The following is a 936312-nucleotide window of genomic DNA, read 5'->3' as shown; positions in this document are numbered from 1 at the left end:
TACTACTCACCGGCACAAATTAATCACAGCCCACGAGTATATCACATCGGCATTTGAAATGACTTTTGCCTGGTAGTGTCAGCTCCATGAGCTTTACGGCTAAGCAGCACCATTTTCCCAAAGCTAATACCCAGACAAGCGCCTGTGACTGGCAGTTTAAAGCCAGCATGTTGTAACAGCGTCTCAAAAGAGACTGAAAATGCCTGAAACTGACAGTTCTACAGCCCTGTGCATGCCTGATGGTAGCGTACACTCCTATGAAGATGTCTCTCATGCACAGTGTGGAGTATTTGAAGATCTGTCTTTCTTTTTAACATTTGGTCAAGTCCTTTCTGCTCTACTCATGATTTTTGACACTGCTCTTTTCCACATTGTCATAGGTTGGGTGGGGTCAACATATCGGTGATGAGATGGAAAAGTGTGGGAGAGGAGATGTAAAAATGTAGGATCGCCGTTTGTGGATGCACAGTTGCCTTGCCGTTTCAGCCTTATCATTGTCATTGTGTATGCCTTATCTTGTCTGCCATCTATCCTGAAATGTTGTTATGTGCACCAGAATCCCATATCTGGCTCCAAGCATCACTGTGGCCATGGATCGAAAATTCCATTGAAGGAGATTTCTAAAATGGAAGCGAAGGGCACGAGGTATGAACATTCCATGCCTTACATCCGGGGACTGACCATGTGTTCAAGGTGGGTATTTCAGCAGACAAAATAAAATAAAAAGGTTTCCAGGTTCCTTAAAAAAAGGTGCAACGTTGAAGAGGCGACAGAGGTCAAAAAGGGATTCTAGAGTTGGGGCCCCAAATTCTGAAAGATCTCCATCACATCTCACATAGTTGACACGCAGGAACTCTTGTAGACATTGGCAGTCTAACCTGATGATCCTCTTAGGGATGTACTGAGTAACCATGTTTGAGAGAAATTGAGGATCCCCTTAATTTAAAGCTCACTGTACAATAGAGAGAATTTTAAATTGTATTCACTTCTTTAAACTACGGCCCATGTAGGGCCTCGGTGTAGAAGCGTGGCATTAGCACAGATAGATGGAGTTACAATAATATACATTGATTAGCACATTAATACCTATTACAATATGATGCATGATTAGGGGCCAGAAAATGGAGAGCGATGCACAGAAGTTTAAACTGCAAACATTCTGGTTCGTGAACCTTTTGTACTGAGTGTAAGGGCAGACCAATATCTAAAGTAACACCAGGGATTTTCATGAGTAAGCATAATGTAAACAGTGCGTGTGTTTATTGAACTTCTATTTTTATAGCGGGCGTGACAGTAACTGACTACAACTTGGCAGGTCAATTAAGCAAATGTCGTATTTGTAGACCTCACTGCAGTCAGCGGATGGCAAGTCGTAATGATTTTAGGAGAAGAGTTAAGTGGGATGATTAAGCGAAGGACTTGCATTAAGGCACGTCAGGAAGTCGGATAAAAGGATAGACATTTGCGCAATAAACTGCTCAAATGAGTATGCGTAGTGTAATGCATACAGTGAATAAAGTACCGCATCTTGACATGCGCAGTTATGAAAGACTGCACAATCTCAAATAGGAAGAGTTACAAAACCCATACTATAATTACTAAGGCAAGATGTAAGAATTTAGGGTCATATTGTACACAGGGTTTTAGCGTTCTCAAATCTTCTGATTCGATAAGTCCAATTTGCAAATGCTAAAACTCTCTTTTAAATATACTAAACCCGGAAAATGTTTTCCGAATCTTTAAATTGGTGTAGGAAACAATAAGGAATCACTATTTCGTAGGGGTATGTTTAGGGTGTCTTAATTCGAATGTCGATGATATGTGTTTGTGTTCTAGAATGTAATCCGGCCCTAAAACATTACAATTTCACCAACAGTTCCCAGGTAGGGACCCCTTCCCATTTCTGGATGTTGACAAAAAACGTTTTTAGAAGTATGCACTGATCTATTGGACCTCTCCCTAGTCCTAAAAAAGGTTTGTGTAACTTTTCATTTTTTCTTCAAATCATCTCACTTTACCTTAAGGAAAACTGGCTGCATTTATTTAAGAGCAGTCACAGACATGGAGGTCTGCTGACTCAACATCTCATCATCCCTGATTGTGGCCAATCATAGTGGGTTGCAATTTGTTACTTAACTAATGAAAAATTGACGAGGTAGATCAAAATTGAGACCCGCTACAATTCTGTATTTTGTGAACAGACCTATTAGTACATAGTTTGGGTCACAAAATATAAATAGATTCAGTAGAAGTTGGTGCGTCTATTGGGACCGCTTTTACCAAATTCATTTTTAGTAAATTCCATTTAAGAAATCATAAATTAGGAATCCTTACTAGTCGCGATTTAACATTTCTTATTTGGAATCTTTGTACATGAGACCCTTAGGGGTCTATTAGTATATCCTGCGGATCGCCACCCCCCGTATGGCAGTGGCGATCCGCCCACAATTTCCCACCGCCCACCTCCCATTCCCCCCACCATATTACGATGGAAGGGGGAACCACGGTGGACGGAAAGACTGTCTGCTGGTTTTCCGCCTGTCGACCAGTCGACCTGACAGAATATAAGCTGAATATGGTGGCAGTCTGTAAGACACCGCCATCAATATTATTATGCAGGCGGAGATGTGCCTTTCCATGGCAGCATGACACAGCGGATTTCAAGTTATTGCCAAACATTAATTGTCTGTACTGTCTTTGACTTTCTTAAACAATATGACAGTTGGTACCATTGTTTCTTGGATACTTATTAGGATCCTATAGCCTTTGTTGGCAAATATCCTCACTAATTTGAGGATCATCTTGTGACCCATGCTGGCATACCTACAGATTGGAGCTCGATCAAATTCTGGTTTAAGAGCCAGATGCACAAGGTATGGTGCCCCCTCTTCATAGTTACTGAGGTGATCTCTTGAGAAAATATAGTGGACGCTCCTACATATGATGCTTTTGTCCTGAAGAAGACCTTTAAAGTACCCTTAGGTCGAAACGCCATTGACGCTTGTAACATAGCCTAAATAGGAGAGAACACAATTGTTGTGTTGTGTATTTTTGTATCTGTTTTTGGTGTTTTTTCTCTGCCATTGTTTGTTCAGTTTACACTTGTCATTATCCATAACTTTAACTTTGTTTGTGTAACTGTATGCGCACCATTATTAATATGCCTACGTTTTTTTGTTTAATTTACATCAAATACTTTTTTTAAATATAATTACTGGTCAATGGTTAAAGTGAAACTTAGTTAGCACGGGTATCACAGGGTTTTCCTTATTCTAGGTTCTTTTCTATAGTCTATACATAACCAATTTTATCTGTTAGTCTATCTCACAAACCACTGTTTGGATTGAAGCATTTATTACCCCAGGTTCATGTTCTAGGGTTGCCCTTGTTGTTTATAAATTGATAATATATGTCCCACGTAGGTACATATATCTGGAATTAGGTATAGAAAAATTGGACTTAATTAAATGTGATATTTTATTTTTGATAATCTTTCCTCGATATTGTGTCCCAACAACATTGTGATTTTGGTACTCAGGAGCAGCACCTGTATGATTAAGTTTAGGGCAGCAATATTTTTGTTGAGCATGTTAAGTAGACATAATATCAAAATTTTAATATCGATATACATAAATATCGAGTTTAGTATATCGAGTACAGAGTTCCACACCTCCGGATAGCCGTCACAACCCTGGGCCCCGCCCACCTTCGGCAGCGTGGCAGTGAATCTCCGCGGTAATGGCGTTTGGCGTTTGAGGAGCGGAGCTGCAGGAAAATGAACCGTTGCTTGCTGTCCCTTTGATTTGGAGCTCCCCCGGAGTGCATAAAAGTCTGTGGCAGAGAGAAGATTAACGAGCTTGTCTTTCCCGTGCAGGCCCCCCAAAATCGCCTCATCCACCCACCGCCCCTGGCAGCCCGTGAGGAGACTATCTCAGGATTTGTAGCTGCCAGCTGCACAGGACAATAGATTTACTCCTGCAACGTTTCCAGAAGGAAGGAAGGTCTTGGCCCCTGGAGTGATAAGCAGAGAGGCAGGCTGTTCTCCATCCTGTCCTGCACACTTTCTGCAAGCTAAAGGTGAGGGGAGGGGGAGCTAAAAAGAGACATTAAGGCTGTTCATTAAGACTGTTTGCTGTTTGCTATCGCTATTCGCTGTGTCTGCCCTGATAAAAATTTTGAACCCCGCGGGGTGGCATGGAGAAGCAACTGAAAGACAACGAAGACAGTGAGGAAGCAAGTAAAACTGCGAAAATGGAGTTAACTGCCCATCTCAAAAGTAAAACACGCTTAGCCCTTGCCAGAAAAGCTGCACGGCTATCTGCTAAAGAAAGGGAGAAGGCTAAGAAAGGAGAAGGAAGCTCAGTTTCGTCCATTTTGGGGAAGGATTCTACGGTTGAAAGCTCAGAAGATGAACTCCATACTACTCTAACTTCTCCCCCTAATGGAATGGTAGGAGCACTAGGAGAAGTAGGAGAAAGAGATGGGGGAGGAAGGCACATGGAAAATGCGACGGAAAATACTCCAGCATCATCTAAAAATGTTGCGGGGGTCGAGCCACCTCCAGGTGAGAAAAATTTTAACAGAGTGAAGGAGAAATGAGACTTTCCCTTATTTGAAAAAAAGACCGTGCGCACTCCTCAAATTTCAGCTGTCCTGCTTGAAATGAAGCCAGAAACCGTAACCGAAACTGAAACTTCAGCTTTATCCCCAGTAACAGTGGTAGGGAATGACTCTCTCATACAACTGCCCGAGATTGTCCCACAAATGATATTTGTAGCTCCCTCACCATCAAGGCCAAGTGGCTTTGTGGCGGCAGAAAAGCTTCAACCAAGTAGTATAACATCTGAAACGGAAGCAAGTCCGATCCTGATTAGTGAAGATCCTAATATAGAGAATTTATCCGAGCAGAGTTCACCATCCGCTGCAGCTCTTCAATCTCCCTCTCGACCACTTGTCGGAGCGCCCCAAGTAGGGAACTTAAAGGGCTTAACACCTGCAATCTCAACATCGGCGACCCAGTTGCTTCAAAAGGGGGAAAGTGGCAGCCCGGAGAAGGAAGTGTGCTATCAAATGGCCATTCGCGAGATGTTAAACTTAATTCTGGATGAGATCCGGGAGATAAAGTCAAATCAGCAAGTTGAGATAGCCGCTGTACATTCTAGATTGGAGAAATTCGAAGAATTGATGCAAGGACATCCCACAAGATTGAACGAGGCGGAGGAATTAATATCGGCTCTTGAGGATCACATCAATCAAGCAAGAATGGAGGCCGAAAAGACTGCAAGTAAAAAGAGCCTCCTGGAAAGCAAACTTGAAAACAAGCTTGAGGAGCTTGAGAACCATTCCAGAAGATCCAATCTTAGGATAGTGGGGGTACCGGAAGGACTGGAAGGCTTAAATATGCTCCAGTGGGTCAACTCCTTTATTAAACAAAAAGTACTACCAGAGTTTGAAGGAGATCTGTCCATTATGAGAGCACATCGGGTCCCGGCACAGAGGTTTGCCAATTCAACTTTTCCTAGAACTATCCTAATGAACTTCGCTGATTTCAGGATAAAGGAAGAGATTCTATCAAAAGCATTTCAACAAAGGCAATTTTCTGTTACTGAGACAATTAAATGCAAAAAAATTTCGGACATGACTGCTGCAGCTGCACACCGCAGGAAAGAATGTGTCAAAATTCTCCACCTGTTTAAAATGAACGGTGCCCAAGCCTCAATCGCTCAGTAGTCTAAGGTAAAAGTTCTCGTAAAGGGAAAGTTTTATATGTTTTCCAACCTTGAATAAGCTCAGTCTCTCCTAAAAGAGATAATTTCAGAAACGAATGTCTGAGCAATTACTACCAGCTTGCTGAGTAATAATGGTTGAGCTTGTGGAAAAATTGCAATTAGTCTAAAATTGTGTTTTTCTCGGTAATAAAATAGAATAGGATACATTTTCTTGACTGACGAGGGGGGCATTGGGCTTATAGGGTCACTAAGGGTGTAACAAGAAGACACCCAGGTCATCAGAGGGGGGGGGAATGTGGTCAGCTTGGGAGGAATGGAAGGGGCCACATCTCAGGGGAGGGTGAGGGTTCACTCGGGGAGGGAGAGAGGGGTTGGGGAGAAAGCAGTAAAAAAGAGCAGAAGTTGTAGGCAGGGTGTGTACCAAATTTTGAATGAAGGATTTAATGATGTGAAAACTTTATTATGGAAATGAACAAATGTAGTATCCTATCAGTTAATGCCAATGGTTTTTTAAATAAGCAAAAATACGGTGCTCTCATAAAATGGGCAGTCTCTCAGAGTCCCCATGTGATATTTCTCCAAGAGACCCATCTAAAAACCAACACCCCCAATTTATTTATCCCATGTGTTTTTCGCTTCAGCTGGGGTGGCCCAGAGAGGCGTTGCAATTTACTTTTCAAGGAGACTATCCGGGGGAAATCTTAAAAATAAGAAGGCATTCCAAAGGGAGATGGTTATGGGTAGCAACTAAAATCCAAGGGAAAGTAATGAATTTTGTAAACTACTACGGGCAAATATCCAACGAGGTGTCTAGTATTTTAGCAATCAACGACCTTCTAAGGGGGGGCCCTGGACAGATTATCATGGGAGGAGATTTCAACTACATACAAGACTTAAAAAAAGACACCTCTAATAAAAAAAGAAACAACTAAAGCCTAATACTAAAAAAGTCGTGGGCGCCTTTATCTTAGAATACCAACTTACAGATCCATGGCGTGCACTAAACCCAAAAGGGGCATCCTTCACCTGCTATTCACATCGCTTCCAGACGGCATCAAGAATCAATTACTTTTTTATATCAAGATCGATTCAGATTTTAAGTTCATCTATTGGATGTAATCTCTTTTCCGATCATGGGAAAATAGAGCTGGAAGTTAATTTAGGTGGTGGGTGCAGGGACCAGTCCAGGTGGCAGCTGGACCGCACCCTGCTCCAGAATCAGGACTGGGTGGTTGGATTCGGAGAATGGATCTCAGAATACTTCAAAATTAACAATGATACAGCAGAACCATTCTCGGTTTGGGAGGGATTCAAGGCCGCAGCACGTGGTCAGATAATATCTTTTACATCCGCCCAGGCCAAAAAGAGGAGAAGAAAGATATCTACGCTCCAAAAGGCCGTAGATAAAGAATATGTTTTACAGTTCCTCCTTTGCCCGAATCACCTAGAGCAAGCAAAGGCAGAATTAAGGGATTTCTTTGTATTGGAAGAGATCAACAGTTCTAGAACCTTCCAACAAAGGATATACGAGGATAGCCAATTGGTTGGAAAGCTCTGGGCGAACTCTGTGAGGAAAAAACAGGAGTCTGCTGCGATAGTTAAAATCAGAGAGCCGTTAAATGACCAAGAGATAGTAGACAATAGTTCAATCCAAAGGGCTTTTCTGAAGCATTTTAGTCGCATTCACACCACTGAATATCAAGTAGGGGTAGGTCATATTCAGGATTATTTTATGAACTTAGATATCCCAAAGATCACGCCCAATCGGGCTTTACAACTAGGGTTAGAAATTAATACAGGGGAAATAGCTGATGCAACTAAGGCAACATCACGGGCGAAAGCCTGTGGGCAAGACGGGTTCCCAATCAAATTCTATAAAATCTTCATAAAAGAACTAGTAACTCCCTTAATGAATCTATTTAACTACATCAAGCTAGGAGGAGTGGTACCCGCATCATTTAAAGAAGCAATAATATTATCTTTTGTTAAAAAAGACAAAAGTCCAGAAGATATTAATTCTTATAGGCCAATAAGCCTTCTGAATTCTGACTATAAACTCCTAATAAAAATCTGGGCCCATCGTTTTATGTATGCGGAGCAAGAAGTCATACATAACGATCAGTCAGGATTCATAGCAGGCCGTGTTATGGCTTCTAACACCAAATTCTTAATGCAGGCACTAGACTATTTTAATGTTAATTCAACACCCGCCTGTATCCTAATGGTCGACGCGGAAAAAGCGTTCGACCTAGTTAACTGGGCAACCCTGTTCCATTCTCTTACCAAATTCGGGTTCCCAGAACAAGTGATTAAGATGCTGCAGAACATCTATCAAGGTGCTTCAGCACAGATTACAATAAACTCAGAAAAAGCTGGTTCAATCCAAGTTAACCGCTGGACCAAGCAGGGCTGTCCTTTGTCTTCTCTCCTTTTTACTTTTTTTATTGAACCCTTGGTTATTAAAATTAGAAACAACCCCAACATCCTCCCCCCTATCTCCTGGATGGCGAAGCTTAAGCTTTTTGCGGATGACAGTATCCTTTATGCAAAGCCAAACAAGGAGAATATAGAAATCATATTAAAAGAATTTAAAGCATATGAACAAATAGGAGGTTACAAAATTAATACAAAAAAACTGAGGTCCTCGCTTTAAACACCAGTCTTAGCCATCTTCCATCGTGCTTGCGTGTCCAGGACGTAAGTCGAGACCCTATTAGATATCTAGGCATATACGTGACCTGTGATTATCATCAGCTCTATCTCCTTAACTATGTGAGAATGAAGAATAAAATCAAGAATCTTCTCTCCCAATGGCTTTTAATCCCTCTCTCCTTGATTGGTAGGATATCTTGATCAAGATGTCGATTCTACCTTTATTAATATTTTTATTTAGTAATGTTCCTTTTAAATTGAATTCCATTTTTTTTTAAAGATATCGAATCTATGATCAGAAGTTTTGTATGGGGGGAAAAACCCCAAGGGTAAAGCTATCCGTGATTGAACTTCCAGTTGAGATGGGGGGACTTGCTCTTCCACACATAAAAACATATTATGAGGCAGCCTTTCTGGATTTGGTGGCAGGTCTGATAGGTTTAAAAAACAAACAAGATAGCTTCTTCTTAGTAAAAATGCTACAAGAGTCCGATTATCAAACCCAGGTATTTTTAAGGACCGCAAAACTCCCTAAAAGGACGAGATATAAGACCTTGAAAGAACATCTATCCAGATTACAGTCCTTTTTAAAGAAAAATCTAAGTTCCTCAGCCTCCCAGTTTTTAAGCTTACGAGAGTGTTTCTGTCTGGGCCTCCAAATTAGTAATAGCCGAATATTAAATTGGGAGAATTTGGGATTTCGGGAGTTAAGACACTCCTTTGTCCAGAATAGAATTATTTTGTGGCAAGAAGTTCTGGCTAGAATAACCACTCCCGTGTGACCAACGCTTTTTGAATATCTACAAATTGTCACTTCCTGAGAAGAACTATTGGTGGACATCTCCCCACAATGGGTGAGCTGGTAACATTCCTTTATGAGGCTAAAACCACCGGCATAGGAAATTGGTACAAGAGGCTCCATTGTGCCGGGCAATTAGACACGGTGGATAGCCATCTTGAGAAAATACTTAGTCAAACACAATGTAAATTAACATATAAGGAATGCGAAACTATAAGTTTGTTAGGCTATAAATCACTACGTGCCGGTAATTTTAAGAGGATGGCCTTCTTGTCCTGTTGGCTAGCGTACTGGACTCCGGAAGCACTCGAGAAAAGGTTCCCAGAGGTCAAGAATAAATGCTTTAGAGGCCAGGCCGCCGGCCAGGGGGGTTGGCTTCATACTTTTTTTTCTTACCCTCATCTGAAATCTTTTTGGGAGGCCATACTCACAGACATTGAGGAGGCTATAGGGAAAACACTAATGCCCTCAGCCGAATTAGCCCTCTTTGGCATATCCAAAGATAGAGGTACTCTCAATGATAATGAGGAAATATTTGTGTTTATTTCTTGTACAGTTGCTCGCTCCCTAATACTCCAAAATTGGAAATCTAAACCTCCATCCCATCTAAAATGGTTTAACAAAATGAGGAGGTCCTGGATTTTCAAAAAAGCTTATGCCTGTAGAGTGGGAGCAGTCAGAAGTTTTGAAAGAAAATGGAAGTATTTTGAGAATCTGGAGGCAATGAAAGGGGGGTTAAGTTAGAAATTAGTTTGAATACTAAAACTAAATTTATATGATTTTAAAAGCAGTCGTGAAATGTTCCTAGACTCAATTAACAAGCAAATTTCTTAGCACAAGCACTTTATTCTAGGTTGGATTGCACTGTATTGCACTTGCACTTTATGATCAAAGTTTGCGGATGTTGCACATTGCTTGTATTTGAAAATGAATTAATATTTTTTGTAATAAGGATTACAATAATGATGCTTTCGAGTTTTAAGTATTTCAAACCTCTCCCCCTTTTAACTTGTTTTTCTATCATGTTTTACTCATGTGTTACTCTATTAGAAGAAGAAAATTTAAAAAAAATTTTTAAAACCTTGTATTCATTTCCATTTCTCAAATTGTTCATTCGTGAATTGTACCTTAACCACGTTCTGCTCAATAAAAAAAAAAAAAAAAAAGAGTTTAGTATATCGATAGAATTAAATATCGATGTTATGTATATCGATGTTAAAGATATTGATTTCAAAAATTGTTAAAAATATCGAAGTATGTATTATCGACTGCTAAAATATTGTTATGTTAAAATATCATTATTGTACTATATTTTATTGTATTTAGAGTTTGTTAGTAGTATAATAATAATTAGTTAATGTTTATGTAGATAATGTATCATTTATTTGTGATAATTTCAATTTAATAAAACACACGTTTTTTTTCAAATAACATTTTAGGTTTATAAATTATTTTAAAAATGCAATTTATTATATTATATAGTGTAGTAATTTATAATATGTGTTGTGAAAATATTAAAATTGTATGTATAGTGCAATTAGTTATATTGTAATTTTAATGGGCTAAAAAAATATATTTTAAAGGTCTTGCAATTCCATTTCTTTTACTGTCATTTTAGTGAGTATAGTTAATTAATTAAGTTCAATTATCAGCTGTATTTATAAAATAATAATAACTGGACTGGGTATAGTTAATATAATTACATGTAGTGTCTAGCACCTACCCCTAATTAATACTAACTGGAGGGGGACTAGCAAATTAATTAAATTTAGGGTCCAGCACCTACCAAAAATAATTCTAACTGGAGTGAGAATAGTAAATTAATTAAAATAGGTGTCCAGCACCTACCGCAATTTAATACTAACTGGAGGGGGAATAGTAAATTATTTAGGTTTAGTGTCCAACACCTACCCTAATTAATACTACCTGGGGTGGGATGAGTAAATTATTTACATTTAGAGTCCAGAACCTACCTCTAATTAATAGTAACTGGAGTGGAAATAGTACATTAATTAGGTGTGTTGTCCAGCACCTACCCCAATTTACTACTAACTGGAGTGGGAATAGTACATTATTTAAATTAGTGTCCAACACCTACCCCTATTTATTACTAACAAGTTTAGTGTCCAGCACCTGCCCCAATTTAATACTAACTGGAGTGAGAATAGCAAATTGTTTATGTTTAGTATCCAGCACCTACCCCTAATCAATACTACCTGGAGTGGGAATAGTAAATAACAAAATTTAGCGTCCAGCACCCACCCCTAATTATTAGTAACTGGAGTGGGAATAGTACATTAATTCAGCTTAGTGTCCAACACCTACCCCAATTTAATCTTATCTGGAGTGGGAATAGTACATTATTTAAGTTCAGTGTCCAGCACCTACCTCAAATTAATACTAACTAGAGTGGGAATAGTAAATTAATTAAGTTTAGTATCCAGCACCTACCCCAATGTAATACTAACTGGAGTGGGAATAGTAAATGAATTAAATTGAATGTCCAGTACCTACCACTGATTAATAATAACTGGAGTGAGAATAGTAATTTAATGAAGTTTGTTGTCCCGCACCTACCCCAATTTAATACTAACTGGAGTGGGAATAGTAAATATTTAAGTTTAGTGTCCAATCCTACGTCTAATTAATACTAACTGGAGTGGGAATAGTAAATTAATTACTTTTAGTGTCCAGCACGTACCACAATTTAATACTAACTGGAGTGGAAATTGTAATTTATTTAAGTTTAGCGTCCAGCACCTACCCCTAATTGATAGTAACTGGAGTGGGAATAGTAAATTAATTAAGTTTAGTGTCCAACACTTACCCTGAATTTATAGTAACTGGAATGGGAATAGTAAATTATTTAATTTTCATGTCCAACACCTACCACACATTAATACCAACTGGAGTGGTAATAGTAAATTATGTAAATTTAGTGTCCAGCACCTACTCCTAATTAATACTAGCTGGAGTGGGAATAGTAAATTAATTAAGTTTGCTGTGTAGCACCTACCTCAATCTAATACTAACTGGTGTGGGAATAGTAAATTAATTAAGGTTAGTGTCGAGCACCTACCCTGAATTAATACAAACTTAAATTTTGCACAGTATATTTAATAGACAATAAACCTAATATGTAACATTAAATATAACATTATTAAAATGGTAGACAATAAATTAGACATTTTCATTCTGATATTGATGTTTATTTATTATAAAATATTCTGAAATAAAAATATGTAAAATAAACAAATACATAAAGATAGGAAATTATATTTATTTTACAAAAAAACATAGTTTGTACATATGTACATTTTTGCATGTAATAATTAAAGATTTTTTAATACATTAGTACATTGCTTTAAACAATTGTGTGCATTTGGTAATATCAGATAATGTAGTTTCACATTTCTTTATTTACATTTCAGAAATAAATATATATTTTCAATAGTTGTTAATTTTAGGTTGGTATTCTTAACATTTTTTATTTAGTTACATATATTGGTAACATCTTAATATTATCACCGTTTAAAAAATATTTTATTACCTTTTTTACATATAAACTTAGTTACATTTGTTATACAAAAACACAATGCATTTTAATTATTAATATTCATATATAAAATATTGATATTAATAAGTATTACATGGTTTAATTTGTATACATTTTATTTATGAAGTAGACATTTTTTAAAGATAAAAAAGTATTAACAATGTTTAATACATATTGTATGTAACTTGTAAATACATGGAATTATAATATTACATAGTATGTGTTTAATAATATTTATTATTATAATAGTACAATGCCAAAAATAATTATAATACATTCAAACAAATAAGATACAAAATTGCACTATTTTAATTAAACATGATAGTAATTTTTACATCACGTAATAACATTTTTAAAATTGAATTGCATTTACTTTCTATGTTTAAAGCTGCCATAGTTGTTTGGGCCTTGTATTTTGTAAACGCTCATTATTGATTTGGGTTATTTTGAAGGGGAGAAGGTCGCAGTTGGGAGCTTCTTCATGTCGATAAAGGTCAGATTACTTTTCGTTATTTAAACTACATTTTTAATTAAATTTGAAGGTAGTTAAGTTGTAGTTAGTGTGTGTACAGTTAGGTTTTAGAAGTTATGGCGTTTTTTATGCGTACGTTAGGTTTTGACGATTTGTGTATCGTTAGTTTTTGAGGACTAGTTTAGAAAAGTTAATGTATGTTAGGATATGTCTTATTATCATGTGTATAATGTTTGTAATACTGTTATGTTGTATATTATGGGTATATTTGAATGGGTGGGAATGTTTGTGTGTCTTTTTACAGGTTTTATTCAAAAGAAGTTGCGGTTGCTGGTTAAGGAAGTGTACATTAGTTTTATTAACTAGCAATTATTTTACACTTCCCTAAGTTTTCGGGTTTTCATGGAGCGTTTCTTAATAAAAAAATATTTTTCAGGTTTTTTATGGTTTCTGGATTATGGATTTACCGACCAAGGATTACTTTTTGGAACAGTTGGATTTTTTCATTTTTGAAGGGGAAACCTTTTAATCTATTTGGATTATGAACTACCTGGATTGTTTTACAAGATGTGGGATTTTCTGTCAACAGCTATGGAAACACTAAAGGGGCCATTAGGATGACGGGCGGACTTAGTCCCCCCTCCATCCTATCGGTTATTGGAACCGCCCGCCATAGTGGCGGGGGTCCCGTGGGGGGCATTAGGATGTGCCCGCCACTGTGGCGGGCACATCCTGCATTTTTAGCGTTGTGGAGGGAGGTGCTCTCAGCACCGCCCACCACAATGCTAAAAATGTACGTATGCATTTGCATAAACAAAGCGGCAGGCACCGCGCGGTGCCTGCCGTTTTGTTTATGCGAATGCAGGAGGGTACCACAGGTACCCCCCGTGTGCACCCCCACCTCTCCTTCACTCTGGGGGCCCACAGAGGACCCCTAAAGTGAAGACAGCATGCCTTTCTGTGGCCGCCACCTAATTTAGGTGGTGGGTGCAGGGACCAGTCCAGGTGGCAGCTGGACCGCACCCTGCTCCAGAATCAGGACTGGGTGGTTGGATTCGGAGAATGGATCTCAGAATACTTCAAAATTAACAATGATACAGCAGAACCATTCTCGGTTTGGGAGGGATTCAAGGCCGCAGCACGTGGTCAGATAATATCTTTTACATCCGCCCAGGCCAAAAAGAGGAGAAGAAAGATATCTACGCTCCAAAAGGCCGTAGATAAAGAATATGTTTTACAGTTCCTCCTTTGCCCGAATCACCTAGAGCAAGCATAGGCAGAATTAAGGGATTTCTTTGTATTGGAAGAGATCAACAGTTCTAGAACCTTCCAACAAAGGATATACGAGGATAGCCAATTGGTTGGAAAGCTCTGGGCGAACTCTGTGAGGAAAAAACAGGAGTCTGCTGCGATAGTTAAAATCAGAGAGCCGTTAAATGACCAAGAGATAGTAGACAATAGTTCAATCCAAAGGGCTTTTCTGAAGCATTTTAGTCGCATTCACACCACTGAATATCAAGTAGGGGTAGGTCATATTCAGGATTATTTTATGAACTTAGATATCCCAAAGATCACGCCCAATCGGGCTTTACAACTAGGGTTAGAAATTAATACAGGGGAAATAGCTGATGCAACTAAGGCAACACCACGGGCGAAAGCCTGTGGGCAAGACGGGTTCCCAATCAAATTCTATAAAATCTTCATAAAAGAACTAGTAACTCCCTTAATGAATCTATTTAACTACATCAAGCTAGGAGGAGTGGTACCCGCGTCATTTAAAGAAGCAATAATATTATCTTTTGTTAAAAAAGACAAAAGTCCAGAAGATATTAATTCTTATAGGCCAATAAGCCTTCTGAATTCTGACTATAAACTCCTAATAAAAATCTGGGCCCATCGTTTTATGTATGCGGAGCAAGAAGTCATACATAACGATCAGTCAGGATTCATAGCAGGCCGCGTTATGGCTTCTAACACCAAATTCTTAATGCAGGCACTAGACTATTTTAATGTTAATTCAACACCCGCCTGTATCCTAATGGTCGACGCGGAAAAAGCGTTCGACCTAGTTAACTGGGCAACCCTGTTCCATTCTCTTACCAAATTCGGGTTCCCAGAACAAGTGATTAAGATGCTGCAGAACATCTATCAAGGTGCTTCAGCACAGATTACAATAAACTCAGAAAAAGCTGGTTCAATCCAAGTTAACCGCTGGACCAAGCAGGGCTGTCCTTTGTCTTCTCTCCTTTTTACTTTTTTTATTGAACCCTTGGTTATTAAAATTAGAAACAACCCCAACATCCTCCCCCCTATCTCCTGGATGGCGAAGCTTAAGCTTTTTGCGGATGACAGTATCCTTTATGCAAAGCCAAACAAGGAGAATATAGAAATCATATTAAAAGAATTTAAAGCATATGAACAAATAGGAGGTTACAAAATTAATACAAAAAAACTGAGGTCCTCGCTTTAAACACCAGTCTTAGCCATCTTCCATCGTGCTTGCGTGTCCAGGACGTAAGTCGAGACCCTATTAGATATCTAGGCATATACGTGACCTGTGATTATCATCAGCTCTATCTCCTTAACTATGTGAGAATGAAGAAAAAAATCAAGAATCTTCTCTCCCAATGGCTTTTAATCCCTCTCTCCTTGATTGGTAGGATATCTTGATCAAGATGTCGATTCTACCTTTATTAATATTTTTATTTAGTAATGTTCCTATTAAATTGAATTCCATTTTTTTTTTAAAGATATCGAATCTATGATCAGAAGTTTTGTATGGGGGGAAAAACCCCAAGGGTAAAGCTATCCGTGATTGAACTTCCAGTTGAGCAGGGGGGACTTGCTCTTCCACACATAAAAACATATTATGAGGCAGCCTTTCTGGATTTGGTGGCAGGTCTGATAGGTTTAAAAAACAAACAAGATAGCTTTTTCTTAGTAAAAATGCTACAAGAGTCCGATTATCAAACCCAGGTATTTTTAAGGACCGCAAAACTCCCTAAAAGGACGAGATATAAGACCTTGAAAGAACATCTATCCAGATTACAGTCCTTTTTAAAGAAAAATCTAAGTTCCTCAGCCTCCCAGTTTTTAAGCTTACGAGAGTGTTTCTGTCTGGGCCTCCAAATTAGTAATAGCCGAATATTAAATTGGGAGAATTTGGGATTTCGGGAGTTAAGACACTTCTTTGTCCAGAATAGAATTATTTTGTGGCAAGAAGTTCTGGCTAGAATAACCACTCCCGTGTGACCAACGCTTTTTGATTATCTACAAATTGTCACTTCCTGAGAAGAACTATTGGTGGACATCTCCCCACAATGGGTGAGCTGGTAACATTCCTTTATGAGGCTAAAACCACCGGCATAGGAAATTGGTACAAGAGGCTCCATTGTGCCGGGCAATTAGACACGGTGGATAGCCATCTTGAGAAAATACTTAGTCAAACACAATGTAAATTAACATATAAGGAATGCGAAACTATAAGTTTGTTAGGCTATAAATCACTACGTGCCGGTAATTTTAAGAGGATGGCCTTCTTGTCCTGTTGGCTAGCGTACTGGACTCCGGAAGCACTCGAGAAAAGGTTCCCAGAGGTCAAGAATAAATGCTTTAGAGGCCAGGCCGCCGGCCAGGGGGGTTGGCTTCATACTTTTTTTCTTACCCTCATCTGAAATCTTTTTGGGAGGCCATACTCACAGACATTGAGGAGGCTATAGGGAAAACACTAATACCCTCAGCCGAATTAGCCCTCTTTGGCATATCCAAAGATAGAGGTACTCTCAATGATAATGAGGAAATATTTGTGTTTATTTCTTGTACAGTTGCTCGCTCCCTAATACTCCAAAATTGGAAATCTAAACCTCCATCCCATCTAAAATGGTTTAACAAAATGAGGAGGTCCTGGATTTTCAAAAAAGCTTATGCCTGTAGAGTGGGAGCAGTCAGAAGTTTTGAAAGAAAATGGAAGTATTTTGAGAATCTGGAGGCAATGAAAGGGGGGTTAAGTTAGAAATTAGTTTGAATACTAAAACTAAATTTATATGATTTTAAAAGCAGTCGTGAAATGTTCCTAGACTCAATTAACAAGCAAATTTCTTAGCACAAGCACTTTATTCTAGGTTGGATTGCACTGTATTGCACTTGCACTTTATGATCAAAGTTTGCGGATGTTGCACATTGCTTGTATTTGAAAATGAATTAATATTTTTTGTAATAAGGATTACAATAATGATGCTTTCGAGTTTTAAGTATTTCAAACCTCTCCCCCTTTTAACTTGTTTTTCTATCATGTTTTACTCATGTGCTACTCTATTAGAAGAAGAACATTTTTAAAAAAATGTAAATCCTTGTATTCATTTCCATTGCTCAAATTGTTCATTCGTGAATTGTACCTTAACCACGTTCTGCTCAATAATTTTAGAGTTTAAATTTAGAGTTTGTTAGTAGTATAATAATAATTAGTTAATGTTCATGTAGATAATATATCATTTATTTGTGATAATTTCAATTTAATAAAACACACGTTTTTTTTCAAATAACATTTTAGGTTTATAAATTATTTAAAAAATGCAATTTATTATATTATATAGTGTAGTAATTTATAATATGTGTTGTGAAAATATTAAAATTGTATGTATAGTGCAATTAGTTATATTGTAATTTTAATGGGCTAAAAAAATATATTTTAAAGGTCTTGCAATTCCATTTCTTTTACTGTCATTTTAGTGAGTATAGTTAATTAATTAAGTTCAATTATCAGCTGTATTTATAAAATAATAATAACTGGACTGGGTATAGTTAATATAATTACATGTAGTGTCTAGCACCTACCCCTAATTAATACTAACTGGAGGGGGACTAGCAAATTAATTAAATTTAGGGTCCAGCACCTACCAAAAATAATTCTAACTGGAGTGAGAATAGTAAATTAATTAAAATAGGTGTCCAGCACCTACCGCAATTTAATACTAACTGGAGTGGGAATAGTAAATTATTTAGGTTTAGTGTCCAACACCTACCCTAATTAATACTACCTGGGGTGGGATGAGTAAATTATTTACATTTAGAGTCCAGAACCTACCTCTAATTAATAGTAACTGGAGTGGAAATAGTACATTAATTAGGTGTGTTGTCCAGCACCTACCCCAATTTACTACTAACTGGAGTGGGAATAGTACATTATTTAAATTAGTGTCCAACACCTACCCCTATTTATTACTAACAAGTTTAGTGTCCAGCACCTGCCCCAATTTAATACTAACTGGAGTGAGAATAGTAAATTGTTTATGTTTAGTATCCAGCACCTACCCCTAATCAATACTACCTGGAGTGGGAATAGTAAATAACAAAATTTAGCGTCCAGCACCCACCCCTAATTATTAGTAACTGGAGTGGGAATAGTACATTAATTCAGCTTAGTGTCCAACACCTACCCCAATGTAATCTTATCTGGAGTGGGAATAGTACATTATTTAAGTTCAGTGTCCAGCACCTACCTCAAATTAATACTAACTAGAGTGGGAATAGTAAAATAATTAAGTTTAGTATCCAGCACCTACCCCAATGTAATACTAACTGGAGTGGGAATAGTAAATGAATTAAATTGAATGTCCAGTACCTACCACTGATTAATAATAACTGGAGTGAGAATAGTAATTTAATGAAGTTTGTTGTCCCGCACCTACCCCAATTTAATACTAACTGGAGTGGGAATAGTAAATATTTAAGTTTAGTGTCCAATCCTACGTCTAATTAATACTAACTGGAGTGGGAATAGTAAATTAATTACTTTTAGTGTCCAGCACGTACCACAATTTAATACTAACTGGAGTGGAAATTGTAATTTATTTAAGTTTAGCGTCCAGCACCTACCCCTAATTGATAGTAACTGGAGTGGGAATAGTAAATTAATTAAGTTTAGTGTCCAACACTTACCCTGAATTTATAGTAACTGGAATGGGAATAGTAAATTATTTAATTTTCATGTCCAACACCTACCACACATTAATACCAACTGGAGTGGTAATAGTAAATTATGTAAATTTAGTGTCCAGCACCTACTCCTAATTAATACTAGCTGGAGTGGGAATAGTGAATTAATTAAGTTTGTTGTGTAGCACCTACCTCAATCTAATACTAACTGGTGTGGGAATAGTAAATTAATTAAGGTTAGTGTCGAGCACCTACCCTGAATTAATACAAACTTAAATTTTGCACAGTATATTTAATAAACAATAAACCTAATATGTAACATTAAATATAACATTATTAAAATGGTAGACAATAAATTAGACATTTTCATTCTGATATTGATGTTTATTGATTATAAAATATTCTGAAATAAAAATATGTAAAATAAACAAATACATAAAGATAGGAAATTATATTTATTTTACAAAAAAAACATAGTTTTTACATATGTACATTTTTGCATGTAATAATTAAAGATTTTTTAATACATTAGTACATTGCTTTAAACAATTGTGTGCATTTGGTAATATCAGATAATGTAGTTTCACATTTCTTTATTTACATTTCAGAAATAAATATATATTTTCAATAGTTGTTAATTTTAGGTTGGTAGTCTTAACATGTTTTATTTAGTTACATATATTGGTAACATCTTAATATTATCACCGTTTAAAAATATTTTATTACCTTTTTTACATATAAACTTAGTTACATTTGTTATACAAAAACACCATGCATTTTAATTATTAATATTCATATATAAAATATTGATATTAATAAGTATCACATGGTTTAATTTTTATACATTTTATTTATGAAGTAGACATTTTTTAAAGATAAAAAAGTATTAACAATGTTTAATACATATTGTATGTAACTTGTAAATACATGGAATTATAATATTACATAGTATGTGTTTAATAATATTTATTATTATAATAGTACAATGCCAAAAATAATTATAATACATTCAAACAAATAAGATACAAAATTGCACTATTTTAATTAAACATGATAGTAATTTTTACATCACGTAATAACATTTTTAAAATTGAATTGCATTTACTTTCTATGTTTAAAGCTGCCATGGTTGTTTGGGCCTTGTATTTTGTAAACGCTCATTATTGATTTGGGTTATTTTGAAGGGGAGAAGGTCGCAGTTGGGAGCTTCTTCATGTCGATAAAGGTCAGATTACTTTTCGTTATTTAAACTACATTTTTAATTAAATTTGAAGGTAGTTAAGTTGTAGTTAGTGTGTGTACAGTTAGGTTTTAGAAGTTATGGCGTTTTTTATGCGTACGTTAGGTTTTGACGATTTGTGTATCGTTAGTTTTTGAGGACTAGTTTAGAAAAGTTAATGTATGTTAGGATATGTCTTATTATCATGTGTATAATGTTTGTAATACTGTTATGTTGTATATTATGGGTATATTTGAATGGGTGGGAATGTTTGTGTGTCTTTTTACAGGTTTTATTCAAAAGAAGTTGCGGTTGCTGGTTAAGGAAGTGTACATTAGTTTTATTAACTAGCAATTATTTTACACTTCCCTAAGTTTTCGGGTTTTCATGGAGCGTTTCTTAATAAAAAAATATTTTTCAGGTTTTTTATGGTTTCTGGATTATGGATTTACCAACCAAGGATTACTTTTTGGAACAGTTGGATTTTTTCATTTTTGAAGGGGAAACCTTTTAATCTATTTGGATTTTGAACTACCTGGATTGTTTTACAAGATGTGGGATTTTCTGTCAACAGCTATGGAAACACTAAGGGGGCCATTAGGATGACGGGCGGACTTAGTCCCCCCTCCATCCTATCGGTTATTGGAACCGCCCGCCATAGTGGCGGGGGTCCCGTGGGGGGCATTAGGATGTGCCCGCCACTGTGGCGGGCACATCCTGCATTTTTAGCGTTGTGGAGGGAGGTGCTCTCAGCACCGCCCACCACAATGCTAAAAATGTACGTATGCATTTGTATAAACAAAGCGGCAGGCACCCCCACCTCTCCTTCACTCTGGGGGCCCACAGGGGACCCCTAAAGTGAAGACAGCATGCCTTTCTGTGGCCGCCACAGAAAGGCATCTAAAAAAAAACACGTTAACAAGGCTGGCGGTGTCTATTAGACACCGCCACCATATTGAACATTTTCGCCCCGGTCGCAAGGCGACGGGCTTTCCGGGCGGACGGTCTTTCCATCTGCCGTGGTCCCCCCGCCATCCTAATATGGCGGGGGTCATTTAGGTGAGGATGGCGGGCGAATTGCCCCCGGCAGGCCTGCGGTGGCTACTGCCAGCCTGTCGGGGGCAATCCGCCTGGCGTCCTAATGGGCCCCTAAGTTTTTTAAATTATTTATTGTGGGAGGGAAATAGTATGAAATCTACTATTTTTGTTGTTTATTTTTTCAAATATCTAATTAAAGTGTTGATATATATATATTTATTCATTTACAAAATATTTTAGACAAATTAATTCGTTTTGTGAAATAACACTCTCCATGATCAAGCAAGTCAACGCAGTCTCCTCCTCCTGCTTCAACACCCTCTGCATGCTCTGCAAGATCTACAGGTCGATCCCAACAGATACAAGAATAACAGTCACCCAGGCCATCCTCAGTAGCAGGCTCGACTATGGAAACACCCTCTAGGCGGGAGCCCCAGCCAAGCTCACCAAACAACTGCAACACGTTAAAAACGGCCTGCACGTCTGATCTTGCCCTTGCCATTGACCTTGCCCTCACCACCGTCCCTCGCATCCAAAGAACAACCACAGGCGGCAGATCCTTCTCCCACATCGCCACCAAGACCTGGACCACCCTCCCACTGAACCTCCGACAGACCCAAGACCTGCTGACCTTCAGGAGGCTACTCAACACCTGGCTGTTCGACCAGGAGCACCCCCCTCCATTTTCTCCCGCAGCTCCTTGAGACCCTCACGGGTAAGTAGTGCGCTCTACAAATTCTTGATTGATTTATTGATTGAAAATGAATATTATACATGTTTATGTCTTAATCAATGCACATTCTTATAAATATACTTACAATGTAGGTTTTAAGATGCTTTTAAATTGAGATGTTCTTTCTTTGTTTGTTGAATCCTGTTAAGTTGTTGAATTTTCTTTAGGAAGAGCAAAACATATTTTTAACTATTTTGTTGAATTTGAACATGGGGCAGGATGGGTGTTTGGGATGGAGTTTGGGTTTGGTCGGGTGTATTACATGTTTTTAAAAGGCGTTTTGCTGAATATTTACTTAGTTAGATGGTTTTAGGGGATAATCTGTTATTTTCTTGATGCTTTGAGATTTATCTGTAGAGGAGACATAAATAGAAAAAAGATACCTCTTAAATATTTGAGTATGATAAATATTAGTTTTGAACATTAGCATCACTGTTATTTTATGGATGGTAATTTACTTACTTTTTGAAGAATGCAATAGCTTTGTCTTTGATGAAGTCCTTGCTTCTGGTGGAAATCCGGAAGAGTTTCGTCTTTCTTATTGTTTTTGGTTTAAGGTGTAAAATAAGAATAAGTTTTACTTCTTTATATAGCTGTTATTTAATTGTTTGGTTAATCTCATTGGTTCATTTTAATATTGTGTATTTTTATTGGTTGATGTTTATTGTTTTAATTGTTTTGGTAGTTGTTTTCCATATATGGAAAACGCTAATTAAGAGACAGTTTTTTTTATTAGAATCTTCACATGTTGAATTATTTAAATGTGTATTGTATTATATGTGATGTTAAAAAAAGTGTGTATTTAATGTAAGTATAACATTTAAATGGTTATTAATAGTGTATTTATCATTTAATGTTTTAAGACATGTTTTACTATTTTTAAAAATTATGTATTTGCTTGTATTTTATATACAGTGTATTTTTTACGCATGCTGCCTGATCCATTAACCTGTTACAGTGTTACCTCTTTTTTATGTATGTCTCTCAAATCCAGAAAATCATTTATTGACTAATACTGATGAATTGCTTCTTTTAACATTTTTTGTCAAATAAGTTTTTATTAAAGGCTTTAACATAGACTGAAGGCACAATCCGCCCATTATCCCTAGGAGGGGAAGCTAGTCAACAATCAAAGCATGAAAATAGAAAAAAAGGAACGCAGCAGTAAGTGATTGTGTACCCAATTCACAGGTCGCGGCTCAACTGAGGGATACAGATTCTAGAGCGTATGGGTACATAACAAGGACCTTCTGCGAGGGAATGGCAAGGGTAGCTTACGCCAGCTCCGTCGTCCCCTCCACAGAAAGCCGTGCCCTTGACAGGTCCCTCATGGGAATAGTTCCAAAATATGCAATTATAGAGAAAGTCATTCCTGGGGTCAAAGATGAAAACAGAGTCAAGATCGCACCAAGAGTCAAACAGTTGAACAGAAACTCCCCCTCCCCCAAACCCTCCCCCCATCCCGGTGGAGGCAACTATAGTCTGGCAATGGATCGTCAATGTGGAGCCTACTGAGAGTTGGAAAAGATGCAGGGCCCGAACTGACAGGGGACAAATCACTGATAGTAGGCCCCGCGAGAGAAAGGAGACCAGTGGACCCTATTGAAACTAAAAATTCTTAAAATCTTCTCTAAAAATATCCGACATGCGTTCCAGACTAAGCAATCTCCAAAGTGCCACAGGAATATTGCCGGGGCCTCCTTCTTGTTCCACGCCGTCGCAATAGTGACCTTGGCCGCCCCCATACATAGCCACATGATTCTCTTGTCCGCCTTAGTTTGAAGTTCTAACATAGGATCACGGACGCCAAGGAGTGTTTCAGCCATGGATGCCAGAATGGGGTAACCCAGTATGTCCTTTACTTGAGCTAAAATGTCCTCCCAAAAAGGTCTAATGGTTGGGCAGTCCCACCAAATATGTTGGAAATCACTGAGCAGTCTGCATCCGCGTCAGCATCTATCTGATGTGCCCAGGAAAATTTGCGCTAGCTTGGATGGGTATAAATACCAGTCCATCATTGTCTTCAAGTGTGCTTCTCTCAAGTCTGTGGATTGGTTAAATTTAAAAATGTCCGACCACGAATATGTCCATTCCTCGTCTGGAATGTCCTGTTGGGCCAGCCTTTCCCATGTAGACATATATCGCGGTTGGGGGGAAAGTGTAGTGGATAGCAAATGTTTGTATAGAAAGGTGATTGCTCCTTTCATGGACGAGGCTTTGACCAGGAAGGACTCAAATTTAGTAAGTGGGCGGGTGGCCTCTTCCCGGACCTGGGGTCCCATGGCCCAATGCAGTAACTGGGCATGGTGATAGCGCTCAGAGTCGCTAATCCCATAGTCCCTTTTACAGTTATCAAATGTAAGGGGGTCATAGCTATGGAACAGATGGGCCAGCGCCAGACATCCCCCTTCCCACCAGGCGTCAAAGGGCCCCTCATGAAGAGCTGGAGGGAACACTGTGTTGAAGTGTATTGGTGTAAAAGCGGAAGGGAAGGAAGACCAACCGTCATCTGTTGATACAGAGTCCCAAACCCTCAGGGTGGTAGGGGTGCTTAGGTAGGCATTTCTAGGTCTGTCTTGTCGTGCTCGCCAGATCAAGTCCCAAATCGTTCTTCCTGACCTACTCTACGGTCCATATGGAGCCAGTGTTTCTCAGACCCTTTCTGCGACCATTCAACCAGAATCCTGAGTTGCGCAGCTTTATAATAGAGCTGGATATCAGGAAGGCCTACTCCTCCCTCCCTCCTGGCGCGACGCAGCATAAAGAATGAGAAGTGGGCCCGCCCCCCTTGCCAAATGAAAGGCAGGATCATTGCATTTACTCGCCTAAAGAAGTCTCTCTCTAGATCTATTGTAAGTGCCTGTAATAAATATAATAATTTAGGGAGCAGGGTCATCTTTATTGCATGAACATGACCAAGCCAGGACAGAAAGAGCGGTTTCCACCGTGTCAGCTCTGCCTGAATACGGAGGAGAGTAGGGGGGAAGTTGGCTGCGTATAGTTTCTCTACTGTCTGTGTTAGCTGCACGCTCATATATTGGATAGGGGATGAAGCCCACCCCAGAGGTGTAAGCGATCGAAGGAGAAGGGCTTACTCTTGTGAGAGGGTGAGATTGAGTACATAAGATTTATCTAGATTAATTTTGAAGTCTGCAACCTTCTCAAAACGCTCAAGCACATCTTGCAGGTGTGGGAGAGACCTTGTCGGGTTCGCCAGAGATAGGAGGACGTCATCAGCGAAAAGTGAGATCTTATGGGCTTCACCTGTGAAAGGGAGACCCTCAATTCCCGGGTGTTCCCTGACAGCAATCGGTAGGGGCTCTATACTAATGGCGAACAATAGAAGGGACAAGGGACATTCCTGTCTAGTGCCCCTGGAGGGTATAAAAGAGGGAGATTGCACGCCATTATTTGAGACTTTGGATCAAGGGTGTTGGTAATTATCCTGAAGCATATTTATGAATTGAGGGGAAAACCCAAATGCTTTGAGAGTAGAGAATAGAAACCTCCAGTCCACGTGGTCCAATGCCTTTTCGGCGTCCAGCCCGACCAGGACCGCCAGAATCTTGAATTTGATGGCCTTCTCAATCAAGTGGGCAATGCGACAGGTGTTGTTGTGTGTCTGGCGTCCCGCCATACAGCCAGATTGATCCGGGTGGATAAGGAGTGGCATAAGATCGTTTAGTCTCTTAGGAAGAATGGAGGAGTATAATTTCCCGTCAATATTTATGAGTGCAATAGGCCAAAAGGAAGCGCAGCGTGAGGGATCTTTCCCAGGTTTGGGAATCACCGAAAACACAGCCTCGGACATGGATTCAGTCGTGTCCCCTTTTGCCATTCTATTAAAAACCCGAAACAGGTGGCGACCAATATTAGATACAAATGTTTTATAAAAGAGTGCAGTATAACCGTCCACGCCCGGAGCCTTATGGGGTTTCAATGCTTTAATAGACGAAGTGTTATCGGAGCTGTAAGCTCCTCATTCCAAGCAGGAGAGACCTGAGGGATGGGCAGATCCCTCAGGAAGTCCTGTTGTTTTTCAGCATCTAAGGTATCCGCCGCATATAAGGCTCCGTAAAATTCCACAAAGATGTTTGCTTTATCTTTGTCTCTGTGGACCAACGTTCCTGGGGAGTCTTGAATACCTCCGATGTACTCCCTCTCCCTTTTATCCTTTAGCTGCCTAGCAAAATGTTTCCCTATTTTATTGCCTTGCGTGTAAGACAGATTACGTAGTTTAAGAAGAGTGAATTCCGCCCTATTGATATAGATAGCTCGGAGCTTGCCCTTGACCATGCACTTGCCTCGCAATGCGGCCTTGAAGGAGTCCCATGTGATATATTCGGAAGTGTCCTCCGGCCTGTTCAAGACAAATAATTCCCTAATAGTCTACCTTAACTGAGCACACAATTCCTTATCTCTCGCTAAAGACGCCGGGAAATACCACAAAGCTGGCGATGGCGCATTACCCAACCAAGAGAGGCATACTGAATACAAACCATGGTCGGAAACAGCTATGGGAAAATCTTGGCCTACTTAAAACTGCCCTGAAGCGATTGGCTGGCGAAGATCTAGACCAGCCGAGAATAGGAGTGGTGAACATGAGAGAAGAAGGTGTAGTCCCGGGTCTGGGAATAGAGGGGGCACCAAGTGTCCAGTAGGCCTAGGTCTTGGATCCGCCTCTGTGTGTCAGTGGAAAATAACCCCATGTCTGAGCATTGGGCATGAGTACTATCAAGGTCTGGGTGCCATACTAAGTTGAAGTCCCCCATAAGAAACAGTGGTCCCTCGGCAAAGTCCGTCACCTTACCCAGGAGAGTGTGCACAAATCCCTTTGGCCCTGTGTTGGGGGCGTGACGTGCCACAAATGTACACAATTTCCCCTTCAGTAGCCCCTTAACCATGAGCCATCGCCCATCCATATCACTCTGTACTCCTAAGGGCTGGAACTGGGTAGTAGATTGAAATAAGAGGGCCACTCCCTTATGCTTAGTGGCAGCTAAGGATTTATGAATATGTGGGTATTGCTTATGTTTCAAACGAGAATCTTCGTATTTAAGTAAATGAGTCTCCTGTAGGGCCACTATATCAAGGTGGTGGTCTAATATATATTTCCAGACTTTCTGCCGTTTTTGAGGGGAGTTGAGCCCTTTAACACTCCATGTACCTATGGTAATCAGCATTGCAGGGCAGAACCTGTGTATCTTCTCATTAAATATCCCACCAGCATGTCCCAAACAATTACTATGCCGTCATCCCACTGTATCAAGCATGTGCGCTGGTAAGATATCAGGCTGTGAAAGGTGCCAAAGATTCCCCCCCCACCAAAGAAGTAGCCACCCTCTCCTCTCTTCACCCCTCCTCTACCTCCGGGACTCCACGCCAGCTTCCTGTCATGTAGGAACAAAATAGAGCAGCCACCCCCACCTTCCCCACCCTAACCCCCCCTCAACAAATCCCAACAAAACAAGAACCCAACATGAAAAATAATAACCATCAGATGGTCATAGGGTGGGGAAAAACTGCCCGGCATGGATCAAAGGGGGACAACGGGTCCTGGGACCCAGCACTACATCAAAATCACAGTAAGAGGTCCATGGGCAGAAAACGCTCACAGTTTGTCCAAGACCTCGCAGTGGTCAGGCTCCCGATCTAGCCATGAAGCTCTTGGCCGCCCAGACATAAGCCAGACCGGGAGAAGGAGTAGGTACGCTCCTCCCTCCACGGGAGAGCATCACTCGACGGCATGGCGCCATCCATTGTGCAGCAAGTCACCTCTATAATCACCTTCCATGTCAGTGTTTCTCTTTTCTTGCATTCTGCGACCAGACCGTGGCAGAGGGCGCCCCCCCGAAGCAGCCCCAGAGACCCTAGCGATGGAGTCTCCTTTCTTCTCCGGGAGACCCAGGATGTGTAGGCCGTCCTGCAAGTCGGTGATATAGTGTTGTTTGTTGTGGAGTTCAAAGCTGAGGCCGAAAGAGTATGTCCAGCGATATTTGACTCCATCTTCCTGGAGCTTGGTAGTAACCAGCCGCAGTATTTATCTCCACGCCAGAGTGGAGGGGGCGACATCTTGAAATATGTCACAAGAAAAGTTATGAAAGGAGATGGTATCCTTCGCCCTGGCCGCCTGCAGAAACGCTTCCTTCGTTTTGTAAGGGTGGAACTTCGCCAGGTCATCTTGCTGCTTCTTCTGTTCACCCCTCTGGGGGGGGACACCCTGTGGACCCTGTCCAGCTTTATCTTGAGCACTTTGGGGTGTAGTATCTTCGCAAAGAAGCCCTCCATGAATGCTTCTATGTCTGGCCCCTCAGCGCCCTCCTCCAGGTCTTTGACGCGGATGTTGTCCCGCCAAGTGCAGTTTTCCAAGTCCTTAGTTTTCAACTGCATTTGCTGGAGTTATTCTTTAAGAAAGCGGATGTCCTCCTGGCATTCAGTTGCCATTTTCTTGTGTTCCTGCTGTTGTGACTCTAGGTCGAGGACCCTGGTGCCCACGGAGTCCACATCTCACTGAAGGGAGGCCAAGCGCTCCGCCAAGTCCGAGAGCAGTTGATCGATAGAAGATTTGACGTCCTGGCCGAGCTCATTATGTAGCTCAGATTTGAAGTCCTTGAGCATAGACCGGAGGTCCGCCTTAGAGAGGGCCATGGTTGACTTTTCCGAGGCGCCCCTAAGAGCCGGTCGATTATCCGCAACCGCAAAAAAATCCGAAACCTTGTCTTTTCCCTTGTCCGTGCCTTTCTTTGGCAGCATAGGGGAGTAGATTCACACTGTCAGGTACCCCCGGAGCATGTCAGGGCATCCCTCTCTGCAATTGTAGGGTCAGAGGGGGGCCTGTGCTGTATCAGGAGGTAGCGTCACTCACTCATCCAATGAGGCACCTGTCACGGTGATGATAGCGATCTCCCTTGCTGGCTGCATGTGCTTCTCAGCTCTCTCGCAATGGCGTGGACAAAAGACCCCTCTAGGCTCGTGGCCATTCGAGTAACGGTAGCCCGGTCCAGTCTTGCCCGGTCATATAGATCGCTAGTCGATGTCGAGGACTTCACACAAGCCTCCTTTGTCAGGCGTAGGTCACCCTTTATCTCGTCGCATAATCATTTCCCCGTCCTGCCATGCCCGAGGGAGTTAGTACACCTCGAGGCTCACCACCATTTCAGGGCGTCTCGCCGGCCGCCATTTTTGGGACAGGCAGCTGGAGTGCCTCTCTCGATGCGTGCTGTACTAGCCACTTTCCAGGTCTGCTGCCAGTCGTAGATCTCCCTCTCCTCAGTCCCTCATCCGCTTCTTCTCCAAGCCACAGTGGGGTCGCTGGAGGAATTTAGCACGTTTCGAGGCTGCTCGTTGTTTTAGAGCGTCCTGCCAGCCGCCATTTTAAGGTCAGGCAGCCGGTGGTCTGCTCCCTGTGGGTGCCGAGCGGGCCTGGGGCTTTGTAGGCGGCCACAACTCACCCCCTGCATGGTGACAGCTCTCTCCTCATCAGTCCCGGTGTACGCCAGCTGCTGCCGCCGGTTACTTCCTCGGAGCCGCACCGGCCGCCATCTTGCCTCAGAGGTCCCGGCGTTATCAAAAGTGAGTAAAGGAAGCTCCCGGGGCCTCAAAAACTTGTCACTGGGCCATTAGTCTGTGCCCCCGTGGTTCCGTCGTCCGAGGTCGGTCCAAGAGCTCAGTTCTGCCCAGGATTGCCGCTAGTAGAGCTCAGCAAGCGCTGCCCTGCGCGGACCGGAAGCCGAAGCAGGTCACGTCTGCTCGGCCATCTTACCCGACCACGCCCCTCTTTTAACATTTTTAACAGTGATGTATACATACTTTTATGATTAACTTGTAATAATCGAATAAAGTAATTTTGATGATGATGATGACAACCATACGGTTGAGAAACTACTCAGAACTGTAAAGATGGAAAGTAACAGAAAAAGGAAAGTAAAAGTGATAGAAGATGTTAGGTACTTTTTAAAAATTATATGAGGCCTATCCAAATTTCCAAAGCCAGATTATGTGACCTGCCTGTAAACCTGTGGCTTTTTTGCCAGCTACATATGTAAACCACATTGAAAATTGGGACTATGCCCAAGTATTTTCAAAGTTATACTAAATCAGCATAATGAAGTTACATGTTTGCTTCGCAGACTGTAAAGGTAGTGTAATATCTCTTGACTCTTCTTTCCAACTGACTGGTAAATAAGTAATTCCAAAATTGCACCATTGTTCGACTTGGCTTTTAAGTGGGTTTAACCCCAGACTTTTTGCTTTTTGTCCTCCTGTTTGTGACCTTGTTTTTGTTGGTTTTAGGACACTGCTGTTCGGTGCGAAGGTGCTTATGCTCTCTGTGTAAGTTGTTAATATTGATTGGTGTTTCCATAATTGACCTATTTGATTTACTACTAAATCCCTAGTACAGTGCTCTTTGTGTGCCCAAGGCCTGTAAATCAAATGCTGCTAGCAGGACTGCAGCATTGAATGTGTCATCCACACAAAGAGCCTTTCAATGGGTTCTCAGACCTGCCACTGCAGTCTCTGCGTGCAGTTGTGACTGCCATGTCGACCTGGAAAGTGCACCCACTTGCCAGGTCCTAAGCTTTACTTTAATTTCAAGTGAGTCACCCCTAAAGTAAGCCCATGGTACCCCTGTGAGCAGGGTTCAGTGTATAGGAAGGGTTGGACATATACTGGTATGTGTGATATATCCTGATAGTGAAATACAGTGTATTTTGTTTTTCACTATTGAATGGCTACCTGTCCCATAGGATAGAATGAGAGATGCTTTGTTACATCTTACAAGTATATCTTCCCATTGTGACAAGATACAGAAATGAGGTTTAGTATGCCTGAACTCAGAATGTAAAGATGATTTTTATGTTGTGTGTCTGAAAATACAGTTTTTAAAAAGTGGGTATTTTCTTGCTTAGCCATCCTGTGTGCCTTGGCTGGGTTCTGGATTGACAAGCTGGCTTTGGCGTGACAGAGGCTGAGGATGTGCATTCACTGTAGACAGCCACCACAGGGATTGTGGTGTGCCCTGCATTTCCTGGCTAAGTCAGGACTGGGCTAAATAGACCTGGGCTGAATTTGGAGTAGTGGGGGAAGTTTCACTAGCACCGGAATAGGCCTGGTCTGCATTTAGAGTGGTGGGAGGAGATTTCACTTGCACCTGATTGGGCCTGGTCTGCCTTTGACAATGCTGTCCCCAACTCCTGCCAGGAAGCTGGACCAGAGAGGACAGAATTGGTTTGGGCTCAGCATAAAAACTCTCTGCCCAAAAGAACAAAGAGAAACTGAGTATAACTATTGCGATCCAGGCCACTGAACTTTAGAACTCACTGGAATCAAGGAACCTGCCAAGGATAAGAGCTGGAAGAGCTGCCAGAAGGGGTTCTGTCCATTTGCTGTTTTGTTGCCTTGCTGGGTTGGCCGGTAGTTGCTTCCTCTGCCTTGGCCAGTGAAAGGATTGAACTGAACTTGTTGCTCATTATCTCCAATGGCTTAAGATAGAGCTTGCCTCCTGTTTACAAAGTTTCAGGGACATAAAAGACTTCACTTACCTCTGGGTACCGCCTCTGGAACCTCGTTGCCACAGAGGGAAACCACGACCCAATACCATTACCAAGAACACCGGCCGCTGTTTCGTGACCGTAACGCACCACAGAGGGCACCGCCGTACTTCGCACCGCAACCCTGGTCTCACCAACTTCTTCTACCATCACCAAGTCGCTGATTGTACCGCAACCTGTGGGCACCAAACTCCGCACCTCCTCGCATCCCTTTGCCACATGGGTCTCACTGATGATGCCATGGCAGCTAACTTTGCCGCTGGGGTCTGCACGTGGTCTTGGGGCACCACGTATAAGTAATATGCAGCACCACCAGATCCCACACTGCAGCCCACTGATGCCAGGCCAATTGACTGCCATTCCTCGACAGCCGCCGAAGCTTGCATTGTGACCGTCAGCACTGCAACGAGCACCGTCCACTTTGCACCGCAGCCTGGTCTCACCGATGCCGCTGGATGACGGCCACCGAGCCGCTGCCTTCTCCATGACCTGAGGGCACCACACACCACACCGCTCACACTGCAGCCTCGACGACCGCTGCATCTGGAACACACTGCTGCAGTCGGCCAAAACAACAAAAAGGTACTGTTTGTACTTTTTTGACACTGAAGCCGGTCTGCACCGAGGCAGTCGACCAACACTAGTGGATTTGGTTGTTTTCTGCACAGCGGTAGCACCGGACAGAGCTACCGACTTCAAGAAACTACATTTTTAAGGTTATTCTTGCAGAGTGAAGATTTTGATTATTGTATGTTGGACTTTTTATTGTTTTGGTCTTGTTTGCCCAGATAAATACTGGTTATTTTTCTATAACTGGTGTGGTGTCCTTTTGTTGTGTTTTAACTGTATTACTGTTGTTTATGTGCAAATGCTTTGCACACTACCTCTGAGATAAGCCTGACTGCTCATCACCACCCCCTTTTCTGAATCGTTTTTGGCCACTATAGGTGTGGCAGGGTATACTCAGACATGAGTCCCTTTCTCACTGCACCATCAGGATTCAAGCAAGCCGGGCCGAAGACGGCTGAAATGCCAGAAACCGGTCCCCGGTAGCTTGTCTCCTTTCTGGTGAAGAATTGGCTTGGTAGTTTAGTCTGCCCTGTTCCCATGATGCACTGGGCCAGGGACAGACTGATTTGCATATAGCCAGGTTCTGAGCTGGGATGGTGCAGTGAGATAAATAATGGTGATGGATCAAGCCCTGATCTTTGGACTGGGTAAGAGTGGTCTGCTTAATTCAGACACTCTGTTCATCACCACCCCCTTTTCTGAATCGTTTTTGGCCACTATAGGTGTGGCAGGGTATACTCAGACATGAGTCCCTTTCTCACTGCACCATCAGGATTCAAGCAAGCCGGGCCGAAGACGGCTGAAATGCCAGTAACCGGTCCCCGGTAGCTTGTCTCCTTTCTGGTGAAGAATTGGCTTGGTAGTTTAGTCTGCCCTGTTCCCATGATGCACTGGGCCAGGGACAGACTAATTTGCATATAGCCAGGTTCTGAGCTGGGATGGTGCAGTGAGATAAATAACGGTGATGGATCAAGCCCTGATCTTTGGACTGGGTAAGAGTGGTCTGCTTAATTCAGACACTCTGTTCATCACCACCCCCTTTTCTTAATCGTTTTTGGCCACTATAGGTGTGGCAGGGTATACTCAGACATGAGTCCCTTTCTCACTGCACCATCAGGATTCAAGCAAGCCGGGCCGAAGACGGCTGAAATGCCAGAAACCGGTCCCCGGTAGCTTGTCTCCTTTCTGGTGAAGAATTGGCTTGGTAGTTTAGTCTGCCCTGTTCCCATGATGCACTGGGCCAGGGACAGACTGATTTGCATATAGCCAGGTTCTGAGCTGGGATGGTGCAGTGAGATAAATAATGGTGATGGATCAAGCCCTGATCTTTGGACTGGGTAAGAGTGGTCTGCTTAATTCAGACACTCTGTTCATCACCACCCCCTTTTCTTAATCGTTTTTGGCCACTATAGGTGTGGCAGGGTATACTCAGACATGAGTCCCTTTCTCACTGCACCATCAGGATTCAAGCAAGCCGGGCCGAAGACGGCTGAAATGCCAGAAACCGGTCCCCGGTAGCTTGTCTCCTTTCTGGTGAAGAATTGGCTTGGTAGTTTAGTCTGCCCTGTTCCCATGATGCACTGGGCCAGGGACAGACTGATTTGCATATAGCCAGGTTCTGAGCTGGGATGGTGCAGTGAGATAAATAACGGTGATGGATCAAGCCCTGATCTTTGGACTGGGTAAGAGTGGTCTGCTTAAGTCAGGCACTCTGTTCATCACCACCCCCTTTTCTGAATCGTTTTTGGCCACTATAGGTGTGGCAGGGTATACTCAGACATGAGTCCCTTTCTCACTGCACCATCAGGATTCCAGCAAGCCGGGCCGAAGAGGGCTGAAATGCCAGAAACAGGTCCCTGGTAGCTTGACTCCTTTCTGGTGAAGAATTGGCTTGGTAGTTTAGTCTGCCCTGTTCCCATGATGCACTGGGCCAGGGACAGACTGATTTGCATATAGCCAGGTTCTGAGCTGGGATGGTGCAGTGAGATAAATAACGGTGATGGATCAAGCCCGGATCTTTGGACTGGGTAAGAGTGGTCTGCTTAATTCAGACACTCTGTTCATCACCACCCCCTTTTCTGAATCGTTTTTGGCCACTATAGGTGTGGCAGGGTATACTCAGACATGAGTCCCTTTCTCACTGCACCATCAGGATTCAAGCAAGCCGGGCCGAAGACGGCTGAAATGCCAGAAACCGGTCCACGGTAGCTTGTCTCCTTTCTGGTGAAGAATTGGCTTGGTAGTTTAGTCTGCCCTGTTCCCATGATGCACTGGGCCAGGGACAGACTGATTTGCATATAGCCAGGTTCTGAGCTGGGATGGTGCAGTGAGATAAATAACGGTGATGGATCAAGCCCTGATCTTTGGACTGGGTAAGAGTGGTCTGCTTAATTCAGGCACTCTGTTCATCACCACCCCCTTTTCTGAATCGTTTTTGGCCACTATAGGTGTGGCAGGGTATACTCAGACATGAGTCCCTTTCTCACTGCACCATCAGGATTCAAGCAAGCCGGGCCGAAGACGGCTGAAATGCCAGAAACAGGTCCCCGGTAGCTTGACTCCTTTCTGGTGAAGAATTGGCTTGGTAGTTTAGTCTGCCCTGTTCCCATGATGCACTGGGCCAGGGACAGACTGATTTGCATATGGCCAGGTTCTGAGCTGGGATGGTGCAGTGAGATAAATAACGGTGATAGATCAAGCCCGGATCTTTGGACTGGGTAAGATTGGTCTGCTTAATTCAGACACTCTGTTCATCACCACCCCCTTTTCTGAATCGTTTTTGGCCACTATAGGTGTGGCAGGGTATACTCAGACATGAGTCCCTTTCTCACTGCACCATCAGGATTCAAGCAAGCCGGGCCGAAGACGGCTGAAATGCCAGAAACCGGTCCACGGTAGCTTGTCTCCTTTCTGGTGAAGAATTGGCTTGGTAGTTTAGTCTGCCCTGTTCCCATGATGCACTGGGCCAGGGACAGACTGATTTGCATATAGCCAGGTTCTGAGCTGGGATGGTGCAGTGAGATAAATAACGCTGATGGATCAAGCCCTGATCTTTGGACTGGGTAAGAGTGGTCTGCTTAATTCAGACACTCTGTTCATCACCACCCCCTTTTCTGAATCGTTTTTGGCCACTATAGTTGTGGCAGGGTATACTCAGACATGAGTCCCTTTCGCACTGCACCATAAGGATTCAAGCAAGCCGGGCCGAAGACGGCTGAAATGCCAGAAACCGGTCCCTGGTAGCTTGTCTCCTTTCTGGTGAAGAATTGGCTTGGTAGTTTAGTCTGCCCTGTTCCCATGATGCACTGGGCCAGGGACAGATTGATTTGCATATAGCCAGGTTCTGAGCTGGGATGGTGCAGTGAGATAAATAACGGTGATGGATCAAGCCCTGATCATTGGACTGGGTAAGAGTGGTCTGCTTAATTCAGGCACTCTGTTCATCACCACCCCCTTTTCTGAATTGTTTTTGGCCACTATAGGTGTGGCAGGGTATACTCAGACATGAGTCCCTTTCTCACTGCACCATCAGGATTCAAGCAAGCCGGGCCGAAGACGGCTGAAATGCCAGAAACAGGTCCCCGGTAGCTTGACTCCTTTCTGGTGAAGAATTGGCTTGGTAGTTTAGTCTGCCCTGTTCCCATGATGCACTGGGCCAGGGACAGACTGATTTGCATATAGCCAGGTTCTGAGCTGGGATGGTGCAGTGAGATAAATAACGGTGATGGATCAAGCCCGGATCTTTGGACTGGGTAAGAGTGGTCTGCCTAATTCAGACACTCTGTTCATCACCACCCTCTTTTCTGAATCGTTTTTGGCCACTATAGGTGTGGCAGGGTATACTCAGACATGAGTCCCTTTCTCACTGCACCATCAGGATTCAAGCAAGCCGGGCCGAAGACGGCTGAAATGCCAGAAACCGGTCCACGGTAGCTTGTCTCCTTTCTGGTGAAGAATTGGCTTGGTAGTTTAGTCTGCCCTGTTCCCATGATGCACTGGGCCAGGGACAGACTGATTTGCATATAGCCAGGTTCTGAGCTGGGATGGTGCAGTGAGATAAATAACGGTGATGGATCAAGCCCTGATCTTTGGACTGGGTAAGAGTGTTCTGCTTAATTCAGACACTCTGTTCATCACCACCCCCTTTTCTGAATCGTTTTTGGCCACTATAGGTGTGGCAGGGTATACTCAGACATGAGTCCCTTTCTCACTGCACCATCAGGATTCAAGCAAGCCGGGCCGAAGACGGCTGAAATGCCAGAAACCGGTCCCCGGTAGCTTGTCTCCTTTCTGGTGAAGAATTGGCTTGGTAGTTTAGTCTGCCCTGTTCCCATGATGCACTGGGCCAGGGACAGATTGATTTGCATATAGCCAGGTTCTGAGCTGGGATGGTGCAGTGAGATAAATAACGGTGATGGATCAAGCCCTGATCATTGGACTGGGTAAGAGTGGTCTGCTTAATTCAGGCACTCTGTTCATCACCACCCCCTTTTCTGAATTGTTTTTGGCCACTATAGGTGTGGCAGGGTATACTCAGACATGAGTCCCTTTCTCACTGCACCATCAGGATTCAAGCAAGCCGGGCCGAAGACGGCTGAAATGCCAGAAACCGGTCCCCGGTAGCTTGTCTCCTTTCTGGTGAAGAATTGGCTTGGTAGTTTAGTCTGCCCTGTTCCCATGATGCACTGGGCCAGGGACAGACTGATTTGCATATAGCCAGGTTCTGAGCTGGGATGGTGCAGTGAGATAAATAACGGTGATGGATCAAGCCCTGATCTTTGGACTGGGTAAGAGTGGTCTGCTTAATTCAGGCACTCTGTTCATCACCACCCCCTTTTCTGAATCGTTTTTGGCCACTATAGGTGTGGCAGGGTATACTCAGACATGAGTCCCTTTCTCACTGCACCATCAGGATTCAAGCAAGCCGGGCCGAAGACGGCTGAAATGCCAGAAACCGGTCCCCGGTAGCTTGTCTCCTTTCTGGTGAAGAATTGGCTTGGTAGTTTAGTCTGCCCTGTTCCCATGATGCACTGGGCCAGGGACAGACTGATTTGCATATAGCCAGGTTCTGAGCTGGGATGGTGCAGTGAGATAAATAACGGTGATGGATCAAGCCCTGATCTTTGGACTGGGTAAGAGTGGTCTGCTTAATTCAGACACTCTGTTTATCACCACCCCCTTTTCTGAATCGTTTTTGGCCACTATAGGTGTGGCAGGGTATACTCAGACATGAGTCCCTTTCTCACTGCACCATCAGGATTCAAGCAAGCCGGGCCGAAGATGGCTGAAATGCCAGAAACCGGTCCCCGGTAGCTTTTCTCCTTTCTGGTGAAGAATTGGCTTGGTAGTTTAGTCTGCCCTGTTCCCATGATGCACTGGGCCAGGGACAGACTGATTTGCACATAGCCACGTTCTGAGCTGGGATGGTGCAGTGAGATAAATAACGGTGATGGATCAAGCCCTGATCTTTGGACTGGGTAAGAGTGGTCTGCCTAATTCAGACACTCTGTTCATCACCACCCCCTTTTCTGAACCATGACCTGAGGGCACCACACACCGCACCGCTCACACTGCAGCCTCGACGACCGCTGCATCTGGAACACACTGCTGCAGTCGGCCAAAACAACAAAAAGGTACTGTTTGTACTTTCTTTGACACTGAAGCCGGTCTGCACCGAGGCAGTCGACCAACACTAGTGGATTTGGTTGTTTTCTACACAGCGGTAGCACCGGACAGAGCTACCGACTTCAAGGAACTACATTTTTAAGGTTATTCTTGCAGAGTGAAGATTTTGATTATTGTATGTTGGACTTTTTATTGTTTTGGTCTTGTTTGCCCAGATAAATACCGGTTATTTTTCTATAACTGGTGTGGTGTCCTTTTGTTGTGTTTTAACTGTATTACTGTTGTTTATGTGCAAATGCTTTGCACACTACCTCTGAGATAAGCCTGACTGCTCATGCCAATCTACCAAAGGGGTGAGCAGGAAATATTTCAATAGTGTATCCCCCTTATACTGATTAAGAAGAGGGGTTCCTACTTGGACAGTGCAATAATCTGCCAACAATATAAAGCACTATTTGAGCAATTTCTTTCAAACATATCTCAGCACGAGAACCACTACTCTACACAACCAGTCTGAGAAAAGTTCAAGGGTTGATCTTGATCACTTTGCTTGCTCACTCAGTGCAACCATCAAGCTTCACCTGTCTTCATTGCTGTCAATTTACATTGTGATATTATAACTTTTACTAATAACATTTGTTAGAAATTGGGTTTCTGGTTGGCAGAGTTATGCACCCTGTCCAAGCAGGAATCACAATCCTAGTCAGGGTAAGTGTGGCACACACTAAAAGTTTACCTGTGCTCACATTCTGGTAGCTTGACTGGGGCAAATCCAAAATTTCAGTCTGACTGCGTTGGAGTGTGGGCCAGATACAGGAGTCCCATGCGTCCCACAGACACTCTTATATTTTGGATTTGTCGATGCTCGGGGACAATGCATTTAAAAACGGAGGTGATGTGTCGCTGTCGCAGGTGATACGCCGGTCCAAAATTCAGGCCAGATCATTGATGCGCCGATGTCAAGTTTGCCATGTGTTAGTTCCGGAGTGTCCATGTCGACCTGCTGGCTGTGGGCGATGCGTTGCTTTATGGTTGTTCTAATTCAGTACAAAGTTAGAAAAGCAGTGTAATTTGAATGAACCACAAAAGTTGTGCCAAGGATTGAGCTGAGGGGTCAACGGCATTTCAACCTGCATACAATTTAGGTGATCTTCAGGACCAGGTTACGCATATAAAGTAGTGCTGCATAGAGAGTAGTGTCAGAGCCCGGCAGAGGGAAAGAAGGGAGTGCATGGAGGGGGGATGGTTGGTGTAGGGGATAAGGGAGGTGGGGTGGAAGAAGAGGGCAATAAGGGGAAAGGGAAAGGGGTGAGGACAAACAGAGGGTAAGGACGAAGGTGACAGGGAGAGAGGAAGAGGTAAGAAAGGAAGGAAGGGCAATTTACCTGCGTGGAAGCCGGAATCAAGTTCCAGTAGGGGAAAGGCACAAACGTTGCAAGGGTCTGCGTTAGAGGAGTAGATCCAGGGGGCAGGGGGAGGCAACCCACAAGGGGAAAGAACTATTAGAAGGAGCAAGCTCACAATAATTGGTGTGTCTGGTGTCTCACATTAATTTAAACCAGGATTCATGGTGTGGCAGGGTGGTATATCCCTAGAGGTATAATAGAAAGAGTGCTGAGGCCGGTAAGGGGACTCACCAAATAAAGTGGAATGCTCAAGAAAAAGGAGCAGGGTAGTAAAGGTGAAAGGCGCGTCTGGGTGTATGTGTTGCCCAGTTCTGCGTACTAGATTTCCAGGATTTGAGACTAGAGGCACCGGCGTCGGGTTCAGGGTGTGCAGTGACAGCTGCTTTGTTAAACAACAGGGGGATACATGAAATTAAATATCACCATATAAAGCAGATAAAACCATAAAGGGATGTTGTTAGTCAGGGGTAAGATTCTAACTTAATTGTGAGGATTGCACGGATAATGGTGGGAAAGAGGTCTTCCAAGGTTGGTCAGGTCCTCCATGTGCCCCAGCAACACCGGTGTGAGTCTGAAGTGGGTATCAGTCACCAACTGCTCTGAAAGAGAAGTTGAGAGTCCAGCGCACTATGATTGCAACAGACGTGTGCAATAACGTGGGGTGTGGCAGGTAAAATGGAAGAGTCAAAGGGCCAGGGTGAAAAGATGAAAAGTGAAAGAGGCAAGCAAAGTGTTTACATAATCCATTGTAATTTATAAAAGTACATAGAAGTATTGGGGGCAACTAGAGCTCTAGCAAAATTCGCTAATATGGCAACAAAAGCAGTCAGTTGTTACAGATGCCAGTCTGAGTCAATTACAAGTAAAGGACAAAAGGAAATTCAGATGAATGCTAAAAATGAATACCAATTGAAATTACTACAGATAGTGAATAGCTTATAATGAGCAAAAATAGTTCAGGGATATGAAACTTAATGGCCATAATGCTGAAGATGGTCATTACTATACAGGAATGCTGTTTTATCATGAATCATAAAAATACATCTGGGGGATAGGGAGGGGTTGGGCAATGACTGAATTAGCAGGAGTATACATGTGTGTAGAACTGTATAATGGATATATGGATCACAATTCGGATCGGGTGTGAAAGATCAAGGTACAAGTAATGCCACTTTATGCAAAAGGAAAAAATTGGGTGAATTAAAGTTGCAGTGATGGTGTATCCTATGTTCCCATATTAAGAAAGCCTGAGGGAAGGTGGATCAAGCAGGACCAAAGACCAGGAAGGTTCATCAAGTATGGCAAAGACCGACATGCATATTTTTAATGGACTAATTCCAACAGCATTGCAACATGGTCCAAAATTATGGAGGCAATTTTGCATGAGTGTAGTAGTGTACATATATGAGACCCAAGCTAAGGGAACTCATTGGACGCTTATTGTGTTGTTCCATTCGTCTAGGCTCTATTGAGTTACAACGCGCAATCCATCTACACTCACACCTATCCAGGAGTTGATGTAAGTTACTACCCCATTTGGGTAGTTTAGGTTGGTGAATGACCTGCCACGTCAAGTCAGTTTCGTTGTGGCCTTTCTCAGGGAAGTGTGTAACAAGAGATGCATTATCCACCTTACAATGGATGGGGCTTATGTATTGGATGGTACATTGTAAGATCATCTGGGTAGATTGGCCTATGTACAGAAGGTTACACGGGCAGCATATTGCATAAATAACGTTGGGCGGAGCGGCAATTGGCAAAGCTTTAAAGTTGGTAGGAATGTTCATTCACTTTAAACTCTTTGGCATTCACCGTCAAGGGGCAGACTGCGCATTTCTGGCATTTGTAATGTCCCCATACTGATGTGATCAATTTGGCATTGTCAGGTTTTTGGTCCATGTAATTGCGTGTACTGCCCCTTTCCGGGGGCATCATCCGGTGGTGTTTGCGGTCCTGTGGCGGCCTCATAGGGTGAGTGGCGGTCCGGCGAGGCAGAGGGTCCTACCGGGTCCCGTTGGGCCTGAGACTGGGGCTTTGATTTTGGCACACCCTGGGCGCGCTTGTCTGAGGCGGCCGGGAGCTGGAGAGGCGGCGGCGACCGGGGGGGGCGCGACTCGCTGCTGGACCAATGGAGCTGAGCGCGCTCATATCCTGGGGCCAGTGGCCTGTGATCACCCCCTGGAGAGCGGAGAAAGGTGCCGAGGTGCCCGGTTGGGCAGCGGAATGACCGGCTCCGGAGGCGGTCGACGGGAGCGGGCGCCATTTTGACATATCCACGCTCCCCGGAGAAGATTGCTGCGATGACGGATTGGGGGCCCTGCTGGACTGCCCTGTGGACGAGGAGGGTGTCGGGAGCCCGTCGCGTGTGGCCCGGCCAGGCAGAAGCGGTTTGGAGTGCCTACCAGCACCGTGTGCACTGCGGTGAATGGAGCCCACCTAGAGGAGGTTGCAGGCGCCTGGGGGGCCCCTGTGTCCGCTGTGGCTGACGTGGTCCTGTTGGGCTGAGACCCCCCTGGGGGGTTTGGGAGCTCGGAGCTAGATCGGGCCCCGGTCAGAGGCGTTGGCTGGTCCCTTAGGCCAGTGGTGCGGTGTCTGTGTTGGGCCCCCCCCGTGGAGATACATCGTGGCCAGCGGCAGCATTATCAGCCTGTGGCATGAGCTGGGGGCCCTGTGGCCTGATCGGGTGGGCGCAGCTCGCTGGCAGACCTGCCTGTGACCTACCACCTCAGCTATTCCTGCACTATTGGACAGTGGACTCGGGGTCAGGTCGGGCCCCGGAGGTGGTCGGTGGGGTCCCGTGCCTTGGCTCGAGGTGGGCCCAGGGACTCACTCTCCTGGACTGGCGCGTGGGGTGACTTGGCACTTTGCCCAGCAACTCCTATCCCGCCTCTGTTCTCTGAAGAGTGGCGCCGCGTGGGCCAGTGTGCAGTTGTGGTGGATCGGTCGGCCCACTTCGACCTCTGTGGACCTGCGGGGCCCTGGACAGTGACAGACATTAGTACTGGGGGGCCGGTTCCTGGGCTAGCGGCTGCGGCCGCCATGACGTGGGGCCATGCGGGTGGTGGCCACTCCAAGCAAGGGACACAGGACAAGTTCACCCAAGCCAGCTCGGCGTCCAGCGCTGCCCAGTCGCAGGCTCCGGCCCTGGAAAATGTGGCGTTATTGGCTGCCATCACGCAGTCCAGACATGTTGGATACTAAGATTGGGGTGGTTGGGGCGGATGTCACGCTGCTCCGCCAACGCAGTTGAGAGAATTACCAGTGCGGAAACCCGCATCTCAATGGAGGACGACGTCTCTGTACTAAAAACAATGATGGCGGCAATGGAGAAGCTACAGAAGGGACTGGCCATGCGGGTGGAGGACGTGGAAGGACGGGCGCGGCGGAACAACCTGAGCTTTGGTGGATTTCCGGAGGGATGTGAGAGGGACAACGTGGAACGCTTCTTGGACCAATGGCTGGAGGGTTGGCTCCCCCCGGACGCTCTTTCCCACTGCTTCGTGGTGGAGCAGGGGCTCATTGGGCCCTCATGCAGAAGCACCCTGTGGGTTTGCATCCTAGGCCCATCATCGTTGAGTTCTTAAATTACTCTGACCGGGACACTATCCTGAAACAGGAGAGAGTGAAGGCCCCGCTCATGCTTGGCAACGCTACCATCCTCATCTTCCCCGACTATACGAGGATGGTTCAGCAACAGAGGCAATCGTTTCTAGCAGCCAAGGCCCGTCTTCACGGCCTCAAACTTCAATATGCCTTGCTCTATCCTGTGAGGTTGCGTGTCATCTACAAGTCCCGCACACTGTTTTTTGATTCCCCGAAGGAAGTGTTCCAGTGGACAGACGAGACAGTCAAGATCAGGGTCAATGCGCCCTTGGGAGGCGACTCTGACTCATCCTCGAGTGGAGTGGTCCGTGCCGGATTGAGAAGTCAACGGAGGTGTTGTAGAAGATTCGAATCTGGCCATGTCTCTCGTGTGGGCTCCGTGTCTCCGCAGCCTAGTCCGGAGCAGGGGTTGCAGAGGGGAGTGAAATGAAGACTGCGACTTTCACATTGAACTCTATGGTTGCTATCGGAGTGCTCAGGTGCACTGTTTTGGGATAGACACCTGCCCTGTAAGAGTGGGTGGGTAGGGGCTGGCGATCTCCTAGTTATGGGGTATGTTCAGGGGATCCATTGGAGGGGGTGGCTCTCAATCCCCCGTTGGGGGCCAGGCCGTGATCCGGCTGTGACAGGTGCTTCCATGTTGGGAGGTGCGGGTGGGGTTGGCGGGTTTAGTTGAGGGTTGTGTTGGGGTGGGGGGTGGCTTTGGTTGCACTAATGTTGCTGTGGTCTTTACACTGGGATGCTTGCATGCTGGACCGTGTGGCCCCGCTGCCCATACAATGCCCTTTTATGATGTCGACTGTTCAGGATGGGGGGCGGGTAGCTCCAGGCACACTGCGCTTTATGAGTTGGAATGTGCGGGGGTGTTAGATAAAGTCAAGCGGGGGCAGTCCTTTGCTATGCCAAGTGGGCCGGGGTAGATGCTCTGCTGCTTCAGGAAACCCACCTATTGGGTACAAAGGCGCTGTGCTTACAATGATTTGGGTAAAAACATGCTTACCACACTGGTTTCACGAGGGGCTCCCAGGGGGTTGCTGTCCTTATACATCGCAGAGTTTCCTTCATACATGAACGGAGTTGGTCCGACCCCCAGGGCAGGTACATCTTTATCCAGGGAAGGGTTGAGGGCGACAGAGTGACACTTGCTAGCATTTATGCCCCATCGCCGCTGCAGTGGTCCCTGGCCGAAAAGGTCATGTCCCTCTGGAATGTGATGCCAGATACCCTTGCTATAGTTGGGGGGGATAGGAATGATGTGATGGATGTACACATGGATTGGTGGCGGAGGGGGTCAACCGACACAGACATGGACGTGGAGGGACCCCCCCACCAAGCTCTGAGCCCTTGCCACGGGCCTGGACTGGGTGGACGTCTGGAGGTATGGGCATGGCACGCACCGAGAGTATACCTATTTTTCCTCAGTGCATGGCTCGTTCTCCAGGCTGGACTACTTATTTGTTCCCAGAGGACTGGCCCAGAGAAGCGTGTCTTCGGACATCCTGCCAAGGGCCCTGTCCGATCACTCACCTGTGGCTCTTACTTTTCGTGTAGGCCTGGCCAGGCACCCATTCCGATGGCGCATGTCTGGATGGCACCTGCTACAGACTGAATATAGAGAACATATGACTCGGGAAATAGATCATTACTTGACGGCCAACCGTGACTCAGTTGACTCCCCGACGACCCTTTGGGAAGCCATGAAACCCACCCTACGTGGGGTGGACATCTCCTGGTACACGGCGGCCCGGGCGGAGAGGCGGCGGGATATGGTGCGGCGGGAGGCGGAGTTGGTAGTCATGGAAAGTAGGAGCAGGGAGGAAGGTGGTAGATCTAAAGGACGGAATTTAGTCCTGGCTCAGCAGCAGTATGCAGCGGTCCTACTTGATGAGGCACGACAGGCCTGGTTGGCTACCCGTAGTCGGGTGTTTCAGTGGGGGGAAAAATCCTAAAGGATGCTCCACCGCCTGTGTCAGGGCGTTTTTCATGCCTAACCATTGCCCCAATTATTGGCCCCGGCGGGATCGCCGGTTTCTGAGTCGTCGGCTATCGCGGAGAGCTTTGCCACATATTACGAGGGGCTGTACGCACCTCAGGAGTGCCTGTCGGCTGCGGTTGTTCAGCGGTTCATAGATGACATCCCCCCGCAGTCGGTCCCTGATGAGGCGCAGGACTTTTTGGACAAGCCGTTCACTGACGAGGAGTTGGGCACGGCCTTGGGTGAATTCAACCCCGGCAAGGCGCCGGGCTCCAACGGTTTCCCTTGTGAATTTTTTAAGAGATTTTATGTGCAGCTGGGCCCCCGGCTGCGTCCAGTAATTGAGGAGGCGCGGGAGAGTGGAGTGCTCCCGCCGGACTGGAAGCATGCCGAGGTTGTGGTCTTTCTGAAGCCGGGCCAACACCCGGAGAGCCACGCGTTCTACCGTCCCATATCGCTACTTAATACGGAGGCCAAGGTCTTGACCAAAACCCTGGCTAACCGGCTTAAGCCTTACATTGCAGACCTGGTAAACCCAGACCAGGCAGGCTTCATGCCCCAGAGGGCGTCCCGGCACAATATCAGGCGGGCCCAGGTGGCGATCTCTGCCTGGAGGTGTTTAGGTGAGCCGGCTGCATTATTCTTAGTGGATATGGATCGTGCCTTTGATTCCTTGAGCTGGACATACTTGTTCGCCGTGGTACGGTGCCTCAACTTGGGTCCTCGCTTTCTGGCCTACATACAGCTGTAATACACTGGTCTTACTGCGTCTGTGCGTTTTGGGGGGGCGGTTTCTTGGCCCTTTCCGGTTCAGAGGGTACATAACAGGGGTGTCCCCTCTCCTCGTATCTGTTCGCACTGGCTATGGAGCCCTTGGCCGCGTGGGTGCATATTGACGCCCAGCTCAAGGGTTTTCGGTGGTCCCCCGGCCTTACTGATAAGATAGCGTTATATGCCGATGATGTGCTGTTCTTCCTCACAGACCTGGATCGGTCTGGGCCACGGCTGCTGCCCATCCTGCAGATTTTCGGGGAATCTTCTGGCCTGTATGTGAACCCGGGTAAGTCCAACTTGTTGGTGTTGGGCGACAGACAGACGGTTGGCGGATGGGCGGCAGACCTACATTTGGCTCCCGGGGGGATGAAGTACCTGGGAATCTATTTGTCCGAGAGTGCGGGAGTCTCCCGAGCTCGCAACCTCACTCTGGTCTAGGATCGCACATGGGCGGATCTGAAGGTGTGGTCTTGTATGCCATTGTCTATCTATGGGAGATCGGCCATATTCAAAATGGTGGCACTCCCGCAGCTTGTATACCAACTGCAGAACCATCCATATCCTATTCCACCTCGCTGGTTTCAGCAGATCAACTCGGCGCTGGATGGGTTTCTGTGGGAGGGGGGGACAGTAAGGGTGGCAGTCCGGACATGCTTCCTGTCCACGTAAGCAGGTGGCCTTGCCACATCCGACATCCTCTCATACTACCAGGCAGTGCATCTCTTGGTCCTTAATGACTGGTGGTACGGCGACAGGGGTGATCCAGCATATTCGGTGGAGCATCACCTGATGGGCTCGTCATCTGTCCACTCGCTACTTTACTCAGCGCCGCTCCGGCGGGGTCTTCCTTCCGCCACGCAGGCGGTCTTCTCTATCTGGCGGCAGGCTCTACGCAGGATGAAATGGTGGAATGTCCTCACTCGGGAGACCCCTCTTTGGTGCAACGGCCGCTTGCCCCACTTGGAGACCCTTAGGGGTTTTGGTGGGTGGGATGCCATATGTATCTCCTCTCTGGGAGGTGTCATGTCGGGTGCTACATTGAAGTCTTTCCGGGACCTGCAGACTGAATTCGGGATGCCCCGTTCTCAATTCTTTCGATTCCTCCAATTCCAACATGCTTTGACACCATATTTGACGGACATTGACTCTCCCCCAGACTTTAGCCCACTTGAGGCCCAACTGTTCATGTGGGAACTTCCAGACAAAAAACTGTGCCGTATATACCAGTTCTTGGTGCGACATTGCTCCCCTGACCTACAGAATCTGCAGGCGGCGAGGGTGGGGGACGTGGGGGAGTTGGAGGGGGAAGACTGGAAGGAGGCCCTGGCGAGTCCTAGGGGGGTGGCAATCTCCACACGCCTGAGACTCATACAATTCAAATACCTCCACCGCACGTACTTCACTAGGGAGCATCTATGGAAGGCAGGTATGATAACTTCCCCGGCTGCCTGCGCTGCGGGTCAGAGGTTGGCACACTTTTACACACCACATGGGGTTGTTCGGGGTTGCATAGGTTCTGGACCGGGGTCTTCCGCTGTCTCTCAGAGGTATTGGCGTGGGAGCTGCCTAGGGATACAAAATTGGCACTACTGCATGTTATGGAGGGGGTAGGGGGAATCGCTACAAACGTCACTTGTTGCTGCTTGGTCTCACCCTGGCTAAACGTGATATTGCTCGAGTCTGGAAGGCACCCATGGCTCCGCCCCTGGCTGCTTGGAAGAATGGCATGGACTTTTGTATGGGGTTGGAGCAGCCCATCTTCCTGGCCAGAGGGTGCCCACGTAAGCACTTTCGAATATGGAAACGATGGGCTGACTGTAGGGGGCTAGACTTGGGCCCTCCTCCGGAGAGTGATTTCCTTCTGGCACTTTCACTGTAGGGGGTGGTTGGAGTACGTCGATAGCGCTCTGATGGAACTGGTGTGTAATCAATGTATATATTACTGCATATATGTGGCCTAGAGTACGGCAGCAGCGCAACCTGGGGGGGGTGGTTGGGGTGAGGGGGGTTGTTTCGTTTATTTTTTAAAAAAGAACAAATTGTCTGGCTATGCTATATTTGTTTTGTTGATGTGTGCATTAGACTCTGGAGCTCGGGCTTTGTATTTCTGTTTGTGTAGACTAATAAAATCTGTTTTAAAAAAAAAAAAGATAAAAGCCCTCTTCATTACATTCGCTTAAATTAAGTAGAACTGAGAACGAGACCAAAAAAAACTACACATAGATTTTCCTTAAGTCGTGTAATAAAGTAATGTAATGATGTCCCTTTGGTTGCAGGGGCTGAGATTAAAGGCAACAAAAAGAAACTGATCCCCTTAGATAAAGGCAACTCTTTAAGATGAGTATAAGTCCTTTATATATTTCCAAATATATCTTAGAAACTGTTTATTTATGATTACCGTAAGATTGGTTGTTTTGTTTTAATGTTTCTTTTCTTTTATCTTTCTTAATGTCTTGGAATTTGAGGGGAGTTAGGAACCAGGAAGCGTCCGAATCGCCGCTACAACCCAGGGTCAAGATAAGATGTCAGGGACTCACCGCTGCGACCGGGATTACCAGGAGATAACGTCAGATAACGTCATTACCACGAAGTCACCGTCACTGCCGGGATCGCCAAGAAGTCACAGCTGCCACCAGGTTTGTCATAAAAATCACTGCAGCAACCGGGATCACCAGAAAAGCAGGTAAGTACTGAAGAGGCGTGAGAACCACAAGATGCTGTGGAGCAGCAGGATTCGAGCATCACACACTGGAAGGGGATAGCATGTCAACAGAAAACACAGCTGTCCTCAAGCAACACCAGAATGCGAAGCATTCAGCAACGGGAACAAGGTCCCTTTACACCTTGCTGCTGTACGCAATGCGGCTAGCCAGACAGTTACACTTTTGAAGTGTCACAAAACAGCTTCAATGCTAACCTATGGGAGTGATAGGCCTTGCTGTAGTGGAAAACACATTTTGCAATTTTTCCCTACCAGGATATGTAAAACTTAAAATTGAATGTCCTACCTTTTAAACTCATTGCACCCTGCCCCAGGGGATACCTATGGCCTACATTTACGGTGGCTTATATATAATAAAGGGAAGGTCTATTCTGGAAAGTAGGTGAATCTGCCCGGTCGAAATGGCAAATGCACACATTTAGAGATGCTAAGCTGCAGAGGGTATCACTCAAAACATGGGAAGGAATTCCAGCAGGCCCCCATAATTTACTACTTATTTGGAGGTCCTTTCTCTCACTTAAGGTGGAGAACATTTGTTGTACCATGTAGGATGCTATGGATAGATCATCTTGGACAAGAACAGACTATAAAGGCTATGTGGGAGCTAAGTTGTTCTTTATGTTTGCCCTTTTGCACAATATTATACTTCATATGGATAAATGTATATGTTTACACATTTGAACATCTAGCTTTCAAAGAGCTTTATTGCTGGCAACATAAGACTATGCAGTAATAGAGGTTTTGGTAAATTGAATTGAATAAACAGTCCAATCAGTGCGCCCAATGCATCATGGTAAATGCAGTGAATGATAACACCTACTTCAGTGACAGTAATTCGTTTTTCACCTCTGTTGGTGCAGCTAGTGCTGTGTGTGTTTCAGGATAGTCATACTTCTTCAGTAGCAAAGGAAAGATTGGAAACATAGAATGTTGTGCAGCACAGATTGAAAAAAAGTGGCTCCACAAAGTGATAGTCCCAAGCTCAGACAGTTCCCTTAAGAGGAGAAATGTTTAGGAGGGCTGTGTCAGCGCAGGGGTTAGTAGTCTTCCCTTTGTTACTAGAAATCATATCCTTTCATTGCGAAACTGGATTTTGCACTACACAATGGCTGCTATGTCCAATATGCTGGATAGACTTCTGAGCATTGTGAGAAAATGTGTAAGTGGGAGCAGAAAATTGATTTTCTAATCATTAGGATAAACCTTGTTGTCAAGAGTATATTGCATTGGTTTCAGATCATACATTCAGGTTAAAGCGTCGAAATTGCAGCTTGCAGTTGCGACCTTGGATCGGCCATGCGTCGTTGTCGAACTTTGCAGTCGGGTCCCTCGTTGTCATTGAGCCACACATTGATGACTTGGGATCGGCACTGTATTCACATTGAAGAGCACTGCGTTGGTTCCTATTGGCGCAGTGGTGATGATGCATCAATTTTGTAGCAAAACAGCTGAAGAACTCACTTCTTAGGCATATAACTGGAAGGGACACCTCAGTCAAGGGTAGGACTCACAGATGGCAATTCCAGCAACATCAGCAGAGTTGCAGGAAGCCTTTTATGACCATGACTTCAGAACACAGAAGGCAAACCAGCAACCCATTGGAGTCACTCTGCGTTCAAGTGAGATGGGTAAAGTCCTTGACCTCAGTAGGGCATAGATCAGCAGGCAGTAGGGCAGCTCAGCACAGCAGTGAAGCAGTTTTAGAACAGTCAGTCACGCAGAGTGGCAATCCTTGTAGCACAGCAGCCCTTACACTTGGCAGACTTCTTCACATGTCTAGTAATTTACTTTCTTGGTAGGGTCAGAGACTCAGTGCTTACACCCAAATGTGCTTTTGAAGTGAGGCTGACTTGAAAGCATTTCCTGGAAGTTCACAGGTCCCCTTTCATCCCAGCCCTGTCTGCCTATCTGTGGGCGATAATTAGCCCTTTGTGTAGGACACAGGACACTGCCCATTCAAATGTAACTGTCAGCTTCCACTCCCACTTCCTGCCCACACAGGCTATCAGAATGCAGACGAATGCAGATGAGTCCTCTGTCACACACACGCTTCCTGTTTTTATGGCTGTCTCGAGGGAATCCACAAAGTGTAGCTGTCACTCAGTCCAGACATGTATTGGAGACCGAATGCAAGGCATATGAACAATGAGAGCAGACAAATGTTCACTTTAAAAAAGAGTGGTATTTCTAAAATAGTAAAGTTAAATCCATCTTTACTATTAAAGAGGATTTATCATTACCATTCCAAAGATATGAAACATGATGTAGCTACTCCAATCGAATCAGGAATACAGTTTCTAAAAGTGCTTTAAGGAATTCCTAAATATGAGAGGAGTAGGTCTCACAGTAGTGTAAAACAAATGTGGCTGTGTTTTTACCACCAAGGCATTTAAAATCTAAAAGTACATGTACTACCTTATAGTTACACATCACCCTGCCTTAGACCTACCTAGGGTCCACTTTAGGTGTGACCTCTGTGTAATAAAACGGGAATTTATGGCTTGGCAAGTGGTTTTAAATGCAAAGTCGAAGTGGCAGCAAACTGCACACAGAGGTTCAACAAAGGCAGGGGTGAGATAGGTTTGAAAATCTACTTGTGTGGGGGCACACTCATTGCTGCAGGCCCATCAGTAGCATTAAGATTACATGCCCTGGTATAATGTATACTAATTTACAAGGGACTAACAAGTAACCTAGCTATGCCAATCAGGTATTTACCAATGTTACCATGTTTAGGGCAGCAGGACATGTATTTTAGCACTGGTTAGCAGTGGTAAAGGGTTCAGAATACTAGGGCCAAAGAAGAGATGGTCAGAAAAATTTGAGGATGAAGGCAACTTTTTGGGGTGACATTTCAGAGAGGGCCATTTTCCAACACAGCATAGCAAGGACATTTTTCAGCGAGACAATTTTGGTCCCACTATTCGATACAAGCTTCTTTAATATTGGTGTGAACCTTCAGATTCAACCCTGTTAAGCAAGTCCAGATAGCCCCGGTTCTCACTTTATGCTTTTAAACACTATGGGGCTCATTCGGATCGCGGACGGACTTGCGCCCGTCCGCGACCCCAGAGTAGGAGGGAACCTCCGCATGGCTTGCGGAGTTCCCTCCTGTGAAATTAGGATGTGACCGCCACCCTGACGGTCACATCCTTTATTTTTACCATTGCGGCGGGTGCGGCTTCAAGCTGCACCCACCGCAATGGTAAAAATGCATACATTGCATTTGTATGCAGAAAGCGGCAGGCACCGTGCGGTGCCTGCCGATTTCTGCATACAAATGCAGGGGGGTACCATAGGATTTTCCGCATCCTCCGGGCCGGCTGTGGCTTCCGCCGGCCCAGAGGATGCGGAAAATCCGCTATCCTAATGAGCCCCTATATTTGGAGATATATTTTAAAAAAGAATATCCCCGTTTGTACTTACTGGATGTTTATCATTTTGGTCTTGTTTTGCTCCTTAAAATCAGCTTTATTTTTCTAAAATTCTGTGGACTATTTTTGTGTGGTGATTTCACTGTTTTACTATGTTATATGTTGCATGAATACTTTACAAATTGCCTCTTAAGTTAAGCCTGACTGCTCGGTGCCAAGCAACCAGAGGGTGCGCACAGATTAATATAGGGTGTGTATCTGACTTACTCTGACTAGGATTGTGGTCTCTACTTGGACAGGGTGCTTACCTCAGCCAACAAGCAACTCAATTACTAACAGGAAGTAAAGTTTGTGCTTATTAATTTATATTCCATGGCTTAGTAGAGCAAGATATGAGCACATCAAAGAACCCTCCAGTCCTTACTACAAAGTCCTTACTAGCTCAGTTGTTTTTGCCTGTCAGTCCTCAGATATAAAACTATACCTGAACCATAAATGAAGTTCTGCAATCAGTTGGAATTTTGTGTCTGAAAAAGATGACTTTGCCCTGCAGTCATTACTTCTTTTGAGGCTTTTTTCTTCAGTTACTGGTAACATGTAAATCAGTGAAACCTAGATGTTCATCTTTAACATATGTCTAGCAGTGCAAAGATGAATCACAAACTTGGGCAGCTAGAAACATATTGCCTGCCATGCTGTGTTGCAGTGCTCTTCAAACAAACGTTATCTTTAATTCTTTTTTAATTGTGTAACATTAAGTACGTGGAAGCTTTAAAGCCACTTGTATGTTTTATTTCAAGTATTTACTACCTATGATGTCTGTGAGTCAGTTACAGATTTAACAAAAGCAAGGAGATCTGATCCAAATCGAGGACATGTGTTTTTCCACTCGGAACTCACTAGGGTTTACTATGATATTTAATACACTGTTCAATATGGATGGCATTTTTGGCTTTGCGGTTTTTCTTTTTTCCCTGATGCTTTTTGTAAACTTTATGGACCTGATTCGCAAAGGTAAACTAACACGTTTGTGATAGTTTATGCTTTTTCAGTTTTCAGAAAACTGCATTTTAATTGTAAGTTTACAAGTGCGGAGACGCCACAGTCGGGGCAGAGAACTTCGCAACATAAAAAGATAGAGTTTCACACTAGATATTTTGTGACTGCAAACAAGCTGGGACCAGGGCAGAGAGGCAGGAAATTCCAAGCACCACTGAGGGTGGAAGTCTCTTGAAACAGCTCCTATTTCAAAGTGGGCACCAGGTATTTATAATAGACCCTCAGACCAAATTTCCAGTACACTTCTGGACCAGTGGAAGACACAGAAGGACTTATGTGCTGCTCTACAAGAAGGACTGATTCTCTATTGTGCTGCTGCTATGCTGCTCTGCTGACTGCGTGAAAAGGACTGGACCAGCATCTTGAACCCCAAAACACCAGAGTGACATCAAGGGCTCATTGGCTGGCCTCCTGATCAGAGCCTCAGGGACAGAAAAAGCTCCAACCACCTTGAACCCAGTGCCAGGACTCTGTCTGCTGTGAGTCCTTCCCCCAAAGTGGTGCGACCCAAGTCCTGGACCCTTGGAAATGGGCCTGAAGGTGCTCTGCCAGCAAAGTTGTAGTCCTGTGGTCCAGAACCATGCAGCGTGATGCATCTGCTCGCAGCCCCACATGGGAACTGCCATAACATTATGCATCCTCAACAACTAACCTTGCATTATTGTCCTTTGTATCCTCTGAACCACAGCTGCATGATGCATCCTTGATGCAGGCCTTTGCATCGCAAGCCCTTCATCGACTTTCTCCTCAATGATGAAGCAGGATTCCGCATTGCAACCCTCAATTTATTCAGAACAGCTGGTGCATGACAAATGTTTGATGCAGGACTTCGCATCATAAGCCACTCGTCTACAGCATCCTCGATGATGGTGCAGGACTCTGCATTACAGGCTTGCATCTCCTTGGAACTGCCACTGTTAGACGCATCCTTGATGTTGGATCGCACAATACTCTGCAGTCAGGATGGAAAGTACTTTTTTTAGCAGGCCCAACTTGTTCCCTCTATCCAGCCTGCACTCCATCATGATAGGACTGGTTTGGTCCGACATCACCAGATAAACACAGATGGCGCTTTGCACTTTTAGAGACTATTTTTACTTAAAACTTTGAAATTACATATCTCTGCTTCTACTATTTACATATTTGTTATTTTAGTTTTAAATAATGTATTAAATTAACACTATTATGTTTAATTGGTGTGGGATTTTTATTGTGTTATGTTCTTTTCCTGCGTATTGCTCTGTTTGTAGCATTGTTGCTCCACCCTTGCCAGTGTGAGTTCTACATTATTTAACTCCATCATTCTCAGCTGCTAACTTACCACCAATACCACCCACTACTCCTTTTGGGCTAGCTCCTGTCACATTTAGATTCAAACTCCATTATTACCTCAGCCTGCAGCAAAGAAATGACTCCATCAAGGATCCTTTTATGAAGTAGCATATGAAATTTGGTGGACCCTGATCTGTGTGTGTATCCAATACAACTTCCAAACCACTCTGATCCTTGTTGTTAACACTTACAAATCCTTAATTAGATCACCCACAGGTGTCTGTCTACTAGATCTCAGTGCAGCCTATCATTCAATCTGTATACCTTCTATCCTAACCTTGCTGTCATTGCCCAATTGATTTTGCAGACCAACCGAACCTGATCAAGTAATGAGGTGAAACTATTCTACACCATTTCCAAGGCTGGCCCCAGATTATGGTCAAGTAAGAGTAAGTCTAATTTGGCATATGATTTGTGTGCTGCTGACTATTGAGAGTATTCATCCTCCCTAAAGTGGACATTGCATCAACCATGCAGCAGTCCCACTTCCAAGAGCCACTTGCTTCCCTCTATTCATTCACTTACTGTACTTGCCATATTGGCGACCAGTCTTGACCTTCGTACTGTTTAAAACAAGATTCTAATCCGCACAATGATCATGGGACAAGTAGAAAATAAAAAATTGTTTGCAGGGTGGACCTAAATAAATCCTCAGGCCCAGTTTTGGTGCATGAACTGCAAGCTCCAAACCTCTAAACCCTGTCAGTGAGTGCAATCTAGCTCTCTTCTTTATATGTACTCTGATCACCTATTCTTCTGATTCTGCTTAGAGCATTGACTACATGGACTGCACAGTACCCACACCTCTCCTATTACTACTTAAAGGAAGGATTACCAATAGCTAAACTACCCTAGCTAATCCACCCTAGCACCCAAACCTTCTGTTGTTATGTGTAGCTGAAGATTAGAAAGATATATGCTACCCTAGTGATTTAGAATGCCATGAGCTAGGGAGCACACCTCCCCCCATACCAGCAGTCTGGAGCCAGGATGCCAGTCGCCCCATCTCACAACACCCTTGCAATCAGTGCACCAGTTTGGTCGTGGTCAGCCCACGACCAAAATGGTGCACTGATTGGAATTGTTTTGTTTCAGCTTTATTACTATCTTCCATCATTGCATCAGGTCTGGCACTGCTTCTTCTCTGGGGAATACTCCTCTACCAAGCTCTCTAAATCAAAGCTATTGATGCCTCTACCTACTGGTGTTCTGAGCTTTTTATTTAATTCCAATGATCTTCTTTGCCTCCCTGACTAACTTTACTGCAATTGTGTGCCTCTTTCAGTCGAAGAAGAGGAGGAAGGGATGGCACCACTTACATCACATTTTGTTGTCACCCTGGAAGTCTGTGATCTGGCATAATGCTCTCTTTGCATGGTAGATTACAGAGAAGTCTTGAAAGAGCAAATTGTTCTGCCTTTCGAACAGCAATCCTTCTTTTACCATGGGTATGTATTTGATCTTCTCCTTAAGATGAACATCGTGGACACTGCAAAATGTCTTGAGGTAAATGTTTTTGTGGCCCAGTTGAGGACATCCTCTGTGATACATCCAACTCCATAGGGGCTGACTAGTGTAGTCCCAAAAGGGTCCAAAACATCATCCTTAGGTATGCTTGTACATCACCCCACTCTGCAGCAAATGGGAATCTCCTAATCCTTATATGTTTTTTCCTAAATTGATTCTCTAGATCTTCTTGCTTCAGAAGATTCATATTTTGCTCTTCCAGCATCCCCAACTTCTGATTAGGTTCTTCTTTCTCAGAAGATCTACTATCCATAATCTCTTCTAACTACAGCACATGCTTCCCAGTTAATGTATTTCTAAAATAAAAACAACTATTCCTAAATTGCCAGCCACATGTGCACATAGGTCATGAAGCATGCATGAGTTGATGGCTATAAACAAAACAGTTTTCAGCCTGGACCTTTAGAGCCAATATCTGTTAGCTTTGCCAATGTTTGTTATAAACACAGTGGACTGAACATATGCCATTATGAGTTAAATTAAACTTGTGATCACTCATTTTGTGACGTGGCATTTAAAGAATCCTCTTCTCTTTTATCATCAGAAAAGGAACACCAGTGGCAACCTTGAAAAAAACATAATTACAATACAGTCTCACGTTTGTATTCTAAAGCAAGAAGGTGTATTTATGACCAATGTTCTCTTTCTGATACTTCTTTGTCCGGCAGCGATCTGTGAATGTATTACTCATATCTGAGTGTAGCCACCAAATGCAATAAACAAGCAAAACAGCAAACATCTAAAATAATTGACAGCATACTTCCTCCGAAACATAGGTGTAAACAAAATGATAAGGACTTCAAATATTTTCCTTAAACCATGCCTAGTGGTTGCTTAAATGCAAAAACAACAGTTGATGGACAGAATGCAGAACAATGTCATACATTCACTCCAATACATAGATCGGGGCCTAACTCCATCTTTTTTGTGCTCACCATGCCATTCCAGTTTGAACCCAGCCATATGCAAATCAGTCTTGACCCTTTGCTCCAGGGGAACAGTCCAACCTGAACTGCCAAGCCTGGTCCTCCCGGGACTGGAAAAAAGCATCCTAGGACCGGTTTCAGGCTTTCAGCCCTCCTCAGCCAGGATAGCTTGATTCCAGTGGTATTGCTTTGTTCGCCCTAGGTTGGCAGGGTATACGAAGACTTAGGGCTTGTGCTCCCTCTGTCACACCTGATTAAAGACAGCCTGGCTAAAGAGGGTTATGACCCGAAACTGGTCCCAGCATGCTTATTTCGGTAAAGGGAAGACATGCCTTGGCAGTTCGGGCTGGACTGTTCCCTTAGAGGCACAGGGTCAGACTGCTTTGCATATGGCCATGTTTGAACTGGGGTGGTGGATTGAGCTAAAGAATTATGATGGATTAAACCCAGATCAGTTGACCGGGGGTGAGCTTGATTCCAGTGGTATTGCTTTGTTCGCCCTAGGTTGGCAGGGTATACACAGACTTGGGTCCTTTGCTCCCTCTCTCACACCTGATTCAAGATAGTCTGGCTGATGAGGGTTATGAACCCAAAACCGTTCCTGGCATGCTTGTTTCCGGTACAGGGAAGACATGGCTAGGCAGTTCAGGCTGGACTGTTCCCATGAGGCACAGGGTCAGACTGATTTGCATACGGCCATGTCTGAACTGGCATGGTGGAGTGAGCTAAAGAATGATGATGGATTTAACCCAGATCAGTTACTGGGGGTGAGTGTTTGATTAGCTCAAACGCTCCGTCCATCATCTCCTATGTTATCGCTTTGTTCGCCCAAAGTTGACAGGGTATGCCCAGACGTGGGTCCCTTGCTCACTCTGCCACTGGATTCAAGATAGCGTTGCTGATGAGGGTTATGAACCCAAAACCGGTCCCAGGATGCTTGTTTCCGGTCCAAGGAAGACATGGCTTGGCAGTTCGGGCTGGACTGTTCCCATGAGGCAAAGGATCAGACTGTTTTGCATATGGCCATGTCTGAACTGGGGTGGTGAAGTGAGCTCAAGAAGGATGATAGATTAAACCCAGATCAGTTGACTGGGGGTGAGTGTTTCATTTGCTCAAACGCTCCGTCTATCATCCCGTTTGGTATTGCTTTGTTTGCCTTAAGTTGGAAGTGTATGCCCAGACATGAGTCCCTTGCTCACTCTGCCATGGGATTCAAGACAGCCTGACTGATGAGGGTTATGAACCCGAAACTGGTCCCAGAATGCTTCTTTCCGGTCCATGGAAGACATGGCTTGGCAGTTCGGGCTGGTCTGTTCCCATGAGGCACAGGGTCAGACTGATTTGCATATGGACATGTTTGAACTAGGGTGGTGGAGTGAGCAAAAGAATCATGATGGATTAAACCCAGAACAGTTGACTGGGGGTGAGTGTTTAATTAGCTCAAACACTCCGTCCATCATCCCCTTTGGTATCGCTTTGTTCGCCCTAAGTAGGCAAGGTATACCCAGACTTGGGTCCTTTGCTCCCTCTCTCACACCTGATTCAAGATAGACTGGCTGATGAGGGTTATGAACCCAAAACCACTCCCAGCATACTTGTTTCCGGTACAGGGAAGACATGACTTGGCAGTTCGTGCTGGACTGTTCCCATGAGGCACAGGGTCAGAATGATTTGCATATGGCCATGTCTGAACTGGGGTGGTGGAGTGAGCTAAAGAATGATGATGGAATAAACCCAGATCAGTTGACTGGGGGTGAGTGTTTGATTAGCTCAAACGCTCCGTCCATCATCTCCTTTTGTATTGCTTTGTTCGCCCTAAGTTGACAGGGTATGCCCAGACATGGGTCCCTTGCTCACTCTACCACTGGATTCAAGATAGCCTGGCTGATGAGGCTATACGCTGCGGAGGAGTAAGAAGGAAAAGATCAGGATGGAGGAGGGAGTGAGAAAGTTGGAGACGTTAGAAGAGGGTTTAATTCTGGCCATAAGTAGGCAAGATCCTATAGAGGGGATTTTGTTCGAAATAGAATTAAATAAAGCAGAGGCAGGGGAATGCTTGGCACGGAAGGCGGCGGGGAACTTCTTAGCGAAGAAAGAAAAGTGCCATGAATACAATGAAAGGGTAGGCCACCTATTGCCAATTCGGACTAGGCAAACCTTAGCAGCAGGTGAAATAAAAGAAATCAAAGATGGCACAGGGAATATAGTATATAAGGTGGAAGAGGTGCAAGAAGTATTTAGGAGATTTTATGAAAATATGTATGAGCAAAATGTAAACAATACAGAGGCTAAGATTACGGAATATCTGGCGAATATACCACATGTAGGGTTAAGTGCTAAGGAGAAAGAGAAGTTATACCTCTCATTAACACTGCAGGAAGTAAGAGAGGCGGTGACTAACCTCCCATCAGGGAAAGCAACAGGGCCGGATCAAATCCCGGCAGAATTTTATAAGACTTTCTGGGATGTAATAGGGGAGGACATGTGGGCTATTTTCAGACAGGCACAGGTAGGTAGGGTGGTACCACACTCTTGGGCAGGGGCGGAGATAATAGTGAAATAAAAGAAGGATAAATCCCCACTAGAACCAGAGTCTTACAGGCCAATAACACTCTTAAACGCGGATGCAAAAAAAAATTCGAAATCGCTTGGACAAAGATTGAGTAGGGTTATCGAGGGGTTAGTCATTAAATCGCAGCATGGGTTTATCCCAGGGAAAGGGACCACCCAGCATACAAGACAGATGATTACCATCTAAGACGCTGCGGAGGTTGCAGGAGACCCTGTCGCGGCTATATTTCTTGATGCAGATAAGGCATTTGACAGGGTCTCCTGGGACTATTTGTAGAAGGCTATGGAGTGGTGTGGGATAGGCGCGGGTTACATCAAACCAATACAGGCCTTATACAAACAGCCGGCAGCGAGGGTAAGAATTAATAAAACCTATACAAAGGCAGTGCAGATAAGACGCGGGACCAGGCAGGGTTGTCCAGCCTCACCTTTGCTGTTCGCATTATACCTGGATCCCATGTTAAGGAGACTTGCTAGCAATAATAATATCCCCCCGGTTATGCTGCATGAAAGGGAGTATAAATTATTCGCTTATATGGATGATGTGGCCATTATAACACCGGAACCAGGGAGAGCGATAGCTGAAATAGAGCAAGAGGCAAGGACCTTTGGGTTAGTATCAGGATATCTGATAAATAAGGGGAAGACACAGGTAGTGCAGAATAGGTTTACAATAGATCAGGATGCTAGGGTGGTACCCGAAGCTGTATATCTTGGGAATAAAGTGACTGCAGACTTAGACAGACTAGTAGGAATAAATATGGAACCTTTGCTAGGGAAAGTGAAAAGAAATACTGAAAGGATTAATAATCTACACCTGACCCTTATGGGTTGCATTAATGTGACCAAAATGGTCACATTTGCGAAATTCTTGTATATCTTCAGAGCTGTTCCTCTCTTCTTCGACTGCATATGGTTTAACAAATTAGAAATAATACTCAATAGACTGATATGGGCACTGGGAAAGACCAGGAGAGCTTATCGATTTATGACACTCCCCAGGGATAAGGGGGGCTGGGGGGCACCTGACTTCAGACTCTACTACTGGGCAGCGGCACTGCAGTACTCTGAAGGGCTCTTAGGTGAAGGAGGCTCTAGTCAAAGGGCTGGCAGACCTGGCGTCTCGAATGTTTACGAAGCACTGGTTGGGAGGGAGGCTGAGAACGGATTATTAAATAAGGTGGATTATAGCTACTTCAAACACACTTGGTTTTAAGACTCTAAGAGCAGTATACAATATCTGGAAGGCGGTTGCAAAAAAGTTGGGAATAGGTAGATATAATAGATATACAAGATTGTACACAAATCACTCACTCACACAGGAGGTCTTTAGGGATACAGTGATGAAGGAGTGGGATATCAAGGGGATTAAGAAGGTAGGGGACTTATTTGACACTGAGGTGGGAATATTACAATTTCAGGAAATTCAAAGCAAATTTGAGATACATGGAAGTAATTTTTTCAAGTATCTACAAGTAAGGAGCTATTTCATAAATAAACAGGGAGGACGCATAGGGTTTAGCCACTGCAGAACAATGGATTACATAGAATGGAGTAATCACTGCACAATTAGGCAGCTATATGTAGAACTTTATGCACTAAAAAGTGATGATAGGGAAAAACATGCTGGCAAATGGGTGGAAAAAGATGGTTCGTGCCCTGAGGGACTACAGGATTCTTTAGATCTAGGACGGACAGTTCTGTGTTTGGCGACGTTATAAGCGCACCATTACAAAACACTATACTCGCTTTACCACACGCCTGCCAAAATCGCACAGTGGGGAGGGGTTACAGGAACAACTTGTCCGCGTTGTGACTTAAGTAATGCTGATATTGTACACATGTTTGCGCAATGCCGACAACTGCATACACTCAAGTTGGCAATTGAGGAATTCTTGGAGGGGTCCTTGGGGATTAAGACCAAAATGACAGATGAATTAATAATGCTAGGGGTGATCGCAGGAGCTGATGGCCTCCCCACAGAATTTCTGTTTATGATAACAGCAGTATATAGGATTGGCATTGCAAGAGCATGGCTTGACAGGACTACACACACATTTCAAACGTGGGTAGCAAGGCTACTATCTAAATACAATATGGAGAAAGCTATATATGACAAGAAGGGCAGAAGGGCAAGAACATTGGGGGGTAGGATATGGCAACCTATTGAGCAGTGGAAAAACAGGGTAGGCTAGCGGAGGGTGTTCCATTACTGGGATCAGAGGGGAGAATTGTATCTGTTGCATGAAAGCAAATTGGGATGTATAATTAGGTGTGTATTATTGGTGGGAAAATTTTTTTGTTTGTTAATGTGTATTTTGAAATATGTGTGATGTAATATGCATTGGAATTCTTGGAAAAAGAGGAAAAATGAAAAAATATAAAATAAAAAAAATTGACACGAATCCGGTCGCAGTATGCTTGTTTCTGTTCCAGGGAAGACATGGCTTGGCAGTTCAGGCTGGGCTGTTCCCATGAGGCACAGGGTCAGTCTGATTTGCATATGGCCATGTCTGAACTGGGGTGGTGGAGTGAGCTAAAGAATAATGATGGAATAAACCCAGATCAGTTGACTGGGGGTGAGTATTTGATTAGCTCAAACGCTCCTTCCATCATCTACTTTGGTTTTGCTTTGTTCGCCCTAAGTTGACAGGGTATGCCCAGACGTGGGTCCCTTGCTCACTCTGCCATTGGATCCAAGATAGCCTGGCTGATAAGGGTTATGAACAGGAAACCGGTCCCAGGATGCTTGTTTCCGGTCAAGGGAAGACATGGCTTGGCAGTTTGGGCGGACTGTTCCCATGAGGCACAGGGTCAGACTGATTTGCATATGTCCATGTTTGAACTGGGGTGGTGGAGTGAGCTAAAGAATGATGATGGATTATACCCAGATTAGTTGACTGGGATGTATGTTTGATTTGCTCAAACGCTCCGTCCATCATCCCATTTGGTATCGCTTTGTTCCCCCTAAGTTGGCAAGGTATGCCAATACTTGGATCCCTTGCTCACTCTACCATTGGATGCAAGTTAGCCTGGCTGATGAGGGTTATGAACCCGAAACCGGTCCCAGGATGCTTGTTTCCGGTCAAGGGAAGAAATGGCTTGGCAGTTGGGGCGGACTGTTCCCATGAGGCACAGGGTCAGACTGATTTGCACATGGCTGTGTCTGAACTGGGGTGGTGGAGTGAGCTAAAGAATGATGATGGATTAAACCCAGATCAGTTGACTGGGGTTGAGTGTTTGATTAGCTTAAACGCACCGTTCATCATATACTTTGGTATCGCTTTGTTCACCTTTATTTGACAGGGTATGCCCAGACGTGGGTCCCTTGCTCACTCTGCCACTGGATTCAAGATAGCCTGACTGATCAGGGTGATAAACCCAAAACCGGTCCCAGGATGCTTGTTTCCGGTCCATGGAAGACATGGCTTGGCAGTTCAGGCTGGACTGTTCCCATGAGACACCGGGTCAGACTGATTTGCATATGGCCATGTTTGAACTGGGGTGGTGGAGTGAGCTAAAGAATGATTTTGGATTAAACCCAGATAAGTTGACAGGGGGTGAGTGTTTGATTTGCTCAAACGCTCCGTCCATCATCCCCTTTGGTATCACTTTGTTTGCCCTAAGTTCCAGGTTATGCCCAGACGTGGGTCCCTCTGATCTGGGGTGAGTGTTTGATTTGCTCAAACACTCCATTCATCATATCCTTTTGTATTGCTTTGTTCACCCTAATTTGACAGGGTATGCGTAGACGTTGGTCCCTTGCTCAATCCGTCACTGATTTCAAGATAGCCTGGCTGATGAGGGTTATGAACTCAAAACCGGTCCCAGGATGCTTGTTTCCGGTCCAGGGAAGACATGGCTCGGAAGTTCGGGCTGGACTGTTCCCATGAGGCACAGGGTCAGACTGATTTGCATATGGCCATGTCTGAACTGCGGTGGTGGAGTGAGCTAAAGAATGATGATGTTTTAAACCCCGATCAGTGGACTGGGGGTGAGTGTTTGATTAGCTCAAACGCTCCGTCCATCATCTACTTTGGTTTTGCTTTGTTCGCCCTAAGTTGACAGGGTATGCCCAGACGTGGTTCCCTTGCTCACTCTGCCAATGGATTCAAGATAGCCTGGCTGATGAGGGTTATGAACCCGAAACCGGTCCCAGGATGCTTGTTTCCGGTCAATTGAAGACATGGCTTGGCAGTTCGGGCGGACTGTTCCCATGAGGCACAGGGTCAAATTGATTTGCATATGGCTATGTCTGAACTAGGGTGGTGGAGTGAGCAAAAGAATGTTGATGGATTAAACCCAGATCAGTTTTCTGGGGGTGAGTGTTTGATTTGCTCAAACGCTCCATCCATCATCCCCTTTGGTATCACTTTTTTTGCCCTAAGTTGGCAGGGTATGCCATGACTTGGATCCCTTGCTCACTCTACCATTGGATTCAAGATAGCCTGGCGGAGGAGGGTTATGAACCCGAAACCGGTCCCAGGATGCTTGATTCCGGTCAAGGGAAGACATGGCTTGGCAGTTCTGGTGGACTGTTCCCATGAGGCACAGGATCAGACTGATTTGCATATGGCTATGTCTGAACTGGGGTGATGGAGTGAGCTAAAGAATGGTGATGGATTAAACCCAGATCAGTTGACTGGGGGTGAGTGTCTGATTTGCTCAAACGCTCCGGCAATCATCACCTTTTGTATTGATTTGTATTGGTGCAAAGCAGTCCTTTGAGCGTCAGCGCATGGAGAAAGGACGCTTTCTTTTGACGTAGGGCACTGCAGCAGGAAGGCTTTGCAACACTGTCCTTCACCCAAAAATTGCTAATGTGTCACAATAAGTTCCCTAGCTTAGTTCCATCCTATTAGACACAGTCGGAACACTCTACACCTAGGGGCATATTTCCAAGGAATTGGGGTAAGGCAGTATAGCAAGTCATTTTGCTGCGCTGCCCACGCCCATTCAAAACGGAAGGAATGCATCTTATTTACAAGATACAATGCATTCCTATCCTTTCAGCGTGTGCGGGTGCACAATTAGCAGCCATGTGCCAATGCAGGCACCCTTGCACCATGGTGCAAGGGTATCTGTGTTGTTGGAAGGATTATTTATGTGCAGTAAGTGACACCTTCCTGCACAAAAACTATCGTTGGAGGCGTTTTCCTTATTCCGTGTGGGTGGCAGTCTGCAGCACACTGGGATAAAGGAAAAAAACAAAGGGAAATGTAAACATTTCTCCTTGTTACGCCTGCTCTAAAGAGGCTCACTGTTTTATCACTGCCCCAGGTTTCCAAGATATTGGGCAGCATCAAAGTCCATGGGTATTGTGTGGGAACACCCACAGTAACCCCCATTGAACACCTCTTTTCTATAGAGTAAGGCAATTAACAATAATGGGGTATCCCAGTATCTCACAGAACCTGGGGAATTGTGACAGTATATACTAAGAGTGGGTTCTGTCGAGGAATGTACAATTGTTTCAAAGAGTGTTCATTTATGCTGATTACCTAGGAGAACCAATAAATGGTAAACAATCAACATTGGGGCCCGAAACACAGGACTGGTCAACACATATAAGGTTAAATACATAAGTGCCATATATAAATTACATTACATAAAACAGAATCCAAATGATAAGATACTCCACATTATCAACAAACTTAGAAAAATGAAGGAATGAATAAAGGGTGAAGATACACATTTGACTCTCACCTGCTTTAAAGGCCTCCTATTTGCTACAAGATAGTAGGAATCACAGAATCTCAGAAGTCCTCATGCACATCACCGAGAAAGCCACGCATCTAAAACCATTTGGTGGTTAAACACAGGAGAAGATAAACGCTTCAAAAAATCAACTGATTACAATGGAAATAAGGAATAACATTGGGTTAAGTATTAAAAATTGATGTTAGATTTCTTTTGATCAAGAAACCACAAAGTTCCAATTTGGTGTGTATTATTTTTTATTTCTTGATTTTTGTTTCTTGATTTTTTACATTCGTACTTCATCTTCCTGTCATGGTTCATAAATTAACATGATTTTCTGTTACAGAGATCATTTTTGGTATTCCAGCAGCTGACACATGTTTTTGATATTATAACAGACAGTTGTTATCTTGTGCAAAAAGTAGTTAGCAACCGTTTTTGCATCAAGCAAATGAGAAGTCTGTGTTTATTCTTAATCAGGGGGCTACAGGTCTTGGATAAAATCCCATGTCCGAACAGAGCTGATTTGTTCGGACATGGGATAAAAATATGCTCTGTCCAATGCTGAATCAAGACACACTTAAGTGATAACCATCTATATCATCTCATTCAGTGTGCATTTTATTTCGTAGCTTTGCCCCTAAGATCCTATCAATAAAGGGAATGTTGATGCAATACCTTAGCATTATGCATTGGGCTACATAATTAACATAGATCTAAAAATCTCATTTCGGTGACAAACAGGCGGCATTATCCGTAATCAAAGCAACATTATCATCAACTAAAAATTCATATTTTTGGAAAAAAAATCTTTTATTAGCTAAAACAAATATCCAGTTTTGGAAAGAATAATAGATTTCTGATCAAATGTTTGATTTAAGGGTGACAGAGTAGTGACATATGAATTTAGATTCAGTGTATCTTTCTCTAAATAAGGGTAAAAGGTCATAGGAATCCTATAGATGCTTAGAACATGCAGAGTAGGGTAACCCGTCTTGATGTTTCCTCAGATTTATTAAGACCATCGTTTACTGTTTCTTGCAAATGTATCCATTTGCACTCACGTAAATTGGGAATGGATGTCAGCCCCCTCCTCTGGGGTTATTAATCACTTTCAGTAGTATCACCATCTTAAACTCTCTGCTGTGTGTTGCATGCAATTACAAAATTCAACCAAGGGTGCACCCTGTGTCTTGCAGAGCATCCTTGTACAATGTTGTAGGATTCTAACTTTGACTTTCTGTCTGACCTGCCCCACATATAGCATATCACAAGGCCATGTGATAATATAAATTACATCTGTAGAACTACAATTCATGTGATGTTTATGTTTGTACCTATGAATGGAGTGCATAAAGTATTTTCTCTCCAAAGTGAGGTTGTAAACCTTGCATTGCACACATTTGAAGTGGCCTACTAAAGGAGGGAACAGTATTTGGGTCCTGAGGTCAGGGGTTGGTGGTGTCCTCAAATAAGAACCAACCACACAATCTTGTATATTATTTCCCCTTTTGAAAGCAAACAGTGTTTTTTCTTCAGTGTCAACATTGACTGAGATTAGGGCCCAGCGCTTGTTAATGATCTTTTTAATCCTATTGATTCTATTGATAAACGTAGATTCACATACTAGACTGTTGTTTAATACAATACAGTTGCTGTTAACTTCAAGTAAAGTTTCTCTAGGGCAATACCTCAGTCTTTTTCTAGCTCTTTACAGTAAGCATTGGGATAACCTTGTTCTCTCAGCGGCATCATGTGTGGTCCGTTTCCCCCCAAAAAATCCCCCCTATATGCACAGTTTCTGTGGAGCCGTAGAAGCTGACCATTGGGTAAGCTATCACTCAGGTTCCACAGATGGTGGCTAGAATATCTGAGTAGCGTGTTGCATTCCATGGGTTTTCTGAAAAGTGTTGTGTCTAGTGTGTCATCCACAATCTTGATACTCAAATCTAAATAATATATCTTGTCTTGGCTGTGTGTCAAGGTAAATTGTATGTTCAAAGATCTACTATTCAATGACATGAGGAATTCTTGCAAGCTATGTTTCTCCCCAGTCCAGATCATCAGTACATCGTCAATGTACCTCTTCCAAAGACTAACATTATCAAGAAAGGTATTGTCGGAGTTATATACATAGTTCTTCTATCCATAAACAGATTAGTCATTTCCGGAGATAATCAGCTCCCATAGCCACCCCCTTTGTCTATAAAAAAATCGTAATTCTTTTATTTTTGAAAACATGCAAAATTGGAGATTAGTATCATATGAACCATGAGGACCCCGACTGGATAAGGTGCGTATTTCTATATAAGGATAAAGCAACAATTCCGGATCACAAGCCATCCATGACATTAATACCATCGCTGCTGATGGTATTCCCCTCCTGTCCTGACCCTCATCTATTCCCATTGTTCATGACGAGCTCAGCTCGTCATCAGCACAGGTCAACCGTGCGCCATGACGAGCTGAGCTCGTCATGAGCATCGAAGGGGTTAAAAGTTACAGAAAAGAAAAAGCTCAACTAAGCAGTATAAAAAATTGCACTCAACTCATTCCGTACCCCGTCACCCCTCTTAGGTAAAAACATTGCTTAGCACAGTAATTTTCAATTCCCACCCGAATGACATGATGTCAACCACTAATTGTTGTCCCATTGTGGTGTGTGGTTCCAGTGAGAGGCCTCTATATCCCGCCCATCTTTGCCATATGTTGTGTGTTTCTATTGACATCCTCGAGCCGTAAAAACTGGGAGTTCCAAACCTATATTGAAATCCATACCACTTTTCCAAACTCCCAGATGGGGTAGGTTCTCCCCTTTCCATTGTCTGGCAATGGAAGAAAAATGTTTGTTTAACTGAACACAAAAGTAATATCAGAAATCACTCAGAGAAGTCAGTGGTGGCAGTTCATTTCACCACGCAGAAACACAATATCAGCCAACTGAGATTTTTGGTATTGGAACTGGTTCCTCTTTTCAAAGGAGTTGATAACAGGAAACGCTTATTACAGTGTGAACCGATTTAGATAAAAAATTTAACTGATGTCATTCGAAGGGTCTTAATGACAGAATGGAATACAGTTGTTTCTTGTAGTATGTTTGTTTATATCGATATTGATTTTGCTCATCTTTTGAATACCAGATTACCCAGTTTTGTGATGCACTTTTCATAACACATTCTAAATTTTCCCAACCTCTATTTTTCTTATCTTCTTTGGTATTTCTCACACTATACTTTTTATTTTTTTGTAATGTATGCCCTTGCATTTTACTCGCCCCAACATGGCGTTGGTTTTTCTCCACCCCAGAGTCCTTTTTTCATGTAGATCACCATCACCCATAAGTCCTCCCATCTATTTTGCAGAAGTTGTACAGGCGTTACGGTTTGACCGGCCACAGCACCCAACCGGAATGAGCACTTAAACTACTGGCAAGGTAAGCCATAACTCTCATCTTAGATGATGATACAGTATCACAGCTTTTTATTCATTTCACGTGGTTATACCCATGTTGTACTTTTCATTCCTAGTGTCGGAACTCATTTGTAGTATGGGCAGTGGACGTAGGTCTTTAAATTTCACCACTAAACGGCATTGACTAGGTAGGTTCTTCATTTTCTATGAGCATTCATTTTTAATGAGCACTTTTTTCATGATGCCTGAGAACACAAGAATTTGACTCACACATCGTTTCACCTATATTGGTATAGCGTTCACTTTCAACTATCACCGTTTTGCAATGACCGGGAACACAAGAATTTTTATTCACATTCCGTTTCACTTGCATCTGCACTTTGGTGATTCTTGTACTCTATGCACTGCTCGGTGGTACTCAGTTTTCTTTAGTTCGTTCTCATCACGTATACATGTGATCATATTTGTTCATGTATCAGCATGTACTCTAACTAACACGTGTGACTACAATTACAAGTGTTTCAACTTTTCGACCTTCCTGACTTTCATGCACTAAGTCTTTTTTCTTATGTATCTTTGTTTTCTTATACACCCTTTTTTTCTTATGTATCCTTTTAACATCGTGGTACTCACTGAGAAATCCAATGTTTACACAATACTGGAGGCGTTCAGCGCTTGATTTTGGGTTTTATTTCTTTTCAGAGAAATTAATCCCCTGATGAAGGGTTTATCCCAAAAAGCATTTTAAGTAAGTAAATAAGTAAGTATTTTATTTAGCATAGTTTTTTAAAACCATTGCTACAGAGTATCTCATGACATTTCATTTATAAATTACAATTTTAACAAATTGTATAAAAATGTACTAAAAATCCGTAAAATCTGTGAAAAATATTTGTTTAGCAGCATCCGACTCAGTTCTTTATGACTATAATGTTGCTCTGTCTAAAGTTAGCGCCGGGGTCGGCATCTTGATTTTGTGGCATTCTCTTCTCTGCTTGTCTCAAATATTTAAGCAGTCGGCAGTTCAGCTGCGTGTCCCCTGGTGCAAAGCATACCAGCACGGCCTGCCTCCTTGTGCGGAGGCCTCTCTGGTTAAAAGGGGGCTTTAAGAGCTGTTTCCGTTCCTGTGTTAGTTCTTTGCACGTACAGAGCAGATGCAGCATATCCTCTTTTTTTCCTACTTTTTGTAGTCAGTGTGGATAGTGCTTTATGCATGGTAGCAAGCCAAGTCGGTACTTCAGGAATTGTATTTTAATGGATTTGGCAAACCCTAGGCCTAGGTTCTTTTGAGCAGCAGGAGAGGTATAGGAGCTCAGGATCATCCAGCCTTGCAATCTTCTGGATAGGGCTGCCTTGTCTTTGATCCAGAATTGAGTCTTTACTGTTTTCTTTTATATTTATTTTAGAAGGCAGTGGCTTATAGATCGTTTCCAAAGCTCAAGGAGGCCTAGGGTGGTCAGGCTTGCTAGTAGGTATTTTGTTGCAGGTGATGTTTTTTTTCTGTTGTAGTTCTGACCACAAATACCAGTTTAGGGTTCCTGGTTTTGATTTTCTCACTTTCTCCTAAAAGATGACTGTCGCACCTTGTCTTGCAATGGTCTGTTTTTGAACACCAAAATCGAGCCTAATATGTGATGGAGAGACTCTTGTTGGTAGACCAAAGACTATTCTGTACACTTTTGCAACCACACCATCCAAGATTCTGGAGTCCCTTGCCCTCTGTGCCTCACTCCCTTCGGGTACTGTAGGCAGGAGTTTTGCTCGTATTACTTCAACCCGTGGGGCAAGCGAGGGGCCGCTCAGTTTGGAGTTAAGGTTTCTCAATGAAATTGCAAGGGCTGTTCCCTTCTTTTTCATTGTGTCCCTTCGGGTAGCCAAATGCCCCCTTTGTTGATGATCACCCCCAGATATTTATATTCTTTTACTGAGTCTATGCGGGCCTTACCCCAAAACCAGACAGGTGTATTCTTGGAAATAATTTTGATCGTCATAGGTTTGGTTTTCTCCAAGTTGATGTTCAGATTATTTGCCTCAGAGTAATCAAATATGGTGTTAAGAAGATTCTGTAGACCCACCTTCATTTGGCTGATCGGAACTAAATTGTCAGCATAAGGTAGACATGGTAGAGCTAGATGTCCGACTTTTGGGGAGTGCGAATTTCTGGTGTTTAGTAGCGGGATAAGGTCTGCAAGAAATAGGTCAAATAGGGTTGGGACCAGCACGCAGCCTTGCGTGAGTCCTTTTGTTGTTGGTATCCTTCTTGATAAGGCTTACCCGTCCCCCAACTTTACTTGGATCCCGGTTCCAGTATGCAGATTAATTAGCAGGTTTAGTACAGTCTGCGGTATGCCCCAGCCGGACAATTTTGACCAAAGTCTGTTGCCATTCACGTGATCAAAAGCGGCCCAGTAATCGATAAAACATAAGTGTAGTGGCAGTTTTGTAGTCTCTGCTTTATCTATTAACAGAGCCATAGTGATTATGTTTTTTATCTTTCCCACAGATTTGGAGAAGGCAGGTTGGTTTAAGGGTATAATTGAGTTTTCTTCTGCCCAGTTATGCAATTCGTCCAGCAGAGTGCCTGCAAAACATGTTGTCTCAATATCCAGAAGGGCAACTAAATGATAGTTCCTAGGCAGAGTCTTATCGCCCTACTTAAAAATAGGTGAAATGATCGAGGCATTCCAGGACGAAGGAAGTAGGCCTGTCTGCCTTACTTCCATGAACAGTGGACAAAATACTTTTGCCCAATAATCTGCATTTTGTTAATAAAGCACAAGTGGTATTCCATTTGGGCCCGGCGCCGCTTCTTGTCTTTCCTTCAGTATATAGCTTTGTTTTGAGGTGATCATTTGAGGTTAGGAATCCCAACAGTTCTCCTTGTATTATCTCTGAGCTGGTCTCAATAAGTAATAAGATATGTTCTTGGTGAAAGTGATTTCCAAGGTAGATAGCCCAGTCCTCCTCAGATATATTTGAAGACAGACCCTTGTGTATTGGGTGGGTAAATCTTTTTATTGTCTCCCAGAACCTTGCACTGTCTTTCCGCTTGGAATCTGCATGAAATTTCGCCCATAGTCTCTCCTGGCTTCCCAAATCACTAGCTTCAGCTGTTATTTCTGCCGTTGTAATGCTGCTAGTTTTTAAGGTGTTAGTTGGAGACCACCGTACCTGATGTAACTTATAATTAATAGTGTTATTTATTGATCTTATCTTACTCTTTTGGATCCTGGTAAAGTTGGAATTGCCGCTGCGGCTTTGCTGTGTTCTTGATTTAATCGAGACGGCAAATGATTTTGCCAAGGCGTTCGTATTGTTTGTCCATTTCTCAATCTCATTGCCGCCTTCACCAGATTCAAATAAAAATGTTGCTGCTTGCTGAAAGTTCTCTTGCGTCGATTGTTCAAATCTTATTTTCCTATAGTTGATTGTGGTGGGCATTCCTGGCTGACCCTTCCATCTCATGAGTTTTGGCATACTTGTGCGAAGAGTGAGCTCCTGAGACTTGTGATCACTGTCGGCTTTGTCACCCATTCTGAATGAAAAGATTTCATTAAAAAGGTTTAGAGACAAAAACGTACAGTCCAGCGTCAAGTTTTTGATTAGTGAATGATGAGTGAATGCTGGAGGAGTGTCGCCTATGCTTCTACAATTCACAGCTCTGAGGTTTAGATGTTCAAGTTCCTCAATTAGGCATTGGCCGGTTTTTGTAGGTAGTTCTGATGAATTATAACCCTGTTGTGGGATGTTCCATAGCTGGTTCCGTATCATTACTTCCTCCGCTACTGATGAGCCAAGTAGACGTAGGTTAAAATCCCCTGTGAGTAATGTATCTTGTCTTTTGATCTCACTCATGCAGAGCTCTACAAAGTTCCCCAATTGTTCTGTATCCTTGATTTTCTTGTTGGGGTGGATATAGGTGTTTATTATTGCAAAATCCTTGTTCCTGTTACCTGATGGCCCAAATGAGGTGGAGATTTTTATGGCTATGGATTCTGGTGTTATCAACCAAACTATGGGTCTGATTAGGATGGCGGACGGATCGCCAACGCATTGCAGGCGGTGGCGATCCGTCCGCCATCCTTGCCCGTCCACCACCTATTTCCCCCCGGGAAAACCGTCTGCCACTTTTTCGCCGTGGTCGTCTTGCGACCGTGGTGGAAAAGGTCTAATATGGCGGCAGTGTCTATCAGACACCGCCAGCCATATTAGGATGGGCTGAGGGAAATGCCTTTCGTAAAGGCATACGGTCCTTGCTTTGGGGGCCCGTTGCGGGCCCCCAGGGTGAAGGGGTGGTAGGGGGTGCACATGGGGGTACCTCTGGTACCCCCCTGCGTTTCACAGTACAACATGGCAGGCACCGCGCAGTGACTGTCATGTTGTGCTGTGAAACGCAAAACATGCATTTTTGACATTGCGGTGGACGGTGCTTTCAGCACCGTTGGCCAGAATGTTAAAAATGCGGGATGCACCCGCCACAGTGGCGGGTGCATCCAAATTCGGGGCATGGTACCTCCGCCCTTGTGGCAGACGCTCCCTGCCCCAGACAGGATGGTGGGTGGACTTTGTCCGTCCGCCATCCTAATCGACCCCTTAGTGAGATGAGGTTGTACATTCATTTATCTCATAGATTGCCAGACCTCCCTGCAGATGTCTATATCTTGCCTTTTTAAGTGCTGGTGAAAAGAAGCGTAAGTATCCTTGTAAGTGTGGCGGATCAGTCAACCACGTTTCTTGGTTGATTAGTAATTGTCCTTGTCGGCCATCTCAGCCTCTCATGACAAATTCCTTGTTGTGGAAGATCTGGACGATGTATCTGTGTCTCCTGTGGCGGCCGGTGAGCACCCTCTTTCCCCTCTCAATATGGATGTTGGAATATTGGCCCAGTTTGTGTCACGACTGCTCCCGGAACTTCAAAGGTGGCGGCTCGGCAACGCACATGCTCGAGGAGGTCAGGCAGGCTTAAGAGCCTGACTTCCCCCCCATTGCAGCGCTTTGCGTTCTGACTTCGACCATGCACCGTCATTTCCGGTGTCACGGCATTTCCTGATTGCAGAATCCCTTTGTTTCCGGTTTCGCAGAAGTCTCCGTGTTCTGGACCCTTGAATCCTTTGTAATTTCTCCGACCTTTGTTTGCTGCCCTGCTATGCTCTCCCTGAAATCCCTCGCTACGACACCCCCCTTAGCATCGATCCTTGAGCTCATTATCGTTTATGCCTCCCGGTGGCTGGACTCCTCCCATTTGTGCTCCACGGGCTGGCCGGACTGCCTTAGTCGGGTTTCGTCGTTCGACCGGACCTGTCGTTCCGTCGACTGGCCGGACCTGGGCTGGGCGGTTCCGCTGGTCTTTTTGGGAGTTCTTCTGGTTTTGGGAGTTCTACCCGTTCCCCTTAAGGTATTCCCCTTTTCAATTTGCCTTTATTGGAGGAGCTTACTTTCTCATTAGTTGGCTGCTGTCCTCTCACAGCCCACAACTCTGTTTGGGATTGCTACAGCAGAAGACAGCACTACTCTCCAGCAGGAAGTACTGGTAAACAGTGCCCAGCACTGCGCTGTTTTTTGATTACGTATTTACTAATTGAGAATTCCTGTATAACCAGCTTTGTTTCCTTGTGAATTGTAGGCAGTACATGTGGAGGAATTACTACCTGGTTCCATATTAACAGTTCATTCCTTCAGTACTATATGGTGAGCTAGGGTTTGAGGGGGAAATAGTGAATCAGAAGTTAAATAGACAATTTTTAAAGTCTTTTCTTCTCTTCTTGTAGAGAAACATTAGCTACTTGCACTTCTAATACTTGATTTGGCATAAGGAGAAGATATTTAGGTAACTATACTTTCCACACATAGTTCTTGAGCCCCACTGTTCTACTGTCTTGTAACATATTTCTTCCCCTACAGTTCCTGCCATATCACACGCCAGCCAGCCAGTGGAGGGTATAATTGCACCAACCAGTAGAAAGTATCGCTCCAAGGATTTCTTCCCCGACCTTTCCTTGTTTTGTTTCCCTTCTTCCCCCTCGAGCACCCCCGTGATCTAGAGTCTGATAGTCACGGCGGTGTTGGTGGGAAGTTGCGGACCTGTCTTCAGCTCCTGGGCGCTCCTGCGGAAACACAGTGAGATCCGTACAGTTTGTCAACCTTCTATCTACAAGCTGCTGGGCTACCGGCTCAGGGTAGCCTGGTGTATTAATAGGTTTGATCTTTAAGCCCCAGTTTTCTAATGTCAAACTTTCCAATAATATTTTAAGTGCCGTACTTGCCAGTGTCCAGGTAGTACATGTGACCTCACCTCCCTTGCGGTCAGCCTGATTGACAAACTCCACTGAGTCCAGAGCTGTAGAAGTTACCTCTGATAACCAAGGCATATGCAACAGCAGCCTCAGTATATTCTCTCTGTTTAGTATGTCGTATGCCCCTCTTGATCTATATGCTGGTATGAACTTCAGCGTTTTCCCATTCTTATTAGGGACATTCACTTGATTGTCTAGTTGTTGCCAGTTGATGGACTCACAGTTGTTGGTGCTTGGTAGGGTTAGGAAAATGTGAATATGGAATTGCCATGGTCAAATGCACAAATGAGAAGTTTTTTGAAGAACATTAAAATTCACATGTGATGGATAATATTGTGAGTTAAAAAAGAAAAGAATAAACACACAGAAAGTATAAGCGTCTTTCAGCCCTTAGGAGTGCAACGAGGGGACGATGGGCGAGGTTCACCCAGCGCTTTTCAAGCATTATTCAGTTTATGCCCAGAGGTTAGAGGGCGTCACCCTATTTGCACTAAAGGTGATCGACAACAAAGGAATCTTGAGAATCGCCTGAAAACAGTGTGCTTCACCACTCTTATATTTCCGTTGTCTGACAATGCCATGTTTGGCAACGGTGAGGCCCAGAAACAGTAAATACCATTTGTATCTATTACCCCCCACTCCCGCCATGCAGTGCAAGAGCAGGAGCTTCAGGGATCTGGCGAGATCCCATGCCAATACCTCTGCCAGGTAAATGGCCATCCCCGCCAGATGCCATCTAAGGCAGTGCAAAGCAATTCTTTTTAGGAACATACCCTCTTCTCATTGGCAGTGCAAACACTCCTCGAGAGTCGATGTCTAGTATAATATCCCTGTGGAGATACTTAAATTGTATTACCTTCAGGCGTGCTGAGACCATCGCCCCCTCCTTGGAGTTTCCATTGCTTCTGTCCAGTCATCGTCTTCAAGTGAGCCTTAATCAGTCGCCCAGGCCTGCCTCAAGGTGTCTAAGGTGGTAGGGCTGTTTGTAATTAGAGACTGGTAGATCTGATGATCTTGTGGACTCCTAGATCGCCCATCAGAGGTTTACCATCCAGAGGGCTAAATTCTGGGATTGTGGTACGGTCTGGATGTAGGGATGCAAAGCATGTCTTAATTTTAAATATTTATGTTGACTGTGGGGCATAGAACCTTCCTTTTGGAGGTCTTGAAATGGTTTGAGGACGGGACCCCGCATAACATCTCCCAAGGATTAGATCCCAATACAGTCCCATCCTGTGAAGCCCTAGAGGTCTGCCATGTGAGGGAGGAGTCTGTTTTGCCTCAACAGGGTTTCTCGGCTAATGCAGCCCCAGATATCCCATTTGGCGAAGAGATTGGTAGCAGGCTAAGATCACCACCCTCAATGCTGGGGGGAGATCTTTTGGGTACGATCTGTTGTAAAGAAATGAGTATAGAGACAGCTCTCCATCATTCCAATCTATATGCCTGGTCGCTCCTGGAGCCAAACCACTATTCATTCAGTACTTTCAAGTGCACTGCTACATGGTAGGATCATACATCTGTGGCTACTATGTCACCACAGTATGTGGATTGAAAGCAAGTGCGAAGGGCTACTCATGTGGTGCTCCCTCTCCATAAGAAATGACCCAGCACCGTGTTTGTCTAAACCATGAAATGAGATCAGATAGGGATGGTATTGCAGTTGATACCAGATGCTGGGTAGGGACACCATCTTAAAGGTCTACCGTACAGAGACAGGGCAAGGCTTGACCATGAACAAACTTCCACTTTTACGAGTTCTGTCAAGTTGCCCAAGTTACACTCTCAAGAAACTGTTCTGTCATCCAACAAAAAGACCCCTAGGTAGTTTAGGCCACTTGTTGCTAACGTAAGTTCTTCTGTCCAACGTCTGCCACCCAAAGGTCCCTTCAACTACCAAACAGTGAATTTCTCCATATTCATTTATAGGCCTGACATTTCCTCAAAGGGTAGAGTAATTTGAAGGATCCTGGCGCCTGATCTATGGTGGTCCATAAAGATGTAGATACCTCATCTGCATACCAATCTATGTGATCTGAGATCTCTGGTGTCCACTCAAAGCCGCACAACAGCACATCTCATCGCACCCACACGGCCAGATTTTCCACGGCAAGAGCAAATAGGAGAAGGGATAAGAGCCAGCCGTCTCTGGTGCCACCTCCTATAGGGACCAGGGCAGATACAGAGCCTGCAACTTGGAAGTATGCTGTAAGGGCAGTGTACAATAATCACACATAAGCCAAAAAATGAATGCCCATGTTCAAATGTTTCAATAATATAAACATATTCATCCAGATGACTGAATCGAAGACCTTGTCATTATCGGCCAAAAGCAATGCCGCGGAATGAAATTAGGGTGGTGCACTACAGCAATTGCATTGTGGGCACTGCGTATATTATGATTAAGCATGGGTGAATTTTGCGAATCTCGCATTCGCGAATTTTGCGGATTTGCAAACTCGCAATCCGCAAAATCAGCGAATTCTCGCGAATTTTTTTTTTGGTGTTCGCGCGGGTTTCTGCCAGTTCGCGAGGGTTTTTGTACAATTTCGCAAACGCGAACTTACCTGTCGGGTCGCAAGTTTTGCGAACTTGTTGTTTCTACGTGTCCAGCGTGTTTGGGACACTCTTCTTCATCACTGCCACCCTCTGTCACCACTGCCACTCTCTGGTTCACCCATGCCACCCTCTGGCTCACCCATGCCACCCTCAGTTTCATCACAGCACCCTCTGGTTGTCCAGTGTACATTATTGTGGCAAAGCAAAGCACACCTTCCCTGCCTCAAGTGACCTGAATTAATTTGGGGCTGATTAACGTGTCACAGAATATTTTTTTTAGCTGGCACCTGCTTCCTTAGTGCTTCCTGATTAGTGATCTTTTGCACTTGCTAAGTGCTTTCATTGTTGCAAAATTAGTTACAACACCTGCCCTGCCCCAACTGACAATAATGAATTAGGGGCTGATTAATGTGTCACTGGATTTGAACTTCCAGCCTGGCTCCTGCTTGTCTCCCTTAGCTGTAATTCAGGACCTTTGTGGCATATGTGTAACTATTCTGAGGGTCAGAGCAGGGTCACATAATAGTTGCAAGTAGGCAACTGAACTCTGGAGGGGCCCCTCAGGAAGCACTACAGGAAATGGCTACTAATGATGAGCTTGAACTTTTGAACCTGGTAAGTAGTTTCAGTTTTGCTAAGATCGTATTTCTGCAATTTAGCGCTTATTCGCGGGGCTCGAAGTTGAACTGGGAAGCCGTGAACTCACGCGAACAGTGCGAGCAAGCCATAAAATCCGCTGCTCGCGGATTTGGCGGGAAATTCGCGAATCTCGCGGATTGCGAATTTACCGAAAATCCGCAAAATCCACGAGCGGAACGGATTTTCCGCCCATACTTAATTATGATGTGTCGCCTACTAGGGCATAAAGCCGGTTTGATCTAAGTGTGTCAGGTCGGGCATGTGGGGTAGCAATGTATTGGTCAGAATCTTTGCTAGCAATTTAACGTCTATGTTCAAAAGGGCTATTGGCCTGCATGATGAGCAGAGCTCTGGTGGGAGACCCATTTTCAGGAATAATACAATTTCTTCATGCCTCCAGTCAGGAGGCATAGGGTTTTCTTTCAGGGCAAGATGGATTGTAGCTAAATAATAGGGTCCCAGAAGGGGTATGATGCTTCAAAAAAGTAGCAGGGCCCAGGATCTTTCCCAGATTTAATTTTGGATATGGCGGTAGTCAATTCCTCCAACATAATAGGAACTTCAAAAGACTCTCAGGCATCTGCGGATAGCCCCTTAGGCGGTATGTCCCGAAAGAAGTCATCAGTCTGGGATTCTGTCAGGACTTTGCTTTTAGCATACAGGGTTTGATAGAATTTAGCGGAATGGTGGGCCATCTCTTCGGGGTCTGTGAGTGTCGTGCCATCACAAGTTTGAATTGCTGGTATTTAAACTGGTTTCAAGGCATATTGGCACAGACTATGTAGGAGCTTTCCTGTTTTGTCATTCCACTGATAGATCCTTCTTTCCGAGGCCAGCCAATCACATTTGGCCTCTTCCGGCAGTTCCCCTTTATATTCAATCAATCAATCAAGAAATTTAAAAGCGCGCTACTCACCCAAGAGGGTCTCAAGACGCAGCAGGGTGCATCTCCGAGTCAGCCGAAAAGCCGGATCTTGAGTCTCTTCCTGAAGGTGTGCAGAGTAGGGGAGCGTCTGATGTTGACTGAGAACTCGGTCCAGGCCTTTGCCGTGATGTAGGATATGGCTCTTCCACGGGTCTGGGTCTAAGGATGCACAGTATTTCTGCTAGGGCAAGGTCGGGCGAGTGGAGGTTTCTTTTGGGTATTTTGGATTGGTGTTGTGGAGGGCTTTGTAGACGTGGCTTAGTAGCCTGAAGGTTATGCTCTTCTGGACAGGGAGCCAGTGGAGGTCTCGCAGGTGTTGGGTGCTGTGCTCATGATGTGGGAGGCCGAGGAGAAGTCTGACTGTGGTGTTCTGGATTATATGGAGTATGAGTAGCAGGGATTTGTTGATTCAAGCACAGATGGCGTTTCTTTAGTCCAGTCTGCTGGTTATGAGTGCATGGTTGATGGTCTTTCTGGCTTTGGGGGGATCCACTTGAAGGTCTTCCAGAGGGTGTTGAAACAGGTGGAGGCAACAGGCATTGACTTGGTGAGTCATGGTGAGAGAGGAGTCGATTATGATGCTGAGGTTCTGGGCGTGGTCTGTGGGGGTGGGGGTTGCCAAGGGCAGTGGGCCACCAGGTGTTGTCCCAGGCTGCAGGGTTGGGAATAAAGGACGAGGACTTCTGTCTTCTCTGAGTTGAGCTACAGGCAGCTGCTGCTCATCCAAGCAGCGATGTCTTTCATTCCCTCCTGGAAGCTGAATCTGGTGGTTTCAGGGTCTTTCGTGATGGAGAGGATGAGCTGGGTATCATCAGCGTCCTTGACTTCGCTGAGGGGTTTGGTGAATTGCTGGATGATGCTGAAGATTTCTTTTGAGTTGCTGGAGTTGGTGAGGATTCTGTTCTGGATGTAGGTCCTTTTGGTGGATCTGATGAGTTGGTGGTATTCTGTCATGGCTTTCTTGTAGGTGATGTGGTCTTCTGAAGTTTTGTGGTTCCTCCTTCGTGTTTCAGGACGTCTGCAAGGGAGTCTGGCCTCTTGCAGGTTGGTGGTATTTTTTTGGCAGTAAGCCTAATTGACTGCGGGTGCAACCCCCATCTCTCTCCCTACCATTTCTCTTTAATTCCAAGATCCATGCTTTCATTTGTAAGAATTTCAGTTTTTTTCATCGCCTCACTGCTGTACAGTGGCTAATGTTGATCCCACGTATAGTTGGTTTCATGGCTTCCCAAAATACAATGGGAGAAGCGGCCACTCGTCATTGAATGAGAAGTAGGCAAGCAACGCTTTGTGTATATATGTTCTGTAGAGTAAATTGTGCATTTGCCATGGCAATAACCACCAGCAAAGGATAGGCCTCTTGGGCACGCCAACAGTTGCAGTCCCACCGGGGAGTGGCCCGAAAAGCCTCTGGCATAATCTCTACTTCAGGTATTCTGAGAGCATGTGCGCTGGTAACAAAGATATAATCAAGCCTGTAAAATGAACCATGGACCGTGGAGAGGTACGGGTGCAGGGCCCTCCATGTATCAGTACATCCCAACAGTCCTGCCATTTATCCCAGCCTGGACTTTTGCGGTGCCCCACATAACTCCATCTGTCATGCTCAGGGTGTAGCATATCATTTCAATCTCCACCAATGATTGCTAGGCCTCAGATGTTGCCCCCAAACTTCTGTAATATGTTCAACAAATGTTTGGTTCAGGGGTGGGGGGCATAAACACTGCCCAGCACCATGGATTCACAGCCCACTGTGCCCTGCACAAAAACACATCTGCCCTGTGTATCTACCTATGTGTGGATGTGTATGAATAGGACTTCATGTTGAATCAACATGGCTACCCCTCTGGATCCTCGTGTAAATCCAGCATGAAATATGTGTGTGAAGCCGAAGCGGGCCAGGTATTGTGTTTTGGTCCCTAGTAAATGGGTGGATATCGGCCCCCAGGTCCTTCACTTGTCTAAGAATGGTGCTGTGTCTAACCTTACCTAGCAGACCCCGGACATTCCATGTGATATTGTGCATCTTCCTAGCTGGAGCTCACTTACCCTGGGTTGTTAGTGGGATACGGGACATGTATGATCAGGGATGTAACCTACGGGAGGGCTACTGCTTTCGGACAACAAATGCACTAACATAATTTTGTAAAACAGAACTAATAACCAAACCCCACTTCCAAGCCACCCTCCCACCCATTCCCACCCCAATTCCTAAAAAACTTTGAAGCTTCTGTCGCAGAGGAGATTCTGCACTGGTCCAACAGGAATTAGGCACAGGATTCGTCCAATGGATTGCCAAACACCCCATCTACTGCTTGTGTCCTGTGAAATTCAAAATGGTCTGCTCAGGTAGAGTATCCCAATAATATACCAGCGTAGTTAGTTTTGTCACTAGTATACATCATCCTGCCCTTTTCTATTCTTTTTGACTGGTGTGGTTTTGAAGATATGGAATCAGTTGCCAAGGGTGTCAGTTCAAACACCAACATGTGATCTAGAGTGCCAGGATGACTGTGATCGATGTCTTTGCTTGTCTTTCTTGTTAGTCTGACTGTGTTGTGAGAATTCAGATGATGAGTCTGAGTCCCGAGGTGGGGTGTATGAGGATTCAAATGTTGAATCTCATCAGTGCATGTAAACACCTCCTCAGGTGTGCCTAAAACATGGTGCGGTCCTTATAGCTGACTCTCAGACAGGCTGTGAAAAGCAGCGCATAATAGATTTCTAGATCTCTGAGGCTTGTTATCACTGCAGTGAAGGACTGGTATTGTTGTCCCAGCTAGGTGTAATCTACGAAAATCATCATGCGATGTGAGACAAATGTAAGGGACTCTTGTATCCTGCACCATCGGCGAACACTGTCTGACTTAATGGAAATTGAGTATCTGGGAGATAACTGGCCATGGTCTGGCACCCAGGGGGGGTTTCACAGTCAGGGCTCTGTGGGTGCATTCTATAATGAAACAGGTGGAAAGGGATTCACCTAGGATCCAGGATTTGAGCCATTGAGCGAGAAGTGCACTGACATCTGTGTCCTTGCAGTCCATGGGAAAACCTAAAAAGCGTAGGGTGTTTCTATGGGCTCTTCCTTCAGCATCTTCTACACGATAAGCCAGCTTGCGTGTGATTTTCTTGAGGGTATCCACCTTTCCTTGGAGTGTAGAGACTGCGTCCTCCACACCAGAGACACTGGTCATGGCCTGAGTGAGATGCACCACAGCATTGCGAAGATCTTGGCGCAGTAACATCACATCGACCCTACTGCTCTAATGTTAGCATCTAACATATCCCTGGTTTGGGTTATCGCAGCCAGAAACACAGCATTAACTGGAGTACCACTGTATCGGCCTGCTCCTCCTGCCATCCTCGCACCCTACCCTGTGTATTTGTCCATAGTGCTTTGCTTTGGAGCGAGGACCGGGGACAAATCTTTGACATGCTTTGCTATAACCAAGTAGAGCAATTACTTTAATCCATCATAAACATTTATGCAATAAAGAAAGAAGAACATCCCTAATTAGAATTATTCAAAATAACATATATTACCAACGTAATCACATTTTCTTTACAATTTTATCTGGTTGTAACATAGTCATGCTGTCACAAAAAGCTTAAGTTATTGAAAAATGATGCAAGGCAAGCTAATCAGTGATAAGGTGATCTAGAGAAGACAAGGTGTTTTAAGTGATTAGACTATATACAGTGCTGTACAAGAGGTATCTAAAATGTTCAATTCAATGGACATCTGTCCCTATACACATGAATCTCCAATCCATATATTACTTGCTCTGCTTTTCACAGGTAATGGAGAGGGTAGGGAACAGATTGACCTTTTTCACCCAGAGAAGTGCGTGATTCAAAGAGGAGTCATGGCGGGTCTTCTTCAGGACATGGGGGGACAGCCTGTGAGGTGAAATAATTTGACCAAGAGTAAGGTGTGTTACACATGGTACATAGATGAAAACCGATGTTCTGTAGGACCTACCAGTGGGGCTGGTAACCAAAACCAGTAGAGTTCTCCAATGTATGATCAACCAGGGGTTGGATTCTGTGGTAATAATTGGAGGGCAAAATAAGAATGGGTGCAGCTGGATGAGTTTGCCATAGTGATAGCCAGACAGAAAGAATGAAAGGTTACCTTGGTGATGATGATAATGAATTACATCAGCATGTGGTCTACCAATGGTTGGATTCTTAAAGCAGTGATGGTAATGAATCACATCAAAAGGCAGTTGTAGCACAAGTCAAAACACGGTAAGAGGGAAAAAGGCAGGGAACCCAGGATGTAAGCCTCCATAAAAGGCAAGGATGCTCATACAGTGCACTGGTTGTATTATATTGCATGGTGGTGGATTGAAAACCAAGGCGTGCTCCAGGGACCGTGAGTGAATAAGAATATGAATTTGAATCGCCCACAGGCATTGACACTAAATTGCAAGCGGTCGATCAAGACTTAGGTCATTCTAGCCATGCAAACTTTGCTTGAACAAGGACCCTATCACAGTTGAACTCATTCTAAAGTGAATACACTCATTCAGATGGAACGGTGAATAAGTTGGAGTAATTAAAAAGCTCAGCGATTGATTAAAAGAATATGCGGGATTGTTGAGAAAACCCTTAACCCTTCCTTTCCTGTGATATGAGCTAATTAAAAGCACACACATGTGCAGCAAGGCTGCAGTAGTGCTAAACAATTGCTAAATCATTGCTATGATATGAAGGAAGAGGTAATTGCCCTGAAAGCACAAGTGAAGAATCACAGAGAAGGTAAACAGACTCCATTCGGCAGGTGATCAATCAAGGGCTGAGGCCATACCATTCGTGCGAAATTAGCTTAACCATAGACACCTGACTTAGTTAGAATCGTTCTATTCACTGATTTGCCAATCATGCAATTTGGCTAGCGGTAAAAAAAAACGGGAATTGCGTGTGGTTGAGGGGTGAAATAGGCGTTGAGCTCCGGCATACAGGAATGTACGGTGTATCAAAAGCTATGACCAAGAAAGCCGCGCGGGATCTGAAAAATGGGGTAACGCATGCAGCGGAAACACTACTGAGGAAGTAACCGATTCTAGAACCAGCACGCATTACAGAAGGTGCACAGGATTGACTTTGAAAAGGGTAATTGTGATATTGTAGACTAACATGCAGCAGATTGCTAACGCAACGTACCTCTGTCTGGCCGGCAGCGTTGAAAGTGAACAGCCTGAGCCCGCCGGAGGGGAGGTTATTTAAATTCAACCACACCTACTGACTTGTGAGTCATCAGCGGTCTTCCATCAATTGGCAAGAAACAAGGAACAGCTGGGTCCTGCAGTTTGTGAGGTGGGAATTAGACCGGGGACATGGGAGGAGCTCGACTGATATTCCACAGTGAATAATAATACATTTGGAACAAACACCATAGTTGCAAATAAGAAATTGTTTAGGTACCAATGCACGGCCATATACAATTCTGGTTTATAAGAGATAAGAACATTCATCATAGCGAAACTATCCATAAATTATGTTATGGTATATCAGATCAGTTGAGCTTAATTACAGGGGTAAGGTTTGAAACCGGATTTTGTGAGATTGGTGTATACAATTGCATATGGAACACTGAAAATGTAACAAAGTATCACACAGTGGGATTTAAGGCATATTGCAACATATCACACAGTTGGAATTATACATTAATATTGGTAATTTGCATACCTGGCTAATAAAAACAAAGATATTCATCATGGACCTAGTGTAGTGAGCGCGCTCGCACGGCACGTCACGTGGCTACGTGACGTGCGTTGACGTAGAGGCGCGGCAGGCGGAGCGCGGCATTGAGAGCGCGAGCAGGCTGGGCGCAGGACATGCTTTGCGCTCCTTGTATGTATGTACTTGAATAAACAAGTTGGCACCGTCATCCGACTCCGAGAGTTATTGGGGGAAGAAAGAGTATCTTTACAGTGGCGACGAGGGTGGGATACTGACCCACGACCCCCACCACGCAGACTACGAGAAGCACGGCGGAACGGAGTGGTGGCGCAGGAGAAACGAGGAAGGCCCGAGGGTACGCACAGCGACCCCATCCTCATAGGGCACGGCAAGGAGCGCAACGCAACCATCAGCAAGGAGAACAGAGCACCGAGAGCACAAATAGCGACGGTCGAAGAACCCTGAACAACCGAGGTAGGAAGCCAGTCACGGTCACGGCCCACCGGGATACGCACTGGCTACTCCACCCGAACAGGAAAGGGCTGAAAGGAACAGCCCTCCACCCTTGCTCAAGAAGGAAGAGCGAAACGGTGCACCAGGGAGTCCGAGAAGCCTGGAAGGTACGCTACCCGCAGCCCGGGCGGAGAAGATGAATGCACAAGCGGGCTACGCGATAGCGCCAGTCCAGTTCCTTCCCCGACCAGGAGAACCGCTCATGAAATGGGAGGACTGGAAGGAATACATAGACAATTTCATAGAAGTGATGGAAGACGAGAGTGAGGAGAAGTTCAAGCCGCCGAGAAAGAAACGAATCCTGCTGCTGAATCTGGGCCCTGAAGGTCTAAGGATCTACAAAAGCTTGGTGCCGAAGAAGAGAGAGACTGAGGATGACGATGTGTATGCCCATGCGCTGGAAGACCTAGAAGAACACTTCAAACCCTCGGTGTGCGTCTCAGTAGACAGGTTTAACTTCCAGCAAAGGAAGCAACTACCCGGGGAAACGGTGGAAGAGTATGTAGCGGCGTTGAAGAAACTGGCGGTATCGTGCAAATATGCCAACTGGGAAAGTGAATTCATAAAAGACCAAGTGGTGATGCACACCACGTGCACGAGCGTGCAGGACAAGCTATGGGCCGCAGGGGACACCTCTCTCAAGGACGTGTTAGTGATAGTGAAAAGGGCTGAACTGGCACGAAGATGTGCTGCGGCTACGAAGAAGGAGGTCGTGCCCGGCGGGACGGTGAACAAAGTAGACGAGGAAGAACACCACAAGGATAATCAGGCACGGAAACAGCCAGAAAAGGGTCCCGACAAATGGCGGAACAGCCCAGGCAACCCTGGCAAACAGGCCGGAAATAACAAACGGCCTTGCTACAGATGCGGCAGTTGGACGCACGAGGCGCACGACCGGAAGTGCCCTGCGCTTCGCGCCAAATGCACGTTCTGCGGAATAATCGGCCATTTTGAAAAGGCGTGCAGGAAGAAGGCAGCCAAGAACGCAGTGAAGTACGTGGCCCAAGCATCGGAGGAGCCAGAAGAAGCAGCAGAGGAAGAGGTGATCACAGTCCTCTGCATCTACGACGAAATATTAAGCATAAACGACCGAGGCCGTGGCACCGGCGGAGGAAGAACGATGAAACCCGTCATGGAAATGAAGATCGGAGGCGTCGAAGTCCAGGTGGTGGCAGACACAGGGTCGCCTTACACCATCATCCCCCGGAGCGTGTGGGAAGAGAAGTTCGCTCCGCGACTGGGCCCCGAGCTGGACAAGCTGGACATACGTCCCGTTACCTACAACGGTGATCGAATCCCCATGGCCGGGTGCAGGAGATTGAACTTCGAGTTCAGGGGCAGAGAGGCCAGGTGCAAACTATATGTCTCCGAGAAAGGTCCCTCCGTCCTAGGGTGGCTCGACCAAGGAGACCTGGGCATCAAGCTGGACCCAGGAGGCAAGGAACAGATATTATTGACGGAGCCGGAGGAAGCGCTGGACACGAATAAATGGAGGAAGAAGTTCCCAACGGTCTTCGGAGGCTCAGTGGGCAAACTCGACAGATTTGCACACAAGATCGTACTCAAAAAAGGAGCTGTACCGGTGGCACACAAGGTGAGGAACATCCCGCTAGCAGTGAGGGACGACGTGAAGGAAGAACTTCAACAGCTGGAGAAAAGAGGGATCATCGAGCCGATAGCCTGTGCTGAATGGCTATCGCCGTTGGTGGTGGTGAAGAAACCAAACGGAAAGGTCCGTTTATGCGTGGACCTACGTGAATTGAACAAAAATATAGTGGTGGAGAAGTTTCCTCTTCCCCGGATAGAGGAGATGCTGGCCAGCACAAGGGGTATTCAGAGGTACTCCACCATAGACTTGACTTCAGCGTATCACCAGATAGCGTTACACCCAGAGAGCCGCAGCTTAACATCCTTCATAACTCCCTTCGGATGCTATCGATTCCGCCGCATGCCGTTCGGACTAGCCTCGGCGGCTGCGGTATTTCAAAAGCTCATGCATCAGCTGTTTCAGGACCTCAAGGGAGTGCAATACTTCCAGGATGATATATTGGTGATGGGCCAGGACAGGATGGACCACGACAGGAAGCTGGAGGCGGTGTTGGGCATCCTGGAAGGGAAGGGCCTCACAGCAGAATGGGCCAAATGCCGGATAGGGATGGAGAAGGTAACGTACTTGGGCCACGAAATCAGTGCTCAAGGTGTGACTCCCAAGAGTGAAAATGTAAAGGCGATCTGCGACGCACCATCACCAGCTACCAAGGAGGAAGTCAGGTCATTCCTGGGAATGGCGGAATACTATGGGAAATTCATTGAACATTTCGCCTCGAAAACTCACCACATGAGGCTGTCAACCCGTGAGAACAGCGAGTTCTGTTGGTCAGAGGAAGCTCAACGGGAATTTGAAATGATAAAGAGAGAAGTGGCAGGGGCAATTCCACTGCAAGGGTTCGACCCCCAAGGAAGCACCATACTAACCACAGATGCTAGTGATAAAGGACTGGGGGCAGTCCTCATGCAAGACCGAGGTCAGGGGAGAGTCGAGACCATATGCTTCGCATCCCGCACCCTGAATGACACTGAAAAGAGATATAGTGTGATTGAGAAAGAAATGTTGGCGGTGGTGTGGGCCATGTCCCGGTTCCGGCAGTTCCTGTGGGGCACGAGGTTCCGGTTGAGGACTGATCACAAGCCCCTCCTCAAAGTGCTCACATCTAGTGGACATGCGGAAGCAACACCGAGGATCTCGAAAATGTCGCTCAAATTAATGGAGTTCCGCTATGATGTTGAACACATTCCAGGGAACAGGAACAAAGTGGCGGACTACCTGAGTAGGGCGGCAGCGATGGAGCCCAGCACAGAATGCCCCGAGGCGGGGGAAGAGTGGGTCGCACTCACCGAGGACCTCGAAGTATCTATCAGCAAACAGGAATGGAAAACGGCATATGACGGAGACCCGAACATGGAGCAAGTGAAGGACTACATTGTGAGAGGCTGGCCGGACAAATGCAAATTAGAGCGCGGCCTTGTTCCCTACTTCGAGGTGAGAGAGGAACTATCTATGGATGACCAGGGAACATTTATATACAGAGGGGAAAGAGTCATACCCCCGTCAACGATGATACCCAGATTGATGGACATGTTACACGAAGGCCACCTGGGAGTGGGAAAACTGAAACTAAGGGCCAAGCAGAATTATTGGTGGCCAGGAATGGACATAAGAGCGGAAAGACACGTGAGAGAGTGCCTGAGGTGCCAAGGCGCGGACAAAACGCTCAAACCATTGCGCCCTGCCCTGGGAAAGATTGATCCTCCACAAAACCCGTGGGAGGAACTGTCCATAGACATTTTGGGGCCAGTGCTGAATGCACAGGGTATACAGAAATACATTTGTGTAATGGTGGATCGTTATTCGAAATGGCCGGAAGTAAAGATCGAAGAAACAATGGACACTGAGAAAATAGTGAGCTTCATGGCAGAGACCTTCGTGAGAGAGGGCATCCCTAAGTGTGTCCTCAGTGACAATGGGCCCCAATTCCGCTCTGACAGATGGAACCAATTTATGCAAAGAAATGGAATAGCGTCTAAACACACATCCATATACCACCCGGCGGGGAATGGGTTGGTGGAGCGCTTCAATAGAGTGGTGATGGGCTCGATATAAGCGGCTATTGCAGACAACAAAGACTGGGAGGCGGAGATATGGCACATGGTGTGGGTGTATCGGATAACTCCCACGAACACTGGCTATAGCCCTTTCCAGATATTAAGGGGCCGGGAGCCGTTCACCCAAGACAACAGGATATGGAAGGACAGAGTTATCAAGAGTGAGTGGTCACCGGCAGTGGTGCAAGCCAATCTGAAGAAGGCACAAGCAGTGTATACCAAACACTATGATGCGAGGAGGAATGTAAAAGACACTGCCCTCGAAAAGGGGGAATGGGTGAGAGTAAGACTGCCCACTCTACAGAGAAAAGGGGAAAGTAAGTACAGCAGGCCCCTGAGAGTTGTGGAAATCAAGGGCCGGGCGGCCTTGCTGAGCGATGGAAACGTGTGGTCGCAGGATCGCATGGCCAGGTGCAATAAAATACTCAACTGGAGAAGCAGAGACAACAGGGATGAGAGTGAGAGCAACAGGGACCATTCCAGTGACTATGGAGGTGAAGACCCGGACTTAGGAGAAGGTAGTAACGAAGATCAAGGGGCCAGTGCAGAATGTCAGCCGGAGGAAGACAGCAGTCGGAGTGTGCCTGGCGCGGCTGCGCTAGAGAGTGGACAGAGTGAAGAAGCAACGACGGCCAATTCCCCGGTAAGACTGACGAGAAGGGGCAGGGCGGTGGTCCCACCAGTGAGGTTCAGAGACTATGATATGAGTCAGGACTTGTTCACATAACTCTTTGGAAAAAAGGGAGATATGTAGTGAGCACGCTCGCACGGCACGTCACGTGGCTACGTGACGTGCGTTGACGTAGAGGCGCGGCAGGCGGAGCGCGGCATTGAGAGCGCGAGCAGGCTGGGCGCAGGACATGCTTTGCGCTCCTTGTATGTATGTACTTGAATAAACAAGTTGGCACCGTCATCCGACTCCGAGAGTTATTGGGGGAAGAAAGAGTATCTTTACACCTAGGAATGTGTATTTTCTGGTTCACATACATTGCATAAGATTTTGCAATATTTGCTCAACCGTTCTGCTAACCCCTGTTACACTATGTACCCATAAATGCCACCCATTCTATCCCTTGTGGTTTGCCTAATCCCAAGAGTGAAATAATCCCTGAGTGGGGGGTTTATAGTCACATATGCATCTTATAGATTTGTAAATTCAAAATCTTTTGCAATGTAGGTGAACCGGAAAATGCACATTCCTTGGTTCGTCTTTTGCTCAGATTGTTAAAACTGGAGTATAATATGCATTATAACCATTGTATTTGCTCCTTATATTTGATATGCCATAACATTATTCACAGATAACTTTTGTTATGATGAATGTCTTTGTTTTTATTAGCCAGGTATGCAAATTACCAATATGAATGTATAATTTCAACTGTGTGATATGTTGCAATATGCCTTAGAATATGGGGAGCATCCACACCCTTGTTTCACAGTCTTCCTGTGGGGGTTGAGGTCCAAGGGTTGCCTTAATGGGCACTCAGGGGGGCCTCTCCCGGCCACAAGTCACACCAAGACCTGACCTGGCCACTTCCGTAAAAAAGGGAAGTACCCCACCTCTATCGGGCGCCACACCCCTCCCTCATGTAGTATGGGCAGCGCTGCCCTGGCTCTGTTCACGCCGCTCTTGGATTTCTGGATCCTTGAGGGCCCCTCAAGATATGGCAAGCAGGAGGATCAGGCAGGCTTCACCTCGTCTATTGCGGTGTCCTTGATGAATGATATGCCACCACAGGTCACTGCATATTTACAACAAGGGGTGGTGAGGGACAGAGTCTCTGAATTAAGCAGAAAGCTCTCACCCAGTCAAGAGATCAGGGCTAGATCCAACACCGTTTTTTAGCTCACTGCACCATCCCAGTTTCAGAACCTGGCTGTATGCAAATTAGTCTGTTCCTGTCCCAGTGCATGATGGGAACAGGGCAAACCAAACTACAAAAGCCAATTCTTACACTGGGAAGGAAACAAGCTCCCGTGGACCGGTTTCTGGCATTACAGCCGTCTTCGGCCCGGTTTGCTTGAATCCTGATGGTGCAATGAGCAAGGGTCTCACATCTGAGAATACCCTTCCACGCTTAGGGTGGACAAAAATATTTACAGCAAGGGGTGGTGAGGGACAGAGTCTCTGAATTAAGCAGAAAGCTCTCACCCAGTCAAGAGATCAGGGCTAGATCCAACACCGTTTTTTAGCTCACTGCACCATCCCAGTTTCAGAACCTGGCTGTATGCAAATTAGTCTGTTCCTGTCCCAGTGCATGATGGGAACAGGGCAAACCAAACTACAAAAGCCAATTCTTACACTGGGAAGGAAACAAGCTCCCGGGGACCGGTTTCTGGCATTACAGCCGTCTTCGGCCCGGTTTGCTTGAATCCTGATGGTGCAATGAGCAAGGGTCTCACATCTGAGAATACCCTTCCACGCTTAGGGTGGACAAAAATATTTACAACAAGGGGTGGTGAGGGACAGAGTCTCTGAATTAGGCAGAAAGCTCTCACCCAGTCAAGAGATCAGGGCTAGATCCAACACCGTTTTTTAGCTCACTGCACCATCCCAGTTTCAGAACCTGGCTGTATGCAAATTAGTCTGTTCCTGTCCCAGTGCATGATGGGAACAGGGCAAACCAAACTACAAAAGCCAATTCTTACACTGGGAAGGAAACAAGCTCCCGGGGACTGGTTTCTGGCATTACAGCCGTCTTCGGCCCGGTTTGCTTGAATCCTGATGGTGCAATGAGCAAGGGTCTCACATCTGAGAATACCCTTCCACGCTTAGGGTGGACAAAAATATTTACAACAAGGGATGGTGAGGGACAGAGTCTCTGAATTAAGCAGAAAGCTCTCACCCAGTCAAGAGATCAGGGCTAGATCCGACACCGTTTTTTAGCTCACTGCACCATCCCAGTTTCAGAACTTGGCTGTATGCAAATTAGTCTGTTCCTGTCCCAGTGCATGATGGGAACAGGGCAAACCAAACTACAAAAGCCAATTCTTACACTGGGAAGGAAACAAGCTCCCGGGGACCGGTTTCTAGCATTACAGCCGTCTTCGGCCCGGTTTGCTTGAATCCTGATGGTGCAATGAGCAAGGGTCTCACATCTGAGAATACCCTTCCACGCTTAGGGTGGACAAAAATATTTACAACAAGGGGTGGTGAGGGACAGAGTCTCTGAATTAAGCAGAAAGCTCTCACCCAGTCAAGAGATCAGGGCTAGATCCAACACCGTTTTTTAGCTCACTGCACCATCCCAGTTTCAGAACCTGGCTGTATGCAAATTAGTCTGTTCCTGTCCCAGTGCATGATGGGAACAGGGCTAACCAAACTACAAAAGCCAATTCTTACACTGGGAAGGAAACAAGCTCCCGGGGACCGTTTTCTGGCATTACAGCCGTCTTCGGCCCGGTTTGCTTGAATCCTGATGGTGCAATGAGCAAGGGTCTCACATCTGAGAATACCCTTCCACGCTTAGGGTGGACAAAAATATTTACAACAAGGGGTGGTGAGGGACAGAGTCTCTGAATTAAGCAGAAAGCTCTCACCCAGTCAAGAGATCAGGGCTAGATCCAACACCGTTTTTTAGCTCACTGCACCATCCCAGTTTCAGAACCTGGCTGTATGCAAATTAGTCTGTTCCTGTCCCAGTGCATGATGGGAACAGGGCAAACCAAACTACAAAAGCCAATTCTTACACTGGGAAGGAAACAAGCTCCCGGGGACCGGTTTCTGGCATTACAGCCGTCTTCGGCCCGGTTTGCTTGAATCCTGATGGTGCAATGAGCAAGGGTCTCACATCTGAGAATACCCTTCCACGCTTAGGGTGGACAAAAATATTTACAACAAGGGGTGGTGAGGGACAGAGTCTCTGAATTAAGCAGAAAGCTCTCACCCAGTCAAGAGATCAGGGCTAGATCCAACACCGTTTTTTAGCTCACTGCACCATCCCAGTCACTGCGGCATTGGGTCTCCGCCATCATCCGTTGTCTGGAGATTTAATCCCACGGTAGGCGTGCCCTCACCATCTGACTATGTCCTGGTCTCTTCACTTGATGGGCCTTGACTCTAGGCTCACGCTATCCCTTCTGCGCCCCTTGTGGTACCTCAGTGACCCGCAGGCCCTATAGGTCCACCGGGCAACACGCCTGTTCGGCGCATGTCTCTTTGCCCGGTCCCCTTCTTGGACCCACGAGATCACACTGATCGGGGGTCGTGGGGCATCCGGCATGATAGCCTTCCACGGGTTCAGCGCCATGGCAGCTAGCTGCCTCAGTCAGAGCCACAGGCCTTGTGGCTCGGAGAGATTACTGTAAAACACGGGTGTCATCCAGGGCCAACTCTCAGCCGTACACCGGATATCTTTCTGAATGCAGGAGGTATGTTTTACAGTAGTACGCTGGCTGGAAAGTGACGGATAATGTATGGACTACAGGTGCTACCCTTATACACATTTGCCATGTTGGGTCAAGGCCACACCCCTTGAAAAAAATATTCAATATTGACTGCAAAAAAGGTTTTCTCATAGCAATTTTGAGCAGCCCCACTATAATTTCGGTAGGGACCCAGTTGGGTCCAACTCTTCTAATAAGGATATCACAGACCACTTCTTTTCTTGTGGGATACTAGTATACAGTGAGGCTATGTCCAATGTCACCAACAGTTGTCTATCTCTGTCATAGGGCTGGTTCTCAACTAGTTTAATAGACTCATTGGTGTCTCAGATATAGAATCACATCTTGCAACCCATGGTTGTAAAAAAGATTAATGTATTTGGAGAGGGGTGCTAAGATGGACCCACATCCTGAAACTATATGTCTGCCAATGGTTTATCCCTGTTTTTCTGGACCTTAGGTAAGGTGTATGTAGTCAGGATATGGGGATTCTTCTTGTTCAAGAAGCCAAATCCAAATCCCTGAGGTAACCCTCATTCAGTGTTAGTTGATTTATGAGTTTAGCAGCTTCTTTGGTGGGGTCACCCTGATTCCTTTTTGTAGTTTTCCACTATCTTCAGATGTGTTGGAATCTTTTCGCTATAGTCCTCAAGTTCCTGAAACACAATCACTCCACCTTATCAGCAGGTTTGATGACTATGCCATCATTTATTTTAAGAGATTCTAAGCTAAGTCTCTCTTCCTTGCTTATGTTGTACCTAATGTATTTCTTGTCATCAAAGAGCTTCATCACATCTCTCAAGACTACTTGCTCAAATGCCAGTATCGTACTAGACATTATGTGAGTGGAGGGACTGAACATAAAAAGGAGTTCTATAACTAGCTTTCAAATCCCTCTTGTCCTGTGTGGGATTAGGGTTCTTATGGAATAATGGTGTAGGCATATTTTTCTGAAAAATTGGTGAAGCTCATCTTTGGTGCTACAGCAACTGGGTGGTGCTGTGGAGACAAACAATAACCCCTTAGTCAAAAACATTTGTTCTGTAGTGGTCAATATGCGACTGGAAAAATTATTAATGGGATTATTCAAATCTTTGGTCTGATCCATCAGCGGTCCGTCACCCTTTGTGAGACCCTACTTTGTGCTCCTGCTTCCAAATTTTAATTACTCACTAATAGTCCCACAGGGATCACCTTATGTGTGTCTGACTCCTGGTCTCAATCTCCCTGTGTTTTTCATGTGGGTAGAATATCACAGTTTACCATCCCCTGACTCTTTCTCTGTTCCACCCTCGATTCTGGGCTCTGTTTCTGTTCCAGCCCTGGTCTAGTCCACCTTCTGTGTGAGTCATCCATCTTCTGTCCCCTCAAAAAGGTCCAGAGGACAATTCTTGAAAACTTTGTCCCTGATTGTATGGGCGGCCAGCAGCACTGGATCAGGAAGATGAATTATCCTCACTTATCCTGCTCTTAATTGACTGAAGGCGTGAATTATCAAATAAAGATGGTCATCACTTAAGTGTCTCTTGATTCATCATTAGACAGAGGATATTTTCATTTAGGCTGAACATGCATTACTCCAATAATGTAAATTTTCCTCACTTATCCTGTTCTTTACTGACAAGAGGCGAGTGGCAGCCTAAGGTATATTTTTTCAGTGCCCGTCATGCACGTGACAGATTTCAGCACTGTGTTGCTATGACCACCCAGCAGCATCTGAATGACTGCTTCCATGTTATTCAGATACGTCAACTGTTGGTTTACAGCTTGATGTCTGACCCATGTACACCCTTACACAGCGGCCATCCTTCTTAACTGACTCTCTGCCAGCCCATCATCTAATCCAGGGGTCTCCAAACCGGTCCTGGAGGCCCGGATCCATGCCAGATTTTTAAAATTACTACATGTATCTCAATGGGGATATCCCAAAAATCTGGAATGGATCCGGCCATCCAGGACCGGTTTAGAGACCCCTTGTCTAATCAGTAGATTAGGGACACCCTGCAGAGAAAGGCTGCTTGATTCCCTCTCCACCATCATTGAAGGTATGATGGGTGTGGCGGTTTCAAACTAAACTATTTTTAGTACCTCACCTTTAGTTTTCACTCTAATTATCGACTCAGTGTATTTTGTGCTTTATAGAAATTACTTGGTTATTGATGTCGAGGAAGCATTGTTTGGCTCCTGTGTCTATCGCCAGCGCACACAAAGAATTAAGATGCACAGCTTTCTTCGGGATTTGCATGAGATATTAAATAATTAATGTATGAGCACTTCTTATTAGAGCACGTCACAACCTCTTTTTTCACTGCATGACATGGATGTTTAATGAGTGGCCCAATATTATTCCTTATTTCCATAGAAATCACTTATGGGCGTATTATCAAGACATGCAATAAAATTATCGGCGTTTTAGCTGCAGAAAACTGCTGCTAAAATGGTGATAATGGGCTTGATAATATACTCTATGGAATTCCAATTGAAGCCCATGTTAAATCTGAAGGACATTTACCATGAGCTTCAATTGGAATTCCATAGAGCATATTATCAAGCCCATTATCGCCGTTTTAGCGGCAGTTTTCTGCCGCTAAAACAGCGATAATTTTATCGCCTGTCTTGATTATATGCCCCCTAGTTTTTAAGTGCAGGAAACATTAATCAGCTCCTGTGTTTAGCCACAGCATGCCCAAAGGATTTAGATGTGTGGCTTTCTCCACAATGCATTTGAGATAAAAGATTATTAAGGTAGGAGTGCTATTGACTAGAGCACACCGTATGCTCTTTTTCCTACATGATTTGGATCTTTGATACTTAGCCCAATACTATTTCCTTGATGAAGGCCCACAATGAGGACTTCTGATATTCTGTGACTCCCTACTCTCCTGTAGCAAATAAGAGCCCTTTAAAGCAGGTGAGAGTCATATGTGTATCTTCCTCCATTCTTTGTGTGTACATATAAGGCTTGCCTCCACACTGACATGCGGTATTCTTTATGATACAGGCTGTTCTTGAAATTTCTTAGTCCTGTAGAAGATCCAGTGGGATGTTTTCCAGATACCCTCTCTTCATTGAGGGTTACAAATTGACATAAAGAATTGGTTTTCCGTTCTACTATCTGACATATAGCCCAAAGGTTGAGGACATAGACATATGTTTGAATATATAAACTGACCGATGCCCGAGCAAGTCATTTATTTTTGTTTCTTGATAATGTTGAGTGTCTTATCATTTGAATTATGTTTTATGTAATGTATCTTGTATATGGCACTTTTGTCCGTAAACGTATATGTTGTGCAACAGTTGTGTGTCTATAACATATTAGTGGATATATTGTTTTACACAACTTATGAATTCGAATATATCGTGCACAGTTTGAGCTCTTAGTGTCAGTTTCATTTTCATTGACTTTGTGGGTATTAATGTTGATTTTATACCATTAATTGGTTCTCCTAGGTGATCATAATAAATGTAAACGCTTTGAAGCAATTGTACATTCCTTAACAGAACCCACTGTTAGTCTATACTGGCAGAGTAAGGCAAGGCAGTGGCTTAAGACTTGCACTTCTTTGCCTTACTCCATAGCTACAAGGCACTGAAAAGCCACGCTAGGTGACTCTACTTGCCCTTGTAGATATGGCTAAGCCCTGTGCGCCACCAGAACGTCACAAAAAGTGTTGTTCCAGCGCCACGCAGGGCTTCTAATTATGTCCCCTAGTGTGAAATACTTTAAAATGCTGATTCCATGGAAGCTTATAACCTTTGAATGAAAGCCTATACCAAAAAAATAAATACACACACTTTCAACGTTTAGCAGATCATGTAAAATAGAACAAATAATGAAATGCATCACTTTTATTAAATTGAAGTAATTGCCTTGAGCCCATACTGTGCCAAAGTGCAAATGTTCATAATTATCGGTGAACATTAGTCTTGACCTACAATTACTTGAGGAGATTTTGAAAAAACATTCTTCAAACCAAGTAACACAGCGTTCAAAGGACTTTGGTAGAAAAGCATCTTTCATTTTAAACCGTTTAATTAATGCCATAATACCAGAAAAATTAAGGAGAATTTTCAGCTCTGTAATTCCTTGCTGAAATCTTCAGAGGAAATTTGAAAAGGTCAAATACTTCTTTCTGTGTATGAGATTTTATTAGCAAATTAAATACGCCTGCAATTACACAACATGCTTAAAGTTCTTACACTGATTTCTGAAGTACTAATATGACTAAATGACTCTAATGCAGGAAATAAATGAGAGGAAATTAAATGTTAATGAGATACCGAAACATGAATAAGCAGACAGCACAGTGGAAACTGGAAATCTAGTAGATGCAGAATAAATACATTAGAGTTTATAATAAAAAAATAGTAGAACAATTTAGCTAAAAATATAGCCTATGAATTGTTAGAATTAGATAGACTAACACCGTCTGTTTATTAAAATGCTGGGGTTCCACAAATATTAAATACATGACTGGAATAAAATACGTTGTTCAAAGGAATGTTGCTATGAGGGTAGTATGATTCATTTTACATTACATAAAAATAGGTTGTCTTCTGAATTGCGCAATTAGAAAATGTTTTGAAATTATTCTGTACCATTGTAATGTAATAAACCTTTCATGTGAAACACCTTATTTTTAGTTTGCATTACTAGCATTTTAAAAGATTGCAGAACCGTTTCGGTAGACATTTACAAGCAAGGACCCATGGTATAAATGGTTTACATGGTGTACCTTGTGAGTTGCACTCCATAACAGGTGAATTTAATAGATTTTTGAATTTTGTTGTAGCACCGCAGCAAATTGCAACAGTGCAGGGTAGAAAGGTACTGGGCAAAGGATTGGGCCGAGGCTGTGTGTCTTACCAAATGCTAACATGGCGCGTAAATCATAACAAAAAAAAATATGAAATTGATGAGGGGGAAATACAGTAAACGGTTATGTAGTGAGCGCTCTAACGTTGCACGTCACGTAGCCACGTGACGTGCGGTGACGTAGGGAGGCGGCTTGCGCAGCAGGGCATTAGCGCGCGAGCTGGCTGGGCAGAGGACATGCTTGGCGCTCCTTGTATCATACTACTTGAATAAATAGAGTATTACAGAGACCTGACTCCGAGAGTTATTGGGGGAAGAAAGTACATCATTACAGTGGCGACGAGGGTGGGATCAGCGACCCACGACCCCCACGACGCGTAGTACGCGAAGAACAGCGGAACGGAGCAGAGTCGCGGAGCAGAGAGCAAGGAGGGCCCGAGGGAACGCACAGCGACCACACCCTGACCGGGCACCACAAGGAGCGCAACACAGCCAATAGCACGCGGAACAGAGCACCGCAGGCGCGCAGCGAGCAACCTGTTGGGAACTGCGACACAACTAAAGCAGGAAGCCAGTCACGATCTAGGCCCACAGGTAACCGCACTGGCTACCCCACCCGAGCGGGAAAGGGCTGAAAGGAGCAGCCCTCCACCCTTACTCAGTGAGGAGGAACAAAACAGCGCGCCAGGGAGCCCGAGAAGCCAGGAAAGTGCGCCACCTACATCCAAGGGCGAGAAGATGAGCGCGCAAGCGGGGTTCGCGATAGCACCAGTCCAGTTCCTTCCCAGACCAGGGGAACCGCTCATGAAATGGGAGGACTGGAAAGAGTACATAGATAATTTCATAGAAGTACTGGAAGACGAAAGTGAGGAGAAATTCAAGCCGCCGAGAAAGAAGCGCATCCTGCTGCTAAACCTGGGCCCGGAAGGCCTGAGGATCTACAAAAGCTTGGTTCCTAAGAAGAGAGAGGCGGATGATGACGATGTGTACGCACACGCAATGGAAGACCTGGAGGAACACTTCAAACCATCGGTATGTGTCTCAGTGGACAGGTTTAACTTCCAACAAAGGAAACAACTACCAGGGGAAACCGTGGAAGAGTATGTGGCGGCGCTGAGGAAACTGGCATCCTCATGTAAGTACGCCAACTGGGAAAGTGAATTTATAAAAGACCAAGTGGTGATGCACACCACGTGCACGAACGTACAGGACAAGCTATGGGCTGCAGGAGACACCTCGCTCAAGGACGTACTTGTGATAGTCAAGAGAGCCGAACTGGCGCGAAGGTGTGCAGCGGCCACGAAGAAAGAGAGTGTGCCCAGCGGTGTAGTGAACAAAGTGGACAATGAAGAGCACCACAAAGAACACCAAGCGCGGAAACCGCCAGAAAAGGGCCCGAGCAAATGGCAAAGCAACCCAGGCCCCTCCGGCAAACCGGCCGGAAGTAACAAACGGTCTTGCTACAGGTGCGGAAGTTGGGCGCACGAGGCGCACGACCGGAAGTGCCCCGCGCTTCGCGCCAAATGCATGTTTTGCGGAATTGTCGGCCATTACGAAAAAGTGTGCAGGAAGAAGGCTTCCAAGAACGCAGTGAAGTACGTGGGCCAAGAAGCGGAGGAGCCAGTCGAGGTGGCTGAAGAAGAGGTGGTCACGTTCCTCTGCATCTACGACGAGATCTTGAGCGTGGATGACCATGTCCGAGGCGCCGACGGAAGGAGAACGATGAAGCCAATCATGGATATGATGATAGGAGGTGTGGAAATCCAAGTAGTGGCAGACACAGGATCACCTTACACCATAATTCCGAGAACCGTATGGGAGGAGAAATTTGCTCCACAACTGGGCCCCGAATTGGATAGGCTGGGCATACGTCCCGTTACATACAATGGAGACCGAATCCCCATGGCTGGATGCAGGAAGCTGAACTTCGAGTTCAGGGGCAGATCTGCCAGGTGCAAGCTGTACGTCTCCGAGAAAGGCCCTTCTGTCCTGGGGTGGCTCGACCGAGGAGACTTGGGGATCAAGTTGGATCCAGGTGGCAAGGAGCAAATACTGCTGACGGAGCAAGAAGAAGGGCTGGACACGGCCAGATGGAAGAAGGAGTTCCCAACGGTCTTTGGGGGCACAGTAGGAAAGCTCGACAGATTTGCGCACAAGATCATACTCAGAGAAGGAGCAGTACCGGTGGCCCACAAGGTGAGAAACATCCCGTTGGCGGTGAGGGACGACGTAAAGGAGGAGCTACGGCAGCTGGAGAAAAGTGGGATCATCGAGCCGATTACCTGCGCCGAATGGTTGGCGCCATTGGTGGTGGTGAAGAAACCCAATGGCAAGGTCCGTCTATGCGTTGACCTGTGTGAGTTGAACAAAAACATAGTGGTAGAGAAGTTCCCCCTTCCCCGGATAGAGGAGATGTTGGCCAGCACGAGGGGCGTTCAGTGGTACTCCACCATAGACTTAACATCGGCTTATCACCAGATTGCACTACACCCGGAGAGCCGCAGATTGACCTCGTTCATAACCCCCTTTGGGTGCTATCAATTCCACCGCATGCCGTTCGGGCTAGCCTCGGCGGCTGCGGTGTTCCAAAAACTCATGCACCAGTTGTTCAAGGACATTCAAGGGGTCCAATACTTCCAGGACGATATCTTGGTGATGGGTCGTGACAGAGCCGACCATGACAAGAAACTGGATGTGGTATTGGGAATCCTGGAAAAGAAGGGCCTCACGGCAGAATGGGCTAAGTGCCGCATAGGAATGGAAAAGGTGACGTACTTGGGCCATGAGATAAGTGCACGAGGAGTAACCCCCAAAAGGGAAAATGTGAAAGCGATCTGCGACGCACCCCCACCGGCCAGCAAGGAGGAGGTCCGATCATTCCTGGGGATGGCAGAGTACTACGGGAAGTTCATAGAACACTTCGCCTCGAAGACCCATCATATGAGACTGCTAACAAGAGAAAACAGTGAATTCCGGTGGTCGGAGGAAGCCCAGCAAGAATTTGAGAAGGTAAAAAGAGAGGTGGCAGGGGCGATTCCACTACAAGGATTCGACCCCCAAGGAAGTACAATACTCACAACGGATGCCAGCGACAAAGGACTGGGAGCAGTCCTCATGCAAGACCGCGGCCAAGGGAGAGTGGAAACCATATGCTTTGCGTCCCGCACCCTGAACGACACCGAGAAAAAGTACAGAGTGGTCGAAAAAGAAATGTTGGCAGTAGTGTGGGCCATGTCTCGGTTCCGGCAATTTCTGTGGGGCACCAGGTTCCGGTTGAGGACTGACCACAAGCCCCTGCTCAAGGTACTCACATCCAGTGGACATGCAGACGCAACGCCGAGGATTTCAAAAATGTCACTCAAATTAATGGAGTTTCGATACGATGTGGAACATATCCCAGGGAATAAGAACAAAGTGGCTGATTACCTGAGCAGGGCGGCAGCAATGGAGCCCAGCACAGAACGCAGTGAGGCGGCGGAAGAGTGGGTCGCACTCACCGAAGACCAAGAAACGACCATAAGCAGGCAGGAATGGAAACTTGCGTATGATGAAGACCCCGTCCTGGAAGAAGTGAAAGCCCATATAGTAAGGGGTTGGATAGACAAAAACAAGACAGGGCGAGGCCTCATTCCATATTTCGAAGTGAGAGAGGAACTATCAATTGATGACCAAGGCACCTTCGTATACAGAGGAGAGAGAGTCATACCTCCGACAAAGATGATTCCCCGGTTGATGGACATGTTGCACGAAGGCCACCTGGGAGCAGGGAAGTTGAAACTAAGGGCCAAGCAGAATTATTGGTGGCCGGGACTGGACATAAGAGCGGAAAGACACGTTAGGGAATGCCCGAGGTGCCAGGGCGCGGACAAAACACTCAAACCATTGCGCCCAGCCCTAGGAAAATTTGATCCTCCGAAGAATCCGTGGGAGGAACTGTCCATAGACATTTTGGGTCCAGTACTAAATGCACAAGGAATACAGAAGTACATCTGTGTAATGGTGGATCGATATTCCAAATGGCCGGAATTGAGGATTGAAGAAACCATGGACACGGAGATGATAGTGAGCTTCATGGCTGAAACTTTTGTGAGAGAGGGCATCCCAAAGTGTGTTCTCAGTGACAATGGACCCCAATTCCGTTCTGAAAAATGGTCCCAGTTCATGCGGAGAAATGGCATCATGGCAAAACACACATCCATATACCATCCTGCGGGAAATGGCCTGGTGGAACGCTTCAATAGAGTAGTGATGGGTTCGATACAAGCGGCGATCTCAGACAACAAAGACTGGGAAGCAGAGATTTAGCACATGGTATGGGCATATAGGATAACACCCACGAACACCGGCTATAGTCCCTTCCAGATTCTCAGAGGCCGTGAGCCTTTCACTCAGGACAACAGAATATGAAAAGAAAGAGTCATCAAGAGCGAGTGGTCACCGGCGGTGGTGCAGGCCAATCTGGAGAGAGCCCAAGCGGTGTACACCAAACACTACGATGCGCGGAGGAATGTAAAGGACACCGCTTTAGAAAAAGGAGAATGGGTGAGAGTAAGACTGGCCACATTGCAGAAAAAGGGAGAAAGCAAGTACAGCAAGCCCCTGCAGGTAGTGGAAGTCAAAGGCAGGGCGGCCTTGCTGAGCGACGGTAACGTGTGGTCGCAGGACCGCATGGCCAGGTGCAACAAAATACTCTGCTGGAGAGGCAACAGAAATGATGGAGATTGTGAGAACAGCAGCGATAACCCCTGTGAGTATGGGGGAGAGGATCTAGACATTGGTGAGACAAGGCAAGAGGACCAAGGAGCGAGTGGGGAGCAGCTGATGGAAGAGGATAGGAGCCGGAGTGAGCCTAGCGCGGCTGCGCTAGGAAGTGGTAATGAAAATGAAGCGACAACTGCCACGTCCCCGGTAAGACTGACGAGAAGGAGCAGGGCGGTGGTTCAACCAGCGAGGTTCAGAGACTACGACATGAGTCAGGACTTGTACATATAGTTCGTTGGGAAAAAGGGGAGATATGTAGTGAGCGCTCTAACGTTGCACGTCACGTAGCCACGTGACGTGCGGTGACGTAGGGAGGCGGCGTGCGCAGCGGGGCATAAGCGCGCGAGCTGGCTGGGCAGAGGACATGCTTGGCGCTCCTTGTATCATACTACTTGAATAAATAGAGTATTACAGAGACCTGACTCCGAGAGTTATTGGGGGAAGAAAGTACATCATTACAGGTTAGTTATGATTCAGCGAAAAAAAAATCCCTGAAAATCACCAGTTATGGTGTAAAAGAATGTACACCATAACTGACAACCCTGCAATGCTCAAAACAATTCCTATCCAATGGCATGCAGAAGACATTTAAGACAAATCCGCAAAGTGTAAAACATAGGGGGGTGTGAATCATTTTTTTTGTAACTGTTTAATTGATTTTTCATATTAGTACAACATAAAACTTACTTATGCAAGCGCTGTTGGGCGCTCCAGTTGTTACATAACGCACAGAACATGTGTGCTTGTTCATTCTCATAACATTCACAAGGCAGTCTAAAAAGCTGTAGTGAACAAGACCCGTACATGCGTTTGCAGTTTGTCTCCAATAGGAAGATGAGGGAAGGAAAGAGGGAAAAGAAGAGGGGACAAAAGGACATGACAGTTGCACCAAATCTTACATTCTTGAGTGTCCACTGAAGCTTGGATGTTGGTACATGCTCTGCACGTTCTTGCACGTGCAGCCTGACAGAGCGAGCAGTTGCCCTGGTGCTCATATACGGTTAGGCATCAATAATAGATGCACAAGTAGATAAAAAGGGAAAAGTAATGCTTTGCATACATTAACTGCAAAAAGGGGGGAGGGGAAGAATGAAAAGAATGCAACCAAAACGTGTGCAACTAAACGTACAACCCCCAACTCCCCACCCCCCCGTTTTCATGTACAGTGTTACACGTGATTCATACAGTTAACAGCTACTAGCTGCCTACCCATTTCAAATATATGTATTTATAGTGTTACAGCCAACATATGCCTGTCAGTCACCGGGTGAAGTGGTACATACCCTGCCTTAGTCGGTATACATGTTAGCGACCTACAGCTTGTGCATCAAAGGGGTCCGCAGGTGGAATGTCTGTATTGCATTTTAATTCAGTGTAGATGGCGTCCCAATATGTGGCGATAGGTATCGTATGCAGTCCCAGGGTTTCTTTGCGTTAGATGGCGAGATTTTCCGCGTTGGTCCTTGCAAGCATGGATTTAAGCCAAGGTTATATGTGGGGATGGATCCGGTGCTTTCCACCTTTTGCTGATCTTCCTCTTGGCCACTATCAGTCCCAGATCTAAAAACCAGGACGTGACTTTTGTGTTGGGTGTCCTGCAAAACTTATGCAATAAATATGCGGGCCAGTTGAAAGGCAGGTCCATACCAGTGCAGGCATGTAGTAATGCGGCCACTTCACCCCAGTATGTGCCTACCATGCTGCAGCTCCAGAACATATGTGTCAAGTTAGTCCCAGACTCCTCACATCTCGGGCATGTGGCAGCTCCACGATTAAAATATTGGTTTATTTTTGCAGGCGTGCTGTATGAACTATGTACAATGTATAACTGTATCTGTCGAAAGCTCATGTTCCTGGGGATGCATGTTGGGCTTTTGAGTACCTGGACCCACTCTTTTTTGGCAGATTGGTGACCCAGATCCTGCTCCCACTTGCAACGAAATGTATCAAGACAGATTGCTGCATGAGTTCTGAGTGAAGCTGCAAACTAGTGTGTCAGGTGTCTACCCTGTCTCATGACGTGTTAGTACTGCATGGTGAGATGCGTCTGTGGCGCTGTAGTAAAAACTCCCCATTTTGCTGTAAATGAGGCCACCAGCACAAGATGAGTGAGAAATTGCCCAGGCGGCAGTCCCTCTACTTCGACCAGTGCTGTGTATGGTGTGAGCGCCCCCTCGTGGTATAGGTCCCTCACGCCACGGAATGGCTTTGCTTTGCTGTGAGCCGGTTTCTCTGTGACAGGAGCACTCTCTGCAATTTTGATATAAGCACATATATTTTACTGTACCGCCTGGATACAAGTAACACTAAGACCCATGTTGTATGGGATTTTTTACATGCTTGCCTGGATATTGGTGGACTTATCCTTAAATGTATGAATGCCCTGAGGAGGTCAATGGGCGATATACCCAAGACGAAACACGTGTTGGCTACATCAGTAAGGCCTATATGTTGATATGAGCCACCTGTAAAATATCTATGGCTTCAGAACATGATGACAACCGGAAAATAAAGAAGAATATTGAAGTACAGACTCTGGATTGATACTCTTTGGACCGACTCTTTGATGAGATAATTTTGCCTGTTGCTTGGGAACTGGATATAGTTATCCAGTTTATTTTAGGATTCCCAACATGTGAAAAAAAATTGAAATACATTTGATCAAGCTATATTTTCTTGGAGAATTTTTTTAAAAAGTTTTAGCAAAACATGCCCACAATGTCAAAAAGGGCTTAGTATTCTAGGTTGAAAAATATTCTAGGTTATTAGTGAAGTAGCCAAAGGTTTAACCCATGATGGCACCAGAAATAGCTGTGACAGTTTTGGGAATGTGAACATCCAATTGCATTTTTAATATGAAGAATTAATACAGGACATGCACCAAGTTGCACACTTGCAGTATGGAGAAATGTTGAACATGATTTGATTGGCATTTTTTGAAACAGCAAATAAAAGATTTATGTAGCAGGATCGCTGAAAATATGTATGGTGAACAGTTGTCAGGTCCATAAGTCATGCAAAAGCTTATATTACAGAGCAAACAGCCAGGGTGCAATACAATTAATCAGTAACGTGAATAGTTCTACTCTGCAATGCTAGAGTCACAAAAGTAAACAGTTGTGGAAAAGGAACTGAAAGCTATTTATCACCTGAAACATCATAGTAAGCACATAAGTGTTTTAAAAATGTCAGGGTTAGAAAAAGTGTTCCAGTGTTCCAGATGCATATTCATTGTTGCACTGATGGAGTAAGGACTCACAGAAAAGAGACTTGCTCGGAAGCAAACCTCTCATTTAACTCCCTAACATGTTATTAATTTTGAATTATGCAAAACTAATCTGCACCACATGAACCAAGGGTTAGTGAAGCTTGCATATGTGTTTGCTAACATGAATAACTTGAGCAGCTTTCTAAAATGGCTGCTAATGCAAAATCTTTATTGCTCATGCGTCAACTGCATCTACGCACTATGACGAGCTATCGCTTGGAAGGAAATTCTTGCGATTGAGCAGAAGATACAAATATGGAGTTTTGAAGACTCACATGCTTTGCATCTGCTTGCTTGAAACTAAATTGAATGAATTTTCTAATGCTAATGCAGGGAAACTATTAATAAGTAAAGGGGATTAGAGTAGAGCTGGGTGGTATACAGTGAAACCATTTATTCTTGAAAGTAACATCTGTTTTTCTGACTTTAGTGTTAGTGCACCTCAGGCCTCTTTGGTATGTCTGGACTGAGCCGTGTCACATGGGATTCACGCATGGCAAGTGGAAGTCATCCCGGAAGGATGACGTGTGGTTCAATAAGAGTGCAAGGCCACAGCGTGCCCAAAGCCTGAGAAACCGGCAGTACAAGACCTGAATGAATAAGACCACATAATAAAGTTAAATATTTGTCTCGGATGTAATGTGAATGCGGGTGGGAAATTAAAGTATAAATAAAAATTAATGGGATGGGTTTATTAACAAAGGGCTAACTGAAAAGAGTGATATGTAAGCATGATGTGATACTCTTTCCCCCTTGCCTGACCAATCATAGTTACTTTTTTACGATATTGAAACATTAATGGGTGATACATGATGAAAGAAAAGGTATAATTGAGGTAATGTTAGATTTGGGGGTCTCTAGTTGGCAGAGGTAGGTACCTTTGACCAAATAGGAACACTTGTGTCTATTCAGGGTAAGGGGGTACACTTCTAAAATAACCCCTGCTCACCCCCTTGATAGCTTGGCACGAGCAGTCAGGCTTATCTCAGAGGCAGTGTGTAAAGCATTTGTGGACACATACAGTAACCCAGTAATAACACTACAGATGGACACCACACAAGTTGCAGTATAAAAATAAGTATTTTTATATAGACTTAACAAAAGACCAGAAATGACAAAAAAAACACAATACTATACTTTAAAATGGTAGAAATAGCTTAGTTGTCTTTATATGTAAAATGCAACACTTTAAGCTCAATGTACCTTTGGATGCATAACGCTATACAACAAACCTGTTGCAGGGAAGATGATGGGTCGGTACCTTACTCGCAAAAACGGTCTTTAGATATAAAATGCAACACTTTAAGCTCAATGTACCTTTAGATCCGTAACGCTATACAAAGAAAGAGCTGCAGGGAAGGTGATGCGTTGGATTCTTGCACGCAGGACCGGTGATGCGTTGGTTCCCTCCTGCTGCGTAAGGGACGGTGATGCGTTGGTTCTTCTCTGCATGGGGAGGTGATGCGTCGGTGTCTAACTGCGCTTCCGTGGCAGTGCGACCCACAACGCCGTGATGCGATGAAGATGCGGTGCAATAAAACAAAATGACACCTTCTTCTTGATGTGACAATGATGCGTGCACGGCCGATGGCGACTCAACGAATCTTCTGAGCCGCGACAGGCCCTGTGATACACTTCTCTGCTGATGCGACAGCATCTGCTGCAACAGTGACACTCTTCTATGGTGATGCGATGCGACAGCGGCGACACCCTTCTTCAGTGATGCAATGACAACAGCAAAGGTGGAGTCACGCTTCTCCAGCGATGTGTCGGCGTCTGCTGCAATGGTGGCACTCTTCTCCTGCGAGGCGCTTCTGCGATGCAATGCGACAGCGGCGACAATACCCTTCTTCTGTGATGCGACAATAGCGACGGCTGCGGCGTCACGCTTCTTCTTTGTGAGTCGCGCTTCCAGCTCCTTGCGACACGCAGATCCCTCAGAAAGCCCAGCACAACAGCAGACAGTTCAAAAGAACTCTATTTGTTGAAGTATGTTTTCCCTGAGACTTCAGCAGTAGGCAAGCACAATTTCCAAGCCCTTGGAGATCCTTTACAAGCTCATGAAAGTAGCACAAAGTTCCTTTCTCCTTTCTTTGGCAGTCAGGCAACCACTGCAGGCCAATCCCCCAAACAGCACTCAGCTTAGGGATAGTCTTCTTCTTGAATGTATCTCTGGCTCCTCTCCTCAGCAAAGGTTCTTCTTGTTTCCCAAAAGTTATCCAGGGTTTTGGGGTCTGGGTCCCCTCTTTTATACACCAACATCCTTTGTCTCTGAAGGCAGAGAGTGTCCGTGCATAGTCCAAACCAGTTTGTGTGCAGTAATGGAGCACTTTGTCGACAAGACTCCTTCTTTCCTTTAACAGTGTGGGCCAGGGACATCAGACGCACCACAGAAGGTGGAACCAGCATTGTACCTGGCGGCTGGACAGGAGACTGGGGTGGGCTCTCCCACACCCAGTTCTCCTCCTTGGGGTTCTGTACCCTCCCACCTGGAGCTGTACCCCCTTTCAGAATTGTCAGGTCTTGCACAATTCACCCACCAGTTCAGGGGTTATATCCTGCAACTGGGACCCCAGCATAGGGTCTGTACCCTTAGACTGGGCAGAGGTCAGGGGTGAGGCTGTCCTCTCCCTGCCCCCTCTACTGAGGCCCTGCACCCTCCCACCTGGAGTGGTACCCCCCAGAAGACAGACCGGTAGGGACACTGATTACAGTTGTCCTTCCCTCCAAGTCAGGTAACAACTGGATCTGGCCGTGCAACCCAGGGACTAACTCCTGCAGTTTAACACTTGCCCCGTGCACCAGGACTTCATTGGGAGCACATATGCCCCCTGAGGGTGACACACAACTCATGTGTCATGTGACAGTCTGCTTCGGGTGGATCTCCCAACCCATGTCCATCTGACAGCGTGTGAAGACCCCCAGGACAAAAGTGGCATCACCATGGTCATACTTCGGTGACTCAGCCCTTCTGGCTGGCCCCTGTCCCACTGGTTCTTCCACTGGGGACTCTCTCGCCCTCTCACCCCCCATACTGGACTTCTGCCCCCTCCACTTAGGAGTGGTACTGCCAGACACAAGATCTGAGGGAGGTCTGATTATACACACTCCCAGTTCACCAGAGACTAGGGGATCCCTCTCAACGGGTGGCCCATCAGGACAGACTAGGCTCCCTACCTGGTGTTCCCTTAAAGAACCATCCAGGCCTTGAGACTGAGGTTGGGTACTATTGGGACACATCCCAGTCTCACTCCTTTGCCTTGAAGACACTCCCTAACTGGTGTTCCCTTCAAGAACCATCAGGCCCTGAGACTGACGTTGGGTACTATCGGGATGCATCCCAGTCTCACTCCTTCTCCTCGAAGACAGGACGTGAGGCCCTACACCCCTCCCACTACCACGGGACCTAGCTGGGCTACTCTGAACCACTTCCACCACTCTGGGTTGGAAGATACCTAAGACAATCCCCTTAGGGTCACTCCCCAGTGCCTCTTCAGACCCTCTGGACTCTCCCAAAAGGTCTGCTTCAAATGTGAGTTCCCTGGGGTCAGGAACCCCTCTCCCTGCACCTCACATCTAGAGTCAATAGAGAGTCCCTCCCACCACTAGGACCATGAACCCTTGTGTCAGTTTCCCAATCTACCTCTGAGATACTGCACACTACTGGAGCTACCTCATTTCCTTGAACCTCCTTGCTTATGTTAACCCCCTTCTTCAAGTCAGGCACCAAATATCTGGGTGTGTGTACTACTCCCTCAGCACTAGAAAATTCAAATTTGCTACCACCATCTGAGCTGGACTCCACCTCCAACTCAGCAAAGCTTACTTCCTGAGCTACCCACATTTCTTCTTCTTGGGCTCAGGCCCTTTTGGCCTAAACAAGCTTTCTCAGCTCCTCCTCGATCTCTCTCAGCTTCTGTTCACAAGCCAGAAACCAGTCATCTTCTTCTGTTTCTTCTGTTGCCTTCCAGCAGGGTAACTCATACTGAAATAGGGATTACTCTAGATCCTCCCTGGACCTTCTCTTCACAGGCAGCCCTCACTACTTTCAATACACACGTAGCTCCTTCATTGAGTAGATGAACATGTGCCAGAAGTCGAGTTCCATTTTGCAACAACTAACCAGAGTCAAAGCATCAACAAAACTTCCAGGAGGACACCAGGAAACAGAAAAACAGTATGTGGTTGCGTTTGGTCTGCACTCACTAGTAGTGTTTACCAATCACTGTATGTGAGCCACAAATGCAAGTCCAGAACCCTCAACGCTGACCACCAATGTTAGATTTGGGGTCTCTAGTTGGCAGAGGTAGGTACCTTTGAGCAAATAGGGATCCTTGCGTCTAGTAAGGGTAAGGGGTACAATCCTAAAATAACCCCTGCTCACCCCCCTTGGTAGCTTGGCACAAGCAGGCAGGCGTATTACAGAGGCAGTATGTAAAGCATTTGTGAACACATACAGTAACCCATTGACAACACTACAGATGGACACCACACAAGTTGTAGTATAAAAATAAGTATTTTTATATAGACTTAACACAAGACGACAAATGACAAAAATCCACAATACTGTACTTTAAAATAGTAGAAATAGCTTTCTTCTCTGTAGATGTACAATGCAACACTATAAGCTCAATGTACCTTTGGATGCATAAAGCTATACAACAAACGTGTTGCAGGGAAGGTGATGGGTCGGTTCCTTACATGCAAGAACGGTGATGCGTCGGTTCCCTACTGCTGCATAGGAGACAGTGATGCGTCGGTTCTTCTCTGCATGGAGAGGTGATGCATCGGTTTCTTACAGTGCTTCCGTGGCGGTGCGACCCGCAACGCCGTGATGCGATGAAGATCCGGTGCAATGAAACAAATTGGTATCATCTTCTTGATGCGACAATGATGCGTGCACGCCCGACGGCTGTGCAGAGACTCAACGAATCTCCTGAGCTGTGACTGGCCCTGCGACACACTTCTTCGGTGATGCGATGGCATCTGCTGCCACTGCGAAACTCTTCTCCGGGGATGCAAGGCACTTTGGTGATGAGATGCGGCAGCGGTGACACCCTTCTTTAGAGTTGCGACGACAACGGCTGCGGCGGCGTCACGCTTCTCCAGAGATGCAACTGCATTTGCTGCGGCGGCGACACTCTTCTCCGGCGATGTGAGGTGCTTCTTCGATGCGATGAGATACCGGCGAAACCCTTCTTCAGTGATGCAACGACAGCGGCTGCTGTGGCCTCACGCTTCTTCTTCGTGAGGCGCACTTCCAGCTCCTTGCGACACTTAGGCCCTCAGAAGGCCCAGCACAACAGCAGGTACTTCAAAAGAACTCAGGGGAGCTAGTTGGCTAAGTCTGTTATCCCTGAGACTTCATCAGGAGTCCAGCTCAATTTCCAAGCCCTTGGAGATCCTTTACAAGTGGATGAAAGTAGCTCAAAGTTCTTTTCTCCTTTCTTTGGCAGTCAGGCAAACACCGCAGGCCAATCCCCCAAACAGCACTCAGCTTAAGGATAGTCTCCTCCTTCAGTTTCTCTCTGGTTCCTTTCCTCAGCAAAGGTTCTTCTTGTTTACCAAAAGTGATCTAAAGTTCTAGGGTCTGGGTCCTCTCTTTTATACCCCCAAATCCCTTGTTTCTGAAGGCAGAGAGTGTCTGTGCCTAGTCCAAACCAGTTCTGTGCAGTACTGGAGCACTTCTGCCTCTCACCAGGTTCTGTTACCCAGGATTTCCACCAAACCTAAAAAATTGTCGAAAAAAACACATTTTCCTCATATTTCTGCGGTGGAAAATTCTGGAATCTACGTAGATCCACAACTTTCCACCCACCCCGCCTTCCCCAAAGTCTTTTGAGAAAAACTGTACCTCACTTGTGTGGGTAGGCCTAGTGCCCGCGACAGGAAACGGCGCAAAACGCAATGTGGACACAACGCAATTTCACAGTGAAAAATTGACCCTTTTTTGGCAAAGTGCCTAGCTGTAGTTTTCTAACTCTAGCTCCTCGGCACCTAGGGGAATGTAGAAATCAATAGATCCAGAATAGTTTAAAATGATTTAATTCCAAAACAAACAATAACTAGTATACCCGATGCATGAATATCGAGATGTAACAGGAACTTAGCAAACCTATACATTTTTGAAAACTAGACACCCAAGGGAATCGAGGATGGGGTGACTTGACTGCCTCTCACCAGGTTCTGTTACCCGGAATCCCTTGCAAACCGAAAACATTTTTAAAAAACCACATTTTTCTCACATTTCTGTCATGGAAAGTTCTGGAATCTGCATGGATCACTAAATTTCTACCCACCTCGCTTTCCCCAAAGTTGTCTGAGAAAAATGGTACCTCATTTGTGTGGATAGGCCTAGTGCCCATGACAGGAAACGGCGCAAAACGCAATGTGGACACACCTCAATTTCACAGTGAAAAATTACGCTTTTTTGGCAAAGTGCCTAGATGTCGTTTTTTAACTCTAGCTCTGATGGCACCTAGGAAACCTAGCAAAAATATACATTTTTGAAAACTAGACACTCAGGGGAATCTAGGATGGGGTGACTTGACGTCCTCTCACCAGGTTCTGTTGCCCAAAATCCATTGCAAACCTAAAAAAACACATTTTTCTCACATTTCTGTGGTGGAAAGTTCTGGAATCTGCGTAGATCCACAAATTTCCTTACCTTACCTGTGTGGGTAGGTCTAGTGCCCGCAACAGGAAACGGCGCAAAACGCAACATGGACACACCACAATTTCACAGTGAAATATTACCCTTTTTGGGCAAAATTCCTAGCTGTAGGAAATTTATGGATCCACGTAGATTCCAGAACTTTCCCATACAGAAATTTGAGAAAATATTGTTTTTTCAGCTAAATTTGAGGTTTGCAGGGGATTCTGGGTAGGAAAACGTTAAGGGACCCATGCAAGCTATACATCGCTTGACTCCCTCGGGTGTCTAGTTTTCAGAAATGTTTGGGTTTGGTAGTTTCCCAAGATAGCCGCTGAGCCCAGGGACAAAAACTCATGGAACCACCCATGCAAAACCAGGTTGTTTTGTAATAGGTAATTTTGATGTTGCCTCAATAGGTTTAGGGCCCTTGCCTGTCGCGGGCACTACGCCTACCCACACAAGTGAGGTAACTTTTTTCTCGAAAGGCTCTGGGGAATATAGGTGTGGGTGGAATTTTGTGGTTCCCGCAGATTCCAGAACTTTCCACCACAGAAATGTGAGAAAATGTGTTGTTTTAGACACATTTTTGGGTTTGCAAGGGATTCTGGGTAACAGAACCTGGTGAGAGGCCGTCAAGTCACCCCATCCTGGATTCCCCTGGGCGTCTAGTTTTCAAAAATGCTAGGTTTCCCTATGGGCCCAAAATCCACAGGTAGGCATATTGCTAAAAACAAATCTGTGCCTAGTCGGCTTTCTGCTGCCCTGGGGGGGGGCGAATTCAGGGGTGTGGTTGCCCTGATATGCCCTCAAGGGGGGCAGCAACACTGTGGCTATTTCTTTGGTGGGCTGGTTGCATTGGTATGCCCATTCTGGGCAGCTAAAGGTACTAGGAGGAGGGAGTCCCAGTGTGAGAGTGGTAAAATATACACAAATCAAAAATTATTCTACACAAACACTGAATGGATCCACACTGTTTAATTCACAATGGGATAAGGTATACTGAATATACAGAACAAATTATCAAAAGTTGTAGGCGGTTGTGGGTGGACCCCAGCTTGGGCATTGCAATCCTAAAGCTGAGATCTACTGGGGAGTGGTACTATTGGAAAGGGGAGATTCCGCCTTTTCCAATGATGCTCCCCCATCTTTCTATGTGCTCAGGGAACTGAGATAGGCCCTAAGCATGTAGAAAATGAAACTGAAATGAGCTTAGGTTCATTTCAGTTTCGGTTTCTGTGCAAGGACGACAGCGCGACATGCATACTTATCGTCATTGTACGGAAACCAGGGAGGGGGCATCTGGAGCTGGGGATGCTCTTTCCCAACTCCTGAGGCTTTGGGGAGAGAAGGAATTCCCTCTGCTGCCTGCAGCAGAGGGATTTTGTGCCACTGGCCTCATGATGGAATGGTTCCGTCATGAGCACAGGGGCACGGATGCTCATGACGGAACCATTCCGTCATGAGCATCGAAGGGGTTAAAAGCAAAATAGGCCAATAAGACCCACACCTAGAGGGATTTTTTCCGGTTTCAAGATGAGAACTACTGTAGCATCATTCCATGTTACCAGTGGGCTGACTCCGTCCCTGAAGATTCTATTGAAAAGATGGGTTATTGTCGGAATTATGCTCTCTCCAAGTGATCTATATAGTTCAATTGGGAGTCCATCTGGACCAGTCGCTGAACCCCCTTTTTCCACTCGCCAATGCCTTCCCCACTTCCTGCTGTGTAATAGGCCGACCCAGATCTAATTGTTGGTCGTAACTAATAGGTGTTAAGATGATATTCGCCAACCATAATCTTGCCTTGAGTTTATCTTCTGTGGATGTCTCTTTATATATCTCCTGAAAATAATCCAGGAAGGCCTCTCTGATACCTTCATCTGAAGTAATGGAGGGTTCCCCATTAACCACAGATATTTATTTTATGTGGTTCCGGAGCAGATCTGCTTTGATTTTCCCAGCGAATAATTTGCTAGCTCCTTCCCCCTACTCACAGTGGACCATCTTGCTCGCCTCCCATCTGCACATAAGCCAACCCTGGAGAACACTCTCCATTTTATACTTCAAATTCCTACTTTTCTCCAGATCTTCCTTTTGGCCAAATCCCTCTTAGGTGTTTAATTTTGCCTCCACTTTCCTCATTTCTTCCTCCAAGACAATATTCTCTTCTCTATATTTCTTATGTCTATAACTTGATCTATTGGTTATTATACCCCGCAAGAAGTCTTTAAGAGTATCCCATACTGTAGTTATATCGGCAGTTCCCATATTGATCTCTAAGAATAGGTTTGTTCCTCTGTAGAGAAACCTTGTCTCATCCTTTTCAAGTAACAAGGTGAGGTCAAAAGACCAAGGTCTAACCTGTTGAGTCTGTAGGCATTGAAGAGTCAGTAGAATACTGGAATGGTCCGACATGTGTGCTGGAAGGTATATTATATTCTTTGCTCTGTCTCAAAGATTGTGACTGATCAGAATATAGTCAATTTGTGACTTGTGTTTATACTTAAAATTTCTATAAGAGACCCCCATCTGTTGCCCTGACCTTTCTCTCCAAATATCACTGAGACCCAGTTGGGACATTATTGCCAAGAGGAATACCCTAGATCTGGAAGGGGCAACTGCTCGACTGTTAGGAGATGTATCTAATTTGGGGACAAGAAAGATGTTAAAGTCTCCTGCCAATATCACTTGCTTTGGGAAATCCAATAGGTGCGAGAAAATAGTTTGGAGATTAGAGGGGTGTCCTGATTCGGTCATAATAGCCAACTACTGTGAAGAGAAAACCTTTGAATATGACCTTCAGAATCAGCCACCCTCCCCCTGGGTCACCATTATATTGTAAAATCTGTGCTTTAGCTAATGTTTTAAAAAAGAATCCACACCCCTCTGATATTTGCCATCTGGTCAGTACATAAGAAAGAATCCACCCATGTCTGTGCTCTTAATATTTCTTTTGTTTCTGCCTCAGGAAGGTGAGTCTCTTGGGTAACCAGGACCTGCGCTGGGAAGTCTCTTAAATATTGTAGGATTTTCCTTAGGCGTGACCCCTGCAGGCCATTCACATTCCAGGACAGTTTCTGGAAAGTTTTCATTTAATTTGAGACTCTGCCCTCCTTCCCTTCCTTAATACAAGACAGCGATAACATCTTAATTTTAGCCCTCCAGTTAGTCCTAATCTAGCTAAAACTATCAGATCTGAATAACATAGAAAAACGCAAATGAGGTGTTTTTGTTTTTTATTCCCCTGTGTGCCCCAACCCCCCTCTTGGAGAACCCTTCACTCATTTGACTGGACTAGTTGTTGTCCAGATATGGTATCTGTAATCTCCTCCTCCTCTACATTAATCCCTCCTATGTATTAGCCACCAGAGAAAGAAGTCAGAGACGAAATATATCATGCATTATACATCAGAATACGTGTTTAAATATATCCACATTTTTTTCCTTTCCTATACTTTTCTCTTCTCCTTTTTGCTTCCCTCTTTACCTTCCCCTTTTCCCTTCTTCAGTTTTTTTTCTCCCACGTTTTTCCCTTATTTTTTTATATTTATTTTCCCACCTTCATTGTGACAAATCATAAGCTATTTTCTACAACTTCCATACCTGCAGACATATCTAGGTTATTTAATTGCTTAAGGGGGCCCTATGCTAATGATATCTAACAAATCAGCTGCCTCCTAAACTGACCTGATATAATGCATTTCATTATTGTGCATAACCTTCAAAAAGGCTAGAATTTTAAGTTGCACTGTGGCTCCAATCTTCTTAAAACTGTCCATCCTTCTCCCGAACTCCCACTGCCTTTCTAATGTGTCTCTCGACAAGTCTGAATGGACTTTAAATGAGAAATCCTTGCTTCTTAGTATTTTTGTCTTTAATGCCAGATTTTCGAAAAATTATTTCACGGCATAGGCAAGTAAACTGATGAGAATCCTCCTTGGCTTAGTCCTATTGGGATTGAAGCAGAATGGGTCCCTATGAATTCTTTGTATGTCCTTTATCAAGGACTCCACAGGATTGTCGAGTGGCAGAACGTCTTTAAGCAGATTTACAATGAAATTCCTTAAATCTAACCCCTCTTTCCCCTCTGGAATGTTCAAAACTCGGAGGTTGTTCCTGCAGGAGTTGTTTTCCAGCGTTTCTATTCTTTCTCACAGCACAGCCTCTCCCTTTTGTAGGTCATATATTTTAGCCTCTGCCATCCCTAAGTTGGTCTTTAGCTCCTCTACAGAATGCTCAAAGGATTCAGTTCTAGCATTTAGGAGATCTACTTCCCTTTCTAGGATCTCACACGAGTTCCTAATCTCCCCTTGATTAGCAGCTGATATCGCAAATCCTTGCCTAATGTCCTCTTTTAGTGACGTGAATAGGGCTTCCATTGAAAGTGAGGGTGTCCGAACTGCTCTTGAAAGCCTAATCCTGACCCACCCCCATTCCTCCCATGGCTAGCACCTGTGGCAGTGGCTGTAGCAGTAGCAGTAGCAGTGGTAATAGCAATGACCGTTTCAGTGACAGTAGCAGTAGTGGGAGTACTCTGAGGACCTATTTCTATTCCTCCTCTTTCAGGGCCCAGTTCAATTTGATCAGAAATGGCCCAGTCCCCATCGCTGATGCACCTGTAGACTGCATCCTAACCTGCGGTGTGTCTATAGAGTCCAAATACTCGGATAGGCTGGTAATGTTGTTGTTGTTTTTTTTGCTCTCCTCCCTGCTTTGTAATGAGCAAGACCTCTGGCTGCACCCTGAAGAAAGACCTTAATGATGGGGTGACCTTCACTTTATTGGGTATAAATATAATCTTATTTGCCCCCCTTTTTATACTCCTAGCTTTGACCTGGTAATTTTGAAAAGTATAGTTACCGCTGGGCAGACTAGAGATATTAGTGATACCAGGGCTACCTATTATGGATGTGGTTCTCAAAACTGGCTCTTCTTTTGACTGAACTTGGGGCTCCCACCTCACTTCCCCCTTTTCCTTTTTCCTTTTTTTCTACTTCCATCAACCTTCTTTGCAGCTTTCCTACCTTCTTATGGCTTGCCAGCAGGGTTATCTTGTTTTTCTGGGGACCTTGAATTACCCCCTACAGCGTCTTGAGTGTATGGGAGAGCCTGCTCAGCTTGAACGTTATCCTTATCTTTTCCAGATAAAGTAGAAGGCTCCACAGTGTGGGAACAAGAAGTGGTCTGTTCACCACCCAAAGACGACTCCGGCCTTTTCTTGTCTAAAAAGACAGTGTGGGAAACCAGAGCCAACAGTGTTCCCCCCCCCCCCCAACGCATCCCGTGCACACAGCACTGGCACCTGCAGCTCCAAAGAAGCACCAGATGCTGGAGCCGCCGCTGCTGAGGAGGCCGCGGGCTGCCGCGGGCTGCCGCTCTGCAGCGGTGCCTTAACTCCAGGGAATCCGAGCACCAGAGTGGGAAGCAGGGCGGGCGGGGAGCACCAGACAGCTTCCAGGTCATCTGTCCCCTCTATGCGACTCCGGTGGTCAGTGATTCACTTGGTATCACTCCGCAGCCTCAGGAGGGAGAAAAGCGGAAAAAGCGAGGCTAAACCACCGAAGGTAACATCAGGTTAAAGTGCGGTGAGAGTCAGAGATTCGGACACGTGCGGCTGCTCAACCAGCAGACGCCATGTTTTCCCCCCTTGAATCAGTGCTTAATTTGTGCCGGGGCTTTCCGGTGCTTAGCACCGGCACTTATCTGTCAGGGCCGGGTCTACACAGGATATCAGCTGCTGCCTGCTCACTGACTTCACACAAGTCTTCCCAATGTTGGCGAAGAGCTGATAAGCGTTCAGCTATCTTGGGACACTGTCCTCATGGGGAGCAGGGTGGGGTGGGGGTCCCGTCCGCCAGCCACTTGCCTGACGCAGACATCCATACACTGCTTCGAGACGTGCTGCCAGCAGCTGCTTGCTGGGCTCAGTTCGGTCATAAATAGTTAAAGATTTCTGCTCTCTCAGCTCTGGACCGGCTGAGAGAGCAATGCAACAAATCTGCCCAGCCCGGCTACCGCATATATTCCGGCGGCGCTGCGCGATGACACACTGCTACAATGTTTAATTTACATTATTGCAATTTGGTACAGCTCTGGCTGTCACCGTGTCGTCACGGGGCCCCGTCAGGTTGTGTGCTAGTACTTGCTGGCGCCTTGCTGGGCCGTCGTCACATCCTGTCTTCGCGCAATAAACAGACCACGCAGTTATGGGCGTAAAAGGCCATTTATTAGACCAGAACTGCGCATAACAATAGAACAGTAAACAATAATCAACAAACTCCCCAATCACACATCCCCCCCATTCGTTTCAATCGTTCATGTCAATACTGAGCCCTAGCGGCTCCAAACACCCTCCACTTGCCGTCAATCACCCTTCCGGCCCCCAGACATTGCCAACTTCAAACCATCTTCGATCCGTCCTGCGCCAAGTCTCCCCCCCAAGGGATGGGAATGCCCGCTCTTGACCCCCTATCCCTTCGAAACCTGCCTACCGCAGCTCTGGCCTAAACTGGCAACGCAAATGACCGGCCCAAGTACCACCTCCAACTGCCGGGTGGGTGGGCGGCCTTTCGAGCTCCCTCCCGATGGTGCCAGGCGCAGAAAAGAGGAAGATCCCTTCCTCCCCCGCACTTAAGTACCCACCCCCTAACTCCTCCCCTTCCCCTGCCTGGGCTATCCCCTGCGCGAAAGACCCCGGGGAAAGACTAGTCTGCGACTCTGCTTTCCCCGGGGCCCGGCATCGCGCAATAAACAGACCACGCAGTTATGGGCGTAAAAGGCCATTTATTAGACCAGAACTGCGCATAACAATAGAACAGTAAACAATAATCAACAAACTCCCCAATCACACATCCCCCCCATTCGTTTCAATCGTTCATGTCAATACTGAGCCCTAGCGGCTCCAAACACCCTCCACTTGCCGTCAATCACCCTTCCGGCCCCCAGACATTGCCAACTTCAAACCATCTTCGATCCGTCCTGCGCCAAGTCTCCCCCCCAAGGGATGGGAATGCCCGCTCTTGACCCCCTATCCCTTCGAAACCTGCCACCCAGTGGACCCCCTGTAGGGCGGTACACTGCCCCACCCCCCCCCACCAAGGGGCCGTCCGTCCGTCCCTGCAACGTCACTCCCTCCGACACCATATCGACTCGTTCCATAACTTGCTCACCACATCCCGCAGTTCCATCATATACCATGCATTCCCCAGTCGAGACAGATGCTCACCGTCCTCCCTAAAGGCTAAAGGTTCCTCCAGGCGAATTCCAGGATGCGAAATGACTTTCACCCTCCTGTCCACACAGTAAAGTCTCATTGCCCGATTCAATTTTCTCCGAGCCTTTTCAAGGGCCCCGTGTTTCATGGCCCCCTCCAGACTTTCCGGGGGACCAGCTCCGTCCAGGCAATGCAGGCCCCCGACATCCTCGATTTTAGCACATCCAAGTCCCTCTGCATAAGTTGCAACAAAGCCAGTCCAGACAATTGCACCAGGTCGTTCTCGCCCAAATGAATGATCAACAGATCCGGGCACCCCCTCTGTGGGACCATCTTCGCGAGCCAGGGCAATAGGGCCCCCCATCGCATTCCGCTCTTTCCCCACCATTTCACCTCGTGCAATTGTCCTTTCAGTCCCAGGTTACGGCCGTAAACCTGCTGGTCAGCGTACTTGGATGCCCAGTGCACAAAGGAGTGCCCAACGATCCACGTCACCGTCTTACCACCCGGGCCACCCACGCAACCTACGAGGAAAAAAAAGTTAGAACAGGCAAAAACAGAAAACTGCAAACCAACAAACCTGCCTGGGACCCCAACTACTTCCTCACATACCGCTCACAGCAGCGAGACTTCCAACGACCAATACTCCGGGTCCGATCCCAGGACCAACCCAACCGTGCCGCTGCAGTCGCAGCCCCAATACGGAAAGAATGCGTACCAAAACCCGCACCATTCATCCCCAGGCGACCCAAAGCCATTCTCAACACCGCCAACAGCTGGCCCGCCGACATCCTTGCACCAGAAGCATGAAGGAAAATCTCGCCCCCCCGCGGGCCACCAGCCCCGCAGAAGGAGCGCCATTCTCGCACCGGGCAAACCACCCCACCAGATTCATTCAGCCACACCCACGTACCACGCCCCACTTGATCAGTCTTCGAGCGGCCCAGCCATATTCCCAAACGCCCCGCATCCACCCGTACATCCACGAACAATTGTCCGGCCCCCCGCCTCGTGCCCAACAACTCAGACACCCGAAACGCCCCAAAAAACATCCACACCATGCACAGGCGAAACAGGCCCACCTCGGCCCTGTCATAGCAACACTCCGGCAACACCCCAACCAGCCGGACCAACAGGTCAAAACGTCACCGCCTCCCGCAGGCGTCCCCCCCCGGCTCCCCTCTCCCGGCCCCACCCCCGCAACATGCGAGCCAGTACCACATCCTTGGTGGGGTCGAAACCCAGAAACAAAACACAATAGAAGGAAATGCCAGCCAATTTACCAGAAATCGTAGCAGCAGTCAGGCCACGGTCCATACAGGAAAGCACATGGCCCCTCACACCACCCAGCACTTCCGACTCCCCACTCACCACACCATCCACCGTCCAGCCCATAAAAGAACAAAATTCAGACCATGCCAGCCGATATGACTTCCTCGTGGACGGGGCCAACGAACCCTCCACCAGACCAATCATCCTCACTCCCCCAAGGCCCAGATGCCGGCCGGCAGCTCGGTCTTGCAGGCGTCCGCTCCCGGTGCCAGATGTCGGAACCGCTGCCACTGCAAACGAGACAAAGCATCCGCAATGTCATTATTCGCCCCAGGGACATGCTTGGCCCGAAACACCACATTCAACTGCAGACAAGCCAACATGAACCTTCGCAATAGCTTCAACACTCGCAGGTCCCTCGCCCTCTGGTTATTCACAAGGTCCACCACCGTCATGTTGTCAACGTGGAAGAGCACCGTCCTGTCCCGAAAGTCTTCCCCCCACACCACCAGAGCCACCAGTAAAGGGAAGAATTCGAGAAAGGCAATGCTCCTGCCCTGCTTCATCCAGGAGGCCGGCCAGCTCTCCGCGCACCACCGCCCATCCCAAAAGACTCCAAACCCCGCTGACCCAGCCGCGTCAGAAAAGATCTGGCATTGCCACACAGCCCTCTCCTCATCAAACTCCAAAGGCACTCCGTGAAAATCCCACAAAAAGGTTATCCAAGTCCTCAAATCCGACCGCACCCCCAGCGAGATCCTCACCCGGTGATGCGGAAGCACTGCCCCCGACAAGGCCATGCCGAGCCGCCGACAGAACGTGCGCCCCGCCCGCACTACCCGGCAAGCAAAGTTAAGGAAACCCAGCAGCCTCTGAACCGCCCGCAAAGGAATCCGCCGCTCCCCCACAGCCCACTCCAGACACTCCAAAATCTCCTCCACCTTAGTCGCAGGCAGGCGCGCCAACCAGTCAACCGAGTCAAATTCGATCCCCAGGAACGTGAGGCAACAGCTGGGACCAGCCGTCTTCTCAGGCGCGAGAGGCACTCCAAAATGCACCGCCAAGGCCTGGAAACGCGACAGAGCCCTGCCACAATCCCCCGACCCCGCCCTGCCCAGGAAGAGAAAGTCATCCAGGTAGTGAGCGACCTCGCGGCACCCGCTCACCCGCACCATGACCCACTGCAGAAACGTGCTAAACAGTTCAAACAAAGCACAGGAAATGGCACAACCCATGGGAAGGACCTTGTCGACATAGATGGCACCCCCGAACTGCATGCCCAGGAGCCCGAAATCTGCCGGGTGAATCGGCAAGAGCCGGAAAGCCGACTTGATGTCGCACTTCGCCAGCTCAGCCCCGAGACCACAAGAACGCACCATCCGGACCGCATCGTCCACCGACGCATACAGTACCCTCGAGTCCTCCTCTGCAATGAAGTCGTTGACCGACCTCCCCTCCGGCCAGGACAAGTGGTGAATCATCCTGAACTCCCCCTCCTCTTTCTTCGGCACAACCCCCAGCGGCGAGACGATCAGGTCCGGCAGAGGCCAGTCAACAAAAGGCCTCGCGACTCTCCCTTCCGACACCTCCTTCTGCAACTTCGCAGCCACCACACCCGGCAACTCCTTCGCCGACCTCAAATTTTCGGCCCACCGCCGCTCCCTGGGGCCCTGATAACCCACCCGAAAGCCTTCGGTGAAACCCCAAAAGAGCCGCGCCGCGGCCTCGCGGTCAGGGTAGCACGCGAGCCACGGGGCCATCGCCTCCACCCTAACCGGAGTAGGCGCCCTTCGGGCCAGGCTGTCCTCGCCCCCTGGCGTTCCGCCATTGTTCAGAAGGGGTGGCGAGCGAGAGACACTGAGTGACGGGGTGCTTCCCCCCGCACTTAGAACACTCATGCTTGAACTTGCACGGGTACCTCGAGCAGAAACCCCGACTGTAGCTCCAACACACCCCCGTGGTGGCCCCCCCCGGTTTGGCTGGCTGTCCGGACACAAAGGTGCTGGGCACAGTTCCGCCCCCCACCCCGCCCTGGGCGGGACGCGTCGGAAAAGACCGATACAACACCGGTAAACCGCTGGCCGTATGCGTAGAAGCCGACGAGTGCGACGACGCCATCCACTGCATCCAAAGCTCCTGATCCACCTCCCCCCAGCTCTTTTCTGGATCGGCGCTGACCCGGGCCCGAAACTCCTCGTCATAGCTTAACCAAGCAAAACCGCCAAACTGCATCTGAGCCTTACGGATAATGTCCATGTATTTGAACAACGCAATCGCCCGGTCAAGATATTTCACACAATAGACGCTAGCATAGATCAGAAAAGCCGAAGTCCAATTCTCCATGGTTATAGGCACCCTAGGCCGCCTCGTCAACTCCCACTCCTCTTCCTTGGAACCCTCTTTAGCTTGAACCTCCCGGTGCAACAACTTAAAAACGTCCACAAACTCGTGTTTCCAAATCTTCTCCCTCATTTTCTCCGACAAATGAGACCCCAACGGCATTGCCAGCCCCATGTAGGGCATTTTCTTCGGGAGCTTCACACCCTTCTCATCCTTCCCATCACTTTTGTCAGTCTGTACCCCCAGAGTTACCGACTTACCATCCACCGACTTACCATCCTCAGGTGGACCGCCCGAAGGCGCCCCCCCCTCCCTCACCGACCCATCTCCCACTCCCACCGACCTGCAGGCCCGCTTCCGCCCCTCCCCACCCCGGGGTGCGTCATCCCAAACCGCCCACCAGGCACTCTCACCTGTTAGTGCCTCCGTCCGTTCCCGGGGCCGTCCTCTGGACTCCTTTCCACGGGCCTTCCCAGGTCCAGTCTTCTTTCGCGATCCGGGGTTGACCTGCAAGACACCAAGGTCATCACCCCCCGCTGCGCGGCCTACGCCTTCCAGGTCATCCCTCACCTCCCCTTCTTCCAACTCCTCGCTCTCAGCACTGTAATCCAGTTCAAGCACCTGATCCTGATCCACACCGTCACTTGAGACACACTTCACAGCACGCTTCACTCCCTTGGCTCCACACTCGCGGCCACGCGATCCAGTGGCGCCACCAGTATTCGTCGCCCGATCCCGCGGGGGAGGGACAGCCGCCGCGGACTGCCCTGCTACTTCCGGCCTGCGTCTCGGAGCCGTGTTGCGCCCTGCAAGGCCCCCCCTGGCTCTGCTGACAACCGCCGACTTGGATCCCCTCCCGCCCCCCAGGTCGCTCGAACCTGGCAGGGCCCCGGCACCATCGGGCCTCAAAGCCGTGCTGGCCGTCCCTACCCCAGCCGCACCCCCAGTAAGGTGGGCGGCCGGGCCTGACCTCCTCAATCTCGCCTGCCGAATCTCCTCCTCTTGCCTCTCCGCCTCCCTCTCCTCCTCCGAGGTGGGGGTGGGAGGCCCCTCAATGTCGGGGCCCCACACCGAACCCACTCGGGCCCTCGTCTCCTCGGCCCACCTGACCTCCTGAATCTGTTCCAAGATACGCTCCCCTCTGGACCTCTCCTCCCAGGAGACGGAACCCCAAATCGGAGGGGGGAGCGGCTGTCCGCGGCCAAAAAATTCGCCCCCCCGGGGGAAGAAACCCACCTGGTGGAAACCTTGAACCCAACCCGGGCCGCCAATGGGAACCAGAGTGGGGGAGGCACTCCTGCCCACCGCAAACCCAGGCACCAACGGCCGAACCGCGGCCGGGGTGCCCGCCCTAGAGCCCCGGGACAAGTCAATCGGCCCCCCCCCCAGGCACCCGCAGATCCAGCCCAAGCCCATCCCCACTAAAAGAGGCTTCCTCCAGGCGGGCCAAAGGCCCGGGGGCCCCGCCGCCACCCACCGACCCGTCCAGGCCGGGCGCGGGCCCGGCCTGGGAGTCACCTAGCTCCACCCCCTGCGCAGCACCGTCCGGCACCAACAGGGGACCATGGGGCGGAAGTTCCTCGGGCGCGGTCCGCGTAGCCGCCCCCGAGGCCCCAGGCAAAAACTCCAACTGGGGGAAGGGGCGCGCGGAAGTCGTCCTGCGCTTCCCGCCCCGCGCAGTGTTCTTGGGGACACCCCCCCCCCTCCCGACCCCCGGGCCACCCTCCCGAACCTGGTCGTCCTCCAAGCAAGCGAAAACCGCTGCATGCACCCCGGCCGAGGCAGCCCTCGTGCCTCTGGTGGCCCCTACCTAGGCCTGGTCCATGACCCGGGGCCTAATCAGGTCCTCGCGGCCGGCCCTAGCGAGCAGTAACAAGGCCTCACGGACCTGTTCCGCAGAAACACCAGACATCCTACCCGAATCAGCAACAAGAACAGAAAGAAGATAAACCCCAGCTGCCGTAGAAACAGCTCCGAGCACAATTCCAAAAGTAGCACTAGGCCTCACTACACACTAACTACAACTCCTTTCGAGCTCCCTCCCGATGGTGCCAGGCGCAGAAAAGAGGAAGATCCCTTCCTCCCCCGCGCTTAAGTACCCACCCCCTAACTCCTCCCCTTCCCCTGCCTGGACTATCCCCTGCGCGAAAGACCCCGGGGAAAGACTAGTCTGCGACTCTGCTTTCCCCGGGGCCCGGCAATCTGAGCGGGGAGTTCAGTTTGTTTTGGGAGGGAGATGGCTGGTTGCTAAATTTGCCGCCCTCAAACCATTCATGACTTTCGCAGCTTCCTGCTGCAGTTCGCACCAGTCCGAGCCTGGCTACAGTGTGCTGTCACTTGCTGCACCCAGCCAAATTCAATCCTTGCCGCAGCCGAGGGACGCAGAGGAAGGAGTCAGTGGCCCGCTGCACCAGTCGTTGCAGGACAGTGTGTCACTGGACGGTCCCGCTCTGTTCTCATTGAACAGCCTGGAGTCTGGACGACTCGCATCTCAATTAGGGAACGTGAGTGATAAAAAACCCGAACTTTTGCATTTACTTTCATTTGCCGTTTTATTGGTGCTAAATGTCAATACAGAGTCTTTCACATACTTACTGCCAGATTCATGTATAGTAACCGAGGGAAAAAATGATCTACTCTGAATCCCCACGGAGGTCTGGCAGAGACGGGCAGGGGTCATAGCGAGTGCTGGTTTCACTGCTCCCCTCTCGCCCGGCCCCCCTGCAACCAGCAGCACACGGTCCATTAAGTTAGCCTTTGCAGAGGTGAGCAGCCCTGGAATTTCCGCTCGCCTCCTCAAATTGAGTGAGTGCCTCTAAAGTAATCTCTTGCTGCATTTCCAAGAGACACGTGCATTTTATATGGGGTGTTTATGTTGTTTCACACTCGTGAGCACACCTCCGACTACAAGGGGACTGAGCGTTTACCTCCCCACCCGCCTGCTAAACATACAGCAGGCTTGTAATGTAAATATACCCATAAAAACTCTTATTCCCCAATCAGGTCACTCGATGACCTGGGAGCTCTACTACCTGACCTACTCACTGCTTATGGGGCATCCTCAGGCTGCTTGAAAACACAAGAGGGAAGATTCGGAGAGATAGAAGGGAAGAGAGAAAAAGGGAATGTTGGGCAATGTTGATGTTCTTTTAACAATATGTCATCTTATGTTTACTATGAAGTGCTGGAGGGGAACAGAAGTGTAAGGGAGTATAGGGAAGAGAGGAATGTTCTGGAATATTGGGTAATGAGACATAGGGGTGGCGCCCTAGGTGGCTTTTTCATATTGCCTTTCCTGCACTGCCTAAGGATGATTCAGTATGCAGAATTGTATATATAAGTGTAGCAGTAATTGTGAACACACCCTACGTCAGATGTCATTTTCGACTACACGGGGCCAGAAGAGTTATTTGTAAAGCTTTTACCCTGCCTTGTAATCCCACGACTGGACCACCCGACAGGTGGTCCACCGGAGGAATTATTAATTGCTGCTGCTGAAGAGGACACAGAACGGCGCCAGCTGGGCCTCTCCCTGCCTGCAGAAACTAATTTAAGTGTTGCAGCGTACTATTGTATTGTCTTAGTTTGGAGGGGTAGGTGCTGTGGACTCGCTGACTCAGGTTGGCATGGATGGCAGCCGGGCTAAGAGCACGCAATAATTGAAGTCATTAAGTGCCATAACCAGGCAGAATACAGAACTTCTCGCAGTGAAGACAAGTTGCTTAGCTCCGGTTACGTCTCTGCTCAGGCACACACATACTTTCTGAAATTCAAGTTCACTTTTAAGTTGTTATAGGCTTCTCATATTTTATATTATGGTATATTGATTATTATAGCGCACTAATCACCCAAGAGGGTATCCGGGTGCTTGGGCAGTTGTGTAGGTGTGAGGTACTCGAGGTGCTTATGTGAAGAGCCAGGGCTTCAGCTTCTTGCAGAACTCAAGAAGTGAGGAGGTGGCTCTGATGTGTTGAGACTTGTGGATGTGGGTAGACCCAATAATGGAGGTGGGTGTGGCCACTGAAGGAAGTGGGTGGAGCCGGGGAAGTGGGTGTGGCCAACTAGAAAAATGTTAGCACCTGCACTTAATATTTTACAAATTAAGCACTGCCTTGAATCAAGCATCAGAGTGGGATTCCTATTGTGTTGTGTTTCTTATTTTCTATCTGTTCTAGTACTTCTAAATGCTCTTTATATGTTCTTAAGTTGACCCTGTCTGCTACGTGCCAAAGCTGCACTCGGCTGAGGTCACATTTAAATTACTGAAACATTTGCTCAGCCTAACAAGAATACTGATATTATTACTTGTGGTGGACCACCATCCTACCAAACTAATAGTTAACTTTCTCACTTCTTTGTGAACACATTGAATATACTGTTTCATAAAGGATTTGCGAGTTTCAATTTGCCTCTCTAGACTGACAGAAGTAAGGTCTATTAATACCAAGTTGTGCAAATACATTAGAGTGGATATTTCTGTGTTCCCTAATTTTAGAAGACGAGAAATAACTTTTTTTAATTAAATTCGGAAAACTAGATTAATAAGGAGAAAATAATGTTGGGGCAATTATGCAGCTTTTCTTTAGACTAAAATAAATTTTACCAGAGTACTTAAGTGACGACTCCAAAAGTACTTTCATCCAATTAACTGTGCTTAGATTTATCAGTGGCTGCAAAAGCTGATTGGAAAACCCACTTCCATTCATTTATGACATAACGTGGCTCTGTCAAAACAGTCAAAAGCACTACTGAATTCCACAAAAGCCCCAAATAGCTTCATTTTGTGTCGCCTGACATATTTTTCAACTATTGTTGCAAACTAATCCCTTTGTGGTTTGTTATTCCTAGTTTTTTCATTTTTTTGCGCTCACATACTGATAACCTTGTATTTTAACACTGGAACACTACTTCCCAGTGCCCGTTGTGTGTGCTCTGATCCTCCCAAAGTATGTTGAAATTGGCTTAAGACCATATTTAATGTAACTATAATACCATAATACAGGGTGCAGAAATACATCCATGTCATGAAAAGTTAAATGCCACTTGTGGACTGCAGAATATATTGTGCCATCCACTACAATAGCAGTAAAAACATGGCTTCAGGCCACGCACCACCTTGGACCCTGCTGCACAGACCTGTCAAAATCATCCTTTTGACAATTAGGAAAGCCCCATTTTAAATCATAAATAAGTCACGTCCAAGTGCACATTGCTGCCCACAAAGTAGGGTGCATGATCTTTATAAGTGGGGCATATATGACATTAGAAACATCATGTTCCCCTGTGACTAGTCAAGTCAAAACCACTTTATTCGATTTAGTTAAAAATCATAAAAGCATTCTACAATCACATCACAAGAAGGGCAATACAAATTCATAAGCAAATACAAAAAGCATCAATCAGTAGTATTTACATATACATAAAAATACATGATATGAGGAAACGTCAGTAATAATTAATTAATATACATTATAAAAATACATCATAAAAAGAGTAAGTACTCGATAAAATAGACATTTAAAATGTAAACAACATCCATTTCAATCTTCTTCACAAAGCACTAATATTTGCATTTTTAAGTCTTTTCCTCCTGATCCTAACCGCAGCAACGAGGTAATTGGCCACGCTAAACATGGTCAACGCAGAATCCAATAATTGGAGGTACAGGAGAGCGGGTTTTGCCTGATAAAAAGCTTTATCCTTCAATAATGGTACCAGGTATTTCTGTCTGGGCTCAGTAAAAAAATTACAGAACAACATAAAGTGCATATTATTTTGTGTAGAAAAACTATCACAATTACAGACAGGGGCATCCTCCTCCTTAAACCAACCTTGACTATCACACAAAACTGTGTAAATCTGGTTAAACCGGAGTTTAACCAGAAGCCACCTATGAAAGGGGATAGTGACGATAGTAAGGTACGGTTGTATGGTAAGACGGGTAATGGTCAGGTAGTGGGCTCTGACCGTGGGCTTGAGTAGTTGGCGTTCCTCCCTCTCCACATTTTTCATTGTTATAAAATTGGCCTTCACCCAATCTAAATCAGATTTCTTAAGACCCTGAGGGGCCTGAAAAATATCAGGACGACCCAGGTCCAGAGAGCACTTTTGTATATATGAAAGCCAAATAATGTTTTTATAATTATCTAGTTTTAAACAGTCCACCAGTATTTTATGATTTAGACCCAAGTTTTTATTGGTCCAAAGCCTTATCCATAACAAGATAGGAGCCATAAGAAGGGTGTCCGATATATACCCAAGCCCAACTTCCTGGTGAACTGAGAACGTGGCTGTAGATTGGGGAAGCCCTAAGGTGGAACGCAGGAATTTATTTTCTTCCCTTTGAACTGGTTCACTATTTACATAACCCCACAGACCCGAGCCGTACCTGGCTATTGCCACTGATTTTGCCCTGTACAAGTTAAGTAAGGCACCTGTTGGCTTCCCTCCCAATCTCCTGGCAAAACTTAGGATAGCAGTGGCCGAGCTTCTGACCGCTTTGGTTTTAGCTACAATTTGCGGAGCCCAACTCCCCTTGGTGTCAAAGATTACACCCAAGTATGTAAAAATTTTAACATTAGTGATCACGTCACCATTGCAGTAGAACTGTCTGGAGTTGTTTTTACCAGCCCCAAAAGCCATGACGTGTGATTTGGAGTTGTTTATCACTAGGTCTAATGATAACATAAAATCATTAAAAGCATTTAAAAGTTTTTGCAAACCTATGGGGGTCCGAGCTATTAAAGCTGCGTCGTCCGCGTACAGGAGAACCGGAATACGAGTTTCCCCTGCACGCGGAGTGTCCAAGGTAGCAGTTAAAAGAGTTTCCTCAAGTGAATTTATATACAAAGTGAAGAGCATGGGAGCAAGAATGCAGCCCTGCCGCACGCCCCTGCTGGATTTGAACCAAGCGGTACGATTACCTTCTTGGTCCATTCTAATTGAAGCTTTCAAATCTTTATGTAATTCTGCCAAAAAATATACAAGGGGAGGATCAAGACCCAGCTTTAACAACATGGTCCACAGCCGAGCTCTATTCACCAAATCAAAAGCTGTGGACAGGACCATAAAAGCAACAAAAATTGACCCTTTTTTAACAGTTGTGTATTTCGAGATTAACAGATGAAGATTTAAGCATTGGTCCTCAGTCCCTCTCCCAGCACGGAACCCATATTGGGCATCTACTAGAATATTATTGTCTATGGACCAGGTGTTAATTCTAGCAAGCAGGACTTTGCCCAAGATCTTCATTGAAGAATCCAATAACGAAATTGGTCGAAAACACTTTGGGTCGCTTCTTAGGCCCTTTTTAAAAATAGGTACTATAATAGCACATGACCAAGTTTTTGGCAAACCCCCCTCGTACACACAACTAAAAACATTAGCTAAAATCTCAGCCCACATCTCAGAGTTAAGTTTGTATAGGTCCAGGGGTACCCCATCCGGGCCCGGGGCTTTATTAGCAGCTGAGCCTAAAATTGCCAGCTCTACTTCTGATTTGGTAAAATCTAATTTAGTGGGAAGCGATGGGGAGTAAGGTATTTTAAACACCTCGGCAATTTCATTAGAACCATATATATTAGAAAAATGGTTAATCCAGTCAGCTTCAGAGATGTTAATTTCAAGATCCATATTGTTAGTGTGGGAGAACAAAGGATTATTAATTATAGCCCAAAATTTGGAGCTATGTTTAAGGGTTATGGGGTCCATCAAAGAGTCCCAGGCTTCATCTTTGATGGCTTTTTTCCGAAGTTTGACTGCCAAAGCATATTGTCTTCTTAAATCTGCCACCAAAGTCCTATCTCTAGGGGATTGTTTAAGACCCTTCAGCAAGGCTGAGTGTGCCTGTGAGCAAGAGTGGTCAAACCATCTATACACTGGGGCAGAACCCCTCCCTGGTTTGACTCTAAGCTCATTTTCCACTCTAGCACAAATAGCTTCAAAGGCACTCACGACTTCCCCTCCCCTCATCTCTCTATTCCTGCATTTCCCAATTTCGACTCCCATATCTTGTACAATAAGACCATGAAAATCCTCTGGACAGACTTTACACCATTTAAGGCGTCTACCCTGATCTTTACTCCTCACGTCCCTTATAGAGGTAGCCCTTAATACTCCTTTATGCAAACCAGAAAGAGCATCCAAAACCAATAACACAGGGTTGTGATCACTAAATCCACTAACAATTGCGTTATAAAACAATACATAACGAAGGAGCCCTGAGGACATAAAAAAGTAGTCGATAATCGATTCACTGCTCCTTGCGTTATACGTGACCACACGGTTTGTTGTATCTGAGAACCCTGGTTCATATAGGTCATTTGATGATAGCAAGTTTTCCATTGCCACACCCTTAGGGCTGTGTTCAAAGTGTGGCGGTGAAGTATAATCAGGACCGTTATCATCAATAATCTGGCAATGGGACTCACACAAATGAACATTAAAATCACCCATCATTATACACTGGACAAAAGTGGTTTGTTTTGACATATATTTAGTTAAAAAGTCCGATAAACCATCTAAAACAAAATTTGGGGGCCCCCCCTGCATAGAATTGTAACAGTTTATTAATACAATCTTATTCTTATCAGCCAAACAAATTTCCACCAGCTGAAAATAGTGAGAAGAACTAGGGATTTCTCTAACATTACCTGCAATTTTAACTGAAACAAGGAATAGCAAACCCCCTCTGTCCCTACCCGATGTGGAGCTCTGGGCATCAACAAAAAAAGAAATGTATCCTTCTACCCAGAAACCTTTATCTTTCATCCAAGTTTCTTGTAAGGCAACTATATCATGGTTCTTCACTGATTGTAACCAAATTGGGTCGTCTTGTTTTGCCCGTAGGCCCGCAATGTTCCATGATAATAACCGTATGTGCCCTCCCCCCAACTGTAATGGGTCGTTTATAACAGTTTCAACTCTGACATCAAGTAGGGCCACATCAGTATTGCCTGGGAGTTGGCAAGTCAGGTTTTCCTGTTCAGGTACAGGTTCTAGTCATTCAATGTCTATTCTATCAGCTAGTGCCGAAAACATGTTTGACAATGGTAGATCATTGGAGGGTGTATTCCTTACAACATTTACTACACCATTACCTTTGATTGGCTTAGTCATCCAGACATTAGTAGGCATAGGTAAGATAAATTATCCTCAGCCCAAGTATTATCAATAAACTGTAACTTATTGTTCTCATTAACAACTGGCCTATAAAGTCGGGGATAAAAGAACCCAAGAGGCATCACCCGGACCCCTTTACTTACAGTATCCAGAGGGGAGTCATCCCAGAAAAGTCGACTAGCGACATTCTTGGATTTGAAATTTACAATGACACAGTCTCCAGATACCTCTTTCTTGCTTCTACCCACCCAGTTTACCCGTCTACTTGTGACAATATTGTCTGCGATGTCACTTTCTCCCGTGCAGTTGGCATTACACCATTTTTTAACGTGCCTAAGCAGGGTCTCATGTTGTTCTACCGCCCCGTCTTCAAGTTTAGGCACGTTAACCAAAATTGCGACAAAGGGTGTTGCATCCGGAGGTAGATTTATTGGAGGTACCCTTTTTTCCGCAGCCCCCCACTGGCCTCTAGGCCTTGTGGAGCAACTTGCACTGTGGCCGGCCTCTGTCGTGGGGATATATATTCCATTATCTACTTTCCCTTTTTGTGGCACAGGTTTAACAGTAGGTAAAAGAGGGATATTGACTGGCCTAGTTATGGGTGGGTCACAAACTTTAGGGGCAGCGACCTGCACAACTGAAGAACATGGAGCCAACGGCATAGAGAAGGCAGGGGCCCGAGTATTAAGAACATCATTGATACGATCACATTTTGCCATAAGGTTCTTGACACAGTCCTTCAAAGTTTCATTAATATCCGAGGCAATCTGGATTAGAGCAGTCTCAAGTCTATCTGTGAACAGTTTTTCCAATAAGGCCATAATGCCTTCCTCCGTCAGAAGGGTTGGCTGGGCAGAGCCAGCCATAGTTAAAGCAGACCTTCCAACATCCCCGGGGTTCATAGGGAAGTTAGGTATCACAGTTTCAGGTAAGGCCGGGCATGGAAGAACTGTGGCAGGTAGTGGCAAAGTAGGTCTACAAGCCTCAATGATGACCCGAGGCTCCAATGGTATACAGTTTATGGTAGAAGAGTTCGAAGTATCAACAATCCCAGGGCTAGGAGCAAGGCCCAGTTCACGCTCGGACTCAGCAATCTGCGATGATAGTTCCCCCACCTTAGTAGTTAGGTATGTGAGTATACTTGTAGTATACTTTGGCACCTTCGCTTTGGCTTCATCAGCCGCTGGTGTAGCCAGTTTGCGCTTACCCATAATGGAAGATGTTACGGACGTGGCCCGTCCCGTCCCTGGTCGTCCTTGGACGGCCTTGGACGGCCCGCCCTCTGCCCGGGCTCCGCCCGGCGTCGCCCGCGCGCGTCCGCGACGCGGAGGTAGCAGCCGCCTTTAGTAGCGCCTCCTAGAGCGGAGTTGTGGTCCGCTCCGCTCCGCGGCCGTGCGATGGCGCTGCACAGCGGCGGGGGCGACCACAACGTCAGGGACCCAGCAGCACTGTGTGAAGAAGGTAGTGCGAGCAGCGTCTGGGCAGCGTTTCCACGACCCCTCCTGGAGCCGGTAAGCTTCGGTTTAGACCCCCGCTCCTCTCCGGGAGCAGCCGCCTTTAGTAGCGCCTCCTGGCGCTTGTGCAGGAAGTGGGCGGGAGATGTTGCAGGGCTCGCTGGGAGTTGTGGTCCGCTCCGCTCCGCGGCCGTGCGATGGCGCTGCACAGCGGCGGGGGCGACCACAACGTCAGGGACCCAGCAGCGCTGTGTGAAGAAGGTAGTGCGAGCAGCGTCTGGGCAGCGTTTCCACGACCCCTCCTGGAGCCGGTAAGCTTCGGTTTAGTCCCCTGTGACTAGGTTGGAAATGGCATTGTCCCTGGTCTGTCTTTAGCTGGCACATGATAAAACTCAACACTTCAATAATACACTAAAATCTATAACTTTTGACCTGTGCCAGCTACCGATTCCATTCAAAGTCTTATATTTAATAAAACCCCAATCTAAATCAGATTTGTTTAAAACACATATGTGAAATGTACCTTTTAGAAAGTAACCTTACCCCTGCACAATGCTGCTGGAAAGGAATTTGCATTGGCATTTGCTCCCCAGAAACCGCCCAGTCTGTCCATGGCCACAGTCAGCTGTGAAAGAGGTATGAAAACTTCCCCCAGAGCAGAGACAATTTCCAGGGACTGGGGAGATGTTCTCCATACCTGACAGGAAGGCCATTTGTAATAGCTCAATAACTTAATTACCTTCAAAGCAGCCTGCCAAATCACAGCAAATATTTCGGGACACTTGGGAAGACCTAGCTTTTGTCTCTAACATCAGCCTATCACCAAACCCAGGTGAAGGAAGTCACCCCAAGAACTGGTTTTAAGGTACCACAGAGTTACCACATAGATGCCATTACGCTGACCACATTTCTGGGTGGCCCTACAGGCACTTCACAAGCCTTCCATAAATAGTTTGTCGTCCTGCGGAGAATCATAAGAGGGCTGGACCTGCTGTTAGTGACCTGCGAATAGTCCTTAAGGACTGGACCTGCACTGTCTTGTGCCCAGGACAAAGAAGTGGACTCTAAGTGTCAGTTGGATGACCTCCTATGTTGCTATGTAGACACAGAAAGCTTCAATGGGCCATTTATCCGAAGTACCTCCTAAGGTGTTGGGGGCATTAAAAGTGTACTCCTGTGATTGGGCACCAGAATAACATATAAAAAGGTTTTCCTCCAGAGCTCCTAGAGCTTTAGGGAACCCTGCAGAAAAATTATCTGACCATCAGTTCCACGTATCAGATTGAATTTTACCTTCATCCCAATAAAGGCTTTAAGCTGGTGCCAAAAAATGACTTTCTCCCATTCTGCATAGGAATTAGATTTTTTTTCAAGAAATCTTCAAAGTTTTATAGCTCCAGGGGAATCAACTTCTTTAAGTGTATGACCTTCAGTACCACGGCAATGACTATAATGTCAGCAGTTGCTCAATGAAGAAGGGTTTATCTTCTCAAAAATTGACAAATTCCTATCAAGCATTTGAACTTAGAAACATTTAAAAAATGTTCGACTTTCAGACTTTGCCTGGAACCACTCCACTAGTTAGGCCAAGGCATCATCGCAGTCTGTGTCAAATCACTCTGTGGTCTCAGTCACCTGTTTCCATAAACTATCACTTGCGCTTTGTACTTTTTGAACCTCTTTTCACATAAATCTTTAAAAATTATATCCATGATTGGATTTTTATTGTTGTGAGTTTATTGTACTCTGAACAATTACATCTACATACGTTTTCACTGCCTTGAGAAAATTACGGTAGAACATTTCTATTACCTCTCAGACACTTATTGTTTCACAGCAGGTACTAGATCTAGGGCTAAATGCTACCATATCTGCTTTATTTGTGCTTGTGTTTGTATTGGGTGGCAAGCATTGTGCATGCTCCTTTCTTTCATGTCTCCTTCATGGCTCTGCTCCTGACTTCACTTTGATGGCTCTGTTTGTAACATCCACCGCACCAAAGCATCTCTACTGAGCTTTCTGGAATCCACCTGATTTTGGTGTGGAGTTTCTTGTGTGGCAGCCAATGCCAGATATGCAGTGGGACTGCACTATTTCCACTTCCTTGGGGAGCCAGAATGTGGGTAAGCACTGCCAAAGTGCTTGAATGTCTTATCAAAAGAGGTCTGTGTCGTCAGCCAGTGCATTCGGCTGAAGCGTGTAGGGGACGGGACACATTCCAGCACCTTAAGTATTTTAGCCGCTAATGCTTAGATCGCTGATGTGCATTGTTACCAGTCAACATAAGTGGTAAAAGGTAGTCGCATTTTTGTTGAGCTCTACTTACACAGCATGATTGCTTAATCAAGATTCACTCTTGAACTTTTTGTGTGGATTTTTGTGCCATATTTGTGAGTTCTGAAACACCTAAAAAATAATACATAAGTAAATATAAACTGCCAATTTGCCTCTTTCGATCACTGAGTTTCAGCTGATACAATTAATACTACTGACTCAACTCACAGAAACAACTTGATTAACTTATAGTTAATCAGTAGAGAGCCTCTACAACTAACTGATCTATGTGCGTCTTTACCAGTAAAAAAGGAAAACCTCAATCACAATACACTCAGTTACACAGCCCAATACACACATGAAGAGTCAGAAGTGAACAGAATATACAAGTTCAAGGCAAACAACATCTGTTGTAGACTCAGAGAGCACTTAATTTTTTGTGAAGGATGCAAACACACTGAAAACCATTGAATTGCATACTCAGGTGAATACCTGGATTATAAAGGAAGCAAGATGTATGGAACAGACTGTGGAATCCACAAATCAACCATTAAAGCGTGGTGGTGTTGCGCCTAAAGGGCCAAAATTGAAGCCTGACTTTTTGATTCCAAAAAGAACAAGAAGCCATCGCCTAATGCTCTTCATGATCCAAATGTCAACTTAACATCTATTATTACAACTACAGAGGAAATACACACGATTTCCCACAATCAAAACTCAATGGCTTATCACTTTGAAAGCGATTCTTTACATAGGCTTGAAGAGGGTGGATTACAAGATTTTAAGGATATCCTGCCAGGAAATTCTAGTTCCCTGGCTGGCTCATTGGATGACTTGAACTTGCTTATCAAACTAGATGTGTTCTCATGTAACGGTCCAATACAAGTGATGTATTTTTACCACATACTGAAGCTTACTGCCAAGCCTTTAACCAATCACTTGAAGAAATTACACCCCCTGCATATCCAGTGCTAAAACCAACGGTAAACATCGTTTACCACAAAGTTTTCACAACGCAGTACCTTTAGCACGCATCCCTTACAACGCAAGTCGTTACCACGACTTGCGCTGGAGGGCGCTAAAGGATTAAAAATAGTAAATTTACTATCCCAACACCTTCCCTAGGGTCCACGGGGACTGGTGTTAGAATAGTAAATTATACTATTCGAAATCCGCACCCCCAACGGAAGTCGTGGTAACGACTTGCGTTGTAAGGGATGCGTGGTAAAGGGATGCGTTGTGACGGTACGCGTTGTACCGTCATACATCCAAACCAACAGATGTTGTCAGTGCTATATTAACATACATGTCAAATACACTAGTTAATCAATCTCAATTACTTTCTGAACAAATGTCTCCACTAAAAACCATAAATACTGATCATAAATTACTACAGGAAAATTCCAATCATACAACGAAATTAGAACAAATGTTATATAGATTCAAGTCTCACATCCTCAATTTATCCCAAATGTATGGAATTTTTTACTTACTTCATCTATCCAGAGGGAAAATAAATAATCAAAGAATAAACTCTAAACCTTCTTTATTATAGGAGTCGAGGGCAAAAACAGGAGGGCCAGTATGGACATTAGTAATACACATTCTAAAGAGCATACGCCCAATCCAACTTTTTCACACAAAGATATTGAGGGAATATAGTTGATTCCGACTTTCAACTTGTTATACTTGGGAACTACACCAGTTGTAAATGATAATGTAAAATGTAACAAATTACCTAACCTCGCTAATAATAAATCAATGGAAGAATCCAAGGCTGAAATCAGTAAGTGAGAATTGAAGAAGTTGAGGAAATTCAACAAACATGTTACAACAAGTAAGGACATATCACAAGAATCACAAACAACCAATGTTTCAATGAATCATAAACTTTATTCTGTATTTAATCAAGCTGTCCAAAATGAACAGAATGAAAGAAAATTTAACAAATCGAGTCTACCTTGAACACGTGTATATTGATACCTGACAGTACTGAGGGACTGTCAAATACTTTTAAGATAGAACAAAATAATTCTTTTTTAAACATTGATACAACTATTTGTCAGGTATGCAGCGTTTAGAACGCAAGCATTACCACGGAATACCTTTACAACGCGGGCGTAACAACGAAAGTTGTTACCACGCATTGCACTGGGGGCGCTCAAGGATAGTAAATGATTTAATTTACTATCCCAACACCTTCCCTACTATCCACGGGGACTGGTGTTGGAATAGTAAATTAAATTAATCAATTTTGCGCCCCCCAGCGCAATGCGTGATAACAAATTTCGTTGTTACGAACGCGTTGTAAAGGTACGCGTTGTCAATGTATGCGTTCTAACGTCATACATCCATTTGTCAACTTGGCTCAATATTCACACACAGTCAGATAGATCAAAGACTCAAAAATCTCATCAAATGTATTTGGTTCAGACACCAGCGTAAAATAAGTTGACCGTCGAGCAATACTACTTCCGATATAGTAAACAATAAAGCAGATGGTTTGGTATTTCTAGCCACAACATTATCCAATAAAAATGCTAATCACATACTATCACCTAATCAAAAATATACCCTACAGTTAACTTTACATGGAACCAATAATCTAGGTCAAATTAATCAATCTGGCAAAGCCAACACAGTCCTATTAGCAAAAGCAGCGAAACAGACCCATTCCAAGAATATCCTGTCAAAGCACTTATACCTTTGAGTAGTTCAGAAAATACTATGCCCAAATAGTCTGCATTACAATGGGATAATTTACCATCTACAAAATTGTAGTTATGTCCCAAGTAAAAGTTTGAAGTTTCCTAGTAAGCTCACAGTTCATACAGACTAACAACCTCTGTTGTAATATTACATGAACAACACGAGTAACAGGAAACATCACTATAAATATTTGGTCAAGTTAGGCTGATTGGTAGGATGGGGAATCACAGTTCAAAATGTTCAAAAGACAAAATACCCAAACATAGTAAGAGGTAGAGAACAAGTGGTAGAATCTTCTATGAGTTCTCTGACCCGGACTAGTCATACGAAGGGTCCAGATTATCTGAATGCACACAAAAACTTAAAGGTCACCATAATTAAGTCTACGGTTGGTGACTATTTCATTTCAATGTCAACTGTCTTAGAACAAGAAAGGACAATCTTTAATTCCTTACACAATCCCAAACATCGAATATAGGTCGGGTATAACTCAGCAGAGCTAGTTTTCAACTTGCTCATGGAATATTGATGGAATTGAGAGGCAAATATTTTTCTCACATGGCAATCTACTTACTTATTTCAGTAAACATCATCATTACCTGCATACATATTAGAACACTTCATCTTTGTACTTGGTATACTTCACTAAAATATGAAACATATGCCAACGTTTTCACTTTCATTACTGGAGAATTTAATGAAAGTCTGATATTATTATCCTTAAATAGCCTATCATCTAAGAATTCACAAAATATGGTGTTGAACATTCAACCATAAATGGCAACAGAAAGCTCCATATTACTAATGCATTCATCTAAAATTTGCTATCCACGTTAGGTGTTAAATTGATGAATGGATGGTTCGAGATTGATAGACCAGCCAAGCATACATTGTGAACTCAAAAACTGCAATCAATTCTATCTTTTTACATTATTTAAAATGTAATTCATGCAAGAGTAATGAAATCACCCACAGACAGGAAAGTGATCATAACCTGCAGGAAATGTCATTATTTGTTTAGCTATGATTAATATCAATCTAGTTTGAATTAGGGCTGGGCGTAGTTTGCGAAGTAGCGCTTCCTGAAGCTACGCGAAGTGCACTTCGCACTAAGCGAGCTATGCGTAGCACTACGCGAACTGCGTAGTAGCATGTTCGCACTGTGCAAGATGCCGTTTTCAATGATTGCATAGTGTGGACAAGCATCCAGCACTGTGCAATAATTGAAAGCGGCATCTTGCACAGTGCGAACTGTAGTTTTCTACCGCTCGAGGAGATTTTTACTCGAGCGGCAGCTTTCTCAACGCGGACTGGTAGTTTCTCATCGCGAGCGGTCGCGAGCATACGTGACCACTCGCAATGAGAAACCAGACCACCCCGCGCTGAGATTCTTGCAGGGAGGTTTATTTTCCACCCTCGCGATCTGCAACTTGATGTTGCTGATCGCGAATGAGGAAAAAGTCTCGCCAGGATGTCCTTTTGCTTGCTCGCGGTCGCCAACTTAACGTTGAGGACCGCGAGCAAGCAAAAAGTGACCGCTGCACTACGCTACGCTACGCGTGTTCGCACAGTGCTACGTGCAGTTCGCATAGTGCGAAGTTGCTCAAATTTCGCAAACTACGCGAGAGTAGCGCAGTGCTTTGCCCAGGCCTAGTTTGAATATAAACAATGGTAACTTAATATACATAAGTAGCAGGTGAATAGGATGTAATGGAGAACTTTGGGTACATTACGATGGTGGGCGGACACCGTAATGGAATGCGGGACCTTCCACAAGGGGTGCAGTGGCCCCGCACCTGCAATTAGGATGCCACCGCCACTGTGGCGGTGGCATCCCCAATTCCTAGCATTGTGGCAGGCGGTGCTTACAGCACTGCCCGCCACAATGCTGGGAATGCAAGTTGTGCATTGGCATGCACAAGGTGACAGGCACCGAGCGGTGCCTTCCACTTTGTCCATGCCAATGCAGGGGGCACCATAGATAACCCCCATGTGCGCCCCCCTGCCGCCCCAACTTCCTGGGCGCCCGCTATGAGTCCCCAAAGGTAAAGACTGCATGCCTTTCCATGGCGGCATTGCCGCCATGGAAAGGCTGATCTCTGCAGTTCTCCTAATGTGGATGGCCACCATATTAGCCATGTTTTTCTCCTGGTCGACCAGCGTAAAAGCGTCGGACGGTCTTTCCGTCCGCCGTGGACCCCCCAGCCATCCTAATATGGCTGGGGCACTTTTAAGTGTGGACGGCAGGCGGATCGCCCCCGCCGGGCCAGCGGTGACTACCACCGGCCCGGCTGGGGCGATCCGACCGCCATCCTAATGGGTCCCTAAAATCCGAACTAGTAATCAGCAATTAAGCCTTCATAATCACAAGAATAGGGACTGGACTCAATACTGACAATTAAATATCCAACTGACTACTCAATTTGTAACTTTTATTGGACACAATTGTGCACAGCGGGCCCGATTCACAGAATGAACTTACTACTTTTGGCATTCACAGAATGCACTTACTACTTTTGGTATTCACAGAATGAACTTACTCATTTCGGTATTCACAGAAGTTAGGACTACTAACTTTAGGACTCCTAATTGCCTTCTGTGAATACCGAAAGTCTTAAAATTAGGATTTTTCTCAATTTAGTAGTAGTAAAGTTAGGACTCCTAACTTTAGGATGCCTAAATGCCTTCTGTGAATACCGAAAGTCTTAAAATTAGGATTTTTCTCTATTTAGTAGTAGTAAAGTTAGGACTACTAACTTTACTACTACTAAATTGAGAAAAATCGTAATTTTAAGACTTTCGGTATTCACAGAAGGCATTTAGACATCCTAAAGTTAGTAGTCCTAACTTTACTACTACTAAATTGAGAAAAATCGTAATTTTATGACTTTCGGTATTCACAGAAGGCATTTAGGCGTCCTAAAGTTAGTAGTCCTAACTTTACTACTACTAAATAGAGAAAAATCCTAATTTTAAGACTTTCGGTATTCACAGAAGGCATTTAGGCATCCTAAAGATAGGAGTCCTAACTTTACTACTACTAAATAGAGAAAAATCCTAATTTTAAGACTTTCGGTATTCACAGAAGGCATTTAGGAGTCCTAAAGTTAGTAGTCCTAACTTCTGTGAATACCGAAATGAGTAAGTTCATTCTGTGAATACCAAAAGTAGTAAGTGCATTCTGTGAATGCCAAAAGTAGTAAGTTCATTCTGTGAATCGGGCCCTTCATTTCTGGTAAAACCAATTAAAATTGCAAGAGATTGCTAGCAGACCATCAAGACTGTCAACCATAATTTCAAGGCAACAATATCATAAATTATTGCAGCACTTGTTTACAAATCCTGGTTCATTAGCTCGTGACAACCCTATTTAACACACAAAATTCCAAGACAGACAAGCAATATAGAGTATAAAGCATAACCATGAAGGTGAGCATTGAACAAACTTATTGAGTAAACTATATCAAATAATTCAAACCTTTTTCTGTCTCTGTTTGGTCATGGCATAAGTGGACATAAAATTTTAAACAATTATTTCATATCAAATAAAATATGGGAAACTCATGTCAATTATCTTTATTCACGCAATTTCACTACAACAAGTCAGAAACCATTATACTCAAATGCATCACTTACTCTATAATAAAAATAAATATTCTGCCTGTTAAAGAATTGTCTACAATCTCAGGCTGTTGGCCCGAATAGCTTGCCCACTGACATTGTATACCATGAACCTATATTACGGAGCTCTTTCCTGACATGAGACTATCTCCTTAAGTATTCATTTCTGCCACCGTACCTTTACAGTGGAAGTTATCAAAATGTCATCCACTTCATAACAAGCTTTGGCATAGCCAATAGGTCTCGCATTTGGGACCTTATACGTGTTTAGCCATGCAACTGTTGGTGTTGTTGCACCAAGGATATTCTGCTGCATAACTAAATACTTATAGATTCCAAAAAGCGAGACCTATTAACTATGCCAATGCTTGTTTGTTTTTTGTTTAAGTTGCCAGATCTACAATAGCTGGACATGGCTTTTGTAAACAGTTCTTTGCATCAAATGAACTTGTTTTCATTGCTCTGAATGTTGTTTCCATTCTGGTTGTAAGCAGCAATCATTCCCGGGGTGTGTGGGCTGCCTAGCTGTTTGCATGCGCCGAACTTTGCAAATGAGGAAAAGCCTGGTGCAGGCCTAATTTACAAGTCTGGAGTGAATGAGCCCCAGGCAGCATGACTCACTCACACAGGAGATCATACACTGCACCTGCATACTCAGCATGGTTTAAGGAAACTCGACCCATTCCTTTCCAGGCATCAAAAACATATTTACTAAGAAACTCTGAGAAGAGCCTGCCTGCTGCACTGACGGCTGGTGGTGTGTGTGCCTGGTGAAAGCGTGCACTGACGGCAGGTGATGTGTGTGCCTGGTGAAAGCGTGCACTGACTGCAGGTGGTGAGTGTGCCCGATGAAAGGGTGCACTAACGGCTGGTGGTGTGTGTGTCTGATGGAAGCGTGCACTGACGGCTGGTGGTGTGTGTGCCTGATGGAAGCGTCCACTGATGGCTGGTGGTGGGTGTGCCTGGTGGAAGCATGCACTAAAGGCTGGTGGTGTGTGTGCCTGGTGCAAGCATGCACTGACGGCTGGTGGTGTGTGTGCCCGGTGAAAGCGTGCACCGACAGCTCTTGTTGTGAGTGTACCTGGTGAAAGTGTGCACTGACAGCTGGTGGTGTGTGCCTGGTGGAAGTATACACCAATGGCTTGTTGTGTGTGACGGCTGGTAGTTTGTGTGCCTGGTAAAAGTGTGCACTGATGGCTGGTGGTGTATGTGCCTGGTGGAAGCATGCACTGACGGCTGGTGGTGTGTGTGCCGGTGGAAGCGTGCACTGACGACTAGTGATGTGTGTGCCTGGTGAAAGTGTGCACTGACGGCTGGTGGTGCGTGTGCCTGATGGAAGCGTGCACTGATGGCTGGTGGTGTGTGTGCCTGATGGAAGCGTGCACTGATGGCTGGTGGTGTGTGTGCCTGGTGGAAGCATGCACTGACGGCTGGTGGTGTGTGTGCCTGGTGAAAGTGTGCACTGATGGCTAGTGGTGTGTGTGCCCGGTGAAAGCGTGCACCAACAGCTCTTGTTGTGAGTGTGCCTGGTGAAAGCGTGCACTGACAGCTGGTGGTGTGTGCCTGGTGGAAGTATGCACCAATGGCTTGTAGTTTGTGACGGCTGGTAGTGTGTGTGCCTGGTGAAAGTGTGCACTGATGGCTGGTGGTGTGTCAGCCGGTGGAAGCGTGCACTAACAACTAGTGATGTGTGTGCCTGGTGAAAGCATGCACTGACTGCTGGTGGTGATTTTGCCCAGTGAAAGCGCGCACCAATGGCTAGTGGTGTGTGTGTGCCTGGTGAAAGTGTGCACTGACGGCTGGTGGTGTGTGCCTGATGGAAGCATGCACCCACGGCTGGTAGTGTGTGACGGCTGGTAGTGTGTGTGCCTGGTGAAAGTGTGCACTGACGGCTGATGGTGTGTGTGCCTCGTGGAAGCGTGCACTAACGGCTGGTGGTGTGTGTGCCCGGTGGAAGCGTGCACTGATGGCTTGGGTGTGTGTGCCAGGTGAAAGCGTGCACTGACGGCTGGTGGTTTGTGTGCGCGGTGAAAGCATGCACTGATGGCTGGTGGTATGTCTGCCCGGTGAAAGCGGGCACTGATGTCTGGTGGTGTGTGTGCCTGGTGGAAGCATGCATTGACAGCTGGTGGTGTGTGTGTGCCTGGTGGAAGCATGCTCTGATGGCTAGTGGTGTGAGTGCCTGGTTAAAACATGCACTGATGGCTGGTAGTGTGTGTGCCCAGTGAAAGCGTGCACCAACCACTGGTGGTGTATGTGTGCCTGGTGAAAGCGTGCACTGACGGCTGGTGGTGTGTGCCTGGTGGAAGCATGCACTGACGGCTGGTAGTGTGTGATGGTTGGTAGTGTGTGTGCCCGGTGAAAGTGTGCACTGACGGCTGGTGGTGTGTGCCTGGTGGGAGCATGCACCCACGGCTGGTAGTGTGTGACGGCTGGTAGTGTGTGTGCCTGGTGAAAGTGTGCACTGACGGCTGATGGTGTGTGTGCCTGGTGGAAGCGTGCCCTGACGGGTGGTGGTGTGTGTGCCCGGTGGAAGCGTGCACTGATGGCTTGGGTGTGTGTGCCAGGTGAAAGCGTGCACTGACGGCTGGTGGTGTGTGTGCGCGGTGAAAGCATGCACTGATGGCTGGTGGTATGTCTGCCCGGTGAAAGCGGGCACTGATGTCTGATGGTGTGTGTGCCTGGTGGAAGCATGAATTGGCAGCTGGTGGTGTGTGTGTGCCTAGTGGAAGCATGCTTTGATGGCTAGTGGTGTGAGTGCCTGGTTAAAGCATGCACTGATGGCTGGTAGTGTGTGTGCCCAGTGAAAGCGTGCACCAACCACTGGTGGTGTATGTGTGCCTGGTGAAAGCGTGCACTGACGGCTGGTGGTGTGTGCCTGGTGGAAGCATGCACTGACGGCTGGTAGTGTGTGATGGTTGGTAGTGTGTGTACCCGGTGAAAGTGTGCACTGACGGCTGGTGGTGTGTGCCTGGTGGAAGCATGCACTGACGGCTGGTAGTGTGTGATGGTTGGTAGTGTGTTTGCCTGGTGAAAGTGTGCACTGACAGCTTGTGGTGTGTGTGTGTCTGGTGGAAGCGTGCACTGACGGCTGGTGGTATGTGTGCCCAGTGAAAGTGTGCACTGACAGCTGGTGGTGTGTGTGCCTGGTGAAAGTGTGCACTGATGTCTGGTGGTGTGTGTGCCTGGTGGAAGCATGCACTGACAACTCGTGGCGTGTGTGCCTGATGGAAGCGTGCACTCATGGCTGATGGTGTGTGTGCCTGGTGGAAGCATGCACTGACTGCTGATTTTGTGTGCCTGGTGGAAGCGTGCACTGACGGATCGTGGTGTGTGTGCCCGGTGGAAGCGTGCACTGATGACTGGTGGTGTGTGGCCCTGGTGGAATCGTGCACTGACAGCTGGTGGTGTGTGTGCCTGGTGGAATCGCGCACTGACGGCTGGTGGTTTGTGTGCCTGATGGAAGCGTACACTGAGAGTTGGTGGTGCGTGTGCATGGTGAAAGCGTGCACTGATGGCTGGTGGTGCGTCTGCCCAGTGAAAGCATGCACCGATGACTGGTGGTGTGTATGTGCCTGGTGAAAGTGTGCACTGATGGCTGGTGGTGTGTGTGCCTGGTGGAAGGGTGCACTGATGGCTAGTGGTGTGTGTGCCTAGTGGAAGCGTGCATTGACAGCTGGTGGTGTGGGTGCCTAGTGGAAGTGGGCACTGATGGCTGGTGGTGTGTGTGCCTGGTGAAAACGTGCACTGACGACTAATGGTGTGTGCCTGCTGGTAGTGTGTGACGGTTGGTAGTGTGTGTGCCTGGTGAAAGTGTGCACTGATGGCTTGTTGTGTGTGTGTGTGTGTCTGGTGCAAGCGCGCACTGACGGCTGGTGGTGTGTGTGCCCAGTGAAAGTGTGCACTGACGGCTGGTGGTGTGTGTTCCCGGTGAAAGTGTGCACTGATGTCTGGTGGTGTGTGTGCCTGGTGGAAGCAGGCACTGACAACTGGTTGTGTGTGTGCCTGGTGGAAGCATGCACTGACGGCTGATGGTGTGTGTGCCTGGTAGAAGTGTGCACTGATGGCTGGTTTTATGTGCCTTGTGGAAGCGTGCACTGACGAGTGGTGGTGTGTGTGCCTGGTGGAAGCGTGCACTGATGTCTGGTGGTGTGTGTGCCTGGTGGAATTGTGCATTGACAGCTGGTGGTGTGTGTGCCTGGTGGGACCGCGCACTGACGGCTGGGGTTGTGTGTGCCTGGTGGAAGCATTCACTGAGAGTTGGTGGTGCATGTGCCTGGTGAAAGAGTGCACTGACGGCTGGTGGTGATTGTGCCCAGTGAAAGCGCGCACCAATGGCTAGTGGTGTGTGTGTGCCTGGTGAAAGTGTGCACTGACGGCTGGTGGTGTGTGCCTGATGGAAGCATGCACCCACGGCTGGTAGTGTGTGACGGCTGGTAGTTTGTGTGCCTGGTGAAAGTGTGCACTGACGGCTGGTGGTGTGTGTGCCTGGTGGAAGCGTGCATTGACAGCTGGTGGTGTGTGTGCTTGGTTGAAGCGAGCACTGATGGCTGGTGGTGTGTGTGCCTGATGAAAGCGTGCAATAACGCCTGGTGGTGTGTGTGCCTGGTGGCAGCAGGAGCATTCACAGTGATAGAAGACACAAATTAAACCGACAAAGAAGAGGTAGAGGAGGGGGAGCAGGGAGGGGGAGTGCGAGCAGATGAGCATGATTCACAGCTAGAAGACACAAATGAAGCTGACCAGGAGGGAGGGGGAATAGTGAGGGGGTAGTGCAAGCAGAGGAGCCTGATTACAGCAAAAAAAACACAGATGGCAGTTGTGCACGTGCACAAGCTCGTGAACATAAGCTGTAGGCCAGTAAAGCCTCTGGTGGCACTTTTAAAAGCCACTTGCTAAATGCCTCGAAGAGACAGCGCATGCGCTGTCTCAGGCAAGACCTAAAAAGGGCTTGAAAAGTGACACAAACATTTACCGGCTTATAACACTTTAAGACTGAAAGGCAAGATTTTTGTTAAATATTTATTGATCATTTTGGAACCGTTGATGAACAAAAAGAACCTATTAAAAATCTAAATCAACCAGTTTCCGGGTTGGTTGCTTGACCACGAATAAAGTCATAGCCTTGACACTTTTAGCACAAGAGGCTAATGGCAAAAATCTAACACCATACATGTGTTACAACAACTAGAGTACTGCTTTTGATAAAGTAAACCATAGCCACTTGTTGGACAAAGTGCGAAGCTGGAGAACTCACCATTCACTTAAACTTATTATTGTACTATATCAAGATGACTTGTTAAAAATTTAACTGGAACATCTGTTCACTGAAAAATACAAACACAGAATGGCATTAAGCAGGTATGTAATCTGGTTCACCTTCTGTTTTTTCTATGCATTTTTTGAAAATGAATATTATTTTTCATTGTCTTATTGTATTCAGCTTATGCAATACATTGGATGTCATATCGTGGTTTCAGGCACATTTGATACACAACAATCAAAATGGGCAAACAGTTATAAACATAACTCAACAGCGGAACCCCACTACAGCACAACACAACAGTGTCACATTTTGTTCTAATATTTCTACGCGCCAGCTCATTAGGCACTGAAGACACAGCTCTTTGCTAGCTAAGTTTCTGACATACACAGACCTTACTCAGTAAACTGTGCAGGGCCTCAGTCTAGCACTGGATGATCATGTGGGTACATAGTAAGTAGGGACCAGAAGTCCTTGGGTCTAGAGGCCACTGGTAATTCTTCTGCATACATGATCAATTGGTCCCTGCAATAAATCGTCTCCTTCAGCCACAGTGCTTCATAACCAGCCGTTTTGCCAGAAGCGTTGTGACAGCCACTAGTCTCCAATTGGAGGGTTTGAGGGGCTTAACTACGCCTAGCAAGCAGATATTCGGGGTACATTTCACAGTTTCCAATGTCATTTGTGTAAAGTTCTCAGTCACTTTAACCCAGAAGGCGTGAACTAGTTTACATTCCCAATCATATGGACAAAATCAGCTCCATCATCCCCACATCTCACACAACGAGAGTCTGGCCGCAGCCCATCATTCTGGAGTTTGACAGGTGTATAGTACATTTGACGCAAAAATCTGAAATGTATTATGTGGAGGTTACAATTTGCAGTAAGTTGACCTTATGGTGCTGGAATATGGGGCTATGTAAATGTGAAATTGATACAGGTAGCAGAATACGGCTTCAAGAGGTATCTTTTAGCGGTCCCGTATAGTGTCTCCACGTACATTTACCATGCTGAACTTGGACAAAAATATTTAGAAGATGTTATCAAGGTACAACCGGTTCTTTTGTGGCACAGGGTATGGACTACTGAGGAATGTGTTTTTAACAGTCTGGTTATGAAGGATGCGATGAGTCTTGATAATGTTAGCAAGATAAGATGGTTATACTACGTAAAGACGTTTCTTACACAAATAGGCCACCAAGAATATTATAGTGATCCCTTATCTATGTTCCAGGTCTCCAGGAAGGAACTTACAAATCTTTGCATAACGTTTCTGGGAGAATATAGAACGAATACCAAGATGACAAAGATTTCTGTGGTGACTCACCATTTAACAATAACCACTTTTAATATTCAACCGTATGTTAAGCTGCACATGAGTGATTTTGAAAGGTTTCTTTTAACGCGGTTTAGGCTAAATATTTTATTTAGATTCCTAAGATTCCCAAGATGAATGACTGGGCAAGACAATTGTGTAAATGTCCATGCGATGATTTGTCCAGCCAATCGGACATGCATATCTTGTTATTTTGTAAATTTTACACTATTCTTAGGACAAGATGGATTGTACCATTATTGAAGAGTATCGAACATAGGCAAAGTCATCCGGCCCTTTTAGCCATCCAGAAACTAGATAATATTTCCACATTTTTGTATAATATTTTAACTTTTGCTTCTGTTTCTGTGTATTTAAAGAATGTTTTTAGATCACGGAATTTTAATCAGTTTATTTATAATGTACCATGATTGTTTCTATATTTGTTTTAAATTCTGAATTTGTGATATAATAATTGTACTTTTATGGTTATATTTTCTGCATAATAACCGAATAAAGTTATTGAATTTAATTGAATTGAAGTTGACCAGTTAGCTCACAGAAAGCGCTCCCTTTCATCCCATGCCAGTGGTATTGCCAACCTGCTATTCCATCTATCAAGATGGTGGTGGGCTGTTTGCATTTGTCTGATTATTTAAGTCGGGCAATGCAAGCGCACAGCGGGGGCGCCAATGGCGCGCCAGAGGCAAGCCCGTCTGCGCCCGTCCATGCCCCGGACGCACTCAGCGCCGGACATGCTGCCCGTGTTAACAGAGAACAGGGCCAATAGACAAATATTCAAGGAAACAGTTGATGAATTTAGGCCAAAGGGAGAGCAAAGGACACAACCATCCACCACATACGGTGAGTCATGTGGAAAAAAGAGTGGAAAAAATCCCTTAATTGTGGACTGATTAACAGTAGATCATTGGTCAAACACCATTGGGAGGTATCAGTCTTGATAGAAGACATGAATCTGGATGCACTTTTCTTAACAGAAACGTGGACTGGTGCTGACTCGGTGATAGAAATAGGACTTGCCTGCCCTGTAGGCTATAAAATCCTCCATAAGCCGAGGGAAACGAGCAGAGGAGGTGGGGTGGGAATGATCTTTACGGAGGATTTGATTCTGTGCCTCTCAAGATAGATGATATTGCAGGCATAGAAATCCTTTGCTTTTCGCTGCAGGAACCACGCAAAAACAATTTTACTTGTGGCGATCCTCTTGTGACTCTGTGGGCTCCTACCCGCTGCCCTTAGGTGACACGGACCCTGCTGTTCGCCCCGCCGCGCTAGTCCTCCTCCCGCCGCTGCACTCCATCAACATCCTTGTGCGGCCGCAGTGTGGAGGGGGGGCCGGTGGCTCTACCAAACTACAAAGCCCAGCAGCCTTAGCGGCCATAAGCCGCGACCGGGACAATCGCGCCAGGAGGCGCTTAAATCGCTGCCTCACTTCCGGGGGAGCGGGGAACCATGCAAAAACAATTTTACTTGTGGCGATCCTCTTGTGACTCTGTGGGCTCCTACCTGCTGCCCTTAAGTGACACGGACCCTGCTGTTCGCCCCGCCGCGCTAGTCCGCCTCCCACCGCCGTACTCCATCAACATCCTTGTGCGGCCGCAGTGTGGAGGGGAGGCGGTGGCACTACCAAACTACAAAGCCCAGCAGCCTTAGCGGCCGGAAGTCGCGACCGGGACAATCGCGCCAGGAGGCGCTTAAATCTCTGCCTCACTTCCCGCATCGCGGGAGCGCCGGGAGAAGCCTGGGACAAGGGCGGGACCGTCCGAGGCCATCACAGGCCGGAGGTGGCCGGGCTGGGCCACCCCCCTAACTTGCCAGGCAAGAGTGGTGCGAAGGACTTGGACTCAATTAACACCAATTTGTTTATGTAGCACCTAGACGGCCCTTCATGTAGTGGGATTTTCCTTATAGCAGATTTGAAAATAATTGTAAGATACTAGCTTCCAACAAGGCCATGTCGGCAGGGAATGGGAGAAAAGCCTCACAAATTCAAATAGGAGGTCGTGTGGTAGGGACATTGGATAACTTCATCACTGGAGCATCAGTGGTACTAGTGCAAGAGATCATGCTTGCGGAAAAACGATTATCTTTGGACCCTTCGGGCTCCAAACAATCGTCGTTGGGCAATATCCAAAATGCTATTTCACCTGTAAAACTTATTTTGTCCAGAATTAGTGGGATTAGCTTGCGAAGCCCAAGTCCAGGTCAGGGTAGCTATAGTACTCTCTCCTCCTCAGTTACTTCCCTAGATAGTTCAGTATCTCCCGAGTTTACCTCACCCAGTGCTGACAATCCGACATGGTTGGATGTGCCGAGAAATGCACAGGTATTAGAAAACCCCAAGACGCAAGTAGGGAAAAGGAAGAGGGCTGGGGAGAACCAAGCAAGGAGCAAGCCAAAAATTCCAAGAATGTTCATTAAACCGCCAAAAGCAACCCTTAGAACTAGTTAATAGTCCCATGGCCCAACAACCTGTGCAATCAATAAACTTAGTGAGTGGGGATCAAAATGGGATAGTATGGGACATACAATATGTCAATGATCCAGGGTGTCTCCTTACCCAGATGGAAGAGTTGTTAAAGTCACTCGTTCTACCCTTGATAGAAAGGATGAGGGTTATAAACCAAAACCTGGAGAAAATTCAGCGGGATACCGCAGAGAATACTCTGTCACTAAAAAAGCTTTGTGACAGTGCCGGGAAGGGGGATGTAATGAATGTGCGGACCAAGTTCAACGGGTTTCACCGGCACCCCCTGTCCAGGCAGCAACAGCTTGCAATATAGGACACCCTTACAGCATTCAGGGCCCTAAGGAAGGGAGGTCTACCAATCAGATAGTGGTTGGTAAGCCAAATAGCATAGAGGGCTCTAACAAGTATGTAAACACTGTCACATCTACTTCAATCAGACCCAGGAGTAAGATTGAAAAGAGTATCATTGATCCACCACCACAGGCGAAGCCTCTGGTGGTAGTCCTAGGCAATGTACCGCCTCTAGTTGAAGGCCAGAAAGAGGAGTATAACCAGTTAAAAAACAAAGTCACCCACTGGTTAGTTAATAATACAAGGAAAGGGAAGGGAGTAGGACAAAATGTGATCATGGTCCGACGAGTTTCATGGGTGGGTAAGTCTAAAAAAACAAATAATGGTGACTGTATTGTGGTCAATTTCAATTCTAGGCTTGTAGCAGAGAGAATCCGTGGGGATGTTGAATATTGGAGGGGATCCCTTAGCTAAGGTATTGAGATTCTGCCCCTGGGTTTTTTCTATAGGGCTGACCAAGAAGAGCATCACAAAAGCTGGAACAAGGGGCACATTTGTAGGCCACCCCCTAACCAGAAACATCAGGGTTGGGCTATTCCACGATTGAGTGCCCAAAGGGCACCAATGGGGGTTGGGCTGGAGGATTGTCTGCAACTTGATGTATCTAATCGATATGCTGTCTTATCTGGCTTAAAAGATTGCGAATGACGCACCAAGATTTGTAACCCTGAGGCTCCTCTGGTAGGCTCCATGGAAGAAATATCTCCGGCCCTGGTAGCATTTTGTGGTTTAGGGGGTAAGCCTCCAGGGAAAATGAGGATTCTGGATAATGATTTACTCCTACTGGATATGGGGGCCTGTAATGATACTCCTGTGAGGGATCAGAGGGTAAACGTGGAGGTCCCTAGTATTATTATTTTAGAAGGGGGTTCTTCTCCGATCAATTTTGCCCTTGATCTAGGAAAGGTCCCATACAGGGTGAAGGAAATAAACGGACCACCCGATTCAGATTTTGTAGGGTTAAGTCAAGTGGTCAATGGTGTGGGAAGAAAGATCTTGTCCTGGAATATTGCTGGGCTTTGCTCTAGATTGCAATCGCCAGAGTGGCTTTCTTTTGTAAATGGGTTTGACGTTTGTCTCTTTCAAGAAACTTGGGCATGTGATCCCCTGTTTCTCCAAGGTTTTTTAAATTTTTGTATACCTGCAACTAAGGGCAAAAGGGGTGAACCAAAAGGGGCTTAACTGTATGGGCACAACAGGATCTCTTCGAGAAAATCATAGAGTTACCTACTAAGATTAAGGATATCCAGCTGATTAGGCTCTCAGTTGGTTCTCTCGGTGTCTTGGACATCTATAATGTATATGTTCGAGGGACGGGGGATTTAAATCCCAGGCTTTAGTGGCTTTGGACTCCTTGATAGTTTGGCAACCAAGCATGAATAATATAATCATTGCTGGGGATATAAATATGACCTACGAGCCCGTAATAAGTGGTGATTGGCACGCGGGTGATGAGGAGGAAGCACAGTAGGGAATCTCTAACTTAGACTTAAAACCAATCTGTAGGTGGTCAGAAAATATCATCCAAATGAATTGAATCTTTTGTGAGAGGGGGCTCAGAGCTTTGAATGGAAGAACCAAGAGTGACGTAGAAGGGGCGAATACTTTTGATAACAGTCGCTCAAGAAGCAGAATAGACTATGTCATTTGTAGTCTGTTAATTTGGCACCGCATTGATGATATGAAGGTGGTGACAAGGCAGGAGAGTGATCACAATCCCCTATCTATCACTGTGGGGGGAGTGAAAGGTGGTGAACACAGGGTGGTGCAGCCTTTACTTGAGACTGTCCCGACAAACGACATGAGGCGGGTAAAGTGGGGGCGAGTAAAAATGCAGGAGAGTGTTTTGGTAAATATTAACGAGGAACTGGTCAAAACCATTGCTGTTATGGCTGGTATTCAGGGAGTAGAGGTTGACATGCGGCAAATAACTAGACTCCATGAGATATTTTTTGAAAATATAAAGGGTCATTTTATTAAGGACGTACCAAAGTCGGCAGGCAACAAGAGGCATCCAACAAGAGCGGGGTGGTACAATAAATCCTGCAGAGTGGCGAGAGTAGCCCTAGGTTTTGCACTAAAGAATAGAGATCTCAAGTCTGTTAGACAGGCGAGGCAGAGCTATAAGAAAACTATCCTTCGGGCTAAGAAAGACTGGGACGAAATGCACTGGCAGGCCCTGAAATCATCTAGTGCTTTAAAAGACTCAAAACAATTTTGGAGTATTGTCAAGTGGGGGTTGGATCGTGGACCTGAACCTCCTGTCAACTATGTATCGCAGGCAAGTTGGGTCGAACATTTTGGTCCACAATATACATGTAGTTGGGAAGATAGGCTCAGGTAACCCATAATTGAAGTGTTCAGTATAGATCCACCCTTTACTATTGGCGATGTGAAACGGGCACTGAAAGCTGTTTCACGGGGAAAAGCACCAGGCCTCGATGGGGTACCAGCGGATGTCTTTCTGCAAAACGAAACGCCCTGGGATCTGTATATATTGAGGTTGGCCAATGCTATGGCACAGGGTGCTCCGGTACAGAGGTCTTGGCAAGGGGCTGTAATAATCCCTATTTATAAGAAGGAGGATAGAATGCAGGCTGGGAACTACAGGCCCATCAGCCTTATTGATACAATACAAAAGGTTATTGGGAAATTGACCCTAGATAAAATCCTAGGTTGGGTAGAAAAAGAAAGTATCCTGTCTCCATTCCAGGCCAGTTTTAGAAAATCAACAATTACCATAGATCAGATCTTCCGGTTTACTTTATTACACTGGAAGACTGTTTTGCTAGGAAAAGGTAGTATTTATGCTGCTTTTATTTACTTGCGAGCAGCATTTGATTTAGTGCCCCGAGCACACTTGTGGAATATATTGAACAAGTTAGGTATGCCACTTGATATCCGGACACTGGTCATTAGACTACATGAGATGAATCATGCAAAAATACAATGGGGGGGGTATGGGCAAGTCATGCCAGAATTTCCAGTAGAGCGTGGGGTACGTCAGGGATGTGCTATGGCCCCCACACTCTTTTCATTATATATTAGGGGATAGTTGGGCGTATGCTTTCAGAATCTGTAGATGCCCCCACTCTAGCTGGAAAGAAAACCCCAATTTTGTTATTTGCTGACGATACTCTCATTGTATCAAAAACTCCCAGTGGATTACAACGGGGGTTAAGGATATTCGAGGATTTTTACATTGACCACGGGTTGGAGGTAAATGTGGCAAAAACTAAACTCATAGCATTTAACCCTCACAAAAGCCACAAAGGGTATTTCTTCATGAATGGGTCAAAATTTGAAATGGTGTCAGATTTTGTGTACCTGGGCATACACATCGCCAAGGGCATTAAGTGGGAGAAACATGTCCACATGGTGGCTCTGAAACTTTGCCAAAATGCAGGGGCAGTATTGATTGAGCACAAGAAATCTATGACTAAGCCAATCCGGCCATCCCTCCAAGTCTATGAGGCATAGGCACTGAGCTCTGCACTATATGGTGCTGAGATATGGGGGTATGACAATTAAGGGTGGGCGTAGTTCGCGAAGTAGCACTACGCGAAGCTACGTGAAGTGCACTTCGCACTACGCGAACTTCACGTAGCACTATGCGAGCTGCGTAGTAGCATGTTCGCACTGTGCAAGATGTGTTTTCAATGATTGCACAGTGCGGACAAGCATTCGGCACTGTGCAATCATTGAAAACGGCATCTTTCACAGTGCGAGCTGTAGTTTTCTGCTGCTCGAGTAGATTATTACTCGAGCTGCAGCTTTCTCAACGCGAACTGGTAGTTTCTCATTGAGAGCGGTCGCGAGCATGCGCAACCACTCACAATGAGAAACCTTACCTCCCCGCGTTGAGAATCTCGCCGGGATGTCATTTTGCTTGTTTGCGGTCGCGAACATGACGTTCAGGACCGCGAACAAGCAAAAAATTAGCGCTGCACTACGCTACGCTGCACTGCGCGTGTTCGCACTGTGCTACGTGCAACTCGCGTAGTGCGAAGTTGCGCAAACTTCGCAAACTCTGCGAGCGTAGCGTAGTGCTTCGCCCAGGGTTAATGACAATCTGGCGGCCCTAACCCTTGCTGAGAATAAATTTCTCCGCAATCCTACCCATCTACCTAAAAGTACACCAATGAAACCCTTACAATATGATCTAGGTAGAAAAGCTGTAGTAGACATGGCTAGATTGCGCCCCATACTATATTCGCGAAGGTTGTGGGTAACACCTGACCTGGCCCACTATGCCCAGGGTTTTCTGGATGTAATTAAGAATGACCACTTCCACAAGATCGCATGGCTAAAAGACCTCTCTAAAAACCTAACGGAAATCGGAATGAAAGGGTTGTGGGAGAACCCCGATATAGTCCCATTCCCATCGAAGGTTGCTTTAAAAGAAAAATATTGGGAAATGATTGAATATCGTAACTGGAATATTGCCGACCCCTCCTCTATGGAGGGTCGTTTCTTAGATTGTAAAGCTTTCCCTAAGTTAGAGCCATATTGGGATGGGATTACAAACCCCGGGGACAGAAAGCTTTATTTCCAACTACGAGCAGGATCACTCCCAAAAAGATCGTTAACTGGAAGGTGGACCCCTGGCAACTCGATCCTCTGTCCGGCTTGTATGACGGACAAAGAGACCATTGCCCATTTTCTCTTTGTGTGCACAGCTTATAGCATCCCGAGACGGGTGTGGCTAAAAGCTGTCTGTAGACTCCTTGGCACGCGAGATAGTGCAGTGGCCCTAAGACTAATCCGCACAAGCACTTTACCCGTCATTTCATATGCAGTGGCAAAATATCTTGGATGGGCCTGGGTTATCAGGAAAAAATGTCTGACATGATTGAGTAGATTCCCCGTTGTTTTTAGTGACCTTTTTTTTAAAGGATTTGTTTTTATTAATCATGTATTTGAAGTAGCTTATATACTATTTTAAATGAAATGATTCAAAGTATGTTTTAAACTAGTATAGTGTTAGATCTGTTTTAAGCGATTCTTTTAAGTGCATGTTTTAATTAGTATATTCTAACTGAAGTGGTTTTGTATTACCAAATGTAAACACTGATAATCATGCTTTTATGAGTTTTTTACCTCGAATAAAGCTGCTTTGAAATTAAATGAAATCCTGGGCTTTTCGCTGCAGGAACCTATCGGCAGCCTACTTACTGGAATGATTTGCTACAGACCTCCTGGAATTGATACTCAATACCAAACTCTCCTAGATACCATTACCAATCTGGCACTAGCACACTCCAGAATGATTATACTGGATGATTTTAATCTGAGGGATGATGGGAGTCTAGGAAGTCACTTGAGAGATTTGAGGCGCACATGTGCTAATCTCAATCTACAACAATAGGTAAAATACCCTTCTCATCAGGGGGGGCATGTCTTTGACTTCCGAATCGCTAATCAATCTGAAACAGAAGTATCAAACATAACACCACAAATCTGGAATGACCATTATTTAATTCATTTTCATATTACACTGCCTTGCTCTAGGAACAATACTAATCGTCCAGTGACTTACCGGAGAGGAAGGAAGTGAACGATATTAGGAAAAACAGGACCCACCGGACTCTCTCAAATGAAAATTATTTTGACCCCACCGCTACAGTAGAGGATAATTATAAAACATGTTATAATCACATAACTGACATGTTGGACCAGCTAATCCCGGTAAAAAAGCTTACAAATATGAGTAAAAGCACAGCCCCCTGGTATATCGAAGAACTGAAACAACTACGTTTGATTTGTAAGAAAGCAGAGAGGAAATGGAGGAAGAAGTACCTAGAGTCAGATAAGAAAGAATTGAGATTAGCGCAGGTCAAGTATAAGGAGCTTATCCTTAAATCCAAGGCAGACTTTTATGCTAGCTCCATTATACAAGCACCCAATAGTACTAAGGCTCTTTTTAAGATCATTAAGGACCTCTCGACCCAAGCTTGTACGAGCAACAATGTCGTGGCATCACAGAAACTTTGTGATGAGATCTCCTCCTATTTTGAAGATAAAATTGCCAAAATTCTTGGTGACCTCCATCCCCACAATATTGGCGATCAGGATAATCTTGTGCAGAGGGTGAATGAGAACTTGCGGGTAACAACCTCTCTTGATAGTTTTCAAATCCTCACCGATACTTCTTTCAACAATCTGGCTCACAGTGGTTTTTTTTTGAAGTTTTTTGGAATCATATTGAGAAGCTCTTCTTGTAAATATGACTTACAACTAGTATTTACAAATGGTGTGGTTTAAGTACAGTCTGTGGGCTGTCCTTTGTTTCTGTCCTAAGTGTTGATCTGCGGGTTAAATGTGTGTTTAAATGTCTATGTGGTTCGGGGTTTTCCCATTAGTGATACTTCTGTGAGCGATTGCGCTCTTTTGTGTAAAAATTGCTAGCCTTAAGCGTGCTGTATTGTGTGTTTTAATTGTTTGACTCCACTTCTGTACATGTCTGGAATTAGCTCAATGTGTTTGTTTGTGTTTTCTTGCTGTCATAAATCTGTTATGCTAATTGTCATTTAATTAATATTAAATAAAAATAATAAAATTCCAAAAATGAACCATATGACACATGCTAAATAGCTACATGTTACTATTAAATTTATAGAGTAAGCAATTATGCACATGTACAAACGGCCACAATGCTTAAAAGATAAAATTAGAATTCACATTGAATAGGAATAAAATAGGCCTAAAAAAACGACATTGTGTGTTTTGCAATAAATAAGCAATTATAAAATGTTACAACATTTTCCTTAGATACATTGTGTTTTTATAAACAGGCAAACACATCATCTGAGTAAATTGGATGCTGCTGAACTAAAACACACATCTTAGAACTTGAAATGCCTCAGTTTTAAATAGACAGTCACTGTGCTTCCATTTCAACACTTAAAAAAGCTTTCCAACAGCTGTGTTTTAACTGTCGCTGAGCAGCAGCTGTTGTTTTGATTGTAGGCCATGGAGAGACAGGAATGTTGACTCAGCTAGGATATTGTCAGTTAAACACGTGGTAAAATCCTGCATTTCAGACTGCTGTTTTAAAAATTTACAAAAATCAGGTTCATTATTTTGGATAAGAGGAAAACATTTAAAATAAGGATTTCCTTTCTTAAGGCCTTTTTACATAAGCACATTCTTGGTTCTGATGTTAAATAATGATTGTCCTTTTAAAAAAGTGGCGCAAAATGTTTAATGTTTTAAGTTAGGCTTTTGTGCTTAGGCTTATGAATGAATGTGTTTAAATATGATAGGCAAGAAATTAAGCTTGCTTTTCCTATGTGGAATTATCAAAAGGATTGGTTTTATAAAAAAAGTATATATATTATTTATGAAAAAATTATTTAAAAAAGAAGTGTGTTTAAATTAGTTTTTTAATATTTATAAAGCTTAATACTCATACCGTGACCTCCTAGCATTAAAATTTAATTTAAGTTGTGTTGTACCGCATAATGAGGAAATTTGCATATGAACTCTGCGCAGGCATAAAAAACTCATTTTTATAAGGGTATAAATTAGATATTTCTAATGTCCAATCTCTGGGATTTGTAGAGAACATTCTGAGGATGACTATTATGAAAAACATATATAGGATATTCATTTTAAGTGCCCCAAATATCAAAGCCGAAATTGGGCAAAATTCACTAATTTGAAAACAAATTCTGCATTCAGAGCAGCTTTTAAAGTGTCTTAGGCTTCACTAAATGCATACATTTAGGTATAATACAAATAGCTGACTTCTATATTGTTGGACAAGTATATTGCACACTGCTTATAATTAAAAATATGTATAAAACCAGCAGAAGTTATTCTTTTAACTCTACACTGACAAACAGGGGGATGAGTGCTTTCCAGCTCTGTCTCTAGGGTGACTTTGAATTGGGACAGCTGCATGGAACCCCTTTGCACACAGAATAGGGCAGCTGGGAAGGGTTACATGTCAGTTCTATATTTAGAAGCCTGGTAGGGCTTTGACTTGTTGACCTCTCAAACTTTTTGAAAGAGGAGAGGGGAGAGAAGGAGAAGTTTTACTATTTTTGGCAAAAGCAAAGAGTTTATGGACTCATATGATAGAAAACTATATAATGGTATATGCGAACTTTGATTAACAGATACGCTTTGCCACATAGATACAGCACTAATGCTTTTAGTCTGAGGATTCAAAAAGCTGAGGCAATGAAATTTAGTTTGAATTAATTCGCTCTCATGTTGCATTTGTACATTTGCTAAAAGGATTGGGGTTTGGGTATTCATGTTTTTTAGCTCTCCCAATAGTGCTATGTACCTCCTATAACTTTGTTTATGCCCAGTTGCTACAAATAGGGGTTGATAGTGTTGACAGAAGTGAAACCTGTTTCAGGTTTCCTACTGTCAAAATGGGGGAAGGAGGCTAGCTCCTCTACAAATTAAGGCTAGGTAAAATGTATGTTGCTCTCTCTTTTTCTTACTATTTTTTAGCCTGCCTAAGCTGTCTATGAAATAGCAATGAGACATTTAATTCGCTATTCGGTAATATTGTTTTAAACATTGTTAGCATTAATAAAATGAATAAAAATATATGTTATGTTACTGCCCATCCTGTTTGATGAAATTATGACAGGATCAGTAGTCTAGATTGTTCTTCCCTTATTTTAATCTTTAAGGGGAACTAGATGTGGGTAGTTTTTGTTCTACAAGTCTTAACGTAATAACATCATTATTGTACATTATTCTCATGCTACATCGTTTTGCAAGGGCATTGCTAGTTTTTTATTAGCTAGTCTGTGTAAATAAACTGACAGTCCTTATTAGAGCTGATGTTGCATAGTTTGGATCATGAAAAGTAGAACGCAGGGAAGATGCCCATATGATCCTTAGCAAAAAAATTTGGAAGAAAATGTTGTTTTATAGATAAGAACCCCTGATAAATTAGCAGTTTTAGATTTTCCTGTTGCTCCTATAACATGAGAGGATGGTCCTAAGCGTACAATGTAGGTGCTTTTATTAAGAATAATCATTTTAGAAGTGTGTAATGATGAGAAGTCCACAAAATCCATTGTGCTTTGCACGCGTGGGTTCGTATCCCATCCTCGTCGCCAATATGTAATGATGAGAAGTCCACAAGTGATCATATGGTTTTATGATAGTTTATTCCAAGTAACATAGAGTGACCCCATCAGGAGCATCCAGCAAGGTGCTCTGCCCAGCCAACTGCAATCTCCCAGGCAGATCACCAACATTCTGATAGATACTACACATGAACATTCCATTAGTGGTAGAGAAGGATTGCATTGAGAATACCAAGATACCACAAAGTGTCTGCAGTCCTGGACAAGTAATGTAAAGTTTATGAGCAAAAGTGCAGAACATTTCCTTTTTTGAGGGTTTTCAGATTAGTACACAGGAATACACCAATGTAAGGATTTAGGGTATGTCTGTGTTGTTTTTCTCTTTTCCTCTGAGTTTAGTAAATTAATATCGACTTCCTTGGCTGCTTGGGATTGGGTGATGTATTACTCTTGTCAGTTCACCAAATATTTCCTTTTATACTTGCCAATAGGTCCAGGTTTTTTTACTCTCACATAGATAAATGAAGTGGTTCTTGGGTGCCTTGCTAATATATGGGATGTCCCAAGACTAGGAAATATTCTGAGACTATCATCTCTGTTGATAGATTGTTTCTGTGCCTTGTCTATAGACCTTTTTATTATTTCCACTGATTGATATTTGCTGCATTAAAACCATTGCCAGAGGGGCCCGGACATCAGATTCAGCCTGGGGAGTCAGGGTCAGCACCAGTCCAGCTTGAAGCCAAAGTGAAGGTAACCACCACAGGCATTGCTGGCAACTAGGACCTCAGTGAAGGCGGAAGCCCTGAGATGAAATGTGTACCCCTGCCACTGTCTTGGGCGAAAGACGGGGTCACAAATCAGAAAGGAGAAATTATGGATCAAGTTTTTGATGCCCAGCTGAGAGTCACAGACTGACCAGAATGGCGAGGAAGCTTTGCTCGAGGTGACCCCTTTTGACGCAATGGTTGCTTCAGAGATCCTAGCATCAGGCCTCTGAATCCTGGTCCCGAAGTGAATGCAAGTTTGCTCCTTTGTTTGTTGGTCAAGAGATACCTGAGCACACTGGATGCAATGTGTGGTCCCAATGAATGAGCAGTGCGCCAGCAGAGCAATACAGGATTTAGGGAAGGACTTGAGTTTAGGATAAAGGTGCTGTATCTCTGGTGCCTGTTAGATTCGAGTGAAGAAAACTGGTGCACTGGCTGAGACACTGGACAGGATCGCTAAGAACATTTGCCTTGTTGGCTGACTGCTCTATCCTGAAAGAAGATACTTTTTCCTTGAAAGTGGACTGTGAATATTGAGTTGCAAGTTGTGCAGCTCCACTGTGGATACAACAAGAGCCTTCCTGTGAGGCTCAAACGGGCACAGGGAAAAGACTCCCTGCTGCTTGGTTGTACAGCGGCTTCAATTTCCCCAAGGACTTCTTCTTTTTTTGTCAATAATGTATCCCTTTAGTCGTTCCATTTTTTTGAGGAGTAGCCCTTTGTAGCTCTTTGTTCTAATTCCTATGGCACTCTGTGGTCCTCCTGGTCCCAAATATGATTAATTTCCTAGCCCTCATAAAGGGAACAATGGAAAAGTTTACAAAAAATGTTTTTATTAGATATGTCCCGTTAGTTATTCTGAAACTGAAATGCAAAGGAGCCCAGAAAATGATTTTACTAGACTGTTTTAGGATTTCCTTAGGACTAGGAGAACTGATAATTTTGTTTATAATAGTGGTCATTACTCTCTCCTGCAATCTGTATGTTAATTATGACCCAATGCTCCGTTCTCTTTGTATTCTTGCTTATGCCTTATATGTACCCGCTTAATGGAATTTTTAGAATGGAAAATGCCCACTTAGCAATGAAGTAGGATATTGATAAATTTATGAAAATTAATGTGCAAATATTTCTGTGTTCCTATTGGATCATAGGAATGTATTTCGCTCATGCTAAAAGGACTATCTGTTAAAGATTACAGGGATTTGTTAGCATGAGCTGAAAGCCATTTTGTATTTTGGCAGCCATTTTAGGTAGCCATGTGCTCGCCATGTGATGTTTCCCTCTTCAGAGTCTTGCACATGCTCAGAAGGGCCTAGCTAGTAGAATGCACCTGCTCCTCTAGTATAACTGTCAGGCTATTTTTGCTGCTGTATGGAGAAGTAGCTCTCCTCCCACTTTGTTGAGCAAGCAGATCTTGTATACCCATATTTGGCATTTTGCATGCTTACATGAGCCAGGATCTCCCCTTAGTTTTATGCTGACTATGTAACCCTAAGCATATATAAGGCCCCTGTTTTCTGTACTCCCTAGACTGCCTCATTCATTTGCTAAGGCTTCTGTGTGACGTAGTCTCCCTCATCTATAAATGCATTCTTTTTATATTTCAGCTTCTGTGCCAATTTCTTCTTTGTTGGTTTAAAAGGACCAAGTATCAGTGAGACCCCATTGAAGGTTTCTATGTTCTTCAGTGTGTCCTCGAGCTCTCCTCTTGATCCTCTTCCACACAAAATCTGGAAGACATATGGTCAAGACACCTTCCCTTGTTTGCAACAGATCTGTAACCAATCTTTGGAAGAAGGCATGGTCCCAGAATGGTGGAAGCAAGCCGTGGTGACACCTCTGATTAAAAAGCCCTCATTGGACCCGACAATTCCAGCAAGTTATAACTCCATCTCCCTCCTGCTATATCCAATCAAATCTTGGAAAGGGCAGTAAGCAAGACTTTTTCTTGCTTTTTAGAGGATAATCAACTGCTGGATAGGGACCAATTTGGGTTCCGCCCATGCCACAGTACCGTGAAGGCATTGGCAACTATGATGGACAATCTACGTAGGCGAGCCAACAATGGGAATGCTACTGTTTTAGTGCTTCTCAATATGTTGGCCGCATTCGACACAGTGAACCATTCAATACTGGTGGAGAGATTGAGGAAGATAGGGGTGAAGGGACGGGCTTTGCAGTGGCTACAGTCTTACTTATCGGGGAGACAGCAAATAGTGACCATGGCACTGTTCACCTCCAGCAAATTGTCGGTAATTTATGGGGTACCACAGGGCTCTGTGATCAACCCTATTCTTTTTAATATCTATCTGCAGTCCCTGCTCCCATCATTAAATTGTTTGGAGTTGACCTAGTCAACTACGCGGACGATACTCAACTGGCGTTTTCCCTGGAAGGGAAACATGCAGTATCCATGGACACTATCCAGGAGTGTATGCGTCAGACTGCTGGCTGGCTGGAGAGAAACTCTCTGCAGTTTAATGGTGGGAAAACTGAGGTGGTGTATTGCTCTTCGGTTAAGATGTCTAAGCATTTGCCACTGGAGTTCAGGCTCACCCCTGAAGAAGAACCTCTGGCCCCTGTCAATATGGTGCGTAATCTCGAGGTTCTGTTGGAGTCGCAGGCAAACACAACCGCCAGCGTGTGCTTCTCCTTGATGCGCATGCTTCACCAGATACTCCCACTTTTACCAAAGGACTCGTGCTCCCTTGTAGTGAGGGGTACAAAAGGGGGTGGTGATAGACGGAGCATGGGAATGCATGGCTCGGCAGTTCGGGCTGGACTGTTTCCCATGAGGCACAGGGTCAGACTGATTTGCATATAGCCATGTCCGAACTGGGGTGGCAGAGTGGGTTAAAGAACAGTGATGGATTAAACCCAGATCTTTTGACTGGGTGTGAGTGTTTGATTGGTTCAGATGCTCCGTCCATTACCACCCCCTTTTATACCGCTTTTGGCCGCCATAAGTGTGGCAGAGTATGCTCAGACGTGAGTCCCTTGCTCACTTTTCCACTGGATTCAAGCAAGCCGGGCTGAAGACGGCTGTAATGCCAGAAATCGGTCCTCGGAAGCTTGTTTCCGGTCCAGGGAAGGCAAGGCTTGGCAGTTCGGGCTGGACTGTTCCCATGAGGCACAGGGTCAGACTGATCTGCATATAGCCATGTCTGAACTGGGGTGGCAGAGTGGGCTAAAGAACGGTGATGGATTAAACTCAGATCTTTTGACTGGGTGTGAGTGTTTGATTGGTTCAGATGCTCCGTCCATTACCACCCCCTTTTGAACCGCCCTTGTAGTGAGGAGCACAGTGTTAAGCAGTTTGGACTACTGCAACTCTCTGTACTTAGGAGCACCTCAATACATCTTTTAGGGGTTGAAGAGAGTCCAGTCTGCAGCAGAAAAGCTGGTGTTAAATGGGCAACGTAGGTCCTCCACTACCGTGGCTCGAAGAGACCTACACTGCCTGTCCATCAGGGAAGGGTCCAGTTTAAATCGCTCTGTATGGTGCACAGAGCGGTACATGATCGTGGCCCAGTTCCACTGCAGGAAAAATTCACCTGGTACCCTCCAAGAGGCAGCTTCGCCCCTCTAGTGCTAAATTGATGACGATCCCTAGATTTAAGCGTTCTAGAATGGGGGGAGGCCCTTCACTGTGGCTGCTGCACATTTATGGAACGAACTACCACAGAGTGTCAGACAAATTGACTCTCTGACTGAGTTCAGAGAGAACCTGAAAACTTGGCTCTTTCCCAAGGTCTGATTTCCCTTCTCCTGATACTTTGGCCCATTCTCATGTCGGTTATTTTTTTAATCTAAGTGCCAGGATACCCGTAGGGTGGCAGTTTGCGCTATACAAGTAGCTATTACAATTACAATTACAAGAGCTGCTGAGTTGGACACAGCGTTTTCTCTCTAGGAGACATTGTGCAGTTTAGTCATTAACCCTTTGCTTTCTACTGTTGTCAATACCACCTGCAGCGCTATGAGTGTCTGCGGCTCAGTGGGAAACTCATGGCATAGTGTACGTGAACACCCAATTGCTATGTAGGGACGCCCCACTGAAAAAGCATCCAATGACAAGAACTGGCCAATAATCTATAGGATCCCCAATGTGCTGATGCCTGCAGCTGCCAGAATCGCCAGCGTCCCATGATCATGTGCAACAGATATGTCAGGGTGCTCTGCAATAGGTATACCTGGTGCATATATGAATGTCATACCTGCCCGGGCGCCTAAGTCCCACCAGGCCCTTGATCTACAGGCTGTTGTATTGATGCACTTCTGACATGCATCAGTACTGTTATGGAGCACCATGACAGCAAGTGGGATGGCATTAGCATCATCTGCTTCTACTGCTAGATGTGGGAGATAGCGCTGGGGAAAATGCCAATAATGCACAAACTGTGCCTGAGCACACATATAATACAGATATAAATCCAGGGCCCAGAATCCCCCTCACTCATATGGTTAAACCAGAGTGTTCCAGCTACATCTCTTTTTTTTTTCTTCATCATTTTATTTATTTATTTATTTATTTTTAATATATTTATTTTATTAACAAACTTTTGGAGAAGACAAGTCATTGTACATATTATACAAAATCGTTATTTACAAAGTATATGTAGCCCGCTCCCAAAAAGGAGCTAATTTCATTTTCCACTTGGAGTGCAATAAAGAAAAGAAAAAAAATAATTCATTTCGTACACACATCAGAAAAGAGAAAAGAAAATAAAGTAGTCTATAAGAATACAGGAGCATAGAAAAGGGAAATAATATTTTTAGTTCCAACAAAATATCTTTCTATTCATGATTGGGCACGAGACCGTCAATAACGTTTCCCCATATTTTCTCAAATTTTGGTAGTGAGCTAGCACCTCTAAGTTTGGCTAGTCCTTGCTTCATAGAATGAATTTCATTGACTAATGACCACCATTCCCAAATATTAGGAGATTTAGGACATATCTATGCTCTAGCCAACACAAGTTTGACGCAGGATATGAGAATCGTTATCAAAGATGATTGGGGATGAGAAGCAGGGTATATGTCAAGTAGTACAGATAATACAGTAAAAGTGGGTAAAACAATATTTTTGATTTCCAAAATGTTGAGTACGTCTCCCCAAAAATTCTTTCAGGGTTGGGCAAGAAAACAACATATGTCCTAAATCTGCTGCTTTGGCTGAGCATTTGGGGCATTTAGTACGATCCCCATGGATTATTGCGGGACCACTTGGATATCTTTTCTGGTGTGTAGTACAACATGCATGTTGTGCAAAACTGTTGTAGTCTTAAGCTGGATGACCGTACAGCGTTGTTAATATTGGAAAAAGAGCATGTAATTTGCTTAGAAGTTATATTTAAGCCGGTCTTATTACTCCATTTTTCCGCTAATTTTGTTCAGTCATCAATTTTAACGGGGCAGAAGGATTTGTAAGCTTCACTTATCACTGATTTAGTTTTGGTAGAATATAAACAATTCCAAATGTCGCTGTCTGAAATGTTATGTAATTGTTTCTTTCTTATTAAAAAATCATGCATTTGTACATATTTAAATCTCATAGTTTCCGTTAAGTTATAGAGAGTTTGAAGGGTGTGGAAGTCTAAAAACCCCTCTGCGCCGTATAAGTCTCCCAGAGTGTTGATACCATAAGCAGACCATCTAAGAGCTGTTCCGTCGTTGAAGATACCCGGAAGACCCAGGTTACCCCATAGCTGCAGTTTCGGATGGTAAAAAGAAGTTTTACAATGGGCCATAATGTTAGCCCATATCCTAACGATGTCTTTGGCGGTCTTAAACTTTACCCTCTTGAAGTAGTTAGGATCATTGGCTCGCAATAAAAACAAATTTGATACGGATTTTAACATGAAGGAGTGAAAAAAAAAAGTGTCCTCATTAAGTAACAAAGACCTAAGGCGCCTAATAAATGAAGACCTGTAATATAACTTAAAATCAGGAAAGTTTAGACCGCCCTTGTCTGTGCTGTTTTTGAGGAGCTTCAGTGATCTTCTGGCTTTTTTATACCCCCATATAAAGCTGCTGAATATTCCGTCTAGCCGTTTAAAGAAGGAGTTGTTTAGTACTAATTGTATGGAGCGGAAGAGATACAGGAGTTTGGGTAATATCTTCATTTTGATAAGATTAATTCTACTAGTTAGGTTCAGAGGTAATCTATGCCATTTTTTTAACAAGACAGTAGTGGATTTGATTAGTTCATTGTAATTAAGATTATTTATTTCTCGTATTTTGGATGTGATTTTGACACCTAGGTATGTAGTGGTCTTGCATATCTCAGGAACGTCGCCCACTGGTGTATAGTTAGCTATAATTTGTGTTTTGTTTATGTTTAGTCTATAGCCAGATACTTTACCAAATTTTTGAGCTTCTAAGTTAATACCATGTAATGCTTTAATTATGTTGGATGTGTAGATGGCAATGTCGTCGGCATATGCCGTAATTTTCAAAAGCTGTTCGTTAGTTTTAAAGGGAATAATTTCAGATTGTGTCTGAAGGGAATTTAGGAATGGTTCAAGTGAGAGGGCGAATAATAAAGGTGATAGGGGGCAGCCTTGGCGGGTACCCCTAGATATCGCAAAGTCTGTAGAGGTTTGTCCCCCATAACTAATACAGGCTAAAGGGTTGTCGTTTAGTGCCTGTATCCCATTCAGGAAATAGTCATTAAACCCCATTTTAATCATGACGCGCCAAAGGTAATCCCACCCCACTCGGTCGAAAGCCTTCTCGACGTCCAACAATATCATACCGAGTGGGGTGGTCTCTATCTCAGCCACGTCAAACGCGGTTATAGCCGTATTCACGTGGGTGGTGGTGTCCCTACCCGATACAAACCCATGTTGTTGTGGGTTGACCAATTTGGGCATGAGAGGAGCCAGTTTAGAGGCTAGAATTTTAGCAAATATTTTTGCATCTGTGTTGATCAAAGATTTAGGTCTATATGACCCCCTCTCTGCTTTTGGTTTGCCCTTTTTAAGAAAAAATATAATTTTGGCCTTATTCCATGACTTTGGAGCCTTTCCTGTAGCCCCAATAGATTGTATACCCTGTAATAGTATAGGCATTACTTCCTCCAAGCAGACCTTGTAAATCTCTAGGGGAATGGTATCTTCCCCTGCGGCTTTTCCGGCTGGTAAAGCAGCGATGGCTTGACGTAGTTCTTGCTCTGTAATTTTTTCGGACAATTTATCAATTTCTAAGGTATAGAGTGTAATTAAAGGAAGATCATCCAGCTACATCTCAGTTGTTTACCCGTCCACACTAAATTAACCAGGAAGGTTTTTAGTGTTTTGAATATGGCTTTGTTGAGTACAATCGAAATATTCACAAATAAATACAGAAGCTTGGGGAGTATCGACATTTTCGAAACCACTATTCTGTCCGTGATGGACCGGGGGAGTCGTGTCCATCTGGCCAATTGGTCCACCAGTTTTGCAATGGCACGCCCGTAATTCATGCTAATAACAATTTCCGGGTCATTGTGAACCCAGATGCCCAGGTATTGCACTGGGTTGTTTGTCCAGGCCAGAGGTAACTCTAGTTCATGCCTAATCATACATGGAGTCAGGTGGAACACCATAGACTTATCCCAGTTGATCTGAAGGCAGGAGAATTTTTCGAAGTGTACTTTTCCCGCAGCAGGGGTGCGAGGTTTACCACAGGGTCCCTAACGTATAGCAGCATGCCATTCGCATAGAAAGATACGGCTAGGGGCCTCTGTTGGAACCCCAGTGCGGCCCGAGCATGCAGCTGCCTGATTTTAAATGCCAGGGGCTCAAGAGCAAAGGAGAACAGCATGGGGAGAGGGGGCATCCCTGTCTGGTTCTGCGCCGAATTGGTTTGAGTTCGGACACTGTTTTATTAATGCAGACTCTAACCACCGGGAGCGCCTAGAGCAGCGGCATCCATTTTCAAATAGGCCTGTGGCATCCCCATGCGCCCCAGGACCCCAAACATATATCCCCACTGCAGAGAATTGAACGGCTTGGCTGCCTCCAAGAGCACCACCGCAGCCTTGAGCTCTGGGTTCAAGCTGTGTAGCACTGCAAATAAGGTGCATATGTTGTGCGAAGTAGACCATTGGGGTATAAACCCTGACTGATCTGGCAAGACCAGGTGAGGGACCAGGGGCTGCAATCTGTTTGCAAATATTTTGGCAAGGATCTTAGTGTCTATATTTAGTAACGATAGCGGCCTGTACGATTCAAATCTATTAGCCTCTTTGTCCCGCCTCAGCAGTGCTCCTATTAAGGCTTCCCTCAGGATCGGTGGCAGAGCACCTCTATCATAAGCCTCTGGATACATTGCTAACAATTTTGGGACTAGGCTATCTACATAGGTCTTATAGAATTCCCCTATCAGGCCATCAATTCCTGCCACTTTGCCATTTGGCAACGCCATTATGACTTCTTTCACATCTTCAACACAAACAAAATTCCCTGTACCCAGTAAGTCAAAAAAAATTTGAGTGCAGTAATTAACAATCCATTCAAATATTGAATGCTATATCCAAAACGTTAGAGTGACACTTTAATATAAAAAAAACATTTTTCCTTCACATTCCATTATACAAAAGATAAAACCGCATAAAGCTTCACAATTGTAACACAATAAAAAAGATTATTCCTTCATAAAAAAAACACAATACATATAAATCACAGGGAAATTGATGACCAACAAATTACAATTATGACCAGCATAATAGAGACAAACACATAATGTAAGACACAATCCTTGTCAAATACAAATGCACATCAGATTGGACTCAAGAGCACTTCAGTTAATACATTGCTTCCATCAGTATTTAACCCTGTTTGTGTCAGTACTTTCATTGTGTTTCTAACGGCGTTGCCGCGTTTAGATGGTTTCATATATATTGTCCCATCTTTATCAAGACACAGTATTATTGTCTCTGTATGTAATCAATTGCTGTATTTCTTCTCCCCTCATTTTTGCGTTAATTCAAGGCGTATCACTGGCTATAGACAATTATTTTGGGCAACGAATCTTCAGGCCATAAGCGGGTGTTGCGCACTTGTTTAATCAGAAAGCGCTCAGGCCTTACTTCAACGCTCTGCTTGAATTGCGTGTGAAAATATAGGTTAAAAATTTGCGAGTATTCCTTGCTGCTCAGTTGTTCCACCTAAAATCCCATTTGATTATCCTATAGTCTGCACTACTCCACGTGTTTGTACTTCATGAAGTTTGTTGTCGCTCTGCTGGCCGACTTTTAGATCCCTGACATAAACAGGGTTAAATACTGATGGAAGAAATGGATTAACTGAAGTGCTCTTGAGTCCAGAATGTTTTTTTTATGATGGAATAATCTTTTTTATTGTGTTATAATTTTGAAGCTTTATGCGGTTTTATCTTTTGTATAATGAAATGTGAAGGAAAAATTATTTTTTATAATAAAGTGTCACTCTAACATTTTGGATATAGCATTCAATATTTTAATGTATTAATAATTACTGCACTTAAACATTTTTTGAATTACTTGGTGAAGGGAATTTCGTTTGTGTTGGTTATAAGTACCTTATTTCCCTTGAAAGCTTTAAGGGGTCCCTCTCTATTTTTTCATCATTATTTCACATCTTCTACAGTCCAAGGTTGGACCAGGTACTCTCTCTGCCCCGAGGAGAGCCATCCAAGGGAAATATCTTCAAAATATTGGAACCCTTCCTCCTCCAGAAACATTGTACTATGCCCATATAGACATGAATAGAACTCAGTGAAGCTCTCCAGGATCTCGGGTGTGGTGTGGTGCCTGATGGATGCATGGTCCACCAATTGAAGTATGTGTTCCTGTTCCTTAGGCATCACCAGCTTGCTCACCAGTGATCGACCTGGTCTGCCATCTTTACCGTACACTCTGGCCCGCCACCTCCTGGACCTATGCCAGGGCTCCTGTTCTGCCAGTTCCGAATGCTCAGAGTTCAGTTCCCACACCTGTGTCAGCAGAGTGTGAGTGGGCATTTGCTTGTGTGCGTGCTCTAACTTGTGAATCTTATCTTCTACGACTTGTAGGCTGTTTCGCAGTGTCTTCAGTATTTACGATTGAGCCCCCATGCATACCCCTCGGATAGTGACCTTGAAGGCCTCCCACAGTGTTCCCACCCCATCCACCGAGCATTTATTTTCCAGGAAAAAATTTGTGATGGCGACTCCCATAGTGGCGCAGCACACCTGGTCTAGCAGCTCAGATGGCTGCAACCTCAATTGGAAGGGTGGTCTAGCACATGTGAGAATCGCCAACTCTAGCAACAACCAGGGCATGATCCGATAGCGTTCTAGCAAGATGTTTGATGCTCTTTGTCCATGTGTTCACCTCCCTAGAGACAAGCCAATAGTCCAGTCTGGACCATGAGCAGTTAAGACATAAGTTCCCCTCCTTGGCAGTGGGGTTCCTGCCCAAACATCCCTGTATCAGGAGCAATAGACCATGGCCGTCTGCTTCAGTACATATTAAGCTAAATGACCTGCCCTTCTTCACTAAAATCAATACCCTTCTGGAGTATGCAGAGTATATGATGCCACCCTGACTGTAGCCCATCTTTTCCCTACATGCTGCTCTGTGTGTTTTGTGAGGTGAGTTTCCTGCAAAAGCGCAACGTGAATGTTATGTCTTTCCCAGAAGGTTAGAACGTGGTGTATTTTCTTAGGATTATTAAAGGCCGTCATTTTCTGAGTGAGTAGTTTAGTTACAGCGCCTGAGTGTACAATTGGACATGTTTTGTTTTCCAGGACCTGCACCTCCGTGCGTTCTTCCTGACAGCTGGCTCTCTGACCTGTTGCAACCCCCACCCACTTCAGCTCCCCCAGCTTGCTAAAGACAACTCCAAACAACGCTAACTTGCATAAGTCATGAACAGTTACCCATTGGAATTTTCAGGGAACTACCATGTGGGGGCATTAGTGCACCATTCCCCTCCCATACTAAAAGTGAGGTGGCCGAGGGTGTCGAGTAGGTAAGTTGCCACTTGAGCAATGTCCCTGCAATCTTCAGGTGCAGGTACAACAGATTTCATTCCCATCGTCTGATCCAGGCATGTTGTCAATTAGTCAGGCGCCTTACCGCAGTGGCAGCGCCTCCCACAGCATACCGCATTCCAGCTCCACAATTACTCTAGTATACCTGCCATGTGCTATTACTACCAGCATCTACCAGTTCATACAGGTATCATCTAGCTGCGTGTTCCCCTCATTGCTCCTCATCCTCTGATCTCTCTGCTGGTTCTATTCGACTCCACTTCAGCAAATTGACCAAATCCATGTCTGATTTTGGGGTGTTGAATAGTTTGGACTTCCCTTCCATGTCAATCCACAGCTGGGCTGAGTACAGCATTGAGTAAGAAATGTTCGCCACCACCATTTGTTTCTTTACTGGCTGAAATTCTTGCTTGCCCACCTGTACAGTAGCTGTGATGTCTTGATAGAACGCAAGATCATTGTCCTTATAGTTTTTGTTTTTCTCTCACCATTTGTAATACTGCATCACGGTCTCTGTAATTGAGCAGCTTTGCAATGATCTGCCACGGCAGAACCCCTGGGACAGGACGCATCGCCAATGACCTATGTGCCCTTTCCACAATCAGTACCTCTGACAACTGCTCAGTGCCAAAAATGTCCTTGAGCATGCCCTCCACAAATAACTCCACCAATTCAAAGGTTATTTCGCCCGACCTCGCCTTTACATCCTTGTTTTTGGCCTGTATCATGGCAAGAACCTTCTCCATGTTAAGGCATTTAGATGAGACAGTCTGCTGGCCATCTTCTGCCTCCAAAATGCGTGTTTCAGCTTCCCCCAGCTGGACACTATGCTTGTCTAATTTAGCGGCAATGTGGTCCATCCAGAGGTTGAGAGCATCAATTTTGCCATTTTATCAATTGTAGGCTGCTCTACATGGAGAGCAGCGTAGATTTAAGAGAGGTGGCCCTTTCCACTGGGTTTTCTTTTTCAGAGTCTGATGCTGCCCTCTGCTGATACCTGCCCAGCTTCCTCATTTCGAAGGTAAGGAGGGTTTGAGTTTTGTCTGACTTCCCATTATTCACACGGTACTTGGGATGCTTAATGGGTCATATTACACTGTATACTAAGCCAGTCAGTCTCCCCTGTGCTTGTGCAGCCCCACTCTCTGTGCCAGTATACCTGATATATGGCAGTGGAGGAGTGATGTAGTCAGTCCTGCTCAGGTCTGCTGCTGGGCCCTGGGCCGCTCAATGTTCTAGCTGGACAGTGTTCCTATCCACAGGACTCACACGTGGGCCAAGTGCATCAGCCTTCGTGAGCTACTGATCCTCTTTCCACCCCAGGCAAACCGGATCTTCCAGCCTTGCACCCAGCCAGATAGAGATCCACCGACTCATCGCCTTGCAGGGATACTCCATGTACATTGCCCGCAACCCAGATCGCATACAGGGCCTCACTGCAGGGCCACGCCAACCTCCAGTTTTCCTGTCCCCCTGTGCCATGATCTGTGGTCCCTTGGTGGGTCTTACACCCTTGAGTATCCAGGCAAATAGTCTTGACGTGCCCGCTCTAAGGTGCTCACAATGTCAATGCATTTAGTGATGGACCGTAGGGCAGATCTGTGGGGCTCTGAGCCCTTAAGTATCTAGGCAGATAATCCTCGCCTCGCCCCACCAGAGCCAATGCGAGAAATGATGATTGGTATGGGCATAATCAGACTTTTAACCGGATCACATTTGGGCCTTTCCTCCCAGAGCCGGGCCCTGTCACGTGCAGATATTGCAACTCACCGCCCAGCCAGGATTCACCGCTGCTTGTCCTTCCAGGCTTAGGCCTGAGCAAATCGCTGACGGCAGACCGGCCAGTCCGCCAGCAGAGGGGACCGACTCAGCACCCCACGGCCACAGCGGTGCTGCAGTCTCCACTTGCACAGGCCCACAGCGGTTGCCTCTGGGACACTTCCACTCCAGCCTGCTGTGATGTGCCGCTGAGTCCGCAGCGGTCCAAAAGGCTTTCCTATCCTCCAATCCCCTCCCAGGGTGTCTTTAGGGTGCTCCGGGCTCCGGCAAGCACACGCTCCAGGGCCCTCATTTATGAGAAATGACGCATCGCTGCGTGAAAGCAGCGATGCGTCACTTCTCAGTGCGCACTCCTTGCGACATTCCTGATGCGTCATATTTAATGTATGACACATCATGTCGCAAGGAGTTACAGATACATCAGTATTTCTGACGTATCTGTAAGCGCAAAAGTGACGCATTGCTGGAGTATGTCACAAAAGTGACGCAACTCCAGCAATGGGTCCTTTCACATGGGGTAAGCCCCATGTGAAAGGGCCTGCGTCAGTCTTACGCCTGCTGTGAGGCAGGCGAAGGATTTTGACGCAACGGTGTCCTAAAAGTGACGCAGTGAAATCTCATAGATTTCACCGCGTCACTTCTACGACCCTTCCTTGCGTCAATATGCCCCCCTTGCATACATTATACCTGGCGCAGGTATAATGTGGCGCAGGGGTTTACAAAGTGACGCATCTACCTAGATGCGTCACTTTGTAAATATGACGCAACAATGCGCATTTTTTACGCCACTGGTGCGTCACAAAAAGTGACGCACCAGCGGCGTAAAAGTGACGCAAGGGCTCATAAATGAGGCCCCTGATGCACCGCAGCTGCGGCTCACCAGGTCCTCTAACATCTCCCGGTGGTGCCATTTTCTACTGTGATGGCCACCCAAGCCTGTCGAAGACAGGATGGTGCCCCGCCGTCCTGCTGCCAATCCCAGCACCAGCACAGCACATGCAGCTGTGTCAGGGCAATCATCCATGCCTTTTACTGGTTCGATGAAGCAGCAAATGCAGGATTCTGGAAAGATTATGCTCATGGATGGCGGAGATGCACTAAGACGCAGCCATCTTAGCATCCCCCTCTTTCTATGCATCTTTGAATTTACTGGGTATCTTGATTCAGCAGAAGGTCTTCAACCTAAGGTGGGAAGCAAGCAATTACTCGCTTGTGCCGACGATCTTGTAATTTCACATTGATTTTAAAAAGTCTAACATTCAAGCTATCAAGCTTGCATTAATATACCGGACAGAAAGGTCTTACAGTGAATAGTACAAAAAACAAAGTAAGAACCCTGCTGTATGTGCACTCTGTGAAACCTCAGTGTCAATTGCGTTTTGGAAATAAATTTAAAATCCTTAATCCTTCATCATACAAATGCAACAATAAATTATATCTGTGAATGCAGTAAAACGAAAACAGACATTACGTTTTGAAGAAATAAAAACAAAACAGTACAGTAATCTTGAATTAGATCTTTAGTAATCACTAAAGTGAGTGATGTAAAATGTCCTCTGCAGTTCAACTTACTTGTTGAAATGTCCACTAACATGAGTAAAAGTCAACTAAGGAGAAAACATTGCTGCATAATAGTCAAGCGCAACATTTTCTGTCTGCATTGAAATATATACGGAACTGGCAGTTGATTCTTATTTAACAGTAAAGCAACCTTTTATTTTGTAACAACTGACTTCTGTGCCTTCTGTGCCTCTGTGCCCCTTTGATTTTGTACCCCTTGTACTGACTTCTGTGCCTCCTTCCTGAGTTCGTGCCCCGCACCTGTCTCCTTTCCCCCGTCCCCGCCGCTGTATCCCCTGCGGCCCGCCCCCTCCATGCCCATTTGCTCCACCCGACCCTCGCCTCCCGCCTCCCAGCTGCTTCTCCCTCCTCTCCTCCCCATATATGGTGGCCGCTGCGCGGTGAGTAGAGCGACCCTTGACCTTCCCTGGTATGTCGCTCCCCCCCGCTGCAGCTCCGCCTGCACCCTCGCTGTCTCTACTGCCGCCGGTGAAATCGAGGCTCTCCACCTCCCGCAGGCATCCTCCTGCGCTTCATCACTGGTGGCCAGTGGTGGCCTTAGGTTCGTTGCCGCTTGTTGTGTGTGCCTCTATCTGTCTGCCCGCTCCTCTTCTGTGCCCCCTGCCCCCCGTTTGCCGCTTTGCTTCTATGTCCCCTTTTAAATTCTGTACCCCCTGCCAACCTCTGTGCCCCCTTTTATTATGTACCTTCTGTGACTTCTGTGCCCCTTTGATTTTGTACCCCTTGTACTGACTTCTATGCCCCCTTCCTGAGTCCGTGCCCCTCGCCTGTCTTATCTCCCCGTCCCCGCCGCTGCTTCCCCTGTGGCCCGCCCCCTCCACGCCCATTTGCTCCACCCGACCCTCGCCTCCCGCCTCCCAGCTGCTCCTCCTTCCCCACCTCCCTATGTATGGCGGCCGCTGCGCGGTGAGGAGAGAGACCCTTGACCTTCCCTGGTAGGTCGCTCCCCCCGCTGCAGTTCTGCCTGCACCCCACTATCTCTACTGCCGCCGGTAAAGTCGATGCCCTCCACCACCCAAAGGAATCCACCTGCGCCTCATCCCTGGTGGCCAGCAGTGGCCTTAGGTTCGTTGCCGCTTGTTGTGTGTGCTTGTATCTGTCTGCCCGCTCCTCTTCTGTGCCCCCAGCCCCCCGCTAGCTGCTTTGCTTCTGTGCCCCCTTTTGAATACTCTACCCCTCGCCAGCCCGTGGCCCCCTTTTATTTTGTACCAAATGACTTCTGTGCCTTCTGTTACTTCAGTGCACCTTTGATTTTGTACCCCTAGTACTGACTTCTGTGCCCCCTTCCCGAGTTCGTGCCCTGCGCCTGTCTCCTTTCCCCCATCCCTGCCGCTGCTTCCCCTACGGCCAGCCCCCTCCACACCCATTCGTCCCACCCAACCCTCGCCTCCCTCCTCCCAGCTGCTCCTCCCTCCCCACCTCCCCATATATGGCGGCCGCTGCGCGGTGAGGAGAGCGACCCTTGATCTTCCTTGGTAGGTCGCTCTCCCCACTACAGTTCCGCCTGCACCCCCGCTGTGTCTACTGCCGCCTGTGAAATCGAGGCCCTCCACCAACCGCAGGCATCCTCCTGTGCCTCATCCCTGGAGGCCAGTGGTGGCCTTAGGTTCATTGGTGCTCGTTGTGTGTGTCTGTATCTGTCTGCCCGCTCAACTTCTGTGGCCCCTGCTCCCCGCTCGCTGCTTTGCTTCTTTGCACCCTTTTGAAATCTGTACCCCTCGCCAAACTCTGTGCCCCCTTTTATTTTGTACCGACTGACTTCTGTGCCTTCTGTGACTTTTGTGCCCCTTTGATTTTGTACCCCTTGTACTGACTTCTGTGCCCCGTTCCTGAGCCTGTGCCCGCGCGCATCTCCTTTCTCTCGTCCCCGTTGGTGCTTCCTCAGCGTCCCCGGCCACTCCACGCCCATTCGCTCCACCCGACCCTCGCCTCCCGCCTCCCAGCTGCTCCTCCCTCCCCACCTCCCCATATATGGCGGCTGCTGTGCGGTGAGGAGAGCGACCCTTGACCTTCCCTGGTAGGTCGCTCCGCCCGCTGCAGATCCGCTTGCACCCACGCTGTCTGTACTACCGCCGGTGAAATCGAGGACCTCCACCTCCCATTTTTTTGCATTTGTCACCCAGAGTGGGACGGGTATTGTCAGACGTGAGTCCCGTGCTCTCCACACCACTGGAGTCAAGCTATCCTGGCTGATGACGGCTGATAGATAGAAACCAGACCCTGGATGCTTGATTCCGGTCCAGGGAAGACATGGCTTGGCAGTTCGGGTTGGACTGTTCCCATGAGGCACAGGGTCAAGGCTGATTTGCATATGGCCAGGTCTGAACTGGTTTGGCTTGGTGAGCAAAAAAAACCGATGGATTTAGGCCCAGATCTCTATACTGTGGTGAATGTATGACATTGTTCTGCATTCTGTCCATCAACTGTTGTTTCTGCATTTGTCACCCCGAGTGGGACGGGTATGCTCAGACGTGAATCCCCTGCTCTCCACGCCACTTGAGCCAAGCTATCCCGGCTGATGACGGCTGATAGCCAGAAACCGGTCATAGGATGCTTGATTCCGGTCCAGGGAAGACATGGCTTGGCAGTCGGGCTGGAATGTTCCCATGAGGCACAGGGTCAAGGGTGATTTGCATACGGCCAGGTCTTAACTGGGGTGGCTTGGTGAGCAAAAAAACAACCAATTTAGGCCCAGATCTCTGTACTGGGGTGAATGTATGACATTTTTCTGAATTCTGTCCATCAACTATTGTTTTTGTATTTGTCACCCCAAGTGGGACGGGTATGCTCAGATGTGAGTCCCGTGCTCTCCACGCCACTGGAGTCAAGCTATCCTGGCTGATGACCTTCTGATAGCCAGAAACCGGTCCTAGGATGCTGGATTCCGGTCCAGGGAAGACATGCTTTGGCAGTTCGGGCTGGACTGTTCCCATGAGGCACAGGGTCAAGGCTGATTTGCATATGGCCATGTCTGAACTGGGGTGGTTTGGTGAGCAAAAAAACAATGGATTTAGGCCCTGGTCTCTGTACTGGGGTGAATTTATGACATTGTTCTGCATTCTGTCCATCGAATGTTGCTTTTGCATTTGTCACCCCGAGTGGGACGGGTTTGCTCAGATGTGAGTCCTGTGCTCTCCAAGCCACTGGAGTCAAGCTATCCTGGCTGATGATGGCTGATAGCCAGAAACCGGTATTGGGATGCTTGATTCTAGTCCATGGAAGACATGGCTTGACAGTTTGGGCTGGACTGTTCCCATGAGGCACAGGGTCAAGGCTGATTTGCATATGGCCATGTGTGAACTGGGGTGGCTTGGTGAGCAAAAAAATGATGGATTTAGGCCCAGATCTCTGTACTGGGGTGAATGTATCACATTGTTCTGCATTCTGTCCATCAACTGTTGTTTTTGCCTCCACTACCCGCAGGCATCCACCTGCACCTCATCCCTGGTGGCCAGTGGTGGCCTTTGGTTTGTTGCTGCTTGTTGTGTGTGCCTGTATCTGACTGCCCGCTCTCCTTCTGTGCCGCATGCCCCCCGCTTGCGTCTTTGGTTCTGTGCCCCCTTTTGAATTCTGTACCCCTCGCCAACCTCTTTTACCTCTTCTATTTTGTAGCTACTGACTTCTGTTACTTCTGTGCCCCTATGATTTTGTACCCCTTGTACTGACTTCTGTGCCCCCTTCCTGAGTCCGTGCCCCGCGCCTGTCTCCTTCCCCCATCCCTGCCGCTGCTTCTCCTGTAGCCCGCCCCCTGGACGCCAATTCGCTCCGCCTGACCCTCGCTTCTCGCCTCCCAGCTGCTCCTCCCTCCCCACCTCCCTATATATGGCGGCTGTGGCATGCCTAAAGCAAGCCCTTCTGCACCCGACCGCGCTTAGAACGCGCCCAGCGCCAGAACCCCTGCCCCCCAGAGCAGTCACGAGGACCGCAGCCACCACTACGACAACACCCTTGTCGCTCTCAAACCAGGAAGAACCCACACCTGCTACAAGGCCGCCCGAAGTGCACCCACGGTCTCTTATCCTACCTGAACTGCAGCTTCTGCTGCCTCGTTAGCGCCGAGATGCCCGCCACGATGGAACAAAACCAGCTTAGATGCATCCTGATCAACACCCGCTCCGCACACAAACAGGCCCTCGAACTCTGGGACCTACTTGACACCACATCACCGGACGTCGCCTTCCTGACCGAGACCTGGATGAACGAAGCCTCCTCGCCAGACACCGCCATAGCCATCCAAGAAGGGTAAAAGATCACCCGCAGAGACCACACCACCGAGGGCTGGAGGAGGAATCACCATTGTCCACAAAAACACCATCAGGGTCTCAACAAACACCAACGACACCCTCAGCACCCCGACCACATGCACTTACCGATCCACCTGGACCCCACTACCACCTTAAGAGGCCCCCTCGTCTACAGACCGCCAGGACCCCGGCCTCAATTCTGCAACTCCATTGCTGACCTCATCAGCATGCACGCGCTGACCTCCACTGACTACATCCTCCTTGGAGACCTGAACTATCATCTGGAGAACAACAACGACAACAACTCCTCCACCCTGATCGATAACCTCGCCAACCTCAGACTGAAACAGCTCAGTATGACGCAGACCCACATCGCCAGTCACACGCTAGATGCCATCTTTTTCTCAAGCCCCCAAGTCACCTTCAGCCACGCCTCCAAACTCACCTGGACAGACCACCACTGCATCCACTTCACCTTCCGAAAACCCCTCACACACCACCGCACCCTACAGACCCCCCACGGCTGCTGGGGCAAAGTCACTGAAGAACAACTGCAGACACGCCTCGCACTCAACCCTCCGACCAACCCCACCAACCCCGATGATGGTGCACTCAACCTCGAACGCTGGATGAACGACTGCTTCAACACCGTAGCCCCGCTGAAAAAACACACCAACAGAGACACCAGCAAAAGAGTGAGCTGGTTCACCCCGGATCTCCACCACTCAAAGCGCACCTCCCGGAAATTGGAGAACATATGGCATAGCGACAAGACGCCGGACAGCCGCGCTGCCCACAAAGACACCATCCGCAACCACCACCACCTCATCAGGACCGCCAAAAGGACCTCCTTCACAGACTGCCTTGACAACAACGCACACAACAGCAAGAAGCTCTACACCATTGTGAAGGAACTCTCCAACCCCAGCTCCAGCACCAAGGACATCCCATCATCGCAAGCCCTATGCCACTCTCTCGCCACCTTCTTTCACCGGAAAATTACCAAAATCCATGACAGTCTCAAACCCTAGACGACCCCTGCAGACCTCGCTGCACCGGAACCACCGCCCATGACACCCTGACAACCTGGGCCAACGTGAGCATCGAGGACACAATCAAGACCATGGGCACAATCCACTCCGGATCCCAGTCCGACCCTCTCCCACACCACATGTTTAACAAAGCCAGCAATTCCATCGCACCCCACCTGCACAAAATCATCAACCTCTCCTTCGAAACCGCCACCTTCCCTGAGAATTGAAAGCAAGCAGACATCAGCGCCCTGCTGAAGAAACCCAAGGCAGATCCGAGCGACCTCAAGAACTTCTGTCGTATCTCGCTGCTTCCGTTCCCAGCAAAGGTAAACGAGAAGATAGTTAGCACCCAGCTCACCCGTCACCTCGAAAACAACAACATCCTGGACACCTCCCAATCAGGATTACGCAGCAACCTCAGTACAGAAACCGCCCTCATTGCTGCCACACACAACATCAGGATCCTTCTAGACAACGGAGAGTCGGCGGCCCTCATCTTCCTGGATCTCTCAGACACCTTCGACACCGTCTGCCACCGCACACTACGCACACGACTCCAAGACGCAGCCATCCGGGAGAAGGCCTTGGACTGGACTACCTCCTTCCTCTCCGGCAGAACTCAGAGAGTCCCCCTCCCCCCGTTCCGGTCCGAGGCCTCCAAGATCATCTGCGGCGTCCCACAAGGATCTTCCCTCAACCAGACGCTGTTGAACCTCTACATGGCACCACTAGCACGCATCGCTCGACATAATCTACTTCGCCGACGACATGCAGCTGACCCTCTCCCTCACCAAGGACCCTCTCACCGCCATATGCAACCACCACCAGGGAATGAAGGCAGTCACTGACTGGATGAAGGGAAGCCAACTTAAGCTAAACTCAGACAAGATGGAGACCCTCATCCTCGGGTCCAACCCCTCAGCATGGGATGACTCGTGGTGGCCCGCATCACTGGGGACCCCCCCTGCCCCCACTGACCATGCGCGCAACCTGAGAGTCATCCTCGACTCAAAACTCACCATGACCAAACAAGTCAAAGCAGTCTCCTCCACCTGCTTCAACACCCTCCTCATGCTCCGCAAGATCTACAGATGGATCCCGACAAACACGAGGAAAAGAGTCACCCAGGCCCTAGTCAGCAGCAAACTCGACTACGTTAACGCCCTCTACGCCGGAGCCTCGTCCAAGCTCATCAACAGACTGCTTAGAATCCAGAACGCCTCTGCATGCCTGATCCTCGACGTCCCGCGCCGCGGCCACATCACCCCCCACCTGAGGAACCTGCACTGGCTCTCCGTCGACAGGAGAATCTCCTTCAAACTCCTGATGCAAGCACACAAGGCACTCCACAAGACCGGACAAACCTATCTCAACAGTCGACTCTCCTTCTACGTACCCAACAGGAAACTCCACTCTACTGACCACGCCCTGGTCCCGGGCATCCGCAGAACCACTTCCAGAGGCAGGTCCTTCTCCCACCACGCCGCCAAGACCTGGAACACCCTCCCCCTCTGCCTACAACAAACCGAAGACCTGCTGACTTTCAGGAGACAACTCAAGACCAGGCGCTTCGACCAGTAGCAGCAACCCCCCCCCCTCACCCCCTCCCCCCAGCGCCTTGAAACCCTTACGGGTAAGTAGTGCGCTTTACAAGTTAAATGATTGATTGATTTATTGAACCATATTTCAAATCAAACTTGCAGACCACCCTCAAAAGGACATTTTCAAGATTCAGACTATTGTACATTCCATTATTGCCTCAGTTTGAAGGAGCTTTGAACCCTCAACTTGAAGTATTGATGGGCATAGGTTCTGTGGCTATAAAGATAAAACTATTGGTCATATTATCTGCCTTTACCCAAAATTATTAGTTCTAAAGATGAAACATCTATGCGCACCCAATAGAGTAGCAAATCTAAGGACAGTTAGTGACTTGATAAAATAGTGCTTTATCGTCCAAATCAACTCATTGAGTTGAAGCAAAGGTATGAACTTCTGAGACTTGCTTATGTCTTGATGCAATAATCTACCATCTTAATTAGTTTTCACACATTTATTAATGTTTTATTACGATGTGGTATCACAAGATTTAACAGACCTTTATAATATTTTTCTTTAAAACAGGAACTCATTTGTTGTATGATTTACATTTTTGTATTGATTGAAATCATTTTGATTAATTTAATAAACTCATTATTGCATGTCCACCACCTTCTTTTAAGATCAATGTGCATCATTAGCTGACAGTTAAGGGTATTTTCAAAGGAAACACATGTGGCGAGAACAAGTAGGATTTTATTTTAGAATTTCTTGGCCTCTATAATAACAACTAAGTAACATTATATAATAATTGCAAAAGTAAAGACTTTATTGCATGATTTGAGAAAACCTTTGCAAAATACAAAAAGTAAAAATATAGCACTCATTAAATTCATTAAAAAGATCCCCGGTTCCTACAATTAAAAGCGCCCAACCTCCCACCTCTAAGAGCTCTCTTGTAGGTGCACTACCCACAGATCCTATAATGATGTTCCCTTAGGGGCAATTGTGATCCTAGTTGAGATAGCTTTTGAGACCCATATTTAGCAAGCCTATACGCCATTCCCCTTCCAATTGTCATTTTGTTTTGGTATTTCCGACTGGTTATCATGTACCTGGCTGCCCCGCAAAGGGAGTTGTTCAGCTATTGCGCGGAGCCAGGGGTCTGCATCTCTGGCCGAGGTAGCGGTATGCGGATCCCCTCCTCTAGTTTTTTTACTGCGCATTCAGGAACCTCACCAGTGCGCAGTTTAGGTTGGTATTCCGGGGATAAAAACAGGCCAATACTGCAGCTCTGCATGATCTAACCTCCTTGTTGTTCCATCCTCTCCATAGAAGAGCCCTTCTTTCCTTCAGGAGGTTAGGGCACAGTACAAGGATGAAGTCATCCCTATGATGGACATAAAGCCAACATGGTTCTAGGACGCAGTCTCTTTTCCATTTGGGGAGATGGAGAGTCAATTGGAACACCTCCATTCTTAATTTTAAAAAGAGGAGCTTGGTTCGTGCGCTGTGGAGGAAGGTTAAATAACTCTGAGGTTTCAGCAGATCATATGTCTTGAGGGTCATTCAACCATGGCTCCTAGGTGCGAGACGTGCCCTCTTTTCTACTGAGGAGAGCTTTTTCGCACTTATTTTTGCTAGCCTCTTGAACTCATTTTGGCTTACATGTAGGTCCCAGTCTTCGCTCAGGCCGAGGGTGTTTAGCCCGCTGGACAAATAGCGGTACCCCGCGAGCCATCATTTTGTTTTCAGATTGAACCATAAATGTTGCGCTAGGCTGCCCTGCTTTGATAACCTCAGCTTGTGGCAGCTCATTAGAAAAGTCATAATTCTGCCCATTGATTGTTTTTTAGATGCTCAGTTCTAGTCAAATTTGTACGGTGAAGTGTGTGACGGTAGCTAGAAGTCAGTTCTAAACATTTTTACAATGATTTTGTATAGTTGGCCACAATCCAGTCCTTTTAGCGTCTCACTTCCATATGTTAGAGTTGGAATGACTTTTGCCTGAGCCACCTGAAGTGTTGGAGCGAAAGTTGGGCCAAGTAATTTCTTGTGGATGGAGCTAAGTGTGAATGCTATTGTTGTTCCTTTCTTTTTTTGCTCACCCAAAAAGCTTTTATATCTTCCGTTGGTGTTGAAAAAAACTCCTAAGTACTTGTAGCAATTGGTTTCTACATAGCTTTCCGAGTTTAAGACCCACAACAGCTTCTTGGGCCTTCCCGGACGGATTGGTGACGGTACAACGCGTACAGTCACAACGCGTGCTGTTACAACGCGTCCCTTACAACGCAAGTCGTTACCACGACTTGCGTTGGGGGCGCGGATATCGAATAGTATAATTTACTGTTCTAACACCAGTCCCCGTGGACACTAGGGAAGGTGTTGGAATAGTAAATTTACTATTTTTAATCTTCTAGCGCCCTCCAGCGCAAGTCGTGGTAACGACTTGCGTTGTTACGGACGCGTCGTAACAGCACCGCGTTGAAACATCCGCGTTGTAACGGATGTTTCCCTTCCCGGACGAACCGCCAGGATTTAAGTTTTCTTATTATTTATCTGAAGCCCATTCTTGTTTGAGTATGCAGCAGTTGCATCCATGAGCCTTTGTAGGCCTATCTTTGTGTGGCTTAAGAGGACCACATCATCTGCGTATAATACATTTGACAGATGCAGGCTGCCTAATTTGGGTGCATGCGAGTTGACTGTATTTAGGGCTTCCGGGAGATCCAATATAAATAGGTTAAAAAGTGTGGGGGCCAAGACGCATCCTTGCTTGAGGCCTTGCATTTGTGAAATTGGTTGTGACAGTCTGGAGCCCTCACCAATCTTAATCCTGACCCATGTGTCCTGATGCAGAATCTGCACGGCTCTCAATAATCTATTTGGAATGTTTAATGAGGAGACCTTCTGCCACTGCTTTGACCTGTTGACCTTGTCAAACGCCGATTTATAGTCTATAAATCCCATGTAAAACGGTCTGGTGCTAGTCTCTGCCTGGTCAATTAAACACGAAAGAGCCATAAGATTGACCGTAGTGCCGGAGTCGCTTGTGAATCCGGTTTGGTTTGGGGGATTATTGAGTGTACCTCGGCCCATGCCCGTAGTGAATTCAGTAGTATCCCTGCAAAGTACTTCACTTCGTTATCAATTAGGGCCACTAACCGATAGTTTCCTGGAGTTTTTTTGGCTCCTCCTTTGAAGATTGGAACGAGGATCAATCCTTGCCATGAGGGTGGAATAATGTTCCTATCTAAGATGGAACTATAATGAGGATCTAGCTTAGAAGCCAAGAAGGCCCGATCCCTCTTAAACAAAGATGGAGGGATGCCTCCTGGTCCTGGGGCCCCATCTTTCTGTCACTTTGTGATCTGCTTTTGGATTTGATCCTCTGGGACTGTGCTGTACTCTATGCTGTTAACTTGGTTATAGCTGTCAATTTGCTTTTAAGTTATTGGTGCTTTGTGAGAATGCTCTTCGATCATTGGCGCTTTGTTGAAACGCTCTGGAGGCGAGTTCCCCTCCATCCAAAGTGGAGCCTCCGGAGCTTTGTTGCCCTCTGTAGCAATAGCCTGATTAAGGGTATAGTCTTGTCAAAATGACTATGCAGGAAGAAATAACACTCAGACTCCATTATATAATAATTTGATCTATCATATCTGATAAATCTGAGTTTTAGTAACATACACATATCCTAAAGTGAACATTACTATTTGAAATGTCTATTTCTATAAGCTCTAAGGAGCAATGAATCTTACAAAGATGCCTTACCATCCACAAGTGGAGAATGGCTTGCAATTCCACCTGCTAGCAAAGCCCGCAAGCAGCTAATACTCCACAGATTCGACTATGCAAGACTCTTCTTAAACCACAACTCAGCCTACTAGTATCCTAGTTGACTCCACTGATTAAACATCCAATGCAGGTGCAATACCATCTGTCTCATAATCTTCTGGGGGAGAGCTAACCACTGACATGAAGGACTTGTCTTCCTTTCAACAAACTCCTTTCCATAACCTCCCAGAAACAAACTCCCAATATAATGTTTAACATGCTGCTGCTGTTAGATGGCCACGTATGTGTACGGGGAGGCATTGGCAAATCCTGTGTCTGGTCAGGTCAGTTTTTCCAGCAATAATCATCTGTCTGGGGGAGGCAGCTTAGGCAGACCCTTCGCACCATCCCCCAGTTAAAGTTACTAGGTTGATGGAGAAACCCACTTGGTCTTGGAATAGATTAAAACATCTGTCTAAGACATGACAAAGTTGGACTGGGAGGATCTTTGTTGAGGGAGGAGGATGAAAGGGATGCAGATGGCACAGGCCATATTAGACAAAGGTGCATGGGACTATCCTCAAAGCAAAGGCATATGACCCAGTCAGCTGGAACACAGTGCCAAACTCTAAGGCCCACAACTCTCGCACACCCTACATGCAACCTACCTGAACTAAGCATGTATCCACTCATTCCGTTTTCACAACCTCAACTTCCAGAGGGCTCAATATTGCAAAGCTAGACAAAAGGGCAACCTCCCCACTCCCCTGAGTGCAGACAACAACCACCTGCACATTAACTAGTTTTCTATTACTCAATGCTCATTCTCATAAAACAAAATCAGTCGGTAAGAAGATGCCGTCTAAAATGTTTTTCTTGCATATGGACACCCTTCGATTCAACAAGTATTTCAATAAATACCATGTACTTCTCTCCTGTGCCCGAACATGAATATTTAGGTATTATAATGAGGCAATGAAATGCAATGTAATATGGCACTGACTGTGGGGGATATTTACCAAAATTGTAATAAAGCAATCAGTTCGAAACATCCCACTGACATTAAGAAATGGGAGCTCAACTACTTTAAATGTGCTAAAGAAAATATAATATATATAAAATGTAAAAGATACTTAAAGTGAAATTTAATGCAAACGTATTTACCCTTGGAAGGTGATAACTAAAACAGCTGAGCAGGAGTTAATGTAGGTATATTGACCTTGGTGAGGGGTGGGCAATGTAAAAATACACCTTGGGAACATCATTTGACAGGTCTATATAGAAAGTCAAATGGAGAAAAAATTCACAAAAAATGATTGCATGTCAAACAACATACTGTCCAAATCAAAGTTCCGAAGTCTGAAATAATGTTCAAAAACATCATATTATATGTAAGACAATCCCCCAACCCAAGTGGAGTGTCAAAATGCTTTCCAGCATTGAAAGAAAACATTGTTGGCTATTCTCTTTGTCTTGTTCATAGACCAGGAGCACCTAGACCTCCTCCATCAAGGCCAGGCACTTAGGATTGTTTGGCAGGCTGGTCACCACCTGAACACATTGGGATACATTTAGGGACAGAGGTGGAGGACATACTGGAGTAAAATGTGCCACCGGTAAGGGTTTTTGAGATGCAGAATATGTGGACTTGGCCATAGTCCTAGAGGAAAAGTGACAGCCCAGCTTTCTGTGCTGGCCAGCATGTGCCCCTGGGTGCACCTTCACCTCCTCCGCAACCTCTTGAAGTCCCCAAGAGGTCATCTGCTGACAAGCAAGAACCTGCTTTATGACATCCTAAAGGCAGCAATGACCCATCACACAGGGGGTGAGCGTAGAACAATGCGTAAGGGCTCAGGATATCAGAGGCTAATCTCACCCTTTGCTGCTGATCATCTGGATGGGCACTTGCAGGTGGATAGGGGGTGCAGCCGGAGGCTCTATTGTCTCAGGGCTTCTTGACTGGTAGAGAGCAAATTTCAGGCCCTGATGTTGAAAGGGCCTAATGCTGGGACACCACAGATGGCATTTCACCTTGGCCTAGCTCCTGGCATATGCTATCCAAATCGACTCCTCAGTTGTCTCCCATTCTCTGTATGTAGTACTTTAGATTGTGATTGAGACACTATCCAATGTAACATAAGCAAACAACCTTTCCAATGCAAGTTTTAATCATTAAGTGGCTGACTATGGTTAACATTGCTAAGGAGGTTCACTTCTTTTTTAGATTGATGAAAAGATGTTGTGTGTATGATTTATGAACAAAAAATGTCACCAAATCACATTGCATGACAAACATAACATCAACTTATTTTGGCACGAAAGAGACAGAAGCATGGTTGGAAGATCAACATTTGAATATTTTACGAAACAGCATGCATGTGTTTTAAATGGACATTCTATGGATTTTACTGTGTGTTACATAAAAATTACAATCATTTCTAATTTGTAAACAAAATAAAACATGTTTGACTTGACAAGAACAAGTACAATAAATGCAATTTAGAAAAATATGATCACATGTCAAAAGTGAGGTAAATTTATTATCAAGAAGTTTGCACTATAATAATTGTCCATAAATAACATTATTCTGTGTTTAGACTGTCCTCTATCTTACCTCAACCTCACACTATATCACATGATAACTGTAGTTGAGTCCGATTCAAAATAAGACGTGTCTAGTTTCACTTGAGTAAGCAGAAATTGTGCTCAGCGAAATTTCCTCATTGTACTGAATCAAGGACGGTTCTTACCATCCCAGGCTTATGTTAAACAATGTATCAGCTTAACAGTACAGCGAAGGCTGTGAGAATGGTTGAATCTCAATGTACGACTATGCTGAGGGAAATCTCAAATATATTCTTTTGGAAAAAATTTCATCAAGGTTGTCTCCTATTGGTCTAAAACTTAGAGAATCATATATTCCTACAGAATGTATGAACATTTTTGTCTAAAGCCCTGTAGAAGAGTGCTGATTTTGCTAGCAAGAGAGACCTCCTATTCTCCATCTCTGAAGGCGAAGATTTAATTTTGAACTGTACTGAATTCTTTGTACTTATGACTTATATGCTTTGCTGCTAACATTGCTCATGGCACCTTTACTCTAATTTGCCAATTAATTCTTATATAAAGCATTGACACGAGAATCTTTATCCGTCATTCTTATGAGAATACTTCAGCATAATTGTATGAGTCCTCCTAATTTAAAGAGACAGTTCTACCCGGGAGCACCAAGGCCTGTATAAGGACTACACCACTCCCGGTCCAAGTTCTTAGTGCTCCCCATGAGTTAGAAATTGAATTAGTTTTCCACGCCAACAGGTCAAGGGACACATTAAAGATTTGGGCATTTCCCGTCATTACACTGGATGCACCTTTTCAAAGGTGCACCCGGCGCAATGAAGGGATATACCCCATGTTATCATGAATGTGCTGCTCCCAGTGCAGCCGTGAACTCACTCTGCCCTGGTGGCAGTGCATTCATGTGAAAACTGGAGCATCTGCAACCCGTCTGCACTTTGAAGGGGGATTAGAGATCACTTTGCAGGCGGGTACAGTCAGTGGCTGCACCCGCCTGCAGAGGGATGTCTGGGGGGTCATGGAACTCCCTTTCCCTCTTTCAGATGGCTGTTCTCAGTAGGCATGCTGACAGTGCACCTTCTTTTAGGTGGCACACTATCAGTAATTCTCCTGAGAATTTCTTTGCCTCTGCGTCCACATCTGTAATAGAACATGTGCACAGAGGCAAAGGGATTCCCTCATTTGCATGGCGCACACACCATGCAAATAATGAAATGCCCCCTGAAGACAGCGCTGGTGCCTTGTGTTCACCCACACTATCGGTATTACAGACAGGGCTGCACAAGTGTCTGTGGTACCTTCTGTAATATCAAAGTGCCCGCGGGCACGCAAAGCGGGCACAAACGCCCGTTGCGTCCCCAGGGCACTTACTGTAATACAGCCACTGGTACCAAAGGTGATGGTTCCAATTGGAGCCGACCCATAAACTGAAATTAATTGGCTGTAGAGCCAATTACAATACCTTCACGGTCCAAAGGGTTTGTCCCGAGATTTATATTGACCAATCCCATCTAATCCTAGCTCCGGAGAGACAAGGTGGCTGAAACAGGAATGACAAAGTGAGTTTCAATAGAGACTGCATGGAAAATTATGAAATGAAGCAAGCGGCACAGTGAATGCTGGGAGTTAGAATAGAAAAAAAAAGGAATGCACTGGATGATAATTGACAAGTATTGTGTGGCTCTCATTGTTAGATTTGTTGGAGTTATACTTATTGGGATTCTGATGATATTTTTTAACTTTTGATGGGAGATTCCTCAAGTTGAAAATTAACTGGTAAACGTGCCTGATAGGAGAGCTGTGCCATGACGGGCTATCATTTATACCAAATTAGATACATAACTTTCTTGGGTGAGTGTATTAACAGAGCTCAGCAGTCATTCATTCCTTAATGCACATGGAGTTGACACGCTGAGTAGCAACTTTCAAAGGTTGAGAGCTCACTTTATTGCAAGCAGAGATAGAATTCTTGCCTCTTTCAAAAACATTTGTGCAGTTGAAGCAGGCAAACAGAGTAAAGATTAAAAAGAGAGGGGTGCTAGGTGGTGCACGACTAAGATAGCCACACACCTGTGAGGCTCTAGCAGCTTGGCGGCATAACCCTTCACTTATCCTTAAATCTACCCCACTAATCCTGCCTCTATAGCCTGTCACTTGTTCATTAACCTATCCTCCAACTCCATAGCAAGAATTAATGTTCTCCAACCTCGGCAAGTGTCTCCTGGGTCGGACTCTGGTGCACACAGGACAAGCGTGGTGACATTCCTGGAGACCTGCGTGGCAGTTCATGCTGCGCGAGTCTCGGGGATTCTACGTGGCCACAGGCCCCTCTACTCAGCAAGCAGTGGCTGCCCGTTTTCGCCTGGTGATCTCCTGTCTGTCTGCCTGTAACATTTACAACAAGGGGTGGTGAGGGACAGAGTCTCTGAATTAAGCAGAAAGCTCTCACCCAGTCAAGAGATCAGGGCTAGATCCAACACCGTTTTTTAGCTCACTGCACCATCCCAGTTTCAGAACCTGGCTGTATGCAAATTAGTCTGTTCCTGTCCCAGTGCATGATGGGAACAGGGCAAACCAAACTACAAAAGCCAATTCTTACACTGGGAAGGAAACAAGCTCCCGGGGACCGGTTTCTGGCATTACAGCCGTCTTCGGCCCGGTTTGCTTGAATCCTGATGGTGCAATGAGCAAGGGTCTCACATCTGAGAATACCCTTCCACGCTTAGGGTGGACAAAAATATTTACAACAAGGGGTGGTGAGGGACAGAGTCTCTGAATTAAGCAGAAAGCTCTCACCCAGTCAAGAGATCAGGGCTAGATCCAACACCGTTTTTTAGCTCACTGCACCATCCCAGTTTCAGAACCTGGCTGTATGCAAATTAGTCTGTTCCTGTCCCAGTGCATGATGGGAACAGGGCAAACCAAACTACAAAAGCCAATTCTTACACTGGGAAGGAAACAAGCTCCCGGGGACCGGTTTCTGGCATTACAGCCGTCTTCGGCCCGGTTTGCTTGAATCCTGATGGTGCAATGAGCAAGGGTCTCACATCTGAGAATACCCTTCCACGCTTAGGGTGGACAAAAATATTTACAACAAGGGGTGGTGAGGGACAGAGTCTCTGAATTAAGCAGAAAGCTCTCACCCAGTCAAGAGATCAGGGCTAGATCCAACACCGTTTTTTAGCTCACTGCACCATCCCAGTTTCAGAACCTGGCTGTATGCAAATTAGTCTGTTCCTGTCCCAGTGCATGATGGGAACAGGGCAAACCAAACTACAAAAGCCAATTCTTACACTGGGAAGGAAACAAGCTCCCGGGGACCGGTTTCTGGCATTACAGCCGTCTTCGGCCCGGTTTGCTTGAATCCTGATGGTGCAATGAGCAAGGGTCTCACATCTGAGAATACCCTTCCACGCTTAGGGTGGACAAAAATATTTACAACAAGGGGTGGTGAGGGACAGAGTCTCTGAATTAAGCAGAAAGCTCTCACCCAGTCAAGAGATCAGGGCTAGATCCAACACCGTTTTTTAGCTCACTGCACCATCCCAGTTTCAGAACCTGGCTGTATGCAAATTAGTCTGTTCCTGTCCCAGTGCATGATGGGAACAGGGCAAACCAAACTACAAAAGCCAATTCTTACACTGGGAAGGAAACAAGCTCCCAGGGACCGGTTTCTGGCATTACAGCCGTCTTCGGCCCGGTTTGCTTGAATCCTGATGGTGCAATGAGCAAGGGTCTCACATCTGAGAATACCCTTCCACGCTTAGGGTGGACAAAAATATTTACAACAAGGGGTGGTGAGGGACAGAGTCTCTGAATTAAGCAGAAAGCTCTCACCCAGTCAAGAGATCAGGGCTAGATCCAACACCGTTTTTTAGCTCACTGCACCATCCCAGTTTCAGAACCTGGCTGTATGCAAATTAGTCTGTTCCTGTCCCAGTGCATGATGGGAACAAGGCAAACCAAACTACAAAAGCCAATTCTTACACTGGGAAGGAAACAAGCTTCCGGGGACCGGTTTCTGGCATTACAGCCGTCTTCGGCCCGGTTTGCTTGAATCCTGATGGTGCAATGAGCAAGGGTCTCACATCTGAGAATACCCTTCCACGCTTAGGGTGGACAAAAATATTTACAACAAGGGGTGGTGAGGGACAGAGTCTCTGAATTAAGCAGAAAGCTCTCACCCAGTCAAGAGATCAGGGCTAGATCCAACACCGTTTTTTAGCTCACTGCACCATCCCAGTTTCAGAACCTGGCTGTATGCAAATTAGTCTGTTCCTGTCCCAGTGCATGATGGGAACAGGGCAAACCAAACTACAAAAGCCAATTCTTACACTGGGAAGGAAACAAGCTCCCGGGGACCGGTTTCTGGCATTACAGCCGTCTTCGGCCCGGTTTGCTTGAATCCTGATGGTGCAATGAGCAAGGGTCTCACATCTGAGAATACCCTTCCACGCTTAGGGTGGACAAAAATATTTACAACAAGGGGTGGTGAGGGACAGAGTCTCTGAATTAAGCAGAAAGCTCTCACCCAGTCAAGAGATCAGGGCTAGATCCAACACCGTTTTTAGCTCACTGCACCATCCCAGTTTCAGAACCTGGCTGTATGCAAATTAGTCTGTTCCTGTCCCAGTGCATGATGGGAACAGGGCAAACCAAACTACAAAAGCCAATTCTTACACTGGGAAAGAAACAAGCTCCCGGGGACCGGTTTCTGGCATTACAGCCGTCTTCGGCCCGGTTTGCTTGAATCCTGATGGTGCAATGAGCAAGGGTCTCACATCTGAGAATACCCTTCCACGCTTAGGGTGGACAAAAATATTTACAACAAGGGGTGGTGAGGGACAGAGTCTCTGAATTAAGCAGAAAGCTCTCACCCAGTCAAGAGATCAGGGCTAGATCCAACACCGTTTTTTAGCTCACTGCACCATCCCAGTTTCAGAACCTGGCTGTATGCAAATTAGTCTGTTCCTGTCCCAGTGCATGATGGGAACAGGGCAAACCAAACTACAAAAGCCAATTCTTACACTGGGAAGGAAACAAGCTCCCGGGGACCGGTTTCTGGCATTACAGCCGTCTTCGGCCCGGTTTGCTTGAATCCTGATGGTGCAATGAGCAAGGGTCTCACATCTGAGAATACCCTTCCACGCTTAGGGTGGACAAAAATATTTACAACAAGGGGTGGTGAGGGACAGAGTCTCTGAATTAAGCAGAAAGCTCTCACCCAGTCAAGAGATCAGGGCTAGATCCAACACCGTTTTTTAGCTCACTGCACCATCCCAGTTTCAGAACCTGGCTGTATGCAAATTAGTCTGTTCCTGTCCCAGTGCATGATGGGAACAGGGCAAACCAAACTACAAAAGCCAATTCTTACACTGGGAAGGAAACAAGCTCCCGGGGACCGGTTTCTGGCATTACAGCCGTCTTCGGCCCGGTTTGCTTGAATCCTGATGGTGCAATGAGCAAGGGTCTCACATCTGAGAATACCCTTCCACGCTTAGGGTGGACAAAAATATTTACAACAAGGGGTGGTGAGGGACAGAGTCTCTGAATTAAGCAGAAAGCTCTCACCCAGTCAAGAGATCAGGGCTAGATCCAACACCGTTTTTTAGCTCACTGCACCATCCCAGTTTCAGAACCTGGCTGTATGCAAATTAGTCTGTTCCTGTCCCAGTGCATGATGGGAACAAGGCAAACCAAACTACAAAAGCCAATTCTTACACTGGGAAGGAAACAAGCTCCCGGGGACCGGTTTCTGGCATTACAGCCGTCTTCGGCCCGGTTTGCTTGAATCCTGATGGTGCAATGAGCAAGGGTCTCACATCTGAGAATACCCTTCCACGCTTAGGGTGGACAAAAATATTTACAACAAGGGGTGGTGAGGGACAGAGTCTCTGAATTAAGCAGAAAGCTCTCACCCAGTCAAGAGATCAGGGCTAGATCCAACACCGTTTTTTAGCTCACTGCACCATCCCAGTTTCAGAACCTGGCTGTATGCAAATTAGTCTGTTCCTGTCCCAGTGCATGATGGGAACAGGGCAACTGCCTGTAACGACTGCCGACATCTGGGCAGACATAGGCTGTGCTGATAATCGGGAGTTCCCGAGAAATGCGGTGAGGGTGAATGCTATGTCTGCAACCCAGCATAATACCTTGAACTATGTGAGCACCATTAACCTCCCACACCAACATCAATCCACAAGCCGAGCTGCAGGCCCAGCAAAGTTCTGCCCCCTTCATACCTGACATCCCCAGAGACTCTGGGGGGGGGAAATACAAACAAAAGGAAAAATAAAACGTCAAAGCACAACGCCGTTGCAGTGTTCCCTTACTGCTGCTTGGTTCCAGGTACCCTCTACTTCACCTTGCCACACCCCAGGGGCTCTACTTCATGCCAGTCCAGAGGGTGCTACTTGCATTCTACCGCAACAAACGTTCTATCTGCCGTCTTCAATAGTGCTCTATTTGCAGGAGCCCCTGCGGGTGCTGTGAGCTTGACCGACATTGGGCGCTTTCTCTTGTTCTCCTCCCATACACTAGGTGATCACAGGTGGCTGCCACATTACCAGTTACGATCTTCCATAGTCCTATTCCATCCCTCTGCGCTTCACACTTTTGGGATCCTTAAAGGCTTGCCAGCTGCATGTTGGTACACAACTTGTTTGCTCCCATTGCCTTTAATGCCAGCAGTAATCACTTGATTGCTCCTTTGATGCACCGGTAGCCACACAGTTTCCTAGTCATCCAGGCCTTAGTGCATTGACTTGAGATGTCTACTCCACTCCCCTGAGCTGTCAGTATTAAACCACAGCGGGCCTTCCTCCAAATACTTTGTATTACCAATTCATCCGCACTTCGCCTTATATGGCGACCGTGCGAACGCGCAGCGTTCACGCGCAGTGGGCGCGCCGATTGTGCGCCGAAGGCGCGCCAAAGGTAAGCCCGTCTACGCCCGTCCACGCCTGGACCGCGCCCAGTGCCAGGACCCCTGGCCCACGAAGACCCCAACCGCCCCGCCTGACGTACACCGCCGCCACCCTCTTCGCACTCAACACCGGCCTACTCCCAGGATGCCACCAGGCCACACCACGACGCACCCACGGACCCTTCAGCTGCCACGCCTGCAAGTTCACCTGCATCCGGACCTGCCTCGCACCAGCACCCGCCAAGTCGAAAACCAGCAGCACCCACCTCAAGTGCATCCTGCTCAACACCCGCTCCGTCCACAGACACGCCATCGAACTCTGGAACCTCCTAGACGCCACAGCCCCTGACGTTGCCTTCCTCACGGAGACCTGGATGAACGCCTCTTCAGCTCCCGACATCGCCATCGCCATCCCAGAGGGCTACAAGATCACCCGGAGGGATCGCACCGCCAACCAGATGGGTGGAGGCATCGCCATCGTCCACAGGAACACCATCCGTCTCACGACCAGCACCGCCAACACCCTGACCACCGCCGAACACCTGCATTTCCAGATCCACACCGACCCGAACACCACCCTCAGAGGCACCCTGATCTACCGACCCCCGGGACCACGCACACAATTCAGCGAGGACATCGCCGACTTCGTCAGCCCGCATGCCCTCCCCTCCGCTGACTACATCCTCTTGGGGGACCTCAACTTCCACCTGGAGAACAACAACGACCGCAACACCAGCACCCTGCTCGACAACCTCACCAATCTTGGACTCAAGCAGCTGGTGTCCACCCCCACCCACCTCGCCGGACACACACTCGACGCAGTCTTCTCATCCAGCACAGACATCGACTTCAGCCACGCCACAGAGCTTCAATGGACGGACCACAGCTGCGTCCACTTCACCTTCAAAAGAACGACGACCCACCACCACCAACAACAGGCTGCCCGCAGAAGCTGGAACAAGATCACAGCAGACCAGCTCGCCACCTCCTTGAGCCAGCACCCTCCTGCCAGCTCAGCGAACCCCAACCAGGCCGCCGACAACCTCACGAAGTGGATCAGCAACTGCGCGGACGAGCTCGCCCCGCTGAGGACCCCGCCCAGCAGACCCGGCAGCAAGAAAGCCCCATGGTTCACCGACGAACTCAAGAGCTCCAAGAAGAACTGCCGAGCCCTCGAGAAAGTCTGGAGAAGGGAACCTACTCCGGACAACAGGACCACCTTCAAGCTGGCCACCCGGAAGCACCACCAGCTGATCCGCGCCGCCAAGAAAACTGCATTCAAGGACCGGCTGGACAACAACGCACACAACTGCAAGGAACTCTTCAACATCGTGAAAGAGCTATCCAACCCCAGCGCAGGAAACAACGACATCACCCCATCGCAAGACCTCTGCAACTCCCTCGCCTCATACTTCCACAACAAGATCGCGGACATACACAACAGCTTCAACAACCAACCAACGCACACCACGACCGAACAACCACCCCCCACCACCACCCTCCACGCCTGGACCCCGATCAGCACCGAAGACACCATCCGCACGATGAACTCCATCCACTCCGGATCGCCGACCGACCCCTGCCCTCACCACGTCTTCAACAAGGCCGACGCTGTCATCGCACCCCACCTACGAGACATCATCAACACATCCTTTGACACCGCCACCTTCCCTGAGAGCTGGAAGCACGCCGAACTCAGCGCTCTACTCAAGAAACCCACAGCGGACCCCACCGAACTCAAGAATTACCGCCCCATCTCGCTCCTCCCGTTTCCAGCCAAAGTCATCGAAAAGACCGTCAACAAGCAGATGGCCGCCTTCCTCGAGACGAATGGATCCTTCGACCCCTCACAGTCTGGCTTCCGAGCCAACCACAGCACCGAGACCGCCCTCATCGCCGCCACCGATGACATCCGAGCCCTGATGGACAACGGAGAAACAGCGGCCCTCATCCTCCTAGACCTCTCCGCGGCATTCGACACTGTCTGCCACCGCACCCTAGTACAGCGCCTCAGCAGCATCGGAATCCAGGACAAGGCGCTGGAATGGATCATCTCCTTCCTCGACGGAAGAACACAGAGAGTCCGCCTACCACCGTACAAGTCAGAGGCCACCGAAGTCATCTGCGGCGTCCCTCAAGGATCCTCGCTGAGCCCTACTCTCTTCAACGTCTACATGAGCCCCCTCGCGGCCATCGCACGCCAACACAACCTCAGCATAATCTCCTACGCCGACGACACCCAGCTGATCCTCTCCCTGACCAACGACCCCGCCGCCGCCAGAGCCAACCTGCACGAAGGGATGAAAGAGGTAGCCGAGTGGATGACGACCAGCCGCCTGAAACTGAACTCAGACAAGACGGAGGTCCTCATCCTGGGCTCTTCACCCTCCGCCTGGGACGACTCCTGGTGGCCTCCCGCCCTGGGCACCGCACCTAAACCGACAGACCATGCACGCAACCTGGGCTTTATCCTGGACTCCTCCCTCTCCATGACCAGGCAAGTCAACGTCTCCTCGGCGTGCTTCAACATCCTACGCATGCTACGGAAGATCTTCTGGTGGATCCCCACCGAGACCAGGAAGACCGTCACCCAGGCCCTCGTCACCAGTCGACTGGACTACGGCAACGCCCTCTACGCCGGTACCACCGCCAAGCTCCAGAAGAGACTCCAGCGGATCCAGAACGCCTCAGCCAGACTCATCCTCGACATCCCACGAACCAGCCACATCTCCGGACATCTGAGAGACCTACACTGGCTCCCCGTCAACAAAAGAATCACCTTCCGCCTCCTCACCCACGCACACAAAGCCCTACACGACCAAGGCCCGAGCTACCTCAACAGCCGAATCAACTTCTACGCTCCCAAACACCTCCTCCGATCAGCCAACCACGCCCTCGCCGCCGTCCCCCACATCCGAAGAGCGACTACAGGAGGAAGGTCCTTCTCCTACCTGGCCGCCAAGACCTGGAACTCCCTCCCGACCGACCTGCGCCTGACCCAAGACCACCTCTCCTTCAGGAAGAAGCTGAAGACCTGGCTGTTCGAGCAGTAGCGGCACCCCCCCCCACCCCCAGCGCCTTGAGACCCTACGGGTATGTAGTGCGCTCTATAAATGTCTTTGATTGATTGATTGATCCGCCATACGCTTCCAGTGCTCCTTGCAGTGGGCTTGTATTAGTCTTATGAGACCTACCATCCTCGTATTACACTGCTAGCTGCTCCGCAGGTTGATCTCTGCTCCTCCACCTTGCCATACCAGCCACTGCTGCCGCTGGAAGCAACAATCCGTCTGGAACACAGCATTCCCTACTCCTGGAAGTGACATTACCACCACACACGACTTGTCGTCTTCCAACTTGTTGGCTAAACAGCTGTCCTGTGTGTGACTCCTGCCATTGTCAATCTTCCTGCATATACCGCTCTTCACTCTTGTGACAATGGAGAAACCAGATGGCCACCAACCCAAACTCATCTTCGAGACAAAAAAGGACGTTGCACGCTCCAACTCGGATGAATCTTGACAACCCAGCAATGAGCAAGCGCAGACACAATCAACAGCCCCAGAAGATGAAGTTAAAACCCTGCTCTTGGCTATGCAGAATAGCCTTGCTGATCTCTCTGGGAAAATGGACACCATGAATAGCCGCCTGGACTTTCTAGTCCAGAAAGTGGATAAGCACGACAAGCAGATCAAAGAGGCTGAACGACCCATTTAACACAACGAAGATGCTTCATCCCAGATATAGCAACAAGTGTCGCAAATGGATAAGCTTTTAAATGTCATCGCTGCCAAAAACGTGGACCTTGAAGCTCGCAGCTGCCGTAAATATATCCGATTCAGAAAAGGGGGTGGTGATGAACAGAGTGTCTGAATTAAGCAGACCACTCTTACCCAGTCCAAAGATCAGGGCTTGATCCATCACCATTTTTTAGCTCACTGCACCATCCCAGCTCAGAACCTGGCTACATGCAAATTAGTCTGTTCCTGTCCCAGTGCATGATGAGAACAGGGCAAACCAAACTACCAAGCCAATTCTTGTACTGGGAAGGAAACAAACTCCCGGGGACCGGTTTCTGGCATTTCAGCCGTCGTCGGCCCGGATTGATTGAATCCTGATGGTGCAGTGAACAAGGGACTCATGTCTGAGTATACCCTGCCACACCTATAGTGGCCAAAAACGATTCAGAAAAGGGGGTGGTGATGAACAGAGTGTCTGAATTAAGCAGGCCACTCTTACCCAGTCCAAAGATCAGGGCTTGATCCATCACTGTTTTTTAGCTCACTGCACCATCCCAGCTCAGAACCTGGCTACATGCAAATTAGTCTGTTCCTGTCCCAGTGCATGATGGGAACAGGGCAAACCAAACTACCAAGCTAATTCTTGTACTGGGAAGGAAACAAGCTCCCGGGGACCGGTTTCTGGCATTTCAGCCGTCGTCGGCCCGGCTTGCTTGAATCCTGATGGTGCAGTGAGAAAGGGACTCATGTCTGAGTATACCCTGCCACACCTATAGTGGCCAAAAACGATTCAGAAAAGGGGGTGGTGATGAACAGAGTGTCTGAATTAAGCAGACCACTCTTACCCAGTCCAAAGATCAGGGCATGATCCATCACCGTTTTTTAGCTCACTGCACCATCCCAGCTCAGAACCTGGCTACATGCAAATTAGTCTGTTCTTGTCCCAGTGCATGATAGGAACAGGGAAAACCAAACTACCAAGCCAATTCTTGTACTGGGAAGGAAACAAGCTCCCGGGGACCGGTTTCTGGCATTTCAGCCGTCGTCGGCCCGGCTTGCTTGAATCCTGATGGTGCAGTGAGCAAGGGACTCATGTCTGAGTATACCCTGCCACACCTATAGTGGCCAAAAATGATTCAGAAAAGGGGGTGGTGATGAACAGAGTGTCTGAATTAAGCAGACCACTCTTACCCAGTCCAAAGATCAGGGCTTGATCCATCACTGTTTTTAGCTCACTGCACCATCCCAGCTCAGAACCTGGCTACATGCAAATTAGTCTGTTCCTGTCCCAGTGCATGATGGGAACAGGGCAAACCAAACTACCAAGCCAATTCTTGTACTGGGAAGGAAACAAGCTCCTGGGGATGGGTTTCTGGCATTTCAGCCGTCGTCGGCCCGGCTTGCTTGAATCCTGATGGTGCAGTGAGCAAGAGACTCATGTCTGAGTATACCCTGCCACACCTATAGTGGCCAAAAACGATTCAGAAAAGGGGGTGGTGATGAACAGAGTGTCTGAATTAAGCAGACCACTCTTACCCAGTCCAAAGATCAGGGCTTGATCCATCACCGTTTTTTAGCTCACTGCACCATCCCAGCTCAGAACCTGGCTACATGCAAATTAGTCTGTTCCTGTCCCAGTGCATGATGGGGACAGGGCAAGCCAATTCTTGTACTGGGAAGGAAACAAGCTCCCGGCGACCGGTTTCTGGCATTTCAGCCGTCGTCGGCCCGGCTTGCTTGAATCCTGATGGTGCAGTGAGCAAGGGACTCATGTCTGAGTATACCCTGCCACACCTATAGTGGCCAAAAACGATTCAGAAAAGGGGGTGGTGATGAACAGAGTGTCTGAATTAGGCAGACCACTCTTACCCAGTCCAAAGATCAGGGCTTGATCCATCACCGTTTTTTAGCTCACTGCACCATCCCAGCTCAGAACCTGGCTACATGCAAATTAGTCTGTTCCTGTCCCAGTGCATGATGGGAACAGGGCAAACCAAACTACCAAGCCATTTCTTGCACTGGGAAGGAAACAAGCTCCCGGGGACCGGTTTCTGGCATTTGAAGCCGTTGTCGGCCCCGCTTGCTTGAATCCTGATGGTGCAGTGAGCAAGGGACTCATGTCTGAGTATACCCTGCCACACCTATAGTGGCCAAAAACGATTCAGACAAGGGGGTGGTGATGAACAGAGTGTCTGAAATAAGCAGACCACGCTTACCCAGTCCAAAGATCAGGGCTTGATCCATCACCGTTTTTTAGCTCACCGCACCATCCCAGCTCAGAACCTGGCTACATGCAAATTAGTCTGTTCCTGTCCCAGTGCATGATGGGAACAGGGAAAACCAAACTACCAAGCCAATTCTTGTACTGGGAAGGAAACAAGCTCCCGGGGACCGGTTTCTGGCATTTCAGCCGTCGTCGGCCCGGCTTGCTTGAATCCTGATGGTGCAGTGAGAAAGGGACTCATGTCTGAGTGTACCCTGCCACACCTATAGTGGCCAAAAACGATTCAGAAAAGGGGGTGGTGATGAACAGAGTGTCTGAATTAAGCAGACCACTCTTACCCAGTCCAAAGATCAGGGCTTTATCCATCACCGTTTTTTAGCTCACTGCACCATCCCAGCTCAGAACCTGGCTACATGCAAATTAGTCTGTTCCTGTCCCAGTGCATGATGGGAACAGGGCAAACCAAACTACCAAGCCAATTCTTGTACTGGGAATGTTGACTGGGTATGAGTGTTCTGTTTAATTCAGATACTCTGTCCATCACCACCCCCTTTTCTGAATCGTTTTGTCCACCATAAGCGTGGAAGGGTATACTCAGATGTGGGTCCCTTGCTCATTGCACCATCAGGATTCAAGCAAGCCGGGCCGAAGACGGCTGCAATGCCAGAAACTGTCCCGGGAAGCTTGTTTCCTTCCCAGTATAAGAATTGGCTTGGTAGTTTGGTCTGCCCTGTTCCCATGATGCACTGGGCCAGGGACAGAGTAATTTGCATGTAGCCAGGTTCTGAGCTGGGATGGTGCAGTGAGCTAAAAAACGGTGATGGATCAAGCCCTGATCTGTTGACATAGCTTAAATACTGAGTGTTCACTCCCTGCGCTGCCCGGGATAAAGTGGTCTGATGAACTAGGGCAGGAAGTCACTGATCAACAGTGGGCGTATTGCTGCAAGCAGATTGAACAAGTCTCCTCTAGTAGTCGGCTACGTATCACCCATTACCAGTTCTTACACCGCATATACTATATCCCGGTTAAGATACACAAATACAAATTGCGAGACACTAATACGTGTGACAGATGCAGGGCAGAAGCTGCTGACTTCCTGCACCTTGCTTGAGAATGCAGCTCAGTCCTAACCTACTGGCAACAGGTGATCACCGCGCTAGAACTGATGACATCCTTGAAAATACCACTATCTCCCCTTCTAACGCTCCTCGGCTACACAGAGAAGCTAACAGTGGCACATCGTAAATTTGTTTTGTTTAGTCTGCTACTGGCCAGACGACAGGTGGCATGTAGATGGGGTCGAGGCCAAGCACCCAAATTCAAGGAGTGGATAGGATTGGTGATTTGATGTTTTGGCAAGATCAAACATATGCATATGCCGAACTCCTCCCACTCACGTCATGCCGCTGTGATATTTGGGATTCACTTAAATTGTATCTCCTGGAACATTCAATTGAGGCCGGAAACAATCCATGATCCCCCCGCATACTACGCCCTATGACTTGATCATTGGTTGCCTACACGTGATGCCTCTATATCTTGCTGTACAGATGTAGTCCATTTCCACCCTGCCCTGATTTTATCTGATGTGTGTGAGATCTTTGTTTAATGTCCATTTTATGAGATGTCTCCTGACATTTTTATTATGCTGGACTCAGTATTGCATCAATCTGGTGATTCAATGTCGTTGCTATGCATGTATATATCTATGTACTGTAACTTTTATGCTGGTTGTTTTTGATGAGTTCTAGAAAACCTAATAAACAAATATAAAAAATATATATATATTAAGAAGAGACTTCAGAGTGATTGGAGTGTTGCCATGGTGCAGTGCTGTGATTGGCTGGCGGATGGGGAAACAACGCTGTGCTAGGGTGGCCTTTGAAAGAGTCATGCTTAAATTGCTGGATGGATTAGGGAACTTGTCTGTGTGAGAAGAGTGAAAGTTTGAACCAGGACTGTTTGCGATTGTTATTTTAATGGGGATTCCTTTTTTGACAAGAGAGAAGGCTGCAAATACAGAAGAAAAATGTATTTCCGAAGGCAACACCAAATAGGGAATTGGCAGTGAATAAAGTGTTACAAACGTGCATGTGGCTTAACCAATGGCACACATGCATATCTCAAGACAGGGATCTTCAAATTTCCCTGAGCTAAACTTTCTGCATCCCATGAATAGAGAAAAAAATGGACATTGTTTAATGTCCATTTTATGAGATGTCTCCTGCCGTTTTTATTATGCTGGACTCAGTATTGCATCAATCTGGTGATTCAATGTCATTGCTATGCATGTATATATCTATGTACTGTAACTTTCATGCTGGTTGTTTTTGGTGAGTTCTAGAAAACCTAATAAACAAATATAAAAAAAAAAAAAGATAGAAAAGAGACTTTAGAGTGATTGGAGTGTTGCCTTTGTGCATTGCCATGATTGGCTGGCGGATGGTGAAACAACGCTGTGATAGGGTGACCTGATGCCCGGGACCCTCTCCTGCTGCTACCTCAAGTACCTGCTGCCTGGGACTCTCTCCTGCTGCTGCCTCGGGCGCCTGCTGCCTGGGACCCTCTCCTGCTACTGCCTCAAGTGCCTGCTGCCTGGGACCCTCTCCTGCTGCTGCCTCAAGTGCCTGCTGCCTGGGACACCTCACCACTCACTTCCACCACAGGTGTTCCATGTCCACAGGGATAGCAAGGACAGAGAAGATCCATGCCAGTCCATTCACAAGCGAGGAGCTGGAGGTCCTAGTGGACGAGGTGCTGGCACAGTACCCAAGGCAGTATGGTGGCCCCAATGTAGTGGTAAGTCATCATTAAGGGAGCTGAAGGGCAGGGGGGTGTCAGACATGTAGTTGTGCTGTTGCAGTATATGCCTGAGGGTGTGGGGTTGTGTCATACACTGACAAACAAGCTGTCTCCAGGGCGAGGGAGTGTGTGTGTCCCAATGTCACTGTTTTCCCTGCTTGCAGTTGTATGTGTGAGTGGAGTGTGTTACATTGTCAGCCACACAGAGTAACAGGATGTTGGTCATGTAGGTGCCACAACAGTAATTGCTCGGGTGAATGTTTCTGTGTGCCCCTGTTGTCCGACTCAGTGTGAACCCAGAGACCAGGCCCAGTGCCTGCCCACCCAAACGACAACACACCACCAAACCTAATTGGTCCTTGCTCCTGTTCATTCACACTGAATAGAAGAAATGCACCATCTCAGCCCTGTATAATTGCACAGGAACACACTTCTGTAGATGCCTATTATGTTGTTGAGTCCATGCGCCCCGAGGCCATACACATTACAAACACATATGTTCACATGACATGCTCATTGAATGCTACCCAGTCATGCACACAGTGCTACTACACACAGACACAGGTAGATATGTGAGGTATGTAGTGGGCAGACATGCATGGGACTAGTGATGTCTGCAAGCCACTGGGGGGGTGCAGTGCAGTCATCCAGCATGTGTGTGAGATTATCAGGGACCCTCTATGCTCTCATGTATGCGTGCAATCGCAACATAACACCACTGATGGTCCACATATTGGCAGTGACTAATCCAGAGCTGGATGCACGTCTGGAGGAGCATCGCCAGCAAGGCAGGGGTGAGTATTTGTGTAGGGTGACTTTGACTGTGAGTGGATGCATGTGTACAGGGCCTGTGGCAGCGGTGGCCCATGTGATGTTTATGTGGTGGTGCTGTGCTGTGTCATGTGAGTGGCTGCTGGGATGTGTGCCAGTGTCAGGCATTGGGCCAAACTGGCCTTACAAAGCTGATGCTCCCTGCTCTGCTTTCTCATAGTCAGATGTGTTAGGATCTACATGGTCATTCAGCATTGGGATTATGTGGGGAATCTATTAGGGGGTGAACAGCTGGGTCCACTATCTGAGTGTGACTTCATGCATGCCCACTTTGCATGCACCATGATCAGAGAGGCCCACACATCTGACAACAAGGTGCCCCAGAGTACCACATGGTGCTTGGTATGGCCTACTTGGCATTGTGGACTGGCATGTCCTAATAGGTGTGTGGTCCCCTCCTGTTCCCTGAAGGTCTATCAGTGGCAATGAGTCCCCACATCATATCCCTAGGTGTGGGCAGGGCAAGTTGTGTGTCTGGTACACTTCATCCACAGGCAGGGTGCTGTGCTGTGTGGCCTCGAACTTGGCTCAGTCATGGCAGTTTTTCAGGGTTACAGGCACTGTTGTGGTCTATGTAGTGTGTTTCTGCAATGTGATTGCAGGGTGTGGTGATCACAATGTTGATTTGGGCATCTCCTGTACTGCATTGATTGGATTGCTTTTTCCTGATGATGACACTAACACAACCCTGCATCTTTCTCTCATGCAGAATCGCCAGTGGACACGGAGGAACGGGAGCCGGAAACCAGTGGTGGCGAGAGTAGCACCACAGCTGCACCGGAGGCCAGTGACAAAGAACTCACCAGCACATCTGAGGGGGGACCGTAGTATGCAGGAGGAATCCTTGGCTGAGACACAGAGTACTATATCATCTGATGCCAGCGGGGATGCATCCATGTTGGCAGGCACAGGGGATCGTGAGTCTGCAACATCAATTACCACAGAGCGGCCAGTGTCCAGCCTCCCATCCAATTCATCTGGTGCTGCCCATGTCCATGTCAGTAAGAGGGGACGAGTTACATTCACATTTGGCACCGCTGAGCCTGCACCTGTCCCCCCTGCTGCCCTCAGTGCAGAGTCTGTAGAGCTCCTGCGCCAGCTTTGTGTTGGCCAGACCGCCCTGCTTAATGCCTTCAGTGAGCATGACAAGAAATTAGGCCAGGTGGTTGCCTACATGGAGGGCATATACTCTGACGTGGGTGGGCTACACCGTACAGTCCAGGCTTTGTCATCTGCAGTGACTTCTGCCCTTCAACAGGCACATGCTCCCATTCCTGCTCAGATGCCTTTGTCCATTCCCCAGTCAGTGGCCACATCAGATGACAGTGACCACGGTTCCCATGTGTCACAGACACGATACAGCAGAAGGAGCACACAGCAGACACAACCCAAGTGGTCCCACCCACAGACACCATCCCCACAGAAGAGCAGAGCCAGCCCAGAATGCAAAGACAAGAGCCTGTCAGAGAAGAGCAAGGCCGAAAAAGCTGTGGGGCTGACAGTAGGGTTAAATGCCGCAGAGGCATCACCAGCAAAGGACTCTACTGTCCCTAAACCTTCACGCAGAGCTAGGCGTGCTGTGTCTGTGCCCACTGAGGAGGTGTTCTATGGCAAGAGTACACCTAAGAAGGTCACAGGCCCACATCCCCCCACCACATCAACTCCAATTCCAAGCCCAGTGAAGCAGGTGGAGGCGTGCGCTGTTGGGGCCACCTCTGGCAAAGTAGGGCACTGTAAGTGGGACACCTGGCAAGCAGGAGAAGGTGGTCCAGAGGCGTAGCCAGACAAAGCGTTCCGCAGGATCCAGCACATCACCAAAGGGAGTGCCAGGGTCTGAACCTGATGCGGGACAGTTGTTGTGTGGGCCTGTTGTGTCATCACCAGTTCTCATTAACCCCAAGACAGGGAAGCCATTTTGTATTCCCAAGAAGTGGAAGGGCACCCCTCCAACCTCTCCCACCCACACTGTGTCACAGGTCTGCATGACTCCACCTCCCCGGGCCACTATACCACCTCGTCCAAACAGCCCTCCAGCTTGCCAAACCACTGAAAGCCCTACCTCACCCTGGCCTCTGTCTCCCCAGTCAAGTGTTCCTGATGTCCCCGACACACAGCCAGCTCCAAGTCCGCCTGACAGCCAAATGTGAGTCGCGGTCCCCCTTATACACCTGTCTCTCATACAGGTGTACTAGTCCTGCCCATTGTTTGGCACCTGGGTGTGTTGCTGGTCAGGGAAGGCTACAGTCAAACACACTCACTGTGCAGCTTCTCATGTCCTGACTCTGCATTTCTCCCAGGCAACTTAAATTGCTGTGTTGTACTCTCACCTGTGCAATGGACACTGGCCCTGTTGCTCTGCTGTGTTGTACTCTCCCCTGTGCCATGGATACTGGCCCTGTTTCTCAGCTGTGTTGGAGTCTCCCCTTTGCCATGGACACTGGCCCTGTTGCTCTGCTGTGTTGGAGTCTCACCTGTGCCAAGGACACTGGCCCTGTTGCTCTGCTGTGTTGGAGTCTCACCTGTGCCATGGACACTGGTGACGTACTGGGTTTTTCAGAACCCAGCGGTGCCAGGGAACACACCCTAAGACTTCGAGTCCTTCCTGTTTCACACTACAGAAACACAGAGTCTTCTTGGTGAAGTCAAAGATCGAATTTATTGGCTGAAGCCAGTAACAGGTATCCTAGAAGTACAACACAATGTATATTCTCAGGAGACTGCTCAAAATTACAAAGCCAGCCTTCTCTTTTTATACAAAATATTATGCTTTAGGCAAACATTCCTTATTTTACAGCTGACCATTCACATTTTTTCCCTACAAAGAAAAAGCAGAGTCATGATGACAAGCCCATATTTCAGTTTGTCCAGCCCATAATCAATTACCCGGCAAGTCCCAGTATTTTCATCAGATATCGACGGACCCCCCAATAAAAACAGGCACCTCCTCCTCATAAAGCAAGTCATAAAGAAAGAAACAGGGACAGGTGTGTGTAAGATTAGGCATGGTTTGTGTGCGATGAAATGTTTATGATATGTTGTCCCTTGATACTAATCTCATTCGGCCACTGGGAGATGGACTGGCCGAACAGGTTTGGCTTCAGGCAGTGGAGTCAGCTTGCCCAGGTCACAGAGGAGTCAGCAAAGGTATACGTGTCCTTCAGACTCGTTTTTGGCCTTAGTCATTCGCCTATGTGAGGGCAATCACAAAATGGCTGCCGTTCACAAAATAGAACCCGAGGGTTCAGGACGGAAACTCTGATTTCAGGGTGATTTTGTCACCGAATATGACGGAAATCCTTGTGCATAATATTCTAATCATTCTCGGTCTGAGGATACCAAAATCGTCATGATACGACGATGTTTATGACACGGGTCCAGAATTTTCAGTACCACAGCCCCTCCTTTTGCCCTTACATAGGCAATAACCTATACTCACGCTAATCTGAGTCCAGGTCTATATTCATAAAGTCTTTGAGATGTTGCTGTAGCATCATCCTATTACTTAGCTCGTCTCTTGATACAGGTTTCCTCACACATGATGTAGCACAGAGGCCACATAATGCAGGAGCACACTGTATACATAGACAGAACAGGAAAAGAATGGCTAAGATCATCCCAATGACTATCAGAATCTTCCATCCCCAGGCGGATATCAGTTCCCAGAACCACCCTATCAATGACCAATCTCCTTTATCCACGTGAATAGATTCAGAGATCTTATGCAGTTTGGAAATGGCTTGGTAGACTGTTGGAGCGTTATCTGGAATCAAAACACAGCAACTTGATTGGATCACTTTACATACCCCACCTCGGTCTGCAAGTATGACGTCTAATGCGACCCTGTTCTGAAGAGTCATAAGGCAATCCGACTGGAGCTCAGCAGTCAAATTACTAAGGGCACCGGCGGTTTCAACTACAGTGGATTCAACCACCCTTGTCAATTGCCTTATGTTCCTGCTGTTAACCATAGGCCCCCAAAACGGCAGAAAACCCTTTACGAAATCTCCAAATTCTTGTCCTACAGTGTCTTCTTTACTGATGACACCTCTAACTATCCTTGTCTTATGGTAATCTGCAGCGGCCGTGTAGGTGGGAGGCAACAGGAACAAAACAAAACATGTGCCCGAGAAGTCAGGGGGCAACCATGTATAGGCTCTATCATGGCAGATGAAATAGGTACCCTTAGCTGCTAGGAACGAAGGGGAAGTCTGAGACGCAAAAACATATGTTTCAGTGCAGATTCTTTTCCTTAACTGAGCTCTGGGATTCTTGCCATTACATTGCAGACATAGGTGACCCTGATGGGGTACAATCCAAATCAGGGAGGATCTCTTTGCTCGCTGGTTCTCACTCAGAGTAACTCCATATCCTGTTACGTTCTATCCAATATATGCTAGTGTCTCATCTCTCGGGATAGTCTCATAGGAAATATCTTCCCTAATCATATCTATAATACCCTTAACTAGAGCACTATTCTTAGGATTATCTTTCACAGAACGTAGGGGGTTGACTTCATGAGCGTATATGAACATGGTTCTGTATGCCCGCACAGAACCATTATGGCTGAAAGGCAGGACCAGATAAGGGATACCTTTATCAGTAGTATGAGGCATAAGACCACACACCCAACAGTTAGTTGTGTTCACTACTAATTGGTGTTGGTGTAGAAGCTGAACGAATGAATTATTGACAAATTCTAATCTTCTAGCGGACTTGTGTTCAGGCAGAGGGTGAAAAGAATGCGAGGAAACAGTAGAAGGAGGTATGGGCTGTGTAGTGGGTGCAAATGTCACTTGAAAAGAGAATAAAACATATCCTGTTAAAAACGTCATTACACTAAGCAACATGAAAATACATAATATCAAAAATCGTTTCTTTGTCATCATTATACACTTTCTGGCTTTAAAGTCCATCTGTTTGGCAGGTCTCTCCATCTCGAAAAACTCCATCCTCTCAATTGCTGCTCGCGGTGGTAGGGTATTCTATGCTAAGGAATGCTTCTGTAAGTCCAGGGCAACTCCCTTAGACCGACCAGAACTGTCGACCTAACGTCTTCAGCTGCACTCCAAAGACTTGGGCAACCACGACCCTACAGCTGAACCCGGATGGCGGTTCGAAAAACAAAAATAAGAAAGTTTCTCAGATGAGAGAGCTGCACCTTCAAAAATAGCAAAGAAAAATAATTTTTTATTTGTCCATAGTTCTCGGCCTCAAATTATAACGGCTTTTTCCAGATACTGTCTGGTTCTGGAACAACAGTTCAGGCTTTGTAGTATTCAATCAAATTGACGGTGGCACAGCTTCTTGCAAAAGATTGTCACTTTCTCTTTCAGAAATTGTTCCTTTTACACGTGCATCGCTGAAAGGCGGAAAACGAGGCACAGTCTCAGTCTCAGAGTCAGCGATCCCCTCCTGGACCCACCGGTCGTACGGTAGAAGCAAAGGGACTCTCTTGCAGTGTACGCCGTGGATCCGGTTCTTTTTTCCTTCCACTCGAACGGCTGATCTTGTTGAGAGAAGGTCTAGGTGGGGGCCGGTCCAACGGGGCTGGTCATTCTTTGTCCGCTGGAAGTTCTTGACCATCACCCAAGATCCAGGATCGATAGGATGTCCTGGAGCTTCAGAGACCTGAGGCAGGGTATCGTGAACCTGCAGGTGTAAAACACGCAATTTAGCCGTCAATTCATGCAAATAATCAAGCAGTGCAGGGTGTTTGATCTCACTGAATTTTGTCGGCCTTGGCACTCCCCAAATTTTGGCCGGGCGGCCGAACACAATTTCATAAGGACTAAGTCCCACTCCCGAATGCACAGTCATTCTTGTTGATAGGAGTGCTAAACGCAGAGCGTCAGGCCATTTAAGACCAGAGCTTGCTTGTATCTTGGCCAATTTCAGTTTTAGCGTGCCATTATGGCACTCTACTAGTCCAGCTGATTGGGGGTAATTTGCAGCATGGAATTTTTGCTGGATACCTAGCCCTTCACATACTTTCTTCATCACTCGACTCACAAATTCACTCCCATTATCACTCCAGACCATTCTCGGCATTCCAAACCTAGGGAAAAATTCTTTGACAAGGGCTTTAGCTGTGGATAAGGCAGTGTTGTCTTTCAGGGGATATGCTTCTACCCATCTCGAAAAGGCACAAACAACAACGAGTACGTATTTCAAATTGTTGCACCTTTCCATGTGGATGAAATCTAGCTGCAAAACCTTGAACGGATACGTTGGAGGCGCAAAATGACCAGCTGGAGTTGGGGTTCCCCTACCAAGATTGTATTTCAGACACACCATGCAATTCTTGACCACATTCTCTGCACACTTAGGAATTCCAGCATTTTGCCATACTGGAGCTAACAACTTACAAATCCATTTCACACTGATATGAGCCATTCCATGGGCCATTGTCACCACTGCAAGCACATACGCATCGGGTAACAACCATCGCTGATGTTCTGGCAATTCAACCCAACAGCCATTTGCATCCAATTTACCCGTACTCTCTCTCCTATACTCAACTCTTCCTCTGAAGCTTCAGCTTGAATAGACTTCACACTCTCTATCGTATCTTCACACATTCCAATGTCACCAACCCATCTTGCAGGGCCTGCAACATACATTCGATTCATCACATCTTTTACTGTTTCTTTTGCTATTTCGTCAGCAAATGCATTTCCACGACCAACATCATCAGTGACTTTCTTGTGTGCACTGCATTTCACAATTGCAACTTGTAACGGCAAGGTCAGTGACTCAAGAAGCTCATTCACCAACTGACCATGCTGAATCTTAGCTCCATGCGAAGTCAGGAACCCACGCTCTTTCCACAATCGTCCAAAACTATGAGCCACACCAAACGAATACTGGCTGTTGGTATATATGGTCACTTTCATTCCTTTCGATAACACACACACTCTCGTAAGTGCAATCAACTCTGCTACTTGAGCTGAATTATGTGGTATACGTGCAGCTTCAACAATCGTATGCAAAGTCGTGACAGCATATGCTGCAGTCGTATCACCATTTGGAAGCTTGATTCATGAACCATCCACCCATAAGGTACCATCACACTTTACAAGAGGAGTATCTGTAAGATCTACTCTCCCTTTCGTTTCTTCTTCTGTCCTGAGAAAACAATCATGCTGTTCAGAAGCATCTGTCTCTGCTACAATCGGCAACAACGTAGCTGGATTCAACGTGTTGCATCTCTTTATGTGTACATGACTTGCTAACAGTGTCAACTCATAACCTGACAATCGAGCACTAGTTAAGTGCTGTGTCTTGGTCCTGTTTAACGTGTCCACTGCATGTGGAACCATCACAATCAACATATTATTCATCACTAACCCAGCAGACTGTCGAATAGAAACAGCTGCTGCCGCTGTGGCTCTCAAGCAACTTGGCAACGCCTTAGCTTCCGGATCCAAAGTCGACGAAAAATACGCGCATGAACGCTGCTTGTCTCCGAAAGACTGTGTCAGTACTGACAATGCACATCCTTCTTTCTCATGGACATACAGTGTAAAGGGCTTACTGTAGTCGGGGTACCCAACACAGGAGCTGAACACAATGCATTACGCAATTCGGAAAAACTTTTCTGACAATCTTCAGACCACGGAACGGGATTCGGTGTATCTTTACAGGTCAATGCTACTAAGGGTTTGGCCAGCAAAGAAAAATTTGGTATCCATTGTCTGCAATATGATGTAATACCCAAGAAAGCACGTACTTCTCTCTTTGCCCTTGACACACTCAATTTTGCAATTGCCTGAATTCTTTCTGGGGTCAGTTTCCTTCCCTCCTTCGATAAGAGATGACCTAAGTAGGTCACTGCTTGTCGACAATATTGCAGTTTTGAAAGAGACACTTTGTGATGCAGATCAGACAAATGACGCAACAACGACAGCGTGGCTTCTTTACAAATCTCCTCAGTATCTGCAGCGACAAGCAAATCGTCGATGTACTGAATAAGGGTAGCGCCATCAGGTAAAACAATCGTATCAAGCTGTGTTTTTAAAGCCTGACTGTATACTAATGGACTTTCACAGTAGCCTTGAGGAGCGCATTTGAAGCGGAAGCTTCGGCCTCCTAAACTGAAGCCAAAAATATCCCTGCTCTCCTCGGCAATCGGGATGCTGAAGAAAGCATTCTTCAAGTCAATCATCGAGAACCAGGTGGCGGAAGCTGGAATCATAGTCAATAGGGCAGTGATATCAGGGACAACTGGAAACTGTGGCACAACTATTTTATTGACCTCTCTAAGATCAATCACAAATCTGTAAACAGGTGGCTGAGAAGGGTCAATACGTTTCAAAACAGGCAGAACAGGACTATTACAAACATTGCCTCTTGTCTCTTCAATTACATCTTTTTCAATCAGATCATAAATGATCGCTAACAACGTCTTTTCACCTTCGCTAGAGATCTTGTATTGGGGAATGAGCGGCATTCTAACATTGGCTTTCAATGTCACAACATATGGCGGTATTTCCAAAAGACCCACATCATTAGGACCAGTAGCCCAAAGAATATCAGGAAGAAACGACAATTCGGTCGGAAGTTTATATTTCGACAAATACATTGGAGGGATCACTTTCTTACCCAGTGTAAGTTGTACTCCCGAAAGGAGAACAATATAATGTCGCATACAATCGTTTCAACAAATCCAATCCTAACAAGTTCTCACCACAACCTGTCGTCAGAATAAGGGGTGCTTCCAATTCACAAGATCCAACAGAAAGGGACACAGGACTAGAAATCGGGTTCCTAACCGGGGCGCCAGAAAAACCTACTGAAACATTCATTTCGCCAGACAAAGGTGCGCCACGGAGTTTTGAGTGCATAATAGAACTCTTTGTAGCACCAGTATCCAACAGAAAAGACTCTGACACACCTGATGTAATCACCTCAATGTAAGGTCCACTCTGATCTATTGGTACTGAAACAACTCCCAATCGTTGTCTATGGCTGTCCTTGCAATCATTACCTTCCATATTCTTATCTTCTGCATAGTAGTTGTCAGCATAGTACTGAGCCGTCCTACCAGACGCGTTATTCTGCTGGTCAAAACTATTCATTGAATTTTGAGGCGGAAGGGAACGCGTGTTTTGGGGGAAATTTCCAGGGCCTCTTCCTCTATGAGCTTGTTGAACACCTCGACCTCTTGTGCCAGAAGCACCATTTGTACGTTGTAACAAAATAGGACAACTATACTTGAAATGACCCTCTTCCTTACAATATGAACACTGATTGGGACCTACAGGAACACGTGGTTGAGAAAACTCGAACGTTTGCGAGTTTCTCTGAAACTGTTGAGGTTGCTGATAGTTACTCTGACCACCACGTAGCGGATACGCCTGTTGTAAAAGAACCTTCGTCTTTAATTCTTTCGTTTTCTTGTCTGCTCTATCCTTCTCATCTTTATCCCTATTTTCGTAGTACTGTGCAGTGGCCAATATTTGTGCTGAAGAGGAAACGGCCCAAGAACTCTCTGAATCTTTCAATTTCTTACACAGCTCGGGAAGCAAATTATGCACAAACTTGTCAACGAACAACCGTTGACCACCTTCTGTACTCATGTCTTGACCACTGTGGTCGTTAAACGTTTCCTCTAACCTGGTGAAGAAATCAGACACTGTTTCATCTTTCTTCTGCTTACACGCAGACAATTTATCCTAAGTCACACGCATCACAGGCATTAAAGTCTTCATGTAAGTAATGCTTCTAGCAGGAAGTTCTGCTATCAAAGGTTCAGGCTTGGCACCACCAACTTGTCTATCATTTGCAGCACTAATATTAGCCCATGAGTCACCTAACTCTTGCACATGATCTGTATGGCGAATCAATCCCAACAAAGGCTGTGGAACAACATTCCCAAATAACATGTCTATGTCAGCCTGATTCATAATGCATGAGTCTGCAGTCTGTGATAATTCCTTATAATACCCTGCAGGGTTTTTACGGGGGTCAGGCAAAGTCTGCTTAAGGGCTAAAACTTCAGCTCGCTTCCAAGGAACATGTACCCAAACACGCTAAAAATGAGCTGGAACAGCATCAACTTGATTAGCGACATCAGCCGCAACGGCGTCCTTCCATACCGGAGGAACTTCTCCCATTGGGTACTGTCGCACTTTTTTTCTAACAGAGGAGTCAGGTTCAAACAGTGACTGAGAAGGATCCTTATTCCTAAAGGACAACAACGTTGCGACTGCTTTCTCAACATCGGAACCCACAATCGTGCCCTTTGCAAACTCAAACCGTACACAGCACAAATCAGGCGGATAGGTTTCCAAATTATTATCCTCCAATTCCTCACAAAGGAAAGCACACATTTTCTCAAAAACGTATCTCTGTTTCGGTACTTCCCATTGACGGTAGACATCCATAACAGACTCCACATCATATCTTAAAGGGTAAGTAACCCATTTACGCGCCATACGGTCAAACATTTCTCTCTCGAGAGAGAATCAGGCAGTTGACTACGCGACTGCTTACGTCCGAATCAGGAGTCACACCAGTTGACCCAAAGAGAGGAAATATAAGGCTAGCAACAGTATCAGTCCTTCTCTGTCGGACAGAAGGAGAAGTTGATGAAAGAACAGGAGGAAAAACAGAGGGAGGCAAGGCAGACGCAGATGCAGACGCAGAGGCAGTATCAGGAAGAATACCAGAAGAGGCAGTCGATGTAGCAGGCAAAGTCGTAGGAAGTACAGTTAGAGCAGGTAGCAAAGTCGGTGGCCCTTGAGGGGGCTGCGCCATAAGAGTAGGAGCCAACTGAAGAGGAGCTGGCGGCTGTGGAAGAACCTGAGGCACAATGACTGGAGGTTTCACAACTAAAGGTTGCAGAGGTGCTGTAGGACTCTGCGCATAAGGGGGTGGCGAACTCAACAAGTGTGACATTAAAGGATCTTTCTCAAGTTCTTTTGCTGCATCTTGCTGAAGAAGCAGCAAAACTGGATAACATTTATCGATCACCATTTTACGTTGCCTGTGCAACTGCTCACTCATCTGTTCTTCTTCATTATCTTTAAACTGCATAGCAGCATGCATTATCGAGATACCCTTTTCTCTCTTATTTCTCTTTGCTAATTTAATTTCCTTCTGTTTGGCTTCCTTACGCAATAGGTGGAAAGAGTCAAACATCGCCGGCCGGGCTTTCTTCTTGAAAAGTTTAACCTCCAGATTATCCAAAATCTCTGTGTCAAAACTACCATATTGGGGCCATTTTAAAACACCATCTTTCCTGGTGTATTGGATCCATACTTCATTATATGTGATGGGGCCTACGCTATGTTTCACATATAGTTCATAGGTTGGAGTTCCAATCGGAGGAACCGGACACGAGTCCTCCAATCTGGAATCCCTATTACAACCAAGACAAAACAAATTTCCAAGTCTGCTGAGACCAGGCATCTTCGCTCTCTAGTCTAGCTTCAAATTTCAAAGGATTATCGAATACGATACTTTCGTGAATACACGAGTCCCTCGGCTTTGGTTCTTGCAAGTTCCAAATCAAAGATCCCAAGGGGATACCCAAACTAAGAACCAAACTAAGGACTGGGAGACGCTCCACTTATACTTAACTGAGGTATCAATGATGTCACCAGAAGACTCGTCTATCGTTTCGCTCTACCAATCATCAAGGGTCCAAAACAGGGCGATAGACAGGGCAGCAGTCCTTCGTAGCCGTCGGGAAGCGGGGAACCTCGCAGCAAAGACTTTCGGACCACGTCGACATACAGGGGTCGATGAAGTGGCGGCCTTCCTCCAAAATTTTCACACGAAGCTCCTCACGAACCTCTGGCTTGGACCGGTACCGCTGAAATCGCCCCACTAGGGGCGCCAACTGAAGTACTGGGTTTTTCAGAACCCAGCGGTGCCAGGGAACACACCCTAAGACTTCGAGTCCTTCCTGTTTCAGACTACAGAAACACAGAGTCTTCTTGGTGAAGTCAAAGATCAAATTTATTTGCTACAGCCAGTAACAGGTATCCTAGAAGTACAACACGGTGTATATTCTCAGGAGACTGCTCAATATTACAAAGCCAGCCTTATCTTTTTATACAAAATATTATGCTTTAGGCAAACATTCCTTATTTTACAGCTGACCATTCACATATTTTCACTACAAAGAAAAAGTAGAGTCATGATGACAAGCCCATATTTCAGTTTGCCAGCCCATAATCAATTACCCGGCAAGTCCCAGTATTTTCATCAGATATCGACGGACCCCCCAATAAAAACGGGCACCTCCTCCTCGTAAAGCAAGTCATAAAGAAAGAAACAGGGACAGGTGTGTGTAAGATTAGGCATGGTTTGTGTGCGATGAAAGGTTTATGATATGTTGTGCCTTGATACTAATCTCATTCGGCCACTGGGAGAGGGACTGGCCGAACAGGTTTGGCTTCAGGCAGTGGAGTCAGCTTGCCCAGGTCACAGAGGAGTCAGCAAAGGTGTACGTGTCCTTCAGACTCGTTTTTGGCTTTAGTCATTGGCCTATGTGAGGGCAATCACAAAATGGCTGCCGTTCACAAAATGGAACCCGAGGGTTCAGGACGGAGACTCGGATTTCAGGGTGATTTTGTCACCAGAATATGACGGAAATGCTTGTGCATAGTATTCTAATCATTCTCGGTCTGCGGATACCAAAATCGTCATGATAAGACGATGTTTATGACACGGGTCCAGAATTTTCAGTACCACACAGGCCCTGTTGCTCCGCTGTGTTGTACTCTCCCCTGTGCCATGGACACTGGCCCTGTTGCTCTGCTGTGTTGGAGTCTCCCCTGTCCCATGGACACTGGCCCTGTCGCTCTGCTGTGTTGTACTCTCCCCTGTGCCATGGACACTGGCCCTGTTGCTCTACTGTGTTGTACTCTCCCCTGTGCCATGGACACTGGCCCTGTTGCTCTACTGTGTTGTACTCTCCCCTGTGCCATGGCCACTGGCCCTGTTGCTCTGCTGTGTTGTACTCTCCCATTTGCCATGGACACTGGCCCTGTTGCTCTGCTGTGTTGGAGTCTCACCTGTGCCATGGACACTGGCCCTGTTGCTCTGCTGTGTTGTTCTCTCACCTGAGCCATGGACACTAGTCCTGTTGCTCTGCTGTGTTGGAGTCTCACCTGTGCCATGGACACTGGCCCTGTTGCTCTGCTGTGTTGGAGTCTCACCTGTGCCATGGACAATGGCCTTGTTGCTCTGCTGTGTTAGAGTCTCACCTGTGCCATGGACACTGGCCCTGTTGCTCTGCTGTGTTGGAGTCTCCCCTGTGCCATGGACACTGGCCCTGTTGCTCTGCTGTGTTGGAGTCTCCCCTGTGCCATGGACACTGGCTCTGTTGCTCTGCTGTGTTGGAGTCTCACCTGTGCCATGGACAATGGCCTTGTTGCTCTGCTGTGTTAGAGTCTCACCTGCGCCATGGACACTGGCCCTGTTGCTCCACTGTGTTGGAGTCTCACCTGTGCCATGGACACTGGCCCTGTTGCTAAGCTGTGTTGGAGTCTCCCCTGTGCCATGGACGCTGGCCCTGTTGCTCTGCTGTGTTGGAGTCTCCCCTGTGCCATGGACACTGGCTCTGTTGCTCTGCTGTGTTGGAGTCTCACCTGTGCCATGGACACTGGCCCTGTTGCTCTGCTGTGTTGTACTCTCCCCTGTGCCATGGACACTGGCCCTGTTGCTCTGCTGTGTTGGAGTGTCCCCTGTGCAACCTTTCATATACTTGCTGTGCCACCTGCCATGGACACTGGCCCTGTTGCTCTGCTGTGTTGGAGTCTCCCCCGTCCCATGGACACTGGCCCTGTTGTTCTGCTGTGTTAGAGTGTCCGCTGTGCAACCTCTCATGTACTTGCTGTGCCACTTGCCATGGACACTGGCCCTGTTGCTCTGCTGTGTTGGAGTCTCCCCTGTCCCATGGACACTGGCCCTGTTGCTCTGCTGTGTTGTACTCCCCCCTGTGCCATGGTCACTGGCCCTGTTGCTCTGCTGTGTTGTACTCTCCCCTGTGCCATGGCCACTGGCCCTGTTGCTCTGCTGTGTTGTACTCTCCCATTTGCCATGGACACTGGCCCTGTTGCTCTGCTGTGTTGGAGTCTCACCTGTGCCATGGACACTGGCCCTGTTGCTCTGCTGTGTTGTTCTCTCACCTGAGCCATGGACACTAGCCCTGTTGCTCTGCTGTGTTGGAGTCTCACCTGTGCCATGGACACGGGCCCTGTTGCTCTGCTGTGTTGGAATCTCACCTGTGCCATGGACAATGGCCTTGTTACACTGCTGTGTTAGAGTCTCATCTGTGCCATGGACACTGGCCCTGTTGCTCCGCTGTGTTGGAGTCTCACCTGTGCCATGGACACTGGCCCTGTTGCTCTGCTGTGTTGGAGTCTCCCCTGTGCCATGGACACTGGCCCTGTTCCTCTGCTGTGTTGGAGTCTCCCCTGTCCCATGGACACTGGCCCTGTCGCTCTGCTGTGTTGTACTCTCCCATGTGCCATGGACACTGGCCCTGTTGCTCTACTGTGTTATACTCTCCCCTGTGCCATGGACACTGGCCCTGTTGCTCTACTGTGTTGTACTCTCCCCTGGGCCATGGCCACTGGCCCTGTTGCTCTGCTGTGTTGTACTCTCCCATTTGCCATGGACACTGGCCCTGTTGCTCTGATGTGTTGGAGTCTCACTTGTGCCATGGACACTGGCCCTGTTGTTTTGCAGTGTTGTTCTCTCACCTGAGCCATGGACACTAGTCCTGTTGCTCTGCTGTGTTGGAGTCTCACCTGTGCCATGGACACTGGCCCTGTTGCTCTGCTGTGTTGGAGTCTCACCTGTGCCATGGACAATGGCCTTGTTGCTCTGCTGTGTTAGAGTCTCACCTGTGCCATGGACACTGGCCCTGTTGCTCCGCTGTGTTGGAGTCTCACCTGTGCCATGGACACTGGCCCTGTTGCTAAGCTGTGTTGGAGTCTCCCCTGTGCCATGGACACTGGCCCTGTTGCTCTGCTGTGTTGGAGTCTCCCCTGTGCCATGGACACTGGCCCTGTTGCTCTGCTGTGTTGGAGTCTCCCCTGTGCCATGGACACTGGCTCTGTTGCTCTGCTGTGTTGGAGTCTCACCTGTGCCATGGACACTGGCCCTGTTGCTCTGCTGTGTTGTACTCTCCCCTGTGCCATGGACACTGGCCCTGTTGCTCTGCTGTGTTGGAGTGTCCCCTGTGCAACCTTTCATGTACTTGCTGTGCCACCTGCCATGGACACTGGCCCTGTTGCTCTGCTGTGTTGGAGTCTCCCCCGTCCCATGGACACTGGCCCTGTTGCTCTGCTGTGTTAGAGTGTCCGCTGTGCAACCTTTCATGTACTTGCTGTGCCACTTGCCATGGACACTGGCCCTGTTTCTCTGCTGTGTTGGAGTCTCCCCTGTCCCATGGACACTGGCCCTGTTGCTCTGCTGTGTTTTACTCCCCCCTGTGCCATGGACACTGGCCCTGTTGCTCTGCTGTGTTGTACTCTCCCCTGTGCCATGGCCACTGGCCCTGTTGCTCTGCTGTGTTGTACTCTCTCATTTGCCATGGACACTGGCCCTGTTGCTCTGCTGTGTTGGAGTCTCACCTGTGCCATGGACACTGGCCCTGTTGCTCTGTTGTGTTGTTCTCTCACCTGAGCCATGGACACTAGCCCTGTTGCTCTGCTGTGTTGGAGTCTCACCTGTGCCATGGTCACTGGCCCTGTAGCTCTACGGTGTTGGAATCTCACCTGTGCCATGGACAATGGCCTTGTTGCTCTGCTGTGTTAGAGTCTCACCTGTGCCATGGACACTGGCCCTGTTGCTCCGCTGTGTTGGAGTCTCACCTGTGCCATGGACACTGGCCCTGTTGCTAAGCTGTGTTGGAGTCTCCCCTGTGCCATGGACACTGGCCCTGTTGCTCTGCTGTGTTGGAGTCTCCCCTGTGCCATGGACAAAGGCCCTGTTGCTCTGCTGAGTTGGAGTCTCACCTGTGCCATGGACACTGGCCCTGTTGCTCTGCTGTGTTGTACTCTCCCCTGTGCCATGGACACTGGCCCTGTTGCTCTGCTGTGTTGGAGTATCCCCTGTGCAACCTTTCATGTACTTGCTGTGCCACCTGCCATGGACACTGGCCCTGTTGCTCTGCTGTGTTGGAGTCTCCCCCGTCCCATGGACACTGGCCCTGTTGTTCTGCTGTGTTGGAGTGTCCGCTGTGCAACCTCTCATGTACTTGCTGTGCCACTTGCCATGGACACTGGCCCTGTTGCTCTGCTGTGTTGGAGTCTCCCCTGTCCCATGGACACGGGCCCTGTTGCTCTGCTGTGTTGTACTGGCCCTGTTGCTCTGCTGTGTTGTACTCTCCCCTTTGCCATGGACACTGGCCCTGTTGTTCTGCTGTGTTGGAGTCTCCCCTGTGTCATGGACACTGGCCCTGTTGCTCTGCTGTGTTGGAGTCTCACCTGTGCCATGGACACCGGCCCTGTTGCTCTTCTGTGTTGTACTCTCTCCTGTGCCATGGACACTGGCCCTGTTGCTCTGCTGTGTTGGAGTGTCCCCTGTGCAACCTTTCATGTACTTGCTGTGCTACCTGCCATGGACACTGGCCCTGTTGCTCCGCTGTGTTGGAGTCTCACCTGTGCCATGGACACTGGCCCTGTTGCTCTGCTGTGTTGGACTCTCACCTGTGCCATGGACACTGGCCCTGTTGCTCTGCTGTGTTGGGGTGTCCCCTGTGCAGCCTCTCATATACTTGCTGTGCCACCTGCCATGGACACTGGCCCTGTTGCTCTGCTGTGTTGTACTCTCCCCTGTGACATGGACACTGGCCCTGTTGCTCTGTGGTGTTGGAGTCTCACCTGTGCAGCCTCTCATGTACTTCCTCTGCCACTTGCCATGGACACTGGCCTTCCTGTTTGGAGTTTGCCTGTGCAAATTATGTTGCATATGATCAGCATTTTGTGCCTTGCTCTTGTCTACTGTTGTACTACTGTCACATCTGTGCAATATATGCATAAAGACAGTGACTCCTGTTGTGTGTTTTGTCAGTGTCCTTGCTGAATAAAGTTATTTTTGTGTGTGCATTTTGTTGCCTGTGCCCCATGCTCTATGTGTCACTTCAACATTGCCAAGCTCTTTGCACGCATCACATTTTTAAACAGGAGTGACTGGGTCTTCAGTCCATTCAGACACTGATACTTGTGTTATCTGTGTTGGCTCTTTTGCTTGTCATCCAGTTCTCGTTTTAGTTGTTTGCTATTGTTGGCTAGGTTGTTGCCTTGTCAGCTTGGGGTACACTGCCAGCACAGGGAGTGATGCTGTGCACAGGTTTGCATGCAGGCTGGGCAATGTCATGATGTATATGTTTTATTCCCAGATATGTGCCCAGTTGTGTATGTGTATGGTCATTTTGTGTTGCCTCTTAGTCCTGGTCCCCTGCCCTGCAGGAGATGTATGCTCTTGGGTGGTGAAGAGGTCCGCAGTGTGAAGGGTGTGGCTTTGTAGTGGTTGTGGATGTGTGTGTGCCCCTGGATTGTGATAAACACACATGTGTCACCCAGGACTTGTGTGCCTGTTGTTTGGTTTGTCCTGCCCTCTGTAAATGATTGTATGCACTTGTGTGAGTTGTCTGTTGTGCACTGTGCAGTGTGTTGGTATGTCCATGCAGTTCTGTGTGACTCATCCTTGTTGTTTTGGTCACTTATGAGTGTGCAATGTGTGTGACTTGCACAGCAGTGTTGTGTTTGTTTGATCATCAATGTGTTTTGAGTGTGTTTGTGTAGACTGTGTGGCCCTGCTGCTCCTCACTGGCATTGTGTTTGTGTTTGTCATGCATTGCAGGCACATGGTGCCTTTTCCCCTCCTGTATGGCATGGTGTGTGTGGTGTAATGCCATCACCTATGTGTGCCACTTGTGCCTAGCCATTGTGGGTCTGCACTCCCTCTATTTGTGTATGGTACACCCCTTGAATGTCTACTACTGGCATGCTAATCAGTTGACTTGGATGTCAGCTGTCCCCTTGGTTTACATGTGTATGTGCCTCCCCATCACTTCATTTGTGAAACTGTGCCTTGTGGTACAGTTCTTGGGCCAAGAGTGATGTTCCACTCTGGACATTGCCACAATCGTTTATGTGTGATGTTCTTGAGCTATTTATCAGTGAGGATTGTTCAAGTGCACTTCAGTTGTGTGTCCTGCCCAGTGCTCAGGTGAAGATGGTTCTAGTCTTGTATCCAAGAACGGTGCATCCTGTTGTTGTTGTGTTGTATGTATGTGTGTTGGTTGTGGTGTTGCTTGACTGCCTGTGTGTGCTGTTGTATTTGTGCTGTGCTGATTTGTGGTGTGTGTGTTGAGGTTGTATCAGTCATGTCTGCGTGTTTCTGTTGTGCTTGGTGTGCACAGACTGCTCGTTCTGCATTCAGTGCTGTGTGTAATGTAATGCAAATGTAATGTAATGGCCCATTTATACCGCGCTACAATCGCTCCAAGGAGCATCTCGGCGCCAATGTATGGTCAACCTGATGTTAAAGTTGCCTTACTGCTTGAAGAGACCAGGACCGGAATCACACTAGTGCTCTGGCGGTTATATCTGGAAGATTGTAAATCCAAGTTTTTAATTGTTTGCGGAATTCTGATTCCTTGTCCAGTGCTCTTAAGTGTGGGAGGAGGGCATTCCATGCTTTTGCACCTAGCACCGTCAGGGATTTACCCCCACGGGTTTTAAGTCTAAACCCTGGAACGGTCAGTAGGTTGGCATTTGAGGACCGTAGTGCTCGAGTTGGACAGTATCTTACATATTTTTTTCTTAGGTATAGAGGGCCTAGATCGTGGACAGCTCGAAAGGTAATTATCAGCACTTTGTACAGGACCCTTTTTGTTCTAAGCAGCCAGTGTAGTACATTAAGGGCTTTGGTTGCTGACGATTTTCTAGGCCATTTTAAAACCAGCCTTGCTGCCACGTGCTGTACCATCTGGAGTTTATGGGTAACCACCTTATTGGTACCAGCATACAAGCTGTTACAATAGTCAATGCGTGATGTAACTAATGCAACCGTGACTGTTTTCCTTGCTTCAAGGGGCAGCAAGTCAAAGTATGTGGGCTTGGCATTGCCTGATGTGCATCCCGTGATGTCCTGTGGTGTTTGTTGATTTTTACATTCATGTGCATGTGTGGTGGGTTTGTTGTGGCAGTGTAGTTCTGTGTAGGTGCACTTATTGTGTGATTTGTGGTATGGTGTGTGTGTTTTGTTCTTGAGGGATGATGTTGGGCACTCATGTTGTGTTTGTGCTCACATTGCCTTTCCACAGTTTGGCTGACAGGGTATTTCTGTTTGTGTTGGGGCTCTGTGTGTGTTCCTGTGGTGTTTGTGTGTTGTTTTTGGGTTGCCATCTGTTCAGGCTTCCCTGTGTGTGTGTTCTGTTTGTGGCTACATCCAGGGTGTGTGTTTGTTTATCTGTATAGGTGCTGGGAAGTATTGGCAGCCTTCAGTGTGTGAGGCACTGGTGTTGTGTGTTCCTTGTCAGCCACTCCTGCAGTGGCTGTCTCCCTGGTTGTTTGTTGTGTGGTGCAGAGTGTGTATTATGCTTGCTTTGCTTGTGGCTGTGCTTGTTGCTTGTTGTTTGTTGCTGTGCATGGGGGTGCACAGGATAGGCACCTGGCCTGTGACTTGATGAGGTGTGTTGATGTGTTGTTGGGGGTGGTGTGTCCCTGTAGTATTTGTGCCCGGCCCATGCCTTGGAGTGGCGCTGCCTTCTGCATTGTGCACATGTGTTGACCGCGGCGGTGACGTGAGCAGGAACGGGACATTGCTGCTAGTTCGCGTCGATGTGTGTCCTGGATGCAGAAGGGTGTCTTGGTGGCAGGTGGGTCATGTGTGGGTGCCCTTGTGGATGTGTTGTGACCCCCAGCAGGGTGTCTGTTATGGTTTTGGACCCTGTGTCAGCTCGTGTGTTGTGTATTGTATTTGTGTATTTGCGTACCAGCGTCGTGGTCCGCGGTGGCCCATTTGATGGTAGTGCTGTAGCAGGTACATCACCGAATGCATATGTAGGGCTGGGTTCATGGTGTTCATGACCGGGTGGAGAGGACCGGGTCTGTGCTATCGCGCTCTGCTGTCGAGTTTCCGCCGTCTCTGGTTGGGCGGTGTCTCCGCTGTGGTGCGTCTGCCTGTTTGGGCCATCCTAATTTGTGGAGCGGGGCGGACGTCATTCTGCACGGCGGTGAGTTTCCATTGGCTCCCACCGCCGTGGTGACGGGCGCACTTTGATGGTGGTGCACAGCGCTCCGCGGCGGACGGGAAATGACCTATGTTTTGCTATACTAATTTGGCGGACGTGAGTACCGCTGTTCACGGGCGATAAAAGGCGAATTTCCGCCCTGCTAGCTCCACGGTGGTGCCACCACCCGACATCCTAATGGACCCCCAAGTGTTCCTTTGCCTATTTCTCAGCTACTTTTGATCTGGTGGCCGCAGTATTGCCTGGTTGTCTCACAGTGGTTGCAGCAGTTAGCCTTAACATTCAGAAAATTATGGGGAGAGTGATGGGCTATCCCTTGATTTTAATGGTGCCACACTCATGATTCGTAACCAAACTCAGAATGTGATAGTTAGCCACCTAACCTGTTATCAGAGAATCAATTTGCCAGCTTAAAATGTTTCCATCTGGAGATGTAACACACTGAACCCAGCTTCCCTATTACCAACCCCAGCGGGAGATGATGAGGGTGGGTTGTGTAACTAAGTTGTGTACAAATCTTAGGCCTGACATACTGGATGTCTCCCTTAACAAATCTGACTATACCAATTTTGTTGATGGGTCATGTTTGAGAGACCAATGTGCATCTTAAGAGCTGCTTATGCTGTAAGTACTTTAAGTGGGGTAGTGGAAGCATCTTACTTGTGTCATATAATATCTGCACAAGTTGCTGAATTGATGGCATTTACCAGAGCTTGCTGTACCTCAGAAGGGTTGCAAGTTACTATTGACACCAACAGCCAGTATGGGTTTGGAGTTGTGCCGGTTTTTTGGTTATGCATGGTTGCAGTTGGTATTTTTGACTTTGGCTGCAACCCCCATCCGCAAGGGGTTGTAAGTTTCAAATCTATTGCATGTCCTCCAATTGCCAAGGGAGATTGCTGTAGTGAAGTGTGCTGGACTTGAGAGCGCAAATGGTTTTGTCACCAGAGGCAACAGCTATGCAGATGAAGTCGCCCAGTACTGTGCACTTAAGCCCAGTACCTTTTCACCTAGACAAACCATGTAAATTTAGGGAGAGACATTGACCAGTATGTTGTGGAATACTGTACATACATTCAGTGAGTTGAGGGCATTACACCATGCTGCCCCTGATATAGAAAAGACCAAATTGAAAAGGATGGGATGCTCAAAGGATGCCCGTGATATTTGGATGTCAAGTGCAGGAAAGGCAGTTCTCCCAGATTCCGTTCTACAAGCAATGATCAGACACAGGCATGGTCTACCTCATGTGGGAATTTATGGAGTGGTGTTTAATTTCTCTTTTCACCGGTTGAATCCTCAGTCCTGAATGATGGCAGAAGACTTGTGTCTAAGATGTGTGATCTGTCAAAAGCAAATGTGGGCAGGAGTGTTGTGGCGACTATAGGCCACACTGGAAAATCTGATGGACCATTTAATCAGCTTCCGATTGACTTCATGGAAATGCCATGATAAAGTCAGCTGAGGTACATCCTTGTGTGCTTATTTTCCCGATGGATCGAAACTTAACATAACCAGAAATGAGACAGTCAAAGTCTTTATTCCCACATAGACAGTAGGAGGTATAACCTCAAGTATATCCCCCTACAAAAACGTATCACACAAAACTACTTGATGTTACTTAACGTCACTGCTATACATTAGTAGTTGGGAAAACTATGGAAGTAACTGCCTGTGGTGGCCTTCATTTTGGAAATACAGACTGGATAAAACTAAAAAGCATATTGAGTCATCAATATCCTTATTCTTTCACTACATGCATTTGAATGTCGCAAAAGGAATGCTACAATGATATGTGTGAAATTGCACTGGTTAGCCTCTATGTGCTAATTCTCTTTTATCATTAGTTTGTGACTACGAAGGTGGCGTCCCCCACAATGTACAATGAAGTCCCTACTGTAGCATACCTCGGGTAAGTGATTTACCATGTCGTTCTGCATGGAGCAAGTCTGGGTTGACTAATCAAACGGAACTGTCCTGGGTTGCCATCTGAGATACAGAGTAACACCTAGGGTTATATTCAACCAATATGTAGAGTTCTAGCTATACATTTTGTCATAAAGAAAGTTAATATAGTTATTTAGAGATGCTGGTTAAAAACATGCTTCTGGTTGTGATGGCAATGTATATCACAATGGGTTGGCATTACAACCGCTAATGATGGATTGGTTTGACACCTCGTTGCCTATAATTGCTTAATTTGTCAAAATGTGCTTAGTGTAAGTTGTGACTAATGATATTGTAAATCCTTGAGAAAAAATGTTCTTTCTGCTTTTTTGGTGAATCAAGCGAAGATGTGGATCATCTCATGTTAATATTTCCATTCCTTTCTTTTGATTTTTTATTTAGTTAGGTGGTCTAGTGGCATGAAGGAACTTCTAGGATTTTAGTATTCACCCTGCAGGCACATAGTGTTTATATCACTAACTATAGTTAGTTTTTCCCTGAAGGAGACCCAAGCCCAATTGTAGGCTAGTTTAGAGGTCGAAATATGTTGGTAACAAAATAATTAGCTTGGGGTCATGTGATTCGTTGGTTTTCATGTTATGACCCAATGTACATGCTTTTAACTATACCAGAGGTACTCTTCATTAAATTAGGTTTCGAGTATACCTCTAGGTATTTTTAAAAATGTATTTTCCTGCCAAATCAACAGGACCCAAGACATTGTTGTGGCAATAGATTTCTAAGAACTCCCAGGGTTAAGAGTAGCTGCCCTCCGGTGAGTCTGCTGGGGTGGCATTGTTCCAACTCCATTGTGAAAGGTGGGCAAATGATGAAGCATGCCTTGATAAGTTAAGGGTGAGACAACCGCTCAAAAATCTTTTGAGGACCCGCCTCAAAAGAAATCCTAACTACTATTGGATAGCAGGTACTTAAAGTAACAGTCTAACAGTTGCCAAACTATTGACAGAATGCCAGTTCATCTTGAATCAGACCAAGGAACACGCTTGAAGACGGGGTCATATAGTTGCTATGTACAGCTCCAGGAATTGAACAAAGGTTTCATTGTATCCAAAGACAAGAATCATCGGGAAATATAGAACTACTGAGCAGGACTATCAAAGCTAAATTGCCTAAAGCTTTTTCCTCTACATCTCTTAAATGGCTTGATGCCCTTCCTTTAATGCTCATGAGTATCCAAAGTACCCTATGTAAAAAACTGGATAATCAGCATATGAAGTGTTGATGGGGAGAGCTTTGCCCATATCCTATGACCCAGCGGATGCCCTTGTGAATTTAACAGATGACATGGTCCTCCAGTAATACAAAGGAATGTCTGACTTGGTGCGTTCTATCTCCCATCAGGTCGACATCTCTACTTTTCACTACTGCACATGCGATTGCCTACCATATACATTTGTAGACCTTGAATAGTGCAGGTAGAGCTCTTATCCCCCACAAATCTGAGAATACTTCTTGTTCCTCAGTCATTTTGGGGGTATCTGGAGTCAAAGCCACAGCAGAATGGAGTTTATTTGTATTGTGGTTTGTAGATGCCTAAAAAATGAACAAGTTTCTGTTCCTGTAAGTCATATCCTGTATGTTGAGGTAGGCAGAGAACTTTGCTCAAGTGTACATCTACATAGTGGAGGCAGGTACATCCAATACACTGTCAGAATACCTTGGTATATTACTAAATGAAAAGGAAAACATTTCTGTACAACTACAAGTATCTCCTTTGGTGTATGAAACTTAATTTACTATGTTAGAAGTACATTTATGAGTTAATGATGACGTATTTGAAACTTGCTTGACCTACAATTTTATATAATATACTGCATGTGGGGCATTAGATGTGACATTAAATGTTATTGCTTGTGAATGTTGTATATGATGATCATTACATTTACTCTACCAGTGAGTGAGTAATATGCAAATGGGTCAATATTACATTGTATCTTCCTAGGCTTGCTTGTTTGCATGTGATTTCATGGTTTTGCAACAATGATGTTCTGGAGCATATGTGTGGACAGTGTAATAGTCCACCATTTATACATGTCTCAACATTGCCTCAACTATGTCAAACCACTGTGATGTCTACGCTCTGTCTCTCTTATATCTCACTGCTCCTACTTCTCCATTTAAACTCTCCTGCTGTACCTCATCTCTCTCTCTCAACCTCTCTTTTTACACATATCTCCACCTCGCATCTACCCTCACCCCTCTCTGAATCTCATACCTCTTCCCCTACATCACCCCATCTCTCCAGCTCTTTATCTACCTGACCTCTCTTTCCTAACTTCACCTCTGGGTCCCTTCTTTACATCTTTTCACTTTACTTTTCATCTCTATTTCTACACTTTACTACTATCTCTTTATCCTTCTCTCAGACTCCCCACACACTTCACTTGACCTATCTTTCAATCTATCTTCTCCTTTTGACTCATTGTCTACTGCACCACTCCATCTATCTGTCATCTCTATATATTTCTGTCTCCATTTCATCTCTCTGTATTTCCACTACATTGCTTTGCCTCTATCTCTCTTTTAATCACCTGTTTCCACCTTACCTCTCTCTACCACACTGTTTACTGTATGTGATGCCTCGCTTTCTCATTACGTTATTCTTTGTAGCTCCTGCTCGTTTTACCCTGCTTAAAAATCTTGCATATTTATCTACCTCTCTTTCTCTTCTTACTTATTCCTCCCTCACTGTATTTTTCTTGTTTTACTACCTCACCTTCTGTTAACCTTACCGTATGTCTCTCCATGTCTCTCCTACCTCTTCTTCTCAGCTTTCCTTCTCCCTGTGCTCTATTCTTCTCTCTCCCTCTCTCTATGTATACTGTTCCCTTTACCTCTGTTCATCGCCTGTCTCCCACCCTCCCATTTTCTATGCTCAACAGGCTAGGAGGTCACTATCTAACCAGAAAAGTGTGCACACAGAAAGAGGATATGGCACGGAAGATGAAGAGAATTATTGAGACAATAATCAGATTTAATTGGACTCAATGTTGAAATTGTTCAGGGAATGCTTGATTTTCACTATTGCATTATTAATGTTGGTGAAGCTTTCTTTTAATACTATTTAGTTAGCTGAAGCTGTGCAGTTTGAGCTGTACACAGTTTTTGCATTTTTAAAGTGTAACATATGTAATTCAAAATTGTTTGGGATCACAAGGACTCAGGTGAAAATGGGTTATGGATTTAAAGATGTTGCTCCAAATGTTCCAAAAATATGTTATGCTCTGGCTCCAAAGGTCTTTAGGGTGGTACTGAAAGGCACTTACTCGATGTGCTTGGAACACCTGTAAGTGGGCGCCAGACAATATAATGTGTTTGTTTAAGGATTAAAAGGGAAAGGTGATTGGAACCCCCCACCCCTTACCAGTGACAGTGCAGATTCTTCTGTCTATCAAGCTGTTATGCCATCCATCCTTTGTAATTTATTAGATAACCCAATCCAAAAGTGTTTCATTAGTTTGGAGCTGAACCAATTAATTCATAAGAATTTTGCTACAAAGACCACATTTCCAAGAACGAGAGTTAGAAATAATTAATCTTATTAGTATTTTACATACACTACAATACATTACTCTTTACACTCCAACACATATCGGGGCAGATTTATGACGGACTAGGCAGATGCGTCACGTTGTAAAGCCCTACGCCACATGAAACCTGCGTCAGGTTGCATGCGGGCGTTCTGTCGCAGGGTGGGCATTCCCTCGTAGGAAAGCCCCGTAAAACTGACACAGTGAAATCTACAAGATTTCACTGAGTCAGTTTTACGAGGCTGCTGCGTCAAATCCTTACGCCTGCTTGAAGCAGGCGTAAGGAGTGACACACCACGTTATGTATGGGTGGCCTCTGTACATTGCAGGAGTTGCGTCGCACTTGCGACGCTACTCCAGCAATGCGCCACCCGTGCACCACAAGATGCGTCACGCATCTGCCCCTACTTGCACCATGGTGCCGCAAGGAGGGAATTGCGTGACGCATCAGTTCTGGCGCATCCCTGCTGATTTGCAGAGATGCGCCAGAACTCATGAATCTGCCCCATCATATTTATATTTATATTTCAATAACTTTATCTTTATGGCACAAATAAATTACAAATGGAACGTCTTCAACATTTCATTAAAAGAACAGGTCCAATACTAAGGATACATTTTTACAAATTGTATGCCTTATAGGTCAACTTTTCCCAAACACTATTTGGGTTTAGAAAATCTCCTTGAATACCATGCCATCTATCCAGTATCTTTTTTGATGTTCATTTGTAGGTTCCTGGGCCACTCATCTCATGAAAGGCAAGGATGATCCATGTTTTGATATTATTCTGGTAAACCTTTCTTTTTTAATTCATATATTTTTTTGAGAGCGTGTTTGTTTCGTACACGTTTAAACACCTGTCTCTTTTACCTTTGGTTTCTGCCCTGTGTTTCTGGGAAACCCTGTCCGGTAGCTATGCGCAATGCAAAACTTAAAAGATATTTTTTAATATGCCACTGCTGAAAATGGATATTGATATTACTGACAGCGTAATGTCACAGCTGGTTGGTCTTTATACATGCAACATTTGTACTTGAATATAGATTGCTATTTAAAAAAAAGTTATAATGTTGAATGGATTTTATTTTTTGTCTATTTGTTTACATTTTTGCTAATGTATATGTGCACTCTGTTCCTTGTCTATGCTAAATTTAAAAGAGACATTTACAGAATATGTATTCCCTCGCATTACAGTGACCTGGCCATAAATTAGACTATGCAGACCGAAGCAACGGGTCACAGCCTCATTTTCTATGACTGTATAGTTCTCTTAAATTGGATGTTAATAGATGCATTTGTAGAGATGGTGGTTGCTTTTTGTCGAATACCAAGTTAACCCACATCAGATTACATAAAAAGGAATGGACAGCCAACATGTTTCATCAGTAACACTTTTTCGAGGCTGTGAATGTGTACTGTCGTATTTAATATCATTTCAATGCATTCTGTAACTAAAGTACTAATGTATTAGGTATATTACACAGTAAAGTTCATATTCAATAAGATATATTGATATCCAATGCAGCATTGTCAGCGTCACCGGAAGTAACAACATTTAAAGTGAGTTGTGTTGTCAACCATTATTAGTACCCTACATAAAAGAACGTAGTAGTGAATAAAGGCAAACTGTAAGGAACTCCTCGAATGTTCTTAAAAAAACATAAAAAACAACCAGTTAAACTATGCGTGTAATAATATTAAGGGAGTAAATGAGAGAATAGAACAGTGAAATATGAATAATTAAAATGTGCTTCTGAAACTGAAGTCTGAGGGCCTGATTCACAAAGGTAAACTTACACGTTCCTGTAAGTTTACACTTTTTCGGTATTCGTGAAACTGCATTTTAAAGGTACGTTGGATAAAAACATAGGACAGACCTATGTTTACATTTGCGCAATTATCCGCCATGACTGTGGAGTCACTGCAGTCATAAACTGCAGTGCTTCGGCTAGTAACATTTACTATGTAGCCACTTACATGAATTTAAATTTGAGTGAAAACCAGATTCTAGGCACTATTGCAAATGGGCTTACTGCCGATGTAGTCGATAAGCTAATTATCCACCAGAAAAGAAAAGACTCAGAATGTAATCTAAGTAATTGTCTGTACGGGCCACTAATCTACAGAGAACGTATTGAGGAATAGTATGATACGGTGCTTTAGTTGAAAAGGGAAATAATGCTAAAAGTGTAAGTGTGAGTGTTCAATATATGTAATTGTGCATAAACATAAAACGTGCCTTGAGATGCTGTTGCCTGTAACATATAACCATAGATGCCTCCATTGTATCTATTGACATAACCCTAACTATGATGTACCCTTGGTATCTGGATTAAATGGGGTCCAAACACAAACAAAAAAATTACAATTTCAAAAAATAAAATCAAAAATATATGGTTCAAGCAATCTACCTAATGCACTAGTTGCTGGCAGCCAGTGTAGGGCTGTCTATGGCTGCTTTATTTGATATTTTTCATTAATGCATTTTTTATGTAGGGTGGACTGGGCTCAAAAGCATTACTGTGCTTTAAAGAGAGCAGGAAGTGATTTCTGGTTAACAAACATCATAAAAAGAGATATCGCGTGGCTTGGACGCCGGAGGGAATGGCGGCGTGAGCTGAGGGCTCTGCGTCTAATTCCACAAATGATCCTGAAAACACTGCAGCGACCACCGCGAATGCGATTCCCCGCATGCCGCTGGCAAGAAGAATTGTAACGGCACCCTCGTGACGCAAGAAAAGCACCCACAGACTGGCCATCAAACCGAACGGCGCCTCTGTGAACCCTGGGGGCGGGAGCGCCCGACGGAGCCGCCCATTGCCGGGAGTGGCGAGCGAGGCGATTGAGCCCGACAGAGCACAGCGCTAACAAAGGAACTACCCTCAAAGCGCAGGAGTGGCGGCCGCCGAGGGTGCGGCTGGAGGCGCTGAGTACCGGGCGGAACACGCAACTCAACCCCAGTCTGCCCCTGCGGCTCGATGGTGACGACGCAGGATCACAAAATGGTGGCGAGAACGGAGCCCCGATTCCTGGCGACGACCACGAAGATTGGGAGTTAGGAGGGAATTGAGAGCCTAGTCAGAGGTCGGACACCCAGGAAATCACCCCGCCTCCAGAGAAGGTGTCCTATGCGCTACTGGCAGAAAAGTGTGCAAAAGGACTATGAAGTAGGTGGAAGCTGGGGAGGCGTGGAATCGAGTGAGGGGGGATTGCTTGGCCCTGCGAAGGAGAGGCCCATAGCTTCTGGTGTAACCCGGTTAAAGCCTTGCGCCCCACACTTGACCAATTTTATTTCTGCGTGCTGAGTGGCTGACAGACTCTGCAGATCGAGGCTCCGAAGGGAATATAGCCCTTAGTGGCTGGGAAGGACCGAAGCAGTACACCAGCAGGGCCCATGTGAGAGGGTTGGACGAAGAGGACAGGCTGACGCTTGGAGGTGCTGGGGGCCCAGGAAAGCAACGGCGGCGAGAGTTGGTAGGCTCAGGCCTGGTGGTTGACTGTCAGCCATGACCTAGAGTGCCTTGCTGACCAGGTCAACCGCCCAGACCAGTAATAGCCAGGCTACTGCATTATAAGGACAGAGTCCTGCTGCTCCAAAGAGCCCGAGATGCAGGGCCATTCCAAGTTAACAATAGCAGGGTGTCACTGTTCCCTGATTACACCTGTGAAACGCAGAGGCTGCGGGCCTCTTTCTTATCCATCAAGCGAGAACTCAGAACGGAAGGCATACAGTACTCCTTGCTCTTGCCAGCCAAGCTACGGGTGATGCTAGATGGCAAGACGCTGTTTTTCTCTACGTCGGCAGATGCATGGGAATGGTGGGAGATGTACAAGGCCGGCATGGACGGAGCAAAATGCCAGGAGATGGAGGAAAAACGACCACCACAGGTTTGGAAATCGCAGAGGCTCCGTAGAAGACGAGAGGGGCCTCGGTAACCCTCGATGTCCCAAACGGAGGGGGAAAGGAGGGCGGTGCTGCAGGCGGTGGTGGCGCTGTCTGGAACTGACGCTTCCCCTTCAAAACCAGGTTCGGAATCGGAGGGCCATATCTTGGGCTCGGAAACGGACCTATCGGAGGCACGCGGCACCAAAGGTCCGAAAGAGACACCGCAAACGTCGGAGGAAATCCTGAGTGGATGATGGGTGAGAACACATTGGTGGACACTACAGATAACCGGGGGAGTCTATGCTCAGTAATGCGGATGTCTGTTGGGGATTGCGAAGGTGCACAGTTGCTGTTTATAGGGGGATATTGGATGTGGGGGTTTGGGGCTGGCATAGCTGCCTTTCGGTTCAGAGCCGCACTCCACTAGCCCTTAAGGCACCCGCAGTGACGACTGCGGATTAGGCGGGAGGTTGGGTTGTTTACCAGAGTTTGGATGGGAACTGATAGACTGATATTGGGTCCTGTTCTGGGGGGTGGGAAGAGGGGATTTTTGGGGACACTATTCACTTGGAACCACTTGTTTTTGTTTTGTTGGGAGGTGGCACACGGGTGAATCTGTAGGAATGTTGGGGAAATTTCACCACTGGCACTAGAGCGAGCAAATGGCTTCTACCACATCTATTGTTTCGGGACAATGTCTAACTCAGGCACTTTGAGATGTAAGTCCTGGAATGTGAGGGGGTTACATACAATGGCGAAGAGACATAAGGTTCATGCCTATCTAGTCCGTAGGGGAGTGCACATCGCGTTCCTTCAAGAAACGCACCTGACAAAACAGGAGGGTTTAGCTCTACGACGCAGGTTGCGAGGACAACTATTTAACACTACTTACTCCGCATTTGCTAGAGGCACACTGATTTGGATCAGTGCGGGTATTCCATTCCAATTGACCAGACAGTCGATAGACCCCGAGGGCCGCTACGTGGTCTTTGAGGGTAAGCTCAGGGGCAGGGATATGGCCTTATGCAGTATATACGGACCAAACACAGACCAGCTATCCTTCCTGACGAGGCTCTAAGGGGCGCTTGCGCACTATCTGACGGGCCCTATAGTGGTGGGAGGGGACTTCAACTCAGTGGCGGACATTACTCTTGACAGATCTCATCCTCCGCTAGGAGACTCCCCAGTACATAGACTCACTAAAGGGAGGATAGACTGGCAGGGGAGATGGGACCTGATAGACACTTGGTGGAATCAACACCCCAATGACAGGGACTATTCATACTTCTCTAGTCTACATGACCTACGTGTCCGACTTGACACAATACTATGCTTCTCGTCAGTGATACCAACTGTCGCGCGTACCTAATACCTTGCCAGGACAATATCAGATCATAACACCATGCTAGCTATTATAGATTGGATGACCGAGACCTCATGCGTTCCAACTTGGAAGTTGCGGCCTGAGACATTGGACGATCCCCTGTTTCATGCAACACTGGAGGAGGGGATAATTCAGTACTTCGCAGAAAACGCTGGCACATAGACATATAGCCAAGTTCTGAGCTGGGATGGTGCAGTGAGCTAAAAAACGGTGATGGATCAAGCCCTGATCTTTGGACTGGGTAAGAGTGGTCTGCTTAATTCAGACACTCTGTTCATCACCACCCCCTTTTCTGAATCATTTTTGTCCACCATAAGCGTGGAAGGGTATACTCAGATGTGAGTCCCTAGCTCATTGCACCATCAGGATTCAAGCAAGCCGGGCTGAAGACGGCTGAAACGCCAGAAACCGGTCCCCGGTAGCTTGTTTCCTTCCCAGTATAAGAATTGGCTTGGTAGTTTGGTCTGCCCCGTTCCCATGATGCACTGGGCCAGGGTCAGACTAATTAGCATATAGCCAAGTTCTAGTTGGGATGGTGCAGTGAGCTAAAAAACGGTGATGGATCAAGCCCTGATCTTTGGACTGGGTAAGAGTGGTCTGCTTAATTCAGACACTCTGTTCATCACCACCCCCTTTTCTGAATCATTTTTGTCCATCATAAGCGTGGAAGGGTATACTCAGATGTGAGTCCCTAGCTCATTGCACCATCAGGAATCAAGCAAGCCGGGCCGAAGATGGCTGAAACGCCAGAAACCGGTCCCCGGTAGCTTGTTTCCTTCCCAGTATAAGAATTGGCTTGGTAGTTTGGTCTGCCCTGTTCCCATGATGCACTGGGCCAGGGTCAGACTAATTTGCATATAGCCAAGTTCTGAGCTGGGATGGTGCAGTGAGCTAAAAAACGGTGATGGATCAAGCCCTGATCTTTGGACTGGGTAAGAGTGGTCTGCTTAATTCAGACACTCTGTTCATCACCACCCCCTTTTCTGAATCATTTTTGTCCACCATAAGCGTGGAAGGGTATACTCAGATGTGAGTCCCTAGCTCATTGCACCATCAGGATTCAAGCAAGCCGGGCCGAAGACGGCCGAAACGCCAGAAACCGGTCCCCGGTAGCTTGTTTCCTTCCCAGTATAAGAATTGGCTTGGTAGTTTGGTCCGCCCTGTTCCCATGATGCACTGGGCCAGGGTCAGACTAATTTGCATATAGCCAAGTTCTGAGCTGGGATGGTGCAGTGAGCTAAAAAACGGTGATGGATCAAGCCCTGATCTTTGGACTGGGTAAGAGTGGTCTGCTTAATTCAGACACTCTGTTCATCACCACCCCCTTTTCTGAATCATTTTTGTCCACCATAAGCGTGGAAGGGTATACTCAGATGTGAGTCCCTAGCTCATTGCACCATCAGGATTCAAGCAAGCCGGGCCGAAGACGGCTGAAACGCCAGAAACCGGTCCCCGGTAGCTTGTTTCTTTCCCAGTATAAGAATTGGCTTGGTAGTTTGGTCTGCCCTGTTACCATGATGCACTGGGCCAGGGTCAGACTAATTTGCATATAGCCAAGTTCTGAGCTGGGATGGTGCAGTGAGCTAAAAAACGGTGATGGATCAAGCCCTGATCTTTGGACTGGGTAAGAGTGGTCTGCTTAATTCAGACACTCGGTTCATCACCATCCCCTTTTCTGAATCATTTTTGTCCACCATAAGCGTGGAAGGGTATACTCAGATGTGAGTCCCTAGCTCATTGCACCATCAGGATTCAAGCAAGCCGGGCCGAAGATGGCTGAAACGCCAGAAACCGGTCCCCGGTAGCTTGTTTCCTTCCCAGTATAAGAATTGGCTTGGTAGTTTGGTCTGCCCTGTTCCCATGATGCACTGGGCCAGGGTCAGACTAATTTGCATATAGCCAAGTTCCGAGCTGGGATGGTGCAGTGAGCTAAAAAACGGTGATGGATCAAGCCCTGATCTTTGGACTGGGTAAGAGTGGTCTGCTTAATTCAGACACTCGGTTCATCACCATCCCCTTTTCTGAATCATTTTTGTCCACCATAAGCGTGGAAGGGTATACTCAGATGTGAGTCCCTAGCTCATTGCACCATCAGGATTCAAGCAAGCCGGGCCGAAGACGGCTGAAACGCCAGAAACCGGTCCCCGGTAGCTTGTTTCCTTCCCAGTATAAGAATTGGCTTGGTAGTTTGGTCTGCCCTGTTCCCATGATGCACTGGGCCAGGGTCAGACTAATTTGCATATAGCCAAGTTCTGAGCTGGGATGGTGCAGTGAGCTAAAAAACGGTGATGGATCAAGCCCTGATCTTTGGACTGGGTAAGAGTGGTCTGCTTAATTCAGACACTCTGTTCATCACCACCCCCTTTTCTGAATCATTTTTGTCCACCATAAGCGTGGAAGGGTATACTCAGATGTGAGTCCCTAGCTCATTGCACCATCAGGATTCAAGCAAGCCGGGCTGAAGACGGCTGAAACGCCAGAAACCGGTCCCCGGTAGCTTGTTTCCTTCCCAGTATAAGAATTGGCTTGGTAGTTTGGTCTGCCCTGTTCCCATGATGCACTGGGCCAGGGTCAGACTAATTTGCATATAGCCAAGTTCTGAGCTGGGATGGTGCAGTGAGCTAAAAAACGGTGATGGATCAAGCCCTGATCTTTGGACTGGGTAAGAGTGGTCTGCTTAATTCAGACACTCTGTTCATCACCACCCCCTTTTCTGAATCATTTTTGTCCACCATAAGCGTGGAAGGGTATACTCAGATGTGAGTCCCTAGCTCATTGCACCATCAGGATTCAAGCAAGCCGGGCCGAAGACGGCTGAAACGCCAGAAACCGGTCCCCGGTAGCTTGTTTCCTTCCCAGTATAAGAATTGGCTTGGTAGTTTGGTCTGCCCTGTTCCCATGATGCAAAGGGCCAGGGTCAGACTAATTTGCATATTGCCAAGTTCTGAGCTGGGATGGTGCAGTGAGCTAAAAAACGGTGATGGATCAAGCCCTGATCTTTGGACTGGGTAAGAGTGGTCTGCTTAATTCAGACACTCTGTTCATCACCACCCCCTTTTCTGAATCATTTTTGTCCACCATAAGCGTGGAAGGGTATACTCAGATGTGAGTCCCTAGCTCATTGCACCATCAGGATTCAAGCAAGCCGGGCCGAAGACGGCTGAAACGCCAGAAACCGGTCCCCGGTAGCTTGTTTCCTTCCCAGTATAAGAATTGGCTTGGTAGTTTGGTCTGCCCTGTTCCCATGATGCACTGGGCCAGGGTCAGACTAATTTGCATATAGCCAAGTTCTGAGCTGGGATGGTGCAGTGAGCTAAAAAACGGTGATGGATCAAGCCCTGATCTTTGGACTGGGTAAGAGTGGTCTGCTTAATTCAGACACTCTGTTCATCACCACCCCCTTTTCTGAATCACATAGACTTCTAGGGCAACAGAATGGGAAGCCTTTAATGTAGTTACTAGAGGGCACTGTATCTGGAAGTACGCAGGGGCAAGCAGAGCTCTGGCAAATGATCTCGACAAAGCAAAAAGAAACTGAGAGAGGCGGAAGTAGTACGACCAGGCCACCCTGAACTCTAGGAAGCTGTTAGTGAGGCTAGAGAAACAATGGCAGTTGAGATGGAACGACTACGCAGTTTCGACTATAAGGCTTATACACCACGAGCTCACGCTGAAGAGGACAAGTCTGGGACATTGCTGACGTGGCTGGCTAACCCAACTAAACGAAGCTCCCCTATCCTAGGGCTAGAAGGAGATTAAGGTGTTACGATACATACTCAAACTGAAATACTGCAGCAGTTTCATTGCTATTATGAAACGCTATATAGAAGCGCGCTAGAGAGAGATGGATCTGACAATAATGCATTTTTGGAGGGGCTGCTTCTACTTCGGCTAGACCAAAATCAGGCGAAAGAACTGGCCAGGGACATAGACCTGGGAGAGATCAGGGGAGCTATTAAACGGATGGCCCGCATCAAAACGCCGGGAATGGACGGACTGCCCATAGAATTCTATAGCAAATGTGTAGACCTGCTGGCACCTCGACTCCAAGAGGTGTATAGGGAGGCCAAGATGGTGGGCCGCTTGCCCCAATCAATGCGAGAGACGCTAGTGATCCCCTTGTTGAAATCAGGGAGGGAGAGCCACTGTACGGAATCGTATAGACCATTGTCCATGTTGATGTACTGATTATAAAATATTGAGTAATATCCTGGTGGCCAGACTGCTACAGCATATGGCAGACCTGATTCACAAAGATCAGTCCAAATTCATCCCCAAGCGCAACACGACTACAAATATCAGACGGCTTATAGGACTACTAGATGACATCTACTCGGAGGCACCTAACCCAATGATCCTATCAATATACATCGAGAAAGCATTTTACAGCTTAGGGTGGGAGTATTTATATAATATTATGCAATGATTTGGGTTAGGAGACGGCTACATCAATGGACGAAAGTGCTCTATGCCTCGGCAGTAACAAGAGTACGGGTGGGTCCGCTCATCTCCCAGCAATATCCGGTAGAGCGCGGAACGAGACAAGGGTGCTCGCTGTCCCCCCTCTTGTTCGTGCTAGAGATTGAACCCCTCGCGGCGGAGGCCCGGACAGGGAAATATTATAAGGGTTTAGTCAACGGAGAGGGACAGTTTATTTCCTTGTATGCCGATGACCTGTTGTTATTCCTGGAAAACGCGGGAGCGGCGATCGAGGGAGCGCAGAGATTACTAATGCACTTTGGTGACCTCTCGGGACTAAAAGTTAACTGGTCCAAGACCTGCTTATTCCCTGTGAGAGGAGGGGAGGCACGTCCTGACATCCGTCCCTTACTCAAATGGGAGCCCGCCTGCCTGAAATACTTAGGGGTCTATATATATCACACGGCAGCAGATATGCTGGAGGGAAATGTGGGCCAATGCATACGAGCGTTGAAGGGTAGTATGGCCTTTTGGGCCACCCTGCCGCTTTCGGTCATGGGCCGGATCTCACTATTGAAAATGATAGCACTGCCGCGCCTTCTATATTACTTCCGCACACTACCTGTGTGGATCCCTAATTCTATCTTCCGAGAGTTGAAATCACAACTGACTTCATTTATTTGGGGATCGGGTATGAGCAGAATCGCGCTAACAACGCTCACCGTCCGAAAGACGAGGGGGGCTTAGCGGTCCCAGACTTTGAGCTCTATTATCTAGCAGCTCAGTAGCAACTTTTCACGCAGGAAGTCGCGACGGTCTTCCGATGTCCAGAAAATGATAGAGAGGGAGGTACCCTGCAACATGTCGTCACCTATATAACCCTACAACAGCGGCTAGCCACTAGCGACTTGACACTTGAGGAGAAGACGTTCCGACTTTGCTGGAATCTCTCCCAACGTCGAGCGGGCGTGCGTCATCCTTACGCACCTGAGATACCTCTTGGAATGATAACGGCGCTACCTCACGGAGGAGATTGGTCGCAGCTGCAAGCTTGGGAGGACACGGGGCTGCAGGTTCTTGGCGATCTATATGAGGATGGGGCGCTATTGCCGTTCCAGACACTCCAAGAGCGGTTTGACCTCCAGAGAGGAGGATACTTACTACACGCTGCGGTCACTAGAGCTATGCAAGCACACTGGCAGAAAGGGCTATTAGAACCCACAACAACTATGGCCTGCCAGTACACCATGATGGCAGCGGGTACCTACAAAGCAGTCACATGCTTATTCTCTAGAATGCTCCGAGAGAATCTGCCGCCACCGACGGCGCTGAAGGCCAAATGGGAGTTGGATCTGAATAAGGAGATCCCTGAGACGGCCTGGATACGGATTCTAAGACGAGCACGGAAGAGTACGAGGAATGCACGCTTTCAGCTGATACATTTCTTTATCCTCCATAGGGCCTACTTAACACCTGGTAAGATCAAGAAATATTTCGGAGCAGCTAAGGCAGCGTGTCGTAGATGTACCACGGAGGGGGCGGAGCTGGACCATATGCTGTGGTCCTGTCCAGCATTGGGGGATTACTGGAAGGCTGTGGAGGACACGTTGAACGTGGTGACGGAGAAGCAGCTGCAATTTGACATGGCTACCAGTGTGTTACATTGGTTCCCGCACACTACCAAAAATAGGACCACAAGCAAATTTATAGACATGGGACTTCTTCTGGCCGAGAGAGAAATCACGAGGCTCTGGAAGATGAGATCAGGTCCCACGTACAGGAGATGGCACAATGAACTACTGTTATGGGCCACTAGTGAAAGCACACTCCGATACCAAATGGCACGTCGAAGACGTCGAAGACTAGACGATAAGGCGCTGGAGGTAGCAGCTGCTTGGAAAGCATTAGTGTAGGCCTTACGCGACTGCACATCGCATGACGAGGAGGAAGGGCCTGACGCTGACATTGACAATCCCCAAGACACGCCAGGCACATCACACGATTAGACACTTCTGTAGTCCTGACCACACCCGTAGATGGGGACTAGACAAACTCGCTGGCATAGGTGGTGAAATTCGGGGGGGGGGGAAGGGTTGGGTAGTTGAGAATAGGTTATAAGTTAAAGGGGGGGAGGGAGATGGTTTTCAGAGAAAGGGGAACATTTACAGGGGGGAAAAAAGAAAAAGCGGACATGGACAACCTTAAAAACTGATTACATATAGTTTTGGTGCTCTTGCTTTTATCATCTACCTGCTTAACGCCGCCTGCCTTCTGGGATGTGGGCTTAATGGCTGTGTACGGAATTGAATAGAGCCTAGCATACTGTTGGAACCAGATTTCGTATGGAAAAATTGTATGACCTGTCAATCTGCAATAAAAATTACTTTAAAAAAAATCATAAAAAGAGATATTAGCACTAGGAAGCCAAGGAAGAAACAGTTTCTGGGACGTTACAGTATGAAAATTGTATAATCATAAATCCAATTAAAGATGAACAGTGTTAAATCTAAAAAGAATCAATAAAAAACAATTATAAGCATTTCATGCAATCCGACGGTATGGTTCCATTAGAAAAAATTGTGTTTAAAGGAGCATGGGCTCTTTCTGTGACTTTTTTCATCACTTGTGGATTGTCTCCACCTAAAACAATTAGCACGTACCCACAGCAAATCGGCCTTCACAATCTTATCTGGATTATCAAAAAGCTCCCGTCTCCCTAATTTGGAAACACAGCAGCTCCATTACCTTAACCACAGTATAGATTTCTATCTATCCTGGGAAGCACAGTCGTTCTATACCAACATATTTAGATTGCATTCTGGTCTGATCCAGATAGTGAACCACCTGAAAAGGGGATGCAATTCAATAGTGTCATTCAAGTGAGGGGGGTCCAATATTTGATGGACTATGTAGGGAGGAACATACTGAGGGAAGCCCAACCATCTTCTACATAATATATCTTCAATTACCTGAAGAGAAGAAGTTCCCACTTAGCCCCATAAATCATTTTCTCCATTCATGGCTACTGACACACATTTAGCCTGATATAGTTTAAGATTTACCCCAGAGGTTTTTTGCCTAATCTTGAAACAAAACCAAAGATGGCTCACATTGCCTTCATTCATCAAAAGGGGAGACCAGGTACAGGTCCTGTCAATGACAGCCACCAAATAAGGTACGGATGTAACCCTACCCAGCACAAAAGTATTAGCTAGAAACTGTGTAGTTTAATGGATTTGGGACCCACTATCATCACAAAAGAGTTTCTATAATTAATAATTAAGTCTAAATCCTCTACGAATGCAAAAAGTGAGTCTACTATCCAGTGTATCTGCAGCGTGTTTCTTGATAGCAGCACCACATTATCTGTGCACAGTAAGGTAGATATAGGTCCTGCCCCCCATGAAGAATCTGCATTGGTCAACAGAAGAGAACTCTCCAGATTATTAATATATAATGTAAAAAGAAATGGGGCCACAATGCAACCCTGACTTATTCCCCTCTTAACTTTAAATGGCTGTGTATAAGAGCCGACAGTATTATATCAGACCATAGAGTACATATCAGAGTACAGATCTCTAAAAAAATTACTTTGTGGGCAAACTGATGGATAACATACTTGCCCAGAGCTTAGCCTGAATCACTATGTCAAAGGCAGATTTGAGGTCCATGAAAGCAGGTGAAGAGAACCTGACATCACACGCACATATTTACTCATGTTCAAATTGAAATTCACTGTAAAGGGGGACCGGATGCACACCTCGTAATCCTCATTCCTCGAACTTGTCTCCAATGTATCTAAAGAGTGCGTGCAGATTGAATTGAGTGCCATGCCCTGTCGGCACTGGGAATGTATACATCACTGTAGTGGGGCTACGTCTCGCCCCAGACAAAAGCACGAGCCAGCACGCCGGAAACAACAAAAGTGGTTCATTAAGGACAACGTTGGAGGCCCTAAAAGAGTTCACGTTTCAAAGAAAATGACATTGAATGGATTTATACCCATAATTTGCTCACACTGCACGATTCATCACTGATTGACACTTGTTCAAAGTATTGGAAAATGTGTCGGGTTTTTAACTGACTTTGAACTGGATGATAGGAGATGTAGTAATGCATACCTAAAATGTAAAGGAATGAGGGCGGCAGGTTTGACACATGAAGCCTAATTGGTTAGAACCAGGGGTTAAATAGGAGAGCGAGGACGGGAGGAAGCTTGATGGGAAGTAATGATGGAGGAAGGAAGGACTGTTTTTAACATCAGACGGCAGGTACGTGTAAAGCAGAACACAATGAAAGGGCCCGGTTTATCGTCTGAACGACCAGAAGGAGGAGGGGTGTGCATAGAGGGAGGAGGGATTGTGTGATAATGACCGTTTCGTGCACGAAGGAGGGAATACAAACAGAGGTTAAGGGTCGCGGCGGTGTTTGCGCTGCAAGCCGCTCAGGGAAGGAGGTTTGTAATTATATGGGTAAACCGAAGGGATAGAAAGGGAAGTCAACCAATGGTTTAAAGACTGTAAACATGTAGGAAAGTAATTCGAGAAACTCGCATGTACAGCGCTAGGTGAGGGACTGGTTCTAATGTTCCAAGATATTTTTGTATATCAGGAGGAGAAGAAGACAAACTAAGGCGGAATGTAGCAGTTCAGGTTGATTGTCATGCAGGCATTGTTAATGCATCCAGTTATAGCACAACGTTTCAAAGTGGTAAAAACTGTTTATTGAAATCGTGCCAAACAATTATAATTGAGTTAAACTGGAAATGTCATACTGAAATGAAGAACATAATCAGTGATTGTGATTATTTTTTATTTATTCACAGTAACCCCCGAAGAAGGGCATTGAGCCCGAAATGCATTGTTTTTTTTTTAATAAATGCTGTCTGAAATGAATTTATGCGTCAGTCCTGTTCACATTGAAGGTCTGGATGGACATGGTGGGAGCAGTAACAAATCGTAAATGGCATATACACTGAGCGTGCGCACTCGCATTTAAGTTGATGAAAAAAAATATGAGAAGTTGACAAGATTATGGAATACAAGGATTAAAGTGACATAAAATAACTTACAATTACGCAATTGGCACATTTAGCAGTGCGATTGTCTGGGGCGAGACGTAGCCCCACTACAGTGATGTATACATTCCCAGTGCCGACAGGGCATGGCACTCAATTCAATCTGCACGCACTCTTTAGATACATTGGAGACAAGTTCGAGGAATGAGGATTACGAGGTGTGCATCCGGTCCCCCTTTACAGTGAAGTTCGACATAAATGCCCTACACCTGGATAGCACCCGAAGATGAAGAAGATTAAAATTAATTAACTGTGGCACAAAGCACGAGCCAGCACGCCGGAAACAACAAAAGTGGTTCATTAAGGACAACGTTGGAGGCCCTAAAAGAGTTCACGTTTCAAAGAAAATGACATTGAATGGATTTATACCCATGATTTGCTCACACTGCGCGATTCATCACTGATTGACACTTGTTCAAAGTATTGGAAAATGTGTCGGGTTTTTAACTGACTTTGAACTGGATGATGGGAGATGTAGTAATGCATACCTAAAATGTAAAGGAATGAGGGCGGCAGGTTTGACACATGAAGCCTAATTGGTTAGAACCAGGGGTTAAATAGGAGAGCGAGGACGGGAGGAAGCTTGATGGGAAGTAATGATGGAGGAAGGAAGGACTGTTTTTAACATCAGACGGCAGGTACGTGTAAAGCAGAACACAATGAAAGGGTTCGGTTTATCGTCTGAACGACCAGAAGGAGGAGGGGTGTGCATAGAGGGAGGAGGGATTGTGTGATAATGACCGTTTCGTGCACGAAGGAGGGAATACAAACAGAGGTTAAGGGTCGCGGCGGTGTTTGCGCTGCAAGCCGCTCAGGGAAGGAGGTTTGTAATTATATGGGTAAACCGAAGGGATAGAAAGGGAAGTCAACCAATGGTTTAAAGACTGTAAACATGTAGGAAAGTAATTTGAGAAACTCGCATGTACAGCGCTAGGTGAGGGACTGGTTCTAATGTTCCAAGATATTTTTGTATATCAGGAGGAGAAGAAGACAAACTAAGGCGGAATGTAGTAGTTCAGGTTGATTGTCATGCAGGCATTGTTAATGCATCCAGTTATAGCACAACGTTTCAAAGTGGTAAAAACTGTTTATTGATATCGTGCCAAACAATTATAATTGAGTTAAACTGGAAATGTCATACTGAAATGAAGAACATAATCAGTGATTGTGATTATTTTTTATTTATTCACAGTAACCCCCGAAGAAGGGCATTGAGCCCGAAATGCATTGTTTTTTTTTTAATAAATGCTGTCTGAAATGAATTTATGCGTCAGTCCTGTTCACATTGAAGGTCTGGATGGACATGGTGGGAGCAGTAACAAATCGTAAATGGCATATACACTGAGCGTGCGCACTCGCATTTAAGTTGATGAAAAAAAATATGAGAAGTTGACAAGATTATGGAATACAAGGATTAAAGTGACATAAAATAACTTACAATTACGCAATTGGCACATTTAGCAGTGCGATTGTCTGGGGCGAGACGTAGCCCCACTACAGTGATGTATACATTCCCAGTGCCGACAGGGCATGGCACTCAATTCAATCTGCACGCACTCTTTAGATACATTGGAGACAAGTTCGAGGAATGAGGATTACGAGGTGTGCATCCGGTCCCCCTTTACAGTGAAGTTCGACATAAATGCCCTACACCTGGATAGCACCCGAAGATGAAGAAGATTAAAATTAATTAACTGTGGCACAAAGCACGAGCCAGCACGCCGGAAACAACAAAAGTGGTTCATTAAGGACAACGTTGGAGGCCCTAAAAGAGTTCACGTTTCAAAGAAAATGACATTGAATGGATTTATACCCATGATTTGCTCACACTGCGCGATTCATCACTGATTGACACTTGTTCAAAGTATTGGAAAATGTGTCGGGTTTTTAACTGACTTTGAACTGGATGATGGGAGATGTAGTAATGCATACCTAAAATGTAAAGGAATGAGGGCGGCAGGTTTGACACATGAAGCCTAATTGGTTAGAACCAGGGGTTAAATAGGAGAGCGAGGACGGGAGGAAGCTTGATGGGAAGTAATGATGGAGGAAGGAAGGACTGTTTTTAACATCAGACGGCAGGTACGTGTAAAGCAGAACACAATGAAAGGGTTCGGTTTATCGTCTGAACGACCAGAAGGAGGAGGGGTGTGCATAGAGGGAGGAGGGATTGTGTGATAATGACCGTTTCGTGCACGAAGGAGGGAATACAAACAGAGGTTAAGGGTCGCGGCGGTGTTTGCGCTGCAAGCCGCTCAGGGAAGGAGGTTTGTAATTATATGGGTAAACCGAAGGGATAGAAAGGGAAGTCAACCAATGGTTTAAAGACTGTAAACATGTAGGAAAGTAATTTGAGAAACTCGCATGTACAGCGCTAGGTGAGGGACTGGTTCTAATGTTCCAAGATATTTTTGTATATCAGGAGGAGAAGAAGACAAACTAAGGCGGAATGTAGTAGTTCAGGTTGATTGTCATGCAGGCATTGTTAATGCATCCAGTTATAGCACAACGTTTCAAAGTGGTAAAAACTGTTTATTGATATCGTGCCAAACAATTATAATTGAGTTAAACTGGAAATGTCATACTGAAATGAAGAACATAATCAGTGATTGTGATTATTTTTTATTTATTCACAGTAACCCCCGAAGAAGGGCATTGAGCCCGAAATGCATTGTTTTTTTTTTAATAAATGCTGTCTGAAATGAATTTATGCGTCAGTCCTGTTCACATTGAAGGTCTGGATGGACATGGTGGGAGCAGTAACAAATCGTAAATGGCATATACACTGAGCGTGCGCACTCGCATTTAAGTTGATGAAAAAAAATATGAGAAGTTGACAAGATTATGGAATACAAGGATTAAAGTGACATAAAATAACTTACAATTACGCAATTGGCACATTTAGCAGTGCGATTGTCTGGGGCAAATTTAAATTCAGACATTGATCACTGGTACTAAGACCCACTCTAAATCCAAACTGCAGATCGGAAAGAATGCCACTCTCCTCCACCCAGATCAAGAGCTGATTCAGAATCACCCTCCCGCTATACCCTAACACCTGCATCTATTACATCAGTAGGGTAAAAGAAATGAGGGCCAGCCTTGTCATCCTTTTACAAAATGGAAATAATCCCAGAGGATGAGCAATACATTGGACTTTCCTCCACTACTGCTGCATTATTACTATGCATAAATATTAGAGTCCATAGCTCATGGTCACTGAGGAAGGGGTCTGCAAGGATTCCACCTGGGCCAGGTTCCTTATTGTGAGAAAGACCTAAGATGGCCTTTTTAACCTCCTTCAAACCAATTGACAATGTAGAGACACTTGCTGAGATTGAAGACTTGACAGAAGTTACCTCATAACCTGAAGAATATATCTCTTCAAAGTGGTTTATCTACATCCCTGGGGAAATATGGGAAACAACTGAACCCTTATCTGAGTTATTAAAAAATAGGCAATTGACTACTTCCCAAAACGTGGCACTGTTTTTTACTATGGAAGCTTAAGCTCAAACTGCCAGGCCTCATTGTTAATCTCCTTTTTACTCCTGGCAATTTCTGCTTTATAATCTCGGCTACATCTAGCAATCAGATGCTTACCCCTTGGGTTGCTCTTCAGGGAATTGCAAATAATTCTGGGCTTCCTAGAGAAGTGGAGAAGTGTGGCTCACCGGTTAGAGGAGGCAGTCCCTGATGTAGAGGTCAGACCCGGGACCATGGTTCAATCCCCGACGCGGCAGGGCCTGAGCTCAAAATGTCCATAATTCTCGCCTCAGTGCCTACTCGAATCGTGGGTTCACACTCTGCAACTCTGGGCAATAGCTTGCTTAATCTCCACTACGGCCCCACCGCGATGGGATGCCTGGTCTTCACCTTGGGGATGCCCAGTAGGGGTAATCTCACAGGGAAAGGCCAGGAAGGGTTCCCAAAGCAAGCCCCTTGAGACCTTACGGTGAAAGGCGCTATATAAGAACGTATGATGTACGATTAGATCATCTTTTGTCAAACCATCTGTGGACAATAAGGGAACCCACAGGAATAGAAAGCAAAACCATGAAATGGACCACTATAGTGACTGATGAAAAAGCCCCTAGAACCTCCAATGAACATGGCTCTACCCCGCAAGATGCTAATTCCAGGGCTCATATAAGAGAGAAGGGTCTCCCGTGCTACTTTCACCCACCTTAGTCTTCTCCCTTAATCCCTAAAGGTTATGCCAGGTACATTAAACTTACAAACATACCTTACTGATGAGAGGCATCACCTCATCATCAAAGAGATAGTGTTATGATCACTAAAACCAATATGATACACCATGATGTTATCTATGTCGTTAAACAGGTTACATGATACTTACAAACATACCTTACTGATGAGAGGCATCACCTCATCATCAAAGAGATAGCGTTATGATCACTAAAACCAATATTATACACCATGATGTTATCTATGTCGTTAAACAGGTTACATGATACTAAGATGAAGTCAAAAAATATCGAACAACCTCTACCCATAGAGGTTCGGGGGATAGGATCTTAACCCCAGTAAATCAAGCTGTTCAAAGGAACAGACAAGGTTAAATTTGCAAGTAAAATCATTTCGAAATGCTCCCAATCCCAAGTGTTCAAATGGAATTTGTTGTCACGCATAGACAAAGGCTAGCAGTCAAAGATGAAGCAATGCCCCTTCAATATTGTCCAGCAATGAGACAACCCCCTCATCCTTTGATTCCCAAAAAATATATGTAAAGCAGCTGTATGCTCTGAAGAATTAAAGGCAGAAATGGCAGTATAAAATTAAACCAATAACAGTTCCTTCTTTTATAGGAACTGTAAAACAACTACCTGCAAGTTGGGAACCCAGTTTGAAGAGCCTGAGACTTGCAAGATGTAGACAGAGATATCAATATTAACAGCCCGCCTTTGGGTCTCCTCACAAAGGAATGAATCGCAGGAATAAAAAAGTTTATAAACCACCTACTGTGAGAGAATTGAGGGTATCCCATATTTCTTGGACGACAATTATGTCATACCCAGAAAGACAATTTAGTCACTTAGGGACTGCTTTTTAATAATAAGATGTGCACTATTCCAACTCAGAAAATAAAAATACGATTTAAAATGAGTCAGATTCCACATCGATTTGATTGTGGAGAACCTCCCTAGATGAAAAATGCAAGAACCATTCATTCTCTTGTTTCTCTACATCCTCAGTAGCTCGACACTATTTGAGGTCAGGATATTACAGGCATTAAAAGCAGCAATTGTCCTACCCTGTGAGATAGGAGCTGCAATAATGCATTCCCGTGGCGAGGAGCAACAAATAACCAGCATGCAGGGAAGATAAAAGAAGCCTAAAGGTAAAGTCTTAATACGCCAGGCAATATGAGGTAACCCAGAAATATCAGCCACTGGAGTCAAGCTAGCCTGGCTGATGAGGGGTGATACCTCGAAACAGGTCCAAGGATGCTTGTTTCCAGTCCTGGGAGGACTTGACCTGGCAGTTCGGGCTGGACTGTTCCCAGAGGGAGCATGGTCAAGACTGATTTGGATATGGCTGGGTTTCAAGTGGAATGGCATGGGGAGCAAAAAAACAATGGATTTAGGGCTAGATCTCTGCACTGGGGTGAATGTATGACATTTTTCTGCATTCTGTTCATCAATTGTTCTTTTTGCATTTGTCACCCTGAGTGGGACGGAAATGCCCAGACGTTGGTCCTGTGCTCTATATGCCACTGGAGTCAAGCTAGCCTGGCTGATGAGGGGTGAAACCCCAAAACCGGTTCCAGGATGCTTGTTAGTGGTCTAGGAAGGACCTGGCCTGGCAGCTCGGGATGGACGGTTTCCAAGAGGAGCAGGGTCAAGACTGATTTGCATATGGCAGGGATTCAACTGGACTGGGATGGGGAGCCGAGAAACAATGGATTAAGGCCCAGATCTTAGTACTGGATGAATGTTTGACATTGTTCAGAATTCTGTCCACCATTTGTTATTTTTACTTGTGGGATCTGTGGGCGCAATAAATACATCCTGGAGAAACTTCCTCTCTTCTCTCCAAGGATTCTAGGTGATGCAGTCCCTGTCAAATAGTCACGCCAATAACCAGCGCATCCCGTGCTGATGAATCTGTTGGCACATTAAATTTGCACTGGAGTCACCTCCCAAGGACTCTGGGCGATGTAGTTCCCAGCTGAAGAATCAAGCCAACAACCAGTGTGAAAGGATAATAAGTATTTAGCTAAACATATTAGTACATCAGCACCAAGTAGCCTCAAGACCAGAGGGTAAAAATATTTAGTAACAGGAAAGACAGGTCAAATCAATATTGGAGCTGCGAGCAACCATCCCCATTTTAACTAAAGTGTCTCTCAAATCAGAGAATTTTGAGCTCCCTTTTGAATGTTGTAGTGTCATTTTAGTTTGTAATGATGGAACCTTTGTGGTCATGTATAGTTGCTTGTTATGATGCAAAAACCCAATAAAAGTATTTAAAAAAAGAAATGATGGAACCTTTGTTGCTCCTGATGGGCTCTGTAGAACTGTGATGTAAGCATTAGAGCATAGTGAATTGAATGTAGGTTTAAAATGTTGAGTGTGCGGTTGCATGCAGAAGAATAAAGATGTGTTATACTAAACTCCGTGTGTGGCGTAGTTATTTGCAAGTACCCGGGCTGGTGAGGGTGCTACAACTGGTGACGGGATAGGGGAAAAGTAACCTGAAGTTCGCCCACGCTTTCCCAGAGATTTTGACGTGGTCCTGCAATCTGCTCATGTGTGCCACATGTGCCCCGGTAAAAGTGCAGAATCAATGTTTTTTCCTTGTGGAGTGAAAGCACAGCCCCAGTTCCATGTTAAGCATATGATGTTAATAAAAACTCACGGGAACGTTTTCACATCAGTTTCTGAGAACCTGCTGGAAAGGCCACACAAGAGGTACTGCGCTAACACACATTTCAAAGCTATACTATCATAAAGAGTGATAACACTGTGAGGCAACGATCAAGCAGATGTCAAACAGCACAAGACACTTAAGGGCAAAGTGACAAATAAACCAGTTATCTGCTTATCAGTACTGAGTAAAGAGAGCCATTCTGCAACAGTGCGGGAGGGACTGACCCCAGAGAAAGCACCCGGGGTTGGGCTTGCAGCGTCATTCTTATCAGAAACGACACTCCACCAAAGCTGCAGAGTGGGACTCAGAACAACTCCAAAGCTTTCTGAAGTACAGAAAGCGGAGAGTGGTGAAGTGAATTGTGACTGTTTGCTTCTCCAATGGAGACCATTTCCTTTTATTAACAACAATGATTCAGAGGCCAGCACATTACAAGGCTTCCGAGATGGTTTCTATTATTAAGATCACCAAGCAGCAGCAAGGAGAGCTCTACTCTCCATGTCAGTAAGTTCTACCAATGGTTACAATACTGCCATCTTCTTGAAACCACCAGTGCCATTCACCCATGCCAAAAAGTTGACCATTGGCGACAGATGGACTGCCGGGACAGAAACATTTGATTATTTCATTGGTGCAATTGAAGAAGCAGATAACAAGAAGAGTATGAGGTACCTTAAGAATCTTGGTTATGAAGGTATAAATGAAGTCATAAAGAAAATGCTGCGAGCTGACGAAATTACATAAATCTCAAATTCAAGCCAATGCCAATTACAAAAAGTACTTCCTCAGTCAAAAATTACAGAAAACTGGTGAGACCATTGACACCTTTGTTAAGAGACTAGATACGCTCATCAAACACTGTAAGTTCAATTAATTTAATGATGAGGAATCTGTACACCAAATAGTGATTGACAGATGCATGTCAGATTCATTCAGATGACAAATGCTGAGAGAAATCTTAGTGTGGAGCGAGTTCTCATGTCTGCCAGAGCTGAAGAGTGTGCTGCCCGACAAGTAGATGACTAGGAGGCAATGATGTGCCAGTCATGAGTGTAAAAAGTAAGCCAAAGCACAAGGCCAAGGGATAGAGAGTTAATTCTCCACAGGAAAAGAAATTATGCTTCAGGTGTGAATTTTCATTTCCACATAAAGGTAAATATCCCTTCATTGGGCAGATCTGCAAAGGCTGTGGAAAGGAGTAGCATTTTGTGATGATAAGGGAGGCAAAGGAAATATTAGGTGTGTCATGGGGTGAAGACAAAATGGCCACCCGAAAGTTCTAGAAGCCACATTCGGTGCACACCCATACAGTCAAGCAGCCACCAGCTGAGGAAAATCAACAACAAATAAAGTCGACATCTACATCTTCTGCAACTAGTTCTTCCATATCAATATCAAGTGAAACTGAAGACGATGAGTGTGCCAATATTCATGTTTATCTCAGAGAAGCATACAGATGTTGGACTGGCCACCTGTTAGGAAAAACACCAGTCCAAGAGAAATCAACATGCCTAAACCCCAAAGTCATTCAAACATTGTTCGAAGATCATACTAAAAGTCAATGGTTGTTCGATACCTTTCATTATTGAAAGGTATTGAACAACGTCAATAAATATTATGCTTGAGGAGAAATATAATCAACTGTCTCAAGTGCCCAGGCTTATACAATTGAAAACTAAAGTGCATATATGGGCTGCATCGATGCCACTAAAAAGTCAAGGTTCATTTGAGGCAATGATGAAGCGTAAGAAAACAAAAGTACAAGCACCCATTCATTTACTTCAAGGTACGGCATCAAGGGCCTGTTTACTCAGATTCAGCTCAGCCATTGATATGGAACTGGTATCTATGAACTATAACATGAATGCTCTTCATGAAATTGTAAGTCAATTCACTTTGTTGTTTCATGGGTTGGAAAAACACAATACTATGCCCAATTTTACATTAATGAGGCCGCCCATCCTATTGCTCAGAGCCACGGACAAATTGCCTGTCACTTACAAGCAGCTGTTGAAAAAGAACTCAAATTTTTCCTCAAACACAATATCATTCAGGGTTTGACTGGACAAACTATCTGGGTTTTTCCCATAGTGGTAGTATCCAAAAAGGACAGTGAAGGAGCAGTATGCATCTGCGTAGACATGGGTCAAGCAAACAAGTCAATTGAAAGAGAACGACATCCAGTTCTGACAAAATGCTGACATGATAACATAGTTGAATGGTGAAAAGGTAGTCTTTCGTCTGGATCTGAATAAAGGATATCATCAGTGGAACTCGAGGAGAATTGCAGTTACACTATAACCTTTTCTGCACATGTTGGTCGTTACATTGCAAGCGACTACATTTTGGCGTTTCATCAGCTGCAGAGCTATTCCAAGATGTCATTCGACCTATCATACAGCCTTGTCATGAATGCTTTCAATTGCAGTGATGCCATTTTTTTTCTTCTGAATTTTATATAGCGAGTTAATGACCCAAAGGTATCTGATATCAGAGAGCTTTACATGAGCACCAGTAACGTTACACAAGTACACATTCATTTCTGTTAGGCACGGGGAGATTAAGTGATTGGCCCAAATTCACAGGATATTGAGCATTTTTGCCGAGACTCATACCTGGTTCCCCTAGATTTCAGATCGACCACCCTAGCCATTAGGCCACATTCTCGTCCCAATTGTTTTTCGAAGCTACACAGGAGCATGACAAAGCTCTCATGCAAGCAAGTCAGTTGCTCACTGATGCTAGTTTAACTTTGAGTGCAAATAAATGTGAGCTCCAGAAGACAAAGTTAAAATTATTTGGCCATATCTTTCCTGATGGGGTATGACACCTAATTCCGCTAAAGGACAATCGCCGTCAACTGCGAGTCTCCCACAAAATGTTTCCATGCCTTGGCATGGCCAGTTATTGGTCTAGATACATACAAACATGTTTTGTTTCTTTTCTTTGGCAACATGAATGCGAGCATAGCTTCTGGAAAATCAAGAAAGCTATTGAAATGCCATATTTTGATCCAAAGCCTCATAATGAAGTTGTTGTTGATGCTAGCCCGGTCAGGTTGCCCGCCATCCTTGCACAGCACAGAAAACCCCTAAACTCTCAAATACATATTGTGATGTATGCCAGCCGAAGTTTGTCCCAAACACATGCTTATTCACAACCGGGGGAATAAAGCTTAGTAGTGGTGAGGGCTTGTGAATATTTCCACATATTCCTGTATGGGAAGCCTTTCACGTTTGTGACCGATCATCAAGCATTGTTGACTATCTTTGGAAATCCAGCAGCAAAAATGCCTCCCGGCATTGAACGTTTGGGTCTGCGATTGCAAGAGTACAACTACACCATCGCGCATCCAGGGAAAGAGCAGAACCATCCTGACTACTTCTCAGGAGTGCCTCTACAATGCATTGACATGCATTCTAAGATGGCTAAAGCTTACATAAATTTCATAGCGAAATCAAACGCTCCAGCTGCCATGTCGTTGGAACAAATTGTCACTGCAACAAGTCGGAGAGTGACATGCTGAAACTGAAGACAATATTACACATCAATCCTGGTATCAGCACCCTTGACCTCTAACCAGTGACAGTGAATATCAAAAGTTTAAGAATGTCAATGATGAACTGTCCATTACTCAGAAAGGTATTATTCTAAGAGGATCAATAATTGTCATTCCCGAGAGTCTGCGACATCAGATAATTGAAGTTGCTCATGATTGACATTGTGGAATTGTTGCCGCCAAACGAGCTCTCCGAGACTGAGTTTGGTTTCAACATCTCGACAAAAGAGTTGAAAGAGAACCAAAGGCCTGTCATCCATGCAACTACCTGTCATCAAAAACCACTCAATACCCATTTAACATGCCAGAGTGGCCAATGCATGTATGAAAATGAATTGCAGTGGACTTCTTCGGTCTTCTTGACAACGTGCATCCCCTGATGGTGATCGTTGATGAATATTAGCTTTTTACAGTAATCAAAGATATCTCATCTATCACTCAACAAAATTTCTTTGAGAGATTAGAAAGCATGTTCGTGTTCTGGGGTGTTCCTGCAATTATAAAGTCTGACAAGTGCCCACATTTCAACAGCCGAAAATTCAAAGACTTTCTTAGTCATCTTAAAGTGAAAAATCAGAAGACTCCCCCTCCTTGGCCAATGGCCTTGTCAAATATTTCAAGTGCACTCTAAAAAAAGCTGCCCACCTTGCTGTACTAGAAAAGCTCAAACTGAAAGCTCTCTTAATTTCCACAATTTAAGGTTACCGCTCGACTCCTCACTCGATCAGAGGTGAAACCCCTGTAACCTTTATGTTTGGGAGCGCCATGATTACCAAGTTCCCTCAATGGACAAACAGAGAAGCAAATACTGAGGAACAAACACGCTTGAAATACTTGGACTGTAAGAGGAAAATGAAAACCTACAGAGACAAGCATGGACATGCACAAGATGTCCCCTTTAACTAAAGGAGAGCGAGTTTATGTTCATCAGCATAGAAAATGAAAGACTGATTCGCCTTTCGATGCTGAGCCAATTCATGTTGTTACCAGCAAAGGACACATGGTGACTGCCCATCATCTAGGGTAGTCCATTGCGTGATATTCTTCGCATTTCAGATGTGTGGCTCATCGCTCATCAGGCACTGATGTCATTGTACAGACTGGAGTAGTGGAAGGTAAAGGTTTGCTCTGTGATTATCCTAACAGGTATGGAATGAAAAAAATGTATAATGTATGAGGTGGATAGACTCTCCTCGATAACCTAGTGCCCTCAGAAAACCTCCTTTCCGCGCAGCGTCTGGTAGAGGGTAGGAGCGACGGCCGATCAGAAAGGGAGAAAACTTGCTTCCTGGTAAATTTCGCCATGACGCTGCCGATGGGACCCTAACCTAGGATCTTTGGGGTTGGGTTGAGGTACGAACAAGGATCGTACCACATAGCGATAAGACGCTCCGAAACCTTAAAGAAGAAAGGTAGAGTAGGTTCACGGGCAATAGGCCTGGGACCTGCCTTTGTAAACCCAACTTTTGGTTTGAATTGATATTGTTTGGTCCTGAAGAAGCGCGACTGGATCCCTTAGGGACCTTCTGCTGCACGAAACATGTCGACCCGATAACAACTGTTTTCCAAATTGCACCTTATTTCACTTACCCTGAGAGGAGCGTCTAGTTTCACAGGCGCCACCCTATTATTTGGTTCAATAGAGGGATACTCCAGGGTCCACCCTTTTTTTAATTGACCATCCAGATCCCCGAATAAATTGATTTATGGGTCTAGCTTGGTCTTTTTAATTAGCACTCACTCACTATAAACACAGCATTTTTTTACCAGGCCCTCAGACCCGCATGCACAACTGCGGCATCTCCACCAAAAGAACTCCGCAAAAGAGTCCCCTTGGGAGGCCCGTGAGGGACTGCAGCGCCACCGACACGAGGAGCAACGCCCAATGATGATTTAGGGCGCTCGGACGGTTTTCTGAGGGCACTAGGTTATCGAGGAGAGTCTATCCACCTCATACATTATACATTTTTTCATTCCATACCTGTTAGGATAATCACAGAGCAAACCTTTACCTTCCACTACTCCTGATAGTATCTTCCTCTTCCTCCACATAACAGAGCGAACCAGATTCTGGTTGACTCCCCTTGAGGAACTGATGCCCCCACCTTGTGTTTTATTGTTAGTCTTGGGAGCAAGGGCACTGGACCTAATTTCTTTTCTTAATTGAGCTCCCCATCCCTCTTCTTTTTGTGTGTTTACATTGTACAGACTGGGTCTGAAAATATTTGTGAAGAACCCCTGACTGCTGCTGTTTCTTCATTACCAATGCCAGTTATGGACATTTTTACTGCCTGTCCCCTGTTTTTGAAGACACAGTCAGGACGTGTGCTCTAAGCACCATGAAGACTCATTGAAGAGCTCTAATTGTATATATTTTTTTAAAATATTTTTTTATTTAACAAACGGGGACATGTAGTGCCTCTTGAGTTTGTAATGACTGAGCTTTTATGGCTCCTGATGAACTCCATAGAACTGTGACCTAAGTGTTAGAGCATAGTGAATTGCATGCATGTTTAGAATGTTGAGTTCTTAGTTACACACAGAAGAATAAAGACTGTTATACTAAACTCTGTGTATTGGTGTTGTCATTGATGAGTACCCGAGTTGGGGAGAACGCTACAAATTTGATCGGACAGGAGGTTCTATAAAGAATTGGTAGGACAGAGTTCCAGAGTCTTGTTACCCTGCCAAAGAATGCCTGCTTCAAGCAGTGTTCTTGCCTTGAAACTCAGTTTCAAGCAGAGTGAACACAGCATTCCTTCATCTTCCAGAGACTTTCAGTTTTCCAACCAGGTCGGAGGGAGGGTCGCTGTGGAGAATTTTATAGAAATAGAGGTAACGGAAGCTACATGTGGATTTCCTATAGGCATAATGTGGAATTCAACAATTCAAAATCTTTGTCTGGTAGTAGTGATCTATACAAAATTTAAACAGGTTTGCTATAACTGTAACATAAATAACATCTGTAAAATAGTTAACGTAAAGCGGGTCAAACATTAAAACATTCCCTTTCATTAAGTGCCATTCAGTCACAATGTTTTAATGATAAATGTAAATCGTACATAAAGTGATGACACGACCAGCTTCCTGGAAGAAAGTTAAACAATGTCTAAGGCAATTTCTGAACCAGAACACTCGTCCTTGTCTTTCGCCTTCGCCTCAGGCGTAAACAGCAAAGACTGTGACATGGGTCAAAGGCAACTTGATTGTACATTGTACGAGACGCTCTGTTTCTTGCGTTCATTAGAAACAAGCATCGATTCTCTCTGAATATACATGCATGCTGTGATGTTCAATCGACAGGCCCTATTTTCATTTCCTGTCAAACTGTGCAGGCATTATTGGCAGGTTTCTGGCAGCTATTGCTTTTAGAATGTGATACCCTACGCCTATCTCTCTCTCTGAATACATGCTTTAGAACAGTATTTGTAAGACGACATGCATACGAAAAATCTATTTGTTAGCAAACACGTGGAAAAGATGGCTGTTGAGTCAAGATTCACACATTTTGTTATTGCTCTAGCTCTAAATTCATTGAGCACATTTTATAACAAATCATTTTGATGCAAGTCACAAGAATGCACCCTCTTTTTTCCAGCAGAATGAATAAGTATTTTGCTCTGCGTTCAATGTCACTTAGATTAGCTGTCTCCATAACAACTGTAAAAGAGTGACTATTTCAAGCCTAATGTGTTTTTCTTGCTTTGAGAAGGATTATTCTGTTTTTTCCAAAGGGAATATTGTTTGTCCTCTCCCTAGCTTGCGCATCACGATCCTTGAACCAGATAAGAGATTATAATTCGTGCACAAATCGTGGGACTTTGCTTCCAAGATTTGGACATTTGCAAATTTCGCACCCCAGATGCACTATTGTGTAAAACTCAGAATCATATGCAAATTGAGGGCCCACTTAATTTGAACACCATCCTAATGATGGAGCACAATGGTGTTTTGTAATTTGTAAGGGTGCATCATAATCACGGATAGTCCTCATCTGCATATATTCTCATGTTGTATTTTCATTTGACCATTAGAAGGTGTTCAGTAATAACGTGGGAAAGTGTAAGAGGTAGGAAAAGTTTTATGCGATGTAAAGACAAAACGTAGCATTTATGTAAGGATATTGTATTTCATAGTATTTGATATTATTTTCCTAACGAAATTGCTTATATGGGATGTTATGTGTATGATTTAAATGTGCACCATATTAAAGTTGCAAATAAACGTGACTTAATTGCATTTAACGTGTAGACTTTCATAAGTTGACATGAACTTGTTGTGCTTTTGTAATGTAATGAGATATAAAGGCCTAAATGAAATGTTCACTTACGTGTATTTGAGAGGCCTACGTGTTTCACTCTTATGTTGACCAATTTCTGTAGGCCTGAAATGTAGATAGAATAACGTCTTTTGTTTAGGAGAGTTAGGCGCGGGAGGATGCAATACGTTTTGCTGAAGAAAGCTGATAATTTGGAGCCGGAGTTCTTTCTCATTGAGGGAGGCCTGGGAATCAAGGTCATCATGCCAGGAGCTGGGAGCACCGACACCGCAGGCAAAATCACCTATGGGAAGCGTCCAGCGAGATAAGGTGATTTGTGGGCGTATTTTATGTTTTTGTGTTTTTTATTAGGGATAGTGTTCTGAGGTGGTGTCAGGAAGAGGGTGAGGAGATTGAAGGAGATAGAAGGAGCATCTTAAAATGAGCGCTGTAGCTTTGGCTACTTGACTCATACAACATGAGTGTACTTCTTAGGAAGTCTTCACATGCTGTCACTTTTTTCCTGATCTTGCCTGGGAAATGTTAAGTAGAGATGTCATGATAGTGGTAGTGTAGGGATAGACTAATGTTTTTTATTCATGCTCTGCAGATGAAGACCAAACTTGACGTGGGGGCAGTTATTTCCTTTGTTCTGCTTCTGGAGATTGTCATTCTGTTCATGATTTATCGCATAAAGTTATCCCGTAGGTTTTGGTTTGTATTAGTTCCCATGTATTTCTACAAACTCATAAAGAGGTGTTTGTATATCCAGTTGTTTTTGGCCTTGTCATAAACCCCACTAACGTGGAGACTGGAGTCTGTGATTCTTTAGAAATGCAAAAACCACAGTTGAAGGACAGAATGCAGAACAATGTCAAACATTCACCCCAGTACAGAGATCTGGGCCCAAATCCATCGTTTTTTTGCACTCCACATCACCCCAGTTTAGACATGGCCATATGCAAATCAGTCTGACCCTGTGCCTCATGGGAACAGTCCAGCCCGAACTGCCAAGCCATGCCTTCCCTGGATGGAAACAAGCTTCCGAGGACCGGTTTCTGGCATTCCAGCCATCTTCAGCCCGGCTTGCTTGAATCCAGTAGTGTGGAGAGCATGAGACTCACGTCTGGGCATATCCATCCCAATCGGGGTGACAAATGCAAAAACCGCAGTTGATGGACAGAATGCAGAACAATGTCAAACATTCACCCCAGTACAGAGATCTGGGCCCAAATCCATCGTTTTTTTGCACTCCACACCACCCCAGTTCAGACATGGCCATATGCAAATCAGTCTGACCCTGTGCCTCATGGGAACAGTCCAGCCCGAACTGCCAAGCCATGCCTTCCCTGGACGGAAACAAGCTTCCAAGGACCGGTTTCTGGCATTCCAGCCATCTTCAGCCCGGCTTGCTTGAATCCAGTGGTGTGGAGAGCATGGGACTCACGTCTGAACATACCCATCCCACTCGGGGTGACAAATGCAAAAACCACAGTTGATGGACAGAATGCAGAACAATGTCAAACATTCACCCCAGTACAGAGATCTGGGCCCAAATCCATCTTTTTTTGCACTCCACACCACCCCAGTTCAGAAATGGCCATATGCAAATCAGTCTGATCCTGTGCCTCATGGGAACAGTCCAGCCCGAACTGCCAAGCCATGCCTTCCCTGGACCGAAACAAGCTTCCGAGGACCGGTTTCTGGCATTCCAGCCGTCTTCAGCCCGGCTTGCTTGAATCCAGTGGTGTGGAGAGCATGGGACTCACATCTGAGCATACCCATCCCACTCGGGGTGACAAATGCAAAAACCACAGTTGCTGGACAGAATGCAGAACAATGTCAAACATTCATCCCAGTACAGATATCTGGGCCCAAATCCATCGTTTTTTGCACTCCACACCACCCCAGTTCAGACATGGCCATATGCAAATCAGTCTGACCCTGTGCCTCATGGGAACAGTCCAGTCCGAACTGCCAAGCCATGCCTTCCCTGGACCGGAAACAAGCTTCCGAGGACCGGTTTCTGCCATTCCAGCCGTCTTCAGCCCGGCTTGCTTGAATCCAGTGGTGTGGACAGCATGGGACTCACGTCTGAGCATACCCATCCCACTCAGGGTGACAAATGCAAAAACCACAGTTGATGGACAGAATGCAGAACACTGTCAAACATTCACTCCAGTACAGAGATCTGGGCCCAAATCCATCGTTTTTTTGCACTCCACACCACCCCAGTTCAGACATGGCCATATGCAAATCAGTCTGACCCTGTGTCTCATGGGAACAGTCCAGCCCGAACTGCCAAGCCATGCCTTCCCTGGACCGGAAACAAGCTTCTGAGGACCGGTTTCTGGCATTCCAGCCGTCTTCAGCCCGGCTTGCTTGAATCCAGTGGTGTGGAGAGCATGGGACTCACGTCTGAACATACCCATCCCACTCGGGGTGACAAATGCAAAAACTACAGTTGATGGACAGAATGCAGAACAATGTCAAACATTCACCCCAGTACAGAGATCTCTTTGATTCTCAGTGATTCTTTAGAGTCATAGTTCTTATAAGTTGTGATCTTGTTTTTTTTTTTTTTTTTTTTTAAACCTTTATTTGGAGACAAACAGGTTCAAGGGGAGTGTACATACAAAACAGACAGTCACATATGGCCATTACAGTGGCACGTCAGTGCCAAGGAAAAAAAAACAAAAAAAAACAGTAGATACAAGGAAGTACAGGGCAGGGCACCAGGCAATACAAGGAGCAATAGCGAAATGTACAGTAGAGGTTAGAATACTATGATCCAGCATGGGCAGGCGAGACAATAAGACAATGCAGTATGAACACATTACAGTAGCGGAGAGTACATGAGACAGAGGCGACTCAAATATAAGGAACATAGGAAATAAAGGTGCCGCACAGGGATACAGTCTGAATTACCAGTAATACACCAGTCGTAAGGGAGACTACAACCCCCCAGTATCTCGCAGGAAAAGGAGACAGTCAGACCCTCCCCCGATATCGGAAGAAAAGCAGGCGTTGTGTAAAATCCCAGCCTATCATGTTGTTATCAACCTATCCCTTCGCGGTCCCCAGGTTCAGAATCAGAGTCCAGCGCAGCCCTAGCTAGGAGGTACACCTGGAGCGGACTCCAAAAGTCCTTTGGTCTGCATCGAACAGGCATCAAGTCAGAATAGATATTGTATTGATCCTGACAGTATATGAGGTCAGTCACCCAGTCCTGAAAGCGCGGCACCCTACCACGACCCCAGCAACAAGCCACCCTACGCCTAGCCAGCAGCAGGGCCACGTCAACAAATCTACGGTGAGAGGCAGGTACGTTCTTAGAGAAGCCAAGTAACATCACTAAGGGGTCAAACGCCACCCCATCCTCCGCCATAACCTGCAGAGCGTCATGAACCTGAGTCCAGTACTCCAATACCCCCGCACAGCTCCAAGCCAAATGCAAAAAGTCAGCGCCTTCCGCCCGACACCTAGCACACCTGTCATCCTCCGCCAAATGGAACCGTAGTTTCCTCGCCGGGGTATAATAGTACCTCTGAACAAACTTGTAATGGATGATTTTAAGGCGACAACTAGAAGAAACATTGGCCGTGAGCCCGCAACAGTATGTCCACTGCTCGTCTGTAATAGGAGCACCCAATTCGGCACCCCACTGCTCGCGCACCCGATTGGCCGGGACCGATCGCTGTCGGCGAATAGCCCCGTATAATTTCGACACCAGGTGTCGCCCATCTGAAACCAACAGCACGTGGAGGGGAAGGGTAACCCCAGGCTCGGAAGGGTAGTCCGGTAGCAGAGCACGCATGCCCTGCCGCAGGCGGACAAAGTAGAACAGGTCTAGAGGGGAGCAAGCAGCCGCACCGAAGAAGTGAGCCTGCGTACGGAAGGTACCTTCATGAAACAAGTCGCCCCACGTGAGGATACCCAGCCGCTTGCACATTCGCTGAAACCCCGTTTCCAACAACAGCGACAAATCCGGATGATAAGCCAGAGGCAAGGCCGGCGAGTAGAGAAAGGAAACACCTAGCAAGTGAGCCACCCGCTTCCAAGCATCCACCGTGCACGTCACCATCGTGCGAGGCGTTTCCACATCGGACACCTTGCCCAAAACCATCCCCTCAAGTGGGAGCGGGTGGGCGACCCAATGCTCAGCAGCAATCTGGGGCATGAACGGCGTGGGGCGCATCCAGTGATAAGCATAATGCGCCTGAGCGCTGAGATAATAAAGTTCAAAATCAGGGACGTCGAATCTGCCATCAGCATAGGGCAACGTAAGGGTGGCCCAGGCCACCCGTGGCTGCTTGCCCCCCCAGAACAACCGCAGGAGCTCGGAGCGGAGTCTACGAAAGAAATAAGCACCAGGATGATATGGGAGGTTTTGAAAGAGATAAAGAAAGCGGGGCAGAACGACCATCTTGATAAGAGACGCCCTACCGGCCATGGAGAGAGGCAAAGACATCCACCTGGTGACATAATCCGCCAGTTTAGTAATGGCCACACCATAGTTAAGCCGAACCGCGTCTTCCCTGTCCAAGGATATGACAATACCGAGATATCGCAGCTCCGAGTCACACCATTCCAGAGGGTAGTCAAGGGGAAACCTGGCCACCGCAGCAGTGAGGGGGAAGAATTGAGATTTCCGCCAGTTGATATGAACCCCGGAGACACCTCCAAAAGCGACCAGCTCCCGCAGGAGCGAATTAAGGTTGTTCTCAGGGTCCTTGACATAGAGTGTGACATCATCGGCGTATAAAGAAATGCCCACCTGTCGCTGAAGACAATTAAAGGCGCTCTGCTGATGAAACTGACGAATCCTACAGGCTAGCGGCTCAATGGCGATAGCAAACAAGAGGGGTGAGAGGGGGCAACCCTGTCGGGTCCCTCTCGTGAGAGGGAACGAGGGGGATAGCACCCCATTCACTACTACCCTCGCCATCGGATCAGTATATAAAAGCTTAACCCAAGAGATGAAAATCCTGGGGAAGCCCATCCGACAAAGAACATCAATAAGGTAGCCCCACTCAACAGAGTCAAACGCCTTAGTGGCATCAAGAAAGATAGCGGCAACCGGACAGTGGGATCAATGGTCGACACAAGCGAAAACAAAGTGCGGAGATTGTGAGAGGTAGCACGGCCGGGCACAAAGCCCGACTGATCAGGCAACACGAGAACAGGCATGAGTTCGGCTAGTCTCACCGCCAAGACCTTCGCGAGAATTTTAACATCGCAGTTGAGCAATGAGAGGGGCCTGTAGGAGCCCACATCCAGCGGATCCTTGCCTGGCTTGAGCAGCGACGTTATGGCGACCTCCCGCATGGAGCCCGGTAGACGTCCCTCCTCCAGAGACTCCTCAAACACCTCACGGAGCACAGGGGCCATGGTGTCCACATAACACTTGTAAAATTCCGCAGGAAGGCCATCCAGCCCGGCGGCCTTCCCATTAGAAAGAGACATGATGGCATTCCTGACCTCCTCAACCTCTAGGGGCCTGCCTAAGAACTCCCGATGACCATCCGATAACCAACAGAGCGCCAACTCATCGAGGAAGCCGCCGTATCGAGTCTCTCCCGTCTGCTGTGTCGTGTAAAGGTGTGCATAGTGATCAATAAAAGTGCGCTGAATCTCCGAAGTGTCTCGACAGCGAGTGCCATCCGGAGTCACCAATTCCAGCACGTCCGACCCATGCCTTGGATGCCTAGTAAGGGCAGCAAGGACCTTACCGGGCCGTTCCCCCTCGCAGTATCACCTCGACGTCCAGTACTTCTCCCTATGCTTAGCCTCTCGAGCAGCCTCCTCCTCATACTCGGAGAGCTTAGTGCGGAACTGTGACAGAAGAGCGGGGTCCGAATCAACCTGCATCCTGCGCTCCAAGTCTCGCAAATCAGCCTCCAATCTCTCGAGGGTCCGAACAATCAGACGGAGTACTCCACAACTTTTAGAAATAGTGACACCCCGGATCGTAACCTTGAATGCCTCCCAAATGACCTCAACGCTGTCCACAGAGCCCTTGTTCCTAGGGAAGAACGCCTCCACCTCCACCCCGAGTTCCTCCTTGAACACCGGGTCAAGCAAAGCAGTCGGAAACAAACGCCAAGGTGGGCGCGGCCTATGCAGCCCGGGGACGGATAAAACAACCTTCACCGGACAGTGATCAGAATACGTCCGAGCCAGATGCGTAGCCTCCCTTAGGCCAGCCATCAACCCTCTAGAGAGAAACACATAGTCCAGTCTCGCCCATGAGCGAGCATGTGTGGTGTAATGAGTGCCCTCCTTGGTGGCAGGGTGGGTGTACCTCCAGCTGTCAACCATCCCAGCCTCCTCCACTATCCCCCGCAACACTTCTCTAGCGTGTACATTGTACTGAGGGCTATCCTCCGATCTATCCAACTGGGCCTGAAATGCAAAATTAAAGTCACCCCCCCACACAATGTGAGTAGCATCCACAGCAAGGACATGACCCCATAGAGTGACAAAAAAGATTGGCGTATCAACATTAGGAGCATAGCAATTAACAAACAGTACAGTGTTCTGCCCAAGCCGACCCCACAGCAGCACATAGCGCCCCTCAGGGTCCCCCACAGATCCAAGTTCCTGAAATGCGAGCGACCTTTTTACAAGGATGACAACCCCACGAGCATAAGAAGAATAGGAAGCAAACCCCCTGGCCGCAGCCCACCTCTCACCAAAAGTGGGGGAGGGAGCGGGGCGCAGATGCGTCTCCTGGAGAAAAGCAACATGAATTGCATGCCTGTCCAAATACTGGATCACACTACGACACTTCCTGGCATCATTAAGGCCCCGTACATTCCAGGACAAAATCGAGATCTGGTCTACAACGGCAGTCGACATCACACAGATTCAGGGTCCCACGGGACCCAATAGACAAATATAGGGCATCCAACTACCAGCAACAGCCAGCAATAGGTCCACACCCCAGGGCACGGACAGGCCCCCACATGCACTCCACACATTTCCCAGTCATCTCCGAAACAACCAAACAATAACACAACAACTCCCCCCCAACCAACCCATCCATGCAGCAAGCACTCAGGACAGACTGCGCGCAGCACGCCGCCAAGCCATCCCACACGGCCCACAACTCGCACACATGCTACGCTTGCAGAGTGCGCACCGTCACGTGGCAGCCTAAAATGGCGGCCGCTGCACTCGGGCCCAAAATGGACGGGAACACGGTCCCCAGGACCAGTCCCGCCAGATAGAAAAGTGGAACAGCCTGGATAGCGGGCGCCACAACATTTCCGTGCACTCAAACAACAGCAGCAGCCCCCATAGCGAACCAGAAGTCCCGGTCAAACAGACATGGACAGCTTCATTCCCACCCCATCCACCCACCTGACACCACCCCAACTATCAGGCCACGCATACCCCCCCCCCCCCCCCCCCCGGTCCCCAACACACATCCAGTCAACCAACAGAGGACTAGAATCCAAACCAAAGGTAAACATGGGGCACACCCTCCGGGGAACCTTCCAGAGGTGCACGACGCCACTCCCTCACGCCACGCCAGTGTCCGCGCCAACAAGTATCAGGCGGCCCCAGGCACAGCGCGGGGGGGTGGGTGCCCAGAGCGCAACACCAAAGATCACCATCCTGCGGTGCCATACCGACCCCTCAAAAATAAGTAGCAAAACGCACTCATTCAACACAACACAGACATGACCCACGCATCAGCAAAAAAAACAACGACGGACGATAGCTAGGCCGCAAATACGGAGAAGGAAGACAGCAGGACTCAATACAAAAGATACACGTCCACAGTACTCCAAAAAATGGAAAGAAGATAGACAAGGTCCAAAGTCACCAGAATCAGGCGACCTCCTCCTCAGCCGCCGAATGTTCACCCTCCGGATCTTGATCGTCACCCCGATCCGCAGCAGCTCGCTCGCGCTGGAGGCGCTTCGCAAAGTCCTCAGCATGCTGTGGGTTGGTGAAGAAATGTTGTTTAGCCTGATGCGTCACTCTAAGTTTAGCCGGATAAAGCAAGGCGTAGTCCACTTGGAGGTCTCGAAGCTTCCTTTTCACCCCAAGAACTTCCGACGCTGGTCCTGCACCATCGGCGTGAAGTCGGGGTACATGGTGAAAGACACCCCTTCGAAGGAGAGAGCCCTGTTAGTGCGAGCAGCCTGAAGAGCAGCGTCTCGATCACGATAATTCAAAAGGCGCGCTATGATGGGACGCGGTGCAGCCCCAGAGGCCGGGCGAGGTCCCAAAGTCCGATGCGCTCTCTCAACAATGAACTGGGACGAGAAAACTTCCGTCCCAATGGCGCCCACCAGTAGCCTCTCCACATAAGTCTCCATTTTGCCCACATTCGCGGACTCCGGGACACCTACAATGCGCACGTTGTTGCGCCTACTCCTCGCTTCCAACTCTTCGTTCTTAGCGGCAATGACACGCAAGATATTGTCCATTCTCGCCATTTGGGTGGTATGGGTGGCCGCCGTGTCATCATGGTCCGAAATGCGCTGTTCGGCCGCTGTCAAGCGCTCCTCATGCACGTCCAATTTCTGGACGACCGCATCCATGTGCGACGATATCTTGTCCACTTTGTCCACTATAGTGGCGAACCCCTGTCTCATCTCCTGCATCATTTGGGCAAAGTCCGGTGGTGGTGGGTGCGGGACACTCTCAGCGACATTCGGGGGGGGGGACCGCGAAGTCCCAGCTTCCTGGAGCAAACGCGTCCCACGCATAGCCCCTCCAGAGTCAAAGGACAATTTGGACTGTTTAGTGTCCGGCTTCCCCATATCGGTGGTGCAGTGGGGGATCGAGGCAAATAGGAGTCAGGATAGAGGTCGGACAAGGGACCCGGCCAAGTAGAAAGCAGCTCGAATCGTGGGGGCACGAGCAGGCCAGCACGCCCCGCCACTCCCAACGACGAGAAATGGCCGTCTTCACCTCCAGCCCAAGGGGGCAAACTCTCAGAATCAAAGTAGAAGATCCGTTGCGACTCCGTAAGCAATGGTATCTGGGCAGGCAGATGGGATAGCCGAAAGATAAGTCCGACAACAAGGAAGAGCCAAGCGTCTCGCCCGACCAGCGAACAGGCCTGGCGGAGAAGGGCGGAGCTAGGCCTACACCCCACGTGCAGAGCCCCGGACTGGCATGAACAGTGATGCCGGGCAAGAGGGCATCAGACCTCCAGAGCGCGAGTCGGAGAAACTTGGGATCCACATAACTTCGGCCAGCAACCTTCGAATGGCTCAGGAGTTGGACCGTGGGTGGACAGCCGATATCCCAACCGATCCGTGGGGTCAGTTCAGGGCGCAGCGATGGTAATCAGGATACCTAGGCGGATAATAGCTCCGGGCAGCGGGAGCCTCACGATAGTGCGGCCATTCCGCAGTGCGCCCTCTAGCGCCCCCCATAAGTTGTGATCTTGTCCAAAATGAAATGTTTTTCTCCTTTACGCTTCTCAGCAGGCAATAAAGGTCCGTCGGGCGAGAGGGTCATGATAAACTTGGTAGAGAGGAACTCAGCCCTTTCATTCAAATACAAATAAACTGGTTCACAATTTGCATCCGCATTTTGCAGCCCCAATATGTTGGCAATTGTGAATCTCCGCATAACTCGAGTCACCAAAATTGTAAATATCTTTGGAGATTTCTATTTGCAATGGAATAGTAGTACTTTGTATCAGCAGGGAAAAGTACACTGTATGGTATGGCAAGTGGACCACTTCCATAAATGTTCCAGCAATATGGACATCTGGATGCCGGGTAATGATCTTTGCTTATTGTGGAACAAGCTTAGTGGCTGAGGCCTTGGAACGGGGGTGTTTGGGAGGGGGGTGAAACAAAAGAAAAAATAAACATACCTTCTTCACTTCCGCCACACACCACTCCTCCGTCCTCATGCTGCTGGCAGTACCGGAACCACCCAGGCTCCCAGACTCTCCCAGCCAATCACGTCACTGTATGAGCAGCAATGTGATTGGTCTGAGTGACCAGTTTGGATGCTGAGGCAGTACCTGGGAGGCTGGACATATTCTCCACCAGGCTGTTCAACACAGCCAAGTGGAGAACATGCTAAGGCACATGACGTTTTGGCTGGCCCAAGAGGGCCGATACAATCCGTCACGCACACTTAGGGAGTGCAAACCACTCCTGCTCCCTCTGACGGTGAGGAGTCCAGCCCTGCCCACACCTAACATGGCTTTCAGTGGCACAGAAAAATAAAATGATAATAACTTCTTGTTATTATATATTTTTTTCTTTTGAACTGCTCAACAAGCAGTGGGTCGACGCTCCTCCACCTTAAGGGAGAAACAGCCATCGAATACTGATCTTGAATATGCGCCATGACCTAGGCTAGTCTTATCGTAATGCTGTCTTGTTGGACCAGCAAGGGTGCAGAGCGTGCTACCCTTGTGATGGTAGAGTGCTACTGCCCTTACCCAGAATTAAGTGACACAAGCACGGTTGTGGCAGCATACCCATTCTGCGCTCAGTAGTAGTCAGTAGTATGAGCAGGCTGTGTCAAGGAGGGTTGTCAACTAGCCCCCTCATGTAAAGTTCTGTGGCTGTGTGCTTAACTCACCCTTGCCCTGTATTGATTGTGTGTAGCTCAAGACATTGTGTAAAGTTTGCATATACGTGCTGTGATACATGAGTGTACCTGTGTGTAGAGGCCTGTGGATTTCATTTTGGAAATACACGGTCTTGAGGGATTAGTGGAGGTGAGACTACAATCCCCAAACAGGAGCTGTGGATTTCTGATATTCCCGAGAGCTGGGATAGGGACATTCACACTGGAGGAAGGAAGCAGAGCATCCTCTGTGCACATCAAACACTAGTTTAATTTTTGGAAGTGTTTACTGATCAGTAAGCTGATTGTTGGGGTGTCATCCAGTGGACCAAGGAATTTTGATAGAGAGGAAGGCTCAGGTCTTTGAACCTTTATGAGACATAAAGCCAGACAGAAAAGACTACTGGGGACTTGCATGAGCGTACTGCGGGTAAAGTTAAATCTTAAGGCCAAAATCAGGTTTTGTTGCGTGGAAACTAGAGTGATCCTCATCTTGAAGTCATCTCCATTATCTAATGGGGATTAACGAGCCTCACTAGACATGGAAGGAGGGCATCAGGGAACGCGCCCAATATAACTGTAATGCACCAACATGTAGAGACTGTGGATAATATTTAGCATTTTGCCTCTATTCTTTTTGTGCGCACATTAAAATTGTCCCTTTTTCGAAAAACAAAAACTTGTCTGGACAATGATCTAATTAATGTTGTTATGTTTACTTGGAGTCTTGAGCCTGTGTATGCCTCACACCTTCCTCCCTCCTGAAGAACCTTGGACTGCTTGACCCGTGCTACCATTGAGAGTCAATTGCTAAAAAAGGTACGGTTTGGTTAGGAATGGCTTGAGAGTTTTAAGGTCTCTTGTAAGGCATAGGACTTGAACAAGATGTTTAGGGCAGAAACTCTTTCAGTTGATGGTGACAGAGAGTCAAGGAGGAGCTCTCTGTTCCAATTAGGACATTTCTGTCAAATCCTAAAGAGAGGATTCCATAGAAGCTTGCAGTGTTGGCTAACAAGAGGTTAGCTAACAGGGTGCAAAAGGGGCTAGAGTAGCATGGTTTTAAGCCAAAGGGGGCAAGGAAACCTCCACAGACTTGTTCCAGACTTGAGAGTACAGGTCATCATTATTCCCAAGGAGGGTCCAGACGAAATGGAAAGAATAATGAAGTGTCCGATAAGGAGAACCATGAAGGGGGAGGACAAGAAACTTTTTCAAATGTAGTGATGTGTTATAAATTTCAGCAAGTGGGATACTATAGAAGGGGCTGTCAGGTAAAAGGCATTATACATGCAGTACTCATGATAGCTAGCCTGTTACATGAGGTTGAGGGACCTGGGAAAGCCCTATTGTGCCTAACATAGTCATCAAGGACATTTGGGAAGGGATCCAGATGCTCTGAAGCACATTCATCCTAACATGATGGGGTTTGCACAGGAAGTCAATATCAGTGGGAGGCAGGTACCTGCCCTAAAGGAGACTGAAGCTTTAAGGATTATGGTTGGAAGGAAGTATCTCAAGCCCAAGCAAATTCTTCCTGGTACTGAGGATGCATGTTTGGTAGCCGATGATGAAAGCATGTAGCAGTTGCTTACATGAGTTGGGGTAGAATTCAAAGTCAAAGCAGCCATTGCAAATCTCTTGGGCAATTATTCGATTGCCTCATACTTGGGACAGGACCAGAAGCCTATATGGCTTGGATAGAGGCCGCTATGTGACCAGAGCACAGGCTGCATGGCAGTCTCAAAAAGAGACTGGGACCATTCCAGATTTGCAGGGACCTGGGAGGATGGCCTACTGTATATTGAGCCAGCAAATCCTGAAACCTGACCCAGATACTAGCACGAAGTTAGTGGCTCCATTGGTACACAGGAGTTTCCTACTGTCACTGGACCATGAACTGCTGTTTGCAAGACACCCCAGTGTTAGAAACGCTCAGGATCACTTGAACACTCTGTTCTACTGGTCAGGAATACACAGAGACACAAGTGGTTCTGTAGAAACTACCCTTCTTAACAAGTAAGTGGTAAGTAAAGAAGAAGTGCTACTGTTAATCCATTTACTAGTTGTGGGTGTTCCATTTAAGCAGGGGGAATAGATATTTGTAGATCCATTTTACATCCAAAAGCCAGGCAATAAGTTTACCTTAGTTGTGGCAGATCATGCCACCTGGTATGCAAGGCCGTATCTCTGAGGAGCATGACTGCAAAGCTGGTAGCAAGAGCTCTACTGAGGATCTTTTCTAGGGTCAGATTCCCAAGGACGATAATCTCAGACGAAGGAACAACTTTATCTCTTCATACATGAGATGGATGTGGGGCCTACTTTTCCATGGTGTACCATGCACAACCCGGGATTGGTGGTGCAGTTCAACAAGACACTCAAGAGCATGAAGGGAACTTTGCCAGAGAAGTGGGATCTTCTCCTGTCCTGTGTCTTGTTCGCCTATAAAGAGAATCCACAGAAGAGGTTAGGGTTCAGTCCCTTAGAAGTTCTATAAGGATACCCAGTGAGGGGTTCACTCGCTCTAGTCAGAGAAGGGTAGTAAGGAACGTCAGAGACATCCCAAAAGTGTATGGTGAAATATGTGATTGGCCTCAGGAAACTGATAGTGCAATACATGAGGCAGGCAAAGGAAAAACTTCAGACAAGCCAAGCACTTATGAAAGACTGGTATGGCCAGAAAGCTATGCTGACTGAGTCTCAGGAATATCAGGAGGTGCTGGTGCCGAAGCCTATCTGTAGCTTTGGATGACAAATTGCATGTGCCACACAAGATAGTTCAGAAGATTTCTGAAGGTCACTACTTGATGGATACAAGGGGACCAAGTAGGTTATATCCTGTGGACAGGATGAAGCCTTACCTCATAGAGATTGCACAGTGAATTTTATAGCTAAGGAAGAGGAGGATGAGGAAGACAGTGAGCCCCTTCCTGGCTGGTTGCATGGTGACATGAAGGATGGTGCTGTGGTAGGGGTTCAGATAGCCCCTGAGCTAAGGCCTGAGCAGCAAAGAGAGGGTTTGGTCCAGTTTTCAAGCCTGTTCTCACTGGCTACAGGGTTGATACCCATCAGTGTCCACAACTATTCTGTTAACGGTCTAACAGGTTAGGACAGAATGTACTGAATGTCTGGCCAGGTTTAGAGATGCATTAAAGCAAAAGTTGCCAAGATGTTAGACCTGGGGTTCATATAGAGATCTAGTAGTCCTTGGTCTAGTCTTGCAGTGTTAACACCAAAGCAATGGTATCCTTACTTGCAGGTCTGTAGGGATTACTGAGCCCTCAATGAGGTAACCAAGACTGATGCCCATCCACTCCTAAGAGCGAATTAGCTTGTGAATCGGTTAGGTGCTACAAAGTATTTCACCAGCGGGTACTGGCAAACCAATTTGGTACCAAGGCCCAAAGGGAAGACTGCATTGTCTATGCAGAAGCATTTATATCAGTTTGAGGTTAATGCACATTGGATTGAAGAGTGCGCCTGTCTCTTGCAGGGATAAAAGAGTTCTTTGTGACTTATCTGGATGACATTGAGGTGTTTCGCAAATCATGGCAGGACCATCTGTGTTGTACACCTTGTATCTCATCTGTAAATATGTGAGTTTGTTGGACAATAGCAACATCAGGATTGTGCCAGACTGATTTCATGCACACTCTCAGGATATGTTGCCTGTCTCCCTGCTAGCCCACAGTGCACCATCTGGAACCCTAACCTTGCAGAGCACCAAATGTGTGTGAAACCTCAGAACATGACAACCCAGATCCCCCAAAGAAATTGTGGTAACAGATCTAGAACTCCTTCATTTGGACTCTAATGCATACCTAAAGAAATACACAAGAAATACTCAGCAAGGCATTTCAATATTTATTGAAGCACTGTGGTTTTTGTATAAAATATGTGTGCTGCAATAATCAGTAGAATGAAACAGATTAGAGTAATTAGCGTTACAAGAATAGTGAAAAAAGACTAACTTTTCCGCCATTATGTAAAGACAGTGAATCTATGCAGGCATATAAGTACTGTGTATAGTGTACTCCTACCTAGCACTCTCTAACCTATTCTTGCCTAGGGTGGGTGATCTGCCAAAACCCCTGCCCGGGTAGTTTAACTCCCCATTACTTATGGGTAAGTGTCATCAGGCTGCCTGTCTTTGTGTAGAGCTGGACATCCCTTGTTTTGGTATGCAGGAATCGGTTGAGCTGGAATTGCGCCATGTAGAGATCTTGCAGTGTCAGCTGAGTGCTCCTCTGCCTAGACAAGAAAGTGGTTCTATATATATAGCAAAAGCACCCATGTATCCATGTCTCAACCCCTGTCAGGGCAGGATTCTTTATTCTAGTTGGATAGCATCGTCATCTACTGGACAATAATATAAATACCATTGGTGCAGTGAACTTTCACCCTTCTACTGAATGTTCAAGGAGTCATGATAGTGTGCCTACGGAGTGGAAATGTAAGCAAATGCAGATTCAGAGAATGTTATCCTGCATGGTCACACACACAAATGTATGTCAAAAGTGACAATGTTTAAACAAGAGGGCAACTTAAGAAACATGACTATGTAAATTATGGCGTTTCTAACCGGTTCTATCCTGCACATGTGACATCCACTCCTTTGGTGTGAGTAGGTGAAAACCATCGCTAGACAAATGCTAAAATATAAGGGTCAAGCAGTATAAAACCCTACTAAAATCTAAAAAAGCATCATGCTTCTTTAATAACAAAGAGCAGAGAGAAAGACATTTTAAAGTCATGGAAAGTATTAAAAGCTAATTAAAACACATTAAAAAGCAATTTAGCATTAAAAATAAAGCTGACTTCAAAAAAGTGTCATGACTTGAAACTGGCAGATTGTTTGTGTGTTCCAAGAGGAAGATGAAACATTGCTGTTCCCAGCAGACAATGTTCCCAGGGACACCCATCAGATCATAGCCATTGAGCAAACATGTTCCCATCCATCCACTTCAGCAGCCACTGAAGGAGAACACCCAGTAAGCGACATGCAGAAGCCAAATCAGTAGGAGCAGAAGCATCCTAGGACGACTTGTAAAATGCATTCAGGATCAAAGGCAAGCACAAACAATAACACAACAAGTGTGCCGTCAATGGGCTGACTAGTAGGTTGAAAGTGCCCAGAAGACAGAGGAATAGGGACTGCACGCAACATAGCCACACAGGCTGAAAGGACAAGAAACAGTGTTCATTTAGTTACTGATGCAAGGGTGCGCCACAGCTCTGTATCATGTGAACATGCTAAAGATCTAGTTCCATTTGGCATTTTAATGGGACATAGATTGTGGAGCGGAGAACTAAAAGCAAAGTCCCAACAATCAGAAACAGGACCAGCAAAAGACCTTCAAACATGCTTCCCACCACAGTGTGTATGAATGATGGAATAACTCAGAAGACTGTCTGGAAGGCAGTGCCCAAACTAGAGCCTATTTTCGTAAAAACGTGTGCCACGACTTCATTTAGACATGTTAAAAATGTTGTATACAAGTTCCCCAAAAATGTATTGGAAATTAGTGCGAAGTAATGACCAATTCTCAGAAGATGACCTTGCAATTTGAAGAGCAAATCTATCCTTTTCAGATGTTAAGGCTACATCTTTCTGGGATGATAAGCCTTTCAGTCTGCTCAAAGCATCTAAGTGCACATTCGTCAGCTTTACAAAGGCCAAAGTGTCGCCTGCCTAACTATGTGGGCATGTGGAAACAGAACTTGCGTGCAACAAGTCCCGACTGCAGAAACCGTCATCAGATAGGCGACGCCCAGTTTCATGCCACAGCAGCTCTGGTCATTCAGAATTAAATAACTCCCATTAGAGAACAATCTGAAAGCCGGGCATATCACAGCAGCTGGAGAACCCTTCAGTAGCAGGATAAATTTGTCAAGGATGCATTACACGCACCATGTAACGAAACCCCCCTACACACTAAGGAATGCCCTAAAGTATTCTCCTCATCAGTCCCACTAAGAAAGACTTCAGTCTCACCATTCCTACGGCAATATCTAAAAGGTACATTTCATGACTTGTGCACATATTCTTCTTCTAGTGCTTCGTATCTGCCTACTTGATAGTGTTGTAAACAGTATTGGCAGTGACATATGTCGATATTGGCGGAGAAATAAGTCAGTGGATAATCCTATCTGCTGAAGGTATTTCTTTAGCAGTGAATGGTAATTTCTCTAATTTCTCTATGTGTAATATAGTGTATGTTGCATCATTCCTTGCCATGATTATTTGCTGTTTTCTAAGATTGTAAGGTAAAACAAGCTTGTGGAATTAAGGTGGTGCTATGGTACATGACCAGAATAAAGTGTCTGCAAGAGTCCAGCTTAATAACATAATTGAACTAAGCTATGACTGCCCATGTATTAAAGAGGACATGTCATTCTGTATGATGTCTATTGCAGATGACAGATGACAGGATGTTACCCAGAGAGTATATCCTAGTGGACAATGTAGTCATACCATTATCAATTACTGCTAGAGACCTTCTAAAATTGCCCTGTCATTTTTGTGCAGTCTCTCAGCAGCCTCCTACTGGGAAACTTTCCAAACTTCTTATACATACAAGAAACACTTTTGACGTGGTTTTTGGGATCTAGTAAATAGTCCTGCAGGCCCATATCATCATAAAGAAGGGACACATGTTTTTTTCACTTGGGCCAATGCTGAGGTTTTTAGCCAATCAAAGCACAACTTTCCCAAACTATAAGATGTTACAACCAGAGTGTCGTGTCTGAGTGCGATGTGGGCTGGGCCTCCTGATCTTAAACCCTTTGGTGTCACCAAGTAAATGTGCATGAGATCTGTTAGTATTTGCTAGCCACACTAACCATCTACCCTGATTGGTCCCTGAAGAATTGTATGAACTGTTTCTAAGCATGGTGTCTAATGTTTCCTCCATGTTGTTTGTGAACCATTGCTAGTTTGCAAAATGTGCAAATTCAGAAATGTAAGGTGTATTTAAATATTTTATCTCAGTAAAGCCAAGACTGTTATCTTCCATATAGGTACCCCAATATCGGCTCAGGTACTACATGCACCTTTCAGCTACATTGCCCTAATACTACACTACATAACGGTTCTTAGGACTGACCTTTTACCTAGTTACGGTAATGTCCAAAGTAGACATGAGCTTTCTCCAAAAAGCTTACGCCTCCTTTATTATGCATGAGGATTCTTGGAATCACAGCAGGACTGCAGGCCTACCATCGTCTGCATAAAATCTATGTACAAGGGTTATTCCTTCCATCATCCCAGTCCGACATGACACAGCAAGGTATATCCCAAGGGGGCAAAGTCTTGGGTATATATACACTATCTCTTGCTAAGGTAGTCAGAGGGAAAAGGACTTCCATGCCGACACACTGACATGAGACGGTGAGGCTCCTGCTCGCAGACACTCCAGCTAACAGTGATCTGACATGCCTTGCGGGGCATCAACCTCGAGACCAGAACGGGGGTCCCACAGTCTCTCACTTCAGGTAATGGGGTTGACTTTATCCTAGACGGATTCTTGACTTTACACCCACACCCATGCTAGGTACATTCAGGTACATCTAGTTAGGAACGCATCGTAGGAGTAGGCTTTTATTACTGTCATGTATTTTATATACTTGCCTGTATTCATTGTTTTAGCATGATGGTAGAAATCTACCATCTGTTCACTCTGTTAGCGCTTATCATCATTTATATCTGTCACTGTCTAATGGTTGTTTCAGCACACCTATTTTACACTAGAATGACGCTGGTTCAATAAATACTCATTGTGAAATGTCCCCACCATTTATTCTGTGTATCTCTCTCCGAGACAAAGTGAGCACGAGTGACTGAGCAAAAAGTAGCATTGTTTCCACGATCACTGATGGGACAGAGTTGTCATGTTCAATAGTTGCCAAGAACTATTCTCTCCTTGGTAAAAGGGGTTTCTTGTGGCACTGTGAGCTAGCTAGTATACAGGCTGACATACTCGGCGGGGGTGGAACAACAGTCCCCTACACATGCTAACAGTATATCAATTATATCAATAACAGTGTGACAAAAGCTTGAGTCTTTGCTGGAACATGAGCTTCAGTTTATTCACAACAGCCTTAGCCAACATGTGTTTTGTAGCGCTCACGGTTCTGCGCAGTGACTTCTTCAGGTCTAAGAAACAAACAATAGTACAGAATTGGGAATGAAAGGTTTGCAATAATAGCATAAAATTTTAGTTTCTCATTGTGACAGACTAACTTTGAAGGATCGGCTCTTGTTGCCTACTCGAGCCTGTGGAAACCCATGCTGTTTTAAATGTGTCACCTCAGTTGTTTAGTGACAAACTAGTGTAATTTAGGAAAAATATTAATAACACTCTTAGATAAAATAAACTGGTCTGGAGTTTAAACAGGCTTGTTCCTTGTGAGCCCAGTTGTGACATATGACCCTAAACAGTCTACAGTGAATTTGCTAAAGTGAATTCAACATAACAACACCCCCTTAATGTTGCCTGGTTCCAGAAGGTATGTAATAAAAAAGCAAATACCTATACTCAATACGTGAAGCTCTTAGGGGAAAAGAGATGGGTAAAAAAGAAATAAAAATATTGCTAAGTATACAAGCCCTGTAAGAGCAAGTTTATTGTGCTAAGGTGACCAAATCTGACTGGGAAACCAACCTTAAATCCAGTTGTATTTCCGTCCCAATTGGGATTTAATCGGGCCAAATGTTAGACACACAGTTAAGACTGCACATATCTTGTGTCCAGAAATAATCCCTCCTATTCACAGTATATGTATCCTGGATGTGTTTCCCAATGAGGAGGCCCTGAGGATGGGTAAATAATGGAAAACGGCCTAATTACATATAAGAATACACCCAAAGGAAAAATAGCAGGGCCATATTCTAAATAATTTAGGAATATGGTAATGGAATCCTACTTACCTTCAAAAAGGATTTAGTGGCAGTTCAAGTTTGTTCAGGCATGAATAAATAAAATCTATGATGCATTGCACCCTCTCGATGCAGGTTGTGTTAAAGAAAATAACCGGCAGCCATATCCTTGCCGGGATTGATACAAGACTGTTGCCTAATAAAAAGTATCAAAGGAAAGTGTGTCAGAACAAGTAAGTAGACCGATCAAGTGGTGACCATTTAAAAGATGCCCCCAAATGCAGATGCTCGTATCTAGCGTAATTGGCACTGTACCGGTAATTGCAGAAGAACATTAAGTTAGTTATGGGCACTTACCTCTGTGATGAACAGAGCTCCTTCCAGCTTGTACGCTGGAGACCTAATGGCTCGCAGGAGAACACACATTTATATAGGACTGAGAGCGGAAACAGTCGTAAAACTATACTCGCTCCAAAGACATCAGCCATCTTGGAATGGTAAATTTAGTACCCCGCTTATCACTAGAAGTTAAAAGTGGTTAATTCATCAGCCCCCGATGTGTGTTGATGTAGAGCTCAAGGGTCATGGGATATTCTTCAGAATTATGCTTGATGGGCTAATGCATAGTAGTAAAACAAATACCGTTGGCCATCTTGGAGTGTTTATAGAAGGAAAACAATGCTGATTCCCCGATGTAATAGTGTGTCCACAGCAAATTTAGAAATGTAAAGGAGAAAAATTTAATAAAATATAATTAAATGTAATAAACGGAATGTGGGTGAACCATCCCTAGGGTAACAATCCGTCTGGATATAAAATACCTGAAACAGTACGTTTTTTAATATTTGAATCCAAGAAAAAAATGGGGTCTCTAGTAGTTGAGTTCTAAAGCAACATTAAAGGAGAGTCAAGGGAAAGGGATTCCAGAGTTCAGTGTGTGGTGCAACCGTCTAAGTAGACCAGTACAGAATATTAGTTATCATAAATCTAAATAACACATATTGTATGCTCACAGGATCAACATACACAATCCTGTGGGTCACCTTAAGATAGTTAAACATACACAGTAAATACATCAGTGCCAGAGTAAGCATATCTGTTCCAGAGTAGAGAAGAGAGGTTGTGATAGTAGAATGCTAAATCCGAGGAGATAGGAGAACAGGTATAAGGAGCATGAAAGATGGCTAATGAACAAATTACCTCCCCAAGTGATGGCCTATAGTGCTGAGGAAATCAAAACCATGTTAGGACGTGTAGTCCTAGGTAAGCTTGCACGTAAGCGTATGGAAGCAGACGTCAAAACTTCAGTTCAAACTCAACAGTAGCAGTAAGATAGAGATCACATCACAAACAAGTCAGAAGACCACATGGAAATTGTGGTACTGAGTAAATGGATACTGTTTCAACTTGGTAACATTAAGCCTCATGTGGGGACCATGAACGTTACTCCCCCAAAAAGTAGTGTAAATCATGGTCTGTGTTTAGGCCCGTTTCCACACTTCTTAATCACATGATCCAAGATGCCTCACTTCTCCTCAATGTTAATTCCCTATTGCTATCTCTCACGTCCCTGGGTATGGTGTCTAAGCTTTAAAAGGAGAAGGTTTTATGGCTACCCACAGCAGGACATTCTAATATGTGCATAGCTATGGGGTACCTGGTGTCAGCCTGTTTAACTGCACTGATGTGTTCTAAGATGCGGTCTTTCAGAGATCTGATTGTGCTGCTAATGTAGCTACGTTGACATGTGCATACAACTGCGTAGACCACATAGTTGGTCTGATAGTTGATGTTAGTATTTATCTTGTAAGAACGGCCATTTGGGCCAGAAATTTTTTTTTTTTTGTCAGTGTCCCATCTGCACACAGTGCACCATTCACATTTGAAAAAACCCAGTCTGTGACTCGAGAGCCAATGTACGTTACTGCCCATCCTAGGATAACCGGGGCTAAGTACGTTTCTAAGGCTCTTCCCCTTGTGGAAAGTCGTTTCCGGTCTGGAAGAAATTAAAGGTTTTAACGTCTTATCAGCACATAGTAAGGGCTAATGTTTCCTCATGCTTTTTGTGAGTGTCATGCTGAGCACATTGCAGTCCATGACAAGCCAAGTAGTGTTGGGGTCCTCCTGCTTGCTTTTATCCTGAAGTGTCTGTTGTCTCTCTACTTTTGAGATCCTGTTTAATGCATTGTTACCGTCCTCTGACTGTAACCCCTGTGCTTGAATCTGTCCCCCATGCTGTGGAGCAACTCACAAAGTTGCCTTCAATACTGCAATTGTGTTGTGCGCGTACAAATTCCCCATAGGGGATAGCATTATTCTGATGTCTTGAGTGCACACTGGTGGCATGTTATATACTATTGCATGCCGTATCCTTCCTCAGCATCAATTTTGTTGACTCCTCCAAGGGTATATGAATAACCCCGGGTTGTTCAGTGCTAGGGTAACAGAGTTGCTTCAAAATTTGGATGAAGAGGCATTGTCCTATGTAGATTATATTTATCTGATGGATGATGATATACAGGATCCCTTGACCAGGGTGAGCACCAAATATTCTGGGATTCGCCTCAGAGGGCTACAAATTCAACTTAAAAAAATTAAACATAACCCACCTTAGTGTCCTATTTTTGCGATATGAGCTATTAAGAGCACATAAAAGCCTGGCAGCTAACTTTATGGAAAAGTGAGTGATGCTCCGGCCTCCTAAATCTTTGATAAAACTTCCAATTCATGTTAGGATTTTTAAACTTTGGCAGAACATACATTTTGGATTACGCAGAAAGAGTAAAACCTTTTTACGACTTAATAAGACCTGATTTCTCAGTAAGGTATTGAACACAGGAATACACAGACATCCTACATTCCCTACAAGCTGACATGATAGCTTCAAAACACTTGCACACATGCGTAAACGTATCCAATCTGGTGATCTGTCTTATAGCTAGTCAATCCGGGTATCCAAGTTAATCTGGGCTAACCTTCAATGAGGGCAAAACAGTACCCATAGCATATAAATCACATTTGTACACCAACGCTGATATGCGTTTTAAATCCACAGAAAAAACTCTGACAGCAGTACAGACCACTGTAGTGAAAGGAAGAGCACTGACTCAGGGGAAACACATAATTGTCGCAACTCCAGTACCAGCTTTAGAGGCTGTTACAAAGCCTTGCATTCCTAATGCTAAGGCTTTACATCCAATATGGATAAAATGGGCTAATTCTCTCACTGCAACAGATGTAGAATACAGATATGACTCAAGGTTGAAAACACAAGCATTTCTGCAATATGAACAAGAACATCCTCTCCTCAATGAAATAATGCCTCTAGATCAGTATGAATATATCATTTACACTGAAGGATCTGCCCAGCCGGCTACAGAAAGTAAACATCAATACAGTGCCTCTTGTGCGATTGTAAAAGGTCGTATGTGGAAAGTCAAGTCCCATCCCAGCAATATAAAGACGCTGTCTCTAGGAGACTGCATGGCGCAGCTGGCAGAATTAAAAGCCCTATTGCTGGGACTAATAAATATGGATTGGGAATTCCAAACACTCATAGTGTGCGATTCATTTTACTGTGTCCAGTCATACCCAGCCTTTCTTTCGACTATCAAACTAGGCGGGTGGCAGGTGCCTGCTTCGGGATTCTGAAGGTCCTGCATAAAACCTTGGACCTACTACCCGTGGTGGCTAGGAAGACTCTGGTCCATGCGCTGGTGATGTTGCGCCTAGATTATGGTAACATTCTTTATCTAGGCGCACCAGCCAAATGCTTGCTCCGTCTGCAGGGAGTGCAGAATGCAGCAGCCCGCCTTATCTTGAGGCGCCCGAGAAGGTCATCGGCTAGGGCAGCTCGGCTGCGCTACACTGGCTCCCGATAAAAGAAAGAGTCACTTTCAAGGCACTCTGCGTCTGCCACCGGATCTTGCAGGTAAAGTCCCCTCTGTATCTGTCTGAACTCCTGTCCCCTATGTTCCCACACGTCAGTTGAGGTCAGGTGGGGTAGGCTTGGTGTGCGTTCCTACTATCGAAAAGGCCAGGATGGGTGGTCGGTCTTTCCGACTACTGGCGGCTAAACAATGGAATGCCCTCCCGACTGAGCTCTGGATGGAGACTCAGGAGAGATGTTTCATGAAAAAATTAAAAACGTTTCTCTTTGCCCAAGTATAGTTGGGTGAGGGCTCTGGGCTTCTGATTTCTGGCTGACTTTACCACAGCGCGGGGACACACTGGCATTAGTGTAACCATTGCGCTTTACAAATGGACTCATTATTAATATTACTATGAATATCTTAATTACTTGGGTCAGAATGGGTTTAAGGACTCAAAACATGGCACAATTAAGCACAAAATACCATGGGATCAGGTAGCTGAGTTGAAAAACGAACTACCAAGCGCTCACGTGATACACACACTGAGTCATCAACGTGATGGCGTTCGCGTTGCAGGGAATTCATTGGCTGATGAAGTTGCGAAAGAGGCTGTACACACGGCTTCCGAAGCTGCAATCACTCATTCAAAAACGAGAATAGACGGAGAGATTATGTCTGCTGTCATTGCTACTTGCAATAACTCGGCTGTACCGAACACATTTCTACTCAAATACTCCTCCAAGTTAGATGCAAACAACATTCCATATGCTCAGATTCCTTAAGTGGGGGATAGAGTAATACCAAATATGGATCGTAGATTAGGCTTAATTCTAGCTGCACACGAGAGTCTAAGTTCTTCACACGCAGAAATTACAGCAACAGTTTCATTATTGAAACAACGCTATTGGTGGCCTGGTTTAACAAAACTGATAAATGATTTTGTCTTAAAATATGACAACTGCCAAGTCAAGTCAAGTCATAAAATTTATATAGCGCACTACATACCCAGAGGGTTTCAAGGCGCTTAGGGAGGGGAGGAGGATTATTTGTCAAATATCCACGTTTTAAGTTGCTTTCTGAACGCTAGGTGATTCTGGGTGAGGCGAAGGTAAGCGGGGAGTGAGTTCCATGTTTTGGCAGCCAGGTATGAGAAGGATCTGCCTCCCATGGTGGTTTTGTTGATGCGAGGGACAGTGGCGAATGCTTGGCTGGAAGAGCGAAGTTGGCGGGAGGGGGTGTAGAAGGACAGTCGAGAGTTGAGGCAATCTGGTCCGATGTCGTAGAGTGATTTGTGTGCGTGGGTAAGCAGTCGGAAAGTAATCCTCTTATTGACGGGTAGCCAGTGGAGGTCTTTAAGGTGACCAGAGATGTGTTCGTTGCGTGGGATGTCTAATATGAGCCTGGCTGAGGCGTTTTGGATTCATTGTAGTTTCTTCTGGAGTTTAGCGGTGGTACCTGCGTAGAGGGTGTTTCCGTAGTCCAGTCGGCTCGTGACTAGAGCGTGGGTGACTGTTTTCCTTGTTTCGGAGAGGATCCAGCGAAATGTTTTTCTGAGCATGCGAAGGATGTTAAAGCAGGAAGAGGATACGGCGCTGACTTGTCTGTTCATTGAGAGTGAAGAATCCAGGATGACGCCAAGGTTCCGTGCGTGGTCTGTCGGGATGGGTGCATTTCCGAGGGCTTCCGGCCACCAGGAGTCGTCCCATGCAGAGGGGGATTTACCTAAGATGAGGACTTCTGTTTTGTCTGAGTTCAGTTTCAGACGGCTTTGTTTCATCCATTCGGCGACTTCTTTCATTCCTTCGTGTAGGTTAGTTTTGGCGGTGCTGGGGTCCTTGGTGAGAGATAGGATCAGTTGAGTGTCATCCGCGTAAGAGATGATGTTGAGGTTGTGTTGGCGGGCGATGGCCGCGAGGGGGCTCATGTATACGTTGAAGAGGGTGGGGCTGAGTGAGGATCCTTGTGGTACGCCGCAGATGATTTCAGAGGCTTCGGACTTGAATGGTGGGAGGCGGACTCTCTGGGTTCTTCCGGAGAGGAACGAGGTGATCCATTCCAGTGCCTTTCCTTGGATACCGATGTTTCTGAGGCGTTGTAAAAGGGTGCTGTGGCAGACTGTGTCGAAGGCTGCGGAGAGGTCGAGGAGGATGAGGGCGACTGTGTCTCCATTGTCCAGTAGGGTTCGAATGTCGTCTGTTGCTGCGATGAGGGCGGTCTCAGTGCTGTGTTTTGCTCGGAAGCCGGACTGTGAGGAGTCGAGGGATTTGTTGGCTTCGAGGAAGGCGGCAAGCTGGTTGTTGACAGCTTTCTCGATGACTTTGGCCGGGAATGGAAGAAGCGAGATGGGGCGGTAGTTTTTGAGTTCGGTGGGGTCTGCTGTTGGTTTTTTCAGAAGGGCGGTGAGTTCAGCGTGTTTCCAGTCTTCTGGGAAGGTAGCGGAGGTGAAGGAGCAGTTGATGACGTCTCGGAGGTGCGGAGCTATGACGGAGTCTGCTTTGTTGAAGATGTGGTGAGGGCATGGGTCTGTAGGGGATCCAGAGTGGATGGAATTCATCAGGCGGATGGTGTCCTCAGTGGAGATTGGGTTCCAGGCGTTAAGGGTGTTAACGGGGGGAAGATAGTCAGCTGATGGTAGGGTGGGTTGGCTTCCGGGTTGGTTGTCAAAGCTGTTGTGGATGTCAGCAATTTTGTTGTGGAAGAAAGAGGCTAGGTGGTCGCAGAGGGTTTGAGAGGGGGTGATGTCGTTGGAGTTGGCCGAGGGGTTGGAAAATTCCTTGACGATGTTGAAAAGTTCCTTGCTGTTGTGGGCGTTGTTGTCGAGTCGATCCTTAAATGCTGTTTTCTTGGCTTTTCGGATCAGTTGGTGGTGAGTACGGATGGCGCTTTTGTAGGCGTCCTTGTTGCTGGTGGATGGGTCTTTTTTCCAGGCCTTTTCAAGGGAGCGGCATAGTTTCTTGGATTTCTTGAGGTCTTCGTTGAACCATGAGGCCTTCTTGATGCCAAGTTTGTGGTGGCGTTTTTTCAGTGGTGCTAAGGTGTCGGCGGTGTTGGATAACCAAAGGGTGAGGTTGGAGGCGGCTTCGTTGGCGTTAGAAGAGATGGCTGGGGAGGTTTGAAGGAGCGAAGTGGAGATCTGCTCCGTGGTGATTTTGTTCCAGTTTCTTTGTAGAGTTGGTTGGAGGTGGATGATGGGTTTCGGCTTGTTGTAGGAGAAGTGGACGCAGCTGTGGTCAGTCCAGAGGAGATCCGTAGTGTGGTTGAAAGTGACGTGGTTGCTGGAGGTGAAGATGGGGTCGAGTGTGTGGCCTGCGATGTGGGTGGGGGAAGTGACCAGTTGTTTAAGTCCGAGGTTGGCGAGGTTGTCCAAGAGGGTGGCGGTGTTGCGGTCGTTGATTTTCTCAAGGTGGAAGTTGAGGTCTCCCAGAAGGATGTAGTCTTTGGAGAGGAGCGCGTGTGGGGTGATGAAGTCCGTGATGTCTTCACTGAATTTTGCGCGGGGTCCTGGTGGTCTGTAGAGGAGGGTGCCTCTGAGTGTGGTCTTGGGGTCGATGTGGATCTGGAAGTGAAGGTGTTCGGAGTTGGCGAGGTTGGCGTCAGAGCTGGTTGAGATGCGGATTGATTTCTTGTGGACGATAGCGATTCCTCCTCCTGAATGGTCGGTGCGGTCTTTGCGTGTAATCTTATAGTCATCAGGGATAGCGATGGCGATGTCAGGGGCGGAGGAGGCGTTCATCCATGTTTCCGTTAGGAATGCGACGTCTGGAGAGATGGTGTCTAGTAGGTTCCAAAGGTCAATGGCGTGCCTGTGGACCGAGCGGGTGTTGAGAAGGATGCATTCTAGGTGGTTGGGGTCGGGAGTCTGTGGTGTGGTCGGAGCGGAGACGTTGTTGGTGCCGCAGAATTTGCAGGAGAGGCAGGAGAACGGTCCATGGGTGCGTCCAGGAGCGGCTTGGACGCAGTTGGGGGCGCGACCGGGGTTAAGGGCTAGGAGGGCGGCGGCATCGTAGGTAATGCGGGGGGGCTGGGCTGCGCGAGGGGCAGGGGGACTGGCGCTGGGCGCGGTCCAGGCGCGGACGGGCGTAGACGGGCTTACCTTTGGCGCACCTTCGGCGTGTCCGTAGCGCGTGGACGCTGCGCGTGGAACCATCTGACATTCATACACTTTGAGGGGGGGAGGGGCGTGGGAGGGGCAGCAGGGAGGCGGGAGCGTTGCGAGGAGGAAGGGCTCTGGCCAACAACACAAACAAAATGGACGTAGAGACAAGTCGAGTGAGGCTGGGGCACAGGAAAAGGTCACAGGCGCTTTAAATATGCTGATAAAGAATGAAGTAACCAGGTAGAGCGCAGCTCCGTTTCCGACGCGCTAATTAAATGGCCTGAATTATGTTGCGCTGCAGAATGCCTGAAACGTGCCACACACAGAGCGGACTGAGCAGTAAATCACTAGCGCTGAGACAGATTCACAGTTACAAGCGCTAATGCAGGTTAACAAAACGCCAATTACAAATCACGAGTGCTAATGCAGAAAGCAAATCACGAAAGTAAATGCACAGGTACACAGAGGTTTGAGGAGAGGGTAACGATACCGTCAGGAGCCAGGGAGCGTGGGAGCGACCGTATCTGAAGGGTGATGAAGGGTTCCACCATAGCACGTTCAGCGCAGACACCTTTACTAATATCAGACAGACCACTATCTGGACCACTGCAGTCCCCTACATTCAGATGGGGCTTACAGGTAAATCTTGGTGGCAGTGGATTCATGCTTGAAATGCCTTTGGGTATAGCCTCAGTGCTCGGCTGATGCTCAAACTGTTATAAAAGATTTGCAAGTCTTTATATGGACATACTCAGTTGGCAAATTACATTTTGACCGAGGCCCCGTATTTAGCTCCCGGGCCTACAAGGAGGGCATGGAAGGTTTGGAGTTCTCTAGGGGGTGTCACTCCTTATGAAGTCCTATTAGGGATGAGAATGTGGGTTACCGATCTTGACAGTGGCAGATGAAAATCCATTTGATATCAATAGACATTTGGCTGTTTTACAGGATCTGATTGAATCCAGAGCACTGCAAAGTAACGTGAAGGTCATGCGCACCACCACTGGGGAAGTCAAAGCAGTCCTGGTAAGACCTGTCTGGATCTCAAAAGTCGGGGATCTGCTCAGAGAAAAGATCGAAGACGAAAAAGAATTTAGGCCCTCCTGTACCTGTCCTGGCTGTTGAAAGAACATGATCAGTACTTCTTCCGCCTCTTGCCGGCAAAAAAGAAAAGAGATTCATCTCCATTGATCTGATCAAACCACACTATGTGGTAGATACAGAATAGTAGGGCTCTTGGGCTCCTGGGTAGCAGACACTATCCTCTTGCTACCATACAGGAAGTTCAAACTGAAGTATTCATAACATTCGAAGAGTCTCCAATACAAAGAAATGGAATTTCCTACAATGAAATGGAACTCGTTCCTGTTCAAATTGAACATCAGAACTCAAGTAAAACATAAAGATCAATTCAACAAAATACTGATATCTACATCAATATGTCTTCAAAAGATACACATGCCAGTTCAACAGCACCTGCTGAGCTACCAAAGATAGATTGAACTGCATCTGGCTACTTCATCGATTTTGATACCTTCTCTCTTGATCCCAGCGAACCTGAGACAATGCCAGCTCCAGTTTCCTGTAGGCAACAACTTTGTGAATTCTACACTTTTTAAAAAAAGACTTATTTAGTCTCACCTTGGCTCCACCGCTGGATAAAATCTGAAATATTGTTTATTCTGTTCTGGATTGGCCTAGTGGCTGTTTTCTGCTTACTTGTGAATGGAAATTATGTCCCAGAATGCTCTGCAGTATCCAATATGAACTTGCTCCTGAAACCACATACATCATCTCATTGTGAACAAAGAGACTAGTTTCCTGTGAACATTACAGCTGTTCCAATTCCTGATGGGATTGTTTGGGACAGAGTTGATTATGATGTATTTGGCTCGACATAGCTATTGAAAATACCGCATTTATTTAAAGTTTCCTTAAACGATATCAATACCTTCAGTAAAATTTTTGACGATTGGGATTTTGACACTGTCAATAATAATTTTGTCTGATTTAGAAAAACCTGTTGCATTTTCTACAATGAAATGTTAGAAGACACATCTGATTTTCATAATGTGTACTGTTATCATCATTATGGTCATCACTTTTTACACAGATCAGGTACCCATAGAAATGTTTACACAGACCATCAATGGGAACATTGTCCAACACAACCAAAAGGTAGTTTGAAAACTTTTGCACAGAAATTTTCATATTTTTCAGGGTTTAACACTTCTGACCCGACCTCATTTTACTATAAGGTTGCACCTACACCTGCAAAGAAAAATATGTTGACTAACACCAAACAAATTTACTCTACATCCTTTATTGCCCAACTGTCTGAACAGGGTTTCAACTTATGGAAAGACGCAATAGACACAAAATCTGTCTGGGGTTCTCAGGATTGGCAAGTTCAGGGAACAGAAGCACTATTTAGAGCGTGCCTCATTCCGCAACAAATGATGTTTCTGAATGAAACTGTGCAACAGACTTCCTGTCTTGGACTATCCATGAACAAGGATTTGAACACACCACGGATTCCCACACCTTCATACATCAATTTTACATCAAGTGGAGGGGGTACAATGGATGGCATCATGCAGTACAATACATCAGACCCCACTTGGAAGGGATGGTTAGTTTGGCCCACAGACACAAACAGGTGTCAATTAAGATTCAGGGGTACAACCAAAGGGTTTAGTATCCAGAGGCCAGACCCACAATATGTACAAAGAGACCATCCGGGGGTAGTGACACCATACATTATAGGGAAGCTGTGTCTTGAGTGGGTAAATACCTCAACACTGTCCCAGGTGAAACAGCACTTATCCTTACTCTCAGATGAGGTGGATTTAAGGAACTTTTTTATTAGGACCCTGAAAGCCATGTCAGAAACTTTTTATTATGCTGTATACAATGAAATATGGAAAATATCTCATCAAGAAACTGTGGAGAGACTCCCTGAGATAGATAAAATTGACCTAGAGAAAGAGTTAGCTGTAGTTGACAATGGTATGACTACATTAACATCCAGGATTTATTCCCTGGGCAGCATCGTATCTCCTTCTAGAACAAGACTTGTACATTCTACAGCACGGACAATCACAGCTACGTTCTATTATGTTGTTAAGCTGGATGATGCAATCATTGCTCGCTGGTTATGTGCCTTCGCGATTTATCAACAGTACGTCTTTTTTTTCAGCACACAATCTGACTGAAAAGCAGATTGCATTGGCACAAATGGGAGCAAAATATGCAATGCTGTGTATTGAAAAACTTGACAAGTTACCTTTTACTATGGCAGAGTCACCGTCCACGGAATGGTTAATTCATGGCCGTATAACACTACCAGTCACTACTTTCCAGTTTCAATATTGCCTAGAACAACAACAGGCAGGCAGATATGAAGCGATGAGTAGGGAATTCTTCAAGGAATCTTGGGAATTAGTGTACAGATTTTGATGCTGGAATAGGGACACAGAAGTGTTTCTTAGCGGTACTAACTGTAAGAACGCTTTAAGCTGCTCTCTCATATGCCAGGATAATATGGTTCATGGGCATGTAATGGTTCAATTGCAAACTTATCTTGTCACTTGAAAGGGACCACGGCTGCAGTGAATAATCGGGTATTCGAGTTACTTTCAAATGGGAGTTACTTGATGCTGAATGATCAAAGTTATTGTGGGATGCTCCCAGGCATCGCCTATCTTGTTACTGTAAACTCCAGGGTTACTTGCTGTATGAAAGTTTTGTTTCCACTGACCCACACAATCAAGGAAGCCACATTATTTCCTTTGTGGGATGTTTCCTTTATATGGTTTGATACTCTGAGCAGAATGAAAGCCATGCTTTTGCAACAAACCGTGCCCTTAACCCCTGCCCGAGAAATTATGATCGTCAGGTTGCAAGGCCCTCAACTGAGATACAGGTACTGATACAAACAAACTGCCCTTTCCATTTCACAGAAATGCTAAAACATATTTTTAACTTGTCTGATACGAAGGGTATTGTCCACCTATTTAAGACCATACGTTCTGGACTGTTAAGCAGTTTTCAGACAATCCGTGGAGTTGTTCCCAACTTTATACACTCTGTTTTTGGAAGCATTTTTGGAGGGTTTCTGGTGATGCTGTTTCTAACAGCAGATATTCTGATTGTCCTATTTCCACTACGCAATGGACATCCCAGTCACCAAAGAGATTAACGCACGGTCTTGGAGCGCCGTTACCGTGATTGCATGGTAATCCAGCTGGGCACACCTCGTCTTCAAGAACTACGTGAGTCTTGGTTCTTGTCATTTACACCAGTCTGGATCAACTGTATTCGGCCTGTCCTCCGATGCCTGTTCTGGGGACAAGAATGCATGTTAGATCTCTGTCTAACACTTCCAACAATAGTGCCACCGGACGTTGATGCTTTACTCGACCCGATAATCAATTTCAATGTTGATGTCTGCATTTATAGAGCCACCACAGGATGCTTCAGCTTCTGGTGGGAATGATACCAGCTCCTCAACAAACACTCAATCATCGAATGACACTAGTGACTCACCAGCAACGGCTGTGGTGAATAGGGCGGAACATCTGTGTTCGACTGACCTGATCTGTGAGGTGTTGCAGGGATCTTCGTCTGCGATTGCAGGCAACAGTGATGTTGTGTCTCCCAGCCAGGACACATAAACATTTTGGCTCATCATGTGCCAGGAAAATTCGGCTTTTTCCAAAGTAACTAAATTTGGATTTTTAAACATGACACTTTAGCCTAAGCTGCATGGCTTTCAGTCACTCTATGTTCAAACGATATCTTCAAACATACTCTAGATTTGTATCGCTTGCTATAGATGTTTTTTTTAACATTTATTGGACTTTTTACATTTTTTAGGACTATTTTTATAGACTTATTTCTGTACTATATTTAGCAATATGTTAGATTTTTAGTATGTTGTCTAGTCAGATGAGGAGTGGGTGATATATTCCATATAGGTACCCCAATATCGGCTCAGGTACTACATGCACCTTTAACCTACATTGCCCTCATATTACACTACATAACGGTTCTTAGGACTGACATTTCACCTAGTTACGGTAATGTCCAAAGATGACATGGGGTTTTCTCCGAAAAGCTTAAGCCTCATTCATTATACATTAGGATTCTTTGAATCACAGCAGGACTGCAGGCTTACCATCTCCTGCATAAAAACTATGTATAAGTGTCATTCCTTCCGTCATCCCAGTCTGACATGACACAGCTAGGTATATACCCAGGGGGTAAACACTTGGGTATATATACGCCATCTCTTGCTAAGGTAATCAGAGGATGAAAAGGACTTCCATGCCGACACACTGATGCAAGAGGCTGCGGCTCCTGCACGCAGACACTCCAGGTAGCAGTGGTCTGACATCCCTTGCAGGAGTCCACCTCAAGAACAGAACAGGGTCCCACAGTCTCTCAATGCTGGTAAAGGGGTTGACTTTATCCTGGAGGCATTTTTTGCTTTACACCCACATCCGTGCTAGGTACATTCAGGTACATCTAGGTAGGGACGCATAGTAGGAGTACGCTTTTATTACTGTCATGTATTTGATTATACTTGCCTATATTCATTGTTTTAGCATGATGGTAAAAATCTACCATCCTTTTACTCTGTTAGTGCTTATCATCATTTATATCTGTCACTGTCTAATGGTTGTTGCAGCACACTTATTTTACACTAGAATGACGCTGGTTCAATAAATACTTATTGAGAAACGTCCACACCATTTATTCTGTGTATCTCTCCCCGAAATAAAGTGAGCATGAATGACTGAGTAAAAAGTAGCATTGTTTCCATGATCTCTGATGGGACAGAGTTGTCATGTTCGATAGTTGCCAAGAACTATTCCTTCCTTGGTAAGAGTGGTTTCTAGTGGCACTGTGAGCTAGCTGATAAACAGGCTGCAATACACAGTGAGGGTGTCCAGAATCAGTTTGGACACTAATCCTGCAGTGTATGTTATCTAAAAGCACAGACCCTATATAGGTTTATAGGGACTACACAACAAGACATGATGTCTGCTGCACAGGTGTGTTTGGAGAAAAAAAATGATACAGTATCTGGCATGCTCTAAATAGTGCCTGATTTCCCTGAACCTGCCAATCTTTAATTCCCCAAACTGATTTTAAACCAACAGTGTTGCCCCAAAGTTAAACCCTAGTGTGGAAAACTGGAAAAGAAAGAATTCAGTCTATATCAGCTTTTTATAAGTAAGCATATTTTTCTTCCTGGTGGTGGTGTGAGCCTATAGTAATAAGACACTGGGTCAGTTCTAGTGTGACCAGAATAATATGCAAACTTTTGTGCAAATGCTTGTGAGCTACCCCACGGTAGTGTAGGGCAATGTTACCATTGCATGTGATTAAACACAGCATGTGGAGTACTTGCTTTATGCAAGAAGTGGTCACCATAATGTTGAAAACAGAAAATGTCATCATAATTAGATGTGCCATCATACATTTCCTTGGAATTAAAAACAGTGGAATACTCTAGATATTCTAGCATTACATGTCCGAATCAAGAAAATGGTACTAGGGGTGTTAACATCATTAAAAAAACTACAGAACACATATGATATTCGCAAGAGCTCAGTAGGACTGAATATATCATGCAATACTCTATCACAAATAATTCCATCAGGAACCAGAACAGCTGAAATGTTCACCAACACTTTGTGTGATGAAGAATGAGTTATTAAAATCAAGTTCACCAATTGTACCGCAGAGAGTTCTGGGAGATAGTGTCAGGTCAGAAGCAAGAAAAAGACTGCCACAAAACCAATCCAAAGAAAGAGGAAAAGTAATAAAATTGTAATCCAAAGGTATAGCCATGGAGGAACAAAGTACATTTTCTTGAGTAAAAAGTATAAATCACGCATCTTACTCGTGCAGATGCAGGTGGTGGCTCTGATGAAAGTGAAGTGAACTCATCAAAGTAAATTAGGTAGCCACAGGGCGTTGAATCTATTTTTTGCAGCTCTGTAATTGGAGTGGACTTGAATTGTGGTATTTTGACCTTAATTGAAATGACCTGAAACCCATGCACACAGAAATAGTATTTAACATTCCGTTTACACAATATACACCAATACTCTTATGTTCCTTTCGCTGCTCTTTTTTATCAACAATTTTTGTTAAACAAATGTATGCAAGCACAACTATTACTTCAATTGCATTGCAGATTCTTGTACAGTTCAAGTATATATAAAACAATCCAGCAATTCTTGGTTTGTGGGTTCCAATTTTTGATGCCAAATGCATTAGGGGACCATGTCCCTTCTTCAGGGGCCACTGAGTTTAACAGAAAAAACATAAAGATAAAATAAAAACCAAAACTAACATCACAAGGAGTCTACCCAGTTTACACTGCTATAATTAACGCAACCTAAAATCCCCTGACAGAAAAATGTGCCTTGTCACAGTTTGCTAATAACAAATCATGTTGCTGATAACGTTAGACAAGTATTGGGAAAGCAAAATCTATACTTCCACCATTACCTTGTGCAACCCCCGGTCGAACAGGAAACAATGTTCAACTGAGTAACTAATTTGACCTCCTTTTACTGAGCGCCCATTGTTTGTATATCAGAACCGAGACTAAAACCTAGTTCTGAAATTGGAGCAAATGGTATGTTTTGCACCCTTAACTGGTATGAGTACTTTGCTGGGAAGCTTCTCAGATGTTTGCATTGTTGCTTTTGTGGTTTCATCAGCCTTGGAATTCCCTGCAAAGTGTAGTCCTACACTTTGTTGACTCAAGGTTGAATCACATGAGTCTCTGGCAAGCATTTTTTCAGCTTAGCCACCTGTCCCCAAAGTGCTTTGTGCTTTATGGTGCAACCCTTGGAATCTCTGAATCCATTCTGGCAGTAACGCACAAACACATTGTAAAATTGGATGTATTAAGAACAATCGCACACGTTATAAGTGTGAGGAATTGGGATTTGCATTTTCACGTGCAGAATTAGAGCTTTGCAATCACCTAATGACTGTGTGTACGTCTTCTCTGGATGGAATTCACCAACCTGCTTTCTAGTCTTATTGTTTGCGCATGCAGTTGAGTATTGCTGTTTTGTCCCTACAAAAGGCTGTGAAGAACCCTCAGTATAGATGATGTAATCATATTGATCAAGAGGCATGACTTCATTTGGAAGAGGATATTCATTTTTGTAATGCAAGTATGTTTTTGTTTGGAGTATTGGGTCAAATCTGAAGTCTACATCTGTTATGATGAGAGAGTTGGCTCACTGTATGCATCTATGATGTAATGCTTAAGCATTGGGAACCCTATGGTTTAACAGATTCCGTATAGATTTGCAAATGCATAGCACCATTACGCAGACCTATAGACTTGCTAAGAGAGCTAGTCGTATGCTGACATATCAAATGACACACCCACACAGGGACTAAAGCACACATTTCAGATATGTTCTGAAGAACTGACACTACCAAACCACCCATCCAGACCAGTAGTCCTTTAAACATGTGTCAGCCCTGCTACTGCAGAGCCTGTGTGTGCAGTTTTACTGACAGGTCGACTTGGCATTTAAAACGCTGTGCCAAGCCTTAAACTCCCTTTTTTCTAAATGTAAGTGATCCTTAGTTTAAGCTGTTGGTAGATATACACTGATGCCTACACTGACAGACCCAGACACACTCTAATGCATACAGTACCCATCCAGGCACACACTGATGCATACACTAATACACTCAAGAACACACTCACTTGTACACTAACACACCCAGGCACAAACTCATGCATGCACTAACACACACAGGCACACACTCATAGGTACACTAACATACCCAGACACACACCTATCCATACACTGACATACCCAGGGACTCACTGTTGCATACACTGACACACCCAGGCACACACTGAAGCATACACTAGCACACACCTAGGCACACACTGATGCATATAGTGACATGGCCACACATACACTAATGCATACAATGTCACACTCAGGCACACACTGATGCACACAGTAACTGATCCATACAGTAAGACACAAAGGTACACACTGATCCATACTCTGACACGCTCAGGCACACCCTGATCTACATGCTGGCATATGCAGATACGTGATCATGCATACTGTATCACACACAGGCACACACCGATATATACTCTAAAATATCCAAGCAGACATGGATGGATACACTTAAACACCCAGGACACACTCACCCATTCACTAATACATCTAACAACACAGCTATGCATACATTGATGCACCCAGGCATTCACTGATGCATGTGCTGTCACACCCAGGCACACAGTGATGCATATGATGATACAACCAGGCACACACTGATACATACAGTGAATCACCCAATCACACAATGATGTATAAGTTGACACACTCAGGCACACTCTGATTAAAACAAGAAAAGTAACAGACTTATAGTGGTTATAACATGGTGACATAACTGTTTATGTAGCCACCTAAATGCTTACATTATGAAACTGAATATTATATAATGAAATTTAAATGTATTGATTTGGTTATTTTTTTTCCAGGCAGCTTCTTGTACTTAAAACAGAGAATTACAATGCCAAAAAAACAAAGAAGAAAGAAACAGAGGAAGGTTACTATTTCCTTACAACAGAGAGAGACAAGGCACTTAATGTGGAGAATGTGGTTAAAGGGAAAAGAGGTGCAGGTAAGAAAACTAAGAAGTTTCTTAAAATGGTATGTGGAACAATGCAAATTGAGCAAAACCATGCTATTAAGAAGCAACATTTCGATTTAGCTGTGAAGGGAGGTAAACTTAGTGAAAGAAAAGAGATAGTTTAACAAGAAGACAGAAGCAATTTAAGGAAATAGGAGTCAGAATGTTTCACAGTAGGGTAAAACAGAATTTGATACGAACTGTGAGGCAGTGTAAAAGGAGAAAAGAAGCTGCCAAACAAAATACAACATATTGAGACTGTAGTTGATAAGACATTTGCCCTGTAGATGAAGCTATTTATTTTGATATGGAACAGAATGAGAATACTGGATAAAACAGTGCTGTCTATAAAGAGAAGAAGCCACAAAAAAAGACTTGGGAATTGAAGTACTTATTTTAAACCTTTCAGAGGACAATGGAATCATATGTCTTTAAAGAAGAAAACTGGTTCCAAGAGGACACATTAGCGCATGCAGTTGCAACAACTGGTCGATGTTATGAAGTGAAACATGGTATTCCTACTACAAAATAGGAGCTGGTTCCTAGGAATGTAGAGGAAGTGTTAGCTGAAGAGGTACAAGGAAGACGTAGAGAGGCCGCTGTAATAGTAGTTGGAGTATTTGTCAGGAATAAGTTAGTATATTGAAAACTTGTATCTCTACATTCCCATGCACAAGTCTGAAACAGAAAATTGGCATTTTGCAAGAAAACTCCTGCGTTATGTTTTAGGAGAAATTAATATAGCTCTATTGCATGGTATAGTAGCAGAGGTAGAAAAAGTTTGTGAAGATGTTCAGTTTTGTTTCTTAGGCCCTAAAGAGGAGTCTAGGGAAAATGCGGAGTTCAAATGTGTAAGTGTAGAAGAACAGGACACCGCTATTAGTATTGATAACTTTACACAAGAGATTGCAGAATTGAAGACAGTTTCTTCAGATAAACCCAACCATGTTTCTATTTGTTGTCTATGCACTCACTACAAAAGCCAAAATTTCAATGTTGTTTTCTTTTAAAAAAATGAAAAAGAGAGCAGAATTAAAAGGCAAGAATTTGCTGTATATATTTTACTAGAAGAATGCTTTGATTTCTCAACACAGCAAAATGTATGCAAGTATTGCTATAATAAGTTAGAGGATAATCAAATACCATCCCGAGCGAATACATAACAAGTTAGAATTAGTATTAATTCCGGAAGAACTTTGGGAATTAAATATTTAACAATCATTTCTCATGCAATGTATACAACCTTTCAAATGGAGCCAAATACATTAGAATTACCACCAACAGAGCTATAGAAAGGCCTTAAAGGAAGAGTTGTCAACTTACCTCTAGATTTTAAATGGAATAGTGAAACAATCAGTGTAGAGAGATATATTAATGAACCACTTATCAATCTAATAAATGATGTCCCTACCAAAAACAATCAAATCTGCCAAGAGTTAGTGGATGTTAATAAAGTAAAAAGGTTACATTATACCTGAAACAAGAGAATATTTATTAAAATAATGTCGATGTTGTTGGAGATGTAAGTTGTATTGAGGAATAAATATTACCATCAAGTGGACAGATTGAGAAAGTGGATAGATCCAAATCAGAAGAAATATATGAACACTATAGTATCCATCCACTGCATTCCAAAGAAGTTATTGGCAATGTTATTTATCTCTTTTAAATGAAACAAGTAAAACAAGCTCCAATGAGTGTGTGAGAGAAAAGTTTAGAAGATCGCTGTTTTACAAAACTATTTCCAAGTGGCTGGTATGATGATTGCCCCATACAAATACCTTCAGCTGAGTACAGGTCAACCAGATATTATTCATAGGACCCTAGATATCAGCAATATATTCCACATATAGTCCTTCTGATATACCTAGTTGAGAGCAGCCAAGGTCCCAGGGCATGATAAAATCCCTGGTGATCAGTATATACTGAACATCTAATCAGGACAAATTATAAGTTTGCTAACTGCTAGAAAGATTATTTCAATGCTGTGAGAGAAAGGATTCAACGTTCAGTGTTTCCAAACTATTTAAGCGTGTTAAAGGACTAAATTGTACAGGAAGGAACAATTGATGTTGAGATAGCTAAACACAGTTCAAAAAGTAGCAAAAGTTTAGGACCACTGAGTCAAGTTCATTTTGGAAAACCAATATTTGACAATGAAGTTGCTATTGCCATGAATGAGGTGGAAACTGCAATACAACAAGCAAGACGGGAAAGTGTTCATTTAGAATAGTTAGTTGGACAGCTGAATGACGAGCATAATTAAGTATTTATGGAAGTAAAAGAGGGAATACAGCATGGACTCCTTCATGAGAAGAAACAGGGTGCATGCATATCATTTAAGACAATACTATTGTATGTTAGGGGTCAAGCTACCTTTGGGAAAATCTTTTAAATAGAATATTCCACTACTTTCCTGCAGATGACCACAGACTAATTTCTCGTGTGTTGTAACAGCACCCACTGAATTAGCTGCACAGAACAATAAAGGAATTACTTTACATCAACTTCTTATGCTGCCTGTGGAACATGTAAACAAACCGTAGTACTAAGTGTTATCCGGTGAAGCTTGTCATGAAGTCTCAAGAGTACTGAAGAAATTGAAACTGTTAAACACTGGAGAGGTGAACATGGTTTCAAACTTAATGCTTGCCTTTGTACACAGATTCTAAAGACAGACTATGATGTGCTGTTTGGAGGTAAGCACTAAATTGTGATTGGAGATCTAGAACAACTTACCCCCCATAAAAGGACAGCCTGTGTTCAAGAGACTCATCCATGATGAAACTCGAAATTCATTGGGAAGTATTAGTAATGTAAACATTTGGTTAATTTTCCAATACAAAGAACTACTTAGGAATATGCAGCAAGCACTGGACGTTGAATGCAGAAATATTTTCAAGGATATTAGAGTAGGAGTTCTCACCAAAGAGGCAAAATGTCAATTAGAAGTCGGCTTGTTAAGAAACTGTTTCCTACAACCAGAACAGCAGTAGAGCTAATGTTTAGTTTCATTCAAGAAGAAAAATCTATTATGTGCCTATTGACAACACTTCAAGAGTGCTCCTGTTTTAATGAAGAATTACTTAAATTGGAGAAAGAATACATTTTACAACTTATAGCAATTCACGAAATGGAACACCAGGGTGTGACAGTACTCCTAAATTAATAACTACAGCCAAAATTGAATTAATTAGAAAAGTCTGTATCCAGAACTGCAAGATTAGAGAATGAATAAGTGTTTGCAAGAATGATTGAGTACTTTTGCGCAGAAAATAAATGTTGAGGAAGGATTAGTAAATGGTTATATAGGTAAAGTGGTTGATTTCATTAACTTTCCAAATAGGAATGAGGATGAATATTTAGCAATAAAATATATTCAGATTGGTGGCTTAAAGCAGATTGGTAGGTGTATTGTATGTTTTCTGCTTGTAAAATAAGTGTATGTTTGGTGGCACCACTTTCCAGTTTAGTTAGCATATGCTGTGACTATCAATAAATCTCAAGGTTTAAGTGTAGGGTTTAGGTGTGCCCTCTACACAGCATGGAATCAGAGCTGTTGGTATTGTTTGAGGAACTCAGGCGGCTCCTGGATCAAGGAGGATCCACAGCCATCATTCTACTAGACTTTAATGTTTTGTTCAATACCATGGATCACCCCACTCTCTTGCAGAGGATTTCCAAAGTTGGCTTCATTGACACAGCATTCGATTGGCTCTCCTCCTTCTTGGAGAATCGTACCTTTCATGGTCAGGATCAGTCCTGCCTTTCAACTAGTTTATTGTCTTGCTCTGAAGTGCCTCAGGGCTCCTCTCTGAGCCCCACAATCTTCATCTACTACCGTTCACTGACATTGTGCAGTCCTATGGGTTGTCATTGTTTTCTTATGCTGAAGACACCCAGTGTGTTGTGTCAATCTCACCTGACTAGATCAGCCCATCTATCTCTAACTCCTTGTCCTGACGAAGAGCCAGCTGGTTGCAAAATTAAAAATCAATGAAGATAAAACAGAAGTCAAGTTGCTGGGTAACAATCTCAGCAACTGTACTCTGAGCCCCCTCCCAAACTGCCCACTCACAAAAACTCAATAAAGAATCTTGGGATTTAGCTTGACAAAGGCCTTACCATGCACCATTAAGCCAAACAACTTGCTGCCAGTTGCAACGACATCCTAAGACTATTGCAGAAGGTCGTTAACGTACTGCCTTCCTCCTCCAGAAGAGTGATCATTCATACCCTTGTGCTATTCCAACTTGAATATTGGAATGTCCTGTTTTGGGCTCACTCATCTATGTCATCAGGATACTGAAGACTGTGCAGAATGCTACTGTACATCTCCTGACTAACACTCCGAAACACCAATCAGCCACCAAGGTTCCGAGATCCACACTGGCTTCCAGTGCAACACTGAGTGCAGTTCAAGACTCTTTGGATTATGCACAAGGCAGTCCATAGAACGGACCCTTCCTTGTTACCATTGTTAGCCTCTTCCTATCTTACTGGGAGAGCCCTCAGATCCTCATCAGCCCACCTACTGAAGGTTCCCAGGATTCTCAGATTCTTGCTGGGGTGGCCGATCCACTTCTTTTTTGGCACCCAGACTTTGGAATAGTCTACCACTGGAAGTGCATTTACTGGAGGACGAACTCCCACTCCTAAAGGCCTCAAAGACCTGCCACTTCTGTTACTGATGTTCCTCATTAGTTCTATCTCAGTCCCATCGGTGTCTATGACAGTGATGGGAAGTCTTCGGGTAGCCATGCAGTATAAAAGATCTCAAGAATAGTCTGGTTTGTTTTTGGTTGAATTTAATGACAACAAAGTAAGTGCTGATGCAAGTTGTGTCAAAAAGTATAATTGGTTACAAATGATTCTATGGATGATGCTGAAATGAAGGAAAAGAAGGAGAACAAGGAATCTGTTGAGAATAAGAAAGTGGAGCTTCTGAGTTCGGGTAAGTAGCAAGGCCAGGTCCAATGTTCCAGCAGTAGAGGTTTGTGAGTGTGTCAAATTTGGCCAGGAGCAGGGTGCTGAGGTCATTGGTAGTGGGCACTCTAGGAAGAAGTGGGCCACCTGAAAACACACTGCACAGGAAGAGTTAAAGGGAAGTCTGAGGGGTCCCACTCAAGGAAGCATGTCACAAGGGCCTCAGAACCATGGGGGCATAGCTGTTTTGTGGTTACCCAGGCCAGGCAGGCTGGCTGGGAGCAGAGCAGATAGGGCTGGTTGGTATTCGTTCCACATGGCTCCAGTAGGTCCTGCTGTCTTCCTACTTGGTGGAGGGACAGAGCTGGCCCTTCGGAGAAGAGGTACCTCTTCTTACTTGGGTGCTGCGTCTGAGTAGCAAGGGAGCAGCAGATTGGTTAACCGTAGGTGCCCGCAGGTTGCAGGGGAGCAGCTCCTCTACTCCAAGGGGGGTTCTCTGTGCTGTGTCAAAGGCTGTAGGTGCTTCAGGGTTCTTCGAGGACTCGCAGGTGCAGGATGAGATAGCAGGCCACGATTGTTGAATCCTGGAAGCAGCCGGCATTTTTTTGGTGACAAATTTTTGCAGCAGGCTTCGGTTCTTGGGTCAGCAGCTCTCATTTGTCCATTTTTCTTCTTGGGTCTATCAAATCTAAGTTAGTCGGTCCAGGGATGCCACATAAATACTAAATTTAGGGTCCTTAAAGGGGTAGTAGTCAGTGTGCTAACTACCTTTAGAGTATCTTTACCTTCTAAATGATCAATTCCTGTCTACAGGGGCACTACCCTGGCCCTGACAGGTTAATTCCTGCCATCCCAAGATGGAGGAATTAGAAATGTTGTACTCACAGCACCCCCCCACATTAGGGGGGTGCTGGCTGTATGTGGGCATGCCTCCTAATTAAACCAAATGTGGAGCAGGACTGAGGGTTTGGCATCCTCCCTTAGCTAGAGCTGCCTGAGTCGCATTTCAAAGGCGGCATCGGTTTTGAAGTTCCCACCTCGGAAGGCCATCTAGTCCTGGAGGAAGTGTGAAGCACCTGAACCCAGAGCAGGCTTTGTTCCTGGTCTCTTAGAGCACTGGCACTCACCCCTTGCGGTCTGAAACATATCTGGTGGTGGTAGGCTGGCTATTACTAGTCAGAGACCACACCAGTGCTTGTTAGGTTTTCAGGAGACCCTCTAAAAGGTCTCCTGTGTGTATTTATGAATACATCCACCCATGGCATCAGTGAGGGCTTATGAAGATGGGATGTTTGGTACCAAACATCTTAGGGTAAAGTGGAGCTAGGAAACTTGTAACAACAAGTATCCAGCCCATATAGTCTCTATGGCTCTCCTGTGCACGTATGATATCCAAAAATTGACTTGCTATCACAGAGTCATATCTACTCATGCAGACATGTCCACAATGGGATATAGTGCACCCTGTCTTAGGGCTGTAAGGCCTGCAGCAGGGGTGACTTGCCTATACATCATGCAATGTATGGGGCATGGCACACAGGGCTGTGTGCCATGTTGACTCGTCAGATGTCTCTGCAACAAGATACACAGCCTACAATGGCAGTATGCATAGCCTTGGTGAGGAGTCCCTGGGGTGGAATAATTTGTGCTGCAGGCCCAGTGGACCCTTTTCAGGACTCATGCCCTAGGTACCAGGGGTACTATTTACTAAGGACTACCCGGGGTTGCTGAAGTTGTGCCAATTGTGGTACCATTTTGGGAAAGAGATCTGGCACTGGGAACCTGATCAGCAGGCACCTACGGCACTTTCAATTCGAATTCACATCGGCATCAGACAAAAAGTGTGAGGCTAACCATATCAAAAGAGGCATTGTCCTAAAGACAGAATGTAAAGACAGCAATCTTATATTCAAGTAGAAATGCATTTCAAGCTACCAAATTCTCATCTTTTGTTTTTTCAACCAAAGTTCTAAGAAGGATTACTGTTAAAAAAAAGTGGTATACAGTATTTGTTCTATGTGGATCTTCAGTGTTTATGACCACATTCAGCCTACCAGGGGTGATGTCTTCATAAACGTCTGCATAATTCCAGTGTCCTTTATATCTATTAGTAGCATTTTACCACATTTAATAATAAAGGAGTTGTTTTTTAGATATGCTTTTAGATTAGTTCAGTAGCTATAGCAAAAACAAATGATTATATTATTGTAGCGAGTGCAATGCATAGTGGTGCCTATTTGTAGTGACATACTGTGCAGTTCTGTTTTATTCCTGCAATCTATACGATAGTTTTTTTCCCACTGTTCAAGAATGAATTTGTATACAATACATCATTTATGGTGTACAATGGTGTACAAGCATATAATCTATAGACAGTAAAAATGGAAAATGAAATGTTTTAATGTAATGTAGGATACTATTAGAACATAAGAAATGTGTACTGTTTGTTTAAATTATGAACTTATGCATTGCAGAAATTAAAAGTATATTTTATTAGTTTGTAAAATGTAATACTAATTTAACTTTATGTTCCTTTGCTTTTTATACAGATGAATGGCACCGTCTGGAGTGATGTAATTTCCTTATTTGTTATTTCTTTGTTTTTACCTACATTGTCAAGGAAAACACACTGAGACAGTGAGTGATACTGCCACTGAGACATCCAGACACCCACTGAAACACCCACTCATACCCCCAGGTACACACTGGTTCATGAACTCACACACCCACTCACTCCCTCATACAGTCACTGACACACTGACTCACTTGCGTATACAACTACTAACACAGGCACTCACTCACCCACACAGGCACTCACACATGTACTCACTCACCTATACATCCACTTAAACAGCCACTCACTTACCCAATCTGCTATTCACACATCCACTCACTCACCCATACAGCTACTCACACACCAAATCACTTGACTATACTACAAATACACCCAGTTACTCACCCACATAGCCACTCACACATCTACTCACTCACTGAGGCAGCTACTCACACACCCACTCATCCACCCAACAGCTACTCAGACACACTCATTCACCCATACAGGCACTCACATGCCCACTCACTCATCCATACAACAACTCAAATACCCACTCCCTCACTCACCTATACAGCCACTCATATACTCACTCACTAACCGATACAGGCATTCACAGTCGGTCATTCAACCATATACCCATTCACACACCCATTCACTCAGCCATACATCCATTCAAATAGTCACTCCCTCACCCATACAACCACTCACACATCCACTCTCTCATCTGTACAGCCACTCATGTACCCACTCACCCATACATCTACTCACATACCCACTGACTCACTAACACAGCTGCTCATATATGTACTCACTCACCCATACAGACACTCACACATGTTCGTTCTCACCCGTACAGTGACTCACATACTCACTCAATCACTCACACAGCCACTCACATATTCAGAAACTGACAGAGAGTTAGAAACACAGTACGAGACTGTACCAACAGAGCGTTTGCACTGTCGTATAATCGTTTAATTGACATAAAGTGAGTGATATTGATTTACGAACTGTTTTAAAAGAGAACTGATTTTGTGATTTTTAAAACTTTTTAATTGAATTGTGGTTGTTAGAACTGTGAAATACCTAACTTAAAGTTGAAACTGAGGCTTGTACTCACGGTAAATTGCAAAGTCAGTCCTGTACTCGCACCCAGCTGCTGATTGGCCAGGCGGGGCAGAATAAAGAGACATTAGGTAGGACCCTCCCTCGTGTGGAGAAAGAGCTAGGTCAGCACTCTAGATTTTGACAGCAAACACCTACTTATGGCGCCTGCAGCGTGGAAGCGCTAGAGAGAAACTGACAGAGAGTCAGCGGCACAGTACAAGACTGTGCTGATAGAGCCTTTGCACTGTTGTACGATCATTTAATTTACGTAAATTGAGTGATATTGATTTACCAACTGTTTTAGAAGAGAATTCATTCTTTGACTTTTAAATCTTTTAACATTGAATTGTGGCTTTTAGACCTTTTAAAATAGAATATGTGGCTTTTAAAACTGTGAAATACCTAATGTAAAGTTGAAACTGAGGATTGTACTCACTGTAAAGTGCGCAGTCAGTCCTGCACTTGTGCCCAGCAGCTGATTGGCCGGCCAGGCGGGGCAGGAATAGGAACCATTAGGTAGGACCTGCCCTCGTGTGGAAAGAGGACCAAGTCAGCGCTCTAGATTTTGCCAGCCAACACCTACTTATGGCCCCTGCAGCGTAGCCGCGCAGCGGACGCGCTGAAGGCGCGCCTAAGGCAAGCTCGTCTGCACCCGTCCATGTCTGGACATGGCCAAGGGCCTGGGCCCCTGTCCGTTGTGCGTCATAAAAACTGAATATTATCACTTACTCAGTGAAAGAACTACAAGCATTGAGGTATTCAGGGACCACATCCTACCGCTAGCAAGCCTGATAGGTAAGGAAACAGCCTGTCCAAAATGTTTTTCCCAGGTCAGCACAAGAAATATTGACAATTTCATACAAACAGATAGGACTGCTAGGGAAGCCAAGTGAAAAATGGGACTTCTTAACAGCAGATCATTACCAGCACACACCACAGTAATTAGAATGAGCATCAAGAATGAGGAACTTGACATCCTATTTTTGGCAGAGACATTGCTGAAAGAATACTCCACCCCAGATATAGTCCAAGTACTCCCTCCAGACTATGCAATCAGACGATAAGACAGAAGGGAGAAAACAGGAGGGAGTGGCTATCATATACAAAAAGGAATTTGGATGCATTACAGCACCCCTGTCCATCACTAACTGCGATACATCACTCTTTAGCATCAAACTCTCGACCAATACCACCTTGTCAGGGACACTAATCTACAGACCTCCAGGTACCGCTAACTCCTTCCTAGAGGAATTTCCTGGTACAGTAGCAACAACGGTAGCCAGTAAGCGGTTCACTACCCTAATAGGGGACTTCAATTTTCATCTAGATTTACCTGACAGCAACACGTCAATCAGATTAATCCAAGACATGGAAGCCCTGCAACTCAAGTAATTGGTAAGAGAGGGCACACATGAAAAAGGACACCTACTAGACGTCATGTTCTCCAATGAACCCAAGTTAGTGGTAGGGACCCCCATGCCAGTTCCATGGACTGATCACCACTTCATTCCTTTCACATTAGACAAACCCCAGGCACAGCCCTTAGATGATAAACCAACCAAAACTAGGAAAAAATGGCCTAGATTGTTAAAGGATAGCATGATGAATGAACTATACACCAAGGCCCCATGCATAACAGACAACACAGAATAGGCCGACAAGATGTGGGCAGAATGTATTACCAACGTAGCAGCTCAATCCCCACAAAAAAAACCCAGACCAAATAATCAACCACCTAGGAAAAAAGCAGCTTGGTTTAACACGAACCTAATCCTGATAAAAAGGCCTGCAAAAACCTGGAAAGGCAATGGAGGAAAAATGATGACTCCGCTATCAAAAGTCAATAGAAGATAGCTATTAGACAGTATCATAATGAGATGCTCCAAGCCCAAGCCAAAGTTCTCGAAGGAAAACTTAACTCAGCAGGCAACTCAGCTAGAGAACTTTTTAAGATAGTGCCCTCCCTCACCTCCACTGATTAGGAAACCACTAATCCCGCTTGATCTAGGAAAGATCTAATAAGATGGCGAATTTTTTCAAGAACAAAGTAGAAATCATACACAATTCAATGCTAGGAAACAGTAGCTCAAATCAGGGAGAGGCTCACCCAAATACTATTGATAATTTGGAAATTAAAACAGAGGTAAGATTAGACCACTTCACAGACCTAAGTGAAGAATATATGACCGCCATCCTGATCAAGATTAAATCCGGCTCCTCTCTAGACCTGATGCCACCAGACATCTTGAGGCAAGGAGGTAAAAAAAAACAGGTCAACAACTGCAGCACTTATATCACTCTCTCTTACACAAGGGACTATCCCCCAAGCTAGGAAACACAGTATAATCATGCCACTGCTGAAGAAGCCCCAGCTAGACCCATCAGAACCAGGGAACTACTGACCAATCTCTCTCCTGCCATTACTAGGCAAAATAACCAAACAACACCTTAATCAAGTCCTGTCCCAATACTTAGAAGAGAATTGGATACTGCATACCACTCAAATGGGCTTTTGACCCCAACACAGAACAGAGTCAGCCCTGTTGGTGGCAACAGAGGAATTGAAGGGAATCCTAGACCAGGGAGGTACAGCAGCTATTCTGCCTCTGTATCTCAGCACCGCCTTTGATACCGTGAACCATACGAAAATGATTGCAGGCTAAAGGAAGCCGGTATCACAGGCTCTGCATTAAAGCGGATAACCTCATTCCTAGAAAACAGATATTTCCAATTAATGGACGGTGAACATCTCTCTGATACCCTTCAAATGTCATGTGGAGTCCCATAGGGATCTGCATTAAGCCCAACACTATTCAATCTGTATATGCAACCACTAGCAGAAATAGTGCAGCAATTCATACACTCAATAGTGTCTTACGCGGACGATACCCAGCTGATACTATCTGTGACGGAGGGCCCCGAATCCATGCACTACAACCCGGCAACATACATGGTGCAAAAAGCAGATTAGATGAATAAAGTTTGCCTAAAACTGAACGGAGGAAAAAAAGAGCTCATGTTCCTGGGTAATAAGGCAGTCCAAAGAAACATGATTAGCTGTCCTCCAGAACAAGGAGAAACCCCAGTCCCAAAGACAGAGGTAAAGAATCTGGGAATTTGGTTGGACAAAAATGTGTCCATGGAGACTCAAGCTAGAAAAATATCAGGATAAGATAAGAAGATCCTACCGCTCATTCCTGAAACCACGCTCAGAACTGTGGTACAGGCCCTAGTGCTGTCACAGCTGGACTATGGCAGCTCCCTGTATCTTGACACACCCAAATACATCATAAACAGACTACAAGTGGCACAGAACGCCGCAGCTAGGGTACTACTGCACATTCCCAGACCTCAGTCAGCCAGGACAGCCCTGAAGACACTACTCTGGCTCCCAATAAAGGCCATGTTAGAGTTCAAATCACTCTGCAACGCCCATAGACCCATGAATAACAAAAACACAACTCTAATTAAAAAACTTGTTACACACTACGTGCCAGGGAGATACTTAAGATCCTTCGTAGATCTTCTTATGAAACAGACCAGGATAAAGAGAGCCAGGTGGGGAGGTAGATCCTTCTCGCATCTGGCCCCTGTCCTAGGGAACTCCCTGCCAAGGGAAATGCGCATGCTAACGGACAAACTGGCATTCAGGAAAAGGCTTGAAACTTGGCTCTTCCCTTAATCATCAATGCAACCTGGGCCAGTCTCTCTCAGCGCAATGAAGCCCTTGGGCAGCTATGCGCTCTATAAATCCATAAAACATAAACGTTCACTCTCCCATACAGCCACTCAAGCACCCACTCACTCACCCATACAACCACTGACAAACCCACTCACTCATCCATAAAGCCACTCACACATGTACTCACTCACACATATAGCCACTACCATACTCATTCACTCACCTATACTGCTACTCACATACCCATTCACTCACCCATACAGCCTATACACTCACTAACAGACTCACTCCCCTATAGTAGCACTCACTCATCCATATAACCACACACACACCCACTCACTCACTCACTCACTCGCTCACTCGCTCACTCACTCACTCACCCTTACATCGACTCACACATGCACAGATGCACCCATAAAGCTACTCACACATTCACCAATACAGGCATTCACATATCTACTCACTCACCCATATAGCCACTCAAACACCGACTCACTCATCCATACAGCCATTCACCTACCCACTCACTCACCCATACAGGTACTTACATAATCAGTCATTCATGCATGCAGCCACTCACACATTCACTCACTCACCCATATAACTACTCACACAATCAGTCACCTATACACCCATGCACACAGCCACTTACACACCTAGTCATTGACACATACAGCCACTCACTCACCTACACACTCATCCATACACCTACTAAAAAACATACTCACTCACCCATTCAACCATACAACTACTCATACTAGCATTAACTGACCGATACAGATACTCATACAGTCACACACTCACCCATACAGCCACTGACACACCTACTCACTCATCCACCTAAGTCTTTGTGATGTTAATCTTTAGGGCGTTTGTCTTGCAGTACATGGCCAGTGAGACAAAGAGCCTCTGAAGACCCACCGGGGTTTGGGCGAGGAAAATCGTGTCATCTGCCTATTGTATTGATTGAATTTTGGAGGATGCATGTTTGGGTGGAAATTGCCGAGTGGCTGACAGAAACTCTCGCAAGTCTGCTAGGTATAAATTGAAGAGTAGTGGGCCAGTATGCACCCTTGCTTTAAGCCTCTTTTTGTCATGATTTTATTGGTCGTTGACCATCCAGTGGAGACTCGTAATTTTACCCAGGTGTTGGTGTACAAAGAGATAAGAGCATTTAATAATAATTGCAGGATGCCCCAATTGTTGTTTTTCCCCACAATCTGGAGCGAACTACACTGTCGAAAGCTGTTTGAAAATTGATGAACCCCAAGTACAGAGCCTTTCATTTTATGGCAAGCGTGCTCTCAATCATATGAGATAGACAGATCAAATTGTCTTCAATGTGGCAACCGTTTTGAAAGCCGGTTAGAGTGTGTGGCATCAGATTGTGATCTTCCACCCAGGTAGTCAATTATTGCAGTAAAGTACTTGCATAACATTTCCCTTCAATGTCAAGAAGAGCGATAATCCAGTATTTTTTGGGGCTGAAGTGGAAGCCAGGAGTCTGGAGTCAACCCGCCCATTCAGCTTTCCCCAAATAGAGGGGCAAATAATGAAGCCCATTTGTGTGGCAAAGCTTTGTACACCTTTGTCGGGATGCCTTTTTGCCCGGGTGCCCCTCCGGGATGCATTTTTTTAATAATAGTGCGATTTGAGTTTGTGGTATTTTGACAATAGGCTCCGGTCTTGTGGGAAAGTTGACATGGCTAGATCTATGAGGACCAATCCAGTTGTTTTTGGTGGGCTCTACGAGGAGTGTTTCAATGTGAGCCTCCTACTTGGCAGGGAAAATGTTTGTTATAGTTCATAGTTGGGCTGGTCTGGAGAAATTTGCTTACCCAATTCCAAAATTCCCTTTGATCGTTTGATTTTATGATTTCATGAGCAGATTCCCAGAGATGGTTTTCTTTCAACCTCTGAAGGGTAAATCTTACTTTCATGTGCTCCTTTTGAGTAGTCAATACCTTCTCTCGAAGAGATTTATGTTCGGTGTTATCGTAAGTGCGTCTACGCATTAGGCTGTTTAGTTTACATTTCATTTTCACAATGATTTTCTAATGTTCACTGACGTCTTTAGTTTTTGTTGTGGAGTTGTTTGGCTCTGGGAGTTTTTTTATGATTAGGTCTTCTCTTAAGTCATTCATTGTCTTTTCCCAAGTTATTGTGGTCAGTAGGTCATTGCCCTCTTGTATCAGTTTATCCAGAAAGTGGTCTACCCTCTCATTGATCACGTCCTGGAAGTGTGCGGTCCACTGTGTTTTTCTTACTGGTTCTAGGTTGTCTTCTTTCCCAATCAACTGGGTTACAGGTCAGGGGCACTGCAAGAGTGGCACTTTACACATGAAAATGGCAAGATTTCTTGCCAGCAAAGGAGTTTCTGCGAATTCCTGCTCTAAATGGAAATGAGCGATCGAAACTCAGATGTAATCCAGTGTGGCCATTCTAAAGCACAATACATGTGTGTAAGCAGCTGGCGAGTCTGATTGAGATCTTCCATTTAAGGTGCGGGAGCCTAATTGATTTAGGTAAGCTGCTACCTTTATACTGCATCTATATTTTCATTGTTACTGGTGTGTTATGTCCGGAATAGCCCACATTTAGTTGTCTAGTGACGTTAAGGTGGAAGAACCCAAACCTGTCTCCATTAGGTTGGCATTAAAGTCTCCCAGTATTAGCCACATGTCATTTGGAAAGAGGAAGATGAGGTCCCTCATGGCGGGGAGCATTCTCCTCAAGGTCACCTCTTATTTCATTCTGGATTGATTTAAGTAAATGCAGTCGAAGATTATTGTTTGTCGTTCCGAACTACGATTTTCTGCTTGCTGAATCTGAGTTTTAAGGAAAATATAATCTTCCTGCCCTTTATATAGAAGGGGAGCCTGGAGAGCCAAATTGTTCTTCATGTAGATTGACAGGCTTCCCAAAGCATGGCCACCTGCTTGAGATGCGGTTGCATATGATTCATAAACAGTGTATCCTGCCATGGGATTGTTTGCAAGGTCCAGGTTTCTTGTAGGGCGATAAAGTCACAGCTTGTCAGGTGGCAGGATGTCATCTTTTTGGCTTTGTTATTGGTTAATCCTCGGATGTTCCATGAGCAGACTTTTAGGAAGTAAATGGTGTCCTTAATGGTTATGTTTTTAAAGAGGGTGCTCAGTACTTCACCCCAGGGCCTGGGAAAGCCAGGTCCAGTCTTAAGAATGTTGCAATTTAAGAATACACTGGTGCGGACCTCCTGACTTACTTGTGGTGATTTTCATCAAGCCCTCTGTTTGTGGCATTAATTTTGGTCCTGCTATGGGGCCATACAGTACTGAGATGAATGAGGGCATGGCTGTGTTACTGTGGATCACACTTTTTTCATTATCTTCCCTCAGAGTGTTGGAGCCTCTTTCTTTTAGGAATGCTGGGTTCTTAACTGGAGACGCAAAACTAACCTGGATTCCCCAGTCTCCCAGACGATTTTCATCCTCATTAGAGCAGAGGCCATGTCTTCACTACAGAAGGTTACTTCTGTGGCCTCGTTTATCTAACCCAGTTCTAGGGTCACAAATGCCACACTTTTGATGTCTATGGTTTTAATATTTTCTATTCCCAGTAGAGGCAAGCATAGCGTTAAAGTATTTCCACTATTGAGGGTGCCCCATTTCCCTTGGGACATGTACTCAGGGTACAACATCAGTTTTAAGCCTCTTTGGGTCGGCTGTGTTTTCTCAGCAGTATTCGCAGTCGCTTTGTTCTGCTGCCGAGGTTTTTTTTACTGGTGAGCCTTCTTTGAGCACTCTAAACTCAGGGATTGACTTTGCTAATCTGGTCTTTCCTTTTGCGGACAATTTTGGGAAGCATCATAGGGTGGTTCTTCCCCTTATTTATTTCCTAAGGAATGCTTCAGTCTGCCATCTGCATTTTCAGGGGGATTTAGCGCTTTCACATTTTATTTTTCCTTGACCTGTCCATGATATTTACTTATGTGGCCATCTCTTGGGTGATTTTTCTCATTTTTACATCATCTCAATCTTCTTCAAGCAACTGTAGTGTCTCTTGGTAACAGTTGTTTTTATGTTCAGGGCCTCTGCTGAGGTTTACCGTTGCGACGTGTTGGTGAAGAATACTATCTTTTGGTGATTCAGTAGGCTTATCAGGAATTGATAAGGAGTCTTTGATGACCTCCTGCCTAAAACGTTTCTTTAATAGTTGGTTCGCCTTTGCTTTTTCAAGGTTTTTTGCAGGTCCGAGCTCAGTAGACCATTCATGGTTATGATGTATGCCTTCCACTTAGATGCCTTGTTCAGAGGAGATGGTTGCTGCAATTTCTCCTCAATGTTTGCGGTTGGACGACGGGCCTATTTGGGTTTTAGGTTCCATGTCTTCACAATAAAGCCAGCAAAGAAGGGCACCATCATTTTTCTTAAACCTATTTCATTTCTTCTTTTTTTCCTAGATAAGCACTGGCTTTCTCTGGGGGAGGTTTTTATCGTTTTTATGGCCTCAAACGGTAAGGTCCAATTATCAATACCTATTACGGAGTTTGGTTGCGTGAGATTATCCGCATCTTTTGCTATTGTTGCTGTTTGAGTGAGGTCATGTTCTTGTTTGACATTGACTTTTGGAATGCTGACTCTGCCCTTTTGTGTAATAATGGTCCTTTCTAATGGAACCCCAGGGGGATCATGACTGTGGGGCTGGATTCTTGTCCTGGAGCTAATCATGTTGCCTCCTTGGTGCTCAATGGTATATAGGTGGTCCTTACTTGATATTTGCCAGGATTGGTGTTAGTTATGAGATTGCGGGGGAGAGGGAGTTCTATGCACTCCTCTCTGTGCCTCGTTCTTCAGGTCCTCAATTAAGGTAGTCATTATGTCCAAGAGCATTTCTAGTATCTTTAGAATAGGGTTGCAGCTACATTCCTTGTACATTTGAGGTTGCGCTGGCTTGGTCTGAGCTCTTTGCAACAGAGAGTTTAGCTGGTCAAGCTTGGTGTCAATTCCAGTTATTTATTCAGCTATCAGGTGAAGAATGTTTATTGGTACATCACGTTTGTCTGCGTGCATATGGGCTGCATTGGCCAGTGAGTTCTAGGCTTTCTTAGTAGCTATTAGCAGGGTCACAGCCTTATGAGTGGGTAAGTTATGGAGGGCCTCTCTGTACAAGAGTTCTATTTTTGGAAGTTTGTTTATATGGCTTTCAAATTGAAAGATTGTTGGGTTTGGGCAGTAGCTAGTTGTTAGAGGTCGTTCCCCTTGGAAGTTTTTTAGTAGTTCTTTTTGTGACTTAGCCGCTATGTAACTTTCACTGGTATTGTTAGTGGTCATCAAGGAAATGGAGTCCTCCATTGAAGCATTTGATTTGCAGCTTCTAGATTAATGCTGACATAGTTCCTCAGGGTAGTTGTTATAAGGTAGCTTGCAGTGAACTTGTTATGACAGGAGTACAAATGAAGGCAGGTCAAACTTAAGTTCAGAGAGATCCCTGTTCACCATTGGATTGCTTAGTTACAGTTTGAGAAGGAAGCGGGCTTGATGAGTTGATTACCAAGCTTACTGAGCTCTCTGAGCTAGTAGACGAGATCCATCTTGGTGATTTCAGACTAGTGTTCTGGTTTAAAATGAAGTCCTGGACTTCTTGGAGATCTTGAGGTTCCAAACGTGACCAGGGTTGTTGGTGAGCCTCACTGACTTTCTTGTTGCTAGAACTTCTGGGATTGTCCAAGAGTAGCTTTTTATTTAGAAAGTCGTCAAGTCGACTTTCTCTGGGTTTCCATGGAGAGGTGGTCAGCACTGGCTGCAATGATATTGGGCCTTTTCCAGGGATAATTATTTCAGGGGATAAGGGAATAGGATAAGCTGTGCTTATTCGAATTTTCTCACTCTGGCTATTGCTGATGGGAGCCATGGTTCCCCTTGGTAAGGCTGCTGGTTTGAACTTTTGTGTTTTCTTACTTGCCCAATTAAGATAATCTCTAATGTCTCTAGTGTCTCTGTTGTCTCTGGTATCACTATTATTTTCCTTGTAATTATGGCTGATTTTCCTTTTTCATTTTACTGACGTTGGATTATGTCCTGGTTGTTGGTTCTCTTGTTTATCATGCTTTCCTCTGACCTGGGGTGTCAAGAGACTACCCTGCCCTCTTATTTGGACCCCCTCAAGTGCCACTTGGTTTCCTTCAGTTGGAGATGTTGACTGGTTTCCTCGCTTTCCTTTTCGGGGGTACAACATTTTTGTTTTCTGTCTCTTGGCAGTTTTGTGGGGATGGTGGGAGTTTTGTGACTGCCTACAATTTCTTGTTTGCATTCCCCCCAGTTCTTGACTGAAGGCCTTTTGTAGGGCAACACCCTTTCACCCTTTCTTCCCGCTTAATTCTCCTGTGGTGCTGGTGCCACACATAAAAAAGGTCAGGTTCCACTCGGAGGTTGTGGGGCAGGAAGACCACAAAAAAAGGAACTGAGGACGGGGTGGGGGGGGGGGATTGAACGGGAACCCAGTGGGCCACCTGCAAGCTGCATCCAAACTAAGGGGCCGATTATGATTGCGGTTTTTCCGCATCCTCCGGGCCGGCAGAAGCCACCGCCGGCCCGGAGGATGCGGAAAAACCGCTGCGGAGCCTCCAAAGACCCACCGCTATATTAGGATGGCTGGTGGGTCTTGAACACTGTCCGGCGCTTTTCCGCCGTGGTCGCATTACGACCGCGGCAGAAAAGCCCTAATATGGTGGCGGTGTCTAACAGACACCGCCAGCCATATTAGGGTGGTGGGAAAGACATGCTTTTCCGCAGCGGCTTTTCCGCCGTGGAAAAGCATACAGACTTTCACTTCGGGGGCCCGTTGCGGGCGCCCTGGGTGAAGGGGGGTTGGGTGGTGCACATGGGGGGGTACCTATGGTACCCCCCTGCATTTGCGTGCACTAAGCAGCAGGCACTGCGCGGTGCCTGCCGCTTTGTGCATGCAAATGTGATGCAAGCATTTTTAGCCTTGCGGCGGGTGCAGCTTGAAGCTGCACCTGCCGCAATGTTAAAGATAGAGGATGTGACAGCCACCCTGGCGGTCACATCCTAATCTGCTCGGAGGGAACGCTGCCGACGTTCCCTCCTCCTCAGGGTTGGCGGACAGACTCAAGTCCGTCCGCGATCATAATCGGGCCCCTAGTTGAGCCGCTTCTGTGAGGGCCCTGGTTCACTCTAGGCACACGGGAGCTACTGCCGCTGCAGCTCAGGTCCCACACCACCACCTCATCCCCTTACTTGCCTGTTGAGAAGCTCTTCCTTTTCCTTTTTTCATCCTCATCCTCCTTGTTCGGCCTCTTCTTAGCCTCTTCAGATGGATATAAGCCCAGAATTGACTTAATGGAAGCCTGGGGAGGGTTGGGGGCCTGGAAATCACCGGAGGCTGAGGTGCTGGGGTGGCATGGGGCTGTGGGTGGGGAGCTAGATGGCCTGAGGGATGACACAGCAAAGTAGATAGACAGGCAACAGGTGAGCATGGGGATAGATCAGGTGTCACAGGTCGCAGGTTCAGCACAATGCCAGTGCCGAGTGTGGGTGCAGGCGGCAGAATAGGCGACAGTCTCAGCAGCGGCATGAGCCAAGGAGGAAGGATAAGGCTTTATGGTGATACATGATCAAGGTCGCTCTGGTGCTCTGAAGCTCTGTACTGAGCTCCAGCGCTGCGGTGCCGCACCACCATACCCCACCGTGGCGTTTATTTATTTATTTATTTGCGGGTTTATATCGCGCTGGACCGCGCATCACCGGCTCCGCAGCTCCGCTCAACCCCTTTGAGCCGGCTCCTCTCTCCTCATGCCTCACACCTTCTCGGTTCCTCGACTCTCAGTGTGGCTCGATGCTTTGGCGCTCGACGCGCTGTCCTGCTTCCCGCTCCATGCTCTGTGCTGAGTCTGTCTTGCAAAAATGAAGTGTTCACAGCTATCAACAAGTGTGCACAAGGGAAAGCCTAGACAGGGGACCAGTTTATCTCTTTAAATCAAATGTACATCTATGGGTCCTGTAGTAACAAAGGTGTTACAGAGTGTGGTTGAGGGTGCTAATCCTGAGTTTTGGAGATCGACCATTTTAGTCCCCATTTTTAAAAAGGGAGATAAATTAATGCAAGTTTGTTATAGACCAATCTCCATCATTGATTACACCGCAACATTTCTGGGGTGACTAATACTATCCAGCTGGAAGAGTGGCAGAAGAGAATTAGATCTTGATACCATAGGTACAGTGGAACAAAGACTAACTCTCCATCTTAGAGACAGAAGTGGAGAAGTGTGGCTCAATGATTAGAGCAGCAGACCCTGATGCAGAGGTCTAGCCAGGGATCAGGGTTCAATTCCCGTCCTCGGCGGGTCTTGGGCTCAAAACTCCAGGGACCTGATAATTCTCGCCTCGGTGCCTATTCCAATCATGGAGTCCCGCTCTGCAACTCTGGGCAATAGCTTGCTTAATCTCCACAACGGCCCCCACAACGCTAAGGATGCCTGGGCCTCCACCTTGGGGGTGCCCAGGAGTGGACGCCTCACCGGGAAAGCCAGGATGGGTTCCACAGCGGTATTCGTACAAGCACCTTGGGACCCTTGCGGGTGAGTAGTGCGCTATACAAGTATCAATTTACATTTACATCTTATCACAAGTAAATATGTGAAAGCAAAAAAGGGGGCTATTCATTTGACATTCATTGACTTATCAAGTGCTTTCAATTCAGTCAATCGTGAAACATGATGGGAAATAATGCGGAGCATGAAGAATGAACCAAAACTTATCACTTTAATAAAACTCTTGCATTTAGAACTGAATGTCCCGGTTCGATATGACTCTCAGGAGAACAAACATCACAAACAGAGGGGCATATTATCAAGGGGGTTTATCTCCGCTTTTTTGGCTTTAAAAGCCAAAAAAGCGGAGATAAAATTATCTCCCTATTACCTAGCTGTCGCTAATACCAGTTAGCAACAGCTAGTAGGAGATAGCGACTATCTTGGGCTCCACTTTGCATGTCAGTGATATGTATCACTAATGACATGCAAAGTGGGCCTGCCCAGATGTTAGCGGCTGGAACAGTCGCTAACATTGCTATCTCCTATTACCAACTTTTGGAGATATTCGCGCTAAGCACGAATATCTCCAAAAGCTAACACCTGCCCTGAGCAGTTCTTAGCCATGTTATCCAATGGGAGGTGGATAACATGGCTAAGAGCATTAGCTCGCTAATGCATGAATATCGCTGACTTTTCAGCGATATTCGTGCATTGCGGCTGATTTTTATCGCATTTGCGATAAACCTTGGTAATACCAAGGTTTATCTGCGATAAAAATCGCCGCAGGTCGGCGTTACATTTTTGTCTCTAACCAAGCAATAGCGATAATTATCGCTATTGCTTGGTAATATGCCCCAGAGTTCCTAAGAGGAGTGAGACAGGAATGCATAGTAGCACCATTCCTTTTCCTGATTTACATAAATGGAATAACTGAAGATCCATCACAGATAGGTAAGGACTTACCAAGGATGGGAGAGCGATCAATACCAATACTTTTATACGCAGAGAATGAAGTACTGATTGCCTGCACAGCAAATGGTCTCCAGGGGTTTTTCGGTCACTTTGTGAACTATATGGGTGGCTTGGAATTAAAAGTGAAAAACTCAAAGTGTGGGCCATTAAGTACTAAAACTAAGCACTTCAGTATGGGGGGAATCTCTCTTAAAAAGTTAAAAACTTTTAGTTATTTAGAGATAATTTTCAGTTCCTCCCTAATGTGGAAATCGCATCTCCTTATGAAATCACAACAAATGGGGAGGAACATGGATGCCATTTTCTGATTTGTGCAAAAAAAAATAAGACAAACCATTAGCTGAGATGATAACACTCTACAACACAAAATGCACCCTGGCTGCCCTATATGGGGTGGGGGGGTCAAAACGCAGATGCACTCCAACATATAGAAAATAGCTTTGCACATAGGTTGCTTGTGGTTCCCAAAACACTGCCAATTATGTTTGCCATGAGGAGTTTGGTTTACCATTCATAGGGGACTGTAGGAGGGTGGATACCTGACTATGGTTACCCCAGATTTTTTGCCTTGTGTTTAGCTGGTTTTCGACTTAGTTGGCCTGGGATCCTGCTAATCAGGGTCCCAGGCTATCTGCTCTCTCTGTAAAATGGACTCCATGTACCCTAGGTGCATATCTAATTGGCTTGGGTCACCTTATCAGCCCCTGTAAAGTGCACTATAGGTGCCCAGGGCATAGGTGTATCCAAGGCCTACCAGTGGCTGCAGCATATCTTTTGCCACCCCTGGCTGGCTATCCAAACTGACACAACTGGCTGATCACTCAGCTGGGGCAAGGTCGTGTAATCACCCCTTGCTTAGATATAGTATACCTATATCTACACTTACATCTGGACACATATACACCTATAAGTCACTCCTATGGCAGGCCTTAACAATCCTGGAGGCAGAGTGCTTGGTTTTATGTGAGATGGTGCTCTAGCATGAGCTGAGCCTGTCTGCAGCTGTCGGGACCAACTCCCTTAGCTGTTCCGGGATATTGCCATACCATATACTCTTAAGTGCATTATAATCCTCGCGGTTATGTGCTAACTTTGGTTTGGCTTTATTAAAATATGTTGTGTTTGGTGTCATACGCTTTGGAATACTACCCCCTCACCAGTCCTGGCGACGGGGGTAGCATTCCACCCTCCTAGAGGGAGAAGACATGTTACTTTGCTAAAACACGGTTAATCCTAACCAGAGCCTCAGCATCACAAAATGGATTCTAATGCCACAGACACAAGTCTGACCTCCTACTGCTGACTGAAACTTGGCAGGGGAGGCCTAGACAAAGGGTTTCCTGTCGCAGGGAGGCGCTACACCTCCCCAGACAGGAGATAGTGGATTGGGGCAGGGTGGGCTGAATGAAACTAGACACTGCCTGGGGCTCACAAGGTGTGAAATGAAATGAAAAAGAATTTCTAAAGCGCATGGCTGCCCTTGAGCGTCCCAGCGCTACGTGTACACACAGACAGACCTCCTCTGAACCGCAACCAGAGATGTTAGTCATTCTGGGGGAAAAGGAACGTTTTCAGAGATTTTCGGAATCTGGTCAAGTTATCTTCTTTCCTCATTGATGTTGGGAGGGAGTTCCATAGCTGACCCGCATTTATTGAGAAGCAGCGTCCTCCGGCCCTTGCTCTTTTTGCTCTCGGGATAGCTACCAGGTTTTCCTCGCCGGAGCGGAGCGTTCGTGATGATTTGTAAGGGCGGATCAGATCTCTGAGGATCGGAAGGCCTGTGCCTTGGAGGACTCTGAACACTGTACAGAGCGCTTTGAATTTCACTCTCGCTCTTATGGGCAGCCAATGGAGTGCTTTCAAGGCCGGTTTCGCTGACGTTCTTCTGGGTGTATTCGTCAGCAGTCTTGCGGCTGCATTCTGTGCCCTCTGGAGCACGTTCAGATTGTATTCCGGTGCAGCCAGGAAAAGGGCGTTGTTATAATCCAGTCTTGATAGAATAAGGCCCTGTACCAGCAATTTCCTGGAGTCTAGTGGGAGTAAGGGCATAACTTTCCATATTGAGCGGAGCAGCCCATAGCAACACCCTGCGGTTTTTTTCGCCTGAGTGTGCATCGACAGCTCCGGTTCAAGCCAGACGCCAAGACTTTTTATGGATCCCTTCGGGGTCGGAGGATCTCCTAAGCAGGCCGGCCACATACATTTGGGGAGGGAGGTGCAGAGATTTCCCAGCAACATCACCTCGGTTTTGGAGGCATTAAGCTTGAGTCTTGAGTCGGCCATCCATGCCATGATGTTGGTAAGGCAGGCGGCAAACTTCTCACCATGGTTTTCTGCGAGCGAGAGCGAAGCAATAAATTGGGTGTCATCCGCGTACGTTGCGAGTTTCACTCCAAAGGGTGCGACCTCCCCCTCCAGTGGGGCCATGTAGACGTTAAAAAGCGTAGGGCTCAGTGATGAGCCCTGCGGGACACCACACTGAAGGGGGGTGGGCACTGATCTATTGTTGCCCTCTCACACTTGATATGTTCGATCACTCAAGAATGACGTTAGCCAGGTGAGCGCCAGGCCTCTTACTCCCAGCTCCTCCACCCGGTGGATCAAGATCTTGTGATCCACCGTGTCAAATGCCGCGCTCAGATCCAGGAGGACCAGGGCTGCTGATCCTCCTGAATCTAAGATGCACCTGCCCTCTTCTACCATGGTGATCAGCGCCGAGTCAGTGCCCTGACCGGGCCGAAAGCCAGTCTGGGTGTGCCGTAACAACTCGTTGGATTCCAAAAAGGACGAGAGTTGCCGGTTAACCCATTTCTCAGCGATCTTTCCCATCCCAGGCAGTAAGGAGATTGGCCGAAAGTTGGACAAATCGGCGGGGTCAAGGCCCGCTTTTTTTAGCAGGGCTTTTACTATAGCCTGCTTCCAACTGGGGGGGACCTTGGCGGCGGCAAAGGAAGCGTTGAGTAGATCTACTGCCGGACCCGCTATGACATCCGTAAACTGCTTTAGGATGTACATAGGCATGGGATCCGTCGGAGAGCCACTTTTTTGCGCGGCCAGCTCTTTACAGAAAGCTTCCCTAGTGATCGGGGCAAACTTGTCTAGCACGACTCTATCAGTGGCCAGACAGGTCTCCCCTAAGGGCTGGCTCTGACGGGGCAAGGGGAGGCCGGCTATGATGTTTTGAATTTTCTGTTCAAAGTACTGGGCCAGAAGGTTACAGCGGTCCGTACTCCCCTCTGAGGGTTCTGGAGATACTGGAACTTTGAGCAGCTCTTTGAGAATTTTATAGGTTTCCCTTGAAGAACTGGCTGATGATTTTATCCTATTTTCAAGGTAGGCCGCTTTGGTGGCATTGCGTGCCACTTTATACGTTCTCATGGCTGCCCTGTACTCTTCTTTGGAGTTTCCTGCCCAGTTTTTCCGCCACCCCCCTCCACCCCCTTTTCTGAATCAGTTTTTCCGCCAGTCACGTTCTTTCTTTTTACAAATTTTTCTCAGAAGACCCAGCTCTGGGGTGAACCATAAGGATTTGGGGCCCCCGTCTTCCTGTTGGCTATTTTCAGGGGAAGTACCGCATCTAAGGCTGTGCTGAGCCATTCGCAGAAAGCCTCATCTGCCTCTATAGGATCCCTATTAAGCACCGGGATGGTATGTGTCAGCTTGCGTGTAAGATCGCTGACCGGGAGTTTCGAGAATACCCTTACTGGTACTTGTGCTGTGGCTGCCGGGGGAGGTGGGGGAGCTGTAACAAAACCCATTTGAAAGGGGATCAGGAAGTGATCAGTCAAAGGGAGAGGCAGGGACGGTGACATGGAGAGAAGGGGAAGATTAGAAAACACCGTATCCAATAAGTGGCCCTTTACGGCGGTGGGCTCCTGATTATGGAGGGTGATGTTCCCCAACCCAAGTTCGAATCTTAGGTCGTTTGCAACTTTATCCTCCGCTGAGTCGAAATGTAGGTTTAAATCTCCAAGCAGGAGAAAATTGGGTGCCGACGCTATTAGCATTGGGGCCTCTTCAAGCAGAGAGTTCACGAACTGCTTGATGTTACCCGGAGGCCGGTAAATCAGCAGCCCCGACAGTGAGTCGTTGGGGGACAGTTGAATCTTAAATCTACAACTTTCCGCATCCTTGATAGACCCTTCAGCGGCCCTACATGTCAACGTGTCTCTATATATAATGGCCAGCCCGCCCCCTCTGCCTCGCGGTCTGTGCAGGCAGAAGATACAAAATCCGGGGGGAAGAGCGTTCGCCATGTCGAAGTCCGAACTGTCAGATGTCCATGTTTCCGACAAAAATAGCACATCAAGCTTATGATCCAGAATCAGATGGTGGATGTGTAAGGAGTGCCTAGGTAAAGATCTACAGTTCAGGAGGGCTAGTCGAAGTGGTTCCCTGGGGGGGGAGCATTCTGTGCCTCTTTACTTTCCGTAGTACATAGATCGCAGAGTTTGAAAAGCACTGGATTTTGTCCCATGCAAAATCCAGTCAAACCGGTTCTGGGGCACTCCAGCCCCAGTCCTGGTGTGAAACTGCACAAAGGGAAAGGGGTGTAACCACCCCCCCTCCCTGGTCCCACCCATAGGAGGGACCTAACAGGTGATCCAGCCCACAGATTTGGAATAAAAGTGGGAGCAGTGCTCACGCACACAGATTATCCTGACTGAAACTTTGATACAGAACTCTGGACCCTTCGACAACCCACTCGACCTCACCATTTGCTTTGTTGCAGTTCCCGTCAGAACTCGAGCAACAAAGATCAACAAGACCCAGCTTTTTCGCCTTACAACAGCCCGGTCCACAGTCCCAGCGAATCTGAGACCCATGGAGGGAACCTGAAGCGTGGGGCTGGCCATCTTTGAAAAACCACAAAGTGCTGACCGTGCAGCTCCCGAGGCTCCCTCAATGCTGTGCATTAGGGTTTGAGAAGCCTCAGCCCGAGCAGCTTTTGCACCAAAGCTCACTCCTCTACACTCACCGAGTGCTGCATGGGGCCCTTCTGAATTTTTCTGCTTGACGCATTGGTCCAGTCGCTTGCCCGTTGGCTAGCGGCCCCAGTACCGATGAACCTTTGAATTTACACTGCTAGTCTGGTTGCTCCAGACTGGCCCTTGCTCCCCTGAAAAGGAGCACCCACTCTGACCTTGGGGGTCCAAGTAAGAAGCCATCTTCGAATCCTGTGTGGGTTGCCTTTGCCAAGGCTTGTTAGCTCCAACCTGGAAGCCGACACCGCCGACGGCGAGAGCCTTTGTGAGACAGCTTGTGATCCACTCTTGGACATCCTCGGTGCCCCAGAGTCCACGTGGCAGTGGAGATAAGCTTCTTAACAACCACCTGATTGCGCCCGACATTGCCTGGTTCCTTCCTGGTTCCACCCTGGTCACTGCTGAGTGACCCAGACTCTGTCCCCACTGCTTTCAGGTACTCTACATCTTCGATCCACCCTTGGATCCAACCAGACTTTCCTCTCCTGGACGCCTGCAGCATCATCATCTCCAGGCACCATCAGACTGCGCGACGATACCCAGCACACTTTGGCACCTATGCACCCGCTTCCTGTGGGTGAGGTAACTCATGAACACCGGTGCTCCTGTATTGGTATACACCTCTAGTGTCTAAGTCTAAAGTTTGGTAATGCTAGTCCAGTCGGAAGACTCCTAAAAAGTAACTTTGTAACTTTTAAGCACCATTGACTTTGCATTGGTGCATGCGTGTGCTTTTAAAGCTGCACCCGAGTCCCGCGGGCTTTTCCCGACTTCACCACTGCTAGTCCCGAATCGCCCGAGCGATTCCCAAGGCCTTGGGCCTTACCACTGTTCGATTAGTGATACTTATACCACTATTTTAGTATATGGTTTGAGTGGCCCCTGGGCCTTATCCATAATTGTGCGAGACTTCTGTGCAATGTGCCCAGCAGAGAGAGTGTGCGAATCCATTTGAAGGAACTACATTGGCTGCCGGTGACTCAAAGGATTACTTTTAAAATCCTAACACTAGCATTTAAAGCAGTCAATGATCTTGGGCCTTCCTATTTGAGAAAAAGATTCAGCCGATACACTCCCACTTGTTCTTTACGCTCAGCTGATTGCCATTTACTGAATGTTCCCCGCTTTCGGCGAGTGCGCCTTGGAGGCCAGTCAATTGCCGTTCTTGCGGCTTCGGCCTGGAACACTCTGCCTCTATCCTTGAGATTGATCCAGAATTTTGTACCTTTTAAGAAGGCACTGAAGACGCATCTTTTCAGATCAGCTTATTAGACTCTTGTAAATTTCTTCTGTTTCCTTTTGGCCACCTGCTTGTTTTTTACTTTTCGCGCCAGGATACTCTGGAGTAACAGAGCGCATTATAAAACAGCTAAAATAAAATAAAATAAATAAAACACTGTGCTTTTGTTTAAACGCTTGTGCTTCTAGACTCATAAAGAGTATAGAGGATTATTCTGAGAATAAATACATGTATTTTTATAGTATATAACTTGTGTGATGTCCTTTCATTTGATATTACAGGATTGCATATGGTAAAACAGCTGGCTTCACATGCCCTCTTGAATTTAGCCTGAAGGCTGCTTAGTCCATGCTACCCCTAGGATAGCTTGTCTATAAGGTTGACTTACAACCACCACCATAAGGGATTGTTTGGACTGATACAAGGTGCCACCAGAATTGGAGACATCATATATCAGGCCAACTTCTCACAGGGACACATTACGATTAGCCCCACTTCTTCTGTGAATTAATCGTTGGCAAAATCAAGAGCTGGTTAGGCAAGAGTGTGCATGTCTGATTCTTTATCCCTCGAAAACATTAGCAGAATACCCTGGCTGGCATACCTAAAATCATCCTCTCAAAAAATGGGACTAAAGGAAATGCTCTAAGACCCACAAAGTATTGGTGCAGATGCCAAAAAGATTGTGAAACATCGTTATATGGAGGCATGTCTGACAGAGAGATTACAGAGTGTATTAAATGAAGACCATCGAGTCGTATTTGCAGATATCAACTGTCAAAATGCAGAATCGTATTTACTAAGGAACAAAAACTCAATTTATCGATCTTATCTCACATTTTCAGATTGAATTCAATTCATTTTTAAAAAAAAATTCCAATACAATGTGTTTCACAGTATGAATTACCCTAATGTCATTGTAATAATGTCACAAGACAGAGTTTCTCATTTTTGCCACTATACTCTGGCCCAAGAGACACTTTTTTGGTACCTCTGTTTAATTTGGCAGAGTTAAGGCAACATCTGTTAGCCATGGAGTATTTACAAAAACTATCTTCCATGCGTGTGAAATTGTATTAGGCGTTCACTAGAAATCAGAAAACATTATGGTTTACAACATTTCTAAATGACTGTTTTTAGGAAAATATTATGCCTTTCGCTGAAAATAAATTATTCTCCTAAATATGTTTGAGAATAGATTTTAGAATTATATTGCAGACACGGATTGCAACCGATTAAATGACCAATTATTCTTTTAACAATGTTTAAATTGCTGTATTCGTTACTTTATGAAGTAAACTGTATATAAGAAATCTTATTGTTGTAAACATAAGTTTTTATATGCGTTTATAGCAAATGCAGAATAAAGATCAGATTGATTGAATTCACTCTGAGCACTTTACCACTGATAACCAGTGATAAAGTGCATGTGCTCTCTCCTCTAAACATTGCAATATTCGTCCATACCCAATTGGTATATTTATTTACATTTAAGTCCCTACGAAAGTGCACTACATGTGTCCAGGACCCGTAAATTAAATGATACTACTTCACTAGTGGATCTGCAGTACTGATTGTGACACCCACTTAAGTATCTCTCTAACCACGATTCAGACCTGCCATTGCAGAGCCTGTGCATGCAGTTTTAAACTGCCATTTCGACCAGGCAAAATAAACTTTTTGCCTGGCCCAAACCTTTTTGTTAAATACATATGTCACCCATAGGGTAATCCATCGACTGCGCAGAGGGCAGGGTGCAGTGTATTTGAAAGGAGGACTTGCATGTTTAAATGTTTTACAAGTTCTGACAGTGAAATCTCTCAAATTTGTTTTCACTACTGCAAGGTCTATCTCTCTCACAGAATCACATTGTGACTACCTTATTATATTTTATAAGCGTAATTGCCAATTGGGAAGAGATATACACTTCAAGTCTGGTGTATCTGGAATTACAATTTAAAAACCAAACTTATGGTGTACTTATATTTTAAATTCCAATTCTTAAAATGCAATTTTTAGGAAGTTGGCCTTTTCTTGCTTTAGCTATTTGGTGCCTGTGTCTGATCACATGACTGGGTGTGGATGGCAGGCAGCCTTTGTTTATTCCTCCTAGACAATCAAACACAATAGGAGATTACGTGTGTCTCATTGGGCCATCTGTACTATGGGAGGGAGGAGCTGGGCACAGCCTCACATATGCCTGAATGGATTTATGTCATGATTACAGTCAAGTACCTGACAGAGGTATTGACATGGGTATTTTTTATATGTTTTTCTTTAAGACAAACATTAAAACTGGAATAGGAACAAGCACATTTCATTTCAAGTAGGTGGCATTTTATTTCAATTTAAATGTTTATTGATCAATGATATTATCAAACCAGGCCACCAGTGACACCAGTCTAGCTATTCGAATAAGATTCAACTTACAAAGAAGCTTTGTAGAGTCATGCAATTAATGATTGTAGCACAGAGTTGCAGAACACTCGCGGTAAGCTAATATTTGGTTATAGAATAGGATCCAAGGTCAGTCACACAGAGCTGCTAGTTTTAAAATGCTGCCAGTTAAGCACATTCTTCAGCAGTCCCATGATTGATTTTAAATGTGTCATTAAGTAGCGGCTGCTACCGGACCTGGGTGAAAAGGCAGGGGGACAAAAAAATAAAATAAAAAAACACTTAACTGAAATGAATGCCGCCCCTCCTTCGTCCTCCGTCCCTCCAACATCTTCCTGCACTCCAGGCCAGCAGCAGGAAGCACCCACCCTTCCAGCCTCGCATAGCCAATCACAACGCTGCAATGCAGCATTGTGATTGGTCGGAGCACCATGGATCGGGCTCAGGTGGGTACTGGAAGGGTTTGCATGATCCTCACCAGGCTGTGTAATGCAGCCTGGTGTTGACGATGCAAAGCCTGCATGACTGCTTGGCCGGCCAAGCAGTCGTACGCACTCTAGGAGAGAAAAGCACTCCTCTACCTATTACGCCAGCACCGCTCCACCCGAGAGCTACTGAAGTATATAGGAAAAAAAAATCTGTTTGTTCAGTGGGGTGACACTCCTCCGCCTTAGTGAAGAAGTCACCACTAGTGTCATTCCGTGAAAAGATGTGAATTAACAACTTTTTGTACAAGAGTGGTACAGCTCAATGGATGTGCTTCTCTGGCTGCAAATGGTAAGCATTCTTTAGTGCTCTTATTGTCAGAAATCAGTTAGGACCTGTGTGAGCAATATCAGAATTTGTATATATCAAAATGTTGTTTTAGTATTGACGGTGCAACGTTGAAGTCACCAGTTGCAAGTGGTGTATAAACGATACAACAGTAGCATATTTCATTTTAGACATCCGTCTATATATTTCTGGATTAGTCAAAATTCTATTTGTTGAATGAAAAAAATGCTTAGAGCAAAATACACCCGCTAGACACCGACAATATGTTTTAAACTATAACAGACTTCAAGTGGAATTTTCTCTATATATGTTCAGTTGATTTCAAAACACCCTTATGTGAACACTTGGAAACAGTGCAAATCATTGCCCCTCAAATAGAACGCACCTCAGTATTGGCAGCCCAGAAACATTCAACCAATTCCTTGAGAAAGAGAAGAAACCACAAAAAAAGATAAATGCATGATTCTTTGCACAAAGCATTAGAAAATACTGTGATATTTTATTTTTCTTTAAAAATGCTGCTGCAAAGTTTATACATATGTGTCCAGCCATATATATCTCCCATCATTACTTAAGGCAAAACCAAAAATGCAAAACAATGAAATTAGAAACCATTCAACCTTGCGCGCCTCTGAAGGTCAAGAATATAAGGCTGGGAAAATATTTTTTTTTCTTTTACAGATCGCAAAGTATACTGTATTTTGCTATTATTATTATAGAATTCTATGAAGAGCCTAGAAATTTGCTTTGCTTATAAACCCTCCACCGTTCCGGATGTAGTAAATTGTCTTTGACCATAAGTATTTGAAAAAGCTAAAATCATTCACTTACAGGAACTTTGTTTACCCAAATGTCACAAGCCTGGCACAATACTGTACAATCATATTGCTAGCAGAAAACAGTTTGAAGTACTAGACAGATACCGCAGCGTTTAATAACAGACGCTCCAAGAGCGTAAGGGTAAGATGGCTGGACATATTAACTCTGTAGGTTCCATTCTAGAATCTCTGAGGCAACCCACAGTTTGTCCAAAAATGGGCCAGTAAAAAATAATCATTAATACTATGTGTTGAATGAACTGGGGAATAATGCAGACTTTAGAGTTCTAACTGTTGGAGATTGGCCTTCCACCATTTATATACATGTAGAGTGCTACCTGCTCACACATATTTCAGAATTCCCTTTCCATTAACCGTTTCGTTGCTCTTACTTACTCTCCATATCAATATAAAAATAGCCAATATCTAGCGAAAGAGGTTCTTCAAAAAGTGCCGGAAAGATATCACTGTTAGAAACGCGTACTCCGAAGGCCAGGCCTTCATCCTAGACCTCATTCTTGTATTGGGGGTCGGCCACATAGGGGTACCCGCGCCACTGGCGTAGTGAAACTTGAGGAGCCCCCCCCCCCCCAGCAAGGTGGTGGAGTTGCCCCCTCCGGACTCAATCAGGAGCTCTCTGGCCGCAGTACTGTGCTGAGGGGGCCATTGGAGTTACCCCCCACCAATCTTCCACTGCGTGGGCTGCGGGGGGTCTGTGTTACACCATTGACCTACGTTGGCAATAATGATACTGTTTGATTGTTAGAAATCTGGCAACCCATTTGTTAATTTAAATATGGTGTGACGATTAGACCCCTCCTACCCGTGTCTCTTAAATGTCCACATCGGCAGCGCTACAGACGGTTCTGTAACGCCACATAAGTCACTCGTCTTTGGTTACTATCGTTTAGTGACGCAGTTAACAATTTTTGGGACACAACAGAAGCGGGCAATGATCATTCAAAAGTCTCTTGTAGTGTATACAACATGGAGGCTTTATGGTCCTGGAATTCAAATCATGATTTGAGCAATAGCTGCGCAGTGTCCATTTCTCTAAAGAGATGGGTCTGGCTGTTCTGGAATTACCCTTTTGATCCATTTTCAAATGAAATTGTACACGAGTAATTTAAAAAATCTCGTGTAAGGTGATATTATATTTTTCCTTTCTCTAGTAATGGGCATTAATTAGATGACAGTTGTAGACCGTAATTAAGCAGCGCAGTGATTGAACTATTTTTCTGACATGTTTAATCTTGATGAAATGCATGAAATACTTGCAGAGAAAGTGTTTTGCATACAGATAAGGTAAAATGCTCTTCTTAAAAAAATTAGATTTATGTATGTAGCACAGATGAACGGGCACCGTGGTCATCTGACGTCCGATGCAGCTGCTGATTGGTATGCAGCTAGCTCCCTAGATGAAAAACCTCCCAAAAACGGACTTTCCATGTTTGTTGGCAGAGCACTGCATTTTACAGAGAAGTGATGCTTCCTAAACTGTTCACGAAATGTCGGCGCTACATACAATGGTCTGTATGTTTGACTGCGATTGTGTGACTCGCCGAACCTCCTCGACAATTCTTGTGCTGCAATTTAAAACAACCTTACCGAAAATTAAATTTAAAAAACGAATCTTGGCAGAATCGGAACATGCACTTCTGTAACTTGTAAAGAGATGTTCGCATGTGATGCACTAACATTTGGCGGTATGCTCTCAGTGAAAGCATGGCATTTCCTACAAATGACTTAATTTTAAAAATCGTCTCTGTTAACCTCAGGTAATTAAAAATAACATTCTCCCCCTGTTCGGAGGGAACCAGGGTGAGCATGACTAATATATGTACATATAGTTCACAACTGAAATCACAATCATTCTAAAAGCTCTTTTCAAACTGAAAACATCAATAAAAGCTTATTATTCGTTTCAAACCAGAGTTTTGTACATTTTTTTTACAAGGTTTCTTAAATACAGTTCAGGCTGGCAAGTCATCTCTTTGCACAGAACTATACATGTTATACTGCATAGTCAGTCAGTCTTCTCTTTATTTTAAATACGTTTCTTTTGTTCCTGGATTACAGCTCAATGTAAGTCTGTCAGACAATCTCTGCCGCATAAAAGCCATTCATGGCATGGCACATTATGAACATGTTTTTTTAAAAAAAGTATTAAACCGTAGGTCATTTGCCTTGTTCCAGAACTTTCCACACATAGTGTCTTTACCACTGGGAGCATTCACTCCTTTCCAAATGACAGTACTTCTTGCCTAACTATAGCTTTCCCTGCTGCAATTTTAAAAGTATATGATATAGTAACAGCAGTGACAACTTTTCACATTTGGCAGGGGTTGAAGTTGCTGTTATATCATCAGACAGTTGCTTTGAGGGATCAGTAAGAAAATAATGACTGCCTTCTTCTGTTTTGTTGCTGTACTTTTTGTAGTTTTTTCCCCCCAAGTGGCTGGAACAATATAAAGTGGCAAAGCTATACTCTAGTAGTTGAGTGTCCATGTGGTAAATTAGTACTATTTTGGCCTCCACTAAAGGTGTTGAATGTATGCAAAGGTTGCATTCCTGTTAAAGTGTTAGGAATCATGGTGATGGTGTTTGGCGTCATAAGTGGGATGTCATCCGGGGACCTTCTCAAGGTCAGGGTGTAATCGGGTGGACATGTTAGTCTCAGGGTATCATGGGCTTGCAGAGACTCACATTCATGATCATGTTCCATCTGTTTCATCTGCAGGGACATCATTTCTTCATTCTGGATGTGTGCAATGTCGTTAGTCGTATTTCTTTGAGGGCTTGGCCGCCGGTGTGTTTCATGCCGCCTTTTGTCTTTTTTGTAATATAGCGCAGCGAATGCCAAAATATTGAGAAATAACAAGGATGCTCCTACAGCAATGGTGACACTCAGCTCTGTAGAATAATCCCGCTTGTCTTCAATAATGACAGTTGGCTCATCTGGGCCAGTTTTTTGGTTCTCCTTTGATTGCTGAGGGTTGACGGCTGGCGTCATTGCTGGTCTTTTCGTGGTTGGCCAGAGTTTTCCTGAAGATCGTCTTGTGGAATATGGGAAAGACGTCATATCCGGAGGTGGGACTTTAGTTGTTGTGGAAACATACTGGAATATTTCATTCAGATTGTGCAGATGGGGAACAAGTTCCAACCAGAAGGCAACCTTTGTTGCTCTGTAATGATCTCTCACCCTGGGCTTTAAGCCAATGTGCAAATAGAGCTGGTCCTTAGGGTTGTATTTTGACCATGCGACTTCTTCAAACCTATTCGGTTTCGTGTGGATGAATTTTGTGTCCTGCGGGACAGGCTGGTTTGGATCCCTGTAAATGAAGAAAAAGAAAAAAATCATAAAACAATGGAAACAATGATAAATGTGTTTTTCGCTTTCTTACAAAATCTTACAAAAAATTATTTTATACTTCGCTTCGACTACAGCGCTGGCAAAAAGAAAATAAGCATTTCATTCTCATGTTTTAATAAGTAGGCGTTAAATTATGCTAAAAAATAGAATTGATATCTAAAGATGTAAAATACTAGTGATAACACAGGATAGGCACAGCACAGTTATATTATTCATTACAAATCTCATAAATGTGTTTCAGAGAGTGCAGGGGAGACATTATGTAGTGACTGTTTTGCAAGATGCGAATCGCTTGAGTGACTATCAGTAGCCTTTTCTTCTAGGTTCACTCACTGGCAAAATGAAGTCACAGTGCAATAAGGCGCCCTGAGCAAAATGGCCTAATTTGCATTTAGGAATTGTGATTTGTAATCACTACCTAGAAGTCTGTCTCGAAACCTAGATTCATTGGTGCAACAGAAGGTAGATACATTTTCTCATGGTTCAAGATGCCTTGAAATAGTTTCTGACCACTAAGTCAAATGCAAACAATAAAATGAATCAGTCTGTTGGAGGTTATCCAATGAGTACTAGAATTCACATTAAGATTAGATGAGACCATTGCTCATGCTTTCATCAGTTATAGAGATGATGCTGGCAGTACCAAACATACAGGAATGGGCTGATTACAAGTTGCACAGTACTGTGTAACAGTAAAACAGCAGATTCTCCATTACATGCAGCAATTTCCCACCAGTACATGCCATTACTAGTGAAACCCAAGCCACCATTCCATGGGGTTTTACTGTATACATTTACCCTCTGCTGTGGGCGGGTGGTAAATGTTTGTCTGTGGGTGGTGTTGGGGACATGAAGGGGGTTGGGGGGTAGGAAGGGATGTGGCAAGTATGTTCTGGCGGTGAGGGGGGCACAGTATGCTTCCTCACCTCAGTAAAAAAGGGGAGTGAGAATTGACTGACCACTGCTGCAGTCAAAGGCTCATGCAATTTATTGGGCTGGTTGTGACTGAAAAAAAGGTGTGGAAAAACCTAACTATTAGGAATCAAGTGGAGAATTCCAGGAGGTCATTCTGCCTAACTGTTAATCAGACCCATTGTGTTTCATATCCTTGATCATGTGTCCATTAAGATGTGTGTCTATTGGTCAAAAGTTATATGCTTAATTGCTCGATGGACAATATAATCAAACATACCTGTGCAAAATATAATAGAAAACTTAATCAGAAAAGGAGCCAATTTTAAATTACAGTAATATCCGGAGTGCCACAATTACAGTCAGAGGAAGCATCTCCAGACCGCTAGTCATGATCCACCAGAAAACAAATTCCCAGGACAAACAGGAGAATCCAATAAAAACACAGAGGGGCTTATTACCAACGTTAAGCGATATTTAACGCTAACAATGCTCAGCAACAAATTTTATAACGCTAAGCATCGCCGGAAATTATCGCAGAGATAACTTGCTATTAGCAAGGTTTATCTCAGAAGTGATAAAAATCCTCATGCTAACTGCCAATTGAGAGATTATCGCTGGAAAACCAACGACAATCTCTCAAAGTTTGGCGTTAGCTTGATGATAGGGGCTCACAAACTTAGCAATGATATCCACCTTCCATAGGATATCATGGCTAAGTCAGGAAAATACCAGGTGTAAAAAAACAGTGCTATCCGCGGTTAGCGCTGCTTTTTTTATCACTAACGGGGTTAGCAAAATCCTTGATAATAAGAGAAATGCCGCTTAACAAAATTTCTCCTATTATTTTTCTCTGGAACGCCCCCTTTGCATCTCATTAGAGATGCAAGGGGAAGCGTAGAGAAAAAGGGTGCTAACATGCAAATTTGAGTGTTAGCACCCTGTTGCTGATAGGGAGATAACTTTATCTCTGCTTTCTTGGCTTTTAAAGCCAAAAAAGCAGAGATAAATCCCTTGATAATATGCCCCATAGTTCTGTAAAATATTTATCTCCTAACCCCAGAGTGTGATATCTCACATTGTCCTCCCACTTTTTCCTCCCTGTAATAACCTAAAAGACACAGCTGATTGTACGAATATAAGCTTTTCCTCATGTTTAGTATGAAAAGATACCAAACGCCATCTGTCTGTTCATGGGACTAGAAATGAACCTTTGTACCGGGCAGCGTCCCCTGTGAAGTGTGAGGCAGAGCGCTTTCATACATTGGTTCACGGTTCTGTTCACACACGTTTTATGACAAACTACTTTTAAGCTCAAGCTGCATTGTTCTATAAATACGACAGACCCAGAGGCAAATTCATTTATTTTCTGCACTGCCATTATGGCGTCAGTGTTAGCCACATGCTTCTACCACAGTTCCTCTCGCTTACATCCAGCAAGGAATCTTCGAGCACTCACAGTAAAAGAACAAGACGATGTCCGCCCCCATCACTGTATTGCATAAATATTCGTTTACATCACCATCATGCCAACTATCTCTGAGAATATTTAAGAGTTCCAAACAAAAACTGACTGAAATGTAAATTAGAATAAGTTCGTTTTAATATGTGTCTTTATTATGTCTCACACACTGCATAAATGGATTTCTCCTAGGTGGTAGGGCTGGAATTGGTTCACAAAACGAAAGCAGGTTACAATAGAGTAGTGTCTGGCTATAAAGGTATAAATATAGATGGGCCATGTTGGTTCATAGTGGTCAGGGACCTACCCATGTGAAACCATGGCTGAGTAGTTGTGGTTACAATGACTCAGTTCAGTAACCTTTTCTTAGGCAGAAGTAGACAACGTATATGGTAGATGGATATATGGGCATACAGCATATATGTCTTGAGTTTTGTTGTGAATTGCATTTATTGATTGACCATGAGAATTTCCCTTGGTAGATTGCTCGTGGAGCCGCATTATTATATAAGTGCTTGGAGGGCGCAACGGGTGTTTGCGCCCACTTTGCGTGTTCCGGGTCACTTTGATATTACAGAAGGGGCCAGACACTTGTGTTGCCTCTTCTGTAATACCATTTGGACTGGTACACATAAAGCGCCAGTGCTATCTTCATGGGGCTTTCCCTCATTTACAAGGGGCATGCCCCATGCAAATAGGGGAATCCCTTTGCTTCTTCACCTGTGCGTCAATACAGATGTGGGCGCAGATGCAAAGAAGCTCTCAGAAGGCGCACTGACAGAGGGTTCAAGGGAGTCCCATTGATACCCCTGACATCCTCTTGCAGGCTGGTGCAGTCACTGACTGAACCCACCTGCAACATGATCTCTAATCCAATTTAAACGTGAATTCGGGTTGACTCCTGCATTGTGAAACACAGAGTGGCATCAAAGCAGCCGCTCTGTTTTTCACAGGAATGCACTGCCCCCAGGGCAGCGCAAGTTCGCGTCTGGCCTGGGGGCACCACATTCCATGTAATAGGGCACACTTTCCCTGTTTGCACATGGTGCATCTGTTTTAACGTGCGCCAGGCACAAACAGAGAAAGTGCACCCTTAACCCTTCCCTGCTCGGCACATTCCCCTGCTGTGCTGGGGGGAGGGGGGGGACGCGTGCAGCGCTCCCATGCTCATGACGAGCTCAGCTCGTCATGAGCTACAGTGCTCCTGTGCTCATGACGAGCTCAGCTCGTCACGGCCGCACCCGTTTCTTTAGAACGCTCAGCACAGCAGGGGAATTAGCCCAGTGTGCGAGCGTTCTAAAGGCCATGACGAGCTCAGCTCGGCATGAGCATGCAAGGGGTTAACATAATAGAGCTCCAAGTATGGGTTGTCACTGAGCCGCCTCAGATACTCTTAATTTGGCATCTGACTCTAAGGGTGATCAAGAGATGCTTTTCTGATAAGTTTAATTTGCATGCAGGTGTGTCTTATAGGCATTTGGATAATGTGCCTTTATTGCATTTGAACACAAAGCAGAAGATCCAGAATGTGTTCTGTCTTTTACTGGGTGAGAAGAAGAAAAAATTCAGAAGCGTATAAACAAGTTTGACAATCAGAAATTGCAAAGAATGTCTATACAATAGGCTTTTCCATCTATTAATGTTCCGAATCTTCTATACCCACTGTAACCCCAAAGGGTGGGGGGGTTGGACAGCAGTCATATCGTTTCATGAAGGACCTTGTAGATGTGTTAAGTCAACATAAATTATTTTAGATTACATTCAAATAAATGAGGTGAAATCAAATTTATTTAAATCACCTCAAATCAAATCTTATCAAATTAGCTCCCTGTGTCTAAAGCGGTTATTATACCCATTTTCATTTTTACAAGCAGAACGCAACATCATGCTCTGGTAGGTGGGGGCGAGCTGTTCACTGTATGAGGTATTGTGACACTAGTCATAGCATGAGAAGAATGGACACTGCATTCAACCTTGTGATCAGCACAAAGTCCAGGTCATTGAGTAAGGAATAAGGAAGAATGGACAATGGAGGAGTAGAGGGCGGTGCAGTAGGAGGTGAGCTCTAGGCTGACAGCTTAGCCCTATATTATTTAGATTGATGGATATCTGTTATTTTGGTATTCCAACTACAACATTCTGTACTGGAGAATATGTTACATTGGGGTTGTGCATGATAAATGCATCTACTTGCCATAGAGTCAAGAATCACCATTCTTAGGTCATTTAAAGATCTACATCTGTCGGCTCATGTCTTATTACTTCATGCTTTGATCTTTTACATTTTGTATTACAAGGACCTCCAGGATGTTTGTACTGGGATGTATGCTTCCCAGCCTTCTGCTTAATGGAATATAGAGACTTAATCAGCAGTATCTTTGACATCCACAACAGTTAGGTAATTAAGCATCACTCTACTCTGTCTCATTGACTCAGTGCTCTGCCTTCCACAATTAATTTTGAGCATCCTTTCCATGCTTTACCATGCACTTATATGACCACTTCACTGAAAGGAGTTTGTGTCTTGGATAGCCAATATGTCAGACACATAAGCCATGATCTTCTGGCTTGAGGCTCACTAAACCAGCGGAAATGATCACCATTGGATGACCCATCATCACTGATGGGCCGGACAATCCAGGAGGACCCCTCCTGGTCACATCTAGCCTACTTGTGCTGCATGACGATCCGGGGGATTAGGCCTCCAGGCATTGGGCCTTAGAAAGCTTCTGGGGCCTCATGACAGTGGAACTCTGTGGATTGTGATGCAACTCCTTCATGACGTCGGTGCCCCTAGATTTTGACCTGAGATCCTGTCCCCTCTCCCAGAGTCTTCCTCCCCATGTTCAATAGGAGTGGAGCTTACATTAGTCAACCACTTATGGGTGTGCAGCATTCCTGGGGGCGACCAGGCCCCCTCTAGTGACTGCTGTAAGCTGATCCCGACCGTGACCAATGTGCTACACTGCCCCGGGGATACTCTGAAGTGCGGCCTGCCAAGCGTGCCTAGGAATGCCAAACTCATGATGGGTGGGGTGCTTGTTACAATGCCTGCAGCAGCAACACACTTGACCTCAATGTGAGGTCTTGAGGCATTCACTCTGCCTGTCTGACATAGGGGTTTGGCCCGGCCTTCACACATGGAGCAAATTTGACTGCCAACCCACAAATTTCAGGAGAGCACCAACAGATAGGAGCTAAGAGGTGCAGTGTTCACTCTTGCTCCCCAGAGTCTGAGCTACATGGTACAACAACAGCCAAGAGACCTTGGGATCCGGCCAACCATGTTGTTCTTGCTACCCTGCCCCACCAGAATCCTACGGGTTGAGGGAAAGGCAAGTGTGCTTGGTGGGTCAACAGGAACTTCCTCATCTCTCATCATTGGTCACAACATAGGGAGCACAAAACCATTCAGGAATGGGGTCCCCATCCCAGCTGACTTTGGACACTCCTCACCCCACCACCCCAACGAAGAGCCCGGATAAGCTCAACAAAATCCTACAGCCAACCGAAGCCTCCCAGGTGCACCTGGAAGTGAAAGTAGATACGTGGACGCAGATATTGACCACCTTTGAAATGTTCAACGAAACTCGGCAGAGCAGATCGCTCAGTACAAAAAAACTCTTTCACACCTCTTACCAAAAAAGGCCCTTTACAAAAACTACTTTGGGACCTCAAGGGGTAAATTCATTTCCTCAAAGATCACACAGAGGATGCTGAGGGGTGGGCCTTGTGCAGCCATATCAGGGTTGTGGGCCTTCCTGAGGGCAGCAAAGTCCCCTATATTGTGAACTACTTAGAGTCTCATAAGAAATGTCAAATGGGAGGTTTGATTGGGCAAAATCTGGGTATAGTTAGGAAACATTAAACATATAAGTGCATCATTATAAGGCATTATACTGTCTTATACTTATTTTTATTTATTGTCAATTTAATACATATGGTTGTATAGTGATTAACTTAGAATCACACATTTCTTTGGTCATTAGCTGAAGCTGGAGTTATGACCCATTGTTTTACTGAAAGACCATGAACGAAGTCACTAGACCGCATGTCCTACAGGTCCTGGTGCAATATTGCCTTGAATCAAAGTCAATGCCGACAATGAAATTTGGTTTCAGATGCTGCACCCTTTACCAAGCTTAAAAAGACCATGAGGCTGTTTGTAGTTAAGCGTCTCATCTAACCTATATCATAGCTGAAGAATTATTAAGGTATAAGCATTGGTTGTGTATTCACCATACTGTGTGCCTTTTGCTGATCTTCTAGTTTGATTCATGGTAGTTGGTAGATTACTATACATTTGAAACCATATTCCTGATTTCCTATTGTTTAGCCATTTAACTATGATATAGGAATCTTACATTTAATAAATAAATACACTTGACAGCATTTAGTTAGAAATATGGTCTCTGTCAATCCAAGTGGTCTAAGACAAAACATAGGAACAAGGACAGGACAGGAGCCAGGGGTACAGAACAAATCAGAAACATTAAGCAAAGTTCAGATTGTTACCAGATTGTGTGTGTAAGCTGTAAGAAAAATAATATATGTGATCATTCCCACAGCGAGTTTAAAAAGTTTCATTAACGCCTCCAGAAATACTTTCTACAAAACACGCCATCTAAAAACAGTGTGAGAAAATGAGAATTATATGAGGTGGATGGAAGTCCAACTCATTTAATTATGGCACTCTTCTTGTTAGGTCCAGTACAGGTTTCAGTAATTTAAGCCTGGGCTCAACTAGGCATACAGCCAAAAAAGTTGAAAACACAAAACAATAAAAACATTACAAATCCCACTCTAATTTATAAAATATAGAATAATGTAATTACCATAATTACACCAAAATTACAAAATCCAATAAGTTTAACTGAAGTTCTGAATATTTAAAGTTTTAAATAGAGTGACAAAAAATATTAAGCACCAACCATGTTCATTTGGTTACGCTTGACAAGTACAAATGCATGACTTAAGGTTTGCTGTGATGGAAAACGGGTCTGATACACAAACCAGGTTTGCCCCGTTTTGAAGTTTTACCTTCTGACATAGACTCTGAAATGAAAGTCCAAAATCCTTCAAGGGGCAAGGCAGCAGGCTGCGCCTGAAATGGGTTTCACAAGGCTAGATGGCCAAGGGAAAGAGTCCCGGTAAAGCTTTTGACATTTGGGGGAAAAACTCGGAAGGTCCTTCATTGGTCGGACACTTTTGGTTCCTGTGCCGGGTTACAATTTCTACCTTCGTACTTAGTCACGTTTTTGGAGCTCAGATTCTTCCAGCAGGGCACGGCTGAAAACTGCAGCTGAGAAGGGCTCCACGAGGCTGAATACATTCTCAGCAACATCCTGCTGAAATGGATTTGCTACTGCAGAAAAGCTTTGGGTGGGAGCATCCTGAATCTTTAGTCCTACGGCAATGTCACCCTGGCGTGGCAAGTTTGTCTGGTCCCGCAAACATGTTTGAAGCCAATTAGTTTTAAGGATGTTAGGAGGTTTACACTTTGACACAGCCAAGTGGACCAGGACCTCAGGACAACACTTGGGGGACAAGATTCACTCCAGCAGAAGACACCAGCAGGGACCAGGGCAGGTTCAGTTGGAACTGGTCAGCTGGGCACTTCAGGCAAAAGGTCTTCTAGCAGCTTGTTGTGTCCGTGTAGCTTAAAAGGAGGTAAGCGAACAGAGCCTTGTAGTCCTTTTTTTGATCCTGGGTACAAGTTGCAGCATGTTCAGCCTTTCAGGTTTCCTCATAGGTTTTAACAGCAGGTGCAGTCCTTCTTTTGTCTTTCACAGGTCCAGTAGTATTCTGAAGAGGGTGACCTGGGGTGCCACATTTATGCCAGGTACTCGCCTGCGGGTGGGCTGATTCCTGGCCCTCCCTAACCGATAGAGAAAAAAATTCCACGGTAACCCTACCCTTTTTTGTAGCAGTTCCTGTGATCACTACAGCATAAATACAACAGTGCCCCTCTCCACCTAAATCCAACATGACAGACCCTTCCTTCACTTGTACAGAGCTCCTGTGTTCAGCCCACAGGTCTGGCCAGAGAAATGACCCCCTCCTCTCTGGTCACGCAAAACTGATTCTGGGGGCATCTCCTCTCTCACTGTTTATCGTGGCAGGATAACTAGAAGGACAAAGAAGGGGCAGCCCAGGGGTTTGCTACATCTGCCTATGATACAATATGACTCTGAGAAGCAAAATTTCTGGACACAGTTCAGATGGTCATCCTGTTACAGGAACAGGACACTTCCCACACCCAAGGCCTCTGTCTGAGCACTGGAAGCAAATTCACACCTCATCATAAGGGCTAATCATCTCTTGGGTGGCATTTAGAGGCTCATGCAAATAAGCTTCTAGAGGAATTAGGTGGGTAAAAGCTGGCTCCTAAAAGAAAACTTTTTAGAATATGTAGTATAAATACGATGTTAAAAGTGATTCAGGCTTGTAATATATAGTTTAAAAAGTCACAAATGAACTTTGTAGCTGTTTCCTAAGTGGAGCTGACATAATTTAATATTAATATTACCTCCAAATTCTTTGTTATTGAAAAGCTAACCCCGCTACACTGAAAATGGCTTTTAAGGCCTTCTCACTATAAAGAAATGGTTAACATTGAACTTTAGATGTCCTACACTTCATTTCTAAATTCCATATATGTAAAGCGTGGCTTATCACCCCTAAGGGAGATTAAGTGAGCTGTTGCCCAGTGTCACATGATGCTCAGCATAATGCTCAGCTGCCACCAGGGATCACTGGGAGACCCATGCTCCAGAGTCAGCCGAACTTGCCACTGCGCCACACTTCTCCCCTATTTAATTACCCTTCACTCTGCCTTATGGGCATTTAGGCGTACTGAGGAGTGATATTTTAAAGGCAGGTGAAGGCCTGTCAAAGGGGGTTATTTTCACAGGTCGAAATTGCAATTTTAAAACTGGACAGACAGACTACAGTGATAGGCCTGCAGTTATGTTTTGCACTGTGGTGGCACAGTGTGTGCTGTAGTCTACTAGTGCCATTTAGCTAGTACACTTTGTAACATACATATAATAGGTACGTATAGTTAAGTTAAACCTGCCAATTAAGAGCATAGCCAATGTTGACATATTTTAAGGGTCAGATCTGGGGCCTGGTTAGCAGAGTCCCAGTGCAAAGAGTAAAAAAACAGCAGCATCAGTCTAAAATAAAAAAAATGGGGGTGATCATGAGAAAACGGGCACTGTTCTACAAACAGGATGTCAAATGTAGTGCTGCTTTATACACAACTCTGATAAGCAGAACAATAGTGCTTTTAACTAAAATGATTAGGGAAATACCACAGTTAGCACACCATGCCTTTGTCTGTGCATAACTAATGTTTATGGTCATTCCACCAGCAGAGAGGAGACACATACTGTATAACCTCTTTATATTTTGAGAGTTCTTCAGGTACAAAGTGAGCATCTTATAAACCGTGCCTTAATGCATGCAAGTTTAAAAAAACACGTGTATAATTGTATACAGTGGTTGTCGTTGTTAATACAAATCTTATGTGATAGTGAACATATTTCGGGACCTGGTATGTGCCTCAGACTTTCTGCCGCCACCTATCAAGTCAGAGTCCATGTACCCATTATCAATCACCTGAACTTGTAAATAATAAATAAAGAACCATAATGTCAGCAGTCAACCATGATTTATTGCCGGGCTAAATCTACAACGCGGAAGTCAGTACCTTTGCATCGCTGCTTGCTGGCATAAGGCAGCGGACAGCAGGATTATGTTCAGACTTTCTGACCACATAACTAGATCTGTAAGCTTTAGCCATATCCTAACACAGTGGTTCCCAAACTTTTGACTCCGGAGGACCCCCATTTAGTCACCACTGGAAGCCGGGGACCCCCAAGCAATTGTAGGATTTAATTTACAAACATTAAAGCAGTAATTCGAAACAAAAAAACACACGTGTGCACACAAAACAAATACTCAAACTACTAAGGATTTTAGGAGCATATTTACATGCCCATATCACCATGGGAACGTCAATTTTTGTGATGTTCCCGTGGCGATAAGGGCTTCGCCATATATACACTGCAGCTTTAAGCCACTTAACCCCTTCCATGCTGATGACGGAACGGTTCCGTCATCAGCTACGGGTGAGCTGTGCTGATGACGGAACCGTTCCGTCATGACTCCGCCCGCGCAAGTCGGAGTCAGCATGGGCGGGGAATTCGCGCCGCACGGAAGCGGTTAATGTGGCTCAGCGCTGCCTTGTAATTAGGGCTGGGCCATGGGAGTTGCAGTGGGTGTACCACCCCAACACCCATTGATTTTGATACTGCCTTCTATTTACAAGGGCAGCGTAAATAGGAGGCAGCACCAAGATTAAGACCCTGAAAAACTTGGTCTTAACTTAGCGAAACAAAATGAGGAGAAATGCGTTCTGTGCTGGCCCTTCCAGCACATAAACAATCTTTAAAAATAAATACATTTTGTAAATTACATGTGTGCTGCATTAGGCAGCGCACATAGAAGTGACAAAACTGCATTTCACAATTGTTCATCTGCAGGAAGTGGGAACTTCCTGCACATAAACAATCTTCCCCTGCACGCAGACATCCTTGCACTATGGTGCAAGGGTGCCTGCATTAGCACTACACTGCTAAGTGTAGCACCAGTGAATGGGGAAACACAAGGCTGCACCATATTCTTGTAAATATGGTGCAGCCCTGCGTTTCTGAGGTGGCGGAGCATGTCGCTAAGCCAAGGAGGTTAACAACATGATCTGCCAATTCTATTGTAAATATACCCTTAGTATTTTATATTAAAAGAAATTGCAACAAAAAAAAACATTTTAATTTGAAGGTTGGTTCTGCATCTCCAACTTTAAATGGTTGATTTTATTTCGCAGTACGAGGCTCCTGCCAGGGCCAAACTGGAAACCTAAAGAAGCCCTGGCAAATGTTCTCAGACCAGTCCCTTTGTGGTGAACACCAAGTGCAGTGACTGAGCCTGACCACTACAAAGGGGGCTTTGGGAGGCTCGCCTCCCCAAAAAATGTAGGAAGCAGTGGTGCAGTCTAAAAAACATTTATCATTATATAATGAATTGTATTAGCTTTTAAAGAATAGTAAATGAAGACCTAACTGTTCACCAGGATACGACAATCTTTGTTGGGGTTCTTCAATGATTCCCTTATTATCACCCTCCAACAGGGCCTCTCATCTCACCATAGCCCCTCTGTCACATGTATTTCATTTGTTTTATAGCATCTCTCTCATACCATTGTAGGATGTCAAAGCATTTTACATCACACACATATAGAGACAATGAATCATACGTGAAAATCAGTGTATAGAAAATGTTACATAAGGCAAAGGGGACTACAAAGTGTAGGATTCACATATCATTCATACTGCTAGGCATTTTTATAGAGTGTTTGGTCTTGTGAAGCACAAACTCAGGATTCAGAACATAGCACAGTGGTTAGCATTGACTTTAACATTAAAAATATATTTCCACCCAAATAATTCTTTTTAACAGCATCCGGATAATTATAGACTGGGGAAAAACATAAGTTACTAACTTGTACCATGCAGTTTGCAAGCAGCTCTTTGAGAGTTTATAGGTCACTGTGCTGGATTACGATTGTCCCTTATGAATTGCACAGTAACAAAAGAATCTTTGTTACAAAAGCAGAAACCCACTGACCTATGCACATAAAATACAGTTTTTTTTTAAAATGCATGTTCTTTGCAGTAGCCATATTAACCCTCTGTGCTAAATTAGATAAGTCAAATCTGCCACTGGACAAAGCTCTCAACTCCCTCCAGCAGATACATTAATCACTGGCATTTTCATGACACTTTTATTGTTGATCGAAAACTGCTAATTATACCAGGAACTTTGCAGTGCTTTTCAAACTGCTACCTGGGGACCCCCTGGGAATGTGCCACGGACCCCTGGGGGTCCGCGGACCACAGTTTGGGAAACGCTGTCCTAACATTAGTTTTCATGAGCGTGTTTTTACACGCAGAGAAAAATAGGCTCTGCACTTAAAACACCACTAATATTCCAATTATACGCGTACATTATGTCATGGAAAGAGTATGCACTGGTGCGTGTGGTGTGGTGTTGGATCCATTTATGCCAATTTTGCATGCAGAGATAACCCACTTAGGGCCTGATTGCAGTCAGGCTCAGAGCAAGTGGTAAATGTATGCTCTAAAAATAGATGACATGCAAAAGTAGAGTCTGTGTGATTTTATTGTTGGAAAAGTCAGTATCACATGGCTGTTTCCCATTCCATGGGATTTTACTTGTAGTTGCATAGTACTGAGGTGATTTCACCACACGTAAATACTAAGGGGCAGATTTATGTTAACTGGCGCATCCCCAGGGATGCGCCAGTTAACATGCGCCACAGTGCGCCACAGCTCCGCCAGCCATGGTGCGCCGCATTTATAATGCGGCGCACCATGGTGCAAAAAATTTACAGAAAGAACTCCTGTCCACACTATCGAGAAAAGCCTAGAATCAAAATGGTTGCTGGAAATGGAGTCAAAGGTCAATGCTTGGTCTGCACCTATCAGAGATGGCCTCTAAAATTATGTGATAAGAGTATCACCAACATATGCTGATTGTGCAGCACACCGTGCAACAACATAAAGAAATAAGTATGCATCCATGCAGACAGATGCCTCCCAAATAACTGTTGCAACTCGAATGCATCTAGCCACATGTACAAGTAATGCCTCAAACAAACTAGAAATAGAAGCCCTGCCACTACCTAAAATTAAGCAAAAGCAAAGAGAAATTGATGCAAGCCTACACTGTGCTCAAGCAGATTGGCAACACTTACAGCATAAAAATTGTGCTTAATGAGTGGTGTTTGTTGCAAGTGGCGGACAACAGCAGTCATTTTGGAGAACAGAAATTATTTTCTAATTTTTCCCTCCGATTGTGAGCTACAGCGAGAGACTAAGAAAAGCGAGAAAGAAGGTTGAAAATAAAGACTAGTAAACTGTGACAAAGGTAGGAGTAGGGATGAAAAATAACCTGCCAGAGGTAAATAAAGAGACAGGAAGTGTAGGGTGAAAGAAGAACATGACACAAGATGAAATCAAGACTAAGCAGCCTCCATATTTTTCACAACCAGTGCTTGAATTGTGCTGGTGCAGACAGGTGCAAAGCACCAGCACTCATTTTGGGCACCAGTAAAATGTTATTTTTCTTCATCAGACTTGGCCCAGAGAATGTAAGAGAAAGGGTGAAAAGGGAGAAAAGGACAAGAAAACAACGGCAAAGGGAGAAAGCAAGAATGAAGAAGAACCTGCAAGAGTGAGATGAAAACATAGGAAGTGTGGAGTGAATTCAAGACCGGGATGCCTTGTTACGCCAACCTTGCATTTGGCTGTAAAGTTGTGGGTTTCGTAGAATAATGTTTGCACGCGGCATCTGTGCTTTTCTTAATTTGTTTTCTTTTTTGCAGTTTTATTCAGCTCAAGATCAATCTTCAGTGCGTTGAGGTCAGCCAGTGGCGACCCCAGGGCAGCCAACAACAGGGGCGGCCTTTGAAACATATGATTGGGCTCTTGATTCTACGGGGGGTCTGGGCACACCTCTCTGCCCATTTAACTGGAGATGGCAGACAACTGCGCGTTGTCCATCCAACGAGACCTTCACAGACATGTTAAGTCAGAGAGACAGACACAGGAATGATGTGATGTGAATGTGGTGCGGCTCCCTGTGCCTGCTTAAATTTGAATATATACATTATGATGTAGCTGTGTGCATGCTCCCTTGGCAGGCTTTGTGGCTCCTGCATGCACGGAGCTCACAAGGGGAAGGGGGCCGGCCAGCACCCGGAGCTGTTGCAGCCAGCAGGACCACTGCATGAGGCGCTCCTTCCTCCCTGCACAGCGAGGATTCCCCAAAAGCAGGGGAAGGGGCTGGGTGTGCTGTGCAACTGCTGTAGAATAGTAGGTAAGATACTAGAAAAAGGCTGACTCTGCTAAAACTCTGGAGCTATTAAATATTTGATTGAAAAATCTTCTGAGACACCACACACTGTCATTTTTTCGGAGGTGAAGAGAGCTCCAACTTGAGGCAAAGCTGATATTTAATCCAAAGCCTTGGAACTGCCTTTCAGAAATATTTCATGGCAGGTACTGCTGAGGCTCTGGAAAAAACATTGTTCAAAGTTTCCAAAATGTGTTCTTTTGTCCAGACAAACATAGGAGTACACTTCCACAGCAACAAAGCCCTCAAGGTAGGGCACTTGAAGACTTGCATGATATCAGGCAGAGGCCAGCAGGAAAGTCCACTCGTGGCCCAGATGCTACTGGTCAGCTAGGCACTTCAGGAAAAAGACTTCCTGAAGTTTGTTGTGTAAAAGTAGCCATACAGTAGGCCAGCGAACTAACCCTTGGAATCCAATTTTGTATCCTGGGTAAAAAGTAGAGCATACCCAGCCCTGCAGGGCTCCTCTCAGGTCACAGACAGCAGGTCTAGTTCTATTCTGTTCATCTGCTGGTCTAGAAAGAGTTCTGATGGGTGCCTTGTGGTGCAAAATGTATGCCTGGCACTAGTTAGTGGACAGGGGTGACTCCTGCAAACAGGGCCAAAATGCAATGTATCATGGAATTTTTAAGATGGCCAAAGTCTTTGGTCACACTTAACTTTGGCTCATAGGGTTTTTGATTTGTAAAGACTGCACAATGGTAAAAATTAGTCTCCACAGAGAAAGACATACTGACACCTTGCAATGTTAGTATTTGCTTGGCCGAGTAAGTTTATCGTATTAACAATATTTATTGGGTCCAGTAAATAATTGGTACACTTCCATCCCAATTGTGATTGGGGTCTTAGCTCAATTTATTTTTACATTTTTGAGTCAGCTCATCATACATGTGTTACTAACGTAACTGTTTCCATTCAGTGAGAATGTACACAGCATTATCCAACAATAAGAACCTGCATTTCCTACCATACTGAGTAAGCTAATGTAAAATTGGCTACTATGACAAGTAGTTAGGAAAATTCAGATTTTGAGTGCAGTCACGTATTTGCACACAAACCAGGATTGTGAGTTGTGGGATAATTATCTCACAGGATGAAAACTATTTTGGCCTCAAACCCTTAATATACGCGTGACAAACTTCACGTGAAAAAATTGGCAACATCAATAAGGAGCCAGAAGCAATTAGTATTTTCTTTTGCCCAAGAAATATTCAACCCATATATATCAACTTCCTGACAAAGAGACACACAGGTTTGCAAGGAGCCAGTTGTTGTCTTTTATTCCTAAGAAAAAATTAAAACCTCATGGTGTTTCATATCAGGGCAAAGAAAGCACATCTGCACCCAGTGAGAAGCCCGGATAATATTCAGATTGTTTCTTAGCCTTAGAAAATCTCCAACCAGCTAAGGCACTTCCCTGGGGTGAAGACATTCACACTGGTGCAGAGAAACACACACACATCTGCACCACTTGGGTCAAGTCTGAGCAGTATATGTTCTAATGTGACTGAAAATCAAACGTCTCGACTAGCACTTAGTCACAGCCAGTCAGTCAGGGTGCGGAACACATGGCACTCAGCGATAGAAACCTAAGCATAAGTATATGTTGAAAATATATATTATATGTGCTAAGCTTCCATACAGCCTAGGCAGTGATATCTCTGACCGAATCACAAGTACCTTAAACTGACTTTTTGTTCACATATTCTTTCCAAATTTCAAAATGCACTCTACCTAGTTTCTGACCTTTGGGCACACTAAACCAATAGAAAGCCCACACGCCTCCGCTACATATATGCACAGGTACCCAGAGGAAACATCTCAGGGTCAGGCCTTGGCAGGGATATCTTCCTGTGCAAGGAAGACTGAAGAGAATTGCTACATTTTAGTAATTGTGCTTTTTAAATATGACAATCTTCATTTTCAGCTCGATCTTGCGGCCAGCCGATCAGGGTGAGGGAGCACTGACATTAAGTGATAGAAGCCTTAAGATGTGTAGATGTTAGAAAATATATTGTTGTGCTTTGTTTCTAGACAGACCAGGGTAATATATGTGGCCAAAAGGGGAGGATTGCTCTAATTGGCATTTTACTTGCAGCTGATATCCACATTTCCAAAAAGCACTGCACTCAGTTTATCAGTTGTGGATACCAAGAAATCATACAGAATCCATGTAGGCCATACTCATCCATGTTCAGAAGACTAAAAGGAACAAAGTTGAGGGTAATATATTGGAAGGGATATTTTCGGGTGTGAGGTGGACTATGGTATATGGTTGGGGCATGTTTCTCTATAGGCCAGGAGCTGAACAAATGACCAGCCTAAACTAGCATTTCTTTTGCACTGTCATAATATCCAAAATACACTGCACCAAGTTAATTGACTATGAGCACCCAGAACCCACAGAAAACCTATACATGCCTCGTACCCCCTTGCTCAGGAGACTCAGAGGTAGGAAGTAATAGGTCAAGTGTTGGCAGCGAAATGTTCCTGCCTGAGAGAGACTGGAAGTTTTTAGAGAGCCCAGGAAAGATATCTGTGACCAACTGACAGGTACTCTAAGCTGGCATTTTCCTTGCAGCTGTTTACCAAATTTTTAAAAAATGCATGTCACCCAGTTTATCACCTGCCAGCATCTTGAATCCACATAACAACCCATAACTGTCTGGTACTCCCACACCCAGGAGACCAGAGTAATGAAGCTGGGGGTAAAAGTTTGGCAGGAATATGTTCCTGTGGAAAAGAGAGCGGGTGCAATTACCATGTTTTGAAAATACATTTGCAAAAAATCTGACAAACATCATGTTCAGCCTGTCAAACTTCTCAGTCAGTCTGGACAAGAGAGGTTTGGCTTTCATCAATAGATTCCTTACTTCATACAGAATTAGGGAATATATCGGGTTTATACTTTCCTTAGAGTTCCTACTTAATGTCTATCATAAAATGAACGGTGGGTCATGAATAGTGACTCTGCCACAGTGTTGTGATCTTGGCTATTATTATATAACATACCAATACTAATTTTATGATATTTTTTAATTAGGTAGGTAATGCCCCCCCTCGGTGAGGGTAGGTAATGCCCCCCCTTCGGAGGGTAGGTAATGCCCCCCCTCAGTCAGAGGTTAAAGGGAACTCGGTACAATCACTGTGGGAGGCACTGGAACAAGATGAATCAGTGCCTCAGGGTGAGGAGAATGTACATACACTAGTATCCCTATCTGGAAGCCCCGGTAGAGTACTCCCATGTCACCACACCACATTAGTTAACCAAGTGATAACTCCAAATGCTGTTGGTGACTCTACTTTGGTTTATTCTTGGAATATAGCTGGTTTAGAGTCCAAGTTACATGTCCCAGATTGGGTGGAGTTTGTTGATCAGGGAGATATTTGGCTCTTCCAGGAAACATGGGCAGTGGAACCCTTATTTCGCGCTGGTTATTTAAATTTTTTCAAATCGGTGGAAAAAGGTAATAGGGGTAGACCAGTGGGAGGCCTAACTACCTGGGTACGACAGTGTGAGGGTATCACAGTGGTAGAGGTCCCGATAGACAGCCCAGATATTTTGGTCACCAGGGTGTGCTCTATGAAGGGCCTCAATGTCCTCCTTGTTAATATCTATGCTAGGGGCCTACAGGGTGGGAAATGTTCACCAACAGTTTTGCTTTTGGTAATCTCCTCAGCATGAAGATAAGCGAAGGCCACACACTTGTTTTGAACCCCTGGATGGGAAGGATGGGAAGTTAACGGAAGTTGAGGACTCTTTGTGGGGTGTCCCCTCAGTTGGAATTACAACCTATAAGAAAGTGGACACACGCGGCCATGTACTTGAAGGGACTATGTCTTGACAAAGGTATGAGGGCAGCCAACAGAAGAACCAAGTCAGACAGGGTAGGGAAGATGACTTTTGATAATGGTAGATCAGTGAGTCGTATTGATTATATCTTGGCCAATTTGGAGTTTTGGCCAACTATTGCAGATATGGAGCTAATTAATAGACTAGAAAGCGATCACAACCCCTTGAAGTTGTCCCTTACCGATAGCAGTTTTATTGGTTCCCCCATGAAGGAAACTAACACAGTGCAGGCATTAGTTACACTATCTAACGACCAGAGAAGGCTTCAGTGGCCTAAGTTAGCCACAAATGAGACAATTCAGGTTGCTATTAGAAGCCTTGTGAGGAAATCTATGGCTGAATTAAGTAACTGTGATACACAGGAGATGATTAAAGATAGAATCCCGAGTATTCATAATGAATTATTTGTGGGGCTTAAAAATCTTTTTATTAAAAGCATACCAAACAGCGGCAAAAATAAAGTGCAGAGAACAGGCTCCTGCTATGATGCAGGCTGTAGACAGGCCCATAAAGCTCTGCTTATGGCTTTAAAATCCAGATTACCAGCTCCAATACGAAGTTGTAGGGCCATATACAAATCTGCCCAATTAAAAGCAATGAAAAACTGGGACGAAAAACGTTGGAGGGATTTATTGGAGGCTTGTGCGGGAAGGAATATGACTCACTTTTGGCACTTGCTTAAATGGCGTAAGTGCCCGCAGGATATGAATCCCACTTCTTATGTTGAGCCACAGCAGTGGGTTAGCTTTTTTGAGAACCAGTTTAAAACAAGGGTTAGGCCCACTGTGGTATTACTGGGTCCTAATTCTGATCGACTCACACCATTTACACACAGTGAAGTAAGGTCTGTTTTGAAATCTATTCCAAGTGGTAAAGCACCGGGTCCTGATTGCATTCCAGCCAATCTGTATAAATAAGAGCAAGATCTGTGGGTCCCTTACCTAACTATTCTAGCCAACGCCCTTGCTGCTGGTGCATCGGTTCCCGATTCTTGGTTCGGGGCTGAGATATTACCGATCTATAAGAAAGGTGATCGATCTGCCCGGCCAACTATCGGCCAATTAGCCTTATAGACGCAGCCCAAAAAATTATAGCCTGTTTACTACTGGGACGTATTCAGAGCTGGATGTCCGAAACTGACATTTTAACACCACTACAGGCGGGGTTTCGGACACATATGGGGACCCTTTACCAAGCTGTCAGGTTTGTGCTCTTGTACTGGAAGGAAGTACTTCTAGGGGGAGGCAAGCTTTTTGCAGCCTTCGTGGACCTTCAGTCCGCGTTTGACCTTGTACCTAGGACCAAACTATGTGTAGTCCTACAGGAAATGGGTATGCCTGTGGAATTAGTGAGGTTTCTGGTTAGCATACATGAACACACATATGCCCAGGTACGTTGGGGCAAGCCAGGGGAAGTGACAGAAAGATTTGATGTTTCTAAAGGGGTCAGGCAAGGCTGTGTTTTGGCCCCTACTTTGTTTTCCCTGTTTATTAATGGGGTTATGAAGTATTTCTACAACCATCCAACTGATGCTTTCTCCATAACTGGCATGAAAGTCCCCTTGCTCATGTTCGCTGACGACACCCTTATAATATCTAAGATGAGACAGGGGTTACATCTTGAGTTGTTTTGTCGCGAACATGAGCTCGAGGTTAATGTAGGGAAGACCAAGTTTATGGTCCTTCATGGTTCTAGACCAGTTAAAGTGACGGTTCATATGGGAGGAGCTACTCTAGAACAGACACCTATCTTCACTTACTTAGGAGTCACCTTCAGCGACAATCTGAGTTGGAAGCCCCAGTTAGACCTACTTACCCTAAAGCATACCAAACTAGGTGGAGCATTGCTTAAAGAACATAGGAACTCACCTAACGAAACCCCTGGCTCCGCTAGTTTAAAATTTATGGTACTAAAATCCTCACAGCTGTAATGTATGGCGCTGAATTATGGGGTTTTAGCAACTTGGATACCCTTAAGGTGGCCCAAATTAAATTTCTTAGGTCCGCTGTAGGCTTGCCACAATCATCCCCACGCATACCCTTACTATATGATTTGGGTTGTCAGCCTGTTGAGGACATGGCACGGTATAGACCACTCGCGTTTTGGCGACGCCTGTGGACTACACCAGAGCTATCCTTATTTGCAAAGGCCCTGCTGGAAGTTAGAAGTCTTGGGGGCTCACATAAGATTACCTGGCTGACTGAAATAAAATCCATCCTGATAGATATGGGGATGGGGGAGTTATGGACTAACCCGGATACAGCAATCTTCCCTTCGAAAAAGCTCTTTAGGGATGCATACTGGAATAGGTTAGTCATTAAAAAACATGCTTCCTTGACAGTTAGTTCCCTGACAGCAGCATTTGTGGTTACCAAGGATGTCTGCTTTATTGAAGAATATTGGGACATTATAACTAAATAAATCTTTTACGAGTCCATCAGTTGCACTCTTGTTATCTAGATTTATAACACTATTTAGAACTTTTTTTAACGTTGTGCGACTCCCTCCTGAAGTGTTTTGTCTGGAAACACTGTCAGCGTACATTCAAGGATGGGTGAGAGCAGAAGTTCTACTCTCTGTTGGAGGTGTGCACATTTACACTTGGACCTGATATGGTCCTGTTCACTGATTCATCACAGTTCAGAAAAAGTTATCAATGAGAAAAAGTTTTTTTCAACATCTTCCAATGCAATATTTATTCCATGTTTTTCTTCATTAAACATATATTTCAAATAGTTGCGAGATTCATTGTTTAAAGCATTTCAAATAAACCCAATGCATTTCGGGTACAAACGGACCCTTCCTCAGGGGTCTCTAAGAAAAGAACAAAAAAACATTTTTGAGCCCAAAGCTATGTTCAAAGATACTCATGATAATAATTACATGTTTAACAGCACAAAGTGATATAACCAAAAAACGTTGACATTTGTATAACATTTTCAAAACAAACGTGATTGCCAGTCAGTTTCTGATTTGACCCCTCGGTGATCTCAACTCTGTTGGTTTGTGCTAAATCCAACTATCTGAAATCAGTTCTAAAATATTATACCCAATTCCACTGTTCAGTCTTAATAACTGTCCCGTCCTGATTAAATCGCTATATCAAATGCAAAACACTACAATGTTAAAACTCCTGTCTATTAAACATTCTCTGACAGAAACGGCTCGCGTTTCGTGTCAGTTATTCACTGAAATGCTCCTGCACACTCGGCTTCCGGTTTCCACCAATGTCGGTGTAGCTGAGATGACCCAAGTAACTCCTATCTCTTATCTTTAAGCTCATTGGTTAACCACGCGATCACGTGACCGCGATTGCTCGAAGTGTGAAGTAATGTGTGCTAACCTACTGCATGGTAAAGCAAAACTTTATATGAACTCTTTTAGAGTTCTACATTGCCCCTGATAGGTTTTCTAACCCAATTTAAAAAAAAAAAATATCAATGAAAAAAGGAGGTGTAATGTAATCTCAAACAAAAGCCAAACCTAACCATAAGGCACATTAAAAATCATACTGTAAGTAAACTGAAAGTTAATGCCATGTTTGTAACAAATGTGGTTAATTAACAAGTAAACATTGCCATGATCATAGCGTGTCGGCCATTTTGGAATGGGATGTAACCAGGGTTCAGCAGGGTAAACTGGTGTCAATTCAGGAAAAACAAATGACTTCCTGATACTTTTTTATAGAAAACATGATAATTCCAGTCTGTCATTGAGCCCATGTGGCTGAAGACTCCCCATCTTTTTTATCCAGAAGTATTCAGCTCTTAATCTCATCTTATGTGTGTCCATATCTAGGCGTGTTTCAATCACCTCCAATATTGTAAAACGTAACTGAGAAATATTGTGTCCTGCTTCTACCCAGTGTGCTGCCACTGTTGATTTCTGATTTTTTAAACGTATGTTACTTTTATGTTCTGTTATTCTTATCTTATCTCCTTCCTGAATAAATGGTACCAAATACTCAATAAATGTAGTCTAGATCTGATTTTGCTGATAGTGGAGGAACTGTCAAAGGAACTAAGAGAAGTTGAAGAAGAACTAGAAGGCATCAAAAGGGAGCTCAATAAACACGAGGATTTAACATCATTACTGGAAGATATCAATACTAAACTGGATAAATATGCAAAAGAAATAGAAGATAGGAAAATAAAAAAATACAGACGAGATACTGTAGACTATAAATTGGAGGAAGTGTACAGTTGGGCGAAGGTTTACAATCTAAGAAAATGGCAAAAACCATCAACAAATACTAGTTCCTCTCAGGAGAGTGTTGTATCTGAGTCAGACACAGCACAAAACAGAAAACCAATGGAGAAAAATGCACAAGCAGGACGTAAAGATCAATCAAACAAAGCTTTTTTAGAAATAAGCCCAGCGGCCAACAATGTTCCAACAACGTCCGTAATAGCCAAACCCCCAAAATCAGGAGGGGAAAGAGAAAAAGTAAAGGAGTCAGAGGCAGAACGGGAACTGAGATCCAAGAAAAAGAAGACGAACTTGTGATCAATATTTCAGATATACCTTTATCTAAAGCTCAGATGAATTTACTAAACAAAGGTATCACATTTGTTCCGGTGTACAAATCCAACCCTGAAGAGACCGAAATAGCCATGTTTAAATTCGTACGTACACTGAGGCTAAAAAACTTTTTCAATAACCTCCTGTCAACAGAAAAACCTGAAAGTACATGTAAAGAATTTAGAGTCAAGAGCACATTTTGTGCGCCTATGTCACATAAAACAATTGATGCCTACGAACGAGTGATCACCACAGAAATGAAGAAGATTAATTACAAGAGTGGCACTAAGAGTAATTTTTCTAAGAGAGAATGGAACACACTTAAATCTTTGAAAGAAATGACTGAAATAACCATACAGAAAGCGGACAAAGGGGGAGCCCTAGTGGTAATGAATTTGACATTTTACAAGGAAAGTGTATGTCAACATTTGGAAGATACTAATATCTACCACAAACTTGACCAAGACCCTACGGAAATCTTTGCAGCCACACTCAAAGAAATACTAGATAAAGCTTTGGAGATGAAATGGATCACTAACAAAACTTATCAATTTCTCAACATAAAACATCCAAGGAGGCCACAGTTTTACATGCTGTCAAAAATGCATAAACACCCCACACGACCACCATTTAGACTGATCGTATCTGCTTGCGGTTCACTCTCAGAACCAATCGGACAATATCTAGACTGGTTTTTACAACCATTAGTTCAGAATTGGTGTACCCACATAAAAGACACTACTGCATTTCTAAACATTTTACAAGCTGTTGAAATTCCACAAAATGAAGAGATATGGCTCAGTTCAATCGATGTAACTGCACTGTACACTTCGATCCCCCACAACGAGGGATTAGAAGCAATGGAGTGGTGCTTACTACAGAATGAAATAGAAGGACCAGACAAAGTCTTTCTGATGGAAATTCTACATTTTGCGCTTTTTCACAGCTATCTGGAATGGGAACAAGAATATTATGCACAATGCAGTGGCACCAGCATGGGTTTTGCTGGGGCACCGTCATATGCGAACATTTTTATGGCTAAGTTCGAGAATGACCATATACTCAACAATCCAGATTGGAAAACAGGACTACTGGTCTATAAACGTTATATAGACAATATTTTCATTATTTGGAGAGGTAAGAAAGAGAAATTGGAAGCAAACATTCAGGTGTTGAATTTGCAACATGAGAGGATCAAGTTCACACATGTGATTGACCAGCATCAACTATCTTTTTTGGATGTAAAAATTTCCATAAAACAGGGCCAAATGTGCACGAACGTACATATAAAAGAAACTGATCGGAATAGTGGACTGCACTTTGCCAGCTTCTACCATTATTCTCTTAAGAGCCATTTACCATTGTCTCAATTTATTCGCTATAAAAGGATTATATCGAATTCCAATGATGTTTCAGCCACCATCGACAAACAGATCAAAAAATTTGAAAAACGAGGATATCCAACTAAACTACTTCAAGAATCAAAAACCAAAGTCATGGCCATGACTAGAGAGTCCTTACTGATAAAAAAGGATAAGTCTAACAAGAAACTTACAGTTTGTGTTCTCAAACATTCCATGCAGGCACGTCAGATCACCAGTATCATGAGAAAACATTGGTCTATCATCATTCAAGAACCAGATCTACAACCATTGTTTGCAGAACGTATAACATTTGCCTATAACAGATCTAAAAATTTAAAAGAACTGTTGAAGAAGAAAAAAACTAATCAGAGAGAGGTTGTTCACAAAGGAATGTGCAAATGCGAGAACTGTACGCATTGTAATAATGTGATGATAGGGCCGTCCTTCACACATCCAAGAACTGGACAACTGATTCCACTACGACATTCGAGTACTTGTGACATCAAAGGGGTGATTGATGGCATTAAATGCCCCTGCGGTAAATTATATGTCGGGCAAACAGAACGGAAAATAAAGATAAGAATAACAGAACATAAAAGTAACATACGTTTAAAAAATCAGAAATCAACAGTGGCAGCACACTGGGTAGAAGCAGGACACAATATTTCTCCGTTACGTTTTACAATATTGGAGGTGATTGAAACACGCCTAGATATGGACACACATAAGATGAGATTAAGAGCTGAATACTTCTGGATAAAAAAGATGGGGAGTCTTCAGCCACATGGGCTCAATGACAGACTGGAATTATCATGTTTTCTATAAAAAAAAGTATCAGGAAGTCATCTGTTTTTCCTGAATTGACACCAGTTTACCCTGCTGAACCCTGGTTACATCCCATTCCAAAATGGCCGACACGCTATGATCATGGCAATGTTTACTTGTTAATTAACCACATTTGTTACAAACATGATATTATCTTTCAGTTTACTTACAGTATGATTTTTAATGTGCCTTATGGTTAGGTTTGGTTTTTGTTTGAGATTACATTACACCTCCTTTTTTCATTGATATTTAAAAAAAAAAAAAAAAATTGGGTTACAAAACCTATCAGGGGCAATGTAGAACTCTAAAAGAGTTCATATAAAGTTTTGCTTTACCATGCAGTAGGTTAGCACACATTACTTCACACTTCGAGCAATCGCGGTCACGTGATCGCGTGGTTAACCAATGAGCATCAAGATAAGAGATAGGAGTTACTTGGGTCATCTCAGCTACACCGGCATTGGTGGAAACCGGAAGCCGAGTGTGCAGGAGCATTTCAGTGAGTAACTGACACGAAACGCGAGCCGTTTCTGTCAGAGAATGTTTAATAGACAGGAGTTTTAACATTGTGGTGTTTTGCATTTGATATAGCGATTTAATCAGGACGGGACAGTTATTAAGACTGAACAGTGGAATTGGGGTATAATATTTTAGAACTGATTTCCGATAGTTGGATTTAGCACAAACCAACAGAGTTGAGATCACCGAGGGGTCAAATCAGAAACTGACTGGCAATCACGTTTGTTTTGAAAATGTTAATGTTATACAAATGTCAACGTTTTTTGGTTATATCACTTTGTGCTGTTAAACATGTAATTATTATCATGAGTATCTTTGAACATAGCTTTGGGCTCAAAAATGTTTTTTTGTTCTTTCCTTAGAAACCCCTGAGGAAGGGTCCGTTTGTTCCCGAAATGCATTGGGTTTATTTGAAATGCTTTAAACAATGAATCTCGCAACTATTTGAAATATACGTTTAATGAAGAAAAACATGGAATAAATATTGCATTAGAAGATCTTGAAAAAACCTTTTTCTCATTGATAACTTTTTCTGAACTGTGATGAATCAGTGAACAGGACCATCTCAGGTCCAAGTTGCAATGTGCACACCTCCAACAGAGAGTAGAACTTCTGCTCTCACCCATCCTTGGACATTATAAGTAAGCCACAGGATCGTAAGCTGTACCACCAGTTTAGAGTCGGTTCGCTACCCTTACGAGGTCTAACGAAACATTGGAATACTGCTGGAAATGGCCACAGCCCCTTTGTGTGGGTTCGTTAGAATCAATTGACCATTTCCTGTTTGTTTGCCCTGTGTACCTTCATCCTAGACACTTGTGGTTACGTCCAGTATGTTGGATAATGGGAACAAGAGCTGTCCAGGTTGAGAGTCGAATACTGAAATCCGATACGTCAAATCTGGTGGTTACAGGTGTGGCCAAATTCATCAGCTGGGCCTGGATTCTTCGGTCTATTCGGATTAACCCGTAACAAATGGTCCTATAGGTTTATGCAGGGTATCCGGTGTAGTGGCCCTGTTATAAGCTTTACGGTCAAATGAGGAGTGTCCCATTATTTTTAATGTTTTTTAACTTATCAAGTATTTTGCCTAACTATTTAATATCTTTTTATCTTCGATTTTAGCTAGTATTTATTTTTTGTTTTAATCTGTACATACTATGAATAACTACTTCCACTTTGTATTAACTGGATTAATTGATTCCTTTTTTATATATTTTTTTGTATAAATAATGATTTGTATAGTATGTCTTTTATGACGAAATATTCGCAATAAAGACTTTTTGACTGGCTGATTGACTGACTGACTATATAATACTAATTTAATTATATTTTTAAATTTTCTGTCTGTATTTGTCTCTATTTTGTGTTTGGCATGCACATTAGGATCCAACAGTTAAGCTTCCTTATTAATTTAACCAATGAATGTACCCTACGCTTCAATGCAAGTTTTAGTACTATAAGCAGCCCAGTGCAATACAACACACTCATCTGAAAACATTAGCATTCGTGAACAACTTAAACAGCTGCATACATGAAGCTATGTGATCTTTATTAGGAAAATGTTTCCTTTTAACTCTCCTACCTGTGAATATGCAAAGCTTTTGGCCTAGCGGTCATGATTGACAACACTTATAATATTTTTTTTTCAAGACATATTTTCCGTAATTTTCCATATTTAAAAATATGTATAGATAGGAAAAGAGATGGTATTCTGTCTGTAGTGCCTTCAGAAAATAATACAATTCCTCATACCTCACATGCCAGGATTGCTGTGCTGTATGGAGAATCACAGACATCGGGGTTGTCTAACGGCTAGCCGGTTCTCTGGCCCTCTGAGGCTGCGTCTTTCTGCCACACGCCGCCTGTTTTCACCATGCCCCGCTTGCAGTGCTTCTATTGTTTTGTGGCTGACATTGGGCCACTGGGGATGTCGTGGTCAGCTCAGCTGAGACCAACATTGCTGCGGCTAAGGGCGACATGTTGCAACTGTTTTGTTTGCCACCACTGCACCTGTCTCTCTTGCGGAGGCGGGTGAGTGACTGTGTACGGCATGGCGATGGTGCGGTGGGGGCAGTGGGTGACCTTCCGTATTGTACTGCAATAATTCCAAGTTCAAATTCAGCTATCATTGACATCTTTTACAGCCTGGTGTGGGTGGAGGCAGTAGCTCCAGTAAGACTAGTGGGAGGAGGTAAGTAGTCCACCACCGCTGCTGTGTGCTGCTCACTATTGTCAAATAGTAATCTTGTTCCGCTGCCTATTCCATTGACTACCTGCATTACTTGTCACCAGACTGTTTTGTGTAGGGCAGGGCAGGGTCAGGACAAGACCAGGGCTGTTCCTGTGGTACTTTGGTACTTTGGCATCCCCGTAGGCTGCGGTGGTGAACGGACCACTGGAGACGATCCTTGGGTCGGGCTACACACCCTATGATCTTGTAGGCCCAAGGAGGCAGACACCCTGTCACATTATTGCACCAGAAGATTAGTGCTATTAAGTGCACTGTGTTGTCCCACTTCCCAGGTTAAGAGTGAGCCTGCTTGAGACCAGAGGAGGTGAGGTTACGGCCAGCAAGAGGAGGCGAGGTTAGGCCACCCCCTTGCATCAGCATAGTCAGAATCAGTATCCGGATTATAGAACACCATAGGAAAAACAAGACAATGGGGAAAACTTTGCTCACACATAAGCCTATAAGCATAGATACCGTGCTTGAAAGAGCCATGGAGTAGTTTCTATGGAAATAGCTCGATTAAGTGAAGATTGTCGATGCAGCTGGGACAAGCTTAGAGGGTCTCACCAGAAGGTTGTGGGGAGATGCAAGCCTGTGGTAGTGTATTGGGGTTACGCATTCCCATTGATGGAGAAAGATTGTTCTGTAAGGGATAGCGACAGGGTGGCTAGTCATAGTACTGCAGGAGCTACAAATGGGGTTATAGTGGCAGAGATGAACCCCTGCACTTGTTTAGCATCCCAAAGTCCAGACATTGTTAACTCCTCCCCAGAACCCGCTGCCAAACATAAAAGGCCTATTACCAGATAGCCCCTGAACTCCCAAACAGCCAAAACCAAGAACTGGTAAGGGAAAGATTGGGATGGAGGAAGCTTAGAACTTCAATGAGATTCATGAGAAATGTACTGAAATCCTGTAACTGCATCCTACTCCAAATAAGGAAAGTTTGACTGCCTTGGAAGCCAAAATGATTAACCTTATTAGAGGCCAAATGTCTGCGAGTGCTCCCAACACAGTTGTAGCTGGACACACCTCCAGATGCAAACCTTGTGGGTCAGGTATGGCAAAGTCAAGTATGGTAGCCATCTTTCCACAAAAGGAGAGGACATCTCCTCACCCTGGGGCAGGAAGGAGCAGTGGCGATTGAATGAGGACTGCAGAGGTAGTACATGGGGAGCGGCCCCCACCATGGGAAATCAGGCCTCTTTACTATCACCAACAAGGACTGAGAGGGTGATGGACACAGTGACAGGAGCAAATAGTGGAGGGCATGCAGTTCCCAGCACCAATCAATCAATCAATCATAGACATTTATAGAGCGCTCTACTTACCCTAAGGGTCTCAAGGCGCTAGGGGGGGGGTGCTGCTACTGCCCGATTAGCCAGGTCTTGAGCTTCTTCCTGAAGGCGAGGTGATCTTGGGTCAGGCGCAGGTCGGTCGGGAGGGAGTTCCAGGTCTTGGCGGCCAGGTAGGAGAAGGACCTTCCTCCTGTTGTCGTTCTTCGGATGCGGGGGACGGCGGCGAGGGCGTGACTGGCTGATCGGAGGTGTCGTTTGGGAGCGTAGAAGTTGATGCGGTTGTTGAGGTAGCTCGGGCCTTGATCGTGGAGAGCTTTGTGTGCGTGGGTAAGGAGACGGAAGGTGATTCTCTTGTTGACCGGGAGCCAGTGCAGGTCTCTTAGGTGTCCGGAGATGTGGCTGTGTCGTGGGATGTCGAGGATGAGTCTGGCTGAGGCGTTCTGGATCCGTTGGAGTCTCTTCTGGAGCTTGGTAGTGGTTCTGGCGTAGAGGGCGTTGCCGTAGTCCAGTCGGCTGGTGACGAGGGCCTGGGTGACAGTCTTCCTGGTCTCGGTGGGGATCCACCGGAAGATTTTCCGTAGCATGCGCAGGATGTTGAAGCACGACGAGGAGACGGCGTTGACTTGCTTGGTCATGGAGAGGGAGGAGTCCAGGATGAAGCCCAGGTTGCGTGCGTGGTCTGTCGGTTTGGGTGCGGTTCCCAGGGCGGGGGGCCACCAGGAGTCGTCCCAGGCGGAGGGCGAGGATCCCAGGATGAGGACTTCCGTCTTGTCCGAGTTCAGCTTCAAGCGGCTGGTCGACATCCACTCGGCTACCTCTTTCATTCCTTCGTGAAGGTTGGCTCTGGCGGCGGCGGGGTCGTTGGTAAGGGAGAGGATCAGCTGGGTATCGTCGGCGTAGGAGATGATGTTCAGGTTGTGTTGGCGTGCGATGGCCGCGAGGGGGCTCATGTAGACGTTGAAGAGGGTTGGGCTCAGCGAGGATCCTTGGGGTACGCCGCAGATGACTTCGGTGGCCCTTGATTTGTACGGTGGTAGGCGGACTCTCTGGGTTCTTCCGTCGAGGAAGGAGATGATCCATTCCAGTGCCTTCTCCTGGATTCCGACGTTGTAGAGGCGCTGCACTAGGTTGCGGTGGCAGATGGTGTCGAAGGCCCCGGAGAGGTCTAGGAGGATGAGGGCCGCTGTTTCTCCGTTGTCCATCAGGGTTCGGATGTCATCGGTGGCAGCGATGAGGGCGGTCTCGGTGCTGTGGTTGGCTCGGAAGCCAGACTGTGAGGGGTCGAGGGATCCGTTTGTCTCGAGGAAGGCGGCCAGTTGCTTGTTGACGGTCTTCTCGATGACTTTGGCCGGAAACGGGAGCAGCGAGATGGGGCGGTAATTCTTGAGTTCGGTGGGGTCCGCTGTTGGTTTCTTGAGTAGAGCGCTGAGTTCGGCGTGCTTCCAGCTCTCAGGGAAGGTGGCGGTGGTAAAGGAGGTGTTGATGATGTCCCGCAGGTGGGGTGCGATGACAGCGTCGGCCTTGTTGAAGACGTGGTGAGGGCAGGGGTCGGTCGGAGATCCGGAGTGGATGGAGTTCATCATGCGGACGGTGTCTTCGGTGCTGATCGGAGTCCAGGCGTGGAGGGTGGTGGTGGGGGGCGGTGGTTTGGTCATGTCGGACGTGGCGTTCGTTGGTCGGGTGTTGAAGCTGTTGTGTATGTCCGCGCCCTGGCACAAAGTCTTCCTCCCAGGGCGTATGTGCTTTTTCTGGTGGGAACTCCACTATTAAAACCCACCAACCCAAAGTCTGGGGAATAGGCTCAATAAAAAGACACACATTGGCTCAGTATACATAAGGACTTCACTTCAGAAGAGAGAAATGAGATCCTAACACTTCGTAGGGTCCGATGGGTTACCTCCTCACCAAAGATAATCTGCGAAGATTGCCTGGTAGTGAACTTTTTCACCTAACAGCAGTGAGAAGGCTGTTAAGGTATCATAAATAGAGGTCATTAATCCCCAGTGGAATATCTTCTTTTCCTTTGGGCTACTTTTATAAGCCATCCTCCCAGCCATCATTTGCATACCTTCCCAAATTTGGTCATCAGCTGAAACAGTCAGTTAACAACAGGTTTGCACCTCTTTCTAACTGTGTGTATCCAGGTCCCAAGTTAGTAATCGCTGTTCAGATGACTGGGTGGCCGAATTGGCCCCATCTAACTCTAATTAGGAGATTGTTAACTCACCTGTCCTAATGTTGGACTGTATTGAATGTCCATATAACCCTGGGCCCCCGACTCTAGTCAATCTAATGTATCAATCAAGCCTATTCATCTTGAAGTTTCCGATTACCCTTTCCCACCAGTACCACGTAATAGTTATGATATTAGGGGAAGATGTCAATTTGTGGTTTCGAAGCAAACTCAACTCCCCAGATTGGTGTTATATTATTTTAGATTATTATGTAATCTGTATTCAGGAGACCTGGTGCATGGAATCTATCCAGGATGCAGGTTTTACATTGTTCTATATGGGAGCTATACCATGTAGCGCAGGACAGGACAAAGGGAGGCTGCAGATCCTGCTCCTCAATTTGCTATCTGCCACCACCAGAAGTGTTGTGAGTGCCCTATGTACAACTTCTTTGGTTATCATTTAAAAGTGGGATTGATTTGGTACTTTTAAATTTCTACAATAACATCTTTGATTCATCTCATAGCTCCATTGTGTATGCCTTAGATGCAGGTCTGGAAGAGTTTTTGCAGACAATTCACTCTAAGTACACAATTCTTTAGTTGAGTGATTTTAATATCCAGAAATGTCCTCTACCGGCAAGACAGGTTTGGCCTAAATAATTCCATGGGGCTGGAACTCTGCACTTTTACCATAATGACTATGCGAACGCTTTGAACTCCTTGATATTTAAGTATGATCTTATGCACCCTACATTTATTGGCAGAGATGCACATGCCACCATTGATCATGCTTTGATATCTGCTATTGAGAAGGTTGTGGTTCACTCTGTTAATATCTCCCAGACAGTGAGCGACCATAACGCCTTAGTAATTTCACTCTCAATTATGGCCCATGGTACCGTAAGTAATACAATTGTTACCAATGTCATTGCAATTACGTCTAATGGTCTCCAGATTAAATGGGCAGGTATTGATCCAAGTAAACGTCTATGAGAATTGTTAATTTTCAACCCTGACTAATGCAGCTATTATCTAGAACAGGAGGTAGATCATGTTGGGATATTGAATGTCTATGGGAAGATCATCAGAATGCTAAAATCACTGCTTACAAGTACTATTAAATATGGTAAGACAGGAAAACGGGGGTGGTTTGAATATTCATGCACCCAGGCCTCAAACCTCTGAGGGAGGATGTGAATGTTTCACTTAGTGATAGCTCAGCTATTAGATACCTATGCAAGAATAATAATCAGGTACTTGCAGCCAGGACTATAGCACTGCAAAAAGAGGCCTGGATTAATATGGCCCAGGACTCTGAGACAAAGGATTCACTTTTATTTTAGCGCACAGTAAATTCCCCTTTTTAAAGAGATGACACTCTGCTTAAACTCACCTGTTGGAAAAGGCCCTTATTGCAGGGTTATTCTCAAAACGTGTGCTTCTTCCTCCTATTTTTCCTGATCTGTTCTTGTTGGCAGTAGGACTCCGGACACTTTACCACTGCTGATCAGTGCTAAAGTGCATATGCTCTCTGTCTAAATTGTTATTGTGATTGCTTACCCATGATTGGCATATTTGATTTACTGGTAAGTCCCTAGTAAAGTGCACAGAGGGTGCCAGGGCTGTATATCAAATGCTACTAGTGGGCCTGCTGCACTGATTGTGCCACCCACATGAGTAGCCCTGTAAATCTATCTCAGACCTGCCACTGCTGTGTCTGCACGCACAGTTTTAAACTTCCATGTCGACCTGGCAAGTGCACCCACTTGCCAGACCCCATTCTTCCCTTTTCTCCCTTTTCTTACATGTAGGGCACCCCTCAGGTAGGCCCAAAGTACCCCCATGTGCAGGGTGCAGTGTATGTAAAAGGTATGTCATGAGCTGGTGTGTTTTACATGTCTTGACATGTAAGACTAGACTAGACTAGACTGTCGATTTTGTTTTTCCCTATTGAAAGGCTAACTGTCCCATAGGCTAACATAAGGGTTGCTTTGTAACATCTTACACGTATATCTTCCATTGGAAAGGGCTAGAGAAGTTGGGTTTAGGCTCTCTGAACTCAGAATTTAATAACACATCTTTTTATGGAGATGTTTTTTAAATTGTGTGTTTGAAAATACGACTTTTAGAAAGGAGATATTTTCTTGTTTAACCATTCTATGTGCTTCTACTATTTTTGTATTGATTGTCTGGTTTTGAAGTGACAGGAGCTGGATATGTGCATTCACTGTAGACAGCAACAAGGGCGGCTGAGGCGTGTCCTGCCTTTCCTGAGTGACTCATAGCTGGGATGAATAGACCTTGACTGCATATAGAGTGGTGGGAGAAGGTTCACCTGCACCCGAATAAACTGTGTCTCCTTAGCACAATGCTGTCTCCACCTCCTGTGGTCATGCTGCACCAGAGAGGCCAGGACTGGTTTGTACTGGGCTCAGAGACCCTTGCCTCAAAGGGAACAAAGAGAAAATGTGTTATAAGTTTTGGACCTTAAGCCCCAGAGAATTAGATCACTTCTAGAATCAAGAGGAACTTGGGCCAAGGAGAAAAGCTGTAAGGAGGAGTGGGAAACATCCTTTACAATGCAACTTTTACAAAGCACTACCATTACGATGCAACTTTTACAACACAAGTCATTACAACGAATTGCGCTGGAGGGCGCTCAAGGATAGGGAATAGTTTAATTACTATCCAACACCTTCCCTACTATCCACCGGGACTGGAGTTGGAATAGTAAATTAAACTATTCACTATCCAGCGCCCCCCAACGCAAGTCGTTGTAACGACTTGCGTTGTAAAAGTTGCCTCATAAAGGCATGCATTGTAAAAGCATGCGTTGTAATGACATACATTCAGGAGGAGTACTGCCCCTTTTGCTGTGAGTGCTTTGGTGGGTTGGCCTGCAGTTGATGCTTCTGCCAAGGACAAAGACTGGAACTTTAATGTGAACCTGCTTAAAGAAGAATCTCCAAGGGTCAGTGTGTGCTGGCCTCCTTTTGGGAAGTCTCTGGGACACAAAGACTTCACCTACAACCCACTGACCAGCACCTAGACTCCGGTGTGGTCTCCTGCATTCAAAAGGGTGCCAATTCCAGTCCCTGGGCCCCAAGAATTGTGTGACTGGTGCGTCATAGCAAGAAAAACAACTCTGACACTGTCAGCAACGCCACCAGTGATGCCGAGACCTGCCTCGAGGCACGATGCACCACCCCGCCTGCACCACAGTTCTGATTCCCTTTGACGCCTGCAGTTATCAGCTTTGTCTATGCCAGTGTTCGCACCAACGCAGTCACCACCAGCACCTGCATCCAGTTATTGCGAAACTGATAACCAAGTAGGATGACTGTTCAAACTCTGCGATATCGCATCGCCTCACTGGAACCTGCACCTCATAGCTGATGCTGCCTAACTTCCCTGTCTTTAACTCGACGCCTCGACTCCTCATGGACGCGACGCTGAGTATTTTCTCTCGAGTGGCTCACCAACGTTAAAAAATTGCGACTGATCATGTTGAGAAATCTGCTGCTTGCGTTGAGGAACATGCCACTCAAGTAGAATGCCTACTCAGGTGGCAGAATGCAGTAGCACCCTCTGGCGTGACACATAGTCCAGTTTGTGGTAATTTTACAGCGCACGTCAAACTCCTGGTGCTAAAAATCCATATGAGCAGAGAGACTTATCAGACTCTTCTTCTGGATGAATTCCTCAGAGGCGACAGAGTTTTTCCAGAACTTCGCAGCATTCCACAGAGTAGGACTCTGTGAACTCCGCCCAGTCCTTCTTGCCATAAGTACAAGTGCTGGAGGGGAAGTGCCAGGGTCGGATGGGGTCCCAGTAGATGCTTGTAAATCTGAGGGGGAATTATGGGGTCTCATTTTGACTAGGGTGCTCAATGCAGCTGTTGAGTGTTCAATTTCCTGTTTCCTGTTTCAACTATAATCCCCAATTTGAAAAGGGAAACAAATCTGACCCAAAATGTTATTGGCGTATTTCCCTCCTAGATTCTTCAGCTAAACTGATGGGAAAGGTCCTCCTACAAAGACTGGAGAACTGGGCTGAAAGTAATTCCATCAAATTTGAGACGCAATACAGGTTTAGAAGAGGGTGTGGGACTGTAGAGCAAATCTTGAACTACGTTTAGGAAAGTACACTAAAGCGAAAACTGGGTCTCTCTATTTATGTTTTGTTTTCCTAAGCAGCTCCTTTGATCTGGTGGACCACTCAATATTTTGATCTACTTTGATCTCCCTGGGTGCCCCCGGGAAAAATATTAGCTTCCTTGCAAGATTATATGTAAACCTACTGGCTATAGTGTGATATGGCCCCAATGGGGAATGGTCCCCTGGTTTTAAAACCAAGGGGGTATCAGACAAGGGTACATACTGGCACCATTCTTGTTTTCAGTCCTCTTTAACGGGGTGGATGACACCCTACATACTTTTCAGGCCTATGCACCTATTGTCGATGGCAGTTCGGTGCCAATACTATTGTATGGTGACGATGCCGTCCTGTTATCCAGGATGCCGGTCAGACTACAAAGATTAATAGACTCTTTTGGGTATTTCAGGGTATTTCATGGCATCTAGGAGAATAGAAATAACAAGGAAAAAACTATCACAATGGTCTGTGGGAAAAAGGTGAACAAGTGCAGGACCTTTTATTTTGAGGGTTCCTCAATTGCTAGTGTTAAATCCTTTTGTTACCTAGGGATTTTGGGGCATATTACCAAGCAATAGCGATATCGCTATTGCTTGGTTAGAGACAAAAATGTATCGCCGACCTGCGGCGATTTTTATCGCAGATAAACCTTGGTATTACCAAGATTTATCGCAAATGCGATAAAAATCGGCCGCAATGCATGAATATTGCTGAAAAGTCCGCGATATTCATGCATTACCGAGCTAATGCTCTTAGCCATGTTATCCACCTTCCATTGGATAACATGGCTAAGAACTGCTCAGGGGCAGGTGTTAGCTTTTGGAGAAATTCACGCTTAGCGCGAATATCTCCAAAAGTTGGTAATAGAAGATAGCGATGTTAGCGACTGTTTCCAGTCGCTAACATCTTGGCACGCCCACTTTGCATGTCATTAGTGATAAATATCACTGACATACAAAGCGGGGCCCAAGATGGTCGCTATCTCCTACTAGCTGTCGCTAACTGGTGTTAGCGACAGCTAGGTAATAGGGAGATAATTTTATCTCCGCTTTCTTGGATTTTAAAGCCAAAAAAGCGGAGATTAAACCCCCTTGATAATATGCCCCTCAATTTCCTAACACTGGAGTTTGGTTGCAACACGTTTCAAATACTCAGTTGAATTGAGTCGAATATGTGAGAAAGTATTTAGGTTCGCCGATAAAATCAGAAGTCTTTCATCCAAGGAGATGATCGAAATATACAAAGCTAGGGGTGTATCAACTGCTACCTATGTGGAGGGGTATGGGGTTATACACCCAGTAAATCCCTTCAGACAGAGGTGACTTGATTCCTCAAACGTTTGTTGTGTGTACCTAGTTTTTTGCCATCTTTTATAGCTCCTAAGGAAACCGGCCTGCACTATATGGAGGATATTTTAACTTTAAAACCCTTATTATTATGGCAGTCTATTTTGGTAAAAAACAAAACCAGTTTAAAAAGTCTATCATTCTAGATGGCTGTGTTAGACCAAGCTCTTAAGATTCCCTGGTTGTCTTATGTAAATGATTCTTTTAGTATATTATGTGATCTACCTGTTTTGAGTGACCCCGAAAGTATCCTTTTTTATTGAGAAAAGTGTAGTTAAGGCCTATTTTATTAATTATCGACTGGAGCAAAGACTGTGTGAAGAATCCAAAAAGCAAACAGTTATGACATATTTATTGAATACCTTGCCAGATGGCTGCCATCATACCTGATCTGGGTAACCAATAGCCAGCACCAGACTGCAGCTGAGCACTGTTCTCACTTGGTTGCCTTTCCTGATATAAATAAATGTCCTGCAGGTAATACACCCTGTCCCAGAGATGGTGTATTGGCACAAGCATGCAGCACTTTATATTATTTTGTGTTTTCATATGCTGGTCTTAAAACCCATTTTTATTGTAAAAAATATCAAGGATGTTGACTCAACACCGCTGCATGCCATATATTTGTCCTGGGTATCCTTTTGTATGTTTTAGTACTGCAGTTTATTTTTAGGCACTATACACCTCGGGAAAACATTGTATTGAAGTGCAAATTAACAGGGATGATTTGACTGTTTTTGATTTTTATTCTTTTTAAATGTTTATTTATTGGCGATTTATTTTATGATCTTTTATGATATCAGTACTTGTGCCGAATAAGGAATTTGAATTGAGTTGAAAAGGAAACCTCTGGCTGGGCCTTAGCCATAGTTTATTGGCCAGACTGCATTTCCTAGGAAAACACACTCATATTTGGTCAGGCCAACATTGTCTTTTTTACCTTCTAGGATTTAAGCTTTTCCTATTCAGAAATACAACAAATATTGAACATATTTATTTCCAAAAAATGAAATAATCTCCACATTTTTGTTTATATCTAGGTGCTTCACTGACACATGCATGAACCAATTCATAGCTCTCAGGGTAAAATTGCAGCACCACACAATTTTAAGAGATATTTCAAAATCACAATCAGTAAAAGGCTTCTGTTCACAGGATGTATTGCAATAAATAAAGAAAAATGAAAGGAAAAGAAAAGAAGAAAAGAGAGAGAATGTGGTAACAGCCTTGGACAAGCGGGTATTTTAAACCTTGTGCATATCTGCTTTTCAAATAAATCCAAATATCATCTCTATTTTTTCATTTTTCTGTGTTTTCACTACTTTGTATTGCTGATTAAATTCAAATGGATCTGTAGAGTAATTACATATGAAGAATGGTACACGTTTTCTCCCACACACATGTACGTAACTAAATGATTCCTGAAATTTCAATAGCCACAGCTGTCCTGTTTGGCTGCAATAAACAAAGCCATGCAGTTCTTTGGCAAAGCACATTGTGGCCCTGTGTTATGATGAACTAGCTTCTTGAAATTCAACCAGCTTGAATCATTTGGATAATAAGGGAATGTAATTGAAACAAATGACAATTGAATGATAAAATGTGCTTGTGTTTTTTGATGCGTTTTCAAGCAACATTCTAGGTGTTGCCTTACCATCACAGTTTTATTTCTATTCTCTGCTATATTTATCGATGTTTTAGATTATTGTATACATTATATCCCTGTCTAGAGATATCTGATATTGTGATGGGGCTTGATGGCGAGAGCTTGAGAAGAGACCGACAGTGGTGCAATGGTAATTGCATAGTTAAGGTATGTTCGTATGAAAAGGAATTTGGAAAACACAAACCTGAAGACACAGTATTGAAGCATTGAACATGGGCAGGGTCCTGAGATACTATTAGGATCAATTACACTGATGCAGAACATTCATGGTTGATGATTCTTGAGGTGCAGAGGTAGTAGAGTAACTCAGTGCAAAAACGGTTACTGTTTTACGTTGTCCCGGAGGCGGGCGGGGGGCGGGGGGGGCGGGGAGAGCATTGCAGCGCCATATCTACTGGCACCAAAACATTCTGCTTAGTGACATGTACATAGACCTTTTCACAATAGTGCTAAGGTGTGTGCGTGATGCCTAGAATAGGTTTTCTACTGGAAATGTATGTGCTGTACAGATGCAAAATTGAAAACAATTCTCCTTGTTGGCACCTGCCTCAAAGAAATGTCATATTTTGGTACAAAGCCCTGTCTATCAATGTTAATAGCAAGGGCTTTGTCCCAAAAAAATCAAAGGTTGCAGCGTGGCAACAATACTGTACACCCATGTGACGCTTCCTTGACACAAAGTGAAGCAAGCAGCGCAAAGCGCTACTGGCATTACTTTTAGAACAACTTTCCAGCGCAAACTAAAGTTTTGCTCTGCAAATTAAATAATTTTGCATTACTGTGTACTAAAATAATGTCCTAATAAATCTTTGTGATCTCTGTGAATGCTCCATGTGAGCCAGTTTATGTACAGTTCAGAAAATCCGAGTGATGAAAACTGCAATCATAATAATGAAATTATTAGTTCAGCTGTCGGTATGATAGCAAAAAAAGAAAGACAACCTACCCAGTTTTGGCGAAGTTTGTCCAGTAGGTCATCACCACTGCACTAAGCATGACATCATTCCTGGAGAAGTTGCAATTAAACAGCTCGGTGGGTCCTATCATTGGGATGCCAAAAACATAAGGCACCTCGTCACCATGTGCCGAGTCAGCCCAGGTTGGTTTCATCTCACTTTGACAATGGTGATAAAAAGCATAAAAATATGTTGGCGAGCCATATTGGGCATGCAGCTCAGCAGTTGCAACAGCAGGTGCAACCCACTGATGGTCAGTGAACAGGGCTACTAAAGTCTTCCTTCGTGTTTCAGGGTTCTCCTTGTCTGCCCAATCAGTGTACATAAACTTTATAGTCTCCCGAAAAGTATCCTTGCCCTCTGTGTAGCCATACAGGTTGTCGACAAAGTTGGAGACAGAAAAGTCAAAGTCATTTGGCGAGACGCCATCTTCATTGTCCACAATGCCATCCACAAACTTTAAGCCTTCTCCCTGATTCACACCAAGCATTATATCATAATTAAGAAATTCCCCCTGTTCCATTAAAATCTGAGGGTCATCCGGAATAACGTCACCATCGATCACTGGCCCAAATGCAATGTGATATGTGGCTGGGGTGATGGTCTGCTGGATGAGCTCTTTGTAGTTCTTATCTCGAAGACATTCAACCACATCAATGGTATCTTGCATGTCGCAGCCGACTTTATCTGCTAATATCCGTGTGTATTTGCCAGGCTGGTAATTCACAGCCCAGCTGGACAAGGCTGTCCCACTTTGTATGATGGCTTTTTGAAATAGACCTGTGGGTGAAAATTGGAAAAATACAAAAAGAGACTCAAAATACGCAGACAAAAAAAACGTAAAGATGAGCTCTGTTCAGCATACAATTCACTTTCATATTTCTGAACACCAGACATATTTAATTTTCCCATTGCTTCTATTTTCCTTCCAACAAATTATGTGTGTTGACAATATCAGATTATTTTTCAGCGTTGTAATTGTAAGAAGTTTTTTTGAAATGCCTGAAAAGCAAGCATAGGTAACATTATTTAACACACCCCAGGTAATGTTATGTTTTTCTAGACCATTTCCTTTGCAATAAAGTAGTGTTATCTTTTAATTATTGCTCTATTATGTTCAAGTGCCTATATTGCATTATCTTATGATAGTTAAAAGGGCGTAGGCACTTGCACTTGCTCTTAAGCCTCACAGTAGCCATGCACCAAATTGTTCGAATATGGTTAGATACATAACATTTTCACCTTAAACTATAAGAAAACATAGGAAGTACAGTATTAAATGCTCCCTCACATTAAATTTTTTCTTAATATTAGCATATGTTGTTAAAAACAGACTCACAGCTGAAAACAACAAATTGGGCAGAGGTGTGAACGGTTTGTAATGAGACAACTGACAGATGTTGGGGTTCTCTAGAATTGACAAGGAAATACTTTCACTGGAATTCATAATTAAGGAGTGATGGGGTGATTGATACCTATGTGGTTTGGTTGCCTGTAACTTTGAAATAAGGGTTTGTGGTAACACTCAGGGTGAGATCTTCAAATGCAGAAGAGAAAGGAAAAAAAACTCCCTGGGGCAGATTTATGTTAACTGGCGCATCCCGAGGGATGCGCCAGTTAACATGCGCCACCGTGCGCCACAGCTACGCCACCCATGGTGCGCCGCATTTATGATGCGGCGCACCATGGGGCAAAAACGGCACAGATGCGTGACGCATCTGTGCCGGAAATGTGGCGCATTGCTGGAGTTGCGTCGCAAGCGCGACGCAGCTCCAGCAATGCTCTGGGGGGGCCTATTCTTTTAATGCTGCCTCAAGCCTTACGCCTGCTTCAAGCAGGCGCAGGGTTTTGACGCAGCATTGCCCTGAAAGTGACTGAGTGAAATCTCATAGATTTCACTCAGCCACTTTCAGGAGGCGTTCCTGCGCAGGAACGCCCCCCCTGCGCAGGAACGCCTCCTCATGGCGCAGTGCTGTACAACGTGACGCATCTCCTAGATGCGTCACGTTGTAAATAGGGCGCAGGGATGCGCCACGTTTCCGCGCCGTTGCGTCACGCAACTGCGGCGTAAACGTGGCGCAAGCCCTTCATAAATCTGCCCCCCTGTGTTTAGGTGGGAGTAGACTGAGTTGCATCACACTTTCTTTTCAATATTGATGGTGTTAGAAGCATCAGCCATCTTAGGAAGGCCATTGCAGAAGCAGCAGTTTACCAACAAGATGTGGATGTAGTAGAGGGGGTGTTAATACGAATAGGAAGAGATAATGTTCTGAAAAGGAGAGGTAGGAGAGATCCATTACAACAACAAAAACCTGAGAGTGGGAAAGAAGAAAGAGATATTTTTTCTAGAGGAAGAAGATGTTGCTGTAGAAAGAATTAAAGAACGAAATGGAAATAATGGAGGACATGGAAATACATCTCGACAACTCTAAAAAAATTGTTGAAGAAACAATAAGTTTACCACTTGCACACATTTACGAAATGTGAAAAAGTTCACTGTGAATTTCCCTGATGTGACAAAAATTTGGACCCTCCTTTCATTGCATACTATTGCCAGAAACATTTCTCTTGCTGTACAGTACTTCATTTCCTCTCTTCCTTACACTTCTTTTTGCATCCTGTCACTATCATCGTTTCATACTGCCCATCATAATGAACGGCATGAGCCAAATAATGCAGCCCAATGATCTCCATCTGCCACGGTCCACGCAATATGACCGCCATCTGCCCAATATGGCGATCCACTCTGATGATGTGTGTTGCTTTATTCTGTGGAAACCTTTCTTACTTTCATATTTATAGACATCATTGGTAAAGTTTAAATATGAGTCATATATACATGAAGAGATAATTGAGTATGTTCTACTTGATGTGTGGTATACCTCTCCCAGGTAGAGCAGAATTTTTAGAAATAAACATTAAAAACATTTGAAAAGTGACTTCAAAAATAAAAAGAATTCTTGTGCCAACAGAGTACCTTCCTATAAACTGTATGAGGAATGCGATCTAAAGTTGCTGTTAGATGTCATATTCTATAATATTATAAAATTACAGTAATAAATACATCAATCCAGTATAAATATAAGCAGGGAACATTTTGGAAAGGTGCACCATTTATTACCAGCGCTTGCTGCACAGGTTTGCTTTACTGGAAATGGAACTCGTCATAAGGCCCCACATCTCAGTCTGTTTTTTTTTGGCACAGTCTGTTCCTTGTGTTCTGTTGATGCACTCAGCTAGTACCTGCAGCAATCTCAGTAGGCTCACACAATGCTAAAGTAAAGCTTAATTGTCAACAGCAGTTATCACGTCGCTATTTCTTTATATCTCCACTTTTACAGGTTTCAGAGCATAGATTTAACATTATCCATGTGCAATTACGTGTTTATGAAATATATATAAAATCTAGGGTGCAGCAAAGGAGTGTAAGTTAGAGAGATAAGAGAATGTGAAAGTGCTCCTCGGGATAGGAAGGCATCCACACCATTGTTATTTTGTTAGTGACAACATATGTAGATGTATCTTGTGTAGGAAAAAAGCATGTAATGCATGTCACACAAGAGGGCAGCCTAAACAACTGTGAAAGCAGGGAAGTTGGTATTTAATGCCTTTGTAGTCAGGGTAAAGTCATGCTCAACGGTGGCACGTTCCATGCACATGGTCCCATTTGTCAGCTGTTTACATGAGTGGCAACAAGAAGATAATGCTTATTATGTGAACCAGTTCATTGTGGCTGTGCTTGGTTAACCCTGTACCAAACGCCATGCAAAATGTTTGCACTGACCTTGTACAAACATGTTGGGAGATTCTCCAAAGACATGTCTTGCACTTGACTATGATGAACATAGACACATCAAGGGACAGGGCCGGCTGGTGGCGCCTGGTTCACCAATCACTTTTCGCTCCCCAACACCCCATGACCATCTCCTCGAATTCTCTTGCTACCACCAGACAAACGTGCCCCTCATCTCTCCTGTTGTGAACGTATCTAGGACCCTAAGTAAATATTCCCGATTTATGCCCTTATGTGGTTATAACAAATCATATCCTTATAAAGACATAAGAATCATATCCATATTTAGTCATAGCCAATGCAGTCCAAATACGGCAAGGCTATTTCCCTAGACTCCTAGAAAGTACAATGCGTTCTTTAAACAAACCAAACCTCCAGCAGCCCGGGAACTCCCCCTGCTTTTGTTTTGATTTGTCCTAGAACTCCTGAGAGTCCTGAAAGAACTGCCAGTTCTTAGTGACAGTTCTTAGTGACGTCTTATGTCCAACCTTACGTCAAACTCGGCACCTTCCAGGTATAAATATACCAGCATTTGCCTTAAGCAACACATGGTGGTTTGGAGCAGAGCGGCTATCTACTTACCCAAAGCCCAGCTGATGCGAGTACCGAAGGAAGCCGATCCTCCTATTTGACGCACTGAGAGAGACGCTGTCTTTTCCCCTGCTGAGAAATCCAGCTCCAGTGTTTCCAGTCACCCTTGCGGGTTGCTGGGAGATCGAGTCCTGAGAAAGAGATACAAGACCTCCTTCATTCTAAAACCAAGCTACGGAGCTGATTAGATCCTTAGAGAATTCTTGATTCAGATTTTTGGCAAAATTAAATTAACTTAAACTGCAGCTCACTTAATCCTTCCCACGTACTAGGCTTAGGTTAGGTACACCGGGGAAGGCGTATTTTAGAAGCACCAGTTGAGTACGTTTAGTCAAGTTTTATCATTGTATGTAACTGTATATATTTTATCCGTTTTAAGTATCATATGGCTCAGAAACCATATAAATGATTTTACAGTATTATTTCATAATACTCCTTTTACTGTACGCACTTTACTTTATGATTAGTATTGCAATTGTGGTAATTCATTTCTCTTGCATGAGAAAGAAGACTGCTCAATAAATAACACCTTTTATTGAAAACGCTCGTCTCTCTATTTCTCTGCACTCTGGTGAAACTAAGTATGCACGATTGACTGAGTGAAATAGCTATCTATTGTTCTCACACGACTCTGGAGATATACTCCTTATTCTGGAGGGAGCAAAGTTGTCATGTTTATGCACTTGTCAGAAACTAATCCCTTCTTGTCTAATCAGGAAAGTTAACTCCTTCCTGTTCAATCGAGAAAGTTTCTAGTGACCTCTGAGCTAGCTGGCATACCTAATTAAGTCTAACATATTCAGTAGAGACCTAGTCGACCTCAGTCCTACGTCTAAACTACCGTTTATGTTATTCCAATGTGCAGAGCCTATTGGGAATATAGGAACTACACTACATTGCGCCCAACGTTTGGTAAGGCGATAATCTTACGCAAGATACTAGAGTAACTCAGTCGTGCTTTTCACACAGACCCCTTTTTCCCGTAAAAACTCCAATAGACGTCTGGAGTGGGTGAAAGGTTAATATCCGCCGAAATTTAGTAGGAAGAGATTCCTATGTATTGGTTTTGGTTTAGTCAACGTTGAAGGATACAGTGTTCCAAAATATTGTGCACCTAATCTTTGTTTCCTTGAAACTTGCTCTGCAAACTTTCATTAAACAATGTCAACTAACGGCGACAACAACGAAACCGGTGGAGCTGCAGTAGATGCGAATCAACCAGATTCAGACGTTACAGGGTTTAATGAAGATGACCCGAATGCTATAAACATCCCGGTCAATATAAGAAAAACTATAACTATAAAACTTATAGAAAATGGAGTAACATCAAGAGGTGGTACAGTCGTATTTGTGGTAGAGGCCCATGAATATCGGCAGACAGAGGTATTCTATTCCTTGATAACTTTTCCAGCAGCACTTGCTGTAACACACGAATTCTACTACTACAAAATAGAGTAATCTCCAGAGGAATGCTCTCCTTTCGAGGAAGTTGAAATTCCCCTAACATACCAAGAGCACCTGCTCTGGTTTAATGGCGCCCTAAAACATCAAAATCATATTACCTGGCTCGGTCCACTAGGTAGACCAGGAGCCACATGGCCGGTTCTAGCCAGCTATACACCACATCCCGACTTTGAAAAAATGTCAAGCGAAGAACTCTTAGTTAAAATAAAAGACTTAATAAAAGCATATAGAGATTTAGTTCAATTAACAGTTGACGGTACAACCTACCGACTAAATACACTAACTGAAAATCCTGAAAAGACTTTCATTAAAAATAATCTCAATTCTCAAAAGAAGAAATGGGAGGGTAATAAATAAACCTCTCCCAGGGAAAATCACTTTCAGTCCAGAGGAAGGTCTCCCCAACGAAGAAATAGATCTCCAGGAGAAAGATACAACCTTAGAAATAGGGACAATTAGAGAAAACCTGACAGATATCAAGATACTGATACACGTCCCTCTCGATCTTTTCAGACTTCCTCACGGAAATCAGAAAGAAGAGGACGGTCAGAACATAAAGAAGAGCACGTCAAGTCCAAAGACAAGGAACCTGCTCATCAAAGTAAAAAATTACAATTTCCCAGAAAGAAGGTAGCCAGTATTAAAGTAAAACATGCCGAGAATTCTGAGGAAACAACTGAAAAACAGAGAGTGGGCCCAGACAATGCTAGACAGCGCAGCAGAAGTGACCATAGCTCACAAGATCCTGATGAACCTTCTGGAGACAGTGGACACGAATTAATACATTCAAGTGGAAACAGCAGACACCCGATTTAGCGTGCCCCATCAACTATATGAAATAACATTACGTATAGAGGGAGATAAAACTAGGAAAATAAGAGGTCTCTTTTGGGAGAATCTATCTAAAGGTTATGATATCCTTCTAGCAGAGAAAGACTGGCCACCAGAGTTTGTCAGGGAGTGCCCACATGGTGAAGAAATGATTATGCCTGCCTTCTCAAATCACATTCCAATTCATAAAAAATATACATTTGCTAGAAAATGGGCAGTGGCCCAAGCCCATGCATTATATAAAAATCATGTAGGATGGGATGAGGATTCTCTTCATCATAACATCCAGTTAAAAAATCAACCTACTGCACAGAGGCAGTATCCTGTTAAGGAAGAAGCTAAAAAACAAGTCAGAGAAATTTTAGATCAACTTGAATATCAGGGGGGGATTGAAACATGCACCTCACAAATGAACAATCCTTTGTTTCCTTTGTCCAAGCCAGACGAGTCATATCGTCTAGTTTTGGACTAAAGGCACCTAAACTCCTGCTGTTATACTTTGGCAGTACAAAACTCACACAATGCAGCACTAATGAATAACATCGTGCGCAAGAAATATAAAGCGACATTAGATATTTCAAATGGTTTCTTCTGTCAAAACATAGCACCTGAAAGCAGACATTTGAACGCTTTCTCCAGCATGGGGACCCAAAAACAATTTTGTCGTCTCCCACAGGGATTCAAGAACAGCCCAGGATTATTTTCAGCGATGGTAACAGAGTTACTACAAATATATGATGATGAGGCATTATCTTATGTCGATGACATCTATCTTACAGACGATGACCTGGAGACTCACTTGAAAAGAGTGAACACCATCATACTTGGGTTCGCATCTGGAAGGTACAAATTTAACTTTAAAAAATCACGAATTGCCCATCTAACTGTCCTATTTTTAGGATATGAATTATCAAGTGAAGGCAAAGGCCTAGCAGACAACTTCTTAGAGAAGTGTGCAGTTCTCCAAGCTCCAAAAACGCTGAAAAACTTACAATCAATTCTAGGTTTCCTGAATTTCGGAAGAACATACATTCTAAATTATGCAGAGATAGTTAAACCTCTCTACGAACTAATAAAACCTGATTTTAAACCAATTAATTGGACTCAAAAACACACAGAAATTTTGAGATCATTCCAAACAGACATGTTAACTAAAACAAAACTGCAAACACGCGCAAACGAATGCAACCTTGTAATCCGAGTCATCCCAGGAAGATGCCGATTCACATACCTGACCTCTAATGAGGGAGAAACGGTACCAATAGCTTACAAATCACACACCATCACACAAGCTGAAATGAAATTCAGTTCTACTGAAAAAATTCTAACTGCGGTTCAAACTGCTGTAGCAAAAGAAAGAGCCCTAGCCTAAGGGAAGAGGATATCTGTTTTAACAGCAGTGTCAGCCCTTGAGGCAGTAACAAGACCAGGCATTCTAAATGCTATAGCTCTAGACCCAAAATGGATACAATGGGAAAATTCTCTTTCTACAGAAGACGTGAAACACGCTTTTGATCCAAAAATGAAAAAACTAGAAGATCTGGAATACGAACATGAATGCCCTCTGTCAATCGAAATTCTGCCTCTCGAACAGTACACCTGTGTAATCTACATGGACAGATTTGCACAACACTACGTTATGGAAAAACAAATTTACAATGCTGCATGCGTGATTGTTAAAGGTAGCTGTCGCTTAAGTAAATTCAGACCGATGGTAACTAAAACTGAATCACTCAGAAACTGTACAGCTCAGCGAGCTGAAATAAGATCTCTAAAGATGGCTCTTGAAAATGCAGATCGCGAATTCCCCACACTAATAGTGTACGATTCGCATTACTGCGTCCGGTCTTACAATAATTCCATGCAGACCTGGATAAAAAACGGTTACAAAGATGAGACAGGTGCCACAATAAAGCATAAAAAACTATGGGAACAAGTAGTTCTTTTGCAGAAAGAACTACGAAAGACTAACGTGATACACACTCAGAGTCTTCAACGTGATGGCGTTCACGTTGCAGGGAATTCATTGGCTGACAGAGCCACAGCGGCAGCTGATCACTCGGCTTCCGTAGCTACAAAAAGGCGTACGAAAAAACAAATAGATGGCGAAACGCTTCTTGCAATAAAAGCCTCAATGGAAGGCAATTATGCGGCATTACCTCGAAACTATTCACTCGGCAATACATACATAATTGATGCGAACTCCGTTCTGTTTGCTCAAATCCCCGGAGTGGGGGATAGAGTAATTCCAAACACGAACCGGAGAGTCTTCTTGATTGAAGAAGCACACATGGGATTGGGTCTGAGGCACCACGAGATCCCGAAATCTCTAATAGAATTACAATCAAAATACTGGTGGCCGGGGATGAGCGTGCAAATTTATAACTTTGCAATCAATTGTCAGGACTGCAACAGAGATCGCAGTTGTGAACCGGACCAGACACCTCTATTAGACAGCATCAGGCTATCTATACGCAGACATCCAGACGGAAAAATGCGATCCCATAATTATTAAGACGAGATTCATTTGGATGTGGCCCCAGCTCTCGGCTGACGCCAGAACTGTTGTAAAAGATTTGTGAGTCTTTATCGGCATATACGCAATTGGCATGCTACATTCTGACCAGGGTCCTGCGTTTAGCTCTCGGGCTTACAAGGAGGCCATGGCCAGCATGGGCATTGCATTGCGGTAGTCCATTCAATCCTGAGGGAAATGCGGTAGTGGAGAGAAAAAACTGTGACATAAAGCAATCTATAACAGCGAGGGTATTAGGTTTGGGTGACGGGTGGGTCAAACATCTAATAAGTGTCCAACGTAGTCTTAATAACCTGCCAAGAAATTCTCTAGGAGGTATCAGTCCGTACGAACTTTTGTTTGGTACTAGAATGATCATCGAGGATCTGGATTGTCACACTTCAGTGGTGAAACAAAAAACCTTTGATATCAAAGATCGTTTGGCTGTTTTACAGGACCTGAATGAAACAAGAAAAAGTCTAAGTAACGAAAAGCTAAAGCCAATGACCACTGAAGAAAAACTACCTGTCCCAGCAAGACCTGTCTGGATTCCAAAGATTGGGGATCTGGTCAGAGAAAAGATTGTGGTGAAGAAGGAATTTGGGCCTTCTTACAGAAAAGCAGTACCTGTCTTAGCTGTCAGCGAACAAGATCAGTATTACTACCGCCCCTTGCTGGTAAAAAGGAGATCCGAGTTGTATCAATCAACCTGGTGAAACCACAACCATGTGGCCAATAATAAATAGTAGGCCCAGTGGACTCCCAAGAAATAGCAGAAGACCAAATCTTGCTACAATCCAAGAGGTTCAAACTGAGAGACTAATCACATTTGATAAACCTGCAGTGAATAAAAAAGGACTATGCAACAAAGGCATGGAACTTGTGCCTCTTGAAACGCAAATTACAACAGTTCGTCAAGAAACACCAGTCTACAATGATGTAGCCATGCACTATACTAACTTGAAAAAGGAAGAAACAAATCCAAAGATAAATGAAAATCCGGAAGCAATTCCACCAATTGACAGAACTGCATCTGGCTACTTTATCAACTTTGATGACTTTTCCGATGATCCAAGTGAACATGGAGACAAGCCAGCAACAAAAACTTTCAAAGGAAATATTACAGAGCTCTTTCATCAACTGAGAGAAACATATCTACTTTCACCATGGATTAAATTATGGATTGTGTTAGGTGCACTTTTCCTCCTTCTGTGGCTCATCTTGGTTTTAAGTTTGGATAGATTTATTGATGGAAAATATAGTACAATGGACACAGCAAGTCAGAACATCAACTTGGTCCTGAAACGTCACAGATCTTCTCACAACGAAAAAAGAGAACTATCATCAGTGAACATCAAAGCCATCCCTATACCTGGTGGTATAGCATGGGACAAACCTGACTATGAAATCTATGGCCCGGTTGAGCTCTTGAAATATCCACACCAATTCAAGATCTCCTGAAGTGACTTTGTATCACCTAGTACTTTCTCTGATGATTGGGACTTTGAAAATATTAATAATATGATGTCAGATTTAGAAATGTCAGCAAAATTTACAGAACATGATTATTGAATTATGAGGATATGTATTGGTTCAATCACTTTGGGCAATATTATCTGCATAAATCTGCTAATCCTAGAAACGTTTTCAGTTATAATCAGTGGGAACATTGTCCAACTCCGCCAAAAGGCAGTTCAAAAACATTTTAAGAGAAATTTCCATACTTCTCAGGGTTTAATTACACTAACCAAGAAACGTTTTATTTTAAAATTATGTATAAGACAGGAGTGAAAAACCTGTTGACAAATACTAAATTGATTTATTCTGAAAAGTTTTATGAAAAAATGTCTACATTTGGTTTTGAATTTTGGAAATACAACATTGAGACAAAAACCATCTGGGGTACAAAAGAGTGGCAGGTACAAGGTTTAGTATGATTCCAGAACAAATAATGTTCCTGAATGACACCATTCAACAAACAACCTGTCTTGGTCTAGCCAAGATAAAAGATTTAAACAACCCGTCTATACCAAAGCCTATGCCTGATAGAAACACCACTATAGATGAGGGGTTAGACGTGTCCTATATTTTAAAACAAAACAGAACAATTCCTGATTGGAACAAATGGTTGATCTGGCCCACAGACACTAATAACTGTCAAGATAGATTCCTGAACAAAATACAGGGGTTCAAACAGAACATGCTAGACCCAAGATATTCCCAAAGACAACATCCAGGGATAGTTACAGCATATAGTGTAGGAAAACTATGTCTCCATTGGCTACAGAGATCCACACTTCCCGAAATTAAGCAACACTTAACTTTACTTAAAGAAGGTGCTGACTTGCGAGATTATTATAATGAGACCTCGTAAATAGCGTCAAAAACGTTTCATATACGCAGGTATATAGGCAGCTTACAATGAAGCTTGGAAAGTATCACAAATTGAAACTGCAGAAAAAATACGAGAAATTGATCGTATTAATTTTGATAAATCACTTTCTGTAGTGGACAATGGGTTAACGACTCTGTCCTCCAGAATGTATTCACTGGACAGCATTGTATCATCTGCTATTGATATAATAGAACATGATATGCTAATGTTACAACATGGCCAGTCCCAATTACGTTCTATTGTACAGCTAGGCTGGACGTTACAAAACTTCAGTTCAGGCTACGTGCCATGACGTCTAATCAACACACCGTCAATATTTTCAAACTTTAACCTTACTGATAGACAAATCTATTTGGCACAAAAAGGAGCAGACTATACGGTACTGAGCATTGAAAAACTAGAAAAATTACCATTGACAATGTCAGAACGACCGGTCATTGAATGGATAATACATGGCACCATTACAATCCTGATAACAACTTTTCAGTTTCAATACTGCCAAAAGTATATACCAGCAGGCCTGTATGAAGGGTTGGGTAAAGGATACATCAAGTCAACCTGGAATTTACCTTATACACATAGATGTTATAGTGAAGGGAAAAAAGAGGTATTTTTTAGTGGTAACAATTGTAAAAAATCACTAAGCGGTAGACTTCTGTGTCAAGGTATTAACTTGCATGGAGCCTGCGAAGGTTCATCAAACAACCTTTCATGTCATCTGCACGGCAACCCTGCTACACAGATAGAACCCTTTTTCAGACAACTTTCCAATGGTAGCTACGTTATAATAAGTGACCACAGCTGTTGTGGCATGATGCCAGGAAAAGCCTATCTCATGAGCGTTACTTCCAGGGTCATTTGTTGTATGCAAGTATTGTATCCAAACAGCAATCCAGACATGGAGGCAGCAATATGGCCTTCTGTGAATATCTCTTCTATTCGAATTGATACTTTAAGCAGAATGAAGTCTATTCTTTTACAAACAACTGTGCCTTTAACCTCGTCCAAAGAGACGTATGACCTGCAAGTTGCAAGGACAGCGGCAGAGATACATATCCCATGGCATTGCACATGTATTTAAGACAATTTTTTCGGGACTGTTAGCACCCTTTGAAGCAGTTCTGGGCATCTTCCCGAATTTTGTGCATTCTCTATTCGGTGGCCTGCCTCTTATTTTGGGACAAGTCACAGACACAACTTAGGCTACAATGTAAGAAACGATCCTAGCAATACGATACCGAGACCATATCACTTAGGTCCTCGGATTGGCCCGGCTAAGAGATCTGAATACTACCTGGTTTCTTTCATTCAGACCAATCTTGCAAAATTGCATCTTATCTGTGCTTCGATGTCTGCTATGCGGAGAAGAATGCATGTTGGACATCTGTCTTACACTACCATCAGCAGTACCAATGGATATCGATGCTTTGCTTGGTCCGGTAACGACTCATGCAACGTGTTGTCCCCAGCGGCTACCTATTCTGATGACGGCATTTGTTGGGACTTCACCATTACGATTAGGTGGTGGTGAAGTACGAGATGAAAGCGGCACCACACAGGTACAACCTTCCATGACCATTGCTGATCTGAACACCGATGATGGCAATGCATCGCATATATGCACTATTTCTGATTTTTCAGCGTTGGGCCAACTTTCACCTACTGTTGTAGACAAATTTTCTGCTGGCCTATCTGAGGTAATGTTCTCTCCTAACAACGGGAATAATATTTGAAATAGCGAGCACACCGCGTTCCCTGAACTCTGAATTCGGCCTTCAGTTTTTATAAACAACACTGCTGAAAACATTTGGAACTATTTCTTCCCATTAAAGCGAAAACATTTTTTTTCCCAATTTCCAAAATATTTACTTTTTTTGGCACATGGTACTCTGCTTAAAGTAGAACTATTCTTAGAGAACAGAACTTCTATTTTTAGAGACTCTAGAGACAATATTTTGAATCAGCCTCTAGCACATGTACAATCTTGTATAAATATGTGATGAAATGGTCTCGACCTTTTTCTTCTGTATTAAGAGCCATTTCATGAATGTAATTTTCGTGATTCATTCAGTCAACATTCTAAATGAACAACATTTTATCTAAATTATACCACTGCTTGAAAGCGTACAGTATAATACTCATTTTCGTGTATCTATTCCATTTCAAATGCATTTGATGTATTTTTGGGTGGGCTGGAAAAAACATGCATACTTATATGTTTATATATTGCTTAGTATTTAGTAATGATGGGCATTATACGTGGAGTGGGTGTTGTGAACGTATCTAGGACCCTAATTAAATATTCCCGATTTATGCCCTTATGTGGTTATAACAAATCATATCCTTATAAAGGCATAAGAATCATATCCATATTTAGTCATAGCCAATGCAGTCCAAATACGGCAAGGCTACTTCCCTAGACTCCTAGAAAATACAATGCGTTCTTTAAACAAACCAAACCTCCAGCAGCCCGGGAATTCCCCCTGCTTTTGTTTTGATTTGTCCTAGAACTCCTGAGAGTCCTGAAAGAACTGCCAGTTCTTAGTGACAGTTCTTAGTGACGTCTTATGTCCAACCTTACATCAAACTCGGCACCTTCCAGGTATAAATATACCAGCATTTTCCTTAAGCAACACACAGTGGTTTGGAGCAGAGCGGCTATCTACTTACCAAAAGCCCAGCTGATGCGAGTGCCGAAGAAAGCCGACCCTCCAATTTGACGCACTGAGAGAGACGCTGTCTTTTCTCCTGCTGAGAAATCCAGCTCCAGTGTTTCCAGTCACCCTTGTGGGTTGCTGGGAGATCGAGTCCTGAGAAAGAGATACAAGACCTCCTTCATTCTAAAACCAAGGTAGGGAGCTGATTAGATCCTTAGAGAATTCTTGATTCAGATTATTGGCAAAACTAACTTAACTTAAACTGCAGCTCACTTACTCCTTCCCACGTACTAGGCTTAGGTTAGTACGTTTAGTCAACTTTTATCATTGTATTTAACTGTATATATTTTATCCGTTTTAAGTATCATATGGCTCAGAAACCATATAAATGCTTTTACAGTATTATTTCATAATACTCCTTTTACTGTACGCACTTTACTTTATGATAAGTATTGCAATTGTGGTAATTCATTACTCTTGCATGAGATAGAAGACTGCTCAATAAATAACAACTTTTATTGAAAACGCCCGTCTTTCTATTTCTCTGCACTCTGGTGAAACTAAGCATGCACGATTGACTGAGTGAAATAGTTAACTATTGTTTTCACACGACTCTGGAGATATACTCCTTATTCTGGAGGGAGCAAAGTTGTCATGTTTATGCGGTTGTCAGAAACTAATCCCTTCTTGTCTAATCAGGAAAGTTAACTCCTTCTTGTTCATTCGAGAAAGTTTCTAGTGACCTCTGAGCTAGCTGGCATACCTAATTAAGTCTAACATATTCAGTAGAGACCTAGTCGACCTCAGTCCTACGTCTAAACTACCGTTTATGTTATTCCAATGCACAGAGCCTATTGGGAATATAGGAACTACACTACACTCTAATCATAAAATATTTCTAAACATAGCCTCCCCCCACTGAGGTGAGTGCCTACTCCACAGGTTAGTGCCCAGTGCGGTTGCACCAGTCACACTGCCCTAAAGAGAAACATGCCTGTCAAGAGAAACATTAAAAATAAGTATTCCCTCAGATATATCTCTATACATGAAAACAGCAATCTATCAGATATATATATATATCTATACAAGATTTGTGTTCACTAGAACACAGAGTGCATGTTTTTTCCAATCTGCTATCAACGTTTTTACTTACTAACATTGATGCTGCAAAACGCAACTATGCACCTGGGTTGCAAATTTTCCTTTTCAGCACATTCCTACCTACAATGTGAAGTCATTTCATATTGTGGATGGGACTACTTAATTCTGTATGATTTTTGCACTATTTGCTATTACTGTTTTTATTGTCTATCGCCTGTTTTAAAAATGTTTACAGGATAATGCTGGTGGATTCTATTTAAGGATTTTACATTTTCATATCCATCCGTGCCTCTTGTTGGAATGTTAGAATGTTTAAATCTGGCTACAGGTAGTTTCATATGTCTCGAAGATATAATGTCATTATAAAATAGTACAATAAGAAGTATTAAGAGATTGAGATTTTGGTCAAGCTCCAAACGTTTGCTTTACTAAGTTGTAATGGTTTGCGAATATTTTATTTTTTTGTCTGTCAGGCCCATGGCATTTCAAGAAAGGTCACAGTATTCCATTTACATTTACTTTAGTTTCGGTGATGGGACTCAAAGCAGTTATTTGGTTATGCCGCTGATATGACAGCATTTTAACTGAAGTTATGCCAATCATACATGCACAATAATCGTACTCAAATTGCAGTTGGTGTTTCAATTGTTTTAATTTGCTCTCATGAAAAAGTTGGCAAAAGTATGACTAGATGCACACATACAATCTCCTAAGAATGCATTGGCAAAGTCAATAAGTTTCGATTATAAGTGACAATGCAAGCCAGTCCTCGTGGCATTGTCAATTATTGTTTAATTATGTTAACTGCCTGATGCTTGAATGTTTGAGTCTGCATTTTGCAAAAATTGTTCATGTACCTTATATTGTTCAAGTTTTATCTCTCAATAGCAATAGTTAGCGTCTTGATTATGGTTTCCTTTGTCAAATGACCATGGATCACTCCACATTCTGTCCATATAAATTGTCAATGTATTAAAATACATGTAGATAGTCATGAGATCTACATACATTTAAACAGAAGAAAAAACATCACAAGAAATATAGAGCAGTAATCTTTTTTTTTCAGTGTAAATGTAAAATAAAATTAACATTTGTGAAAATTCAATATGTTATTTTCTTTTCAAGAAAAATCGTAAATTGGAGATCCTTGTCAATGATGGGCCTGATTAACAAAGGTAAACTTGCACTTTTGTGTAAGTTTATGATTGCTTGCTATTCACAAAGGTATTTTATCAGTAGTATTTTAACGACTGAGGACACATCATCAATATTTGCGTGTACATTTTCCAACCTCCATATATTGTATAAATCTTTCTAAACTTTAAGTTTGGTATTAAACTGCATGAGGCAAGAACAATACAGAGTCATTTGTTTAAAACAATGTGGAATAAATAAGTGGCATAAATACTACTTTTTGGTCCCTTGAATATGTAGCAGTCAAGTGGTGGCCAGTCATTTCAGTCTATACGTGACTGGAACTGACCTGGCCAAGATATGTGATCAAGTTAATGGATAGAGAGCATGTGAGTTTATGAGTGTGTTTGATTATTATATGGTTATCTTGATAAATCTGGAAATTCATAGCTCTGAAGTGGAGGTAGTTTTTTGATGTAGGAATTTTCAAAGGGCTTGAAGAGGTTATTGGTGATTGTTGTGATCATATCAGTTGACACTTTCATCTAGCCAGAGATCCTATTCAGCTTGGAGCTTACTGTCAGTTTCTGAGTGTTGGCATAGTTTCCCTGATAAATTTGTCACAGTCATGTGCCAGCAATAGAATGCGTTTGGCAGTTTATGGTTATATTATGCTGGTAGTAAGATAAAGAGGACATATCATATACCTAACATCTTGAAGGACCCCTTTGATTGTAGGTATATCTTTCCGGTCACATAGTCAGTCAGAGGTATCTGATCCTCACAAACTTCTATTTCGGCATGAATTTTACTTAGAGGGCAATTTTACGCCAGAGATATGTATTACTTAATACATGTATCATCTGCTCTTTATGATCCAGGTGGTACCAGGATCTTAATTGCACTAGCACTTTAAAAGCACCAACAGTTTTAGACTATATCACTCCTGTTGTTTGTAGATTGGAAGAAACAACTAGAATGATTCATTCGCTGAAATACGCGAAAACCCCCGACCTGGACAAAATACCTGGTGACTTATATAAATTGGAACTTTCGATCTGGGCTGTATATTTAAATATGTTGTCAAAAGCTATAGCAACTGGTGGTAAGGGAACAGGTTCCTGGCTCTTGGCAGAAATTATAGCAGTACATAAAAAAGTGGATGCAGGGGAGCCCTTGAATTATAGGCCTATCAGCCTTATTGACAATGCCCCAAAACATGTTCTGAACACATTTTAGTGAGACTTCTTGATTGGGAAAATACAAATGACATGTTATCTCCTCTTCAGGTAGGTTTTAGAGCAAAAAATAGTACAACAGATCAGATTTTTAGATTTGTGGTTTTATATTTGAAATATGTTTTACTTCAGAAGCAAAAACTGAATGTGGCTTTTATTGATCATAGAGCAGCATTCAATCTCATACCACGTTCTACCCTCTGGCAAGCCTTGACAAATTTGGGGGTCCGAATTAATCTAGTACATTTAATTAATAAATTGCATGTAAATAATTTCACTCAAGTTTGCTGGGGCCCCAATGGTGAGTTAACAGACCACATTCCTACTGAGAGAGGAGTTTGCCAGGGCTGCGTTCTGGTCTCTATCCTGTTCTTGCTGTATATTAAAGATGTTGTGGAAGCCTTCTAACTTTGCAGAAATGACTCTCCGGCTCTGAATAATAAGAATATTCCAATTTTACTTTTTGCAGATGACTCACTCCTTATATCTAAATCACCCATGGGTCTCCAAATTTCAATTGATACGTTTTTATGTTTTTGTAAAACAAGAGGCTTAGAATTAAACTAAATAAAATCAAGTTTATGGTGTTTGAAAAGGCTAAGAAGGGAAGTCGTAGTATCCACAAAGGTAGCGAGGCTCTTGATAGAGTACACAATTTTGACTACTTAGGTGTAAGATTCGTGGATAATTTAAGCTGGGCTAGTCAACTGGAAATATCTACATTAAAGATTGAACACAGATCTAATGCTATTCTAAGGTTTTTTTAATCAGACTACGTCACATATAACTTCCCCTGCTGTGGAAACTTACTGTGCAACCACACAGAGAGACGATCTTTATGGGGCAAAGATCTGGGGTTGTGGCAACTTACATTCATTGACAATTGCTTAGAAAAACTTTATTCGGAAACTGTTAGGGTTACCTTCCAGCTCACCGCTAACCCCCATGTATTCTAATGCTGGGATAAAAAGAGTTGCTGACCTGGCTGTCTTAAAAACTCTAGCATATTGAATCTGACTCTGGATTACACCTGAAATTGGAGTTTTTAAAGATTCACTGATATAGTTATTAAATCTCCCAGGATCCTGGGATATCCCATGGGTTAATTATTCCTCAGGCTGTTTTTTTTAAATTGGAATGCGTACTTTATGGGATGACCCTAACATTATTACAGAAAATGATAGCAATCTGGTAAAATCTCGATATTGGGCTTGTATTAATGATCGTATGTTGTGCACAGCTTTAGTGGGTCGGCAATCGGTATATTGATAGCCTGCAAGCAATATCCAATGTTTGAAGAATTTTTTGATTTTATATTTCCATCTTCAACTAGAAATTTGTATATAAATGATGCTATAGAACTCCACTGCTGAGGTCCTTCACAAATAAATGGTGTACTAACCAAGATCTCAAAATGTACCCTGCATGTGGCTCGAGCAATAAAGATGAGAAGCATATATTTTTCTTCTGTAAAGAGTACTGTTATATACGTCGAGAACGGTTTATCCCAATCTGCCATGGTATGGCCACTCGTAGACACTAGAAAACCTTTAGGATTTTAAAAAGTGACATGTCGCTCAAAGTAATATTTTCTATAAGCAAATCTTTGCAAGCAGTGTGGTTTAAGAGACTACAAATTATAAACATTATTGACAGATGTGTTTACTATCTGGATAAGCTCCTTTTATTGAAATTATTGTTGCACACTTGTTCTTTTGCACTATGCAGTTACTTTAAGCATTGTTGCACAGCCCTTAACGTATATCTGCGGACATTGTCTGTAAAATGTATAGGAAGCTTATTGCATATACATCATCAATGAAGCTTAAGGCAAGGAAGAACCACAAGCCCAAAGTTATTTGTTTTTATTGCCTGCATTTCAAAGCAACATATACCTTAAAATATTTTGCCCTTTAGTACTTGTTGTATTTTGCACATCTGTTTTGTGAGCTTTTTATTATATTTTTACTGCCTGGAGGAATGTTATCCATTATCAGAAATTATCTAGTGAGTTTTTTAAGAGGTATCGTTTAGTTGAAATTTTAATAAGGACATTGGAATGATGCTATGTTCTGATGCACATAGTTTTTTTAACTGAGTCGCATGTATTAGCCTCCTATGCATTAGATGTTGATGCTTCTGTTTTAATGTTTTCTTGTGCATACTTTTGATGGTTATTTCAACCGAATAAAGTTTACTACTACTACTACTACATGTATCATACTTCTGATAATTTGTATGAGCATTCAGAGAGACAGAAGAGGGAAGACCTGGCCTGGCAGTTTGGTCTTGGCTGTTACCAAAGGGAGCAGGGCCAAGATTGATTTGCATATGGCTGGGTTTAAACAGGAATTGAATGGGGAGCAAATAAACAATGGATTTAGGCCCAGATCTCTGTGCTGGGGTGCATGTATGACATTGTTCTGTATTCTGTCAATCAACTGTACTTTTTGCATTTGTTATCCCGAGTGGGATGGGTGGGTATGCCCAGACATGGGTCCCGGATTCAGCGTGCCACTGGATTCAAGCTGGCCTAGCTGATGAGGGGTGATGCCCCAAAACCAATCCCATGATTCTGGTTTCTGGTCTAGGGAGGACCTGGTTTGGCAGTTCGGGCTGGACTGTTCCCATGAGGCACAGGTCAAGGTTGATTTGCATATGGCTGGGTCTGAACTGGGGTAGCATGGTGAGCAAAAGAACAATGGATTTAGCCCAGATCTCTTGACTGGGGTTGAATGTTTAATTGGCTCTGCATTCCATCCATCATCTGTGTGTCTTTTGCTTTCTTTCCTTAAGTCACTGGGTATGCTCAGACATGGTTCCCGGGCTCACTGTGTCACTGGATTCAAGCTAGCCTGGCTGATGAGGGGTGATGCCCCGAAACTGGACCCAGGATGCTTGTTTCCAGTCCAGGGAGAACCAGGCTTGGCAGTTCGGGCTGGACTGTTCCTATGAGGCACAAGGTCAAGACATATTTGCATATGGCGGGGTCTGAACTGTGGTGATGGTCAGCAAAAGAACGATGGATTTAACCCAGATCTCTTGACTGGTGAATGTTTGATTAGCTCTGAATTGCGTCCATCATCTGTGTGTTTTTTACTTTTAATTCTTCAGCAATAAAATCATTGCTATTTACAGCAACTTCATTCCACAACTGGTCCAGACTGACCTCATTTAGCTTATTCTCCTAGCCAGCATCATCCACTTTCATGACATCAACACCCTCTCCTACTCTGATGATACATAACTCGTTCTCTCCCTCACAGACAAGTCACCAAGTACCCAGATCAAGTGTAATGCCTGCATGGCTGAAATCACAGGAAATCTGTCACACCCCCTGGTCATAAGCAAGCTGAACTATGGGAACACCCATTATCCTGGGGTCAACATAAAACTTACCAAAAGGCTGCGGGCCATTAAGAGACTGGTGCCAAAATTACTCTCTACGTCCCACGCTGCATTCAAATTGCCCCACATCTGAAGGAGCTCAACTGGCTCCCCATTTACAAATGAGCACAATTCAAACTTCTCACCCACACTTTCAAGACACTGACCCAGCAAACCTCAGCAATCATATCAACTTTCACAAACATTCCAGACTCTACCCCTTGTCCGTATTCCTACTTGCACAAATCTCACATATATGCAAATCCAGATCAGAGGGCCCAGACCTCTCCTACTTAACTAATAAAAGGTGGAGCGACCTACCATTACACATTAGAACCTGTTCCTCACTTCTTGAATTCTGAAAGAACCAGAAGACCTTTCTTTTTTAGTAATTCCACGAGGCCCTAGTTGAGACTAGACTCACACCTGAACACATTGGGGTATCCACCACCCAGTACTATGCTCTAAAATGAATACACAAACTAGTACACCTGCTTCAGACAACCAAACATTTTTCTATGTTAGAACCTCACCTACTCTATTAGTGGGATTCTTCATCAATGGGCCTCATCCTGGCCCCTAAATACCAGGACGGCCTGAACTATAGTGCAGGACACAGCCACATTCCAGGGAGCACCCTGAAGGATTAAATGTTGTTTTCATGTATTGATATTTATATTCTGGAATGCTGTTTTCAAAATGTACCTTAATGTGCATATATACATGAGAGTCAAGTGCTAGAACTTTCATGGGAGAATCCCTCAACATGTTTCCACAAGGTCCGTGCAACATTTTGCAAGGCATTTATTATAGGGTTCACCCAGCACACCCATAATGAGGTGGTTAATACAGTAAATATTATCTCCTCATCGCCAACACGTGTAAGCTGCAGACACATGGGACCATATGTGTTGCACATGCCACTGTTGAGTGTGACTATAACCTGACTACAAAGGCATTAAATACCAACTCCCCTGATATGTTTACACTATCTAAACAACAGTGGTAATGGTGCTTCCTTTTCCTAACCAAAATATTTCCACCACATAAAATGAACCGTTGTTTCCCTCCAAATGTATTCTTCTCCTCTCAGGTGCATGTTCACCATCTCTTATCTCTCTAACTTACACTGCTTTAGTGCACCCTCAATTTTATATATATATTTCATAAACAGGCAATTGCACATGCAATTTTAAATCTAGGGGGTGCGGCCGGACTAGATGGCCAGGTCCAAGTGTTTTACCACGGCTCCCGACCTGCGCCAATATCCTGTGCATAGCAGCGCGATCACCACCTGTCAAGCCTGCTCGCTGTGCTCCTTACCTGATGAGGAGTGAGTAGGGATGGAGCAGCTGTAGTGGGGTGAGGTCCGGTGCCCCGTTGTGCAGAGTCGTAGTCCAGAGGCGATGTTTAGAGTCGTGGGCTGAAGGAGTTTTCGAGGGGACGTGTGAGATGGCGACCACCACAGACCTCTAGAGAGCTGTGAACTGCAATCCGGTGCACCCCTCAAACTGGATGGCTGAAGAGAGGGGTGTCCACTCCCTTTTCTGACCCTGTGTGAGCTGCATGGCGATCGCGGCCCCATTGCAACTGTCTTTGCCTGGATTTGCCTGAGTGTGGGCCGTGAAGGAGGACTGACACAAAATGACAGCCGCCACCGCAGCCACAAGGTAGGCTCTCTCGCATGCGGCGGCGGTCTCAATGTGGCCTGTGATAGAGAGAGACCTTCCTTGTGCCGCAGTGCTGATGATTGTGGTATGGCATGCCACTCAGCTCTGCACTCAATTAAGAAGCTGTTGGTTGGGGAGTCTGCGGTGGCGGCCGACAGTTGGGAGTTGCACCGCTCACGTGATGGGTACACGGAGAGACAAAGACATGGGGGCCTAGAGGGAGCTGCCAGTTACTGGGGACCCCCGGATTCTTGGGGTACAGTTCACTCCTGGGGCCCAACAGGCATACTGAAGCCTTGCCTGGAGCGCCTGACTTCAACATCGAGGCCGGAATTACAGCACTGTCCTAGCTGTGCAAGGGGGCTCTGGAGTTGCCCCCTGCCACCTATGTCTGCCCAATTGACATATTAAGAGATATATCCAGCAAAAGTGGGCGCCTACACCCTGCACCGTGCACACAGCTGTGCCATCTCGCAGGACTCCTTCTGGGGTGACAGAGGGCCACAAGCTACGTCTCTGGGATCTACTGCTCTGGTGTATTGGTTGACCCAGGGTATAAAAAGTGGCCTCACAATAGGCCCATTGCCCTGATGTAAAGTGAGCAGGGGGAGACCGCCTCTTTGCAACCAGCACCACTCTCATAGACATAGGAGGGCCACTGCGAATAACCTATGCACCCAAGAAGACGCCTGCTAAAGTCTCCAATTATTTCCCACGGCTGAAAAACATCAATTACCGGTGCAGGAGGACCCCGCGAATGCCATGGCGCTTACTCAAGAAGATCTAATGGCGTCCCTCTGTGAGTTCAAGACAGAGCTGCTCGCTGAGCTTAACCAGGACATCAAGGCTTCCATCGAGCAGCTCAAATCGGATCTAACTACGCGGGGCGGCGACGCTCTAACAGGAAGTGGATTTGGTCGGTAAAGAGGGTTGGATTTGGAAACCCACGCCCAAGAGCTTGATAAACGATCTACTGCCACCCAAGATCAGGTGCAGGATCTACAGGGACAACTACATCTCGCACTGCTGAAATCTGAAGATTTAGAAAACAGGGGCCGAAGGGACAACATCAGGATCCGAGATTTAGAGGAAGGGGTGGAGGGGCAGAACCTGGAGGCCTTCCTCGAGGGTCTCTTTGCGGAGATTCTCAGTCCACGGCAACTCAAGATTAAGTTGGAGAGAGTGCATTGAGTCGGGGGGCAGTCTTCCGGGGCCGAAGACAACCATGCGACATTCTTGCAAAATTCCACTCCTTCAAAGTAAAGGAAGCAGTACTTCAAGCGGCCCGGACAAAGAGCGACATCTCCTTCCATGGTTTTTGTTATAATGTTTACCAGGATCTGGCTCCTGCGACGCTGGCTAGGAGGTAACTGCTCTGTCTCATTACCACAAAACTCTGAGACGAACACATCAAGGACAGATGGACTTATACATTCGGTCTGAGCTTCGAATTTAAGAATAAGATGCGCCCCATCATAGGAATCGAGGAGGGGATACGGATTCTTGGTATCAACCCTGGAGACTCTGCATCAACGCAGGATGCGCAGAGGGGGCAGAGCGAGAAACCCGGAGAAATCGCCAGTGGAGCACGAGTCTGAAAGCGGGGCCCAAGTGATCGCAGTCACACAGGGAGTCTTTTTACAGATTGTTGTTGAACACAGGTGGCAATTACCCGCACTCCAAGAGGGACTTACTAGGGTAATGTCCGCTCGGGACTCTGAGGAGAGGGCCCAGAACTCCGGACCCGGAGACCATTTGGACATCTTCTACTGTTTTTTTCTAGCAGGGGGGTCGTACTCGCCCCGTTGGGAGCCCAGGGTGGCGACATTGCACTGGCAGAAAGACTTTAGCCGAAGTTCTACCCGGGATATACTAGTTCGGCGCAATATTGGATCATTGAGAGATGGCGACCCTTGCTGTTATCTTCAGTAGCCGGGATGGGCGTGGCCTCTGGTTGAGTCACCCTTCAACATCGCCGGTCATGGGGCAACCCATGCCGGAGATGGTCCAGTTTTCATCCACAACAACTGGTTGTTGGTATTGTTAAAACTTCGTTCTTCTTTTTTATATTAGGTTTTTTGGTGTCACGGTCCTCCTTCACACTTTTTGCTTTCTCTTTTTGGGCAGCTGACACGGGATGGAGGGAGAGACGGGGCTTGCGGCAGGTAAGTTTGTTTTAAGTTTAACTTAAAAAAAAATCCTAACTTCAGACAAAATCTTAACTTAAGACAAAATCCTAACTTGGACAAAATCCTAATTTAAGACAAAATCGTAACTTAAGACTACTAAAGGCCATCTGTGAATACCAAAAGTAGTAAGTTTAGGATTTTGTCGTAAATTAGTTCTGTGAATCGGCCCCATAGTCTCTATCTGCTCCCAATTCAAAGTTATAATTTCATAAATGTAATAAGGTAAACCAGTGTTAGTCAATGGTAGGGATAGGCTTTACAACAGTGAAAAATTACTTTTGAAGTTATTCACTCCCAGAACATGTCAAACTTAAGTACACATAGCGTAGTTTTTAAATACAAAGCAAACTGCTTTATGAGTCTCAAGGGCCTACCTTACTGGTAACCTATAGGTATTGAAAAGGATGTTTTAGGCCTTGGTAAAGGTTTATTTAGCCAAGTCAAGATGGTAGTTTCAACTCCGCTAAAGGCTGCAGTGGCAGGCCTCGAGCATGTTTGGAAAGGCTACTTTAGTGGGTGACACAATGAGTGCTGCTAGTCCACTAGCTACATTTAATTTACAGGCCATGCGTACATGAATTAGTATTTACTGGGGCTGTATAAGTAAACGAAATGTGCCAATTAAGTGTAGACAATTGTGTTATGTTTTAGGAAGACAGCACAAGCCCATTACACTTTGTTAGCAGGCAGAAAGTGCACAGAGTCCTAATGCTAACTAAAACGGGTTCAGCAACGAAAGGCAAAACTCAGAGGGAGACCCTGCAAAAAGGGCCAGATCCAACACTAAAACCAATATAATCTGCTACCTGCCTCACTAAACATGGTCGATAAACTGAAAGACGACTTGTGACTGTATTTGTTGCCTGCTTTGGCCCTAAAAGAATTATCTTTTTTGTATATGACATCTAAGGCTGACGTTGGATAAACTGTAGAGATTTCAATATTGTCAGACTAAATGGAAATTTTTTCTTGGATGAATAATGCAAAGAATTGTCTGAATAATTAGGCAGGATGGCTTAAATTGTGGGCTCAAGGGGTTGGCATATAAAAAACAAAGTAAATGAGATAAGAGATAATTCCTTTCAATTTGGAAGGCCTCCAATTTGATTATGTTAGTGAAATCTGTCTCAGTTGGCTTGAGATAAAGGGCAGAGACACAATTGATATTTTGCTCTGTATTCCCATCACTTTCTAGAGGTAATACCGTAGGTAATAACAACTGACGCCTAGAAAAGGCGCACTGGAATCAAGTAAAATCATAGGAAATTATCTAGGTTCACTCTACATTGAAAATTGTCAGTGCTAAATCTGTAGAGTGTATTAGCTAAAAATGTAGCATCCGCTTTTCATCAAAAAATGATGTAGGCCAATAGATTTTATTGTAGGGTGGGAATTCTCTCTCATTAGAGCTAATGCAACATTGGCTGGTTGCTAAGGTGAAGTTGTTGTAATATTCGTTTGACCTCGAATATAACAAATGATAGGCTTCACGCAAGCTTAGTAGGGAATTGCTTTTAGACTTTGCTCTGTATCCTATTATTGCCTCTTGATTTAAAACTCAGCTGCAGTTGAATTACTACACAGAATTTGAAGACTGTCAATTGCACTTTGCATCTCAGTGCATTATCAAAATATTGTCAAGAAAGAAAGAGATGGAGTTAAAAAAAGATGCTACAGTTCCACAAATTGCTGCATAGAAGTCCAGAAATGCTTCAAAATATTAACAGGATCATTTCACCAGGATTCCATCAATATTAATAATCTTCAGAAGATAGATCATCCATGAATTTAGTGATTCTAAAATATCAAAACATATATATAAAGTGTCACTATAGGGTTACAAAATTCTACTGAGATTGAGAACATATCACACTCAATGGCCACAACGGTACCCGATAATATACACAATTCTGCATTACTGGCAAGAGCACTAGATGAACCTTCTGCTAAGGATCATCAGATACTCCAGTATCTATGAAATAGCCAGGCAATGATCCACAAAGCCATCGAAAATCCAACTTGATAATGCTACAAATTTTCTAAAGATGCAAAAAACTAAATACACATGGGTAGCCGAGATGACGATATTAAGATTTCGCAATTAAGAATATCAAGCCATAATCCATTTAAAACAGAGGACTTGGAGACTAAATCTCAAAATGTTACGGTGGCCTGAAAATTTTGCTAGCACTTGTTTATCAAGGGCACGCTTTGTAAAGTACTCTCAGCACTACAAGAATGGACTTTTTTCTACGTGAGCTAGAGCCATGTAGAACACCTTTTCACACACATCCCAGTGCCACTATGTTTTAGACATTCAAGTATTGTTTTGGCAATTTCAATAATCTTAAGTGATGATGGCCCTAATGTGACTTGATAACCCAGTAATGTGAGAATGTTTCAACATTGTGTACCTCACAAATTAACTACAAAGCAATAGAGGGGTAACAAGAAAGGTTTGAAGTACCTTTTTGAGTCTGAGTGTAGATAAAATGCCTTCAGAATCAGCTAGACTGATAATTAGCCATGATGCTTACAGATACTTCTGTTGATAATTGGAAGAGGCACATAATCTATTGCAGCGATTGAGTGGAGCTTCAAAAGCTAGAGAAGATATATCAGGCTGTTTGGGGTCCGAATATATTACTCTTTCTTCAAGACTAAAAAAGATGTGTTTGCTCTGTGTAATATTTGGTGTTGGAAACAGTGGCCCAACAGGGGACAAAAGAGAGGCAGTTTAGCCTTCAAACTTTGAAGGCTATGATGGGCACAGTTAAAAGTAGGAGGATGGCAAGAGTAAAATCCTCAGGATGGCCTGACGGTAATAAAACAACAAAGTGCTGAGAATATAGTAACACAGATTATTGGTGAATGGTGCCAAAACAAAACATGATATAAGTGGATAGTACATTTATGAATGAAGTCTGTCAATAAATGAAATATGTAAGCAAAGACCAGAGTCCAAAAGAAATGCGGTTAGAGTGTTATTTATAAAACATAACATCACTTCACACTGGTGAAGGTCCTCAGGGAATGGAAAGATGTTTTTCCTTGTAACTTTAGGGATTCAATGTAATATGGCACTGGTCTTCTCAAAGGTGCTTAGGAATGTTAATGTTCCAAGCTTTTTCATAAGCTTGTGAGTATACATAATAAAAGAGGCATCCATTTGGAGGCATAGGAAGCTCATTTAAACCTGCAGATCTCGCAACCATCTTTTAGGAACTAAATTATGAAGTTTAAAGAATGCACCATGAGAAACTACAGTCAATTTTGGTTATTAAATAAGTTGCACATAAATACTCCCTAATTCGTATTAAGGCACATACCACTGTAAAACATGTTAGGCAGTCCAGCACCACATAACAGCCATAGGTTGTTTGCTCCAGTTCTGACTGAGCAGGTGAGATCTGTGGGTAGTCCAATAATGTTACACCTATGAACCTTTACCCACAGTCCAATCCTGTCATAAAAATTATTATAAAAATGTTATTTTCATGAATTAAATGAAAAAGAGTCTTCATAACTCTCCCCTTTGTCCTTACTGTATATGTCAAATGAATTTTATGTCATGTGGTCATATGAGTTCTGGGGCTGTATTACAGTAATGGAGCACCATCCCCATTTGCAACACAGTATACCCTTAACTAGGTTCGCCATCACAAGCAGGGACAATGCACCCTATTACTCATAATGCATCCACATGCAATGTTATTAGAGGTTGTACGTTTTCACATTTTGCCAACTATAATCTCACTTTACGTTCTAGCAAACGGAGGCGAGCTTTTGGGAGAATAATGAGTTCAGTATTGTTTTCATGTATGACAGCTCCTCCTCATGGATGTCTTGAACTTCCTCAGGGAGAAGTCCAGCTGCCTACTCATTAGGATTTCGCTGAAAGTAACAATTTTCTGATGCTTGATTAGATTCCATGGACTCATCTCCAGAAAAACATGTATAAACTGTCCTATATTCAATGCACTTTACCACGATGGTCTAACTGACCCTTTTCTTGTGAGGGCTCTGGTCAGTTGAAATGACAATTGTATTTTAATTATTTTGCTGCACTGTTATTTTGTATTAAACCCAGTTCAGACTTTGGCCTTCCCAATGTGCTGTCGTTTACCTTTACCAGATGGTTATGTGGCAGCAGAAATCACTTTGGAAGAAAGAGGGCAGCGGAGTGTTGGAGTGAGCTCCACATGACGGCCTCAAGCATCAAAGTCTTTCCAGGGAACTGGGTTGGAGAATGACCCAGAGGTGGACCTGGTAAATTGGCTAAATGTATGTGTCTGATTACGAGCTGAGCAGGACTTCCACAGTCCTGCTCATTATATTAAGAGGTCCGCTACCACCAGCCATTTCATGACAGAAGCTCCTCCATGAAAGTAGGATTGGAAGGAGACCAGAGAACAGAAATGAAAATGAATTTCAACACAATTATAGAGAGAGCTGGCTCTAGAAACAGTATGATAATAGGGATAATCAGCAGGAGTGCCAGGACATGAAGCCAGACCCTTGAAGGATGGATGTGTGAGAGAAAGAGACCTCCGATCTAACCACCCGACCTCCAGGCGTTTTTCTAACTGAGGACTCAATGCTTGCAGACCCTTTTTCCTGTTACTGTGGTGTAAGTGATCTGCAAGAAATGGAGATGGGGCGGATCATTTCAAACATATTTTAGCCCCAACTAAAAAGGACTCCTTCCTAGGCTGTGAACAAACAATACTGGAAATGCATTTGCAAATATTTGTGACACTGGGTCAAGACTGATTTGCATATTGCTGGGTCCAAACTTATGCGGCATAATGGGTAGAAGAACAATCAGTTTTAAAGCTACCTCAAGTTAATGGCAGTGGTTAGACTTCTTCTAAGCATTTCTCACATCACCTTTTGTGTCCTTGATGTACTGCCCTAAATGGCAAGAGTCTGCCCAGATAGGGGTTGCATGCTTACTGCGCCACTAGACCAAGCTCCGTGCAACTGATGAGCCCTAATGAGGGTGAAACTGGTCTTGGGTTGCTTGTGTTCTGGTTCAAGAAGGACATGACCTGGCAGAATGGGCCGGACTATTCCTATTGGTAGAGGGTCAAGAGTGATTTGCAGATGGCTGGGTTCAAACTGAGGTGGCATGGTGGGCAAAAGTACTATGGGTTGGAATGCAGTACTGAGCAATTGCCAGTGGTTAAACTTATTGCAAGCATTCCTTCCACCAGCTTCTGTGTGATTGACTCATCTTGCAATGAATAAGAAATTAATTGTTAGTGAGACCAAAAGGCTAATGTCTCTAGTGTTTTTGTTGGACATATTACATGTGAAGAACATTCCTTTCGATTTGACCTCTTTTTGTATACTATCTTTCCATGAAGTGCTGTTTCACAAGCATCGCCGGCAAGGAGGCATACATATTTCACTTGCGGGTCACAAGCCAAAGCTTGGCTGCCCATAGACTGAGTTGGGACTTGTTATTCGGACAACATTGTTCCTGCTATGAGAGATCTTGATGGTGATCGATTAGAACAAGAAAAGGGGCTAAGCGGACGATTTCACCACCACTAGGTCTTTCTCTGCTTTAATATATATTATTTCTAAGTAGAAGAAGAACGCTGCTTCAGAAGAAATCAAGTTAGGAAGAAACACACAGCTTTTAGAAGAAATTGCTAATTTTACAGCAATAACTTTGAGGTTAGCTCTGAGGTTAGTAACAGAACAATTAGACGTCCATGCCAAGTTGCTAATTCAAAATAGGGTGTATTAGATTTGCTGCCAAAGGCTGGTGCTGCACCATTGTGGGGGATGAATGGTGTACCCATCTTCCCAAAAATTTTCTTAGTATATATGAACGGATAGATAACTTTAGGGGTAGTGTCTAAAACTACACAAGGTACATGGTGGTCCAGTTTAAATCCAGGATCATCTGGACATGGCTAGGAGAAGTTGTGTAACCGTGGGAAATTTAAATAATTGAATACATTTGGAATCGTTCTGATTGTGGTTGTTGTCTACATAGCTATAAACTAATACTGTGCATCATCCAACATTTTGTAAAAATAAAGGCCCCGTCAATGCTTTTACACTTGCTGTTCTGAATTATGATGAGGAAAGGGACAATAAGGATGTGAAAAAAGGAAGTAATGAGGCTCTTTTCTATTATGTTGTTGTAAAGAACTTTCCCTCACGGAAAAAAGGGAGAAAACATAAATATGTATTCTTTTCATATTACTATATTATTATTTTATGTATGAATGAAAAGATTGTAGTGATATATTCTATACCCAAACATAGATGGTTGTTTATTATTGGTTTGCAGTAGCTAATGACTTCAAATATTCTTTGTGTCCCTTCTTATTTAATTAATAATAATATCTTTCCCTTTACTCCTAAAGAGTTCACAAGCCAGCATGTTGACATGAAACTAGTACAGTTTGTATTACACAGTCTGAATTAATTTTCTGCCAGCGGGTCCTTCATGGATTTCTGGCACGACTCTTTCAGGGTGTTAAACGCTGTAATCAAGCCGGCAGCGCTGGAAAGAAATCATATATACACTATGTACAGGGTTTATATAACTCCTAAAAAACTGGCCAAATTTTCAAATATAGACTACAACTGCCTTCTGAAGGCAGATGATGTACATATGTTCGTAGATTGCCCTGAATTGGTGGAATATTGGAGCAAGATAAGGGAATTCCTAGAAGAAGTCCTCTTAATGTCTATATCAGTCCCAAGGTTTACAGTAATGTCTGGGCTTGTCACGAACTATCAGGTGAATGATCTTCCCACGAAATTTGTATTCTACATTATCCTGTTAGCAAGGCATGAGATCTGCAGGGCGTGGAAAGATCCAACTCCCCCCACCTTTGCTAACTGCCTGAGGCAGATTATATTAACTAGCAAATCAGATGTGGCATGTGATCCCAGAAGTGAGACGAATGTTTGGGCGGCCTTGGCGGCATGGCAATCTCGATGATTGGTATTCCAATGATTTGTCTGGAGCCCTGCTGGTTCCCCGATCTCCTAAGTAGCATGGGGCGCCCAAAGATCGGCGAAAAAAGGAGTATGGAGGGGAAGGTAGTGGCTACTTGAGGGTACGGGCAAACCAACTTGCATCTGGCCGAAATCAACAAGGGCCGGTACAGAATGACCATTGGTGCATGGAGGAGCCAGTTTCCCATCAAGAGTTCCATCTGTGATATATGAGGAATACCAAAAAAAGAAGAAAAAAAAAAGAGAAAAAATAAATAAAAAATGAATTAATCTTCTGCAATCTTCCATAAATGATGGTCTACTTTGATGTTCATGGAGTGTAACATAGTTTAACTGCGTTCACTACAATAGGAGTAGAACATGCTGTGACATGTGTCATTACAGAGTGAGTTCATACATTTGATCACATGACTTGTTAGGATTAAGGTTTTCTACTTACCCTCTGAGTAGTGGGACAAAGTGAGCAGACTCACGCAAGATGCGCCTGCTCCAGAACCAAAGATGGTAACTCGCTTAGGATCTCCGCCGAATGCACCAATATTTTCCTCAATCCATCGCAAAGCTTGGATTTGATCAAGTAGCCCATAATTCCCTTTTGCAGCTTGGTCACCTGTGCTTAAGAATCCTGCAAGACATATATAAAAATTTGGAGTTCAAAACTCAAAGAGAGTAAAACACCTTCTGGTTGTTGTACAGCTTTACAAAATATTTTCACAGGGAACATCGTTCTTACATGATAATAAAACTTTTAATTGTGATTAAAAATATATCATATGCAATTTGTTTATATTCCTGACAGGTTATGCTTTTCATTCCTGCAGTTCGGGAAATATATGAATACAAATCTCAAGGCTCTTCTAACTAACTGATATGAAGAAAAGAATCACCTATGTGCCTCTATGAAGTGCTTCACCACATCCCTGTGAGCCAAATGCTCAGTAGTGTATTGGACAACTCAGTAAAGTTTAAGCACAGATATAAACATACTTTGTTAGGACAAAATCACATTAATTATTCACAGAATCGATATTGGATGGATTTCATCCTTGCAAATTGAATTTGCTTAGTTCAAATTTCTTACATTGTGTAAATGGCATTTGATCAATTATCTTAATAGAGGACATGTTTTACACATTCATTGAATGTTCCACCAGCAAAAATCGTTGCATGTTAACAAATGTTCACAAACAAGCTGCAGTTAGTTTACCACCAGAGAATAACTTGGTAATTTACTCTCTTTAATACCTAGAGAAAATGCATTTTGGGGAAGACATGGGAAGAGAAACTTACCCTAACTTAGATTTCACTAAGGGGCTCAATATGATGTAGTGCGGAAACCCTCTGCCTGACACCGTCTTGGACTGACCGATCTGCGTTTAGTAGTTTCGACCGCCGGATTACGATGCAACCGAATATTGTTCGGTCGGATTCCAACTTGTTACCTATGGGAGCTTGTGTTATGCCCGAGAACCAGCCCTAACACAGGCACCTATGGAAAATGGGGTGTGTGTGTGTAAGACCCACCACCTTGTGGCAGGCAGTAGGGGCTAAGGGCCCTGCCAGTCAGGCCCAAGTCACTTTCCGACAGCCTCACTGTGTTGGAATGCAACCAGAACACAATGTCCTGAAAGGTGAAAAGTCAGTAGACAATTATAGATAGCATGCTCATAGCATTACTTGGGTAGACAAGAAGGAGATTACTCATTTTTTAAGTCAACAGGTAATTATTCATCTTTATGTGGTAACATTTGTTTCAAGGTCGGATATATACAGTTAAGAACAGCACTGCATAGAATGTAATGACAACCACATGGAACTTGGTGCAACAAAGGTGAATAAATAGTGCAGGTGGCGACGCAAGTGAAAGGAAAACAGCTTAGTTGGCGCACTGTGCATAAGGTGCAGAATATTTACAGTGAGTGGCTTAACGGCGCATGTGACATTGTGATATCACAGTGGGCCCAATTGATTTGATTTGAATCTAGAGCCACTAAGGAGAAGTGCGCCTATTGGTCAGGCTTAAGTGCTGTGTGTGCGCTGATTTGATCAGCGCGTCTCTCCGGACACCGGGGAAAGGCAGTTTCCCCGGTGTCCGGAGAGACGCGCTTTTACACTGTGATTCGCCAGGCTGCCTTAAGTCATCCCCCAATTGTTGGTTACAAGGATTCCACATTTCCAGGATCCTTACAGCACTTTCTAATTCAGACAACCAGCCCTGATGATGATCCAAAATGCTCCGGATCGAAACGCCGTTGACCTAACAGCCTGACCAATAGGCGCATTTCTCCTTAGTGGCTCTAGATTCAAATCAAATCAATTGTGCCCACTGTGTTATCACAATGTCACATGCGCCGTTAAGCCACTCACTGTAAATATTCTGCACCTTATGCACTACGCTGTTTTCCTTTCACTTGCGTCGCCACCTGCACTATTTATTCACGTTTGTTGCACCAAGTTCCATGTGGTTGTCATTACATTCTATGCAGTGCTGTTCTTAACTGTATATATCGGACCTTGAAACGAATGTTACCACATAAAGATGAATAATTACCTTTTGACTTAAAAAATGAGTAATCTCCTTCTTGTCCACCCAAGTAATGCTATGTGCATGCTATCTATAATTGTCTACTGACTTTTCACCTTTCAGGACATTGTGTTCTAGTTGCATCTTACCTACCCAGTCCTGACTTGGTCTATGGGTTATACTCCTGTCTTGTTTATAAAATCACTGTGTTGGAAAGCACGGCTCAGAAAGGCTGTTGGAAACCGACATCGTAATCCCAATGGCAAAAACACCATCCATAGGATGTTACGGTGCGGTTCCGACTGTAAACCAACCAAGTCAGTCGGAAGGGCTCCAATGCAGTCGGGGAGATTTCGACTGTTGGGAAATTAAAAAAAAAATAGCACTTACCTTCATACAACCGACCACCGGCCGCCACCTCTTCTTTCTCTGTCCTCCTATCTGCAATAATCAAGAAGCACACAGCTTCCCAGAATCCTCTGACCAATCACAATCCTGCTTTAAGGCAGCTTTTGAATTGGTCTGAGTGCCTTTGTTTGGTACTCAGACAGGGTCCAGCAAGTTGTGCGTGTGCTCTACCCCGAATGTAATGCAGCCTGGGAGTAGAACATGCAGAGTATGCATGACGGTTTGGCCGGCCCAAGACAGCCGGCCAAACCATCATGTGCACTTTAGGTTCTGCCATCACTCCTCCTGCTGTAAGATGGGGAGCCCAGCGTCACCCACCCAGTTTCAGCTATAAGCTGAATACAAAATACAAAATGATAATAACGAACATTCACTGCTTTTTCCTTGCTATTTCCCTGTTATTTGAGTGCCTTCTCCTTGCTTCCCCTCATTTTCATTGCCTTCTCCGTGCTTTTCCCGATTTTTTTAGTGCCTTCTCCTTGGTCTTACCTTTATTTTTACTGCTTTCTCCTTGCTTTTTTCCCTGTTTTTTTTATATCTTTCTCCTTTCTTTTCCTTCATTTTTTCTGCCTTCTCCTTGCTTTCCCACCCGTTTTCACCCTGCATTTTCCCCATCTCTGAGAGCCTCCTCCTTGTTTTCCCTCATTTTCACTGCTTTCTCCTTGTTTTTCCCTTAGTTTTCACTGCTTTCCATGTTTTCCCTCATTGCCCCTCCCACCTGCCGTCTGTTTTTTTCCAGCTTCCAGCCTTGCCCTGCCCTTGCCTCCCAGTGCCTCTCTCTCCTCCAAGGACCTACTTAATGAGGCCACAGAGCAACCCCATTGAGCAGGCCCCAATCCCACCTATCCCAGTGATGCTGCATCTATGTTTCTACTGTCTTCTCCTATCTTTTCTCCCCCATATTGAGTGCCTTCTGCTCCCTTTTTCCTCGTTTTCACTGCTTTATCCTTGCTTTTTCCAGTTTTTTTAGTGCGTTCTCCCTGCTTTTCCCTCGTTTTCACTGCTGTCTCCTTGCTTCTACTCCTGATTTTTCAGGTGCCTTCTCCTTGCTTTTCCCTTGTTTTCACTGCTTTCTCTTTGCTTTTTCTCTGATTTTACGAGTACCTTCTCCTTGTTTTCACCTCACTTTCACTGCCTTCTTGCTTTTTCCCCTGTGGTTTGAGTGTCTTCTCTTCCTGTTCCCTTGTTTTCACTGCTTTCTCCTTATGTTCCTATCAAGATCTGGCTGTTCCAATGAGACTCCTGGACCTGCAAGAGCCTTGGTACCCTGTCAGGTGATTAGCCACACTTTACAAATCCATATTTATTGATTTATTGATTGATTGCCTAGTGGACCTTCTGAACAAGTCAACTAACACCTATCCACCAAGAGTTCTAAAGACAGTATTTTCTCTTTTTCCTGACCCAGCTATTTCTCTCCTCAACCTTTCTTGTAGCGAAGGCAAAGTACCTAATTCATTCAAGGAGGTTATAGTGGTCCCACTTCAAAAGAAAGCAAGCAAAGACCCACTTGAACTGTGAAATTATCACATCAGTTCCTTATTACTCTATCTAATGAAAGTAGTAGAGCACATGTTGCTCGAAAACTCTGATCCTTCTTGAAGGTGTCCACGTTTCTTGATCCCTATTAGGCGGGCCTCCACCCTGCTCACTCCACAGAAACTGTCATCCTCTCTGGGATTGTTGAAATGTGTGAAATATGTGATAAAGGCCATTCACAGGCACTATTACCCCTTGAACTATTGGCGGCCTTACACACGGTCGACAACAACTTCCTAGTTGACCGTGTCTATGCCACGCTGCTGCAGGGTACAGCACTTGACTGGATCATTTCCATCTTAAAGGATCATTCACAATCTGTCAGCCAACTCCTTTCAAGTCATCTAAAGTTCACCTAGACTGTGGAGTACCCCAGAGATCCTCCCTCTCTCCACATTTCTTCTACATGTATATATGCCCTCTAGTTCACACCCTCAAAGAAATGCACATCAATGTCTATAATTGTGCTGATGACATACAGCTACTTTTCAATATTGACAATTCTCCCGAATGAAAGGAGAACTTCCAAGACACAATGCTTTTCATCCACAATTTAAGGAATATCAATCATCTAAAATTAAACTCAGGAAAAACTGACATTGTCATCAAAAGAATTAAGCATATATTTTGTAATTCATCATCTGGCACTCTGTGACGGGTATCCTTCTCTCGCCCAACAAATCAGTAAAACATCTTGGGGTTCTGATCAATGAGGAGCACTAACCTTCTCCTGCTTTCTATTACTTTGTAGAATGAGGAAAATAGCAAAATGCCTCACCACTGAGGCCCTTATTCAAGTCATAAATGCCCTAGTCATCTCCAGGATAGAATATGCCAACTCCCTATATTTGGGCCTCCAAAAATGTCTCAATCACAGGCTCCAAATAGTATAGAACCAAGAAGTCCTGTTAATCTTCCAACAATGAAGAAACTGCCATCTCCCCCCTTTTTTTTTGCAGAGTTTTATGTAGCACGAACTAGACCCGAACTGAACCGAGTGTCAGAGCACTTTCATAGCACCAGTTACGTTACACAAGGACACACATTTGTTTTTTTAGGCACGGGGAGATTAAGTGATTTGCCCAGAATCACAGGAGGTTTAGAGAGTGGACATTACCGGAACTCGAACTGGTATCCCCTGGTCGGAGGTCGAGCGCCCTAGCCGTTAGGCCAACTTTGATGAAATAACTCCACTGGCTTCCGGTGGAACAAAGAACTATCTTTAAAACTAGCTTCATAATTCTCAATTCCCTCAATGGAAAAGCCCAGCCTTCATCACAGCCTGAATCCAAAAGTACATACCCAAACTAACTCTAAGATCCATTCATATGAACTACCTAACAATACACACATTTAACAAAAGAGAGCGGGTGATTCCAGATTTTCAGTATCTGCCCATCGCAACTGGAACTCTCTCTCTCTCTCAAAATCAGAACAGCTCCAAGCTACATGAAATTTAGCCAACTACTTAAATTATGGCTTTTTAGACAGGCATATGACTGAAGCAGCCGCAGCAGCGATGTCAGGCCCTGTTACCCCAGTGCCAAGAAACTGTTGCTGATTGTGCACTCTACAAATGTCAGTAACATAATATAATTAGGGCTCCCGGTTTTCCATTTTAATGGATTTTTACAAATAAATACAGACGGAAAACAAGTTTTCCTTTATCTGTATTTATATATAAAAAAGGGAAAATACTACTACATTTTGCTGTGCAGCTGTCTGGTGTCTACCCCTCCTTATAGGGTTAGAAAGTCTCAGCCCGGGCTTCCCGGGCACACACAGAGCTGCCAGCCGCACCCGAGTACTTCACAGGTCTTTAAAAGACCATTTACTTGTTAATGCGGGTTTGTTGTTATTTCACCCCTTTTAGGGCCCTGACAGAGTCAGATTAGGAGCCTCTATTCACACCATTGATTACAGCAATGGAGCATTTGGTGACAGGTGGGACTCTGCTCCTTGATGGAATTAGCAGGTCTGGGAGTCAGCAGCTGCCTCTAGGGATGCAGAGCCGGTACTTGACACTTGGATTTAAAAATTGTTCTTCCTGTCTCGTGGTCCCTCAATAGCTGATCGCTTTCCCACTCGTTTGGGTACATCAGCTACCTATTTTTGTGATTTAATGTCGGTGAGAGCAGTAGTCACTGGTGTGTGTGTAATGGGACTGATGGTGGTTGTAGGCGGGGCAGAGACTGGGTGTAATTTGATATATCTCTGTTCAGTGTGATCCAGAGCACTCTGCTGCACTACTGCTGGCTGTATGCTGCGGGGCTTGGGAATGCAGGCAGCAGACCGGGCTGTGAGCCGGGATGGAACTCGAAACAGGAGCGCTGTGGGTGAATACATGTTCACTTCTGACACATAGAAGCAGGTGTCTGGTGCAGTGCGGCCCTCTTAAACTCAGGTTGGACATCCTGCGCTATGGAGACAGCGCTACTAATAACACCATTTAGGTGTTTCTAGTCACACCCTACATCATTCAGCCTTCCATTCAAACCATGGCTTCTCCTTGCTCAACACTTCAAACACTGCCCCTACCCCATACAATCCTCCAAATCCTACTGAGCGTGGCCCCCACCCTGCACTCTCCCCACCTCAATGGCACCGCCTCCCATTCAATCCATCCCCACTTTCCACCCCAGGCATTCACCTCTGTCGTAAAAACCAAAGCCTCGTGACACTACCTGCAAATCTTTAAACACCCTGCCTCCCCCTCCCCTGCTAAAATTCAGGCTTCACAAACTATTGTGTATTTTGCTTGGGGTAACAAACCAGGATTTACATAGAAGCGCCAATTTTGCACCTTTTTTAAAACTTATATTTCTACACATTGCAACATCACAAAATTCTTGTTGGTCTCCCTGCTGTTGCATTAGGAGCCCCTGCAGCAGCATGGACGCAGTTTAAATGGACTCTTTGTTCATTTTCCAGGGTGGCATTAATCATTTCGGACATAGGGCACAATGCTGTCTTGTACTAGCCTGTCCCTTGACAGCACGCTGGGGAAAGGTGCATCTTCTTGCGTCACAGGGCATGGAAAATCTTTAGCAACAGACTTGGAACAGCCAAGACGTACCACATTTTCTATTCAAGTAGTGTTACAAGAAGCTTGCCAGTATCCTTGGAACATGCTATGGGCAGACAAAGGAGTAATAAACAAGCATTTTCAATGCAATAAGTCTCGCATTTACCCAAGTTTAAGTTATTGGCATTGTAAATGATAATGCCTTTTATTTATGTTTTAAAACCGAAAACGAATAAAAAGGCATTGTTATTTGCAATGTCAATAGCTCAAACACACGTAAATGCGAGACCTATTGCATTGTCAATGCTTGTTCTTTGTTGCCTCTGTTTTTCTGTCCTCTTACTTCAAGCACTCACTTAAAAAAACAAGCATTTGCAATGCAATAGGTCTCACATTTACTTGAGTTTGAGCTATTGGCATTGTAAATGACAATCCCTTTTATTTATGTTTTGGTTTTTAAAGTACATAAATTAAAGGCATTGTCATTTACAATGCCAATAGCTTAAACCAGCATAAATGCGAGACCAATTGCATTGCAAATGCGTGTACTCTTCTGCACACACAAAACATCAATCCTCATAGTGATGGCCAGGAACAGCTTTAGCGCTGTTGTGGCACAATTGGGTTGCAGCTGAAGGCAGTGTGAGTTTCTCTCTGGGGCAGTATGGTGTTCAGTGGGGGAGAGGATGTGGCACTCTGCCGATGACAGAAACTGCAAGGCTCTGAGACAAATGACTTGTGATAGCACGTTTAAGCATATTTAGGACATTTTGCAAACGGCAAGGTTTTCAGATTAATGTGTAGTGTTGACCAATAACAACTGAGCGCATGTGTGCTTTGTCAATCTAAATAAACGTGGAAAAATACTAACTGTAGCGTTGTCTTTTGCTTGTGTCAAAAATAAATGTGGATAAATGCAGAAAAATTGCCCAAAAAATAAATATGGATAAATACAGATGGAAATGGCAAAAAAATAACTACCATGAAACCGGGAGCCCTAAATATAGTATACCATCACATAGACCGCCAGAAACCTAGGAGTCCTTATCGATAATACCCTGTCCATGAAAAACCATGTCACAATCCTCTGTGGCAAAAGCTTTGCACTGCTAAAAATGTTAAGAAGAGTCTTCCCATGGATTCCCGTAGAATGCAGAAAAATAATAGTCCAGTCACTGCTGATAAGCAAACTGGACTATGGGAACTCCCTATTTGTCGGCATGGCAGACTACCTATTTACAAAACTGCAGCTGGTCCACAATGTGGCAGCAAAGGCAGTCTGCAACAGAAAAAAGTTAACTCAGCCAAAACTTGTATGATAACCCTACATTGGCTTCCAATGAGGCAAAGAGCCTCCTTCAAAATGTTATGCATTACTTACAGGTCACTGCATAACACTGGCCCAAATATCCTAAAAAACAGGATCAAGTTCTATGTACCTAACCGGAATCTCCGCTCACAATACACAGCAAGAGCAGCCACCTCACGAGTAAAGAGAACCAGAATGGGCGGCCGCTCTTTCTCCCATTTGGCTGCGAACATTTGGAATGACTTGCCTACAGATCTCAGGCTCACAGACTGCCACCTCACCTTCAGGAAAAAACTGAAAACCTTACTCTTCCCCAAATTTGACAAATCCCTGTTAAACCTCCTACCATCGGGTCACTGACTCTAGCAATCTTAGCGCTGTGATATCCTACCCAGGATGAATGTTGTGCTGTAAAAGCACGAAATACAAAACATTGCATAGCATGGCATAACCATAATTAGACTCTTCAAAATTTTCACCTGTCTAAAGTCTGGCAAAGTGGGGCAGTAAAGTCCAACATTAATGAAAGACATACATTTCTCAAGAAGAGTCTAATACCATGCTGGAGAGAAAAGTAAAACAGGGAAAACTCCTCTCATTCTCATGATACTAGAAGCCTGGTGTTTGAAATTTCCATTAAGAAAAAGTGGCCAAAAATTGTGTACTGACTTTTTACAAATTGAAAATAATTGTTCGAACCAATCTATGTTATAATAGGTGAGTTCACAAAATTTTAAAATAATAGTGGGTTACAATCGGACCCACCTCATTAATACGAATGAAGTAGATGTCAAAGTGTGACTCAGTACTATTGGATGGCATGACAGGCATGGCTGCTTACTGGGTTCAGCAGACCACCATATCTGTGATCGCATTTAAATTATTAAACTTATTTTAAACACCGCCTTTTTTCCTTAAAGGAAAATTCCAGCCAGGTTAAGCAGCTGACACAGCCTTCCCAGTCTTTTGTTTGGAATATGATGACTAACACTTTTACTAACATGGAAATTAGAGTTAAGAATAAAACTTTTTGAGATTCCTGCAAAAAGCCTTTTACTGTTGCAAAGCCTGCGATTCAAAAACTCACAGCATTTGAGACAACCAAAAGGCTATTTGCTTTGTACTAAACCCATTTTATGATTCAGTAACATGTTACAGAATTACAAAATAGGTTTAGTTCTCAAGAACGAATTCCTATTTGGAAATTATTTGTAAAGGGCATGATTAACCTGGCCTTTCAAAATAGAGATTGGTTAAGTGATGCATCAATGTTTTGCTATCATAATAAGTTTACAGAACATTGAAAAGTTACTGATTCCTGAGTTGGAGTCTTAACACATTCCTAAAAGGAAAGAGGTCTCCTTGACATCCCTTCCCCTTTGTAAATGTAAATGAAATTTGTTGGGGAGGGAACCACAGGCAACTATCACATATATATTATTTTTTTTAATAAATGTTTCTTTTTGTGGAGAAGTGTGGCTCAATGGTTAGAGCGACAGACCCTGATGCAGAGGTCTAGCACGGGACCAGGGTTCAATTCCCCGCCTCGGTGGGTTTAGGGCTCAAAAGTTCCACGGACCTGATAATTCTTGCCTCAGAGCCTATTCTGCCCAGGAGTAGACGCTTCACAGGGAAAGCCAGGATGGGTTCCACAGCGGTATTCGTACAAGCGCCTTGAGACCCTTGCGGGTGAGTAGTGCGCTATACAAGTATCAATTTACAATTTTTAAAAGCGGGTCCTTTTCCCTTAAGAAAAACTGCTGCATTTAAAAAAAGTTTTCTTTACTAAAATACATACATAGTGGTCTGCTGAACCCAGCCATTTAGGCCCACTTATTACGAATGGACATTTTGTACATTAGGCCTTATATTCTATCAGTGTTGTTATCCCACCAGAATTAAACAAGAAAGATAATATGTGCACTTCAATAGAGGGATGTATTTATTTAGTAAAATGTTGTATGCAGTAGAATGATTTACTTGAGCATTTACAACTGGATATGGTTCATCATATAACTTTGTAGATATCCAAGTTCACCATAGCTTGATGCTGAATTGTAAAATACATCAAAACGGTACACTATATAATGTGTGTGTAGAGAGAGAAAACCCTAAGAGGGTATTAGTTATGTTAATTTGGAGTTAATTTGGTGAAATATACTTGATTATTGGAATAGGATTTAGTGTACATGGATAAGATGAACATTTGTATGGTTGCTTTTCTCCTTAGAAGTTTATTGAAGTTTGCATCATATACTGGCAAGGCCTAATTGAGAAATTAATTATGATCATGATATGAATCTTGATCCACACATGAACCTATTATACAATATGTGTAGTGCTACACAGATAAGAAGAGTACTTTTAAGATTTGGAAAAATATCCAATAAAAGTAGGGACAACTGCTTATTTGGGTTTCTATTGAGAGTGTACCTGTCCATTTTATACCCTGTTTACGTCTTTTCTTCCTGAATTTAAGTTGACATGATATGTTTTATTTTAACAAAAGCAACTGATAACTTTGTGAGATCACTTGATATTATTCAGTTTGGTGTTTATTATTGCAGCTTAAAAGAAAGTGCCAGATATTCTTATTGTTCTAGAAAACAGATAATCACTATGGGCCTAAATTCACAAAGGTAACTTACACTTTTGAGTAAGTTTACAACTTTTCGGTATTTACAAACTGCACTTTTGTAGTAACTTAAAATTTTTGTAGTAAGTCCAGTACTAAAATTGGTCAACCAGTGGTACTGCAACATCTTCCCATTGTAAATATGAGTAAATTACTACAAAATTGTAACTCATTACAAAGGGGAACTCTGTGAATGCTGAAAGTCTAAAACTTACTTGAAAGAGTAAGTTATTACAAGGTGCAGTCTGTGAATCAAGCCCTAAATGTACAAGATGATCCCACTTATATTTGTAAAGCGGCAATTCTTGATAGTACATTGCATGCTATTTACTGATTAAGCTACTCAGGCTAAACCTCTGTAACTAGTATACTTTTTCAAATGTGGAACTATATGTTATATGTGCGTCTCTTTGTAGACTTGAAGAAGTTCTGAGCAACCAAAATGTGTTGCTGCAAGAAAAATAAAGTTGTATATATGCCACAGTCAGCTTTTATGCCAAGAATTGTTTTTCAAAGAAAGGAATGTTGTATTAAAGCACAACATGGGATCGTCTTGCTATGTTATATTGTTCTGGAGTAAAGTTACTTAGTGCATCACTTGTTTACTTTTGACTACTACTGGAGTACAGTGCTGTGTGAAATGACAAGTTAAAATATATGTATTATACGTTTGTAAACAGTAGAAAGATTTACTTGAGCATTTACAACTTGATGCGGTTGTCATGTAACTTTGGTGCTATCTAAGATCATCACAGCCTGAGGTACAGTTGCTTGCATTGAAATGAAAACAGACTACCACAAACATGTCTTTCTAAACCCTGATTATCTTTGTGGGATATGTATTACAACATTAACGACCATACATTTTCAGGCAAGCATTTTGACAACCTCTTATAGCCATTTAGTTGTTTGTATGCCAGGATCAGGACGTGGAATCATTGTGATTGTGTGTCAATCTCATCGACCATTTTTTGGAGGCATGCACAGCTTTTTTATGCTAGCAAAGTTTTGTAAAGGCCCCACTGTTCGTATTTCGTGAAGTCTGAAATATTTTTGCTTACATTTCATCTTCACTCTTGTGTCTGCACATTGCGAGATGATTTTCACTAAAAAAAACTCTGGGCAACTTAGAAATCATATGCAGACTTTTTTCATACATGTTCACCTTTTGCAGAGAGTTTCTATGTACAATGGCATATGCCTATTTACATTTGATTAAAAGTGAAAATCTTCTCAATTTCATAAAGTAGCAAAGGGTTCCACAGAACCTTGCAATGTTTGGAAGAAAAACACTTTGCAACATGCAATGTTGCACAATTATACTGAATTGCATGGATTGCATAAAACGTCACCAGGATTGCTGCAACTTTGGACCATCATTTCCAGTAAACATAGATTGTGCTAGTCCTGGGAAGATTTGAATTAAGATTTGCACAGCACGACCTCCTGCAAATCGGGATTTTGCCCTAGTTGGGCATTTTAAATGTAGGAGCATTGCTTCAATCTATGGGCCTGATTCACAAATGTAAACCTACACTTTTCTGCAAGTTTACCTTTTTGCTATTCACAAACTACGTGCCGAGTTTTAGAACTCCCCACTCCTAATATATATCTGTGAGCTGAGTTCTCCGCACGGGGAGAATCTGGAATCCCAAAGTCACTTTTTTGTGAGTTTTGTAACAGTACAAAAACGCACTACGAAGTGCAGTGTCTGAATCAGACCTTTAGTAACTACACTTTTACACATGGAGCAGCAACAACTTCTTTCACAAGCACTAATGCAGGGCTTTAAGTGGGCCAGGTCTCACTGGTGCTGAGCACTGGCAGTTTTTTGAAAGGGGGGCTCAAAATGGGTCTCTAACGGTCTCTGTTTGGTGCCCTGGCACAGGCGGTCCATTTTTTTCTGGACTGCAGTGACAGCAGGCACCTCATGTGCGTGTGCTCGAACTGCTCACTTCTCACTAGTGGAGAAGTTACGGCATGAAGTCATGCCAGGTGAGCGTAGTAGGGAAAGAGAAATTCTTTAAAAAGAGTCATTTTTTTCTGGATTTCCCTTCTCTTTTTGAAACGCAGGAGCAGCAACATTGTAGTGGTGTCACCGGGGCTTTAAGAGGAAGCCTTTTCAATAATATAAAAAAGCCATGGTTGCTGCCTATTTACCTTATTCAACTAACAACCATTGACAAAGCCATTAGTTGTGACTTTTTGTAGGTGTGATGTTACTTGTTGTATCACATATCTGGATGCAATGACAGAAACAGCAAAAATGTACAAGCTGGGCAGTACACTACGCTAGACACAAATTTTTACCTAACATGTTTTTAAGCCACGCTCTTAACCGCATCCTTGCGGCGCGAATTCCCCGCCCATGCTGACTCCGCCTTGCGCGGGCAGAGTCATGACGGAACGGTTCCGTCATCAGCACAGCTCAACCGATGCTGATGACGGAACCGTTCTGTCATCATCATCGAAGGGGTTAATTACATTGGCCACGCACCTTTGAGAGGCCCCCCTCTAGTGCACAGCTCTAAAATCTTTGGTGTCAAACGAGTGCCAATGCAAAATTTAGCAAACAACAGCCTATATTTTTCTCCCGAAAGGCCTTAGTAAGTCTAAGAGAATTTTGTTGACCGTTTCTAATGAGTTTCTTGACGGCCACATTTTGTTTTTACAGACAAAAACGTTGCCCTAGATTCTGCTTGTATTTTGGATTGAATGCACAGTCTCAATCTGTAACACTGCAGCATGTAAGCCTTTAATAAAGAGGAAATCTGGCCTCCCTGGAAAAAAGTGACTGTAGTAACCTTTAACGCAGCGAGGTAATTAGTATTCAGAGCCAAAATTCACATTAGCAGCCCCAGCGTCATCACACCAGAGCTGGGTGATCTTTGCGGTGTCTAATTCATTCCAAAATCTATTGAGAGAACCTGCCATCAATTAATATATCACGTTTACCACGTGACAGGCGTTGGTCTTTTGGTTTTTGTTTGTTTTTCTTTAATGAGTGTTGATGCTTATTAGCGGCAAAAGCGCATTTTGTCAATTAAAAAAAGAAATAAATCAATCACTGGAAGTTGAAGTAAAATGCATGTACACATTTTATTTCTGCTTATTTAGCATGTTACTAGTTTCACTCAATAAGGTCATCTTTTAGAGCCCGGGTTTAATTTATATATGAGTATCTCTGATTGTGCTAAAGTTTATAAATCGTCATCAGGTCCTGGAGTTAAAATTTCAACAAGCTGCAGTTATCTTTCACCTCAGTCGAGGACAATCTAATTGGCTTTTGTTCTGCAGTTGGAAAATGGCTTCCATCTGGATGTGCAAGTAAGGTTTATATAGAGGCAGCTGGTCTAACTGTTTCCTGGCCAAAGTGACTTGCAGAACCTCCAATATCATTAACTAATGCTCATACAACCGTGCGTCCCTGGTCACAAAGATGGGCCAAATGAGCAGTGATCCAAATGACCAATCACTGCATGTGATTGCCATGCTCTGGGTATTTCTATTTACTGATTTTTTCAGATTATCTACAGTGCTACTATGCCTATTGAGTAGGCATGAGCATATCTTTAGTAAATTCAGTATAGCACAATTACACAGAATTACCTCAAAATTCCACTAAATTCCGATTGTATTATGAGAGAAGAGTAATTCTGCATTTAGAACTATTTCCTAGTTCAAATATTCCCCCCTTGCGTACAGAATAGATGCAAGGATGCATTTTGCACTAAGAAATAGCGCTAAATGCAACAGAACCAGGGGCGTAACTCAGGCCGCGCAGCCCACGCGGTGCGGGGGGACCCGAAGCTCCAGGGGGCCTCCTCGGCACTGCAGTCTGTCCGGAGAGCTCCTAATTGAGCCCGGAGGGGGCCCCTCTGCATACCTTGCAGGGAGGCCTCCTCAATTTTTGTAACGCCAGTGAACAGAACACAAATAACGAGTGTGAGCGGACACTTATGCTTACCTAATGTGCTCTTGTAGGATTCTACCCCAACTTAATTCAGATATTTAGCTCTATTTTCTTAGCCCAAAATGGACACGAAGATGCATTTTGACCTAAGAAACAGTGGTAAATGCAGCAGAACACAAATAGCGAGCACACTAACTAAATGTGCTCTTGTGTTAGCATTTTTTGACCCAAATTGCTCTTAATTACACAAGGAGGAGGAGAATTAAAGAGTAACACAGAATAAATGACTCCAATTACTCTGGCATAATTGAAATTCTGCCCAAGTCTACTTAAGAGTCATAAAAATGCGTTTTGAGTAACCAGTAAAAAGGCAATTGCTAAAAAGGAGCAAGCATAAGGAAGGATATGTTATGAAGACTAGCATGAATGAAATAGAAGAGCTATAAGGAAAGTCAGCATAGGTCAGCTTGGGTAATGCCATAGCACATGTAGCTCCTGCAGCTTCTCAGAGGTGAAAGACCTGCACTACCATAATTCAAGAGAGAGATCATTAGGTCATGGGTAACAGTTTTCAATTGGTTAGGAGTCAGGGCATGATTGATTTTTCTCAGGAAAGAGAAACTGGGAATGTGCATGAATGTGTGTGTGTTGTGTGTCCCACCATTGGAAGTCACTACAATGCACCTTCTACATTGGGAGTACCATAACATTATGTGTGTGGACAGATAGATAGATAGACATGTAGATAGACATGTAGATAGACAGATAGACATGTAGACATGTAGATAAACAGATAGACATGCAGACATGTAGATAGACAGATAGACATGTAGACATGTAGATAGACAGATAGACATGTAGACATGTAGATAGACAGATAGACATGTAGATAGACAGATAGACATGTAGACAGACAGATAGTGTAGATAGACAGATAGACATATAGATAGACAGATAGACAGACAGATAGTGTAGATAGACAGATAGACATATAGATAGACAGATAGACATGTAGATAGACCGATAGACATGTAGATAGACAGACAGACATGTAGACAGAAAGACAGACAGACAGACAGACATGTAGACAGAAAGACAGACAGACAGACAGACAGACAGACAGACAGACAGACAGACAGACAGACAGACAGACAGACAGACAGATAGATAGATAGATAGATAGATAGATAGATAGATAGATAGATAGATAGATAGATAGATAGATAGATAGATAGATAGATAGATAGATAGATAGATAGATAGATAGATAGATAGATAGATAGATAGATAGATAGATAGATAGATAGATAGATAGATAGATAGATAGATAGATAGATAGATAGATAGATAGATAGATAGATAGATAGATAGATAGATAGATAGATAGATAGATAGATAGATAGATGGGTGGGTGGGTGGGTGGGTGGGTGGGTGGATGGATGCATGGATGGATGGATGCATGGATGGATGGATGCATGGAATTGATGGATGGATCACAAAGGAAAATACCAGCACTCCACTGGGTGGTCAATATATTCATTAAACCTAGAGATAAAGGGGGAAGTGTAGTGATGATGGATGTACTAGATTACCATAAAAGGATGTCAGCACCGTCAGAGGATGAGGTGCTCTACAGAAGATCTAGTAGGCAGAGATGGAATGACCTGATGGGGAAGATAGAAAGTATTCCGAGGTTAGTGAACGAAGATGAACTAATATTCCAGAATGAATATGAATTCCTTTATAAAGAACACAGTATATTATTGGCTAGATATGGCTTCCCCAAGGTACATTAGAACATAAATGACCCGCCAATAAGACCAATAGTATCCACCCTTAATTATTTGACAGAGCCCATCATCAAGTATGTATATTCTTTCCTGAGAACCCTAGTATCAAAACAAGCAACATACATAAAAGACACAACAGACATGATACACAAGATTAAGTACATTGACTTTAATCCCGGGTAGAGAGTGAGTAGGCAGGTAGAGAGTGAGTAGGTAGAGTGCTTGGCCGAGTGAGCTGGCGTGCCTCACCTGGATGAATCACCCCTCTAAGTGTTGCAGTTGCCAGGTACCCCCCATTGTAAGATTCGGGCTGGGCGAGTGGCCCGTGTGTGATGCCTAGAATTATTTTGTGCTTTCCGAGCACTGTATCTGACAGTGCGTTCAGGGTTTGGCGTGCACTGGTTCTGTACCTACCGGCTTTCCATTACTACGCTGCGATCCGCTGTGCCCGCAGCTCCTGGAGGCGTTCTTGCGACAACATGACCCCAAAGCTTACAGCTAAGACAGCAGCTGCAAGGGCTAGATCCGCTGCTATCGCAGCTCGAGCCAACAGTCCAGTGGAATCGATTGATTCAGCTAAAGTACCGCAGTCAGCGCGAGGGGGAGAAGTTACCGGAGAAGGAGTTTTGTGCAGGGCGGTCCCACAGCTAGCAGTAAGACCAAGCAGACCCTACCGGCTCTTTTTAAAAACGTGACTGCTAAAACTAATATACTGGCTGATGTCTGGGGGAGCAAGCAAACATACCTGAGTCCCACAAAAACTGTTAATGGTGTGCATTCAGCAGGAGATGTATTAGTCTTACCGGACTCCACACGAGCGGTTGATACTCTTTGCATAAATGGGGCAGGGATCCTTGACCGAGCAATGTCAACCTTCGCAGCAGGGGCTCATCACGGAATTCCCAGTGGTAGCTACACACCAAGAAGATTCTGTAATTAGAACTCTGCAGCCTCTGTCCAGTCTCCCGGTGAATGGGATTATGGGAACTGTAGTTCATCAAATGGAGAATACCTCAATTCCTGTGCATCCTCTACCAGTTGTAAATATTCCTGAGTACAAGCCTGTTACTACTTGCCCTATGGATGGTAATGAATCCTCCAGGGAGCATGAAGGGGGGACACATTTTTCTCCCTATCGGAACACACTGGCTCGTCGATAGATGAAGAAGATGATCAGGACAGAGAATGGACTGATGATTGTAGTGATATTGGAGACTGGCGCCTAAACGAAGTCCTTAGCGGTGAGATCTCACCCCGTGGCCCTCGTACTGTTCGCAAAGTTAATGGCTTAAAAGCCCAGGGCACTTTAAGAGAGGTCAGGGGGGGTATTGGGATTACCGTCTGGGATAACTCTTTCTCCGCGCAGTCTGGCCCAGGGGGGAATGCATCAATTCAGGGCTCAACCACACCACTTAACCAGCCTGAACTGCCACCCGGAGAGATTACACTTGCTGTTATCTACCAGACTATCATGGCTCATCGTGATGAGTCTCGTCAGGAAAATGTTCGCAGACAGGGGGTTTGTCGTAGAGTCCAAAACTCTATTCGCAGAGTTGCTAAAACCAGCACGTACATTGCAGCTAGAATTGGAGAGGCCGAGGAGAGGATCTCTAATTTAGAGGAAGCCCTAGCAATGCAGAAGTGCGTAACTGATACGATTGGTGCACAAAAAGATGACATCCTGTCGAAGTTGACCGACTTAGAAAATAGGGCCAGGAGGAACAATCTTAGGATCCTAGGGATCCCGGAAGGCCGTGAAGGAGGAGATGTCAGGCAATTTGTCATTGAACTTTTTACTGAGGCATTCCCTGATGTAAAGCAGTGGAATTGGCAGCTCGAGGTGCAACGAGTGCATCGATTTCCTTTTAAGCAGAGACAAAAGTCAGGAACATTAGGGGATAAACCTCTCGCAATTTTGATATGCCTTAATAACTTTTTGGCGAGGGAAAAAATTTATGATTTAGCCAGACCTGACAGAAAAAGGCTAGGGAAAGAGTGTGAATTTTTTGTCCGGCCATATTTCTGTTCAGCAACAGTTGAGCAGAGGTGGCAGCTCCGTCAGCTGATCTCTCCACTTCAGTCAAAGGGTGCCCAAGCTTTTTTGCTCTTTCCCTCCAAACTGAAAATTATTTATCAGAGACAGACTAGATTTTTCCTCTCTGATATTCAGGCCAAGGAGTTTCTGGGCAATATATAGCTAAGAAGGAGGTAGCTTCTCTCACATGTTTTCTATCATTATCTCTAGGGGGTCTTAGGACTAGAGGTGGGGCAAGTTGATTGTATGGGGAGGTCACCCCTATCTATTCTTCATTATGTTTGTTAATTGTTTTAGGAAACCAATCGTCTCAAACCCTTAGTCATTAGTTATGAGGGGGTGGGTGGATCAAGGGGAGAACGGGCTACCGGTTCATCCCATCACAAGGACCTAGGTCCTGTTGCCACACAAGGGGGATGTAGGGGATGGGTGGGTGAGGGTGGGGGGGTTCTTCAGGGGGTAGGGGGATATGGGGGAGGGGAGGGTTGACTTTCACTTTGATTTTGGATATCTGTGGCAGTCGTGGCCCTAAATTTGATCAATGTTGTCATATATCAGGTTACATGTCTAAAAATCGGGAAAATGCACAGCGGGCCTAAATGTTCTTTTTGGTGTTAATGGAGCAGGGTAAACTCATTTTAAGTTCATGGAACATCTGTGGTCTCAACGATGCTAAAAAACAGGCATTATTTTCTAAAATTGTTCATACTATGCAATTGGATTTATTATGTATATGTAAATGTAAATGTATTTGAGCTTATATAGCGCACAGCTACCCACAAAGGGTTTCCCGGCGCTTGCTTAGGGAACCCGTCCTAATATTCCCCTGTGAGATAACCCCGGCAGGGTATCCACAAGGTGAAAGCCAGGCATCCTGCCGCGAGGGGCCGTTGTGGAGATTAAGCAAGCTATTGCCCAGAGTTGCAGAGTGTGAACCCGTGAGTCGAGAAGGCACCGGTGCGAGAATTATCGAGTCCGTGGAATTTTTGAGCCCAAGACCCGCCGAGGCGGGGAATTGAACCCTGGTCCAGGGACGATCTCAGCTTCCGGGTCTGCCGCCTCTAACCCCTGAGCCACACTTCTCCACAGGAGACGCATATACCTTGGGGGAGATGTGAGTGCTTGAAGTTGCCTGGATATGACCTAAATGCTTGCTCTAGACAGACCTCTATGATTAGAGGCATGGCCATCTTACTGAAGCAAGCAGTGGGGGTCTGTACTAAGGTCCGAGAAGACAGGATGGGCAGATGGATTATAGCCGAAATATTAGTCAATAACAGACTGTTAACTATATGTATGATATATGAGTCAAACACAGACGACCCGGAGTTGTTTAAATTTCTAAATGTAGAATTAGCCGCCTGGTCGCATCCACTGTTTGTCTGTGGGGATATGAATATCAACTTATCTAGTAAGTTCAACTTGGCAGGCGATCATAAGTATTCTGGTAGGAAACCCAGAGTGTTTAAGGCTCTTCAGACCCTAGTACAAGAACACAGTGTGATTGACTTGCAGTATCAGCATAAAAAAGCGGATGATGGGTATAGATATTACTCCGCCCCCCACAAAAAAATGGTCCGGCTGGACTATTTTTTTGTTTCTGATCAGGTGGCTGTAACAGCTTCTATCTTTGCTCCTCTTGGACTTTTATCGGATCACAACTTGTTGATTGTAGAATGCCCCTGGTCTCGCCAAAGCAGATCCCCTAGGGTCTGAACCTTTGAAAGGATACTTTTGTTGGATGAGGCTTATCAGGATCATATGAAAAAATGGTTGGTTGAATTTTTAGATCTCAATAGGGGAACCGCATCTGATCATATGGTTTGGGACTCTCTAAAGGCTGCAGTCCATGGAGAGACTAAGAGCTGTTCTTCCTTTCGTTGGAGGGCAGAACAAGAGTTGGTGAAGAGCCGTATTGAGGAGCTTAGGCTCGCAGAGCTAGAATTAACTTCCAAAATTAAGAATGGCTCTAACATAGAGGAGTGTCAGCAGGCCGTTGCTATAATAAAGGCTAAACTCTTGGAGTCTTTTGGGCAGGAACTTGCTACTAAGTATCTCCAATATCACACAATGATGTTCGAATATGGAGAGAATTCTGCAGGGTATTGGCCAAGAGACTCCAACAGAAAAATCTACAGAGTCGTATTATTAAAATCCAGGACAAAAACAGGGTGGTTCAAGATACTCAGGAGGGAGTGACTAATGTATTTTAAAGGTTCTATGCTGCGCTTTATACTGAAGATATCGGGAGTACTCAGGTGGAGTCTGAGATCGAGGATTTTTTATTGGGTTAGGATAGCTCTAAGATTTCATATGAACAGAATGAATGGCTGTCAGCCCCTATTTCATGGGAGGAGGTTAAGTTAGCTGTTAAAGCTTTAGCGAATGGGAAGGCCTCTGGCCCAGACACCATGCCTTTGGAGTTTTATAAGACTTTCCTCGGGGAGATTCAACAGGATCTTTTAACGGTTCTCAGGGCCGCACAGAGAAGTATTGTTCCTGACTCATGGCGTCGGACCACAATTGTCCTGTTAGAAAAAAGGGAAAGCCTGAGCTGAGCCCATAATCCTTCCGACAAATTTCCCTTATAAACAGCAACAGTAAAATATTCTCAAAAATTTTAGCATCTAGGCTAGCAGAGGTGATTGTTCCGTTGGTCTGCCTGCGTCAACATGGGTTTATCCCGGGAAGGGACATTGCGGACCATGTCCGGCGTGTCATTGCCCTATTGGATTGGGGCCAGGTCACGGCCTCCACCCTCGGGGTGATCCTGTTGGATGCCAAGAAGGCGTTTGACAGGGTCTCCTGGGGGTTTTTGTGGGCCGTGCTCCGTTGGAAGGGTTTTAGTACCCAATTCGTTCAGGCAATTCGGTCATTATATACTTCTCCAGTAGCAGCACTGCACATTTCTGGTCAGGAGTCAGGGTACTTTAACATTAGTAGAGGCGCTAGGCAAGGATGCCCTTGTTCACCCTTGCTTTTTGCTCTGTACATCGATCCGTTCTTAAGCAAAATTGAAGGACACCCAGGTGTATCACTGATAAGGATCAAAGGTACAGAGTACCGGGCTCTGGCGTACACGGACGACATTGTCGTGTTAACATCAGATGTTTCTTCTGCATTCTTGGCCCTCAAAGCTTCTACTGAACAGTTTGGGCTAGCATCAGGGTATAAATTAAATGTGGCAAAAACTCAGGTTGTACAAACACCCAACATGCCATACTCTGAGGCTCCAGTGGTCAGCAAAGCAATTTATTTAGGAGTTAAAATCACGACGGCAGTTGAAACTATTCCTGACTTGAATATTCTTCCGGTAGTGTCCACGGTAAACACCAAGCTGGAACAGTTGGATCGTTTACATCTTTCCCCTTACGGACGCTGCAGTGTTCTTAATATGCAGGTACTCCCAAAGTTTTTGTACCTTTTCCGGACAATTCCTCTAGAACTTTAACAAAGTAGTTTGGTAAAGGCCGATAGGATTTGTTATAGGTTTATTTGGGGGTATCGATATTCCCGCAGGTGATGTGTCTTCCCCGGGATCGCGGTTGCTGGGCAGTACCCAACTTGTTAATATATTATTGGTCTGTGATGGTGCAATTTCTGGGAGTGCCACTGCTGGGAGATAGTGTTGAGGTCCCGCCATATAAAAGAATTACTATTTTTGAGACTGGGCTTGACACGGCCACTAAGGGTATCTTGACGCAAGTTTTGGAGCTGTGTTATTTTAAGAAGACTAGGTTTAAGGTGAGCTTTGCCATGTTCCTAATTTGGCAGAAAATTTGGCAGAAACTGTTTATTCCCAATGTTAATATTTATACTCCATTCAAAGCCGCTCGGCTCCTACCCTCTATTTTCCAGGATCAGACGGTGTTTAGATGGCAGGCACTTGGTATTCATGTTATAGGGGATTTAGTGGAGGGCGAGCAAATACTTTCTTTTTCGTTCCTGAGGGATACATTTCAGTTGAACAATCATGATTTTTTAAAATATCTTCAGGTTAGAAGTTTCATTCATAGACGTCTTAGTGAAACCTCTTCAATGTAAGATAAGCTTGTCATATGTGAACTGATTCAAAAGAAAGCCCGAATAGGGACAGTGTATCAACATTTACTGTCTAGTCTTCCGGATGATCTGGAGGTACAAATCTAAAGTAGGAGGCTAAATTTGGGAAGACTGGGGTTGATTTGAGGCCTGCACTGGAGTTAGAAAGTGAGACCTTGGTCTCTGGTAGCCTTCGGACCCAAAGTTACATGGCAGTATTTGATCTTTATTATAAGTCTGTAAAAATAGCAAAATGGGGATGTAGAAAAGGTGATCACTGTGCAAGGTGTGGGTCGTACGCAGCTGAGGCTATTCATATCTTTTATTCTTGCCCAAGCCTGCATGACTTTCTATTGGATGTGGAGTGTTTCATTTACCTTACGCTTAATATTCCATGTTCATTGTCTTCAGAGATGGTGATAATGGGTTTCGAAGGCTCAGCAGTGATTAGAAAATCGCGGTATGTTTCCGCATTTCTGTTTATAGCCATGTCTATGATTTGGCTGTGTATTACCTCACAATGGTTAAGCCCAGATGCCCCTACATTTGTTAATTGTAGAGCTAGGCCGCTTGCTATTTATAACTCGGAGTTTTCAGTATTCACATTAAAGGGTAGGCAGAGACGGAAGCTGACCTGTAAGATCTGGGCCCCGGTCGAGGAATGGCTAAAATACCATGTGTGCCCACTACATTTAAGTTGTTTATGTGCAAGTTGTCGCAGTTCTATGAACTATTTTATTTTTGATGTTTTCTCCCTTTTTTTCTCTCTTCTTTGCTTTTCACACTGTGATTTTGTTGTATTATTTTTTTTTCCGTTTCCCGCTGCTTATAAAATTTTATGTATGTAATTGTATTGATTGCCATGACTGCACTGTTTGATTTTAATAAAAAACAATTAAAAAAGACTTTAATCCAGATAGTGAAAGGTTAGTCCTATATACAAACATTTCACTTTTCCTAAAATGCTAAGGTGAAGATGTTAAAAGAGATGCTACATGACAAAAGCGTATATCTTTCACCTCCTACTACTTTCATAATAGAATGTTTGGAGATTATTTTAAAAAAAAATATATTTTTCTTTAATGGGGATTTCCGTTGTCAAATCAAAGGGACCAGCATGGGAGCTACATGTGCCCTACGTCTATCCTGCCTACATGTAGGAGTTTTTGAGGAGAAATACATATATAAAAATGTGGCCTCATTTTACAAAAATATAACACATTAGTCGTGCTTTATAGATTATGTGTTCGTCATCTGGCATGGTGAGAGAGCAGACCTGTGTGCCTTCATTGACTGGTTATATTGTGGGGACCCCAATCTTAAATTCATCCCATCTATCAATCGATCAGAATGTGATTTTTTAGAAATTAAAATAAAGGCAAAGGAAGGCAAAATAGAGGTTGAGTTTTTCTAAACCAACAGACCATATCACTGTGTTACATTATACAAGCAACCACCCATGCTGCCAAAAGGATGATATATCATTTAGCTAAGTTCTCCAGCTACACTGTAACTGTACGGGCAGAGAATTCCTTGAAGTTTATGCTAGGACACTGCAGGGTAAATTGGCAGAGAGGGGTTATCCCAAAAGACGTAACGGAAGAGCTTACAGGAGAATGAATTATTATGACAGGGAAAGTCTCTTTGAAGAAGGAAATAAAGAGAGTGAGAACAGAAAATTAATAACCTGTATAGCCAATTTCACAAAATCTACTTGTTGGTTTAATACATCCTCCCCATTTTTTGTTCTCTGCCTTGCAGCTCAGCCAGTGGTAAGGTCATTAGAATGCTGGAGTTTTGGAGCTTGAAGTAAAAGAGTCAGTTCGAGTGTATGGGCTGAGCAGCAAGGAGGCTGCTCCTGGTAGGGCATTACATGGATCTTACCATCTTCCTATAACCTGAAACTGAAGCTGTAACCTGGAGAATAAGTGCATAACCTTTACCTACAAGACCTGGCATACTTAGTTTTAACACTGGCGATGAGCGGAGAAGACCCAAGCGTTAAGAAAAGTCAATGAAGGACCACACGAGCTCTGAAGTGTCACTAGAAACAAAGAAGAATTTAAGATGAAGACAAGAGGATAAAATAATTGAAGACTTAGGATGAGAGGCTGTAATGAGGAATTCGGCCTGGTAGCCCCACTGGTTTCTATTTGAACAAACAGCCTACAGCCAGCGCAGTGTGCAGCAGAAGCAGTAAGCTGTTTTCATCCTGTAGACCTAGAAGATAACCTGCGCATCTGTGCACAGAGATTAGTGCAGCGTGTGTCCAAACATGAGAAACAAAATGTAGTGCAATGAACATTTGGCACCCCAAATTGAAGTCTGTTTGATCAACAATTGGTGTGGGCATTGATCTACAGCTTGTAGTGCGACATGGATCTGAAGTTTCAGCACCATCAAGACTTTTGAACTGCAAAGAGTGTTTGATTTTTTACACTACTAGATTTGACTTTTTATCTTTGAAACCAGTGAATTTGGAATGGGCGGTGAGCAAACAGCTGTGTGAGGCACGTACGGGAGAGGGTTAATTACCAGCATTGAAGCGTGGTGGAAAGCATATATTGACAGTTGGTAGCACAAGTGTGGTGCGGATTTAAAACAAGGCCACATGGGGTGGCGTGCATTTTCCGCAAGCACATGAGTAGTACAGCTAAAGTTGGATAAGCGCATGCCCCCTTACAATCCCTGCTCACAAGCTTGTGCTGCATTTGAATGGCTGAGATGAATTGCAGCTATAAGAACTGCTGCGTGAGGTGTTATGCATCAATAGAAACCATACCCCAAGTGAGCGCAAGTTGGTGCATGGGCAGATTGAACACTGCAGTGACGAGCCACAGTTTCCTTTGTGACGTGAGGCTGAACACTGAAATGCTGACAGCTCTATCTATGTCAAGTTTATGTATCGGAACACACATCCTGGCCATGCGACTGTGTAATAAACGAGGTGGTTCAGCATTTCCGGCCCGGGAACGTACGTGTGCAGGCATTTTGCTCACACAATAACTTGGAGGCAAGAACGCCCACTGCGGCAAATAAGGATACAGGAAGCATTATTCAACGCCTGTCGGAAGCACGAATTGTTCACAACACGTGTTAGAAGCAAGAGGAAGAGTAAATCTTTCTTGTTCTGTGGCCTTCTTTTTAACTGGAAGCGAGAGGATAATTGAAAAATCTAACATATGCTTTTGATGGTGGATTAACACATTTGTGAGGTACGAGTTGGAACTGAGAAGAAGAAATTAAGGTAACACTGACAAGACTATTAAGTACTGAAGTGCTGTGGTGACTGGAATCGGGGGTACAAAGGAAATATTTTTCTAGTGAGATGGTCGCTGACCGGAGAAGGACAAATGTTGCCTCTGGCTTTTGTTAAGTTTTGCATTGTTGTGCTGTTGTGACAGTGGGGGTATATTTATATTGATGGTATGGTGAATTTGCTGACTGGCAGTGTGTTCTGAGCCATATAGAGTTTGTTACTGTCCTGGTGGGAGCATTCTGACGTTCTTAGGTGTGTCTGAGACTTTACCATCTTTAAAGTTAGAGAGGGGGCGAGAAACGTTGTGGTGAGTCCACAAGTAGGGTTAGGCTATGCCCACTGTCTAGGTGATTAATTTCAGGGGCGTAATACCCGGTGTGTTGTTAAGGGGTAAAATACCATGTGTGTTTGCCATGGTGTGAGGTGAAGTGGGCTGGATGATACCCACTGTCTAGGGTAGGGTGTAGTGCATTTAACTGTGCATATAGTGCCTTTAATGTTAGATGAGGCAGGGATGTTACCCACTGTTTGAGAGTTGATAAATACCATGTTTGTATAGTTAGTTTGAATGTGAAGCGAGGTGGGGATTTTACCTACTGTTTGAGGGGTGATAGATACCCTGTGTGTGTATTGTGCCTTGATTGAGAGGCGATGTGGGTTGAGATTTGCATTACCCACTGCTTAGGGGTTGTGAAGATGTCCTGTTTGTGTGTAGTTGTGCCTTGAGAGTGAGGTGGTGCAATTGTACCCACTGTTTGAGGGTTGAGAGATAACCTGTGCGTAGTTGTGCTTGGAGTGTGAGGTGAGGTGGGTGAGCACCCACTGCTTTAAAGGATCAAACTTTTACTTTGTGTTTTTTCTAGATTTTTTTCTAGATTGGAATGGCATGTAGTTTTTGATGAATTCTTTTGGAGGTGTTGTGTGTGTATTTTGTCATCTTGCATTCAAATGATTTTCTATAATCATTATAAGGGGGGAGAAGTGTTGTAATCTACTTGTTGGGTTAACGCATCCTCCCAATTGTTGTTCTCTGCCTTGCTGCTCAGCCAGTGGTGAGGATATTAGAATGCTGAAGTGTTGGTGCTTGAAGTGGAAGAGTCAGTTGGAGTGTATGGGCTGAGCAGCAAGAAGGCTGCTCCTGGTTGACCATTATATGGAACTTTACGTCCTCCTATAACCTGAAACTGAAGCTGTAACCTGAAAAATAAATCCACAAACTTTACCTACGTGACCTGTCTACATGGCATACTTTGTTTAACAATGAGCAATGAAATAAAGAACTTATTTAACAGAAATTGGTCATTTCTAAATGGGGGGGAGTCAGACTCTTCAGAAGCCCCTGTTTGCATACTGAAGGAACAAGACAATATGGAACCACTTAGTGCACACATAAATTAACAGGAGGCATGAGGCAATTGAGCATTGTAGATGGAGCCAAGCTAGTGGGGAATTTCCCAGGTGGAATATGTGTGTATTGCACAACCATCAAAAAAAGTGATAAGGTTGTATTGAATGGAGAGACCACCTATCTTGATAGCATGGTTAAATGCAGGGCAATAAACATAGTTTATCTGATCTCCTGTCCATGAGGCATAGCCTACATGGGTGAGACTAGCAGAAATATGTGTTTAAGAAAGAAAGTGCATAGATCAGCCATCAGAATGAGGAGGAAAAATGTGCCACTGATTAAACATTGGTGCAAATATAAATGTAAAGAAAATCAATTGAAATAGTTCATTGTCAAAAGTATAAAAGGCAAAGCAAGAGAGGGATATTTAGACAAGAATGAGAAAAGAGAACAATACTATATGTGCAAATGTAGCACATAAAAATATGGTCTGTGTTATGTACTGTGTGTTGCTGTGGTTCCCTGGCAACTGAGTTCTGACTTCCAGAATGCTTATGTGCTTGGAGTCAGGACCTGCAGTTGGATTGGATACCACAGCCTGCCAGGGGTTGTTACTACTATGCTAATAAACATCTTGAACTATACGATGGTCCTGTCTTGGCAAAAGTGATGGCAAGCACGGGATAGATAATTTGAAGGTTATCAAGAGCAATTGATATGGTGGACCAGCTATTCATCGTTAACTTGTCTTCTCATTTTGATGTGAACAGACCCCTGGCTGAGAAGTAGCTGCAGCAGTGTAAAAGGTATCTTTGGCCTTCCACTTATCTAGTTTCACCTCTTATCATCCAAACAAGACCAGGATTCTACGGATTACATTGAGTTGTGGTAGTTTGAATCTTAAAAAGTCTTGTTTGCCTAATGCAAAGTCAACTGGAATCCAAGAATCTTCTACTTTCGCTGTGACGTGTCTATTTAGAATGATCAGGGCTATTTGTGATGGGAGCTCCTCCTGATTGCAAGGAGGCTTTCAATTGTATAGTGTTTTGGTCTCCTTTCACATAATTAGCTCCTGTATTGTCCGCTGGGATTGGCTGCCTCTTGCCCGATGTACGGAAGCCAATGGGTTTGACGAGTGGAACCTACCCGATTACTCGACATTTAGGGAAAGAAGAGAACCTAGTTTCCCATCTAATTTGTCCCAGAAATTCACAGATGCTGCACATTGGTGGTGGGATGGCTTAATATTTTAATGCTGATGCACAAAGCTTTTGACTTTGCACGACTGTGTGTGACACTGTTTCTCTTAGTTCGGCATCACTGATGCACACAGTATAAGTCACTGTCTGCAGTAATTCAAATAACATTCATATGATGTCACTTCACCCGTGATTACACTGCCCAACTAGTATAAGTGGAGCTTCTACAATTGGCATTGTGACATCCCAAGCTGTTACTTCCATACCACTATTTCTGCGCGAACCAGGGGTAACTTGTTTGATGTAGGAGGATTGGAGGGAATCCTTTGAGACCTTCTTAGAGGCCATTGGGGGTAATGTATGTGTTGTCATAGTAAATTTGCAATTTTGAAGCATTGTTTTGGGGATTGAAGGGAGGAAGGTTTTGAAAATCCTTCCAATGATATCAGAGGCAGAGCGGACCTATGCATAACTATTTACAAGAACAGAATAGTGCTGAAACAAGCAGCTAACAATTAATTAAAAAATTCGACAACATGTTCTCAACCTTAAAAGGATGTGTAGAGAACTCAAGATCTCGACAATACCTGACACCACAAGAAGATACTCTAGACTCCTACAACACTACCACCATAGACATCTTACTAACTAGAGCCCCTCAGGAACCACAACAGTCTACACAACTAGGAGACACAATCGGTAAAGGAGGCACTTCATTTGGGAATGATACAGAAAGAATAGAAATGACTATACGATATGCGAATAACAACCTGGAGCTTTTTCAGAGGGAAGAATCAACGCCTCTCCCCGATGAGGGGTCATCTCGGATGAGTAGGCCACTAAATGAAAAGCTGGAAATAACTGATATGGAAGATATCACCCCTACCATAACCTACTCTACTACAGCAGAAAGGACATCTAGAACCATACGAAATGTATATCCCACAAACATGGTATTAAGAGCACAAAACATAGATAGCGCATCCCACACTGCAAATAGAGGTGGAGCAGACAACTGAACCAATGACAAAAAGAAAAGGATACCGATAAAGAGAACAGAGCTAAAACACGGGAACGCAAAACGTGAATCCGGAAATAAGCGGGTGAGCACTCCTAATACGTCAGCCCAGACTCTGAGAGAAATCAAAGAGCTTCAAACACAAATGGGCAACATGTCGCAGAACATACTAAACACTCTACAAGCTATAGAAAAGTTACTTGAAATCACAGTAAGCACTCACACCAAAGTCGAACACATCCGAGAACTACTATTAACTCTCAAAGAAAGAGCAATGAGACGGCCATGCCATTATCAAATAGGCATAAGACCCGATAGGAATCGTAATTACTTATCGGAAGAGGAAACCCTATCCTTATGAGGCTACGTACCGCAGTAGAGGGGAGAAAATTAGAACAGTCCAGATCAATACTAAACAACATCCAGACAGAATGAAAAAAAACTCAACCTTAACAACTTACAAGTCCAGCTAATTGCCGATTCGCAAAATCTGAACCCAAGTAGCGCTGGGAAACTGCTGAAATGCCTACTGCTTAACTGTCGGTCTGCAGCAAAACATGCATCAGACATAGCTGACCTCATCATTAGCCAGGAAATCGACATGTCAATCCTTACTAAAACATGGCTATCGGAATCCTCGTCTCCATTCATGGATCTTCTAGTGCCCCCTCAGTATAACATTGTGAGACTTGATAGAGTAAAAAAGACCGGGGTGGTATAGCCTGCATTCACAGATCGGATATAGAGGTCAGCCAAGTACAATCCGACCAACTCGAAACCTGTGAATACCTAGGTCTGAATATAAGATTGGCTGAGAATCAGAGGTGCAACCTGCATGCGCTTTATCGCCCACCAGGAAATAACGTGACATTCATAGACTAGCTAATGGAGATCATCACGGCTAACTCTAACACTGACGGAAACAACATATTCCTAGGGGATTTAAATCTACACTGGAACGACAGCAACGACAAACAGGTCAACACTTTTAAAGACTTTTTAGTAGAGCTAAATCTCACCCAAGCATGCACACAGCCAAACACTCGAAAGGAGCTACGTTAGACTGGATAATTAAAAAAAAAAACAATAATACTTCAGTCCTCTCTATTGAGCTATGCGACTGGTCAGATCACCATGCCATAACCTTCCTGATACCCACATTGAAAAAGAACAAGACCACACTACCTATCAAACACAAAAAGTGGATGCAGGACACTAAAGACTCGAATGTTGAACTACTAGTAGAAAGCTGTGAGAAGGACCTAAATACACCTAACAACTTGCAGAATGTGAATGATCTAACGGACCACTACACTACATCAGTAACGAATATAGTCAACTCCACCATGCCACTAAAACTGAAAGGAGTCACAGAGAAGGTTAAAAATTCATGGTTAAATGGGACACTGAATAAAGACAGGCAGAAACAGAAACTTGCTAAAAGAAAATGGAGACAACACCCATCATCCCACAAACTGAAATCCCTCAGAAAAATCAGAAACGAATACAACAAAAAGATCCTCAATTACAAAAAGGAATTTATTAGATCAGAACTGGATAATGTCAAAAACAGACCACGGAAACTATTCGAGATCTTAAAACAACAATCCAATAAGTTGGCCAAATCAGCCCAAGAAGTGTGAAGAATTCTCATATTCTTCACCGACAAGGTCAACACGCTTGAAAGAGAGCTCAGGAGAGCAGCTGACAACCTTGACAACCAAACACCCTCAACGATCAATACCACCTCGAAGATTGTTTATAATAGGGCAAAAAACAAGGCTCAATGGGATACCTTCAAACTATTTGACCAGAGTACCATCGCCAAAACGCTATCAGATATCAAACATAATAACCACTATAATGACCCACTCCCCTCAAAATGCCTGAAAGAAATCAGCCATATCGGGATTCCAATATGGACGAAAATAATAAACGCCTCTCTATCCCAAGGGATCCTTCCAGATTGCCTAAAAACAGGTCAAGCCGTCCCCATCATTAAAAAACCTACAGCGGACCTGGCAGATCCTAATAACTTTCGCCCAGTGACCCACATTCCTTTACTTGCCAAACTAATAGAGAAATGTGTGCAAAATCAACTGAGCTAACACATCGCCAATTTCTCGCTACTGGACGACTGCCAGTCGGGATTCAGAACAGGACACAGCACAAAAACAGCAGTCCTACATATTATCGACGATGCACTACAGGCCCTAGACCACAATCTAACATGTCTACTTATCATCTGCATTTGACACAGTAAATCATGAAACATTACTGAGCAGGCTCCATGACAGGATGGGAATGGCTGGTAATGTGCTGAAATGGTTTGAATCCTTCCTTCAGAATAGAACACTAAGATTCCTTGTCAACCAATCACTTCCACGACCATGCCCTAACTCAATTGGAGTCCCTCAAGGATCTACTTTATATCCATCATTGTTTAACCTGTATGTCAAACCTCTTACAGAAATTCTCCAAAATTCCAAAATATCTTATGACATGTACGCGGTTGACACGCATATATACCTCAAGATCGCGTTCCTGGAAGACATCAAGTTATTGAATGAGGCCTTAACCCCTTCCATGCTAATGACAAGGTCAGCTCGTCATGGGTGTTACCTGCGCTGTGCTTATGACGAGCTGACCTTGTCATGAACAATGGGAAAAAATGAGTTCCAGCACCCAGCGGGAAAACCCTTAGCAGCCAAGGTGTTAAAAATGTAATTACAATGGTTAACTAATAATCATCTGAAGCTAAACACACAAAAAACTGAATTCTTACTAATCTCACCACCAAAGAACCACACAGAAGTGAAGGAATGGTCCAAAATGATCACAGCGTTAAATTGCACCCCTACCCTACTTGACTCAGCAAAATCACTAGGAATCACGCTGGATGAGAACCTAGACATGAAAGCCCACATCAAATCAATGGCAAAAAGTGCCCGTTTTCATTTGAACTACATTAGAAAAGTGGATCTTAAACTGGCAGTCCAATCACTAGTTATCTTGAGGATTGAATATGCATGTACAACTTTAGCAGGTTTACCAAAAATTTCCACAGCACTACTACAAGCATGCCTCAATGCAGCTGCAAGACTTATCACCGGATCAAGGAAATTCAACCATATCTCTCAACACCTGAAAGCATTATACTGGCTACCTTACGAAGCCAGAATTCAGCTAAAGATGGCATGTATTACCCACAAAGCTCTCCACTACAATACACCAAGATACCTTGCCCAGAAAATTGAATTATCTGGAGGAAACAGACCAGCCAGGAGTGCCAAGGAGCTGGTGCTGAGGTCACCCATCTTTCGGAAGAAGAAAACTTATGATAGAGCTTTCTCAGGAGCAGCCCCCAGAAACTGGAAAATTCCAAACACAGCAACCTTTAAGAGAGAAACTAAGATCTTCCTAATGAGCAAGTTCCTTCCATAGGCAAGACAGTTCATCACTAGCACTGTGACATAGATGTGACCAAGACAGAACAACAATGTAAGTGAAGAGAGAGTCACCAGCTTTACTGGGCATATCCTCGATTGGTACTATACTACGCCTGACACAGAATTGTAGAATTTAGAATGCACAGGAAAAAGACACTTAAAAAACTATTGCATACTGGAAGTCCCAGTACTTCATATATATAGTTGTATCCCAAATTTACCTCATGTCAACATATATATTGTTGTTAACCCTTTATGGCTGTATACTTACCTACGTCATATTACTGTGAAACGTCATACTATACAAGACTTGTCTCTAACCTATCTCATGTAATGTGAAGCGCTCTGATATCCAAGGGTCATGTTCGCTCTATAGAAAACTCTTTAAATAAATAAATAAATAAAAATAAATTGGCTGGGACGATGTCCAAAAGTAACAAAGAATCTGGATCATTGCAATGTATCAGTGCAATAAATAAAACAATAGGCAAAACAAGCACTTTTGACAAGAGGAAGATACAAATTCAGGTAAAGGACAGGGTTTATTATAGTTGTGGGAATACGAGACACACTGATGAATCATATAACTGTCCTTCGGCTTCTTAAAGCAAATATTTTACATGTAAAAAGTTAGGGCATTTTTCCAGGTTATGTAAGGCAGGAGCAGGAATCAAAAGGTCATAACGTGTGGTTGGGGATCATCATTCATTAGAAGGCATCAATGATTTAAGTGTTAGTGGTGAGGAAGAGATCGATATGCTGGTAATGTGTGAAGTGGATCCACAGATGGAACGACAAGAATATTCCAAGGCATTGGAAAAATATCGTTCTCCAAAGTGTGTGGTGGAAATTCTAGGCAAAGATGTGCAAGCATGGGCAGACTCATGTTTGCCCTTCACCCTGATTGACAAGAATGTGTGGAATAATTGGAAGGATGTAAACTCGATCCTCCTAATGTACAACCTGAAGGATATTCTGGTGGGAAACTACCCTTATTAGAGTATTTTACTGCAAGTCCAGGGTTCCAGAGCAGAAGTGCGTGTGGAAAGATATATGTGGTAGAAAAAGAAAATCATTAATGAAATGGAGAGAGCAACGCGCTCTTGGGATGGTCCTCAATCCTAAGAATCTCAAACATATTCTTTCAACAGGATGCATGAATAATGATGAATTGGTTGCCAAATTCCAAAGTTATTCGAAAAACCACTAGAGTTTCGAGCATTGAATAATTCTCAAGCAGGGGACATGCCATTAGGTGCAAAATGTACCCTAAGTTTTAAGGGGTATGCTGAAGGAATAACTCCAAAGATTTTGCAATGAAGGTGTGATAGAGCCTATGGAGACCTCTGAATGGTTGAGCCCCATAGTCATCGCAATACAACCCACAGGGAAGTTCCACATGTGTGTTGACTTAAGAGATGTTAATGCTTGTATATGGGTGGATCAATATCCCTTTCCCTGCATTATTTATTAATTTTAGGTTTTTTATAGAGCGCGTAGTCACCCAAGAGTATCCCAGCCCTAAACCTCGTGTTCCTGATGGATGAAAGTGCGGGGGTGGAAGTGAATTAAGGGAAAAGAAAGGTTTTGAGAGATTTCCTGAAACGCAGGAGGTTTGGTTCTGATCTAAGTTTCAGGGGGAGCGTAATGAGATACTTGTGAATATAAAGGGGGGAAATGTTTCACCACACTAGACTTATAAAATGCATATCACCAAATAATGTTGCACAAAGATTCATGCCACCTGACATTGTTTATCACACCTGAGGGTGCCTTTCAGTTTATCCGAATGCCTTTTGGATTGGCTTTGGCCATATTCCAGAGAGTGATGCAAGGGGTATTACACAACATTGCTGGTACCCTTGTGTTTCAGGATGATGGTCTTTTGTGGGGTGAGAGCCAATAAGCACACGACGAAGTGTTGATGGGGTGTTGAGGAGATTGGAAGATGCAGGTCTGACCATTGGATGAAAAAAATGAAAATTTAGTGTCAGTGAAGTGGAATATCTTGTCCACATGCTGAATTATAATGAGGTTAAACCCAAACTTAATTAGAGGAGGCCATTGAGACGGCTCACTCACCGCAAGGCAAGTATAAATTCAGGTCCTTCTTAGGTCTGGAAGAATACTATGCTAAATTAGTGGATCACTTTGCAGAAAAAGTGCATGTTTTAAGTGAAATGATAAGAAAAAATGTTAGGTTCTTCTGGAAAAATGAGAGTCAAACTGCGTTTGATGTGGCGAAAGGTTTCATAGCAAAAGCAGTCACGCTCAAACCATGTGATCCTGATGACTGAACCATTATTGTAACAGATGCTAGCTGCTATGGTCTGGGGGCAGCCTTAATTCAAGAAGATAAAGGTAATGAAAGAGTGGTAGCATTTTCTTGACACACGTTAGAGGGAGCAGAGAGCTCTTATTCCACTGTGGAAAAGGAGTTGCTAGCATGCTGGTGGGGTCTGCAACATTTCTGGATTTTTGTGTGGGGAATTGAATTTGCACTGCGCACCGATCACTTACCACTGATTGATCTATTTTCCATAGCAGGAGCTTGGAGAGCTACACCCCGCATTGAAAAGTGGCTCTATCGGCTGCAGGAATATTAGTCTATGGTGAAGTATGTTTCTGGGGTTACAAATGTCAATGCTGACTGTTTGTCAAGACTTATAAACAACACAAGGAAACACTGGTGGTCTAACAAAGAAAAAAGAAAAAAAGGTCACAGAACAGGGTAGTGACAAATCATATACTTATATGACAGCTAATCGTGGTGAGATGATCCTGACATAAGAACAACTTCATGACAGAAGAAACCCTGAGGAGGGAAAACAGAAAATAAGGATTTCCATCAACTGCCCTTCATGGCCAGTGTCATCATTTGGAACTCCAAAAGTGCCCCTGTCACCTCAGCTCTTCTGGCAGCAAGCCAAACGCTAGTGAACTAGGCATGATGTAAGGCCAATGATAAACAAATGACAGGCTGAGTATCTCAAAGAAGTATGTGTAAACAAGTAGGAGGACCCCACTCTAACTTTGTAGAGGACGGTGGGGAAACATTCAGGTAAAAGGAAACAAACGTCCAGGTTCGTTGGACAGTTTAGGTAGTGTCTTGTTTTAGTGAGGGACTAACAGGTATCCCACTTACCCTCCCTCTCAGATTTTATGCTCTATCTTAGAGGGGCATGTTTCTCATGAAAAATCTCAAAGAAGTATACTGACCAGACTAGTCAACAGAAGCAGTGCAGAGATAGAATTGTGACTATAAGTGGATTAAAAAAGTTCAACAGTAGTCCAAAATATATTTATTAGTGACCTCCTCAGGGTTTCTTCTGTCATGAAGTTGTTCTTATGTCAGGATCATCTCACCACGATTAGCTGTCATATAAGTATATGATTTGCCACTACCCTGTTCTGTGACCTTTTTTCCTTTTTTCTTTGTTAGACCACCAGTTTTTTCTTGTGTTGTTTATAAATAGAATTGGGGATTGAAACTGGCCTGGTCTTTAAATATTTTCCCTGAGACCCCCCTCTCTCCCCCTGTGGGAGTTCAATCATGTATGAATATGTTTGTCAAGACTGCCATTGCAGAATGGGGGAGAAGAGTAAGAAGATGAACAGAGGGTAGCAGAAGTGTCTGATGTATGTAAGGCTATTAGCAAAATGGAGTGGGTGGAGAAGGTTGTGCAAGATCTGCTTCTTTGTGATTTAATGAAGGTATTGCCTCATGCCCAGCGAAGCAAAATGATGGGGAATTTAGAGGTGTTTCGAAACATCTGGGAGGAAATGTCAGTTGTAGATTGAGTGGTGAAGAGATGTGAAAGGTTGGTTGTGCCAGCGGGCATGCAAGTCGGGTTGAAACTCCACGAAGGGCATGGTAGAATATCGGACATGAAGTGGAAGGCACGTGCTGATTTCTGGTGGCCGAAGATGGACAGGCAGATTGAGAAATGTGTTAAGGATTGCATTCCATGCATTTGTAGTGATAAGTCCCATCAAATGCAGGAGACTTCCATATGTCCTGTGCCGTTGCCTGAATGTTCCCAAGAAAAAGTAGCAATTGATATCTGTAGCCTATTTGGCAGTTTGGGAGCTAATAAAAGATTTGCGATTGCAATGGTTGAGTCCAGAAGTGGCTTTTGTGAGAGAGTATGGAGTTAAATTGTTGCAAAGTGATTGGGGGCCTTGGCCGGCAATAAAGAGAACAAGTGCAATAAGATTCACACTACAGGCTTGATGGTTTGCCGGAGTCATACTTATATGACACACCTTGGATCTTCTGTACTTCTAAGGCCTATTTAGTAACCTTAAAGAATGACCTCAATGATGGTGGTGACCTGAAGGGTGGCTCGCAATATCTATGGATTATTTTCCATTTTTCTCAACAAGAAACAGGTTGCTTAGCGCTCTTACTCCCCTCCCTCCTTCTACCAATTCTCTTAATAACTCTCTCTTTAGAGGACAATCTGACCATTTCTGGGTCCCCCTTCAGTGACAATCCTTAAGCTACTGTTTAATCCAACTGACATCTGCTAAAAGCTCTCAATGAGGCATGTATATTTTAACAGAAGATCCCTGGCTTGTTAGAGGTTCAATTTCCCCCTGCCCACCTGGGGAAGCCCTTGAAACTGAAGCTGAAACTAATACAGATTTAACTTTGTTGCCACTCGCTGACATCCACACAAACTCTCTCAGTCTGCCATTTTAAATCACTGACTCTCATGCATACAAATATTGAGAGGTCAGGAGTGACACTGCTTCACTGAACTCCTTCCCAGCCATTGGAATGCATGTGTATTACTCCCCTTGCTCAAGCTGCGAACGCTGTGTCAGACTCCCCTGCTACAGAAGGGAAAACTTAGAAATGCATTAAACTCTAGCAAAAGGGCAGGAGCCACTCAGTCCTAGATAACAGCAGGCAGACAACGTGGGCCTCTAATGGATGCTAGATGCAGGTGCCCCAGATGGGACTGGTGCATTTGTGATGAAAAGTTATTGTAAGAAGCCACTTTGTTTCTAATGAAAAGCCTTCTGGGTATTGACAAAGCCACTCATTAGTTAATTATGTCCGGGGTAATAAAGCATCCCATAGGCCCCTAACAGAGGCACAAACATTTGCATAATGCGTCTGGTGGTGCTAAGGAGCATCACCGGCATTAACTTTGGTGTCCAAAGCTTTCAAAGTCAGCCACTTATGCATTAGACCTTTTATCTGGCTGCCTAATCTACTTTCATACCTGTACTTAAAGATCAATTTATCAGGATATTTTCAACTATTTCTTATGTTTAATACAGGCCTAGTGTATCATTTTATGCTAAGGACCTAACCTAAATTCCCAGGGGCTGGGTATATGTGTTTAGTGGCAATTGCAATATTATAGCCTGAACCTGAAAACCTTCTGTATAAAGGTTACTTACTAATGCATGTGAGATATCATTTGTCTAGACACTATGGATTTTGTTCACAAATATGTAGTGAAGTCACAAATCTATGAGGAGTCATCACATGCGTATCATCTGAATATTTTGCACTTAATGTGGATACACAATAATCCCTAGCCCTGTGCATGGAAATCTACTCAAGTTGCTGATTCCTATGCCTTCTACTGCACTATCTCATCAATTATTTTTCATGATGTTAAGAATCCTTAAGAGTAAGTTTATTTTGTGCATTAACAATGATAGATGGAGAAAATATTTTCCCAGACAAGAACACCTTGGAAAGAGTGGATGTTCACTTCTCTGTCCCACTGTGCATAATAATGTTTAGGAAAACTCATGAGCACTGTTCCCTATAACGTGCATGCCAGTGTCCTGCATTTAGTGTGCACAGGCCACACATAGCACATCCGACGAGTACGTTCGCACCTCCATTTTAAAACCACGAGGAGAAAGGATTGCAGCAAATTAAGACCCCGATGTGTGCTTGCAGAGGATTCTGAAATTAGACATTGTGTTTGAGACTCTGCATTTCTTTTATTATTAGTGCAGGCTGATTGTGGGCCTTTGAGATAGTATTCATGTTAATTGCAGCTCTGTGTGCGCTGCGATTCACATGAATACTATCTCAAAGGCCCACAAGCAGCCCCACACTATTAATGAAAGAAATGCAGAGTTTTCAAACAAGACATCTGCTTTCAGAGGGTTCTGAAAGCAAGTGGTGGCTGGTGTAACTTTACAAGTTATAGGGCGTAAGACAAGACCCTATATTTGTCTGACACATCAAGCACACAATATGTTGAATGCAGGACTGTGGGCACTCCAGAGTTTCATTTCAACATGGAGTGGAAAACAGGATGCTGTTTTTATTGTGCGCTGTCTTTAACCGAACTCTTGCTTTGCACTGTGTATTTCAGTGTGTAGTGAGTGGTGACATACATTTTGACATGTTTACTGTTCACCATCGCTTTGCAAACATGTTTAATAGGATATACCCATAACGGATAAATATAGGGTTACATGGATAATGCTTGCATTAAGCTATCAGGCAGCCTGAAAGCAAATTTTTGAAAAAAAGAGTAGGTGCAGAGACGATTCTGAATCTTGGATTTGTTTGGTAGGGAGTGAAATGGATGCACGCTGTCTGCTACTCTTGCTTGTAAAGTAGTGAGGTAACAGTTAAGTGTTGTGTCCTCGATGATTGTGAACCCTCTTCTCTCAGCTGACAGCTACCCATATAAGGAATTTTAAACAAAACCCTACTTTTCAAGCCAGAGGTTCAGTTTATTCCATTTTTAACTTTTGTACAAAACCAGTGCTCCAAATATTCAACAAAGTAGTATCCATATTATCAACATTGAAGAACGGAAGAGAAAGCTGGTGCAGAAGCTGGTGCAGACAAAATTCAATCCTGTGATTCCTTGCAAATCACTAAGTCTCCCCAGTGCCTAACAAAAATGAATGTGTCCATCTGTAACAAAACTGTTGCTCATGTATAGCACTAATACCTGATATCTTTGGGTCTAGTTCGTACTATATAAAACTCTAAAAAAAACTTTAAAAATCTGACCTGCTTTTTTTCACGTTTCTGACCCAGAATGATTATTGATGATATCAGACAGGAGCACCCTTTCTGATTGGCGTCAGCCTCTGGCAGCACAGGGCTTAAGCTTAAAGCACCCAGGCTGTGTTCAGTCAGCGAGGCTGTTCTGCATCACAAGAGGGTGTGGTAACAGAAACCAGGGCTGGAAGTAGGTATGCCCTGGATAGCCTGCAAAATTGCACATGGGCACCAGTGCATTTGCCCATCAAAAGTGCCCTGACTGCTTTACCTTCGTGCTGGACGAGGGTCCTGAAAGTAAGTTCAGAGTGATAACGAAATAAAAAAAACAGGAGGCAGGAAGGAGTGTGGGACGCTAAACCCCAAATCCCATATTAATCAACCAATTGTGTTTGAGTCTCTGCATTTTTTTTTTATTAATAGTGCACAGCTGCGGGGCTGATTTTTGGCCTTTAAGATAGTACTCATGTTAATTTCAGCACCTGTGTGCACTGCAATTAACATGAATACTATTTCAAAGCCCCACATTCAGCCCCGCTGCCGTGCACTATTAATAAAAGAAATGTAGCAAATCTGAAGCACGACTTGCGCTTCACATTTGCCAAGGTTTCATTGGCATCTGTGAGATACAAGGTTACTCCTATGAACTGAATCAAAATAATACCTTAGTGAAGTACTGTTCCATGCAGGTCCTGGAGTGGCGTACCCATGTTAGATTTACATATAATTGTTATAGAGTGAGTTTTAATGAAAATCATTCACACTGTCAGTGGTTAACCTGAAAACAGACATCATTGACCTACCTGTTCTTACAAAAAAATATAAACTAGCCTTCACTCAGCAAAAAATGTTTTACTGAAAACATCGCAACAATAAGTCAGGGAACTTTCAGCAGCTCCAAAATACACCTATGTGGACATAATAATCTGCCCTACTGATCTTATTATGGTACCACCATTGTAGTCCTGTGCTTTTCTAAACCCAAAGTGTATTTGACTGTGTAACCAATTCATGTCATCATGTGTGTATCTAAATTGAAAACCTGCATTAGGACTCTTCATGTGGTGCTGCATATGTGAAAATGCACCATCTTTTCACTTTTTTAAGCAAAATTTTGGAGTGATATTTGGCGCTGCACCCACACACATGGTCTGGTTCCCAGCGCACATTGCCTTGGTTACAGCGCCCAGAGACCTTACACTTGCCCACACAGAGGAAAAAAATTCAAGGGAACATTGCTATGAGTAAAACATTTTGTGGCTTATCCATGCTTATTAAATGCACACTGGCATATTATATCCCTTTCCATTCCTAAACCAAGTAGGAAAAAATAGTTTTCAAATTAGTGAAATGTTTTCAGTACCAAGTTCCACCCATCTTCCTCTCTGTGAACCCATCTCTCCTTTCTCCTAAACTGTACACCTAGATTCCGACACTTCTTCCACTGGACTTCTCTGCTCTTATTCATCATCAACCCTTTCACCTATATTCTTACAAAGCACTTCTCGTTTTCAGAACCGTATTGCTTTGTAATTAGCTAATTCATGCAACAAAAGCATTTGTGAATCAGGTCATGAATTATCTCTGCAACAATTATAATTGTTCTCTGCTGAATCTAAGGTACAAATCAGTCCCTGCAGGCTTACAAGTTAGTGTTCGCCAAGCTACAGAACAATGATTAAGGAAGGTACCATAGGTAGGTTTGGTTCCTCTCTGTCTCTGAATAGCTGTATCAAATTAATAAACTAAATATTAAAATACACAAGTAAATTAATGAGTTTGACCGGTATAGAAAGTAGACTGTCTGACTTATTTGTTTAAGTTACAATGCGTACATTCATGTGTGCCTGATTGTTTACTTTGTTTGACTATGTTGCACAATGCCCTGAATACATGACATTTGCTCCTAATCATATGGTGTAAAAATTCGATATCCCTTCGAATTAGAGCTGAAGAAGAAATGTTCTAATGAAGATGTGATGGACAGGTAAGTTTGCACATAAAGATACAGAATAGATTGTTCTTACTCCAGAGGTCACATGTTTAAATTGACAGATTTTTGTATACAGATAAAGTTGGCACATTTACTTTGGGATTGCCTTTGTGTGAAGATAAAAGCCATGGAGCAGTCAGGGATATGGCTTAGTAAGTTAGATTCATGGGGTTTGAATCTCAAATTTCTGAATTAAAAAAGCAGTGGACTGCAGGGTGAAGAGTTGAGAAGAACAAGTCACAATGGAGTGTTTCTCTGAGGAATAGGGTCAGTTCTGATTTAAAGCAGGTGGGCCCCTGTCTAAAGTGACACAGTGGGTGAAAATCAATGGGATGGAATGCTACCCTGCTGCGATTGCCACTGGCTAGACTATTTGTATGCAGTAACTTTATGAGTGCCACTGTACCACTTTTTTAGTAAACCAATCACTATAGATCAGCAGTGGCTCCTGGAAGGTGTGCTGTGGGGCAGGGGGCTCGGTGAGGGGTAGTAAACTCCAGCATACGGCCGATCAGAGTTAGGTAAAGAAAGAAAGAAAGAAAGAAAGAAAATGAATTACTAGAGTGATGGGTTCTGCTGGGTGTATACCTTAGCCAAACAGAAACCTCATTTCCAACACTATGCAATGCAAGACTCCCCTAAACTTGGACCGTTGCGGTCACCTCACCATCCCCATTACCCTGCTCACTAGCCAACCACAATTGCTAAGCATCTGACTGTAGAATTTCTTGAGTTCATATAACATGTATCAATCTAAATGATACATTTAGAGACACATTTGTTCATTCTTATAACAAGTATTCTGGGGCCAGATTTACTAAGGGCTTGCATTAATCTTGCTTGGTGCAAGCCATCCCAAGGGAATGCAAGCCCTTTAGTGGGATTTATGAAACCATGCAAATCCACCTTGCATATCTCTGTGTGCTTTAATAAATCCAAAGTAATGTAAGCAGCTCATATCACTACCTTGCAATGCCTTGCATCAGGAAGGCATTCTATGGGTGGAGTATGAGTATTTCCATGTGCCTATCAATGGATTTGCCACATTCCCAAATTTACTAAGAGTTGTAAACCTGGTAATGAGTCAAAAAAGTATCCCCCAGAGACCAAATACCAGAGACAAATGTCTTTATATCTTATTGCCATTTCCCTTTTCTATGTGTGATTCAATACATATCACAAATAGGGACCCTTGCACCATGGTTGGCACTAGGTAGCACACAGTGAGCCAGAGCAAGGAGGGAGCAGAAATGGACCATATCTTTGTAAATATTGTGCATTTCTAATGTCTCCCTTTCATGCAATGCTTTGCAGTAAGTTACCTTGCTGTGCTGCATTGTGTGAAATGTTAATAAATTTGGCGTCCAATTTATATGAAAATCACTTTACTGCTTTAGCGTCTTTTAATCAAATGGCAGGTGTGTTAAATACTTACATAAGTGTCAACTGTCTGCAGAGTGTTTTACTATAAATGAGTTATTTGTTTACAAAGCAAGAGGTTTTTATAAAAAATAACATATATATACTAATAAATCTTATGAGTTATCCCCAAAAATATAAACGAATATTGGGTGGGTCTGAAAGAAACCATATAAATTTCGTATCTCGTTTTTTTCTAGTTTTCTAATTTATAATATGTCTGGTTTTGACAGAAATTGCATGAAGTAATTGAAAGCTAAAACCAAGTAGGGAAAAGGGGAAGAAAACAGCCTGGCAACATTATAATTTTATACAAATGCATCAGTCGAAAAAGCTAATTATCCTGGCAACCAACAATACTATTGTCAGTACTCCTGAGGACCGTGAAACTCAGGGGCTAATTTACTAGCCCCTTGCGTGGCTGGTACGTCACTTTTTCCCATATTAAACATGGCACACAGGCGGCGCAAGGTGCCTGTACATAAGCCTCTCTCTATATTTACCACTATTGGTCTTTTGTCATGAATACTTTACTGCTCTGTGCAATAATATTTCTTTGTGTGGGAAAATATTGGGGCTTATTTACAAGTGCACCACTTTTTCCCATATTGAAAGTGACGCCCCGGCGGCGCAGGGGGCTTGTAAATAAGCCCCATTGTTTTCTTTTTCAACTTTGTAACCTATTGCACAGTCTGGCCCAAACTTCGGGGCATATTTCCAAGAGCAGCGTTAAAAATTATCGCTGGTTTAGCGGCAGAAAACTGCTTCTAAAGCGACGATAATGGGGTTAATAATATGCCCTTGAGAATTCCAATAGGAGTCCATGTTCTGGTGTAAACCTGGTCTTCTATTGGAATTCTCCAGGGCATATTATCAAGCCCATTATCGCCGCTTTAGCTGCAGTTTTCTGCCAATGTAACGCCGTTCTTGATAACATGCCCCCACATTGGTACGATGCGGCAGAAAGTTATCTTACTGAAGACGCTCGTCTGGATTTCAAATAATCTGTTGTTTGGTTGTTGCACTGCAAAATGGTAAAAACACATTTATTGTCTGAAAACTCTCTCTTTGCACCCAAACACGCTAATCTATGATAAATATCTGTACCCAAAATATGTGAAGACAAATATCGACCTCCTCCTCCTAAGGTAAACATCTGAAAAAACAATACTGACCTTATTTACTTGTTCTAAAACCGTGATACAAATGCATAGGAAAAAAAAGACTCATACATTTAATGCAACCTCACAGGCATCTGTAGTACCTGCATGTTGCAAGTAAGTTGTAACTTCATTGAACATCCTAAACATATTGATTGATGTAAACTATATGAAAATGCAAATATAATGATCCACGAAAACTAACATAATCTTTGGGTATTTAATCAAAAATCACTAAAACCAAAGAGAAAGGAGTTGAACCATAACATGTATAAGTGTATGCCATTCTCAAGAACTGGTCTCATTTTTTATATAAATGGTCTGTTAGATTTCTCAAAATATTGTAATGTTGGCAGCCACTACACATCAATCTACCTCCTTCTATGATCTTAATTTTAAGGTATTACTTTACCTCAATACTTAAAGCTCTTATGGGCCCGAGTTTGACTCTGCCTCCTTAATAGTTTCTTATAATTCTTACGTAGGTGCCCTATTCAAAAAACTAATGATGATCAAACATGCCAGTGTCATCTATGATCTTATCTTAAGCATGCCTTCTTCATATTAGCCACTATGGAGACATGTTTACTGATTCAGGGGCACCTGATTCTGTTGTCCTCAGAGAAAACTGCATCCTAGACAGGAACACAGAGATTGTTGATGATGGTGGGCTGACAATGTAGCCTAATGGACACTCCCCCAAAAAATTCAAGGCCCTTCCTAGTATCTATTTGAATATCTGTTCGTTAAATGTGTTACTAGCCCACCACTACATCAGTGCCTTAATTTACACTTCATCGTAAATGAGCCTCACACTTTCCTCAATCAACCTGCTTGCCTATGCACAAAATGTGTTAACCATCTAAAAATGAGCTGTCATTATTGGATACCTGAACGACTGGGGTTGCTATCCATCAGGCTTCTACAGCTAAGATATTTCTGGCAGATAGATAATTATGGCCTCCAACAAATGGTCAATGAACCAACTCACTTGTGACTCACTGGTTAGAGGAGGCATACCCTGAAGCAGAGGTCAGACCCGGGACCAGGGTTCAATTCCTGACGCGGCAGGGTCTTGGGCCCAATTGTCCATGGACTCGATAATTCTTGCTTCGGTGCCCACTCTAATCATGGGTTCACACTCTGCAACTCTGGGCATTAGCTTGCTTAATCTCCACAATGCCCCCCCCCGCGGCGGGATGCATGGCTTTCACCTTGGGGATGCCCAGTATGGGCTATCTCACAGGGAAAAGCCAGGAGGGGTTCCCAAGGCAAGCGCCGAGATGCCCTAGGGTAAGTCGAGCGCTATATAAGAACACACATACATACATACTTATTCGGTCATAGTCTGAGCTTTTAGTTTCTCTGATACCTGAACTCGATCTGTAAGTGCACATCTCTCACATTCACACCACATCTTAGTCAGCTTTACATTGAAGCGGAGCTCTACAAAAGACTGCCACATTGAGACATATGAATAAAATCCAGCTTTTTGTTTTGCCTTTTGCCCTCCACTGGATTTGCAATAAACAATCTGCTTCTAGATCTCACAGATGAAGTCCTTGCACACATATAAACTGGCAACATCTCTAAGAGAGATTTGCTCCACTTCCACTTGTAACTCAAACCTCTTAAACATAACCAATGATTCTCTCCAAGTCTCCATTAAATGCTTCTGCAAGATTCTTGAAATATGGTGGAATAACGCAAAAAGTCACATCTGGTGGCATTGTGAGTTTCCCCCACTTCTTGGACTACAAATTTGTCTACATCATAGCAAAAAGCAATAGTTTGAGACTTGACTTTCTCAGGCCCAGAATTTCTTTCAAGTAAATCTTCAGCCTCAAACTGCAGTCACTGGCACTTACACCTCACAAAGTGTATAAGTCCTTTTGAAATATACTATGAAATTTGGGAACACTTCATGTATTCGTCTGAGATTGGCTTCGCAGGACTCATGCACCACCAAAGATCAATAAACTAATAAACCAGACATGGAATCCTTCCAGGAAGTTAAGAGGATTTCTACACACTGTTCACTGACTAATCCAAAATCAGAGATTAAGTCAAGCAGACAATCTCAAATCAAATGCCATAAGACTGATAAGAGCACCTTCTGTGCAAATGACATTACGTGTGTTTTGTAGCTAAGCGGTCCTCTTTGGTAGTCCTCGACGGGCTGCAGTATGGCTTCTGTGATTCACAGTGTGTGAGCGCCATGGCGGTACTGAGAACTGAAACCGACCCTGGTAAAGAGCTCGGCCTCCCCGGGGGGAGGCATGTGCTAGTGAAAAGCTTTGTGCTGATTTTGTTGCAGGGGCCTCTGCTGCAAAACCAGTCCCCGGTGATAAAAAAACGGCCTCCCGGCCGTCTAAAACTGGCGGCCCACTGGGTTAACGCCCAGTGCCCACTACGGTCAGTCGGGCCCTGTTGAGCACATTTGCTGCACTTTTTCATTCAAAATAGGAAATTGCCTGCATTGCATCTGGGCATCCTCCAAGAGAAGTTAAATATCAAAAATCTTAACTCATGTCCCAATCTAGGACAAATGCAGACCAAAGCACGAGTGAAAGGATGGAGAAAGATGTAGGCCAAAATGTGATATAATTCCTGACCTTGCTCCAAGTTGGGAATTTGGGCCAGTCATTTATGGTCAAAATGATAAACTGGGTCCAATTGCTGGGTGTGCTGGTAGGTGCTGCATCTCTAGGAAAGAGGACATTTCTATCCACCAAGGTTAGGCTATGGGTCCCTAACCAAAGAGAAAATCAGTATGGCCACTGACATTTAGCTGTGGATCTGTACCATGTAGTTGTATACTTGCTGTCTGGAGGGTGAATGAGAGGACTACATAGAACATGTATTTATTCAGCATTTATCTCACATGTTTGAATACTTCATCCCAAAAAGTGAAACGTGTCCCTATACAAAAGAGACATGAAGGTGCGGATGGCATAGACATTCTTCTACGATAGCACAGCTTTGATGAACTGTGGGCGTGAGAAAAACCCTGAGCCCAGGACAACATACCAGTTAGTGCTCAGCACATGAGCTGACTGTTGCTTTTTTGGTAGACTGCTTTAGATAGAAACTGCAGCAGGGGAACTATCGATTAGCTGGCTGGCTTAATTCTCAGCTAAGCTTTGCCCAACACGTAGATACCTTTAATCAGAAATAAGTCTGACTTGAGAGAGAATTTCAAACCCAGTTCGAGGCCAATTACATTTTAGCACCTTGATAGGTGAATCTACACAGTTACACGTCTAAGCTATGGAAGAATCTCATTTTGTCTGTACTTTCTGTGTCACAAAGAAGGAGATGGGCTTCCGTTAACTTCCCCTCATGAGCACATCAAGAACCAATGAAATGTAGACATGAGCTCTCAGTGTGCGTAAGAATCACAATCATTCAGTAAAAGTGTGGTAATATCAACCAAGGCCAGCTCCTCCATTTGAGCGGAGGAGAGTCGCCGCATAAAGAAAAGCCCTATGCCAGACTTGAAAAAAAATGCTAATAACGTTTATTTAATACCATTTTATTTTTCAGCAACCAAACAGAGCATCAGGACGGGGCGAGCAATTACTGCTGAGGGGCATCAGGGAGCTGTGCACTTATGTTGAAGGTGTGCATGTCCCTATGGCCAGCTGTCTTGTGATGCCCAGCCAGACATGCACATTTTAAACTTTTCTAGTCCAACTGACCCTTCGCTAGACAGCGGGGTTAGAGAAAGCACAGGCCTACAGTGCTTGTAAGAGAGCTGAGAGAGGCCACTCCTTTAAATCCTGGTGCTTCTCTAATACAGGGTAACAGAATGAGAGCAGCACCAGGATTGGCTTGGAAGCCTGCCTCATGGAGAGAAGATCAATGGAGGAGGGCATCGTGCTTGCGCAGGAAGTTAGGTGTATTTTATTATTTCTTTTTTTCTGTGTCACCCACCCCACTACCCTCCGAACATGCCAGCCACCACTGATGTCAACTATGGCTAAATTAGTCCGAAATTACAGTAGCAGACCTACAGGTAAATGTCAAACCAAGTGTTTTACTTAGCACTTTATACTACTCTTCAGCTGTTTCTAAGCGCTAAAAATAACGGATGGTACGATAACTCAGATTACAGAACTCACTTTACTGGCCAACAGATGGGTGGAAGACTAAGTCGTCTTTTTCACGATTCAAACTCGTGACTTGCCTATCACCACTTTTTTCAGGAGGTGACCGTTAAACTCACGGAGCTATCCATCCCGCAATACGGATTAAAAAATAAAATAAAAATTGCTTCTCCACCACTCTTTTCATATAGTGCCATTCATTTCCATTTCAGTCGAAGTGGAGCTTTCACAGCAGTAATAGTAATGCTCTAGCAAGTTTGGGACATCTGAATTTGTGGGTATTGAGCCATTTCTCCACGTCCCATCCATTTGTGGAAACATTGGAGGCATATTAGCAAGGACGTTATTGCCGCTTTAGTTGCATTTTTTGCTGATAAAGCGGTGATTTTATTATCGCCCTATTACCAAGCAGTCGCTAACAGCAGTTAGCGACAGCTTCCAGGCGATAGCGACCGGTTTGGGGCCCGCTTTCCATGTCAGCGCTATTTATCGCTAATGACATGCAAAGTGGGCGTACCCAAACTGGTAGCGACTGAAAGCAGTTGCTAACACAGCTATCACCTATTAGCAATACCCGTGACGGGATAAAAAATGCACGCTAACCGCGATTAGCGCCAGGATTTTACACCTGGTAAAAACCTGACTTAGACATTATAGTCAATGGGAGTCGGATTCTATGGCTAAGTCCCCACCTGCCTATTAGCGAGAATTTCCTTAGCGATAGGATTTTTATCATTGGAAATCTCACGTTATTGATGGGATTCGCCGCTATCACTGGATTTTTTATCACTGTGGAGATAAACGTTGCTAATACTGCGTTATCTCCGCAATAAAATTCAGTGATAGGAGGCGATAAAAAAAATCACGCTAAGCGTGGTTTGCGATAATTTTTGCAAGTTGTTGCTAATATGCCCCATAGATTTACTCATGACACGTGCAGGAGTGCAAACTTTCTGAGAGCTGATGGGAGCGTAGGCGACACATCCACAGCCCAATTAAACATGGGGAACTGTCTGTTCATGAACACGGTAATAAAATAACATGTACTCTGACAAACACCGCTTTGAAGTTAAACAAAAATATCTTGGAGCCGTTTAAATCGATTCTAGATTACCACATTCCAGCTACTCTTCAATTGAGTTCTATAACTCTCAAAAATCAAATTATTGCCACCGCACGGTGATGTGGAAGGGGGTGGGAGACGCTAAAAGAACACCAACAGGGCCTACTACTGGGAGAAACCAGGGGCCTCATTTATGAAAAGTGACGCATCGCTGCGTGAAAACAGCGATGCGTCACTTTTCACTGCACCCTCCTTGCGACACCAATGATGCATCATATTTACAGTATGACGCATCATTGCGTAAGGAGTTACAGATACGTCAGTATTTCTGACATATCTGTATGGCTCAAAAGTGACGCATTGCTGGAGTGTTTCACGAAAGTGATGCAACTCCAGCAATGTGTCCTTTCACATGGGGCAGGCGTAAGAAATTGACGCATTTGCGTCCTAGAAGTGGCACAGTGAAATCTTATGGATTTCTCTGCGTCACTTCTATGACCTTTTTTTGCATCAGAAGGCCCCCCTGCATACATTATACCTGGTGCAGGTATAATGTAGCGCAGGGGTTTACAAAGTGACGCATCTACCTAGATGCGTCACTTTGTAAATATGGCGCAACAAGGCACATTTTCTACCCTGCTGGTGCGTCACAAAAAAGTGACACACCGGCGGCCTAAACGCACGGCCTCATAAATTTGGCCCCTGAGGTCTCAACTTCGACCGCGTGCCAGATGAGATTATGGAATATATTAACCATGGAAAAACTGGTGAATGTTATGTCTGAGGCCAAGAAAGCTTTGAATTCGCCTGGAGCTCACTATCTTATCCCACACTCACTAGAGTCCTCAATCTATTAAGTTATTGAAGTGGTAAACACTTTTGCTAATGATAGATCATCATAATGTCAAATAATTAGGAATGATTTAATATTTGAACCATACCATTTGTAATTGAATGCAATGCTTTTCCAACACATGTTGCTAGAGCTGGTGGAGGGGGAAGGAAGGGCTTGACAGAGGGCAGGATGAAGGCGAGGGCTAAACTGTTTTCTTTGTTTTAAGTGCCTGCGTCTATTACCTCGTATAGCGAGAGTGTAAGATTTATTTTTTCTGTTTGTAAAAAGCAACAAAAATGATTTAAAACAAAAAATAAATAAATGTATAGAAATATGTGCGAGTGTAGACCTTTGACCGCAGATTCGCGTTTTATTTTACCCAATAAATGTAAACTATTTATACATTGAAATCAATTCACGGATTAATTTAATGCTATCATAAAAATGAAATTAGAAAAGAAAAGTGTCTTGCTTCATACAAATCACATTACTCTATTATTTATTTCTCCCTGAAACCGAGGCTTCGATAGAGATTGTCCATACACAGCATGTCACTGACAAACACCCACTTCCCAACAAAACCTCCGAAAAGTAACTTAATCGATAAACACGTCCCATTACCTATGACGTAGTGGGGAAAGCCAGTGACTAACCCACATATGTTTAATCCGTTTATTGCCCTCTTGATCATTGAGGTTCTATGATACAATTCTCGACACGACATTTTGTGTATGTTTTCATCGCAGGTTATATGCTGCCACCGTGTGGCTCATTGTTATTTAATCTTAAAAAATAAATAGTTTTCATATTTAAACATTCGTCGCGTTAACCTCATGGTATGATGAAAGTTACAAGTTTTTGCTTTTTGAAAAAGTTGTATCGTGCTGCACTAGTAGTAGCAGGCTTTAACTCAGTGTTGGAAATAGTACACTACCAGCCTGATTCATCCAGCTGTTTGGCGCTCGCAAAGGGCCAGATTCTGAGAATCTGGCCCTTTGCGAGTGAGATTTTTGCATTTGGGATTCATCATCCCAAATGCAAAAATCGGTAATTGCGTTTTCGCAAATTTGCGATGGATTACATTTAAGGAATCTCTATTTGAGATTCCTTAAATGGAATTCATCATCCATTTAAAAATTGCGAAATCGCAATTTCGGGCCGCTATTTACCGCGAGGTCAAACCTCGTGGTAAATAGCAATAACTCAGAAAAATGCTTTTAAAAGCATTTTTCCGAGTTGCATGTTGCACACACACATGTCCTTTGGACATTTGTATGCGCAACCCCTGCTCATATTAGAATTTAAGGGGTGCTACAGGGTGTCCTTTGGACACCCCTGGCACCCTTTAAATCGCTATCTTATTTGTGATTAGCTAATTGCTAATCGCAAATAAGGAATACTCCCCATTCATTCCTATACATACACAATCAATGGCAATTTGCTGTTTCTATGTGTGCTGCACAGAGGCGCAACTAGAGCCAAATTTCGGGGGGGGGGGGCTGATCCTTTAATCAGTAGGCAGAGTGGGGCAGCAGAGGCTCTTAGAAGGGGTGAAACAACTGCAAGGCCTAATTAACATTCAAATGGTCTTTCAAAGACCTGTGAAAACGTTCGGGTGCGGCTCTGTGTGTGCCTGGGATCTGTCTCATCCCGGGCTGCCACACACGACAGGGGGGGGTGGAGGGGGGCTGAAGCCCGGTGAGTTCAATGGGTGTTGCTCGCCTGGTGCTGCACAAGGCAGCACACATGGAAACAGCAAAAACGAGGATAAATAAAGTATTTTTCCTCATGTCACTTGATTAACGTCAGCTTTTCCCTGGTCTTGAATTTTGGCATTGCCTCCTGTTTACGCCACACTTGTAAATAGGGGGCAGCATCAAAATCAATGAGTGTTGCAGTGGAATGCCCACCGCAACACCCATTGTCCACCCCTTTCACGCTGAGTACAGCGTGAAAGGGTGCCTTATTTACAAGGCATTGTTAAGCCACACTAAGGGGCATATTTACGAGGGAAGTGACGAAGTGAGGCGTTAGCATTCCTGACTTGACGCCTCACTCTGACACTTCAGAAACTCAGGGCTGCACCATATTTACAAGAATATGGTGCAGCCCGGTGTTTCTGCCTGCGCTACACTCAACAGACTAGCACCAACGCAGGCACCCTTGCACAAGGGTGGTGTCTGTGTGCAGGGGAAGATTGTTTATGTGCAGGAAGATCACCCTTCCTGCACATAAACAATCTTTAAATGCCGTTTAGTAACTTCTATGTATACTGCTAAATGCAGCACACATAGAAGTTGCAAAACTGCTTTTTTAGAAAATTATTGTTTATGTATAGGAAGGGGGACTTACGAATACATAAACAATCATTGGCCTTTTGCTGTTTTCATATGTGCTGCATAATGCAGCACACAGGAAAGCAGCAAAAACATGGAGAAATGAATAATTTCTCCTTGCGCCAGGGTAAGGCCTGGTTTTCCCTGGTTTTAGTTATGGTGCTGTCTCCTATTTACGCTTCCCTTGTAAATAGGGGGCAGCATCAGAATCAATCGATGTTGCATTGGAACATCACAGCAACACCCATTGCCCTCCCCTTTCACACTAATCCTGGCGTGAAAGGGGGCCTTTTTTACAAGGCAGCGTTAAGTCACGTTAAGTGGCTTAATGCTGCCTTGTAAATAAGGCAAAGCCCCTATCGCCACAGGAACGTCGTAAAGGTAACGTTCCCACGGCGAAAGGAACATGTAAATAGGCCCCTCAGTGGCTTAACGCTGCCTTGTAATTAAGCGAATCCCCATCACCATCAGAAGGTCACTGAAAGAGACATTGTGGTGGCTATAGTGGCTTGTAAATATTTCCCCATTTATCAGTGTACATTTAATATGTTTTGGCGCAACTCAGTGCAGCAACCAAAGTTCCTGCGATGTGTCACAGGGTGAGAGGAAAACAACACAGTACCTACCATATGTACTAACTTGTAGGATCTAGTGCTGTTCTACTTTTCCCCAGCAAAAGTGCACTTTTGACTGTTTTATGTGTGCTGTGCAGCGCAGCACACATGCATAAGTAGAAAAATGAAGAGACTTATAAAAGTTACTCAATTTTTAAACCTGCCTCAAGGAGGCATAATGTTTTGTGTGCAAACCCTGGGGCATATTACCAACAACTAGCGATAATTATCGCTATGTTGGTTTAGCGGCGATATTTTTATCACCGAGCTGCGGCGATTTTTATCGCTTAGGAACCTTGGGCCCGATTCACAGAATGAACTTACTACTTATGGCATTCACAGAATGCACTTTTCCTACTTTTGGTATTCACAGAATGAGCTTACTCATTTCGGCATTCACAGAAGTTAGGACTACTAACTTTAGGACTCCTAAATGCCTTCTGTGAATACCGAAAGTCTTAAAATTACGATTTTTCTCAATTTAGTAGTAGTAAAGTTAGGAGTCCTAACTTTAGGATGCCTAAATGCCTTCTGTGAATACCAAAAGTCTTAAAATTACGATTTTTCTCTATTTAGTAGTAGTAAAGTTAGGAGTCCTAACTTTACTACTACTAAATTGAGAAAAATCCTAATTTTAAGACTTTCGGTATTCACAGAAGGCATTTAGGAGTCCTAAAGTTAGGAGTCCTAACTTTACTACTACTAAATTGAGAAAAATCCTAATTTTAAGACTTTCGGTATTCACAGAAGGCATTTAGGAGTCCTAAAGTTAGTAGTCCTAACTTCTGTGAATACCGAAATGAGTAAGTTAATTCCGTGAATACCAAAAGTAGTAAGTGCATTCTGTGAATACCAAAAGTAGTAAGTTCATTCTGTGAATCGGGCCCCTTGCTATTATCAAGGTTTATCTCCTAAGCGATAAAAATCGGCCGAAATGCATGAATATCGCTGCAAAGTCAGCGATATTCTTGCATTACCGAGCTAATGCTCTTAGCCATGTTATCCACCTGCCATTGGATAACATGGCTAAGAACTGCTCAGGGCAAAAGTTGGTAATAGGAGATAGCGATGTTAGCGACTGTTTCCAGTGCCTAATATCTTGACACGCCCACTTTGCATGTCATTAGTGATAAATATCACTGACATGCAAAGCTGGGCCCAAGATGGTCGCTATCTCCTACTAGCTGTCGCTTACTGGTATTAGCGATAACTAGGCAATAGGGAGATAATTTTATCTCCGCTTTCTTGGCTTTTAAAGCCCAAAAAGCAGAGATAAACCCCCTTGATAATATGCCCCTCTGTTTCCAAATTTTGGTATATAGGGGTTGGCATCAAAACTTGTGGGTGGCGTCACCTATGTACCACCCATGCATTGCCGCCTTGACATAAAGTAATGCAAAGCGGCGCATAGCGCTTCTTCGTGTTATTTAGGCAACTTTCCAAAGCAAATCATAAGGAAAAAAAGGGCATTTAAGTTAGAGCCTACCATGACTATCAAAGGACAGGTCCTAGCCCTTGTTAAATTAGAAAAGGAGCAGACCCTTGCCGGATTGGAAACAGAGCAAGCCCTGGCTGAAAAAATACTAGCCAAGGAAGAGAAAGCAATGGCCCATGAGCTTAGCCTCAGGGAGTTGGACATTATAGCCCAACAAATAGAGTTCAAGAGCAGTAATGGTGGCAGCTGACATGCTGTGTCTCCCTGTGTGAGTAGAGGTTGCGTCCCGAAACATATGGTACCAAAATTCCCGATGGGGGACATTAAAAAATGGCTGGCAGCTATGAGACTACTCTAACAGTGCATGGGGCCCCAGAGGAAATCTGGGGCAGTAGTTTATGTCCGTTCTTGCCCAGTTTGAGGAGAGATGCCCTCCTTACACTGGAGGGGAAGGACAAGGTAAGCTACCTGGTCAAGAAAGCCATTCTGATCAAAACATTTGTTGTAAGTCCCAAACTCCCTCTTTAGGTGGGGGTGGATTTCTTAATTTACGCTGGAAAGATGTTGGGGAAGGGCCCTCAGTTGGATGGGCTGGCTTCCTTCCCACCACAGGTGAGGAAAATTCATGTTAGTGTAGGCAGTTCCCTTTGGAGCTAGGTGAAAAATGCGTCCCATGATCTTTCTCAAAGTGAGGGGGGAGCAAAAAAACAGGATTCCCTAAACCCAACCCCTGGGCCTGATGTACTCCCAGGGGGGAAGCTGGCCTGTGCTGGGAGATCATCCACTGAGGGTGGTTTTCTATGCCACATGCGTATATTGAACAAATATATATTAATGAAAGAAAATGCTTGCTATAAGCTCTAAATTTCCATTTTCTAACTAGGACATGCTAGATATTAATGTTTCATATTCATAGGACAGACCATTGTTATAGAATGGGATACTAAACAGCTGACAGAGTATGCTTGCTCAAGGTTCTCATGAGAACCTTCCTAGATGTATCTTTTGTAACATTTTGTAGACGCTTTAGAAGAACAACATGTCAACATGGACATTTGAAGTGGGAATTGGGGAAGAAGAATACAGACAATTGGAAGATCCTTTCCCGTTGGCCAAGGAAGAGTCAACAATTTGAGTTTGCAACATGCTTTGTACTTTTCTTTTTAGCATGTGTTTGTTCCCAGTTAGAAAGTCAAAGCATTCTATGTCCACCTTTCCCTATTGTGCTGCTGTTGCCCAGGATTGCTGTAAGGTACTGCTAAGCATGATTTTCCTCGATTTCCTTACCCTTTTGTGAGGAGACTTCATTTCTTTATACTTCATTTCTTTATACTAATCATAGCTACTGATGTCATTATTTCGTTACCTAATTTTCAGTTTGTTACGGCAGCTGTTAGGGGAATAGGGTGAGTTTACAGAACTACTCTTTATAAGCAGTTCCACCCTTTAAAGCTATTAGCTTTTTCCTAAATTTACGTGCTATTTTCCAAAGGAACTATTTATGGGTACTAATTAGGATAGGTTAGGCCCTTTTGATTAGGATAGAGACAAATTCCTTAATGAAAGCACACTGTTATTTTGTTTGCTGTATCTAATAAGAATTTTTACTATTTTTGTAAACTGATTTTTTTGACTAACTTGAATAAATGAACAAAATTACGAACTAATCTATTTAATGAGAAATAAAACTTTAAAACTTCATCAAACTTTTCATCATTGACTGAACATTAAATGCTGTAAGTTGATGATTATTTTAGCTATGTATTTAGGTTTTGCTCCATTCTACCATGGAGGCAAAGATCCACTAACCCCAAAAACAGCTCCGACTCGAACCACCTGAAGTGCTTCCTGCTAAACACCCGCTCGGTCCACAGACACACCTCTGAACTCTGGGATCTACTGGACACTACATCACCGGACGTCGCCTTCCTTACTGAAACATGGATGAACGCATCTTCAACGCCCGACATCGCCATAGCCATCCCGGACAACTACAAGATCATCCGAAAAGACCGCACCGTCCAAACAGGAGGAGGCATCGCCATCGTCCATAAGAACACCATCAAAATCACGACCAGCTCCGACGATATCCTTACAACCGCCGAACACCTCCACTTCCAAATCCACACCGACCCTAGGACCACACTCAGAGGCACCCTCATCTACAGGCCCCCAGGAACCCGTAAACAATTCAGCGAATCCATCACCGATTTCATCACTACACATGCCCTCGCCTCAGAGAACTACATACTACTGGGAGACCTCAACTTCCACCTGGAAAAGAAAAAAGACAGTAACACCACCACCCTTCTGGACAACCTGGCCAATCTCGGCCTCAAACAACTTGTTGACACCCCCACCCATGTAGCCGGTCATACGTTCGACCCAATCTTCACCTCCAGCAAACACATCTTCTTTGATCACACCACAGCTCTCCACTGGACGGACCACAGTTGTGTTCACTTCAACTACAAAACCACCTCGACCCACAACCCCCCACAACCTATTCCCCGAAGAAAATGGAACAAAGTCACCACCGACCAACTCCTCACATCGCTCAACCTAAACCCACCCGCCCTCTCTTCGGACCCAAACCTAGCGGCCATCAAATTCAAACAATGGATCACCCATAGTGCTGACGAATTAGCACCCTTGAAAAACCATCGCACCAAACAAGACAGCAAAAAGGCCCCCTGGTTCAACTATGACGTTAAGAAATCCAAGAAGGTATGCCGTACTCTCGAGAAAACATGGAGAAAAAACCCAACCACCGACAACATGACCACCTTCAAGGCAGCCACCCGCAAACACCACCAGCTGATTCGTTCCACCAAGAAATCAGCATTCAAGAACCGACTCGACGACAATGCCCACAACAGCAAGGAACTATTCAACATCGTCAAAGAATTCACCAACCCCACTGCAGCCTCAAACGACATCACTCCCTCCCAAGACCTCTGCGATTCGCTATCCTCCTTCTTCTACAACAAAATCGCAGACATACATAAGTTTCGAAAACAGCTCCAACGAACAATCCTCCCCACCCCCCTCAGAACCCAAACCACCCTCTAACAACCTCAGCGCCTGGAACCCAATCACCACTGAAGACACCATCCACCTTATGAACTCCATCCATTCTGGCTCGCCAACAGACCCATGCCCCCACCACATCTTCAACAAAGCTGACTCCATCATCGCACCCCACCTCCGTGATGTCATCAACTGCTCCTTCAACTCTGCTACCTTCCCAGAAAGCTGGAAACATGCCGAAGTCAGCGGCCTCCTGAAGAAACTCACTGCAGACCCCTCTGAACTTAAAAACTACTGCCCCATATCCCTCCTCCCATTCCCGGCCAAAGTCATTGAGAAAGCCGTCAATAGCCAGCTCGCTGCCTTCCTTGAATCCAACAACTCCCTCGATCCCTCACAGTCCGGCTTTCGAGCCAAACACAGCACCGAAACCGCCCTCATTGCAGCAACAGACAACATCCGAACACTACTGGACAACGGAGAAACAGTGGCCCTCATTCTACTCGACCTCTCCGCCGCCTTCGACACTGTCTGTCACAGCATCCTCATACAACACCTCAGCAACATCGGCATCAAAGAAAAAGCCTTGGATTGGATCATCTCGTTCCTAGCTGGGAGAACTCAGAGAGTCCGACTTCCCCCGTTCAAATCAGAAGCCACCGAAGTCATCTGCGGTGTACCACAAGGATCATCACTCAGCCCCACCCTCTTCAACGTTTACATGAGTCCACTCGCTTCCATCGCACGCCAACACAACCTTAACATCATCTCCTACGCTGACGACACCCAGCTGATCCTTTCCCTCACCAAAGACCCCAACACCACCAAAAGGAATCTTCACGAAGGCATGAAAGAAGTAGCCACATGGATGAAATACAGCCGCCTAAAACTTAACTCAGACAAAACGGAAGTGCTCATCCTAGGTTCATCCCCCTCTGCCTGGGACAACTCATGGTGGCCTTCGGATCTGGGCTCAGCACCCATACCCACAGACCACGCAAGTAACCTTGGCTTCATCCTAGACTTCTCACTCTCGATGACCAAACAAGTCAACGCCGTCTCATCCTCCTGCTTCAACGTACTTCGTATGCTCAAAAAAATCTTCCATTGGATCCCCGCCGAAACAAGAAAGACTGTCACCCACGCACTGGTTACGAGTCGACTAGACTACGGAAACACCTTCTACGCCGGAATTACAGCCAAATTACAGAAAAAACTCCAACGCATCCAAAACGCATCAGCGAGACTCATTTTGGACATCCCTCGCCAAGATCACATTACCGGCCACCTGAAAGACCTCCACTGGCTTCCTGTCAACAAGAGAATAACATTTCGCCTCCTCACCCACGCACACAAGGCCCTCTACAAACTAGGGCCCGAATTCCTCAACACTCGACTATCCTTCTACACACCCACCCGCCAACTAAGATCCTCCAATCTAGGCCTCGCCGCAGTCCCGCGTATCCAAAGATCCACGATGGGAGGTAGATCCTTCTCCTACTTGGCGGCCAAGACCTGGAACTCACTCCCCACCCACCTCCGCCTTACACAGAACCACATCTCCTTCAGAAAAGAACTTAAAACCTGGCTATTCGATAAATAACAATTCCCCCCCCCCAAGCGCCTTGAGACCCTCTGGGTGAGTAGTGCGCTATATAAATTCCTGAACTTGAACTTGAACTTGACCAAATGAAGTGTGCATGGGAATTGGAGTTTCATCTAGTAAGTCTTAAGGTGGAGCTAGTTATAAAAGAAAATATGAGATTTATACACTTGCACCCTCCCATAGAAAATAGTGGCGGCAGGGACTTAAATTTAAACCCCATAACACGCAATAGGAAATAATGTTAAATTAAATTACATTTTTTAAACCAGTAAACAATATAAATATATACATATAAAAATAGCACAAGCAAGCATGAAGGCACTAGCCCAGCTGCAATGCTTCACATTTGCTCACCTATGAGAAGTTGATCCATCAAAACAGGAAGAAATGGTATCCAAAAAGCAAATATCAATATTGACAGTTCAGCAGTCACAGTAGTTTGTACGGGTGAAGTTTCCCATTGGGCATGGTGTGGCTCAGTGTACTGAATACACTAATATTTCTATTGGGTGGTCATACACAACCAATAGGCCCAACTGATAAACCAGAAGGAAATTAATAGGGAGCATACTTCAAGTGCTTCAGCTGCATGTTAATATTATGATGTGGGAGATGTTCTACATGAGGGTGTTCCCCTTCTAAATCCAGAGGACACCAATAGACTGTTAGGGTATCCCGTCACGCAAGATGGGTGTGCATCGATGACAACAAGCAGTAGCCATTTTACATGATGTGATCCCCTTCACAGCCAAGCAGGCCTTGTCAGACCTGCAAAAATAATGCCCAACAAAGTAAAGCAGTGCATTATGCTACTGTGGAAATGGATTAAATGCTGTAAGCAATTTATCTTGTGGGAGAGAGAGAGGGAAGTAAGCTGTGGTATGTACAGTGTTATTTGGGAGACAGACTACTTTTTTGCCAATCACAACTTCAAAAGTAAGGGGCATATTTATAAATGGGGTTGCATTGCACTCGCACCACACAATGTGGTGCAATCGCGATGCAAGCGAAAAATATGATTCATCAAGCCGCACAAGGCCAACTTGCATGGCCCTGAGTGGATGGATAAATCTGAATGTAAACCAACACAGGACAAATCACTGCATTGTGTTCCCCTGCTTCAGGGAGGATTTCCATGGGTGTTGCCTGGGTATTCCAATACAACATCCATGGATTTTGGTGAATTTGCAGATTTACCACTAGTGGAAGACCTGGGAATGTGCCAAAATGCCATGCCATCCCTGGTGAGGAGTATAGAGGAGCAGCCGCGGTCGGCAGTAGGAGTTCCTTCAGGGGGTGACGTTGGGAGGGGGAGGGGCAGGGTGGGGGTAGTAATGTATGGATTACAGAGTTTAACAGGTAAGTAAACATATAAATAAATAAAACAAATTTTGTTGCCCGCACTGCATCACATTTGGTGATGCAGTGCACGCAACAAAATTCGTTTTATTCATTTATATGTTTACTTACCTGTTAAACTGTAATCCATACATCACTACCCCCCACCCTGCCCCTCCCCTCCCCACGTTACAGCCCTGCAGGAACTCCTACTGCCGACTGCGGCTGTAGAGGAGAACTATCTTTATCTCTCCTTGTCACTTCCTCTATTGTATGTGTGTTGCATTCTGCAGCATACATAAACAAAGAAAATACCTCAGGGTATTGTTTTGTGAAGGAAGGTGCCGCTTTCTGCACAAAAGTAATGCTACTTACAAAGCAGGCACCCTTGCTCCATGGTGCTTCTAGGCGGTGGCTCTGAAGTGCAAGGAATTCCCAATCTCCCCTGCCCTGGCTGAAGTGACAATGCAGGGTCGTTAGGCGTTTTGTGCGAACGCAGACCACAGGTTTATCAGTTGAAGTGGTGCTGTGCTCATCTCTGCCATGCCCCCCAATTCTGCCAGTAAATGGCCCATCCAGGCACTGGTAATCACTCTCGCTATTGTGTGACTCTCTTGAAAGAATTCACAAAATATGTCAGTTGCCCAGGCATGGCTATAGGCTCAAAAGAACTAAGAGAAGAAACAAGTCAATTTTCTAAAAGTAGAATTCTTTTTTAATTGTGATGAAAACCCGACTTTGCCATTGACTAGGGCTCTTTGTCACAATTCCAGACACAAAACACGACATGTCTACCAGCTCCCAAGTGAAAATTACAGCTCATTGAATGCAATAAGGAATCCCCAATGATAATCTATGGGAGTGGTAGGCCTCACAGTAGTAAAAAACAAATTAGGGCATTTTTTACTACCAGGACACGGAAAACATAAAAGAATATGTCCAACCATTTAATTAGATAGCACCCTGCCCTATGGGATACCTGGGGCCTACCTTAGAAGTAACTAATATGTAGTAAAAGGGGAGTTTAAGGCTTGGCAAGGAGGTTTTAATGTCAAGTCGAAATAGCAGTTTAAAACTGTATTCAGGCTGCAATGGAGGGGTCTTGGGATTGTTTTAAGGTGCTACTTAAGTGGGTGTCACAATCAGTGCTCAAGGCCTACTAGTAGCATAGGATATACAGGCCCTGGGTACATGTAGTTCAACTTTAAAAAAAAACTTATAAGTAAATTAAATATTCCAAATTGGTATGAGCCATTTTAACCATATTAAGGGGAATACACACATGCACTTTAGCACTGATAAGCAGTATCAAAGTGCACAGATACCCAAAGGCCAACAAAAAAAGGTTGGCAAAAAGGGAGTAGGTAAAGGCAAAAAGTTTGGGAAAAGATCACCCTAAGGGTGACAGGTCTAACTGTGTCAAAAATAGTGCAACATGTACCACCATCAGGACGGTTCCCCCTGGGTCATATAACACTTCGGAGCTCCCAATCTTTCATTAATTCCAGTTCATCATAATTCGTCACTATTTTTCATATTACAAACATATAAAAAGTGTAGTGTGTCAATTTCAATGTATATTGGGATTTCTCTCATCACTTCATCAGGGAAAAGACTCAAGTCTGCTCCTCACATAGTTCATTATACCCATTGGTTGTGCACTGATTTTTAAAACCTGATTTCTCAATTTGTACGTCACAATCTATTAGCTGAAGGATTGGGTGACTTTGAGCTGCATGCAGACTCCGCCTCTGACTTTTTTGCCATAAATTAAGGGGTGCGTCGGTATAGCTTCCTTGTTCTTATTTGTCAGACTCACCGCAGTGAACATTTCCGTAGAAAGAGCAGCAGATGACAACCTCCATTTGCTCAAATGTTCAGGTGACTAGTAAGTTCAAGCTTTAGTTATTATGTAAAGCTCTGTATGTCAACCTGTGAACCTTTGAATGTGACTACTCAAATGTCACATGCCTTCAGAGGTGGATATATTTCATCACAAGTTCAAACTACATTCATTCTCTGGAGCAAATCTCCTGATAGGTTAGAAAAATCAAATTGCATTCTGTCAGAAGTATTTTTTTCTGCTTACATGATCATCAGCAATTTCTTTAAGTGAAGGCTGCCTGAGGATTTAAGGGCAGAAGGTTAACGCTCACAGTTCTTGAAGGGACATAATTTCCCTAGGTCGTATATACACCGCGTGCAGAATATATAGAGCAATTTACACTTGATCAGTAAGGGAGGAGGATTTGTTATGCTGCCTTCATCATGTGTAAATGTAAAATATGTTTCCCAAATGTAGAACAGGACCAGTGGCAAAACACAAAAATATGCAACCCATCTGCAGAATGTTAAGAGGGTCCCCTGAGTCTCTCATATGTCAGAGATATTTATTTGCCTTTGGCTGATTGTGGGCCCTCTAAAGGGCTGGGGTCCCTGAAGGTTTGGAGCTCCCTGCACTGTGGAGGATGCAGGGGCCTGAGTAACTCCGCTCCATAGGCCATATTTTGACAATTGAAGGTTTATTAATAACTATTTTAACCTATCATCGATGTGTTGTTTATTCAACTACTGAGCCAAGCCTTTAGAAAACTATGTACATCAAATGCATGCGGGTCAAAGCAGAATATATAGTCTCTATGTAGACATCAATGATTATATTTAAATAACATTGTTGAAACCAGTGATTCTGGCAGTGTGCTGTAGACTTTGAGAATTAGGAGTTTTTCAAATAGGTTTACCTTAATATGAGTTTATCCCAAAAATGTGAAAGTTGCAATTACAATTCCTAACTATGAAAATGATCATCAAACCAACCCAAAGAACTTCCTCTTGATTAGCCTAACTGTTGTAGGGCAAAGGTGTATGCCAAAATAACTGCGTTACAAAGAGCAAATGGGTCCCTTAGCAGAAGTATTGGTAGTTTATAGAATACACTGGAATATAAACTTTATCCAGGGAACGTTCAACCAACTTATAAAAAGTACCATTTATTAATACATAAGGTAAAAAGTAAGTATATGCAATATGGTTAATTATTTTGAAATACTTCTCTCTCAAATGCTTATGATACCAGGCTAAAATGTTATTGTCCTGATGATGACCCTGAGATTTAGGTGGATCAAAATGTTGGTGCCCTAATCACACTGACCCTTCTGACTATACTTGATTGATATTCGGGTGCAGTATTGCTGTGTAGTATAGAGCTGTGAATTTTGGATGTTGTTGACACTTTTCTTTTGTCTTTTTGCCTATGTGAGTCACTTACCTCTATAAGTGTGTCCTGTAGGGGTACTGCCTTTATGTTTTTCCTTATGTAAAAATGAACTTACATTTCATAAGACATTAAAAATATTAATTTTCTTGTCTGTGTGTATTTTTTAATGTGGATAAAAATGAAAATTGGGTTGCTTTTTAAGTAATTCTATATACTGTCTGCCATGACTGCCAGGTCAATAGATGCGTGGATTGGTGGATAAGGTGGGGGTTAAAAAAGAAAGGATTTATAGTAAAGAGGCTCTAACAGCAGTAGATATGCAAAGGTTGCTAAAAGTTGATACTGAAAGTTGCATATCGTCATATAAGTGCACTGATTTATCTTCTGCGGGTGTTCACAGCACTGAATCCTAGCAAACATTCAAGCATGAGTGCATATTTATTGGTTAAATAAATGCGGAAATATACTAATTTCATCTTAATTTTTCCACAGAACCAAAAATAAATAAAGATAAATGCAGATAAACTAGCAAAACATAATACAGATGGAAATGGCAAAAAACAAAAGTATCATAAAAGCGGGAGTGCTAATTAAGACTAAGATGTGCAATGATTAGTATGTTATCTATTACCATTATTGTGGCAACAAGTGTGCAGCATGACCCATTTGTTGTTTCACACATTGATTACTGGAAAGGAAAGTTACAATAAGTTGTATTTTAAGTTGGCCCCTCTGGAAGGCTGGATGGGCTTGATCGCAGGCTATTATGGGCTAAGCGAAAGGCTCTGTAGGGCAGATGTTAAGGGGCAAGGTCATTCAAATATTAGGCGAGTGCCTCAGAGAGGGGCGTGGAGTGTCAGGCATGAATGTTGTAAACTGTGCATTTCTAAAGGTAGATAGAAAGTGGTTGCTAACCAAAATAAAACCAGAACATAGACATTTAATATAGGACCCTTGTTAGCTAACCATTACAGGAAAAGCTTCAGTTATCTCTGAGCTTAACCATTGCATAATATTTAGTTGCCATTTATTTCTGAAAGCTAAATAAAACTTGAGTATTTTAAAACCAGACAGAGTCCATTGATAGCTAAACATTCCAGGAATAACATTAACATTGTCTGTAAGACCCACTGCATATTGTGAACCAACCCCCTTGTCATGAAGGCTGAACATTCTAATCACAATCGGGGACTACTGTCAACTCTCCATTGCTAGCAGCAGCTTCAACATTCTCTGCTTTCTACACCCAAAATGTGTTTCTAAGAAAGCAAATCCTGTTCTTGCCAATACTCTGTATTCCTAATTATATTATTAGATAATTCTCTCTTCTTTGTACCCTAACCAAAGAATATTGTCCTGGATTTCACCTACTGGTTTCCATAAACCTTTCCCTAATCGAAATCTATAAACCTTCATACCAAATGCAGAAAAAAACATGTAATATAAGGAGTAAATAGAGGTAACTTGCGTACAATGAATCTGTATTGGCATCTCATGATCTGGTGACAATTACAAAGCGCTCGCCATTCGACCTTGTGGTTTATAATGTCAGGATCATCCCTCATTTACCAATGTAGACCCATTTTTCACAGGTACACGTCATGCATCCAATAGGCCATTAACACAACCCAATACAGCAGAAAAATCGGAAGAAGCGACCGAAGAATCAGCATTGCTTATGGTAATGATTTGATATGACTGACCTGTCCATGTGTGGTGAAACCACCTGATCTATAGATTACAGTATCATAGACGCACACTATCAGAGTTGCAAAATGGCGGACGGAAACATTGAAAGAAAATGTATCATTGCTCCTGCAATAATGATCCCAGGTTGTATTCTGTCTTACAATGGATAGAGCGCGTGACCAGCGTGTATCTTTACTACTTTTTTTAATCTTAAAGCTTTTGCCCTTTAAGAACTCAGAATTCCTTTCAGCCTATGACCTTGGTAAACGCTGCCTACATCAGCCAAGCCTAAAAGAAATGTGTAGGGTCAAAGCGTTTCCATCTTAGCTCATTCTTTCCCATAGAGACATAATGTCAAATGGAACAGAAAATGCCCAGACAATCTAATGTCAAGTCAAACAAACCACTGTAGAACAGACAGAAAATTGCAAGCACGAATCCAGTATGCATTAATGCAAAGTCAGAGCATCTCATGTACAGGGAATTCGGTTAAGACTATCCTCAATTTTCAAATCTGAACCTTTATTAGGTAAATGAGCTCAACTTCTGGGTGTGTTATACAATAGTCATTTAAATCCCAACAGTTATATTGTCTTGCTGAGCATCTGTTCACCATGTTTCCAACAAAGGCACAGGAGAGACAGCAATTTAAGGAGATCAGCTATATGCTTCAAAAAAAGTTCAACTATGCTTTCCAATTCATAATTATTTCGAAAGTGTAAGCATATCAATTTCTAATTATATATAGACACATTTTGAGTGATGAAACATCACTATCTTAAAATTTTCCTTGTTGGTCGCTCACCTCACGAGTTAACAGTTTTAACAGTTTGAACTTAAAGCGCCTGTGTTTTCTGTGTGTTTATAATTCTGTATGGTTGTGTATATGTGTATGTAGGGCAGTTGTGTTAACATGAGATGTAAGTATCTGATGATGTGATGGTGGTGGTGTGATGAGACAGTGGAGTCGAGAGAGAAGGGTGACGTGTAGAGCAGAGATTACAGTAAAGTCATGGAGAGTGAGGCAATGTCAACAGTGAGGTAGTGATTGAAGATGAAGACGTGGGTGGGGTGGAGACAACGGAAGCTGAGAGGTGCTGAGGGGGGAGGTGGAATAGCGGATGAAAAGTGGGAATGAGGCAGAAAATGGAGGAGGCTATTGCAGGGAAAGGCACTGAAAGGTTAGTGGGAAAGTAGGATGCAGCTTAGAAAAGAAAGTGAAGGTGGACATTAATGTGAGGTGAGGTGAAGCGAAGTGAAGGAGCTGATATGAAGAAACGGGTGGGCATGGAAGTGGAAGAAAGAGTGGCCGCGGGGCATGAGGAATAGCAAAGACAAAGGAGAGGTATCTGACACCTTGGAAAGAAAAAAGAGAACAAACCACTCATTTGAATGAAACTCTAGGCACTCAAGCCAGGTCAAGGACAGTGTCAGAAATGAGGCCTGAAATAAAAGCTGAACAATGGCGTTTGTGTTGCCTTTCGCAACCCCATCTTCGGAGTAGTATGCCTTTCTGTCCTCTGATTTCTGACTGACCACTCGCATAACACATAAGAGAAGCCTAGGAAAATGATTTTATGGGCAGTGTGAATACTGTGAGGAAGGCAAGCGTTATGTCTTTCATGACTATGTAGCTGAAGATGGTATAGAAACAGCAGTTTATAAGGAGGTAGGACTTCCCTCGAGAATATTTTCTGCTACCCGATGCCACAACTAAGTGGTCAGACAATCATATATCCCATTGACACAGATAACAAAATATGACTGTAGCACCTACATATAAACAAGTACAGGTTTTCTGTGTATGAAGGGAGAATGGGCATTTTCCTAGCATGACAATGATACATTCTAATAATATCTGGATTTTTCTTGACTGACTACCAGTGAAAGTCTGAGTGCTACAAAAGCCCATCAGCTAAAAGCGTCTGAGATGTAAAATCTGAGTCTGATAGGTGAGATCATTAAAGTCATCAGGTTCACAGACACTGAATATATGGGATAACCATATGAATATATTGCACAGAGCAATGTATGTGGAAGTTTATATGTACACATATCCCAGAGATCAAATAAATGTTAATGGTCTAATGATGTCCGTTTGACATGAAGGTAGAACTCAAGCTTGAATGTTACACTGAAAAGGCTTTGTCTGGGTGATTATTTAGGAAATCACTTAGGAGGAACTTGAGAAGGACATGTATCTTTCAAATTACGCTGTATTATTAAGTTTACCTTCTAACAATCCTAGATTTGTAGCCAACATCATGTGCCTGTTGAAATCTATAGACAAATTTACTATAGAACATTTAAACAAGAGTAGCAGAAAAGTAGGTTCTATTGAATACCAAGCAAGCAGTGTTGAATGTGGAGCGCATGATATGGAGCAGGTACCAGCCATGCTTCCAAAATTCTACCTTTCTGTGCATGCACAATTGTGTTACTAGGGCTTCCTATAACAGCGTGATGAGGAACACATCCTTCATGCGGCCTGTGCCAAGTCTTTCTGGGACGTTAATTTTTACCTGGCAAAATAGGCTAGTTCTGCCCACTCACATCCTATTGTTGAAGGAGAGATCGAAGAGGGGAGGGGACACAAAAGGAGCAAGAGACAGAAGTGGCAGCTTGGAAGACATAAAGCACTCCACACCTCAGAACAGGCCGTTTCAAGGTGGAGGTTGTGGAAGAGGACCCTGCACACTCATGGAATACTATGTTGCGTTTGCACAAAGTCAGATACAAACAATGTTGCATACACTGAAGCTTGGGGGAGGAGGAACCAAGTATATATGGGCAACTTACAACATGAACTTAATACTACTTCCAATGGAAAGGTCCTTGTTGCAGGCCCCAGGGTTAGACAAAGGATAAAGTGGATGGCTCAATAAGAGGAATGAAGAACTCATGGGGAAACCATGGTGGGAATAGACTGGAAATAAGAAAAAAACAGGAGAAGGGACGATTACAAAATGACTGTACAGTCACACTGGAGAAACTGACACAAGCATTTTCCATTATCGGGCAGACCGAAGGATTAGAGCCTGTGGAGGATACACTAAATTGGAGATTCAACTCATGTTGAAGAACAGCAAGTGAAAAAGAGGAAGCCATCATAGGAGAAACAGGAGACAATGGGGTGTTTTTGGTAGGCAACACCATCAATTAAAAGGTATATAACTATATATCTATATCTATATCTATCTATCTATATATATCTATATATATATCTATATATACATATCTATATCTATCTATCTATATATATCTATATATATATATATATACATACATATATATATATATACATACATATATATATACATACCTATATATATATATATATTTATATATATATATAAATATATATATATATAAATATATATATATATATATATATATATATATATATATATATATATATATATATATATATATATATATATATATATATATATATATATATATATATATATATATATATATATATATATATATATATATATATATATATATATATGTGTGTGTGTGTGTGTGCTGCATAAAAGTTACCCCTCGGGTGGAGGCACAACCCAGGGCAGCCTGCGTCTTCCTTCACCGCCGACGTGTTTCAGGCCATTCGCCCTTCTTCATGGGCGGTCTGTAATTCAAACGAGACGCCGGCGGCAACCATTAGATACCCTCTTTTATTTCAATTAATTTGCAATGGAAAATCACAATGAATTCTGGGACTAGTAGTTGTCTTTAATCAAAACCCCATGTGGGGTGCTGGCACACAGTCCATTTGAAAAAATATAATAAACAATTCAATGGGGGAATTCGATTGAGTCTCTGAGATGCATAAAGTAGTCTTTCAACCAATTATTGGCACCCTGGAAGTCTCCAGAGAAAGAGGTTGCGACAACACTCTACGGTGCTGAGATCTGTGGGTTTTGCAAAGCTAAGGAACTCAAGTAGGAGAATACAATTTCCTCTGGAAATTGTCAAATATTAATAACACTATGAATAATACTAATACAAAAGATAACAATAAAACAATGAAAATTACATAACAACAAAATAAAACAACAACAATAATAATGATAATGATAACATTAATAATAATATTTTATGTTATTAAGTATTTTATGTTAGTGATTATAAACTTTAATAATATTTTTGCTATTGTTATCACACAGTGTTTTGTGCTTTCAGACTGACTTTGTGAAGAATTGGAGCATAAACATTCTGAGTTGGATGACTAACCATGTCCAGTGTGAGCAGAACATCCGGTCTTTATAATTTCTTTGCGTTCTGTGCCTTGTAGTTCTTCCTTTGAAAATGTGTAAAAATGTAACACCTCATCCAAGATTGCATAAAACACAGGATTGTGTGAGCTACTAAATCCTGACTTAGGACGACTTGTGAAGTTTGTGGAAGGATGCAAACACCACTTTGGTGTATGAGCTAAAATACCCCCACTGATCATTGATAAGGATATTCCAAGTCACCTCAGAGTTCTATGACTTCATAAAGGCAGTCACCCTGCAGCCCCATTCCTCTATGTTATCATGCAAATCCTTGGTAATTTGTAGTTTTTCATAATGCATTGTTGTGGGTACAGTATCTCACATATATATAAGGTACAGTAAAAAAAATATACACGTAATTCATATTACCTTTAATTGTCCACGTATATTGAATTATAATTTGCAAAAAACAGACAAAGCTTACTTTTTTTATCTAACGGACCATATAGAATTTATATGGCTCAGAGGCGGTCAAACCCTTTCTGTTTTTCTTAAATGTTTCAGTCGTCCTGGAGAAGATTTGAAATCCTTGCTATTATGTCACATGTACCAACGTTCCTTCTAAAAAGTAGCCACAACAGAGTTTTTTTAGAGATCACATGAAAGTAGAATAAATATATGTTTTCCTGACTCATGACATCACTCTTCGAGGGAGTTGTCCTGCTCATGACACTGCATTTTTCTACTCACTCAGATGAAATCTCAACAATTTCAAGGGCTCTTTATTCTTAGAAAATCCATGTTTGTAGATTATGAATCTTGAAATTCTACTATGCATATTTCAGTTGCAAATGCCTCATAACACAAAGATCCTTGCAGAAGCACCTGCTTGAACAGGGATACCACTTTAGAAGTGCCATAATGAGTGTGTGATTGCTGGACACAATTAAAATACACCTTCAAAATATTTCTGTATTACATTTTGGCTTAAGGGAAATAGCCAAGTAACCAGATAAAAACCAGGGTATGTAGATTTTGGAGGAATAATCACCAAAATGTTATGCCACATTGTTGTGGGCTGAGCTCAGAACAAGTGCTACTTGTCATCCCTGGTAAATCCTGAACTCCTGGTAATTAGATCTTATAGGGTGCGAAAATTATCACCTTCCTTCCCAGCGGCCCCAGAATCAAGTATGTTTAAAAGAACTTCATTTTATCTTTTTAATTGGATATCTATTTTCTGGTGCCCAAAAAAACCCGGACAGTAGATAATCATCCTAACTGCTAATTTATGGAAATGTCTTTTTTTGTGTGGTTCCCTCTAAATGCAGTAGCAGTATTGCAGTTGTCGTGAAGGCTCGCTGAAATGTCTGAAGAACGGAACACTTCCATTCCATAAATGAGAGTCATCATTTTGCGTTTGCAGACAGGAAAGACTAGATGAGAATTGATGACAGTGTTGAGGCTTCACCCACAGCTATTTGCTGAAACATCCAACTGCATCCATCACTGAGAAAGGCACTGTGTATTCAATAGTGCTGTCTATTCCCAAAAGGCTGTTAACACCATTAACTTGGGGATGTCATTATGGGATCCAAAGTGCTGAGCACACGCATCAGTAGAACTGAATGATCCCTCTCTAAAGATGTACTGCCCGTGATCAATACAGTGGGAGGAGGCCGAGAGGGCTAAAATCAGGCCTCTTAAAATTTATGAGGCACAGCTGCATTTTTGCTCCATAGCACCACCAACAGTTGCATGAACATACTGCACAGTACTTTTCTTGGTCTTTAGAGAGGTTGTATGAAGTTAGAAGAAAGCTATTATTCTAGGCTGGCTTCCCATGATTAATTTTACTTAACTAAGAAACTGTATCAAATAATCACAATTCAAATTAAATACCTGGAGGTTGTACACCAAGTACATTAGTCTACTCAGCAACCCTACTTGCATGTAAACCAATCCTTGTATTAATGCCTCAGCAACACAAGGGAGTAATCAGCAATAAAAACACAAGGAAGGGCTGCCGGGAAGGTTCTTGCATCACTATGGTAGCAGATGTCATTTCTTTATTTCATAGGCGCAGAATTGCACTTCAGAGTATAATGCATCCCCCAAGTAAAGGGGCTAAATAAGCCAAAAAGAAGATGGTTATGCTCCCTTCTTTGCAATTGTCTTCAAATTGTTGCAAATATTTCTTGTTATATACAGTTGTGTGTATTTATTTTTAAAAATCCCAATCTGACCATGATGGGCTAATCACACACTTGATCTTGGTGAAAATGTCTTTCAGAATGCCTTAGTGTAAACTATTCAATGCTGATGTTAAATTAATCACTTCTTGAGATTCTCTTGCAAGGAAATCTTCATCTAGTAATAAAAGCTGCTAGATAAGTAAATATTTTGCATATCTCACTGCATTTATTCATAGTTTTACATAGCGCAAACTTGACAAGACGGTATCTGAGCGCTTTACATGAAAAACCAGTTGCGTTACACAAGGGCACATTCATTTTTGTTAGGCACGAGGAGATTACGTGATTTGCCCAGAATCACAGGATGTTGAGCATTGTTGCAGAGACTCAAACCTGGTTCCCTAGATTGAGATCGACCACCCTAGCCGTTAGGCTCCATCCTCTATATTTAAAATGCATGTTTTAAATATTCGATGTCCTGTTCAATACAAACCAATCAAATGCAGAAATGAAGGATGTTCTAAAGCTAATAAACTTTGTCCTAAACTGAAAATCTCATCTGTGTTTTCTTTGAAAAATAGAATAAGAAATTTTTGGGATGGAAAACGCCCTGCGTAGCTTGTGAGAGGATGCTACCCTACCCAATACTGCTTTTACCCTAAACAGTATCTGTAGTTTTTTTGTTTTGCCACTATGAGACTCACGATCATGCCATCACACTGAGAGCCTCTACGTTAAAATGGGCTGAGACCGCAGAGCGGTGTCCTGAGGTCCAGCAGCTCCTAAAGTGCACCCCTTTCATGTGGCAGAGATATATGTGGAAAGATATATACACATAGAATGTTAAGCCTGGGATCTCTGTGTACATGTTAATGAGAGCGCATGGTGGGATTCATTTTGGAGTCCCAATGTGTGAGGCAACCTGGAAAGGTGTAGTGCATTGTGCTAGACTGCCCACAAAACTTGAGACTTGGAAGTACTCCTTTTGAACATTACTTCCATCCTGAATTATGCTGTAGTGGGGCAGACCCTGCTTGTCGGTGGGGTTGCTAGTGCTGTCTGGGCCAAATACACATATTTACTTGGCCTAGTAAGAAGTCAGGATATGTCCCTGATGCCCTAGGTTTCCATTGTCCTGGCATGAACTCACCAAGCAGTGGCTGGATTTCATTGGAGGGGAGCCACCGAATTTGAACAGTGCAGTACAGTGGATTGATCTAGTCTAAGGAAACACTGACCTGCTTGACCTGCAGCTTATTCCATAAACCCTCATGACCAATGAAGTAGTTGGCACTAGTATGGTTGAGCGGAATTGAGTTAGAGAAACTGAATCTGTTTGACTAACACCCCCTTTCAGACCAAATCGGCGACAAGACTCCTGGATATACTGTTGGAACTGCTGTTCAAGAAAAAAGAGCCCTATCTTCAGTTAGAGGGGATGCTGCACTGAACCCTATGGAGGTAAGCCTGCCTAAAAGTAGGAGTTTGTCAGCCCAGCTGCTTCTATGGACATGCAGAATTTGTAATGTGGCCTGCCGATTCAAGGACATGAGGCCGTCTGGCTGCTCTGCAGGATGAAAACCTAAGAATGTATGACTCAGGTGGGACTCAGAGTAAGACTAATCTCATACATCTTTGCTGGTAAACTTACTTTGCCCCTGACTCCACTTGTGTTGCAGGGAGACCTGCGAGCACCTGACTGTCTCTAGGAATCTTGTGGACTTCCTCATTTCCATCATCTTGCCAAAGAAAGTCACTGAGATAACTAGATGAGGCTACGCTGACCCAGGACCACGGACTACATAGTTATCTGACAAGTGGTTCTTTGAGCCATCAGCTCTTAAATCTGCAATGCTATTTTGTCTCCAGTTTCTTCCAGACAATGAAACTCTTACCTCTAGATCTATGGGTACCTCATAAAGGACCTCTACACTTGTGGGGTTGGCCCTGAAGTCGTGGCAAAGTCTCCACACTGTGGAATTTTAGCATTAGAATATTAGCAATGAGAATTCTCATTGCGCAGATCCCGCCCAAGTGTGGCAACTCCCCCATGACCCAGAGTCCTCCACCATGAGTGCAGACGCCCTTTGTGAATCAGGCCCTGTATTCATAGGGTCTCATTTATGAAAACTATTGCATCGCAGATTAAAAACAGCGATGCAACAGTTTTCACTGCGCCCTCCTTGCAACATGATGGATGTGCCATACTTAATGTACGTGCTCCATGTTGCAAGGAGTAACAGATACGTCAGTATTTCTGACATATCTGTAGGCACAGTAATGACCCATTGCTGGAGTGTGACGCAAAAGTGACGCAACTCCAGCAATGTGTTATTACACATGGGCAAGCCCCATGTCACATTTGCCTGTGTCAGTCTTGCGCCTGTTGTGAGGCAGGCGTATGATTTTGACACAGTTGCATTCTAGAAGTGGTGCAGTGAAATCTGATAGATTTCACTGCACCGCTTCTACAAGGCTTTTTATGGGGGAATGCCCACCCTGACCAGGTATAATACAGGGCTTTACAAAATGGTGCATCCGCTTAGATGTGTCACTTTGTAAATAAGGTGCAACATGGCACATTTTTCATGCTGGTACATCACAAAATGTGGTACAATGATGGCGCAAAAGTGTCACAAAGTCTCATAAATAAGGCCCTTAGGGCCTCATTTATGAGGCCCCTTGTGCCATCGGAACGTCACTTTTTGTGACGTTCTATGTCGCAGAAGTCTGCGTGATATTTATCAGGCAGCACTAAGCCACTTTTTTTGGCTTAATGCTGCCTGATATATATCAGTCCCTTTAATGTGTGTTCTACATTAAAGGGGTGTTCAATGGGTGTTGCTGGGGGCGTTCCCAGCAACATCCATGGCCTTTTGACACTCCCCCAGATTTACGAGAAATAGTAAATCTGAGGCAGTGCCAAAAGCTTACGCCTCAACATCCATGGCTTTTTGACACTCCCCCAGATTTACGAGAAATAGTAAATCTGAGGCAGTGCCAAAAGCTTACGCCTCCCCAGGGGAGGCGTAAGGGAGGCGCAACGGGGAGAAATATCTTCATTTCTCCTTGTTTTTCCTTTTTCTATGTCAAAAATAATCATCCCCGCAACACAGGCACCCTGGCACCCTTGCACCATTGTGCAAAGTTGCCTGTGTTGGCGCAGGCAGCCCATTGTGTGCCGGCGCAGGGGAAAAGGACAGGAATGCACCGTAGCTTATAGATACTGCGCATTCCTGACCTTTTCTTTTGCCATAGGGAAGCGCAGCAGGAAGGCCTGCTGCGCTTCCCTATGGCAAAACCTCACAAATGAGGCCTTTAGTGTCTAACACACACCACCTCCTTGAGTAAGCCCTAGACTGTGGAGTGGTGTGGCTCAATGGTTAGAGGTGGCAGACCCATAAGCAGAGAACGGGCTGGGACCAGGGTTCAATTCCCGACACGGCAGGGTTGTGAACCAGGGTCAAAACGGACTCGATAATTCTCACCTCGGTGCCTACTCTAACCAGGGAACACACTCGGCAACTCTGAGCATTAAGCTTGCCACATCTCTACAACGGCCCCCCACAGACGCTGGGGATGCCTGGTTTCACCTTGGAGATACCCAGAAAGGGACCATCTCACAGGGAAAATCAGGACGGGTTCCCCAGCGGTCTTCAGCGCCAGGATACTCCATGGAGTCGCAGTGCGCTTTACATGTACACCCACATTTACTGTGACTTTGAGAATGAAGTGATAAAGGAAGCATTTCGGGGCATATTAGGGATAATTGTATTATCGCAGGCTATCTCTGGAATGTATTGCCCTGGTAGTGCGTTATTAACAATGCGTCTCTCCAGGGTGATGAAAATTCCAGAGATAGCGAGGTTATCGCCGTTTTGCAGGGAATATTGCTGGTTTTCCAGCGATGTTCTCTGCAAAACGGTGATAACCTTGCTGATACGACCCACAGGGCAGTATCACCATAATCCACCCCAATGTTAGGGATAGGTAAGTCTGCATTTTAGCAGACGTTAGTTTTTGGAGAAGACAGTGGTTTTCTCCAAAAACTAACGTGTGCTAAAATGTTGGGGCAGCCTTGTAAATATCGCAATGTGAACATCAGCGATATTTGCAAGGTTGTCCATCCTGGGTACGCCCAGTAACGCCCACTTTGCATCTCATTAGAGATGCAAAGGGAGGCGTTGGGAAAAAGCGTGCTATTGTTAATGTTATTTTGGAATTTGTAAAGCGCAAACTATCGCTCCGAAAGGAGCATCATTCCTGGCGCTATAGAGAGGGGGAGGTCAACAGAGGTGAGATCTATATGGCAGCGAGTACATAAGCATCTGACAGGTTAAAAAGCCAGGTTTTAAGTTGGTTGCGAAAAAGCGTTTCCTGATCAAGTATCCTTAGCTCCTTTGGCATCCCATTCCATGCCCTAGAGGCCAAGACACTGAGGGTTTTTCCCCCTTTAGTTTTGAGGTGAAAGGCGGGGATATTGGCTAAATTACAGCCTGCTGATCTCAGAACTCTTGTGGGACAATAGTGGGAGTATCTTTTAATGAGATATTTGGGGCCGATGATGTTTAAAGCTCTAAAGGAGGTCAACAAAATTTTGAAGAGAATCCTTTTATGTAGGGGGAGCCAATGAAGTTTCTGAAGCGCCGCAGAGGCCAATGATTTTCTGGGGAGTTTTAATACCAGGCGAGCCGCTGCATGTTGGACACTTTGTAATTTTTTTATGTCATTTATTTTTACTCCTGCCATAAGACCATTACAATAGTCAAGGCGGGAGAGTATAAGGACCACCGCTAACATGCATAATTGCATGTTAGCACCCTCTTGTAAATAGGGTGATAGTTTTATCTCTGCTTTTTTGGATTTTTAAGCCAAAAAAGCAGAGATAAAGTCCTTGTAAATATTCCCCTTAGTAATTTAATTTGGGATTGAATAGAACACTTCCACCGATTCGAAATGTGGCCTAGTAATCTTATATTGTCCTTTGGCCATTTGAACTACTTCTCACAAATCACATGAGGAGCAATAAGAATGGCACTATAATCATCTCTGCATATTTCCTCTGCTTCTCAGATTTCTGCCTTGTCATGTTTATCTGTGTTACCCTGGCTCCCCCTCTACTAATGTTTCACAAAATAAATCTTGTGCATCAAAACTGTAATTGTTGTTTTTCCTTTGCATTTCATCTTGTAGTGATGTTTGTAAATTCAGCACCTTTGTAAGAATGCTGAGCATATAAACCCTCAGTTATAATTGAGCAAAGTAATTTACATTAATCTCAATACATTATTGTCATGAGAAACTTGAATGGTTGCATTGTCTTTATAAACCTGTAGGACTCCCAAATACTCCAAGCAGAAGGGTATTGGTGCCAGTGCCCCCATTTAAATTGTGCCAACTTAACATGTCCTGGCTCTTTAGCTAGCAGCACACTGCACAGCAGGGATATTAGTTTGTGCTTTTATGACTGTTAGTGTGAGCTCCAAACTCCACAGCAACGTGTTGGGGGGTAAAGACTCAAAGAGCCAAGACAAACCAAAGGCATCAAACTTGACTTTGAACGTGTATGTCCGTGGTATTTGGTATTAGTGATGTGTTTGTTTTCTGCAAATAGGATGAAGTGACTAGTTTCTGAATTCAAGTAGGACCAGGCACAATGTTTGACATATGTGTGTATCACCTGAACTTGTGTTCTTTTATATCTGCAAAAGACTACTTTGCACAATAGAATGCGTTTCCAAGAGACTTCACTACTGGAATCGTGTTTTACTTTTTTATATGAAGTTTATCTCCACATAAAAATTCACAAGAGATACCAGCAAATAACATGTCACGCTATATGCATATTTCTTTATATTTTCACAAAATGTTCATGGAATTTACAAAAATACACAATTTTGTATTCCCTCAATATAACCACCTATTAAATTGACCTGATCATTTGAACTTGTAACTAAGACAAAAAAAAATTGTCCTTTGTAACCTGTTTGATGATTCTTTTTGTAGCGGTTATAATTGTCTTTAAAAACAAAAACATTCATTTATTCATATAAAATGGTTCTGCCCGTTTGCTAGATATTAGTGAAACTCATTTATCAAAGCAACTATGTTTGCAGACCATGTCTTGTTGATGGTAGAATAGTCTTTGCCTGCATCGCTCTCTATCGTGCTTAATATGAAAAAGAAGAAGAGGTAGATTTACAAGCCCTTTGCGCCACGTTTGCGTCACTTTTAACGTGGGAAAAGTGATGTAAAAGTGCCACAAGAGGCTTGTAAATCTGCCCTTAAGTGCTGCTAAAAGTTGGGGTCGTCGAACACCACCATGGTTGTCTTTATCTGATTTTACCTCATACCTCTTTCATTTAACAAAATCCTCTCCCCGCTGCTTTATCTCACTCTTGCAGGTTCTTTTTAATCCCTACTTTTATTTGTCACTGTTTTTCTGTCATTCGGTTCCTCCATCTTTCAGCTTTGCTGTAATTCTCTCTCTTGTTATTAGTCAAAGTCTGATGCTCAAACGTTAACCCCGGTCCACAAAAAAGAGTTCTGTGTGCCCCACTTACAACCACAAGCTCAAAACAAGCATTGCCCATCTAAAAACAACACTACATAATTCCTTTAAATACATATGTCCGGTCTCTAAAGCAGAGTAAGATGGCTGCACCTTGTTATGGCGTGGTCCAAGTTAAGATTCTATTCCCATGCCACGCAAAGTAGCTTCACTTAAAAAAAACGGAAGCCTGCCCCAAATGTAGTCACATATTTGTTATATACTTTTATCAGACGGGCTTGAAGATTCCAGTGACTGAGCTCCCCTGTGCCTGCATGGAAAAGTGCCTCTTTGTTCATTTGCTGCATCTTGTGTGCAGTCACAGCTCACTGCAAAGCCCATCCATGCCCCCAGCTACTGATGCAGTGGCTCTCTCGGAAGAAAATGACAGCTGCCAGGCAGTCTTTAGCAAACGCTGCTGGAAATGTGCCCGCTTGAAACTTGCTGAGAACTGTGTGTCACTTTGAAATGCTGCTTCCTCTCTGCATGCCTAATGGCATGCGCCATATTTTGCAATCACTTGTGCCCTCCAACCTCCACAAACGTTCAAAAAACTGAAAATCCATCCCTTTAGTTCATCTCAGACGTGAAACAAAGAGGTCATTCGGCTGAGGGCAGTAAATCAAAACAATGCGGTCAACACGTACTTGGATGTCCTAGAAACTTGCACGCATCTTCCCTCGGGTAATCAAAGGTTTGGAAAACCATGGAAAGAAAATTGACTACTAGCTATTTCAGTTCTTTTATGTTCTTGGTGTCCACAATTTTTATCCTAACCAGTGGTGTAACGAAACTTGAGGGGGCCCCCCTTCACAGTTCACTGAGGGGGCCACCAACGCTCCGTACTCAGCCAGGAGCTTTAAGGCCATGGGCCCCACTGCCTGTGCACAGTGACTGGAGCTCGTGCCCCTCGTCATCAGGGAGGTCTAGGGTCTATTGTTACCCCACTGATCCTAATTTGTTTTGTACCATACGAATATAGGAGGTCTTTACGATGGTGGACGGACTGAAGTCCGTCCGCCTTCGTCCCGGTGATGGGGACGGCCCGCCTATAAGGTGGTGGTCCCACATATCAAATCACAATGTGTCCCTCACCACGGCTGCCACAAAAGGCATTTTTTATATTGAGGCGGGTGCTGCTGGCTGCAGCAACCGCTACAATGTGAAAAAGGTAGGTTTTGCTTTGCCCTACACCAAGTGGCAGGTCTTATGCGGTGCCTGCCACATGGTGCAGGGAAATGTAGGGGGCACAATAGGTGCCCCCAAGTGCATTAACAAACTGACCCTGCACAGGAGCATCCTGCAATGGGGCCCCAAAGTCAATCCCCACCAGCCTTTTCATGGCGGGGGAACCGCCATGGAAATGTTGGTGGGGATCCAGTATCCTAATCTGTGCGTGCCAGGCACCGACGCCATTTAAGGATGCGGGACGGTCCGAAAGGCAATTGTATGGATTGCTTCTGTCGGACCCATGGCAGTCAGGCTTTCCGCCCGCCAGCACACCGCCCGCCATCACAATCTGGTGGGCGGTAATTGACCTTACGATGGTGGTAAACCCTCCACCGACAGCCTGTCAGTGGTGGGTTCACCGCCATCATAATCAGGCCCGCAGTACCGAAATATCTGAACATCGTTCTACAAAGACCAAAATATCAACAAGGTAAGTATAGATATAGTACATGATTATAGTACCATGACGATATGTATATCCTGAAGGTGTGTAGGTGAATTGTTAAGAAAACTTAATGTATATTTACATACATTTGGATACACTGTACCAATATGTAAGTTTTATATATTTTTGCTACCATACTTTAGCAAGATATCTTTTCACAGGTTTGAAGGTATAATCTTCATACACACTAGAAAACACAAAAAGGCAATATTTTCAATGGGGCTTGATTCACAAAGGGCCTCGGCCGCAAGTGCGGAGGCCCAGCAGCCGTGGGGGAGTCTCCGCACTTGGGCGTAATCGATCCTGCAAGAGTACGGAGACTTCCCCACGACTGCTGGGCCTCCAATATGAGTGTTGAGGCCCTTTGTGAATCAGGCCCAATGTTTTTACCAATTTATTTTTACCTTTTTTCATATTTAACTGATTCTACAAATGTAAGGATGACATATATAGATAATTCACCTGTTTGCAAATAGGATAGTAACCTCAAAGCCTTAATGTGAGCTCCCACATTAAAAACGTAAACAAGTTTTGCTAAGAGTAGCCCTTGGCTTTATTCAGTGCAGAAAGGCCTTCCTCATAGAAAACATGTTAGAACACTGGCATGTTAGAAGCTCCACTGAAGAGAACAGAAGTCCCTCAGGGTTAATAATGGCTGATATATGCCTTCTACTCCAACATGCAAATGTTTGACTTCCTGTTTCTCTTTTTTTTATTTAGAACATTCTACCCTCAGTGGATAGTATGTTCTAATAGCCCTGTTGCACTTCTGCATTGGGCTATACAGCATGTTAAAGGCTCTCTTCCTTTTATAGGGCCTCCCCTGCGGCTCAGACCTATAATTTCGGTTCAGGGCCTTAAATAACTGGTATAGCCCAAGGCAGTGAGCTATAAGCCAATTTGAGGTGTTCTGTGTAACAAACTAACCAAACAACACTCTATTAAAAAATTAAGGTAAAGGTCCTGTTAGAAATGGGGTTTCAGGTTGGTAGGGTAGGCACCAAGTCAGGCAGAACTCACCACTCTAGTCAGGGCACGAGAGTTACACACAGAAGAACCCCTGCTCACCCCCTTGGTAGCTTGGCAGGACATTCAGTCTTATCCCTTTACGCAACACATAGCCACACCAGTGATACACTAGGCACACCACACAAAAAGAGACTCCACACAAGGTTATATAAAAATATCCTTTGTATTGCACATAAAAAACATTAGACCATAATCACATAAACCATGACATAGGGCAATTGTCATAACACTGCAAGTTAGTGCAATGAAGTAAACACTTATAGGTCGCACGAGTTACAAAAACACATTCACTGCACCTATAGGCGCATCCTGAAGTACTGCCTGTTATAATGACAAATGCAAGGCATACACAAATAAATCATCATATCAAGGAATGACATGCAATAGTAACATCCATCAATCATCACCATGATTGCCAATACAGGCTTGGATCACAAAACATTTCCCAACCTAACCTAGGATGCAGCGCACCTGTACTCATATTAGTTGTAATATGGAAGTTAGGATCTCATGGCAAGAAGTACATCCACTAGTGAAACTAAGGCACAGGAAAATCTGTGCACCTAATCCTAGTTTTAGGTAATGTAACAAAGATACTGGGCGCTGAACTTTAGGCAGTAGGAAGTCCTACACGCCTGCCTGTGGCAATAGGGTAATTGCAGAATCGGTACCTCCACCGAGGGTTTCCCACCTGCCCTGCCACCAAGTATAGTTTCCTCAAGCCCCCCCCAGGTACTGGGAGATGATTCAGTGGGGGTGAGCACACACTGCCATGATTAGCAGGGAGACTGCGCTGATTCCCCCCCTTGGCATGTAGGATAGACAAATGCAGTTTCAACCAAGCGTGGTGCAACTGCAAGACACCCAAGACATACTCTCAATTCATGGGCTCACATCCCCTGTACTTATAGTCAGAAATTCGTTGTCTTGGGAGGCACTTCAAACTCTGTTTATAAGTGCACAACCCCCCCATTCACATCTCAAGCCATGGCTTCACCCCCTCCCGGGGGACAGAGATAGCATTGTAAAAGCAGGCACAGTCCTATTCAGTTGCAGGTGTAACTTTCCCCACCACTCTTAATGCTGACCAGGCCTATTCAGGTGCAAGGGAAACTCCTGCTACTCTAAATGCAGCCAATGTCTATTCAGCCTAGTGCTGGGTCACCCAGGAATGGCAAGAGAAACCTCAACCCCCCCTTGTGGCTGTCACATACCCTCTTTCCTGTCAGTCAAAACCAGATGGTGAATACAAATCCAGGCAGGGCACAAAGACACATAAGCACACAGAAAAGACCTCTTCTAGAAGAGGCGTTTCTAAACTAGTAATGACAAATCCACGTTCACCAATAAGCAGGATTTATCATTACTATTTCAAACATACCAAACATGGTCACGCTACATCTCGCATATCCGAAATTACCACTGAAGCACATATCAGGGAATCCCCAATGCAAAACTATGCGAGGGCAGTCTCACAGCAGTGAGAAACCAAATAGGCTGCTTGTCACTTCCAGGACATGCTACACAGTTAAGGCACATGTCCTACCTTTTACCTGCACAGCACCCTGCTCATAGGGCTTGCTAGGTCCTACCTTAGGGGTGACTTATATGTAGCAAAATGGGAGTTTCAGATGTGGCAACCACTTTGCATGCCACGTCACTGTGGCAGTAAACTGAGCACACAGACCCTGCAGCGGCAGAGGCCTGAGACAGGTTTGAAAGGATACTTTGGTTGACGGCGCAAGCAACGCTGAAATCCCACTAAAAGCATTTAATTTACAGGCCCTGGGTATATGAGATACCACTGTACAAGGGACTTACAGATAAATTAAATATGCCAAACAGGTGTAGACTAATCTTACCTAGTTAACAAGAGAGAGCACATGCACGTTAGCACTGATCAGCAGTGGTAAATTGCCCAGAGTTATAAAACCAACAACAACAGTTCAGAAACAATACAGGAGGCAAGGCAAAAATTCTGGGATGACCCTGCAAAAAGGGCCAAGTCCAGCAGTTCCACCTTAAGCTTGAGTAAAAAGAAAAATGTAATCTGAAAACTAAAACAAAAGCTAAAATAAATGCCTAAATGGCTCAAAATGTATAACAAATTTCGTACTGCCCCATTCAAATTAAATGTAAAAGCTGTTAACTTAAAAGTCAGTTGAAAATAGCAAACAAATATAAAGTATCCCACTGAGTCCTTCCAAAACATATTCATCATATATTTCTTAACTCCTTAATATCTGCTGCTGCAAGAGTTAAGCTGAGGGTTGATGACTAAAAACATATCCTCACAGCTGTATTTGGCCAGGTCTCCAGAAAATCATGTCATAGATTCAAGAGCAATCAAAAGAAATTGCTATTTGGGGCTAAAAATGCATACTAAACATTCTGCCTCATTAGCCCGAGCAAAAGTTCTCACTTTAGACTCACAAAATTAAAATACACAAAATAGTTCAAAGGGATGGCTTTGAAGGCTGTGCCTGACGAGAGCTCAAGGAGGTTGGCTAGGCTTTGCAAAAGTCTTCAGTGACCAAGTTTTGAGGATTTCATAACGTTCAGAGCAAGGCAAGTTAATATGATTGTAATCATCCTTCTGGGTTTCACTGGCTTGTCTAGTTTTCATAAATATAAGCCATTTATCAGCCAAAAAGACAAATGGTTGCACAAAATAAAATTTCTAAGAGATAGTAGTGATTTTAAATGTGAATGTACGGATAGGTACCTTTTCATTATTGCAAGACATCTTGTACCTCTATACTAGGAAATTTGTGCCTACGGATCTATTATGCATGGGACAGCCCAAACCGATATTTCTAGACAGCACTGACAGTCTAGAAGATTATACATCTCCCACAAATGCCTACTCAATTTAAATATCAATTACAAGATCCAATTTACTTAACCCATCACATTAATACCCAAACAAATACTGTCACAGAGATGTCTGATGAATATTTTTTGGGTAATATGTTGCTGAAGTATCTTTCAAAGTCTTCAACCAAGAAAATGAAGACTATCTCCATCACTGAATGCTCCAACGCCCAGAAAGGCTAATAATGGATTCAAATAATTCATCAGGAAATGGCTTTTCTAGTTTGATTAATGCAATTTTATAGGTGCACACTGACACATGGGGGCCTCTTGGGGATTGTGCTGTATCAATTTCTCGCTACATGATTGTGAAACTCTCCCCCTCTGAGCACTGAGGGTGCCCTTATGCCCATGCAGCACTATCCATATCTTTGGGGTATTCTGAATGACCTTAGTGAGAGTGAGTGAGTAAGGTGAGATGACAGCTTGCATTGCGCTGTGCCCAAGGAGCCACCCGATGGTCGTTATTGTGGCAACAGAAGTCCAGTGGTGGCAAAGGATCATGGGCACGCAAGGCAGGTTTATGCTCACCCCTCTTGCACGATAGATAGATTCAATTGCCATGTCCTCTAGTATGCCCGACTACACCCTGATACCAGATGCCAATACAGGATTATAATTCTAACTATGATAAAGGAGTTCTGAAGCAGACATACAGAGGGCAAGCAGCATCCCACGGGAGGTGGCCTCCTTTGTCCCTGATACACTCCTGGAGGTAGAATGTTGTTTTCAATCACAAATTTCCTTGCTCTCATGCAAAGCACCCCAAGATCTGGCACCCAATTTGTGTGTGGGAAGATTACTTGTTTTCTTCAATAATTACACAATTATTGCTTGTGAGACTTACTAAGTCATCGAAACAGAACACTTCTTTCTTTCCCAATCTAGTAATAGTTTTTTAGTATCGTTCAGTTATTGATCTCCTGATCTTTTTACATTTCTGTGTATTGATTGTTCTGATGTAAAATGTTTCAAATCTGTGAATTTTGTTCTCATTTAACCACATCGATGCTAGGCATTTTCCCCTGCTGTGCTGGGGATGATCCAAAATAATGGTTTCATGACGAGCTCAGCTCGTCATCAGTGTACCAGCAGTACACTGCATGACGAGCTGAGCTCGTCATGAGTGTCGAAGGTGTTAAAGTGTTTAAATGCAGATGGTAATGTTGTCTCTGACACCTATTGTGTCATATTGCGCCATATAAAAACTGCAATAATAAATACAACTATTAACCTGTGAAGAAGCATTTAGGAAACCGTTTTGTCTAACACCTAGTCATTTCTACTCCTGATGTAAAGTACAGGTTCCTTGTGTTAGACTTGGCATATTTGGATTGGCTTCCCCAGACATTTTGCACCTTTCTCCTGTTTTTTTTTATGCTGTGCTGGATTTTGTTTTTGCTGGCTTAGATGCTTTAGGCACTTTGCTACTGCTGATCATTGTCAAAGTGAAAGTGTGCCCTTTGTAAGTTGTTGTTACAAATGGTTCTCCCTGATTGGCATATTTGATTTACTGGTAAGTCCCTAGTAAATTGCACTGAGGTGTGCCAGGGCCTGTAAATCAAATGCTACTAATGTGCCTGCAGAACTGATTGTGCCACTCCCAAGAGTAGCTCTGAAAAGGTAACTCAGACCTGACACTGCAGTTATTTTCTTATATGTAAGACACCCCTATGGTAGTCCCATGGTACCCACTTGGGCAGGGTGAAGTGTATGTGAAAAGTAGGACATGTACTGGTGTGTGACATGTCCTGATAGTGAAAAACTTCCAATTTTGTTTTTTCACTATTGAAAGGCTATCTTGCCCGTAGGATAGAATGGGAAATAGGTTCTAACATCTTAATAGTATAACTTACCAATGGGACTCAATAGCGAACCAATGTTTTGGCTTTTAGTAAAGATGGTTTTTAAATTGTGTGTTCGAAAGGGTAACTTTTAGAAAGTAGGCACTTTCTTGTTCAACCATACTGTGTGGCTCTGCCTGTTTGTGTATTTACTGGTTTTGCAGTGACAGGGGCTGGAGATGTGCATTTACTGTAGCCTCCACTGGGGGGTTGAGGTGTGCCTTCACCTTCCTGGATGACTCAGATCTGAGCTGAATGGGACTTGGCTGCATATGGAGTAGTGGGTGGAGATTTCCTTGTACCTTAATAGGGCCTGTCTCCCTTGCACAATGCTGTCTCCACTCCCTATGGTCATACTGCACCAGAACTGGTTTGGACTGGTCTCAGAGACCCTTGCACAAAGATAACAAATGCATTTTTGGGAATAAGTATTGGACCTAAAACCCCAGAGAGTTAGACTACTTCTGGAATCAAGAGGAACCTTTGCTAACGAGAAGAGCTGGAGAAACTGGAGGAGGAGTACTGCCCCTTTGCTGTGTGCTGTCTGAGGTTGGCTTTCAGTAGCTGTTTCTGCCAAGGAAAGGACAAGGACTTTGCTGTGTGCATTGTTCCCCCTGCTTGAGGAAGATCTCCAAGGGCTTGAGTAGAGCTTGCCTCCAGTTCTGAAGTCTGAGGGACACAAAAACTTCACCCCCAGCTCCCCTCAACTTTCCTACTGGGAGTTCTGACCAGCCAAGAGGTGCCTGTGACTGTGTTGGGCCTCTGGAGATTGTTCAACACGAAGAAGGGGAAAGGGCCGTTCCTGTTTAGACTCTACTACCCCTGGCCCCCAAATAATAACAAATGTTCACACAAAGAGGGGTGTGTAGAGTACACAATAATCACAATTAAGACAAATTTCTCAATTTGGAAAAACTGCCCTCACTCACATACCGAAGTATGTGACATGCTTCATCAAAGGGCCTGCTACAAACGCCCTGGTGTAGCCACATCCAGGGTGGAGCATGCCACTACAATGGCATGTTTAGGATGAGTCCTAGCTAACCATCATTTTAGGCCCTGCACACAGTAGCAACAGTGGCAAATTCTTCTTCCTGTTGTGAACATCCTTCCTGTTCTTGTTTGAGTCTTTGGTTATTTTGAATTTGGACACTGAAGGGAAAGTATTACTTAGCCTGCATTCTCTGCTGCATCATTCACCCTTGGATTCTTTTCGATTTTGGGAAAATAATGTATGTTTAGTTCAATACTTATATGGTGGGAGGGAGGGTACACACCAACCTAATATTCCTTTTTTCAATTTTACTTTTAATTTTACTTGTTTCTTGCAGAATGGCATGGGTCTTGTTTGCAGGGCCAGACTGGGAACCAAAACCAGCCCTGGCAAAGTGCTCGGCTGGCCCCCCGGAGTGTGTGTGGGGGGGGGGGGGGAGGGGAGGGGGGGGCGCTCTTTGCCAGGGCCGGTTTTTGGCCGATTTTGTTACAGAGCCGCAACGGCCTGTCCGGGCCTGCTTGTTTGGCTAAAGGGTGCAGGGCAACCCTTTGCAGGGATTAAACGATAAGAGTGCCACGGCAAACTGTGTTTCGGGTGAGTGAGCTTTAGCGCTATTTTTCAAGCTCCCCCCCCCCCCATTTCTGATGGTAGTGCAGTGTTTTACTCTGTGTCTGCTGTAGCCCATTGATGTTTTTCCAGAGTTATTTTAATAGATATTTTTACATTCTCACTGCTGCTCTGCTAGAGATACTTTAGGAGCCTGATGAATGCTCTTATTCATGTCAGATTTAGGTTATTTTTTTTAGCATGCACCTGTTGGTTGATAGGAAACAAAGTGGGTCCAAGCATCCAGAGCCAGACAGACAACCATTTTCCTTTGTTCTCAGTCACCTTCTATCCATGTGCATGTACATAATAGTGTGTGTGTTTGTGTGGGTGTGTGAGTGCATGGGTGTCCGTGTGTGTGTCCAAGTGTGTGTGTGTGGGAGGGAGATCGTTGAGGTTGATTAATGCACAGTTTATGAAACTTTTAAAAGGTTCTGGCAACTGCACCTTTTGTCTAGGTGTTATTTGAGCACAGCGCATCTTCAAATGTCATTTTAATTACTTTTTGTCCATGTCCATGTTACTGTACTATTATTTTCTACTGTAATAGATGTTGTTTCATTCTCTATGCTGCTTTACTGGACCAGTCTGTCCTGTGGATGCAACTATTTGCAGTCTGGGTAGATATTTATGCAAATCCGTTCCCTGCAATAGAGCATGTGTTTGCTGTGGGCGAGGGGATGGGCTCCAGGGCAGGCAGCCATCTTCTTGATGTCATCCGTTCTTCCTCCTTGCCTACCATGTTCACATACACCATTTTGCAACTCTATAGTGTGTCTTATAAGCTATGCTTTTACCTTTGTTCTCCACAAACTCTTCTTTTGACAAGCTATGTGCTTGTCCACCATCTCCGAAAACATTGAATGTGTCTCATAGATGGCCATTTTGTCTTTATTCTCAATGCTGTTTTCCTTGCCATGCCATGTGCTTGTTCTCAATTTTGTAAAACATGAGTGTGTACCATAGGCAGCCACTTCGTCTTTGTACCTCATGCCTTCTTTCTTGCTAATGCTGCAGCAACAAATGATGGACAGAATGCTGAATTAATCAAACATTCATCCCCAGTCAAAAGTTCCTGATTAAATCCATTGTTCTTTTGTTCACTTTGCAACGCCAATTTGAACCCAGACGTATGAGAATCACTCTTGACTATTCTCTTCATGGGAACAATACAGCCTGAACTGCCAATCTGGGTCTTCCCTGGTCCAGAAACAAGCATTCTGGGACAAGTTTCAGGGTTTTACCCCTCATCAGGCAGACTATCTTGAATCCAATGGCATAGTGAGCAAGTCATCCACATCTGAGTATACCCACCCCACTTAGGGTGAAAAATGCTTCAACAACAAATGATGAACAGAATGCTGAATAATCAAACACTCATCCACAGACAAGAGATCTGGGTTAAATCCTTTATTCTTTTTCACACAACGCCGCCCCAGTTTGGACCTAACCATATGCAAATCAGTTAATGCAACATTTCTCCCTGGTTCCCATAATAAAACCTTGAAACTGGAGATCTTTACATTTTATTTACCATGTCTTAGCATATTTTTATCGACATTGGGACAGCTAGCAGCTGGCTAACAGACAGCTGCTGAGTGAGCTCTCACATCCCGACCCCCATGCAGGTTTGTGAATAATTTACAGATGGATTTTCCTGCAAAGCTTCTGGGATTCAAGTAATTATCTGCTGTTTCTTCAAATTTAGAACAGGGACGATCATGATAAACAAGACCTCTAAGGCAAAATCTAGACCGTCAGCCACAAAAAAACTACCCACTGCTCCGACAATGGGAAAGACACAGTATGCAATGACTGAATGGTTAGGCACCTCAGTGTGCAGGACTAGAACTAAGGGGAAAGGAAATAGGCTTGCTGCAGGGGAGAACATTACCCAGTTAAGGGGCTGCCTTATGGCATCCCAGGCCAATACTGCTACAGTTAGTGGCTGATCCCAGGAAACCGAACCTAATACCCTCAACTCCATTCATGGCACAGGCACAAATTATAAAGCAAATGCAGTAAATCAATAACTATGCAGTAAATGCTGCAGCCATGGACTCACACAAATCCACTGTATATCGCCATTGCCTATAGCGTTATCAACAATTTATTTATGAAAGGTAAACAACACCTAAATATTAAAAAAGTCCAATTAGTATCCATATTTAGATGAGCTTTGAAGAGAAAAGCTTTTTCAAGCTACCTATCCCTGCAAAAAATATTTAACATAAAAAATACATAATGCGCAACATGTGTAATGTGGTCCTATATAGCAATCTCGGGGTTCTGGTGACACTTATAAACCACTTGACCCTCAGCCATGGTTTATGATGTCATCAGAATCTCTTGATGGCAATATCAGTCCATAATACACAGGTATGGAAGGCTTATAGCCTGGTGATTCACTTGCAACTAACACAATGTATGATACCACAGCACATTAAAAATCAGTTTCACCAATTTCTCCTCATCAAACATTTTGTGATGGTCATGTCTGAGCAACACTAGAGAGCAGTGACAAATAGACCTGACAGACAAATAAAAAAATAAAAGCACACAAGCATGAGATAAAAATAAAGAAAGTCAAACTTAAGTAGGTGGGAGAAAATGCACATTCTAGCCCAAAATGGCCACTGACATACATCACATGAAGTGCAATCCTATGCTATTTTTTGTGCAATATGCATTTGTATAGACATGAGGTGCAGGTAAAGTATTTTGTGAAATTTCATGCAATTTCAAGTAATTATTTGGGAACGTTCAGAAAATTCTTTATGATAACATTATGGATATATGCCTGGGGTATAAATATGACCTTGTGTCCTTATATTGTCAAAGTGGTCTACAACTCCTTTTTTGACTTAGGCTGCATACTAGTGACAAGGCCCAAATGCCAGTGACTGCAACAGGGTTGCTTTGATCCCAACTGGAGTGGACCTGGATTAGACATTCCTGTTACTGTTACTGTTGGAGAAGGACTTAGGCTGATTTTCTATTTGTCAAGACTACATCTAGATTGCATAGTGGCCCCAAAAGATAATGGACTGGAATGTGGGCCAAATAATTACCAGCATCCTAATTTAAGTATTCCACTTATAATTGTTGCGTTTTTCTTCTTCCAATGTGAAGTCTCCTGCATTCCCTGCCATAAAGAAAGAAACCATCGGATAAGTAGTGGTGGACTGGTACCAAAAAGTAACCATTGAAAAATTGGCCTTTGGTACCCTTCTAGTGCTGCAGGTGATTCCAGCAAGAGAGTCTGACCATCATCTGGAGGAATTATGAGGAGGCATGATGTGTAGTTTCCACATATCAGTAGGAACTGCACATTTGGGGGCAACATAAACTGAGGACGGTGCCAGACTGATTCCATGCACACCTGCAGGATATGTTGTCCCTTGGACAAGCTAGTTTGTAGTGCCACCGTTATCCCCCCAAACCTAAACAGGGAGTGAACAGTTCTGGCAATCACTGAACATGACAACACTGTTCCCTCAGGAACAGTGGTGACAGAGTTCCAATTTTTTGCTCAGTTGCTCATGCTCTCTTCTGCTCAGAGACATATACAAAGAATACACTTAGAAGCGTCTTCAATATTTATTGAACCAAAGTGATTCTTACATAGAATATATGGGCTGCGATGAATAAAAGACAGAAGCAGACAAAAGTTATGCTGAATGTCAGAACGGTGAACAAAATGAATAGCTCGACCATTTTGTTACCACAAATGCATACATATACTATAGTACAACTACGTAGTGTACTCCTAAAATATGAAACCCTAACCTACGTGTATAGGGTGTAGATGTATTTTTTGCCAAGAAGGCCTCTTCTGTATGTCTTGGTCACGGACTGGACACCTCTCACAGAGATGTTGGCATGCAGTAACCTCTCAAAGTCAACAGAAGTGTTTACTCTGAATATGTTAGGATTTTTTTTTAATATGTAGAAAAAGGTATCCTTGCCTCGGGCCAAGATCGTAATCATCTTTCCATTGTTTGTATTTCACAGATAGCTATGTTGCCACATGGGCGTAATATTAAAGCACATTTGTGTCAAGCATGTGAGGGCCACATCTAAAGTCAAGGCAGTGTCATAGTGTGCTCATGAAGTGTCAGCAAGGCCAGAGTTTTTAAGAAACTAGTCTAGGAGTCATGAATGCAAATGTGTGCCAAAGTTTGATGTGACAAAGAGAAGCCACATTTTGGAAAGGTCAGTGTGCATGTAAAAATGCTACTAATTCCTATTGAGCCTAACTCGTGCACATGACAGGCAATTAACATATTCGTCTACAGAACATTTTATGCATTCCCATTTTATCAGACTGCATAGTTGCTGATCTTTCATCTTTCCACCCTTAAAAACATTCCCTGGTTTTCAGCCTACTCTAGTTTTTGTCTTTGTACCACATGAGCAGTCCAGCCTTGAGGATAAAGAAAGGCCACCATTTAAAGACTTTGGACCGAATTCAGAAAATGGTGGACAAGCAACTCCATCACAAACTTGACCGATAACCTGTCCTCTATATTACAAGTGCCATTGGATATATTGAACTAGTAATAAAGTGGATGGTATATCAGTCACGTTAGTGACAGGTTAGCACATTTGCCGAACTCTAAACCAGACCCTTTATCTCAAAAGCCAACCACAAGCTCCTAAATAGCATAACTGTAATTTATAATTAGTAAGTATTGTTGATGGCTGGTATAAAATAGAAGTTTAAATGAACCAAATTGAAGGAAAAATGGTGGAATTGCGAGATGATCCATTTGAATTTTATATATGTATAGCTGTAAATTGCCCAATGTAATCTCTGCATGCAACTGACAGCATCTATGGTTCCATTGTGATTCATAATGAGCCATAATAACACATTTCCCAGCATGTGTCATACCTAGGAAATGAGTGATGCATTTAGTAAACAAGGTGCTCGTTGTGATACACTGGTGGTTTGGAAAATATGGGAGTGCATATTTCAGAAATAACTGTTACTACAGTGAAAACCTGTGCTGAAGTGGGTCTGTCTGAAGCTGCTAAAGTAGGACGGCTTTGATTGTAAAATAAAAAAAAAATACCAATGCTCAGGTTTTCGATCCAATCTTCAAGAAGTAACAAGGCTGTATGAGTGCTTGTTATCCCTTGAGTGTCACAGAGTTGCTAAAGTGTCAATTACTAGAGTGTACTTGGTGAAACAAACTGGTGTGAACTCAGACATTGATCTTGAGTGAGCTGACACTCATTAGAAGAGATCTTTTCAAACGTATACCAATCCTCCTGTGTATAAAGAGAAATCTATGAAAATATGAATGAAGAAATATAGCAATGAGCAAAATGCTTTACTTAACAGCCTCTGTGCATGGCTGTGATCAGTTGTACCAATATCACTATGCACCAACCAGTATGTGCAATGCTACATACACAGAGAAATTCGAGTTGTGGTTTGCCTAAACTGGCAAGGGGTGGAAAGAGATCAGAGCATTCATTAGAGAACATGTTCCTTCTGGGCCATGCTGTGTTGGTGAATAGCACCAAAAAACTGGTTTTTGTGAGCTTTCAAATATTCATAACATAACAGAACATACCATAAATTAACATAACACAACATATAACACAACAAAACATAATAAGACATACTATAACATAACATAACATGAGTTAACATAACATAACAACACACGTATTTTAAGTTCTTCATATTCTTAATCCTTGTATTAGCAATATTACTATTATTATTATGTTTAAACTATTTTCATTATTATCAATATTATTAGTAAAGGAACTAGTAATTATTTTTGTAAATGTCATTGTAGTACTCACTGTAGTAATTGTAGACTTATTAAAATTGGTCGTATGAATTAGTAGCCTAAGTATTGTTATTAGTGGTACAATTACTCTTATGAATTGGTTATCTGCCACTGCGGTTGGTTTAGTAAAGGGCACTAAAATAAAGGGAACAGCAAGTGAAAGCAGAAAGAAGGGAGCAGACTTACCAGTGAGCACATAGAAACAAGTAACACAAAGCAGACTTCTATATCGGACATAATGCAAAAGTTAAAAAAAGCAGCAGGGGCTCAATAACACTCTGGCACCACCTCTTACATCAGCGATGCAGCTCTGGCCTCAATATGGTTCTAGGTCGATATGGACATTGCTGGTTTTACAACTGCACATTGCCTTTTTGCTGTGTACCATCCAAAGTGCCCTTCGCGGCCTTGTTGGCTTGGACCCTTTCCCCCCAAATCTTACAGCCATCAAAGACGTTGAATTGTGCTGTGGGACTCTGCTCTATGAGCAGTCCAGCATTAATATTGCATCTACAACTCTCCTGCACCAGTCTGCCAGCTTAGCATTTCACTGGGATCTAGCATAGACAACTCCGCTCCAACCCAGAGGAACTGAGTGATCAAGTGCACTGCTGCAATACCTCTTCCAGTATCTCTTATAGGCCCGGACTGGCCATAGTGGGCACTGGGCAATCCCCCAGTGTGCCGCACGGGTAGGGGCCGGTTTTGGGTCCCATGGGGCCGATTTTGTTACAGGGACATTACCGTTTCCTGTAACAAAATCGTCGGAAAACCGGCCCTGGCAAAGAGCTCGGCCGTACCCACAACTCCTGAGGGGGGGCTGGGGCCAGCTGAGCACTTTGCAACGGCCGATTTTGGTTCCCAGTCCGGCCCTGATCTCTCACCGCTGAAGCCGCAGAGCCATGAGAATCTTTGCTGTGCAGCCTCGCCAGGTTGCCTGGACAATGCCAGTCAGCATGTTAGCACTGCCCATCTCTGTGAGGAGCTTCAATGCGATGTGCCGACATCAACCAAAGCAACACAAGCCCCAGCATCTCTAAAGAAGGCACTGGGATTCCGATTTGCATTACACTTTATTTTCTGTATGCACTAATCCGTCAGACCTCTGCAGAACCAGCGATGAGTGCTGCTTTGGCACAACAGGGGCCTGTGTGCACTGAGTGATCCCCGGTTGATTTTGAAAACACTTTGAAACCAGCATTTGCACTACCATAAAGAACAGAGAAGTAACAGCTGCATATTTTTACACTGTGATTCCTTTATGCATTGAGTGTAATAACTTGAGAAGTATTCGTTGGATTTATAGTGTTTTGGTCTTATTTTGTCGATAATACAATACCTATTTTTATAAACCTGTGTGGAGTCCTTTTGTGGTGTTTTGTGGTGTATGCATTGTGTTACTGTGCGTGTGTGTATGTATGTTACAAAAATACTTTACAAATTACATCTCGTGATAAGCCTGCCTGCTCTGTGCCAAGCTACCAGAGGGTGAGCACAGGCTATCTCAGTTGTGAATCTAATTTACCCTGACTAGACTGGTGGGTTCTGCCTGGCTTGGGTGTGTACTTTACCCAACCAGAAACCTCAGTTCTAACATTTATTGAGTGATTCGCCCCGGTTTTTGTGACAAAACCAATATGGTATATTCTGTTGCAGATATGTTTTTATTCATCGTATTATTTTTGACACAGGTACCGACATTGCTGCTGCTAATATTAGTAGTATAGTAAGTTTAATGTTGTGTCAACTGCTGCCTAAGGCAATTGCAATCTGCTATTTTTAAGAAGAAGACATAAACGAATTAGTACATTGGACAACCTCCAAGCTATAGTTAATCAAACAACAGCACTAAAGTTATAAAACGCTCCCCAATGCTTCCTACATTCTTATCGTCCATATTGAAATGAAGAGAATGTATTTCTATTTCTACAGTTTTTAATTTATGTGTAAGGGAAGCACCACTGACATGCTGACTTGAGGTCATGACAGACTACTAGATCTGCTAGTTGGGCATTGTATATTACAGGGTTTTTTGAAGGGTTGTGCAAAATGTGCATAATTTCTGTTTGCATCATTGTTTTAAATTTCGGGAAGTGTATAAATAATTACACAAAATGGAAAACTCCCATTTAGTAGTATATTTTAGTGTAAATATGGCCTCACTTCCATTTTGGATTCAACGACGCATTTCATGCTCAAAGAAAAGAGTGAAAACACAAGTGTTGCTTTGTATCACTGCACTTGTGCTAACTTTTTGCAATGAGGGGCACGTAGTTATAGGACATTGCAAATTAGCGAACTGTCTGGAATTTCACCTAATAAGACTAACACATCATTATCAAAATTACACTAGATTAGGCTAGTATAATGGAAATGTTCCCTGGGCCTAATGTTGACATTTTCATCAGTCAGTCAGAGCAAATCTGGTGTCCTGGGGCACTTTCGCCACAAATAAACATGGGGAATCCCATTGGATGTTTGAGACTAAGCTTATCTGGGGTTGCCAAAATGTCTTGTGGTGTGTTTTTTGGTCAGAAGAGGGACTTAATATACTTAACTGGTAACAATCTTCTTGAATAACCAGTCTGATAAAATAAATTTGTGTTAAGCAAAGAAACACAGAAAGGACCAACCTTTGCTGGTCATAATCTAAGACAAGTTTTTTGGCTGAATCTAAAGAAGGACCTCAAGCCCTTGAGTCATGTGATACTACCTGTGTCTGATTATGAGTCTTCATACGTAGCTTTGGAATCTCTTGAGCTGGGTAGAGACTTTATCAAAGCCCTCATGTAAACACAATGTAATGGCACAAGCTTTTGATTTTGGCTTTTCAATGTATCCGTGGCAAATTGGTATTGCTAAGTCAAAATAATCTCTTAAAGGTCTGCCTCATTTAAACGAGGCCCAATGAAACCTGTGTAGGTCTGGGCTCAGGACAAGTATTGCATTACATTAGTCTCTCCAGCACAATCTTTCGTTTTTTAAATGATATTTATCATGATTGCCTCATGAAACTTTGTTAAAATTCAATTTTTGGTGCAGCTAAGCCAATTAGTCACAAGCACATTAGCAATTTATCTATCTCTTCTTCTCTTCTTTTGCTTCTTCTTACTACTGTTATTATTATCACTACCAGATTTCTATTTTTACTCATTTACATGGATAAATACATAAAGAACCCCTAAAATCAGACTGACTCCCTCAACTGCATCATTCAAAACAGAAGTTAAAGTACCATTGATGAACACATTTCTGCCCTAGGACCCAGGAACTCTACTCTCGGGGCCCGACATGGCACGCTGACTACATCCATGTTTTTTACTCACCTGTTACGATCGTGTTTTTTATTTGTCTGTTTGGTCCTTGAGGTGGTCCCTCCCTCTACTGGGGAGCTACTACATACTAAATGGTCCTTCCCTCTACTGGGGAGCTACTACATACTACATGCGTACTGGTCTCGATTATGTTGTTGCTTGCTCTCTTTCTGATCATGTGAAAAGTGCTCTGAGACCCTCATGGGTCATGTTCATGCTATATAAAACGTTTAAATAAATAAATAAAATTCAGTGTCTGTATTTATTTTAAATATGAAGAAAACCCGTTTATTTTTTATTTTTGAGTGATAATCTGTGACATTAGTCCTGCTATTCGTCCTGACTGCCAGGCAAATAGAGCCCCTCATTGACCTGCTCTGGAGTTTTCAAAGGGTATTAGGCTTGCTAAAAAAATTAAAACAGCTGCAGATGTGCACATCTTTGTACCACCAAGCTCATGTTTTCAAGAGGTGTATTTATTAGGTCAGATTTAATAACTGATCATGTTTACAATATCTTTAAATGCCTCCTTCACATTTCCTTTAGCAATCTCCTATGTTTTGATGCAGCCCACAATAATTAAGCTACCACAAAGCACACACAATTGTCAACTAACTGTTGCATAATATAAAGTGCCGGAGGACATAGTATGAAATTATATTTTTGGATGAGGGGCAAAATATATGTCAACTTACTGTTGAATATAATAAAGTCTTGGATGACATTGTATAAAATTATATTTTCGGATCAAGGGCAAACTATGGGGCATATTATCAAGGAACGGTGTTAAAATTATCGCCATTTTATCGGCAGGAAACTGCCGAAAAGTGCGATAATGGGCTTGATAATACGCCCTTGTTAATTCCCATAGATGCCCATGTTCTGATGTTAACATGGGCTTCTATGGGAGTTAACACAGGTGTATTATCAAGCCCATTATCAACGTTTTTCGATAAAACAGCGATAATTTTAACACTGGTCATTGATAATATGCCCCTATATTTCTTCCTTTGAGGCAAATAAAAAGTACAAAAAAGTAAACGATACAGATTAGTCTGTGTCGACCTTCCAATCGCCGGGCAAAGGGGCAGAACACTTACTGTATGGGTATTAGCCGAAAAACCAAGCATAAGGTGAATCATATTTAAACGAAACCATATCAATAGGAAGCAATGTTGAGAATGTAATGCAAATATAAAAGTGTCAATATTTTAACATCCTTAAAAGTGCAATATTAGAATCATTAATTATAATTTTCTAACTAGCGTTGTTCCTCTTCTACTTCACATATCTAATCATATATATATATATGAGACTTGGGTAAAATAGAATATTAGCACATTATGGTCTATTGGTATTTTTACTTTATGGAAGACCTTACCATTCAAGCAAAACAGATCGGTGTGTGAAGCACTTGTTGCATCCATCTGTTTATATTCCAAGCGTTAAAGGCTTGAAGTTAGCAGACAGGGCGTAACCACAGATGATCATGAATTTGTTACAAATTAATTTCGAAGTACGACTCAATAAATAGCTCCATGGGCCAGATGTACAACCCACCAATTTGCGAGTCGCAAACTGTGTCACATTTGCGACTCACAATTTGTGACTCGCACATTGGGATGTATAACAGTGCCTCAGACACTGTTTGCGATTCCTAATGGGGTCGAAAATTGCATGCCCCATGAATATTAATGAAGCAGGTGCAATTTGCGACCCCATTAGGAATGGCTAGCACTCACAGGGAAGGTGGCCTGCTGGGTTCAGCAGACCACAATGTATGGGACTGCTTTTAAATAAAGCAGTCTTTTTTTTTGTTAATGCTTCTGTTTTCCTAAAATGAAAATGGGATGCATTTAAAAAAGAAAAAAGAAACTTTTCAGTTTCATTTCTTTAAGGGCAGGCAGTGGCCCCTGCGACCACTGCCTGCTCTTAAAATTATTTTCTCACATACTCACAAAAGGGAAGGGGTCCCCTGGGGAATCCTTCCCGTTTGCAGGTGGTTTACCACCTACCTGAAGTAGTAGTAGTAATCTGATATCCGGATTTTGAAGGATGGGTATTCCTGAATTAAGAGCAATCTTTCAACATTCTTAATTAACATTTATCTTTAGGCAACCTGGTTTAAAACCACTGCTACCTTGAGGTTATTCTTTACAGACAGTGAGATATGTGCATTGTACTTACCAGGAGTGGCTCCTCTTCCCCCAGAGAAACTGTCGCATAATTAAAAAATGAGTCAAGGCGCCACCATGGCTACTTAGTGCTGGGTTTGGTTTTGCCTGCAGGGGCGGGGCATTACTGGCTAGTCAGTGTGATTGGCATGACATTGGCAATGCTGGGGCAGCATGAAGTCCAGCACACATGTCGGGTTGGACAGGTCCTTTGCTGTGGCCAACCCGACATGGGAAACTTCATTTACAACGCGGTCGTTACATCGTGATGCCATTACATTGCGGTTTTTAGAACGCAAGTCGTTACAACGACTTGCACTGGATGGCGCTCTAGGACAAGGAATAGTATAATTTACTATCCAACACCTTCCCTACTGTATGAAGACTGGAGTTGGAATAGTAAATTATATTACTCCTAAGTCCAGCGACCTCCAACGCAAGTCATTGTAATGACTTGCGTTGTAAAAGCCGCGATGTAATGGTTTGCGATGTATTAGCATGCGTTGTAGTGTCATACAACCCACCGGCATGCACACATAATGCCCTTGGAACCAGTTGTCTGTTAGGAGCCAGGAAAAACAGAACAATCCATCTGGTCTCCTCGCGAGTGCTGGTTTCACCCGTCCAAATGAATCCAGGCTTTCTTCTCATGCATCTTTAGGTGTGAGAACAAAGCCTGGATTGGTTTGGGAAAACTAGCCCTATACCAGTGAGCCGTGCTTTCAAGGCAGCAATGGGGAGAGGTGATTAAAGAAATTAACTATCACCCTGTGGATTTATTTTCAAGCGACAAAGTGATAGGTAATTTTTTTAAAGGGTACGTAAAAGCACTGCTTTTCCCATCACGCACAGCGCCAGTGATGGCATTGTGCATGAGGGAAGTAGTGGAGCGAGCAGTTTCCTTCTTGCTTCTTAGGCTCACACATGCGGGCTCTCAGAGGACGTTAAGCTAAGCCTGCTGCACTTTAGATGTTATTTACAACAAGGGGTGGTGAGGGACAGAGTCTCTGAATTAAACAGAATACTCTCACCCAGTCAAGAGATCAGGGCTAGATCCAACACCGTTTTTTAGCTCACTGCACCATCCCAGTTTCAGAACCTGGCTGTATGCAAATTAGTCTGTTCCTGTCCCAGTGCATGATGGGAACAGGGCAAACCAAACTACAAAAGCCAATTCTTACACTGGGAAGGAAACAAGCTACCGGGGACCGGTTTCTGGCATTTCAGCCTCTTCGGCCCGGCTTGCTTGAATCCTGATGGTGCAATGAGCAAGGGACTCACATCTGAGCATACCCTTCCACGCTTAGGGTGGACAAAAATATTTACAACAAGGGGTGGTGAGGGACAGAGTCTCTGAATTAAACAGAATACTCTCACCCAGTCAAGAGATCAGGGCTAGATCCAACACCGTTTTTTAGCTCACTGCACCATCCCAGTTTCAGAACCTGGCTGTATGCAAATTAGTCTGTTCCTGTCCCAGTGCATGATGGGAACAGGGCAAACCAAACTACAAAAGCCAATTCTTACACTGGGAAGGAAACAAGCTACCGGGGACCGGTTTCTGGCATTTCAGCCTCTTCGGCCCGGCTTGCTTGAATCCTGATGGTGCAATGAGCAAGGGACTCACATCTGAGCATACCCTTCCACGCTTAGGGTGGACAAAAATATTTACAACAAGGGGTGGTGAGGGACAGAGTCTCTGAATTAAACAGAATACTCTCACCCAGTCAAGAGATCAGGGCTAGATCCAACACCGTTTTTTAGCTCACTGCACCATCCCAGTTTCAGAACCTGGCTGTATGCAAATTAGTCTGTTCCTGTCCCAGTGCATGATGGGAACAGGGCAAACCAAACTACAAAAGCCAATTCTTACACTGGGAAGGAAACAAGCTACCGGGGACCGGTTTCTGGCATTTCAGCCTCTTCGGCCCGGCTTGCTTGAATCCTGATGGTGCAATGAGCAAGGGACTCACATCTGAGCATACCCTTCCACGCTTAGGGTGGACAAAAATATTTACAACAAGGGGTGGTGAGGGACAGAGTCTCTGAATTAAACAGAATACTCTCACCCAGTCAAGAGATCAGGGCTAGATCCAACACCGTTTTTTAGCTCACTGCACCATCCCAGTTTCAGAACCTGGCTGTATGCAAATTAGTCTGTTCCTGTCCCAGTGCATGATGGGAACAGGGCAAACCAAACTACAAAAGCCAATTCTTACACTGGGAAGGAAACAAGCTACCGGGGACCGGTTTCTGGCATTTCAGCCTCTTCGGCCCGGCTTGCTTGAATCCTGATGGTAGCTTGTCTCCTTTCTGGTAAAGAATTGGCTTGGTAGTTTAGTCTGCCCTGTTCCCATGATGCACTGGGCCAGGGACAGACTGATTTGCATATAGCCAGGTTCTGAGCTGGGATGGGGCAGTGAGATAAATAACGGTGATGGATCAAGCCCTGATCTTTGGACTGGGTAAGAGTGGTCTGCTCAATTCAGACACTCTGTTCATCACCACCCCCTTTTGTAAATCGATTTTGGCCACTATAGGTGTGGCAGGGTATACTCAGACATGAGTCCCTTTCTCACTGCTCCATCAGGATTCAAGCAAGCCGGGCCGAAGAGGCTGAAATGCCAGAAACCGGTCCCCGGTAGCTTGTCTCCTTTCTGGTAAAGAATTGGCTTGGTAGTTTAGTCTGCCCTGTTCCCATGATGCACTGGGCCAGGGACAGACTGATTTGCATATAGCCAGGTTCTGAGCTGGGATGGGGCAGTGAGATAAATAACGGTGATGGATCAAGCCCTGATCTTTGGACTGGGTAAGAGTGGTCTGCTCAATTCAGACACTCTGTTCATCACCACCCCCTTTTGTAAATCGATTTTGGCCACTATAGCTGTGGCAGGGTATACTCAGACATGAGTCCCTTTCTCACTGCTCCATCAGGATTCAAGCAAGCCGGGCCGAAGAGGCTGAAATGCCAGAAACCGGTCCCCGGTAGCTTGTCTCCTTTCTGGTAAAGAATTGGCTTGGTAGTTTAGTCTGCCCTGTTCCCATGATGCACTGGGCCAGGGACAGACTGATTTGCATATAGCCAGGTTCTAAGCTGGGATGGGGCAGTGAGATAAATAACGGTGATGGATCAAGCCCTGATCTTTGGACTGGGTAAGAGTGGTCTGCTCAATTCAGACACTCTGTTCATCACCACCCCCTTTTGTAAATCGATTTTGGCCACTATAGGTGTGGCAGGGTATACTCAGACATGAGTCCCTTTCTCACTGCTCCATCAGGATTCAAGCAAGCCGGGCCGAAGAGGCTGAAATGCCAGAAACCGGTCCCCGGTAGCTTGTCTCCTTTCTGGTAAAGAATTGGCTTGGTAGTTTAGTCTGCCCTGTTCCCATGATGCACTGGGCCAGGGACAGACTGATTTGCATATAGCCAGGTTCTGAGCTGGGATGGGGCAGTGAGATAAATAACGGTGATGGATCAAGCCCTGATCTTTGGACTGGGTAAGAGTGGTCTGCTCAATTCAGACACTCTGTTCATCACCACCCCCTTTTGTAAATCGATTTTGGCCACTATAGGTGTGGCAGGGTATACTCAGACATGAGTCCCTTTCTCACTGCTCCATCAGGATTTAAGCAAGCCGGGCCGAAGAGGCTGAAATGCCAGAAACCGGTCCCCGGTAGCTTGTCTCCTTTCTGGTAAAGAATTGGCTTGGTAGTTTAGTCTGCCCTGTTCCCATGATGCACTGGGCCAGGGACAGACTGATTTGCATATAGCCAGGTTCTGAGCTGGGATGGGGCAGTGAGATAAATAACGGTGATGGATCAAGCCCTGATCTTTGGACTGGGTAAGAGTGGTCTGCTCAATTCAGACACTCTGTTCATCACCACCCCCTTTTGTAAAGCACTTTAGATGTTGACACCATTTTCTGGCAATCGATATTCATCCAGACCAGTGGCGTTCAATCAGGTAAGTACTGACAAATACATGTGAAATGCACGTCTTTTAACAAATGTACTTTACATGCTGAAGTTACTAGAACACTTGATTTTGAGAAAGTAGAAATTGCCTGCTCCCTTGTGCATTTGTATGTTTATTCAACACTTGAAGCTTTTCAGGAATTGACTTATGATACTTGGTATTTCTGCTCTATCACTTGCAATATTCCTAATGTGTTTTATATATTATCTCATCGTATTAACAAGCTCCAAGCGCCAACAAGCATCTCTCAGTTAAGGAGTTGGCACAAAATAATAAAATCATAAATACATTGGAAATAATGGAGTGTCTTCCTTTTAAAGCTACTTGATCTGTGATGCCCCCTGCTGTGGGCTTTTTTCACACTGGTAATACTGAGCCTGTGTAGAATGATTTATCAGACCCCGGTCTCTCGCTTTCAGCATGTGAACACAACACAGATGTAATGCATGTCAATTAATAAACAGTGATTCTGGAATTATACAGAATACAGTCATTAATCGACATTGAAAAAAATGGCTTTTCATTGCAGAGACTAGATTTTGTTGCATATAATTAATATTGAAGATGCTGAATTGTGAGAATGTTAATTAAATATTATTGAGGCATGTGGAACAGACAGGGGGTGTCATAGTGTCCCAATCATTCCCATTCTGTAAACATGTGTTTACATATTGCTTCATAAACCTTCTAGCTTTTTCAGTAAATTCTTTATTCAAATTTATTTGACTTACAAAACAACATTTGTACAACTTTTTTCAAAATTTTTCTCTTGGTGAGAAAACCCCTGTTCCCTCCTTATGTAAGTTGAGATTGCTCGCTTCGGTTTCTCACTACATAAAACTCAGCCTCAAATTTTACACACCACCACTTTGAAATTTCACCAGCCACTGCTGGTAGTTTACTTCATTCATTTGAATAGCTTTCCATGTCTAGGGGATTCACAAAAAAATGCTGTAACTGCTGCAGCACTTTATCTTTTCTTGTGATTGTCCACTAGAGGGAATGCTGCAAGAGTATGTTTTGCAAAGATGGGCAAACATGAAAATGTTGCTTGTAGCTGTTTTTTTCAGGTGTTTTTCCCCACCCAATATATATATTTCTAGGCAGGAAAATCCTTGCGATTTTTTATTTTTCTGACCATATTTACTTTTGAGGCTCAAATTTTTTTTGAGCTAAGGATTTCGTTAAAGCTGATCATTAAAGGGATATTTGCCAATAAATGACAGCCATCCCATCTGCCACTTCTGCTTTTTCCTGCCCCTGAGATCAGGAGAAGGTGGATGACTTAATGGCAGAACCTCATTTGGGTTCATCATTGGGCTTTCCATCAAGCATTGAAAACAGCACTAATAATAGGGGCCCAGTGCTGCCTATTTTGAGTAGCAGCACCTCTGTAATAGGCCGTTATCATTCAAATATATGTCTTGTATGGAAAAAGTTCAATGGAGTTATGGGAAATTAATCCTCCCCCCAATATTGGGGGATACATTTCAAAGACCCATTTTCAAACTAGGTTTCGAAGTGGTTGTCACACTATGGGAACACAAACATGGCTGGCCAGATGAATAAGCGGAGTCACAGGGCCATAGTTACTGGCCAGTAAGGAGACAGTAGAATGGGACATGCCTTTAAAGATGTATCAGAAGAAAATGTCATCCAGAGTTTTTACCCATGCATGGTTGCTCCCACCATTCAGGCAGTAGCTTTGTGCGTGAAATGCTGCTAGTAACTTGGTTGTCAAAACCTAATGTGTTGCCACTTCTCCTGCCAGTGTAGAGGTCTTACATCCACCACGCCATTGAGAGAATGTACAGATCTTCAGGGGCTAAATCAATTGTATTTGCAGGTTGGGTGTGATAGGCAACTCTGAAAATGTGTGTATTACCACAAAGTTAAGACATTGAGGCTGTTCACTAACATCCCAGTGTCACTCACTGCTCTTCAAATGGAAATCGTGATTAAACGTACAACTAAGGAAAATCCACACCACTTGATTTTTTAAAACCATTGTAAATGTTAACCTTGAAGTTAAACGTCTGCAGGGTATGATTCTGTATAGCATGATCTACTGTTTATGTCTGCTGTGGCACTTTTTGAGCATGTTAGACCTGTCAGCCTTAGGATGGTCTTCCCCCAAACCTTTTGCCTTACGCCACCATTTTGTTTTTTACCTGATCTTGTTTTTGCTAGTCTTATGACTCTGTGCTCTCTACAACTGTTAACCAGTGTTAAAGTGCATGTGCTCACTCCTTAAAACATGATAACAGTGGATTTTCCCCAATTGGCATATTTAATTTACTCATAAGCCCCTAGTAAAGTGGTACTACATGTACCCAGGGCCTGTAAAATAAATGCCACCATTGTTCCAAAAGCACTTGTTGTGCCACCTCCTAAAGTAGCTCTATAATACATGTTGCAGGCCTGCCATTGCAGTCTGTGTGTGCAGTTTTTAACAGCCATATCGACCTGGTAAAATCAACCTTTTACCAGGCCCACTCCTTCTTTTTTAATATATATATGTCACCCCTAGGATAGGCCCTGGACAGCTCAAGGGGCAGGGTACATTGTATGTAAAAAGTTGGACATGTAATTTTAGGTTTTCATTGACCTAGTAGAGAAAAACTTTCACATTCATTTTTAAATACTGAAAGGCCTATATCTCTCATAGGATAATTCAGAAGCTCTAATCTCCAAATGGGAACAAGTAATCAGATCATGTCCGGTGTCTTTGGAATTGTAATGAAAGACCATCATTCATAGTGAAGTCGGATTTTACTTTAAGATTTTGAAAATGTCACTTTTGGAAAGTTGGCATTTTCCTGCCTTAGTCATTAAGTGTCTGTAGCCTGTCTCTGGGTCATCTGACTGGGGGGTATTGCTGGCTGCTGGGCTTTGTGTACTCCTCCTAGATGACCAGACGAAATAGAGAGCCTAGATGGGCCATCACTGGCAGGACGGGAGGGAGGAGCTGGACACAGCCCTACTTACACATGACTAGGCTGTGTCCTGCCACCACATACATGGCTGCATACCCCCTGTAGTCAGTCTGGAATCAAGACAGGGAAGGCAGAATGTCCGTGGACTTTAAAGGGATACCTCTAGAAGTTTTCCTCACTTTAAAGACAGAACTGGCTATAAATTTTGGACCTCAAACTCCAACTCTTCAGTGCACTTCTGGACCTGTGGATACCCTGCCAGGACAAAGGAATGCTGTGCTGCTGAAAGGACTGTCACTCTGCTGGACTGCTGCTCTGAAGGACAGTTGCCCTGCTATGCTGACCTGCTGACATGCTGTGTGGACCTGCTGTGCTGATCTGCTGCCCTCTTGCCTGGGTGAGGAGGACTTGACCTGTATCTGCTGAACCCAGGACCTCAAAGTGGCTCCAAGGGCTAGTTGGCTGGCCTCCTGACTACAGCCTCAGGGACAGAAGTCTCCAAAACCCTTGATATCATTACCTGAACTCTGCCATCTGTGAGTCCTACCCTTCCAAGTGGTGCCACCCCTTTCTGGACCCCTGGAAATTAGCCTAAAGGAGCTCTGCCCATCTGTGGACCCAGCAGACCCAACGTTTTTCCTCTGCTGCGCTGAGCAATCCCAGGCAACACTGGCCCATCACCTCTGTGGCGAGGGTTCTCCTGAGGCAAAGGGCTCCCGATCTACCCTGCTGCCCACATCTGAGCCACCGCATACGCCCGATGCAGGCCATCACATCAGAAATCCCTTGTCGATGGCAGCTTTGACTCAGATTCTCACAGCGCAGTCTCACAGCTATTCGGAACTGAAGCATTGCCTCAACTGAGCGGCATATCCGCTGATGGGATATTCGAAGACAATGCAGGACCTCACATTGCAGCTTCATAGCTCCTCGGAATTGATGCATCGCCTTGGCTGCTTCCTTGCATCAGAACCTTTGGAAAAAGGCAACTTAGCATGAATCTGTGTCTTTTTGACAAAATTCAATTTCTCCTGTCTGTCAAGTGAAAGAACAATGGTTCTTTCTGCTGCTTGCCGATGAACCTCCCCCTACTCACTCTTGCCAAACCTGCCTGCAATCTGGGAATACAACTTGTTGACAAGCTCTCCTTTCATTTTCACATAATCTCCATAACTCGGAGCTGCTATACCTTCCTCCGTGCCATCAGAAAGTTACTGGACCTCTTCCTCTTGTCAGCTGGTAGGACAGTTGTCCATGTTCTGATTACATCTGGACTGGACCATAGTAACATTTTATACCTAGGCCTCCACAAGGAAAGATCATACAACTTCAGGTGGTAAAGAATGCTGCTGCCTGCCTCATTTTAAGGATTCCCAAGAGGAAGAGTGTTTCTATTCATCTTGGCTATCACCATTGGCATCCCGTCAACAACAGGATTATCTTCAAATACCTTAAGTTTATCCATCCCGTCTTTTATAAGTGCAGTCTGCAATACTTGATGGGTAGGCTTGCAAACCATCATCAACTTTAATCTTTGAGCTCTTGCTTGTCTCTCATCCGAGATTTTGTTGAGTGAGAAGTGGTAGACATTCTTTCTCAGTCTTTGCGAACGAAAAATCGAATCAACTCCCTCAATCTCTGAAACCCATCTCCATCTTTTTTTTAGGAAGGCCCTCAAAACTCATCTCTTTGCATTGCATTAGAGTGTCAGGAAGTGGGTGCTCCTCAGAAAGTCCAGCATTGAAACACTTATTGGAGAAGCCATGCGCTTTACACATTTTCTCATTCATTCATTATTTTATTTAGAAAAAAATAATAGATTTTTTTAGAAAAAATAACAGATTTTGAGTTTGCCAAAGAGAATTTTTTCTCATAGTGAGCCATTGTAACATTATTGAAAGCCCTTTTTAGGAAAGCTTTCCTTAACCATGAATTTCATCTTATAGCCCTTGCTGCTTTAGACAAAGAACGGCAGTTTGTATCGGATAGAATGTTTGTTAGCAGCGATGAATGTACTGCATCCTTTTCATACATTTTACCTGCAAGCTCTCCTTGTTATGGTATTCCCTGTAGAAAGAGCAAATAAAATTCCATAACAACCAAGTGTCAAATTAAGTTTCAAGTTTACATATGAAAAATTACAAAGCACTTGCTCTTTTTTAAATGAATTGGCAACTGTGCATTATACTAGGCTCTCCAGGAATTAACAATTTACACATACAAACTTTGCATCAGGTGTTTTTTGAAAAGTCCTTACAATAACAGTCAAAAAGCATCAATTGGGTTACAAATGTAATCCAATTAAAGTCTACACCGCAAATACATCATATGTTGGTAGCTTTTCCTCTGCGGGGAATCGTCTTTGATATAAAATATAGGGCCTCTAACAATTTCATTATATGGTAGGCAGTTCTCTCCCCTACTAACAATGCCTCATTTTGGCCCTCATTATGAGGTGAAAGCTAGTGTTTAAAAATTGCAGTCAGAATTACTGCTACCACATATAGTGTGAAAATTATCGGGTGATGTATTATTGCACCATATCTAGTTTCACACTATGGAATGTGGAATATTCACAGACACCAAGGCTTGCACATCAATTTCCACATGTTTTCCACACATTCTGAGCAAGTTCCAGTGGCGGCTAGTAGGGAATGGGAATGGGGTGGCGTCCGGGGGGCCTCCAGGGCAGGTGACAGGGGGATTTGAAATTATACTTTTTTTAAATGCACTTAGCTTTTCTGCCTGCCGAATCTCTCCTCTGCTTCTCTGCTCTTCCGGACTCCAGTCCGGAAAAAGATGCAGGAAGGGCCTGGGCACACAGGCTCCCAAGAGCTACTCATATCGTTGCAATGCAGTCTTGTGATTGGTCTGTGCGTCGTGGATAAGCTGTGATCAGGACAGGGAGCCTGTGCATATTCCCTACCGGGCTGTCCATTACAGCCTGGTGGGAAATATGCAAAGTGTGCATTACTGCTTGGCCAGCCGAAACGGCCAGCCAAGCAGTCATGCGCACTTAGTGTTCATAGTCCACTCCTCCACCAAGACCCAACAGCCCGCCCTACCCTAACCCTGCCCCGCAGCAACTAAAAATAAAATTATAATAACATTCAGTTATTATTATTATATTTTCCCCTCTTTCACTGCTCAAAGAGCTGTCGGGCAGCGCTTCTCCACCTTAGCGGAGGAGCCGCAACTGGCAATTTCTCCTGGATAAAGCCAGTCTGTTTTTCACTGGTGAAAGAAGCCTGTAGAAACAAACAAAAGTGCAGGATTTTCTTGCTCGTGGTGAGCGCCTGGGTATAACCTTGAGGCAGGCAATACATTGAAGGCTAGAGTCTGGCTCGATCCCTATCCTGCCTTTGTCTGAACTTGAATCCTCTTTGATCTTCCAGTGCAAAACGAGATGAGCATTCATGTGGCTTCTTCCTGCCTCCAATGATCTAAGCTCTTACAACAATAATTAAAGACAAAGGGCCAGTTGTAGGTGGCCCATTACTTATTTATTTATTTATTTTTTAAACTTGTAAGGCGCAAACAGCTACCCAAAAAGGGTTTCCCGGCGCCAAGACACAGCACAGTAAGGTGGAACGGGTTCACTGGGGTTGTTCAAGATTATTGATCGAACAACCAAGTTTTTTACCGGTCGGTAAACCCGCAATTCAGTAAATTTCAGGTTTACCGACCGGTATTGAGCAAATTGTGATGTAGGGGAGGATTCGGTAAATAACGAATAGGTATTTACCGAATCATCATTTACCGATTCGGTATTTACCGAATCTGTAAATGGCATGTAGGAAGCACTTTGAAGAGTGCTTCTGTGCTTTAAGCATTCGTTATTTACCACCATCTATAAGTTGGTGGTAAATAACGAATACCTCTGTAAATGCATCTGTGCATTTACACCAGTGCCATGTGGCATGTATGTGTGCCACATTTGCACACAAGCAATATTCAGGGGTGCAACAGGGTTAGAAAAATATATTAATCAACAGCTAGTGAACTTCCTGGAAAATCATCACGTACTAGATCCCATCCTGACGGGCTTCAGACCGAAACACGGGACCGAGACCGCTCTCCTCATGGTCACTGAGGAAGCTAGAAAAATCCTGGATCAAGGAGGATCAGTGGCAGTGATCCTCCTTGATCCAAGCACGGCATTTGACACGGTCAGTCATGACACCCTACTGGACCGTTTGTCCTGCGCTGGGATCAAGAACAAAACCTGGACATGGTTTAAATCCTTTCTGGAGAACAGATCCTTCAGGGTCTTTGAGGGTGAGTCTGTCTCCTCTAGCAGACCTCTAAAGTGCGGAGTTCCTCAGGGCTCCTCTCTGAGCCCCGCACTCTTCAACCTGTATATGAGGCCACTGGCTGATGTTGTTCGCCCATTCGGAGTTAAGATCATCTCCTATGCGGACGACACGCAGCTGGTGGTCTCACTGGCGCAGGAGACTACTCGGCCTGCGTCAGGTGGGCTTAGAGAATGCCTAGAGGAGGTGAAGACCTGGATGTCTTCATCATCCCTCAAGTTGAATGGGGATAAAACAGAGCTGATGCTCTTAGGCCCCCCAGATCTTGGCCTCCCCCCTCCTTGTGGCCTCCTTGTCTGGGCCCCCCCCAGCCCCAAGAACAATATTAAGAGCCTCGGAGTGTGGCTAGACAGATCTCTGTCCTTCAACCCTCAAGCCACAAAACTATCAGCCACCTGTTTTGGCATCATGAGGATGCTAAATAAAATCTTCCCCCTCCTCCCCCTGGAAGCCAAACAGGTGGCCATACAAGGCCTCATACACTCACGCCTCGATTTCAACAATGTGCTCTATCCAGGCGCCCCAGATTACACTCTGCAGAGACTGCAGATAGTGCAGAACTGCGCAGCGCGTTTACTGCTCAAGATCCCTCGGAGACAATCAGTGAGGCCCCAGCATTTCACGTGACCTAGTTACTCACTACATTCCCAACCGAAGCCTTCGCTCCAGCCAGGCCTTTTTAGCAGTGGCGCCAAGAATAAAAAGATCCAGGTCAGGCGGAAGGACGTTCGCCTACAATGCGTCCAGAACCTGGAACACTCTGCCAATATATCTCAGAGCCAATCCCAACCTCACTGTGTTTCGTAAACAATTAAAGACTGTTTAATTCCCCCCACTAATCCCTAGCTTCCTCCTCATCTGCTCTTCGGTAGGTTATGGTTACCCTAGCGCTTGGACGCCTCCGGGCAGCAATCGCGCTCTACAAGTCTACAGGTTTACAGGTTTACAGGTGTCAATTTGACACCCTGCCACCCTTGACTCTTTCCCTATTTTACCGAATCGGTATTTACCGAGTCGGTAATTGAATTGACATTCATTCCTATGGGCCTCCAGGCCCATAGGAATGAATGAATAACGATTTGGTAATTTTTTCCGATTTTTTAGCTACATAGCATTTACCGATTCGAAAATACCGAATCGGTAAAATTCAGTATTTTCAAATCGGTAAATTTCAATTACCTACATCTAGCCCAAATGGGATTATTTACAAGCCCCTTGCGCCGCCGGTACGTCACTTTTTCCCATATTAAAAGTGACGCACCAGCGGTGCAATGGGCTTGTAAATAAGCTCCAAAGCATGTGTCCAAATTGTGTGATCCTAGTCAAATATTTAATTTCATCCAGCAACCTTTTTCTTCATTCTTATTTATGAGAGCACATTAAAATAGTGAGTTCAGAATCTTTGTTGACCAAAAGTTCAGATTTAAAATCATCGCTGCTCATAAATGTCCCTCACTGCAGTGATATGATCATATGAACTAAAGTGAAACGCTCCTGCATGTGATAGATATACACTTTCTGTTTTATTTTGAAGAGACAGAATCTTATTTTTGCATGATAAGTGTTGCATAATATATAAGCCAAACATTTTCAGGGCTCGGCTCAATCGCTTGCTCCTAGAGCCAAGCCAGACCCTTGGCTCGGCTCTTGCTGTTATAGAAAAAACAGTAACTCTTCTTTGGAAACAGCTATCAGGGCTAGCCCTGAGCTTGTGACACAGAAGTTTAGGGTCTGATGGTCCAAGCAAACGTTGGAAATCATAAGCATTGAGTGAATGTTATGTTTATTTTTAAAGCGCACGATCGCTAGCGAAGGTCATAGACCTGTTTTTATTTCCGCTTTTCTGCCTGTTGCCCGGAACAAAGAACCTTCTAGAAGGAATAAAGTGACTTTCTGGACTTTCCTGGTTTTTTTTTATTATGGATGCAGCATTAAATCCTTGTCGAGCGGAAATTCTTAGACAGTGCGGTTTTGCTGTTTGTTTACAAACTACAGTTAAATATAAAATCAATGCCGCTTTATTTATGTACCCTCCGAGCAAGCCGCTCCAGAAAGGCGATTTGCTGAAATCAGCAGATTTTGTGGCCCATGATGGATTCGGAGGCGGATGTGTTATTTTCACCGCATTTGCTGCGGCTGCAGAATCACAGTATTTATGGAGCTCTGACAACTGCCAAAGCCACAACATCATAATATGCATCGGAAGAGTCTGTCTTTTCAATCATCCCTGTCGTAATATACTACGCTTGACAATGTGTGATTGATAAATTACATTTTTAATGGCAAATATCATAAACCTATATTTTTTGCTGTTCTTGAGTTCAGTTGGTGTGGGGAGTGTTTTCGCAAACGTGCTGTCGAATATTAAAATAACCACGCTAGAATGCTATGCAGAATTTAATGAAACTGTAATTTTTTTGGTTGTAATTTTATTTCAAATGGGTTCATTCGCACATAAACAGGTTCTTGAAGATTCAGAAGAAAGAACAAACAATCAGTCGATTTGTTTATCATTTGCTGTGCTTCCGTTTTGCTGAGATATATATTAAAACCCACCTATGCTACTGCAGCAAGTGACCATGAAATGACAAGGCATTTATAGTGCTCTCTTTCACCGAGACATCTAGGCGCTAGAGATGCCTGCCTCGTTCACCGAGACATCTAGGCGCTAGAGATGCCTGCCTCGTTCACCGAGACATCTAAGCGCTGGAGCTGCCTGACTCATTATAACCTTCTAAAGCCAGAGCTCAGAATAGATACGATTTCACACGTTGATTCAAGATGTCAGCGGTGAGTGCCTGACTTGAGAGATTTTGCCAGCTTAATCAAATGGTGCAGACAGAAAGGGGAGCGCTGATGTAGACCTTCTATTAATGGACCTAAATACTGCCACACCTCCCGCCGCCCCCTACCTGTACCACATCATCTCCATGGAACCAGCAGCAGGAGTACAGGAAGGCTCGGAACATCGAATAGGATCTGGTGATTGCCCACCGGTGCCAGGCACATCAGCTCCATGCCAGCCTGCAGAAGACCTACAGGAGCAGCCCACAGAGCCATCTCTCACTGGAGAGTAAGGACAACATGTACTGCAAGGAAAACATGTCCTTCTTTGAACCTGAGGCCCCTAAACAGCGGGTGGCCTGATTCACAAAGGTAAATTTACACTTTTGTGTCAAAAGATAGGGCAGTCCTATCTTTTTGTATGCAGAGACTTGGCAGTCTAGTGCCTACAGAGCCAGCAGCAAGAGATGTAGTACCTGGTGGTACACATCGTATACCACATACCTTTGAAGAGGAGCAGCTCCCTCCCTTCATGGTCCTTCTCCTAGGACAGCATCAACATAAAATCCTTCATCCAGACTGCAGAGATTAAATTCTGCTAGTCTGGGATCTGGGAGGCCAGGCTCCAGGAGATGTTGGATAGTTAAACGAGTAGCACTCCAGTGCTAACTTTTAAAATTAAAATGAACTTTTAAAATCCCTCAGGGAGTGTCAATCCCCGGGGGGGGGGGGGGGGGGCCGGGGGGGGAGGGGGGGGGGAGAGGGGGCGGCAAAGCAACCTCTGTAAATACACAATTATGGGGAGGGGCGTGTATGGAGTCCCCTCCCCAAACTGCTCCTGATCTCGCAAACCACATCAACAAAGACCCACTGCAAGATTGTTGCAAGATTGCGCTGTCCAAGGGGCCACACCGCACACGACATCAGTGGGAACTGGCAGGGTGCGTTGCCTGCTCTTGATACAAAGATAAAAGGCCCGAATCCATTTCTAGTAGGCCACAACTCCATTTTTTAATAGACCGGACTCTTTTTTTTGCATTTGTGCATAGTCATCAACATGTCTGCCTTTGACACAGATGTTGTCTGTCCTTATCTTTCCAAGAAACATGTGAAATTGTCAAGTGATCTTGTTATAGACATAAATGAAACACTTAATGCTATATAAGTTTGGAACAAGCGCTCAATTTCAAGGCCAAACAAACAATAGCCAAAATAGTATAGTCTGAATTGTTGTATTTTCACCATATATGCATGAAGGGATATGTCCTTAACTAGCATTTGGGTGCTTATTGGTTACATCGAACATTCCAAAGATGACATGGCAGATTCCATCTCAGACAAGGTAAAGTATATAAGGACTGACACTTGACCACCTGTCCTGCACACAGATTATGGCGAGCAATATACTATCAGACCAGAAGACAATCCTACATGCCAGGGATGTTGCTGCCATACCCAGCTTTCTACTGAAAGCTGATATCAAGCCCGAGCCCTGGAGGAGTTGATGCTGAACCCATGTTTGCCTTTTGTAGGGAACATGGACTCCTGGTAATTAAAGTGTTTTGCTGGAAAACAGGCATGCAGTGCACTCATTCTCGCTAAGAAAATCTACATGCAAGTTTTTCTACTTTCCACTCTCTCTTAGCGCAGAGCATAAAAGTAAGATTTATGGTGTTACGTTTTTTTAGATGACGTTTTAACCATGTAAAAATTTTCATTTTATTCTTCTTGTTATTTTGTGTGGTTATTTTAGATGGGTTGAACAATAGGGTTCATCTGTTGAAATAAACTTGCTTTTAGTTAAAGAGTCTTCTTCTTAGCAAATTTTGTGTGTGTATGATTGGAGAGAATGACAAAGTTTTGTTTCTGATCAGCAGTGTCCCTGAAACTTTTAGTAGCATAAAATCATTGACCCCACTTCAACTATGTATTGAGTTATTAGACCTGTCATCCTTAGAATGGTCTGCCCCAAATGTTTTGCCTGCTTACCTCTTTTGGAATCTTAGCATTTTACCACTGCTAACCAGTTCTAAAGTGCATGGTCTCTCCCGTAAACATGGTAACATTGACGAATACACAATTAGCAAATGTAGTTAACTTTTAGGTCTCTTTGTGAAGTGGTATAACATATACCTAGGATTTGTAATCTAAATGCTTTGTTTTAGAAATGGCAAAATCGACCTGAGGTTATCAGAGTGCTTTACATGAGCACTAGTCGCATTGCAGATGGATACATTCATTTTTGTTAAGCATGGGGAGATTACTTGCTTACCCAGAATCACAGGACGTTGAGCATCCCTCCCAAAACTCGAACTTGGTTCCCCAGCTTCACGGTCGACTACTCTAGCCGTTAGGCAACATGCTCTCCCCTACTTACTTACTTCCACATCAACGTGGCATAAAAAATCTCTTGCCAAGCCTTAAACTCCCCTTTTGTTACACATAAGTCACCCCTACGGTAGACTGTTGGTAGCCCTAAGGGCAGGCTGCTGCGCAATTAAAAGGTAGGACATGTACTTTTAAGTTTTACATTTACTGGTGGTCACAAACGCCCAAAGTCGTTTTTCACTACTGTGAGGTCCACTTCCCTCATTGGCTACTACTGGTAATCAATGTTCCCTCCAATATTTTTCCTCCGCATGTTGCAGTATAAGGTCCCTGTGCGCTGTATCCAAGGCTATGTGTGCCAAGAACCCAACCACGTGTGTGCGTGCAGCGCCAATTATCAGAGCAAATATCACTCAAACATTTGCATAATAAAGAGAAAAGATAGGTATTTCTACATATACAGCACCACCTGAAGGGTTTTAAGGCCGGTTTGCAACATACAACAAAAATAAAAAGGATACAGTATTCAAAAGCGTATTCTCCATTGAAGGTCTTTTTAATGTAGCAATGTGTCCCTTACTATCACTTGTCAAATGTGAATGCTACATCCCTGAGAGGTGAATGTGTTATTTAAGATAGCACCACAATGGAATCTGTCAAAATGCATAGTTGTGTCCTATCCTTAGCCAACCACAGAACATTCCTTATATGCGTTTTATCTCCTACTGTATTTCTTGCATGCCTTTCGCAGCCCTGCCAAGTACCATGCATCAGGCTTAGACTAATGCATTTTAGTGTGGTGCTCTGCATCACTGCACTAGAATGCATTAATCACACATTTGTAATGCCTTGACAACACCTGCGTGTTGTGAGGGAGAAGCTGGAACTGCAGCTGCAAAATTCACGGCATGTGAACTATTGCAGTAGATAACTGTGCTATATTCAAGCTGCCAGTTTGTGGTCTCATTGTGCAGCATACTTTTGATCATTCGGATATTCTCCTGCTACTGACACTACTAGACCAGCAGGCATAATTGGAAACAATTAAACAAATGGTAGCCATATCTAAACACTTGCATATTTCTGTTTTTTTCAATAAACCGCACAAACAACATACTGACAGTATGAGTGCAGAAAATGCTGCTCAAATTAAGCGCTGGGGTGACATTCACAAACGAAGGAAGTGTTTCTGTAGAGTAAGTAAAATGGCTGCTATACGGTGATGAGGTTGAGACTAATCTCTTTTTGTACTGGATGTGTTGGCGGCCGCACCTGGCTGCTGGCTTGGACATACTTGCACCTGTCCTAAAGGGTAGTTAGTGCACTTGTAGTGATGCACCACTGGAGGCATCATGCAGCAAGTGAGTGAGAGGTAGCACTGAAGGAGAGGGACCCCACTGCTGTGCGGGACGTGGTGGCCTGTTGCTTAGGGGTGCTCAGTGAGTGAAGGGGCCCGGGTCCACTGGGGACCCCCTGACCCCGCTCTTTGTATGAGTTAGAAAGAAAGGACCCATCAAACTTCCAACTCACCTCCTGGGTGCAGTATCCCAAAACAGCTTAGCTGGCTGCTCATTTCCAGCAACCCTGTTGCCGGGAACACTCAGCTGCGGTGCTCCACTTTGCGGACAATTTGACTTGGCCATTGTCTGGGCCACCTGGGGAACTGGCAGTCTTTGGAATGAGCGATTGCCTAATAGCCTCTTAGTGAGAAAGCAACAAGAAGCGCAGGACAATTTACCACAGGAGGAAGAAAAGCACATAAGGAAGACAGAAAGAGGAGCACGGAGGAGGGAGTGTTTAAAGGTAGGAGAAACATAGGAGGGAGAAAGCAGCAAGTAGCAGTTGGGATGGCAGAGAAAAGCACAAGAGGGACAGAGACCATCACTGAGAGCAGGAGCATTTTGCAGATGGAGAAACACACAGAGAGGAAAGCAACATTGATCAGGGAACCGTACAAGGGAAAGACCAACACGAAGTGCAGGAGGTAGTTCCTCAGTGACTCTGCTTCAAAATGTGCTTTTCAATTTTATAAATAGATCTCGCACACTGCAGTGGTACAGGTCCAACTAACTCATACCTTTAATTTGCTTGTGAGAAAGTGGCACTCAAAATACACTGAAATTTAAAAAATGTCTCACGTAGCAATCTGAAACCTTGGTAGCTATGCATTTGTTATTAAGGCGTGGGAGATTGTGTGCCTTTTTGAAAGTTTTGTATGTTCATTTCAGCGCCCTTCTTGCCTACACACAGAACTGCAATTAACTTGAATCCTTTCAAAAAGGCACCTAATCTACACAGCTCTATCAATAGGTGGACCATAGCTCACAGATTTGCCAGGATATCCCCAGTTTTATACCACATGCGCCAGTAGATTTCAGTAAATTTGGCTCATGTCCTGATTTTTAGAGCGGGGTTAACTGAAAATGGTGGGAGGTGCCTTTTTTTGTTTTACAAAGCGGTGATAGTTAGCAGCTGTTATAAAAAAAACAATTTAATTAACTGGCATGATACTGGCTTTAAAATCTTTATTTTATCAATACTGGCCTCTTCTGTAATTCTATACTGATGAGCGATGTTATTCTGTGTGCTCCATTTAAATAAAAATAGTAACCAGCCCTGCCAAGTACCACGTATCAGGCGTTAGACGAACGTATTTCAGTGTGGTGGTCCGCATCACCGAACTGAAACGTGAAGTCACAGATTTATAAAACCTCCTCCGATGTCAAGCCCAGTGTCAGCTGGTAATTAGAACAACTTACAGGAAGCTGGCAGTGCCCAGTCAGCCCTGCTTGCGCAGCCTTGGGGGTTGGCTCAGCTAGCTTTGACTGTGCTGGAAACTGTGAAAGTGCGGTGCAGCCCAGGATAGCGATATGAAATAGTTTAAATAAAATCTTACCTGCTCGTTTCATCAGTCCCCTGCAGCCTGACAGACAAGTTAATTTTGCTGAATATTGTTCAGTTGTTGACTGAAAAACCGTTCACTACATGCCCTTTTTCAATTGTGTGACACAGTTACAGTGTATTGGCACTAGGGCCACCATCACGGCCCAGGTGACAGCGAGCTGAGACTTAGAGCTACCCTGTGCAGTTTACGTAAGTACTTGGATTCAGTGCAGCCCCTAGGACACACAGGCAGCAGCCCCTCTCTGTTGACACAGACCAAAGGCTGCATGTAATACCCATAACGGAGCACCGTACAATCTGAGGCCAGTCCTGAGAGTCGGCCTCTCTCCTGCAATAATCTGCAAAGTACTTGAGTAAAACCAGGCTGATTAAGCTCTCAAGTAAGTGTCACTCCTAGTTGTTGAAATGTCACTCATAATTGCACTGACATTTTTTAAATATCACACTTAGGAATCTAAAACCTTGGCAGCTATGTGCTGTCCCTTTTCTGTTTGTATGAAATGTCCCAGTTTTTGGCTTTAAAATTCAGGTCACCCTATCTCTCAACATGAGGCAACTAGCAAGCGTAACAGCATGATGTGTGCTTTCACAACCCCTAAAATATATTGTGGTTTGTAAAAGCACATGTCTTGCTGTTAGGCTTGTTGCATGCCTTTTGTTAATAGAGCGCAGCAGATTGCGTGCCTTTTTGAGAGTGTTCACACTAATTGCAGCTCCTGACATGCTTACACTCGGGGCTACACTTAACATCAAAACTTTATAAAAAGGTACGCAAACTGCAGTGCTCTGCTAATAAAAAGCATGCAGCAAGCCCAACAGCACCAAGTGTGCTTTCACAATCACTAATACATATTAGTGATTGTGAAAGCACTTGTTGTGCTATTAGGTGCTGTTAGGCTTGTTGCATGCCTTTTCATAGCTGTCAAGGTCTCAGATTGCTTATGTGTGACATATTCATAATTTTAGTGTAATTATGAGTGACATTCAACGACTCTGAGTGACACTTTCTGGAGAGCAAATCAAGCAATGAGGACGAATGAAACACATACATATATATAAAAAGAATTGCACTAATTTGAGCAACTAGAAACTAGAAGATCTTAAAACTGCTGGAAAGCACAAGAAATGAAAGGGCACTGACCTAGTAAAAAGACGTAGCTCACAACTAATCCTCAAAAAATACAGGGGCATATTATCAAGCCTGTGCGCTAAAATTATCGCCGCTTTATCGGCCGAAAACGGCCGATAAAGCGGCGATAATGGGCTTGATAATATGCTCTGTGGAATTCCAATCGAAGCCCATGTTAGATGTCTTCACATCTAACATGTGCTTCGATTGGAATTCCATAGAGCATATTATCAAGCCCATTATCGCCACTTTATCGGCCGTTTTCGGCCGATAAAGCGGCGATAATTTTAGCGCACAGGCTTGATAATATGCCCCACAGTTTTGCAAATATGCATGGTTCATGTTCTGCATGAAACAAGCCCCAGTCTCAGTTTTAAATGTAAATTAAGAAAAGCATGTCTCATTAACTGTGACTGGAATTGCTATCCTAATGGGTTTAAGCACATGTTGCAAAGAATAAGATGAACTTCGGAGTACAGAGCCTGTAGTGTAGACCGAGTGTGCATGAATGACAAGCGTTATTACAAGTGACACGGCTGTTCGTGATGTCGAGCTGAGGAAGTACAGCAACACGCCTTTGCTCCAAATTGCCTGCTTTGCATGCAATAGATAGCAAGCATTGTTTGCATTAGGAAATCTTAAACACACAAACTCAAACATCAGAAACACGCGCTTCACTTATTTTATAGCGGAAAACCATAACCCCTGAATATTTATTGTCCTGCGGTAGAGTCTACTCAGTCTGTTACAGTTAACGGAGATCTGACGGTGGGCCTGTAACTGTTTGATCGCCAATTTCCACCTAGTTAACAATGTTATTTTAAAAAGTGCTCCAAAACAAGTGTTGCTTAACAACAAATTGATTACTCAGTCAGTAAAAAACAGGTTCTCGAGGCCGAGAGTAACCGTACACAGTGTAATTACAAGGCTTTCTAGGTACTGACAGTACAGTCAGCTCAACTCAGCCCAGTCTGCTGTTATACGTAACTTGCAAGCTCAGCCTCGTAGCTAAAGGTTAATGGATTATTAATGTTCTATTAAAATCAACATCATGTTAGTAGTAGCCATGAATTCTATCTGAGTGGCCGAGGACTGTGGTCTCTACTTGCAACATGGCACCGAACGCCTTCAGATCTTTTAAGATCTGATCATACCTTTGTAGCGATGATCCAAGCCACTGATTGTATTATCACTGCCCTGGGATGGGAGTGCAGGGTGGGGAGCCTAGGGGAGCTGGGCACTTCCCTTGGGGGCTAGAGGGGTGTTTAGTGTCACCAGAGTCCCATGCAAGTAGAGACTGCACTACACCACCTGTATGTGTGAAGTGCGCTAACTGCGTTCAGTAACACACTTTAGTGCACATCTCCTGCACGTCACATGCCCGTTCATGTTGGAGGACACTTCAGCCACCCACTCTTCCTTTGCTCGCACCCTGAAGTGGACTGTGTGGGCGTTTTACTAGTCTGTAAATAAGCTGGGATGTGCCAGCACTTGATCACCACTTACGGTGGAGTGACCTCCCACCTGTCCTCCTTACACCCTCCTGTGAGGCAGCCCCTCTGCCACCACACCCTAAGAGGCAAGTCTGGAGCTAAGCTCACAAGGGTCACGGGGAAAATAACCATGCACCCCTTGGGGAAACATTATGATACCCGCAAACATCCAGGAAACTCAAATCTTTATTCGCTACAGTGACCTACCAGTTGTGGAAGGCGCGTACAAGTACATGCTGATAACATTACACTAAGGGCGCTTTCTGTGAACTGCCAGGACTCCAGGATTGTACAGGCAAGTTGTGGGGTAGGACCACTGTACTTTATTCAAACGTGGCCAGGAGGACAGCTAGGTCGGTCCATCCATGTGCTCTCTCTTTGACTCACCCCACCAGTGAATTAGCACTACTGTGTGGCTTCAGGTTTTTCCGATCCTACACAGAGGGGTGAAGCATAGCATGTGGAGCTCAAGGCGGCGGGAGGGGACAAACAATGTGATACTCCCACAGGGGTCGGAGGGTCCCTAACCCAGATGGGGAACGGGTACAATCAGCCCCAGTCAATGAATATCTCTGTGAGGCTTTTGTTAATAGAGCACGGCAGATTGCGCGCCTGTTCATGTTAATTGCAACTCCCGACATGCTTACACATGGGGCTGCATTTAGCATGAAAACTTTAAAAAAGGCACGCAAACTGCAGCACTCTGTTAAGAAAAGGCACACAGCAAGCCCAAGAGCACTACGTGTGCTTTCACAATCACTGATGTATGTTAATGATTGTGAAAGCACACTTTGTGCTTTAGGCTTGCTGCACCACTTTTCTTAAGACAGCGCAGAGGGGGGCAGATTGTCTGTTTTCCTTCAAGTACTCATGTTAATCGCAGTGCCCATCACGCTTCAACACAGCGCTGAGATTAACATGAATACTTGTCCCTCCTGGTGTTTGCGTGCTTCAAAGAGCACACTGCGTGACCAGATTCACATAGGTGCAGGCGAGCGCATTCATGCAGCTTAAAGAGAACAGTGCTGGTAATTCCTTAGTACACTTTTAAGCTGTAATTACTGATTAGAAAGGAGTAGCTGTATCATGTATCATATTTTTAGAATGGGAATTAACACTCTCTTTGCTTGTAAAGTTGGATTTAACATTACTGTTTTAGAAATGCCACTTTTTAGAAAGTGGACATTTCACTGTTCTTACATCTCTGTGTGCCTTGCAGCCTGTCTCCAATACATGTCTGGGGTGGGTGACGGCTACACTTTGTGCAATCCTTCCAGACAGCCACAAACACAGAAAGGATGAGTGTGACAGAGAACTCATCTGCATTCATATGCATTCTGATAGCTCATCCTGGGCAGGAAGAGAGAGGGGGAGCTGACACACGTGAATATGCAGTGTCCAGTTTGGTATAGAAAAGGCTGATTATCCCCTACTGAAAGTCTGGAGCCAGGCCTGGGAAAAAAAGGGGACCTGTGTGCTTCAAGGGCCTGCTTTGAATTCACTACCATTTTAAAAGGCACATCTGAGTACAGGTACTGGGCCTCTGACCGTAACAAGACAGTATCCTACTGGATCTTTTAAGAACTCTGTCAGGAGTAAAGATTGCTGTGCTAAAAGGATTGCCACTCTGCTTGACTGCTGCTCTGGAAGATCTGCTTTTTTGCTTTGCTGTGCTGTCCTGCTATCTGCTTATCTCTGACCTACTGAGGACAAGGACTGGACCCATCTCACTTGCACCTATTGGGACTTTAAGGGCCTGCTTGGTTGCACCCTGTTATCAACTCTCAGAGCCATAAAAGACTTCCTGCAACCCTGCAACAGCACCTGGAATCTGCCCTCTCTGAGCCCTACCTTGCCAAGTGGTGCCAATCCAGTCCCAGGCCATTGAAAGGTAATTACTGTCGTCCAGAACAATCAAAATCGATGCAGTGATGACTTTACGCCAATCAGAACCAATGCATTGCTGTTCGATGGTGACTCAGGAGCCGATCAAAGCCATCGCTTAGACTGACTGCACGGCTTGATGTCAACGGACAGCATGGCTCAAGGACAACACTGTGCCTGCATCGCAAAGGGGGCCATCGGCAAAGCTTTCGTCACCTGGATGGATCAGAACTGACACATTGAGTCTGCGAAGCTTGCTCCATCCTAGGTACTTTTTTAGTGGGTTATAAACAATATAAGGTCTGACCCGGAGAGCAGTAAACAACACTTCTTTTCAAGACTCCTGGGGGTTGTGTAATGCTTTTAAAAAAAAAACTCCCAGTAGAGTTCTGGTTAACAATCCATGAATTGATTAGTCATAGCTGCTCAACTTTAAAAATATTCATCAATAACAATATCAAATACACATCCCACCCTGGTCAAAATTAATGTGTATGTATAACTCAAAATATTTTGACTTTATATTGTTTATAATTGATTGAGTGGGGGACGGTCTGACTCCTTGATCCCCCTATTGCGCCCATTGTAAATGTGACTTTTTCACTGGGACCTGGATTTACATTGGTCCAGCACAACCTCAAGTAACCACTAAGCGCTTTTTGACACTAAGCACTTGGTTTTGACTTAATCTTTTAAAAGTCATAACCCCGGAAATACCTATTGTATTTTTGAAATATTTGTCTTGTTTTACTCATACAAATATCATCTATCTTGCTAACCGTGATTTGAGTATTTTTGTGGTGTTCTCATTGTGTTTTTCTGTGTGTTGCACAAATTCTTTACACATTACCTCTTTAGATATGCCTGACTGCGCTGTACCAAGCTACCAGAAGGTGAGCAAAACTTATCTTTTAGTGTGTATCTGGCTTACCCTGACTAAAGTGGTGGTTCCTGCTTGTACAGGGTGCATGCTTTGACAACCAGAAACCCCATTTCTAACATGGGTGGAGTCTGGCAGGGCTAAAAAATCTGTATTTCCCATGCAGCATTGAACTAAGTTTCAGTAGGGTCACCAGTAGGTGTGAAAGCAAACATTGTAGAGCTCAGCCAGAGACTCAGTTTATGCAAAGCCCTGTGTCCATAGCTGAGTTGGCCAAGGCACACCAGTTTTTTGCCTCCCTGCCCTCCACCAGTGTCAAGTGAGGGCTGGCTGCAGTGGGAGAAAAGGAATCCTGTTGCCATCTCCTGTGCTCTGCACAGTACGCAGCTCACTGCCAAACTGAAAGATAATGTATTTGCAAGTCCCAGGGCATACAAGTGCCCTATAGGCCCAGATGCTGTGCTAATGTACATATTGTTCTCCATTTATGGTGCCCCTTGGAGCACAGGGACACCACAAACAGTGAGTGTTTGTGAGCCTGCAGAAGGTGCAGCAGCACGGCCAAAGATGTTTTAAAAACTCACGCTAAGTCTCCCAGGGAGTTATAATCATGCAGCTGAGAGAGTTTTTGCCTATTTTTCAGCCTACCTCGAGTCCATGCTTTTTTACATGGGCTGCTGGGGAATACCTGAATTGCTAGTGGTTAGTCTTGTCTCTTCATTAGCTTTCTAATAAAGGAGAAGAGAGACTGTAGGACACATGTTTTCAGTTCAGTACATGATTAATATTGCAGGTATTTAACAATGTTCGGTTTACATTATAATAAATGCTTATGTATATTGGTTCCACTTCCATTGACTTTATTTGAGAGTTATAGCATGTAACATATATTCTAATGTTGCAATTAGTTAGTAATAACGTGCCTCATTAATTTAAATGAATGTTGTTATATTAGTGTAGTATAACATGTGGCTACTTTTACAGATGGGTTGGCATCCTGTTACATCTAGTTTATGTGGGAGGTACTGGGATTAAATGTTTGGGACCCACTAGGGCTGTACCATGATATAAGGGTGTCACCAAAGTTATTTAAATCTACCTGATTGTACATATTTGCAATGTAATCCATAGTCTTTAGTCATGCATGTAATAAGTGTATGTTTCATTTTTACAAGAACAAGCACTCACTGGACAATGATTTATTGAGTGTTGTTGCATATTAGTGAGCTGGAGTTGATAGTAAATCTCACCTCCCCCAAGTTGGCCTTGAGCTGCTCTGCTTTGCTACCCTGAGAGAGTCAAGTGCTACAATTGAGTACTTTGTTCCTGACAAAAAGACAATTGCGGGTTTAGTACTTGTGTAGTACTCATGTCCTCCGCTGCTAATAGTCTATTGTCTTACACATGCCATAACATATCTTCTTTTGTTTTAAAGTAAGACAGAATGCTTAAACAAAGCACAAAAATACACAATAAACTGCAGAAGATAATTTATAAACGACGTTCGGGCCCTTTTCAGATGCAAACTGTTTACTATTATGCAATATGAATATTTTCCTTAGAATGATAGCAAATTGAGAGACCTAAAATATAAGTAGCTGTCCAATTATAAGGTATAATGAAATGTTCATTCAATATTTATAGATCCTGCTGCAGAAGATGTAAACCACTTACCTAAAACCCCTAGCCTGTAGTTAACGGTTATAACGATGACATTTCCATGACTTGATAAAATGCTTCCATCGATCATGTTCCCAGTCCCCTCCATGTAGGATCCTCCATGAATGTATACCATAACTGGCTTCTTGCTGTTCTGGTCATGAATGTCTGCAAACAAATGCAAAATATCCAATGATATAATGTTCCTTTATGGTTTCAGAAATCGATATTTTTTTAACAAATTGATGGTATTTTAAACATATGATTCAATATGTAAAAGTCCCTACGTTTCTCAGTTAATGAAACAGACAGCTATACAACGTGTAAAAGTCTCTAAAATTATCAATAAATGAAATACACAACTTTAGTTTCCCCATTTCACTGCATGACGAAACTGATGATATAAACATGCCATAATTGAAAACAACAAAGACAATATCATCTGTGTAGCACTGAGGGTACCCATGCATTCTGATTCTTACACTTATTCCCTGTGTTCTCTTCAATCTGACCCAGGCACCTGCTAAAAGTTTTTTTTTAAATGTAATAATGTGTTCTCTACAGACAGTCTTTGGCTAGAAATTGTGGGGCATTTTTAGGAGAGCCTTTGCGTTGCTCTTGCACCATGAAACATGGTGCAAGAGTGATGCAACTTAAAAATGAAAAAAATTATATTTACCAAACAACGCAAGGCCACCTTGCATGGCCCTGAGTGGCATCATAATTGTCAAATAATGCAATGTAGCACAAATCGATGTGTTCCACTGCCATGCACCAGGGAGGCGGTTCCATACGATTTGCATTGGTGTTCCCATGCAACATTCATGGATTTTAATACATTTCCATATTTACCAGAAGTGGTAGACATTGGGAATGCACCAAAAACCTACTCCTCCCAAGGTGAGGCGTAACGAGAAGAAATATGTGTATTTGTCCTTGTGGTTTCCTCTTTCTATGTGTGCTACATTCTGCAGCATATATAGAAAGAGTAAAACATTCTCAGGGGATTATTTTTGTGGAGGAAGGTTCACCTTCCTGCACTAAAACAATCCTCTGTCCAACTTGTACCATGGTGCAAGAGTGCCTGCATTGTCTCTAGGAAGCCAAAAGGGTTCCAACTCAGGGGAAAAGGCAGGAATGTGCTGTAAATACAGCGCATTCCTGGCCTTTCCACCCATTGCAGCTCTGCAAGTTGAAGTGCTGCAGTGCGTTACATTGTGTTCAGTACTTGAAAGATACATGTGAATGCATGCACAGTGCAGGTTCTGAGTCATTCCCAGTGTTTACATTCAGGTAAACCATACGGGCCGCAGTCTTTGGTGGGAGTAGATGATTCAACCATAGGCATGGATGTACAGTTCCTAGCCTGTGACTGAACACTGCTTGTGCCATTCTGAAATACCAAGCACATCTGCAGCCTTTGGTTGTGGACATTGTTTATGTTATTTGCATTGTTCACACAGTACAGTTGCTGCAGCACTGCAATGCATGTAGCACTGTGGACACCAGGCATGGATCCAATGCACATATTGTATTTGCATGTCTAAGAGGCATTACTTGCAGCATTCTGCTAACAGCGGAATTTTTTATTTACAATTCATACATTTTATTGTTAATGTGTGCTGAAAAAAACCTGGGGGCGAGGACTCAAAATATATCATATATGAGCATTCAAAATGAATCACCATGGGTCTTTGTTACAGGAATGCCTTTCACTGTGCACATGTCCACCTAAAATACCTGGAGAATATATGTGTTTATTTCTCTGTAACCTTTCCCTGTTTCTATCTTGTAGCAGAATTCAACTACTATTTGAAATGAGTTTACAGATTTCTGCCAAATGCTATTCAAATTCAATTCAATGGTGGAAGGCGTTTGAGTAAGTGGTGAAACAAAACCCAGCAAATCACAGACAGCAATAATTCAATGTAACAACAAAAGGGCGGGTTCACTTTCAGCAGTGCACATCACACTTTGTCCAAAAAATAGAGGACTCTCCCTTCCACTCTTTGTAAAGCTTATGTCAAGCACAGTTGTGTGTCTACAATTTACAGAATTCTTTGACTTAAAATATGGCCATTAAAAGCTGGGGACGAGCACTGGCGTAACGAAAAGTGAGGGGGCCTCCCTGCACGGTACTTAGGGCGGCCCCCTCCGGACTCAATCAGGAGCTGTCCCGGCCAGAGTTCAGTGCCGAGGGGGCCTCTTGGAGCTAGGGGCCCCCCGCTCCGCTTGGGCTGCGGGGGCCTGTGCCACGCCCCTGGGGACGAGGAATATGGTTCACAGAACATGTTTGGGTAGTACTATTACACGTCATAGGTGGCATGTGAAGGCAGTGTTCGTGCAAACACCTCTTAACGACGTACTTCGAAAGAAGAATTATGGAGGTGGAAATATGTGGTCTGAATTTTAGTGCATATTTATTATGTTGCGTTTTATTATTATGGTGAAATGCTTTGGGTTTGGACTGCTGTGTTTTGTGCTGCGTTATTACATTATGTCATGGTTGGATTGAGTTCTTCTCTAACTGTTTTATTGTGTTGTGCCCTGTTATGTATTAGTTGTGCTGTTGTTTTGCTTTATGTTTTATTATTGTGCTGTGTTCTGTTGTACTCCGCAGTTTACTCCAGCGATGTCAACAACTATTTCCATATACAGTGATTAATTTGTAAACAAAATAAGTGCTGGGGGCAGCTTGCACCAGCCCATTTCTCCAGCTAGCACCACCTAAAACAGAACCAACTACTAACCATGAAGGTGGGGAGGGGTGTGTGGCATAATGGCCAGAGCTGCCAACATCAGAGCTTGGGAACCACGTTCGAGTCTCTGCGTTGCCTCAACATCCTTCGATTCTGGGCAAATCACTTGATCTCCCCATAAATAAATGTGTCTTTAACTGGTGCTCATGAAAAAAGCCGGTGTTAATGATTAAGGGGCATATGTAGTTGCAAACGCTGCAATTTGCAAAAAAGCAGCGCTTGCGACTAGAAAAACGGAAAATTCGATGTATGATCAAAATTGCATCACAAAATTAAGGAATCGCAAAATTTGAGATTCCTTAATTTTGCGTCAGCATTTAAGGAATTGCAAATTGTGATTCCTTAAATGCTATGTATGAAGCACCCAAGTTGTGTGATTTCTCATTAAGAAATAGAAAATTACCACCAACTTGAAGTTGGTGGTAATTTGGGATTTCTTTCACAAATGCAGTTTTTGGCATTTGTGAAGGTGCCATGTGGCGCACATACATGCCCTTAGGGCATGAATGTGCGCTATATGCACCCACATGTAAATTTCAGGGGTGCATCAGGCTGTCCTTATGACACCATTCCACCCTTGAAATTATTCTCAATTTGCGATTCTCAAACTGCGAATCGCAAATTGAGAATAACTTCCCATTCATTCTTCTGGGCCTCCTGGTCCATAGAAATGAATGGGAAAGTATTCCCTAATTGCGATTCACAATTTGCTAATTGCAATTAAGGAATATTAAGAAATCTCAAAACAAATTCGATTTTTTACATACATCCCTATTTGCAATTCTCAAATAGCGATTTCTAAAAAATCGCTATTGAGAATCGCAAAGAGGGATTTTCATACATATGCCTCTAAGTGCCAGTGGTGGGACCGTAAACCACTGGCTCAAATTAAGCCCGGAGCATGTACTTGTAAAGCACTAGTAACAAAAAGCAATTTAGCACTCTACAATGCAGTAAGTTACCACTCCTCCAACTCCACCAATATTTAAGAGAATAGTCAGCCCAAATCAATCTGTGGCAGAGACCATACCTTAAATTACCAATTATAATTGTCATTGTATGTGTTTCGGTCCTAACTCTACATTACCAGTATATTGTACTACTGACCTATAACACAGTCTGTGAATTTAAAGTGGTTGTTGCTCCAAATAGTAATAGAGGGAGGCGGGGTATACTGATTGGGAGGCGGGGTATACAGATTGTGTTCCTCTTATTTCCTGCATCCACATGGATAATACGACACGGAGGCAAGGAGCAAAGTGTGTCCTTCTTTTGTACGGGCCATGCCCCAATGCAATGAAGGGATGCTCCCTTATGATTGTGCTGTGGCAATATGCACACCAGCACAATCTGTATTACATAAAGAACCATGCAAGCATCTGATGCCCCTTGTGTAGTACCAAAGCTCCCGGGGGACACAGAAAGCATACTCACGTGGCTGTTGCGCCCCCTGGGTTTTTTATGAAATTCAGTTTGAGGTGTCTAGTAATGTTATTATAACAGTTGTATTCTTTGCAAGAAGAGACCCGCAACCTTATGTGCAACAGAAATGTGCACTCACATTTAAAACGATATGGCCAAACACAATGAATGTAATCAATTTAAAATACAATTACTAATAGATTGTAAAAAAAAACATAAGCCAATTTTTGTGGCAAATCGAAATACAGAAAGGTTACAAATTTGATATAAGAAATAATTCAGTTGAAAGAGTTAAGCAACTTAATTTTCTTGACAGCCTACTCTAAAACTCTACATATAAAGGTGGTAAGGAAGTACTAGAACAAATATCCGCAGGAATCGGATTGCAAAGGTGACCTGCCACCAAAGAAAAGTCCTATTAAGAGAATTTTTCATGACACAAATTTCGAAAGGCAGAACGAAGCATGATTCCTCTTCTCATTAACATATATACATCCGACCATCTGCAACTTTACTGGCAGCTTCACCAGGCGAAAATCAACAAGAGAATTGTAGGTGATGAAGCCTAACCTAAATTAAATGATATACTGAAGAAATGAAGAATCAGTAAAGCTTTTGTACTGGTAAGTCTTTATTATGTCATGGGTCAAAAATAAGTTACACAAATAAAGGTCTCAATTGCTCTGTGAAAAAAAATGTAATGAATACTATGGAAAGAATTTGGAAACATAAGAATAAAAAAGGTGAATACATTGAAAAGAAAACGCAAATTTGGAAGAGTTGGTGGGATAAACAAGAATAGAGTCAGTCATAATTTATAAAGGTGGGAGGCATGTATTATTGAACAAAAACACCTGGTTGCAATTTGAAAAAATATTGGAACATCTAGGGAAACATTTACTAGGAACTCACAAAATGCTGCTCAGCAACCAAAATTGCTGCACTGCATTACATGAAAGGGTGAAGACAGGACATTGCCACAACTACCAAGTTATTGCCACTAGTACTGGAGCGCTTTTAGCTGCTTCATGCCATACATTCATCTTTGCACCTCAGTGCACGAGTTTGTGCCTGATGTCTAACATAGGTTTTGTACTGAAAGGATACCGTTCTAGTACAAAACACTCTGCTTAGACATAGTTTTAAACTTTTCTAACATTGCCTTTGTGATGTACAATGTAGCCCATATGCAAAGTTAGAAATTATTTCAGAAAGGAAAACTTTTCTCAAAAGTTATGCCTGCCTTGAGGAGATATACATTTTTGCTGCAAAGCCCGGTCTCGCCCGTGCGGGAAAGCCGAGATAACTCTTGCCCCATATCTCGAGTGCTGCAGAATCATCTCAATAAATGTTGCATTTAATCTAGGAATGCCACACATAAATTGAGTACTGTGGCTTAGACGTACTTGTGGACGCAGATATCAAAAGCCAGCACCACATTTTTCAGTTGCTTCACGTAAACATTAAGTACAATTGTTGCAGGACAAATTTCCTATGCCCTCACACAGATTGGGTCGGTGACTATATCTAGAAGACAAAAACTTGCACACAATTGAGTATGCCCTTAAAAAACATAAAGCAATGACTGAAGATCCTTAGGCAACGCATAAAATAGTTTTAACAAAGGCATAATTATTTACTGCAATAAGAGTGGTTGAGAGATCAAGATTCACAAGCAAGCACACACCTCCACATTGGCATAATTGCCACCAAGATAGTGCTTATCTCAGTGAAAGGAAGAGCTAGGGTTTGACTAAGTACGACTGCAGCTGTGCTAGCACACAACCTTTTATATTAACCCTGCAATAACTTAAGGAGCTAATATCGCCCCAAGAGGAGACAGGGATAGGTTCTTCTGGGTAATACTAGTTAACGCAGTCCTGCCCAAGCCATACATAATAGGCGTGTAGATCTTGGGAGCACAACTCTACATAAGAGCAAAAATCGCTTTGCAAATATTCACACTTCACTTGAGGAGTGGATGGAGAACCATCAGGGGCACATTACAGTATACGAAAAGTAGACCAAAGACACTGTGTTGACTGGGGCGGTGGGGTATGTCCATGTGTGACCTTGGTTTGAATTTCGTGTAACCGGTGCAGTACCTTCTCGTTGTGCAGTTCTATTTATTGCAAGTAATGTGTTGTGTAGCCAGCGGGCCTAGAGCAAGGGAAAAATTGGGCCTTGTGACTACTGTTTAAACTGTGAAATGCAGCAGTAATCAGGGTTCAGTGAGCCCCTAAGAGCTCTGGACCCCGGTGCCACTGCCCCTGCTGCACCAATGGAAGCTACGCCCCTGAAGGTATGCACTATTTTGTCATGGTGCCGAATAGCACAACACAACTTAAGATGCCCTTTGTCTCTCCATATATTTATTCATTTTATAGTTTTATATATTGCTGGTCTGCCAAAGTCGTGTGCCAGTGTGCTTTACAAGTAAAACAGCATTGGAGACACAGATTTTCTTTCAATAAAGGGTGAAAAAACAAAATACAGTAAACCTGGAATATAATAATGAAATACATCTAAAGTAGGGCTGCGCCTACGGCTGAAAAAAGCATTATCTTGCTGTTCGGTCAGGAACCAGATTGTGTTCTGGTCTGTTATGATGCAGGTATTTTTGTGAAAGGTGCAACGCAGTTCTCATGAAAGATATATTTCCAACAGCATAATGCGGCAACTATAACAATACCAGCCACCTTAGCGACTGTTGCCAGGCAACTGAAGAGGTATTTTATCACTCTAACGCGATGCAGTGCGAATGAGTCAATATTGCATAACTTTACTGTGGAACCATTAACAGTTAAGAAGAGTGGTATTGCATGGGTATGTTTTTTATCAACACTAGATTTAACAAAATTATTACAATTTTGTCTTTCTGGCGGTGTGAGCTCAGTGATGCCCAACTGCAGCAGCATTTTATGACTTGGAATTAAGATAATAACCATAAGATCTTTGATTACCATGTTTTCCACGCTCATTAGATTTTAGTCATCAGTTTTTCTATCTGGTACAGCAGCAAAAATAAATGATTTTAAATTGAAACACATTTTTTTTTCTATTTTAAGCAAATGTGCTTGTGAGGATTCCGCTTGCGAATACAAATACTGCAGAATATGTGCCAGTGAATACGGATCCGGTGAAACTACAGAACTTTAACACTACAAATCTTTTTTAAAGTACTTTGGGGCACATGCATCAATCTTTTTACCAGTCGCAAATGGGACAATTCGCTGGCGACCGGTAAAAAGCCATTTGTAATGCATCAACCCAAAATGCTTTTGCAAAATAGGTAATCACAATTTTTGCGTTTACCTATTTTGCGAATGTATTTAGGGAATCGCAGTTTATGATTCCCTAAATGCAATGCAGGAAGCATTTTCAAAATGGGACTTTGCATTAAGGAATCGCAAATTAACATCAAATTCAAGTTGATGTTAATTTGCAAATCCATAGAAAAATGCACAAAATTCATTTTTCTAAGTACCATGTGGAGCACATACATGCCTTTAGGGCATCAGGTGGGTCTTAGGACCCCTAGCACCCCTTGGAATTGCATTCGCAATTTGCGATGACCTATTTGGTAATCGCAAATTGCGAATGCTTTTCCATTCATTCCTATGGGCCTCTAGGCCCATAGGTATTAATGGGAAAGCATTCCCTAATAGCAAATCGCAATTTGCGATTCACTATAAGGGAATGTGTAGGAATCGCTATTTGTTTTGCAAAACCGACATACATAAGGAATTGTGACTCCTAAATAGCGATTCCTTGAAAACCGCTAATAAGGAATCACAGGGGCATATTATCAAGGGGGTTTATCTCCGCTTTTTTGGCTTTAAAAGCCAAGAAAGGGGAGATAAAATTATCTCCCTATTACCTAGCTGTCGTTAACACCAGTTAGCGACAGCTAGTAGGAGATAGCGACCATCTTGGGCCCCACTTTGCATGTCAGTGATATTTATCACTAATGACATGCAAAGTGGGCGTGCCAAGATGTTAGCGACTGAAAACAGTCGCTAACATCGCTATCTCCTATTACCAACTTTTGGAGATATTCGCGCTAAGCGTGAATAACTCCAAAAGCTAACACCTGCCCTGAGCAGTTCTTAGCCATGTTATCCAATGGGAGGTGGATAACATGGCTAAGAGCATTAGCTCGGTAATGCATGAATATTGCTGACTTTTCAGCGATATTCAGGCATTGCGGCGATTTTTATCGCATTTGCGTTAAACCTTGGTAATACCAAGGTTTATTTGCGGTAAAAATAGCCGCAGCTCAGCGGTAAATTTTTGTCTCTAACCAAGCAATAGCGATAATTATCGCTATTGCTTGGTAATATGCCCCACAATTCCTTATCTTGATGCATGTGCCCATTTGAGTCTGAAAGCTGTTTTGTAAAATTAGTTATTCAGTTTGACTCGCGTCAGCATAAGACACACTCATGAGGACAATCTAAAGCTATCTGAATGTGTATATTAATCTGTTCATTTCATTTGACTGTCGAGGGCGGTGTTTAGACTAAAGGTAGCATTAAATGCTTGTGGTCACTTTTCATTTTTCGACTGTGTTTATAAAGGCTAACACTAGCATTTTGACTACACTATTCCTAATCGAACATGTGCTGCCATATATTTTAGCAAATATAAAGTCACATGCTCATTCCATAGAATGGCAGGTAATTTACTATAACCGTAAAGGCCAGCATCAAAAAGATAAAAGAGAACTTTTGATTAACCTCGTGTATACTGGAAATCTACAAAGGGTGAGACACTGTGATTTCAAAACACTTTGCCATGGAAGAGTGCGGGCATTAAAAAAAGTTTACCAGTTTGAAAGCCAGTTTAAGATCAGTGATTCATATATCAATAAAATATGTCAATTGTAAGAGGGTTGGTCGAAGGAAAGTGTTTGTCATGATGGTAACATGCATAAGGAAGATTAAGAGTGTCAGGATTGCTGGAAAAGCCTAATCAGACATGAGCTTATATGTCAATTTAACAAAGTTCTTTAGAAAATGTATTTATAGGCTTACTCCATAGTCGCCCTAATTAACTCGTTCAGTACTTAATTTGTGCCAGAGATTGCCGGTGGTGGGTAGGTGGTGGGTACCCAGAGCAAGACAGAGAAGGGATGAATGTGGGAGTAGATAAAAGTAAGTAAGAAAATGAATGACAAACAGAAGAAATCGTGAATAACTGAACCCACAAGAGTGAGAAATTGAGATATGAAATGCATTGGAAAGCACCGGCAGTGGGCTCTTAATGGCTCTTAAAAAAACACTTTAGGCCTATGCTCCTATTTTTTTTCACAAGAGAAGTACTGCTCCTAACTTATCTACCTGAATAAAAGTGTGAATAACATAATTTTTTTTGGACAAGTTAACTTTTTTATTGAAATCTCTCCTTTATTTTTTTGTGGAACTGCAGTACTTAGCATTGAACGTGTAAACAAATGTATACAATACATTTAGAAATCGCTTGTAAGCAATACTTTGGTAAACATTTTTTTCCTGAATGTATAAAGTTAGTAATGAGCGAAACAAATATCATTTTGTCTGTAAAGTTTCTGTGGTTAGGTTTTATTTGCACTTATCAGAGTTTCTAAAGCTACGATATTGATGATAGATGACAGTGACAAGTACAAGAGCAGAACTAATATTTTGTTTACGGGAATGCAAGCCTTAAGGAGTCCTATATATTTTCCCATTTATATTTAAAAATGAGATCCCTACACCAGCTATGTTGTAATTCTTTCCAGAAATATCCAAAAACTAATATATAAAACCTCTCTTCAGAATATATTTCCAAAACCAAGACTGGCTCCTGTAATTCCTTGGCAAACTCCTACTGATTTAACTACTGATGACAGTAGAGGTTTGAATCATCAGGGGACTGTGTTGATTTCATAAAGCTGACATGACTGAGATAAACTAAGTCTTCTCAACAACTTCATCATACTTATGTGTGTCTAATCACATATTTCTGTCCCTGGTAAAGCAACTATCTATACCTGTCATCCAGAGCACGCTGATAATATTTCCGTGACTTATGGACAGGTATTATTACAGACTTCGTTATTGCTCCTTGCAGTAACCCCAGTCGAGGCATATTAACTTAAAAGTGCCTTAAAAGCGCCTTGGAAGTCAGTTTACAATGAATAACCATTAAACCCTTTAAAAAAAAAGCTGTAAACCGGCCTTGCAACCCAGATATTTTTACTAAGTTTGAAATTGTTGATCGCTTCCAATGCCCCAAGAATTAAAACGTGGATGCTAAACGTATTCTGAGGTTAGAGTGCAAATGACAGACAAGCACAAGGGCATATTTACAAGCCCCTTGCAACACCGAAACGTCACTTTTTTGACACTCCAGTGGCGCACAGTGCAAGCCTATATCTACAAGACCATTCAATGCAACCCGCATGGCTTTTCATTGCCTTGTAAATAAGGTCAATGGCCATGCAGCGCAAGTTGCTGCATTGCCTTATATTGCAGCAGAGAGGCGTGCCATGGGTGCTGCTGTGGGTTATCCCCGCAACACCCATGGATTTTGACACGCCCCAAGATTTACAGCATACCAGCGCCAAAAAAGTATGTCTCACCAGAGCAGGTGTAATGAGGAGAAATGTTTCAATTTCTCCTCCTTTTTACCACTTTCCATGTGTGCTGCGTTCACACAGAATGAGGAAAATGCCTCTTGTGATTGTTTTTGAGCAGGAAGGTGCCCCTGCCTGCACAAAAATAACCATGCGAACAACACAGACACCCTTGCACCATGGTGAAAGTTTGCCTTCGTTGGGTCACAACTGCAAATTTTGCGCCGGCTGAAAGGACAGGAATGCACTATATCTTGTGCATTTCTGTCCTTTCGAATTGCCGTAGGGCCGCCCAGCGCAATGACTTGCAGGGCTGCCTAACTCCAATTCTTTGTAAATATGCCCCATGGTTTTTCACAAAAGCCTGACCTCACTCAGTTGACTCTAGAACTTAAAATACATGGGGGTAGAATTGAATAAAGGGAGTTGGTCCCCCCAGGAGGTTAGTAATAAAGACTTACTTATCATAATGTCTAGATGTGCTGTTTGGTTACCAAAAAATGGTACTGATGCCATTGTTTCATTTGCACCCTGAAACAAACTATTATTTTTATTGCAAGTATTTTAGCATTTTCAGAAATCCGCACGTTTGCAGACTTCAGCTACTCAGGTAATGACGAGATACCCAAAATATATGGAGTCTCTCCAACTTCACCACCTTCTCCTCAAGAACTGTTTAAGTAGAAGTCATCTATTAGTTTTCCTGCGCTAATGACGCTGATCGCTGTACTGTTTAAAGTGGCTTTAAAATGACCCTGCATAATTTGTGGTTGCCTAACCTCTCTATCAATTACAGTCAAACAGGTTTAAGTTATCTTATCTTCCTTTGTAGCAATTAGTGATTCATTGTCTGAATATAAACAGTAGGACCGCTAAAGAACTTTTCTCATCAATACAGTGTTGTTAGAATATTGACTGACATGAACATGGTGTCCTTAATATTGTTTATGAAAAACTCACCCCATTTGAGTTACTAATAGAAAATCCATACACAATGGTATGATAATATTGTAAATGATATTTAATAAACAATATTTATGTCAAATATTAGTCCTGTATACAATGTTCTGATGTACAACCCATTGAATATGTCAGCCAGATGCCACACTACAGGGGAAATTTAGAGTTTGGTTGGATTGGAGAACCGCCAGAAATAGGTGGGACATCCCCTTGACCAATTCATAGTTAATCTACCTCATTTAGAGTGGGGGGGGGGGCTTATTGACCCACCAAAGGTTGCCAATATTCATATCATCAGGAAGTCATTATATACTGCAGCAATGGTGTCTGCTATGCTCGGAATTCAGTAAAGTCAACGTACATTTGACGCACAGGCAAAATGCAAGTTTGGCAAATATGGCGGAAAGTCATCTGACAGATGAGTTTTGGCCGAAGCTTCAACTGACCTGGTTGATTGTCAGCTTGAGAGCCAGGGTCGAAATAACCCTGCAAGGGTGGGCTGTTTTGGGGCTTTGAACCTTGACAAGTAGAACGTATTACAATAGCAAGTAATTTAATATCCAATGTTACAAGATTTGGCATAGCTCTCTGAGTCATACATGAGTAAAAATCAACATATACATGAGCCCAGTATTCTCAATAATTAAGTCACACAAATTTAATCTAGTCAACTATGCCAATGATACCCAACTTATCCTATTCCTGGAAGGAGATTAGTCACTGCCATTCTATACCTTTCATGACTGCATGCAAAGAACTGCAGCATAGCTTAAAGGCAATACATTACATGTTAATGGTGACAAAACAGAGATTTTATGCTGCCCAGCGGTGAAAATTCAATTTTCCCTTCCATCTAATTTCTGGCCCATACAATCAGATAAGCCCTCGGTACCTTCAGAGACAGTTTGAATTCTGGGCATAATAATTGAATACAAGCTCAGCCTACTCAAAGTGAATAAAAAGGGCTGGAATCTGTTTATCCCTCTTCAGAGCTTTAAGCAAGATACTCCCAATGCTACCAATTTCGTCCAGAGCTTTAGTGGATAGAAGTTTAATCCTGAGCCGGTTGGACTATAGTAACTCTCTGCTACTAGAGCTCCAAACTTCCAAATCAAGAGATTACAGAGAGTACAAACGGTGGCAGCTAAGCCGGCCCTATATATACCACACAGTTCATCTGCATATCAATTCCTGAAGGAACTTCATTGGCTTCCTTTGGTACAGAGAATACGATTTAAATTGCTCCGTATTGTATTTAAGGCACTTCACAGATTCGGGCAAGCCCCCATACAAAATAGGTTTAACTGGCATGCCCCCAATAGAAATTGACGCTTATCGTCAACTAATCTGGCAAACAGGTCCAGGTTTAACAAAACTAGATTTGGGGGAAGAGCATTCTTGACCCGGGCAGTTTTGCTCTGGAACGAACTTCCACTATCCCTGAGACAGGCAGGGGAATTAACACACTTCAGGAAGCAACTTGGCTCTTCCCAAAAGAGTAGAACTTGCCTAAAAACACTACACTGACCATGTTGCTGCAAATCAACAACACCTTTCCTTCCTGGACTATGTGCCCGTAGTTGCATAATACAGCGTCAGGATATCCATGAGGTGACAGTGTGCTTTTTAAATTACCCAAATAAATAAATAAATCAGTCTTGACCCTGTTCCTTATGGGAACAGTGCTGCCCAAACTGGCAAGCCAGGTCCTCCCTGGATCTGAAACAAGCATCCTGTGACCGATTTCAGGGTATTGCCCCTCATCAGCCAGGCTAGTTTGAATTCAGTGACACAGTGAGCCAGGGACCCATGTCTGGGCATACCCGGAACACTTAGGGCGAGAAAGCAAAAGACACACAGATGATGGACAGGGCAAAGACTGATTTGCATATGGCTGGGCCCAAACTGGAGTGGATTAGTGAGCAAAAGAATTATGGATTTAACCCAGGTGTCTTGACTGGGGGTGAATGTATGATGTATTCAGCTTTCCGTCCATCATTTGTTTGCGTAGCAATAATTAGTGAGTTCACTAAGGCTACTTCATGTTTTTGACATTTTACAAGAAGAGCACAATGCACTCCTGATTAGGAATACACCCAAAAGAACCTAATTGTTGATTCAAGGTAGTATACATGTGCTGACATATCACGAGACAGAACGCCAACTGAAAGATCATATTCAGTGAGGTAAGGAAGGTGGACATCAGGGACTTCAGCCAGCATAGTGTGGTTCATATGAAGATGGAGAGGACTAGAGCCTGAATGATATTTCTGAAGCCCACTTCTGAAAGGAAGGTTTTAACTGTTTAAAATAGTGATAGGTGATTCCAGATAATCTTTATTTTGTGTGCAGTTGATGACTTGATTGTGTTGTTAATTTCAGTGCAGAAGTAGGTGAACTTGGATTCTTCAAACTGGAGAACGTACAACACTAGAATTCACCTAAGTTGGTATTCCTCCTAAATAGCAACTCAAAGATCTGACCACAGTATTGTGGACAAATATGGACCAAAATATTAAAATGTAATAATATTTTTGTTTACTCTTTAAATATAATATTGAAGTATAAATATAATTTATTTTAATTCTTTATTTTATTCTGGAGGTTTTTTTAATAACAATTTCATTGTTTTTTTGGAATCCACCGGAAAAAAGTACAATTACAGCCACACCTCACCTTCACATTATAACCAAACATTTGTCAAATCACATCCTGAATATTCGTATGCCCCCACCTCCCCCATATCTTATTGGGATCACTGACAGAATTTCGACCTCAGAAATATCGACCTACAAGAATATCGAGTCAACAATATCGAGGGCAAAAATATCGACATCCTATCTACAACATGGTAAGTACAAAAATATCGAAAAAATAATATCGATGTAAAAAATATCGATGTTAAAAATATCGATTTTTTTTTAATATATATAAATGTAAAAGTAAGTATATAACACTAATAAATAAAATATACATATTTAAAAGTATCTAATAATGTTTAAAATTAATAAATAAAACATATATATTAATAATACATTAATTAAATATATACAGTAAAGATATAATATATATGTACTGAACAATAAGTATTAATAATTAATTTACTAATTTATAAATTAATGAAATATATTCTAATTTACTAATACATTTACAAACATAAAACAATAACATAAATAAAATGTAAGTAATATAAAAAATAAAATAAACATGTGATATTTTAACAATTAATTATATAAAACGTTGGATAGCGTAAGGGTAAAAATTACTATTCCTACTCCAGAGAGTGGAACAGTAGGGAAAGCGTTTGATAGCGTAGGGATAAAATTACTATTCCCACTCCAGAGAGTGCAACAGTCGAGAAAACTGACCCTGAACCCAAAAACCACCCCTTTACCCACGAACTGAAAACTGACCCTGAACCCTAAAAATACCCCTTTACCCAAAAACTGAAAACTGACCCTGAACCCTAAAAATACCCCTTTACCCAAGAACTGAAAACTGACCCTGAACGCTAAAAATACCCCTTTACCCAAGAACTGAAAACTGACCCTGAACCCTAAAAATACCCCTTTACCCAAGAACTGAAAACTGACCCTGAATCCTAAAAATACCCCTTTACCCAAAAACTGAAAACTGACCCTGAACCCTAAAAATACCCCTTTACCCATGAACTGAAAACTGACCCTGAACACTAAAAATACCCCTTTACCCATGAACTGAAAACTGACCCTGAACCCTAAAAATACCCCTTTACCCAAAAACTGAAAACTGACCCTGAAACCTAAAAATACCCCTTTACCCATGAACTGAAAACTGACCCTGAACACTAAAAATACCCCTTTACCCATGAACTGAAAACTGACCCTGAACCCTAAAAATACCCCTTTACCCAAAAACTGAAAACTGACCCTGAACCCTAAAAATACCCCTTTACCCATGAACTGAAAACTGACCCTGAACACTAAAAATACCCCTTTACCCATGAACTGAAAACTGACCCTGAACCCTAAAAATACCCCTTTACCCAAAAACTGAAAACTGACCCTGAACCCTAAAAATACCCCTTTTCCCAAAAACTGAAAACTGACCCTAAACACTCAAAATACCCCTTTACCCAAAAACCCAAAAATGACCCTGAACCCTAAAAATACTCCTTAACCCAAAGTTAAATAATATTATTTAATTAGCAATTAATAATTAATTAACAATAACAATAAAGTAAATATATTAGCACATAAGCTGTAATTAATATAATTTAATAATTAATATCATTTTTCCCCAATTAATTAATTAACAGTAACTAAAAATGATATATATAAATAAATTACTCTAATTAATGTAATTAACTAATTAATATTATTTAATTACCAATTAATTACTTATTTAAAATATGTACAAAATTATATTAATTAATTAACTAATTAATATTAATTATTTGCCAATTAATTAGTTATAAATATTTAAAAACATATATTAATGGGGGCGTGGCTTCGAGGGCGACAATGGCGGACGTGGCTTTCTAAAGCTCCCGCCGGCCCGTAATTAATCCAGTCATTTATCCTATCCCCGGACCCCTAATTGGCCACTCTTAAGCGTCGGCAGCTGCCTACAACAAGGGGCACCCTCCGGTGCGGAGTTTGCGATCCCTGGTCCCTGGCTGACGGACCCTTCGGCTGCGACATCCACTGGGCCTACCCGCCGCATGGAGAGCCGGGGCCTCGATTAGAAGCTGGGCCCGACGGACGGCCCTGAGCGCTGGCCGGCTTGCTTGCCGGCGGGCCCCGTGGGCCCCGAGTAAATTGATTTCTGGCAGCCGGAGTGGGGGCGGCGGTGTCCCGTACTGCCTGGAGAGCTGCAGGCGCCGTGGGAGGCTGCAGGAGAGCGGAGCGGCGCTGTGGAGAGCTGCACGGGCCTCGGTGCAGGTCGGGCCCCCTTGGTCGACCGGAGGCTGTGGTGGTGTTGGGGCTGGAGCCGGGCCATCGAAGGCGGTGAGGGCATGTTCCGCCTGATTGCCTGAGTGTGTGGCCCCTTGCGGTGTGGCCCCTGACGGCGGAGGAGACCGGCAGAGTGGAGCAGTGCGGCGCTTGCGCCATATTTTGGGGCGCCTTTCTCCTGCGTGTATCCTGCACAGGCCCGGACCGGCAGCTGGTGTGGCCCCGGGACATGGTGTCGCCTGCTTACCCTGGCCATAAATAATTGCTTGGACCCGTCCCAGCCTGCAGCAGTCGTGGTGGGCTGGACCGGAGAGGACTGTAGTGGCCGGAGCAGTCCCGTGAAGGTGAGGAGCCGGGTGTCTGGCGGCGTTTCCTCTGGGTGTGGGAGTGCCCTGCCTGGGGGCCCGTGATAGGAGACCCTGTGGGGGCCCGAGTGACATTGGCGATAGCTGTTTACTGGTCCCCCGTAGTGGCAACTTGGCGCGGCGGGGCACCCCGGGGGTCATCGATTCTCCGACGAGGCAGTAGGAGGAGGGTCCGCCAAGGGCACGCAACAACCTGCTTGAACCTTCCCCACCATGACCAGGGGCGGAGGTGGCACTGGCTCCGCCAAGCAGGGGCCGATCGATAAATTCACTGGACCCAGTGGGGGAGCCGGGGCCGCCGGAGGTGGTCAAAATGCTGGCCCGGATAACGCGGCCTTGATGGCGGCCATCACGCAATCGAGGGACATGCTTGATGCCAAAATTGGTGCGGTGGGTGCTGACGTTATGCTGTTGCGGCAAGACCTCCGCAACGCCGTCGCCCGCATTGCGGAGACCGAGACCAGGATTACAGGAGTGGAGGGAGACGTCGGTGCCCTCAAACAGAAGGTGGCGGAGATGGACAAGATCCAGAAGGGGCTGGCTCTCCGCGTGGAGGACGCGGAGGGGAGAGCGCGACGGAATAACCTACGCTTCGAGGGCTTTCCGGAGGATTGCGAGAAGGGGCCCAAGGCTGCATTCCTCACAGAGTGGCTGGAGAGCTGGCTTCCCCCAGACGTCCTGTCGCGCTGCTTCGTAGTGGAGCGTGCACACAGAGCCTTAACGCAGAAACCGCCGGCAGGGGAACGGCCTCGGCCAGTCGTAGCCAAAATCCTGAACTTCCACGACAGAGACACTATACTCAGGGAAGCGAGGGCCAAGGAGACACTGATGTATGACAATCATAAGATTATGATCTTCCCGGATTATACCAGGCTGGTACAACAGCAGCGCCATTCCTTCCTGGCGGCGAAGGCCAAACTGCGTGGCCTGAAAATTCAATATTCACTGCTATACCCGGCCCGCCTACGCGTTGTCTTCAACTCCAAAACGCACTTTTTCGACTCCCCGGAAGACGTGTTCAGGTGGACGGACGAGACGGTCAGGATACGGCCGAACGCCCAGCCGGGGCTGGGTTCTGGACCATCACGCGGGTCGTCGCGGGAGAGGAGCGACTCCACCAGCAAAGGCAAACGACATCGGAAATCCAGATCCAGGCGACGCTCCCTGTCCCGTGATGGTCTCCTGGATGGGACGCAGCCTGACACGGACCAGTCGGGGAAAGAAAACTAACCAACGTCCGGCTTCAGTAGTCCTAGCTTCACTCAGTCCGCTGGTGGGCTCTGCGGAGGGCCCGATGTGGAGGCATCAGCGGTAGAATGGTCTCTGGCAGGGCGCATGGGACGTCGCCTGAGAGACATCTGGCAGCCTCGTCCTTCCTATGGTCCAAACATGGTGGAACTAGGGGGTTCGGGGGACTAACCTCATGGGCTGCTTCATCCTCCCACGGGTTGGGGGGTGGCCCTGGGGGACGGTTCTGGTTCTTGGGGGGAGTAGTTGGGATCCATTGGTATGGTGGGCTTTGGGCGCTCCGTTGTGGGCCCGAAGCTCCCCATGCCGCGACAGGTACTTCAGTGTTCCATGAGGTATAGGGGTGGGGGGTGGTGTTCTGGAGTTGGGTTGTTGAGGGGGCAGGGTTGGTTGTTGGGGACGGGGGGGGTAGTAGTAGTGGGGGGGGGTGAAGGGGGTGCACGTGTTTTCTGCTGTATTGAGGTATATGGTATTGGGTGCCGAGGCCGGGTCCCGGTGGCCTCAAAGACTTCCCCCTCGAGACAATGGCTGACACCCAAGGACAGACACTAACTTGTGATTCTATGCAGATATTGAGTTGAAATGTCAGGGGGATGTTAGACAAAATCAAGCGTGGGGCAGTTTTGCGCTGGGGTAAGAGAAGCTCAGCTGATGTGATGCTACTTCAGGAAACGCATATGTTGGGTACGAAGGCGCTGAGTTTACAGAGGTTTGGTTTTCACCAGGTGTTCCATGCGGGGTTCTCCAGGGGCTCGAGAGGGGTGGCTATCCTTATCCATCGTAGGCTGTCTTACACTCATGAGCGCCATTGGATTGACCCCCAGGGTCGGTACGTCTTTGTGAAAGGCCTGATTGGTGCGGAGCCGGTGGTGTTTGGCAGTGTGTATGCTCCTCCCCCTATGCAATGGTCCTTGGCAGAACGACTGTTTGAATTGTGGGCCAATATCCCCGACTCCTTGGCTGTGATAGGGGGTGACTGGAATGACGTTGTGGATGTACGCCTAGATCGGCAGCGGTCGCAGGGGGCTGTGGCGGCGACATCCCCCACACGACTGAAAGCGATGATTGAGGGGTTGGGCTGGGTAGATACCTGGCGACATTTGCATGTGAGGACGCGTGAGTACACGTATGTGTCCGCGGTGCATGGCTCCTTCTCCAGGCTGGATTGTGTGTTTGTGCCGGGGGCCTTCCTTGACAGGGTGAAACGGGCGGTGATTCAGCCCCGGGGGCTGTCGGACCACTCCCCTGTCGCAGTACAGATAGACTTGCACAAGCCGCGCCGGCCGTTTCGGTGGAGGATGTCATCGTGGCATCTCCAGCAGGCGGACTACACACAACATATGCGTGGTGCGATTGCCCAATATTGGCAGGAGAATCTGGCTGAGGGGATTGATGGAGTGACGGTCTGGGAGGCCATGAAGCCCACCCTGCGGAGCGTGGACATTGCTTGGTGCGCTGCTGCCCGGCGTACCCGACGGGAGGTTATTGTCGCGGCTGCGGGGCGCGTGGAATTGTTGGAGAATCAGTGTCGGAGGGATGGAGCTGCACCGACGATACGGCTGCTCCTACAGGCGCAGCAATCCTATGCCTCGGTTTTGATGGACGAGGCCAGACAAGCTTGGCTGGCTACGCGGAGTAGAGTATACCAGTGGGGCGATAAGTCCTGCACTATGCTCCACAGACTGTGTCAACAAACGCTACAACCGCTCACTCTACCAGGCCTTACGGATGGGGAGGGCGTCGCCATCACGGATGCCGCGACCCTTGCGGCGAGCTTTGCCACCTACTATGCGGAACAGTATGCTCCCCGAGACAGCCTTCCGTTGGATGCGGTGGATAAGTTCATTGCTGACCTCCCCCTCCGCGCAGTTTCGGACGAGGCCAGGAAGGCCTTAGATCTCCCCCTGTCGGCGGAGGAACTGGGGGATGCGCTGGGCCAGCTCAATGTGGGCAAGGCGCCGGGACCGAGTGGGTTCCCCAGCAAATTCTACAAGAAATTTCATCTGCTGCTTGGGCCGCACTATAGGCGGGCGTTGGAGGTGGCGCTGGAGCGTGGTAGCCTGCCGTCGGACTGGCGTCAGGCCGAAATTGTAGTGTTCCAGAAGCCTGGTAGACCTCCAGATAGACATGACTCATATCGGCCTATTTCTCTGCTCAACTTCGAAGCCAAGTTACTGGCCAAGGCGCTGGCGAACCGTCTTCTCCCATATATCACTGATCTGGTCCACCCGGACCAGGCGGGTTTCATGCCACATCGAGCGACACGACACAACATCAGGCGTGCACAGGCGGCGGTGGATGCTGTAGGGGCGACCGGGGAGCGGGCGGTGCTGCTGCTGGCAGATATTGACAGGGCGTTTGATTCGGTCAGTTGGGCCTACCTTTTCGCCCTCTTGCCGCGACTAAACCTGGGCCCGGTATTCATCTCCTATATTAGGCTGCTGTACACGGACATCACTGCCTCGGTACGCATCTCCGGGGCGATTTCGGAGCAGTTCCCGATTGCCAGGGGGACTCGGCAGGGCTGCCCGCTCTCCCCCTATCTCTTCGCTCTAGCCATGGAACCCCTGGCCATATGGGTGCGCGCCGATGCGCAATACCGTGGCTTTGTGTGGGGGGAGGAACTCTCCGATAGAATTGCTCTGTATGCGGATGATGTCCTCTTCTTCATGACGGACCTCCACCGCTCCGGCCCTCGAATACTGGACATCATGCAGGTCTTTGGCGAGGTATCGGGACTCTTCCTCAACCCGCGCAAGTCAACCCTATGGGTGCTGGGTGGGGAGGTTGAGACGTATCCCTGGGCTTCGGCCCTACATGTGGCGGTCGGTGGCCTAAAATACTTGGGGGTCTTTCTGTCCGAGTCCGCCGTAATTGCGTGGGAGCGTAATGTGCTGCCCGTATGGGACAAAGTCCAATCAGACATCAAAACCTGGTCTCGCATGCCCCTTAACATCTACGGCAGATCCGCAATTTTTAAGATGGTCGCCCTCCCGCGGCTCTTGTATCAACTACAGAACCATCCATTTAGAATTGACCCACAGTGGTTCCGTCGTGTGAACTCGGTGCTGGGCCGCTTTCTGTGGGCTGGTGGCGTCTCTAGAGTGGCGCTGCGGACCTGCTTCCTATCCACGTATTGTGGAGGCCTGGCTACATCTGATCTCCTGTCCTACTATCAGGCCTCGCACCTCCTAGTTCTGAATGAGTGGTGGTACGGCGATCACAGCGACCCGGCGTATGCACTGGAACACTTCTTGATGGGCGATGCCACGCTCCATACACTGTTGTTTTCGGCCAGGCGGCGGAAGGCGTTACCGCGGGTCACTCAGGTGGTTTTTGTAATCTGGAGGCAGGCACTGCGCCGCATGGGTTGGTGGGGCAGGCTGACGGCGGAGACTCCGCTGTGGAACAACGGACAGCTTCCTGCGCTGGCTTCCTTGTCGGGATTTAGTGGCTGGGATGCCATCGGGATCTCCTCATTAGGCCATGTCCTCGCAGGGACTACCCTTAAGTCCTTTCAGGACCTCAGCACCGAGTTCAGCATGTCCAAGACCCAATTCTTCAAATACCTACAGTTCCGCCATGCGCTAACGCCGAGTCTAGTAGGGCTGGACCAACTTCCCGAATTTAGCCCTGTGGAGGCCAAACTCTTCATGGGGGACCTGGGTGATAAAAAAGTGTCCAAAATATACCAAACATTAGTTACCCATTGCTCCTCTTCTCTATTGTCGCTGAAGGCCTCCTGGGAGACTGATGTTGGTTCTTTGGATGAGGACGACTGGAGGGAGGCCCTTGAGTCCCCCCGTGGGGCCGCCATTGCTGTGCGGCTCCGGTTTATACAGTTTAAGTACCTACACAGGGCCTACTATACGAGGGAGAGACTGTGGAGGGCGGGTCTCATTGCTGCCCCGGATTGCTTGCGCTGTGGGACTGAACGAGGTACGCTGCTGCACACAGTGTGGGCTTGTGTGGGTCTCACCCGCTTCTGGAATGGGGTGTGGAGTTGTCTGTCGGAGGTATTAGGGTGGGACCTTCCTCGTACACCCAGGCTGGGTCTCCTTCATGTCCTAGAGAATGTGGGTGGAAACATTTACAAGCGTCACCTCCTGTTGTTGGGTCTAGTTGTAGCCAAAAGGGACCTGGCGAAAGCCTGGAAGAGTGACCGGGCCCCCCCGCTTTGCGCCTGGAAGGCAGGCCTGGACTTTCTCATGGGGCTTGAGTTGCCCGTGTTTGAGGCCAGTGGATGCCCCCGGAAGCATTACAAGATCTGGAAGAGGTGGGCGGATTACAGGGGGTTGACTCTAGAACCGCCAGCTGATTTGGATGACGTACTGCCCCCGGAAGGGGACCTTGGGGCCTAAAACGGCATTGGATACCTAATGTGCAATACTTGTGTACCATGGCGGAATGTGAACACGTGCACTGGGTTAGGGTGGGATAAGGGGTGGGTAGCGGGGGGGTTGTTGTTGGGGTGGCTAGCGGGATGTTGGGGTCTGGGAGGGGGGTGGTTCCAATAGTCTAGGCAGTATGTTCCTTCTACTATCTGTTTACTGATGACAGTGACCTCCTGACTGTGGAGAGCTGTGCTTATACTCTGCCTAAATTTTCAATAAAAGCTGTTGTGAAAAAAAAAAAACACATATTAATTAATTAATTATTATTAAATTACTCCCCACCCTATTCCCCTATACACCCACATCCCGCTACAGAAAATATATATCAATTAATCAATTAATTATTTCCCAATTAATCAATATTAATTAGCAAATAATTATAATTAATTAATTAATCCTACTAATTATTAATCAACTTACCATAATTAAATTACTTCCCACCCTATTCCCCTATAAACCCACAACCTGCTCCGGTACTAAAACATCAAATTTCCTTATAAATTTCTATATTATTATAGAAAATGTATACACATATAATAGTAATTATTTTAAATACTTAAATTAAACATATAACACATACATAATAAAAAACTATAAAATAATACAAATATCGATATTAGTGTCATCGAAATTATTAACATCGATATATATGCTATCGATATTACTAACTTCGATATTACTTACATCGATATTAAGTATTTCGATATTACTTACCTTGGGTCGATATTCTGTCCTACGATATTCTTGCCTTCGATATTATGCTCCTTCGATATTTCAGACTCGATATTATGGTAGGTCGATATTTCCAACTCAATATTTTGACTGTCTACCATCTTATTGTGCTTCAATAGACACCCTCGTGCATTATAAATAGGCTTTTAGAGTTGAGCGCACCAGTGCACTCCTGGTCTCCATTTCTCCAAAAACGAGGTGCTGGGGGAGATCCATCTCCGGGCAATGTCCAGCTTTACAACCAGTGGGGCAACACCCACAAGAATACAGTCATCCTGGGAGCCACAATTCTCATCAACTATGCCCAGCAGAGCCACCCTGGGGCTTAGGCCAAGGTACCGCTCCAAGATCTCTGAAAGCTCTATGGTATTTGCTGCCAATATATGGAGATAACTGGGCAGGCCCAGGCTACATGGTAAAAGTGAGTTGGAGTTTAGGAACAGCGGAAGCAGGCAAGTCAGGGTAGCCTTCTGGCACGGTGTAAGCGTATTGACGTTAGGTACTTCATGTGTAGGTCATTTAATTGAATCAGCAAAAGGTGTGTGGAGATGGCCAATGTGCGCGGAGCCAGCATGGCCTCCCTCCAAATGTACTCATCGAACTCAGCAACCCAGCCCTTCCAGGGGAGTCTCAGTTTGTCAAAACTCTGTGGGGCATTCACAATGAGCGATCAATACATTTTGGAGATTCCGTCTTTGCCAATGCATCCCATCAGCAGTTTGGCCTCCAAGGGGCTAAATTTGGGGCCTCAGTGTCAGACAGGATGTTAGCTAAAAGTGTGTGGCATAGTTGCAGATACTTTTGGAATTTCATTTGATTAAGATTGCAGTGATACTGTGGGTCTCGACAGAGAAAACTGTTTCCTCACCCAGGCATCCTCAAGGACTGTGATGCAGATCATATCTTATTTGTTGAAGCCCCTAACACAGTCGAGTGGTGGAGCCAGCATCACCCTTTACAGGGGGCTCATTTCCGGCATTAATCATTCCATCTTAGGAATATCAACCCAGATTTCCACCAAATGAAGATCACACAAGTGGTGCCAGGAAAGCTGTAATGTGCTGGAGCACAATACAGAATATCTAGGATGCACTCAAATCCCAGGGAAGAAAGCCCTCCTCGATATGTAGGATTATCCCACCCACCGCCGAGCCAGTCATTGACAACAATTAGTTGGGAAGCCAGGTAATAGCATTAGAGGTCCATCATCCCCAATGCACCATCATACGGAGATTGTCTAACATTGTGAAATGCAATTCAGGTGTGACAGCCTGGCCGGAGAAAGAAGGAGAGAAAGGAATTGAGTGCGTATAACCAGCACTGGGGAATTGGAGTGGAAAGTGTTTGAAGATGTATAAAAGTGATAGAGAATCCTCATTTTGAAGAGGGCGATACACCAATCACATGCAGGGAAAGGTGCAACCACTTCTGCAACAAGTGGGTGCTAGTGTTGCCTCCGATCGAGACCAGTAGAGAGTTGGATGCGTTCATCCGGATGCTTCACCGAATAATGTGAGGATTTCAACACCTCGAGGCCCAAAGTCTGGGGGTCAGACAAAAACAGTAAGACACCATCTGCATAGAGAGCAATCCTCTTTTCTGGTTGCCCATCCCACGACCACCCACTGAGTTGGTGATTGAAGTAGATGAGCCGTGCTAGGGATTCAATCGCAAGAGTAAATAGTAATGGGGACAGGGGACAGCCCTGACGTATGTCCCTCCAAATAGAGAAGCAATCCAACAATGAACCATTGGCCTGGACCTGTGCAAGTAGCTGGTGGTAGAGGGTGCTGATAAGGTACCTCATGTACTTCCCCAGACCGGCGTGATTGAGAACAGCTTCGAGAAAGAACCAGTGCACTGTGTCAAATACCTTTTCAAAGTCTACAAAAACTAGCTCTGCTGGGTAAGGAGATGCACCTAATCTAGGGAGTGCCACCTGAACCCCTCTGATGAAGTGTCTTGGACTGCTACTATATTTAGCAGAGTGAGAACACAATGGTCCTGAAGAATGCCGTGAACTTTTGTTCACCTGGCAGAAACATGTTGACCTAGTCTGATAGGGAACATCTTTACTCCTATTGTTACACAGTTTTTAACTTCATCCATTGGGGATACCGATTACAGTTATTTTCCCTAGATGAGATAGTTTTACACACACCTTTTGATATATATTTTTTGCACTCTGCCCCTCACTCATATTTAACATTGGAGTGGAGAAAAACCTCACGCTCCTTTCCTGAGGGAGAGTTGTAGCCCACACAGTGCACCTTGCAGGCACTTTGTGCAAGAGGGAACCCAATGATGAAGCATGTCACCCAAGTAGTGAGTAAGTGTTCTAGTCTTTAAAAAGCAAATGCCCAATCTTTTATACAATTTATGGAGTTGTTTTTTGCACATTGAGATTTACATTCCAGTATTCAAACCATTAGGTTACCTCTGGTGAGTATTATGTAGTGGAGCGGTACCGTAGATGGTTATAATTTCTCCAATAGAGACCTTGTTGTGAGATACTACAGTCATAAAGCCACATTGATCACAGGGAGTTAAGTATAGAAAAGCGGTTTGCAGCTGATAGACCAGGATTTTAGAACAGAGCTTAATTTCAGTATAGATTAAGGAAATAGGTCTACACGAAGAGAACTTCTCAGGAGGGTGTATCAGTTTAGGTAAAACTGCTATCAAAGCTAGGTCCAATAAAGATGTGAATGCACCCTGTTTAGCGACTTCAGTATAAAGTTTGAGCAGGAATGGGGTCAACTCAGTGCAGAAGCTCGGCAGTGCTCAACAGGAGAGCTTTTCTGGACCAGGTGTCTTGTCGGATGGCATATCAGATAGGGCAGACATGATCTCTTCTTCAGTGATGGGCTCATCCACCTCATGGGTCAGAAAGGGGGGATAGTAGGTAGGGGAATGACAAATAATAGTTTTTTTTCTACCTCTGTGGAGGGTCAATCTCTGTAGGTGTAGAGTTCTTGGTTGAGCGTCGCAAAAGTCTGTATGATATCTGGGATTTGGGACATGCGCTGACCATGTGAATCCGTCAGTTGGTGTATGATTTGTGAGACTGTGTCATGGTTGGTGAGATGTTTCCCTGATTTGACCAAGTGTTTGTAAATTTTACAGGTTATTGCTCACCAGCACTGATGGGCATCCTTTAGGGTGAGTTGCTGCAGGTGGCAGCTGGCCACCGAGAACAGATGCGTATGATCAGAGGGATGGTGGCAAGCTGCTCGATGCTCTAGGGTGTGAACCTGGGTTGTGAGGGCTGTATTTTGTGCTACTACCTCCCTTTTCCCCTATGCACAAACCCTGTTGCCGCCCCATGGATCGCTGCTTTACCAGCCTCCCACAGGGTGGCCACTGAATCAGCTGATCCCTAGTTAGGTTCAGGATCTCGGGTGATACGGAAGCCTCAATTTGAGGGTCTGGGAGGTATCAAGTGTAAGGAACTAGATGGTCTTCTGAATCAGGTCAGCGGCACCAATTGTCATCATAATGGGGTCAAGGTCTGATATTCCCTTCTGGAGTACGGCTACACAATCTACCTGACATGCATCCGTAGTCCCTAACAAGAAAAGTTCAATTCAAGATTAATTTTTATTACACTGCTGAGGTGTGGGTATATACCCATTCTCGAGGGTGCCAAAGTCTATATTCTATGTATGAGCTGGAAACTGACATATGAAAATTCCCTATGGAACAGGATGACTACCCCTCGTGAGTCCCGTCTGAACCCTACAAGGAGCACTCAGTCATACCCACATCTTCGAAGGATTTGACATTGGGGTCCTAGCAAATGAGTTTCCTGAAGCACAAAAACAGCAAGCTGGAAACATTTGTCAAATCGCAGCACAGCAGTATGTTTAATGTGGTCCAGGATGCCATTCGCATTCCAGGATATCAATTTAAAAGAGGGCATGTCAGATGACTGTGGCATTGCAGCACAGTACCAAGGTGAAACCTGACTCAGAGCACAAGCAGCAGTGCCTTGGCCGGGGTGGTGCTTTGTGGTTCACATGTGAGGTGTAGTGCAGGCACTGAGAAACCTGGTGGTGGATGGATTACAACCAAAACAAAAAACAGCACAACAAACCCTTTCCTGTGTTCCCCTCAACTTCCACCTCCCCATCCTTTAACACCAGAAGCATGTGTCGCCCAAACTGGACCTCAATGGAGGTACAAAAAACAAATTTAGAAGTAGAAAGCAGAGAGGGAAGCATGTAGTGAGAGCAGTGCACCTAGAAGACACCCTTCAATTAGTAAGCTGCACCGGGGAAAGTCAGGGTAAGTGCAACATAGAGTTGCTAAGGAGTAGAATCAGTTTCCATGGGACACAACCGCCAACTTTTTTTTAATTCCCAGAACAATGGAAACAAGCCTAGACAGGGTCAAGCTGAGAAGTCTATCCCTCAAGGGTCCACCTCAATGAGACCTCACTAGGTCATTCATCAGTCCCCGCCGTCCTAATTGTAGGGAGCTCTGAGCCTGAGCCCCAAGAACCTCTTTGACCATCATCACAGTTGCGGTGTTTATAGGAATGGGTACACTGTTTCTCCTGAGGCCTTCAGGGGCAATTGGCAGCATTACTGCGTGGCTCACCACTTGGGTCTGGCCAGTCTGAAGGGACATGTGGGTCTCTTTTCTCCTTAACCCACTCCCAGTCCTGCTAAGGGGACTTGAAAAAGATTAAAAGAGGTCTTTAAGTTTTTCTAGGAAGAGGAGCATATATTGGCTAAAAGGCCCTCATTTATGGGATTTGGCATAGGGCAGCGCAGTAAGTCACTTTGCTGCCCTGCCGTATGCCAAAGTGAAAGGTCAGGAATGCAGCGTATTTATGCAATATGGTGCCTTTCTGTCCTTTCCCCTTGTGCTTGCACCATTTCAGCAGCCTAGTGCCAATGCAGACACCCTTGCACCATGGTGAAACAGTGCCTATGTTGTCGGGAAAATTGTTTTTGTTCAGGATGTGGTACCTTCCTGCACAAAATCAATCCTAAGAGGTGTTTTCCTCTGTGCAGAATGCAGCATACATAGAAAGAGGAACGAATGAGGGAAAAAATATATATGTTTCCTTGTTACGCATCAACTTTGGAGACATAAGGATTTGACACTTCTCCGGGTTAACATGATCTTTTAAACCTGGGGCAGTGTCGAAATCCATGAGTATTGCGTGGGAAAACCCACCCCAACACCCATGGAAAGCCTCCAAAATACAGCCTTACTCCATATCTGTGAGGCCATCCAAACCCACACATAGTGGCTTTGCATAGTCTCACACATATCAATTTGTAAGGGTAGTTGATTGTTCACACATTTGTATCCCCTGTGGCACCAGATCTTGTTTTTGTTGTTAGAGTACTCATATGCAGGAATATCCCTCTAGATGAATACTAGGGATAACAATATCTCAGACATGGATGAAGGGGACTGTGTAAACCTATACAGAAGGATTCTATGGGAGCATCTCACCAAAGGCTTTGTGTGTATATTATGTCTGTTGAGTGGAAGGTGCCCTTGATATGTTTCCCTCTTTTGCTCCGCTGTGTAGGTTGCAGTGAATCTCACTCCCCATTAAAGGCACGTTCCCCAGTGTTTGCTTGACTGGAGTCAGATTAGCAAATATCCACTACAACACACTTGTATTCACTTTCCCAGTTTATTGCATTGGAGATAATATCATAAATTCTACACTCCCACCCAACTAATGTGTGCACTTGCCTCAACCTTTGTTGGACTGTAGTTTAAGTTGCCCTACTCATTGTATCCACTTTCTCCAATATTTGCTAAACTGGTATTAGAATAGTAAAACTGACCCTTTCCATGTATGCACTTTCCCCAATGTTTCTTAGACTGAAGTTAGAATATTAGATCTGCCACCCTAATAGATGCACCTTATCCACTGATTATTGAACTGGAGTTAGAATAGTAAATTTAAAACCCCACCACAAATGTATGCATGTGCCCAAATATGTGGGAAACTGGAAATAAAATAGTCAATCTGACACCACCCCATGTATGCATGTCTTCCAATGTTTCTTAAACTGGTATAAGAACAATATATCTGACATCCCCTAATGTATGCACTTTCTCCAACTTTTATTTAACAGAAGTTAGATTAATAAATCAGAACCATAATGTATGCATGTTCTGCAACATTTATTAGACTGGAATAGCAAATCTGACCTTCTTCCCATGCCAGATGTATGTCTTTTGTCCAATGTTTGTAGAATTGTAGTGAAATTAGTCAATTTGAATTGGTTTTTTTTTCATTTGTTCATTTTTTAATGTTTTTAGATTGATATTAAAGTAGTGGCTGTTACTTCATTCTGGGTTTTTATAGGACAGTTTGAGTTTTTTTTATTTAAAGTATATGGGCCCAACTCAAAAAATAAACTTAGACGTTTGATCTAAACTTAGACCAAATGTCTAAGTTTATGTATTTGGGAATTCACAAAGGGCATTTACGAGTAGTATCTTCTGAGTCATAATCTTAGATGTTTGGTCTAAGTTTAGATCAAACGTCTACATTTACCTTTGTGAATCAGGTCCATTATTTTTGAAAATATTTTATTTCTTTAAATTACTTTTCAATGTGATTTGCTTTTAAGTCATTTCATAATATTAATGTATTACAAAATTATTCATTTGTGTTACATATTTACACAATTCATTTCTTATACATTATTTTAATAAATAGCTTGTAATAGTTTGACACCTATAAAATACATTTTAATATGTTTGAAGTGGTTTTAAGAATTTGTATAATTAATAATGTTGTATTGTTATATTCATTTTAATGCATTATGTTTTACAAATCACAGTTTGTAAAGTTTAATAAACTGCTGTTTATAAATCTAATGTGTTTTTAAAGGTTTTAACTTTTTCAAATGTATGCTTTTATAATTACAATACATTTATTTATATTTATAAATGTATACTACGCCAATAAAATGTCAATATTCTGATCCACAATATTTTATAGTTGATATTCTTGTGCTTTGCATTATTTGTATGTAAAGTTGATAATTTGGTTGTGGACATTTCTGACAATGATATTTTTGCACTGCAATATTTCTGTAGTTAATATTTCAATATCCAACCATCTTAGAGAGCTGGGTTTGCACTTGTTTCAAAGTGAACACATGTCTCTTCTTCCTTGGAATATCTATAAAAAAAGAATTGTAAACATATAATGATACAATTACGTTGCAATCTCAGTTTATCAACAAAAATTTCAGTGACAGGCCATTACATCAATAAAATCTTCACCTTGACAGAACCATTCGATAATTTGCCATGCTTTCAAATGACTCCAACACCCAAATTTCTACAACTTAATTTAGAATAATGAGTTAGCAATTGAAGGTCATGGCAGATTGAGGGAACGGTTATATAAAAATAATGTTCTTGTGGATGAGAATATCCTTCACTGTAAAGGTTTTTGATGTGATGACATATTTCCATTGGAGAAAAAACAGCAATCTATTTAGAGGGATGATTGTTTGCTGAAAGTTTTAGCAGACCAAAACAAACAATTTTGAAGCATGGCTCAGAACACAATCTCAGTCACTTGCACCCTGCAGGGAGCCATACAACCAGTCTGGTCATCAACAGCTATGTCATGCACTCTCTGTATGTCTAAATGACATTGTGCCATCTTTAGAGACTCATGTGTCAATGGCTAGTCTATCTGCCCCTTCAGTGTAGCAACAGTTGTAGTAGCTTCATTGAGGTCACAAAAACTTTCCTGGGAGGGCACGATGTTGGACAAGCCCCTTTAGCAAACTATTTGTTCTGAAAATTAGAGTGTATCCTTGCATAAAGAAATAATCCCTGACATACAGCGTGTTTTCTACCTTTCAAATTGGGACATTCTGCAACTCCCCCACGCAGGACCATTAAGTCTCACATGGAAGTCAGAGTTAGCGAAAGGAGTACCAATCATCTCACTCTAAGTAGGGCTAGGTGGCCCCTATTATGAAATGTTCTTTGGTGGACACACTTTCAGTGTCAGAAAGCGTAATGAGCTGAGGCTCCACTCTCTGAAACACTGCAGTTGCCCCACATCAGATTGGGGTAGTTGAACCAGGATCATGAAAAAATGGTGAATCCATCATTTTACAGCAGTTGTTCAATTCTGTCAAACTCTAAATGGCATGTCTTTGAAATGCAATATTCTACTCAACAAGTGTTAGACCTGGTATAGTTGGTGGGGAGCTCCCCTAACTTTTTGCCTTTAACCCTTCCGTTTTGTTGACATTGTTTGTGCTGGCTTTAGGACTCTGCACACTTTGCCACTGCTAACCAGTGCTAAAGTGCTGTTGCTCTCTCCTTTAAGCATGGTAGATTCGACTTACCCTAGTTAGCACATTTAATTTACTTGTTTGTTCCTGGTAAAGTGATAGCCTATGTACCAGTGTCTGAAATTTAAATGCTACTTGTTGGCCAGGAGCACTTATTGTGGCACTCACATAAATAACCCTTTAAACATGTCTTAGGCCTTCCCTTGCAACCTGCGTGTGCAGTTTCTAAACTGCCATGCTGATATGGAAAAATAAAGCTTTTGCCAGGCCCAACCCTTCCTTTTTAATACATATACATCATCCCTAAAGTAGGCCCTGAAAAGCCCAGATTGCAGGCTGCAGTGCATTTAAAATGTAAGACATGTCTTGGTATTGAAATACTCTTAAGTTAATTTTTCACTTCTGCAAGGTCTGCCTCTCCCGTAGGATAACATTGGAGTTACCTATTTATATTCAATAAGCTGTAATTTTTAATTGGGAGCAGGAATACGGCTGGAGTTTGGTGTCTAAAGAATTGTGATTAAAGTCCCCCTTTAACTGTAAAGTTGGATTTTTAGTCACAATTCTGAAAATGCTACTTATAGAAAGTTGCCATTTTCTTGTCCTAGACATTTGGGGGCTGATTACAATGGTGGTCCGTGGGACCGCCGTCTGCTATTGCGGCGATCAGTAAGCAATCCAACTGTCACATTATGATGCGACCGCTGTGGTGGCAGTCAAAAAGTGCTCCTTGTCACTGTGCCCTATGATGTGGCCAAGAAAAAGGGCAGCAACACATGCCGCCATGATAAGGAACACCTCCTGCACTTGCATGCTCTGTGTGCCATGCACCATATGGTACATGATACACAATGCATACAGGTGAGTGGGGATACCACATGTGCCCCAAGGGCCACTTCAATGTTGCCTATGATGGTTGGGGGGGCCCTGTTTGGGACTCCTAAGTTCAATTTCCGGAGGCTTCCGGTGGGAGCAATACAAGAGAGAACTACAGTACAGCAGGTAAAGTACAGAATACAGTCATACATGATGGAAGGTTTAGGGCGATGAGGGGTCATCCATTGCAGGAGCCAAGGGAGGCTGACATATTTCTCCAAGGTGGGAGTTCCATGGGCCCCATAAACAAGACCATTTTCTGGGACATCCACGCAATACATATACAGTCTTTTCCCTGAACATTGCCCAGTCCAAGTCTTTTCCCCAATCCTGTGCTGTAGGTGGGAGCGGAGCCCCCATCGCTGGGCAATGTTCCTCTTGGCCAGCATCAGCCCCAACGTAACCCACTGCGTTAGGCCCACATTTTGAATCAGTTGGTTCCCAGATATTTAAGAGACACCTACGGGCCTCCACACGGAGCTGCACAGACAGAACGGTATTGCTGATGTCATGAATGTCGCACCAGTAGGTTTGGATCTGTGCACATTCCCAAACTATATGGAAAAGTTCCCCCAGCTGCAAGCGTCCTCCTCTGGCCTTCCCGTTCGTACCAATTCGGGCCCTGTTACATAACTACGGTGGAGAAGTTTCAGTTTGACAAGTCAGAGACGTGCTTGTATTGCTACCACCCTGGGAGAGTAGACTGCTTCCGGCCACTCGTCGTCATCCATTTCTATGCCATCCCTTGTCCACTTCTCTCAGAGAGCCTGGAGAGGGTCCGAGATATTGTTGACCAGTTTTTTATATATCAGGGAAATGGTGCTGTCAGGGAGATGACCATCCAGCACTATATCCTCAAGTGGGGATGATTCCGGTAGTGTGATCCCAGGCTGCAAGTGTGAACGAAGTGCGTGCCGAACCTATGTGTAGCGGAAACGCTCAGATTCGGCAAGGTTATATTGTTGCTGCAGCGCTGCAAAGGACTTAATATCTGACTTGTCCCACACATGCCTTATGCATGCAATACCTATGAGATCCCATTTGTCGAATCTCTTACTCCTCCACAGGTCACCCAGTTGCTCAGAATCCCAAAGTGGTGTTGCAAGCGTTTGCTTATGTCGCCAGCCTAGGCGAATGGTGCTGTGTGCCAGACATATACTGCATGTTTGGTGGGGCCCGTAAGCGGAGAGCGCCGGGGACTAGAGTAAAGGGCCCTACTGAAGGCCCCTACAGAGAGGAGCCACCTATTCATGTTATAGCCCGTGTCGGAAGGTTGGCCATAGGTGCAATGGTTAATGGAGAAACATCTAAAAGCAAACAGATTACCTGCCCCACCTCATGAGACTAGGCCCCAGAACGGGGTCCTTAAATAAACACACTGTCACCGGAGCAAATCAAGTGCAGGGAAAGTCAATCACAACAATTTATACAAAAACATGATTATTTTATTAGTTTTTAACACATAGTATCAAAATAATTTAAGTACTTAACAAAATACTAAACAATTCATCAGACATCAATCACAAATACTCCAATACATCAAGTCCCACACTCCAGTTTCATATTACACATTCAGTCCTTCACATATTTCCACAAACTCATCACACATACCCACACCTCAATCGCACAATTCTCAATACATTCAAAGATATGGTTAATGGAGTACAGATGAAACGCCCAGTAATACAGCTTAATATCTGGGAGGCTGATGCCTCCGTCATACCAATTTAGAGAAAGTTTGATGAGAGCAATGCGAGGCTTACCGTTCAACAATAGGTCCCTCTGGAGGCCCACAACCTCTCGGAAATATGACGCGGGTATCGGGTCCAGGGAATTCTAAAGTACATACAGGAATCGGGGCAAAGACATAATCTTAAAAAGGGCAGCTTTACCTAACAGGGAAAGTGGAAGCGACCTCCACCTGTTGATATCTTTGCGCAGCTGAATCAGCCCGGGCTGGAGGTTATGGGAATTGCAAAGAGAGGGATCCAGAGAAAGGAAGACACCTAAATACGTAAATCCTTCGGTACAAGTTTGGAGTGGGCACCCACACAGCGGGATCTGAGGCTCGCCCGCCACCATGAACTGGAGGGATTTGCTCCAGTGTATGGAATAACCGGAGTACCTTCCAAAGATCGTGAAGATATCTAAAACCAATATTAAAGATCTCCATGGGGAGGTCAAATACAGAAGGATATTTTCAGCGTAAAGGGAAATACGGTCCTGACGTATCCAAGCTGGCAGTGGTTCCAGCGCTGGGGCAAACAGCAACGGGGACAGGGGGCATCCCTGATGGGTCCACCTGCCCAGCTCAAAGGCAACTGATTTCTTGTTGTTGACCACCACTTAGGCCATAGGTTGAGAATACAATAATTGCACCCACTGTGTGTATTTAGGACCAAATCCCAGTTTCTCTAATGCTACCCATAGGTACGGCCACTCAATGGTGTCAAATGCCATGGCAGCGTCTAAGGAGACTATAGCCGCCTTTTTCAGTATGGAAGCCACCCTGCCCAAAACCCTGTGGACTCTGCGCAAGTTCAGCGCAGAGTTACGGTGTGATATGAAACCTGATTCATCCGGGTGGACCAGGGTCCCAATCACCATCAAGAGGCAAGTCGCAAGGAGCTTAACCAGGATCTTGGGCTCCGAGTTCAATACGGATATTGGACGATAAAAACCACATTCCGTTTTGGGATTCCCTCCCTTATGAATAGTAACTATAGTGGCAGTGTGTTGGTCCTATGCCATGAGTCCTGCTTGCCTCGAGTCCTCATACATGTCCCTCAGGTGTGGGTCCAATTTGTCTGGTTTAAGTTTGTACAACTCAATTGGTAGCCCGTTAGGGCCAATGGCTTTGCCTCGCTTGGGCTACCGCACTGCGTTCGCAATTTCATCATTGGATATGTCGCTGTCCTTGAAGTCATGTTTGACCACCGACAACTTGGGTAGAGCGATGTCAGTAAGCATCCAGCAGAAATCATCTATAGGGAAGGGGGAAGCCGAGGTGTAAACAATCCCTCGGAGTTCAGATACTAGTCTGCTTGCCCACTCCCTCTTATCCAACCAAGCCAAGAGTTTCCCGGCTTTGTCGCTCACTTTATATAGCCGTCCCAGAACCACTCTCCCCTTGGCCTTAGCCTGGTCTGTTGCTAACGCCCTGTAGTCCTGTTGTTTGAGTTTGAGAAGGTGGAGCTTGTCGGATGTGACATCCATTTCTTGGTCTGCCTCCAGTCTCCCGACTTCTGCCTCCACCGCCACCAAATCTTTGCCCTGTTCCTTCTTTTTCCTCAAGATCAAGGAAGGAGCCTGTCCCCGTATTACTGTCTTAAAGGCCTCCCATAGCACCTGCGGAGATTCCACAGAGCCTTCATTCTCATTAAAATAATTATCAATGGTCGTAAGGAGCTCCCGTTGGATATGAGGATCACGCAGATACCATGGATTAATAGGGGCCACCCGTCCCACCTGTTGGTACCCAAGCGTCATCTGGAGCCAATCTGGTGAGTGATCTGAGATGGCTCCAGCTAGGTGTTTTATCTCACGGACATGGGTAATTTTAGATGCGGGTACAAGAAAATAGTCAATTCTAGATAGACTCCCGTGAGCCCCTGAATGAAAGGTGTATTGAGACATATCAGGGTGAAAGGCCCTCCACCCATCCACCAGACCCATGGATTCCAGGAAGTCTGGCAGCCAGCATTGCGAATGAGGGAGGGCACGCGGGGGTGATGATCCAGGCTACCAGAGACCACCGAGTTCAAGTCCCCTCCCAGCACCAGGAGAACCTCCGGGATCCCCAACAGCAGTGTACCCAGGTCTCTGAACGTGGTTGCCTGAAGGCCCAGGGGCACATACATCGAAAGAAAGGAGTCAGGGTGGCCCTCCCACATGTCCAAGACTCCCACATACCACCCTCTAGTATCCAACCAGGTATCCTGCACTACAAGGGGAAAGGACTTTTTCATCAGTATGCCAACTCCTCGGGAGCCAGTGGTGAATCTCGCGTGAGCCAGTAAGACGTAACCCTCTCTATACAGTGCCATGCACGCATTTCCAACTAGGTGGGCCACTTCCCTAATCAATGTATCAATAGCAGTTGCTGATGCAATCAAAACTTCAAACAAAATACGCATATCTACTCCCCGGATCAATCTTGTAATAATAGTTGCTAATGAAATAAACGTTTCAAAACCACAACAAAATACCCCACCCAACAACCCCCCACTCCGCTGCCCTGCACTCTGGGCTTGAAACTGCCCATGAAAAACTTGCAGTGTGCCTGTCACCCTAGAAAAGGATTCAAGAAAGAAAGAAGAAGAGAAAGGAGGGGAGTTAAAGCGCACCCTACCCTGGCACCAAAAGGAAGTGTAAGCCCATCCAAATACAGATACTTCAGGTCTAAATGAGTCCGAAAGTAGAGACCCCCCCACCGAAGCCACACCCCTCCTGCCCCAAGTACTTAGTCCAGATTCCACCACTGAACGGCTCACCACCTCAGGCCGGTTGACTGTTCTCATTTTTGCTGCCCCTGCGATCAGCGGGGCTCCTAGCCCTACGGCTCTCAATTCAGTCTGCTGCTGGCTCAGGGTGTTCAAAGAACCACACTCTCCTCTCTGCCTCAATGCAAAGACGTGCCGGAAACAACATGGAGTACTTCAGTCCCCGCTCTCTAAGGACACGCTTGACCAATAGGAATGACTGTCGCTGCACCCTCTGCATAAAATCCGGCAAGAAAGAGGTGTCCTAGTATTCATACCGCAGGGGCGCAACTGCCCTGGAGTTTTGGAGGATAATGTCTCTGTCCGGAAATTCAAGACCCGCGCCAACATGGGCCACGGGGGATCGCCCGGTCTGGGATGGCGGCCCGGGACCCTGTGGGCATGCTCAATGACAAAGAACTTACTGAGGCCCTTGGGTTGCAAGTATTTCAGAATGAGGTCCTCAACAAAAAAGGTCCAGGGACTGTTCCTCTGCTTTTTCCGGGACCCCAAGGATGGGCCGGTTGGTGCGCCGAAGGCGGCCTTCATAGTCATCCAACTTGAGGTAGGTAAGCTTGCTGAAGTCCTGAAGATCACGGATCTCACCATGAAGCTGCGCAACATCACCCACTAGACTGGCAGTGGTAAGTTCAACCTGCTTGACCTTTTCGTTCAGTTTGCCCATGTCGGCCCTACTGAGGTTGACATCAATCGCCACAGTATCCAAGGAAGCCTTAACGCCAGTGATGGCATTCATGACATCTTTTAGGGAGATTTCTTGCTCCTCCTCACCCAGGCCCCCTGAGGCAGAGTTCCTAGGCGTCCCGGACTTCTGCACCTCTTTCTGGACTGTATAGAGGTCCAGTTTGTTGGATTGCGTGGCCTTTGGACCCCGGGAACCAAGTTCTTGACACGCTCCATCTTAGTCCCTTCCGCGTTCCAATAGAATGTCAGCTTGCACCCAAGCGGAGCGGTCCCTCCTCTGCCAACAGCGGAGCACATATCCAGCAGGAATTGAAGGTGTCAAAGCGCCCCCATGTGTGGTCACTTAATCCTCAGTAGGGTATTCTTCACAGGGGGAGCTGTCTCCGCCTCAGGCGCAAAGGTGGTGGCAACACGAGGGATCTCCCCAGACACTCCAGATTTTATGCGCCCTCACTCTTGCCCTTGGGAGCCATGCCTCTCACTTTCCAGAGCTTAAAGGGCCAACCAATTCATCAATGTCAATATGGGGGCTCAGCAACCCTACATCCACAACCCTGAGGGGGGCACTAACCCCATGGGGGACCATATCCACTTAGCTGAGGGTCTCCGGGAAGTCTAGCATCTGTCCTGCGGTCCCCGAGCACAGCCCATAATTCTGGGAGGATGCGGGGGAGGGAGCACTGTACAACAAAGGCAAGCAGTATCACTGTCTGCCCCCCGGGTCAGTCCATGGCGCAAGTCAATGCTGAACCGCAGCTCGCACACAGCACACACAACAGTCTAGGTCCACCCCCACCCACCAGTAGCACAAAGGGGCCTCAGTTCCTAGATGCAGGCGCAATCTTCTCGACGCGGGGGTGTCCTCCAAACATGGCGCCACTGCGAGCAGAGGCCAAACCCTTCGGATCTTCCTCCTGGCCTCTCACCACACTGTAGGTCCCGGCACGGGCCTCGTCACTAGGCCCAACCCCCACTGCAGCTGGGTCATCAGTCTCCCATACCGAAGACAGGTCAAAGTCAGCAAGCTTGTTTCCAATACCTCGCCAGCGCTTTAAACTGCTCCTGCTGCCGTTGGTGTCTGTTAGCAACTCCAGGGGGGAGCAGCTGGGGAGGGGTGCGAAGCAGACTTGGGCTGCACAAGAATCCTTACACCGGTCCGCACCAGGTGGCACTTCCGAGCAGGCTCGCGGTCTGCCGACAGCACCCAAAGCGACTCAGAGCCACTCCCCTCCGTGACTGGGTTGGGGGGGGGAGCTTTCTCCTGCTGCAGCGGTGGCACCCTTCAGACACGGCGTCACCGTGAGCACTGTCCATGCCTGCCGGTGCTCCCTCACGGCCCCCTGCGACACTGCCCCACCTCCGCAGTCGCCGGATTTTCGGTCCATGACGACGGAGATAAGTCCGGATCAGTGGGTTTGAGTCAGCAACGTTTCCAACTCAAACAGCTGTAGCCAGATGGACCGGATCGTATACAGGATAAATGCGAGGATGGGCCGTTCTTGGAGCTATGCCTCACACGGCCATCTTGCCTCGCTGCCTAGCCACGAGCCCCACCAAAAGCTTTTTCATTGCAGTCTTCCCACCATGAAAAGGTTGTCAGAAAGGTATATTGTAGTCCTGATGGAGAAGCTTGGTTCGGCACCGCCACCATTCAGGACTACGAATCTGACCGCTGCCCCGTTGGGATCACTGATCTTGGCGGAGACATTTGTTTTACCATGACCGCTGTGGGTCTGACGACTGATATTACAATACAGCAATTAGACTGAGGGGCTGTCGTTGGGTGAACTGTCATTGATGGGCTGTCGGTGGTGGTCCACCAACCATCATAATCAAGCCCTTGGTGACAGAAGAAGGACGGCTGTGCTGCTGAAAGGACTACCACTCAGTTGGACTGTTGCTTTGAAGGACTGCTGCACTGCTCACTTGCTTCTCTGCTACCATCTTGCCTGGGTGAGAAAGACTGGACATTCATCTCTAGCCCCAGAAAACTATTGTAAGCTGGTGGGGGAGTGAGAATCCACCTCAAATGATAATCACTGTACTTGTCAGCTGAACCACCAAAATATCTAAAAAAATCCTGTGCTCAAGCTCCTGCTAACTATGGGGCACAACGGCCAGGCTAAACTTGGAAGTAATATGAAAAGTATTTATACATTACTCAAAGAGTAATATATGAGAACATAACACAAGAAGAATCAAAAGTTAAAACTGATGGCGATGGATTGAGAGTTGGATACAGGGACCAGCTTCATCACAGTGGAGAGATTAGCTTCAGAGACAGAAACTTTTATGGATAAAAAGTAGTCATGAATGAGTAGTTGTCAGGGCAAGCTGAACCCGAGGCAGGGTTCGATGATGGCAGACTGCTGAAGATTGGGATCCCCATGCTTTTGTCGATGAAGGCAGGAAAATACAACATTCCCACATCACCAACAGTGTAAATCGTCTCTCACCTCAAATGTCTGTTTACCAAGCAATGGTATTGTGGAGTGTTCCTTATTAAGAAGCTGCTCTCCACCCGAATCTTATGAACTACCTGGGGTTTCAGAGAAAAACAAATGTTTCAGAGGTTGCTTTAATTGCATATTGGTTTGGATGATATTTTACTGCTCCAAAGCTGTACTGTGTCTGGACTAATAATAGGCTTTTGCCATTTTTCAGCTCAGTGTGGATAGCACTCTGCTAATTCTAGGCTTACAGACTTTGCGGTAAAAATGGCGAAAGGCTTTGTTACTTTCTTGCTCAGCCTGGATTGCACTGTGCTAATTCTATGCTTAAAAACTCTGCTAGAAGAATAGAAAAATAGACATTTGAGGTGAGCAGATTCAGTGTTCCGATGGTATTGTAAGGTGCGCCATATAAAGAAGCAGCTCTCTGCACAAACTTGGGAGCTACCCTGAGTCCCCCTGCTTTCTTTTTTGCATAATTTATGCAGCACTCTAATCCTGAAATGGCATTGTCTTGACGTATATTGGGTGTTTCCTTGTGATTGGACAAAACTATACCTCTCTGAAGGACTCTAACTAGATAGAAGCATATGTGTCAGGGGTTGCTTTTATACAATATAGGTTGATTTGGATGGTATTTTATCCATCCAAAGCTGTAATACTGTGCCTAACCATAACTCGTGCACTAAGGTAATTATAACTCTCGCCCCCGCCATGAACACGTTTCTCATCAATAATTTCACTTCAAATATTGCAGTGATATTATCAATGATGTCACAGAAGATGTCATGAGTGATGCAATAAGTGGGGTAATTAGCATTGCATGTCTAAGGTGCGAACTATAGTTACCATAGGGCATGAGCTATAGTTAATTCAGATAACTATAACTGGTTCAGTGGTTTTTAGAGATTAAAACATTACATTGTTACTGAACACATCACCTAACTATAATGCTACTTTAATGTTACTTTAATCTTTGTATTTTTCAGTGAATTTCTAGGGTCAGCAATATTAAATTACCATATGTATATCTATACGTTAATTCATACCTAAATCTATACATAATCCATATGTAAATCCAATTCGGCTATGAGGTTTTTGTTCTTTGGCTGTGTACAGGGAGGGTTTGTGGCAGTGCCAACTCCCCCAAAGGCAGTCAACACCATGCTGCACACAGACTCTGGCTGTGCTCAGGGGTGGGGGTTGGCCACAGGACTTGGCCCTAGAACCCCATCCCAGGACCATTTTATTTTTAGGGAGAGGGATCCGCCAGGCCCCCATCTCCAAGCCATTATAGTCACCCAGGAACCACCCCTGGGGCCAACACTGACAAAAAACTGACATTCAGACACCCTCCCTGAATCCCTTTAGGCCCTGGCAACTCCATTCTGCAGGGCCCTTTTTGTATCAAAGGGAAGGGAGGCTGTATGGTCCCCCGCCTGGAGCCTTGTTATGCCCTTGGGACCCTATCTCCAGAAGCCTTTAAAGAGTAAATTAAAGTGGAGGGGGGCTGCGTGGCCTCTTGCCCGAGCCTTGTTAGGTTCTGAGGCCCCCATCCCCAGGGCTGTTTTTTTTTTTTTAATTAAAGGATAGGGGGAGCTAAGTGGCCCCCTCCCTGATTTTTGGTAGGCCCTGGAGAACTGTTAGAAATTGGGGGCCCGATGTAGGTGTCCATTTATCGACCGGTAACGGCGGATTTTGGCCGTTACCGACCGGTAAATGGACATTCCTGATGTAGATGACCGATTTTACAGATTCTGTAAATTTACCGAATCGGTTAAATACCGAATCAGTATTTTTACCGATTCTGTAAATTGGACATGTAGGTGGACTCTACTGAGTCCCACAGGCCTTACCGAATCGGTATTTTACCACCCAATTCAATTGGGTTGTAAAATACCGAATCCAGGTATGCATGCACATGTGTGCATTCACACCAGTGCCATGTGACACACAGACATGCCCTTAGGGCATGTCTGTATGCCACATGGCACACGTGCCTGAATTCAGGGTGCTAGAGGGTGTCAAAGTTACAGCCCCTGCACCCTTGCAAAAAACGGTATTTACTGAATCGGTAAATACCGATTTGGTAATGACCATTGATTCCTATGGGCTGCAATGCCCATAGGGATCAATGGGCTTTACCGATTTGGTATTTACATAATCAGTAAATACCGACTCTTAATGATTCGGTATTTACCGAATCTGAAATACCTACATTTCCCCCCTTCTAATTTACCACTTCTTAAATACCGAATCGGTATGATTTGGTATTTTAGAAGTGGTAATTTAGAATTACCTACATCGGGCCCTGGGTTGTTGGTTTACTAGGGTATGAGCCCAAGTCAGTCAGCAACTACGATCCTAGTCTGGCAAAGAAGCAAGCAAACCCTAAATTAACTTGTGCTCACCCTCTGATAGGATGGCACAAAACAGTCAGGCCTAAGTTAGATGCAATGGTTGAAGTATTTGTGCAACACTTCAAACAGTAAATGATTGATAAAATCCACTCAAAAAGATTCCACGCCAGATCAGAAAAATAGAACCTAAGTTAATAAATGAAACTAGACCAAAATGACAAAAATCCAATAAGTAGAACTTGAGATATTAATTTTTAAGGAATAAGCGGTAAAATAGTGGTTAGAAGCAATACACGCTTACTTGGGATATCTGGTCATGCCAGACTGAAACAAAGTCAAAAGTTCTGACCGACAACGATGGAATGAGGACCAAAAGCATGGACCTAATGAGGTCATCTGAACAAAAGCACCTTGATCCTGGCTATGTCTACGTCGAAGATATGGCCCAAAGCGATTCATCAGTGTTGATCCACTGGTCCTGAACACAGAAGCAATTATGCATTGGCTACGATACTTGAAGAGATGCAATGCGGAAATTTGTTGCAGTCATTGAGGATGCAGTGAACAGAGACACAGAGACCTTGTGTAAAGATGGTTACAAAGGTGATGCATTTGTGGGGACTAGACACAGTCCTAGGTTAAAATGAAGCTGGGTGCAGCTCCTACCACCCATCAATCAATCAATTCATCAATCAGGGAATTTCGAAGTGCGCTACTCACCCTTGAGGATCTAAAGGCACTGGAGGGGGGAGCAGCTTTGGTCACTCGAACAGCCAGGTCTTGAGGGTCTTCCTGAAGATGTGCAGAGTGGATGCATATCTGATGTTGACCGAGAGCTCATTCCAGGTCTTTGCTAGGATGTAGGAGAAGGACCTTCTACCTGTTCTGGCTCTGCGGATGCATGGGGTGTCTATGAGGTCGGCGGACCGGAGGTTACTCTTGGATACCTGGAAGGTGATTCTTTCATTGAGAAATTGGGGTCCTATATTATGGAGTCATTTGTACGCATGGGTGAGTATCTTGACAGTTACTCTCTTCTCCACGTGTAGCGTGTGGAGGTCAAGCAGGTGTGGGGTGATGTGTTCATGTCAGAGGGCGCTGAGGATGAGTCTGGCTGTGGTGTTCCGTATGGTCTGGAGCTTGCGGAGCAGAGAATTGTTGATCCTGGCATAGAGTGCATTTCCGTAGTCTATCCTGCTGGTTATGAGTGCATGGGGGACGCCTTTCTTGATTCAGGGGATTCATTTAAAGGTCTTGCGAAGGAGGGTGTTAAAGCAGGTGGAGTTGACTAGGTTGATTTGTCTGGTCATGGAGAGGGAGGAGTCGAGTATGATGCCGAGGTTCCAGCCATGGTCCATGGGTGTGGGAGGGCTGCCGAGGGCAGTGGGACACCAGGTGTTGTCCCATGCAAAAGGGGAGACTCCGAGGACGAGGACGAGGACTTCTGTCTTCTCAGAGTTTAGCTTCAGGCAGCTGCTACTGAGGTTCCGTGGCAATTGTAAGTGGTGTTTTCGACTCGCACGAATATGGTCGAGTCTGGTATCTACGAACCGCAAATGACGAGTTTAGTAAGTGTGCGCATTTTCGCTGTGCTAACTTAAACCGTTCGTTTGTTACGTGGGTTTTTCATCTGTACCCACGGGTTCCATCTTAGATACGGCATCCATTTTGTCTCTTGCCCTCAAGTAGCCAACGAACGGACGTTGTCCGCTTCGCGACCCTGGGATTCCCAAGATATCTGCGGAAGACACATGTCCTTTGAAAGTGTCTTTATGATGAGGGGGATGATACTGTAAGGCAGATGGCCCCGCTCGAGGCTCATCTTGCCGTGCCGGTTTATTGTCTCAGCCGTGCATCTCATTAGGCACGTCCCTTTGAAGCCTGTAGCTCGTGTTTCCCGATACCTCCCCTTTTACACCCCTTCCAATCTCCCCACTGTTTCCATCTTCCTCCACACCTGTTCTTGTTCCTTCTTCGATCTGTTTTACTGCTGATTGGAATGTACTAATGGTGGGAAGATGGGTTTTTACAGTTGGGAACCGCCAAATGTTTCCGCACTTATATTCCGGACCTTGAATGTATCAAAGTGACCAAAGCGACCCCTCTCGGGGATAATTGTGGGAACCAAGTCGTAAACCTTTGTGTACCATGTAAACCTATGGGAGAATCGTGTATAAAAGGAGCGATCCACAGAACCAATTTGAAGCAGTCTCCCCGAACTACACTCGTTGTACTTCCTGTGACTTCTGTGTTTCCCTGCAGTAAATAAACCTTGAATCTTTGACGCCGAAGGAAGTGTCCCGTGTCTCTGTGATTCGTACGCCGGAGCAGGTTACCCACGAAGGTTTCAGGTGTTGTCCCCTGGCACCGCTGGGTCCTAAATAACCCAGTCCTTCAGTTGGCGCCCAACGTTGAGCTGCATCAGTGGTACCGGTCCAAGCCCGACGATCGTGAGGAACTTCGTGTGAAATCTCCGAGGGAAGGTGCACTCCGCTTCATCGATCCTGTTGTCGAAACAAGTGGCCCGAAGACTTTTCCCGCGAAGATTCCCGCCTCCTGACGGCTGCGACGGACTGCTGCCCTGACTGTAGACCTGTTTTGGCGCCTGGCGTAGACCTTGGTAGAGCGAGACGACTGACGGGCCTTCCCGGTGACGCCATCGATCTTTGAGTTAAGTATTGGTGGGTCGCTCCCAGAGTTCTTGGTTGTGGTTGCTTAGTTGTTGCATGGTTCCATTGCATTTGTAGTCCTTGGTACTTTGTTGTGATATTTGACGTCTGCAGTCGCCAAAAACCGAGGGTTTTTGCTCTTTGCTGGGACTTGGTAAATCCCGTAACCCTTGACGTTTGTGAAACTCGGCTAGTGTGCAAGATGCCTGGTCGCAGTACTTTGTTTAGTTGTTTCAGACGTTGTGGTGCGGATTCCCAACTGGAGGACTCGTGTCCGATACCTCCGGTTGGAACTCCGACTTATGAGCTGTACAGTAAACACGGGCTCGGCCCGATTACCTTTAATGATTATTGGATTCGCTATACTAAGAAGGACGGTGTCCTTAGTTGGCCACCTCATGGTAGCTTTGAGACCCCGATCTTAGATAATCTAGAGGCTAAATTGTTCGAGAAAAAGTCAATGCCATGTTTGATGCCTTTCGGTTGTGGCGTAAAGAAGCCCGACAGAAAGAAATCAGACAGACTAAACGAAATCAGAGAGATGGTGTTGCTGCCATTGTGAAGAAAGCAGAGCAATTTCAGCGTGACAAGGAGGTTAAGGAAAAGGAAGTGTTTGATAGGCTACAGCGTATGACTATAGATAAATGCTATCCTGCTCTGCCTACGGAGTCGGAAAAGAAGGAAGAAATAGTTGAGCATCCTTTAATGTCCTATCTTATGAAGTCGCCACCTCCGTATGTACAGGGTGCCGCATTTCCTGTGGCCCCCCCTGTACCTGTTCTCCCACCTATTCTTCCTCCGCCTGTTCCTCAACCTGCACCCGTTCTTCCGACTATTCCTGCTCCTTTGCCTGTTGCTATCCCTACTGCTCCTCCGCTTCCACATACTCCTGCTCCCGCTACTGCTCCTGCTCTGTTAACTCCTTCTGTTGCTTCTGTCTCTACTCCTTCGCTTGTTAGTCCTGTGTGCTATACTTCTCCCTCTACTCGTAATCGTACTTCTCCTCTTGCGGCTAGCTTCTTTCATTCTCTCGGACCTGTTCTTGGGTCCGCTGGTTCAGATGGTCCTCAGAGACGTAGTCAGCTTCCCGGTAACAGGGAACGTGCTTCGCTATATAATATGGCAATGGGTTGGATGACGCATCCTCTTAGAAATCCACCACGTAGTGTACTTGATACGTTTTGCCAATTCAATGAACCGACACAAAGATACGTGTTCGAAGAAATGTGTAAGGTCCTTCGTGATCAGATATCGGCTGATGCACCTGACGAGGTGCTGACCGCTTTGTCTGATCTACAGCTTCAGTTCTCGAATGGACTGATAGTGGATACTAATGTTCGACGTGCCGTTGAGCGGTTGCTATCTTTCCGTCCCACTCCTATACCTCAAGCCCTGTTTGTTGAGGATGTTGAAAGACAGTCAGATGAGTCTGGTCAGTTTCCTATGCGTGAAGTTCCACCAGTGTGGATGCCAGGTAATCCTGCAGCTCAACCTCCGATCTTGCCGTTCTTTCAGAGAGTATGGATACATCTCCCATGGAAACGATCAGAAGTTTTACAGGTGAAGCAATCTTTGCCTGACCCTCGCAAAAATCCTGCGGGTATTATAAAGAATTATCGCAGCTCGTAGACGCTACGGTAATGAATCTTGCCGATATCGACATGCTGTTTGGTAATGTTGTACCGCAACCGGTATGGGCTAAGATTCGTCAGGAAAATCATCCAAATGAATTAGGTGGTGATTGGGCTGCCATTATAGCGGCGGATGGTCGACAAACTGGTGGGGCTAAACCCGAGCAGTTGATTGCTGCTCTACCTCAAAGAATAATCACGCTAATGAAAACTCTTATGCCAGCTATGAGGGTGAATTGGGACAAATTGTCAGCCTGTAGACAGAAGAAGGACGAGAGTGTCTCCGACTTCTTTACGAGATTCGAGGAGGCATTTATCGACCATAGTGGTCAGGATATGGGTACTGAGGGTGGTCAACGGTTGTTCGTGGATAAATTTGTCTCAAATTTATTGCCCGATTTGGGCAATAAATTGAAAAACTCAGAAAGTGCGTGGGCCGTTTCTACCTCAGCTCAAATATTGGCCACAGCACAATATTATGAAAACAGGGAGAAAGAAGAGAACGACCGTGCTGATAAAAAGACGAAAGAGCTTAAAACTAAAGTGTTGTTGCAGCAAGCATATCCTCCACGTTCGAATCAGAATGCTTCGCAACAAAATAGATCACAGTCGCAATCTAATCGATCACAATCCCGAAATGACTCCTCTTCCCAAAGATCTTCGTTGGGGTACAATCAATGTGCCTATTGTAGACAGGAGGGTCATTTAAAATTCAATTGTCCTGTTCTAAACGATCGTAATAGCGGTAATTCATCTAGAGGAGGTCGTGGTGGTTCACAGCAGACATCACGCGGTAGGGGTCGTGGTGCTCAAAATGATCGCTCAGATAACTCATCAAATTCTAATAATTGTTTTGATCAACGTGGATCATCGCAAGGACGATCTGCGCAGTACAATGTAGACGATTATTACGTCGATCAGGGAACTGACGACAGTAATTACTAGGACAGCCATAGACAAGGAGAGGGAGTGGTATCAGTTCCGGTTGATCAGAGAGGGCCTTACGTCGCAGTTGCTACATCGGGCGTCGTTGAGCCTTTTCTGTTGGACACTGGTGCAGCGAAAAGTTCCATAATGCATTCGAAACTCCCTGGCGCACCTTTGTCTGGCTTAACAAATGTTTCCGTTGGATTCTCTGGCGCCCCCGTTAGCAATCCAGTTTCACGCCCTTTGCCCCTTACAATTGGGCCTCGTGAGCTAGAAGCTCCATTGATTTTGACTACGGGTTGTGGTGAAAATCTTTTGGGCCTGGATTTGCTAAAACGTTTGTATGCAACTCTGTATTGTTCTCCTGCCGGTGTAAAGCTTACTTTAGGAGAGAGGGTTGTCTCTCCTATGTACTTGTCTCTCGATAAGCTTCCACCGGAATCGAGTTCTCTTCCTGCATCTTTGTGGGCAACAGGTCCCAATGATGTGGGCCTGCTTGACATCTCCCCTTATGTTGTTCAGTTGAAATCTAATGTGCGGTTGCCACGCATTCCCCAGTATCGTATCTCTCTTGATGGTGAACGAGCATTGTTAGCGATCATTTATGATTTGATCGAGAAAGACGTAATTGAAGAAACACGGGGAAACGTGTGCAACAGCCCTGTACTGCCCATTCTTAAACGTACTGATCCTTCGAAACCACCTGTTTATCGTTTTGTTATCGATTTACGGGAGGTAAATAAAATTGTGATTCCTCAGTTTCCTGTTGTGCCTGACATCACGGCGCTACTGACTCTGATTCCAGCTTCTGCATCGTGGTTTTCGGTGATCGATTTGAAGAATGCGTTCTTCAGCATTCCCATTGCAGAAGAGAGCAGAGACCTTTTCGGTTTCTCTCTTGGTGGACGCAGCTTCCGGTTCAAACGCGCTCCTCAGGGCTACTGTGAGAGTCCATCGATTTACAGTCAAGCCTTGAAGGGTCAACTGGATGCGTTTTCATTGCCGGCTGGTGCGGCCTTAATCCAATACGTTGATGACTTATTGGTAGCTGCAGATACTCAGGACATTTGCAAAATTGCTACGGTGTCGTTGCTGCAACATCTCTGCGATTTACATCACAAGGTGTCACCTTCTAAACTCCAATATTGTTGTCAAGAAGTAACCTATCTAGGTCACTTATTGTCAAAGGAGGGAAGGCGGTTGACCCCAGAGAGAATTGCAGCGATTGCGCGAATGGCTGTGCCAACAACCCAAAGAGATGTGCGTGCCTTTCTAGGTATCACGTCGTATTGCAGGCAATGGATTCCAAATTTTTCATTGCTAGCGAAACCATTGGTAGCTCTCACGTGCAAGGATGTTTCAACTCCTTTACCATGGACGGAAGAATGTCAGAAAAGTTTTTCTGAATTGCGTGATTCATTGTGTTCGGCCCCTGTGTTAGGTACTCCTGATTACAGTAAGCCGATGAGGGGGATGATACTGTAAGGCAGATGGCCCCGCTCGAGGCTCATCTTGCCGTGCCGGTTTATTGTCTCAGCCGTGCATCTCATTAGGCACGTCCCTTTGAAGCCTGTAGCTCGTGTTTCCTGATACCTCCCCTTTTACACCCCTTCCAATCTCCCCACTGTTTCCATCTTCCTCCACACCTGTTCTTGTTCCTTCTTTGATCTGTTTTACTGCTGATTGGAATGTAGTAATGGTGGGAAGATGGGTTTTTACAGTTGGGAACCACCAAATGTTTCCGCACTTATATTCCGGACCTTGAATGTATCAAAGTGACCAAAGCGACCCCTCTCGGGGATAATTGTGGGAACCAAGTCGTAAACCTTTGTGTACCATGTAAACCTATGGGAGAATCGTGTATAAAAGGAGCGATCCACAGAACCAATTTGAAGCAGTCTCCCCGAACTACACTCGTTGTACTTCCTGTGACTTCTGTGTTTCCCTGCAGTAAATAAACCTTGAATCTTTGACGCCGAAGGAAGTGTCCCGTGTCTCTGTGATTCGTACGCCGGAGCAGGTTACCCACGAAGGTTTCAGGTGTTGTCCCCTGGCACCGCTGGGTCCTAAATAACCCAGTCCTTCACTACTCATCCAGGTTGCGATGTCCTTCATTCCTTCCTGGAAGCTGAATCTGGTGGTGAGTGGGTCCTTGGTGAGGGAGAGGATGAGCTGGGTGTTGTCAGCATAGGAAACTATGCTGAGGCCATGTTGTTTAGCGATGGCGATGAGGGGGGCATGTATATGTTAAAGAGTTAAAGAGTTTGGGGCTGAGCGATGATCCTTGGGGTACTCCACATCTGATCTCTGTGGGTTCAGAGAGAAAGGGAGGAAGTCTTATTATTTGGATTCTGCGGTGAGGAAAGAGCAGAGCAGAGCCAGTTGGGGCGGTCTCCTGTATCCAGGCGTTGTTGAGTCTGGCGGTGAGAGTGCGGTGGGAGACGGTGTCGAAGGCTGCAGGGAGGTTGAGCAGGATCAGGGCCACGGTGGATGTCACCTGTGGTGGCAAGTAGGGCAGTCTCTGTGCTGTGGTTGCTGTGGAATCCAGATTGGGAGGGGTCGAGGATGGAGTGCTCTTCTATGAATTTCGTTAGTTGGACATTGACGATCTTTTCTGTAACTTTGGCTGCGAAGGAGAGGAGAGAGATGGGTCGGTAGTTCTTGAGGTACACTGGATCTGCTGAGGGCTTCTTCAGCAGGGGCTGGACTTCTGCATGTTTTCAGTCATCATGGAATGTGCCGGATTCAAAAGAGACGTTGATAGTGTGTCTTAGCTATGGTGCGATGTCGGCGGCAGCTCTGTGTAAGAAATGTGGAAGGCAAGGGTCCTTGGGGGCTCGTGAGTAAATGCCTTTCATGGTCAATGGGGTGTCTTTGGTGGTGACTAGGGTCCAGGAGGAGTTGGTAGGCTGACTTTCGTTTTTGGGGGGTGGAGTGGGATCGGTGTCCTGTGTCTGTTTGTCAAAGTTGTTGTAGAGGGATCTTGTTTTCAATTGGAAGTAAGAGCTGGTTTTGTTGCAGAGGTTCTGGGGGTGTGATGTCTGTGGCTTCACTGGGCGGCTTCGTGAATTCCTAGATGGTGTTAAGGAGTTCCTTGGAGTTGCTGGTGTTGGTGGGGATTTTATTACGGATTATTGACCTCTTTGTGGATCTGATGAGTTAGTGGTATTCTGTCATGGCATTCTTGTAAGTGATGTGTAGTAGTAACATTTATTTGTCGATTACTTAAAATCATTACAATCAGCAAAGTACATATCCAAAACAAAGTCAGATTAAAAATATACAGATACAGTGTGCATTTATATCCAAGACGAGATCCACAGCTAAGCCCTAACATAGTTTGTTTGACTACAAATAATCGGTTTACTGGAAGAAAGTGCATTGTGCCTACAGCAATAATTCATAAAATACAATACTTTAAATCAAAGACACAAAAACTAAAAAGTAGAAAGAAATAAAATTTAGGACAAATTTGACCAAATAAATACAATTAAGCTAATGAACGATTAGCAGCAGAAATTAAAGTGCTTTGTGTTAGCAGCTAAAATTGACAAGTAAACTTTTAGATTAAAAAGGGTACATGAAATACAACCCACCATTATGGAATTGCATTAAATACAACAGTTGCAATAAGGTGCATTTATAGTAATAGACTTTAACCAAGATTAAAAATGCCCACACTCTCCCTAAAAACATTTGAAACCAATATAAACAAGCATTTACAATGCAATGGTTTCGCCTTTGGAAAAGTTAGAGCTATTGGCATTGTAAATGACAACATTTGTATTTATGTGTTGGTTTTTGAAAACCGATAAATAAATGGCATTGTCATTTACATTGTCATTAGCTTAATCTCTCGCAAATGTGATTCTTTACCATGTCATTCATGCATACATTCACTTGGTACCTGCACATTTTTTCAAGTGTGTTCTTTCATTTATCTTTTTTAATTAATGGCGATTTTACAACGTCTAACCCGATAAGGGCTGAGAAACTAAACAAAACCCTGGTGAGGCCTCATGTGTATAGCTGGTTTTGGACACCTCATCTCCAGACAAATAAAGACAGATTGGAAATGGTCCATAGAAGGCGTGGCATGATGATGCCTGCTTTAGAGGAAGAGGCTGCTGAACATGTAACTATGTGCAGACTGAGGGTCAAGGCGCAGAATTTGAAGGAGATATTCACATTCCCAACGGGAATGAACAGTTTAAGAAACAAACATCCTTCAAGCGAGAGTATTCTGTGTGTTTGTGTAACCTACGTGAAACTTAACTAGGAAGGCTCCATCCAGTGCACTGAATGGACTGAGCATCGTGCCAGCAGAATGAGTGCAGGTCAAAATTAAAAATAAAATACAATAAAAGATATGGATTGGGTATACTGAAGCAACAGTACCAAGTGTAAGAGTCTAAAAGTGGAGAGCACAAGGTCTGATGTGGAGTGCAGCCCGGGTTATGGGTAGGCGGGGTGAGGCCTTGTCCACCATGAATGTCTGTTTCTATAATTAGAAAGTGTTAGTCATGCTGGCTACGGGCTGACTCCCACCACAATGGGCTCTTGCTTGCCACACTCAGCCGCGGCACTGTCCACTCCACTGTGCATCCCTGGACACCAGGTGCTCGCTACGGTACAGACAAAGGCAAGGAGGACAATCAGTTGCATGTCAATCGTGTTGCAGGTTCCTTTATTGATATGCCTTATAATCAATATCGTAAGTCACAAACGTACTCCTGTCTGCAAATATACCATAAAACCTACATTAGTAAAGAAATATTCTCCTATCTGGACTTGACAATCACAAAGTATGTTTCTTTTATTTGTTAACGTGATATTAGCTTCTCAAGAACAATGTGAGCACAATTGTTTCAGCACAACCCAACCTATAGAATAAATATTCCTGTCCAATTATTTTCTTGAACGCCGAGCCTGCTAAATAATATTTTATTTATCATTTTTGACAGCACGTGACATTCTAAAGCAGCAACCCTGCTGCACTCTGCCAGAGGACGGACAACCATAACATCCCTCCAGTCAGGAAGGTGCATGCTTCAGCCCCGGTCCCAAACAAAACCCACGCTGGGGGCAGGGAGCGGCGGAGGCAGCCCTCGCGGAGTCACTAAAATACACAAACCACTGGGGGTTTCATAATGCTGCAGTGCAACACTGGGGGGTACATCCCTGCCCCTCGCCGCTCACTAGCCCATCCTCCAGCCCTCTCGCTAAATTACGCTGCTTCCCAGAAAGTAGGAGATATCTGGTCCTGATGATACAGTTAAGAAAATGCACCATGAATGCAATAATGAACAAGATTGGAATGTGCGTTGAGCCCACAAACTGCGGAGCTTCGCAGGCAAGCTACTGCCCGGCCGCTATCTTCAGAGAAACGACGAAAACAAACCTTGACGACAAAAAAAAAAAAAAACCCGCCCACAGCCGCATGACGTGGGCAAAAGCCTAAAATTCTCAGGAACGCCAACGAATCTGCTCCGGCATTGACGGACAGATCTCTGTTCCAATGGCTAGCCTCCATTTATGGAGCTAGCCAATGGAACAGAGGGGCGGGACTACACACACATACTCTAGACAAAAGATTTTGCTTGCGTGAAATGCTGCTTGCGCAGCTTTCGACAGGCGAAACCTAAAAAGGGAAGCTCAGGATTACTTATAAATTGAGATACATAGGAGAACAAGCAGTCGACTGTTCCTGATGTGGCCATGGAAGGGAAGATTCCTTTCAGGTGAGCCCGCCTCAATCAAATATCTTTACATATGTACACATAAGACAAAAAAAGACAACTTGGTCCAAAATGTAATCATTGGAAAAGGTTTAGAAGGAAACCTGATACAGTATAGGAACTACGATTTTGTGCAAAACTGTCCTGTAAAATGACGATCCTACCCACAGTCAGCTGTATTTGCCATGATGTGATGTCCTATTCTAAAATGCTACTTTGAAAAATGTAAATCATTTCATACAAGGCTCATTTGTTAAGGCCATTATTACATCACTGGTTGGAGACAGGGCTGACAATGCCAACCTACTAAATATGTAATTTGTTCACAACTTAAACACGCTGACGCTTGGTTCTCAGATTCAAAAGCTAGCTATATCAGCTCGCTCAGGGATAACATACTACATTGACATTAGCAAAAATGGGTTACTATTCTCTGGCTTTTACAAAATGATGGAGAATTCCCTAGTCAGAACCACTGCTGACACTTGGAAGCTGGCACTGAAACCGATGGGAGTATCCACAACAAACAGCCTATACTTAATGATAAACCACTGCTTTAAGAATTAATCCAAGTAAATGGGTGCAAGCTTGGCAAGTAGTTAGCTCAAGCTTTTTAATCGATTCCACTGACTGGAGCAGATATGCAGAGATGCACAGGCCTGGAAGGCAGCAGACTTCCATCCTTGCAGTGACAATGTCTAGGTTTGTGTTATTCTAGCCAGTTTATTAATAATGGATAGTAGCAGATTAAGATGTAGCTAATTAGAGTTCTTGGGCCCCACTGATCCTCGTTCTTTGTATTTCCTTGAAGACCGGGCATCCCTGGTAAAAATCCATCCAGTTCTTTGGTGAACACGGTTTATGCTCTTTGGCTGACTTATGGTGTAGTAATGCAGTTCATGCCTGTGCTTATGTATATTTTCTCAGGTGGTTACCTTCATTCGAAAGGGAAGATGCCTGTTCTCATCCTCTCACACACACCACTGTTACTCCCTCTTTGCTACAGCTCTCTCAACTGAGTGCCACACAGGCTCCATCAGCAGATGTGCCTCCCCAGGACAGGTTCCACCTGAATGAACAGTCTTGTGGGTCCCCAAAGCAAACTTTGAAGTCTTTCGGTGTCCATGAGCTAGCATGTGCGAATAGCCATTTTGGAGACCAGAAAGCTCATATATATTCACATTTAACAAATTAAAGAAACAAAATAGTCACTAAACAAATATACCATGCACTTGTCATTCAGGAAAGAAAGAGGTTGAGGAAGTATTACACTGTGTTCACAGACTGATTATTTTTTCCTATGATATTATAAAAATCAACAAGACTTTAAAACTATACAACAGACACCAAGTAAACTCAGTTGTTTAACTTTATAGACAAACACACATAAAGCACTAAAGTCCAATTACATGCAATACCGCTTTTGTAACAAAATGAATAGCACAGAAAAAAAACTCCCATATTTAAATCCAACAACTCCTTCTGTTCTCTATCAGTTCCTTTGAGCCCATAAACTTAAGTTCCCCAGGCTCATTTAGAGAGTGTGCCATCTTCCCTATCCACAAACGTTTACAACTTTCTAATACACCTTTGTAAATGCTTCAGATCTATCACTGCCCAATCCTTTCCATTTACCAAACTAACACCCTTACTCATTATTCCTCTCTTCAAAATATGAATGACTAGAGTTCAATCTGCTTAACCGCTATGGACATTTACCTTGCTTTTGATACAATCCGATTTTCACACGCTTAAGGGAAATCCCTCTTATAACTTTGTCATCTCTGCTCTTCATATTCCTCTCTCATTCATTCTTAAACTATTCAACATTTTGGCTGTATTAAAAACACTTAACCATCCCACTATGCCAACTCCACTCACATTCATAGCATGCCAACTGGATTCCTTCGTATTCTATGTCACATTTTGCTCTCTGAATCACTATGCTCCTTGTATTCCAACTCGAGGCTTACCTGTGTCGCTTCACCTATTCCTGCTGCCCAAAGGTTTCAGTCGTTAGTCTTCTCCTATGCGCCGCCTCCCTCTGTGATGATACCCTCTTCCAAAGATTTCTTTTATCTATCTTCATGTGATATTCTGCTTCCAGAAATTCACCTCTCACATTCAGACCCCAATCTGATTGCCTAAGAGCTATTCACACCTCGATGACAATCCACTGATTTTAGTTGAACTCTTTAACAAGCATTTACAATGCAATGGTCTCGGCATTATTAAAGGTAGAGCTATTGGCACTGCTCATGACTTTTTTTTTTTTTAAATCTTAAATAATTGGCATTGTCATTGACAATGCCAATAGGTTAATCGCTCGCAAATGCATGACCTATTGCATTTACACCCACACAAAGCCACCCACACACACATATAGAGCCCCATACACACAGACAGGCACTTTCACGTTTTTACTGCTCACCATTGTTGGAGGCTTGAAACTAATTTTTTATCGTCAAAAATTGTTCTTAATCAATAAAATTAGTAACAGATCAAACATCTGACTAGTCATAACTAACAGAAGATGCTGCTTATACCTGGACATAATGTACAAAACATCTTGAAGCAAACCGGTTCTATTAACATCTACTCAGTCACCAAGGTAGCTTTTTAGAATCTCGTTAAAGAACTGTTAAATAAATGTTTCCTTTGCTGGATTTCACATCTTCCAAACCAATATCCTATTAAAAGACTGAAAAGGAAATGACCAAGCTTGAAAGAAAAATGTAACCGTTGTTCCTCAAGTTCAATGTGCAGAGCACCCTTAAAATTTGCAACAAAAAGAATTGTTGCTTTATGAATAAAAGTAACTAATGTAAACAACAAAGGCCATAAATTGGGTCCACAAAGCACAAATTGAGAGCCCAACAATAAAAGGTCCTACTTCATCAGAATGGTGACCTGCTCGGGTCAGCAGACCATTTATTTTTTCTGCTGACCCGAGCAGGCCAACATTCTTGTGATGGCTGTGATTCCCAATAGGTCAGAAAATGCAACGTACCTTATTAATATGCATGAGATCAATCTATTTGCGACCCACTAGGATTTAATGAAACGCAAAAGTTTCATACATTAGAAATACTGATTTACTAATTGCAATTCAGAGTTGATCGCAATTAGGAAATCAGCATTCCTAATGTTAGTACATGTGGCACCAAGTTGCTTAACGCTAACACTGCATTTCACTTCTCCCCACAGTGGTTATGCTTGCGTGGTGGAAAATTGGTCCAATCTCCTACTCCAGACAGAGCGACAGTATGGGTAATTACAGATCATTTGAAACGGTGGGTGGCCAATAAAAAAAGACAAGCAGATCCTGGAGCCAAGTTGTGAAAAGTACTGCCTGAATTTTACTTTGAAGGATATCGAAAAATCTGCCCATCAGAAGAGAAATGAACGTTTGTGTCTGTGTTTCCTCTGAGCAGCTACTCTAATCAAACAAACAATACAGCACGGCAACGGTAAACACAATGCAGCGCTATTCAAGCCACAATGCCAACTTTAAATTTTATCTCAGTCCTGTTTTGTGACCATTCATATTGTAACGGACACTATTTAGCTGAATATGTAACACAGTAACAATTATACGAACGTGGGGGGCAATTAGAATCCAGCCTATGTCATGTGCTCTACTGTTTTACAGACTAGCGCCACGAGTCTGGGTTCTAAGAGCAATCCATCAGAAGGGCTGACATCTTTGTCTCACAAATAATATTTTTAAACAGCACTTAATGCTTCCGTGCATTGATTTCTAAGCACTCTAAATAACTGACAGGGTCTTCCTATTTTAGGATAAAATGAGAATTTCTTCAGTCTGTAAGGTACCTTCTCCTGTGAGTACTCTGCATCGTGCAGATTACGGGCTCCAGAAACAGATCAGTGGTTCCGGAGTCAGGTCAGATGTTCCAGAGACAGATCAGTGGTACGCCTACTGAAGAACTGTCTGAAGTGCACAGGACACTGCTTCTGAGCCCAGAGAGAGCATTCAAGAGGGTCAGAGCCTTCAAGGCAATATGTGCGTTTCTGTCACCTATATATATATGTTGAGGTGGCCAACTCTCCCCCTTCCATGCCCACTGTCAATTAGGGTCCCAAACTAAAACTCAGAATCCCTATAAAGCTACGAATTATGGATGAAGACCACCCACAGCAAAATGTATGCAGTTTTAGAATTTAGTTTACAACCCTTTACATAACTTTAGACAGAAGTGGCTCTCCCAACTTTGGACTATCATTCATGAAACGACCTGAACAGACCCTTCACATAATCGCTCACTAGACGCCGCCTGCATTATTTCAGTGACAAATCTAATGTCCTTGCCCCTTCATGCATATACTGAGTATGTATTGTTCGAGTCTCTAAACACACCTGAGTCTAAGGAAAGGCCTCCTGACACAAATGAAACAGGGGCCAGCTGTTTATTGAAGTGCTGAAGCTTACAGGGACCGCTTTCCGAAGTCATTCATGCAACCAGTGCCAATGACCGTGCGCGCAGCGAACATGCTAAGCATCTTTTCGAAACCAACGGGAGGGTTACGTTTATGCAGTGACCGTGGTTTAGATAATCAGGGTCGAATTCACAAAAGGTGTGAACCCGAATGACTCAAAAACACTATTCTTTTTTGCAGGGCCCCGTGGCTCCAGGAAATGCGAGCAGCCTAGTTTGTAATATTCGTGTGGTGATTTACCCTCCCAGTAACACTTAACTAGTGAGGAAAGCCCTTGAAAACGTGCCATTGACGAATGGCTAATATTGCTGCTGAGGGTATGAGCGAATAGCTGACCCTGAAGTGGCAGACAAATATAGGAAAAAGTGCTTGGCGAAGTACATAGACGGATAATTGAGGGAATCGATGAACACACGCTTGAAGCAGGATGACAATTTATAGGGGGAATGTAAGAGATGTACAGATAAACGGGGGGTGCAGGAGGAGGAACAGGTGGGTCGAAGGGGAGATATCAATAAGGAGACATGTACACAAAAGCAGATACGAACGACTGGGTGAATTAATCACTATTCAAAAGAACGAATAAGTGAACTTGATGGCTTAATGCGACAACAAACAGCGTAATTAACAAGTGGACGGCTATATTACTAAGGTCACAGGTGATTAACTGGTTCAGTGAGTGAACTGACAGGGGACCAGACGAACACATGAGGTGAATGTATGGTAGAGTCGTGGATAAACAAAAGAACAAGCTGTGCAAGGAGTCCCAGGTCATGTTAATGAGAAGGTAACCTGTGTGTGCGAACGAATAGATAAATAAACGCCCAGTACCTCCCCACGCTGGTAGAGCTTGTCAAGGGCCGCCCTGGGTGCCAGGAAGTCCAGGTGCCGCAGATTCTTGGCGCTGCTCTCCTTGAACTACATGCCCGGCACTGGAGAGGCGCCACCAGGAAGTAATGCAAGGCTGCGCACCCAGAGAGTATCTGACACTCGGAGGCCTTGGTGAAGCGGGTTCCCGCCTACCGACTCCATAGTAGCAGACCCCCAGCGGGCCGAGAGCGGCGCCCTACAGGTGGGGATAACGGAAAGTGGGACCGGTAACCATAGACACGAGGGGCTAGAGCGGCTCAACCAACTGCAGCTCAGGATACCAGAGTGAATAGAGCCTAGAAGGGGCTAGAGCGTCTCAACCAACGACTACAGCCGCCTAGAACCTACAAAGTCGGCAGCTTAGGCAGTTATGCCGGTAGAGGCCCCAACCTCTACGATGCCTACAAAACAAGCAGGGATCAAGTTAAGAACACTTATACTTACCAGATCGAATTTACGCGGCTGCGCCCATGCCTGCCCTCGTGAACGCCCTCCTGACGTGACCAATCAGCGCGAGCCCTCTGCTTTTACTTTCTCAGCGCCTGCCGCCAACTCTCTGAAGCCAAGTGGACGGGCGAGATGCTCATTTAGGGCTTCCATTTGCATTCTGGCTAGGGTGACCAGAATTTTAAAGCCAAACAAGATGGCGGCCGGATACATTCTGACGGGAAGAGGATAGTAAAGCACTGGTACCGAAACCCACAACAAACGGTGATTGCATCTAACCAAGGTTCGCAGAGAAAAACATAATGGCTGTGGTGAGCAATGCCCCGGTAGAGTGGCCCACGGATGCTGGAAACGGCCTGCGACAGCGGGCTCCGGGAGGGTGCCTAACTCTGATCCAGGATCTTACCCGAGCCCTACACCGGGACGAAGAGGAGTCGCAGGGTAGGCCCCGCCGTAGACCCAGTTGGGGCCCACAGACAGGGAGGAGCAGAGACGCCTGGCGGAGCCTGCCTGACAGTCCCATCCGAGTGGGAGGTGAGGAATTTCGGGGCTCCGGGAGCTGCGGCAGCGGGAGGGGGGGGGGCGGGAACCGCACACGGACAAAGGGAGGGGGGGCGGGAACCACACAGACAGCGGGAAGAGGGGGGGGGCGGGAACGGCACACAGACAGCGGGAAGCATGAACGGGCACTCACCTGGACTTCTTCCGCTTGCACACATTTTCCGAAACATCGGGATCAGCTGCGGCTCGGGAGGCGGGGATCTGCTGTGGGAGGGGAGAGGGAGGCGGGGATCTGCTGTGGGAGGGGAGAGGGAGGCGGGGAGAGCGGGGATCAGCTGCGGCTCGGGAGGCGGGGATCTGCTGTGGGAGGGGAGGGAATGCTGCAAAGACAATGGGACACAAGGGTTGTTTTGCTTCTGTGGGAGGGGAAGGGGACACGGACAGCCGGCGGGAAACGGGCACAGGACAGCGAGGGGGGGGGAGGGGGGACGGCGGGAGGAGGGACACAGAGTAAGGCAGGACAGCAGCAAGCACGGCCCGGCCGGACCAGATTCGGGGGCGTTCCCGGCTTTTGGCTGACGTATCATGACGTAGCCAAAAGCCAAAGATTCTCGGGAACGCCCCCGAGTCTCCTCCGGCCATGACGGACGCCTCTCTGTTCCAATGGCTAGCCTCCATTTATGGAGCTAGCCAATGAAACAGAGGGAGGGACTAAGAGTACACACTAAGAAACATAAGATTTCTCTGGAGGCGGAGCCTAAAGGCTCCGTTCCCCAGCGAAACCTAAAAACCGCACTTGGGCCATCAAACCCAAACAACCGTAGTTTGAGCACAATACATAACCCAAGAAAATCATTGCAGCTTTTTAGATAATTTTCATAGCAGAAATTTCTTCACTTGAATTGTCTATATTACAAAGTTTCTTTTCAGCTATAAAAATAAACTTAACAAATTGGTAAATGAGACGGATGGTAGCTCCAATTAAACATAAAATATTTGCGATTCTACAAGATCTTACTTCCAATTCATTAAAAATGGGCTTTAAGATAGTCTCCCGCTCTTCTAACAATTTTGGGGATAAAGTTACTATATGCACTAGGGTTTCCTCACACGACCAACATAACCTACATAGGTTGGAGGGCCACTTGTTCTCCCATTTTGGTATTCCATCTTTTGTTGGATATCTCCCAATCCGTAATAACATAAACGTTTTCTTAATTAAAGGTTTTAAATGAAGCAACAAATAAGGTTGGGGAACCAATTTACCAAAGGAGTTAGCTATTGACCATAAATGTTTTTTTCCTTAATTCATCTTTATCCATTATAGTGGACAATAAAATAGCTGATTGGTTGATTGATTTTTTATCAACCACTTTACTCCTCACTTCATCTACTAAATTTGGACAATCAAAGTTACGTAGACACTCATTTAAATAAATTTGCCAACTACTCACATATTCACTTTTCATTCTCTCAAGCCAACACTTATTTGAAAGAGAACCCTCTCCAGCACGAGACAATGTCAATAAGAACTTTAAAAATGTAGATTTTCGGGCCAAAATCTGTTTCTTTAGACCAAATTCTAGTCTTATATTGGCACGACTAATATATCCGGGAATCCTAAAAACTGATTGGTATGTCCTTAATTCAATGTCATCAAGAATTTTCGCATCTTTGCCGTGGAAAATAATGGAACCATAATCCAAAGATGGAATTAACTTTGCATTCATGACCTTCAGCAAGTGATCATGATTTGGGCATAATAGCTTATCTCTCGGTTTTCTAAAAGCAAATGATAGTGATGTTCCCTTGGCTTCAAGGGTATTAAAATGCTGCCTAAATGACATACTATCATCAAATGTGATTCCTAAATATTTGTACGATTTTACACATTCAATAACCAAACCATTAATATTCCATTCTTTTAATCCTAGTTTACCTCTTCCCACGGTCATTATTATCATTTGTTGGTATTTATTTTTAGACCATTTTGAGTAACATATTGGTTAAAAGAATCTATTATTCTTTTTAGTCCTATAACAGTTTGGCTTAATAAAATGGTGTTGTCTGCATATTGTAAATATTTATTCTCTTTGCCCAAAATAGCAGGGGAGTGGGCATTAACATCATTAAAATGGGCTGGGAGATCAGACATAAAAAGAATAAAAAGGCAGGGTGCCAAGACACCTCCTTGTTTCAAGCCAATATTGGTCTCAAGGCGACGAGTTGTGTGTCTTCCGTCGCCGACTTTGATATGTACCCATGTATTGGAGTATAATAATTTGATCATCTTTAATAAAGTAGATATACCCCAATTAACTAACTTCGACCATAGTACAATTCATGGCACAGAATCAAAGGCTGCTTTTAAATCAATGAAACAATATACAACTTTTGTTTCCTATATTTGGCTCTTTCGCCAAATAATGTCAATAAAATCAAATTTGTGTTGGTTGATTCTCTATTTCTAAAACCAGTTTGTAAATTTGGAATCAGATCCTCTCTCGTGGCCCCTGATTCCAGTTCTTCCAGCAGACAACTAGCAAATATTCTCGCTTCTACATCTGTTAAGGCGATTAAGCAATAATTTGCGGGGTTGTCTTGGGGACCGCTTTTATAAATTGGTTGGATGATACTTCCCTAAAATGATTCCGGAATTAAGCCTGTTTTAAGCACATCATTAAATAGGAGAGTTAATAACTCTGGCCAATGTTTTAAATTTGCTTTAAAAATAGCGTTCGGAATTCCATTCGCACCAGGAGCTCCATTTGATCTAATTTTATTTATTACAATTTTAACTTTATCAATCGACCATGGCTCTTTATCAAGGGAACATAATGGATCGTAGACACTTAAGTCTGACCCTCCATTTTTTATGATCTCTAGTTGGCCATGATGGGTGGGATTAATTTTACTAGAATCGTACTGTCGGCCCGGAGGAGGTTGTTAAAAAAGTTTACCCAGCTTAGTTCTTCAATATTGGCACTATTGCCTCTATGATTACCAAGTTCAAGATTATTAATAATACTCCTTAATGACCGTGAATCTTTAGATTTACATGCAAAATGTAATTTAAACCAAATTCCTTTATTGTACTCTTGTTTAGCCTTCCATATTTCGTTCCTGTATCCCTTTTTTAAATTGTCTAATTTGTTAGGATGTAACAAAATTAGATCTTCCTTTTGCTTTCCTATACAATGCTCTTATTGCTTTATTAAGACTTCTATTAAGGTATAGTAGACAATAGGAATACCACCCTGGATTCTTTGAAGTCAAAGTTATACCTTGAGATGGTTTATAATTAGAAAAATTAGCCAAAAGAGCGAAATATAAACAAGGCCAAAAAGCAACCATAGATTTCCCTTCAGCAATAGCATCTTGGACATTTAAAATTAAACTCATTCCATATTAACCTTTTAAGGTTAAATGGAGTAGGAGCAGTTTTGATTATTCTAGTTTCTGGTAAATTAATCAAAAGAAAAGGCAAAAAAAATAATGGATTATGATCGCTCTCAATCCTTGGTACTGCCTGAGAACTTTGTGGTGAATTAAAAAGTTTCTCAAAAATTATGGAGTAATCAATAATGGAAGGACTACACGTTTTATTAAATGTCGGTGTATTATCTTCGTCTTGCATAATCTTAAGGTTAAATTATATTAACTCGGAATTAGTCCATTTGGGATAACATTTTGAAACGTGTATTCAACTTTTTACAGGAGAAAAGGTGCATGTTAAAATCACCACTAATGACTGTCATTGAATCTAGATGGTCATAATATAACACTTTCACCATTTCCCATAAACATGAAAGTTGAGTGGATCTAACCTTTTTTTCCGAACTTAAATAAACCTTAAAAAAAATAATTGATTGTTTAGAAATTAATTTGATACACTGTATCTATTTTGCCTGAAGGTCACTCTCAAAATGATTAACATCCAAGTTCACAGAAACATAAATAGAGAGGCCGCCACTAGGACGAGATGTAGAGGCCTCACGAATAGCCCGATTCGAATATTCAAAATAGCCAATAAGGGGTTCACTAAACATATTCCAAGTTTCCTGGAGCATTAATATGTCAAAGGTTTAAAAAAAAACGTATTACATCCAAATCTTCAAGAAGTGATTTAAGACCATTTGTGTTCCAAGAATAGATTTTGAAAGGTTTTAGTACTTTTTCAAGGGAAAACCGGCATCAGTCTTTCTTCACAGGGTTTCCATTTGTCAATGTCGATGGAAGCCAACTCTAATCTTCAACCGGATTGGTTACTTTCTTTAACTCTTCACATATTCGTAAACCTGGTTGACAACTCCTGATCTTAATAACGCACAACAAATTCAGCTTTGTTGATGGACCTGAGGCACCTTTCAGTACTCTAACATGTGGTTCCAGACCTATTTTTTGTTCACAAATCTTTAAGACCGGGCTGCAAGGTGACTTACTAGGAATCAACAGAGTTGGATATTGAGACCCATGAATTCTCCAAACTTTGATGCCCTATTTCACAAATTGATTATTGTTAGCGATTATTTTACTGACAATTTCATCACTTTGCCAAGTTGTAACAGTTATTTAATTATAAAAATTATTACAATCTTTCTTAAACTCCACTGATTCCAAATCATCTGATGTTACATCCTTCAAATCTACTATTGCATTCAATAATTTCAGAATATTTCCACGGTTCAAGATTTCATAAGGGCCTCTTGTATTATACTGAGGTCAAAAAACTACTTTCTTCATTTCGTACGAAAAATCTGAGGCGTCTATTTCCTCCTTATTTTTGGAACCAATTGGATCCATCTTCCCAATAATAGAAGCCGAGACAGGGACTATCGTTTGACTTGATACATGAGCTTCTAATATATTTTGCTCATGAATACATGGTTGATCAATATGAATATTATTATGACTTTGATGGTTAACATTATTTAGAATTTTCTGAGTGAAGGTATTTTGTTCTCCACGTTGATCAACCGATTCTTTAGGAGACTGTTCATGCATAATAACCCCTGACTTAGATGGAACAGGAAGTTTAGGCCACATACTGACATTGAACACATCATGGATGGGAGTATTAATGGTTTGTCCATTTTGTTTATCCTTTGGATTGACCACAGGTGCTTCCGCAGATCTAAAAATCAGAAATAGGGCTTTCATATCAGACTCTTTTGGCTCATTAGGATCTTTAATTACCACCGCTCTGATAGTTTTTTTTTCCTGTGATATTTTATTGTGGGTTCTCCTTAACCTTTTTCTTGCCCGTCTGGATAGAATCTCAGAGTTTGTAATAACACTTAATGCTTGATTTGCTTCAGGTCAGATCGTATTCGCCTCAGAGTTTCTAATGACACTTCGTGCTTGATTATCAAATGATCCTTAGATTTAATTCTTTTAAAGCTAACTTTAGATACCTTAGATATTTTCAAATTGATGGCATCATTCACAGATTGTTCATTTATATTGATGTTTGTACTATTTCTGCTATTCATATTTTCTTGTGAAATTGCTGATTTTTCTATGGTGATCTACCCAGATTGAACTGGATAATTAGAATTATTTTTTGCCACAGTTAAATTAATGTTATCTTCATTGGTAATTAATTTACCTTGGGCTGTTCTACCTGACATCAGTTTTACTTCCTCTACCATAGAGCTAACAATTTACGGTAGATCTGAAATGTTGTCAGTCAGTTGTGCACAAGTACAGGTTATTAATTGACTATCTTTATCCGATTGGACTTTGGTAATCAATTTGGTCAATTGGAGAAGTTTTGCATCTATCCCTACTACATGGGAAGCCAATGTGTTTAAAATATCTACCTGGATATTAAATGTATCCGAGTGGAAATTAAGAGCATTAGTGATTGAATCCATAGTGTGTGGTAAACACATATTCCACGCTCAGGGCTAGAAGCGTTATTTTCTATATCACCAGATCTAACTTGAAAATTCCCATCAAATTTAGTTAATAAAGATAGATCCACTGAGTTAAACTGATTATTTAGAATTATGTGTGCAGATTTACTTTGCTCATTTGAGATGGGAACGTTTCCAGCGCTAACTGTACCTAGAACCAGTAATGATTTAATAATGATAAAACTGTTCTCCAAAATTATACTTGACTGGTCCAAATTAAAAGGCCTTGCATTGCCAGATTTATCAAATTGGCCATTTGGACTAGAAGCTAATTCCACTATCACTGGTATTGATATTTGACACCCCCTCTTGGTTTCTGACTCATCAGCGATGTACTCTAGCATAAAGACCTCATCGCTTACATTCTGGTCCAAGCCTGAGGAGATGTTAATCACTGATCCGATCTCTTTTTGGCTACTAGCCGGCGATTTACAAAGCTTCTCCTGTCTAGTTGCTAGAAATTCGTCAGCCGTAGATATCACAACGGATTGTGTAACACAGTCCTGCAAATGGATTTGGGTTTTTGTCTGTAACTGACCAAAATATGTTAGTAGTGATTTAGGGGTTAACGGCACTTCATCCTTTTCTGAGCCAGAATTTTTTATCCTATCTTGAGAATTACCTCCATCTTTTAATTCCTCTATTTCTGAAGACAAGTTAGATTGTAATATTGCACACGGGTGAACTCTTTTTACACTTGTTGACGATGAGGGTGATGAAGGTGTTACACGATCATTAACAGTCTCATTATTTTTATTTCTTTGTTGTTTTTGGTACTGTTTTTGATGATACTTAAAAAAACTCTTAATAGACGGCTGAGTAACATGAACTTGATTTTTGCAGTCTTGACCAAGAATTATAGAGGTAACTGCCATTTTAGCTGGATCATTCGAACGCTCCTTTATAGACACACAATCATCAATGCTTTCCTCACTCTTTTGACGTTGCTTCGATTGAGACACAACATCAATGCTTTCCTCACTCTTTTGACGTTGCTTCGATTGAGGTTTAAGCAGCGCACCTCGCTTTCGGCCTGATCTCAATATCTACAGACTACAGACTAAAATAAGTGAGGTACCGGGCAGGAAAGCGATCCGGCAGGACCTTACCTCAGGAGTAGGGGGCCAGGCAGGGAGCCAAGCGGGAGACCAAGCAGGAGACCAAGCCACCCAGTCCCGGTCCCGGCTTACCACTCCGCAACTCTGCAGCTCTCCGGCTCTCCGGAGGTGCCCGCAGCTCGCAGCCCGCTCTGCTCCTCTACTCCTCGCTCACGGCTTGGCTGGCTGACCGCAAAATGTGGACAGGCTATTCCCACAGTCCGCAATTGCAATGATTTCACTGTTGATGGTTCTACTTATAACTACAGTGTTATAGCAATAGAAGAGTGCCGAAAACAAGTCAAACTTGACTAGAGGAGTGAAGTTCTGGGAGCTCCTCTGCCAAGGAGAGACCGTGAGTAGCTGATTGATTGTCCCAGCGTGTAGGACAACTGGGCTTTCATTAACTGTTAGCTCATTTATTCCACATCGCCTTTTATTCAACGTCGCCTTTTCAAGTTTGCAGAACATGCCTTGGTGTACACAGTAAACTCAAAGCGAAGCCTAAGCACCTTTACTGACAGTATTGGCAGTTTTGACAGATTTAATAGTTTTTGTGGGGCAATGCGAGGCAATAGCAAGTCAAGAGTTAAGCGAGGTGGGGCATGGGAATGGGCTAAAGAGCTCTCTCTCCCCCTCCTGCCCATCTGCTTCCTCCTACCTCAGCTTTCCTCAACTTTCTCCGCTTCCTCTGCTTCCCAGCTTCTCAGCTTCCCTCTGCCGCCACTGGTTTCCTCCACCACAGTTCGAACTCTCAGCTGCCGCTGCCCTGCCTAGCCGATCTCATCGGCTCCTCAGACGAGGTCCTTGGGTGTCTCTCTTGGATCCCGCGTCTCTTGCGCTGCCCCCGCGTATTTTAACTCAGGAGCTTGCAGCTCACAGGCTGCCCTCCAACCGTCATCAAGAACTGCTCTCCGCCTGCCTGGCTCAGGTTGCCTCGCTTGTGTGGTCAAATCGGTAACCACCAGGTTCGCAACCGCAAGTGCCTGCTCCTCTGACATGGCTCCGGCAGACCTGCAGGTCAAATCAGACTTCTGGTCTTCTGAAGTTTTGCTGTTTCTCCAGTTCTTCTAGAGATGTCTGCAGGTGTGCCTGGCTTCTTGGAGTGCAGTGGTGAATCAGGAGACCTTCCAGGTTCGCTGTGTGTTGGGGTTGCAGAGGGTCGGCAAGCTCGTCTGCACAGTTTGTGATCCAACTGTGAAATTCTTTGGCTGTGCAGTTGGCATCTGTCATGGTGGGGGGGCTTCAAGATTGAGGGTGGGGTTGAGGTGCTCCTCTTTGATCTTGCTCTAGTTCCTTTGCTGGATGCAGGGTGCCCTTTTGGATGTGTGGTGGGTTATTTGATGTGGAAATTAATGCCGTAGTGGTCCGTCCAGATGAGTTGCATGGTGTGGCTTAAGTGGACATTGTTGCCTCCTGTGAAGATGGGGTCGAAGGTGTATCCAACCTTGTGGGTAAGGGTGGTAAAGAGTTGTTGCAGTCCGAAGTTGATGAGTTTGTCCAGCAGGGTGGTGGAGTTAGGGTTGCTGAGGTTGTCAAGGTGGAGTTGAGGTCTCCGATGAGTATGTAGTCCATGGAGGTGATGGTGTGGGGTGCAATGAGGTCGTCAATGGTAGTGGTGAACATGGCTCAAGGTTCGGGAGGTCTGTAGGTGAGGGTGTCTTGTAAGGTTGTTCTGGGGCTGGTCTGGATCTGGAAATGGAGGTGTTCGGTGGTAGACGGGGAGTCGCTCGTGCAGGAGGTTGTGAGTCAGAGGGAGCTCTTGTGTGCGATGGTGAATCCTCCTCCTGGGCAGATGGGGCAGTCATTCCTCTGGATCTTGTATCCATCGGGGATGGCGGTGGCGATGTCGGGGACAGAGGTGGGGTTGGTCCATATTTCCATGAAGAAGGCAAAGTTGGATGAGAGGGTGTCGAGGAAGTCCCAGATCTCTACTGCATGTCTGTCCAGGGAGCGCACATTGAGGGGGATGTATCTCAGGGTTTTGGGGCTGCTGGCTTCTGGCATGGGGACGTTGGCCGTGGCAGTGCAGTGGGTGGTGAAGGTTTGTTGGCAGTGTCAGCAGGAGAACTGGCCATGGGTGGTGGCTGGTGTAGACAGCTGACAGTTGTTGTTCCTACGGGGTTGAGTGTGAGGAGGGCAGCTGAGTCGTAGCAGTGGGTGGTCAGAGAACCAGGGTCCCTTGTGCTGGTCACGGTTGGGTCACAGACGAGCCAGATGGGCTTGCCTTCGGCCCACTGCACGGCCATGCAGTGGCCACCATTATATAGGGAAGGGGGACGGGAGCAGGAAACAGCAAGTGGGAGGGGCAGAAGGGGCCGCAGTGGCGGAGAAGAGGATGGCTACATCGGGCTCAGAGGACACAGACAAGGGCACTAACAACAGGCAAAATAAAAATAGGCAAAATAAATAGAGGTACACAATTACAGGAAAAAGACAGACAAAAGACAGAAAACGGGCACAAGCACAAGACAGACAACAGCGGACCAGCAGAAGAGCAAGGCTCTCCCACTGGGCCACCAGGGATGAGGTGCAGGCAGGACCTTGCAGGTGGACCACCAGGGATGAGGTGCAGGCAGGAGGTGGAGGAGGGCCTTGAACACCTGCCTACACAAGACAGTAGCGGAGCTGCTGGGGAAGAGAGTAGGTCTCTGACCAGGAGATCTGGGGTCTTGCTCTCATACTGCCAGGATGGCCCATCAAGTCACTCCTAAGCTCCCATGTTGCTGTCTAGGGGAAATACACAAAGCCCAGTTGTCACCCTCCCTAGATAAGCATCAGAGGCAGGCAGCACCCACCACATGGCTACAAAATAAAAATGCCAATATTCTAACAGTCAATAATCAAGAAAAAGTGCCACTGCTGATGATCATTTAGCAAAACCAGTGATTGTTTGATTTTGTGAACACGCAACTCAATTACTGCCGTAACCATTTAAGGCATATTGTATTCAGAAAAATAAACTGTGGGGCCTAGACTCACTGATGGGCATGTGCCCAAACCCTGCATTCTTTATGACATTTTTTAAAAGTGACATGTCAAAAGGCCAATTTAAATTCTAACTTTACCTTAAGTTGTGATATTAAAAAATTTTGATTCCAGAGACACCAAACGTGGAAAGTTGATCTCTTCACAATTGGGAATTACACTTAAAGAATGTAAAAAGGTAATCCCAATATTATCCTAAGGGATAGATAGGCCTTGCAGTAGTGAAAAATTAATTTGAGAGTTTTTCACTATCAGGACATGCAAAACTTAAAAGTACATGCCCTGCCTTTTAAATATACACCCTGCCCTCTGGGTTATCCAGGGCCAACCTTAGGCGTGACATACATATATATATAAAAAGGAAAGGACTGAGCCTGGGAATTTGTTTATCTTGCCAGGTCAAAATGACAGTTTAAACTGCACACCGGGCTCTGTAATGGCAGGCCTGAGCCATGATTAGAGGGCTACTTAAGTGGGTGGCGGCATATGAATGCAGGCCCATTGGTAGCATTTAATTTACAGGCCCTGGGCACAAGAAGCGCACGTTATTAGGAACTTCTAAGTAAATTAAATATACCAATTGGGGATGAGCCAATATTACCATGTTGAGTGGAAAGAGAGCACAAACACTTTTGCATTGGTTAGCAGTGGTAAAGTGCACAGAGTCCTAAAGCGACCTTAAACGAGGTCAGAAAAGTATGAGAGGTAAACAAAGAATTCGGTAAGACCACCCTAAGGCTGTCACATTTAAGGAAACTCATTCCCAGGGCTGTTTCTTTTAAACTAAAGGGGAGGGGGGCATGTTTCCATTTCCCCCAACCCTTATCGGCCCTGTGGACCAGTCCCCTTGGAAACGCATTAATAAAGGTCAGTGCCCTGATGCCCACTCACCATACATTTGTTGAGGCCCATGGGGGAGCTTCAAGGCCCGTGCAGCCCCAGCCAGCTCCCCTCATTCAGGGGCCTTGGAGACCTCATCTGCCAAGGCCACTCCTTAAAATAAACAAAAGGGGGACCACATGGTCCCCTCGCCAAGTCTTGTTAGGCCATGAAGATCCCATCCCCCAGACCCAGTCTTTAAATTAAAGAGGAAGGAGGCCACATGGCCTGCCTCCCCAAGCTCCTATCGGCCTGGTGACCCCAGCCTCCTAGCTCCCAACCAGGGCACCTACCTTACATTAGTTTGAGGCCACAGAGGAAGCCCTGGGGCTCCGCAGCTCGAGTCAGCGCCCTGCATGCCGTGGGAGCCAGCATTGCCCCCGTCCATAGGGAGAAGCTACTGATGATGCTCCCTAAGTGCGGGAGCAATATTTTGATGTGTTTTCCTGCCCACTTCAGTGTAGACAGGGTAACAGATTAAAAGACTTCTCTTTGCTGGCGGGACCATTTTCAAAAGCTCTGGCTGGCTGGGAGTTGGCTTTGTGTTTGCTTCTGCTTGGTGAGAGTTTTTGAAAATGCTTCCACCAAGAAGGAGCAAACACAGGATTCCCTGCCTGCGCAGGTGTGGGCAGGAAAACAACTATGTCCTGGGTTCGCTGGGACACAAAATGCAAGCCAACCCCAGGGGATGGGGTCCTCATTAACATTAATGGTTCACGTATGGTGGCCAAGAGGCCACTCTCACTTAACTTATGTTAGTGGGCCCAGGGATGGGGTTCCCAGTGCTTTGAGAGGTTCAGGGAGGGGGCTGTGTAGTCCCCTCCCTTACAAAAACACATTGGCCCTGGGTGAGGGGGCCCCCAGTGCTGCAAATGGATCATGGAGGGGGCGAGTGCTCCCTCTGCATAAAAACAAACATCGGGCCCTGGGACATGGGGTATGAAAGTGGCCATGGGAGGGAGGCGCCATGCCCCCTCTCCCTTACAAATATATCCAGCCCCAGGGAATGAATAACCCAGGGCTGAAAATGGCCCGGGAGGGGGTTGTATGCCTCACACTCCTCAAAAAATACATTGACCATGTGGGATGGGGTCCCCGAGTCCAAAAATACCTGGGAGGGGGTCAACATGACCCATTCCCACCAATAAGACATTGGAGCCTGAGGGTTGGGGTCCATCTGGGCCTGGGAGGGGGGTCAAGTGCGCTTCCCCTGCCCCCACAAAAATATCATCCTACCAGGTCCAGGCTTACACCGGGGGGTTTATAAACAAGCACAGGATCCTGTGCTTGTTTTCTTTTTTTATCTTGCCAAAGATTTGTGGATTCCCTGCAAATTCACTGCAAACTTCATTAAAAAAAAATTAGCCCCAGGCGGGGTCCCTGACTTTTAATGTCTTTTTTTTGCTTGTTTTTAGGACTTGGGACTGAGTCCCAAGTCCTAAGATGGCAGCCACCAAGCAATCAGATCTCAACTCAAGATTTGTTGGGAAACGCTGAAGCTCGGCATCTCTAGATATACAAAGTATTTGGGCATTAACTGCTTAAAAAATACTGAATGGATATACACCAATTCACAAAAGGCACTCTTTCTGGACAAAGATCTAGCTTTCTGTCAAATTTGGTGGAAATCTGTGCAGTGGTTTAGGCTGTACCAGTGTCTAACTTTCCTAGGCAAAAATGAACAGGGAAAATGTGTTTTTTGACCCCCTGCTTTTTCTCCACCCTCGCTTGACAGATCACCATAATACTTTCCATGTGCAAAATAGTCAAAAAGTAGCTCTATTTTGGTAGGTTTCATGGTGATTCATTAAACGATGCGAAAGTTATTTATTAGCAACACAAAAAAGGCATTGCCTGTGGAAACACAATCCTAACTGTAAATGTATATATATATATATATATATATATATATATATATATATATATATATATATATATATATATATATATATATATATATTACCTACTGGCGGTCGCCAGTAGGTATATATAGTTAGGATTTTTTCCCTATGGGATTTCTGGAAATTCTATGTCTAATAACTTTGGCGTTTGTGGACGAAATGGGCTGAAATTTTCAGGAAAATGGCACATTTCATTTCTGAGCAGCTCCTGGAAATTTGGGGGGGGTTCGTCAAGGGGGGGCCGAGAAAAAAGGGGGGTCCCAAAACGCGTTTTTCCCATGTTAATTTCCATAGGGCGGTTGGACTCACTTTTAGCCCGAACGGCTGAATGGATTTCCACGAAACTTGGCAAAATTGTAGGGACTGTTAGCCCGATGTGCCTTTGCTAGGTCTCAATATATGTGCTTCAGTGGATTTTGAGAAATTACCGTTTAAATCAAGATATATATCTGTAACAGCGCTCCGGGCAGCGATCCGGTTAGCGAACTTTTCGCGTATCGGAACTTTGCGAAGCGAAGCTGATTGGCTCTCCGGTGTCTGTCAACATTCTAAACAGTCCGGAGCGGCCGCCATCTTGTCTCTCGGTAGGATCAAGAGACAAGAGGAGGCCAAAACAAAGGGGGAAATGAAGGAAAGGGGGCAAGGTAGACCCCTTCTGACCCCCTAGGATTGATGAGGGGGATATTATAGAGCCACGCGGGGCCCCCCCAAAAAAAAAAAAACATCCGATTTTTTCGCCGTAGAGACGCGTCTTGGTAAGCGAACCGGGTAGCTAACCGGGCAGCTAACCGGGAAGCTAACCGGCAGTGTAACGGGAGTCTGAGGAGTAGCTGATTGGCTGTCAACATTGTAAACAGTCCGGAGCGGCCGCCATCTTGTCTCTCGGTAGGATCGAGAGACAAGAGGTGGAAAAAAAAAAGGTGTAAATGAATGAAAGGGGTAAGGCAGACCCCTCCTGAACCCCTAGGATTGATGAGGGGGCTATTAAAGTTCCCTGCGGGGCAAAAGAAAAAAAAATTGCGATTTTTCGCGGTAAAGGTGCTTCCTGGTACGTTAACCGGGCAGCTAACCGGCAGCGTAACGGGAGTCCGACATATTGTGTTTTTTGAACGTTTGTGATATGTGCACGTGTGGATTTTGTCTAATTAAGGTTAAAAAATTATATATATATCTTTAAGCGTGTTCTGGCGCGCTTACGTTTTGGGTTTGGTTTGCGCTGCAGAGACGATACGTCACGGTTATGTGATGCATCATGAGGCGTCTCACGGGCTACGTGATACGTCACTTAATAAAGAATATATTTTACAGCTATAGATATTAGCTTTTAAAAAACCAATGAAATTCACAGAAAAAACCATAGGTTATAGACCATATATAGTTAGGAATTTGCATTTACAAAACCTTGAAAATTCACTGAAAAAACCATAGGTTATAGACCATATATAGTTAGGGATTAGCATTTAAAAAACCTTATTTTATTTGCACAAAACCATTGAAATTCCATATATAGTTAGTTGCACTAACTATATATCACGGACCCGCAATCCACTGCTAATGATGTCACATATTACATCATTCATGACATGGTCAGTGACATCACTGATGACATCACTGATGACATCTCAAATGACATCACTGATGACATCACTGATGACATCTCAAATGACACCACTGATGACATCACTGACATCTCATTTGACATTACTGATTACATCACTGATGATATCATTTATGTGATAATACATCTTCAGACTCTAATATAACCTTAGATACACTCAGTGTAAACAGGCACTCACAGACTGTCACACATCCATGGAGTTACTCACACACCTAGTCAGTCATGCAAAGAATCAATCACATCTCGATTTCCTCAACTATACAGTTATACACACCTTACTTATTCAAACATATAGTAACACATATTTACTCTCTTATACAATCCTTGATACAAGTTCACAATGATTCATACAGCCACTCACACATTCACTGGCTCTTATGTTCAGTTATTTATATATGTCAACTCTCACATGGAGTGTGTTTTACATATGTACTTACTTTGACATGTAGCACTGAGATATCCACTCACCAATATACTCATGCACACAGTCAACTGTCCATACAGCTGTTTCTACATGCACTTTTGAACCCATACACCTAGGGAATCAACTGCTCCCACATCTATGCACAGAGTTATACACCTCCCAGCCACCCACACACATACTCAGTCTCCCATACAAATACTTGGGCAACCATTCAATAACCCATATAGTTACTGATATAGCTACTGATTTAAACATGCAGCAGTTTACAGAACAACATAAATAATGATTGCCAAATTAAGACACTTTAATCACTAACCCATACACTCAGTGAGACACATTTAATCATTCTCTCATACAGTCAGTCATGCACCTACTAAATCCTTCATCCAGACACTTGTACATCCACTCATTCTTCAATATGTAAGACATATTTTAACTTTACAGAAACATACAGTCACTGGGTGTTGCCATCAGTGATGTCATCAGTGATGTCATCAGTGATGTCATTTGAGATGTCATCAGTGATGTCATCAGTGATGTCACTGACCATGTCATGAATGATGTAATATGTGACATCATTAGCAGTGGATTGCGGGTCCGCGATATATAGTTAGTGCAACTAACTATATATGGAATTTCAATGGTTTTGTGCAAATAAAATAAGGTTTTTTAAATGCTAATCCCTAACTATATATGGTCTATAACCTATGGTTTTTTCAGTGAATAAATATATATATATATATATATATATATGTATATATATATATATATATATATATATATATATATATATATATTGATAGATAGATAGATAGATAGATAGATAGATAGATAGATAGAGAGATAGATAGATAGATAGATAGATAGATAGATAGATAGATAGATAGATAGATAGATAGATAGATAGATAGATAGATAGATAGATAGATAGATAGATAGATAGATAGATAGATAGATAGATAGATAGATAGATAGATAGATAGATAGATAGATATATCTCCAAACACAGAAGCACTCCTTCCGGAAACCTGGAAACACAAGCGAGGTTGCCCGAGAGCTGAAGGAGTTACCGGCACATGTAAAGCAAAAAAAGTTCAAAATACAGAGCGCTCTCAGTGACACCAATGTTTCAAAGGAAAAAAATATGTATGTCCTCATAAATCATGACGCGTTTCGGCCATCATGTGGCTGTCATGCGCCATGCGGCCTTGTGACCAATAAGCAATATTTCTTTTAAAGACGGCATCCAGCCAAAGGCAATGCCCCCTTTCTCCACCACACTGCAAACGGGTCCCTGGCGCATTGTTAGTTGGCGAATTAATTCTCCTCGAATAATGAGGGTCCCTGGGGGCCAGCTAGCCCACCCAGTACCTCCAGTTTGCGCCACAGAGCAGCTTTGCTAAGAGCTGGTCTGAGGCCATGCCCCTTTTTTACACCACTCTGCAACGCAGCTCTGTGGCTGTTACTGGAGGAACCTGGTTGGCTAGTTGGCCCCAAGGGACACTCAGGATTGAAGGGTACTTAATCCCTCAATTTACAACACGCCTTCAATCATGAGCTTCAGATAGCACCTGAACAACTCTTGGAAATTCGCTGTACACTCTATAATTTCCATTAATTTTAATTGAATTGAAAAAAACAAGGGTTACATACACTTTATAGTTAGGAAACAGGATTTAAAAGAAGCTTCAAAATGCACTGAAAAGAATAAAGGTTACAGTGACACTATAGTTAGGAAACAGATTTTAAAAAACTTAGAAATTCATTGAAAAAAACAAAGGTTACTGAGATGTTATAGATTAAACATGCACAAAACCATACAAATTCAGCAGTTATTGTTACCTGAGCTAACTTTAACCTACGTCCCCGCAATGCACTGCTTGTGACCCACATATTACATCACTCACGACATGGTCAGTGACATCACTGATGACCTCATCCACACAACCACTCACACACCCACACAACTACTCACACACCCACTCACACACCCATAGAAACACTGACATTTGAGAAAAAAAATCGAACCCTATTCCTCAAACCCAACAACAAGCTACTTAATTAACAGTTTAAAATTACATTTAAAAAATGTAAAGTTGATATAAAAATGTGCAAACTATGCTAAAAGAAGTTCAAGCATGTTAATATGATACTAATAAACTATAATACTGAAATAAGGAATAGTTATCAAACAAATAAAATACTTTTTTCATGCAACTATAGTAATTGTATTCTATTTAATTAGTTTGTCTTCATATTGCTACTGGTAGCGGTTGACATTCTGATTGATCAATGACCCCCACTGACTCAGCAGGCGTACTTCAACCTGAGCAAGACTTTTTCCAAAATGTGCTCTTTGGACCTAATGGCCCGGTGACTTCAATACGTTGGTCAACCAGTCTTAATCAGCAGACAACCCCGACTTCCTTGTCTACCCATGCCAAATTCCACCTTTCCCAACATTGGTCTAAAGGCAGCCACATCCCTACTCTTCCCACTGATGAACAATTCAAATCCAACCTGCCCACCTATAGTGCTAAGTTTATCCAACTTGTAAACTCTGGGGTGGGGCGCCCTTTCCATACACAGCTCCCTGCGCACCAGCAAAATTAAGAAAAATAAAAGTGAACACAATTTCCCAGGTAGTTTGACCATGGACTCTATTTCCTCCGGGATACCAAAAATGCCCATACCGCAAGGCTTACCTTCATTTCTCTATCCATTTTCTCGGACAGAGTCTTTCCCACTTTTTGCGGGAAGGGCTGTATAAAGGGACACTTCATGAACATGCCCACATTTATGGCACCTCCGAATCACCTGATTCTCCAGCCTCGACAAACTTTTTGGGGACCAGTATGCTCTTCTTCTTAAAGCTACGTATTTCACTGTTTCATACAAAGTACACATTGATACTTGCCAGTGGTTCATTAGATCCAGCATCGTCAGGTACCTTCGCCGGATCTCCTCTGAAAGTGTGAATTAAAGACCTAATTGAAGATTTTCTTTCCTTTGATATTTGGTTACAGGTAAGCCACCATTGAGTTGTTGCTAATAGTGAGGGAAATGCTTAATAAGGGTTTATGGGGCATATTATCAAGAACGGCGATAATAGGCTTAATAATATGCCCTTGTGAATTCCCATGGCAGCCCGGGTTAACACCAGAACCTGGGCTGCTATGGGAATTCACAAGGACATATTATCAAGCCCATTATCGCCATTTTAGCGGCAGTTTCCTGCCGCTAAAACGGCGATAATTTTATCGATGTTCTTGATATTATGCCCCTATGTTCTGAAGTGCTTCGCTGCTCACAGTATAGCAAAAGCCACATGATCACCGTGAGGGTTTTACCTGATATGGCGGCCCTACTGATACTACAGAAAAAAAATGCCAGCAACATAGCAGATTCAATTGAATTAAATTTAGATATTAACATGAGGGTGCTTTTTTAGAAGCCTCTTGCACCACTTTTGCGTCATTTTTAACATGGGAAAAGTGACGCAAAGGTGGCGCAAGGGGCTTGTAAATCTGCCCCAGAATATTTAGCTATGATTCAATGTTTTGCCAACTACGTCATCTCCGAGACCTTTATGCAAGAAGATAGCACAATTAATGAACATTTCTAAACGCGAAGGCATTAGCCACTATTCTTTTTGCAAATAATTCCGTGTTAATGACTTAAAATGTTTCCAATCTAAACTTTTAATTAATTATTTCTAAATAGTGACGAGTCTAGACCACAGATATTAGTCTTTTGTTGCATTTTTCTTCTGGTGAAGGAGACAAGTGTCATTAAATTGCAAATTATAATTCTTAAATTGCTCAGTTCACACGTATTTAGAGACAGAGATTTCACTTAGCACGCGGGGGAATTGCAGTCATCTATATGCTAATGCTGGTTAGCAAAAAACAGGGAACTCTTCTTGAAAAGCAAGAGAAAATCAAAGGCAAGGCAAAGTGTGCTGTTTAAAGATGGGTTAAGAAGCAGGTTAAAAATACGGGGAGGAAAAGTGTCAGATTTTTCATGCATCAAGTTTGAGCTTTGAAAACAAAAGCACATCACTACCTTCGTCTTCCCCACGATCATTACTGCTCATATCATCTGCTTGGCTCTTTGTGTTGGCTCCTGGGAGCAGTTGGATCACAATAGGAAAAACAAAAGAAGAAGAGAATTCAAGAAGAGCACAAGACAAAAAAAAGAACCAAGATCAAAAAAATATACCGGTCAAAAAAAGGTGACACAAAAATGGAAAGACCGATGCATTTGGAATGCCCAAATGAGAAATGCAAAGTGGGTCATGAAGAATTCAAGAATATTGTAAAATTATGTAAAATGGTAAATCGTGGCTACGTAAAATATTGTCTGTAAACCAACAGTTGAAAATCGATCTTCAAAAAACAAAGAATGAAAAAATGAAGTAAAGTGTTAGGTACCAAAATGGGACCAAGATGCAAAAAAAAGACATGTACTTTGAAATCTTAATTCATATTTCAGGACAATTCAAAGTTGACCATAAAAACTGAAAATGTTGACTATTTGTTGATTTACCAGTCCACAATACTGCATATTAAATAGCCTTGTTTGTTAGCAGATCAGTTTTATATTGTGCTCACTATACAAATTCACCAATAATCCGACTTTTTGGCAGAAAAGGGGATTGGGTTTAAAGGTGGTGAAGTGATATGCCAAGGATCATACATTGTGCTCCATGGTGAAAAGCCATTATCAGAAATGTGGAACCTAAGTCATAAAAAGGCAGTTGGACACCTGCAATGTACATTTTGCTGCAGGTGTGTGAATGCAGTTTACTCACAGACTGCTCTGAATCACAAATTGTACCTGCAAGACAGTGCTTAATTTGTAACTAAATAAGTGCCAAGGGCCTCGCAAGGAGGCCACTGCAGCTTGCACCCTCCATTGTCCTTACCAGTTCTGCCAATGACAGTACCAATACAACTGCTAACCATCATACATGTACAAGTGTGAAATTTTAGACTATTCCATACCCCAAAAGCCATAAGAATGGCTTGGGTGGCAGGTATTAGTCATTTTTAAAGTGTCCTGAATTAATAAACAGCCAATAATGAGATGATCTCTAAGTTAGACAAACATTGCCACCATGTGGTAGACTCTATAAGTGCCAAGCACCAGAAACCACTGTCTCAAATTAAGCACTGCTGGGTGGTGGGGGAGGGCCATGCAGGTAGTGCTGGTGCTGCTCAAGCCCCATGTAGTCAGTGATTTAGACTGCACTGGCTTTCATGAGCCATCTTGGCAGTGGGAAAGTGGCCTACTGATAATTGTATGTCGAACCATTGAATACAGAAACGTTGGACTCCCAAAATATCATAGCCAAAATATTGAGAGCCAAATATAGAGAAGGTAAGATGTGGTTGGGTGAAAATGACAGTTAAAACATACCATTTTAAACTAACCAAACCACTGAAATTCACCAGTTATAATTATCTTAACCCCTTCCATGCTCATGACGGAACGGTTCCGTCATGAGCATAAGGTGGCCTGTGCTTATGACGGATACGTTCCGTCATGGTTCCATAGACCCAATGGAATGTTCAGCACCGGGGGAAAATCCGCGCAGCACAGAAGGGGTTAAGTAACTCTAACTCCTGCCCTCAAGTAACTATAATTCACGTCCTCCCCATGCAAAGTTTTCTTATCAATAATATCATTTCAGATGTTGCCTTGATGTTATCAATGATGGCGTAAGCAGTGGATGGTGAGGGCGCAGGTTAGTTACTTTAGGGCAAGAATTGAATTATGTTTCAGTGAGGCCGACTAGGTGCCTATTAGATTCAGTTGAGAAGGTGTTTATTTCCTATGTATACTTCATGGATGAATGAGTGTTTTTGAGTCCAATTGCTATAAGTAAGCTCTGTGACTATGTCTTAAGAAGACATGTTGGTGTTGCTTGTGACCGTCAACTGCTGGATGGTTGTGAAATGGTGGTGTTTTGGCTAGGTATGTGTCTTTCACATAAGTGGAGGGATTAGGGGAGAGGATGTAGCCTTACGGTTAGAGCAGTTTACCTCGAAGCTGGGGAACAGGGTTCCAGTTTTGGCAGGGACTCTCAACATCCTGTGATTCTGGACAAATCACTCAATCGCCCCATGCCTAACAAAAATGAATGTGTCCATCTGTAAGGAAACTGGTGCTCATGTAAGTGCTCTGATATCTTTGGATCGAGTTTGCACTTTTTAAAACTCAAAACAAATTGTGTGCTGGGGTAGTAAGGCGATTTTGTGGTTTTAGAAATATTCTGTTTTAGCTTCAGGAGTTAGAAGATACTTTTGAAGGACAGCAAGGTTGCTGATGGTGGCCTGAACCACGATGTTGTTCTTGATGTAAAGATTGACATTGAGATTTCTCAGACGGATTTGGGGGAAATACCACTGAGACAATGAAAGCCACCGTGGATTTCAGATGTTTTTAATGGAACACAAGTTGTGTTTTGGTTTTCATAGCAATCAACTCGACACCCACAACATTCCTCACTTCCTTACTTGAGAATTGAAAACAATATTTGTTTTGATGGTAGAAATCATCATAGGGAAACAAATATGTATTGATATCAAAGCTGAAGACTGCTAATATTTAACATATCCATGTATTTTTTGTAGACTTAAAATGAAAGCTTCTCCAAAAAAAAAATGCAAACATGCAACTTGCTTGGGAGAGTATTTCTGGAGCAAGGACAGCTCAGAGATAACAGATGTTAAAGCAAGGTCAGATATTTTAGTTTGAAAAATCTGCATGTAGTACTATATCCCCTATTTTGTTTACCAATATGAAAACAGGATTTTTTTCATAATCTTCACTAAAGAAATGTACAATAAACTTGAATTCAAGGAAATAATCTTGTGTTCATACTAACGGCAGCAGGAGAGTTTTATATGCTGCATCTCTACATCAACAAAGGAACGTATGCCTTTGAGTTTTTAAAGCTAACCCAGATATTATTGTTTTGAAGTTTTTGCCAGAATGTGTTTCTTTTTTATAATCCTGCTCGTCTCCGGTGGTATCCATTAATTTAAAAGTTAATGGCTTTCTAAGAAACCATATTATCAAGCTGTCACTATGTAAATAAACATGTTATGTAACATACTTCTGTTCCATTTGGTATTTCCCTTCAGGACATGTTTGAAATCCAAGGGGCTCCGGCATGCTAGGGCTTCGACACATGGCTATTTAGTATTTAAGCACTGTGTAATGAAAGAAAAAAAGCATAAAACCATTGCAAGCCTTTGTTGTCTTTAGGCGTGATGGAGACGGGATTACATTAGATGTTAAAATGCAGATATTAATGTGTGACACAGGCAGACAGCGTCTATCTCCTGGTCACATATGTGTGATGTTCACGTACATGTCGAACAAGAATAGAGGCCACGGGAGGCCTTTGAACACAGGTACCCGGTGCTGTTTTGAACACACCGTTTGCCTCTTTTGACAAGCACTTGAGAAGAAACAAATCAAAGATTGACAAAGAAATACCTTGCAACCTACTTCAGCCACTCTAAAAGAGTAAGACGAAGTAAGAACTGAGAGAGGGCACAGCCCTGTACCTTAACTTTTGTGATAGACGCTGCCTCTTTTTGTCCCTTGACAGTGTTTTAAAGATTATTTTATGAGCGTTGCAGAAGAAACTAGTTACTACCAAGTTACAAAAAAGCACGACATCTCCATAGGAGTAGGTTATACTCATTATCTGTGAAGATGAATGACTTTAACCTAATTCACCAGTCCCCAGTGGCTACACGGGTCAAAATAATGGCTGCTGACATCAACTTGGCATACTCCTGTTTTTGTGGATTGTCTGAATTGTGGAAAACCTGCAGTGTTAGGTGCATGCTTACTGTGAAATTTTAATTACATCTGTTTGTTCCATGGAAAATACCGTTGCATGCAAAGAAGTTCCTTTCTGCCACAAGAGATCCAAAGTGGAAGTGTCCCATTCAGTGTTCCTCCCTTACTGAACCTCCTACACCTGCTTAGTTTAGGGTTAAGTTCAGAAGTTCTGATAAATGCATGAATGCAATCAGATGATTTTGATTACTCAGAAAGTGAAGGCTTGAGAGTGTTGACACCATTTCCATTCCCCTCTCTCCTGACACACACTTTCTCATCAGTAAATGTGAAGAATGCAGAAAACTTCTCACACCCGGCAGATATTCAACAGTTGTAAGTAACATCTGCCCACACCACTAATCACTGACGTTGACAATGTGAATCATGTGCAAATTGTGCCTGCGCATTCACCAATTTTACTACGTACGTATTAGAAAGCAATTTTGGGGCAGATTTACAAGCACCTTGCGTCTCCTTGCGCTGCCATTGCGTCACTTATTTTGATGCAACAGCAGTGCAAACAATACGGCCAATTTACAACGGGACGCATCTAGGGAAATGAATAACATTGTAAAGCCCTGCGTCACATTATACATGCACCAGGTATAATGTATGTAGGCTAGACGTTCCCACACAAAAATAAATGTAGAAATGATGCAGTGAAATTTACAATATTTCACTGCGTCTCTGTACGCCTTCACTGCAGCAAGATCCTTACGCCTGCTCAGACCAGGAGTATGGAATGACGCATGGCTTTTTGTATGGGACTCACCTATCTGTTGTGGCACATTGCTGGAGTTGCGCCACTTTCATGAGCAACTCCAACAATGCATCACTTTTGTGCCAACAGATGTGTCAGTATTTCTGAAGCATTGGTTAATCCTTGCACTGTATTGTAAATACAGCGCATCCATAATGGCGCAAGGACATTTGGCACTGGCACAAGGAAAGTGACACATCAATGCAGATGCGTCAGTTCCTTGTAAATCTGTCCCGCAGTGCATAGGTTTATGAGGTGATATCATAAGGAGACCAGTCTGTGCTGACTAGCATAAGGCGGGCATCTGTCTAGAGTGGTGTAGTGGGTGATAACGATGGACTGGAATGCAGCCCCACGTGACTGCCAATAGCTGATACTAATTAAATCATTCCAAACCTTCACAAATATCATTGTAAATTGATCAAAATCAAAAGTCTGGATTCATTTGATTCATAATCATTTTGATGACGACCAGCTCATCGGTTAAAAGTTTTGCATCGGTTTCAATCATTTTTGAGTCGTTAAAAAGATCATTTCACATATATTTTGAGCACATTTCTCGAGTAAAAACAATGCCAAAGAACAGTTTTCAAGGCTTAGAGAGCAATATGCTTATTGAAGAGCAGCATTATAGTTCCCTATGTGAGCGTTTTGCTATGCTTGGCCGGATAAAATAGTTAAGACAGAGAGTACTGGGCCAAAGGACAAAAAAAGTCTGTAATGAGTCTTTGAGGGGGAGGGGGAGGGGGAGGAAGCATGGCAACCAGGGGAGGTAATAGAAGATTGTCCAAAAGTCTCACAAATTTTCCAAGTCTCAGACTATCGAAATATGGGGCATATTACCAACAACTAGCGATAATTTTTGTCTCTAACTAGTTTAGAGACAAAAATTATCGCCGCACATCGGCGATTTTTATCGCAGATAAACCTTGCTATTAGCAAGGTTTATCGCAAATGCGATAAAAAACGGCCGCAATGCATGAATATCGCTGAAAAGTCAGCGATATTCATGCATTAGCGAGCTAATGCTCTTAGCCATGTTATCCACCTCCTATTGGATAACATGGCTAAGAACTGCTCAGGGCAGGTGTTAGCTTTTGGAGATATTCGGGCTTAGCGCGAATATCTCCAAAAGTTGGTAATAGGAGATAGCGATGTTAGGGACTGTTTCCAGTCTCTAACATCTTGGCACGCCCACTTTGCATGTCATTAGTGATAAATATCACTGACATGCAAAGCGGGGCCCAAGATGGTCGCTATCTCCTTTTAGCTGTCACTAACTGGTGTTAGCGACAGCTTGGTAATAGAGAGATAATTTTATCTCCGCTTTCTTGGCTTTTAAAGCCAAAAAAGCGGAGATAAACCCCCTTGATAATATGCCCCTATATTCTTTGGTTTTGAATACTTTACCACACATAGTATATTGTTATTATCTGCCTACTGAAAAGTATTCCTCTGGCTATCATATTAGAACAATGTTAATGCCCCTTATAATACGATGACCAGAATCTTACCTGAAATATCTGTGGCTCCTGCAATCAATTACTTTAAACCTAATGGTCTGAGTTCTAATAAGCAATGTGTCACTGTGGTGGATGCTGATAAATTCACACATACATTAAGGCCTCCTTAGATCAATAATTAATTAACTTTCAAGGGCCAGACTGATCTCATATTTAACACAATGTTCCTTACACTGATGGGGTGTTATTCTGGAGGAGGAAAAGCACAATAACACTGTGACAGTTCATGCAGGATTAGCTGAAAGTTGCGTATTAACTATTTCCACAGTTTTTATGGACTTGTGTTGATCGATTTGTGTTATGTGTACCCGTGATTTGCACAGGACAGCAGATCTTCAATCTCCCTCAATAGGGTATAATTAACTTACTATTGAAGTGTACCTGCTTTAAGGACGAGCGAGCAATTAAGGGACGAGCAAATTGCCTTGTGATTACTTAGCAACGTGTGCTTTATTACAATATATCGTTTCCCAATTGGTCATAATTATTGCTTCTGCAACAATATGAGTAGTTAGCAATGAACATTATACATCTCTGGGCTTGCTGCATTGCCCAGCATTTCACTCAATAAAGTCTTCGCATTAACGTCTGCTAGGGCTCACATTTCGTTTTGTTTGCAGTGTGTATAATTTCAGCAGACTTTAGGTCACTATTTCGACTCCCTGAATTTCTAGCTCTTGTCACTAATTCTTTTGGAGATTCAAATGTCTGTTCGACAAGTTCGAAAAAATTTTTCCCATTTTCAGGTGAAAGTCATTTAATAACTACATCTGCAATTTAGAAAACAATAAATTGCCTACATTCTTCCCAACCCAAGAGTAGGTAAGGATACATATTTGCTTGAAAATCAAGACAAACATAGGTACTTGCTTTGGGGTAACTCACATTGTTTTTGCATGGCAACATCATATCAGTTCCCTGTCTTTAAAATCTGGAAGAATTCCTAGGTCAGCACTTCCAGAAAGCACAGTGGAATATCTGTATTCCTGGGATAAACACTAGATTTTAAATAATTTAGCATTTTTAGATACCAATTATTTGTATTTCTGGGATAAGCATTACATTTTTAAATAATTCAATTTTTTTATTTACCGAGTCTTTCATCTTCATGAGATGAATTGAATACATATTTAAAATGTCTGTACATATGATAGTGCATTTCTGCCTGATTGAAGGTTTCCACATTGGAAGAAATACTTTTGTAGACAACTAGGTCACAAGAGCTGAAAAGAAGAATGGAATGGAGGGATAGGGACTTTGAAATTATCATTATAAGAGCTAAGATATTGTGAAAAAACGATACCTAAAGGAAACTATTGATTATGTACATCGCTGTTTTTGATTGTTACGTTTGATACTTCGGTCCAGCCTTTCATCAGACATTTACAGGTTCATTTACAGGTTCAAGAGAGGTTTTAGGTGCCTACCAGTCTTCCTCTTGACTGTGAATGACCACATGTTGGCAGGTCTGTTATTACCACTATTGTGAATATGCTTTGTGCAGCGGTCACACAAATAAACATGATACCACAATTAGCGCCTGTATGCTCACCATTGTAAACGTCTGCCCGCACGCTACTAAATAACGTTCAGTCCTGCTAACGCCTGTGCAGACTTTAGTAAATGGGGTCCTTAATGTCATTCTTGTTGCCTGGTTCTCCATGTCTCCTGATAGAAAATCACAACCTTTTATTAGACTTCTTTGGTTGAAGGTTGGGGAGGACTACGGTCGTGCTTCTACAATCACAACTAGCTATGTTGTGTTATTGTACCTAACTGTTCCCTGCTTTGTGGCACCTTGCATTCAGGCCAGAAATAAAAGCGGGTGACTTAGGGATTCTTATTGGTTGAAAGAATGCCCTTAAATGCCTTCTTTCCCGTTGGATATTTATGGGGCTCGAAAAGGATGGTACAAGATGGTCCTGAAACTTTTCCCAGAAGATTATTTACTCATATTAGTGTTGCTGGGCTTTCTGGTTTGCTGTCACTTCCATAAATATCGAGGGCTGCACAAGAATGTGGCACAACCGAGAATTTATGACATACTTGGGTTTATTCGTGTAGTATAAAACCCCACACCTTGGAGCTTTGTACCCATTCACAATGGAAAAACCTGGAAATATAGGAATAGGAAATTGCTTGGGATGAGATAAACATTTGCAAATGTGTGCATGTAAATCTGACATCTCGGGTGATCTCTGATTCTGAGCACCAAAACTCGTATTTTGGAGTGCATCCTGCACCTGGTAATTGTGCCTCATGCAGGGGTAATCAATACTGTTGTATGTGGAGCCAATATGATCCATAGCTGGTGCTTCAGGAAGTCAGTTCGTGTGGTCATTGTGCCCTTAAAGTCTGTTGACCAGAAGCAGCCTTTAAAAGACATTCATTTGATAGAAACAAAAAATGTACTTAAGAAATTATTTATAATAGTGATGATTTTAGCTTATGCGTTAGGCCATATGTTTAAGGTATCGAGAATGCTAAAATGGCTTGACATAGCCATTCACATTAAAAATGAGTCAGTGTACAGGTTTGGATAGAAAACTACCTAAGTAAAACCACAAGTAACACATTAAAGAATGGAGGACATGAGGCCAAGGTTAGATGTGCATCGTTTCTTTTTATTATTTGACAGATCGGTGCACCTTTATCAATTCAACTTGTTTAACTAAATCTGCATCTGGAGCTATTTCACCTCCACATGTGACTCTGCACTGCACTGTTATGACTGAGCACCTGGGGGCACTGCAGCAGGGTAAACTCACGTTTTCTGAATGCTCAGGGTATATCACAATATTAATTAAACCGTGCCAAGGCTGCAGGTCACACGGCTTCCTGTGGAACAACACAGCGTCATCTTTAATTGCAGAGTGTATGGAATTCTGTGGTGCATATAATCCGTGGTAAAAATAGCCATGGAAATCCATGAGCATGTTGGCTCATTTCTCAGGGTTTCTGATAGTCCTTCTGTGGAGTAACACACTTTGGAAAAGAGTGCATTGTTTATCTGTCACTCTTGTAGGGGCCAACATAAAGATCATTGCTTGCTGAGCTATTACATATGGGTTCTTAGAAGAGGTTAATGTTCATACTATATAACCGGAGATGGTTTGGAGCGGTTTGCAATTAAATATATGAATGACGTTGGAAACCCTACATTAGCATACTTTTTAACGAGAGAAATGGGTGGTCTTGCTGTCTCACTATACAACCTGAGAGTAAGGAGAAGGTACCTGCTTTTTATTTTGTTTCACACACATTTTAGATTTCACAATAAGGGTTCTTACCCCACATTACTAATAGCATATCCTTCGTAAACATTAACAGGTTTATTTGGCATTCTTCATTAAAGACGGGAACTAAGACCCGTCCCTGGTTACACACGATGGAACATACCACAAACGAAGCACACATGGTGATAAGAATAATTATCGTACACAGTGATTCTGTTGCTTAAAGCTAGAAATACATATGGTTACAGTTATGATATTCTTTGTATTCTATACCCATATTAGCTTTGAATATAGTCTTATTGATGTTATTGTTATTGTTATTGTTATTTTGGATTTGTAACGCGCCCAATCACCTGCAGGTCTCTAAGCGCTCGGAAATCGATGGTACAAACAACAACTTTAGCAATACAGAGAAGGCGTCCACTAGCCTAGTTGGCACTTAAGGACCTCCTAAACAGCAGCGTTTTTAACCCCTTTCTAAAGCGTAGGAGGTTCTCTACCCTGCGCAGCGACTCAGGTAGTGTGTTCCATAGCTGAGGAACTAACACCGAGAAGGCTCTTCCTCCCTTGGTGACAAGTTTGTACCGAGGGCAGACCAATAATTGAGAGTCTGAGGATCTAAGAGTTCTCATTGGACTGTACACCGCTACACGGTCTTTGATGTATGCGGGCGCCATGCCATAGATGGCTTTGTGGGCTATGCACAAACTTTTAAATTCCACTCGCTCCTTAATAGGGAGCCAATGAAGGCTCTGTAACAGGGGAGATGCTTTGGTTCGTCTTGGCAGTCTAAAAATGAGACGAGCAGCATCGTTCATCACAACCTGTAGCCTATTTGTCAGGATTTTTGGCAGGCCAGGGTAGAGGGCATTTCCGTAGTCTATCCTTGAGATCACGGTGGCTGCGACAATAGAGCGTAACATGGTTTGGGAGATGACGGATACTAGCTTCCGTAGCTGTCGGATGATGTTGGTGCAGCTACCCACCACTGAAGAGATCTGGTTGACCATTGATAGGTCACAATCTAATTTAATCCCCAGGCTCTTCACGTTCAGGCTGGGTTTTGGGGTCGGGCCTAACTCTGCAGGCCAGTAGAGGTCACACCATGGTGAGGTGGCGGATGGAATCACCAGTACCTTAGTCTTGTCTGGGTTGATTTTTAGAAGATTTTCTGTCATCCATTGGACCGTGTACCTCAAGATGTTCTGAGTTTGGAGTTGTGCGGCACTTGTGTTGTCGACACTTAGCAACAGCTGCGTGTCGTCCGCGTAGTTAAATACTGTGCAGCCCATGCGCGCCAGAGAAGCAATCAGAGGTTGCAAGTATAGGTTAAATAGAAGTGGGGACAGGGCCGAGCCCTGGGGCACCCCACATTCTAATTTCCCCACTGCGGAAGTTTCTTCCCCAAGTTGTATTCTTTGGGTCCTTCCTAACAGAAAGGACTGCAACCATCTGAAGGCCAGGCCTTTGATGCCAAAGTCACTCATTCTTTCCAGAAGCAGAGCATGGCTGACGGTATCGAACGCCGCTGAAAGGTCTAGCAAGATCAGGGCGCTCGGTTTTTTACCGTCAGCCAGGCCTCTCAATTCATCCAGCACTGAGAGCATCACCAACTCGGTGCTGTGATGCGCTCGGAACCCTGCCTGTCGTTCATGAAGTAGATGATGAGACTCCAGATACATGGACAGGGATTTTAGTACGTGTTGTTCCAGTACTTTAGAGAGGAATGGTAACTGAGAGATCGGCCTGTAGTTTTTTAGTACTGCGGGGTCTGCGCTTGGCTTTTTCAGCAATGGTCTTGCACGCGCTTCTTTAAGTTCTGCTGGTAATTGCCCTGTCTCCAAGGACCTATTTAGGAGGGAGATGACACGCTCCTCCAATAAGGGACGGGCTGCCTGGAAGACTTTAGGTGGACACGGGCCCGCTGGAGATCCAGACTTGATTCTATCCATCAGCTGTTGCAGACTCAGAGTGTCAATCTCTGGAAACAGTGTGATGGAGCAGTCAACTGATTTATGAGGGGCTGTAGGTGTAACCATCCCATTTGACATACCACTTTATATCTCCTGGATAATGGTTCTGACTTTCTCCAGAAAGTATCCCTGAAAGGAATTACAGTTTATGGGGGACTGGAAGCTGTCTGGTTTTTTAGTCAACTCCGACAGGATCTTGAAGGTTTCTTTCTGCACGTTGGCTGCCTTACTTAGGCGGGATTCATAATATTCGGCTTTGGCAAGAGTGATATGTTTTTTATATGCATTAAGGGAGGTTCGGTAGAGGTTCCTGGCTGAATCCTGTTTAGTTTTCCTCCAACCTCTTTCCAGGGCTCTGAGTTTCATTTTGTGGTCCCTCAGCGAAGGCGTAAACCATGGGGCCTCCTTACCAGGTCCTTTTATCAGCTTCGTTCTCTTAGGTGCTATCTGGTCAATAGCTAGAGTCAAGCTCCGCGTTAAATCCGCGTATTGCTGGTCCAGACTATGGTCTGAGTTTGGAGGACAGTCCCTTGGCGGGAGCGCCTTGGTCAGGGTTCTCAAATCAACCTCTGCCCATTTACGGATTATCCTGACTTCCGGTGGTGGATTAATTATTTGGCCAATTCTATCCACTAAAACAAGGTGCCCTTTTGGTTTTTTTATTATTTGAATCCTATAATGTTTCAGATACTTATCTACACTCTATTCCAGCCTTTGAGAAGAGGTAGGTCTATTTGAACATCAGTTCAATCCATTCGGTGTGGATCCTGCACAACAGGAACACAGTCAAAAAGTAATCCACAGCTCAAAGTCACTTGTAAAATCACCTAACTTTATGACTGCGTTGTGTTTGCCCCTGATTATTGTGGTCACGCCCAGTCGAAACCTTAAGCCCCAAGAACCAAATTCCACCTTTTTCCAGAAAAGCAGAACTGATAGGTGCCTCTAACTCCACCTCCACTGAGTTAGGCTTGCGTGAAATGGAGTGCTAGGAGCCAGACAAATCTGTCAGAGTTTCTCATACACATGTATTTTACTTGGAGCTCAGGACTGTTTCCCAAATTCATTGTTCATAAAAATTGTTGGCCTTTTACTATATGATTATTTATTATAGCCTTGTAGCCCACAGTAGCGGGCTATACCAGCTATTAAAGGCCTGCTACCACGTTAAAGGCCCGAGCCGAAGACGAGGGAATTTAACAAGGTAGCAGGACTTTAATAGTCATATAGCCCTGCTAGGAAGGGCTATAAGGCTATTAGAATATTCTGCCACTAGAAGGCAGAATGTTTTAACAAATAAAACAAAGGCCACTCGAAGCTCCAGGAGATTTAAATCCGCTCGAGCTCCGAAAGGCCTTTGGAAAACATTGGAATGTTGCTCTACGGGCCTATACCGGCACGTAGAAGCAGGAAGCACCCCATTGTCTGCAATGGAGCTCCCAACATTCCAATGTTCTAATATAAGTTATTTGCTCACAATCATCTCCATTCGAATGATTGTGTTATAAACAACTCAGTCATGAATATGAAAATTAGGACAAAGATTAAATATGCCACAATCATATTTCATCACACTTTCAATCTTACTAGTTTTACCTAAATTATTGCCAGCCATTTAATGACATGTTTTGGAAAGTCCAAAATAACATGCTAGTGTGCCAAGTCATGCAATGCCTCCCCCATACATTTGGTGCTTTTAGTGCTGATGTTGAAACTCCATGGTTCAGCCCGTCATCCAGCAGCTTCTCCTTGTGCCTACTCCTACCCATTCACCAATACCTTGTACCTTTTCCAGGCATGATGTTCAAGGGAGTGAGGAGGCGGTCAGCTCATTCTCTGCTCCTGTGTCAATAACAGGATATTTGAACAATGCTCCAGCTCATGATAGAGCATGCGGAAACCTACAGCTACTTTCCTTCCTTCGTCCAACAGGACAGAGCTCACAAAGTCATCTTCTAGATAACTATCATTTATTTACCATGTTCACAAAATATGCATTTACCCACAAATGGAAAATTTCCTCAAGGAAATAACTCATAGCTTTAAAAGCACCTGCTGCAGAGTTCCTCCTTTGTCCAGCTGTTTTCAGGCAACAATAACAATTTCAAGATAAACCTGTGATTAATGTTCCTGCTGGAGAGAGATCAGAGTTTTGTCTAGTGACAGTTTTGACTCATCATAAAGTAGCGAAGAGGGTTAATGTGCCTACTGCAAGGAACACATGCGATGCAGATCACAGAACGCAGTGTGAGTGAACCATGAGTAGCGCTAAAAGAAAATTAAATATATGCCAGAGAAATAAGGGCACTGTTGAAGGGTGGAAGCTGCATTTTAAACGATATTGTGTCTTTCATGCAGCTTCCTAAACAAAGCTGCAACTACAACTCAGTTCTTCCCTGGTGGAGGAGAGACATTACAATTGCCTCAGACAGCCCCTCCTACAGTATGCTGGCGGAGATCAATGTCACAACTAAGGCAGTGAAAAGGATCAGATGGGCCAGAGCGCTATTAATACTGTTATCAACAATGCCAGCACTCTTGCTAGCACCCTCACATGCAAAACTCCTGCCCTCTCAACACTGAATCTCAGCCCGACTTGACAACTATTCCTCTGATAATGCCCAATACCACAACTTTGGTTGTTCAGAGTCATATCTCCGAAGTGCAAAACATTGGCTTTCAATTGCATGGCACTAGTGGAGGTAAAGTCAGCAGAGGCAGCTGGCACTGTTTGGGGAGAGTGGGACCTGGCCTCACTTTGTGCTCCACATTGAGCAGCACTTTGTATTGAGGGTCCGAACAGTGCAACAACCAATGCAGACACATATATCCAGCAACAAAATCCACAACAGTTTCCATCACAGGACTAAATTTTCATAGGGAGCAAAAGCAAATCCTATTTGCCATTCAAACTTAGTGAGCAAAGTAATCTACTGGCTTCAATTAAAACCACCTTAGTTACTACAATAAACACCCTAACTTGGCAGTCAGATAAATTGAAATTGCAGCTTGACCTAATCAAGCCCTAGCTACATCAATAGCCAAAATGGAGGCCAAACTCAGCTTTCTGGAAGAGGGGGCACAAGGCGCTAGCTCGATTGGAAAAGACAACATCCTGTGTTCTTTGTGCACATGCTGTCTGATAGCGGAAAAATAATGCACCCTGCCTGAGGCCAATAACCCAATGATACTGGACCTAAGACTTGCTTTTCCCTCCATAGCAAAAGGTAGCTCCTAATCATTCATTCATTAATAATTTTATTTCGGTCAATTGACCATAAAAGTGCACATAAAATACATCAGCACGATCAGTAAAACAATAAATAATCATAAAATGTTAAAAAAGCATTAAACTGGTAGTTATCAGGGTACAAGGATAAAAGCAGTAAATACAACAATTGATTTATTTTAAAGAAGTTTGTCTCCTGCGCCACATGCTTAAAAGATAGTGTGAGACCGCAAACACAATCTGAGGATGGGTGTCATAGGTTAATATCCTGCAAGTCTGTGTAAAGTGCAAAAATCCCACGTTCCTACAAATAGGGGTCAGCCAACATTTCCTGATGGCAGAATAGGCAGGGCAAAAAAACAGTACATGGGTTACATTCTCTTTTTTGTAATTACATGCAGGGCAAACTTCGATGTTAGTTTTTGCCCACTTAGATGTAAAAGATCCAATAGGAAGAGTACCATGCCTTAACTGAAGATATACTTTTCGAGCAAATTGGGGTTCAATTGTGTCCAAGAATTTCTCAATTTTGGATTCAAGTTTCACTTGGAGGAATTCAAAAGTTAACCTACCCAATGATGTAGAGCTCGCTAGCATCTGAGCACTCTGCTTGCTTATATGGGAGAGAAGTTCCTTCTTTGATATCCCTAGGCAATAATTCTCTGGGTTTTTTTCACAGATCTGGTAGACCTAGCCCGGTAATAACCGCACGGATGTGCTGTAGCCAAGGGATCTTTTTGTGTATAAGAAGGGACAAAATCTCAGAGAACTCTGCTCTATAAGCGGCCAGTTCAGGAACTGACCACAGCCTCTTCCAGTACATGATTGGTCTTGTACTAATAATCTCTTCTAATGGGACCATGCCCAGATTAAGCCTAAAAGGAATCATAGGCGTACTGGGAGGTAACCCAACTAGGTTTCTCAGAAAAAACTGTTCTGCCTTTTTGAGGTTCGATGTCTGCTTGTGCCCCCAAAGTACAGCCCCGTAATTTCTGCCATTCTCGCCTGGCGACAATATATTTCCAGAGCTGGGGACACCGGCCTAAATGTTGACTCCCTAAAGACTTTACTTATACCCCCAGCAAGCTGGGATAGCTTAAGTGTGGATTTGGCAATCTGGGTGTTCCAATCAAAGTTCTCAGTTAGAGTAACACCTAGATAAACAAATGTTTTTACCCTTTCAAGGGGGGTACCATGTAGGACTGTGTTTGGACGTACCCGCTTAGGGGGATTAAAAATCATAAACTTAGTTTTTCCCAGATTGATTTCTAGTCCCCGAAACTCACAGAACTCAACAAAACCATCAAGAGTTTTCTGAATGCCCGATGATGTTCTAGACAACAACAATGTATCGTCTGCGAACATCAGAGCGGGCACTCTACCCGTGACCAGTTTAGGGGCATCGTTGTTAACCACACCATTCAAATGTTCCACAAGGCCATTAATGTAAAGGCTAAAAAGTGTGGGTGCCAAAACGCACCCTTGGCGAACTCCTTTTTGGACTGAAAACTGATCTGTGAGTTCGCCATGCCTACCACACCTGACTTGAGCAAAATTATTTATATGTAGCCTAGCTAGTACATTTAGTAGGTATGAAGGGAGTCCTAGGTCTGCCAACACCTTCCACAATTTGACGCGGGAACCAGATCAAATGCTGCCCGCAGGTCCACAAACACAAGGTAGAGGCTGCTACCCTCCTCCTTTGCTCTTTTCCAGTACAGGACCTGCAGGCGAAATATCTGGTCTAAGGTAGATATTCCGGACCTGAACCCTGCCTGCAGTACAGAAAGGATCCCTTTATCTTCGATCCACCCAAGGATCCTATCAAGGATAACCCTCCCCATCAGCTTTTGTGAAGTATCAATTAGACTGATGGGTCTATAATTAGAAGGGATAAGCGGGCAGCCCTTTTTTAGAATGGGGCCAATTTCTGCTCCTAGCTAAGTAGGGGGCGTGTTTTCCCCCTGCACAATGCCATTAAATAAAACAACCAGATAGGGAGCCCAAATTTTCGGCTGCCCCCTAAACAAATCCCCCGGCAGCTTATCCAATCCTGGGGCCTTGTTGGGGAGCAATTTACCTATGGCTGTCTCAACCTCTGTTTGGGTGAAAGGTTCCACCAAAGCGTGGGGCGTAGGGGCTTCAGTCAACCATCCACAATCCTCAGTCCCATTGACGCCCTGCATGTGCTGGGGTTCTACAGAGCTACGAGGCAAGGCGTCAGGCTCCGAGATGCCATATAAAGCAGCAAAGTGGCTCCCAAATGGAGGGGGCAATATTGGGGCAAACGCCTGGGTATGCCCACTAATGCCAGTGGTGACAATGGACCAGAATAATTTGGGGTCATTATTCCTGAGTGCAGATCCCAACTCTTCCCACATTGCGGGTTCACATTCCTTTTTAGCTTCACAAATTCGCTTTTTATAGGTAAAGCGATGTATCCAAATGGCCTCGCTATCATTGGTTTTTAATGCTGTAAGCAAAGCCTTTTTGGCCTTCCTACAGGAACTATTAAACCATCGAGAAATCGTGGTCCGTATATTATTTGCCCTTCTTACTGGGTACAAAATATCTTTTAGTGTGGCAACCAATTGGTTATGAATTTTTGTGGCCTCAACCAGATGCCCAGCTTTCCCCATCTCTTCGATGAACGGAATAATGGTTTCTTACAGTTCTGCGTGTTTGATAGTCGATGCTTGTAGATCTGGCCATTTAACCCTACGTCTACAGTTTGTAATTATTAGTGTCACAGTATCGGAGTAATTAATCATAGTTGAGCCCTTCAGCCCAAAACTCCCTGGTTTAAGGGACAGAATTAAGGCATTGTGGTCACTGTCAGACCTTTCGATGACCCTAAATTCAGACAACCTATCCCAATGTTTAGCCTCCATAAAAATATAATCGATTATTGAGGTCTGATTTGTTCGATTAAACGTGGCTCTCCCTGGTCTGTCAGGCTCCACCCTCCCATTGCAGGCTCTTAGCGAAGTAGCTTGCGCAAACGACTGCATTTGCAAAACAAGGGGTGTCCATGCCTTGACCTGAGGGGTCAGTGGTTCTGGGATATTCCAAAGTAGATCTACATCATCCGATTCACCAAAGTTTGGGTCCATAAGGGGCTCAAAATGACAGTTAAAATCACCACCCAAGATTAATATAGTAGAGGGGTCGATCGATTGTATGAGAGTTAACAATGTTTCAATAGTTTTTGACTCAAGACCCCGCCTAAGTGGCCTGGAATATACATTAATCAAGGCGATATCTGGCCCATTTGGCAAGATCAGCAAGACACACTGAACATCTATTGAGGTAGTTGGAATTGGTGTTACATTAACTCCCAAGTGCGTGCCAACCCATATAGACAATCCTCCCGAGGGTCTGCCCCTAGCACCCATGCTTGCCAGAATATCGTATGTTGCAAAACCCTGGACTACGCTTTCTTTTAGCGCCCAAGTTTCTTGCAACATGCAAATATCATGTAAGGCCATTAGGGAGCCCCACTCTGGAATGGGCAATTTACTCTTAAGACCCGCCACATTCCAGGATAAGATTTTGACTGCAGCTTCAGCCAAGTCTTGCTTAGTTGGTTCACAATCCAAAGGTCCAGAAAGATTGTTGGGAGCAGGGGAGCTAACTTCTACACCTTGGTCAGGATCACGGTTCACCAGTGGCCGTTCAATCAGAATAGGAGACAGTTACAGGTAGAATAGTTTGTACTGGTTTCAAGTTTTTTATCATTGGGCAAGTTTTTGTTTTACCAAGTGAGTTGTCAGTAGTGGGTAGCATGGTATAAAGGGGCTCCGTCTGTCAATCGCAGTCATCGAAGCCTGAAAAGTCGTCAAATCTATTTACGACTTCCAGCGGGGTAAACTGCACCAAGTGGTCCATCCTCCCATTTCTATTTCTATGTCTCTTAAATGGTACAGTATCCCACATGGGTAAGTTTTCGAAATTCACAGGGTTAAATACATGCGTCCTATACGGTTTGTTAAGATGTATAGGAAGGTTGGTCTGCGGGTAAGACAGGGACCCAGGGCATGTTATAGGGGTCACTAGAGGTCTTGGGTAAAAATATGTCAGTTCACAGGGAACAATTGATTTCCAGCCAGCATTCCCTGGGGACCAATTTGGAATATATCTAACTGCTCCGGGATCTCTAAAGTTGATAACAATTAAGTCCCCCGTTATGTCTTTTACTCTGCTTCCCAGCCATTGAAGTCGCCAAACATGCAGGATTTCACCACTAATGTTGTAAGGAAGTGGTCGATTTTGACTAAGCCAATGCATAGTTTTGTTTTTTAACTGGAAGAACCCTTCCCTTTTCCCATTTGGTAATATAGGGACTCCTGTATGGACAACCACAAAGGGTACCGCTTCAGGGGGTAATTCTACTTGACGACCCCTGTGGTTACCTACTGGGACGGGGTTAGTACTTCCCCATTCGCCACGGCTTTCTTCGTTGTAGGACTTTTTCTTATCTAACTTCTGTGCCACACTAACACCAAGGGATGCCGATTTTTGGACTGGTTTGGGTGGTTTTGCCCTATGCTGTTCAGAATTTGTAGGCTTGATGATTTTATTTAAACCTTTATGGGCAACGGGAGTGGAAGATAGCACTATTGCTGGAGAGGATAGTGCCGGCTTCGCAAGGTTCTTAGTTAACCCAGCAGTATTACCAATAGCCAGCTCTAAGTTCTCCAACCGTTGCTCAACCCTCTTCAACCTCTCTATTACTGGTAGAATAAAAGACCTAATCATGTGTTCCAGACTTTCCAAAGGAGCAAGCGACAGTGCTTCCCTAGGCGGACAATGTAGAAGGGTGACTAAACCTGGTGAGGTTGGTACTGTAGTTATATCAACTTTTGGGGTAGGTACAGTTGAAGTAGGGCCCTTTAAAGCTGGCCCAGTTGTTACAATGCCCTTCGAAGGTTTACCAAAGTCAGAATGGCTAATCTTCCTTCTTAGCGGATCACCACCCCTTTTTCTTCTTTTACTAGGTGGTGGGCCAAAAACTTTAAGCCTCACAGAGTTCTTAGTCCTCTTCTTAGCGGTCCCAGCTACTGGTAAAAATGACTTAATTGTCACATCAGATCCCATGGAAGATTTACTGCCAGGGAGAGATATGACATTCGTGTATAAATCAGTGGACACATCGGGTAAAGAGGAAGGTGTGTCGCGCAAGAGTATTGGGACGTTATCAGTAGAAAGAGGATCATCAAAGTCAGTGCGAGAGCTCACATCAGGTGAGGAAGTATGTTTTGAAAGGTCCACGGGAGGTCTCTTTTTCATACCTTCGACAGACCGTCGCCGTTCAACGCGACGCTCGGCCAATACACTCTCCCTATCGATATCTTGGGCAACCTCAGTAAAATAATTATCCAAAATGCCTTTACTACTTCCTCCTGCCTTCACCGGTAAGATTTTATCAATGTTCAGGGCCATGGTCCCACAACCCAAGGATACAAACCAATAGTCCTCACAAGATTGTTAGGGGATAAGCCCAGCCCGGCCTCTTCTGGCCTCTGATGGCCACAGATGGCCCGCCCTCTGCCCAGGCTCAGCCCGGCGACGCCCGCGCACGTCCCGCGATGCGGAGGGAGTTCCGGTGCTTTAAGCGCCTCCGGGCGCGGAAATGGCCATAGGTGGGCGGGGCGATGTCCGTGGTGCCTTCTGGGGGCTGTGGTCCCCCCCTCAGCGGCCGCAGTGATGAGGAATGTGGCGGTGGGGGAGACCAGGTGCACAGCCCAGGACAGCAGCGCACAGGCAGAGCGCAGATGTCACAGCAACAGGTAGGGTCCTTTGTGGCCAAAAATATTTGATACGGAGCTCCCACTCCCACGAGGGAGCTTCAGTGCTTTAAGCGCCTCCGGGCGTGGAAATGGCCATAGATGGGCAGGGCGATGTCCGTGGTGCGTTCTGGGGGCTGTGGCCCCCCCCCCTTGGTGGCCACGGTGATGAGGAATGCGGCGGGGGGGGACCAGGTTCACAGCCCGGGACAGCAGCGCACAGGCAGAGCGCCGATGTCACAGCAACAGGTAGGGTCCTTTGTGGCCAAAAATATTTGATATGGAGCTCCTAATCACTTCAGCACACATTCATAGATATTGGTAACGGGTCCTTAGAGACAAGAGCCATCTGTAAAAGGGATCAAAGAGGCAAAGCAGCAGCAACAACAGCATTGCAATCCAACGAGGCTGTACTACAACTGGACCAACTAACTAACTCTCCTGTAACTCCAATGGGAGATGCTAGCAAGGTAGCCCTCAAAGCTTCCACAGCATCTGAACCATAATCCAAGGAAACTATTACACCAGGAACCACACAGATTAACCGATGGAGCCCAGTTCTCTCAAAGAGAGAAAAAAGAGGCAGAAAAAGGCAAAAAACAAATCAGAACTCAACACGCAAATGATCCCATGTTGAAGAAAAGAGTGTTAGAAGAGGGAAGCTATACTCCTGATTGTAACTCAACCTCTAGGAACTCTGCCATTAGCACACTCTTCACTCGAATATGGAACAAGCTCCACTGTTGCCAAAGCACCTCAGCAATGCCTTCTGTGCCTAGCCCTCATCTATAGCTTGGATAACCACTACTCTCTAAAACTCGTTAACAGCAGGGAGTGTTGTCGAACTCCAGCACCGCTACACAAAAAAGGGAAGAGCCACATGGAAAGGAGACCTTTCTTGATAGACTTAGCGGAAATCCTTCCAAACAATATAAGACTGACTAAATAAGCAAAAATTGCCTATCCAGCAAATCCCAAAGATATTCCAGGCAAACAAAGCTGGTGTTTACACCACAGTATCCAGTAGAGGGGAATCACAACATTCTGAATTGTTCAAACTTATTACAATTGTTTCAGGCAATCCGAAATCTGTTAAAGAAACCTCTGAAGACATCTTAAGTGTAGAGTTTAAAGTCATGCCGGAGTGCAACAAAGGCAGAGAGTCAACAATACTAACACTAAATTTGCCTCTATTGGAAGAAGTAATAATGGTGTGTAGGTCGACCTTTGAGGAATGGTGTCTCAGAATATCAAAAATGACAGCTCTGAAGTACCCAGCTCTATTGAAACACCAAAAAAAACAGTCAAATTCTACTGCTCGTCCATACAATGTTTTAAAGGGGATTGGGCACTCGCAACATAATCGACCCCTAGGAAATATGTGTGTAACCCGGTCTTATTCAACCATAAGGAGTCCGTAGGAGAGTTGCCATAGATTCACCTGAGGGAAATCTTATAACAGATTGGAGCCGGATTCTGACTGCCCTGTCCAGTGTTACTCAGTGCTGCTCTTAGCATCAGTAAGTATGCCCCAGAAGGACATCAATATCCAGAGATATTGTAATGGAATGTTGCCTGGCTTTCAAGACTAATAAAATCTTCATATACAAGCTTCACCTGCAAACTCATTTATAACGAATGTTGATTTACTTTGCCTCCAAGAAACATGGTCAACAAATTCAATAACTATTCCCGTCTTCCGCAAGATACATCAAGCTGCGAAAAAAAATAGCAATATTTTTGAGGGGCTATCTGGAGGACTTTCTATATATCTCAATATCGACTTGAAACTAAAAGTCAAAGAAATACCCACCCCGGCTGGAATGCCACAGCTGATTACAATGGGGTGTCTTAAAGCAAATGAAACATGAACACAGATTTTGCTGATTAACATCTATCTTAATAGGTTTTGCTCTCGGCAAGTTGAAAGGTTGACTCAGCTATGTGAAAGATTGGACATAGTGTTATGTGACCATGTTATTTATGACATAATAATCTGCAGGGACTTAAGCCTGCATCAATTGGGAAGAACCTCAGTTAATTGTCTGCTAACAAACTCCCCAACTGACTTGCTCCACTATTTCCTAATTATACATGGCCTCAAGTCCATTCAGTTGGAAATTCACCTGTGCCATCAAAGTTTCCAAAAACATTCAAGGGAATAAGCACTATTGATTACGTCTTTGCCTCAGCCAAAAGAATTGAGCATTTGGAGAGCTTCAAAATCCTCTCATTACCACTTCTCACATCATTGAACCTCAGCTCATCCAAGCGTGAATGCCTGATAGTGTTGGGCACCTCACAAGGTGACAAAACTCTACACTTAATCTGAAGAATGAAATGGGGTTCAGTCTCCTTGCAAAAACTTAGTCTGGAAATTAGCCAATGGTCTGTCCCTTATGAATCATGGTGGCAAATATCTGCTGGCCAACTGGGAGTCCATTATTAAGGATATCCATTTAACTCAAGAATCTGCGATAGCTCCCAGGAGGTTCTTCACAAAAATCTCCAAAAACAACCACCACTTAATATAAAATAAGCAGAACATCCCTAGGCTGAGGATATTAAAGTAAAAAACACGCAAGTTGCACACCTAGGCTGATCAGCAGTTTAGACTGCAGGACTTAACAAAACAACATAAGCAAAGAGTGGTCAAATATATACTTATGGGTAAACACAGTCAGGATGACCAATGGAGATACGGTAAAATCAAAATGTGCTGGGGACCCTCTGGAAATAACAAAAAGGACGAAATGTTGTGGACACAGCATGTATAAAAGCTGTATGTAGCAGAAACATTGAGAGTATCCTTGCCAAACACAATAAGTATCCCAGATGAGTCTTCAGACAAGGAACCAATGTTCACGAAAAACACTATTTAAAGAATCTAGTGTAAAACAAGAACAGCAGGTTCTCTTGGCCCAAATGGGATCCCAGCCCAAGTTTTCAAAGATGACATTGACATGTTATCTAGAATAGTCTTTCCCCTCTACCACACAAGGCGCATTGACCACTCATGTACTAAAGAGCTGCAGGGGATCAATTGTGTACCCAATATTCAAGAATGGAGATAGGCAGAATCCAGTCAACTGCCGCCTGATCGCCTTTATAGCTATTGATCCTAAAGCATATGCTTCTGCCCTCTTAAAAGAACTGGAGTACTAGGTGGCAGCTAATGTGATTGTTCCATTTTATCAAACAGTCTTCAGGTCGAAGTCTTCAACTTCGGACAACATAGTCGCACTCTCTTACTTAATTCACCAAGCTTCCAGTCAGAAGTCATCGGTTTCTACTCATGTTTTATTGTTCACTCAGCGGCATTGGACTCAGTAGACAGGGGCAACTTATGGGGGAAATTCCAGGTCTGGGGAATCCCAAATAATTTGCTTAATGTGCTAATATCTTTGTACTCCTGAACATGGGTGAAGGTTAAGCTGTCTCAAATGGCAATAACGAGGAAAAGCCCGATGAATAATGGATTAAAGCAAGTCTGTATCCTTGCTCCCTTGCTATTTAATCTGTACACTGCGGACATGTCAGCAGCCCTACAATATGCTAACATATCCCGCCAAAATCGGAGATGTTAAAATAACTATAGTGGAATATGCTGACAACATCGTCCTGCTAGACCATTCTAAAATTGAGATTTAGAAAGCCCTGAATGCCCTTTATAAGTACAACGAGGCAATTAAATGATGGCAAATGAGTTACAAAGAAAAGTTGTAACCTCGAGGAGGAAGACCAAGAAATCAAACTGTTGCTGGACTATGAGACCTTTAACATTCAGTGAAACAAAATTGTACAGTTACTTGTGCATGTGGCTTTTCATAAATGGTGGAACTATAACTCACTTGAGCCACCTTAAAGAGGAGGGAACTCTAATCACTACTAGACCTTGCCAGCTTAACACTGTATTAGAAAGTCCCTCTTCAGTATCAATGCGAAGGGTGCTCAGTGGCCCCCTACTACCTGCGATCACGTATGGCCATGAAGCTTTCCCAGGACAACTTACTAAAACTATGAAACAGCTCCACCTAAAAGCATTAAAAAGAGTCTTTAGACTGCCACAAAATAAAAGAGGTTGCCTGATTAGACTTGAATTTGGGTTGGAGGGCCAACAATGGGCTAACACATTGAAATCCGTCCTCCAGAACATATTTACAATTAAGAGTAGCCTTTTATCTAAATGATTCCGGTGATACTCTCCCAAATTGACCTGTCCATGCTGAACAAATGATCACTCTCTTACACAGCAATTAAAACTATTCTGAAAAAGTAGACAGAATCACTGTCAAAATCATGTGACATGGACAAACTAAAGAACATACCAATATTAGGAGTACTAGCAATTTCATATGCTAATATTTACCCACCCTGCTTGAACACGCAATAAGAATTTCAGTGCTCAATTGGGAAAGCCTGTCTTAAACAAATATTGACTGTAAGGTTCATGAGCCTTCAAATTAAAGAAAGCAACCCAAACTGGCCTTTGCTTTCCAAGATTGGGAAGTGCAGGCTGAGTGGTTTCAAAACAGAGGGGCAGATTTACTACTTCTGGCGCATCGCTGCTAATCAGCAGAGATGCGGCAGAAGAGTTGTGATGCATCTGCCCACCCGTGCGCCACCACTGATGCGCCGCATTTACAACGCGGCGCACCGTTGCTCATGGATGGGCAGATGTGTGTTGCATGTGTGTCCTGTACCTAACATGCTTTGTCAATCCTTACGCCTGCTTCAAGCAGCTGCAGGGTTTTGACGCAGCATGGCCTTAAAATTGACAGAGTGAAATCTTGTAGATTTCAATCAGCCACTTTTAGGAGGCGTTTCAGCGCCAGAACACCCCCCCCCCCCCCCACCCCCCCCCCCAGGAACGCCTACATGTGGTGCAGGGTTTTACAACACACGTTGCAAATACCCCGCAACATGGCACTGGCTTTGTGCCGCCGCTGTGACACAAAAGTGACACAACGGCGGCGTAAAAGAGGAGTAAAAGAGGCGCAAGGGGCTTGAATATCTGCCGGAGAATCTTTTAACCACCTGTGCTGTTGCCCAATACTGTTCCATGCAGGGCGAATTCTTTTGAAACCTCTCTTCCTAAGCCACAGCATAAAAACCTAAAATGAGGCTAGGAATGTTGTTCTTACTACGAAGAGCCAACTGAACTGGCTAAATTTGGTGAATACAGTAGAGTGGTACATGACCTACTTAAAGACCTCAGCAAGACTTTCCATACTTGAATATGGAAAAGATCAAATCTTTCCACAGAAAGCTTGGAGCAGCATGCAGTTTCTGGTGTTTATCGTGTTTAATACTATGCACATTATTTAAACTTTGTTTAGCACTTTGCAATATAATGCACAGCAATTGGACAGTGTCACAATCATTGTTATTCTTGCAATTCAACAGCCACCAAGTATACCGTCACTGGTATCTTACCCATCTTGCTGCTATGGGATTCTTCCAAGAACGTTTGCACATTACTGTTATCCCCTCTATCTCAAAGCACTTTCATATTGACTCCTACCTCTAAGTCTTTTATCTTACTTGAACACCGCTTATTTTATCTTTCCATGCTTTTTTCTATTTTTAACTCTGGTACTATCTGTTCTAAGTCGATTTTTCTATGGTCTTACTCCTCATCTTAATAAACTCGGCACTCACAGACACTTTTAATAACTGTGTCTAATGTTAATCTGTAGCCCTTTTTAGTATATCAAGTGTAATGTAATAACACTGTTTGAAAAGGTACTTTAACTCTTTTTGAAGTGCTTGTGTTTTTCAGATATTGCTTGTTATCCATGCCTCATGTATCGCTTCTGTTGAGAGGATTTGCTCTGATATTGTATCGATTTCTATTAATCATACAATAAAAGTTATTGACAGACAAAAATGCAGGGCTCTGCAGTTTAAGAGGCAAATTCACAAAGAAGTTGCTTTGATTTAATCATATAGGACCACATGCATCAATATCGGCTTTTGCGATTTCTAAATTGTGAAAAATAGTGATTTGCAATTTAGAAATCTCAAAAGCCTATGCATGATTATTTTTTCATTTTTTATGCAATTCGGTAAAAATCGCTATTTTTACCGAATTGCATAAAAAATGCGAATTTCAAATTGCGAATTTGCAATTCCCATTCATTCCTATGGGCCAAAATGCCCATAGGAATGAATGGGAATTGCGAATTCGCAATTTGAAATCGCAATTCATCAATCCATTTCAAGGGTGGGGAGGGGGGTCTAAATGACCCCCCCTGCACCCCTGAAATGTACTTTTCAGTAGAAGTTACATACACACATGTCCTAATGACATGTGTGTCTGTAACTTAACAGTTTAAAAAATGCATTTTTGTGCATTTTAAACAATATCGCAAATTACCACAAGGTTGAACTTCGTGGTAATTTGCACTTCCAATTTGAAAAATCGCACATTTTTTGGAAATGATGCATAGCATTTAAGAAATCGCAAAATTGTGATTTCTTATATGCTATCGCAATTTTAGAAATCGCAAAAAAGTTGTGATTTCTAAAATAGCATGATGCATCCCAAACAGCACTCTTGGAATCGCAAACGGCCGATTTTAAGGAATCGCACCGTTTGCGACTCCAAAAATGCTTGATGCATGTGGGCCACAGTGCTCCTTAAATCACACTTGCACTGAATACACAAGCATGTCTGGCTCCAGTCTGCTTGAAATCCCTATGAGAATGATGGCAAGGTCGACTCAGCTTTTCATCCCTTCAAGTCCAGTAAACCGAGGACCAGTAAGTAGGGTAGTACAAATACCTACAGAGTTCAGAAGCCACTGAAGTGCAGTATAAACCACAATTAAAAAAGAAGATGATAATAGAATCTCAACTCCCTCATGCATGTCAAAACACATCTTCACAAGTTAACAGGGAGTTGTATGGAGAAAAGACTGAGCATTCATTACTAAGCAATATATATGAAGATCAAGGCACTCTAAAAGAATTATGTAAGTATTAATTCACAATGTCAGAGAATGCACAGCAGTGGCATAACCCTGTACGGAAGCCATGATAATATGAAATAGTTTCCGTCCATCAAATTTTGAAGGGAAACCTTTTCAGAATAAGGTCATGAAGAGTTTAGCGAGGTCTAAAGAAATTTGTAAAAGACTTTAAGGTATTCCAAAGCACAACATATCAAACAAAAAAGGTTCCCTTTGAACCGCATGCCTTGGTGGTGAATGTAAGGTGAGTGCAGTACATCATTGATTAATAAATGTGTTATCGGTACGCAGAAAAATATGCTAATATGAACAATTAACTGCTTTCTCTTGTAAGAAATTAAGAAAGTGCGTAGAGTTGCTCCTGTTTGGTGTTCCCTTTGCGAGATTTAAGCCCATAAAAAGTAAGCTTTGCAATTTTCAATTGATTGTACAAAAAACCTGCAACTATCCTCACAAATGCATGATCCAGGACTAAACCTCCTTGAAAGGTAATGCATATCTGAGCAAATCAATTTAAGTGAATGGGATGAATTCAGTAGTAATTATTATTTAGGAGAACACGATGAAGCATTTTTAAAGCGCATTAGCTTTACCTAAAATTAGAAGCTCTACCCTCTGGGCAAGTAGCTTTGCGGTAGGGGGTGCTGCTTTATAACGTACTCATTCAGTGTAAAATATCCATTTCCTTCAATATATGCCCTTAAAGAGAGTAATGGAAGATTTTAAAGGCTAATGTAACAAAGGGCAATACTCATTCTGTGTCTATTTGCAATGGCACTGGCACATAAGGACCCTAGTTTTCATATTAATTGCCTTGATTAAGTAGATAGTTAAAGACAAAACAATGATGCCATACGTTTTTCAAAATAATGCCAAAATCTGAATATGCAAGGTGGATCTAGAATGCAACCAAGCATGCCAGTTTTATCAGATATACTTGAACGCCTAAAAATATTTATATATTTGTTCATCTATTGTTTTATTGGGCACTAAAGGTGATGGATCACCTTTTAGATTGTGCTGCTGCTTTTTTTAGGGGGTATATAAATGTTGATTTTACAAGAATGTACATTTAGAGGCCATCCTGAAGGATATGCACACTTCTCCAAAAATTATGTATGTTTAGCCAATCTTAATAGTGTGCAATATCTTCAATATGATGAGAACGTAATAGAAAATCATCGAAGCAGTGCCATAAAGTGATAGAACACATTTGTGAGAGACTGTGTTGTTGGTCGAGGGGCATGAAACCCTGCTCAAGCAACAGCCACAATCTGTGCCAGGGTAAACAACAAAGTCGCTAAATTAACCCATGCTTAACCCTATTGTACAAAAGCAGTCAGGCTTAACTTAGAGGCAATGTGTAAAGTATTTATGAAGCACTTAAACATTAACAAAGTGAAGATACAGCACAAAAAAAATGTCACACTAATAAAAAAAATATAGGAAACATATTAATAAAATATTTGACAACAAAACAACAAAAATCCAATCATTACACCCAAAGTTATGAACAATTATAGCGAAAAATAGCACTTACAAGGTCATAGGGGCAACCACAGTCATCTTGTCACACAAGACCGCGCAAAGTCGAACTTTATGGCTGACAGGGATGGAGCACAATGTCTGAGAAGGCAACGTTCAGTGAAGCAAGGCAGCTGGTGGTGCCCTAGGAGGAGGTATCTTCATTGGGAGCTGATGGACAAAGTCGTGGTGAAGATTTCTATGTTCATAGTTAGTCTCTTTTATGGAAGTTGGAAAATCCCTTGCAGGGTGAAGCTGTAGGCTGTAGCCAAAGAGGGCTCGATGAGGCCAGATATCTCTTCCACGAGGAGCTGTTGAACAGGATTTGCTATTGCAGAGAAGAATGCATTGGGAGCTTCCACAAAATCAGGCGGATCGGCGATGCACCATGGGCAGTTCAGCAAGCAGCTAGATCCTGGTCTCCTCTTGGTTCTAAGAGCATTTTTTGGCAGAATACTTTCTAAGCCCCAGGTTTTGGAATTCGACTACTTGACAAATTTAGCACAACTTCCAAGCACCCAGGACTGGAGCGGCACCACTTGGAAAGTCAGAGCTCACTCAGGTTGGTTGCAGGTACAGGTTCAAGATGGTTGGAGCTTTTACTGTTCCTGAGGCTCTTATTAGGAGACAAGCCAACTAGCCTTTGGAGTCACTGTGGAAGTCTTGGTTTCAAGCAGGAAATCAGGTCTCAAGCAACAGGCAATCCGCTGAGGGCTCAAGGCAAGCTTCACGCAGCAGGGCAATCCACTTGGCGAAGCAGAGAAGTTCTCTCACGTACATCGCAGTCCACAGGCAACCGAACAGTTCTCTGTGAGTGCTTCTGCGAGTCCATAAGTGAACTGAAGAGAGGGCCTGCGAGTTGTATTTTTGTACCTGCTGCCTACTTTGAAGTGGAAGAAATGTCTGGAATTTCTCCCTATAAAAGTATCTGAAATTCCCTGTCTCCCTGCTCTGGTCCCAGTCTTCTCTAGAGGCACAATAGGCTAGTGTTAATTTCTTTGTGTCTGAGCTGAGGCAGGATCTATGAAGTGCAAGTAAAGCTGTGCACAACTACGCCCCCGCATCCTGCTTGGATGGCCCATCCTGTCAACAGGTATACACAAAGGCCAACTGCCAACTCCATCGAGTCATGTGTCCAGTGAAACAGGCTGCAAGCACCGAATGGTTAGGACAAGAAAATACCAACTTTAACAAAATGGCAATTTCAGAATTGTGACTTAAAATCTGACCTTACAATTACAATTACCTAGAAACCAATTTCTACCTGCTCACAAACAAAGGTTACCACATATAAAATGTAATGAGGAAACCCAATTGTATGCTATGAGAGAGATAGCCCTCACAGTAGTGGAAAACACATTTGTGAGTTTTTCACTACCAGGACATGTAAAACTTAGAAGTAGTGTAGTGTAGTTCCTATATTCCCAAAAGGCTGTACGCATTGGAGATTAGACGTAGGACTAAATTCGACTAGGTCTCTATTGAATATACTAAACTTAATAGTGAGTGCTAGCTAGCTCAGAGGTCACTAGAAACTTTCTCGAATTCACAAGAATGGGATTAGTTTCTGACAACCGCATAAACATGACAACTTTGTTTCCCAAAAATAAGAAATCTATCTCTAGAGTCGCGGAAACAATAGATAATTATTTTACTCAGTCAATCGTTCATGCTTTGTTTCAACAGAGTTTGTAGAGAAATAGAGAAATGGGCGTTTTCAATAAAAAGGTTTATTGAACAGTCTTCTTTCTCATACAAGAGAAGTGAACTGCTACAATCGTTAAGCAGACTGCAAAGTACAATGCGTACAGCGAGAATAGTATTATAATATAATACTGTAAAAGCATTGTATGGTTTCTAAGCCATATAAAAATACATACATAAATAACATTGACTAAAAATACTCAACTGGTGCTTCTAAATACGCCTACCCCAATGTACCTAACCTAAGTCTAGTACACGGTAAGAAGTAAGTATTGTGTAGCATAGGTTTAGTTGTTTTTGCCAAGAATCTACCAAAGGTTTCTCTAGGTTCTAATCTGCTCCATACCTTGGTTAGAATGAAGGAGGTCTGGTATCTCTGTCTCAGGACTCGATTTCCCAGCACCCTGCAAGGGGAGCTTGGAAGCAACAGAGTTGGATTCTCGGCGAGAGAAAGGCAGTCTCTGGATCAGTGCGTCAGCTGGCGGGTCGGCTTCCTTCTGCACTTAATGTAGCGAGCTGCGTCGGGCAAGTAGATAGTCGAACTGCTCCGAACCACCGTAGTTTGCCATAGCAATTTAAGGTATATTTATACCTTGAAGGTGTTTAGGAATGCCATAGACTGACGTAAAGTCAGGCATAATACCATCAGGAAAGAACCCCTAGGGAATTGTTGTTCTTTGCAAAGTACATGAGTTCTTGGACAAATCAATATTCAAGCAAGGCGAAATTCCCTAACTGCTTAAGCCGATTTTCCAAGAAATCATTGTGACGTTTGGTATGGGTGGAAGTAGCCATGCCTGTATTTGGTCTGCAGGGGCTATATCTAAATAAGGGATTGATTTCTATGCCTATATAAGGGCAATGTGAATTGTACCTATATAAGGGCATGAATCGGGAAAATTCACTGGGAGCCTAAAACACCACACAAATGTAGCTGTTCAACATGTTAAATACAATGCACCCTGCACTAGGGGCTGTTTAAGACTTACCTTAGTGGTGACTTATGCGTAATAAAAACTCAGTTTTAGGCCTGGGAAGGAATATATTTTGCAGAATTGGAAGTTTAACTATATGGTACACCATTTTACAAAGGACTTATAAGTAAATTAATTATGTAAATCAGGGAAAGCCATTTTTTCATGTTTTAGGGAGGGGGCATAAGCACTTTAGCACTAGTTATCAGTGGTAAAGTACACAGAGTCCTAAAAGCCAACACAAACAGGTTCAGAATACTGGAGGGATGAAGACAAAACGTTTGGGGGTGACCCTGCAGAGGGGGCCTAGTCCAACAACATAGTTTTTTTTTTATTTATTAACCAATTCTAAAGTTGTGGTTGTCCTGCTGGCTGGTGGGATGGAATTTCATACAGTGGTCGCACTTTCAGAGATGAATTGCTTTAGAGGCTCCAGCAGAAGAATGCTTGAGCTCCCTGGGGAGTGCTGGCCATGCCCAACATGCCACATAGAGCCTCTTTTGTGTTGGTATGGTTCTCCTTTGGCCCTCCAGACTGGCATATAATAATAAGTGTTTCTGTTCACAAACATATTACACTATGTGCAGCTTAGACAATGCACCATCAAATTAATTTCAAACGCTCATTTGTATATATATTTCAGTAACTATTTTAACAATTGAAATTCATAGAATCTCTGTAGGAATTGGTTGCGATCATATCTGCATTTTTATTGCAGCTTCCATACATGCATTAACTGAAGAGATTTTCAGAAGGAACAATGCACCCAGATTTAGTAAAACTAGCTAGATGTTCGGTAGTTCCTTACAGTACTCCTTTACAAGAAGTGTTGATTAGTCCTGAGGCTACATAAACAAACCTGCCTCCCTCCCCGATTGATCTTCTTCATCTGAAGAAGAGAGAAGTCATTGACTGATCATGTTGAATAGTTGCCATTAAGTATTAATTACTATGGCACTGTGTACAACTATTGCAGTGAGGCATTTATTCATCTGTGCTTCAGATTCTAAGGCTTTGGATAATTCTTAACTCTCATGTGGAGCTCGGGAGGAGGATTTGAACAGCTGAGATAGACAACCACATTAAATGTCCTCTATCTTTGTCACACTGCCATAATGTACATGTTTCCCTACAATCAATGATGCAATTGGTGTACTTAAGCCAATGTATGTTTATACTCAGCAATTCCTGAATTGCTGTGTCTACACTTATTTCTCCTGATGATATCTTAATTAATCTGTTTTTGATATCCTCCAAATGTTCAGCCTTAACTCCATAAGGGATTTATGGTTTTACACAAAATAACTATTTAAATTTGCAGATGTAAACAAAAACTGGGAATTATATTAAGCTAAAAGAATCAAAACACACATTTAAATTAAATTTAAGAAAGCAAATTACACAAAACTCATAAACAGACCGTTAGACCTGACATCATTTGTGTGAGTCTCCCCTCCATTTTAACGGATTGCCTCCTCTGTTTTGATATGTTTTTGCTGGTTATAAGTTTTGGGCACTGTGCCACTGCTAATCAGTGCCACTGTGCAAGTGCTCCCTATGTTAAATTGATGTAATAATTAGTGTTTCCATGATTGGGTTATTTGATTTACTTGTCAGACCCTAGTACAGTGCACCATGTGTGCCCATGGCGTGTAAATCAAATGCTGCTGGTGGGCTTGCAGCACTGGTTGTGCCACCCACAGAAGCAGCTTGTAAAGTGTGTCTCGGGCCTGCCATTGCAAGGCCTATGTGCAGTCTAGCACTGCCATGTCGACTTGGCCAACTGTACCCACTTGCCAGTCCCTAAACCTTCCATTTGCTTCATATTAGACACCCCTATGGTAAGCCCAAGGGCAGGGTGCTTTGTAAGTATAAGGGAGGACATGCTCTGGTTTGTGTAGCATGTCCTCATAGTAAATTACAGCCATTTTCGTTTTTCACTATTGCAAGGCTACCTGTTCTCCATAGGCTAGAATGAGCAGTTAGAGTATTACATTCTTATAGTCCTAACTGCCTCAGGGAACATGGTGGAAATTCAAATTTAGTATGCCTGAACTCAGAATGATAAAATACATCTTTTAGTAAAGTTGTGTTTAATATTCTGTGTTTGAAAATACCACTTTTAGAAAGTAGGTATTTTCGTCCCTAACTGTCCAGGCCTGCCTCTGCTAGGTGGTGTATTCCTTGTCTGGCTTTGTGAGTGACAGGGCTGTGGGATTCCAGGAGACAGGCTGGAGCAGCCCGGTGGTGAAAAGAGAGATCTGCATCTAGGTGGGAGGAAGGAGTTGCACCTGGGACCTGAATAGGGCTGGGTCATCCCTCTACAATGCTGGCTCCACCTCCTGTGGCTTGTCTGATGTCTCTGCCCTGCACTGTGAAAGGGGAGAAGGAATCTTGTCAACAAAGTGCTCCAGAGCTGTGCCTTCCCTCCCCTGTGCTGGCTCCACCTCCTGAGGGGTGTTTGATGTCTCTGCCCTGCACAGTGAAAGGAAGGAAAGAGTCATGTAAACAAAGTGCTCAGGAACTGGTTTGGACTAGGCAGAGGCCTCTCTGCCGCCAGAGAACAAAGGATTTTGGGGTATAAATATTGGGACCATGATCCCAAGAAATTAGATCACATCTGGAACAAGAAACCTTTTGCTAAGGAGAAGAACCAAGGAAGCTGCAGGAATTTTACTGTCCCTCTGCCAGTGTGCTGTTTGCTGGGTTGGCCTGCAGTGGTTGCTTCTTTGCCAAGGAAAGGAGAATTAACTTTTAAGGACTTTCGTCATTTACAGAATATTCTCTAAGGGTTTGAACAGTGTTCGCCGCCTGCTGAAGTCTCAGGGACAAAAGACTTAATTTCCAGCTCCCCTCTGAATTTCCTTGCTGGGAACTCTGACTCCAGACATCTGCCTGTTGCTGGGAGCTGGAAGTGCGACGCATCGAGAAGAAGCTTGTCGCCGCCGCAGCCGAGATCATCGCGAGCCTGGAAGTGTGTGTTCATCGAAGTTGTCTGCTGTCGCATCACCGGAGAAGTGTGATGCCATTGAGAGAGTCGCCATTGCATCACTGCAGAAGCGTGTCGCCGGGTCTGTCGCGGCTCCAAAGTACAGAGTCGTCGTAAGGCTGCCAGGGTGTCTATGCATCACCATGTCAGGTGCGCCATCTTCTCGCATCGCAACTGGATCATTGCATCGCAACGGGCCCGCAGGCTGAGTATCTACGCATCTTCTCCGCACAGGTAAGGAACAAGACGCATCCCTTACTCTGCGCAAGCATTGAGTCACGACGCATCATTTCCCCTGGAATACGGGACCAACGCATCTCCCCTTTTGCGAGCATATTGTTCACTTTGCGTTACGCATCCAGGTACATTGTTGAGAACATTGTCGCATTGATCATCAACTTAAACTAAGCAACGTTTTATCATCTTTAAGCACTCTTAAGTATAGTATTGTGGATTTTTGTCGTTTGTGGTCTTGTGTTAAGTCGATATAAAGAATACTTATTTTTATATAATCCGTGTTGTGTCCATCTGTAGTGTTTTCACTGTATTACTGTGTATATTCTCAAATGCTTAACACACTGCCTCTAAGATAAGCCTGTCTGCTCATGCCAAGCTACCAAGGGGGTGAGCAGGGGTTATTTAGGAGTGTAATCCCCTTATCCTGACTTAGAAGTAAGGGTCCCTATTTGGACAAAGGTGAATACCATTGCCAACTAGAGACCCCCAGATCTAACACAGACACATTAGCACATCATGGCAAATAAAGATATGATCACAACCATGGAAAAGGCAGTGAAACCAAATACATATCTCAGACTTCTTGAATAAGCATAAAGGTAGGCGCTGTAGTAATCCAGCTGGTCAAAGATTTAATAGGCTTGGAAAAGCTGCTGAGAAGAGTTTGACAAACAAATTCACAATAAAAGTATGCATGTTAAACATCAGGTACAATGTGCAAACCAGAAATGGCGCAAAGCCATAGCCCAGGTACTGTATGTAGAGCCTGCAATGCATGACCAAAGGCTGTGCACAGCTGGTTTAGTGGCTGGGCCTGACTTCTACGAAGATTCCCAGAACCTATTATGCATGATTGAAGGCTGTTTACTGTTGGTTTGGAGGCTCAGATGATGGTACAGGATGCAGGCCCTCCAGCCGACCCATTGCTTACAACTAAAGACAGTGCTCTGCACAATAGGTCTGGTATAGGGCCTGTCCAAAAGCCATGCACAGCTTTTGTTGGGTGTGCAGGAAGTCAAAAGGCCATGCACAGCAAGACACACTGTGCGCCTCTGGAGTTGGGCACAGAGAGGGTGGGTGTTGGTAATAGAGAGGATGAGTGTTGGGACTGTGCACAGGTAAACTCAAGTGTGCATGGTCAAAGGCTAAATGTTGTGAGGGTTGGACATAGAGGAAGTTTAGCAACCTCTGCTGTACAGTCAAAAGTCATTTGCAATGAGATTGGACATAATAGAGGGATGTGAAGTATATAATCAACAAAAACCCAAACAGTCACCAAAAAACGTATTTAATGTGAAGCAGGGTTCCTCAAAGTTGGTCCTGAAGGTCTGTATCCAGGCAAACTGTTTAGCACATCCCCATTTAGACAGAGAACCCTTGTTTAAAGTTATGATATCTTCTGCTCTTATTTCAGAAACATATGTTTAAAGAAAGCCTCAGTAATTCCATTACAATTGCACATTTAATGTACAGCTGTGCCTTCTGAGTGAAACAGAAATAACTCTAAACATAGGTAGATATTATGATAGCGGAGCAAATCATAACTTGTCACCCTTCCATTCAAAGTGGAACTTAAATCCCAAATGAAGTTGTTTGGGCTCACAATATTTATAGCAATAAATAACCAGGTTTAATAATATAAAGTCATTAAATGATAGCATGTATCCAAAAAAGAAATGATATTGTATCCAAAGTAGTGCTACTCATAATGTCATTGGCAAGGTGATGTATAGCACCAACAATAAGGTCATTAATGGAATTTGTGAGGTCATCTGGCACATCATTTAAAAAAAAAAACTAATATTTTTTTTGAGTTTTCAAATATATTAATAGTAGATGTTACATATGCTGGGTTATACATATGCATCATGATCCTTGTAACACGTCAAGCAGTAGCAGGTATACAGTAAGCAGAGGTTGACAGTTATTTCTCTTCTCCAGCAATGTAAATAGGCAATGGTACCTAGTTGGTACCTAGTTATTGGTCATTAGTGTCATTGCTTCAGTGTCAGAGCCATGTACGTTTCCTGTAGCGTTTGAAAACCGTGTATTTTGCTCCTATGACTAGTCTCATATTCTGTAACTTTTTATGTTGTGGGGGCGGTTAATAATGCAACAGGGACAACATAAATGAAAACAGGTATTAACTAGCAACCCTTGAGATTACTTCCAAATTCCCCACCTTAATCGCCATCTGGTGTTTATTCTTTTGAATGTAAGTTTGATATTGAATTATGCTGTAACCTTTCAGGGGTGTGTATATGCAGTATATATCCCCTATTCCTGCTCCGCCTACCAGGTCAGGGTATGTTCTGTTCCTCGTGTGTGCCTTCCTGATCCGCAGAGCCAGGTGCATGTGTGTCTTCACTTATGGTGGTATGTATGCGTGTTAACTCAGTCAGAATCACTTCCCAGTTTGTTGCTATTGGGGTTTTGCGTATATGCCCGTGGTGTCCTCACTACGGAGCTCCACGCCTTCTGCCTTATCCCATGCTAGCATGGATTGTCTCCATGCTAATATGTGGGGGGGCACCTGCACCTTCTTTTTCCTAGTAAATAGCACCTAGGCCACTATCATTCCCAGATCTAGAAACCTAGATGTATGTGTGACATTAGAAGTGGGAGTGTGAGGTACGTGCATGTGGTCAATGTATTTTCTATGTCCATCCAATATTTTTGTGAGTGGGGGCTTCCCCGGAGCATGTGTAGCAGGTCTGCATCTGCTAGGGCGCAGCACGGGCAGTCTGCACCTATACGAAGGAAGTACCGGTTGAATCTTGCTGGCATAAGATATGCCCTTTGTGTGATGTAATACTGGATCTGGCAGAGTCACACATTTCTGGGAATGAACACTCTCCAATACCGAGGCCCATTCCCTATCTGTGAATGCGCGGCCAATGTCTCGCTTCCAGTGACCTCGTAGCGAGGTCAGATGGATTGCTGTATGCTGCCTCAGTGAGGTCGCGAACAACCTAATGAGATGTCTGTCCTGTCCCATGACTTAGAGATATTGCATTGTGAGATGCATTGGTGGTTCCCTTGCCAGGTCTCCCCATTTAGCCACGAGTGTGGCTATCAATGCCCGATGTAAAAGGAACTGCCCTGGGGATAACTCATCCGCTTCCTCTAGTGTTGTATAAGGGATTAGCTTCCCGTCTTGATATAAATCTCCCATAGTTTGAACCCCTGCCTCATGCCAGTTTTGCAGTTCTGTTCTCGTCACTACTGATTGGTCCTTGGGTGCTCCTTCCAAAGGCATCGCTGATGTGTATGGCACGACACTTCTAGTCAAGTATATGCTTCTTCTGAAGTATTTATAGGCCACTGTGGGCAGTATCAGTTTTGGCTGTCTGAATGATGCATTAGGGTGAAAGGCTCCAGTCAGTTGTTAGAGCGAATATGGTGGGTCTGCTGTTACGGTGTCCTCACGTTGCTAGTAGGCCAACCATCTAGAAACTCACTGCAGTTGCACAGCCAATTAATAATGTTCAAGATTTGGGCCTGCAAGGTCTCCCTGGTGTGTCGGTAGACATAGTTTCTTGATTGCTACGCAGTGATGAGTCGTGCCCCCGATAAAGCAATCTCTCCTGTGGTCGGAAGAAGGAAGAGGGAATGTAAAATTGTAGGTTTGTAAAATAATAGAGGAATCTCTGGAGGGCCACCATCTTAACCAGTGCTACTCTGCCAGTCACCGCTAGTGGAAGAGTGCTCCAGAACATCATTTGGGAATGGATCGCCTTGTGTGCTCTGCCCATATTACGATTGATTAGTTCTGCTGGTTGCCTATATATCCTTACACCCAGGTACCGAAAAGTGTTTCCCTGCCATTGCACCTACACCCCATTGAGGACACACTCAAGTTGTTAGTTAATGTCTCTGAATGGGTAGAGGCAGGACTTAGCTGTGTTGACCTTCAGTCCGGATAGGGCAGCAAAATGTCTGAGAATTTGCACTAGTTGTTGGGGAATTCTTCCGGTGATATATACCATTAAGTCACCTGCATACAATGATACCATGTGCATGCCATCTCCCAGGGGTATGCCCTCGTGTAGTTTTGTGTGGATTGTCTCTGCTAGTGGCTTGATTTACAAAGAGAAAAGGAGAGGAGACAGGGAGCATCCTTGTCTGGTTCCCCTCTGTATTAAAACTTTTTTCGATATATAGGGACCCACCTTGACCTGGACTGTCGGCTCAGTGTAGAGGGGTCGAACCAGACTGAGGAAAACTGGGCCCAGGTTATAGTTTTCTAGTACTGCAAATAGATATTCCTATTCCAGTGAATTGACCACTTTCTTCAAATCTAGTGTCAGACATCAAGCTCTCTGCCATTGTGCAGGAGGTACACTATTCTAAATAGTCGCTGAATATTTTGGGAGGTAATGCGAGCAGGGAAAAACCCATTTTGATCCTTGTGAACTAAAGACGGGACTACCTGTGTTAGGCGTTCCGCTAAAACGTTTGTCAATATTTTGTAGTCTACATTTAGTAGAGCTAAGGTCCTGTAAGAGTCCATGTCTGCAGGGTCCTTATCTGGTCTGAACAGTGACACTAAATTGGCATCACACATTAAGGGAAGGAGCCGCTGTTCATTCAGAGCCGTGAGGTACACCGCGTGTAAATATGGAGCCAGTAATGTCGAGAATGCTTGGTAAAATTTTGCAAGGAGGTCTCTCTGATCTCCTCAGCATAAGGGAGTCATTTAATGTCTCCCTGTTGTATGGCATTGCTTCTGGTCGGAGCAATGCGTCTAAAAAGGCACTCAGATTCTGGTCACCACAGTGCCCTCTAGATTGATACAGTGTGGTGTAGTGACATGTCATGGCTGAATGTATTTCATATTGTATGTAAATGGTGTTTCCACCCACATCACTTAGTGTACTGATTGGATGGTGAGTTTGTGACAGGCAAATTAGCCATGCTAATAGTCGGCCTGCTCTGTCTGCCGCGGAATGTGTATGCCTGGTGTGTGCTGTATAATGATGACAGCGGAGCCTTTCTAAAAGTTCTGTGTGTTCTGGTTGCAGTGCTGCTAGCTTGTGTGCTCCTCTGGTGTTTGTCCCTACCTTTGTTTCATGCCGCAATAACTGCCGCTCTATAGTTGGTTAGGGGCTTTCTAATTTTCCAAATGGCGCCCAAGCAGTGACCCCTCATAATCACTTTGAAAGCATCCCATTCCAACAACATGTCGCCTGTGGTGCCTTCGTTTGTCTCAAAGTAGTCCAGGAGTGCGGTCCCTAGTGAGGCTCGGAACGCGTTATCTTTGAGTGCGCTGGTTGAAGCTGCCAAGTGTGGATTGGGGGAGGGCCTACATTCCAGGTTAATGTCAATATTTGTCGGTTATGATCGGAGTGTGTGCGTCCTAAATATTCTATCTTTTTTATGAGCAGAGAGAGGGGATGTGATCCCACTATATGGTCTACCCTGACATGTAACACGTTCACTGCCTAGTAAAATGAATAGATATGTGTGTTAGGGTGAAGAGAGCACCATATGTCCATTTGCGAGCAGTGTTCCAGCCTTGTCTTCAGGGCCTGTGCATTAGATAATGCTGTGGTTCTTGTCAGGGGTGGAAATGACCTGGCGAGTTCTCCATTAGGCAACAAATTAAAGTCACCCCCGATGAGCCACTCCATCTAGCCAATACTCCTGTCAGTTTGTCTAGAAAGGAAGGTTGGTCTATGTTAGATGGAGCCTATGAGCAGCATTTGGCCATTCAGTCTGCCCTTTACCAGTGTTACCTGCCTCCCGGATGTAATGTCTCCTCTACTATATATGGAACCCCAGCTTTAATTCATACAAGGACCCCGCATGACAGGGAGGAATAGTTAGTGTTGAAGACCTGCCCCCTCCACTGTCAGCATAGTCTGTCTAGTTCCCCTTGTGTGAGGTGTGTCTCCTGTAGTAGGGCTATATTTGTGGACCTGCGCTGTAGATAGGAGAATATTATGTAACGTTATGATTGTGTGTGCATACCCCATACATTACATGTAACAATGTTAACTTGTGCCATATATCAGTGGTGTTCGACTCATAATGTATGGTGCCTGACAGGCTAGAGGGAGTCAAGTCATGTCTGGAGCTCTCTGAGCTGTCCAAACTAAAATTACAACGGGGGATTCAACTGTGTCGTGAGTAACTGTATGAGGGCGAATTCTTGAATAATATTTGCCCAAATGGGACAACAACTGCACTTGCTAGCTTCTGTGCATGGGTGTGCACTGCTAGAGCTTGTGTGCTGCATTCTTTCCTCCCCCTTCTGTGTTCTGTTTCTATATCTAGGGATGCATGTGAATTACTGCATGGTCATAACAGATCTTTTAAAGACGGTATGTTTAGTTGCTGCTGGTACAACCCTTCGCCCCTCCATTCGTGCTATGCTATATGCTTTGTTGGGGTGGAGCATGTATGTTTTATGACATAAGTTCACATGGGAACAGGTCACAGTCTAATGGATGACAGGTGGCTGGCAGGTATTCATATTATATTGTGCGCTGTATGTGATGTTACTTCTGAGGGATGTAGACATTCAGATCTGACCTAGGGGCGTCAATCTGCTCGTGCTGGATGAATGAGATGGACTTGTTTCTGGATCCAAAACTTGGGAGTGGGCTCCAATCGCCAAGGCCACTTGCATTGACTCTTGCCATTTTTGCAGTCTCTGCTCATAATCTGGGACCACCACTGACAGTGCCTTACAGTCTGAACCCTTGCTTATGCCTCTGCTACGATTTCTCTTGTTCTGTGATGGTGCTGTGTTATTGTTTTGTGGTCTAGTTCCCGACATTAGGCCGGACTCCTCCAGCCAGCCCAAACATCCGAGGGTGCATCAAAGAATCAGGTAGAGTCCTTTGTAGCCACCTGCAGATGAGCCAGGAATATCAGTGAGTAGCTGATGTCTAGGTCCCTGAGCTGTTGTTTTAATGCATTGTAGGCCCCACTTCTTCTTTGTACGTGCGCTGTGTAATCGGGGAACAGCATGACCCGGATGTTTTGAATCGTGATCGTCTTGGGCTTGCATATCTCCTTGAGAATTGTGCCCCGATCTTTGTAATTGAGCATTCTGAAAAGGGACGGATGCGGCTAGGAACCCGGTGGGGGCTTGCGAGCTGGGACTTGATTTGCATGTTCTACCATGAACTGCTGCAACAATGCCCCTGCCAGGAGTAGTTCTCTTATCCACCTCTCCACTTATTCTGCTGGGTTGCATCCTTCTTTTCCTTCAGGTAGACTAACCGCTTGTATGGTATTGCACTGTGACCATCCCTCTGCATCTTCTATTTGATCCTCTAGTGTGTGCACATGGTCTAGTAGGTCTTGTAGGGCTGCTGTATGGTTGTGCATAATTGGTTTCAGCTCTGTAAGTGTGTGTTAGTTTGTTTGGGTCTGGTCTGCCAGTTCGTGGTGGTCAGTTCGCAGCAGTGTAAAATCTGACGTGACTTTATCTATTCTGGACCCTAGGGACGTCTGAGTCTGGGCCACTGCTGTCCCTATTTATTCCACCGCTGTTAGGACTGAGTCTAGTTTGGCTGCAAGTGTTGCGTGCTGCACAGCACTAGCATCTCCCCCTTCGGTGTGCATAGGTCCTTGGGTTTCAGGTCGCGCTGTGGCCTGCTCCATGTTGATGTGCACTCGTCACATATGCAGGTGCTGTTTCAGGGGCATTCAATGCGGGAGGCTTTCACCTGCTGGTTCGATCTGCGGCACCCAGATGATGTTCTGGCTATTATTGCGGTACAGTTGGCTCCAAGACAAGAGCTGGGTCCCCACCTATTCGTCGCATCCTCTCTCCTGCCTGCTGTGTGCACTGTGTGTCACTGGCTCGAGCCCGACCCCGCATGTTCAAGTGCCTGGGAGATCCTTCAATAGTTAAACAAGGTAACTGACTATAGTGCCTCATATATATGCCAGGGTCCACCTCTGGATCACTGGTCTGGATTGGGTTGCTAATGTACTCTGCTCCCTTTGTTTTTCCTCTTTTTTCTGTTTGTGGGCATGCGTGTTCTGGGATCCGTGCGGCCTGCGGACCTCTGCGTGCGTGACTGGGCCTGCACTCAAGACGTCTACGGTAGGCTTCTCGATCCGTGTCTTCACCCGGTTACTGCTGGCTTACACGTAATGTGACTAGCCTGTAGTGTTGGGGGCCCTGGGCCCTCATTGCTAAAAGGACTGGCGCAGACACAGGCAGTTACTAGGTACAACTGGCCCAGAGCATGTGCGCTCGGCCTCTTTTATTAGACCTGGTCACCTGACCAGTGACATCAGTGGTGGGTGGGTGTTTAGTGTGAGGTCACAAGAAAACAACTAGACTGTGTCCTTGCAGGACACTACATCCCTCCCAAAGTTTAAGGAAGAGAAAACAAAATGTCCAACCTGCAAGAGAACAGAATAAAACAATTTACAACCCCAACAGATCTTCTTCAGGCGATCGGCTGGGAAAATGTTGAAAAGTTCCAGGATTACAAATACAGTCAGATGAGCTTCACTTCAACGGTGTATTTCAGATCATCCTTGTCTTGCTGCGTTTATGTACACTGTTCAATACTTGGGGTATCTGGAGCAGAATAAGATTGACCCTTGAGGGGTCTCGCCGGTGTTCCGAGTCCGGTGAATGACAACGCTTGTTGGTTGTTGGAGACGACTGCGGCACGAGAGGTCTTTCTTTGGATTTGCTGATCTTGATGCTTTCACACCTCCTGCCGGCCAAGTAACGTCCGACTTGCCTTTCTTGTACCAACTCCTCTCTCACTGGAGCCTCGAAGATTGGCCTCTCCTGCTTGGACTCTTCTCTCACTAGAGTCACTGGGAGGACCCTCTTGCTGGACACGATGGGACCCGGTGGACCGTGCGGGGGTTCGCATGAGCCGCGCAAAGGCGTCGCTGAGGAACTGCCAACGGACTCACCGCCAAGTCTCTCATGATCTCCTCGGGTGTGTTGATGTCATCCGCCAGGATGTTCTTGCCGTTAGGACATGGGTTCAGTGTCTTCATCAGACCGTTTCTCGTTGCCAGGTGTTTACCTGGGGCCTTCGTGCTTCCTGTTGCCTGTCGTGGAGCTGCCGCTACTGCACCTCTCCCATCCGGATTCCTCTCTCACAGGACATGCAGCCAAGGCCCTTGTCCCCGGGACTGCCACTTGATCGCGTGGGCTGTGCGGGTCACTGCGGAACTTCGGACATGGCCACAGTCGAGTCTTGTGTAGTCCACAAGGGTGGATTGTCTAGTGCTCGGGTATGCTCTGCTTCGGCAAACTTCAGGTTCACGGGGCACCCATACGGTTCTTCAGTGGTTGGTCTCCTCAGGTGCGAGTTGTCGGGATTACTGGTATCCACACGGATGTTGCGATGTTCCTTGGACAGCACCAATGTTCCTGTGTGCTGACTGTTACGATGCTCCTTGGGCAGCATCGATGTTCCTGTGTGCTGAGTGTGGTTCTCTCTCTCTTCCCCTTGTCGAGTGATGTTGTGTTACTCCATTCTTCCTCTTCGTCCTCTTTCTCGACGCGGTCCAGTCCTCTTTCTTGCTTGCTCTTTCTAACCAGGCTTCTCCATGGAGCGGGCCCTCTACATGTACCTCCCCTGGTCTTGTCCATGCGGTGGGACACTGTCTTCACGTGGCTTGATGACTAGACCTGCCGTCGTATCTTCCCTCTACTTGATCACTTCTTTTACTTTTCATCAGGAAACCCTTCCTTGGTCATCGGGTTTCTTTGTCTCTACCGTTCCTTCTTCCGCAGCACTTCTGCAATTCTCTGACGAATTGGCTTCACCCCTTTCTTTGTGGCGCCACGCCCTTCTTCTCCCTGTTCCATCTCGCGACGCGGTCTGGTCACCGTACTGTCTTGCTCTTCCCAACCAGTCTTCTCCAGACAGTGTGCACTCCACCTGTTTCTCTCTGGTTTGGGCATGGCTCTCCGACACTGTGATCTTCTCTTCTTGTGACTGGACCGGTCGTCGCAATCTTCCCTCTTGACTCAGAATGTTGAACGGCGGTTGTCGAAGTCCGCTGGTCCATGTTCGTAAACTGTCTTGGTGGTCAAACTTCTTTGCTTGGGTGTGACCTTTGGTGTGTCGGCTTCTTTGTGTGGGCACGACTATTGGTCGAGTCGTCTTCCTGCTTGGGTGCAACCTTTGGGCAGGTCGGCTTCTTGGCTTGGGTGCGACCTTTGGGCAGGATGGCTTCTTAGCTTGGGTGTGACCTTTGGGCAGGTCGGCTTCTTGCTTGGTGCAACAATTGGCGGGTCGGCCTGTTGGGCGCGTCACGGTGTTTTGGCGCTGGCGCGCTTTGTCTGCGCGGAGGAGGGTTGCGTCACCGCTCCTGGTGCATCTCTGGTGCATGCCGCCATGTGTGCTGATGATGGCGCTCTGGTTGCTGCGAGATGTCGCAGTTTTTCTTGGGGACCTTTGTGCGCTGTCCCGTAGCGTTGGTGCGTCGCTGTGCAGCGTCACTCTGGCGCTCTTGATCCTTGGCGCTCCTGGCACATTCCGGCGCAGTGCTGCGCGGTCTTGTCATGCGGGTGTGAAGTTCTTGCACTCCTGTCGCGTTCTTGCGCTTTGTGGTACAGTTCCTGCATTGCTGGCGCGTTCCTGCGCTGTCTCCCTTTTGTCCTCAGGAGGTTGCGTATTGATGTGGCGTCGTTTGGGCGTGGCTGTGTTACTGCACACGGTTTGCTCAGTTTCGCATTGTGTTGTTGCAGACTCGTACTGGTGCTGTCCGGTGCGTGGAGTTCCTTCACTCCTTGCGCGGTCCTGCGCAATGCTTTGCTTCTGGCGCGTTCCTGAGGGTTTTGGTGCATTCCTGAGCTGGTGAGGCAGTGTTCTTGTTCCTCTGGCGCGTTCCTGCACAGTTCTCTGCTGTCCTGTGTCACTGGGCAGTGACGGTGGGTTTGCAACCACTGTGCTATTATTTCTTGCTTTGTGCAAAGTTTTTTGCAGTTTATTGTGGCGTGTGTAAGAGCAATAGGGCTGGATGGCCACTAAATGGCACTGCTGCGCTTTTCTGGGCGGTAGGCAGCCTTGCTTTCCATTCTGAAACCTGGGCAGGTTCCTTGAAGTTGGAGTGATTGTCCTGTTGCCACAGGCATTGCTGGGGCCAAGGCAAAAATCGAGGGCAGCTCGCTGCGTGTGCTGTGCTCTTTACACATCCATGCCAAAACGCTGCAGAGACCTCCAACTGCCTCCGTGACTGCTGGTTGCTGCAGGCTTGCGTTAGGGCTAGTTCCTTGAGTGGTCTGTGCAATGCTTGTTTGTTCACTGGAATCCTTTTCTTGCATGCAATTTCTGCCTCCGGCCACTGGATGGCAGTGTTCGTTTTACTTGTGTCTCATGAACCTGAGCTGGTTCTTGACGCTGTAGGGGTTCGTGCAAGTCTATTTTCAGTGCTGAGACGTCCCTTCCTGCTGGCTTGCCTCCTTGGGGACTCCCTGTACCTGCCGATGCTTTGAACAGGGTAAGTGCACTCCCGATCGGCACTTTGCAGCAAGTAACTCTAAGGCACTGCAGCGCTTTTCTCAGTCACAGTAGCTTCCTTGTCCACACGCAGCGCTGGGGGCCACAACGTAGGCGCTATTTCTGTGGCTTGTCTGCTCTGTTTTTCCCCGGGCTGCTCTCTGCCTTCAGCCTCTTCCCTTTTTCACAGGCTGCGTGTGGGTGTTGCTGGCGCCGCTCCTGTGGACACTCTGGGGCAGTGTCAGCCGCTCTGCAGGCTGGATGCTGTCTCTGTGATCCCCGCCGCCACAGCCTCACTTTCCTCACACGGTGCGGCGGGGGAGGGGAGTCAATGTCCGCTGGTCTCAGGGCCATTCTCTGCCTCCGTCTCGCACCCAGGGATCAGCGGTGCGGCGAGGCAGGCGGCCACAGCTTGACGACTTTCCCTTTCCAGTGAGTCTATTTGGGAGTTGTACCGCACAGGGGGGCTTGACGCTTCATTTTCCCGGCTGCTGTCCGGCGCTGGGTCTCTCCTTTCCCTCACCCCACCGCCGAGGCCACACTTCACTTGCGGCGCGGGGTGGGGGTGACAGCGCTATACTGCGGGTGCGCTCCGCTGAATACTAAGTTAATTGCGGGTGGGCTCCGCTTCGGCTATTAAGCGCCGGGCAGCTCCCCTCACGCTGCAGGCGCACTTCGGCACAGTCTTTCACCCCTCCGCCGCACTTCACACACGCGGCGGGGGAGGGGGTGCTGCAGGCAGGTCGTGGGTGGGCTCCGCTGGTCCTGCTTACTTATGGGGCACAGTACATGTCAGTAGCGGGTGGGCTCCGCTCGGTGTTTTCCGGCGGTGCCGGCTGGTGGCCGCCATTATGGCGTTTTGACCGTTGCGGGTGGGCTCCGCTAAGGTGCAGTTCACGGGCTCCCCTTCGGCCGATGGGCCTCTCTTGATCCGCGGGTGGGCTCCGCTTCAGTCACTGCACGGTGAGACCTCATTGGCGGCCGACGCGGGTGGGCTCCAGTCGGTTAGCATCGTCCTGGGCACTTCGGCCCGCGCCTCCACGTGGCGCTCGGTCGCGGCCGGCACAAGTGGGCTCTGGTCGGTCCGCTGTACTTTCTCCTCACGCCGGGAGGCTCGCGCTGAGCATGGAGGTGCGGGGTGGACTCCCGGTCACCTCTGCTTCGTGGATGCCTAGGCCCGGGGCACGGCACACGCCCCTCGGGCCTCTCAGCGGCCGGCGTCGCTTCCCCAGAGGGGTGCCCTGCACATGGGCACTTCCCTTCTTCCTTCCGGAGATTTTCAGCTGCGGCACGCATGGCATTGCGTTACCGCCTCGTCGCCAATGTAGTGTTGGGGGCCCTGGGCCCTCATTGCTAAAAGGACTGGCGCAGACACAGGCAGTTACTAGGTACAACTGGCCCAGAGCACGTGCGCTCGGCCTCTTTTAATAGACCTGTGTCACCTGACCAGTGATATCAGTGGTGGGTGGGTGTTTAGTGTGAGGTCACAAGAAAACATCTAGACTGTGTCCTTGCAGGACACTACATAGCCTTTCTGTGCTATTCTCCTGGAGCACCTTGTGGTTGTGCGCACCGGCCACTCTATCAACTGCGGCTCCGCGGGGCCATGCTAGTGACCTGAAGTAGGCCTTGCTGCCGTTCCCTGGGACTTCCCCAGGTGTGGCCCTCTGGCTCCTGCGTCTTCTATGGTGCCGCTGCATATCCATGCTGCTGGGCTCTCAAAGGGGCATCTCTAGCCACCTCTCGCACCTCGTGCTTTCGCCTATGGCGCATACCTGCTCCTTCTTCAATGGGTTCTCTGGGTGGAATGTCCCAGCTGAGCAGAGCCGGAAGCAGTTCGGGTCTCCCTGCAGCATGGAGTGAGGCTATCACCCGCCGCCTCTCGCAGCTGTCTTCCTTGTGGTGCTGCTGGGTCGTGTCACGCCTTGTGCTGCTGATTTCAGCAAAAATGCTGGTCACCCACACCTCTGCTCTGGGATGGGATTGCCACAGCTCACTAACCCGGTGATCTGGCCACTCCCTTCGCCAAGGCCTGAAGTGCCTCCGCTCAGCCGGCCATCACAGCAGCGCTTCCCGGTTCTACTGTGTTGGTCAGGTCGCTTTCCAAAGCCAACTGTGACCTGTTAAAGGGGTCGACTGAGTGAGTATGGGTTGTTTTTCAGGATAATTTGGGGGATTACTGTGGCGCGTTAGGAATCCGTGTCTGCCGTTTTGGCTGGCTAGCCACGCCCCCGTCATCTGGCACATCATGGGTGATGTCCAGAGCAATGCATTTGGGTTACATCTTTTATATTTATACAACATATGCATATGGGCAGAATGTAATATGCTACTGGTATTATACTTGCTGCCAGAGACTGGTTATTTGATCATCATGTCTTTCAGGGAGATCAGATTGGAGCCACAGCTGTCAATTGTAGACTTTAAGAAAAACAACATCTCACATCAGTCCCTTAGAACTTTTCAGTTTACAATTCTATGTTTGTAATCCATTTCTAAAATTCAATTGAGAAATCCATTCATGCAAAATCATCTGATGGTTTTCTGTCACCCGAAACCCATGAAAATTAAACACTTATCACATCCTGCCCCATACATATTCAAAACAATGCACTGTAGTCTTGCTCCACATGAAGGAAGACATTTCGAAAAATGCATCCCAATGCAAAGAAAGTTTTCTTAATTATTAACATCGAACCAACACAATGAATCGTATGAAGTTCAAATAATTCCTTTACAAAATGTATTCTATAGTTATGTAGCAAGTAAAATATAGTTATAGTGCCAACCGCGGGATGCAGTACATATGTCCTCCTATTTTTATCAGCATATTTGTATGAATTATTTCTTTTTTTAAGACCAAGGCCAGGGACAAAAAGCCTAAAAGCCTATTACATGTTTTATGTAGCATCATTCTAAATAACAAATGTTACTATCGCCCAATTTAACTGTAGCAGTTATTTACCAACCGCAGAAGATGAATGCCCAGTATGACTAGCTAGTGTTTAAAATTATGGTGGGCTGTATAATTACCATGTTCTGTGCTTGCTCCCAGGTGGAAAATAAACTCCACTTTTTGGAAAAATCGCACGGTGTACATACGACATGTGTACTGAGACAGGGAGGCATGGCGATTGAATTCACTCCCAATGCAACTTCGTAAGCAGACTCCCCTTCTCACATTTAGAAAGGCTTTAAAACATTTTATGTTGATCAATAATCATACCTTTAATAACAATTTGTTGGTCCAGTGGCAAGACGCCTATCCAGGGAACACTGTGCTCCCAAAATCATTAATATCAATAACTAGACAACACGAAAAGCTAAAACATGAGCTGTAGACAACACAACGCATCAAACACCTTTTACCAGGCTCTGTGCTAAAAAAAAACCCTGCTGATATAATCCACTCTGCAGGTCAATTGGGCGCACGCGCCATGTGTTTAGCCCTGCATCAAGCCCATGTAGGATATAACCCACTGTGCAGGCTTTTGGTGTTGGAGTTAAGAACAGTGTGCTGTTGTAAGTCAAGCCAAATGCTAAACCTCCATCAAGATCTATGTCCTTCTACATTATCCCAAATAAGCTTTAACACCTACATCATGTTCCCCCTATTCCAGCTTCAGGTTGAAAGGCACAATTTTATATTCTTAGTTCATTTGGTACAGCAAAAATTATTTCTATTTCCATAACCAATTCACTTTTTGCATAAAACCATCATTACCTGTGCTTCGAGATACAGTGTTTTGTTGAGAAGTGATCTTCCATTTGTAATGAGTTACACTGCCCTGACCATTCCTAGTAATGACATCGATGATGTCAATAGAGAGGTGACATATAAATATTGTAAAGATAACTTCAGCTTAACTGTTTATTTACAGGACATTTCTGAAGCTTCTTTAACCCCATGGCTGCTAGGCGTTTTCCCGTCCTGCGCTGGGTTTTATTATTCTTCATTGTTTTATGACGAGCTGGCCTTGTCATCCGCGCATGGCAGGTAAGCGCCATGACGAGCCCAGCTCGTCATTAGCCTCGAAGGGGTTAAAAAAAGTGTTAATGATTAAACAAAACCATAGCTAGTACTTTAGGAGCCTATTTGATAATATACTAAGTTCAACTCCCATACTTTTATATTCCACTGTGCCCATCTGTCCATCCATCGCCTTAGTTACTCGGTAGAGATTCACTGAACGACCAGGCATGCATCCAAGCCCAGCATCAAACCTCCATGAGTGGATCATACACTGCACATGGCTTTTTATGGCCTTTTCCCAGGCCATGCATTTAGACTACCATGTGACCAACCTACAGCAGTACAGTTAGACTGTTAAGCACAGTTCTGGTGTGTCAACTTTAGAGCAGATACATCAAACGGCGATAAATATCCTAGCAAATAAAGCTTTTTTGTCATCATTATTTCACTTTGTCCTCATAGATGGATAAGAAAAGATCTAGACATAACAACAGTAAGCTAATAAACATCTAAGGTATTTCGTTGAACAGCACTGAAGTTTAATGGAAATGTATATATGCAATATTTGTATATTTAAATTTGTGATCTGTTGCTACTTTGCAAACTTGGGCAGCCAGACTATGCAAATTTGGTTTGTTGAAATACATTTTCCGGCAACAAGAGGCTTTTTCAACCTCTCAGGGAAATGCCCTCTCTCCCGCTGCACTCAAACAATATTCATCATGCTTCCCCGTGGTGCTTCAAATATGTTTCCATCTCACAAAATTTGAAAAGTTGCATGATTTCATTAAATTTCAAGGTGGATAAAAAATTAAAGTGAAGCTTTTTATCAAGTAATCACAGCTCTCTAAACATTCATACTTTATTGAAGAATCTGTAAGTTTGAGACTCTGCAATTCAACTATTCAGCTATCCCTAAAATGTAACCCCCTTGAAGTCGGCCGGCCACCTTTTGTGGAGAAAATATTTCACAAACTAATGAATGGGTTTACACCAATCCCCAATAAGGCCCAGATTTGTGTGAAGTTTGATATTCATGCCAACCTTGGGGTAATTACGTTCAGGATACCCTGTGGCAGTGCCCACGAGGTATGGTGACAGGCAATATGACTATTATTACTGAGTGAAGTTGCAGGCCGTGTCAAGCATTTAATGGGCTACTGAACACGGGGCATGGTCCGGGGTATAGGCCTGTGCCCATTGAACACAAGCCATGAACAACAGACAGTGGGAGCAAGAGTAGTGTGCAGCAAGGACTTAATAAAAAACCCCACCTCCCCTGCAGTGCGGGGGGGGCAGGTTTACCCATATTGGAGGGAGCCTGCTCAGCCCCTACTAATATGAGTGTGAGGGGCCACTTCAGCTTATCTTGCAGAGGGCCCCCTTTATGTTGTGTTATGCCACTGGTGTATAGGATGTACTTAAATGTCACCCCCCATCTAGTCATCTTGTACCCAGTCCACATCCTGCCCTAACTTAACACAGTCACGCCTTCTGCTCGATACCTAGGACTCAAGTACCAGGAAAGGTAACTTAAGCACCTTAATGATTCAAAGAAAAGTAATCTCAGTTAACCATTTAAGGAAGGTCATTTACCACTTCAATTAGGTTTTTAAACGGGTGACAATATAGTCATGTTATAAATGAACTTGTGCTGTCAGAATTATTTTGACATAAATGCACAAAATAAAACAGGCATTTACTTCACAATGTGTGCTTTATGGCTTCCTGCACTCACATGCATACATGCAAAGCTAAATACCAGCTTCCCATCAAATGACCTTGTCATTAAAACTGTAAAAATCTCATTTGCTTGTTTACAATGTGAAATCCCGCTTTAGGCCTGGCTGGTTAGGGATGCGAGAAGACATGTGAGCTGCCATCAGCTTTGCTTAGTTTCTTACCACACAACGGCTGACAAGCAGTCAACCTTGACATTAATTAGAATTTCTCTTTGGGCTTTCAGCGGATTTTATGAACTATTAATGTACACAGACACTGCTAGAACAAGCAGAATCTTGATCTAGATGAAGGACATGGCTCTTTACTTCCTTTTGAACCCCACGATTACCAAAGTCCCATGCCTGATATATGTTGGCTGACTTCAGCTATCACATGTTTAAAACCAGCAATAAGCTGAGGAAAGTACACATTAAATCAAAACTGTTAAGATTCTACGTGATTCTTAGCGAATTAAGAATTCCTACTGTGGTTTACGAAAGGCATTTTGAGCCATTATAAGTAACTAGATGTCTGCATGAGTCAATATATGTGTGTATTCGACTGAAATGGTCTCGATTCATGTACCACCATATAGCAAATTAATGTATGTCAGTCTATTAAAATGCTTTCAATAGACTATCTCTCTGTAACATCGACAACCTCGTAAATTACCTAGCTGAAAATTGGACAAAATTGCCACAGGACAAAATACTTCTCGGCGATTTTAATACGCATATTTGCGGTAATCCTCTGTTGACAACTCTGGGATCGTTGGGCTGTGGACTTAAAACAGGCCCCCACTTCACACACTGCCACCGCGGATCAAAATCGAACACCCTAATGGTTTCCACGAATATGATCATGGCACTATCATTGAAAGACGATTCTTTCACTTTCGAAAATCCAACCTATAAAGGATCTGAGTCAGGGTCTATCATAGACCACATCCTTCTTTCTGCTGGTGTGGTCAAACAGGTGCTAAAGTTTGATGTCCTTGTTAGCATTTACAGTGATCACAACCCCCTATATCTTGAACTACAATGCGATTCTTTTGTACTCCAAAATAATTTCAAGGACCCAGGGGTACTTAAGCCGGTTAATAACAACCGCCGCTTGAAATGGAATCTGATAAATAGTGACAAACTGAGATGAGACCGTTGCTAAAGACTGTGAATCTGAACTTAAGCTTTGTGCCATAGACTCTGCTCCCCCGGAATCCGTTCTATCCGCCTTTGCAGTGGTGACCAAAAGGATAGAACAATTTTTGACCGTAACCGCCAAGGGAACAACTGCTCAATACCCACGATGGTTTGATCATGCCTGTTCTTCTGCAAACCGCAAATTAAAAGCTGCTCTTAAAAGCAAGCCGAGATACTCAGCACTAGTCAAGGCCCTTCGAGTAGATTACAAAAATGCACTTGCTTCACGCAAAAAATCTATAAAAACTAAAACATGGGAATCCTTGCTCGACCCCTCAACTTTGGGCAACAGCTCAAAGTTCTGGAAAATATTAAATAAACCTCTCTTTGATGACCCGATTGCTGAAAGTCTCGGCACAGTCATACCAGAGAATGACTGGATCACCCATTTCGGATCTATCTTTAAGAGCGAAGCTTCACAGTCAATAAAACCACCTCATCTCCCTGAAAGCAGCCCCCTACATTTCTCCACTAAAGAAATTGAACTAGGGATTCTTGGTCTTTCTAGCAACAAAGCCCCGGGCCCTGACGGTCTTCCACCAGACTTATTTAAATCTAACATCATCTTATGGGCTCCAATTCTTACATCTGTCATTAATGCCGGGGTTGAAGTGGGAGCCCCTAAATCCTGGGGAGCATCCACTATCGTCCCGGTATACAAAAAGGGCGACAGAACTAAAGCAGCTTGCTATAGACCAATCTCCCTGATAAACTCTGTCGCCAAGGTAGTGGGAGGGGTACTCCTAAACCGGCTGAATGCTTGGGCCAAACAAAATAACATAATGACCCCTGCACAGTATGGATTCAGACCAGGACATGCAACAACTACACAGTGTCTGAACCTATACCTAATAAGTGGTAAATATACCCAAGCAAGAGATGGAACTCTGTACATGGCCTTTATGGACCTTTCTTCGGCCTTTGACTGTGTGATAGGAGCAAATTATGGGAAATCTTGCAAAATATGGGCGTCGAAAATAATCTAATCAATTTTCTGGCCGACCTACATAATGACACACGTGCTAATGTACGTTACACAAAAGATTTGAAAGTAACGAGAGACTTTAATATCAACCGGGGAGTCAGACAGGGCTGTATTTTAGCACCTTTCCTTTTTAATCTATACATCAATGGACTCGAAGATCACCTGATAAAAACTGACATGGACTACCCTCGTATTGGGAAAACAGGGGTGCCGGTCCTGCTATATGCGGACGACGCCGTTTTGTTATCCAGAACCGCACTCGGACTTCAAAAGTTATTGGACTCTTTCTTTCAATTCATGTCCTTACGTGGCCTGAATATTAATAACTCCAAATCTTTTGTTATGACGGTTGGAATAACCCCCAAAAAACGATACCCCTTTTCAGTCAACGGGGAGAACATACCGCTAACAAAAACATTTTCCTATCTAGGAGTACTATTTGACCACAAACTCTCATGGGGCCCTGCTATAATTAAAAAGAAAGGCGAGGTACTAAGGACCAACTCTGGAATATTGGATTTTGCACGCAAACTAGGTAATACCCCAGTGTCCGCCATAATGAAACTATATCAGGCAAAAAGCGTTGCGGTGGCATGTTACGGAAGTGAGCTGTGGGGTTTCTTACCAGCAGAAGCCCTGGTAACACTAGAAAATAACTTTCTGAAACAGGTCCTGAGCTTACCAAAAAGCACCGCTAATTTCTCTGTACATGAGGAACTGGGCACACCTTACCTAGGAGACAAAATTGCTGCAAACCCCCTGCTTTGCTGGTTAAACTGTTGGCGCAATGTATCTATACCACTGACTCATAGCATCCTCGCTGAAGCTCTTACTTGGGATGGACATCTCAAGATACCCTGGATGAAATATATTAGAAACTGCTGTAAAGACCTGGGTAGATTGGATCTATACCTAACACCCCAGCACACCACAAAGAACGATGTTGATTTTGTAAAAAACACTTTTATGCTAAAGCGACAACTTGTCAGGGAAGATACCGAGTTAAAGAAGTCCAGCGTCAGGAGCCACACACTAACAAAGACCTGTGTGTTCTGCGAACCATATTTATCATGGAACATATCTAGATACGAGCGCTTCCTGTTGAGCAGATTCCGATTTGGTCTCTACCATTTGCTTTTAGCTGTGCCGAGTGGAGCCCATAGAGGTCAAGTGTTGCCAGCTTGCGGCTGCGAAAACTTGTCTCCGCAAGACCTGGCTCATTTTTTATTCCTGTGTCCTTATTATTCGAGTCCAAGAAAAATGTTTTTAAAACCTTTGCTTAAAAAGTTGAATTTTGTACAGATTAAGCCTGCACTTTTATATCTTCAGATGCTGCACGACGACAGCACTTTTTTTACCTGCAAGTTTTTAAAAACAGCCCTAAAGTTTAGATTAAGTATGGAAGGATGATTCCAAGATGATCTGTGCTAAATATGAAATCATGTCTTGAATAGGCACATTTATACTGGACTACTGCATTTTTTAATTCTCTCGCGAATTGCCTATTTTTAGAAAAGTTTATAAAAATTTTCTTGAATGAACTGTATAACAATGTACTTATGTGCTTTTATGACTGCTTTTCTGTCAGTCGAATAAAGACATTTTTGATTTGATTTGATTTGACTATCTCTCGATAGGCTGTCGCTCAAAATATACAATATTGTAAATCACAAAGAACCATTGTCACTCTATGCAGTAAACATTTTGTTCATCACAGCAGGTAATAGGCAGTTTCACTATGCAGTTCACTAGACTCATTCATATATGTGGTGGGAGACATAGACAATGTCAAAGCTGTGCTTGCTAATCCTTTACATGCCTGCTAATTAGTTATGTATTTGATGCCATCACCCATGTGAGTTGGATAGAAAGGGGCTTGGTGACAGTAGCAGGTGCTTTGCCATTTACCCACATAGTTGATCCGAGAGCATATAACAGCATGGGTTTGATGGGCCCATCCACTGATATGCCTTGTTATCTTATGCACACCTATGTAAGCAGCGGGGAGGAAAATGTATGGCAAGTCTGAAGTAATGCACATTTATTTGATCAAAAATGTAGGCGGGTCAGATTTGATATTTGTTTCAATACAGATTATTATGCAGCTGGAATGCGCTTGCTTAGATAACTTCCCAATTACAAGTTGTATTCCACTTTCCATGAATATAAGTGGCCTGTCACTCCTTCACTCAATGTTTTCTGCGTGCGGGAACAACTGACTCAGTTTTACGAGTAAGGAAAACTTGTCGGTAAAATTTAATTTGAAATAGTGGCATTGCAACCTGCACCCATTTTCCAGTTCACCACCATCAGGAAAGGAACAAGGGAGCATGTAATTCTCCCTCCAACCAGGCAACATTCTCTGATACCACAACCAGCTACCCCACTTACCTCCCATCCCCACCTCACACAGACGTTTCAGCACACATTTACCACCTGCTCAAAATTGGAGGTAATTGTCTGCATTAAACTTCCAGAACCGAAAATACTGTGCAAGATTCCTCCTGGTATTTCCAGGCCCACGCAGTTATTCCCCATTCTGAGATGTATTACACATAATTGCCGCAATTCTGTGCAGCGATCCCAGTCCTTATTAGTAATTCCAGCCACCAGGAATCGCTTACAACTAGTAATAATAAATATGTGTACTAAATTATAATCAACTGTAAAACAAAAACATATCTGCAGCAGCAAAGAACTTCATAATAGTATATTAGATAATGTTTTAGATTGAATACTGCCAATGTATAATGTTATTATTGAATTGTATTTGTCTTTGACAACCTAGTTTGATTTATATATCTGCATTACTCTTGGCTGACAACCCTGTTTTAATTATCTATATGGCAAATTGTTTACAATGACTTTTAGATTATATTGCCCAAATTTTGGAGAAGTTTGACCTCGATACTAAATACTAAATCGTTTATGATGATTTGTGGTCGTCAGTCAGTTAAAAAAAAGGTTCATATTTGTCCATGGCACCCCCATACATAGAGTTAAAAAAATTCAGGGTTTCAGGATTCCCGATAGATTCTTTATTGAAATGGGATGATACTTGCCATGCAAGATTACATCAGTCTGATAAACCAATTGAAGCTGTGTTCAGCTTCTCTAGATAATTGTATTAGAAAACCATTACAAGAGATTAAATCTATCTACAAACGAAAATGCATCTCAGTTACAAGTTTTGTGACTGAGCTATGGGCATACATTGAAGGGCATGGATTGCAATTGCTACTGAACTCCATCCTGCAAAAGATTTTACCTGTCCCCAAAATCAGGTCTACTTTTATTTGACATGTCAAGTTAGGGATTGGTTATTTGGAGGACTATATGTGTCTATGTCTGTTAGCCCTTTGGCTTTACATTTGGCTTCAGCTAGACGCCATACTTAGCCATATGATTGTATCAGATTGTAAAGCCTTGGATCACGTCCTCCAAACCCCTTGGCCCGAACTGATAGCAAAATCAGAAGGGTTTTTTTCATCTGGCTCGGGAAGCCTTTCTTCCAAAGATGTGTTCAAAGTCTTATTTTTAGAAAAACCTCATTGTAGATGTATGTTAGAGCTAAGTAATCTACGGTGGGCTCTAATGAAATTATTACTGCTACAAATATGATTGAATCATATCTCTTCTTCATGTCAAATGGGCATAACCCATTTCTTCTAATACAATTTAGGTTCAATATATGACGTTTTACTGACCTTCCTGAAGAAGGGTCTTTGGAAAAGGTCTTGCCCCAGTGTCCTTGCATTTTTGTCATTTTACAAGGGCTTAGAAAACGTTTTTTTCTTATCAATATTGCGTACCCATGGATTTAGATATCACAAAATATATATGCATTTCAATTGTGAGGTTTATTGAACAATCTATCAGAATAAGAAATATTTTGACTGGAAAAGAAGGTGAATGATGATGAGGGCAGCCCAGATACTTGCTTTTACCCTAACTTTTGGCTTAAGAGCCACAAACGGGCAGACCTATCTGATATTGATGGCTAGTACACCTCTAATAGGCCTGGCAACACTAGCACTATTTACTCTTTTATAATGAGTGGAGCTGCGGTGTGAGTGGAGCCCAAGGCGAGTTCCGCTGTCCTGGGAACTGCTTTCCTTGCTTCCCGCCGCTGCCCCACGCCGCATCCGCTTCGCGGGTGCCGCTTCGCGGGTGCCGCTTCGCGGATTGAGGAGGCGGATTCAAATTCAAGGCGCTGGGCTGAGGAGGCGCCGGGAGAACCAAACACCGGGCATTGGCGCTAGCGGGGACTCGAAGATCCAGGAGTCCCTGCTGGATCAGGTGTGCGAGTGGACGCGCCCACCACCAGCCACGCCCCCCGCCTGACCAGCCAGAAAAAGGCGCGTGTCCCTGTGCTTCCTGGGACCCTACCTGTGAGTGGAGCTGCGGTGTGAGTGGAGCCCAAGGCGAGTTCCGCTGTCCTGGGAACTGCTTTCCTTGCTTCCCGCCGCTGCCCCTCGCCGCACCCGCTTCGCGGGTGCCGCTTCGCGGATTGAGGAGGCGGATTCAAATTCAAGGCGCTGGGCTGAGGAGGCGCCGGGAGAACCAAACACCGGGCATTGGCGCTAGCGGGGACTCGAAGATCCAGGAGTCCCTGCTGGATCAGGTGGGCGAGTGGACGCGCCCACCACCAGCCACGCCCCCCGCCTGACCAGCCAGAAAAAGGCGCGTGTCCCTGTGCTTCCTGGGACCCTACTTGTGAGTGGAGCTGCGGTGTGAGTGGAGCCCAAGGCGAGTTCCGCTGTCCTGGGAACTGCTTTCCTTGCTTCCCACCGCTGCCCCTCGCCGCACCCGCTTCGCGGGTGCCGCTTCGCGGATTGAGGAGGCGGATTCAAATTCAAGGCGCTGGGCTGAGGAGGCGCCGGGAGAACCAAACACCGGGCATTGGCGCTAGCGGGGACTCGAAGATCCAGGAGTCCCTGCTGGATCAGGTGTGCGAGTGGACGCGCCCACCACCAGCCACGCCCCCCGCCTGACCAGCCAGAAAAAGGCGCGTGTCCCTGTGCTTCCTGGGACCCTACTTGTGAGTGGAGCTGCGGTGTGAGTGGAGCCCAAGGCGAGTTCCGCTGTCCTGGGAACTGCTTTCCTTGCTTCCCGCCGCTGCCCCTCGCCGCACCCGCTTCGCGGGTGCCGCTTCGCGGATTGAGGAGGCGGATTCAAATTCAAGGCGCTGGGCTGAGGAGGCGCCGGGAGAACCAAACACCGGGCATTGGCGCTAGCGGGGACTCGAAGATCCAGGAGTCCCTGCTGGATCAGGTGTGCAAGTGGACGCGCCCACCACCAGCCACGCCCCCGCCTGCAACGCCCTCTGATTTTAGAACTCGCAAGGCGCTCCGCGGGACGCGAGCGGGACGCCGAGCGAAGCCCGAGCAAAGGGCGGGCAGTCTGTGGCAGTCAGGGGCTGTCTGAGGCTGGGCTGGGCCACCCCCCTTTTCCTTCGTCCTCCACGTCTCCTATCCCCCTGAGTCTAACTGCAGGCTTCGGACCCATCATGTCCACCAGATCCGGTAAAGCCTTGAGGGGTGGCGGAGCTAGCGCTATAGGGGGTTCCACGATGATTGGAACAATGGACAAATTCATCACCCGGGTGGCTAACGTCATTGAAAAGGAGATCGCAATGACGGAACGCCGCCTTTCGCTTGACCTCCTTCCATCTAAGCGCTCCTCTTTGGGAACTGTGGCTCATGCTCTATCGCCGCCTATCTCCCCCGCCATCTCGCCCCAACCAGATGAGCATCACATTGCAGTACTAGAGGCTGGACTAGACAGGATAGAAAGCCTCATATCACTTCCCCCTTCAGGTAGTTGCTGCATCGAGGCTATTGCTTCTGGCCCACCCTCATACACAGCCAGCTCTCCTGACAACAGGTCTATCGCGGATCCCATTGTTCCCTCACCTCACACATCACCTCTTCCCCAGACTCCATCTCCGCGGGTCCATAGGAAAAGGAAAAGGGGAATCAACACTCGGAGGGGGAATTAGTCCATGCTCCACAAGCGTTCTAGGACAAAGCTAAACAGGGGCACTACACACCAAGGCACTGGGGAGCTGGAACCCCTTAGGTCTACAGGACCCCCCCAGCATGCAGCCGAGCCTCCGACACCGTCCCTCCTGCCCCCAGCCACACCGGCTCTAGCAAACCAGGTCACCTCTCTCGAGTCTCTGGAGAATTTGTTAAAATCTTTGTTTAACCCGCTACTTGATCAAGTTAGGAACCTGGGGGTTAGACTCGATAATTTTGAACAGGCCACTAGGGACAACTTTTTCTCTTTGAAAACCCTGCTGAAAGTGCAATCTAAACCTTCTGAACTCATCCCAGATAGGAATGTGGTTAGGGAGGTCCCCGTTGGTCAAACAACTAGAGTCCAGTCGTCACTGCCGGCTAAAACACCGGCCTCAGGGAAAGCCCTTACCTCTGTCCCTCCGGCCGGTGCGAAGCGGCCGACGACTAGTGAACACACCCATGTAGCTCAGGTGCACGGCACTACCCCCTCAGCAGTAACGGCACTTGTGCCGAACCCTGCCCAAAAGAGTCAACAGAAGAAAGGGACTGGCCCAAGTGCCCACTCGGCAATTGCTGCGCCTGATAAAACCATCGGAGCAGCACCTACCGCTAGGGCTACCAAACCAACCTTCCCACCCAAAAATCCGCCTCCGTCTAAAACCCCCTCCTTGCCAAAAAATCCTCCCCTAGCGGGCCCGGAGCATATTCCGCCACGTGAGTGCCCTCCGGTAAACCTCCCACCAGAATGTCACCCTTATGTGGTTGTCCTCACTAAAGTCCCCCTCCTAAAAGAATCTCAACAGGAAACACACCAGGCGCTGAAAAACAAAGTCATCCACTGGATGAAAACTAATAGACCTCCTCCAGTGGGTGTAGATGGCCTGATCCTTGGGGTACGCAGGGTGAGCTGGATCGGCCACGGGAAAAAACTCCTTGAGGGGATTGCGTGGTGGTTAATTTCCAAGATATAAGAGCTGCCCACGCAATATGCTCCCAAGGCCGTACGGCTGGAACGGGGGTCGATGCTGTCGACCTATCCTTCTTTTACCCAAGAACGATCCCGACCACTCCACTATGTCCTGTCGGGCCCCCTCCTCTAAACATCGCCCACGGCCTCCCCTCCCCGGGAGTCTTCGCACAGCATCTCTATCCAGCGCCAGTGATGCAGAACTGGGGCTTCTGGGGCTGCTGACTCCCTGATGTTCCCGGGGATGACCTTGAGATCCCAAATCCTGCTGTTGAGCCCATCCCCTCCCCTAAAACCTGCTGCCCCTCGACTGCACTACAAAGCCAGGTCACCGCCAAGTATGTCTCAGAGCAAGGGGAAATTGGGGAAGTTCCCGGCTTACTGGTTGGCCTTCCTGTTGTGGGGGCTGCGGAGACGCTGCCCCCCGTCGAGAACCGTAGCATTGCAGCTGTGACGGACCCCTCGTTTAGGGTTTTCAGCTGGAATGTGGCGGGCCTCGAGAGGAAGTTAGCGCTCCCAGACTGGAACTCGCTGGTGGAGCAATACTCCATATGCCTGTTCCAGGAAACCTGGAGCGGGGTGCCCCTGCATAAGGCAGGTTACTCCACCCACTTTCTGCCAGCAGCCCCTAGTGCAACCGGCAGGGGCCGCCCTTCGGGTGGCCTCCTAATTTGGGTGGCTTCAGAACTCAACTGCAGGGTGGTGGAGCGGAACACTAAATGCCCTGATCTCCTGAACATAGTGTTGAAAAACTCCCAAGGCCGAGTTATTTTAAATATTTTTAACATATACGCCCGAGGCACAAAGGGGGGCAGAGAATCTCCAATAATATCTTGCTTAGAAGCCCAGCTCCGCTTATCACCTCATAGGTCCTGCACCCTGGTGGGGGGCGATCTTAACTGCACTTTTGAGCCCCTGGACCTTGAAATCTTATCTGATCAAGAGGAACTCGATGCCAGGTGGGGGATCCCATCCCTTGAACTGAATCCCATTAAAAGGTGGTCAGAAGTGGCCCTCCAGATCAATTCGATAGCCATGGAGTTTGGCCTGAGGGCCGCCAATGGCAGGACCAGGTCTGACAAAGCTGGGGCCCACACTTACAATAGGCCAGGGCACACGTCACGGATTGACTACTTTCTCCTTGACATTCACCTGTGGAGCATGGTGGAGGACATGGCGATCATACCATCTGTCGAGAGTGATCACAATCTTCTCTCTCTCACCATGTCTCACAGGTGGATATCCTGCCCTACGACTAGAACTCCCTGTAACCCCCCCCCCGGACCTGTCAGTAGTCGCCAACTGTGGCCGGCGGCTAAAGTGGGCAAAGCTAGCACTCTCTGAGGAGAAAATCTCTGCATCAGGCAGCTTCTTGCTTCAGCCCTAACCAACTTGGACCACCAGGTGGACGGGTTGTCGGAGGTGGCCTTGAGGTTCTGCACTATAACCCAGGCTATTGGCGATCTTTTCGTAGTGCCAGTTAACACTAATAGAAGGAAACCTAGCCCACGAGGCAGATTGGGCTGGTTCAATCAGAAGTGCAGGGAGGCGAAGTCACTTCTCATTGAAGCAGTAAAGTCCAAATTACCATCTAGGACTAGGGTGGCCAGGAGGCACTACGCACTCTGCCAAAAAAATGCCAAGATGGAGTGGGAGGATAACTTCTGGCAGGACCTTCTGACCGCCAGTCGAGGGAAAGACGCAAAACGTTTTTGGGATTTGGTGGGCACTAGGAACCGTCCTGACGATACTTCGAGGCCCTGTACCATCAACGCCCAAACTTGGTTCTCCCACTTCCAAAAACTCTATTCTGCCATTGAAGGCTCACTAAATGACCCCTTTGTCCCCCCGCCCTCTAGCCTGGCCCAAGACCTGGAACCTTTTTCAGTTTTGGAGGTTACAAAACAGATCAAAACCCTGGTCCCACTTAAAGCAGCTGGCCCGGATGGCCTCCCAGGCGATATCCTTCGAGCATACCCAGAAGAGTGGGGGGTAATAATTTCTGCACTCCTCAACGCAATTGTCGCGGGAGGCCCGGTGCCAGATTCCTGGAGAGGTGCTGAGGTGGTCCCCATTTACAAGAAGGGCAGTAGGGACCTACCTGGGAACTATAGGCCTATAAGCCTAATAGATTCGTCCCAGAAATTGGCGGGGAAAGTGATTTTGGGGAGGATCTCGCAATGGGTGGATGAAAACCACATCCTGTCCGACATGCAAGCCGGGTTCCGCTCAGGTACCGGAACCATTGAACAGGTATTTAGGCTCTTGTTACTACACTGGAAGGTGGTGGAGCTAGGCAAAGGCAGTCTTTATTTGGCCTTCATTGACCTAAAGACTGCCTTTGACCTGGTTCCCAGGGAGGAACTCTGGAGGGTGCTACACAATCTAGGGATGCCCCTGTATTTATTTATTAAACCTCCTTATCAAACTGCACAATAACACCTATGCTCAGGTTAGATGGGGGTTGAACGGGGAAAAGACCGATAAGATCAGGGTCGAGAGGGGAGTAAGGCAGGGCTGCGTTCTGGCCCCTACCTTATTTTCCCTCTATATCAATGGGGTGGTAGACCATCTACTCGGCGAACCAGCAGACGCTCCCACTTTGGGAGGCGTAAAAATTCCAACCTTGCTGTTCGCTGACGACACCCTCCTCATCTCTAAAACCCCCCAAGGTCTCCAGACATTACTAAATCGCTTCCAGGACTTTTGCACCTCAAGGGGCCTTGTCATCAATGTGGAAAAGACCAAGTACCTAGTTTTACACCCGCCCGCAAGCTTGGCCGCCCCCCTATTTTGAATTCTACACCCCTGGAAAGAGTGGCAGAATTCGATTACTTGGGAATTCGACTCAACGACATGATGAACTGGACCGCCCATATCAACAAAATGGTATTGACCCATAAAAGGGTGGGGGGGGGCTCTCCTCAAAGAGTTTAACAACTCAACTAAACACTGTGTAGCCCCTCTACTTGATATATACAAAGCTCGTGCGGTCCCTGGGTCACTATATGGAGCCGAATTATGGGGTCTGGGTAAATTGGATGTACTGTGCAAGGCGGAAAACAAATTCATCAAAGATCTCCTTGCCATATGTTGTGCCTATCACTTTAATGTTATCCCTGTTTAGAGTGTTATGCCAGTATGTATTCCATGTTCTCTCTTACCTGTATAGTTCCATATTCTCCATTCTGATCCTGGCGGTTGCTGAGGCAGGATGGTGAATACTTGTACTGCTGTTCTTGATGAATAAACTCACCTTTATCAACTCCTGGATCTCGACTCCTTCACTTCATTTTGGCGACGCTCCGGTCTACCACGTCTGTGAGGAGTTTCTGGTGTTCCTGGAGAGCTCTTCTGCTACTCTTCGCTCCTCTTCCCTGGTTGGTGCTTCCTGTGGACTTCCGCTAAGCGCTGTTCCCTCACCGCGCTCACCGCTCCTGTGCTCCTGAAAAGCGGCAACCCGAGGTACTGTTTCTTTCTTTTGGGGTTATTTGTGCCGTTTTCCGCGTCCCTGCGCTCGAGCACACAGCGCAAGTCAGCGCGAGGGAGTTCAACGTTCTCAAGCGCCATTCCTCCGTGCCAGCGCGAGAACTCTTCGTTCTGCCTCTCAGTTGCTAAGAGACGCTGCTGGTGTCTGACGCTCTATGCGCGCTGACGTCATCGCGCATTGCGTCTGGCGGCCATTTTGGGTGCTCGTATAGCTGTTTGCCAACCACGCTCAAAACCCCATCTCTAACACTACCGCTTTGCCAACCACGACGAACTTCAATACCGCTTTGCCAACCACGACGAACTTCAACTGTCAAACAACTTTATTACGTTATTTAACACAGTTTCTTACGCAGAATCTCTTGTTTTCACAACTTCAAGCAAAACTATTTCTACAGGAAGCGCATTCTTTTCAAATACAAATTAAAGACAATTTATTTCAAATACAAAACCTGCCTCAGCTCCGCAAAATTAATACACAATAAGTTTGTACACATACAATTTACATGGCTACTACTGCCAATCATACAATTTCTCCTCCACCTGCCTTTCTCATTGAAGGGGAGATTCCTGCTACAGAATGGGAAGAATGGCTCGGATTTTTCGAAAACTATCTTGAAGCCATAGATGGCCTTAGGTTTCCTGCGACTAGGAAGAAGGCTATACTATTGAATTCCTTAGGCAAAGCAGGACAACATGTCTTCAAATTTCTACCAGAACTCTTAAATGATGATGGTGAGCCTATTGATAACCCCTACAATGAGGCAAAATTAAGATTAGAAAAATACTTTGGAAAACAAATTAATATCGTCATGCAAAGGCACAAATTCTATACTGTTCCGCAAAAAGGCAAAGAAACAGTTGATCAAATGGTTGCTCGTCTACGAGAATTATCCCTGAAATGTGACTTTGGAGCTATGGCGGATCAGATGATTCGTGATCAACTGATAGTACAATGCAAAAACAAGCGCATGCAGCAAAAACTATGGGCAGCTAAAAACCCTACATTACTGGAAGCCATCACAATCGCAAAAGTCGTCGAGGAATCTGATAAATGCATGGACGAGATGCGTCTTCTTGAATTAAAGAAAGAAGAGACTGTCAACGTTGTCTCCAAAGCTGATAAAGAACCACCTTCTAATGTTGATAAATTTAACACTAAACCTAAAACTTTTCTTCCCAAGTCTAGGTCTGTTTATAATAACCCTGGTGGGAAGGTGAAATTTGTGGGATGTTTTCGTTGTGGGGATATGTCCCATGCTGCTGATTTTCAAGGTTGTTTTGCCCGAGACAAAAACTGCCGTAAGTGTGGTAAGCGGGGTCACATCAGCAAAGTGTGCAAATCTCCTGCATTTAATAGAGTTAGTTTTGTTGAAGATGATGCTTCTTCTCAAGAAATGTTCTTATGTGTGGACGGCGATAATGATGTTGACGATGCTCATTTTGTCTTGCAGAAGCCAAGAGCTTCTTTTGTTCTCAACGATGTTTCGGTTACCCTTATGGTAGACCCAGGCTCGATGTTTTCTATTATACCTTATAGTATGTACAAGGAACATTGGCCATCTGTACCACTTCTACACAGTGATTTTATGCCAAAAGGTTATACAGGGAAGGTAATTAAATTGAAGGGAGTCATGGATACTTCTTTTCAATTTAAAGGCAGATCTGCTTCTGGCAAGGTTTTCATTTCCGAAGAAGGCCCAGCAATTCTTGGGTGGTTACAACAGTATGACTTACATATTATTCTTGACCCAAGGTCTGCTGATGTTGTACTTGCAGTTGATGATTTTTACAATGTTGAAAATGTCCTTTCTAAGTTTTCTGATGTTTTCCGTCCTACATTGGGCAAATTGAAGGGTTACTTACACGAAATCAAGGTTAAGGAGAATGCTTCCCCAGTTAGACATGCTTTAAGAAGAATTCCCATTGCTGTTAGGAAGGAGGTAAAGGAAATGCTTGACGACATGCAAAAGCAAGACATAATTGAACCGGTGGAAGCTTCTGAATGGCTTTCGCCAGTTGTAGTCACACAGAAAAAGGACGGTAAGCTCCGTTTTTGTGTTGACCTTCGTTCTCTTAACCAGAACATTATTGTCGACAAATTTCCTTTGCCCAACATTTCTGAAATGGTCTTACTAATGGACAAGGTCAAATTCTTTAGTAAACTGGACCTACGGTCCGCCTACCATCAAGTTGTATTACACCCTGACTCCAAAAAGTTTACTGCCTTTGTTACCATTGAAGGGGTGTTTCAATTTAAAAGGTTGCCTTTTGGCCTTGCCTCTGCGGCAAGCGTTTTTCAACGCATGATGCATTCTCTTTTCAAAGACTTAAAGCATATCCACTTCTTCCAAGATGACATTTTGATTACTGGTATAGATGAGCTTGAGCACAATGCTAATTTATCAAAAGTTTTACAAATTCTTTCAACTGCTGGTCTTACTTTGAGAAAGGACAAATGTCAGTTTTTATTAACTGAAATCGACTATTTGGGGTACACTATTTCTCAGAATGGTATTAAGCCAAAGGAAGATCTCCTAAAAGCTATCAGATGTGCTCCTACTCCTACTGACAAAGACCAACTCAAATCGTTTCTTGGCTTAGTGGAGTACTACTCCAAATTTGTCCCTAGTTTCTCACATAAGACTGAACCGTTACGAATGTTACTTAGGAAGGGTGTGCACTTTGAGTGGGGAACTTTACAGTCGCAAGCTTTTGAATTGGTTAAAAGCGATATCATTAATGCTGGCATTTTGACAACCTTTGAACCTGGTAGGGATACTTACGTTACAGTTGATGCAAGTGCATACGGTATTGGCGCGGTGTTGTCTCAAAGGTCTGGAGGAAGTGAGAAAACTGTGGCGTTTGCTTCTCGCTGCCTCAATTCCTCTGAGCGCAATTACGCTGTCATTGAGCGTGAGGCTCTAGCTGCGGTTTGGGGCGTTTCGCACTTTCGCACCTACCTATGGGGTATGGTATTTTGTCTAAGAACTGACCACAAACCCCTTCTCAAAATCCTGTCACCGGGCGGAGCCAATAATGGTTCTCCCCGCCTAATGAAGTTCGCTGCCAAGTTACAAGACTACACTTATAGATTAGAGCATATTTCCGGTTGGAGGAATACACAAGCGGATTGCTTGTCACGTCTCCCTGTTGTTTCAGAGGATGTTGGTGAAGATTTGGAGGATGAGAGTGTCTGTTTAATTGCTGCCTTTGAGGATGCTTGTTCTTCTGAATTCCATTCTATCTCTAGAGAAGAGTGGCATCAGGCTGTCCTAGAGGATGCTGATTTTGCTGAGTTGGTTGATGCTATACGCTTTGGATGGAGAAGGGAAGGGAATGTTAAACCTTCTCTGCGTTCATTTGTCAAACTACAAGAAGAACTGAGTTTGGGTGCTTCTGATGACCTGGTGTTACGTGGTGAGAGGTTTGTCCCGCCATCCTCTCTTAGGAGGAAAATCTTTTGTTTAGCGCATGAGGGACATCTCGGGCAAAACATGACCCTTAAAAGGGTTAAAAAAGACTTTTGGTGGCCTGGGGTTGACGACGATGTGCGTAGGTGGGTTGAATCTTGTCTTCTGTGTAAGGAGAGTGAAAAAAGATTGAAGATCTCCTCTCCTCCGCAGGGCTCTATTGTCAGCTCTTGTGTTTTGCCTTGGGATAAGTTATGTTTGGATTTCATTGGTCCCATGGACTCCTTGCCCGCTGATTGTAGGTTTGCTTTAGTTCTTGTTGATGTATCCTCTAGATGGTTGTGTGTTGAGTTTATGAGGAATATCACCACAGATGCTGTCATAAAACAGTTGAGATCTCTCTTCCTTAAGGAGAGCTTTCCGAAAATCCTAGTTACTGATAATGGCACCCAACTCACTTCGTCCTCTATGCATTCTTTCTTAATCAATCATGGTATTCAACACGTTTGCACTTCCCTTTACAACCCCCAGGGCAATGGATTGGTGGAACGTATGAACCGTTTGATTAAGGGTACCATACAGTTGTCTGTACAAGGACAGAAGGATGTACGCAGGGCGGTAGAAGATATGGTGTGGTCTTACAATACCACAGCTCATGGAGTGACTGATTTGGTTCCGTTTGAGTGCATGCGTGGGAGGACTCCCAGAACTAAGCTGGTCCCGCAGTGGCTGTGGGAAGGTAATGTTGCTTCTAAGGTGGTTCCTGGGAAGGTGGGTAGAGTTGAAGTGGGCGACTTGGTTAAAATCAAGTTAGGACGTAGGGAGTTTGGCATGAATAAGTTTTCCGATCCCATGAGGGTCAAGGAAGTACACAAATGGCATGTTGTGCTAGAGAATGGGCAAAATTGGAATTTTCGCAGGATTGCCTTGTACGCCAAGAAGCACGTTCCTGATGAGAAAGTGGTTGAGCAATCATCCAGAGATGTGTCCTTGAAAGGTGATCCTCTCCTCAGGGATTCCCAAGTTGTTTCAGGTCCTTCTCAGGGCACATGTCACTTCCCAGACTCTTTCCCTGTTACTCCCACCTGTTCAAGGGAGTTTCCCTCTGCTCCTCGGTCTGCACGAGGAGTGTCCTCTAGTTTGAGTCGCACCTCCCATGGAAGGACTCTTCGTGTTCCCAAGAAATTTGATGAATTTGTCAGATATTGATTTTTCTCTTTGTATTACACTGTTTTTCTTTTGTTTTTTTTTTGTTTGTTTTTTTTTTTGTTTCCTTTAAGGGGAGGAGATATGTTGTGCCTATCACTTTAATGTTATCCCTGTTTAGAGTGTTATGCCAGTATGTATTCCATGTTCTCTCTTACCTGTATAGTTCCATATTCTCCATTCTGATCCTGGCGGTTGCTGAGGCAGGATGGTGAATACTTGTACTGCTGTTCTTGATGAATAAACTCACCTTTATCAACTCCTGGATCTCGACTCCTTCACTTCACCATACCATCGAGTAGTCCGACTATCCCAGTGCTCATGGATGCTGGCTGTAAAGCAATAGGGGACCAGGCTCGCCTTCGACCCCTCTTGCTCTGGGCCCGTCTGTGGAGGGTACCGGAGCTAAAACCCTACGCTGACGGCCTTGCTGAGGTGATGCACTCCGACGGCTGGCACAGAATCAAATGGCTGAAGAACATCAAACACCTTCTAGGGGATCTAGGCTTGGACTCTTGTTGGCATAGTCATTCCGCTCCCCCGAAGGAGACCCTAAAAAAACTGTTTTGGGAGTGGGTCCGCGTGAAGCGCAGCAGTAATCAGCACCACTGCAAAGCCACCGCAGCTTTTCTGCTGATAAAAGATGTCGTTGCCTACGAGCCATACATGGACCTAATAACAATTGCCATGGACCGGTCCCTGTATATCAAATTTCGGCTGGGGTTGTTACCCTTGGCTTACCTTTGCTCCAGGTGGAATAAATCCCAGCCCTCTTCACGATACTGTGCTTTCTGTCCCGACAAACCAGAGACTGTGCCACATTTTCTTTTCGAATGCCCTGATTACGGCCGACCAAGAACACGCTGGCTCGGACCTATCTGCAGAGAATTGGGTACTCGCCAGCACTCTGTCGCCCTTCGGATTCTTTTAACTGACACGGCCCCCCCGATTGTTTGTGCCGTTGCCAAGTTTTTAAAATGGGCCTGGTTGATTAGACTTAGAAGACTGTCCATATCAATTTAATCTTCTTTTAACTAATTTATGTTGATCTAATGTGTTTTAATGTTTTTTACTTATTGTACAGTCATACTCTTTTCGACATGCTGTTTTAATCTTTTGTATCGCTTTTATGATATATGCATATCGAAATAAAGCAATCAACCAACCAACCAATGAAACTGCAGAGCTGGTGTTATGCTAAAGACATGTTCACAATGCCCTTAGTCTGACCGTGTTGGGGTCCGTAGCTAACACCCCGATAGCCAACGGTTGTCCCAAAATAGGAAATGTCGATCTTTTCAATGATGGTAAGACCATCAAACAGGCTTGAGTTAAAAGGCCTCCCGAACTTGTGGAGGTAGTGAACTCTATGGCAACAGAGTATGTAGAATTATTGAACAACTTTACCCCAGAGGAGAGAGCGTTGTTTTCGGCAAAAGTCCATCAGCACTTCAGTGACAACATAGGAGAGTTGTTGGCCCAAGATATTAAACACACACACACAAGTCAGAAATACACACCCTGGTATACTAGGGCATGTAGAGTACCCAAAACTCTACTATTGCAAGCAATTAAGACTAGGGATAGGTCACGGCTAGTGGCTTGCACTGCAAGTTATAAGAAAGAAGTCAAAAGGGCGAAGAGGGATTGAGAAGACTCTCTGGGATGAGTTGTCCCATGCTTTGATCACCAAGGATAACATACAATTTTGAGGCAAATTAGATTTGCGTTCCTATGGTGGCAAGAGACCTGGGGTATACTTTGTATAATCCCAGGATTGGGATTCCCAGTTTAGTAATTTTTATTCCAGTTTTAATGACCAAGGGTAGGTTGATGTGGATCTCCAGCTGGTGGAAAAACTCAAGGACCAGGTAAATTTAGAGGTAACCCTTGGGAAGACAGAAGAAGCTTCTAGCTCTATGTCGTAGGGAATGCACCCGGTTCAGACCAGATCCCAGTGAGATTTACAGATTAATTCTGGGTATCTGGGGCACTTACATGAACCATCTCTCAAGTGCCATCTTGAAAGGCATTCCAATCCCTGCTTATTGGCGGCATTCAGAAGTAGTGTCCCTAGCAAATCTAGAACAATTATTCTCATTGATGCCTCCGTGAAACATTATTGTAAGCAAATTCTGAATCACGTTCTAGACTGGATACGGGAGAAAAATGTCCTTTCCAAGTTCCAGACAGGGTTTAGGAGTGGAATTAGCACAGTAGACTAGAGTTTGCACTTCAACTCTCTCTTTTGGAAGACTGACGATAAACAGGGGCCTACTTTTTGTCACCTTCGTTGATCTGTGCGCAGCCTTTGACCTTGTACGTAGGGCCATGCTTCGGACAATATTGGATAGGATGGGTATTTCACCAAATTTACTAGCTATTTTGGTACGGTTGCACGAGGAGAACTATGCCTGTGTAAGTTGGGGAACAGGGGACAACTCACCTCACCCATAAGTATCCAGAAGGCATTCAGACAGGGATGCATACTCGCCCCCACCCTGTTCTCCCTTTATGTAAACGATATCATGAGTAGATTGGACAGGGACAGACTTGATGCTCCCAGTGTGGGGGCCAGGAGAGTGCCTGCTCTGCTCTTTGCAGATGATATTCCCCTGAATTCCAAACCACTATGAGGTCTGCAACAGTGGCTGAATGTCTTTAAGGTTTTCTGTCTACAGAGGAGATTTGAAATTAACAGTGTGAAAACTAAATGTATGGCTTTTAACCCCGCTAGAGCTAAAACCTACAGTTGCAGACTCTTTGTTGACACAACCACAATAGAGTAGGTTTCAAATATTGATTATTAAGGGCTAAAGCTAACACCAAGCATAGATTGATCCATGCCAGACCATAAAGCTGATTGCTCACTATTATACTATTCATCTCAATTGCTAAAGACATACAACGAAAACTCTTTCAAAGAAAGCTGCTCTAGCAGTTGAGATTTATAATATCAAGGCTCTGGGATACCATAAATCAGATACCATCCCATTATGGCTTTCATGCTAAGTGGGCAAATGTGAGCTATCAGAGCATGGAATGTCCATAGTGTAAGGGGTCTAGAGAAGATTTATCCTACTTCCTAGTCTTCTGTACAGTGTCTGATGCCCAGAGGAGAAAATGGTTCCTACCCTTGTCTACACACTTGGGTGTTAGGAGTTACTTGGTTGCCATCAGGCTCTTAAGATCTGACACCTCCAGGCCGGTGGTGTTTCCGGTTGCAAGATACTCCCAAGCAGACTGGATATGGCAGTCCAAGTGCTTTTGTGCCACTGATGTTAGTACAGCCAAGGAAAAGCATTAGGGGGGACTGGAGGTCTCCAAATGCATAAGGTTAGACCTGCCTCCGCATAGAGGATTGAAAAACAGATTAATATGATCTTTTTATGAATTGTGTTTTAGGTACTGTATTTATAATATATTGTTTTTAGTTGTCTTAAACACAGCTTTTATTTTAAAATCTTTTAAGAATTTTTATATCTCATTTGTTCACTGTTTTGCTTGACAAGTTGCACTATGCACTTTAACACTGTGGTGATAACTAATGTATCTGAGGCCCCTCCTATTGGTTTTATTTCAGTTTGCTGGATGGAATTAAGGACCCATATGGAGCTACCAAGGGCTTTTTCTGAGGTTTTTGCTTTCCGGAACCTGTTTTTTCATGCAGATATATTATTGGGGTACTAGATTCATAAACCATGTGTGCTGAAGGATGCAATCCGGTTTGAAACTTACACCAGCTTTTTATTGTATCAAATTGGGTTTTGTAATTAAATGGTGCGCTTCTGTAATTATTGTATTTGTTCTTATCTGCTTTTCTGGTTCTTTGAACTGAAATAAAGATGATGATGATGAAGATATACAAGGTTTGCTGTTTTCACGTATGCATTTTACATGTTGTATTTATAATGTGCATTTGTTATGACTGGGATTTCTTTGAAAAATAAGTATTTTATTGATAGGTTTATGTTTAATCTTTTTTTCCTGTATCTTTGATGGCAATTTTGGGAAAATATGCTCTTTACTTGTCTTATATCTTTTATTTATTTTATTCTTTGGTTTTACAAACAATTTTTTGCCTTTAAATGACTGGTAAAATTGTCCCTAAAACATTTGAAAAACAATGACTCCACATTTAGCTGGCATGCAACTGTCTCTAAAATAACCTCCTTGGAGTATCATGTTAAAAAATATATTACTCATCATGTACAGCACAGCAACAAGATGATAGCTTCGAACTTTAAGCTGTTCTAGTCTGGGATCAATCTAAAGTGTGGAAGTAGTCATAAATCCTTGTGGAAAATTAACGATTTATCGACAAAGAGGAGATTACCATCGCTATCGTAGTCTCTTTAGGATTCCCTCGATTATTTGGCTTTCCTGATTATGATAACCAATGTAAGAGGACAATTAGGTAAATTTCATCAGTATTTTAATGGCATGATTTTCACTAGGCTGCAAATGCTGACACAAATTGCACTCTCATTCAATATTAATTAAGGGGCATTCAATTATGTCAGGTACGTAATTTGCACCCACTTCTGGGTTGAGATGGAAAATAATCCTCAAATTGTGCACGTTCTCATGTTTTCTGAGTTAGGGAAACTGGCATTGCCTCCTGATTTTCAACAGGTTTTACTCTTGGCTCCAATCAGGAGTATGAAAACCTTCAAGAGGCCCAATTGGCATCCAATCTTATTTTGTTAACAAGCTGGAGTTTGCTCTAGAAACAGGATTACCACACTTGGGCTACAGAATCCAAGGTCCTACAAGCTAAGAGCAAGTACTCAATTCTTCACATACTTACAGTTAAGACATGCTCTTAAACAATATATCACAGGGCCCATAGACACACGGGATTACAGCCAACTAGATGTCAAGATACTCCTAGGTAAACTTACTGGCCGAAAGGGGCTTAATTCAAAAAGGGCCTACACACTTGTGGTGGAGGCCCCACAGTTGTGGGGGTGATGTCTACACTCGTGGCAAAATCTCTGCAATGAGAAGTCTCATTGTGGAGATTCCTTGTGCGGAGACTCCCCCACGACTGCAGGTCCTCCGCCATGAGTGCAAAGGCCCTTTGTGAATGAGGCCCAAAGTCTCCCAAATCGATCAATCCTTTGTGCTCAACATACCGGACTCATTTGACCATCTTCAGGAGACCTGGGCGGGGGATCTAGGACAATTCACTTACAATGATTGAAGGGAGGTCTGTGCCTTTCCCTGTGAAACAGCCATAGCTTGGCAATATTGACGAATCCAATGGAAATATCTAAACAGAGTTCACCATACCTGGAACAGACTATGGACATGGGGCAGTGGTATCACAAAACTGTCTGCACAGCACTACAGCATTGGGTGATTTTCTCCACATAATTTGGAAATGTGAGAAATGTAACCCGTTTTGGGAGGGGTGTTGACATTCCTGTGATGCATGTCGGTTTGGACACTACCCCGAGATCCCACACGGATCCTCCTTCATGCCACGGACGAGACAGGCGGTGGCAGATAACACTCCATACTGGTATGGTTGGGACCTGTGATAGCAAAGAAGGACATAGCCAAGGCATGGAAACACAGCTAACCACCACGTTTAGAATGGTGGAAATCTGGGCTAGACTACTGCATGAGTCTGGAAATTCTTATATGTAAAGCCACGAGCTGCCCACTGACACATTACAACATATGGGCTGAATGGTGCAGGTACCTGGACCATTCATAAAAACCTACCTCTTCTGTTAATTATGTTATGTTTTCTGCAATATTCCATCAGCAGCAACCACCCTCTTAGGTACGAGCAGTCTGCGCCGGGACGCCCCTTTGCTGCGGCAGCCGTGCACCATATAAATACATATAACATAACATAACATAACATAATTCTCCAAAGGGCTGAAAACCCTCATCACTCACTGTAAGATGAAATCCAGACTTATATTAACAAAGCATGAGCTGGGGGCCAAGGAAGTAAAAAGCTGAATATTGATAACTGTTGGCCAGAGGTTAGGGAAGGTTGCTTTTGTTGTGTTGGTAATGCTATACTGAAAGTTCAACCACTTGGGTGTTTGCTGTTTTGTATGGTCAAAAGTGCAAAAAAGTCTAAGGTACCAAAAACTATTAAAGTTTTGTTGTAAAAACATTCAACTTGTTTATCAATGTCATTTCTACCTTTCATTACAATTATTTTCCCACAACCTTGATATGGTCACCATGTTAATAACCTTACTTCTTCCATTTCCCCTCACCCTAACCTTAACCTATTTCTAGGCAGTCCAGCACAGTTTGCCTTTCCTTGCCATATGATGTCTGATGTCCATATAATCCCCTCCCACTCCCTCCATTTGTAGTTTAGGGTAGTTAGCAGTACAGTAAAAAATGGACCAGGCTACCAAACTTCTAGGGCCTAAATGACAATGGCACCAGCTAACAAGACATGGTCAGTACATCTGCTCTTTCAAAATAACCAATGTCCTCACAGTTCACTGGTCTAAATATGAGCTGGTATGTTCTGCTACATAAATATATTATCTCCCTCTCCTTTCAACCCCTGCACTCACCCTTCTCTTCCCATCTAATCCCTGCCAGCCACTTTCATTTAAAAACATGCTCTTCAATCTCCCTCTTCCTAGCTATCACCAAGCTCTTTCTTCTTCCTCTTACCTACTCTAATATCAAGACATCCCATTAATAACTTCACTGTCTCTGGCTGCCCACTTACTGATCTCTTAGCCTGGTGTGCTCTAAGTCATCTTTCACTGTACCCCTACATGCAATTTTACCTCCTTTTCACTCATTCACCAACATATGCACCATGACTCCTGGCAACCTGCCACACCTGTGTATGTGTGTATGCATTTGTGTAGCATGCGTCTAGCCAAAAGGCACTGGAGCACTGTACAGGGTTAAAGGCAAAAACACAATAAACAAGGGCTTAAAGGAGTAGATGGTTTCTGTGAGTGAAATAGGACTGTTGCTACGCTGGAATCTAGTGTTCTTTAAATAGAAAAAGCATTTGCAATGCAATTGGTCTCGTCCTTGGAGGGAAAGTAAGCACCAAGCTGCAGAACACACCAGGTATGGGAACACATGGAGAGAAATACTGCCTATCAGCGGTAAATGGTATTGTCCAAAGCTCTATTTTTTATATAAAATAGGACCCTTCAGTGGTCATATCACAGAAAATACAAGATTTGACAAACATATTGTCTACGGGTGCTCGTGGAGTTTCTATGGCCTGGCTGGAATTTAGGGAAAGCTAAAGTGATTCTGGTATTTTACTCACCTCTACTGATGGTTTTCTATCAAGAAAGTTAAATAGAGGCAGTTGCCAGAAAAGCAACAAAAAAAGAGTCCCTATGCAGAAAGCAGTTCTGGTAATTTACTGACCTCTACTGGTTGTTTTCCATCAATACAGTTAATTGGAGGCAGTTGAACAAGCTGTAAGCAATTCTGGTATTTTACTGACCTCTGCTGGTCGTTTTCTATCAAGAAAGTTAAATAGAGGCAGTTGAACAGAAAAAAGTCCCAAAGCAAAGTTTGAGGCAGGAATGTCCTGGGGCTGATCTCCAGATCCCACAAAGAAAATACAACAATGTCTTCCAGAGGGCGCAAGTGCTGTCTAGGGTCGATCTGAAAAGGAGTATCTTCAGCTAGCTCCTAAGCTGGAACAGGATGGGATGGTCCTGATAGACATTGGGATGTTGCCCCCGATTGTACAAGATCCAGAATACGGGGGTGCTTGCAATTGACTATCTGCTGCAGAATATGACCCCACAGTGCTATGTATGTTGTTAACTTCTGACAGCTTTGATCTCCAGTTCCAGGTTGTGTTGTTTATGGAACCTGCATCGGGAACACTATGCTACTCCATGTAGGTACCACAGATCTATAGGCATCAATGGAGAAAATTACATGTATGTGACCGGTAGACACAGCTAATTTACTTTCTCTTTAACTAGGTCAATGCTTATTCAGGTAATGCACATTGCAGGAGAAAGTCTTGACCTCATTGTTGATTTTTGTGCTTCCTGCTTGTAGGCTTTTTTGACTGCTGCAGCATTGTGCCAACCATGGGTACTTTAAAAGTTACATTATGCTCTAATGTGCAGTACAGTAGTGAATCTTATTACGCTCCTGTACATGTTATATGCTTTAGACATTTGTTGTATGCTGAGTTTTTTTTGACAATATTGCACGGGCAATGTGCTCATCTGCTTCTGTCTTATATGCTTAAAACTGAATGTGCCCCTCGTCCAAGAAGATGATAAGAACATGGTTAACTGGCCTTTTCCAATCATAGCCAAGAGACACACAGTCAGTAACATATGCTTTGTTCTGGCCTTCTCTTACGGCAGACTGACAGAACTCCGAGCTGTACCCCTGTTCATGTGGACAGGACCAGATCTCAGATTTTGTAGACGGCCCTTTTATCCACTGTAATAGAAGGGTGCCCCACTGGAAAGAGCCTTGCCTTGCATGCTCCATGAAGATCTAAGCAAAGGCAAAATTAATGTCTTAGGCACTGCTGTACATAGGTACATTAGTGTCAACGATCCTTCTTTTTTCAGGGGATGCCACATGTCTGTACTCACACTTCAACCTCCTGTGTAGAAACCCCACAGAGTTTGGGGTACTCATGACTGTCTCTTAACCCCTTTCTTGCGGCCACGATTTTCCCGCAGTGCGGCACTTCCGCAAAACGGGCGCGGCCGCGACGTCCATTGGCCGACGGCAGCACTGGGGAGGTAGTGCTGCCGTCAGCCAATGGCCGATGGCAGCAAGGAAGGGGTTAAAATACCTATTTTAGAGGGTACTTTCTAGAAGATGCAGGTCAAAAATTGTTGCTCTTGTCACTTGTGGTGCCAGGACAGCAAAGTAAGAACTATTGCATTTGATATACCAGAAGGGCACAAGCCATCTTTCATAGCATCACACATGCTCAGAAAAGACATAAACTGGCTGTTGAGAGCCCCATGAACTGTTACGGGTTAGTGCCATCAGAGCATAGCTATCATTGGTGCATCAGGTGCAGTGACACTGAGGTCCTTTCGGCATGAGCAGCTTATTGCACCACGTTTATTTCAGCACACAAATGAATGACATGAAAATAAATTTGTAAAGCGCATGGCTGCCCGAGAGCATCCCAGCGCTATAGAACAAGGAGTACTGTTGGGGAGGTTAGGGATTAGGAGTCTTGGGGAAACAGGAAGGTTTTAAGAATCTTTGGAGAGTATTGATGGAATGGAACGGAATGGAATGGAACCCCTATCTAATGGTAGGGGTTCCATTTTATTTCCTTGCTTGCAATAGCCACATTAACAGCCTTCTTAAACTTCTGTATCTCTTCTGGTTTGCTGAGAAAGATGAGCACGTTTTTTTCTATGTGTATTTCGGCTCGAAAAGTGTACACTTTATCATGTACAGAACCAGTGTGCAATTTGCTGGTTGCATGACATTTTCAACTACCCATTTTCACAATTTATAATGTTTTTGTAAGCTTTACTCACTTATTAATTTGGCAATGTGAGAAAGTCAAAGGAAAGATGACCTTCCACACTTTTAGTTGGTAACATGATTAATGAACAACTTTGAACAACAGACAAGCATATGCTAAACACTGTAAACCTGTCAGCTTTGCAATACATCTTAATGTATTGAAAATGTTAAAACATGTTCCCTTAAGGGGGCGCTGTTGTACCTTCTAAAGAATGGCAGAGTAAGAAATGTCTTCCATAACTTAAGTCTTCTTATTCGATTTTTGGGATGCCTTCAACATGCCATGGTTGGCATGGTTTGATACAAAGAGTCTGATTTAGAGTTAGGCAGACGGGTTACTCCATCACAAACATGACGGTTGTCCCATCCACCATATTACAAGTGAATTATATCCAATGGCACTTGGAATACGGCAGATGAAAAATCAATCACATTTGTGACAGAGAAACCTGTCCGCAGAAATCCAAATAAGGCCCAAAGTCTTGGTCTATTTGTTTGGATTCTTGCCAAACAAGAGCTGCTGCAAAGTGCTTACTTATGGGTTTTTTCTTGTTATACCATTCCAGCTTGTGTGTGCGTCCATTTTAAATACATGTATATGTAATGATATATTGTTTATATTGTTCAAATGAATGCAGGATAAAATACTTGAAGGTAAGCAACACTGAACATAGGGGTGTTCCATATCCACAGTAAAACTTATTTATATAAATGTGCCCTGTGCTAAAAAGCAAACACACCTCGACTAATGATCGGTTCACAAAAGCTGGACTTAAAGAATCGCTGTTTAAGAGCATCACTCCTCCCACAATGTTGTGCTGATTGTTATTATGTAAGTAAGTAGAGCTGAGGAGGTGACATTTTACAAACAGTGGCACTGGACCTGTAATGGAAAATATTGCTTTTGGCTAGCAGTCTAGAGGCATTTGTTGAAGTATCTATAAAGTAGTGCAATAAACAAAGACAATAACAGAACATATAAATAACATAAGCAGAATAAAACAAAAGTAGTACAAAAATGCACAATAATATCAACATAACAAACTGACAATACACAACACATCAATATAGCAACACAGCACAGCACATCACACCACAACTCACCAAATGTACCACAAAGCCCAGAAGCACAACACAATAAAAAAGTATAGCTCTCAAGATAATAGCACAACAACTGAGAATAAAAAGGGCATACCACAATATAATAATGAGAGTAAACACATAGTGCAAAATATGACAGCACAATGCAATGTCAAAAAATAGGAAAACAATACAAACACCAACAATAAGACACAACATCACACAGTAACAAATCAATAGAAAACCCCAGACAATGTTACCCCAAGAGAAAAATGCAAAACCATAAGATGACTACACACCAACAAAATCCAACACATAAAAATACAAAAGCACAACAATATTTCTATTCTGTTATCTTGTTCTTATGGTGATGTGTTGCTGATTTCTGTTTTTATTGTTTGTGTTGGGGGTATGACTTTGCAGAATTTTGGTATGTAATGCTCTGTTGTGATGTGTTTGTGACCCTTGTTGTATTCATATTGTGTTGGGGTTTACTGATGTGTTTTGTTGTTTGCATAGTGTTTAGGTGTGTTTATATGTTATTGTGATAGTGCATCATTGAGTCAGTTCAGTTCATTATGTCTTTATTTCGAATAAAATTCATAAAAGACAGCATACATAATAAAACATTAAAAGCATTTTCAATAAGCCCCCAGAATATAAAAAGAAATTGTCTCAATTGACATACAACCATTTCATAGTAATTAACTTAATTTTAAAGGGGTTTCGATTTCTTTGCACGGATTAGCCACACCCACCCCAAAAATTTGGCAACACAGATCACAGATATTTCAATACGTAAATCGCATAGTTTCAACAGGGCTTCACGATTCCCCCCACAAGGTTTTACAAATAGGTTTCAACCATTTTAGTCGAGGCAATCGATATGCTGGGCATGCAAAAAACAGATGACCAATACTTTCAACCTGGTCAGGACAAAAAAGACATTTGTTACTTGTGTTCTTCGCCCACTTTGCAGTAAAGGAGTTGATCGGCAAAGTACCCACCCGAAACTGATGATACAGCTTGCGGTCTAGGGTTTTGAAGATCAGGTCCCAATAGGGCTCAAGGGACGGTGTTATCTTATGTATTAAAAAAAGTCCTGTTAAGCTATTTTCTGACGAAAGAGAGACCAGTGCAGATTTCTTTGCCGCCCAGAACTGCTCTTTAGATTCTAATTTAGATGGGAACCTAGAGCATTCAGGATGTAACCATAATTCGGGGAGGCCCATTGAATACAAAATTTGTTTTACTTCCCGGAGCCATGGGATTTTGTGAGCACCCCACAATGATCTGACCTCGCCCAATTCATGAGCGAAAAGACTGAGCTCTGGGGTCGTCCAAAGGCGACGCCAGAGAGCTGCGAGACGATACTGCGCCATCTCATTCAGCGGTCTACAGCCTAGATCTAAAAGCAATGGTTTTATTGGTGATGATTGTGGAAGCCCCACCAGGTTCCGCAAAAACCTATTCTGTGCTGTGGTTAGTGCTGACAAGTCTTTGTAACCCCATATGTCCGCTCCATACAGGGTAGCCGCATTGGCCTTGGCCTCATAAATTTTTATCACTGGTGTAATGCGTTTGGTAAAGGTTTTTTTTTGTTCCTGCAATAAGCATCCTGTAAGGCGAACAAATTTAAGTATTAAAACCTCCAACTGGGGGTTCCAAGTGAGTTGGTGGTCAAGAGTCACGCCCAAATATGTCATGACTTTGACCTGTTCGATTGGGACACCATTTAATGTAACCGAACTTTTAATTGGTTTATTTTTGTTAAAAACCATAAATTTGGTTTTGTCAACATTAATCTGTAGGTCATTGTTTGTACAAAACTCTGCAAATCTATTCAGGGCTACCTGTAACCCGCTCCAAGTTTTAGAAAGGAGCAGGGTGTCGTCGGCGAATATTAACATGGGATATTTTGAACCCCCCAGGGTAGGTGCATCTGTTTGTGTATCACTAAAGAATGCAACCACCTGGTTGATAAACAGGAGAAACAGGGTAGGGGCCAACACGCAACCCTGGCGCACCCCTCGTTCGACTGGGAAGCTGGCGGTCACCTGACCCTGTCTCCCCCATCTTACCCGGGCAAAATTAACCTCGTGTAGACGCCTGACCAGCTCTAAAAGTTCAGGTGGGAGACCCATGAGTCTAAGGGCTTCCCATAATTTTGCCCTTGGAACCAGGTCGAATGCCGACCTAAGATCAACAAAGGCGGCGTAGATGACACCACCGCCCAAGAGAACCACCTTCCAATACAGCATGGTAAGTCGGAACACTTGATCTAGGGTGCTGGTGCCTGATCTAAACCCTGCCTGCATGGGGGAGAGTATATTATTCTGCTCAATCCACCCCTGTATTCTTGCTAGGGCCATTCTTGATACCACTTTTTGGATAGTGTCGATCAGGCTAATGGGGCGATAGTTTTTCGGTGACGATCGATCCCCTTTCTTATAAACTGGAAGTATCTCAGCCCCTTTCCAGGATTGTGGTACCCTTGCCCCTGCTGCGATAGAGTTTGCTAAAGTTGTAATATATGGAACCCACAGATCTAGATTTAATTTAAAAAGATCCGCTGGTATGGCGTCTAAACCTGGGGCTTTACCAGACTGGATAGAACCTAGGGCATGTACAGTGTCTGAGGTGCAGAAAGTAAGCCTATCCCCATAAGATACTGATGCTATCCCCGCTATAGGCTCAGTTGCCGGCTCCTGTTCAGTATTTGAATCTTTAAATTGGGCGGAGAAAAATTCCACCCAATCTGTAGCGGAAACATAATTTTCTGGGGTTTGGGAATCCGAATCCCTGCCCCATCTGACTAACTCCCAAAATTTTACTTGGTTAGACGACTCGCAGGCTTTGAGAAGATCAAGCCAATACGAATCGTCCCATTCCCTCTTAGCTTCCCAAAGAGTGTGTTTATAAACCTGTCTCGCTTTCCTGATATCTGGAGTATTTCTAGTTTTGACAGCTGCTATTAGTTTGCTGTGGGCTTCTCTACAGTTTTTATTATACCAACCTTTATGTGGGTTGGCTTTCTGCTTTCTAGATGGCCTAGTGAGTAGTTTTCTGAGAGTCACAAAACATTTCTTGTGGAGATCAACAGTAATGGACTCTACCCCACCATTAAGAGATAATGCAGTCATCCTATTTCTTGTGTCTAGGACCAGTTCCTCTATTTGACAGATAAGCTCTTGGTCAGCTATGACCCTTGACCATTTGACCCGTCTTCTGTTGTCACACAGGACTAGGTCGGATGTTATACAAGCTGTTTCTGTCTGAGGGACCCCTAAACCAGGAACCCTGAGTCCCAGTAAGAGAGGATTGTTATCACTCTCTGGCCTGGTCTCTATTAGCATATCAATTACGTGTGGCCAGGATTCTATATTGACCAATATATAGTCAATGCGACTTGCACTAATCCCATTTTCAAAGGTTGGTTTCCCCGCCTTGTCAGACAAACTACGGCCATTCACTGCCCGGAGCCCCCATTCCAAGCAGAGCCCTAGCCAATGGAGGGCAGCCTCCGTTCCCCTGACACCCTTAGTTATTGCTAGCGGGAGGATATTCCAGACGGTATCTTCATCCATCCCCACATCCTCAGCTAGACTCAGGATGGGTTCGAATGAGCAGTTCAGATCACCAGCCACTAAGACAAGATGATCACTTTTATACTCATTCAGAAGATGTTCCAGGTCATTAAGAATGGGTTGCTTCCTTCCACCCTGACAACCTCGGGCATAGATGTTAATTAAAACAATATCCTTACAATACTCCTTACTCAGGGAAATACATAGGAGGTCAGCATTCTCCACCAGGATTTCCTTAACACTGAAGCCTAGGGAGTTTCTAATCCATATGGTAAGACCTCCCGAAGCCCTACCCCTGGAGCCCTGTGTTGCTGGTTTATAATAATTTAAGAATCCTACCCTAAATAGGGGATCGACTGACCACGTTTCCTGGAAGACGACGATATCATGTGTAATAATGAAATCTACCCAATCGTCGTTATCCAGGCGACCCCTCAATCCTGCTATATTCCATGAGTCCACCTTAATTGCATTGACCGGGTTACTGGGGCTGATAGGCTCTAGTTGTCCCAGAACTCCTGACTCAGTCGAAGTTGGATTATGAACATGGTCCAGTGTTATTTTTGGGCCTAGTTGTGACATAGGGCAGTTCGTACTGGATACTGACAGGGTAGACGAAATTGGTTCTACTGAGTGTATTGAGGCATCAATCCCCCCGAGTCAGTCAACCTCATCCAGACAACCAAACATGTTAGTAGTAGGAACCCCTTGCCACCAGTTATTCTGGTTTTGCCAACCATTCCTACGTCCCCTCTGCCTGGATTTTTGGACTGTTGACCAAGACCCCTCCATTTCAAACTGTTGTCGAGGAGGATAGAAAAAGGTGAGCGGTCTGACAACAACAGAGGGGTCTTCTTCACGAGGGGCCCATGAACAAAGATGTTGTGCTGTATGGGGATCTGCAAATGACACCACGATACAATCGCCAATGATGGATTTGCGCATGGGCCCAACCCATGGTACTCTTCGCACCATTAATACCGACTTCTTTGATGATTAGGGAGCTGTCGATTCGTATTAAGCCAATGTATGACCTTGTTTTTGAGGGACCAATGATTCTCTTTAGTTTGGGGGTCAAGAATAGGTACACCAGCTAGTACAATGACATAGGGACTAGCCTCCGGTGGTAGGTCAATATACCCACCACGAAAGTTTGGTCGGCTAGTTTCTTACATTATATTGTTGTATTGTTGTATTGTATTCTTACATTGTTGTTTTTGTAAAGTATTGTTAAAATGTGCTGTTTGTAGTGTTGTGTATACTATGTTTTTGCATTCATAGTTGCATGTGGTTGACTTGTGTTGCATTGATACTCTGATATTTCTATATATAGTTCTCCTTTATGCTTTTTTAGGGCTCGCCTGGCGTTGCAGCGCAAAGCGCTGCCGCTAGGGAGCCTTATTGTCATTGTGAAGACCTCCCAAGTGATACAGAGACCGGTGCACGAGCAGACACCAGTCTGTGAACGCGCGAGCCGCAGGGAACGCCAACGTGCACGCTCACGGCGTCACGCTCCTGCCCTCACGCGTCTCTTCATGGCGCGCTCCAGGCCGACTTGTTTAGCTACAGTGGCTGAACTTTAAAAAGATTAAACACGCAGTGCACACGATCCGCCTAATCCAAGTCAGCCCTGTGCAGCCCCAATGCGGGGCAGGGGTGAGTGACTGGGATGTCTGTGTGCCTTTCAATGTTTACATGCGCCTTCTGAGCAACTGTTCTGTGCATATGCGAGGACTCGAGTATTCTGTGGGCGTTCTGTGTCTGTATATCTTCAGTTACATACAGGAGCTGAGAATGCATCTTGCGAACACTGTGATGTATTTAGCCCAGACCTCATTGTATTTATTAGATTGTTTTGCGTGTATGTGTTATGCATGTACATACCAGTGTGTGCGTGTGTATGTGTGTGTACGTGTGTGTGTGAGAGATTGCGTATGGCTCGTGCATGAGGTATGCGTGAGGTGCCAGAAGTTGGAAGCCGCGAGCGTGAGTGAGGTTTGTATAATGCTTCGATTGACTGGTAGCATGCCTGAAGCAGGTGTAATACTCCAGTGCCTTCCTGGCAGCTTGAGGTATGCTTAATACTCCATTGTGCACCTGACAGTATGAGTGAGGCTGGTCTAATACCCCAGTCCATCCCTCCCTAGCTTCTTGAGAAATGGCGGTCTAATACTCTGTTGCACCCCCGCAGCATGAGAGAGCCTAGTCTAATACTCCAGCCCACCCTTGAATGAGGCAGCTGTAATACTCTCAGTACCCTCCCTGGCAACTTGAGTAAGGCCTAATACTCCATTGCGCCCCAAACAGTATGAGTGAGGCAGGTCCAGTAGCGTCTGTGCACCCCGAGCTACTTGAGTAAGCGTGGTCTAATACTCCGTTGCACCCTTGTTTTCTTATCTTGTCAGATTGGCGAGAGCTGAAAATCCTTCTAGTGGCTCGGAGGGTGAGTCGCTTGTGTGTGGCTTTAGTTAGCGATTGTTGTTGGTATCTCTTGAATAATCGTTTGAACTTAATCGGGGCCCGAGGCAGACGTACCCGAGAACAGTAGAATCTTAGACCTCCAAAAGAATGCACAATCCTAACAAGAACACACAAAACAGCGCAGCCGCTTAGCTTCAACACGGTCGAATATGCAATGTCGAATTTTTCAGTCTCTCTTCGATCTGTTTTGTCCATGTTGGTAGCACTTTTTGTTGTGCTTAACTCTAGAGCACTCAGAGCGGTCAAAATTGTATCGTTTGAACTGGCTGTTGATTTTTAATCCACCTACACCACGACCCTGTCGGTATCTGATGACGAAACATTTATTTAGTAGCGCCTAAATTGGCCCCAATTTGATGCATCATCAGGAAACAAGTCCTAATTTGTGTGCCCTTGGACAACGCTCTTATGCTTTCAGTGCAGGAATCCATCCTCCATCAGAGGCTCACAACTCAGCCACAGCGCCAATGTATTTGTTATCAAACAGCCAGAGAGCGAGCTGTACAGTACGGATGATTGGTACATTCTTCGTCCATTATGCCTTGTACTGAGTGCTAGGATTGGCCCCTGTCTTCTTATGTGCAAGACTTAACTTTAGAATCTGTGACTCGAGCAGGGCTTGCATATTGGTTTACATTAAAAAACCATCCTTCACAATATAATACATTCAGTATATTTAAGCTGCTGTACATCAATTTAACCCCTTCGGTGCTCATGACGAGCTCAGCTCGTCGTAAGGCACAATGCTCGTGTGCTCATGACGAGCTGAGCTCGTCATGACCACACCCATTTCTATTAGGGCCCAGCACAGGAGAGGAATATCTCAAGCAGCCAAGGTGTTAACTGAGTAAATTCAATACTATAACAAATCAGAAGATTAATCACATTATTGTGGTTTCAAAGTCAATCTAAACGTTTATTACAGTTCACATATGTACTTGATTTACCATTTAAACAAAGTAGAATAATTTTGAGTATGCTTGAACATCCTGTTCCACAACAAAATCACTGGGTGTTGGGCCACTCGGGCTGTGACGAGTCCGGTTCTGGAGTCCTGGTTTGGGTTGGTGGTGGACAAATTCGGTGTTCACAGGAGATCAGAGTTCTTTAGGAAGGCAGAGGATGTTCCTGGGGGACACCCTCCAACTCCACCCTACTCACTCTACTACTATCTACTCACTATACTCACTACAGTACTCTGCAACTCTCTACTATTCACTACTACTCACTCTCTATTAATAACTCTATTACTCTCTAGTACTAACTCTAATAGTCTACAACACACTCTCTACTCCTCTACTACGCTCTCTCTACTAATCACTCTTCTACTCACTATTACTCACTCTACTACTCACTCTCTACTACTTACTCTACTACTCACTTTCTACTACTTTCTACTCTACTCACACTCTACTAATCACTCTCTACTATCTACTACTCACTATCTACAACTCTACTAACTCTATACTACTCCCTCTACTACTCTCTACTACTCTACTCACCACTACTATCTACTACTCTACTACTCATTCCCCACTACTCACTCTCTACTAATCTCCAATCAATATACTACTCGCTCTCTAGCTACTACTAACTCTACAACAACTCACTATTACTCACTCTACTACTCACTCTCTACTACTTACTCTACTAATCACTTTCTACTACTCTACTACACAACTCTACTCACACTCTACTAATCACTCTACTATCTACTACTCACTATCTACAACTCTACTAACTCTATACTACTCGTTCTCTCTACTAATTGCTCTACTACTCGCTATTACTCACTCTACTACTCACTCTCTACTACTTACTTTACTACTCACTTTCTACTACTCTCTACTCTACTCACACTCTCTACTATCTACTACTCACTATCTACAACTCTACTAACTCTATACTACTCGCTCTACTACTCTCTACTACTCTACTCACCACTGCTCTCTACTACTCTACTACTCATTCTCTACTACTCACTCTCTACTAATCTCCAATCACTATACTACTCGCTCTCTAGCTACTACTAACTCTACAACAACTCACTATTACTCACTCTACTACTCACTCTCTACTACTTACTCTACTAATCACTTTCTACTACTCTACTACACAACTCTACTCACACTCTACTAATCACTCTACTATCTACTACTCACTATCTACAACTCTACTACCTCTATACTACTCGTTCTACTACTCTCTACTACTATACTCACTACTACTCTCTACTACTCGACTACTCACTACTATACAACTCACTCCACTACTCACTCTTTACTACTCATGCTTTACTACTCACACATTACTACTCGCACTTTACTGCTCACTCTTTACTAACTCTCTAATACTCTCTACTACTCCCTCTAGTACTCTATTTCTAACTCTACAACTCTCTAATACGCCCTACTCACTCTACTACTCTCTACTCACACTCTACTAGTCACTATACTCACTACAGTATTCTACAACTCTATTACTCACTACTACTCTCTATTAATAACTCTGTTACTCTCTAGTACTAACTATAATATCCTACAACACACTCTCTACTCCTCTACTACACACTCTCTACTAATCCCTCTACGTCTCACTATTTCTCACTCTACTATTCACTCTCTACTACTTACTCTACTGCTCACTTTCTACAACTCTCTACTCTACTAATCACTCTCTACTATCTACTACTCACTATCTACAACTCTACTAACTCTATACTACTCGCTCTACTACTATTGTAAATGACAATGCCATGTATTTATCTGTTTTCAAAAACAACACATAGAGAATAATTTGTCATTTACAATGCCAACAGCTCTAACTTTTGCAAAGGCGAGACCGTTGCATTGTAAATGCTTGTTGTTGTTTTGTAGTGTTACCTTGGCAAGTCAAGTTTTTTTGTCTTTTTCAGCGTTTTTTTCTCTTATGCTCTTGGTATGTAATTTCTGGGTTGGAGTCCTTGTTTAAATATAAGTATATTGTTGTTTTACTAATGTACTGAGTTGTACACTCTGTATTATGCTTCACTGCCGACCATCTAAAGCACGGGTACTCATAGTACAGCCCGCGGGCCGCTGGCGGCCCGGCAAGCCTTCCGTGGCGGCCCGCGGACCTTGAGACATCATACCCGTGTTTTAAATATTTTTTTAAGAGTGTCTGCAGCAGCGCGAGAGATACTGCTGCTCTGTGGGGGCCGGGCAATCTTAGCGATAGCCAGAGTAAAGCTGCAGGGGCACAAGAAGAGGTGAAATACATCAAGGCCTCATTAACATGAAATGGTCTTTTAAAGACCCGTTAAGTGCTCCGGTGCGGCTGTGAGTGTGTGTGTGCCCCAGCTGACACACAGGCAGGGTGAGATGAGAGGGAGGGGGATGGAGAGGGAGGGAGAGTGAGAGGGAGGGGAAACTTACCGTGGTCTTTTGAGTCACGCATACCCCATTTGTATTTGGTAATTATTCAATCCTCAGGTGAAATTAGCAAAAACAGTTCCCAACCACGCACCAGCCAACTATTTTCAAAGTATTAGGCAGTCAGTATTTTAAGACGCTTTCTTCATTAATCGAAAGCCAGTGCTTCATTTTGCCGCACACTGTATTTCTTCTCCGGATAGCTGCCAAGCACTCGTTAGCGAGTATGAATATCTGGGCACCTACCTTAAGCACTGTAGCCCTGATAACTGTCTCGAAGTTGGCATGCGAATTCCCACATGGGAGTGCTGTTCTCCATTTTTCTTCTAAACACATGCACACCTCAAAAGAAAAGCGCATTCTTTAGCTGGAAAACCACCTACTTAATCGGCACTTCTCGCTCGCTCAGTCTATTGCCCCACATTCAGGGTCTACCATGGAATGCAAGACTACCCGAGAGAAAATTACGATTTACATTTTTGTCCAAAAATAATCAGCGCTAACAAATGCTACTGCAGCTTTGAGTAACCTTGTTACTTGTAATCGGTTTTAAACCCAAAGTAGGACATTTAGCACTTTCCCTATCCTGGATGCCTGTAATCATTCGAATACTCTTTCATATTCAGCAACACATTTATAGCACAGGTCAGGTTTTACTAAGAGGGATTGCCCAGCATTTATTTGGTTAAAGTAGTGTATGTACTATTGATTCAGCGCCGTCTATTAGTTCTATATTTGACCCTATGGCTTCCGGCAATTATGCGCTACATTTGTTAAAAAAAATATTATGTTTTTGTAGGTGTTATCAATTCACAACCCTGTTTGCTCTGTTTGCGGCTGTGAGTGTGTGTGTGCCCCTGCTGAAACACAAGCAGAGTGAGATGAGAGGGAAGGGGAGGGAGAGTGAGAGGGAGTGAGAGGGAGGGAAAGGTAGGAAGAGGGAGTGAGAGGGAGGGAGGAAAAGGGAGGGAAATGGAAAGGGAGTGAGAAGGAGGAAAAGGGAGGGAAATGGAGAGGGAGTGAGAGGGAGTGAGAGGGAGTGAGAGGGAGGGAAAGGGAGGAAGACGGAGAGGGAGTGAGAAAGAGGAAAAGGGAGGGAGATGGAGGGAGAGAAAGGGAGGGAAAGGGAGTGAGAGGGAGTGAGACGGAGAGGGAGGGAAAGGGAGGGAGACGGAGAGGGAGTGAGAGAGAGTGAAAGGGAGTGAGACAGAGAGGGAGGGAAGGGAGGGAGACGGAGAGGGAGTGAGAGGGAGGGAATGGGAGGGAGACGGAGAGGGTGGGAGAGGGAGGGAGAGGGAGGGAAAGGGAGAGAGAGGGAGAGGGAGAGAGAGAGAGGGAGAGATAGAGAGGGAGTGAGACAGAGTGAGGGAGACAGAGGGAGAGAGGGAGTGATAGGGAGGGATAGGGAGTGAGAGAGAGTGGGAGGGAGTGAGAGAGAGTGAGAGGGAGTGAGACAGAGGGAGACAGGGAGAGAGGGAGAGAGAGAGGGAGAGAGAGAGCTAGAACAAGACAGAAAGAGAGAGAGAGCGATGTGTGCATGCCGGGTCTGGTAGCTCAGTGGACAAAGGCGTCCACTGCAGGGACCTGTGATCAACCTCATGGTCAGTTTTTTTATTGCTCTAGCCCCGCCCCCTCCCCGTGCGGCCCTCAGACACAAACCAAACTGTAAATTTGGCCCCCCGAGAGAAAGTTTGTGAGTACCCATGATCTAAAGAAACGTTCTCACAACAGTTTCTTAACACAAAATGATGCCCCCCCGCAAAATTCAAAGAAGGGCCCGGTCAACTTCTAGATCACAAAGCTATTACTATACCTTGGACTCACTGTGACTTCACTATGCTCCAGGTGGCCTGCTCAGGAAAGAAGTGTAACTTTCCTGAGTGTTTACCGATTTCTTATTCCATGCCATTTCATGTATTCTGCAAGGCATGCAATGTCATGTCTTTGGGAGGCGAGAGGACCCCTCCAAAACAAGGAACCCTAAGGACCCCTGCTTTGCAGTGGCTGCAGGGCCTCCATTATGTCCCTGACTCACAACACTTCCGTCATAGAGGAACTCTGCCAAATGAGCACATTCCTGGTATTTTTTTGGGACAGAGTTTCATCAAACACTGCACTTACTTACTAACAAATCAATTGATGTGATCTGACCCAGAAAGAGAAAGTTCAAACACTATAAAATTGTACCTTATTTTGGTTGTTGAATACCATTGAAAAACTATGCCATTCAAGTACTTCAACCACAGCGTTTGAACAAGAAATGCGTTTATGCTTGTTGAGTAGTAGAATTAGGAATGTGCACAGCACCGAAAGAGAGTGGTGTTTTTTTCATGCAAATAATTTCCATCTATTAGAGCAAGCAGTAAATACAGACAAGGTTGTTAAGATGTTTCATGCTGCACTGCAAGATCTTCAGAACTCCAAGGTTTATCAGAATAATGGTATATGTTTGCATCTGTTCATGAAACGTGGTAAGATAAGGCGGTAATGTCTGAATAATAGGGTTGATTTGTTAATTGCTTATGCGCCTGCTGTTCCTTTGTCAGCCAATTGCTTTGCATACATTTGCAGCTACTGAACTATTGTTGTTTAATGCCTTCTGTTGTTCGTGTAGAAATAAGGGAGGGCAGCATTCATGATAAAATCCCACACAAATTGCTATTGTCCCGCACAAATTGCACAGCACTCTTCCTTTCACTTTTTCATTCGCAGATTGCTAATTAGCCCACACAATGAAAAAGGAACTTTTATCAATATTTCTTCTACTTGGGGATATGTGAAGAGAGCTCTGGAGCAATTATATATAGTATATTATTAATTTATTTATATATATATATATATATATATATATATATATATATATATATATATATATATATATATATATATATATATATATATATATATCCACAGCGAAATCCCAAAGCGCGACTATCCAGAACAGCGCAACACCAGGATACAGACTCCATAAGCAAGGATCCAGGTAAGTGTAATTTATTCAAACTTTACAGGTAACAAATGAAACAAAAAAACTACAAAATTGTGATGAGAAAAATAATGGTTACTAAATATACTCACAGAAAAAAATATACATTGGAACAACTTACAACAGGATATAACCATAGAGAAAATACAACATTCCAGTACACAAAGAGAGGCTTTCCTATTCTGCAATATTCTGAGAGTCTTTACCCTTTCTTTGTGGTCGATCAGCACCACCTACCCATGGATTGTTGACCACCCTTTGTTCGTGAAGGTCCACATAATCACTTGATTTTTATACATCTCCACATCTTTTCCCATTTCTCTTACATTCACTCCACGAGGCTGGACTTACTCCACCATTCTCCTGTGTGCACTTGCACAACACTGGATTTCATTCCAATAATTTTGAAAGGTACCAAAAACATTCTCACCTTTAGCACGGAATTGTGTTTTTTTGATCCACACTTCATTCATCACAGCCCATGCTCTCTTCATCACACTTTTACAATCAAAACTGGCTTTGTATCTCTCTTAATACTCAGCAATCCTTCCTTTTACCTTGTCATCTCATACTCTGTTTTCCAACTTTACCCCTTTTAACCTTTCATCTTGGTGAAGGCCCTTCTGCCTCTCATTACACTGAACGTGGTAAAATGCTGGTATAGCATTAGGCATTGTTCTGTGTGCCCACAATTTTTCACGTAGCACACTCCTCACGGTAACACCCCCACACACTGCCTGTTGGTTGCAAGCTTTAACCAGATGGTTCATCCTCTGTACCATTACATTGGCTTGTGGTGAGTAGATCACAGTTCTGAAATGCCTTACACCAATATTATTTAAAAACTCCGCCATCTGGGCAGAGACAAACTGCATACAATTGTTGGAGACAATGCCTTTTGGCACACCTTTCCTCACAAATTCATTCTTCAAGAATTAAATGACTGTCTAAGTATGAACCTCCTCCACACACTCAGCTACAACAAAATCACTTAGAGGTGTAATCCACTAATATAACACATCTCTCTGTCTAAGCTAGTGCATTGAAAGGTCCCACAATGTCCACCACTACCTTGCTCCAAGTTTTCTCAGGAACCTAAACTGGTGACAAAGGAACAGTTCTGGTCACTTTACTTTTGTAGCCGTATGCACACTGTGCATACTCCTTGAGAACTCTCTCCACCATGTGGTCCATACCTGCCCACCAATAACATTGTCTCACCTAGCCTTCTTTTTGATCCTCCCCAAGTGACCTTCATGTACCAAATTTACAATTTTGTCATGAAACCCCGTATGTGGGACCAGCCTCTCACCTCTACACAGATAACTCTCCACAATTGTCAATTCCTTTCTGACCATCCAATAATCCTCAACCTCAGATCTCATATGCCTTTTCTCTGGCCATCCCTTCACAACAAATTATTTGACAGAAACTACAGTATCCTCCTAAGTTGCCTTGCACCACTCTGCCCTTGTTACCACCTTCTCTTGCACCCATGATACCCTGACTTCATCACATCCTCCACTGTCATCCATCATGGGAGGCGTGATAAACAATCTGCAGTTTTGTTACAAGACCCACGCAAATACTCCAGATGGAAATTTAAATCCCTTGCTCCCTCTATCTATCTATGGATGTAAGATGTGGCTCTTTCAATTCCTTTGCAAGTGACCAACTTCACTAAAGGTTTATGGTCTGACCTTACAACAAAAGGTAGTCTCCACAAGTAGAATTTGAAATGTGAGATGCCCCAAGTACATGCTAGGGCCTCCCTCTCAATGACCAAATAAATCTCTTCGGACCCCCTCAAGTCTCTGAAGGCGAACGCAACCCCTTTTTCTTCCCCATCAACAACTTGGGACAGTACCGCTTCCAAGCCCTTTAAACAGGCACCGGTAATCAAGATCGCTTTCTTAGCAAGATCAAAGTCCCCTAACCCATCAATACTCTTTTTACAATGTCAAAAGCCAACCTACACTCCTCAGACATACACATTTCTTGCCTTTTTGCAACAAAAGTCTTATAAGGCAGACCACACTTTCAAAGTTCTAGATAAACTTGAGGTTATACTCTGCCAACCCAAGGAATGAGCATACCTCGTCCCTGTTGAAATGTTCTGGTGCCTCCACAATGGGCTTAGCCAAATTGGGTTTAGGGTCAATGCCATCCCTGGAAATGGTATGCCAGAGATAAGACACAGATGCCACCCTAAACTTGCATTTTTTTCTCTTCACAGTTGATCCACAATCACATAACCCACCTAGAACCTCAAACAATTTCCTCCCATGATTCTCCTCATCTTTACCATACACTAGTGTACTCTGTCTTTGTCACATGACATGTCCCTATAAATAACCTCCTCATTGATGGTAAAAACAAGATTCCTAACCCCATCATCCACTTAATCAAGTTGATGTACTACTTTGCTATCGGCATTGTGCCCTTTCAAACTCTTGCAAAGTGCCCCTTTCTTCCACAGTTCCTACAAATCGAATTGTTTGCAAAACAATTGGGGTAACTCATAGTGTGCTGCCGACTGTCACATCGATAACACTTGAAATTACTACCTTCAGCTTTGTGCTTCCACTCTCTCATATTCTTCTCATCCTTCTTCTCATCCTTCTTGGAGATCATAACCTTAGAAACTGCCCCCTCCCGTCCGCATTTCTTGACCCAACACGCAGTACTCTCAATTCTCTCAATAATGGCAAAAGCTTCTTTTAAATGTGATTCTTTGATAACAATCTCTTCTGCACCTTAGCATTATTCGTACAATGCACCAGTTGATGATGAAACAACAAATTGGTAAAGTCACCAAATTCACACATTCTAGCAAACTTTTTTAACCCTGCTGCATAACTCCTAATGCACTACGTTTTACCCTGCTGACATGTAAAAGATTAATGGCGCTCCAAGACCACACTTATCTGAGTTCCAAAAGGTTACTCCAACATTTTTGCAGACATTTTCTACACATCTCTGACGTCACTCTCATCAAGCCCCACAAGAATATCCTCCAAGCTTTCATAAACATTTCTGCCCTCTACACCAAGATTGTACAATAGAACCCCTTGTTTCCTAGTGACAGAAAGTCCCACCATTGCCACCAAATAGGAATCAAACAGGTTTTTTTTCCATCTAGCCAATGTCAGCATTAGCTCCCCTTTGTCATTTAAAAATGAAGGGGGTCGTAACATCAAATCTTTGGATGACATGGTTTCCCTTTACACCACCACAAACTAAAATAAGAATCAAACACAATAAAATAATATAAAAAACTAAAACAACAACCTGGCACTTAATTAGCCAATATTACTGCACAAGTGACTCTGTGACTTTCCTTCAGATGGATCATGAAACAAGGCACCTCAAATGTTATGGAATACTCTATCAGCTAGACGACCAGGGAATACATGGCAATTTAGTGAAGTGTACACTTTGTTCAACCTCGTCACTCCCGAAATTTAGGTAGTGTAATCAAAACACATTGGATTTCTTCATCCCAATAGGCTGATGCCAGCATATGTGCTCCTCTGACCCCTGCTGTGGTCCTCTGACCCCTGCAGTGCACCAGAACACCAATGGTGCACCCACTCACCAATGTCCCAAATCAGTAACACTTCATCATCGTCTCCTGACGATACCGCCATAGCTCCATGAACATCAATGCCCGATTCAAGATAGCAATGATGAGTGTCAATAACTTGAAAATGCTCAACATCCAATAGAAGACTATGTACCACCATCTAATAGCAGCGATGATTGCCGCACATCTAAGCCAATTAATGCACACTATAGCCATGGACACGCCAGCAGCTGAAGCTGCGTTCCAACTGCTCATGGCTACTTGGCTCACACGCCCCATGTGCTGTGTCTCTAGAAGTGGCACGCCCAACAGCGTCTCGAGCAGAACTTATGTGCCCAATGGCATCTTATGCCAACTCCAGATAGCAAACACCATAATTTCTTTTAAAATGTCCAACATCATGACTCACACGCCACCGGAGCACCAATTTTGCACACTAGCCAAAATGTTGAATAATAGGAAGAATTGTGACCATTAGCATGTAGTAGGTGTCAATACTGCTGTATCCTGCTCCTTCAGCAGATTCGCCAGTCATCACAAAATTCCTTAAGATGTGTCGGACTTCTTCCTCATCCCCTTTCCAACTGCAAGTTTCCTTCCTCTGCATTCCACATAGAACTAAGTGACATGAAGGCCCACTAATAAATCACTCTAAAGTTCAAACACAACAGTTTGCTTTTTTAAGTAACACTTCTGTAAAGTATAATCTCTACACATAATATGCTATGACTACCCAGTTTATGGTACTCATTTTATCAAGACAGAAGAAGGGAAAACTGAGTAGGCCTTATAAGGGTTTTAACTTGTAGCCTTGAGAACAGTGCAATTATGAGTACCAAATGTTCAACTCACTGAGATATAGAGTGTTTAGAAACTTTTGTAATTCTTTAACCTATAATAATATAGTTATAGCTCCTTCGGTGCAATTCACAACGTTTTTTGCCATGAGTAAGTTACAGTAGTTCATGAGGAAATCAGGAAATAGATAAGAGTAAGTCAAGAGTAAGTAAAACATACTCATGAACACATAAAAATTGGCTCTGCATATCTAGGGCTGTGTTGCCACAAATGTCTACTTTGATACTGTAATTTTTTTTATGGGTTGGACTATGCCTCGTGTGGTGGGACTGAAATTTTACACAGCGTGCCAAAAAAAAAGCTGTTCTGGAAAGTGGCCAGAATATTTACATAATGTTGATATTAATTCAAACATTCCATCCATCACTTTTTGTGGCAACGTAACCCAAGACAATTATGGCAGTGGAACACAATTGCATCTAAATAAGATGAAGGCAAGTCTAAGTGATGTAACCAATGTTTATAAGGGATTCCTACAAGAAACAGATTCCAAATAGCTCCATACAGAAAAGTTGTGCAAATATTCCAAAACTGCGTGAAAAAAGGGCAGAGTCACACACAATATATTGCATAATATATTATTAATAATAATTGTATCAAGAAGCAGAATACAACATATCTACACACCTAATGAAAGTAATTATTGGTCCATCATTTTCCAAGTAGGGTTCTTCACTCTACCAACTTGCTTCACTCTGGATCCAACAGAATCATCCATACAGGATGACATTTATTCCGTAATTCACTCCCTTAGGCGTTTTCCCTTAAAATGAAATTGTTTTGTGCCTCATAAACAGGGTTGACATATTCATCCATCTAATAACTGCTCACTTATCATTACTAAAGGAACTGTAATCATCTGTACCCATTCACAATTTAACATTTTCACACTTAGCCCCCAGTCTTACAATCCAAATGCTGTAATCCTTGCTTATCACAATATAGTGATTCACTTTGGCAACTTTTATTGGTATACTCACCCAATCCCCCACATGGAAAATGTGATTAGAGCCTTTTCTATGTGAATCATAAAACATTTGTCGACTGCACTGCATACTCTACTGATCTTACAAAAGTTTTACTTCACAATCAACTCTCTTCTCCCCCATAAATAATCTTTAGAGACCGGTGCTCTAAACTTCAACAACCTGAAATCATTCTCACATGGATTAAATGTGGTGTAATACTATATATCCTCAGCTTTTGATATTTTAAATCTTGGCACTGAACCCCATTTGTCATGACTCATTCAAAACTTTCTTTTAGCACCGGAGTACAGAGTTTCATATAAAGCAGATATAAAGTTGATATAATATACTGCATACTATAAACTTATATGAACTTGTAAAAAGTATGTTTTTTGACTCAACCTCAACTCCACTGCATTATCTGTAACCAGGAATTCAGCAAAACCCTCTTTAAAAAACATACTTGAAAAATTCTATGATGAGAGTTGGTTATTTGAGTTGTAGTCCACCAAGGCTAGCACAAAATATGAATTATGAGTTAACTCTGAAATGGGCTGAGAAAAGTGTGTAGGATATGGCTAGGCATGAGTACCAGGGTCACTAAGTCATTCAATTAAAGCTCCACCTCGTCAATGACATCCAGCAATGTTGAATCTTATTCAGAGATGATTGTGATCCAATGCAGGGGGTACACAGCCCTGCAGTTCGAACTGCCCTGCTCCATATTGTTTGTTAGTCAAGGTTGATTTGACTATGGGTGGGTCCCTGTCTGCAGTGGAACAGTGAGCAGAAAACTCAACTGACTGAAAGTGACCCAGAGAAATCATCACTGGCTTAAATTAATCCAAGCATTAAATCCATAATTCTTTTTTTGTTTTGTCATTTCTTCTTTGACACTAGAATGAAGACAAGTATAGATACGTGGCACTCACTTGATTAACATTCTAACTTAATTAAGTCTTCTTGCAGCCGCATTATTAACTGTGTATTAAAAAGCATTGGAATCGACGTTTTCGTTCACTAATAGTGATAAGTATACATCGAATGACAATCATACTCTTGATATGATGATCCCTGAAAACTTGTGTAAACAAACAGCATTCATTTGTGGAATACCCTACTTTGATATTTGCTCATATAGCAGTACCATTTACTTGTGTTCCAAAGCAAACATTTGGTGTGAAATGTGTGATCATTCCAAAGTCCTGAATATGGTACATTTCTCATGGCTGTTTGTTCCCCTGTTCTTATTGATGTCACAAGTTCCTTTGTTCCTGTTCTTTAGCAAGTGAAACTGTGAGGTTTCCATTTCTGTTATTTACTTGTGTGTCCTAGTGCTGTGGGGAAAAATCTGATGTCAATGATTTCTTGTAATATATTATTTCTAGTGAGAAGTGGCGACAAAATATGTTTGGAACACAAGAAATACTGAACTGGATTTATGCACATGCCACACTCCTCAATAGTATATAACTTCGAATCGTAGGTAAAGGATGGTCACTCGAAACAATAAATAGGGGTTTTTGAAGTTGCGAAACATTCTTCAATATAATTACTACAACAACATTTTCTGCATGTTGGTTTTCACATTCAAATTGGGAATTTAGGACCACTTTTAACTGCTTTTACAGAAATTACATCAATGATCTTTATCCAGTTTCAAAGTCACAAGGAAAAGGGTTTAAAATGTAACTTAAGAGAAAATAACTCCGTTGTTTTTGTTGTATACTAGAACTCTTGAGAATACGTTGCAAGTTTGCATGAACAAACTGCGCCAAGGTGTTAATCTGGGAAAAGCAGAAATCCCTTCTCAAACTACTGGTAAGTCAACAATTTAGGTCTACATGAAGCTTTGTCCACATCATCATAAAATAATCGAGTCACATTAAACTGCTGAAGCAGCTGGGTACAATGAACAGTGAAAATGTACATTTTATTGATATATTCTAAAAGTGGGTAATAACTGAGCAGGTGAAGATATCATCTTGCAGAACCAATTAAGAAGGAACCATGCTAGATTTTTAGGGTAGTGACTATATCAAGTTAAATGTATGGAGAAATTCCTGTTACGGTGCACAGTGTTTCTTGAGCCAGATTTCAAGTCCCAGCATCGCTAGCAAGCACACTGATTTGTCTTCATTGCCTTACGTACAAATGAATGAATGAATGATCTACCTAATCAGTTGATAAGGTGTGTGACAACAGTGAAATAGAGGGATCAAGAAGCTGTCAGCCTTGAGGTGTCTCTTCTTTAGCCAATAATGTAAAGTATTTTATTTCAGATTTGGATAATGTTCCTTCCACAACATAAAAGACCACACTTTCCCTTTGCACTCTACATAGCAATTCGGCTCTGCAAATTATAGTTTACTCCAAAAAGATTGGTGTAATCACATATAAGAAGGCTGTTTTAAAGCTGTATTAGACAGTTCATTTTGAGCAATACCTTTACTTGGAGTAATATTAATGAAATTTTCACTAAACTCCCAGCAGGCGCAAAGTGGTAAGCAATAGATTTGCATGAGTCAGTTTTGAAAACTCTATAGCTTGCGCTTATTCCAAAATTCCAAAACGTATATTTTAAATGCAATCTGAACCATGAGTAACACTGTGTCAGGCTGCTTACAACGATAATGTAATGTAATGCTTTGACACCTTTGTTTCAAGGGAAACCATGGTATGTGCTTACCACTTTGCCAACAATATAAGAGGTTTTAATATTTTGATAGGAGCAGCTTATAATGCATCTGTAATTCTGTGCTCTGGGGTATTTTATTTTTTAGGAAATAATAGTAAATACAATTACAAGCAATATGAATAAGATAGCAAAATAAATTACACATCACATTACATTTACCACTTAGAAGGAGATGACAATGAATGTACATTATATATTGGTTTATCTATGTGCTGTTATTTATTTACATTTTCCTTTAGGTTTACTGTTATTTAGTGGTATAACTATTACGAAATTATGAGCATTGCTTTGGTGTGCGAGCTATGATTTGCATGACTGTTACTGCGAGATATGGATTCTGGTCCTTATCACAACTTGCGAATGTCAAGGTTTTTTCACTTTGCATTCACAAACAAAACTGCATTCACAACCATAACTGCATTTTAACTGTATGCTTTTTTGGAGAATTTCTGATTTTTGCTTGAAACATTATAAAGCCCGCCATACCTCCACTTTAATCTTATTTTTTTCAGCCAATTTAGTTTTATTTTATTTTATACCGCATCCAAAAGATCAGTGCAAACCACCTTCTGTGATTATTAGCAACCTGAGTCCACTGAAGGAATCTCAAGTTTTAGTCAGATCTGACTAAAGTGTCACCATTTTGTCAGATTTTTTTTTTGCTATATCATGTACTGTTATTTATTTTGGCAGGGCCTTAGCATGTTTACCCTGCTATGAGTGTATGCAGTTTCATTCAACTCCGTTAACATGGGGCATAGTTTTGAAGGCAAGGAGACAAAAATCGAATAATTTGTCAACTCCCAGTGCACACACCCTTCAAACCTTTTATTTATGGACCCTGTTTTATTAGGTTTTCATACCAAACCATGGCACAACATACTCTAAATAGACAACAGAGGCTAAAAGACTATTTGTCCAATTAAGCTTTTATTTTTAAATGTGGACTCACAGAAAATCTGTAACTTAGCTTTGAGGACTGTCTGTACACTAATGATTCTGCTCTTTAATCCTTTCAAGCCCCATCACACATTAAATGTTCATGCTACTTTCTTGAGAACCACTGAATAGAAGTGTTTACCAACCAGTAAAGTTTTGGGTACAAGCAGTCCTACATGTTAAAAACAAGTTAAATGCTGAGCACATCTGTTGGGTGGCAGAAACAGGTTTCAAAGTAGGTTGTGGCTTAAAGTCAAAGCATGTCACAAAACAAATGTGAGAAAAGGCAAGGATTCTGTTCACAATAAATAGTCCCCCAGGTGATGTCTGGGAACATGCTTGTGTTAAATGTTGTTTGATGCTGCTATAGACAATATCTATGTAAAAAGGATGTTTATAAAGTGTAGATGTTTATTGGCATAGCTTTGCTGATCTGTTTGAGGCATTGCACATTGTTGGATAAACTAGAAAGTAGGGGTGACCCACTTAATTTTCTTTTAACTCTTGTTATGTTTGCAAGCATGGATCTAAGGTTGTATGCAATTGAACTCATCTCAGTAAAGTCTGTAGTGTATTTTACCAAACTACATAGGGTTGCCCATAGGACAGGGTTGAGGGTGGCTTATCTTTGCCTAAAGCATACCTGTCAATCTCTTGACTGAAAATTATGGTTTATGTTTAAGTTTAAGGACGGTGATCCCATAAAGAGGAATAAAAAGCAAACTCTTTTTTTGGGTGTTTGAGGTTTAAAGCGTGAGTGACCCCATTAAAGTCTCTGGAAGCATTTTGATTTTTTAGTGGCTGAATGATAGTAAAAATGGTAACCTGCACAACATGTGGGTAAATTGGTGGGTATGCTATGGGTACAGCATGTAGGGAAAGATTATGTCCATTATCCATTTTTTGTGATACAAAATTGAGCATTGCAGTAGGTTGTTGAAGTACTTGAACTCCAGAAACCGTAAGATACTTTCATATTTATTGTATGATGCCATCAGTGACATAATAAATGATTTTGTTTGAGATGTCATCAGTGATGCCATCAATGATGCCATATTAACATGTCATGAGTAATGCAATATCTGAGGTCATAAGCAGTGAATTACAGGGTGCAAGTTCAATCAGTTATAATTCGAAAATCTACGTTTTTCTTTTTTTAACATTATTCTTATCTGATGTCAACACCAAACTATAACATCACTTTAACCTTTGTTTTTTTCAGTACATTTCTATGGATTTTGAAAATATTCTAAAATGAGCATCTGCCTAACCACGTCGGGCAACCTACACTCAACCCCTGTGGTGAGGTCTACCCTGCTGCAAAGAGTGTTTAGCGCTGCATTTACTTTAAATTAACAGTTTTGAATACTGTCATACAACCACAGGAGTAACATGGTAGGAGGATTTGGGTGCATTATATGGCATGGCTGTGCAACATTACAGTGTAATACACTCACAAAAACTGTCTTGGGTCCAGTCAGGCTCATTTGCACAATCGTAAGCTCAACCCAGGATAGCCATGGCTTCAAGAAGCAAAGCTAAAACCAAGAAGCTAGTTAAACACATTTAGCAACACCAAACAATGAAATAACAGTAAAGAAATACTACACCAATTCATAAAAATAGAATATATTTTAATGACATTTTAGGGATTTTTAAAAAAAATCTAATGCAACTGAAATCAACAATGGCCAATTGTAAAGTTTGTAACAATTTGAAAAATTAGATTGACTACTCCGCCCTGGCTTGGTTGGTCAAATCCAACAGGGAGAAGGTCTGAGGGAAGGGGGCAATGGGGTAGATTTGGACAGTTACCTGGCCACGAAAGCGTTTTCTAGTCCAGTTCCAAACAGTAAATCATGACCGCCATAGACTTCAATGGAGTGGTCCTAATATTGCAGAGGCAGGAGATGAAGATGCTCTGGATGCTGCGTGGTCGACACTGGTTCCTTTGCGGTTAGTTTCTGGCCTGTGGGTCAGGTGGTGCAACTTTGACCACAGAGGTTGGGGTTCCTGGAAGAACTCCTTGAGCTGCGGCTGGACTACTGGTCTCCTTGTACATAGTTCCCAGCAATATCCTATTGTGAGGCTTGTGTCCCTCTTTGGCAACCAATCTGGATTCAGATAACACTCCTGGGTCCAGCTGACACAGTGCAAATTTTGGCTGTTGTGAATTGGTCTCTTGGGATGCCCAGGGGCAGAAGGTAGCAAATATTCCTTAGTGGCAACCAACTTGCAGATTTTGGTTACTTCAGTTATTCTGACCCTAAGGCAGGATCCAGAGGGTCAGCCCACTGTTCTCTTGAGACACTCATTTGGTCTGGGGCCCAACTTTTCCCCAAGCCAGTAGCCTCAGCAAAGTCCTCACTTATCTAGCCCAAGGTGAACCAGGTGCGGTTCAGCAGGTGGTACTGCCTCTCTTTGTGCACTCCAGTGGTCAGCTGGGCAGTCCCTCTTCAGTCCTTGTTACAGTTCTGATGTGATCTGAGGGCCAGGGGGCAGGGTGCCATATTTATTCTCAGAAAGTGCCTTGGGGGGATGATGAGGTGGCTAGCCAATGGCTATAGGTACTCTCCCTCTTAGTGCCGAATTTCTGGCTATATGTGGCATCTAGAAATCCCAAGGTGTACTACTCTGTCCCCTCGCAAGAGTTCGGGATGCTTACTACGATGACAGGATCTTGTTAGCCCACCCTAGAAGTGTGGTTATCTATGGGCTGCACACCCACAGGAAAACCAGCTTGGAACACTGGTTCCCCCTCTCTGTGCCTACCGCCAGCCTTTCTACCTGAAAAAATGGCACCCCCCTCAGGAGTGTCAATGCCCTTTGCTCACCAAAGGCAGCTTCACAGTTGAACCTTGGGTACTCCGCTAGCACCCTGAGTAGCTTCCTTTGAAGGGGAGGTAACACTGCACTCTGTAGAAGTGTGCTATTGTTCCTAATCTTGGGAGTTGTTCGCATGACTCCCCAGTTTGGCAGAATGCTGTCTGCTGGCCAGTACCCATGTGAATATGAAAAGAGAGAGTTTTCCCAAATAAACCCAGAAAGGACCGGGAAATGTCACAATCAAGCAATAAAATTCCTTTCTGTGTGTTTCAATTTATGTACTCGCATATGTTTTGCAGAACATCATTTGTTTAGACCAATTTCATCCTCATTTTATAGCCCCATGCAATATATTTTAGTCACAACATAAATTTGTATGTATCTAAATACTTTTTATTAAAAAAAAAATTCTTATAGTGAATGCAAGCGATTCATTAAAAACAAATCATACATATTTTTCAAAACAACATTCTAAACAGATTTCCTAAATTTCACAATAAATCAATACATGTTTCTCAATACATCATCTTAAAAACCAGCGTTGTACATATAAAAATCCGTGTGTCGACGCGTTTCGTTGCTTCGTTTTTATAGAACACCTTCCTCAGGACAGGTTTAAAAACATCACATCTTCTTTCTAAAATTAAATGCATACAATTAATAGAATTGTATTATATGGGGAAACTGTTTTTTACTCATGAGCTACTCGAGTAAATGGTCTAAACAGATCTTACATTAGTTTTCAATTTGTCTTTTGGGTACCAGATATGTGCCGGGGGTTACAGTGAATGTAGAACCTCCACTTCCAGTCTGTATTTCATCAGAGGATCTGTACGTAAAATAACATTTATTTTTAGGCTCGACAAACAAATACTGAATTTTTAATGTCTAGTATATAAGGACATTTGCCTCTGTTTGCACTTACTTATTAATGGTCTGGGGGCACCATTGATGGTGTCGGCAGTCCGTTTTCTATCTCGCTTTAAAACTACAAGTGGAAACTACAAAAATGGCGCTTTAAGCTAGCGATTATCGCCTAACTGGACTCAGCTGTTTCTTGATTTATTTAATAATCATGAGCATGCCGAGTATAAAAAGGGAGTGCTCATTTCAGTAATTTATCTGACACGGGCAACCAGGGAGACCGGGCAGACGGACCGCTACTTTTTCGAGGAAAGGTAAGGCAAACTCTGTCAGGAACTATAGCGGGGAGGGTGACTTGTTTTTAAATTCTCACCATCTGGAATCCCGGTTAGCACTTTGGGCACCTTATACCATAAGGGAAAGTTTAAATAATTTTTACAAACACAACTATGGCCTATACTAGCGTGTTGAGGAACTGGTTGCAGTAAAAGAAAAATTGGCCAAGCTATACTATAAGACCCAAATGCTATTCGTCAAAAGATATGAGACGGGACCCTGTTCCCCCAGTTAATCACTCGTTGGGTTTGATGTAAATGTTAGGGTGGCCCTACACCCGGAATTGTCACCAGGGAGGGATTAGTATGTACCACTAAGTTGGATTACATAACTTTGGACACCCTGCCCAAAAGAAATGTATTGCTCTTTATTTAAATAATTACTTATTAGGTAAACATGTAAATTAAAAGCACGACAACCATGCAAGGGGAAATCTTTCCTGATAATATATATTTTATATTTAGACGCTGAACATCCCCTCAAAGAATAAAGAGGAAGGATTGTTGTGTGACCCCAGGAGGAGCAAAAGAAAGAAATTCCACCAGGCAAGCAAAACACAGAACGAATAAAATAAAAAAAGTCTATTGAAACATAGTCCTTGCAACGGAGCGTAGTGCCCCCAGGCCATTAATAAGTAAGTGCAAACAAAGGCAAATGTCCTTATATACTAGACATTAAAAATTCAGTATTTGTTTGTCGAGCCTAAAAATAAATGTTATTTTACGTACAGATCCTCTGATGAAATACAGAGTGGAAGTGGAGGTTCTACATTCACTGTAACCCCCGGGACATATCTGGTACCCAAAAGACAAATTGAATACTAATGTAAGATCCATTTAGACCATTTCCTCGAGTAGCTCATGACTAAAAAACAGTTTCCCCATATAATACAACTCTATTAATTGTATGCATTTAATTTTAGAAAGAAGATGTGATGTTTTTAAACCTGTCCTGAGGAATGTGTTCTATATAAACGAAGCACCGAAACGCGTCGAGACACGGATTTTTATATGTACAACGATGGTTTTTAAGATGATGTATTGAGAAACATGTATTGATTTATTGTGAAATTTAGGAAATCTGTTTAGAATGTTGTTTTGAAAAATATGTATGATTTGTTTTTAATGAATCGCTTGCATTCACTATAAGAATTTTTTTTAAAATAAAAAGTATTTAGATACATACAATTTTATGTTGTGACTAAAATATATTGCATGGGGCTATAAAATGAGGATGAAATTGGTCTAACAAAATGCTGTTCTGCAAAACATATGCGAGTACATAAATTGAAACACACAGAAAGGAATTTTCTTGCTTGACTGTACCCATGTGAAGCCACTGGACAGAATGGGTCACAGAGTGGCAACTTTCTAAAGGTTGCATTTATTCAATAGTGACATTAAATTTTACTTGGGCATCAAGTCGGGTTTATTGCCACAACTAATGTGTTACCTTACTGTGTCCAGCTTAATAGTGGCATTCAGAAGTAAGTATGGCTGAGTGGTCTGCCGGTAGCCCTGTGTTAGCCAATGGGGCTGCTACTCCTTCCATAGCAAACCTACAGGCCTTCAATGGAGGAATCTTACATATATTGCTAAGGGAAGTAGGGGCATTGCAATTAGTTTGAATGGCAAAGTTGAACTAGTAGTGTTACCACTGACCTTCCAGTCTGCAGTGGCAGACTGGGAGCCATTCTGTAAATTGTCAAACACAGGGTGGCACAAGCAGTGCTGTAGCCTTGGGTAGAAAATCTGCATTTCTCTGGGTACCATATACTAGATACTGATAAGTAAATCAGTCCTTGCCAATAGGGATAGCCAATTTGACATACACTTTGTAATTGGTTAGAACACTGGCACAGAGGTCTGGTTAGCAGGCCTTTGTGCACTCTCAGAGTCAATACACCAGCAGCATCAGTCCACAAATGTGGAAGAGAACACACAAATAGGCATTTCCTTACACATGGTACCTCACGGGCATCGCTAGCACAGTACTGACAAAAAAATCGGCTTGGGTGTCAAGGTATGTCATCCATACTTTCATGGGTACTTTTCAGAAGCTTTTCAGGGCTCAGGAAACCTGAGTCTCCTAATCCTGTAAAGGTAAATACATTATTTTCTCTGAAGTTGCAACCAGACAATCAGATCATTTAGGCATCAGAGAACTGATATACCAAAATGATGAACTGGAGAAAAAGCTCTGTCAACCGATCAGAGGTGGCTATTTGTTTGTTTTTTTGGTACCACAGGAGTCCTGTGGGGCTGCTGCAGGACTCTTGAGGGGACAACCATTCAGAAAATTCTTATTTTCTCTCAGGGTTAACCTATTCATGCCCAGCCTTTGCCCCTCTATAAAGGCTAATAAAAAAATGGCTAAACTGATTCAGACAAAACACCACAAGCATGCTTTTTGAATATAATTCTAACTTGCTGCCAAATTTGGAGTAATCCTGTTCAGCTGACCTTTCTGCAGCCAAGAGCACAATTTCCCATGCAAATTAAAATGGGAAATCACACTTTTCAGACCCCTGTTTTCTTTGCCACTAGTTAACAAATAAGAGTAAAACTTTCCATAAAAAAGGGAAAGTGGATGAAGTATGGTTCTTTAAAGTTTCATTCAGATTTGACAAACTACGTGAAAGTTATCTGGAAAAAGCACATTGCTTTTGGAAACTCTCACTTAATCAGAACTACACAGTGTGTTAAAGATTGCAGGAATTGCTGTTAGCATGACCGGAAAGCCATTTTATTCTTGGCAGCCATTTTAGTTAGCCGTGTGCTTTCTCCCTTTTCCAGAGCCTTGCACATGCTCAGAAAAGCCTAGCTGGAAGAATGCACCTGCTCCTAGTATGTAACTGTCAAGCTATTCTTGCTGATGTAAGGAGAAATGTCTCTCCTCCCACTTTGTTGAGCAAGCACATTTTGTATACCCATAAGCATGATTGTATGTGCCAGGACCTCCACTTGGTTTTATGCTGACTATGTAACCTATGCATATATAAGGCCCCTGTTCTATGTACTTAGACTGGCTCCTACAGTGGCCTGGGGGGTACCGTATGACGCAGTCTCCCTCATCTGAGATTAATAAATGCATTGTTTTTATATTACAGCTTCGGTGCCAATTTCGTCTTTGTTGGTTTAAGGACCAGTGTATCAGTGAACCCCTTAGAATGTTTCTACACTAGTTTGCGCTTCCAGGTGAGTGTTGGGGAACTGTAAAAACTGTATGCATTGTTAGTGCAATTCATTGGGATTAACTGCTTTCCCTTGGAGGTAGACCAAGAGTATGTGTTCTTGCCAGAAATTCACTGCCAGGAAATAGTCATTCCTTCAGCTGTGGTTACCTGAGCATGAACTCATTTTTATGGGGCTCAATTTTAAGTACACCTTTGACATTTATGCTTGAATGATGGAGACTCATATTTCCAGGCAATTGATTTCACTGTCATTTGAGTCCTTCACTGATAGATGATACTGGTAGATTTTGGATTTTGATGTACACATTAGGACATATGGTCTTATTCTATTAGTGGACTCCTATCCTCCCAAATCGATAATAATCCACTTTCTTACAATATCACCATTGGATGATAAAAAGCTTTCTCTGTCTCAAAAGAGTGAAAACTTAAATCCTAAATATGAGAGCTTAAAACACTGGTCCTCTTCCATTCAAGGACCTTGTAGTTAATTAATTTCATTTCTATTGTCTATTTTATTGTGAGTATCAATGGGTATACTGCTGTCAGAATAGTGAGACGATTTAGGTATGGAACCTGTGTGCCTATTTTGTAGCAATAACTTAATGAAGAATCCTGATGGCTAACAAAAAGGCTGAAAATTACAATGAAGACAAGGAGACGTTTGTCATTTTGGCGCACCCTGCTTTCTTCATAAACATCAATCTCTGTATGACCTTTCCATTTAGGAGGCTTTCAAACACCGATACAAGTGCATTTCCCATTCTGTCTCAGCTTTTTATAATTTGACCTCGTGATCTCTACTTCTTCGGTTAAATTTTCTTTCTTATAGACTATCATTTTCTGTGCAAGGAACTTAACGACCCAGCTCTGTCCCTTTCTGTATACGGACTGTTTTCTAGTTTCTTCCCAGACTCACAATGCAAAAGCCATATATTATTGCCTGATTGCTTCAAGCCCAAAAAAACGTGGGTAACTCTCCCAATAAACTTCAAACCCAATTTGCACCACTGCCAGCGATTTCAGTGCCAGGCCTATATGCAGCTGTGTAAGTGTACTTCAAGGCTTGTGCCTCATCTGTCTCCATACATGGCCATGCTTGTGACTTTGTCAGTTGAAGCGCAGTCTCAATCTATAGCATTCCTTGTTATTTCAGTTTTAGAGGTACACAAGTTGTGCCAATGCCCCTCAGTTGTAAGCTGCAACATTCTTGTTATTCCAGGAAAGTAATCCACACATATCTCTGGCAATGTACTCCACCTTTGATGAGGAGAGGTCATAGAATCCTAAGAATTGGGTTGCAGGAAAGCTGTCTGGTAGAACTCCCCAACTTCCAGCAATAAGACCTACACACAGCTATAACGATGCACCTTAAAACTAAGGGGCCGATTAGGATGGCGGACGGACTTACGTCATGCTGTAAATATGATGCAGCATTGGTCCCGCAAGGAGGGCACAGTGAAAAGTGACGCATCGCTGTTTTCACGCAGCGATGCGTCACTTTTCATAAATGAGGCCCCTAGACTCTTCTTAAGCACAGAACACGCACTAGTAGTGATTTCTTTCAGTGTCTAACGCTTCACAAGTTGGCATATTCTTTATTTTTCACTCGGTGTGGAATATTTTAAGCATATTTCTCATCTCTGGATATTTCCACAGAAACTATAGAATGCAATTGCAAATGCAAATAATTAAGGAATTACTCATTGAGTCATTGGCAGTCCTATGATATTAGCCAACATAAACATGGTTACTCAGAAATCACAAGAACATGCTTCTGATATCAATTTCATCCAGGTAACTGATGACTGTACACTCTGACCTATCACGCTTCCCACCGTGGGAGGTAGAACTTATTTTTCTGCACTTAAATTGGCTGTCTTTGCAACAGAGTTATTGCCAAAAACGTCACTGTTTTCCTTCTTACGAAAAATAAAAAAATATGATAAAAAATAAAGGATGCGTAATGTACCAAGAGGAGGAAACTCTTGCCAACCTGTCCTAATGATACTGAGACAAAACACAGCAAGACGCTAGTAAAAATCAAATTATAACACCCACCTGATCACTCAAATAACTTGGAAGCTAATGCAAAAGTGCTCTCCAACAATATGTATGACCTAATTCCAAGGCGTAGGTGTAAAGAAGTTATCCGCTTATAACGAGATCATTATGGTGGAAAACATCACCAATTATGGATTATGTTTCCCTGTGCTTGAGTTGCTTCTAAGCATTAACAAATCATCTCAAAACGGGTAAAGCAAAACTAGCCTAAACACGGTTTGCATGAGGTATTTCATGAGGCTGTTCTGGTAACATTGTTACAAGCTTAAAATTGTTTAAACTAATTCTTCCTTCATTTTATATGTTTTGTTGATGGATGTATGGATGTCTATAGTTAAAAACTAAGGCATCCTTTACACTGGAAATAAGATAAGAATTCACATGTTCTCACTTAGGGAAAACCTACTTTTATAGTTGAAAAAAACAACTAGGTTGAGGTAGCAAATTGCAAAGACTAATGTGATAGGATGTAGCTAGCACAGGTCTCACAGGGTCAGCCTTTAGAGAGAAAAGATGGTCAGAGATTGCATAGGTTTAAACTTCATATTGAAGGGTCTCTCACATTTTACATAGATGTCTCATAATTCAGAGATCAAATCTATTCTTAAAGTTTCAGAAATCTTAGAGGCTAAAGCTTCAGGTGCAACAAATATGCATCATGCAACACAGATCTTAAAAATGCTGCCTTTGAGCAGAAAACTACCCTTGAAGGATTCCCACATGCTTTAAACTGATACAGGAATGCCACTGGTTACAGATATATCGTAGACTGAGGCCATGAGGGGGCCCTTAGATAACAGATCCTACAGGTTCATGCAACAGAGCGATGAAGCGTGGATCTTTCAGGGTTTGGACAGCAGGTTTACAACTTGATGATCACATTGTTGGGACCAATATATCACAAGTCTGATTTCCGCCAGAGCCAACTCAAGCTTCTGAAATTGCTAAATAGAGCCGCCTTTAATAACAATCAGTGCATAGTTTAGGATTACTAGAACCCCCGTTTGAAAATACTGCATGAAACATTATTATTATTATCAGCATCATCATATCATTTTTTTCCGCTTGATTAAAAGCATGTATGTTTGGGCGGTGTCAGCGAACATCTCTCACACATAGAACAACTAGCGCAGACCAGAGAGCAGTTCGACTAGATTAAGTGTCACAGAATATGAACAAAAGAGGCAGACTGTAGCACTGGGTGACATCCAGGGTAAGATTGGGCCAGAAAATAGGCCTGGGCACCAAAGTAAAAGTGGCCCCATAAGTGAATTCGATAGCTGAAAAAGTGGCCTCATTTGCAAATCAGGCAGGTTTCAATTGTGTGGACAAGCTGTATAATTGTTTTGCAAGGAATGGGAGGCTACAGTCTTTTTTGCTTGCTGCAGCCAATGTTTGTGCAAATATAGAGGAAATTCACAGCTCATACAGCCCACGAACAGCCAAAAATCATCTCTCACACTTGCCTGTAAGACCAGCTTTTTGGGCACTGCCCAATTGCCCTATATGCCATTCAGACTCTGGTGACAGCAGCTTATGTCATTGCTTGGAATTACTAAAATGGAGGCAGCTAGAGAGAGAAAAAGGGCTTTAGTGCATGTGTGACAGAGAGATGGAGAGAGAGCGAGAGAGAAAGAGAGAGAGAGAGAGAAAAATAGACAAAGAATGGGAAAGACGGTGAGAAAGAATGAAATGGAAGGTGAAAGGGAACTTCTGTTGTATGTGATGAGATGAAAAGCTGTAGAACAATGTCACAATTAACCTTGAAAATGTACAAAAATTAATTGCAAATGCACTAAAGTCTTCAATCCAAGTTGTGGGGTAAATTGGAGCTTGTGAGCAAACTATGGGGCCTATTACGATTGTGGATTTCCTGCATCCTCCGGGCAGGTGGAAGCCACCGCTGGCCCGGAGGATGCGGGAAAACCGCCGCGGATGCTTGAAAGACCCACCGCCAAATTAGGATGGCTGGTGGGTCTTGGAATCTGTCCGCCGCTTTTCCGCCGCGGTTGCCTTCCAACCGCGGCGGAAAAGCATTAACATGGCTGGCGGTGTCTATCAGACACCTCCAGCCATATTATGATGAAGTAGAAAGTATGCTTTTCCACTGCGGCTTTTCCGCCGTGGAAAAGCATACAGACCTTCAATTCAGGGCCCGTTGTGGGCCCCCTGGGTGAAGGGGGGGTGGGGGGTGCACATGGGGGGTACCTATGGTACCCCCCTGCATTTGCGTGAACAAAGCGGCAGGCACTGCGCGGTGCCTGCTGCTTTGTGCATGCAAATGCCGTACATGCATTTTTAACATTGTGGCGGGTGCAGCTTGAAGCTGCAACCGCCGCAATGTTAAAAAAAGAGGATGTGACCGCCACCCTGGCGGTCACATCCTAATCTGCACGGAGGGACCGCCGCCCCTGCGGACGGTCCCTCCTACTCTATGGTGGCGGACGGACTCAGGTCCGTCCGCCATCATAATCGGCCCCAATGTGTGTGCCTACACCTAGGGGAATTTTTATCAAGGTTTTTGCCCTTATGGCACACAAGGTAACACAAGGGTGATGCAAAACCTACATGAGATTTACCAAATCACACAAGGCTCCCTTGCGTGGCCCTGTGGTGCTTGGTAAATCTGGAGTAAAGCCAGGCAGTGCAAGTCGCTACATCACATTACTGTGCCACAGGGAAGGATTCCATGGGTTTAGCCTGGGTGTACCCACGCATCCACCCATGGATTTTGGCACAGTCCCAGATTTACCATGCATTTTAGACATGGGAATATGTCACAATGCTAAGCCTCGCCAGGTTCCTCTTTCTATGTTAGATACCTTTGGCAAAGTGCGCCAGTGCAGTGACAGTTAAGGAATGTGCCCTAACTTGATATATATGCCGCATTCCTGCAGTCTCTCTTTCATGCCGCGGTGCGTAGCAAGGTGTCTTGCTGCGTTGAAACTATGATTAAATTGGCCCCTAGACTACAAGATTTTCTAAATTGTGCACACTAATTTCCCAGTACCAATTCTCCAGGGATTATATAGCGGTATTTGCAGAGGAGAAAAATATCTAACTAAAGGAAAATGTGAGTAATTTGTGTATGATAAATCTGACACTGCAGTTTGGTAGAAATTGGGTTTTTGGTTGGAAGGGGTGTGCAACCTGTCCAGACAGAAACCACAATCCTAGTCAGGGTAAGTTACAAGGCACCCTAAATTATCATGTGTTCATCCTCTGGTAGCTTGGCACTGATCAGTCAGGCTTAACTTAAGGGGTAAAGTGTAAAGTGTTTGTGAAACATTTCAAACAGTAACACAGAGAAAACACCACAAAAAACAAACTCCACATCAGTTAGGAAAAAGAGATCTAAATGTTATAAATACAACAAGTCCAAAATTGCACAAATCCAATAAGTGGAAGTCATGATATGAATTTCTAAAGATACAGTGTGAAAATAGTGCTTAGGAACAACAATCGCCTATTTGGTATATCTGGTTGTGCTGGACTGGGGCAAAGTCAAAAGTTCAGGCTGACCGTGATCGAGTGCAGGCAAGTTGCAGGGACTTTGCAAGGCTCGCTCAATGAACAAAAGTACCTTGATCCTGGTCACAACATCGAAGGGGTGCAGCATGGCCATGCGTCGGTATCGACCCCAAAGTGGAGGTAATTCAGCGATTTACCCCACACTAATAGGACAATGCACTCGTTTTTAAGATGATCCGCTTGTTCTGATTTGTGATGGTTGTAAAGCTGATACACCAGGTTTCTCCATGCAGTTGAGGGGCGGTGTCTCTCAGCGGTGGCAGCGATAAAATGGATCTGATGCGGAAATTCAAATGGCAATGTACTGGTTCCAAGTGCGATGCACCAGTCCTGCTCCCACAATTGCAGCAATGCATTGATTCTGCACAGGCAGCACAGGATGTGTCAGTGCTGTCGCAGATTACCTCAGGCCCACTTCTAATGGTCCTAGGTGTAAAAGTATGGTTAGTTGAAGTCTATTTATAGCATTTATCAACCAGCACTCAAAATATTGCCAAATTAAATCAAACACTAAGAATAAATCATGTAACATATTACAAGATCAATTTGAGTGAGACCACTCAATGCAATAACTCATTCAACTGATTTTTACAAAGTCTTTATCTTTATTTCGGATCTTCTTTAAACCAGTTTTTCACTGTGGCCATGGCGAATGTGTTTCATCCCTCTTAGGACTTCTTCAGGGCTGATTCTTCCCTCTTTGCACATAAAATGTGGTATAATGTTGGCTTTTGTGCTTGAAATATATATGATATAATTCAAAGTTGTCTTTTCACTTGGGCATCCTCAAAATTTACAATTATAGTTGCTTCATCTTGTGTAGGATTAGACCTTTTTACAGCCTGTGAGTTTGTGTTCCTCATACACGGCATTTCTTGCAACGTCCACTGTAATGTGGCATTGCGATGCATTAATTCTGCTCTCCCAGTAGAAGATGCATTTCTGCTGTAGCAGACCACCTCAAGCCCACTTTTAATGGTCCTAGGTGTAAGAGCAGGGTAAGTTGAAGTCTGCTTTGTCCATGAGTTTTCAGATCAGGAGACTAGTCAGCTGGCCTTTGGAGTCACTTTGTGTTCTGGGAACAAGATAGGCAAGTCCAGTCCTCCTCACCCGAGGGAAGAAGGCAGAAGGCAGCATGTCAGCACAGCAGAAAGCAATACTTCCAGAGCAGCAATTCAGCTGAGTGGCAGGCCTTCAGCACAGCAGTCCTCTTTCTAACCTAAGGGACAGAAGTGTACTATCTTGGTCAGGGGCCCAGTACTTATACCCAGTAGTGCCTTTGAAGTAGGGGTGACTTAAGGAAGGGTGTTTGAAGACAGAGGTCCTCCGTTACTGCCCTGACTCCAGACTCCCTACAGGGGTGTATGCAGATCACTGTAAGTGGACAGGACACAGCCTGTTCAACTATTAGTGTGAGGCTGTGTGACCAACTCCTCCCTCTCATTCTCCCAGAAAGATCAATTAAGTCACAGCTAAGTTCCCTTTGTGTATAGCTGTCTAGAAGGAATACCCAAAGTCCATTTGTCACCCGCAGGCACAAATAGGCTAAGAGTGCCACTTTCAAAGTTGTAATGATAAATTCAACTTTCTCTTTAAAGAGGATTTATCATTTCAAATCCATAGGTTTAAAACATGATAGATCTACTCCCTCTCAAACAGGAATCACAATGTATTAAGTCTAATAAGGAATTGCCAATAGTATACTATGAGAGGGGTAGTCCTCACAGTAGTGAAAAACAAATGTGGATGTTTTTCCATACCATGACTTGCAAAACTTAAAAGTACATGCCTCACTTTTTGATTGATTCTGCCCTATGAGCTCCCTGGGTGGGGGGAGGCTACCTTAGTGGTGACTTATATGTAACAAAAAGCTTTTCAATAGGTTTTTAATGCCAAGTTGACATGGCAGTGTAAACATTCACACAGGCTCTGAAATGCCACGCCTGGGGTCTGTTTAAGGGCTACTTGAGTGGGTGGCACAAGCAGTACTGCAATCCTACTAGTAGTATGTAATGTATAGGCCCTGGGCACATGTAGTGTATTTTATTAGTTAGGTATAAGTAAATTAAATGTGCCAATTGTGGATGTATTAATCAAACCATGTTTAGAACAGAGAGCACATGCACTTTAGCACTGGTTGGCAGTGGTAAAGTGCTCTGAATCCTAAAGCCAACAAAAAACAAAGTCAGAAAAAGAGGAGGAGGCAGGCAACAAGTTTGGGGTGACCCTTAAGAGAGGGCCAATTTCCAACAAAGATTATCCCCCATTCTGATCTAAACGCCCCAGAAAGGTTGAGTGGGGTCATTTTGCCATTCTGAAAAAAATGCCAAGCATTGTGACGGATTTAACCCATGACAGTTTTACCTCCCATCGATTACAAGCTACCTACAATGAGGGCCAACAACAGTAAATGATATGTAAATACAAATTCTACACCAATTAACAAGGAGTATTTAAATCCCTGTTTAATTGTAAATCAGCAAGGATGCATCATTTGAAAGAATGATGGCATTGAAGGGGTTACCCAGAGTCTTGAAACCTATAGATCCATTTTAAAATTCTCCAAAATGGGCCTCTTTAAATGTTTTTAATGAAATGTTGTTTGGAAACCTATGGGTTCTCCTACCTAAGACCCTGGTCCCATATTGATTTAACACTTCCTCCAGAAATAGAAGATGTTTCCATTGCAATCCATGCCAAAATCTGGATCTAAGAGCCAAAGTAAGCTACATGAATAGGACCGCCTTTAAAAGTTCCAGTGGGGCCAAATCACAAGGAGAGTTCTGTAACACAAGGAAGTAGTGGTAGAAAAAAAAATATGGAGACTCTATTGGTTTTGAATATTCAGTTGCAGATGTGGCATTAAAGAAGGGACCAGAAGATTCCAACACTCCCATGTACACGTAACTTGTCCCGCATTTATAATTTATCAATAATTTGACGTACTTTAAATTCTTTAGTGAAAAGTAGTAGTTTGGTTTGTTGTATAAGCTTGCAATTTAAACCTATTCAGTTTTAAAATTGTAATTAAAAAGCATCTATTTAACTATTTTACCTGGGTTCATCTTTCCTATGTATTCACCTGTATTTCCTCTACACATAAGTGTATGTGCAACGCGTGTGCATTTGAATACTTCTGATCAAACGTATGGTAGTGTAGTTGAAAAAAATGGGCAAAACATATGTGGATTTTATTAAATGAGATCTTTCATTTCGAATTATAGTTCAGGAATTTTGAGTGAGTAAAGTAATTCTGATGACGTCTGGTAGACATTAGCTTCTTCATCGTATGGCATGCATAGAATGTTGTTCAATTGCAGAAGTTTTAAGCACACCATTCTAAATAAAGCTCATGTAGACGAAAGCCCTTTAGAAGGAAGGATGAGTAGGAATCTTCAAGTTCGAATGGAAGCCAAATTGATTTTCTTTAAATGAGACGTCTATTGGCCAAAATATGTCCCTGTTCCATCGCAATAATTATAAATAGAAAGAAGCAAGTGGATAGCTTTCTTTTTAAGTGCTAGGATAGTTTGAAAAAATGGTCTGAAAATGATACCTTAAAGCACATTTAACCGCATCGCTGCTGCGGCGATTTTTGCGCTGTGCGGCTTTTTTCATTTTACCGCGTTACATGACGAGCTCAGCTCGTCATCAGCACACGCCACCCGTGGCTGATGACGAGCTGAGCTCGTCATCAGCAGCGAAGGGGTTAAGAAGGGTCCGGAATCTTTATCCTCTTGCATGACCGTATGGTTCTATCGCCCATATACCAGGGTAGGCAATGTCCTTCACTATCACTCATAAGCTTAGAGCAAATTAGACAAGGGTCTCCCTATCAACAGAATATGGATGGGAGCATATGCAGAGCCTCTGGTTAATATCGCGCAGCGGCCTTAATTAAACTTTTAACAGCGGGCATGGCAGCACGAAGTCTTGAAGGAAGCCAACATTGATTCTACGCACAGCTAGTGATACATAGTACCCTTTGATGCACGTGTTCCCTTGGAAACAGACGCTCTTGTGAAGAGCTGCCCCCCAATCCCATCAAAGTTCTGATGTCTTAGCAACAGTCTCACATATTACATACCTTTCAAGTTTGTATCCAATCATCTTCCAGGCAGGTGGCAACTGTGCCCAGGCTTGGTCTAAATCGCTATCTCTATTGAGGGGAGTCAACAATGCTTCATACAGATACACAGAAATCCAGCAGGACAAAAAAGTTTTACCTTAAGTCCAGCCCAAATTGGAAGGTGTGGAAGTGACTGCATGGCACAGTTTATGGAAACATATTCTATCTGGGTTTGTTTTATATCATCTAAAACACCGCAATTTATGTAAGAAATAGAACTACAACGCCTTAGAGATGTAGAGTCAGCCTCGTTTAAAATTCACAAAAAAATGCATTTGGGACTGGTATCAGCGTGCAGCCAAACGAACACGAAGAAGGCATTTTTAAACACATTTTTACACCTTTTAGCGTTTGATTAGAATATTCTATGTGGCTTCCGCTGTTAAAAGGCGCTGCATATTCTGTAATATTCTTGTAGTCGGTTGAGTAATTTATGTGACATTTATGTCCTGTTCCATGAAATCAAAGCTATTTCCTCCTCAGCAGTGCTTCACGCAGATAGAGTATCACCATAGCTACCGGGATAGCTTCATGGGCAGGATAAATGCGAAAGCAAATTGGAAATACGAGTCGCTCTATTTGTCACCAAAAAGCAAAATTAATTAGCAAAATGTTCTTTTGCTTTGTCCTATTAATCATGGGTTCCGTACAATGTGCGGAATAATTTCCTCAGCACTGTGTGCGTAGGCAGACGTGCGATTAAGCTGCACATTCCTATGTAGCATAACAACAAACAGCAGCCTTGTAATGTCTCTGTACATATTAATGTATTCAATATAATGTATATGGAAATGTCTGCCCAAAGATATTTTACTTCCTTCATAAACATGCTGCCCTCGGAGCACTTAGGTACCCATTGCTTTATTTCGACCGCAGTAGAATTTCAATGTAGAATTCTGATGTTTAAATCCTATATACAAGAGGAGTGTGTGTGTGTGTGCATTTAACACAAAATACATTTGTGGGCTGCCAACGGATACCATTTGGGACATTCTTTCTGCAACCACAAATACAAACTCCAACACGCCTGACATGATACACTTATAGGGTAGTGGGCAGACTCCTCCTTCGTCTCCTTTTGTGTCGAGTCCAGTGGCTCTGAATTGTAAGGAGGGTTGGGAAGAGTCATATTGTTTCTTCTCTTCTTCCTATCCATATAGATTAGAGAGCTCAATAAGTTATTGTTAGTATGTACGTATGTATGTTGTATTTGTATATCACAAATCTAGCGGAAAGGTAGGGAAGCACTGTAGAGAGTCAAAGGTAAAGATAGGATAAGTTGTGTTGTAAGAGTGGAAGTGATGTAGAGTTCCTTAAGGGGTGTGTGTCTTCCGCTCTTTCCTAAATTTGAGAAGGTTTTATGTGGTCCTGAACATCCTGATTGATGTTGTTGTAGACCATGGGTGCATAGATGGAGAACATCTCTTGCTTTGTTTTTTTAGGTCTCATCTATCTATGCCTGTTTGTTGTTGAAGACCTATTTTTGGCAATACCAATACTTACAATAGGCTTTGGGTCAGTAAACTGCTTACCACTGAATGGCTTTCTTATCAATGGTATTTTCTTGCATCTTATTCAGTGGCTTTCTTTCCTTTTCTTGCTGATCAGCTGTAGCATGGCTTATTTATAATTCTTTTGACAGGACGACTTGAAACCTTCAACAGCACCACATCAGAGAATGATTTTTCTTTTTCCTTCCGCACTCCGGGGGAGTTTTTCTTGTTCTCTCCCCTGTGGGCTCTTTCTCTAGTCACAGCCCGACCCACTGCACTATCTGTATTGTTCCCCACTCCTCCACAAAGTCATTTGTTACCTCTCCCACCGCTCTCCATTCCGATTGGCTTTTTTTGGGGCTTTTTTAACTTTTTAAATTTAAACCCTGGTTTCTCCACCATTGCCTCCATGTCACATTTGATACACACATTGTCAAGATTTTGTTGAAGGTGAGTTTTTGGAGACTCTCATGTGCTGAAACATGTTTACTCATTGATAGTGTGATAAAGATTTCTAACTTTTAAATTTGGAACAGACAACCCATGTGTTCACTACATTTGAATTTACTTGTTATGAAAATATTTAATGTTCTCCTAAAAGCCTACTTTCCTTGTGCACAATGTCTTCCTTTGGTCACTGACACCATGTGTTGACATTTAGAAGAGATTAGCGATATAACCCCCAGATGCATCAAGCCCAGATTCTGCTAATTTTAATTTGCGAAAATACCGAATAACAAATTAAAATTCGCAGAATGGGATGCATCAAAAAAAGCGTACCAAAAATGCAATTCGCAGTCGGCCGCAATCACCAAATGGGAATTTCGCTAAATCGCTCAAAAATCGCAGAATCTCCTGTTTCCCATGTTGAAATTGCGATTTTGCAATTACCGAAATCGAAAATTGCGATCTCGCAAATTGCGAGATCGCAAAAACGGGAAGTCGCATTTCGAGCACAATGATGACATCACAACCAGGAAGTAGGCAGTTCCCTCCCTCATTCTGAACACAGAGCTGCAGCCCCACAACAGGACATACATCCAACTCCAGAATGTCCCAGGATGCAGCAGGAAGCAGTGCAACTGGCAGGAAAAGAAAAATACAATTTTCCGAACAGGAGCTGGAGTTCCTGATCCAGGGAGTCAGCAGGGACCATGATAGGCTTTTTGGGAAGCAATCCAGGAAGGTGCCTGAAGCAGACAAAAGGCGCATTTGGCAGCGCATCAGGGCGAAAGTAAATTCTGTAGGAGTGACCCCGCGCTCAATTGATGAGCTGAAGAAGAGGTGGTATGACCTCAAAGGCCTTGCCAAAGAGCGCATAGCAGAGAGGCTGGGGGAGCAACATGCCACGGGAGGAGGAGACCCCACGGTTGCGGACAACACTTCACTCGAGGACCTTGTTGAGGATACAAACAACCCAGCAGCCTGCATGGGGGTCACTCAGCTGGACACCTCCTGACCCACACAACAATCCCAAGGTAAGAGCCATGCAACTGCGACCCTGTCCGCTAACAATGCCCATGCCCCCAGAGCTAGCCATTTGATAACCCCAGTAATGCAGGCCATGCACATCAGAAACGCCATATTGCATTGTGGGACCTGTAGTGTGACAATACTTCCCTGATAGCCACACACAGCCAGACCTGTCAAGTGAAACATATCCCTAAAGCCAGTCAGGGAATGCAAGCCTGCATGCATGTTGCAACATCCCATGTGAAAGATTCATATCATTTATCATGCACCCATTTACTTCACAGGTGCTGCAGAACCACAGAGCACAGACAGCGAGGCACTCCAAATTGAAGAGACCCCAGAGGAGACCTAACTATCTATCACTTGTACTTCACCCAGAACTGCAAAAAAAGGACAAACTCACCACATTGACAACTAGATCAAAAGTTCCTTTCCGTGCCTGTTTTTAACTATATCGCAGGGACCCAAGAATAAATACCTCTGAGGATACCAGTACGATGTGTTTACCCACGTGCACCAATCACCACACACTCACACTTACCACTGCAGCGTTCCTCTGAAAAGATCTCCACCAAAGAGCCCTCTCGCCGGGCCTGTGGGGCACGGCAGTGCCACCCCCATAGGAGCAAAACGCACAATGATTAAGCATGACACCCTTATGGGTATGTTAGGGCACTTCTCCAATTAGGAGGAATTCCCCTTTTCTGTATCAAACCTTTGACCAATAATGAAGATAGGTATCTTCCCACCTATACTATGACCCTCCAGTGATTGACACGTCTCGTCTAGGGAGCACGGGTACTGGACCTCCTTTTCCGCTAGCTCCCCATCCCCCTTCTTTGTGCATTTGGGAGAGCAAGACTGCCAAATCAACAGACATTCATAACAAAAAGTGTCAATTGTTTTTGACCTTCTCTATGATTGCAGAATTAAAAATTGACAAGTCCCACATTAGAATTGCACTTGGTCAAAGTCCAATGGTGAAAGTCCCAATCTTCAAAGATTAGTTTTTTTGCCCCCCACCCAAATCACTAGCACACCTTCAGAAGTGACTATGAATATTTGCATTACGAAGGATTGTACCTGCTTTAATTTGTAATGTATAATGGAAAGCAACCGAAAAACTATATTTTGGTGCACTGGTCCTAGACCAACTGGATAGTTGTGGTATCACAAAAATGGTCGGTTATATATATATATTCATGGAGATGGACCGTTTGCAGTTGGTATGGTAGCATCCAACCCCTACTTCACCCTTCATTGAAACAGACTCTCTTCCACCTCCTTGACGTTTACTCTACTGACTACCTAGGAGTATAGAAACTTCCATGACCACTGATTTTAATGTATTCGTTATAGTACTGATGAAGCAGCTTGTGATTTCTGTAACTGTTTGAAATAGTGCTCTAAGATGTTTTGGACAATGACAAATTATCTAGGTAAATGCTATTCATTCATTCACTCACTCACTCACTCACTCACTCACTCACTCACTCACTCACTCACTCACAGAACCATTATTTGAATGCAGGCTTGACTGGGAGAGATGATTGCCCACTCAGCCACTGTTTTGTTGAGGAAGACTGTTCAGGAAGTAATTCCAGCTCAGGACACTATTTGAATAAAACCTGTGTGAGGTGATATTAAAACTATCATCTCAAAGTTGGGTACATTTAGGGACCAGTAGGAGGAGACTGCAACCTTCCTCCAAAGGTTTGCGTCTTCCCTCCTTGTCTTTATAAATATTTGTCTGGTCACACCCATTGTTGTCTAGGTGCCTTTTTTTCTGAATATCTGTTCACATATCTGTATCTCTACCTGCATCTCTGCAGTCCTGCTTAGCTGCCTTCTCATATGTCTGTTTCTCATATTCATTTTACAGATGTGTTACATCAGTCCCATATTCCTGGCAAATCTATTCAGTTTCAAAATAGGATGAAAAACAATTCTCAACCATTTGAACCTGTGAAGCCTGGGTGTGCCAGAACTGTCACACACCAGCGCATAAGAAAGAAACCCAGCCTGTTCCAGGAAACCTCCAATTGGTGGTCAGTCCCAAGGGATTTCTATTTTAGGATATGGGGTGGAAGTTTGCTCAGTGGAAACCAAGTGTTATACTGATGCCACCTAATTCTCAGTCGGTGGGGTGGATGTTGGAGCCGTCGCTGTGAGCCCTGTTATCTATGGAGTGTCTGGTAGGAAACAATCTGGAAACCTCTGATTTGGTTTAGATGGAAAGGAAGACACATGCAGAAATGATGGATCTGCTAGAGTGGGTGTGTGGCCCAGAGGGCCTAGTCAGCCCATAAGGGAAGTCAAGGGAGCCTGGCATATAGAACAATGGGCAAGGCTCCCACAGCCAAATGGAGGGGCAAGAGGTGTGGGAAAACAGTCTCAAACCTTTCCACAGCCCAGAAAGAATCTGATCTTAAGGGGGAGGATTAGGAACCTAAAGAGGAAGAACGTACCATGATAGGCCTGCCAGAGCTCTCCGACTTACTTGGGAGAGGAACACCCCAGAAAGGAATTCTTCAAGTGCAGAGAAAGTGCCCAACGAGTAGAACCCAAAGGATCTACTGGGAGAAAGGTGTCCTATACAGTGAGGCTAGGCACCCAAAGCCTGGAGCAACTAGAAAATCAAGGTCCTCCAACAGCCCAGAGACTTCTTCTTTAACTTGGGTATTGATATCCCCTTGACTGAATATTTGGGAAAGACCACAATCTGGGACTGGTTGGGCTGCCTGCACTCCTACTTGCACCAGATGTTTAAGAAGGTGAAGGATTTCTGTCACTCCTGTACCAAATGTCAAGCCAATGCAAGACAGAAGGGCAACCCACGACTCCAATAATTCTACTCCGTGTTTTTGGGAATCTTTTTGCGAGAGTGGGGATTGACATTGGCAGTCCCATAGACCCTAAAACTGACAAGACCCTGCTTGGTATCTTTGCCAGAGTAGAATTCCCCAAAGAGGTTTTCCCAGATAGAGAGACACACTTCATGTAGGTGCGTAGTTGAAGCCTAGAGGCCTGATTTAGATATTGGCGAATCCCATCACAATAGGAAAGGATGTCCCATCACTGAAATATGAATTCCATAGTATCCTATGGGATTTAGATTTTGGCTGTCAGGATATCTGTCACTGTTGTGATGGAGTAACCCATCAGCCGATATCTAAATCAGGCCCTAATTAGGATGACTGTGTAGTGAATCGCAAGATCAGTGGTTGATCACCCCTTGTCAGCACCTAACCAATAGTCTTGAGGAGACATTCAACAAGACGTTAAAGGGTATGAGTATGGGGTTGTCAGAGAAACTTTGCAGGAAGTGTGATTGTATTTGCCTATAGGGAAGTACAGCAAAAGATAAGGTGTTTCAGCCCTTTTAACTGTTGTACGGGCACCCTGTCAGAGGTTCCTTAAGTCTTGCACAAGAAGGGTGGGAGGAACCTTTAAAAGGGCCGAAACAGGACATGGCTGAGTACAAGAAGAAGGGTAATACACATTGGGGGTCAAGCCAGGAGCTTATTAAGCACTGGCATGACCAAAAGGCAATATTGGCGGGATACCTGCCAGGTCAAAGAGTGTGGGTTGTGGAGCCTGTGGCTACCAAGGCCCTCCAGGACAAATGAACTGGGCACTAAACAAAAAAGATAGTGAGGTTACTGTTATGACTTTGGGCATGACTACACATTTGGTGGTGTGGTGCCATGTCCGCCCGCCACCACACTGCCAAACCCGTTGTTGGGCCACCCGCCAGGAAATGACTTTTTCTTGTGTCTAGCGGGCTGTTTGTGGATGTTCCCACAGCGTTGGCCTTGAAAATGGGCACCGCAATGGGAACACCAAACACAGTACCTGCACACCATGGACTATACATTCCATGCTGTGCAGAAACTGTGGTGCATGCATGTTGTAAATTGACAGCAATGGGTTAGCAATAGCAGAAGCCATCCTGTATTTAGAAGTTATCTTATCCTTTTTAAGAAAGTCATTTTGTATTTCTGGCAGCCATCTTGTTTGCCATGGGCTGCCACATGCTCGCCTTGTGCTCTGTCCTCCCTCAGTGTTGACTGCTCTTGTAATCTGCCTAGAAACGAACTATATTTAGCATCTTCCACCTTTGCACATGCCCAGAAGGGCCCAGCTAGTAGAATGCACTTGCTTCTCTAGTATAACTGTCAGGCTATTTTTGCTGCTGTATAGAGAAGTAACTCTCCTTCCACTTTGTTGAGCAAGCAGATCTTGTATGCCCATCTTAGTCATTTTTGCATGCTTACATGTGCCAGGACTGCCCCTTGGTCTTATGATGACTATGTAACCCTAAGCATATATAAGGCCCAAGTCTTCTGTACTCCTCAGACTGCCTCATTCAGTTGCTAAGGCTTCTGCGTGACATAGTCTTACTCATTTGAGGTTAATAAAGATGTTTTTTTATATTTCAGCTTCTGTGCCAATTTCTTCTTTGTTGGTTTAAACGGACCAGGTATCAGTAGGACCCCTAAGAAGGTATTTTGATTTATTCATGCACACAGGGGGGCCCATGTTATGCCCCTTGCATGCTCCTCATGGCGCAGAGGCACAAAGGGGGCCCTGCAGAGCCCTCTTAGTTTATCTCCATCACAGGTTTTCATGGAGGAGGAACCACCAGGAAAACGTTGGTGAAGAGGAAACTTGTGCAGCCTCCTGACCACTGCAACACTGCCAAGAAATGGCATATCCCTGTAGGCTGTGCCAGGGCAATGATGGTCAGACCACCCTAATTGTAATAGGGTGGCCAAAAGACTGCCTTTGCCGCGCCACTACAAGTTTGGCAGTCCGTGGATCACCAGACTCGTAATTAGGCCCTTAATGTGGAGGGTCTGGAACCTAGAGCATGAGCGTTTCCATTGTTCTATGTTCCAGCTCATCAGCCTGTGTTCTGTGAAAGCCAGTTGCAGTTTTAATGGCTCAAGGACAGCTGCGTGATGTTTCAGATCAACTTACTTTCAATAAACCTATAGTTTGTTATTGTTCCTGGTGACCTGTCATTTTGAGGAAAGCCGGTGCAAGAATTTGGTGACGAGTTGGCAAGTCACCATCTGTAATGAGTTCCTGGCAGCTGTGTACCCACGATAAAGTCTTGTGGACAAGTTGCACCCACCAGTTGCTGGAGAGGGTGGTTCGGACCTGAGACAGTATTTCATATTTTTTTGTTGGGACTTCCCCGTGTTGTTTGGATTGTGGGGAGGGTAATCAAAGAAAAGGAGAGTCTGTGAGCAACACTTTCAGTGTGAGCACTACGGGTAGATCATCACACACTGCTTCACACATGCATTGTGCATGGCATGAACTGAGTTGAGCCTCTCATGTCAGCTAAGTCAAGACACTACGTTAGCCGGCCATCTTTCTTTGCAGCTTCCAGTGGACACATGGCAGCATATGCCTACAGTGACATGCACACCATTATCCTTTTCTCCAATTGCTACCGACGATTCGCTGCTCATGCACTTCACATACTGGTGATCCACACACCATTATTTGGATGATTCCTATTTTTCGGCTGTGTGTTTCATGGTGATGCAGAGTCTTAGTAATATCCTCAGGTTAATTATTATCCCACTCCAATAGTCTTTTGTGTTTCAAATTGTTTTGTGTGTGATACAGTGCAAAGCCAATTCATGATTTGAACACCACAATAACTATTGAGATTTTCTTGGGATAATATTTAACCAGTATACTGTACCTTCTCAATATGCAGCCGCAGAATTCAATGTAAGAGAGGATGTAGACTTACGGCTAGAGCTGTTGACCTCGAAGCGGGGGAACCGGGTTTCGAGTCTCTGCAGGGACGCTTAACATGCTGGGATTCTGGGCAAATCACTAAATCTCCCCGTGCCTCACAAAAATGAATTTGCCCATCTGTAATGAAACTGGTGCTCATGTAAATCTCTCTCATATCTTTGGGTCGAGTTCACGCTATAAAAAACTCTTTAAAAAAAATAGTTTCACCCTCAATATTTTTTCCAGTGCCTGGTCCATTATCCATCAAATGGGAGGACTGGTTGAATATATTTGAAACCTACATTGAAGCCTTGCTGCGAAATTCAGTGCAGCACGAAAAAAAATTCTATTAATGAAAAACTTAGCCAAGGAAGGGCAGCATATTTTTAAATACTTGCCTTCTGCTACTTTGTTGCACATTCCAGAAGTAGCCCAAGATGTCTTCAAAGAGAAATTAGGTCTACTAAAGGGTTATGTTCATAAAATTATTATGAAACCCAATGCAGTTCCCTTCCACCATAAAGTATGTAGAATTTTCTTAGCAGCACGGGCACCAGTGAGAGAGATGATAAAGGAGATGATATCAGCAGGGGTTATCGTACTGGTGGAGACATATAGATGGATATCTCCAGTGGTGATTACTGAGAAGTAGCATGGCAAAGATATATTTTGTGTGGATCCTAGATCCCTTTATCAAAATGTGATGGTGGATACCTAATCATTGCCAAATATAAATGAGTTGATTCCGGCACTGGGGGGTGGGAAGTATTTCTCCAAACTAGATTTGAGAAATGCTTATCATCAGATAAAGTTACAAGATGACTCAAAGTCCCTTACAACTTTCATTACTATGGAAGGTGCCTTTCGATTTACTATGATGCCTTTCAGATTGTGTTCAGCAGCGAATGTGTTTCAACACACGCTGAGTGAGATGTTCAGGTTCATGGAAAACCTCTTATATTTTTAAGATGACATCTTGATATTTGGTGGCACCATTGAACAACACAATATGTTATTTAGGCGAGCACTACCTAGGGAAAAAGAAGCTGGATTATCCCTCAGACACGACAAGTGTAAATTTCTGTTGGATAAGGTTGAATCTCTGGGGTTTAGTATCACCGCCTAAGGGGTAAAGCCAAAAGAGAATTTGTCAGATGCCATAAGACTGGCACCTTCATCAGTGGATAAAGATAGGTTGAGGTCCTCTTTGAATATTATGCCAAATTTGTACCACAAAGTTCAGATAAAACAGAGTCCCTAAGGCTCTTACTAAAGAATGGGGCAGCTTCAAGTGGTGTGAGGTGCAACAGAAGTGTTTTGAACAGTTAAAAAATTAAATTTGCAGTGCGGGTATCCTTACACCTTTCAATAATAGGTTGAGATCCATTCTCACAATGGATTTGTGTGCCACAGGTTTGGGGGCTATTTGTCAAAAACTCATAGTAAGCAGAAATAAAATGTGGCATTCACACCTACGACATTGACTACCTCTGAGAGAAAATACTTTGTTATCAAGCATGAGGCACTTGCAGCTGCCTGGGGCGGGTGGAATATTTTATAATTTATCTGTGGGATTAAACATTTGTTCTGTATGGACCACAAGCCCTTAGTTAAAATTCTGCTACTGAGTGGAGCAGGAAAAGACTCAGCGAGATTGGCAAAGATGGCAGCTTGTCTTCAGGAGTACTGCTACACGATTGAACATATACAAGGGTGGCATAATTTTCAAGCTTTTTGCTTGTTGAGATTATGTTTGGATTGGCATGTTGTGGATGGTGCAGCTACTTTGACTTAGGAAAGTGAAGGTGCGGTGGCATTGGTACTAGATGTTCTTGACTGAAGCAGTGTATGTGCAAATTCTTTGCAGAAGTGTTTGAAATAAATAGAGTTGGATGTTACCCTCAAGGAAGTGAAACGCTTGTTTGTGTTGGGTGGTGTACAGGAGAGTACAGTTACACTCTTGGTCAGGTCGTATTTGAAGATATTGGATGAACTGTCAGTATGTGAGGATACTGTGATCATGAGGGGAGAACAGTTTATTCCCCCTCAGGGTTTATGGCTTAGGCTGATAAATATAGTGCATGAGGGTCACCTCAGAAAGACCAAAACTCAAAAAAGGTTAAGAACTGAATGGTACAGGCCAAGTATGGATGACCAGGTGGACATGGGAGTGAAAATGTGCAGTGTGTGTAAGGAAGGGGAGAAACACTTGAAGGTTGAAACACAAGCAGAGTTAGGACATATAAAGATCCCTAGTAAACCACCGCATACAGTATGTTTTGATTTCATTGGTCCTATAAGTAAATTTAGAGGTGAGGTAAAGTATACCATGGTGTGCATACTAAGTGGATTGTGGTCAAGTTTATGAAAGAGATCACGACTAGAGCTACGGTTTCCCTCTTAAATTAAATCATGTTAAGGGAAGGTATTCCCTCAGTGATCATTACTGACAATGGTATGCATTGTTTTTTAGAATCTAGGGGGTTGAGCATAACTACACATCTTTATATAACCCACAGAGTAATGGTATGGTGGAGAGGGCCAAGAGGATGGTTTAAAAAAATATACAGATTGCAGTGGCCAGTGAAATGGATGTAAGTATGATGTTAATGGAAATGGTCTGGGCTTCTCGTGCAAGTGCCCATGGCGTGACTGGTAAGTCACCATTTGAAATGATGTGGGGGGATGCCATGCACTAAGCCTGTCCCTGTGTGGTTGGAGGAAGTTGTTGGGTGTGCTCAGTGTAGCTGCTTAGACAAGGAGGAGAGGGACATACTCACTCACAACCAACGTATTTGTGAGGGTGACTGGATGAAACTTCATAGTTGTCAGAAGAGTGGTGGTTTGTCCAGGTTTAAGGGGATATTAAGAGTTGCACAAGCTCTTCGCTTTTCAGTGGTTCTTGACAATGGTGAGAAGTGGAACAATCGACGTGGGACCTTCTACCAAAGAGATGGTCAATGTAAGGTGGTGACCCGTGAGAATAGTGGTAGTGCTTTCATGTTGATGTCTGATTAAGAATTGTGTTAGTCTACTCCAAATTTGTCAAACACTGTATCTTGAACCAGAGGGGACAGATGAGACAGTGCACACCGCTTTCTCCCAGTGGTTCCATTAGCCTGAGTGTTCTGATAAACGAGGCAAGGGTCAGGAGAACTAGTTGACCACTTATATATTTAAGGGATTATGTTAATTGAATTTGCAATGCTTGCGCTCATTCGTTTATCCTAAGCAATGAGCATCATTTATATTCTTCCTACCTAGTAATTGTAAGGGAGGAGGATGTGTTATGACTCGATGTGTGGAGACTGGAAGCTAGAGTGTGAGCTTTTTTCATGTTCTATGTTTCAGCTCCTTTACCAGCATTCAGTGAGTGCCAATTGCTGCTCGGCTGGCGCAGGAACAGCTGTGTGATGTTGCAGATCGACTTACCTTCAATAAATGTTTAGAATAATATTGTACCCGCTGTCCTGATGATTTGAAGAAAGCTGGTGCAAGAGTCACCTACATGGTGGACCTTGGTACTTCCAGCCTCCCACACCGGGTGATCCAAGTCAACCATTCTGAAGCCCCACTTTAACAGGGCAGATATGACCAGACGTGGAAGAAGAGAGAGAGCTTCTCCCAGACCTACTCCCCTACAATGCTAAAGATGGTTCAATAGAGAGAGTAGTGCTGTGCCCTACATTTACAGAGCAGCAGCAGAAAGCAGTTACTACTTGTTGGGGCAGTGTTTTTAACTGTTCTCTTTGACACCTGGCCTGATCCAGCCATGTGTTCATGACATTGGGGACAGTTTCCCTGTCTAGTATAAAGTAAGAGTCAGTATTATGGATTTTCCAAAATGCTGCCCCTAGAGATGATTGAGCCATCCAGAAGATCCTGAGCCAGCCCTGTGGTTCTGATGCCCAAGTCTTACCCGAAATGGGGGACCCAGAACTCAGGATCTACGTGTAGTACAGAGCATTGAATGCTGTCACAAAGACTGAGGCATACCACATTCCTCAACATGATGAGCTCATTAGGGGCTGCATGATGGGTAGCATGTTGATTTAACTTCCGGGTTCTGACAGACTGCCCTGACTGAGAGAGGGCAAGCAAGAGGGCAGAATTCTCAACTCCTATGGGTCACTTCCTGTTTAAGGTAATGGTTTTTGGGTTGAAGATTACCCTGCCATTGTCCAGAGGCTGGTGAACAGTATACACCCTCGGCGGGAGCCCTTTACTGTAGCATATCTAGATGATACTGTTGTCTTTAGCTCTATCTGCCAGGACCACTTCCCCCACTTCAGAAAAGTGCTTCAGGTCCTGCAGCAGGCAGGCCTATCAAGGCCAACAAGTGCCAGATAGGACAGCGGTCTGTTGTGTACCTGGGCCATGAAATTGGCGGGGAAATGTGCAGCCTCTTTAGTTGAAGATCCATGCAATCATGACTTGGGAGCCTTTCCAAAACCGAGACTCTGCTTAAAGCTTTCTTAGGTCTGACAGACTACTACAGAATATTTGTCAAGGGGTATGGCACCATTGTAGCACCCCTGACAGACATGACTTCAAAGAAGCTGCCAAAGAAAGTCATCCAGAATGAGGAGTGCCAGAAGGCCTTTGATATACTGGAGGAGGCACAGAGCACAGCACCTATGCTGAAAGCACCTGATTTCAGCAAGAAGTTTCTGGCCCAACCAGATGCTTCAGAACATGGGATTGGAGCGGTGCTATCACAGTTAAATGATGAGGGTCAGGATCAACCAGTTGCATTATTAGCAGGTGACTACTCCCCGGCTTTGGAGTATCATAGAGACGAAAGCCTTTGCTATGGTTTGGTCACAAAAGAAACAGAGAACCTACCTATTTGGTTTACACCACGACAAGGTCACTTAGTTTAAGGGAATAGTTGCGCTCCACTGGATAATTGGCTAGGTTAGTGGTCCTGTTTGGTTAGTGTGGTGCTACTAGGAAAGGGGTGACCCTAACAACCCCTTGACAATGTACTGCTGAGCATACATCTACAACTTGAGAAATAAAACCTGTGCACACACAATACAATTGATAACAGATAATATGTTATTAGTGTTCTTAGAAGCAATGAAGAAGGGCAGTCGGTTTACGTTGCACTTGTATTTATTGCGCCAGCCAACACGTATTTCATTGGAGTGCAGTACACTCCAAATCTTAAGGTCTAAATCCTAATGGATAGTGCAGTTAATCCCCCACGACTGGTGATAATTCCAACCAAGTCCGGGTGTCAGTAGATTGTTCGGTAAAAGATGGCCAGGAGAGTCAAGGCGCACTGTGGCGTTATTCAGAGGTGAATGGTCTATGCCGGAAGTAGGCAAGGACAGACGAGGAACCCATTGCCACACGTAGGACGCCGATAGAAGCAGCGGGACAGATATTGAGGGAACATATTGGAACACAGCTCCCATTGAGGCAGCGGTTCCCCCTTTGATAGTTGGAGCAACAATTTCTCAACATCGAGTTTCACAGTACCGTTGGACACTTGGACAGTACATATCACTAATGTCCAATCCGAAACAAGCTTATACCGGAGTACCTCCCTCGTCTGTCCTTGCCTACTTCTGGCATAGACCATTCACCTCTGAATAACGCTACAGCGCGCCTTGACTCTCCTGCCCATCTTTTACTGAACCTACCTATTTGGGATTTACTTCAGGGCACAAACCAACCACCGACCTCTCAGATGGCTCATGCAGATGAGACAGGAAATGCTCAAACTGTTGTGTAGATTCATTTTCCTACAGTGTATGGACTTTACAGTGGAGCACAGACCTGGGAATAACCTGTTAATGCAGACGGCTTCTCAAGTTTGTTCTGCTTAACTGAAGGGAACTTCCAAGGGAATGGCTGAGTTGCTCCAAAACTTTCATCTGGAAGGCACGTAATAAAACTATTTTTTTGTTTGATCACAGCAATTTTTCTTGAACTGATTCTGCTGGTTGTTTGACTCTGTGCACTGGAAACCTGTTAATCAGTGCTCTTACCCATAAAACATGTCAAAATTAGTTAAACTCATGATTGGCAAATTAAGGTTAACTATAGGCCCCTAGTATATGGTACAAAAATGTGGCAGGGCCTGTAAATTAAATGTCACTAATGGACATATTGTTCCACCACTAAAGTGACAATGCAAGCCATGTCTCCAGGCCTGTCCCTTCCACATGGGAAGGCAACTTTATCCTTGACAATTTGACCTGGCAAAATAAATACATTGCCAGGCCTAAACTTTCTTGCGTAATAGTTATACAGCACCACTACAATAGACCCTCAATGTCCATAAGGCAGGGTGCATGGTGTTTAATAAAGGTGGTCATGTGCATTTGTATTTACTTTTTTACATGTCCTCATGGAGAAACAATTCTAAAGCCTTTTTTCACTGCAGAAAGTCTGCCTCTCCCCTCGGGAAACATTGTTCTGCATTGTTTTACAATGCTTAACTTCAGTTTGGGGAAAGCTAGAAAAATGATTCAGGGATTAATTTTACTAATAATGTAAAATTTAACCTAATGGTCAAGTCGGAATTTATATTACTATTTTGAAAATTACCATTTGAGAAAGTTGTCATTTTTCTGCTTTAGCAAGATGTACCTTTCCACCGGTGTCTGAAACCAAGGAGCTAAAAGGCTTCTTCGGTGCAAATTGGATCCGATGGCTGTGACAAATTAGAGAGGGGTCAACCTTCCCCCGACAGGATGGCCACCTGGGCTGTGCCCAGGAACATAATTAACTTAATTAACTTCAAAGCCTGCCTACCTCGCAAAAGGCAGATGTAGCTCACATCTGGGTCTGCCCCCTTTAATTTCCTGCTATCCATCCAGGTTCCACTCCCAGTGGGATCTGCCCACAAACTGATATTGAGGGACCACAAGGGAGGATTTGCCCATTATTGCACTCACCGCTTTGAGTGGGCACAGGGAGCTCTGCACAGGTCAGAGAATATTCTGCCATTTTGACAGTAGACAGAGAGGGGCACAGGTTACAGCAAAACACACAGGAGGTGCTGCAAAAGTGGGAATTTTCTTCCCTTAGTAAGGGAGTGACCAGGGGTTTTTCCAAAGAAAGGCTTGCTCTGGGCATAAAGGTGGCATCCACACTTCTACCTTCAGAACACCTCTGGACCTGTGGAAAACAGAAGAAGGACTGCACGTCCTATTGTCACTTTTGGGTAGAAACTGAGGTCTGGACCAGCTCCTACTTGTACCCTAGGACTGAGACGTGGACTCCAGGTTCAGTTGGATGGCCTTTGGACACAAAACCTGCAAGAAGTTCACTTTCCTGACGAACCCAGCCAACCAGTTCCAAATGGACATGCCCTGGGTCCTGTTGGTGGATTCTACTGGGGAGAGTCCTGATCCCTAAGTGGTGCTCTTGAGGTCCTGGGGGCTTTAGATAAGTGCCATAGTGTACTCCTCCTTCTGAACTCTAAGACCTGGGACTTGGAAACATTTTCAAGGATTTTTGCCTGGAGAACCGACAGAAGACCAGGGCAAACTTGCCAAGTCAATCCAGTGAAGGTGCACTGCCACTGGCCCAAAGTTTCAGGTTTCTGTCACTCAGAGATTTTCTGCAGCAGCAAATCTGTTTCAGAGGGACATTTTAGAGAAGGCTTGCCTCCTTGGAAGAATCTGAGCACCAAACAAGGTTAAGTCCCACAGTAGAAATCTTCACAGGACAAAAGCAAGTAAATTATTATGTAAATGAGAGACCTTCCTTGGGTGCAAATTTTGAAGATCTTCTGCTTGGAGCTTTCCCACCAAAAGTCAACAGCTTCACTGGGACTTCGTCCAAAGACTATCAGGCTTCATGGAACTCATCTCGTCCTTAGTCTGCTGCATTGTTCCATTAAGGATTTCTGACTTTCATTTCAGAGACTAAGTCAGTAGGTAAACTTTCGACCCACACTCTGTGGCAGTCGGCCTTAAAACTTGCATGTGTCCCGGGTTAGCACAATAAATTGCTATTCTTATTTAAAACCTAAAAAATCCATATCTGTGATTTCCCTTATCGGATTTTTGTTGTTCTTGGTGTCATTTTGTTCATTAAAATGTTCTCTATTGTTATAAACTGGAGTGTTTTTTTTATTGTATTGCGGTTTTCAACTTTTTTACTATTTTGGAACATCTAAATGCTTTACACATTTTCATAAGTTCAACCTGTCTCCTCTGTGTCCTAGCTACAAGGGGTTGTACTCCAGTTAAAATTAGTCAAACCTTTACTGGCCGAACAAGTATAGTTACATCATTACTTCTGGTGGACTACCCCTTTACTTTTGCTTTGTTCGCCCTAAGTTTGCAGGGTATGCCCAGACGTGCGTCCCTTGCTCACTTTGCCACAGGATTCAAGCTAGCCTGGCTGATGATGGGTGATTAGCCAGAAACAGGCCCCAGGATGCTTGTTTCCGGGGCAGGGAAGACATGGCTTGGCAGTTCAGGCTGGCCTGTTCCCATGAGGCACAGGGTCATACTGATTTGCATATGGCCGTGTCTAAACTGGGGTGGCAGAGTGAGCTAAAGAATAAACCCAGATCTGTTGACTGGGGGTGAGTGCTTGCAATGTTCAAAACTCCGTCCATCATCCCCTTTGGTTTTGCCTCGGACTACCATCTACACCAACTAATGATCCCATTTTTCATGCAATAAACTTACAAAAATGCATGGTCAGTGCTTAGTAGAAAAACTCATTATCACATTTACCAGTTTCATGCTTGGGAAGAAATTATATTATGTTAGGGAGATTCAATTAGGTGTGATTGTCCACCTTTTTATCAGCTTGCTACACTGGAGCTCATTTCTGCCCAGTGGAGGAGGACATCTAGATGTTCTTATGTGTTATTCTCTTAATTTAACAAAGTTAGGTTAGTGTTCATGATGATTCTGCCTACCATTTTATCATGAATGGAACTGGTTAAGAATTTAACCGACAATAAACTCTTTAAGGGTTGTGTGACACCACAAATTATTATTAGCTGTGTTAAATCACAATTGGTAAACACTGTAGATTTACAATCCGAACAATGAAAGTAGAACTTTTTGCTATATCTGGAGAGTTTACTGATTCCTTATTGGAGGATATGGAGTCTTATTTCATCCTTTACTCACCACACAAATCTAGCTTGTCTTAAACAAGGTAACTTCCTTCATATTAGCCTCAAGGGCATAAGTATACATTGTTCGAACTCTGCTGTCATCTATATAGAATAAACTGTTTTTTCAATTTGATAGGAATTTTCAATGGGCCTCGTACATAACAACAGTAGCAAATCTGTAATAATTTGGAATGATCTTTTCTTTAATGAAATGATGTATTAATCTGAGAGCTATCCATTATGTTGGGATAATTATGTTTCAAAGACAGTTATGTGTTAAATAAAAGTATGTACTATTGATTTTAGAAGCTACTGTATAGAGAGGCACATCATCAATTCTAACCTACCTTTTAGAACAAGCACTTAACTGATGGAACTCCTGAATTGATCTTTACCTACTTGGAAAACTTCCTCATACCCTCAATAACTGTTTGCGGTACGGTACTCCATTGACAGCCCTATTTGTTTTTATTTGTCCTCCTTCACCACATGCAGGGAAGGAACCCTAAGAGGAGCCTATTGCCAGTCCACTTCCTCTTTTTTGCATGTCTCCACGGAGACATATGTCTCTACCATGAGTTGTGATGTATCCCTCTCATGTCCTCCTCGTTGGAGTTGAAGCATTTAGCAGGAGTTAAGCATGCACCTCCTATGTCCTTCCTTATGGCTGTTGATGGTGCAGACTTCCTCTTGGCAGAGATGTGAGTGACAGAGCGTATCCAAGCAAGATTGGTTCCCTTTATGATTTAAAAGGCCAGGAATCCATTGCTTTGCCTAACTTTGGGATGCTGCTGGCTGTTGCTTCTTTTTGGAACTACTCGCGCTAATTTCTCATTGTTGGACCCCTTTCAGGGGGGTCTCTTGGGCTACTGCAGATGACACCCACCATTGCTGCATTGAGGGTGGTCTCCTCATTTTCATTCTTCTCGGTTTATAGGCAATATCTATTGTACACCACGACTTAGGAGTTGCCGGTTTCCTACCTCCCACTGGTGACTCTGATGCTGGCAGGGGTTGAGTGAACCATTGTGTAAGTCCTTTCTGTCTCCCACTTTAGTCTCAGAATTTAAGCAGTAGAGTTCAGGGTTGAGTCTCATGGTCCCCAGGACCATATGTCTGTGTGGCGACCTTATACATTACCTAAATGTTTGATAAAGTGTTCATTTTGTGGAAACTTCATTATTAAACGTTAGCATTAACAGGCCTTTAGTGTATAAGGCACAGGTCCATAACAAAACCCAATCCTGAGGCCGCATTCCTGCTCCCCATAGGCCTAAAGCCATACTGGGAATCACATGGGAATCCAAGGGCAATATTCATGGGTCTTGAAAAGTCCAGAAGTGGCACAATGTTTATACTTTGGATCTCTGTCATGTCGATTCATCGCTTCTAACACTCTTAACACCTTGGCTGCTAGGCGTTTTCCCCCTCCTGTGCTGGAAATTGCCATTTTGCTGGTGTCATGACGAGCTCAGCTCGTCATCAGCACAGCTCAACTGTGCATCATGACGAGCTGAGCTCGTCATGAGCATCGAAAGGGTTAAGCTCCACAACACATGATTATTTTAGGGCTTACCAACCACTTCATGTTCACCTGGGACAAAATGTCTGTCTTTGATTGGTGTTCAATTCAGTTATATTGTACGTATTCCGTATGGCTTGTGTCTATCCATAAAAGGTGTGGCTAGAGCAACACTTGTGGCCTTCTGTTTGAGTTCTCATTTTTCAAGCTACACCGATGAGAGTTTAATCCGAGTTACTCTGTCGTAACAAGAGAAAAAAGGGTATCAGAACTTGTTGCTTTTTTGGTTGAAGTTGGTGGGGATGGCCCATTAAAGTAATGATTACCTTTTTTCTTTAATACTCCTGGGCTGTCATCCTCTTTCCGTTCCTTAAACTCCCTTCACTCCCTCCTTATAGGCTGTGCCTTCGACCTGAAGTGGTGATTGGATGCCTTAAGGAAGTGAACTGGCTATGGGCAACTTTTAGGGCTGCTTCCCAGTGTGTGAGAAGAACAGTTGTGGGAGGATAGATAAAAAGATTAGAAAGACCTGGCTTGAGAGTGTATTACCTCAACTAACAAGTAACTAGATTAAAATGATGGCCCAGGGGTAATAAAGTGTGAGTCATTTACGGTGTGGCCAGAATTTTTAACGTGACTGAGGAGATCTATATCATGCACATTAAACACTGCACATATAAAACAACATACTTTCTTAATCTCAATGCCTTTTGCAATGTTTCGTATCTATCGCCCATCAGATGGCTATTATGAAATTTAAATTCAGAGCAAATTTCAAATGAATGCTGTCCACGTATTACTGAATAGCACGAGTCCCTCTTTCCATTATATGCATCAAAATACGTTATTAAATGAAATTATACCACTGGAATGATCAATTAAGTCAAAGAGAGGGAAAATGTGAAATACATTCTTCACGCACTAAGGATGACTTTCTTTTCATTGATATGAATGCGCCACAGGCAGTGAAGTGGACACAACTTTAATTAAATGGAATACACATGAATCAAAAGAGTCATCCTCCAATGATCATCTTCTGCCGCTCAGAAATATTAATTTTTCAGCATTTGTATGTCTGTGATTGTAACTTCTAAGAGGGTGAAAAATATTCCTCGATCTGCTTCAGTTAGCAAAGTACTATTATTATTTTTTATTTATTTGTGTCACTTCAGAGGCGAGCATTGTCATCCTAAGCTACTCCGTGACACACATTGTAGTAATTAATCCAAATTAGTTTCCGGGTAATATCTAATCTTCAAAAATGAGGAAAGTGGGAGTTGGGGGGGGGGGGGTGTCGGTATCTTGCACAAGTTTATTTGGTTATATGAAAATGTTGCAATGCACCAGACAAGGGGTAAGTGCTAAAAACCGGAGTATGGATAATTGGAGGTAAGTAAACAATTTAATAAATAAAACGAATTTCGTAGCACGCCCTGCATTACAAATTGCGAGGCAGAGCGTGCTACGAAATTCGTTCTTATTAATTAAATTGTTTACTTACCTCCAGTTATCCATACTCCGGTTTTTAGCACCCTGGTATCTTGAATTAATACGCATCTGTTGTTGTGCTCATCCCTAAATTTGACAGTCACCGCCACCATGGTGCAACCTGTCTTATGTACTGGTGTTGACAATATAGTGCCGCTGCTGAGCACCAGAAACCACTGGTTCAAATTAAGAACTGAGCAGACAGCAGTGTAAGGTGAGTGTTTTTTTTTTTACAAAAATCAGAAATTAGATGTGCGCAGTGGCCATGGCATCTGGGCATTCTTATGCTGTGTGAAATGGGGGACCAGCTCCCCTTTGACAAAGAGCAGAACAGGTAAAAATTCTAGTGACCAGAAGAAAAATAAGGATGGCAATGCCAATAGGGCTGACTTTAAATAAATGTTGTATGGTAATGTGAAGCATTACAAGTAAATAGCATGGGAATGGATAAGTAGTTGCGTGGAAGCAAACAACTGTAGAATATTGGTTAAGGCTAAAAGGTCAGGTGACAGTAGCACTTTCAAGCAAGACCTAAACATCCATAACTGTCCTCCTTCCATCTGTGCTGTTTCCAGAGAAAAACATCACAAATTATCTAGTTATCTAAGACACTTTAATATTATTACAGTGTTCTGAGTGTGTCACTGAAAGACAGCTACAAAATTAAATAAAATGATCACCGTGTGCGTTGGGCAAGTCCTTTTTGGTGGAAGCATACAGCTTCTGCCAAACGAAAACATGTACTCCTGGCTCCCAACATGTAGGTGGAGTGAAAGCCCCTCTTAGTAATCCTCAAATATTTCTCCGGCGACAGCTGCACTGTCAAGCCAGTCCATAAAAAGACAAACCTCTGACTCACCACAATGCTCATCTCACAAGGAGATCCAGACAAAGCTTAGGTTTTAATACTGAATATGAAAGAGTAGAAATTCAATAAGTAAGTTTATAGAGATGCCGAAAGTGATCCTAGGGTGTTTGGGGGTCTCCATTCGCTGAATAACTAGTAGTAATTGTTCTGATACTTTAATGTGCATTGCTATCACACAACATGAGCAATGGTTATGCAAAGAAGGATGTGTGTTATTTTTTCATGTATTTTAATAACATAGTTACTGCTGATGTTCATGAGAAACGTGTGTAACAAATCGCAAGCAACCACAATTTACACTTGTTTGTGGAATCCAAATTGTAATGGAGACAAATTAATAAGTCAATTTTAAATTTTAATGTGAGGGAATGAGCACAATTTTCTTACACATTTTTATTCCTCCTTATTAAAAATAGAACTCTCGAGACAAAGGTTTATCATGTGACTTGCAAATGCGTATTCAAGTCAAGTCAAGTGAAGCAAACTTTATTCGACAATTGTCATAAAAGCATAAAAAAAATAGAATTTCATTACTTATTAAAAAATATAAAATTAAAAAGCTTAAAATTCATTGTTAAAATACAACATAATTCATAGGTACTAAAGTGCTTGTTTTGCCACCTTTAGTTAATTCATCTCAAAAGTGGTTACACCGACAACAATTTGCTTCTAATTGCCCAAGCCCATCCTAGGAACTTGGCCACAGCTATGAACACAAGGGAATTTTTACTAGTACAAATTATTCTATTTGCAACCATACCACTCCTGGTGCCTAGTAGCTTGCACATAGGTCGTAACCATATCCGGCGTGGTGCTGCATACACAGGGCATTCAGATAGTATGTGATTAATTGTTTCCGAGGCGGCAAGGCAACCAGGACAGGCAACCATTGCATCCCTGGACCATCTAGATGTAAACGCATATTCAATTCCAATAAATGAAGGGTTATGTTTGACATTTGACTAAAGTCAGTAAGTACTACAGAAGATAATTCTTAAAATGGTAACTATCACTGGCTACAGACTTTGCAATGAGGTCTTGCCAAGGATTAAGCATGAATTACAGATGGACATATCCATAAATCCATACTTCTCTGCATGATTACACTTTACAAAGTTGTTTAACTTTGATTTGCCAGTCTATGAACTTAGGGCCAGATGTATCAAAGGGTTTTGCCCATTCTGTGTCTATGGGGAAATGTGTTGATACATATGGCCCTTAATTTTGATAAAAAGTGCAGGAAATGCTTTCATCAGCACCAATTGTGGTATATTAGCATTAGGATCTGATCTGATGGGTCTAATTTAGGGTATGGTGGTAACTGAAAATTCTCCAATTGTTTGGAGAAAGTGTTAAATACAGAAGAGAACCCACCAGCAGAATTTCTTCCATCTAAGGCACACTATTGTGCAGGAAATTCAATAAATGGTTTCTACTCCATATGTCGCATTTTCACAGGAATTAGATGCTTTTTAGTTACCATCATAATCAGAAATAATTTTTCCTGATTCTTTACAGCCCAGCTAAAACAGCAAAATAAACCACCCTCCATTATAAAGATGCTGTCCACACATTTTGCTGTTAATTGCCACCCTGCACAATCTGTGAAATTGTTGTTTTCATTCTGGTTTTGCGCACTGTGTCCTGATGATTTATTTTCAAAAACAAAATACCTTCCCTTATCTGATACATCCTGCACACATCTCAGAATCTACTCATATGCTATTCTCTGTGCTTTCCTTCTCAGTTAAACTTGGTCACACTGTCCTCCATGTGAAGTCAATTGGAGTTATTTCCTGTCACCAACAAAACTAAGGACAACATGTCCAAATTGCACAGATTTCGATTTCCTAGTTGCAAAACTAAAAATGGCAATTAGGAAATCACAATTCCTAATGTATGAAACCCATTGAGTTTCCTTTAGCAATTCCTAATTGGGTCTCAATCAACCTACCTCATGAATATTAATGGCGTAAGTCGCAATTGCCTACCCATTAGGATTTACAGCTAACACAGGGATAGTGGCCTTCGGGGGTCAGCAGACCACCATTTCTGTGATTGCTTTTCTGCAAGGCAAACCTTTTTTAATGCAGACCTTTTTCCTTATAGGAAAATGGGATACATTGAAAAAGAGAAAATGAAACATTGACATTTCATTTTTTTAAGAGTAGGCAGAAGTCCCTTGGCCCGCTACCTGCTCTTAACAAATATTTCTTTCAATATTCACAAAGGGAAAGGGATCCCCAGGGTACCCCTTCCCCTTTGGGAATGGTTACTACCACCCTTGATGTGTTGGTAAAAAAATGAATGTTTTGCATCCGTAATTCGGTCTCAAAACATTCAATCATACCATTATAATTAGGTATTTGTAAGGGATCTCCTAAACACGCCCCTTCCAAATACCAAATCACAAATCCAAATTGTAATTCAGTAACACCGAATCGCAATTAGGCTTTTGTATATTTTAAAAACCTTTTTTGCAGTTGCAAATGGCCCGATTCTGTGAATTGGACCGTTTGCAAACTCAAAAAAGCTTTGTACATATGGCCCTAGATTTATGCCAACAGGTCAAGCACTGGTCTCACTGACGTCAACTTGACTGAGGCACTTAAAGCACATATATGAAAACATGCAGGAATAATTTCTACTTAATTTGTTACAGAATGTGTTATGGTGTGTCAGATGTCATGCAGAAAGAGCTCAAGCACAGAAGTGTGACAGCAGTATTTTTTAACATCTTATTTTTTAAGACTATATTGTAAAATATGAATCATCTTCTTCGTGAATCTAAGATCAATGTGCAAACTGCGTATCTTTCTGGCTCGAATCTATCATCGTAGTTTGTCTATGGGGATATGTTCTCCTATTTTTTCTTCAAACCTTTGAAATTGCAAATAGTGCCTAGATATAAAGCGTCTAGTATGATTTGCTGACTCAGTCAGAGCGTAATTATGTTTTTTTTTCTTCAGAGAATCCTGCAAGCTGATTGGAAGTCAATATGGGATTGCAGTAACACTTGTAAAAAATTATTGCATATTTTGGAGTTTTTAAGTTTATTGTGTTGCGATTTTAAATAAAAAGGTAAGTAAACTTATTACGGTCAGATTGTATAAACCCAGTGAGGGGTGCAAATTTTGACCAAAGTGTTTTTTTACACCATATTACACATATAGCACAATAACATTTACTTGTAGCACCTTTACATTTGTTCTACTTACATATAGTACAAACATCCAATTTTGCCGAAACAAAATAGCTCTGATGGCTTCAAAAATAAACTAGGATGTACCAAGCCCTTACAGTTTAGAGGGGGGTAAGGAGCACAGCAAAGCAAATTAGCACCACATAAAAAACGTATCTAACTAAGCCGTCAATGTGCATAACATTTTACATGAGAGGGAGTTGGTAAAGAGGTGATGAAGAAGTGATTACGAAGTGAAAATAACAGCAACTTAGGCAGTGACTTAGATCATGTCTAGTAAATGAGGCGGAAATTGTTCCAACAGTATAACCATCGCAGGCAGCTATTTCTGTCACATTTAGGAAGCATTTGGGAAAATGAGAGAATAACCAGCAGTGACATTGTTTCTGGTGGTCCTTTCTGCATTTCCTCTTTTGAATACAGCGGACATTGATTAAAATAAATCTCTGGCTCGGTCCATCATAACGCCTGACCTTTGAGAGAGATGCTTGTAATGGTAAAGAACAGAATACATGTCTGGTACTGGGTTACCAGACATTTCTTCTGCTCCAGATCATGGGCAACATTCTCTAAATGGCTGCTGCCCAGTTCTCATGGTAGAAAAAGGCTTTAAAATCAGCAGACTGGAAGGGCCTCAAGTGCAAGTCTGACATCCAGGGCCGAACTGGGTATCGGGTGTTTCCTGGGAGGCTGGAGGGGTGGGGCCAGTTTTGCAGCAGTGGGGCTGTTTGTTTTGTTACTGGGGCCAGTTTTGCAGCGGTGCGTCATTTCTCATAAATGAGGCCCCTGGGGTTGTGGAATAGGCAACAAACAACATTTAACATTTACTTCCACTCACACGTGCGTGGTCACACATGCATATACATTCACACATACACACACGCTCGCTTTCACAAAAACTCTCTCACCTTTAAGCAGGCACACAATAAACCTTTGAAGGGGATTTTTTTTACCTCAGCTGGTAACTTGCAATCCATTCTTTATAACACTAATAGTGGCAAATAAAATATTATTCACTGTAGTACAATAACACAATGACAGAAAACAAGGAAAGTGGAGCCCCACCGACGTCCATAAGAATGAACTGCCCTTATGCTCCTAGAACCAATTTTACCACTTCTGAAGCCCCATAAATGACATTCAACATCTTTTATCAACTCTGCCAAGCAGAAAAAGCTGTTTAAAAAAATTAATATTTTTATTCCCAAATTGACAAAACTGTCAGTCTAAAAGGACACCGTCAGTGTGTCAGACCCATGTACATGTGCACAAAGTACAGATAGGAGAAGCAGGAGTAAACATTATATTGTTGTAGGACGTGCTCCCCTCTACACAGTGTAATTTCACCTTAAGTCTAAAAGGTATGATAGGAAAGTGCTATGAGAAATACATTTACATTACATAGTTAAACAAATCGCATGTTTTCCAAAACACTCACTCATATTTGCATGTAGTAACCGACCGTTCATGCAGTTTTGACCTTTGACTGCTGGGTGAAACTTCCAGGGACTGGTTCCACAAGGCCTAGGACTCAAGAGTGGATGGGTGGATGTCCTGCCAAGAGGCACATCTATGTTTAAATAAATTCCCAGCAGGCAACCTGAAGTTTTGTGCAGCTACATTCTGCAGGAAACCAAGCAGTGGCGGCTGCCTCTGAACGGGGGTGAAGGGAATGGTGAGGGATAAAAAGATTTTACAAATTTAAATAAACTTGCCTGCTTTGTCGCAGCCTCCGCCGCACGCCTCTCCTCTGTCTTCTTCTTTTCCCAGCTGCTGCTTGTGGCTTGCAAAGGGAGAACCCAGGCTTCCAGACTCTGCCAGCCAATCACAATGCAGCAGGAGCAGAGTCATGATTGGTCTGAGTGGGCAGTTTGGCTGCTCTGGCGGTGCCTGGAGAGGCTGGACATGTTCTCCAAAGGGATGTGCAACACAGCCCAATGGAGAACACGGCAACTACGTACAACTGTTTGGCCGGCACTTGAGGGCCGGTCAAAGTGTCATGCACATGCAGGGAGGGAGTGCAAACCACTCCTGCTCCCTCTGCAGTGAGCCAGCCCCCCACAGAGTCGCAAAGGAAAATAAAATGATACCAACTCCTTGTCATTAGAGTTTTATTTTTATTTTCCATTGCTCAGTGAGCAGTGGGGGGGCGCTCCTCAGCCTCTTCCATTTCTCTATGAGAGCTTGTGTTATGGCCGGTTTACAGCCGTAACACAGGCGCCCATGAGAAATGGGAGAATGCCACCGCACCATGTCCAGTCGCATCATGATTAGGTGGTCAGGACCCCAACTAGAGATCGGTCGGTTCTGTTTCCGCCACGGTGTCAGATGGAGGAAACTCCGACTGACATCATAATAGACCACAGAGTCTCCAACACTCCCATAAACATCCTCTCTAGCAGCGTGCACCATGGGTGGTAGCCCTTGTCCTCTGCTGACTGCAGAACTAAAGAGTTCAAGGTCCACTTAGAGGAGCATTTTGACGGTCTGAAACTTTGTTCCGTTAGCTTACGTGTGCACACTTTCCTGATGGAGTGCAGAAACTGTTGCATTCTTGGTAGAATTGTCATGATGGTTGGAGCTGGACATTTCTTGTGAATGTGGGAGCAGGATTTTTTTTAACTGTCTGGAACCGGGAATAGCACATTGAAGACAGGGAAGTCAACACTAAGGATTTGAGGTTGTTTCTTTAAAGTGGTAGGGCTACCAAAACGTGTAAATGAATTTCAATCCTGGAGGACTAGCAACTTTCTCCTGACTGGTTTACACTTAGATGTTCCACTCATAACATTATGATGCAAAGTTCAAGACTACACATTGAGCTGCTTAACGTATGTCTCTAGCATCATGGAGATCTTTCGGGCTAGGCGTTACCCAGCCAAAAATCTTCAAACTCCAGAAGAGTTTCTAAAGCCAAAAATAAAACAAAACTGTCAGAAGGACCGACGATCAACTTCAAACCAAGGGGAAGATTTACAAGCCCCTTGCGCATCTTTTGCGCCGCCGTTGCGTCACTTTTGTGATGTAGCGGCGGAGCAAAAGATGCGCCATGTTGCGGGCTATTTACAACGTGACGCATGTGGGAGATGCGTCACGTTGTAAATCCCTGCACCTTAAGTAGGCGTTCTGGTGCAGGGGGGGGGAGGCGTTCCGGCGCAGGAACGCCTCCTAAAAGTGGCTGAGTGAAATCTACAAGATTTCACTCAATCACTTTTAGGCCAATGCTAGGTCAAAACCCTGCGCCTGCTTTGAAGCAGGCGTAAGGATTGACGCAGCATTAGTAGAATGGGCCCCCCAGAGCATTGCTGGAGCTGCGTCGCGCATGCGACGCAATTCCAGCAATGCGATACCTTTTTGCCCATATGGTGCGCTGCATTGTAAATGCGGCGCATCATGCGTGGTGGAGGCATGGCGCACAATTACTGGCGCATCCCTGCTAATTTGCAGGGATGTGCCAGTAATTGTAAATATGCCCCATTGTGCGTGCATCAGCTGGTTGACCAAAGAGAACTGCGGGGGAAAAGGCTTTAACAAATCTTCACATTTCACATATGTTAACATTTAGCAATTTATTCCAATTATCTTTTTATTGTCCTGTTTAAGTGTTCTAGAAAACATTTGATTCATACTGCTGATTTTTAAATAACTGATTCGTACATTTTGAATTCCTCTTTTCTCGACTGTGTTGTTGTTTTGCTATTTGCTGACACGTCCGCGGTGCGTTTCTTCTGCTGAAAGGCTTGTTGATTGTACGTGAGCCAGGCGAAACTCACAGAAGCCAGTTCACCTTTGTGAGTCAGATTGTTTTGTCAATGTCAGAGCTCGGTCACAGCTCATTTTAGGCCTGCACCTTCTTTCCCCTATCTGCACACTCCCGTTCCCTGCAGCAAGGAAGTGTACATCTGTTGTCATTTTATCGATACCGACATTTTTCCTGAAAATGTGCGCGACAACACACTGGTGCAGGCTTCTGTCAGTTCAAATGTACAGAAAATGCCTCATGGCACATTGAGGTTTCAGTGACATATATTATTACAAACAAAGAGGAAACCAGATGCACAGTTAGGAAGACAGCTGGAACATGGCAATGTTATAAATGTGAGTTGGAACCCAATGGCAACCACGTGGAACGGAAGATCGCTGAAGTGACATTTTCACGCAGTTCCAATTGTGACATCCACGTTAGAAAATGACGATGTCATATAAACAGTAAAAGCTTTTTAGTAATGCCCGTGTTTGAAACATATCGGAAGGATGACACGAAGGGGGGAGACAGGCTACGTTCAGCATTTAAAACAGGTGTAAGCTTATGAAGCGTTTGAATTAATTTCTTCTTTGGTGACTGCAATCAAATATGTCTGAAAAAATTATACCCTGATGAGGAAGGGACCAAACCAGAGAGTAATGAGTTTGACAACACCTTTTTTAAAAAAAAAAAGTGCATGATGGAACTAAAACAAAGGAAACCTGTGTCATTAGTACAGATCACAATTTATGAATTAGTTTGAAAAAAATATATCTGGTGATAAGCAAGACCCATATTAATATAGGGTTGAACATAATTACCAATGTAGTAATTCCACATTATACTTGTCGGGCATGTCACAGCAGGGTTGATCTACTAAATCAGCCAGATAGAATTTGACAAAAAAATTATTTTGAACTTAAAAGAAGTGTCAAAGGCAAAACATTCTTTCATCATAACCTCAGTATAATCTAGGTATTTCTGAAAGTTTATCTTGTATTGATCATTAACTTTGTTCAACGGTTTTAAGGCAGTTGAGGTAAATGTAGTCAGATTTATTTGCTGTTTGAGACACTGTAAAAAGAGATAATCTGCAACATGGGTGCCCCAACAGCACCTAAGTGATTATGGCAGCAGCGAACGAAGTAGTACATGAATCCCACAGGTTCTTGACACTCTATTGTTTTTTTAAAGTATTGAACTGGCTTTTTACATTTGTCTGCACGGTGTGTAGAATTACTAAAATAAATCTTCACCTGATGAGAGGTGTACTTGGCTGGGCATTCTGGGTCACAAGTGCTTGACGCGCATAAATTATTTTGGCTCCAATGTTTGTTGTCTTTGAATAAAAAGTTGCGAAGCTTTGATAATTACTGGGTAACATTTGGACATTGTCAACCATGGGATGTGATTTTTTCAGCTATGCCCATATGGTGATGCTGAGTGATTATATTCTTCCTGGGCTAGATCATTGCCTTTTTTGATTAGTTTGAAGACAGCGGACGTGTATTTAACTGTCTTTAGCTAATCTTATAAATTATAGACTTCCTCCTGCAAGTAAATACGTAATGCCAAAATGCTCAACTCAGCTAAAACATAGTCTGTTTTATTCCCTCCTCTTCTTTCACACCATTACCATATCCAGTCCTTGTTGCCCATATGCCTTCCATCCTTTTCCACAGTAGGTAAGGTTTTGGTATAATTTTACTCTTTAGTGAAACTTTGCCCCTTTTTTAGGTTTTGCCTGCACAGCGCTTGCGCTGTGCTTGCTCAATCTCTTGTAAATACTTGCTCAATCTCTTGTAAATATTAATAAAAAATCTTTAAAGGACAATAGAGCCCTCCCCTTTACTTTCCTTTAATTACCATTCATTGGCTCCCACATCACTTGTGTTTCCTTGTTCCTATAGTGAGCGGTTCCTCCTGGCCTCCAGATTATTCTGGGCTTCGGACTGTTGTCCATGCTGTGGAGCCTGACCAAGTACTGCTTCTTGTGACCAGTGCCTTCCACTGGCCAGCAGGTTCCTGCAGGTACACTTTTTTACTCATACACCTGACATTCTTTGAGACTGCATGTGTTCGCAGCCGCCAACTCAAACCAACTTCACTCCCCCTTATTCTGCTAACCTGTCCTGGCCTATCCCTCATGGTCCCTCTGTCTGCCACAAATAAAACATTAACGTAGTCAAATAGCTGTTAGAGAGCTATTTGGATTTGTTAATATAATGGGGCACTTTACATGAGCCCCAGTTACATTACAGAAGTACGTGTTTATTTTTAGGTCGCGTCTGAGACAGTGTATACGCTTCACAGCCACGGCCCGTAGAGGGAGTTACGGTGGGGCAGGAAGGCGGACAGGGGGAGGGGCAGGGTGGAGGTTGCTAAAAACCGGCATATGGATAATTGCAGGTAAGTAAACAATTTAACTAATAAAACAAATTTCGTAGCGCGCCTTGCATCGCAAAATGCGATGCAGTGCGAGCTACAAAATTCATTTTATTAATTAATTTGTTTACTTACCTGCAATTATACATATGCCGATGTTTAGCAACCTCCACCCTTCCCCTCCCCCTCCCCGCCTTCCTGCCCCACCGTAACTCCCTCCACGGGCCCCGGCTGACGCTGCATGCACCCTTGCTTGCGAGAGATATTGTGTGTGACAATAGGCTTGAAGCCCACCCATAGCTTACCATTCATTGCCTTTATTGTCAATCTTATTTGCTGCATTCTAGTTGGCAAGTGCAAGCTGGATTCACTCCCTTTTCTTTCGGCTGGAGCATGGACTGAGTACTAATTGCTTCAGCTTGATTGCTGTCCTTCGCTGATTGTGCTGTGATTGAGGTATTACTCTTACTTTTTATTCTTCCATGTCATCCATTTGTAGCTATGTTTTACCATGCAACACATGCATCAAATAAGCCTTTTTCACCTTTGAAATGGATGTTTATTGTGACAACCAATGTTATCTGTTTTTATTCTGACAACAAATGTTATCGGCTTCTAAATGTATTTTCAATAGGCATGGAAATAGGCACAATTGTATTATTGTGTGACAGGATTGTTTGCCACGCCATATTTTCTCTTTTTTCACACATGGGGAGCCTAACTGATTTGCTCAGAATCACAAGATCACATGTGTGTTGTGCCGATACCTAGCAAGCATTAGCATAACCAATAGGTCTTGACTTTGAGACAATTGGCTCTACCATTGTCTTTTGTTCATGTTGTACAGCATGGGAATTGCTGACTTTGTCAATGATTTGTAGCCACACTGAATAGCAACGTGGCTGCTGTGTAGCCTGCCTAAAATAATGACTTAAAAAGGACGCATTTAACGCTAATGCACTTAAAAAAAAGCATTAGCATGGTTGCACTCATATCGAAGACTCATTGGCTTTGCTAATGCTTGTTTTGGTAGGCTTCCTCACACATCCCCCTCCTGTTGCTGCTTCTCACATCCTCCACCCCATGCCTCTCTTTTGTAGTTGCTTTTTATTTATTTTTATTTTCCATATAGCACAAACTCGCCCTGAAGTATTGGATCGCTTTACATGAGCACCAGTTACATCACACTATGACACTTTTTTTTAGTAAAGTTTCCACATTTTGAAGTTCTCAAGAAGGTCCAGCTGCTTAATTTGTTCACCATCTCACAAATGCTAATCAGCCCTATTCAGGGGGTAGACTCCAGATTTTTAAAGCAAAAATGGCTTTATGTTGTCTGTCTCCCACCTGAAATCACCTCTGCTTCAGTAGAAGACAAAGGGGAATTACTTTCTCCCGATTATTTCTTTTAATCTCCTACTTTCCTCTTATAAAATGTTTGCATGTCAGCTATCTGCACAATGCCTATCAAGCTGCCTCAGCTGACAATAAGCAGGCACAGAATATACCTTATCGTGTACCTTGTGTAGAGGTCTATTTCTCTGCAGAGAAGGGCAAAAGAAAAGGTCAAGCCATGATTCCTTTTTGAAAGCTGCCATAACCTTTATTTCAGTCAAAGGGGACTTGCTATCAACTTTCCAGTCGATTTTTCATTTAAGGTTAAAATATATTCCATAAGATTCTGAGAAATAGAGGGGCAATGATCTCCTCGGAGATAGGGACATTATTCGTTCGTTAACAAGCATTGGCAAAGCCAATAGGTATTGCCCATGTGAGACCTATTGGCTTAGTAAATGTTTTTTGGACACGTTGCACAGCAGTGTGAGCAGGCATGCAATATAGCTTCAAGGCAATGAAAAAAAGTGTTATGGTGCAGTTATTACTGTACACGTAATAGCACTTTCTTTTCATTACCCTAGGCTATGTTACAGAGCTGTTCAAAATGGATTAAAGGTAGGCAAAAAGTGCAATGCCGATGTCGACCTAGCAATGTCATAGCTCTTTTTCTTTTTAATTTAAGCCATGTTGCACAGCAGCAACATGGCTTAAAGTAAGAAAATAAAGCACCATGATGCTGTTGCTGCTGTGCAACATCTAAAAAATGGTGATAAAGCAAATAGATCTTGCATAGGTAAAATCTATTGGCTTTGCCAATGCTTGTCTTCACTGCTAAAATTGACAGATTCTCTTTATTTAGCATTTGAAATATCTACGCTAACCTTCCCTTCCATATCACTTAAATCATGAATTTAAACTTTAATTATAAGCAACAAGGTCACTTGAAGCAGAATACCAGTTGGTTGGCATAGTGATTCTTCACCCGTTGGGAAGATTTATAATTCTGCCACCACAATCTTGTTGATTTTCCACAGCAAGTTTCTCATAGCATACAACTGACACCAAATGAACAAGTTACTTACCTTTATTAAGGCCTTATCTCCTTTTCTGATGGAGACTCTATCTAACTGTAGATTTCGCACTATGTGGATTCTCCCAGGTGCAAGACTGGATCAGAAACCTTTCACAGCAATTTCCTAGCCCATCGACAGGTGGCGATAAGTGGCATTGTGTGACTCCACATGATGTCTGTGCCACTATATGTGCACCAAATCTGCAAATGAGGGTGCAAGCCTTCTGGGAGCTGCTTCTGGGCTAGCCCATAGCAGATCTTGATGCACAGTACAATCCATCTTTTGATGGTCTTCATTTGCACTGATTTGTCTTACTTCGAACCAGAGAAACTGATGAAAAATTGCTCATCCTGTCCGTATCCTCTGGCTCGGTCCACATACAAGTGCCTGTTTAGAGTCCAGGTGATGAAGCGGTTCATGGAAAGCTGGCAAGGTGATAGATTGCTGTTAGAACTGGGGGTCTCTAGTTGGCAGCGGTAGGTACCACTGTCCAAATAGGGACTCTTGCTTCTAGTCAGGGTAAGGGGGAAACCCTCTGAGATAACCCCTGCTCACCCCCTTGGTAGCTTGGCACGAGCAGTCAAGGCTTATCAAAGGCAATGTGTAAAGTATTTGTACCAACACTCACAGTAACACAGTAAAAACACCACATACTGACCCCACAACAGTTTAGAAAAATAAAGGTATTTAATCTAAACTACAAAATCCAACATACACAGTTCAAGAATATGGTTTCAAAAGTGTTCTTAAGGTTGCGATAAAATAATTCACAGTTGCGTGTAAAAGTTCACAGTTGCGTCACGTTTAGCCAACAGTACCTTTAAATGCAACAAAGTTCCAAAACAGAAACTGGTGCAGTGGAAAACAAGCAATGCATCACTCCTGAGACATTGGGGAAGCGATGCGACAGCCCCACTGGATGTAGCGGGCGTGATGCGGTGACTTCGGTCTGTATGGAGAGGGATGCGATACCTTGTATGGATTCTGGTGCAGAGGTTCCGTAGTGAAAAAGTTGCAAAGGCACGATGCGAAGATCTTTGGAGTTGCGACAATCTCCAGGGCGACGATGCGCGGACCAGCGGGGATCTTCCTCTCACAGCTCCTCAATGCGATGGCTCTGCGACGACAGTCGCAGCGAGGTGATGCAGTCCGCAAGCAATCTCACCCAGCGACCACAGGCTCTGCGACGAAACTCTCAGCGATGGTAATCTTCCCACACCGGTCTGGTGCATTCCGCAAACGAAGGAGGCGACGACTCTGGCAGCGGCAACAGGCACTGCGACAATCTCGGCCTTCGTAGTAGCAGGAATTTCCTTGCACTGTTGGGGATGTGCTCCGCAAGCGAGTGATGCGACAAAACTTGCAGAAAGTCTTTAAAAGCTTGGTTTCCAGCTTCCCAACACAGGTACAACTTCCAGAGGCACCACAGCTGTCCCAAGAACTCTTGGAAGGACAGAACTATCTCAGCAGAGTTCAGGGAAGCTGGTGGTGAAGTCCTTTTGTCCCTGGGACTTCTTAACCGGGAGCCAGCTCTTCTCAGGCCCTTGAAGATTCCTTCAAGCAAGGGGACACAGCACAAAGCAAAGTCCTTCCCCTCTCCTTGGCAGCAAAGCAACAGCAGGTCAGTCCAGCAGAGCAACAGCAGGACAGTCTTTCTTCTTCAGTTTCAGCTTTCTCCTTGGCAGAGATTCCTTCTTGATTCCAGGATGATCTAATTTTCTGCAGTCAGGGGCCCTGTACTTATACCCCTAAAAGTATTTTATCCCTTTGTGCAGGAGGGCTTTGAGCCCGGTCTGAACCAGTTCTGGGTGTTCCTTGACCACTTTGTTTTCCTGGCCTTTTTGAGAGAGGGGCAGGGTCATCAACAGGAGGTGAAGCCAGCATTGTGGAAGGCAGGCACAGCCTTCTTTAGGCCCAGGTGCTACCCTCTTCCACTAGTCTAGATGCAGATGGAGCTTTTCAGCCCAGGCATGGCCCACTCAGACTCTGGGAGCCACCCAACCCCTGTCACTCACAAACCAGACAGTCAATTCACAAACAGGCCAAGGCGCACAGAAAGGTCAGACAATAGAACAGCAACTTTCTAAAAGTGCTGTTCTCAAACACAAGATTTAAAAACAACCTTTCCTAAAGGATGTGTTATTAAATTCTGAGTTCAGGGATACCAGACCTGTATGTCCTATCTTGCTCCTATGGGAAGATATGCTGGTAGCGACTGTAGTCAGCATACCCCATGATAGCCTATTGGGCAAGATAGCCTTACATTAGTGAAAAACTAAAATGGCTGTAATTCACTACCAGAGCATGTCACCTGCACAAGTACATGCTCTACCTTTCACCTACACTGCACCCTGCCCAAGGGGGTACATTGGGCCTTCCATAGGGGTGACCAATGTGTACAGAAAGGGAAGGGTTAGGCCTGGCCAGTGGGGACACCGACCAGGAGGTCATGGCAGTTCACAGACTGCACACAGGCACTGCGGTGGCAGGCCTGAGACACCATTTTAGGGCTACTCATGTGGGTGGCACAATCAGGGCTACAGGCCCACTAGTAGCATTTGTTATCACCAGCCCTGGCACACTCAGTGCACTTTACTGGGGACTTATTGGTGACACAAATATGCCAATCATAGATAACCAATCATAAGAACAATTTACACAGGGAGCACTTGCACTTTGACACTGAACAGCAGTGGCAAAGTGCCCAAAGCATCTAAACCAGCAAAAACGAAATACAGCACAGCATCAAAAAATACAGGAGGTAGAGGCAAAAAGATAGGGGGAAACCACGCCAAAGATGCCAGGTCTAACAATTGCCCTGTGTGGAAGGGCGAGACTACAAAGGGCAGGAAGGACACTTTTGTCTCAAGGAAAATTTTGTCCAGGAAAAAAGATGTATATGAGGAAACCACTGACAAGGAAATCACAGAATATGCTTGGAGTTCTTAACTTTCCTGGCTGATGTAATGAAAATAAGGAATTCTATTGTGATGGTAAGAAGACAAAGAGAACAAGTGTGCATGTGTTCAAATGGAATGTGCAGTGAGTAGGTGAGTACCAAATGAGCGTCCACTGGAGCATGGAAATGGAGTTGGTTGGAACATATGGACCAGTCCCTTCAAAAAATGCATCACTAACGGTGAATTGAAGCTAAATGGCTGGTCAAGTAAATGAAAGAAGGAGGAAAGTGACTAGAAGCAATCTTTAACTTTTACCACAGCTAGACTTTGCTTGGCCGGTGACAAACAAAAATTTCAGGGTGTGCATGTCTTGTGAAGAGCACAAGACAGCAACATTCTCTCAGAATTCTGGAAAAATCGATTTTGTTGATGTGCACCTGGCTACCAAGAAGCACCAACCACTTTGGAAGGAAGTTAGAAATTCATCAACTATCCTTTCTAAATCTCCACACATGGAGCTGTAAGTTGGATGTGCAGGCTTGGATGCAAGACCCAGCCCTTCTGCTGCAAGAGGGGGTTCTCCTAAAGGGGCAGCTATATCAGAGGAAAAATGCTCGTCGCCACGAGTTCCCGGTACCACTCTTTCCTCGCCTAGTCTGGAGGCAATATTATGGCTTCGGCCCGGTCTCTCCTAATCATTTTCAGTACTCTGTACTCTGGGCAGGAGAAAGGGTCAACAAGGCATTTAGAAATCCCAACCCCCTGCGTGGGTGGAAGGCATCTCATGGGGAGGTTGGCCTTGGGAACATCAGCGTGCAAAAGGTTTGACACAGCGTGCTTGCTGAGGTGACAAATAGATCTAGCCAGGGTTCTCTTCACTGATAGATTATATCCTGAACACCTCTGAGTGTAACTGCCATTCGTGATCTGCAGCTGACAGCTGAGTTTGTCTAATCTGACGTTCTAGGAGGCTATTAGGTGTGATCAGGTATATACTGTTAGGGGTCCCCCACTTCCCCAGCTGTAGAGCCTTCTGACACAGGGAGTCATCCCCACATCACCCTGTTTGTTGCAGTACTGCAAAGCATGTTGTGTTGTCTTTGAATACCTGTACCTGTTCCTCCTTGATGGTTGTCAGAAACACTTTTAGTTGCAAGTAAATGGTTCACAACACCCACATGTCCATTTGAAGGCGATCTTCCGCCAGAGACTAGAGCCCTCTGATCTTAACCTTTACCAGATGACCTCTCCAACCCACTAACATTGTATTTACCATGACTATTATCTATGGGTGGTGTAGAGAGAGGGGTCTACTGCCGGTCCACTTGCAGTTAAGCAGCCACAACTGCTTTCGCAGTCTCCTTCAACATCTGGAAGAAATAAGAGAGTTTGCCTTACTTCTGACTCCTCTGCAACTTCAGATACTACTGAAGAGCCCACATGTGCCACATGTGGCCCTGATTGTGAACACCTGAGGTGCAGGGGTAAGGACAAATGGTACCTGAAATCACAGTTTACATCTGTTAGGCTGCAGGACACGGATGTGAAAATATGTGTCCTGCAGACCCATGCAGTCTCCTGGGTCCAGTGCAGAGAGAACTTGGGCAGGATCGTTTTTTCCTTCTGCAAGAAGTATTTAGATAACAATGGTTGAGGATGGAGTGGAGTACTTCATCCTTCGTTGCCACCAGAAAGTAACAGGATCAGCAACCATTCCTAATCTTCAATGTCAGCACCCTCTGTTTTGCCCCTTTGACCTTCTCCATGGAGTAAGAAAAAGAGGTTCTCTGGGAGCTTTTGTGGCGAGGTGGGTAGGAAAAAAAGGTAGGGAGAATTAGTTTTGGATGATCTGGATCACCCACTGTTCAAACAAATTGCTCCTCCAGCCAGAGTGTTGAAATGACCCCCTATGGGACACTTTTACACCACCACGGACAAATTTGAGCAGTTTTGCTGTGCCAGATGGGTGAGGGGTGGAGTTTGGTTAACTTGTTGTTCCTGGAGGCCTTGTTGCTCTTGGCCTGATACCCAGCCTCGACCTCTAAAGGCTTGGAGGGCTTGTTGCTGTTGAGGTTCATATTGTCTCTGCTTCTTTCGGTAGCCCTTACCAAAGCCTTGAAAGGGGCAATTCTGTTGGGGAAACTGATGAACTGTTTAGCTAAGCCGTGTGAGCGGGCAGTGACCTTACTCCACTTTTGCTCTGAACAGCCTAGATTCATTGTAGGGCATGACCACCAGGGACTGATGCACATCAGATAAATGAAGCCTGCAGAACGCATCAAGGTGTGATGCGTAAGCATCATGCATGTGCTAACTGCCCTACCCCAAGCAGTTGATAGGGTCCAAACTGGATCTGATTGTCAATCTCGCTGTGTCCTGTCTGTCCAAAATAAGTCTCTGTAAGATGGCAAAGTCCTCTAGGATAGCTGGCAAGATGTCCACCAGCCTGTCCCATAAAGCATTCAAATACTTGTCCATGCGACATGTTGTATTGATGAAGCTTAGGGCAAGGCTGACCAAGGACAACAACTGTTTTGTGAATATCTCCATCCATTTGGATTCCCTGTCAGTTGGAGTGATTGGAAAGGATTTGCGTTTCAGGCAGCAGGGAGATGTCTGAACAACAAGGATCTCTGAAGGAAGGAATTCTGGAAGCCCAGGAGCAGGTCTTCTGTTGCCTTGCCAGTTGTCTGATGTGGCATAATATTACATCATGGCAGTGGGACATGTGTCTCTGAATCTGATCAAATTATTAGCACTGTATCCAGCATAAATGATGTTGGTATCGGTGCAGTCCCCAAGTTGGTGTTGTCAATCTCAAGGAAGGAGTCGCCCTCCATGCTTGGTCAAGGGGAACAGTTGGCACAGAAAATGGATCCACTGACTGTAACTCGACTGGGAGCCAGAGGAGCTCCAGAGTGATCTGTTTCAGCATTCAAAATCTCCCCCATGGCAACCATATGTTGATGTAGCTGCAATAGCATTGTTGCCTGTTCAGAGAAAGGCTGAAGCTGGACTAGCATCAGAATCAGCTCTGCATGGGCTGAAAGGCCTAGAGGTGCCTGGAGTGTTCCGACTCCAAATAATGAGAGTGATGGGATGAGGGAGTCACATGCTTGCATTTTTTATGTTTTTTATTTGGATTCTTGGACTTACCTGAGCTGCGTTACTGTGATAAAAAAACATTCGCAGGAATGTCCTCAGGAGTGGGAAGGCTCCAATGCCCTTGAATTTTACCAGGACCGCTGTGTCTTCAACCCTGAGCAGTTTTTTACAATGAGGGAGTTTTGCGATAGCAAGGTTGGCCATGCAGTTGCAGATGGCCTTTTTGTTCATCTTAGCACAGCACGGACACAATGCTGAGGCATGTTTGGAGTCATGGAACCATAGGAAGATGTCTTTAGTGTCTGTTACTGACATCTTCTGGTTACAGTCACTGTGACTTAAAACCTGCAGCGTCGGAGGTGACACAGTTGGCACAACTACCAAAATGTATCAGGGAAAATGTCTATCAAAATGGGACAGGATTGGAGATGCTCTCAATCCATGTCAGCAGGCATGGGAAGAAAGGAAATTACACTAGCAAATGCAGGTGGTGGAGATAGACTAGCCCCATAGTAATGTTTGGGGTGGGAAAGTCCCAATAAGGAGTTGCATGATGCATCCTCTCACCCCATGAAGGAATGGCTTTGAACATTTCTGGATCTAGACTGGCACCTTAGGAAATTCACAAGTTGAGGAATTTGTGGTTAAAAATCTCTATCAGAAAAGAGGATTTTCTCTAAACCCAGGGCACAATACAAATGTATAACACGTGCATTTGACACAATTCATTGATAACCACTATAATATCTTCAGGAAATCACATATCACCTCTGAATTTTCAACCCTTTAAAGTGTAAACAAGCTAACCTGTGCATTTTGCAGAAGTGACTCGTTTATACTGCCTAAACAACTATCAAACGTCCCGTTACGAGTCCGATGCAAGCCATCCCAAGTTTCTATGCAATCTTAGATTATTCTTTCCACATCTTGCTCAAGAACAACAGGGTTGTTTGCCAGGCATGATGGGGTCTCCCAACCATCCTCTAATTACTTTATCAGGATGCTGTGATATAACATGATACTTACTAGGATAGTTTAAAAGTGATGAGAATTAATCGTCCTGATGATCTCATCAAGTGTCTGATGGTAATCCTTTCAGAAATTCACTATAGCTGCTTTCATTTTAATTAATTTTGCAGTCAAGGAATAGGTTGTGTTGTTCCACATCTCTGCAGTTTACTTTTTATTCTCTTTTTTAAGTTTTTACAAAAATAACAGACTTTGAAATAAGCTGGTAATTGAGTTATTCCTGAGGGTGTTCTCTGTTTCCCTAAGATCCGTGAAATAATTGCTTCCCTTTAAGAGGACAGAGATTTCTAATAAGGGGTGATGTGGTGAAAAGGCTAATAATGTTTTGGGGCCAGATTTGTGTGAATTTATTGATGAAGCTGAGTAAGGCTTTACTGGTAGACTGAGCTTTGTGATTGTTTCAATCTCCTTAATAGCGCTTAAATCGAGGAAGCAAGGTTTATGGTGCTTGTGGGTGATCCAGGTGTGTTTGTCTTGGACTCTCAATTGTTTTTATTCAAAGTTTTTGGATTCTTTAAGGCCTTATTTTGGGTGTATTGCATCAAAGAGCTTAAAGTTTCAAAGAGCTTCTTGGTCATCTGTGAGTGAGTGAATTTTATCGTTATAAATTTCAAATATCCAGTACCATACAAGATGGTGAATGAGATGAGTGAGTTAATTCATCCGTCAGTTCATCTGTAATTGGCATAATGTGCATCGAAGGCCACTGGTCTGAACCCTGATTGGTTTTATAACAATGCATGCAGCTATTACTTTAACACTGTGAATTGAGTGTGATTTTATCCCCACATTCAACTCAAATAAACAGTCTACAAATCTTAGATGCAGACTTTAATGTGCAGAATTTTGAGACTGAAATATGTAATTATCATACAGCAACTCTTGTTTATGGCAGAACAGTAGACCACACTTAATAAAGGAAAGGTAAGCTGGCTCGACACCTTTTATATCAAGTATTAAACATTTAAATTGGTTGCGGCCTCAATCTCTTGTTCATATTCTCTAAATTATTAAGTGCCAAACTTCTACAAAAGTTGAAAATGGAATGCCTTCCCTTGCTCTACCTGACAACACACTATATATTATTTTCAAATAAAAGAATAAGCAATATATCTTAACAGACCTTAACGTGTCTTTACTCATATACCACATGCCGGGATTAGCAGTTATAGAAGGAACCTGGCAGCAATTTAACAGCGATGATGTAGTCATCCAAATGTCTGCTCAACATTAATTTAGAGAAAATGTGGACTTTAATTGTATGTAATCGTCGCATGGTTGTTAATAGGCCTAGATATTTTCCCAGAGAGAAATTTGAACGGGGCTAATTTAAACAATAAAACCTTCCAGATCTTCAACAATAGTTTCAACAAATCATGTTTTTTTGTACATTTCACTTTCAGGATCCATACTTCTTCTATGAATAAAAGATTACACTATCTCTGCCAGGATCTTAGTGACAGACATGACAGTGATGAAAATATTATTTCATACCGATAATAGTAACTTGGTTACAGTATAGTTAGGAAATCACACGTTTTCTTTCAGCATATGGTGGGACCTAAGCCAAGAATAATCTAATTGTCTTCCTTGTTCATGATTGATAGAATCCTTATTGTAGAACATTTGTATATTTACAAATATTTCGTCATCATGTTTCCCATAATAAAAGGAAGAAAAACATTAGCATCTTGCAGGCTGATCAAGAAAGGCTTATGCAAATAATATGCCTTCAATGAACATAGGAATCAGTTGTTTCTTCTACTGAAAAAGGGACACAATGTGATTCCTAAATGCCAACCAGCTACAGAGATCCGCACACGACAGAAGTCCTGTTACATTATCGGCAACCAGCCCTTCTCTGCTCTCTTTAGAATGTACATAAATATGGACATTCACTGCAGTTTTCTACTGCTAATACCATGCAAATAAAATGATTTTTTTCAGGATACGCAAATGTGTCCCCAATTTAGGATATTGTTGCAATTAAACTTGGCGATAGGTAATGGTATGCGAGATTAGCTACTAGCCTTTTTAATTCAACAGTGCACACCCAGTTTCTATGAATAATTTTGCTGAGAGGTGTGCCTGCTGATTTTAGGCACTTTTGTTTGTCACATGCAGATTGGATCTGCTACCACTTTTTCTTGCACTTTTTGGTTTGTTGCTTTGGACACACTTTTCTTTTGAACTGAATGTCGACCAGTGATGAGAAAGGGGCCCAGTCTGGAGATTACGTGCCAGTTGCCCCGAGGGTGGTGTTCCCGTGAGGTGTCATTCGGTTCTTCACATATTTTTGTGCAGAACTCTGTCTGTTTTCAATCTTATGTGGTGTATACTTGGTATTGATCAAGGTCTTAGACATATGTTCGTTGTTTTATGCGACTGTTCAGAACTGTTGGCCAATAGGTTCTCTTTTTAACTTCTCAAATAACATTGGAAGTAGTGCCGTTAATACCCCTGAAGAAAAATACGGTATATATGTGAGTGTAACAGTGATCAGGATTATATGACTGGTCTGTTATAAAATTCACTGACATAACTTACGTCCGAATGACAGGGTTCTTTGTTGTTGATAGTTTTTGAGTGGAGGGCAACCCTGTACAGTTCTTTCCCTCTGAGCTCCTTTTTTTGTGATAGGCAATTAAACTTGCAGCAGTGTCAACAGAAATAAGATTTAGAGACTTTTCAGTAGAGTGAAACTAAACAGTAAAATAACTGGCTGAGCGTCAGTTACCAAGAAACAGGAATGAATACTAAAGTCTGCAATATCCGTTCCTGGTTTATACATTGTCAACAGCTGAATCCCAGTGAATATGGTAAATCATACTTCTCCAAAATGAACACCAGTACATCTACTTCTGTTCCGATTCCGAAATTTGGCAATAATTCTGCCAGCCTTAAATATGTCAATGGCAGATTTTACAGATATGCTTGGAATCAGCAGTTTTTACATAACCGGGAATCCCTAAATCAGGCCCATTCCCTGAAAGACCTGCCTGGGTTTTTGACTTTTCTCACAGTGAACATAGAACAGTTGATCTTTCAGTTACATATTTAGAAAAAACATTTGTTTAATGGTTTTATTCAGCGCTCCTACTACACGGTAAACCAGAGGGGCACTTCACATTATAACATGAAGAGTGATACTATCGTCTTGAAACACTAATGAAACAAGAAATTCTAGTCAGAGCATTTACATATTTTTTTAACATTTTAATTAGTTACCTATGTACAATTCAAAAAAAAGAAAGATTTTTCTATAGTGCGAACTAGATCCGAAGACATCAGAGCGCTTTACATGATCACCAGTTATGTTGCAGATGGACACATTCATTTTTTTAGTTATGCACGGGGAGATGAAGTAATATTTTGCCCATAATCACAGGATGTTGAGCGTCGTTGCCGAGACTCGTACCCGGTTCTCCAGGTTGATGGTCAACCGCTCTAGCCATTATGCTACATCCTCGCCAAATTTTCACTGTTAGGAAGCAGTTAGCATCTGAACAAAGCACAAGAAGTTGTATTTGTAATTATGAAGTTTTTTTTAGAAGCGCCCCTCAAACAGAAGTGCTGTACGTTCCTCTGAACACACCGCATGCGGCAAAGTGTAGCTCATGGAATAAAACTAAGGTGCAGCGAGATGGTTACAGGAGTTGAAGATCTGTGGTGTGTGGGAAAGTAGAAGGCCAACCATATGCCAGTGGTATTTCATGGAGGGAGGAGTTTATAGTTCATTTCACTTTGGACGTAATGTTGGAGGGCTACATTGAGTTACATTTTTATTGAGGCCACATTTGAATTTGAACAACGCTGAAGATATTCTAAGTTCCATTTGTGGGGTGATAATGTGACATTTGTTTCCTACCTTAACTCAAAGCCCAGTAAAGTTGTGTAGCAGCACCTTCAGCCCAGTGAATTACTATTGAAAAGAGTCTTGCTGGACTTTCACCGCAGACAATGAGTAAGAGCATTCTGCATTCAGTAAATAAAGTATGCAGCGCTGTTGCTGCTTGCTTTGAAGATCCATAACCTGTGTCTGATACTATCTTTGTAAATGCAGATTGACCTCGGGGCCTCGGCTTGGTTGCTTGTTGGACCACTGTTTGAAGGTCGGATGTCTTTCTTTTAAATAGAGCGCTACCTGTGCTGTATTTTCTACCACGCTATTGTAAGGAATTACACCTTTATACTACACTGTGCAGAAAAAAGTCTACACATTTGTGCAACAAAGACGTACGTGTATGATTTCTATAGCTGTTCACTTTTTTATTCACAAAAATTAGATTATGTCTTGAAATGTATTAAACTTACAGATTTCCAGAAAGGCCTGGCTTGCAGGGGGAGAATGAGAAACAAGGTTTTCACAGACGTAGGACTGAATGTCTGATTTTTCCAATAAGTGGGCCTGTCATATATACACAATCACACCCTTGCTCAGGGTAGGTGTCATCCCTATGGGTCATGGAGCAATAGCTTGAACATGGCTAGTAAAGTAAAATTTGGGAATTAAGATGGGAGTGATCCTGGTCAAATAAATATTTCTTTGCAGTTAGATCTAAACTCTACTTAAATTGTGTGAATAGTATTTTTTACATCCACTGCGGACCGAGGAGTGTCTTTTTAGTGCTGTGCTCCACGAGTTCCATTTTTGGCCTTTTTGAAAAAAACTGTGTATAATCCACACTTCCGGTGTGGAATTGCGGGTTTTGTTTTCATGAAAAGTCTCCTCTGCTCAATGCTGTCTCTACTGCTTGTAGAGATGCAGCACTAGAGATGGCAGAACTGGTTTGGGGTGGGCTCAGAGACCCTTGCCACAAAGAGAACAAAGACCAAATGGAGTAATGGACATTTAAACCAAGAGAATTGATCACTTCTGGACTCAAGAGGAACCTTTGTCAAGGAAAGAGCTGGAGCACTGTGAGGAGGAGTACTGCCCCTTATCCGTGTGCTGTGTGGGGTTGGCCTGCAGTTGCTCCTTCTGCCAATGAAAGGCCAAAAGACTGGAACTTTACTGAAAGACCTGCTTGAAGAAGACTCTCCAAGGGCTTGTGTGTTCTGGACTTTTGTACAGAAGTCTCAGGGACACAAAGACTTCACCCCAGCCCCCATAACTCCGTTGTAGGGAGTTATGACCGGCCAGGAGGTGCCTATTCCAGTTTTGGCCCTCTGGAGGTTGTTCCTGATGTTGGGAGCAGGGAGAAACCTAAAAGAAGCAGGAAAAGCAATCTCTGACGCCGTCAGCACTGCCGCTGTGATGCCATGACCTGCAGTGAGGCTGGGGGCCAAGCTAATGAGGTGCACAACGCACTCCCCTGCCTGTACCTCAGCTCTGATACCCTTCGATGCCTGCCGATGTCTGCAGTTATTGGCCTTCCGGGCGCCAGCACTCACACCAACGCCATCACCTCAAGCACCTGCATCGCGTTATCGCTGAGCTGATAACCGGTGAGGGTGATTCCATGAGTCTTTTACTTCACATCGCATTGCCTCACTGGATCTGACGCTTCACCGCCAATGCAACCAATTTCCCCTGTCCTGGATGCCATGCATCGTCCAAGGATTTTGTTCCAAAGTACTGTTGTTCAGGGGTCTGTGTGTACTTTGGATTATTGCCTGTTACGCTGTCGTAATAGCTCCAGGTGGAGCTATTTGTTTGCTACAAGTTCTATTTTTGAAATTTTTGAACTGTTCTAAAGTCATATTTTACTACCATTATGTTGTATTTTCGTCGTTTTGGTCTAGATGAAGATACTTTATTTTTCGAAACTGATGTGGTCTCCATTTGTGGTGTTTTCACTGTATTACTGTGTGTTTTGAGTACAAATACTTTATAGATTGTCTGTTGGATAAGCCTGTCTGCTACCAAGGGGGTGAGCAGGAATAATCTAATGTGCGTATCCCCGCTGTCAAGAAGCAAGTGTCCCTTCTCTGCCAACTAGAGACCCCCATTTCTAACAGTCCCACTTTAACAACTAATATTACTTGAGTCCCTAAACACAAATATTCAGACCAGAAATTAGTCAAACTGAATGCTTAAAGTACATTTTTAAGGAAAGAGTGAGAAGTGTATGAATGTATACATGATCCCACAATCTTCAACCTCTATACTTTAGAGTTGGCACTGGTGATTGACTCAAAGGGGGTTTCTTTACTTCTAATATTTGGGCAGTCATTACCATACACCTATGTGGAAAACCTGGTCCTAATATACACAACTTTACATTCAACCATAATAAAGCACAAAGAGTCATCAGACATCATATCTTTGCATTGTAAACCAGGAAACAGTTGAGGCATCTAGGCGGGTGGTAATTTAAAAGGCATTTTGTATTAATTTCCTTTGTGCTCTAGGTCTTGATTTGGACAATAGCTGGAGCCATCATAATGGAACTACTCTTATAATACTAATTTGTAATTTGTAAAAAATAATATAGCCATACACTGATTTAAGCACAATCTATTATAAATAACAGTATTTAGACCTAAACGGTAAAATAACGGAATTATCAAGGTATAGGGTCCGAGTCTCAGTTTTATTCTTCTAATACTAAAAAAATAAATGTGAAAAGTCCCTTCTTTTTGGTCGTATCATTAGAGAGCACCATGAGAGATATGAATATTTAACACAACAGATATGTACTTTAAATGTCTGCCACTTATAAATAGTGCAATATGTTCATTTCTGGTCATTGTGTTTCTGCTAGCTTGCCTCCCATTTATTTCAATTACAGATTCAAGTGGGGGCAAACATTCCTTCAAATTGGTTTAAGTATTAGCACATCACTTAGAGAAAAACCTCAACATAAAATTAAAATCAATTAATTCTAGTGACTTAAAAATATGAAGAGGTGATAAAACCATGTTTTATTGAATTCTAGCTGCTTTCAAATCTCGCACAACAGACTCACTGATGGATGACAGAGCGTTCTGCAGTGGCTGCAAGGCAGATGTGTGCCATTTTAGAAAACTCTCGAAGAAACGAAAAAACAAAATATTAAATGTCAGATTTAAAAATGGGAGGGCGACCTTAAATGTAGCTTTTAATGTCCTGTAGGGGCCATTTCAGTCAACTCAATAAAACTATCTGATTGTATGCTGTCAGAATATCAAGGACTACATTTTGTCTGACAAAAATGTAAAGCCCTAAAAATTTGTCACAAAAATATCGTCCCACTGGACTTAACAATCGGAAATCTACACCCAGTGGAGCAACGTTTTTGTAAACAATATTTAGGCCTCGATATTTATGTCAGACAATATTTTTGCAATCCATATTTTGACTTACAATTTTACCTGCTGTGCTTAAACAATGACTTGTAACCCTAACCTCAAGTTATTAATCTCGCTTCTACCTTTAGCAAGCATTATCATTGTTCAGTAATTCTGTTCTTGGTGGCTCTGATCAGTTGGCTGCCTGATTAAAAAATAACCAGAAAGTAAATGGGGTTGGAAACAAAATGGAACGCCCTGATATCCAAGATCTTTGTGTAAATCAAAGTATTCACTCCTCAATGTATTCACAACCTGCTTGATTAGTCTCGCCCTAGTCATCATAAGACGGTCAGGTTTTAGAATACCGATATACAGAAAATCACAGTTTCAGGCCCCATATACCAGATAAAATAAGAGTCCCATGACTTGGGTGGTTAACAAATCAAGTAAACGCAGATGATTTTGTCAATGGTTTTTGTGTTGTACGTCAAACATACCTAGCCACGTACACGCACAAATGTTTCTGTTTTACAGACTTTGTAGCAGCAGAACATTACCATAAAATGTGCCAGATCAAACCCAATGTCATACACCAAGCATGATCCCTAGGGAAAACAGGAAGTTCACACCAGGCACTGAAGCAAGTGAGTCTATGAATAAAAAATAACATCACTAAACTCAACCATGCAAACAGCTCAAGCTTTTGCTTTTTAGAACAGATCACTTTTGACATCTAAGAAATTGCCCACTGTTGAAAATCTAGTTAAGGGCAAGCCTGTGAGAGCTGGACCAGCAATACACCATACCACAAACATATGCAAATAAAACGCATATGTCAGTTGTTTAAGCTCTAGCATATATGCAGTGGAGATTTTCATGTGCTGTGTTGTGATAAATCAGCAGAGCGTCTTGTCACTATCAGTCTTCATTTATTTAATGTGTATTTTGCTTTAAATAAAGTACTACATAATGATGTGACTCTGCCTCTGTTTCCCTTATCAATAGAGAGGAAGGGAGTTGTGTAGATTCAGAAGAGAACAATGGCGACGTTTTGTTAATTATGTCCAAGCCAGGGGTCAATACAATCATGTTAGTATGGTGGGAATGAGGGAACACATTGACAGTGGGTCTGGTGTCACAGCATATCTTACTGGTCTATCTCTTTCTATGTATCATGGGTTAAGTAAGACCAGTAATAGGCCATGACAGGTCAGATAAGAATAAGGCGGGAAACGTTATGAGGACGATGGGCGACTGAGAAAAGCTGTAAGATGGCCTCTTCGAGCTGGAAGATTTAGTAATGATATCTGGGACGTCTGTGGTCTGTCGTTGTGTCCCTAAATGATGCTCAGTGTTTTAAAAACACACTGTGATTTTCAACACACTTCAACATATAAACACAGCCCAAAACATTCCCTGTAAATTCGCGAGAAAAATGAAATGGTTGAGTAAAATCAGTTCTTGGTGCTCTATGTCTTTTAGAGCTCCTCAATTTACTAAGCTGCAATAAAATTCTACCGCTTAAGCATGTTAACCTTCACAATCACTTCGGAAAAGAATAAAGCCCTTCAGCTGTGGCGGTACTAATTGACATGCATAATGTTGTGCGGGAACACGCTGGCAGTGTTCCCAAAACCAGGTATAATTTCCTTCACACAAAATCCTAAAGGCTGTTTCCCTCATTACAGTTTCGAATTTCCTGCAACAATACAGTTTCTGTGTAGCTTCTGTCATGAAAAGTAGGCATAAATAACCAAACAATGTACTGTATTCTTGAAATGGAAAAAAAAGTAACAATGTGGAGTAATCATGGGGGCTTATTTAAAAGCCCCTTGCGCCGCCGATAAGTTGTGATGCACTGGCGTATCATTTTCATTCCCTCATATTTACAGTACATGAAAAGGCACCCTGCATGGCTTTTCCTGTCCTTGTAAATATGGCCTCTTTACACGCAGCATTTTGAGTGAAAGGGGCATTCCATGGGTGTTGCTGTGGGCGTCCAATGCAAGACCCATGGAACCTGACACATTTCCAGATTTACAAGAACGCGTAAGCCTGGAAATCCATCTGAATGCTACGCCTCCACAGGGGAGGTGTAAGGAGGTGCAACGAGGAGAAATGCATTTATTTCTCCTTGTTTTTTTCCTCTTTCTATGCGTGCTGCATTCTAAAGCACAAACACAGAACGAGGAAATCATCTCTGGTGATTGTTTATGTGCAGTAAACAATCATTTACAAAAATGACGTTTTGCAAGTTCTATGTGTGCTAATGCAGCACATATAGGAATTGAAAAACACCATTTCAGATTGTTTATGGCACCCTTCCTGTACATAAACAATCATCCACGTGACGCAGGCATCCTTGCACCATGGTGCAAGGGTGCCTGTGTCTGCGAATAGGATCAGGTTGTGTGCCAGTGCAGGGGAAAGACCAGGGATGCAACATAGTATTGTAAATATGCTGCATCCCTGTGCTTTGAAAGTCCAGCAGCGTGGCACAGCCAAAGGGCTTGCGGTGCCACACTGCAGCTCTTTGTTGTAAATGAGGCCCTCTTATTTTTTTTTGGCGTTGGGTGTGATTTCTCAGCAGACTATGGCCAGTATTCTGTAACTCTCACCCCTATGTGGCCCCAGTCAATAAATGCCATGACTTTTTTCTACCCACTGTGGGTTGCACCACCATCAAATTTCGTCGGGCAGCCCAATTAAATTTGAATTAAGAAGATCAAAAGCAAACAGATATTGGATGGACATTGCTCTTTAAATCCATTGATACTTGTGTTATTGATATATGGTGGTGCAACCCACAGTGGGTAGAATCTTTGTTGTTGATCAAAAAACGATCGCCCCCTTGGGGACAACGGGGCAGTGGAAGTGCACACCACAAGAGCTAGTAGCTCAATATTCTGTATATAATTTGGACGGGTTGGCTTCTGGCCTGTAGAAAGGTGCGTCACACACACTTCTTGGGTGTGAGGAGTTGAGTTGTTCCGACTTTGGGTTTTCAAATAAATGTCATGACTTTTAGATGAAATAAGTTAGGGGTTATTCATAACAGATTGTCATGATGTATCTTGGTCAATTGAGGTTCCATGACAATTGTAAGTGGTGTTTTCGACTCGTACGAATATAGTCGAGTCTAGTATCTATGAACCGCAAATGACGAGTTTAGTAAGTGTGCGCAGTTTCGCTGTGCTAACTTAAACCGTTCGTTTGTTATGCGGGTTTTTCATCTGTACCCACGGGTTCCATCTTAGATACGGCATCCATTTTGTCTCTTGCCCTCAAGTAGTCAGCGAACGGACGCTGTCCGCTTCGCGACCCTGGGACTCCCAAGATATTTGCGGAAGACACGTGTTCTTTGTGAGTGTCTTTATGACGAGGGGGATGCTACTGTAAGGCAGATGGCGCCGCTCGAGGCTCATCTTGCCGCACGGACTTATTGTCTCAGCCGTACATCTCATTAGGCACGTCCCTTTGATGCCTGTATCTCGTGTTTCCCGATACCTCCCCTTTTACACCCTTTCCGATCTCCCCACTGTCTCCGTCTTCCTCTGCACCTGTCTTTGTTCCTATTTCGATCTATTTTACTGCTGATTGGAATTTGCTAATGGTGGGAAGATGGGTTTTTACAGTTGGGAACCGCCAAATGTTTCCGCACTTATGTTCCGGACCTCATGTGTTTCAAAGTGACCAAAGCGACCCCTCTGGGGGATAATGATGGGAACCGGGTTGTAAACTTTTGTGTTCAATATAACTCTATGGGTAAAAACTGTATAAAAGGAGCGATCTACAGAACCAATTTGAAGCAGTCTCCCCAAGTTGCACGTTGTGTACTTGTCGTGACTTCTGTGTTCCCTGCAGCAAATAAACCTTGAATCTTTGACGCCGAAGGAAGTGTCCCCATCTCTGTGATTCGTACGCCGGAGCAGGTTACCCACGAAGGTTTCAGGTGTTGTGCCCTGGCACCGCTGGGTCTTAAAGAACCCAGTCCTTCAGTTGGCGCCCAACGTGGGGCTGCATCAGTGGTACCGGTCCAAGCCCGAAGATCGTGAGGAACTTCGTGTGAAATCTCCGAGAGAAGGTGCACTCCGCTTCATCGATCCTGTTGTCGAAATAAGTGGCCCGAAGACTTTTCCCGCGAAGATTCCCGCCTCCGGACGGCTGCGACGGACTGCTGCCCTGACTGTAGACCTGTTTTGGCGCCTGGCGTAGACCTTGGTAGAGCGAGACGATTGACGGGCCTTCCTGGTGACGCCATCGATCTTTGAGTTAAGTATTTGTGGGTCGCTCCCAGAGTTCTTGGTTGTTGACACTTTAGCGAGTGTTTTTGTTGTTAACGCTGTGTGAGTGTTTTTGTCGGTGACACTTTGCTAGCGTACTTTGTTGTGTTGTTTGACGACTGCAGCCGCCAAAAACCGAGGGTTTTGTTCTTTGCTGGGACTTGGTAAATCCCGTAACCCTTGAAGTTTGTGAAACTCGGCTAGTGTGCAAGATGCCTGGTCGTAGTACTTTGTTTAGTTGTTTCAGGCCTTGTGGTACGGATTCCCGACTGGAGGACTCGTGTCCGATACCTCCGGTTGGAACTCCCACTTATGAGCTCTATAGTAAACATGGGCTAGGCCCAATTACCTTTAACGATTATTGGATTAAATATACGAAGAAGGACGGCGACCTTCGTTGGCCACCTCATGGTAGCTTTGAGGCCCCGATCTTAGATAATCTAGAGATTAAATTGTTCGAAAGAAAGTCAAGGCCGGCCATGTTTGATGCCTTTCGGTTGTGGCGCAAAGAAGCCCGACAGAAAGAAATCAGACAGACTAAACGTAATCAGCGAGATAATGTTGCTACCATAGTGAAGAAAGCAGAGCAATTTCAGCGTTATAAGGAGGTTAAGGATAAGGAAGTGTTTGATAGATTACAGCGTATGACCGTAGATAAATGTTATCCTGCTTTGCCTACGGAGTCGGAAAAGAAGGAAGAGCCAGTTGAGGATCCTTTAATGTCTTATCTTATGAAGTCGCCACCTCCGTACGTACAGGGTACCGCAGCTCCTGTGGTCCCTGCCGTACCTATTCTTCCGCCTATTCCTCCTCTGCCTGTTCCTCAACCTGCACCTGCCCTTCCGACTGTTCCTGCTCTTTTGCCTGTTGCTATCCCTACTGCTCCTTCGCTTCCTCATACTCCTGCTCCCGCTGCTGCTCCTGCTACTGCTCCTGTTTTGTTAACTCCTGCTGTTGCTACTGTTTCTACTCCTTCTCTTGTTAGTCCTGTATCGTATGCTCCTCCCTCTACTCGTTCTCGCAATTCTCCTCTTGCGGCTAGCTTCTTCCATTCGCTCGGACCTGTTCATGGGTTCGCTGGTTCTGATGGTCCTCAGAGACGTAGTCAGCTTCCTGGAAACAGAGAACGCATTGCGTTATATAATATGGCGATGGGTTGGATGGTGAATCCTCTTCGAAGTCCACCCCGTGTTGTCCTCGAAACATTTTGTCAATTCAATATACCAACCCAGAGATATGTGTTTAATGAAATGTGCAAGTTCCTTTATGATCAAATAGTGGCCGATGCGCCTGACGAGGTGCTGACCGCCCTGTCTGATCTTCAGCTTCAGTTCGCAAATGGACTGATTGTGGATACCAACGTTCGACGTGCTGTTGAGCGGTTGCTATCTCTTCGTCCCGCTCCCATTCCTCATGCATTGTTTGTTGAGGATATCGAAAAACAACCAGACGAGTCTGGCCAATACCCCATGCGGGAGGTTCCACCAGTGTGGATGCCAGGCGATGCTACTGCTATTCCTATTATTCCGCCGCATTTCCAGAGAGTATGGATACATCTCCCATGGAAAAGATCGGAAGTGTTACAGGTGAAGCAATCTTTGCCTGACCCTCGCAAAAATCCTGCAGGGTATTACAAAGAATTATCGCAGCTTGTAGACGCTACAATCATGAATCTTGCCGATATCGATATGTTGTTCGGCAATGTCGTACCGCAACCTGTATGGGCTAAGATTCGGCAGGAAAATCATCCGAATGAATTAGGTGGTGATTGGGCTGCCATTGTGGCGGCGGATGGTTTACAAACTGGTGGAGCTAAACCTGAGCAGATGATTACTGCTCTTCCTCAAAGATATATAACGCTAATGAAAACTCTTATGCCAGCTATGAGAGTAAATTGGGACAAATTGTCAGCTTGTAAGCAGAAGAAAGATGAGAGTGTTTCCGACTTCTTTACGAGGTTCGAGGAAGCATTCATTGACCATAGTGGACAGGATATGGGTACCGAGGGTGGTCAGAGATTGTTTGTGGATAAATTTGTTTCGAATTTATTGCCCGATTTGAGCAATAAGTTAAAGAATTCGGAAAGTGCATGGGCCGTTTCTACTTCGGCTCAGATATTGGCTACGGCACAATACTATGAGAATAGAGAGAAAGAAGAGAACGACCGTGCTGATAAAAAGACGAAAGAGCTCAAAACTAAAGTGTTGTTGCAACAAGCGTATCCTCCGCGTTAAAATCAGAATGCGTCCCAACAGAATAGATCTCAGTCGCAATCGAATCGATCGCAGCCGCGTAATGATTCCTCCTCCCAAAGATCCTCGTTAGGGTACAATCAATGTGCTTATTGTAGACAGGAGGGACACATTAAATTCAATTGCCCTGTTTTGAATGAACGTAACAATGGTAACTCATCTAGAGGAGGTCGTGGTGGTTCGCAGCAGGCATCACGTGGTAGAGGTCGTGGTGTTCAGAACGATCGCTCAGATAACTCACCCAATTCTAATAATTGTTTCGATCAACGTGGATCATCGCAAGGACGATCCGCGCAGTACAATGTAGATGATTATTACGTCGATCAGGGAACTGACGACAGTAATTACTAGGACAGCCAAAGACAAGGAGAGGGAGTGGTATCAGTTCCGGTTGATCAGAGAGGGCCTTACGTCGCAGTTGCTACATCAGGCGTCGTTGAGCCTTTTCTGTTGGACACTGGTGCAGCGAAAAGTTCTATCATGCATTCGAAACTCCCTGGCGCACCTTTGTCTGGCTTAACAAATGTTTCCGTTGGATTCTCTGGCGCCCCCGTTAGCAATCCAGTTTCGCGCCCTTTGCCCCTTAAAATTGGGTCACGTGAGCTAGAAGCTCCGTTGATTTTGACTACGGGTTGTGGTGAAAATCTTTTGGGCCTGGATTTGCTTAAACGTTTGTACGCAACTTTGTATTGTTCTCCTGCGGGTGTAAAGCTTACGTTAGGAGAGAGGGTTGTCTCTCCTATGTATTTGTCTCTCGATAAGCTTCCACCGGAATTGAGTTCTCTTCCTGCATCTCTGTGGGCAACGGGTCCAAATGACGTGGGACTACTTGATATCTCCCCTTATGTTGTTCAGTTGAAATCTAATGTGCGACTGCCACGTATTCCCCAATATCGTATCTCCCTTGATGGAGAACGAGCACTGTTAGCGATCATTTATGATCTGATCGAGAAAGATGTTATCGAAGAGACTCGGGGAAACGTGTGCAACAGCCCTGTGCTGCCCATTCTTAAACGTACTGATCCTTCAAAACCGCCTGTTTATCATTATGTTATCGATTTACGGGAGGTGAATAAAATTGTGGTTCCTCAATTTCCTGTTGTGCCTGACATCACGGCGCTACTGACTCTGATTCCAGCTTCTGCATCGTGGTTTTCGGTGATTGACTTGAAAAATGCGTTTTTCAGCATCCCGATTGCCGAGGAGAGTAGGGACCTTTTCGGTTTCTCTCTCGGTGGACGTAGCTTCCGGTTCAAACGCGCTCCTCAGGGCTACTGTGAAAGTCCATCTATTTACAGTCAAGCCTTGAAGGGTCAACTGGATGCGTTTAGGTTGCCGGTCGGTGCGGCCTTGATCCAATACGTCGATGACTTATTGGTGGCTGCTGATACTCAGGACATTTGCAAAATTGCTACGGTGTCGTTGCTGCAACATCTCTGTGAGTTGAATCATAAGGTGTCCCCTTCTAAACTCCAATATTGTTGTCAAGAAGTAACCTATCTAGGTCACTTATTGTCAAAGGAGGGAAGGAGGTTGACCCCAGAGAGAATTGCAGCAATTGCGCGAATGGCTGTGCCAAAAACCCAAAGAGATGTGCGTGCCTTTCTAGGTATCACGTCGTACTGCAGGCAATGGATTCCTAATTTTTCATTGCTAGCGAAACCATTGGTGGCTCTTACGTGCAAGGATGTTTCAACTCCTTTACCATGGACGGAAGAATGTCAGAAAAGTTTTTCTGAACTGCGTGATTCATTGTGTTCGGCTCCTGTGTTAGGTACCCCTGACTACAGTAAGCCGTTTACGTTATATGTTCACGAGAGGGAAGGTTGTGCTTTGAGTGTCTTAACGCAACCTTTTGGTGGTAAGCAACGTCCATGTGCATATTTTTCCTCGACCTTGGACCCAGTAGCTAGAGCATTGCCGAGTTGTTTACGAGCAACAGCGGCAGCTGCGGTCTCCATCCGACAATCAGCAGGATTGGTCATGGATAATATGCTTACGGTGATGGTTCCGCACGCAGTCGACACTCTCTTGAATCGAACGAAAACCCAGCACTTGACGAGTGCGAGGTTGTCTGGGTACGAGTTGACGCTGTTGGCAAGCCACATTCAGATAAAACGTTGTAACGTTCTGAACCCGGCAACTTTGTTACCAATTAGCACAGAGTCAGATGAAGTAGCAGAACATGATTGCTACTTGAGGACTGAAGAGGAAACTAAAGGTCGAGTGGACCTTAAAAACACCCCATTGGAAGATCCGGATGGTACTTTGTACGTGGATGGGTCATGTTTTAAGTTGCCGAATGGCGATGTGACTACTGCTTATGCTGTTGTAACATTGAATACTGTTGTCGAGACTGCAAGGTTGAATCAAAATTCTGCCCAAGCTGCGGAGCTGATTGCTCTTACTAGAGCATGTGTGTTAGTGAAAGGGAAACGTGTGAATGTGTTTACTGATAGCCAATATGCGTTCGGTGTTGCTCACAGCTTTGGACGATTTTCGAGAGAGAGAGGTTTCTTGACGTCGCACGGTACGAAGATTCAGCATGGCCAGCTTGTGAATGATCTTTTGGATGCATTGACGTTGCCTACGCAAGTTGCGATTGTTAAATGTAGTGCGCATCGTAAGGTGACGGATGATGTTGGTCGTGGTAACGCGTTTGCGGATGAGACTGCTAAGGAGACTGCCCGGAACCTTAGCACTCGAATGTATGTGACGAGTTCGGTTAGGTGGCCTACAGAATCGAGTATGTGTGAGGACACTATCGAAAGTGTGAAAGCAATTCAGAATGAGGCCACCAAGACTGAAAAGACGAAGTGGAAAGAAAGTACGGGAAAGCTGGATGCGAATGGTTGTTGGATTGATTTGTCGGATCAGAAAAGATGGTTGTTGCCTGATGCGTATGTGCTGGCCGTTGTGACAATGGCACATGGGTTAGCACATATCAGCGCGAAAGGTATTTGCAAGTTGTTGGCCCCTGTGTGGAAGAATGATGGCATTACGAAATGTGCTGAACGTCTGGTGAAGAATTGTATGGTGTGTATAATGTACAATCCTGGCAAAGGAACCCCAACTCCTCCTGGCAGTTTTGCTCCCCCTTCGTATCCCTTTGAGGTGATTCAATTGGACTTCATCCATATGGAGCGATGCAATAACCTGAAATACGTTTTAGTTGTGGTTTGCGCATTCTCCCGATGGATCGAGGCCTATCCCCTCAAAGACAATACTGCTTTGTCTACTGCGAAAATCCTACTGAAGGAATATTTTCCTCGGTATGGAATGCCTAGAGTCGTGTGGTCAGATAACGGAAGTGAGTTTGTTGGAAGTGTGATGAAGAGTGTGTGTAAGGGCCTTGGAATTAATCAAAAATTCCACAGCGCCAATCATCCGCAGTCAGCTGGATTGGTTGAGGGGTACAATGGTACCCTTAAACTAAAGTTAGCGAAGATTCAGGCTACGACTGGTCTTTCGTGGCCTGACGCTTTACCTTTGGCATTACTGTCAACTAGGGCGACTGTACACTCCCGAGTAGGGCTTAGTCCCTATGAAATAGTGTTCGGCCGTCCTGCGAATGTGTGGGGGTTCCTAGGCCAGGAATGTTCTCTGATCTTGAGTACCCAATGTTGATCGATTATCTACATGACTTGACTGCTAAACTGAGGTTAATTCACCAACAGGTTCACGACGCATTGCCGACGCAGACGGAGGGTCCAGGCCACCAGCTCCAGCCCGGAGACTGGGTGGTGACAAGAAACTTTTCACGCAAGAATAACCTGGACCCGAGGTTTACCGGACCCTATCAAGTGCTCCTGGCCACGAGGACTGCCGTTCGTCTCGAGGGACGTAAGAATTGGGTGCATGCTACGCACACCAAAAGAGTCCCCATCCCTTTGCCGGCAGACCCGTGGGTGAGGAGAGGCATTGCATCATCGGAAACAGAAACCTTGCCGGCGTTTGTACCTTTTAGCGACGCACAGCCTGTTGGAGAATCCTCAGCGCAGCAGAAAGACACTGTTGAACAATTCGCATCAAAAGACTCAAGACCAGAACACTCAACTGATCAGCAGGACGTTGTCTCTTCAACGGATCCTTTGTTTGACGAGCAGACACGTCCTGGGAAAACCCGATACTTTTTGCGATCTCGCACTAAGGACAAATAAAAAATCTTGCTTTGCTGAATTGACGATTGTATTATCCCGTTTTCCGTGATCAGTTTTGAACTCTCGTATTACTGTAATTATTTTTGTACACATATTTTGAGCTTCATTCCTTGTACCTTTTTGCTTCCACAGCTGAGAGACTTTGCTTTTGCATACATATATTGTGCATTGAAGGCCGTAGGGCCGCGCGCGTACTTCCTTCTGGATAGTAGGTCTTGACGCTAGGTTAAAGGCCGTCGGTTCCTGGGAACTCCTAGGGATTGACTATTGCTACACAGAACGAAGTGCGTCAAGAAACGTTGCGGACGGTCGTAGGGAATGGCATTCTCAAAGCTGAATGATTTGGAGGGAGCTCAAGTTCACAGATTCAAGCTGCAGCAACTCAGTCGTACCAAATGTTTCATATTCCAATTGTTTGTATTGTTTTTGACTGTCTCTGCATTGTTGGCGGGTGGGGTGTATTACACGATGTCTTACTTCTTACCTGCTACACCTACTCCTACTCCTTACCCTAATCTTACCTCTACTGTTTCTCCTCATTCCTTTCATATGTTACCGGAACACGAGCAGGCTAGACGTGTAGAATTCCGCAACAATTCCTTTATTCAGCTCCTTCATCAGCATCAGTTAGTGGTGAACACTACTAATTGTTGGGTGTGTGGGTTGATGCCACATACTACGGATAAGGGAATTCCATATCTGGTGTTACCGTATAGTTCCCAAGGGTCAGCTCGAGCATTTCAAACAATGTTTCGAAGCGCACTGGGTTTCCACCCCATTCGAGAACCACGTTCCCCCTACTCTGGTCCTACCTCGTATCAAAAACCTTTGTCGATAGCAATAGAGGATTTAGATAGTGATATCTATGATCCTTCGCTTATTCCCGAAGAAGAGGTACAGGCCTATAGGGTCCTAAGTAGAGGTGAATATAGTGTGTTCACTAGCGAAAAGCAGCTTAAAAGCTCGCCTCCGATATGGGTCGTACCCCACACTGGTAATTTTTGTCTTATGGGTCGTGGCCGAAGATCGCAAGCCCGACTTGGAGCAAGTGCTTGCACTGAAAACTACATTCTGCCGATGTCCTCGTCCCCTGTGTTTCTGGCTGCCAAGGGTACATACTTTATCTGTTATGATCGTGCATACACATGGTTGCCCGCTGACTTCATGGGCTCATGTTTCATTGCAAATCTGTTGCCTCCGACGTTTACCGTAGATGCCGATTATCATAAGACTAGAGTTGTGCGAGGCGTAATTAGCGAAGAGGATACTGCCGGTCAAGAGGCAGGAGACTTTTTCAAGGGTTTCCTCCCGTTTTGGGGACCTATGGTTAATAGTAGGAACCTGAGACAGTTGACTCGAGTGGTAGAATCAACAGCTAATATTACTGCCAGTGCCCTTGGTAATATCACCACAGAACTTCAGGCGGAGAGACTTATGACGTTACAAAACCGTATGGTTTTAGATGTCATCTTAGCAGATCGAGGTGGGGTATGTAAGGTGATCCATTCGAGCTGCTGCATTTTCATTCCAGATAATGCTCCTACTGTCTATCAAGCCATTTCGAGGTTGCATAAGGTCTCCGAATCCATACACGTGGATGTAGGGGATTGGACGCTACTTGGATGGTTTTGGGGCCTGATGTCGACTTGGGGTTGGAAGATTCTGATGATCATTGGAGTCGTTGTGGTGTTTCTGTTCACGTGTTGCCTTTGTGTGCAGTGTGGTCCTGCCTTATGTGGCCTCTGTGCTACAACGTGTATAAGACGACCACCTGTTACCAAGGGGACTCGGTTGGACAGAGCTATGCTACAGCAGCATCTCGATGGTTTGATGAATATCGAATATGATTCTGACTAGTGCTTGCCTACATGAGGGCAAAAGGAGCGTCTGAGGTTCCATGACAATTGTAAGTGGTGTTTTCGACTCGTACGAATATAGTCGAGTCTAGTATCTATGAACCGCAAATGACGAGTTTAGTAAGTGTGCGCAGTTTCGCTGTGCTAACTTAAACCGTTCGTTTGTTATGTGGGTTTTTCATCTGTACCCACGGGTTCCATCTTAGATACGGCATCCATTTTGTCTCTTGCCCTCAAGTAGTCAGCGAACGGACGCTGTCCGCTTCGCGACCCTGGGACTCCCAAGATATTTGCGGAAGACACGTGTTCTTTGTGAGTGTCTTTATGACGAGGGGGATGCTACTGTAAGGCAGATGGCGCCGCTCGAGGCTCATCTTGCCGCACGGACTTATTGTCTCAGCCGTGCATCTCATTAGGCACGTCCCTTTGATGCCTGTATCTCGTGTTTCCCGATACCTCCCCTTTTACACCCTTTCCGATCTCCCCACTGTCTCCGTCTTCCTCTGCACCTGTCTTTGTTCCTATTTCGATCTATTTTACTGCTGATTGGAATTTGCTAATGGTGGGAAGATGGGTTTTTACAGTTGGGAACCGCCAAATGTTTCCGCACTTATGTTCCGGACCTCATGTGTTTCAAAGTGACCAAAGCGACCCCTCTGGGGGATAATGATGGGAACCGGGTTGTAAACTTTTGTGTTCAATATAACTCTATGGGTAAAAACTGTATAAAAGGAGCGATCTACAGAACCAATTTGAAGCAGTCTCCCCAAGTTGCACGTTGTGTACTTGTCGTGACTTCTGTGTTCCCTGCAGCAAATAAACCTTGAATCTTTGACGCCGAAGGAAGTGTCCCGTGTCTCTGTGATTCGTACGCCGGAGCAGGTTACCCACGAAGGTTTCAGGTGTTGTGCCCTGGCACCGCTGGGTCTTAAAGAACCCAGTCCTTCACAATGCTTTCAAACAGTTCTATGGGTGAACTTTGTCCTGGTAACACAGATTACATTGTATACCATGACATATTTAGGTAATCTGAACATATTTAAGGGTGGGCCCCATACTGAAATGGCTTAACTTCACAGGATACTTTCTATCCTTAAGTTTGAAAAAAACTTGAGGGTGACCTCTTGACTGGGCTTAGTACCAGTAGCGCTCGATGGTGGGAGTAGCTGCCGGGCAGTGACCTGGGGAGGGGAAGGGGCAGGGTGTGGGGTAGTAATCCACGGATTATGGATGATTACAGGTTGGTAAACTTATAAATAAATAAAACGAATTTCGTTGCGTGCACTGCATCGCATTTGGGGATGCAGTGCGCGCAACGAAATTCATTTTATTTATTTATATTTTTCCTTACCTGTAATCCTCCGTAATCCATAGATTACTAACCCCAACCTGCCCCTCCGCCTAACCACCTCACCGCCCGGCAGCTACAGCTACTTCCACCACCGACCGCTACTGGCTACAGGAAATTGACGCATTCCAGTCCATCATTTTTATCTCAATATGCCACTTCAGACACGGCCCGCTTAAATCAAATCAGACTTGATCCTGCTCCATAAGGAACAGCTGTGCATGAAGTGTCAGATCCTCCCCCAATAGGAACTTAGCATTGGGTGTCATATAAAAACATAGGATTTGCAATATTAACTTCAAATTTAAATTTTTTAATGAAACTGCATATTAAAGAAAATGCAAGAATATGTACATGTCAACTGCTTAAGAATGCTCTAAATCTAGGGAAACTTGCTTTCCTACTATTGTAGGAGTTAATTGAAATACTATTCTATCTCCAGTTATAGCAAACTTGAGGACAAGTGCTTGATCGTGGTTTTTTTATTGTGTGAGGCAGATATTTCTATTTTGTCTTTAAGTCTACATTTGTGTTCTTTACATGCTTCATTTCTGTGTCTCTTTTACTCTTCCTTACAGTCATTTGCTTCTGTCCATCATTCAACATCCCATTTTTAGGTCTCGTCCTACTCAACGCGCATGTGTTGCATAGGAGGGGACCTAATGCATCGACAGAGCTCGTTCAGTAAATAAGTGCACCCAATGCAACGCGTGCGCATCTTGTCGATTTCCTTTCGGGAGCGCGCGGTGCTATATGGTGGCACCATATGGTCACACGCTCCCGAAAGGAAATCGCCCATGCCCCCTCCCCCTGCTGCCACTTTCACTGCCTCGCTGCAGTAAAGCCACACAGCCAATGCTTGTTTATCTATCTGGTATCTCAAGCAAGTCCTTTCTCTCTGTCACTTCATTTCCCGAATAATCCTTTACTCACCTCGCAGTCCTCTTTTTGTGGTTGCCTGATGAGACGCGGCAGTCGTGTGCGTGTCGAAGGGGATGTGGCTTCACCCACCCGTCTGACAAGGGCACTTCCGGTTCCGGGTGTCACTCCGTCCGCTGCTCGGTGTCTGACTGGTGATTGACTGTCTGCAGTAATGATGGACCAGCGGCCGGGGACCACGGGTTCTGCGGGCAGCATTTTAACACCTCCCCCAGTGCCGATACCTCCCGGCGCTGCAGCGTCTCCAGTGACTGGAGGAACTGGGGGATCTGCCAGGGAGGGATGGCTCTTCAAGTGGACTAACTATATCAAGGGATATCAGCGGCCCTGGGTCGTGCTCAGCAACGGGCTGCTTTCTTATTACAGGTAATGCAAAAGCACGCACCTCTTCAATATTGTGACCATAGTCCCTTAAGGCACAGCAGGAGCTTAGCAAAGGAGTGCTGTCATGTTACTTTTCCTTCCCTTAACTCAGACCACGCCCCCAAAAGAGTCTTCAGTGACTCTGCATCCGTAAACAATATTCTTTTACCACTGACAATGTCCCCGTTGCCCAGAGTAACTTCTTGTCAGTGGTCTGCTGCCTTCTTCCTGGTCATCGTTCCTACCCATAACAAAACAGATTGAACTCTCATAACTGCTAAGCAGTGGATAATCAACTATTCCTTACTACAGGTTATGAAGAGCAGAGGAAGGCAAGTCAGCATATTCATTGGGAGACCCTAGACATCAAAAGATTGCTTGTCAAAAATCATATAAAAATATTATGGACCTTTTTCAAAATGGTTCAACTTCGTTCATTAGATTAGATTATATCACTGCATTGGCATTTGCTGAAATTATGTATTTAAAGTTGTACTTTGCCCTCCCAGTAAGTACCTTAAGTCACTGTCATGAGTAACTGAAGAAGTGCCAGTGTGTCAAGTGCCCTATATGTACGACCAATATTGTTATACCTGAGCAATATTTTTGACTAGTAAACAGTACACAACTGTTTTTGTGTAGCAGAGAGCCCGTGCGGAATTCTTTTAAGGCGCTCATATACTCAACAATGAATCGAAATGAGACGAGTTGAAGGAAAAAGTGACTGGCTTGCCGATGATCAAACTATTTACTGCAGTGGGGAAGCTGTGATTTCATCCCAAGTTTCCTGCTTGCACATTATTTTTAATGTAGGCATGTTGCACTGCATCGGAGATGTTATACAGCATAACATTGGCAATAGGCCTTGCCTTTGGGCCCTTATAAGTACTGCATAACTAAATACTTATAAGGTTCAAAAGGTGACACCTACTGGCTATGCCAATGCTTGTTTATTTTATTGCTATGAAGCAGGTTTGAAAATCATTAGAAAATCTGTTTGAGTCTTGCGGCCGGCAAATGACCAAAAGTAGGGAGGCTTCCCTGCCCTTAACTAAATGGACACATACCTAAAAGGAAGAAATATTATGTACATAATACTTTATCTCATATTTTCACCTTCTAATGGCTCTGGAAACCAACTGAGTCACTCTGCAATGCACTGGGCAAGTAGCTTTTTGTGATCTGTGAACTTTGTGTCGAGATATTCATGCGTTTTAATTAATTGAAGGCCCGTGGTTTGCAATATGTTCATTTATTCTATTTAATTTCGAAACAGCCTGCAGGCTTTTTGACCTTTAAGGTGCATTTTGCTAATTGGTTCCATATCTCAGCGTCATGTAGGTCTGCAAAGATCACCACACTGTTCCAGCACTTATCCTTCGCTAGAAAAATCTTCAAAGAATCAAGCCAGGCGTGCTTGCAGACGAAACAGAGGGAAGAGCAGAGCGAGGTGGCTTATTGGTAGGAAGGACCACTAGTTGCGCCCCAGGGCTTGTTATAAAGACCGCTTTACTGGAAGCTAGCTGAACTCATCTACTTTATCCTTCTCTCTACAAAATAACTCCTTATCCACTGCCCCTCACTCAATCTCCTCCTACACAGAGAGATACAGCCCAAGAGCAATAGGCATGCTTGAAGTTAGAGAGGTTGGCTTCTAGCACAACAGATAATAAATCCTGGTATGAAGGAGTGGTAAATCCCCCCTGCAGCCCTTATGAAAGTCTTACAGCAGTTAATCACAATGCTATCAGATATATAGGAGCAATCATAGCCCCTGCTGGAAGAATCTATAGGCACCATGCAAGATGTCCCCTTATAGTGGTGACTGAGGGCAGTCACAAATTTCTATGACCCATGGACTGGGATTAGACCTAGTTAGTCGTCGTAAAGGGGGAAAAGCTTGTTGAGAGTCTCTTGGGAGCCTCCATTTTGATTGTGGCATAGCTCCACCCCAGCATAATTGTGTTTAAAAACATTCCTATTTGGCCAAGCACATTGTAGGCACCTGTTTCCAGAGAAAAAATGTTCCGTTTTAAAATTAGAAAAAGTATTTAATAACATGAGGGGTGTCTCTCATTGGTCTAAGAATGACCTGATCTGTGCCAGCATTTCAGAATATTAACAAAAGTTTCCTGCAATGAAAATGTATTGAAATGAAAATATATTACATAGTTAGAAGATATCCCAAAAATCTGTAATAAGTCCACCTTGGTCAGCACTAATTTACTCAACTATGGGGTGGTGTATCAGGAGCTCGTCAGCTGATATATCACTTGAATATTTTTTTAAAAAATATCTTCAAATATTTTGAAATGAGGTACTCGAAACGTATTTATTGATAACTAATTGTTTGCAGCAATGTAAACCCTTGCTTTATAATCATAATATTTTGGTCTATATCTGTATTCATTCTCTTAATGTCTGGAATATTAGAGTAAGTCTCTCCTTTGTGTTCATGGGTGTGTGTGTGATTGTATGTATGGGTGAGTGTGCACATGTGTGTGTTTTTGTGTGTAACAAAGACAAGGAGAGTGACAGTGAGGGAGAAAGAAAGTAAAATAGCCATGGGTACTCTTAGACATTTGGGCAATGATTCACAAAGGGCCTCCGCACTCATGGTAGAGGTCCCTCAGTAGTGGGGGAGGCTCCGCACTCAGGGCAGAATCTAAGCAATGAGAATTCTCAATGCAGAGATTCCACCCAGAGTGCAGATACTCCCCCACGAGTGTGGAGGTCCTTTATGGATCAGGCCCTTAGGGTGTAATTTAGAGATTGGTAGAATGGAAGAATGGTTTTATATTGCTGCTGCTGCTGCTGCTGCTCCTGCCCGGCCAAACTCAAAGTTCCCCCACTCTATTCAGAGTCATAGGGAAAGCTGGATTCCCAACAGCAGCTCCACAGCTAGCTCTACTGTCAGAAACCAGTGACCTGGTGGTTCATTCACCACAGGTCCATCAGTTTACAGTGACAGTCGTCTGGCCCATTTAGGGTGGGGTGATCATCACTAAATTTCACTGCCAGGGAGCTCCATGTGAGTCAAGTGGACCCTGGTATGGAAATCACTCAATGTCCCCCATTCATAGGGAGAGATCTCTCTGCACTTCATGGTCATTTATTTGCATTTCAAGAATACATTTCTGCTTTGCTAAACTGGACAATCTCAAAGATTTACTACACAGCCTTTAAAGTCACTTCCACAGGTGAAGCTACTCTTAAAGCGGAGAAATAGCTGCCTCCCTGTTGGGGTCTCTGAGAAAGGAGGAATACAAGGCAGAAGTAATGGCTTTAGCTGACTAGGGAGATTGACAATCTTCCATACTGTAAATGACCAAGTTCAACAACAATTTCTCCCTTCACTTTCCCCTTATCTTCATTACTTTCAGTTCTCTTTCACCTAGAGCTTATTAAACAAGAAAATATATTTATGCAGACATGTTAGAATGTTGGATTTATATACAGTGCACTAAAATGAAGTAAACTGTGCAGAGAGTCTAGTGGATCCCCGATAGGCGTGTAGAGGGAAAAGCAGATAATTCTAATGCTCTTTTTGTGGCAGTCTGGGTGAGCAGTTAGGCTTATCAGCACTTGGTAAAACAACAGTTGATGGACAGAATGCAGAACAATGTCATACATTTATCCCAGCACAGAGATCTGGGCCTAAATCCATTGTTTATTTGCTCACCATGCCATTCCAATTTGAACCCAACCATATGCAAATCAGTCTTGACCCTGTGCCCCATGGGAACAGTCCAGCCCAAACTGCCAAGCCAGGTCCTCCCTGGACTGGAAACAAGCATCCTAGGACTGGTTTCGGGCTTTCAGCCCTCATCAGCCAGGATAGCTTGATACCAGTGACATGGAGAGCACGGAACTCACGTCTGAGCATACCTGTCCCACTCGGGGTGACAAATACAAAAACAACAGTTGATGGACAGAATGCAGAACAATGTCATATAATCACCGCAGTAGAGAGATCTGGCACTAAATCCATAGTTTTTTTGCTCACCATACCATTCCAGTTTGAGCCCAGCCATATGCAAATCAGTCTTGACCCTGTGCCCCATGGGAACAGTCCAGCCCGAACTGCCAAGCCAGGTACGCCCTGGACTGGAAGCAAGCATCCTAGGACCGGTTTCGGGCTTTCAGCCCTCATGAGTCAGGATAGCTTGATTCCAGTGGCATGGAGAGCACAGGACTCACGTCTGAGCATAGCCGTCCCACTTGGGGTGACAAATGCAAAAACAACAGTTGATGGACATAATTCAGAAGAATGTCATACATTCATCCCAGTACAGCGATCTGGGCCTAAATCCATCGTGTTTATTCTCACCATGCCATTCAAGTTTAAACCCAGCCATATGCATATCAGTCTTGACCCTGTGCCTCATGGGAACAGTCCAGCCCGATCTGTCAAGCCAGGTACGCCCTGGACTGGAAACAAGCATCTTAGGACCGGTTTTGGGCTTTCAGCCCTCATCAGCCAGGATAGCTTGATTCCAGTGGCATGGAGAGCACGGGACTCAGGTCTGAGCATACCCGTCCCACCCGAGTTGACAAATGCAAAAACAACAGTTGGTGGACAGAATGCAGAACAATGTCATACATTCACCCCAGCACAGAGATCTGGGCCTAAATCCATCGTTTTTTTGCTCACCATGCCGTTCCAGTTTGAACCCAGCCATATGCAAATCAGTCTTGACCCTGTGTCCCATGGGAACAGTCCAGCCCAAACTGCCAAGCCAGGTCCTCGCTGGACTGGAAACAAGCATCCTAGGACTGGTTTCGGGCTTTCAGCCCTCATCAGCCAGGATAGCTTGATTCCAGTGGCATGGAGAGCACAGGACTCAGGTCTCAGCATACCCGTCTCACCCGAGGTGACAAATGCAAAAACAACATTTGATGGACACAATGCAGAACAATGTCATACATTCACCCCAGAACAGAGATCTGGGCTGAAATCCATCGTTTTTTTTGCTCACCATGCCATTCCAGTTTGAACCCAGCCATATGCATATCAGTCTTGACCCTGTGTCCCATGGGAACAGTTCAGCCTGAACTGCCACTGCAACTGCACTTGTTGTCACACACAGAGGAAATAACTTAAACACACACTCAAGAAAAATCTGAGATCATTTGGTAAAACATAAAGTTGTATATTTTTATACATTTCGAAACCAAGAATATATTCAACAGTGAATAAATTCTTTGTATGTCGATTTTTAACAAAATGCAGTTCAAGGCACAAATGCTTACGGGTTTCAAGCAACAGAGGTTGCCACCATCAGGCAGAAATCCTTGCGGTCGGAAAGGAGACAAGCATAGGATTAGATTGCAGAGTCCCGCCAACACAATCACTATCGCCGTTGATAGAACCACAACTCTGTCACGGAGTTTTGGGGGACAACGGTTGCCCAGAGTTCAGGGGCAGTTCTAATTCAGGGGAGACAGACTTTTGTAAGTCCCAGGGCTCGGGCACAACAGACAGTTCTGGGTTACCTGGGTTGAAGGTGCCAGAGGTCTTGGTGTCCAGAATTTGTTCTTCACTGGCGGGGTTCAGCTACCGGCACGATGAGGGCCATCTGTCGCAGTTGGGGCGGTCGTGCCCAAGTTGCTGCTTTCATGCAGTCAACACTACCAGAAAGTGGGTACAGGCTCAGAGGTGTGTGGCTGCTTCCAGCATCTATCTCAAGTACTGTGAGGATCCCTCAGACAAATTATTCATTGGTTACCGGATTGGTGACCAACAAGCCTTGGCTGCTGGAACTTTTGGTTGACAAAGTGAATTGCACCGAAACGGTCCACGCAAGTCTTTACCTCGTGGTGGTCTTTAATGGTGACATGCTGAGGACTAGTAGTATGAAGGGAGGTCCAAGGCAGTTGGCTATCGCTGGCAGGGCTCCGGGGTTTCTTGGAGGCTGCATAGGTTTCAGGTAGGGACAGCAGGCCACAGTGGTTGAGTTCTTTTGCAGTTGGCATGGTTTGGCACAGGTTTCTCCTGCAGCAGGGCTCAGTTCCAGGATCACTAGCACGTCTTCTTCCTTAGTTTTAGTTTGGTCCATGGAATCTGAGGTTCTAATCTCGGGGAACCACCTAAATACTGAATTTCGGGGTGTCACAAGGGGAGACAGGTAATAGCCAATGGGCTACTTACCTTTATGGTGTCTACACCCTCTAGTGACCACCTCCTGTGGAAAAGGGCACTACCCTAGCCCTGATTGGAAGTTTTCTCACCATCTCAAGATGGTGGAATTTCAGAAGAGGAGTTCACCTTGCGTGCCCCACCCTAGTACAGGGTGAAGTGTATCCGCCATTCTCATCTAACTAATTTTCCCGCCTTTCTTTCCCTCTAAAAATGGAGCAGAAATGGAGGCTTGGCCTCCCCCACTGTATGAGGGTTCCTGGGTTGGATTTCAAAGGTGGCACTGCCTTTGAAGCTTCCTGCCCAGGAAGGTCATCTAGTCCTGGAGGAGGTGTGAAACACACCAGCCCAGAACAGGTATTGTTTCTGTCCTCTGAGAATGCTGCTCTCATTCTACAAGGTCAGAAACATGTTTGGTGATGGCAGGCTAGTGAAAACTAGCCAGAGACCCTAATAGTGTTTGGTTAGGTTTCAGGTGACCTTCTAAAAGAATCTCCTGTGTGAATGTATTAATAAATCCAGCACTGGCATAAGGAGGATTAATTACAACAAGATTATTGGAACTAAACATCTTAGATATCAGTGAAGCCATCCCAAAGCTAAGAACCTCTTGATGACAAGTATTCATCCCATGTAGTCCTTGTGGTTTTCCTGTTCACTTACAACATCACAGAATGGACTAGACATTGTAGGGGCAGATAAGCTCATGCTGATATGCCAACACATAGGATATAGTGAATCCTGCCTTAGGTCTAGAGGCCTGCAGTAAGGGTGGAGTACCTGTATCTTACGCATTGCCTTTGTCATGTTGACTCTTTAGATGTTCCTGCACCAAGACATGCAGCATGCACTGGCAGAGTGCCTAGCCTTGTTGAGGGACTTCTGGGGTGGCACAACCATTGATACAAAACTAGAGGACCCTCTTCAGTATCCTCTCCCTAGGTACCAGGGGTACCATTTACTAGGGCCTTACAGTGTAGCTGAAGTTGTTCCAATCATGGTGCAGTGTTTTGGGCAAGCACTGGGAACCTAGTTTGTATGAACCCAGTACACTCACAATTCGAAATCATATCAGGCAAAAAGCGGGGTTAACCATGCAAAAAGAGGCCCTTTCCTACAGTTATGCACTAAGGAGTCTATGATTTAAATTGTTGTAAATAACACATATAGCAAATGCCTTCTTTGTGCTAAATGTAGACTACATTGCTAAAGGTTCTGTGAACCCAGAGATGGTCTATGGTTACACTTCTTAACCAAAGGTCAATGAATAAATATTTCTGAGTGTGGGAGAATAAGCTAGGATGAATCTTTCTCTGTAATAGTTCCTGTGATCAAGGTTCGTTTTCAACTCTTCTTTCTGTGTTCAGTGGAAGGCAAACATTGAGACATAAGGGTCTTATTTACCACAAAGAAAGTTTGGCAAATACATATATAGTGCTTAATGAACAGTGCATGCATTCTTTAATTGAATTCTTCATTCAATCAGCTCCCTAAATATGATCAAAATGTCACGTGAGAGATATGGATATTTGTGGATATAGAGATTAGAAAAAGTGTGGGAGGACAACTTTTAATTAGGTAAGAACTGAGAAGACAACACTTTAGTAACTCAACATGGAGAAAACCACAAAATTCGCTGCTAGGATGTGTCTATCCGAAATAAGGGAGTGGAAAGTAATGTTGTACCTTTCCAGAAATTACTACCATCATAGAAGTAGGATACATTCACTTGTTTCCAGGTAAGAATGGATGGTCTGATGAGCCTATCTCTGCTTTTGCTATCGAGCCCTCAGTACTATCAGTTTTCATCTTCAGCCAACTGGAGTCCCTCAAGTCTTTAATGCCATGGGGGGGCGTGGCTTGGATGCCGCGCAAGATGGCCGGCTAGGTACGGAGCTCCGCCGCATCGATCACCTCACGGCGTATTTTTCCCGATGTAAACGGGACCGCTACTGAGCACCGTCGCTGGATTTGGCTGGCGGAACATTAACGGAATCAGCGGAGCAGCTTTTCACCGCTTGTGGAGCCGTTTTCGCCCCTCTCCGCGATGAAATCCCTGCCCCTCACGGAGCCGCCATTTTGAAGCTCTTCCGAACATCGGAGCCTCTGCTGACAGGAGCTGTCACTACACGACGTGTCACTGGACACCAACGAACTTTCAGACACCGACTTCACTTCAGGGGTGAGATTTATATATCTTGTGCAAGACGCCTTTACTGCATTTTTTCTCTCCTCTTCCACATTAGAGGAAGCGTCCAAATACGCAGTTTTATCGCGCTTCACCCCTGACAACTAGATGTTTCCCGCCCTAACATGCTCACTACTCTGAAATACTTTTTATCCTAAACTTTTTCCTCATGGCGCTATAACAACAACATTCTCTGAGACTTTCTGTCCGTTTCTCCTGCGCCTCAGCTACTTCAGGATGCTCATTCCTGTGCTTCCATTTTAGTCATCCTCCTCTTTTTTGTACTCGTTATTTAGCACACTCTAATTCCCTGCCGCTTTTCCACTGAGTTCCGTCTGGGTGCTTCACCTTCTCTTTGGAGATATTTCTGGAACAATTCACATGCACCTTTAGTTGTCTCACAGGGAATTGAGACTCTATTGTCGTACGTTCATTTCTTTCTATGGTCAATTTACGCAAGCCTAAATTTGTCTTCACACCATCGAGGAGTACTTCAGGAGCATCTTCATCTGGTATCAATAGAGCCACTGGATCTGCAACAATGACGACTCCAAAATCATCATTGGCTCACACTAACACCAGTAAGTCTTCCCCACCCGCTCCGGCGGGCAAGCGCCTCAAGCAGAATTCTCCTACGCCAGAAGACAATCCTTCACATTCTTCTACTGACCAAATTCTAGAGGAACTGCGTGCGCTGCGCCCATTTATTGAAAAAACGAGTACAGATATGCAGCTTTTAAAGGATAAATGGGAAAATATGGATGCCCATCTTTCTACTGTTGAACAGCACCTTCCTGATGTTCAGTCCAACACACAACGTATAGACTCTCTAGAAAAAACGGTCCTCTCACTCCAAAAGCATACAGAGGATTTGGAAAATCGAAATAGGAGGAATAACCTCCGTATTTACAATCTGCCGGAAAATCTTGAGGGGGATAATCCAGTCACTTTCTTCACCACTTTCTTGCCGAAACTTCTGGACCTACCACCTTCCACCTCCATTAGTATACAAAGAGCCCATAGACTAGGTGCCAGAACGGGCTCCTCCTCAAAACCTCGTGGAGTCATCATTTTATTTCTGAAATATACAGATCTTTTATTGATTCTCTCAGCTGCGAGGAGTAAAAAACAAGTGACTTGGCAAGGTCAACGAGTATATCTATCTCAGGATGTCTCTAGCGTCACCGCCTCCAGACGTAAAGAATTTCTGGCTATGCGTCCCTCTCTGCGCGCCTTGGGAGCAAGATATGGCTTGTTTCATCCTTGTACTCTCAGAGTCACCTATCGAGAAAAGTCTTGGTCATTTCAGGAACCTGGAGAATTAAGGAACTTTCTTCTTCTACACAGTGAAGAAGGGATGGACGCCTCCTCTTCTGCTTCGACCAGTGGCTGAAATTGGACTTTTATTGTTTAACTTGTTTGTCTTCCTAATGGCTTGTCTTTGACTTCATGTATTCTCCTTACCTCTCATCTCAGTTCTTACACTCTCTTTTCGTATCTTTTCTTCCCTTTATCTATCTCTGGCATCTCCTATATATCCCTCTATTTTCTTTCTCTACTTTCTGGACTTCTGCTTTTACGTCTACATGTTATGTATGTTAACATTTTTTCCCCTTTTTTCCTCCCCAGACGGATATGTATCGGATACTCCTCTCAACACCTTGTCCCATTCCATGTTCCTTTTGTGCGGTCTCGATGTGGTTCTCCTCCCGATCCTGGTCCGTACGTCTTGTAAAGCATCACCACCTCCCCACCTTCCCTATGTGTATTTTTTCTCTTTCAGGTATGTTTAATACAGTCATCCTTTTGGATTTGTACTGTCTTCTATGCATTCTCTCTTTTCTTCCTTCTTCCTTCCCCACTGATCTTCCTCCCCTTTTCCCATCCCTCTCCCCCTCCCTTTTCCTTTTTCATCTTCCTTTTCTATCTGTTCTTCCTTCTTCCTTTTTGAAGAGTTCTATAGTTAAAACTTCTATACAGTTTGAATTATTACATGTACAGTATGTTTTTGCAATTCTTGATTTAGATCAGTTTAGTAAGTTTTCACCTTCAAAGTTGTTTCATGGAATGTGAAAGGATTTAATCACCCTATCAAAAGGCAAAGAGTACTCTCCCACCTTTCCTCTTACAATCCAGATATCGTCCTTATCCAAGAAACTCACCTATCTGACACCGAATCTTTAAAGCTAAAGCGATTATGGGTTGGAACTGTTTTATTTTCTCCTGCTTCCCAAAAAAAGAATGGAGTAGCCATTTTGATTCATAAGCGACTCCAGTGTAAAGTAGTTCTAGAAGACAAGGATGACGAGGGACGCTGGGTCTTAGCTAAACTACTAATTAACAATATCCCACTTACGATATTCAATGTTTATGGTCCTACATGTTTTGACTCCTCTTTTTGGCCCTCCATTACAGCAAAATGTATTCAACATAAAGATGATGCTTTTCTATTGGGTGGAGATTGTAACCAGATCATTGACCCATTTTTAGACCGAAGATCCTCTGTTCGTTTTTCCCCTACTAAACCACATAAACAATTCCTTGACACTATTACCCAAACTCACCTTGTAGACTCATGGAGACTCACTCACCCAGACGTTATGGATTTCTCCTTCTTCTCTCCTCCTCATGCTTCCTTTTCCCGCTTAGATTATATCTTTCTCTCTTCATCTCTTTCTCAACACCTTATTTCTTCTTCTATAGAACCGATTGTTATCTCTGACCATGCTCCTATTATTACTGTTTTTGACCTTCTTCCTCCTACTCCTAAATCTTCTCGCTGGCGCTTCAACCCTTCTCTTCTTACTGATCCTCTTTTTTCCTCCTCTTTTCGTTCTTTTGCTACTGAATTTTTTCATCTTAACTCTACACCTGATACCCAACCTCATATTCTTTGGGATTCCTTCAAGGCCACAGCCCGAGGTTTTATTATTGATTTTGTCTCTACAAAGAAGAAAAAATTCCTTCAAAAACGTAAAATCACCCTTGCACATATTAAATCTCTGGAACATCAATTCTATACTTCCTCTGATAAGATTATGTCTCCTGAATTGCTTAAGGCTAAGATTGCCTTTAACAAACTTACCACAGACTCTGCCTCCTCTTTTCTTCTCCGGACCAGCGCGCGATTTTATGGAGGTCGAAATAAATCAGGTAAACTGTTAGCTAACTATTTAAAATCTCGTAAAGAACGCACTAATATTGATTCTATCTATTTCCCCTCTAATGTACTTCTTCATACCAATGCAGAAATTTTGGAACAGTTCCATTCTTTTTATGAGACTTTATATACTCCGGAAAACCCTCCCACCCCAGAACTTATTCAATCCTACTTTGACAACATTCCTCAACCAGATACTTCCCACCTTAATATTTCGGCCGTTGATTCTGATCTTACGATTTCGGAACTGTCCTCTGCTCTATCCTCCCTCACTAAGGGGAAAACCCCAGGACCTGATGGCTTCCCAGTTGAATTTTACCTACATTTCTCAGACCTTCTTTTACCCCACCTTTTATCTCTATTTCAGTCTTTTTGTTCTACTGGATCAGCCCAAGGCTCTTTTCAGGACGCTACCATATGCCTTATCCCTAAAGATGGTAGAGACCCTAAGTTCTGTAAAAATTATCGACCTATATCTCTAGTTAATGTTGACTATAAAATTTTTGCGAAACTATTAGCTCTTCGCCTTGACCCGCTCCTACCACATCTTATAGGGAAAGAACAATGCGCATTTGTTAGGGGCCGCTTGACCTCGGATAATTCTAGACTCTTCCTTAATGTTTTAAGTAAAGCCCCTTCACTATCGATTCCCCTTGCAGCCATTTCAGTAGATGCTGAGAAAGCCTTTGACCGGGTCGACTGGTCTTTTCTTCTGGCCTCATTAAAATGGCACGGCTTTAACCCCAAATTCATATCTTATATATCTTTGATATATTCTATGCCCAAGGCATCTGTTCTGGTTAATGGTCAACTCACTTCCCCATTCACACTCAAACGTGGTGTTCGTCAGGGCTGTCCCTTATCACCTCTTTTATTTATTTTAGCACTTGAACCTTTCCTTACCTCCATACGCAATAATCAGTCCATTTCTGGCTTCCCGTATGGTAAACGTCATCTTAAATTGTCTGCATATGCTGACGATATTCTTTTATTTATTTCTAACCCACCTACCTCAGTCCCCGCATTACTAGACGAATTTCAGAAATTCTCCTTGGTCTCCGGTTACAAAATAAACTCGGACAAAACAGAGATTCTTCCTTTAACAAAATTTTGTCTCCCCCACTTTTTCACGGCCACTGGCTTTGCTTGGAATTCTACAAAAATTAAATATCTCGGTGTTCTTTTTTCTAGCTCTATCTCCTCCTCCATTCAACTCAACATGAATGCAGTCATATCTAGGATAGACTCATTACTCTCCTCTTGGAATCCACTATTCCTTTCCTGGTGGGGCCGTCTTGACTCCATCAGAATGATGATTGCCCCTATTTTAATTTACTTATTATCCATGCTCCCAATTCGTATTCCAAACTCCTATTTCCGTCGCATTGATTCTACGTTGTCCAAATTTCTTTGGAAGCAGAAGAAAGCCCGCATATCGCTCCTCAACTTACGTAAATCTAAACTTAATGGTGGTACCAACTTTCCAGACTTTCGACTCTATCATAAGTCCTTTTCCCTTCGTCAGGCTTCCCGTTGGTTATCTCAGGAACCCTCCCCTTTTTCTCCCCTCTGGCTTTCTGTTGAACAGGAACTACTGCTTCCGTACTCTTTCCAAGAAGTAATTCGTTTTACCTCTAAAGCCCCATGCCTTAATCCCCTTTTATTCAGGTATACTTCTTCTCTTCTGCGCCCTTTAGTTTCACCTTCCTCAATAACGCAGGAATCCTTCCTACTATTGCCTATATGGTACAATTCACTTCTATTAATTAACAACCGACCTATTGCATGGCCCTCATGGAGAGCGAAAGGTATCATTTGGATACGTCATCTTTTTGATGGGTCCTCTCCATGCTCATTTCCTGCATTTAGGTCTCAATTCCACTGCCCTCCTTCTTTTGCAAAGAAGTTCCCTATCCTTATGGAAACCATTCTAGATCGCTATTACTCTCTCCCCTCTGAAGATCTACATACCTCATCTTCCTCTCTACTCACTGTCCTTTCTACAACTCCCAAAGCCTCCATCATTTACCGGTACTTTTCAGCCCCCAATCCAGATCGTCTCAAATCAAAATTAGAATTGTCCTGGGAGACAGACTTACACTCTTCATGGCCGACTTCTCTCTGGGACAACATATGGGCTCGATCCTTGAAGACTTCCCGTACTGCCTCTCTCACTCAATCCCTATTTTTCTTTTACCATAGACTATACCTTTCTCCTCTTTCTATCTCTCGCTTTCAACCTGATGCTGTATCTAATTGTTGGACCTGTAATGCCCCTTCTGCGGATCTTTTCCACCTCTTCTTCTTCTGTCCTTCAACTCGTATTTTCTGGTCTCAGCTATTCTCTCGCCTTTCTCGCATTTTCAACCTCTCTATTCAATTCTCTCCTTCTTTAGTATTTCTTGGTAGCCTTTCAGAGGATTTAGACCTCCCCCCACACTCTCGCGGTCTTTTTGACCTTATGCTGGCTCTGGCATTACGGCATATTGTCTCTAATTGGAAATCTCTGAACAAATTGTCTCTCAATTGTTGGTGGAATCTTGTATGTCACTCACACAGACTTGATGTAGCCTTTGCTTCCTCCTGTAAACCCTCCCGAAATGTTGAATTTTACTGGCTACCTCTTACTCTATACCTTGATCAATCCGCCAAAAAGAGTTACTCTCCACTAGCTTCGGGTAATTTCAAGCCCCCCTGAACACATGTACTCTTGCCTGCAGTTTTTCATGATATTTTTCAGTCTCAATATTGTAATTATTTAGCTTTATATTGACCTTCTTCATACTTCTTTTTCATACATGTAATTACTCATATGATGGTTTTTTACTGTACTTTTTGATTACCATTTATTGTATTTCCTATTATTGCTTATCCATCTTCTACTATAAATACCATGTTTTTGTTTTCTTCTCTCCTCCCTTCCCCCCCCTCCTTCCCTCCCCATAACTTAAAATGCTTTGTTTTTCATTGTGATATTGGCTGCTTATATTTTCTTTGCCCCAACTTATACCTTTTCTCTCATATTTGCTGATGTCACCTTATTGTAATACTAATTTTTCTCTAATAAAGCTTTCCAACATAAAAAAAAAAAAAAGTCTTTAATGCCATACCACTCTGTTGAGAGTGGCATGCTGTGACACCGAGTACAGCCAGTGTTTCAGTTGTATCATGGTCTTTGCTGTCAAATGCTTCTGACTTGTTGATTATGAACAACGTGGTCAGAGCAGTGACAAAGCTGCCATTGGTTGTTGAGAAAGAATCATAAGCTAAAGTAGTCTGTGCTGACTTGGTGCCTATCTTGAGTAAATAGAATTATACTCATTCACATGAGTTTCCAGAGTGCACCACAAAAAGTTTGAGCTACACCAAAGTTACTTTTCACATTAGGCTGGCAACTACTGGTGCATATGAAATTGGATGAGAATTGGAAAGCTTATAAGAATAGTTGGACATTTTTTATAAAATGCAAAACAGACATATACATTAGAAATCTCTTCCTCCTTCAAAAAGTCCTTGCTTCTGTTATAAGGTGGAATGGAAACATTGTTTGTAAAGGATATGAAGAAAAGGCTTCCTTTATGCTTTTTTCCAGTTTCTAATGCCAAAAACCTTTAGTTATCAAGAATAATGAGATGAGAAATCTGCTAAACTATGGCTATTCAAACCTGCTCTCTGAACTTCATTTAAACATTAATTTGTTCATGGAGTGAGATTTCCAGAAGACTTTGCACTTCAGGGTATTACTCCCTATTTCCAAGATAAACTCTTCCAATGTTAGATTGAGATGCTGAAATTTAAGGAAATGTGATGCCACCACACCTCTCACTAGCATGTGTCCTGGTCAAAGGACCATTGTGAATGCCTTAGAAACTTCACAGTACCCTTATTTTGTTTTACGTCCTAAGATGCTGTGCTAATAAAAGACTGTTAAACTCCTTGGACTCCCAAACCCCTACTCTGTATAGAATGTTCCTATTCTTGACAATGGCAGCAGTTTGTTATTGAAATAACACGAAAAATAAATGATGGATTGAACTTTCTCATTAGGATGTACATTATGTCATACATCAGCTGACAGACCACGAATGGATGGCCCACCAGTAAAAGACTTCTGCCAGTGGAGTCAGCAGAGGCCTTGCTGTCTGAAGCATTGGTGCTTTCTCGACTCTAACCAGAGAGTGGGTACAACAAGATTAACAGACAATGCACACTCTGTATTATGGTAGTTGTCCTACATCCGCCAAACTCTAAATGAGTCCCTCAGTCATGTTCTGTACTCTGTAATATTGCTTCTTTCAGAGTTTTAAAGGTCTCAAAGTACTATCATATTATATGCTTATTAAACTCCAAATGTAATTTAATACTTAAAGCACTATATATTGAAAGTTTTTTTTCTCTTAAGACTTTCGATAGCATTCTCTTAAGCTTACTGCCATTTGAGTTACATCTATGAAATAATAAGCCCTGAGATTAAAAAACTTCACATGGACACTACACCAGAACTCATCTAAAGATTATAAGCATTTTGAAATAATGCTGCTATGGGCAACACTCGGATTAAGTATCAAACGCCAACTAAACTATATCTAAGAGAGTGCTGTCAGTCGATTGAATATCAAATGCTCTCTGTAATAATATACTGAACTGTTCTAAGCCATGTCAGACACCAGATCGTCCATGGGTCTCGCCCATACTAACCCACAGTTCAACAGATGGTGTGTGGTCTCACTAACATATATTCTACCACATGAACACCTCAAACAGGAGAACACATGAAAAGTATCACAATATAATCTCATGCAATGTATCCATGTTTAGGAATTATTTGTGTAGTTTCCTTTAAGTGCATTGATACACCTGCTAAAGAGAAGAAAGCAATAAAATCCCATCTTGAGCATAATTGTTCACTTACGCAAAGAAGGATAGGGCTGTTTTCTTTTGATTTAAAGATATAAAGTGACGCGGCATGCATCTATAAATTTAGTTATATATGAAGCCAGGAATAGTTTGCCTAAAACAGCTTGCAGATATGTTATGGAGGAGTGGATGTAAAAACGTTGAGAACCACCTGAATTTTCTATTCAATGTGACAAGGTATATATTGAATACATTTCTGCAAACAGTATCTCAATCCAAGTTGTCTTCTAAACATTATATGGGCGGGTTGTAGCATGGACACTCCTATGCTAGATGGGGTTGAGCTCAGTTTAAGTCCAGTGCCTGGCATGTAGCACAAAAGGTGAGCCACCCAAAACATTTAGGAGATGTTGTCTCTGTGTGTTCTCCAAGATCAACCTGATGTTGGAACTTTGGCACAAAGCACATCAATGTCGTTATTTTCTGCCCCTTTTAGCCTGCCATGGGCCTTTCTTACAGTGTGAGCACTTCTGGGCACACTTTATTTCATCTACTAGTATCTTTGGGTTTGCTTCAAGACCGAGCTGTCTGCTGTCTCAAATTAATATAACATCTTTGTTTTCCAATTCAGTTTCCTGTTCAAATGAATCCTTCTTTCTGGTGACATTGTTTGAGATAATGAAGATATCACAAAACATGTGTCAAATGTTGATCCTGGAGATAAATATCCATACCAAGATTTCACCTGTGCGAAAGGGTTTTGCTTGGATGAATTACATAAAAACGTATTTTAGATCAAAAATGTATACAACTGATGTTAACCTGATCCTCCTAAACGTATGCTCTACACACCTGTCGAAGAGCATGTCACCCAGAGGGTGCTACCAAAAGTAGAGTTCAAGATCAGTATGTGAGAAGTAATAAAATATATTCTGTGTGGTTGCATGGCAGGCAGGAGGATGGAGTAGATGCCAGGCTCGAGTGTTCCTCTCCCCCCATTCATTTCAGATTACTACAGACCATAGGTTCAGAACCTGCAGAAGGAACACCCAGTAGCACTAGAGTCACTGTTGAAGAGTCCCGAGCATCGGATCCAGAGCTCCTGTACAGTAATCGTCCAGGCACTTGGAGCTCCTTAAAGAGTCCATCATCTTCCTTGTGGATTTTTACAAGCAATGTAGCAGACCCTGGAGAAGGGAGCTGAGACTATGAACTCTGTAGCAAGGGCTTCAAGAAGTGTCTATACGTGGATTGTGCAGTGAGTGACTGGAGTGGCAAGCTGCACTGAGATGCCCAGAGTCCCTCAAAAATGTAGTCCTGGCACTGCCTGATATCCACAAAGAGACTTCTAAGGGTTTCAAGAAGTGAGTGCCAGAGCCAATGTATAGTGATTGAAGGTGCTAGAGCAGCGTAGGGCAGCCCCAAGTGAGAAGAGTCTACAAACCAACCACAAGGACCCAAGTCTGAAAGTGAGGTGGGGTGTGCTTCCCCGAACCTACCTGAACTAATGAGAGAATCAGAGAGCTGTGACCTACTGTCCTAGCTACATCATAACCAAGACCAATCCGATTTTGTCAGACAAGCCACGGTACCTGGCGTGCATTTCAGCTTAAATAACACACTACCAAGGAGATAGGAAAATGGGCTGATGATAATTGCCCCTTGCACAAGGAGGCGCAAATCATCATAGCCCAGTACCAAAGTTAAGGGGTCCTTGTATTTAGGGATGGGAGGCCAGGCACACAAGCCAAGGGTGTGTTAGCATCTGTTTCTGAAACTATTTCTACAGTAAATAAAAGATGAGGCAAGCACAATCTGCAGCAACCTTAAGGTATACCTGAGAGGCACTCAGTAAGACATATCAAATCTCGGGACCCATTTATATGCCCTTGAACAGACACCTGGTCAGACCAGACTCATCAACCAGATATGAGCACACTAGCAGTGGAATACAGAAATGATGAACTGGCACTAAACAAGAGGACCTAGGAAATAGATCCAGGCATAACAATATATACATTAGAGGTGCCCTGAGAGGATTGAAAGGTTCAGGCATCCAAACATATGTCTTGAAGCTCTACACCACCTCAGGGACCACCCTGATGACACACCTATACACCTGGATTGCTCTCACAGAACCAACCGAAGCATACAGCAGAAGGAAGTGTACCTGACATCTTAACTCATCTACTTTTCTTTGATGAAAAAGAAACTCTCATGGAGCATATTCGTACAATGAGTAAGGTCATTTATGAAGGTCACAAATTGGCTTTCCTCAATGATATAGCTAATCCAACACTTCAAAGGTGCTGTGGCATGAGATGGATCACAGACCACCTCCATTGTCACAAGACCCCTTATCAATGTGAACATCCGCTCCAGCTGATCTTTGAGTGGAAAGGTCAAACACACTATGTTAAGCCCCACAAGAAACGCTGGAGGTACCAGACAAGCCCGAACCACTCCCATGACAGAACAGGGAGACAGTGGCACACATTGAAAAAGAATCATGGAGTGAGGACCTAAATGTAGTGATCTATAATGCGATGGATAGAGCCCTTCACAAATGCAAGGTGAGTGGGTCAACTTCTGACTCATTCAAGAATTAGCTGCGGGAGTTTGGCCACATTGATGTGTGGTGAGGCACACACAAGACAAAAGTGGGATGAGATTTTACTTTCTTTTCATTGCCCATAATTCTTATGTTAGAACACTTAGAAGTAACCACATGCCTAATAGCAGCTGTTACTACAGTAGACATACATTTGAACACCTTGTCTGACCACACACCTCTCACCATCACATTCGATGTAAACATTCACCCCCACTGAAAAAACACATAGCAGTTGAACAGCTTTTGCTGCAAGACCCCACTAATTGGGATGAGCTATGACCCGAGATGGCTCACAGTATGCAGGTGCATAACAGCTGGGATATCTTAGCCTCAACATTACAAGATTCTCTAAAAACCTACTTGAGGGGTATAAGTATTACAATGGAGGATAGGTATAGGAAAATGAAAAGCAACAAAAGGCCACTCCAGAGCCAACTACAAATGTGTCCCATTAAAAAGTAAATGGTAGAAAGTTCTAAGCCTTAAACAGCCTCACTGATATTGAGCTAAGTACACCCTCCTGCGTTCACTTATTTTCTTTAGTTGTAAAACTCGGTAAACTTCTTGCCACACAATTTAAATCAAAAATTAATATGGAGAAAGTTCATGTGGGTAATGCCACAGAGGGCATATTAGCACACGATAATGAAACTGTCAAGGTAGCGATCAGAGCTTATTACTAACAATTGTACGCACAGGAGGAGAAAAACACAAATGAGTTGGCAAAGCAAGTCTGAGACCATTGCCCATGGTCACCAGCTCAGAAGACACAGGGAAGCATTGATGATCCTGGAATAGCGCTTTTTATGACAAATAATTTAGTTTATAATGATGCGCAGTATTAACAAGTAGATTTAAAGAAAAATGAAATGTGTCTAAATGCAAAGATTTGTAGTAGACCAATATTTACTCACTAGGCCTGAATGGCACTGCTTGACCCAAAGCTGACATGACTAAAGAATAGTGATATACCTCAAAATATGTATTTTCTTGACCTTTCCATGATCATGTTTTTATAATAAAGAATAATTTCATAAATGTTTTTCATATGTGTCCGCAGAATGTTTCTACTTACACAAACAATCACTGTTAACAATGATTAAAAATGCGTCTTTTAATAGGAAAATAAAGAGTTCAAACATGTAGATTCAGCCTTTAAGCTTGATTTTGACCCTTTCAACTAACATGTATGTTCGTTCAAATGAATGGTTCCTACTAAATGTTTGTTCTTTGTATATTGATATTTCAACTTCTACAGAGACCATTGTTAATAAATTCTATATTTTTGAAAGTTAGAAATGTAGCTTGAATACTGAGGAAAGTAGTCCTGAATGAGAGTAGAACCCACAAGAACTTAGAAGAGATACAATTTAGTAGCAAACTAAACCATGTCGTCTGTGGACTATTGTAATCCTGTGAGAAGAATGGGAGTGATCCTGTTCAAGGAGAGCATTAAAAGCTGATTTTCTGACAGAATAAATATCATGTTGCAAAGCTTCATGAAATGTATAGTCTAAAATACTGCATGCTTCTGGAGTAGGTTACCACACTTTTTCCAGACCACTTGCCAATACTATTATCTATTCGCCCTGATGCCACGCTGCTTTGAGACTCTACTGAGTATCTCAAACCTCTCTTTATGGGAAGTTCTGCTTCAAATTCTTTTTGAATTGTTGAGCTGACTTTAAATCTGATCTTTATGCTTTACTCTCTCTCTCAGGAACTAAAACTCTTTTTCCCCCTAATTCTGAAAATAAGGATTTTTTTCCTTTATGGAGCATGCTTAATGCATTTCATTATGATCTTATTGACTCTGGGCAGAGGCAGATTCCAGTAGGTGTAATTGTGACTCCATGCACCCTAATCCCTAGGGTCCCAGGAGGTGGTTCCTGGCTGTTAATCACACCTATGGTTCCTTAGAGCAATAAAGCGCATTCCTGTGGCTCACTGTGCAAAACTCTTGACAACAGCGGCTTCCATTAGGTGTGTTTGTCCCTCCAAGCACCATAATCCCCAGGGCCCCAGGAGGCGATCCCTGGGTGTTGAGCACACTGGTGGTTCAGCGTTATGCAATGCATTACTGTGCCCCACAGTGCAGGACTCTTGGCAGCAATAGATTCCAGTAGGTGCATTTGTGACTCCAAGCACCAAAATCCCCAGGGGGCGGTTCCCGGGTTTTGAGCACTACTGTGGTTCCTTTGCACTATAACGTGCAATTATGTGCCCTGCGGTGAAAGGCTCTTGGCATTAGAGGATTCCAGTGTGTGCATTTGTGACTTCATGCACCATAATCCCCAGGGCCCCAGGAGGCGGTCTCTGGGCATTAAGAACACCTGTGGTTCCTTAGTGCTATAAAGCACTTTCATTTGCCCTGCCGTTTGGGACTCTTGTCAGTAGCAGATTCCAGTAGATGCATTTGTGAATCTATTAAGCACCATAGTCCCCAGGAGGCGGTCCCTGGGTATTGAGCACACCTGTGGTTCCTTAGTGCTTTAAAGCACATTCCTGTCTCCCACTATGCGGGACACTTGGCAGAAGCAGATTTTTGTAGGTGCATTTGTGACTCTAAGCAACATAATTCCCAGTGCCCCAGGAGGCCATCCCTGGATGATGATCACACCTGTGGTTCCTTAGCACAATAAAGCATCTTCATGTGCTCTGTGGTGCGGACATGCCCAGGCTGTGCCCGGGTGTGGACTGGGCCAAGACTGTCCTGCATTCACCTGTCATTGCCAAGAAGAAGCTGGGGTGGCCACCCCTTTTAGGTTTAGCTTTTTTAATCTGAACAACTGTAATCAAGTGATCCTGCAAGTATAAAGGTACTGGGTGCTATTTTTTGCAACGGCTGTCATTACAGAGTATTTACTTTGCTGCCATCAGAAGATGGGCAAAAACAACAGGTGATGGACCGAATGAGGATCAATGTCACACATTCAACCCAGTCAAAAGATCTGGGTCCTAATCCATCGTTTTTTTGCACTCCACACCACCCTGGGTTAGACAATGGCAATATGCAAATCAGCCCTGACCCTGTTGCCCCATGGGAACAGTCCAGTCCGAACTACAAAAGCCATGTCCTTCCCAGAACGGAATCAAGCATCCGAGGACCGGACCGGTTTCGAGGTAACACCTCTCATCAGCCCGGCTAGCTTGACTCCAGTGGTGTGGAGTGCCTGGGACCCACGTCTGGGCATCCCCAGTACACTTATAGCGAGTTTGCAAAAACAACAGGTGATGGACCGAATGAGGATCAATGTCACACATTCAACCCAGTCAGAAGATGGGCAAGCATAAATCACCTACTGTGGGCTCGGTGCCATCAGGTGCTTAATCTTAAACTACCATTGACAGTTTTTTAACTCAAATGGTCGATATTATTGCCAATGAAAAATAATGGGCTGAAAGAAGACTATCAATTGCAAAGGACGATGTGGCTCCCTAGTTACTACCAACCTCCCCTTCTTCTTCCTGCAATTCCATTTTGTTGGCTTATCCCATTGTGTTTAATCTGGGGATGTTCAATCTACTTGTAGTGTAGATATGGTTAATGCAGAAGCAGTGGCTACAACCTGTAGACCCAAGGAAATGAGGTGGTATATTAATTTGGGTGAGGTCTACTTTAAACTATAAAATTACTTCACCCTTTGGAAATAGATTGTCCTGATAGGTATTGATGTTCTTAGCAGTCATAACCCCTTTAATACATAGAGATCAATCTGGCTTTATGCCTAAATGAGCCACACGCCTCAATCTCAGATGGCTGGCCAATTGGATGGATACAGTTACACAAAGAGATAGCCCACACATGTCTCTCTCCCTTGACACGGAAAAGGCATTTGACACGGTTCATTGGCCGTTCATGACACAAACCCTGAAGAGATTTGGATTCGGCCCAGCCTTCATGGAATGGCTGGAGCTCCTTTACACAAACCCAGCGGCTAAATTCCGAGTAAATGGGGTGACTTCTGAATCCTGGCTTGTCCAAAAAGTAACAGAAAGGCTGTCCACTATCTCCACTATTATTTGCCCTAGTGCTGCAGCCTCTGGCGTGTAGAATTAGATCCCATCCTGAGCTCAGTGCCTTCACGGATGAGAAACAACTTCTAGATGAAGAGCGCATATCGCTCAATGCAGACGATATCCTGCTATACATCACGGATCCAGTCAGGACACTCCCAACGGTTCTGCAAATGTTTTTGAATATGGCCATAAAGCGGGATACAGTATTAACTAGAGTACATCCAACCTTTACTCTGTGGGAGGCTCCCTTGAAACTCTGGATTTCCCAAGGTGTTTATCAGTTTCCCCAGATGGATTCCAATACCTTGATGATTACGCTTCCAAAGATACTTTATATACTGCAAACCACCTATAATAAGATACCTGCGAACATATTCATAACACTAAATGATGAACTATGAGTACTCTTATGGGATGGGGCCCACCCAAGAGTAGCGCTGCAAACACTTCAATACAATCCGCATAATGGAGGTTTGGCTCTGCCAGACATTGGAGCTTACTATAGAGCAGCCCATTTAGTTGTCATTAATGAGTGGAGTCATATGACAAGAGAGCATCCCACTTACATGCTGGAGAGACTCCAATTTCAGCACCGTACACAGCTCCATTATATATATGGCGGGAGGGGTGTTTCCTGTTTCTTTCCGGCCACCCAAAGGGTAATTGAAGCTTGGCTAGAAGCGGAGAAACAGATGAAATGGGATAGTAGACTCAAAAGAGAGACCCCCTGTGGGAGGGAACGAGACTACCAGAGATTCGGAAACTTAGGGAAATCAAACAATGGGATACGATAGGGATATCCAAGCTGGGTGACATACTGGAGAAAGGCACCCTTGCTTCCTTTAACACACTTCAGACTACATATCAATTAAAAGACACTCAAAAGTAGGCCTATATTAGACTGAAGCACAGGAAGGTAGAGATACTGGACACAAGCGAAAAACCTGAGTTTTCCCCCCTAGAGGATAGAATCCTAGAGGAGGAAATCCTGACTAAGGCCATTTCATGGACTTCTAGACCTTTACTTAATAACATGCCTGATAATCTGGGTCCGCTAAGACCAAATGGGAACTTACCATGGGACCGCTAGATGACATTGATTAGGAAGCAGCCCTAATTCATCCACGCAAAGTGGCAATAAATCAGAGGCTGCGTCTTATACAGTATAAAATCCTACATGGAACCTATTACGATAGAGGAAGACTACATATCATGGGACGGGCAGAAACCCCTGAATGTCTCTGATGTCAGAGTGACCGAGGCACTTTCATACACACACTGTGGGAATGCAGGAAAATACAAAGGTACTGGACCCAAATATTAGGGGAATTGAAAAGCATACTGGGGCGCAACTCGAGCTGGAGGCCAAATATACCCTCCTGGGTATCTCCACGGAGATCAACCTAACACGCAGCAAGCTCACATTAGCCAATTTGGGGTCAGTAGTGGCTAAGCGAGATATAGCCTGCCATTGGGGGGGTCACGCTTCCCCCACATTTAAGGAATGGAAGGCAGGTATGGACTTATACATGATGGCAGAAAGAGTCACGTATAAAGCTAGGGGGTGTCCTCATAAATTTAAGAAGACATGGGCCTGTGGAAAGATTACTATGGGCTGGATATCAGAGAGGCGGATGATGAACTGGGTCTAATGAGATAAGAGCCAGAGAAAGAGCCACAATAGACTCTAAACCAGGTACCCCACGAATGATCATAATTTGTTCGCACATAACTCTCAAGTATTGTAACTGCATGAATATTGATCTAATTGTCTCTGTCTTGACACTCCGTGTCCTCAGCATTGTGATAATGTTTTGTACTCTGTACATCTCGTATATCCAAGACTTCTCTATTTTTATTGTTATTAAAAATAAAAAAACATTTTTAAAATACAAACAAGGTATTGAAGTTTGTAGGGAGGGAGGCACCTGCATTTGTTTTTTTAACACCTTTGCCCGTGGCATCAAAGGTCGAAAAGCCTCAGAGAATTTCCATTTCCTTGAAGAATTTTCAGATAAGCCTAGACCTGGTTCTAACTTGATCATTTGTGGGGACCACAATATCCACTTTGAGCCCCTTGACAGGGAGGACATTAACTTCACAACAGAAGATGATGAAGCCTGAGGTATTCCACCATTTTAGCTTGCCGCAATTAATAGGTGGTCTTAGATTGGTATACAACTAAAAGCGCTTACTATTGACTTGGGGGTCAGCGCCACGAATGGCCATACTAAGTCAGACTCCAGGGGGGGCTAATACTTTCAGGAACCATCAGTTCAAGTGTAGAATTGATTACATCATGGTCGACCTTAGACTGTGGCCCTGAGTGATGAATTTGGTCGTCCAGGATAGGTTGAAGAGTGAACATTTTCCTTTGTCTCTCTCTACTTTCCTTGTTTACCAATTTATAAATTGATATCCGAGCCTTAATTTGAACTGGTAATGTGGTACATACATAGTAAAGGTGGTGTCTTAAATGGCAGCAGGTTGTTCCACACCCAGACATTCCCCTAAAGATTAGGGAAATATTAAAGGCGACATTGTCAAAGCTCATAGTGGCCGGGACAAAGGAAGGTGATCCACCGGCTCTGAGTGTAGTGCACACAGAGATCTTCCAGGAAATAGCTGGCTTTTTTGTGATTTTCTCCTCTTCCAAGAAAAAGCTGCACCCTAGAACTAATAGCTGCTTTAACAAGGAGTGTAGTAAGCTATGGTTGTTCCCTGGCCATGTCTATTAAGTCAAAAGATACAGTGCTCATTTCTAACACCAGAAAAGATTATAACTGTGGTTTGTGATGGCCAAAAGGGAATGGGACAATGATAGATGACGTAGCCTAGCTGAGATATGTTCCCTTAGGGATTGCACACGCTTATGGATGTTGGTCACCAGTGATACTAATCCGCAGGGATTCGCGCCTCAGAATAATGTTCCACTTACCAATTGATTTACTTAATGCTTTAGCCTCTTTCGGGAGTAAACCACAGACATAACTGAGGGCCCTCTCATTGTATAGCACTCTCCAGAACTTTATGGTTCCACTGTTTACCAAACAGAATGTTATTGATTCTTTTGTGACCTTTCCTAGAGGGAGTGCCACAGACACTGATGGGCTTCCAGTTGATGTTTGTGCGCAAGATATCAAACACAAGGAGATAATGGACGGAGTGTTTAAACATTTCAGACACTCACCCCCCGTCACAGATCTAGGCTGAATCCATCATCGTTTTTTAGCTCACTTCCCCACCTCAGTTCAGACTTGGGGTGAATGTATGACATTGTTCTGCATTCTGTCCATCAATTGTTTTTTTTTGCATTTGTCACCCCTAGTGGGCGGGTTTGCCGAAAACGTGGATCCTGTGCTCTCCGTGCCACTGGAGTTAAGCTATCCTGGCTGACGAGGGGTGAAACCCCGAACCCGGACCTAGGATGCTTGTTTCCAGTCCAGGGAGGACCTGGCCTGACAGTTCCGGCTGGACTGTTCCCATTAGGTGCAGGGTTAGACTGATTTGCATATGGCTGGGTTCAAACTGGAATGGCATGGGTAAATAAAAAACTATGGATTTAGGTCCAGATCTCTGTACTGGGGTGAATGTATGACATTGTTCTGCATTCTGTCCATCAATTGTTCTTTTTGCAAGATATAAACATCTGGGTAGACTAATTTTAGTTTAATCTAACGCAAGAGAATCTCCCATTCCTGAATCGTGGCAATGAGCCAAGGCCATTCTGGTGAATAAAAAGGATGATATGTCCTCACCAGCAAATTATAGGCCCATCAGCCTTGGGTTATATGTGAATGATTGAATGGTAGTCTTGAATCCATTCTGCATCCAATAAGGTTAGACAATCACTGGAGTTCACTATATAGCTGATGGATGAAATGTGTGTATAACATAGGGAGTAAAGAGAAATTTGAAACTGTTTTCATTTGCCTGACGTACATGGTTTTATTTGTGTCTTATGAAGATATTGAAAACGCAAAGGGAGACCTGATGAGGACTCTATCTTGGAGCATAGGAAATGTACAGCACGAGTTATTAGCATTGAATTGAGAATACCTTTATGTGTGATGATTGTTCCACCACTAGAATATGTTAATTCTACTTTTTCTAAATTTTATTAAATACATTATTGGATATCTATATTTTAGATTTACTATATTGTTGATATGCATATGTGTGTTTATCTGTAATCTATATATGTGTATTTAACAATATTGGCAGTCATATTTGTCATGCTTACAGACCAGAGGAAGCCCAAATGTTGGGCAAAACGCCTAGGCTGTGCTGAACTGTGGGCTACAATTAAGAAGATGTTGAATGAAAGAATCAATACAAGCAAAGAAAAGACCTTTTGTATCATCCTTTTGCTTTAAATACATCAGTGTGCTGAGTCATGTTTTTTGTTGAAAGTTGCCTCTCTAAATGTTTATATTTATTGGAATATGAAAGGCTAACCTTGGTAGCTAGCTTTTTGAGGTGGACAATTATCGGATGTTTATCTAAATACAATAAAGTTTATTAAAAATATTGAGCACACGTAGTGGTGCGGTATCTAGGATCCTTTGCTGCCAATACTAGTTCAGTCTTGCCTTATAAATGGCATACAAAAGGTTCATAGAAGAAACATTCAAGCTTGGGCACTAGATAGTGACATCATAAACCCACTACAAGTAGGTTTTAGGTTTAAAACCTCAACTTTTGACCAGGTTTTCTGGTTTGCATTGATCTTTTGGAAGTTTTGGAAGATGGTTTTGATCGGCAAGGGAAACCTGTATGTCGCTTTCATTGATTTAAAAAACGCCTTTGACTTAGCACTGCACCAGAAATTATGGTGGATTCCATAAGGAGATGGCCGTGCCTCTTGAAGTACTTTCCTTATTGGTCAGCTTCATGACAATAATTACACCCGGGTCAGATAGGCTGCCCGAGGCAAACTGACCGAGAAGATCCCTGTGCAGAAAGCAGTATGCCAAGGGTGTATATTTGCTACTACTCTTTTCTCTTTATACTTAAACAGGTTAGTTGAGTATTTGTCAAACTGTTCCATAGATGCTCCTATTATAGTGACTTCTCAACAATTTTCATGCATTTTTTAAAGATTGTGGCTCAGAAATAAACATAGCTAAAACAATATTATTGGGCTTTACAAATGGTAGAATGGTCACAAGCACCTATGTGTTAGGGGGAAAGGTCCTAGAGAGGGTCAATTTATTTAAATTTTTGGGCATCCAACTTCTGCCAACCTAGTCATGGTGTCCTCACAGTAACATGACTGTGTTGAGATATAGGCAGATTGCTGGGGTCATTTTAAAAGAATACTATGGTTCTTATACTAAGCCCATAGCCCCCGTCTTACAGGTCTAGGTGGCCATAGGCCTGGGTGCTGCACTTTATCTGGCAGAGTTATGTGGCTTATTGAGGTCTCTGCTTTAGAGCTCTCAGAGAGTAGATTCTTGAAATCACTAGCCTCCCTTCCCCCTACCACCCCCTGCAGCCTCTCCATTTGGATATGGGTATCAAATAGGTAGGCTTAAGAGCCTACTTATATCGCTTACTCATTTGGCTGAAAATATGATTCACCCTGGAGTTGGCACATTATGCCGCGGCCATACAAGATACCATCAAAGTGGATATATTTAAATAAATTCGAGGGCTGAGCGCTATAAAGAAACAGTTGCTTGCCTTAGTCCTTGGAGATTGTTGGTTACATCCTATGGCAGCCCCTATGCCATCTAAAGTTGCTATGATGACATTTTTCTGGGTCTTTTTTGTAAGCAGGCAGGAACAAAAATTTGTGGATACATTCAACTGGTGATTTTTTAAATGTCAAATCAACAGATTGTTTAGACACATATTGGGACCTGATCACTATTCCATTTGACAGGAAATTATATATTCAATTCCGGGTGGGAATACTGCCACTCTGGTCGTTTACCATAAAATGGGTGGGATCCGAGTCTGCCACAAGTCATTTTTGTAGAACCCATGGTGAATCTGTACCGCATGTTTTGTTTGTATGCCCGGTTTGTGCACAACCAGTTTAGCTTAGATGGCACCTATTTGCAGGCAGCTGGGTGCCACCAGCTATCCTATTGCCTTCCAGCTTTTGAAAACAAACTTTTCCATCCTGCATGTTTGTGGGGTAGCTAAATTATTGGGGTGGGATGCGATCGATAAGATGATTTGTGGTCAAATGATTGGGATCTAGATGGATGCTAAGGGCTTGTGGACCAATTGCTATTTACCTTCAGTTATGAGCTGCTACCACCTGTATTCAACATTTAAAACAATGTAATTATTGGTGCTTTTTGATATTTTACATATTATCTACTTTATTCTGCATTTATTGGATTTTATTGGAACTTTTATGGCCTCAGCCGAAATAAAATTATTTTGATTGATTGATCATTTTTGAACTTTGGAGGTGACTTTAAATCTGAAGCTTTATGCTTTTCTCTCACCCTCTTGAACTAGAACTCTTTATGTACTGCACCAGAGATCCCACGCCTGGACTGTCCTTAACAACTACAAGGTTCTCAAACCAGCAGCTTACTTAGATCTAACATTTCCGGTCCACCTAAAAAAATAGCTAATAGCTTTGCATTTTGGTAAATATCCTTCACTGGCAGATGCCCCAAAGTGGAAAAATACGGATAAAAAAATGTGTTGTCTATGTGGAATATCTAGAGAAGATCTTATCCACTTAATATGCATTTGTAAGACACTTCAGCCAGCACGAGTGACCTTACTAAAAAAGCTTTTGGACAGAGGAATACAATCATGTCGGGCAGCTTTAATTTAAGGGCTTGATCCATCTGACCCTCAGTACAACTATAAATTGGTTATGTTCCTGCGCATACATGAATAGGCAACAGGGTCAATACAGTAATGACAGGGTCCGCTCACAGAAGGCGTAATGTTAGAAATAACTGACTCTGTGGATTATCTATTCTGAGGGAGACATCACAAGGAGGGAGCAAGTGGTCTGGATCACCTGGACGTAGAGACTATTACTCTTATTCATATTGGTTTACTGCTGGTACCGAAATCACTAACTTGTGTCATCTGTTAACTGCCGGTTCTTTTTTGCAGTTGATGTAGAAAAAAGTAGAGAACAGGCATTACTTCACCGAATTTTAGAGTGTACTTATGGTTAACAGTTGATTTTAAATTTGTGATATACTTCTTGGTGTATTTGACTGTTGAATAATTTTAAAATGTGCATCATTCTTTTTAACATAGTTGCTAAAAACAGTGAGGGAAATTTTTAAGGTTTTAATTAACTAAACAATAACATTTTACATTGCATTACATTGAAATATTTATGGGTTCCGACTGACACCTTTTCCCTGACTCTTAGAGTAGGGAATCTTTCCGTTATGGACCATGCTTAATGCATTTTATTATGATCTTTTTGACTAATCTTTGATTTGTGTATCATTGAAATCAATACAAATTAACTTGTGATCTACATAAAGATGATCTACTAGAAGATTTCATTAACAAAACCCTTTCACTGTCTTTATTGACTGAAATTGGAATAGTGATTGAATTATACTTTATGTGATGAAGAGCTCCTGCTCTTCTGTAAAACAACCACAATGATCCATACAATCCCATAAAGATAAAAAGAGCAGGAATTAGCCCAGCTAATGGTAAACTGACATCTCTTAAAAAAGTGATTCTCCCTCCAGCAAACCTATAAAGACAAAATAGGTCATAGTAGTTATCTCAAAATTCAAAAAGGGTAAAGCCACAGGTCCAGAGGAGTGCACTGCATTCTTGTATAAATTGTACTAAGATATGCTAGTTATAATAATAGTTATACTCAAGTCAGGAAAGGATCCATCCCTCTGCCCGTTCTCTAGACCCATTTTTCTTCTCAACCTGGACATGAAGCTCCTGACAGGGATATTATTTGCTGGATTGGAACCCCACCTACAGAAATGAATTGAACCAGCCAGTTGGGCTTCAACCCAGCCAGACAATGAGAGGAAAGTAACAAAAAACTCCTGCACATTGCATAGAGCAAACATTGATCTAAGAAACATGTCTTACTCTTGTTGTTAGATGCAGAAGAGGCCTTTGATATAGTGCTACTTTCCTGTGCAAAACAAGTTTTGCTCAGGAAAGTAAATTGGAAAAAAAAGATTTTCCGTCAATTTGAATCACTTTTGTGATGCAAACACTAAGCAAAATCTTAGTAAATATACCCTTTTGTGACCTATTTCCAAGCCACCCAACTGTGCTTCCTTGTTGAGTATGGTAAGAGGAAGACCTTGAAACAACCTGTATTGTGAACACCACTCCCTCTAACCCTGTGGTTGAAGAGAACGCAGAGAATCTGGGTGGGGCTATACTTTCCCCCAGTCACCATGGTCACTTTTGCTTTCTAGGACAAAATAACACATACTAATGGCTTCAACACTTTCCTTTCCCAATGTATCCCTATTTTCTTCAAGACTGAATTCCCTCCAGCTATCAACCTCACAAACTTTAGGTTGTGGAGGGGGAGGGGATAGGGCTCCCTGTTTAAAAACACCCAGATTATTCCTTTTGAGTCCTTCTGGCATAAATGTGTCTTGCCAGAAGCACAGAGTTTTGCATACACACAAATGCAATATTGGCTTATATACCAGACAATGAAGGCAGGAGTATCACAAGCTCTCATACCAGCTGAGTGATGGTCTAGGGATGGCCCTCACTCAAAGGCACTAATATCCACACTATACAAACTCCTCATTGACACCCCCAACAGACTAAAACACCATGGCCAAAAAGGTGGGAGAAAGAATTAGCAGAGGTCATCTTGTTCAAGGAATGTGGTAAACTGTTTGAGAAGGCACGCACATTTGCCCTAAATGTCGTACACGAAAAAAAGAATACAAAATACTGGATCATTGGTACATTACTCTGGAGCGAGTAGAGAAATAGAATAGCGCTAAGAGTACTCTATCATGGAGATGCTGTGGAGCTATGGGCAGGGTCGGACAGGCTACAGGGAGTTTTGGTGTCCTGCCAAGCCGGGGGCTGATTTTGTTGATGGTTTTAGAGCATGCTTTAAAACCATTTGTTTTCCTATGTTTATTCCAAAGCAAACGCAGGTCCCATCAACAAAATCAGCCCCCACCGCAGTGAATTTAGCCCCCAGCTTGGCAGCACACCAAAACGCCCGGCAGCCTAGCCCGGCCCTGGCTATGTCTACTCTTCTCCACCTGCTGCGGAAATGCCCTAAGTTGGTGAGATTCTAGGACAAAGTGATTAGTGACTTGAATCCAGTGCTCGGGAGCTGGGGTAGGTCGGCTAGGCCGACTATTTCCATCTGGTAGGTCACCGAAATCAACCGAGAGCAAACAGCTAATAATGGCATTGCTAGTAGCTGCTCAAGCAATCTTTGAACTCTGAGGCAAAGTGGAGAGAGGTACTCCTCTCGTGATCATGAGAGGCATACTTCTGGCCACTTTGGAATCCAGAAAGCACTAGAAATATATGTGAATTCAATAGCTGATGATGTGGAATAGAGGATGTCAATTAGATGAAATTAAGTTTTATATATTTTATTGATTGTTTTTGAGTGCATTTATTCGCTGTGATGTATGTATTTTCTGTATATTTTTCTAAATGTATAATTCTCTTTTTGTGTTTATATTTAATAAATTATATATTGTTGTGTATTTGTTTATTCTGAAAGCAGCTTTTGCACAGATTACAACCCAAAGGAGTCTTTGAGTTTGAACCCAGGGGAATTATATGTGTTTGCTTGTCTGTGTGACCCTATCCCCTTGGACTCTAGGAGGTCCTTCTCTTTCTTTGTTTCAGGCTCTGGGGCAAGAACACAATACCTTCACTCTCAGCCTGGCTCTGACAAATCTGGGACATTCTTCCTATAGAGCGACTAACTTTCTCCGTAGACAATAAGCTTAGGGCCTCTGATAATGAATGGCAGTCACTGGTACAGAGTTAGGTGCCCGAATTTAGAAAACTCCCATGCCCAACGTACCCAAGGTCCTGAGACTTATTCCTGACAATAAGACTCAAACTGGGGTTTGTCATTTGTCCGCTACCCTCTATCAGTAGCGACTTATTATAGGAGTATAAGGGACAAAAGTGAGCATATGAAACTCAAGCAACTTACAACACTTGAGTCAAAATGTATTGGGAGCTGATCAAGGCGGAGACGGGCATGCAGGACTGGTAGAGGTAGAGGACATGTTAAACTCAATGTTTTGTTATGAAACATGCTTAACAATCCTAGCCAACCAGCGGTTGTAGGTGATAGTACCCGGTCGGACTGACCATAGCGGGCATCTGGCGTTTCCCTGGGAGGCTGGAAGGGGGGGGGCGTGGTTTTCCACTGGTGGGGGCCGGTTTTGTTACTTGGGCCAGTGTTGCAGCCATGCTGCAATATCGGCCCCCGGTAACAAAAGCACTGTGCTTCATACTGGGGGATTGGTCCAACAAAATAGCCAGGGCTGGTTTGAGTTTCCAGTTCAGCTCTGGGAAAAAGCAGTTAACATAAACTATAATCTGAATAAGAAATACGAATGATGTCCTCCTTTACAACCACCTAAATGTGCAGTTGGAATATGAATTGCTCCCTTACTGCACACCCAATGCGATTGTGTCGGCATTTGAGCCTGTGTTTCTGACACTTCTTGCCGGTATCTCACACTGGGTTAATTGACTGGATATTTAAATAATAATCCAGTACAATGATCTTTCTCGAGCATTCCCCGCCTCCACTGTGTTAGCTCTGCACAAAGAAACTTTTCTGGAAATGCATTCTTCATGTATTTCAGATAATTTTCCATTCTGTTCTGGGCTCTCAGACTCCAACCTCATTCCCCAGGGTTATTTTTATGTTCTATATTAGCAATCTATTATTCTTTGTTCATTGAATAGCTCCTACCCTGGGAATGCCACATTTGCTTCCTGGGAGTTAATGGTTTTTTCGGACAGTTAAAGAAATGAATAGCCTTTTGCCCTTTGCAGTGACCTTGCTGAGAGATCAACCCTCGCTTTTCTATTGCTGGCTCACCCACTCCATTACCAAAGGGCTGTACGCGACCACGTGCGTGCCCGAATAGAACGAGTTCCGGTCGACGTGATGGCCGGTTTCCTCCCAGCTCGGAAAGTGGGCTCTGTTCTCTCTCTCAAAGGAATGAATCACTCATTTCTGAACAGTGCCAAACACTGTTAGGTTCTAAGATATTTCTTTGTAGCAGTATGCCTCAAACATTCCCCCTTGTTAAAGCGTTCACAGACCCTTATTTCAGAAAAGATGATGGCTGAACGGTGACCAGCTGCATGTTGCAACCCTAGTTTTTCCCGGCATTTTCAGCTGCTTTTTTTTCGTAGGCGCCGTTGGATATCAAGGAGAGCTCTGTTAAGGTCCTGGGCCCAACTTGAGCACTACGGGAAGACGTATAATCGTAACTGATGTCGCATAAGTGTGGTTAAGTATGCCTTTACTGGTAGCTCTTGAAGAATACAAAGGAATATATTTTAAACACCCTCTTTCTGCCGGAACAGAGGGTTTCATTAGCAGAAACAGCCTCGAGGTCTCTTTGATGAATAGCATTCTCCACATTATAATAACGAAGTTTGGAAGACGCTTGGGGGCGGGAATGGGGGCATATGCAAATGCGGTGAGTTGTTATTTCATATTTTATTCACCGGGTGCCTGGCAACATCCCGTTCGTTAAAGAAGCAGGAATATCTGTTCTGGAAAAAATGTAACCTTCACTTCACAACACGCATTAAAATGATTTGTGGTCCATATTTGTTGTTTACGTAATAATATGTGTCCCTCCAACTGCATTGCCATATGGCAGAGTACATTCATTTTGTCTACAGAAATGTAGCATAGGTCCTGGGTATCTGAGACATTGCTGTGTGCATTTAAGTATGCGGCGTACAAACATACAAATACGTATATCAACATTCCAACACGCATTCAGGCATGCGCAATTAAATAACGCATGTGTAGGTATACAATTTTCAAACATGTTTGCATGCATATAGTTATGCATAAATGCAGACTTGGATTCAATAATCTATGTGCAGGCACGTATTCTAATGCATACAAACATACCTGTGCAGTACCATACAGAGACGTTTTAAGGCATGGTCAAAGTGGGCTCTGATCCAGGGCCCCAGCCTTTCATCAGGGAGGGGGGGCTGATAGAACCAGCTCTGTTCTGCAGACAGTCTTGCCCTGATGACCTTAAATAGTTCTTAAAGGTATTGTTTTAAATACCGTGTCCTCTTAATTTATTTTCAATGTGGGCGATGTGTGAGTCTATTACAGACATTTACAGATTTTTTTTTGTTTGTTTTTGATTCATGTACTATCCATAAAAAGTTATTTTAGATCAAAATACGACCTCATATATGAGAAATGAGAGGGTGTCAGAGAGATTGTTTGCAGCAATATTAGTGAGCCGCTGCTGAATTACAATAGTGAAAACACACGTGGTCCCTGAATATTAGATGGAAACTCATTTAATTTTTAGACCACTGTGCCTGTTCACTGTCAATAACCTGGCCAAAGAGTGCATGAAAGAGCTGAAAATGGATCATAAATTGAAAGCTGTTCCTAAAAGGGGCCCCCAAAATTCTTTAGGGCCCCAAATTCTTAAGATGTCCCTGTACATACTTGCATGCAATGTGAAATCAGACGAGGACACTGACATAAACCCATCTGATCCGGCTATTTGCATATTCTAACACGTAAATACTCAATTTATCTTTGACTTCACCTTGACTTTCCTCAAGAAGTAGAAACGATAGACAACTTGAGTCAACTTTTATTTTGCAGGCATACCATTTAATTTACACTTGCTTCTTGGTAATCCATTTAAAGTTAATTGATTCTCTTTTGCACCTATTGATGCTTAAACTGTAAGCTGCTTTGTTGTCTGCCACCTCCCCCCCGCCCACCTCCGCACCCCACCACTCTCCCCTACCCCACTCTACACCATGGCCTTATGGGACACATTCCACCAATTTTCAACACTTTCAGCACTGCTTCACACCTCTCAGACATCCCTTTTCCACCTAAACATGCCCCACGTTTCCCCTAATCCCAGGTTCCAATGAGAATTTACTAAAAGACCTCTGATTGACAGCACTGAAAGACATCCCCATGACACTGCCACCAATCATCTTCTTTGCCTGTAAACACACCATTGAACAACAGGGGACCAGTGTATGCAAAGTCTTCCACGATAAACAAAATCAGCTGCACTCGGACACTTAGGTCAAAGTGACAAAATATGTTAATTTCAGTGCTTAATTTAAGCCGATGGCTGACAGTGCTCAGCACCGGCACTTAATTATCAACGCCATACTTAGGACACTCTGCCACACGGTGGCTGCTTATGGAATTTGGAGATGAGCAGAACAACGGTTGTTTATGAATACAATATACGTAAAAAATTACCAACACCTGCCTCCCCAATCATTCCTTTAGCTTTGGGGACCTGAAATAATCTGAACTTTCACCCCTGCAGGTGAGAGAGATGGTTAGTAGCTGTTTTTGGCAGCAATGACAGGGGCAATGGGTGGCGCAAGCTGCAGTGGCCTCCTGGTCAGGGCCCTGGCACTTATTACTTTACAAATTAAGCACTGGTTTATGTATGGATTTGTTTATATAGTTGTGGCTTTCATATAACGTTACTCTTAAGCCTGAGGTGAAATGTTATCTTCCATTTAGAAACCATAGGTTTATCACAGAATTTCTACAGGGGCAATAGTGAATGGACAGCAGCCCAGCGTGTGTGTTCCGCAGCACACAGAGGGGACTTAATACCAACAGAAAAGAATATCTTTAAAATATTTGTTCTATCAAAATAAAAATGAAACAGACTAATGGCACTAGATGCTTTCAATTGATTGTTTATGGGCATGATGGTAGAATGCAGAAAGAAGGCTAGAGTCCTTATTTGGCCAATACAGAGATATTACGAGGGAGAAAGTGGATGGAGGATTTTAATATGAAGGTTAGTTTCAGCAAAGTTATCACCATAGCATTAGAACACATTTGTGATCATGACAGTTTCTATTACACAAATATATTTCTGCAAGACCGAGTTATGTCAGTTGAAACAGGATGTACAAAAACACTCTCATACCCTCATTATGAGTGACCTGGTAAAAAGGTTAGGCACGTGGATCTAAATATTGCAGGATGTAGTTCTTTATGAAAATGTGTTCTGTAGGTAAACTGCACTATGTATCTTATTTCTTTGAGTGTAGAATACAGATTTTGTGATGTTTCTTTTTTGTAACCTCACTCTAATTATCTACATGATAGAAAGCTATGGAGCTACTTTCTTTTGGCAATTGCTACAAACGCATTGAAATTAGGTCATACATGGGCAAAGGTGAGTGGCAATAACATATCTAAATAATAAAGGACCCTCTATTAAGTGTTACTATCGAGTGGAAATTATTAGCCTTGACACAAAAACAAAGCATTTTGAATGATTACATAAGTGCATGTAGCAAGTGGAAAGGTGAGGGCAAATATATCTTCCTGGTCAGAAGATTGGCTCTATCTTTTTAATGTAAATTGATCCCATTGATTGGCAAGGCTGGTCTGGCTCTAAGTGCCAGAGGCATAACTATCATCAGCGCAGAAGAAATGGGGGACGGGGAGAACAGGACATGAGAGACCTGCTATACCTCACAAATGGCTGTCATTTACTACCTAAGTGGGAATTTCATTCATCACATTATGTTACTTTTGTTACCCCCCCTAGTAAGTGCAGGTGCTATTTCAGCACTAGCATTCATATATGTTTAACCCCAGACTTTCAGTGTCCATGCTGAAAGCAAGTACTTTTTTATGTTAGGTGTGTGTATGTGTGTGTGTGTCTATGCATGTGTGTGTGTGGGTGTGTATCTAGGTATGGATCTGTGTGTGTGTCAGTTGGAAGGATGTGTTTGTTTATATAAAAATCCTAGGATTCATCTTCACGTGAATATGTCTACACACTTACAATTTAAGAAACTTCAAGAAGGACCGTTCTACACATAAATCACTAATTTTCAGCCTGTTTAATCATAGACACATTTTTTTTAAAGAACGCTTGTTGGCATTTCTTTAAGAGTCTTTGCTAAGCACAGAATGATTCCTTGTGGTGTCTTAGTGCGCTCTCTGAGTCAATCCTTCAGAACCTTTTTGCCTGTGGTGCTGTGGAGGGGTAGACAGTTGTCTTGCTGATGTTGGCCAGGTGGTTATGGTTCAAATGTCAAACATGTTTACTGAGTTCCTTCATGCGTGTAAGGCCACTGTGTGTCTATTTTGTTGGAAATTATTATCGGTTTAATTATCCTAGTTAATAGCATCCACGTGTAAGTTAATAACAAAGGGTGGGGTTGAGTAGGGTTGCCCATTTTCTGGAACTGGCAAGTCTTTTTGCCTCATTCTGTGCGTTTTCATGACTACAGGGCTAACGTCATAGGGCACTCCATGGAGCTTGGAGTTCTATTACTTTATATTATTGGATAAATGTCCCAATAATTCTAGTAAGAATGGATTCCACCAAACCCTAGCATGTGTTGCTATGGATAACACGTAGACAAAACTAGTGCAGGTTAAAAAGGCTATATTAATGAAATGATACTCACATAAATATGGTCAATATGCACTCCCGGGAAATATAAAAACTCTGGTCAAGAATAATTTTACTAATGCTTGACAATATATAATGCAGTATATCACACTACCTACACATCTATGAAACATGTTAAAAAATATATGGTTGCTAAGTGTGAGCCACCAATGTAGGGCTATATTGGCAGAGCCCATTTACTAACATGCTCAAAGATGCAAGCATGTTAGAAACACTGTACCTACTTTTCATGACGTTCTGCAACAATGCCTATGAATGTCTCACACCAAGTCAACTCCTCTAAATGTGATGACAAATCAGACTGTCTACATTGCAAGGATAATTTGTCACTGTGTGTTCGAAAGCCAACACCAGACTTTGGTGTAACCAATGGCAGATCTAGAGGTGTCTCCTCATGAGATATTCCCTCCATCTAGAACATACTAAATTGAATGGTTATACAGCGAGGGCAATTTACCAATACCTCAGGCCCTAAACTAGGCCTCTGTTATTGTTGATGGTAATATTACTTCACTCTCATCACTACGAGGTGTGCATTTGTTTAACAGTGTCTTAAGAGCAAGATCAAAATCAAATCAAAACAGGAGCACAGATGTATTTTACTTTGACGTGTTGGGTATTCTGATACCAAAGCACAATGGAATGAAGTGCTTTAAAGTATAAAACATCAAAATTCCAAAATATTTTTTATAAAATATATGTCTGCTTGGAGTCTGAGGCAAGATCACAAATTATGTGTAGTAAAATAGCACACTAAATGTTTGTATTTCATTGAGCGATACAGCATAGAAGTGACTATCACTCCTCGAAGATACTAAAGCTCTTCAATGGGTAATGAGTTAGAAGTAAGAATGGCCCTTTTTGCCTTTCCTGAAAATCCCCGTAGATTTCAAAAATTAGTATCCACACGTTGTAATAATTTAAATGTGTATATTTCTGACGGATATTATGTACATTACATTGCTCTTCTTTGATGCCCTATTTTTTTTATTGGCTTGTCATAACATTTATTTTGCCTTTAATTCCTCCTTTATCTGCATCTTTCTGCTTGCTTTCGACTTTTCGCCTGCTGTACACCACTTTGATGCAATATTTTGGCATGAGAAAGGTTATTTGGTATTTCAACTGAAAAAAAAATCCCCACAGAAAAAATAGCAATTGGAAAAACCGTGATCTGTACTTTCTTAGTTTTTACTTGCAGCTTGTGACATTAATCTTGCTACATTTTTATTAAGTACCAAATAAGTATGGCTATCGGTTGAAGAAATAGGAATATTTGTCACAAATATTTTTGAGATTAAAATAACTATTATGGCCAAATTAAATACATGTCAAAAGTTTTTTTAAGAATCTCTGTTGTGTGCTAAGCTCTTCTTCCAGATAATTGTTCCTTAGGCTTTATGGTGTGGCTTTTGTTTTACAAAAGATCTAATCTGTTTTCTTCCTAACTCTTTAGGTAAATATTTAACATGAGCAGAATATATTTGCTTATCTGCTATCTATCTCCTCTGATCAGGGTTGTTCCACACTTTGGGATAAAATCACACACTAACATGTAAGAGTGAAACAGGTGATCATTTTTGTAATCTTGTGTGCCTTCTTCCTTCAACTTATGAAAGAATAAACTCAAAAGAGAAATTGAGAAAATTGCGTGAATGCCTGGGTTTTATTTAATAAACATACAATAAATAGCCACAGCCAGCGAGTTATAGTTGCTAATAGAGGGGGAGGGGGATTCTGACAAAAAGCTTGCCTTTAGTAATGTTCCCTATTGACTTGGGACAGCAAATTGATAAATCAAATTATTGAAAACCAAATAATTTCATGGTCTGTCTCCATAACAACACATTCATTATCCAGATAACAGTGACGTGCTATAATTTGAATCTCACAGATTTCATGGAACTCATACTAAAGTAATTTGCCTATAAGAGCTTGTTCATGACATAGTTGTTAAAAATTGATTTAAAACGGAGTTTGATTCCGTGTTAAACACGCGTCTGGGTGGGTTGGGCAGCTGCATTTTTAGTAACACATCTGTAATCTTTGAAAGTGACCCTGGGGGGAAAAAACGGATAAAAATCAGACATAAGTAACAGAAGCTATTCATAACTCCTGTCAATGTGAAATAATTTGCACCTGTAAAATAATTGGAATTGCTAGTTTTGTTGATTCATAAACACATTGGTGGGTGGTCTGTAACCCCTTCATACCACCATTCAAACCTCTCCTTGCTTTTGTCCTTCATATGCACTACCTTTCAAGTTTATTAATGCTCAGCTTGAATGTGAACACATGAGAACACATAATTGTGAATGTGTCATTGTCCATATTAATATTATTAATTTTGCCTCGCTTTTGTAAGGGGAAAGGGCTGTTTGGCTCGTTTCTCGAGGAGGGAATCGTCATATTCCATTCTTGAACATAAGGGCATATACATTCATGCACGCTTGCACACAGGCAAGGATGTGCGTCCATGTGAGTGCACAACCTTGCACAATTAGGATAGGAATCTGAGGTATATTTAGAAGCCCCTATCGCCACCACAATGTCACTTTTAGTGATGTTGTGGTGGCGATAAGGGCTTCTCCCTATTTACAAGGTTGTGTTAAGCCACATAATTTGGCTTAACGCTGCCTTGTAAATCAGGCACCCCTTCATGCTGTACTTAGCATGAAAGGGGAGGGCAATGGGTGTTGTGGTGGGCGTTCCACTAAAACACCCATTGATTTTGACACTGCCCCATATTTACAAGGGCAGCTTAAATATGGGGCAGTGCCAAAATTAAGACAAGGGAAATCCTGGTCTTAAACAGGCGAACCAAGGAGAAATCCTTTATTTCTCCTTATTTTCGCTGTTCAGTGTGTGCTGCATTGTGCACCACACATAAAAACAACACATTGACAGTAATTGTTTATGTGCAGGAAGGTGACCCTTCCTATACATAAAAAATAAAATAAAAAAAGACATTTTGCAACTTCTATGTGTGCTGCATGGAAGTTTGAAAACGCTATTTAAAGACTGTTTATGTGCAGAAAGGGAGACCTTCCTGGACTTAAACAATCTTCCCTCAATGCGGGTACCCTTGCACTATGGTGCAAGGATGTCTGCATTGGCTCAAAGCTGCTAAATCTAGCGCCAGCCTAGGGGAACGCAGGGCTTCACCATATTGTTGTAAATATGGTGCAGCCCTGCGTTTCAGAAGTGTGTGGAGCACAGAGTTAAGCCAAGGAGGCCAATGCCAAGCTCCGCTACTTCTCTAGTAAATATGGCCCAATGTCTCAAAAGTTAATGTGAAATTAATGTACTGGATAAAATCCAAGACGTTAAAAAAAAAAATCTGTGTAATATCATTTGGAACTCCGACCATCCTAGGGTGACTGTCCCATGTTATTCCATTTTCACCGATTAGAAAAGAGGCATTATTCGATGGACTACCTTTTATTTCCAAGACTTTAAAAAAATTGGATATCAAAGAAATTGGAGCTGAGTTGCAGCAATTCATTTTTTGTTTGTATTTTTATGTTGTAATGACCAGCAATTTATTTTTCAACACTCTAGTGGCCCCTCGAGTGATATTTCCCTCTTCTGTTCTAATTGTGTGGGTGTGTGGTATTTATCAATTCAACATATAATTAATCTTTTCTAAGTTTACCAAACACATTGCACCAATTAAACACCAAGGAATTTAACTGCCATTGAAATGTCAGCATGCGCAATTAATTAGGTTGCTGGAGCAGTAATTTTCAGATTAGGGATACAATCGAGCAGCAGGTCTGGCTAACATTGTAAAAGGAGTCCACATTAACACAAATAGACTCAGTGCAACACATTGACACTTCTATTTTTCTGTCCCAAGGGATAATGAAATCAATGGGTGTTTTAGAATAACAGTCATGCACAGTGACATTAAACTACTAAAAACCATAGCCTGATATTTAATTTACAGCCATCACTGAGGATAATCTAAAACCTATCGACTACTGTTTTGTATATCAATTTTAGGAAAAGAAAAGAAGTTTGAATGCCAATTTCGAATTTATAAAATGTGATCTAATAGTGTATTTTACTCTGTTGGCGCTGTTGGTAGCCACAACTGTGGGGGAATACATACCATCCTCCGTGGGTACGTAGATGTTCATGTAAAGACAATCCTCACTTTGGTCTTGAACATAGGAAATGACAGTGTCCAGATTAGCCGTAAACCATACAGGCAGCATGTCGTTCAACAAGGACCTGTCGTCTAGGTACTGTGGGCAAACAGCGGCGAACTGAGTGGCGTTCCTGACCCCGGTCCAGGAGGAGGGCGGCTCTGGAGGCTGGAATCGCCTCTCTCCCGTTGGAGGGGCAGCATAGGGCACTCCCAGGTACTGCTCTACTGGCCCCAGCATCTCGTTGGGCAAAGGCGTTCGCGTGCCCCTGATTTTGCCAAAGTTTGTTGCTACAATTGGGTGCTGTGCTTGACCATCAAGAGGCCGGAACCTCATTGTTAGGACTGTTATCCAGACGAGGGCATAGCAGTTCACCATGACGCAAAGCGGGGGAGAGACGAGAGGCAGCCATGACAGTCCCTTTGGCCTCGACATTGTTTACATCAACATGGGAAAAGTTCAGCCCCCCCACAGAAATGTGGCGCAGGAGTGAACTCTGTGAAAAAATGTGTTGGCGACAGAAAAAAGAAAAGAGGGTGCAAGGGATTGCCCTTTTCTTTGAGAGTCGCAGGGCTCCTCTGTGCGCTGTTCCCTTTACAACTGTGTCGTTGCCATTAACTCATTCTAGTTTCAGAACAAAAGGCACCTTCTTCTGAGTAATCCATCTCTGATCTCCAGGCCTCTCTGGTTCCTTGACTCACTTCCCTGCAGAAGAGAGATGTCTGCTCAGCATTGCGTGAAATTATGCCTTGCTGGGAGTTCCAGGCAGATCAGTCGACCTGTGAAGAAGAGAAGCAAACAGTTCAGACAAGTGATGTAAAACAACCAGACAACTTCTGTGCTTCACAGATCTTCCGTGGGTGATTTGTACTGTTTTGCACGGCTACATTTGCATAGTATGAAAAGCAAAACCGTTTTTTGGATTTCTATTTCAGGTTTTTTTAGCACAACATACCAACAAAACCTCAACAGCTATTCCCAGTATCATCCCTACAGGAAACATTCGCTTCTGCTTGTATTTCAGACTCATAATCTTCCTGTTCAACAAGCAGCCATTGACTTAAGGCGGCTGCACAAAAATAAATGAGGAAGACTGCCAAAGGTTGCTACATGAACTCGTTTTTTCTATGTTATTATCACTACCAGTCCACTTAATATGAGAAATATCTACACAGGGTGGCAAATAAAATATTGCTATCCAGGTAAATCAGTTCTGCGAAAATAGGTGCACACATGATATGATAGATTTTATTGTGTATGTGTGACCCAAGTCCCATCCATCACATGTGTATTCTGGTGCACGACAGACCCATTTGTCCTAAATACTGGCAGTTTTTAATGTGAAAGAGAAGATTAGAATGGGATGTGTATTCAGAGGACATACCGAAAGGTTATTGTCATATGGAATATGCCCGGCATGTACAAAACAGTTCACAATATGTAGGCTGTATTTATTCTAGGTATTGATAAACCACAAAACGCAGTAGTCAGTGAAGAAGTCTGAGCATCAATTAATTCAATGCAGAGTACACATTCATTGAGAAGTCTGTGGCTAGTCATTAACATACAGACTCCATTTTATAATGAACAGGCCCACTGTCTTACCTTACTTAAGGCCAGATTTATAGGGGCAGATTCATGTTAACTGGTGCATCCCCGGGGATGCGCCAGTTAACGTGCGCCACAGTGCGCCACAGCTCCGCCACCCATGGTGCGCTGCATTTATAATGCTTACAAAAAGGGGTGGTGAGGGACAGAGTCTCTGAATTAAGCAGAAAGCTCTCACCCAGTCAAAAGATCAGGGCTAGATCCAACACCGTTTTTTAGCTCACTGCACCATCCCAGTTTCAGAATCTGGCTGTATGCAAATTAGTCTGTTCCTGTCCCAGTGCATGATGGGAACAGGACAAACCAAACTACAGAAGCCAATTCTTACACTGGGAAGGAAACAAGCTCCCTGGGCCAGGGACAGACTGATTTGCATATAGCCAGGTTCTGAGCTGGGATGGGGCAGTGAGATAAATAACGGTGATGGATCAAGCCCTGATCTTTGGACTGGGTAAGAGTGGTCTGTTTAACTCAGACACTCTGTTCATCACCACCCCCTTTTCTAAATCGTTTTTGGCCACTATAGGTGTGGCAGGGTATACTCAGACATGAGTCCCTTTCTCACTGCTCCATCAGGATTCAAGCAAGCCGGGCCGAAGAAGGCTGAAATGCCAGAAACTGGTCCCCGGTAGCTTGTCTCCTTTCTGGTGAAGAATTGGCTTGGTAGTTTAGTCTGCCCTGTTCCCATGATGCACTGGGCCAGGGACAGACTGATTTGCATATAGCCAGGTTCTGAGCTGGGATGGGGCAGTGAGATAAATAACGGTGATGGATCAAGCCCTGATCTTTGGACTGGGTAAGAGTGGTCTGTTTAACTCAGACACTCTGTTCATCACCACCCCCTTTTCTAAATCGTTTTTGGCCACTATAGGTGTGGCAGGGTATACTCAGACATGAGTCCCTTTCTCACTGCTCCATCAGGATTCAAGCAAGCCGGGCCGAAGAAGGCTGAAATGCCAGAAACCGGTCCCCGGTAGCTTGTCTCCTTTCTGGTGAAGAATTGGCTTGGTAGTTTAGTCTGCCCTGTTCCCATGATGCACTGGGCCAGGGACAGACTGATTTGCATATAGCCAGGTTCTGAGCTGGGATGGGGCAGTGAGATAAATAATGGTGATGGCTCAAGCCCTGATCTTTGGACTGGGTAAGAGTGGTCTGTTTAACTCAGACACTCTGTTCATCACCACCCCCTTTTCTAAATCGTTTTTGGCCACTATAGGTGTGGCAGGGTATACTCAGACATGAGTCCCTTTCTCACTGCTCCATCAGGATTCAAGCAAGCCGGGCCGAAGAAGGCTGAAATGCCAGAAACCGGTCCCCGGTAGCTTGTCTCCTTTCTGGTGAAGAATTGGCTTGGTAGTTTAGTCTGCCCTGTTCCCATGATGCACTGGGCCAGGGACAGACTGATTTGCATATAGCCAGGTTCTGAGCTGGGATGGGGCAGTGAGATAAATAACGGTGATGGATCAAGCCCTGATCTTTGGACTGGGTAAGAGTGGTCTGTTTAACTCAGACACTCTGTTCATCACCACCCCCTTTTCTAAAAAGCATTTATAATGCGGCGCACCATGGTGCAATGACGGCACAGCTGCGTGACGCATCTGTGCCGGATATGTGGCGCATTGCTGGAGTTGCATCGCAAGCGCGACGCAGCTCCAGCAAGGCTCGGGGGTACACCAACTGCACAATGCTGCGTCAAAACCTACGCCTGCTTCAAGCAGGCGCAGGGTTTTGACGCAGCATTGCCCTGAAAGTGACTGAGTGAAATCTCATAAATTTCACTCAGCCACTTTCAGGAGGCGTTCCTGCGCAGGAACGCGCCCCCCCTGCGCAGGAACGCCTCCTTATGGCGCAGTGCTTTACAACGTGATGCATCTCCTAGATGCGTCACGTTGTAAATAGGGCGCATTGTTTGCACCGCAGTTGCGTCAAATAAAGTGACGCAATTGCAGCGCAAAGAGGCGCAACGGCCTCATAAATCTGCCCCATAGTTTGCAGAGCGTTACTCTGCCACAAATCTGTCGAATATCCTTGTCCATCTTATTACAAGTCCCATAGGAAGTAAAGCACTTCTAATATGGGGAAAGGGCTGTGGCGTAACACAGGCCCCAGCAGCACCTGCAGTGCGGGGGAGGCATGTTCCAGGAGCCTCCCTCATCACAGTACTGTGCCTGGAGAGCTCCATAAAGAGCCCAGAGGAGACCCCTCCACATACCTTGCAGTGGGGAACCTCAAGTTTCCTTGCGCCAGTGCGGGCGGTATATCCCTCACATTTGTAATGGAGTTTTTCATATGCCAAACATCAGGCTCTTAGTTTTAATACCAAGTCTGTGATTAACACAAAAATTCTAGAGAGTTAGTGAGACATGCTAATAATGCCAATTAGGGGTCTGGAGACATAGTGAACTATAATACACAAGTTCAATTAGTTTGTAAATATTACTTGAACCCATAGATTATTTTGTAATGGGTTTAATAGGCAGCTTGCCTGATTTGTGTTTTGTTATATCGAATGATTAATTTGTTTCACTTGGCATGGCAACAATGCTTGCAAACAATGTTTACAATTACAGAAAGGGGATAGGAGCACACTGCTTCACCTCCCAGCACAGTTCGCCCCTTTGCATCCTGGTAAATGCAGTAAAATTGGAATGCTTACTTGAAATTTTGCAGAGAGTTTCACCAAAGTTGGTGCAGTTAGTGCTGTTACTGTTTGCAATTATATTATCTGTTCCCTCCTGTGGCTGGGGTATGCTCACCTTGCTCAAAGATAGATACAGCTTTTTTTTTACTCAGACTGATTAGTGATGTTCGGTTACCGCAGCGTAAATCGGGCGATGTAGGAAAAATAGGCATGGGGGAAAAAACAACCAAGCTCATTTTAAAGACACAAAACTGAAAAGGGTTTTCAGCAACCCAAGCAAGGGTACTGAGATTTGTCAAGTTGTATTCTCAGCAGCAGTTTTTCCTAGCCAGCCCTGATTTTGTCTAATAATTCACCTTGATGGACCTGATTGAATTGGCAGACATAACATATTTTCTCTGGTGGCTTTTATGTCAGCCAGCCAACTCATGCACTTCACTAACTAGTTTTAAAACGTTTTCCGGGCCATGGTTGGAAGGGTTTGTTCCCCACCTCCCTTGCCCCTCTCAGGGGAGGCTGAAATGGTCGACAGAGGGATGGAATTGCTATTTTCCCCAGAAAGTTGCTGTATTTTGACTTATGTTTTCATTGGCTACTGTGCCATTTATTTAGTTCCATGTAATCTTTGAGTGAGAGGTCAACACTGTAACCCTACCACAACCCTACACTAAATTGTTAACTGTTAGCAGTATATTCAGTGAACAGGACAATGTCCTGTTATCAGATCTATTAGACCTGTCATTCTTGATGCGATATTCCCCTAAACTGTTTGTCTTCACTTGTTCTGTTATGCTGAATTTGTTGTTATTGGATTTAGGACTCTGTGCAAGCCTAACCAGAGCTAAAGTGCTTGAGCTCCCTCCTTCAAACATTGTAAAATCGGCCTACATCTAATTTGCATATTTCATTTACTTGTAAGTTCTTAGTAAATGGTACTACTTGTACCCATGGCTTGTACACTAATTCTACTAATGGGACTGCAGCACTAATTGTGCCACCAACAAAGGTAGCTTCTTAAAAACTGTCTCAGGCCTTCCACTGCAGTATGTCGTACAGTTTTACTGCCATTTGACCTGGCAAAATAAAGCTTTTGCTTAGCCTAAGTCTTTTATAAAACATATAAATCACTCCTAAGGTAGGCCATAACCACCAAGAGGGCAGAGTATACAGGGGCATATTACCAACAACTAGCGATAATTTTTGTCTCTAACTTGTTTAGAGACAAAAATTATAGCCGCACATCGGCGATTTTTATTGCAGATAAACCTTGCTATTAGCAAGGTTTATCGCAAATGCGATAAAAAACGGCCGAAATGCATGAATATCGCTGAAAAGTCAGCGATATTCATGCATTATCGAGCAAATGCTCTTAGCCATGTTATCCACCTCCCATTGGATAACATGGCTAAGAACTGCTCAGGGTAGGTGTTAGCTTTTGGAGATATTCGCGCTTAGCGCGAATATCTCCAAAAGTTGGTAATAGGAGATAGCGATGTTAGCAACTGTTTCCAGTCGCTAACATCTTGGCACGCCCACTTTTCATGTCATTAGTGATAAATATCACTGACATGCAAAGCGGGGCTCAAGATGGTCGCTATCTCCTATTAGCTGTCACTAACTGGTGTTAGCGACAGCTTGGTAATAGGGAGATAATTTTATCTCCGCTTTCTTGGCTTTTAAAGCCAAAAAAGCGGAGATAACCCCCCCTTGATAATATGCCCCAGAGTGTTTAAAAAGTAGGGCATGTGGGTTTAAAGTTTAGATATGCTGGCAGTCATTTTTCAATGTTGCAAGGCCTATTTCTCCCATTGATTACCACTGGGTTATCTTTTTACATTTCATAAGTGCTAACTTTGCAGTATTAGCAGATAGAGATATACTGTTTACACTCAAATGAATTGTAATTTGAAATTCTCTTTTATGGTAAAGACAGATTTTAAGTTAGAATTCTGAAAACACAACTTTTAGAAAGTTGGCATTTTGGTTTCCCAACCATTTTTGCCTTTTGCCAATGTCCTGATCACATGACTGTAAATGGCTCTGCTATAGGGTTTGTGTATTGCTTCCAGAAAGTAACACAATTGGGGCTTAGGTGTGGATAGGATGGGACTTCCTGGCAGGATGACTGGGATGGACTGAGCCCAGCCGCACTCTTCAAAGGGCTTTGCCTCCTGCACTCACGAAGGATCTTGACATCAGGCCTGCCCTGCCTATTGTCAGCCCCAGACATTTTGGAGCTTTGAAAGGGGAAGTTAAATAACTTTCAAGAACCAGATGAGGGGGTAGGACCGGGAGTCCCCCACAAAAAGACTGGCATGATGTATACATATTAGACCTCCAGAGCAGCTCATCAGAACACTCCTGGACCTGTGGAAGTTATAGAAGAAGGACTGCCGTGCTGCTTTAGGTACTGCCTGGCTGCCTGAGAAGGAAGACTGGGCCAGCTTGCATTTATACCTAGGTAACAAGAGTGACTCCAAGGAATACGTTGCTTGATCTCCTATGTGAGCTACAAGGACACAATGAGGTCCAGAGGACTTGCTGCAACTGCCCAGTTGACCTGCCGGAACCCTGCTGGCATCTGCTGGAGTAAGCCCCTGATCCCAAAGAGGTACCTCGCTAGGTTGTAGACCCTTGGCTGGCATCAGAGATTACTCTCCAACAAGAAAAGGTGAAATTCCTGAAGTTTGGGCTTGTTGCACCAGTGAACGGGCCAATTCACAGCAGGATTCTGCTGTATGCAACAACCACCAACAAGAAGATCAGGTTCCCATCAACAGTGACCACCAGCAATGACCGGCAACGTGAGACCTGTACTTGGGGATACAGCAACAACAGCCCGCAACGACCCCCAGTACAAAGCTTCAGCAACGACCATCCATGACAACCAGACTGCTCTTCACGCTATAGCAAAGACCATCTGTGAAGCTCAGCCTGCTCCTTGCAGCTCCTTTCAAGGTGACGTAATGCTTCACATTGGACTTTAAAGGTAATTCTTCAGGAGGACTAACCTGGTCCCTGTATCCGAGCGGTGCTCCATCACTGTCTGCCCGAACTTGTGACTTTTCCCTGGTCTAGTGTGACCAGATGACTACACGTGTTGATTTGTGCTTTTAGGCACTATTTTCACACAAAAAATGTAATTGAATATCTCTGTTCAAAAGATTGGTTTACTGGGGCCAGGACAACAAGGTCAGAAGGAATAGGTGTAGCACACGGCGTAATGGCATATCCTTTGCCAAAAGGATGCTCTTTTTCTCAATAGACACTGTTGCTAGCAGGACTTGGTGCAGCAATTGAGCAAATTCCATAACCTTTGCCTAGAGCCCATAGGCCATGGTCGGTAAACTCTGGCTCTGGGCAGTGTGGGCAACAGATATGGCTGATGGTGTTGCAACTAGGTTAGGATGAATGAGGACATTAAGTAAAATTCATGGCTCAGGGCTTCAGTCTTCACTCAATGTCTCTATGACACATGTAAAAGTAATGCCCCACTGGATTACACCAACATCAATTGTTCTTTTTGGATTACACCAAAATAACATTGCAAGTGCATGGCCAATGTCTTGTGGCCAAAGACAATGAGCAGGGGGCTTTGGGTTGGTGCACTACATGCACAGTGAATTGACAAGCTACACCATGGGGCTAATTTAGGGAGAATTGGCGTATGGCAAATCCACAAGTCTACTTGCGGAGCTATCCATATGCCAATTGAAAGGTAAGGAATGCACTGTATTTATGCAATATGGTGCATTATTGTCCTTTCCCCCAGCACTGGTGCACAATGGGCTGCCTAGTGCCAATGCAGGCACCCTTGCACCATGGCGCAAGGGTTTCTGGGTTGCATGCAAGAATATTTTTGAGCAGGAAGGGGCATCTTCCTGCACGAAAACAATTCAGAGTAGCTTTTCCCTCTTTATATCTATGCTGCAGAAGGCAGCACAAATGAAAAGTGGAACAAATTAGGAGAAATAAAAATATTTCTCCTTGTTACACCTGCTCTGGGGAGGCGTAAGGTTTTGGCTCTTTTTCAGCTTTACCGTATTAAGTAAATCTGGGGCAGCATCAAACCCGAAGGGTGTAGTGTGGAAAGACCCACTGCAATGCAGATGGAACACCTCCCTGATGCAATGTAAGGCAATGCAGCAACTTGCACTGCTTTGTCTTACTCCATATCTATGAGGCATGGCTTCATAGATAAGGTTGAGAGGTTTGCATGTGATACTCTGGCTGCGCACACTTTTCATAAATAAGCCCCATGTGTCCTGTGCTTGGTCAAATAGTGCCAGTAGTGATTACACATATAAACACACATATAAATAAAACACATTTCGTTGTGTGCACTGCATCACCAAATGTGATGCAGTGCGCGCAACAAAATTTGTTTTATTTATTTATATGTTTACTTACCCGTTAAACTCCGTAATCCATACATTACTACCCCCCACCCTGCCCCTCCGCCTCCCCACGTCACCGCCCGGCAGGTACTTCTACTACCGGCCGTGGCTGAGAGATATCAAAATGCCAGAATTGTATTTGTGGTTTCCATACTGCTGAACAAAGAAATAGATAAAAATAACGGCAATTGGAATTTGGGGAAAATTATAAATAGCACTGCTCCTTTACTGAACCTGTTTGTATAATGAAAAAAAAGTTTTTTTTCTTTTTTCTTTATTTGGCACATCTATGAAACCTATTATTCAACAAGGAACATCACTGTTCTATGGAAAATAAAATACCAGTGCATATTATTTTCTTGTTAATATGTGACTATGCTTCTCAGTCAGTACTCCTGCATGAAAATTCACAATGTTTGCCACTGCAGTTAAAAACAGCAAATAGTCATTACCTTTACCAGAAGATAATGTTGCTTGATCTGCTCAATGAAAGTCTTTTATGATCAACTATTTGATCACTGTTACTAATTCACAGAAAACAATAATCAATCAATACTCAGGTTTGTGAAGTAAATATACAGCAATACTTTCAAAAAAAATGTATTCATGGAAAACAGCATATCAAAGTAAAAAGGAAAAATCATCCAACCACCATGTCCAGATTTGCATATTGTATTTGGGAAAGAGTTCTGTTGAACGTATATAATGGACTGAATTAAACGGGTTTTTCTTGGTTACTTCAAAGACTTCTTGAATACGTCACTGTGTCATAATTTAGGGAAGAGACATTAATATCTCTTAAGAATTGAAGGACATATATATGATCCCAGTTGTGCCACGCCTGCATCACGCAACGTGGTACATGTGCAACACAACTGAAAAATTAGATTTATGAAGGCCACTTTGAGTTGCCCTGAGTGGCTTCATGAATCTCTAGAAAAGCAACACAGCCCAAATTGCTACATTGCATTACTCTGCACTAGGGGGCCGTGCCATGGTGTTGCTTGGGTGTTCCTACTCAACTCCCATGGTTTTTGACCCATTCCAAGATTTACCAGAACTGATAAATCCGGGAATGCGCCAAAAAGATCCACCTTCTCAGGAGAAGCAGAACAAGGAGAATTATTTTTTATTTTTCCTCAATGCTCACTCTTTCTATGTGAAAAGAACAATTGATGGACAGAATGCAGAACAATGTCATGCATTCACCCCAGTGCAGAGATCTGGGCCAAAATCCATCGTTTTTTGGCTCACTATGCCATAACAGTTTGGACCCAGTCATATGCAAATCAGTCTTGACCCTGCGCCCAATGGGAACAGTCCAGCCCGAACTGCCAAGCCAGGTCCTCGTTGGACTGGAAACAGGCATCCTAGGACCCGTTTCTATGTGGGCATTTAGCAGCACACATAGATAGAAGAACATGCCTCTCAGGATTGCTAATGTACAGGAACGTGTCCCACCCTGCACAAAAACAATGCTGCATGCACCACCTTGGTGATAGGTAGCCAAAACGGTGCCAGCACAAGGGAAAAGGCAGGAATGTGCAGTATTCTTTTAAATATGGCGCATTCCTGCCCTTTCTCTGTCATCAGTCGGGGGCAGCAAAATGACTTGCTGCACTGCGTGACATTGTCATGAATATGCCCCATAATCAATACAGATTTAATACATTTTAAAAGAAACACCCTTAGCTTCCACTTTAAGATTTGTGTATGAGAAAAAAAAGTAAGCAATTCATACCATACCTTGGATATTTCATTGCAATAATAATTTTGCCTGAATTTTATTCCTGCTAAACACAATTTGCTCCTTCCCACACAAGGTCCAAAAATATAACCTGTAATTGTGATATCTGTGTACACGAATAGCAACATTGAAAACAGCAGTTCCCTTTCACATTTAATTTCAAATGAAATGTTGCACTTCTAAAATGTTTCACAGCTGAGTTAGCAGAGTGTATATTAAAGGGCATTAGAATGAGCTGTACAGTAATAAGCATTGTTGTTAAAAAATATAAGAAAATATCAATTTAATGAAATCTGTAATACCCATAGTAATATACCTGACTGTAAAACAGATATCTCTACTATTGATTTCACACTTAAAGATAAAATTTCCCGTCTTGAGCGGCTGGAAAAGAAGCTGGTCCGGACTCGGTGGCATGGTCACCTCCTCACCAAGTACCTTAAAGAAAACATCATCCCTATCGGGTTACAAATAAAGATCGAACCTGCCATATTTGTGGAAGTACCAAAATTCAGAGAGGGATTCAGTCACGTTGCAAACAACTGCTCCCGTCACTGGATGGTCCTTGGCGTGGAAACCGCCGCAGAGCAAATCCATCTAATCACTGCAGAAATTAAGACCCTAAAAGAAGAAATAGCGGCTGATGCAAACTTTGCAAGCGCTAAGGAGACTTTGACTACCTTAGAATCAACACTAAAGGATTTCGACTTAACAACTCAGAATCGAAAACTGGAGAAATTGGCTCGCGACATTAGGTTGTACGACAAAAAGAAGACCTATCCCTATCTTCAGGAGGATTATTTCCGACAAGATAATCAGGGTAGATTCACCAACCGAGGCCGTGGTGCACCAAGAGGTAGACGAAACTACTACACCTTCTCGGACTCCTCCTATAGCTCGGAGGGCGAGCAAGAACAGCCGGGACCCAGTTTCCAACAAAACTATCCAGACTCCGCTTATCAGCAGCAATATCAGTATCAAAACCCCCCTTTTTTAGGGCAACGCCAGGGGACATGGCGACCCCCTCGCGGCAGAGGCAATACTTGGCAACGCGGCCAACAACGTGGGTCTCAACAGAACACAAATGCATGGAATGGAGGTCGTGGCCAACCGCAAAAGCAGGTACATTTTCAGACCGAACCCCAACATGGGGAACGTGTCACCAGGAACAAAACCTACAGATGGTAGGCAACGATGAGAACTATCCTCGATTAAGACTATTGGGCGGCGCCCCTGAAGCAGCCGCGAGCCCTGTTGTAAATATATCCAAGCATACTCTGAACGAGCATGAAATTAAGGTACTGGGTAAAGGATTATCATATGTACCCACCAACCACCCGAATGACTTCACCATCCGTGCGGAATTATTTCAGTTTTTCCGTAAAATACGGTTAAAATATTTCTTCCGTAACTCAGTTCTAACTACGCAATCTTCAGTAACTGGGCTAAGACCTCCATCAACCTTTGTACCATTCAACAGCGCCATGTCTCACAAAATACTGGCCTATGAATCGGTGGTATTACGTGATGTACTACAGCTACTTGCCACTAAGTGCTTTACAAGATACAATACTAGTAAAGATGAGAAATTGGCCTTGCAATCGCTAGCTCGCAATGAGCAATTAATTATCAAACCTGCGGACAAAGGTGGTGCTATCGTGGTGCAGGACGTCACTTCATATGAATCCGAAATCTATCGCCAATTGAATGATGGTACAAGCTATCAACAACTAAGAGCAGACCCATCCAAAGCCATTGCTCTAGAAATCCTTGAGATCACCAAGGCCGGCCTGGACTTAGGCTTCCTATCGGAATTGGAGTTTAACTTTCTTAACAAACAGCACCCCCGTCTGGCTACAATTTACACCATCCCAAAGATTCATAAATCCATGACAGACCCTCCGGGTCGTCCAATAGTTTCGGGCTGTGGATCCATACTGGAGCCTTTGGGAAAATACATTGATTTCTTTCTCAAACCGCTTGCAGAGGCCACACCAGCATACCTCCGCGACACCATGCACACCATAAATATGGTCGAAAACTTATCCTTTGATGTACAAAAACAACATTTGGCGACTTGCGACGTCGTATCTTTATACACGTGCATTCCCCAACAGGAAGCCTTGATGGTTATTACTCGCTGCCTGCAACAACGACCAGCACCTGTTCAAGTGCCTACTGAATTCATTGTGGCTCTACTACGTATAGCTATGACCAAAAACTTTTTTATCTTCAGGGATAAATTCTATATCCAAACATCGGGAGTAGCAATGGGAGCTCCCTTTGCACCGGACGTAGCTATCCTATACATGGCTGCTTTCGAACAAGACACTGTGTTAAATCAGGTGAATCCATTCCGGGACCGTCTTGGCCTCTGGAGAAGATACATCGACGATATTCTGCTGATATGGAATGGTACTTTGGAGGAACTAACAATGTTTTTTGATTGGTTGAATTCACAGTCCCAATTTTTAAAGTTCACCATTCAATCCGACAACCATCAAATAGATTTCCTTGACCTTACCATCTATGAAAACTCTGGATACCTACTAACAAAACTGTACCGTAAACCAGCGGAAAGGAACTCACTGTTACACTATAACAGTCATCACCCGAGGGCCCTAAGAGACAACTTGCCCTTCGGGCAATTCCTACGTATACGCCGAAATTGCTCAAACAAAGATGACTATTTCAGAGAATCGGAAGAACTTAAACAGAGACTCGTAAGCAGAGGTTATCCCAAGCAGTTAATCAAACGAGCAAGGAAAAGGGCTTGGTTCTACCCCCGAGAGGATTTGTTGACCCCCAAAGTCGACTCAGACCAACCGGAACAGAGAATAGTATGTGTAACTACTTTCAATACTAAAAGCAACCAAATAAAACGCATAATTAACCACCATTGGGAACTTATATCCGATGATATAAAGCAAAATAACCTCCCTCTACATGCTTTCAAAAAAGCGAGAAGCATCAAAGATCATGTGGTCCATTCCTTTCTCAAAACACCGATGGATCCTACTGTTACTACATTGTGGAACCTACCCCCGATAGTCGGCCACTTCAGATGTGGCAGCTGCAAAGCATGTGACAGCACCATCCAAACCAAAGAATTCACGTACCGTCATCATAAGATCCAAATGAAGACACATACCAATTGCAATTCAGTCAATATCATCTACGCCATCCTGTGTCCCTGTCCTTTGATATACATTGGCCAGACACAGCAGAAAGCGAAAGTAAGAATATTGCAACATATGAGCAGAATTCGGTGCCAAGTGCCAGGGGCCCCATTGGTTGATCATTTCACCACAGTTGGACATTCACCTGAGAGCCTCACATGGGTTATTATTGAAAAGGCCATGCTGGGACCTAGAGGAGGTAATATCGCCAACATCCTCAACACCCGGGAGCTAAAATGGATATACACATTAGACTCAATTGAATCTGGGCTCAATGAACTCGATAGCTCCTTCTCCCAATTAGCCACCCTATCTTAATTAACCCTGATCAGATTGTGATTTGACCTTACCCTCATGTGAGAGGTACGTCATTTCTCGTAATTTGGGATATTGTACTATCGCATAATTATTTCAGATCTCCTGTGTAACAAACCTTATAGGTTCTCTACAACTGATACTTATGTGTTTCAATTCCCTGCTTTTTCTGTTAAATGATGTGGTCTTTTACCCTCGTGGGAGAGGTACACCACTGTGGATCCAATATTTGGCCTATACCCTCATCTGAGAGGTACTCCATGTTTTGTACATACAGTATTTATTAAGTTTCCTCTCTAATGATCATTTTGACAAGATGCGATTATAAATGTCAGTATTAATATATCTGGTGCGTTCCATCTTCTGTAAACTACCGCGCAATATACGTAATGCTGACCCGTGCTTTGCTTCTAAAACATCACGTCCAGGCTTAGACGTTATAGCAACCCTTTCTAACTATATGTTCCTAATGTGTGTATGATTGTGAGCAACACGCACAGTCTGTTCACTATGCCTATAGATGACTTTTTGTAACGTAGCAATCCCAAATAGTCTGTCTACCATGTTGATACGGTCCAATGGATCACGTGATCCCGTTCCCTTGGTGATATCTCCCAAGCCGGAACCCAATTTCGCCATTGCGATTTGGAGCAGCGATCAGGACGTGATTCACTCCGTACTTGGTAAGCATCACTAACAATCCCTAAACCATCGTACTGGCTAGTCAGAGTCCTTTCTCACGGGTACTCCCGCCATGTCCCTAACTGAAATCCAATCCTTACTTTCAGATATCTCTTGATTGTAATTGAAAAATCCAACCCCAGTCCCGTCGGACGTGTTTCAATACGACGATAGGGTGAGTGGTTTTCTTGCCTGCGTAATGACGAGTTGCTATCTGGAATTGTTCTGGATTCCCTAAAGTGGCCAACTATTATTGTATTTGACAGAATTGGCTTCATCGTAGAAATCCGAACTATGACCTACATTTGCAACAACAGAGACCTTGCACAATGGTGAGTCACCCCTATCCTGTCAGACCAACCATGTGACGTACCTACACCCCGTTGTATTTTATTACGATTATATCGTCCCTCTACCTATTTTTACCCACAGATCTACTAGATCGACTTTAAATCTGACGGCATCAGCTCCCAATCATACCACCTTGTGGTGAGTGCGACATCTGACTAGTGGTTGAGTATTTTTGAACCTACTCAGATGTTATATTGTCTATGATTTTACTGGCTCTAACCCCTGATTGTTTTCTTCTATAAGTGTGTTGTCCATATCCATCGATAACGATCAGCCTTTTCCCAACGGCCCTCGGCTTCAGAAATTCTAAATAACTGTGACGTTTTTGCGATTTCATCAGTCTTCCCCAACTTTAGCGTTGGCAGAGTCTAGGCGAAAATATTCAAAATAGACTATTTTTATCAATTATGAGGTGTCAACATATTGTGATTTTTCCTGGCCCTAGTAATATTCGGGCGGGAGTATGCCATCCCCATTTGCTGTTGTGCTTTTTGTTCTTATCTAATATAGGGATAATTTACCCGGCTCTAAAACCATATTTTATCATTAAATAGGTTCCGTGTCCCTTACCTATGTCCTGATGAAGACCCTACAGCAAGAATATCATTGTCTGCATTTTTAAGGGTCGAAACGTCGACTACGACCAGTCTGTCTATATCAACTCCACTCCAAACTGTTTTCATTTATGAACCTTGTGGAGTATGATTTTTGCTTAAATTAGCTACATGAACCTAACGGTCCTATTTCTATGTACAGTTCTATGTAACATATGTAAATAATTGTCATATTTACTGATTACACCAGTATCTAAAATTTTCCCCTCCTTCTTCACTACCTCCTTACACAATCACACCCTCCCCTCCTCTCTACCACTTTGGGGCACTGTACAATAACCACTGATTGTTTTGAATTATGTATATTGAATATGCCTCCACATTGTGAATAAAACATTGTGGTTCAAGTTGCATTTTTTGCTTGATTTATATTGTACTGTGTAAATTGTGTTCCTCTGTTACTGGGACCCCTTCTTATCACTAATTGTCCGCCCAGGTCCCCGTGACTTCTACTGGGTATAACCCCCCCATTCATATTGTAAAACAGATGGTCATTGTTTAACCATTTGTGCTCTTTCATACATACTTGTATTGTGTTCATTAGGATGCCACGTTAACAGTTGCATCTACTGACTTGCATTGCCATAATCTATACTACTATAATAAAGGAGAAACTTTCAGGCTTTGAGGTGGGTAAACTCCGGAACCACTGCGCCAATCTACACACCCGATACACCGTAGAAATTGTCAGGGTGTGTAGATGGTTATAGGCTATTTAAACTTTAAAAATAAACCTTATTTAAAAAATGTATTTTAAAAAAAAGTAGTCCCCCCAAAGTAGCGCCGGCCGTGACGTGCGTGCTCACGTTGAGGAGCGGCGTCAGAGCGGCATCAGAGGAGCGGTGGACATGGCGCGGGGAAGGAGCGGTCACGTGAGGAGCAGCGGACAGGCCAGCCGCGGTGCGACCAGCGGAGAGGCGGACATGGCGCGGGGGAGGAGCGGCGGCGGACAGGCGGTGAGGAGCAGAGCGGCGAGGAGCTGTCAACTCAAGAGTGGTGGCTGAGGTAAGCAGGCGGGTGTCGGGTCAGGCGGGGGACAGGGAGGTACAAAAGGCAGTGTCGGGGCAGGCGGGGGTCGGGGAAGGCGGGGGACGGGGACGGGGACTGAATTGACTCAGGCCAGGCGAGGGTCGAGCCAGGCGGCAGGCGGGGGACGGGGCGGGCGGGGGCACGGGCTTCTGGGCAATGTCGGGGCAGGCGGGGGTAGGGGGAAGCCTGAAAGCTCCCGGACAAGGTCAGGACGGGCTGCTAGTTAACAATATATAAATATAGATAGACCTAGGGCTACTCTTGTATATATTCTAACATTATTTACAATCTAAAAATGAACTATAAAAAATTAACTACACGTTCTCCCCCTTACCTTTACCTTTACTTTTGCTAAAGAGGGGTTTTGAGGAACAGACGTTTGCTCTGAAAAATACAGATTGTGCTCCAATCTCTTTTAGATCTCGTCCATCGCATTGAAAAAGTCACTTGCTTAAAACACTATGAATAAGATAACACATCGGAAATTCACTCGTTTGTGTCTCCGATCTCAAATTATTAAATATTGGAGGTGGCTTTTCAACGCAATACAATTTAGAAAATCTGTTGTTTGAAACAATTAAGTGTAGTGGACACCACACTGCTAATTGTGGCCAGCCAGTCTTAAATGTGAACATTAAAATTCGTAATCTCGCATAGCAATCGAGTTAAAGAGCAATCAGTTCTAAATGAGTATGATTTCATAATTCCCACTTATTTTCTAGTGGTCTACAATAATAGGAACGTAATCAGCTTTTCAGTCACCAAAAGTATTGCTTTGTTAAAGTGAAAACATATTAAAATACTTGTTACGCTTGTTGTCAAGCTTCGATTCATATAATAGAATATTTTCTTCCCGGTGACCTGTTGCTATGGGTACACATTTTCTTTTTCATTAGTGGTCAGTGCTTCTTTGAAGAGGTCATTTTGCTAATCTGAGGGCTGTGCAGCTGGGATTTCAGATGATCACAGTATGCAACCGAATTTCATTTAATAGCTGCAAAACGAAAGAAGGGCATTTTATGCTGCACTGGTAGTTTGCCGTCTTGGTTTTAATATTTGATGACCCAAATTATGCATCTTCCTTTGATTATTTAGGAAGAACAAATTCTGAGGAGAATTGTGCGTTTGTTTGAAAATGTAAGCATTCCTCCTACAATATTTGCTAATATTTATCATTGTTGCAGAATTCTGTAATGTTGCTGTCGCCTTTATTGATCATTATTTTTTAGTGTAACAGACAAAATGCAAGTTCTACATCTTCAAACAATCTTTAAAAGGGTGGACTAATTTCAAATAAGTGTTAATCATTTAAGGGGGCAGTTTCATCAACAATAGGATCTATGCAGTTCCTTTGACTGTACTGCCAAGATGTATTTTCTTTAGTCCAGAATGGTGCAGGATATTAACATTGTACGTTTCTGGCTAATACAGAATAGACACTATTCATGTCTGTCTTTGTTTCAGTTTCTGATGGTGATTTTAGCAACACCTTCCAGCTAGCACCCATCTAACTACTAGCAACCTCTATGAAAACAGACTGCAGAACGCCGCTGAGGCGCTCTGCCTTAGAGCAGTGGCGAAATGAAACCTGATGGCACCCCTGAAGGGTATGGCGAGAGGCTCCTGAGAGTCCCATACCTCACAGAAATTCATAGCTTTGGGTTTGAAGGGGAGCCATAGGGGCAGATTACTCCGAGCCCCACAGTGACTGCAGGCAGTAGTGGCCCGTTACAGGAGTTCCTTAAGCCAGAAAGGCTGGGCCGGGGAGGGGCAGGGTGGGAGGTAGTAAACACCGGAATATGGATGATCGGAGGTAAGTAAACAATTAAATAAATAAAACGAATTTCATTGCACACCCCGCATTGCAAAATGCGATGCAGTGAAGCTCCCCCGCCCTGCCTTTCTGCCCCATGGAACTCCCATAGCGGCCCGCTACTGGCGGCAGGGTCTGGTGTTATGCCCCTGCCCTAGGGAGGCGGTGCTCTAGTGCAGAGTCTCTACAATTGCCCTTCCTACTCTCACCTTTAGGCAAAGTTCAGAAACAGCTAAAGGGTCTGATTTACTAAGGGCTTGCTTTGCCCTTGCATCCTGCACAGTGACACAAGGCAACGCAAGCGCTTGAGCAACGAAAAAAACACTTTGTGTGGCTCTACATGGTTTAGTAAATCCAAAGTAACACAAAACAGATAATTTGGCTGTCTTATGTTACCTTGTGTAAGTGAAGCGTTTCATGGGTAGTGTGTGAATGTTCCCAAGCATCCATCCATGGTTTTTGGTGCATTACCAGATTTAGAAAGAGTTGTAAACCTGGGACTGCATCAAAATGGTACACCTCCCAGACCCAATAACAGCAAGGAGAAATATCTTCATTACTCTTTGTTCCTTCATTTTTCTATGTGTGATGCATTCCGAATCACAAACAGAAAAGGAAAATGCTTTTAAGGACTCTGTAGGAAGGTGTTCCTTCCTGTACAAAACAATGCTGCTCATAACACAGGCACCCTTGTACCACAGTGCAAGGGTCCGTGTATTACGACTAGGCAGTAAACATTGCGCCAGCCAAAGGAAGCAGCAGAAGTGTGCCATATCTTTATAAATATGGTGCATTTCTGATGTCTCCGTTTCACACAATGCAGCACACCAAGGGGCATATTAACAAGTGCTTTATCTCTGCTTTAGATAAAACTAGCGCCCTATCAGCAACAAGGTGCTAACACCAAATTTGCATGTCAGCACCCTTTTACTCTTCGCTTCCCTTGTATCTAATGAAATACAAAGGGGGCGTTCCAGAGTAAAATAATAGGAGAAATGTCGCTTAGCGACATTTCTCCTATTATAAAGGATATCGCTAACCCTGTTAGCGATAAAATAAGCAGCGCTAACCGCAGTTAACGCTGCTTTTTTACATCTGGTATTTTTCTGACTTAGCCATGATATCCTATGTAAGGTGGATATCATGGCTAACTATGTCTATCCCTATCAGCAAGCTATCGCCAAATCTTGTTGGATTATCGCTGTATTTCCAGCAATAATCTCACAATTGGCAGCTTACGCTCTGAATTTTATTGCTTTGGAGATAAGTGTTGCTGATAGCACGCTATCTCCGCGATAAAATACAGAGTTGGCCCGCGATAATTATCCTAACGCTAAGTGCGCTTAGCGATAATTATGGCCTGGCCTTGTTAATATGCCCCTAAAGTGCCTTGCTGCGCTGCTTGAAATGTAAGTGAATCTGCCCCAAAATGTACAGATTGTGGGCTTTTTCACAAAGCTTTTTGTAGTACGTAAAGTAATACTCTTGCAGTACTCATTTACGTACTTATGCATGACTTTGTGGATTGGCTCAAAAACATCTGAAATTGGAATAAAATGGGAACATTCAGATATCTTTTTTGCAACTAGAAATAACTGTGCCTTTAATGCACTTTTACTAAAATGGAGTTGGATATTTCTAGGCCAATTCACAAAGGCAGGTAAGGCTATGTGGAAGAGTACTTCTGCAGTACGACTTCACTTACTCATACATGTTTCTGTGATCAGCCCCGTGCATGCATGGGGACTCTCAATAGCCACAGTAGTTATAGTTTCGAAGATGTAAGCCCTTATTTGGGAGAGGGGCTTGGATAAGTGCGAGGAGAGGACACATTTACCTTTGGCTGGCTGATAGAACATTAAAGCTTTTTACTGCAGCTTGATGGACAGACAGGGACTCATTGAACCCTTAGGATTATGAGGAGGCACATTCCACTTTGCCCACAGCTTTCAGCATCACACCTCATACCTTAAAGGCAAAGGTAAATGAAAAACAAATAATAACACAATTTTCTGTCTGGATTATTATAAATGTTCGGGCACACTAAGAGGAAAAAATGTTCGAGCAAAATAGGTATGGAAGGGTACATAGAACACACCAAGGGGCATATTACCAAACAATAGCGATAATTATCGCTATTGCTTGGTTAGAGACAAAAATTTACTGCTGAGCTGCGGCGATTTTTATCGCAGATAAACCTTGGTATTACCAAGGTTTATCGCAAATGCGATAAAAATCGCCCGCAATGCATGAATATCGCTGAAAAGTCAGCGATATTCATGCATTACCGAGCTAATGCTCTTAGCCATATTATCCACCTCCCATTGGGTAACATGGCTAAGAACTGATCAGGGCAGGTGTTAGCTTTTGGAGATATTCGCGCTTAGCGCGAATATCTCCAAAAGTTGGTAATAGGAGATAGCGATGTTAGCGACTGTTTCCAGTTGCTAACATCTTGGCACGCCTACTTTGCATGTCATTAGTGATAAATATCACTGACATGCAAAGTGGGGCCCAAGATGGTCGCTATCTCCTACTAGCTGGCGCTAACTGGTGTTAGCGACAGCTAGGTAATGGGGAGATAATTTTATCTCCGCTTTCTTGGCTTTTACAAAAAAGCGGAGATAAACCCCTTGATAATATGCCCCCAAGTACTGTACACCGAGCCTTGCTTAATATCTTTTAATCCTTTAACAACACAAAAAACGGGAAAAGGAATTACTAGAATCCAGGCTACATTGAGAAAAAACATATATACGTAGTTAAGATACAAAAATAAATAAAACTATAAATACATTTTCTAGTGCTAGAAAAAATGCTGGCGTTTCTAAGTATAGCAATTCCAACTTCCAGCAAGCCCTATCGTGTTAAGAGGGAAGTGAAAAAGATACAAGTATATGATTTAATGAGGCCAACAATATCGACATTCATAATTAGGACAATGCAAATAAACGGAGACGTTCCATGGAAACCCCCAGGAGAAGAGAGACCGATTGTGCGAGCAGCCAAATGAATTCATGCTTGTGTCACATTCCATACAAAAGGATGGCCGCCATGACATGACAGGCACAAGACACCCATTGTCCCAACGCCATTTGCATTTCATAATCCTGGGAAAGCTCCAATTTTCCTTTAGCGGGCAGCAGTTGTGGAGCTCGACAAGCAGAGAGAGATTCCTCCACAGTAAAACCGTGACAACTATGCTTTCTAGTTTTGGAAAAGAAAACCAGAGGAAACATCACAGCATCACGTTCAAAATGCCACGAATGATTCTTTCAACATGTTACCAAGCTGTTACATGTGTCACAGATATGCATTTTTAATTAAAATGCTTTTGCCAAGATAACAATAAATAATGATTCCTATTTGTAAAGTGCGACCATATCACCCATTAAGGTTTTTGAGATAGAGTCACATGATGATGAGCTGAGCTGAGCTGCTGCCAGCGATAGAACCGTGAGCCCCGCCCTCTGGAGTCAGCCGCTCTGGCTTCTGCGCCACACCTCTCCCTAAGATGTTTTTCTCAGGACAAGGGATGCATTTGTTCCCCTCTTATGAGACAAAATACTCCAATACAGTATAACAGACTTAAGAAAACACTAGTTACAGTCGCAACCAGAATCACACACAGCTGAATTACTGTGATTCCATCTCACTGCCTGGACTTAAACCCTAAGCTCTTGATAGGGTTACTTACCTCTGTTTACAAGTACATCACATCTCAAAACAGCATGGCATACACCATACATGAAATCTGCTGAGAGTATCTTGACATTAATTACCATTGCGAGGAATTGGAGGAGCATCCTGGCCGACTCGACGTCACGGTTCCTATTGAATCATTGACCCTCCCCACACTCAAAAATGGGTATGAATAGCATATAACACTCTGTGCGCCTGTATATATATGTTATATACTTCATAAATGAAGTGGGATAAAAACCTATGTTTCACAAGGACCTGTGAAATATGGAAATTGTTTCATGGCTACTTAAGAAGTATGGGTTTCATCAGTGTGTGACATTCCCCAAACTCCTCTGCAGAGTTTTACGATTGGAAGAGACAGTAGGATTATGCAACAATGAAGGACCACATTATGTGGCAATTGTAACTTTTATACTTTGCAGACTTAGGGGCATATTTACAACGAAGTGACAGAGTGTGGCGTTTTCCTTCCTGGCTTAACGCCGCACTGCGCCACTTCAGAAATGCAGAGCTGCACTATATTTACAACAATATGGTGCAGCCCTGCGTTTCCCCTTGCCATGGCGCTAAACTTAGCAGCCTAGCGCCAACGCAGACACCCTTGCACCATAGTGCAAGGGGGTCTGCATTGAGGGGAAAACTGTTTAAATGCAGGAAGGTCTCCCTTCCTGCAAATAAACAACCTTTAAATGACATTTTGTAACTTTTTTAATGCAGCATACATAGAAGTTGCAAAATTTCATTTTGTTAATGTTTATGTGCAGGAAGGGTCACCTTCCCGCACATAAACAATCAATGGCAATTTGCTATTTCTATGTATGCTGCCCAATGCAGCACACATGGAAACAGCAAAAACGAGGGTTTCGCCTGATTAAGACCAGGGTTTTCCTGGTCTCAATTTTGGCGCTGCCTCCTATTCACACCACGCTTGTAGATAGGGGGCAGCGTCAAAATCAATGTGTGTTGCGGTGGAACGCCTACAGCAATACCCATTGCCCTCACCTTTCACGCTAGGTACAGAGTGATGGGTGCCTTATTTGCAAGGTAGCGTAAGGCTACTTTAAGTGGCTTAACACTGCCCTGGAAATAAGGCAAAGCCCTTATCGCCACCACAATGTCACTAAAAGTGACGTTGTGGTGGCGATATGGGCTTGTAAATATGCCGATTAGTTTAGTATTTACCCAGACAGTTTGCCTTCATTAAAGAGACTTTTTGCCTTCATTTCCCCTAGTTTTTGCTGAATTCCTTTTTAGGTTTCGGCTGCAAAAAAGCTGCGCAAGCAGCTTTTGCGCAGGAGTAATCTACTGAGTTACAGTATGTGGCTCTGGAATCCGCCCTCTGTTTCATTGGCTAGCTCCATAAATGGAGGCTAGCCATTGGAACAGAGAGGCGTCCGTCATGGCCGGCCCAGATTCGGGGGCGTTCCCGAGAATTTTTGGCTTTTGGCTACGTCATGCTACGTCAGCCAAAAGCCGGGAACGCCCCTGAATCTGGTCCGGCCGGGCCGTGCTTGCTGCTGTCCTGCCTTCCTCCGTGTCCCTCCTCCCGCCGTACCCCCTCCCCTCACTGTCCTGTGCACGTTTCCCGCCTCCCTCCCGCCGTCCGTGTCCTCTCCCGCCGTTCGTGTCCTCTCCCGCCCCCCTCGTCCTCTCCCGCCCCCCTCCCGCCGTCCGTGTCCTCTTCCGCCGTTCGTGTCCTCTCCCGCCCCCCTCCCGCCGTCCGTGTCCTCTCCCGCCCCCCTCCCGCCGTCCGTTTTGTAACATGTTTGTAGCGAACCTGCTGGGCATAATGAGTTTGATTTTTCTAATTTTGATGCCTTTGACTGTGTATCATGTTTGCATGTCACTGGAGAGTCCTGTGCAGGGAATTAACAAATGGGCAAGTAAGAAAGATTTGTATAATCACTTGCTATGATCGAGCAGTGCCCGGTCATTGAAATACACACACGTTATGACGCTCATTCCTGCTTCAAGATTTCTTTCTACCGACTGAAGCGAAGCTATGAAAACAGCAGATGCCATAACGGCGCAGGATGAACCCTTCCTGGCGCATGACGCTTTCATTTCTCTTCAATCAACCAATCACAAAGCAAAAATCCCCCCACCCCCCGTGATGTCACCCACCGCTCGCTGCCATACTGCCCCCTCGTATCTGAAGTGGGCAGGTCTCCAGAGAGAGGCCTCCTCTGAGAGGACGGCTGGGCAGAGTCAGTCACACCTCATACAATTGTTGTAAATATATAATTTACCGTCTTAATTTCTATGCAGGTAAGTACTTAATCAATAATAACTTAATCGGAAAGAAAGAAACAGAGTCCGTGGTGTTAGAGTTCTTAGGGGTTTTATTCCTTAAAAAGGAATCGTTCCGGAACTGGATATCAGGTTCCTGGCACCACACAGGGTCCAGGAAGGGATAGAGCAACAATTTATTGACAATACATAGCTTATATACTTAATTTACACCATAGAAAGCAATATAGTAGGCGTAACAGCTGAGAGAAGACAAGATAACAGCATCCACGTGTTACTAGTACGTAATCAGAAGGCGTGGACTAGGCGTGAACTAGAGGTGTGTGCTAGAAACGTCACAGATAGGTGTCACAAAGGGGTGGCACTAAACAGAAAGTTGCAATGTCAGCAGAAATCGGAAGCTTGGATGCGCGCGCAGCTGCATGACGTGTGATTGACGTGAAACTGGAGGGTGCAGGGGGCTTGACATTTACACTGACGGAAAGAGACAGAAGTCTGGCATGTCAGATCAACTTGTACTTCTATCATATCTAATATCTGATGTTTGGGAACCATATTATCTGAACGGAAAAGGTCTCTGGGGCAGAAGCCATTCTATACTGACTGTGAGTGCGTGTATAAGCGCCTAAGTGTCTGCATGAGAAGCGTGGGGGCACGGGCCTTCCATGGGAGCATGGTAACAGAGGCTATGAATTACTTGCACGGAGACAGGCCGGCCCTTTTGCTCTGCAGCTGAGGGGGATGTTTACTGAAACTAGTAGGCAGGAATGTATTTTCGGGGAGCGGAACAGATAATTCGAAGGTTGTAGTCAGTCTTGGCAGGCAGCAGGCTGAGCTGAGCGCGGTGGGCCGCGCTGGAAGTAAGTCAGAGTTCACGGGTACAGAGACAGCCTGGGCTGAGGCTTTCAGAGTCAGAAGCCAGAAAAAAGGCTCGATGGCAGAAATTCAGGGCCTACTTTGCCAGAGGTGAAAAACGTGTAAAGTACACTACAAAAAGACGGTGGCATAGCATACTTAGGAACGGACTATTCAACCCATTCAGGGTGGGTCTGAAAGAGGACATGTTAACGTTGGACGCAAATGTATTTGCGTCTTCATAGCTGGCACAGGAGGGAAGTTACATGCACTTTAAGCTGGTACATGGAGACGGTGGGGTACACGCTAGGGAACACAACTTGACCAAAAATTTATATTTCCTCACAATGGTGAATGGTAGAAGGGAGAGCCCCTTCACCGGCTGCATCCGGGGACTCAGGACTGGGGAGGGCCACAGCCCGCACACAACCTACTAGTGCCTCCTTCAAGCCTACAGCCTCCACTGGCCCCGCGCCTGTAGGTGCGTTCAGGGGGTTCATGCACCTGAAGCGGAGCTCAGCCTGCAGGACGGGGAGTCAGAGCTTCCAGGCGCGTCCGTGTGTCCTCTGGCCCCACGCCTGGAGTTGCGTTCAGGGGGTTCATGCACCTGTTGCGGAGCTCAGCCTGCAGGACGGGGAGTCAGAGCTTCTAGGTGGGTCCGTGTGTCCTCTTGCGCAGTCCGCCGGTCTGGGCTTTTGCACCAACAGCTCTTTCCATTTTGGGGCTTTTAGTTTCGGTTTGCAGTCCCATCATGCATGCGCGGCTGGCTGAAAGCCCAGGACGGGCAGCAGGTGCCACAAACGACCAGGGCCGCTTGATGTAGGAATATCTGCTCTCCCTACCCAGGCCAGACCTCACCCTCCCCTCCATCCTGCCAGGGTACCACCACCCTCTACCCTTCCCCTGGCTGCTTGGCTCTCACAACCCGCATTCCTCGCCCTCGCCTCCCACCCGTTCACTCTCACCACCTTTGCACCCTTACCCTCCCGCCCAGCTCTCAGGCCCTCCCACCCCGGTACCTCTCACCACCTTTGCTCCCGGCCCTCTCAGCTCTCAGGTCCTCCCACCCCGGTACCTCTCACCACCTTTGCTCCCGGCCCTCTCAGCTCTCAGGTCCTCCCACCCTGATACCTCTCACCCACCTTTGCACTCAGGCCCTCCCCCGTTCACCCTCACCCACCTTTGCACCCTTGCCCTCCCAGCTCGCAGGCCCTCCCACCCGTTCACCCTCACCCACCTTTGCTCCCGGCCCTCGGCTCCACCGCTCCCTGTGGCCTCGCTCTGTCCCCTCTGAATCCCTCTCTTGCCCCACCTTTCCCGGCACTTCCGCCCACCCACCCCCGGGCCCGCAACCGAAGGAAGAAGTGGAACCGACCTTATCGCGGCCGAGGCCCGCAGTGAGTAAGGAACCGCGCGGTGAGTCAGTGGAGAGGAGGGAAGTGTCTGCTCCGCTCATTGCAACACCAGGGTGAGCGGAGGTGCACTGGAGGAGCTGTGCAGAGGTGCACTGAGGGAGCGGTGCAGAGGTGCACTGGCGGAGCTGAGCAGAGGTGCACTGGTGGAGCTGAGCAGAGGTGCACTGGGGAGCTGAGCAGAGGTGCACTGGGGGAGCGGTGCAGAGATGCACTGGCGGAGCGGAGGTGCACTGGGGAAGCTGTGCAGAGGTGCACTGGGGGAGCTGTGCAGAGGTGCACTGGGGGAGCGGTGCAGAGGTGCACTGGCGGAGCAGAGGTGCACTGGGGGAGCTCAGCAGAGGTGCACTGGGGAAGCTGTGCAGAGGTGCACTGGTGGAGCGGTGCAGAGGTGCACTGGCGGAGCAGAGGTGCACTGGGGAAGCTGTGCAGAGGTGCACTGGGGGAGCTGTGCAGAGGTGCACTGGCGGAGCGGTGCAGTGGGGGAGCTGAGCAGAGGTGCACTTGGGGAGCTCAGCAGAGGTGCACTGGGGGAGCTGTCCAGAGGTGCACTGGGGGAGGGGTGCAGAGGTGCACTGGCGGAGAAGAGGTGCACTGGGGGAGCTGAGCAGAGGTGCACTGGGGGAGCTGAGCAGAGGCGCACTGGGGGAGCGGTGCAGAGGTGCAGAGGTGCACTGGCGGAGAGGTGCACTGGCGGAGCGGTGCAGAGGTGCACTGGCGGAGCTGTGCAGAGGTGCACTGGGGGTGCTGTGCAGAGGTGCACTGGGGGAGCTTTGCAGAGGTGCACTGATGGAGCGGTGCAGAGGTGCACTGACGGAGCAGATGTGCACTGGGGGAGCTCAGCAGAGGTGCACTGGTGGAGCGGTGCAGAGGTGCACTGGTGGAGCGGTGCAGAGGTACACTGGTGGAGCGGTGCAGAGGTGTGCTGGGGGAACTGTGCAGAGGTGCACTGGCGGAGCGGTGCAGTGGGGGAGCTCAGCAGGTGTGCACTGGGGGAGCTGTCCAGAGGTGCACTGGGGGAGGGGTGCAGAGGTGCACTGGCGGAGAAGAGGTGCACTGGGGAAGCTGAGCAGAGGTGCACTGGGGGAGCTGAGCAGAGGTGCACTGGGGGAGATGTCCAGAGGTGCACTGGGGAGGGGTGCAGAGGTGCACTGGCGGAGCGGTGCAGTGGGGGAGCTGAGCAGAGGTGCAGTGGGGGAGCTGAGCTGAGGTGCACTGGGGGAGCTGAGCAGAGGTGCACTGGGGGAGCTGTCCAGGGGTGCACTGGGGGAGGGGTGCAGAGGTGCACTGGCGGAGCTGTGCAGAGGTGCACTGGGGGGGTGCAGAGGTGCACTGGCGGAGCTGTGAACTGTAGGAACAGAGGGAGTTACACGCCTGGACTGAGGTCCCCCGGTGAGCTGAGCGCGCTCCCAGGAAGGATTACGGGGCGCCCCGCCTTGGTCCCTACGCCCCATTCCCCGTCTTTCCCAGTTCTCACCTCACGTTAGGGGTCCGCACGGCCCGAGGGTCTGCAGCTCCGGAGCTTGGGGTGCAGGCAGCTCAGGCGGTGGGATGTGGCACCGGGAGGAAGCTTCAGGCAGCACTGGGGGAGGTGCACTGGGCCCGCGCCGCCCCCTCCCCTCCAAATACCGGCCCCTCATTCTCGACACCGTGTCAAAATCCGCGAGGGAGAGCTGGTACCGCATGAGGTCAGAGCAGGCAGGGTGCAGGCAGCAGGCAGACAGAGCAGACCGGGCACAGGCAGCTAGAGGAGGCAGGGCACAGGCAGCCAGAGGAGGTAGGGCACAGGCAGACAGAGGAGGCAGGGCACAGGCAGACAGAGTAGGTAGGGCACAGACAGACAGAGAAGGCATGGGAACAGGCAGACATGGCACAGGCTGGAAGGGCACAGGCAGACGGAGCCGGCAGGGCACAGGGCGGCAGAAGGGAGTTCAGAGCAGGCGGGGCACAAGGAAACAGCAGGCGGGGCACAGGGTGGCAGAGCAGGCAAGGCACAGGAAGGCAGAGCAGGCAGGGCATAGGTAGGCAGGACAGCAGTAGGGCGGGGCACAGACAGCAGGTAGCTCACAGGATAGAGCAGGCAGGCCACAGGCAGGCAGGATGCATGTCACAGTCAAGTAGGGTACAGGAATGCAGGCAGGTAGATAGTTCACAGGATAGAGGATGCAGGGCACAGGCAGAGCAGGCAGGCCTAAGGGAAGCAGCAGACAACAGCACTTCCCCACAGTCCTGCGGTGCGCGGACTCTCCTCCCGGCGCCGGCAAACAGCGGGCCCTTCGCAGAGCCCCCTGGGAGTCTCCCTGTTGCGACACCCTGGGTTTATCACTGATAGGAACTTTGTCACCCCCTCTCAATCTCTTCAACGGTCCCCTTCCTAGAACCTCCCTCCCGCCACCCCCACCCCCACCACCTCCAGAGCGGGCAAGAATGAAGTGAGAACACAACGAGCAGGGGGGGGGGGCGCCCAGAGAGGAGCCTCGCAGCGCTACACAGGCTCCAGTATCTAAACCCCATCGATGGCTGCGCCCTAAAGGCATTTACACACACTAACCAGTTACCCTGATGAAGAAACCCTTGGCTCTGACACTCGATTGTCACCACACAGCAGTAAAAGCATCTGTGCAGAGCTACTCCCCAGTCTCTCTACCCTTATTTGGTACAGTTCTAATCACTCCGTCTACTTCACCTGGCACAGCTCGTTGACATAGGGTATGGAACTTGTTCCTGCTAAATCAGGCACGACTGTGACCCTTTATTCAGTCCTCCAAACCATTCAGGTATTGGTTTCTGGCACAGGAGTGAGCTTTACCCACTGGATTTGCCCAGGACAACAACCCTCTTTTAATTGTTAATCATTGGTGCCTTGTTGGTTTGTGGTTGATGGAGACTTAAGTTAAATATCCAGTGTTGTTTCCATGGAATGACTTGTGAACAATACAAACCGTCTTAAATTGTGTGTTGTGAAGGCATGTGTAGTGTTATGTGATTGCTGCATTGTGGGCTGTGAGAGCTGTGTGGGCTGTGAGAGCTGTGTGTGCTGTGAGAGCTGTGTGGGCTGTGAGAGCTGTGAGGGCTGTGTGGGCTGTGAGAGCTGTGTGGGCTGTGAGAGCTGTGTGGGCTGTGAGAGCTGTGTGGGCTGTGAGAGCTGTGAGAGCTGTGTGGGCTGTGAGAGCTGTGTGGGCTGTGAGAGCTGCGTGGGCTGTGAGAGCTGTGTGGGCTGTGAGAGCTGTGTGGGCTGTGAGAGCTGTGAGAGCTGTGTGGGCTGTGTGGGCTGTGAGAGCTGTGTGGACTGTGAGGGCTGTGAGAGCTGTGTGGGCAGTGAGAGCTGTGTGGGCTGTGTGGGCTGTGAGAGCTATGTGGGCTGTGTGGGCTGTGTGGGCTGTGAGGGCTGTGTGGGCTGTGAGGGCTGTGAGAGCTGTGTGGGCTGTGAGAGCTGTGTGGGCTGTGAGAGCTAGAGCTGTGTGGGATGTGTGGGCTGTGAGAGCTGAGCGAGCTGTGTGTGCTGAGATAGCTGTTGGCAATGTAAATAACAATGCCATTTATTTATAAGTAAACAAAAAAAAAATGTCATGAGCAATGCCAATAGCTCTAACTTTTCCAAAGGCGAAACCATTGCATTGTAAATGCTTGTTATAGGCCTGAGGATTCTCTGCATTTTACGCCTGCTAAACAGTGGCAAAGTGCTTGTGCTCTCTCCCTTATACATGTTAAAATTGGTATACAACTAATTGGCACACTTAATTTACTGTAGGTCCCTAGTATTACCCAGTTCATGTAAATTAAATGCAACCAGTGGGCTGCAGCACACATTGTGCCACCCACTAAGTTAATGTTAATGTTAAATCAACTTTTGGAGTGCACTGGTACCCTGGGGTGTCCTGGTGCTAGTTTCCTGATCTAGACCTACTTAGGGGCCTGGCTGCAAAAGAGCCCGATTTTTAGGGCCTTTCTGAAAGCTAGCAGGTTTAGAGTGGCATGAATTGTTAGAGGTAGTTCACTCCAGGCTGTGTTTGTGCCAGTGAAGAAACTTCTACCTCCCCAGGTGGCTTTTTTATACCTGGGGTCCACCAATGATTTAGCACTAGCCAATCGAAGCGCCCTATTGGGTACATAGCATTTGAGCTTCTGTTTAAGGGAAGATGGGTCAATGTTGTGAAGTGCCTTGTACGCAATGCAGAGTGATTTAAACTTTACCCTGTTCCTCACTGGCAGCCAATGAAGTTTTTGAATATCATATGTCACTGAACAAAATTTGGGAGTACGAGACAGAACTCTTGCCACCGCATTTTGCAGCACCTGTAGCTTTTTCAGGTGTTTTTGCTGCAGACTGTTGCAGTAATCTAACATGGCCAGAATCAAGGTCAATATTACAAATATTTGAGAGTCAGGGGAATGAAATCTAAGATCCTTTCCTCGGGCACCAGAAAGAGGGGTCATTTCCAAATACTTCTACCTCTGATCTATTGGAGTTAAGTTTTAGGCAGTTACTACTCATCCAGGTGCTAACAGTTTATGCCAATAATACTATATTGGTTGGAAACCCCAACAACAATCTGAGAGTCGTCGACGTATGAGGTAAATACCTAACCGAAGGATTTAATAATTGGCTCCAGGGCTACTACATAGACACTGAATAGATTGAGACTAATGGATGAGCCCTGGGGCACTCCAAATGGAGGGTTCGGGCGTGAAAGGATCTCAGGCTACAAATTGCTTCCTATCTGTCAGGAAAGATCTCATGAGATTGAGGGCTGACCCCTGGACTCCTACTGCCGCTAGCTGCTCCACCAAGATGTCATGATGGATGGTGTCAAAGGCCACGGAGTGATCCAACAGGATCAGTGTGGCCTTACCACCCTAAAAGCCTCTCTGATTTCCTCCACAGATTAAATCAGCACTGATTGAGTGCTATTTCCTCCTCTAAATCCATGCTGCTTGTCATCCAGAAAGCTATGCTTAGTGATAAAGGAAGAGAGTTGATGATTCATGGCTTTCTCTAACAGTTTTGTGGGCAGTGAAAGGTGAGAAATAGGGCCAATTTTGTTCGGGTCATTGGGATTTAGATTGGCTTACTTTAAAATAGGTAGGATAGAGACAATTTTCCAAATCTTGAGGAAACAACCTGAGAAGAATACAGAGGTAAATAGTGTGGTAAGATTTTTTTCGATGATGCCCAGTGCCAGTTTTAGTTATTGAAAGCAACAAGGTGCCCCTGCTATTGATAAGAGCTCTGAAGGAAAGGAAAATATATTGTATATGGAGACCTTAGGTAGCCTAAGTATTCAGTTCAACAATGCTTCTAGATATTATTACAAAAGAAAGCCAAGTAAAATTGTTAAAATGTACCAATACATGTTATTATCAAAAACATTAATTTGAAAGTCATGACAATGATGATAAATCTATTAACCATGTCCTATCCTATAAGTACTATAAATCATTGTATCCAGTCATCAATTTTATAGTATAGTCCAGGAATACATGTCAAAAGTCATGGAGATTATTTTCCTACAATGCTGAATAAAAAATATAACACAATACAAAGGTGGCTTAGATCGTGGCTGATTCTTGGTGGGATCAAGTCTATGCGCATTTCGGTGACTCATGCTCCTTCATCAGGAAAGTCACAAGTGTAACCAAATATACCTGTAAAGTATAACAAATATGCCTGGCTATGAACATAAAAAAAATTGATCATTTGAAAACAAGAAGAAAATTACACAATTGCCCTATGTTTTAGATAGGGGTGCCTAATCAAATAGTCAGTAGTGGCAAGGAAATGGAGGTATAGTCCTCAAGTGAGTACGCATAGAGACTGTGAATAGAGATAGAAATGCCTTCAACCAAAATACAATTGAAAAGTAACCAAGTGTGTAGAAAAGATAAAAGAGTAAGTTTAAAAGAGTTTCTAAAAACTGCCACTGGGCATGGATCTAGATGGGAGCTTGATTTTGCTGTGGCAATGAGATCCCCCACCTAACTAATGTCAAGTGGGGAGCATCCAGAGAAGAGAGGTAGATACGAAAAGTTAAACAAAAACATTTCGCTAACACATTCCCTGTTTTAACTTTTGTAACTCCTTTTTATACGTTTGTTTTAATGTAATGGTTTTGAGTAACCAAACAATAAAAGTTATTAATTCATTTATTCATTCATTCATTCAGGTAGATACGAAGGGGCCGTTGAATGTAGACTGTCTGGAGTAGCGATACCCTCAAGTGGTAACCCAGGACAATAAATGTAAATGTTAATAACGTCTACTTTGGTCTGAAAATGCCTAGTGATATTGTCGCACAGTTGCTGTTTGCAGGACATTTTTGGCGTGCATGGTGATGTAACTGTCATGTCTGTATTAAACATCTCTCTGGAAAAATGTTTAGCACTCTAGATTTTCTAGGTGTAGGACATTGGTTTTTCCTTAACTAGAAGAGATTTGTATGAGATTTGCCAGCCCTAAACATTTCTTTTTAATAATAATAAGTCACCCCTAAGGTAGGCCCTAAAGGCTCATAGATCAGGATGAATGGTATTTAAAAAGTAGGACCTCTGTACCCAAGTTTTACATGTGCTGACTGGAAACAACCTTTACAACAATGTCTTAACCACAATTGTCTTCATAACGTCCCTGTAACCTTTGGTTTTTCAGTGAATTTCTATGTTTCTTTTATTTCATTCCCTGACTAATACACCTGTAAACTTTTCTTTAGTGATTTTCTACAGTTTCTTAAATTGTGTTTCCTAACTATAACCTGTAACCTTTGATAGTGGGTGTGTGAATGGATTTTTGGGTCAGTGAGTGGGTGTGTGAGAGTGGTTGTATTGGTCTGTTAGTGGGTGAGTGAGTGGTTTTGTGGGTGTGTGACTGGGTGTGTGAGTAGTTGTATGGATCAATGAGTGGGTGTGTGAGTGGGCATGTTAGTGGCTGTGCGGGTACATGATTAGTTTTGAGAGAATGGCTGTATGGGTGTATGAGTTGTTTTGTGGGTGTGTGAGTTGTTTTGTGGGTCATTGAGTGGGTGTGTGAGTTGCTGGATGAGTTTGTGAGTTTGTGTGTAGCTGTGTGGTTGTGTGAGAGGGTTTGTGAGTGGCTCTTTGGGTGAGTGTGTGCATGTGCGTGGCTGTATGGGTCTGTGAGTGGGTGTGTGAGTGGCTGTATGGGTCAGTGAGTGGGTGAGTGAGTGTTATGGGTGTGTGAGTGACTGTATGGGTCTGTGAGTGGGTGTGTGAATGGTGATATGCATATTTGAGTGGGAGTGGTGGTATGGGGGTTTTAAGGGGCTTGTCACTGGTTCTGTAGGTGTGGGAGGAGGTGAATAAGTGGCTCTGTGGATGTATGAGTAGTTGTATAGACCTCTGAGTGGGTGGGCGAGGGCCTACATGTGTGTGTGAGTGAGTGTGTCAGTGGCTGTATGAGTCTGTGAGTGGGTTTGTGAGTAACTGCATGAGTCAGTGAATGTGTGTGTGAGTGCCTGTATGGAATTCTGAGTGGGACTGTGACTGCCTGTGTTGGTCTCTGAGTGGGTGTGTGAAAGCCTACATGGGTCTGTGACTCTACCATGCATATTTTTTTACCATGTATACTTTTATCACAAACATTTACATATTTTAAAGGTTTCATACTTCTTTTATATATATCTATATATGTGGAGGGTTTATACTTACCTGTAAAATACTTACATTTTAGTGATAATGGCATGCATGATAAAGCCTGCTTGCCTTTGTCTTCCTAGACAGATTGCAGCCAAACTCAGGAAAGAGGGAATGTTAGACAAGAGGGGCATTACCCACCCACAAGCTGGCACTGAGAATAAGAATGGCACCCTCAGAATCTTTCATCAGAGCACTCCTGGACCAGTTTAAGATTTAGAAGAAGGACTGCCATGCACTCTTAAGAAGGAAGACGGGTCCTGCATGCCTTAATCCTGTGATCAAGGGTCAGTTTGGGGACTTCCTCTTTGAGTTACAAAGTCACAACAAGCTTCCAGAAGCTTCACCTGCAACTGCCCAGCTGACCAGCACCAACTAAACCAGCCTAAGCCCTGCTGCTGGCCTCTGCAGGACTGAGTCCTAACTTTCAAGAGGTGCTTCCAGAGGGCCTGCACCCTTGATTGGGGCCATAGTGTAATACTCCTGCTTCAAATTCTTCAAAACTGAACTCTAGGTGAAAATCCAGAAGTTTGGGACTCTTCATGACCACCTGTATCACCCACCAGTAGATCTGAATGAAACCTTCTCTTTGTGCTATGAGTGACCGCCTGTGTCTCCCGCCAACTTGCAGCTCCAGCGGCAATCTGCTCTTCATGCTGATAATGATCTCCTTATGGCTCCTGCCACTGCGAAGATCCGGCTGAGCCTCCTGACTTGGACGTAGACTGTGAAAAGGTAAATTCATCTCTGGGATGAGCCTGGTCCTTGTATCTGACCCATCTTCCATTGAGGTTGACCTGAACATTTGACTTTGACCTGGTTCAGTGCAAAGAGATAACTACAAGTAACACTTTCTGCGTTTTGTTGCTATTTTTACTTGAAAATTTACAAAAGAATAACTCTGGTTGTTTTGGTGAAATTTAAATAATTAAAATATACCCACATTTCTAATGTGTTTGGGATTTTCTCTGTGTTGTGTTTTCACTTTATTGCTCTTTGAATGCTGCGGGAGCACCTTACGCATTGGCTCTAAGTAAAGCCTCACAGCTTTTTTACCAAGCTACCATTGGGTTAAGCATAGGTTTATTTAGTGACTTTTGTAATTCACCCTGGCACGGATTGTGTTTATTTCTTAATGGGTCTCTCACCCCTCTCAACTAGTAACCCAATTTCTTACAGTATCTAAATTATGTAGCAACAAAAGACACATGATGGATAAAATGTACTATGGTCCTATCCTGTCTCCTCGTGCTTCTCAAGACATTTATAATCCAATCATACAACAAAATCAGTGATCTTCGATCCCACCACTCGATACCAAAGAATCTGTTCTGTAACAAACACAAGCGAGAGTGAGTGGAAAGTGTCTCCTGTCTCCCAGACATAAAGTCTGAATAAAGCAAGTCTTTTCTACACTAAAGAACCGGTGGTGTGGAAGCTTAATGGCTTGAAAGAGCAAATTTTCATATTTAGAACTTTAGTCCTGCTTGAGGTGTGAACCCATACAAAGACTTCAAAAGCAAGGTGTGGTGTCTTCACAAAAGAATAAATGCGCAGGAGCATATATGTTGAGCTAAGGAGGTAATTTAATTAAACCTCAGCCACAGGAGAAAATCATCAACTGACCACTGGAACTCTCATGTATTCCAGAATACAAGCATGAGAGGTTCCAGCACATTAAAGGCACAAGCACAAATATACATGAGCAATATCACACATCTCCCTCCCAAAGAAAAGTAAAAAACAGCAAGTTATAACAGGGATAAAGTTTCAAATACATAAAAATGAAGAGAACAAAACTATAATGAATAATCTCTTAAATAAGAGGGGAGTCTACGTACTCTTTGACATCTAGGAGAAGAAGAAGACAAATTTAAATTGTCTGCAAAATTAGAAGTTGAAAGATGAAAACCTCGTCTTCCATATGAGAAATCAGGCACAGGAATTCTTGACTTAACCACAACCACTCTACTCCTATTCCAAATTCTTCCATCCTCTGTTTTGATAGCATTCTTGAATACTTTCACTACAGCTCTCACATCAGTGTACTTTGACCAGGATCTGCAACCAATGGGAGCTTTGATACGAACAAGATCACCAACCAAGATCTTTTGGACATCCACACAATTTCTTTTATCGAAATAAAACTTCCTTTCATCCTGTTTCCTTTCTTCCTTCTTACGCCATTCACCAACTCCATTATCAATCAAGCCCTTATTGAGATTCATCCAACCAGGACACAACCAAGTGTTGGGAGCCCTCCCTTTAAACAAAACAAATGGAGATCTTCCAGTAGTCGAATGGGGAGCAAAACGATAGGCACTTATTCTTTCTTGAAGGACAGATTTCCAATTTAAACCAGATGATCTTGCTAACTGTATAGCCTCCTTCAATGTTTTGTTAACCCTCTCTACTGCACCGTTAGTTTCTGGATGATATAATGAACATTCTTTATGTAAAATGCCAGATTTCTTCATGAATTCTTCAAAAATTCTGGAGCAAAATTGTGGCCCATTATCAGAAAGAAGACTATTAGGAAAGCTTTCTATTCTAAAAATGTTATCGAGGAACTTAATCACTTCCTCTGAAGTAATATCTCTCACAGCACTCACCTCAATCCACCTAGAGTACAAGTCCATTAGAACCAAAAGATAAGGTGTATCACTTACACCTGACAAGGGACCAACTATATCTATTGCTAATTCATCCCAAGGATGATTTGGAAGAGATCTCTTAACCATGGGCATCTGCTTTGTCTTAAGTATTTTATCACTAGCACAGCACTCTGGACAATCTCTCACAAGTCTTTCAATTTCCAGATCCATCCCTGGCCACCAAAATTGCATGCGTAAAATTTCTTTTGTCTTAACAATACCAAGATGTCCAGAGTGAGCATGGGACAAAAGTTTCTTCTTAATACCCAGAGGTGGTATCATTTTTGTACCTCGAGTTAAAAATCCAGAATTTATAGAAAGTTCATCAGAAACCAATGTCCATGGTTTCTCTAATCGTGAATTATTACTCAAAGAAAGCATCACCCTTTTTATTTCTTCATCATTCTCAAGTTCATCTCTCCATTCTTTCTCTTCAATTGATCCTTCTGTTATTTCACATACATTTATAGAATCATCAGAAAAACCACAAACATCTTCTTCAACAAAGTTTTCTTTTCCTACCATTCTCGAGAGACAATCAGCAGATTTATTTGACACTCCTGGAATATAATCAACAGAGAAGTCAAACTCTTGTAAAGAAACAATCCATTTCCTAATTCTTGAGGAAATCGCATCCAATCCCTTCTTATCAAAAACTTCTTTCAAAGGCTTATGATCTGAGAGAACAAGTAATTTTGTCCCCCAAATTAAATTCTTCAATTTTCTCAGAGCCCTATAGATTGCAAGAGACTCTTTCTCTATAACAGAATAGTTCAATTCTGAACCTCTTAGACACCTTGAAGAGCAACAAATTAAATAATCTTTTCCATTTCTTTTTTGTACCAAGACAGCACCAATACCTTTTTCACTTGCATCAGTGAACAATATAGTAGGTAACCCTGGCACGAATGCCTGAAGAGAGGGAGCCTTATTCAGTTCAGATTTTATACCATCAAACTCTCTCTTACATTCATCTGACCAGACATACTCTACGTTCCTTGATGTTAACTTTCTCAAAGACTGAGTTTTATCCGCAAAATTGCAAATACATTTTCCTTAAAACTCCAAGAAAGGAAATTAGTTCATCCTTATTCTCTGGCTCTTTGGGAGGGAGATGTGTGATATTGCTCATGTATATTTGTGCGTGTGCCTTTAATGTGCTGGAACCTCTCATGCTTGTATTCTGGAATACATGAGAGTTCCAGTGGTCAGTTGATGATTTTCTCCTGTGGCTGAGGTTTAATTAAAGTACCTCCTTAGCTCAACATATATGCTCCTGCGCATTTATTCTTTTGTGAAGACACCACATTAATGTCTGCAAGAATGCAACCTGTTTGTATCCCCTTTTCTGTTACAGCACTTCTCTCTAGCCATAAGGAGCTGGGAATGCACATGCTGTGAAACAGGGCCTCTGCTATCCCCTCCAGTACTACACCATTCCAAACCAAAAGTAAGAAGGGGGATACAGCAAGTGGCATGGGAGCAAAGTCCTTCATTTTCCTTTACAGGGTAAAATGGATAACTCTGCCCCTAAACAACTAGAAAGACAGAAATCCTTCAATACAACGCCTTTAGTAACCTGGTCAATCAACCTTGATGATATGTTGAATTGAATCCATCCTCATCACCAGGAGGTTGCAATGACAATTCCTTGACTATTCTTGAAACTCTAAACCTCTTTTTTCCAAATACATTAAAAATACATTCCCCAATACAGCCCTTTGGAAGTAAGAGTGTCAACAATAAATTAAAAGCAGGCTGTAAGTACACAAACAGATGTGTAAAACAGCCAGGTTCCTCATCCGTGATTGAACTGAGAGTGTGCATTACAGCACAATTAAAAAAAGAACTGTAAAGAAAGTCAAAACACTTAGACCCTTATTATTCTGAGCCTAACAGTGGTTTCAGTTTCGACCACTGCATTATAATGCAGGCGGTTAAAACTGAAACTAGCTAAATTCTGGTTGGATTTCAAGGAGCCCTTCAGGCAGTTGGAGGCCGGCACGTAATCCCCATGGGCGGCGTTTCCGCTGTAGGGATTACGATGTCGGTTTCTGACAGGCTTTCTATGTCAGGCTTTCCGACATGGAAAGCCTGTCGGAAAGCAACACTGCGGCCTCCAGTTGGGAGCCCCCTGTCAATCCCTGCACTGTGTGGCAGCCACCTTGAGGTGCCTGCCACGCAGTGCGGGAATGAACAGATTCTCCCATTTGTCTATGGGAGCTTGTGCCAAGGCCCATTTACGGCCTTAGCACAAGCTCCCAAAGACAAATGGGGGTATGCGACCGCCCCATGTGTCGGACTGCCGACCAGAGGTCTGCTAGTCCCGTGGCCGCAACTGTGTTGGCACCGCCAACCCGAGGTCAGTCAGTCCAGAGACTGCAAAATCGTAATTAGGCCCTTCAATATCGTAATTAGGCCCTTAGTGGATCTTCTTAGATCATTCACTGCAATTGTCCACACCTAAACTGACAAGGTTGAAGGTGTTCTGAGACTTGTCAGCAATATCCAAGAAGCCATTCATCAGTTTCTAGCTTATTCCTTTAATTGATGGCATCTAATTCCTTGAAGCTTAATTTTGATTACATAGGTGTGCTCCTTCTAAGGAGACAGCATCTCTCTGTCCACAGCTTGGTGCTCGTCTTGTTGGGTTCCAGCAACTCCAGTATGTACAGTAGAATGCCTGTGCATTGTTGTAGATTTCTCCTTGTCTTTTCCCGTCATGTCAGTCTCTCTCTGCAAACACCTGACTTGTGCTTTTGAGAATGTGTTTAATACATCCTGCCTTTCCAGCCATTTGAATGTAAATTGCAAGTTGTTCAAGTCCCTGTTTCATCCTCAGTTGACTGCCTAAGTACATTCTTGCTAGACCGAAAGACATTAAAAATGCATCATCTGTACAGCATCATTCTAGTCCGCCCATGTATCTCCATGAGCTCTCGTTCATTGGATTCCTGTCTAGGAAAGAATTGTCTTCAGCTTTTTGTGCATAGTGCACAGTGCAGCCTACTCACCTGCCCCATGTATTTTCAATGTCTTTGTCCTTATGCCCTTCCTCACTCTCAGAGATCATCTGGCCTCCATACACTTCAAATTCCTAAGTACAAAAGGGCCTACACTGGTCGGCTCACTTTTTTTCTCAGACAGCTACCTGTTGAACGCCTCTCTGGATGTTCATATTCAAACTAATCACTATATTTTATTAACCCCTTCCATGCTCCAGTCTGCCAACGGCCGACGGGAGCACACCCTCCCTGGTGCTGCAAACAGTCAACAGCCGTCGCAGCCCCGCCCACCTTTTAGAACGCCCGCACCGTGGCAGAATTCCCGCTGCGGTAAAGGCGTTAAAACATCTTAGATATTAATATTCAATAATGGTCAGTTTATGCCTGAATCCGGCTTGGTACTCTAATTTCAGCACTAGTGGACTATAGTTACTATGCACTCTACAAACTTCATACCTAAAATTAGAGGTGGAGGTAGATGGGATAAACATTATACTGGAAGGAGTAGCCAGATAACAGTGGGGCCAGGCTGGTGGAGAAGATGGATAAAATAGGTTTGCAGAAGTCAAGGGTCACAATATGTGGAGGAAGCCCAACATTAAAGGCATGTGTAAGGTTCAGAGGCCCCATCCAGAGAAACAATATGTTATGCAGATGATGGGAAAGTGAGATGACAAGAAGGGAAGAGAAGCTGGCCGAGGTGCGGTATGGGGTATGTTGGTTTGCAATACTAGGCAGTGAAGAATAGGGCACAGGGAGGTGCAGGTTGGGCACAGAAAGCATTTTTGTGCACATTGTTTTTCAGGAAAGATCAGCTGGCCTTGTCTAAAGTTCAGCATTGAGTGTCCACACTTGCATGACAGGAAAATGGGTGGAGAACTGCTTTTCTTGTTAGGGTCTCCAGTGTTGGGTAAGGGATGGCTGTAACCTTTTTGTAATTGGTGGATGGGCAACAGGACTGTTGATTACCTAACACACCTTACTGAATCTCAGCTGCTGCTCCGATCTAAAAATGCAGAAATCAACTGCTGTTATTTCCTGTAACTGCTGTCAATAACAAGGATTGCAATACAGGGGTGAGGAAAGAAACAGAAGATTATCTGGTTTAGACTGTGCAGACTTTGACTTTTTGATTAGAATCGTTAAGCTGGCATGTGCACTGGAGCTTAACACAGCCCCAGCAGTGCAGCGGGGCCCCAACTCTTCATGGAGCTCCATTCAGCGCAAAGCCAATGAATATCTGTGAGATATGGGGGGAGATTAAGGGTCCCCTCCTTTCGTTTTGCAGGGGGCCCCATCATTTTGCATTACACCACTGCATGATGTGCAAGGTCGAGGTCTTCGGCTTAATCATTCTGGGTACTGGATTTTTACATAAAAAAATGTTAAAAGGAATCAGTTTTAAAGGATAATTTTTTTCAAAGGGATTTTATTCAAATTACAAGTGAATATTATTGGTCAATAATCTAAAAGGAATGGTTTTGCTTTCTTTATGTGAACAGATTTTTTGACAAATCCCTGTATTTGTCTTTTACACTCACGGTAATATAAACAGATTTGGTCAGAATTACTGGGGAGGTGTGCTGAGACCTAACAAGCACTGGCAAAGCCAAAGACCTTTGCCTTTGACAATATTGGCTCTGCCATTGCCTTCTGTTCCTGCTGCATCGTCACTGCCGGCTTTGGCAATGATTTGTAACCAAGCTGCACAGCAGTGTGGCTGCTATGCACCATGGCTAAAAATAAAATACTTGGATTATGCTGCATCCAGCGCTAATGCACTAAAAAAACGCATTAACCATGACTGCATCATGGTGCTTTTTAAAATTACTTTTAGACACACTGCAAAGCCTCCACGCTGTTCTACAGCACAGCTGTAAAACATTGCCTAAGCTATTAGCTCTCATAGGTGAGACCTATTGGCTTTGCCAATGCTTGTCTTTTAAGAAAATGACAGGAACAGCAGTCTGAAAGTTCCAAGTGTCACGGTGTGCATAGTCGCTCTACCTTGCGATTCAAACAATTTCATACAGTTTTGTTAACGAGGTCACATACTGTCAAGTAATTAAAAAGGTAAACATGCTGTCATTTATGTCAGTTGGGCTGCTACCAGCAGCGACGGCTCGTGGAGGGAGTTACGGTGGGGCAGGAGGGCGGGGAGGGGGAGGGGCAGGGGCAGGGCGGAGGTTGCTAAAAACCGGCATATGGATAATTGCAGGTAAGTAAACAATTTAATTAATAAAACGAATTTCGTAGCTCGCACTGCATTGCATTTTGCGATGCAAGGCGCACTACGAAATTCGTTTTATTAATTAAATTGTTTACTTACCTGCAATTATCCATATGCCGGTTTTTAGCAACCTCCGCCCTGCCCCTCCCCCTCCCCGCCCTCCTGCCCCACCGTAACTCCCTCCACGAGCCGTCGCTGGCTACCAGAGTAGCAAAGAAAGAAAGACAAAATTGCTGACCTGTAATTTCCTGAACGTGATTGATGGCTGAACATGCCTGTAAAAATATACTGTTTAGATGGGACTTGTTTGTTATTTATTTTTGTTTATTGGTGGATCTGCCACAGTGCAGAGAATAGTAGGAGGTGCGGGGGTGGTCCCAAAGGGAAAAAAATATCAGCAAATCAATCCTAAGTGGCATGTACTGGAGACGTTAACAAATGAAACATTTGGGCAGGCTGGGGTGCTTGCCTTAAAGTTCAATTTGAATCAATTTGAGTGCGTTTTTTCTCTTCATCGGGTGTGTAGATCAAACAACTCAAGACCTGGCTTTTTAATCATTAAATTCAGATCTCCCCTCTCTGGTTAAATATTGCAGATGTCTTAGCGCCGAAACGCCCACGGGCCATTGTTCGCGCTCTAGAAATATTATTAATAAAATAATAATAATAATAATAATAATAATAATAATAATAATAATAATAATAATAATAATAATAATAAACAATGGAGAATGTGTATTAGGGTTCCTTAATACTCCAGATGCAGTGGCTTCCTTAACATAGTGTTCACTTTTTTGCATATACCATTGGTTAACGTACTGAACATGCGGGCTTACTTTAATTACAGCGTTGTCATTACGCGTTTTTTTCTTAGGAGCATTTCAGATGTGATCGTTTTACGTTTTGATATTTTTGCATTTGATGTACTTTTGCTCATTAAAAATGTAATTATTTGTATGTTTTATTTTGATATTTTATCTGTTTAATGTTTTATTCGCAGTTCCTCTCGGTTCTGTATCACTATCCCCTAGTAATTTTTTTTGTGCCAATATTGTTATCGATTATGTCATGAGCATTTGGTTTGTATTTTTTGTATTTTTTGTCCTAGCCCTTTGTGTTTGCTTTGATCCTTTGCTGTGTGCATGGTTGAAGGATTTTTTTCTGAAATGCTGACATGTCTTATCCCTGCTCATCCCCACCGCTCAGATTTGTGAAGGGCGAGGAATGGAGCAATGTATGAAAGTCTAGCTCCCTCGTTGACATTATCCTTTTCTGATCCGTGAGGGAGAGGGCTGATCTCCAGTGCTCTACGGGATTGTTTTACAATTCAAAGGCCATCCTTTGTGCCTGTTGTTGTTACCTCCTCAGATGTATTACCAGTACCATCTGAAGACAGCAACAATGTAGTGATTGTTTGCTCCTCCCCGTCTTTAACACTGACAATAAAAGACCCTTTTCGAAAAATAAATTCGATGAATCAGTATTTTCCTTTCAGTTTCCCAAGTCAATCAGAAAACATGTTAATAATTAAGGCCCATATTATCAAGAAAGGGGGACACATTATCGCTGCTTTTATCGGCAGGAAACTGCAGCTAAAGCAGCAATAATGGGCTTGATAATATGCCCTTGTGAATTCCCATAGAAGCCCAGGTTAACACCAGAACCTGGGCTTCTATGGGAACACACAAGGGCCTATTATCAAGCCAATTATCGCCGCTTTAGCGGCAGTTTCCTGCCGATAAAGCGGCGATTATTTTATCGCCAGTTCTTTATAATATGCCCCTAAGGTATTTAACTCTTCTGGAAGCGTTTAAAAGCATTATTTCCCATAATGTCAGACAATGACAGACATAATTCCCCCTCCAACCACACAATTACTTCAGCAGTCCCTGTGTGTTTCTGACTTTCACTGAACTTAGATTTCAGGTAAATAATATAGCCTTTTAGCCCGCCGTAGCGGGCTATACCGGCTATTAAAGGCCTGCTACGGCCTTCAACAAGCGAGCAGGCCTTTAATAGCAGGTATAGCCCAGCTTCGAAGGGCTATAAGGCTATTAGAACATTCTGCCACTAGGGGGCAGAATGTTCTAACAAATAAAACAATGGCTCTTGGAGCCCTAGGGATTTTAAATCCCTTCGGGCTCTAAGGGGCCTTTGTGAAAACAACATTGGAATGTTGCTTTGCGGGCCTTTACCTGCCCGTAGAAGCATGGAGCACTCAATTGTCTTCAATGGAGTGCTCCACATTCCAATGTTCTAATATCATTTAACGCCAGCATTGACTAAGGCATCTTAGCATTCTAAAAGAGTGGTAACACATATTATTTATGGTTTCATAAAATTAGTCTGTTATGTATCAGAATCTGAATAGATTAAATATTGAACATGATCGAGTGTACCCATGCCCGAAATTATGAGTTTTAGAAATGCGCACATCAAACACAGATGTAAGGACTGTGGCCCTAAGTTAATGTTTGTAGGGAACTGAACGTTCTCCAATTTCTGGAGAAAACTCCAAGTATGGAGTATAACCCACCCAGTTGAGTAACAAAACTTGAGGAGGCCCCCTTGCAAATTACATGGGGGGGCCCCCATTCATATTCACTCAGGAGTGCACAGGCCAAGGTACTTTCCTGAGGGGGCCCGCTGGAGTTCGGGCCCCCCGCACTGCAGGGGCTTCGGGGTCTTTGTTACCCCACTGAACCCCCCTCTGAAATTCCTCTACAGTATCATATCAATGGTGGATGAAATTCAGCTTTTGATTTTACTCAATGTTCAGCATTTTCTGTAGAAACAAGAGGATTTTCAATTGCCTCCAACCTGTGAATAACTCCATGCGCCTCTGTCTGGAGAGCACTACTGGCTCATTCTAAGCAGCACAGAAGAACATATTGTACACTTTTTTGATGCTCTTGGATCACAGAATCAGTCAAACCTATTAAACATAATTGATACTGGTACATGCTGCTTTATTTTTAAATCTGTTTTTTACATAAATTTGATCTGGAATTACATGTTTGCCACTCAGCTGCCATTATACTGAACAATTTGTTCTATTTTGCAAACTGCTTAATTACAAAATATACTGTGGTACCAAAACACAGACATTTACCCAGTGCTTATCTCTTAGATTGTCTGTTTCATTCCGCTCTTCTAATATATTGTTGTACATCTTAGAAATGATTTGTAAATGTGCCATAAATCTGTAATTAGATACAAGTTAGTTGTGAATTTCTATTCCATGAAGACCTATGCATGTGGACAGAAAGAATTCATTTGATCACCTGATGGAACCATCATTAGAAATGTGTTTTTACCTATGAAAGTGTGTGCGGAAGTCAACCTTTTTGATATGATCACCCCCATTGTTTGGCTGATACTGGTGGTTAATGACTGTGAATGTGCCCTGGGCCCCGCTAACCAGACCCTGGCTCAGCACTCTGTTCCAAAGGTATACGGTGTTGGTGTAGTTACAATTACTTCAAACAACCTACCTGTAAGTCCTTCGTATATGGAAGGGCATGTAGGTTTAGAGATCCCAGTGAATTTAATGCACTTAAGTGTGCAATACTGTGGTGTCTGACCCATACTAAAGCCTACCCAGCATTGTAGGCTGGTTTTAAAATAAAACTATGCCCAAATTCAACTTTGGAATTAAAAGTACTTCCAAAGTCTAAAACGACCTTTTTATACATGTAAGTCACCCATAAGGTGTACCTAGGTGCCCCAAGGTTTGGGTGCCTTGTTATAAAAGCAGGGACATTATAAAATATGTTGTCTGCCCTGGTGAGGGGAAAACTGACCCTTTTGTTGTTTCCCATTGTAGTGCTGCGAGCGCCATAGGCTAACATGGGAAGGCTTTATTAGACTTTTATAAGGTTTAGCATTTGACAGGAGTGTGCCAGAACATTAATTCAAAGTATCAAAATAATAGTTACAATAAATACAACAACTTGCTGAGGTCTGATTTATTATAACGATTGCAGGAGAGTAGTTTTAGAACTTGCTTTCCTGAAGTTACATAAAGCAGGCCTGTAGCAGCCTTTTCTGATTGGATAGCCTTTGACAACTTGAGCCAAGCTGCTACCTGATTAGGTGTGAAGTGGCCTGGGGCTGCAGAAATAGAGACATCTGTTGGGAAGAGATCTGTTGTCTGCAGATGCCAGGGCAGGAAGGGGGCTTGGTAGCCAAACTGGTCTTCAAAGGCAAAAGCTTAGATAGCATAGGAACCAGGCCCACCACCACTTCCTGCAACCCAACCAGATGGGAGCTGCTCAAATTAGATTAGAAGAGGGGACGGAAGGGAAGTGTAGGGAAAATGTAGCAACACCTGCAGGTTGGGTTAGTCAGACCTGAACTGCATGGAGCGATTTTTTTTATTTTTGTGGGGATGGGGATTCTGGGACAGCAATATGCCACTCTTCCCAGGAAGTGATCATAGCAGAGTGTAGTGGCTTGCACCTCATTGGTGTCCCCCTCTCTTGACAGCACAAACCAGGAATGGGATCATTGGTCTGCTCTTCAGATCCCTGCTTGAAAACATCAGAAGAAGAAGGACTGCACTGCTGAAACCTTGGACTGCACAAGAGAGCACTTCAAGTATAAGAACCGCATCTGCTGCACTCTCAAGGCTTCACAAAGAGAGGGCTTTGCCTGGCTTCGAAGATCAAGGATAAGACTTCCTGATCAGCAACAGGAAGACAAGTGCTGGAAGAAGTCCCCTGCATCATCTCCAACAAGTACAAGCTCTGTTGACCAGTTCACCTAGACTTTGCTGGATTTGACCAGATGCATTGTGGGAATTGTAGTCCCAAAACCCCCAACAGGAAAATTAGAACTTCTCGACCCTTGGCTGGTGATGTGGACCCTATAAGACCCTCAAAAGATGTTCAAAGTTCTGAAAGTTTGGGAACTTTTGGACAACTTTTTTGAAAAAGCTCTGTAAGTCCAACGACCTCAATTATGATAGTCAGCGACATAGAACCACGCCTCGGCCTGAAAGTTTACACCGCTGAAAGCTCTGGAGCGCTTCGATGTCAACGACAAAGACAGAGACCTTCAGGACTCATCGATGCAGCTGGCTGCCAGTGTCAAACTAAAATCCGGATTGACAAAGCCGATCACTCTATATCAAGAGAAAAAGCTCCAAAATAGTGTCAGGGTAATAACTTGACAGGCCCCAACCACTCGACAAATCCAACCCACGCTCCATCATGGTCAGCCTGAAACTTCGACTTGGTCCAGGTAAAACTCGACGAGATAGCCCCGGTTTGCACTTTTCAGTTTTAGGCAATAGAAAGCACACTTTTTATTTAATCTTTAAAAAGTCATATATCCGGTTCTCTATATTCGGATTTATGTCAGTTTGGTGTCATTTTAGAGATAAATATATTCTCTATTTTATAAATTGTTTTTTTTTTTTATTGTGTGTTGTGTCTTACTTATTTACCATTTAGGTGACACTAAATGCTTTTTTTTTTAAATTTACAGAGTTTTATATAGTGTGAACTTGACCAGAATCGGGCATCAGAGCGCCTTACATAGCACCAGTTGCATTACATGAGGACACATTCATGGATGGGTGAGTGTATGGCTGGTGAGGGTTTTTAAGGTTCAGGATGGGGTGGAGTTTAGGATGGTGAGGGGTTTTAAGGATTTAGACATGAGTGAAATTTAGATGTAGAAAGGGGTTTTAGGGTTCAGGTATGAGTAGTTTAGGGTCATGAGGAATTCTTATGAGTCATGGATGGCTGGTGTTTAAAAGTTGTTGTGGTGAGGGTTTTTTAGGGTACAGGGATGGGTGAAGTTTGGGTGACCTAAAATGTTTTAAGAGGTATGGGATGGGTGGGGTTTATATGTAGAAAATAATTAAAAGGCTTCAGGGAAGGCTTAAAGGGTGTGTGTAGTTAGGTGGAGAGGGACGTTTTAGGGGGCTTAGCTTAATGGTGTTCAGGGATTATGAGGGGTCAGCGATGGATGGTGTTAACAGGCAGTGAGTGTTCAGTGAAATAACAGCATCCATAGAAATTGTTTGACATTATAAAATATATAAATATGAAATAATATTCCCTAAAGTAAAATACTGAAATAAATATCTCTGACAAAACTGTTTCTGAAAGTAAGACCTGCTACCATTGCATTCACACTTAAAAAATAAGCATTTAAAAGCCAATGTCAATCAAAAAGACATTTTATGGATAGGTTTATACGAAAAGTTAAATGCCATTCTTTCAGAAAATTTCCATTAAAATGTTTAGATGAAATGGTTTCTCAGTAATGGCATTCCATGAAATCGTTTTTCTATGAAATCACATACAACCATTAAAATATACTAGCTGGAACTAAGGGCAGCGCATTCTGGTGAAATACGGAGGCACAGCTTCAAAGCTACTAAGTGCTTCACAGTGCAGATGGCACCCCTACCTGCACTTTAAAGAGAGGAGAGAGATCCCCAATGCAGGTGGGTGTAGTGAGTGACTGCACCTTCCTGCAAGGGAATGCCACGTGGTTCCATGTGATCCCTTTTCTCCCCTCCAGACAACTGCCTTTAGGAGATGCACTGAAAGTAAGCCACATTTTTGTGGAGCACTTTCAGCCCATCTCCTAAAAGCATGTTTGCCTCTGCACCTGCATCCATAATACAACTCGGGCTCAGCAGTATAGAGGTCATAATCAGAAACTCAGACAAAGGTGGAAACATTGTCCTTTGGCCAAGTAAAGCTAATTAAATGAGAGTACTTGTTTTAAGAGGAGCTCACCCCAAATAGCTAAAACTACATACAATGAATTTTACACCAAACTGTTGGCTTGGAAACGTGTGGGGTTATTAAGTCTGTAGGAATACAAATTCTTGACAAATGATTCTTCTGTCATGCCAGTGACCTACTTTATATCCAAGGTCCATAAGAATGAAAGAAAGCCACCGGGGAGACCGATAATATCTGCATGTGATGGACTCTTGGAAAATACATCCCGGTACATTGACTATTTCTTGCAGGACCATGTAAAAAGTCTACTATCATATATAAAGGATACCAGTGATTTCCTGTGGAAAATAGATAAGTAAGATATGACAGTGACATTCTGATGTCTAAGGATGTTACATCACTATACACAAGTATAAAACATAAAGATGGCATCCGAGTTTGGAATATTTTCTCAAAAACAGATCGGGATCCCTAGCACAACACACCAAAATGATTGTAAATATGACTTTGTTGTGTTTAGAGAACAATTTGCTTTTATTCCAAAACCAGGTATATCAACAAATTCGGGGAGTTACAACAGGATCCAGCTTCTCTCCCAGCTATGCTTGTCTACCCATGGGTTGTTGGGAGGATCTGGTCCTCAGGGATACATTGTGGCAACAGATGAAACAGCATTTAGTAGTTTGGCTACAATATATAGATGTTCTATTTGTTGTGTGGCGAGGAACTAAAGAAAATGCTTTATATTTTGGTTCACAATAAATGAAAATGATATCAATTTATATTTTACAGCTATGGTTAGCTCAGATGCAGTGGACTTCCTTGATGTAAGAGTCAGGATAGTTAACAACAAAGTGGTAATATCATTATACCGCAAAGAAACAGTAGGGAAAACAGTTCCCTATGCCACCAACTCTGATCTAATACATCTCATAGAAAGTATACCCTATGGAGAGATGCTCAGACTGAGAATTATTTGTAGTGATGATTTAGAGCTAAAGAGGATGCAGGAGGCAAGCAAAAAGAGATTTCTGGAAAGAGGATATTCGCCCAAAACAATAGATACAGCTATAGCCAAATCAAACCAACAAAGTAGATATGATCAGCTATTTGGCAAAACCACAGTATTTGTATGGGGGGGGGAGTAACAGACCCCAACAATTACCACATTAGACTAATTCAAACATATTGAAAACAGGAATAACAGTTAAGAAACATTTTCAAATGCAGCTGACCTTTGGTGATGATCCTGTAATAGGACACCTTTTACCAAAAGCAACCTCCATTACTTATAGAAAGGCAAAATCCATAAGCAATGCTCTGGTCAAGAGCAGTCCTGAAATAGAGGAAGGAGCCTCATGGCTGTCTGCAAGAAAGGGTTTCCTTAAATGCACAAGTTGTAAGGCTTGTAAGCACGGGGTAAACAAAACTTCCTATGTGACTGCATTCTGTGATGAAGAAAAGACACCTTACATGCAAAACAGAGTATGTTATATGCATATTATAATGCACTTGTGGGTTACAATATGTTAGAAATACAAAATTACAAGCCTACAAGCATATACTCCAACATTTATGGGCCATCAAAAACTCGGACCCAACGTACCCTGTAGGGAGACATTTTAAGGAAACCCACAGCATTTATTTGTGTGACCTAATTTTTAAAAAAAATTAAATCAGTCCCCATTTAAGAAGAGGAGGAAATACAGAAAAAAAACGGAGAAGATTTGAGACTCGTTTCATTCTTGATCTAGATACAAAGACTCCTGGGGGATTGAACACTATGGAAGACCCATATAGATGTTTGTAATATAGATTATACAATGTGATCAAATTTGTTGGACCTCAGAAAAATATCTATCAATTATATTGTTATAAATATAGTTTTAACAATCATACTATTGTGTATATAGGACAAACATATTGGCAGGTGGTCCAATCATGAAAATCTCATAAAGGAACTCTGGCAAACATCATTTGATATAGGACAATTTTTCTGTATAAATATTATGCTTTGAGGACAATATTTTCTGAAATCCTTGATGAATGTAAATATTGATGAAAATCCTCTATCGAGAGAATCTTTGCTGTTTCCAGAACAAATATTAATAATCTGATTTTGCACAGAGCACTAGGCACTTTAAAACTAATTTTAGATATATGTTAGGGTTAGATGGGTGGTGACACATATTGTGCAGTTTATCAATATATGGAATTTTATTGGAAATTTACGGATAAAGTTTTGACTATAGGTATTACACCGTAATGAAAATTTACTGTCTTTTACTATCCTTTTGAGTGTACAAAAATAGACATTATGTAATGATGAAATAATACATTTATTTATTTACTTATTTATTGTGGGATGTTGCACTAAGGATTGTGTCCTGGGTATCCGTATACAAAAATGCAACAGAAGCATGTATTTTTTACATATTTTTTACAAGTTTCTGATATTCAATTTAAGGACCAGAATGCCACAATTTTCAAAGTCTGTTTTCCATATCCATTGTCTCATTGTATGCACATTGTCACTTTGAATTGGAATATCTGTATGAGCAGCGTTGTCATGTCATCAAGACTGAACGGCCGAAATGCGTAATGGCGGATAGCTCAAGTCGATTAAACTAGAAAGCACCAATTCTGAGGTCCGTGTCCATTTTTTTAATTGGAAGGCACAGAGCAAGCAGATTTTGGATATATATGTGTGTGTGTGTGTATATATATATACATATATATATTCACTGAAAAAACCATAGGTTTCACACCAGTTATAGTTAGGAATTAGCATTTAAAAAACCTATTAAATTCACTGACAAAACCAGTTATAGTTAGCTGGAAATTTTACTGATATAAAACCAATGAAATTCCACGTTATAGTTAGTTGGACTCACTATAACTTGCGCATGCAATGCACTGCTGATGACGTCACATATTACATCACTCATGACATGGTCAGTGACATCACTCATGACATCACTGATGACACCATCCAGTGAATATGTGTCTTTCTGAAAAATAAATATTAGTGAGTAATGTTTAAATATTTAAATATATATATTATTGTTTCACTTTGTGTATAAGTGGCTACATGTGTTGGTAAGTAGCTACATGCGTATGTATATGGGTTATTAGATGTTTCTCTTAGTATCAGTATGAGTGTCTATATGGTTTGGTGGGGGTATTACTTAGCACATAGATGCATGAGTGACTGACTCGCTGTTTGTATGTGTTTTGAAGACAGCATATGTGCAGGACTGTATGGATGGATGAGTGTGTATATGTGTTTGTTAGTGAGTGAATGACTGTCTCACTAGTGTCTTTATCAGTAACTACATATGTTTTAATCTAGTATATGTGAATATTGATGTATATAAGTGAGTATATGTGAGAGTAAGAGATTGTAAGAGTTCCTGTTTAAATAAGTATGTGTTTCTATAAGTGATTGTTTAAGAGAATAAATATGTGTAATTTTCAATACAAGTAAGGTGGAAGTGTGTGTATAACTCTATATTCAAATAAATGGATGTTCAATAGTTTATTTGCACGTGTGAGTATGTGTGTGAGTAACTTTTGGATGACTGTCGGTGTGTAACAGGATGTATAGGTGTATCACTTCATATGATGAGTGAGTATATGTATGAGTGACTATATAGAACTGTTGGTGAATGACTGGATGTGCATATAGATGGTGGAATTACTGAATTGCTTGTTGTAACTGATATGGGTATCTCCATTTTTTTTTAAATTTCAGTTTCTATTTTTGAATATGTGTTTCAAGGGTTACATTACAGTGAAAGGAGGTCTGTCACTATGTCACAAGGATGGTGTCATCAGTGATGTCATGAGTGATGTCACTGACCATGTCATGAGTGATGTAATATGTGACGTCATCAGCAGTGCATTGCACGCGCAAGTTATAGTGAGTCCAACTAACTATAACGTGGAATTTCATTGGTTTTATATCAGTAAAATTTCCAGCTAACTATAACTGGTTTTGTCAGTGAATTTAATAGGTTTTTTAAATGCTAATTCCTAACTATAACTGGTGTGAAACCTATGGTTTTTTCAGTGAATTTCAAAGGTTTTTTAAATGCTAATTCCTAACTATAACTGGTGTGAAACCTGTGGTTTTTTCAGTGAATTTCAAAGGTTTTTTTAATGCTAATTCCTAACTATATAAGACCTGAAAGCCCACCAGGAATCTCCAGTATGCGCCAGGGGACTGCATTGCAGAGAGGTGTAATGAAGCCACAACCCTTTTTACACCTCTCTGCAACGCAGCCCCCGTGCATGTTTGAAGAGGGGAAACTAATTCCCCTTGCATACTGGGGGCCCCTGGGGGCCAATTAGCCCACCTGGAACCTCCAGTATGCGCCTGGGGCTGCATTGCAGAGGTGTAATGAGACTATGCCCCTTGTTACACCTCTCTGCAACGCAGCCCACTGCCGCGTTTGCAGAGGGGGAACTAATTCCCCTTGCATACTGGGGGTCCCTGGGGTCAACTAGTCCTCCAGGAGCCTCCAGTATGCGCGAGGGAGCTGCATTGCAGAGAAGTGTAATGAGGCCACACCCTTGTTACACCTCTCTGCAATGCAGGCCACTGGCGCCTTTGCAGAGGGGGGACTAATTCCCCTTGCATACTGGGGGTCCCTGGATCATATCTGCCCAAACACCGATATTCCGAACGATTGTAAATGACTTTTCTTGAGAAACATTTGGATTTGGATTATCATGTCCTATACTTTGGAATTTTTGAAAGACTGACTTTGAGGATGCTATAAATTACTCAAGTCTGCCCGAATTGTGTGGGTAAAATTGATACCTAGTCACTTTTAATAAGAATATACTTATGTCTCGTCTAACATTTGGAAGAAATATCTAGTTATATGACAACGGGATACCGACCTAACTTGAAGGAAATAGGAACGCCCTGAAGAAGTTCTGTTGTACAGAACGAAACGTTTCGGCTGGCTGTGGTACATAAACTTAAGGAAAATAAAAGCATTTGAATATACACAAAGATTCAGCGCTTCAATAAGTACTCTAAGTGATATGATTTGATTGGACTCATTGTGAAAGTGGTGCTGTGCCAAACTTTGGAATATTCTCCACTACTCTCTACTACTTACTCTCTCCCACTCTCTACTACTCACTCTCTACTGCTCTCTACTACTCACTCTACTACTTACTCTCTACTACTCTCTACTACTCAGTCTCTACTACTCACTCTCTACTACTCTCTACTACTCACTCTACTATTCACTCTACTACTCTCTACTACTCACTCTGCTACTCTCTCTACTGCTCTCTACTACTCTCTACTACTCACTCTCTACTCTCTATTACTCACTCTCTACTCTCTACCTCTCTACCTCTCTACCTCTACACCTCTACCTCTCTACCTCTCTCTACACGCACACATATAGACATATATGCATATATATATGTGCATATGCATTTATATATATGTATGTGTATATATAAAAAAAACAACTAAACATTTTTTTTTCTAATCAGCTACTTTTAAAACTGTCATTCTTTTTCCCCATGGTACACTCCCCGGTACGCTTACCGGTGCGCGTACCGGGCGCTCCCCCCGCGAAAATCGCCCGTGGGGCCCTTTTATGGCCCCCACATCAAACCTAGGGGGTCAAGGGGGGTCTACTCTGCCCCCTTATGGTCATTTCCCCCTTTGTTTTGGCCACCTCTTGTGTCTCGATCCTACCGAGACACAAGATGGCGGCCGCTCCGGACTGTTTAGAATGTTTACAGACACCCCAGAGCCAATCAGCTTTCTGCGCGCAAGTCGCGTGACGCGCCCGGTGCGCGTACCGGTGCGCTTACCGGAGCGCTGCTATAGATATATATATTTTTTTGAACCTTAATTACTCAAAATCCACTGGAGCACATATCTTGAGACATAGCAAAGGCACATCGGGCTACCAGTCCCTACAATTTTGCCAAGTTTGGTGGAAATCCATTCAGCCGTTCGGGCTAAAAGTGAAATCGACCGCCCTATGGAAATTAACATGGGGAAAACGCGTTTTGGGACCCCCCTTTTATCTCGGCCCCCGCTTGACGAATCCCCCCCAAACTTTCAGGGAAGGACCGGAACGCCGCGAGGCCATTTTGAGGAAATTTTCAGGCAGATTCGTCAACCGGCGCCAAAGTTATTCCAAATAGAATTTTCAGATTTAACATTGAAAAAAATCCTAACTATAACTACCTACTGGCGACCGCCAGTAGGTAATATATATATATATATATATACATATATATATATATATATATATATATATATATTTTATTTTATTTTTTTCAGTGTGGTTCTCCAGGACACTGTACCGGATAACCAGCATTGTGCATGTTGGGACTGGTAGTCCTTGTCATTAGTGCACGCAGGCTTAATTAAGTGCAGGTGAGCTCACTACCACTGGGGAAGGAGGAGCCATTAAAATATCAGCAAATTGGTCCCACACTATTTGGACAGAGGCATTTGAAAAAGGCAACCTGTCGAAACAGGTCATGCCTGTCTGCAAATAAATATCTTATGAAGCCCTGTGGTGTCCTTTGTTTTCTGCTCGGATTTGAGGAGAAGTTGGCTTGTATATATACATCCTTGATGTTAAGGAACGTGGCTTGGTAACATATATACTATTGCATAATATACCCCCTCATTTTGTTCCTTTTTAAATTAAATGTTTTAAGAGTTACCACTTTATTCCCATCACGATGGCTCCAGGTGTGCTATACCTTTGTAATAAGTAGGACTGCTAGCGCTCTAGTTGTTCTTTAGAACACTCTGGGACATTCTGTCATTGGGCTATACTTGGGCTACATCTGGGTGATATTTGGGCTACATTTGGGCTCTTTTGTCTCTGGTGGCCATTTTGGGAGACTTCATTTCAGAATGTTTTAATGAAATAGAAAAGGATTTGAGAAGTCACTCAAAATGTGCCCTAATTTTTCATTCTGCAGCACTAATCATACTTTCTATGGCAAAATATACCCCCTCATGTTGTTTATTTTTAAATTAAATGTTTTAAGAGTTACCACTTTATTCCAATCAAGATGGCTTCAGGTGTGTCATACCTTTGTAATAAGTAGGACTGTTAGCGCTCCAGTTGTTCTCTAGAACACTCTGGGACATTCTGTCATTGGGCTATACTTGGGCTACATCTGGGTGATATTTGGGCTACATTTGGGCTCTTTTGTCTCTGGTGGCCATTTTGGGAGACTGCATGTCAGAATGTTTTAATGAAATAGAAAAGGATTTGAGAAGTCACTCAAAATGTGCCCTAATTTTTCGTTCTGCAGCACTAATCATACTTTCTATGGCAAAATATACCCCCTCATGTTGTTTCTTTGTAAATTAAATGTTTTAAGAGTTACCACTTTATTCCAATCAAGATGTTCAGGTGTGCCATACCTTTGTAATAAGTAGGACTGTTAGCGCTCTAGTTGTTCTTTAGAACACTCTAGGAGGCTGCAGTAGAACACAAAGGAATCAACTGACAGTCTCTGTCCTTGTTGGATGTACATGTTTTACTGAGAATGTCAGACTTCATTTTCACATGACTGAGAAAGATAATGTGAATTTACAGAAAATATGCTTTCAGTTCAGCTTATAGATCCCCTTCCAAACCACTGTGGGAAAATCATGAGGTATTAGTTTTCTTTCAAACAATATTCATGATATCACAGCAGAAGGTTTTTTCACATGGTAAAATCACCTTAAAACCCACCACAATTCCTAAAACGAGTATGGTACCATCAACAAATGATTTATAATGTAACTAAAGTCCTAAAACCCTCTATTAACTACAATGCTTTTTAATGAGGTGCTATCATGTATATTGGTCCCAAGATGGCTGCCAACAATTCTTGGATGAAGTGCTGACAGCCAATCAGATCAGATGTGTGGTTAGGCTCCGCCCAGATATATATCTTTTTTTGAACCTAAATTACTCAAAATCCACTGAAGCACATATATTGAGACCTAGCAAAGGCACATCGGGCTAACAGTCCCTACAATTTTGCCAAGTTTCGTGCAAATCCATTCAGTCGTTCGAGCTAAAAGTGAGGCCAACCGCCATATGGAAAAATGAATGGGAAAAACGCGTTTTGGGACCCCCCTTTTTTCTCGGCCCCCCCTTGACGGCCCCCCCCCCCAAATTTTCAGGGGCTGCTCAGAAACAAAATGTGCCATTTTCCTGAAAATTTCAGCCAATTCTGTCCACAAACGCCAAAGTTATTAGACATAGAATTTTCAAAAGTTCCATAGAGAAAAAATCCTAACTATATATACCTACTGGCTATCGCCAGTAGGTAATATATATATATATATATATATATATATATATATATATATATATATATATATATATATATATATATATATATATAGATGTATTAATATGAATCAGTGGGAGCCTGTATGTATGATTTAGTGGGTGCATGACTGCCTGTGTAAGTGAGTGTATGGGGGAGTGTTCATGAGTGCCTGTATGGGTTATTGATTGGTTCCCCAAGACCCTTAATGGGTGTATGAGTGTCTGTGTTGTGTGACTGAGAGCATAGATTAGTGATTCAGCAGCTGTTTGGGTTTGTGAGTGCATCTGTGAGGGGCTGTATAGGCAAGTGAGTGCGTATGGCTGTGTTGGTGAGTGAATGGATGTGTCAGTGGTATATGGGCGAGTAACTGCATATGTGAAATGACATTATAGGTAAGTGTTGGAGAATATAATTGAATGTGTGAGGGAGTGATAGTGAGAGTGGCTGTATGGGTGTGTGTGTGTGTGCTTGTGTCAGTGACTGTATAGGTGAGTGAGTACGTGATAGTATAAGTATGAATAAGTGAATTGGTGTGGGTATAACTGTATAGGTGATTAAGTGGCTGTGTGAATGACTCTATGGGTGAGTTAGTAGGTGTGTGAGTAGCTCTATGATTGATTTAGAGTCTGTGAGTGGCCGTATGGGTGTATGAGTGGATATATCAGAGGCTATATTAGTGAGTGAGTTGGTGTATGAGAGGCTGTATGGGTGACTAAGGGGATATGTGTGTAGACTTATAAATCAGTGAATAGGTGTGCATGTACTGGTACCATTGTGTCAATGGTTTTAAGAAGTTGGAAGTAGAAGTGTGTGAATGAAAGGTTATATTGGGGTGTGAGTAGGTGTGTGGGATTCTGTGGATGATGTCATCAGTGATGTCACTGACCAATGTCATGAGTGATGTAATATGTGAAGTCCTCAGCAGTGCATTGTGGGGGTCCAAGTTATAGTTAGCTCAACTAACTATGACTGCTGAATTTCTCTGTTTTTTATGAGTGAAACATTATGTCTTAGGTTTTTAAAATGCTAATTCTTAACTATAATGACCTTGTAACCTTTGTTTTTTTCAGTGAATTTCTATGGTTTTAAAGTTGTAGTCATGTTTGATTAGTAGTGGAGAAAGGGGGCGGGCCTCCGACCAGCTCCCAGGAATTCCCCTGATTAAGACTTACAGGGGGTACCAGGAGGGCTTCTTGGCCCCGAAGGTCCCTCTGTAGCCAAGGGGACTACATCCTCCAACTTGTAGTGCACCAGGAGGATGTTTGCAGGGTGGAGTCCCTCCACGCATAAAAATTTATTTATTTTAGCCCCGAGGTGGTGTCTCTCCCAGGGGTTGCAGGGGAGACCATAGGGCCTACCCTGTTCATTTTTAATTTTTTTTATTGCATGTGCCCCAGGGAGGTTGTGTTTCCCAAGGCAGGAGGGTCTAAGAGGCCCACCCACATCATAGAAAACAGCCCTGGGAGGTCCCCGGGGGAGGGGGGTCTGCGAGCCCCCCATATTGTATCAATAGCCATGGGAAGGTGGAAGTGCCGGGGGCTGCGGGCAGGCCCATTGGGCCTACCATATTAATATTATAAAGTGCCCCGGGGAGGTGGCGGTCACAGGTGCTTTGTTTAACCTTGGAAGGGTGCTCCTTGTGCCACCCTCCTATATTAATCATATGCCCCTGGGACCTGGGCCATCCAGGGGTTATTTTAAAGCAAACGTGTGAGCCCACGCTTGCTTTAAAAAAAAGTTTGCTGCAAATACCCATATATCGCTATTTTGTGGCAATTTGTTTTTTAACATAGTTTTATGCCATGCTGGGTTCCCAGGGGGCCCAAAACCATGGCCTGGGGTCAGGGTCTTCCTACCCTGCCCCTTTTTCTTTATTTTCACTTTCTTTTTTTGGGACTTGGTGAAGCCGAGTACCAAGATGGCTTCCAACACTTTTGGTTAACGATGTCATCGCAACTTCCCGAATCAATGTGAAAATGGTAAATATGTCTTAAGGAAAGATTTTATGTAAGATTAGTACAAACACATTAGTTTAAACATGTTTTTAAAGAATTATGTACATAGTAATATGTGAAGGGTAATGTTCAGTATGGATTTTTTACATATTATTTTAGGGTGTGATGGTTGACAATGAATGTCTGGTTTTGGTTTCCTTTTTTGTGACTTGTTCATGGGAATTGTGTCTTCGTCTCGAAGAATGTCAAAAACTGAAGAAAAAAATACATTTTAGAAAAAAATAACAATATTTTAGGTACTAGGGTGGTTCTGACAGGAGTCATTTTGTTGGTTGTGTGTATATGGCTGCTATACATAAGACTGAAAGCAGAGTTTCAGGTTACCTAAAAACACCCTGCTGCCTTCATCTGTAAAGTGTACCCCATCATTTCTATAAATTTCATGCATGTTTAAACTTAGAGTACTGTTATAGATATAGCCCATGCAATGGTCGCTGAGGAATGCAGAAACAGTTTAAGAAACATGTTTCGTGGCTTTGTCAATCTTTGGACAGAATTGATTTTACCACTTCCAATTCTGTCTTTGGTTAATTTTAGAGTACACCACAACAGTGTGAGGGAAAAGCGACATCAGTTTTGCAAAGGTATCCTTCATTAGGATTTCCAGCCCTACACCAATCAATGTGCCTAGGTCATTGCCACCACAGTGCACAATCATGAGGTGAGAAACTTGGGAATCCACAGTGGTTTTAACCAAAGCCAGCAACTAATGAAACTTTAACCCTCTCTGGCCAAGCCAAGTAATCTGCACATTAGGCAAACCCAAGTCACGGTCAATACCTCTCTTTTTGCAGCTTCTTTAGCTCAATAGATATAGCTGTGGCCCACAATCCATACTCTAAGTGAAGTGAAGGAGCAACAATAGTGAGGAGAAGGCTGGAGCTACATGAGGCAGTTTTCCCCAAGAAAAAGCAGTTAAAATTGAGGAGGTTTTATTAAAAGATAAATTTCATTGAAAGCTGTCAGCATGAAAGTGAATAAAATTAGGTAGTGTGTTGGATGCTTAGCAAGATGTCTTATTATTGACTGTTGTTTGAGAAAATAAATGAAAAACAGATAGAGATATTCTTTGAACCTGTAGAATAACGCACATGTCCTGTATTGTATTTGGAAGCTGCATGTTCCCTTCTAGAATGTGCTGAAAACTTATGACCTACTGGTTCCAATGGGTTTCTAGGTACACTGAGCTAAGACTTTATTGGAGGGTAGGGTGTTAAACAGACAGAATATTTTTTTTTCAAGTTGAAGAGTGATTTCCCAATGTAAGTAATGGCAAGTTTTAATTTTTAACACAAGACTACGTAATAAACTGGTGTGCAGTATTTAAGTTCCAGAAAAATAAAGCTACATATAGGTTTGAACTCACGTTTTTTTATGCGATGATCGTAAAAACATTGTGAAAACGCATCAGCAGGAACCTCATTTTGAAAGAGAGGGAAAGAGTTAACAGATGCTAACCATTCACAAGTGGAGATGCAGTAGACTCATGATTTCTTTCCTGCTTTCTCATGATGATAGAGTGGAAATTTGAAGAGGTTGCCATTTTAGAGTTGGTTTGAATGAGAGTGGTGGACCATTATTGTGCCTGGTGTTTTCAAATCTTAAGAATGTCAAAACTATCCAGAAAGCGCTAAAACAACAATATAATTTACAAACTCAATTCACTGGTATGTATATAACTTTGCAATTAATATAAAATATACATTAGAAATGAAGATGTATATGGGAGTTTGATCAAAATGAGTATCAGAGTGAGGTGAAAAAATATATGAGATGAACTGTATCTATGAGAGGGTATGTATTTGAATAGGTTATTGGTGAATGTGTTGGGAAGTAAGAGGAAAATGAGTTAGTGCCTCTTTTTTATGTTGCATATTTTACTGAAAAAGAACAGTATAGTCTTGTGGAAAGTTGTATTGGGGAACCAAATTTATTTTAAATGACTAAACATTGTGCGCAGGATAGATACATCTCTTATTTGCATTCTGGAAGTTATAGTACTTTTAGTAACAATATTAAATAGGAATAGTGTAGTGAGAAAGAAAAGATGAGAACTTGTTGTTTGCCTGCATCTGAATTAGAAAGAAGCAATTCTTGTTAGGTACATATTGGGAAGTGTTTGTCAATGTGGTTTTTAACTTATATGACCGCTTTGCATATGCTTAGATGGTGAGATATGTTTTTTGTGCTTGCACATAGCTCTAAATACGGTGGAACTTTTGAGTTTACTTAATTATGCAGATAGGAATATATTTTTGGGAAGATGGCTTGAAGGTGTGCATCTATTTGCATACATATTTACATGGTGATCTATGTTCAGTAAGGCTGATGAAAATTTCATGTATATGGTGAGGTTAGTATTTTTCTTTAAACATGCTTTGTTTAAAATTGAGAATGATTAATAGTACAGAATGCCTTGGGTGTTCTTGTGCTAGCTTCATTTTGAGGGTAACGTTTGTTTGAGATATGCTGAATATATGTTTTAGAAGCTGAAGAAGTATTTCAAAAAATATGTAGGTATGCCATTTGCAAAAGGGTTAGTGCTTTGAACAATTTCAGAATGTTCTCTTCGTTCTAGAAACTTACTGATGCATGTGCACGCTTAGTAACAAACCAATGTATGTTTCTAGACAGCCATGTATGCAACTATTTTTCAAGTATGATCCATGGGTTTCACTCACACATAGCTCAGGAGACAATATACAGTAAACAGGTAGTTTGACACTGACAGAAGGAGACAACCAATGAGTCAGAGATGTAGTGACAACTGTTATGTATCTAACAACAATGAAGGTACATTCACAGTAAGTCAGGCAGAATTCATGCACTCATGCAATCACCCAGCCACTACTCAGGCATTCATCAAATCAGTGATTCACTATCCATGTAGATCTTACATTACCCAGACACTACACATGTACTCTTAGAATAAGGTAGACAGAATATATGTAGTTATTGAACTATTCAGGCACTACCCATACATTCATCCAATCACATAGGTGCTAACTATTGACTTATGCAATTAACAAGGCTATAACTATGCAAATATTATAACATTTGTGTAGAACCTATGCCGCCATCTAAACACACACTTACAACCCATGCAGTCATTGAAATACTGATGAAAATCTCAGGCTCTACTCATGCACTCATCTAATTACGTAGAGAGGACCCTTGTAGTAAACCTATTACCCATCCAGTACATATGCAATCATTTAATTACTGAGGCAATAGTCTTGCAGTAATACAATCACCCCAGCAGAACACTTACTTTCATCCAATCTCTCAAGCTTTAAAATGGAATCATGCAGTCACACAGACATAGTCATGCACTCATCTAATTAGCCAGGCACTACGGTTGCACTTATGTACCCATGTAGTTATCCAAACATCCATGCACAATGTGTACACTCAATTGAATTGAATTGAATTTGATGCTGTTTTAAAACTTGAGCACAGACCTGACGCCAACTCACGGGGCATTCCTCCTCACAACTTCTGTTTCACAGACGCGGTCTAGTGGCCACGGGGGAAGTCAGCTGCTGCTGCCTGCAGGGCTGATTGGCAGGAAGGGGCGAGAGATGCCTTAAAATAGTGCACTGGAGCAGACGCGCGCAGCTTGTACGCCACTGGTGTACCGAAAGCGGGCCTAAGGCAAGCTTGTCTGCACCCGTCCGCCCCGACCGGGACCAGGGGCTAGGACCCCTGGCCTAACCCTGTCATACTCCTGAAAGAATTAAGAGCTCTAGAATACAGGGGCCTTCCCCTGGAGCCACAGCTAGAGAGTCTGCACCTGGCCGAAGAACTCCTCCTTGTGCAGAGGGGGGAGAGGAGAGAGACGCCTCCCTAGACCCATAAAAGCAAAGACCCTAGCTACAGTAAGCACCTAAAAATATTAGTACTCAAGACGCGCTCACTCCAGAAGCACTGCCTAGAGATCTTCACTCTCCTGCAAGACGACCCTCTCTGCATACTTCCACTTACTGAAACATGCTCAACGGTAACTCAGGGCCGAACATAGTTGCAGGACTACCCACAGAGTATGATGCCTTATGGCACAATAGGATGAACAGCAAAAGAGGAGGGGGTTGGTGATACTGTATAAAAATGGCTAATAATAGTAAAATTGGCTGGAGAAACTCTGGAAGGAGACAATATTTTAGTGGCCAAAGTATGCACCAACACCTGATGTATGGTAATAATGGTGGTTTACTAGCCCCCGCGAGTGCCCCCATGGTTCATTGACCACCTTACTGAAATTGTCACCGATCTACGCTCACAGTTTCAGCTTCTCCTGGTGTTGGGGGTATTTACCTACCACTGAGACCAGTACAGAGAGAGGCACAGGCCCAACACCTAGAGCAAACTATGTCCACACTGGTGCTACAGCAACTTTTGAACACCCCCTCCCATTACAAAGACCACACCTTAGACCTCATCTGGTCCACTCAGCCACAGGTTAATCTGGTGGATACTATTTCCTGTGGTTGGTCAGACCACTACTTGATTAGCCTCCAGATCTCCCAGGACAGCCGTTCCATGTGCCCTCCCTCCAAATGGAAAGTGGGGCGTAGCTGGAACAAAAGTGAGGAAAAGAGCCTGGGGGATACTCTGCGAGGTGACTCACCTAGGAATACTTGGCCAGAGTATTTCGAAGAGAGGAGTGAATCTATCTCCAACCAACTGAGAGCCGATATCAACAGGCTAGTGCCAGCCCATGAAGTAAGAGTGGAAAACAAGGGGAAGGGAACCCCTTGGTTCATGGAAGAGCTAAGGGTATTGAAACGGACCCTCTGTCAGCACAAAAGACAGTGGCGTAAAGCCTATGAGCTGCAGGTGCTCACCGAGTATAGGTCTAGACTCACCGCCTACAACAAAATCTATTCCTAGAAGAAAGGCCAAACTCTATGAATCAAGGATTATGGAGGCAGACAACAAACAAAAAGAAACCTTCAAAATCCTGAAGGAGTTAGCCAAAAGCAGATGTAAGAAGCTCCCCCAGCCAGGAACACGGTAACAGGTTCCTGACCTTCTTACTAGACAAAGTAAAAGACATCCTAGTAGACATACACAATACCCCCATTCACCGGAATGCCTTAGCCAGGGCAGAGCCACACAGTGACATGGTAGAATAGATCAACTCCTTCCCAAAGCTGGACCTTGCGGCTTTGCTCCACATTGTGACCAGATTCAAGTCAGGCTCATCTGCTGACCCTGGCCCACCAAGGACTTTCAAGCTAGCCCTCCCTCCGATTGAGGGAGAAGTCCTCTCCCAGTTGAACCTTTCGCAAGAAACAGGGAAGGTCCCCGGGAACTTTAAAGAAGCCAGAGTAATCCCCCTACTCAAAAAGATGGGAGCTGATACCACCAACATTAAAAACTCCAGACTCATCTCCCAACTTCCTTTTCTGGCTAAAATAATAGAACAGCACGTCCTCAAAACTCTATCAATGTTTATGGAAGAAGATCAACTACTTGGTAACAGGCAGGCAGGCTTTAGAGCCCACCACAGCACTGAGCTGGTAATGCTGTCAGTAGTGAATGCAATCAGGCTCAAAGCTGACAGCAAAAAGCCATGCTCCCTGGTCCTCCTAAACCTGTCAGCGGCGTTCTAGACGGTCAACCGCGGTCAACTCTTGACAAGAATCAGGGACATTGGTATCTGTGAGATGATACATCAATGGATTACCTCCTTCTTGGCAGACCGTACCCTATGAATTCAAATGGGTTATTGTGTGTTCAACAGAGGGTCAATAACCTGTGGAGTCCCTCAAGGGTCAGAACTGTCTCCACTTCTGTTTAACATCTATCTCAGACTGCTAGTGAGGGACTTGGTCCGGATGGACTGTGAGGGGTTTAACTACACCGCCGACACGCAAATTATTTTACAAATTGACAACACCCCACAAGCCCACACACATGTCCAAGACACACTCAGATATGTGGTGAACTAGATGACTGCCAATTCACTTAAGGTTAACCCAGAGAAAATGGATGTACTGACCATCACTATGGGCAGCAACCCATGGTCCGACAAATTCTGACCACAGGAGCTGGTACAGATCAACAAAAAGAGAGTTAGGGAGAGGAATGAACACTCTTGGTCCCCACTATGACTGGAAAAACAACAAAAGAGTGTTCCTTAGTTTCTAAATACAAAAGTAAGGGAGCACAGGAAACCAACAAAGCCCATTAGGTTTGTTTAGAAAGCCCTCACTCACCGACCTGGTCGGTGACATGCTTCATCATCGGGCCCCACTGGGTGTGACCGAATGTCACCCCAGTGTGCTACAACCCCAGATTTACTGCGGAGCTGGTAATGTGAAGATGTGAGGGCTATGTAGTGAATTACATGAACAGAGTGAAGTGGTGAGTTTACAAATGCCTTGTATGTATCAATAATTGATTTAATGGTTGATCAACAAGAGCAAAATAAAAAAATGTGTTGGTAAACACGGCCAACTAATTGGATGGTCTGTTTCCAATAGCATTAAGTGAAGAAGTGATCGGTCAACATGTTTCTGCCATGTTGGTATAGTTAACCTGGCATTCGTCAGGACCTAGTGTGAATAAACCCCGGCGGTATGGGCACGCTAAGGCCCACCCTACCAAAGGACTTGAAAGTGAAAAAGTGTCTGAAAAGTGCAACAAAAGAGGGGGCTTCACCGAATAAAAAAACGGGATGCACACACCCTCTCGGTCTCTAGGTCAGAGACAAACAATTAAGTGCACTTTAAAAGAGATGAGATTTCACCTCATAGACCGCGGGATGGGGGTGACGGCATATTTTGGCACATCGCCCACGACGCCAGGCACCCGATAGTCCACCTGATCAGCCCTCGGAACCGGGTCTCGTCGACACAGGATCTGGGAGACACACCTTCTCCAGCCCCAGTGGTAAAAAAGCCTGGGTATTAAAATAGATGGCAAACTCTCACTGACCAACCAAGTGTACACCGTGATCGAGACCTGCGCGGGTCTGCTGAGGCAGTGAAGGACTCTATCACTCCTCCTTTCATTTTCCACCATGCGGACAGTGGTGACTGCATTGATCATGTCACAACTAGATTATGGTAATGCAATTTACATTGGGCTGCCAGTTAAGTTGCTAGGCAAACTGCAGGTTGTGATGAATGATGCAGCCAGGCTGATCTTCAAGCTCCCCAGACGCACACGGGTCACTCCCCTGCTGCAAAAACCTCACTGGTTCCCCGTCCAAAAGAGGGCCCGATTCAAGCGCCTTTGTATTGCCCACAAGGCCCTGTATGGACAGGCCCCAAGATACATCAAAGAGTGCCTAGGGAAATACATCCCCGGCCACACCCTACCGTCATCCGTGGGGGGCCAGCTAGCCTGCCCACAGTTTAACCACACTACTAAAGGAGGGCGAGCCTTTTCTGTCCTCATCCCGCAACTTTGGAATAAGTTGCAGGGCCACCTCTGGTTCGAAAAAGCCCTTCTCCCTTTCAGGAAGAAACTTAAGGCCTTCCTCTTCACTGAGGCCTGGGCATACCGCAGACTGATCAGGGGTTAATATTCACTTGTGGGGGCTGTGGCTACTCTCTCTCAGTGCTTAGAGACCTGCCGGTATTAAGCACTCTACAAATCACAATTAACATTAACATTAACTCAACAAAAACAAATGAGCAGCATCCAATCACTAAAACACTATTAATCCACTCATCCAAACGGCTAGGTGCTACTCATGGGCTTACACAATCATGTATGCACTATCCATGCACTGCATAAATCACCTATATACTATGTATGTACTCTTTCAATCATCCAGGCAATATATTTGCACTCATTCAATCATTACACCAGTATCTATGCATTGAATTATCATTCAGGCACTACCCATGCACTCATCCAAACACCCGGATACTAGTGGTATACATATTCAAACATGCAGTCAGTAAGTATGCAGATATGGAATGACCCATGGAGTTATGACATAGTTAGACAATAATCTAAGCACTACTTGTATCCTCAGGGAATTACCTAGGAGCTACCTATGCACTCATTCAACCATCCAGGGAGTATTAATGTATAGAACCACAAACCCATGAATTTACATGTAGTCTTTTAGAACTATGTGGGGAATTGTAAATGTAACCTGTCACACAGTCTTTGCAAGGACTCAAATAATTAGTGAGATATATGGTTGTATATAGATTAATGTGCAGATTTTTATATGCAATGTTTCCCAACATTTAAATCTGATACATTTAAGTAGAAAAGTACTGAGATACTAAATATGCCAGGCAAACAGTGGTAGAGAGGCAAGCAAATAGCTCTTATGGTGTGTTTTTATATTTATAGTGTTGAGACACTGTATGTACTTCTACACATGGGTAATGCGGCGCAGAGACACAAGCCATTTGGCTGCTCCATACTGCATTACTTTCAAAGCAAAGGATGAGTCATATTTATGTGGGACATGCAAACTAAAGTTTTACATGACCTGGCAGTAAAAATCCTACAAAGAAAGTTTTTCTCTGCAGCAAGGCTAGCTCCCCCCAAACTAACAGTGTGTTGCCTTATTACCTTTGATAACGGATGACTTCAGTTTGTGAGTAAGTAGAGAACTCATTCTTTCACTCATTTGAAATATAAGTTAAAACCTTCTTTAATGGAGAAGTCAAATTTTGAATTATTACTCTGAAAATGACACTTTTGTAAAGTTAGCGTTTTCAGCCTAAACCATATGTACCTTTCGGCCAGTACCCAGGATCACATGACTGTTAATGGCTCTCCTGTGCAGTGATGTGTATTCCTTCTAGAGCGGGACAAAAGGGTTGTATGTGTGGGGAACAGTGTTCCTTTTCTAAGCAAGATTGCCTGGGGGTTGAACTCACCTCTTTCTAAACTTCTAGAGGTAGCCTGAGGACTATACCCACCCCCTTCCTGACTTTTGAACATGCGTGCCCTGCCTGTAACCAGCAAATGAAGCCCTCATGCAGACCTTTAGGTCCTTTGTCCCACTTGACTGACTTGATCCGAACCTATGGAAAGGGGAAGAACCAATCAGAACCAGTTTAAGGCTAGACAAAGGGAGTATGCCTACACAGGCTGCAACCCTCTGAACCTCTCATCAAAACACTGCTGGACCTTTGAAGACTCAGAAGTAGGTCTGTCCTGCTGTGTGAAGCCTGAAGGAAGACTGGACCTGCTTACCTTGAACCCAAGACCCCAGCAGTCTCTCCAAGGGTCAGTTGGCTGACCTCCTGTTTGAGCTACATGGCACATTAAGCTTCCAGAGGCCTTTCATGCAACTGCCCAGGTGACCAGTACCAAATGGAACTGGCTGAACCCTGCAGCTGGCTTCTGATGGAGAGTCCTAACCCCCTAGTGGTGCTCCTCCAGGTCCTGGTTTCATGAACCCCAAGAACTGGACTTTGCATAGAAAAGGATCGCACCCGGTCTCCTAGTGAATGTGTGCAAACTTAACCAACGTCAAAAAGGGACCTGCATCTGACTGCCAACATGACATATCCAGACACAGACCCTGAACTTCACTGCCGGGAGTTCTTCGTGTCAAGAAACCCTTTCCTGTTTTTCCCACATATGCACGTCAGTGCCGGACCCACCGACATCCGCCCACCACATTATGATGTGGAGGGTGGAGACATCAGGCAGGGGGACCATCCTCGATGCTTCTGACATGCGTCGGAAAGAAAACATTATGCCGGTGGCTCTGCCATCAGGATTATGATGTTGGTTTCTGACTGCCATTCCATTTTGGCCTTTCTGACATGGAATGGATGTTGGAAAGTGACATTTGGGGTCCCTAGCAGGGCCCCCTTCCCCACTGGCCCTCTACTATGGGGCTTCGGGGGGACACCTATGGTGCATCCCTTAACATTGCTGCAGTATGTGGTGTGGCAGGCACCTCATGGTGCCTGCTACATGGTGCAAGGATGTTTAAAATCATCCATTCTACAATGGAAGCTTGTGCTGGGGGCCTATTCTGCCCACCGTACAAGCTTCCATTATAGAATGGATGTTTCCGGTCGCATCCAAATCAAGCGCTTAAATGAGGTTAACCTAGGAAAATATGCAGCTTTTAAAAATGAAAAAGGATCCAGATGAGATTGATCTAAAAAGGACAAATAACATGAGTCCAATGACTAAATATTCATTTGAAGTATGGCAAATAAAACCCTAGGGTTATGGTCAGTGTTAGACCTGGCCCTTTTGACAGGTTTATCAACAAACCTTTTGCGTTTTGCCTCCTATTTTTCGGACCCTGTTTTTGTTGGCTACAGGATTCTGGGCACTTTACCACTGCTGATCAGTGCTAAAGTGCATATGCTCTCTGTATTCTGATATGATTGATTATCCATGATTGGCATATTTGATTTACTGGTGACTCCCAAGTAATAGTAGTGGGCTTGCAGCATTGGTCGTGCCACCCACATGAGTAGCCCTGTAAATTTGTCTCAGACATAGCGCTGTAGGGTCTAAGAATGCAGTTGTTTATAGTGCATGCATTTGCCAGGCCCAAACCTTCCCTTTCCTTACATGCAAGGTACCCCTAAGGTAGGGCCAAGGTAGTGAAAAACTGTGTATTTTGTTTTTCACTATTGTAAAGCTGGCTGTCCCATAGGCTTATCTTTGTGGCTGCACAGTAACATTTTACATGTGTAGGGGCAAGATAGAAAAATGGAGTTTAGTCTCTCTGAACTAAGAATTTATAAACGCTCCTCTTGGTAAAGTTGCTTTTTAAATTCAGTTTTTAGAAAATGCCACCTTTAGAAGGTGGGCATTTTCTTACTTTACCATTCTGCGTGCCTCTGGCTGTTTGTGTATTCAGTGTCTGGTGTTGAGTGACAGGAGCTGGGGATATGCATTCACTTTAGATTATTACTTGTGGAGGTGAGGTGTGCCCTTCCTTGCCTGGGTGACTCATCACTGGACTGAATAGACCTGTCCTGCATTTAAAGTAATGAAGGAGTTTTGCTTCCACCTGAATATACTGTGTCTCTTGTTCACAATGCTGTCTTGCCACCTGTGGTCATACTGCACCAGGGAGGGCAGGTCTGGTTTGGACTGGGTTCAGAGACCCTTGACACAAAGAGAACAATGACAAAGTGGGGTATATGAACTGGATCTAAAGCCCCAGGACTTTAGATTACTTCAAGGAACAAGAGAACCCAGCCAATAAGAAGAGTGGAAGGACTGTGTGAGGAGCGCTGCCTTTTCTGAATGAGGGGTGGGTTGGCCTGTAGTTGCCGCTTCTGTCTGTGGTGGAGGAAAAGGACAAACTCTTTTTGCCCTGCTGTGGTATCCTGCTTGTGATGATTCTCCAAGAGCTTGTGTGGGCTGGCCTCCTGTTGGAAGTCTAAGTGATAAAAAATACTTCTTGAAACACCCTTGTTGGGTCTAAAAGTAACCTGCCTGGAGGGAAAACTGCAGAACTCTGTGAGGAGCTGGAGGGCCTGGAGTTACTGCTACTGTCTGGAGCAGGAGAAGGACGGTATTGTTCTCCCCCTGTTTATTTTGAAAAAGTGTGTGGAGCACTTTAGGGTGCTTTCCTCATCTTTATGGTCTAAAAGTGAAAGCGCATGAAAAGCACTTCTTAAACTACCCAGCGCGTGGTGAGCACTACTTGTGAGTAGAGGATCAGTATTTGTGAGGTAAAAGCGAGTGAGGAGCCCGTCTGGTGCTTCCTGTACTTCCCTCCATACCCCGGTCAGTGGGACCCCGACTTAAGGGAAGCCTCGCTCCAGCGGACAGGTTGCCATAGCAACCACCCGGAAAAGGAGAATTAAAGCGAAGTCTGCTGGCAACATCAGGAGACGGCCAGTACCAAGAAGAGAGACCAGGAGTCTAGTGAGGGCTCGGGCAAGGAAATGCCCCCTCATTCACCAAGGGCCGGATGGCCTTAGATTGTCAGCAACCAGAAGGAGGACAGTGACAGGCAGTGGTGTGGGAACTGGCTGAGGCTGCATTTCCCTGTCTTCATCTGTGGGCTGCCGGCCATTAGGAAACCTCACAGGTGAGTTGGGGCAATAAGCTCCATTCTTCATACACCTAAGGGCTGGCTAGAGGTACAACAGCGGTCCGGTAGGCCTTTGGGGGTTACGGACGCGCTACCCGATGGTATGGGAGACTAAAGGGGGCCGCAGCTACACTGTGCAATCAAGGGCAGCGGCCTTGTTGGTGCCCACCTCGTTCTCTTGTGGCACACTTCGGGGGCATTCTTTTTGTAATCCACCACATTTAAAGGTCCTCTGCCATTTCCCAGGCAGAGAGGACTGAGTGAAGTCTCCCCGCTGTTGCGCGAGGGAGAAGTAAGGGGGTCTCCCTACTCAAACTGCTGCATTTGCATGCCCTAATGTTATGAGGGGAGTCATTGTGACATTTCTAAGAAACCAGCTATGATGTTCTAGAACTGTAAGATATACACAACAATGGTGTTTTCTTTATGATGTTGGTATAACAGGTGCAACCCATGAGTATTTACCTTATTGCGCTAAATGTATTGCCATGACAATTGCCTAGTTGGCAAAAAAGATTTATGATCTGTGTATGAGTATGCCAATTTCCTAGTGTCAAAAAAAAATGATTTATGTGACTGTGGTCTAATGTGTTTTATGTACAATAAAAAGGATCTTTTTATATAACCTTGTGTGGTTCTCTTTTTGTGGTGTGCCTAGTGTGTCACTGGTCTGTGTGTGTGGCGCATACGCTTTACACATTGCCTTTGGGATAAGCCTGACTGCTCTGTCAAGCTACCAAGAGGGTGAGCAGCGGTTATCTTGTGCGTGTAACTCCCTTACCCTGTCTAGAGTGGCAGGTTTTGCCTGGCTTATGTGCATGCCCTAGCCAACGAAAAACCCCATTTCAAACAGTTAGCATTTTTCAGTTACCAGAACAATTTGATTGGAATATTTACTCCGTGAATTTAATCTTACTTGCATTCAACTGAATTATCATGAACTTTCACTTTTCAGTTTGTACCTTCCTACCATGGGAAATGTGGCAAATAAGACCAGAAACGGCCATTGATGTTGGAGCAGTCCTGGGATAAAAAAACATCTAGGCCCTTGGGTAATGAGTTAGGTATCGGCCACGGTAAAAAATTATACCCCAAGGATCTGCGTTTGTCGTGGTTAATAAATAATTACAATCATGGGTTTTTCCCATTCAAATGAGCATCACGTGGATTTCGGTCCTTTCTCCAGCAACATTGACATTCATTGATATTTTAAGAGGCATTTTTGGCAGGTTTGATTTGCCTAAATGTACTTGAGGAAAATTACTAATAAGCACGTGATTACAACCCCGGCACTAATGTTTGCTTTCACAGGGATCAGAAACAGTTTGTGCAACTGACAATAAGGGCCTATGCCATCAGGATTCAACCTAAGTGTTATTTGAGGCACTGTCACACTTTAACGATGTTTCCAAAGGATGAATATCAAAACAGGACTCTAGGGGCATCCTACAGTGCCTCCTCAAATGTGGTACCCTCTGCAATGTCCTTAATCACCCTGATCAAATTTGAGAGAATGCTAGGACAAAATTATGTATAAAAATATTTGAGATAAGCCTAAAAAACCCAAGGAAACCTGTTTGAAAGTATCCTTTGCGTAGCCACTGGCCTAAATCACAAAGCTTTCTTTGAGGAGGTCTGACGTGCTATTGAAAATCCAGGGGAAAGGCAGGAGTTAGACATTCGTACTCATGGAAACAAATTCTGAATTTGACATGAAAGTGAATAGCAGATCATTGCTTAGAGATCTTGCTCATAGTATTGAATGTTTCTGTGCCTGTCATCAGCTCTTCACCTTCTGTAGTTTTGCTCTCCCTGTTTGATTCTTTTTCCCTTTTCTCCTTCCTTCTCACCCAAATATTGTGGCACCTGTAAAAAAGCCTTCCTTCCCATATCTGGAGACCATGTGCAATGTAAAGAATCCTCTCCCTTACTCAACTCCTTCCCCCAGTAACAAGAAAAATCAGTTCACATGCAGAATGTGCAACAAAGGGTTTCTTCAGATGCAGTGTTCCATGGTGGAGCCCCTAAACAACCGTCAGAGATACTTCTTGTATACCCATCATTCATTTTGCCACAACAGAATGCATTATGTGTTTACAGTGATTGTCCACGTTTACGAACCATTAGAGAAATTAGTCTCCAAGGTGTAAAACAATCAGATTTTTCCTGAGCTGTCCAGAATATTTATTGCTCCAAAATGTACATCTGTTTTGGCTACTTCAATGTCCTATGATATGCAGTTAAGATACTCACTTTGGTTCCTTGAGAATGAAGGATCAGTCTCTTCCCCAATTGTCCTCTGGGATTCGTTTAAATGCACTTTCCGTGGCCAGGTTATTAAATGTATGTCCAAAAGGAATGCTGCTATTAAAAAAGAGCTTACAGATTTAGCAACTGAAATAAAAAATCTGGAAACTACCTTTAGACACTCTTTTTTTTTTTTTTTAAATCTCTTTATTAACAGATTTTTACAATTACTTTTCCCCCTCTGGAACCGAGAGGGGGTGAGGAACATAATCCAAAAGTAACTCAACACTGCTTCCACCATGGAAGTGAGAAAAAACAAATATATAATCTTGAAGTATACACATCATATGACACATTATATCTTATATTACACCTGAAAACTCCTCCTTATACCTTAATATTCACACAATCCATACTAAACTCAAAGACAACCAATCCGTTGAACTTACATATTTACATATAAACAAATTATACATCACTTTATTTCGTATTGATACCAGTGCCCCTCCCTTATATCCCTATATCTTTTTGGACATTATATACATGTTATATACACTTTATATACACTTTAAATACATTTTATACTTCTTCCTTCCAATTCGTTATTGGCTCCCATATTTTCAAACCTAGTTTCCTTGCATTCTTACCTCTTCTAGAGTATATTGCTTTTTCAAGATTATATACACTTAGGAGCTTGGCTAGCCATTGTTGGAATACTGGTGCAGATTGTTCTAGCCAGGCTGAGGCAATACATAATCTAAAGACTGCCATGGCGACAAAGATGAAGTAGTTGCCCTCTTCATATTCATTACCCGAGTCTACCCCCAATAAAATAATCGCAGGTGTTAAATTGATAGATAATTTCAATGCCCTTTGAAAAAATGTTTCTATCTCGTTCAATATTGTCAAAAGACATGGGCATGTTGCAAAAATATGAATAACATCTGCCTCTAAACTTCTACATCTAGGGCAATTTATACCCGTAGTCGCTCCCCATTGTGCAAGTTTTGCTGGGGTGTAATATAACCGAAAAATCGTTTTATAGTGCTGAGCCTGCAGCGACGCAGAGCACAAAATATTCTTCCCTAGTTCTACTGATATATTAAAGCACTCCTGCTCTATGTCCAACTTCTCCGACCAACTTTGCCCCCATTTAACCATGTCATCTGTTTTGGATTCGAGTAGCTCTGCGTAGAACCTTCTGATTGTACAGTCTGCTCCATTATGTATTACCTCCATTATACAATTTTTCTCAAATCCTCTCCCTCCCCCCCTTTTATTTTGAAGGAAACTTCTTATTTGTAAATATTTGAAAAAGTGTCTTGTTGCCAAATCATATTCCGCCTGTAAGTTTGTAAATTGTTTCATCCCCTGTGGGGCCATCAGATCCCCCACTTTTATTATCCCTTTTCGATACCATTCTGTATACACTAAGTCAGAAAATATATCTTCAGGGAATAGTGTATTCCCTCTTATCCTCGTGTATCTATTAAATTTCCCCAGTCCAAATTTCTTCGTAAACCCCTTCCAAATATTATGTGCGCCCAAAATGGTCTTGAATCGTGTTCTTTTAAAATAAGCAGTGTCAAAATGTTTCAGAAATATATTTTTTACTTCTTCTCCCATCAGTATACCATATATAGCTAATGAACCCAAGTCATCTTCTCCTTCCGCTTCTGCTCCACCTATTAACCCTGTCATATATTGTAAAGCTGCCGCCCAGTAGTAAAGTTTTAGGTCCGGTAGAGCCCATCCTCCTCTGTCCCGTGGAAGTGCCATGAATCTTGCTGCTCTCCTAGTTTTACCTTTAGACCAGATAAATCTATTAATCATTCGTTCGATTTTTTTAAACCAAAGGCTATCGAACCACAGCGGAATTGTCCTAAACAGATATAGAAATTTCGGCAGTATTAGCATTTTAATGATATTTACTCTGCCAACCAGTGTGAGATGTAGGTTATTAAGTCTATCTAGCTCTTTCTCCACTTTACGTATAATGGGGTCTATATTTAACTCTACTAGCTTTCCTAATTCCGTAGTTATAATTATACCCAGATACGTTCCTGTTTGTACCACCCGTGGATCCTCACATATAGCCTTATTATTTTTTATAATTTGTGTTTTTCGAGTGTTCAGAGAGTATCCTGACACTTTCCCAAATTCTTTAGCCTCCAGCTCCACATGTCTAATAGCCTCTGTGGGTAATGGTGTTACAACAGCCACGTCATCGGCATAGGCTAGTATCTTACAATCCCCCCTAGGTGTGGCCACTGGAGGTATACTCATATGTGCTTCTAATCTACGTATCAACGGGTCTAAATATACTGCAAATAGTAACGGGGAACACGGGCATCCCTGCCTAGTACCCCTATTTATTTTAACTTGTTCCGTTGTTCCCGAATTTATTCTGATCGTGGCTACTGGGTCCCTATATAAGGTCTTTATTGCTGTAAGAAAACCTTTTCCAAACCCCATTCTTTCCAATACACTCCACAGATATACCCAGGATACACGATCAAATGCTTTTTCAGCGTCTAGCAATAAAACCGAAAATGGCTCCCCACTAGCCTCCATTTTATCCATAAGAGTTATTAGTTTTCTTGTATGGTGCGTAGTCCCTCGTCCAGGTATAAATCCATGTTGGGTAACAGTTACTAATGGTGTTATTACACTGGCGAATCTTATTGCCAGCGCTTTTGAATAGACCTTAGTGTCGGTGTTCATGAGCGTAATTGGTCTATACGACCCCGGTTCAGTGGGTATCTTTCCTTTCTTTAAAATAACGACTATTTCAGCCCCGGACCAGGAGTTTGGTATTGACATTCCTTTCTGTGCTAGTTTCATAGTACGTACCATATCTTCCCCTAGCTCCTCCCAGAACACCTTGTAAAACTCTAGTGGAATCTTGTCTGGCCCTGCCGCTTTTCCGGATGGTAAACTCTTCAAAGCACCTTTTATTTCCTCTTGGTCTAATGGGTTGTCTATCCTGTGCTTCTCTATTTCATCCAGCTCGACCCCTTCATAGTGATTCAAGTATTCCATTATATCTTTGGGCTCTTTTACATCATTTTCATTATATAAATTCGTATAAAAATTCCTAAAGACTTCTCTTATTTGTTTCACATTTGTTACAATTCCTCCTGAGCTGTCCTTTATTGCTTTTATCTCTCCGAATGATACTTTCTGCCTTACTCTAATGGCTAACATTTTACCAACCCTTTCACTCATCTCATAGGAGTTCTCTCTATTAACCACATATTGTTTTGCCGCCTTCACTGCTATACATTCTTCTGCTTCCATTCGCAGTTTCGCAAGCTTCATACGAACAGGATCTAATACACCTCCATTACTACTCTTGTCTGGTCTATTACTTAGTTCTTCCTCCGCTAATAATAATTCTCTCTTTAATCCATCATTTCTCTCCCTCTCCTGTTTCCTTCTCCTAGCCCCGAAGCTAATAGTCTCCCCCCTCACCCCTGCCTTAAAACAATCCCATACTGTCCCTACAGCTGCTGTATCTCTATTTGTTGTCATAAACTCATTTATCCAGCTCTTCATGTGTTTAATATATGCCTCATCCTCCAACAGTGCCTTTTCAAATGTCCACTCTGAGACCCTCCTTGCTACTACCAATCCCTTTAAGGTGACAATTAGGGGATTATGGTCCGCAAGTACTCTTGGTAATCTCTCAATTCCTGCACCATCTATGCCTTGACTGCTAATTAAAAAATAATCTAATCTTACACTAACTTTATGTGGTGCTGAGTAGTACGTGTACCCGTCTTGTCCTGGATTAAGAGTATCCCAAACATCCAATAGCCCATTATTCCTAGCTAAGGAGCAAACTGCTTGGAACACTCTTTTCTTCCTTCCTTTATACTTAACTGGAGGTCCCAGCCCCAGACACAATCCCCCTGCACCGTTAATATTAAAATCCCCTCCTATCACTACATATGGGGCCCAAGTCGCCAACTCAATGTCGATTTCTTCAAAGATTTCCGAATCATCTCCTGTAGACCCATAGATAGAACCTAGGGTTACCCACCGTTCTCCTATCAAGCATTCTATTAAGGCCCACCTTCCCCAAGCATCCTCCCATTTTTTCCTGGTAGTGATGTCTCTTTGTCTTGCCATTACAGCCACCCCCCTGTTTCTGGCCCCCTGCCTGGAGTGAGCTATAACGGTAAGACCTAGCTGGTCAAGCAGTTGAATTTCGGACACCTGTATATGTGTCTCTTGAAGTATTAAAAAATCTAGTCTTAGGCTTTTAATCAAGACAGCCACCTTCTGCCTTTTTAATTTATCATTTAAACCGCAGACATTCCACGTCATTATTCGGGTGCTCATCCTGGTTTTCTGGGTAATCTATCCTTAGTGTTACCTATACTAAAATGATTCCTTACACAAATTAGGCTAACAGCCATATACAACTCACATAGTTTCTCTGTTTTATTGATCCTTATATTCCAGGTCACTTTACCTCTGCAAAAATACCAGTTTTTTTGTTGTTGTTCCTCTCCCCCCCTTTCCCCCCCCTGAACCCCCACCCTGACTGTCCCACCCCCCCTACGGGCAAATAGGTCCATAAGACCTATGTGTGACAGCTGTGACTGCTCGGGACCACCGTGTCCCCTCCTACCCCTTTCGTTACCAAACTATACAAACAAGGTGAAACCTTCTTACAGCGTGCATATATACATTTCCATACAGTGCATTTCTCTATTCTTTGTTCTTCTTCTCAATTTTTATACAGACATATACATATTCTATCTTCTATTTTCCTTTGGGAACCAGAGCTACCGCTCGCTCTCTTTCAGCCTGCGTGTGAGACTGTGATTGATTCTGAGGATTCCTTTCCTTTAACCATGTCAGAAACTCAGCTGCTTTAATTTCTGAGTGGAAAATTTTGAACTGACCATCCCTTACCACTTTCAATCTGCTGGGGAACATTAGATATGCCTCGCATCCAATCTTTTGAAATGGTGATATCAGTTCCCGCAGCCTCCACCTCCGTTCTACCGTTACATGGCAGAAGTCTGGCCTAGCGAAGAATTCAACATCCTTATACCTACATTTAGCCTGTGGTTTCGCCTTCGCCATTATCTCCTCTCTCAAGAGATAGTTTCCTACGTAAATAAGTATCGCTCTAGGCTTATTTGAAACATCCCCCTTACGCTGTGTAAAAGGAAACCTATGGGCACGCTGAATCTCCGGCTCCCAGTCCCAACCTTTTATATCGGGAATTGCACCCTTGAGAAGCTCTATGACATAGGCTCTAACATCCTGCCCTTCTCTTCCTTCCGCAATACCCAAAAGTCTGATGTTGTTTCTGCGCTGCCTATTCTCAAAATCTTCCATCTTCCATAACATATCGGTAGTGGTCTTCTCTTGTTCCTGCCTAAATTCCTTCCAACCCTTTATTTCATCTTCCAGCCTCCCTGTTCTTTCTTCTACCTCTGTGACTCTGTCTGCCAGATCTACATATAATTTATTTACTTTACGGAGAGAACCTTGTATCTTTTTACTCTCTTGCCTGGCTCTACGACTTTCCACTCTCGCCTCGGTTTGTATTTGCTTCAGCATTGTAAACATCATTTCAAACACTTTTTGTGGTGTTTCCCCCTGGGGTTGACTCTGGCTCTGGTTCTGACTTCCCCTCTGTCTAGATCCTTGTTCCATACTTTACTCATGTGCCCCTAAAGTGACCATATTTTTATCTGCTGACCCCCCGCCAGACTCTTGATACAGCTGTGACGTAGCCGAATAGTCCCAATCAAGTCTCTTTGCGACATCAAGATTCATAGCGTGAGGGGGCAAGATGGCCGCTGACAGGCTGTAGGGAGAGGACGTGTTCTCCCTTCTCCCCATGAGACCGCTTACCGAGTGAAAGGTGATGCGCGTTTTCAGGTTTGGCGGACTGCATTTTTTTTCGGAAGCATAGACCCATGCATGTGGAAAAGAGGACAAGAAGGACAAGAAGACATGCTGCATAGTTTGAAAGGGATTTTCTCGACTGCTGTTGCAACGGAACACACTCCGTATACGACTACAGCCTCCTCTACGGCGGGTTCAGTGTTGGCGCGGTCATTGGATGTAGCAAGTCAGCTGATGGTGAAGGCTTTTGTTTGGAGACAGAAGCGATATCGAAGGGCGGTAGACGCCGTATTCAGCTTGTGGCGGACAATGGCTCCGAAGATTGCCAGGAGCCTGAGGGACGAGAAAGAGAAAGCTGCCTGGAGCGAGTCAGACGCTCCGGCAGCTAACCTTCGAGCGAAGAAGCTGATGCGGTCGCAGGAAAAGCGGGAGGAGTTGCGCATTGCTGCCGAGCAGGGTAAGAGCGCCGGCAGGAATAACGAGACTGACAACATGGCGGGAGAAAAGAAGAAGAAGAAGGAGAAGACTAAGGCGGCATTTAATAAAGGAAAATCCTCAGCACAGGCGACCATGAGACAACCTTCAGTGTATGAGGCGTTTTTACCTGCTGGTACTGCCAGTGCGTGTGGGATATCAGAGGGGGTATTAGCTGCCGAGTCAATCCCAGCAGAGCCTGCTGCAAGTTTACCGAGTGCCCCCACAGCTCAGCACTTGATTGAAGGCGGGCTTACAACAACGAATCCACATGGCCCCAAGACAACCGCAGAGGTAACTGATGGTGTGAATGCGCAAGGAATGGGTGACGTGGCTGCTGCACCGCCAGTAGGGGTAATGACACAGAAGCAGGGGCAGGAGCAAGGGAACACTAGGAGAGAGAGTGATACCCAAGTGGAGCAAGTGGTTAAAGAAACTTGCAATGGAGAAATGCTGGCTCCGCAGGAAATAGAAAAAGAAGCGGTAGTTGATGTCGGCAGTGTTAGCCACCAGGCTGAGGAAAATACTATGTTCGCTGATGCCAATAGGACCCCTGCACTAACAGAGGTATTGTCAGAAGCTCTAATAGAGAGATCCAGAGCTGTTACCCTGGATGAAGTTAACACTAAAAATCTGGCAGTTATTGAAGGAGAGATGAACTCTGCACTTAATATGAATAGCCCAGTCACAGCGACAGTAGGAAAGAACACGGCTACTTTAATTACTGATGGCACAGTGGTAATACCAGGTTCCCCAACTGATGAATGTTTTTTCTCCGTAAACGAGGGAGAGGGCGATGAGGATGAGGAGGTGGTCGGAGAAGAGGAGGGGGATTCAGAGGACTCCTCTAGCGCTGAAGAGACAGAGAGCGACCAAACAGTGTCGGGGTTAGTGGCAGAAACTGTAGCCACATCAGAGTCTGGAGAGGCTTCAGTCCAAGAACTATCTGCAAAGCGTAGATCGAAAATTTTGACTAAAAAACGGAGAAAAGTAAAAGACACTGGGAGTTCTATGAATCTTGATGTCGCAAAGAGACTTGATTGGGACTATTCGGCTACGTCACAGCTGTACCTTTAGACACTCTAAGGATAAATCTTGTCTACAGTTAATCAAGCAATTAAAATGCAAATATAATACTATAGTTACCAAAAGAGCCCATATTGGTGTTCAGGCGCAGAAATCCAAAAGGTTATTGTTAAGAATCGAGCTGGGTAGATTCTCGCAGCTACATTAAAATTTCAAGATTTCTCCTTTGAGTCCTCTCAAATCTCTTCTATTACTGTTCACTCTGGCTCTAAAAAATTTCAGACTTGGGAAATTCTCGAAGTCTTTCGTGATTTCTACAATAACTTATATACCCCTTCTAATCAGGCTTCTTTTGAGCAGTGTCAGGACTTCTTGAAATCTGTTCCGGTACAGTCGGTATCTGTGGACGATCGTAAGTTTTTTAAATGGCCCGATTTCTCCTGAAGAAATCATTGCCGCAATTAAAGCTACTCGTTCTGGGAAAGCCCCGGGGCCTGATGGCTACCCTATTTTGTTTTATAAAACGTTTCTCTCTGCGATTGTCCCCAAGCTTCAATCTGTCTTTGATACTTTTATTAAGGATGGGTCTGTTTCTGGTACAGCGGCTGATGCTACTATTGTAGTGATTCCAAAAGAGGCAAAAGATCATTCAGATCCCAAAAACTTCTGTCCTATTTCCCTTCTTAACATGGAGGCTAAGATTTTTGCCAAAATCCTATCCAAGAGATTAGAATCCTTCATTCCTAAACTTGTCCATCCCTCTCAAACCGGTTTTGTAAAGGGCCGTCTTGCGCGCGATAATATACGCACTTTTGCCTTATTCTCGGATCAGCTAAACGTTCTCACCTCCCTGCCGCGGCCTTGGCCCTTGACGCTGAAAAGGCCTTTGACAAGGCCTCTTGGCCTTTTCTTCGTGCTGTCTTGTGTGCACATAATCTTGGTGACTCCTTCATTAATATGGTAATGTCCCTATATTCTCAACCTAGAGCTAATATAAGAGTTAACGGTGCTACGTCGTACTTTTTTAATCTTCACCAGGGCACCAGACAGGGTTGTCCTCTATCTCCACTTTTGTTTTTATTATCCATTGATCCTCTCCTCAGATTGATTGAGATACACCCAGACATTAAAGGTTTTTCTTTTGGGCCTCATTGTATTAAAACTGCTGCGTACGCGGGTGATGTTCTTATTTTGTCAGATGATATTGCCTTGGCTATTCCTGCTATCTCGGATACCATTTCCCTTTTTTCAAAGGTTTCAGGGTACACCTTAAATATGGATAAGACTGAGATGTTCCCCTTGAATGCCTATTGTTTCCCTACGCATATGGGCTCTGCTGGTTTTAAATGGCAGTCTACGCTTTTAAAATACTTGGGTATCTATTTTTGTTCTACCTTATATGCCACTACTGCCTATAATGAATCCCAGACTATTCTTAAAGTGTGGCGACTTTTGGACACTTGGTCTCCGAAACACATTTCCTGGTGGGGTCGCCTTCAGACTCTTAAAATGATGATAACACCCATTATTAATTTTGTATTCTCTATGCTCCCGGTAAAGTTATCAGATTCCTTCTTTTATGAACTTGATGTTCTGACCTCTAAATTTTTATGGAATGATAAAAGGGCTAGAATTGCTTATAAATTCTTGCGGAAACCTTATTAAATGGGAGGATGCAATCTTCCTGATTAGGAAAAATACCAAACTGCCTTTTTGGCGTCTCAAGGTGCTCTATGGTTCTCTTCACCCCCAATTCATGTTCCTTCCTGGTTGTTAATAGAGCAGGAATTGGCTTCTCCATTACCGACTGCCTCCTTTTGCACTGCGTCTACCTTGCCCATCCTGTTCTCTCACTCTATAATTCTAGATACTCTTGCTGCAGTCCGGAAAGTCGACAAGAAAGTGGCGATTCCACTTCACAAATCTAGGTGGTCATATATTTGGCGGAATTCTAAAATTAAAATTAATATTACTCCCACTCTCATGTCTTATTGGGCAGCTAAGGGGATCTTGCTTGTTAAACATCTTTATGGTTCAAATATTGAGCCACTACCTTTTTCCGCCTTGGCTCAACAACATTCTTTAACTAATTTGGATTTTTATACTTTTCTCAAAATCAAAGTAGCACTTGCTAAGGTGCGTCTTCATCCTACTTCTCCTAAGATTAATCTCTTTCAAATATGGACTAAATCTGGTCACGTAGCCTCCAAAATCTATACATTTTTATCATCTGTTTCATTACCTACGCATACGGTTGCTCAACAAAAATGGTTGCACCATTTTGATCATGGAGTTACGGATCATATTTCTTCAGACACCTGGCAGCTGATTGGTAAACTTTCTCTTCGCAATAAAATCGCCCCATCGTTAATGCAATCTAAATTTTTTTCCGTCAACCTTCTTCATTGGACTCCTGTTCGTTTGCATTCGCTCAATCTCAAAGATGATAACTTATGTTGGAGCTGTGGTTTATTGACGGGCGATTTTCCGCATATGTTTTTTGAATGCTCCCTCCTCCAACCATTTTGGGACCTCATTCATAAACATCTCATGCTCATCTTTGGTATTAAGTTCCAGCTCTCTTTTCCATTAATTCTATTAGGTCCATTAGCTGCCCCTGTTCCTCTCCCCTTAGAGCCCATGGAATTACAGTTGTTGGATCTCCTATTGACTATTGCAGTGAAAGTCATTCTTATGGAATGGAAATCCTTTTCCTCTGTTTCTTATCATACTTGGTGGGCTTGGGTTTCCTTTTTACGAAGTGCTCACACTTCGGTCGATCATGCTCACCTCTCTCCATCTATTTCTAGTGGGGTTTGGAAGGCATTGGATAACTATATGGATTTGTCATCAAAAGGGTTGGTTGACCAATATCCTTTCGATTTGTCTGGTTGAATGGTGTCTTGTTTGTCAGGTTAGTCCATTGGAAATCCTTCTCTCCTTCCTTCTTCTCTTCCTTTCCTGTCTTCTCTCCTTGTCCATCTTTTCTCTCTTTCTCTCTTTCTTTCTTTTTTCTTTTTTCTTTCCCTCCCTTACCCTGATTATACCAGCTGATAGTGATACTCTTGATTGTTGATTCTGGCTAAGGTACTACTTCCCCTTACCTAATTCATTTTTCTGTTTTTGGCAGGCTACTTTTGTTTAGGGATGCATTTGCTATGCTTATTTTTGAATTTCATCCTCTGATTGCTTTTTATCTGGTGTCAATTGTATCACTTTTATTTGTATTCTGTATCTTTTTTTTGCTTCTTTATAAAATAAAATTCTTTGAAATGAAAAAAAAGATACTCACTTTGGATTGACTCAAAATACCTTCTTAATTTAGGAGTTCATTGTCATTTTGCGATCTTTCACAAATGGTACATGTATAGCAGGCAGTTAAAAAATATACAACACTTGTTAGTGGATTTCTAGTGTAATCACGCTTCAATAGAATTTGCCAATCAAAATAATTCACTCCAGGCAGGATCTTGTACAGTTACTCGTCAAGTGAGAATTGTTCTTTTTCATCCTTGTCCATTGGTGTGGATTTTCCAGCTATACATCCTACAGAATGTAACTCCTTTAACGTTGGATAAGTTGTCTTAGTGCAAGCTTTATTTGAACTGACTGTAGATCTGGCTGCACACCACCTTAACTTAAGTGAACTAAACAAGCTGTGCACCATTGGGAATTCCGAGAAACTCGCGAGGTAAGGTGGGTTTTTATACCACGGGAAAGAACTGCTATGGTTTATCTGAGGATAGTGCTCCACATTCGTGCTCGCCATTTGGCTGAGTTGTTCAGTTTTTAACTGGTCAAAAATGTATTACATGAAAATTCTACGAATCCCTAATGCTAGGGTCTATTATGCACTTTACTGCTAGTCAAAGGCTACATAATTGTCTCTCGATTAGAATGTACTTTACACAGAAGGCTTCATATTCCAATAGGAAATTGTCAGTCTCTAAAATCAAGAGATCTAAAATGACTCTTTGGGGCATATTTACAAGAAAGTGGCGAAGTGTATCGTTAAGCCAAGCAGGCTAACCACAAGCTTCGTCACTTTAAAAACGCTTGACTGCACCATGTTCTCTCGGATATGGCGCAGCCATGAGTTTCCAGCTGCGCTGGCGCTAAATTAAGCTGCCTAGTGCAAGGGTGCCTATGCTGAGGGGAAGATTGTTTATGTGCATAAAGGTCCCCCTTCCTGCACATCAACAATCTTTAAATGCTGTGTTGTAACTTCTATGTGTGCTGCTTAATTCAGCAAACATAGAAGATGCAAAACAGCATTTAAAAAAAAAAATATGTTCAGGAAGGGGGACCTTCATGCGCATAAACAATCATTGGCGTTTTGCAGTTTCTATGTGTGCTGCCCGCCTTAGCGGAGGAGCCTCCTCTGGAATCACTATTAGTTTGGAAAAGAGCTGACTGATTATATTGTATCACACACTGGGTTGCTTCTTGCAGTGCTGTGTGCTGCATATGATATGATCCATTTCAATGGGATGGACATGCGGGGTGAGTTTATCATTACAGAGAATCCCTGTGTTTTTTTTATTTTAAAGAGATGTCTGAGAGAATTTCCGAGCTATTTAGTTAATGCTAATAAAATATGCCGTGTTTTGTTTCAGAAATATTCGGGTGCAGGCTATTTCATAAAGAAATGTGCTATGTTTCAATCACTAATGCCGAAATTGTGAAATATTTATTAAGCAATGACATTTTAGGTAATAATAAAAAAGAATGAACATTTTTGTAAACCTGTACTACAAAGTGGAAACACGGATTCCATTTGGGGAAATTTCGTCCTAATGTATTTTGACACAAGAGCATTCACGCATCAGCAAATATAGTAAAGAGCATCTTAGCCAGTGTGCATTTCAATTTATGTATTCAAAGGAAATGCTAAAATATTCTGCAGTGCGTGCTTTCTTTTCATTAAAAAAATCTCTTACTGTGAATGATTCATTGCACACAATGCTCATTTTATTTTAACTGTTAGAACATTTTAATTATTTAAAAAATATGCTTCTCCTCAGTGGAAACCTATTTGCACCTCTGTGTTCGATCAAATGGTACCAAAAAAATACCAGTTACATTTAGAAGAGGGACTTTCGAAAATGTATAATGTTCTTTGCTTTGGGCATGGCCATGTTTGCTTGAACATAGCTCATAGCTGAATGTTTAAATGACAAGAAATGATACACACAGAGTTTTCTTCTGAACTTTTGCATTTTTTACAAGGGATAAATGTTTTTTTTTCTCAAGTCCTAATTTCATTTTAATTTTATTATAGGTTTGATTAAAAATGTTGAGAAAGAAAATTAACAAAACTTGCAATTAATTTTCTTGTCAAAAGAACAAAACTAGATTATGTGAACAACTATTTAAAAAAAAACTTAAAAGACTTGATGAAAAAGGCATGAACACTTTGTAGGAGATGAAACTATTTCAATGACTTTTGCCATTCTCCTTTTAGTTAATATTAACACAAATATCAAGCATTGAAAACTTTCAGTGCTGGACATGGAACGCCTTTCTCTTTTGTGTTTTTTCGCATATCATTAGGAAAGCTACCTTCTTCCAGAATAATTCCCCTGAACTCTTTCATCTAAAGTAAATGTTGTTACTTGGTTAGGGCCTGGTTATGATGGCAGTAAGACCACCACTGACGGAGCTCAAAGTTCAATGGATATCGTATGTAAATAACGACACAATGGAACTAGGTGTTTTCAGAGTACAAGTGTCTCCAACAGTCTCTTGGGATGGAGCCCTGCTATACCGGCCACCAGGCCCTAAATCCAAATTCATTTTCACCTCGGCTTTGACAGAACTCACTGCAATGCAGGCTATAACCTCCAAGAACTTCATACTTCTGGGGGATTTTAACTTTCATGGCGAAATCGAAGACAACCCAGAAGTGAAGGCGCTCCTTTCAAACTTGAGCGTCATGGGACTTACCCAGAAGGTGCTAGGTCCCACACATTCTGCAGGCCACACCTTAGATCTCATATTTACGAATTCACAACACCTGGAAGTACAGCAGTCGCTGCTGCTCATTTGGTCAGACCACTATCTGGTCCAATTCTCTCACAAATTTCAAGTAGGACCAAACAATAAGGTCAATCCCCTATACCAACGAGGAAAATATAAAAGACCTTGGCACAAGCTGACGATGGATAGCTTTGCGAAACCATCTGTTCCATATAAATTGAACAGATGGATCAAGACCCCTCAGCCATGCTACATAGTTTTAATCTAGCCCTAACAAAAACTTTGGACATAGTGATCCCACAAAAAAAGGTGTCTTTGTCGCCAAGGGGACCCTCAGCCCCATGGTACGCAGACGAGCTTAGGTCTCTAAGAACAACATGCAGAGCATTAGAGAGGAAGTGGAGGAAGGGAAAACTATTAGGAGACAGGACAACTTATAAAGCCGCTCTAGCTCACTATCATCAAGAAATAAAAAAGGCTCGATGCTCCTATATCTAATATCAAATAGAAAAGTAAAAAAACTCGACCAAAGCTCTTTTTAATATTGTCAGAGATTTCTCCTCACCTTCAGTATGCAAACAATCACCAGCAGAGTCACAGGACTTATGTGATTCCATAGCATACTTTTTTCATGAAAAAATTGAAAATATCTACTCAAATTTTTCGGACCAGGACACTTACAAGATACAAGCAAATGAAAAGTCGGATAATTTTCCCACACCTAACAGAGCTTCGCTCAACCACTTTAACCACATTTCACTTGCGGAGACAACGAAACAGCTAGCAGTAGCTAAATCAGGCTCTCCGCAGGACATCTGCCCACCTACCACAATGGCCCTCTTGTCCTCTGTATGTGCTCCTGTTATCCAACGAATTTTCAATGTATCTATTGAAACAGGCCTCATTCCTAGGGCCTGGAAAGAGGCTTCCGTGCGGCCTATTTTGAAGAAGCCTACCTCAGACCCACTGGAGCTAAGTAATTACCGACCGATATCCCTGCTCCCTTTACTGGGGAAATTGCTGGAATCTAATATAAACATCCAGCTCAGTCAATATCTGGAAGCAAATGATCTGCTGAACCCTTCCCAGTCGGGCTTCCGACCAGGGTTCAGTACAGAAACTGCAACACTAGCGGTCACTGACTCGCTAAGAGCACCCTCGATGCCGGCGGCACTGCAGTCCTGATCCTCTTAGATCTCTCCGCGGCCTTTGATACGATATACCACCAAAGGCTGGCGGAGAGACTAGGCGAGTGTGGCATCGGAGGCACCGCCCTACAGTGGCTGAAAGATTTCCTAAGGGACAGATTGCAAACCACTATGCTAGGACCATTTGTCTCAAAAAGGAAATTCCTGCTGGACAAGGGGGTGCCACAGGGATCGTGTCTTAGCCCCACCTTATTTAATATTTATCTATCCCCCTTGGCAAAACTCATCCAATCCTTCGGCTTTGAGATTATCTCCTATGCCGACGATACGCAGCTACTGTTTCCAATTGGCAACAACATCCTGAATGAGAAACAGCGCTTCATGAACGGTATGCTGGCAATCGCAAATTGGATGAGGGAGCAGTGCCTACAGTTGAACCCGGGAAAAACAGAGCTAATGCTCCTAGGAAAATCTGCACATCTCTGACGGGTAACATCCTTTACAACGAGACTTTTACCACGAAGTGCCTTTACGACGCAACTTTTACAACGCAAACCATTACAACGCATTGCGCTGGGGGGCGCTCTAGGATAGCGAATAGGTTTAATTTACTATCCAACACCTTGCCTACTATCCACGGGGACTGGAGTTGGAATAGTAAATTAAACTATTCACTATCCAGCGCCCCAAAGCACTATGAGTTGTAAGGCCATGCGTTGTAAAAACCGCGTTGTAAAGGCATGCGTGGTAAAAGCATGTGTTGTAACGTCATTCATCCCTCTGGACTGCTGATTGGTGGCCCCCCAAACTGGGTGATGCCCCAAAACCTTCCACCTCCGTAAAAATCTTAGGAATCCAATTGGATGCTTGATATGAAGGACAACATAAAGAACATTACAGGCTCATGCTATTACAATCTACGTCTACTGCGTAGTGTCATCCCCTACCTACCCCTGGAACATCGGAGAACCGTAGTGCAGGCGATGATACGAAGTAGGCTGGATTATGGTAATGCCCTACTGGCAGAGGTTGGAACCACAGCCCTATCCAAACTACAGGTAATACAGAACACGGCCACCAGAATGGTCTTGGACTGTCCTCCTAGAACTCCATCTCACCCGCTTCTAAAACAGCTACACTAGTTGCCAATTCAAAAGCGCTCGGTGTTTAAGATCTGCTGTTTGTCCTTCAAAGCTCTTAGAGGCGAGGGCCCAGTTTACCTCAGAAATAAGCTCTTTAAGCATTCGAGTGAATGTAATCTGAGATCCAATTCCCTAGCCCTTTTGAACATTCCCCGGATTCGACTCACCCGCACAGGTGGCAGAGGGTTCTCGTTTGTAGCACCTAAATATTGGAATTCGCTTCCTTTAATGCTGCGGGAATGCACAAATTACTTATCCTTCAGGAAAGATCTAAAAACGTGGTTGTTCTGATCCTCCTCTCCCCGCCTTTTCCCTTTTGTCGGTTTTCCCTTCAGGTAAAGCGCTGAGATGCCCCTGGGTGATTCATGCGCGATACATTTATTTATTTTTTTTAAAACTGACAATGGCGGACAGATGGTTCTCGGTCGGAAAGACCAACCACCACGCATCCAACGGGCTCAAGAAGCCCGTCAGTGTGTCGGAAGCAGCCATAATCCCTACAATGGTGGCGGTGACTGCCAGGCACCACCGTAGGATTATGATGTCCCTCCCCGACAGCCGTTTCATGTTCGTTTACCAGCCATGAAAAGGCTGACAGAAAGGGACATTGTGGGCACATTGCGAACCCCCCTTTCCCTCTGGCCCTTAGTTTCGGTGTTGGGGGGCACCTATGGTGTCCCCTTACATATACCTGCACCATGTGGAAGGCACCACATAGTGCCTGCCATTTAGTGCAGGGATATGTAATGTATCCCCTTTTTACATTGTGGCGTGTGCTGCAGCCAGCAGCACCCCCAAAATGCAAAAGATAGGCATTGTGACCGCCATAGTGGAGATTGCATCATAATGCCTCCATCGGGACTGCTGAGAGCCAGTCCGGGGGTCCTGTTTACGATAGGGTGGTGAGCGGAAGAAAGTCCGCCCTCCATCCTAATCAACCCCTTCATTTTTTAACCTTGTGGACTGAGCATCTGCTTGACAAATGAGTAGAGCCCAAGTGCTGTGAACAGCCTTTCGTGCTGATAACATCCAGTGGGTAAGACTGACTGTAGATGCCATGAGATATGGATAGCATTCTATTCTTAAATCCTGACAAGTAAAATACAGTGTTTCTGTAGGGTTCCATTCAATTACGGGAAAACTCCTGAAGAATACCGCCCTATACAATTACAAGTTTTACTGAGGGTTTAAATGCACCCAGTAAAAGCCAATGTGTTTATGTGCACCGTTTCCATGTGTGCAGAAACAACCCTAGCATCTGGAACTGTATGTGGTATGACATTTGCTGTTTTAAATTTACTTTTGTGACATAAAGAATCAGGAAAACTGGCATTAAAAAAAAAAAATTAAAGTACACTTACAATAGACAAAAAATCCTTGTATGTTGGATTTCCCACTGCTGTACATTTGGGTTAGTAGTGGGAAATGAGATGTTCTAGGGGCATGCATAATCCAATCAACTTCACTAACTGTAAGCTTGCCCTTACATACACGACATTTTTCATGTGTACTTCCATCTTGGAGTTACTTTAAAGTTACTCCTTAAGCAGAAGGGGGTAACTGTGTTTTCAGAGAGGGGGTAAGAAGAAAGACACCTACATTTTACAGTGACATATGACAATGAGTTTTTACACATGAGACAACATTTCTCCTTTAGTGGTAAAGGAGAAAATGGGAAATTTGAAAAAGAAAAATTATCAGGGGGTTTGTCTTGAAAATCACTTATAATATCCACAAACATTTAAGTGACTATTCAAAATTATTCTCCGTGGTCGCCCTCACCATGGAAGCACTGTTAACGTTGTTCCAAGACGTCAAAATAAATAATTCAAAGTTTGGAAAGGATCGGGTAATACCGATTTCATAAGGGTTTCAGAGAACGCTTTCCTCCATAGCGAAAATATTTTCGTTTTTCAGTAGCTAAAAGAAAAAATGTGGAAATGCACATTTTCCAATGACTTACTCATGGGGATTTTACAGCTAGTAAACAACTTGCAGGAGTATCTATTTAGCTAGCTGTAATACTCCTGAAAACTTAGTACAATGTCAGATTTCCACAACAACTCCTAGGCACTTCTGTATCTCCAAAACATTGGAAATCTATTACAAATGTAAGAGGCAAACTGCGTGATTAGATGTTCAACTTAATGATACCAGGCTTTGCCTTTGTGAATCGACCTTGTATTATGATTCCCAATTATTTTATGGCAAAGGATTCATTTCAGAGAACCAGAAAGCCACGTTTGAAATCATGTCAGCCATATTTAAGTAGTTTATGGTACAAGAAGCAAACACAAACAAATCTAAAGAAATGGGGATCTTAGTCTTTTTGACAGGCAGTTTGAACTGATGTGAGGAGATCATTGGATGCAGGCCATCACACTTCAAGGTTTCAATTTCTTCTGTGATGTCTAAAAGAGCAAATTAATTATGGCGTTTCCTAAAAAATCAAGACCTTCCTGTGACGAATGAAGTTGACAAAGCTGATTTTTGACAGTTGTCCTTTGTAGATCTATTAATTGACAAGTGTTACTGTGTGTAGCATATCTTCATTCTTCACACATAATCATCTGTGAAAATGGATGATTCACATGAAGAGGCATAGCTTTCTTCAGAGCACTGAACAAAGGATAGTAATTTAAAATGCATATTTAGCAGCAATCTTTGTATATCTAAAAGACAACCACATTGACATAAGGGTGAAAACCGAAATAAACAATGTGTGACAGCATCATTGAAGGAAAGGATCATCGGAAAATATGCAAGTAAAACCCAACATGCCTAGTGTAATAAGTGAAGTGAAAAACCTTTGGTCAATCAAAAACCCCTTTAAAGAAAATATTAGGATATCAATTGGAACTCGAATATGAAATATTTTGGGACTCATTAATGTTTTTTTTTTTGCCATAGAGAATTTGAGCTGCCCTTTGGCAAATGAAAAGGGCAAGAATGCACTGTATCTATTAGATACGGCGCATTCCTGTGCCTTTTCGCCTGCGCTGGCACACAATGGGCTGCTGTGCATCAACGCAAGCAACTTTGCACTATGGTGCAAGGGTGCCTGCGTTGCGGGGATGATTATTTTTGTGCAGGAAGGAAAGGGGGCACATATAAGGCCATGAAAAGCCACTTAACGTGGCTTTACATGGCCTTATAAATATGCCAGTTGCACATTGCGCCACCAGAACATCAAAAAAATGACATTTCGGCGGCGCAATAGTGCTAGTAGGGCCTCGTAAATGAAGCCCTTTGTTTAACGATATTCAGCACAAGTGTGTAAAATATCTAATTAGTTATTGAAAAATCAGATTATTCATTATTCACAGAATCAGGACTCCAAAATGTTTTCATTTGTGGGGGATATTCTGCCAGTACAGTGCCATCATTTGCAACATTCAGGATTAGAACAGGGGACTGGTGTTTAGTGGATATGGAGTGGGGCAACCTGCAATGCGTTGTGTGACTTACAAGTGGTGCCCCCAAACCACGGTACAGTCACCGGTGTCAGTGGGCAGTGACCTCGTCAGTGAGACCAGGGTGGTGGAGTAAAGCGAAGTGGTGTGGAGTCAGTGCACACAGGTTGCTGTGCAAGCGTCGGCTCGGTGGCGGCTACAGTCGTCGTCGACGTTGAGACCAGGGCTGCATGGGAAATGTGGTGGTGCCCTCTGCAGTGCCTTTAGGAAACAGAGCCAGCTGTGGTGTCCGTAGCAGTATCGGCTGCTTTCCCCCTCTGTGGCAACTTAAACCCATGGCTCGCGAGGTGGTACCCAGAGGTAAGTGAAGTCTTTGATGTCCCCGAGAATTTGTCAACAGGAGGAAAGCTCTATTTCAAGCCCATGAGGATACTCAGCAACAAGTGAAGAAAGTTCAGTCCAGTCCTTTCACTGCCGAAGGCAGAAGCAGCAACTGCAGGCCAACCCAGCAAAGCGACAACACAGCATAGGGGCAGTACTCCTCCTGGCAGTTCTTCCAGCTCTTCTTCTTGGCAGGTTCCTTGATCCAAGAAAGTTCTAACATTCTGGCATCTGGGCCCCAATATTTATACTGCATTTATCTTTCTTCTCTTGAGCAGAGAGTGTATGTGCTTAGTACAAACCAGTTTGGTCCTCTGTGGCCCAGCTTCCCGGCAAGAGGTGGAGACAGCATTGTCCAAGGCAGACAAGCCAATTAAGTTGTAAGGAAATCTCCCACTACTCTAAAAGCAGCCCAGTTCTATTCAGCTCAGCCCTGACTCATTCAGGAAATGCAGAACCCCCCCAAGTGGCTGTCTGAAGAGAATGAACAACCCCAGCCCCTGTCACTCCAAAGCCAGACAGTCAACCAACAACCCGGCAGAGTCACATAGGATGGCTAAGAAAAAAAAAACTACTTTCTAAAAATGGCATTTTCAAACACAGAACATAAAAATCATTCCAAATTCTATCCTATGGGACAGATAGCCTTTCAACAGTGAAAAACGAATTACAACGTGCAACACTATCAGGACATGTCACACACATCAGTACATATCCTACCTTTCACATACACTGCACCCTGCCCATAGGGATACCTTGGCCTACCTTAGGGGTGACTCACATGCAATTAAAGGGAAGGTTGGTGCTTGGAAAGTGGGTTCACTCGCCAAGTCGACATAGCAGTAAAAATTGCATGCAGACACTGGAGTGGCAAGTCTGAGAAGCCTTTAAAAGGCTGCTCGTGTGGGTGGCACAATAAATGCTGCAGACACACTAGCAGCATTTTATTTACAGGCCAAGGCACTCTCAGTGCCCTTTACTAGACACCTACCAGTAAAATCAAGTATGCCAATCATGGAAACACCAATCCATAATACAATTTACAATAGGAGCAATTGCATTTTAACACTAAACAGCAGCGAAAAAGAGCAAAGATACACTAAACCAGCAAAAATAGAGTCACAACCAGGAGGTCAGAAAGCAAAAAGACAGGGGAAACACGCCAAAAAATGTCAGGTCTAACATTTGTAACATGTTTAAGGAGGCACTTGAACTAAAATAGAAAGGATGTGTGTCTAAGTAGTTTTATGTCAGCTTATTGGCATGAAAATCAGCCATCATTAACAGCACTGACCAAACATACTGTACAAACAAACCATTATTTTGTTATAGGGCCACTTTTTTCTTGAGAGGAACCTGTGTTTTGAAATATGATCATTGCAAGTAGCAATGGAATGAGTTATTTGCCAAGCAAGGCTAAATATTGTATTGCCCTTCACACACTGAAGTGGTACTTCCTAAGTAGTAGTTGCACGATATAGCTTGCGATTGTTCTAAAAGAGACCATGGTTCATGAGGTATGCGATTCACAGTATTCAGGCAAGCAAGCCATTAAAGAGGTAGCATGAGGAAATGTTCCTCTATGAAGATGCATATCCATTTACCTTGAAGAGCTACATGGAATGTTAATGGCATTTCTCATATAAAAAATTGTACTGAAGCATTTCCATTAAACTGCTTAAAAGTAGAACTATACACAAAGAAAAGCAGAAGTATAACTAAAAGAGTTTTCCATCTTCTATGCTTTGTAAACCAGAAAATGTTTTTAGCAAAATAAATGTTGTACCTCAAGCCATATTGATGTTGTGTTTTCCCTTGTAAACCTTTCCCTCTTCAGCCCGATTGTTCTGATGCTCTGCACCAACACTTAATTTTCAACATTGCCACACATCAAAGCAGTCACATGCTGGAGCTGTTTGCGTGATTTAAAGATGAACTGAACAATAGTTGTTTACTAATTCAATATACATTAAAAACAACTAATACCGACCTGCACAGACCATTCTTGAACCTTTGGGAACAGCCGCATCCCATGCAGGTAAGAGCGGCGGGGCAGAAGGGCCAAGTTGGGGGGGGGGGGCTTGACAGATGACCATGAGGGGAAATTAAATAAATAATTCATTTTCGTCTTCTATTGAAATCTTTCCCCACCCAGCCCACCTCTGTTACCTGCACTAGGCACAGCTGTTTGGGAACCTTGAACACTCTGCATTGCCTCAATTGTGGAAGTGTGATGGTTGGTAGTTCTGTAGGTACATTAGTTGGCAGTGTTGGCAGTGGCAATGGGTAGTGCAAGCTGCAGCAGCTTCTTGATGACAGCCCTGGCCCTTATTTATTTATTTTTTTACAAATTAAGCTCAATAAGCTCTGAAGGGTTAAGTCCACTTCATCCATTGATTAAACAACTAAAACCGGCCTGTACAGGCCATTCTTGAAGCTTTGGGAACAGCGGTAGCCCATGCAGGTAAGAGTAAATGTATGTAAATGTAAATGTAAATGTATTGGCATTTATATAGCGCACTACTTACCCGTAGGGTCCCAAGGCGCTTCGACCGCTGCGAAACCCTTCCTGGCTTCCCTGAGAGATGGTCCCTTAATGGGTATCTCCAGGGTGAGACCAGGCATCCCCGGCGGTCTGGTGGGGCCGTAAGTGAAGATGAGGCAAGCTAATGCCCAGAGTTGCCGAGTGTGATCGCTGATCAGAGTGGGCACCGAGGCGAGAGAATTATCGAGTCCGCTGACCCTGGTCCAGAAACCTGCCGCGCCAGGAATCGAACCCTGGTCCTGGGCCGTCCTCTGCTCTCGGGTCTGCCGCCTCTAACCAGTGAGCCACACTACTTCACTAGTGACAGGGTGGAGGTGCCAGGTTGGGAGTGGGATCGACAGAAGATATTGAGGGAAAATTAAATATATAAATAATTTATTTTCCCTTGTCTTCTGTCGAAATCTTTCTCCAACCGCTCTTACCTGCATGGGCCATGGTGGTTTGTAAATGTAAATTGATACTTGTATAGCGCACTACTCACTCACAAGGGTCTCAAGGCGCTTGCACGAATACCGCTGAGGAACCCATCCTGGCTTTCCCTCTGAGGCGTCCACTCCTGGGCACCCCCAAGGTGGAGGCCAGGCATCCTTAGCGTTGTGGGGGCCATTGTGGAGATTAAGTAAGCTATTGCCCAGAGTTGCAGAGTGGGACTCCATGATTGGAATAGGCACCGAGACGAGAATAATCAGGTCCGTGGAATTTTTTAGCCCAAGACCTGCCGAGGCGGGGAATTGAACCCTGGTCCCAGGCTAGACCTCTGCATCAGGGTCTGCCGCTCTCACTATTGAGCCACACTTGTGGAAGTGTGATGTTGGGAGTTCTGTAGGTATAGTCATTGAAAGTTTTAGCAGTGGCAATGGGTAGTGCAAGCTGCAGCAGCTTCTTGATGTCAGACCAGCCCTTATTATTGTTATTAGAAATGAAGCTCATTACGTTCTAAAGGGGTAAGTCCACTTCATCGATTGATTAACATTACTTTGAGTGAGGATATTCTGTCCCTTCACAAGGAGCACACCCATACATAATTTATTTCCCTTCTGTGTCAGTGACTACTGTAGCAATGTGTGCTTTTTGAGACCAAAATATTTTTTGCTTTAAACAATGCTTCTTTCCTTTCTTGTTTAATCTTATAGATGGTTCAGCAGTTCCCCCACAAATACTGTTTTACAAACACTATGACAACAAAAGAATTGGCAAAAACCAAAAAAGCAGCCCTACTGGCTTGTCAATGCCTTTGTGAATTGTTTCTGTGCATATCAGACATGTTCCAGGCATCTCTAAAATTCCTTCAGACTAAGGGCCTAATTATGAGTGATTCATTAAATTTAATCCCATTTGTGATCCCCTGTTTACGCACAGGACTGGATTTCGAATTTGGTTTCAATTTAACGCATCTGATTACCGGATTTGTTCAATAAAACAACATTCATCAAATTTCAGCAGGTCAAACCTGCTGAAATTTTTCAGGGGAGAACATACGGTATTTACCTATCATGCAAAATTTGGTGCAGTAAACACCAACATCTGCATGTTATTCCCCATAAACTCATAATAGGTGTCATCACACCTGATAAATCACGTACCCAATGGAATCGTTATTTATCAGTGGCAATGAAAAACACCACAACTTGTAATCAGGCCAAAGCCATTTTTAGTATCACTGGTAAGCACCCTCATTCGGTGTGTGTCTGTGTGGTGCACATAAGACTAAAAGCCTGTAAAAATAACAAAAAGTCTGCAGTGCATGCGTGAACTCTATCAGTGTGTGCTCACAAGAGTGCAGTAGGGAAATAGAAAGTGGCTGTTCACTTGCCACTCCGTTTTGTTTCAGTCCCCAATAGCTATGGTGGCATTAAGGCACTCCTTACTTTGCATACTGACACGTGTTTGCTCGTCCGCCTGCTGAGGCCAGAGTGCTACATTACAAATGGATACACTAATAGCTTTGGCAACTGTCTCACTGTTAGTATTTTTACCAGGCCGCACATGTCCTGTCTTAGTAAACAATCCACAGAATTGAGCAGCCTATAAAAACAGGCATTGGTAAAGCATCGGTTTCACCTATGTAATGAATGAAGAGCTGTTTTTATCAATCATCATTCGAAAGAAAGAAAGAGCTCCCTGACAAATAACACAGGAGTGGAAAGGATGTGGGAACAGCGGCTAGAGCTTCAGACTAAATATCAGGGGGTCCGTGTTCGAGTTTTGGGGTCACAACATCCTGTAATTCTATGCAAATCGCTCAATCTCTCGGGTGGTAAATTGTTACATAAACATGTTGCAAGAGTTAAAAGCAAAAAAGAGGCAAAAATGTATGGGAAAATAGTTCTACCAAAGCAAATATTAACAGTATTTCGGCCATGGGAAACTGATAAGAGAATCAGATGAGGGACAAGCTTTGATGAATGCAGGACATTATGTTACCGCCAATAGAAATGGAGGAAAAGTAAGTAGAATGCAGAGGAACCAAGGAGAAGCCAGGAAAGAGACGAGCGTGCATGTAAGTCCCTTTTAATTTTATATTAAAAACAATAGATTTCTCAAGCACAGTGCAAGCGTTGTGCATGTGAAATCTAAAATTCAGACATTGCGCACATCATCTGTGTCCACTGCAAATTGACATACTGTGAGAGAGGCACGATATAGCACTTCCCCTCAACAATATTTTATGTGATGTGCAACTTTAATTACAGTATGAGACACATTAATACGTTGCACGCCTAATGCAACAAAGTGGTATGCTTTTAAAATATAAAAGTGTAGTGTATGTTCCTAGAATTTAGAAGACTACTGTTTACATGTGAAAGGCACATCATAAAAATATTAAAGGACCGACCAATTACATACACGTCATGCATGTCAAATGCTAATTTCAAACTTCAGTTATTAGTATAACCTCACAATATAACACACGGAGAGAATGCAAGACTGTGGATACCAAGTGGGGATTTTCCAATGTGTATTACATTATTATGTTACCAATTCACAAATTACATTGCTCATATTTACATTGTTAGGTAATACGAAATTAAGTGATATTCCCAGAATTAAACACTTTTCAGTCAGGCATTGAATCTGAGAATAGATTCCAGGTCCCCATATCCAAACTTAGGGGCTCGGCAGTAGGCCCCTGCCCACATTTAAGCTCCTGAACATGCAGAGGCTGTTCTCAAATCAGAAGGGATTGTGCCTTGATCATTATAAAGTTTTGGCTACCCACTGTCTTCCAAAATCTGCAAAATATGGCTCATTTCTCTCAGAGAAAACAGGTTCCAGTAAAGGGGCATTTTCAAAAGTTGGATTGATTTGATTTTTATGTGGTGATTTACAGTTTCCAGTGATTTGAGCTCTCTTGGAAAAAGTCATAAGTGGCTCCCACCATTAATCTGCAAAATATTCCTAGCACTTCACTATTTGAGTGAGAAGTCTTCAACTCATTTGCCTAGTCCTTCCAGTTCAAGGTCTCCAATCAATCAATCAATCAATCAACAATTTGTAGAGCGTACTAATCACCAGTGAGAGTCTAAAGGAGCTGAGCGGGGGGGGTGCAGCTACTGCTCGAACAGCCAGGTCTTGAGAAGTCTCCTGAAGGTCAGCAGGTCCTGGGTATGTCGCAGATGTTTGGGTAGAGTGTTCCATGTCTTGGGGGCGAGGTAGAAGAAAGCTCTGCTGCAGGCGGAGGTCCTGTTGATGCATGGGACGGTGGCGAGGGCGAGGTCTGCGGACGAAAGCTGGCGGTTTGGGGTGTAGAAAGTGAGACGCTTGTTGAGGTATGATGGTCCGGCGTTGTGTAGTGTGTTGTGGGGGCGTGGGTGAGGAGCTTGAAGGTGATGTCATCTGTGGGAGCGATGAGGGCAGTTTCTGTGCTGTGATTGCTGCGGAATCTAGATTGGGACCGGTCCAGGATGATGTTTTCCTCTGGGAAGTGGTTAATTTGCTTGTTGACGATCTTTTCGATTACTTTTGCCGGGAGCAGGAGCAGGGAGATGGGTCGGAAGTTCTTGAGGTCCTTTGGGTCCGCTGTGGGTTTTTTGAGTAGGTCGTTGATCTCGGCGTGCTTCCAGCTTTCCAGGAAGGTGGGGGTCTCAAAGGAGATGTTAATGATCTTCCAGAGTTGGGGTGTGATGTTGCGATTTGCTTTGTTGAAAATGTGGTGGGGGCGAGGGTCGAATGGTAATCAGGTCTCCCTGATTACAAAACAGGTCAGGGACCAAAAACCGAGTTCCCAACAAACAAGTCAAGCTTCTCACAGCTAACCTAAATCTCAAGGCCCTTGGGAATGTGCTCAGAGAACTGCCTACCACATCTTTGCAGAGATTTAGGTACATCTATGGGGTATTTCGCCAAGCTTTCCTTCAACAGTCAAATATTGATTTTGTTATTTGCACCAGTGGGTGAATTCTCACCTCCTCCTTTTCCAGGCTTCCTTTGAGGTGCATTAGGCCGCATGCACATTTTTAAAAGGCATAGACTAGTTTGTCATTGATATGCACATACAAACTTTCCTACCTGTCTGTCACCCTCAATTTCTCAACAGTGTGGTTTATAAGTTTGTCATAAAGATTGCTTTATTGCAAAAGACATCATCCAGAGTCACTTGCAAACAGTTTTTAGGTATTTTTCAGGCCCCAATGTTTGGCATATAAATGAGTCCCTTTCTGTGACAAGGGAATTCAAGGACCTTCTAGTAACGCCACAGGCACGGCCTCCCAGACCGAAGATGGCCAACAGACAAATGGCGTAAAGAGTGGGGGCTCCTCTGTAAGTATATGGAGGCCCCCCCTATGCTCTGCCCCCAGTCAGGAGCTCTCAGGCCTGGGGCTCATGCACAGTGCCAGAGGGGGCCCCATGGAGGTTGCCCCCAGCACAGCTGGGCACAAAGTTACGTCACTGCAACAGATCTACAACAGAGGTGCTTCAAAAGTAGGGTGTGATAATCTGGGTCAGCCCAGGAAACTGCTCCTCTTAGACTCTTACCTTTGTTGAGAATCACTTTACATATTCACAGAGCAGAGTGGTTATTGTGGGCCATAAATACATACCAATATAGAAGGTTCTCCCCGTACAGAAAGTGATATTAAGTAATTAATTCGCCTTGGCTGAAAAGCATTATAAGAGCATTCTTCTTCCCTATGTTTTCAACAACTGGATTCCGTTTACAAATATTAACTTTTAGTTAAATTGAATAAACTCTCTAATTATTAACTCTGAAGCCACCACTTGATATATCTTGGTAAAAAAACAAATAAATAGGATTGGAGAATGGAAAGAGGTGAAAAATATGCTGTTTGCTCTTATTATTTACCACACAGGCTTCATGAGACACTTTTGGTTATAGAGAAAATTCATCATATGCCACAATCACAATACAAAACGTTGGTAACTTTGGTCTAGGATGGCCTAAAACTAATAAAGTCAACATATAATGTACCATTAATTAATATATGGTAGCTCTTGTTGTCACCTTGATGACCTAACACAATATCAGACCAAACCCACTATTATAGGTGCCTCACTGAGGGAGATGGAACACTGTTAAAGGGCCGAAAACATGCCTGAGTCTTGTACAGCACTTTTACGCCCTAAGAGAGGTCAAAAACCAGCAGTCCAAAAAGCTAAAAAGAAATATTAATTAGCAAAAATCAAGAGATCACCCAAGATTATTGAATTTTTCACCACATTTCACCCATTTTGGGTGCACATCCTCCATCTGTACACGCTTCTGGTCTAAGTGTGCCTTATGTCAATCAGCATACCTTCCTTCCTTCACAGAGGCAGGTAAATCTATATGGTCATAGTTCATGAAGAAAATTCCACAGAATTGACATAGCCCTAAACCATGCATTAACTAAAGTTTACAGTGGAAAAACAGACAAGGTGAAATAAACATAGGTGTGCTAGTCCTAAATTGGCATGTTTTTATTTAAATTAGGATATCTTTTAACTCGACCAAATACGTGGGTTTAATGTCCAAGATGGAGGTTGAAAAAATGTAATTGGTAGTCGTTTGTCTTGTAAATATTTTATTTGATCTGATTGGTAAACACCCAGGCTCCCCATACCAATCACAACTCTGCAATGCAGCATTGTGATTGGTCTGAGCGCTGTGACACGGTGCTCGGCCAGGGGGTGGAGGGGTGGGAATGTTCTGCATGCAGGCTGTAATGCAGCCCGCATGGTGAACAGGGAGAGTGCGCATGACTGGTTTGGGTGGCCTGAGAGGGTCGACCAAACAGCCCAGTCATTGCGCACTTAGGAGGGGGCAAACCTCTCCTCGCCTGCCCTGCTCCAAGAGCAGAGCATCCCCGTCCACCCACAAAGCAGCATGAAGCATAAAATGATAAAGACGCAAAGTCATTATCATTTTATGTTTTGTGCTTTGCACTGCTCAAAAGCAGTGTGGCAACACTCCTCCGCCATTGCAGAGGAGCCACCACTGTTTGTATATCAGGGCCATAGATTCAAATGCACTCCCTTTTTTGACCTCTAAACAAACATCAGTTAATGATCACAGTATAGCAGTTCTCTTTCATTCTGGTTGCAGCAGCCGAGGTAAGTGCACCTGCATTACTGTGAGTCATTCATTGGAAAGTTTTTAAATATTACAACTGCAACCAATGTGTTCTCCATAAATGAGGACCCTATAAAAAAAAGGCATGTATTTTTGGATTCGAAAGTCTCTGGAATACTCCGTACATGGGGCCAGAGTCACGTGACTTGTATGCATGGGCCGATGAAATGGAAATGTGTGGTGGAATGACAGCCAACCAGAAAGAACAAAAGAAAGATAGATGATGGTGCTTGGTTTATGTCTGACTCCATCACCGAAACATCACTGAGCACTAAAGTCATTCAGAGCCTACCAGTGATACACCGTAAAAAAAATTAACTTATTGTTTTCACTCCACCACAATAAAACAGTTACAACAATTTGGGAAATTACCAGGAGGTGTGAGTCCAATAAAGCGCACATCCCAATAACTTTCGCCTTTCACTAGCAGAGAATGAAAGCTGAAAAAGACTAGCGGTTGTAATGTTATTCCTCCTAATTAATAGCCAGCATCTAATTGGATGGCTTTATCTAGTGGTAATGCTATCAGGGAGTTGGCCATACCTGACCTAGTCAGCAACAGTTCATAATTGGAGTCTTGGTGTCAGACCTGATCAGCTCGCCATGGCTTAGCTCAACAGATTCTAAATGTTCAAGAAGTCAAAACTGGAAGCCGCATGCAAATAAATTTTTTTTCTCAAAGAAAAAGTGTGACCTGCACTTGTCTTACAGAAAAAGCATAATTCCCTGCGCAACTGTCACCCAGAAGGTAATGCTTAGAAAAAACCATGCATCAAAAGGTAAACTTCTTGAATGGGGAATTTCTATTTTTTTTTTTTAACAACACGTTTCAGGAATTTTAGAAATGAAAGGACCAATTAAAAAAAATCGAGTATGAGTGGATGTGAAGGAGTCTTATAATAAACCTAGCTTCTCTTCAATTTACTCCTGGAAATCAGGAGGACTACAAGAATAAATCACAGCAACATTTTTGTGAAAGGGGCCATGGTAATAAATGTGTTGGTCAAGTGAGTAACAATTTATGTTGCTATAGACCACGGGTACTCATAGTACGGCCCGCGGGCCGCTAGCTGCCCGGCAAGCCTTCCTTGGCAACCATGAGGACCTTTTAGACATCGTACCCGTGTTTTACACTGCCACTGCAAACACTGTCGCAGCGCGAGTCTGAGAAACTCTGCTGCTCTGTGGGGGCCGGGCGACCAGTAATAGAGTGG

The 936312-nt window shown here is 43.9% G+C and overlaps 1 protein-coding gene and 1 pseudogene across 1 annotated transcript; both read right to left on the bottom strand.

The window, feature by feature from the left end:
- Window positions 1-204418: 204418 nt before the first annotated feature.
- On the bottom strand, window positions 204419-210649 carry LOC147671278 (endogenous retrovirus group PABLB member 1 Env polyprotein-like; annotated as a pseudogene).
- Window positions 210650-329696: 119047 nt separating this feature from the next.
- LOC147671277 (neuroligin-4, X-linked) lies at window positions 329697-833778 on the bottom strand. The gene is made up of 5 exons (XM_086948104.1): window positions 833066-833778; window positions 530565-530717; window positions 405086-405271; window positions 372685-373474; window positions 329697-333367 (listed from the first exon to the last, which is right to left on the bottom strand). Exons 1-5 carry the CDS (start codon window positions 833535-833537, stop codon window positions 332518-332520), a joined length of 2451 nt encoding a protein of 816 aa, XP_086804230.1. The 5' UTR covers window positions 833538-833778; the 3' UTR covers window positions 329697-332517.
- Between the last annotated feature and the right edge of the window lie 102534 nt (window positions 833779-936312).

Source organism: Lissotriton vulgaris, unplaced genomic scaffold (genome assembly GCF_964263255.1).
Source record: "Lissotriton vulgaris unplaced genomic scaffold, aLisVul1.2 SCAFFOLD_755, whole genome shotgun sequence".
Classification (NCBI taxonomy): Eukaryota; Metazoa; Chordata; class Amphibia; order Caudata; family Salamandridae; genus Lissotriton; species Lissotriton vulgaris.
Note: the sequence above shows the minus strand (reverse complement) of the source record. Positions and strands in the feature narration are given on the sequence as shown.

What these genes read in the sequence shown, in the direction of transcription:
- LOC147671277 (XM_086948104.1), bottom strand. Translation starts at nt 833,537, where the DNA reads ATGTCGAGGCCAAAGGGACTGTCATGGCTGCCTCTCGTCTCTCCCCCG. An exon ending in CTACGTACCCACGGAGGATG is followed by an intron (nt 530,718 to 833,065) that starts GTATGTATTCCC and finishes ATTTGTTTGCAG; the next exon opens with ACATTCATGACCAGAACAGC. An exon ending in TTTGTCCCACTACTCAGAGG is followed by an intron (nt 373,475 to 405,085) that starts GTAAGTAGAAAA and finishes TTTCACCCACAG; the next exon opens with GTCTATTTCAAAAAGCCATC.